At 38.6% G+C, this 1,153,433-nt stretch overlaps 7 protein-coding genes, 1 long non-coding RNA gene, 1 other non-coding gene and 3 pseudogenes across 61 annotated transcripts; 6 read left to right on the top strand and 6 right to left on the bottom strand.

Moving 5' to 3' along the window:
* Positions 1-44,177: 44,177 nt before the first annotated feature.
* On the bottom strand, positions 44,178-52,277 carry LOC139038399 (uncharacterized). Its single transcript, XR_011491363.1, has 2 exons — positions 51,915-52,277; positions 44,178-45,010 (listed from the first exon to the last, which is right to left on the bottom strand). It is a non-coding gene; the product is annotated as an uncharacterized lncRNA (long non-coding RNA).
* Positions 52,278-70,177: 17,900 nt separating this feature from the next.
* On the top strand, positions 70,178-107,341 carry ATP6V1C1 (ATPase H+ transporting V1 subunit C1). Its single transcript, XM_020900488.2, has 13 exons — positions 70,178-70,353; positions 82,148-82,314; positions 83,538-83,605; positions 89,553-89,638; positions 92,321-92,415; positions 94,085-94,176; positions 95,456-95,554; positions 97,410-97,478; positions 101,632-101,724; positions 101,818-101,911; positions 103,758-103,855; positions 104,905-105,031; positions 106,435-107,341. The coding sequence occupies exons 2-13, from the start codon at positions 82,183-82,185 to the stop codon at positions 106,528-106,530; spliced, it is 1,149 nt and encodes a 382-aa protein (XP_020756147.1). The 5' UTR covers positions 70,178-70,353; positions 82,148-82,182; the 3' UTR covers positions 106,531-107,341.
* Positions 107,342-121,410: 14,069 nt separating this feature from the next.
* On the bottom strand, positions 121,411-121,790 carry LOC110141560 (small nuclear ribonucleoprotein Sm D2 pseudogene; annotated as a pseudogene).
* A 39,982-nt stretch (positions 121,791-161,772) lies between these two features.
* BAALC (BAALC binder of MAP3K1 and KLF4) lies at positions 161,773-250,594 on the top strand. Of its 2 annotated transcripts, none has more exons than XR_011491497.1 (3): positions 161,773-162,143; positions 232,212-232,311; positions 233,961-234,049. XR_011491497.1 is itself a non-coding variant. In XM_070477311.1 (3 exons), the coding sequence occupies exons 1-3, from the start codon at positions 161,984-161,986 to the stop codon at positions 249,429-249,431; spliced, it is 453 nt and encodes a 150-aa protein (XP_070333412.1). In that variant the 5' UTR covers positions 161,781-161,983; the 3' UTR covers positions 249,432-250,594. The 2 variants fall into 2 exon arrangements, 1 of the variants encoding a protein (XP_070333412.1); XM_070477311.1 differs by lacking the exon at positions 232,212-232,311 and adding an exon at positions 249,321-250,594 and having other exon boundaries at positions 161,781-162,143; positions 233,961-234,142.
* Positions 250,595-286,844: 36,250 nt separating this feature from the next.
* Positions 286,845-287,349, bottom strand: LOC110141557 (translationally-controlled tumor protein pseudogene; annotated as a pseudogene).
* Positions 287,350-304,263: 16,914 nt separating this feature from the next.
* Positions 304,264-339,710, top strand: FZD6 (frizzled class receptor 6). Of its 2 annotated transcripts, XM_070477310.1 has the most exons (8): positions 304,264-304,479; positions 305,592-305,922; positions 328,633-328,829; positions 331,354-332,371; positions 334,733-334,881; positions 336,256-336,690; positions 337,729-337,945; positions 339,423-339,710. In XM_070477310.1, the coding sequence occupies exons 2-7, from the start codon at positions 305,746-305,748 to the stop codon at positions 337,895-337,897; spliced, it is 2,145 nt and encodes a 714-aa protein (XP_070333411.1). In that variant the 5' UTR covers positions 304,264-304,479; positions 305,592-305,745; the 3' UTR covers positions 337,898-337,945; positions 339,423-339,710. The 2 variants fall into 2 exon arrangements, with proteins under 2 accessions (XP_070333411.1, XP_070333409.1); XM_070477308.1 differs by lacking the exon at positions 339,423-339,710 and having other exon boundaries at positions 304,265-304,479; positions 337,729-339,262.
* Positions 339,711-367,813: 28,103 nt separating this feature from the next.
* Positions 367,814-382,960, top strand: CTHRC1 (collagen triple helix repeat containing 1). Its single transcript, XM_020874077.2, has 4 exons — positions 367,814-368,107; positions 373,275-373,496; positions 375,246-375,462; positions 382,247-382,960. Exons 1-4 carry the CDS (start codon positions 367,958-367,960, stop codon positions 382,387-382,389), a joined length of 732 nt encoding a protein of 243 aa, XP_020729736.2. The 5' UTR covers positions 367,814-367,957; the 3' UTR covers positions 382,390-382,960.
* Positions 382,961-401,254: 18,294 nt separating this feature from the next.
* Positions 401,255-425,889, bottom strand: SLC25A32 (solute carrier family 25 member 32). Of its 2 annotated transcripts, XM_070477307.1 has the most exons (8): positions 425,392-425,457; positions 411,473-411,615; positions 408,711-408,861; positions 406,396-406,481; positions 404,555-404,715; positions 404,090-404,203; positions 403,632-403,777; positions 401,255-402,640 (listed from the first exon to the last, which is right to left on the bottom strand). In XM_070477307.1, coding segments are annotated over exons 2-8 (798 nt in total). In that variant the 5' UTR covers positions 411,474-411,615; positions 425,392-425,457; the 3' UTR covers positions 401,255-402,501. The 2 variants fall into 2 exon arrangements, with proteins under 2 accessions (XP_070333408.1, XP_020729728.1); XM_020874069.2 differs by lacking the exon at positions 411,473-411,615 and having other exon boundaries at positions 425,392-425,889.
* Positions 425,890-425,969: 80 nt separating this feature from the next.
* DCAF13 (DDB1 and CUL4 associated factor 13) lies at positions 425,970-456,781 on the top strand. Its single transcript, XM_020874068.2, has 11 exons — positions 425,970-426,162; positions 428,724-428,923; positions 429,843-429,950; positions 433,860-433,949; positions 438,110-438,265; positions 442,326-442,403; positions 444,042-444,124; positions 447,893-448,057; positions 453,019-453,154; positions 454,441-454,604; positions 455,581-456,781. Exons 1-11 carry the CDS (start codon positions 426,093-426,095, stop codon positions 455,666-455,668), a joined length of 1,338 nt encoding a protein of 445 aa, XP_020729727.2. The 5' UTR covers positions 425,970-426,092; the 3' UTR covers positions 455,669-456,781.
* Positions 453,377-453,449, bottom strand: TRNAT-UGU (transfer RNA threonine (anticodon UGU)). The gene has a single exon. It is a non-coding gene; the product is annotated as a tRNA-Thr (tRNA).
* A 63,971-nt stretch (positions 456,782-520,752) lies between the features above and the next one.
* RIMS2 (regulating synaptic membrane exocytosis 2) lies at positions 520,753-1,107,313 on the top strand. Of its 50 annotated transcripts, none has more exons than XM_070477255.1 (34): positions 520,753-521,027; positions 620,025-620,057; positions 620,462-620,548; positions 637,948-638,158; positions 644,998-645,009; positions 690,384-690,694; positions 789,992-790,917; positions 816,276-816,484; positions 817,949-818,068; positions 820,178-820,277; positions 821,188-821,311; positions 823,556-823,602; positions 826,920-827,032; positions 832,698-832,745; positions 836,389-836,519; positions 843,494-843,665; positions 846,711-846,864; positions 861,239-861,265; positions 882,977-883,045; positions 885,380-885,536; positions 887,790-887,906; positions 898,136-898,201; positions 916,938-917,117; positions 918,022-918,131; positions 918,954-918,986; positions 941,938-941,967; positions 958,072-958,172; positions 978,361-978,533; positions 1,020,018-1,020,259; positions 1,097,099-1,097,240; positions 1,101,634-1,101,746; positions 1,102,065-1,102,166; positions 1,103,535-1,103,674; positions 1,104,442-1,107,313. In XM_070477255.1, the coding sequence occupies exons 1-34, from the start codon at positions 520,852-520,854 to the stop codon at positions 1,104,658-1,104,660; spliced, it is 4,995 nt and encodes a 1,664-aa protein (XP_070333356.1). In that variant the 5' UTR covers positions 520,753-520,851; the 3' UTR covers positions 1,104,661-1,107,313. The 50 variants fall into 50 exon arrangements, with proteins under 50 accessions (XP_070333356.1, XP_070333355.1, XP_070333368.1 ...); XM_070477254.1 differs by having other exon boundaries at positions 941,935-941,967; XM_070477267.1 differs by lacking the exon at positions 816,276-816,484 and adding an exon at positions 816,087-816,154 and having other exon boundaries at positions 941,935-941,967.
* On the bottom strand, positions 622,288-622,389 carry LOC139038535 (U2 spliceosomal RNA; annotated as a pseudogene).
* Positions 1,107,314-1,153,433: the final 46,120 nt, after the last annotated feature.

The following is a 1,153,433-nucleotide window of genomic DNA, read 5'->3' as shown; positions in this document are numbered from 1 at the left end:
CAGATACTGCAGTAGATGGAGATCAGCCTGCCAGGCGCAGGGCAATAGGGGCAAAGAGAGAATATGCAACACATACATTATAGACAATGAATGTTTTCTCTACTTACTTCATTATATTTGAATAGCCTTGAACTATCTAAGGTAGTTTCATATCAATTATTTCTTTTTATACTCAAGAATGCTGTGATGATTACTTTTAAACCTCAACTTGACTACCTCACAGGGTACCCAGATATTTGGTCAAACTTTGGGGGCTGCTGTGAGGGTATTTTTGAATGAAACGAACATTTGAATCCATAAAGTGAGTGAAGCAGACTGCCCTCCCTAATGTGGGTGGGCCTCGTTTAATCTGAGAAAGACCTGAACAGAATAAAAATGACTGACTCTCCCTCAAATAAGAGGGAACCTGACTGCCTTGGACATGAACATGAGTTTTTTTCCCTGCATTTGGACTTGAATTGAGATATTAGCTCTTCTTGAGCCTTGAACCTGCTGGCTTTTGGACTAGAAATACACCATCAGCTGTTTCTGGGTCCTCAGCTTGCTGACTATAGACCTGGACACTGATCAGCCTCCATGATTGTATGAGCCAATTCTTTGTAATAACTAAATCTCTCTCTCTCTCTTTATACTCTTATTGACTTTGTTTCTCTGGAGAATCCTGGCTAATTCAAGTGCCTTTTGATGTAAGCAGGGCAAGTATTATCTTCAGAAAAAAGCAAATACAACATTTTGGAAGCCTCAGGACACAAATTAAAATACATTAGGTTGGCCTAAAAGTTCATTTGGGTTTTTCTGTAATATGTTCTGGAAAAACTCAAACGAATTTTTTGGCCAACCCAATAGGGCTTAGCTCTCCTTCTTTTGCTATGCCTATTTAAACTGTGCTTACACTGTTTATCAAACTCTCAATAGAGGCAAAGTTTTTATACTTCCTTCTAAGACAGCATCTACTCACTCACCCAAGTAAAACCTTGAAACTCCCTTACTCTCATTTCCATGTCCAAAATTGTGGCCCAACTTTCCAAATATCTCTTTAATCTACTCTCTTCCACGTTTCTCCACAATTTATGCCCTCCCCTTTGCTTCCTTGGAGTAATTATGTATTTGTAATTCTGCCTAATTATATACTGTGTGATTGTTCATGAGATTTGTCTCCTACACTGAGTTCAGGTCCACAACCCACTGTTGTGATTCCAGCTCTTGCCACACACAGAAGTCTCAAAATATTTGCTGTTGGGTTAACTGGTCTTCCTGTCAAATCTCTTACTGTCTCTAATCATACTGCGAAGAGTGAACTTTTAATATGCAAATCTGATCTTTCCACTTTTCTGTCTAAAAGCTTCCTTTGGTTTAGCAGAAGTTAAGTTACGAACTAGAGGCCTGTGACCTTGTCTAAGGATGTTTTGTTTTAGCTCCTGCAAAGGTTTTTTTTTTTTTTACATAATTGCCAACTTAAAAAAAATCTGATAAAATCTGATAAAAATCAGACATTCCAGCTCTTCCCAAGAAGATTTGGCAACCAGGGTAAGTTTCGATGTCTTCTGCTGACTTCTAGGGCCTTCCAACGGTCTCACCCTGCCTGCAGCTCCTCCATCAGTGCCTCCTGGGCTCCAGATTCACGCAGGCTGTTTACAGGAGATGATGTGCCTTCTTTTCTCTGTGATTTTGTCCTGGGAAATCTCTAAGGCCCTTCTGACCAACGTCCACACCTCCTCATCCACCTTTGGGCTCTTATTCAGCCTACAAGACCCCACTTGGCTCACCTCCTCTGGGAAGGCTTTCTCTCTGACAGTAGTCATTCCTCCTTAAAGTACAACTCACTTCATTTTAGAATTATTTGTAACCTGTATGACCTCTTTCACCAGATTACAGTGCCAATATAATCACATCTCTCCTGAGCATTAAATAAATAGCTCACAGTCTCCTTTCCCCTATCACTGGGAACCCCAGTCACCCACATTCAAGAAATACAATGGGAAAACCTCATCAATGCCCTGGCACACCCCTGTTTTCCACGGTGACAGATTCTGTTACTCTACAGGGTGGATAGTGAAAGTTGATTTTGTGAAATAGTGTGTATTTGTCTACTACTGAGATGATAGTCTTGCAAGTTAATATTCCTCACTGGCCACACTGTCCTCTGGGACAAGGTGACTTCATTCCTTCAGTGTTGTCCTCAGATGGAAGTGTAGCTCTTTAACTTACAATCTTGTGCTTACTCTTTCTCTCAAACCCACCCTCCGCACCAGGCTGGCTGGGACATGAGGGTCTGCCCAGGGACTCCCCCTTTGCTCCTGGTAAGTGCTCTCTGAGAACTTTTTCCTCCTGTCTCAACAGCAGACCTCAATAAAGATCACCCCATTTATCAGAGAGGTTATAATAATAGCATTGAACTTCACAAAGGAGAGGGTCCTAGTCTCTATGCTTCTCCTCCCAGGAGGCTCCTTGTCTCCTATGCAGAAATATCCTCTTTTTCCACAGCAGACCAGCTCTGTACACTGTGACACTTGAACTGTGATGCAGGTGCACCAGATCCCACCAGGACCTGAGGCCTGGGGTGACCCTTCAGTGCCCGTCTCCAGTGGAGGCGAGGAGGCTGACCATTGTACCCTCTCAATGCTCAGTCATTAGCGAGTCACGGCATGGAGACTACCCGACTCCGGAGGACATAACCTAGGAAGAAGCAGCTCCCATCTGCCAAGGGCAATTCCTGAGGGCGGACTCATCCGTGAGCCTTTAAAATGAGCACACTATACATGGGGACAAGTGTCTCAGGCTTAGCAGGGGGCCTGCCAGTGCACTGGTGTCCTCTCTACACCCGTCTGGGCACAGTCGGTGTATTGCCCTATCTCCTCCCCTGTACTCTAAGCACCTTGGGGGCAGAAACCAGGCGTGCCCAAGAGTCCATGAAATAATGAATCCACTCCATTGGTAACCATCAGATAAATCAATAAATGCATACATGAAAGAGTAAATATTATACACTGTTGGTGGGAATGCAAACTAGTACAGCCACTATGGAAAACAGTGTGGAAATTCCTTAAAAAGCTGGAAATAGAACTGCCATATGACCCAGCAATCCCACTCCTGGGCATACACACCAAGGAAACCAGATCTGAAAGAGACACGTGCACCCCAATGTTCATCACAGCACTGTTTATAATAGCCAGGACATGGAAGCAACCTAGATGCCCATCAGCAGATGAACGGATAAGAAAGCTGTGGTACATATACACCATGGAATATTACTCAGCGATTAAAAAGAATTCATTTGAATCAGTTCTAATGAGATGGATGAAACTGGAGCCCATTATACAGAGTGAAATAAGCCAGAAAGATAAAGACCAATACAGTATACTAACGCATATATATGGAATTTAAAAAGATGGTAATGATAACCCTATATGCAAAACAGAAAAAGAGACTCAGATGTATAGAACAGACTTGTGGACTCTGTTGGAGAAGGCGCGGGTGGGATGTTCTGAGAGAATAGTATTGAAACAAGTATACTATCAAGGGTGAAACAGATCACCAGCCCGGGTTGGATGCATGAGACGGGTGCTCGGGGCTGGTGGACTGGGAAGACCCAGAGGGATCGGATGGGGAGGGAGGCGAGAGGGGGGATCAGGATGAGGAACACATGTAAATCCATGGCTGATTCATGTCAATGTATGGAAAAAACCACTATAATATTGTAAAGTAATTAGCCTCCAACTAATAAAAAGAAAAAATAAAAAGAAAAAAAAAAGAAAGAGTAAATATTAGCCTAATGACTCTGTAATAAATTATTGGTTGCATTTATGTATAACTTTGCATATGCAAATTATCCTGCTAAAAATATATGTTATAAATATGTAAGTGCTGCAAGCAATAATTTTTAACAAAATCTGTCATCAAAATGAATTAATAATTTAGTGGGCACAAACTAGGAGCATGACCCTGCATTAGTCAACCTTCCTAGAATGCATCTGCCTTAATAATGGAACTATTTAAAGGTTTCAGAGCTGGCATCTTAATTCATCTCTTAAATTACTTTTTAAACCTTCTAGTGTGTTAGATAAATATCCACTCATCATGCCTAAAGCCTGTTTTCATTATATAGAGTTTCCAAAATTTATTGAGTATTTTATCCTTGCTATGAAATTTTTTGATCTTGGCTGTTTTTGCATGTCTTCTAATGTTTGTAATTTCCTTGCCAGTAGTCCAGTTTCTCATGGACATTTGTTGTTTTAACTCTCCAGAATAGCAGCTCCTTGCTTCTGGGATAAGCTCCACCAAATACCCATCTGACCCTAGTGAGTGGGAGCTGACAATCATAGAACCCTGCCCCCAGACCACAGGAATTGGCCCAGGGTTGAGCACACGACTCAAGCTGAACCAATCATAGTTCTTCCCTTGGAATATTTTTTACTGTGGGGCTGGGGAAAGGGGAAGAATCTGGGAAAGAAGAGAGTTTTTCCCTCTTTGCTTGTGAAGTTGGTTGATAAACTGGGATCACAGCTATCAAAGGCCAAAGCAAACCCCATGAAGGAACCTTCCTTCAATAGGAGAAATGACATCAACCCAAGGAAATAAACAGGGTGAAAGGTGGGGAGTCCTGGGACCTTTCAAATTGTTGGTTCCAGGAACTGAAATTTCAGAGACTGTTTCCTAAGCTCCACAGCTTAGCTCATCCTTCATTTTAAGAGATATCTCAGCCAGCTGCCAAAAATCTCCCTTTTAGCTTAAGCTAGTTTAAGTTGTATTTTATCACTTCTGACTCCAGAGAGTTCTCTCCACCCTCTATACCTCCTCTTCCCACACACATTTGCTAGGATCACTTTGTAGAATTCATTGTTTTTATGTGCTGTGCATAGTCACTCAGTCATGTCCAACTCTTTGCGACCCCATGGACTGTAGCCTGTCAGGTTCCTCTATCCATGGGGATTCTCTAGGCAAAATACTGGAGTGGGTTGCCATGTCCTCCTCCAGGGGATCTTCCCAACCCAGGGATCAAACCCAGGTCTCCCGCATTGCAGACAGATTCATTGTTTTTATAGGTTAATCTCAATACTAACCTTGTAAACCTTGAGTTGTCAAGGAAGGTCACCTATACCAGACAGATGGATGGTAGAAATAAGAGTATCAACTCAAGAGCCTCAGGTTCATATCCTACCTTCATCATCAACCAGCTAAGTGACATTGGGTAAAGCATCTAAATTGTCTGTGCCTTAGCTTCTCATCTGTACAATCAACAAAACAATTGAAGGGCCATTGTGCACCTTAAATGGGATTACCTCTTTTTAAATAGGATTATATCTTGAAAGCCCTAGGACAGCCTGGAATATATTAATAACAAGAACTGAATAAATATAGCTACTATGGCCTTTTTTCTCTCTCTCGTCATTAATGTCTCCCATAGCACAATCACCCTGTGGGATTCAGTACATACTGATTCAATTCAGAACTTCATATTTCTTTCATTTTTACTTTCAGAGTGTTAAAAAAAAAATATTTATCATTGACATTTCAAAGCCTTTCTGTTGGACCACATGCTACATCTTTTTCTTTTTGCCAATGATTCAGTGCTGATTTTTGTTCTTTAGTATTTTTTTTCTCAGTTTTTTGTATGTTGCTTTTAACAATATCTCCTATTCCTATCCCCCAACAGCATTCTCCTCTGTCCATATAAAATGCTTCTTATTATACCCACACACTGAAGCATTCCTACTACAAGGAGCAATTTGCTGTATGTTTATTTTCTTTGGAATCCCCTCTCTTTTATAGAAGCAGGATTACTTATTGACCTATGATGGAGCTCTTCCCAGTTGGGTTAGGGCATGCTGCAAACTGCTGCTGTCATCACAAGGCCCTGTAATAAATGCTTTTTTTTGGCCAGGACACAAACCACAGTCAAAATGGTCTTCCTGAGTTCTGAAGGTCAAGCAATTAGGATTTTCTCAGGCTTTTAGAAGCGTGAAAGCAAGCCTTTTCCTTGGAGAGCATCTGTCAGTCATTCTTTAAGTGAGTTGGTGGCACCTGGGGTCTAGTCCTGGCTCTGCGACCTCCTGTTGGGGTAGCCAACCTCTAGGAGACTCAACTTCCTTGTGTGTAACATGAGTTTACAGCAGAATTACCTTGACTTTGTGTGACAATTGAAAGAGTTTGGCAGCTTGTGAATTGTAAGGTGCTACATAAATAGGAGATTCTATAATGCAAATGTTGGTAAGAATCCATCACAGATATAAAGCATGGGTTGGTTCTCTTTCATTTACTTTTCACAGTGCTGTCTGTGGTGAAGAGCCACACTGACGGTCTTCCTGAGGAAGATAGACAAAGTCTGGTGCTCGAATCCCCAATCCTCTTGGAAGTTCCAGGGAAAAGACACATCGAGGAATCATTTCAGCTTGTGAACAGTTTTAAGAAGAGGGTTTAAAAGAAGCGTAGAATAACCCAGGTGATACCCTCTTCAGTGGGCCTTCCCTGATCCCAACTTCACTGTCGTCCCAGCCAGGCCTGGTGGGGTCATCTGAAAACTCTCATTCCCTGCGTGGCTCAAGTGAGACAGAGTTTTCTAGTGCTCGCCTCCAGCCCCACACCTTTCCCCTCTGTTCAGTTGCTGTATAGGCTCAGATCTTCCCTGCCTGCAAAGTGGGGATAGTTAAATCCATAGCACAGGCCTCGACAGGACACTGTGAACACAGAGAGGTGACTCACACTGCCTGGAGAAGTGGAGACAACTTCACAGGGGAGCTAACTTTAGAGCTAAATCCTAGAGGCGAAGGAGGTGTGGCCCCCAGGTATAAGATTGGGAAGGAACCCCATTTCCAGCCCCCACATAGAGGGAACAGCGGTGCCTTTGACAAAGGCATGAAGGAGCTTGCTCCTTTCAGAAAGCAGCAGGTAGCTGATCATGGCTGGAGTAAGGGCTGCTTGGGAGGGCAAGGAGCAGCCTGGCAGTGGTAAGCTGATGGCTGAGGAGTGGTCCACTGGAATCCCAGGTGGGCCCACCTGCACCCCCTCCAGCCCCATAGCTTCCCCTGAAGCTGGGAAGAGGCATCACTCTTCCGTCCCGAAGAATAGCTGATTTTGTCTTATTCTCTTTCAGACAACCTCTGATAGGTGTTAAAAAAAACCTTTTGAGGGGAGTTTCCTGATCAATCTTTGAAGCATTATGGTAGCTTCATCTCCATCTCTTTTAACCTCAGCATCTAGCACGAGTCTTCCTGTAGTCTGTCTCTCCAGGGACAGAGGGCCTATTATGCAGATAGACTCTGGCGGCTTGCTGTGACAGCCCAGAGCTGCCAAGGTCAGTGTTCGGATCAGGGTTTTGGTCCTCTACTACTATGTCCTGGCTGGAAAGGAGCCAGCTATTGCTCCTGGCCTCAGTTTTCACATTGGTTAAAGGGCTTTTGTGAGAAACAGATCATGTGTGGACTTCTCTGTCTTTCTCAGTGATCTTATCTTAATGAAAGACATCACCATTCACTCAGTGACTAAGACCAGAAACCAGGGGTGGTTTTTCCTTCTTCCTTCTTGCTAATACCCATCAACAGGCCCTGTCAGTTCTGCCTCCACCTCTGCCTCCTAAGTCCCAGTAGGTATCACCTCTCATTTGACTATTAGATTTTTGCTGTTGTCTCCCAACTGCTTTTCTTGATCTTGCATGGCCTGGGCTTGCAACAGCTTGGAGCGGGGTTTGGGTTCCCAGCCAGAAACTGAGGGTGGGTCAAGGTTAACCACCAGATTCTAGCCACTAGACCAGTGGTCAGTGATAAGGGGCCTGGCCCTTCAGCTTTGCAGAGAAGAGTTCCCACCAAGACGGAAAGTAGTGAAGTGAGTAATGCATTTATTAGGAGGAAGAGAGTACAGTACTTGGGATTAGACATACGGGCAGACTCAGAAGGAGGGTCTCTGAGTCATGCCCTTGTGGCAGTTTGAATTACTTTTATCGGTTGTTTTTTCCAGATTTCCTTTGGCTAATCATTTTGGTTTGCCTGGTTCACCGTCCCTATTTGGTCTATCTCAGGATCCTCCCATGTGTGCGCAGGCATCTCTTAGGCAAGATGGGTTTTACTGAAGAGGCGTCTGGGTAGAACATCACTTGCCATAACTCCCCTTTGGCTTCCAAGGAGCCTTTCTGCACAAGTGTGGTTGGGGAGGTCTCTCAACTTCGACAACGAGAAATATGTGGTCTGGGCAGGGTCCAGCCTCCTTGCATTAATTGTCCTGCTATTCTTGTCTTGGAGTTTTGGTCAATAAAGAATGAATCTCCAATTGCTTTACCCTGGGGTGGGTGGGGGCATCTGACTCCTGCCTCATCCTTTCATTTATAACCTATACCAGATAGCTAGGGTGATTGTTTTAAAGTGTTTATCAGGGGAGTTCCCTGGCAGTCCAGTGGGTAGGACTCCATCCTTTCACTACAGGGAGCACAGATTTGATCCCTGGTTGGGGAAATAAGATCCCACAAGTTGCAGAAAAAAAAGTTAAGCAGATGTATCACACTGCAGCTGAAGACTCTCCCAGCAGTCTCCATCTCATTTTTAGTAAACTCCAAAGTCCTTATCTTGGCCTCAAGGCCCTGTGTGAGTTGGCCTTTGCCTCCCTGTGCCCCATTCTCATCATGACTTACTATCCACCCCCACTAGCCTTTGGATCATTCCTAGAACATGCCCAGTGCCAATTTCTTTCAAGCCTTGAGAACTTGGTTCTTCCCATTCCCTCTGCCTGAAGTACTTTTCCCCTGGGTTTTCATATATCTGGTTCCTTCTGGTTGAAATGTCCCTTCTTTGGGTGGTCTATCTTGTCCTCTTGTCTAGAATAGGTCCCTCCATTTTTCTCCATCACAGGACTCCTTTCCTCATAGGTTACTCACAGCTTATCATTACTGATTTACTTACTTGCTGTCTCAGATCAGGCTTCCTTGGAATAGATCCTGAGAAGAGGGTTCAAGTGCAATGATTTATTAAAGAAATGCTCCCAGGGAAACAAGTAAGGGTGTGGGGGAAGCAGAACAGGGATGAGGAAGCAGGGAAATAAAGATGGAATTCCCATAAGGTAAAGTCCCAAAAATTTCAAATAAGGAAAGTCCCAGTCTCAACTCGGTCCCATGGGAGAGCCATCCAGTACAGGTCTTGCCTCTAAGCTTACCCCAGCTTGAAGCAAATGAGCAGCCTGTTCATATTCCCACTCCAATCAGTCATTGGCTAAGGGCAACTGGGGATAGGGTCAACTCCCAACCACTTTTAACTCCTTCCAGATGCCCAAGAGAAGGCTGCTGGAGAATTTCAGGCGTGACCATCATAGCAAATTCACACAGGAACCAGGGCAGAGGCACCCAGAAATAGTGCTAAGGGATCCCAAGGAGCAAGACTGGGGTATACTGGCTACACTCACTTATTGACTGCATCCCGTGCTAGAAAGGAAACCCCGTCTTCCTGTTTACTGTTATATCTCTAATACTATTTGCATAGTACCGGCCACATAGCTGGTAATCATTGCGTTTTTTGAATGAGTGAATGAATGAAGTTTCTGGTACAGTATGTGGCATATAGAGAGTGTTCAATTAATATTATGGGACAAAATTAATATTATTAGAAGCAACATGGGTCTGTATGCTTTTTCAACTTGCTCTTAGGTTTCAATCAATAGAGAGGGATATTTAGGCATATGGCTTCAGAAACATGGGTTATGTTTCTGAAAAAAAGAGGAAACAATAAGCTCTGGGAAGAAAGAGACTGGCCCTGGAGAAAACATCTGAGCTATTAATAAATAGAATCTCAAGTGTAGTTGGAGGCAAGTAATAGTGGTGGGATGGGGGGTGGCTGGGCTTCCCTGGTGGTTCAATCGGTAAAGAATCTACCTGCAATGCAGGACACTTGGGTTTGATCCCTGGGTCAGGAAGATCCCCTGGAGGAGAGGATGGCAACCCAATCCAGTATTCTTGCATGGAGAATCCCCATGGACAGAGGAGTCTGGCAGGCTGCAGTCCACGGGGTCCCAAACGGTCAGACACGACTGAGCGACAAAGCACAACACAGGGAGATGGATAGACCAATCTCACAGTTAGAACAAGGGAAGTCTGGCTTCCAGACAACCGCCCAAGTCAGGAAGTAACACCTTCAGCGTTTTAACAGCACAGAATCTGATCTTAGTCCGGAGAAGGCAGGACCTCAGGGCCGTGGTGGAAAGGCTTGGATTCAGAACAAAGGTTTGATCCTGGCAGGGCATAGCAGCACCTGCAAAGACAATAAGGTAAAAGCATAGGCCCATAGACTATTAGGCACCTCAAAGGGGAAGGACCAGTGACACTTTATGGTTGCCCGAGCTATTGAGGGTTCTATCTGCTAGAATTCCACAGGTTGGGTGATCATTGCATCTCAGGTCCTTCCCCAGTCCTGGGCAGATCAGGACAGCTGGTCACCCTGTTGCGAGGAAGAGAAACTCTGACAGCTTGGATTGTCTGTGGAGCAGACTGAGACAGAGATCAGCTTGCAGTGGCTATACTGGGTATTGGGATCCCCACCCAAGGAAGAGAAAAGATGGAAGCAGGAGGGGCCAGAGGAAGGCGATGGCCTGAAATGCAGACTCAGTGTCATCCTCAGCCAACCCAACAGAGTGCTCTGAGACTGGAATGGTCCTTCAGAGTTGCCCTGAGTTTAGTGTTGCCATGCGTGTGTGCTTAGTCGTGTCCAAATTTTTACTACCCCATGGGCTGTAACCCAGCAGGCTCCTCTGTCCATGGGATTCTCCAGGCAAGAATACTGGAGAATTTCTTCCTACAGGGGATCTTCCCAACCGAGGGATGGAACCCACATCTCCCACAACTCCTGCATCGGCCGGAGAATTCTTTACCACTGAGTTACCTGGGAAGCCCCGATGGTTAGTGCATAATAATAATAGAGGACGGGGACTTCCCTAGTGGTCCAATGGTTAAGAATCCACCTTGGAAAGAAAAAAGAATCCACCTTGCAATGCAGGGGTTATGGGTTCAATCCCTGGTCCCAGAACCTAGATCCCAGGTGTCACGGAGCAGCTAACCCTGTGCGCTGCAAATGTGCACTGGGAGCTGGGAGCCCCAACTAGCGAGTCCATGGACCTAACAAAAGATCCCTCATGATGCAAAGAAGATCCTGTGTGGCGCCACTGAGACCAGTCAAATAAATAAATGAATGTTTTAAAAAATTAATAGAGGATGGCTAGGTAAACTGGAATTTCAGATAAACAATGAATACTTTTTAATATAAGTGTGGCTCACACGATACTTGCAACATACTTATACTGAAAAAAAAATTGTTCATTGTTTATCCGAAATTATCTGAGCTTTGTCTATTTTATCTGGCAATTCCACTTGAGTTGGGGTGAGCGGCCAGGTCTTTCTGCCCCGTGTTGACTCATCTCTGGATTCAGATGCCCCAGTGAAAAGGGTATGACCTTGGGTAATGAGGCTCTTCAGCTGGGGCAATTTTGAGGCGGCTGATAGCCGAGCGCTGTCTGCCTGCAGCCTGCTCAACAGCTGAGAAAAGAAATCCTTCAGACTTGAAAGGGAATTTGGAGAGACCATCACAGTATAGACTGCAGAAACAGTCTTTTGATAACTTATTTACTGGAAGAATATGATGTTCACAAAATTGACCGGAGGGGTAGAGAATCAGTTTCAGGAAATAGCGGTGAGAGCCAAGCAGCGGGAAAAACAGGTCGAGGACACACCACAGGAACAATCTGAGATACTTGGGTGCTGCTGCAAAACCTATTTTCACATTTCAATGGACCCTGGACCCTGCTGCTGCCATATTGAATAATGTCAGTCCTTTGAGATGACAAGTCCTGCTATGCATATCTGATTTGAGTCACATGTTCCACCTTCCAGCTTCTGTAGGGGCAGGAGTTGTCCTGCTTCCCATCCAGTATTTAACATATGAGGATTCTCCTTAAAAAAATTAAGAGTGTATCAGGGCTTGGTGCTTGGGACAACATTAGGAAATGGCAATGTCTCTAAGAGCGCCTCTTGGTTTGGATTAATCCTCTTCCATTGGCACCAAGGAATGTGATCACAAGACATAGAGAAAACCGTGTCTAATTACATAAGAACTGATTTTTTCAAATAAATGTTAGTTGCTCAGTCGTGTCCGATTCTTTGCAACCACGTAGGCTATAGCCTGCCAGGCTCCTCTCTCCATGGGATTCTCCAGACAAGAATACTGGAGTGGGTAGCTATTCCCTTCTCCAGGGTGGATCTTCCCGACCCAAGGATCAAACCTGGTTCTTCTGAATTGCAGGAGATTCTTTCCCGTCTGAGCCACCAGGAAAGCCCAATTTTCTCAAATATAAATGCAAATAGCAGGGGGGTAACTTTAAAACCTCCAGAAGCAGCAATGAATCTAATTATGTAAATACTTTACCCAAACACAAATGTGACTTTCCAGTGGAGAAACAAGGAATATAAGTTTTTAATATAAGGGACATTTTACAAATAACTGAGTTTGGAAGCGCATCATGGCAAAGGTGTATAGGAGCTTTTTCAGAACAGATCTTAATGAGTAGATGTGACTTGGTAGGGTTACTGGCCTTCACAAGTCAGTTCTGCTGATTCTGGAGTTATTTTTGTCTAACTTCATCCATGCATCCAGTCATCCCTCCATCATCCATGCATCCATCCAACATTCATTCAACAAACATTTATTGATCATCTAATATAACAAACTGTCACAGAGGAGCCTAAGGAGACATGGCAGTTATTCTGGTTGGGAACCTGGAGCAGGAAACGGGACATTGAGTAAAATCTAAGAAAATCTGAGTAAGTTACAGACTTGAGTTAATAATATTTTAATATTGGTTGATTAGTTGTAACACATGTAGCACAATAGTACAAAATGTTACTAATAGAACTGATGTATATGTAAAATCTTCTGTAATCTAAAACCATTAAAAAATAACATTTATTTTTAAAAAATTCCATTATGACTCTTGATTCATTTTTTAAAAAGTGTCTTTTCTTGCTTCATTTTGGGCATAAGAAGCAAATTTATCCCCTTCCTCTTTCCCCACAAATCAATGTAAACTTCTTTGTGTTATCACTTATTTCTTGGTGCTTATAAAAATGATATATATATATATATAATACATAGTTATATATTTGTATTGGCAAATATGCACTTTTCAAAAATTATATATTTATTTTTGCTTATTTATTTTGGCTGTGCAGGTCTTAGTCGTGGCACGTGGAATCCTTGTTGCCACATGTGGGATTGGGGATTTATAGCTGCTGCACGTGGGATTCTAGTTTCCAGACCAGGGACTAAACTCTGGTCTCCTGCATTGGGAACTCAGAGTCTTGGCCATTGGATCCCCAGGGAAGTCCCTTTATGTGTGTGGGGTTTTTTTTCCGCTGCGCTGGGGCTTTGGTGTTACTGGAAGCCTTTCTTTAGTTGTAGAGCGTGGGCTTCTTATTGTGGTGGCTTCCCTTGCTGTGGCGCATGGGCTCTAGGGAGAGTGGACTTTATTTTTTTTTTTTATAAATATATAACTATATTTATTTTGAATATTAAATAGTTTTTAAATTACAAGCAATTTATTTGAATCACACTATGCATCAATATACAGTAAAAATCTTACGAGAGTGGACTCTAGTTGTGGTGCAGAAGCTTTGTCTCCCCAAGGCATGTGGGATCTTCCCAGACCAGGGATCAAACCTGTATCCCCTGCATTGGCAGGCAGATTCTTAACTACTGGACCACCAAGGAAGTCCTGTGTTATTTTTTAGATGAAATTATATTCACCTCTCTAGATCTCACTCGGTAACAACCAACATGAAAATCTTTCCAAGTCAATGTCAATATAATTCATTCTTTTCAATAAATGAATACTGTTCCTCACATGAGATGTACTATAATTGGTATATCAATGGACATTCATTCATGTTGTTTCCAATATTTTGCATCAATAAATGATTCAGTGAACATCTAGTTTCTTTGGAATAACTTCCTTGGAAAAGGATTACTGTATCAGGCAGTTTATTTTTATTGTTTGATCTTTTATTAAAATTTACATACAGAAAAAATATACATTAAAATATTACATACATAAGTTGCATAGCTTGATGAAATTTTGCAGTCTGAATCCCCTATGTCGCCAATACCTTTATCAAGAAACAGGACATTACCAATACCCTAAAAGCTCCCTTCAATCTGAAAGGATCTATGTATTTTAAATTCTGATAGAATCACAATTCTATTGTGATTCTGAAAGCCTTTCTGAAAGCCTTCACAATTTCTGTTTGAAAAAGGCCTTTTCCCTCCAAGCCCTGCGGCTGCCACAGATGGTGTCAAATTGCACTTGTCTGACCTGGGACGCAGAATCCAAAGACCATTCATAGCAGCCTAGACGTGCCCTCTTTATCATTCAACTTTTCTTGCTTTTATGAAAGTGCATCATACTCCTTTGTGTATTTTCTTCCTAGCAATCGGAGCATAGTAAGCCCTCAAGAAACATTTGCTGATTGATTGTTAAAATGATAAAAACAGGTAACTTCTTCTTCTAAAAACACTCCTAAAGTTTTCTGGGGTTTGAAACTGGATGTTTTCTTGCATGCAGAGCCAGGCGAAAAAAAAAAAAAGGTGGCATTTGGAACCAGAAGACTTGAACTCAAGCTTTACCTGTATGATATTGGAAAATAAACACAATGTCTCTGGGTCACATATTGTTTAACATGTAATAAAGAGAAAAAAGAAGATTAACAATTATTCCTACCTACATATTATAAATTTATAGAATGTATGTAAAAAGCTGTTTGTAAACTGCCAAATGTTATTTAACTATTAATTAATATAACATCTATTAATCTCTTAATATGTGCTTTTGTGCTAAATTGCTTCCGTTGTGTCAGACTCTTCACAATCCCTTGGACTACAGTCCACTGGGCTCCTCTGTCCGTGGGATTCTCCAGGCAGGAATATACTGGAGTGACTTGCCATACCCTCCACCAGGGCATCTTCTTGACCTAGGGCTCGAACCCACATCTCTTAGGTCTCCTGAGTTGACAGGCAGATTCTTTACCACTAGTGCCACCTGGGAAGCCCTGAATATGTGCATAACTATTCATTATTAAAATATTCACAAATTTTGTTTCTAATTCCACATTCAAACAAATACTCAAATTTCAGTGGCCTTCTGATTGGATCTGACCTTCTGAGGGCTGACCTCTTATGCCTGCCCAGTCAACCCCTCACATCTGCCTTCTGCATCTACTTCCCATTGTGTGCACGCATGCTAAGTCGATTCAGTCACGTCTAGCTCTTTGTGACCCTATGGACTGTAGCCTGCCAGGCTCCTCTGTCCATGGGTGTTCTCCAGGCAAGAATATTGGAGTGGATTGCCATGCCCTCCTTCAGGGGATCTCCCTGACCTAGGGATTGAACTTGTGTCTCTTATGTCTTCTGGTGGGTTCTTTACCACTAGGGCCATCTTCCTAGTGAAAGCCCCATCTTCCCGTTACCTCCCTAGAAAGGCTATCTGTGCCCCCAGATTCATTCAGCTATTTGACCTTGGGCTGTAGTAGCTGCCTGCTCCTTCCTCCCAAGGATCATTCCCCCATATTTCAGTTATTCTCATACCAGGTCACAATTTGTGATGTGTACCTTCTGTGCATGGATACAGGATATTTACATAACATTTTTTTTTTTTTTTTTTAAAGAGAGGGTCTCGCTATGTTGCCCAGGCTGGAGTACAGTGGCTATTCACAGGCGCGATCCCACTACTGATCAGCACGGGAGTTTTGACCTGCTCCGTTTCCGACCTGGGCCGGTTCACCCCTCCTTAGGCAACCTGGTGGTCCCCCGCTCCCGGGAGGTCACCATATTGATGCCGAACTTAGTGCGGACACCCGATCGGCATAGCGCACTGCAGCCCAGAACTCCTGAGCTCAAGCGATCCTCCAGCCTCAGCCTCCCGAGTAGCTGGGATTACAGGCGCGCGCCACCGCGCCCGGCTTACGTAACATTTTAATGTTTTAATTGAGATATAACTGAGATATAAACTTACATTTTGTAAGTTTAGGTGTACATGGTGATTTGATACATTTACATATTGCAATATGATTACCACTTTTGAGTTAGCTCACACACATGCAACACCCTTCTGTCTCATCATATAATTATCATTTCTTTTTTAAGTGGAGCATACTGTTTTTATTTAATTTTGTTTTTTTAATATTAATTTTGCATTGGGGTATAACCAATTAACAATGTTGTGATAGTTTCAGATCAACAGGGAAGGGACTCAGCCATACATACGCATGTATCCATTTTCCCTCAAATTCCCCTCCCATCCAGGTTGCCCTGAAACATTGAGCAGAGTTCTATGTGCTATACAGTAGGTCCTTGTTGGTTATCCATGTTAAATCTAGCAGTGTGTACATGTCCATCACAAACTCTCTAACTATCCCTCCCCCACCATCCTTCCCCCTGGCAACCATAAGCTGGTTCTAGAAGTCTTGAGTCTGTTTCTATTTTGTAAGTACGTTCATTTGTATCATTTCTTTTTAGATTCCAGATATAAGGGATGTCATGCAGTATTTCTCCTCTGTCTGACTGACTTCACTCAGTATAGCACTCTCTGGGTCCATCCATGTTGCTGCAGACTAGCATTATTTTAGTCTTTTTCATGGCTGAGTAATATTCCACCATACATACATACATATATATATATATATATATATATATATATATATATGTACAACATCTTCTTTATCCATTCTTCCGTTGATGAACATTTAGATTGCGTCCATGTCTTGGCTATTGTAAACAGTTAATTTAGCTTATTTTATAAACTTAAATATATCTGTGCATTAATCCACTTTGTGTGCTAAGTCACTTTAGTCGTGTCTGACTCCTTATGACCCCATGGACTGTAGCCCACCAGCTTCCTCTGTCCATGGGATTCTCCAGGCAAGCATAATGGAGTGGGTTGCCATTAATCCACTTTGCCTGTATTTTATGCATATAAAATACATTTACTTTGAAAACTATATGTCACTGCTCTAAACGGAGAACAGTGTTACAGCTAACTGTAAAAATAGTACAATAAACACAAAATAATGCCACTAAATTTCAGCTGGATACTGGCGGAGACCCTGAGCCCCCAGGCTGTTTTACGTTAAAAAGAAGAGTAATAAGCATTAGAAAAGTCTTAAAGGCAACTAGGACCTAAGTGAGACTTCCTTCTTAAAGTCATCAGAGAAGAGTTAAAAGGAAATTTTGAGAAACTGCTAAGGCAGCCCACAGAATGGAGCCAAGTGATTGTAGCGCCCCTCAGTGGTGGGGGCAGCGGATAGATGGCCTTTGCTGGGACTAGAAATGGGGACAACACACCTAAATCTTAAAGGAAAGGGAATCCATAGACATCGACTTTAAATCATTCATATAGTACTCAGCCATTAAAAAGAATTCATTTGAATCAATTCTAATGAGATGGATGAAACTGGAGCCCATTATACAGAGTGAAGTAAGCCAGAAAGATAAAGACCAATACAGTATAATAACGCATATATGTGGAATTCAGAAAGATGGTAACGATAACCCTATATGCAAAACAGAAAAAGAGACACAGATGTACAGAACAGAATTTTGGGCTCTGTGGGAGAAGGCGAGGGTGGGATGTTTTGAGAGAACAGCATCGAAACATGTATATTATCTAGGGTGAAACAGATCACCAGCCCAGGCTGGATGCATGAGACAAATGCTCAGGCCTGGTGCACTGGGAAGACCCAGAGGAATTGGTTGGAGAGGGAGGTGAGAGGGGAGATCGAGATGGGGAATACATGTAAACCCATGGCTGATTCATGTCAGTGTATGACAAAAACCACTACAATATTGTAAAGTAATTAGCCTCCAACTAATAAAAATAAATGAAAAAAATCATTCATATAGTACAGCACACACACACACACACACACACACACACACACACGCAAAACTACAGCACCAAGGCCAGAGGAGAGGAGAAAAATTAAATGACCCTTTTCCTCCTTGACTGCCATGCAACTCTGAATCACTTCTTTAGAAAACAGGCATGAAAATATCCAATTAAAGTGCATTGCTAATCTGGTGGAGCATCAAGAACCAGGTGCTCATGTAACCGGTTCCCTATTCAGAATGAAAATACCACCAAGAAAAAGTCAGCAGGCATAAGTGATTATATGTCCAGCTTCCTACAGTTTCCTTCATCTTGTCACCCATTGCCTTTCGAAATCTTCCAGGGTAGGGGTTTTGCTTTCTCTATCTCTTTTGAAACTCCTTGCAGCAACCAATGACGTGTCCTGTAGGCAAGGAGTCTAGATTGATACTGAGATATGTTGGTCAAAATCTTCAAAGCTACACGGGAAGTAGGGTTTGAGTGCGGGGTGGCGGGGGGTGGGGAGGTGTTAAATGGGAGGACTCTCTTTAGGTTCTCTTTATTCGCCCAGAATCATCTTGGGAGCACTCTAATCAAGCTCCTGCATTAGAAAAGCTAATCGATATTTGATGGCTGGCACTTGAGTAAATCATATGCATTAGCCTAAATTAAAGTGGAAATCTTCAGGGCTTTTCTCACTCTCTTTGGTAAGAAAGTGACCTAGTTAAGGGACAGGTAAGCCAAGGCAGGAGAATCAAAGCCCACCTGATTACCATGTTTGGGAGGGCCTTCAAGCTTAGGATGGTTTTTCTGTGCTGAAATAATTTAAAAAATTTTTTTTCATGACACATGAAATTAGGTGAAATTCAAATTTCAGCATCCAGTGTCAGTTTTATTGGCATACAGCCACACTCATTCATTCCTCTATTGTCTTTGGATGATCTCCTGTCACGATGGCGGAGCTGAGTAAGTGTGATTGAGACGGTATGGCCCATGAAGCCTAAGTATTTGTTTATCTGGTTTTTCATAGAAAAAGTTTGCTGACACCTCATCTAGATCATTAGTTTCTACTTTGGCTGCACATTGGAATCATTTGGGAGACAAAAATTACTGAAATTACTAATGCCTTGTCTGACAGATTTTGATTAAATCTTCTAAACTGGGACATTTAAAAACTTTCTATTGCTTAAAATGTGCAGCCAAGTTCAACAACAATAGACCGAAACTGGTGCTTGTCAAACTGTGATGTGACATAAATTTCCTTGAGAGCTTGTTAAAATGCAAATTCTGATTTAGTTCTATGGGGTGGCCTGAGATTTTGCGTTTTTGATAAACTCCCAGGAAGAAAGGGGAAAAAACCCCAAACTCCCTATGTACACACTTCTATGTTTAAAATGGGTAACCAGTGAGGACCTAATGTATAGCACATGGAACACTGCTCAGTGCTATCTGGCGGCTTGGGTGGGAGGGGAGTTTTGGGGAGAATGGATACATGTATATGTAAGGCTGAGCTCCTTCACTGTTCACCTAAAACTATCACAGTATTGTTAATCAGCCATGCTATGATGTTCTGTTCTAAGTCGCTTTAGTCACGTCTTTTTGTGATCCTATGGACCGTAGCTCACCAGACTCCTCTGTCCATGGCATTCTCCCGGCCAGAATACAGGAGTGGGTTGCCGTGCCCTCCTCCAAGGGATCTTTCCAACCCAGGGATCGAACCTGCGTCTCTAAAGCTGCATTGGCAAGCATGCTCCTTACAACGAGCACCACCTGGGAAGCCCCTCATCAGTTACTCCCCCATACAAAATAAAAAAAATTAAAAACGGTGGGGGGAACCTTTTTTGTGTGTCTTTTTGTTGTTTAGTTGCTAAGTCACGCCCTACTCTTTGTGGCCCCATATGACTGAAGCCCACAAGGCTCCTCTGTCCATGGAATTCCCAGGCAAAAATAATACTGGAGCGGATTGCCGTTTCCTTCTCCAGGGGATCTTCCTGACCCAGGAATCCAACCCGCATCTCTTGCATAGGCAAGTGGATTCTTTACCACTGAACCACCTGGCAAGCCCAATGTGTCTTTTAGGTATCTTTTAATCTATCTTTTATTTTTTTAACTTTTTATTTTGTTTTGGAGTATAGCCAATTACCAATGTTGTGATAGTTTCAGGTGAGCAGTGAAGGGCCTCAGCCATACATACACATGTATCCATTCTCCCCCAAACCCTGCACCCATCCAGAATGCTGCATAACATTGAATAGAGCTCGTGTGCTATACAATAGGTTCTTGTTGGTTATCCATTTTAAATGAGCAGTGTATATATGACCATTCCAAACTCCCTGACTGTCCCTTCCCCCCAGCAACCATAAAACTTTTTCCTGGCTGCACCACACAACGTGTGGGTCTTAGTTCTCCGACCAGGGGTCAAAACCACATGCCTTCCATTTGAAGTGCAGAGCCCTAACCAATGAACAGGGAAGCCCCTAACCTACCTTCTCTTAAAGGTAGGTCAAAAAGATGCCACAGAACAAATGTAGCTTATATCACAGATTTCAGCAACCTCCGGAGACTAGAAATCCACCCCGAATGCAGAAAGGAATTCTGACCCTTTCCCAGGAAACAAATGGTTTTGAATACCTGCCTTCACATGGATCCATTAAGACTTCTCATTTTTGCTGAAGCAATGAAAGAATAATTACAGCTTTCCTCTTTCACCCTCCCATTCCTTGGAGAAAGTTTTTGAGGAGTATGTATAATGAAGTCCTCTGTTGCTTAATGGCTTTGAAAATGTGGATTAACAATCAAACCAAGTCTGTGACTGGGAAAAGGGCTTCCCTGATTGGCTAGGGTGAAACATTAGGAATTAACTGGGAGGAATAGAATGTCCTTCAGGGCATGAAGTGCTCTCAGTTAGCCTGAGTCATCTGAAAGCCCATACTAAGAAAGAAGACACTATCAGATTCCATGAAGACTTCTCTAACTTCTCCACCCTTTGCTATGAAGAGGATTAGGAATGTGGAATTTCCGAATTTCTTTCCCTTATTTTATTGTTAAATTGGTGGATTTATCTTTTTAAATACATTTGCCTGCCTAATTACCTAAGGATTACTGAGCGTTTATCATTTTAAATCTATTTAATATTGAGATCTACTTAATCTTCTGAAAAATGTTTTAAAAAGATAATGATGTTTTCTACGGAAAAAAAGTGTCAATTCCTCTTTCCTTGTCTTTGAAATGAAAAGCCATTTCAAGGAAATTATTTTGTTACAGCTCCAATATGCATAGGAGAAAAATCTTTCCTCCCTAAGTGTAGGCGATCTGCCTTTGAGACGCAGGTGACCTAACAGTGATTGAAAGGGCTCCTGGTGGGTCAGTGGTAAAGAACCTGCCTGCCAGTGAAAGGAGATGCAGGAGACATGAGTTCAGTTCCTGCTTCGGAAAGATTCCCTGGAATAGGAAATGGCAAACCGCTGCAGTATTCTTGCCTGGAAAATTCTATGGAAGAGAAGCCTGACATGTTACAGTCTGTAGGGTAGGGAAGAGTTGGACACGACTGAACGACTAAGCACATACATGCAGCAGTGATTGAAACACTGACTCAGCCCTAAATTTCACCCTGCAACTGCTAAAGCCCATGCAGAAAGGAGACCCCAGGAAGCCGTGAGACTATGGAATTTGGGAAGAAAGGTGGCTTTTAAGGGACAAGGAAGCTCATCTGGAAACATCCCTGCATTAGCCTGCATCCAATCAGGAGTTGATTCAAGTTTATACACACCCGTGCACCCTCCCCTTCTCCACCCCCAACTACTGCTCTTCTTGGAATCTCTTTAATCAGATGAAGGAAAATGATAGAGTGTTGAGAAGCAGAAGTTAAATAAATTCATATAGTTTTATTGAGATATAATTCACATACCAGAAAATTCACCTGTTTAGAGTGTACCATCCTGTGGAATTTAGTATATTTTCAGAGTTGGGCAACCATCACTACTACCTGGATAAAGATCATGTGGTACATGTATACAATGGAATGTTACTCAGCCATTAAAAAGAATGAAACAGCACCATTTGTGGGCAACATGGATGGACATAGAGTGTCATACTGAGTGAAGTAAGTCAGAGAAGGAGAAATATTGAATGGCATCCCTTATATGTGGAATCTAAAAAGAAATGACACAAATGAACTTACAAAACAGAAGAAGACTCATAGACTTAGATAACTTAAGAACACTTTTATCACTGGAAAGAAACTCTGTGTCTCTTAACACCTACCCCTCACTTCTCTCCTCTCTCTGCCCACTGCTGCTAAGTCGCTTCAGTCGCATCCGACTGTGCGACCCCATAGACGGCAGCCCACCAGGCTCCTCTGTCCCTGGGATTCTCCAGGCAAGAACACTCTAATCTACTTTCTGTCTCTATAGAATTGAGGAAGAAGGCTTTTGTAGCCAGAATCCTGGGTGCTGGTTTTAAAAGGTGGGACCCTCAGCTGCCTCTTTCACTCCTCCATTTCTCTGGGTCTGTTTCCTTAGCTGCCAGATGGGTGGCTCTCAGTCTTAGCTGCTTTACGGGAGGAAAAGTTTTCCTCTACCCCTCTAGGTTCTCTTCTCTGGTCTATTAATTAAATCGACATACAATTGATTAATAGGAGAAAAACAAATTTAACTGCATATGTAGGGGAGCCCTTGTAAGCATATGAGATCTAGGGACTTCCCTGGTGGTCTAGTGGTTAAGAAACCACCTTCCAACGCAGGGGAACCAGTTTGATTCCTGGTTGGGGAACTAAGATCCCACATGCCGAAGGTCAATTAAACCTGCCCAGTGTAACTATGGAGCCCAAGTACTATAATTATTGAGAAACCCACAGTGCTACAATGAAAGATCCTGAGAGCCTCAAAAAAAAGAAAACACCAAGATGACAGCCAAGGATATGCTGGACCATCGAGTCTCGTATGCCATCCTGAGCTAAGGAATGGGAAAGGGGCCTGTGACTTCAAGAGGAGGAGGACAGATCCACAGAATGATAAGAGCAGATGTTTGGTAATCAGATGTTTGCCTGCCATGCAGCAAGGTCGGTCATTCCAGATAAAAGTTATCTCTGGGAATAGCTCTCTCTGAGCCAGTACCCTAGTCTGAATCTTTTAGGTAGTTAATGGAGAGATAAAAAATTTTCCTGAGTCAGCAGAGTCTTGAATGCTGTCAGCTCGAAATAACCCACAAGCCACAGTGGCATATTTTGGAGTCTGTCATTCTGCTCCCCTTAACTGCACGATCAGTTGGGGAGGGAATAAAACTCATTATATTGTAATAATCTATAAGGTAAAAGAATCTGGAAAAAATATATATGTGTGTATATATATATATATGCATATATTTACATACAAATGCATCAGTTTGCCATACACCTGAAACTAATGCAACACTATAAATCAACTATACTTCAATTTTTAAAAATACTTTAAAAAATTCAGAGAAATAAGGGAGGTGGGGGGGTGTTCGGGACGGGGGGACACAAGTATACCCGTGGCTGATTCATGTTAAGGTATGGCAAAAACCACCACAATATTGTAAAGTAATTAGCCTCCAATTATAATAAATAAATTAATTTTTTAAAAAAAGAAAAAAATTCAGGGAAATAAAAAAATCAGTTGGGGACCTTTGAAAAAGTGCTGACGTTCAGTCTCACCCCCCAATCCTAGGACTCTAGTTCACTAGCTCTGGGGTGGGGCTTAAGCACTGGAGATTTTTTTAATGCCCTTAAGGGAGATTTACTCCAAGGTCTTGTTATCAAATGTGGTTCTGGGACCAGCTGGTGGCTTGTTAGCAGTGCAGACCCCAAGGTCTCTCCCAGACCCACTGAGTCAGCATCTGGGCTTTAATAAGACCCCAGGGGGGTTGTGTGCACATTGAAGTTTGGGAAGATCTGATCGCTCGTCCTCCCTCCAGCTCTAACAGCCTGTAGTTCTGTGATCCCTGTTCCTGCCTTCGTGGGCCATCAGGTGATTTTCTTAATCAGTTCTCACAAACCAGAATTTACTCCACACTGGAAAACTAGCTCCCAGTTTGCTCACTGAACGGGATATAGGAATAGGATATTGGCAAGGTTTTACAAGAAGTTTGCTCAGTGGTAACTAATTACACAGTAATTTGGAAGAACATCAAGTCATTTTAGAGTTGTTTTATCTGCTGTCCAGAAAAGAAAAAAAGTATGTATTTAGGTGTCAACCTGTTGGCAATTTATTTATTTATTTATTTTAGTGTTGTCAGTGTTTTATTATTTTTTTTTCCATTTATTTTTATTAGTTGGAGGCTAATTACTTTACAACATTGCAGTGGTTTTCATACATTGAAATGAATTAGCCATGGATTTACATGTATTCCCCATCCCGGTCCCCCCTCCCACCTCCCTCTCCACCCGATCCCTCTGGGTCTTCCCAGTGCACCAGGCCCGAGCACTTGTCTCATGCACTCAACCTGGGCTGGTGATCTGTTTCACCCTAGATAATATGCATGTTTCAATGCTGTTCTCTTGAAACATCCCACCCTCGCCTTCTCCCCAGAGTCCACAAGTCTGTTCTATACATCTGAGTCTCTTTTTCTGTTTTGCATATAGGGTTATCGTTACCATCTTTCTAAATTCCATATATATGTGTTAGTATACTGTAATGGTCTTTATCTTTCTGGCTTACTTCACTCTGTATAATGGGCTCCAGTTTCATCCATCTCATTAGAACTGACTCAAATGAATTCTTTTTAATGGCTGAGTAATATTCCATGGTGTATATGTACCACAGCTTCCTCATCCATTCGTCTGCTGATGGGCATCTAGGTTGCTTCCATGTCCTGGCTATTATAAACAGTGCTGCGATGAACATTGGGGTGCACGTGTCTCTTTCAGATCTGGTTTCCTCGGTGTGTATGCCCAGAAGTGGGATTGCTGGGTCATATGGCAGTTCTATTTCCAGCTTTTTAAGAAATCTCCACACTGTTTTCCATAGTGGCTGTACTAATTTGCATTCCCACCAACAGTGTAAGAGGGTTCCCTTTTCTCCACACCCTCTCCAGCATTTATTGCTTGTAGACTTTTGGATAGCAGCCATCCTGACTGGCGTGTAATGGTACCTCATTGTGGTTTTGATTTGCATTTCTCTGATAATGAGTGATGTTGAGCATCTTTTCGTGTGTTTTTTTGCCATCTGTATGTCTTCCTTGGAAAAATGTCTGTTTAGTTCTCTGGCCCATTTTTTGATTGGGTCATTTATTTTTCTGGAGTTGAGCTGGAGGAGTTGCTTGTATATTTTTGAGATTAATCCTTTGTCTGTTGCTTTGTTTACTATTATTTTTTCCCAATCTGAGGGCTGTCTTTTCACCTTGCTTATAGTTTCCTTTGTTGTGCAAAAGCTTTTAAGTTTCATTAGGTCCCATTTGTTTATTTTTGCTTTTGTTTCTAAAATTCTGGGATGTGGGTCATAGAGGATCCTGCTGTGATTTATGTCGGAGAGTGTTTTGCCTATGTTCTCCTCTAGGAGTTTTATAGTTTCTGGTCTTACATTTAGATCTTTAATCCATTTTGAGTTTATTTTTGTGTATGGTGTTAGAAAGTGTTCTAGTTTCATTCTTTTACAGGTGGTTGACCAGTTTTCCCAGCACCACTTGTTAAAGAGGTTGTCTTTTTTCCATTGTATATCCTTGCCTCCTTTGTCGAAGATAAGGTGACCATAGGTTCGTGGATTTATCTCTGGTTCCATTGATCTATATTTCTGTCTTTGTGCCAGTACCATACTGTCTTGATGACTCTGTGTGTGTGTCTTGATGTAGAAGTACTCTGTACTTGGCAAAGATCAGGTTATCAGGCAGGTCAGGTCATTAGTTTCCATGTGAAGCAGTGTAAGCAGAGTTTCTTGGCCACAGCTGCATGTTAGAATCACTTGGGGAGCTTTTAAAATTACCGACATCCAGTCCTGCCCCATCCAGACCTGCTAAGTCAGAACCTTGGTAGTTTTTAAAGTTACCCAAGGTGATGACAGTATTCAAACTTGAGAATCACTGATGCAGAGGTTGTTATGTTGTTTGGGATGTCCCAAACACTGCTGGTTTTGTACTTCGCTAAGGTCTAGGGCTGTGTTTCCAATGCCTAGTGGCGATCTATTTAGTAAGCACTGCTGAACCTCTTCGTGTCTCAAGCCTCACCTGCAGGACTTGAGAGATGGAGCCAGGCACCTAGATAGACACTCAGAAGGTAAGCGCCTCAGCCCCTTGCTTGAGCATGCTTAGGACAATGGTGCCCTCCGTCCTGTATCCTTCTCCAGGGTTCCGCAGGCAGGGGAAAGTGCACTGACATTTTAAACAGGACTTCCCGTCTCTGCCTGTTGATTTAAGGAGGTAGGTCATTGGTTACGCAGATCTGACTCTTCCTCTCGATCCTCACGTCCGTGACGATGGCACTAAGGATTTAATCAGCCAACAGATGTGTCCTGCGGACTTCCCTGGCCTTCACTTCAGTGGTTAAGACTCCAAGCTTCCACTGCAGGAGGCACAGGTTCCATCCCTGGTTGGTGAACTAAGATCCCACATGCTGCATGGTGCGGCCAGAAGCAAAACAAAACAAACCCAAAACAAATATGTACTGAGAAGTTCCAATAATTTGGCCACCTGCCTCGAACAGCTGACTCATTGGAAAAGACCCGGATACTGGAAAAGATTTAAGGCACAAGGAGAAGAGGGCAGCAGAGGATGAGACGGTTAGCATCGCTGACTCAACGGACTTTCATTTGAGCAAACTCCAGGAGGTGGTGGAGGACAGAGGGGCCTGTCCTGCAGCCCATGGGGTCCAAAGAGTTGGACACGATTGAGAGATTGAACAACAACCAAAGAGGGGCTGACGGAAGAGCCCTCCAGGATCTGACTGATGAAATAAGGCATCCACAATGGAATAGTTCACAAATAGTGCAAGGCAGGATATCGTTGAGGGTTCTGTTGGTGGTAAAACCAGCAAGGACTCCAGAAATTCAGAGGAAGAGAAATCGGTGCCCACTGGAATAGTATGGAAATAGTGCACAGCAGAGAGGGCTCATGGATTGGTGGGGGGAGCGTGTTCTTATGACTACTTATTACAGAGAATACTATTGTTTACATTTGCTATGAGCCAGGTATTGTGCTAAATGATTGCTATGTATTGTCTTATTTACTCAAGTGCATAAGGTGAAAATCCTAACAATCTACACTGTATAGAGGATGAGACTGAGACACAGAAAACTTAAATAACATGCCTAAGATTACCTTGAACTTGGCATATACGGCTCCCAAGTCCATGTCCTCTATCATAATATATTGAATGATAGCCACATAGCATCTATTAGTGTGTGCCAACAAGCAGGTTCCTAACATTTTACATACATTATCTCATTTAATTCTCAAGACCATGCTTTCTGGGGGACAATTCCATTATTCTCAAGTTCTGAGTAAGAGAATTTGAGCACAGAGGAGTTAAGTTACTTGCCTGAGGTCTAGGGTTGCCAGCTAAAATACAGTTAAATTAGACAAGTAATAAATAATAGGCTAGTCTATATACTGAATGGGACCTACTCATACTGAATGGAGTAGGAAATGGCAACCCAATCCAGTATTCTTGCCTGGAAAATTCCATGGACAGAGAAGCCTGGTAGGCTACGATCCTCGGGGTTGCAAAGAGTCAGACACGACTGAGCACACACATGCATGCGCTCATACTGAAAGTTATTCATTGTTTATCTGACCAATTGAAATAAGTGCACTGTTTGCATTTGTTCTTTTTTTTAAAAAATTTTTATTTCCTTACTCATTTGTTTTTGGCTGTGCCGGGTCTTCATTGCCACACATGGGCTCTCTCTAGTTGGGGTGCTTGGGTTTCTCGCTGCGGTGGCTTCTCTGGCTGTGGGGCACAGGCTCCAGGAAGCCTGGGCTTCAGTAGTTGCAGGATATGGGCTCAGTAGTTGTGGCCCCGGGGCTTTGTTGCTCCATGGCACGTGGAACCTTCCCAGACCAGGGATCAAACCTGTGCCCTCTGCATTGGCAGGCGGGATTCCTAACCACTGGACTACCAGGAAAGTCCACATTTGTTTGTTTGTGCTCAATCTGGCCATCCTACTAAGGTCACCCTGCTGGCAGGTGGTAAAGCAAGGTTTGAATCAGGTGGTATGACTCTAGGGCCCACACACTTAACCAGTGTGGCCGGAGCCGTGGGTCTCCATGAATACCAGCGTGTTTGGGGGCAAGTGAGCAGGCTCTGAGGATTCGGTCGAGCAGGAGTGGGAAGCAGCAATGGACTTTTCCACCCACCTGCTCATCCTGCTGCTGCCACTGTCCCCATCTGCTGGTGGCACAAGAATGAAAGGAGCTGGGTGATGCCATCCCTGCCCTAGTAACAGATGCTTGGTTCTGATGCCAAATACAGAAGGAAGAGGAAAAAATAAGAGCTTGCAAAAAACAAGAGACAGAGTTGGTATGAGATTCTGCAGACACTGTCACACCCACATCTTCCTTCTTAAAATAATTCTTATTTATGTGGCTGCGCTGGGTCTCAGTTGCGGCTCTTGGGATCTTCCATCTGCGTTGTGGCATGTGGGATCTAGTCCTCCAACTAAGGATCGAAACTGGGTTCCCTGAACTGGGAGCATAGACTACCTGGGAGCTCCCACACCTCTCTATACATCACGGGACCACCCACTGGAGTAAATACTTGTATGCCAAAAACAATCACAATAACTGGTGGCAAAAGCAAAGAGGCTACAGTTACATGACTGTCTCGTGGATCATGGTTGACCAGGGAATAGAACTCACCAGGGAGCCTTCCAACCACTCAGCTCCCTGGCTACATGTCCAGGAGTGTTGCTTGGGCCAGGAGGCCTGAGGACAGGTGACATCTCCAGGGTAAGTATTGAGTTCAGCCCCAGAACTGAGTGCCAGGGAGACCTGGCTCAGCATAATAAGCAACAGGGGTGCTGCAGTTGCAGAAAACAAACTTTGCGATGGTTCAAGGCGGTGAGTGCTTTTCTAATTGAACATCAAGCAAATATAGAACAAATCTGAGAGCTTAATGGGACCAGTGTGATACTCAGGAAGAGGCAATAAGCATTAGCCATAAGAAGATATAAGCAGAAGCAGATCAGCTGTTCCCTACTGTGGAGGAACTGGGATTCATAAAAGAATTCGTCATATGTAAAAACCTCTACGCACAGTTGTGTTTGATAAAGCTAGGCACTATATTGTATAGTTTACACTTAGTAGTGTTTTTAAATTATTTTATTTCCTTTTGTTGTTTTCCAGGGATCTGAGTTAAAGAGCCCCTTCAAGTTAGAATATACACAAGCAGTACTGAAATGGCTGCATTGTGGCCCCAAGATGCCGAGCCTGGCAGTTTAGATCTCGTTTCAAGAGGATTTTGAAAATTTTTTAACCAGTTGCCTTACTCCCAGTCTCCCCGTCCTCCAGTAATTTCTCCATACCCGCGGAGCTAGAGTCATTCTTCTGAAGTCTGGAGGGTTTAGATCATGATCAATTATATAAAAGAGAAAATTGCAAAAGATTTCAATGTTATTGCAATCTCTTCTCAAACTGTGATCCAAATTCTTCCTTCACGATCTGTCTTTCCCATCACAGGCTAAACCCATTTTCTCTTTGTAAATCACCTGTTTAAACTGTGCAAGCATCTCCATTTCCATCAATATTCTAGTCCTTTTTTTTTTTTAATCTCTAATATTTAAAAAACATTTATTTGAGTATACTTGATTTACAATATTGTGTTAGTTTCGGATGTACAGCAAAGTGAGTCAGTTACATGTATACATATTTCTTTAGGTCTGGCACTTATTTTCATTGAACCAAACTTGGGTCCTCTCACTGATACCCAGCAGAACTAATCTACTGACACCAGGGTCGTGGAGAAGGAAAGTATGGGGTTTACTGCAGGGGCAAGCAAGGAAAACTGGCAGCTCATGCTCAAAAGACCTGAACTCTTTTGGGAGGATTTTTGAAGACAGCGTGAGGGACGGGGTCACACGATGTATGATCAGCTCAGGAGCACAGTTCTGCGACTGGTTGACAGTTAAGTAGCAGGGTGATGTTTCAGGAATCTCAGTCATCAGTCTTCTAGTTCCAACTAGTCTGTGGTCTTGAACTCTTGATCAGCATGTGGTTAACTTCTTCCACCTGGTGGGGGTTTTAGAATTTGAAGAACAACTCAAGGATATGGCTCAGAGTATTATCTATAGCCCTTGAAGAAGAGCTAAAGGTCCTTGACTATTTTATGGCTAAACCTTTATTATTTTGTCTTGCTTGACTGTTGTTTCTGTATTATTATTATTTTTTATTTCTCTGATTAAATTTTCTTTTTGGAATTCAGGGAAGGCCTGGGAGTCTAAAGCTTTTCTACAGGCAAGAGGTTGGAGTGGGGGGAGTGGAGGAGATGGGGGGCAGTGGAGGAGATGGTGGGAGTTAAGGAGATGGGGGGAGGAGTGGGGTAGCTGTGGGGGGGGGGGTCTGTCCCCAGGAAGACCCCACAGGATCCTGCTGTGTTTCACTATCTCACCCTCTGCACGACAATAGCCAGCTAATCACCAGCCCTCCACGCCTTTACAAACGTTGTTCCTTTTTTTCTGGGCCCTTCAGTGATGTTCAGGCCAGACCTGGCTCTCACTAGCTCATGCAACCTTGTTGCAACCCTGTTTAGTGACATCATGTTGGTACCTTGAAATCTGCTGTAGCAGGAGGATTTGCACCATGGAGATTAGCAAATGCTGCACATCAGGGCTTTCTCCCCCTTCCTGGAGGGCCGACTGTCACATTAACCATCATGTCATTGTCCTCCCCTACTTTTTCCCTGGAAAATTCCCATTTATCCTCCGAGACAGTGTGTTTCTTTGTGAAGCTTTCTTTGACTCCCACAGAGGAATGGGGCGAAGAAAGCAACTCCTCTGTGCCAAGCATCTGGGCTGAGTGCTTTACATACATAATTCTCATGCCTCTATTAAAACAATTGTGTCCCATTATAATTATTTGTTTGTGATTGCCCCTCTGATAAGTGCTGAGGGCAAAGATTGCAGTCTATATTGATGTTTCAAACCCTGGGGACTTTAAAAGTATCTTTTAGAAGTGATGGATTCTTAGTGCATGTCAAGTATTTAATTTAGAACTAGGAGGAAGAACTTCGTAGCTTTGCTTTATCTGTCTCTCTTCTTCTAGAGAGGATCCACTTACATTACAAGCAAAACTAAGTATTTTACCAGGATCTCCTGTTGAGTGATTAAAAAAAAATACAACAAACCAATTTATGCAAAGCTATCATCAGTGTAATATTTGTGGCCTCTTTGCTGATGTAGGTGGTGCTGTAGGAAATGATATCAATCGCTCAGTCACGGTCTGACTCTTTGCCACCCCATGGACTGTAGTCCACCAGGTTCCTCTGACCATGAAACTTCCCAGGTAAGAATACTGGAGGGGGTAGCCATTTTCTTCTCCAGGGGATCTTCCTGACCCAGGGACTGAAACCCTCATCTCCTGCATTGGAAGTTAGATTCTCTACCTCTGAGCCACCTGAGAAGCCCCAGGAACTGATATATAAAGGTGGAAATTTTAGGTCTATGGGAGGCAGGTGGGGAAGGCATTTTTTGGGTAAAGCAGTCTTGTTAAACCTGCGAGGGCAGTGGAGGTGCTTAGCTTAGTGCTGAAACAGAGTGGGACCCTATGGTCCTTGCCCACCCCCATCTCCCAAGTCCTCTGCCTGCCTTTTGTCTGTAGAAAACTTTAGTCAAAGAATAAGTTTAATCAGAGAACTGTGAAGTGCTGAAACAAAGGAAAAGAGTCAGAGGAGACTAAATAATAATAATGTAGGCATTAAGCATAGTCAAGGACTATTAGTTCTTTCTCAAGAGCTCTAGATAAAATTCTGAGCCATATCCTGTTAGCTGTCTTACAGATACCAAGACACCAGGTGGAGAAATTAACTACTTGATAACAAGACTGTACTCTGGACATGAGCTGCATTCGGAGAACTGGCTGCAAATAAATGAGAACAAATGGACCCTGGAACTGAAGATTAACTGCACCGGAAACAGCCAAGATGATGCTGGTCAGACCATTGACGACCAGTTTGAAGATGACTGTTAGAGATGACTGTGCTGTTTCTGCAAGTAACCCTGTCCCCCCAACTCTGTCTATAAAAGCTCTCCCCCCTTGCTTGTTGGCGGGGGGACGGGGGGAGTAGGCCTTTGGTGCCCCCCCCCCCCCCCCAGTTGCTGGCATCTGAAATAAAGCAAACTTTCCTTTCCACCAACCTGGCTTTTTTATTGGCTTTTGAGTGGCAAGCAGCCGCACCGCCCCACCCCACTCTTTTGGTAACAATGCCTGGCCTGAAATACGGACTTAAATAGTAGCGTCCACCACATCCTCCATCCTCATCCTCTTCTTCTCCTTCATCATCATTAGCCTCATATTCATAGAATTCAGCAGTGATGAACAGGGCTAAACTAAGCTAAAAAAAAAATTCAACTGATGCGAAGCTGTGTTTAGAAGCTCGTAATTCTTTGTTTCTGTGGAGCCCTATACCAAGGTCACAGGTGTGGAGCCCTATATCAAGGTCACAAGATAAAAATCTCTGGAACTGACCAAGCCCCATAGCAACTGTCACCACGAGCCTCTGGATCTAAACCAACCAGTTCCCTGACCCCATTGGAGGTAAAACGCCCACCCTAGGATAGCATCCTAACCAGTCATCTAACGCCACCATGCCAGTAGGAATTTTCTCTGTCTTGAGGCTATAAAAATTGGCTGCAAGCCTGCCAAACCATTCGGCTGTCCCTTGAGCTGGCCCACTGTTCTAGAAGCATCTCCTACTGTAATAAACTTTATTCTCCTCTCGCTCAGCCTCATGTTTGGGAATTCTTTTCCAACCCATGACTGGACCACAACACTTTCCCCTCTTACTTTTCCTTAAATTTATTAAAGCATCAAAACATTATGAAGAAAGCTTTTTTCTTTTTTTCTATGACTATTGGGATGCTTTGTAAATATGACTCATCTACTCTCACCTCCCAGTAAGTGAGCCAACAGTAAAGGTTAACCTGGTTTGAATAGATGCTGTGAGATGATTGGCTGAAAGGCACTTTCATGTAATTTATTCAAGTCAACTTAACTGAAAGCGAGGATGTAGGTAAATTATGTCACACCCATCCTTAAGGAAGCCAAAGCTGCAGTAGTTTGCTTGCTGTATTCTGATCTTACCACTGCCGTAATAAGTATTTGCAGCAACAGTATAGTATTCTTTGGCTTTTGTCTGAAGGTCAGAGAGTTGCAGCAATAAAGATCAGAACAAAGATTACTGTGGGCCTTAGAAGGGGCTTCCCTGGTAGCTCACACAGTCAAGAATCAGCCTACAATGCAGGATACCTGGGTTCAGTTCCTGGGTTTGATCCCTTGGAGAAGGGCATGACAACCCACTCCAGTATTCTTGTCTGGAAAATCCCATGGACAGGTGGAGCCTGGCGGGCTATAGTCCATGGGGTCGAAAAGAGTCAGACATGACTGAATGACTAACACGGTCACATTCAGAGAGGGGTCCAGGGAGGAGATGAGGCCTGGAGCTCAGGTGGAGATGGGTTATGAAGGAGGCCCTGAAGGAAGGAAGGAACTGGTGTCAGTGTGTGAAGCAGCATCTCCTGCTGTCTGTTTTGCAAAATGGCATTTGGCAAAAAAGCACTCCAAGACCACAGAGGTTTGGAAAATGCTGCATATACCATCTTGCATGTGACTCTGAGAACTTCTGAAGTGAAGAGATCTGAATTGCTTCATTTAACCTAAGTTTCTCAAAAGTGCTTGATTGTAGAATCTGCTTTGGGGAAATAACTATTAGCATCTTTCAGAACAGTCAAGTCCCACAGAAGCTTATTTGGAAGTGTTAACTTACAGGATTATGTTTCTGAAACTAGTATTTATGCCTCTTTTGTGGCCTCAAAAGAATCATCTTACTCCTCAGTTCTTGCTACCTCATGATCACATTTTCAGCAAAACTTCTCGTTTTATTTTTCCCCTTCATTTCCAACTCCCACTTTCCACCCTAAGTACCCATTTTCATGTTTCATATGTTTCCTTAAATATGCCTTCCCTTATCTTATAAAATATACTGTTTTTTGTGTATATGCTATACATTTTATTTTTTCTTGCTAACTTGTTTTTCTAATCCATTGTTATGTTTTAAAGAGCTAAGCTTGTTGTTGTCCATTAATCACATTTGTTATTTTTATCTACTACATGAGATTCCAAAGTACACAATCCACCCATTTTATTCTACGCATGGACCCAAGTTTGGTGGCATCTTGAGTGACCTTGACATTGGGGCCCCAGAATAGAGAAGAGATTTATCTGTCATACAAATCGTTTGAAGAGTTTTCTTCTTTAAATAAAAAGCCTGGCAGTTTTGGCAAGGTGACCTGATCAAGTCCTAGTAATGATGAAGAGTGAATTTCAGAAGGAGCAGCCTTCCGATAATTTACTAGAGCAGGGACTGAAAATCACCTAGGTCAGACTGCCCAATTCTGTCATCCAGCACTGTCAGCTTCATGCAATTTTCAAGAAAATGCCTTTGACCTTAATGTGACTTCTGAAAATAGAACGTCTTCTTTAAAATGTAGAAAGGAAAAGTAAAGGTCCTTCATAGATCTATGGCAAGTGGGCTAGGGCTGAGTGTGAGCAGGCTCAGTGTGAGTGGTCTGCCCAGATGAGCAGGTCAGGGGTGCAGGGGAATTGGAACAAGGTCTCAAAGAGCCTCATGGAAAGCTCACAATGAGACCCTGACTTTCTGGTGCTTACCCACTCCTGGGATTACCTGCTTCCTGTTTAAGGCACTAAACAAAGTATTTAATATGAGCCACAGCTTCAGGTGCTTACTGCGGAAAAAGATCATGGCAACTGGGTGAGTCAAGAGGAACGCCAACTTCACAGGAAGCTAGTGTTGAACAGGAAGCATCATAGAGTTCAAGGACTTCTGAGCAATACTGGCAACACTTCCAGGTAATTAAAGTACCTGGAATCTGTTCTCAACCTCAAGGCTCACTTTCTTCACAGTGTGATTGTGAACCCCCTCCCAGTACTCTCCCAAAGTTCTGAAGAACCATGAGAGTTGCATGTCCAGGCAAAGGGGATGACAGGACACATGGTGTCAGCCGAAACTGTAAAACAGGAGTCCCCAACCTCCAGGATCTAATGCCTGATGATCTAAAGTGGAGCTGATTAATAATAATAGAAGCAAAATGCACAATAAATGTAGTGTGCTTGAAACATCCTGAAATCATCTCCACACACACCACCGCCCACCCCCCCCCAGCACCCCCACCCCACCGCCCGCCCCTGCCCCCGGTCCTTTGAAAAGTTGTCTTCCATGAAATCGGTCCCTGGTGCCAAAAGGGTTGGGAACCTCTGCTTTAAAAAACATATATAATGAAAATGTAGGAATTTCTTAAATTTCAACATTCTTTTGATTCCTGCCATAGCCAAGATTCATGAATATTATTGATAAAGAGACAATTGAATTTAGAGAATGAGTTTTGAGTATGTACAAATGGAGAGACATTATAATTGGAATTAACAACCACCAACAGTGTAAACTCTTAAAGGGAATGAGGCAGAAAATGTTTACTGAGCAACAGGAGAAAAGGAACTGAGATGAACCACACAGAGAGACTTCTGGATGAGCATGTCTGAGGGTTTTTTACCGATTTACTACAAAGGAAGGGGGAGTTGATATCAAAAAAATGTTGATGTTATTTGTAGAGTTGCTTTCTGTCCTTAATTCAGTCATTCAGCACCTAAAATACAGGAAACACGCAGCAGACATTTTTAGAATGAATAAATTTAAGTAACTTAAATCATTGGATAGAGTTAATGTTGTTTATGTACTTGTTTGTTTGTGTTCATTGGGCTTTCCTGGTGGTATTATTAAGATTTTTTTTTTTTTAACTGCAGATGTAGGTTCACAGGGAAGTTGAGAAGAAGGTGCAGAGATTTCCCATATACTACTGCCTACCCCACACATACAAAACCTTCTCCATTTCCAACATCCCCCACCAGAGGGGTACATCTCTTGCAACTGATGAACCCTTATGGACACATCATAATCACCCAAAGTCCATAGTTTATCTTAGGGTTCATTCTTGATGTGGTACAAATGTATAATGGTATGTGACCATCATTTTAGTATCATACAGAATATTTTTTCCACTCTAAACATCCTCTGTGCTTCACCTGCTCATTCCTTCCTACCCACCCAGCTCCCTCCCAAACCCCAGACAACCATTGATCTTTTTCTTTTTTCCATAATTTTGCCTTTTTCATAATGTCATATAGTTGGAATCATGCAATACATAGCCTTTGCAGGTTGGTTTCTTCCACTTGGTAGTATGCATTAAAGATTGCTCCATTTCTTTTCATGGTTCATTTCTTTAGTGCTGAATAATATTCTGTAGTCTGGCTGTACCACAGTTGATTATCCAGTTAGCTACTGAAAGACATCTTGACTGCTTCCAAGTTTTGGCAGTTATGAATAGAGCTGCTGTAAACATTCGTGTGCAGGTTTTTGTGTGGACATAACTTTTCAACTCTCTGGTAAATACCAAACAGTGCAATTGCTGGGTTGTGTGGTAAGAGTATCTTTAGTTATTTAGAAACTGCCAAACCGTCTTCTTAAGTGGCTGTACCAAGTTCATTTTATTATATACATTTATAAAGCTGTAATGCAATGAACCCCTTTAAACACTGATCATGTGAGCCACACCTAACAACTGTAGTCGAGGGACTTCCTTGGTGGTCCTGTGGTTAAGACTTTGCGTTTCCAATGCAGGAGGTGCCTGTTCCATCTCTGGTCGGAGAACTAAGATCCCACATGCTGTGCAGTGCAGCCCCCCAAAAACCATAGCAACATTTAAAAAAAAAAACACGTGTAGTCAAGACTAGTGACCACAGTGGGCAGCTAGCTTACAGGAGGGAGTCTTAACTAGGCATATTTTTGGTGAGATCTTTTCATGTTGGATTATCCTAGGGGAGAAAAAGCCATACATTGGGCCTCGTATCAATGTTTGATTATAGGATTAGATTCATATGGTGTCTCTTAAATCACAGGAACAAACACTCCTCTGTCTCAAGAGTGAGATTTCCAAGTTCGTGTCCTCGGCACAGGGCCTTTTGTTCTGTCCCAGTCTGCAAAGTCAAATGGGCTGCTCTGAGACTAGCCTCCGGGGTAACACTTCCCTCCGCCACATGTGCATCTCTGCAGCCAAACAGCCAGGCTTGCCAGAGGTTCCGGCAGAACGACGCAGCAGCCTTCTGCTCCTTTGACGCGCTGCTGATGCTTGTGGGAAGAGGGACAGATGCGAGGGCCTGGCTTCCAGCCCCAGCAACAATAGTAATGACTGATGGCGAATATTTATGTTATATATTTACTTGGGTGCTTGGAAATGAGCTTTAGAAAAATCAATAAAAGTAACATAAACTGTGGGATAAGGTTGAGATTAATCAAGTCCTTGTCTTTGGTACGGAACAATAATTATCACATAACGCTACCCATTTTAAAGGAAAAAAAATACAGCTTTTTTTTTTAAAAAAACAGCTTTTTAAAAGCATTTCTACTCAGGCAAGAGTCTAAAATGTGATCAATCTTTCTCTTACCATATATATGTATACATACAGACACACACACATACTATTATACATACACCTATATCTATATGAATACATGTATCGTACATATAATCTATATGTATATACATACACACATCTATTTCAATGTCTTTTTGGGGATATAGGGAGGTAGAGAAAATGTAAGTTATGATCTTCGACCATTTGTGAGAAAGATTTTTGCCCTGAGGCACTCAGAAAGTTCCGCTAATAAACCCCTGCTGCTAGGGTTACTTGGGGGAGCAGTCTGCATAGGGAGTCAGAACACGTGGACGTGCCTTGGCACAGTGCAACACAGAAGTTGTAAGCCGGTGGGAGTCATCCCTTTCCCCCAACTCTGTTTCTCTTATTTATTGGGCTGCGGTGCACGGGATCTCTCACTGCAGCGCATAGACTTTCCTGTTTTGGCACGTAGGCTCAGTAGTTGTGGCTCGAGGGCTTAGTTGCTCAGAGGCTTGTGGGATTTTAGTTCCCCAACCTAGGATTGAACCCACATCCCTTGCATTACCAAGTAGATTCTCAACCCCTGGACCACTAGGGAAGTCCCGAGGATTCTGTTTCTTTTGTTGCATGATGAAGGGCTTGGACTAGAGACTCCTTGAAGATGCAGCTCCACTAAGACCTGGACTCAGACTCTCGACCAGTCTCCCCGCCAGGAGTATCTGAGTGAAGAACATGTGGACCTTGGTGGTGATCTTGCACTCTCCTTCCTTTAGGATGGGCGCTCCTGCCCCCGCTCTCTGTCCGTGTGTTCTGAGTGGGGCTCTGACTAGGACTCCAGGACAGAAGTGGGCATCAGGGCCCCAGATCCCCCAGGACTCATTATGAGGTTAATCAAAATGAATCCCAGGACTTGTTCTTTCTCCGGAGGAGACTTCATGTTTCTTTTTCATATTCTTTTCCATTATAAGTTATTACAAAATACTGAATACAGTTCCTTGTACTATATAGTAGGTCCTTGCTGGTTATTTTATATATAGTAGTGTGTATACATAATAAAACTGCTTTGAATGAATTCCACTTTGGCTTCAATGTTATACAAAAACTGTACTTCTGTACAGATGCAACCTCTTTTGATGTTGTTAGCTCTATCACAAATTAGCTTTATACATTATGTGCCCATTAACATATTAGCGCCGAAGAATTGATGCTTTTGAATTGTGGTGTTGGAGAAGACTCTTGAGACTCTTGGACTGCAGGGAGATCCAACCAGTCCATTCTAAAGGAGATCAGTCCTGGGTGTTCATTGGAAGGACTGATGCAGAAGCTGAAACTCCAATACTTTGGCCACCTGATGCAAAGAGCTGACTCATTTGAAAAGACCCTGATGCTGGAAAGATTGAGGGCAGGAGGAGAAGGGGACGACAGAGGATGAGATGGTTGGATGGCATCACCAACTCAATGGACATGGGTTTGGGTGGACTCCGGGAGTTGATGATGGACAAGGAGGCCTGGCGTACTGAGGTTCATGGGGTCGCAAAGAGTCGGACACGACTGAGCGACTGAACTGAACTGAGATCTATGCTTACTGTTTTTGTTTTTGTATCTTAAATCACATAAGGGGAAAATGACTTACAAACAAAAAGTGTAATAATATTGGCTCTGTATTTACTTATGTAGTTATATTTACTGGTGTTCTTTATTTCTTAATATGACTTCAGGTTACTGTCCAGCATCCTTTCCTTTCTACTTGAAGGACTCCAGTTGGCATTTCTCACAGGCCAGGTCTACAAGTTGCACACGTCAGGACCCAGCCATGTGACTGTGGACAGTGTCATCTTATTTGGCCGTTTTCCCTTATCTGTAAGTGAGGTGTTCTGGATCAAGGTTGTTAAACTTTTTCTGTAAAAGGCCTGAAAGTACGTGTTTTAAATATTTATTTTTATTTATTTATTTGGCCGCGTCGGGTCTTAGTTGCAGGATGCCAGATCTTCAGTCTTCATTGAGGCATGCAGGATCTTTTATTGTGGCATGTGGGATCTAGTTCCCCAACCAGGGATCAAACTCCGGACCCCTTGCATTGGGGGCGTGGAGTCTTAGCCATTGGACCACCAGGGAAGTCCCCCAAAAGTAAGTATTTTCAACTCTGCAGGTCATAAAGTCTCTGTCATATTCAACTCTGACATTGTAGTGCAAAAGCAGCCATGGATGACAGATAAATGAATGGATGTGGTTGTATTCTGATAAAACTCTCTTTATGAAAACAAGAAGTAGGCTATTTTGACCTTTGTCCCGGTAGTTTGTCAAACACTATTTTATCAATAGATGGCCTTGGAGAGTCCTTCTGGCTTTAAAATATAAAAGTTCTGATGGTCTGCACTGCTGTTTACAATGCCCTTTCACTCCTTCCCACATTCTTAGAGTATTTTCTTTACCAACAGTAGAGTGATAAGACTCACTACCACCACTGGGTATCTATGGACCAAGCATTTTTTCGTATTCATTCCTTCCAACAAGACTGTTAAGTGGAAAGTATTATAATTACTATTTTAGATAAGATGAAACTAAGGTAAGGGAGGTTTCCCAACAGGTCCAAGGCCACAGTATTGGCAGTAGAAGGAAACAGGCTAAGACTTTAAAGCCGTTGCTGTGTTTCATTCATCTCCTGTCGCCTAGATTACAGGTTTTTAGTACAGTAGAGAATACAACTTTCTTTTTTTTTTTTAATTTTTTAAAATTTATTTCTGGCTGTGCTGGGTTTTTGTTGCTACAAGGGTTTTTCTCTAGCTGTGGTGAGTGGGGGCTACTCTGTAGCTGTGTTGTGAAGGCTTCTCATTGCAGTGGCTTCTCTTGTTTTGGAGCACAGGCTCTAGGCATGCAGGCTTCAGTCGCTGCAGCCCCAGGGCTCTAGAGCACAAGTTCAATAGTTGTGGTGCCTAGCCTTAGTTGCTCTGCTGCATGGGGATCTTCAAGCATCAGGGATCGAGCTTGTGTCTCCTGCATTGGCAGGGAGAGAGAAGACATCTTTTTTGATAGAAAAAAAACTAAATCCTAATTACACTAGTCTAAAGATTAAGCCACAGAAACTCCACCCTGACAACTTTGAAATTATAAATAACTAAAATCATTATTTGCTGATTTAAAATGCTATCTCTCAAGATGCAAAGCTAGCAAGGCAACATGTTGATGCCCTCAAAAAACTCAGCGTCCATCTGGTAAGGCATATGAAAGATTTAGTGAACAAATACAATTCTAAATTAATTACAGTAGAAGTACTCCTCTAAAACATTTTAGTTGATTTAAAAAGCTGTGTTAATTTCTGTGGTATAGCAAAGTGATTCAGTTTTATGTATATATATATATATATATATATATATACACACATTCTTTTAAATATTCTTTTCCATTATTGAATTGCAGGATATTGAATCTAGTTCCCTGTGCCAGGACCTTGCTGTTTATCCATTCTATATATACTAGTTTGCATCTGCTAACTTCAAATTCCCAATCCATCCCTCCCTCAATCCCCTCCCCCTTGGCAACCACAAGCTTGTTGCACATGTCTGTGAGTCTGTTTCTCTTTCACAGAGAAGTTCATTTCTGTCATATTTTAGACTCCACACATAAGTGACATCATATGGTATTTATCTTTCTCTTTTTGACTTACTTCTCTTAGTATGATAATCTCTAGGTTCATCCACATTCCTGCAAATGGCATTATTTTATTCTTTTTTATGACTGAGTAATATTCCATTGTATGCACCAACATCTTCTTTATCTGCTCATTTGTTGATGGACATGTAGGTTGTTTCCATGTCTTTGATATTGTAAATAGTACTGCTATGAACATAGGGTGCACGTTTCTTTTTTAATTATAGTTTTGTCCAGAAGTGGGATTGCTAGATCATATGGCAACTCTATTTTTCGTTTTTTGAGGAACTTCCATAGTGGCTGTTTTCCATAGTGGCTGCACCAACATACATTCCCACCAACAGTATGGAAGGGTTCTCTTTCCTCCACATATCTCTAGCATTTGTTATTTGTAGACTTTTCAATGATGCCATTCTGGCCAGTGTGTGATGATACCCCACTGCAGTTTTGTTTTGCATTTCCCTAATAATTATTGTTATTGAGTATCTTTTCATATCAGTAGAAGTGTTTTTGATCACTCTTTACTTATTTCACTTGCCAGACAGACCAACACATCCCAGTACTGCTCTGCCCATAGCACCCTGAGTGCCTCTCCAGAGCAGTACGCTGGAGTCCTGCATTAGTCCCCTACAGCCTATGCAATAAATTGTTGTTTTTTAGTCACTAAGTTGTGTCCGACTCTTTGCAACCCCATGGACTGTAGCCTGCCTGGCTCCTCTGTCCATGGGATTTCCCAGGCAAGAATACTGTAATGGATTGCCATTTCCTTCTCTAGGGGATCTTCTCCACCCAGGGATTGAATCTGCATCTCCTGCATTGGCAGGCAGATTCTTTACCACCGAGCCCATGACAGGGAAGCCCATGCCATAAATTATCACAAACATAATGACTTTAACCAACACATGTTTATTACCTTACAGCTCTGGATGTCAGAAGTCCACAATCAGTCTCACTGGGATAAGGTCAAGGTATTGGCCAGGCTGGTTCCTTCTGGAGGTTCTGGAGGGAGCATCTGTCCTCTGCCTTTTTCAGCTTCTAGAAACTGTCTGTATTCCTTAGTTCATGGCCCCTTCCACATGTCACTCTGAACTCTTACTTCTGTAGTCACATGTACAACTAACTCTGCCTCTCTCTCTCATAAGGACCTTTGTGATTATGTTGAGCCCATCCAGATAATCCAGGATAATCCCTCATCTAAAAATCCTTAACTTAATCACACCTGCAAAAATCCCTTTAGCCATATAAGTGAACACTCACAAGTTCCTGGACTAGGACATAATCATTTTGGGGGAGCCATTATTCTGCTCCACAGGCTCCATGCCCCAACTTCTCCCACAAGTGAAAAATTTTTTTGGGGGGGAGAAGATTTTTTGGCTGCCCTGGGTCTTTGTTGCTTTGTTGCTTTCTCTAGTTGTAGCAAACTGGGGCTCCTCTTTGGAGGCTTCTGCGCTCGGGTTTCTCATTTGGGGCCTTCTCTTGTTGCAGAGCACGGGCTCTAGAGCTCGGACTTAGTAGCTGTGGCGCCCTCAGGCTTAGTTTCTCTGCAGCATGTGGGATCTTGCCGGATCAGGAATCAAACCCATGTTCCCTGCATTTGCAGGTGGATTCTTATCCACGGGGCTACCAGGGCAGTCCCCACAGGTGAACTGCACACTTAGCAACAGTTGGTTGTGTCTGCTTCCAGACCAGTTTTTGTGCTTGTTCTTCAAACTGCCTAATTCAATGAAAAAATCATGAAGCCAATGAAATTTGAGAATAGAAAAAAAATAGTTATAGTGTCTGTAGAAGACACATTAAAGTGAGTCATTTAAAAAATGTGGTCAGATTAGATGTGGCCGGGAAATCTGTGAAAGTTTGAGAAAAAATACATTAAGCAACATGAATAGGGATGGTTTATGTAAGAAAGAAGCAGAACATGTCTCAAAGGAGACCTACTTGAACAGAGGACTAGGGTTCACAGCAAAAAATTGGTCAATGAATGTGTCTTTGAAGGTTTTTATTAAACATTTAAAGTACGTATATTTAAATTGTGATATTCTCACTTTAACCAACATTTTAGATTATCTGACTAATCTCTCACCAGTGTTAATAAAAAGAATTTGACTAAATGTGATTCAGAGTATCAGAGATGACATTAATCACTTAGAGCTGCAAAGATTTGGGAAGAAGTTTTAATTAAAAAATGGAACTTAACACTTTGAAAGTTATAGAGGATTTGAATAGGTGATTGGGGATGAACAGGTGAAGGCTCATGGGATAAAGCAACATACAACTGCAGGGGTAGAAATGAGTAAGAATGGTAATTTCAAGCCATGAAATAGAAACTTGTTACCCTGAGCCTGCATCTCATTCCAGTGGTTGTCAGCAACACCTGGGAGCTGGTTGGAAACTTGACAATCAGGCCTCTCCCCAGATGCACTGTGTCTGGATCTTCAATTTAACAAAATCCCCAGGTAATTTATTTGCCCAAGCTCCAATACTTTGGCCACCTGATGCAAAAACCTAACTCACGGGAAAAGACACTGATGCTGAGAAAGACTGAGGGCAGGAGGAAAAGAGGATGACAGAGGATAAGATGGTTAGATGGCTCCACCAACTCGATGGACATGAATTTGAGCAAACTCTGGGAGACAGTGACGGGAGAGAAGCCTGGCATGCTGCAGTCCACGGGGTTCAAAAAGCGGGACACAACTTAGTGACTGAATACCAGCAACCTGTGAGAAGGACTATTTTAGAGAGAGCAGGAATCTTTCTAAAGTGCACTAAAGAGTTAATACGGGCCACACAAAAGAGAATGGCAACTGAGTTTATTAAGCACCTGCTGTGAGCCAGGTCATGTACCAAGGGCTTTGCAAGCCCTGTCTCACTTAATTCTGAAATGTCCCCGTCTTCTAAAGAGTTGACCTTTATTCTCATAATGAAACAATCTTCTCGGCTCTCTGTGATCCCTTCAGTTGCAGTTGGCGTAAAGAATACATGTGTCTCAAAATCTTTCAATTATCACTTAAATAATTCAATGTATAAAATACTTTGACATAATATTTCTTTTTTCTCTTTATTCCCTGGGCTGCAAACTCTAACAAATGGGGATAATCGCAGATGCCTTGATAATTTCAACCAAGTGAGAAAAGAGAAGCAATTTAAAATCACTCTAGTAGGAAAGAGGTGAAAAGATAAATAAAATTAGCAAGAAATACATATTTAAGTGAAATTTGGGAATGATAAATCAGATCGAGACAAATCTTGGGGAGTTGGGGGTGGATTCTGGGTACCCCCACAATGCTGCAGTTTATGCCCAAGGAAGCACTGAGACCATCTTCCCTTTCCTTCCCAGACTGGAGAAGATGAGGTTCTTGTACCTTCTTGCTCCTCCCTGAGGTCAGTGCTCTGCCCACACTGAACAGGGTAGAGGGAATGTCAGCAGTAACCCAGGTGTTAGGTGCCCTGGAGAGCCACAGACGTGTGTGAGCTTCGCTCATTGGGTTGGTTTCCAGTGGATGTCCCTTTCTGGTTAAACTCCGTTCCATAAGATTAAGTTCAGTGGGTCTCCACCAAGCTGTTCTCTTCCTACAATCCAGGGGTGGCAGACAGAGCATCCGTAAAGCTGCCCCAGGGCCAAGAGGCAGGCTGAGTCCCAGTGGTCACTGCCAGTGGGCTTAACCCCAGGGCTAACCTCACTGTGATGAGGCTGGGGAGGCGCGGGGGGCCAGGAGGGGAGGGCTGTGAGGGGCAGTCCATTCCCGCAGACTTTCTCAGAGGTCCCGTTGTATTCCAGAATCAGAAATCTGAGCATGGAAGAAGTGGGTGAGCCTTGGAGAAAGGGAAATGAGGATCCTGTGTCTCTGCAAAGAGCTGGAAGCTAAAAAAAATCAGGTTGCACATACTTACCGACCATGAGTCAATGGGATCTTTCTTTGCCAGCTACCAATACAGGCTGAAATGTCTTAAATCCAAGAAAATTTCCTACAAAGCAGGGGATCCTCCCTGCCTTTACTCACTATCACCTGAATCCCTTCAGGGAATATAGTGTGTATCTAATTAGCTTATTTAAAAATACTTTGAAAGTTCTATATAAGGATTAATATATAGTATTGTTTTTACATTCTTTAAAAATTTGTGAGACATAAAATTAATATACAGAAACCTGTTGCACTTCTATTCACTGAAAGCAAACTATCAGAAAGAGAAATTAAGAAAATAATTCTATTTATAACGCATCAAGAAGAATGAAATACCTAGGAATACATTTAACCAATGAGGTAAATGACCTGTACTAGGAAAAGTAAAAGACACTGATGAAAGAAATTGAAGATGACACAAACAGATGGAAATATATACATGCTCATGGACTGAGAGAATCAATATTGTTAAGATGACTATACTATCCTAGGCAATCTATAAATTCAATGCAATTCCTATCAAAATACCAATGGCAGTTTTTATAGAACTAGAACAAATATTTCTAATATTTTTATGGGAACACAAAGCACCCCAAATCATAAAAAGCAAGCTTGAGAAAGAATAAAGCTGGAGGCATAATACGCCCTGATTTTAAATTATATTACAAAGCTACAGTCGTCAAAACAATATGATATTGTCACAAAAACAGAGGCACAGATCAATGAACAGAATAGAAAACCCAGAAATAAACCCACACTTGTATGGTCAATTAATCTGTGACAAAGGAGGCAAAATAAACAATGGGGGAAAGACAGTCTTTTCAATAAATGGTGTTGGGAAAACTGGACAGTTACATGTAAAAGATTCAAACTGGACTACTTTCTCACATCACATTAAAAGATAAGCTCAAGATGAACTAAAACTTTAAGTGTAACACTTGAAACAATAAAATTCCTAAAAGTAAACATGGGTGGTACAGTCTTTGACATTTATCTTGGCACTATATATATGTACTTGGATCTGTTTCTTCAGGCAAAGGAAACAAAAGCAAAACCAAACAAATGGGCCTACATCAAACTATAAAAGCCTTGCACAGCAGAGGAAACTATCAAAAAGATGAAAAGGCAGCCTACTGAATGGAAGAAGATATTTGCAAATGATATATCTGATAAGATATTAATATCCAAAATATACAAACATCTCGTAAAAGTCAACGTCAACAAAACAAAAACAGTTTAAAAAATGAGCAGAGGGCCTGAATAGACATTTTCCCCATGCAGACATGTAGATGGCCACAGACACATGAAAAGATGTTCAGCATCACTAATCATTGGGGAAAGACAAATCAGAATCATGAAGAGATATTACCTTACACCTGTCTGAATGGCTATCATTAAAAAGAGAACAAATAAGGACTTTTCTGGTGGTGCAGTGAATCAGAATCCACCTGCTAATGCAGGGGATGTGGTTTCCATCGCTGGTCTGGGAAGATCCCACATGCCTCGGAGCAACTAAGCCCATGCACCACAACTATTAAGCCTGTGCTCTAGAGTCCGTGAGCCACAACTATTGAACCTATGTGCCCCAGCGACTGAAGCCTGTGCACCAAGCTCCACAACAAGAGAAGCCACCACAACAAGAAGCCCCCAGCCCCACAAGGAAGAGTAGCCCCCACTTGCCGCCACTGGAGAAAGCCCATGCACAGCAAGGAAGACCCAGGGCAGCCAAGGGAAAAAAAAGACAACGAATAACAAATGCTGTCAAGGACGTAGAGAAAAGGGAGTTCTTGTACACTGTTGGTAGGAAGGTAACTTGGTGCAGTTACTATGGGAAACAGGATGGCAGTCCCCCAAAAATATAAACCAGAACTACCATACAATCCTGCAAGTTCACTTCTGGGTACTTACCTGAAGAAAACATGAACACTAATTCAAAAAGTTATATGCACTCCAATTTTTGTTGCAGCACTATTTATGATAGCCAAGATACAGAAGCAACCTAAGAGTTTATAGATATATGATATACAAATGGATAAATAGGATGTGAGATATATGTGTGTCTGTGTATGTGTGTGTGTGTATATATATATATAATACATGGTGGCTTCCCTGGAGCTCAGTCAGTAAAGAATCTGCCTGTAGTGCAGGAGTCCTGGGTTCAATCCCTGGGTCAGGAAAATCCCCTGGAGAAGGAAATGGCAACCCACTCCAGTACTCTTGCCTGGAAAATCCTAGGGGCAGAGGAGCCTTGCAAGCTATAGTCCATGGGGTCACAAGAGTTGGACAGAACTTAGCAACTAAACCACCACCATATCATACATATATGGAATGTTACTCAGTCATAAAAAATTAGTCTTGCCATTTGCAACAAAATGGACGGATCTAAAGAATATTATGCTTAGTGAAATAAATCAGACAGAGAAAGATGAATACTGCATAAGCTCACTTATATGTGGAATTTAAAAAAGCAAAACAAACAAAAAAATGCCAAAGCTAAAATAGACGCATAGATTCAGAGGACTAAAGAGTAATTGCTAGAAAGGAAGGGGTTCAGAGAGTGGGTGAAATTGGTGAAAGAGATTAAGAAGTATAAACCTCCAGCTATGTAATAAATTAAGTCACAGGGATGTAATATACAGCATAAGGAATATGGTCAATAATATTGTAATAACTTTGCATGGGAACAGATAATTACTAGATTTATCATGGTGATCAGTTCATAATATATGCAAATATCAGATAATTATATACCTGAAATTAATGCAATATTGTATATCAATTATATTTCATATTTTAAAATTTGCCTAAGTGATATCATAGTATATATATTCTGAGATTTTCTATTCAATGGTTTGATATTACGGTTGGAGATTTGTATTGAGATCTGGTATACTTTATAAATTATATATTATATTTCATCTGTTTTAACTAACTGTATGGTATTGTAACTATTATTATACCACAGCTTATTTATCCTCTTCTGAAGGGCATTTAGTTCCAACTTTTGCTATTTCAATTTTTCACTATTAAAATTCTTATACTTACATCTTTGTATTTTCTCCTTGAGCACAAGTGGGAAATTTCCTCTGAGATTTACACCTAGACAGTTTGCAGTACATCTTAACTTTTTTTTCCCTAAAGAGGGAATTCAAATATCTGCCGAGTGCATGGAACAGCTGTTTGGAAGAGGTAACTTCATGAATGGGATTTCCCAGGAGGCACGTGGTAAAGAATCTGCCTTCCAATGCAGGAGATGCAGGAGACATGGGTTCGATCCCTGGATTGGGAAGATTGCCTGCAGGAGGGCATGGCAACCCACTCCAGTATTCTTGCCTGAGAAATTTCATGGAGAGAGGAGCCTGGCAAGCCACAGCCCGTGGGGTCACAGAGAGTCGGACACATTGAATGACTAAGGGACTGCATGCATGCATTTCAATGCATGCACACAACCTCATAAATATAAAAATGCTTTGTAAGTTGCTCACATTGCACAAATATACAGCATTATCTTTCACAACTTAATACAGTGGTCTTTTCAGTGTGGGTTGCTGGAGATCTTATATTTAGAGGACTATCAGCTTTTTTCCAATGATAATATCTTTATTATCAGAGAATAAAAAAATTTTAAATTACTTCTAAAATAAAATTGAGGAAATTACCTGGTGGTTACAACTCTGTACTCTCATTGCTAGAGGCCAGGTTCAATCCCTTGTTGGGGAACTAAAATCCTTCAAACCTTAAGGTGTGGCCAAAAATAAATAAATCAAAAAGAAAACAAAATTGAAACATGAGGATCACACAATACTTTTAAGTCAACAAGTTCTCCAGATATGAACACATATTGTCGCAGGTCAAGTTCTCTGGAAATTGACACTGAGATGGAATTTGGGGTATAAGATGTTTACCAGGGCTTTAAATATAAGCAGAGAAGCAGGATTGGGCAAAAGGAGCTGAACTGTGATGTAGCACCACAGAGCCTTCAACTCGGTCAAGAGCCTGGAAGTGCATGTTGCTCAGTAGTGACCCACGACAGAGTGACAGGGCTGGGTCTTTGTTCGCCTGCCTTACTAGGTCACTAGACAAAGGTGTGAACTCAGGCGAGGTGTCTCCCTGCAGCTGTGGCAACCCTGACAACCAGAAGTTGTTTACTGACACCTCTCCCTGCCGTGGGGCGGCATGTCCAACCTTTCTCGAAGGGAGGTCCTGGGTTATGCATCGTCACGTCTACTGTAGTCCACTCCTTGTGCTATGGGATTCATTCTTCAAGGGCATTTTTTTCAATAGTGGCCTCTCTTGATAAGGCGTATTTTTGAGGGATAAATTCTGCCCCCCATCTCTGGCATTGGTCTCCAGCTACAACCGACTCACATACCTTCCCTCCTTCACTATCTATTCTCGATCTTCCTCTCCCTTGGCCACCACCTCTCCTGGCCTTGGAGTCTTACCCAGTAGCTTGACCGAGGCTCTTGTCACGAGGGGCCTGAGCCCTGCTCACCAATCCCTTCTCATGCCAGGCTCTTGTACCTGTCCATTTGCAGTCACGATTAGGCAATGGAATGCTAAGATATATTCAAGGAGATCATCTGATTTCTACACCTATTTCTCCTGCCCATTGTGTAATAATAGCCTGCTAGGCTCCTTTGTCCATGGGATTCTCCAGGCAAGAATACTGGAATGGGTTACTGTTTCCTTCTCCAGGAGATCTTCCCAACCCAGGAATCGAACCTGGGTCTCCTGTATTGCAGGCAGATTCTTTACTGACTGAGCTATGAAGGAAGCCTAATAATAGCCTTACCCTCTCCTGATGACCAGGGTCAATTATCTCTGCCAAAATGGTGACTTCTTGCCTGCTAGTACCTGGACAAAAGAAGCCCAAAGTGCCTGGGCAGCATCTGAAGTTTATGATTCAGTACACTCCTGCTGGGTCCCCTGGAACAAGCGAGTGGTCTTTGGGGTCAAGGACCTCTAACCCTGCAAAGTTTAGGGGTGTGTGGACAGGAAACACAAAATCCCCCAGAAGCAGTCATTGAGAACAATAGTAAGTGAGGTCATTTGGACTTATTTATTTTTCCTATTGGGGTCACAAAGTCATCTGAAGACTTCAGTTCAAGGTACACATATTTTTCTCTGGAGGCTACATCCTCACAGAGAAAACTTTCAGAGTTGACCCTTCAGCCCTGTCTTCAGCAGGGTGTTCCAGGACCATCAGACTGGCAGTTTCTGGGTGGTTTGATCCGTGGAATCCAGTCATGGCCCCTTTCCACACCTCCTTTCCTGTTGAGTTGATCTCCTGATCTGACACAATACTATATGGGATCTGGTGCTGCTGACTCACACACTCTGTAAGTCTCCAGACAGTGGTGCTGGGTGAGACTCTGCAGGAAGGAAAGGAGAGCTTGTACCCAAAACCTATGGGAGCAAACTGCCCACCTTTCCAAAATGGAAGGGGCCTAATGTGGCAAACTTTCTGTTCCGGGCCAGTTGGTCTCAATGAGAAACAATGTCTCATCAGGGGCTGGTATCAGTCTCTGTTGCAGGCAAATTAGACATTGGATAGTAGCAGCTAGGTCAGTCATGGTAAGTGTTGGAAGAACAGTTAGTTCTGGCTTCACACAGTTCCAATATGCACAAACCTCCTTATCATGACTTAGTTATATCACATCAGTCCCATAACAACGTGGTTCAAATTTCAGTCATTACAGTGTACTGTGTGTGTGGTGCTAAGTCAATTTAGACTTGTCCGACTCTTTGCGGCCTCATGGACTGTAGCCTGCCAGGCTCCTCTGTCCATGGGATTCTCCACACCAGAATACTCAAGCAGATTGCCATGCCCTCCTCAAGGGGATCTTCCCGACCCAGGGATCGAACCCAGGTCTCCTGCATTGCAGGCAGATTCTTTTCTGTCTGAGCCACCAGGGGAGCCCATAACAGTGTATTAATTGTATATAACTTCATAGGGTACAAAGCTCCCTGTTAGCTCTTTGGTTTACGAGTCATTATGTAAATTGATGATGTGTGTCATGATCGGTAATCAATCACATCATTTCTTTCAAAGTTGGTTGGTGACTGGTCACAGCACATCTTTGTTCAGCTCACACAACATAGCTAATGCATCTAGTTGAGTTTCCTGTTTCTTTGTAAATAAATCCATGTGACAGTTTATAAGAATGAACACTAGAAAGAGGAATTGACCAACAAAGATAAAAGTGCAGCAAAAAATCCAAAAAGTGGTAACAAACTGCAAGTGAAATTTGAATGAAATGAAGTTGTAGAGAAAGCAGTTGACTTTGGGAACTTGGACACACGGCCTTTTGGAAGACCTTAGATGGGAAGCAGAAGAACTCAGGGAGGACAGACCTAGTGACGTAACTGAGAAAGTGGTTGTAGATAAAGATGAAGATGTTACAGAAGAGGTGGACCTCCAAAAATCTCATGTTGAAGCAACTCTTGGAAAATTTACACAGTATCGAAAGCATAAAGGGTCATATGTTGGAAACTGACCCAGACTTAGTAAGGTATGCAATTCTCCATAGAGGCATAGACTGACACTCTCTCCATATGAAAAATAACATAACAAGAACATGAGAACTGTCCAAACTAGTTTTGTTAACTTTACTTAAGAATTTTCAGTGTTTCTAATATTTTAAGTTGTAGCATACAAAGCAAATATTAGTTGCCCTATTGTTTTTCATTTCCCTACAGTAAATCTGTTTTAATATTCCATCTGCAAACTAATTGAAGAACCCCAAAAAGCTAGAAAACAAGCCTAACAGCATCCATCTCATCCGAGACTGAAAAAAGTCACTTATTCATACATTTTTGGAAAAAAGCCATTCTTCTCTATTACTTAATATGAATACTTACAAAGAGAATAGACATTCATGTTTCCTTCTTTTGCAGTCTCCTAGTAAAAAAAATCTTGAATGATTTTTTCCTTTCCAGTTTTGTTGGAAAAGCAGTCATCCAGTAAGCCCTGTTACTAATATACAGTTAAACTGTACAAAATTAAACACATCCCACATGACTGTCATGAGTTCCTCTGAAAAGCTGAATCATATATACAAGAGCAATCTACCCCCTGGCCCAGAAGAATAACAGAAACATGGAGAACGAGAGGAAGTCTTGCTGCTAGAGACCCAGCAGGAAGGGAGCTTGGAGGCTAGCCACGACCTAGATTCCTATCGTGCTGAAATAATAAAATGATTTCAGTCAGCCCACAAATGTTTACTTAGCATCTTCAGTGTTGTCTCTAAGGTTGCACACGGTTCCTAGGGGAAGCTGAGGTATCCATATGGAAATAAAACATAGGAAAATCAGAACTCTCTGCTGTTTCCTTTAAAAGGCTTCTCCATTTTCAAGGTCACCCTGGCAGATGCTGTTAGTGTGGTTTTGGGGGTGCTTTCCACCAGCAGCCAGACCTTCTCTGCCATCACTTTACCTGTTGCTTCTGAGAACCAGCTTTCCCTGGTGATTCTCCCCCCTGCACAACCCTCAAGAGCAGCCCTTAATCAGTGACTGACAGACATGGGGATATAAACGTTCCCTCCCCTTTCCTCTGATGGAACAACGCAGAGATGTGACCCAGCCCCTCTTCAAATCACCTCTGCTCCGTGTCACTTCCTTACTTGGTCCTCTTTTCTTTCCTGCCCCGCTTCCTAACTCTCCAAGTGATTTTTCCTGAGAATACTCCCTAATGTGTCATTTTCCAATGGATATTCATTGTCTCAGAATCTGCTTCCAGGGACTACAAATGGAAAACCATCAATTCTGTAATAATAAAAATAATGATCATTACTTAGTATTGTTATTGTAATCACCCTTTTCTGACCACCTTCTGTGTAGACCACCTTCTGTGGGCATCAGGGAATCACAGTTAAAATCTCAGATCTATTACCAACTCTTTTGATTTCAGACATGTTATTGAGCCTCTCTTATCTTAATTTCCTCCTTTGTAAAACATGCAAAATAACCTCTCTCTCTCTCTCCAGGATATGAAGCACCTCTTTTTATATGGGTGTGGGTTGGGGGCCTGGCATTCAGAGAAGCTGGCCAGGTCAGTGCTTTGGTGTCTAGTGAGGCTGCAGCCAAACGACGCGCCCACGTGGCTATCACTGATGCCGGGAACCACAGAGTGAAAAAATTATTTCCAAACCTGGCTGATTGGTGGGACCAGAGAAATGGCATTTTTCTGTATCTCTCATGGAACTAGGGCCTTGACAGTTTTGTAAGCACCCATTGACACCTTGCAGAACACAGCTAGGTCAGCTCCCAGAGGGGATTTGGAATTGGTAAAAGGACACAGTGCATGAAGTGCAGAAGAAGGTGAAGGGGAGGGAGTGGAACAGGCACAAAATGTAGCATTTAAGCCTGACAGCAAGGAGGTAAGGGGGCCTAGACCAGCGGCTGAAGATGCCAGAGGAGGATGGGATGGGAGCCGGAAGGCCTGGGGCATAACTGAAATAGATGGAACTGGATGGGGACTCGACACAGAAACACACCCAAGGTAGAGAAGCTTCCTCCATATTTCCACTTGCTTCCTAACTGCCAGCCAACATGGTCAGAGACTTATGGATAAAAAATTCACAACACATCCTGTCTGTGTAGGAAGAGCCTTCCCTGGCCAGCTGCGATGACTAGAATTGTTATGATTAACCAAGTCATTTGATTAAGGCAAATTTCTTAACCTGAACCCACATTCCAAGGACCTTGAATTCAGGGAATGCATGAACTTGGAGGAGGGGAAAATTGAATTTTTATTTTCACTCTCGTCTAACTGAAATTTTAATTTTGAATATAGGGAACAAAACTTAGCACTACCTAAGACTTGGTCACCGATAAAAATCATAGATATTTTCATATAATATTACAGCTGCTGTGACTATTTCAAAACACTATGTATACTCATCCTACTTTGAAATTAAGAATACCTTTAGGACTTCCTTGATGGCACAGTGAATAAGCATTTGCCTGCCAATGCAAGGAACAGGGCTCAATCCTTGGTCCGAGAAGATTCCACATACTGTGGAGAAACTAAGCCCGTGCACCAAACTATTGAGCCTGTGCTGGAAAGCCTGTGAGCTGCAGCTACTGAAGCCCACTCGCCTAGAGCCTACACTCCATAATAAGAGAAACCACTGCAATGAGAAACCCAGGCAACAAAGGAAGTGTAACCTCCACTCACCACAACTAGAGAAAGCCTGAGCAAAGCAACCACCACCCAGGACAGCCAAAAATTAAAGGAAAAAAACAAATAAAAAAGAACACGAATAAACCTGCCTCTAGACCTTATTTTCTAATGTATTCATAAAGAAGAACATGTATGTTTTCTATTTCACATTTTAAAGCACAGTTTGAGAACAGTATTTCAATATGATTGGTTTCCTTTTTATTTTATGCCTTTGAAACCATTACTCTGTTCCGAAAGGGGCTTCCCAGGTGGCGTTAGTGGTAAAGAACCCTCCTGCCAATGCAGGAGAACTAAGAGATGCCAGTTCAAACCCTGGGTGGGGAGGATCCCCTGGAAGAGGAAATGGCAACCCACTCCAGCATTCTTGCCTGGAAAATCTCATGGGTAGAGAAACCTGGCGGGCTACAGTCCAGGGGTTGCAGAGTCAGACATGACTAAAGTGACTTACCACACTCTTCTGAAGAGGGGTCCGTGGAAGGAGAAAAAAAAATTAAGGTACTGCAAGTCACAGATAAAAGCTCTCATGAGTGATGGTTATCACTTCAACATTCATCAGATGAGCTGCATTCCCCAGTGAAGAAATAGTACAACAGAAAAAGTGAATATTGATGAGCAAAAGAGATGAGAAAGAGATGCAGCAGAGAACAGAGCTGGGTGTTGGCCCCACATCCGGGCTGTCTTCCGCACCCTGGAAGGAAGTTTTAAGAGAAAGCCAGAGGATCTGTTGCCACAACAAACAGACAAACGACAACCAGCTTTCTGGCTGCCAAGTCATTTTGGATTGAGGGATGGGTCAGTCAAAAGGTGGGTGTTCATTCAAAATACAGATTCTCAGGCCTTAAATTGAGCCTGGGGATCTGTACTTTTCTCTAAAAAAAGTAATTTTTATTTATTTATTTCTGTGGCTCTGCTGGGTGTTTGTTGCCGTGTGGATTTTTCTCTAGCTGCAGAGAGCATGGGCTTCTCATTGCGGTGGCTTCTCCTGTTTTGGAGCACAGGCTCTAGAGTGTTCGGCCTTCAGTAGCTGTGGTGCACAGGCTTAGTTGCCCTGTGGCATCTGGGATCTTCCTGGACTGGGGATCGAACCCATGTCTCCTGCATTAGCAGGTGGATTCTTTACCACTGAACCAGCAAGGAAGCCCAGTTTCTGTACTATTTAATAATCATCCCAGGTGATCTGGGGATAAAATGTAAGTTGGGGGTCTTGCCTACATCAAAATGTTGGGACAGAAGAAAATGCTGTAACTTTCAAAGAGTAGCTCATCTGTCCTTGTCATACTAATTTATACTCTTATATTCCTTGAGAAATGGAGATTGCAATCCCTGTGGCTTATAATCCAGCCCCTTGTTGGGGCAGGCAGTGACTGGGGGCCAGGGCTCCATTTCTAGGAATTTTAAATTTTCTCTTTCATAAATGTGTGACGCCATATTTTTCAAAGCAGTAGGTCACACTTTACTTGGACGAAATGAGCTGTTTTAAGTAGGTCTGCGTTCTAATTACTCTTCTCATCTCAGTGAAATATTTACTTATTAACAGATACTTATGTAAACTGTAACAGACACTTATGTAAATCATACTTATGTCCTAACCTTAGTGTAACTGAATGCAGTTTGGAGATTTGGGGGGAAGTGCTGAGAAGTAAATCTCTTTGAAACAGCAGGTTTCAAAGAGAGATTTCCATTGCTGATTTCCCAGAGTTGGAATGTAAGGACTGTGATAGATTCAGCTTGAAAGCCGTGTATTTAACATTTCTCTGCAGTAACTGTCTCTTAAATTGCATTTTGGTTTGAGAAGCAGCAAGAACAAATACAGCATGAAGGGGGAATTTTGTTGTTTATTTTAAAGGGGATGAAAACGAATGAAGAGCTTCTGCTCACCAGGAAAGAGCTTTCTCTCTTTAGTCTCCCACATGATTTTGTACCTCTGGTCACATCGGAAAGTTCTTTTTTTCCCTAATGCTGTCTGAGTTCTGCATTTTGGTGCCCAGAACAAGGAAGTGTGGGATATACAAGACACACACATAATAGATATATAAAGAACCAGCTTCCCTGGTGGCTCAGGGAGTGATAGAGTCAGAGCCTGAACCAGGATAGTGGCTAGAAGAACAGAAGGAAGGGGCGTGTGCCAGAGAAATTATGCAAAAGGACTTGTTAGGACTAGGAGCTAAGTGAAAATCATCAAGAAACAAAGAGGATCTCAAGGTCTTCATCTTGATAAAATTATGGTGTCATTTCCAGAAAAAGACGGTTTACAGATGTGAATTGGTGGTTCTGACTTGGAACACATTGCTTTTGATTAGAGTGAAGTATCTAGGTGAGAGTGTCCTCTAAGCAGTTGCAACATGGAGGAGTAAATGGCTTAAACTCTCGCTGAATGGAAGAAGTGGAGAATGGAGTGTTCGTTCTTTGGAAAGACCCATCTTTTGTGGGTGGAGGAGGGAAGGAGCCATTGAAGGAGAGGGCGGGCCAGTTGGATGAGGGAGAAGAAAAGCAATGTAATAAGCAAGCGTCAGGTAAGCTGAAAGAGGAGATAGACTGAAGCCAAGGAATGAGGGGTGGACAGGACTTCCCTGGCGGTCCAGTGGTTCCTCTGTGCTTCCACTGCAGCAGGTGCAGGCTCAATCCCTGGTCAGGGAGGAGCCCACATGTGGCAGAGTGTGGCAGGAGATAAAAAAAGAAGAGGACAGTGTTGGCCACCAGATATTTGTGGGGTCCACTCTCATTCTCCTTACCTTCCTGTTTCTGGATGGCTCATAAGGAGGTCATGGGGGCTTAGGAGAAAGACAGTAGCTCTGTGGAGCAAAGACTATAGGTCTGACACTTGTGTTTTTATTCATAAATAAATCTGATCACGGCTGGTGGCACCATCTTGGAATATAGCAAATCCAGCATTTTGAATTTTCACATCATTGTCAACATCATCGTGAAATGACATTTTCTGAGCATCAGTGAGGATGCTTTGGCTGCAAGTACAGAAGCACATACTCAAACCAGTGTTAACAATAAATTGGAACACAGAGGTAGACAACCAACAATGCTTGGTTGATTGGTGGCTCAACAAAGCAAGGACCCAAGTTTTTTCCATTTCTTTTCCCTGCTATACTCAGTGGAAGCTTTTTCCTCAGGGAAGTAACAAGATAACTGTAGGAGTTCCAGGTATCACAGCAGAAGTCCATTGTAACTCTTTGGAGGAAAAGAGAGACCCCCTTTTCCTGTCACTTTCTTCTCTAACAGCGAGGAAACCTCACAGAAGCTTCCAGCCAACTTCCCCTCATGCTCACTGGCCAGAATTAGGTCACTTACAAATTCACAACACGGTCATTGGTGACGGAAATGGCATTGCCTTCAGAGGCAAGAGACCCATTTCTCATCATTTCCACTGAAACCGTTGTCTATATGGTTGGGTCCCTAAACAAAACTGAATTCTGTTAGAAAGGCGAAAGGAGTTGAATGAGGGGTACGTTATCAGCCTCTGGGATTACAAAGAAATGTTTACATAGTACAGTGTTGGACTCGTGTAGGAACCTAAACATATTGGTTACATAAAAATTATATAGTAGTACAGCCTAAGTCTTAAATGAGTAACAGAGCCAGGCCATAGAGGTTCAGAAGAAGGACTGCTAATGGGTTCTAGTTCAATGATTTAGTAAATATAGTGTTGGAAGTGTTAGTCGCTCAGTCGTGCCCGACTCTTTGCGACCACATGGACTGAAGCCTGCCAGGATTTTCCAGTTAAGGATATTGGAGTTGCCATTGGAGTTAAGGAAATTGGCTTGCCATTTCCTTCTCCAGGGGATCTTCCCAACCCAGGGATCAAACTGGGGTCTCCTGCACTGCAGGCAGATTCTTTACCAACTGAGCTAGAGGTTCTATTAAATGCAGATACTCAGACCACAGCTCCCAGAATTCACATTCAATGTTTTTCATGGGTCTCAGTTATTTGAATTTTCCACAAGAATCTTAGGAATTTCCAGGACAAGCTCTATTCGTGTTAGGCAGAATGGCTCTAAGGGTGTGGTTGTGGTAAGTAAATAAAATTAAAAAAAAAAAAATTAATGAATCATCAAAGTAAACTAGCAGTTTACTTTCTGATATTGTAAGGTGGTTGCTAGGATCCACAGTTCTTATCAAAGAGTCATGTGTACAAAGGAAACTTATGCAACATTCCCCTTCTGGGCCTAAAATTGACTGATGAGGAAAAGGTGAGTATGTCTTAGCAATTAAACAGTGTTTCCAAGTTTGAAGATACCTGTTTATTTTAGAGCACAATCACATAGAATTATCAGGGTGCATATTAATAATGAATGGAAAACATTGACTCATGTTTATCTCTCCCCAACTCCAATTTTCCCACCTTAAATTTCTTTATAATTTATCATATCCCGCAAACTTACAGGTCCTGGGAGAGACTATTCTTTCCTCCTTGATTGAAAAATTTATGTTTATGGAAAGAAAATATTCGTTTGCTACAGCTTTTATTTAACTGTCTAAAGTGAAGAAATGGAGTCTAAATTTCAACCAACAGCTTCACTCATGCTTGCTTTCATGTTACCAATGCCATTTTCATTTATACCCCATTAGTATTTATACCCCTGTGTTAATTCACCCTCTTACTTCTGAGGTGTAGTCACTCCCTTTGCTTGGGGTGTACATGTGTACATGTTACATATTTTATTTTCTCAAAGAATGCACTTGTATTGACACACCATTTTGGATTGGATACTTGTAAAGCCTAGTTGGAAAATGTATATAATGATCATAATCATTACAAAATTTATATGTAGCAAGTCTAATTTCAAAATCAGGTTAGGAACTTGATATATTTTCCAGGATCATGAGGTAGTGGAGTCAGGAAAGAAAAACAAAGATTTGGTATGCCATGGTGGATTTGGTGGTATCACACAAACTAGATTTGATTTTTCTTTACTATTTTTTTTAACCAGTAAGATCACCTCATATCCCTTCCTACAGTATTAGCTGTATCTATGTGCTCTGTAAGTAAATCGATGCATTGGGGGTATTACTAATGTCAGGGATTGTTTTGATGCAATCTGGTATTTAGTGACACTTTAACTGTTTTCTTTTTTTTTTTTTGCTTTTGATACTTTGACTTTTGAAGGTGAAAATTTTACAAGTTTTAAGTGTTTGTATGAGTAGAAAATAGGTTATGATCATTCACTTGCTTCTTAAGACACAGCTTGTGTTCAGCTTCTTCTTAAAGAGGGTTTTTAAGGTGGACCATTTTAGAAGTCTTTATTGAATTTGTTACAACATTGCTTCTGTTGTTTATGTTCTGTTTTTTTTTTTTTGTCTACAATCACATATGGGATCTTAGCTCTTAGATCCCCGACCAGGGAAGGAACCCTCAACCCCTTCCCCTCAATTGGAAGGAGGAATCTTAACCACTGGACAATCAGTGAAGTCACATGTGCAGTTTACCAGGCAGGTGTTTTCTGGAGTCTCAGGGCTCTGTTCTCAACTATGAGACCAACAAGCAGGGAGCAGATATGAGGCCCTCCACCTCCCCATGCTGAGATTAATGACCACCACCCTGTGCCTGACTGGTAACTGTTTCAGTAACTTGGCTGCAGTCTTTTTGAGATTCAACCCCCTTGTTTATGTTCCAGTTCTCTTCATAAATAATAATGATCATTATAGCTAGCAGTTTGTGGAAAGTCACTGGATGCCAGGGACTTGCTTAAATGCATTATCTCATTTAATTCTCCTAATAAGCCCATTGAGGGGTATATAGAGAACACCCAGAATCATACATAATAGTGAGTGGTAGACCCAGGTCCAACTTACTCGTTACATGGAATCCCTGCCTGATATCCAGTCCCTCTAAGATTGTACTTCACAATCCTCCTTCTCTTTATCCAACTCATGCTCACCCCTCACAGTCACAAAGCTTTCATGGCCCCCAAGAGGAGCAGTTACACCAAGAACATTTTGTCAGATGCTAATTCATATTAAGAGCATTGTGCCTCCCCACCCCAACAAAGTAATATTATGATATTAATTGTATTTTTCAAAGCCATCCACAGCCTGCTTGAGGTTTTCTACTTTGGAATTCAGGTCCCATATCACACACGCCTTTGGGAGCAGTACAGCTCAGAACTGAAATCCTACTGCTGAACTTAAGACCAAGAGCCAAGATATCTAAGCAATCTAAATATCCATTGACAGGAATGGATAAAGAAGATGTGATTCTATCTATACAATGAAATATTACTCAGTCATAAAAAAGAATGAAATCATGCCACATGGAGTAACATGGATGGACTTCGAGATTATCATACTAAGTGAAGTGTGAAGTAAGCCAGACAGAGAAAGACAAATATCATATGACCTCACTTATACATGGAATAGAAAAAAATGAACTTACATACAATGCATAAATAGACCCACATACATAAGAAAAAAGCTTATGGTCGCCAAACAGAAAAGGGAGAGGGGAGATAAATTAGAATTATGGGAGTAACATATACACACTACTACACATAAAATAGATAACCAACAAGGACCTACTATTTAGGAAGGGGACAATTCTCAAATTTTGTAATAATGTGTAACAGAAAAGAATCTGAAAAAAATAGCTATACATATGTATGTATGTATAACTGAATCACTTTGCTGTACATCTGAAACTAACACAACACTGTAGATCAATTATATTTCAGTAAAAATGAATACTAAAAATTAAAAAAAAGAGCAAGGGTACTTTTGGACTCACGGGCCTCACTGGGTGTCTCCTGGACCGCCTGTCCATGTGCGCTGCTGAGACGGCTTGCTGTGCAGTAGGCCCTCCTGACCGCATGGCGGCGCTACCTGAGGGCTCTTCCTGCCTCCTCCGGACACCAGGTTCTATCCCTTGACCTACCCTTCCCTCACACCTCAGCTCCTACCCGTTCAATTCTCCCAACAGTCCGCTTTCTCTCCTGTTTACCCTTTGAATTGATTTACTCCCCTGGGCCTGCAGAGTATCTTCCATTTTCCTTCAATTAATAGACAAAGACTGACTGATTTGACCACGTTCTCTGCAGATACCAGCCTGACCTCTGACCGCAAATGTATCTTACACAATCGTTCGAATAAATCATTAGCCCATTTTAGTTCAGTTCAACATATATTTATCAAACAGGAAACTGTTCCACATATTCAAGGAGGTGAGTTGGTGGAGGGCAGAAAGTGAAAGTGAAGTCGCTCAGTCGGTTCGACTCTTTGCGACTCCATGGGCTGTAGCCTACCAGGCGTCTCTGTCCATGGGATTTTTCAGGCAAGAGTACTAGGAGTGGGTTGCCATTTCCTTGGTGGAGCGCAGAGGGGGTTGTCAAAAATGTGAGGGGTTTGGGATTTCACCCTGGTTTGCCAGCTAACAAGGTAGTCTGCCATATTTTCATGGATGCTGACATAAGACACAAATCTCTTAGGTCAGTGAAAAAGGACTTTATTACTCCCCACACAGTAAGTGGCATGAGCATGCTCATATGTATCTCAGTTCCCCTGCCTCGATTCCTACAGGATGGATGTGGACAGACAGAGCTGGATGCCCAAACACAGTGGGTTCCATCACAAAAGAGGATCCTGAACTTAGAGGACCCATATCTCTCAGACTAGACAGCACGAAAGCTTACCTAGACAAATGTACCAGGGAAGACCTCTGGAGAAGGAAATGGCAGCCCACTCCAGTATTCTTGCCTGGGAAATCCCATGGACAGAGGAGCCTGCCAGGATACACGTGGGGTTGCACGAGTTGGACACGACTGAGCGACTAAACCACCAGTAACAGTGAAAGATGATGACAGTAGTGAAAATTGAATGTGGGGTTTATGGGAATTCTCTGCTATCTTTACCACCTTTCTGTCAATCTAAAACTATTCTAAAATAAATTGTTTACTTTGCCTTTGCTTTGGTCGGTGGGGGAACTATTAATATCTCTATTTTCTGACATTGTTTATTATACAAACACTCTTGAAAAGAGAATCCAGACAAACAGCAGAAATGTGAGGAATCCATGAAGCATCATCTCTCAGCAACACCCATTGTTTCTACACCATCTTGGTTTCTGGTGAATTTTTCCCATAAATAGCCACTCTGCTGGCTGCTCTGATTAACTGACAGAGACTGGGCAACAAATCTGTTCAATTTGTCTCATATAGCATCTTATTAAGGTTACTGTGATCAGGAATCGAGCATCATGAGGAGGCCTTCCTGTAGTAATGACCTCAGTTTTACCCCCCAGGGTCTTAGAATCAACCCATTGAACAAATCCCCCGAACTACCAGGGTCTTAGTTAAGAAAAGTCATGGGGCTCTCTCCAATTTATCTCTCCCCTTGGCCCAGGGCATTAATATAAACATGGCAGGATTTATTAGTAAGCCTAGAAGCAATCCTATAGACTATGCCATGGCATAAGAGGAAGAAGTTTAAAGCGATTCTACCATCTATAATATCCCTGGCCAGTAATCTGAGTCAGGGACAAATTTTATACTGTTTTTTTTCAAATTGGATGACTTCCACTGGAGGAATAATTGGCCACAGATTGTGCATAAATAATGAGTCAGTTATCCCTTTGGGAAGCTCTTCCAGGTAATCAAAGGAAGCTTAATTGGGGGCTCTCAGTTATTTGAGGGCTATGTGATCTACTAGTGGTAGTTCCTTAAATACTTGAAGGTCTCTTATAATCACCTATAAGGTGCAAGTCACCATGTTTTGGGGAGGAAGTCAAGATAACGCTTGGTTTCCTTGCAAGCGATACAGTCCTAGGAAGGCACATGGTAGCACTGGAAAGACAGGGTGGCTTACTATGGATGGCAGCCCTCATCTCAGACCTCTACTGTTTGAAGGACACGGGTTGGCAGTATCACCAACACGGCCTCTCCACCAGCTATTAAATCTTGGCATTCTCAGGCTGCTTTGAATAGTCAGGTCTGGCCTTTGTTTATGGAGGAACTGTGTGATTGCAGTCGGACTAAGCTCTCCTGTTTGTTCATGTCACCAGGGCGGTGGCATTTTTTCCACCCCAGGGAATGACTGTAGGAATGGGGTCGGGGAAGACAGCTAGAGGTGTGGACAGGGGTTTTGTGTGGGAGGTGCAGGAGTTGGGACACCTGTTGCTATTTCCGATAGATGTTTTGGATAAGTTAAGGAAAATGGGGGTCAAACTTCAAACTGTGTTCAGAGCCATCTGGCAGGGGATGGCAGACCCAGCCAGCAGTGATTTAAACCACTATGCTTGCAAGAGTTTAGCAGAATCACGCTAAGATGTTTTCATTCCAAAAGAAGGGTCCAGGGACAATTCCAAAGGCAAAGGTCCTTAGGGTTCTTGCTCCCCCACCCTGGATGACCTGCTGAGGTCTAAGGTGTTATTTGCACAGGTGGTGGGTTGCTGTTCTCTGTTCATCATCACATATTCTGTGTGTCCCATTCCGGTAGCTGTATCTTTGCCTCTCCCCAGTCATTCCCCCCTCTCACGCAGATCTTTCATTTCTGAGTAAGGCACGAGAGAGAAGGCATTTTATAAACTTACAGTGACTTGATGATGTCCCCCCTTTGGCCCATGAGCCACTGTAGAGAGAGTTGATGAGCAGTGTATTAAACCAAATGGTCACTATCCGTATGCTATCATCGTTGTTTGACAGGCTGTGGAAATTTCTGCCTGTCCTAGACAAATATTAGTACCAGTCATTACAAGGGGCGGACCTGAGGCTAAGTGCCAGAAATGTAGGAAGAGAATACTATAGCAACCATGGCCGCATTTGGAGTCTTTGAAATGACATGGCCTGCAACCACCTCTAAGTTTTCCTCATTTACAGGCAATTATAACTCAATCTCTGGTGGCTCAGACAGTAAAGAATCTTTCTGCAATGCAGGAGACCTAGGTTAGATCCCTGGGTTGGAAAGACCCCCCTGGAGGAGAGCATGGCAACCCACTCCAGTATTCTTGCCTGGAGAATCCCACAGATAGGGGAGCCTGGTGAGTTGACAGTCCATGGGGCTGCAAAGAGTCGGGCACAACTGAGTGACTAACAGAAGATCAAGATTAAGCAGAAGATCATTTATTGCTCAGCAGACCGTACAATCTAGCCTACAACAGAAACTGTACAATTGGGTTTACTATCAATTTCCATGGACTTCTTGCAAATTCCATTAATTGACCTATGCAATGCTCATCCTTTGTTTTCCAAAAGACTCTTATCTTTGATATATCCCATCCTTGTCACCAACACTATCAAGAACTGGGAAGGGTTTCAGATTTTACCCAACAAGTTAGCCTGGCCTGTCATGGTTGCTGGTGGTGGACACCAAGCCCATGGGTCAGAGACAGAGGATTTTTTTTTAAAGTCTTATTTATTTACCTATTGACATATAGTTGATTTACAATGCTGTGTTGGTTTCAGGTATACAACAAACTGATTCACTTATATATACATATATATATATATATATATATATATATATATATCTCCTTACATATATATATGCACATATATATGTATATATTTTCAGATTCTTTCTCTTAAAGTTTATTGCAAAACATTGAGTATATTTCCCTATGTTATACAATAGTTCTTTGTCAGTTATCTATTTTATGTATTGTAACATATATATATATATTAATCTGAATCTTCTAATTTATCCCTTATCCCCTCCCCTTTCGGTAACTATGTTTGTTTTTATGTCTGTGTATCTATTTGTTTTGTATGAGAGTTCACTTGTTTTTTTTTTTTTAGGTTCCACATATAAGCAACATAACATATTTGTCTTTGTCTGACTTACTTCATTTAGTATGATAATCTCTAGGTTCATCCATGTTGCTCCAAATGGCATTATTTCATTTTTTTATGCCTGAGTAATATTCCACTGAATATATGTACCACATGATCTTTATCCATTCACCTGTCAATGGACATTAAGTTGCTTCCACGTCATGAATATTGTAAATAGTGCCGCTATGAACATTAGGGTGCTTGTATCTTTTCAAATTATGCTTTTTCTCCTGGTATATGCCCAGGAGTGGAATTATAGGAACATATATTGTTTGTCAAGAAACTGGGACTCTGAGAACATCCTGGGTCTAGTACTAGCGGTCTCCGCCTGAGCACTGCTGACATTGTGGATCAGATGATTCTTTGTTGTGGGGCTGTCCTAAACATTGTAGGATGTTTACCAGTATCTATGACTTTTGCCCTGATTTCACTAGATACCAGTAGCATCTCACTCCCCACAGGCTGTGAGAAACAAAGACATCTCCAGACATTGCTGAACATCCCCTAGTTGAGAACCACTAGTCTAGTGTATCTTATTATTATTCTCGGCTATGCTCTGCAGCTCGTGGGGGGATCTTAGTTCCCTGACCAGGGATTGAACCCAGGCCCTTGGCAGTGAGAGTACAGAGTCCTAACCATTGGACCACAAGGAAACTCCTTAGCATATCCTATTCATTAACCCTGAGCATTTAACTCTAAAAATTCCAGATGTATCAAATAATTTTCAATGCTTTACCTTCAGAGTAGGCTTAGTTGTTCAACTAAATCTTTAATGCTGATGATGAAAACAGATATTATGATGTAATGAACATATTTTACATAAATATTTTCCTACCTTTCCCCATTATTTCTACCCTTACATGGATGAAAATAGAATGAGCATTCTTAAGGCTTCTTATCTATACTGTCAAATTGCTGACCATAAAAACTGTACCAGTTTACAGAACCACTAGCAGTATAAAAGATTCTGTCTTATCATACTCTCACCAGCATTGGCTATTATGTACATATTCCTATCTTTGCTAATATAAGTTATTACTCACAATAATTTTTATATATTATTTATTTTGATAAATATTTATATGTATGTTATCTTAACTTATATCTTTGAGCACTAGTAAGGGTGTGCACTTCCCCACATGTTTTATTTCAGACAGTGGTATTTCCTCTTATCTCAATTTTTTGTGCTTTTTGCTCATTTCCCAGTTAGGGTCTTATTATTGTTCTTATTAATTTTTCTGAGCTCTTTACATAATATTAACTGGATACCATAAATTTTTACCAAAAAAAGTTCATGAAAGCATTTGAGTTCATTAAAGGTATGGGCAGATGGCAATGGATTTACATTATGGCAATTAAAGTGATCTCAAATGGGGTTCTAACAGACCTAATTTTACAAGTTCTTTATCATGTTGCTTTCTTTCTTCTCTGCTCTCTATGCCTTATGGGCTCCTTGCATGCCTTCACCTGCTCCTCCTGTTTCCCTTCCTTTCCAATCTCTATTGGAAACTAGTTTAGACATGGTTTTGTTTCTTTGTCTCCATGTACCCAAGCTCAGCTTATCTTCAACTCTGCTAGTTTATCTAAGTGTTTCCCTAAACAAGGACACTTCCTTTTCTAAGAGGAACATCAGTTCTACCTTTCAAGCTATTAGTTGTTGTTGTTCAGTCACTTAGTCATGCCCAACTTTTTGCAACCCCATAGACTGCAGCACGCCAGGCTTCCCTGTCCTTCATCATCTCCCAGAGCTGCTCAAACCCATGTTCATTGAGTTGGTGATTCCATACAACCACCTCATCCTCTGTCATCCCCTTCTCCTCCTGACTTCAGTTCAATTCAGTTCAGTCGCTCGGTCGTGTCCGACTCTTTGCGATCCCATGGACTGCAGCACACCAGGCCTCCCTGTCCATTTACTCAGACTCACGTCCATTGAGTCAGTGATGCCATCCAACTACCTCATCCTTTGTTGTCCCCTTCTCCTCCTGCCATCAATCTTTCCCAGGATCAGGGTCTTTTCAAATGAGTCAGTTCTTCACATCAGGTGGCCAAAGTATTGGAGCTTCAGCTTCAGCATCAGTCCTTCCAATGAGTATTCAGAATTGATTTTCTTTAGGATTGACTGGTTTGATCTCCCTGCAGTCCAAGGAACTCTCAAGAATCTTCTCCAGCACCACTGTTCAAAAGCATCAGTTCCTTGGTGCTCAGCCTTCTTCATGGTCCAACTCTCACATTCATAAATGACTACTGGAAAAACCATAACTTTGACTATATGGACTATTGTCGGCAAAGTAATGTCTCTGCTTTTTAATATACTGTCTAGGTTGGTCATAGCTTTTCTTCCTAGGAGCAAGTGTCTTTTAATTTCATGGCTTCAGTCACCATCTGCAGTGATTCTGGAGTCCAAAAAATTAAGTCTGTCACTGTTTCCATTGTTTCCCCATCTGTTTGCCGTGAAGTGATGGGACCAGATGCCATGATCTTAGTTTTCTGAATGTTGAGTTTTAAGTCAGCTTTTTCACTCTCCTGTGAAAAATTATTTTGATTCCTATTGTGTGACTAATTACAAATACTTTCCCCACTTAGCTTCATTGAAACATTTATCTTTTTCCCTTGAAAAAATTATGAGGAAAAAATAAATCTTCTCTATGCATTTTTTTTTCCAGTGCTTTAAGCTTAGAAGGTGCTTTAGGTAGTGGAAATGCAAGAAAAGGTGTGTCATGCCTGCTATATATACTTAGATACCTATGATGCTCCTATGCATAGTAAGGAAAACCAAGTGTCCCCAATCTTTGTAAAACACATTCCCTTCCTATCAGAAGCCAAAGAAAGCAAGCATGACCTGTTTATTTTAAACATGTTTGCTAGATTTTTAAATAAGATATGCTAGGTCTGATGATAATTGGAGCTAACATTTATTGAACAATGCTCTATACTGCCTCTCAAGTATAACATGGTGCTTAAAACACTGCAAAGTGTTCAGACGTCAGAAATAGATGCACTTGAATTTTTTTTTTCTTTTTTTTTTTTTAATTTGAGGCTAATTACTTTACATCATTACAGTAGTTTCTGTTATACATTGAAATGAATTAGCCATGGATTTACGTGTATTCCCCATCCCAGTCCCCCCTCCCACCTCCCTCTCCACCCGATCCCTCTGGGTCTTCCCAGTGCACCAGGCCCGAGCACTTGTCTCATGTACCCAACCTGAGTTGGTTATCTGTTTCACCGTAAATAATATACATGTTTCAATGCTGTTCTTTTGAAACATCCCACCCTTGCCTTCTCCCAGAGTCCACAAGTCTGTTTTATACATCTGAGTCTCTTTTTCTGTTTTACATATAGGGTTATCGTTATCATCTTTCTAAAGTCCATATATATGTGTTAGTATACTGTAATGGTCTTTATCTTTCTGGCTTACTTCGCTCTGTATAATGGGCTCCAGTTTCATCCATCTCATTAGAACTGATTCAAATGAATTCTTTTTAATGGCTGAGTAATATTCCATGGTGTATATGTACCACAGCTTCCTCATCCATTCGTCTGCTGATGGGAGATGCACTTGAATTTAAAAATTAAGAAACAGACATAAGAATTCTGCCTCAGGGCCACACACAAGCATAAAGAAACCACAAGGTTTCAAACACAGACCCTAATTTTCACTGCCTAAAGCAGCTATCACTAGTCTCACTAGTGGGTATTTAAATTTTAATTAATTAAAGTGAAATAAATTTTAAAATTCAGTTTTTCAGTCACAATAGCCACATCTCAAGTGCTCAAGAGTCACTTCAGTCTAGTGGACAATATGGAAAGCACAGATTAACACTTTCACCACCAAAGAAAGTTGATTTGGACAGACAGAGCTAACAAAACACGGCCTTTGGGCACACGTTATGATGCCAAATAAAGCCCTTGGAATTTCTGACGAGTTTCCAAAGCTGTGTCACAGAACCGGTTGTTGGAATTGCCTGAACAGCATCCAAAATTAGTGAGAAGCATTAGGTTGAAGATAGGCTGGTTGGTTGGTTATTACTTTTTATTCAGATGTATTACTAAGGCTCTAAGAAATCCTGTGGTGAATTTCTGCAGGCACACAGGCCCACCCCTATCACGTAAATATTATTGCCATCAGTTTACAGGTGAAGAAACTGAAATTCACAGGCCTGTGGTCACACAGCTACTCGGCAGCGGAGCCAGGATTGAAAACTATTCCCTTGTGCCAAACAGCTCTGTGATCTCTAGCTTTTCACCTTCCCTAATATAAAAGTATTGAATTAGAAAACAAAAACGTTTTTGATTTTTAATGCATAGAGAAGATTTGTTTTCTCCTCATAATTTCTTCAAGGTAAGAAGATAAATGTTTCAATGAAACTAAGTGGGCAAAGTATTTGAAACTAATCGCACAATAGGAATCAAAATAAAAAACTTAATTAAAAAGTTCTCTAAAAAAATTTTTTTTCTAACGTTTCTAAACTATGTTCTGAACCAGAATAATACCACCTACCTTCCCAAGCTAATGAAATATGCACGGCTCAGGAGAGCGGCTTGCTATCTTTTTTTCTCCCAAAGGATATGATTTCCCCTGTCCCTGCCTCTGTCTCCCCTGTAACCTTGTTTGGTTTTCATTTTTATCTACTGTGGTTCCAACTATCCGATGTTTATCACATGCCTCACAGACGCCCGAACTAGATTATAAACCCTCTCCTGCAAGGAGTGATTCACGCCGGTAGACAATCCTAAGAAAATGAGCACAATGACTAGCGCATAGTAAACGCTCTAAGGACATTTATGGAATTAACTCGAAGTGGACTGAAAGGAAAAGGTGAATCAGAGGCTGAAGGGAACTCTTAAGGATATTACTCAGAAAACCGGGCTGTCCGAAGAAAATCCTGAGTGGAGAAGCCTGGAGGCAAAGTCCGAGCCACAGAAACTTGAACAAAACCGGCGTAACCTTAACGATGTCAGCGATGAAACGCACAGGTGGCGGACGGGACTCGGGCGGAACTCCAGAAGCAGAAACCCCACCCACCCCGGAAGAGCTCCTCCCGCTCAGACTCCCGCTCCCCGGGGAGCCTCCCAGCCCCGCCCCTCTTCCGAGGGCTCGGCCAAGGCGGCTGCGCAGTGGCGCGCGCGTAGGCGGAGCGGCGCACGTAGGCGTGGTGGCGCGCGCCGCGGTCAGCTGACCGTCCTGGCTGGCACGTGACTTGCTCCGTAGACGCCGGGGTCGAGGAAGCCGTGAGGCCGGAGCTTAGGTCGGGGAGGGGATGGAGCGCTGAGCCGTTAACGCCTGCCAGGCTGTCCGCCTCTCTGCCTGTTACTGCCGTCACGTCCTCGTTTGACACTTCCCTGGGTCAGTGAGCGATGGCTACCCCGCCTCGGGAACCCCGGCCGGGCTGAAGCTCGCGCTGCGGTCGCCGCTTGGGAGGGATGGGGGCGGGCGCGGGGGCCGAGGTTGTGGCGTTGGAGCCGCCGGCTGGGCGGCCGTGTCTGGTTTCTCGGCGCGACTGTGTCGCCGCCGTGGGCCTGGGTTCTGTCTCTAAGGGGAAGGGAAGGAGGGAAAAAGAGAAAGGGCCCTAGGGGCAGTTCTGTGGCAGAGGCAGACATAAACACTGCGGGTCTGAGGCGTTTCTCCTTGGGTTGGGGTAAGGGTCAAGCGAATCCTCGCTCAGGGGGACGAGAGGTAACAGAGTGGCCCAGAGGAGGATCCGGGGTGGTGTGTGTGAGGTCACAGCGAGCGGTACAGCTTCCCCTGGGCGTACGTGCTTGCGAGTAAGGTGATGGCAGTTTAGAGGGTCTAGGAGACCCTCAGCGAGGACGCAGGGTCCTTGTGACAGGGGAAAGAACGGGGTTCCAGAGAACTTAAAGCGTGTTTTTTTTTTTTTTTTGTTTTAATTAGAATGGGGGAAGAGTAGGCAGGAAACCCTGAAAAGAAACTGGAGGAGTCACACAGGCAAATTGAATGACCTGAGCAACAGAAGAGCAAAGGGAAGAAAAGATTAGATTGTGTTTGCACCCCTCACTGAGTGTCATTGTAGCTACCCCATTCGCCCCCCCCCCCCCCCCCCCCAATAGTCCCGAAGTACACAGGAGATGTTGGATCATTTGGTGGTTGGGGAGACTCTTTTCTGGAGATATATTTTGGTCTTCCAAACTTATACTTTGGTACTGTCATCTACTCCCGAATACCTTTTATTGAACAATAGTCACAGGAATTACTTAAAAAAAAAAATTACTGTGTTTTTGATTGCGCTGGGTCTTCCTTGCTGTGAGCCGGCTTTCTCTAGTTGCCGCGGGCCGGGTGGGCGGAGGGGAGTCTTTAGCTGTGGTGTGCGGGTTTCTCAAGTTGTGTGCTTTTTTGTGAAGCACAGACTGTAGCGCGCTGGCTTAGTAGTCGTGGTTTAGTTGTCCTGAGGCATGTGGGATCTTCTCTGGCCAGGGATCGAACCCATGTCCCCTGCATTGTGAGGCAGATTCTTCACCACTGGGCCGCCCCGGAAGCCCCTTTCATGTTTGTTTTGTTCTTACAGGTCTTTGAGAGGAAGTAGATGAAAATGCCATTCATTGTATAGACCGGGACCTATCTAGATAGACTCTTGGACCTAGAAACAGAGCAAATGATGTGTTTTAAGTCTAGCATAATTTATACTGTCTTCTGACTGCCAATTACCTGCCCAGTACTTAACCACAGTCTCTCTAAAGAGAAGGGTGAGTTTCTCCTAGTGCATTCTTACCTTTGATTCAGCACTTTCGGTGAAACTTGAGTAGGACAGCTTCAAAGGGGTTCTGCAGCGGTGGTCCCTGCTTTAAAAACCAGTTTTTAGTTAGCTTGGGTGAAGCTGTTCAGTTTACAGTTTGGCTGGAGGAGATAATAAGCAGCAGTGTGGGCAAAAGGTGCTCAGCTTGTCAATCACGGTTCTCTGGCAACCAGCATGTCTCAAATTGTGCTGAAGAGGGAACCTCAGGTTTGTGTCTCAGAACTCCCGGATCTTTTTCTCTTTTGGTGTATCTTGCAGGGACTAGATAAAATCTAAAGAAACAGTACTCGGAATCTGACTAAAGTAAATGCTGAGAGCTAGATGGTTTGTGTAATACTGCTTTTAGAACTGGGCAGTAAATGATCGCTTTTATTTTTTGATATGTCAGTCTTTGGAGCCTTATTTACATTAGTTCTCTCTATCTAAAAAGAAACATTTGGGCTTCAAAAGTCTGATTCTCTGATTATTTACACAACTTTGGAAATAATTGCATTGGCCAAAGAACAAAGCTGGAATGCCAAAATAAACCTTTGCCAAAGGGTCTCCTTGTGGTCCCCCAGTTCCTAAGTGGTCAGTTGTCTTTTGAGCTTGAGTCTGCTTAGGGGTATCTGCAGTTTGCGCCAAGTGAGTGTGTGTACTCAGTCCTTCAGTCATGTCTGACTCTTTGTGACCCGATGGAAATACATACTTCTTAGTTGAATTTTGTTCTTATACGTGTTCTGATCTGCCAGAATAAACCTTTTTCACTCTTCGGATATGCAACTTTATACCTTTTTATTTACAATCTAATTCATGTTCAGCTCACATTTCACTGATATTTTAAAGACATAGTAGAAACCATTAACATGGTACTCTTGGAAAGATAGCTCAAGCGGTGAAACTGGGCAATCTAAATTTTCCTTTCGACATAAGTGATCCTTGGAACTAGAAAATTCAAACTCTATTCTTGATAATGAAGCAAAATTCTGTTCCGCAGGTGTAGCAGATCTGCTGTGTATTTATTGATTTCCAAGAGGAGTCCTTAGGGCAGTGGAGGAGAGGTGCTTTGGTTCCATCGTAGACCAGAAGATGCAACCTTAGCTCTGTATTTGAAAATAAAATGCTAGACAAATGTAAAAATGGTGTTGTATAGAAAGAGGTTGATGTATCTTTCAAGATACTTGATGCAAACTATCCATGGATAGGAAGTTATTTGTAAATAAAGGTGGTTAACAGGTGGATTGACTTAACCATGACTGTTGTTTTTGTTGTTGTTGTTAATGAGCTAGCCTATAGTTTAGTGTTTCTCGACGGGTGCTGTTGGCACTTTGGACAGAACTGTCTCTTGTTTGGCCATCAGCCGCTAAATGGTGGTAGTGACCCCCACGTTGGGACAACCTAAAATGATCTCAGACATTTCCAAACTCCTGGAGGTACCATTTGCTTGTGCAACACCCTATGCAAAGGCATCCTTTATCTGTTGAACATATACCTGAGTGCTTCTTACTGACAGACCCTCTACTATATGTTGGGGATATAGAGTTTAAGAGTAGTGTTTTAATAAACTTGCTTGTAAAATGTATGTAGTCACTAGCTCTGTGACCTTGGGCAAGACATTTCTTTAATTGCCCTCTCATCAGCAAATAGGGGTGGTGATACCATCTTCCTCGATGGAATCCAGTACAAAATTGCTTAACATGTTCAGTGCTGATCACATAGCGCATATTCAGTAAGTGGTTGTCATTAGCAGGAAACAGGATCTCAAGCTTACTTGAGTGACGAATTGGGGAGAGCAGACTTGTTTCAAGTCTTTGGCTTGTTGAATTTCAGGCTAGAATACATTTTCTTAGAGATATTAACACCTTCTGGTGAAAAATGTGGTGTTGTGATTCAGTCACTATTATCAGATACCAACCTGAAAGAGAAGGGAAGTAACATTTTGGGAGACAGTGAGTGTAGAGTCAGGGAGTTCCCTGGAATGGAAGGAATTGTTTGCTCCCTGGGTCAGTGTTGAGTTGCCTGTGGCAGAGAGGAAATGTCTGGGGGCTCGGAAGGTTCTGGTGATTCCTTTCAGTAATGGTACAGTGCCCTCCTTGCCTGTCTATAGATTCAACTTGCTTTAGCAGAAATTGCGAGAGATTTTTTTTTTTTTACACATTGTGTTATATGTTGTTATCTTTCTGGCTTGTTTCTGTTTTTATGATGGCGTCTATGCCTAAGTAAGGCTTGGCTTTTGCAAATGTATTTCTGGCCGTATACAAAGATGTAAAAAAGATGGCTGTTTATAAAATACATCCACGAAAGTTCTTTCACATTTCAGGATATTTATGGCATGAAGTTCAGGTAATTCTTAATGTGATTATAGGCCATCTATAAATGCTGTTTCAGTTGAAGACAAAACAACACAGAAGTTAAGAATGATTTAAAGAAGGTATGTATCCTAACAATTTTAAACTTACATATAAATCACTAAAGTCTCCCTTGGGAGGTAAAATTCCTTGTTGTTATTGGAAGCTTTTACTTAAACAAGTTTTATTGTGAGCAAGCCCCTCCAACAATCCCAGTTAAGATGTTCCCTTGTTGAAGGATGGAATTTAGCATTCAGAATTATTCATTCATTCAGAAGTTACCATTCAGGTAATTATTCTTACCTTTTATTTGCGTGGTATTAAAATTTCAGGGGAAGAACGTGGCAGCCTTTTATGATGGATAGGCTGTGGCTCTTTTGCACTGTGATCAGCTCAGTTCGAAGCTGGTGTGTCACAGTCGAAAGGCCGTGTGGTATTTCATGATATCTGAGGCATTCCTCCCTGTGCAGGCTGAAATAAGCCACTTTGGTGAAAGCGTGGTGTTTTCACGGACTGAAAAAGGATGTTTTTTGCATGTAGACCAGCACCAGTCTTGTGAAGTTTAAATTTACTGTGAAAGGTGGTTGCATTTCAGAGACTGAGGTGTTGGTTTCTTGAAAGCAGTTAAATATTGGAGCACTTACTGGGATGCTCTATTTTTTTGTTGTTGCCCCTGTCTTGGGTCAGGCTCTTACCTTCATCCACAAAAAAAAGTGCTAGTATCTGTTTGGGTTTATTATCTTCACCTCTTGTGTTATCATGATAGTTGCTATTTACTCGTCTTTTGGGGTAGGGGTACACTGCAAGGCATGTGGGATTTTAGTGCTCTTGAATCCATGATCCCTGCAGTGGAAGCACAGGCTTAACCACTGGACTGTCAGGCAAGTCCCTACTTTACTCTTTTTATTTTGCATCCTAATCACTTGTGGTCAGAAAATAATCCACTGCCTTTAAATTCTTAGAAGTGGATGATACAGTAATGAAATAAACAGGCTCCAAGCTTTGAACCCAGGATTTTCCTTCTCTCCTTTCCTTCCTTCCATTTTGAAAAAGACTTATTACTGTTAAAAAAAAAAAAAGGGCATACTTACTGCAGTCAGACAAGATAGGCGTGTTGAAGAAATTTCACTAATGTTTCTCTTGTGCCTCCAGTGCATGCTGCTTGGTTTTTTTTATCTTGTCATGTGCCTTGTTTTCTTTCTACTCTCTTGGAGGAGGGCATGGCAACCTACTCTAGTATTCGCGCCTGGAGAATCCATGGACCGAGGAGCCTGGCAGGCCACAGTCCACGGGGTCACAAAGAGTTGGACACAACTGAAGCAACTTCAACACGTATAGCCTCCCATTACCTAAAGCAATTTTTTTTTTAATTAAAAAAAAAAAAAAAAGTTGTGGCACCCTAGCTCCCCAATCAGGGATGGAACCCCTATCCCTGCCACTGGACCTCTAGGGGAAGTCCCTAGAGCAGTTTTTTTAGCCCTGGAAAAAATTTTCAAGAAGTTTTGGGAGTGAATCAGGACTCTACACTGTGGTCACAAAACCACCTATTTATATATATGGTATTAAAATCCTCTACATTCTCTCCTTCACAAATGAAATAAAATTGTGTTTCTTGAGCAAAGCAATATAATTTACCCAGATTTTGTTTTGTTCTGTACTTGATCTCATATATCATTTTGCTTTTCACTTATTTTTTAAATTCATAAGCCGCCATAGAACACATGCGAAAAGTGGGTTGATACATTTAAAGTTTCTACATTTCAAGTTTCTACATTCCATAGAACAAAAATCATTCATGCATTATAGAACTGACAGTACTGTGTGATTCTTGATAGTGATGATATGACGTGTAGCCATCTTATTAAGTAACGGTTGCCATTTCATGTAACATTTACTGTATAATTCGCTAAATAATCATGGAAATGCTTGTTTTACTACAGTGGTTCTAAAACCTGACTGATCATCTGATTTACTTGAAAGACTTAACAACAAAAAAAAGAGTCCTAGTTCTTACCCAGTGTAGATTCATGGAATATAGGAGCAAAAAAGGATCCTGGATGTGGGAAACCTCTCATTTTGCAAAGGAAGACATTTACGCAGATGATGACATGCAAAACTGGGATTAGATTCCAAGTCTTCATATTCTCAGTGCAGTGCTCTGGTGGTTACATTGCGTTTCCTGAAGCTGGCCTTTGGATTCTTTGTGGCAGCAGTTCCCAGTGAGACAAAAAGACCTTGATCTCATGCTTCAGGCACAGGTACAGTCCAGCAGAGAATGACTAGAGAGCTTTAAACTAGACAGTTGGCAGAGCTCATGGTGCTGAAGGGCTTTATGAATACCTTATGAATACCTGGGGCATCCTGAGGAATCCCAGGAAGGTCAGATCTTAACTGGTAGGGCTAAGTTAGCACCAGAGTAAAGATTTAGACCTAACCTAACAAAGTATTGGGCTGGCCAAAATTTTCTTTTGGGTTTTTCCTTAAGGTTTTACAAGGAAACCCAAAAGAATTTTTTGGCCAACCCAGTGTAACAACCAGCCTTGAATGAAACATGCTAAAAGCTTAAGTAACTTAATTGACTGTCAGAACAAAGTGCAGCATGCTTTTATTAATATTTATTTTTTTGGTCATACCAAGTGTCTTGCAGATCTTAGTTCCCTGATTAGGGACTGAACCTGGGCCCTCACCATTGAAAACAGAGTCCCAGCCACTGGACCACCTAGGAATCCCCCATTTTTTTAGGGCGGGGGGGAGAAAACTTTTTAAAAGCCTAACATTCTTTTATATATATATATTTTTAATTAGGTTTTATTGGAGTAGAGTTGCTTTACAGTTGTGTTAGCTTCTGCTGTATAGCAAAGTGAATCTGCTCTATGTTTACATACATTAAAACACAACGTTCTTAAAGAAAAGAAAATCCAGTGATCAACAATTTAATGTTGTGAATTACAGATATGCCCAGGGATTTAATAGAAAACATGAACATAATGAAGAAAGAAGTTTTAAAAGACGGAACTTCTAAGGCTGAAAAATACACTGAGAGTGAAAAATTCACTTCTTGAGACAAATAGCAGATAACTGTGAAGAAAAGGTCAACCAATGAGAAGCTGTAGCAAGAAAGTTTATAAACTGAAGTGTAGAGAGAAAAACAGTTGGAAAAAAAAAAAGGAAGCTCAGTGACCTGTGGGACAATGTCAGGTGGTTTAATATACATGCCATTTCTGTCTCAGAAAAGGGAAAGAGAAGCAGGAAAAAATTTTGAAGAAAATGAATTTTGTCCTGAATTGTTTAAAACTCTAAACAGAGGTTCAGGAATTTCTCTGAACTACAAGCAGGATAAATCCTTGTGACCCTGGGGTAAGCGAATCATATAAAAGAAAAAGTTGATAAACTGGACATCAGAATTGAAAACTTCTACTCAAGAGCACCATTAAGGAAAGGCAAGGCACAGAATATATGTTTTATACACACACATCTCTCAAAGAAATTACACCAGGATCATATGAAAAACTAGCTCAGTAAGGTCAATGGGATTAAAAAAAAAATGGGCACAATATTTGAATAGAAACTTCACAAAGAATAGATACAACTGGCTGATAAGGTGAAAAGATCCTGAGCTGTGACCATCATGGAAATGAGAGCTACAACCCACTGGAATAGCTCAAACTAAAAAGGCTTACAGCACTAAGTGTTGGTGGGCATGTGAAACAGCTGGAACTGGAACTGTGAATCTTGCTAATGAAATGCAAAATACTTCATCTACTTTGGAAAAGTTTGGTGACTTCTTATAAAGTTAAATGTAGATTAATCATTTGACTCAGAAATTCTACTTCCAGATGTTTATCTAAGAGAAGTGAATATGTATTTTCACAAAAGCTTTGAAAAGGAATGTTCTTTGTTGTTAGTGGCCCAAAACCGGTTACAATCCAAATGTCTTATCAACAGGTGAATGGAACCACAAACCATAGTACATTCATGTAACGGAACACTTAAGAAGTAAAACAGAATGAATTGCTATACAGGACATGGACAAATATCAGAGCCATGCTGAGCAAAGGAAGCCAGATACAAAAGAGAATGCAGTGTGGACTTCCATTTACACTGGAATTCTAGATTAGGCCCAATGAGCCTAGAGTGCGACAAAAAAAAACAGATTAGCATCTGCCTAAGGTCAGCAGTGGGGTTGGGATTGACCGACCCTACGTGTGAGGGAAGGGTTTGGGAAGACAAAAATGTTTTTAACCTTGGTTTTGGTGGTGGTTACTCAGGTGTATGTGTTTGTCAGAAACTCATCTCATGTGCTCTTGTGGGTACATTTTATTGTATATAAGTGATATTTCAGTGAAATTGATTTTTCTTCTAATGTAAAGGAAGTAAAGGGGACCAAGCCAGTTTATAAGCAAGGTACTTTATTACTTGTTCCATCTTCACTGTCATGTATTCATTCAGGAATGTTCACCACACAGTTTTTGAGGTTCTGCATACCAGCTTCTGCGCCAGGACTGAGAATACACTTGTGAGCAAAACCTGTCATGCTTTCCACCAAGATATTGATAAAAAGTGTCTCTCAAGGAAATATTGAAAAGGTGCTATGAGAGCATATAACACATTCATGCTTAGCATATAAGCATGTGATATATGGCACTCATGTGACACATGACATGATAATGCACTATAATATATCATAATTTATGAGGCACTTTCTGTGCCTTGGTTTCTTCTTGTATAACTGCTGTCCATCCAGTATGCTAAATGAATTAATCCATATAAACTGTTTTAACTGGTGCTGGTAGGTAGGAAGTGCGCAAGAAGTATTGGCTACTATCTTGATGGCATTTGACAATTATGGTTGTCCAGTATTGCAGGGTACTAGTGTGCTAAGGGAACACTGAAGTAGGACCAGGTTTGGGGGAAGAGATTAGGAGTTTGACTAGAAATGTGTTTTTGTTTTTTGAGATATTCAGGTGGAAATGTCTTGTAGCCGAGACTTGTTGCGTACAGCTCTGGATGCACAGAGGAGCCTAGGCTGGATCTAACACTTTGGGAGTGTTCAGCATCTAAACTGGAATCTAAAAAAGACCACCCAGAGAGCAACCGAATGCACACATATAACAGAGGGCCTTAAACCTTGATTTGAGTTGTGAGGAATGCCTTTTAAATCATTTTCTCTTTTGTTTAACATGTGATTTGCCTATGTTAATGCCTGACTTCCAAAATACAAGAGGAAACAAAGGGAAATAATTAGGCATAAAAACCAGTGAGTTGAAGCAGTCAACAGAGGTAGAAGTGTCCAGACTTTTTGGACAGGTTTGACTCTGTTTCTGTGCAGCTCAGAGAGGAAGGGGCATGTGTTTTGTAACATGGATTTCTTTTTTTTAACCATCCCTTTCCCCTGACACACACACAAATATGTTCATCTGCAGAGATTAGTTTGTTGGAACTGAGCTTAAATTGTACTTAAATTTCAAAGAGAAAATTTTTTATGTGACTTGTCTAAGTGACTGGATAACAGTGGGCATTGTTTAAAAAATAAAGAATTTGTTTAAAAACGGATTTTGCAGAAGACTTCCTGATGCTTTTCTTGTGAGCAGTTCTTACATTTATCCTTAGATACTTCAGTAGCTTGTCTTTCCCATCAGGTTCCTCTTGTATAGTTAGTTTGCTTTGACCAGAGGATAGAAGAAATGAGGCCATTGCTTTGCCTAAAGTACCTAGAGGTTCTTTCTCAATCCCTCTTTTTTATATTTCTGTATTCACACTTAAAATAACGAAAGACAAAGGCTTAGTTACTTGCAGCTTTACCAATCTTTAATGTCTGTTACTCTAGGGTTGTTTTCTGAAAGACTCTTAAGTTAAAAAAAAAAAGTTGAAAAACATTTAGATATTATTATGGCTCTTATTTTTTTCCCTCCAATCAGAATTTTTGATTGGTTCAGAGTCATTTGTATATTTCATTTTATCATAAAACAAGCATTTATAAAGTCCCTGATGTTGACAGGAATTGTATATGCTGGGCTTTCAGGGCGTTAGAAAAGAAGGTATGATTTTGGCTCTTCACGATTTCCCAGTCAGGTGGAGAGGAAAAAATGTTATGAAAAAAATGAAGCAGAATAGTGTGATAACTGCATTATAGTGGCATTGATAACATAGTAACTAAACAAGATAATTCCTACTTGGGGTACTGGGAACAGCCTTTGAAGGCCAGAGGGGACTCTAGTTCTGTTTAGAAATAACATGACATTATTTCATTCAACCCTAATGAAAACTCAGTAAGTTGGGCAGGTATTTTTTTATAAATGAGAAAATGTGGTCCTCTTCTTACTTCTTGAAATCTTTTGAAAACCTGTTGGCTGAAAAAGAGTTTCTAGAACTATTAAGTGGAATGATAGTGACATCTACTGTAATAGCTCATATTGTTACAGTCTTTGAAGAAACTGCAGTTTAGATAATTTAACAGTGTCATAAGGAGGACGTTAAAAATTGATTCTATCACCTGCCGTTTTTCGAGGAGAGGAGGTGTAAAAATGTGTCATCAAAGACTGGTTTTCTGGCCAGGCTGAGTGCTTTGTCTGGGCCTGCCATCACTATAAAAGCTCTGTTTAGTTTTTTGGCCATTTAAGAGAGTGTAGTTCTTAGTGCAGCTTTTTTTTTTTTTCCAGTAATGTTGGAAAAATCATCTTAGAGTAGGATTCTTGAGAGATTGATTTAGTACCGGCATCTATAGTTTTATCAGTCCCATCTCTCTGAGTATGTTTTTTAATCTGTAAATGGAAAGGATCATATGTATCTTAATAGAGGTGTTAGGAAGATTGAGATGATAATGTATAAGACATTTAGAGCAGTACCTAGTATATGCTAGATGCTCTTAAAATGGAAGTTAGGAAAGAAACAAGTATATAGAATGCCATCTATGATCACCTTCAATTGTGTAATGACTAGGTAGGGTTAATTACAGTGGGCTTCTAAAATTAGGAAAGTCCATTGTAATTAACTATCATGCTTTACATTTTAAAGGAAGTTTAAATTTGCAGAGTTCTTTCACATTCGTTATTTGATTTATTATCAGGACAACTTTGTAAGACAGTTAATCTTCTAAGACTCCAAATTTCAGGGAAGGTTTAAAAACAAGCTGTGGTAGTAGAGAGTTTATGTTGGTTATAATGAAAGCATATTAAAGTAGAAATAATGATACTGTTATGTTGAGTTCTTTTATATTTTGTGTTTTTGTGCTTTACCTACTTACATTCCCAAGAGATTTGGCTTTGGGCTTTGTTTTTCTGTGTGTATGTGAGAGAGACAGAGAGAGGAAGGAGGGTAAAGGGGAGAAGGAAAGAGAATGGGGAAGAGGGTTTTGTGTTTAATGGAACTCTGGAAAGTGAGAGCCACAGCCTCTTACTCAAATCCAATAGTGTTGTATGTTATGCACCCCTCCCAGGCATATTTTAAATAAAAGACTGATTTACAAGGCTGATTGGCAGTATTTTTGTATGTGTGCAAATTTGTCAGCGGTTGATGGCCATTAAGTATATGCTAGGGATTGAGATTAGTTTGACTAGGGATTAGAATTTGGCTGACCTTGCAGGATTTTGCTAAACCAGATGTGGCTAATTTATTTGGTGGCTACTGTTGAAGCACATTGATTCAGTTCTTTTTCAAAGGTCAGAGTTATGTATGGTTTTTTCACTTCCTATTTAGGTTTTTTATTTTAAAAATTGAAGATAAACCCATTAATTGGTGACTCTTCAACTTCTTTGGGGGATTGAAACTGTTGGTGGCTGACATTTTTGGTAGTCTCCCTTCTTGACTAGCTCCCATTTTAGGATGTTGGGTAATTTTTTCAAAATTGTGTGCTTCATGTGTTAGGTCTTTATCATCCCTTTTTCCTAGTATCGTAAATTTCCCATTTATATGGACTTATATCCAGGTAAGTAAATTTGACTTTGTTTAGGATTGTATGCCACTGTTGAATCAATTTTGCAACAAGCTGTGCTTATCACTCTGAAATAATTTAGAAACAAGTGGTAGTAAATGTATTTTTACTTTGTTTTGTTTTACATTTCAGAGTCTTAATTTTGGAGGAAATATCTGGTAAACAATATGACTGAGTTCTGGCTTATATCAGCTCCTGGGGAGAAAACATGTCAGCAAACATGGGAGAAATTGCATGCGGCAACTACGAAGAACAATAACCTTGCAGTTTCTTCAAAGTTCAACATTCCTGACTTAAAGGTAAGCCTGTGCTGTGCAGAGTAGCTCATTGTGAAGGAAAGGATAGCTGTCTCTGCTTTCCTTTTGGTCGAAATGAGATACCCAGGTTCTTTTAAGAGAAAACTCTATGGATTGGCATAATTTACAACTTACCTTGTTCTTTCTAATTTTCAGATTTTAGATAACATGGAAATTGAGATTTTTTTTTTGAAGAAAATTACTAAAACAAAGTAACATTTTCCCCTAAACTTTTGTGCTTTTCTTAAGTATAATTTAAATTTTAATGAGAAATCTTGTGAAAATACTTGATGTGTTACTTTCACAAATAAGATTTTTAGAAGTGAGAAATCTTAGGAATATGTATTCTTAAATATCACAGTGAATACGTTTTTCTGTTATTCATGTAATACTCATGATATTGTAACTGTTTTACCATTGCATCTCTTTATTATTCTCGGCAAATCTAGTTATTTAATGCAGTTTATCTATTTAACGTTTATTAAGCATCAGTAGCCTAGCAGCCTCTAAGTGAAGCAGACTGCCAGTTATCAGTTGACTGAACTTTTGTAATGGATGGAAAAGATCATGATGTTTATATTTTGCTGGTTAACCAAATGAGACAGTTATACACAGCACTCATTTAAGAAATACTTGAAGCCCCTTGATACACTCCTGTAGACTGTGGGCATTTCTTCTAAAGCATGCTCCTTTATACCTGCATGGTTTTGTGTACAAATTAAATTACAGGGAGTTCTCTGGTGGTCCAGTGGTTAGGACTCGGCGCTTCCACTACAGGGGCTGCAGATGACCCGGGGTCTGGGAAATAAGTTCCCGCATGCCCTGTGGCGTGGCTAGTGATAATAAAGATTCCTTTAAAACAAAAGACAGAAAAACCCAAATGGAACTAAAGACCCTCTGATGCACAGCCGTGGGTCCGTGTTTAAAAGCTGCTAAGGTAAACCACAGCTTCAAATGAACCCTCCCACTGGGCAGGACAAGTAGAGGCATGGGCCTGCTCTTGTGGAATCTTCACATCTAAATGGTTGTCCTCATAAATTAGAGGATTATCTTATACATATAAATAGCTTTGAAATGTCTTGCATTTTTTAACCACACTTGCATTTTATGAAATAAAATATGGAGAACTTCAGATCTGCAGGCCTTTCAATTCACGATGCTATACTACCTTGTTTTTTTAAAAAAGGATGAAATCTAAGTAATAAAATGTTGTATTTCCCTTCTAGGTTGGCACACTTGATGTCCTGGTTGGTTTGTCGGATGAACTGGCTAAACTGGATGCATTTGTAGAAGGGTAATGTATTTATTTATATGCGCAGGCTAGAGCAGGATAAGAGTGGCTGTTGTCAGGCTCCCTCGGATTGGATTTATTATTATGTATATACATACTCTGCTTATTGGGATAAATTTCGAGATCAGTCAACTTTAGTACCTTTTCATCCCGTTCCTGTTATCATAAACATCCTGTTCCCATTAGCAGTTATCCCCTACCCCCACTACCCACTAATCTGCATTCTGACAATATAGATTGCTTTTTGTGGACATTTCATATAAATGGAGTCGGAAAATACATGGTCTCTTGTGACTGGCTTCTTTGCCTTATAGTGTTAGTCACGCAGTTGTGTCTGACTGTCTGTAACCCCATGGACTATAGCCTGCCAGGCTCCTCTGTCCATGGGATTTCCCAGACAAGAATACTGGAGCGGGTTGCCTGTCCCTTCTCCAGGGGATCTTCCAAATCCAGGGATCAAACCTTGATCTCCTGCATTGCAGGCATATTCTTTACCATTGAGCTTCCAGGGAAGCCCTTCTTTGCCTTAGTGTAATGTTTTCAAGGTTCATCCGTGTTGTAGCATGTATCAACATTTAATTTCTTTTTATTACCAAATAATACTACATTGTGCAGGTAGACCATATTTTATTAATCCATTCATCAGTTGATGGACATTAAGGTTTCCACATTTTGGCTCATATGAATAAATGCTGCTGTGAATATTTGTGTATAAGTATTTATTTATATGTTCATATGTTTTCATTTCTTTTGGGTATGTACCTAGGAGTGGAATTGCTGGGGCATACGGTAGCTGTATTTTCAACATTTTGAGGACCTGTCTGATTGGTTTTCAGAGTTGGCTACACTGTTTTACAGTCTCACCAGCAGTGTATGAAGGTTGTGATTTCTCCACATTCTTGATGAGACACTCGTTACTATCCGTCTTTTTGATTATAGCAGTCCTAATGGATATTAAACAGTATTTCACTGTGTTTTTGATTTGCATCATGATCTCGCAAAGAGTCGGACATGACTGAGCGACTGAACTGAACTGAACTGAATGGCTAATAATGTGTTAAGCATCTTTCCATTTGTTTGTTGGCCATTCATGTTTCTTCTTTGGAGAAATGTCTGTTTGGATCCTTTGCGTGTTTTTTAATTGACTTATTGTTCTTTTGATTATTGACTTGTAAGAGTTCTTTATATAGTCTGGATACAACTCTCTTATCAGATAGGACTTGTAGATATTTTCTCCCATTCTCTGGTTTTTCTTCACTTTCTAGCTGATGGTGTCTTTTGAGGCACAAGATACTTGATTTTGCTGTCCAATTTATCTCTTTTTTTGTGACTTATGTTCTTGTCCTTGTATCTAAGAAACCATTGCCTAATCCAAGGTCACAGTTTTGTGTCCAAATTTTCTTCTAAGAGTTTTATAGTTTTAGCTGTTACATTTAGGTCTTTTTAATTCATTTTGAGTTACTTATTGTATATGGAGTGAGGTAGAAGTTCATCTTCATTCTTTTGACTGTGAATATCCAGTCGTCCTAATGCCATTTGTTGAAAAGATTATTCTCTCTCTGCAGTGAATTGTCCTGACACCCTTGCAAAAGTCGAACATAAATGTAAGGGTTATTAACATTTCTGAATTCTCTTTTGTGTTCCATATTCCTGTCCTTATGCCAGTACCACATTGCCCTCTTTACTGTAGCTTTGTAGTTAAGTTTTAAAATCAGAAAGTGTGAGTTCTCCAAGTTTATTTTGTCTTTTCAAGATTGTTTTGGTTATTCTGGTTCCTTTCATTTCCATTTGAATTTTAGGAATACTGTGTCAAATTTCTGCAAAATGTCAGCTGGAATTTCAGTGGGAATTGTGTAGAATCTGTGGATAATTTCAGGAGTGTTGCCACCCTAACATTAAGTCTAGTCAGTGAACATGAGATGTTCTTCCATTTATTGGAAGATTTATTTGGTGATGCTTTTGTGTTCAAAATTCCGTTACATTAAAAGATTTTTCTAGACTACAGGTTTAGTTACTTAGGGAATTCAGTTCCTGTGTATTTTAGCTGAAGGTGGGTATGGGATCCTTAATAACTTCCTGTATCTTGATTAATTGACATAATCAGTCTAAAATCCATTCGAGTCTAGACATACAGAGCTTTTAATACTTAGGGCTTAGGTAAATAGGTGTAGTAAAAAAAACAAGAATTTTGGCAAATCTTAAGAAGTGTATATCTGATTGAAGCTTTAAAGGAACAGGCTTGAATGGAGGGGAACTTATTCTCCAAATATGTGTGGAAGGCTCTTCCCTTCTGTGTTGTTTGACTTTTCTGAATTGATAGAACCTGAAATGCACTGGTTCTGCTAATAGAGGCTGAGGTGTTTCAGAGAGATCTTTCCACATAACAAGTGTGTGCTAAGGAAATAAATAGACCTAAAGATGTACTGGGCTTCCCAGGTAGTGCTAGTGGTAAAGAACACATCTGCCAGTGCAGGAGATGTAAGAGATGTGGGTTTGATCCCTGGGTAGGAAAGATCCCCAGGAGGAGGGTGCTGCAACCCACTCCAGTATTCTTACCTGGAGAATCACCATGGACAAAGGAACCTGGCAGGCTGTGGTTAATAGAGTCGCACAGAATTGGACACTACTGCGGTAACTTAGCATGCACACACACAAAGATGTACTCCCGAAGTGAAAGTTAAGAGCCAGTTTTACTGTTGAATTAGGCAAGAAATAATGAAAACCTCAAGTAAGAGGAAGCATTAAGCAATAAAAATGGAAAAGAGAGAATGAAAGCAAAAGTAACAAATTTGCTGTTAGGGCTAATAATTCCTTGCATACGTATAGAGCAAATGTGAAAGTAATTATTGATGATACTCTCAAAAAACTGACCCATGGTAAGAATTGTCTCTTGGTTTCTTAATATAAGTTTTTAATTAATAAAAGGGTTTGAGGAAAGTTTCTGTGTTTGCACCTTGAGGTGATTGTCCTTTCTGCTGTCCCACCTACCTCATTACAGTGTTAAGTCATGACAAGGGAAGAGACATTGGGAAGGCAGGCTTCTGGAAATATAATTATCAACACTTACTTGGAACCTTATTCATCACCTTGATAGCTTTCTAGATTTTTCTTTAAATCATTCGCAGGTGTCCTGAATATAGTATAACATTGGCGCACATTTTTTTAGGAAATTAAGTGTCACGCAGATGCAGTTCTTATGCACTGTTATGCTCTGCTGTTATCTTGCACTGTTATGCAATCTTGTCTTTATCAGTCTCCCTGAAAGATTTGAGGAATTTAAAAAATCATATAGTTCTTAGACTTTGGTAGAATTGATAGATGCTAGCTTATAGTGTTACAGTTTTTTAAGTTTGAACATTGTGGTGGATTAAATTATAGTTTGTACTTTTTCAGTGGTCTAACTGTTAGAACTGTTTTTTTTTTTCTTTTTAAAGGTGACCATATGTCATAGCCACTCTTGTAGAGATGCAGAGGGAGATTGTGAATTTCTGAGTTATGTAATGTTGATAAATTTGATATTAGGCAGTTTTACACTCTGAACTGTTTTCTGTGGTAAACCTGCACTTTTTTTTAAATTGAAGTATAGTTGATTTGCAGTGTTGTGAACATGTGCATTTTGAATGTTCATAGCACATGGTTCTGTTTGCAAGATGCTCCTCAAGTTATATGGGAATAATGGTTCGTCTTTGAAGGAATGGGTGAATTTTGGAGATACAGCCAAGTGTATGTACAGATCCCAGGTTTAAGCATGTTGAAGACCTATAGTTTACATCATTTTTTTCCTGAATCTGTTGCACTTTCTTAGGATTGAGGTCATTCAGCTTAGGTTTGTCATTCACATTTTGTCCTTCTGTTGCCTTTTCCTGGCCCTTCTTGGTTCATGTTGCAGGAGTTTCTTAATTTGTCTTCGAGTTTACACTCCCTGCCATTAAACACAAAAGTCATTAGAGAAATTGTCCCAAGTCCTGACCATGTTTGTTATGCCTCTTCCTGCTGACTGCCATCAGAGGCGATCCAGCTGCAGTCTGACCCCAGCCTGCCTTCCTAGCCCAACCTCCCTTTCTCCCCAGCATGACACTCCAGACTGTCTGGACCCCTCCTCATTCATTGCTTTTCTCTCTCTCCAGATCTTGACTCATACGATGCCCTGTGGCAAGAATATACATTCTTCATGCTTAATCAGCCTTTCAAAACCATTCCTGTCCTTCACTGCCCTGCTCTTGATCCATTATGCTTTTTTGATTACAGTTGCTGGAAGTGAAATCTTTTTCCTTTATACATCTCTATCTGTGACCTGGTCATCTCAGATGTCACTCACCACAGATTTGCTTTGAATTTAGTCATCTGTCTTTTTTGGTATTAATGTTTCTCCATTTTAAGCATTGGGAAGCTAGATGGTTTTGTCTTATGTACTTAGGCGTCTTTTAATTTCATGGCTGGTGATTGCAGCCATAAAATTAAAAGATGTTTACTCCTTGAAAGGAAAGTTATGACCAACCTAGACAGCATATTAAAAAGCAGAGACATTACTTTGTCAACAAAGGTTGGTCTAGTCAAGGCTATGGTTTTCCCAGTAGTCATGTATGGATGTGAGAGTTGGACCGTAAAGAAAGCTGAGCACCAAAGAATTGATGCTGTTGAACTGCGGTGTTGGAGAAGACTCTTTGAGAGTCCCTTGGACTGCAAGGAGATCCAGCCAGTCCATCCTATAAGAGATCAGTCCTGGGTGTTCATTGGAAGGACTGATGTTGAAGCTGAAACTCCAATACTTGGGCCACCTTAAGCGAAGAACTGACTCATTTGAAAAGACCCTGATGCTGGGAAAGATTGAAGGCAGGAGGAGAAGGGGGCGACAGAGGATGAGATGGTTGGATGGCATCACCGACTTGATGGACATGAGTTTGAGTAAACTCTGGGAATTGGTAACGGACAGGGAGGCCTGGCGTGCTGCGGTTCATGGGGTAGCAAAGAGTCAGAGACAACTGTGCAGCTGAACTGGACTGAACTCACATATGCCACCCATGGCCCATAGGTGGGCAAGGAACGGGGAAGGAACACAGAACACCAGAATCAGGATGACAGGTTTCTGTCACTGCTCTGCCAGGAACTGATTTTGTGACTTTTAGAACTAAATCACTTATTGTCTTTATACTTGGGTGTGTTTATAAAGTAAAGGGGTTGACAAGGTGATACGCAGTTGCTTCAGTAGTTTGGCACCATGGTTTATTTCCTCTTTAGCATTGAGCGGGAGGTCCCGTGGACAGAGGAGCCTGGCGGCCTGTAGTCCGTGGGGTCACAAACGAGACAGACATGATTTAGCAACTAAACAACAATAAAACGAATCTCAAATAGTAGATGCTCAGTAAGTAGGTAATGAATAAATAATGTAAGACTGCACTGTTGCTTGTATTCTGTTGCCTGTCGGATCCCTTTTGTCCTGAGGGGAAGTACGCATCTGATGAATGCAGGCTCCTGCTTCCCACTTTGTTCTTGCAGGGCGGTGAGATCTGTTGCACACTCTTTCCGCTTACCCTCGCCAACATTCCACTACTTTCTTTCCAGACTTGATAAACATATTGCAGGTGGTCTCCTTAAAACTACAGTTACTCAGTTGAGTTTTACATATAATAAACTCTTGGTTCAGTTTGTCCTTAACATTATTTTAAAAGTTAGGCCCCAATTTTTTTTTTTCCATTTGTTTTTATTAGTTGGAGGCTAATTACTTTACAATATTATAGTGTTTTTTGCCATACATTGACATGAATCAGCCCTGGATTTATATGTGTTCCCCATCCCGATCCCCAGAACCAGTTGTTTACTATTATTATACAGATGGTGTAACGGAAACAAAGAGAGTCAAATTCATGTGTTCATGGAACGTGTTCATTTTGTAGCATGGAATTTAGGTTGTTTTCCTGAAAGTGACCACTGATTTTTTTTTTCTCCTAAGGGTGGTTAAGAAAGTGGCTCAATATATGGCTGACGTATTGGAGGACAGTAAAGATAAAGTTCAGGAGAACCTGTTGGCCAATGGAGGTAAGCTAATGTTTCATGATTTGATATTGACTTCAGTAAAGTGAACGACATAAAAAAGATCTATAGATAAGGGTATTAAATGCAGTAGAAAGCCGTTAAAATAGAATTATTATTAACAATTTGATTATACTGCCAGTTACATTCTGTTCTCTGAAACACCTCTCATAAGACAGTCCTAAATAATATATAGTGTGTTTTTTTTGTTTTGAATATGAATCCTTCCAAGAGCAGTATCATAAGGATTTACCTTAGTTCTTTCCAGGATCTACCTGTCAGTTCCACTTAAAAGTGTGTTTCTGAGTTACGTGTCTCAGCATTGTTCCAGTTGAATACTTGCAGTTTCCTCTAGCTTTTTGTATTTAATTGCGTCCAACTACAGAAGCTTTAGAATAAAAATTATTAATCTTATTTCAGAGTAATGCCTCTTCCCCTCAAATTTCATATGGCATTTCTTTAGTACCCATAGAATAGTCTACTACTGACCTGTCAATAGCTAGAAACTAATATTTACATAAAGTTTGTTCTGTGTAATAATAGCTTTGTAAAGATGGTTTCAAGTGCATCATTGTCACTTGTTCTTGCATTTGTTGTTTTTTCCTAAAATATCAGTTTAGCATGTGTTTCATTTTCAGTTCAGTTCAGTTCAGTCAGTTCAGTTGCTCAGTCGTGTCCGACTCTTTGTGACCCCATGGACTGCAGCATGCCAGGCCTCCCTGTCCATCACCAACTCCCAGAGTTTACTCAGACTCATGTCCATCGAGGCAGTGATGCCATCCAACCATCTCATCCTCTGTCATCCCCTTCTCCTGCCTTCAATCTTTCCTAGCATCAGGGCGTTTTTCAGTGAGTCAGTTCTTCGCATCAGGTGGCCAAAGTATTGGAGTTTCAGCTTCAGCATCAGTCCTTCCAGTGAATATTCAGTACTGATTTCCTTTAGGATTGACTGGTTGGATCTTTAATGATATGTCATTAAAATAAGAAACAGTCTTCCTCTCTTTCTGTCCTGTAGCCTACTGTGGTAGGTCACTATGATAAATTAACATTTGTTAGCTAGAGCCCTGAGTTATCATAGGATAGTGAGCCACAGTTCAACGAATGACCACAGGGGAAAGAGAAATAGAGAAGTTTATTACTCACAGGTCCTGGAGGGAGGGGAGCAATGCAGGGAGGTCAGGGTGGTGTGCAGACAGGAAGAATAGTAGGACCTGGGGCACATACCTTTATTAGGGTCCATGGGTGGAGTGATTTGGGATTCCCAAGCCAAGTCCTGATTGGTCAATTCAAACTAAAAAGGGGAATTTTGATTAACTTTGAAGAGCCCTGTGCATGCTCAGTCGTGTCTGACACTTTGCAACCCCATGGACTACAGCCTGCTAGGCTCCTCTGTCCATGGGATTCTGCAGACAAGAATACTGGAGTGAGCTGCCATTTCATGCCCCGGGGGGTCTTATCTAAAGGGTCCACTAGAAGGAGAAGTCCTGGGCAGCAGGGGAGAATGCTTATCAAAGGTTGGTATCAGAGATCAGACCGGGAGCTGAGCTTATGTTTTCTTGTGATTGCAGGCTGTTGTCTCGGGCTGTTAGCCAGGAGGGCTGTTATCTAGTGTGATTTCTAGGCCCCTGCTGGCTGCTTGGCCACGTAAGGTGGTGCCAAGGCAGCAGCATGGAGGCTGGCTGAATCTCAGTGGCCACTGCGTTTCAGATTCAGTGCTTCTCTGATCTCGCTTCTTTCCCTTGCAAATCATAGATGTTCAGTAAGTACTTACTCAGAAACAGTTAGTAATTTCTTTTTGCTCTCTGTTAAAATAGCAACCCTGACCTGCTTACTGTTTCTGTTAATGTGTGGCTGGGGCAGAAGGACGGGAGTTAGATGTGTTAACTTAGGTGCCTTCGCTGATCTCCCGGTACTTGATGAACTAGGGCAGTCAGTCTACTTGGCAGAATGGGGAAGTCATAATCTAGGGGACATTGGATCCAAAACTCTTTTTGAAAATACCAGATATGTTGCTGACTTGCTGGTATTCTGTCAGGAGAAGTTGAGAAGAGAAGATATTTTGATATGAATTACTTTTGCTAGTTAACTATAATTGACATTTGAGTTCTCTGACCTTGATCTCATCAGACTTGAGGGATAAAGTCATCTTGACTACCAGCCTTCCAGGGAATTAGTTGTTGAGTTTCTCTTTGGCTTTGCGTTTTTTATTCTTTTCATTTGAAAGTGAAAAGGTCCATGTTTTGAATATTACTGAAAAATAGACTCCTAGAAACAGTCATCACATGGTTTTAACAGACAGGTTCATTTTCAGTTTGGGCAAGTTGCAAAGAAATAACATAAGAATTTTGTCAAATTCTTCTTATTGAGACACTTTGCAGTAGCTTCTCAAACTCTGTGTCTCTCACCTTTCCATGTATCGTGGGTATGTACATATTCCATTTATTAAGTCATCAAGTTAGAAGGAGCGTTTTAATATATATGTTAAATTTAGAGTAAGGAGAAGAGAATTCAGTCAGATTACAGGTAAAAATTTTGATTAATCCATGTTGCCTAATACAGTCCCACATTTATTTAACCTTCACAAATGATATCTTTACTGATTTCTTAATGCCAATTTTGGCATTACTGTGTAGCAAACTATAAAAAATGCTGTTGCTTCTCAGTAATTAATTTCTTCCCTTATTTCAGTTGACTTGGTTACTTATATAACAAGGTTTCAGTGGGACATGGCTAAATATCCAATCAAGCAGTCCCTGAAAAATATTTCTGAAATAATTGCCAAGGTAAGATAAAAAAATGACACAGGTAGGACACATTGATTTATAGTGATTCTATTTATTTTATAAATATTTAGCTATTAAGTACTCTAGGTTTTGACAAGGCAACTTAATTGTATGTGACTCACTGCAACTTTACTTAAAAAAGAAACTTGTCAGAAAAGAATAACACTTTCACATGCACATTATCCACGTGTGTAGTTTGTTTTTTTAAGTGGTTAAAGGTTGCATCAACGTTTGAGTAAGAAAAGTAACTTTAAAATTATAAATTTTAAGCATAACTGAGATCACATAGAATTAGAAATTGAAATTGATTAGAGATTTACAAATCATTCAGATATATGATAATGGTCACTTAAGTATGTTTACGTACAGTACAGATTCAGATTAAACTTAAGGGGTTCTCTTGATGCCTTCTGACATTCAGTGTTGATTCCCTACTCAGAAAAATTGCCCGTATTCTCGTACTGAGTGATTTTATGAACGGTTTCAGGAAGTCCACAGGTGTTGAAAGTCCATCCATGAACTCACTAAACTGAGAGAGAGTCCCTTTTATGTTGCAAAGTCCTTGAGCTTGAGAGAAAAATGTTAAAGTTTTACCTGAAACTGTAATGAGGCAATAGACAAGGACCTATTCACTGTTTGACAACATATCTATGACCTGGCTAGGATGAACAGTACAGTTTAAATCATTTGGACAAACTTCCTTAGCTTCAACTGACTTTATTTGTACATTGTGTCCTGCGCTTTAGTTCAGTTCAGTCGCTCAGTCCTATCCGACTCTTTGCGACCCCATGAATCGCAGCACACCAGGCCTCCCTGTCCATCACCAACTCCTGGAGTTTACTCAGACTCATGTCCATCGAGTCGGTGATGCTCTGTGGTTAAATGTAAATAAATAGTCTATCAAGGATTTTAACTCAGGGTCAAATAATTTAATGAAAATGAGTAGTCAGATAATATAAAGTGGTGTTCTTATTATGACTGGGCATTATTTTCTTTTAATCCTTATCAAGGATTTAGTCATCATCTTCCTGATGCTATTATAGATGAGGAAACAGGCTCAGAGAGGTGAAGTGATTTATCCCAGAGTGCCACACAGCTGATAATGGTAGAGCTAAGTTGAAATTAGTTCTTCAAATGTTAAATTTACTGCTTTGTGTTTTCTCCTTAAATTGTTAGTAGTTTTAATCATCTTTTTGAAAAATCAGCTTGTGTAACATCTATAAATAAGTTGAAGCAAAATTTTAATTTCATTGCAAAAATGTTTTGTGTAAGAATGGTGGTGTTATAAACAGCAAGACTCTGTATGATTTCGTTCCTTTGGAAATTAACTCGTTAGATTTGTGTATTAAAACCTTTTAATCAGTCGTGTCTTTAATCAATGTCCTAGATTTCATTTACATGGTTTAAGAATATAGTAACAATAATGAAAATACATGTAGACTAAACATTAGTAGAAAAGATTATATGAAAGTTCCCATAGTTATTAAAAATGAAGTGGGTTATGTTTTTAATGACCTTTGAAGATAATGCCTTTAAAATAATAGAATATTCTTACATCAGGAACTAGTGGTGGGTTTGTTTTTTAAAGTTTAGGCACAACTACTTTAATTGTATTACTAAAGGCAGATTTAGGAAGATTCTCCCTACTTCTCTTCTTTCTTCTGTAAAGGGTGTGACTCAGATTGACAATGACTTGAAATCTCGAGCATCCGCATACAACAACCTGAAAGGGAATCTTCAGAATTTGGAACGAAAGAATGCGTAAGCATGTCCACTATACGTGACTGATTTAGAATTGGAGAAGCACTGTGGCACAGGGGTCCCCAACCTCTGAAATCTAATGCCTGATGATCTGAGCTGGAGGTGATGTAATAACACTAGAAATAAAGTGCACAATGAATGCAATGGGCTTGAATCATCCTGAACCACCCAGCCCCGCCTCCCTGGCCCATGGGAAGATTGTCTTCTGTGAAACTGGTCCCCAGTGCCGAAAATGGCGGGGACCATTGCGTAGCGTACACTGGATAAACTGTTGTTGGGGTTTTAGTACATTCCAGTTTGTGTCATTTCTATAGTCAGATGGTGTTTTTTCACTTCATGGAGAAAAACTCATTAATTCAGGCTAGTCAAAACAGATGTGAGGCTGATTTATTATGCTCGTTTCATACATACTACTTCTGAACTGGGTCCTGGTTTACCCTTTATCCATCTGATTTTTCACTGTAAAAATTATCTAAAGTTAATTGTTTTAAATTAAATCATAATTTAATTACATAGCAATTATCTGCTGTTTAAAAGAATTCTATAGGAAAATCCTTTTTTATGTAATTCTCATTTGATTTATTTGTTTTCCAATCTGTTTCCATTTTTATCTCTTTATATGTTTCAGTTTTTTTATGTTAGGTCTTCTTAAAATAGAACACTCTTCTTTTGGTTGATCTCACCGTAGTATGACTACCACAAGTGTTGCTTTAAGCACTTAACTCTTCAAGGTATACATTCGTATCCCAGAGGCAGAATTGACTTGTCCTGTCAGGGGTGCGAACAGGGCAAGTCATTTTCAGTGTGAAGTCTACTGGGCGACCAGATGAAGACTTGCATTCAAAGAGCTGATTGTTGGGCTAACTAACCACAATTAATACCCAAGGAGAGGGAGGAAAATCAAAGGTTGTGCTTAGATGATACGATTTCATAATTATGGTGAGGTAGACTTTAATTGATGCCTAATGAATAACACTTTCCCAGTCAAGACATTATATATGTAATCAAGAGAAGAGCTGAGTTATAATAATGAAAACAAACAAAAAGGGAGACACTAGAGGCACATTCTGATAAAAATTTGACATTTCTTTGGGTTTAGTTATGGGAAATATTCAGCTAAATTTTGGCTTCTTGATATATCAAATAAAAATGTTAACTCAGGCTAATCCCTCTTGAGATGTATGTATAGTATATGTACCTATACTTAGCCTGCTGTATCTTTACTTGTGTTATGGAACCACGTAATTATCAGCCTAATGATCTTTCTTTTATTCCTTAGAGGGAGTTTGCTAACTCGAAGTCTAGCAGAAATTGTGAAGAAGGATGACTTTGTTCTTGACTCAGAATATCTCGTCACATTACTGGTCGTAGTTCCCAAGTATGTCTTTTCATTACAGAAGGTTTTTACTTATTAAAATACAAGAAAACTGTTACTGTCTGATAGTGTAATTTGAAGTTTTCCACAAAACCCAAGTGTAAATGGAATATCACCTTGTCATTTGTTCTGTCAGCCAACATATACTCATATGGCACATACAGTGGAATTTAGTTTGTAACCTGGTAATGGAGATGTCAGTTATAAATTGAGATTCTAAATCAAGTTCAGCTTAGTAGAGTTGACCCATTAAAAAATTAAATAATGCTAAACTATTGGATTTCTAAAAAAATACTGTTTTTAGATATTTCAAAATAGGAAGTTCTTTGTTTTTGTGAAAAATCTTAATGATTGATTAGGATGAATTAAACTCTCTAAGAAGTAAAGGATTGCATTAGATCAAAGGTTAGCATATCTTTTATATAAAAGGCCAAATAGTATTTTACCCCTTGCAAGCCATATGGTTTGTGACACAGCTACTCAACTCTGCCACGTCAGTTTTGTGGTTGTAGCTGAAAGCAGCTATCCCCAGTGTGTATGTGAAGTGATGTGGCTTAAATCTTTATTTACATAAATAGGTACAGGTTATGGGCATAGTTTGGGTCAGATAATTCTTTGAAATCTCCTCTAGATTAGGCCTTCTGTATTAATTAACATTTGGGCATAGTTAATCTTGATAAAATGAAGTCTTTGGAAGATTAGAATTCTGTATGTGTGGGTGGGTGGCGGAAAACACCGTTAATGGTTTTATTTCTAACCTGCACTGAAATCTTACCATCAGGAAATCATTGGGGGATCCAAACTGGCATGGGAGATTTGGGGACTCTTCTCAGCATTATTCATAAAGTCTTCTTTTGCTGTGCTCTCCATTTTTATCTGGTTAGGAAACTGGGAATATAGGAAAATGATGCCTCCTGGAAAGGGGTGGGAAAGCACCTCTGTTGAATTTACAGCGGCGACAGTATCATCTGATTTTTGCCTTTCCCTGCTTACTGCAGAAAAGAAAACACTGATTATTTCTGAAAAATTTCTCTGTATTTGTGTTTTTATACTATGCAGGGAAATAACCTTTGCTCAGAAAAAAGATTTGTCTTATGTGATCTTTGTTTAAAATTTGTGTTTAAGAAAAGAAGTTTTCTTAGTTTTCTGTACACTGTGCTTGAAACCTAGGGTTGGACCTAGGGTACCTTGTATAATGGCTTATTTATTATCCTGGCTACAGTACTGTCAATACAATTCTTTATTTTTTATTGCAAACATAATCATCTCTTGCCACACCCATGAAAGACAGTGGTCTCTAGAGAAGGCTGTTGCACGGTGATCGTGGCAGCTTGGTTTAGTGTCGCTTTTTTGGCTCAGTGCTTTCTGGTACCCTGTGCTTTCAGTAAGTGTGCTTTTACCCAGCGATTCTTAATGGCCAGTGAATGAAAATGTTAGTGATTTCAGCATGGCTGCTCTCTTTTCTCTCTGTCTCTCTCATTTCTTTCTCTTTCTTCCTTCTTTGCTTGCTGCTGCTTTTTTTTTTTTAGTGAGGTAATATAAATTAACCCTAAAGTTTGAAAATAATTTCAAATCTCCATTTCGCTTTGCTTCTTTTCCAAACTGAGTTCTAGGGTGTGCTTCTTGTGCAGTAGTTATTGGGTGTAAGAGGTGGTGAGCTACGTTTCCTTCTTCCCCCTCAGTGGATTCGAATTCATTCTCTGTAGGAAACTTGATTTTTCTTTTGTCAGATAGATTTGAGATATACTTATTGTAGTTGAATTTCCTATTTGTCTCATAATTTTTTTCTCTTTCTGGGTTTGGCAGGAAGTAGGACTTGGTTTTCTCTTCTAGTAACTTAATTGTACCTTTTCTGCAGGTTAAACCACAACGACTGGATTAAACAGTATGAAACACTAGCTGAAATGGTAGTTCCAAGGTCTAGCAAGTAAGTAGTAGACTTAAAGCCTGCTCTTTCTTAGAATTCCTTTGATAGTTTGGGTGTTGGATTAGGAAATATCTATCTTTTCTTTGTGGTAAATTTTATAGCTTTGGAACCATCTTTTTCACCTAATAAGTGAATTATATTAACTCTAGTTATTATAATTTTAGACTTGGAAGGGCCTTTGCACAGTCTCACCAACCCACTCATGTTGATAGATGTGGAAGTTTGAGGCCACAGAGCTGAAGTGGTTTGCCCAGAGTCACATATCTCATAAGTGGCACAGCTGTAACCAGAACCCAGGTCTCCAGTGTGGTACTTTTTCTGCTAGACAACCTTCTCAGGATCATTCAGTACTTATCTCATACCTACTGTGTTTATAATTCCCCATTTATCTTGTCAAGGAAGTATACCAAAATGGTTACTAGGGTACTGTGTTGGTCTGCAGATATTTACTATCACTTTCCAGTGAGCATAGATTCTACCTTATCTGTACTTTCCTTTGAAAAAAAATTATTAAGCATTTTTGAGCTTAGGGATTAATATTCATTGTCTAATTTGATATTTACAACAGTTCTGTGAATTAGTTTGGGCAGTTGTTATACTTTTTCTTGTAGATGAAGTAAAAATACAGAAGAGTTAAGTTGTTGCCTAAAGCGTATGGCCTTAAAAGTGTCCAATGGCAAAGTTAGGACTAAAAATTCAGGTCTTTTCACTGCAAGTTGTGCACTCATGACACTATAGCATATCATCTTTTCCTGTATTCTGCCTTTCCACATGAGATACTTGCCAAGGAAATATAAGTACAGTGTGTATGCACCCCCAGAGAATTCTTTTGTGTGTATGTCCCTTAAGAGATGTCAGCATGATGAAGGGAAAGTCTGGGACATAGTGGAGAAGTGGTGTTAGTAAGGCCAGGCCCATGAAATATTTTCTTTTCCAGTTTCATTGTGTCATATGGGAGGTAGTTTAGTATAATGGAAAGAGTCCCGGACCCAGGGATCTTGAGTTCTTTTGCTGGTTCTGCTACCAACTTGCTGTGTGACCTAAGGTAAGTCTTTTCACTTCTCCGGACCTCATTTTCTTTGTAAAATGAGCATCACACCTTCGCTGTACACACTATGAGGTCCTTTTAAGACTTGGTGAGCTATATAAAGTAGGGGTTCCCTGTTGGCTCAGTGGTAAAGAATCCGCCTGCCAATGTGGGAGACACGGGTTCAATCCCTGGTTTGGGAAGATCCCAGATGCCTTGGAGCAGCTGAGCCCGTCGCCACAACTACGAGCTCACACTTTGCAACTAGTGAAGCCTGCGTTCCTAGAGCTGGTGCCCTGCACCGAGAGAAGCCATCTGGGTGAGAAGCCGAGCACCACGAGGAGGAGTAGCCCGTGCTCGCTGCAGCTGGAGAAAGCCCTCGCGGCAGCGAGACCCAGCAGAGCCGAAAAAATAAATAGATGAATAAGTTTGGAAAGGTATATAAAGTAGAAGGTAATATGAATCTTGTTGTTTCACAGCTGTTGACTTTTTTTTTTTGAGAACAAAACCACAAACTTGTGCTCATTGTGAATTTTTTTCCCATTTTTGGGGAGTGCTTTCCGTTCACACTGGCCCTTCACATGGTAAACTGAAGATTGAGGTTGTGTCTTGATACTAGTTTTCCTCTGACGCTGTTTATCCGGACAGGTGACACATTAAACCTTGTTCTTTGGAGACCGTTACAGCCACAGAGATTGACCTGACGTGGGGGCGGGGGTGGGGAGGAGGGGCGTGAGGACGCAGTGCACGTGGCATGTCCCCCTGCGCTGTGGGGAGCCCGGCCTGGGTCCGGGGAAGTGGTGTGTAAGCCCAGGTTTACTCGGGAAGAAGGACTTTAGAAATACTACTTCAGAGATTTACATCTTTTGAAAATCACTTTAGTAGTTTAAAGGAAAAAATTTCAGATGCTGCCGGTTGAGTATAGGCAATACCTATTTTCTGAATGACCCCAAGTGTCCGCTGACCACCTGAACACCTTCAGCTCTTCCTCAGTGAAAACAGCTGTTCATCTATTTAGCAGTTCTGAAGACTGGTTTCAGATCACATCCTTGAAAAGGGGTTTGAGTAGTCATTGAGAAAGGGCAGTAACTCAGCCAGCCCTGAAGAGGACGGTTAGTTTATGTGAGGCAAACAGGTTTTAGTGGGTCAGTCTGGAATTGTATACACCGTTCAGGAAAGAGCTCTATGACCTAATGCTGGATTTTTTGCTTATCCTAGTAACTAACATTTTTGAGTAATTACTATGTGCTAGTTACTGTTCTAAGTGTCTTATTTTAAAGTGAATTTTAAGTAGCAACACTGTCACTTGTTGCTTTTTGACACAATACTTCAGTGATTTACTCTTGGAAGCAGTGAAGATGAAAGTGGACTTTTGAGGAAGAAGAATAGATTGAAAAAGACCATCTTTAAACCCAAAGAAATAATTTCCCCTAAACACATAAAATCTAGCTATTTGCAAAATGTTCTCCATAAGTCTTGAAAGATTGGACCATGTGAAATACTGCCGTCATTGGGTGGCTAAGTGCAAAGACATGTATAAATGCCGCATCAGAGTTCACACAGCCAAAAAAGTGGAGGCTAGACTGTTGTTCTGCTTCTTTTTGTTGGAAAAACTGTTCAAAAAGAGGTGCTTTTCTCTTATAGTTTCATAATTACCGCTTAGCTGTTTGTCTTTCTACTTTTGCCTGTCCAGATAGACTGGTTGGGTCAGATCATTGGTTGACTCTGGCCTTTTCTCTGTTGTGGGAAACAGCACCACAGACTGGGTGGTGCTTCGCAGAAGCTTAAGAGTTCAGGAAGCTAGAGCTCTAGATGAAGCAGAGGATGCTAGCAAGGAAGACCTAGAAAAAAACGACACTAGCCATTGGGCAGAGAAAAGTTTCATCTGTGCTTTGGAGCCGGGGCTGCAAAGATAATTTATGAAGAAAAGCAGGAAAGATGGCTTTGGCAGTGAAATGGGTCAGTCGATTGGAGCAGAGCAGATGGCAGGACTGAGCCTTGGGAGAGAGGTAAGTAGAGAGTAGAAGAGCTCGTCAGCTCCAGAAGCACTGCCACGCTCATGGGTGACTGAAAATGCCATGAGACAGCTGAAAAGCACGGACTTAGTTTCGTCTTGGCTTGGTTACAGGGTGAGAATACACTGTTAGTGCTTGTACACAAAGGAGAACTGAATGCAGAGAGTTTGGAGCGTCAGACCTGCAGCTCACAGACTGTTATCCCCACTTGGTTTCTGCATGCTGTCCCCCTTGGTCTCACCCTTAACCTCTAGAAAGGCTTTATGTCTGAAATCTTAAACTGTAACTCAGCCTTCTTTCCATCTTTTTCACTGCCACCGAATCTGCCATTGTCCACACCTGTGGTCCCCACCCCTTTGTTTGCATGGGCCTTCAAAACGGCAGAGGACTAAAGTTTCAAAGATCAGCTGAGATTTTTTATAAGATCAGTTTAAGAGATGAATATGATATTGGTGGCATATTGTTAGGATCTGAGATTGCCTGTCAAGTTGGATTTGGCTCTGTTTTGATCCCAGTTTGCACATTACTGAGTCAGTTCTGGCAAACCTGAGTATCATTAAAGGTTTTTTTTTAAATCAAGTTCTGCCCACTTGGTAGCTGGCTTGCTTTGGATCTGATGGGCACCGGGTGCAAGAACTAAGCGTAATAGTCTCGAGAGGGCGCACATTAAAAGGGGTGGGCCAGGCCTTGGGGGCAGGGCCGGGGAGAGGAGGGGAGAATTCAGATTCCAGACAAGAGGGTGTTTAGCCACGAAGCAGGGAGCGTCTGGGAACCAGCCAGCTGCTGGACAATTTGTCCTTGGCTGGCCTGCTGCTGATAGATTCAGAATCATGGTTCTTAGAGTTTGGAAGCTTTTCTTAAGTTAATGCTTATTTTTTTTGGTTAGGAAGAACTGTACGAGGGGCCCGTTAAGACACTGTAAATAAAAACATAAAGACTGAGTGTCCTCAGTGTTTGAGGCAGTAGAGACGAAAAGCACTGAGGGCTTCAGGACGGGCTGCCATGCCTTTCCATTTGTTCCTCCTCCTCCCCCTGTTTCTGAATTCTGCCCTCACTATGAATGTGAGCAATGAATGTAAAGCTTTAAATGGACTTGTCTGTCTTTCTCTAGTGTTCTCTCAGAGGACCAAGACAGTTACCTATGTAATGTCACCTTGTTTAGGAAGGCAGTTGATGACTTCAGACACAAAGCCAGGGAAAACAAGTAAGATTGTTATTTAAATTTTTTTTTAAAAATTTGTTAGATTACCTGTACTTCCTGTGGACAATTTTGATTTTCTTTTTTTTTCTACTTTAGATTCATTGTCCGGGACTTCCAGTATAATGAAGAGGAGATGAAAGCAGACAAAGAAGAAATGAACAGGCTTTCTACTGACAAGAAAAAGCAATTTGTATGTGTTTTTAATATTATCAGTGTTAACCAGAAGAAAAACTAGTACTGCTTTTCTTTCAAAGAAAAAACATTTCTGATTTTGATTTTAGTTATTTTTTCTATTAAGTAGTCAAAATGAGTTTAAGCAAGCTGAGATCTGTGAATTGTTATCTTAAAATGTATATTTTAAAATTAATCCCTCTAAGTCCATATCAAAAGTTAATTTTAAATACAGTGTTTTTTGATTAATGCCCCTATAGTGAGGGGTCATTTTAGTTAAGTAATTGTTCTCTCTTTTCAGTAGGAAATTTCATTTTCTTGAGGCAGATTTTTTTTTTTTTAATGCTGCAGTCTTTTACTGAAGGAATTTGTATTTAAACCATTGGTGACTTTAGTATGTTCTAGGCACAGTGGAGAACAGGGATAGAATTGTGAGTGAAAGATAGGGTTGATTTTCTTGCCATCCTCAAGTAAAGGATTTTTGTGAAGATTAAAGAGTATATGGAAGGGGAAACATGATGAGTGAAAATGTGTTTCTCTTGTAATGAAAGAGGAAACAAAAGCACATTCCATTTACAGTTATTTCCAAGTGCTTTATAAACCATAACATCTCAATTGGAAGAAAACTAACCCTAACGAAGTAATGTCAAATAAAACCAGCTGGTTGGGGGGAAGATCCAGAATCCTAAAAGAACAGATATTTTAACCAAAGACTTTCACTTTATTGTGTTGTTATCCTTTTTGCATAAATTGATTGCTATACCCAAATGAGCCCAGTAATATTACCCAAATAACTTGTTAGCTGAACTGACCGTGTGTGTCTTTTGAGTATGGAGAAATGGTAATAAGCTGTTTGAGGTTTGTTTCTTTAAAGAGGTGTTTTTATTTAGTACTAGGAATCACACTGAATAGTTTAATAAGTTCATAAAGAATTTATGCTGTCAATACATAATAGAATCATTAAGAAATTAGAACATAATGATCAGGTCTTGGGGATCTAAGTCAGCCCCATGATTTTACAGATGAGAAAATTAATACCTAGAAATATTAAATGACTTACTATGTAACTATTTTTCCTTGTTCCTGAGAAATTGTAATTAAATTTTATTTTGAATGTGTTAAATGCTTAACAGTATTGGATAGTAAATTAAGATATTTATACTTTGGTTTTCAAATCTATAGGACACTTCTATATTCTGTATCATTTTAAATGACTTTCACTAAAATGTATGCCTTTTTGAGAATTCCTGGCAGTCCTGGTGGTTAGTACTCTGCACTTTCACTGCAGGGACCGTGAGTTTGATCCCTGATCAGGGAACTAAGATTCTGCAGGCTGGGCAGCATGGCCCCCAAAAGAAGAGTGCACATACACACACATGCACTGCACACACACACCTTTTTCTGTGTGGTGAGCAGAGTCACTGGCTATTTGTATCTACTGAGGTTACACAGTAGTAGCTAACCTTTTCATCTAATGTAAGGTAAAGTATCTGAGATATGAGAATGATGAAACATTTTTGAAGTCAATTACAGTGTGATTAGGGCTTCCCTGGTAGCACAGCTGGTAGAGAATCCACCTGCACTGCAGGAGACCTGGGTTCGATCCCTGGGTTGGGAAGATCCCCTGGAGCAGGGATTGTTGTCGCCTGATGAATCCCCATGGACAGAGGACCCTGGCGGACTACAGTCTGTGGGGCCACAAAGAGTTGGACTTGCCTGAGCCACTGAGCACACAGACACATAATATGACTGAATTCTCCTTAAGATTCTCACTGGATAGTCACTCCTTTAAAAATACTTGATTTATCTGATTTCTAACTGCCATTTACAAGACCAAATTTGTGGTGATTCTTTTCTTTCTACAGGGACCACTGGTACGGTGGCTGAAAGTGAATTTCAGTGAGGCGTTTATTGCGTGGATTCATGTGAAAGCTCTGAGGGTTTTTGTCGAGTCTGTTTTGAGGTAAAGAAAGCTCATTGAGAAACTTGGAACTAAAGAATGCGTAGATCCCTTGGCATTGTACCTCTTTATTGAAACACAGTCCGCTAATAGGACTTTGATTTGGGGAAACCAAAGGGCTACTCATGAGGGAGAGATTGTCAGTATCAAAGACCTATCACATATTTTACATGTAGTTTGATACACAGTATACCTTATTTGAAGTCCTCGTTTCACAGTAGCCTAAAATATTTTATTACTTTGAGATACTTAAAATCTCAACCATCTTGTGATGCTATGTACATGTTGCTTATATTAGAAATAGTTCGAAATACTTATCTGCCATCATGCTATTTGTAAATTTCTTTGAATTTCCCTAGTAGATGAGTAATCTCATGCTTTTGTTTTTCATATTCTTTATTATCATGAAGGAGTCAATAGTTGACTGTCCATATTCTTGGGTTCCAAATCCATGGACTCAACCAACTGTGGATTGAAAATATTTGAACAAGAAATTCCAGAAAGTTCCAAAAAATAAAACTTCAGTTTACTGGGCACTAGCAATGATTTACATAGCATTTGCATTTTATTTACAACTAATTACATAGCATTTACATTGTATTATAAGTAACCTAGAGATGATTTAAAGTATATGGGAGGATATATGTAGATTATATACAAATCTTACACCATTTTATTTAAGAGACTTGAGCATCCTTGGATTTTGGTATTCACGGGGGTCCTGGAGCCAATTCCCTGCATATACCTAAAGACACTACTAAGTTTATACATTATCACTGTCTGCTGAGGATGGTCATAAATTACCTTAAAAATTGAAGAGTAATTAAAAGTAATTCCTAGTAGACAGTTGGCTCTCATTTTAAATATTTCTAATGGACAGTGAGGACCAGAGAAGTTGTGAGTTTCTGAACTTGTAAAGGTGGATATTAAAATGAGGCCCCCTCTCCCCATTAACAGTGATTAAAGAAGAGTATGAGAATATTTGCTTTTAAACAGAAAATCTCTGCATATGTTTGCTTGTGTTACATCTTGTGTTTCTGCTTCCTTATAAGGTATGGCTTGCCAGTGAACTTCCAAGCAATGCTCCTTCAGCCCAATAAGAAAACAATGAAGAAACTAAGAGAAGTATTATATGAATTGTATAAACATCTAGATAGCAGCGCAGCAGCTATTATTGATGTAAGTATTTATTAGCCTGGTAGAATAGGAACTGGATGAATTTCAGAAAAAATTATTGGAAGAAGATGTTATTTAATTGCTTTAAGATTCTCAATCTGTTAGTAAATAATTTACCTTGCTTACCCCATTTTGTAGTAGTTGCTTCTCAGTATTTCTCAAAGCCAGTCATTATCCTGCTGTAGATCTGATGTTTATAGCTGCAGAAATACACACACAAGCAGTCATACTAGTTGTTTACAAGAATTACAAATTGCCGAGAGGAAGAAAACAAGTCGTTTCTGTGACTATTTGGTAGAAGTAGCAGAGTCAATAGATGAGCATTTTTGAGGGAATTATCATTTCTCTAAAATGGTGTATATCTTTTTTTAAAACAAAAGTATGAACATTTATGCATACAAAAGCATACAAAAATGTGTGCTTTTTGTTGTTGCTGTTGTTTAGAATTATAGCAGGCTTTTATATTTTTTGTTTCAAATACCTTGCTGATATTTTTCCTCTAGTTTAGAATGGCAGTATTTCACATGTGCATTAGTTAGAACCCATGGGAGAAAAATCAATTTTTTTTAATGGAAGAAAATGCAGGAAATGACTCTAAATTTTCATGGAATTGTTGATAATATGTGAAATCTAACTTAAGCATAATTTCATACCAGTAAATTCTTATAACATGCATACATACTAAGTGGTATCAATAAAAATCACAGTTGGTTTATTTTTATCCATCATTTTATAAGCCTTATATCTCATAAACTCAATACCCCAAGCCTGAGACTAAATAAGTAATTTTCTAAGTGTGTGTAGAAAAGGACGGTGGAGTCACAGTTAAACCCACACAGGCTCTGAGGGCGGAGTGCTTGGATCTGGCGTTACTGCTCACTTGCTCTGTTTCCCAGGGCAGGTCAGCCTTTCTGAGATGGTTTCCTTATTTGCAAAATGAAGTTAACAATGTCAAACTCAGATTAAATTAGGAAAAATGTATAAACTTAGCCCAGTTAATTAAGAAGGTACAAGCATACCTCATTTCACTGTACTTCATTTTATTGAACTTTGCAGCTGCTGCACTTTTTACAAATTGAAGGTTTATGACAACTGTGCACTGTCAGATGATGGTTCTCATTTTTTAGCAATCAGGTATTTTTAAATTAAGATAGGTACATTGTTTATTAAGACAAAAGGCCATTGTACACTTAGTAGACTATAGTAAGTATAAACATATCATTTATATGCAATGGGAAACCAAAAAAGTCATGTGACTTGGCTTATGGTGACGCTTGGTTAACTGTGGTGGTCTGGATCAGAATCTGCTATCTCCAAGGTATGCCTGTGAATGGTAATATTTTTTTTCTTTTTCTTTTTTCATTTCTCTAAGTGCTTAATTGAATAATCATATGATTTTTCCATAGGCTCCTGTGGATATTCCAGGCTTAAACCTGAGTCAACAGGAATACTACCCCTATGTGTACTATAAGATCGATTGCAACTTGCTGGAATTCAAGTAAAACGAGCCCCGCAGACAGCCCTGTCCCCGTGTGGGTGTCGGTGTTTGCTAACAGACGCGGGCTGCCATAGGGCCGCACTTCTAACTCTCTTACCCCTTGCTTGCTTCTCACCTCCTCTCCTAGGCGCCTTCTCCAGTAGCAGTCCATTTTGCAACATTTTCTTTTTAAAAGGAAACTGTATGTCTTGTTTCTTTTTATGATCAGGTCTGTAAATGTGTACTGAAAAAAAAAATCAATTTATTTATGAACTGAATAGTTTATTTAAAAAGAAGGTCTTTCCTCATCCATATTGTGGTATGCATTAATTCCATTTGTTACTGTTGTGACAAAAGCCTTGTTTACAAGGAAATGGTGTAAACAGTTATGCCATTTTGTTCACTGTATTTAGTAGACATAATTGTTTAATAGTTACTGAATCGTGATGTAAAGAAATGTGACAATATTCAGGTATGTGCTTTCTGAATGTTTCAAATTACAATCTCTGAGCACTGTTGACACCCACAGGAGAGAATAAAATTACCTGTGCAAAGGTGGGTTGTGGTGTGCGTAACTTCCAAAGAGTACAGTTCAGTTTGAGAACTTAATAAACGGTGTCATAGCTGACTCCCTGTGCTGTTTTCAGGATTGTGCTATATATACCAAGAGGTGACCATCGTGGCTGACTCGTGTGATGATTCAGGTGTGCCAAATCTGGGTCAGCACCAATTGGAAGATTATTTTTGAACATGTGATGGGGTATTTGCACACTAGACTTTGGGGTATCTCAATTAGGAAGTAGGGCCAGTTTTGAATAAAGTTTAGTAGAACTCTGCTTTAGTCGTTTGTTTTGTCTTAAGTCCTTATTTTATGTGTGTTTTTTAAGATTGTTAATTTTGCCTTCATCTTGACATCAGTGTTATTTTTGATACAGTTTGAAAAGAGACATGGCTATCCTTACAGATATCAGGGATGAGATGTAGGTTAGTGTCCTGAGTGAGCGTTTTTTGATACAGTTTGAAAAGAGACATGGCTATCCTTACAGATATCAGGGATGAGATGTAGGTTAGTGTCCTGAGTGAGCGTTTGGAAGCAGGTTTTGTGGCTGTGCTTCCTTTATTATGCCCCACAGGCTTGTAAGTGAAAGAAGTTTTTACATTTTAAGGGCATTTCTAAACTATCATATTCCACCTAGAAAATTGGCTCCCTAAATCTGTTTGGTTTCAAAATTATATATTGTTAAGCCAGAAGTAATGGTTAACTTCAAACAAATCCAGACTTCCATAAAGTAAAACGTGAGGCCACCCCTCCAGCCCCCTCAATTTCTTCTTTGCAAGGAAGTTTTTACATAGTTTCTCAGGTTTTCTCCTATATCTCTATAACATACATATCCACACACGGTTTATTTTTAAACATAAATAGGATCATACCACACATACTCTGTCACTCACTTTTTTGCTTACCTAGTGTTCGTTGTTGTTTGGTCACTCAGTCGTGTCCGACTCTTCAGAACCTAAGATCTCTGACCACCTGGCTCTTTCTCTTCCTCCCATGCCCCCAGTCTCCAGTGGGCACTGAATGACTGAGGCAAGCACATTCCATAATCTCTTTTCAAGATAGACAATGATGTGGAAAAGGCATGGAGTATGGGTCATCAGATAATGAACTGTGTCACTCTTTGCCCAGAACACTTGGATGACGCGTCCAGGTGTTCCGTGCTAGTTTTTATAGCCTATATTATTCAGCTTGGAAGATTTTTTTCCTACTTGCTGGAGTCACCCTTAAGCACACACTGTGTTCTGGATGGAGCTTTCTGAATGAGCATATATCAAGTAGTACCTTTAAAGTAATACTGTGTCTGTAACGGATACTCAGCAGATGTGAACTTTGCTCTCACTTTAAATAGCCCCAAATGTTGGAAATTAACATACACACAAGGTTAAAAGGGCTTCCCAGGTGGCACTAGTGGTAAAGAACCTGCCTGCCAATGCAGAAGATATTGACTTGGGTTCTGTCCCTAGGCCAGGAAGATCTGGAGAAGCCCATGGACAGAGGAGCCTGGTGGGCTACGGTCCATAGGCTCACAAAGAGTTGGACACAAGTGAAGTGACTTAGCATGCACACACAAGGTTAAAAATTGTATACATAAATGTTATGGAACAGCTTATAATGAAAACCTTGCTGGCCTTTAGAAAAAATGTGGTTATTGTTTCCTGTTAACATTAGTAAAAGATGGTTTGTCCTAGAAAGTCTGTAACTATATTATGTTCTAGAGGAAATCTTGTCTCTAAATTGAAGTTTATGCATTTCAGTATTGTAAACTTTTTTATGGTCTTTATTTTGCTAGCATAGATAGCTTTATTTTAATATATGAGTGTAATTCTGGCCTTTTTAAAAAAGGGTAATACGACACATCAGAACTATTTTATTTACTGGCAGATTTACCCATAGAATATTCTTAGATCCGAGTCCAGTGACTTGTGAGAGGAAAAAGGAAACTATGGAAGTGATTAGCAATAGAGAATACCCCGTGGGATTGTTTAGCTAGATTAAAAAAATGAAACTGAGGAGAAACAGGACAACACCCTTCATATCAAGAATGGTCAAAATAACGCAAGAAGAAAAAAGTTTACAACAAAGCAAAAGGCAGGCAGCACACACAAGTGACATCTCCTAACAATTGCTTAGTATTGAACTTGATTATATCCACAGTGGTTCTTTACCTGCAGAATTTAATAAAAATGCAAATTCATTGCTAAATTCTCTAGAACTGTGGTTAACAGTCTGAGGAGTACACCTGAGGAATTACCTAGAAACAAGAGGCTCAGATGCTAGTGTCAGCCAATTGCAATCTGAGGCTGCTTTTTTTTTTTCCATTTATTTGTATTAGTTGGAGGCTAATTACAATATTGTAGTGGTTTTTGTCATACATTGACATGAATCAGCCATGGATTTACATGTATTCCCCATCCCGATCCCCTCTCCCACCTCCCTCTCTACCCAATCCCTCTGGGTCTTCCCAGTGCACCAGGCCCGAGCACTTGTCTCATGCATCCAACCTGGGCTGGTGATCTATTTCACCCTAGATAATATAACATGTTTCGATGCTGTTCTCTCGAAACATTCCCCCCTCTCCTTCTCCCACTGAGGCTGCCTTTTAAAGATTCATCTTCTGAACCCCTCCACCCAGATGGGGTTGTTGACAGAATTTGTGAGCTTCTCGAGGTCTCAGACAGTGATTCTTCTCTATTTCACATGAACCACACTTAATAGGATCATCATGGATAAGTCAGCTTTTCCTACCCTGTCGGCTAGACCGGCATTCTCCGTCTACATGGATCAGGAGAAACAGAAATCTCTGCCTTGGCCAAAACTGACCAATGTTGGTGCCCATTGCCCTTGCAAGGCCATAGAGTTTCAAGTTGAAATTTGCAAAGATCATCTAAATGATCAAAGTCCCATTTTTAATCTTTTAATGGAAAATCCACTGTGGGTGCGATTTATCATTACTTATAAAGTGTAAAAGTACAGCCATAACAGTTTCAAAGAATGGTTTCTATAAGTAAGCAAAAAAAGGATATCAAAATTGAAAAATAAATTGGATACAGCAAAGATTTTTGTTGATGTTTGACCAAAAGTGGAGTAAACTGTATGCACAACAATGCCTTAAACCTGAAAGTAGTGGTTGTTTTCTATTTTTAACTAGAGGATAAACAAACTAGAATGTCAAACCTAAAAAGCAGTTCTCATGGGTCTCACTATTTCTTAGGTATGTAGATGACCTTGTTGAATAGTTCTGTGACAAATCATTCTTATTTATTTATTTATTTATTTGGCTGGGGCAGGTCTTAGTTTTAGCATGCGGGATCCTCACTGGTAAGCCGGTTTCTTTCTATGTGCCTCGAAGTCTCAGAATTTGTAGTGTGTGGGCTTAGTTCCCCAACCAGGGATTGAACCCATGTCCACTGCATTGGAAGGCAGATTCTTAACCACTGGACCACCAGAGAAGTCCCCAAATCATTCTTAATTATCTTTTTCACCAATACAACTGGCCAGATTTTATAGTGATTGGTATACATATTTGGGCTAGTTCTCAGAATAATTACATGTCAGTTCAGGTTTTAGTGTGTTGCTAGAAACTATTTTTAAAAGTTGAGACCACACAAGTATGTTCTTTTAGCACAAGAGGGCACTCTGGTGCCGTTGAAATAAACAGTCTCTTCCCCTCCTTCACTGCCCCTCAGGTTAGTTGTGAAATACACAGTTTAGAGAAGCCCATTCTGATTTGTTATATTTTGTTACAAGTATTTATTAATGTAAAGTTCTTAGAAAAAGATGACTCATATTCATTTTGTGAGTTAATCCAGCCTTGTGTGTGTGTGTGTAGAACCCAAAGACCTTTCAGGTGAGTTTTCACCAAAAATAAAACGAAAAAAGTAGGGATGTCCGTGTGTGCCTGTATAATCACTTATTTAATAGTTACTGAGCACATACCATACACCGGGCATTGTTTTAGGCACAGGGCCTATACCTAAATGATGCCGGGCAGTGAAAAGGCACGGTGCCTGCCTTGGCGGGCCTTACAACAAAGGCATCTGGTGGCAGCCTTGCTTGAGTATAAACTTGGCAACCCCAAATAAGAAAAAGTATTTCACTGATCTGTGAAATCCAAAATCTGAAAACATAGTTAAGGATATCGGTCTAAAAACGTCAACCTTTCGTTTCTGTCAGTGGGTACAGAATAGACTAATTTTTTTCTTTTTTTCAGATCTGACCGCATGGTTGCTCTGGTTCAGCGCCGTCCAGGAGATTTCCCTATGGTGAGGGACATTCTGCGCCTCTGCTACCCAGCGTGGTAGCGTCCATCACACGTGGCCACAGGTCACTGAAAGTGTGGCTGGGTGACTGAGGGACTGCCTTTGTAATCTTGCTTGAATTTAGTCAACGTGGACAGCTACGGGTGCCAAGTGGCTAGCGCACTCTGTCAGGCTGGACACTGCAGTGATGAGCTGCTCTGCCCTGGATGTTCTAACATGCCGCCTGACCGTTGGCTCTCTTTGTCTCTTGACTGGCAGAGCCAGCCCAGCCTCTTTTCACTTTGATTGCCAGACATGATTTCCCAGGAGAGCAAGGGCTCCCTTTCTGGGTCAATGTTGATGGGCCTCAGATTGCTACACGAGACAGCTTTCTCTTTGATCACAAAAGACAGCTACGTATACTTCGTGCCTTTCTGTGCACGGGGGTAAACCAGTTGCAATATTGAAAGACCAAAAGCTGTTTCTGATGGGAAATATTGAATCAGCGGATTGAAAACACAGCTGGGCGGCTTTAACGGGAGTGTAATTTCTCCTGTCAGTCAGCGCTCACTTAGCACTCATTGTGTGCAGAGCGGCTGCCATGCCAGGGTCTGGAGAGAGACTTCGAGGGGACGAGGGGGCGTCCAGTAAATGTTCTTGAAGGACATTATTTGTCTCTGTTGACTCTGAGGGATTTAAGAGGTTCATAAAACAGTGAACAGCTCAGGTCTTCAGCAAGAAGTCTAGCAGTTTACAGGGTGGCCTTGGAAAGAGGCAAAGTTGTGTACAGAAACATCTCCCTTGTTGGGGTTGTTTTCATCAGTGATGTGTTGTCACAGATTTTGCCTCCTTGAACCCAGTGGTAGGACAACTGGCCACGGGAGGAAAGAGTGACATCCAAACCCAAACCTCCACACCTGCTTACCCCAGCCTCTCACACCCACGTCTGCTCCCTGTTCTCTGCTCCTTGCCTCTCACCCTTTGCATCCAGGCACTCCAGCGTCTGGGGGTTCCTCCTCCCCTTCTCCATCCCCGGCCCTCCCTCTTCCAGCATTTTCTCTTGACAGCCTCCTAACCAGCCTTGTCCCCAACCTTGCTCACCCTCAGCGCTCCCGAGCAGTGCTGCTAGAGGAATGTCTGCTCACAGATCTGAAGAGCTCACTTACCACAGAACAATGTCCCTTTGTGCAAAACGGATGCTTTCCTTCTTTTTAATTTAGCTTCTCTGTGTGCGTTCTGAAAGCAGAAGATTATTATTGTTTTATATTTGTTTTCAACTTGACTGGAGTCTCTCTGATGGGGAATTTAGGCCATGGGTGCTGGCGAGGAATGCGCCTCTGGTCTCTGCTGGCCCCTTGGAGCTGGACTTACCTGCCACGTGCAGATCTGTGTGCTCTCTTCTTGTGTGATCTTGGGCAGCCTGACATCCTGGGGTCTGAACCCGTTTTTTTACCTGCACAAGAGGGATAATTATAACAACACTCTAGGATTATTGGGAGAATTAAACCTCATGGTGTGTACCAACTTCCTAGTAAGACACATGGCACAGAGGAGGGGTTTAACTTGTTAGCTGCTGTTTTTATTGTTAGTATTATTCTTTTTTATGTTACCTGATGTTTGTTTCTTTTTTGTCTCTTCTATATCTCATGTGAATTGAAATCAGTTTTTCTCTAGCTACATATAGTTTGAAGGCAAATTCCCCCATTAAAAACTCACCAGGATCGTATGACTGGAAATTCTGTTCCAAGGCATAATCCCCAGAGAATTGGAAACATACATCCTTACAAAACCTGTACATGAAAGTTCATAGCAGCATTATTTAGAATAGCCAAAAAATGGATACAACACGTGCCCATCAACTTATGATGGATGAGTGAATAAATTGTGGTACAGTCACACAGTGGAATATTACTCAGCCATAAAAAGGAATGAAGTTCCAATCCTCAACATGGATGAATCTTGAAAATATTATGCCAAGTGAAGGAAGCCAGACATAAAAGGTCATGTATTTGTATGATTCCATTTATATGAAATGTCAGGAATAGGCAAAGCCAAAGATCCAGAAAGACTGACGGCTGGTAGAGACCAGGAAGAGGGGGGGATTTGGGAGTGACTGCTAATTGTACCCAATTCTTTTAGGGGTGATAAAAATAGTCTGAGATTAGATAATGGTGACAGTTGCATAGCTTAATGAATATATCAAAACCCACTGAAGTGGTGGCTCAGAGAGTAAAGGATCTGCCTGCAATGTGGGAGACCTGGGTTCAATCCCTGGGTTGGGAAGATCCCCTGGAGAAGGGAATGGCTACCCACTCCAGTATTCTGACCTGGAGAATTCCATGGGTAAAGGAGCCTGGTAGGCAGTCCATGAGGTCGCAAAGAGTCAGCACAGCACAGCACACTGAACTGAACATGTTAAAAGGGTAAATTTTATGATCTATATATTATTTCTAAATTTTAATGCCTGCCAGGTTTTAGAATTTTCAAATTACATACAAATTCCCTCAATTCTTTTCTTATATATTTATATCAATGTAGCTAAAAAATTAATTTGAATTCCCCTTTATGAAAGGTGTGGAGTTTTACACTTCAAGGTTTTACTCCTTTCGGTACTCTTGCTATTTATTCTAAGGTTTTATGGCCTTTTCTGTCAGTGTCTTTATTTTCCTTTGTTTCACTCATCCTAGCAGTTGGACTTAGCTGCAGCAGGCTGCGGACCCCTCCCCCACTACCGGGTCGTCACACATCTGTTTCAGGGAACTCTGCTATTGCCAGTTGTCATGACAACAGTCAGCACTCCTTCCCAGCAGTGTCTGAGAAAGTAAGCTATGTGAGGATTAACTGGCCTGATGGTCTCTCTCTGCTGCTTCCCTAATGTCACTGACACTCTTCTGCACTCTCTATAGGGAATATAGATACACTCTCTATAGATAATCTCTCTAGTTCATTCATCTACCAGGGGATTCCCTGAGTTGGGAAGATACCCTGGAGAAGGAAATGGCAACCCACTTCAGTATTCTTGCCTGAAAAATCCCATGGACAGAGGAGCCTGGCAGGCTACAGTCCATGGGGTCACAAAGAGTCAGGACACAACTGAGCGACTTCATGTTCTTTCATTGGACAACCCTTCCCTGAAGGTACACATTATGAGTTCCCTGAGGGCAGAATCCATTTCCTTCAGCAAATGTTGACTAGTTGTGAAAACCTGGCTGTGACAAAGCAGTGTGGAGAAAGGACCCTGCCCACCTGGAGTTGACCTGTTGGTGGTGGAGAGGCAAAAACACATCAAGTACAGCCTTTCACCTCTGACCTTGTGAGGTTATGAGAGAGTGACCTGGGCTGAGAAGGGGTGAAGACAGCTGCTTTAAATAGGGTGGTGACTTGCCCTAGAGGACGCTGGGCCTGCATAGAACTAGGGAAAGACCATCCCTGGCTGGAGGAACAGCAGATGCAAAGGTCCCTGCAGGGAGGCACTCAGAGGGTTCGAATAGCAAAGTCAGCACAGCTTCTAACCTAGAGCTTAACCAGTGGGGCGTGTCCACAGTTTTTAAGCCAGGTAGGGTCTTACAGACCAGGGCAGAGAACCTAGATTGAGTTCTCATAACAAAGAGAACCCACCGTAGGGTCTAATTGACATGTTTCAAGGACCCCCAGCAGCGCTCTCACTTATGTGCTTGTCACTGTCACGTGTTTGTCACGTTTATGGCCAGTGCTGGGTTCATCCAGTACATGGATTTATTGAGAACTTTCTACGCCAGGAAGTATGTTGGACTTTGCACCCCAAAGCTGTCCACCCCATCACTTAAGAGTGCTTTACGAACAGACTCAATGCTATGCTGCAAATGTCCATGGAGATCCCAGGCAGAGTTCAGTAATTTGTGAACTTTACTATGAATTTCTGCCCTGATTTCTTCAAACTCCTAGTCATCATGTGTTTATAAAATTACTTGGCAGTTTAGATCCTATTGGATACATAAGCAGCTAACTCCGCAGCTCTTTGACAATAGCCAACATATGACAACAGGGGTCGTCGGGGTGGAGGACACTGTAGTTTCCTTCTCATTTTCCTAACTTGTCTGTATGTCTCACTTCCACATTCATGATGGGGGCAAGATGTCTTTTTGCTTCAATCCATTATGGCCTTTTGCTGGGAAACAAGAAGCTATGATCTCTATTCTTTACCTTAATATCGAAGTCTATCAGAGAGACTTCTCTGGTGGTCCAGTGGCTAAGACCACTTTCCCAATGCAAGGGGCCTGAGGTTTGATCCCTAGTCGAACAACTAAGATCCCACATGCTGCAACTAAGAGCCAGCACAAACAAGAAAATAAATATTTTTTTTTATAATAAATAAATCTATCATATAAATGGTTGCTACTCTAACCTCTCTCTTGCCTCTGCCTCTTAAGTCATTTAAGGTATTCATCTGGCCCAGCTATTATCACATTCCTAACTCTTTCAGGAAGTACTGCAACTTCAGAGAGGTGTGACTGTTGGGACAAAGGAATTGATTGCTTGAGAATAGCTAGTGTTAGTTCTGGAATGGGGCCGTCTAATTAGGTACTTCAGTTGAAGGGAAGTGTGAGCTTTTCCCAAAGTGTTACAGATTTTAATTGGCTGTTTGCCCTTGCATCAGAATTCCTTTTCTAAAATAAATGATTTGGAAGGCTCTTATCTTCAAACTCAGACACACGGCTTTAGTTCCTCCTCCCTGGAAAAGTTAACTCTCCAGTTTAGTCTCCTCAGACTCATCAAACCCCACATTGAAATTGTGAGGCCCTAATAACATTTATCAAGACTTCTCCATTTTTCCTCTTTTTTTTTTTCTCCTCCTAATTTGATAACTTTGCATATCTTTCATGGCTTATTTTTTTTGGTCACAATCTTTTAACATTCTGGTTCTCTTTTGATTGTTTTACCTTGGTAATTCTTCTGTTTATTCTGTTTTCCCTTATTCTCCTTTCATTTCAGAACCCCTTTCCAATGAACCTGCTTTTGCTCCTGTAAGGAACAGTTTGCATGTTGAAAGGCTTGCCTGAAATTTCATGATGCTAAGGGGCCCTTTCAAATCCTCTCTGAAACTGAGGGGGATGAATGGTAAAATCATGCAGGGAGACTCTACTCTAGAATATTATAGTAGAGTATATATAGAGTATATAGTAGAGTATTTGGGGGGATTCTCCAGAGAAACAGAACCAATAGTAAACTCTGTGAGATTTATTATAATCAATGGGCTCACACAGTTATGGAGGCTGGAAAGTCACAGATCTCCAGGGCTGATGTCATAGTTTGAGTGCAAAAGCCAGACACTGCAGTAGAATGAGGAAGAACTGATATCCAAGCTCGAAGGCCATGAGGCGGGAGAACTCTCTCTGACTTGTGGGAGGTCAGCCTTTTGTTTTATTCACATCTTCAACTGATTAGATGAGACCCACTCACATTAGGGAGGGCAGTCTGCTTTACTTGGGTCCATCCATTTACATGTTAATTTCATCCAAACACACCCACACAGGAACTCTCAGAGTTGACTATTGTCTGGGTACCCAGTGATCCAGTCAAGACAATACATAAAATTAATCCCCTATAAGCAGCTCTTCCTTTCTCAGTAACCACACAATCTTGGGTTTAGGGTTATTTGTTGTTTGATGCATACAGATGTTGAACCAAAATAAGAAGCACTGGAGTGTCAGTTCAGAGTTGGAACATTATTTTTAAGTTTTATGCCATTCTGGTTTCACAAGCTCCTTATGTACCCTTTACCAGGTTGTGTACATTCTCTTTTTACTGGTCTCTGTCTCCCATTCCTCACACTAATTGTTCCACATCTTCCCATTTTCCAAGGTTCCTTCCCAGCTCCTGCCCCTTTGAACTCTGCTTAAGATCTGGCCTCTCCTTTCACAGATGGGAGAAACCGAGACTCAGGTTCATTGCTCTCCCTAAGGCCACACGGCCACTGAACAGTCAAGCTGAAGTTATAATTTGAAACTAGTGGGCTTCTTAGTCCCAAGAAGGCTCTTGGGGCCTGCTGGGTGGGAGGCATCATGCTAAGTGTTAAATGTCCTTGCTTTTTCAACACCTCTGGACTTCTCCCTGCCTTTGTCCTCCCCATTTCTGGAAAGGTATGTCCTGCTTCAACCAGTATTTCCCTGCCCCTGCCGCCTGCAACACTCGGCTTGATCTTACTGTCAGTCGCTTTGTGCTTCTAATTTTTTTTTCTTTCTTGTTTATTTTTCCCCTTTGTCTTATATAAGTGTAATTCTGTCCTCCTAACAAAAAATTCTCCCTTAACCCTATGTCCTTCTAAAGCTACTAGTGATCTTTTTTTCTTTTACTCTGCATTCTTTTATTATTATTATTATTCCAGATAAGCCCTCAGTCTGCCCATCCATGGAAAACTATTCCTGGCAAAGTCCTGGAGAACATCCTGTTTCATCAGATGTAGTGGCTGCTCTATTTGAGTCCACAGCATTTGTCCCCATTGACTGCTTCTTCCAGAAATTCTCATTTCTTCTCTTTTCTTGCACTGTTTTCCTCATTTTCTGCTCAACCCTTCCCTCAATGGTTCTCTCAATTGGTTGTGCATCAGAATCACCTGGAGAGCTTGTTAGGCCACAGGCTGTTGGCCCCAACCCAGAGCTTCTGACTCAGCAGGTCTAGGATGAGGTCTAGGGTTTGGCATCTAATGAATTCCAGGTGATGCTGATGGATTCCAAGTGCTCCAGAAACCACGCTTTGATGGTGATTTTGCTGGTTTTTCAGAATGTTCTCTCTTTGTGGGCTCTTCTTAGTGTCATTTTATTTGGGGTGGTTGGATAGCATCACCGATTCAATGGACATGAACTTTGGCAAACTCTGGGAGATGGTGAGGAACAGGGAAGCCTGGTGTGCTGCAATCCATGGGGTCGCAAAGAACTGGACACGGCTTGGCAACTGAATAACAAAATACATCTCATAGATTCTGGATCATCAATTTCTGAAATTCCGTCTCTCATTCCCACTTCTCTCCAGTCTGGCAGGTAGGTGTCCTTTAAGACGATCTCCAGTATTTCTTGGAAGAGGCACTTTTGGCATTTGGGATGTAGCAGTTCTCTGTTGAGTGGGGCTGTCCTCTTCCTTGAAGAATGCTAAGTGGCACCTAGCCACTGGAACAACCACAGCAAGCATTTTGTAACTGTGTGAACTTAGGCAATGTAATGAACCTCTTTGGGTCTCAATTTCTCAGATCTGTGAAAAGAAGTTAAGAACTCCTTCACAAGGTTATTGTGAAGATTAGCAGTGAGGAACACTGAGCTCTCTTCTCTGACACAGATGGGCACTCAGCAAATAATAGCTCTATGGGCCTGATAATCTCTACCTTGTATCACGGCAGCTGCCCATGTCCTGCTCACACAATCTTGGTGCTCCAACCCTTGCTCATACTGCTACAAAAGTAGCTTCTAAGAGGCGGGGTTTAAAACGCAGAGATCACTTTCTGCATGGGCATCATGCGTCTCCATGACACATACAGTAAACCTCAAGTCCTTAGCCTATGAGTAGCCTACATATCCCAGAATCTCTCCAAGTGAGGTTCAGTTCAGTGCAGTTCAGTTCAGTCGCTCAGTCGTGTCCGATTCTTTGCGACCCCATGAACCGCAGTATGCCAGTCCTCCCTGTCCATCACTAACTCCCAGAGTCCACCCAAACCCATGTCCATTGAGTCGGTGATGCCATCCAACCATCTCATCCTCTGTCGCCCCCTTCTCCTCCTGCCCTCAATCTTTCCCAGCATCAGGGTCTTTTCAAATGAGTCAGCTCTTCACATCAAGTGAGGTTCAGGAGGCTTCTTCTGGATTCTGAAGTACCTCATTCCTTTGTAACTTAATGAGGTAAATAGTCACCATTAATAATAAATGACCTGGCAGAAATTTGTTTTAGCCTAGATTTCCTATTGCAAAGTATCAGCGAGAAACACTTAGAATCATGAGGGTTTTGGATCTGTCAACAAAGGATCAAGAAGTCGTACAGATGGAAGAATTCAGAAGGTGAATTTTCTGAAGTCCTGTCTAGGGTAGGCACACAATTGTTGTGTAACACTATAGTTACATGTATCTATGAATCATTATAAATTGTATTAATCACATAGACTATGAGCTTAATAACAGAAATATCTGAGCTGAACACACATGACATGCATTGAAACAAGGAGACTTAGCTGCCCTTCCTCCTGCTTCTTTTCCTGATCCCAGGCGGCTCACTTTACTTGTCCTCTCTGAGAGCTATGTTAGATGTGGCTACGTCTACTGTAGTGCAAGACTCGTAACTGGGCCCTGGAAGAGCCTCAGTGTAACTGGGAGAATAAGGTACTGACATAATCTTGTTCCAGTATGCCTGGAGCCAAATCAATTTAAGTCTGTCATCTCTTTTTTCCACAAAAGAGAACACAGAAAATAATCCTTAATCCCACATATCTGTGTTGTTTTTGTAAAACGTAACGTCACTTTACAACCTCAGTGGCCATCAACAGACAAATGGATAAAGAATATTCCACTGTGTGTATACACACACACACACATACACACACACAGACAATGGAATATTATCCAGCCATAAAAAGAAAGAAATCTTACCATTTATGATAAAGTGGATAGACCTAGAGTGTATTATGCTAACTGAAGTAAGTTAGAGAAAGACAAATGCTGTCTTTCACTTACATGAGGAATCTAAAAAACAAAACAGGGATTTCCCTGGTGGTCCAGTGGTCAAGAATCTGCCTTCCAACACAGGGGACGTGGGTTGAAATAAGATCCCACGTGCCCCAGGGCAGCTGGGCCTATATGCTGCAACTACTGCGCTTGCGCACTCCACAGCCTGCTCATGACACCTGCCGCGAAGCCCGAGTGCGACAATGGAAACCCCACGAGCTGCAACCAAGATCCTGATGCTGCAACCAACACAGCCAAATAAATGCATATTTTTTAAAATAGTAAGAATGAAAAGGGACTTCCCTCGTAGTACAGTGGACGAGAATCCACCTGCCGGTGCAGGGAACACGGATTTGACCCCCGATCTGGGGAGATTCCACGTGTCACAGAGCAACTAAGCCCCTGCGCCTCAACGCCTGAGCCCACGTGCCACAACTACTGAAGCCCAGGGGTCCTGGAGCCTGTGCTCCCCAGCCAGAGGAGCCACCGCAATGAGACGTCCTCGCATTGCAAAGAAGAGCAGCCCCCGCTCACCACAACTAGAGAAAGCCCTGCACACAGCCACCAAAAATAAAACAAAATTTTTAAAAGCAGTAAAAAAAAAAGAAAGAAAGAAAAACATTAACAAAATAGAAACAGGATCATAGATACAGAAAACAAGTGGTTGCCCTCAAAGGCCTGGGAAATCTTTTTCTGGTCTGAGGGTATAAATATCTGACCCATACTCACGATTTTCCTATGCTCTGAATTTTCTCAGGGCCTAGGCTTTTAAAACTAAAAACAGACTCTTTCTTCTCCCTCCTTCCATCATGGTATTTTTTAATTTACAAAATAGTCTAGATGCCTAAGTGGGGCAAAATCCAAGAGGATGTATATGTGTATGTTGCAATGGAGGGCAGGGTTGGGTGGGGAAAGGCAGTGATGTTGGTGGAAGGGATGAAGCAGACAGAAGAGAAAAAAACAAGAAAACAGTATCATTTACTATTTTAAGCCTTGCATCCATTTTAAAACTTCAGCCTTTTTAGACATGCTTGTGATAAACTTTCATATTTCAAGGAGGACATGGGTAAAACTCACAACATTTGAAATTTTTAAGCTTTGACCCATTATGATCTATCAAAAAGATAGAGCCACTTTCAAATCCAATAGATACTCTTCATTTGCTTCAGCCATTTAAGAAATATTTTCAGAGCCTACTGTATGCCAGGCCTAGGTGCTAGGATATAGCAGTGTGCAAAGAAGAAAGAAATCCCTGCCCTCGAGGATTTTACTTTCTAGAAGGGGAAAACAGACAACCAAGAAATCAAGTAAAACAGAATGTAGGAAGATGATAAACACAATGGAGAGGAATAAAGCTGGAGATGTGGGGGAGAGGTTGCAGTTTTAAACGGGAATATCAGTGTTCCTTAGTATTTTTGTTTGTTGTTTCACAAACAAAAATGAGGGGGCAGGTTCTGACGGCGGGGAGGAGGCCCCTCCTTGTCAGGGATGAGTGGGTCTCACAGGACCACGAGGACCCAGCACAGGAACATCTTTGAGATGCAGGGGTCCTTGTTGACTGGCTTGGACTTCTTGCCCTTGCCACCGTTGGAAACCTCCGCCCACCTCTCCTTCACGTTCTCCAGCACGTCGGAGGCCTTCACAGGGTCCAGGAGCTTCTTCTTGTTGCGGCATTGATGGGCACTGGGGTGTTGTTCTTGACCAACTGTGTGAGCATGGAGAGTGGCCTCGAGCTAACCTTCTCCTCCTCCCGCTTCTGCAGCTTCTCTGGGATCATCTCATTCCTGGGTTTCTTGAGAAGGCCCATGGGTGGTGGTGGTGGTGGCCATGCTCTCAGGTCACTTCTGTCTCCTCTGCGTTTCCTTGGCCCCTTCACTGCCTATTTCAGACTTTGATTTCTAAAGGGGAGGAGGCTGGGTGGCCCCCAGGCTCCATCCTTTCCTCAGAGAAGAGCGGAGTGGGGACAATGAGGTGTCTGCCATGGGGGCCTGGCTGGTCTCCATGCACCAGAGTCCCCAGGGTGCAGAAGGGCAGTGAGAGGGGGCTCAGCTCTTTGGGAGGTGGTGACAAGGCTGGAGGCTTCTATCTGGGGAAGAAACTCGAGAATACTCTGAAAGTATCAAGAAATCTCAACTTATCCCGCTCTTGGAGAGCATCTCCTGTTACTATGGAGAGGGCTGGTTTTCTTGGGTTCTTTGCCATATGGGACCTGTTGTTATGTGTTAGTCCCTCGGTCATGTCCGACTCTTTGCGACCCCATGGACTGTAGCCCACCAGTCTCCTCTGTTCATGGGATTTTCCAGGCAAGAATATTGGAGCAGGTAGCCATTCCCTTCTCCAGGGCATCCTCCCAACCCAGGAATGGAACCTGGGTCTCCTGCATTGCAGGCTGATTCTTTACCATCTGAGCCACAAGGGAAGCCCTCTGTTGTCTTGGGTTAACCAATTGTCCTGAGTCTTCTCAGGACTCCTAGAAGGCTCCTAGGAGTTTTGAGAATTGGATGGAAAACAAAACAAAACAAAATCAGATAGTTAGGGCTCCCCTGACAGTAGGGGGCTCCAGTTATCCATTTGTCAAAAATAAAACCAATGTTTTCATTTTTGTAGAAGATTTGTTTTGATAGCATTATTGGATATAGAGTTTAAGATACATGCATAAATATCTTTTACAAAGGATATCTTAAAGGACTGTCATTGTAAGAGGTGCTTAGAAAAGGTAAGATGAGAGTTGTCACTCACAGATATGTAGCATGAGATAATTATTGAAAATTTACTGTATCATTATCAACATTTATGGAAGGCCTAATAAGTGTCTGCACTAAGTGGTTTCCATTCATTATCTCATTTAATCCTCATAACAATGCTGGGATAATCATGTGTGTGTTAGTTGCTCGGTCGCGTCCAACTCTTTGTGACCCCATGGACTGTAACCGTCCAGGCTCCTCTGTCCATGGGGTTCTCCAGGCAAGAATACTGCAGTGCGGGAGAACAAGATGGTGGAGGAGTAAGTGGACATGGAGTACATCTCTCTCCACAGATACATCAGAAGTACACCATCAGACACAGAAGTGCATGCAGAACACCAGCTGAGAGGCACAGGAGTACCTGATCAGCAGAAAAGAACATATACAACCACACAAATCTCAGTAGGATGAAGGAACTAGGGGGAAAAACAGGAGTGTTAGTGGGACTGGACCTGCGCTCCGTGGGTGGGGGAACTGAAGCGGGGGTCCGATCCCCACAGCAGGGCAATTGTCTGAGTCAGAGGAGAAACAAATTAAGGTTGAGAGTGAAACAGCTGACCTGTGGCAGCCTATAACGGAATGCGAATCAGACAGTCCTTGCTACAGTCATACACATATCCCAGAGAGGGACACAGATCCCCTGAAAAGTGGAGCGGCTGGGAGCTGGAGTTTAGGGATTGTGGAGCAATCCCAGGGCCAGGGCTGCTGTTGACTGCAGAGAGATGGATCGAGGGGCTGTGAGGGAGGAGATTGTGGTGGCAAATGCCTGTGGAGGAAAGCCAGGCAGCCTTGGAAGCAATAATGCTGAGTCACGTGTAGGGGGTGGAGCCATCATCATAGCCTCTCTCTCCCCACACGCCTGCATCCGCAGCTAAACAATAGAAAGGCTGGCCCATCCAACACCTGATGTACTGAACCGCAGAGCAGCACCCCACCCAGGGTGCCCCTTTAAGTGCCTGATGAGCCGACCTACAGAGTAGGACCCCAGCCAGGGGACCCCTCTATGTGCCTGATGCCCCAAACAACAGAAAAGGACCGCAGGCAAGGGAGCCCTCTAAGTGCCTAAAGCGGCGGAGATAGAGAAAAACTGGCCAAAGAGGCCTTCTGATCACCAGCTACAAGAGGCTCAGAAAACTCTGATAGGGCCACAACTCCTGCAGCAGAGGCAGTCTGTGTCCCTGCACAATTGGCGTCACCAGGGTCCCCGCGAGCCAAGTAGCTGCACCACCTTCACGCTCAATTCTCACTGGGGCAGGGCTGCCACAGGCAAAAAAGTCTTGTGTCTATCCACACAGGGTTGCTTCTGTCGTGTCCAACTCTTTGCAACCCTGTAGACTGTAGCCTGCCAGGCTCCTCTGTCAGGGAGGTTCTCCAGGCAAGAATACTGGAGGTTACCGGCTAATACTGGTTGCCATACCCTTCTAGAGCACTATATTCCCTGCTGCCCTAGCCGCCAACCCCCCTGAGTACCTGGTGCTGCCAGACCCCTGCGACCCAAGCAGTTGCACCACCTCCACACTTGGCCCTCACAGGGGCAAACCCAAGCCCTCCAGGGCAGCCTCTGAAGCAAACCCTAGTGGACGACCCACCTACAGAGATGGAGATAAAATCACAATTGAAACCCAGGGGCAGTGTGGCTAAGGAAGAAGACCCAAAACCTTCCCACCAGCTGTACAAGCTGCAGATTAAATCCACACGATCAACTAGGTAGACTGTGTCTATGGAATATATAAAAGGACATTGAGAGCTCCCACAAGAGAAAATGCACTAGTTCCGATAGCTGTGGATGTTGGAGGCAAGAACACACAGGAGGAGGCCCAGACTAGAATCTGAGCGGCCCCCGCAGCAGGTCCAGAGAGCAGCACAGTGTTGGAGGGCATCCTAGGGGGTGAGGTGGACTGACTCCCAGCGAGGGAAAGGACTCGGACAGCAGTGACTCAAGAAAACCTATTATTATCTTATGTTTGGGTTTATTCTGTAGATTCTTTTGCATTCTTTTTTCTTTTTTCTTTTCCCTCCCCTGTTGTAGTTGTTGATTTTATTGGCACTATGAAGTCTAATTAAGCTTTTGAGCCTTTTTTTCCCCTCAATCACATTTTTTGTTGTTATTATAAACCTCTGCCTCTCTACTGGACTTTTGCAGTACTGTGAAGTTTTCCTTTTTTTTTTTTCTTTTTTAATTTTTTAAAACATCTATTGTTATTTTTTCTACATTTATTCCTTTGTTTGCTTTTCCTAGTGTTCTTTTCCTCTTGAAGTTAATTTTTTAATGTATATAAATCTTCTTTATCTTCCTCTGTTTAACTTTACATATCCTTTCTTTCTTTTCTTTCCTGTCCTCTCAACATATTTGTTAGTTTTATTTTCATTGCTTTATTCCCCAATTGGCACCTTGCTTTAGTTTTGTTTTCCAGTTTGTGCTTTAGTTAGTTTTGTTCTTAACTGGTAGATATAATTTTTGGTTTCCTTTGTTCACTGGGTCAATCTATTGTACTTTATTTTTGTTGGACTGTTTTGATTTTGCTTATGGGTGTATATGTGTATATCCAGTCACAATTTTTATGGTTATTATAAACCTCTGCCTCTACATTGGGCTTTTGCAATTCTGTAGAGTTTTCCTTTTTGTTGTTGTTGTTTTTTTTTTCTTTTCCTTTCTTCTTCCTTTTATTCTTTTCTAGTTTTTATCATTTTAATTTTTTAAACCTATTATATTTTTTACACAATTTATTCCTTTGTTTGCCTTTCCTACTATACTTTTCTTCTTGCAGTTAATCTTTAATGTATATAAATCATTGTCATCTACCTCTATTTAACTTTGCATAAGTATTCTTTTTTTCCTTTCCTCTCAACATATTTGTTAGGTTTATTTTCATTGCTTTATTCCCCACTTGGCACCCTGCTTTAGTTTTGTTTTCCAGTTTGCGCTTTAGTTAGTTTTGTTCTTAACTGGTAAATATAATGTTTGATTTCCTTTGTTCACCGGGTCAAACTACTGTATTTTATTTTTGTTGGACTGTTTCACTTTGCTTATGGATGTATATGTGAATATTCCATTATTTTAATTATCATTTTCCTGATTTTGTAACTGCCACTTGTCTGGGGTTCCTCTTGGTTTCTCGTTTTGGGGTATTTGTTTTAATTTCACTTAATGCCATAGCAAACCACTTGTGGAATCTCCGCTCCTGACCAGAGATCAAGCCCTGAGCCTTTGAAGTGGGAGCCCTGACCCCAGGACCCTAGACTACTTCCTTCTCCGGGGGATCCTCCCGACTCAGGGATTGAACCCAGGTCTCCCGCATTGCAGATGGACGCTTGACGCTCTAAGCCACGAGGGAAGCCCGAGCTAACCCTATCAAATAGTGAGAACTCACACAAAGGAAATCACTTGAAACAAGACCTGGCATCACCCAACCACCAGTATCACCTGTGCAAGATGCCTCATCTAAACAACAAACAAAACAAAAGTACAAACCCAGTCATCAGCAGATGGGGTCACCACCTCACTCAGCCTTGCCCATCAGAGGAAAAACAAACAAACAACAAAACATCTCAGCACAAATCTCATCCTGTACTAAGCTTACACAAACAACTGTACCAAACTTAGGGGGACAGAAACCAAAAGGAAGAAAGAATTCAACCTTGAAGCCTGGGAAAAGGAGACCTCAAACACAATAAGTTTTTTAAAAAAGTAATGAAAAAGTGGAGAAATAATACACAAATGAAGGAACAAACTAGAAACACTGAAGTCCAAATAAATGAAGAGGAATTAGCCAAACTACCTGAAAAAGAATTCAGAATAATGATAGTAAAGATGATCAAAAACCTTGAAAACAGAATGGAGAAAATGCAAGAATCAATTAACAAAGACCTAGAAGAATTAAAGAATAAACATACAGAGACAAACAACACAATTACTGAAATTAAAAATATTCTAGAAGGAATCAATAGCAGAATATCTGAAGCAGAAGAATGAATCAGTGAGCTGGAAGATAAAATGGTGGAAATAACTTCTGAAGAGCAGAATAAAGTAAAAAGAATGAAAAGAACTGAGGATAGTCTTAGAGACCTCTAAGAGACAATATCAAACACACCAACATTTGAATTATAAGGGTCCCAGAAGAAGAAGAGAAAATGAAATGGTATGAAAAAAAATTTTGAAGAGATTATAGTTGAAAATTCCCCCAACGTGGAAAAGGAAATATTCAATCAAGTCCAAGAGGCACAAAGAGTCCCATACAGGATAAACCCAAGGAGAAACACACCAAGACACATAATAATCAAACTAACAAAGAGTAAACACAAAGAAAGAATATTAAAAGCAGCAAGGGAGAAGCAACAAGAAGCAAACAAGGGAAACTCCATACGCTTAACATCTTATCTTTCAGCAGAAAATCTGCAGGCCAGAAGGGAATGGCAGGATATATTTAAACTACTGAAAGAGAAAAATCTACAACCAAGATTACTGTACCCAGCATGATTCCCATTGAGGGAGAATAAAAAGCTTTTCAGACAAGCAAAAGTTAAGAGAATTCAGTACCACCAAACCAGTTTTACAACAAATGTTGAAGGGATTTATATAGTCAAGAAATAGAAGATAAAGATCTATAAAATCAACCCCAAACAATTAAGAAAATGGTAATAAGAACATATATATCAATAATTACTTTAAATGTAAATGGATTAAATGCTCCAACCAAAAGATACAGACTGGCTGAATGGATACATAAATAAGACCCATATATATGCTGTCTACAAAACCCACTTCAGACCTAAAGACACATATAGACTGAAAGTGAGAGGATGGAAAAATAAATTCCATGCAAATGGGAATGAAAATAAAGCTGGAGTAGCAATCCTCATATCAGACAAAATAGACCTTAAAATAAAGAAGATTACAAGAGATAAAGAAGGATACTACATAATGATCAAGGGATCAATCCAAGAGGAAGACATAACAATTATAAATATCTATGCACCCAACATAGGAGCACCTCAATACACAAGACAAATACTAACAGACATAAAAGGAGAAATTGACAGTAACACAATAATAGTAGGAGACTTTAACACCCCATTCACACCAATGGACAGATCATCAAAACAGAAAATTAATAAGGAAACACAAGTCTTAAATGATACATTAGATGAGATGGATCTCATTGATATTTTCAAGACATTCCATCCAAATGCAGAAGAATACACCATCTTCTCAAGTGCACATGGAACATTCTCCATGATAGATCACATCTTGGGTCACAAATCAAACCTCAGTAAATTTAAGAAAATTGAAATTGTATCAAGCATCTTCTCTGACCACAATGCTATGAGACTAGATATCAGTTACAAGTAAAAACTGTAAGAAACACAAACACATGGAGATTAAACAACACATTTCTAAATAACCAACAGGTTACTGAAGAAATCAAAAGGGAATAAAAAAACTTCTAGAAACAAATGATAATGAAAATACAACTCAAAGCCTATGGTATGCAGCAAAAGCAGTTCTAAGAGGGAAGTTTATAGCAATACAATCCTACCTCAAGAAACAAGAAAAACATCAAATAGACAACCTAACTTTATACCTAAAACAACTGGAAAAAGAAGAACGACAAAAAAAATTAATAGAAGGAAAGAAATCATTAAGATCTGAGCAGAAATAAATGAAAAAGAGATGAAAGAAACAATAGTAAAGATTAATAAAACTAAAAGCTGGTTCTTGGAGAAGATAAACAAAATTGACAAACTTTTAGCCAGACACATCAAGAAAAAAAGACAGAAAAATCAAAACAACAAAATTAGAAATTAAAAAGGAGAGATTACAACAGACAATGCAGAAATACAAAGGATTATAAGAGACTATTATGTTACAGCATACTAACACATATATATGGAATTTAGAAAGATGGTAATGATAACCCTATATGCAAAACAGAAAAAGAGACACAGATGTACAGAACAGACTTTTGGACTCTGTGGGAGAAGGCGAGGGTGGGATGTTTCGAGAGAACAGCATATATATTATCTATAGTGAAACAGATCACCAGCCCAGGTGGGATGCATGAGACAAGTGCTCGGGCCTGGTGCACTGGGAAGACCCAGAGGAATCGGGTGGAGAGGGAGGTGGGAGGGGAGATCGGGATGGGGAATACATGTAACTCCATGGCTGATTCATGTCAATGTATGACAAAACCCACTGCAATGTTGTGAAGTAATTAGCCTCCAACTAATAAAAATAAATGAAAAAAAAAAGAGAGACTATTATGAACAACTATATGGCAATGAAATGGATAACCTGGAAGAAATGGACAGATTCTTAGAAAAGTTCAATCTTCCAAGACTGAACCAGGAAGAAATAGAAATTATGAACAACCCAGTTACAACCATTGAAATTAAAGCTGTGATCAAAAATCTCCCCCAAAAACAAAAACCTAGGGCCAGGTGGCTTCACAGGAGAATTCTATCAAACATTTAGCGAAGAGCTAATGCCTATCCTTCTAAAACTCTTTCAAAAAATTGCAGAGGAAGGAATACTTCCAGACTCATTCTATGAGGCCACCATCACCCTGATACCAAAACCAGACAAAGACAACACAAAAAAAGAAAACTACAGGCCAATATCACTGATGAACATAGATACAAAAATCCTGAACAAAATTTAAGCAAACAGAATTCAGCAACACATCAAAAAGTTCATACGCCATGATCAAGTTGGGTTTATTCCAGGAATGCAAGGATTCTTCAATATACACAAATCAATCAATGTGACACACCATATTAACAAACTGAAAGATAAAAACTATATAATAATCTCAATAGATGCAGAGAAAGCCTTTGACAAAATTCAGCACCATTTATGATGATAACTCTTCAAAAAACGGGTATAGAAGGAACACACCTCAACCCAGTAAAGGCCATATATGATAAACCTATGGCAAACATTATTCTCAATGGTGAAAGCATTCCCCCTAATATCAGGAACAACACAAATGTGTCCACTTTGACCACTATTATTCAACATAGTTCTGAAAATCCTAGCTACAGTAATCAGAGAAGAAAAAGAAATAAAAGGAATCCAAATAAGAAAAGAAGAAGTAAAGCTCTCATTGTTTGCAGATGGCATGATACTGTACACAGAAAACCCTAAAGATAGTATCAGAAAATTACTAGAGCTAATCAGTGAATTTATCAAGGTTGCAGGATTCAAAATCAGTACACAGAAATCACGTGCATTTCTATATACTAAGAATGAAAAATCAGAAAAAGAAATTAAGAAATCAATCCCATTCACCACTGCAACAAAAAGAATAAAATATCTAGGACTAAACTTACCTAAGGAGACAAAAGAACTGTACACAGAAAATTATAAGACACTGATGAAAGAAATCAAAGACAATATAAACAAATGGAGAGATATTCCATGTTCCTGGGCAGGAAGAATCAATATTGTGAAAATGACTATACTACAAAACACAATCTACAGATTCAATGTGATCCCTATCAAATTACCAATAGCATTTTTCACAGAACTAGAACAAAAAATTTCATAATTCATATAGAAACACAAAAGACCTCGAATAGCCAAAGCAGTCTTCAGAAAGAAGAATGGAGCTGGAGGAATCAAGCTTCCTGACTTCAGACTATACTACAAAGCTACAGTCATCAAGACAGTATGGTACTGGCACAAAAACAGAAATATAGACCAATGGAACAAGATGGAAAGCTCAGAAATAAACCCATGCACCTATGGGTACCTTATTTTTGACAAAGGAGGCAAGAATATACAATGGGGCAAAGACAGCCTCTTCAATAAATGGTGCTGGGAAAACTGGACAGCTACATGTAAAAGAATGAAATTAGAACACTTCCTAACACCATACACAAAGATAAACTCAAAATGGATTAAAGACCTAAATGTAAGACCAGAAACTATAAAACTCTTAGAGGAAAACAGGCAGAACACTCGATGACACAAATCAAAGCAAGATCCTCTGTGACCCACCTCCTAGAGTAACAGAAATAAAAACAAGTGGGACCTGATTAAACTTAAAAGCTTTTAACTTAAAAACTTTTGCACAGCAAATATCATAAGCAAGGTGAAAAGACAACCTTCAGAATGGGAGAAAATAATAGCAAATGAAACAACTGACAAAGGATTAATTTCCAAAATATACAAGCAGCTCATATAGCTCAATACCAAAAAAACCAACAACCCAATCAAAAAGTGGGGAAAAGACCTAAACAGACATTTCTCCAAAGAAGACATACAGATGGCTAACATCCACATGAAATGATGCTCAGCATTGCTCATTATTCAGTTCAGTTCAGTTGCTCAGTCTTGTCCAACTCTTTGTGACCCCATGAATCACAGCACCCCAGGCATCCCTGTCCATCACCAGCTCCCGGAGTTTACTAAAACTCATGTCCATCGAGTCGGTGATGCCATCCAGCCATCTCATCCTCTGTTGCCCCCTTCTCCTCCTGCCCCCAATCCCTCCCAGCATCAGGGTCTTTTCCAATAGTCAACTCTTCCCATGAGGTGGCCAAAGTATTGGAATTTCAGCTTCAGTATCAGTCCTTCCAATGAACACCCAGGACTGATCTCTTATAGGATGGACTGGTTGGATCTCCTTGCTGTCCAAGGGACTCTCAAGAGTCTTCTCCAACACCACAGTTCAAAAGCATCAATTTTTTGGCGCTCAGCTTTCTTCGACAGTCCAACTCTCACATCCATACATGACCACTGGAAAAACCATAGCCTTGACCAGACAGACCTTTGTTGGCAAAGTAATGTCTCTGCTTTTTAATATGCTATGTAGGTTGGTCAGAGAAATGCAAATCAAAACTACAATGAGATATCACCTCACACCAATCAGAATGGCCATCATCAAAATGTCTACAAAAAATAGAGGATGCTGGAGAGGATGTGGAGAAAAGGGAAAGTTCTTGCACTGTTGGTGGGAATGTAAATTGACACAGCCACTACGGAAGACAGTATGGAGATTCCTTAAAACACCAAGAATAAAACCACCATTTGACCCAGCAATCCCACTCCTAGGCATATACCCTGAGGAAACCAAAATTGAAAAAGACACATGTATCCCACTGTTCACTGCAACACTATTTACAATAGCTAGAATGTGGAAGCCACCTGGATGTCCATCGACAGATGAATGGATAAAGAAGTTGTGGTACATATACACAATGGAATATTACTCAGCCATAAAAAGAAATGCCTTTGAGTCAGTCCTAATGCGGTGGATGAATCTAGAACCTATTATACAGAATGAAGTAGGTCAGAAAGAGAAAGATAAATATCATCTTCTAATGCACACATACAGAATCTAGAAAAATGATACTGAAGAATTTACCTACAGGGCAGCACTGGAGAAAGAGACATGGAGAATAGACTTATGGACGTGGGAAGAGGGGAGGAGAGGGTGAGATGTATGGAAAGAGTAACATGGAAACTTATATTACCATATGTAAAATAGATAGCCAATGGGAATTTGCTGTATGTCTCAGGAAATTCAAACAGGGGCTCTGGATCAACCCAGAGGGGTGGGGTGGGAGGGAGATGTGAGGGAGGTTCAAAAGGGAGGGGATATATGTATACCTATGGCTGATTCATGTTGAGGTTTGACAGAAAACAACAAAATTCTGTAAAGCAATTATCCTTCAATTAAAAAATAAATTAATAAAAAAGTGTCAGTCAAAAAAAAAAATAAAGAATACTGGAGTGGATAGTCATTCCCTTACCCAGGGGATCTTCCCAACCCATGGATCAAACCTGAGTCTCCTCCGTTGCAGGTAGATTCTTTACTGCCTGAGTTACCAGGGAAGGGGATAATCATAAGTGTAAGTAACCATAGAAAGAGTCACAGTCAGCAGCCCAAAGTCACACAGGGCTCCTCCCCAGGTTTGCTCTCTGAGAACCCTAGAACTTGCTGCTGGGAAATCCGTCTTTTCCTTGTGAATAGTCACAAGTATCCTGGAAACCAGTCAAGCCTTTATAGGAAGTCTCTTGTTCTGGACTTGGAGAGACAGGGAGAGAATATTCATAGTCTTGGGTAGAAAGAAAAACAGGAAATGGTCTCATTTGCTTTGAAATCTGAAACCAGATGTCAAGTGTTCAAGTCATTTCAGCAGGAGTGGAGTTTTGTCTCTGTTCACTTGGCCACTGCAGGCATATGTGGGGAGGAGGGTGGTCCATGTTTTCAGACCCAAAGCTCCTTTTCCTCTCTTATTGGTTCAGGGTTAGACCAGGAGGCAGGAAACCTGGATTTCAGCCCAGGCTGCTCTCTGGCTCCTGAAATCTTCATTGTCTTGAGTGTGGAAGTGGGCTGGGGGGAGATGGCGCCACCTCCCTCTGAGCTCAGGTTGGTGTGTAAATGTGCTGCACACACGTGCAGCATCACTGCTGTCAGGAAGATGCAGGGGGAGAGCTGAGGCCCTTGACAGAGAGTAGCCGTGCGCAGGATCCACGCAGCTTCCTTTTAAGGGGCCTGAGTTAGGGAACGGGTGTGCTTCTGAGCTTGGAAAACTCTGCAAAGGTATATTTTTGAGACTGATGCAAAATCCCAGGCAGTGACGTTCTAGTGACTCAGCACAGTGGGTGGAAGTGATTTTAAATAATGACAGTATCAACCGTCTTCCTCCTCCTGCTCCTCCTGCCACCGAACACAAACTCTCTGGTCCTGTACCCACTGAGTCAGCTACTCTCTGCGGGCCCGAAATGCGGGCAGCACCACACGTACGTCATGATGCAGCTCTCTGAGACGAGGGGGGAAAGCTCATGAGTGCAACGTCCTTCCGTCTCCTCCCCCTAGTCCCAAGCCCAGATAAACAAGTGGTGATGAAAAGGTCACCTTGTACGTTCCCCAGTTTTAAACAGACTTTTCAGAGCGAAGTGAGGTGTAATTATAGCTGTTACCATCAGAGACGAGGGCACTTAAGTTAATTAGAAAGGGAGGCCGCCCAATTTCGGTTAGAAGTTGGTAGTATTTTAGAGAGAAAGAAACTGCCGTAATTGGATGGGGCAGCTTACAGATGTCTTTCAGACAGAACAGGGGGATTGGCTCGAGAAAGAGGACACAGGTCATGGCCAGGTTTGCAGCTTGTGAGTTTCTCCATGAACAGAACAGAGATGGCCTCGTGGACCCCAAAACGGTGCCCAGTCTCAAAGTGTCCTGGTGACGCTGACCAGTGTCCTGGTCTCCACTGGAGACCCCGGGGCCTCTGGAGGCAAGGGGCCAATCAGGGATTTTTCTGGGGCTTTGGAAGGTTGGCAGAGACCCTTGAGCTAGCAAGCAGGAGGAAAAAGGAAGATGGTTTCCTAGAAGAGACTGACCTCAAGAATAAAAATGAACTGGAGATGGAAAAGATGTGAACCAAAGCGAACACTCAGCACGGAGGCCATCGCAGGAGTTGGGTGTAGGGGTGGGAGCCGTGGGTTCATCCCTCCCCTCGCTCACCCCAGACTCTGAGGCTCTGAACTGGGAGATGCATGATTATAAGAAACGAATATTCACTGGGTACTGTGAGGACAAATGCAAATAAAAGCAAGAGGTTCCATCCTCCCTGTTAAAAATAATGGAAGAGATTTCCTTCTCTTCCTTTTACTTTGACCACTGCCTTCAGAAAACCTGTCATTGTCAGGATCCCTCTTCTTTGAAAGTGTAAGAATGCCGCGGTAAGACAAAGAGAGCTCCGGAGTATTAAGAGGCTTTATTGGGCAACCACTCCCAGGCAGAGATCCCAGGAGCGAGCAAGGGGAAAGAGGAAGTCTGCAACCTGCGGGAAGGGAGGCGACACTTATAAACCCTGGCGGATGCAGAAGTGGTGGGACCTTTCCATATATGGTTAGAATCGGGCTCTAGGGTGCTGATTGGACTTTTCGGTCTCTTGTCAGTTTTTGATTGGCTGGAGTCTTGGCGCCTTCGCGTCCATCAGTCTGCCTGGCAACAGGCTGTTGATTGGTGGATGTCTGTCCCTGGGACTTATCCGGGTTTCCGGCGGGGGCTTCTCTGTCAGCATTTTCCGGCTGGCGCTTTTCCGCATGCGGTCAGCGTGACCTTTCAGAAAGATGTAAATCCTTTTGAAGACTATATTGGCATTTTGTCCCTTTTATGACCCAGAGATGTCTTCATCAGGCACCCACCTCTTTGAAATATGAATGCCAAGGGAGATGGCTCCTGTCTCCCAGCATAGGCGAGTTGCAAAACATCCTCCTGTCATAAAGTAGAAATTTGTTTTTCCTTTGGATAGAGTCACATAGATAACACAGATGGTCACCCCAATTACCAGGTAAAGTTAGGATGAGCTGTGTGAGACCGGTGGTGCTGGCAAGTCCTCTGACTTCAGGACTAGTGGGGTTTATCCTGAGAACCTGTATGTAATGGGTTGCATCTGCATGGCTCTCTAAAAGGGTGAGATTTCTTTCTGCCTATGTAATTCTTGATGGATTGTCTGTGCGGTGCATCACCTTCTGGCTCAATGCTTATTCAATAACAAAACCTATTTTGTTCTCTACTACCTTTGGGAAGAGAATTTCTGGGTTGGGAGAAGATTTTGCTTTTGGCTTCCTCGGTGGCTCAGATGGTAAAGAATCTGCCTGCAATGTGGGAGAGTCCCTGGGTGGGAAGTTCCCCTGGAGAAGGGAATGGCTACCCGCTCCAGTATTCTTGCCTGGAGAATTCCCTGAACAAAAGGAGCCTGGCAGGCTGGAGTGCATGGCGTCACCAGGAGTTAGACACCACTGGTCCGCTAACACTCTCACTTTCATACTTCCCCAAAGAGTACCTACAATATACGTGTTACGTGCCTGACCTCCTGAATTAAGTCCACATTTCCAAGTACAGTGTACACCACTTGGCTTTTTACAGCTGAAGTTCTCTCAAAGGACCCAAAATTTTCCAAGTGATGATCTTAAAGCTCAGTGAAGGATCAGATATTCATTTGTGGTGGTTTCAGAAGGCAAGAGGCTTGTCCAAGCTCATGACAACTGGAGAGAAACAAGAGATTATTAAATTCCAGGACTCTCTGCTGCCATATCACCCATCCCTAGAAGCCCACATCATTTGGGTTATCAATGTATTACACTCTTATATAATTTCTTTTATAGTCACTTGCAATATTCAAATTTCCCCCAAGTTCCTGATCATGGTCTGCTTCATCATGTTTGATGAATTCTTGAAAATAAAAAAAGCACTTTGATCCTCTTCTAGCTAGGTGTGTGAGAGAAATGAGTGCATATTTCCATGGAATGACTTGTATATTCCTGTTTGTAGCAGTTTCATTCATGAGAACCAAAACTTGGACACAACCCAAACGGCTATCCACAGGTGAGTAGAGGACAATTGTGATCTATCTGTACAAGGAGTCCTGCTCAGCCATTAGAATAAATAAATAATAAAGGTGAGTCCTTAGTAAGTCTCAAAAACATTACAGTGAGCCAGAGAAAACAGCTCCAAAATCACTATATGCTTTCCACTTAGGTGAAATTCTATAATAAACCAAACTAATCTATAATAAGAGAAAGCACCTCAGTGGTTGCCTGGGTGGAAGTAGACAGATCGACTGCAGATGAGAATGAGGGAACTCTGGGTGATGGTGGATATGTTTTATGTCTTGATTAGGATGGGGGTTGCACAGGTGTATCCATTTATCAAAATAACCTGAATACGTAAAATCAGTTCAGTACAGTCGCTCAATTGTGTCTGACTCTTTGCAACCCCAAAGACTGCAGCATGCCAGGCTTCCCTGTCCATCACCATCTCCCAGAGTTTGCCCAAACTCATGTCCATCGAGTTGGTGATGCCATCCAGCTGTCTTCTCCTCTGTCGTCCCCTTCTCTTCTTGCCTTCAATCTTTCCCAGCATCAGGGTCTTTTCAAATGAGTCAGTTCTTTACATCAGGTGGCCAAAAATATTCATTCCTTCCAATGAATATTCAGGAGTGATTTCCTTTAGGACTGACTGGTTTGGTCTCTTTGCTGTCCTAGGAACTTTCAAGAGCCTTCTCCAACACTACAGTTCAAAAGCATCAGTTCATTGGTGCTCAGGTTTCTTTATGGTCCAACTCTCACATCCATATATGACTACTGGAAAAACCATAGGTTTGACAGTATAGACCTAAAATAGGCATTGGAAAAGATCCTGATGCTAGGAAAGATTGAAGGCAGGAGCAGAAGGGGTCGACAGAGGATGAGATGGTTGGATTGCATCACCCACTTGATGGACCTGAGTTTGAGCAAGCTCCAGTAACTGGTGATGGATAGGGAAGCCTGGCGTGCTGCAGTCCATGGGATCGCAAAGAGTTGGACATGACTGAATGACTAAAGTGAACTGAATTATATATAACATACACTTCAGTCAAGTTTCTTCAGGAAAAATTCATTTTCCCCTTTATGCACAAAATTTGAAATTTAAAAAGGTGCAATTTTCTGAATCAATCAAGGTGACCTGGTCCCTATGAAGATGGGAGTATGGTCCTCCTGCAGGGCCCTCTGAATATGTCACAGGCTTACAAGGGTGTTAAGGTTATCCTAGTCCCCAGTCTCTGAGAAGTAAACAGGAGACTGGCTCACAATAACGCTCAGCAGGGAGGGAGGGGTGTGTTCCCAGATCCCTTCTCTGGGGAAAGCCTGCCCTGTAAGAATAAAGCGCAGTCCACAGCTAGCAGGGTTGTTGATGAATCATGAGGCTTTTATAGGAATGAAAGTTCTGTAATTCACACATGTCAGAGTTGATGGGAAAATTAAGGGCTCCCTTCCCCAAGGAGGGGGGATAGAGAACTCTCTTTAAATATTACATTTCTTTAGATAAAAAACTAAGTCACTTCAGCTCCTCCCCACTGATTCATTCGGGAGAAATACCTGTCAGGTTTTATGTCTGATGAAGTCAAATCCTTTCTCTGAATAAGGTAGTGTAGGGTGTAGGGAGATCACTTAATTCTTGTCAGTGTTTTTTAATGTAGAGAGAAAACCCACTTCTCGGTCACTCGAGCTAGGTGAAGGCAGGGACATCATCCTTCTCTTACCAGGTTACCAGCCTCACTCAAGGGTCAGGCAGAGGAAGATGGGCCAGAATGGTAATTCAGTGATTTAAATAGATGTCATGAAGCCGGCAAATATCTCTAGGATCCCATTCTGATATCTGGGCTTCTCTGGTGGCTCAGACAGTAAAGAATCTGCTGCAATGCAGGAGATGTGGGTTTGATCCCTGGGTCAGGAAGATCCCCTGGAGAAGGAAATAGAAACCCACTCCAGTAAGCTTACCTGGGAAATCCCATGGACAGAGGAGCCTGGTGGGCTACAGTCCATGGGGTCACAAAGAGTCGGACACCACTGAGCAACTAATGCTTTCAGAGAGATTATTAGAGGCCTTTGTGCATTCATCAAATTTCCATCTGTCTTTTTTTTTTTTTTAATTAAAAAAATTTGGGGAAGGGGGCGTTGTGCTGAGTCTGTGGCTCCTCAGGCTTTCTTCAGTTGCAGTGAGCTAGAGGGGGCTACTCTCTAGCTGCAGGGTCTCGGCTTCCCATTGAGGTGTCTTCTCTTGTGGAACACAGGCTCTAGGGTGCCTGGGCTCAATGGTTGCAGCCTGTGGCTCTAGAATTCAGGCTCAGTGGTTATGGAGAATGGGTTTAGTTGCTCCAAGGCATGTTGGGTCTTTGTTCCCTGACCAGGGATTGAACTCATGTCCCCTGCATTGGCAGCTGGCAGGCGGATTCTTAACCACTGGACCACCAAGGAAGTCCTCCATCTTGTTATGTATGGGCTTCCATAAAGGTGTGGAGGGAAGAGAATAACAGCAGAGATCTGAGTGATGCATCTGTGAGTCCAAGGAACACCAAGGACTTCTAGCTGTCCCCAGGAGAGGCAGGCAACAGTTTCGGCCTCAGAGCATCAGAACAAACCAGCCCTGTGGACAACCTGATTTCAGGCTTCTAGCTTTCAGAACCGTGAGAGAATATATCTCAGTTGTTTCAGCACCCAGTTTGTTCCGGTAGCCCTAGGAAGTGAATACAGGAGGCCGAGCAGGAGAAAGAGCTTCGTGCGTCTGAAGAAAGGGCAAAAGGTTGACCTGTCTGGAGGTGCCGAGTGAGGAGAAGGCCATCATGGTCCACTCTGGCTGGGCTGCGGGCTGCAGCGACCAGCATGCTGGTGACTGCTCCAGGGGGCCTTCGGGGGATCTTTCCAGGTTTTCATCATGGAAGGAACATTCAGATTGAGTCACAGGAGCTGGGATCAGCCTCCCCTCCTCTGCTCGGACTGTGTAACTCACATTTCCACTTTCACTGTCTGTAACACAAGAGGATGCTCATGACATGCTTCTTCAGTCCATCTCTCAGGGTGCTAGCTGGGAATGGCGGATGCTATTGGAAAGTCTGCTGTGAACCACGTACCGGGGTTTTAGATGTAACTAACTATTCCTGTCGGTTCTGAGTTTCAGCAGAGACCCACCCTCCTGCTCCCAACGCCTGCAACAAAGGGAAACGAAAATAGGGAGCTGCTTGTCTAGGCCTTATTAAGAGATTGTGAAGTCAGTGTTGAGACCGTTAATTCATCACCTGCCTGGAGACTCCCTAAGACAAGGCTGGGGCACCCAGTAAGAGACAGGTGGGGAGGTGCTGTCTAGGGTGAGAGCTGCACAGGAATGGGCGGGGGGCGTCTCCCCTCATACCTCTGACTGTCTCTACCCCCCACCCCCATCCCCACAAGAGTGCTAAGTCACTCCAGGCGTGTTCGACTCTGTGCAACACCATGGTCTGTAACCCTCCATGCTCCTCTGAACATGGGATTTCCCAGGCAAGAATACTGGACTGGGTTGCCATGCCCTCCTCCAGGGGACCCTTCCAACCCAGAGATGGAACCAGCGTCTCTTACGTCTCCTGCATTGACAGGCAGGCTCTTTACCAATTGTGCCACCTGGCAAGGCTCGAAGGAAGACAAGTGAAATTCTGAGGCTTCAGAAGGCCTGCAGAGAGCTCAACAGGTACCCTCTGGAGTTGGAGGGACAAAGGGACTGATGCTGCAGCCACACTTCAAGCCACAAAGGCAGAGCCTGGTTGGAGTGGTCCCCTAGGGTGGTGGGGCGAGGAGAGGGGTGCGTGGCAGTGAGCCGCACTCAGGGAGGCGGCACTCAGGAGCGAGTTTCCAAGGTGGCTGGAGGACCTGCAGAAGTGAGCTGGCGTGGAGTTACCTTGAAAGGGACTCAGCCCCAAAGGACCACCTGCAAGGCAAGGTGACCCCAGCAGAGAGACTTGGGGTTGGGTGGGCAGCAGAAGCCAATGCTCAGGGTTAAGTGGGCATCTTGAGGAACAGCACCAATGCCAAATATGTCCCCGCAGAGAGATCCCCTCGGGACTGCAGAAGCTCTCCCATGGGAGAGAGTGAGCACGTTTGCCTTGGGTTCTGGTCTGCTCTGAATTGTCTATCAACCGACAGAAAATACAGAGAGGTGTTATGAGAGAGGGGTGTTATGGAGTCACATATGATTAAATGTCGCACGTGTGTATATGTGTGTGTGTGTGTGTGTGTGTGTGTGTGATGGCTTCAGGAGGCAGTGACACCTGAACCAAACCTGGAAGGACTGGCAGGAGTACCTAGAGCTGTTCCAGGCAGAGAGTGGCAGGTTTGTACTTGCAACCTGACATCAAAGTAGGTGAGATGCCAGAAGCCTCCAGGGCCTCCACATTGCATTCCAGTGCTTCCCCAAACATCTGGAAGGAAAATGCTTTCAGGGGCTATTACTGATAGATGTGCAGAGAGACAACTGTGGACAAAATTCCTGAGAACAAAATTGCTCCACTTCTTGCATGGCCAGGTTTTTCGAGTCTTTAATCTGTTAGTGTGCATCCAACAGCAGAATGCTTTGCCTGCAGGGCACAAATGATGCTCTCTCTCGAACCTTTTGGAAAGTTTATGAAGTGCACTTCTCCCTGAGGTGTGGAGTAATAAATCATTCAGCAGCACTCATATCGAGCCATCCTGGGTCTAATTGGCTCCCCGATCGTAAAACCAAACTACATGGTACCCCAGACAATATAAACACACTCGATTGGGTAAATAATGGCGTGATGGATGACTGTAGACTTGTCAAGAGTTCCCGCATATTTCAGCCTTTCTCTGTTTTGCGTATGAATGACTCTCACCAAGCATTATTCTGTAGTTCATTGGAATACAGTTTAGATGGCTGGGACCAGTGCAATGTGCCATGAGAATGTTATGAATATTGGCTTAGTGGAACCCTCTGAGAGATGAAGCCATTTTTATTAGTGAGGCCATGGGCATTTGTAGAGACTCTGGAAGGACAGGCAGTGGCAGGAACGGGGAGTTGGGATTTCACCAGGGATTTGAAAGTGAAAGTAGCTCACTTGTGTCCGACTCTTTATGACCCCATGGACTATACAGTCCCTGGAATTCTCCAGGGCAGAATACTGGAGTAGACTTTCTCTTCTCTAGGTCAAATCCAGGTCTCCTGCATTGCAGGTCGATTCTTTACCAGCTGAGTCCCAAGGGAAGCCCAAGAAGGCAATAATCAGGTGTATTTTAGAAAGCCTGTTCCCAGGGCGAGGGGATTTGAAGTGGGAGTGTTCCTAGAGACAAACTAGTTGTTAGCAAGCTATTTCTGTTTTGGGGGAGAAATAATTTAGGGGCTGGCCTGGTGGCTCAGACGGTGAAGAATCTGCCCGTAATGCGTAGATCCATGTTCAATCCCTGGGTCGGGAAGATCTCCTGGAGAAGGGAATGGCTACCCACTCCACTCCAGTATTCTTGCTTGAAGAATTCCATGGACAGAGGAGACTGGTGGGCTACAGTCCATGGGGTTGCAAGGAGTTAGACATGACTGAGTGACTCACACTATGGCAGTGGAGTGGTCATGGGACTGGAAGGAGGACATGATGACCTGAGAAACATTTAGGAGGTGGACCTGGGTCTGAAGCAGCTGTGGGGGGTGAGAGCAGGGGTTAGGGGATGGGAGGATGATCCACGACTCCTGGCCTGTTCAAACAGAGTGAATAGCTCTGGCCCTGCAGTTCCCAGACAGCCTAGCCCAGAGAAAGGAATGCAGAATAAAGCTCAGTTTGCATCCTGGAGCTGTCAACTACTAAGTAATTTGGTTTGTGCTAGTAAGTTCACACCTTCGAACCTCGGTTTCCTCACCTGTGAAATGGGGTGACACCATCTCACCAGTATAAAGTGACTGGCACATAGTTGATGCTTAAGAAGAGGAAGCTACTTCAGTCCCTGAGATGGAGAGCCCATAAGGCGGAGCCACTGAAGGAGAAAGACGGTAAGTTTCATCTCAGAAGCACTGCACTGGAGCTGACTTGGGCAGCCACATGGGGGTGTTCAGTAGGAGAGTGGATGTACAGGTATGGAACTTAGGAGAGAGGTCTGGGCTGGAGAGAGAAACCAGGGGCCATCAAGCTTTTGGAATCAGACCAAGGGAAGAAAGGGACTTCCCAGGTGGCGCTAGTGGTAAAGAATCTGCCTACCAGTGCAGGAGACGTAAGAGATGCAGGTTTAATCCCTGGGTCAGGAAGATCTACCGGAGGAGGAAATGGCAACCCACTCCAGTATTCTTGCCTGGAGAATTCCATGGACAGAAGAACCTGGTGGGCTATGGTCCATGGTATCACATAGAGTTGGACACGACTGAAGCAACTTCACACACACATGCACAAGGGAAGGAAGTAAATGAGGATAACCTGAGATTGTGTGGAGAGAGGGAAATGAAGGGCCTGAGAGAGAGCCTTGGGAGTGTTGACATTCAGGAGGTGAGAAGGAGGAGAGTAGGTAATAAGGCTTGTCATGATGAGGAATAAGAAAGAGGCAAGCTGGAGTCCAAAAACCTAGGTTTGACTCTCAGCTCCATCATTTACTGGCTGTGTGATCCTGGGCAAACTCTCTAAGCCTCAGTTTTCTTATCTGTAAAATGGGAATTTAACCCATACTCCCTACCTCAGTGGACTTCGGTAAGTTAAGGTTCGTGAAATTGTTTTTTAAGCTAAAAAGCCTTATAAGTGGTTCCATGTGATCACGTTTCCCCTATAGACCGAATCATCCTAGGCCTAAAAACAAGATAACTTCAAGAGGCACTTGGCAGGAGGTGAGGCTGGCCACAATCACTTGGCAGGAATTGCAGCCCACAAAAATGTCTCCTGGGCAGTTCTGGGGTTCCCGGACAGGGGGTACCACCCAGCAGTCTCTTTTGTTCTGAGCAGGGGGTCCGCACCCCATTCTGAGAAAACAAACCCTTATACACAGGCCTCTCATGTTCTTTCCCCCTTGACCCCATCACCCTGGCTACACCTGGGGGGACTTGGAGTGGGCTGTGCTCCTGGGGCAGCTGGCTGGCCAGCAGCTCCCCAAGCCTGCCTGGAGCCAGGCACTGGAGATCCTGCCTTCTCCTGTGTGGAGGTCTGGACTCAGGAGCACCAAGGGAGCCCAACACTGCCGAGGGCTGGGAGCCTTGGCAACGCAGGGAGGGTAGCTCCTGGCACACCTCCCTGCTGATGGGGGCCAGGGTACCGAGGTGGGGCTTCTCTGCCTCCTGCTTCTCCAGCTGTTTGTTTCCTTTCTCAGTAAACCCGTGCTCAACAAGGCAACCTGAGAGTGCTGCTGTGTCTTGCAGCTTAAAGCAGCCCAATTGTCAAGGGAGAGTCTCAAGATTTCTCCAGAGGGAGTGGGAGTTTGCTCAGAGCAAAGTGCACCAGCTACTCAAGGAATGGAAACATGGTTCAGTCTATTGCTGGGGACTGTAAAACAAGAAACAGGACTGTAAACACAGCAGAAAACACTGCAGCTGGAAACAGAGCAAGGAAGTTCTCTATGTACCTGCATGGAGGGCTCCACGGACGTCCTCCCAAGTGAAAAGTGTGAGGTTTAGAATAGTGTGCATAACCTATCACTTATATAGCAAAATGCAATCCATATACTATCTTGGGAATATCACACATAATCTAATGGCATTGGTTGTCTATGAGGAGGGGAGCTAGGTGACAGGCAGCCATGGTGAGAGAAAGAATTCTCCTGTAATAACTGTAATAACTTTTCTTTTAATTAAAAAATGTATATATTTAATTGAAGGATGATTACTTTTCAGTATCATGATGGCTTTTGCCATACATCTTGAATCTTGAAATGAAATCACCTACTTAAATAATCATATCAGAAAAAAGTTTTTAAGAACATGGCCAATGATGTTGAGCCATCCTGGGTTCAAATTTGGCTCCATAATTTATTGCTATGTGACACTGAACAAATTATTCCACCGCTTTGAACTCATTTTTCTCATCTGTAAAATAATAACATGAATGTCTCCAGATAGAACTGTTGTAATACTTCGCCCTGCCTGGCACGTAGTAGCCATTCGACTTTGGTTGGCTGTTGTTGTCATTGCCAGCTGCCCCATGAGGCACTTTCCCTTTTCCTCTTAGCCTCAAGACACTTTCCACTTTCCTCCTCAACTTCCATGCTCCTTAAGCTACAAAACTTCAAAGTGGCACTTTTGTTTGCATTTTTGTTCTTCCCCCACCCCCCGTACTCTTTGGGATAAGCGCCGTTTGGGGATAGGACCTTGTAAATTAGAATCAAAGGCTTCACTAGTAGCTTAGTCAGTAAAGCATCTGCCTGCAGTGCGGGAGACCTGGGTTTGATCCCTGGGTCAGGAAGGTCCCCTGGAGAAGGAAATGGCAACACACTCCAGTATCCTTGCCTGGAAAATCCCATGGACAGAGGAGCCTGGTGGGCTGCAGTCCTCTTCTATATACGATGTATATATATTTCTGTATACGGTGTAGTTGTTTTACAGCAGGAGTTGGGGATGGGGCACAAGAGGATTGAATCCACCTATTAGCAGTGGAAGTCCTTTTATTTTCAAATGTAGATGTTCTTATTTCTGTGAGATAAAAGGGTACCACATCCATTGTGAGAGTAACTCCATCAAGCACAGGCAGTTTGGCACTCCACACCATAGGAGGGTTGAAGGAACACGCCTGGTTATCGTGTGTGCGTGTGTTACTTCTCGGCCAACTGCCAGTGTATTGCATTGTGTTCTGCTCTGGGTATCTCGTTGAGGCCTGACAAGAGGAGAAGCAGGGTCATGGCCAAACCCACAATTCTATTTGCGTCTGCATCTATCTTTTTCTCCCCTCTCATTTCCGTGAAGGAGGTATCCCTTCCATATCAAAGCCCACCCCTACCCTGTGGTTTGGATCCCATGCCTCTAATTTTCTTGGGGAACTTGTTCCCTTGGAATCCTCCTTCTACAGCAGTTCAAAGGCTCTTCAGGGTACAGTGGTGACCCTGCAGATGCAATTCCTTTTTCAACTGAGAATTCCAGTGCCTGAGGTCCAGAGCAGGTAAGAAGTGGAGGTGGGATTCAGATGAGGTTGCCTGACACTGCTCCACGTGCCCATGCATGCTCGGTCATGTCCAAGTCTTTGCAACCCCATGGACTGTAGCCCGCCAGGCTCCTCTGTCCATAGGATTCTCTAGGCAAGAATACTGGAGAGGGTAGCCAATTCCTTCTCCAGGGGATCTTCTCAACCCAGGGATCGAACCCACGTCTCCAGTGTCTACTGCATTGGTAGGTGGATTCTTTGCCACCGATCCACCTGGGACGCCCTACTTTTTCAACAGCTTTCAACCAGTTCTCCTTGTTTTAATGCTAGTTCCTAGCCCCCTTGCCTTACTCCCACTTTTAAAGTTTCCTGGTGCCACAACTTCCTAAGGCTTTGAAGATGTAAACTGTGTTGGTTTTAAGTTTCTTCCCTGCTGGCTTCAAAGTCAGCTATCTTCAGTCTGCTCAATCAGTTAAAACTTATCTAAATGGTTTCCAGCTCTCAAATTTTTGTGGTTATTTTGTTCTGTCCCCTACTCACCATCCTTAAGGGTTTATGTTAAACACAATCACTCTATCTGTGTTTTTGTGGGCTTCCAGGAGGAAAACGAGATGCTTGTGTTCTCTTGCTCATTAGCCCTCTACTCTGGATGTGAGTCCACCCCTCCGCTGATGTCACTCAGGCTGAGTCCACCAGTGACCTTCATGTTCTCAAATGAAGTGAGCTTTCACCCTAGATTACACAATCTCTCAGCAGCCTTAGGCAACACTGAGTACTCTCACATACACACTTCTACACTTAGAGTGGAAAACCAACAAGGACCTCCTGTATAGCACAGGGAACGCTGTTCAATGTTATGTAGCAGCCTGGATGGGAGGGGAGCTTGGGGCAGAATGGGTATACGTATGTGTATGGCTGAGTCCCTTTGCTGTCCACCTGAAACAGTCACAACAATGTTAATCGGTTATATTCCAATATAAAGTAAAAAGTTGAAAATGAAAAAAAGGGCTTCCCTGGTGGCTCAGTGGTAAAGAATCCCTCTGCCAATGCAGGATATACAGGAGAGGAGGGTTCAATCCCTGAGGTGGGAAGATCTCTTGAAGGAAGAAATGGCAACCCACTCCAGTATTCTCGCCTGGAAGATTCCATGAACAGAGGAGCCTTGTGGGCTACAGTCCATGAGGTCCCAAAGAGTCAGACATGACCGAGTGACTGAGCACACATATTCACACTTTCCCCAAATCTTCCTCCAAGAGGCTTCTCAGCCACTCAAGCAAATAGAGCCCACCTGAGCCTATGTCCAAGAGGTTAGCTATATTTGGACAATTTTGCTTTACCCTGTTCCCCACCACCGTTACCTACTTTTCAAACATTCTGTAATCATTCCAGGCCCTGCCTTTTCCCCCTAAAATGTCTGCCTACATTTTAAGGACCAAAAAAAAAAAAAAATGCACTGCTCTTTGTGTATGGGGGTTATTAGTAAATACACTTTAAAAAAATCCTAAATTTCTATTCTTATTTGAGGTGCTTTGATAAGTGTGAAACAACCTGCTCTCTGGCCTGTGTGCTGCATCAATACTCAGATTCTTCAGTGAGCTGCTTACTGGTAGCTGAGAACCTGAAATTCACATCAACTCATTCAGCCTTCTGAGAGAATCTATCAGGAGGTAAAATCAATAATGCAGATAATTCATACGTTCTACCAGCCCACACATAATTTCTACTAGCTCATTTCTCCCCAGCGCTGCCAGGATAACACCCTGTGCAACACAGATAATAAACAAAATCAAATTACTGCTCTCATATTCGTGGCTTGTTCCTGGATTTGCTCATATGGCTGTTTATGAGGGAGTTTTAAACTGTGGAGGGAGTATTTTTCACCTTATTTCCAGTAACTGTTCTATTTTTCTCAATTCTAAATAGGATTACTCACAGCATAGACACTGCTTGGAACTGGAAATTTTCTCCCAAGGCCTTTGTTAATCTTCATTTTTCTCCCGTGGACAATAGGAGAGCATGTGTAGTTTTCCCACAGTGGGATTGCCCTTGGAGAAGACCTTGCAGGCACTTCACCCAGGGCCGTGACATGCGCAGCTACTTAGACGTTTGTGGGTCACTAGCCCAGGAGAACAGCTCTCAAATGGGAAATCAGCATGATGATCGATGTGTGTGTGACTTCGGTGTCATAAAGGCCTGGGTTTAAATCTTGGCTTTGGTGCTATGGTTGACATTGAATAAGACTTAGCCTCCCTAGGTCTCAGTGGTTACATCGTGACATTGGGGATTTTAATGGCACCTACCTCTTAGTGTTGTTATGAGGAGTAAATGAGTTAATCCATGTTCAAAGTGCTTATTACACAGAGGTTGAGACATACAGAGAGTGAAAGTAAAAGTGTTAGTTGCTTAATCATGTCTGACTCTTTACCCACCCCATGGATTGTAGTCTATGTCCATGGAATTCTCCAGGCAAGAATACTGGAGTAGGTTGCCATTCCCTCCTCCAAGGGAGCTACCTGATCCAGGAATGGAACCTGGGTCTTTTGCATTGCAGGTGGATTCTTTGCATCTGAGACACCAGGGAGGACATCATTAGTCACAGGAGCTGCGTGGAGGATTACTGCTCCCCTGAGTATACGTGTTCTAGCCTGGAAGTCATCCATGTGCACCCAAGGGCCATCTGATCCACTGTCCATCAGAAAGATCTTCTTGTGGGGATGGATGCCCTCCAGTGGGCCTGGTCCCGTTTCCATGGTCACCTCTGGGTGCAAAAGGCAGCTGCATTTGTGCAGAAATCTGGTCTTGTCTGCGAGCTCTCTGCCTCTCTGGCCAGAGGTGGAAACATGAAGAAAGGGTGAAGGGCCTCCGTACTTATGGAGCCCACTGGGCGCTAACTTAGCTTGTCCCTACTCCGTGTCTGCTCTCAGGATGCCAGGGCTCTAAGGACACTGCAGGAGAGCAGGTCTGGGCAGCAATGTCAACAGCAGGACAGAAAGAAGACCCAGCTGTCCCAGTCAGTCAAGGAGTAACAATGATAAGAATAAAACATGTTTAAAGATTAAAATCATAGCTGCCATCTATTGAAGACTTGCTATGTGTTAGGACTTGTGTTCAGAACTCTGCATGCACCATGCCCTCCTCCTACTGCGAGGCAGGTACCATGCTTTCCCATGTCATAGATGAGACTAAGACCCAGAAATGTGCCTATGGTCCTGCAGTTAGTACGTGTTAGAGTCAGAATTGAACACAGGTTTGCTTGAGGGGAAAATGCACAAAACATTCTAAATCCTTGGTTTACCTACCCGCCAGCTGATGCAAGGGCTCAAGGAAACTCACGTGTCCAAGGATGTTCACTGCAGATGTTTGCATGCTGTCCCTAGCGTGTCCATCAGGAGGGGAATGAATGAACCAAGGCTGGAATACTCTGTGGCCATTAAAAGGTGACATGATTTGGGCTTCCCTGCTGACTCAGACAGTAAAGAACCTGCAATGCAGGAGATCCAGGTTCGATCCCTGTGTCGGTAAGGTCTCCTGGAAAAGGGAATGGCAACCCACTCCTGTGTTCTTGCCTGGAGAAGCTGCGTGGACACAGGAGCCCGGGGGGTTACAGTCCATGGGGTTGCAAAGAGTTGGATACGACTGAGTGACTAAGCAGGAGCACAATACAGGCAAAGCCGATGAAGCCCCGCCGCCCTCAGCCGGCAGTGCACGGGGAGCTTCATGCGTCTGAACAACTTCCACCTTCAAAAGGCCGGGTGGACTGCCTCGGCTTCTTTTCCATCAGCCCCAGAGCTGTCAGCTCTCTGGGGAGGCAATGCTTTCACCAGATTATTACAAATGAAAGACCTGATTCTCTGCCTGCTCTTTTTTTTCCCCTCTCTTCCCCCATTTACTATAATTAGGAAGTCATGTTTTTCATTTAGGATAAGGCAATTATTTTTCTGCTGATGAAGACTAGCAGAAAGCAAACTGACCCTCATTTCCACATTAATGTTATGGGGACCGGATTGAGAGATGACCTGACTTCCGGGGTCTCACCCCTTCTGTCTTCTGGATCTATGCCTTATCTGATGAAGGCATCAAACACAACAGCTGCCACCAAAATGGCATGGACAGTGTAAATGACTGTGATCCTTTGTTCCCCACCTGGGAAATGACGAACAGAAGTCAGTATCTGCTGCCCTGGGCTCTGCTGTTGTGTGGTCTAAGTTTGTATATAGGTCTAGTTAATGGCCTGCCCCACCCAAAGGAGCAGTGTAATATATATAGAAATCAATTTGTGTTTTTATTCGCTTGCCTGGAACTCATTTTCTTATTTGCTCTGACTGAATAGGCAGGCAAATCTTTGCAAAGGGAAACGAGTAAGAAACAGCAGCTCTCTTTAGTGATCAGAAAAGTCCAGGTCAACTGTCACATGATTAAACAAATAGCAAACAAAAATGGTCTGAAAGTGCTTTCTTTGCTTTCAGAGAAAGAACCTCAATGATCTGGTCTACTCTGTACAACGTGAACATTTCTGAGGACCTTCGAGAGCCCCAGGAAGCAAGTTGCCTTCATGGGTCACAGTCAGAGCTGAGGAAAACATTCTGTTCTACATCTTGAGCTTTGCCTTAGAAACCCAAGCCCTGTGCTCTGGGCTCCCAGCATTGTAAACTAGCAACCTTTGTTCAAAAGCCTTAGCCAAAATGTATTCCCTCTATTTCAGTTCTCTTTTCACCAGATTGTTCTTAAAGGTGTCTGCCAAGACTCAAACCACTCTTGAGATTTACATGCTGTCAAAACCTTCATGGGTTCAAGGTGAAGGCACACTTAGAGCTGATGCATGAAAATGGGACTATTTGTCTTAATAAACACCATAGAAAGCCCTATTCAAATCCATAGAACACGCTCTTTCTCCAAACTCAGGAAGAAGTTACATTCTGTCCTTCCTTTCTTCTTAAGAGAATTAAGACTCTATGTGACTTGACTAAAATGTCCAGGATCTAATCTTTCTCTTCCTGACATTTAGAGTAGCCTTTGATGAATTACTCAACCTTTCCTTATTCGAGGTGAAGAGGAAGTGCAGGGGACAATTATTAATTCAGCCACTACAATGTTAGAAGACATAGATAATGATGACTGTAAAGGCCCTTAAGAATATGTAATGCTAGGTGGATACTTAATCAAAACCTTCTCTGGGTTTTCAAAATTCTCTTTGGAATTAGTTCCATGTGAATATGCCTCTCTGAATCTATTCTCATCTCGAATTGAGTACCCCTCTTTTCAAACTCTCATGATCTACAATTTGAAGTCATTCTGACAATTAAAAAAATCACCTGCCCACTGCATTATCACCAGATTTTCCTCTCCAGGCCATTTCTAGAAGAATGTGTTTCATATTCCTTTGTGAGAGAACAAACTGGTTATTCCTTACATCTTATCAACAAATGGTACTATACAGAAAGGAAGTGAAATGAAATCAGAAGCTTGGAAATATCCATAATGGCTTTGTCCCATGTTTTTATTTGGGGTATAATAAAGTGCCACAGACATTAATCCAGGCACTGAGATAGCTTCTGAAGATATTCAAAGAACTTGCCAAATTTCTTTAGAATTAACCCAAAGGAGCAGACCTTTCTTCTCATAAGAATTTTTGGTTTAAACATTAGTGGAGGAAAAATTTATAGTGTTTTACTTCGCATTTCATATCCTGCATAAATGTTTTGTTGTACCCTATTTAATTGCTTTCATCCCCCCCCCCCCCCCCCGCAAAGTCTCTCTTTCACCTTTTGTAGCCTCTTCAACCAAGTCAAAAACCCATGTCTCCTTTTGCTATTTCAATATTTCAGTTTCCCTTGCTTGTTTCCACTCTGTCATTTTATCCCGTCATCTGCATCACCTAAAGGCCAGGTGCACTGCACCTTTCCCCCAGGGCATGAAGTCATTCTCCAATGGTGAGAGATGCGTGAACTGGCCCATGTCAAATGGTCAAATGACACTTGCTGATTTTTCACCCAGATGCAGGGAATGGACTCAGATTTTGTGCTTTGGGATACTAACCCTGAGCTCTCTTACTTTCGGACAGAATTACAATTCGTAGAATGAGGATGTGTCAGCCAGCCAAGACTGGGGGTTGGGAGGTGTGCTCCGTGGAATGCTTTAACACCCTCCAGAGGGATGGCAGGGATCAGAGTTCTGGTTTGTTCCACTCACTCTGGAGCAGTGGGGTGCTAGGAGAAGGTACCCAAGAGACTGACCTGGGGTCTGCACCCGAAAGCCAGAATTACTGCTGCTACTGATCTTCATCTGTATTACTTTTTCGCTTGGAAAAATGGAAATTTCTAAGGCAGTGAATCTATCTTTACCCATTTGCAGATGACTGATCCTGGTGGGAGGTTTGTCCTGGATCCTGACTGCCTCATGGAAGGTCTCCTTTCCTTGACTCATCATAGTGGGCCAGAGCCTGATGATTCGGGGCCAGACATGTGACCTGGAGGTAGAATGGATTTGAGTCCTCAAGCTCTCTGCTCTGGTTCCATAGAAATGAGTGTGTGTTGGGGGAAGGGGGGCAGTATCCACAAGAGATCTTAAAGCCACAGATACTTTATTTTGAGAATCCCATCATGTAACAAATGATATAACACTCAGCAAAAGTGGGTGTTTTTTTTTTTGCATTTTTAAAAGAAAATTTTATTGAGGTGTGTTCTTATCACACACACACACAGAAATAATTGTATTCTCACCTTGTTATTCCAATTGAAAGCTGTAAGTTGGAGGAGGGCATAGCACAGGAATTGACTCCTCTACCTGCTCATGACAGACTGGTCACTTGACCCTTTAGTGGAGATGGCTGTCGACTGAAAAAGAAATGCACAACCTTAAAGCTGAGAATTATGTGTTTCTTTTGGTGGGCAAAACAGAGGACTTAAGCCCAGAAGACAGCCCCTCAGATAGCTCTGAGGGACTGCTCCAAATAGGTAAGGTAGAAGCCAGGATATGTCGGGATTTTTGCAATAAAAACAAGGTAGTAGGAACATCAAAAGATTACTGTTAATTAAAGAAAACCAGGCATCTCAAGTTAATGAATTTAGTGCTCTTCTATACATGGGAAGATGTAAGAGTTTGGACTCATTGGGATCATGCCTTTGCTATGCATCTTAACTATATACGGCCAGTATCCTGCTTCCCTCCATCCTAAATGCCCTCTGGGTGCACAGTTGGTGGCTGCAGTGGATGATGACTTGATGGCTGCAACATCCTTTATTTACTTATACAGTAGGCAACATTTGTAATCCACAGCTGGATGTCAGTGACTTGCAGTGTTTGCCTTTCTGCATTAGTTGCACTTTGCATCAGTAGACTGGTTGCCTGTTCTACTTCCCTCACTTTTCTCTTGACACTCACACCCTAAGTAAAGTACTTTGTTTATTTAGTGCAGACGTCTCCAGAATGGCATTGCTCTTTCTGTGGCAAAAAGATCAGGACAAATGGAGGAAAGGTTATATAAACACACTTTGAAATTTTTTGAAAATTAAGGGTTTTGTCAGAACATGATTTGGTTAACTCATGTAAAATTATTTTTCTGTGAAAATTCAGCAAAAGTTTTTTAAAGGCATAATTGACTTCATTGCTCTGGGTGACTTTGGCTAAGGCTTTCCATGTCCCTGTTGCAATCATCCCCACTTGAAAATAATTCATTTTTGTTGTTGTTGTTTTTAAACTTGGTGGAAATAGATGACTAATTCATGCCAGTTGAGTTCCAGATTCTGAACAGAGGGTTTAACATAATTTATTACACTTTACATAGTTACATTTAATTTGTTACAGTTATTCTTGAAGTTTTGGGAGGAAATTCAATACCAACTGGAAAGACTTAATTAAAAGAACACAGAGGAGCAGAGGCACTTTAGTTGTGTCCACATCTTTGAGAATCTGTGGACTGTATGTAGCCCGCCAGGCTCCTCTGTCCATGAGATTCTCCAGGCAAGAATACTGGAATACGCTGCCATTCCCTTCTCCAGGGGATTCTCCAGGGGATATTCCCTACCTAGAAATTGAACTCAAATCTCTTAGGTCTCCTGCATTGGCAGGAGGGTGCTTTACCACTAGTGACACCTGGGAAGCTCCAGTAACATCACAAAGGGAAAGAAAAGGGAAGAAAGGAAAAGAAAAAAGGCTACCACTTACCAAAGTTCTGCTGTGTGCTAAGCAAATTCACAGATATTGGGATTTCCCTAGTGGCCAGTGACTAAGACTCCATGCTCCCAATGCAGGGGGCCTGAGTTCGATTCCTGGTCAGGAAACTAGATCCCACATGCCACAGCTAAAAATCCTGTATGCCGAGACAAAGAGTGAAGGTCTCACATGCTGCAACTAAGACCTGGCTCAGCGAAATAAATAAAGAAATATTAAACAAAACCCCCAAAATTCACAGACATTATCTCACGTGAAAACACATAATTTCAGAGATTTCCTCTGTAAGGGAGAGAGATGCCATTGTTGCTCCTTTCCCCCAAAATGCAGAGATAACCTGCATTGATCGAATGTTTTCTATGTCCCAGGCACTCTTCCAAGCCTTTACATCTACTCACACAATTCATTATCCCCATTTATAGATAAGGAAACTGAGGCATGGTTGATAGCAACTTGTCCAAGGCTATCTAGTTGTAAGTGGCAGAGTCAAGTCCCAAACTCAGAGAGTTGGGCTCTAGAATTCATATTCTTAACCACATCCCCACACTGCCTCTTGTCATCCATTCATTAAGCAAATATTTGATGAGCATTGACTCTCTGAAGCCATTATTCTTTCTTAAGGATTCTAAGCCAAATGAAATAATGCCCTTATCCTTGAGAAGCTTAAAATACACACAGATGTTCAGGAATGTGCATGCAATCAGTGACCACTTTCAACCCAAGAATTTTACAACTAGCTCCTCTTTTCTGAAAGTGTTCACAATTCCATTCAAACACTGGACAGCACCTGGCAAAAGGGACCCCCTTCTCTTGGCTTCTGTTCTAGAGGCCCTACTCTGGTCCTCTCTGTGGGTAAGGAATCCAGGGGCCATGGGCTTCATCCACCTGGAATCTGGGCCCCAGCTTCTCTCTTCAAATCTCCCTGCTGGGTACCCGGGAACTTGTAATTCCCTGCAAGTCCCTGATCCTACTTCCAGAGCTTTCATTGAAAGCAAGCCCCTTCAAGGTAGATTTCAGCCCCCAGCTAGAGATTCCTCAGCCAGAGGAGGGGCCAAGGGCATTGATTTGGAGGAGGAGAGCGTTACTGGAACATGGACTTGCAGGTTCACAGGGACACGTGTCCATGAGGACTCTTGCAGAGCAGGACTGACGTTGGGGCAGGAAGACGAGTCCTAGACAGAGTGGGCAGCTCAGCCTGCTCTGCCATGTTCAGCATAGACCTCCAAAGACCCAGAGAATTCTGCCTTAGAACCCGGCCTTTCAGGTGGTTATGAAGATAACCTGTTGAGATGAGAAGAGAATGTATTTTCCCTAAGTGTGCTAACTTTTTAATCAACCTTTAAAAAGTAGACATATGGTATGACAGTTTCCATTCGCACTCTTACCCAGGCCCCACAAGCCTGTTCACAGGTTTTGAATGGGCAGCTGCCCAGTCTCAGCACTTTTTAGGATTCATTCCACATGGGGTTTCAAAGTCGCTCTGCTTTCTCTGCCGTCACTCCCACTTCTCCCAACTGGCCACCGAAGTCCCTACAATGAGTGCTCCTTGGCCACCGTGGGGCCTCATCATGTCCTCCTCCCCCATCAGCTCCCTCCCACCCAGTGGGTTCCATGCGCCACTATCTCAGTCACTGCCCTGTCCCTCTGTCTTTGCACGTTACCTCCTCCCAGTCTTGGCTGAGCCCTCATTCATCCGGAACTTGCACCCCAGTAGCTGAACTCTGCTGAGAAATCTCCACAATCAGCAGAATGGAGTCAGAGGCCTCAATTGAGCTGAAGACTGGCCCCCAAAATGTACAGCTCAGTTTCCCAGTCTCTATGAAATTGATGGAATCCTTCTCTGTTTTTCCCAATCACTGAAACTCTTCTTTATCTCACTCTCAGTGGCTAACGTTGTTTCTCATTTCACAGAGAAAATAAAATCCATCCCTTTGGAGAACCTCAACATCCTAGTTCTAACCTGGAATTCTCCCAGCCTTCCTCGTGCATTCCTGTTACAATAGTGCAGGCAGGGGTGCCCTCCTCCCGCAGGGGCCAATCACATCCTACTTCTGTGGCTCACTCCCTTTTTATCCCCAGATTTCAGTGTTCTCACCTCCTTCTCGAACCATAAACACATGCTTTTGCTGTTATTCAGTTGCACAGTCATGTCCGACTCTTGGTGACCCCACAGACTGCAGCACGCCAGGCTTCCCTGTCCTTCACCATCTCTTGGAGTTTGCTCAAATTCATGTCCATTGAGTCAGTGATGCCATTCAACCATCTCATCCTCTCTTACCCCCTCCTCATCCTGCCCTGAATCTTTCCCAGCATCAGGGTCTTTTCCAATGAGTCAGCTATTCGCATTAGGTGGCCCAAGTACTGGAGCTTCGGCCTCAGCATCAGTTCCTCCGGTAAATATTCAGGACTGAATATTCTCTAGTTTCTTCAATTAAAACAAAAATTCTAATGTGGACTTTCCCTCCAGCTGCTACATTGCTGTCTCATTCTTCACCCCTCCTTTACTCTTGAACCTCCGTCAGTTTGGCCTCCACTGCCAACATTCCGCTGAACTTGACCTCCTTGATGTTAGATCCCATGGTCCACTTCTCAGTGCCCTTGTGATGCAATCTGCATTGTATAGGTGCACTGTTGGACAGGTCTCCCCTCTCAAAATCTTTGACGTGTCACTCTCCTCTGATGACTTCCCCTCGATTTCCCTTCCTGGCTCTTTCCCTCTATTCACCCTGCAAATGTTGAACATCCTCTGTGCTCACTCCCAGCCTTCCCTTCCCATGGTCTCTCCCTGGGATCTCACTGACTCCCGTGGTCCCCGTCCAGACCTCTCTTCTGGGCTCCAGCTTTATATTTATCTACTGCCAACTTGAAATCTTCCTACAGATGTCATCTGGGCAGCTTGAAGTCAACAAGATCACAGTTTCACTGCAACTGCTCCCTAATCTGGCTCTGATGACCCCATATTCCTATGTCTTTCCACACTCACCACTCCAGCTCAGCAATACTCTCCTCCTCTAAGAGCCTCAGGAAGCTGGGCTGGCAAAGTAACCTTCGGAGGCGCTAATTCATATGGGGTACTGAAACATCACTGGAGTCAGTCATAAACATGATGCTGGTTCATGCAGATTTTCATTCCTGTCTGTCACTGGCGTAATGTCAGCAGGCCCTATTCCCAATTGGCTCACATATTAGATACCTTATTTAGAATTTGAATATGTGACAAGAAAAATTGATTGTTATTTATTATCCTCCACAGCCTGGTAATAGAGGATTTTTCAAAGCTCAGTGTGTGGACAATATCTTCATCCTTCAAATTTTTGAGATGTCTGAAGAAATTGTTAAGTTGTGGCTGAAATATCAAATATGGAGTCAGATGCTGGAACAGAGATAAGTTGCTTTTCATAAGAAAGAGAGGAAGACTGGGGACAGAAGAGATTGAATTTGAAGGGGAGAGGGCAGGAGACAGGAACTGGGGAGGTTACTAGAAACAAGAACAGAGAAGTCCAGGATATTTGGGAAAGACATTTCTTCAGCTATCTTTCATACACTGATGCTCCCTAAGCTCATTTTTCTAGCCGAGACCTCTCTCCTGAGTTCTAGACTTGGAGCCAGGTGATAAGGACAACCAGCACTTATAACCAGCTTCCCAGGTGGCGCAGTTGGTAAATAATCTGCCCATGCAGGAGACACAAAGAGACGCAGGTTTGATCTCTGGGTTGGGAATATCCCTTGGAGGAAGAAATGGCAGCCCACTCCAGTGTTCTTGCCTGGGAAATCCTATGGACAGAGGAACCTGGCGGGCTATAGTCCATGGGGTGGCAAAGACTTGGACATGACTGAGCACGCACAAGCACACACACATCACTTAAAAAGTCACTCTTACTACATTATGGCAACAAAGCTAAGTGCCTTGCCTATGTGAACTCAAGTCTCAGAGGCATCACAAATTCCACTGCCACAGTATTCCTCATCCACCTGCCATTTCCAGACCTCTCCATGATGATACACCTCCAGGACTCCTCTTCTCAGCAACTGGCAAGCCTGTCCACCCCACTCCTTGCATCCTCCACCTTCATCGTCGCTAAGAGCTTCTTAATGCTTTCCGGGGACCCACTCCACCTCTTTGCCACGTATTCCCCACCTTCCTCCAGAGTGACAGTTCACAATCACAGATCTGATGTTGACAGTGCATGGCTTCAAGCTTTCCAATGTTTCCCATCGCTTTTAGGATGAAGTCCAAATCTCTCTCTGTGGTTGTTTCCATGCCCGGGCGGGGCTAGCCTACTCCTCCACCTCCTCTCAAACTCACCTCATTTCCTTGGCTCACAATGCTCCAGCTCTGGGGCCCTTTTAAATTGTTCTAGAACTCCCTGGCACCTTCCCAGCTCAGACACTCTTTCTGTTTGCACAGCTCTTTGGGTGGTGAGTTTTACAAAGTAGTTGGTTATTAAAGGAGCCACTTCATGTTAGAACTGATGGAAGCAGAAACTCTGTTAGAGATGTTGAGAATTCTCTGTCCCAGAGGGCTCGTTCCTCTTAAACCAAAGTCTTCAGGTTAAGGAAAAAAGGCATAGGGCATCTGAATTCCAATGGGCTAGGGAAACCACTGCATCCTAAATAACTGCAGCTCTTCCACCCCTCACAGCTGAAACCAGGTTGAAGACACTGCCGGGTATCTTAAAAGGAGAGGCAAACCCTGCAGGGGAAGGGCCAGCCTGGGTCCCTGGATTTGGCAGGCTCTGGACTTAGCATGAGGAGGAGTCCCTGATCTTGGCTCAGGGAGTCTTTGCTCACTTCTGCATTATGGATTCTGATTAGAACCTGCCAGAGGGACATCTAAGAGCTCTGCCCTAAACTAGATCTTCTTTAGCCCACATTATTCATTTCTACTATGTGCCAGGAATGCCCTGAACTTGGCCTATCTACTGGATGCTGTTAATACATACTGAATGCTATAGACAATGTAACCTAGTCTACATTCTATATGTTATATAGGATATGATGAATACTATACCTATATTCTGTATACTTTACAAGATATATTAAACAGTACACATTATAGTATATATACAATTGATAATAAAATGTAGTAGATGGGTATTATATCTACTGGCAGTGTTTTGTCATAATAGGTATTTAATAAATATATGTTGAATGAGGAAAGATACCTCAATATAATAAAGGCCATAGATGACAAACCCACAGCTAATACCATACTGAGTGGTGAAAAGTTGAAACCATTTCCTTTAAGATCAGGAATAAGACAAGGATGCCCATTCTCACCAATTTTATTTCACACAGAGGTGGAAGTCCTAGCCACAGCAATTAGGCAATAAAAAGAAATAAAAAGGATCAAAATCAGAAAGGAAGAAGTAAAACTTGCATTGTTTGCAGACGATATAATACAAAGAGAAAAAATAGTTTTTTGAACTATTAGAACTACTAAATGAATTCAGTAAAGTTGCAGGATACAAAATTATTACAGAAATCTGCTTTATTTCTACTCACTAAAAGTGAACTTTCAGAAAGAGACATTAGAGAAAAAATCCCATTTACAATTGCATCAAGAAGAATAAAATGTTTAGGAATGATTCTAATAAAAGAGATAAAAGACTTGGAGAACTGTAAGATATTGATCAAAGAAATTGAAATGTCATGAACAAATGAAAACATATACCACACTCATGTCTTTTGGAAATATTAATATTGCTCAAATGATCATACTCTGCAAGACAATCTACAGATTCAATGCAATCCCTATCAAAATACCAATGATATTTTTCACAGAGCTAGCATAGAGCTATAATTCTAAAATTTGTATGGAAATGCAAAAGACCCAAATCGCCAAAACAATCTTGAGAAAGAACAAAGGTGGAGGTATAACAAGTCCTGATTTTAAATTATACTGCAAAGCTACTATAATCAAAATAGTACAGTACTGACATAAAACATACCCATAAATAAGTGGAACAGTATAGAGAGCCCAGAAATAAACCCATGCTTATACGGTTAATTAATCTATGACAAAGAAACCAGGAAAACACAATGGGAAAATGACAGCTTCTTCAGTAGATGGTGTTGGGAAAATTGAATAGCTTAATGCATCAGCATGAAACTGGACTACTTTCTCACTCTATACAGAAAAATAAACTCAAAATGAGTTAAGGATCTGAAACTATAAAACTTCTAGAAGAAAATATAGGTAGTATGCTCTTTGACATTGGTCTTAGCAATAGTTCTTTGGATCTGTCTCCTCACACAAGGGAAACAAAAGCAAAAATAAACAAACAGGACTACATAAAATTAAATGTTTTCACACAGCAAAGGAAACTAAAATGAAAAGGTAACCTACTGAATGGGAGAAGATGTTTATAAACAATTTATCCATTAAAGGTTTAATATGCAAACTATGCAGAGAACTCATAGAAGTCAACATAAAATGGGCAGAGGATCTGAACAGACATTTTTCTAAAGAAGACATACACTAAGTGGGTTAAGTGACAAACTTTTATATATATTTTACTATAATAAATTTATTTTTTAATTCTCAAAAAAAGGAGACATACAGATGGTCAACAGGCACATGAAAAGATGCTCAACATCACTAATTATTAAGGAAATACAAATCAAAACCACAGTGAGATATAGCCTCACATTCGCCAGAATGGCTGTCATTAAAAAGACAACAAATAACAAGTGTTGATGATGCAGAGAAAAAGGGAACCCTTATGAACTGGTAGTGAGAAAGTAAATTGGTACAACCACTATGGAAAACAGTATAGAGATCTTCAAAAAAGTAAAAGTGAAGCTACCATATGATCCAGCAATTTTACTTCTGGATATTTACTGGAAGAAAACAAAAACACTAATTTGAAAAGACACATGGGGACTTCCCTGGTGGTCCAGTGGTTAAGAACCTGCCTCTCAATTCAGGAGATGGGGGTTCAGTCCCTGGTCAGAGAGCTAAGATCCCACTAAGCCCATGCACTGCAATTAGAGAGCCTGTGTGCCATAATGAAAGACACTGCATGACACAATGAAGATCCTGCATGCTACAACCAAGACCTGACGCAGCTAAATAAAGAGATAAAAGATATTTGCACCCCTATGTTCATTTCAGCATTACTTACAATAGCCAAGATGTACAAGCAATGTAAGCATCTTTCAACAGAAAAATGGACAAAGAAGATCTGGTATGTAGACAATGGAATATTACTCAATCATTAAAAAGGAAATGAAAAGTTGCCATTTGCAACAGTGTGGGTGGATCTAGAGAATATTGAGGCAAGTGAAATAAGTCAGAGGAAGACAGATTCTGTATGATCTTATTTATACGTGGAATCTAAAACCCAAACAAAACAAGCTGAAAACAGACTCATAGATACAGAGAACAAAAGAATGGTCACCAGGTGGGCAGAAGGTGAGAAGGTGGGTGAGATAGGTGAAAGGGATTAAGAGGCAAAAACCTTCAGTGATATAATAAATGAGCCACAAGGATGTAATATACAGCACAAGGAATATGGTCAATAATAATGTAATAACTTTGTATGGGGACAGATGGTTACTAGACTTATCATGGTGATCATGTCATAATGGATGCCAATGTCAAATGCTATCTAGTACACCTGAAATTAACATAATACTGTACATCAGATATATTTCGACTAAAAAAATAATATATATATATAATTTTGGAAGAATGAGAACAATCTTATTCAACACTATGACATTTTGGCAGAGCCTAGTCATTGAGGATTTATTCTTTCAACCCTTCTTTCTTAGCTGTCTCCTAAAGGCAGTTTCATTCCTTTCCCAGTGTGTTCTGGTTCCTTTGGGACAAGGGAATCCTTTGGCTTACCCAAGTCTGAGCTCGAGCAGAGCTCCCATCAAGCACATAGAGCTGAGCGGGCTCCACGGAATGAAAGGCTGACAGTTGGGGTACGAACCCTGGGAATGGGTTTGGAGAGAAGCCAGCCATGCCTTATAGCCGATCCAAAGGGACTGTTCCTGGCTCCCTGAGGTTCCTGAAGCTCTTTTGCTTTCTTGAGAACAACGTTCAAAGCCGCAGAACTTGGAAAGGGTGTTAGCGACACAGAGTCCGGTCCAACTCTCTCAGAAATTACAAGGCCCTACTCCCTACTCCCCAAACCAAGTAGGACACTTCCTTCATTCTTAACAGCAACGGTTCTTGGTTGTCACCAGCTCCACTGCTTTAGAAACAAGTGGCCAGAAAGCTTGGTGGTCCCTTCCAAGGTTCCCTGGGATGACTGAGTGGAACAAAGGTGGAAGGGAGGGAGGGAGGGAGAAGGGAAGAAGGCATGGAGGAATAAATAACGGGGAGTGGATCTGTGCGCAAGAGCCTGGGAGCCATCCACCCCTCGCCCCCCTCCCATTCCCAGGCCGTCTCTCCTGAGTCCCCCGGTCCGCAGCGCGCCCGCATGGAGGATGCGGGGGAGAGATTGAATCGGGGACGGGTAGGGGGCGCGGCGAGGGCGAGGGGCGGCGGGGGCCTGAGAGGTGGGGAAGGGGAGGGCCTCGGAGGAGGAGAGGAGGGGCGCGGGGAGTGGGCGCGGCGGAGGGGGCGGCGGGCGCCTGGCTGCGGCGCGGACGGGCTGGCTGGCGCGGGGACCCGATGCCGCCGCCGCCTCCTCGCGGGCCCGGGCTGCGCCGCCGGGGCTGAGCCGCCGCCGGAACCAAAAACCCAGCGGCCGCAGGGCGCGCCCGCAGCACGGGAGGGAGGATGGGCTGCGGCGGGAGCCGGGCGGATGCCATCGAGCCGCGTTACTACGAGAGCTGGACTCGGGAGACGGAGTCCACCTGGCTCACCTACACCGACTCGGACGCGCCGCCCAGCAACGCCGCCCCGGACAGCGGCCCCGAGGCGGGCGGCCTGCACGCGGGTGAGTGCGCCCGGCGCCGGGAGGCGGGGGCACGCGGGGCGCCAGGGCAGCCCAGTTCCCCCGGAGCGTTCGGTGCGGAACGGCGGCGGCGGTGTTGGTGGGAGGGGGGAGGCGGGAGACATACAAACAGACAGACAGACGGGACCTGCCTTGTGACAAACTGACCCGCCCAGGCCCAGGGAGGGGGTGGGCCAGCCAGAGCCCCTCAGGGAAACTGAGTTAATTCCCGAGCCTCGGGGAAACCCCGCACCTCCGGGCCCCCGCGGGTGCCCGCTCTTTGGCAGGGACGGATAGGGTGGGAGGACTGCGCGCCCGGCTAGCACGCCTAGCCCGCAGCCCACCCACGCCTCCCGCTCCTGGGATGCGCCTCCTCCGGATTTTGGCCGCTGTGCACCCTGCCGAGTCTCTCCATCCACTGGCCTCTTGCCCCTCTCTCCGTTGATGGATAGACTGACCCAGATTACCTGGGTGCAGTCTTCCTTGTGGCTCCCCCCTTTTCTCCCGTCTCGGGTTTTGAAAACCAGAGCCCTAGTTCAGGGCAGAATAAACGCCGGCCGCACCATCACCAGTTCTGCACTTAAGCTACTTTACAAGCAATTGTTTCATGGTAAAGACTTCCCTCTCCACTCCACCGTGCCTCGACGCTTAATAAGAGACAGGGCATGAGAGTGGATTAAGACTGTAAATTAAATACTCGTACCATTTCCCCTCTGGCAGAAATCTGACAGAAGGATATGCAGAGAACTTTTTGGACCAGTGACAAATAAGACTTTTTTTTTTTTTTTTTAAGCAGAGAGTAATGATTGTAGCGTATAGATGAAATTAGATTAACTGTTGCCACAGACTGACCTTTAATCATGAACGCGTTGGTGATGTTAAAAGGAAAAAACTTCCCTGCTTATTACATGGATGTTGTCAAAAGTCAGATCAATATTTGTGTAAGGATGTTTTAACTGTTTCCTGACCCTTTTGTGTTGCTGGCATTTAAAAATATTGAAATCTAAAATAGAAAATTAGGTTAATTTGAAGAGTAACATGTTATAAGAAGGAAAGAAATGTCAACTTCTCTTAAATCATCAGTAGTCCTAAATTCCTGCCTCCAAAATAAGAGCTGTCCCTTTTAATCCCGAGACTCTGTCTCCATCTTTTGGAACCAAGCTGGCTCCTTTTTCACATGAACTTTGTGATCCCCACCCCCTCCCCCCCTTTTAAAAGCGAGAATTGTCAGGGAAAACTGTGCAAGGCAAACACTACCTTTATCCCTAATTTCTCTGACTCACAGTAAAAATCGTAATGGTCATTTAGTGTTGCTGATGCTTTCAGTGCATTTTCAAATGGTGTGTTGGCTGAATGCAGTGTCTGAATGAGGATAAGACATGAGCCTTCAAAATTGACCTGGAAAATGTTAGATGTACCAGCATGTCCCAAGGAGGTGTGTACTGAGGTACTTTCTCAGGAGAGACTCAAAATTCCAGAGCTACACTCCTAGGAAGTAAGGTTAAAAATACCTAACATGGAAAAGAACAAAATACAGCTTCAGGAAATGGTTGCCTTGGTGACTGGAAGTATATGTGTGTCTGTACATGTGTACAAGTGTGGGAGATTTATTATTGGATGGCTAAATATGTCTATATTTATTTGTTTCCAATGCTTATTCATTTATTACTCTGCCATCCTGAGTCATGTTCCGTCATGCATCATGAAATCTGCAACAGGTGGGGTCTGGGACAAGCACGGTCATTCATGGTACCCTGCCATACGTGGGACAGCCCTGCCAGGCAGGTGGTCCTGAAGACCTGAGTCATTCACAGGAACTGCTCAACTCCAGTCTCAGAACAGCACCCTAAAATTGGCAAGACTTTTCGATGGGCAGGATCATTTCAATTCCCTAGAAATTTCCATCAGCCTCAGAGGAGAGGAAACATTTCTGAAGGTCAGCATGGAACCAAGCATTCCCTGGGCTTCAGTCACCCTGGGAGATTAGCCAGTGTTCTTTATTTTTTTCTCCCCTCCTACTTCCTGAATCTTACCCACCCTCTGCCCATGTGCCACCTATGAATTCAGTTCCATGCTTCTGGGGGCACCACATTGGTCCACAGTGATTGTATTGTGGTAAGAAGCCAGATGCCACATTTTGTTGTTCCCATCAACTCTTTTCTGATGGGGGGACAAAAGGAAAACCAGGATTTAGGATAATTCAGATCGTAAAAAATCACTCGGCTTCCCTGATAGCTCAAGAAACACAGGTTCGATTCCTGGATTGAGAATATCCCCTGGGGAAGGAAATGGCAACCCACTCTGGTATTCTTGCTTGGGAAACCCCATGGACAAAGGAGCCTGACGGGCTACAGTCTGTGGGGTTGCAAAGAGTCGGACACAACTGAGTGACTAAACAACAACAAAATCTTCACTGATGGCTTCACGGCTAGAATTCCGGAGCTGGAGAGGGTCTCTGTTCAAGGCAGATGGGGTTTGGTAAGTTGTCCAGTCTGCACTGCCCAGCCTCCCAGTCCTTTCACACTTCTTACTCCCAGCTCCCTCAGTCCTCAAGAGTCCTTTCTTTCTGAGCCCCTGCTCACTTTCTTTTAGTAAGTATCACTTTTTTTTCTGGCCACCCCACCCTTAGGAGCTCTGAATGCAAGGAGTGCACTCATTCATCTTTGTATCTTAGCACACTGTGGAGCCGCCCGTTGGGGTCCTCTGAATGAGTAGGCGCTTGATCTAAACCTGCCCTCCTCCCGTCCACTCTTCCTCAATTTCCTCCCCCTTCCTCTGCCTTACATCTCTTGCTGCTGCTGTTTGCTCACCTGAGTAAGTTTAACCTAGACTCCTCCAAGGGCGGTCTGGAACAGCAGGAAGGGAGGGAGTTAGGGGAGTGCAGAGGACTGAGTCGTTCATTCTGCCTGGGGAGGGGCCCGTGAGTACAGAACGCTGCAGGAGGCCTCCCTGCAACAGGAAACAGGACTGCTCCTGCAGGCCGCACACAGCCAGTGACCTGATCCTTCCCTGAGTGAGGGCACCTGTGGAAGACTGACCTCCAACTTCATGATGGGTAAGCCTCCCTCCCCGCCAGCTAGACCTGTAGACCTGTTACCACTTGGTAATATTTTCAAACAGTTTTTAGAACTGGAGTATAGTTAAATTACAATGTCATGTTAGTTTTAAGTGTATAGCAAAGTGATTATATATATATATATATATGGTTGGTCAAAAAGTTTGCTCAAGGTTTTTGTAAGATTGTAGAGAAAAACCCGAACGAACTTTTTGGCCAACCTAATATATAATACATAAATGTGTGTGTGTGTGTGTGTGTGTTTGTATATATATCCTTTTTCAGATTCTTTTCCATTTAGGTTATTACAAGACAGTCAAATAATTGTTTGGTTTTTTTTTAAGGTGTATAGCATAATGGTTTCATTTATAAACATAATAAAGTTATTACCACAAGTTTAGTGAACATCCATCATCTCACATAGATATAAAAGAAAAAAATTTTTCTTGTAATGAGAAATCAGGATTTACTCTTAAAAACTTTCATGTGTTAAGTATATTTATCCTGTACATTTTACCCTTAGTACTTACTTATCTTACAACTGGAAGTTTGTACCTTTTGACTGCTCATCCAACCCCTGGTCTCAAAACAAGAAGTTATCTTTTTTCCTAGAGTTTGTTTTTGATGTAAAATTGACCTACAACATGTTAATTCCTTTTGCACAACATAGTGGTTAGATATTTCTATACATTTAAAACTGATCACAAGTCCAGTGATAATGTCACCGTATAAAGACATTACATAGTTACTGACTAAATTCCCCATGTTGTACATTTCATACTTTGCTCATTTATTTTACAGCTGGAAGCATGTACTTCTTAATCTCCCTCATTTATTTCTCTCCTCCCTCCATCCTGCTCATCTCTGGCAACCACCTGTTTGTTCTCTGTCTGTAACTCTCTTCCTGTTTTATATTTGTTCATTTGTTTTGCTTTTTTAGATTTCACATATGAGTGAAATCAATAAAGTATTTGTCTCAGTTATCTTGCTTAGCACAATACCCTCTAAATCCATTCATGTTGTTGCAAATGGTAAGATTTCATTCTTTTTAATGGCTGAGTAATGTTCTATTGTATATATATATATATATACACACCACAGCTTCTTTATCCATTCATCTATTGACAGGCACTTAGGTTGCTTCTGTATCTTGACTAGGGCTGCATGTATCATTTCAAATTGTATTTTGTTTTCTTTGTATAAATCTCCAGAGGGAATTTGCTGCATTGTATGGTAGTTCTTTTAATTTTTTTGAGGAACGTCTACCATTTTCCATAGTGATTGTACCAGTTTACATTGTTACTAACACTGTAGCAGGCTTCCCTTTTCTCCACATCCTCACCAACATTTATTTCTTGTCTTTTTGATAATAACCATTCTGACATGTGTGAGGTAAGAGCTCATTGACGTTTTGATTTGTATTTTGCTGATTAGTAATGTTGAACATCTTTTCATATGCTTATTTGTCGTCTATATGTCTTCCTTGGAAAAACACCTATTCAGATTTTCTGCCCATTTTTTAAATTGGATTAAAAAAAAAGTTTGTTGTATGAGTTCTTTGTATATTTTGGGTTCATTTCAGTTCAGTCACTCTGTTGTGTCCGACTCTTTGCGACCCCATGAACCACAATACGCCAGGTCTCCCTGTCCATTACCACCTCCCAGAGTTTACCCAAACTCATGTCCATTGAGTCAGTGATGCCATCTAACCATCTCATCCTCTGTCATCCCCTTCTCATGCCTTCAATCTTTCCCAACATCAGGGTCTTTTCAAATGAGTCAGCTCTTCCTATCAAGTGGCCAAAGTATTGGAGTTTCAGCTTCAACATCAGTCCTTCCGATGAACACCCAGGACTGATCTCCTTTGGGATGGACTGGTTGGATCTCCTTGCAGTCCAAGGGACTCCCAAAAGTCTTCTCCAACACCACAGTTCAAGAGCATGAATTCTTCTGCGCTCAGCTTTCTTTACAGTCCAACTCTCACATCCATACATGACTACTGGAAAAACCATAGCCTTGACTAGATGGATCTTTGTTGGCAAAGTACTGTCTCTGCTTTTCAATTTGCTAAGACAGTCAAATAATTGTTGATTAAGGCCTGTACTCTTGGGAATGACAGGGAAGGGGTCTTTCCACTGGTCACTGTAGTCCTGCTCCTAACACTGGGCCTGGCCACAGTAGGACCTCAAGCAATCTCTCTTGAATGAATACATCTCCTAAAACTTCTCTGTGTCCATTTCATTCTTCCTGTAGTCCTCAGAGATGATGTTTCCTTTCCTCAAGAGTTCTACCCACTCTTCCTTTTCAGGGTCTCGTCCACCTGGTGGGTTGCATAGTAAGAAAACCTCCCCACCTCTCTACACCCCCTTTGCCAAACACAAGCCTGTCTGTTATAAGGGTGGTTTTGCAAAAATCACTTCAAGAAACAGGTGGCAACAAACGCGGGCTTTTCATCAACACCCGGGAATCTCCCCTCTCACGACCCTGGTCTGGGAGGCCACCGGTCCTGCCGCCCGGTGAGAGCCACGGTCACGCTGCAGTACGGGCTTGTTCCCACCTCTGTCTCTTGGATTAGCCTGGGAGCTCTGCTGGATTGGGGACTGCATGATGGGCATTTGTGTGACTGGCATCTACTATATATGTGTTGAATGACTGTAAAAATACCTAGATGGATGAAATAAACCAGCTCGGCAAGTGAGTTTTGTTTGTCTGTCTTATACCCTCTTTCCTGAGTCCCATCTTAAGTGATTTTGTCTGGACATAAGTACAATGAACTGTCTTCGTTGGACACTAGATAAAGCTGTTCTGACTCTAATCAGAAATGCATTTAAGGCTCCAGGCTTGGGCCCAGATGGGAAGAAAGCAGTCCTCTCAATCAGCACGGAGTCTTTTCCTGTACTCAGCCATCGGCCAGCCCCTGGAAGTCCTGCCTTCACCGTGGGATCCGTGCACCTGTGACCTCAGCCCCTTCCTGCAGATAAGACCATCATGCCCTTTCGTGAAGCTGGCAGTCTGAACCTGTTCTTCCTGACCCATCGTGCCTGGGCGGTCGTCCCAGGAGCCCTTCTGTATCAAGCCCAGGGCCTCTAGCGCCTCTCAGAAGGCTCTGGCCCTGTCGGGACTCCTACAGAGGCTCTCTGGCTGGTCTGAATACCACCTTTGCTTCTTTCTGTGGAAGAGACTGGGTGGTGTACCCCGAGCCACTCTGTGGCCCAGCCTCTTCAGGCTCAGCCACCAGCAACATTCCCTTCCCCATGTGCTCCCTGCCCACTCTGCCCCCCGTACCAACCACCGCCTTCTCTCCAGAAACGAAGCTCTTGCAGAATGTTACTGTGGGCTGGACTGTGTCCTGCCAAATTTATGTCAAAGTCTTAACCCCCAGGACTCAGAAGGTGGCATTTTTGGGTTTTTGTTTTATTTTCGTTGAAGTTTATTTATAATGTATTAGTTTCTGGTATCTAGCAAAGTGATTCAGTTATCATATCTATACACATTATTTTTCATATTCTTTTCCATCATGGTTTATTATATCAACAGGATATGGAATATATTTCTCTGTGCTATATAGTAGGTCCTTGTTGTTTATCTGTTTTCTGTTTGGTAGTGTGTTTCTGCTAATCCCAAACTCCCAATTTATTCCTCTCTACCCCTTTTCCCCTCTGATAACTGTAAGTTTGTTTTCTATGTCTGTGAGTCTGTTTTTATTTTGTAAATAGGTTCATGTTTTCATATTTTATATTCTACATATAAATGATATCATATGGTATTTGTCTTTCTCTTTCTGATTTACTTCACTTAGTATGATAATCTCTAGGTCCATGTTGCTGCAAATGGCATTATTTCATTCTTGTTAATGATTGAGTAGCATTCTCTTGTGTATATATACCCCGTTTTCTTTATCCATTCATCCATTGATGAACATTTAGGCTGCTTCCGTGTCGTGTCCATGACTACTGTAGATAATGCTGATGTGAGCACTGGAGTGCAGTATCTTTTCACGTTATAGTTTTGTCTGGATATATGCCCAGGAGTGGGCTTCCCAGTGGCACTAGTGGTAAAGAACCCGCCTGCCAGTTCAGGAGATGTAAGAGATGCGGGTCCGATTCCTGGGTCTAGAAGATCCCCTGGAGGAGGGCATGGCAACCCACTCCCAGTATTCTTGCCTGCAGAATTGTACAGGCAGAGGAACCTGGCGGGCTGCAGTCCATGGGGTCGCAAAGAGTCGGACACAACTGAAGGGACTTAGCATGCACGCCCGTGCCCAGGAGTGGGATTGCTGGATCATATGGTAATTCTGGTTTTAGTTTTTAAGGAACCTCCACACTGTTCTTCATAATGGCTATACCAATTCACATTCCCACCAACAGTGTAAGAGGGCTCCATTTTCTCCACACCCTCTGCAGCTTTTGTCATCTGTAGGCTTTTTGATCTTGGCTCCTCTGACTGGTGTGAGGTGGTACCTCATTGTGGTTTTGATTTGCATTTGTCTAGTAATTAGTGATGTTGATCGTTTTTTTCATGTGCCTGTCAGCCATCTGAATGTCTTCTTTGGAGAAATATCTTTTTATGCCCATTTTTTGATTGGGTTGTTTGATTTTTTTTATTATTGTGTTTAATGAGCTGTTTATGTATTTTGGAAATTAAATACTTGTTGGTCGCATCACTTGCAAATATCTTCTCCCAGTCCTTTCTGTTTTGGTTTTGATTTCCTTGGCTGTGCAAAAGCTTATAAGTTTGATTAGGTCCCATTTGTTTATTTTTATTTTTTTCTATTGTCTTGGAAGACTGAGCTAAGAAAACATTTATGGATTTATGTCAGAGAATGTTTTGCCTATGTTCTCCTCCAAAATGTGACCTTTTCAGGAGATAGAGTTCTTACAGAAGTAATCACGTTAAAATGAGGTCATTACAGTAGGCTGTAATCCAATGTGACTGGTGTCCTTATGAAAAGGGAAATGTGAACACATAGACAAACACTCGGAGAGAATGCCATGTGAAGATGAAGGCAGATACTGAAAGGCCAAGGAAGGCCAAAGGTGGCCAGCCAACCAGCAGAAGTCGCAGGAGAGGCCTGAAGCTGAGTCTCCGTCACGGCCGACAGAAGAAATTAACCCCGCCAACACCTTGCTCTCAGACTTTTAGCCTCCAGAATGGTGACAGTACATTTCTGTTAAGCCCTCCAGTTTGTGGTACTTTGTTACAGCCACAGAAAACTGATGAAAATGTTCTTGTGAGCCCAGATACTGAACGTTTGGAAATAGCAAGAGGACTTCTGTGTCACTACTTCACACCTCCTTCTGAGATTGCACCTCTTTCCTTGTCATTTATATTTAAATAGCATTTACTGAGCATCTACTATAAGTGAGCATTTTTCTTTGGGGATATTCGTATTCCCTGGAAAAGGAAATGGCAACCTGCTCCAGCGTTCTTGCCTGGAGAATCCCACGGACAGAGGAACCTGCTGGACTATAGTCTATAGGGTCCCAAAGAATTGGACACAACTAAGAGACTAAAAGACATTAGTATTCATAACTCTCTAAACCTCATGCATCATTGCTATCAACATCTACTAGATGAGGAGAAACTGAGGCTTAGTGAGATTAAGAGACTGAGTGGTTTAAACACAACATTGTGAATCAACTATATGTCAAGAAAATTTAAAAAACAGCAATAGAAATAATGAAAGAGATTGAGTGGGGTCACCTATCCAGGAAATAGAAGCACCCAGGTCAGAATCCAGATCTCTTTTTCTAAATCCAGGGCAGTGCTAACTACTGAGAACAAATTTAGGGCCCTCCTCCACCCCATCTGCCTTTGGCTTATTTGAAAATTGAACCACTTGGAGTGGGAGCCTCCTGCCAGCATTCTCAAGGCGAGGATGTGAGTCCTTGAAGTGATGCCCTCAGCGCTGTGGCACAGATGCCACCCCTGCCTGTGCTGAGTGCCCTGGGCAGGGCTGCCAGAGCTGCCCAGAGAATCACCTGCATCCCACTCACCTGATGGGCCCGTTACAGATGGAGCAGTCTTTGGGCAGAATAATCTTTTTTTCTGGTTTCAAATGCAATGGATATTCCTTCAGAGAATTTAAAAAGTGCAGAGAAGCACACAAAAGGAAATACACCTCCATAGCTTTTAGGTTTTGTCCTTAAGATCCTGAATCTAGGTGTATATGGTGTGTGTTACATCTTCTGTAGGGGTTATGTTTAAAGTTTGGTTGGGGGATATGTAAAAGAGCCTTCAAATTGCTTGGAAGCCCAAAGGCCAAGGGGAAAAAAACTTTTTTCTCCTTGTGTTCAAAAAAATATTTAGTTACAGATGCTGTGTTAAGTCACTTTAGTCGTGTCCAATTCTTTGGCACCCCATGGACTGTAGCCCGCTCAGGCTTCTCTGTCCATGGGATTTTCCAGGCAAGAATACTGGAGTGGGTTGCCATTTCCTCCTCCAGGGAATCTTCCCGACTCAGGGATTGAATCGGCGTGTCTTCTGCATTGACAGGCAGGTTTTTTACCACTAGTGCCACCTAGGAAGCTGCTTAGTTACAGATGGTGACAGACAAAGTCTAGGCGGAATTGGGGAAGAGCAGGCGGTGAAGACCATGGATAGGTGAAGGGATTTTTCTTCCTTTTTTTCCTAAGCAATGTAGTTGAATTCAGGTTAATTACATGCCGCAGGTTTCCCTGGTGGTTCAGTGGTTAAAGAATCTGCCTGCCAATGCAGGAGATGCAAGTTTGATCCCTGGGTCAGAAAGGTCTCCTGGAGAAGGAAATGGCAACCCAGCCCAGTATTCTTGCCTGAAGAATCCCCATGGACAGAGGAGCCTGGCGGGCTACAGTCCATAGGGTCGCAAAAGAGTTGGACATAACTTAAGAGACACAACGACACCAACAAATTACATTCTAGGCTAATGTGTAGTGTGAATCCATTGTGTGTAAGCCCTCCACATCCCTTTCACCTCCCTACAATTCGCTCAGGTTGAGGATGCTGTTTTATATTCTGCCCAGCTGTTTTCTGGGATTTGTGGTTGCTTTATGGATGTAGAAACATGATGTGTGTGTGGACCAGCTCTCTGAGTCTCAAATGCCCACAAGGTCATGCAGGTTGGCTGCCCAATGTTGGGGTTGTTCCAACCCCATATGCTTCAGCTCTGGGTCTCTGTCAGATGGGATAGGTACTGAGTGTCTGCCTACGTCTTGCCGTGTGGCTTCTGTGTAATGAAGCAAAGCCAGGAAGCAGTAGATTTTTCTTAATCTAGTCCATCTGCTTTACGAATAGTGCCCATTTATCCCAGATTCTGGATTAAGTTGTGTGTTAGTCTTCACTTTAGGTATTGTTGTGAATCTTGGTCTTTTTCTGTCTTCTTAGGCATATTAATGGCCAGTTAGGCAAGGCTGAGTTGGCAGCTCCTAACCAGATGCCCTTCAGCCTGGAAATCCAGTCCTAAAGTTCTTGCCTTTCTCTTGTCAGTCACTGCAGCAGCCTGTGAAACAGCCACACACACCACACCACCTAGCCAGATCTGTCTCTGTTTATAGCCCCCTTCTCATGTGACCATGTCCTAACCTTTCTTCTTCATCATCATCCACCTTATTATTTTGCTTGGAGATAGTATAGTTTGGTGGTTAAGGAATTAGACTTTAACAACAGACATTTCCCAACTGTGTGACCTTGAGCAAGTTTCTTAGCTTCTCTGGGTTTCAGTTGCCACATTGTAGGGTGGGAATCATTGCAGAATTAACGTACTCACAAATACAAAGGACCCGTACATTGTGTTTCAGTGCTGCCTCTCCTAGCACCCAGGATCCCTTTACTTCTTCAATCTTGCCCTGAGCTTACTCTGCCAACTTCAAACCCAGGGTCACCCCCTCCTCTGTTTCCGAGTTGCCTGGAGTTGTTGTTGAAAGTGATGAGTGTTGGTGATTGCATCCAATAGCGGTTCATGCCTGGAACCTCAGTGTTCTTAGCAGTTCTTGGCAGTTCTATTAATTCCTTATTAATATGCTGTTTTAGTCTGTATGTGACACTCCCGACATTATTTTTTCTTACCCTTGGAATGCTAAAAACATCGAAGACTTGCTGTGAATCTCTCATCTCTCCCTCCAGTCACCTGTTGTGCATCCTGCTTGCCACTTGAGCATTTAAACATCGTTAGCCATCCTGTCTCCTCAAATCTGCCTGTTTGGAGTCTCAGTGCACTGATGGGATTGCTTCTTGATGTAACAATAGGTGAGGCTATCACAGGTGGTTCTATTATTTTTTCCTACTTAACAGAAAGTCTGGAGGTCAGGAGCCACACCACCACTTAGGACTGCTATCCAAGGACCTGGGCTCTTTGAGCTTATTATTTTGCCATCCTTGGTGTGTGGATTTCATCCTCATAGTTGCAAGTTACGATGACATCTTATTTTAGATAGGAAGAAGGGGAAAATGTAGAAAGAAGCATTCCACCTAAGTTTTTTTTTTTTTGGTCCATCTGTAAAACAGTAGATTTCTCAGGACCCAGAAAATTTGCTTGTACTTCTCCTTGGCCAGAAGCATGTTATATGACTGTCACAGGTTTCTAGAGTCTAGGAAGTCAAAACTTTTAGCTGGATTCACGACACCTTAAAAGTAGTCGGTCGTTGTGCAAAGAGAAAAGAGGGGAGAACAGAGATTAGGTAGACTGCAAGCGGGTGCTTGTACATTTAATCCTAAGACTGTGTCAGAGAGGAGAGGGATTTAGAAGGAGCCAAGGGAAAGGAGGAGAGGAAGTGAGGGGGAGGTAAGTCTGCCAGAAACAGAGATAACGTAATGACTAGCATTAAGAGTTTGCTGTAATAATAACATAATAATAATAGTTTTTAGCATTCCCCTATGTCAAATGAATTCATAAAGGTGAATATTTGCTGAAAAACTTATGTGTGCCAATATTGAGCTAATCTTAGAAATAACGCAGCAATAACTCAAATTGAAATCTTTTAAAATGGTCTCTTGACATCCGACTCTGTGCTGTGTACACAGGCCATTTCTTTTTTTGCTGCTTCATTTTCTTGTAAAGTTGATGCCAGCTGGAAACTGATGTGCCCGCCGATCCTCTGTGGCACCCATTTCCAATGAGTGGGAACATTTGTGCAGGTTCACTCTGCAGGGTGACTCTAAGGCCTGGGCTGGGGGCTTCTGCTAGGGGAGCAGCAGACAGCCAGTTGGCTCATTTAAAGAATTGACAGTATTTCCTCTGAAAGATAAAAAAAAAATCACCCTGCTATTGTCTCTAGGGCTGGTGGACTTTAGGGCACGGGGGAACCGAGAGGATTTGTAGAAAATAGCAGGGCTATTTGTGAAACCGGTCGTCATAACAACAGGGCGCAGCAGCAGCGGCAGTTACAAGGGAAGTGGCGACGGGCCGGTGCCAGTCACAGGAGGGACCACTCAGGCTTAAACATCTCCATGAACAACAGCTGTGTTTGAACACAAGGCCACAATAGATTATTACGTCCAAGAATCGCTTTTCAAGGACAGTCTTCGTAGCAGCCAGGCTCAGAGTTGCTTGCTGGAAGATAAATGATGTGTGTGCCAACACTCACAGTCACAACCCCTGCCTCGTGAGCGTGGCTTCTGGTAAACTGTGCAGAGTATGTGCCAGGCCTTGTGTATTCGGTAGCTAATGCTGTTACCCCATTTTACAGATTTGGGGAAGTCAGGGAGGTGAGGCACCTTGCCCAAGGGCTGCACATCAGGTTCTCTCGGGGAACCTAAAATAAAGCCTGCAGCCCAATCCTGGGGCTTCAGGTATGGTAGGTGGGTGGGGCCAGAACTCCTGCACTTTTAATAGCGTCTTTAGGTCCACACTGAGCGGCATTCCCTCTGTTAGTGGTGGGGCCAAGATCCTGCTTTTCTAATAAGCTCCCGAGTGATGCTTGGACCTCTCATAGAGAAGGGAGGTTCTAGATCAGAGGCTGGGAAAACTTTTCTGTGAAGGGTCAGACGGTAAACATTTCAGGCTGAGTGGGCCACTAATGTCTGTTGCAGCTACTCAACTTTGCTGTTTTTAGCACGGGAGCAACCAAAGGAAAAGATACATAAATTAGTGGGCGTGGCCATGTACCAGTGCTCACTCCTGTGATTCTGAAGCTGAGTCAGGTTTAGGAGCCAGTGTCTTTCATCCCAAAGGCAGAGTAGAAGGGCGAAAAGAACAAGGTTTGCAGTTACTAGTCCTCACCCTCAAGCACACCTCTGGCAAGCTCAGCACATACAGTAAGACCTGAAACAATGTTTGTGGAATGAGCAAATAAATGGGATTAAGTGCTTTTCTCACCTGGAAGGCAGCTTGGAAAGACTAGTAAGGTGTCCCTGATAACTTTAGGTCATTAAGGTATTAGGTATTTTATTACGCAACCTCCCCAGTGGCTGAGTGGTATAGAATCTGCCTGCCAAGCAGGAACAGTGACAGACTTTATTTTCTTGGGCTCCAAAATCACTGCGGACAGCGACTGCAGCCATAAAATTAAAAGACACTTGATCCTTGGAAGAAAAGTCATGACAAACCTAGACAACATATTAAAAAGCAAAGGCATTACAAAGGTCCGTCTAGTCAAGGCTATGGTTTTTCCAGTAGTCATGTATGGATGTGAGAGTTGGACCATAAAGAAGGCTGAATGCTTTCGAACTGTGGTGTTGGAGAAGACTCTTGAGAGTCCCCTGGACTGCGAGAATATCACACCAGTCAATCCCGAAGAAAATCAACCCTGAATATTCATTGGAAGGACTGATGCTGAAGCTGAAGCTCCAGTATTGTGGCCACCTCATGTGAAGAGCCAACTCATTGGAAAAGATCCTGATGCTGAGAAAGATTGAAGGCAGGAGAAGGGGACAACAGAGGATGAGATGATTGAATGGCATCACCAACTCAATGGACATGAGTTTGAGCAAACTCCAGGAGATAGTGGAGGACAGGGAAGCCTGGCATGGTGCATCCATGGGGTTGCAGAGTCTGACAAAACTGAAGTGACGGCATGCACACACGCCCTCTTGGGTAGTGGGATTTGAGAAGAAAACCTTGTCGCGGCATCACCCAGAGTAAAGCTGGGGTTCCTGGTTCTCTTAGGAGGTGTCCCTGCCTTGGGTCTCCAGGAAGGTGGGAATCCTTCTGTCCCTTCATCACAGGTCACTGTTGATTCAGAGCCACGAGGCCGCTGCTGTGGCCTGAAAGGCTTTTTCCCAGCTGCATCCTGTGCTGCCTCTGTGGGTGCGGAGCTGCTGCTGGGAGGTGAGAGGAATAATCAGTCATTTCCTTGTGTCTCTCTGAGCTCTGCTCACCATTCCTGAACACCCAGTTCCTGCCATGGGCTGTAAGGTCAGAGTTGGGGTGTTTAAAAGGTTGCTGTGTCTCTCTGAGCTCTGCTCACCATCTGGCTGACGATGGTTCTGGGCAGCTCGCTGCTGTTATGATGTTTACTTTTCTGAATCAGGTGTTTCCTTTGCAGAGGCAGGGGCGTCTAGCTATTACATAAGGCTTCAGAAAACATCCAGTGAACTTAGAGAAAAGGCATCATTTAAATAGAAGCTGCCAAAAATGTTAACAAAGGAGTCCAGGGAGAGTTTGCCATGGCCTTTTTTCTTTTGCATATGAATTCAAAATTCAAACACTGATTATTCGTGAAATCCCAAAATCGCCCGTGGTTTGGTGGTTCAGTTGCTCAGTCATGTCTGACTCTTGTGACCCCATGGACTGTAGCCTGCCAGGCTCCTCTGTCCATGCGATTTTCCAGCCAAGAATACTGGAATGGGGTGCCATTTCCTTCTCCAGGGGATCTTCCCGGCCCAGAGATCAAACCCAGGTCTCTTGCACTGCCAGCAGTGGGAAACGTAATAAAGTCTCATATGACAAGGTGATTTAAACATGTGTGCAGACACCCATACACTGCTTATATTCTCAATTGAGCGTGGATGCTTCCCAGCAGATACCAACTGGTTGCAATTGCTCAAAACAGTTCTGGAACTCCACAATTGTAGTCTCAGGCACTTTCTCTTTTCTTTTTTAAAAATTTTGTTTACTTATTTTTATTGAAGTATCCTCAGGCATTTTTAACATAAAATTTCAACTTACATAAAAGTTTAAAACTTTAAAACTATACAAATTAATATGCATACTTCAAACTGGGAGAATAGCACAATAAACCCCTTTTACCATCATCCAGCTTCAACATTATCAACACAGCAAATCTCGTCTCCTTTCTGCATCCATCCGCCTTCACCCACTGCATTATTTTGAAGCAAGGTTGGGAAGTCATGTAACTTCATCCGTAAATACTTTAGTATGTCTGTCTAAAACATAAGGATTCTTTTTAAAAAGATACAATGTTAAATTATATGAAACTGTTATTTTTGTAGGTTGAAATGTAATATCATCAATTCTATGTTTCAACTGAACTGCAGTACCATTAGCGCACCTAAAAAATTGATGAAAATTCCTCTAATATAACCAGATTCAATCACTAGCCAAATCTCACCCATGACCTCATAATGTTTTTTCTACAGTTGGTTTGATTGGGATGCAAGCAATGTCCACACATTGTGTTTGGTTGATGTTTATCTGGTTATCTCAATTTTCTGTTGTTAAGATTGCCTGTGATAATCTAATAACCATCCACTGTTAAGTTCCTTATTAGCTTTCAGTCATTGATAATCATTGCCCACATCAGTTATTTCATTAGGAATTGCAAAATGGTGATATTCTAACATTTCTTCAACATTCATTAGATGTTTTATAAAGAATAACTTTTCCTTGTTGCCCTTTTGGTTTCCCTGAAAAGGCAGTTCTTTCCACTTCTTTCCCTTAATTATCAGTTCCCAATTTTTTTCCTGGTTTCCTCCAAAGATGGAAATATCATGAATTCATGGCTTTTTAGCATACTTTAGGAGTTTTAGTTTGTTGTACCTGTTATTATCTATGTGTGTGTATATTTCTAAACTGTTCCATCTTTGATGAAGGGGAGCTTCTCAGTTCGATTCCTTTTCACACAACTCCCATAGTCTTTGATAGTTCTTGCTTTCTGCTGTGCTATTTTTTCTAGACTTATATTGTATTTTTTCCTGTGCTAGACTTAGAATTAACCATTTCCCTGAGGAGTCCTGGTTCCTTTCATTGAAATATGATATTTAGAGACTACAGCTTGGGCCCTTGGTGTGTTCATTGCTAAATTGTAGGGCTTTCCTTATTTTTTTTATTTTGTATTCTCTTCTTTTTAGATGCTGAAAATCTTGGTCCCTAACAACATTATAAGTACTTATTTACTTTTTATATATCTAACAATATGCTACTGAAAATATTTTTAGATTTTTGTGGGGTTTTGTCCTTAGGGTATAGAATTATAGAAATATACAGTTAAAATGCTATGTTTAACAGTAATTTGAAATAATTTCCTGCTATATATGGTCAGGCTATCAACTTGCTATTAGCGATAAGTGCATTTGTTTCACTTTGTGGCCAAATTGTTGCTTTTTAAAATTTTAGTTTAATTTTGTTTTACACTTAGGTAAAAATTTTACATGGGTCCAATGACAAATCTGCAAAACAAGCTCCATTTAAGAAATCTAACTTTTATTTCTAGCCCCTCTGTACCCTTTGTCCTCCTCTAGTTTTGGTTATTGTTTGATACATTTAGGGCTTCCCTTGTGGCTCAGCTGGTAAAGAATCCGCCTGCAATGTGGGAGACCTGGGTTCGATCCCTGGGTTGGGAAGATCCCCTGGAGAAGGGAAAGGCAACCCATTCCAGTATTCTGGCCGGGAGAATTTCATGGACTGGATAGATTCCATGGGGTCGCAAAGAGTCGAACATGACTGAGAAACTTTCACTTTGATATATTTATACAGTATGTACACACACACACGCAGTCACATGTTCTCCCTTTTTAAATAAAAGGTAGCATACTATACCCTCTGTTTTGTGCCTTGGCCTTTTCACTTAACAATATACTCCAGAGGCCACTTCAAAGCAGTATATAAATGACTCACTCCTTTTTTATAACTACATAGTACTCAGTTCTGTGGCTATGTCATAGTTTGTTGGGGTTGTTTCTAGACTTTTACTATGCAACTAGTCTTGTCCATGTCACTTCTGTCACTTTTGTCACTTCTGCTAATGTATCTTTAGGTAGATTATTAAAAGTGGGATGATTCGGCCAAAGGCTGAATGCAAATAGGTATTACCGGATCCCCCTCCACAGGATTTCTACCACTTTGCTTTCCCATCAGCAGTGTCTGAAAGTGCCTGTGGTCCCATATTTTTGCCAATAGAGTATGCTGTCCAACATAGGGAGTTTTGTCACTTTAAGTAAGAAAATGGGTAGTTTTAATGTACATCTCTGTGAGTGAGGTTGCTGTCTTTTCATGTGATTATGGGCAAATTGCCTTTTTCCCAGACATATATAATCTGTTTATACCTCTAGACCTTTTTTTTTTTTTACCATATTCAGTAGTTGCAAATCTTCATCCTTGGAGGATGACTGAGATATTTTGAAGAGCAAAAAGTCCCTATAGTTATATAGTGAATTAAATTGTTGGGTTTTTGCTCTCGGGTGGAGCAGCTGGAACTGGCTGGGCATTTTCCCTCTGAGAACAGTCCCGAGGCTTCTCCATACGGTCTTTCTGCATGGGCTAGTTTGGGCTTCCTCATGGCATGGTGGCCTTGGGGCAGTCAGTCTGTTTATATAACTGTTCTAAGCTCCAGTGCATGTCCCAGCTAAAAAGGCAGAAGCTGTATTAACTCTTGTGACCTAGCTTTGGAATTCATGGGGGTGTCATGTCTCCTGCATTCTCTTGCTTACAAGTGAGTCACAAGTCTGGCCAGGTTCAAAGGGAGGGAATTATACACCACCCCTTGAAGAAGGAATGGCAAGGTTCTAAAAGAGCATGGCAGTTTTAACAACTGTGGAAGTTCTGAGATCTTACCTGACTAGTTAGCCTGCGACACTGTCTTGGAAGCTGGTAAGACAGGAGACTCCTGGGTCAGAAACAAAGGACTTGATCACTGTGGCACAGTGAGCCTCATGGGAATTACTATTTGCGTCAGTTCCCCCTTTTCCCAAGTCTCACAGGGGTGACACTCATGGGTCAGATGGATTCCTTCACAGGCAGTAGATTGCATTACAGGAGATTTATGTGAATGTGAATCTACTGAAACTCTTCTCACAAAGAGTGGTATTGTAAATGCAGAGTTGGAGCTCTATGCAGTGCATTGATCTGGCTCATCTCTTCTGCCCACATCAAAGATCAAAATCAACCTTCTCCCTTGTTATCACCACCCCCACCACTGGTGAGTTTCCCTTCTACCTGTGCTTATGTTTTCTCTGCATCATTTTCCCTTTCTGACTCCTCTTTCCTGGTTTCCCCTCACCCCCCTCCTATAGGTATGTGGCTCTTCATATCCTTTCCAAGCTGTCCTTCATTAAGTGTGCCCACTCCTGGGGAAATCATCATATTTCCAACTGCTCCAAAGATACCTGGCTGCTGTCAGCTGTGCATGCGTGCTCAGTCGCTTCAGCCATGTCTGACTCTGTGTGACCCTTTAGCCTGGAGCCTGCCAGGCTCCTCTGTCCATGGGATTCTCCAGGCAAGGACACTGGAGTGGGCTGTCATACCCTCCTCCAGTGGATCTTGCCAACTCAGGGATCGAACCCGAGTCTTCTGCGACTACAGGCAGATTCTTTACCCCTGAGCCACCGGGGAAGCCCTGCTGTCAGCTAGGTGCCTCCAGTTCAGTTTTCCCACAAACAGATTAACCTCTTCTTCCACACAGCTGCCCATCCTGTTGTGCATTCCCTGTTTTCCACAGTCATCTTCTGGTTATCTAGGTACAAGACTTCAGAATTATTTTTGTTTTACACCCACCGTTATCTCTCTTTTTGCATATCTGATGTGCAACCGAATCCCACAAACTGTCTCTGAAATGCCTCTTGGAATGAATTGATTTCTTTAGGCCCCGGACCAGGGCCCTAGTTCACGGTCTCCATCGTGCTTACCTTTGAACAGCCTCCCACTGACCTTCCTGCACGTGGGGCAATCTGGTGGCAAGGCAGGCACCTCTCTCGTCATCCCAGGCTTGTCTCTCCCCAGACCACAAGCTCAGTTAAATTGTTTTGGATTTCTCAGCTAGTGAGCAACCTTCTTTCTCCTTTCCTTCTTTCCTTCCCAGAAATCCTCTTTGGCACCCACTGTGGGTTGTGTGGGGCACCTTTTTAGATGTTGTAGAAGAGAACCAGACAGACATGGCTCTGCTCTTGGACTTATGTTCGGGTGGGGTGTGATGGCAATAGTAATGGAAATAACCAAGGTAATTTTAGATATTTGTAAGCACCGTGAAAAAAAAACCTAGGTAATGAAAGAGATGGAACTGGGGGTTGGGTGGGGGCTAACAGATTGGGTGGTCAGGAAAGGCCTCTTTGAGGAAGTGATGTGTGAGTTCAGCTGTGAGTGGAAAGCAGGGCTGGCCTCATGGATGTTCAGGACCAGCGCGCTCCTGGACAGCCCCGGCGAGTACAGAGGCCCTGAGGCTGGAATGAGCTTGATGTGATGGAGGCACAGAATGAGGCCAGAGTGATGGGAGGGAACCGAGAGGGGACGGGAGGAGAAGGTATGTGTAGGGGACGGGATGTGTAGCCCCCACCTCGTGGGTGATGGTCAGGAGTGTGGGCTTCGCTCCAGGGGCAGTGGGAAGCTAGGACTGGGATTACCTCCATGGAGGCTCTGAGCCTGTCGTTTACTTTGTTTTAAAAGCACATCTATATTTATTGATGCTGGCTGTGCTGGGCCTTTGTTGCCGTGCACGGGCCTTGTCTGGTTGCGGTGAGTGGGGGCTACTGTTCCTTGTGCCCACATTTCTCCCTGCAGTGGCTTCTCCTGTTGTGAAGCACGGGCTCTAGGCATAGAGTTGCCCCACAGCATGTGGAATCTTCCCGGGCCAGGGATGGAACCCGTGTCCCCTGCATGGGCAGGTGGATTTTCTCATCCACTGCTCCACCGGGGAAGTCCTCTCGTTTACTTCTGACCTTTCATTTCTTCAGTCATTCTGCTCACTCCTGCCAGAGTCTGTCTGGAGGTGGCTGTGATCCACCCGGGGGCGTGTTTTGTGACCTCTGTTTCTTACTGGACGGATGATGAAAACTTCAGCCTGGCCTTCCAGGCCCATGGCCCTCTGGCTTGAACCTTCTGTCCCTTCCAGCTCCACACTAGAGTCCTCACATGCCTCCTCAGCCTGCCTTTTCCTTTCTTCTCTGTGTCTTGAGTCTTGCTTGCTCAGATGGAACATTTTACCTTCACGTTTGCTTGTTCTTGTATGAATCCAACTCCGAAGCCACGCCCTCTATGAAACCGCCCTAGTTTCTTCCCAGGCGGAACCAATCACTGTTTCCTCATTTCCCTATGTTACTTTTTTTCCCTTCTGACCATTATTTCCACTGCACTCTGATCAGCCTTGGGAGAATAAAAGGGGACGGAGGCAGATAAATAAGGAGGAGGCAGAAACTACACCTTCATCATTGAGGAGAGAGTCCTACTTTCTCAGGCTGCTCTTTCAGGCCTTGGGAACACTTTCTGTGTTGCCAGGGACCTCCTTGAATCAGGGCTTGAAGTGGAGATGTTGGGGGTGAGTGGAGAGCGAGCATCTCCCTCCGTGTTCCGGAATATGGGCAGGACACTGGCAAGGGGCTCTGCCATAGCCAGCATGGTGGGGAGGGGGAGCTAGTGATTTACTGTTATCCAGAAAGACCCAACTTTCTTTTTTAAAATCTCCAGAGTGGTTAAATAAACATATTTGAATGTGTCTCTGGGTTGTTGAATTTGTACAAACCCGTTGAACACATTAACCATTAATGAGGTGCTTGGGCATCTTTAAAAGCCTGGTAATAATCCTCTTAAAAGAAAAGCCTATCTGTTTAATCTCTTTCTCTGTGTGTAATTCTGAATACACATCTGAACTGGATTTGTATTCCACAAGGCGCAAACTGACTTAGCTTGCCACAGTCACGGGACACATTAGGATGATTAAATCCAATGCACTCTGAAAATATATGTTTTAGAGGTTAATTCTAATGATTGGTTCATACAACAAATCGAGAATCTAATTCTGGATGACGTGTAATCCTTTTGCCTTGATGAGTCATTTGACTCCCTAATTATGCCTCAAAATGATGCCATGAGTATTTATTTATTTTGTTACCTAAGCTTTAATTTTCTTTGGTGCAGATTTTGCTGTTGGGATGATATAGAAGTAGATGTTATTGAAGGGCTTGAGTGGAACAGAGCTAATTGCAATTGCAGTTATAACATTTTCCATTTGGAAAATTGGAGTTCATAGAGCCTGGTTTAAAAAAAAGTAAAAGCTTGGGTTATAGTATAGAAAGAGGATTTGATAGTTCAGATGGTTTTGTATTGGATGAGATAGTGGATAGACTTTTATCTTCCAGAAAGATCTGTTCAGGTCCTAAGCCCCAGCGACCCTAACTCCTGTGAATGTGATCTTACTTGGTAATAGGGTCTTAGGAGGTGTAACCAAGTTAAGATGATTTTGCACTGGATTAAGGTGAACTCTGATCCAGTGACAAATGTCCTTATAAGAAGGAGATTTGGATGCTGACACAAAGAGGATAATACCTTGTGAAGACAGAGGCAGAGACTGGAGTGATGCATCTACCAGCCAAGGAATACCAAGGACTGCCAGCAGCTCCCAGAAGCTAGGAGAGAGGCACAGAACAGGCTCTCTCTCTCAGGGCCTCCAGAAAGAACCAGCTCTGCCAACATCTTCATTTCAGACTGCCAGCCTCTGAAACAAATGTGAGAAAACAAATTTCTGTTTCTTCTAAGCCACCCAGTTTGTGGTACTTTGTTAACAGCGGCCCTGAGAAACTAGCACAGATGAACATTGCTATGTGGCATAGTGTTCTTAGAAGTGAAATGTGCTTTGAGAAACAGATGGTGATTCTCCCTGAAACAAGAATCTGTTCTCTATGCCATTTGTTATCTGGAAATTTCATTTAGTGTATGTCTTAATTTTGAACACTATGAAATGTCATTCTGTGGCACACATCTGTGTCTTATTTTTCTGGCTGACTTTTAAAATGCGTATCTGATTTCTTTGGAAAATCATCAAGCCAAGCAGAGCCAGGTGAAGTTTAGGAAAACCAATCAGGGAAGGAAAAAAAAAAAAAAAGAATCCAAATATGTCCCCATTCATTTTTACCCAAACACTGGAAAATCTTCCAGCAACAGTGAACTCAGGATGACTTCTTCCTTTATCTTCTGCCACCTCTTTTTTCCTGAGATCACTGAGACTCTCCAGAATCCAATTTGGGTCCCCCAAATTGTTCCATGCAACCCAGACTTTAGTGCCCTCACATAGATTCTCCTAAGGACCTCCTGTTGCATGCATCAGTTCTTCCTCCCCTGGTAACTAAATCCCTTGCCTCTGCTGGTGGCCATTGCTTGGACTTTCTCCCTTGTCCTGGAAACATGAATTCTTTTTTGAAGATTTATTTATTTGTGGCAGTGCTGGGTCTTTATTGCTGCACATGGGTTTTCTGTAGTTGCGGTGCTCAGGCTTTTCATTGTGGTGGCTTCTTTTGTTGCAGAGCATGGCCTCTAGGCATGTGGAGTGGTTGTGGCACGTGGGCACAATAGTTGCCACTCCTGGGCTCTGGAGCCCAGGCTTAATAGTTGTGATGCATAGGCTTAGTTGTTCCAAGGCATGTGGGATCTTCCTGGACCAGGGTTTGAACCTGTGTCCTCTGCGTTGGCAGGCAGATTCTTTACCACTGAGCCACCAGGGGAGCCCTGGGAACTTGAATTCTAAAGGCACATTAATAAATGCTGGGCGACCATGTGACCCGTGCAGAGCAGAGAGCAGCAATGGGGAGACAGGAGACTCATAGAAAGTTCTCAATACCAGACTTTCTGTCTCCCTCATCTCTGTTTACCTCTCAGGTTAGAGTGAGGACCTGGCTGGACTCTGGAAGCCCAGGTGAGATGGGCTTCCCACTCAAGGTAGAGACTTCACAGGAAAGAACTATCAGTCCAAAGCCCAACTCTTCACAAATAAATGAATCCTGTTAGTGAATCCACTGAATACCGACACAAAAGACTTTGCCCCTAGTTTGGGTTCTGCCTCAACTTTGCTGTAGCTGCTTTATCTCGGAATTGCTAGTCCAGGTTTCTTTTAAGTGTCAATGATGAGGCTTTCCTTTAAACCCATTTTTGCTGTCCTTGCTCTCTGGACGTCCACTCTGCCCCTGCCCTGCCTTTGCATGTGCATGGACAGCTGCTGTTCCATCAGACTTTTCTGAACTGCCTTTAAAATAATTGACTGATAGTACTTGGGGGTTTGATCATTTGGCTTCTTCGTTTTTCTGCGAAAAGAGTATTTGAGTAATTGTTGTTTAGTTGCTCAGTCGTGTCCGGCTCTTTGGAGACCCTGTGAACTATAACCCACCAGGCTCCTCCATCCATGAGATTTCCCAGGCTAGAATACTGGAGTGGGTTGCTATTTCCTTCTTCAGGGGATCTTCCCTACTCAGGGATGGATGTGTTTCCTACAATGGCACGCAGGTTCTTTACCACTGAGCTACCTGGGAAGCCCATTTGACTAATTAGCTTTTGGCAAATTGGTCTTCCAGTGAATTGCTTTTGGGTGAATTCCTTTTTGACCAACTGATCCAAAGGCCACATGTCCTATCCAAGGACGCATCTTTGGCTTTAGGAAGGCTGTAGAAGGTTGTGAGAATTATAATAACCTGATTTCTACTCTGGATTGCTTATTTGCTGAGACAAATTTGTATATCTTCTAAGCTCTTGTTTCCCTATAGAAATGGGAAAAATAATGCCAACTTCACAGGTTTAAAGATTAATTGACCTGTGGATAACAAACTTAAAATTTGCTTAAGTATATACACATTAAATTAGGTAGAACCACTCCTTATAGCTCATACACAGTCATAAGACAAAGAATAATTCACAAAGGAGAAATTCACAAACAAGAAAGCCTGAAGAATAGCTGAATAATTATTAAGTAAGATAATGAATAATTATTATTAATTTGCATTCTGAATAATAGCATTAATTTCACAGGTAATTTTATAGAAGCTGATGCACAACTGTTACTTTTAGTGTTAGAAGATACGTTTGCTTATTTTCTATTTCACTTTCATCCACTTGATGCATATGATTTTGGAACACAATGGACCATCATTTGAGTCATGGTCACTATCACAGTTACTCTTCATCTTAACAGTGATTCCAGCTTTTAGCATCCAGTACTCTTACTGAAGGTGGCTTGCTCTAAGGACGGGAGCACAGCTGCTTACACTGGGATGCCCTTGTTTCCAGATCAGCCCCCTATATTTCCTTGTGTTGGGAGATGATTCAAATCTCTTACCTTTTCTCCATTTAAATGACTCTTTTTCCACGAGGCCATTTCCCCTTCACATATGTAGTGCAGAGGTCTTGTTTGTACATTCCTTTCTTTGTACTTCAAGACTGTTAAAGCACTTGGTACCAACAGAGCCTTAAAAACAGTGCAAACATGGGCACCAAAGCATGGAATTCTACTGAGTTGAAATCATCTGGATGATCACAAATATGCATATAATATTTTTTCACAATTATCATCCAAATGGAAGCACAAGAATATGACCTCAATCTCCCCAGGAGTGTGCTGACCCCTGCATTTTTAGGCACATTGGCCCAGATGAAGGAAAGTGTGTAGTAGTCCCTGGATAAAGGATAGTATTAATGATATTTATGTCAAACCCATCTACTAAGGCTGGAGATTTCCAACTGTGTATTTAAAGTTAAATCAACTGGTTTCAATAATCTCATTTCCAAAAATGTCTAAAGGAGCAGGAAAAATGTTACTCAATGTAAACCTTAACAAAGTTGAATTTGAGTCTAAGTCACTAGTAACAGTGGTGCCAGAAATGAATAGCATGAAACGAAGAATGCAAAATTAGTTATGATCCTTGCCCCAATCCTGCAATCTTCACAGGAACCAGAAAACCCTTGAGCAGTTACTTTTCAAACTTATCACATAAAGAAGGAAGAGGCTATGAAAAGAAAACCATTTTTACAATGAGCGAGAGTTATCCTAGCAGAGATACCCTAGGGCCCATGCTGGACACTCCAGGGCCCATGCCAGATAACCCAGGGTCCTATCAAACACCCTGATCCGCACTGGACAATCCCAGGTTGTGCCAGATGCCCTGGATCCACAGCCGATGTCTCCAGGATCTATGCTAGACACCCTGGGGCCACATGAGGCACTCTGGATCCATGCCAGATGTCCCCAGATACACACAGATGCTTGAACATTGCAGTCTCTCTGCTAGAAAATATTCAAAAGCAGGTACATCCTCAAAAACTCTTATAATATAAAAGTCACACCTTAAAAAAATGGCCCTCCCCATACTACTAGAACCTGGAATTATTTTTCCACCTATTCAGATAATGTGGGGATATTGGTACTTGTTTTCATTAAGCTCACTTAAATCCACTTGACCCTAACTATGGAATAGAGACACGAAAATTCCACCTTCTGGCACAATTAAATGTGTCTTTGTTGGAAAAAATGGCTTTGATCCGTAAACAATTGAGGAGGAAAATTCTGCACGCAGTACACAGCACAGCTTCAGAAGAATTTGGACCCCAGAAGCTGACGGTTCATTAAACTCTGAAGGTGGACGAGACCCTGAAGCTACCCCTCCAGCCTCCTGCTTCAAGATGGACTTGGTGCAGGAAAGGACTAATACACAAATTCTAGTTCCGTTGTCAGGGAAACCCCTCTGGCACAGCACCCCTTGAAAAAATGCCAGTGTGTTCTGGGAATAAAGGAGAAAGTTATTTGTGTGTTTGGTGAGAACAAATTGAAACAAGGTCGCCGTTTCTCATGTCAGGCACAGCCAGGAGCAGACTTCCTTCCAAGCCCTGGGCGGGGCTTCCTCCCTGGTGTTCAAGGCACCACTGCCAAGACCTTGGGTATCTGCTATGGGCGTATCAACTCGCTGGTTTTCTGGGCTCACCGTATGAACTGCAAAGGTGTGGAAGAGAGCCAGAGGAAACCCTGAAAATGTATGATGTACAAAGGATGATTCGTGGATGTTTGAACCTGGAACAGACCTGAGGATGCAGAAACCCATTTCTTTTTTTTTTAATTGAAATATAGTTGATTTACAGTGTTGTGTTAATTTCTGCTGTACAACAAAGTGATTCAGTTATATGTATATGTAGGTGTACATATATAATGTTCAGTTATACATACATGTACATATATAAACTTTGTTTTGAATATTTTTTCCATTATGATTTATCCCTGGATATTGAATATAGTTCCCTGTGCTGTACAGTAGGACCTTGTTGTTTATCTGTTCTTTACATAGTAATTTGTATCTTCTGACCCCAAACTCCCACTCCATCCCTGCCCCGCAGCTACAAGGCTGTTCTCTCTGTCTGTGAGTCTGCAAAAACTCTTCTTAGACTCACTGCAGGAAGGCGCCTGGGCTGTACCCTGTGGTTGCATAAGCTTGGGAAATGCTCGTGCTGTGAATTCCCCTTAGAGTCACAAGATACATAAGCATATAGACCATGAGAAATCCTATAGTAAATAAACCTGTTTACCTGAATGGTGGCCCCAAAGTTAGGCGCGTGCTTGCGTGCTCCGTCGTGTCAGACTCTTTGCAACCTTGTGGCTTGTAGCCTGCTGAACTTCTCTGTCCATGGGATTTTCCAGGCAAGAATACTGGAGTGGATTGCCATTTCCTCCTGCGGGGTATCTTCCTGACCCAGGGATCAAACCCAAGTCTCCTGCCTTGGCAGGCAAATTCTTTACCACTGAGCCATTGGAGAAGCCCCCAAAGCTTAGTCATTGATCCTAATTCCCCAGCATCTGTGAATATTACTTTATATGGCAGATGAGTATTACCTCATGTGATCTCATATCTCAAAAGATATGATTAAGTTAAGGATCTTGAGAGTAATAGCTTATTCTGGAATATTATGATGGGTTCTAAATGCAATCACATGTAACCTTAAAAGAGAGGAACACCTCACCACTCACAGAGGAAGAAGGCTGTGTGGAGAGAGAGGCAGTGATTGTAGCAAAGAAGCCACAAGCCAAGGAACACCAAGGAATGGCAGCAGGTACTGGAAACCAGGTGAGGTGAGGAAGGTCAGAGAGAGGCCGCCGGCCCTGCTGGAACCTTGAATTTATACTTCTGGCCTCAGAGCTGTCTCTGGTTTTAGCCATCAAAACTGGGTTACAGTGGCCTGAGGAGTCAAATACACCTTTGTTTAGGGACCTCCCTGATGATCCAATGGTTAAGAATCCTACTTGCAGTGCAAGGGATGTGGGTTCAATCCCTGGTCGGGGAACTGAGCCTGCACACCGCGACTGCTCTGGAGTCTGTGTGCCTGAACCAGAGAGTCCATGCGCCACAATGGAAGATCCTGTGTGGCGCAACTAGGACCCAATGTGGCCAAATAAATAAGTAAATATTTTTAAAAAGAAAATAATAACAAATACACCTTTGTTTAATGAAGAGTTGCCCAAATTTATATCAGAATCAGTCAGTTCAGTCACCCAGTGGTGTTCAATTCTTTGCGACCCCCATGGGCTGCAGCATGCCAGGCTCCCCTGTCCATCACCCACTCCCGGAGCTTGCTCAAACTCGTGTCCATCGAGCCGGTGATGCCATCCAACTGTCTCACCCTCTGTTGTCCCCTTCTCCTCCTGCTTGGGTATAACTGAATGCCCATTTATCATTCTGGAAACTTAATGTTCTGAAGAATTCACTCTGGGAAACAACACTTGAGATGAATTCAAGGGTGACTGAATCACAGTTGTTGTCACTGAGGAAATTCACAAGTCTGGGTCCATCCTGAGGTTACTGGAGTCCACAGACTGGCCAGAACTACAGGCCATGCCGCATAGGTGTTTCTTTGGTCCTCCCATCAGAAAGGGCATCCCCCATTTCCTGCTGCCTCTCACCCATCTTACCTGTTTGTGCTCTTTTACATATATGATCACACACACACACACACACACACACACATCTATGAGATGTAACATCAGATCCTTCTGATATTTCTGCCTATCACACAGGTCGTACATGCTCTCCCAGAACTGCCTGCCATCTTTGCTTCGTAAGTGTTCTTGCAATCTCTCCCAAAGTAGTTTTGTTGGAAGAATCCTCTTTCTAAGGCTGGACTGCACAAGGACTGTCAGAATGCCTGGGAACAGAAACTAGACCAAAAGTTTCACATGGTCTTTTATTCCCTATGAAATTCAGTGCTCAGACTGTCCTGAGGTATCAACTGCATTGCTTTCAACTCTTTGCCGAGTGGTGACCACTTCAAAGAACCGTGTGGTCCCAAGGTCCAATACGGTGTTGCTTCCTTGGAGTGGGGAATCTGCACCCACGGTGGGACCTTGGCAGATGATTTCTGCCTCACCTGCTCAGCAACTTGTCCCTTTTAACACCGTTCTGTGGATTATGAAGGCAGAGGTTTTGACTGTCTATTCAGCTCCATTCCAACCTGTATGAATTAATGCCGTTAAATCTTAGCAAAAGCAGTATCTCAGAGGAATCCCTGAGGGACAAGGGGCTCTGTAAATAGCTTAGAAAGTGTACCCTGAATAGGGAGAAGCTATCAGGGTCTCTAAGCAAGAATTTTAAAGGGGAGAGTCTTTTCTCAGTGCTCACATGAAATACTATGGAAACAGGATTCAGGGATCTTTGACAATCCTTAGGAATAAAAATGGTTATAGAAGAAAAAAAAAAACTTGTTTTCTCACCATTTTGAGTATAGTGCTTGTTTTACAATGCCAAAAAATTTCAGTATTCAGTATAATGTCCCAAACTTTCAGTGTTCAGTGATTGAGAAAAATTGACCCCACCCCCCATGAAATTGACAGAAAGATATTATGAATTCAGTAATGCTTTTAAATGAATTTCTTTTTTTTTTAGTCTACCTACATTTTGGAAGCAGTAGTTAATATGTGAGACATAGCATTAGTTCAAGCTATGGGCAATGCTTAATATATATTTGAGTTTGCAGACAATGCCATAATCCCACCTTAGGCAGTGGTTCTCAAATACGATGTGTGGACCAGTATCAGTCCTGACCAAGTTATCATTGGCTTGCAGTAAAATGAGAAACAGAGCCAGTTTGGCAAGCTTTACTTCCTTTCTTCCATTTTTTAAAATATTTGTTTATGCACCTTACTTTTGACTGCATTGGGTCAAAGCTGCGACAGGGGGATCTTTCATTGAGTCATGTGGGCTTCTCCAGTTGTAGTGCACAGGTCCAGCTGCCCTTGGGTGTGTGGGATCCTAGTTCCCTGACCAGGGATCCTACATGTGCCTGCCACCCCTGACCCCCCACCACCAGGGAAGTCCCTGGCAGGCTTTACATAGTGTCACTGAAATGTTAGCCCTATAAGGGTAAGCGCTATATCTTCTTCATATGGCTACTGCTGTCTTCCAGGCCCTATGACAGTGCCTGCCACATAGTAAATGTTCAGTGGTTATTAGATGAGTAAAAAAAATATTATTCAATTCAAAAGACAATTCTTTAATCTGTTATTTCATCATGTGATGATATACAGTAGTTTGATTTTTTAAAGTTTTATTTGGCAAAATAAAAAGTGTCAACTTGTATGAATTAGCCTGTATCAATTAGGATTAGGTTTAGTTGTGAAGAAAAAGTGGTGATTTAAACCACGATAAATGTCTGTTTCCCTCCTGGGCCAATACAGCAAGTCCCAAGACCTTAGGGACCTAGGCTTCCTCTATCTCAATGCTTTGCCTTGAGCTTACTGCCCTGCCATACTCGAGTGGCCTTTGAACTTCTGGTCCAGGCATGGCATCCACATTTCAGATGTTAAGATGGTGGAAGAAAGTGGAGAAGGACCTACCTCCTTCCTTTAAAGAAGCTTCCTGGTAGCATCGTATGTTACTTCTATGTCATTGGTCAGAATTAGTCACATGGCCACATCTAGCTGCAAGGGAAGCTGGGAATGTCTTTTAGCTGAGTGGCAACATGCCATGCTAAAAACCAGGATTCTGTTATTAATGCAAAAGCAAAGGGCTAACATTCAACAGAGGGCGAGATGGTTGGATGGCATCATCCACTCAATGGACATGAGTTTGAGCAAACTCTGGGAGATGGTGAGGGACAGGGAATCCTGGCATGCTGCAGTCCATGGAGTCGCAGTCAGATAAAACTGAGCGGCAGAACGACAGCAATATTAGATGGCGGCTAGCAGTCTGGCCATGGCTCCCCCAATTTTTTCAGATCATTTTGAAAACATGGGAGCCACTGCTGAAGGAGGCTTGCCCACATCCATCTCCATGGATGGAATTACACAGGACAGAGCCTGTCAGATGTGGCAGAACTGTTTTACCCTCTTCAATTACTCATCATACCCTCCTCCCCCTAAGCAGTTAAAGTCCAGAGACTTTCCTTGCTCTCTGCTCTGACTCAGCTCCATCTTTCTCAAGGCTAAGCAGCAGAGACAGCTCTCTGCTTCTGCAATTCCCAGTTTACTCATTTTTCTTCATTAACATAGCTTTCCAATACCATGGACTCCAACAAAAGGCAAATTGTGCTTGAATGAAAGCAAAAAATTAAAAATGTATGCAAATCAAATTGACAGGAAATGATTTCTATGTCCTCAGTTGTTTATGTTCTAATTTCAGAATTGTTTTGACATCATTTCTGAAGGATACCCTTTTGGCAGTGGTTTCTGACCTGATTCCTCTCTTTCCTAGTCATACTGGGGAAAAGAATTCATTTATCCATCTCTTAATTTATACGGATCTCAGAAGTCACCACCTCCAGGCAAGTGGACTTGAGCAACTTGGAAGTAGTGCCTCAAAACCTTTCAGTGTTTATCATTTATAGCAAGGGAGTTGAATACTGAGTTAAGATTAGCTCCTTTGAATGTCAGGAAACTGCCTTTGGGTGGCCCATGTCTGGCTTGGGCCCAGGTGTCAGCAGTGTAGCTGCAGCGAAGAGATTAAACCCCAAAAGGACTTCTGAGATGCGGCCTCAGTGGAGAAGGTCTGCCTTGAACACAGCTGAATCACATGGTGAGCATCATTTATTCACTGAACTAAACTCACTCTCTACCGGGTCCCTTCTTTATATATATCATACTCTCAATGACTATTCCTGTTTTGCAGGTGAGAATATTGAGGCTTAAAGATATAAAGGAATTTGCCTAAGATCAAATGGCTGGTAGAGCCAGGTTCAAACCAAGCCTACCTTTTTCTGAAACTATTCTCTGAGTCCCTGGAGAATTCATGGGCCAGTAAAATTGTTTTAATTGTGTAAAATTAGAAAGAGAAAAAAGTGTAAGAGTGCATGAATGGTAATATAGGGTTGCCATTTTTAAAAAAACTTTTTATTTTGTATTGGAGTATTTGTTGTTTAGTTGCTAACACATGTCTGACTGTTTTTGAGATCCCATGAAAATAGCCTGCCAGGCTCTTCTGTCCAAGGGATGTCCCAGGCAGGAATACTGGAGGGCGTTGCCATTTCCTCCTCCAGAGAATCTTCCTGACCCAGGGGTTGAACCCACATCTGGCAGGCGAACTCTTTACCACTGAGCTACCTGGGAAGCCCATATTGAAGTATGCCGATTAACAGTGTTGTGATAGTTTCAGGTGAAGAGCAAAAGGACTCAGCCATACACATACATGTATCCATTCTCCCCCAGAAGAGTTGTTAATTTTTAATTTTTCCATCAGGGCGTGAAAAAGCCCTGTCATTTGTTGTTACTACCATTTCATCAGAAAGGATATTTCACACACATACACATACAAAAAACCATTTCTAAATTAATTCAATGAATATTTATTGAGAAGCTGTGATGTGCCAGGTATTGTTCTAAGCACTAGAGAATATTAGAGTGACAAAATAAACAAAAATCTCTTCCCTCGTGCTTAAATTCTAAGTGAGGCATGATGGATTAAAAAAATAATAAGGAAAGCACATGGTATGTAGAAATGAGTGCTATGGGGAGAAAATAAGGTGAAGGAGAGGGATGTGAGTACGGGGGGGAGGGAGCCACTGCTGAGGAAGGAGACGGAACACCCCATCTCGCTCAGCAGGGACACGGACCCTCCTGGCACCCGCATACACCTGCTACATGACTGCCTTTTTCTCATTGCGCAGCGACCGGGGATCTCATTCCCGTGACCCAGCAACGTGGGGAATCTCTGCTCTGTGCCGTCCCAGCTCCAAGAAGCTGAGATGGGAAGGACTGGTGAGGATGACTCAATCTCTGCTCACGATCCAGCCTTTTCCAACTCCAGGCTTTCAATTCCTAGGCTACTGATTGGCTGGGATTTTATCTTGCCTAAGTCATGATCCAGGAAGTTTTTCATTATGCCTCAGTGTGAATCAACATGCCAATAAAGAAAGAACTGTGAATCAAAAACTTTTCCTTTCTAAGGGTGGCAGCTCACGGTCCCGTTCCTGCTGTTTTGCTGTCTAGCTTCCCTTTGCTAGGCGTGCTAAATGAATTTGAGCTAATCAATAGGTGATTTCTTTCCCCCATGTGTTTCCAGCTTCGTGTGGGAAGAAATTTTAGAAAAAAATATTATTTCACTCATTTTACAAAAGGTTCCCTTTTGGGTTTCTGTTGTTCAAAGGGATAGTCCTTAAACTCTAGAAATAAGATGTTGGGGGTATCTGGATCTCAGGATTTTGGTTTCTTTTGATAGCCACCTGTCCCATGCCAAATCCTCAACCTGTGTTTCTCTGGAACCCAAGGTTCTAGTTTTTAACTCTGAATACATCTAACTAATATTCCTACAGGAGGCTTCCCAGGTGGCTCTGGTGGTAAAGAACCTGCCTTTCAATGCAGGAGATGTAAGAGACGTGGGTTCAATCCCTGGGTTGGGAAGATCCCCTAGAGGAGGGCACGGCAACCCATTCCAGTATTCATGCCTGGAGAATCCCATGGACAGAGGAGCCTGGCAGGCTACGTCCATGGTATCACAGAGAGTCAGACACGACTGAAGTGACTTAGCCCAGAAGCACGATATTCCCACAGAGTGGGACAAGGTGATACTTGGAGTCATGGAGCCCAGTTTTAATCCTGACTCTGTCTCTTACTAGGACTCTGGGAAAGTTACCTGAACTTTCTGAGCTCCAGTTTTCTCATCTGTTGTGCTGGAACAATAAGAGCACTTACCTAGTAGGGTAGTTGTGGGTATTAAATGAGAGAACATATCGTAACTAAAATTTATTGAGGATTTATGTGCCACACAATATTCTAAGTGCTTTGTGTGTATGAACTTGTTGAATTCTCCCTGAACTTTTTGAAATAGAAGCTATTACTGTTTCCATTTTTCAAAAGAAGAAACTGAATCACAAAGAAGAGAAGTAGCTTTCTCACGGCCGTTCTGTGTTCCTGGCGTATAGAATGATGGTTTTCATTAATATACTCAATGGTGGAGAAATTAGGAACCACTGGTCTGCCATTCTCATCAGCGCTCAGCCTGGTGCTGCTGCTTAGGTAGGGTAACTTCATAATGGCAAAGGAATATGTCAACGTGTATTTCTCAGGACTTCCCTGGCTTCCCAGTGGTTAAGACTCTGTGCTTCCAATGCAGGGTTCCATCCCTGGCTGGGGAACTAAGATCCCACATGCTGCAAGGTGTGGCCAAAATATTAAAAAAAAAAAACAAAAACCCAAAGTGTATTTCCTCAAAATGTTAACTTCTCATACAAATAATAAATGGGTGTTACTATCTAACTCATTAATAAGGGTCACAGCAGGCTGATAAATCCAAGTCAAAAGAGAATATGCTGGCATTGTCACTAAAAGGGCAGCAGGAATCCTTGTGGTTATAGAACTGTTCTGTGTCTTGACTATGGTGATGGCCTCATGAACCTACATATGTGTGAAACTGGATAGGACTAAATGCAAATTCACAGATGAATGCACGTACAGCTGGGGGCATCTGAGTAAGATGGAAGGGTTGTACCCATGTCGGCACCCTGGCTGTGATCTCGTATGAGGTTCTTTGTGAAGCATTGTGTCTTACAACTGTATGTGAATCTACGCAGATAAAAAGTTTAATTTAAAAACAAAATATAATTTTAAAAATAGCTCAGAAAAATACATGCGAAACTGGTTTTGTGTTTGGTTTGGCTACGCCACTGGGACCTTGGTTCCTTGACAGGGTTTGAACCCGTGTCCTCTGCAGTGCAGAGTCCTAACCGTGAGACCACCAGGGAAGTCCCTTCCATTTCTGTCTTTGATTTGTCTTTATTTTGGCTACGCTGGGTCTTTGTTGCTGCAGGAAGGCTTTCTTTAGAGCCAGCGAGCAGGCGCTACTCTCCAGTCGCGGTGTGCGGGCTTCTCATTGCGGTGGCTTTTCCTGGTGTGGAGCACGGGCTCCAGGTGCACGGGCTTGGTTGCCCTGCAGCATGTGGAATCTTCCCTGACCGGGGATCAAACCCACGTCCTTTGCACTGGAGGCCAAATCCCAGACACTGGACCAACAGGGAAGTTCGAAACTGTTGTTGTTGTTGTTTTAATGAGTAGTGGATAGAAGAAAAGCTGAAGTAAGGTTATTAAATTAAATATAAAACTTGTTATAGCCTATGGGGCAAAAAAGAAAAGGAAAACATAGTCTTTGGGGTTATTCTCTCTAGACAGTGGAAAAGAAACTCATCACACATTGTCTATTCTCAGAATTGTAAAATGTTTGGGTCAAGACCAAATATGGGAACAAGAGTTGCACACGCTAGGATAGGGTTTCTCACCCTCAGCACTGTTGATGCTTTGGGCCTGGAAATCCTTTGTTACAGAGGCTATCCTGTGCATTATAGGATGTTTAGCAGTATCCCCAGGCTCTACACACTAGATGCCAATGGCTGCCCCCCAGATGACAACCAAAACATTTTCAGGGGGGTATCGTCATCCTGGATACGAACCTCTAGTCTAGACTTTCAAGGGCCTCGGAGCCTGAAGACCTTTAGGTGAACTCGTTAGGAAGTGTTCCTAGGATGACATTTATCATCTCTTCCCAGCTCTGGGGCAAGTGTTCCTCACAAATAAGACTACCATTTACAGGGTCACAGGAGCACAATGAGCTCTACCAGGAGTCACAGACTTCTAGCAGATCAGGAGCCTCAGACATGCCCTAGGCCTGGCCCAACCTCATTTTCCAGCTGTGAGTAGAGGTGGTTTCTCTAGAGGCAGACAGCTGGTTCCTGGCAGAGTGTGTGCAGTTAAGCTCTCTTGTTCCAGAATGGATCTGAGGCGATCACTGTGGAGTCGTCATGACCTTGTGAGCATCAGTTATGTGGCAGGTGCTATACGGGCCTCCAGGCTTGGACGATGACTAACACTGGGTTCCTGCCCTCAAGGTGCTGATGGTTTTACTGGGCAGGTGAGGCTGTGGGCAAATCATTACTATGAGGTGGATATTCAGTAGTGAGAGTTGGAAATGGTACTGAGATGGATGGGGGTGATAGAAGGGTGCCCTTAGGGTCTTGGAGCTTAGGGATGCCTCAGTTTAGTTCAGTTCAGTCGCTCAGTCATGTCTGATTCTTTGCAACCCCATGGACTGCAGCACACTGTCCATCACCAACTCCTGGAGCTTGCTCAAACTTATGTCCATCGAGTCAGGGATGCCATCCAACCATCTTCTTATCCTGTCATCCTCTTCTCCTGCTGCCTTCAGTCTTTCCCAGCACCAGGGTCTTTTCCAGTGAGTCAGCTCTTTGCATCAGGCAGCCAAAATACAGGAGCTTCAGCTTTAGCATCAGTCCTTCCAATGAATATTCAGGACTGGTTTCCTTTAGGATTGACTGGTTGAATCTCCTTGCAGTCCAAGGGACTCACAAGAGTCTTCCCCAACACTACAGTTCAAAAGTATCAATTCTTCAGCACTCAGTTCTCTTTATGGCCCGACTCTTATATCCATACATGAGTACTGGAAAAACCATGGCTTTGATTGGATGGACCTTTGTCAGTAATGTCTCTGCTTTTTAATAGGCTGTCTAGGTTGGTCATAGCTGTTTTTCCAAGGAGCAAGCATCTTTTAATTTCATGGCTGCAGTCACCATCTGCAGTGATTTTGAAGCCCAAGAAAATAAAGTCTGTCACTGTTTCTCTTGTTCCAGAATTCTCAGCTCCTGATCACGAAAGTGTGGCTGTACCCACTGCAGGATCCCTGAGTCATTGCTGTCAGCCAGAGGGAATGTGAGACCCAGGCCAGGTCCTGGGATTCCTGGCAGCCCAGGAGAGAATGATAAGAGAGATGGATGCAGAATTGGGAAGTTGTTTAAAACAAGGGGGAGAGAGGAGCAGATTTATAACTAAGAGATAAAGTCAAAGGTAGGACAGGGTGGGTTAGCTGGAGGAATGCCGTTAGAAGATGGAGAATAGAAGACAGTGAAGCCCAAGGCAGAGGAAGCGACCGCGCAGTGCTCAGAGCCTGGCAATGCCAGTGGCTCATTGTTAGTAGTCATCATGTCCTTAGGGAGCTGACTGCACACGAACCTGCATCTGGATCTTCCAGGCTGTCTGCTCCAGGGCTCACGTGCTTGGCCATGGGGAAGATACAGCTTCTGGAACTGTGGTTTGAATGCTAACCTCCAAAACATTTTGGCAGAGTGCAGGCCTGGTTGGCACAGGGGGTGTTTCCAAAGTATTTTAGATGCAGAGCATCAGCCTCGCACACAGTAGCAGTTCAAGGAAGGAGGCTTCCAGCTTCAGCAGCCTTCAAGCTCTTCCCTCCTTCCTCATGACTCGCTGCAGGGCCCAGGGAGAAGTCAAGTGGAAAATAGGGACCAGTGGGAGAGCCTCCCTGATCTGGGTGTCAGGAGGTTCCTACAACAGGTGGGCCATTTAGGGTTCAGTACAGTTCCAGTACTTTGGTCACCTGATGTGAAGAGCCGAATCATTGGGAAAGACCCTGATGCTGGGAAAGATTGAAGGCAAAAGGAGAAAGGGGGCAACAGAGGATGAGATGGTTGCTTGGCATCACTGATTCAATGGACATGAACTTAGGCAAACTCTGGGAGATGGTGAAGGACAGGGAGGCCTGATGTGCTGCAGTCCATGGGCTTGCAGTTGGACCTGACTTAGTGACTGAACAACACAGTCACCACAGAATCGCTAGAAGTGGTCAATTCTTTTACAACACAGATCTTGGGGTGACTACCTACCCAGCCCCATCACCCCTGCTCCATACTCCCCACTAAACTAAGTGTATGGTTAATGACTCAAATTGGTCCCAGGCATAGAAGTCATGGTGGTGGTGTTGGAATACCTAGGGTTGTAGAGCACTGTTAGATACTGAATTCCCATGTGGTCTGGATGGAAAAACTCCCGTGACACCAGGTATATTCATTTCCTGTTGCTGTTGTAACAAATTACCAATATGTAGCAGTTTAAACAACACAGTTTATTACCTTTCAGTCTGTAGGTTAAAAGCTGATGGGGTGGAAAGGGGGGTGTCTTACTGGACTGAAATGTCAGCAGGGCTGGGTTCCTTTCTGAGTACTCTAGGGGAGAGTTCCTTCTCCAGCTTCTAGAGGCTGCCCACACTGGTTTATGGCCTCTTCTTCCATCCTCAAAGTCAATGAAATTTCATCTCTGTGCCTTCCTGTTGCAAACACATCATCCTTTAAGTCTTATTCTTCTGTCTCCTCCTACTTTTAAGGACTCTTGTGATTTTACTGGATAATCCAGGATAATCTACTTTATAATCAGCTTAAAATAGCAACCTTAATTGGAGTTAGCAACCTTGATTCCATCTGCAACCTTAATTCCCCCTTGCCAGGTAACCTAATACATTTACAGGGGAGTAAGTGTATTATGGAATTATATGTATTAGGGAACACCCTATTACTTATGGGGATTAAGAACAGGGACTTCCCTCATGGTCCAGTGGTTAAGACTTCATCTCCCAAAGGAAAAATTAAAAAAGACTTCACCTCCCAATGCAGGGGGTATGGGTCCCATTCCAGGTTGGGTAGCTAAAATCCCACATGTCTTGTGGCTGGAAAAAAAAAAAAAAACCAAACCCCAAAACATAAAACAGGAGCAATATTGTAACAAATTTAATAAAGATTTTAAAAAATGGTTCACATAGGAAAAATCTTAAAAAAGAGCAGAGCATTATTTAAATAATATTTGGGGGTGGGGGCATTATTCTGCCTACCACACCGTGGCCCCAATCAGAATTCTGGTCGAAACCTTGAGAGCTACGGAGGAAGAGGTCTGCCGTTTACTGAGTACCTACGATGTGTCAGACAGTAAAATAGGTGCTTTATAGATTATCTCATTCAGTCTCCCAGCATTCAAGCCCTAATTTATGAGTGAGAAAATGCTGACTCACAGAGGCTTAGTCACACAGCTGGGGACTGTGGGATTCTGTCCGTATGTCCTTCCGTCCGTGCTACCTTCTGCCACCCTTTGTTCCTTCCAAACAGGCCCAGAGGATTCAAAATGAACTGTATGTAGGGATGATGGACAAAAAACACAGTAAGAAGTCACCTCTGAACTTGAAGCCAAGGAGAATCAACTTAGATGAGAGGGACAACCAGAAGTGGTGACTCATCCCAAGAGAACTGGTGACTGTTGGGCTGCTGACAATAGAAGGCCATGGGGGTAGGGGGCAGGCCTGGGAGACCCATCTGCTCAGAGAGCTGTCATTTGCTCGGTTGATTTACAGCTTGCCTGACATAGAGCTGCCTCTGGAGAGTAATCAAAGCAGGATCTGAGTCACAAGAATGTCTCAGTTTTTTATCCAGCCCTCTCTAAAGGGAGGGCACATGTGTCATGACACAGCCTAGAGCAATTTTCCTGTCCTGGGCTTCACGGCTCCAAAGCCTGGCTGGAACAGCCTCAACACCTTCTCCTTTGTGCTCCGATAATGTTTGCACCCAGGATCCTGGGTGTTCAGTGGAAGGACTGATGCTGAAGCTGAGACTCCAATACTTTGGCCACCTCATGCAAAGAGTTGACTCGTTGGAAAAGACCCTGATGCTGTGAGGGATTGGGGGCAGGAGGAGAAGGGGACAACAGAGGATGAGATGGCTGGATGGCATCACCGACTTGATGGGCATGAGTTTGAGTAAACTCTGGGAGTTTGTGATGGACAGGGAGGCCTGTCATGCTGTGATTCATGGGGTCGCAAAGAGTCAGACACGACTGAGCGACTGAACTGAACTGAACTGAATGTTTGCATCAAGCAACTTTCTGCCTGAATAGTCTTTTATAGCTGATTGACTGTCCTCCAAAACTGTGATTTTAATCCTCAGCCAGGTCCTGATGACTGCAAATCGATCCTCTGACTCAGTCTAGATTGGCCTCGTCTCCCATTCTTTTCATTGACCCTCCAAACCTTCACCCGCCTCTGCAGGCCGCCATTCCCATCCGTCTCGGGCCCCTTCCTCTCAGGGGAGCATGGCACCTCCTACTTCCAGTGAGAAATGGACCAGTGGAATTCTTCAAATTTTCTTCTCCCAGATTCTCTATTTCCCCCACCTCTTTTCAGCTTCTAGATTGTTGTTTTTCTCACTTCTGATGTTTTCCTGAATTCTAGTTTGGAGCTTTTGCATTCTCTTTCTATTGTAGTGGTTATCCCAAAGTTGTAACATATCTCCTTTATCTCCTTAATTGATCAAAGTCTGAAGTTTGTCAATACCTATCTTTGTTCCTGTGTGAGCTAAATTCCTTCCAAAAACAAAAATAAAATGGTGCTTGAGAGTGGCACATGGGGCTCTGTCCCTGGCCTCAAAACCAAGTGATGACACTGTGATCAAAGCTTCCTCAGTGAGTGATCTGGGGAGTTTACTCTTTCTTCCCCACGCAGGGCCATTGAGAAAGGATTCAGTCACCCATCACTCCCTCTGATTTCTGCTCCTCCTTTCTCTTTGATACTAAGTGTGCTAATTTTCTAGGGCTGCTGCAACAAAGTACCAGAGACAGGATCACATAAAACAACAAGAATTGGGACTTCCCCAGTGGTCCATCACTCCTGGTGGCTCAGACGATAAAGCATCTGCCTGCAATTCAGGTGCGGAGAAGGCAATGGCACCCTACTCCAGTACTCTTGCCTGGAAAATCCCATGGATGGAGGAGCCTGGTGGGCTGCAGTCCATGGGGTCGCTAAGAGTTGGACACGACTGAGCGACTTCACTTTCCCTTTTCACTTTCATGCATTGGAGAAGGAAATGGCAACCCACTCCAGTGTTCTTGCCTGGAGAATCCCAGGGACGGGGGAACCTGGTGGGCTGCCGTCTATGGGGTCGCATAGAGTCGGACACGACTGAAGCAACTTAGCAGCAGCAGCAGCAGCAATGCAGGAGACCCAGACTTGATGCCTGGGTCAGGAAGATCTGCTGGAGAAGGGAGTGGCTACCCACTCCAGTATCCTTGCCTGGAGAATCCCACGGACAGAGGAGCCTGGCGGGCTACAGTCCATAGGGTGGAAAAGAGTTGGCCACAACTGAGGGACTTTTACTTTCTCTTCTGGTGGTCCAGTGGTGGGGAAACTGTCTGCCATTGCAGGGAACACGGGTTGGATTCCTGGTCCAGGAGGATTCCACATGCCGAGGGGCACCTGAGCCCGCGTGCCACCACTACTAAAGCCCACGTGCCCTGGAGCCCCTGCTCTTCAACAAGAGAAGCCCATGCACTGCAGCTGGAAAGTGGCCCCCGTTCGCTCCAACCAGAGAGAGCCCGTGCGTAGCAGAGACCCAGTGCAGCCACAGATTAAGTAAATAAGTAATTAAAAAACCCAAACCGAAAAGCAGCAAGAATTTATTCTCTCCCAGTTCTGAAGATCTTGAAGTCCAAGATGGTGGTGTCGGCAGGGTGGTTCCTTCTATGGGCGGTGAGGGAGAATCTGTCCCATGTCTCTCTCTTAGCTTTTGGTAGTTTGCTGGCAATCTTTTGGGTTCCTTAGCTTGCAGAAGCATCACCTTGACTTGTGCCTTTATTTGGTTTCTCCCTATGTGTGTATGTCTGTTTCCAAATTTCCCCTTGTTATAAGGACACCAGTTATCGTGGATTAGGACAATGATCTCATCTTAACTAATTAAGTTAACTAGTTCCATCTGCCACAACCTCCAAACCAGATTCTGAGGTTCTGGGGATTAGGACTTCAATATATGAATTTGGGGGGACACAATTCAACTCATTATACTATTACAGCATATATACTGATAAGCATAATAGGTTTAACTATAATAAGTATACTGATCCTTTCTAATGCATTGTGAAAAAATTCTGTATCTGAAGGGTACTTTTGAATGTAGGGTTTAACCTCAGGGGTACTAATAAAGCACATTTTTTCCCCAGCTTTATTGAGATATAATTGATGTATAACATAAACCTATGTAACAGACAAGTTTAAGTTGTACAACATGATTTGATATATGTATATACTGCAAGATGATTACTGCAATAAGATTAGCTAACATGTCCATACAGTTAACTTTTCTTGTGGTGAGAACTTTCATGATCTGCTCTCTTAGCAACTCTCAATTATATAATATGATATTGTTAACTATATAGTCATGAAGATATACATTAAATCCCCAGAACTTAATCATTGTATAACTGGAAATTTGACATTTACTCTGCACCCCCACCCATGATAATTCCCAATCTACTCTCTGTTTCTATGAATTCAGTTCTCTTTTTTTTAGATTCCACATGTAAATGAGATCATATGATGTTTGTCTTTCTTTGTCTGAGTTATTTGGCATAACACCCTCAAGACTCATACATGTCACAAATTGTAGGATTTATTCCTTTTTTTTTCATTTTTATAAAAATGTGTTTTATTTTAAAACAAGTCTATAAAAGTAGAAATCACATACAAAAATACAGATTACTCTGACGTGTTAGCAAAATAGCTTATGGCTGGACTTGAGTTTGGAAGTACTGTGTGTGTGAGGGCATCCGGAAATCAGAGGCCGACCGGATCCTCCCTCTAACCTGTGTCACTAATCTGTAAACAATAATTTCAAGTAGTATGTAGCACTTTTAAACTACTACAAAATTGAAACCTAATCATTTCCTGTGTAACACTACTTTATAAAAATGTTCTTCCTTAGGTTTGAGCAGATAAGGGCACTTCATACCATTGTTTCTAACATTTGAAAGATCTGATTTTTTAAAAAAGCAATGTTAATGGAAATGATGAATTTGGGCTTTTTGTTCCATTTTGAATAAATGGGAAGGTCATCGATTTAAACAAGAAATTAGTGTTTTGTGTTTTTTTTTTAAGTAGAATTTAGTCCTTTTACTTCTATGTATCATTTAAAAAAAAATCATCGATGCTATCAAAAGGTTCAGCACCCCAGTCTTAACTTTTATGTATGTGCCGGCTGTGCTTATTGCTCTGAAACTGCATGGAACATACACCTTCTTCTGGTGTATATTCCTAATTGAAGGGAACACGCAGTTCTTAGGGAACTCCAGGTCCAGAACTTTATAAAACAGGTTGCTAGAAACAATCATTGTGGGAGGCCATTAAAATAAAATAAAGACAATTTAAAATACTTGATTCCAGAGTAAAAATAGCTTTGAGAACCTTAGCGAAAAGGAAAATGGCAGGCATCTGCGGTTCAGGATTCCATCCATCCATTTCAAGAATCAAAGAATGACTGGTTCCTACCTCTCTAAAACAAAGTAAGTCATTTTAAAAGCTAAAGAACCCATGTTAACATAATTTGATCATAACATCAGAAGTCCACAATTCAATTTCCTCAGCTAATTCAGAACACTGCAAACACAGTACATAAAGAAAATAAAAGTATTAGTCGCTCAGTCATGTCTGACTTTTTGCAACCCCATGGACTGTAGCCCACCAGGCTCCTCTGTCCATGGGATTCTCTAGGCAAAAATACTGCAGTGGGTTGCCATTTCCTCCTCCAGGATTTCTTCCTTTTTATGACTGAATAGTATTCCATAGTGTATGTATATAAATATACTACATCTTTTTATCCATTCATCTAGCAATGAACTTTTATTGTTTCCATATCTTGACTATTGTGAGTAATGCTGCAATGAATGAGGGTGCAGATATCTCTTCAAGATAGTGATTTAATTTCCTTCAGCACTATAACCATAAGTGGAATTGCTGGAATGTATGGTAGTTCTAGTTTCAGTATTTTGAGGAACCTCCATACTGTTTTCCTGAATGGCTGTACTAATCTACAGTCCCATGAACAGTGAATGTGTTACCTTTTTCTACATCCTCACCAACATTTTTTTAAATAATAGCCATTCTAACAGGTGTGAGGTGATATCTCATTGTGGTTTTGATTTGCATTTTCCTGATAATTAGCGATGGTGAGCTCCTTTTCATGTACCTGTTGGCCATTTGGGAAAATGTCTATTTAGATCTTGTGCCCATTTTTAAAATGGGTTGTGTTTTTACTATTAAGCTATGTGAAATCCTTATATATTTTAGATATTAATCCCTTTTCAGATACATGATTTGCAAATTATTTTCTCCCATTATTTTCTCCCACATGCCTTTTCATGTTGCTGATATTTTCCTTTGTTCTGCAGAAGAATTTTAGCTTGATGTAATCTCTCTTTATTTTTGCTTTTATTGCTTGTGCTTACGCTGTCAAATGCAAAACATCGTAACAAAGACTCATGTCAAGGAGCTTTTCTCCCATGTTTTCTTCTAGGAGATTCACAGTTTCAGGTCTTACATTGAAGTCTTTAATCCATTTCAAATTTCATGAGTGAAGTAAATCAGGGGTCCAGTTTCATTCTTTTGCATGTGGATATCCAGTTCTCCCTCAACGTCATTTACTGAAGAATGTTTTCCCCTAAAAAGGCATAATACTTTAGTTTATGCCAGGGCTTCTGCACCCAGCTGGCCTGCATTGCTGCCTCACACATGGTCTGGGAAAACCGAGTGTCTTCCATCAAGAACCAGGTGTGTATCCTTCCCTGCTGGGACTCTGTTCTTGAAGGTCAGCTGCATTTAATGGAGCACATCCTACCTCCAGGGAATATCTCAGGATGGCAGTTCCAAAGCCACCATATGGTGGCTTTCCCCGAGGTCCATTTTATTAGGTACACCTGCCTTAAATATGCATCTGTTTCCTTCTCCTTCCCAGATTCACCTGTGGGAAATAGTGTCTTTCTTAGAAAGGGTTGAATGATGGGGTGCGATCCCTGAACTTTGGGGGGCACTAGAACCAGAGTGGACACCCATCGCTCACCTCTGCAGGGAGGAGAGGAGATTGCAGGTGTGCTGCTCCCTGCCTGCATTGTTCAGTTAGCTAGGAAACACCTCTCTGCAGTTCTAAGAACTCTGCAGGTTGTGTGATCCATTTTATAATGGATTTTAAGAAGGAGAGGGGCTTCCCTGGTGGTCCAGTGGCTGAGTCCATGCTCCCAGTGCAGGGGGCCTGGGATCAATCCCTGGCCAGGAAACTAGATTCTCCATGAGGCGGCTAAGAGTTCAGATGCTGCAGCTAAGATGTGACGCAGCCAAATAAATTTTCTTTTTTAAAAAAAGGAGAAAGCATTGAGCAGATTAAATATGACATCAATTTTTAAATATACTTTCATTTCAGAAACAGAAATGTGGTACTTGGGATTCTCAATGTACACTATTTCTTTTTGTTTTTAATTAAAGTATCAGTTCAGTTGTTCAGTCATGTCCAGCTCTTTGTGACCCACAGACTGCAATTCTTCAGTGCTTGGCTTTCTTTATTGAAGTATAGTTGATGTATAATATATTTATATAAATTACAGGTGTACAACATAGTGATTCACAATTTTTAAGGATTATACTACATTTATAGTTATTATAAAACACTGGCCATATTCCCTGTGTTGAGCAGTATGTCCTTGTAGCTTATTTTGTACATAATAGTACCTCTTAAGCCCCTACCCTCCCCTTATATAGCCTCTCCCTCTTCCTTCTCCCAGTTTGTTCTCTGTATCTGTGAATCTGTTTCATTTTTGTTATATTTACTAGTTTGCTGTATTTTTTAGATTCTACATATAAGTTATATCATACAGTATTTGTCTCTCTGTGACTTATTTCGCTCAGCATAATGCCCTCCCAAGTCCATACATGTTGCAGGCAGAATTTTGTTCTTTTTTTGTGATTGAGTAGTATTCCTTTCCATATATATATATAATGTATAAATATATATACATATATACACACCACATCTTCTTTAACCATTCATCTATTCATAGACATTTAGGTTGCTTGGCAATTGTAAATAATGTGACTATGAACATTGGTTGCATGTATCTTTTTGAATTAATATTTTCAGGGTTTTTTTATATATACCCAGGTGTGGAATTGCTGAGTCATATGGTAGTTCTGTTTTTATTTTTTTTGAGGAACTTCCATACTGTTTTCCACAGTGGCTGCACCAGTTTACTTTCCCATGAACAGTGTACAATGGTTTCCTTTTTCTCCACATTCTTGCCAGCATTTGTTATTTGCATTCTTTTTTATGATAGGCATTCTGACAGGTGTGAGGTGATAGCTCCTTGTGATTTTGATTTGCATTTCCCTGATGATTAGAGTTGCTGGGCGTCTTTTCATATACCTGTTGGCCATCTGCATTTCCTCTTTGAAAAAATGTCTATTCAGGTCCTCTGTCCATTTTTCAGTTGTGTTGGTTGCTTCTTTGTTATTGAGTAGTGTGAGCTTTCTGTGTATTTTGGAAATTAAACCCTTCTCAGTCATTTCACCTGCAATTATTTCCTCCCTGTCCATCAGTTGTCTTTTCATTTGTTTATAGTTTCCTTTGCTGAGTAGAAGCTTATAAGTTTGATTAGATCCCATTTGTTCATTTTTGCCTTTATTTCTATTGCTCAGGGAGACTGATTGAAGAGGACATTGGTATGATTTATGCCAGAGAATGTTTTGCCTATGTTCTCTTCTAAGAGTTTTAAGTATCATACTGGTTTGATTACTATAGCTTTGTAGTATAGTCTGAAATCTGGGAGTGTGATTCCTTTAGCTTTGTTTTTTCTCAAGATTGTTTTGTCTATTCATGGTCTTCTGTGTTTCCATACAAAATTTTAAAATTATTTGTTCTAGTTCTGTGAAAAATACTGTTGGTATTTTGATAGGGATTGCACTGAATCATTAGGTTGCCTTGGGTGGTATGGCTATTTTAACAATATTAATTCTTCTAATACAAGAACATGGTATATCTTTCCATCTGCTCATGTCATGTTCAATGTGTTTCATCATTGTCTTATAGTTTTTTGAGTACAGGTCTTTTACCTCCTGAGGTAAGTGTATTTCTAGGTATTTTATTCTTTTTGACATGATAGTAAATGGGATAGTTTCCTTAGTTTCTCTTTCTGATAGTTCATTGTCAGTGTATAGAAAGGCAACCTTTTTATATTAATTTTGTATCTGGCAAGTTTACCAAATTCATTAAAGAACTATAGTAGTTTTCCAGGGGCATCTTTAGGATTTTCTGTGTATAGTATCATATCAAGATGTATACTATTTCTGAGTGTCTTCTAAATGCCTGGTGCTAAAAGTATAGTGTAGAGCAAGAGAGACACAGTTTCTGCCTTTATGGGGAATATCCTCTAACACTGGAGATAAACAGTAGCCGAGTCATTAGTAAAATAGACACAAATGTGCAAAGGGCTTTGAACTTGAAATACAAGACCCTGTGGTATGGACATTTTTGAGTTCATCACATTATCTCCTTTCCCACTTATTACATGCCTAAAGAGTGGGACCCAGCCTCACTTTCCTTTTTCTCCTTTTCTTTCTTCTCCTTGTTGCCAGGGTCCTGTGTTAGCACTCACCATAGCCCAGATGCACAGTTCCGTACCTGCACGTAACTTAAACATTTGTTCAGTGGGATCGAAGAGTAAGATGTCAAGCTTCTTTGGGGCAGGGACCAGCCTCACTGGTCTGTGATCCCCACTACAGGGGCTGTGATAGTGATAGCACCCAGTGATCACTGTCCACTGAAAGAATGTCCAGGAGTCACCCTCTACTTCCCTTTGTGGAAGGTCAGCTAGCATGTGGTAAGGCACCTCATAAGTGTCCAGCCTGCACTAGCTGCTTTATTAGATGAGGAAACTGACCCTTAGAGAAGTAACTTACTCAAGATCATTTAACAAATAGGTTAACAAATAGGCTTGGACCCCAGCTCTGTCTGACGGCAAAGCCAGTTCTCATGACACCTCATCATCAGATGTAAGAGGCCAAGGAAAATGTGGTGAATCAATGAATCTAATTCCTTTTGAAAATCCCAAGAGGCTTTTCTTCTTGTCACCAAACTCTGCTTCTGTTGCCAGCAGGAATTATTTTCTGTCTGTCTCAATGCCTCCTTTTCACCCAAGCTAATCTTCCTGCTTTCCTGGAGACTCTTGATTAAATTTTCCTAGCAAACACCGTCCTGCATTCTCTTCTTTCAGTACACATACTGGAACATCCAAGCCCCAGAAATAGAAGCTGGAGTTTATTCCCTATGGCTGTATGTAAACTTACTTGTGACTGAGAGAATAGTAGTGGGTCATCTTTAGCCAAAGTTATTTGGTATAATTCAAAGTTATGGGATTTTCCAGATTTAATCCAAAAGGTCCTCAGATTTCACTGGCCTCTCGGTACAGAGGGGCTCACAAGAAGGACAAAGAGCATATCTCACTGCTTCTCACCACCACTTACTTGTTCTCTCGGTCTCCCAGCCCTTTGCCATCTCCCAGAGTATTTCAGGGGGTCCTCAGGGTAGGATTGCTGCTGCTGCTAAGTCGCTTCAGTCGTGTCCGACCCTGTGGGACCCCACAGACTGCAGCCCACCAGGCTCCTCCATCCATGGGATTTTCCGGGCAAGAGTACTGGAGTGGGGTGCCATTGCCTTCTTCATCAGGGTAGGACTAGCCAGCTGCTATTCTGCTAAGATGGGGTCTTACTTTCGTTTGGGATTTTTTTTTTTTAACTTTCTGTTTTAGAAACTGCCCCTCACTTGCTGTCCCCACCCTCCGCACACACAGACACCCATATCCCGGGCAGGCACTGGCATATCTTCCAGGCACCTTTATTTTTGCAACTGGGCATCACTTCTAGTGGGCACTGAAGTCCCCTTTTAGTTATTGCCACAACCACTAAGACTCTAAAGCTGTGGTTCTCAACTAGGCAATTTACCCAACGTCCAGAATCTAATGCCTGATGATCTGAAATTGAGCTGATATAATAATAATAGAAATAAAGTGCACAATAAATGTAATGACTTGAATGATCCCGAGACCATCTCTACCCCATCCCCCCATGCGTGAAAAAATTGTCTCCCACGAAACCCAGATCCTGGTGCCAAAACGCCTGGGGACTACCCGTGGACAGAGAAGCCTGGCGGGCGGTAGTCCGTGGGGCTGCAAAGAGTCCGGCACAACCGGGCGACGAAGCACAGCCGAGCCCTGGGAACAAGGTCTGGAGACGTTTGGGAATGTCACCACTAGGGGGCGGGTGCTGTAGGCGTCTAGAGCGTAGAGGCCAGGGGTGTGCCAAACACCCTGCAGTGCTCGGGACAGTCCCAACAGGCAGAGATTATCCACCCCCAAACGGCACAGTACTGAGTTTGAGAAACCCTGCTCTCGCGGGATGTCCAGAATGAGCAGAGTTACGTTACATCTTTGTGTTAAGATGTAGTTTTAGAGGAGCCCCCTGTAGTGTGGTTTGTACACTATGACTTAAGATAAGTGTTTGACCAGCAGCTTTCTTAATTTTTGCTTGTGCTCTCTGGGGTCAGGTTGAGGACAGAAGACGGAGCTCCAGGATAAAGGGATGAATTCTTTTTAAAATTGCTCCTCTCCTCCCCTCAAGCCGTGAGGCTTGGCTCTTCACCTTCCTGGGTGACGCCCACTGGGCCTGGCTCCTCTCCCCTTAGGGCAAGTTATTTTGGGGAGGATGATACAAATATGCTGCTAGTTCCCCCGCCCCGGACCCCATTTGTCCTGACATGTCTGAACTCCAGTGCAGATCCTAGCGTAAGCTCAAACAAGAGAGAATCTTTTATGAGTTGGTGTCCATTGAAGTGCAAAGCTTGTGGTCTACGCTGTGCATTGGTTAGGACACTTTTGGTGGCAAGTAATAAGAAAAAACCAACATCTACCAAGGTAAAACTCTAAGCAAAAGAAAGGACTGTAGGGGATTTCCCTGGCAGTCCAATGGTTAAGACTCCAAGCTTCCAATGCATAGGGCATGGGTTTGATCCTCAGAGAGCTAAGGTCTCACATGAGGCATGGCACAGCCAAAAATATATAAGTAAAATAAACTGTTCTGCCCCCCTCCCCTCACCAAAAAATAGTAGGTAAGTACTGTATTGGTTCAGGTAACAGAAAGGCCAAGTGTAGGACTATCTGGGGGTGAGGCTGGGTCCAAGGCTCACATGATGTCAGGGACCCCATGTCTCCCTTTCCTTTTTTCTGTGTGGGCTCCATTCTCAGAAAGTGACTTCCCTTGCACTGGCACAGCCCAATGTCAAAGCTCCCAGAGTCCAGTCCAGTGGGAAGGAGAGCCTCTTCCGTTAGCTCCTGCAGAGGTGCTGAGACTTATTGACCTGGGTCCTGTGATGCCCCTGAGCCAATCACATGGTCCCTGAGAATGCAGAGTGCTGGCTGGCTTTGCCCTTGGTCACAGATTCTAACTCAGATCACCCAGTCTGAAGGTGGGAGGGTGAGGTTGCTGAGAAAAAAAAATACTGAAGTAGTGGGGGACAAGCCCACTGCAGTGGTTTAGAATCTTAGGTTCTGTCAAAGGAGCTTCAGGGCTACTAGGTAGGTCAGGGAGAGAATCTCTGATGAAGAATATATCATTTTAAAATGAGATAGGGTTGATAATTTTATGCTTAAACAAATTAGACTGCAGGGTATGGGGAGCATGGGGTCTGGGAAGGTGCAGGGAACTCTCTAGTAACCTCTGATAGAAAGGAAATATTGCCTACATGTTCCTCCTGTTATACTGTTTATAGGTTCCTCATTTGACATAATGTGCTTTGCCTCAACCTTTCAATACATGAAATATGTAAACACTGTTTGACATTTGCTTGATTATATGCCACGATGTATTCAACTGTGATGAACACTTACATTTTTCTGTATCTTAATTTATTCAAATTTATTCCTAAAATTGCTTGTGAAGTCTCACATCTTTATTTTACTAGGCAACTTTCTAAAACAATGTTTCATTAGTTTCTTTTAAAAGCCAAAATGTGGCAATTGAAGTACTTTTAATTTCCATTAGACTTTAAAGTGCAATTCTTCAACTTCATACCCAAGTGCTATTTGTAAGCATATCTTTTAAATAGAAGTTAATTTTAAAGAAAAAAATACCTTTGTACCTATCTCAGTAGAGTAGGGAGGCTTAAAAGAAAGCAACTAGTCAGTGCCTGACATGTGATGGGCTCTCTATAAATAGAAACTCCCTCCTGATTCTATTTAATACCTTTAAAAACTTTGATAAAGGAAAAAAAATTGACTATATCCACTATAGTTTGCAGAGATTGTGAAATTCTTGTTTTCCAAGAGGTTATATGACTTAAACCTAAGTTATCGTTTCATTTTAAATAAAGTATGTCATGAAATGAATTAGAATTGTGTGCAAATTTGTTCCAAAATTACTGTTCTATTTCCCATGGTTTACATTAGAAAAACATAGTGTTTTTCTTAAAATGACAGCAAAAATGAAAATGCCAAAGCTCCCTTGAGATCTTTCCTCTTCTTAGGTTAGCAGAGGTAGCTGGGCACAGTGACAGACTTCATTCCCTGGAGAGTGAGCATCCGAGCTAGGGAGAGAAACCTTTGGCACTTGGAATAAGAAGGAGTCATTTAGTGCTGAGCTGGGTGATGTTGACACCAGGTGTGGATGTTGTTGAGCAAGCACAGGTCTGTGTTGCCTCCTCACCAGGTTGGAAAGTTGAGGGAGGGAGGGAGACCCCTGCGGGGAAGAGCTCACCCCCAGCAGTATCACTGAGGTGGGCATGAGGCTGGCACTTACGGGGAACAGAAGGACATCTGCCTGTCTGGAGGATAAGATGCATAGTTAGTACCAAGCTGCGTAATGACTGAGCCCACACAGCTGAGCTCTTTAGAGCCAGCAGAGGTGTTTGGACCTGATGTAGCGTGGTGCTGGGGTCCAGCCCCAGCAGGATCTAGGGGGTACCCTCGGGATGAATGGTGTCGGTGAGAGAGAGAGAGAAGACACGTGAGACCAGCCTTGGTAGGGCCAAGTCTGCAAGGGAGAGAAAGAGAAGAGAGAGAGAGAGAGAGAGAGAGAGAGAGAGAGAGAGAGAGAGAGTGACCAGATGGGGGGGGTGCAGCAGAGTCTGGCAATGCTTTATTTTTTACCGTGGCTTTTATACCCTAAGTTAGTACATTTCTAAGGGGAAGATAGTTTAACATTACATCAGCTTATTCTTCATGAAACCAGGGTGTTTTCTGCATACTTCTTTGTTTATGAGGGTCTTGTACATTATCTTCTGGCCTTGGAGCCTATTAACATTTTATGCAAGTCAGGTGAATGTAAACCTATTTTCTGTTTCTGTGGTGACCTTAACTGAAAGGTAGCAGTCTCATAGGGCAACAGTACAGAGTAGAAGTATAACCTTGTTAACATAAAAATTAATCCTTCTGCAGAAGTTGTCAGTTGCATTTATCTAAGAAGTTTACCCCAGACTGACTCTGCGACTTTGGTGAGGCAGCCTCTGCCTAGCACTCCTGGCTGACAATTAACAACCATCTTATTGTTACCACACTAGGGCTAAGCTCTTATTTCTCTAGATCTTTAACTATATTAACAATGGTTTCTATAACACAACCTTAGCACATTAAAAGCAAAAACACAGCAAGCAAATGTTAACCCAATAGCTACTTTTAGAATAATTTTTCTTGTGTTTTCTAATAGGGCTTCCTCACCCCCCGAAGGGCTCTATGTCTGTTAGGGCCTTTATATGATCAGGTTCTTTATGTTATTTTATGATTAGGGTATTATAAGCAATCATGCATATTAGTACCAAGGGCATAAATACATTTGCCAAACAAACTAAAATACCAGCAGAGGAGTTTAAATTAAAACACTCCTTTCACCCTGGATAATCTCATAAAATACCACCACCTGGGAAACTTACTGATTAACGTTCTAAATTGATTCTTGTTTGGGAAGAGATCGAGGAAGGCCTTCTGCCTGTGTCACAGAAATTAGGGAGTAGTCTATTGAGGCAGGCATCAGAAAGACAGATATCATCTTTAAGGTGAGCACCAGGGGCAGCTTTTCAAAATCCCTGAAAACCTGATCTGCCTTGCCTGTCAGGCTTTCTCCCTCATGACCTTGTCATGGGTAGGGTCTCATGTGTTGGCTCCCAGCAGCGTGGCAATGTGATGCGAGGAAGGAAGCCACGCGTTGGGAAGATTTATCTTTCTATCATGATATGGATGTTCTGGACAGTGGAGAGAGACTACAATCAAGGAGGCCAGCTGTCACCTTTGCAATCATCTAGAGGAGAGGTGAGCTGGACCTCACTAATGGGAGCATAAAAGGAGAGCAAAGAGCTACTTGGGAAGATGTATAAAAGGAAAAAATGACAAAGTTTAGTGTCAGACTTGGTTATTGGGAAAGAAGGAAAAGGGAAAGGAAATAACTCACAAACATTTTTTAAGACCAGAGGCTAGAAAGTTCATGGGCTGACTGACATACTTGACAGAGCCAGGTAGGAGAACTGCATTGAAGGTAATATCAGCTCAGTTTGGACGTGCTGAGTCTAAGGTGACCTGAGCAACTTCCATGTGGAAAAGTTGGACTGCAATTGATTCTGCAGGACTGTGGGCATCTCCTCCTGAATCTCTCCCTCCCTTCTCCCCTAAATATCTCTTCAATCCATCCTGTTCAACCCATCCCTACCTTACTGTTTGAGTTGAGGTTTTCATCCCCTCCTGCTATTAGAGAATGTAATAGTCCTAGCCAAGTTTCCTTCCTCCAGACTCATCCTCTTTAATCCATCATCTTCCATGTCGTTGAACTTTTCCTCTGATTTCTCATATGCCCATAATTTGGTTTTCCAGATTACTAATTCAGTATGGCTCTAGGGAGACTGTAAAGTGTTGCAGTGGATTATGAATGGAACTGCCTTTGCTTGTCTCTAAAAAATCAAGTAAAGGGTTTAAATTCATTTCTAGTAACTTACAAGTGTTGAACATGATTTCCGTCAGTCTAATGTTATTCTGAGACTGGACCACAAGGATGACTTGATTTATAAGGACTGCAGTGATTTTTACATCTGACTCTCTGACTAAATGTGAGTACCTGTGGGGTAAAGACTGTAACTCTCTCTCTGTGAGACACCAGAGTCTGGTGAAATGTCTGGGCATGTGTTGAGTTCAGCAGGTACTAGTTGAGATGAACTGATGGAAGCAGAGGGTTGAGAGTCAGACTATGCGTCAAATTGGTGAAGATGGTTGTAGTCTCTGAGAGAGGAATGACAACAAAGAGCAGAGAAGAGACTTTTAGTGGCTATCTTCTCAGAAATGCATGAGCCACCATGTGCTGATTTTTTTTGAACAGCAGCTAGAGAGCCAGGGGGTCAGTAGCATGGGGCCTGAGTAAGCCAGTCCCAGGACTGTGTCTGTCTAAGGTCCTGCATGCCCCTGGGCTCTTGAAGTTTCCCACAGGGCTACCTACCTCCTTGTATATCGTTGAGGTCTGATCCAGACACTCAGGGAAACTTGGAGAAAAATCAGTTTCGATATTGTCTTACAATGAAGAAAATCCCTAGAAGGGATTTTGATTTTTCTCAGACTTCACATCCCTTGGTTCTGTTATGCCAAACTCAGCAGAACCTTTTGCCTTCAGTCCTTCCCAGCATCAGGGTCTTTTTCAATGAGCTGACTTTTTGAAGGCAAAAGGAGAAGAGGCTTGCAGAGGATGAGATGGTTTAGATGGCATCACTGATTCAGTGGACATGAACTTGGGGGCAAACTCTGGGAGATGGTGAGGGACAGGGAAGCCTGGAGTGCTGCAGTCCGTGGTGTCACAAAGAGTCAGACATCACTGAGTGACTGAACAACAGCAGAACCTGTTTCAAAATGGAATCCGTGCGTTTGGGATGGAGTTAGGTCACACAAGCAGATTATTGACTTTACAGGTAATGTTGTCCAAGCCCATCCATTGGAAGAGCCACCTCCTTCTGTAAATATCAAGAATGGTAATAGGACTTAAAGCAAAACCAACTGTTCCTACTCCTGGATTCTTGCAGGAACTTGTTGAGGGTGGGGAGCTTGAACTTGACTTCTCAGAAGAAAATATAAAGCTTAAACCTGCTTTAAAAACTATCCAGGGATAGCTCAGAGACAGGAACTGGGGGTATAAGAGCCAATTACTGCATTTCAGAGATAGAAAATCAAATCAGCCCAACTGGAGGGTGTTTTTTTTTCCTGTTTCTGATAGAAAACTCACAGTATCTGTCTTATGTGATGCTACAGAAGGGGTTTTAGATCTCACCAACTGTTTAAGCATTCATAGGGAACTGTAGTGAGTGGCCTGGGAAGCTTAATCCTATCCGTTCTGCCTGTGTCCTTTTGAAATTGTTATTGAAAGTCTTTTCATCTAGATTGTGATTACAGATGATTATTCCAACTAATTTATGATTGTATTCCTTTTCTTTCTAAATATTCAATTGTACTTGTCAGGTATGTATTTTGGCAAATGCCATCTTTCTGAAGTGGAGTTATTACCAGTCACAGCCTTCTGAGAGTGGTTTCCAATTTGGTGATCCCAGCTGGGAAGATTATCACCTCAACCGTGCATTCAAAGGGCTAAGGGACACTCCAGAAGCAGGCAGAGCCCCAAAGGCAAGGCTGTCCTGGCTGAATCCCTTGCCTCCAGGCTTAAGCCCTTCAAATGGATCCTCTATACTGTTCTCAGGCTGCCACTGCCAACAGGACGTCATCCAAACTCCTTGACAAGGTTTGACACCCATGATTTGGCCTCTGCGTCTCTTTGGCAGATTTTGTTCTTTGCCACCAGCAATATGTCTTGGACATCTTTCTTGCCCACATCCTGAATATCTCCACCAAAGGGCAAGGACTGAGTCTCTCTCTCCTCCACTGCCCTGGAGTAGAGCCCAGCACCCCAGAGGGGTGCAGTAAATGTCAGTGAACCTCTGGCCCATGCTCTTTTTTCTGTTTCTAGCTCAGCACAGAGAAAACCACTTCTCTTCAACACAGCAAAGGTCCATAGCTGGCCAAGCTCCAAATGATCTGTCCTTCTAAAGAAGGTGGGGCCCAGTGAGGGCTGGTGGATACTGTGTTTTATCTTTTATCCCTGTCACACAACAGCTCGCTAATGACATTATAGTAAAGAGACCCTCATCTGCCAGCCATGTGCTCTGTCATCTGGGGCTCCTATGTTAGCTCAAACTTCTGACCTCTTGATGGATTCCTGGGGCCCCATAATCTCTGGGTCTTAGACTCCTTGCATGCACGCGGGCCCAGTCGTGTCTGACTCTTTGCGACCACATGGACTGAAGCCTGCCAAGCTTCTCTGTCCATGGGAATTTCCTGGCAAGAATAATGGAGTGGGTTGCTATTTCCTTCTCCAAGGGATCTTTCCAACCCAGGGATTGAACCCAGGTCTCCTGTATTGCAGGCAGATTCTTTACCATCTGAGCCACCGAGGAAGTCTTAGACTCTTTAGGGGTTGCTCTGCCCTGGCTGGATCTGAAACAAAGCTGTGGACTTGGCAAAGTTGATCTTTGATAATACTCTCTTGTCCTCATCTCTTTTCTCCATTTTCTGTCACCCACTTAGTACCCCTCCCCCCATCCCATCCGTTTACTCTTGAGTAAAGATCTGGAATCAACATCTGGTTGTGCCTGGGGGTAGAAAGTTGAGAAATCAACCCTGACTGTGTGCCAGGCCCAGAGCCGGTCTCACCTGCCCTTTCTGCCTTTGATCACCAATCTTTGATGCAGATATCATAATTCTCATTCTTTACCCAAGAAAATTGAAGCTTAATGATGCTGAGCAGTGGAGCAAAGACAGAGACAGAAGATAGGGACAAGATGTCTTTGGAGTCACACAGACCTGAGGACTGAGTCTGGGTTCCACCATTGGCAGACTGTTTGAGCAAGTTACTTGGCCTCTCTGAGATAGTGTCCTATGTCCTAGCCTGTAAAATGGGAATAATCATAGCAGAGAGTTTGATACTTGGTAGCCCAAAATGGGGGGAAAAAAAGGTAAATGTTATTATTTAGTCACTTCAGAAAGGTCGCACAGCTTGTAAGTGGCGGAGCTGGGATTTGAACCCAGGCCTGTGTGGCTGCAGACGCAGTGCCACCCACTGTAGTACACGCCTCCTGGACACACAGCCGCCAGTCACACCTGTTGAATGAATGTGTATTTAAGTCATTCAGCTCACAGACATTAGGGCCTCAAGAGGTGCAGTCTTAAAATGGAGGCAGATTCAGAGATGTGGAATAAAGGAAAAAATGCAATTCAATTCCTGCTTTATCTTACAAGAAAGGTATCACAAAAGAAGGAATTTTTAATTTTTTTCATTAAAAAATTAAAGTCATTATTGACTAATAAAATCATAATATACTTAAAATATACTACATGACAGGCTTCCCTTGTGGCTTAGATGATAAAGAATCTACCTGCAATACAGGAGACCTGGGTTTGATCCCTGGGTTGGGAAGATCCCTGGAGAAGGGAATGGCTACCCACTCCAGTATTCTTGCCTTGAAAATTACATGGACAGGGGAGCCTGGCAGGCTACAGGCCCTGGGGTTGCAAAGAGTTAGATTTGATTGAGTGACTAACATACTGACTTGATATATATGTGCATTGTGAAAGAATTCCCCCCCATGTAATTAATAGATACTCATTGCCTAAGCTCTACTCTATTAGCAAATTTCAGTAATACAGTATGGTATTATCAACTATAGTCATCATGCTATACTTTAGATCCTCAGATCTTATTCATCTAATAGCTGAAAGCTTGTACCCTTTTAACAACCTCTCCCTGTTTCCCCCACCCGTAGCCCCTGGCAACCACTTTTCTACTCTCTATTTCCATGCATTTAATTTGTTGTTGTTGCTGTTAAGATTACACATATAAGTGAAGTCATGCAGTATCTGTCTTTCTTTGGCTTATTTCACTAAGCACAAGGCCCTCCAGGCTCATCCATGTTGTCACAAATGGCAGGATTTTGGAAGGAGTTTACTTTTGATGCATAACTAAACCTCTTTGAAATCCTCTGACTCAGATATATATATATATATATATATATATTTTTTTTTTTTTTTTTAACAAACCTGGCAGTGGCTCCCGTCTCCCTGAATCTCTCTCCCTCCTCTTTCTGTCCCTGACATGGCTTTTTTGCTTCCTGCTCCTTCTCCATGTAGACCCTAATAAATAAGTGAACCTTCAGTTCAGTTCAGTCTCTCAGTCACGTCTGACTCTTTGCAACCCCGTGGACTGCAGCATGCCATGCTTCCCTGTCCATCCCCAACTCCTGGAGTTTACTCAAATCATGTCCATTGAGTAGGTGATGCCATGCAACCATCTCATCTTCTGTCGTCCCCTTCTCCTCCTGCCTTCAATCTTTCCCAGCATCAGGGTCTTTTCATATGAGTCAGTTCTTCGCATCAGGTGGCCAAAGTATTGGAGTTTCAGCTTCAACATCAGTCCTTCCAATGAATATTCAGGACTGATTTCCTTTAAGATGGACTGGTTGGATCTCCTTGCAGTCCAAGGGACTCTCGAGTCTTCTCCAACACCACAGTTCAAAACCATCAATTCTTTGGTGCTCAGCTTTCTTTATAGTCCAACTCTCACATCCATACATGACCACTGGAAAAACCATAGCCTTGACTAGACGGACCTTTGTTGACAAAGTAATGTCTATGCTTTTTAATATGCTGTCTAGGTTGGTCATAACTTTCCTTCCAAGGAGTAAGCGTCTTTTAATTTCATGGCTGCAGTCACCGTCTGCAGTCAACCTAAGTCAACCTAATGTCTCCCTTTTCTTTGATTTCCTTTCCACCAGTTAATTACCTGGATTCTTCAACTCAGAAGCAAGGCATGAGGTCATTCTAGCGTACAAGAATCCTCTCTGCTTTTAAAAGATTAGGAGAGGTGGGAAGAGGTGAATTTCAATTACCAGGCTTTCTCTCCTGGAACTAACTAAAAGTTAAACCTTAGTGCTAATCATAGTATAAAAGGCACTGGGGAAGGAATTTTAAGCATCAGTGGAAAGAGGGAGCATTTTGGAGGCTGGGGGGTTCTTCTTTTGCACAAAGTTGACCCTGTAGACCTTTCAACCTAGACTCAAATGCCCAGAGGTCAGGGCCTTGGCACCTTTCCCATGCTCCGCCCCCACCCCCATCAAAGCTCCCCTTCCCTGCAGCGAGGCAGCCATCTGGAGAGAGAGGAAAGGAAAGGCCAGCGTGACTCACCTCTGGCTGTACCATCGCCAGCCCCTAGGCAGCATTGCACAGCCCTGTCACCAGCCCTTCCTGTAGCTGGGCACAGGATGACCTTACTGGGCTGAAGTTGTGGGAGAACTGCTCTTGCCAGAGGGTCGTGACATTCATGATGAGGGAAAGCCATCCCTCCTTCCTGCAGCATGAGCCCCCAAAGGTCAAGTGGACTTAGGGTTTGCACTCAGCCCCAAATCCTGGAAAGACATCTGCCCTGATTGGGAGCTCCTGGGAGTCACAGCAACCTGAAGAGGGGTGTGGGGTGAGTGGCCAGCAGCCTTTAACAGGTCTCACCTGGGGAATCATTATACTGTTTATGTGAGCTCTTTCCTGCACTGCCTGATACCGCTGCAGTCATGGGAATCACTGGCCTGTTGCGCCTTTGCACTTGCTTCTTTGGGATTTCAGCTGTTCAGTCCACCACAGGAGGAAACACTGAACTCACAGAGGTCTATGTGACAGCTTCTTTCTAAGGGATGATTCTAGCTCTGGCAACCTGCTCAACGGTTCAGGACTCTTCCAACAAACATTTCTTGAATGCCTAATACATGCCAGATCTTGTCATGAGCAAGACAGGTATGGTCCTTGGCTTTGTGGAGCAACCAGACTAGTGGAGCAGGCAGACCTGGAACAAAAAATTCCAACAGTGATGAATGGTGTGTATACATACACACATGTGTGCATATGTATCGAGCAAGAATATAACAACAATAACATAGTATGTAATATAGTTTTTTCTTGCCTACACAAAAACTGTCATTCCTACATATTTATCATCTGATTCCTTTATTCCACTTATTCTTATATACTGATGGAGTAGGAAATGGCAACCCACTCCAGTATTCTTGCCTGGAAAGGACAGAGGAGCCTGTCTGGCCACAGTCCATGTGGTTGCAGGGAATCAAACACCACTGAGCTTGCAAAGAAAGAGATTATATACTGGACTTCTACCTACATAAATCTTTATGCTTTTTAAATTACTGTATAGAATTTCACAGTGTAGGTAAAGCACAGTTAATTTAGTATTTATGCAACTGATGCATGGCTAAATTGATTCCATTTTTCACTGTTATAGGGGTGTAAAGAATGTCCTCAACAGGCCTGGGTGCCATGGTAAAGAGATTTTCTACAGTAGATAGACAGTAATAGACTCTTTCTGAGTAGTAGACTCAGGCTGAAAATGCTGAGTCAAGGGGGACTTCCCTGGAGGCCCAGTAGTTAAGAATCTAGGCTTCCACTGCAGGGGGTGGAGGGTAGGAGGGGAGTGATCACGGGTTCGATCCCTGTTCTGGAAACTAAAATCCCACATGCCTCAAGGTGCAGCCAGCAAAAGAAAGAAAAAAAGAAATTGCTGAGTCATGATGTGCACAATTCTAAACTTGCCTAAATTCTACCAGTGGTCATCCAAAATAGATAGTTCTATTTGCACTCCTACCAGCAATTTTTGAGAGAGTTCACTCACTGACACCTTTCAACATTTAATATTATCAGATTTCTTAACTTTTGCCACTCTGAAGGGTGAGTGTTATTTGAATTTTGCATGGGTCTATTTTCCAGTAATTCTTAAGTAAGCTCTTGAATTTCCAACTAAATTATAGAAGCAGGAAGGATTCGGGCAGGTCTTTTCCATCCTCCAAGGACAGCCTAGTGCTGGTAGGCACAGAGGAGGCACTCAGAGATGCTAGAGCATTGATCGATTGCTTTGGATAATTTTAAATTTCCAAGAATTAAAATTTCTATTCAGTTGACCTAAATCTCCTACTTCTGATTGACCCAGATATAATTCTTATATCTAGTGAGGTTTTATCATTAAATTTCTAATGTCCACCTAAGAGAACAATTTAGTACCAGCTAAAGCTGGCCTGACAAGAGCCTGCTAAAAAAGCTGGTTGTACTAAACTTAGAAATCTTGAGGAGTTAAAAAAAAAAAAAAAAAAAAGCAAGTTAGCCCCTTCCTTAAAGGGCTAACCATCCTCAAAGTGACTGAACCTAGGCAAAAAGAAAACAGGCAGGAAAATTGCATTGGAAGACTTCTTCCCTGAGGACAATTTCACCAACTAAGCAGATGTCCAGGGCAGGCTGAGGAGACAAACATGGAGCTGGCCACCTTTGGAGCCGCGTGAGAGGTAACCCCTGGGGTGGTTTTAAATCCCTGACTGATTAGATCTGCAGACTTTGTGGAAAAAAGCCAGGCCACAAGCAGGACACGTTGTCTGAACACAGAAGGATGTGGGGTAAGAAAAAACAATCAAAGTAAGCCTCCCCATTCAAGCTTGCTTACCAAAAAATGGGACCATGATGGGCAGGGCCTTGGCCAAGGAATGCCACAGCGCCTGGAGGGGACCCCTCCCACCTGACTCCTGGGACTTCCTCTGGGGCATCGGTTGTCATCCTGTTCTATGATAAGGACACCGCGGCTCAGGGTTCCTGGGGTTGCTCAGGTGAACTATTATCCGAAGAGGCAGTTTGAGCCTGAGTAGGACGGTGGGCTCCAGACCAGGCCACGTGGACAAGGAAGGGGGAGTCAGATACATGATGGATGTGACTTACTGTCTTGCAAACAACCTCTGCCTTGCCTTGCCCTCCATCCCTCATAGGGAATTATGTCTACACCAGTTCAACTTCTTGTCTTCCTTCTCCCACCAATGAGAAGTCAATCTTTCCCTCCATCCCTGGTATTCCCTCTGGTGTGGAAGTGGGGGGACTTAAAAGAGATGGGGAGGGGCGGTAAGAGAAGGAAGGTGTGCTGAGCTGACAGACTGCAACCCTACTGGGCTCTGAGCCTCAGGTGTAACCCAGCACCCAGCGTAGCGCCTGGCACGTAGTAGGCACTGTGTGTTGTGTGTTAGTCGCTCAGGCGTGTCCGACTCTTTGTGACCCCATGGACTGTAGCCCGCCAGGCTCCTCTGTCCATGGAATCCTCCGGGCAAGAATACTGGAGTGGGCTGCCATTTCCTCCTCCAGGGGATCTTCCTGACCCAGGGATCAAAGCCGGATCTCCCACACTGCAGGCAGATTCTTCGCTATCTGAGTCACCAGGGAAGCCCCACTAGGCACTGAATATCTTTCGAATGATTGGCTAATTGAAAGACAGATGATAAAAGTGTAAGTGATCTATGAAGGGGAAGAAGCAGATGAAGTAGAAATAAGGCTGAGTAGAAATGGTGATAGGTGAGGGGGAAAATGAAGCAGGATTAGGGTCTAATCTCATTTCTTAAAAGCTGTTTGCAGACATAGTAGGCAAAATGTCAACTAACAGCTATCCCTGGTTGGTGGGATTATGAATAATTTTCACTTTCTTATATTTTTCTTACCATCAATTTTCTATGTGAAATATCTATTTCTCATACAAGAAAAATAGAAACATTATTTTATAAAAGGAAAAGTGAGGTGATACAGTCCCCTCAAGATTGAGATATTGATATCCCAACCCCCAGTACCTCCAAATATGATTATATTTGGAGAAAAACTCTTGAAAGAGGTAATTAAGGTAAAATTAGGTCATGAATTCTATTGTTTTAAACCTCTCAGCCTGTGGTACTTTGTTGTGATGGCCCTAGCAAGCTAATGCACAAGGGAGACATTTTTAAAGATAATTATTCAATACATTTGTAACTTATGTAATACTGTGTTGTATTTCAACTATACTTCAATTAAAGAATATTTCTTCGATACAGACAAAAATAACTTTGTAACTTCACAACCACCAAAAAATAGAGAATTTTTCAAGGAAAGACAAAATAGATAGGGAATAATATCAGAGAAGTCTTTTGGGCAATTTGGGAGGAAGACTCTGGAAGAGCATATGGCATTGTTATGTTCATAGCGTAGCAGTATTGTGTACCTTAGAAACAATAAGCTCTTTGATGGGAGAGAGAGCTGAGTTTTTATTACAGAGTCGAGACAGTCCCGCGGTAATTAACTCAGAGATATGGGCGTCCCCTCCCTGGAGTATCTATTCTGTAATGATCTCTGAGCAGAGGTGGAAGCTTCAAGGAAGGGAGGTGCCACTGAGGGGATCAAAGTGAGGGCAAAGGCTAAGACAGACAGGTTCTAAGGGTATTAAGTAGGGAGAAGAAAAGGGAGATTGTGAGTTTTCCTTTTGGCTGCCTTCCAGTTTATTGCTTGTTTGTGGTCTTCTGAGTGTCTCTTTGGGGAGAGAATTCAGGGGTGATTTCTCCGGGGATAGGTGAGACTTTCCTTCCTTCTTGGGGTTCATTGCTCTCAGCAGGTGTCTTTCTTGCACGCTGCTGGGTGTCACGGTGGGGGACGAGGGGAGCCGTTTTCACCACCAGCCCCACAGGCAAGGGCAGGTTTGACTGGCTGGAGGTCCATCTCCGGGGCTCTTCTAGGCGGACTCATGACCTTCGGGGACTGTGAAGTGAGTACTGCAGGCATCCTTATGGACTCAAAGTCCATCGGTCAGTCTCTCTCCCTGACTGTTGCTGTTCAAATCCAAACGTGCTGTGTTTTCTCAAGATGATATACCATTCTAAAATGTGCTGCTCGCCATTTTTAAAATTACAGCTTCATTGAGCTATAATTCACATACCATACAATTCACCTATTTCAAGTGTACAATTAAATGGCTGTTCATATATTCTCAGAACTCTGCAACCATCCCCACAATTTTAGAATATTTTCATCACTTAAAAAGAATCCTGTATCTATTAACGGGCACTCCTCATTGCCCCTCCAACCTCCCCAGCTCCAGGCAACCACTAATCTACATTTCTGTCTATAGATTTGCCTCTTTTCTGATCTTTTCACATAAATGGAATCATACCATATGTGGCCTTCTGTAACTGGCTTCTTTCACTTAACATAATGTTTTCAAGGTTTACTAATGTTGCAACTTGTCTCAGTATTTCATTGTGTTTGCTGCTAAGTAATAGTCTACTGTAGGTATATACCATATTTTATTTATTCATCCATCAACTGGTGGATATTTAGGGTATTTCCACTTTGGGGGTGTTTCCACATTCATGTACAAGTCTTTGTGTGGACATAGGTTTTCATTTCTCTTGGGGGTATATTTAAGACTGGAATTTCTGGATCCTGTGGCAACTATGTCTAACCTTTGGAGGATCTGCCAGACTGATTTCTAAAGTGACTGGACCATTTTATGTTCCCATCAGCAGTATAAAATTGTTCTAAATTCTCCACATCTTCATCAAAAGTTGTCATTATTTGTCTTTTTTTATAGCCATTCCATTGGGTTTGAAGTGATATCTCACTGTGGTTTTGATTTGTATTTTCCTGGTAACTAGTGTCCTTGCATCTTTTCATGTGCTTATTAACTGTTAGCATATCTTTTTTGGAGAACTGTCTATTCACCTCCTTTGCCTATGTTTTAATTTGGTTATATGTCTTTTAATTGTTGAGTTGTGTAAGTTTTGGGGAGTAAGACTCCCTTACCAGATATCTAATTTCAAAAATTGTTCTTCTGTTTGGTGAATTGTCTTCTCACTTTACACATGGTATCCTTTGAAACACAAAAGCTTAAAATTTTGATGATCTGTAATTTACATTTTTTTCTTGTTGCTTTTGGGGTCATTTTTAAGAAACCATTGCCTAATCCAAGGTTGTGAAATTTTACATCAATGTTTTAAGTGTTTAATAGTTTAAGTGATTACATTTAGATCTTTGATCCACTTTGGGTTAACTTTTATATATAGTGAGAAACGGAGTCCAATTTCAGTCTTTTCTGTAGATATTCAGGTATCCCATACACTTGAAAAAACAATTCTTTCCCCATCCTTCCCCAAAATCAATTGACAGTAAATGTAAGGGTTGCTACCCATTTTTAAGGATTTTCTTGTACCAGCCACATAAAAAGTCACATGTAGGGACTTCCCTGTGATCCGGTGGTTAAGAATCTGCCTTAAAATGCAGGTAACTCCGGTTCAATCCTTGGTGGGAGAGTGAAGATCCCACAGGCTTGGGAGCAACTAAGCCCTCGAACCACAACTAGAGAGCCCATGAGTTGCAACGAAAACTCCTGCCTGCCACAACCAAGACCTGACGCAGCCAAATAAATAAGTAAACGTTTTCCAAAAGTCACATATAAGCTTCTTGCACATCATGTGTGTAATCAGAAATTACCCACCAGCATGAAGAAATGACGGACACCTTCCCATTCTAGTTCATTTTGAAAAACTGAGGAAACAAATTCTCAGTAAGTGGCTGGGTAGTTGCAGTTTATTTAACTTACAACTCAGTTCAGATAGGCTTATCATCAGCCACGTATTCAGAGCCTGAGCCCAGATAGTGTTTGATGTGCCAGAATTTTATCTGATGTGACTTTAGAAGATTCTTCCCCAACAGACTGCTAATGACTCAACATTTTGGATTTTGAGTGTTGAGGGAATGACTCGCAGGTGGTTTCAGTGACTGAGATCTGTGATTACCTTCAACAAGGGTTAAGGAGAAATGGCCCTTTATCCTGCTCCCCACACAGTTTCTGGCTTTCTTTTTTCACTTCTACGCTCTGCCCCTCTCCCAGTTCCATTTCCAAAAATAGCAAGAAACTGGCAAGAAGTCCTGGGTTGCAATTTGTCATCCAGCTTTGGACACAGCTGTTTCCCCTCTTCTGGCTTGTCTTCTGGATGGAATGAACATTTTGTGAAGGGTGTCCAAAAAGGACGTACCCCAAGGGCACACAAATGTCCCTCAATTTACTGCTACAGAATTCACTGTGGAAAGAAATGGAGGTAGACATTTTTCAGCAAACCTTTCAAAACTAGTAGGAGTGTTGATCCCTATGCCAGGAGCTTAGAAGTGCAGTCTTTAGAATTCCTTGCCTTAGAATCACTGGAGGTGGGGAAGGATGGAAAGAACTTGTTAAAATGTATATTCCTGAGCCCCCAATGAATCAGAAGTTCTGGGGAGTGGATGTAAGGACCTGTATTTTAACAGGGACTTTAGGTGGCTCTCTTGGGCTTCCCTTGTGGCTCAGCTGGTAAAGAATCTGCCTGCAATATGGGAGACCTGGGTTCGATCCCTGGGTTGGGAAGATCCCCTGGAGAAGGGAAAGGCTACCCACTCCAGTATTCCGGCTTGGAGAATTCCATGGAGTGTATAGTCCACGGGGTCGCAAAGAGCCAAGTACACAACTGCGTGACTTTCACTTTCACTTAGGTGGCTCTCACAAACACTAAAATTTGAGAACTGCCTCCTTGGGAGTTTTTCCTCAAAGGTAATGTGAATGCTTGCTGAGACCACCAGCTTTGGAAATATACAGAACCAGAGTTAAATTTCAGTTTCTTTTCCTACAAAATAAGGTTAACTCCCCCCAGGTCCCAGGTAGGAGAGTGCTGGCCTGGAGTAGGGATACAGATGAAGCTCGGGATCTAGTACAATGCAACTTTCACAGCAGTGTGCCCCCAGTCTGGGTCACTTGGCACCCCGTAGGGTTGCCAGATAAAATTCAGGACACCCAGTTAACTTGAATTTCCGAAAAACAACAATAGTTTTTCGGTGTAACTGTGGCAACAATGCCAAGGTGAGTTTCCAGGGTCCAAGGGCTGGTAGGACAAGCTCCATAGAAAGATTTGGGGCATTGTTCCTTGATTGACAGCCTGTGTCTCAGTCTCCAGCCCTTCCAGATATTCTGTGCTCTTCTCGGATTATTTAAATGAATCACTTTTCTACTTTAATTCACTGGCGTAAATTTTTGTTGCTTGCAGCTATGCTCTCTGACTGATCGAGCATCTGTAACTCCCTACTCAACAGCTTACCATCTGTTCTCTCTTACCATCGCTCCTCTGAGCTCCCCTTGAAGTCATCAGGAGCCTCCTATGGCACAGTCTCTCTGGCTTTTCTTGATTCTATACCCTTTTCTGGTGAAGGAATATGTAGAGGACAAGGGCACCCATGGAAGCTCTACTGGAAGGGAGATAGGAAAACACAGAGCCTACCTCAATATACTACTGCAGAGACCCCACCTCAATAGCTCGTGATGCCAATTGGCAAACCCAACTAGAAGCCAGTGGGCAAGGGAGCTTGTTAATATGGCACTTTTCAAGTCAGAGTTCTAGGACCTGGAGCAGGACAAGACGAGGGGAGGGTCAATGTGGTGAGGCAGAAAAAATATATCAAGTATGCAGGGTATATATGCTGTCTTAGGTTTGGTTCTCTAGAAGCAGAGCCTGAGATGGGGATTTTATGCCAGTGACTCCTGGAGATACTCCTGGGAGGAAAACCATGTGAAGAAGGGAGCAAGGGAAGCAGGATGACCAAGAGGAGGGAGCTGGGCAAAGATGTATTAGTTTCAGGATGAGTCTAGCCCCAGCTTCATCCCCTGAGTTACTTTGGAGAAAAGTTGTTTTGTAGAAATTATCCTGCTCAGAGGCAAGGGCACTGGGCTCTTATACACACCCCCCCTACACACTTCTTATTGGCCATGAGCTATACCTGACATAATCAACCAAGCCTCTTCCAGTGAAGGGACCTCCTTTGGCCAAGGACAGGCCTTAGGAGAAGCATGTAGGCATGAGCTATTAGCCACCAGCATGCACCACAGCTGGGGTTGGATAAGTCAACCTGGGTGGAGGCACCAATAGCATCTGTCAGAAGGACATTACCTCCTTGTTATCTCTGCATGATGAGGTAAAAATTCTTTTTCCCTTGTGTACTTTTATAGTTAACAGGTTTCCTGATATTGAGTCATCTTATTTTTGGAACCAAACAAGTCAAATTAAATCCATGCAGTAAAACCATCTGATCAATTGTAGGCAGAAGTAACAGTAAATGACCCCATATTCCTGACCCCCTGCAGCGACCTCTTGACCACACTGAGGAGATGGTTCTGCTCACTGGCAATGCCAGGCCCCAAGCTAGGCCCTTGTTCACTGCTTATGACCAGGGCTTTTCTTGTTTATCAGGTTCAGTATGGGCTTCCCAGATGGCTTAGTGGTAAAGAATCTGCCAGCCAGTGAAGGAGACACGGGTTCAATCCCTGGGTTGAAGATCCCCTGGAGTAGGAAGTGGCAACCCACTCCAGTATTCTTGTCTGAAAAATTCCATGGGCAGAGGAGCCTGGTGGGCTACAGCCCATGGTGTCGCAAAGAGTCAGACACAACTGAATGACTGAGCATGCACACATGCATCAGGCTCCGTGGGCCAGTCATTGAGCTCTTCACAGACCCTGCTTGTGTGACTCATAGATCAAGAATGTAATTAATATGGCTAAGAGAGCGGGGGACCTGAGGAGACAAGGCAGCTGGTGTTGGACCTTAAATAATAAGAAGTGCAAAGTGACATGCAAGCTCAATCACTTCAGTCGTGGCCGACTCTTTGCGACCTTGTGGACTGTAGCCCACCAGGCTCCTCTGTCCATGGGAATTCCCCAGGAAAAAAAATACTGGAATGGGTTGCTATGCCCTCCTCCAAGGAATCTTCCCGACCTGGGAATCAAAACTCACATCTGCCTGCATCTCCAGCATTGCAGGCAGATTCTTTACCCTTTGAGCTACCTGGGAAGCCCACGTGCTGAACATATTAGAACCTTAATATATGTTGTCTTGTTTAACCCTTACAATAGCCCAGGAAGTAGGAATTATTCTTCTCATTTAATCATTGAGGAAGTCCCTAGACTGAGGATTAGGAAAGAGCTCTAACTTTTGTTCAGCCACCAATGAAAACTGAAAACACTAGACCAAATGAATTGCGTTTCTAGGAATCCTGAGGCTCAGCAGAGATGCCCAGGGAGTCAATGGGCCGCTGCAAGGGAAGGACTGACCTTATATACTCCAGCCAGAGCAGCTCTGCCTCTATCTGTCTTGTGTGTTGTCAGGACTGGCTTCCTGGGTGTGCCACCAGTGAAGCCCCATAGGGCCTGCCAGGTTCAGAAGGGGCCTGTGCTTAGGATTTAATGCCCTGCAGGTGCCATCTTGAAATCCTTAATAGCTTTGTCTAAATTTGTGTTTTGTAAGTGAAATACCGTGGAACAGTGGAACATGTGCCAGGGGCTTGGAGCTCTGACTTGTGCTCAGTCCCCCTTCCTGTTACCTCTCTGCTTCTATGTTCACTGCCTGCTCTTGGCCAGTTGCTTTTTTTGTTCCGCAGTCCATCACACGACAAATAACTGGTCCTATGTGCATGATTAACACCCAGCTCCCAGCACTTGTAACTCACGTCATGAGTTTGACAGCACTGAAACTGGTCTATACCCTCTTCAACCAGGCAAGTTCAGTTGGACAAGTTCACCCTTGGATGTTCTAGGGATGTCAGATTGTCATTTTTTGTTGTTGTTCAGTCACTCAGTTGTGTCCAACTCTTTGAGACCCCATGGACTGCATCATGCCAGGCTCCCCTGTCCCTCACTATCTCCTGGAACTTGCTCAAGTTCATGTACGTTGAGTCAGTGATGCCATCCAACCATCTCTTCCTCTGTCGTCCCCTTCTCCTCCTGCCCTCAATCTTTTCCAGCATCGGAGTCTTTTCTCGTGAGTCGGCTTTACACATCAGGTGGCCAAAGTATTGGAGCTTCAGCTTCAGCTTCAGCATCAGTCCTTCCAATGAATATTCAGGGTTGATTTCCTTTAGGATTGACTGGTTTCATCTCCTTGCAGTCCAAGGGACTATCAAGAGTCTTCTCCAGCACCACAATTTGAAAGCATCAATGCTTCCATGCTCAGCCTTCTTTATGGTCCATCCGTACATTTCCAAATGCTTGTGTTCAGTTCTTATAGTTACCCCACAGCAGACCAGTAACAACAGTGGATCATGATGAGAAGCTCTGCTTCAGACTCTTCTGTGGGTGCCGGGATCCTGGAATTACCCGTCCAAATCACACAGACCTGCGTCCAGGGTCTTCATGGGCCTCTTCACCTAAGTCATTCTCCTGGTTTGCATTTCCCTAGGCCAAGGGGCAGCTGTTTGCAGGGGGCGGTGGGGATGGAGATTGAATATGTATGCTGGGGTATCTGTACATATGCGTTTGAAGCACTGCTGATGCAGGATGGAAGGAGAATGGGAAGAGAAGGGGGTCAGGCTGCCAGCTGGTGGAGGAAGAGGAGCACAAAAATTTGGGGTGAGCCCAGCTGAAGGAATCCAGCCATTTCTTGACACATCTGGAACTTATCCAGAGTGCCTGCCAGTCAGGAAGCTTTCGACCAGGCATCTTCCATTTTGACTTACAGTGTTTTGAATTTGGATTTCTATCCATGGTTATGGTCAAGAGCCTTCTAGCACTTTGCAGAGCGGGTGGGTGGCACATGGACATGTGCGTCCTTCAGATCCCTACCTTAACTGCACGGAGACTGCAGCATCATAAGCTCTGCCCCTCCCTCTGTTAGTGTATCAGATACACAGCTTCTGATGCCTGCCTCGTGCCAGATTTCTCAACACTCTGGGAAAGGATTTTGTTTATTTCCCTTAAGTTTGAAAGCAAACCTTGGCTAACACCCCAAAAGTAAGACAGGCAAATGACTCAAACATTTAAATACACACACATACACACAATTAGCCAGTAGGCATATAAGTAATATATCTTATGTTTATGTTTTATTTGTAAAGGATATTATGAATGATCCAAAGAAACAGCTGGATAAAGAGGTACACCGGGCAAGGTCTGAAAGAGTTCTGAGCACAGGAGCGTCTGAGCTGTGGAGTTGGGGTATGCCACTCTCCCAGCACCTGTATGCTTTCACCAACCTGGAGGCTCCCCCAAACACTGTCACATAGGGATGTTTAGGGAGGTTTGATCATGTAGGCATCGTCAATTCCTAACTCAAGTCTCCAATCCCTCTCCCCTCCCCAGAGGTTGGAAGGTGGAGCTGAAAGTTCCAAGCTCCTACTGAAGGTCAGGTCTTCCTGGCAACCAGCCCTCACCCTGAAGGGGGCCACCCGGGGGGCCACCAGGAGTTGCCTCCTTATAACAAATAATCCTCTCTCTTTCCTGTCACACATGAAATTCCAAGGGATTTGGGAGCTCTGCGTCATGAAGTGTGAGCCACCTAGGGGGCCACCAGGAGTTGCCTCCTTATAACAAATAATCCTCTCTCTTTCCTGTCACACATGATATTCCAAGGGATTTGGGAGCTCTGGGTCATGAAGTGTGAGCAAATACAAAATGTTGTCACAGAAGGTGCTGCTGTCACCCGTTCTTACTCAGGAAATGACAAGGGTTTTAGGAACTCTATGCCGGGAACTGGGGACCGAGACCAAATGTATATTTCTTTTTATATCACAATGTCCTCCCGTCACAGACCGCTCCGTCATTGCTGACTGTCCTTGCGGAAATGGAATGACTAACCTGCCTGGCTGCCCTTGGCCTCCCCGTGGCCATCACAGCCGCTGCTGTTTTCCTGGCTCCCACTTGCCACCCCCACCCCCAGTGCTCCCTGGACCACCTTTTGTCCTTTCAATTAGATACTCTTTATCCACGAATTCCTCTCTGTGGTCCTCCTCTGGCTTTTCTTTTCTCTTTCCCTTTTTTGGCCTTGCCACACAACTTGTGGGATCTTAGTTGCCTGACTGACCAGGGATTGAACCCTTGCCCTCAGCAGTGAAAGCTTGGAGTCCTAGCCACTGGACAACCAGGGAATTCCACCCTCTTGCTTTTTACTGAGGCCGTGTTTAAACTTCATTCTGTCATTTCTTGGCTTTCCCTAGGAGGAACCACATACTCAGTCCAACACCTTTAAATGGAATTATGTAAAAAACAATGTGATACCTTCAACACATTAATCCCACCTTTAGGAATTTATCCTATGAGATAATTAAGAATAAAACTTTAGCCTCACTGGCTTTCATCACTGTAACATTTGATATGAAAAGGTAAAAATAAATATCCAATTAAAGAGCATTAGTTAAATAAATAGTGACACATCCATACAGTGACAGACCAGACAAAGTGTATGAAAAATAATGACAGAATACTTAAGGGTGTGGAAAAATGTCATTGATGTATTATGAAGTAAAAATTTGAGGTTACGAAATTATTTTAAAGTCTTATTTTTGTAAAAACAGGGGCTTCTCTGGTGGTTAAGACTATGGGCTTTCAACACAGGGGTTACAAGTTCGATCCCTGGTCAAGGAAATAAGACTGCACATGGTGTGCCATGTAGTCAAAAATTATTTTTCAATTTTTTTTTTAAAAGAAGAGGAAAAAAAAACCCGACGCATGTTCTTATAGAAAATGTAGCTCTGCATGATGGGATTTCTGGGTGACATTTATTTCTTCATTTCTGCTGTCTTGGGGATTGTTTGCAGTAACTGCCATGGGCAAGACTCTAGTCCCAGGCCCTGCTTCCCTCCCTGCAGGTGTGCTGGAAGATGGCGTGACCTCCAGTGGCGTGACCTCCAACGGCGTGCCCCGATCGACAGCCCCGAGTGGAATATCCAACCCAGAGAAGATGATGAGCTGTGGGACCCAGTGCCCGAACCCTCAGAGCCTCAGCTCGGGCCCCCTGGCCCAGAAACAGAACGGCCTCCGGACCGCAGAGGTAGGTCACGGCCACAGAACAGACTGGGGACCGGAGTCAGGGGGGAGAAGCTTGCTTTTGGGCAGAGCCAAGCTGAGGCTGCGCCCACGGAAGCGGCCGTGATGGCTCACCTTGCCAAAGGAAATTCTCCACCCACCCGTGTGAAAATCTTTGCAAAGAAAACAGCACGGCCCCACCTCCCACCCCCTGCCTTGAGGGCTGCTGTGTTTGGTTGAATCAGCGGAAATGGGTCCTTGATATTTGCGCTCTGGAGGAAGTGTGTGTTTGTTTAAATACAGCTTTGTTCAAGGGTCTCCTTTGCTGTCGCATCTTGATAGTGAGGACCGTACTGGTCGCAGGAACTAGTCTCGGGCCAGGCAGTCAGCCGTCACAGGGCTTGGCAGGGAACGAGACCAGAGCCCAGCGTGTAGGAGACAAGCCTGGTGTCTTATCTCACCCTCCTGCTAGGCGGGCAGCAGGAGGGTCCCCAGGGGGGCTCCTGTTGTAGGATGTGGTGACGGCATCACCCCACACTGTTGCTATTGGAGATGGAGTGGGGCTGCAGACCTGGACCTAGCTGGCATCCTTTCTGACTCTTTGTTTTCTCTCAGAGCCATTCTTGGGAAGGACTCCGCCTGCTGCTCCTGGACTGCTCCTTAGCAGACCAGCACGGGGGTCTGCAGCCTTTCCCCTCCGCCCCCCACCCCCCACTCCCTCGTCATCCCCCATAACCCACTTCAAAGTCCCCTGCTTACCTGCTCACTCAGTACCTGTCTGTCTCATCTCCTCTGTCAAAACTCACCGCTCCTGTCCCTCTGCCCAGTGCCATCTATTGTACGTCTGAAGATCTGACTGGATTCTCTAATGATAGAATTCGGGCCCACATCAGTGAGTTGCCTCTCTAAGCTTTGGTCAGAAAACCTGTTGCAAAGTTAGCTCCAATACTCCTGGACTATGTGCTTCGAAGAAATCACTCAGTCTCCCAGAGTCTCAGGTTCCTTATCCACACAACGGAAATGATAGCAAAATGAGACAACAGATGGGCCTGCTCTTTGGGAACTGAAAAGTGCAGTGAGAAAGGCAGTAAGGATTCATTTTAACAGGGGCTGGTTAGACACCCAGCACCGTAACCCCGTGAAAGCAAACACTGATGGTGGTTCTTCAGACACATAGAGGGTCATGGGTCGGGGGTAGATTTGAGGGCAGTGGGAGATTTGAGGACCCTTCCTGGGGTCCTGTGTGGTCTGCTTTTTTCGTGCATAAGCTGACCTTCTAGAGGCCCAAGCATCATTGCCATCTCCCAAGGCGGTCTGGGTCCCACAGAACGATGCCCAGAAGCTGTCACTGCTCTAGGGCAGGCCCTCACTTTTGTTCCCCAGCCTGCTTCCCACACTGCACCCTCACCTTTTGAGCCTGTAACATTTGAGTAAGTAACATTAAATTGAAACAAGTGACTATAAGAAAAGTAGAGCAGAGAGATCTCAAAGTCCTTTTTTTGTTGAAGAAAAATGTATTAGTCTGCTATTGCCACAATAATGCTGCATGACAAAGCAAATCAATATTCAGGGGCTTAAAACAGCAATCTTTCTCCTCGCTATCAACCACAACTTGAACAGCTAGACCTGACTTCAGACCCCAAGTCTAGCTTAGTCTGTTCTGTGTGTATAACTGGGAATCAGGCTAAAAGAGCATCAGCTCGCTGAGGTATATTATGGCTGTGGGAAACCCAGGAGGGCAAGCCCATTTCATGTCACTGCTCCCATCAGACCATCTGACCTCCTACTGATAACACAGACAAACCCAACATCAGCAAGACAAGGAAGTGGAGTCTGTCTGCAGTGGATAGACAGCAAAGAATTAGCAATCTAGTACATACAGCGTACATACAGAAAAATGTACAAGTCAGTCCTAAGTTCAATGCATTTTAATAAGGGGACACACATGTAACCATCATGTGTAAGGAGACAGAGAACAGTGTCATTACTCCAGATATCCCGTGTGCCCCTCACCATAGGGACTTGGATGCACCAGTCACCATCCGCCTCCACAAGATAAGCACTCTCTGACTTCTATCATTAGATATCAGTTTTGTTTATTTTTGACTTTTATAAATGGAATCATATAGTATGTGCTCTTTTGGGTCCAGCTGTTTTTGTTCAGCATTATGCTAGTGGGAATCATCCATGGTGTTATGAGTTGCAAAAATTTCCTCATCTTCACTGCCATGTAGATTCTGTTAAATGAATACACCACAGTTTAAGGACATTTGGGCTGTTTCTAGTTTAGGGCTGTTGTGAACAACACAGCTGTTAACATTCTTTTTTTTAAATTAATTTTTATTAGAGTATGGTTGCTTAACATGAATGTTATATATATTACACATATATTTATTCTTTTTTGTATTCTTTTTTTCTTTTTGGCCACATCGTGTGGGGATTGAACCTGTGTGCCCTGCACTGGGAGCTGGGAGTTTTAACCACTGGACCCCCAGGGAAGTCCCAACTATTAACATGCTTGTGTGCTTTGGTAGACATTCCCTTCTCTGGGGTATGTACCCAGAAGTAGAATTCCTGGCTCATAGGATGTGTACATATTTGACCTTAATAGATACTGACACAGTTTTCCAAAGTGGTTATATCACCTAACATGCTAACTGGCTGCCGATGAGTTCCCGTTAGGGACCATAAGAATGTAAGGCCAGTAAGCTGTGCTTCGTCCTATCTTTCCTAGTCTTCTACATGCAGCCTGAGGTCTAAGCACTTCATCATATCATTGATCCTCAGAGTGTGGATACTGTTGTCTCCAGTGTACAGATAAGAATGGAGCCTCGGGTGCTTCAGGAAAGCTCTCCCCACTGTGTGGGAGTTAAAAGGGGACCAGGTAGAGTCCGCCCTCCCGAGGCTCCAGCCCCACTGAAAACTGTGTCGCTGGGCGTGAGGACCACACACCTGACCAACGCGACCGACCCAGCACCGGGGAGGAGCTGGCGCGCACTGATAAGCCCAACACACCGCTTTTGTTTTCAGATTCAGTGAACAATGGTGTGTACTAAGTATTTCCAAAATAAGATCAAGGAGCAGATAGCTTCAGACAATTGCTGAAGTGCATCAGCGGTCTTCCTGTCCTGAGACCTCCTGGGCCACCAGGTGTCCTGACCTCTTCAAGGGCAAAGATTTCTACCAAAGGTAGAAAAAGCTGTCTTGTCAGCTTACAAGACAGGCCCACCTCTGATTGAAGCTTCTGTTAACACAGCGCTCAGAATCTGCCTAGAATCTGCTTTTTCTAAAAAAAAAGGATTGGTCTTCCCTGGTGGTCTAGTGGTTAAGAATCTGCCTGCTAATGCAAGGGACACCAGTTCGATCCCTGGTCCTGAAAGATCCCACGTGCCAGAGAGCAACTTAAAGCTTGTGTACCTCAATGACTGAGCTGCTGTAACTGGAGAAAGCCCGCACGTAGTAACAAAGACCCAGCACAGCCAAAAAATACACACACAAAAAAGTCTTTTAAATAAAGAAAACGATTTTCTTCCTATTCCATCTAGGGCCTTTGACACACCATCTCTTCCTGGCGTGTCTCCTACTCCAGGCTAGAGCTTCCTGCATTTTCTGTGTCTGGCACAGGCAGTATCCACTGGCTTGTTCCGGTTGCCTTTGGCTCCCCAAGATCACCTAGTACTTCACAGCGTTCCCCTAGACATCATCAGGCCACCAGCTAATGGTTCTTGGGCACTTTTTTAAAGCTCCCCTTCTCCAGAAGAACCTGTTCATGAAGCATGCATCATCATGCCCATGTCTGCTCAGTGTTTCCGTTCAGATTGACAGACCATCTTTGTGGGTTAAAGGCAATCCTCACCCGGTGTGGAAAATTTCCTTGTTGAGTCGTGTAAGAACGTTTTGGATTCATTCATCTGATGCTCACCCACTGAGTGCTGTCTGGGTGCCAGGCACTGTTCTGATGCCAAGGGTCCAGGAGTAGAAGAGGCAGCTGCTGCTTTTAATGGCACTGAGCCTGGGCAGGCAGATAATACAGGGTAAATGAACAAAGCCTTACGTATTTGAAATGGTGCTGTGAAGGAAATGAAAGGTCACTGGTAGGGGATGGTAGTTCAGCTCAGTTCAGTCGCTCAGTTGTGTCCGACTCTTTGTGACCCCATGGACTGCAGCACTCCAGGCCTCCCTGTCCATCACCAACTCCCAGAGCTTACGCAAACTCATGTCCATTGAATCAGTGATGCCATCCAACCGTCTCATCCTCTCGTCCTCTTCCCCTACTCGATTTAATGTAGACGTAATCCCACAGTTCACATCACTTTCCGAAGGGTGATGGGGGCAGCTGACGCCTATGAGCAGCTCCTCGAATTCGGAGCCCCGCTCCAATCCACGCCCCATCAGACCAACCACAGCTTTCTTTCAGTTCGCTCTGGCCTCTGTCTCATGCCTGGTGTTAATAGGTGATAACTGGCAGAAAGAATGTGACAAAAGTGATGTTTCACGAGCTGGAACTGTCTCGGTGGGGCACTCTTTCTTTCTCTATTAAACCTTGATTTGCTCCAGTCACCTGGGACCTTTTTGACTGAAGAGTGGCTGATAAATCATCGACTGTCTCCTCCCCACCCCTTCCCTGAGCCCAGCAGATAGCACAAGGGGAAGCTCTGTAGCTGCTTGTTCTCTCCTGCTAATGAATTGCTCAGGAGCTCCGAGCCACCTCCAGACCTGACTCTCCAACCCGTTTCTTCAGGCTGAGGACTCCTGTTTTCCTCCTCCAGAGCTGTTTCCTCAAGTATTCAGCTAAGGTAGAGAAGTGAATATGGATGTAGCTCTGGGCACACGAAACTCTGGTCTGTGGCCGGCCTCCCAGTGGAGCCTTCACATCCTCAGAAGCTTCATCCTTTTGGGATGCTTTATTATTATTGGCAGAGTGGCCAGACCTTGCCAAACAAACTAGCCGATGCCTGCGCTGGTTCTCGGCTAAGCATCCTCTCCCTTCCTTGCTCCCAGCCCCCTCCTCTCTTCAGTTCCAATTGTCAGCAAGGCTCGGCAGGGTCCAGGAAAGGTAGGTGACGCCTCAGAGATGTGGATGTGACCAGAGGGGCAGGCGTAATCCCGAAAGGAGGATGAAACCAACCCAGAATTTCTCCTGGTGGCGGTAATATCAGATCCATGACGAGAGTTTGGAAAGGAAATATGAGTTTCTCTTAGAGAAACAAAAACATGATGTTAAAAGGAGAGAGAGAGAGAGAGAGAGAGAGAAAAGGCACATTTAGGACAAGAGAGGAAGACCCGGTAGAAGGGGCCTCCTTTGATGCATGTTCTAGTTTGAGCCTGGGAAAAGGAAGCAATGTGGCAGTTTAGGGGTGGGGTCTGTGTGTGTGTGTGTCTCTGTGTGTGTGTGGTGATTTCCACAATTGCATGTATATATTAGCTGCTACCTTATGTAGATGAAGAATTGCAAGACTCGCTGTTCACCTAAGGATCTGCAGAAAAACCAATTTGATTAGAAGACTCTCAGGGCAGAGATGGAGAAGGAAATGGCAATCCACTCCAGCATTCTTGCCTGGAGAATCCTGTGGATGGTGGAGCCTGGTGGACTGCTGTCCGCGGGGTTGCACAGACACAACTGAAGCGACTTAGCATGCATGCATGTGTTGGAGAGAGAAATGGCAGCCCACTCCAGTGTTCTTGCCTGGAGAATCCCAGGGACGGAGGAGCCTGGTGGGTTGCCATCTTTGGGGTCGCATGGAGTCAGACACGACTGAAGTGACTTAGCAGCAGGGCAGAGACCTTCTTATTCTCCTTTGTATTCTTCCATTGTCCCCTGAGCCCGCCTCAGGAGTGTGCACCTAGCATGTACTCAGTGACTGGTTTTTTAACTGATTTTTCAATTGGAGGAAAATCACTTTACAACATTGTGATGGTTTTAGTCCTAAAACAACACAATTACACATATATCGCCTCCCTCCGCTCCCCTCACCCCACCCCTCTAGATCATCAGAGTGCCTGGCTGGGTTCCCTGTGCTATATAGCAATGTCTCAAGCCTGTTATACAGAGTGAAGTAAGTCAGAAGGAGAAAAACAAATATGGTATGTTAACTCACCAATTGTTGATGAATGCGGTCGGCCTGGGACTTCATTAAGATTAGAAAGATTTCCCACGGGTCCACTCCCAACTCACCCCACCCCCCGTGCCACCATCATATGATTGATGACTATTCCCTTGGAGCCAACTGCTTTCTAAAGCAGGTTCTACTGCCCTCCTAGCATTTGATCTATCTGAGGTTTAAGTTGAAAAGCAACAACTCCTTTTGGCACCAGATACCTGATAAATAAAAACCCCTAGACTTAGTTAGCCTGAACTAGCGCAAGTGGCTGTGTTCTGTGTAGGATTTGCTTTAGGTTTGGGGAGCTCTTGAGAATTTGCCCAAGGCATGGTCTGACCCCTGCCTTTGGAGGCTAGTGTCCTGGCCCTTGGTGGAGTTGCTGAGGTCAAATGTTTCCTGAACAACCTCATGTTAATGCCACACTGGAGAAGGAAATGGCAACCCACTCCAGTATTCTTGCCTGGAGAACTCCATGGACACAGGAGCCTGGCAGGCTACAGTCCATGGGGTTGCAGAGAGTAGGACACGAATGAGAAAATAATATAACATAACATATTGAGAGTTTTGCCCGAGGCATGGTCTGACTCTTGCCTTTGGAGGCTAGTATCCTGGCTCTCGGTGGAGTCGCTGAGATCAAATGTTTCCTGAACAACCTCACATTAATGCCAGTGAAGCAGCAGCAAATAAATTCCTGGAACTGGGGGAACAGCTAGAAGTCTGTTATTGTGTGTCTCCTTTTAATGGGGCGTGATGGAAAAGAAGAAAAATGCCTTGAGCTGTAGCTGACAAGGCTCAAGCTTTCATCTTTTGGGAAGGCGGAGAGGAAGAACCAGCATTTCTGTGTCTACTGTGAACCAGACCCCCTGTATATATACATGGCATCATCTTTAACCCTCACAGTGATAAGTGGTCAGTAACATCATTCATTCCCCAGCTGGGGAAACAGGCTTGGAAAGGTAAGGCCAGCGTGGCACAGGGAGTAGTATCTGGCTGTGTTGGCATTCAAATCCAGGTCTGTCTGCCTCCAAACTCTACGATCTTCCTTCCCATTTCCTGACGCAAAATGGTGGAGAATTTAGTGTGAGTGATGGCGATTGCAGGAATCTATATGTGAGACCCAAAGCCCACATCCACCCTCCTCCCGTCTTTAGTTCAACTCACCACCCGTGTTGACATTGTGAAAGAAAGTGAAAGTGAAAGTCACTCAGTTGTGTCCAACTTTTTGCAACCCCATGGACTGTAGCCTGCCAAGGTCCTCTGTCCATGTAATTCTCCAGGCAAGAATACTGGAGTACATAGCCATTCCCTTCTCCTGGGGATCTTCCCAACCCAGGGATCAAACCCAGGGCTTTCTGCATTATAGGCAGATTCTTTAGCTGATGACGCTGACTTTGGGCAAATTGCTTTAGCCTGAGTGACTTCAGCTGCCTCCTCAGAAAAAGAGAGCACAGCTGCATTCCTGGCCGTCTTTCAGGGATGGTCAAAAGGAACAATTAATAATGAGCATGATTGAGATCCTGTAGGAAAGTTCTAGAACATTTAGGCAGGACAATGCAAACAGGTTCTCCTCCCAGGGATTTTTTTCTCTTTCTTTCTCATCTGAAGATGTATCTTTACACTTATGTCCTTCATCAGATTGTCAGGTGTCTGTTATGTGATAGGCACTAAGTTAGATGCTGGGAATACCAGACTGGGTCCCTACCCCCTTGAAGTTTTAATCTAATGAAGATGTAAAAATAAGCATGTAAACAAGCAGATAAATAGATAACCCAATCTCTGGTTAAAGGCCAAGAAGAAAGTCCAGAGTACCAGGAGAGGAAATGAGACAGCCCCATACTGTGTCTGCTTAGAAAATCCCTTCAACGCTCCCTAGGAAATGATGAGCTGTGATCACCTCTGGGGAAAGCGTGGTGTGGCCCCAGCATGGGAACAAGTGTGGCTTGTCACTGTGCCCTTCCCTACTCTGTGAATTTCTTTTACCATAATTACATATCATTTGTATAATTTATAAAAAATACTAGCTACATAGAACATTGGTGTCAGATAAATCATGATCTTGAGGACTGGTGGTCCAGTGGTTAAGTGTCCGCCTGCCAATGCAGGGGACACCGGTTAGATCCCTGGTTGGGGAACTAAGATCCCACAGGCTGCATAGCAACTAAGTCTGCGCTCTGCAACTAGGGAAGCCAGTGCAATGAGAAGCCCGTGCACCGCAGCAAAAAGCAGGCCCTGCTCACTGCAACTAGAGAAAGCTCACGCACAGCAGTGAAGACCCAGCACAGTCATCAGTAAATAAATACATTTCCAAAGAACATTTTGATCTCAGGAAGCCTTGTTTTCTTCATTGTCAACAAGGAACTGTGAAAAGGTCAGTACAGCCCTGTGTTAGGTGTATTCGTGGAGTCAAATTAAAGCAGAGAACATCACCATTTCCATTTGGGAGAAAAGTGAGAAAAGGCTGAGGAGACTTAGCTGCCCCCTTGAGTCCAGGCCTCCTTCCATGAGAATGAGCTGGCTCATTGACTTTTAAACCCCAGAAAGAAACACGTCCATCTGCCAGGAAGTTATAACAGTCAGTCTGGTTACCCTTGAGAAATGGCAGCCAGTAAGTTACTATTAATTAAACACGCAGTATCAAGAGGACTACAATCTATGATTCTAAACCTGCAGAAATTAAAACGAGGTGAGGGAAAAATAGAAAAGCTGTAAAACTGGGCAAGAAACAGGAGTGTGGCCTTTAACAAAAGCCAATGGTGATAAAACTCACAAGACAAGAATTTTAAAAGTGGAAGGATTGAATTAACAGACAGCCACAGAAGGAAAAGGTGCCAAACAGGCTTCTCTCAGCATTGAGTTGGGGACCATAAGATTTCCTTTTTTAAGCCAGTAATTGCAATAGGGACACATTTTGCTTTCCTGTCATTGAATAAAGAGAGTTGGCTGTTAAATCAAAAGCCTCAGATGGCTAAAAACCACATCAGAGGGGGAAATATCTGCGTCATACAAAATGCCATGGTCCCAGAGGCACAAGTGGTGTAACTGTTCTGTGTATCTATTTAGCTCTTCTCAGAAGAGGGCAAAACAGCTTACTTCTTGGGACTTCTAGACAAATTCTCTGGCCTTTTGGTTCTCTTTCTCATTCATCTTCTTTGTCCCTCTCATTTGGGCTTCAAATCTGAGGTTTCCAAGTTGTAACTACATTTAAGAAATGGCCAACCTCCTAGATGATTGTGCTGCTATAAAAAGGGTGGTTGCCTCTCTGAGGTCTCAGACTCCTAAGTTTCTCTTTCCTGTTTTAAGTCAATGCGCTGTTGTTCTAATTGTTTCATTTGTCATATTAAATACACTGTAATTATTTAAAAGTGGATTTGTTTGTGGCTTGGAATTGTCTGTGCCCATCATTAGAATACAGAACTCCAGTTTGTTCTTTATTCAAAGACATATCTTGTAGAGTTCTTATTACTGTTGGTATTTAGAAGTAGCCCCACCAACAGTGTTCTGGAGAATTCCATGGACTGTATAGTCATGGGGTCGCAAAGAGTCGGACACAACTGAGCGACTTTCATTTTCACCAACAGTCATGATTTCAATAACAAGAAAGATTTGAATTTGATATGTTTGACTGACATCATTTGTGAATGGAAATAATGTCAAAACTGTGTAACTGTGGCGACTAACTGCCCTGGTTTGTAGGGGCCTGAGGTGGTTCCCAGAATGTGGGATTTTGTTTGAAGATGGGATGGTCTTGGGCAAGCCAGGAGAAGTTGATCACCCTATTAATGCTTAGTCACATGCTTAATTCTCTCCCAAACCCTCCTCACAAAAACCACTAAGAAACAGGCATTATTCCCCCTTTCAGATAAGGGAGCTAAGATTCAGAGGTTCAAGCAATGTCTTGTACAGCTTGTTGTTTAGTTGCTAACCCATGTCCAACTCTTTTGTGACCCTGTGGACTGTAGCCTGCCAGTCTCTTAAGCCAACTAACAACAAAGCCTCATGCCAAATCCAGGTCTATCTGGCCCCCAAAGCTTGTCCTTTGAACATCTTCATTGTCAGGCTTTTGATTCACAGATTTAAGAAATTGCCCCATGGACTTCCCTGGTTGTCCAGAGGCTAGGACTTAGGGCTCCCAATGCAGGGGGCAGGTTCAATCCCTAGTCAGGGAACTAGATCCCACCTGCCTCAACTGCTGCTGTTAAAGATTCCATGTGCCACCACAAAGACAGAAGACTCAGCACAACCAAATAATATATTTTTTAAATTGCTCCAGTGTACTTGAGAGGCAAACCATACATATTCTGCAGTTTTTTGGGGAATGACTGTTTTGTAGCCTTTAGCTCTTAAACAGGCTGAAAAACTAACGATCATCCAACTATTAAATGTTTGCTTGGATTTTTTAAACTTATGCAGGCAGACTGAACCATGGAGCAAGAGCACTTTCTGTGTAGAATTTTTAATAACTTTGTGAAACCTTGCCAGTAACTCTAAAGAAAAGCAGTTCTACGGTTCAGAAAGTTTACGTTTCCATTCTGGAAAGCTCTCTTACTGCCTACTGGTTTGATGGGAATGCCGCCCTCCACTTGGCTCATTTCAAATAAGGCCTCTGTGTCTCTCCTCCATGCCGCAGTCCTCTAAGCTTTTATGCAATAACACCCAAAATGGAAATCAGATGGAATCAGCCTCATAATCACTACCGTTATATTTCGGAAACAGAAATCGTTGTGGGACTCTATGGGTTTTCTGCTTTTAGGGAAAAAATAAACACATAAAAGTCACTGCTAGGCCATAGTGCCAGTTCAGGCTTGGAGGAGCTAAGTGACAAGTGAAAGCGTTAGGCACTCAGTTGTGTCTGACTCTTTGCGACCCCATGGGCTGTAGCCCACCAGGCTCCTCTGTCCATGGAATTCTCCAGGCAAGAATACTGGACTGGGTAGCCATTCCCCTCTCCAGGGGATCTTCCCAACCCAGGGATCAAACCTGGGTCTCCTGCATTGCAGGCAAATTTTTACCATCTGAGCCACCAGGGAAGCCCCAAGTACAAGACTAAATTCTTAGACAGTACTGACTACTGATCATTAAAGAAAGGGTACATTCCTGAGAATGTGGTGCTTATTCATTCATTCACCCATTTATTCAACCAAAGTTAAATTGAAGGCCTTCTATGTCTCAGACTATGCTAGGTGCTGAGAACTTGATGAGGAAAACAATGATATCCTGTCTCATGAAATCAATGAATAAGGCTAAAGTTGCATATAGTCAAAATGATCAGTAAACATCCCTCAAATTACTCATGAAGTATTATCTTAGGTCAGGTTCCCTGGAAGCAGAGCTTGACATGAGGCTTCTTGTGCAAGTAAAGCATAATCTTTACTGTGAGTAAAAAGCGTAGTCTCAGGTGAAACCCTGAAGGTGGTGGGATGCAGGGTGGGGCAGAGGACCACGTTCTGCAAATACTGAGCTCAGCTGAAGAGTTTTAGTTGCAGCCTCAGCCTGATCCCTCAGGGAGCTCCAGAGTGTGAATGGCATCGCGGATTTATACCCCCTTGAGGCAAAAGGGCCAGTCTTTATATTCCCCATAATCAGGCATTAGCTTTGGGCTATCTCTAGAAATTCAGGTATAACCTGTTTGGTATTTCTGGGTGAGGTGGCTCCAGTCAGATGAGGGCAACTCTCAAAAGAAGGATGCAGCTCTAAGTGATTAGCAGCCAGAACTCAAAACAGTTGAGGGATGGAGGCACCAGCCAAGTAGAGGGCATCTGAGAGCAGCATCGCCAGCAGGCACTACACAGGATTTATGCAATGTGTTCAGTTCAGTTCAGTTGCTCAGTTGTGTCTGACTCTTTGCAACCCCATGGACTGCAGCACACCAGGCCTCCCTGTCCATCACCAACTCCTGGAGTCCACTCAAACTCATGTCCATCGAGTCGGTGATGCCATCCAACCATCTCATCCTCTGTCGTCCCCTTCACCTCCTGCCTTCAATCTTTCCCAGCATCAGGGTCTTTTCAAATGAGTCAGTTCTTCGCATCAGGTGGCCAAAGTATTGGAGTTTAAGCTTCAACATCAGGCCTTCCAGTGAACATTCAGGACTGATTTCCTTTAGGATGAACTGGTTGGATCTCCTTGCAGTCCAAGGGATTCTCAAGAGTCTTCTCCAACACCACAATTGAAAAGCATCAATTCTTCAGTGCTCAGCTTTCTCTATAGTCCAACTCTCACATCCATACATGACTACTGGAAAAACCATAACTTTGACTAGACGGACCTTTGTTGGGAAAGTAATGTCTCTGCTTTTTAATATGCTATCTAGGTTGGTCATAACTTTTCTTCCAAGGAGTAAGCATCTGTTAGAAACCTGCATTTCATCTATTTAAATACAACAGGGCAGTTATTGTCCAGTGAGGCAACAGGCCACCACTTCTTAGGATGCACTACAAATGAAATCATTGGCTTATGTTCAGGGACCGTGTTGTAAGAAAAAGAGGCTTCTATCTACACTAGGCTCACACCCAGAATGGGGAGAGGCTCATGCCGTGAGAGATGCTCTCACACATCTGAGACTTGTTTTCCAGGAAACCGGCTCTGAGATGTCATCCTGTGGGATGTTCTTTGGGAAGTCAGCGCTGCAGGAGACGGGGCTGGAAGCAGGAGTGGGGCAGAGGAAGTGGAGCCACTGTGCGGCTCTGACCACAGCCTCCACGAGCCCACCCCACGAGGAGCCCTGGAGCTAAATGGCTGGTCAGGGCTGGCCTGCTTTGGGTCAGGTAGCTAGGCGTTTGTACCCCTGCGGCACCCTCTCACTGGGCCACCTCGGGGAAGGAGGGCCTGGGGTGAGGGGACTTTCTGCAGCTGAGGCCTCCCTGAAGAGACGGCTGGAGGCTGTTTGATGGCTGCACTCTCTGCAGCTGGGCAGAGGGTCTCCCTGGTGTGGGGGTTGGGGGCACACGCGTCTCTGTCCAACACGATGACAACTTGGGAGGCCAGTCTGTTGCTCACTTGACGCACGTGATCACTGAGAGGAATAAGCACAGAATTACCCTCCCCCGGAACCCCGACTGGTTAAGGTTGTCTTCTCTTGAGGGGAAATGTGAGGATTGTGCACATATGCTTTAGGAATCTACAATTTAGTCAGTGCCTTAGTATTTAATATGAATTCTGGATTTTCATCATTAGTGTGTCTTCGCTTAGAAGTGGATAATCTACAGATTTAGAGAACACACTTGTGGTCACCAGTGCAGACAGGTAATGAGGAAGGGAGGCAATAATAGGGTTTTGGGGGAAAAATGGTTATTGTGTTATGCCCGCTGTCCGAATCCCCCAGCAGGAAACGAGAAGACCTCCATGACAATGCAACACACAAAGGAAGGGAAATTTATTGCTGACTCGAGCCAGGGCCCCTGCTGCAACCAATGCAGTGGTGCAAAGTCAGAGAGCCCCGAGCCCCAGTTTCCACGCACATTTATAGGGTGCTCGATTTCAAACATAAGCAGTGGGCAGTGGGCGCAAGCGGATTGGTTACACGTTTGCAAAGCAATTTTATTGGTACAAACTTTCGCGCGTGCGGGACTTTCCAGGGGAACTTCTCGGAGGTTTACTGGGCGCGTGCTGATTGGCTGGTCTCTGGTGGCCTGTTGAGGGTAGATTACCCTACCCTAGGGAGAAACTGAAACTTAGGCCTACTGTTAGTTCAGGGCGCCTGTCATGGTGCTAGTCTTGACAGTCTCACAATTGTAGGATTATATGAAATCATGTGTGTGAAACTTTTGAAAATGAGCTCCTTGGACTGCAAGGAGATCCAACCACTTCATCCTAAAGGAGATCAGTCCTGGGTGTTCATTGGAAGGACTGATGCTGAAGCTGAAACTCCAATACTTTGGCCACCTGATGCAAAGAGCTGACTCATTTGAAAAGATGTTGATACTGGGAAGATTGAGGGCAGGAGGAGAAGGGGACGACAGAGGATGAGATGGTTGGATGGCATCACCGACTCAATGGACATGAGTTTGAGTAAACTCTGGGAGTTGGTGATGGACAGGGAGGCCTGGCATGCTGCAGTTCATGGGGTTGCAAAGAGTTGGACACGACTGAGTGACTGAACTGAGCCGATGGAATTTAAAGAATCTTTCATTTAATTAAAAAATTGAAGAAAAAAAGAAGTGGATAATTTATCCTATTTTCTACTTATAATTCTTACCAGGTCTTTTTTTTTTCTTTTCTCATTTTGGTTAGTGACAGGCATTGTATCTTATATTCATTACCTTAGTTAGGGCTTATAATCACCTTATGAGTTAGGTACTATTATTATCTTCCATCTTACAGATGAGGAAACTCATCTAAGGGTTAGAGAGGTTAGGAAAAAACTTGCCTACAGTGAAATTTTAAAGTCAGTGCTCAAACCAAAGTCTGTCTGACTCCAAAGCTCAAACCCTTAGCTATTCCACCAAAGCCAACTGTGAAATCTCTCACATTGCCTTTTGATGGACCTTTGTTAATTGTTTCATTCATTCCTTCAACACTGCTTTACTAAGCACTTCTTAGAGATTCAACGGAACAACCTATGAAAAGGAATATACATGCATGTGTCCTTATAAGTTATTCTTCCTGCTTCTGTTTGTATGTGTGTGTGTGTGTAACAATTCAAGAGATTAATGCCAGTATGAGGACCTTTGGATATTTCCTAGTAACTCAATTCACTGCATTAAACTTTTTTTTTTCCATTTATTTTTATTAGTTGGAGGCTAATTACTTTACATCATTGCAGTGGTTTTTGTCATACATTGAAATGAATTAGCCATGGATTTACATGTATTCCCCATCCCGGTCCCCCCTCCCACCTCCCTCTCCGCCCTATCCCTCTGGGTCTTCCCGAGCACTTGTCTCATGCATCCAACCTGGGCTGGTGATCTGTTTCACCCTAGATATACATGTTTCGATGCTGTTCTCTTGAAACATCCCACCCTCGCCTTCTCCCACAGAGTCCACAAGTCTGTTCTATACATCTGAGTCTCTTTTTCTTTTTTTGCATATAGGGTTATCGTTACCATCTTTCTAAATTCCATATATATGTGTTAGTATACTGTAATGCATTAAACTTTTTAACAGGCTAAAAGGGACACTAAGCGGACGTCTGCAAAAGAAGTCACCATTAATGTCGCAGACAGCATCCGACAGGTGGAGAGAGGTCGAAGAATCACAAAGAACTGCATCAACTAGCAGAGTGTTCCACCAGCTGAAGGGCAGAGGGACTTCCCTGGTGCCCTTCACATCCTGGATATCGTCAAGGAACCCTGAAGAAGAGGTTGCCCGTGCTCCGTGGGAGCACGGCCGAGGGCTTCGGGATGCTGTCTCCGCCGGTTGAGACATTCTCAGCCTCCTGTATATCGCATAAATGCACTGGCACAGTGTTCCCATGGGGTAATAAACCACAAATATGTGTTCAGTTTGCCTCTTGTAACTCCTGCAGTGTGGTCTGATAGAAAAATGGTGAGCAAAAGCCACGGGCCAGTTTAGGGAACAGCAAAGTAGGAGGGGGTTCCGGCTGAGTCGGCTCTGTGCTCTCCTGGCCACGGTAGTATGCCCCGCTTAAGGCCACCTGATTCCTTCATTCTTCCTCTTTAAAGTACTACTATCACAAAGCTTACTTAACAGCTGGCTTTCTCCCAACTTTCTAGAATGAGGAATCAAGAAACAGGAAAACTGTTACTCTTGTTTCCTTAGCTCAGCATGAGACAGATTCAGATCCAATTTTATATGAACCAACCCCACCAGCAACTGATGTGTCCCCAGGAGGCCTCGGGGATACTGTCACACCTATTTCTCTCTCACCTGTCTTCAGCATCCCCCCAGGCCGGGGTCCACATCAGCCTCTGAACAACAATATTACAATTTTGGTCACTTCAGATGCCCTCAGGGCTCTGTAGACGTTGCATTTTTCCAGTTTTTCACTTGGCTTGTTTTTTTGAGTATTTTTTCTCCCCAGTAAGACCTTTGGCCCAATCAAAGAGTGGGCTCACAAGAGGGAGAAAATCTGGGACATGTTGGCTTCCCTTAGGCCTCTTTGCATAGCTCAGGACTGTGTCATTTGGTATCTGCAAAGAAATCCCTTTAGGAAGTTAGTACCTGGTTGGTGTGAAGTCACATGGGCTTTAGATCAACATGTACTCTGTCAGAAGTCAAGTAGCTGAGGGGGTAAATAAAAAAAATTTTTTTGATAGGAATAAAATTTTCTAGCATTTCTTTAAACATGTTAAGTGGACGTATTTTCCTCCAAAGTAATGTAGCCTGATTTTTAAAGGACTGTCAACATGTCTGAGGTTGGGAAAGGCAGGACTAAAGTTGTACTGAATGATACCAATAAACTCCGTGTTTAGCAGAAATGCGCAGTCTGATGGTGTATGTTTATCTAACATAGTCCGGAGAATTGACACAAGCTGGCTAAAAATTCAGATCCTTGGCCTCCATTCCTGCCAGCTATGTTATTCCTCAAACACAAGCAGGCAGTGTCCTTCCTTCCTTCAGTGGATTGTATATTTATTCACTAAACATTAAATGACAACCCTGTGTAAGGCAGATGCTGAGAGATTTAGAGTCTGGCCAGTCACTGCTGTGGCCTTCCCAGGTGGCGCTAGTGGTAGAGAACCCTCTTGCCAATGCAGAAGATGAAGAGACACGGGTTCAATCCCTGGGTGGGGAAGAGCTCCTGGAGAAAAAAGATGGCAACCCACTCCAGTATTCTATCCTGGAGAATCCCATGGACAGAGGAGCCTGGTAGGCTGTGGTCCATAGGGTCATAAAGAGTCAGACACAACTGAAGTGACTTAGCACACATGCATGAAGTCGCGGTTGTATATCCTGAATCTGACAGTGAACTTAATAAGTAGGAGGCTGGTTTAGACGCTGAGATATATGTGGTGTGAATTGCTCTGTGAAATATATAACCTCACTTTTATAGTCAAGCTAGGTTTCTCCCAAACTCCAGATCTGGGCTTCCTTCTGATCACTCTACAAGACTCCATCATACACAAAACTACAGTTTTCCCAAGTCTTTATCATTTTGTGATTCTTTGAGAAAGGGCTTTTAGAGAACTTCAGGTTCTGAAACTTTTAGAAATAATAATAAAGCAAAACCTGTGACTCTGGCGTCCCCTCTGGCATTACTCAGCAGGAGCCACCCACTGCCAAAGCTTGGTGTTCATCGACCCTGCAAATTCAAGGGCTCATGCGCTGTGTTTCTGTGCAAGGTGTTCCTGCACCAGTCACCCTGCCGGTCGCCAGCTAAGCCCCCTTCCTCTTTGCAACCTTGTTTTTTGCGTCACTTAACTATTGTATGTTGTTTGGAATTTATTAACTTGAGAGGATGTCTCTGGTTTATCTAGAAACAGTTTCCACTTCTGGGGGAGAGGGGAATGAAGGGTATTACATGATCTTTTCCGCTCCAGAACAATCTGGATCTCACCCAAGATCAGAAGTTAAACCTTGTTACTGGAAATGCATCTGGCAACTTTTTCAGGCATCTGTGATTCAGGAAGATTCTTACTGTCCTATTACTGTAACAGTTTCTATTGCAAAGTTTGTGTCAATAAAGTCATGGATTTCAAACACATGGACTGTTACAGAGAATCTTTACTAGAATCCTAAATTTGTGTACATAGCTGCTTAGTTATCTTGTTTCTTTTAAACAAAGGGCTTTGGGCTTCCCTGGTGGCTAAGTGGTAAAGAATCCGCCTGCCAGTGCAGGAGACCTGGGTTCAATCCCTGATCCAGGAAGATCCCACATGCCTCAGAGCAACCAAGCCTGGGAGCCCAACTCCTGAGCCCACGTGCCATGACTACGGAAGTCTGAACACTCTAGATCTCGTGCTGTGCAACAAGAGAAGCCTCTGCAATGAGAAGCCCTCGCACCGCAACTAGAGAGTGGCCCCTGCTTTCCACAGCTAGAGAAAGCCCCCACGCAGCAAGGAAGAGCCAGCCAGCCAAGTAAGTAAATTATATTTTAAAATAAATAAACAATGGGCTTTTACATAAGTGATACCCAAGGGTCCTCCCCAAATCCTCGTGAAACAGGTAAGGGGAACACTGTTCCCATTTACAGTTTAAAATGTATTTATGGTCTGTTCAGCCAGTACATGGCAGAACAAGGATTCAAGTGAGGAAGTTGCCTGAAGATCCAGTGGTTTTCCTACCCTTATCACAGGAGGGATTTCCCAGCTGGAAGGTCTAGCAGGGCTAGGAGACGGACTTGGAGGGGAAAGACTTGATGGACTTTGCAGGTCATTATTCCCAGTCAAACCTAATTCTAAACAATATACTGACTTTCTATCTTCTTTAAAAACTTGGAAGATCTTTCATCCCTGGGTCCTTATTGTCACTCACATACAGTCAGCTGGAGTTGATAAGGCTGTGTTAACTGAAGTTGGGGGTCTCCAGCTTGTGAGGGTCCCCACCACTCACTGTGGCCAACACATTTCAGCCTCCCCATTTGTTACCTGCTTGAGCTCCGAGACATTTGTGTTTGCAACCCCTGCTCCAAATTGTGTTTAAAGTGTATTGTTTTCATGTTCTTTTCAGGAGTCATCAAAATATACAAGGTCCCACCATTTTGGGAAATCAATCTTAGGAAAATTTTCTGAGTAGGCAAACTCCAAACGTGATTTAATTTTTAAAATTCTGTATTCACTTCCTTTTTCATTTACTCCATAGGAATTTCTCAAGAAGCTTCAGTGTGTTCAAAGTCGAGATACAGTGCGGAATAAAACAGACTTGGCCTTTGCCCTTGTGGAGCTGGCGTCCTAGTAGAGAAAACAGACCATAACGACATAAAGAAATGATCACAATAACTTAAGACGGTGATGCATGCTGAAAAGAAGACAGGAGTTAACAGGAGAATGGATTGGAAGGAGGCAGAAATGGAAGCAGGGACCATTTAGGAAGCCCCGCAGCAGGCCTGGAGAGAGATGCAAGGAGCAGAAGAATGGTTTTGAAGATGGGTAGAAATGAATGGATGCTGAGAACATTTCAGAAATAGAGACATTAGGATTTGCTCAGGAACTGGTTGTAGGAAATGAAGAGAAGGGGGAAATCAGTGTGATTCCTAAGTTTTTTGTTTGATCAACAGGGTTTTGGTCAAGTAGTATATAGACCAAGTGAAGAAATTTGTTTGGGTCTCCTTGAAGGGGCAGGTGGTTCTCTCAGCTGGGTTGTATTTCCCAGGCTCCCTTGCTGTGAGTTCCTAAACCATCTCAGCAGTTCTGCAAATCAACAAGACTTTTCTTCAGGGAAGAGTGAAGATTGGGGAACAGTTCAGGAAAAGTCCACCCAAAGCCTCGTTATAGGTCCTCTTGCTTTTCACTTGGATAGCAGTGCAGTACACAGAATTTTTTAAATGGTTGTTTGTGCCTTGGAACATGAATATGAACCATATAGTAGACTAAAACCAGGTTTGTTTTTGGCTTAATTTTGAATCTCTGGCAAGTTGATTTGAATGATGCTTCCCTTGTAGCTCAGACAGTAAAGCATCTCCCCTGCAATGCAGGAGACCTGGGTTTAATCCCTGGGTCGGGAAGATCCCCTGAAAAAGGAAATGGCAACCTACTTCAGTATTCTTGCCTGGAGAATTCCATGGACAGAGGAGCATAGAGGGCTATTGTCCATGGGTTCAAAAAGAGTTGGACACGACTGAGCGACTAATACACACACACATTACTTCAGATTGTTCCCTAAAACCACCCCCCCCAGGAAGAGCATAAAAGCCAGCATCAGAAGAGGTGTATACTTCATTCTCTTAGAAACATGGAACAATGAGAAGATTCTGACACAATCAGACAATGGATCACCCAGATTTTAATCCAGCAGAGAGCTAAGCACTCATTGCCAGAGTGAGCGTTGCAGTTTTAATTTCTTAGCTAGACCTTCTCCAGATAGAACTTCATGTTAAAAGGAAAAGGGGTGAATAACATTGCCTTTCTGATCCAATAGCCCTTTACATAACATTGCCAGGCAGATGGCTGAAAATTTGTTTGCTTTTTAGATTTTATTTTTTATCCAGAAAATGTCTCCTTCTGTTTTAATAGATAAATTAGTGATAGGATGGTGTGTGAAACAAGGGGCTGCAGCCAGCCAGCCAGGAAAAGGTGCAGGTGAAAGAGACATCCTAACATGGCATCTAACAGCTTTGAGTCCTGGGGCAAGTGGTGGAGCCTTGCAGAGGAAATAACATCTTTTTGAGGGTGTGTTGTGAGAATTGACATAACACATGTAGATAAAATACGGTGTGCCACGTGATAATAATTATGGCCCTGTACCAGGTATAGTGCTTGATGCGCCAAAAACACACAATTTGTAATCAGTCAGCCCCTCCCCACTTACAGATAAAAGGAATGGGGACCAGAAGGTCAAAGGCCACACAGCTACTAAATAGCCGACCTGGGACTTGAACCTGTGTCTGCCTGTCTACGAAAACCCCTGCCCAGGCCACTGTTCCTTGAGTAAGTACCTAGAATGTGTTCATTTCCTTCCTGTCGTGAGGGATGGCAAGTGACTTCACAGCCCCTTTTATAGCATCGGTGTCAGCACCTCAGCGTTGTCCATGTTAATGCCAGGATCAATGACAGCAGAAATTTCTGTGAAATTTCCGCTTTATTTCTTTTAAACTTTTTTCCTTAACAATAGCAAAGGCAGTAGCCATCTTTCAGTTGTGCCGTGATATTAAAATTCCTCTGAAGTAATACTAGTAAATTTGGGGGTCTTTCTTCAATGTATTGCAAACCTAAGTATTATATAATAGATCTACCATAGGAATCACCCTTTTTTCCAGAACAGGAAAATGAAGACCTAGAGTAGCTGGGTCCCTAAAGAGTGGCAGTGTGTCTTATAAAAAGAAATGAGAATGAATAGACTCAGTATCTAGTTTAAAAAATTTTGTCAGGTGGAAAGAACTGTGATTGCTTAGCACTGACAGTTCACAATATGGCTCCACATTAGAATCTCCTCAGAAGTTTTAAAGACTATTTGAGCCTGGTCCCTCCCCTAGAGAGTCTGACTTTGGTTTAGGGTGCAACCTGAATATCAAGGCATTTCAAAACTCCCAGGAGGACTCTAATGCACATTTAGGATCGAGGGCCAGTGCCTTGGCAGATCACAGACGGAGTTAGTGTCTTCAAAACTCTGTTAGTCACTCAGTCATGTCCAACTCTTTTGACCCCATGGATTGGGACCCACCAGGCTCCTCTGTCCATGGGATTTACCAGGCAAGAATACTGAAGTGGGTAGCCATTCCCTTCTTCAGGGGATCTTCCCGACCTAGGATTGAACCCAGGTCTCCTGCATTGCAGGTAGATTCTTTCCTGTCTGAGCCATGAGAGGGTCTTAAATCAGACCCTTGGGTTTGGATCCTGATTCCACCACTTACTAGTTTGTGACCTTGGGTAAGTCATTTACCCTGTTTGCCTGTTTATAAAATGAGGCCAAGAATATCTCAGGTATAACCAACCAGGGTTCTTGGCCTCCTTAAAAATAGAAATTGATGAAGCCAGACAAGAAATTCAGACAAGGCTTTATTGGGGCTCCTGCTTCAGCAGGGAGGAGAGAAAACAAATAACAGGTTGCTTTGCTCACTCCCTGAGTGAGGGCAAGCTGGTCCCTTAAATGAGGTGAGAGTGGGAGTGGATTATTGGGTCGGCTTGGAGGGGTAGCTTAGGTGGTCTGCCCGCCCTTTCAGTGGTGGTGGTGTGTTCAGGGTGCATGCATAGCACCCTGCTTTTGCTCTCAGCTCATCAGAAGTGGCAGTTTGGTCTTTTTGTATATTTTTGTTCATAATTTAGGAAAACTGTGCATGCACACAGTTATTCTTACCCTTAAAGTTTCTTTGTATCTTGTTGCTCAAGCAGACATTTGTCCAGAGGCAAGCATTGCGGCAAGGGATCCCAGGTCCCATGTTTCAGGTCCCAGCCTGACTCAATGATAGCAGAAGGATTTAGTAAGGATGTGTATCTAAAGCACTTAACACAGTGCCCAGCAATGAAGATGAACACAAGGTTGTTTGTTACTGTTGAACTGTTATCCAGTCCTGAAATTTCCAGGATATGGGCAAGGTTTGGCATATAAAATTCAGCTCTTAAGGGTAAATGACCCAGAGAACTGGCTCCTTACTTGAGTAATTTGTTTACGCACCACAAATGTATCTTTTTTCCAAGATAAGCACTTCTTATCCAATACAGAATGTACTGTAGGCGTCGTGAGATGGAAGACAGCAACCATTTTCATGAATCGTTTCTCACAAAACCTTCCTAAGAAGCTTGGGTATTGGGCAGGTGCATGGACCCAGGATAATGCAGAGGAAGAAAGCTTGCTTAGTTATTAATAGTTTGGGGTTCTGGAAACTTTATATTGTCCCTTTAAACATGTCTGAGATTTTGTTGGCAAGTTCTCTGGAGGGTGGCTGTCCCCAAATTGGTAACTAGGAACTAAGACATGATTTTAGATGTAAAGGAGTTCCACGTGAGGAGTGGTGCAGCCATGGATGTGAGGTTTCCACGGTTTTCTCTTCCACAGTTTTCCGTGTTATCCAGCAGCTGGCATCAAATATGCGAAGCTGTTCTCTAGAAAGGCAGAATGCCCAGTTCCAACACTTTGGACAAAACCGGCCACATATCTTGAAGGACCTATTTGGCTCTATGCATCTGTTTCAGACATCCTATCTTTCTCCCTGGCTGTCACAACTAGGAAAGACTCAAAGAAATATGTATATTCAAATACATCACTTGAATGAGCACAGAAAATCAAATCCTTTTTAAGAAAAGGGAAAAAAAATGAAAAGATCCTTCCAAAGCAGCTTTGACAACTCCTAAAGAAGAATAGAGTCAGTTCATCTACCATTTCTTGAACAAAATCAAGGCTAATGTTTAAAACATGGGAATGCCTCTGAACAAGACAGATGGAGTAGATGAGACTGGTTACCCTATACATACTATTGAAGATTTGATCACATTTTATAGCTCCAGGCCGAGGGCCTGGGAAACAGACAGACCCAGGCTCAGCTCCAGGCTGGGCTACTAGTCAGTGTAAATAGCTGGGTGGTAGCATGGCTCCTGCGACATGATGACAGTATGGCTTTATTTTTGTGTCTGAGTTAGGTTTTCACCTTATGTTTCCAGCAGCTCTTAAGACCTTTCAGCGTACTCTTAGGTAGCAGAAAGCCCTATATCACCGAACATTTACAAACAGGCAACGTCTCTCAGTTCAGAAATCAGAATGGCAAGTCCTATGAATGTATCGACTCACTAGCCTGCACTCAGAGAGATTTCTCCATGCCTTATGCTAGGTTAGGGCCTGCAGGAAGTGGCCACCCTGCCGGGGGAGGGGTTCTGAGCAGCTTACCATCCCTTCTCTGCTTACTCCCTCCATCTTCCATTCTGGAATTTTGCCAAAGAATAAGAGGAAAGGATACCCACTCCGGTATTCTTGGGCTTCCCTTGTGGCTCAGCTGGTAAAGAATCTGCCTGCAATGCAGGAGACCTGGGTTCGATCCCTGGTTCGGAAAGATCCCTTGGAGAAGGAAAGGCTACCCAGTCCAGTATTCTGGCCTAGAGAATTCCATGGACTGTGGAGTCCATGGGGTCACAAAGAATCAGACACAACTGAGCGACCTTCACTTTCACTTTCAAGAGGAAAGGAATCAGGAGTTCTTACTTGACAGTTAGAAGCTTGCTTCCAGTCGTCAGGGTCTTCGGACACTGAATTCTTATTATCTGTTTCCTTGTTGTTTTTCCCTGAGTACTTCTCTGTGTCTCCATAAACCCCCTTGCTGGGCCTCTTGAGCTGCCACTCTTGTGCTGGGGGCTGTGTGGCTGCCTTTCCCCGCTCTGCCCCTGATTCCGGGGCTCCCCTCCATACAGACGCCTTCTGTTGTAGCCCATGACCCTCCCAAGGTGTTCTCCCTGGCAGGGGTCCAAAGGGCTCCAGTCCAGCCCTCGCTCCCCAGGCAGCATCTGCCCTGTACAGGACACCTGGTCACTGCAGGTCTCTCTACCGAGGAGACACCTTAGCTGACGCCAGAGTGACCAGAGGGAGCCAGCCGCCTGGAGATCAGGGCGGAGAGGAGGCCAGGCAAAGTGAAGGACAAGCGTGAAGGCTCTAGGACTGGAGCCCAGGGAGCGAGATGAGCTGAGATAAGAGAGCCAGGCCGGGGCCAGGTCCGGAAAGCCTCATGGGCCTTGGCAGGGAACTGGGGGTTATTCTTCAAAGCCCATCTCCCCCTGGCTACTGATTGGAGAAGTAGACGGATGTGGTTACACTTTTGAGGTCGAGCCCCCAGAATTTGGTTTTAGGCCTAGATTTGTGTCAGAGAACAAGTGAGGAGATCAAAGATGATTCCTAGATCTGGGGACAAGTTGATCACCTTATTCCTAAACCAACAGTCTTCTAGACTTTTTCTCCTTTGGTGACAGAAGTGTTTACTGTCAGTGACCTTGTTTATTCTTGTCTTTAAAGGAAGATTATTTTCATTCTGCTCAATTTTTTATGTCAACTGGAATATATTCATTTTGAAGGAGATTTAGCTTTTCCTGAGAGGAAATTAGGGAGCAGGAAAGAGAATCTTTGTGATGGTTCAGTTCAGTTCAGTTCAGTTCAGTCGCTCAGTCGTGTCTGACTCTTTGCGACCCCATGAATCGCAGCACGCCAGGCCTCCCTGTCCATCGTAGCACATGAGTAACGCTCAAGACGATGTTGAAATCTAAGCTGGTGAGAGAGGGCAGAAGAGAATCAAGTTCCCCACACGGAGCTCAGCCTCTGCCCCAGCTACGCTGCTCTGTGTGACCAGCGACTCCTTTTGACGCTTCTGCTTATACAACTGGCACGTCTTTTCTCTCCCATCCTCTTGTCTTTATTTCTCCCTTCCTAATAACCATTCCCTAGTTCTGTAAATTTGTCCTCATTAATGTGCCTTGCATCCAACAATCAATGGATGACTCTTCTCCAAATGCTCAAATCAGACACTCTGGAGTCACCTCTGACTATTCCCTCTCCTTCTGTTGTCAAATTTCGCTTCAGACACTTCCTACCTGCTTCACATTTGCCTTTTCTACTCCTTAGCCCCAGGCCACCAAATCTGGATCTCTGCAAGTCTCCATACCTCTCTGCCTCCCACGTTGCCTCTAATCCAGATCCTACACTGCTAACAAAATTATCTTTCAAAAATGCAAGTCTGATCAAAGCACTTGCTGCCCTCAAGGTTTAGACTGTAGTGAAGCTAAGCTGACTAAACAGTTGTTTGAACATCTGGCTCCTTCCATCATCGTCAGTCAGTTTCTGCATTCAGATCAGAAAGTCTTTCTGCCTCTTCTCATTGGGAAGGTGGGCTATGATGATCTTATGTTTAAGATGCTTCATTTGTGGGAGTGACTCAGTGGGTCAGTGCAGAGGAAGCATCCTTCATTTGCTCTCAACTGCTGTCCCTGGCTTTAGTCCGGGTCATACCTTGTAACACAGTGAATGTCCCAAGTTCTGAGGTGAGGGGACTTGGTACAATTCCATGTCTGCCACTTTCTGTCTTTCTTTTTAAAATAGTTATTTATTTGACTGCACCAGTTCTTAGTTGCAGCATGTGGGATCCAGTTCTCTGACCAGGGAATGAACCCAGGCCCCCTGCATTGGGAGCATGGAGTCTTAGCCACTGGACCACCAGGGAAGACCCCATGTCTGCTCCTTCCAATCCATTTTACTGTGGGCAAGTCATTTAATCTGTCCAAGCCTCATTTGCCTCATCTGTAAAACAGATGCACTCAGTAAGTAAACATTAGTTCAATGTGAACCTTCCCTGCTACTGAATTTTCAGTAGCTGTCATTGCCAGACTTAAGAATGAACTTCTTGGTCTGGCTGGTTTTCAGAGCCTTCACTGTCTCTGCAGTTCTGACCAACTTGCACATATTTTATGGTCCCCATCAGGCTGCTTGCAGCCCTCTGAATGCCTAGCCTTCTGCTTTTGATCCAGATCTCCACTGGAGCCTCCCTCTCCACTGCTGTGGGAATCCTTCTTACCTTCTGAGGGTCAGTAACAGGGCTACCTCATTCCTCAATGAAATTTTTTAATCCTCTTAAACCAATGTAATCCCTCGCACCTCTGAGAGCCTCAGCTTTATCTCTGTAGCTTTTAGAACCAGTCTATTCATGTTAGAAGTGCTCCTGTGCTTGTCTGTGAAGTCATCTGGACACCTATTTCATCCAAAGGGACTCAGATTCATAGAACACACTCTGCTGAGCGTTTGCTATGTGACAGCGTAATGTGGCGGTGGTTTAGTCGCTAAGTCATGTCTGACTCTTGCAACCCCATGGACTGTGGCCTGCCAGGCTCCTCTGTCCATGGGATTCTCCAGGCAAGAATACTGGAGTGGGTTGCCATTTCTGTGTCCAGGGGATCTTCCCGACCCAGGAATCGAACCAGGGTCTCCTGCATTGCAGGCTGATTCTTTACCGACTGAGCTACAAGGGAAGCCTGGCACCATACTAGAGCATCCGTAGTTTAGATCACACATCTAACAACATTCTTCTGAGGTGTTTTTCAATATTGCAAATTACTCGGATTTTCTGTTCCATGTACTTCTTTATGTGCTTGTTCTTTGATGGTGGCTATCAGTAAGAAGTTTACAAGTTTTGTTTTGTTTTTTCCAGGCAAGGTTTTACTGGGGCCCCTGCTGCAGAAGAGGGGGAGGAATTTTACAAATTTAAGGAACAAAACAGTATTTGAAAATATCTGATGGAACAAGATAACTTTTGTTTTTTTATTTTGGCAAGAGATAATTTGTCTAAGATACTCCAGCTATTTGTTGTTGCTCTAAACTCCTGTTTTGTCCACTTAAGTGAAAATGGCCCTGAAATTGCTCTCTAAATGCCTTGAAGTAAAAGTTGTGAAGGAAGATGCTGCTACCCAGGCCACCAGGAAGCCACAAAAGGTTTGCAGGCAAGAGCATAACTCACACTCCACGATACCCACATTTTTGAGGATTCAGTGTGACCTCCCATGGCAATAGGGATAAAGAATTCAGTGGGCAGAGGGCTGAGGAAGAGCAGGTTAGGGAAGAGAGATGGAAAGAAAGAGTATGATTTGATGCTCAAGATAAATCCAGTCATGTGATAATTGTGCAAATCCACATCATAGATTTGATGTATGGATGAAATGCTGGTGCTGGACACTCCAAGTGAGTTATTGATGTTTAGAATGTGAGGGAAATCGCACATTTAGAATTGATGACTTATGGGAAGCAAAGCACTAAGAACAGTGTCTGACACATAATAGGTGCCGATTAAGCCTTCGCTGTGATCATTGTCTTCACCCTCCTCCTCACCATCCTACTAGCCTGGATTTCATTACCTGTGACAATATTTAGTCCCAAGCTAAGCCATTCCTATGGTGCTTTTCTTACTTTCCCCTCCAATTGCCAATGAGTTTCTCCTAATAGGTATTATATTTATCCCAATATTTCCCAAAATGGTTCCAAAAAGTGTTCATCAGTTCCCATGACCATGAGACAATATTGGATTCACAGTAAATACTCAATACATAATTGTTAGTTAACATTTCAAAATCTTATCTCAATATACAGGTACTGTATTTTGTGACCCAAAAGTCAGAATACATCATTATAAACATGATCTGACAATGGGCCAGAACATTTAGAACTGAGATGTCCCCAAATCATCCTGATTATATACTGTGCTTTAGATAGTTATTGGACGTGACCGAGCTTTTTCAAGTCTCCCTTGTCAGTAAAGAATCTGCCTGCAATGAAGGAGACCAGGGTTTGATTCCTGGGTTGGGAAGATCCCCTGAAGAAGGAAATGTCAATACACTCCAGTATTCTTGCCTGGAGAATTCCATGGACAGAGGAGTCTAGTGGACTACAGTTCATGGGGTCGCAAGAATTGGACACAACTTAGCAACTAAACCACCACCAAGCTTTGTCATCAAAATTGCTTCCTAATCAAATTCTGCCCTAGGAACCACATAAGGTGCCTCTAGCTGGAGGGACTTCTCTGGTGGCCCAGTGGTTAAGAATCCATTTTGTAATGAAGGGGACTTGGGTTCAAATCCCTGGTCAGGCAAGTAAGTTTCCACTTGCCTCAGAGCTACTGAGTCCTCACACCACAACTGGAGAGTCTGTGCCCTGCAAAGAGCGATCCCACATGTCTGGGTGCTGTAACTAAGACCCGATACAGCCAAACATATATATAGATATACACACACAGCTATATATATATATATATATATATATATATATATATGGCCCATTGTCAGATCATGTTTATAATGATGTATCCTGACTTTTGGGTCACAAAATACAGTAACTGTATATTGAGATTATACACACACACACACACACACACACACACACACATCCTCTTGACGAAAGTCCTTGTAGATTCCTTATTTGTGCAGTTGGATGCCTGCTTTCCTCCTACTTGTCTGCTTCCTAGTGTATCTGCTTTCAAACAGCCTCTCTACCTGCCAGTAATCCAGAGCTTTATGAGAATAGTGTCAGTCTGATCTTTTGCTTCTGGTTAAGCCCCACTGAGAAAAGAGGTGACCCCTCATCACTGGCTGAAGAATGTGTTCTTCAACCTTCTCAGAACTCTAATTGCTAGAGTTGTATCACCCTGAATCCAAGGCTATATATGAATATTAATAACTGATGTTTATTGAGCCAGTTTATTTACTAGTGCCAGGCACTATGTAAGCACACTACACTCATTATCTCACTTCTCAAAATAATTCTTGGAGGGAGAGTCTCTTATTATCTCCCTATGGCTGACACTGTGGAATGGCTACTCCAAAGTAATTTACATCCCTTTCCTTTTCCATGAGTGAAATGCTGGTTTGAGGATGAGGGTACAGCAGCTGTTTTGCAACCATGAGGCAACAAGCATGAAGACAGAGGCCTCCGTGCTAAGGATATCAAAGCGGAATGACAGAGTGAGCCTGAACCCGGACAACACTCATTAATAGCTTTACTGGCTCTTGGATGGTCCAATCCTGGACTTGTTATATCAGAAAAATAAATACCCAGTAACTCTGACAAATTTTTTTGTTCATGTAGCCAAACATATTTCTAATTATGTACTTGTTTTATAAATGCGGAAACTAAAGTGCAGTGGGTTTGGGTAACTTTTTCAAAGTCATACAACCAGTAGGTGTCAGAGACAGGATTTGTACCCAAATCTGCCCAACATCAAAGCACATGCTCTTAATCACAAAAGTAATTGCCCTACCCTCGCATCATTGGATTTCTATCAGTTTACTTCCAAACCACACATCACAGAACTTGGACGCACAGAACGAAGGTGAACCTCAGAAGAAAAGCTTCCAAAAATGAGAGCCACTGTATTGTATATTCTTTTTTGTTTTCTTTAGACTCACATTGCATATCTACATATCAAAGTTTGCAAGAAATTCTGCAACAAAGAAATCTACTTGACTTTGATTAACTCATTTGAGCCTGGAACACTTTTTTTTTTTAAGTGACATTTCTACTAATATCCTCAGAAACTTACTCCCTAGAATATCAATTCAGAAGGTCATTTGCAGAATTTTAACTATTTCCTCAGCTTTGATTTAATGTAAAACAAAGTAAGTCTAAACAATTTGTTACTTTGTGAATACTGTTGAGGGTTTTGTCTATCATGCAACTCAGGGCCCCTTAAATAATTCCCAAAGATAAATTTCCCTGAGACTCTGGTTCCAGGATAAAATATGCACCTCCTGAGGAAGTTGTCTGCTTCCTTTTTTCTAATAATGAGGATTATGTGACTTACTGTGCCTTTTCTTTTGCTTTGCCTTTCCGGAAGCTCAAAGACAAAAGGGACAATTGCTGGCTCAGTATCCTGGGTTTTATATGTTTAAGTTTTCTTTTATCTGATCTTGATTTTTCTCCTCTGTATTTGAATTTTATTGGTAATATTGTTTACATTCTTGTGAGTGGTGTCATATTCTTTGTGGACTGGGGCAGAATGTATAATAATTAAACAAAAATCAGGACTGCCCTGAAAAAATATATCATGTGGCCACCTTCTCTACATGGTCACACTACAGGTGCCTGATCAAAGAATCAAGTTAATTAATGTAAATTGATAGTATAAAATTTAAAGTGAGGACTTCCTTGGTGGTCCAGTGGTTAAGACTCCACACGCCCACTGTAGAAGGCACAAGTTTGATCCCTGGTCGGGGAACTCAGATCCTGCATGCCAAGAGGTGTAGTCAAAAAAATATAATAATGATAATTTAAAAAACAAATAAATAATAAAAAATGAAACACCACACAAAAAAACTTGAAGTTAGGTCTTATAGATATCTAATAAAAGGAAAGGGAGTAGATCTTCAAAGGGGAATATATTCTTGGAGATGAAACATAAATATCTTTACTTTTATTTGACTATATCCTAATACAAATTGAATATTTATTGGAATTAATTCTACTTCTCTAGATTCCCAAGCTAAATCAACATCCATTCCATCAACTTAGTTAACCAAATTAATTACAACCTTGCAGAAAAATAAAATTAAGAATGACAGACATGCTCTGTGATACATATCTATTTCAGGAAACTTAATTTAGTTAACCATGGTTGAATAACCATTACTTCCTTAAGAAGGCACAGAATTTGCTACACTCATCAATACAGAGGAGCAGCAGTTATTCATGAGTTATTCATGAGTTATTCATGAGTTATTCATGAGTTATTCATGAGTTATTCATGAGGTTGGTGCCATTCATTGAAGGGGCAACCTGACAAGCCCCAGATCAATAAAAAAAGTTAACTAAGGGTTTACTGTGAAATTCTGCAGGAGATACAAAGAAATATGATACAGATATTGACTCCCCAACTCTTGAGGGGAAAACTCTTAGGCTTGAGTAGCAGCAGCTGCCAGTGATAGCTCAGAATATGCTCTCTGCTGACATGCGTTTCCAACCAAACTCCTGCAGAGATGGACATTGTCGAATTTACTGAAAAAATTTCGGACATTGTCAAATTTATTGAAAATCTTTCACCTCTCTCTATGGCATCTCTTAGATCCATAAAGCTCTAAATTTTAGGCTTTAACCCAAGGCATGGTGGCTATTTGGATAAATTTCATGTATGAAGGTAACATTTGGAAATATTATTAACATTTGCTTCTTTCTTTCTATTCCTTCAGGCAGCAAGATGTCCTCTGCATGGCTCTTAGGAAAAGATTGTTATAAGATAGATGCAAAGAAGTGAAAGGAATCTGATTTTAGCCTTTAAGTTTCTATATAGACCTTTGAAATGCATGACAGAGAAAATAGCTTGAAAAGGGTTTTCAAGAATAAAAACCAAGGCACATGTTAGAGTTAGTTAAGCTATATGAAATAGAAAATGAAACTTTGTAAATATAGAAATTTATTTTTCTCTTATAAAAGCAAGTCTGGTAGTGTAGGACTGGTACTGTTATCAGATTCTCAGACTTCATCTATGTTGTAGTTCCTTCCTAGTCCTTGTTTCTTACAGTTGCAGGATTACCTCCTGGTACAAGATGGTTGCTAGAGTTCCAACCATTATATCCACATGTGAGGAAATAGGATCTAGGGAAAGGCAAAGAATATCCCTTCCCACTGAGTCAACCCACAAACCATCTCAGAAGTCCCATGCAACTCTTAGGTTTATATATCACTTGCCAGGATTTAATCACACAGCCATGCTTAGCTGCAAGGGAGCCTGGAAAAATATAATCTTTGTAGGGCACAAAACTGACCTAAATAAAATAACACTGAGAGGGAAGTAGAAAGGGAGAATGGATAAAAGCTTGCAAATAGCAATCTCTGCCACATTCCTGAAGAGCTCAAGGTGTAAAGTTGAAACCATGAATATAAATAAATATTTATATTGATCATGCAAAAATGAGTTTTTCCCACTCCAGATGAGATGAAACATCCTTTAGACTGGCTGATGAGGGGAGGAACACCTGATGGAGACCAGCAGGCCTGAAGATGCTTTGAGACTTTGATGAGAGGGATGCAGGGTGACCTTCTGGGACCAACCACCAGAAACCAGATGGAGAACCCAGAGGTCCTAGATATTTCCTGCAGGGACGAGGTACATCTCTATAGAAGCCATCAGGAAACTATGCCTCCCCTCCTCACAACACTGTGGCTCTGTGAACGCTTTCCGGGATTTAGACCTAATCCAGGGGATGGGGTGGTGGGGAAAACCATAAACTGACTGAAAAGCACCACCTGCTCTGAATGAGAAAACTCTGATCTGACTCTTTCTTTAAAATGGTGAGGATTACTTTCTGCTATCAGGCAGAACAGGGACATGAGATGAAAATTAAGCTCAGTTAGAGAAAAAGAAAGGAGTGTATGACTTGTGAAAACTCATCGGCCACACACGCGTTCCCAATTTGTCATATCTCACTCTCAGCAGTCATTCAGCTCAGAAATGTTGGACCTTGTTTCTTCATCAGTGCCTGAAAAGTAGCGACAGAGGAGTGTTTTGCTGTTTCAACTGAAGTTATTTTGAGAGAGCAGGATTTCACTGTTACATTGCTTCAATGCCATATTGTTATACTGTGCCTCCTATCTATGACTCACAAACACCCTCCCCATCCCCCATCTACAAGTGGCTCCACAGATGGCCTGAGATGTATTTCTCAAATGTGAGCTGGCATCGAAGGTGACCAGTTTGTTCTGGCTTGCCCAGGGTTCTTTTGGTTTTAGCAATAGCAGTCCTGTGTCCTGGGAATCCTTTCCACAGTCCCTGGGAAACCAGGAGGGTGGGTCGCCCTTGCGTCAGAATCACCCGGAGGACTAGTTAAGCAAGATTCCTGGGCTACCCCAGAGCTTCTAACTCAGTAGGGATGGGGGTAGAGGCCCAAGATTTTGCATTTGTAACAAGCTCCCAGGGATCTGAGGCTACACGTCTGTGGACCGTGTTGTACTAAGAGTCTGGTCAGTTTTTTCCCAACGTTACCATAATAAAACAATGATGTTGTCCCATATACTTAATCAATGATAAATTCATGTCAGATGCTTTGACAAGAGCTTAGCTTTTTCTCTTTTCTAGCAATTCCCTGGCCATGTCAGTTCTGAGCTAGAGCTCATCCTTGAGGGGCTTAGCCTAGAATCTGCCCTTCCAGTCCTTCCAGAAGTTCTGAAAGTGAAAGTCACTCAATTGTGTCTGACTGTTTGTGATCCCATGGACTATACAGTCCATGGAGTTCTCTAGGCCAGAATACTGGAGTGGGTAGCCATTCCCTTCTCCAGGAGATCTTCCCAACCCAGGGATCGAACCCGGGTCTCCCACATCACAGGCGGATTCTTTACCAGCTGAGCCACCAAGGAAGGTTGAGAATACTGGAGTAGGAAGCCTATCCCTTCTCCAGCGGATCTTCCTGAAGCAGGAATCAAACCGCTATCTCCTGTATCGCAGGCGGATTCTTTACCACCATGTATGCAAACAGCCACCACCCCACAGGACAGTCTATATGTTTCCTCTTGTTACACTGACACATGAAGTGAAGTAAAGTGAAAGTCACTCAGTTGTGTCCAACTCTTTGTGACCCCCGTGGAATTCTCCAGGCCAGAATATTGGAGTAGGTAGCCTTTCCCTTCTCCAGGGGATCTTCCCAACCCAGGGATCAAACCCAACCCAGGTCTCCCTTATTGCAGGCAGATTCTTTACCAGCTGAGCCGCAAGGGAAGCTCAATTTTTTATATTAAATCCCTGTCTGCTAAAACCAATGAAAGTGTGTCCTGTTTACCTGTAACTGAATCCCGACTGATAAGTCCTAGGACACTGGACCACAGAGTCTGAGAAATGGTAAAGGAAGTGGGAAAAGAGTCTGTGCATATCTCAGGGACCAGGAGAGAAAGAAAAGGAGAAATTTCCCATGGGTGCAAAAGCCTGTCTGGACAAAGATGCTCTTGTACACCTCAGCCATTTACAAGCAAGACACTTATAAACAACTGTAGAAAACTCTATCAATACATTCCTGAATAGTTGCTAGTCAGCAGAGAAATGACGTCATCTTCCTTTCCATCATAACAATAAGCCTGGCTCTAACTGTATACAACAGAAGCAAAGTCTGACTCTCTAACAGATGGAAATAAACAGACTTTAAACTCATGGTGATCTTCCCAGCCACCCCCCGATACAAACTGAAACACTAGACATCATGTCTAGACGGGTGTCCCACCTGAGCCTTGGGAAGATTGCCAGAATCAGAGACCCGGGTCCTGCCATACTGAGAGGTTTAAGACAAAGACAATCTAGAAGAACGGAGTCTTCAAATTCTCACACATCTTCAAAGAAATCAACTTCAAAGCCATTCCTTTTGAATTTTTGTTTAAGCCTTTAAAAATGAATTCACTATGTAAGGTAGAAAAGGAAAAGAGATGGCAGGCTAAGGTCACTAATTTGCTAAATCAAGCATGGAGGGAGGAAAGTAAACCGTGAAATCTCAATGTAGGCAGCCCTTGATATGAACTCAGACATGCCCATTAAATTCTTTAAATTGGATTATGCATGTGTAAGGAACCAGTGTTAGATATTAAAGTTAATACTTCTCGTGATTTAGCAGCACTTCTGCTAAGAAGTAAGCTGGTTAGCACACACTGATAAGCCCCAGCCACTGGCAGAGGCATGGACACTCATGGGGAAGTGCCACACATTGTTTTTTTCCATTTTATTTATTTATTTAAAAATTTTGTTTTGTTTTCCAGCTTTATTGAGATAGGGCTGACATACAACATTTGTGTCAGTTTAAGGTGTACAATGTGATAATTTGATACACCTATACATATTGCAAAATGACTGCAATAAACTTAGTGAACACCTCCATCACTTTATATAATTACCATTTTGTGTGGGTGTGGTGAGAACACTTAAGATCTATCTACTCTCATAGCAACTTTCCAGTATATAATACAATACTGTTAACCATAGGCATAATGCCATATCCATTAGATCCTGGAAGTTCTGTATATTTCATTAATCTGATTCTCATGCCTTTGTAGGCACTTTATACCACCAGTGTTGATTCATTTTAAAAATTCTTTTCTGACTTGCAAAAGAAGTAGAATTCAGCCTCTTTATGTAAATGTGATTACTATTCTGTAAGGTCCCATTCTTAGAAGACCAAAGAATACCATCATCCTCTTTCTCATCCTCTCAAAACTTGGCTTCTTATCCCAATAGTGACTTTTCACCCACAGGGCTGTATACGAGGTATAAAATCATCATATGTTGAGTTTTTTGCATTTTTACTTTTGCTTTTCTCTTCTGCTACACTTGCAGTAAACTTCCTATGATAATTTTACCCATTCTTTGGAAGGCATTTTATATACAACAGCTCATCAAGTTATGGGGGAAGAGCAAAATTTTGGGTGGGTTGATATTTAATGACTTGCTTCTACTCCTGCACATCTCTGATCCTTCCTCAACATAGGAGCAGGGCCTTTGTGAAATTTAGATCTGATCATATCTCTCCTGCTTAAAATCTGTCAGTGGTTTTCCATTGCATTCAAAATAAAAACAAATTCCTTTATGTGGCCTATAATATCAGACCTTTCTCTACAGTTTTTTAAGTTAATAATTGTAAAACTCTTAGAATTGTGCTTAAAACAACTATACTCCAAAAAAATTAAATTTTAGAAAAGATGAAGAAACAAACAAAAAAGAACTCTGCAAATATGTGGTGCCCGGGGAATCTCAGCCATCCTCCCCTTCCCTCCTCACCCCTTCCTCCTCTAACTCTCACATGACAACGCTTTCTGGGTTCTGTCCCTTGCCTCACTCTTCACCTCAGCTACCGTCTCCCTCCTTCATATGCTGCATCCACACTGGCCATTTTTCAGACACTTGAGAACGTCAAGCTCTTTCCCATTTCAGAACATTCCTCCCAGCAGCTCCCCGCCCCTTTCTTCCAGGTGGTTCCTTCTAGTCTTTTAGGCTTAACTGGCTCCTCCTCAGAAAAGCTCCTTCACTTGATCTCAGTGGGCCCCATGCTCCAGGTTCTTTTCTTTCAGCATGCAGAGTACTATTTGTAACTGATAACTTGCTTTACAACTCTTGTGTCTGTTTTTCCCACTGACCTTTAAACTTTGTTGGGAAAGGAGACATCTGCTTTGTTCACCACTTACATTTAGGGTATAATGTTTGGTACATAGAAGGAACAATATTGAAGGAGAAAGAAAAAAATAATTTAAAACAACTGTTTATTAAACCTTGGCTATGTGACTAGGCATTCTACTAAACACTTGGCATGTGTCAGCTCACCTAAACATTCAAATGTCCCCAAAGTTGAGAATTGTCTCCATTTTATATTGGTAGAAAGTGGGACCTGAAGAGTTTATATAAGCCACATAAGGGCTAAGATTCAGAGTTAGGATTTGAACCAAGGTCTTTTAGGCTCCAAATTGCTTCAAGTAACAAGGAGGGAGAGGGTGTGTAAAATTATGCAATGTGACAAACAGCCGGTTCTGCCTCTTCTACAGCACATGAAGTCTTCCTGGGTGAGCGGTTTCACTCCCCCTCTGGAATTTGTGAGTACGAGCTGTATCTGTAATCAATAAACAATCAATACTCCAGGGCCGGGGTGTGCACGAGGTGTGAGCTGTGTGACTTCAAAATACGGAGCTGACTGTGCTCTGTTAAGGGCTGTGTCTCCTGTCAAGTGACTTTATGGTCCTGGCTTTCTAATCAGTGTGAAAGGGAAAGCGGTCCATTTCTAAAATGAGAGGCATAATCCACAGAACAAGCTCACAAGGAAGAAAGCAGCTGAGTATTAAAGGGACAAGGGAAAACAATGGGAGAGAAGCTGTGGATTCCAAACCAGTCCTTGTCTGTCTTAAAGTCAGTAGTACCTTGTTATGGGCTGAATGTTAGATGGAATGTTTGTATCTTGTTAGATTGAATGTTTGTAGCATCCCCAAATTCATATGTTAAAGCCCTAATTCCCAGTGGGATGATATTTGGAGATGTGGCCTTTGGGAAGTAAATAAAATTAAATGAGATCATGAGGGTGGGGACTTCACGATGGGATTGGTGCCCTTGAAACTTATAAAAGGAAGCATGAGTGAGCTTCTCCCGCACCCCGCCCCCCACCTTCTCTGGCTCAGTACATGCACTGTGAAAAGCTCATGTGGATAACTCAGTGAGAAAGTGGCTGTCTGCAAGCCAAGAAGAGCACTCTCACCAGAAGCTGAATCAGTCAGCACCATGATCTTGGACTTCCCAACCTTCAGACTGTGAGATAGGAACTTTTGTTTAAGCTACCTAGTCTATGATATTTAGTTACGGTGGCCTGAACTAATATACATCTCAAGTTTATGAGTGATTGTTGCTGTTGTAGTTTAGTTGCTCAGTCATGTCTGACTCTGCAACCCCATGGACTGTGGCCCGCCAAGGTCCTCTGTCCATGGAATGTCCCAGGCAAGAATATTGGTGTGGGTTGCTATTTCCTTCTCCAGGGGATCTTCCCCACCCAGGGATCAAACCAGAGTCTCCCATATGAGAGTGTTTACCCACACTATAAAGACTCTGTGACTCCTATTTGGTTTCCTATTTTTTCCCATAGAGTGGATTATTCTTAAACACCAAATTGCGTTGTAACCTTTCTAAGTATTTCCTTGAGATTTTCTAAGTGAAGCTAATGTTTTTTTATGTAATTGGAATAAATTCCTTTACAATGTTGTGTTAGCTTCTGCTGTATAACAAAGGGAATCGGCTATAAGCATACCTCTATCCCCTCCCCTGAGCCTCCGTCCCATCCCACCCCTCCAGGTCATCAGAGAGCTGGCTGAGCTCCCTGTGAGCATCTTCCCACTAGCTCTCTAGTTCACACATGGTAGTACACATATGTCAATGCTACACTGTCAATTCCACCCTCCCCTTCCCGCTCTGGGTCCACATGTCCAGCCTCTAGGTCTGCGTCCCTATTCACGCCCTGCAAATAGCTTCATCTGTACCAGTTTTCTAGGTTACTTATACAAACGTTAATACACAATATTTGCTTTTCTCTTTCTGACTTCCTTCACTCTGTGTGACAGACTCTAGGTCCATTCACATAAGTAAAGCTAACGTTAAATGCAATTCATGTCTCACTGGGTTTCTGACATGTTAAGCCTGAGCTGGTCAAGCTGGGAAGGGCAGGAGGAGGGGTGAGGAATGGGAAGGAAGGAGAGGAAGAGAACTACTGTCTCTTCACCCACAAAATAATAGTTGCTTGGATCACATCATACAGCTGTTGCAGGGATCAAAGAATCTATGTGTAAGCAAGTGCTTTTATTCACAGTACACCATATAAGTGAAAGGAATCATTACTGTTTAATGAGCCAGGGAAACAGTTCACTAAATTATTAGTGGTCTGAATTACTGTTCAGTTCTCATGTGTAGGATCATGCCTAAATATTCCAAATAACTCTTTTTTTTCCAAAGGAAAATTTGATCTTTAAAAGATTGGTGTGTATTATAAATATAAACAAATAATGGAGTCATTAACTGGCATAAATTATCCTGCTACTGTGACTAAATGGCATGTCAACAAAAATCTAAAGTACATAATAAAATTTTCTCAGTACCTTGACAGAATTTGAGACAGAATTGAGATGAGGATAAAAAAGCACTTTTCTAACTGGAGAATACTAAACAGATGGTAGTTATTATCAGCTGAACTAAAGAAATTTTATTTATCTTGCTTTTTTAAAGTTCACGTTGAAAAATATCAGCCAATTTTCAATTCAGTCCCATGACAGTATTTATTGGTGCCATCTGCTGGAAGTTCCTGAAAAATTGATGAGGTTAAGATGAACCAAATGATAAACAGCACAGTACATATATTTTAAGTACTACATGTATTCCTTACAGATTAAAATTAATGTAGGCAAAATTCCTGGCCTGCATTTCTTATATTAAAATTTGCTACGCAAAACATTTGATGTTGAGTAGATGGGTATATTTAATAAACTGTAATATTCATTGCTTCTTTCATTGAACCATCATTTTGAGCTCTGGCTGTCTGCCAGGCAGATTAAAAAAAAAAACTAGGGATGCAGGGAGGTGCAAGTAACTATCTCTGTTCACAAGGGTTCAGGTACTCCATTTAGTCGAGGGGTGGGGAGTGACAGATCCACAAGCAACTCAGTGTAACACATTGGGCTAAGCAAAGACTCCATGGGGGAACTGAGGTAGGAACCTCTCCAATCCAGGAGGCCAATGGGTCTTTCCTACAAAATGAGGAAAGCTGCTATCTTTGCACAGGTGGAGGAGATAAGGAAGAATTATGGAGAAAAAAATCAAACTTGAGCAGGTGAAATCATCAGGCAAGCAGAGATAGGAATTTAAAATAAACAAACAAACAAACAAGCTTATTCCAATTCTGTAAAACATCACATGTGTCAAGTGACCTCCATAAACTTGAGTTCTATTTAAATCAGTCTAGCATTTTGTCTATGAAAGGCACCATGGATTTCAAGATAGAGGGCACTCTGCAGACTGACATTTATCATAAAACCCCAGCATAATTTGCCCCACAATGAATTCAGACATAGCACAACTCTATGAGTTTTCATTCTCATCAGCAGGCTCACCCCAATCAGTTCATTAATCCCTCAACAATGCAACCTTGCATTTTAAATGACTGAAGGTTTTGGACCTCACTTATGAAACACTAGGGGGATTTACAGGTACGAGTAACAGAAGTTGTCTTTAGATGGGTGGTAACCTGGAGAAGGGCATGGCAACTCACTTCAGTGTTCTTGCCTGGAGAATCCCATGGACAGAGGAGCCTGGCAGCCTACATGAATGAAGCGACTCAGCACACATGAATGAAAATGTCAGTGTACATCAGAACCACCTGTGGGGCTTCTGAAAACACAGATCTGCTGGGTCCTACCCTCAGGAGGTCCTAGGTGGGTCTGATAGTTTGCATTTCTAACAAGTTACCCAGTGTTGCTGATATTGCTGGTACAAGGACCATTCTCTGAGAACTACTGCTTGACATTCTGATAATGTAAATTTAACAGAAATAAAAACAAGGTATTCACCAGTTTTTCATCAGATCAGTTCAGTTCAGTCGTTCAGTCGTGTCCCACTCTTTGCAACCCCATGAACCACAGCACACCAGGCCTCCCTGTCCATCACCAACTCCCAGAGTTTACCCAAACCCATGTTCTTTGAGTTGGTGATGTCATCCAACCATCTCATCCTCTGTCGTCCCCTTCTCCTCCTGCCTTCAATCTTTCCAGCATCAGGGTCTTTTCAAATCAGTCAGCTCTTCACATCAGGTGGCCAACTACTGGAGTTTCAGCTTCAATATCAGTCCTTCCAATGAACACCCAGGACTGATCTCCTTTAGGATGGACTGGTTGGATCTTCTTGCAGTCCAAGGGACTCTCAAGAGTCTTCTCGAACACCACAATTCAAAAGCATCAATTCTTTGGCGCTAAGCTTTCTTTATAGTCCAACTCTCACATCCATACATGACCATTAGAAAAACCATAGCCTTAACTAGACGGACCTTTGTTGACAAAGTAATGGCTCTGCTTTTTAATATGCTGTCTAGATTGGTCATAACTTTCCTTTCAACTTTCCTTCTGTCCAAGAAGTAAGCGTCTTCTAATTTCGTGGCTGCAATCATCATCTGCAGTGATTTTGGAGCCCAGAAAAATAAAGTCAGCCATTGTTTCCCCATCTATTTGCCATGAAGTGGTGGGACCAGATGCCATGATCTTAGTTTTCTGAATGTTAAGCTTTAAGCCAGCTTTTTCACTCTCCTCTTTCACTTTCATCAAGAGGCTTTTTAGTTCCTCTTCACTTTCTGCCATAAGGGTGGTGTCATCTGCATATCTGAGGTTATTGATATTTCTCCTGGCAATCTTGATTCCAGCTTGTGCTTCTTCCAGCTAAGCGTTTCTCATGATGTACTCTGCAGATAAATTAAACAAGCAGGGTGACAATATACAGCCTTGACGTACTCCTTTTCCTATTTGGAACCAGTCTGTTGTTCCATGTCCAGTTCTAACTGTTGCTTCCTGACCTGCATACAGGTTTCTCAAGAGGCAGGTCAGGTGATCTGGTATTCCTATCTCTTTCAGAATTTTCCACAGTTTATTGTAATCCACACAGTCAAAGGCTTTGGCGTAGTCAATGAAGCAGAAATAGATGTTTTTCTGAACTCTCTTGCTTTTTCGATGATCCAGCAGATGTTGGCAATTTAATCTCTGGTTCCTCTGCTTTTTCTAAAACCAGCTTGAACATCTGGAAGTTCACGGTTCATGTATTGCTGAAGCCTGGCTTAGAGATTTTTAAAGCATTAATTTACTAGTATGTGAGATGAGTCAATTGTGCAGTAGTTTGAGCATTCTTTGGCATTGCCTTTCTTTGGGATTGGAATGAAAACTGACCTTTTCCAGTCCTGTGGCCACTGCTGAGTTTTCCAAATTTGCTGGCATATTGAGTGCAGCACTTTCACAACATCATCTTTCAGGATTTGAAATAGCTCAACTGGAATTCCATCACCTCTACTAGCTTTGTTTGTAGTGATGCTTCCTAAGGCCCACTTGACTTCACATTCCAGGATATCTGGCTCTAGGTGAGTGATCACACCATCGTGATTATCTGGGTCATGAAGATCTTTTTTGTACATTTCTTCTGTGTATTCTTGCCACCTCTTCTTAATACCTTCTGCTTCTGTTAGGTCCCTACCATTTCTGTCCTTTATTGAGCCCATCTTTGCATGAAATGTTCCCTTGGTATCTCTAATATTCTTGAAGAGATCTCCTATTCTGTTGTTTTCCTCTATTTCCTCTATTTCTTTGCATTGATCGCTGAGGAGGGCTTTCTTATCTCTCCTTGCTATTCTTTGGAACTCTGCATTCAAATGGGTATATCTTTCCTATTCTCCTTTGCTTTTTGCTTCCCTTCTGTTCACAGCTATTTGTAAAGCCTCCTCAGATAGCCATTTTGCTTTTTTGCATTTCTTTTTCTTGGGGGTGGTCTTGATTCCTGTCTCCTGTACAATGTCACGTACCTCCATCCATAGTTCATCAGGCACTCTGTCCATCAGAGCCAGTCCCTTAAATCTATTTCTCACTTCCACTGTATAGTCATAAGGGATTTGATTTAGGTCATACCTGAATGATCTAGTGGTTTTCCCTACTTTCTTCAATTTCAGTCTGAATTTGGCAATAAGGAGTTCATGATCCGAGCCACAGTCAGCTCCCAGTCTTATTTTTGCTGACTGTATAGAGCTTCTCCATCTTTGGCTGCAAAGAATATAATCAGTCTGATTTCAGTGTCGACCATCTAGTGATGTCCATGTGAAGAGTCTTCTCTAGGGTGTTTGCTGTGACCAGTGCATTCTCTTGGCAGAACTCTATTAGCCTTTGCCCTGCTTCATTCTGTAGGGGACTGGGATGCAAAAGTAGGAAGTCAAGAAACAGCTGGAGTAACAGGCAAATTTGGTCTTGGAGTACCAGTTTTTTATAAGCATCTAAAATAACATATAATGATTTGTTAATCATTAGCAGTGCAATGTACATTGTACAAATTGAAAAATTGAGATAATTATCAAACCCAGAAATAGCCACTGTAAACATTTGGTATCTTTCCTTCCATATTTCTATAGATTTATGTGTATGTGTACATTTGTTGTTGTTTAGTCGCTAAGTGTCCAATTCTTTGTGACTCCACAAACTATAGCCCTCCAGGCACCTCTATCCATGGGATTTCCCAAGTAAGAATACCAGAGTTGGTTGCTGTTTCCTTCTCCAGGGGATCTTCACGACCCAGGAATTGAACCCACATTCCAGCATTGCAGGCAGACTCTACCACTAAGCCACATGTGCACATAACTGAAATCATTCTATGTAAACAATTTCATACTTAATTTTTTTTCTTCTGGTATCCTGTTTTGACTATTGTCCATGTTATTTAAAAATTAGCAAATACAGGGTATATTCATAATCAGGTTATTGCTGTGAACCACCGGTGATATCATTGCTTCCCTTGGGAATGGGTCTTTGGAGCTCCTTAATCTATTATTTTGGAAATCCTGCCTTGGGCTCCCTTCTCATTTTTTTGTCCCTTAACAAGTGTTGGTGGCAAGAGCATTAGTGAACAGGCAGTCGGTGATCAAATGTCTTCCTTTTGTGGAAATGTTCTCATGAGCAAATAATAGGTGTTAGTCGCTCAGTGGTGTCCAACTCTTGGCAACCTGTGGACTGTAGCCCACCAGGCTCCTCTGTCCATGGGATTCTCCAGGCAAGAATACTGGAGTGGGTTGCCATTTCTTTCTCCAGGGGATCTTCCCAACCCAGGGACTGAACCCAGATCTCGCACATTGCAGGCAGATTCTTTACCATTTGAGCCACCCTGGGAACCCCAATAATAATAGTGACTTATAAATAATAGGGACACATTTTAGGACTTCATATCTTCTGTACCCCCAACTCATTTGATCACTAGTGAATAGTATTAACTTTGAATATATTAACTATAGTACGTGTGGGGCTAAGATTAACTGATTCATCACAGAATTAGCCTAGTTAATTGTTTTACCATTCCTAAGAAATCTGTAAATTTTGGTAAATAAGTTTATGGTAAGAGTTAAGTTCAAGGGCAGATCTATAAACTTCAGAAAAGTTCTAAATGTTTTTAAATAATGTAAGTAATGAAACTTATCATAGGAAAAAAAACTAAATCTTTCCTTCCCAGAAAAATTATTTTCATAGTTTAAGCACTCACTTTAGTTAGTAATCACTCCAGTCTTAGGCTAGATAGCAATCACTCTGTGATTGTGTGCTAAGTTCTTCAGTCTTGTCCGACGCTGTGCGACCCTATGGACTGTAGCCCACCAGGCTCCTCTGTCCATGGGATTCTCCAGGCAAGAACACTGGAGTGGGTTGCCATGCCCTCTTCCAGGGGATCTTCCCTAACCAGGAATCAAACCTGTGTCTCTTATGTCTCCTGCATTGGCAGATGGGTTCTTTAACACTAGTGCCATCTGGGAAACACGAATCATTCTGGTTTTAGTTAAATTCTAACTCGCTTCATTTCTTTCTAACGTAGCTTAACAGTTAAGAACTTAGAACCAAAATCTAGTTGGAAACATTCTTGGTGTTTCATATAGGGAATTGAATAAAAGGAAGACTCCAGAGTATTGGAAGGGTTAGAAGAGCAAAGCAGGGACAGTGAGGTACCAGAGATTAGGGTTAGCTGCAGGGATCTGCTACCACCCGCAAGGGTGGAGAGAAAGAAAGAAAGTGATGTGACCAGGCCCGTCAGTTATTCCTCACGGTCAGTGCTGAGGCTTACGATGTTTGTTGTCGTCGTTGTTTTATTGGAGTAGAGTTGACTTACAGTGTTGTGTTGGTTTCTGTTGAACAGCAAAGTGAATCAGTTATACATGTATACACACATCCTTTTTCATACTCTTTTCCATTATAGTTTATTACAGGATATTGAATATAGTTCCCTGTGCTAAACAGTAGGACTTCATTTTATACATTAATCCCAAACTTCTAATGTCTCTCTTCCCACCCCTTTCCAGTATTCTGGCCTGGAGAATTCCATGGACTGTATAGTTCATGGGGCCGCAAAGAGTTGGAGCCGACTGAATGACTTTCATTTTCACTTTCACTTCCCCCTCCTTTCCTCTCTGATAATTGTGAGTTTGTTTTCTAACTTTGTGAGTTTGTTTCTGTTTCGTAAATAAATTCATTTGTGTTATATTTCAGACTCTGCAATGTGATAGCATGTATTTGTTTTTCTCTGACTCAGTTCACTTAGTTTGATCTGTAGGTTCATCCACATTGCTTCAAATGGCATTATTTCGTTCTTTTGTGACTGAGTAGTATTCAGTCTTTTGTGACATTCTTTTTTTTTTTTTTAATTTTATCCATTTATTTTTATTTATCCATTTATTTTAGTTGGAGGCTAATTACTTTACATCATTACAGTAGTTTTTGTCATACATTGAAATGAATTAGCCATGGATTTACATGTATTCCCCATCCCGGTCCCCCCTCCCACCTCCCTCTCCACCCGATCCCTCTGGGTCTTCCCAGTGCACCAGGGCCGAGCACTTGTCTCATGTACCCAACCTGAGCTGGTTATCTGTTTCACCCTAGATAATATACATGTTTCAATGCTGTTCTCTTGAAACATCCCACCCTCGCCTTCTCCCACAGAGTCCACAAGTCTGTTCTATACATCTGAGTCTCTTTTTCTGTTTTGCATATAGGGTTATCGTTACCATCTTTCTAAAGTCCATATATATGTGTTAGTATACTGTAATGGTCTTTATCTTTCTGGCTTACTTCGCTCTGTATAATGGGCTCCAGTTTCATCCATCTCATTAGAACTGATTCAAATGAATTCTTTTTAATGGCTGAGTAATATTCCATGGTGTATATGTACCACAGCTTCCTCATCCATTCGTCTGCTGATGGGCATCTGGGTTGCTTCCATGTCCTGGCTATTATAAACAGTGCTGCGATGAACTTTGGGGTGCACGTGTCTCTTTCAGATCTGGTTTCCTTGGTGTGTATGCCCAGAAGTGGGATTGCTGGGTCATATGGCAGTTCTATTTCCAGCTTTTTAAGAAATCTCCACACTGTTTTCCATAGTGGCTGTACTAATTTGCCTTCCCACCAACAGTGTAAGAGGGTTCCCTTTTCTCCACACCCTCTCCAGCATTTATTGCTTGTAAACTTTTGTTTTTTTTTTTTTTTTTTTTTTTTTTTTTTTAATTTATTTATTTTTTTAATTTTTATTAGTTGGAGGCTAATTACTTTACATCATTACAATAGTTTTTGTTATACATTGATATGAATTAGCCATGGATTTACATGTACTCCCCATCCCAGTCCCCCCTCCCACCTCCCTCTCCACCCGATCCCTCTGGGTCTTCCCAGTGCACCAGGTCCAAGCACTTGTCTCATGCACCCAGCCAAGGCTGGTGATCTGTTTCACCCTAGATAATATACATGTTTCAATGCTGTTCTCCTGAAACATCCCACCCTCGCCTTCTCCCAGAGTCCACAAGTCTGTTCCATACATCTGAGTCTCTTTTTCTGTTTTGAATATAGGGTTATCGTTACCATCTTTCTAAAGTCCATATATATGTGTTAGTATACTGTAATGGTCTTTATCTTTCTGGCTTACTTCGCTCTGTATAATGGGCTCCAGTTTCATCCATCTCATTAGAACTGAGCTTGTAAACTTTTGGATAGCAGCCATCCTGACTGGCGTATAATGGTACCTCATTGTGGTTTTGATTTGCATTTCTCTGATAATGAGTGATGTTGAGCATCTTTTCATGTGTTTGTTAGCCATCTGTATGTCTTCCTTGGAGAAATGTCTGTTGAGTTCTTTGGCCCATTTTTTGATTGGGTCATTTATTTTTCTGGAGTTGAGCTGGAGGAGTTGCTTGTATATTTTTGAGATTAATCCTTTGTCTGTTGCTTCGTTTGCTATTATTTTCTCCCAATCTGAGGGCTGTCTTTTCACCTTGCTTATAGTTTCCTTTGTTGTGCAAAAGCTTTTAAGTTTCATTAGGTCCCATTTGTTTATTTTTGCTTTTATTTCTGAAATTCTGGGATGTGGGTCATAGAGGATCCTGCTGTGATTTATGTCGGAGAGTGTTTTGCCTATGTTCTCCTCTAGGAGTTTGATAGTTTCTGTGTGACATTCTTTATGACTGAGTAGTGTTTCATTTTATACTGGCTGCTATGACTAAGGAACTGAATTCCAAATTTAATTTAATTTTAAATTAATATAACTTGGAGAGGCACATGTGGCTAGTGGTTTCTGTATGGCACAGTGCAGGTTTAATATCCTGCAATGCAGAGCAGATCATGGAAGGGCTAGATTGGCGCTGAGAGCAAACAGGCAAATGACTGGTAGAGGGTCAAAGGTCAGAGAGACCTGGGTTCCATCTGGGTCTCTACTTATGAGTGTGTAATAAGTACACACTGGTCAAGTTAACCAGTCTCTAGAAGCCATCTATAAAAATGGCAATGGTAACAGTACCTACCCCCTAGTATTATAGAGTTATCAGCAGAACCAAACAAGACAATGCAACCATTCAACAAATGCCTGAGTCACGGAAGTGTGTTAGTGGCTCAGTTCATGCCTGACTCTGCTACCCCATGGACTGTAGCCCACCAAGCTCCTCTGTCCTTGAAATTTTCCAGGCAAGAATACTGGAGTGGGTTGCCATTTCCTTTTCCAGCCTGACTCATGAAAAGTATCAAATAAATGTTTGTTATACTTATCCCATCTAAAACAAATATTTCAAAATTTTTACTGGGAGGGAGAGGGTAAGATACAGGAAGCCTTTAGAGGGATGGTAGTCTAATTCATCTCCCAATGTTTTTTAGAACTATAATTCTATTAATATGCTTACTGAACACTTTTCCTTCTTTTCTGTTGATAATCTCTTTTTGTCCAGCAAGAGATTTTAGTCTTTTTACCCTTCTTCTGGACTTCTCTCATAGCTCAGTTGGTAAAGAATCTGTCTGCAACGCAGGAGACCCTGGTTCAATTCCTGGGTCAGGAAGATCCCCTGGAGAAGGGATAGCCTACCCACTCCAGTATTCTTGGGCTTTCCTTGTGGCTCAGCTGGTAAAGAATCTGCCTGCAATGAGGGAGACATGAGTTGGATTTGACCCCTGGGTTGGGAAGATCCCCTGGAGAAGGGAAAGTCTACCCAGTCCAGTATTCTGGCCTGGAGAATTCCATGGACTGTATAGTCCATGGGGTCTCAAAGAGCTGGACACGACTGAGTGAGTTTCACTTTCACATCCTTCTCCTACTGTGTATAGACTGTTGGGTTTTTGTTCGTTTGTTTTTTAACTTGATTGACAATGGCCATTCTATTACGGCAAACTGGCTTCATTATCATACACTAGGAAAGTTACTCAGTCACATCTGCCTCTTTGTGGTCCCATTGCCTATCCAGTCCGTGGAATTCTCCAGGCCAGAATACTGGAGTGGGTAGCCTTTCCCTTCTCCAGGAGATCCTTCTGACCCAGGGATCGAACCCAGGTCTCCCACATTGCAGGTGGATTCTCTAACAGCTGAGCTACCAGGGAAGCCCATCATATACTATAGGAGTTTGCAATTATGCCAAAATAGGTTGTTGGACTTGACACAGTGATAGAAGTTTTCTTGCTTTTTACTGTTTTGTTCCTGGAGTGATTTCTTTGACATCACTATGACATGCTGTGAGGCTTTAATCATAACATTATTATACTGCATGTTTAGCTTTTTCCTTATCATATTCTTAAAGATAGGAAAGACTTGTAAATATTTATAAATGTTTTATGGTAGTTCTAATGCAATGCCTAATTTGCTATAAAATATATTATTTTGTGCCAGAACTAGCTCTCTCTCTCACAATCTCTTCTGCTATTTTGGTGGTTTGGACAAGCAGACTAGCACCTAGATACTTTTCTTTTTTTCACGTAAGCAACACTGATATGGCCTATATATCGTCAGCTGCTTAGAGATATTCCAATCAACAATGACTGGAATTTCACAAAACATAACCATCTTTGCAAGAGTGTTGCAGGAGCATCTTATCTTGGTTCAAGTCAGAAACAGCGTTCATGAGACACATCTGGGAGTGAAATATTTCTCTCATCAGAGAAAAATATACATAAATATATATTTTTATTGTTCAACTACATTGTGAAACATGGTGCATTTCTTAGATGACTTACAAGGGAGCCTTCTGAAGAAAGGGTAAACATAAAAGGAATGTTGAGCATGGCCTTAAATGGAACCTAACAGAGCAATAACCAGACAAAGCGGCATGCGGCCAAAGTGTGCTGTGGTTAGTACTCCCTCACGACAGGTCCATGACAGGCACTTAAGTCAGTCAAAGTCGTGTATTACTCTAAATTTTTCCTGTGGATCTGATATTAACACTAGTGGAAACTCTTTACATTAAGGTTAAAAAAAAAAATCACAAGGTCTGCAATTCTGCCACCCTTTCCCTTTTGTATTAGATCTAGTCCTCACATCTGGGAGAATGGTCCTTAATGGCAGCGATCATTTGCCAAGTCTAAGATCAGTTACTGTTTTTTTTAAAGTATTCTGAGGCACTGGAACATAGAAGTCAATAATTCACTACCTTCTTTCTAACGCTGAACAATATTTAAGCCAGTGATGGGAGCTTAGCCACAGGTCATCAGTTAGTGTTGTCTTTCGGTTTTAAGCTCTTTTCACAGTGGTTATGTATATGAGGCTGTCGCTTGAAGAAAATCAGAAGAAAGCACATGAGCAAATGCAGATGGAGAGGCAAACAGTTGTTTTCCTACCTTTGGAGGACACAGAAAGGAAAATGTAAGAAAGTTTGTTAAGCATTTACCTGTAACGTCTGACAGCGCCGTTACCACTTTGGCAAACAGACTATTTCGTGGCCATCCCCTCAGTTACAGCTGCTGTGATGCCCAGTATTCAGAACAGCATGGTGTGAAGCTTCTAGCACAATGCCTGGATGAAGGAGGGCAATTTCTCCCTGACTTTAGCTCACTGGGCCACAATACTTGATTATAAATAACCGGGTGACCTGGCACATTTGTGGGGAGCTGAGACTTACAATATGAGATTTTTAATCTTGGAAAGGCTTTGAATCTCCATTTTCTTGCACTCTTACATGCATCCCAACATAACTCTATTTCTGATCAAAGGAGTGAGAGTACCTGGAAGAATAAGCTATTGGAGCTGTGAGCTATCCTGGGGACCACAGAATCCATCCCCTCCCTAATACATTGAGGCAAAGATCCCTAAGAGCTGTGGTGACTTGACTGAGATGTTGCTTGTTGGTTTTTTTTTTTGGGGGGGGGTTATGCTGGGTCTTTGTTGTTGCACAAAGGCTTTCTCTAGTCGTGGTGAGCCAGTGCTGCTCTTTATTGTGGTGCATGGGCTTCTCATTGTGGCGGCTTCTCTTGTTGCAGAGCACAGGCCCTGGATGCTCAGGCCTCAATAGTTGTGGCCGCCTGCAGCGCAGAGGCTCCTTAGTTGTGGCTCGTAGGCTCCGGAGTGCAGACTCGGTGGTTGTGGCACATGGGCTCAGCTGCCCAAGACATGTGGAATCTTCCCGGACCAGGGATTGAACCTGTGTCCCCTGCATTGGCAGGCAGATTCTTATCCACTGTACCACCAGGGAAGTCCGGGGGCAAATTTTCTTCTGATTCTTCTCATGACACCATGCTACAAATCATGAAAATATATCACATAAAGTTCACAGCTTCTATCTGGTGGAGAGCAGGTAGTGGAGGCGCTCACGAAGTGTCAGGCACCATGTTAAAGGCTGTATGTACATTCTCTCATATATTCCTCATACCAAATCTAAGATTATTATCATTCTTAGTCTGCAGGTTTATAAACTGAGGCTTTGAGAGCTTACATCACAGACTAGTATATGGCTGAGTGAGGGTTCATACCTAGTTATGTCTGAATGGAAAGGCCATTTATTCAAAGTGCTATACCATACTATATTATCTGTGTAGAACATAACTTATTCTAAAGAAAGAAGCATTACAAAGATGTGGAAAGTAATTTGAGACCCCAGGAAACAGTGAGATCCCAGGAAACATATCCAGGACAGAAATTATCCCTTAATAACCTTAATCATAGTTGATAGCTACAATTGACTGAGGGCCTATTAAACACCAGATATTTTATTTCATTTAATTTTGCAACCACCTTGTGAAGTAGAGATATTATATATCCAATTTTTTCATAGGGACTTCCCTGGTTGTCCAAGTGGTCAAGACTCTATACTCCGAGTGCACAGGGCCCAGGTTCCATCCCTGGTCAGAGAACTAGATCTTGCAAGCCACAACAAAGACCACATGTATCACGACTAAGACTAGGGCAGGCAAATCCAAAAATAAGTGAATAAGTATTTTAAAACTTGAAAGTATGAGGAACTATATACCCAATTTTCACGTGAAGAAACTAAGAATTAGAAAATTAAAATTTCCCAAGTCACACAAATGGAACACTGTATTAAATATGAGTGCTTTGAGATACCATACCTTTATTCATCTTAAAATGAGTGCCTAGCCCATGGAATGTGTTTAATAAATACTAATGCAAGAACAAGTGAATGAAAACAATGAATGAATGGGAACTAGAGTGGAACATGTACCTGGTATGTAATGCTCAAGTTGGCCTTAGTTAGACTCTCTTGAAAACAAATAAGTAATAAATACATAATATATTGTTTTGCTCCAAGAGGTAGAATGGGGACAAATCAGTGGAAATTGCAGGCTTCCTGTGGCTTCCTGTACAGGAACCTGGCTTCAAAAATGTCATTGCCTGGATGACCTTCAATTCTATGATTCCAAGATTCTGTGAAAGTCAGTGTCTCTACAGAGGCATAATAAAAGTACTCCAACAATACGAGTTGCCTGGTAAAACAGTGACATGCCTGTTTTTTGAAGGTGTTCCAGCTACATGACCACCTGCCAGAAATGCTGTAGAAGAAATGCTACAAATTGGGGACTGTAGAAGACTGTTTGCAAAAACGGCCACACTTATTCTCTTCCTTTCTTACATATCCTTTGGCAAGATGACATTGAAACACTTCCCATGGAGAGATGGCATTTCCCCACCCCGTGAATCTGGGCTGGCCTTGTGAACTGCTTCACCAAACAAAATGCAACAGAAGCAAAACCATATCAGCTCTGAGTCCAGGTCTCAAAAGGCCTTGCATAGTTTCATTCTCCTCGAAATTTTGGCGACTCATATGTGGCTCAGAGGTTAAAGCGTCTGCCTGCAATTCGGGAGACCCAGGTTCGATCCCTGGGTCGGGAAGATCCCCTGGGGAAGGAAATGGCAACCCACTCCAGTATTCTTGCCTGGAGAATCCCATGGATGGAGGAGCCTGGTGGGCTACATTAGTCCATGGAGTTGCAAAGAGTCAGACACGACTGAGTGACTTCAGTTTCACAGTTTCAGTTTCATGAATAAACCCTAGCTAGACTAGCTTGCTGAGAGAATGCCAGACTTTACGGGGAAGTACCATAGCTAGTAGCATCCACCCTCTGGAAGCAGAGCCACTTAGCTGACCTGCAGCTCTGGACAGACACATAAGTGAGCTTAACCTGTAAATTCACAGGCAATGACTCACACAGTTAATGGTTCCTGTATGATTCTCAAAAGCACCTTCTGAGATGAAGGGAAGAGATAGGGAATGCCTGACATCCCAATCAGAACAGGCCGTGCCACCATCATCTACCAGTGTCCAAAAGGCCTCCAGAGACTGTTTTCAATGTACTTAGTGGTCAGTGTTAATTGGGCATCTTACTACTCACCAGACAGTGGCTTTAATGTTTTACGTAAATTAATTTTTAAGCCTCAAAAGACCTAGTGAGAAATGTATTATTTTTTTGAATTCAAATGAACTTTATTTTTAGACAACCTACATGATGTGTTTTTTTTTTCTTTCCCCCCAAAATAATGCTTCTACTCCAAATAAATCAATGTCGAAATAAAGAGCTCGAGTTGAACTTAGTCCCGTTTGTCTCAGTCCTGGTAGATGAAAAGCAGCTGCCAGCCAGTTAGGAAGATAGGTGATAGATCCAAAGTCACAGCCAAACTTGTTAACATGTTTCCATTTCTAAACCTGCCTTAAAGAGAATCATATATGGGGTCACAACATCCTCACAAGTCCAGCAGAACAACCATTGGATTTGTGTTTCCACCAGTAAAGGACTGATGGTTCTTGAAATTAGTGAGAATGGGCTTGATTTGTTCTGTAGCCCCTGCCGTAAAAGGCTTTACTTTTCTGGCCTCAGTACTTCAAGTTTCCGTTTGACTGACCTCAGGTCATCTTTAATGTACTTCTTGTAAGCATCGTTTTGTGAAGCTTATTTCCTCAAAGTGATGGTTCATGACAATATTGACACCAGTGATTACTGTGCTTTAGGTACCTTTGCCCCCTTCAGTGGAGCCATTTCCATCAATGAGTGAGTCATCAATATTACCCTCTGTGCTACTGACCAGCTTCCCCTCCACTTCCAGACATAGTCCATCAGTGACCTCCTAGATCTCACAGACGTTGAAGAACATCTCATCATGCGTGACAAGGTCCTGGTAGGCGACCATGATGGCCACCGTGGCGCCAGCTTAGCAGAAGCCCAAGCTCAGGGTGAGCCTGGTGTAGCTGGAGCCGGTGGGGGAAGGGAGGAATGGACAGAAAAGCAGAAATGTTTTATTATTGAACTGATTTGACAGATGTAGAAAACCATGCCAGAGAACTGACAGCTACCTAAGGTACAGAGTGAGTAAATGTCCAGCCTAGGTTTTGAACTCAGGAAGCACAAAGCTACAGACCTAGCTCTTAGCCATGCATCTTGCTATCCAATGTAAAGTAGATGATTATCTGCAGGAACTAAAAATATCTTCACAAAACCTGGTATTTGCAAATATTCCCCCAGTGCCTTTCACCAGGCTCTCTTTACAGAGCCTGGGATGTCACCAAATACCTCATTCAGTTTCCATGCTTCTTCCATCTCAAAGTTGTTTTTCTTTTTCCCCCATTGCCAAGAAATTTCACTGTTAGACTTAAAGTTTAGAACCATGATCAGGAGAAATATTTAAGAAGACTTATTATTCAAAGCACAGGAGAAATTAGAAGGGAAAAAAAAGAAACCTCCTTTTCCAAAAGAGAGTCAATTTTCCACTATGAGAGTTTCCATTCTACCAAGAAATGAAAATGTGCACAAATTAGGTTTAGAAAAATACATGAGATGGTTTATGCAAACAGGTTTAACCTGGGAATCAAATACTAAATAAAATGATAAAAGCAGATCTAGTAGTCATGCTTAATGTCCAAGATATGTCAGGGTTTTCCCTCCGAGATACAGTTTCCCTGCAGTTCATGATAATTACAGAATGTCTCAAATCACCTCTTTTCTTGTTGAGTAAAATGGACTGCCAACACTTCAAACATAGTAAACCAGTCCAACAGGAAAAAAGCCAAGGAATGTATCCATTCCAACATTTTTTACAGTCTGGTAGTGTGTAGCTCTCTGAGAGAACTGGGACTGCCAAACTGGATGAAACATGTAAGACATACACACTTTTCTAGAAATTTCTTCTGCCTTATCTAGTTTCTCCATTAGAGTCAGAGGTATCACTCATTTCCCTCCCATTGTGTGTGTGTGTGTTTAGATACCTCTTGCAGGAGAGTGAGTATCCTCTATCACCTCCCACCCCCATCCCACTGCTAGGAACTTGACCCTGGCAGAGTAGTGTGAATGCCTGTGTGTCTGTATGCAGGCTGTCCTTTTATTTTACCCATTTGTCTAATTATATTATTCTGTATTCTCAACTCCTTCTTGCTTGTGGCTTCTTTAGGTCTCAATGGGAATTCCTAACTTCACCTACCCCTTTAGACTAACCAGTGGGCTCTCAAAAGCAAGACTGCAGTCTTCTGGGAAGTTTTCCTAGAACCCTTTTTTTTCTTTCCCTTTTTTCTTTGTAATAGGTTTTATATTTCAGGCTGTCTTTAGATTCACAGCAAAATAGAGGGGCAAGTACCCATAAACAGTACCCATAAACTCCCTGCTCTCACACACACATAAGCTTCCCCCACTATCAGCATCCCCCAGCAGAGTGGTACAATTGGTTGCAATTGATGAACCTACATTGACATCATTATCACTCAGAGACACACTTAACATTAGGGATCACTCTTGGTATTTTACATTTTAAGAGTGTTGACAGATGTCTGTTGATGCTTATGCACTGATACAGTAGCATATAGAATAGTTTGTGAGAGCTGGACCATAAAGAAGGCGGAGCACCAAAGAAATGATGCCTTCAAACTATGCGGCTGGAGAAGACTCCCAAGAATCCCTTGGATAACAAGGAGATCAAACCAGTCAATCTTAAGGGAAATCAACCCTGAATATTCATTGGAAGGACTGATGCTGAAGTTGAAACCCTAGTATTGTGGTCATCTGAGGCAAACAGCTGACTCATTGGAAAAGTCCTTGATGCTGGGAAAGATTGAGGGCAGAAGGAGAAGAGGGCATCAGGAGATGAGATAGCTGGATGGCATCACAGATATAATGGACATGAACTTGGGCAAACTTTGGGAGGTGGTGAGGAACAGAGAGGCCTGGCGTGCTGTAGTTCATGGGGTCACAAAGAGTCGGACACAACTTGGTGGCTGAACAACAACAACAGAATAGTTTCACAGCCCTAAAAATCCTCTGTGTGCCCCCTATTCATTCCTCCTTCTCCACTAACCCCTGGCAACTGCCAATCTTTTACTGTCTCCATAGTTCTGCCTTTTTCAGAATGTTGCAACGTTGGAATCATACCATGTATGGTAATTTGCTTTAGTCATGTCCAGCTCTTTGCAACCTTGTGGGCCATAGCCCACCAGGCTCCTCTGTCCATGGGATCCTCCAGGCAAGAATACAGAATGGGTTGCAATTGCCTTCTTCAGAGGATCTTGCCAACCCTGGGATCGAACCTGCATCTCTTATGTCTCCTTCATTGGCAGGAGGATTCTTTACCACTAGAGCCCCCTGGGGAGCCCCAAATCATATTATAGTCTATAGCTTTTTCGGATTGGCTTCTATCAGTAACATGTATTTAAGTTTCCTCCATGGTTCCTCATGGATTGATAGCTTGTTTCTTTTTAGTGTTGAATACTATTTCATCATCTGGATGTACCATTTATCCATTTACCTGCTGTCTGTCACCTTGGGCTGCTGTAACAAAACAGCATGAACTTGGTGGCTTAAACAATAGACATTTCTTTCTCACAGTTCTCAAGGCAAGAAGTGCAAGATAAAGGAACCTATTCAGTTCTCTTTCTGGCTTGCAGATGGCCTCCTTCTGGCTGTCTCCTTGTGTGTGTGTGCTAAGTCACTTCTGTCATGTATGACTCTTTGCAACCCCATGGACTGTAGACCACCAGGCTCCTCTGTCCATGGGATTCTCCAGGCAAAAATACTGCAGTGGGTTGCCATGCCCTCCTTCAGGGCATCTTCCCAACACAGGGATTGAACCCGGGTGTCTTATGTTTCCTGCCTTGGCAAGCAGGTTCTTTTACCACTAGCATCACCTGGGAAGTCACCCTACATGGCAGAAAAAAGAAAGCTCTTGTTCTCCCCTTCTCTCACAAGAAGCTCATCCCATCATGGGGGCTCTACCCTCATGCCTCATCTAAATCTAATACCCCCAAAGACCCCTCTCCTGTAACATCACTTTAGAGGGTAGGGCTTTAACATACGAATTTGGAACGTTGTTGTTATTTAGTCACTGAGTCATGTCCAATTCTTTTGTGGAGGGGAGGGGGGCAACACAAACATTAGGCCCATAACACACTGAAGGACGTTTTGGTTGATTCCAAGCTTTGGCTATTGCAAATAAAACTGCTATAAATATCTGACTGCACATTTTTGTGTGGAAATAATTCTTCAACTTATCTGGGTAAATACTAGGGAGTATGATTGCTGGACCATATGGTAGTATGGTAAAGTTACCAATCAGAGTCCCTGGATTCTTTAGTTAGGAGAAATTGGTAAGAGGTCAGACAAGGAATTCAGGGAAGGCTTGACTCACACTGCAGCGTGAGGGGACGAAGACAAGTTAACAGCTGCCCTTGCTTGCTCCCTGAGTGGGGCAAGCTGGTCCCTTAAGGGATGAGGGCGGGGGACAGATTGGGGGGTCAGCCTGGAGGAGTGGCTTTAGGTGGTCTGCCCACCCCCTTGCTGGTGCTGGGTGCAGAGATCAATCATGCACAGTCCTCTCAGAAGTGGCAGTTGGGTTTGGCCACTCTGTATCTTGCTCATGATTTGCCCCAACTACAAATTCACGAGGTATTTTTAGTCCCTTGTAGGGTCTTTGTATTCTTCTGCTCAAGAAGACCTTTAGGCTTCTCTGGTAGCTCAGGCGGTAGAGCGTTCTACCTACAGTGCGGGAGACCCGGGTTCGATCCCTGGAGAAGGGAGTGGTATTCTTGACCACCCCCACCCCCCAAAACAAGAAGACCTTTGTCTCCATCCAGTAAAGGGTCCCAGGTGCAGGCCCTATCCTGTTTCACGTAAGAGTTTGTGTAGTTTTGTAAGAAACTGCCACACTGTCTTCCAAGGTAGCTGTACCATTTCTCATAGCCACCAGCAACTGAAGAGAGTTCCTGTTGCTCCACAGCCTTGGAAGCATTTGGTATCATCAGGGTTCTGGATTTGGGCCATTTTAATAGAAGTATAGTGGATTCAAATTGTTGGTTTTTCTATTGTATTTTTGGTTTTTTTTTTCTATTGTATATACACTACATGGTAAGATTTTCCTAGTTTCCTTCAAAATGATTTTATAAAAGTAATATATGCTCTATAGAAGTCCCCTTTGCACACCAGCCTCTGCCTTAGATTCGACTGTTAGCTAGCCACAAGGGACCCAACATCAACAATTTCCTATACCTCCTAGAAATATATCTTTTCCCCTCTCTTCTGAATCTCTATTCCTTCCATCATGTCTTTTTTTATTTTTATTTTTTTTATTTTTTAATTTTTTTTCCATTTATTTTTATTAGTTGGAGGCTAATTACTTTACAACATTGCAGTGGTTTTTGTCATACATTGAAATGAATTAGCCATGGATTTACATGTATTCCCCATCCTGGTCCCCCCTCCCACCTCCCTCTCCACCCCATCCCTCTGGGTCTTCCCAGTGCACCAGGCCCGAGCACTTGTCTCATGCATCCAACCTGGGCTGGTGATCTGTTTCACCCTAGATATACATGTTTCGATGCTGTTCTCTTGAAACATCCCACCCTCGCCTTCTCCCACAGAGTCCACAAGTCTGTTCTATACATCTGAGTCTTCTCTTTTTCTTTTTTTGCATATAGGGTTATCGTTACCATCTTTCTAAATTAAACTTTATCTCTTATTTATTTTTGTGCTAGGTCTTCGTTGCTTGCGGGCTTTTTTCTAATTGCAGCAATTGAGGGCTTCTCTCTAGTTGCAGGATGTGGGCGTCTCATTGTGGCAGCTGCGCTTGTGCCGCACAGGCTCTAGGGTGCTTGGGCTCAGTAGTTGCGGTTTGGGTTTTAGAACACAGGCTCAATAGCTGTGACACACAGGTTTGGTTGCCCCATGGCAGGTAGGATCTTCCTGGATCAGGGATTTAACCTGTATCTCCTGCATTAGCAGGCAGATTCTTTACCGCTGAGCTACCAGGGAAGCCCCCTTCCACCATGTCTTGATCTCATCCAACTCAAGCCTAGACCTGTCAATGTGTTTTTGTGTTTAAATAATTTTATGTAGGAACATGTTCTGTATTTATCTTATAATTACAGTAAGCCCAGAGAATTGCTTTTATAATCTCTGATGTCTCTGGTTGTTGAACTGCCCATGTGATTCTCTTAATATCATTTTTGCAACAACGGATTTATCAGTTAAAATATAATATTTTATCCAGAATTTTTACTAAAATGGAAATATTTTATTCACAAAATTCCAGTTTAAAGCCTTCTCCTTTTAAAATAATCCATTCAATTTGAGCAAAAACATAGTTATTTAAGTAAAAAGTATGTGTTTAAATTAAAAGTGAAAGTGATCATCTGAAATTATATTTAAAAAGAGACTGAAATCAAGTCAAGTTTTTATTATGGTTTTGGTTGTTCATTAGTAGGTTTTTTGAAGGCTGAATCCACCTTGAGTGTGGATTCTACTCTTAGATAAGGCAATGTGGGAAAGAAAATCCAGCCAATGGAAGAGGGTAACAAAGACCACCCCCCCTACTCCATCACCATGGGAAGAAATTCTCATCACTAACGGAGAAGGTGAAGGGCCAGGCCAAGCAATGTGGGAGAAGAGTTTCCTTTTCCCATGAGCTCTGCCTTTGGCAGCAAGGACCTCTAGATTGGAAGAAGGGGTGGAGGGCCAAAGATGGCCAGGGCTTTCCCTGGTTCGAAGACTTCTGCAATAAGCACGGACATGTACGGCTCAGTGTTCCATTTCTTCTCAAATAAAATAATTAACGTTTTGAGTTTTGCCAAAGTTATACAAATGAAACTTAACTAGTTCTACAAGTGGTGATGGTTTAGTCCCTAAGTTGATGCACTGTAGCCTCCTCTGTCCATGGAATTTTCCAGGCACGTATACTGGGGATTGCTGTTTCCTACTCCAGGGGATCATCCTGACCCAGGGATCGAACCTGAGTCTCATGGCCTCCTGCATTGCAGGCAGATTCTTTACCACTGAGCCACCAGGGAAGCCCAGGTTTACTACTAATAAAAACATAGGTCGGTACAACCTCACCTCCCATCATTTCGCCTCACCTAGAGGAAATAAGTTCTGTCTCTTAACTGTTATTAACTGCCTGAAAATCGGGCTTCCCAGGTGACGCTAGTGGTAAAGAACCTGCCTGCCAATGCTAGAAGACATTAAGAGATGCTAGGTTCGATCCCTGGGTCACAAAGATCCCCTGAGAAGGGGACGGCAACCCACTCCAGTATTCTTGCCCGGAGAGTCCCATGAACAGAGGAGCCTGGCAGGCTACAGTCCATGGGATCACAAAGAGTTGAACATGACTGAAGCCTCAAAATCCAACTGAATTGCTCCATTCCCCTGGCCTCCACACTATTCTTTTTCTCCTTTCAAGGGGAGTGAACTCTGATTCTGAGTTTCGTGAAGTTTACAAATTTTAGGGACTCTTTTTAAGAGAAAGTTGGATTTCAAATAAAAAATTAAATGGAACTCTAAGACTTAAGCTTCATTAGCTTCACAGTAAATTTGCCACTGCCTTCCAGTGAAAACACACAAGGTCTATTGTTTGAAATTATCCTGTCTCCCAATCCACATACCATGTCTGGAACAACAAATCTCTCAATAATTTATATGTAAGTTGTTTCCAAAAGCCCACTTCCTCCATAAAGTCTTTTCTATTGAACAGCAAAAGCAGTCATATTTCTTTCATTCTATTTTCTCTAAAATTTAATTCTGTATTTTCCTTCACTTATCACCCTGTAACACATACTTATCCCACTTGGTTTGAGGCAATTTTAGAAAATGACATATAGTCATGAGCAGCCCATGGAGCACAATTAGGAATAAAGTTGGCTTTGCATATCAAATGGCATTAGTTATTATCTAAGTCATTAAGTTTGAGGCAGAAGTCCTTTCCTAGGTGCAAAAAGCTTTAGGGAAAATATTATTTCTATTATTTGACTTAATATAGCTGCTTTGCTATAAAAAGAGGTAGAATACTAAATTTTGAAGATGACCAGATGGTAGGTAGTGAAGCCACTAAAAACAAAAGCAAGTAGGGTAAAATCATAGACACAAAATGTAACTTAAAGCAGTAGCAGAGCTGAAGCTATTTTTCTTTAGCATTATGAAACTCTTTCTTTGCAAATGACAATTCCAGAGCTCCAACGAGGCACTCTTATACATCAAACTGTCAGGAAAATATGTGGCTCTCTCCTGCAGTATCATGTTACTACCGAAATTTTTATTTTCCTGTAATATGGGAGGTAGTAATTAAAAGGTGTATTATTTCTGGCCAACCATAATGGATACAACCACAGCAAAAGGTTAATTGTTTTGCTACAAACACTGCAGTAATTAGCTTTTAAAGCAGGGCTGGACAGGCAACATACTTCAGGTGAAAGTTTTTAAATAAAGGTTATGCTCAATGTTGTGATCATGTGCTGTGCTTAGTAGTTCAGTCGTGTCCAACTCTTTGCGACCCCATGGACCGTAGCCCACCAGGCTCCTCTGTCCGTGGGGATTCTCCAGGCAAGATACTGGAGTGGATTGCCATGCCCTCCTCCAAGATGTTGTACCTGTAGACTCCCCTAAATTAAGTCAATAAGCCATCAAATTCACACGTGTCACCTGTAGGGACCGGAGCCATGTGGAGCTCTTCCAAAGATTAGACCGAGAAGAGTTTAGGCAGAAACTTCAGGAGGGAAGGTCTGGTGCAGCCCAAGTTGCTCTCTTTCCCTCTGTTCTCTTCTACGCCTCTGTTCAGCCCAGACTCCTCTAGCAGGAATCCCCCTAATGCTGTTTGCTCTTCAGGCCCTAACACCTGGGGAGCAGTCACAAGCAGACCTATCCACATGTCTGCAGACCCCAGGCAAGAGTACAGAGGAGGGCACTGTACTCTATTTATTTTTTTATTGAAATACAGTTGGTGTACAATCTTGTTAGTTTCTGGTGTACAGCAAAGTGACTCAGTTATACTAATATATATATACATACTCTTTTTCATCTTCTTTTCCACTATGGTTTATTACAGGTTACTAATATAGTTCCCTGTGCTATACAGACTTTGATGCTTATCTTTTATATACAGTAGTTTGTATCTACCAATCTCAAACTCCTAGTTTGTCGCTCCCCAACCCCTTTTCCCTGCTGGTAACCATGTAAGTTTGCTTTCTATGTCTGTGAGTATGTTTCTGTTTCATTAATAAGTTCATTTGTAGCATATTTCAGATTCCACATATATGTGACATCATACAGTATTTGTCCTCTTACTGACTTACTTAGTATAACAATCGCCAGGTTCATCCATGTTGCTGCAAATGGCATTATTTCATTCTTTTTATGGCTGAGTAGTATTTCATTGTGTATATATGTTCTCTGTCTTCTTTATCCATTCATCTGTTGATGGACATTTAGATTATTTCCATGTCTTGGCAATTGTAAGCAGTGATGCTATGAACACTGAAGTGCATGTATCTTTTCAAATTATAGTTTTGTCTAACTACACACCCAGGAGTGGGATTGCTGGATCATATGGTAACTAGTTTTTTTGGAATCTGCATACTGTTTTCTGTAGTGGTTGCACCTCTATGTTTACATAGTTGAAAGTTATAAATCAAGCTAACAAACTGTTAAATAAAATATGTTCAGTCTTTCTACCTTTATCCTAAGATAAATTTTTTTATTATGTGTAAAGCTAATTTTAATGAACATGGGCAGACTCATGGGCATTTTAATGAGTATGGGCAGTGATGAAAAGATTTAATTATTATTGTGAGTGCTTGCAAAGCCTGATGATGGGCTGTAGATGTTTGGATAAGTAATATTAATAAAATAAAAACACATACAACTTACTCTATTAAATTTATTTTCTCCCCTCATTTCAGCAAAATAACTTAAGGAAGTTGTTATAACCATACTTTTCATATAGCCAGTGTTCTATTAACAATAATGCCAAGCAACATAATATTGTAGCTTTGGAATTTTTAAATTTAATTTCACCTTTTGGAGAAACTTTTTTCTGCTCAGCAGCAGTTGAAATTGCCAACAAGATTCTTAAAAAAATATTTATTTTAGAAAATGAAGAATTGCGGTTTCTGTTCTGGCATGTAAAGAGTATAGAAGCCATCATGTCATCCTAACAAGTAAAAAGCTGAACAAACTGAAAATCAACAACTCTTCTTAGATCTGTCAGGGAATTGAGATCACAAAACAAACTGCTGCTCCTAAAACTGGAGAGACAAATGGGTAGAAACAGAGAATCACAACTTACTGGAGCAGAAACCCATGGGCAGAAACCTCCAGGGGAACCAGTAAGGGGTATGAAAAACCTGAACTGTCATAGATGAATCTCTGGAGACTCAGTGCCAATGACTCTGAGAGTTAAAAACTTCATGGAGACCTAGTGTTTGCAGGATACCCACACTTCTGGGGGTTTTATCTTCTGAAGCTCTACCAGATTCTCACAGTGAATATTAGAAAAAAAAAAAAACAACCCTCACACTTCTGGCAGGGTGGAAAGAAAAGGTAAAATTTTGAAACATGCTAGAGAATTCTGTTTTTAACAAGTCCTACCCTCTAGAGAAATTATTTTACCAGACAATAACCTTTGGGGTTTTCAGTTCAGTTCAGTCACTCAGCTGTGTCCAACTCTTTGCAACCCCATGGACTGCAGCACACCAGGCTTCCCTGTTCATCACCAACATCCAGAGCTTACTCAAACTCATGTCCATTGTGTCAGTGATGCCACCCAACCATCTCATCTTCTGTCATCCCCTTCTCCTCCCACCTTCAATCTTTCCCAGCATCAGGGTCTTTTCCAATGAGTCGGTTCTTTGCATTAGGTGGCCAAAGTATTGGAGTTTCAGTTTCAGCATCAGTCCTTCCAATGAATATTCAGGACTGATCTCCTTTAGGATGGACTGGTTGGATCTCTCTGCAGTCCAAGGAACTCTCAAGAGTCTTCTCCAGCACCACAGTTCAAAAGCATCAATTCTTTGGTGCTCAGCTTTCTTTATAGTCCAACTCTCCCATACATGACTACTGGAAAAACCATAGCTTTGGCTAGATGGACATTTGTTGGTAAAGTCATGTCTCTGGTTTTTAATATGCTGTCTAGCTTTTCTTCCAAGGAGCAAGCATCTTTTAATTTCATGGCTTTATCAGAGCCTAACTGAAGTTTTTAACTGTTAAGAACAGAATTCTCTAGTATGCTTCAAAATTTTAGCTTTTCTTTCCACCCTATCAGAACTGTGAGGGTTTTTTTTTTTTTTCTTCTTCTTCTAACATTCACTGTGAGAATCTGGTAGAGCTTCAGAAGATAAAACTCCCAGAAGTGTGGTATCCTGCAAACACTGGGTCTCCATGAAGTTTTTAACTGACCTGTGAAGAGAGAAACACTCCACGGCAGCCCTCTCTAGCCATACTATCCCACCTAATGCGTGTATGAGCTGAGAAGTTCATAGATCAAGATCACAGGCACACTAAAGACTGAGACCTAATCAGAGATCTATAGGATGCTTCCCCCCACCACCACCTTAACATCACAGCACTAAAGCTTTGCTTACCCAAGTTTCTTTCACCCAGTACATCATGTCTGGCTTTTAACAAAAAGTTATATGGCATATCATAAAGAAAAAAAAAAAACCCACAATATGAAGAAACAGAGCAAGCATCAAATCAGATTCAGATATGGCAGGAATGTTGGAATTATCAGACTAGAAATTTAAAATCACTATGATTAATATTCTGAGGGCTTTAAATGAAAAAAATTGACAACAGGCAAGAACAGATGGATAATGTAAGCAGATAAATGGAAACCCTAAGAAAGAATCACAAAAAAACATGCTAGAGATAAAAAAAAAAAAAGTGTAACAGAAATGGACTCTTTAGTAGACTGGACAGAGTTGAGGAAAGAAGCTCTGAGCTTGAGGATATATCAATACAAACTTCCAAAACTGAAAAGCAAAGAGAGACAAAAGATTGAGAAAAAAATTGAATAGAATGTCCAGGGACTCTGGAACAGCTACAAAAGTATAACATATATGTTTTCAAAATACCAGAGGAGAAGAAAGAGAAAAAGGAACAGAAGAAATATTTGAACAAATAATGACTGAGAAACTACCTCCATATTAATGTCAGACACCAAACCACAGAGACAGGAAGTTCAGAGAACACCAAGCAGGACAAATGTAGAAAACAAAACATTACACCTAGGCATGGCAAATGCACATTGTAGAAAATTCAAAATAAAGAAAAAATCTTGAAGCCAGAGTGGGGGCGTGGAATCATACTTACGGAGGAGCAAAAATAAGAATTAAATTTTACTTCTCAGAATTCATGCAAGCAAGAAGAGACTAGAATGAAATATCTAGTGTTAAGAGAAAAAAGAAAACCTGCCAATCTAGAATTCTGTATCCTTCAAAATCATCCTTGTAAAGCTAAGGAAAAATAAAGACTGTTTCAGCCAAACATTGAGGGAATTTGTTGCCTTGCAAGAAATGTTAAAATAAGTTCTTCAGAAAAAAGGAAGATTATATCGGTCAGAAACCAGATCTAATAAAGGAAGGAAAAGCATTAGAGAAAGAATAAGTGAAGGCAAACTAAAACCTTTATTTTTCTTATTCTTTGTTGGTCTAAGAGAAAGTAGTTTGCTCAAAATACTAATAGCAACTACACATTCAATGATTATAGCTTATGTATAAGTGAAATGAATGACAGCAATGATATAAAGGGTGGGAGAGAGGAATTAAGAAACTTTGTTATTACAAGGCACTTGCACAACTCCTGAAATGGCACAGTGTTATTGGAAAGTGGACTTGAATGAGTTGTAAATACATATTGCAAACTCCAGGGCAACCATTAAAAAAATAGTAGGAAAAGAAGTATAATTTATATGCTAAGAAAAGAGAGAATGGAATTATACAAAACGCTCAGTTAAAACCATAGAATGGCAGGGAAAAAGTGAAAGGCAAAAATAGCAACAAGACCAAGGTCAATGAATAGAAAACAGCATCCAATGTCAGATATTAATCCCACCATATCAATAATCACTTTAAACATCAATGGTAGAAATATACTAATTAAAAGGCAGATGTTATGAGAGTGGATCAAAGCACAAGCCTCAACAGTGTGTTGTCCACAAGAAATCTAGTTGAAAAATAAAGACACATATAGGTTAAAAGTAAAGGAATGGAGAAAGATATGCCACACTAATACTAATCAAAAGAAAGCTAGGCTCCCCTGTGTCTCAGCGGTAAAGAATCCACCTACCAATGCAGGACATAGGTTTGATCCCTGGTCTGGGAAGATCCCACATGCCGCGGAGCAACTAAGCCAGTGCACCACAAGTTGAGCCTGTGCTCCAGAACCCAGGAGCCACACGAATGAGCCTGCTGAACCCACCTGCTCTAGAACCCGTGCTCTGCAACAAGACAGGCCACCACAATGAGAAGCCCATGCACCACAGCTAGAAAGCAGCCCCTGCTCACTGCAACTAGAGAAAAGCCCTCGCAGCAACGAAGACCCAGCACAGCCAAAAATAAGTAAATAACTAAATAAAAGAAAGCTAGAGTAGCTATATTCATTTCAGCAGAGCAGACTTCCAATTTATCTTAGGTATGCAAGACTGATTCAACATTTGAAAATTCATGCAATCCATCACAGAGAAGGCAACGGCACCCCACTCCAGTACTCTTGCCTGGAAAATCCCTTGGACAGAGGAGCCTGGTGGGCTGCGGTCCATGGGGTCGCTAAGAGTCGGACACGACTGAGTGACTTCACTTTCACTTTTCACTTTCATGCATTGGAGAAGGAAATGGCAACCCACTCCAGTGTTCTTGCCTGGAGAATCCCAGGGACGGGGGAGCCCCGTGGGCTGCCGTCTATGGGGTCGCACAGAGTCGGACACAACTGAAGCGACTTAGCAGCAGCAGCAATCCATCACATCAACAGGCTAAAGAAGAAAAATCATGTAATCATATCAATATATCCAGAAAAAGCACTGGGTGAAATCCACCACCCATTTAAGATAAAAGTTCTACTAAAGAACCTATAGCTAACATCATTTTAAATGCTAAAAGCTTTCCTACTACCATCAGGGAAGAATATTCCTTCTCATTATTCTTTATCAGCATTGTAGTGGAAGTCCCAGCTAATGCAATGACACACACACATACACACAAAAGTAAAAGGTATACAGATTGGATGGGAAGAAATAAAACTGTTTCTGTTTACACATGACATGACTGTCCATGTAGGAAATCTGAAAAGATCTACTAAAAACACCTGTAACTAGTAAGTGATTATAGTAAGGTTGCAGGATACAAGGTTAACATAGATCCCATTCCCTCCCTATATGCAAGCAATGAACAAGTGGATTTGAAATAAAAAATACAATCCCAATTAAAAACAAACAAAAACTCCAATACCATTTACAAAAGTATATCAAAAAATGAAATACTTGAGCATAAACCTAACAAAGTGTAAATAAGATTGCTATGAGGAAAACCACAACACTGTGATGAAAGAAATCAAAGAAGATTATCATTATCATCTTTCTAAATTCCATATATATGTGTTAGTATACTGTAATGGTCTTTATCTTTCTGGCTTACTTTGCTCTGTATAATGGGCTCCAGTTTCATCCATCTCATTAGAACTGATTCAAATGAATTCTTTTTAATGGCTGAGTAATATTCCATGGTGTATATGTACCACAGCTTCCTCATCCATGTTTCAAGAGAACAGCATTGAAACATGTATATTATCTAGAGTGAAACAGATCACCAGCCCAGGTTGGGTGCATGAGACAAGTGCTCGGGCCTGGTGCACTGGGAAGATCCAGAGGGATCGGGTGGAGAGGGAGGTGGGAGGGGGGACCGGGATGGGGAATACATATAAATCCATGGCTAATTCATTTCAATGTATGACAAAAACTACTGTAATGATGTAAAGTAATTAGCCTCCAACTAATAAAAATAAATGGAAAAAAAAAATAAATAAAAATAAAAATAAAAAAAAAAGAAAGAAATCAAAGAAGAAACAAAGATACTTGATGCTCAGGGATAGGAAGACTCCATATCAGCAAGATGTTAGCACTTTCCAACTAGTGCCTCCCAAATCTCAGTTCTGTTCAGTTCAGTCACTCACTCACGTCCGACTCTTTGCCACCCCATGGACTGTGGCACGTCAGGCCTCCCTGTCCATCACCAACTCCAGAAGTTTACTCAAACTCATGTCCATTGAGTCAGTGATACCATCCAACCATCTCATCCTCTGTCATCCCCTTCTCCTCCCGCCTTCAATCTTTCCCAGCATCAGGGTCTTTTCCAATGAGTCAGCTCTTCACATCAGGTGGTCAAAGTATTGGAGTTTCAACTTCAACATCAGTCCTTCCAATGAATATTCAGGACTGATCTCCTTTAGGATGGACTGGTTGGAACTCCTTGCAGTCCAAGGGACTCTCAAGAGTCTTCTCCAACACCACAGTTCAAAAGCATCAATTCTTCGACGCTCAGCTTTCTTTATAGTCCAACTCTCACATCCATACATGACTACTGGAAAAACCATAGCCTTGACTAGACAGACTTTTGTTGGCAAAGTAATGTCTCTGCTTTTTAGTATGTTATCTAGATTGGTCAAAACTTTTCTTCCAAGGAGCAAGTGTCTTAATTTCATGGCTGCAATCATCATCTGCAGTGATTTTGAAGCCCCCAAAAATAAAGTCTGTCACTGTTTCCACTGTTTCCCTATCTATTTGCCATGAAGTAATGGGACCAGATGCCATGATCGTAGTTCCCAAATCTATTGAGATTCAATGAAATCCCAATCAAAATCCCAACAAGTTATTTTGTGGATATCGACAAAATGATTCTAAAGTTTATATAGGGAAGAAAAAGACCCAGAATAGCCAACACAATATTGAGGAAGAACAAAGTTCGAAGCTGATACTACCAACTTGAACTCACTACAAAGCTACAGCAATCAAAGTAGTGTGGTATTGGTGAAAGAATAGACAAATACATCAATGGAACAGAACAGAGGACCCAGAAACAGACCCATATAAATAAAATCAACTTATCCTTGACAAAGTTGAAAAGACCATCTTTTCAACAAACAGTGCTGGAACAACCAGATGTGCACATGCAGAAAAAAGAAATCAATGTCACAAATCTTACAGCTTTCACAAAAATTAACTCAAAATGAATCACAGACCTAAATTTAAACACAAAACTATAAAACTCCTAGAAGATAGCATATGAAAAAATCTAGAAGTCCTTGGGTTTGGTGACAACTTTTTAGATATAACACCGAAGGCACAATCCATGAAAGAAATCATTAATAAACTGTACTTCATTAAAATCAATTAGCTTTTGCTCTAGAAATATGAGGTCTAGAGAATTAGACATTAAACCACAGACATGGAGAAAATATTTGCAAAAGATATGACTGATAAAGAACTGATATCCAAAATATACACAGGACTCTTTAAATTCAACCATAAGAAAATAAAAAACTCAATTAAAAACTAGGCCAAACACCTTAATAAACGTCTCACCAAAGAAGATATTCAAATGACAAAAAAGCACATGAAAAAATGCTCACGTCATATTTCATCAGGAAAATGTAAATTAAAACAGAGCTATCACTAAATACCTATTAGACTAGCCAAAATCCAGAACACTAACAATAGCAAATGTTGGCAAGTTGTGAAAAAGCAGGAACTCTCAAGCACTGCTGGTGTGAATGTAAAGTAGTTCAGCCACTTTGGAAGACAGTTTGGCACTTTTTAAAAAAAATATAAAACTAAATATACCCTTACCACACACACTGGTTCCTTGGTATTTACTCAAAGGAATTGAAAGCTTCCTTCCACACAAAAGCCTGTGCACAGATGTTTATAACAGCTTTATTTATTCATAAGAGCCCATACTTGGAGTCAACCAAGATGTCTTTCAGTAGGTGAATGTGTAAATAACCTGTGGTCCATCCAGACAATACAATATTATTTATCACTAAAAAGAAATGAGCTATCAAGACACAAGAAGGCATGAAGGAATATTACTCCATCAAACAGCCTGAGAGGCCAGTCTGAAAAGGCTACATACTGTTTGACTCCACCGGACTTAAAGAAGGGAATGACATTCTGCAAAAGACCAAACTTGGTGACAGTAAGATCTGGTGATTTTCAAACGTTAAGAGGGAAGGAGGGATGAACAGGGAAGCACTGTGAGATGATGTGTGGCACAGCTGGGACTAAAAACTGGGTTGACTTCCAGAGCAGTTCAACTTTCTAATACGGTTCTGCATCAATAAACCACAGGACCTGCCAGGCCTGAAATCTCATTGCCACCTGTGCCTCCAGTTAGTGACCAGACACCCTGAATTAATAAAAGGGGTTTTTGTTTGTTTTTTTTTTTGTTTGTTTGTTTGTTTGTTTGTTTTTAGGACATACCCAGGAAATTACCCACCCTCCGTCTAAGGTCACTTGGGCAATTGACTTTATAGAGCAAACTGGCCCCGTTTAAGAATTCTTGGCTCCTGAAATTCGAAATAACTGGGTTTTTCTAAAAGTAGTTTTATCTGCGAATCAATAAGAACTTCAAAAAAAAAAACCCTTCTAGGCTGAACCCCTGCGGAGGGCACAGAAGAGACGGCGAGGTGGAGGGGGCTCCGCGGCCCCGCAGCCGAACCTCGCCCCCGCGACACCGTTCGTCCCTGCCGGGTGGGGCGAGCCCGGAGCCCGAAGCCAGACCCGGACGGCGCGGCGCGGGTGGGGCCCGGGCGGAGAGCCAGGCCTGCCGCCGCCGCCGCCGCGAGCCGGGACCTGCCCGTCCGACCTGGCGGCGCTGTCTCGCGGGATTGCTCAGCTCTCGCCCGGCCGTGCGACTCCCGGCTCCCGTGGTTGCCGGAGTCCCGGACGCTCCCTGGAGCCGTCGCTGGCCGCGGGGGGACGGTGGGCTGGACTGGGACGGGGAGGAACGGGTGCCTTCGACCGCCGCCCCAGGTGAGGTTCCTCGGGCGCCAACTGGGCGAGTGGCCGCGGGCGGGCGGGCGCCGGGGCGAGCGGGGCGAGCCGGGCGGGCCTCGAGGGGTGCGGGGTGGGCGGGGGGGGGGGGGGGGGGCGCGCTCCGAGCCGCAGGTGCGCGAAAGGCTGCGGCCGGACGGTCCGCGCTGGCCCGAGGTTCCCAGGAAGCTGGGGCGCTGCGATGCTGGTCCCCACGGGGCCAGGGACGCGGAGCACGGCGCTGGGCCTGGGGCAGGTGCCCGGGGGTGGGGCGCGTTGCCCTGCGGGTGTGTGTGTGTGTGTGTGTGTGTTGGGGGGATGGGGTGCGGGGGTGCGACGATTCGTGGCTGTGTGTGTTTTGGGGGGATGGGGTGAAGGGGTGAGTTGCCCTGCCCGGCGCTGGAAGCCGGGACGTACGTGTGTGTGTGTGTGTGTGTGTGTGTGTGTGTGTTGGGGGGATGGGGTGACGGGGGTGACGATTTGTGGCTCAGTGCCCACAGCTTCCCTCCCACCGCAACTCCGTCGGCCTCCCGGGAGAGCTTTGCTCATTTTTCTTTTCAGTAAGATCACCCCCGCCCCCCACAGCCTTTTGAACACTCGTTTCGCTCCTCCGCAGTAGGAATCCTGTAAGTCTCTCTCTGGTTGGCCTTTTTAAAGACAAAAAAAGTTCGTCTCCAGAAGAGTGCCACGAAAGCTGGTCCTTTAGAGTCTTTAAAGAATTTAAGAACTCGTGAGATCTTAAGGAATTTCCCTGGAACTCAGTTTCCTTGTGCGTAATAAGACGCCCGACGGGGCCTTTTAGATTTTACAGTTCTGTTAATCCTCGTTAACCTGTTCCCAACCCCACCATTTTCTCCACCTCACTCGTCCAGTGCCCCGCTTTTACCCTGGGTTCCGTACGGCGCGAACCTCCAGTCATCCCGTCCCTAGAGATGAGATTTCCTCCGCAAGTCATAGATTCTGCGCCAGGGCAGGTGGAACAGTAATTGACGGGACAGAATTTTCCGTCGTTTTCCCGGTGTTAATTACCTAGCATGAAACTCTGCACTTTGACGTTTGCGTTTGAGTCGATAACAAATGTTGCTGATACACCCTTTCGATTGTTTTTACAGTACTTGACCCAGAACTCATTTTCAGGAAAAAGAGCTTCCTTCAAAATGGTAAAATAATCAAATGAGGAATTTGAACATTTTATCTTTGGATGGAAATCTGAGAATGAAGAGTGATTAATCCAAGCCATGTGGTAAAATTAGGAATTTGAAGAGAATGGAAACATTTATATTTTTGTGGACATGTATTTTTCTACCCCTGGTAAGAGGGCACAGTCTTTTCACCTGTGAACCAATTACTGTTCCCAGATGTATGAAAATGGCCTACAACATGACGTTTTTCCCTAATTTGATGGGTCATTATGATCAGAATATTGCTGCTGTGGAAATGGAGGTAAGTAGTTCTTCATATCTTTATGGAAGAATTGTTTGTGCTCTGTTCTGGAATAAGCTATAAATGCAACCTTTTTTTTTTTTTTTTAAAAGATAACAGTAAGGGATTTCTTCAAGTTGTAAATAAGTCCTACTTTGAATAAATGCCTTTGAAAATTAAATCTCCCTATTGACTTAAATTTGTGTACATTTGTGGCTTTGTTTAGTGGATTTGAATAAGATAGGGTTCATTCTCTATGAATTGTAGTTATGAATGATTTTGAAATATCGTGCACCTGGCAGATATTTTGCTCTCCTGAGTCAATTTGGTAGTTCCTCATGGTAAAAAATGTGAATTCTGAACTTTTATTAATTCATTGAACATATAATCTTCTATTGCCTGGACCAAAGTGCTTGGACTACATGTATTTTCATGAGTAGTTGTTATGTTCACTTGGGCCTGTTTGTCTGAAGCAAATCAGTGACTAGAAGATTTTGGGGATTTGGGGGCTGTAGATAGTGTTTTGCTAAGAAGTGACTTTTTAAAGTATAGTGCCTAAGTAGTCTTTGTAAAAAGAAAGAAAAGAAAGTGAAGTCACTCAGTCATGTCCGACTCTTTGTGACCCCATGGACTGTAGCCCACCAGGCTCCTCCCTCCATCCATGGAATTTCCTAGGCAAGAGTACTGGATGGGTTGCCATTTCCTTCTCCAGGAGATCTTCCTGACCTTAAAAGAAACCACACATCAGGGGAGGAGCAGAGTGACAGTAAAGATTGCCGCAGGTGCCTCAGTTGCCTGCCTCTGGTTTGCAGATATGCAGATGGCTTAGGGAGGTGTGGGAAGAAAGAGTTACCTGTAGAGACAGGAACCTGTCCTCTCCTACAGATCTGTTAGGATGATAAATCTTGTGAAGGAAAGAAGACAAATGTTTTTGTAGATTTTCTCCAGAAAGGCTGAGAAAGGTTAAGGCTTATTTCCCTCAGATTGTTTCTAAGAGTTGAAACCCTGGCAATTTTAATATAGACACAGCTTTAAAAACTGACTAGCCTTGATTTTGCAGTCTTCCCCCTGTTGTTTAATTGAATAGTTGTCCAGCTACCTCATTGTAGACTCTTGTCTGAAATAGGAGGGCTTTTGATTACTGAGTAGAAGTACTTTTAAAAGATATGGCAAATTATCAATGTATTACCATAATCTTTCAGCAGATTTCCAAAGCAGTGCAAAATTGTCACTTTGAGCACTGAACAGATGATGTGGTGAGATTTCCATTGGCTAATCAGAACCATTTTGATCGTTTAATCTGATTAAATCATGTAGTGTGAGTAACTTCAAGAAATAACTATAACATTCATTCGCATTTTCTCTGTGTTTTATAACATTTCTTATAGCTTTCTTAAAAAATTTTTTTATCTGGTTTCCTTTTTGTGTAATAGCTATATACATTTGAAGTTAGAATTCTGACATTGACCTTAAAATTCAGATTCTTTAGAGTTCTTTATCATAGAGAAGTACCATTATGAATATATAGAGAGAGGCCTCCCTGCTATTAGATACTGAAGTTTTAAGATGATAAGAATGAGTTTTTGTTTTATGCATGTCTTTTTAAAGCCAATTGTTTCTGACCCCTGAAAGAGTTATTTTTTTTATTTACCTAGCTTCTTTCCCAGGTAGTTTTGTGTCTGGACATACCCAAGAAATGTCCTCCTTTACTTGATTGCTGACACTACTAATTTCTTCATTATATAATCTTTTTCATGCACTAAACTTTCTCCTACCGCTTACTATTGAGTTTTATTCCATAAGTCACTTTTCAGTTGCTTTAAGGATGTAAAAGAAAGATATCAAGCAGTCATTTAATATCAGCATTAACCTAAGTCTACAAAGGAAGAAAGGGAAATGGAAAGGCAAAATAATATCAACTTAAGTCAACCTTTGTTGTTCTTATTCAGTCGCTAAGTCTTGTCCGACTCTGCAACCCCATAGACTGCAACATGCCAGACTTCCCTGTACTCTGCTATCTCCTGGAGCTTGCTCAGACTCTTGTCCATTGAGTCAGTGATGCCATCCAATCACTTCATCCTCTATCATCCCCTTCTCCTCCCGCCTTCAATATTTCCAGCATCAGAGTCTTTTCCAGTGAGTCGGCTCTTCACATCAGGCAGCCAAAGTGTTGGAGCCAAAGTGTTCAGCTCTAGCTTCACTAGAGGAGGGAATGGCAACCACTCCAGTATTCTTGCCTGGAGAATCCCCATAGACGGAGGAGCCTAGTGGGCTACATCGCCACCATAGGGTCACAAAGAGTTGGACACAACTGAAGCAACTTAGCATGCATGCAAATGACTTAAATATCATGCAGAGTTTCTTAGCCTCTGTTGTGCCATTGATGCATTCTCAGAATTTTAAATGAAATGAGTAGGATTACAAAGGAAACCAATTGTATTGAAATATACTTCTGTTTATAGCCCAGGTTAGGAAGCTTTGAACCTGTCATATAGGTGAAAAACTGAAGCCCCAAGAAGTTGTGTTGCTTGTGATTTGAGCACTATGAAGCTAGAAGTTGTGATTTGAACACTATGGTCTGATGCAGTCTTCTCTGTCACCATGGACCATAGTGTCATCTTTTAACTATTTTATGTTTTTTTTTTTTACCCTTCTCTTTCTTAGATAACAACAACAAAATACTTCCTAAGATTAGAATGTCATGTGTTAATTTCAGTCTTTGCTGCTTCTTTATAAACTTCAATAAAAATTAAGCTGGGAGATTTTTTTTAACCTCTAATCAGTTTTACCTTTCTCTTTCTCATCCATGCCTTGGATACAAAGTCTTGTCAGAAGTTTTAGATTGAAAATAAAATCTTTTGGCTTCAGTCTGTCCCCTCTGGTGGTGCCAAAGTGATTTTATTGATATGCAAATATGTGCAGTCCTCTCTGGGGTTAAAATTCTTTATTTCCCTAAAGCCGGAAAAATACAGACCTGACCAGCATGGCACCCAGCGTTCTTTGTATGTGACCCTGCCTTCCTGTCCAGCTTCCCATCTCGCTGCTTTCCACATTATATACTCTGCTTCAGCCAAACTGACCTGTTTGTAGAACTCAGATTCATATTATTCCCTCTCACTTCCATACCTTTGCATATATTGTATCCACTGCCTCAATACCTACCCTTCTTCATCAGCTCAGTCTTTTCAGGTCTCAATTAAAGTAACTCTATGTCTAGTGAAGCCTTCCTTTCACTTTCCTCCCAAGCATATTTAATCAGCTCACTGTACACTCTGATAGTACATAATATCTGCAAGTGTCCTTGTGGTTACCACGCCACAGGACGCTGACTTACATAGCTCTTTCATGAGTTTGTGAACTCATTGAGAGGAGGGATGTTTATTCTTTTCTGTTGCCTACTACAATGCCTCTGAGCCTGGTAGATGTTCAATAAAGGCTGACTAAAGGAAAAGGAGATGTTTCCTATTCTAATAAATCAGCAAAGAGAATTTTCCCTCCAAGTCTTTCCCTTCCTCTGTATCTTTTGCAGAGTCTAAGTGAAAGGCACTAATATCTTTCGTGGTTTACATATCATCCACCTTTGATCTTCCTGAGCTAGTTCTAATAAAATAACATCAGTTGTATCATCTGTGTTCATTCACATACTAGCTTGACATGTATTTGTTTTTAATTTAAAGGATTGATTTTTAACTTACCCTTTAACTAATTTAAAATTTATATTTATTTATATGATGTGTAAGAATTAATCTTTTGATTGGACCTTTGTATTATAAACTATATGTGTCAGATTTCTTTTCAAATGTTGTCTTTGAGTATTTATAGTCCAGTCAAATATTAAATTATAACTGAATATAAAGGGGCTTTTATTTTTAAAAAGTGTTTTATAACTTCTCTGAAGAACTGATGGGGTTTTACACCTCCAGCCCAATTGCTTTGCGTTCCTGCTGTCCCTGTTGAATTTCCAGGGTTCACTGTGAGTTAATGTTAGGATGCTCCCTGGTGTAATGTTAGGGCCTTCCCTGGTGGCTCCGACGGTAGACTCTGCCTGCAATGCAGGAGACCCAGGTTCAATCCCTGGGTCAGAAAGATCCCCTAGAGAAGGGAATGGCAACCCACTACAGCGTTCTTGCCTTGAGAATTCCATGGACAGAGGAGCCTGGCAAGCTACAGTTCATGGGGTGGCAAAGAGTCAGACACGACTGACCAACCAACACTGTCACTATCACTAATGTTAGGATGAGGGAGTGAAGAATTATCTGTTGACTGTGGCAACCAGTTGTGCCTTCTTAGCTATCATGAATTTCATATAAGTCAGGAGATCTATTTCCTTCCTCTTTTATGCCTTAGTTTCCATTATATGTGATGACTATCCTGTTTTATAGAATTTGTGGTCATTGCTGATCTGTGATTATATGAGATGGTTTACGGAAAAGTGGTTTGTCAAAGTTTAGTTCATAGACCAGCAGCTTGTGAGCTTGTTAAAAGTGAAAGTTCATGGACCCCATTCCAACCTACTGAACCATGTAAAGTAGAGCGCAGGAAATTGATAACAAGCTGTTCAGGTGTTTCTTGGAAGCATTAAATTTTGAGACCCACTGGTTTAGAACAGGGAATGCAAACTTTTTCTGTAAAGGGCTAAATAGTACTTTTGACTTTGCAAAGCATTTGGTCTCTGGCACAGCTATTCAACTCTTCAGTTGTAGCAAATAACAAATGACTGTGGATGTGTTTCAATACAGTGCATCATTTTTGGCCCACAGGTTATAATTTGCTGAACCCTGGTTTAAAGTACTTGAAAATCTTCTTAAGGGTTACATACATACAGCATGTAATAAATAATCATTTTTGTGCACACTTATTAATGTGTTACTATATGTGTTATATGTTATTTACTTTCCAGATAAATTTTTTAAAGTCAAATTTATCACAAACCAAAGGATCTGACCAAGATATCCTGGTCCTTTAGTTTTGTTTCAGAGATTACCTGAAATGAAGGACTTTGATTTTTTTTCCTTATTTTATTATCTGAGGCTGAAGTAATTTGTATTACAAAGAGTTAATTTACAATTCTGAGTAGTTACTTGGCTTTATAATGAAAAGGATGTTGTACAGTGTAACTCTCCAAGTGTGAAAACAAATGGTTGCTGGTTTTCCATTGTGTTGCTTTTTGTTTCATATCTAGAGCATTGTTTCTCAAATTGTGAGGTTGATGTCCCCTGAGAGACTGATTTCATCCAAAAAGAGCTGAGACTGATCTAGGGAAAATGGAAACCGGAATATTGTGTTTTTCTTTTTGAATTGCCTACATTAACGCCTAGGCAAAAGCTAAGTCAAGTATTGTGTTTGGAACAGCATGTGGTTGTTCCACTTTTGAACGGTCTAGAGGGAAATGAGCCAAAAAAACCCTTTCCTTTCACCTGTTAATATGCACTATTAAAATGTCTCTATTCAGTTAAAAATAAGGCGATGGAGAAAAACTGTATAAACAAACTTTTAAGAAAAAAGTCAGCTTCTATTTGGGCATTGGTTTTTAAACATATTCATCTGCTTTTTGATGAGTCTAGTGGACCCCACTTCTATCCCATGAGAAAGGAAATGTTTAATATGACTGACCTCTGTATTTTTCTAGGGAAGACTTTCTGAAAATAAGTGTAACTATCCTGAAAGTCATGTATTGAGTCATTTAAAGTGAAATAGATATGGAAAAGTATTCCAGATCAGTTGTGTGTATAATGGCCACTGTTGCATTTTAAATGAAGATATAAACTTACCTTCCTTCCTGACATTGTTCTGCATTAAAAGAGAGAGCACCTTTACCACTTCTGAGTCTGCACAATCAAGGTTAGCCCTGTATGGAAACAGGGGACAATATTTCTCCTAGGAGTCTCTTTGATAGGCGCAAGGATCCTAGGGCCATTCCTTGACATTGTACAGTCTAGGATATTAGTTTTTATTTCAGGAGAGCCTGCCACAAAGGGATGTGGTTCTTTTAGACCATGGGAAGACTGTTGTGTTGTGATTATCACCTTTCCTTGAGAATGCAGCATGTAGATATTAAATTTTTATTACTCTAGTTTGTATATTTGTTATGTATCCATTCATTGATGTTTGTTCAAGGTATACCTGAATGTGAATTAATAGTCTTTCAAGTTATAAATTTTCTTCCAGTAAAGTCTCTGCCCCTTTCCCTGTCTCTCTCCTCCTTATGGGACCGTTATAATGCAAATGTTATTATGCTTGATGCTGTCCCAGAGGTCTCTTAAACTGGCCTCATTTTAAAAAATCCTCTTTCCTTTTTTCAGTTCAGCTTGGGAGATTCTTACTACTCTGTATTCCAATTCACTGATCTGGTCCTCTATATTATCTAATCTACTGTTTATTCCTTGCAGTGTATTTTTTCTTTCAGTTATTGTATTCTTCTGTTCTATTTAATTCTTCTTTATAATTTTAAGCTCACTGTATTTAAATTTCTCACTGTATTTATCCATTCTTCTGAATTCATTTGCGCATCTTGTGGTCATTATCTTGAACTCTTTATCTGGTAGGTCGCGTATTTCTTCTGTATTTAGTTTTTATGAGGTTTTGTCTTGTTTCTTCATTTGGATCATATTCCTCTGTCTCTTCATTGTGCCAAATTCCTTGCGCTTATTTCTATGTATTAAGTAGGTCAGTTATGTTTCCCAGTCTTGGAGAACTAGTCTTATGTAAGAGACATCCCATGGGGCCTGGCAGAACACTCCTCTCTGGTCACCAGGGCCAAATGCTCTAAAGGTGTCCCCTGTGTGGGCCCTCCTGATGTGACAGGGCTGAATACTGTGGGTACCCTGGTAGGTGGGTCTGGCCCCTGGCCCTAGCTGCCACATCCCTCACTTGTTTGGTGGCCATCAGTGGTAGTGGACCCCCCACCACTAATAGGCTAGAGGGAAGACTCAAAAATGGCACTTGCCAGCACCATTGTCCTCGTGGTAGAATGAGCTTCCCCAGATGGGTGCCGCCAGTTTCTGTTTCCCCAGGAGGAGTCCCTTGCCTTCTGCCTCTCTGGGAGGCTCTCTAAGATCAGCACGGTGGTCTTACCTGGTCACATTACTGCCTCTGTACTGGCACTTGGAGTGTGTGAAGTTTTGTCTGTGCCCTTTGAGTGTGGAATGTCTCTTTCTTACATCTCTCCAGCTCTCCTGTGTGCAGGGCTGCTGGCCTTTAAGGCTGGGCATACTGGGTCTCATCTTCCCAGTGTGAGACCCCCAGCTTAGGGAGCTGATGTAGGGCTAGGACCCTCACTCCTCGGGGAAAACCTCTGCAGTTGTGATTATCCTTCCATTTGTGGATTGCCTACCCTGGCGAGTCGATCTTGACTGTACTGTATCACTACCTCCCCTACCTGTCTCATTGTGGTTCCTTCTTTATGTCTTTAGATGTGGAAAATCTTTTCTGCTAGTCTTCAGGTTATGTTCATCAGTAGATGCTGTGTACATAGCTGTAATTTTGGTGTGCCTGTGGGAGGAGGTGAGCTCAGAGTCTTCCTGCTCCACCATCTTGGCCATACTCTCTAAGTTATAAGTTTATTTCTTTTTAATATTTCTTTGTATTTATTTGTTTGGCTGTGTCAGATCTTAGTTGTGGCATGTGGGATCTAGTTCCCTGACCAGGGATCACACTTGGACCCCTGCATTGGGACCACCAAGTGTTAGCTACTGGACCACCAAGGGAGTTCCTCTAAGGAGGGGGGACTTAAGTAACAAATTAAGTAACAAATTTTACTTAATTTATTACTTAATTTTGCTTAAATTTGTTACTTAAATCCTCTTAAGTAACAAATTTTAAATTTAAAAATTGACCCTTCAGTGGATAGATTATTTTGCAGTGCCAAGAACTTAATGTATATTTGTCTAATTTCCAAAGGAAAGCTCATTTGGAGAAATAGTTTAAAATTTAGAGTGCTCACTGCTTTGTTGCTGTGGTTATGCTGTACTCAGTCGTGTCCAACTCTTTACAACCCCATGAACTGTAGCCCGCCAGGCTCCTCTGTCCATGGGATTCTCTAGGCAAGAATACTGGAGGAGGTAGCCATTTCCTACTCCAGGGGATTTTCCCGACCCAGGGATCAAAACCATGTCTCCTGTGGATTCTTTACCGCTGAGCTAAGAAGTACTTTAAAAGTAATCAGTTTTCTGTTGTGGAAATAATGCAAATTTCTGCTTATTATTCTTCTTCTTATATCCCAGGCCCTGCTTTGCATTTTTTAAAAAGAAGTTGACTTGCCTGAGATTGGTCACGTTCATGATAATAAGTGGCAAAGTTTGTACCACTTGATTATATCCTAGTCAATTAACATTCTCAAAGAATTTATTCAAGACTCTTGTAACCACTTTGAAAGTATTTATTCTGTGAAGTATAAACAGTTGAGGACCCCTTTGGCTCTTTAGTGAGTCTGTTTCCTAGCTACAGCAAACCACTTTTGTTTCAATAGTTTTTTAAACTTCTTCACTTTCTCTGTTTTCATTACTATCACTGGAAATTGGATTTCTTTTTGGTGACATATTAAGGTATGAAATAAAGCTCTTACCACTTTTTTAGTTACTGTGTATGTTACCAGAAGTAGAAAGCACAAATCCTGAGCTCAGAATCAGATGCTTGACAGTCACTTGGCCTTGGTCACTAGTAAAGTGGCTTCTTCCATGTACCAGGGGCTCCAGAAAAGTGACAAATGTTTATATAATCTGTAGTTTTAGTACAAAGGGAGGCAAGGTATAGATAAGACACTACCAAAGACCACTCTGCAGAGGCTTAGCTCTGTATATTTTATATATTTTTTAAAATAAAAATATTTTTTCTCTTTAGATTCCTCTCTATTAGCCTCCTGGGGCTTCCCTGGTGGCTCAGAGGTTAAAGCGTCTGCCTACAATGTAGGAGACCCAGGTACCATCCCTGGGTCAGGAAGATCCCCTGGAGAAGGAAATGGCAACCCACTCCAGTATTCTTGCCTGGAGAATCCCATGAAGGGAGGAGCCTGGTGGGCTCAGAGTTGGACACAACTGAGCTACTTCATTTTCACTTTATTAGCCTTCTAACCCAGAGTTTCTCTTCAGGATCTTACAGCAACAGCAAGCCAAGGCCCGTGCTATGGTTCTTTCCATTATCATGTCATTATAGCATGGGGAGCTAGCCAGTGTGTTTTAAGGAAAAGGTGTAATATGGCGGAAGTAGGCATTCTGAGGATATGAACAGTAGCTTTCCCTTGTCTCTTAAGTTCTACTCCGGCCACTTGAAGAGGGAATGCTTTTGGCTACACCTGATGTCATAAGTAGGTGACCAGATAGCACCCAGTTAGTTCATGAGAGGTCTTGGGCTGATTATCTCTCCAGGTGTTCCATTGACGTGTGCAGTGTCTGCCAGGAACCGTTAGTAGAATCGAGGTGAAAGGTCCCTTTTATTTATGTAGGGTTAATACAGAGGATGAGATGGCTGGATGGCATCACCGACTCGATGGACATGAGTTTAGGTAGACTCTGGGAGTTGGTGATGGACAGGGAAGCCTGGCGTGCTCTGATTCATGGGGTCGCAAAGAGTCGGACATGATTGAGTGACTGGACTGAACTGAACTGAACTGAATATCCTCATTGGAATGTATCTATGGCCTCACCAGCTTTCTCTCCTAAATAAGATGGGCTAGTGTGATGCCCTATGAAACAGTAATATGCTTAGAGTCTCTAGTCTCTGGTCAAATGAAATTAAGGCACAGAGCTGAAGAGTTGATGTTACTCTAAGGCGGTGCTCCTCACCCTCTAGTGTGCATCAGAATCATCTGTAGGGCTTATTAAAACACAAATCACTGACCCCACCTCCCAAATCAGTAGGTCTGATGTGGGATGGAGAATTTGCCTTTCTAACAGGTTTCCAGGGGCTGCTGCTGCTGCTTCAGGGAGCACTCTTTGAGAATGCTCTGAGGCAAGTTGGTGAAGACGTGTTGCTCTCCTTGCTAGGTGAAAGGAAATTCCTTTTGGAGGAAAAAGCATTGGCCAAATTCAAGCTGCATATGTGTTGCCAAGGGTGTACTGATTTGTTGCATTAAAGAGACCACATCTGGAAAACTACCTTAGATATTTGATTAAGGTTGCTCAAGACAATATATTAATAACATATCCAGTTAAAATGGACAAATGCCAAGAATTGCTACCCATGAATATGGGTGTTACTTATCTCTGAAAGCCCCATCTGCAGTATTGCTTTTGATTTCCTGCCATGCAAGAGGGAGATCTCTAATATTTTTCGTTTGGCTACTTCAACCATAAAAATGTTTATCCAGGAAGCCAGTATGGTACTTGGGCAGACTATGAGTCTTGGGCAGCTTCTAGGGCAGGGAAAGCCAGTGAACATAACTTCCAAGGACAGGAGAGAGGATGAGAGACCTCCAGTTGCCAGGGTCCAGCTCATGGGTTACGTCCTCCCCATTAACTCCTCCAACAAGATCCCACCAAGCCCTTGTCAAAAACCCACTGTTCATCTGACCCCTAAAAGACCAGTCTCTGAAGCTACCACATTGAATCTAGAATCAATACATTCGTGTCAGTATATCTTAGCCCCATCTAAAATTTTGTCCTTTCCTCCATAATCTAGTATGCTCAAACCAATGTAAATGTATAGTGTCCTATAAATAATATATAATCCTTTTTCCAGATTTAAGTTTGACTTGACCTTTCCGGAGCACGGTGGGTAGAACTCTACCTACAGATGAAGACATTGAAGAATGGTGGGAATGGGATATGAGGCTATTTATTTTCTTGTTACAAAGTATATCTTTCAGAGGAGTGCCCCAGCAGACAAGGGATGAGGGTCTGCCTTGAGGTCTGTGGGTTCAGAATCCTGCGTGGGTACTCTGAACCTTGTCATGTACCCCCACGTCACATCTTGAGGTCCCACTTATCACAGTATCCCTCCTTATCATGATAGATCTCTTATATGATAGCGAAGCAATTTTAACTGATGTAATCTGACAACCTGCAGGATCAGTCCGTACCTTTGGTTTTCAACTTCAGCCTTGAGATAGTAAAGCAGTACTGAGGCCAGTAGATGGTCTGTGTCACTGAGCCCAGTTAAGGCCTCTGTGTAAACCTTTAAGATTCTGGCGGGCAGGTGCGGAGGTCTCATCATCTTGTAGCTACCCAGGACAGGCCTCGTGTGTATGTTTTCTTGCTTACTAAAGGTGGCACCTACCAGTCTGGAGTGGCCTTTAATCCATGTGTTGCACTCCACACCTTGAACCGAGAATTCACAGGTGCCAGTTTGTCACTTTCTTCCTAAGCCGAACAGTGCCCTTAGAAGCACTCACTTCAGCCCACGGACCTTGAATACATGATGCTCTTTATAGCTTTCTCGGTTTCTCTGGTAGCAGCCACTCAGCCTTGTCTCCACTGGGCACATCATTCTAAGAGGTTCTTTGAATCCGAGTGATTATAAGATAACGTGATTAATTACTTTTCTGCTATATACCATGGGCTTCCAGATTTCCATCTTTAAACACTGACAGAATGTTCACTTGCTTTTGACCCCAGTTAGGCCGGAAAACTAGTTCTAGAATTCTTCTCATTTCACTAAGTTCATTTACAACTCATTCTTTATATCATTGCCATGCTGGCTGGTCTTGGTTGCAAACAATAGAACCCCACTTTGACTAACTGAAGCAGAAAATGGATGGATGTTGGGTGGCTTGTTGGATCATTGGAGAGGCTGGAGAACCAGAGAGAAGCAAAGAGGAACAACACACAGTTAAGATCATGCTGTAAGATCACCCTGTCACCAGCGCCAGCGGGCACTTCCTGACACTTACTTTGGCCCCATGGATATTATTGATCCCACTGCAAATGCATCAAGTAATCTGACTGTTCTTTTGTACAGGAATCTCACTGCCTGGAAGAATGGCCTAGCTTAGATTTCTTGTCTGTATTTTTGTTGTCAGGTTGCATCCATCCTTAAGTTTGTGCAGCATCCCACCTACTTTGGGACTCCCCAGAATTGTACTGCTGGGCAGATGGAAATGAAAATGTTCACTCTAGAGCTCAGTACAGACAGAGTTAGTTAACTGACTAGGAGAAGTGTTCATCGCAGTACCAACGGTTGCTTTGAAATGTATGTCCACCTCTGCCATTCACGTCTTTGTCAGCTTCTTCACAAACTTTTTGAGACACAGTGTGTCCTTAGAGGCTATCCAGGAGTTCGTCACGTTCATTTTCCTGATGAATGCTCTGAGACTCAAAGACAGAAAGTCACCTGCCAAAGGTGACACCAGTAGTTAATGGCAGAGCTGGGACCAGAACTATAGCACTGGCATTATTTCCAGCGAAGAATTAGATAAAATCCTGCCATGCTAAATGCTAGTTAAATAACATGATGATATTCTGAGTACAAGATTAAGGACACAGGAAATGTCACAGTGAGTCATGTTAGCAGTCTTTACATCTCAGTCAAGGTTTGGTTTCTGAGAATGAAACCCAGGACACTTTATGGAGGAACATAGATGATTTCCATCAAGAATTTTATTTAAAAGATGAGGGAAATATGCTCCTCCTGGTTTTTCAACCATTTGGGACAAGTTCAATAACAGGCTGACTACCCATTATTTAAAGTGCTATTATGTGTTATAAAATTACCTGTTCCAGAATTACCAGCTTCAGGAGGTACATGTATCATCCAGCATATGATAAACATAGTTTAAGGTTTTATTGTCTTTGAGTAATATGTCCTGTGAACATTGGTTTTGTTTTATGTTAGACGACTCAGTCCTCTTTTGATATCCTTCTTCGCCTCCACTCACACTGGCATTTCTGCCTGCGTCGTGCTTTGGGGAAGAGTAGTTTTCAGGCAGAGCTGGGTGGCAGCTTACCTTCAGGGTTACAGAGGACAAATCTGGAGTGGAGACCCAGGTTCCTCTCCTGGTTGCCGCTTACTACTTACTGACTCTGTAAAAGGTGCTCTTAGAGTCTCTGTTTCCCCATCTACGAGGTGGAGATAAGAATGTCCCTCTCACAGACTTGCTGTGAAAAGACCTGGTATATAAGCACAGTGCCTAGTTTATGGTAAGTGCTGAATAAATCAAAACTCTCATTTATTATCAGTAACATTAGCTTAGGGATAAGGCCCTTAAAGTCTAATTCAGACTGGTTGTGGGGATTGCAAAAACAATTTCAGTAAGAATTGGATTCCATGTTCTCACTTGTAGTCCGAGGGTTTGGATTAGGTCAGTGCTTTGCAGACGTGCTCTCTGGGGGTGCTCAGGTTACTGGAGGGAAAGGGGAACAGTGAGAGATGTCTCAGAGGGAGGGCTTCCTGTTCAGCCAGTGCAGCTGTGCTTTTATTTACCGAGTGTACTACACCTCTTTGTACCTCTTACTTAAACTATTCCTTGGCAGAATGCACACACACATACACATGTTTTAAAAACAAAGTCCCTCCCAAGTCTAAAATTCTGAACGGCTATTAGCTTGTCATGGAGCATGAAAATTAGTTGTCCACCCTGGATCAGATCTGAAGACATGCTTTGTTTGTCCTGTACATTATTTTACATGTTCACATTAAATTTTTCTTTTTATTTGGGAATTTCTCATACAAATCCAGATTCTGTTTTCTTATGAAAGCTTGAAATACCTGAGAGTTCTGTGTTCCCACTCCCTGATAACAGTCCACTAGACGTGAGTAGCAGCTGCTACCCAGCTACTCCTACACTTTTGAATTTATCTGCCTGGCCACTAAAGGTGTCTTGAGTTGTCAACATCTGGTTTATCCCTGTGGATTGCATGAACAACAACATTATTGGATTAACCAATGTTGACACTCTAGAAGGATCAGACAGAGGATGTGACTTGCCTTGTTTGCCCCATAAGAAAATTGTTTTAAAAAAAAAAAAAAGAAAATTGTTTTAATATAGCAAAAGGTACATGTGTTAGTTTCATTTTGTCCACCCAGGACAATAATAGTTCTAAAGTGCTGACCCTCAATTAATTTATAGCTGTTGGGCTTGAAGACTTAAACACAGTGTGTTTTAATTCTTTCCATCGTAAGATTCAATTTCCAGAGACTCAGAATTTGTAGGAACTAGACTTTCTTGGGACCGCAAACAAAGAGGTAAATGCTACCTGTTGCTCATGCCTCCCCTGTTCCACCGCAGTCCTAGAGGAGGATACCCACTCAGAAGCTGGGCATTCTCCCCCTTGGGACAGAGAAAATGGAAAAAGTACACTACTGTTTGCTCTCCAGCAAGCTCCTGTTAGGTGGTTTAGGCTTCAGCATCATTCAAATAAATATCAAATTCATCATCATTCAAATAAGGGAGATGCAATATATCTCCTTCATAGTTCAGTTGGTAAAGAATCCGCCTGCAGTGCAGAAGACCCCAGTTCGATCCCTGGATCAGGAAGATCCCCTGGAGAAGGGATAGGCTGCCCACTCCAGTATTCTTGGGCTTCCCTTTTGGCTCAGCTGGTAAAGAATCTGCCTGCAATGCGGGAGACCTGGGTTCGATCCCTGGGTTGGGAAGATCCCCTGGAGAAGGGAAAGGTTACCCACTCCAGTATTCTGGCCTGGAGAATTTCATGAACTATACAGTCCATGGGGTCGCAAAGGGTCGGACACGACTGAGCGACCTTCACTTCCAGTGTATCATCATGGCAGTCCTCTCTTGGCTCAGTCACTTGCCCCATCAGGGCAAGATGAACTCTGTACTGGTCCAGAGTCCTCCGCAGCTCTTGTCCTCTAATAGTTGGGCATGCCTTTAACCAGACTTGTTAATTGCAGTGTTGTAATCACATCTCATATTTACTTCCTAATTTTTTGCCTGGTCTTTCATTTACTGAGAACTATGCATTGAAATTTCTCATTGTGATCATGGAATTATCCACTTCTCCTCGTAGATTTGTTGCTTTGCATTTTATATATTTTGTGCCATTTTATTAGGTTAATGCAGTGCTCAGCAGTGTATTTTAAAGTTTATCTGTTGCAGTTAGTCTGGAATCTGAGTGTTTTGTGGCCAGAGATGTTTAATTGGTCACAGTGCAGAAAGTAGAAGTCTTCATTCCCCTTTTTATTTTTCAGAGATGTTTCAATGTTCATAGTTCACTGATGAGACCCTTTCCCTATTTTTTGTGTAGCTATAGATTTTCTATAGATTTCTTTTTTATCTTTAAACATTTTCTCACATTTCAGTGGCATTTGGAAAGAAAGAATATATAAGATCAGTGCATTCCCCCTTGATTCAGATTTTTCATCTTATTCTACATGTTCTCTTTCGATACTTTCATTCAATCATTTTAGTTACCATTTTTATAATGATGACTTACCAATCTGTAGCCTTAACCTAATCTCTTACCTGCAGAGCTCTATTTATTTAACTTCCTGTTAGTAGATATAGACACTCAAATGTCCCGTGGGCAGTTCTTACTGCCTATCAACAGGAGAATGGACAAGCAAATTTTGATAGAGCCATGCAATAGAGTGTGTGTGTTAGTCTCTCAGTCATGTCCAGTTCTTTGCAATCCTTTGAACTATAGCCTGCCAGGCTCCTCTGTCCAGGGAACTTTCCAGACAAGAATAGTGGAATGAGTTGCCATTCCCTTTTCCAGGAGAACCTTCAGACCCAGGGATCAAACTCAGCTCTCCTGCATTGCAGGCAGATTCCTTCCCATCAGGGAGCCATCAGGGAAGCCCAGCATGGTAGAGTGCTACTCAGCAGTTGTAAAGAATGAAGTGTTGATACACAGAACAACAGGGATGAATCTCAAAATGATGCTAAGTGAAAGAAACCAGACAAAAAAGGATATATACTGTATGATTCCCTTTATGTAAAATTCTAGAAAAATACCACTCTATAGTGATAGAAAACAGATCAGTGATTGCCAGGGAAGATTATGGGTGGGAGGGGGGTATTGAGGAGAGAGGGGATAGGAGGGAGGGATTACCAGTAGGCAAGACGAAACTTCTGGTCGTGATGGATAAATTGGTCCCTTGATGATGGCAATGATTTCAGAACCTATCAAAGAATGCACTTTATGCATGTTCAGTTTATCATACATCAATTATACCTGAATAAAGCTGGGAAAAAACCCTCAGAATTAAGGACTTTTAACAGGAAAACAACAACCCTTGCCCACTGTTCTCTATCTCCACCCAGTCCTCCTCCCTCGAGGCAGGTACTTTGAGCTCTTTTGGGTGTTCCCCTGCTATGTAGGCCATATTCTACCTAATATGCTTAGTTTGTTATTTATTGATTTGTCCGTTTACAACTTCAGGCAGTATCTGTTCAGTCTTTCAGTCTTTCCTCCATTATGGTAGTTGATAATTTATTCATCTTATTCTTCCACTTTTATTTCTCTCAACCTAACACAGTATGTTAGAGTGCTGCATCAAGTAGTATACTTTGATTACATTTACTTCTGTAATACCTGCACCGCCACCACCCCCGCCCCCCACCCCCATTACTGCAGCAACCGCATCTTTCCCCGTTTGCTTTGTTTCCTGTGTGCCTATGGCTAATTTTTTTCAGATGTTCCAGCAGACTTGTTAGACATAGAGCAGTAATTATCCCAGATGCTCAGAATATCATATAATCTGTCAGTTCCAGGCCCCCACTTCCAGCCCCTTGGAGATCTTCCCCTTCAACTGTCTGTCTTCTTATCAGTATGTCCTGACTGCTTGGTTTAGATTCTCAGTTGTTGTACTGTGGCTTCCTCTTGCCATTCTTAGAGTTGGTCAACTGATTCCTGAGTCCCATGTCATTTTCCTTCCTGATTTATTCACATACTCCTTCAGTTGGTTTTAGGAATACTAAATTCTCTAGTTGCTTCCTTAAAAGGTATATTTGAAAGTTAAAAATTTGCTTCCTCACAGGGCCCAAAAGGTCATTATTTTACTGTCACCTTAATGTTTGGTTGGATGTAGAATTCTAGACCGAAAGTAATGCTCCTTCAGAATTTTATAAATTATTTCTGCATTGTCTTCTAGCATCTGATATTATCAAATATTGAGAATTTAATTCCTTTGCATGTGGGCTATTTTTTCTTCCAGCTGGAAATATTTATGATCTTTTCTTCATCTTGATGGTTTGAAATTTTTTGACATGCCTTGTCATTGTTCATTCATTGCTCTGGATAGTTATCATTTATTCAATAAATATTTGTAGATAAATCACTCTACACTCACAAATGGTTCTAGGGTACAGCAGTGGGTACAGCAGTAAAAAAAACAGACGAAATCCCTTCCCTTTGTGGAATTTACCTTCTGACAGTGAAGGCAGAAATAAACTAGAGAATATATAGTTCAGTTCAGTTTTTAGTTCAGTTGCTCAGTCATGTCCAACTCTGCAATGCCATGGACTGCAGTATGCCAGGCGTCCCCGTCCATCACCAACTCTTGGAGCTTGCTCAGACTCATGTCCATTGAGTCAGTGAGGCCATCCAACCATCTCATCCTCTTCTGTCCCCTTCTCCTGCCTTCAGTCTTTCCCAGCATCGGGATCTTTTCCACTGAGTCAGCTCTTTGCATCAGGTGCCCAAAGTATTGGAGTTTCAGTTTCAGCATTAGTCCTTCCAATGAATATTCAGGACTGATTTCCTTTAGGATGGACTGGTTTTATCTCCTTGCAGTCCAAGGGACTCTCAAGAGTCTTCTCCAGCATCACAGTTCAAAAGCATCAATTCTTTGGCGCTCAGCCTTCTTTATGGTCCAACTCTCACATCCATACATGACTACTGGAAAAGACATAGCTTTGACTATATGGACCTTTGTCAACAAAATAATGTCTCTGCTTTTTAATATGCTAAGTTGGTCATAGCTTTTCTTCCAGGGAGCAAGTGTCTTTTAATTTCATGGCTGCAGTCACCATCTGCAGTGATTTTGGAGCCCAAAAATAAACTAGAGAATCTATAAAACTAGTCATATAATGAGATGTCTGATAATGATAAGGACTATAAAGAAATACAAAACATAATAATGAACCAGAGAAAGACAGTATAATTTTTATGAAGGGCGGGCAGGGTATGCCTCTGAGGTAACAGTTGAGCCAAGACACAAGCTGTGTGACTACCTGGAGGAAGACTGTTCCAGATGGGGAAAGCAAATGCAGAATCCCGAAGCAGACATATACGTAGAATGCTGAGAGGCAGAAAGCCAGTTTGGGGGCAGTGGAGTAAGAGGGAGTTAGAAAGTGAAACTGGAGACATAGCCAAGGGGTAGGGAACTTAAGGCCTTATAGGACTTAATAAGGACTTTGAGATTTTTTTCCCTTGGGATCTTTTGGACAAGGATAAATTTGCATTTTAAAGAATCAGAGAAATTGACTATAAGATTAACAAGAGTGGTAAGTAGTGAGACCTGTTGTTTAGTTGCTCAACTCTTTTGCAACCTCATGGATTAGCATGCCAGGCTCCCCTGTCCCTCAAATTTCCCAGGCAAGAATACTGGAGTGGGTAGCCATTCCCTTACTTCTCCTGGGATCTTCATGATGCAGTGATCGAACACTCCTCTCCGAGACTCCTCCTTTGGAAGTTGGTTCTTTACCACTGATCCACTGGGGAAGCCCAGTGAGACCTGTTAGGATTATTTCAGTAGTATAGGTGAAATGTATACTGGCTTAGATGCAGTAACTTAATAACAGTAAATCCATATAGTCAAAACTATGGTTTTTCCAGTAGTAATGTGAGAGTTGGACCATAAAGAAGGCTGAGCACCAAAGAATTGATGCTTTTGAACTGTGATGCTGGAGAAGACTCTTGAGAGTCCCTTGGACTGCAAGGAGATGAAACCAGTCAATCCTAAGGGAAATCAGTCCTGAATATTCATTGGAAGGACTAATGCTGAAACTGAAACTCCAATACTTTGGGCACCTGATGCAAAGAGCCGACTCAGTGGAAAAGATCCTGATGCTGGGAAATCTTGAAGGCAGGAGGAGAAGGGGACAGAAGAGGATGAGATGGTTGGATGGCATCACTGATTCAATGGACATGAGCTCTAGCAAGCTCCAGGAGATGGTGAAGGACAGGGAGGCCTGGCTTGCTGCAGTCCATGGGAGTTGCAAATAGTCGGACACGACTGAGCGATTGAACAACAGCAGCGACATGTGGTCACATTTGAGATATATTTTGGAGGGAGAGCCAATGGATTTGCTGATGGATTGGCTATAGAGTGAGGAAAGGAGAGGAGTAGAGGATGAATCTTTAGATTCTTGGCCTGAGTAACTTGGTGAATGGTGGCACCAGCTCACCGAGATGGGGAGACTAAGGCAGTGTTTGGCGGATAGGGCGCAGTGGGTTTGAGTTGTGTTTTCGATGTGTTAGGTTTGAGATGCATGTTGACAGTCAACTGGAGTCGTCCAGAAGGCAAATAGTCATTCAAGTCTAGGATTCACAGGCGAGATAGAGGCCAGAAATTGTGAATACTTCATGGAGAGTTGGTGTTTAATACCGTCATCCTGGATTTGTTTCTCCTGAGGAGTTGGGTTTACAGAGAGTAGACAGAGGTCTGAGGAGTGAGCCCTGGAGTGCTTCAATATTTCCAGTTGGGAAATGGAAGAAATCAGAAGAGGAATGGAAGAAACCAGAAGAGTGAGATCCGTAGGAATTCAGGAAAATTCGTATTCTGGAAGTCAGTTGAAAAAAGTATCTCAGGAGGAGGGCAGGATCTACTATGTCAAATGTTAAGAGTTGCGTAGAATGAGGACTCAGAATTGACCGTTGGATTTGACAATTTGAAGCTTACTGGTAACTCTGACAAGCAGTTTCACTGAAGTATGCAGACAAAACCAGATTGGAGAGTGGGCTTGAAAGGAAATGGAAGAGAAGAATTGAAGAAAGTGGGTAAAGATAACTGTTTTCAGGTTTTTTTTTTTTAATAAGGAGGAAGAAAAAAATGAAATGATACCTGAGTTGGAGTGGGAATGTGGAGTCAAGGAAAGATTTTTTTTTTTTTTTTAATGGTTAGAGATAATAGAGTAAGTTTGTATGATGGAATCACTGTAACAGAGGGGGGAAATTATTGCAAGAATAGGAGAACATTACCAGAGGAAAGTCCTTGATTAGGAAAGTGGGAAGGGATCCAGTGTACAAATGCAAGACTTGGTTATGAGTTCAAGTCATTCAACCATTGAAATAGTAGAAGAAAGAGAATATGGATAAAGTAGGTTAGGTTTGGTACCTTTTGTGAGAGGTTAAGGAAATTATCTTCTGGTTATTTCTGACTTTTCAGTGAACTAGGAACAAAGTCATCACCTGAGGAGAGAATGTAAAAGAGTTAGTTGACTGACATTTTAGCCCAGTCATGGTTTAGTAGCAGGATTGCAATGTGCTGCCAACCTTTCCAATGTGGAAACTGGCATCCTTCTGTTCTGAAAAATATTCTTAATTTCTTTATTTGATTGTCTTCCCCACTCTCATCTTCCTTGTTTATTTCTGTAAGTCCTTTAGTCAGGAGTTGGACGTGTGGACTGGTACTCCTATGGGAAGTCTCTTCTTTCAGCTTTATCTTCTAGTGCTTCTATAGAGTTTTTAATTTTAGCTATCTTATTTTAAAATTTTCCTTACCATCTGATTCTTTAATGGAAGCAATAGCTTCTTATTTAACTTACTAAGGTTTTTGTTTGTTTTGTGATTTGTTTTCTTCTATTCCCTGGATAATCTCTGTTTCCTCCACATTTTATTTTATCTGCTTGCTTATTTTTAGTTTCTGTCTCTTGTGATGTTTTCTTCAGATGCCCGATGATGCTTGGCTGCCCGTGTATGTTTGTGTGGGGCACTGACAAGCTCGGTGTGAGTGGACGGGCCTTGTTACTGGCGGGCTTCATAGGAAGGTGCGCTCGAGGGCAACTAGCTTTTTCATTGTCAGTGTGTAGAGGTCTTTTCTCCAAGGCTGTTGAGTTTTTCAAAGTTTGGGGATGGTAGGTATATATGCCTTTGGGAAACAGCAGGAGAAGAAGGGGAGGGCTTCCTGTCTCCATAGGTAGACCGTTCCTCAGTCCCTCTTCACTGTGAATTGTACTTCTGCCCTGCTCTGTGCCTGATAACCAAGTGCAGAACGTCTACTTCCATCTCTTCTGGAAACAACCTTGGTGGGATGCAGTGGCCATCTGGCTGCCTGGGTAGGGGTGTGGGGTGACATAGTGAGGAACTAATGTGTAAACGTTCCTCCAGTTGTAGCCTTTTATGCTACTCTGTGCTTCAAAGAACTGAGACTCTGAGATTCTTTAGGGCAAATGAATCAGCTCATTCTCATGTGGATCCCTCCACTCCAGCTTGGTCCCATTAAGTCACTTACCACTCCTCCAGTAGCTTCCTGTCGCTCAAAGTTTGGGGCTTGCTTTTTTGTTGTTTTGTTTCATTTTTCTTCTTTGGAGAACTCTGATATGCTAACGTAGTTTCCCTGTTCACTTACTGATGTATTTGTCCTGTTAACAAGGAGAGGGGAAAGGAGATAAACATATGTGCTCAGTCTACCAGGTTTTTCCAGAACCTGTCCACGCTCCCTCAAGGGTGATAATCACAATAACTAACATTTATTGAGTACTTAACTTTATGCCAGACTCTGTTCTAAGCACCTTACATTTATTAACTTTGTATTCATAACAATCTTGTGTGTGTGTGTTAGTCACTCAGTCGTATCTGCCTCTTTGCTATCCCACAGACTATAGCCCACCAGGTTCCTCTGTCTGTGGAATTCTCCAGGCAAGAATACTGGAGTGGGTTGCCATTCCCTTCTCCAGGGGATCTTCCCAACCCAGGAATTGAACCCAGGTCTCCTGCATTGCAGGCAGATGCTTTACCATCTGAGCCACTAGGTTGAATATTTATTGAGTACATAACTATATGCTCGACACTGTTCTCAGCACTTTACATTTGCTAACCTTGTATTCATAACAATCTTGTGAGACAAGTACTATTATTATTGCCATTTTACAGATGAAGAAAGTAAGGCACAGTGAATTCAAGTAACCTGCCAGAGTTATGAAACTAGTAAACGTGGAGCTAGCATTCAAACACAGCTGTCGACTGTAGACATCTCCTGCTTAACGTTCTCCCATAGAATCCCACTCCTTCTTTTATAATCCAAGCAATAGCGTGTCATCTGTGCTCTCTGTGATCGGGTCAGGGTACCTCTCCAGTCTCATCTCTGTCTACTCCATCCTTGACCTCAAGTCTTTGACCTTGTATTCTATTCATACTGAACTTCTTTCCCTGAATCCACCATATTCTTATGATCCTCATGCCTTTTTTCATGCTGTCCCTCCATCCCAAACATTCCTTTATTCTCCAGAATGCTCAGTATAGTGATAGGGTGTTTTAAGATATACTTGGATGCATGCCCAGTCATGTCTGACTCTTTGCAACCCCATGGACTATCACCCACCAGGCTCTTCTGTTCCTGGAATTTTCCAGTCAAGACTACTGGAGTGGGTTGCCATTTCCTCCTCCAGGGAGCATATACTTATAAATTGATTATTTGTATAATTTATTTCATATAGCAATCAACTCATACTTTTGATTTAACCCTAATATCTGCTTGAAAAATGCATAATTATATAAATTAATATTCCACTGTGTATGAAGGGTTCTTATGTCTCATCAAACACTTATCTCCTCAGATTTGATTGTATTGAGAGTGAGATTTAAAATTCTTTTGGAGTTTAAGTGAAAAAGTGTATGCTAAAAAATTCTAACCTTCTAACCTGTTTTCTAACCTTCTCTTATTGTTTTTTAACAGCTTTTTCTTCCTCTTGCAAATCTGGAATGTTCACCAAATGTTGAAACTTTCCTTTGCAAAGCTTTTGTACCAACCTGCACTGAGCAAATTCATGTGGTTCCACCCTGTCGGAAATTTTGTGAGAAAGTGTATTCTGATTGCAAGAAATTAATGGACACTTTTGATATCCGATGGCCTGAGGAACTTGAATGTGATAGGTAAATTATGTTTTCAGCTGAAAGCTACTGATGATATTTTCATGTTGGTATCAATTTTCAAGAATGTTAGTGACAAGCTTTCATTATTTGTCAACAACTATTTATTGCACACTTAATATATGTTAGGCACGTGTATATCAGCATTGTACACAGTGGTGAGCAAAACCAGACTTGGTTCTTGTTTTTAGAGAACTTACAGTGGGGTGGGAGGAATAGAGAGTAATCAAATAAGCATAAAATTAAATGCACAATTACACCTGTGTTAATACAACAAGTGAGGGTGCAAAGTTCTGTGAGAATGAATTAAGATGCCTTTGCTCTAAACTGGGGGGAAAAGGGTATTATTATCAATTCATGGGCCTTTCTGCATGTGTCTTGATTAATTACTTTTGTCTGCTAATCTCTAGACATTGAGAGCTAGTAATTTGAAATATTCTACTGACATAATGAGACTCCATGTAATAAATCTGGGAACGATGGTGACGGTTCTCTTTTTGTTTCTTTATCCATAGACTAAAGAAACTCTAGAGCCTTTGTGGAGCTCATACACTTCTGCTAGATGCATAATCACTTTCTAGAACAACTGATAATACATAGTAAAAGTGAAAGTATTCTTACTGTACATCTTAGGAAATCCCCTTCTATGGAAACTTTTCCCCAAACAAGGGATCATATGCAAGAATACTTATTGTAGCATTACTCATAATTTTTTTTAATGAGAAAAAGTCTGGGGGCTTCCCTGGTGGTCCACTAGTTAAGAATTTGCCTTGCAGTGCAGGGAACACTGGTCCGGGAAGATACTACATGGCACAGAGCAGCTAAGTCCGTGCTCCACAATTACTGAGCCCACACCCTCGAGCCCATGAGCTGCAACTGCTGAAGCCTGTGTGCCCCGAGTCTGTGTCCGCAGCCAGAGGAGCCCCCGCACCCACAAAGAGTAGCCCTCACTCACCGAAACTAGGGGAAGCCCTCGCGAGCAAGGAAGAACCATCACAGCCAAAAAAATAAGATTTCTTTAAATGAGAAAAAGTCTGAAAGCCCATTGTAATAATAAGTAAATTGTGATGTACTTACACGCTAGAATACTGCCATACAGTTATGAGTGTGGTTGTCCTACATTTGTCAATAGAGATAAATCTAAAAATTATAAGTTAAAAAAAAGTGTGATATATATAGCACCATGTCAAAAAAGTTCAAAACCTGTAAAACAATACTGTATAACATTATAGTTGGAAAAAACATATTAAGGGGGGAGAAATAAAAACTGAACTTGTAGTAATGAATACTTTGGAAGAGAGAGAGAAAAGAGAATAGGACCAGAAAGGGGTCCCAACTGTATCTGTAATAAAGTAAAATTGATATACTGCCTTTTGAAAAAACTAGTAGATACATCCATGTTTTTATACAGGCATACATTTTATTATTTTCTGTCCTTTCTAAGGCATATTTAAAATGCTTTCTCCTTTAAAACCTCCACTAATTTCTTTTTTTTTAATTTTTAAATTTTTTGGCCATGTGGTATGTGGGATCTTAGTTCCCCGACCAGGGATCAAACCCATGCCCCCTGTGTTGGAAGCGTGAATCTTAACCACTGGACCCACCAAGGAGGTCCTCCACTAATTTCTAAACCATGTAGCTCCTCCAAAATAATTCTGGGTGTGTAGAAACTCAGTGATAAAGTTCTGCACAAAACAGAAATATCACTTGTATCATTCTGGACTGCCCTGAACAAGAGGGGCAAACAGCCATACCGCAACAAAATGGTGATGTGAGTTCCGCTGGTCCTCAGCCTTCTTCTTGGTGATCTTCTTGCCCTTCTTTATAAACTTAGAAATCACTTGAACTTTGTCTTCTCCACCCAGGAAATGATCTCATTTCAGTCATTTTAATTGTCATCACCTTACTATGTGGCTGATCTACTTTGCTTATGGATGTTAGAAAATAAAAATTCATTTCCCCAAGACTTATATTTCAAAATATTTCAAACAGATAAGTCAGCATCTTTTTGTCTAGAGACTACCAATCAAGATAAATTATTTCTTAAACACTTAGCCTTGAAATCAGAATTTATTTAACAGTTATTAATTGATTGTTTTCCAAGTAAGGGAGTTTTCATGTTCACTTGTCTGATACTTAATATATATGTTAAGTGTATTGGGGCCTCATTAACAACTACAAGTTTTTAGTCAATTTCAAAACTTCCTCCCCAACTGTAAACCTGTATCTGCTTAAGTTTGTATGTCTCCCCATCAGTTATGAATGCATAAGGAAGGACTTCCCTGGCAGCCCAGTGGTTTAAGAGTCCATGCTACCAATAAAGGGGGTGCAGGTTCAATCTTAGGGAACTAAGATTCCACATGCTATGTGGCTGGGCCAAAAGATTTTAAAATGATAATAATAATAATAAAAGAATTTTAAAGTGAATGCATAAGGAATATTTTATAGTTGTGAAGTATAGCATTAAAATAGTAACTCAAAAATGTTGGCTTCTTTTATTTATTTATTTATTTTTAAATCTTTACAGATTACAGTACTGTGATGAGTCTGTTCCTGCAACTTTTAACCCACACACAGAACTTCTTGGTCCTCACAAGAAATCAGAACAAATCCGAAGAGACATTGGATTTTGGTGTCCAAGGCATCTTAAGACTTCTGGGGGACAAGGCTATAAGTTTCTGGGAATTGACCAATGTGCACCTCCATGCCCCAACATGTATTTTAAAAGTGATGAGCTAGAGTTTGCAAAAAGTTTTATTGGAATAGTTTCAATATTTTGTCTCTGTGCAACCCTTTTCACATTCCTTACTTTTTTAATTGATGTCAGAAGATTCAGATACCCAGAGCGACCTATTATATATTACTCTGTCTGTTACAGCATTGTATCTCTCATGTACTTTATCGGATTCTTGCTAGGCAATAGCACGGCGTGCAATAAGGCAGATGAGAAACTGGAACTTGGCGACACAGTTGTTCTAGGCTCTCAAAATAAGGCTTGCACCATTTTGTTCATGTTTTTGTATTTTTTCACCATGGCTGGCACTGTGTGGTGGGTGATGCTTACCATTACTTGGTTCTTAGCTGCTGGCAGAAAATGGAGTTGTGAGGCCATTGAACAAAAAGGAGTGTGGTTTCATGCTGTTGCGTGGGGAATACCAGGTTTTCTCACCATTATGCTTCTTGCCATGAACAAAGTTGAAGGAGACAACATTAGTGGGGTCTGCTTCGTGGGCCTTTACGACCTGGATGCTTCTCGCTACTTCGTCCTCTTGCCACTGTGCCTTTGCGTGTTTGTCGGGCTGTCTCTTCTCTTAGCTGGCATTATTTCCTTAAATCACGTTCGACAGGTTATACAGCATGATGGCCGGAACCAAGAGAAACTGAAGAAGTTTATGATTCGAATTGGAGTCTTCAGTGGCCTGTATCTTGTGCCATTAGTAACTCTTCTGGGGTGCTACGTCTACGAGCAAGTAAACAGGATTACCTGGGAGATAACTTGGGTCTCTGACCACTGTCGTCAGTACCATATCCCATGTCCTTATCAGGTAAAGGCTATCATTTCTATTATTTCACTATTTAATTTTAACATGGCGTTCCCTGGAAATATCTTTGAATTTGTCATGCAGCTAAAATTAGATTTCAGGTGAGAAAATCCAGTAGAGGGAAATGTTCCCTAGGCATCAGTTGAAACTGGGAGGAGTTGTTTCCTCAAGTTTTAGCTTCAGTTACAAAGATAGTAAAGTGCCTCATTTAGCTGTTCTTTTAAAAATTAAGTTAGATTGCAAAAGCAGATGAATGGTAATGAAGAATAGAGTCAGAAGAACAGGCTATTGTCATAGGGAGAAGAAAAGGAACTTTTGCTCAATTGGGAGTAGTTTTTAATTCTTTAGTTAGTTGAGAAAACCCTTATTTGGGTTTATAATAAGATGATATGTAATATATAATTTTATATTTTGCTCGTATACACTTACAGAATTTTTGCCTAAACTATCCTGTCATTTCTTATGACAAAAAGCACAATTAAAACAAAACATGATTCATGTGTTTCTGATACTTCTGATTAAAATTGTGATGTTAAGATTTAAAAGTATCTGAAAATAGAAAATCTCTTAGAACATTTTAGTTGACTTTTTAAAATAGAAGCTTTGTTTTTAATAGATTTTATAAAATTTTCTTGAATATCTATATATGGCTACTGTTGCTTGTGAGTGCTATATCATCACAGTATATCAGATCAAGCAATGTATGGACTGAATTATTTTACGTAGTAATTTATATTCTAGAAAGGTACTGCACTGTAACAGTGAAACCTGTTTTACATACTGGTGTGTGGGGATAATGGTTTTACCTGCCTTACAGCCTGTCCGGAGTCTGTTATCCACCATCTGCTTTTACTGTATTATCAGTAAGGAAGTACTCTTAAAGTGATCCTGCCGCATTTTGTCCTAGATTGCTCATATTTTTGGCAAACTTGGGGGGAAGGCAACCATTACATACTACTAAAAAGTATAAGATATATGATGTTTTAAGATTACGTCTCATGTAAAGAAAAACTGTATTAGAAGATAAAGTGAAAATTCTAATCTTATAATGGGGAAGGACTTTATGATATAAAATTCAGGAGCTATGAAAGAAAAGATTGCTAAATTTGACTAAGGGAAATTTTTTTTTCAGATTCTGCATGGCAAAAAACCCCACCATAATCAAAGTCAGGAGACCAACTGGGAAATTTTATTCACACTTAACATCATAATTAAAGGGCTAATTTCCTTGTTTATAAAGAGGTCCTATAGATCAATAAGAAAAAAATGAACAATCTGGTATATAAATGACAAAAGGATATGTCAAGAGGTCACAAAAAAGGAACATAAAACAAGCTATTCTTAACATAAGAAAAATGCAAATTAAAATTATAATAAAATCATATTTCTGCTTATGACATGACAAATGTGGTTTTATAACCACTATATTGATGAAACTGTGGCAGAATACACGTTCTAGACTTTGCTGCTCAATTAGTTCAACCTTTTGTGGAAAGAATTTTGATAATATCCATTATTTTAAATGCACGTACTCTTTGATCCTGTCCTTCTGGGACTTTATCAACAGATCTGCTCACAGATGTGAGATATTACATACATACAAAGATAGTCACTGTAACATTATTTGCAATGACAATAGGAAATAACCTGAACATCTATTAGTAGGGGTAGTTGAATAAATTATAGTTCATTCACACAATGGAGCGGCCTTTAAAAAGAATGTCCTACTTACACTGATATAGAATGGTTTCCAAGAAATACTAGTAAGTGTAAAAAGAAAGATATAATGCCGAATGTATAGCATTTTGATATTGTATAACATTTTAAAAATATTTGAAAGTTTATACTTGAAAGAAAAGTGTGATTTAATTTTTACAAAATTTCCACATTTTTTTCATTTTACTGATGCTTACTTTGTTCTCACTAACCTAGTTTTTGTAACATAAACATCAATAGTGCATAAAGACTCTAAATACTATGCTGTTAAAAATGAGTTTAAATGTATTTTTTTAATAGATTGTAGTTAAGGAAAATAGATAAATATTGAGTGGCACATATTTGGGGAATTATAAGAGGCTGCTATACTTACAGAAAAAAAAAAAAGCCAGATATCAAGCCAAGATGTAAAGACATCCTTCCTAAATGTATTTAATGTGTTTTTCCCTTTCTAGTTATATATTTTGATAAAAGTTCTTTGTTCAGAACTTCTGTGAGGAATGTATTACACTTATATCACTATTCATTATGCCATATCAAACAGTTCATAAGACCAACTGATTTATACTTTTGTTCAAGTTTTGCATTAACTGTATAGATTTCTCTTTACTTTAAATTTATCACTGAAATTCTTCTTATTTTTTGCAGGTAAATACAGAAACTCGACCAGAACTGGCCTTATTTATGATAAAATATCTGATGACATTAATTGTTGGCATCTCTGCTGTCTTCTGGGTTGGAAGCAAAAAGACATGCACAGAATGGGCTGGATTTTTTAAACGAAATCGCAAGAAAGAGTAAGCATCTATTGAATTATCTGACATTGTTTTAAAATAATAGATCAAATACCAAGGAACTATTCAAATCATCACTGTACTGGAGTTTCACTATATTAACTGTGTTTTCAAACTATAGTCTTTTTTCATCGAGAGAGATGCTTTATTTTAGTATTTGTTACAGTAGTCTTTCACATATACTATTCTATTGAAATATAAATACAAAGTTTGTAAAATGTACATTTTCTTTCCATGGCTTATAATATATCCAATATTATTACTGCTATCATTGAGTTCATTGTTTTGGATTCAGCATTGTAAATAATTTTATCCTTTTTTTATCAGTGATAAAAGATGAAATGGGTCAAATATCAATATATATTAAGCAACATAGAATATGATTCAAATGTGGTATATGATCATTACCTTTGAATTTTATTACACATAGTACTGACTTAACATGCCACTTATTTGCCCTTTTTAAGATGGTAAAAATTTCAACTTATGGAGTATTCTTTAACAACATAGTAGACTTACATTTATGAGTAAATAGTTAATTTTATTATTTACATATGTTATAGATTATGTACAATTGATGTAATATAGAGTTTTAAAACTGTTTCCAATTGGTTTGATTACTGGAATTTTTGTGGTAAAAATTTTAGAACCTTTTTACAAATTAACTTTTGAAGTCTGAAGAACTCATTTAACTGGACTTTAATTTCTTTGAACTATTACTATATCTCTATCCCTGTCGGCTCAGATGGTAAAGACTCCACCTGCAATGCGGGAGACCTGGATTGGATCCCTGGGTCAGGAAGGTCCCCGGAGGAGGGCATGGCAACCCACTCCAGTATTCTTGCCTGGAAAATTCCATAAACAGAGGAGCCTGGCAGGCTACAGTTTATGGAGTCGGACACAACTGAGTGACTAAGCACATCCCATATTTATGTGCCCACACTTACTTCAGAATAACTTGCTATAACTTGAATATTAGAAAGAAAACAGTTGTATTTAAACAAAGACCATTAATTATATTCTATACTCTCTCTCTCTGGTTTACTTTCATATTTTATATCTTTGTTTATGATACACATACAAATAATCCCCTACTTTATGCAAGTTTGAGTTTTTTTGCCCTCATCTTTAATTTCTTTCTACTATTTATGCTGACAAAAGCCCCTGACAGTGTATGCACAAAAGATTTCACTTTGTGGCAATCTACTTATATCTCATAGTATTTATAATCTTAGATTTTTATAAATAATGTAAATCATATAGAATCTAACTTGAATGAATAAGGATTTTTGGCACAAGATGTATGATATGCTTTACGGTTTCTATTATAACACTTAACCTTTATCCAGTAAACTCTCTTCTTGAATTTTCTTACAGTCCAATCAGTGAAAGTCGAAGAGTGTTACAGGAGTCATGTGAGTTTTTCTTAAAGCACAATTCTAAAGTTAAACACAAAAAGAAGCACTACAAGCCAAGTTCACATAAACTGAAGGTCATTTCCAAGTCCATGGGGACCAGCAGAGGAGTGACGGCCAATCATGGTACTTCTGCAGTAGCAATCACTAGCCACGATTACTTAGGACAAGAAGCTCTGACCGAAGTACAGACTTCACCAGAAACATCAGTGAGAGAGGTGGGAGCGGATGGAGCGAGCACCCCCAAGTTAAGAGACCGGGACTGTGAGGGGCCTGCCTCCCCAGCAGCACCCAGCTCCAGACTCTGCGGGGAACAGACGGACAGGAGAGGCCAAGGCCGGGCAGGCAACGTGAATGACCAGAGCAGTGTGTCTGAAAGTGCGCGGAGTGAAGGAAGGTGAGCTTGGACTTGCTTCTCTTAAATCGTATGACTATTTCAAATACTGCCTTACACATTTTTCATTAAAGCATAACATTTTCATTTCCAGCATAAAGCTGGAAAGAAAGCATTCTTTGAGATGACAGGTCTATACATTTTTAGTCCAAGTCAGTTTAGGGTTAAGAAGTCTGAATTCTGCCTATAAATGCTCTTTTATAGTTTAATTCTTAGTATTGGGAAGAACCTTTCATGTATATTGTTCAAATAGAAAAGTAATGTTTATTTCTATGGTAATTGTTAAGAGTTGCTTGTGAATTTAGGGAAATGTTTGATTCATGTACAATACAGGCTATTAAATTTCAATTAGCCCTACATTATAATACTGTCTAAAAGGTATTTGTCATTTTATATGAGTTTGATTATAAAATGTTTTTATTTTCTGAACATGAAAGGATATTGACATTACCTTTAATGAATTTTTCCAAATGATCATAAGTGATCTAAACACAGGTAAGTATTGAATTAGCCAAAATATTGACAGCTGACTACTTTAAGGTCTCAATGCTGTCTTACCTTATCCTCCCAAACTAGACCAAATGTACCTCCAACAGCTTTTGCATGCTAGATTATGTATTATTAGATAAGTGCCTTTATTGTCCCCTAGATTTGTAAACTCCTCAAAGGTGAAGCTGAGGTCACACTCATCTTTGTGCTCCCAGCCTCTTACACAGGGTCTAATCCATGTGGGAGAATCAACAAAAGGTTTGCTAAACTAAGGGCAGGAATCCTGTCTTATTGCCCATGAGATACCATGCCTAGCCCGTACAGGGGTGGTGCTTGATGAAGTTTCTGAAGTTAGCAAAAATTGTATTTGAAAATAAATTATTTGTACTTTGAGGTGTTAAGAGTATGCATAAAGAGTTAATTATTTTCTGGTAAAAGTGGTTACTGGTTAGGAGTAAAACTCATGGAAAGAGAAATAGCAGTTGTAAGGACATCCAGCATCATGTCTGTGCTTTGGTGTGTATGTACATCAGCTTTTGTTGTGTGACCTAGGGTGACCCCGAAGAGTGATGTCCCCGAAGCTGGCCCAGTACAGAGCAACAGTATGCAGGCGTCCAGTTCTCCAGAGCCAAGCAGCCTCAAAGGCTCAACATCACTGCTTGTTCACTCGGCTTCAGGAGTTGGAAAAGAGCAGGGCGCCGGCGATCATTCAGATACTTGAAAACCAGGTCATCGTGTTACTGAGAAGTGGATTCCTGCTACACTGGAGGTGACAGTACACTGTCTTACAAGAATCACTGTTACAGTCTTCTTTTGCACTTAAAGCTACATCGCCTTTTGTTACACTGAAAACAATAGATTCTGAGAATATGATTCATTTCACACACAGGTTAATGGCGGCAGTATATCTCCCCAAACAGAAATGTGCAGGTTAATAATATTTTTCAAGTTGTGTGGGAGGAGAGACTGTTAGAGGAATCTTCCTTTTCTATTTATGAAGATTCTCCTGTGTCAAAAGTGTTTTAAGTTGTACTATGCTGTTTCACTTTTACAGTATAAAGTCAAGATTTTTCTTTGCTGAAGTATTTAAAACTTATCTTTATAGCATTTTTATATATTTGAAAATGAATTTTTATGTTTTGAACTTTTTTTTTAGAAATCCTTAAGTCTATTCAGATATTTTTATTATATTATTCCAATAGCTGATTTTAGCACTATTTTGGTAGCTTTTACATTGAATTTCTAAGAAAATAAGTATTCTTTTGTAGTATAAAAAACAGTTGATACACTGAAATTCATTTATAATGGAAATTCAACTTTCAAAATCTATTTACCTTATCATCTTCAATGTGTGAATTTTATAAAGTCTAGTTGTTTTAGGAATTTCACAGATCTATTATGCAATTGAAATAAGGTGCTTACTGAGTGTCCAATGTTGATAATATTATGCTGCTGACTGATCCTTCTGATTTTTTTAAATGAAATGTTCTGAAGGATTAGTAGATGAATTGTTACTCTTTTATAAATTAAGCCACGTGCAAGATGAATTGTTACTGTTTTATAAATTAAGCCAAGTGCAATTGATTCCTTTTTTTTAATATATCATGACTACCCGAGATTGTGTTTGTATGACCATTTACAATTGCTTATACATTTAACTTTTGTTTTTTAACATTTAGAACACTGCAGACTTTTTGCATTTTTGCAGTATCTTTCTCAGACATAATGTAGAATTCATCTGTGCAGCTAAGTAGGATTCTGCTGAATATTCAAACATGTGCTAGCAGTATTAGTGCCAAACAAATGGGAAAAAAAATATGTAGTCCTGATAAACAGAAAATGTATTTCATATACTCTGAAATATTAAAGAATTTTCTTAATTTTGTTTTCAATGAATATCTTTCCCTGAACAAAGCTTTCTTATGCTTTTGGTTTTTTCCCTCTATTTAACATTCTGTTAAAGCATAAAAAGAAAATCATCATGTACTGTATGAAAAATGTAAATATTAACTTTTCCACATTTTTTAACTTTATATACAAAAATTTTGTGTGATCTTTTCAGTAATAAAATGTTCTCTGTATATGAGATTATAGAGTAGTCTATGGTTATGCACAGTGTTCCTGGCCCAAGAAGTGGTATAGTTTTTCAGATTGGTGGCTCTATGACTAATAAGACAGAATAGGCTCTTTTTTACCTGGACAATCAAAAGACAGTCAAGACTTGTGTTATTTTTTCTTTGTCACAGTTTCTTCTCAAAGTATGATTCTTGTTCAGTCACTGAGTCACATCCCACTCTTTGCGACCCCATGGACTGCAGCATGCCAGGCTGTCTTCCACCATCTCCTGGAGTTTGCTCAAGTTCATGTCTATTGAGTTGGTAATGTATAGTATAATTATAGAACTGTTTTTGTCATAACTTTTTAAAGCCAAGTGTAGACCTGGGATATGGGATAAAGCAAAGGGAACCCAGGACCCTATTTTCACTTCTGACAATGAGAAATAAAATAAGATCATCCTGATAACATTAGAAAAATCTAATAAGATCATGTGAAATTGCCAGGTTAAGATTTTGGGAGAAGAGAAATTCACACTGCCAAGCCCAACATTTGGAGCTTCTTTTGCATAGGAAGCATTTGACAATTCGGAAAAGCTGGCTGAGACATTGAACGGTGCTGTTATCAGTCTCAAACTCTAGAAGACGAGGACAAGGAGAAGGGAGTCAGAATTGTGGCCTCAAAGGGATGCATCCTAGGAGTAGGATGAACTATAAGGAAAGCAACTCTGCTTTGTTATCTGGGTGGACTAGAAAAGTCTCTAACCCTGGAATTAGAATAAGGTGGATAACTGTGACCATCAGGCACCAGGCAGAAGCAAATGAAAATTTTCTTTGGAGGAAGAAAATGTCATTTTACCTACTCTGTGGATACTTTTTCAAATACAATGTCCATCATATACTCAGACATACTCAGATATGCAAAAACAATGCTGAACAAGAATTGGTACGAACATCAGACAAGAGAAAAATATTGAGAGATACTCCTAAATTGCCAGGCATAGGTTCATTAAACTAGTATAATTTAAAAAGAAAAGAAAAAAAGACAAAACAGTAGTGAGATACCACTGCTCACTTATTAGAATGGTTAAAATCCAAGAAATTGACCACATCAATTCCTGCTGAGGATGCTCTCATTTGTTGCTGATGGGATGCAAAATGGTGTAGGCACTTTAAAAACATTTGGGCAGTTTCTCACACAGCTGAATGTTGTCTTACCATATGATCCAGCAGTCACACTCCTAGGAGTTTAACTGATTTATAAAGATACACTACCCTTGACATGCAGTATAAAACCCTCCACTCCTTCAGTCTCATCAGCACAGAGTGACTTCCTCCGAAAGAATACAATATGGGAACAGGGTGGGGGAAGAATTAACTGTTAGAGTGGATAAACTTGACACTCACTACCTCCACCAGGTGAAAGTCAGTTATCAGCAGTGATAAGTCACACTGAGAGCATGTACCCTTCATATGATGTGCTGAAAACGGCTCTTGACCTCTGTGATCTTCCTCTCCCAAATTTCTAACTTCCCTCTAGTCATGACTTCTCCAGTCACACAAATCTAGGCAGATGGAGTTTTTACAAAATACCCAACCAGTAGTACTCCTCAAACCTATCAAGGTCATCAAAAACAGTCTGAAAAACAGTCACGGCCAAGAAGAGCTAAGGAGACATGATGTAATATAGTATCCTAGAAAAGAAAAGCTACATTAGATAAAAACTAACAAAATCCGAATAAAGCATGGGCTTATTCAGTTATAAGCTTATTCAGTTCATGCTTATTCAGCATCGTTCAATTCAGTGGAATATTCATTAATTATATATGCAATAAGTTCCTCCCCTCTGCTGGCTCTAGGTCAATGGCATTCCTTTTCATCAGTTGTTGGACATTGTAGATGGATACTCCAATTTTCTTGTTTTTCTTCCCCTTTTGTTCATGTCTGAGTTTTTGTTCTCTAAGAAAACATTTCAAGCTTATCTTCTAAATTCCTGTTGAATTTTTATTTTGGCTATCATTTTTTAATTTCACAGAGCATTTTGTAGTAACTTCCTGTTTTCATGACCCTTTTTGAAATTATGTATGCCATTTTTGAAATTATGTATGCAATCTTCCTATGTTGGAAGATACATAATTTACTTTTTAAAGGTCATAGAAAATATATTAATGTTGAATTTTTATTTTGTAACATGACTTATTAAAGTCCTTTAGGCCCTAACAATTTTGTAGTTGATTTTTCCTGGATTTTCTAGGTAAGTGAGCTTTTCATCTCAAATAATGATAATTTCATTTCTCAACTTTTAACTAACTTGATCTTGAAGCCAGTAATTATTAATAGTGAATAGTAGCAGGTATTCTTGTTTATTTTAATGAAAATGCCTATAGATAACAATGTTGGCATTTGATATAAGGTAGGTATGTTTAACAATAAAAAAATTCTGTTCCGTTTGACAATTATTTTTTAGTTGGCAGTAGAGTTGGATTTTATCAAATGCCTTTTGCTACCAGTGTCAGTCGAGGGGGCTAATTGCTGTCACAAACAATCCTCAGCATTTTAGTAGCTCATGCATAGAAAATAGGTGACTAATAAGGACCTACTTAGAGCACGGGGAACTTTACTCTGTACTCTGTAATGGCCTATATGGGAAAAGAATCTAAAAAGTGAGTGCTGCGTCACTTCAGTCGTGTCTGACTCTTTGCGACCCTGTGGACTGTAGCCCGCCAGACTCCTCTGTCCGTGGGGAGTGGGTATATGTATAAATGATTCCCTTGGCTGCACACCTGAAACTGACACAACACTGTCAATCAACTATACTCCAATGATTTTTCTTTTAAATTTAGCATTTTAAAATCTGTTACCACGCTTTCCTGGTGGCTCAGACGGTAAAGCGTCTGCCTGCAGTGTGGGAGACCTGGGCTGGGAAGATCCCTTGGAGAAGGAGATGGCAACCCACTCCAGTATTCTTGCCTGGAAAAATCCCATGGATGGAGGAGCCTGGTGTCACAAAGAATTGGACAAGACTGAGCGACCTCATTACTTCATTACCGCTCACATGATAAATGCAAATGTTCTTGAGGTAGCCTGCCAAGTGAGTACTCAAGCACCCATCACTTCTGTCTGGTGACCCTGCTGTCTGTTAGGGCTTCAGATTCTCCTCCAGGATTCTCTGCACCCAGCCAGCAGGTGGAGGCAGAGAGAGAAAGAGCAACCGCCCGCACACAGAAAAATGTGGCTTGAGCAGGGAATTGGCTTGCTTCACTTTCAGCTACATTCCATCTGACAGAACTCAGGCACAGATCCAAACCTAACTCCAAAGGGGCCTGAGAATTGTGGTCTAAGTGTGCATCTGAGAGGGCGAAGAAACAGGCTCAATGAGCAACTCAACAGCAGTGTTTTAGTCTACAATTGTGATGTAGTCAGCACTTTTCCAAATATAAGGTATCCTTTCATGCTTTGAATAACTGATCATAAACACTTTCTATATCTACCTGTGTTCTAAATGATGTCTCAACCATGGGCATAAGGTTTGTAATCAGTAAGCTTGAATTTTTTTAAGTATTCATTTTTAATAACAAACTTTAAAACCATCTTCTTAATTCAGAAGAAAAAATTTGTCTTTTTCATGGGACCAGCATCTTTGATGCAGAAAGGGTCTGCTATTTCAGAGTCAGTGACGTAAATTTTTTTAAGTCTTTATTGAATTTGTTACAATATTGCTTCTGTTTAATGTTTTGGTTTTTTTGGCCATGAATCATGTGGGAACTTAGCTCCCCAACCCAGGGATCAAACCTGCACCCCCTGCCTTGGAAGGCAAAGTCTTAACCATTGAACCACCAGGGCAGTCCCAGTGATGTTAATTTTTATAATAATTTACATAACCTTTTTTAAACCAAGAAAGTGGACCTAAATTACATACTATATTTACATTTACAATAACAAAGTTGGCATGAGCCATGTGCAGCTAAATTCAACTGCAGTCAAGCTGTGATAAAGCAGCATTTATCACTATGAAAATCAGCCACAGATTCTCAACAGAACTTGGTGGAATGCCATCTTTCAAAAAGACAGTACCCCGTTGGGATCCATCGTGGCTATTCATGGTACTGAAAGAATCTTCCCTAGGCTTTCCTCGAAAAATTAGACCAAAAACAGCTTGTAATTGCCACCCATCATCAAAATCACAGCTTTAGTGCCTCTTTATTTCTCAGAAGTGTACCACTGGTGGGTGTTTCCCACCAGTACTGCTGGAAAGTTTAAACATTGCCAAGGCAGTTAAACAGTGGTACTCTCAGGAAATGAAAGATGTAATTTTTTAATAACCACAGGAGCCCTGCTGTTACTTTTCTGCCTGAATATTATCATCTTTAATACCTTACTGCTGATACGTCAAAGACTTAAAAATTCCAGATGTTAAAGGTTTTAACAGTGACCAGTGGGACTTACCATGTGCAGAAGAATCACATTTTCATTAACTCACAATGGCAATGAATCAGCAAAGAGAAAAGAGAAGAAAAGATTAAAGGGCTAATATAAGGAAAGATTCCTCAAAGTCCCTTGCACAGCAAGGAGATTAAACTAGTCCATCCTAAAGGAAATTAACCCTGAAAATTCATCGGAAGAACTGATGCTGAAGCTGAAACTCCAATACTTTGGCCACCTGATGTGAGGAGCTGACTTATTGGGAAAGACCTTGATGCTGGGAAAGATTAAGGGCAGGAGGAGAAGGGGGTGACAGAGGATGCGATGGTTGGATGGCATCACTGATTCAATAGACATGAGTTTGAGTAAACTCCAGGAGACAGTGAAGGACAGGGGAGTCTGGCGTGCTGCAGTCCATGGGGTTGCAGACTCAGACCCGACTTAGAAACAGAACAACAATAAACAGCTCATACAGCTCAGCATCAGGAAAACAAACAGCCCAATCAAAAAATGGTCAGAAGACTTAGACACTTCTCCAAAGAAGACATACAGAAGAGCAGCTTTGAAACATATGCACTACCATATGTAAAATAATTAGCCAGTGTGCGTTGGCTGCATGACGCAGGGATCTGGCGCTCTGTGACATCATGGGGGTGGGGAGGTGATGGGCTAGGAGGTGGGAAGGAGGTTCAAGAGGGAGGGGACATACGTATACCTGCGGCTGATTCGTGCTGATGTATGGCAGAAACCAACACAACACTGCAAAACAATTATCCTCCAATTAAAATAAAAGAAAAGATCAAAGGGCTAATCCCAAAGTTCAGAAGACACTGGGACCCAGGGCTAAACAGTAATGCAAATGGCATAGCAAGTTTGTCATGAACATAACCCGAGGAGCAGAAACCAACCGAAGCAATATGAAAAGAAAGATGATAAAAGAGAAGGAAGGCAGAGGAACTTCCCTGGCAGCCCAGTAGTTAAGACTTTACCTTCCAATGCAGGGGGTGCAGGTTTTAGCCCTGATCAGGGAACTAAGATTCCATATGACTTGGGCCAAAAAACCAAAACATAAAACAAAAACAGTACTGTGACAAATTCAATAAAGACAATAAAAACATCTTTTTAAAAAAGATACAAAAAGAAGGCAGAACTGGAGCTGGCAAACACCAGTTAGAAATGAAAATAAAAAATAATTGCTAAATGAATACATTTAGCAGCCAAATCTTAGGTTTTTATTTTCCATCCCAAGAAGAGGAAAAAAGGGAATATTAGGAAAATGTTCTAAGAATACATTTTCTAATTCTTTACCACAAAAGGAGGATGTGACAGGGGATGAAACCGAGTTATTTCCTTGGGGGCCTATTCTAGGATCGAATTAGTTTCACTGTCAGGAAATGTATGAATCTGAACATATAGAGACTTCAGACTTTATCTGGGAAAAGTCACCAACAAAATATTAGCTCCCCTGGTGGTTCCAGTCTTTCTGAACAGCCGGTCCAGTGCCCGAATGAAAACTTTCGTAAAACAGGAAGCTCCGGAGCCTGTAAACCAAGCTGACCACTGGCAAAACCCCTTGCTGGCATTTTCAGCCTCTCAGCTGCCACTTCTTTCAGTGCAGATTCCAAGTGAAAAAGAATAACATGCTGTGTTTCTAAAACTGACCTTATTGGCAGGCTGTGAGCAAATAAAAAGTACAGTAAAACAAAACAGGAGGACTGTGTTTCCTCGACTGACAGTCATCACTGCCTCTTTGTCACTGGTTCTGAGACTGCAGGTAGGGCTTTCCAGGCTGGCCTTGCAGGCGCTGAAAAGTCCAAAGGTTTTCTTTAGGAAAGCCAAGGCCAGGAGAGGTGCATACAACACATCCCAAACCGGGGAGTTACCAGTCAGGGTTCTCAGAGTCCTTAATAAAAATGGCTAAGAGGCCAGAGGAGAAGTTCAGACAAGGCTTTATCAAGACACACCCTGCAGCACCAGCAAGGGGAGAACAAGCAACAGGTGCTCCTGCTTGCTCCCTGAGTGGGGCGAGAGTGAGGGCAGACTGGCGGGCTGGCCCGAAGGAGTGGCTTAGGTGCTCTGGGTGGTGCTGTGTGCCGAGATCAGGGTGCAGTCCTCTGCTTTTGCTCCCAACAGCTCAGAAGTAGCAGCTGAGTTTTGACACTTTGTATTTTATTGTTATTATTTGCCCCAACTGTGCTTGCACCAGGCTTCCCTGGAGGCTCAGTGGTAAGGAATCTGCCTGCATTGCAGGAGACATGGGTTCAATCCCTGGGTCTGGAAGATCCCCTGGAGAAGGAAATGGCAACCCGCTCCGGTTATTCTTGCCTGGAAAATCCCACGGACAGAGGAGCCTACAGGAGCCTGGGAGTGACAGTCTATCTGGGTCCCAAGGAGCTGGACACGACTTAGCAACTGACCACCACGCACATGCACGTGGTCACTTGTAGTCCATTATAGCTTCTTCACGGGGCTTCCCAGGTGGCTCCGTGGATAAAGAACCTGCCTGCCATGTAGGAGTTGCAGGAGATATTGGTTCGATTCCTGGGTGGGGAAAATCCCCTGGAGGAGGGCACGGCAACCCACTCCAGTATTCTTGCCTGAAGAATCACAAGGACAGAGGAGCCTGGCACGCTACAGCTCATGTGGGTACAAAGAGTTGGAGATAACTGAAGTGACTGTGCACACAGGCATAGCTTCTTTGTAATCTATTGCTCAAGGGGACATTCCTTCCGGTGCAAATATTGCAGAAAAGGTCTCGGGTTTCAGCCTGTCTCAGGGGGAGGGTACCTTGGGAACTGTGGAGGCAGGGCCCGGCCTGGACACTCTGAAGAGACTGAAGAGGAAGCAAGCTCCTGTCCTCTGATTCAGCAAGTATACAGCCTAGAGGAAGAGGCTGACTCTGCACAGGCAAGAGGTAAGACATTTAAAGAATTAGCAGTTAGTTACAAGGCACCCCACTCCAGTGCTCTTGCCTGGAAACTCCCATGGACGGAGGAGCCTGGAGGGCTGCAGTCCATGGGGTCGCTAAGAGGCAGACATGACTGAGCGACTTCACTTTCACTTTTCACTTTCATGCATTGGAGAAGGACATGGCAACCCACTCCAGTGTTCTTGCCTGGAGAATCCCAGGGACAGCGGAGCTTGGAGGCTGCCATCTATGGGGTCTCACAGAGTCAGACATGACTGAAGCGACTTAGCAGCAGCAGTTACAAGGCATGAAATCTAAATACATGGACGTGGAAGTCTTCCAATATATTGCTCAGCACACAAAAACCAGTGGCAAAACTATACTTCCAGAATATCACCATGTATATAAACAACTGCCACCCCAAAGGATAGTCTATATGCTTCCTCTTGTTATACTGACATATATAAATGCATTAAGGATACCATGTATGTGAACAACCCTCACCTCGCAGAATGATGCTGCATGTTTTCTACAGTTACATAATCAGGGACTCTGGAAAATGTGATAACATGGGTTATCTCTGTGGAGGGGATCAGCATCATAGGTGATGATCAAAGCAGACTTTAACCTGATCTGTAATGTTTCAGGGCTTCCCAGATGGTGCTAGTGGTAAAATGAACCCACTGGCTAATGCAGGAGACATAAGAGACCTGGGTTCGATCTCTTGGTCAGGAAGATCCCCTGGAGAAGGCAGTGGCAATCCACCCCAGTATTAATGCCTGGAGAATCCCATGGACAGAGAAGCCTGGGGGCTACGGTCCATAGGATCGCAAGGATGTGACTGAAATGACTTAGCACGCATGTAATGTTTACATTTTTACAAGGAATACCCGTTAATAGATCACATGTTATAAGCATTAATTTTTTAATAGAAGATCTACCAAGCACGTATCTAGCTAACGGTGACACAGTGGGTCCAGCCACATCTGGCTGCAAGGGTCTTCGTGTCACTGATGTGCATGCCTGCGGGCAGGGGAGGGGCAGCCCAGGCCACCGAGACCTGGAAAGGCCACCAGCTTATCTGGTTCAGACTCCATTTGCTTCCTCCCCCCTGTGCTTCTCTGTGTCCCCAAAACCATCTTCTCTTTAGCTGGCAGTAAGTACATAGGCTTTGAGAGCATGCATGCTTCAGTCCCTTCTCCAGACCCTGCTTGCATCCCCACAAATAAAGCTTAAGCCTGCGGACTTGACCCAGCACTGGGAGACCGAGGATGTCCAAGGACCCCAGCCACCCAGGATGTGATACGGGGGGACAGGAGCAACGGAGGAGAGGCTGCCGCGGGCTGGATTCAGCTCAACGACCACAATGGCAAACCCTTTCTCTCCGCCTTCCCTCCACCCCTCACCCCTGTACACAGACTTCTCGCCTCTAGCGCCCCAGCAGAGGGTAGTTCCACATACTGTTTTTTTCTGTGTTCATGAATTTCAGGTTGAGAAGTGGGTCAATAGAGAAAGCCAGAACCTGGGATCTGAAGGTCCGGGCGAATCTGGGGCATATGTGACTTTCTGATGAAGGCAGGCCCCTGCTTTTCTCTAGCACTTTATCCCATGTGTTCACCCACCCCTTAGAGCCTGGTGTGCCGCGGTCCATGGGGTCACAGAGTCACATGTGATTTAGCAACTGGACAGCAATGCAGAGCCATGCAGTCGGCCCAGGCTCCTGAGTCAGAAAAGCGCTCTAAGCGGCCAAGCAAGGGAGAGAGGCAGGGAGGGGGCAGAGGCGGCCACCTCCCCCACATCCCCCAGGTTCTGTTGCCTCATGGAAGGGATCTAGAAATGTCCAAGAGCTCCTAGTAATAAAAGCAGATAATATTCACTGTCCTGGGTGCTAGTGATATGAGAAACAAGAGACAAGCCCCTGCTTCATATCCTAGGGGGGTATAAGACTACAATGCAAGTAACCGAATAAACAAACAAGGTAAATTCAGACAGAGATAAGCTTTACACTAGAATATTAGTCAATGGTGTTAATTGAAGCATCTTTTATAACAGAAGGCTTCCCTCATAGCTCAGTTAGTAAAGAATCCGCCTGCAATGCAGGAGGCCCCAGTTCAATTCCTGGGTCGGGAAGATCCACTGGAGAAGGGAAAGGCTATCCACTCCAGTATTCCTGGGCTTCCCTTGTGGCTCAGCTGGTAAAGAATCTGCCTGCAATGCAGGAGACCTGGGTTCAATCCCTGTGTTGGGAAGATCCCCTGGAGAAAGGAAAGGCTACCCACTCCAGTATTCTGGCCTGGAGAATTCCATGGACTGTATAGTCCATGAGGTTGCAAAGAGTCGGACACGACTGAGCGACTTTCACTTCACTTATAACAGAAACTTAGGTGTCTACAAATATGCAACTGGTTATATAATTCATTCCATTCAATGGAATATGTGAAAATATTATAAAGAACAGGGTGGAACTCTTAACTGTTCATAGGAAAAAAAGTCCAGGAAATATCACAGGTGAAGAAAACAGATTATAGGAAATATGTGTATGTATTTTCAACACCACTAAGCAACTAATTTGATTCTGACACCCTCTGTTAGGAGATGGAAACAGGTTAGGGGTTCAGTCCCAGATGACTGCCTCCCACCTTCAGTTGCTAGCAGAAATCCAGGTGGTCACCCATGCTTCCGACGCTCCAGCTGTAGATTGGAGGTTCCCCTGATCCCTTCTCGGGTTCAACTGATTTGCTGAAATGGCTCAAGAACTCCAATAAACATTCACTTACATTTACAATGTCCTCTGGAGAAGGAAACGGCAACCCACTCCAGTATTCTTGCCTGGGAAATCCCATGGACAGAGGAGCCTGGTGGGCCACAGCCCATGGGGTCGCAAAAGAGCGGGACATGAGTTAGCAACTAAACAACAGTAATATTAATATAGTAATTTATATTATCATAAAGGATTCAGATGAGCAGCCACATGAAGCAATACAATATATAGAGGGAGGTATGTGGGAAGGGTAGTGAGGCTTCCAAACTCTCTGAGCAACCACTCTTCCAGCATCTGCCTGTGTTTGCCAACCCATAAGTTCTCCAAATCCCATCCTTTTGTGATTTTATGAAGGCTTTATTATGTAGTCAGAAATGATTAAATCACTGGCCATTGGTGTTTGATTCAACCTCCAGCCACCCCTCCTCCAACGGAGGTCAGGGGATGGGACTAAAACTTCCAACCTGCTAATCTTGTGGTTGGTTCCCTTGGCAACCAGCCCCTACCCTTAGGGTACCTAAGTACCCTTAGGTACTTTCTAAAAGTCCCCTCATTAGTATAAACTCAGATGTGGTTGAAAGGAGTTTGTTATGAATATTAAGACACCTTTATTGCTCTTATCACTTGGAGAATCCTGAGGCTTTAGGGGTTCTGGGCCAGAAATGGGGACAAAGACCAAATATACGCTTCTTAGTAAAAGTCACAATATCATATGTGTATACAATTATCCTATTTAGTTTATACTCACATCTGTCATGTGTGTTTAACGACTAATAGAACTAGGGCAGCAGGTGGACACCCCTGAAGGAAAGAGGTGTCTCTGACGACTCAGCCAGGTCACAAAAGTTTCCACACTTAACAGCTCCCAGCGGCATCAGGGCTGAAGGTTCAAGTCTCCAGGGAGGTGCTGGCTGTGCAAGGCTGCTGGCGGGTAGGGCGGCCCCAGCCGAACGCCCCACCTTTGGCTCCCTGACTCCTCTCCGTTCCACACCTAGACTGAGCATCTTGAGGTCAGCACTGTACCTCCGTCCATCTCACACATGTGGCCCCCACCCTGTACCTACCCAAGCTACCCACCACAGGGCAAGTACCAGGCCAGAGCCAGGATGACGTCTCCAAGGCAGTTGGGATGGCAGACCATCCCTCACCACCCAGACACCGGCAGTTGTCGCCTTGTGGTTGCCGGGGGAAAAAAAAGTTATTTTAAAGGAGTGAGGTTTTGGTGAAGGTTAATAACGGGGAAACTTTGGCTTTCTGCTTCAGATACTGTATTGTCTGATTTCAAAATGAGCATATGCTATTTCCCACCCAGCTGCAAAACTGGTGAGAGGGCGCTTCAGTTGGTAAGAAACAATAGCCAGTTTTGCTAACGTCTACTACCTGTTTAACTACTTTGGCATTTCAGGTAAATAAAGGTATATTGTATTTTAAGATATACATGAATACAAAAATAAGCAGCTTTATGAATTTCATTATCTCCAATATTATTCTAGCACTTTCCAAATTACTACTCACCAGATATGTATATTTTTTCCGATTTTGTAAAAGACACAATATGCTTGTTTCTACATGCATAAAAAATCCCAACAGAGTGTAAATTTTCATGCATTCCATGTGTAATTTTAATGTATAAAATATACAGTTGGTTTTACTTCCTACTGTAACTTGTTTTAGAACTTGATTTAATGAGTGATCCATGTCTCTGGATAGAGATTATTAGAAATAATTGACATGTTTTAGTACTATACTGAATTCAAAGTTAAATATTTCAAGATGGCTTTGGTCAGCCAAGCCTGATGGCTGGGATGCAGACATGAGCAAATCACTAAGAAAAACAATTAAAACACTGACTTTGGATATTCAGCTTGGAGACCAGAGTTATCTGTTGAATGTATTAACCATGACTCATAACCACATGAGTTAAATATACTGAGGAATTAAATGTTTAGCTCATAGTTCGGCTTGTGCTGAGGTCTAGAATTACTGTAATGCCAACAGAAAATTGGAATTGAAATAGATACATTGGATTTGACTCCTAACTTCAAGGCCAAGAGTTTGCTAATAATGCACCCTGTTGGGCTGACCCTAGAGGGGAGCCTCCCTGTCTCCCTCTGCCTTCTGTTTCCCAGGATTCTGTCAGGCAAGAGGGGAAAAAATTCTTTGCAGCAGCCCATGGTATAACTTGGATTCTTGCTCCTCACGCGAAGTCCAAAAACCTCAGAACAAAAGGAGCCCTGGTGACAAACTATAAGGAGAGGGAAGTCTTTTACTTTCTCACCGTGTTACGGAATCCCCAGGAGACCCCCGGGCGTGTGTCTGGGCCCCCTTCACTGGCGGAGGCCGCTCACTGGCACACTCGTCTGCTGGAACACTGTCGTCTGTTCTCAGCACATTCCTGGCCTTGGGGGTCATCCCTCTGCAGTGGGAACACCCCAGAGTTCCAGCCTCTAGGGCCAAATCCTGCTCTCTGGAAAGGAGTTGATACACTCACTCGTTGTTTAGTCACTAAGTAGTCTCTGACTCTGCGACCCCATGGACTGTAGCCCACCTGGCTCCTCTGTCCATGGGATTCTCCAGGCAAGAATGCTGGAGTGGGTAGCCATCTCCTTCTCCAGGGGATCTTCCTGACCCAGGGATCGAACCTAGGTCTCCTGCATTGCTGGCAGTTTCTTTACAGCTGAGCCACCAGGGCAGCCCCATACTCACTCAGCCTAAACTATAAATGTTGATGGGGAGTAATCTCTGATAAACAGATAAACAACCCATGCAATTTTGCTCAATGATAAGAAGAAGCAAACTACTGATTTTGTAATAATAGGTGGATCTCAAAAATATGCTCAGCAAAGGCAGCCAGAGCCATGTGTACACAAAGAGCGCACTCTCTGAAGAGGGTGAGTATGAGGCCAGGCCTGCTAAGGAGTCAAGTGTTGTGCTACAGGCATTTCTAGCATCTCCCTGTAGACATCTCCCTGTAGCCTCTACTCAGGCTTTATCCAAAGCTCTGAAGAAAAGGGAAAAGTCATCTTCAACATCCTGTTTTACATAGCTGTAGGCTTCCCTGATGGCTTAGATGGTAAAGAAACAGCCTGCAATGCAGGAGACCTGGGTTCAATTCCTAGGTCAGGAAGATCCCCTAGAGAAGAGAATGGCAATCCACTCCATTATTCTTGCCTGGGAAATCCCATGGACAAAGGAGCTGGGTGGGCTACAGTCCATCAGGTTGCTGAGTTGGACATGACTTAGCAACTAAATCACAACCACAACCGCATACATACCTGCATCTTCAACCAGAAGCTGTTGGCCACCAGCTCAGCATTCATTCCTCCACCCATTTTCATTACCAACTACCCCTCTTTGCTCACAGGGCAATTCTATTCTACTTGGAGATTCTTCTTGATTTGCTGAAGTCTGTGGTTATCAACTTCCCCTTGTTAAATATTATTTTAGGGTTGAGTATGTAACCACCCCAATCTTCTGGCCAATGAGATGTAAAAGGGCTGGAAGCTACTGGGAAAGATTCTCTTCCTCCTAAAAAGGGGATATCACAAGAGAATGTCCTTTTTTTCCGCTTGACATCGTTGCATCCAGCAGGGACGCTTGGACCAGCTGTCTCCCCCTGGTGAGTAATGACATGAGAACAAAGCCAAAATCCTAAGAGTAGCAGAACAGAAAGATGGAAAAAAACCTGAACCCTTGATGATGTGGTTGAGTCACATGAAACAGCCCTTGCAAAAGAAATTTCCTTATTAAGCCACACAATTTTCTATTACTTGCTACTGAAAGCATCTCAACTGATATAAGAGTCAACTCCTTGGGGATGATACACAGCCCCCAACATAGAGTGTGTGTCACACGAAAGATGTTGAATAAATGTTTATTGAAATATTACAAGAATATATATGTCAGACCTCTGACGATCTCCACTGGAGTTATGTCATTCCACCCAATAAGACTCAATTTGAGCTTGTTTATACCACAGAATGAGTTGCAAAGAAAGAGGACATGGCGGGGTTTATGTGGAGTGAGCACATCTGGGCATCAGTGATGGTCAGGAATCAGCGGGGAAGACAGCAGTAACCAGCTGGCTGGGGGAATGTGGTTTACATCTGCAGGGACTTCAACCTTCAGTATGAAATCCTGGGAAATTCTGCTGTAAGCATGGTGGAATGATGGCTGAGCAGAATAATTAGTGATAAGCTGAAAGCTTATCCTAGTCTGAGGTCTGGTGAGAACAAACAAAATAGATGCAGAGCCTTTAGATGGGAGATAGAAAAGTTTTGGCTCTGCCCTACATTTCTGTGCTCTTTTCTATATTCTTAGAGAAGTGCCACTTCATACAGATCTGCTTTGCCTATTGCTATAGCCAAAGAAATTTTTGTTGTGGAAGAAATGGCAAGTCTAGGAAGCCTTTGTTCAAACCATGACCTAGAGCCGTAATTTCATGGGGACCTTAATCAACACTGTACCAGTCTACCCAATCATACCCAATTAAAAAAAACAACCCAGGCTTTTTAAAGAACAGTTTAAAGTTCACAGCAAAGTTGAACAGAAGGTACAGAGGTTTCCTGTATACCACCTGCCCCACACATGCATAGGTTTTCCCATCGTCACCGTCACTCGCCAGAATGGTACATTTGTTACAACTAGTGAACCTACATGGTTGGACCATTGTCACTCAAAACCCATACTTCAATTTAGGCTTCACTCTTGGTGTTGTACATTTTATGGGTTTTAACAAAGAATGTCATGTATCCACCATTTTAGTATTATACAGCATAGTTTCACTGCCCCTGCTCAATCCTCTGTGCTCGGCCTATTCACCTCTCTCTCCTCCTCTAACGCTACCATTCCTGGAAACCACAGATCTTTTTAACTGTCCCCATAATTTTGCCTTTTCTGGAATGTCATTTACTTGGAATCATCCACTGAAGAACACCATGGGTGCTTCCAAATTTTGGAAATTATGAATAAAACTGCTATAAGTATCTATGTGCAGGATTTTGTGTGGACACCAAGCTTCAACTCATTTAAATTTGTATAAATACCAAGGAGGATGATTGCTTGATCATATGCTAAGACTCTGTTTAGTTTTCTAAGAAAAAAACATATTATCTCCCAAAGTGACTGAACTATTTCACATTTCTGTCAGTAATGCATGAGAGTTCTAAGGCTCCACATCCTCATCAACACTTGGTGTTGTCAGCGTTCTGGATTTTGACCTTTCTAATAAGTATATAGTAGTCTCTTGATGTTTTAATCTGCAGTTTTCTGATGGCATATGACATGAGCATCTTTTCATACACTTATTTGTTATCTATACATCTTTGATGAGGATCTTTTGCCCATTTAAAATCTTTTCTTCAATTTAAAATTTGTTTTCTCATTGTTGGGCCAGATTTTAAACGTTACTTTGGTGACAGATTTCAAAACAAACTGATCCTAATCCATCTATTTTGCTTACTCTGCAACTCATAGGAAGGCAAAGATAGAATTTCAGTTCAATATAATACACGTTATTTAACATCTACTATGTGCCCCCACACATTGTTTTAAGTACTGTGGAAGATACAAATACATGTCAGATACAATCCTTGCCATCTTGGCAATCTTTAGGGAAACCAAAAATATGGAAACTAAAATAACTAGACAACACTGAAGGGTATAAAAGATTAATTGCCAAATGTGTGTTATCCCCTCCAAGTACTTACTATGGAACTTTTGATCTAATTAAAAATCAAATTTTCTATCTACATACATTTAAAATGTATTTTATGAAAGGTGATGATCAATTGGGAAGGTATTTTACTGAGAACTATTACTCTATAAACTTATAAATTGCATATACATATCATTTTTACTGGTATACTGAACTGCAAGGAAACAGAATAGAAGAAGGAATGGAAGCAATCATCTGATACCTCTTTCAGACAGATAAATTGGTGGAGAAATTCTATAAAGTGGAAAAAACATCACAAGGATTCATAGTTTCTTCTTGGGTTTGGAAATAAAGACCACATCATCAGTGGCGGGCGGGGTGGGGGGGGGGGAAGACTAGTGTGGAAACAATCAACCAGTGAGCCACAGTACCATGGTAATTATTATAGCAGAAGCATGATAACCATCTTTGATAGCAATTAGGAAACCAATGCCTCATAACTGAGTTTCTACCAATGGACCAGCCCTTCCGGTGCGTGGAAACAGTAATGAGCCAAAGAAAGAATACAAGCATCAGGAAAGGGCCTAAGTTTCATCTGAGGCTTTATCAAGAGACAGCAAAATCCCCGTGGAAGAAGAATTGACCAAAAAACTCTTACTTGTTGGTGACATTTCCCAGACTTACACAGGCTGTTCGGAAAATGCTCACCCCCCACCCCCCCCCCGCAGTGCTCACCCCAGGAAGAAAAGGCACATTCCATTGAGATTAGAATTGCTGCAGAGGCGGAAAGCAAATATTATAGACAAGACATTGAGTAAGCAGAGCAAGCTTCTTGGACTTTGCATGAAACACTCATAAAAACGGATCTTCTCAGGAACATTCCACTGCAACCACATTGAGATGGTGCTATTTCCCTAAAAATTGAGCTGGTTTTCTGATTAGCCTTTGTATACTAGAAAAATTACCAGTTCAAGAAAAGAGTAGGTACCATGTATTAATATCCATGAATGGAACTTGGTGATACATCCTTTGAACTTAAGGGTTTACTTCCTCTGGTGTTTTGTCCTAAGACTATGCACTTTCACTGCAAGGGGCACAAATTTGATCCCTGGCCAGGGAACTAAGATCCCATATACTATGCAGCGACAAAAAAGATAAAAACAAACAAGCAAAAAAACCTGTAATCCAGGAATCTCCCATTTCCAAAAGACATCCAGAAATGAAATGACTGATAGTAGGTTGGATAAATAAACCAAGGACTTTCCTAAGGTTGACAGGAAGAGGGAAATAGTAATAGGGGGAAATATTAATAGTAATAGTGAGGATTTTATTTTGTCTTATTTTGTGGCAGATATTCTCAGGTCTACCCAACAGTCAACTGACTATGCCTGCCACTCACCTTTCTTCCTTAGTAATAGAACCCAAACGTTGTTCCCTGTCCTCCAAGAAGCCATATTCTTTAGGGGAGGCACAGTCTCACTTTCTAGCCCCAAGGAGTTAATATCTCTTGCCAAAGAGATTTGTTTTAGATAACATGCATGTGAGACAATCCTGGCCAATGAGACTGGAAGGAAGTCTACAGGGAGGAGTCCAGAAAGCATGTTGTTACCCTTGAAAGGGAACACATAACAGGGTCCTTCCACATTTTTGCCTCTGGAAGAATGCTAATCTCTATTTGGTTACTCAACTGATACATCTTCATTGCCCAGCATGTGTCCTGAAATCCAAAGTCTATCTGTCCTTGAACTGGAAGGGACCAGCTTTTAAAATGTAGGTGAGTTTCAAAAACACAGTCTAATAAAGTAATATACTTTAGAAATAGAGTGGGAACATAAAGGAACTAGCAGACCAGAAGGAAGGGCTGGGTCTGCAGTTAGACAGTTCTGAAAGCCTCGTTCAGTGGAGAGGTTGGGGGCAGGGGAATTTCTATTTTTGGAACGTAGTCTTGGTCTTCCATATCAACTGCAATTGCCCTATGTGAACCAACCCCAAAAAGGTCTCACAGAGGTACCACCGCACCTTCTAACAGCACCTCTGCCCCTGCCTACTCACAGCCAGGACACCCTGATGTCTCTTGCAATGCAAGCATCATCCTCAGTGATCACTTCCTCTTAGCATTTCCTGGAACTTACTCTCAAGGAAGTTTACTCCACCCACTTAGTACAACAGACCGAGGTTCTTCTCCCCCTTTTGTGACAGCCCTTCTTATTTTTGCATCCGCCTGCAATGTGGGAGACCCCAGTTCGATTCCTGCATGGGAAGATCCCCTGAAGAAGGGATAAGCTACCGACTACAGTATTCTTGGGCTTCCCTGGTAGCTCAGCTGGTAAAGAATCTGCCTGCAATGGGGGAGACCTGGGTTCAATCCCTGGGTTGGGAAGATCCCCTGAAGAAGGGACAGCTACCCATTCCAGTATCCTGGCCGGGAGAATTCCATGGACAGAGGAGCCTGGCAGGCTACAGTCCATGGAGTCACAAAGAGTCAGACACAACTGAGTGACTTTTACTTTCACTTTCAAACTTACCTTGGTAGCTCAGTTGGTAAAGAACCTGCCTGAACTGCAGGAGACCCAGGTTCAACTCCTGGGTTGGGAATATCCCCTGAAGAAGGAAATGGCAACCACTCCAGTATTCTTGCCTGGAAAAATTCCATGGATGGAGGAGCCTGGCAGGCTATTGTCTATGGTATCCCAAAAGTTGGACATGACTTAGTGACTAAACTACCACTGTAGTAGCCATATTACCCTGGCCTTGAATAATCGTGAGATATGAAGCTATATGATTATAATCAGAGCAGAAATTCAGGACTTCACCTTTGCCTGCATGCATGAATACGAGCTGGGGAGGCCAGGTAACTGGGAGATCGCCCAGGAATCTAATATTCCAAACACAACTTTGACATGTCATCGGACAACTTAATAAAGAATTACCAAGAAGTAGATGCTGAGATGTGACCTGGCTCTCAGAAGTATATCTAAACAAAAGGAGTAGAAAGGACTAGGGCACTAGTACAAATTTCCTGTGATACTTAACAGAGCAATAACTTAAAAATTAACGTCCATGCCAAAGACCCCCTGGAGAAGGAAATGGCAACCCATTCCAGTATTCTTGCCTAGAGAATCCTGTGGACAGAGGAGCCTGGCGCGTTGCTGTCCATAGAGTCACACAGAGTTGGATACGACTGAAGCAACTTAGCATGCATGGATGCATTGGAGAAGGAAATGGCAATCCACTCCAGTGTTCTTGCCTAGAGAATCCTAGGGACAGAGGAGCCTGGTGGGCCGCCATCTATGGGGTTGCACAGAGTTGGACACGACTGCAGTGACCTTAGCATCAGCAGCAGCAGCCAAAGACCCCAGTTACCTAATGAAGAGATTTCATAATAAAACCCTGAGGAGGGTCAAGCTTCCAGGCATTTCTTATCACACCTGACGTGAGAGTCACACTCAGCTAGTGGCAGCATCTAATTGGTGGATTTAAGATCCAAAAGAAGGGATCAATAGATGTTTCTGTTTAATGAGTAAGTGACTTTTTTCTTTGGCCATGCCACATGGCATGCAGACTCTTACTTCCCCAACCAGGGATCAAACCCTCATCCCCTGCAGTAGAAGCACAGAGTCTTAACCACTGGACCATCAGGGAAGTCCCTAAGTGAGACTTTTTATTCTCTCTTATTATTCAGTATCAGATGACTTTCTTCCGTACAGTGTCTTGGTTTTCACTTACTGTTAGTCACTCAGTCATGTCCAACTCTTTGTGACACCATTGACTGTAGCCTGCCAGGCTCCTCTGCCCATGGAATTCTCCAGGCAAGAATACTGGAGTGGGTAGCCATTCCCTTTTCCAGGGGGTCTTCCCAACCCTGGGATGGAATCTGGGTCTTCTGCATTGCAGGCAGGTTCTTTACTGTGTGCCCCACCAGGGCTAGTACAACATCTACCCTGCTCCCCTCGCCCCTAGACCTAACCTCCCTGCTCTCTTTCTCAGAAACTGCTACAAGGCAGGTATTTCCCATCTGGCTTTAGTGCACAAGCAGCTTCAGCTATCTTTTCTAGCTTTGTGTCATCTACACATGTCAAACATGCTTTCTACAGGATCCATGAATAAATGGAGAGGGCAGTGTCCATAAAAATAGAATAATTAATCTAGCTAAGAGTTAAAAGGAAATGCAATAAGAGGATACTATTGACAATAGTGAGAATTCTGTAGTTGTGGTAATTCTGCTAATGCTGCCAAAGATTATCAATGTTCAGTTCACTTCAGTTCAGTCACTCAGTCGTGTCCGACTCTTTACGACCTCATGAATCGCAGCACGCCAGGCCTCCCTGTCCATCACCAACTCCTGGAGTTTACTCAAACTCACGTTCATCAAGTCAGTGAGTCCATTCAGCCATCTCATCCTCTGTCATCCCCTTCTCCTCCTGCCCCCAACCCCTCCCAGCATTAGGGTCTTTTCCAATGAGTCAACTCTTCACATGAGGTGGCCAAAGTATTGGAGCCTCAGCTTCAGCATCAGTCCTTCCAATGAACACCCAGGACTGATCTCCTTCAGGATGGACTGGTTGGATCTCCTTGCAGTCCAAGGGACTCTCAAGAGTCTCCTCCAACATCACAGTTCAAAAGCATTAATTCTTTGGTGCTCAGCTTTCTTTACAGTCCAACTCTCACATCCATACATGACCACTGGAAAAACCATAGCCTTGACTAGATGGACCTTTGTTGGCAAAGTAATGTCTCTGCTTTTTAATATGCTATCTAGGTTGGTCATAACTTTCCTTCCAAGGAGTAAGCATCTTTTAATTTCATGGCTGCAATCACCATCTGCAGTGATTTTGGAGCCCCCAAAAATAAAGCCTGACACTGTTTCTACTGTTTCCCCATCTATTTCCCATGAGGTGATGGGACCAGATGCCATGATCGTAGTTTTCTGAATGTTGACCTTTAAGCCAACTTTTTCACTCTCCTCTTTCACTTTCATCAAAAGGCTTTTTAGTTCCTCTTCACTTTATGCCATAAGGGTGGTGTCATCTGCATATCTGAGGTTATTGATATTTCTCCTGGCATTCTTGATTCCAGCTTGTGCTTCTTCCAGCCCAGTGTTTCTCATGATGTACTCTGCATATAAGTTAAATAAGCCGGGTGACAATATACAGCCTTGACATACTCCTTTTCCTATTTGGAACCAGTCTGTTGGTCCATGTCCAGTTCTAACTGTTGCTTCCTGACCTGCATATAGGTTTCTCAAGAGGCAGGTCAGGTGGTCTGATATTCCCATCTCTTTCAGAATTTTCCACAGTTTATTGTGATCCACACAGTCAAATGCTTTGGCATAGTCAATAAAGCAGAAATAGATGTTTTTCTGGAACTTTCTTGCTTTTTCAATGATCCAGAGGATGTTGGCAATTTGATCTCTGGTTCCTCTGCCTTTTCTGAAACCAGCTTGAGTATCTGGAAATGTTGCCAAAGGCTTATTTTCAAATCATGGTAAGAAACGTGGGAAGAAAGTTTGCCTAGACTTAATTTAAAATTCTACACAGTGGGTAGCAAGTCTTACAACCAGCAACTTCTATTAAATATGTCATAACTGACAATGAATTATTCCAACTTTTGTTTTTTCTTTGGACATTTGTGTTTTGTATCCAAATTTCTTGATCTCTTTCTCTCTCCTGTCACCAGTCAATTTCCATTTTATCACTGTTTAGCATCTTCTATTGGCAACTTTGGGGACAGGTCAAACTGTATTCAGCTTGCTTTGTTGTTTGATTAAAAACTCTGATAGTTAAGGAAAGAGATGAATATTAATGGCTTATTTCAATGTAATTACTGGCTATAGTCTGACTTTATATCAACAAAGCAATTATATCTGTAGTTGTCAGGAGACCTGGAGGAAAAAAAAAACAACCAGAAAACACATTTTAAGTGATGGAGTTTGAGATTTGTGGAGGGAGACAGGAGACCTGGATGTGTTTTGTAAACCTAAATGTTTAAGATGTAATTCCAAATATCCTGCTTACTTGGCTTTCTTTTATCATAAAACAGGCAGTTCTTTGTGCCTTGAAAGAGACACAGGCTGCAAAGAGTCATCTGAACTGCCCAGAAATGTCTTTAATCTTGACCATTTTCAAACACATGGTGAAGAATTTTCTGAGGAATTCATACAATGCAGAGTCTGTTCAGAGGATGCTGATTTCAAAACCTCTGTACACAGGGCATAATGAAGAGGGAAAGAAAACGCATAACTTCCGGTAACTTCAGAAAAAGGAAGAAAATTGGACGGGAATGAAAGACTACCCAAGTAGAAAGCACGTAGCAGGCTATGACTCAGAATAAATGAAATGTAACCCGGAATGCAATTTAACCTCATCTGGTCTAACACAACCAGTGTTGCCCTCAAGCACTGCAAAGAATGCCAGCTTCTAGTTATATACATTTGCACAAATAAAACAGATGCATGTAAAATGTACCTGCCACAATCACGGGCAAGGGACTCTTATCTTTCATCAGTGACTTTTAGGTTATATAATTTTCCATCAACTTTTATTTTTTTAGATCTATAAAAATTTCAGTCACTCATGAACTGGTAAGAGAAATGTGTATTTAATGTCTATCAGTGCAAGATGTGGGTAGATTAACCATTTAATACTGATCTGAATAGTTCGGTAATTGAGGGATTTAGGAATGCAGATGAAGCCACTGCATTGCTGGATTTTTTGCTGTGTTTGCACATGTGAACCTGAGCCAGTGGAGGGAGGAATTTAGCCCCCCTTTCAAGACGTCACTGCTGTTTGCCCTGTGTACCACTTTTTTGTGCTTCTCCTGCCCTGGTCTATATCCCAGGAGGGTGGCCTCTGAAGGATATTTCCAGGCTCCTCTCTGCTTCCCAGATAGCATTAATATCACTACTTATCAATAAATTTCTCCTCTTTCTTCCTTCCTTATCCCTTCCTTCCTTCCCTACCTTTCTCTCTTTTTCTTCCTTCCTTCCTTTCTTTTTTACTCTAGCTGCATTTAGTCCATCAGAGACTGGAGGATGGCAAGAGCGGAGAAGCCAGGTACTGATGGTCTTTCCTCTCTGGTGCTGGCTTTGTCTCTTCCTTAGCTCCAGCTTCCAATGGACAAGCCCAATATAATTCCAGCCTTGACTGGGCACCCACGTCTCTCCAGCTTAGGGGTGGTAGCAGCTTACAGCTATGGCCAGTCTGGGCTTGCTTCCTGGCCCCTGTTGACCTTCTAGACTTTGTGGTCAGTTTCCTACATTAAATTCCTTTTCTTTCAAATACTGAGAGTGGTTTCTGTTCCCTGTTTGGATCCTGAGTGGTAGAACTGTGTTGTAGGTTGTGTAATCTATTAAATCATGGTTTTCTTTAATTTTATACAAGGTCTCCTACTTTTTAAAAAAGACTTAGGTATTTGTTTATTTTGGGGTTGCGCTGGGTCTTCCTTGCTGCTTTCAGGCTTTCTCTAGTTTCGGTGCGTGGGCTTCTCACGGCGGCAGCTTCACTGGTTGGGGAGCACCGACTCTAGGCATGCTATGCAGCTGTTGCAGCCAGCGGGCTTTAGTAGTTGCCGCTCACAAGCCCTAAAGCATCGGCTCGGTAGTTGTAGCACACTGGCTTAGTTGCTCCGCGGCACGTGGGATCCTCCCAGACCAGAGATTGAACCCGTGTCCCTTGAGCTGCAAGGCAGATTCTTAACCACTGGACTACCAGGGAAGCCCCAGAATCTTCTACTTTTATAATAAAGTAATAACAGCTAATGTGGAAGAAGGAACTGGCAACCCACTCGGGTATTCTTGCCTGGGAAATCCTGTGGACAGAGAAGCCTGGTGGGGGTCGGACACGACTTTCTAACTAAACAACAACAACATTGGCAGTTCTTGACAGTAAGTGAGAGCAAAAAGTTGTAAGGAATTGGGGACTGGGGCTGAAACAAAAATCCTATTGTTTACAGATGTGATTGTCTATTTAGAAAAACCAAAATAAACTGCAGGCGAATATTTAAAGAAAGGTAATAGTTAAAGTGTATTGAGCACCTTATAAGCACCAGGTAAAAGTACCTAGTAAGTAGCTCAGCAGAGGATAGCGACAGCTTTAGCCTCCAGCCTCCCTTGACCATGCTACGCTCCCGCAGAGGTGCAAGCACCAGTTGCCCATGACCTCCTTGGTGGTCCAAGTTCTATGGACTTGGTGTTCCAGCCAGAAGTCTAAGAAGCAGCTGTGCACCCCTGAGATGGGACTGCCACTTCCTCCAAGCTCTAACTTCTAGGATCTCCCCCAGAGACTCGTCTGTTTTGGATTCCAGCCCTAGGGATGGCAGCTGCTTCCTTCAGTCTGGTTTACCTCCTGGCTTTCCAACATTCAGGTGACCAATCTCCTGTATTAAACCTCCTCTGGTTGAAATATCTAGTATGCTTTATGCTATTCTGACTAGACCTTGGCTGATAACTAAGTTCTACCTCAATTCCAGTAAATGTCCCATTGATTCTAAAAAATTGGCACTTTTAGACCATTTATTTCTATATTTATTTCGACTATACTCTTTATGAGCTCTTATTCATATCACTACTTTTCTCTTTTCCTGCTCTTTTTTTAGAAGAAAATGCCAAAAGAAAAAAAAGTCAAATAATTGCACAAATAATGTTACAAAGATAGAAATGCTGCTGAAATGAAAATTTTGACTGGCAGGGAGTGATCATGTGATACTTTGAAATGCTTATCATCAACTGATGCATCAAAGATACACCTGGCATGCAAAGGGTGATGGAGACATATGTGAATGCTTAACCATTTAAAAAAGCTGAGAATTGCCTGTATTTGTTTTCCTACAAAAGAAATACAGAACTCTGTTGGCTGACTCCAACCTCTAGTGTGATTAGAATACTTTTTTTTAAAGATTTTTTTGATGTGGACCATTTTTAAAGTCTTTTTTGACCTTGTTGCAACATTGCTTCTGTTTTATATTTTGGTTTTTTGGCAGTGAGGCATGTGGGATCCCAGCTCCCTGACCAGGGATTGAACCCTCACCCCCTGCATTGGAAGGAAAGTCCCAACCACTGGTGCACCAGGGAAGTCCCTGGAATACTTCCATTGGCCTTCCTGGCCTTGCCATCCACCAGACTGGTTGCTTTCTATAAATGTAATTGAATAGGACCCTATCGGGCTTTCCAGATGGGCCCTTCCCCCATATCCTCTGCTCTAGCTCCTCTCTGAAGTACCCAGATAATGATATCTGAGGCATATTTCCAGAGTTTTTCAAATGCTAAAAACCACCACCAAATAGAAGAAATTAACTACTTGATGATTACAAGTACATAGCCCCCAGACCTACTGGCACCTAAGAACTGATAATGTTCGTTAACCACTCTGTTACCTAAACATCAACCAATCAGAGAATTGTGCATGAGCTGACCACATACCCTGGAAAGCCCCTCCTTACCTGGCCTTTATAAAAGCTTTGCTGAAACCCTTCAGTGTGTTCAGGGGGCTTGAGGGTATGAGCTACCCTTCTCCTTGCTTGCTGCTGCTGCTGCTAAGTCACTTCAATCATGTCTGACTCCGTGTGATCCCACAGACAGCAGCCCGCCAGGCTCCTCTGTCCCTGGGATTCTCCAGGCAAGAATACTGGAGTGGGTTGCCTTGCTTAGCCCTATAATAAACCTTTCTTCTCTCCAAACTCCGCATTTCAGTATTGTCTAGCCTCACTGTGCATCAGGCACAAGAACAATAAGGAGGTGAGTGATAAAATCAAAAGCTTCCAGCTATAGCCAGTTGATACACGTGGTAGAGAGAAATCTGAGATGACCACTAAAATTTCTGTCCTATGGTATATAATCCCCTCTCCTTGAATATGAGCTAAACTGTGAATATGATGGATGTCACTCCCTTGTTACATTATGTGGCAGAAGGGATTTTGCAGGTGCAATTAAGTTCCCTAATCATTTTACTTTGACTTACTCAAAAGGGAGATTATCCTGGGCAAGCATGACTTAATTGTTTGAGCCCTTAAAAAAGACGGCACCCTTCCTGAAGTCAGAGATTCAAAGTGTGACAGAGGATCTATGGAAGAGGGCCATATGGCATAGACCTGACAGTGGCCTCTGGAAGTTGAGAATGATCCCCAGATAACAGACAACAAGCAAGCAGGAACCTCAGTCCTATAACCACAAGGAAATGAGTTCTGCCAACAACTTAAGGAAGCCTGGATGTGTATCTCTCCCCAGTCAAGCTTCCAGATAAGGACTCACTCAGCTGACACCTTGACTTCAGCTTTGTACGATGCGAACATGTGCTGGACTCCTGACCCACAAAAATGGGAGGTAATAAAATTCGTGTTAAGTCACTAAGATTCTCCAATTTGTTACATGGTAATATAACAATAATATAATCAGCGTGGAGGTATAGATTCCCTTTGTAACAGCAGCAAAATACATAACAGCCAGAATGAGGAATACATAAGACCTATATAAAGAAAAATTTTACCTATGCATAAATGAGGATTTGGAAAAACAGGGAGCTATATTATTCTCTAAATGGGAAGATTAAACATTTTAAAGATGTCACTCTTAAAGGAGTTTTTATAACAGATAAGAAATACATTACTAGCTCAATAGAAAAAAACAAATATTTGAACAGAAAATATGTATACACTTGGAAATCTTTGGGAAGGATCACTCTGGAAATAGCACCTAGGACTCTGAACTAATCCATAACCCCCAACTGGAACTAAAACCTATTAAGTTAGAATGGGTCTAAGTTTTAAACCAAGAAGACTCAAATTTCAGAGGTAGTAGTGTAAATGACTTTGTAAAACCATGGAGTTATAGGATCTGGGAGATCAGATATGTGAGCGCCCTTTGTATGTTGTAAAGCACTTATACATTATTATATATAATCTTTGAAAAATAGACAATGATATCCAGTCTACTTGTCTTACAGTGTAACTTAATTAGCTATGTGAATGTGTAGATTAAAAAAGCATAAATGCTGGGGCTTTCCTGGTGGTCCAGCGGTTAGGACTTCACCTTCCAATGCAAGGGGTGTGGGTTTGGTCCCTAGTCAAGAAGCTAAGATCCACATGCCTCATGGCCAGAAAAACCAAAACATAAAATAGAAGCAATATTGTAAGAAGTTCAATAAAGACTTTAAAAATGATCCACATAAAAAAAAATCTTTTAAAAAATGCATGGATGTTAATACAGTATTAGCTAATTGCTGAAACCCCAATCTTGACCTCACAGAGAGGGGCCATCTGAAGTTACTGGGTGATAGTAATGGCATCAAGAATGGAGCTTGAATAGAAGACAGATTCTCTGGTGTCGCCCACCTCTCCTCTCCAGCCCATGGACAGCTGCCACCACACTGGTTTGGCTGCATAAGGGCATCAGCTTCACACAGGGCTGGTTTCATGGGTAAACAACCCATGTGGTTGCATTGAGAAGGGTCCCATGCCTGGTGGATTGCTCTGCTACCACTATCTTGAAATTCTTAATAATTTTTTAACAAAGGATCCAGCATTTTTAGTTTGTACTGGGCCCCACATAGGCAGCCAGTCCTGGCTTTAGAACCCATTTGGATGTTTGCTTCTTCCGAAAAACAGGAATGGAACTTACCTGAGATTAGTCACTGGCCCAAGATGAACAATCCTAGAACTGCCCTGAACTGCTCCTCTGCTAGACTATTCCTTCTCACTGATATCCATCTATTGGGCCCACCATAACTTCCCAGAACCTGGCTGGGTCTGTAAAGAGAACCCTGCTGCTGAATCTGGCCTCAGTAGCATCACGATTCTGTTGGAAACTTCCACGCTGTTATTATTGGTATAGCAACACTTCTGTCCTGCCTGACTGCAGCCAGAGGTGAGGAAAGTTGCTCATACTTCAGCCTGACCCTAGCTGGTGGGTGACCAGGGTATCTGAGGATGTTTCTTCCAGAATGGACAAAGGAAGACAGAAGAGGTTAGAGAAAGATAATTATCAATGAGAAGTCAAGGGTGACTTCTACCACTGAATGTTGCTTAGCCTCCTGAACCTCAGTTTTCTCATCTGTGAATGGGGCAAGCAGTCGTTGTAGTTCTGTTGCCAAGTTGTGTCCAACTCTTCATGCCCTCAAGGACTGCAGCATGCCAGGCTTCTCTGTCCCTCACCATTTCCCTGAGCTTGCCCAAGTTCATGTCCATTGAATCAGTGATGCCATCCAACCACCTCATCCTCTGTCGCCTCTTCTTCTGCCTTCAGTCTTTCCCAGCATCAGGGTCTTTCAATTTCCACAGGATTGCCAAGAAGGCAGAGAGTGTGTGTGAAAGACTATTTGGTTCCTGGAGTTTTGCAAGTTTTACCACTCATTATGAAGCAGGGGTTCTTAATTTTTGAGTCATGGGTCCCTGGGATGATGTATTCAGAGGTAGTAGGATAAATGCTTTGAATCCGATGATACCTATGATTCCTTCTCATCTCTCTTATCCTCCCCCCACCAAATGTCATCTCCTAAAAAAGAACTTGTCCACGTGCCAGGGTTTGATCCAGGTGTTCCTGGACCCAAAGTCTCTACAGTGTTCAGTTAAGCCGTGCCATCTATCTCCAGGCTGTCCTCAAAGCCTCCACCTGTGTGGTTCGCTGGTCTCTGCACCCCACCCGCCCACCTCCCCCCGCTCCGCCGGCGACTGATTCACGAGGTCCGCACAGCCCCGCGAGGGTCCTGGCGGGCGGGGCGGCCGCAGGACGGGGCGGGCTCGGCTGTCGGCCCGCCCCACTTCGGGATCGGGGTGGGGGCTCCGACCTATTACTGGATGGAAACTCTGGTGTCCGGAGGGGCGGGAGGGAGAGGGGGGAGAGAGGGGAGAGAGGGAAGCGTGCGAGTGAAAGGCGCATTCATGCAACCAGCGGCGGTGGCCTCGGAGCGCGGCGGGGCCAGACTGTGATCACGTCGTCCGGGCTCCCGGGTCTCTCCTCTCCAGCTCCGTGCGTCCCGGGGCCGCCGCGCGCCATGCGCCCCCAGGGCCCCGCCGCCTCCCCGCGGCGGCTGCTTGGCCTCCTGCTGCTCCTGCTGCTGCAGCCGCGGGCGCCGTCGAGCGCCTCCGAGACGCCCAAAGGGAAGCAAAAGGCTCTGCTCCGGCAGAGGGAGGTGGTGGACCTGGTGAGTCGGGTGGAGGGGACATAGCCGCTGAGCAGGGCCAGGGAAGGGGGTGGGGGTCTTGCCAGCCCCTGGGGATCCCGCTCTGTCTGAGTCTGCGGGTAAGAAAGGACCTGGGCTCTGCGGATGGTGGAGTCCCGGAACTCGCGAGGGAGACTGGTCTGAGAGGGCCGTCGTGGACCACAGATGCGCCGTGGGTTGGGTAGGACGCCCGGAGTACAAGGAGTCGCCCAATAATTTCTGACCTCTGCGCCGCCCCCCCTCGTCCCCCGCCTCCAGAGACGGAGAGGGTTTGGGCTGCAATGAGGATAGAATAAGGAGCTTGGGAGGTTAGAGCGTAGGCCAAGGAGCTTTCTGCGAGACCCTGGATTCGCTAATCCCCTGGGTGGGCCTGGGCCAGGGACTTGCAACGTGTCCTTTGTTGGGGCTGGTGGCCACGTCCGCCAGCGGGATAGAATAACAACCCTCACCCAGTATCAGTCCAACTCTTTGTAACTTGATGACAGTGAGTCATGTTGGGTCATCTTCCTAGGGAGTATGTGCTGCAGTTTACTTTGTCACAGCTGGGCCAGGAATAGCTCAGAGGGTTTATGATCAGAAGACAAAATGAAGGGGCCCAGCACTAGCCCTCCAAGGACCCATTTCGTTGTATTTAGACAGATGGGCAGTCAGTCCTTCTAGACAAGCTGGGTCTTCAGCCTGTGCCACCAGGTAGGAGCATGAAAACTGAACTGAGGGATCAGACAGTTTCCAGGAGAGCAATGAATAGCCCAAGTTCTTTCTTTCCTTGGTGGCCCCCATGGCATGCAGTATCCTAGTTCCCTGACCAAGGATGAACTCCTGTACCCTGCATTGGAAGTGGGGAGTCTTAACCACTGGACTGCCAGGGAAGTCACCCAAGTGATTTCTGAGGGACTAATCTATGGGCAGGTCTGTTTGCTTAAAGCTCTTAAAACCCTCTAAAAGTCAGCAAACCCATTGGAGGGCAGAGTGGTATTCTGCCCTTGTAGCCAGAATGATCCTTTCAAATCTATCACATTCCTTGGCATATAATAAACTTCAGTCATTGAGCAAATATGGGTTATACCATCATTGCAGGACATAAACGGGGCACTTTTTAAATTTTAAAATAAAAACAAACTGTTTTGAATTTCTTAAGCTGCCATTGTAAACTGAGCTAATAAACCAAGCTCCCTGGCTGCTAGTTCTATGCCAGATTCAAAAGCTCAGGAAAAAGATTCCTGCCGTTCCACACTGCACTTTTTGGAGATGTACTATGTAATTTTCCTCCACAAAGCAGACTATGTGTTCAGGGCTATAGTTCTATTTTGAGTGTCTAAATTGTTTTAAACTGTACCAAATGAATGTGGTTCATGTGCAGTCTGCATTTTACGAGTCTGTAGTTATGATACACAAAATACCCTTTTTCCCTATAAAGCTAGCAATTTTTTTCCTTTCCCTCCAAGGATTTACAGAACCTGAGGTTTCCCACAACTCTAGCCCGACTTGGAAAAGTTTATTGTGCAGCCAGGCTCAGGTGCATCCTGTAGACTGGATTTGGTTTTGCTGGGGGAAAAGAATCCTCGCAGTCATTAAGGTTTCAACAGATTCTATAAAGCAGCTTCTTTGTACAGGGTTTTTCAAAGCCTTCCTTTCAAGCGTCCAGCAAGCTCTGCCCCCTGGTGGCCAGTGAAAGAAACAGGGGTTCATTCCGCAGACCTTAGTGGAAGCCCTGCATGGTACTGATCATGTGCTGGGTTAGCATTTCAAAGTGAAAGAAGACAGATTAATACCTGTGGAACCGAATTCAGTAAAATTATGCGGTCTCCCAATGCAGTTTTTTTAGATTAAAAAGGAGAATAAAAATTCTCAACCATAGCACAGTTGACATTTGGAGCCGGGAGGTTCTTTGTTGTGGGGACAGCGCTGTGCATCTGGCATGCTTAGCAACATCCCGACCTTCTTGGGCTTCCCTGAAAGCTCAGTTGGTAAAGAATCCACTTGCAATGCAGGAGACCCTGGTTCGATTCCTGGGTCAGGAAGATCCCCCGGAGAAGGGATAGGCTACCCACTCCAGTATTCTTGGGCTTCCCTTGTGGCTCAGCTGGTAAAGAATCCTCCTGCGTTGCAGGAGACCTGGGTTCAATCCCTGGGTTGGGAAGATCCCCTGGAGAAGGGAAAGGCCACCCACTCCAGTATTCTGGCCTGGAGAATTCCATGGACTGTATAGTCCATGGGGTAGAAAAGAGTTGGACACAACTGAGCGACTTTCACTACCATCTACCAAGTGCCGATAGCAATCCCTCCTTCCCAAGTAGTGACAACCAAAAATGTCTTCAGACATTGCTGGGCAGCCTCTGTTATCCCGGTATCCAGTTTTGTCCCCCATTGAGAATTTATATATAGAAAAATAAAACTTTGTGTAACATCTTGCCCTCAGGGAAATAATAGTGAAAAAAAAATTTTTAAATACCAGAAACGTTATTATTTCTCCCTTCCCACTTGAAATCTGTGTCTGAATATTGCATATATCTACTACTAAAAGTAACATATCTACTAAGTGAAAATTAAAGTATATCTACTAAATCAATCTACAAAATAAGATTAAAGTATATCTACAAAAAAATGGAAATTAAGCGTAAAATAAACCAAACTATAATGTTGTGTACTTTGGCATGTCTTCAGATACTTTTGCAATTTTGTTAAATACATTTCTTATTTCTCTGGCAGCAAATGTCTAGAAGTGTCTCTTTTCTTTCTTTTGCTTGAAGTCAGGAAAATATCAGTGGTGGAAGTCACAGAAATCATTTAGCAAAATAAAACTCAAATTGTTGATGTGAGGAGATTGATCGGCAAACATTAGATAATAAGGACCTTTTCTAGGTAGTGTCATTACTAACTTTTTAAAAACATATTTATTTATTTGGCTGTACTGGGTCTTAGTTGCCATATATGGGATCTTCCATCTTTGTTTTGGCATACGAGGTCTTTCGTTTCGGCATATGGGATCTAGTTCTCTGACCAGGAATCAAACCTGGGCCCCCTGCATTGGAAGCTCAGAGTCTTAGCTACTGGACCACCAGGGAAGTGCCTGAATTTTATAATATGACCATATCCAATCCTGGATGCTAAAATTCAAAAATAAGATTTGAAGTTATTTTAATATGTAATTTGATTTTTTTGTTGTTGTTCTCACTGGACAGTAGATTTATACAGAATGATAGTATCCGATCATTTATACAAATAGGGATTTTAAAGTAACATTTTAAATAAATTGGGTTTGGGGCTTGAAGGGTCTAATAAATGGACCAGTTCAGGGACAGGCATGGGAATTAGGCTGATGGAGATGCAGTTTTACCACCGATGCAACTGTTTTGCTGTGTGTGGCTCGTGGCTTATGTGTGTTAGCTGGCGAGTTTGCTAATGCTGTCTTCCCCAGGTCTGGTGCCCTGGGCAACTGCCTCACACAGTCTTAGGGGAATAATAAGAATAATCACGGCTGAAAAATATAGTATTTACTGCGTGCCAGGTACCGCTCTAGCACATTTTATGTATCATCTCACTTGAATCTCCTACGCGGTAAGAATCTTTATTATTTCCCCCCGCGTTTTAGATTAGGAAACAGGCGCTGAAGTGTTCAATGACTTGTCCTATCTCACATAGCTTGTAAGTGGTGGAGCCAAGATGAAAATCCAGAGACTATGACTAGAATCCTTCGCTCAACCTCTACATCATATTACTGCACCATTCCCCAAGAGAAAGAGAGAGAATCATAGCATTTAAGAGTTTGATAGGGGCTTCCCTGGTGCCTCAGTGGTAAAGAATCTGCCTGCCAAGGCAAGAGACACAGGTTTGATCCCTGATCAGAGAAGATCCCACCTGCCGCGGAGCAACTAAACCTGTGCACAACTGTTGAGTCTGTGCTCCGGAGGCTGGAAACCACAGCGACTGAACCTGTGAGCCACACGTAGCGAAGCCTGTGCGCCTAGAGCCGCTGCTCTGCACAAGAGAAACCACTGCAGTGAGACCCCTGTGCACCTTAACTAGAGAGCAGTCCCCACTCGCTGCAACTAGAGAAAAGCTTGCACAGCAATGAAGACCCAACACAACCATTAATAAATAAATCAAGCTACCAAAAAAATTTTTTGATCGATTACTGTTCCCCTCTTAAAGACTAATGGACATTTGCAATGAAGTCACTTACTCCTACTCCTTGGCAGGGTGGGCTAGGTGGATTTGGAGGCCAGAAGTGTTCCCCTAGTGACACATCCTCCACATGAAAATAAAAGGAGAAGGTCTGCTTATCCAGCTTAGAGACATTGCCAGTGTGAAATAAGTATTGAGTTAAGATTTTCTTTTATAATTATATCTCTAAGAATTTATCTTAGGGAAATAATTCAAAAAAAAAAGAATAAAGCTATGTAGATAAATATTTTCATTATGATAGAATAGAAATAACTTAGCAATCCCAAACTAGTGCAATGTTTGCATAAAACTGTAGTTCTGAAATCCAAGTCCCTTTACAATATATAGGGTTAGAAGAATAAATATTATATCAGATTATGTTCACTTTGGAATACAGCCATTTAAAAATTTTGTATACTTTTAATGAGCAGTTGGAGAAGGAAATGGTAACCTCATCCAGTATTCTTGCCTGGGAAATCCCATGGCCTGGTGGGGTACAGTCCATGGGGTCACAAAACAGTTGGCCACGACTTAGCGACTAAAACATCAATTGACAATGAGCAGTAGGAAAAAGCAGACAAATGAAAATATTTTCTCTTCTTTGTTGTTTGTGTGTGTGTGTATGTGTGTAAAGTCTGTGCAAAAAAAAAAAGAAGAATAGGAAAGAAATTCCAGTATTTTAGGAATAACTTTAAAAATCAGTTCTTTATGTATATGGGATTTCCCTGGTGGTCCTGTGGTTAAGACTCTGAGCTTCCAATGCTACAGGTGCAGGTTTGATCCCTGGTCAGGGAACTAAAACCCCATATGTACATATATATGTATATATATATATACACTATTGACTTATCTGGAACACCGGCAACTGGTTCCCGTCGAAGGGATTCTTGACTCCTAGGGCTCAAAATAAATGCAGTTCTAATCAGACTGAGCCTTTGAATCTGAGGTGGTGAGAGATGTTCCCCCTTTCTTTTTTCTGCTGCAGTACAACGGCATGTGCTTACAAGGGCCGGCGGGGGTGCCTGGGCGAGACGGGAGCCCCGGGGCCAATGGCATCCCTGGTACCCCCGGGATCCCAGGTCGAGATGGATTCAAAGGAGAGAAGGGGGAATGCCTGCGGGAAGTCTTCGAGGAGTCCTGGACGCCTAACTACAAGCAGTGTTCATGGAGTTCACTGAATTATGGCATAGATCTTGGAAAAATTGCTGTAAGTCTAGTCTGAATTATTGTAAGGTTGAAATAAAACGTAAAGGTTTTCATAGTTGAGTGATCATTTTAGGTGAGATTTTATTTTTCCTAAAAGACAAAAAATATTAAGGGATGGGTACCATGTGACTTTCAACTTAGAATTAATGAAAAAATTGATAACTTCAGAATTAATTGTATAAAGGTATTTCTGAGACAAATACGTCACTGAATTATTTCAACCCTAAGAACACTTAAAATAACTTACTCTTTTTTTTTTTCAATGGAAACTGTCTGGGTTGGACAGTAAGTAACTTTCCACTCTTGTCCTAAAGTGAATTTAAATTAATTCAAGAAATTCTGCTGTGGTTCCAGACATAAAGGTGGAAAGAAATCTCCAAGAAATTACTGCATGATTGGAATTATCTAGAGGTGGGAAGTCTAGTGGTATTTGTCCTTATTCTGGGTAGCAGACCCAGCTTAAAATTATTTGGCCTATGGGAGTAGAATGTGCTAGAGATATACTACAGTGATCATTTAAAATTATTTAGCAATCTTTAGGGAGAAAAATTACTCACAATAGCCTGTCTTGCCATGCATTTGAATTAATGATTCAATCACTTTGTTTAGTGTTTGCTTCCAAAGTAACTGGCAAGTCCCTTGGATGGCATAGAGTTGAAGCTGGTGCCATTTCAAGCCTCTTTATTCTTTTGTTGACCAACTCTACATGTGGTTTCATATCCACAATGTATTATTCCTTGATATTAACCACTACTACCACCAGGCAAATAGAAGAAATTTTATTTTCCAAAAACTCTCAGGTTCTAAGTAGCAACCTGTATATTATCCCTGCTCCTCATCTTAGCTCTTTAATGTCTGCTCTGTTATTTATAAAAATGTTTGAGATGGTCTCGATTTGATTTCTGTGTGATAGAATATCCACTTAGCTTTCATAGTTTGGTGACTATGACCAGTTATACTTTCATATATGATTTCTTAGAAAGCATTTTGTTAAAGTGTTGCCTACTTCCTTGAACACTTGACATTATAGACTGGTTGCTTTTTTATAGTTCATCAAAATTTGCTGGTGGAGTTCTCTTTAAAAACTTTCCCAATGGATTCTGAATTATTAATATGTTTCCAGTTTCCTTTTGGTGGTCAGAATGGGCTTGGGAGCCTTTTGCAAGTAAAAGATAGTAGCACCATGAGTCAGTAGACAAATTTTGCAAGGACAGTTAGAGGAAAAAGCCCTCGGTCTTATCATTGTATCATAGAGTTAAAGACTAAAAACCCCACCTGCACTTTACTCCTGATACTGTTTTCTGGTGCTTGAAATGAAACAGGTCAGAGTAATATATATGGGCAGTGCTAGACTAGAATGTAAGTTCCATGATGGCAGGGATTCTATTTTGTTTACTGCTGTTATCTGTAGCATCCAAAATATAGGAAATAATTTTGGAAGAAAAAGAAAAGTAAATATATAGATTGGTTTAGTCTAAAATTCTGAAAACTGGCTGTTTTTGTAAAACTGAGAGATACCCTCAATGGAGTGAATAATTCTAAGAAAGCCATAATTCAGTTTTCTTAAAGTTTCTAATATCAGTGTCTCTTACCATCTTGCAGAAAACTGGTTTGCCTCTGTAAAAGCTAAGCTCTTTAAATGTACTTTGGGGAAAAGAATAGTTGAATAAAATTCACAATATAGTTTGAAAGCATCTTTTTAATTAAAAATGAAAATGCTAATTAAACCCTATTTCTGTGTTTGTGATAGGAATGTACATTCACAAAGATGCGTTCGAACAGTGCCCTAAGAGTTTTATTCAGCGGCTCACTTCGGTTAAAATGCAGAAGTGCATGCTGTCAGCGTTGGTATTTCACATTCAATGGAGCTGAGTGTTCAGGACCTCTTCCTATTGAAGCCATAATTTATTTGGACCAAGGAAGCCCTGAATTGAATTCAACAATTAATATTCATCGCACTTCTTCTGGTATGTAGAATAGTGACGTTGCAGAATGCGCCTCAGATCTTTAGTGAGCAAAGATTAGTATTGAATCCACCATGACGGTAGGTCATCACAGGCTTTCTGTGTATAGTTCTCCACCTGGGTTGCACTTCAGAATTTCCTGTAGATCTTTTCAAAAAATACGTGGATGCCTGAATCCCATCTCTGATCAACTGAATCAGAATCTCATGGTTAGAACCCAGACGCTGTATTTTTTCTAAAAAGATCACAAGGTTGAAAATCACTGAGTTAGATGAAATGGCAAAATAGCCAGTAATGCCACGGAGCAGTGGTTTTCAACCTTGTCCCTACCTTGTGTTCAGCTGGGGAACTTTGAAAAATCGCTGTGCCTGAGTACCACTCTTCTATGGAGTCTGACTTAATAGGTCTGGTTGCATCCCACGTGGCGGAACTTCCCAAGTCTCTCCTGGTTATCCTAATGTCCTCCACGGTTGAGAACCACTAGCATAGACTGATTAGGAGGCTGATTTCTCTGCCTGTTCTTTAAAATAGTAGGTACAGTCTGCTGCATCTGCGAGAGAACATTTCTATGTTGTTTCTGTATTCTCTGCTTGCTTCTACTGGTATGAGAGAAGGGACATTTGATTAAACCAGTGGTTACTTAGGCTGTTAAAAAAAACAAACAAACAAAACCTGGGACTTCCCTGGTGGTCCAGTGGTTAAAATGCCATGCTTCCTCTGCAGAGGGCACAGGTTCCATCCTTGGTTAGGAAGATCCCGTATGCCTCTCCACACAACCAAAAAAAACCAAACAGATAAACAAAAAAATGTAAAACTGTTGGGGTTTTTATGTTTTTTGGTGGGGGGGGGGGAGAGTTGATTTGTTTCATTGTATTTTAAGGTTCATTGAAAGAGTTTAGAAGCTACGAAAAAGTAGAAGTGGAAAAAACTGTTAGGTTGGTGCAAATGTAATTGCAGTTTTGGACTATGAATTTTAAATCATTATTAACTAGGCTCAAACACATCTTTATTAATCAAAATAGGGACCATTATAATCAACACATTTTTGCCAATGAGAAATAAGTTTGTTTATTCCTGTAGTGTAAGAATTCATGCTTTGGGATTTGGTGAACTCTTGGAAAGCATTTTCTGCCTCTTGCTGGTTGTGGAAGTGTTTACTCTGCAAAAAATTCTAGATGCCTGAAGAAGTGGTAGTAGGTGGCAAGAGGTCAGGTAAATATGGCAGATGAGCCAAAACTTTGTAGCCCAATTCATTCAGCTTTTAAAGTGGTGGTTGTGCAATGTGCAATCAGGCATTGCCGTGGAGAATTCCACTCTGCTGACCAGTGCCAGCTGCAGGCATTGTAGTTTTCTGTGCATCTCATCAATTCTCAGGCTTGCCAGATGGCTCAAATGGTAAAGAATCTGCCTGCAGTGCAGGAGACCCGGATTCGCTCCCTGGGTTGGGAAGATTCCCTGGAGAAGGGCATGGCAACCCACTCCAGTATTCTTGCCTGGAGAATCCCATGGACAGAGGGGCCAGGTGGGCTACAGTCCATGGGGTCGCAAAGAGTCAGACACGACTGAGTGACTGACGCTTTCACTTTCATCAAGCATACTTCTCGGATGTAATAGTTTCCCTAGGATTCAGAAAGCTATAGTGGGTCAGACCAGCAGCAAACTACCAAACAGTGACCATGCCCTTTTCTGTAGTACAAGTTTGGCTTTGTGAAGTGCTTTGGAACTTTTTCTCGGTCCAACCACTGAGCTGGCCATTGCCAGTTGTCATATACAATTCACTTTTCATCCCACATCACATTCTGATTGAGAAATGCTTCGTTGTTGTTGCATAGAATAAGAGAAGATGACACTTCAAAAATGACAATTTTTAAAATTTTTGGTTAGCTCGTGAGGCACCCACTTATCAACCTTTTTCACATTTCCAATTTGCTTCAAATGCCAAATGACTGTACAGTGGTCAACATTGAGTTCTTTGGCAACTTCTTGGGAAGCTGTAAGAGGATCATCAAAGCTGGTCATTGTCAACTTCCAATGGCTGGCCACTACATTCCTCATCTTCAAGGCTCTCATCTCCTTTGCAAAACTTCTTGAACCACCTCTGCACTGTACAATCATTAGCAGTTCCTGGGCCAAATGCATTGTTGGTATTGCAAGTTGTCTCTGCTGCTTTATGACCCATTTTGAACTTGAATAAGAAAATCACTCGAACTTGATTTTTGTCTAACATCATTTCCATAATCTAAAATACGTATAAAATACACTACAAGTAATAAGTGATTACTCAACATTCAGAAAATTAAGATCATGGCATCCAGTCCCATCACCTCATAGCAAATAGATGAGGAAACAAAGGAAACAGTGAGAGGCTCTATTTTCTTGGGCTCCAAAATCACTGCAGATGGTGACTGCAGCCATGAAATTAAAAGATACTTGCTCCTTGGAAGAAAAACTATGACCAACTAAGATAGCATATTAAAAAGCAGAGACATTATTTTGCCAACAGTCAAAGCTATGGTTTTTCCAGTAGTCATGTATGGATCTGAGAGTTAGACTACAAAGAAAGCTGTGTGCTGAAGAATTGATGCTTTTGAACTGTGCTGTTGGAGAAAACTCTTGAGAGTCCCTTGGACTGCAAGGAGATCCAACCAGTCAATCCTAAAAGAAATCAGTCCTGAATATTCACTGCAAAGACTGATGCTGAAGCTGAAACTCCAGTACTTTGGCCACCTGATGCAAAGTGACTCATTGGAAAAGACCTTGATGCTGGGAAAGATTGAAGGCAGGAGGAGAAGGGGACGACAGAGGATGAGATGGTTGGATGGCATCACCAACTCAATGGACATGAATTTGAGCAAGCTCCGGGAGTTGGTGATGGATAGGAAAGCCTGGCATGCTGCAGTCCATGGGGTCACAGAGAGTCGGACACGATTGAGTGACTGAACTGAACTGAATGTCATTACCAAAAAAGCATAAAGTGAGAAATGCACATTAAAATGATGTCTAACATAACCACATTTATTTAAGAAAGTATTCCAATATCTAATGGCAAAGTTTAACAATGAAAAACCACAACTACTTTTGCATCAACCTAATATTAATGTCATCACCCAGATACACCACTATCAGTATTTGACTGCCAGCTCTTTTGCTTTCTTGAGTTGTTTTGTGTGTGTGTGTGTGTGTGTGTGTGGCAAGTGAGGTGTGGGGGTGACCTACCTTAACAGCATGTACCAGAAGAATCACAAGGTGTATGTATCACTAGCTTCATTTCCCAGATTTCTTGAAAAAATTTCTCTCTGATCTTATACTTTAGAATGGAGAGGGAAGAGAAGCCTTACTGCTAACAGAAGAAATATTTCGGCATTCTTAGGGACCTAAGCCAGATACTGATCCCCAAATTAATATAGCACATTTATTGCTAAGGAATCAAGGGCATTCCTTCCATTTTCTTCTTCAAATCCACACAGTATCCTCAAGACATAAAGAAGATATTTTAACCTCTTCTCTCTGCACATACAGAAGGCCCAGGGAAAGAAAGTAACCTGAACAGAAGAATCAGTGTCCTGGTGAACAGATACCAAGCACAGAAGCTCTCGTCTCTCAAGACAGGTTTGATCAGAATGAAAAGCCTCTTCACTAAGTTCTGTGCTGTAAAGGAAGACGTGTTTTTCGTCTGAGAAGCAGTCACTAAAATTTTAAATATTTTAGTATAAAATCTAAAATTTGATTAGGAAGTGGTAAGTAGTCGAGTGCATCTAGAGATTATCGGACTAAGTGAACTAAGTCAGAAAAAGACAAATACCGTAAGATATCTCTAATACGTGAACTCTAAAACATGGCACAAATGAATCTATCTACAAAACAGAAACAGAGTCACCAACATAGAGAGCTGACTTTTGGTTGACAAGGGGGAGGAAAGGACTGGGAGTGTGGGATTAGCAGATGTAAACTATTACATATAGGATGGATAAACAACAAGTCCTACTGTAGAGCACAGGAAACTATATTCAGTATCTTATGATAAACCATAATGGAAAAGAATATGAAAAAAAGAATGTGTGTAACTGAGTCACTTTGCGGTACTGCAGAGACTGGCACAGCATTGTAATTGAACTATACTTAAATTTTAAAGGTTAAATTATAAAGTTCAAAAGATATGTTGTAAAGCAACTATGCTCCAATAAAAGTTAATAAAAAATGAAATCCATAAAAATAAATAAAAATAAAATAGTAGTTTATGTAAGCAACTTACTATTGTATTATCTTTAAAGTTTTTATGTTAATATCTTGCTATAATGTAAGCCCTCAGGCCTAGGAACTGTCACTTATACATACACACACTTCATAAATTATTTAACATAGCATTTACCAACCACGTTATAGAAACTCATTTGGTATGATCAGTTGGGTAAAATGTCAAGTACTTTGTTATTCATGACAAATTTTGTCTTAAAATGAATTAAAGGTTGCCTCAATAGTGAATTCACTTTCCTTACACACTGATACTCTCTTGAGAGAAAGAAAAGGAATACCCTTATATTTTGCACATCAGAGGATGACATCAAGCCTTAAATATGCCCATCAGAGTTTAGAATATCATCTTACCTGGATCTAGAAGGAAAACAGGTTGAGGACCTTTAATTCAACATCTTTTAGGTGCTTAATAAGCTATTACTACTTTATTACAGCAAAAAATGTTCATTCATTCAAAAAACATTATTTTATTTGTTAAAGAGCATGAAGTGACCATTGACTCTCCTTGTGTGAGGATGATGCCAGACCCAACCTTGTCTGACCTGTGGAGGGAAGTGAACACATTTCTAGGCTATGGGTATTGCGGGCACGCACAGCTTAGTTCTTCTAACTTGGAAAGGGTCTTGAACCAGAGACAGGTACCTGGATTCAGTAGGACTTGCCTTCATTCACTGATGTCACAGCTGGTAGAAGCGGATTGTTACAGGCCTACATCCCTGGGCTCAGCTTGAGCATACTAACCTCAACCAAATAGGAAGACGATCCAGTCATGCGATCATCCCCACCCTACTTACGTATCAGGACCCGTTTTCTTAAAGAATCTGCCAACCTGTGGTTCCTTTTTCCCCTGACACAGACATCAGAGGGGTTTAACTTTTGCCTATGAAAATGAACAGTAGGGGGATTATTTTTTTAATATTGGAGAAGAGGCTTGATAAGATGGAATGCCGGTTATATATATATTAGTATGTGAAAGTCTGGAGGACCTATGAAAAGGCACGTTTATGAAGCAAAAAACAAAACATAGGAAAAACAGGATTTAGTTAGCTTGTTTTTTCACTGTGCAGGAATTTCTATGTAAACAGGATTCCAGGTTGAAGGACTAGTGTAATGATTATGCTAGGGTTTCTTTTGACATTATAGAAGTCTTTTCTTCTACTTAGTACCATCAAGTATACATAGGAAAGGGCTCTCTATTTTTTTAACTCTTAAAATGAGACATTATTTTAATTACTTAAAATTTGATCTTCTATAAGGTGTTTTCAGCTTGGTCTGCTGATAGAAAATTAAAATATGGAGGCTTCAGGTGTAACAACTTGTCCCAAATGTTTATGTAAATTACTGATTCAGCTTATAATCAGAATTGCATTTTCATCTTCCAGTGCTCTTTTCTTCAGATGGAAAGGTCTTTCTTTAAAAAAAAAGTTTACATATTGCATCAACATCTTTTTTTTTTAAGAAAATACAACTTTATTTAATTTTTTATATTTATTTATTTTCTTGGCTGAATTGAGTCTTAGTTGTGGCACACAGGATCTTCCTTTGCGTCATGTGAGATCTTTCATCGAGGTGCACAGACTCTCTAGTCACGGCATGGGCTCCAGAGTGTGCAGGCTTCAGTAGTTACGCTGCAGCAGTTTACTTACCCTGGGGCATGTGGGATCTTAGTTCCTTGATGAAGGATTGAATCCACGTCCCCTGCATTGCAAGATGGATTCTTAACCATTGGACCACCAGGGAAGTTCCCTGCATCAACATCTTGGTTTTAAAAGTGTAGTCTTGATGCAGTGGTTCAGACTTGGTACTTTCACTCTTAGTGGCTAGGGCTCAGCCTCTGTTCGGAGAACTAAGATCCCGTAAGCCACATGGTGTGACCAAAGGAAAAAAAATAAATGTAGGCTTCCTTTATTTAGTCATAAATAAATAGCTTTTTTTGTTTTAGGTCATCTCCGTAAGTAAACAAATTCTACCTTTATGGCTGAAACCTCAAAGAAAATTTCCTGTGAGCTTATACCATAGAATGGATATGTATATGTCTTTTTGTTTAATTTTTAAAAATTCACTTATTATTTTGGCTGTGCTGGACTTTTGTTGCTGTGCAGGCTTTTCTCTAGTAATGGTGCATAGGCTTCTCATTGTGGAAGCTTCCCTTGTTGTAGAGCACAGGCTCTTGGGACATGGGCCTCAGTTGCAGCACACAGGCTTACTAGCTGTGGCTTCTGAGCTTAGGTGCTCTGTGACACGTGGGATCTTCCCAGACCAGGTGTCAAACCTGTGTCTCCTGCATTGGCAGGCAGATTCTTCACCACTGAGCTCTCAGGAAAGCCCTGGATATATATACATCTTTTAAAAATACTTACATACTAGGAAAATGAGAACTTATCTTTATGAGACCCTTATTAAATACTAGCATTTTAAATTTACTGCACATTAGCTTGATTTAATCACTAGTATGCTAAAGTAATAAAATCGAGCTGAAAGTTTTTGCCTTTTTATTCTGAAGAGATTTGTAACTCTCATCTTTGTTTTGCAGTGGAAGGCCTCTGTGAAGGCATTGGTGCTGGACTAGTGGACATTGCTATCTGGGTTGGTACTTGCTCAGATTACCCGAAAGGAGATGCCTCTACAGGGTGGAATTCGGTGTCTCGCATCATTATTGAAGAGCTCCCAAAGTAAATCCTTTCATTTTCGTTCCCTACCTCTTTTTTATTATACCTTTGAATGGTTCACTTTAGTGTGACACCTTAGATAATTTTTATGTGTACTTTGCTGTTGTTCAGTGGCTAAGTCATGTCCAATTCTTTGCCACCCATGGACTGCAGCACTCCAGACTTCCCTGTCCTTTATTATCTCCCGGAGTTTGCTCAGCGTCATGTCCATTGAGTCGGTGATGCTATCTAACCATCTCATCCTCTGCCTGTACTTTTCCTTTTGCCTGTACTTCTGAGTGAAAGAACATGACTAAATGTGTTTACAGACCAAAGTGTGATTTCACACTGTTTTTAGATCCAGTATTATTTGTTTTCCTTCAATCAAAATTATAGTTTTGAGATTTTGTAGTTAATTAAAACACTTTCTTCATTTTCCCATTCCCTATACCTGTAATTTGAAATGTTATTATGGTCTTCATTTCTTTCCTGTTCTCTTAGTATAGCACTTTTTAAAATATAAAAGCTACCAGTCTTTGTACAAGTTGTAAATGTTCAGAATTGTTTTATATCTGTGAAATAAAACTTATTTCAAACAACCTTTAATGTGATTGCTACTAAAAGGAAGGTTTCTGGTATTTTATATCTGGAAAGTTGAGGATAAACCTGACTTTGTATTTATCCATCTAACAATCTTATTTTAAATTTAGTACATGTATAGTACTGTTCCATATTTTAAGAGATTCAAAGAGAAAGGAGCATTTATGTGCCAGGAAATATATTAATACTAGCATCTTAGAAATCTTTATTTAACAAAGAGTAAAGAGATGTGGACTCCAGCCTCACGTTGCTTACCATTTGGTAGGGAGGAGAAGATATACACAAAAATAGCATATATCAAAGACTACTCTGTTGATTGCAAGGAATGTTGTTGAAGGGGTGGTGTAATTCAAAGAAAGACCTATCACTTCTAGCCAAGGTGATCAGAAAGAGTTCATGATGAAAGAAATATAGGTGTAATACTGATAAAGTTAAGTAAATCGTGGGCTTGAGTTGGAAGTGTCAGTATAAAGGAATTCATAAATTACTTTATCTTAAATAAAGCTGTAAAACTAACAGAATCTCCTAACTTTGATTACTTAAAAAACCTAGGAAACAATGACCAAAGTAGTAATACTCTGATTGTGACCTCTATATGCCATTTCATACTAAAAGGATCTAAGGTTCCTTATAGGAATGGGTGATTTCAGCTCTGGAGCAGGAAATGTACGATATGAGCCTAGAACATCTTGGCAACTATGAATGACAACAGGATCCAAGAGCCAACATGAATTGGTTCCCACTGGCAGAGAGGATACAATTTAAGCATCAATGAAGACAATAACTGGAATGATTTGAAACACATCAGATATTATGTTTAAATGCATGAGTTCATAATAATATTAAAATTCATTTGTCAACTTAGTGGATTCCAGGAATTCGATTTGTTACTTTGAAATTTAGGGCAGGGAAGTGGAAAGCAAAGCATTTGTTCTGCTTTCTCAACATGAACTGTATTTCTGGCTATCCAAATTGTTGATGAAGGGAAAACATCTGTGTGTGTGTGTGTGTGTGTAGTAATATATTGTATACATAAACATAACAAATGAAGAAAGTGAAAGCATATCACTCTTTTCAACCCTGCATGATTAAAGGGCTCTGGCAATAACCATCAATGACGGATAACATTCCAAAATAAGAGAAAGACTATGTGCCCCCTAAGGAATGCACATAGCACCACCAAAGAAGTTGTTTTACAAAGAAAAAAAATCAAGCCTGGACCTGATTTAGCCTCCAGATATAACCGTTAAATTTTAGGAAATACAGGGGATAGAAGAATATGTTAATCGACATGTCAGCCAATCAGGCCTATGGAAAACTTGAAAGACAACTTGGTTTCTTCAACAAATATATTGCAACAAAAGAGAAAAAGAAAAAAATGAATTGGAAGAGATTTGAGAGATACTGACTCCTTTCAATGTTTGGACTTTATTTGGCTACTTGGGATAATAATTTTGTGGTGTAAAATAGTATTGTGATTATTTAAAAATAGTGCTTATCATTTAGAGATACTGAAATATTCAAGGTAAAGTGACATGATGTCTGGAATTTGCTTCAGAATGACCTTGAAAGGAAGAGTGGGTGACAGGAGGTCTAGATGAAATAACGCTGAAGATAAATAGAAGTTGACCAAGGTGGGTAAAAATTGTGACAAATGGAGACTGGGATTAAGGACATTTTGAGTGGAGACCAGAACATTAGTTAAGATCTCTTTGAATTGGCACAGATTGTGAAGACATTTGTGTCCCATGTGAATGCCCACCAAAGGACACCCACTGCAGAGGAGGCTCTTAACGACAAGGTGGACAAAATAACTTGCTGTGGATGTGAGTCAGCTTCTTTCCCCAGCACTCCAGTGCTAGTTCAATAGACCCATAATCAGAGAGGCTGTGGTGGCAAGGATGGAGGCGATGTATGGATTCGACAACATGGAATTTCCCATATTAAGGCTGGCCTGGCTAGTGTGAGTGCTGGGTGCCTAACGGGGCAACTAATGGGGCAACAGCAGATAATAACATGAGCCCCTAATATGGCATCATTCCCAGGGCCCAGTCACGTAAGGGCAGGCAGATTCCACTGGACTTCCATCATGGAGGGGCAGAGAGTCATTCTCATGGAAATATATATTCTGGATACAGATTGACCTTTCCTGCTAGTACTACCATCCGTGGACTCAAGAATGCCTTATCTACCATCTTACCTTCTGCACAGCATTGTTTATGATCGAGAAACTTCACACCACAACAAAGAAGTGCAGCGATGGGGCTTGCCCCATGGAATTGACTGATCTTACCACATCCCCCCACCACCTGGAAGTGACTGGCCTAAACAAAAGGAGAATGGCTTACTGAGGTCTCATTATGGTACCAGTTGGGAGACAGCATCCTGCAAGAATGGGGTTCTGTCTTACAGGTGCAGTGTATTCTTTGGATCAGAAAGGTGTTCTTGCTTCTGCAGCCAGCATACAAGCAGCAGTAGTGGGAGTGGCTTCTCTCACTGTTACATCTAATAACCCATTTGCAGGCTCTTTGCTTCCTGTCCTGACAACTTTGAGCTCTGCAGGTCTGGAGATCTTAGTATCCAATAAGCGAAAGCTTCCACCAGGGGACACAACAATGGTTCTGCTGAATTAGAAGATGAGAAAGTGTTAGTCACTCAGTTGTGTCCGACTATCTTAAGATTCCATGAACTGTAGCCCACCAGGTTCCTCTGTCCATGGAACTCTACAGGCAAGAATATTGGAGGGGTTGCCATTCCCTTCTCCAGGGGATCTTCCGGACCCAGGTATCAAACCCAGGTCTCCTGCATTGCAGACAGATTCTTTACCCTCTGAGCCACCAGGGAAGATAAGACTGTGTATTTTAAATAACAGAAAGGTGTTTATCCCATGGCTTCTGTTGATCAAGGATCTTGGTACAGGTTAGCTGAGTCCTCTGCTCAGGGCATCACCAGGCTGAAATCAAATTGTTGACTGAGGCTGCAGTCTCATCTGGGGCTCGGGGTCCTCTTCACAGCTCACGTGGTTGTTAGAATTCAGGGCCTTGCAGCTGAGGGATTAATGTCCCCGTGCTCTTGCTGCTGCCTGAGGACAGCTCCCAGCACCTGAGGTCACTCTCAGGGCCTTGCCAAGTGCTGCATTTTTAGGATTGTTGTGTTTGCATTTGTCTCCAGGTATTTTCTTATTTCCTCTTTGATGTCTTCAATGACCTCTTGGTTATCCAGTAGCATATTGCATGGCTTCCAGGTGTTTGTGTTTGGGGTTGTTTTTTTCCTTGTAGTTGATTTCCAGTCTCACAGCCTCGGGATCAGAAAAGATGCTTGCTATGATGTATGGTCAGGCCACTCAAGATGGCCGTTCTCTTGCTCTCTGTACATTCTCTGCTCAACCGATCCCTGCTTTACTTGCATGACTCTCCAATCCTCTTAATTATAGGGCTTAATTAGTAACTGCCCATGTGCTTGCTCTCTGCCTCAGCTGCTGGTTTCCTTGGTAATTAATGAGCCAATCTGACGTCATTTCCCCCTATAAATAGTATCCGCTTTCTCCCGGGAGTAGTGAGGATTGCTGCCAGCTAGCAGTCCTGTCTGCCATCTGCCACACACAGTGGTGGTCTAGAACCTTCCTTCAGATGGTAAGTTGCTCTGTCCGATAAATCACTGATGTCTCTGTTGGCATCTCAGGACAAGGAAACCCGCGGGAGCTGAGATGTTAGGACACAAGGATGGGGGAAGAGAAAGCTGTGGGGTTGATTCTGAGGAGGCCATCCAGTAGCTTGTGGGGCCCTGTGGCAGCTGTGTACTATGAGAGACATCTTTTTCTTCTATCGTGTTGATAATATCCTGTTAGCCTCCGTGTTTTTCCCGTTTGAAAGTAGCAGCCCTCTGCTCCTGGTTCATGTGACTGCCCAGGGGTGGGTGGTGAATACAGACAAGGTGCAAGGGCCTGGGTTACTTACAAAATTCAAGGACACTCCTGACCTACCACCCCTAAACAATGTCAGACACAGGCTTTAGGGATTTTAATTCAGAGACAGATCTGTGAGTTGAACATGGCCAGTTACCCGGAAAGGTTTGGTTGGAGCCTATAGCAATAGCAAAATAACAAGAGTGCCCTTGGCTTCTGGTCCCAAGTAGAGTGTGATGGAACAACAGCTATAAGCAGTCTATGATGTATTACAACAGATGGGAGACATTACAGAAAAAACTACCTGATTCTTTGAGTGACACAAAAAAACACTATTTATTTGTGTGCAACATACAGGGTTCCCATGGACACCAATAGTGACCAAGGAAGCTACTTAATTGCTGTAAAGTTCAGGAATGAAAGTGAAAGTGAAGTCGCTCAGTCATGTCTGACTCTTTGCGACCCCGTGGACTGTAGCCCACCAGGCTCCTCTGTCCATGGGATTCTCCAGGCAAGAAGTTCAGGAATGGGCCAATATAGATGACATACATGGGCATTTCCACCTGCCTTACAACTCCACTGCTGCTGGGCTATGAATAGACTACTTAAACAATAGTTGAGATGGGAAACATGGGCGCATCCCAGGAGCAATCATCTCAGTGCCAAGGCCATGTTGACCCAGAGACAAACAGTCAATAAATACCACTCAGGTTCAACTGTTGATCACTGAAGAACTGTTGGCAACTATGAGTGAGTGAGTGAGTGAAGTTGCTCAGTCGTGTCCGACTCTTTGCGACCACATGGACTGTAGCCTACCAGGCTCCTCCCTCCATGGGATTCTCCAAGCAAGAATACTGGAGTGGGCTGCCATTTCCTTCTCCAGGGGATCTTCCCGACTCAGGGATAGAACCCGGGTCCCCTGCATTGCAGGCAGACGCTTCAACCTCTAAGCCACCAGGGAAGCCCAGGACAATAACTCAGTTTTGCCTTTGCTGCAGAATATACCCCCAGAGTAACAGATTATAAATAGCCCTTGGGACTGGCAGGTAAGTCCCCAGTGATTTGGGTTTACAACCCTGTTGGAATAGGATCAGAAAGGGACTTACGCATTTCACCTGTCCTCTAACAGGTGGGACCTGTCCTGGTCCCACCTAACAAGCTAATTCCAGGCCCCTCCTAGAGGAAGGCACTATTATGCTAACTCTGTGGTCTGGTCTGTTACACTGCCTCTTCACTATTTGACACTGGTTATGGGCACTAAATGTAGGCAGGTGGTACAGTATTGCAGGCCAGGACAAAACCCTTAGGCAGGGGTGCCATTATTTCAGAATGATGTTACTGTTTGTATTTGCTTAGTAGTTAGTAGTCGTGATCTTCCTGTATTGGGCCTGTTAAACATCTTGCAACTCATCCTACTCTGAGTGAAGGGAATCTGTTTGTGAACCGGGTGACAATGATGGCCTCACCACAAAAGGAGGTGATTGGTGAGTCTACAGCAAAACGCTATTGTCGACCTCTGAAATTCCCTGAAAAATTGACTTGATAAGCACCTGACTCCAAAGCTTGCCCGAATCTTGGATGGTCTTTATGGCATTTGTGGTATTTTGTTGCAATGCACCTCTATCTACCTGTCCTCAGGGATATTGCAGAAGAGGGATGGGCTGAGATTATAAGGGTCATACAGGGTATGTACGGGTGGAATGTATGACTAGGCAATTCAGGATGGCTGTTTTCTTGCTCTCCATACATCTCCTCCTCAACCAGACCCTGCTTCACTCATATGACTATCCAATCCTCTTACTTATAGGGCTTAATAGTAATTGCCTACTTACTTGCTCCCTGTCCCAGCTGCTGGTCTCCCTGGTAATTGATGAGCCAGTCTGACATTAATTCCCCTTATAAATGGTAGTCTCCTTCTTCCCCAAGTAGCAAAGACTACTGCCACACCCTGCCTGCTGTCTGCCACACACAATGAGGTGCTGCTCCAGGACCTTGCTTTAGATGTGTAAGATCCTCTCTCTAATAAGACACTGATGATTCTGTTGCTATCTCCAGGCTCTTTCTTCAGTCCTGAGGCTGAGCAACTGCAAGACTTGCAGGCCTGCACGGTACAGCCCAATGTATGATTTAAATCTTCAATTTACGGGGACTTGTTTTGTGGTCTAGTATGTGATATATCCTGGAGAATAGAACTTTTGTTTTTAGAAAACTTGCCTGGTTAGATAGGTTGAACCCACCCACGATAATATCCCTTTGGATTATAGTTGACTGATTCAGTTCAGTTCAGTCGCTCAGTCGTGTCCATCTCTTTGCGACCCCATGAATCACAGCACGCCAGGCCTCCCTGTCCATCACCAACTCCCGGAGTTTACTCAAACTCATGTCCATCGAGTCAGTGATGCCATCCAGCCATCTCATCCTCTGTCATCCCCTTCTCCTCCTGCCCCCAATCCCTTCCAGCATCAGGGTCTTTTCCAATGAGTCAACTCTTTGCATGAGGTGGCCAAAGTATTGGAGTCTCAGCTTCAGTCTCAGTCCTTCCGATGAAGACCCAGGACTGATCTCTTTTAGGATTGACTGGTTGGATCTCCTTGCAGTCCAAGGGACTCTCAAGAGTCTTCTCCAACACCAAAGTTCAAAAGTATCAATTCTTTGGCACTCAACTTTCTTCACAGTCCAACTTTCACATCCATACATGACTACTGGAAAAACCATAGCCTTGACTAGATGGACCTTTGTTGGCAAAGTAATCTCTCTGCTTTTAAAAATGCTATCTAGGTTGGTCATAACTTTCCTTCCAAGGAGTAAGCGTCTTTTAATTTCATGGCTGCAATCACCATCTGCAGTGATTTTGGAGCCCCCAAAAATAAAGTCTGACACTGCTTCCACTGTTTCCCCATCTATTTCCCATGAAGTAATGGGACCAGGTGCCATGATCTTAGTTTTCTGAATATTGAGCTTTAAGCCAACTTTTTCACTCTCCTCTTTCATCAAGAGGCTTTTTAGTTCTTATTCACTTTCTGCCATAAGGGTGGTGTCATCTGCATATCTGAGGTTCTTGATATTTCTCCTGGCAATCTTGATTCCAGCTTGTACTTCATCCAGCCCAGCATTTCTCATGATGTACTCTGCATGTCAGTTAAATAAGCAGGGTGACAATATACAGCCTTGACGTACTCCTTTTCCTATTTGGAACCAGTCTGTTGTTCCATGTCTGGTTCTAACTGTTGCTTCCTGACCTGCATATAGGTTTCTCAAGAGGCGGGTCAGGTGGTCTGGTATTACCATTTCTTTCAGAATTTTCCACAGTTTATTGTGATACACACAGTCAAAGGCTTTGGCATAGTCAATAAAGCCTGGAACTCTCTTGCTTTTTTGATGATCCAGCAGATGTTGGCAATTTGATCTCTGGTTTCCCTGTCTTTTCTAAAACCAGCTTGAACATCTGGAAGTTCATGCTTCACGTATTGCTGACACCTGGCTTGGAGAATTTTGAGCATTACTTTATTAGTGTGTGAGATGAGTGCAATTGTGCGGTAGTTTGAGCATTGTTTGTCATTGCCTTTCTTTGGGATTGGAATGAAAACTGACCTTTTCCAGTCCTGTGGCCACTGCTGAGTTTTCCAAATTTGCTGGCATATTGAGTGCAGCACTTTCACAGCATCATCTTTCAGGATTTGAAATAGCTCAACTGGAATTCCATTATCTCCACTAGCTTTGTGCGTAGTGATGCTTTCTAAGGCCCACTTGACTTCACATTCCAGGATGTCTGGCTCTAGGTGAGTGATCACACCATCGTGATTATCTGGGTCATGAAGATCTTTTTTGTACAGTTCTTCTGTGTATTCTTGCCACCTCTTCTTAATATCTTCTGCTTCTGTTAGGTCCCTACCATTTCTGTACTTTATTGAGCCCATCTTTGCATGAATGTTCCCTTGGTATCTCTAATTTTCTGGAAGAGATCGCTAGTCTTTTCCTTTCTATTGTTTTCCTCTATTTCTTTGCATTGATCGCTGAGGAAGGCTTTCTTATCTCTCCTTGCTATTCTTTGGAACTCTGCATTCAAATGGCAATATCTTTCCTTGTCTCCTTTGCTTTTTGCTTCTCTTCTTTTCACAGCTATTTGTAAGGCCTCCTCAGACAACCATTTTGCCTTTTTGCATTTCTTTTCCATGGGGATGGTCTTGATCCCTGTCTCCTGTACAATGTCACGAACCTCCGTCCATAGTTCATCAGGCACTCTATCAGATCTAGTCCTTTAAATCTTTCTCACTTCCACTGTATAGTCATAAGGGATTTGATGTATGTATGTATGTCTCTAGAGATTATAAAATACACTCATAAATGCCAATCAGGAAATGCTGGTATGACAGTTTATAATTACCTGCTTCTTGGTTTTTGCTAGAGATTAAGGTTTAAGATTAAGAATTATAAGGGAAACATTTCAGTACTTAAGGAAAGCAGTATGTGTGTTTTCAGCAAAGAAGGTAAGAGGAATGGAAATACATTTTGTTTAAAAACAAAGTGGATTTGTTATAGAGCTGGTTGTTTCTAAATGGATACATCAATTTGTCAAAGATTTGGGGAAAGGAACACTAAGCGGTTTGTACATGGTCAGGACTGGCTTAGGTAAGATTGAACTTCATTAAAAAAAATAAATCTTAAAAGTAAAGTGGTACAAAACCTGAATTTGATTATCAAAGAGGATAAAGTTTTCTTAAGATTTTGGATTGTTTTTGGTAATAGATTGTGAGTTTCCTCGTGTTTATATGATCTGTATTTGCCAGTGAGATCTTTTATTGTCACCTTGGTTGTGAATGGGTATTCATTCTATTTAGTGACCTGTGATTCTGTTTAACCAAGTGTTTGAAAATTTCTTGATATTTTTGACAGAATTCTGAAAGACAAAATCCTAAATGAGGCTCATGTGACCTCCAGCTAACTTTGAAGTTTTACACAGGGTTCCTGGAACACCTCAAAACATATTTTTCTCTCCATCTCAGAGAGGAATATTAAACTAATTAGGCTTAAGTGGTATGTCAAATTACATGGGAAGCATTGTCAAGTAAGTGGTGATAAAATTTCTTAGACTGTTTTCTATGGGTAAATGTTATTAACGTCAAGGGAGTGTGTAATTTCCTCGGTTCTGTCTTGCTGCAGCAAGAATTTGAAGTGATGGACAGACCAGTGTTACAGCTCCATTTTACTTGGCAAACAAAGGAAAATATATCCTCATGGTGTGAGGGTGGGCCGACCCAAAATACACCAAGAGAAGAGAAGCTCCCGGGTCAATTTTGGCTCCTCCTTTTATATGTTTTTTCTCCTCCCCCTGAGCCTGCCCTATGTCAATTGGGCTAGCCAGGAGGGCTACCTGTTTTACCTGAGGTTCTCACTCTGGTCCTCGGATTTTTTTTTGGTTCCATTTTCATGGGCTTTTCCTTTCTTTGTCTTTTAGCCACCACCGTTCTGGACTCCTTTTTCCTATTCTAACTACCTAACATTCCCCCCTCAAGAGATGGGAGGCCCAATTCCTTGGGGATAGGGCCACTGAGGTTTCTCTGGCTACTTCCTGCTGAATTGGGATGGCGAGGGGCATTGGGCCTCCCCCTCTTGCTAGTCTCAAGCCTCAGAGTCCTTATAGCGGTGTCCATCTAAGGGTGAGTGATATTTTCCATGGCTGTAGTTTTATATATCCTTGTTGAACTGGCATGGTACGTTGTTGCTTGTTGACCTGGGCAGAGACAAAACAGGTTAAACAATTGATAATACATAGAGCAATCATAAGCAGCATCAATACAGTGATGACAGGGATTAGTAGGGGCATTAGCCAACTCCAAATTCCCCCTCACCAGGAGAAGGACCCCCCAAAGAGTGATTGTAGCCACCCTGAGAACTCTCCAGCTCGTTCTTTGAAATCCTGTAGGATCTGAATGTTTTTCTTGAGGACTGTGAGACTTTCTTTAACTTAGCTGGAGGTATTTACCCTGAAACAACACTTCTCATTCAAGATGGCTCAAGTCCCTCCTTGTTCAGGGATTAGGAGATCTATTTCCTGGCTATTTTGAAGTATAACCCCTGCCAAGCTGTGTTGGCTCTTTAGAGCTGTCCTGAGATATTTTATCCCCAGAAACTTAATTTTGGGGATGGTCATTAGAATGGCACTCATTTGTAGTCCTGAATAGGTATCTTAGATCTCTCAGGGGTTCACAGGTGTATTGAGTGTCCTCTTCTGTTTTCTTCCATGGCTTGAATCATGAGTAGTGAATCCAGGAGTTGTGTCCTAGAACCTTGACTGCTGTGGGGGTAGAAAGTATTACAGGGTAGGGGCCCTTCCATGTGGGCTGGAGTTGAGCATTTTGACCCATATTTCCAGACTTTAATTAGGACTTGAGTCCCCAGAGCATATAGTGGTGGCTCTTTAGACTATTTTGTGTCTGGTCAACACCCCACAAGCATATACCTTGTTGGAATTGCCCGATGACCATGGTATAAGACCAGAGGGTCTGAGCCTCTGGATTTAGGAAGAGGTCATTGACATAAACAAAGGTCTCCCATATAGAATCTCATAAGGACGAAGACCAACTTGTTCTTTAGAGGCAATATGGGTGTGGAGGAGAGCTATTGGTAAAACCTCCTTTTATCCCATGGAGGTCTCTGGGGTTATCTTTTTTTATCACTGATTTTAAGAATTGGTTGACTCTTTCTACTTTTCCTGAAGACTGAGGCCTCCAGGCACAATGGAGATAATAAGTAATGCCCAATGCTTTAGAGACCCCTTGGGTGACCTTAGAAGTAAATGATGTCCCATTGTCACTTTATAATGACCTGGGCAGACCAAATCTCAGAATGATTTCATGGAGCAGTTTTTTTTTTACCACCTCCTCAGCTTTCTCAGTCCAGGTGGGAAAGTCTTTAATCCATCCTGTGAATGTGTCTATCATGACCAATAGGTATTTATACCCTTGAGAAACTGGCATCAGGGTGAAGTCCATCTGCCAGACCTCTTCTGGGTAGGTCCCATGTCATTGGACGGGCTGGGCCAGCTGGAATTTTCGAGCTCCTTGGGGGTTAATTGGCAATTGGGACGAGAGAACACTTGCCTTATAGTCGTTTGGAGCCCTGTTTCTCTGAAGGACCTTTCTAGTAATCTTTGGAGGGCCTTCTCCCCTAAATGAGTGATGGCATATAAGGAGTTAACCAACTTCCATTGGAGGTTCCAGGCAGAAAAAGGAGTCCCTCCTTTTGGAACCACCCCATATGATCTTCTTGAAAGCCCTCACTCTTAGCTTTAAGAGTCTCACCTTCAGTATATGAAGGAGTTTCAGGCAAATGAGTCTGCAGAACTAAGGTGGCAACCCCTATTAGGTCATGGTTCTGTAACGCTGCTCTCTTAGCTGCCTGATCAGCTGCTTGGTTCCCTCGTGCCACTTCCATGCTCCCTTTTTGGTGTCCTTTACAGAGGGAGACTGAAATCTCAGCGGGCAGATGGACTGCCTCCAAGAGTCTAAGGATTTGATCACCATATTTGATTGGGGACCCTCAGGTGGTCAAGTGGCCTCTTTCCAAATAGCAGCATGTGCATGTAGCACCAGAAAGGCATACTTGGAGTCGCTGTAAATGGCTACTTTCTTTCCTTTTCCCAGCTCTAAAGCTCAAGTCAGGGCTAAAAGCTCAGCTAATTGGGCTGAAGTAACTGGTGGCAAAGGTTTAGCCTCTATGTCTCAAAATCAGAGACTATTGCATATCCAGCTCTTCTTTTTCCATCCAAGACAAAGCTGCTTCCATCAGTGTACTGGATTTCCCCAGGATTGGTCAGAGGATCTTCTGACAATCCCTTTCGGGGTTTTGTCCAGTGGTCCACGGTTTCTAGGCAAGAGTGATAGGAGAGAGAGCTCTCGGGGGTAGGCAGAAGGGTAGCTGGGTTAAGGACCTCACAAGGGGATATAGTCAGGCCTGGATTTTCCATCAGCACTACTTGATATCTGAGGATTCTTTGATCAGAGATCCATAAATAGCCTCTCCCATTCAGGAGTTGTTTCACTTGATGGCTGGTAAAAATAGTTTGCCCCCAAGAGAGAGTTTTAAAGCATCTTCTATTAGGACTGCAATAGCTGCAAGATTTCAAAGGCAGAGAGAGATCCCTTCCCAATAAGGGAGTAGGACTCTCAGGAACCACCAGAAACTGATGGGAAAATATTTGTCCATCGCAGCAACAAAGAAGTGCTCAGGTGAATCTTTGTAATTGTTTTTCCTCTAGCACCCAAAATGGTACAGGTTTGGGGGAAGAAGGCTCTGGAGCAGGAGGTCAGAACAGAGTAGGTGTCAACCAAGAAATTCTCGGACTTTCCTTGGACATCCAGTTGCATCCTTGGCTCCAGCCCTGTAATGGTTATCTGTGACAGGTGGGCTGGCTGGAGGAGGCTGCTTCAATCCTGTTGAACCATCATGAGGGAAGGCTTGGCGCTTGACCTTGAGGCTCTTGGGTCCCCAGGGCAGAGTGCCACCCAATGTCCCAACTGATGGCATTTGTAGGAAGCCGTTTTGGGAGACTTGCCATGGTTTGGACACTCTTTGGCCCAGTGTCCCACCTGTTTACAGATTAGGCATTTGCCTCGTGCCTTGTCCTTCAAGGACTCGGGGTTTGCCATAGGGCTTCCCTGGAGGGCAGCCAGCATCTGGGCATGGTTCGTCTCTTTCCTTTTCTCCCTTTCCTGGGCCTTGTCTTTCCTCTTCTGTTCTCTGTTATAAAAGGTATTGGTGGCTGTCTGAACCATTTCATCTAAAGAGGCAGCAGAGTCCTGCTGCTGTAGCTGTTGTAACTTTATCCTGATGTCTCATGCACACTGGGACAGGAACTTGTCCTTTAAAATCACTTGTCCCTTGTAAGAGTCTAAGTCCAGATTAACTTTTGGAGGGCCTCTTTTAGACTTTCCAGAAAGGCAATAGGGTTCTCCTTGCACTCCTAAGTTATTGCTGAGACCAAGCACAGTCCCACAACTGATAAGTTTCCTTCTATTTCCATGGGTGGACTTCCTGACGGGTGAGTCTTTCCAAAGCTTATCTTACCCAGTACTGTTGCAACTTGAGAGCCGGGCATCCCCGAGTCAGGATACAGATCCCCACGCAGGTTGAGGCATGACAACCTCCTGAAGATCGAATCCCTGGGCAGGTTAAGGCAAGTTGGCCTCCTGAGAATTGGGTCCCTGGGCAGGTTGAGGCATGTCAACCTCCTGGGACCCCTGGACTATTGGATCCCTGAGCAGGTTGAGGCATGGCAGCCTCCCGAGGACCAGATCCCTAAGCAAGTTGAGGCAGGTCAACCTCCTGGGACCCTCAGATTGGAGTTGGGCATCCCCAAGGTCTCCAGTGTGACCAGTGCTGGGTAGGATTAAGGGGTTGTAATCTTAACTCATTGCTGGCTTGTCCACCATGGATGGGAATAGATATCATGATGTAAAGCAATCCAAGTCTGTTCCCTGAGACTGGGAACCTGGTGAAAGAGCCATAAGACTTACCCTCTTATTGCTCTAAGGGAATGTAAGTCACTGATTTCCTCCCCTAGTCTTTCATAAGGGCAGCTTAGGGTGTCTCCAGTGGTAAACATTTCTTTGTCATAGACCCACTCTAGGAAATAACAGAAGTAATGACAAAGGAGTGGGTTATGTGGCCCTGTTAGGAGCACTAGGAGCATTTTAATAATAAGTGGGGTGGAACAATGTTGCCTACAAGGGGGCAGGGTCCTGGTGGTAGGAGTTAGTAAGTGGCTTAAGAACAAATTGATGAGGCAATAGACCAGATGTTCCACAAAAGTGGAGTGGAGATTTGATCCGGGAGTATGTTTGTAACTTTAGGAAGGGTGGTAATGGTTTGGGCCCAAACGGCCTGCAGGGCTATTCCCAAAGCTGCAAACATTATCCCCAGAAGCCCAGCTGCCCTTGGATACCACCAACAGATGACTTCTAGCAGGCATTGTGTGCCTGTCACCCACCCTAGCAGGTCCACTGAGACGGGCTGTTGTCGTACATGTTGTAGGAAACATGGAAGATGAAGGCCTGAATATCTGGAGGAATTGGATATTACATAGTATTTCTCTCCCAAGGGCCAACTATTTTCTGGTTGTCCCTCCTGAAGATTGCAGAGGCAACATTGTGGGCCTGGAGGGGGCTCAGGAAAAGATCATGAAACAGGAGGGAAGGGGGCAGGGCACAAATTTTGAAAGAATGACAGCCCAAGGGCATAACATAAACTGATTAAAATCAAATGGGTCCAAGATGACAAGTCAAATTCAACTAAACCTTGAACCTCAATCGTCAAGCTAAATGACACACCCAGAGGTGCCAGGACAGTTTCAAGTCACTGTCAGAAGACAGAGGAGTGGGTGGTTCCCCAATGGAACGATCCTCCCACTAATTAGCATATGAAATCATCCAGCCCTCAAAAACTAACCACATCCTATTCCATGGCCCTTCCCCTCTGTGATGGCCCACACTCTTGGAGTGTGTGTGTCTCTGACCTCGAATAAATCCACCTCTTACCTATTGCTGTGTCTCTCACTGAATTTTTTGCAATGAGACATCAAGAGTTTGAACTTCATTAGGTCCTGAAGCCAGGCACTGTGGGGTTTTGGCCAGGCTCAAGTCCCAGTAGAGAAGAGCTGAAGGACGGGAGGAAAAAGCAGTGGAAAAAATGTGCTGAGGAATACCCTTCATAACCTGCTGGAAAATCTGCTAAATACCTGACCTGTGCTCACAGTTTTCATTGGCCTGATCCTTGGCACAAAGAAGATTAAGGACAGAAGAATCCCCACCCTCTTGGGCAGCAATTACTAAGGCATGGCAGGTAGTAGGGCCTTTGGGACACCCTGGGTCATCCACTGCCCCTCGCCCGTTCGCAGGGGGTTCGAGGAAACAAGCAATGAGATATTGTAAAGGAATTAAGATTTTGTTAGCCGTATGTCCTTCCAGCTATAGGGGCAAGGACTTCCTACTCCAATCGGAGGTCTCCTGGAACCTGAGGCTGAGCCGTGTGAGCTTTCTGCTGACATTGTTTTTGCTGTCCTGGTTTCCAGCACGCTGGGCTTCTTGTCACTTCCCCGTGCTGGGGTTTCTTCACATTCAGCTTCCACCACAGGAGCTTTCGCTGGGTTGGGCTTCTACTGTGCTTAGTCTCTGCCTTGTGGGGGGCCGAGCTGAGGTTGTCTCAGCCAGGTTAAATCCGAGTCACAGCGCTATAGATGTTGGGGGAGTGTGTAATTTCCTTGGTTCTGTCTCACCGCAGCAAAAACTCGAAATGATGGACCGACCAGGGTTACAGCTCCAAGTTACAGCTCAGTTTTACTGGGCAAACGAAAATATATCCTCGAGGTATGAGAGTGGGCCGACCCAAAAGACGCGAAGAGAAGAGAAGCCCCACCGCACCCACCCCCACCCCCTCAATTTTGGCTCCTCTCTGTTTTTTCTCCTCCCCTTGAGCCTGCCCTATGTAAATTGGCCTAGCCAAGAGGACTGTTTGTTTCACCTGAGGTCCTCACTCCGGCCCTTGGACCTTCCTTTGTTCTCTTTTCACAGGCTTTTCCCTTTGTCTTTTAGCCACCGCCATTTTGGATTCCTTTTTCCCATTCTAACTACCTAACATTAATACACATACTAGGTCCTAGTAAATGACTGTCAGTCATTTTAGTAATTATCTTAAATTGTATGTCACAGCAGTAACCAAGTTTTCCAACTGCATTATAATCAGATGTTTATCCTTGGTTAAAGTCTTTTGTCATTTATAGACAGTTATCATTGTACTTTGCTTTTTGCAAAAAATGTTTCATCCTTAAAGAAAATTCACAAAGTACTTCTTGACAAGTACAGATTTCTGATTAATAGTCACATCATACTGCTGAACTGCGTAAGAAAGAATTCTAATGAAAACTGGATGGCTTCATATAACTGTTAACAGAAAACAAAGGTCAACGATTAGTCACATGGAACTGGGTGAACTGCGTATGGTTATAATTTTTGTCTGAAATATCACTGCTGACACACCTTTGGAATGACTTTCCTAACCTTGAGGTTTTTAAAGCTCAATCTGAGAGTCTTCATGAAAGGTTCCAGCATAGCCAATTCAGAAGTCTCTGTAGTCAATTAGCCAGACTTATTTTGTGAACAAGTAAGTTTCAATTTGGTAGAAGTGAGGGTACCTTTAGAAAAAAAAAAAAATTGTTTCAACTAACACTGAATTTTAGTTTTGTTAATTTAGGTCTGTATTTACTAAGATTCACTTTCTAGATAACGCCTTGTAAAGTTTAGTCATTAAAAAGACCCTCTGTTTCCAAAGTTTATCACAGTAATCTAACTTTGGAAGAAATCAATAATGCACCATGACCTGCAACCAGGAGATGATGCATACTGGAAAAGACAAAGGACTTGGCCACTTTTGAAGGGACCTTATCAGGCCTCTGCTGAATGAACGGCAACTCCTGTTTCTGACACTTGACTTAGATTAAGACCAGCACTACCAGACCAGTTTGAGAAGATAACATCTGAAGGAGATAGCTAACCCAAGATATCAGAGCAGGCCTGTATATTGACTACTCTGACAATTGCTCACAATTTTGCCAATGAGCCAAATGTATTTCTTGGGCTCAACCACATGCAAGTTTCAAATATCAATTCAAGTGCTGGGTTTGTGGACAATTAACTACATCCAGTACTCCCAGGTTGCCTTGATGGATTTCTCTTCTCAAAGATGGCCCCTAAACATTTTATTTTAAAATTAATTCTAGCACTGTGCAATCTTAAGTTACCACCAACTTCACTAAGTGATACCCTCTTATTTCTTAACTCATCTTATGACCCATGAAGTGTCAAAGTTTGCTCTGAACAATCTTCTTACTCCAAGTTTAGGGAAAATACTAGGAAGATGATTTGCTTCAGGAGGATTTTGGCTTAAATCTTTGCTAATGATATTGCTACCACTATTAATTTAGTTTCTGGAACTTATAAGTTGATATTTTCCTGCCTTTCAAGCTGCATCACCTACTTGTACTAAGATAATGTCTAAATGACTTGAAACTCTAGATCACGTCTGCAGTTCTCTAAAACATCATGGATATACACAACACACATGTGAGGAAAGTGGGCTTGAAAGTCTTATTTGACAACTTAGAATTGAATGTCAGTCCTTGCCAAACATCCTGCTAGTACAGTTCCCCGGAAAGGAGAGAATCGGGCGATTAGAACTTGACATGGAGGGACACGACAGACCCTAGGGCAGGCAAGCAGTGACCCTGGTTTTGAGTGACCAGTCGATCACCTAATACTTTCTAGTGAAATACTACTTCACAGTTTCCCCCCATTGATTATTAAAGTTCATGTTTTATGGCAAGACAAGTAAAATTTAAACAATTTTTTCTCTGCCCTTTGGTAGCCTCTGTCCCCACTACTGTGCATTGTGTATCTGCATTATGCATCCACCAAACTTCCTCATCAGAAATACCTGCTCAACTATAAACAGAAACATTCTCCTAGTATCAAGACAGCTCCTTAAAAGATAACATTCCTTCTTGATCTTATAAGGGGTCATGATGATGCTTAGATCTGGATTGTATAAACTATTAATAATACATCACTTAAGGAACAGCTCTGTCTCAACAAGCTTCTAAAACTGTGCCTTTACTTCACTTCTCAGAGCTTTCTGATATGCTCCTCCTGGGTTTAATCCTCAAAATTGACTCAAATAACAGTTTCCATTTCTTAGATTGACTCGTTTTCACACATTGACATATCATAGTGACTTGCTTCCTCACTTATGTCAATGTTTCAAATACTACCTCCTCAAAGAGACCTTTCCCGACCTCAACTGTCCTACGTGACATAGCAACACTATTCCCACTATTCCTTAGTTACTTGTAGCATTTAATACCTGAAGTTATATTATGCATATTTTGGTCACTCACACAAAAAAATGAGAATTCTCTAAAGGCAGGAATGTTGTGTAGCTCATTTACTGCTTCATCCTCAAGCATGTTAGCAGACACAGATGGCACAGAGCAGTAAGGGGTGCTGCAACCATTGTTCAAATGGCATGAATCCTCAGAACTCTTGCAGGGTTTGTAGAAATCTTCCATGTTCTTAATCTAGAACTGTAGTTATTTAATGCTGATTCATCCTGCAAGTCTGTATGCCCTTAGAGAACAGGAATTATGCCTTGTTAATTTAGGGGTACACAGGAGGCATTCAAATGACATTACCTCTAAAATTCCAAATGCCAATCCAACTTGTCTTTCCATACAGGGATTACTATCAGGATTTTATATAAATTATAGTTTAATTCAAAAGTAGGAAAATATATCATATTTACAATGCATTCCTCTGCATATAACAAAGTAAATACAACTAAGTACTGATCATTTCATCTTTATTTTTAAAACAAAGCCATTTTTAAAATATAAAAAATAGACCTCTTTTCCAAGAACCATTTAAATATGGCTTTGAAAACCACAATATTTTATTTACAACAAATAGATGGTAGTGCAAAAAAGCATTCATATGTAAATAAAAATTACTGGAGTAGCTAATAGATCACCTTATATAGATACTTGAGGGTATATTTGTTGACATAAGGATCGTTTTGGGGCAGAGGCCTTTATATTTATAGACAATTACAATAACTCAAAAGTAAAATCAAGACTGGCCTTTAGAGTAATCTGTATTTACACCTGACTTTGATCAATTATTTGGGATCTGAAACCACGTATCTGAAATCTGAAGTGAAAGTTGAAACTTTTCATTTTCAGTTTGTCAACAAACATACTCTCATTCATCTAGTATTTATATAAGGTTATCTATTAGCTACTGATTTACGGTCAGGAAGGCTAAATAAGGGCTGAATACTGCTGGATTTTGTTCTGATTTTATAAATTAAAAAGACAGTATCTATGCCAAAAAATAATAGTGGGATCCAGGATTACATTTTAAATTATGAAACCAGCCTCTGGGAAAAAAGTAGTGATGGAATGACAACACATGTCAGATATTTCTCAAAGTAAAAGAAGTATATAACTTCTTGAATTTTTCAAATTTCAACTGCATTCCAGCTGAATTAAAACTAAAGCACATTTATGGAGGATTTTTTTTCCCCACCAAACTTTCCCAATTCAAAAACGGTCAGGATTTGGGCAATATCTTTCCCAGTAAATCCTTAACGTTTAATTTACTCTTCAAATATCAATGACATCTTTTAAGAGGCCATTTTCTTGCTATTGCACAGAGGTTGATTTTTAAAGCCAATCCAGGCAAATGAGTTCAGAAAAAGCAGCGCATTCTTCAAATCCATCCAGCAAATGCTGCAAATCAGCTTCTACTTGGACAATGAAATGGAGAAAATTTGTGAAATTCTCCACTTGGTGTCAATTTTACTGTTGTGTTGCTGGCAGCCATTTCAGGGAGAGGTAGCCAAGTCCCATACCCATGGGGAAGGCAAAAGCAGAAAAACATGGTGAAGACTGAGCCGTTCTGTGACTTCTAATGATTATAGACCAAGTTTGATTATGAGCTATGTTGCTGTGCAGTAATCTTCTGAGTTTTATGTCTCAAATACAAAGGAGCATGTTGCTGCCTTGGGCAGATGTACTGGAATTATCTTCTCTTAGTTTATGTCCTCTTTTCTCAGGCCAAGTAAAAAATGTGAGACATTTTCATATACCACAAAGGTAATACAGCAGGCTGGAGTAACTCTAATCAAATTGGGGGCAATCCCTTTGTAAAATCCACCGATGCCTTCTTTCCTTTAGAGCGAGAGAGAAAAAAAAAAAAAAAAAAAAATATATATATATATACACACACACACACACACACATACACACACACACACTCTTAATTTCCTACAGAACTAGCCTGAAAACAAAAGTTTAGCAGACAGGGCACAGAGCCAGCATTTAAACCTCACTGGGATTTGAGTTCATGTTTTCAATGTCCTGAAATAACAGTTTATGAACCATTCGTAGGGTTTACATGCCTTTTGTGGGAATGAGGAAGAGAGGGCAGGGACACCTCAAAATGAGCTAAAAAGCGCTTTAATCATAACCATCTTCCAGATGCCTTTAAATGTATGAACATGTAGGAGTATTAACTGATCTAACACACTCATTAAACATTTCATAAATAAATGCTAGACAATACTAAATACAGCACACACAAAAATAAAACTTTATTTCCTTCATGCCTAGAGTTGGAATACGGCCTTGAAACTTTTCACTTAGGTTCTCAATACAAATTTACTGAAGTGAACTGAATTGAAATGGTGAATATTCTGTTCTGACCTTTTAGAATTAAAAAGAAACATGGGGATATCTATCTATAACAGTTTAAGGCTTCCCATACCAAAGAACAAGTGTCTATTCCACATACGGAAACAAGTTATTTGCAAAAGTCCTGATACCAGTAGAGATGTGGGGCCTTCTTAATTACATTAAATTAGTTTTTTTATGACTCCCTATGCTCAATGCCATTCAAATAGTTTACAACACCTAAAATTTAATTTGTCAAAGCACTTTCACATATCTCATTTGATTTTTATAAACAACTCTGTCAACACAGAAATTCAAATTTTACAAATGAAGTGAAGTCTCATGTAGTAAATGGGATATGTTCAGGAAGGAGCCATCAGCCATGTCTTCACCACAGACATGGTCTTTGCTATAAAACTAATGTCAGCTGGATAGTTTAAGATTTATAAGGTACCTCCTAAGAGCCATTCTAACATATATGTGCTCTTACCTCCATGTCTTTGTCATTACATCCAATACACCATTGTAAAACATGTGCTGATCTTGCAGACGAGCTCTTATAACCTGGTAGGGGTATGTTGCTGCCACAGCAAATATTTTGGATAGTGCTGCAACTGATATATATTCTACTGTGCTCTAAAATGACAATATAAGACATTTTTTTTTAGATGGAATTTCTTTAAAAATAAAGATAGGAAAACACTGAAGTGGATCCATAAGTGAAAATCAGTTTCCTCTCTTAACACAAACTCTGTTTTTAACATTTACCTGTTCTACTTTTAACATTTATGTGTCATTAGCCTATAGAGTATTTAGCTATAAATTAAATTAGTGGCAGAGTAGGTACTCATCATAGCAATACTACTACACATGATAAAATTTCCATCTATTAAATGCCCATAAAAGTAAATACAAAAGAAATTTTTTTTTTCTTGAAATTCATCTTACCAATTGTGCTTCTGGTAATCTATTGATATGTTGGTTGTATTTCAACTTCAATAATTCATATGCCATAAACTGAAGGGCACCATGCGATGTTCCAAACAGCCCAGGAACAAACCCCTAAAAAAGATAAAGAAGAAAAGGCTAAACCAAGCAAGTTACCAAAGGACCACAGCTTACAGGGAGAGGAGTAAGGAATGGGTGACCTCAATGCGTGACTTAGAGAAATGGTTATTGAAAGTTTTAGACAGTGCTTCTCTCACCCATCAGCGTCATGATAGTACTTATGGTAATGAGGACAAACGGTTTAAAGTACAATTTCAATGCAGATTTCAGTTTTCATTAAATTGTTCCTTGCCCAAATTTGGCTTTTTTTCAGGACTGACTACAGGTCATTCAGAACTCAGACAACAGAGTCAAAGGAAATTACAATTGTCAGATATTAGAAATATGTTGGTAATAATTTATTACCTTATACAATCCACGCACACCTTCATACTTATATATTTTCACAAGCGTATCAAACATTCCTTTATATTGCCGCTGTGAAGCATTAACAACACCATCGTACTGTAACATAAGGCGAGTTTTTGTTACCCATAGTGGGTTGGTGATGCAGAGGGTCATGGCTCCTGAAATCAGATTTAGATACTATTATTACTCAGCATACAGGTACTTTCTCACTTCTGACAATCTGAATTAAGAACCGTCTGTTTATATAAAGAATGGGGGGTGCTCGGGGGTTGTACTTACGACTGTAAAATGTGGTCTCTGAGGCACAGACCTAGGGTTAACAAATGGGTAGACATAGTTTTTGGTGGTTTTAAAAGGTCCTCCATGTGGTTAGTGAGAAGTAAATTTAAAAGGAGGTAAAATGTGAAACACTCCCTTTGAGAGGTATGAGGACAGCAAAGATGTCCTGGCTCCTAAACAAGGTGTGGAGAACAGATGGAGGTCCTGGGAAGCAGACGCTGATGAAGAGATACAGACGCTCAAGAAGAGGACACAGTACAAGCCAGAGGGACTGAAGACTGGGGAGAAGGACCAGGAAACCAGCATCTCAACCATCTGGGCATGTGTACACGTATACCCACCTCAGCTTTATCACAATCTTCCTCAAACCCACTCAAAGTAGCCACTAGACCTCAAAAATTAAATAACTACATAAAGACAGAAGTGATATTTACATTTTTCACAGAAAGTGACAAGTTAATAAATAAATAAATAAATAATCTGATTTAGTTTCTCATTTGCTACATTTCCTAAGTAGCCCTTTATTCAACAAATATTGAGTCCTACAGTGAGTCAGGTCTCTGACAGCAGTTAGGCAGGTATTCAAAAATGAGCAAGATAATTCTTGCCTTAAAAAATAATCAGTAAACATTGGAGGGAGGTTCAAGAGGGAGGGGACCTATGTATATCTATGGCTGATTCATGTTGAGGTTTGGCAGAAACCAACAAAATTCTGTAAAGCAATTACCCTTCAATTAAAAAATAAACCTATAAAATTTTAAAAATCCAGTAAACATTAAGAAACCAGGGTGGGGAAATTTCCTGGTGGTCCAGTGATTAGGACTCAGCGCTTTTACATCTGGTGGGGGAACTAAGTGCTCAGAGACTGTGTGGCGTGACATGACGTTTCCGCTCACCCACCAACCCCCTGCAAAAGAACCAAGATAACAAGGTATCAAAGCAGGACTTATAAGTCCTACTTTGTCTTAAGACCACCAAAAACCATGCCTACCCATTCATTAACCCTAGGTCTGTGCCTCAGGAACCACATCTTACAGTTTTAGGTACAACCCCTGAGCATCCCCATAAGTCTGAATATTATACATACATGAGGCAATTAAACAAGGCTGCGGCTGCTACTGCTGCTAAGTCACTTCAGTCGTGTCTGACTCTGGGCGACCCCATAGACGGCAGCCCACCAGGCTCCCCCGTCCCGGGGATTCTCCAGGTAAGAACACTGGAGTGGGTTGCCATTTCCTTCTCCAATAAACAAGGCTACTAAATTGTTTAATTTGAAGATTGAAATCATACTTTAGTTGAAGAACTCTATATCAAATCATCTTGAATCAGAGTCATAAGCATTCCAAATGTTATATCCTTTGTGATAAGTAAAATTCTTGAAATCTACTCAGGGTAATACATCAGTATACCTGCCTTCTAAGAAATTTCATGCGGTAACTGATTAGTATAGTTAGAGGAGCATAATTAAACTCAGATGTTCACAGGAAAAAAGGCAAATAAAGAAAAAAAGTGAAAACCAAGTTGGAAGCTGATGTTTTCCATTTCACACAGGGCCTTACCAGCTTCAGCAGCTGAGATGAGATACTCTGTTGCCTCCAACCGTTCTGCTCTGCCTTCTGTCTTATATGACTTGATGGCATTGTAACTGGAAGAATAAAACAAAAACACTGGGATAAATATTTGAATGGGGGTCACAAAGCAGGAAATGCTATTTTAAACTGTGGGTAATTTAACAATATCCCAAAAGTGGAAGTCAATGCATAATCCAACCACAAAATAAGACCTTTCTCAAATAATGGGTTTACTGGAAGACTACAACATCTCCACCCCCCAAATATGGAAGGCTGGCAATACATATGTAAAATATTTTCACCACACACTCAACTGTTAATCATAACAAAAGATAACACAGATGATATCATGAGAGATTAAGAAATTACTACTGATCAGAGGAGGCAGCACTGAGCCAGGTATGGAGAAACAGGTGCAGCTTCAATAGGGAAACAGGAGCATGTGTAGAGTGATGGGAAGTGGATGGGAAGACCTGGCTAATTGAGCCACACTTGAATGGAACACTGACACTTCTGCTTTACTTGGCGGAAAACAGCCACAAAATACTTCTGAGTTAAGGGAGTTATCAATCTCCTTTTTTCTCTAACTCCAATTTCCATCTTCTTCCAGGAAGATGACTTCAACTAAATAAATCTTTCCAAACTTGACCAATCCATTTCATCATAAAACAAGTATATTGTTCTAAGATGATTTCAACACATTAAACCTTACATGGCTTGCCCTTAGAAACTCTATCTTTAAAGAATCCACACAACTCTAAAGTTATTAACACAATAAATTTTATACATACAGTTTCACCCATCTAAGCATACCTTACAACTGAAAATAGGAAAAATATTTAAACAATATTAAGGCTGGTTTTTATTTTGTTTTCACTTACAAAACATTTTAAGGTTGGTTTGGACCCTACCATAAGATTATGAGAGATCAAGTAAACTACAGGACACAAAAGAGGAAAAGGCAAATATACCAGGAGAAACAGTGGCAGACTTTATTTTTCTGGGCTCCAAAATCACTGCAGATGGTGACTGCAGCCATGAGATAGAAAGACACTTGCTCCTTGGAAGAAAAGTTATGACCAACCTAGACAGCATATTAAAAAGCAGAGACATTACTTTGCCAACAAAGGTTCGTCTAGTCAAAGTTATGGTTTTTCCAGTAGTCATGTATGGATGTCAGAGTTGGACTATAAAGAAAGCTGAGCATTGAAGAATTGATGTTTTTGAACTCTGGTGTTGGAGAAGACTCTTGAGAGTCCCTTGGACTGCAAGGAGATCCAACCAGTCCATCCTAAAGGAAATCAGTCCTGAATGTTCATTGGAAGGACTGATGTTGAAGCTGAAACTCCAATACTTTGGCCACCTGAAGTGAAGAACTGACTTATTTGAAAAGACCCTGATGCTGGGAAAGATTGAAGGTGAGAGGAGAAGGGGACGACAGAGGATGAGATGGCTGGATGGCATCACTGACTCAATGGACATGAATTTGAGTAAACTCCAGGAGTTGGTGATAGACACGGAGGCCTGGCATGCTTCAGTCCATGGGTCACAAAGAGTTGGACACGACTGAGCGACTGAACTGATATTCCCCTAAAATTTCATGTAATAAACAAAAGCCTCCCCAATCATAGCTTCAGTTTCAAATATCAGAGGCAAGCTCAGGGCAGCACACGCTCCTCCACTGCAGGGTGATAACGCTTTGTTTCCTCACCCTTGAATACTCAGTAACTTGAAATGTGGCTGCCACAGATGCTGTCTGTGGCTTCTTCAGTGAGCATCCACTGGCAGGAATAACAAATGGTGATGCCAGTAAAGGAGTGAGAAAATGAATGAGCTATGAAGATGAAGGAGCAGGTCAAATAGGAGATAAGAAGAAACATGCCTCAGACTCTTTCAGTCATGCACTGGTTTTGACTCTCTTTTCCCAAAAGGCTGTCCTGTGATACATGTTCTTATGAGGGCTCCAAGATCTGTCCACTTCTGCCCTTTCAACTTCAGTATGAATCACACATATTCTGGGAAGCCACCTTCCTGATGCATCTCACAGAAATGGTTTCTGGAAGAATGTTCATCTCATCCTTTTACCTTCTTCCTATTAAGAACTTTTTCCCAAATGCCTCTGATAAATGATAAAAGCTTACAGAAAATGAGACTAATAAGGCATTCTATGCTTCCTAGCTCTTGGAAGTCAGAGAAACTGCTTAAATGATTCATTTTGCTTCACCAACTGATTTTTTTAAAAAATCATTAAAAACAAAAATTTCTTTTTATTTATAACTGTAAAATCTCCCAGAGCTACTCACAAAAAAAAGTAGAGTCCCCAGGATAAACCTGCACCCCACACATTTGGGGTTACTCCTTGGTAAAGTCCCCGTAGTCCATCAAGTTTCCAAATGGTGGTCAAGCAATGCAAAATTCCTTTATATTTTGGTCTCAGTTCCAATCCGTCACTCACTGCAGTAAAGGATACACAGAGTTAGGTGGAAGCAAAGTTCTAGCTCTGAACTACAAACATATGTCACACAATCAATCATATAAAGGAGGTAAATTTAAAAGAAAATCATTTTTTGTTGATAAAATTATTTTCCAGGATTTGACATTTTAAAATACATTCATATATTTATCCAAGTTTTAAGTGCTTAGTATGCTTTCAATGAAAATTTGGATAAAAATATGAGCAGTGATAAAGAAAGAAAATACAGAGAATGTAATAAATGTTTCTGGAAATTCTCTTACCACCATCCCCACCAACACACACACCAACATCAGAATAGAAAGTAGAAAATCTCATCCATTCTTTTCTCTCAAAAGTTCTAAATTAATAAAACATGATAGGGTAAAACAAAAACTAATAATATACATTCTATATTTTTAAAATAAGAATTCAAATCTGTTTTGGAAGTTTAAAAGATAGCACTTATTTTAAGTAACTTCTGTTTTATGAAAGATTCCATAAACCAAAAAGAAATTGAAAAAGAGTAATATAGACTTAATATATCTAATTTACAAAAAAAGGATTCACAAATAAGAAAATGACAAACAGTCCCTAAAAATTTTACGGGCAAATTACATAAACTGTTGATTCACAGAAAATTACACACGGTCAAATGGAATAGAATGGAGACGCCAGAAATAAACCCACCCACTTACGGCCAATTAATCTGTGACAAAGGAGGCAAGAATGTACAATGGAGAAAAGACAGTCCCTCCATGAGTGTGCTGGGAAAACTGGATAGCTACGTGCGAAAGAATGGAATTAGAACAGTCGCTAACACCATGTACAAAATAAACTGAAAATGGGTTAAAGACCTAAATATAAGAATGGACACCATAAAGCTCTAAGAGGGAAACATATGCAGATCACTCTTTGACGTAAATTGTGGCAAAATCTTTTTGGATCCATATCCTACAGCAATAAAAATAAAAACAAAAATAAACAAAGAGGACCTAATTATACTTGAAAGCTTTTGGATCCAGCAGTCCCATTCCTGGGCATGTATCTAGAGAAAACTCTCATTCAAAAAGATAAACGCACCTCAATGTTCATTGCAGCACTATTTACAATAGCCAAGACACAGAAGCAACTTAAATGTCCAATGACAGATGAGTGGATAAAGATACGATACATATATACATGCAAAGAGGCAGACATGACTGTGCAACTGAGCACACACACACACAGAGATATACATATACACAATGGAACAATACAAAAGAACAAAATGATGCGATTTGCAGCAATATGGATGGACCTATCATACTAATTGAAGTCAAACATGATATTGCTCACATGTGGAATCTAAAAAAATGATACCAACCAACTTATTTATAAAACAGAAATAGACTCACAGACTTAGAGAACAAACTTGTGGTTACCAAAGGGGAAAGGTGAGGATGAGGGGTAAACCGGACGGCTCGGATTAACATACACATACTACTGTATATAAAATAAATAGTCAACAAGGACCTAGGGGTGAAGCACAGGGAACTCTGCTCAATACTCTTTAATAACTTACATAGAAAAAGACTCTGAAAAAGAATAGATACACGTATGCATATATAACTGAATCACTTTGCTGTACACCGGAAACTAACACAATGTTGTGGATCAACTATATTCAATATAAAATAAAAAAAATTTAAAAAGAATGTCATACATACAACATGAGAAATTAAGCAAATATTTTATAAGTGGAGTATAACCTCTAAAAACTGTGAATTGCTATACTGTACACCAGTAATATATAATATTGTATTCAATAAAAAAGAAGCACTGAAAGAGTTTTCAACCTTACCAATAAAATACAAATTAGACAATGTAGCTTTTTCTCTTTTTTTGCCTTCAGAATTAAAAGAGCTTTATGATTTGTTATAGGGAAATTTTCATGGCCTTTTTGAGAGAAGTTTAACACTATCTAATAAAAATTCAAATGCAATTATTCTTTGACTTAGCAGTTTCATTTCTAAAAATATATCCTATACAAATACGGCCACAAATTTACAAAGATACACATACAATGATGTTCACTGAAGCATCTTCTGTGATGGCAAAAGTGAAAGTAATTTCAATATCCAAAAACAGGGAAATGTTTAGATAAATTATGATATATCTATACTGTGGACTACTATAAATATTCAGAAAGATTGACAGCTATAAAAGGAATAGGCTGAAACACTGCATATGGTTAATAGTAGCTATCTGCAGAGAACAAGACTGGCTATGAGTGGTTACAGAGGAAGAATGATAAAGACAATTCAACAATACAAATGACGATGTAAAGTAAACAATGATGACGTACTTTTTGTAATCAAATAAAACAATGCAGGCCTAGGGGAAACTTTTAAACTTTTATTTCTGTTATCTTTCACCCAAGAACATCTTCAGATGCTTCATATCTCCAGCTGAAGTAATTTTTAAAACCTCCTTCATGTAATAAATATTAAACTAGCATACAATTGGGCTTCCCTGATAGCTCAGTTGGTAAAGAATCTGCCTGCAATGCAGGAGACCCCGGTTAAATTCCTGGGTTGGGAAGATCTGCTGGAGAAGGGATAGGTTACCCACTCCAGTATTCCTGGGCTTCCCTTGTGGCTCAGCTGGTAAGGAATCCGCCTGCAATGCGGGAGACCTGGGTTCGATCCCTGGGTTGGGAAGATCCCCTGGAGAAGGGAAAGCTTTCCTGGTGGCTCAGACGGTAAAGCATCTGCCTGCAATGCAAGAGACCTCAGTTCAAAACCTGGGTTAGGAAGATCCCCTGGAGAAGGAAATGGCAACCCACTCTAGTATTCTTGCCTAGAGAATTCCATGGACAGAGGGGCCAGACGGGCCACAGTCCACGGGGTTGCAAAGAGTTGGACATGACTGAGTAACTTCACTTTCACTTTCAGCATACAGTCATTAAAAATGGTATTTTAAATAGCAAAACATGTATGCTGCAGAACATTTCCAAAATATAGGAAAGCAGGTACTCAGTCACTCAGTCGTGGCCAACTCTTTGCGACCCCATAGACTGTAGCCTGCCAGTCTCCTCTGTCCATGGAATTTTCCAGGCAAGAATACTGGAGTGGGTTGCCATTTCCTCCTCTAATAGGAAGGCATAAAGAAAATAAAAACCATGCCCAAAGCCGCCACTCCAAGATGACTGCCCTTATTGTAGTATATTTCCTCCCTTTCTTTTTTGTCTGTGGATATAAATGCCAGTGTCAACAAAGGTCCGTCTAGTCAAGGCTATGATTTTTCCAGTGGTCATGTATGCATGTCAGAGTTGGACTATAGAGAAAGCTGAGCACTGAAGAATTCATGCTTTTGAACTGTGGTGTTGGAGAAGACTCTTGAGAGTCCCTTGGACTGCAAGGAGATCCAACCAGTCCATCCTAAAGGAAATCAGTCCTGAATGTTCATTGGAAGGACTGATGTTGAAGCTGAAACTCCAATACTTTGGCCACCTAAAGCGAAGAACTGACTCATTTGAAAAGACCCTGATGCTGGGAAAGATTGAAGGCGAGAGGAGAAGGGGACGACAGAGAATGAGATGGCTGGATGGCAACACTGACTCAATGGACATGAGTTTGGGTAAACTCCAGGAGTTGGTGATGGACAAGGAGGCCTGGCATGCTTCAGTCCATGGGTCACAAAGAGTTGGACATGACTGAGCGACTGAACTGAACTAACTCTAGATCAGAACTTTTTGTTGATCTTCAAATCTACATAAATAATGCAACTAACAAACACTGCAACTTGAACAAATCCAAAGCTGAACTAGTTTTCTCCATCCCTTTTGAAGATGCTCTTATTCACTACTCTGTGTTAGTCAATAAACAGGGGTTCTCTGGTGGCTCAGATGGTAAAGAATCTGCCTGCAATTCAGAGACTCTGGTTTGACTCCTGGGTCAGGAAGATCCCTTGGAGAAGAGAATGGCAACCCATTCCAGTATTTTTGCCTGGAGAATCCCATGGACAGAGGAGCTTGGTAGGCTACAGTCCACAATGTCTCAAGAGTAGGACCTGGCTTAGCAACTAACACACCATCTATACAGATGCTCAAGACAGAAACCTGGACAGACACCAGAGTCCACAAACACTCCTCCTTTCACAACCTCTTACCAATTAAAACATCCTGTTGATTCTACATCACAAGTCTCTCCTGGACCCATCCATGTCTCTCAGTTCACATTGCCACTGCCCTACTTTAGGACACCATCACTTCTTCACTAGCAATAGAAATTAAATTAGCTTTCTTATTCCAGTTTTGCTGCCTTACCCCAGTAGTTGCACTGCAGGTTGAGAAATCCTTCTAGAAATGTGCATTTCAATAAGTCACTTATTATACTTAAAACTATTCTACGCCCCAAACAATAAAGAACATTATTCCTTAACACATTACATAAGACCCTCCATTACTCTTCTACCACAAGCCCCTGTCTCCTCTTCATTCTCTCTCTGTATTCAACAAAGCTGCCTTAGGGAACTTACTGCATAGTACTTGGCTCACTGAAGCCAACACTTCAAAATATTTGAGGAAAATTGCTAGAATGTTCAACAATTTTCAGTTCTTAACACAGCCTCTGACCTTAACACTTTGGCACAGGCTATTGATGGTCTGCCATGAAAATTCTCTTCTTAACTATTCCTTCACACAAGTAACTTTGATTCCTCTTTCAGGTCTCAGTTTAACAATCGTTTCTTTTGGGGATACCTTCCTACCCTTGAGACGCAGTTTCCCATGGCATACCATACATTCCCTACCATAATAAAATACTCTTCATTGCAATAATTAGTGGGGTTGTTTGTTTTGTTCAATTATCTTGGCTTCTCATTGCTCTGTGAGAGCAGAGACTATTTTTCATTGCAATATGCACACTCCTATCATAGTGCTTTGTACATTGTAGGCTCTCAAAATACATGTGCTCAATTGATACAGCCTGAATATCTTCCATTTCCTTTCCAGAACCAGAGTCTACTCTTCTCTACCATGTTCTGCCCTAGAAGTCTGATGTTGCCTCTAGCTTCTAGTTGAGTTGGGCTGGTGGTGAGCCCAGGCAGATGAAAGGGATAGAAGAGAGCAGATGCAGATATTAATATTTATTCTTGTGGAGGTTGCCTTGGGTAGGCTGCATTCCTCTACTGAAGCTCAAAGTTCCTCTCAAGGTGACCCTCTCTCAATGACTCTCCCTGTCTGGGGCCCTTCAGGTGACAACAGCCCAAACTGTTTCTAGTACCCAAATACTGCATTATTCCTTGTGGTTTTCCTATAAGATGCATTGTTGTTGTTCAGTCCCTAAGTCATTCTGACTCTTTGCAACCCCATGGTTGCAAGGTTTCCCTGTCCTTCCCTATCTCCTGGAGTTTGCTCAAATTCATGTCCATTGAGTTGGTGATACAATCCAATCATCTCACCCTCTGCCACCCTCTTCTCCTTTTGCCTTCAATCTTTCCCAGCATCAGGGTCTTTTCCAGTGAATCAGCTCTTCCCATCAGGTGGCCAAAGTATTGGAACTTCAGCATCAGTCCTTCCAATGAATATTCAGGGTTGATTCCTTTAGGATTGACTTGTTTGATCTCCTTGCAGTCCAAGGGACTCTCAAGAGTCTTCTCCAGCACCACAATCTGAAGGCATCAATTCTTTGATGCTGTCTTCTTTATGGTGCAACTTTCATATCTGTATATGTCTACTGGAAAAACCATAGGTTTGACTATACAGACCTTTGTCAGCAAAGTGATGTCTCTGCTTTTTAATACACTGTCTAGGTTTGTCATAGTTTTTCCTCCAAGCAGCAAGCATCTTTTAATTTCATGGTTGCAGCCACCATCCACAGTGATTTTGGAGCCCAAGTTTGCCATGAAGTGATGCCAAGATGCCATGATCTTAGTTTTTTGAACATTGAGTGTTAAGCCAGCCTTTTCACTTTCCTCTTTCACCTTCGTCAAGAGGCTCTGTCATTCTTTTTTGCTTTCTGCCATTAGGGTGGTGGTGTCTGCATATCTGAGGTTATTGTTATTTCTCCCTGCAATCTTGATTCCAGCTTGTGATTCATCCAGTCTGGCATTTTGCATGATGTTCTCTCCGTATAAGTTAAATAAACAGGGTGAGAACATACAGCCTTGTCCTACTAACCTGCTTACATCTTTGTAAACAGTCCTTTTGCTGCACTCAATATGCCAGCAAATGTGGAAACTCAGCAGTGGCCACAGGACTGGAAAAGGTCAGTTTTCATTCCAATCCTAAAGAAGGGCAATGCTGAAGAATTTTCAAACTACCAGGCAATTGCACTCATTTCCCATGTTAGTAAGGTTATGCCCCAAATCCTTCAAGCTAGGCTTTAACAGTATGTGTATCAAGAACTTCCAGATATACAAGTTGGATTTAGAAAAGGCAGAGGAATCAAAGATCAAACTACCAACATTGACTGGATCATAAAGAAAGCAAAGGGATTTCAGAAAAATATCAACTTCTGCTTCACTGACTATGCTAAACCCTTTGACTGTGTGGATCACAACAAACTGGAAAATTTATTGAGAGATGGGAATACGAGACCACCTTACCTGTCTCCTGAGAAACCTGTATCTGGGTCAAGAAGCAACAATTAGAACCTTACATAGAACAACTGACTGGTTCAAAACTGGGAAAACGAGTACAACAAGGCTGTATATTGTCACCCTGTTTATTTAAGTTATATGCAGAGTACCTCATGTGTAATGATGGGCTGGATGAAGCACAAGCTGGGATCAAGATTGCTGGGAGAAATATCAACAACCTCAGATATACAGAGGATGCCACTCTAACGGCAGAAAACAAAGAGAAACTAATGAGCCTCTTGATGAGGGGGAAAGAGGAGAGTGAAAGGCTGGCTTAAAACTCAACATTCAAAAAAGTAAGATTATGGTATCCGGTCCCATCACTTCAAGGCAAAGAGAAGAGGAAAACGTAGAAGCAGTGACAGATATTCTTTTCTAGGGCTGCAGAGTCACTGTGGGTGGTGATTATAGCCATGAAATTGGAAGATGCTTGCTTCTTGGAAGGAAAGCTATGACAAACCTAGACAGCATATTAAAAAGCAAAGATATCACTTTTCCAACAAAGGTCCATATAATCAAACCTATGGTTTTCCCAGCAGTCATGTATGGATGTGAGTGTTGGACCATAAAGAAGGCTGAACACTGAAGAATTGATGCATTTGAATTGTGGTGTTGGAGAAGACTCTTGAGAGTCCCTTGGACTGCAAGGAGATCAACCAGTCAATCCTAAAGGAGATCAACTTTGAATATTCACTGGAAGGACTCCAACATTTTGGCCACCTGATGTGAATAGCAGGTTCATTGGAAAAGACCCTGATGCTGGGAAAGATTGAAAGCCAAAGGAGAAGAGGGTTGCAAAGGATGAGATAGTTATAGGATTACTAATAAAGGACATGAACTTGAGCAAACTTTGGGAAACAGTGAAGGACAGAGAAGCCTGGAGTGCTGCAGTCCATGGGGTCACAAAGAGTCAGATATGACTTAGCTACTGAACAACAACAGTGCTCCAGAGCTATCCTATTTTGAATGTGTCTTCTGTTTCCTACAGGGAAATGGAATGAAAGAGAATGCCAATTTTATAATACTGATTATGTTTTTATAAAATAAATATATGGTAAAATAGGATTTTCAAAAGATCCCCTCCTTCCCACCAAAAAAAAGATTTCTAAAGCCTTTCAAAAATAAGATCTGAACAATGATATGATGGTGATGCCTCTCACAGATATCCCATCATTCGGACAAACAATCCTCTGCTTGACATGTGAATTGTTTTTCCCTCTTTGCTATTATCGAAAGGTCTCTAAAGAAATTTCTGGTCAACAATTTGCACAAATCCTTATATAGTTAGAAGGGGAATTAGAAGGGGTTAAAGGGTATAAATTTAATGTTACAAATTTCACACTGAAACTGTCCCCCAGAAAACTTATACAAATTACAGTCCACTAGTCATGTCCAGGCATACCTATTTCAGTGTACCCTTGCCACTACTTTACTGTGCATACTGCAACCTGGCAAGGAAAGACTATTTTCCCATGCCAGGCAAAGGGGGAAAGTCAGTTTCTTTCATCATTAACCCTGACAATGTTACACCATGAAGTGAGATTAAAGTGCACTAGGCTTTGTTAGAAGATCTGGGTTTTGATATTTAACGTCCCTCATTAGCCACCTGGAGTTTTCTACCTGAGCTTTAGCATCCTCTTTTATAAACTGGGGATAAATATTCCCTACCTCACAGGCTGTTGTGAGTTTTATAAAATATAAGTTTAAAGGGATGTAGCTGAGTAACTAGCTGTCAAGAAATGTTTTGCTGTGTACTTTATAATCTTTCTGGTGGTTCCCTTGGATTTCATGGCTCATTTTCCTGTATTAAATGCCTTCTAAGTAAGTTTTCCTTTCAATAAGCTCAAACACAATTTTTCTTTTGAGGTTAAAAAAAAAAAGAAATCACACAAAATCATTGATTTATATATGAACCAATGATTCCTTTGTTTTGAGAAGTATTTTAATCCTAGAAATATACAGTGTGAAGTATCTCAGTAATAGGCAACATCATTCTGTACCCTATACTTCATTAATATTATAACTTTATCTACTTTGTCATATATGTAGGACCAAATCTTTAATTTTTAAAAATATTCATTTGTTCACAGATAAATTTTGTTTAAAAAATTAAGAAAACAATGTATTGATTCTTTACCATTGCCAGGCAAAGAAGGAATATAAGTCCAAGTATGACACGAACTCTGACCCTGAGGAAGATAGATTCTCAAGGCAGAATGGGCAGACAATCTCATGACAAAGTCATAAGCACGGTGGTACACCTAGGAAGAGCTACAGGAATAAGGAAGAAACACGATCACCACTATATGCAGGAGCACCTGGAGAGAGGCAGGAGGGTGACAGGAGGGTGACAGGAGGGTGAGAGCAGACAAAGGGTAGAGTCCTGAAGACTGGTTAGAAACTTGTTCTTGGGAAAAGAAGAGAGCATTTCTCTCCAGACCAGTGGACAGCTGGTACAAATACATGGAGCATCAGAGCACCTGGTGCTGTTGGGGAGAATCCTGGGGACATGGGACAGCTGAAGTGCACAGCTCTTAGAGGGAAAGGATGGTAGGAAATTAGCTTATGAAGCAGGACAAGGGACTCTTTAAGGAATTGCATCCTTCCTCCAGTTCATATATTGAAGCCCTAACCCCCAGTGTGAGGGTACTTGGGACAGGGCCTATAAGGAGGTAATTAGGATTAAACAGGATCATAAGGGCGGGACCCTAATTCAGCAGTATTGGTGTCCTTACAAAGAGGAAGACACAGCAGGAATGCATACACACTGAGAAAAGTCCTGTGAGGACACTGTCAGAAGGCAGTTATGTGCAAGCCAAGGAGAAAGGCCCCACCTGGAAACCACCCCTGCTGGTCCCTTGATCTTGGACTTCAAGCCCCTAAAACTAGGAGAAAATAAATTTCTGTGGTTTAAGCCACCCTGCCTGTGGTATTTTGTTATGGTAGCCCTAGCAGACTAAGACAGGCTCAATTGCAAACATTCCTGAAAATCACAAAAGAACATTTGCCTATGATCAAACCTATGATCAAAGTCCCAGATTTCTCAAACTTGGGTTCAGGTGTGCCTAAGATAATCAAATATATGTTTAGAAAGGAGACCCTGGTACCCTGGGGGGAATGCATTTGAAGGTGGAAAACCTGGAAGCAAGAAAACAAGAGACGACTACACAGTTACTGAGATGAAGAGGGTCTGAATTAGGGCCTCTCTAAAGTTGAATTACAATAGCTATATATATAAAATACAGTGAATATTTTTGGCCTAAATGGCCTCATAATGGTCTCAAAAATACTTGCCACTGAAAATGTTGTAGTTACATCTAAATACTTCCTGCATAACTGTTATAATGGCCTGTGACAGTACTCAAAGATGCCAACAGACACAACTGTGTGCATGTGCACTCAGTCATGTCTGATTCTTTGAGACCCCATGGACTGTAGCCCACCAGGCTCCTCTGTCCATGGAATTTTCCAGGCAAGAAATACTGGAGTGGGTTGCCATGTCCTACTCTAGGGGATCTTTCTGACCCAAGAATCAAACCCAGGTCTCCTGCATTGCAGGGGGATTCTTTACCAACTGTGTCACAAGGGAAGCCCAACAGACATAATGGGAAGAAAGAAAAGTTTGCTGAGCAAGAGGGAGCCAAGACAGGGGACACTAATTTTAACTACCCTATTACAACCTGTTTCATTAGCTGCATGTTAGTTTTATCCCTCCTTTCCTCTGTCACACTGAAGATCTGGTCTCTCTTAATAAATAAAACCAATCCCCTCTACTGGTACTCTATCTCAGCATTTTGAAAGCTGCAGATAGGTCCAGAAACTGATTGAGCAGATCATTAAAAAAAAAAAAAAAAAAGAAGCAAACAAACAAAACAAAAACCGCCACCAACAACAGACTGGAGTAGAATATAAATGACATCACAGGCAGTAAGGATAAGTATTGCTTTATGAAACCTGTTTCAGTAGTATGTGTGTGCTTGCTGCTGTTGCTAAGTCTCTTCAGGCGTGTCCGACTCTGTGCTACCCCACAGACAGCAGCCCACTAGGCTCCTCTGTCCCTGGGATTCTCCAGGCACGAGTGTGTGCTCACATTAGATAGCTAAGATAAAAATTTATTTCCTAGAGACTCACAGACTTAGAAATTGAACTTATGGTTGCCGGGCGGAAGGGATAGTTAGGGACTTTGGAAAGGTCACGAACACACTGCTTTATTTCAAATGGATAACCAACAAGGACCTACTGTATAGCACATGGAACTCTGGTCAATGTTATGTGCCAGCCTGGATGGGAGGGGCATTCAGAGGAGAATGGATACATGTGTAAGTATGGCTGAGTCCCTTCACTGTTCATCCGAACCACCACGACACTGTCAATCAGCTATTCCCCAAAACAGAATAAAAAGTTTTGGAAAACAAAAAGAAAAAAAAAATTTCCTACTGAGGGTTGCGACCAGAAAAGCTTGAGAGAGACTGCTCTAGATTCTGTTTGCTTAGAACCCCTTAGAAATCTCACTAATTATCTTCTGGCCTCCATCTCCAATCTTGTCCTCATTTTTTAGTTTTTTCCCAACAAAATAAAAACTCAAATTATCTCATCTCCTGAGTGTCTCCTTTCAGATCCCAGTGCCTCCCTGTCAGTAAAGCTTCTGGAAGAGGGAACTACAATCTCAGCGTGGACGTTCTCACCTCCGTTGCTTCTCAATCCACCGAAGGCAGGTGTGGCCTCCACCTGCTACTGCAGTTTAAAGACCTCCACGTGCACTTCGGGATTCCTCTCTTTATCCCGTGACCACATCTGACATCGTTTACCTCCCTGGGCTGGTTTCACTCTTTCCTGATTTCTCTCTTACTTTGACAGTTACATTTTCTTGCGGTCTCCTGTTCCACCCATCCTTTAAATGCTGGTTTTTAGGCACTCTTTCCACTCAGCAGGGTTAGTCTCTCAATCACTATGTAGTTTCAATTTCTACCCTCAGGCTTTGGTTTCCACAACTCCAGTTCCGATCTCAAACTGTTTTTGAACTCTGGTGCTGAAGAATACTCTTGAAAGTCCCTTGGACAGCAAGGAGATCAAACCAGTTAATCCCAAAGGAAATCAGTCCTGAATACTCATTGGAAGAACTAATGCTGAGGCTCCAATACTTTGGCTACCTGATGTGAAGAACTGACTCATTGCAAAAGACCCTGATGCTGGCAAAGATTGAAGGCAGGAGGAGAAGGGGGAGACAGAGGATGAGATGGTCAGATGGCATCACAGACTTGATGGACATGAGTTTGAGCAAACTCTGGAAGATAGCAAAGGACACAGAAACCTGGAGTGCTGCAATCCATGGGGCTGAAAAGAGTCGGATATGACTTAGCAACTGAACAACAGTCCTGACCTCATTCCTAACATCCAGACCTGGTTTCAATTTTTACATGGCATAAAAGATGTGTCAATCTGGAAGCTTAACTTTCTGGAATCATTTCATTTCAACCTCTAGCATTTTACCCTTTAGATATTCCAAACGACCCATTTAAGGTTTCAGTCTAACAGTAAAAGCTATGGAATCAGACTTCCTGGGTTTGAATCCCTATTTCAACACTTACTCCGTAACCCCGAGTAAGTTACTAGATTACTCTGTGCCTGAGTTTTCTCACTCACAAAATGGAGAAAATAACAGAAACTCTCATAAAAGAGAGAATTAAGTGAGTTAATAAATCCCTGGGTTGGGAAGATCTCCTGGAGAAGGAAATGGCAACCCACTCCAGTATTCTTGCCTGGAAAATCCCATAGACGGAGGAGCCTAGTAGGCTACAGTCCATGGGGTCGCAAAGAGTCGGAGACGACTGAGCAACTTCACTTTCACTTTCTTCAATACATATAAAGCAAGTCTTAAAAGCATGCCTGGCACATAGCAAGCATTCAGTAAGTTATTATTTATGCTACCAGGTCCTGCAATACCATATACATACAAAAATTGACTGTATGCTATTCTTGTTAAGGGCGCTCTACAGTTAGGTTCCTTAGATTAACCTATACACTATTAGGATTTCAAGTTATTTTAGAAAATTACTATTTTTACTTCACATTCTTTGTTAAGGCTCCCACTCACCATTCTTCATGGCTTAAAATGATATCTTGAAGTAATAAGGGGCCTCAATAATCATCTCAAGTGACCTTTCCACCCACCACAAAAATGTCTTCCAGCCATTGTCATCCAATTGCTGAGCCACTAGTATTCATCACCAGTTTCACTTCTGAGCACCACCACTTTGCCAGGCCAAAACCTGCTTCCCTGTCATTTCCACCCAACCTCTGCCTTTCAGATTACCTGCAATAAGGCAGCTCCCTTTCTCACATGGCAGTTCTCTAAATACCTTAAGTCCCTCCCATCTCATAAGTTAAACTAGTTCCTCCAGTTATTTCTCACACGAAATGATTTCTACTCCTTCGACTATTGTGGACACCTCTGAATTTCAATTTGCAACTGAACTCATTGAAATACTGCACATTTGGTTTAATGGTCAAGACTAACATCCCCATCACTAGGTATTGTAATTTTATTAAAAGGGCTTAATTTTATGAAAGCATTAAATATCCTAGCATTAATGCTGATGGTCAGTCAACTATATGATATTTTGATTTCAGTTATTCATCTTCCTAAGTTTTCTTTTCTATCACCTTTTCACAGCCACACTTGTGCTATGCACAGCCACACTGGGGGTTTCTTGTTACACAGTTCAACTTCTGTTCAACTGCTTCAACTCCTAGATCTTTACTTTTGTCCTCCTATCTTGATTGCCTTAACTGTCACTTCAGTCCCACTGGTCTCCTAATATGTTCTCCATTTAATTAATGTTACCAATATTCTCAGGTACCAAGAATCCCCTTTTCTCAGGCATAGTCTGCACCACAGCACTGTCTTAAACTCACCAGGCCAAGCACACTAAAATGATCATCTCAACCATCACCTCTTTTGCTCTTACATATAATTGATAAATACCAAGTCACATAGGTCTGCACCTGCAGCCAAATCCAGAATTCTTGCCTTCATGTTCAAGTCACAGTATACCAGGAATTACTGGGGTAAGGCTTAAGTGCCAGAGGGTTTTGAGTTAGACTTAACTCAGATCTAGATTCAAATCTCAGATAACTTACGACTTGGGCAAGTTAGTCAACTCCAATTATCCTCATCTGTGTATCAGGAATAATAAATTCACAGTGTTGTCCAGAGCAGTAAATGATCTAACATAAGAAAAGTTCTTAGTTCATTGCTCTTATTTCAAGTAAACACTCAATGAATATTCCTTGTTGTTGTAATTCTTATTTGTGCATGTATGGTAAACTCCATGGAAATTACCTGTCTTTGTGGGTTCTCTTCTAGGGAGAACCCTCCATAATTTTCACTAATTTTCAATGGCTTCTTCTCTCCTCTCCAGCTGTCAAAATTTTTGTCCTTCTCTGGCAAACCTCAAGACTAATCAGACTTTTTACAGATACAGATACATATGGCCATCACCAATCTATAACTTTCTCAACAGTCTACTACTCCTGTTTTGGTATTTGGATTTATTCCATTTTGACCTTAATTTTATGTTGTCTACCGTTACTACTCTATTTGACTGAGTCTCAAGACTAAAATTCGGAGAAGGCAATGGCAACCACTCCAGTACTCTTGCCTGGAAAATCCCATGGATGGAGGAGCCTGGTGGGCTGCAGTCCATGGGGTAGCAAAGAGTCGGACACAACTGAGCAACTTCACTTTCACTTTTCACTTTCACGCATCGGAGAAAGAAATGGCAACCCACTCCAGTGTCCTTGCCTGGAGAATCCCAGGGACGGGGGAGCCCCGTGGGCTGCCTTCTCTGGGGTCGCACAGAGTCAGACATGACTGAAGCAACTTAGCAGCAGCAAGACTAAAATTACAATCTAAGTTTCCTAAGGGCAAGCACTTTATTTAGGTGCTTCTATATCCTATACAAATGTTAAAAGGCTAAGATACAAGTGAACAGAAGAGAATCTCCTAACTCTAAGATAAACCACTTCTGCAGATTTAATTCTCAAGGTAGGCCTTAACTTGTAGTAATTAAATAGAGCAGGACTGTCTAGTCCTTCCCTTCCTCCAACTCCATCATCTACCAGCCTTCTGTCTGTAGAAAAACTTTAGTCAAATAAGTTTAATTGAAAAGTGAGAAAATACAGAAGCAAAGGAAAAACAGTCCAACAGGACCAAATACTAATAGTTTATCATTAAGCAAAGTCAAGGACCTTTCATTCCTCTTCAAGGGCTATAAATAATATTCTGAGCCATATCCTTTAACCAGTTTTATAGATACTGAAACATCCATCCGGTGGCAGAAGATAACTACATGATGACCAAAACTGTAGCCATGACATTAGCTGCCACAATTCTAAGAACTAGCCTCAAAGAAATGAGAACAAATGGACCCTCGAACTGAAGACTAGCTGTACTTACAACAATCAATTTATGCTGCATGACCAATTTCAAGATGACTGTCGGGCTGCCTGTGCTGTTTTTACCTGTAACCTGCTTCCTCCACCTATAAACGTCCTTTCCCACTGATTGTCAATTGCAGGGAGGGAATTCAGCCTGGGGACAAGAGTCTGTCCCTGCCTCCAGTTTCAGCCTCCAAAATAAAGCAAAGTTTCCTTTCTACCAACTTTGCCTCTTCATTTGCTTTTGAGGCAAAAGCAGCTGGACCTCACTTTCAGTAAGGGAACTGAAATGCCAGAAAATAGTTTCCAAATAAAGTTATGAAAGACATTTTTTGAAGCTATCTTTTTCAGAATTTTATGTTGAGTTTAACTTTTAAAGTATTTCCTTAATTTCCATACAGTTAATTCACTTAGTGCACTTAACTCAATAAAGCTAAATAAAAACTTGTACTATTTGGATTCTAGCTACTTATTCCTTCACAAGGACCCGTACCATACTACACAGGACAACAACAAACTTTCAAGAAAATTCTGTACAATTGATTACTATCAAATTGTAACAATGTGATTACTCCCTACTCCAGGATTTCCCTCTCAGCCCAGAGGGCAAACACGTGTCTATTCTAAGATTTCCAAATACAGGTTTCCCGGCTATGCTAAAGTAAAGCATGAAAGCTTTAATATAGGCCAAAAGTGCATAAAGCGAAGAAGTAATTACCTTAACACGCACTTTGCTAAAGAATGCACAAAATAAATCCAGATAAAGCACATGCTCACAGAAACAGTTCAAAGCTATGACTGACTGATGCTGAGATGCTGAATGTAGTTTCTAGGAAGGGAGCTGGTGGTGCCATTCGCGCCGCTGGCGATGCACGCTGCCTCTCAAGGGCTTGGTGCAAAACAAACGCTGAATTTGCTATTCTCGATTTTCGCCTTCTTTTTGTAATGGCGAAAATCCTCTTCGATTCTTTCCGATTTGGGGGTGAGCAGAAAAAGGCTTACTAATGAAAGCCTTTCCTAAAAGCGAGGTGGTGTGAAGCGAACTTTCGAAAAGCTGGAGGTGGGGGTGGGGGTGGGGGTGGGGGTGGAGGGTACTTGTACCTCCAAGGGTGAACGATTTGCACGTGTGAGGTTTAAGCCCTGAAATGTGATCAACCCTTTCTTATTTTATAAAGCAGGCTTTTCAGTTACACATTCTATACCAATGAGGACCTTTCTCAGACTTTTATATCCATTCTTCTCATCCCTCAGTACCGGGGGAAAGTGGACGCCGGCAGCCAGAACACTTAAACCAGACTCCCTTTCCTCAAATCTGGCCCCACGGGAGTCCAGGCAAACAGTATTCTTCTTCAGCTCTCGCCTCGCCCGCAGTACGCAAGAGGCAGGTGAGGGCGAATCCCTCTCTCTGCGTCTTTAATCACTCAGTTCGGGGTGACAGCAAGAAGCCCAGGGTCTGACTGGTCTCTTACCCGCGAAGCGGATCTTCACGAGGTCAAGCGGGTGCAGCGCGAGGTTGGAAAGGACCCCGCCGCTCACGCCCGCCACCAGATTCTCGTAGCGGACGTGGCGGAATATTGTGCTGCTCCACGCCGACAAGCCGGACGCCGACTGGCCCTGGCCTGTCATGGGCTCAGGGTCCGCTGATACCGCGGGCGGGGGACGAGATGCAGTGGCCGCCACCGTGGCGACGGTCGCCGCGCTGGAGCAGAAACCGCAGGGCACGAGCCCACTTCCGGCACCCGCGCGTGGAGTCACGCTGACGCGAGGGTGAAGCCGAGAGACCTAAGCACACGAGTGACTGACGAGAGAGGCGCCTCCGCACATCAAGCGGACAAGGCAGAGAATGGGCAGCGGGGCGGGGCGCCTCCGTCAAGGCCCCGCCCCCGCCTCGCCCACCTCCCGCCTCGCCCACCTCCGCGGCCCGGCTTAGGCTGAAGGGCGTGGATCTGAGAACACAGATGAAGCACCGCCCCCAGCCAACCTTTGTCTGCACGACTACGGAGCGCCGCAGGGCCCATCTGAGGCCGGTTTCCGCTCCGCGGAAGTCACATGACAGGAAGTGGTCGGGAAGAAGCGGAAGTGGCATGTGTTGGTGGAGAAGGCGTCTTCGGCGGCGTAGCTGGGGCCTGGAGGGAAAGGGTCGTAAGATCCCTGGAGAACTGGCAGCAAGATGAAGGTGAAGATGCTGAGTCGGAACCCCGACCACTATGTCCGCGAAACCAAATTGGACTTACACCGAGGTGAGATAAGTTAGTTGGGAGTCCGCCAGCCTTGGATCCGGCCTCGGCTTCACCGAGTAAAGCTGGTCGTGGAGGGGGGACTGGAGTTCTACTCTCGTTTGCCAGTTTTCTTTCGCTAGGGCTCTTGGTTTATAAAGCGCTTCTGGTTCTGGGTAGCAGAACACTTGTCTTCAAATCCCTTTCCTCATAATTTGTGTCTAGTGGTCAGTGGCAGTTAGTTAAATGGGGAAATGATTCCGTCTACACCGCTTTCAGCTGCTCTCTGTTCTCAGGGTACTGTTGGGGGGAACGTGGACTTGAATGAGCCAAACTCGAGGATTGTGAAGGAATTAACAGTTAAGCAAACATCTTTAAACCTCTCCTTGTTACTCTAACTTTCGGCAACTTTGCTACTTAAAATTACGTACTTCGGGATGTGGGAACAGACAAAGGTGACACAAAGCCGTCAGTTTTCTCTCAAAAACTCTTGTGGAGAAGTTTAGTGGGGGAATGACTAACATGAAATTAATGGGTTTTATCTGTACTGGTCTGTTCCCCCATTAACCTGCTAACTGCTTATGAATTATAGCTAAGTGACCAAGCATGTGTGAATAGACTGTTCTAAGTGAAGCCAATAACAGGTGCAAAGGCCCTAAGGCAGTAATAAACTTAAGGCATAAGAGAAGGGCCATGTCCTCAGAGTTTGAGGTACTTGTGAACCATAGAAGGTGAGGCTGGAACAATATTTCCGTATGATTGAGTCATATATCTTATCAGTATATATTGTGAGCAATGCTAACTAAATGGTCTCTGCTCACAAGATGTTTACAGGTTAAGTATCAAAACAGCAGTGTTCTTAAAATGCAAAGTAGATTATGTCACTCGGACTTGACATCATCCCTGCTCCTTGAACTTGGTCCCATCGTCCTCTCTCCTTTCATGGGTGACTACTTTTCCCACAGCTAGTGTACATGTTCTCTTGTTAGTCTGTGTGCGTTTCAGGCATGTGATGGCATACACCTCTTCCCAGTTTCTGTCCCCTGCAGATTTCCTCCATCCTGTGCACATGTAGGCACCCTCTTATGCTTCTGTTTCATATTTTTATACTAATGTCAGAGTGTTTATTACATTGTCTCATTATTATTGTGACTATCAGTCTTTTTTTATCAGATTGAGCTTGCAGAGAGTGGCCCAGTCGTGTTTGTTTCTATGTCCCCTGTGTTTAGATAGCACCTGGCACTTAGTAGTTGCGTTATTAATGTCTGAAGGAAGGGATGGGTAACTGGTTCGTCATAGACTTTTTTTGTTTAAGTGGTCTTTGTAAATGTGGTGCGGTATTCAAATACTTATTTGAGTATTCTGACTCATAGATCTGGGGTGTGGGCATCAGGGAATCTGTATTTTTAAAACTCTGTTGGTAATACAGCTGATAACATACAAATGTATAAAAACAACATACATCAATATGTACTGTGAGTCTGTTTGCTCTGATGTTCTGAGTGTTGTGGTATATGGGAGGTGTTCCATATCTTTGTTGAATGTTTATTGTTGACTGAATTGAATTTACAGATGGGCATAATTATGGGTATTTGGAAAAATTTGTAGAAGATACAAGATTTAAACAGTTTTTTTTAAAGGATGTGTAGGGTTCAGATGGGTTTCCCAGGTAGTTTGGAGGGTAAAGAATCTGCCCGCAGTGTGGGAGATCCATGTTCAATTCCTGGGCCAGGAAGGTCCCCTGGAGAAGGGACTGGCGACCCACTCCAGCATTCTTGCCTGGAGAATTCCATGAGCAGAGAAGCCTGACAGGCTACAGTCCATGGGGTTGCAAAGAATCGGACCCAACTGAGCAATTAACACGTAAACAAAATCAAACATTGAAAGTGCTCAATAAATAGTATAATTATCATCACAACATTGTATCCTTATCAGTACAGTGATCAGCACTGGAGATTATTAGTGTTCCCTGCCCAGTAAGGGGGCTTCCCAGATGGCGATAGTGATAAAGAACCCATCTGCCAGTGCGGGAGATGCAAGATATATGGGTTCGATCCCTGATCAGGAGGATCCACTGCCTAGAGAATCCCATGGACAGAGGAGCCTGGCGGGCTATGTTCAATGGGTTGCACAGAGTCGGACACTACTTAAGCAACTTAGCATGCATACACACACCCAGTAAGGAGCTTGAGAGTTGAGCAAACGTTTATGATACACTTGTTTTTTGCTCAGCATAAGAAATGTGATGAAGAATGTAGAGGAAGCCCTGCAGGTGAAGGCTTATAACCCAGTTGAAGAGCGTAGTAGGACATTAGAAAAGGAAAACTTGTGTGTGTGTGTGTGTGTGTGTGTGTGTGTGTATAGAGAGTCTAGTTATTTTGCAAGATGTATGTGTTCTATCACTTTCTGGTAATTTTGGAGAGGTTCTGGACAAAAGGTCGTCAACGTTTTTAGTTTTAGTCCTCGGCATAGTCAGTGTCCCTCATATAGTCGTATTGAATAATATATTGAATGATTAGCCAAGGAATACCACAGGAGGTATTAAATATGAATTATTTTATTAAGAGGAATCATTCTTATTTCAGTTCCAAGAAACTATGATCCTACCTTACATCCTTTTGAGGTCCCACGAGAATATATAAGAGCTTTAAATGCCACCAAACTGGAACGGGTATTTGCAAAACCATTCCTTGCCTCCCTGGATGGTCACCGAGATGGAGTCAATTGCTTGGCAAAGAATCCAAAGAGCCTGGCTACTGTCCTTTCTGGGGCATGTGATGGAGAGGCAAGTATCACTAAACACTGACATTTTAAACTGAAAATAGTTATGTTGCAAATATTCTTCCTTTAATTGTGAGTTACTGTGGGTTTTAATTGGTTTGATTTCATTTTTCTATGTCCTGTTTTCTTTTAATTCTCAAGACTAAATTTTCTTTGAATCAGTAACTTCAGTAGTTTCTTATCTAAACCTAAGAAATTAAAAATGTAGTAGCTTTTGGTTGTTTGACAGTAAGTAAGAAGGCATGTTTACAATACAGATATTTAGCTGTGAGTTTTTTTCACAGAGTATGTTATTAACAATTCAACACTTAATTATTTCCCACTGTGCCAAGGAAAGAAAAGCTTTAAAGCACTTTTACACTAGAATCAACAGAGTATTTAAGAGATTCAGTTTTCTGCTTGTTGATGTTTGTATCCATAGACATTGCATATTTTTTTTCCAATGTGCCCAACAGACATTCTTCAGTGAAATGTAAAAAAAAAATTTATTTATTTATTTATTCTACCTTTGGCTACGCTGGGTCTTTGTTGCTGTGTGTGGGCTTTCTCTAGTTGCCACCGGTGGGGGCGGGGGCTCCCTTGGTTGCGGTGCTGAGGCTTCTTGTTGCAGTGGCGTCTCCTGTTGCCGAGCGTAGGCTGCAGGGCCTACAGGCTACTGTGGTTGCTCCATCCCATGTGGGATCCTCCCTGACTAGGACTGAATCCGTGTCCTCTACACTGGTAGGCAGAGCCCCAGCCATTGGACCACCAGGAACATTCAGCATTGCATTATTTTGATCTAGAAGATTTTGTTTTTAGCCATCTGGTAGAGTGGTTTATAGCCTTTTCAGTGTTGAACTTATTTTTCTTGGAATGTAGTACTTCTGTGCCTGAACATTTTTTATTTATACTTTACTGAAATTTTCTAGTATGTTTTATTATAGGTTAAAATTTGGAACTTGACCAGACGAAAATGTATTCGTACGATACAAGCACATGAAGGTTTTGTACGAGGAATATGTACTCGCTTTTGTGGGACATCTTTTTTTACTGTAAGTATAATACAGTTAAGTCATTAACTCTTTTCACCATGTGTAGAACTAATCTAATTGAATATTTTCTGAGTTCATTTATGTGATCCAAGGCCCTTTCTGATTTTCACAATGCAAAATAACATTAGAACTCAGATAAGTCTTGGTTTTCTTTATGTAATCCAGCCTTTCCCATACTTAAAAAAATTTTTATTTCTAATTACACATTACATGAGTGTGTGCTAAGTTCATTTCAGTCATTTCCGACTCTTTGCGACCCAGTGGACTGTAGCCGGCCAGGCTCCTCTGTCCATGGAATTCCCCAGGCAACAATAGTGGAGTGGGTTGCCATTCCCTCCTCCAGGGGACCTTCCCAACCCAGGGATTGAACTCATGTCTCTTATGTCTCCTGCATCGGCAGGTGGGCTCTTTACCACGAGTGTCACCTGGGAAGCCCAAATACATATTACTGAACTAATATTCTATAGAACAGTTAGAAGTGGGATTAAAACAAGATGAGTCATTTGTACTTCCTTTGTCAGTTAGCAATAAGTCATTGAAGGATTTTTGTGTATGATAAAATATGCTTAACATAAAATTTACCATTCTAGCCATTTTTAAGTGTATATTTCAGTGGCATTAAGTATGTTCACATCATTGTAAAGCCATCACCACTATCCATCTCCAGGACTTTTTCACCTTCCAAACTGATACATGTAACTGTTAAACACTAACTCCACATCTCTCACCCCTACCTCCTGTCCTTGAGTAATTTACCTGGTAATTACTGTTGTGCTTTATGTCCCTGTATGTCCCTATGTGTCTGATAATTTCACTTAATATAATATCCTTAAGGTTCATCGATTTTGTACCATGTATCAGAATTTCTTTCCTTTTTAAGGCTAATGCTCCGTTGTATGTATATACCACATTTTGTTTATTCACTCATCCATTAGTGGATGTTTTGGTTATTTCTACCTTTTGGCCTTTGCGAATAATGCTACTGTGATATGCAAATATTGAAAGTTATTGAAAGTTTTAATAGGAAAATGACGGAGTCTGAGTTGAGCTTTCAGAGGATTAATTTGACAGCTGTGAGTGATCAGTTTGGAGGCAGTTTTAATAGTCTGCATAAGCAATAATAGAGTCAGCTCTGGAGAGTGAAAATAATTGAAAGTAGTTGTTGGGTTTAAAAACTTTATTTTTAGAATTAGGAACTGTTTTATTGCAGTGTAACTGACATACTGCACTACATAAGTTTAAAGTGTACAGCACAATGGTTATATATATCCTGAAATGATTATCACAGTAAGCTTCCTGAACATTCATCATTTCATATAGATACAAAATTAAATAGAGAAAAAGTTTTTTTTCTTACAATAGGAACTCTTAGGATTTACTCTCAACAGTTTTCCTGTGTTACATCCAGTCATGTTAATTATATTTGTCATATTGTACATTACATCCCTAGTACTTGTTTGTCTCATAACTAGACGTCTGTACCTTTGACTGCCTTCTTCCAATACCCACTGCCCCAACCCCACGCCTATGGTAATCGCAAATACCATCTTTTTTTCTGTAAGTTTGTTTTTTTGTTTTTGAAGTATAATTGACCTACAATACTAGGTTGGTTCTTTGTGCACAACATAGTGATAATATTTCTGTGCATTTCAAAATGATCACAATAAGTCTAGTTGCAATGTCACCATACATAGATATCCATAAATTTTGACTATATACCCCACTCTGTACACATAATTTGCAGCTAGAAGTTCATACCTTTTAATCTCCCTCACTTATTTCTCTCATCTCCCCTCTCCTCTCCCTGCTGGAAACCACCTGTTTGTTCTCTATATTGATAATTCTGTTTGTATTTTGTTATGTTTATTCATTTCTTTTTTAGAGTCCACATGTAAGTGAAATCATGCAGTGTTTATCTTTTTAAGGCTGAGTAATATTCCATTATGTTTATATAACACATTTTCTTTATCCATTCTTCTGTTGTTAAGCACTTAGGTTGCTTCCCTATCTTGGCTATTATTACTAATGCTGCAGTGAGTATAGGGGTGCACATATCTTTATATCTTTTCTAATAAGTGCTTTTGTTTTCTTCCAATTAATACATAGGAGTTGAATTACTGGATCATATGGTAGTTGTAGTTTTAATTTTTTGAGGAACCTCCATATTGTTTTCCATAGTGGCTCTACCAGTTTACATCCACCAACAGTGCACAAAGGTTCCCTTATCTCCAAATCCTCACCAACATTTGTTTCTGTTGGCTTTGATAATGATAGCTTACAGTAAACAATGTTGGATTCGTGATCTCCGAAGAAGATTTAGCTTGAGGGCTAGGGACCAGGCTTGATGACTCAAGAGCTTTTGTGTAGCAGAGTTTTACTAAAGAGAAAAAGAGACAGAGAAAGCTTCTGACATGGGCACAGAAGGGGGCCAGAGAGCACCCCCGTTCACTAATCTTTTCGAGGCCTTATATACTTTTCCCAGACCTCCTCCTACAGCATACATCTTAAATTAACTAGAACTAACAATAGAAAGATGTTACTAGACCCACTCACATAATATACATTTTAATATGACAGGATTAGTCAGAAGATTCTTAAGGAGACACACATCCTGGAGCAAGATATATTGTTATATTGACTAAGACAAAGTAATGTAGAAAAAACATTTGTCCTTTTCTCCTCGAGATCCCCAGACCCCTTCCTCCTCCTTGGGGACCGTGTACTTCTTACCAACCTACCCTGGAATTGACTCTCTCTCAACAATAACCATTCTCCACTCTGACAGGTATAAGGTGATACCTCATTGTGGTTTTGACTTGCATTTCCCTGATGAGCAGTAATGTTGGGCATCTTTTCATGTACCTATTTGGCATCTGTGTGTCTTTGGAAAAAAATGTTTTTATTCAGAGCCTCTGACTATTTTTTGAGTTTTTTTGATGTTGAGTTGTATAAGTTCTTTGTATACTTCGGATATTAATCTGTTATTGGATATATTGTTTGCAGATATCTTCTTTTTTTACTTTATTGATAGTTTTTTTTTGCTGTGCAAAGCCTTTTTAGTTTGATGGAATCCCATTTGTTTTCCTCGCCCGAGGAAACATATTCAAAACAATTTAGTTATGTCGATGTTTATGTGATATCTTGAACATATCAGCCATGTCCCAAAGTCTTAAATTACCATAGTTTGTTTCCTTAACTTTCATTTGGGCTAAGGTGCCAGCAGTTCTGCCCACCATTTCTTTCACCATCTCTGTAACCGTCAGCTCCAGTGAAAAGGCAAGCAATGCCTATGCTAACATTATGAAAATAATATTATCCTTATGGACTCCTGAAAAATTCTCAGTATCCTTCAGAAATCTACATTTTACAGTTTGAAAACCTCTGCCTTAATATTGATAGTTTCTGGAGTTTTGAGTCATACAAAGAAAGACTTGTCCCATGCCAAGATAATAAAAATGCCTTGTCTCTAGTATCTTTATGGATTTTGTTGCATGTTTTACATTTAAAGTTATCTGGAATTATATTTTTATATCAGGTGTCACATTGGTTCATACTTTTTAAATGACTAACCTGATCTCACAGTACCATTTTATTGTAATTCATTTTTCTTCCTAATTTGAAATGTCATCCTTATTACAACATGCAGCTTTTACCATCTTTATGATGTAATATTATTTCTACCCTTACTCTTGTTTTGCTCTATTCATCCTATTTTATTTTAAATTTTATGTGTTTTATATGTTTATCACAAATCTTTAACAAGGTGGGACATAAATGAATCAGTACATATAGTACTGGAAGAATGTGGTATATGTTACTTTTTAAACTAAAGATGTTTATAATTTGATGTATACATTGGCAAGTTTACAGTTTATAACTGTTCTTCATTATCATTGTAAATATTTCTAGGTTGGTGATGACAAAACTGTGAAGCAGTGGAAGATGGATGGACCAAGCTGTGGAGAAGAGGAGGAGCCATTGCATACTATATTAGGAAAGGTACGAAAATAAACTGACCCAGACTTGGGCTACTAAAATTCTTCTCTTTTACCCACAATTATTTCGTAATTTCAATTTCATAAAAAGGTAAAAGAAATCAGACACTTTAGGCTGCAGTACTTCACCTGTTTTAAGCAATAGTTAATACAATCAAAGGGCCTTTGCAGTTAAAGAATTTGAACAGTTCTTTGGTGTTCGTTGCAATAATGTTCTGTTTCTATTTTTAGTTAGAGGAGGCAGAGAAACATTTCCTATAGTAAGAACATGGGAGGAAATCTATAAGATAAAAGGTCAGAAAAAAATAGTGCTTCAGCTTCTCATTTATATCATGGATCTTTCCCAAAGCTCAGCATTTACTTGAAAGTATTCTTTAGGAAATTAATTTAATAGTGTGCTTTCTATATAAATCCTATTTACTTTTCTTAACAGCATTCTGCAAATCAGTTGATAAAGTTTAGTTATAACTTAAGTTATAGCTTAATAATTTATCATTTGTTCTACCCATGTTTTTTAATCCTTATTTTTATTTATTTATTTATTTATTTATTTATTTTTATTTGTTGGAGGCTAATTACTTTACAACATTGCAGTGGTTTTTGTCATACATTGAAATGAATTAGCCATGGATTTACATGTATTCCCCATCCCGGTCCCCCCCTCCCACCTCCCTCTCCACCCCATCCCTCTGGGTCTTCCCAGTGCACCAGGCCTGAGCACTTGTCTCATGCATCCAACCTGGGCTGGTGATCTGTTTCACCCTAGATATACATGTTTCGATGCTGTTCTCTTGAAACATCCCACCCTCGCCTTCTCCCACAGAGTCCACAAGTCTGTTCTATACATCTGAGTCTCTTTTTCTTTTTTCTGCATATAGGGTTATCGTTACCGGATGTGGAGGTGGTATATTAGTATGAAATGGAAATAGTTTGCAGATGGTAAAAAATTAGTAATTCATGAAAGAAAATTTGTTTCATTCTTGTAAAATGTCTTATCGCTAGGAGTTCCAAAGATTTTTTGAAATATTTAGTGTTACCCTTTCTCTGTGGTACTGGGGGTTAATTCTTACTGTGGAAAAGTTTGTAGAGACTTGAATAGAAATAATTCTAAATCTGCAGATGCTGATAAAGAGCTCTTAAAAGCTTAAAGTATCGGCTAAATAGTTGCCTTTAATTTGCTTTGCAAACTTTTTTTTACTGTCTAGTACAAAGGTAGGCTTTAATCTGGCCCTGAATAGATGAGTCACGTATTTTAATACGTGATACCAAATTTATGAGATTTTACTGCTTTTAACAACCTTAGCATCCACGCTTGCTAATTTAGTTTCTCTTTCTAAATTTTGATGCAGTCGTGTTTAATCTGTGTTTCTTTCCTGGGAATCAGTATTTCATGTGTTAACTGTGGAATTAAGTTGTTTAGAAATTACCTTTTGTGTTTCATTAGTTGATTCCAAGATCCTTCAATACCCAGTGACAATTTAAAAATTGCTTCAGTGCTATATATTCAAACTTAATTAAATACATCCCATGTTAACTTTATTCTTTATTCCCAGAATGTGTGATAAGGAACATCACTTCTTATGGTAGAATTTTCTCCTTTAAGTAAGGGCTTTAAAGAAATTTCTTAGTGAACAGGGATTTTCTTTTTTTTTTTTTCAAGGAAAAATAAGCTTTTATTTTTTTTTATTTTTATTTTTTTTTTGTTTTTGTTATTTTTATTTTATTTATTTATTTTTTTTTTTAAATTTTTATTAGTTGGAGGCTAATTACTTTACATCATTACAGTAGTTTTTGTTATACATTGATATGAATTAGCCATGGATTTACATGTACTCCCCATCCCAGTCCCCCCTCCCACCTCCCTCTCCACTCGATCCCTCTGGGTCTTCCCAGTGCACCAGGTCCAAGCACTTGTCTCATGCACCCAACCAAGGCTGGTGATCTGTTTCACCCTAGATAATATACATGTTTCAATGCTGTTCTCCTGAAACATCCCACCCTCGCCTTCTCCCAGAGTCCACAAGTCTGTTCCATACATCTGAGTCTCTTTTTCTGTTTTGAATATAGGGTTATCGTTACCATCTTTCTAAAGTCCATATATATGTGTTAGTATACTGTAATGGTCTTTATCTTTCTGGCTTACTTCGCTCTGTATAATGGGCTCCAGTTTCATCCATCTCATTAGAACTGATTCAAATGAATTCTTTTTAATGGCTGAGTAATATTCCATGGTGTATATGTACCACAGCTTCCTCATCCATTCGTCTGCTGATGGGCATCTGGGTTGCTTCCATGTCCTGGCTATTATAAACAGTGCTGCGATGAACATTGGGGTGCATGTGTCTCTTTCAGATCTGGTTTCCTTGGTGTGTATGCCCAGAAGTGGGATTGCTGGGTCATACGGCAGTTCTATTTCCAGCTTTTTAAGAAATCTCCACACTGTTTTCCATAGTGGCTGTACTAATTTGCATTCCCACCAACAGTGTAAGAGGGTTCCCTTTTCTCCACACCCTCTCCAGCATTTATTGCTTGTAGACTTTTGGATAGCAGCCATCCTGACTGGCGTATAATGGTACCTCATTGTGGTTTTGATTTGCATTTCTCTGATAATGAGTGATGTTGAGCATCTTTTCATGTGTTTGTTAGCCATCTGTATGTCTTCCTTGGAGAAGTGTCTGTTGAGTTCTTTGGCCCATTTTTTGATTGGGTCATTTATTTTTCTGGAGTTGAGCTGGAGGAGTTGCTTGTATATTTTTGAGATTAATCCTTTGTCTGTTGCTTCGTTTGCTATTATTTTCTCCCAATCTGAGGGCTGTCTTTTCACCTTGCTTATAGTTTCCTTTGTTGTGCAAAAGCTTTTAAGTTTCATTAGGTCCCATTTGTTTATTTTTGCTTTTATTTCTGAAATTCTGGGATGTGGGTCATAGAGGATCCTGCTGTGGTTTATGTCGGAGAGTGTTTTGCCTATGTTCTCCTCTAGGAGTTTGATAGTTTCTGGTCTTACATTTAGATCTTTAATCCATTTTGAGTTTATTTTTGTGTATGGTGTTAGAAAGTGTTCTAGTTTCATTCTTTTACAGGTGGTTGACCAGTTTTCCCAGCACCACTTGTTAAAGAGGTTATCTTTTTTCCATTGTATATCCTTGCCTCCTTTGTCGAAGATAAGGTGACCATAGGTTCGTGGATTTATCTCTGGGCTTTCTATTCTGTTCCATTGATCTATATTTCTGTCTTTGTGCCAGTACCATACTGTCTTGATGACTGTGGCTTTGTAGTAGAGTCTGAAGTCAGGCAGATTGATTCCTCCAGTTCCATTCTTCTTTCTCAGGATTACTTTGGCTATTCGAGGTTTTTTGTATTTCCATACAAATTGTGAAATTATTTGTTCTAGTTCTGTGAAAAATACTGTTGGTAGTTTGATAGGGATTGCATTGAATCTATAGATTACTTTGGGTAGTATAGCCATTTTGACAATATTGATTCTTCCAATCCATGAACACGGTATATTTCTCCATCTGCTTGTGTCCTCTTTGATTTCTTTCATCAGTGTTTTATAGTTTTCTATGTATAGGTCTTTTGTTTCTTTAGGTAGATATACTCCTAAGTATTTTATTCTTTTTGTTGCAATGGTGAATGGTATTGTTTCCTTAATTTCTCTTTCTGTTTTCTCATTGTTAGTGTATAGGAATGCAAGAGATTTCTGTGTGTTAATTTTATATCCTGCAACTTGACTGTATTCGTTGATTAGCTCTAGTAATTTTCTGGTAGAGTCTTTAGGGTTTTCTATGTAGAGGATCATGTCATCTGCAAACAGCGAGAGTTTCACTTCTTCTTTTCCTATCTGGATTCCTTTTACTTCTTTTTCTGCCCTGATTGCTGTGGCCAAAACTTCCAAAACTATGTTGAATAGTAGTGGTGAGAGTGGGCACCCTTGTCTTGTTCCTGATTTCAGGGGAAATGCTTTCAATTTTTCACCATTGAGGGTGATGCTTGCTGTGGGTTTGTCATATATAGCTTTTATTATGTTGAGGTATGTTCCTTCTATTTGAACAGGGATTTTCTTAAGCAGATGAGAGTGTAGAGAAATATATTTTAAGATATTATTCTGTAGATTTGAAGTACTAATGAAAAGACTCATCTGTAATAACCTCTCTGCTTTTAAAGACAGTGTATACAGGAATTGATCATCACTGGAAAGAAGCTGTTTTTGCCACATGTGGACAGCAAGTAGACATTTGGGATGAACAAAGAACCAATCCTATATGTTCAATGACTTGGGGATATGACAGTATAAGCAGTGTTAAATTTAACCCAATTGAGGTAATGCTCCTTTTTGAAATATGTTCTGCTTATTGTTTCTTTATTATCATATAATTTCAACTCTATTCAGGAAAAATTTGAATGTGTGATCTAAGAATTTTCTGAGTTTTAGTGGTGTTCTCCCATTTGGTCATTTTTCCAGATTATGTCTGAGTTCCACTTTCTTTGGTCAGATCTCAACATCTTTGTCCACAGTTTAGTCCCAGACACCAGTGTTCAGCACTGTTACAGGCAGTGTATGCATGTGCTCATGGGGGTAAAACTCAAGCACATACCATCCTGAGGAACTTTCAGTTTTATTTGTACCTTCAGCATTCATGTTCTACAAAGTGAAAGTGAAAGTCACTCAGTTGTGTCTGACTCTTTGTGACCCCATGACTATACAGTCCACGGAATTCTCCAGGCCAGAATACTGGAGTAGGTAGCCTTTCTCTTCTCCAGGGGGATCTTCCCAACCCAAGAATCGAACCCAGGTCTCCTGCATTGAAGGCAGATTTTTTACCAGCTGAGCCACAAGGGAAGCCCCGTGTTCCACAGATTACCTTTAAAAAAAAAAGTTAATTCTTCTTTACTCTGTTGGAGGTCAGAAGAAGAAGTGTTGAGCATTGTTTTCTTTAATCATTTGTACATTACAAGCACATCAGTGCTTCCAAATAATATGCATGGTTATTTTTATACTACATGATAATTCGTTATAATTCTATTTTTTCTTTGCTCAGAAGACTAAATTGTGATTCCTAATTCCTTCCAGATCTAAGGGAAGAGCTAGAGATTAGCCTACTTATTGTTTATTTAGGTCCAAACTTGGGAATGGAGGCTGCCCTGAAGGCCAAGCTAGCTCCTGGACTCCAGGCCTTTCCCTGAGCTTTTTCTGAATGCACAACAACTGATAAACTCACTATCCAGAAGACTCAGTCAACATGCCTTTTCCTGAAGGAAGAAAAGGAAATCACTGTGTATGAGCTGGTTTTAGAAGTTATCAGGAGATTATCTTGTTAGATGGTACCAGAGAAAATTCTCATCTGCAAGGTTTGCATTTAAGAGACTCTTGATTGACAAAAGGAGAAATAAAAGGTTGAGTCAAAGTGGCAGGGTATAAAGACTGAGTGAGGGGCTTCCTTGGTGGCTCAGTGGTAAAGAATCCGCCTGCCAGTGCAGGAGACGTGGGCTCAATCCCTGATGCAGGAAGATTCCCACATGTCAGGAAGGAACTGTTGAACCTGTGCTCTAGAGGCTGGGAGCCTCAACTACTGAAGCCCATGCGCCCTAGAGCCTGTCCTCACAAGAGAAGCCACCACAATGAAAAGCCCCTGCTCACCACAACTAGAAAACCCCACACAACAAAGAAGACCCAGTGCAGCCAAAAATAAATAAAATTATAAAAATAAAAGTATTTTTTAAAAAGTGAGATGCAGTAGTATGATATGAACTTGGCTTTGAAGTCCTGCTGAGAAGTCAGTCAGAGGATACCCCCTTTCCTTCAGCCCACACCAATAAACACTTGCGGGAGAGGCTGCAGGGTTAGAGCAGGGATTGGCAAGGTATAGTCTGTGAGGCCACTGCCTGTTTCTGGTTTTTTTAAGTATTTTTCTGGAACGCAGCTGTGCCCTTTTGCTCATGTGTTGTTTGTAACTGAGTTGGCACTACAGAGTAGAGTTGACTAACACTGCAGAAACCATACGGCCTCACAGAGCCTAAACTGTGTCCCCTGTCGCCCTTTACAAAAAGAGTTTGCCGATCGCTGGGACAGAATACCTGGTTCTTCCTTCTCTTCCTCACTCCACCGTCCATTTCCCTTCCCTCGGTTCCCCTTGGTTGTCGAAGTGAGCTATGGCATGCAAGTCAGCCTTATAGACCCGGCCACAGTGACCCTGGGCAGAAGCAGGTGACTTGTGAGAAAATTTAATGTCTTGCCTTGCTGTGGACCTAGGCTGGAACTGTATTTCCTGCCAGTATGCCTTTGTGTTGACCTTTCACAAGTCATAATTTTTCTCTGTATTTGTCTATTTTTAAAATGAGATTAATTATGTCTTCCAGTGTACTTAGGTTTGTTGCAAGTGTCAAATGTGATAATATATGTGAATATTTTTAAAAGGTGCTACCCAAGTTTAAGATGGTGGTGTTATGCTGTTTAAAAAAAAACAACCCAAAAAACCAGAAGGAACAGATCCTGATTCCTACTTCCCCAATGGGTAAATGAGATCTGTTGTTTCTCTGTTTGGTGAACACCTGCGTCAGTAGAGCTGATGGCCAATCCTAAAATCATAATTGATGATTAGCGATGACCTTGCAACCATGTTTCTCAAACTAGCCTGTATAACTAGCCTCTTATTTGTTCAGCTGTGTGTGTATATGTGCTTTATTAACCTTATGACCTTGACTTGGTGGTAAAAGCAAATGGTGTGCATGTCTCTTACCCTGACCCTGTATTAAACTTAATGGGGAGGGCATGTTGCTGTGAACAAATGGAGTGTATTTGTCTCCTCTAATCATCACTAACTAATTTTCTGTTAAAATATTGAAGCTGAGAATTCTGATAAAGCCAAAAGTTTGTGCCAAGAATTGCTACATTTTACAGCGTTAAAGTCAGCTTTCCTTCTTGGTAGAATTTTTTGCTTTGCTCAAATTCAAGTCTTTTTGAGAACAGTACCTGGTCAGACCTTAGAGTGAAATAATGAGAAACTAAGAAAGGTTGAGAGGAGTCACTCATAGGGGAAAAGCTCAGAGAGGAAGCAGTTTAAAAAGAGTTTGGGAAAGAACTGAGATCCTGATGGTAGCATTGGCTTTATGAGTTTTATTTGAACTGTATACACAAATGTAGCAGGCTATACAGCAGTTTAGTAATTAACTTTTCCAGTTCCTCTTATGCTTTTGGTAGGAATAATATAAGCAGAAGCCAGGAGTTACATCAGGAACCCATGGGTGAGGAGGAACGGTGCTGCAGGGGTTGGGGTTTGGGATTCCATTGGTAGGTGGAGAGCTTATTTTCTCTTAATGCCAAGGATCATGTAACCACTTGACTGACACATTTATAAGTGAAGTCACTCAGTCGTGTCTGACTTTTTGCGACCCCATGGACTGTAGCCTGCCAGGCTCCTCCATCCATGGGATTTTCCAGGCAAGAATACTGGAATGGGTTGCTCTTTCCTTCTACAGGGGATCTTCCCAACCCAGGGATCGAACCCAGGTCTCCCGCATTGCAGGCAGATTCTTTTACCGTCTGAACCACCAGGGATGTCCGACACATTTATAACTGACTTACAGATAAATATTTGAAACATCTTGAAATGACAATTGGACAAAGGACAGGCCTAGTTTATACAGAGAGTTAATAACCATGAGGAAATGTCTAACTGTTAATAAAGCAATGATTTATACAGTCGTCCCTCCAAATCCACGGGTTCTGCGTCTGTGGTTACAGAAGGCCGAGTATTAGGGACTTGAGAATCCTTAGATTTTGTTATCCTGCACCCAGTCAACCACAGGTACCAAGGGACGACTGTATATTTAGGAAATACTGCCATAGATATAATATTTTAAAATGATACTTAATATTGCTTCCCAGTGTAGTAAAATTAATATATTTCCACATTACAGTGCTTAACTGCTATAACTCTTTGAAAAAACCATTACCTCTGAATAGCATAAGCCATAAAATTATTCATACTTTTTGATTAGAGTGATGCCACTACTAAAATCTTATCCTTAGGAAGAGAAGATCTAAATGTATTCAAATGTTTACTGAAGTGTTATTTATAATATGGAAGAACAGGAGACAGGTCTAAGTGAAGAAGGGGTAAGTAAAATATATTGTTATGAAATAGAATGCAGAATATCTACAATATCATCTCAGACATCTAAAATACATGCATGGGGATTTAACCATGGAAATCTTTGCCTTTGGTTGCCAAAATTAGGAGTGATTTGTTGTACCCTCTTACAGTGGACTTTAGTGTTACAGCTTTGTATCTTAAAGGGTAATTAAATCATTTGTTCACAAATGGACATGGTTTGCTGCCAAACCTGGCTTTTAACTGATAATTGTTACACTTATTTTTAGACATTTCTCTTGGGAAGTTGTGCTTCTGACAGGAATATAGTACTGTATGATATGAGACAAGCTACTCCTCTGAAAAAGGTGAGTTTCAATTTTTCTTCTGCTTTATACAGTTGTTAATGCATCCTTTTGTCAATCGAGTGACTGAAAATATAGAGCGAATGTTTTTTTTTGGAATTAAAAAAAATTCTTTTTAATAGAGATGTTCTTAAAACTTGAAGTGGTCATAATGGCATTCCAATTCCTTGTAGCTTTTTAGAGACCCTTAAATTTCCATGAGGTACTATATTCTAGTCTTCTGTTTTCCATAATGCCCGAATATTTCAGACATCTAGTTTGTACTTACTGAATTGAAAGTTCTTAAGTATTGCATCCTATTAGTCAGGCCCTGTGATTATCATAGAGACACACATGGTATTGTATTCCAGAAAGTTTTATAACTAATTCACATAATCACCTTTATTTGTTTAGTTACATGCCGGGGGTTGGGGGCGGGGGTAGCAGTTTGACGTTTTATTTAGACAAGCACTATCCTGTTCAAGGTGTCAGATTTCCCAGCAGTTCTGAAGCAGTCATTCCAGAACTTAGATATCAGAGTTAAAACAATCTTAAGCTGATTATAAAGAGGGAGGAAATATTATTAGTAAAGAGAGGAGTGCCTTTATAAGTAGATGAGTATACAGTTGATGGCAAGTGCTGGAATTGAGAGAGAACCAGAAAAGCTAGAGCTTGTTAATGGACTTCAAGTCTGTTGTCATAGACATCTCTGTGCCATATGTAACAGAGATGCTTTTAATATTTTTGTTGTTACCAAATCATTTTGATAACATGTAATAAATTCAGAAGTATTAGAAGTAAAATATATTGATTGACATTTGAGCTAGATAAGTAGAATAATCTTTCCAAATTTCACTCATCCATGTCACATGGTGGGAGTATCATGCATGAACTTTGGTGTTAAGACTTTAAGCAGGTAACGTAATCTTTGTTTCTTCTGTGAAATGGTGATATTAATAACTACCTTACAGCTCAGTGGTGAGAATAAAACATTACACATGTAGCAGAATGTTAACATGGAGGTGCTAGTTTTTTGTTTATTTGGTTTTTGTCTTTTTTATTGGGGTATAGTTGCTTTACAATGTCGTGATGGTTTCTGCTATACAAGTGACTCAGCTGAATGTATACATATATCCCCTCTGTCTTGGACCTCCAGCCGAACTCCTTTCATCCCACCCACCCAGGTCATCACGGAGCACCAAGCTGAGCTCCCTGCTCTATGCAGCAGGCGTTCCCACCAGCTGTTTGTCTTACACATGGTAGTGTGTATATGTATCAGTCTCTCATCTCCCAATTCATTCTACCCCCGCGCCAAAGGACTGCCTTCTCAGTTGTTAATAATAGTACTTTACTACTTTTGGGTTTAACTTTTCTTACATATGTCTCATTTTCCCTACTACACTATAAGCTTTTTGAGGTCAAGGGACCACTTATTAAACATTTTTATATTTTTTCAATATTTAGCACTCTGCCTGTGTGTTCGGGAAACAAATTATTGATTTTCTTTTCCTATTGCACTGAGCCAGATACTGTGCACATGATAGGTGTTTACTGAAGTATTTGCTTAAATCAGTGAAAAATGAAGAAAAGGAAATGACATAGGAATTTATCCATTTTAGAGGGACTTAATTTCATAGTAATGGGTTAGTGTATGTTTCTCAGGTCATCTTAGATATGAGAACAAATACAATTTGCTGGAATCCTATGGAAGCATTCATTTTTACTGCAGCAAACGAGGATTACAAGTAAGTTTCCCTTTTCTTATAACTTAATTTCTATCAGAAGTAACTCAACTATATATGTCTTATTAATGAAATATATTTTCCTAGGTAGTACATGTCTCTGTAAAGTTTTACTGGAATATAGTCACATTTATTTATTTTTCACTTTTTAAACTTTTTATTTTATGTTGAGGTGCAGCTGATTGGCAGTGTTGTGATGGTTTCAGGTGAGCAGCAAAGGGACTCAGCCATACATATACATGTATCCATTCTCCCCCAAACTCCCCTCCCATCCAGGCTGCCACATAGCATTGAGCAGAGTTCCATATGCTATACAGTAGTACATTTCTCTTTTTCTGACTCAACTTCACTCAGTATGACAATTTCTAGGTCATCCATAGACACATTTACTTACGTATGGGATATGGCTGCTTTTGTGCTATAATGCCTGAGTTGAGTAGTTGCGACAGAGCCTGTATGACCCACAAAGCCAAAAATGTTGATTATTTGGCCCTTTACAGAAAAAGTTGGCCAATCCCTGACCTTAACCATGTATCAGTAAATAATGACTGAATCATACATGTTTTAAGAACCTAAAAATGTCTGCCTGCAAAATGTGTAGGGAGGTGATTGTTACTCATGTTGTCACGTTATCAGCCACCACTATTACTCCAGTAAGACAGAAGGAAAAACTAAAGTTTCAGTCTTTACCTTAATAGTTACAGATACATTTATCTGTGACTCTTTGTAAAGGAGTAATTTAGCAGCCTTATGTTCTTGACCTGGATGGAATTTTATGATTTCTTATGTACTGCTTTAAAACTTGCTGAAGCATTCGACATTAGCTCACTTTATCTTTTCAATATCCCTATAAGGTAAATAAGACATGTATGTTATCCCCTTCTTATAGATGAGGGTATTGATGTAGGGGGTTTAATCTCCTAATGAGGAAAGAATATCTTATTCATGTTTTTTTAAATCTAAGCATTTATTGTACTGCTTGCTATGCATATGATAGATTCTTAATACGTGTTTTTTTTTTTGCAGAAGGTGGAAATTTGTCATTGGATTGAACTTTAGATCTTCTGTATTTAAATTCTTTGTTCTTTCCACTACTGTTAAGAAAGTGTAAATTAGTTTGGAAGTAGGATTTATATGATGCTTTAGTGGTTTTAAGCTAAAAGCATCAACTACGACTTTTCTGTACTAAAACGAAGTTCTCATCAACTCTAACCACTTAATTGAAGTTCTTTTAGCCTTTATTAGTGTTTGAAGTTAAATGCCTTTGTTCTAGTTAAAAGCAATAAAAAAAAGTCCTGCTGAGGAATCTTACTAACATTTCTAAAGTTTGCTCTAATTAGCTATTTGGGGAAAATAATCTTTTCTTTCAGAGTATCTTTAGAATTTCTCAGTTCTTGCCTTGGAAATAATTATATATGGAAGCTGAAACAAAGAGTCCATCACTTGTAAAACACTTGTTAGAGTACCATAATTGCTCTTGCTTGAAAGTGATTTTGCTGTGTAAAATAATCTTTTAACATTTTATTTCTTTTCTTGCCCTTTAAATAATCCTATTGTGATTTAGAAATCCAAGTTCAAGTGTAGACCCAACCAATAACTATTGTAAAAAGTTAGACAAGTCATGTGAACTAGTCTATACCATAGTTTTATCAGGTAATAGGGTTGAACTATATTATCCCTGAAGAATACTGTGACTTGAAACTTTGTTTACAAAAACATTCTGTATCCAGATGGGTTGATTTGCTTGGAATTCTAATAAGTTCTTAACTTTTTTCTCATGTAGAAATTAAAACAGAATTTACTAAAAAAATTTGCTAAAAACAAACCTGGTTGAAAACCACTGCTCTAGATAGGGAATATACAGCAGTTTTCAGCTCAGAAATTTAACCTCAGTGATCAGTATGACCTTGATTGACAATCCTGTGTTATGTTTGAAGATCATAAAAGAAAGCAATGACTCATCTCTGAGTTATTTGAAAATTGTTACCTTTAGCATCAGTGACTTTTTCTTTTTTTCTTCCATTTATTTTTATTTGTTGGAGGCTAATTACTTTACAACATTGCAGTGGTTTTTGTCATACATTGAAATGAATTAGCCATGGATTTACATGTATTCCCCATCCCGGTCCCCCCTCCCACCTCCCTCTCCACCCCATCCCTCTGGGTCTTCCCAGTGCACCAGTCCTAGCATCAGTGACTTTTTCTAATAATGGTATCAGGAAATATTCTTTATGAAGTGTTTTTTGTTTTTTTTTTAAATTTTTGTTTTGAGGTAATCTTAGGCTTGCCGAAAAGTTATAAAAAAGATACCTGTAAGACAATTTCCCCAGATGTTAATGTCTTAGGTCACTATAGTTCAATCAGCAAAACCAAGAAATTGACATTGGTACAATATTGTAAACTGTAGACTTTATTCCATCACTAGTGTTCTTTTACTGTTCTAGGATCCAATGCAGGATCCTACATTGCATTTGCATTTGGTTACCGTGTCTCCTTAGTCTGCTCACTGACTTTCTCAGTCTTCCCTTTTCTGTTATGACCTTAGTACTTCTGAGAAGGACTGACTTGTCAATTATATTGTAGACTGCCCTTAACTTGAGTTCAACTGGTGTTTTCTCATTATTTCATTGAGATTATGCATCTTTGGCAAGAAAACCACATCATCGATATCCCCTTCTTGGTGCATCAGATCAGGAGTACATGTCAGTACATCTTATTGCTAGTCATGTTAACCTTCATCAGTTAAGGTGGTGTCTACCAGCTTTCCCCATTAGAAAGTTATTATTTTTTCTTCTGTAATTAATACATATCTGTAGGGAGATACTTAGAAATTTTGTGTTTATCTTGTTTCTCCTCAAACTTTTCCCTCGCTAATATTTGCATCTGGAAGTATTTTGATGTTAGGAAATTGGTTACAGTAATTCTGTATTACTACTGTCCATCATTTATCTTGGTTCATTTTAAGCACTGTTCTTCTAGCTGTCAATGAAAAAAATTTAAACCTCGAAAATCATGAAGTCAGTGTTCTTGCCAATTGTGCACAAAGTATACTTTTCTAATTTTAATACACCCTTTGAAAAGCTGTGCTTGCTCTCATGTATCACTGATGGAGTATAAATTAGTGTGATTTCATTGGAAGTGATTTATCAACTCAAAAACTTTTAAAAATGCTCATGCCTCTGAACTTAATAATTCTAATTATAGGAATCTGTCCCATTAGATATCAAAAGTTATAATAAAACATTGGAAACTTTACTAACAGATTTAAATATAGATTTAAACAGATTATCAATTATTTTAACTAATTTATATATGAAAACATTAAAAACATGTTCAGAGATTAATAGATAAATGCTCATAACATGCTACATGAAATATCAATATAGAGCTTTATACAGTAATATCTTAATTGTATTAAAAGGCACATAATTAAATAGCATGGTTAAAAGAAACAGTTACATTGTGCTGACTTTCTCTGGGTAGTGAAACTAAATCCTAGTTTTATACTCTTCATGCTCTTGGAGTTTGTACATTTTCTACAATGAGATTTCTGTTTGTAAGGATTAAAGTGTGTAAGTATAAAATCTTAAGGAATAATAAAACTGTTGATATTTTTCCCTATCCCTTATCTGCTCTGTGAAGAATTGAGCTATTTATTTAGATGTGCTGTATTTATTAGCTAGCCATCTTAATTTCACTAGTGTCTCTTAGTACTGCGTGTGCATTTTTTCATAGAAACTTGTATCAAATAATTAAAAACTCTTTTTACAGCTTGTATACTTTTGATATGCGTGCCCTGGACACTCCTGTAATGGTGCATATGGATCATGTGTCTGCAGTGCTTGATGTGGATTACTCTCCCACTGGGAGAGAGTTTGTGTCAGCTAGTTTTGATAAATCTATTCGAATCTTTCCTGTGGACAAAAGTAGAAGCAGGTATGTTACCACCAGTAAACATTTGTTTCTGTGTGACTTTTTTTCCCTGCCTTGATCATCATGTCTGTTTCAAAAGGTTATTTGGTGGACAGAAAAGCCTGGTGGACTCTAGTCCATGGGATCGCAAAGAGTCTGACATGACTGAGTGACTAACACACACTGGTCTTATGTATGTGATGGGACTCACAGTCAGGTGTTGTGATGTGGGGTGCCACCTTCTGTATCATCTGTGAGCAAAAACATCGCCTGTGGGGCAGATTCTTTATTGAACAAGGTATTAGCTTTATATAATTTATTGATGTGAAATCTTGGTGTTTCAGTCAGTCAGTTCAGTCGCTCAGTCGTGTCTGACTTTTTGCAACCCCATGACTCGCAGCACACCAGGCCTCCCTGTCCATCACCAACTCCTGGAGTTTACTCAGACTCATGTTCATCGAGTCGGTGATGCCATCCAGCCATCTCATCCTCTGTCGTCCCCTTCTCCTGCCCCCAATCCCTCCCAGCATCAGGGTCTTTTCCAGTGAGTCAGCCCTTCACATGAGGTGGCCAAAGTATTGGAGTTTCAGCTTCAAAACCTTTTTGAGTGTTTTATACTAATTTTTTAAAGCCTTTATTTTTTTTTAGGGGAATTTTAGGTTTACAACAAAATTGAGAGGAAAGTAGAGAGTTCCCATATATTCCCAGTTGCTATGCATGCAGAGCTTGTTCCATTATAAACATTTCACATAGGGTGGTACTTTTGTTAACCTCACCAAAATGTAGGATGAACCTACACTGACCCATCGTAATCTCCCCAAATCCATTTACCTTAGAATTCACTCTTCAGATCATATATATGTTCTATGGGTTTGGATAAACGTATAATGACATATATCCATCATGATAATATCATGCAGAGTATTTTCACTGCCTCGAAATAGAGTAAACTTAAAAAATTTTAATTTGATAATGAAGAACTTAAAATTTCCCCTAATACAGTTAAAGAGAAGTTAATAATACCTTATATTTGTTGTTTTGTGCTTATTTAAATTCAACTCTCATACACTAAGGCAAAAATGGAAAAGAGAAAAATTAGGATTTAAATGGTCAGGACAAGTCTCCCTCCATCCTCATCTAGTAGATACGTGCTCTGGGATGATCAGGAGATGGGAGGTCTGAGTACTCAGCTGTTCTGTGCTGTGTGTGTGTCATTGTCCGTGTTCATTGAATGTAACTCCTGTTTCAGATGTTCTGTTTCATACAACTTGGCCCTCTACTACATACATTACTGAATGTCGTGTATATACTTGTACCACCATGTAATATTATTTTATATGTTATTGTATTGAGGTAGTTTATAGTAAACTGGCATTTAAAGGTTTTCAAGAATAATTTTTGACTGCATTTGATTTTTTGCCAACTTTAAAAATTAACTCTTGTAAGATACAGCCCCTTATATTAGTGTGCTGTGATTTACAGAGCCTTTTATGCATATTCAAGGCAAATCCAAGTAAATGAGAAGATATCTTCCCATAAGGAGTATGGTGGTGTCACTCACTCTTGAAGATACGACCACCTCCATTTTGATACAGTAAAGTAGGAACATTAAATTTAAAAAGAACATATATTCTCTCTAAATTACATATATACACATATGTGTATGCTCAGTCATGTCCAACTCTTTTGCGACCCCATAGACTGTAGCCTGCCAGGCTCCTCTGTCCATGGAATTTCCCAGGCAAGAATACTGGAGTGGGTTGCCATTTCCTTCTCCAGGGGATCTTCCCAACCCAGGAATGAAACCCACATCTCCTGCGTCTCTTGCATTACAGGTGAGCTCTTACTGCTGAGCCACCAGGGAAGCAGGTTTGGGAGAGCAACCACCCAACATACACAAGACGTGTGTGCATACACACTTAAACATACACTTGCCTGGGTGACCTCATCTTGCTTCAGTGTTGGAGAGAATGCACATGGTGAAAGATAACAGAATGATGGGAAGTCATAGAAAAGGAAAGGAGATAACTAAGCAGAGTCAGGGAAAAGAAAGAACAGAGAACCTGTACACTGTGCTAGAGGACAGCAGTGTGGAGCTGGTGAAACAGTTTCCCCAGCTTTATAAAGACTGATTAGCAGTCTTTATGGGACCCTTTCTTCACTTAAAGCTAGAGAAAGAGCATTCAGTTTGGTGTTGTAACTATAACAGGGTGGAGAAATTTCACCACTTAGTGCAGTGATGAGAATTTTGATCATTACTCTTAATGGTAACTATCCTAGCTTCTACAGTGTTGAAGGGGTCTGATCTTCCTGAGCAAGTGATGTTTGTTTTCACAGACACATCCTCCTGACTCAGGAGCCTTGCAGGTGCCTAGCCTGCATCTGCACCACCCTGAGTTTACACTGTAGGCACCTCATTTGCCTCACTCTTGTCCCAGCCTTGTGTTCACAACCAAAAGATCTTGCCCACAGAGCCTCTTCAGGGTCACACAGCTCCATACGTTTTTTGGTCGTAGCCAATCTGCTTGTCTAACTCTTTGGTGTTTTTTCGTGTGATAGTTGTATCTTTCTCTTCTCTGACTTGAGGAAGCCATATTAATTCCTAAACTTTTTCATATCAGCATGAATTGCTAGCAGATAACTGTCATCATCATCATGTATGATTAAAAGGGTATTTGAATCAAAAGTATACTGGGCGGGTGTTCTGGTGACTTTGATCTTCATTTTGTCATTTTCTGTTTTGAACTCCTGGGGTTGGTTCCTATGTGACTGTTGAAACTAACTTGATATTCTTGTCAGGAGTGGTTTGTTGGTAATTGTTCAGTTAGGCCCGAGGCAAGGCTGATAGTTTCTATTCTTCTCACCTCTCTGGAAAAAGAATCAAGAGAGTGTGGCCCTCCATCATGTCTTGACACCAGGACCTCCAGAGGTATTAAAGTAGGACAGTTCTAACATGATGCATAAGCAGACTTAAGGATCAAAGGAGGAGTACAAGAAATGGGAAATTTAGGCACCCGTGATGCCAAGAGCCCCATAGTTGAGTTCAAACTGATTATTCTAAAACCAGCATGGGCAATTAAATGCAAGTCTAGTTAAAACCTCAGATTATTCCAAAATTATACGAAGTGAGTAGTTCTAATACCCCATTTCTAGGAATTGTCTCCTGATGTTTTTTGAAGATTTTGTAATCACAATTTAATACGTGTTACTTCCTTTTGGGTTTAGTTATAAACGATATAAATGATACTCTCTCTGACCGTTACTGTCATCTACTGGAAAGCTGCTTCTGGTTTGTTTCCATGGTCTGTTCTAGTTTCCTATCATTACAAAAACATCAAATAATACAGGCAGTGCTTTGAATGATCTGTATTTTTTTTAATATTTTCTTTTCAAAGAACTTAAAGTCACTGAAATATATTTTTAAAGTAAATTTTCACCACAGCCAAAAAATAAAAATACAGAAATCTTTAAAAAAATAAATAAATTTTGAATAGGTTTTCAAAAACTACAGTTAAATCAATATTTGAAGGTAACTTCTATGGATTTCATTCAGTATTTACTTAGCAAACAAGTAAATTCAGTTGCATTCACATGGAACAATTCTTTTAGCTTGACTGTGTATGTAAAGAATTTAAGTTTTTAAATTATTTATCTCCACCAATAGTATAATTTATAATGAAATTTATGTGTCTGTTCTATGTACGAGCATAAACATATCTAGAAGTTAGAACTCTGTGTAGTTTACCATTGAGGATTCTCAGTTGGCCAAGTAACTGTCCACTGGATTGGTCTGGTCTAATATCAATACATGAACTGATGTAATATATGCAGGTTATTTTTAGTGGTTACCAAAGCCTTATTGAATTTCCTGATATTTACACTCAGTATATTGCTGTGAGGAAAGGGAGATCTTAAATAGGTAGAGGTTGTGAGAATTGAGTCTTGTAGAAGCAGAGCTTTGAGAGAAGAAAAGGCAGGCTGTCTGATCTACTTTTCCTTTTAATAGTATGTTCATTCTAACCATCTTCTCTTTTAGAATTGTGTCATGTGGTTTATTTACATGGTCATTCAAGAGCTCAAAATGTATCTGTTAGAAATAGCATAATAGACTACTTTTCTGAGCGTACTTCAGAAATGTTTTTATAGGTAACTAAATCTATCGATTTCATCATCCGATGTGAGTTTTCTTTTACTGTGCAGAACTGGCTGGGCGTGTTTCCTTTGTAGTCTGCATTTTGAATCACTTAATCCAGATAAGGAAGTTTTACTTTTCCAGGAGTCTCATGTTTTAATTTTTTCTGACCTTGTCTTTTACTTGCTTTTTAATGCTCTGCTTAACACTTCCTAATATAGTATCTTCTGTGAATTCACTTAGCATGTTTCACACCTTTCCAAATAGGTATGATATTTGACATCTCCATTTACTAAATGATCCTTACCTCAACTCATCACTTCTGTAGTCCTCTCTTTCTTTTCACATATGTAAGTCATCCGCTCACTTTAATTAAATTTTTCAAATTAAACTTTTTCAACAATTTGACCAAAACAGAAATCAGACATTAGGATCAGCATATCAGGATGTGTTCTTTGAATGCCGTTGAGTTTTTTTTTTCCAGTGAAATGAAACCCAAAAAGTGTGGTGGTTGATCTTATTGTTACTCCAGCTTCAGTGTATTTTATTTGTGTTATATGCCCATAGTTATTTTGTGATTTTTTTCTGTATATCTAGTTTTGCTTGGTTTGTTTTTCTTATTTTTCTTACTGGATTATAACTTCTCTGGGGACGGGACTTTTTAATAAGTTCAGCAGCAGTAGCATAGAATCTTAGCAATATGGTCCAATAAAAATACATTTAAATGAATTTTAATTTCTTTTTTATACTCTTTCAGGACTCAAAACAATGTTACCCTGATACTTGATAGGTAGTTGGTTAAGGAAAATCTGTACCAGATTCCTAAAGGTTTTAACTTAGTTCCTCTTTGTAGGGAAGTCTATCACACAAAGAGAATGCAGCATGTTATCTGTGTAAAATGGACTGCTGACAGCAAGTACATTATGTGTGGATCTGATGAAATGAACATTCGTCTATGGAAAGCTAATGCTTCTGAAAAGTTGGGTGTGGTAAGAGATCCTATTTTCTTTCATTATCACACAGCTTGTTTCTAGTGTTATTGAGTATCGTTATAAAGAATTTATTTCAAGGGCTTTAGTTTTGATAAAAGGAAATAAGCTAGCTACAGACAAGGTTGTATGAAGTTTACTTTTTTCATGTCAAAGGCACCTTCAGAGTTCTTTATTTTTGTTTTTGCTCTTGGCCACACTGCATGACTTGTGGGCTCTTAGTTCCCTGACCAGGGGTTGAACCTGGGCCTCTGGCAGTACAAATGCTGCGTCCTAACCACTGGACCACCAGGGAACTCCCCCAGTGGCCTTTGTTAATTCAAATGTTTGATCACATTTGAGCCTTCTTGTTTCTTTGTATTTTCCTTGAGGTAGGGAGAGAAAATGTAGGGACTAGAGGCTTAGAACTTGGAATGTGTTTTTTGTTAAAGGAATAGTAATCAGACAAATCAAAGACTGCAAATCTCTGTGAGGTATTAATATTTTAATATCAAAGACACAGTGAAACACTTTTAAGTGAAACACTTAAAAAAATACGCAGCTTCAGACTTAAAAAGATTTGATGAAAATATAACAAATATTACTGTTGACTGGCAACCTCTGGGTTGTGAGTTATGGTTGATTTCTGTTCTTAATATTTTTCTAAATGTCTCATGTTTTCTATAAGAAATATACAGGTTGTTTATATCTGAAGCAAATAGTAAGTTTAATAAGGAAAGATTAAGTGTGGTTTATTTTCTGCTTAGCCCTGGAAGGAAAATCAAGATATAAAAATAAGCAATTAAAGATAAATTTATTTTAGGTTTAATAATTATTAAAGTAGTACACTATGCCTAGGTTTATGTTCATCATTAAATATTCCTCTAAATCATATCATCCTTAACGGTTGTTAGGCAAAGCCTGGTTATTATGTCATCACTTTTGTTTCTGTGTCAATAGTTTTTACAGAAAAATTTTTTGAGTGGTTCATTAAGTGCTTTTTCTGTGTTATGTGGACCAACTCAGTGGTCCACAGAACCTAACTCCCTAGGCACTGCTTTTTTGCACTTGGTGGCATCCATCCATTAGTACATTGTAGGCACCCTGACTAAAAGGAAATACAGTGCTTGCAGAGCTCATATCAATAACATAACCTTGTAATGGGTACAGTTTAATGTAACTGTATTAGTAATTTTGGTTGCATGTCATAAATGTTGATATTGGGGAAACATTTCTTCCTAACTCTGTTGAACTTAAGCAAAATGAACACATCATTCGTGAAAACATCAAAATGTATTTTTTTCCAGCTTGCATCACGAGAAAAAGCAGCCACAGATTATAACCAGAAGTTAAAGGAGAAATTTCAATATCATCCTCATATAAAACGTATCTCTCGTCACCGACATCTACCAAAATCTATCTACAGCCAGATTCAGGAACAGCGCATCATGAAAGAAGCTCGTCGACGAAAGTATGTTTTGGAACATTTGTATCTCTCAGTACTGTTTTCTAACTCTCCCCTCACATCCCACCAAAACCAAACAAAAAATGTGCCTGTCAAAGCAATATTTTATATGCTGTTGTACATCAGAGGTGGTTTGAATACTCTTCTGGGCTTTTTCCTGATAAAAGGGGAAGCTATGATTATCTAACATGATGAGAATTTTCATTACCTATCTTTGGGAATATGTTTAAAGGGCAGACGATGTCAATGACATACATATCAAAATTAGAAAAGGCTCTACTCATACTGAAAAAACTATTGTAAATAGAGTGTAAAAAAATGATTTCTGATGTAGCTGGAATTAAGAGGTAATGGTGTATTTTCTAGCTTAAAGACTGACAAGAATATTTGTTAGATAAAAATTTATCTAATATGCTTGCTTCATCATAACATTTGGAATCTAGTATTTTGGCTCTGAAGCAAAAGTGGAAACATCACCATCATTTCCCCTGTAGAATATTCTTCTCTTTGCAATCCTTGAATTCATGTAATAATATATTATAGAAATTCTGAGAAAGAGTTTTTTTTTAATTAGACAATGCAAATTGTTATTTTGTTATGTTTGGGTAGATGTTGGGGTTGAGTCAATTTTAAACATTTTGATAACTTGCAGCAGGTTTTTAAACTTAGTAAAGACAGTGATGTAGTAAGAGAAGAAGCAAATAAGTTAACAGAAGTTGGTTTCTAAGTGAAAATCGCTTAGTCATATCTGACTCTTGCAACCCCATGGACCATATAGTCCATGGAATTCTATAGGCCAGAATACTGGAGTGGGTAGTCATTCCCTTCTCCAGAGCTACTTCTTATCTACTCTTGTGAAAACTTTTTTTTCAGTGGGTAGTTTTAGTGAAAGAAAATGCCTTGTAATTTTTCTGAGAAAGTTTTCTTTGGTTAAGGTGACTTCTTATAAACTTAAATTTTGTGTATTTTGTTTAATTTCTAGGGAACTGAATCGTATCAAACATAGCAAGCCTGGATCTGTGCAGATGGTGTCAGAGAAGAAGAAACACATAGTGGCAGTTGTGAAATAATATTTGGTATTCTTACCAATATTAATGTATAATTATTTGTTACATGTTGATTTGTGAACTCTATAAATAAAAGTACTGCCCCTCTTATAACAACAGATGTTTTAGTTATATGTGTAGAGCTTAATTGTTGCACATTTTTGCTGTCTTGAAAACTTGTCTTTAAAGATGACCTGATTGATAAGACTGTCCAACATGTTATCCTTGATCATGTTTCTTCATTGAAGAATACAGAATTTACAAACTAAGTTATTTTTTGCTGTTAGAAATTACAGATATACTTTCACTTTTATCTGTTATTTTAGACACTCTACATTTGAATTTACATCTAAGACCAAACATCTCTTTTGTTACCTTCAATGTTACTTTGGATAATTATTGCAATGATTCTTCCTTGGATTCCATATGACACATAGAAGAATTTTGTCTGAACTTTTCTCAATTGAACTTATTGTCTGTGTTTTATTTATATTGGGCTTTTTGAGACTGTATAGATGATTAGCTACATTTATATAACTTTTATAAATAATAACTTACAATATTATAAAATATACTTTTTCTCAGCATTATGACTTTGTTCCATTTCTGCTAAATAATTTCTTTTTAATCTCAGCAATCATAAATAGCTCTGTGTGACATAGATTGGGGTTTTGGTTTTTTTTAAACCCATCATCAGCTTAGTATTATAAATACAAACCTAATTTTTAGGAAGTTATGTTAAAAAGAGATTAAAAATCCAAAAGAAAAAATATCAATACATATATTTGTAGTAAAACTATTTAAAATACAACAGCAATGATAAATATCAAAATCTGGAAAGTGAGAGAAGGATTCAATCAGGGTGGGATACACAGGAGATTTTAACTCTTGATAAGGTTTCTTTCTTCATCTGTGTGTACATTCTATTATTTTTTATGCTTTCTTGGATATTTTAAATATTTCATCGTGTTTTTCTCAAAGCTGATAAGACATCAACCATCTACCTTTTACTCTTTGGAGCTACTGTAGGACTCAAAATGCTTGATTTATAAGGTGAACCAAGTTCTCTTGTACATTTTAACACTGCTGTTAGTTTGAGTGTGGTTTCAAAGAAAATATACTGATCTATAAACATGAGCTTCTGTGTCAATTTGAATCCATCAAGAAGCAGGTGCTGACGGAAGACATGTGAGAGATTTCCTGGAGGGGACTGTCTTTGACGCATAAAGAGGAGGAGCAGGAGGGGGCAGGTAGAGCCTTCCATCTGTACTGTAGGCTTGACCTCGGGCAGGAGAGCAGGAAGGCGGGAGGACCCTTCCCTGATGTAGGAAGAGCCTCAGACTACAAAGGTTGGACCAGGTTGTTGGGGTGTTCTTGAGCCCCAATTGCGTGTCAGGAGTCCCATATTGTGAGACTGGTTCAGTGCTGCTGCCCCCTCTCTGCTCTCTCAGTGGCAGGGAGCAACCCCAGGGGAGCCTGGCCTTGCAGCAAATGCAGTGGTGAATTCAGAGGGGTGGCAGCTAGGACCCCTCAGCTGGGACTCAATCAGCTGTGCTTCCTGCAACCAGTTCTCTCAAAAGAGAATTCCAGACAGAACATTTCTGTAGCTGTACCTCTTGCACCACACAGACCCACTTCTTGCAGGATTGGGGAGCAACTCCATGACTTCCATGTACATAATGATCATCAATATTCCCTGTCACTGACGGGCAATGACTGGTAGTCACCCTGTCTTCCATCATCCATTTTAAATATTTCTCATCCACAGGTATCACTTTAGCAGGTTTTGGTGACTTACCTAATCTTGTGACCCAAACCTTCATTTCTGAGGGGTCCAACCTTTGTTGATCATACCCTTATCAGGCTGGGGTTGTTACACATATCCGTTTACAGTTGCAATGGAGCGAGGGAATACCAGTAGGCACGAAATGGGTCACTTGTGTTCTGTACAAGTTCTCCCATTCCCCCCCTCCACCACCACCACCTCCTACTGATCAAAGCCAGTGACCTCTGCCAGGAGGATGACTGCTTTTCTAGCTTGTTGGCCCCTGTATGTAAGTACAAAGTACTTTGGTGACAATGGCATGTAATTCAGTAGATCTTGTGCTGTGTACCCTAATAAGAGTGTGCCCCCTTTTGGTGACCAGTCCTGACCCTGAAGAGCCCAGTTTTAGAAATGGTAACCAGAGTCCTCCAGTGAGTCACTGGAAGTGATGGTAATTGGAGCCATCACACGTATCCTCTCATCTTGTGAGTTAATGCATATATTGCATCCTGAAGGATGGTACCCTGTCCTTTCAGCATGTTGCCTCTGAGCTGGTGCTAACATTGTGTCTTTAGTAGGCCACTCCAGTGATCTGTGAGATGGCATATTTCTGGATTGCCTTTATGTGATATGATCAATGGGTACTGTGGTTGGGCCCACTCTCACTTCTTTACTGAAATAGATCCCCTTGATAAAAACTACTGGGGGGTGGGGGACTTCTCTGGTGGTCCAGTGGTTAAGAATCCATCTCTCAATGCAGAGGATATGGGTGCAATCCCTGGTCCAGGAAGGTCCTATGCGCCATAACTACCGAGCCTGTGTTCTAGAGCCCACAAGCTGCAACTACTGAGCCCGTGTGCTGCAACTCCTGAAGACTGCGCACCCCAGACAGCCTGTGCTCCACAACAAGAGAAGCCACTGCAATAAGAATCCCACACACAACTACAGAGTAGCCCTCACTCAGCAACTCGAGAAAAGCTCTTGTGCAGCAACAAAGATCCAGCACAGCCAAAAATAAACATATAAAAAAATTTAAGAAAAATTGTATTGGGGTGGGATTGATGCCTGAGAATTAGGCATTCCATTAATATCCAAATAGAGGTGCTGGCTGAGACATGTAGCTCTGGTATCTCGGAATATCAAAATAGATGTCCCTGTGAAGTTGAGTTGCTGGCCCTTCTAGAATCAAAAGGATCCAGTGTAGTAAAGTTGATGCCAAGTGGCTTGTTGTTCTAAAGGAATAGTGCCATATTGGGGGCATAGCATCTCTGTTGCTGACAGATTGGGTAGAAACACAAGAGCTAGATCAGCTTTGATAAGGGGGAGTTTATCTGTTGGGCTCATTCATAGCCTCTGTCTTTGCCACAGGCCATTCCTTCCACATGCCCGTTGTGCCCCTTCTAGGCTGGCCTCTGTCAAGTGATGGAATCATTTTATCTACTTGGTTGTTATGTGCTGCCTCTATGGTGGATGCTTTCTGGTGGGCATTAACAGGTTATACCAACATATTTATTCTTTATGCGCACATCCTCATCCATCCACATACTTGTACCCCAAGCCTTGTCTCTGATCTTCCAGCTGTTACTCTTCCACACCCTCTCCAAAGGGCCAGCCATAGACCACTGACCAGGAATCTCCCCTAAGTACACTTCTACATAAAACGACAACCAGGTGCTTGCTCCTAGATCTGCCCATTGGGAAGATTTTTCCCTCACTACTCTTTCAAGGCCCATCCCTTTATAATGCAGCCACCTTTACCAACAAAGATCCATGTAGTCAAAGCTCTGGTTTTTCCAGTAGTCATGTACAGATGTGAGAGGTGGACCATAAAGAAGCTCAAGTACTGAAGAATCGTTGTTTTCAAACTGTGGTGCTGGAGAAGACTCTTGAGAATCCCTTGGACAGCAAGGAGATCAAACCAATCAATCCTAAAGGAAATCAACTCTGAATATGTATTAGAAGGACTGATGCTGAAGCTCCAATATTTCAGCCTCCTCATGAGAAGAGCCAACTCATTGGAAAAGACCCTGAGGCTGGGAAAGATTGAAGGCAGGAGGAGAAGGGGGCAGCAGAGGATGAGATGGTGGAATGGCATGACCGACTCAATGGACATGAGTTTGAGCAAACTCTTGGGGATAGCCAAGGACTGGGAAGCCTGGCATGCTGCAGTCCATGAGATTGCAAAGAGGTGGACATGACTTAGAGACTGAATAACAAATGCTGCTACAGTACACTTGGGTTTTGTACCCATATTTTAAGTCAAGCCAATCCTTCAGCTGTTTGTACCCCACCTCCCCATATGGCTATAGATAAAATGTGAAAAATAGCATTAATGCAACAGCGATTGGTGATGTGTAGGTCTGTGCTTCCTGCTTGTACATCTTATTTTTACCTTCTGGTCCTGCTTGGGCTTGACTGCTTATGTAATGTTTTGTCTTCTGATGGACTGCTGCTGAGTTCATACAACTTTAAATATCTTGGTGGGTCTGACTGAAAATGGGCAGTTCTGGATGACTTGGTTACTTGGTGCTCATGGTCAAGCATGCTGTGTCTACCAGAGCTCAGCAATATATTAGAACAGGCTTAATGCGCTGCAGATGGCATGGCTTTGCTCTGGAATCCTAGAGTATTGTGATTCTGCCACCAAGGCTTGCCATAAACTCCACACTGCATCTTTTCCCACCTCTGATGCTTCTAGGTCTGCTGAATCTTGTGGCCTGAGCTTTCAGGGCCACTTGCACCACAGCCAGCTCTGGTACTATATGCTGTCCTAGGCCCCTCACAGTGCTGGTAGCCTTCTATGTTACCAACATAGGAGCCAGAGCATAAATATTCCTAGGTGTGGAATACATTGCCTGCACTACTCAAAGAGGTCCACCAGGCACAGTGCTTCCTTCCAATGAAATATTTTGGAAGAGATATCATGGCAGGCCCCTGATCACCAGACCTCTAAAAAGTCACTTATATGGCACATTACTGAACTTTCAAATGATTAATTTTTCACCCTCTTGACTACAGGTGTCTTACCAAAGCTTCCAGTACACTAGTCATCTCTGGCTCATCCTGTCCAGTAGCAGAATGTCATCAATGTAATGGGTATATGTATTGTTCTATGGGATGTCCTTTCAGTCCAGATCTTTTTGGACTATGAGAGAATTCAGAAGAGTTAACAGTTCATGGACAAAAGTAAACAAATGTTATTCATTCCATGTGAATATGAACTGTTGCTGGTCCTCTTTCTCACTGAAATAGGAAATGCATCTGCCTGATCAGTAAACACAGACCATGTATCTGAGGCTTAGCAATGTATCTACTCTTAGCAAAATACTATGTCTATCATACCAACTATGATTGGGGCTGCTGCTTTCGACTGCTTGCATTGACATTGCAGTTGTTCTCCAGAATCCATCTGGTTTGTGCAGAGGTCAGATTGACATACAGATACATAAAAGACACCATACCTGTTCCTCTCCTTCCCACCTCCATATTTTAGGTCCTTAACGATGGCACTAATCTCTATCTTACCCACTCCCAGTGCAATATTTTTTATTGTAAGATTTTTCCAGTAGTCAAGTACAAGAAAAAAGGCTGAACACCAAAGAATTGATGCCTTCAAACTGTGGTGCTGGAGAAGACTCTTGAACATCCTTTGGGCAGCAAGGAGATCAAACCAGTCAATCCTAAAGGAAATCAACCCTGAATATTCATTGGAAGGACCAACGCTGAAGCTCTAATATTTTGGCTACCTGATGTGAAGGGCTGACCTGTTAGAAAAGACCGTGATGCTGGGAAAGACTGAAGGCAGGAGAAGGGGATGGCTGGATGTCATCAGCAACTCAAAAGACATGGGTTTGAGTGGACTCTGGGAGATGGTGAAGGACAGGGAAGCCTGGCATGCTGCAGTCCGTGGGGTTGCAAAGAGTCAGACAGGGGTGGCCAAGATTCAGCAACTGAACAACAACAACAACAAGATTTACCTTGGTTGGGAGGATGGAGTGGAATTAAAGTTTTTACTTGTTTTCCCTTACTGTCATAGCTCTTACCTATAGGGCAAGATTCAATATGGTGCTTACTCCAGCTATATCGTTCCCATTTATGCATTTGAGAACTGAGGAAATGACAACTGGGTAAGTCCATGGACTTAAAACTTACCCAGTCTATAACTTATGCCCAGACTTATAACTTACCCAGATTTTAGATAGATCTCTATTAAGTGGCCCTCATGAGCTGCCATGTAACAGGGTCATGATGACTCTAGGTCTTCGGGAATCAAACTGGATCCCACAGTCCTTGCAATATCTCGGTATTCCCCCTTTCTCACAGTTTGCTGAGTAAATGGTCAGAGGTCTTTTGGAGGAACCATTGTTGCACATACTTGCTGTGGTTTTGCAAGGTCCTTCCTCCAAGAGACTCTGCCACCTCTCCAGTTTCTGATTCCAGATATGAAAACTAGCTCAGGTCTGGTAACAGCAAGAGCTTGCATTTCTTATTGTGACTTCTCCTGGGCCCCTACTCCACCCTACTCCTCCAGTCTTGCCCTTTGCTGGTTGTGGATGTCAAGGAATACCCTCACTGGATGCTCATCTGTTTCGCCCAAAGGACACCATGCTTTGTTTTCACAGTTCCCTGCAGATTAAGACTCTTTGCCTGTCCCTCAGCCTTGCTGGTCAGTATAGCCTCCTGGCTTCTAATGGTGAAGCACCACCCCCTGACCTCTATTATTGGTAAATATTTGAGGGCAAGGGTTTGGATACCATAGATTTTTGAAATTTTATTTTTTTATTGGAAAAGACGCTGATGCTGGGAAAGATTGAAGGCGGGAGGAGAAGGGGATGACAGAGGATGAGATGGTTGGATGGCATGACCGACTCAATGGACATGAGTTTGAGCAAGCTCTGAGAATTGGTGAAGGATAGGGAAGCCTGGTGTGTTGCAGTTAATGGGGTCGCAAAGAGTCAGACATTCTGAGCAACTGAACTGAGCCTCCTTGAATCCCTAGAGTCTGGAGTGGTGGTCCACTGTAGCAGGAGCTAGCACTTCCCCATATGGGAAGATACTGCACAAGCTTCTCCCCTGCCATGCAGCAGGTATGGAGATCTATCCATCCACACTGTGTGCTGCCAGCCCAATAACTAGAGTTAAATCCCAGCGTTTCTTTTCTGGGGATTCCAAGCCAAAGGAGCTGTGAGAATTAGCTAGTGAGCCTACTTCCAAACTCCATCTTATTGCCTATGTATTTTCTTGAATGGCTCCCAGTATCACCTGGTTCTGTTCAAGTTCTCTGAGAAACAGACACCAATCAAGGTTAAACAAGCAAGAGATCTATTGGAGGGGACTGTGTGTGAAGGCAAAGGAGCAGTAGGCAGTGAGAGCCTTCTACCTGTATGGAAGACTTGACACATGCGACAGGAGACGGAAAGAAGGTCTGGGTAGGAAGAGCCTTAGACTGCAAGGCAGCTTTAGGAAGGCTTTAGCCAAGCCAGAGGAGAGTCCTTCAGCCAAAGTTGTCTTCAGAGAAGCCCTGAGTTGGAGAGGACAGGCTAAGACCCCTGCTATACTCAGTCACTGAAACAGCTCAGGAAAGTGTACCTTGACAGAAGCCTGGTGGTGGATCCAGGGGGGTTGCAGCTGGGGTTGTTAGAAAACTGTGCTCCCCACTGCCACTTCTCTTGAAGGAAATCTGAGTGGTACATTTCCATGGCTGCCACAGCCACCTGCTTTCATTTTCGTTGTCATGATTTACTATCGACTTGTATTGCTATATAGGAGATATCAGATCATTGCTAAGTGCATATTTAATTTTTTTACTTATCCTGAAATTAAGTAAAAGTGCAATTCATTTGCAGAATGCTATTTGAATATTGGTCTTAAGTGGTATTCACTTAACAGATATTAATTTAATATTGACCTTAAGTGATATTAACTGTTATGGGATTAGAAATGACTGTAGAGAAAGGAGCCAAGCTCAACACTTAGCACTTGGCACATAGTGGGTGTGCAATAAGTGCTGTGGACATAAAATAAACCCAGGCTTGTGTTCCTGGTAGAATATTTGCTGATGATTTTAGTTATATATTTTCATGACTTAACTCTTTTTCCTTAATGCCTTTGTCCTCCATAAGCCTGGGAATGCAGAATGTCCCTATTTAAGAAGAACGCTGCCTTAAAATATATTTTGTCCTAAAATGTTAAAAAATATTGTCCACAAGCATGAATAAAAAACATATGGCTCAATTTTTTGATGGTTTTAATATAAAAAAATATATTTGATAAAACAAAAAGTTGATTAAATTCAAGCCATTGAACTATGCATTGTGGCAGTGTTAGTCACTCGGTTGTGTCTGACTCTTTTCGACCCCATAAACTGTAGCCACTTGGCTCCTCTGTCCATGGAATTCTCCAGGCAAGAATACTGGAGTGGGTAGCCATTTCCTTCTCCACAACTATGCATTATAACTGGTTAAATTCATTTTACTGAAAATATTCAAGCTATTTTTTCACCCATATCACACCTTAATTTGAATGAAATAACTGATTCAAATAATTGAAAATATATCCATGTATAAAAATGCAGTCAAATATTTAAAGTTAGCCCAAAAAGATGTTTAGAAAGTACTTTTCTGATGTCATTGTTCTGGGGAAGAGTAATCACTATAAATGAAACAGAACCCAGCCATGATTCCTACTGGAGAAGGAAATGGCAACCCACTCCAGTATTCTTACCTGGAAAATCGCACGGACAGAGGAGCCTGGCAGGTTACAGTCCATGACTTAGCGACTAAACCACCACCACCATGATTCTTAAAGGATGGGGGATGAGAGTGTCTATATCAGGTCACATAGTTAAGAAACAAAGTCCTAGTTTTCCCTTCTGTTTGATTACTTTTTAACCACCATATATTTTTTCTTAAATTTTACAAAACATAAACGACTACAGATTTTTTTTTTTTTGAAAGGGATGTGCAAGGGTATTCAATAGTGGAAACTACCAGTGCAAGGTTCTGTCCTATCCACAAGACATTTGACCACTTTTGAGTTTCCATATTTGCCATCATTCTCTCTAATTTTTACTTTCGGGGAGTGTAAAGAGGAATAATGGAGCATGAATGATCACAGAGCTTATTGTCAAGTATGATGATAGAGTTCTCAACTTAAAATCAAGGAGAGATGTTGATAAAATGAATGAACACTAGAAGCATTTTTTTAAAAAGTAGAATAAAGTTATTATAAATATTATATGTCTATTATACTTGGTACACATATTGCAAGTACCTAGGAAGGGAGAAAATTTATGAACCTTATTCCTCTGGCACCAAAACCTAAGAGTTCTGTACAAAACTTAACTTTTTTCCCTCAAAAATGTTAGAGTCTGGATTCTCAGCTCCCAGTCGGCTGGGAGCAAGACTTTTTACGTCTTGTCCTGTGGTTCTCATCTGGGGGCAGTTGTGTTGCCCTGGGGTCATTTGAGAATGTCTAGAAACATTTTTTTCCTGTTTCAACCAACTGGATAGGGGTAGAGGGTTTAATAGTAGCAGGTGCCTGGGGCAGAGGGGAGCAGTCTCGCTCAACCATTGGTCTGTGTCGCAGTGGGCCCCTCCCCCAAGCAAGGGACCATCAGGGAGCAACTGTCAACCAGCAGCCGTTAGTGGTCCTGTTCAGTCATTGGTTGGAACGGGCAGTGGGCCCCTCCCCCTCCCCTTCGTCTGTATAAAAGTAACTGAGACATTCAGACTCGAGCGAAGACAGTTTTTTGAAATACTAGTCTGTCATCTTCTCCATCTGCTAATTTTCCGATTAAAGTTGTTATTCCTTACTCCAACAACTCGTCTCCCACTTTACTGGCCTGTCGTGTGGCGAGCAGAGGGAGCTTGGGCTCGGTAACATTGTCACTGGCATCTGGCGAGTAGAAGCCTGAGAGGGAAGCTGCTAATATCCTACAATGCATAAAACAGGATCACCACGAGGAAGAATTATCTGGTCCAAAATGTCAATAGTGCCACTGTTAAGAGACTCTGCTTCAGTCATATTTAGCCAAGCTGCTACAGAAATTCCAGTGGAGATCTTTATTTTAAATATACATACACACACACACACACACACACACACACACATATATATATAATTTATCTATGGCTGTACTGGGTCTTCGTTGCTGCATAGGCTTTCCTATAGTTGTGGTGAACTGGGGGCTGCTCTCTAGCCCCCAGTGGTGGTCCTTGGGCTTCTCATTACCGCGGCTTCTCTTGTTGCGGAGCAGAGACTCTAGGTGCGCAGGCGTCAGTAGTTGTGGTTCCCTGGCTCTAGAGAATGAGCTCAGTAGTTGTGGCACAGGCTTCGTTGCTCTGAGACATGTGGGATCTTCTCGAATCAGGAACCAAACCCGTGTCTCCTGCATTGGCAGGCAGATTCTTCACCAAGGAAGCCCAGATTCTTCTTTTTTTTAAAATCAAAATTCAAAACTGCAAATGTTTAACTGTTTATAATTCATTAAGAAAAAAAAAGCTTCCAGGCAGGAAAGAGCCTAACATGAAAGCGCATCCTTCCCTTACTGCCTCCCTGGAGTAACCAGTTTCAGTCACTGAGGCCAACTTTCAAGTGATTTACAAAACTGTAGAATGGCAGCTTAACTTTTTTTTCCATTCTTGTTCACCACTTGATTTGGGTCTTTCTCTTTGTTGGTTTTTTGTCCTGCTTGTGTTTTGGCTGATCTAAAATCTGGTTGCATCTGAGTCCAGTGAACATCAGAGTATGTAGCTGCTGCTGCTGCTGCTGCTAAGTCACTTCAGTCGTGTCCGACTCTGTGCGACCCCATAGACGGCAGTCCACCAGGTTCCCCCATCCCTGGGATTCTCCAGGCAAGAACACTGGAGTGGGTTGCCATTGCCGTCTCCGACATCAGAGTATATACCACCTAAAAATGCAATACCCATAGTGTGCTGTTTGTCTGGCATCTTGTCAGGGCACTAGGTACTATTGACTTGAAGGCAAGCATCACCTGCTGAGTCACTGGCATGACCTCCTGATACAACCTGTGGTTTCCATAGTGACATCTCAGGGAATAGCTCTTAAGAGAACCTGACTGGTTAAAGACATGAGCGATTTCCTTTAATTTGAGCTTTTTACTAATCTAGAAATGGGAGCATAATTTTAACCATAATAACTTTTCCAGTCAAAATCTTTTGGAGTAAAATGCACAGAGATGTTTGAAAAGTGAGGTAATCAGGGTAGAACACTGAGGGAGAAAATAAGAATGGTGGTGATATGACAGTGCTGCTTAAGAAGATAGAGAAATGTTAATAAATACAAAGGATTTACAGTAGCCCATCAGGAAAGAAAAAATGCATCAAACGCCTTGTTATTAGTTCTTGCCAGTTAGTCACTGGCAGGACAATTTTCTCTGATAGAGCCAGAGAACGCAGATTGTTATTGAATGTAATTTTTAAAAAATAATCTCCACTCATTATCTTATTTTCAGAAAAAAGAAAGGGAAAAGAACAATTTCTCTTACTTGCCACCCACTTAACAAGTGAACAGAACAGTCTTTCTGTCTTTTCCTTCTTTCCTTCCTCTTCCCTCCTTTCTTTCTCTCTTCCACCTCCCCCATTTCCTCCTTCTCCTTCATTTTCTTCTACAGTTTTACAATTATGGAACAGATTAGGGAGATTTGTTTATAACTAGTGTGACATCTACATACTAAGGAGACTTGAGGACTGGTTATGATCAAGGGATAATCAAGAAATCAGGCATCTTAAGCTCTTAGGGAACATTCAGGGTCTCTATGATGTTTGGGTAATTAATCTAAAACTGATTGCTACCCAGTGAACAACGATGACTTACATAGGACCTTAAAGCCCCATGTTAGAAGGTACTAAATAAATATTTGATTATTTGGAGAAAAGAATTTGAAAATATTTAATTGACCAGTGTTGTTCAGTTTTTTGGTATTATAATATTCACAGTAATGCTAATGGTATACACATTTAAAAATAAACATTACATTTACTTTGATCCTGTCCCATAAAGTTACTGAACAGCTGGAGTTAAATCAGGGCCAAGAATTCATTCACTGAACAAATGAATGACCATTCTCTCAGTCAGCATTTATTCCAGCAAAGGAAGTGTGTGTTTTTAAGTTGCCTCATACTTGGGTCTCTTCACAAGCACTGAAGCTAATGTTCCCAGACGAACTCATTATTTTACTCCAACTCCCAAATTTCACCTCCTTTTTAATTCCCTATTTTTGAATGGCACATCACCCACAGAGATACCCAGACAGAAACCTAGGTGGAAGGAAGCAAACTTTGTAATTAATAATGATTGTAATAGTAACAGTAGCTGCTAATGTTTATGGAACACTCACAACACTACAAATGCTTTGCATGCTTTTAAATTAATTTACTGTCAATTCTCCTAAGAAACCCCAAAAGAAGGCCATAAGAAGGAGCGCAATCTTAAAGGACATGTACATGAAAACAAATCACTGCAGTACATTTAGATGCCTGTAGGATACTACGGCAGCTCCCAAGAGGAAGGGCCTAATTTCCTCCTGGAGATGAAGAAGCCTCCAGAGGTGAACAACGACCATCCAATGCTGCTAGTTCTGGCGTGTTGCCTGGTGAGTAGAAACACAGCAGGGCTGTTTTCAAAATAAATCTGTGATTCCTCATTCAGATATATCACTATGAAGGAAAGAAACTGTTACAGCAATGCTATGTTATCAACAACTTATTACCTAGGTCTAATATATAAGGTTTGGGCTAATATTCTCCAGGAAGATAAGAGAGTTTAGAATAGGCATTTGACTAGGCACTAAAAGATTAAGGATCAGAAAGCACAAAAACATATTGGGCAGGGGTGGGGTCTTAGGACACAGGGCAGAAAAGGCAAGTGGTAGGGAAAGATAAAGGTGGGTGTGAGCAATGGAAGGGCTGAGCCAGAACAGGGTGCTCTGTAGGTCTGGGTGGCCCAGGCAAGTTCAGCTAGTGGCAAGTGCCTGCACATGCAGCTGCGTGCTCAAAGGATGAGGGAGAAGGCTGGCTTCAGGGAAGAGGGAAGATGTCTTCCAGTCTTTATACCCAAGTTTTACTTTTAGGGCCAGCTTTAAAAATAGGCCTAAATTATTTTGTGGCTCCCCTCCTCTGCCCCACTTGAAAAAAAAAAACCTCTTTATTGTAATTAAACACAAAGACTGAAAATACAGGGATTTGCGAATACATCGATTTAAACACACTGTAGTTTTGTTGTAGATTGAGGGTAATGTTGTTACAAGAAACAGTATTTTCCCTGAAGCCGTTCAAGAAATTCGTGGGAAGGAATCTTGCAGAAACCCAAGGACAAGACCCCAGTACAGCTGAGTCAGAGGCCAGGGCTCTGGAGCTGGGAGCTGGAGAGCCGCAAGTAAACAGGACTCTTTCAGCATCTGCCCTGTCTGTTCTCTGCCAGCTGCCTTCTCATTGCTTGTAATTTCTGCTCTTTTGTAACTTCAACTCTTTAAGTCCACAAATGGCTTCCCTGGCCTGATCCAACATGGGTTTTCAATGACCCATCAATGGGCTCCTTACCTCTACGTCTCTCAACTTCAGTTCTCAAGAGAGGAAAACGCCTTAGTTGGAATCACTTACTTGGGGGCAGAGTCCTTTATGGCAGAGTCACATCAGAGACCCTGGTCAGCAGATCTTGTCCTTGACCACTCTCGTAGCATGGGTTAGAGGTGGGACAGCTTCAGAATGTGCTCTGGGGAGGTAAGTCCCTCAGATGCTTAAGACCACTCACTTACTTACTTATCGAAACGAATAGCAATCAGTATTTTGCAATCATATCAGCAATCATAATCAAAATAAACCACATCAGTATTTCGATATGGGTGAGGAGGTGAAGAAAATAGGGAGGACTTGGGAGTGCACAGTGTGGGACTAGTCACTCCTGAGTTGTTATAAGGACACAGAAAGAGGAGATTGGTGTCTGCCTCAACTGACTCTGACTGCCTCTGCTTCCTTAGCCCATCAGCTCCAGGCCTCCTGGTGCTCCCCCCAACACAGCCCAGTCTTGCCTCTGCTGCCCTTCTAACTGAGGTAGGAAGTACGAGGGAGCCTTGAAATTCAGTTAGACTCTCTCAGACCCTCAATGTCTCTCTGGGTCTCGGTTAGACCCCAGTCCTTCTTCCTCCTTGTGGTTTCACCCTGAGTCCTGGTGGAGAGCACTGCCATGGAACTCTGACTAGTTCCTATTAAATTGGCCTCCCACATGGCTGAACCCCGAAAGCTGGGCCCCAGTCACCGGCATAACGGACATTGACAGGTGTCTTCTCTGGCTCCTACGCTGAACACCACTGGGAAACCCTCCCTCCATGCTCTGGCCAACTACGAAAGAGCCCCCGAATTCTTCTCAAGCTTGCTAAACCACAGCACCTCTGAGAGCACCACAGCATTACCAGCACCTAGAGCCCCTGTGTTGTCAGGTCAGACCTTCTTCTTACTGCTCAGGTCCCAGCATGCCTTGTACCCGAGAACAAACTTTGGCAACTTCAGAATTACCTCAAAGGGAATTTTATCTTCACCTTAACAGGGATAAAATAGAAACTCTGTACAGAGGTGTTGTCCTGCTAACACATTCAGGAAACCTTGCTTTGCATGATTTCTGAAGCTTTTTATTGGCTTTAACACCTTGAACTTCCTCATGAAGAAACAATTCCCTAAGGATTCCTTAATCAAAACATCACATTAGTTTTGTGAAAAAGTTCCCTTCAACAATTAGAATTGGTAGAGAATTTAAATGGAAACATTGAGTTTGGCAGGATGGGAATACACATTCCTCAAAGCTATTGTTCTCATCATCTGTAATTTTAATTAAAAAATTCATTTGGACTTACATGTGTTATCACTGTACATAGAATCCCAAATATGAAAGTTTCAGGCTCAACTATAACAACTAACTAGAGCAAACATATTTGAGTCATTTCAATTCTATAAGGAAATGGGTCAGAAATTAATATATAAAAAGCACTCTTGTTAATTAGACTCCTTCCAGGTGAAATGTGAAGCTTTGAATAGCATTATCCATTCTGATTTATAATTAATGGGCTCAATTTCTATCGTAGAGAAGAAATTTCCTATTCATCCATCAGGGACTTTCAAATCACTATCATTCATTTTATGAAGAAAAAAGTGAAATGTTCCCTATAGGTGAAATATATATTTGAAAATAATTTTATTAATCATGTTTTACTTAAATTAGAGTATATAGGGTAGAAGAATTAATTACACAAATCTGTTTATAGTGCATAATACTAATTAGGCCTATAGTTTGTGATTATAGGCAAAATGCTTTATCCTGTCTGAGATTCAGTCATATCATATGTAAAATGGGTATATAAAATGATATACCTGTATCTTCAGAGTGCTGAGGGTTTCTAATGAGACAGAGCCACATAGAGGCAATGGCAGTCTTGACAAAGATGTGTGTTTGAAGATTTAAGAATCAAAATCAAAGGTAAACATGGGTGGTGCTTGTTATTTGAGTCAGCCACTGGCTGACCCTTAGGCAGAACTTCTTTGCTGCTCTTACAAACACTTTTGAAATCCTTGGCTGAAATTTGACACTTTCATTAAAATAACACTTTAGTAAATTACCAGAAGCAGAGTACAGTGGGCATGTGTCCTGGTTGTGGCTGCCTGGAATCTATTCTGATGAAATCCACACTGTGTGATTATTGAAAGTGATGGAGCCAGACATTTCCTCTCGCTATTCCCTTATGGGAAAAGCCAGTTGGATGCTCCTGCTCAGTGCTCTGAATCTGAGGCTAGTTCAGTTCAGTTCGGTTCAGTTGCTCAGTCCTGTCTGACTCTTTGCGACCCCATGAACTGCAGCATGCCAGGCCTCCCTGTCCATCACCAACTCCCGGAGTTTACTCAAACTCATGTCAAACTCAGTGGAGCCGGTGATGCCATCCAACCATTTCATCCTCTGTCATCCCCTTCTCCTCCTGCCCTCAATCTTTCCCAGCATCAGGGTCTTTTCCAATGAGGCAGCTCTTCACATCAGGTGGCCAAAGTGTTGAAATGTCAGCTTCAACATCAGTCCTTCCAATGAACACCCAGGACTGATCTCCTTTAGGATGGACTGGTTGGATCTCCTTGCAGTCCAAGGGACTCTCAAGAGTCTTCTTCAACACCACAGTTCAAAAGCATCAATTCTTCAGTGCTCAGCTTTCTTTATAGTCCAACTCTCATATCCATACATACTGAAAAAACCATAGCCTTGACTAGACGGACCTTTGTTGGCAAAATAATGTCTCTGCTTTTTAATATGCTGTCTAGGTTGGTCTTAACTTTCCTTCCGAGGAGTAAGTGCCTTTTAATTTCATGGCTGCAGTCACCATCTGCAGCGATTTTGGAGCCCCCCCAAAATAAAGTCAGCCACTGTTTTCACTATTTTCCCATCTATTTGCCACTAAGTGATGGGACAGGATGCCATGATCTTAGTTTTCTGAATGTTGAGCTTTAAGCCAACTTTTTCACTCTCCTCTTTCACTTTCAAGAGGCTCTTCAGTTCTTCTTCACTTTCTGCATAAGGGTAGTGTCATCTACATATCTGAGGTTATTGATATTTCTCCCGGCAATCTTGATTCCAGCTTGTGCTTCATCCAGCCAAGCATTTCTCATGAGGCTAGTGAAGCTATTATACAGGGACAGTTTTGAATTCACATGTGGAGGTGCATCTAGCAGCAGCCTAGGGCAAAAATGGCAGTCATGTCCATTGAAATATCACAAATAGACCATTCTTGCAGTGGGACTTTGGCCTGGTTCCTGCTCCCTGACTTTTTCTGGCTCCTCTAAAATTTCCACACTTGGAGTCTACTCCCATCCAATCTGTAACCTATCCTCTATCTTTCCAACAAATTCCTTTTCTGCTGAAGTTAGCAGTAGTCAGTTTCTGTTTGTTTGCAAGAACAAGCATATAGCTTTTGACTAATTAATTTAATAGGAAATTGCCTTTTGGTTGGTACATTAGGAATGATTCTAATTTATTGGTTTTCCTTTAGTAAATCTTGTCTTTTGGAGAATTAATTTTATTAAAAAAACAACAATGGCAACAACGAAACAGTTGAGTGAGAACGCTACAAGGAACGGGAAGCCCTGTATTGATTTGGGGGTATGTTGCATATGAACATATATGCATATATGCATATGGTGTTGTCAGGGAGGCCTGGCGTGCTGCGATTCATGGGGTCGCAAAGAGTCGGACACGATGAGCAACTGAACTGAACTGAACTGAACTGCATATGAACGGCCTCCTCTTCTGACTTTTTTTTTTGCTTTTTGATTGTGCTGGGTCTTCATTGTCACTCAGGCTTTTCGTTAGTTGCAGAGAGCAGAGTCTACTCTAGTTGTGGTGCGCAGGCTTCTCATTGCGGTAGATTCTCTTGTTGAAGAGCCCTGGGCTCTAGAGTGCTTGAGCTTCAGTAGTTGCTTTTCCCAGGCTCTAGAGCACATGCTCAATAGTGTGGTGCAAATACAGAGCAACTGTAGTTGCTCTGAGGCATGTGGGATCCTCCCAGACCAAGGAGTGAATCTGTGTCTCCTGCACTGGCAGGGGGATTCTTCACCACTGAGCCACCAGAGAAGTCCTCCTCTTCTGATTTCAATGGGGATTTTTTTTTTCCCTATTGGGGATGTAGTTTTCCCTTTCTCTTTACATTTGCAACTCTGCTTCCCTGGTGGCTCAGACAGTAAAGAATTCACCTGCAATGTGGGAGACCTGGGTTTGATCCCTGGGTTGGGAAGAACCCCTGGAGGAAGGGCATGCAACCCACTCCAGTATTCTTGCCTAGAGAATCCCATGGACAGAGAGGCCTGGCAGTCTACAGTCCATGGGGTCGCAAAAGAGCTGGATATGAGTTAGCGACTAGACAACAATAATATTAATATAATAATTTATATTATCATAAAGGATTCAGATGAGCAGCCACATTAATCAATACAATATATAGAGTGAGGTATGTGGGAAGGGTAGTGAGCTTTACAAACTTGATGAGCGACTAAGCACAGCAGCTCTTGCTTTTGATGCCTTTGAACTGTGGTGCTGGAGAAGACTCTTGAGAGTCCCTTGAACAGCAAGGAGATCAAACCAGTCAATCCTAAATGAAATCAACCCTGAATATTCATTGGAAGGACTGATGCTTAAGCTGAAGTTCCGATACTCTGGACACCTGATGGGAAGAGCCAACTCATTGGAAAAGACTGAAAGATTGAAGGCAGGAGCAGAAGGGGATGACAGAGGATGAGATGGTTGGATGGCATTACCGACTCAATGGACATGAGTTTAAGCAAACTCCAGGAGATGGTGAAGGACAGAGAAGCCTGGCATGCTGCAGTTCATGGGGTCTCAAAGAGTCAGACATTACTGAGCAATTGAACAACAACTTGCTTTTCTCAAGACTATTTTTTCTCATTGCTCAGTCACTGTCCTACTTTGCATTCCTGCCGCTGATCCACAGATTTACCCTGGATGGTCAAGGAAGAGAGATTCCATAGAGAGAAGGAGCATAAAGGAATTTTTGGCGGCATCTGGGAAGGGGAGAAGGGGCAGGAAGGAAAGTCTATCACATTTACCCTTACTAAACTTCATTCTCTTACATTCCCTGGGCAGTTTCTGCTTTCCACTCTTGGGGTAGGGAAATGACAAAGGGGTAAATGTAGAGGAGGAAAGAAAACCTTCTTGTTGTCATCACTCCTATTCTCAGCCCTTTATTTCCAACTAGACTGTGAAGACCTTTGTATTGTTTATTATTGACTTCTCAGCACATAAATAGAATCTAACAGATGCTTGATGGAGCTTGTTGAATAAATGTGATGGATCTCTTCAACATGATTTATATAGATTCTTATTCTAGCTGTAGCAAGCAAGTAGCAAGTGAAAGTTGCTCAGTCGTATCTAACTCTTTGTGACCCCATGGACTATACAAAGAGATGGACACAACTGAGCGACTGAACTGAACTGGACTATACAATCCATGGACTTCTCCAGGCCAGAATACTGGATTGGGTGGCCTTTCCCTTCTCCAGGGGATCTTCCCAACCCAGGGATTGAACACAGGTCTCCCGAATTGCAGGTGGATTCTTTACCCGCTGAGCCACAAGGGAAGCCCAAGAATACTGGAGTGGGTAGCCTATCGCTTCTCTAGTAGATCTTCCCAACCCAGGAATTGAACCGGGGTCTCCTGCAATGCAGGCAGATTCTTTACCAACTGAGCTATCAGGGAAGCCCTGATATTCTATTTTAGCTGTATTAAGGCTTAAAATAACTTTGTACAAGCTGGTTTGGGAACTCATTCATGATTTATAACTTGTTCTATTAGAAATTGTTTTCCAAGGATCAAATAGTAGTCTTACAAACGAACTTTTGTAAGGAAATTTCAGGTAGAATACACACTGCTCTTTCAGTGCTGATGTTGGCAGTGATGATTTAGTAAGTAAAAGAGACTTCAGCGCAAAGTTTATTTGTGTTGATAAATAAAATATTAACAGGATCTTAATATATGAATTGGCTAATAACTTTTCTCCATTTTAAAATATCTGCTCAAATTCTACCTTCATCAATATATCTGCACCAGAGAGCTAAAGTGAATTTTAGTAAAATATTTAAGAAGTGTTTTTGAAAGTGGCCAAGAAGCTTTAGGAACTTCCCCACCCACACTCCTTTTCCTACTGTCATCCTAGGCATCAATCCTTGCCTTCTCCCCTACCTGTCATACCATCATCTACATGCAACCTCTGGCTTCTTCTGTCTGCTCTGCAACTTGCTAGCATTGCTCCACTAATTGGTTTGTTAATTACCCAAATGTTAGATTTCTACCTTTGGATGTCTCTGGCTCTTCCATCTTTTTTCATTAGTGATTAACTCCTAAATACCTTCTAATTTTCTTTGAGTCTTTCCTCTCCTCTCCATCTCCACTGTCAACATCCCAATTTAGCCTACCACCAAACTTCACTCAAAGTACAGTTAGGAAGCGGTGGCTGCCTAGTAGGCCTTTTTACATAAATTTCTCCCTCTTTTAACTTGCTCTCTGCTGTTTGGCCAAAGTAATCTTTCCAAAAAGCAAATTTCACCATGACTCTCCTACATTTAAAAACCTTTCTATAGCTGACTGTTGCCATTAGAAAAAGTCTAACGTTCTCAACATGGTCTGTTCTCTTAACCAATATCACATTGCCATCCGTGCCAAACTCCTCTATCTCTGTGTTCAGACATCTGATCTTCTCTTAGTTCTTTGATCACATTGAGCTTTCTCCTGCCTCAAAATGTCCACAGACTTTTTTTCTTCTCTCCCGAGGGCTTGTCCCAAATTCTTCAGATTTTCTCAAGCACCATTTCCTCAGAGAAAACTTTCTGGACCTCACAAGTCAGGAAGGCCTCTCATTATGAAATCTCTGAGAGCCTCTCTAACTGAGTGCTCAAGGGTGATGTAGACCATGCTTATTTTATCCTGAGCTGTATTCTCAGCTCCCTGACTTCTCTACTTTGTCACATCCCTCATAACCTCCATCTTCCCTATATCCCGAGTAGATGTTATTTCTTCCATTCTTTTCCCATTAGGACTTTCTCTAAGCAAAATGTATCCAGAAGTTATCCAAAAGTTCTGAGAGTCAATGAGAGAGGTCTCCACTCAACCTATTTCAATAAGCAATTTCTCAATAAGAGAAATAATAGTACAGTAGTAAGATTGTGGTCCCTCAAGTTAGAATGCTTGGGTTCAAATTCCTAACTTTGCCAATCACAAGGATTATAACCTTGGGCAAACCACTCAACCTCTAGCTCTGACTGAGTTACTTCATCTGTAAAGCGGTAGGGATGTTGGGAGAATTAAACGAAATAACATGTCAAAAAGTGCCTAGTATGTAACACATGCTGCACATGTATTAGCTATTATCACTTCTTAAACATGGACTCTATACTACATTAGACTAACAAAGTTAACCCTTTGAAGGCAGGGCTTATATTGGTCTTTTTTTTTTTTAAGATTTATTTATTTTTGGCTAAATTGTTGAGGTACATGGGCTTAGTTGCCTTGAGGCATGTGGGATCTTCCCTGACCAGGGATTGAACCCATGTCCCCTGCATCGGCAGGTGGATTCTTAACCACTGGACCACGAGGGAAACCCTTGGTCTTGTTTACTTTGGTTTTCCAAAGTTTTCACTAGCACAGTACCAAGCACTAAGCAGTTTCACAGCATGAAATCAAGAATGACTGGATGAATGATTATAATTTGTTAGACAATCATGGGCTTCCTAGGTGGCACACTAGTAAAGAATCCGCCTGCCAATTTAGGAAATGCAGGACATGTGGTTCAATCCCTGGGTCAGAAAGATCTCCTGGAGAAGGAAATGGCAACCCACTCCAGTATCTGGGAAATTCCATGGACAGAGGAGCCTGGCAGTCTGCAGTCCATGGGGTCACAAAAGAGGGACATGACTGAATGACTAGACAACAACAACAAAGTATGTAAAATATTTATCCCAGTGCCCAGCACTCTTAGCTCACCACTTATGGGCTAGCTATTATTAGTCCCCAAGTCTGGAAGCTAGTTGATCTAACTTTCTTTCTCTTGTTTCCAATATTTGAGTCTCACTTCTGCATTTTTGGCTGTCCTTCTTTATTATGGAATTTGCCACAAGATGATTTTCTGTCTTCTCAACTTCTGATTGTTGTAAAAAAAGGTCAGTAGACTCTTGTGCCTTCAATAGTAGCCAACACTTCCCCTGTCTGGAGCTTACTCCATTCTTACGGATATTGGAAAGATAAATGGGGATGATTAGGATGTACTTTCCAAATATAAAGCACTGGACTATAAGAGTTTGTCAAAGGGAATTAATATAACCAGATATCTGGAGAAGAACTTTATGAAGACCCTGTGTATCTCTAACCTTAATATCTGAGATTGTAGATATGATAGAAATCTGTAAATAGCATGTAAAAGTAAATTTATTGAAGTCTGAGACAACTGCATTACCCAGCTTTACACAGAGTGTTCTTTCTTCAGACACTGAGATTAATGAAGAAAAAAAAAAAGGTTGCCATAGAGATAGTTAACGTAAGCCCTTTGGCTAGCAGATTAGAAGTGCATTTCGGCCTACGAGAAGAGAATGTATTTTGCCTTTAAGTGATATTTACAGATTATTTCTATCACAATTGCCACTCAAGTTATTAAAGCTCAAATGCAAAACCTATAAACATTGCACTTTAGAAGAGTTTTGTTCTTCTGCTAAAACTTATTTTAACATTTACATTCAAATCTTAAAGCTGCTATCTTTTTGCCACATAAAATGTATTTTTTAAAGTTCTTCACCCTAAGATATTATTAAACTCTTCCTTTAAATCTATTCTACCACACAGTTGGCTTCATTTTCTTTGAGGCTCATATTTTATTTTTGAATCATTTGTCAGAGGCAATATGTAGTATCACAAAGGAGGCACCACACAGGAAATTCTTATGAAACATGGAAAGCCCACTTAATGATAACTCATAGTAATCAGTTACCAGAAAGATTTGTGGATGGTAATATTCAGATCCTTATGCAACCATTTAATCTGTTCTTCAAAATTAAGAAAGTAATTACAATCCATAGCTGGGAAAATCTGCCAGTTGATGCAAGCATTTGCTGCAGGGAGACAATTTGTCAAGGTTAAGCTTATTTTGCCTGGTTGGGTAAGATAGGTTTTGTGGATAACAAAGAGGAAGCTGAATTTTTTTAAAAATTCAATGAATTTTATGTCATCATAAATCTGACCACTGTTCCTTGAAATATTGCTGCATAAATCCATTTTTCAAGTGTGATAACTTAAAAGAGATTTGTATTCCCTAGGGAAATAATAATTTCCCTCTTTTCCTGGCACTGGGTATTCAGTCACGACCTTCTTTTGCCCAGGCCAAGGTTTAGGTAATTGCTTCTTCTTTCCCCTATGCTGATGGTGACTATTTATAATCTGTGTGTGTGTGTGTGTGTGTGTGTGTGTGTGTGTGTAAGTATATATGTTTAATTGGGCATTTACAGGGAGAAAAAATAGTAGAGACAAAATGCTTTCCTAAAATACCCTGAATTCCAGATCAGGACCTCTTAAATTTCTAAATCTGGTGAGTAAATTGTTTCTCATCTCCCTAACATTCCCAGTCTCCACTGCCTTTCTCCTAAATGTAGGAAGACCAAATGAGTCAACATGCATGAAGATCTTTTATGACCTGAAAAGGAAGGCCACAAACTATTTAAGGTAGAATATCAGTTTTCTTTTTTTCTGAAATGAAGTGGAAATTTAGGCAACTTAACACCTTCCTAGATTGACAGTTGGAATAGGAGTCGTACAGTGTCCACATTCTTGGTTATTACCCATAAAATCAGTTACTCTATTTCCTCACCTAAGAAGCTTTTTAATGGTACAAGAAAAAGTTTGGCAAACAGTAAAATACAACCAGTCTAAAACCCACTCCCCTCCTCTTCTTCATTCCCAACTCTCTACTGGAGAGGTTAGAAATGCAAAATATTTTCTTTCTACTGGCCTTACAGTTGCAGCTGGCCATGTGACCCACTCTGGCCAACATGGCCTAAATAGGGATCTACTGTGAGGCTTCCAGGAAAGCTTTTCTTTCTTAAAAAGAGAGAGATTTGGTTGATGCCATTTTCTTCCTTCCCACCCTCATCCATCTTTCATGTTTTAAATGTTACTGTGGTAGACATATTATGACCATGATATGTGAGTCCAAAGTGTGAGGTCCAAAGTGTAAGGCTAAGTATGAGGGAACATAAAGATAGAAAAGGTCAAGTTATCTGATGACATCATTCAGCAGGAGATCTGACCTTCTGTCTTCTAACTTTGTGAGACAAATAAACCCCTGCTGGTTTAAGCCACTGTTAGTTTGATTTTCTGAATACATACAGCCAAGAAAACATACTAACTGATGCAAGACTTGGTTTGAGTTTCAATCTAAGCATCTCCTACCCCACACCAAAGGATAAACTAATATATTTATTTCCTGACTATTTTGGGTGATATTGTTCCATCTGTAGCAATCATTATAAGTTTTTTTAAAAAAAATTTTGGAAAGTAAACTAGACTCTAACAAATGGTGGAAGAGAGGCAATAGTTTAGTGTTATGGAAACATTATGCTATGTTATGAAAACATTATATTATGTTATGGAAACATTATGTTATGTTATGGCAAAAAGATAGGACATTGAAAGTGAATTCCCCAGGTTGATAGGTGCCCAGTATGCTACTGGAGAACAGTGGAGAAATAACTCCAGAAAGAATGAAGAGACAGAGCCAGAGCAAAAACAATACCCAGCTGTGGATGTGACTTGTGATGGAAGTAAAGTCCAAAGCTGTAAAGAGCAATATTGCATAGAAACCTGGAATGTTAGGTCCATGAATCAAGGTAAATTGAAAGTGGTCAAACAGGAGATGGCAAGAATGAACATTGACATTTTAGGAATCAGTGAACTAAAATGGGCTGGAATGGGTGAAATGGGGGGTAGCCCTCATTTCTTCTAAGAGTCCGAAATGGATGCAATCTCAAAAATGACAGAATGATCTCTGTTCGTTTCCAAGGCAAACCATTCAATATCACAGTAATCCAAGTCTATGCCCCGACCAGTAACGCTGAAGAAGCTGAAGTTGAACAGTTTTATGAAGACCTACATGACCTTCTAGAACTAACACCCAAAAAAGATGTCCTTTTCATTATAGGGGACTGGAATGCAAAAGTAGGAAGTCAAGAGATACCTGGAGTAACAGGCAAATTTGGCCTTGGAGTACAAAATGAAGCAGGGCAAAGGCTAACAGAGTTTTGCCAAGAAAACGCACTGGTCATAGCAAACACCCTCTTCCACCAACACAAGAGAAGACTCTACACATGGACATCATCAGGTGGTCAATATCAAAATCAGATTGATTATATTCTTTGTAGCTGAAGAAGGAGAAGCTCTATACAGTTAGGAAAAACAAGACCGGGAGCTGACTGGGGGGGAGCTGACTGTGGCTCAGATCATGAACTCCTTATTGCCAAATTCAGACCTACATTGAAGAAAGTAGGGAAAACCACTAGACCATTCAGGTATGACCTAAATCATATACCTTATGATTATAGTGGAAGTGACAGATAGATTCAAGAGATATCTGATAGACAGAGTGCCTGAAGAACTATGGATGGAGTTCATATGTACAGGAGGCAGTGATCAAGACCATCCTCAAGAAAAAGAAATGCAAAAAGGCAAATGGTTGTCTGAGGAGGCCTTACAAATAGTTGTGAAAAGAAGAGAAGCAAAAAGCAAAGGAGAAAAGGAAAGATATACCCATTTGAATGCAGAGTTCCAAATAATAGCAAGGAGAGATAAGAAAGCCTTACTCTGATCAATGCAAAGAAATAGAGAAAAACAACAGAATGGGAAAGACTAGAGAGCTATTCAAGAAAATTAAGAGATACCAAGGGAACATTTCATGCAAAGATGGGCTCAATAAAGGATAGAAATGGTATGGACCTAACAGAAGCAGAAGATATTAAGAGGAGGTGGCAAGAATACACAGAAGAACTATACAAAAAAGATCTTCATGACCCAGATAATCATGATGGTGTGATCACTCACCTAGAGCCAGACATCCTGGAATGCGAAGTCAATTTGCAAAGTCAAATGGGTCTTAGGAAGCATCACTACAAACAAAGCTAGTAGAGGTGATGGAATTCCAGTTGAGCTGTTTCAAATCCTAAAAGATGATGCTGTGAAAGTGCTGTACACAATAAGCCAGCAAATTTGGAAAACTCAGCAGTGGCCACAGGACTGGAAAAGGTCAGCTTTCATTCCAATCCCAAAGAAAGGCAGTGCCAAAGAATGTTCAAACTACCGCACAATTGCACTCATCTCACACGCTAGCAAAGTAATGCTCAAAATTCTCCAAGCCAGGCTTCAACAGTATGTGAACCATGAACTTCCAGATGTTCAAGCTGGATTTAGAAAAGGCAGAGCAACCAGAGACCAAATTGCCAACATTTGTTGGATTATCAAAAAAACAAAGTTCAAGAAAAACAGCTATTTCTGCTTTATTGACTATGCCAAAGCCTTTGACTGTGTGGATCACAACAAACTGGAAAATTCTTCAAGAGTTGGAAATACCAGACCACCTTACTTGCCTCCTGTGAAATCTGTATTCAGGTCAAGAATCAACAGTTAGAACTGGACATGGAACAACAGACTGGTTCCAAATTGGGAAAGGAGTACCGTCAAGGCTGTATATTGTCACCCAGCTTATTCAACTTATATGCAGAATACATCATGTGAAATGCCAGGCTGGATGAAGTACAAGCTGAAATCAAGATTGCTGGGAGAAATGTCAATAACCTCAGATACAGAGATGACACCACCATTATGGCAGAAAGTGAGAGAGGAGCTAAAGAGCCTCTTGATGAAAGTGAAAGAGGAGAGTGAAAAAGTTGGCTTGAAACTCAACATTCAAAAAATTAAGATCATGGCATCCGGTCCCATCACTTCATGGCAAATAGATGGGGAAACAGTGCAAATGATGAGATACTATTTTTTGGGCTCCAAAATCACTTCAGATGGTGACTATAGTCATGAAATTAAAAGACACTTGCTCCTTGGAAGAAAAGATATGACCAAGACAGCATATTAAAAAGCAGAGACATTACTTTACCAACAAGGTTCCATCTAGTCAAAGCTATGGTTTTTCCAGTAGCCATGTATGGATGTGAGAGTTGGACTATAACAAAAACTGAGTGCTGAAGAATTGATGTTTTTGAACTGTGGTGTTGGAGAAGACTCTTGAGAGTCTCTTGGACTGCAAGGAGTTACAACAAGTCCATCCTAAAGGAAATCTGTCCTAAATATACATTGGAAGGACTGATGCTGAAGCTGAAACTCCAATACTTTGGCTACCTGATGCAAAGAACTGACTCATTGGAAAAGACCCTGATGCTAGGAAAGACTGAAGGTGGGAAGAGAAGGGGATGACAGAGGATGAGACAGGTTGGATGGCATCACCGACTCGATGAACATGAGTCTGAGCAAGCTCTAGGAGTTGGTGATAGGGAAGCCTGGCGTGCTGCAGTCTATGGGATCACAAAGAGTTGGATACGACTGAGCGACTGAACTGACTGATGGAAACATTATCACATTATCAAGATGTGCATGTAACACAGTTCAAAAATCATCCTTAGGGTGCTAATAACTTTTAACTAGTTTGGGAAATGAGACCAGGTACAAGAGAGAGCAAATTTAAAGTTAATCCCTTTAAATCAGAGGTTCAGTTGGCTCATATTAAGGCATTCTTTTATGTAAGTTAATGAAACTGACTTAATAGAATAGAAAGAACATCTTCCTTGTTAGGATTATTAGCCTTTCTACCCCAATTGTGTATCCCTGGGAATAGAACCTGCTCTCTTGGCAGATGCAGCTGTTTTCGGTAGAGTGATGTATAACTCTTCTAAAGCACTCTTGTTGATTCTCCTTGGCTCTAATTAGCACTCCTCAGAATAGTAGATATACTTCTATAGTTTCTAAGCTGTCAGCTGCACTGCCACGGATCTATCAGCTTCATCACATAACACTATCAATTTCCCCAGGACCTCCTAGTCACTTTAGTCAGTCAACTGATGTAATTTGTTCTGAATCAAAACTCCATCAGTTATGGGGAAACAACACTAAATAATTTATACTGCTATTTAACAGATATCAGCTAAACTTTGAGCATGTTGTGCTGTGTTGTGTTAGTCACTCAGTAGTGCCTGACTCTTTGCAACCCCATGGACTGCAGCCCACCAGGCTCCTCTGTCCATGAGATTTTCTAGGCAAGGATACTGGAGTGGGTTGCCATTTCCTTCTCCAGGGGATCTTACCAACCCAGGGATCAAACCCGGGTCTCCTGCACTGCAGGCAGATTCTTTACCAACTGAGCTACAAGAGCATACACACTCATAAAAAGGATTCCCCTGAAAAGATAGCTTTTTATGATACTTTGAAAAATTATTTCAATTCACTGAACTGTACACATCATCAGAAATTATGGATATAAGAATGCTGCATTCTGTTGATTTTGGCTTCAAATTTGCATGTCAGATCATTAAGTAATAATCATCAATGGCTTTTGTTTTAAACTGAGGTTAAATCCACCTAACATCAAGACAATCAGTTTGAAGTGTACAATTCTGGCTTTAGTATATTCACAATGTTGTGTAGTCACTACCTCTATCAAGTTCCAAAAGATTTTCATCACCCCAAAAGAAAAAGGCACTTCCCTGGTGATCCAGTGGTTAAGAATCTGCCTGCCAGTGCAGGGGGCCTGGGTTTGATACTTCATCTGGGGAGATTTCACATGCTGTGGGGCAACTAAGCTCATGTACCACAACTACTGAAGCCTGTGAGCCCTAGAGCCTGTGCTCTGTAACTAGAGAGTAGCCTCTGCTCATGCCAACTCGTGAAAGCCCATGCACAGCAATGAAGACCCAGTGCAGAAATAAATAAATTTAAACAAAAATAAATTAAATTAAAAAAAACCCTATTAAAAAAAGAAAGAAAAACCATGCGCATTAATAGCCATTTACCATTACCTCTCTTCAGCCTGGGGTAAGCACCAATATCCTTTTTGTCTTTATGGATTTTCCTATTCTGGGTACTTAATATAAATGAAATCATACAATATATGACCTTCTGTGTCTGGCTTCTTTCACCTAGCAACATGTTTCTGAGGTTTATCTACATCATAGCATGCACCAGTACTTTATTTCTCTTATGGCTGAATACTATTTCATTGTATTCATGTACTACATTCTGTTTATCCATTTATTCATCAATAACTTCCCTTGTCGCTCAGCTGGTAAAGAATCTGCCTGCAATGTGGGTTCAATCCCTGGGTTGGGAAGATCCCCTGGAGAAGGGAAAGGCTACGCACTCTGGTATTCTGGCCTGGAGAATTCCATGGACTGTATAGTCTACTGAGTTGGCCATGACTGAGCGACTTCCACTTTCACTGCCACTTTCGGGCTATTGTGAATAGTACTGTCATAGACATTTATGTAAGAGCATCTATTTAGGTACCTGTATTAAATCCTTTTGACTACATACCTTGGAGTTGACCTGCTAGGGGCATATGGTAATTTTATGCTCAGCGTTTTGAGGACCTACCACATGATTTTCCATAGCAGCTGCCAATTTCAGAATTTATAGAATTTATATCTACCCAGATGTCAGCATTGGATATTTGCTTCAACTTCTTTCTCTTAGTGGTGAATCCAATTGGGAGACAAAATGTTGGTGCAACATTTTGGCAGAAACAAAGTAGTGATGTGTGTTGTGGGTCCAGGTAGGAAGGATCTTTACCTGTTCCTCATAGTACGAGGGTGCATGAGTGCCTGCTAAGTCACTTAAGTCATGTCCAACTCCTTGAGACCCTATGGACTGTAGCCCCCCATGCTCCTCTGTCCATGGGGATTCTCCAGGCAAGAATACTGGGGTGGGTTGCCATGCCTTCTCCAGGGGATCTTCCCCACCCAGGGATGGAACCCACATCTCTTGCATCTCCTGCTTTGACAGGAGGGTTCTCACCACTAGTGCCACCTGGAAGCCCACAAGGGTACTTGAATGTAAATATTTTCTCCAAAGAGAGTATGTCTTTCAACAGGTACACTGTTCATTCCCATCCACAGCTTTTCTTTTTGGTGGCTGTAGCTTGAATAAAAGCATACTTAGTGTATTGAAGAGCAATAGCTCTATCTGCCTCTCAGCTGCTGTACAGTTCCTTCCATACCAGGGGAGAGCTTGCTCTTCTATCAACTTAAAGCCCTCTTACAAATGGTTACCCCATGCCTTACACTTCGAGCAATCCGGTGGTTTCAATAACTTAAAAATAAACCCCTGAGTCACTCATTAACTGGAGGAAATTAATGACATTATATTTTTCCTCCATTTTTTTCCTCTCAAAAGGCAATGAACTTGAAGAGAAAGTGAGTCATAACCGCATTTAGTACTTCCTTTCTTACACTAAACCACAGCATCACTGTAGACAAGCAAAATATATATATCTTAGGGTTTCTCATAATAGGATCTGTGATCACCAGTTGTACACAAGTTGATTTCAGCTGTCACATGGATGAAGAACTTTTATTTGTAAGGTTATAAATTTATGCTAATGTATGTTATAAAATGATATAACTAGCTTGTCAAACTCATGGGGCTACAGATACTATTGCTTAGGATGAAGCTAAAGTGAGAAAAAATTGTTTTAAGAATTACATGAAACAACGTACAAATGGTATGAGGACATGGAAAAGTTGATAAAGGTAGGGCCCAAAGACTAAAATTTTGAGACCCTGAACTTATTGATTGTATTAAGTAACAACGTTTTAGCAGCATTTATGCAATGTCTTGATATCTTATTTAATACATCCAACTAATCATATGCTATTCTCTATCTTATATGTTGGTTCTAAATACTCACCCCTTTGCTTGACATCACAAAGTATCAACTTCATGGGGGAAAATGCTTACTATGGCAAGTTCTACATGGGATGTCTTCTTCCAATTTTCCTCTTCATTCAGGCATTGAGATTCAGCTGTTATCTACAAATGCACTCCCTTGTGATTATGCCTCATCCTTACTTTCTCTTATCAGTAGGTCAACCTTGCCTTTTTCCTAGTCTTTCTTTTCATCCAGTCCTGAGCTGCCTGTCCGTTAAAACTTCCATTTAGCAATTTATTTTCCTACCTGACACTAAATGTACATTATTTTCCCATTCATGACATCTTATCCACTCCTCTTCCTAGTTCTCTCTGCCTCCTGTAACACATGATGAAAATAATAACAACAAAAATAGTTAGATGTAATTACTGCTATTTTTCTAAAATTAAGTGTGGCTTGCCCCTGCTCTCTTCTAGGTATATTCTAACTAAATAACTGACATTGGTCCCCTGAAGTCAAGTGTCCTGCCATCAGGGGATCCTATGTAAAACTAATATCAGCTTGCTCTCTGGCCTTCCTTTTCTGAGGTCTAAGGCAGACTTCCAATCCTCCTGTTATGACAGCACAACAGAAATCTGAGGCATTTGACAATATCACTGAGTGGACTACAGGTTTTTTTGTTTTTTTTTTTTTTGAGAAATCCAATGAATTTCTTAATTGAACTAAGAGACAATGGCTCCATTTGGGACATCGTATTAAATCAGTGAAAGTGTGTCATTTCTGCAGATGCAGTCCTATCCAACTTTTTTTCTTTGTTTATCAGAAGCTAACCTTCCCTTGATCTCATCCCCAAATTTTGGAGCTGTATTCTATATGGAGACTTAATGAATTACTACACCCTCCCTTGTGGTTCCTAAGCATCTCTGCATCGTGATCCTAGTCCATGCCCGATGATGGAGTCTTCCTGTCTTAATTAGATGCCCAAATGTAAAGCAACCTTGGCTTAACAGGTTTTCGGTAATTAAAGTTGTGACTAAAAAAACATAACCCTTCCCCAGTGAATGTGTAGATTTAAGGATAAGGTTCAATTCAGTTCAGTTGCTCAATCGTGTCTGACTCTTTGCGACCTCATTCACTGCAGCATGCCAGGCTTCCCTGTCCATCACCAACTCCCGGAGCTTGCTCAAACTCGTGTCCATTGAGTTGGTGATGCCATCCAACCATCTCATCCTCTGTTGTCCCCTTCCCCTCCTGCCTTCAATCTTTCCCAGCATCAGTGTCCTTTCCAGTAAGTCAGTTCTTTGATTCAGGTGGCCAAAGTATTGGAGTTTCAGCTTCAACATCAGTCCTTCCAATGAAAACCCGGGACTGATCTCCTTTAGGATGGACTGGTTCGATCTCCTTGCAGTCCAAGGGACTCTCAAGAGTCTTCTCCAACACCACAGTTCAAAAGCATCAATTCTTTGGCGCTAAGCTTTCTTTGTAGTCCAACTCTCACATCCATACATGGCTACTGGAAAAACCATAGCTTTGATTAGACAGACTTTTGTTGACAAAGTAATGTCTCTGATTTTTAATCTGCTGTCTAAATTGGTCATAGCTTTTCTTCCAAGGAAGAAGAAATTTTAATTTCATGGCCACAGTCACCATCTGCAGTGATTTTGGAGTCCAAGAAAAGAGAATCTGTCACTATTTCCATTGTTTCCCCATCTATTTGCCATGAAGTGATGGGACTGGATGCCACGATCTTAGTTTTTTGAATGTTGAGTTTCAACTTTCAACTTTTTCACCCCCCTCTTTCACTTTCATTCAGGGGCTTTTCAATTCCTCTTCACTTTCTGCCATAAGGGTGGTGTCGTCTGCATATCTGAGGTTATTGCTATTTCTCCTGGCAATCTTGATTCCAGCTTGTGCTTCATCCAGCCAAGCATTTTTCACGATGTACTCTGCATATAAGTTAAATAAGCAGGGTGACAATATACAGCCTTGATGCACTCCTTTCCCGATTTGGAAACAGTCCGTTGTTCCATGTCCAGTTCTAACTGTTGCTTCCTGACATGCATATAGATTTCTCAGGAGGAAGGTAAGTGGTCTGGTATTTCCATCTCTTGATGAATTTTCTAGTTCGTTGTGATCCACACAGTCAAAGGCTTTGGTGTACTCAATAAAGCAGAAGGAGATGTTTTTATGGAACTGGAGAAGGGAATGGAAAACCACTTCAGTATTCTTGTCTTGAGAACCGCATGAACAGTATGAAAGAATATGGCACTCTTATCCATATGGGAGAAAGAATAATTGAAATGTAAATGGGTTTTATGTTTTATCAAGAAGGATAGGATGAAGATTCTGGAAGTTCTAGGGGTTATAACTATGAGAGGAAAAGATGGAAAAATGAAAGGTAGAAGTTACTTAGAGACACTTGGGGAAAGTTCTCACTTGGGGAAAGAAATATGGGAAACCAGAGCAGAAATAGTAGGTTATAAGGCTGCCAGGAGGGTCCACTGGGAGAAATACATTAGCTTTATATAGATACGTTATCTTTAAAAGGCTTGGAAAGATGAAGAAGCAGCTTCAATCACATCACCTGAATAGGCCTAGGGCTCTTGAGATGAGAAATTTGAGAAAGAGATTTAGGATAGACTCTAAAGAGAACTGTTAAGTCATATCCTGAAGTTGCAGAGGGAAAGCTATTTTCAGTTGTGACCAAGGGCAGGGCCTAGTGGCCAGAACAGAGCTGAATCACCAACTGACCTGGCGATGAATTTTGAATAACAGTTAAAACTGGGTTTAATGAGTTAAGAAGTATCAAACTGGTTTAAGGAGCCAGACTGTACTCGATCACTCTGGATAATTTATATACTGAAATTTCACTGCAGAACCAAGCTATGCTGAAATCTAAGTGACTGATTGCCCTGAGCTGAGATAAGGAGACCCAGATAGGAGGGGAAATTAGAGACTTAATTAATTAATTAAGGGAAAAGCCACAGTCCATATGACAGTTGGCGATGTTGAAACTTACCAGACAGGGAATTCTAGGAAAATAATTTTCAGGGGTTATTCTGATATATTTTTGTCCCAAGAATAAAAAGGATTATTTGGGAGTATGAGATCTTTCTAGTTACCTTCAAATCATGCTGTGTCTAGTCCTGAGAATGAACTGGATGGATCAAAATGCATCTTTTCCCCCCAATGCACACCAAAATCCACTGTGTAACTGCAGCATAAGTGAAAAGTTTTAAATACATTTTCCTTCAAATAAAATTTTCCCCACATCTGAGGTTAAACCAAAGAAACATACGTTCCAATTCTTTATTTTCTTTCTATCTACCATAAGTTTTCTGTCCTTCCCTGCAGGTAGAGGTTCATGTAGCCATTTAGGTTTGGTAAGCAATGGTATGTTTTGGTTGCTTATAATTCAAGTGACTTTAAAAAAAAATTATTTTTAATTGGAGGAAAATTGCTTTACAATGTTGTGTTGGTTTCTGCTATATAACAATGTGAATCAGTCATAAGTATACATATATGCCTTCCCAACCACCACTCTAGGTTGTCACAGGGCACTGGGTTGAGCTCCATGTGTTACACAGCAACTTCCCACTAGCTATCTGTCTTACATATGGTAATGTATACATTTCAGTGCTATTCTCTCAATTCATCCCACCCTCTCCCCCATCTGTGTCCACAAGTGGGTTCTCTACGGTCTTCATGTGACTTTTAAGCTGTTTTGTCAGGGGTGTGGTTAAATTCCAAATACATTTTTCTTGAGTTCATCTTCCCCCAAGACCAATTCTATTTTAAAATACAGGTTTTGTTTGTTTTTAAAACAAAGCTGTTAATTGAAGCCAGTGGTTAACATAGGCACAAAATTTTGATTTTAGGATGTAGAAAAGATTTGGAAGTTTATTATGACCAAGTGACTTGGGTGATAGAAGCAGCTAAGTGAATGAAATAAAACAGGGCATATGACACTGTGTTATCTCAGAAATGGGAGACTGGTATCCGTGTCAAGTGTCAGTAGAGGATGACGTCTGGTCCAGAGACAGCCATCAACCAGATAAAGCAAACCTGAGGACACTCTCCCGCACTGTTATTTAGTGCCCTACCCCCACGTACTGCCGTGGGATGAAAACCCAGGGGGCGGTCAGGCAAGGGAGGAAGAGATGGTTCACATTGCAGGTAATAAGACAAGAATTTCATAAACATACACTTGGCACAAGAAGTGTAGGTAGAAATTGACATGTGAGTCTAAGGGAGCAAGTGGAGTGGGTAGGGGTGATGGGTAAGGCTCTTGCTGAGAAGGGAACAGCTATATAGAAAAGCTGCCACACTTTGGTCTCAACTGTTTCTCAGCCTTGATTTCACACTACTTCTTCTGCATCTTCCCATCATGGTTTTAACAACCACCAACTTTCATTATAGAACATTACTGAAGAAAAAAAGAAGAGTCACAGTATAGCTGATACCTAAAACCTTCATCTCTAAGGCAAACTGAGAATTCATGTCCCTCTCCTGCCTCCTCCAATTTCCTTCCCGAACACAAACACACATGTGTACCTGATGTTCAAGCTCTTTAGTCCTCTGTGACTTCTTTCTTCCCCCACCATGGTGTCACTGATGCTCATTTGTAAATGCTTCCTGTCTCTGTAGAATGGCCCCATTCAGACACCGTGTATTCTCCACTACATGTGTATTGATACAATCAGTGGGTATTCATGGAGAAGAATGAATACCTTCATTCTTCTGTGATCTCCCTTGGTGTCTGCAGCTTCGAGGGGTTCTAAATTCTCTCACTAGCCCATACTAGACTTTAGCAATTCCCTAAAAAAAAAAAAAAAAAAAAATTATTTGTAGCCTTCTTACCTGCTTGTGCTGTACCTGGAGTTACTTCCTTTTGCGCTCTGCCACAAGTGAGCCAATGTTCTCAGCCTCTCTCTCCTTGGCAATTTCTGTCTTTCTTTGGATTTCAGTGTACTTTTTTTTTTTTGCCCTGTGATATTAGCTGTTTGATGGGCCGAAGAAAAGGAATCGTTATGTTTATTACCCTGTTTTCTCTTTTCTTTTTATTAAGGTGGAAATGATATTCTTTTCAGCTCTCTGTCCTAGATAGAAGTGGAATTATGTTTACTTTTAAATATAGTTTATTTGGGCTGATGGCAGGATAATATGCAGATATTCCTAAAAAGTAGATACAAATGTGAGACACACAACATGAAAATTCAGATGTCACCTGTAGATGTGGTCATCAAAACTGATAGAACAGATGATATTTTAGGGGAAGAATAAACTGGTTAAAAAAAAAAAGCTAATGGTTGGAGACAGAATGAAATAATTGAACTTACTGTAAAAAGAATGGTTGTGTATCTGTGTGTATTTGACAGGAAGTGGATGGTTGAACAAAATAACAATTATGCTTTTTTTATAGACTACTACCATTCCAGTTTTATATTTGATTTCCTGCTATCTGAACTTTTTAGTTAAGTAGAACTATTCCTAGAAAGTCATCTCTAAGTTTTTCCTCTCTTCTTTCTTAGCTAGTTTATGTTGATACATCCTGGCTTTATCAGCAAAAAAAGAACTCATTAATTCTTTTATTTTTTTATTCAAATTTCATTAATTATTTAAAGTGATGCCGCTCCAAATAGCTAAAGACTAACAAGAAAACCTAATTTCCTCCACCAGAGTCACATCTCAGCCCAAGGGCTCATGATGGCAGCAGCATGAGGTTAATTCTGGAAACACAGGCTGCTTGCCCAAGAATTGTTAGTTTCACTACTCTGCTCTTCTGGGTGAGGAACTCCCACTGTTCGAATATGCAGAATGATAGATGAGAATTAAGCTTTCTAATTGGGAATTAGGTATTTTGGGCAAAATTAAGGATGATGTAGGTAAGGTGGATTAGGTTGAAATGACACCCCCTTCCCCAACAAAGCCCTTAAAATATATACACATATACACACACACTAGATAACAAAGCCAGTATCCACCCTTAAAAACAAGGTAAATCACCAAATATCTGCAATGTCCTACTAGTTTTCCAGTAATAGTGACATAGTATGATAATTAAAGTAATTAAGGCTCTGGACTCTGAGTCTAAATACTGGCTGCATCACTCACTAGCTATATAACCTTGAAAAGTTATTTGATCTCCTCAAGTGTCAGTTTCCTCTCATATAGGAGTTAATAAGTACAACAAACATGTGTCAAATATGTTCTATGTACAGAGTATTTACTCATTTATTCAGTTATTTTTATTTTTTATTCTGAGAATGCATAGAGTTTTCTATTTAGACAACAAAGTACCTGTAAATATTTATTTTTAACGAATTGAAGGAAGGATCAGAAGAAAATATTCTGACTTAAGTGCCAAAAGGGATGAAAAAGAGAGAAAAAGATAAATGGAACACAGAGAATAGGTTTAACTTGCGTAGCTGGAGTCCTAAGAGATAAGAGAGTTTATTATTGCTAGTCCCTGCTCGAAGTACTTTCCAGATGTAACTAACTAAATCCTCATAAAAGCTGTTTAAGTTAGGTACTCTTCTGGCCACATTCATTTTACAGAAGAGGAAACCGAGGCACTGGTAAAGTTAGGTAACTTGTCCAGGGCCACTTAGCTCCTAAGTAACAGTGCTGAGATGTAAACTCAAGTAGCCTGGAGTCAGAATCTACATTCAAAACCAGTCCAAACCTGAGGACATCATATGTATTAACTCATGAAATGCTCACCCCAAAACCCTGTGAGATGAGTACTAGCATTATCCTCATTCTGTGGATGAGAAAGTTTAGGTAATTTGCCCATGATGACACAGCCAACTGGGCTTCCCCGGTGGCTCAGCAGTAAAGAATCTGCTTCAAGTGCAGGAGATGTAGGAGACACAGGTTCTATCCCTGGGTTGAGAGGATCTCTTGGAGGAGGGCACGGGAACTCACTCCAGTATTCTTGCTGGGAAAATCCCATGGACAGAGAAGCTGGGTGGGCTACAGTCCATGGGGTCGCAATGTGTCGGACATGAGTAAAGCAACTGAGCATGCACGCAAGACACAACCAGTCAATGACAGGGCCAGGATACAATCCCAGGCAAGCCTACCTCTAAAGCCCTCAGTCAAAATCATCATGCAACATCCCCTCTCGCAACAGTACCTACATCAGAGCATTCTTGTGAGAATTAAATGGTATACAATATTTAAAGCACTTAGCTCACTGCCTGGTACACAATAAGATGGTGTTCCTACTACCATTCCTATTTATTCACTATCCTCTGATGGTTGTAGCACAAGGAAGAACTGCAGTGAGGTAGGGATAGCAGGAATGTACAGAACTGTATCTGATATGATACCCTTGCACTCTTGGCCTCACTGCGTAAGAAGAGGGTCTCTGCTGGAGAATCTTTTATCCCTCTTCATTTACCTCCAAGGTCTAACCACAACAGAGCAGGTGATCTGATGCCAGAAAAACTGTAGGAAAGAGGGAAGGCACATAAATATTCTGCTGGGAGTTTTACAATTTGATAGAATTCCAATCTATCTTAATTGATGGCAAGGTAACAGAGAATACCATGTCCCCCTTCCCAAATGATGCCAAGGTATTAATAACACTAAGAGGTTTTGTATAATCTTTACTCTGTGCCAACTACTTTTCTAAGTGAATATGTTAATTTACATATTCCTTAGGACAGCCTTATGTGGTGAGTGCTATTATTCTGTCCATTTTGTAGATGAGGGAACTGAGGCCCAGTTCCCAAGACCACACAGTCAGTAAGTGATAGAGCTGAAATTTGAATCCAGTTTGGCTCTAGAATTCAAGCTCTTTTGTTCCTCTCACATCAGTACTAGATTTAACATTCTTTCCATATTGCTAACAAAGTGGAAATGAAAGGTTAAATATATAATTTAAAATACAAAGAGGGCATTTTTTGTGAAGTTTTGGAGTCCTCCCAAATTAAGGATGCTTTCCATCTTTTTCCATTAATTACATTCTAATTCTTTTACCTCGAAGGCTTTCAAACCTTCACCAAAGGTGAAACTCTTGATAAACTGTTCTGGATACCTTTGGGAGGGTTTGTTTGATTATGAGGTGCTTGGGTGTTGTCCTTTCTGGGTATTTTTTTTATTTTTGCCAAGCTGCATGGCTTTTGAGATTGTAGTTCCTTGACCAGGGACTGAACCTGGGCCACGGCAGTAAAAGCAGCGAGTGTTAACCAGTGGACTGCCAGGCAATTCCCCCACCTCCTGCCTTTCATTACTTTTCCTAGGGTAGAACTTGTTGGCACATACTAGCAACCAATAACAACCTCATTTTACCTTATTTGGAATCCTAAGAGATCAATTTCTCCTAATTTATTTATGAAGAACTATATATAATATATACTGTATACTATATATATTGTAGGGTTCACATGTTTCTCTTTCTTGGTGCAGATATACAGCTTATTCTTTTTTTGGAAGCAACACAGAAAAATTTACTGTATGTTGCTAAATAGTAGTAGACGATTGTCATGGTCTGCTGATCCCATCTGCTTCTCATGAGAAGAACAAAGGTCTGTGAGGAATTTGCCCACTCTTGTAGGAGGTTTTCCTGAGGGTTTTATGTAACCACATGTTTTGCCTGTTGACTACTCGGTGGTACTGGATTGAACAATCTAGGCTGAAATGTAACACAGAGATTAATCCATTTTTCAAACTCATTGCCACTTCAGAATATTTCTGTAGATTAGATTTTATAATATAAACTATAAATAAAAATGTATACAATTTTGTAGAATTTTAAGAGATATACATGAAGGACTTGAAAAATTAAGAGACAGTATAATGCTGGAACTTTCTCTTTGGATAGTTGTGGTTATTTACTAATGTGAACTTGTTAAGACTACATCTGATGCTAATGGTAAATTCTTTGAAGGTAAGGTAATTATTTTGTAGCCCATAGTGAGCCTAATATAATAATTTGGATGTACTAGGTACTTCATTAATATTTGTTGAACACATGATGATTAAATAAATATAAATATAGATAGATAGATAGATAGATAGTTCCTATTGCTTCTGTTTCTCTGGAGAACCCTAACTGATACACACCCTCATACTCAGGTCCAAGGTGGCATCTATATTTCAGCAACAGCCTGCAGGAAGGCCTGTAGGAAGAGCCAAGAGCAAGCTCCAGGTTTCTCTTGAGAGGTTCCCAGAAACTGCCAACAAGGACATTTCCACTTACATTTCATTAGCCAGAGCTTAGCCACACAAGCCACATGAACAATAAATGGGGCCGGAAAATGTCTTCTTTATGTATGCCTAACTAAATGTTCTAATTCCAAGTAAGCAAGGAAAATGGATATGGGGTTCAATTAACAATCTCTCCTGTTACCAAACCAAACTTGGGTCCACTTGCCTGAGCACGGTGAAACCAATCTACTGACATGGGGTTGTGAGGAAGGAAAGTACAGTGCTTAACGCAGGGTGCCAAGCCAGGAGTTCAGGACAGCTAGTGCTTGTCCTTGCCTGGAGAATTCCAGGACGGCAGAGCCTGGTGGGCTGCCGTCTATGGGGTCACATAGAGTTGGACACGACTGAAGTGACTTAGCAGTGCTCAAAAACCAAAACTCCCCAATAAGGTTCAGGAAAGCATTTTTAAAGCCCAGGTTCAGGAAAGCATTTTTAAAGCCCAGCATTTTAAAGGAGGTTTGCAGAGTGTGTGATCGGGTTGTGCACAATGCTCTGATCGGTCCTTGGTGAGGTAACAGAGTAATGTCACAGGGGTTAACATTATCAGTCCCTAGGCTCTAGGAGGTCATCAGGTAGTTAATATCTTCCATTTGGTGTGAGTTTTCAGCCTGTAAAACAACTCAGGAAATGTGCATTAGATACTATCATCCAGGTACTTCAGAAACGAACTAAATTTGTTTTTAAAAGTGAAATTTTACTTCTCTTAATTTTAAAGAGTTAAATAATACTGAATTCTTGAGTGAGAGGTTAAATTATTGTAACAAAGATGATGTTGAATACAAAGGCTCAAGTGAAACAGAAATTAATTTTTCTCTCATTTAACAGTCCAAGAGGGTGGGTAGCTCTGTTTCAAAGAGTCATCCGGGGACCCTTCTACCATGTTACTCCCAAATCCTCCCAAAGTATTTTTCTTTTCTACATGGTTGAAACTGGCTCACCACCAAGTCTGATGGAAGAGGAAGCGAGGAACACCAAGCAGCTTCCTTTTAAGGACATAAATTCGAAGGAGCCTCCCCTCTCTTTTCATATCCACGGGCCACGTTAGCTGAAAGGAGAGCTAGGAAACAGTGTTTAACTAAATATTCACATGTCCGGCAAAAATTCAGGAGGTTCTATTACATAAGAAAATGGAGAAGAATGAATATTAGCAACAGTTGTCGGCTCTGCCTCAGGTACCTGAGACCTTCCAGATGCCTGATGGCTCTCAGCTGTCCATTTCTAAGAATGAGGCTCTAGGACTGATTGGAAGACTGATCTGTGGTAGTGAACAGTATGTGGGGGGAATTAAGCTTCACTGTTGGTTCACTTGACAGTTGTTTTCTTGTATGCGTTTAACTTCTAAATGTCAATATTTGTAAGGCTTTTCTCTGAGGCTGATCAGTTTTTCTAGAAAATAGTCTTCCAGTTCTGCCTAAGGACTGATGTGTTGGTTTCCTTAGGGCTATGGTAACAAATTACCACAAAGTGGGTGGCTTAAAACTGTGGAAATCCGTTCTTTCACAGTTCTGGAAGTTGAAAGTCAGAATTCAAGGGTCAGATTTCCTGGTGATCCAGTGGTTAAGACTCCATGCTTCTACTGCAGGGGGCACAGGTTCAAACCCTGATTGGGAAAGTTCTGCATGCCCTGCTGTGCAGTCAAAAAAAAAAAAAGTCAAGGTGCTGTCAGGGCCATGCTCTGAAGGCTCTAGGGAAGACTCCTTCCTTACCTCTTCTTGCTTTCCAAATAAACTTTTTTCCTCTATAAAGTAATTTAAAGTACTAAATAGTACTGAATTAGTAGGTGAGAGGCTAAGTTCTTCTAACAGATACCCCCCAATACAAGGCTCAAGGATTAGCCATTGTGTTTGATGGCTCCTATTGAAAGGACTTTATTTTTTTGGGCTCCAAAATCACTGCAGATGGTGACTGTGGCCATGACATTAAAAGATGCTTACTCCTTGTTAGAAAAGTTATGACCAATAAGACAGTGTATTAAAGAACAGAGATATTACTTTGCCAACAAAGGTCCATCCGGTCAAGGCTATGGTTTTTCCAGTAGTCATTTATGGAAGTGAGAGTTGGACTATAAAGAAAGCTTAGTGCCGAAGAATTGATGCTTTTGAACTGTGGTGTTGGAGAAGACTCTTGAGAGTCCCTTGGGCTGCAAGGAGATCCAACCAGTCCATCCTAAAGGAGATCAGTCCTGGGTGTTTCATTGGAAGGACTGATGTTGAAGCTGAAACTCCAATACTTTGGCCACCTGATGTGAAGACCTGACTCATTTGAAAAGACCCCGATGCTGGGAAAGATTGAGGGCATGAGGAAAAGGGGACGACAGAGGATGAGATAGTTGGATGGCATCACTGACTCAATGGACATGGATTTGAGTAGACTCTGGGAGTTGGTGATGGACAGGGAGGCCTGGTGTGTTGCAGTTCATGGGGTCGCAAAGAGTTGGACATGACTGAGCTACTGAACTGAACTGAACTGAACTGAATACTATATATTGGGGCTCCAGGTTTCATAAGACAACAGCAAGGATAGACTAGCTGCTGAGGGGATTTAGTTCCATGCTGGGACCTGACAACCTTGCCTGTACCCATATAGGCCACACAGGACTGAATAAGATTGAACCTCAGCAATCTTGGCAGAAGGCTTGTGATTTTCCCAGAACATAGGAGCATGGGAGGTTTGTGAGCTGTTTCTATTTGGCCATTTCCTATTCACCCCCTATCTCCAGGAAGAGTGTCATGAACCCATTTCCTGTCACCTCCTGATTCTGGTGAGGTATGAGGCTTTCTGCCTTGCCCCAGCCCTCACCCCCTACTTAGGGCACAGCCACAGCCTGTTAAACTGCTGGTTGCAAGGTAGCATTGGCTTCTCAGCAACACGGTGTTCGGTCATTTGTGTGGCAGTCATCTGGCCTCTTATGTTTTGGTGTTGCCATGAACAAGGTCCATGGGCATCTGGCACCTTTATATACTCTTTCTCTTGCAGTGTGCATTAAGTCATAAATGGTCTGAATCTAATAAAAAGGCTTACTGTTTCTTTTCTGGCCGAATATGTTAGTCAGATCTTGCTTTGTGCTTGACAATAATAAAATAGCTAATAACACAGCTTGCTAACCTGTATATATAAATGTATGTGTGTGTATACATATATATATACACATCATAAATATGTCAGGAAAGATGGATTATCTAAGAAATCATTTTTGAACAACTGGCTCTTTAGAAAAAAATGTATATTTTATTTCATACAGTCTCCCCTTTCCCAATTCACATAGATAAAATAGTTAACCAAAGAAAAGAGAAAGAAATGAAACCATGATAATTCCAATGAGAAAATGGATAAATTCTTGAAAATACTTTTAGAAATGAGAAGGCCTTTACTATGGTACAAAGTACAGACTGCATAGCAAAAGAATGTTGATATAGTTGACAATATAAAAAATTGAAATAATAACATGAGAAAAACACCATAAATATATTTAAAAGAAAAAAGGCATTATACAGAGCGAAGTAAGCCAGAAAGATAAAGACCATTACAGTATACTAACACATATATATGGAATTTAGAAAGATGGTAACGATAACCCTACATGCAAAACAGAAAAAGAGACTCAGATGTATAGAACAGACTTGTGGACTCTGTGGGAGAAGGCGAGGGTGGGATGTTTCAAGAGAACAGCATTGAAACATGTATATTATCTAGGGTGAAACAGATCACCAGCCCAGGTTGGATGCATGAGACAAGTGCTCGGGCCTGGTGCACTGGGAAGACCCAGAGGGATGGGGTGGAGAGGGAGGTGGGAGGCGGGACCGGGATGGGGAATACATGTAAATCCATGGCTAATTCATTTCACTGTATGACAAAAACCACTGCAATGTTGTAAAGTAATTAGCCTCCAACTAATAAAAATAAATGGAAAAATACACACACACACACACACACACAAAAACAAGAAAAAGGGCAAACTGGAAAACATATTCTCAACACATAAGACAGAAAATGACCAATTTCCATCATATGCAAGAATGTTGAAAAATAAGTAAGAAAAAGACAAAAAAGGAGTCGCAAAGACATTCTGCAGTAACTCTCCACAAATGACCTATAAACACTTGTTATTCATAATTAAAGAAAAGCAGGTAGACATTATTTTTCAAATACTGGACTGGCAACGATTACAGTGCCCAGTGCTACTGAAGGTGTAGGAAATAAACACTCCTGCACAGTTGGTGGGAGCATAAGTTTGTGCAATCTTTTTTAGAAGACAGTGTGGGCAATTATTAAAAAAGGTAGCAAAGAATTCTCTGGTGGTCCAGTGGTTAGGACTCTGAGCTTTAACTGCCTGGGCCTGAGTTTGACTCCTGGTCAGGGAACTAAGATCCTGTAAGCTGTGTGGTGCAGCCAAAAAAGAGAAAGTAACATATGCTTACCATTTCACCTAGAAACTGGCTTTCTAAGATATTCTTGCATGAGTACACAAAAATGTACAAAAAGAATGTTTATAACATTGTTTAAGCTATAACATTATTATAACAAGGTTTAAATAGTAGCACTGTTTATAATAGCAAGAAAACTGGAAATAACTTTAATACCCATCAGTAGGGCATTGGTTCAATAAATTATGGAGCTTTGATATAAATGGAAAACTGCAAAATACTAAGAATGATGGAAACATACACTACTAATATGGAAATAGTTCCAAGATATACTTTTAAATAAAAATGTAAATTGGCAGAACAGTATGTAAATTATGATCTCATTTGCCGTAAGTACATATTGTATATGCATAGATATATACATGAGTGATTTTGGAAAAAAAACTGTTAATAACGGCTACTTATGTAAAGTGAAACTGGGGACAGGATGGCTGAGGATAAAAAGGAAAACTTGAATTTTCTTTTTGCCATGAGTATAGCAAAATAGCTTTTAAAAAACTTTTAAGAAACCTTGCTCCTTGGAAGAAAAGCTATGACCATCCTAGACAGCATGTTAAAAAGCAGAGACATTACTTTGCTGACAAAAGTCCATCTAGTCAGTTATGGTTTTTCCAGTAGTCATGTATGGATGTGAGAGTTGGACTATAAAGAAAGTTGAACGCTGAAGAACTGATGCTTTTGAACTGTGGTGTTGGAGAAGGCTCTTGAGACTCCCTCGGGCTGCAAAGAGATCAAACCAGTCCATCCTAAAGGAAATCAGTCTTGAATATTCACTGGAAGAACTAATGCTAAAGCGGAAACTCCAATACTTTGGCCACCTGATGTGAAGAACTGACTCATTGGAAAAGACCCTGATGCTGGGAAAGTTTGAAGGCAGGAGGAGAAGGGGACGACAGGGGATGAAATGGTTGATGGTATCACCGACTCGATGGACATGAGTTTGATCAAGCTCTGGGAGTTGGTGACAGACAGGGAAGCCTGGCATGCTGCAGTGAATGGGATTGCAAAGATTCGGACACGACTGAGTGACTGAACTGAACTGAAAAAGTTATTTAATGTAAATAGTAAAAACTTAAAAAAAAATTTTTTTTCCTATATTTTTATTAGTTGGAGGCTAATTTACAATATTGTAGTGGTTTTTGTCATACATACCACACAAATACTGAATACATTTCTAAACTGGTACAAATTCCTAAAAAATTTTTCCTGAATTATAATCTTCAAACTTCAGTTTCAACTTTTCTGTGAGCCAAAGCATTAAGAAAAAACAAAGGCCCAACTCATTTTATACACTATTGGAGAAAAAAGGAATTAAAAACATGGCTTGAATTAGCTTACAATCTTCCTAGTAAAGCATTAAAAAATAAAGGAAATATTTATTTGCACTAACTCTAAGGATAGAATGATTTCAGGGAAAGGATGAATCTGTGTTGTAAGAACCAGAGTACCTGAAAAAGGCCTCACTCTGGCAGTGGGATTTGAACTGAACTTCAAAAATGAGACGATTTAGTGAAGAGGGCAGTAACAAGGGCATTTCAGCAATACACTGGCACTTGCACAGGCATTAAAGCAAGAACGGGCTTGGCATTGTGCGGGAAGTGCTTAGATAAATGTCCCTGTCTGAAATGAGTATGTGTTTTAGGCAGTACTGGGAAATAAAATTTATGCAAGCAGGATGAATTTGGATTTTGGAGGGCTCTTATTTCTCAGAAAGAGGAACGTGGCCCTGATATCCTAGGCAATGTATATTCTTGAGATGATGAGTAGCAACATGATGAAAATAATTAGAAATATTAATCTGCTGGCCTTACCTAAGACAGATTGAAGAAGGGTGAAGTGGCAGTGGAGAAAGAAAGAAAAAAGTAAAAGTGGAGAAAATGGTTAAAGAAGGATTTAGTGATAGTATAGACATAAGGGACCCAGTGGAGAAATCAAAGGTAGTTTTCATTTCTAGTCTGTAAAAGTCTAGGCTTGTGAGCCTAGAAAATTTATTAAAATGTTCTAGATGACACTGTTAATTGATGTATTCAAACTAATGAGGACCATATTTCTCCATCCTTTTTGTACCTCCTGAGTATAATTTCTTCCCTTCAAATTCAGGAATATATAGATAAAGATTTTTTCCCCCAGACATCTCTTATGTTATTTCCCCCCTCAATTATATTTGTAAAGACCCAACCCACAATTCCTCTTGAACTCAGTGTTATTTCTTTTTACTCCTCTTAACTTTCCTCTAACTGAATGTTATATCTTCTTTTTCTGTCTCTCAGTATTATTTCAACTCTGTAAAATCTCATACTCCCAATCATTACTCCATATTTGAAGCCATTAGGGACTTATTGTTGTACCAGCCTAGCATAGCATCATGCGGAGTAGAAAGCAATCATCAGGCACCATGGGGATCTATAATTAAATGATGGGGATGGTACTAGTCTTGTTTTGCTGAGATTTTCTTCACTATTTTTGCTACCTCCCCCTCTTTGAGAAATGTCATGAGTTCAGAGTACTTATGTCATGCTTAAGAATTGTCTTATAAAATATTATAAAAATATTGTATGTCGTGTCACAATCATTTTCTTATAAAAGCTAAAACACAAAACCTGAAGTTCTTTCAGTGAAAATTCTGGAAGGAAAATCTCTAGGAGAAGCCAAGCAAATGACCCTAATTATTTCACCTCCATTTTCATCTTCCCTCGGGAAGATTTGTGCTGTCCCACTTTGAATTATGCTGGGTACCTAGCTCGAGTCCAAACGTGAACAATATTTCCTTCTTTGGTTCTCCTTAGGACAGAAGAAATAAGTGGTCATGTTGAAAACCATTAAATATTAAGATAGAACAAAAAATTGGGAAAAAAAGCAAAAAAAAACTACCTCAAATGTAAAAGATGTTTTTTATTATGAAGTAATTATAACCACGGGCTTCCCTCATAGCTCAGTTGGTAAAGAATCCACCTGCAATGCAGGAGACCCCGGTTCGATTCCTGGGTCGGGAAGATCCGCTGGAGAAGGGATAGGCTACCCACTCTAGAATTCTTGGGCTTCCCTTGTGGCTCACCTGGTAAAGAATCTGCCTCCAATGCAGGAGACCTGGGTTCAATCCTTGGGTTGGGAAGATCCCCTGAAGAAGGGAAAGGCTACCCACTCCAGTATTCTGGCCTGGAGAATTCCATGGACTGTACAGGTAATTATAACCATACAGCAAACTTAAAGGATGAGATCAATTTTGCAAGCACAGTTCCCTTCTCTTTCATCTCCCTGACTCCATATGACAAGGCAAACTCATTTACCCTCACAAGAGAGCTCTTCTCATGACATACTGACTCATTCTTGGACTAAGGTTTAGGAGACTGGTTTAAATGTCTCAGACTAATTAAGGTCTTCTCACACAGTTCAGGTTTTTAGCCTGAGGTATATACCTTATCTGCAGGGGATTCTTGGAATTCATACAACATCTAAACCTTTCTGGCTGAGGTTAACAGATCTGCCAACTTCTACAGCATTCTGTGAGGAGTGATCTAAAGGATTATCATCATCACAATATGACTTCAATCATATCACTATAACACATACACACTAACAAAACAATAGTCTTTTCATAGAAACACATAGGGATGAAGAATGAAATAAATATCAGCAATCCTGTAGCAGAAAATTAAGACCATCTATATTCAGTGTTAGAAAACAGTTTAATCATTTTTCCTCTTTTTCTAAAAAAATAAAATTAAATGAAAAAGTAAATTAAAACTAAATGAAGGTGAGTTAGAATTTTATAATGTGGTTATCACTAACCAGATATATTGATACACTTTCTTTTTTCAATATTTATGTTGACAATAAAGACTAAAAGTAAAAGGAAAAAAAATATAGCTTTTTTTTTTTTTTTTTAACTTTTGGCCACACTGAGGATCTTTTGTTGGCCAGCGGGTATCTTAGTTTTCTGCTCAGGAGTAGAATCCTCACCTGCTGCAGTGGAAGCTTGGAGTCTTAACCACTAGACCACCAGGGAAGTCCAAAAATCTCAACATTTTAAGTGAGGAAAATCACATTCTTATGCTTACATGTTTTTCTTTCAAGTGTCAATATTTTAAGTCAAAACACTGCCTATCTACTGTTGGTTTATTAGCAGAGCGTATTGATTTTTAATTAGATTCAATAAGCATTCAATGGTGTACAAGGCACTATGCTAGAGAATTTGGTGAATAATAAGAGTAAGGCATTTCACATACCTTCAGGCATTAAAAATTCAGTGGGGAAGATAGAACAACTTTGGAACTATTATCTAAAAATCAGTACTTATTTGCATACTTATTGCTTATTGAAATAGTTTTTAGAAATGAGTTTTTCCCTTTAACATGTTATTAATAATTCTTACCTCTATACTTTGCTATGTTGCTCTGGTGAATTTAATGTTATAAAGAGCTTTGATTTTATTTAGCATTATTAGGAATATATTTAATAGAAAGAAAGCATTAGGTGAGTGCTAATGATCTCAATTTATAAATAAAAGATTGCATCATCATTAAATAGCTGGATTTGCTTTCTTCTTTTGAAATGCAATGATCCAAGGAGAATTTTTCTTAATATTTCAGATCAGTCATATTTAAATAAAAAAATGTGAATAAAAAATTAAAATACCAGCCAGCTACAGATCTACAAGCAACAGTTGTACTGTGAAGCCTTTATTATTAGAGACATTAGATACCCAAATTTCAAGTCATAGCATTTCAAGATAACATAATGTGTGGTTTCCATTAATAAAATATTTTGTATAGAAATAGCAAAATATTTTTATACAATGTAGTGGGTCTGTCATCACTTCCATCTGCAAAAGATGAAGATTTGTTGATAATAAGTCCTGTTTGCAAGCACATCTTGGGTTCTAATGGCTAGGGAAGCAATAAAGAGTTCAAGGGAGCCATTATGAAGTAAATGAATAGAATATGTTTTCTCAGATGCCATGTGAGGAGAAACACTTCACAAAATCCAAAGGGAATAAGAAACTTAAATTGAGACTGTCAAGACTAAGAAAGTGCTTGTGGAGGCATAAATATAATCATCAAACACAGCTATTAGAAAATCCTATTGGCCTCAAATCTGAAAGTAGAAATGGGATTCTATGGGCTCCTGTCTTGGGGAGTGAAACAGCCTGTTATTTTACCCCAGGATCCATTACCTAAGTTGTGCCTCTCCCCTAGAACAGTTCTAAGAGCTATGATATTCTTTTTTACCCACTCCACTTCTTTCAATGACCTAGTTCCACTTTCCAAATATATAGCACTGACTCCCCACCATTCAACTATTTTATCCTTTAGTCAGTGCTCACTGTATGTGTTTAGTGCTTGAGTAGGGATATAATGTCCCTGACTTCAAGGAACTAATAATCCACTCAGGGAGCCAAGACATATACATAGTATAAAGAAAGTCAAAGCAGCATTTATAAAAACTAACATTGTCAAAGATACAGTATTTTTTTTTTGAGTTTACAAGATAATTTTTGCCGAAATCATGGCATTGCAGCCTTTCAAAAATTTTGTGAAGGAAGAACTATTACTTCCAGTTTAGAAACCGGGACACTGAATCACAGAGAAGCCAATGCCTGTGTCTAGGGCAACACTGTGAATTCATACAAGAGACAGTATTTAATTGGGCCTTAGGGATGGTGGAGTGGACATTCTTGGCTCCATACCAATCTTCATTACTTGCTTTCTCACTATTAAGAGCATTCAGACTTCAGCTTGGATAATAGCTTCTACCATAAACTCTAGTATTTAGGGGGAACCTGATCCCACCTCAAGTTTCAGGAAGATCTATGGTTGGTTTAAGCCAATCGTTGGCACATTCCATTTTTCCTGGTCACATTATTGTTCTGTTGGAGCTGAGTGTGGGGGGGTGGGTGGTGAGAAGAGACTATACACCAATCTGGTTGAATTTTAGGACTTTCATTTGTAATGCTGGGAAGAATTTCTCTCATCCACAAACAACAGGAATAAAATCTGAATATATCCCAATAATCCTTATGCCATCAACTCTTTCTGATTCTATTTCCCCCACTTTTTGTGGCGGCAGTAACAATTAAATTGACCTTCATGCCACTATTTTCTTCCTTATGCTTTCTCTAATATGATTTTTTTTTTTCTGTGAATCTGAAATGTCATTTGCCCACTTTCAAAGTTTTTTCTTATCAAGAAAAAAATGACTAGGAATGTAAGGATTTTAAAAATAAGTTGATATAAATGAGAACCATAAAATAATTTTCTTTTTCTGGTGACATAGCAAACATTGTTTCTTTCCCCAACATTTATTTCTGTCTTCCTCTTTTATATGCAGTCATGTGGTTTGAGTGGACCAAGCTTCTTGCTACAATGATGAATTCAGATTAGTCAGACCTAAGTCATCAGAGCAGTCGTGGACTGCCCCGGCCACAGGGATGAATGAGAATTGCTCTAATCAGTGCACAATTTAGAACTTCTATTGAAAGGATATGGGAGCAGACTAGCTTAGATATGAAAGTGAAAAAGTGAGACTGTTAGTCGCTCAGTCATGTCCGACTTTTTGCAACCCCATAGACTGTAGCCCTCCAGGCTCCTCTGTTCATGGAATTCTTCAGGCAAGAATACTGGAGTGGGTTGCCATCTGCTTCTTCAGGGGATCTTCCCACCCAAGGATCGAACTGGGGTTCCCGCATTACAGGCAAGTTCTTTACTACCTGAGCCACCAGGGAAGCCCTAGCTTAGATATAAAGAGGCCCTGATGAGTTTTGTCAGCGATGTCAGTGAAAGTAATCATTGTTAAAATTAAGTCAACACCACGGATAGATTCAGAATGAAACTGAGTCCTTGATAAAAAATAGCTAGACTGTTGGACCAATCAATTCTGAAATCGTAGCCACTTCTGGCTTTTCTGGTTAAATGAGCCAATAAGTTTCCTTAATTATCAGTTTGTGTTGAATTTGTTTGTATACATAACAGAAAGCATCTCTTGAGGTAAAGCATTCTTTCTCTATTGATAAACTTATAGTTGTTATGGGGAAAAGTCCTGGAACTTCCCCAGTGGCTCATTGGGTAAAGAATCCACCTGCAATGCAAGAGACCCAGAACACTTAGGTTTGATCCTTGGGTTGGGCAGATCCTTTGGAAGAGGAAACTCACTCCAGTAATTTTGCCTGGGAAATCCCATGGACAGAGGAGTCTGGTGGGCTACAGTTCAAAGGGTCGCAAAGAGTTGGATACGACTAAGTATATGTTAAGCACAGACTCTATCTTTAAACATCAATACTCCATTTTTTATTCTTAAATAAATTAATCATGGAAATTGCATAAGGTTTTGAAACTGAGTCTTAAACTTATTTGCTGTTTACATATGGGGAATAATGTATTTGTTATCATTCTCATAGACTTACTTACAAATGAGCTCATTTTCTCAAGGGTGCTATGATCTTGAGACATCTTCTGGGAGTTCCAAACCTTGGTGGTGTTTCTCAAAGGAAAACGATATTGTTGAGTCTGCCAAGATCTCCTCACCTTCAATATTGTTTTTAAATGTTCCCCTTTCTTCATTGTCACATTTAAAAAGTACTAAAAAATCTTTCAAGAAGGAGAGGATATATTCTAAAAGAAATAAACAAAGAATAGAGCCAATGGGATGTTTTTCATAACGCTGACTCCTTATACTACAGATGCCTAGCTGAGCCTCTGTTAGCACTGTGCAATAGAAATTTCTTCTGAGTTGAAAATGTTCTATATCGATGCTGTGCAAAATGGTAGCCACTAGCTATGTACAGCCCTTGAAATGTGTTTAGTGTAATTAGAGAAATGAACTTTTAAACACGTTTTATTGAAATCTAGATGATTTACAATGTGTTAGTTTCCCGTGTACAGCAAAGTCATTCAGTTATATGTGTGTGTGTGTGTGTGTGTGTGTGTGTGTATGTATGTATATATATATATATCCTGTTAAAGACCCTTTTCCATTATAGGTTATTACAAGATAAAGAGTATAGCTTCTTGTGCTATATAGTAGGTCCTTCTTGTTTATCTGTTTTATATACAGTAGTGTATATATTTTAATTCCAAATTTCTAATTTATCCCTTCCCGCCTTTCCACTTTGGTAACCATAAGTTTGTCTGTGAATCTGTTTCTGTTTTATAAATCAGTTCATTTGTATCGTTTTTTAGACTCCATATATAAGCAGACACATTTGCCTTTCTCTGTCTGACTTACCTCACTTAGTATGATAACCTCTAGGTCCACCCATGTTGTTGGAAACGGCTGAGTAACCTTCCATTGTGTATATATACCACATGGTCTTTAGCCGTTCATGTGCTGACGGACATGTAGGTTGCTTCCATGTCTTAGCCATTATAAATAGTGGTGCTTTGGACACTGGGGTGCATGTATCTTTCTGAATTATAGTTTTCTCCAGCTATGCCTAGGAGTGGGATCACTGGATCATATGAAGAATTTAATTTTTTTTGGCTGTGTTGTGCTGCATGTGGGATCTTAGTTCCCACCAGGGATCTAGCCTTCACCCCCTGCATTGGGAGCTCGGGGTGTTAACCATTGGACTGTCAGGGAAGCCCCCAAGAATTGAATTTTTTATGTTACTTAATTTTAAGTAATATAACAATAAATTAATAAACATTTAAATAGCCATCTGTGGGTAGTGTGGTTATGGCTGGTAACTGCCACATTGGACAACACAGCCCTAGATCAACCTTAGACTATTAAAGAGTTAAATAAGAAAATGGCAAAAGATTGCTGCAGCCAAACAAGTATACTTTTTTCTTTTTGGTAATTCCACATGGCTTGCGGGACCTCAGTTCCCTGACCGGGAATCAAACCCATGCCCCCTACAATGGAATCCAAGTCCTAACCACTGGACTGCCAGGGGATTCCCCAAACAAGTGTACTTTTAGAGTGTTTTCTTATCTTTGAGATGCAGTTCAACAATGATCTGATGAGATTTTATTCATTTAAATAAAATTAATTGATAAGAGTTAATAGCTTCCCAATTTTTCTTTTGACTACCATGCTTGTTTTTCTCCATTTTATTTCCTACATTTTTACAGGATGCATCTTGCTCAGTTCCCCCCGGGGATCTTCCCGACCCAGGGATCGATCCTGCATCTCCTGCATTGTAGGCAAATTTTTTATCATTGAGCCACCAGGGAAGACCTTTATAAACGGTTCTTAAAAAACAACCTCACCACATCACATCTCTGCTTTAGAATACCCTTCATGCTCAAAATGGATCAGCAGTAGAGGAGGCATTGCTAGGAGCTCATTGGAAATGCAGAATCACAGTCTCCACCTAAACTAACTGAATTAGAATCTGCATTTTAATGAAATATATAGAGGTAATTTATATGCACATTCAAGTTTGAGAAGCACTGTTTCAGGATGAAGTCCAAACTCTTTAACATATCTTAGAGGTTCTGGTCTAGCTTGGTTTCCGGCATCATCTCCAGCAACTGCCCCTTCCCAATCTCTTAAAACCCATATTCAATCTTGTACAAAATGATTTGCAGTTCTGGGTATTCATCTTTGCTCTGTTGCCTAACAAACTTTCTTTCTGGTCTTCAATACCCATTAATATTTTGTTTCCATGGTTTCTCATAATAGTTAGGTATATCTGTACTTTGCATAATTTTATAGATACCTTTCTTACAGCATGTATCAAATGGATTATAAATATTTGCATGTCTCTCATACTACACTGTGAACTTTTTGAGGTAGACATTTTATTTTTCATATAGTTATGCTATTCTCAATAGCACCTGATCCATGCTTGCTGTTTGAATGATGTTCCAGAAGTGAGTATTAGATAATTGCAATGTTTCATAGAGTGACTACATTTGAAAGGTAAAAAAAAAATCCTTGTAGAGAAATTTTATTTTACAAGAGAGAAACTCAGGCCCCAAAGTTGAATGACTTTCTCCAAGCTATTAGCATGGTGACTTTTTCTCTGTATATATTAATAGTAGCATGTGGGTGTACGTGCTAAGTCAGTTGCTTCAGTCCTGTCTGACTCTTTGTGACCCCATGGACTGTAGCCTGCTAGGCTCCTCTGTCCATGGGGTTCTCCAGGCAAGAATACTGGAGTGGGTTGCCATGTCCTCCTCTAGGGAATCTTCCTGACCCAGGGATAGAACCCATGTCTCTTATGTCTCTTGCATTGGCAGGCAGGTTTTTTGTTTTTTTTTTTTTTACCACTAGTGCCACTTGGGAAACCCATATATTAATAGTAGGCACCTCATAAAATATCCAGCCAATAAACATGATAAACTGATTTTTCTCTCTCTGGGTTTTGGATGAACTAAATTTCCCTTGACTAAGGTAAAGACTCTAAGAAACCTGGATTATTCTGTATCTCTTCTGCTAATCTTTTCCTCACCTTTCCCTTGTGGGAAATGACAGGACTCCTTTCTATCTCTCTTTCAGTTTAGTGTTATATGATGCTAATCAGAAAGATAGTGAAGCAATTAGGGATGCAGTACCATTAGTACACAGCTGATAGTAAGCTTTGCATCTCCTTTCATCAGATCTTAGATGAGGTTTCTTGAATTTCAGTGTCTGGTGGAGTAAAGGACATGGACGAAAGCAGTTGGACCACGTACCATCTAGATAAGACCAAAGCAATCCTCGTAGGCAGAGGGAGGCATTTGAAGTATACAGCAGTCAGTTCATGTTGCAAAAGATAAACCCACCCTTTGTCTTTGAGAGCCACAATATTGTAGGAAATCTTGGATTACAGGCTATTTCTACCTCATTAGATTTTGGCCAGACTTCTAGAGTCCCTTCTTACCTGCTCTCAAGTAAAAACAGTTATCTTTTTTCCCTAGGTAGGAAGATTTCTAAAACTTATCTTCTTGTACAGTATTTCAGCCTGTGTTGATGAGTTCCGTATCAATTATTTATTACGCTTGTCTTACAAATCCTAGGCAGTTTCATTCATTTTGTCATGATTCTTTGTTAAAAGAAGGGCTCCATTTTCCTGGTATTCCTTTTAGCTATTTCTGGATTCCAGCTACGGTTAAAAAAAAAAAAAAAACAAACTTGTCCGAGGGGAGAACATTAATATTAATATTAACCAGGGTGATTTACTTTTACAAAAAATTTACTCTTTTGTAATGGAGAACACAGTAACTCTACTTCAACCAAATTTATTAAATGTCTAGCATATACTATGGTAATCACAAGATGGTTATGACACAGACCTGGGGAATACTATTTGAATTTTATTTACATATTGTCCAACTGAGATATTACCCTAAATATAGCATGACCATAAAATTTGGGGTGAAAACTAGGATACTTTGAAATGAGTAGCAACAACTAATAACTACATCTGATCAACAGATTAAATAAGGACTATCCTCGGCAAACTGGAGCATTAACAAAACATTAGTTTCCGTTATAAATGCTTTTTTTGCATCTTAAATATTACAGTTACTAGGGACTGTTGCTGCTGCTGCTGCTGCTAAGTCACTTCAGTCGTGTCCGACTCTGTGCGACCCCATAGACGGCAGCCCACCAGGCTCCACTGTCCCTGGGATTCTCCAGGCAAGAACACTGGAGTGGGTTGCCATTTCCTTCTCCAGTGCGTGAAAGTGAAAAGTGAAAGTGAAGTCGCTCAGTCATGTCCGACTCTTAGCGACCCCATGGACTGCAGCCCACCAGGCTCCTCCGTCCATGGGATTTACCAGGCAAGAGTACTGGAGTGGGGTGCCGTTGCCTTCTCCGTACTAGGGACTAGTTTGGGTTAAACATAACTATGCTTATTGTACTTCAGACACTATAATAAAGTGTACTCAGACTTGGGCCTTTCCCTGGTGGTACTGCGGTAAAAAAATCCCATCTGTCAATGCAGGAGACGCAAGACGCGGGTTCGATCCTTGGGTCAGGAAGAGCCCCTGGAGTAGGAAGTGGCAACTCACTCCAGTATTCTTCCCTGGAGAATTCCATGGACAGAGGAGCCTGGCGGACTACAGTCCACAGGGTCGCAAAGAGTCAGACGCAACAGGGTGCACTTGCGCACATGCGCGCACGCGCGCGCGCGCACACACACACACACACACACACACACACACATTTTAGTCAGGGAAACAGAATATATACATACTGCTATATTAAACAATTGTGTATAGAGGCATAAATACTGCATAGAAAGTCAGGATACCTAGACTGAAAATTTGTCCTGAAATTCAGTCTCTTCCTTTGGTTGGATCCCTAAACCTCTCAGGCTGTTTCTTTACCTATAAAGTGTTATGATACTTATTCTTTGTACCTCGGTACAAGAAGGTGGTAAAAAAGATGTGAAAGCAGCTAATATAGTATCTATTCATCAAATAACAAATGTTTGATAAAGGATTATCTGATTTTGTTGATTTTTTAGTTTAATGAAGGCAACTAGAGTGGAAGATAGAGACTTCTTTAGAAAGAAAATATTTCTAAAAACTTTTCTTGTAAAGAATTTTATTTTTTACTATATTTCATGGCCAGTTTTGCCCCATTCGCACCTCCATCCATATTATTTTGAAGCAAATCTCAACTATCACATAATATCATCTATAAGTATTTCAGTATGTGTCACTAAGGATTCCTTACTTTTCTAACATCATCACATTATCATTATTGACCAAATAAAGCAACAATAATTCTCCATTATTATCAGGTACCTCGTTACTGTCCAAATTTCCAGGTCTCTTATAAACGTTTTTCATTCATTTTTTAAAAGATGAGGTCCATGAATCCTTGCACTTGGTTGATTATTTTTTTTTAAGTTTCATTTAAAGTAGAGATCCCTTCTTTACCTCTTTTTAATTTTTTTCCTTGCAATTTATTTGTTTTGGGGAATAAATTTGTTTTGGGGAATTCCTTGGTGGTCCAATGGTTGGGATTCCACGTTTCCACTGCTGGGGGCTGGGTTTGATTCCTGGTCTAGGTACTAGGATTCCGAAAGTCTCTAGGTGCGGCCAAAAAAAAACAAACAAACAAAAAAAAAAAACAAAAAAAACCACAACACCCAAACCTGGGTTTTGCCTTGTAAAATATTCTGTATTCTACAGATTGCAATCCCATGGTGCAGTTTACTCACAGAATAAATTTTATTTGATTCTAATACAAGTCTTATTTTAGTAAGTCTTGTCATTAACATGCACATTTATATATCTTATATGGTAACTCATACATTGGGTCTAGTTGCAATTTTCAAAGACTCCCATGGCGTTTCTACAGTGTGCCAGAGTGGGATAGAAGCACCATGCTTATGAGAGCAGAGACTAGAATTGAGATACTTCATTGTCAATTCTGGTTCCATCACTCACTAGTTATGTGAAATACGCCTCCCTTTGTTGATTTCTAAAATGGGGTTAATATCTTGAGTTGGTCATTGTTAGGATTAGGTAAGTGAAGAGCGTAGCATGCTATCTGACACATGGGATGGCTCTTAAATGCTATATATATTGTTTACAATGAGGAAAGTAAAATTTGGCCTTGAATTTAAAATGAAGTTGGGGAGATGAGACAGATACCAAAACCTAAATAGGTCTAAATAAATATAGTCAAAGGGATACAAAAACCTGCCGCTGCTACTGCTGCTAAGTCACTTCAGTCGTGTCCGACTCTGTGCGACCCCATAGATGGCAGCCCACCAGGCTCCACTTCCCTAGGATTCTCCAGGCAAGAACACTGGAGTGGGTTGCCATTTCCTTCTCCAATGCATAAGAGTGAAAAGTGAAAGTGAAGTCGCTCAGTTGTGTCCGACTCTTCGCGACCCCATGGACTGCAGCCTACCAGGCTCCTCCATCCATGGGATTTTCCAGGCAAGAGTACTGGAGTGGGGTGCCATTGCCTTCTCCGTACAAAAACCTAAACAGGTATAAATAAATACAGTCAAAGGGATCATGGAAACTGAGATATAAATGGAACTTGATGGAGGAATAGCTTTGAGAAGGGATTTACTCACTTTTATTGTATGTGTGCTATTCTGCATAAGGCTCTCAGCCCACATGTTCAGTCCTCAGAACTACTCTGTGAGGAGACACTGCTTACCAGGTCATGTGTGAGAAGACTGAGCCTCCAGGAGATCGGTCTTGCTCCAGGTCACCAGTTAGTAGGGGACCTTGGTATAGTTTAATATGTTCCTCTGTTTTATTTCCTATAAATTGGTTGATGTATTTAGAAGGTGTTGTAAATATAGGTTTGATTTTTTTAGTAGGGGGGCAAACAACTTCTACATATAGTTGTATAATTTTTCTATCAGGGAGCACATAATGCCTGGTTGATTATCTTTTATGACGTTAGCAGCTGTTGCTATTTAATTGATATTTAATGCTTAGATATACTTGTTCATTAAGGGTTTTATGTTTATTTCTGATCTCATAAAATTCACTTGTTTTTTCACTTCTGAAAGTGGTCAGAGTTGTAATTAAGATGAAGATGTAATTAAGAAAATATTTACATTAGTATGTCTACATGGCCCAACCTCCAATACTGTCCTATTTCACTTTAAAGATGTGCTCATTGATTGCTAGGAGGGAATAAAAATAGAAATAACTTTATAATGCTATAAATGAAAGATGATTAGAATATGATTTCCCCAGACTTTTTTTTAATATAAATGGCTCTATAGGTTTTATGACATAATAATTAAGAAATAACTTCCTATATTGCTAGATACACAAAAAGTAATTAATAAAGCTTATCTACATTAACATCCTCTAAATTTTTCATTACTTCTTGGCTTCGAATCCTAATAATTAAACTGTTCTAATCTCTAGCTTATTTTCTAGGAACAAACAATATATTCTTTCTCTGATGCCGTGCTCTTTTGTTATCCCTAATACAATACTGTTAATTTGATTTAAAATGACAGTATGGTCCTACAATCATAGCTAATCACTTTGAGTTATTTTTCCAATAATGCTGATTAACTTTTGATGAACCAGTCATATCCTTCCACCCCGTTCCTGATCAAGAAATAACATGTTGTCATCTGACAACTGGCAAAGATTAACAGTCAGCTGTGGCCACTGCACTGACTGACTCACCCACGGATTTAAACCACGACCTTGGCCTCATTATCATGCTGTTATAATCTACTGAGCAACATAGCCAGAAAAATAAATTCTGAAGACAGGAAGTAAAAAATTCTGCTATTTGTGTCTCCATGCCTAAATCACCGCACATCTGTGTCCTTTCAGTAATTCTATTAGCAGGTGTTTTGGATATGCTTGAAGAAGTGAAGGCAGGATATTCTGAAAATCAAAGCTGATCATGTCAGTTCTCTGACTAAAGAACCCTCCACTGCCTATCTAATGACTATAGGATAAGTTCAAATTCTTTAGCAGAGCACGTAAGGTTATAGCACAGTGTTGTCCCTGCCTATTTTCCCAGCTTCATCTCTCGCTGCAACTCCCTGCCTCATTCTCCAGCAACAGTGATTTTTCTCATTATTTTGTGACTGCTCATGTAACTGTGCATATATTCATCAAGAGTTTGTAATATATGAGACAGTCTCACAGGCCCTGGGGAAACTGGAGTGAAAGGCATATTCCTTGTCCTTAAGAATTCATGGCCTAGTTGAGGAGCCAGACAGGGAGATACAGGGGTCCAGCACTGGGTGACAAGTGCCATCTGTGAGTAAGGTAGTACAGAGCTAAGAGAGCCTGGGGCAAACAGGAGGAAGCACAGAAAAGGAAGGGGTGAGCACGCGGCAGAGAAGACAAGTGACTGACCGAGAGGAAGGTTACGGCAGATGGAGCAGAAAGGGTGGTCAAGTTGAGGGAATATAAAAGAAAGTCCCAAAGATGAGAAACTTGATGTAATCAATAAGGTACTAGTCAGTCGTCAAGGCTGAAGAGGGGTGTGTGTTGGTAGGCTGAGTTGAAGATCAGGCTACAGAGGCAGGCAGTAGTGGAATCCTAAAGGAACCTAAGACAAAGAGTTTAGACCTTATTTCTTTGCACCTATGTTTCCCCCTTTCGAAGCTGCTTTTTCCTTTTCTTGGGCTTCCCAGGTGACCCAGGGGTGAAGAATCCACCAGTCAATGCAGGAGACACGAGAGACATGGGTTCGATCCCTGGGTCGGGAAGATCCCCTTGCGTAGGAAATGGATAACCCAGAATCAGTATTCTTGCCTGGAGAATTCCATGGACAGAGAAGGCTGGTGTGCTACAGTTCGTATGGTCACAAAAAAGTCAGACGTGGCTGGGAATGCATGCATTTCCTTTCCTCCCACCCAACTTAAACCAATCATGACAAGATTCTCTCCCCAGAAATTAACTCAACGAGTATTTATTTGTTGGAATACCTACTACATGTGATGTACTGTTCTAGGCCCATACAGTACATTAGTAAAAATCCTACTTTGTTCATGTGCTTAAATATTCTTGTGCGGGAAGTTAAAGATTAATGATAAACATAAACAGCTGGGATATTATTCAACTTGGAGTAAAAGCTGGAGAGTGGCAAGTGATTTTTCATGGAAAAATCAGGGTAAGGAAAAGGAGACTAGAGTGACCAGGGAGCAGGTGAAGCAGGCTGGAGTATTAAACAGGATGGCTAGCTCAACAGAAATGTGCAGAATAGGGAGGAGGCCATGTGAATATCAGGGTGAATAGTATTTTGGGCAGAAGGAACAGCTAGAGGAAAGCCTACAAGAGACTAGTAGATGAGGTCAGAGAGGTTATGGGGGACTTGCAGGCCATTTAAGGGGTTTAATTCTGACTGAGTCAAGTGGGGAGCCACCACAGGATTTTGACCAGTAGAGTAATATGATTTGACTAATATTTTAGGAGGCTTTGTCTTTATGCTGTGTTGAGAAAAGCCTGAAAGCCACAAGGATGGAAGCAGGGAGATCTGTTAGGAGGAACTGAGAGCTGCAATGATTCTAAGCATTGTGAGGCAGCCAGATCTCTTAGCAGAGTACTGAGTCCTCGGTAAATTTTAGTGATTATTACAGTTTTTAGTTTAGATATGCCTCCTGTAACTTGTTTAGTAGATTACAAGTAATTAGCCCTCATTGTTGTTGTTTAGTCACTAAGTTGTGTCCGACTTAGTGAACCATAGCTCGCCAGGCTCCTCTGTCCATGGGATTTTTCAGGCAAGAATATTGGAGTGGGTTGCCATTTCCTTCTCCAGGGAATCTTCCTTACCCAGAGATCAAACTCATGTCTCCTGCATTGTCAGGCAGATTCTTAACCACTGAGCCACCAAGGAAGCCCTAATTTGCCCTTACCCTTATGTAAAAATCAAAGTCCATAGGCTTACAGACTTCACAAACTTATGCTCCTATAGGAATTGAAGAAAGAATTTGCATTTCTGAGTTAGTTTGTGGCCTGTCAAGAAGACCTTGAGAACTCAATGAGGGATGAAGATGAAGATGGAGAGTTACTCCTAAAGGTAAGTAAGAACAATACACTTTCAACTCAACTTCAAATGTGTTCATATATTTGAGGGACATGCCTAAGTAAAACATAATGCCTTACAAGATATAATGAGATGTGAAAACATTTTAGGTTAAATTCTAAACCAGAACAAACAAAACAAACAGAGACCAAAACAGAAGATATCTTTGGAAGGTGTTTTAGTTCTCAGCATACCAATCTTACTTTAAATTGGGTCTACTACTTTGAAAAGTAGCCCATCTCAAATTCTATGGGATTCTGTATGTTATATAAATACTGTGACAAATTTTTATTTTGAAAAGGTGTATGAATCAGAGTGGAACATGATTTTGATACTTCCACTGCTAAGCATTCCCTTTAGTAGGAAAAACACATGCAGTTGTTCGAAGTAAAGAAATGTAAAAAGGAAATACACTTCTGCTTTATCCAATCCTATAAGAAATCAGGTGTCCCAGTGATAGCAGCTTATGCACATGGAGTTTTATATGCTGGCATTATCTCTAGGAAGGTGAGAGGTAGAAGGAGATCTGGGAGACACAACTGCAGGCACTCAGCATACTTTATGACTGGTAGAAAACAGTGTTTGGCCCAGGATGTGACTCTACTATAAAATAAGCCAAAACTGCTCAGTTTGGACAACCTCTTTTAAGTTCACATTTTACGTACTCAAAATAACTAAGCCATTTTAACCTCTGGGTAGTCCCTTTCTGCTTGGGTTGATAGCTGGCTGGGGAATGGAGCTGGTGGTGCTTCAAATCTGCCTCAGAAATAGTTGAATAAGGTAGAGTGTTCCACCCATCCTTTTTGTTTTTAGTTCTATTCTCCTTTCTTTTAAAGGAGCTTTTAGTGTATTTTAGCGGCAGTGAGACAAAGGTCATAGATATATATATGTATTTACTGTTACCTGTCATTGCATATTAGCAGAAAGGAAAGTGTGAGTGTTATTTAAAAACTCAATACTCCAATTTTAGGTTAAAAAAAAAATCAGTCTCACTAGAAGTGTTCTTTTTGTTTTCCACTTCCCAGTTTCTCCTCCATTATCTTTTATTGTAATGCACTTGGTATAGTTCCCAGCCTTTCCTATGTTTTAGTCACTTAGGAATTTTCAAAATGTACTCTTGACTAGAGTCCTAACGCCAGAGACTGATTCATTTGATCTAGGGTTAGACCCAGGTGGTATTTTAAAAAAGTGCAGCTAGGGTTTAACATTGCCATGGTTTCAAACAGGAGTAAAAGTATCTAGGTTCTAGTTGCAGTGCTGGCATTTACTAGCTGGCTGACCTTAGTTCTCTAGTTCCCATAAAATGATGAGGTTGGAGTAGAGATATATAATAACCCTCTAACTCTATAACAAAATCACATAAATGGGGATTCATATGATCTCACCAAACTAACTTCAAAGAAATGAAAACTGAATTATTTGGGGGTGTAAGAGTTTGATTTGAAGTAGGTGAGTAATATAAATAAGTGAGTAAATAAATAAAAGCACTTAAGTAAACTTTTCCCTTACAAGGGCTGGAAGAAAAGAAACAGAAGACATTCATGCTTAGAAATCACAAGAGACTTCCAGGGCAGCTTTGTGTATCCCCAGCCCTCTTAAATTGGGAGCTAGTCAGATGCTACCCGGGGAATGGGGAGCGGGAGGAGAGAGTTTGCTACACACCAAGAAGATAAATATAATACAAGTCCCCAAGGCCTTACACCACTCATCAGACGATAATCTGGCCTGGTACTAAACAAAGCTAGCGTGGAAGGCGGGGTAGGGGTGTGTACGTATACGTAGATACACACACACGTACACGCACCCCACCTCAGTCATCCACTGCGCTTGCCAAGAGCAGGCAGAAGGGGTGATCTCTGGCAATGAGTCCCCCTGGCCGCAACTCTACCGCTTTCCACTAGCTCCCTGTCCCGCCCCACCTCACTCCACCCAGAGAGTTGTCAGGGCGGGGCTCAGCCCTACCCATAACACAGGGCAGCGGCAGCCACTGCCATTCTCCAGGAGCTGGTTTTCTGTTCACTCTCAACCACTTTCACCGTACCCGTCCCTGTGCTTGGAAAACCAGACTCTCCCGCTAACCCCATCCCCTGCTTCCCTGCCACTTCCCTCTAGATAAGGCCCGCCAAAGAGGGCCAAATAGAACGAAGCCCTTGGCCCAAGCACCGGCTGATCCTCTCTCCGACCGATCCTTAGTCCTTCGCCTTCACATTTACAGCCTCCGGTCTCCTCCTCATCCGCACACCTTTCCCAGACAAACCCTAACTCTCCCAATGTCACTTCCCAATTCTCCAGCCTCTCCCGCGCCCTCAGTCAATACCTCTCCCAGCTTTCTTCGCCATGAGGATCCCCCGGGGAACCATCCCCCCACCCCGAACACTTACAGTCTCCCTCCTTCCAGGACTCCGCCCTTGGCAGCTCAAGAGCCCCTCCAAGCGCTCACACTTTTCCCCTCCAGCCTGACACCTTGCGCGCCGCCCCGCCCCATTCCCTCTTCAAAACCCTTGCGAGCCCTCACTCCCGGATCTCACTCAGTCTCCGGACCCGACACGCCCGCCGCCGGTCCCTGCGCTCCTGGTTCTCTACCTCCAGCTGACCCACAGGGCTCTCCATCCACCTCGATTCTTAACTCTTCCCTCTCTCTCGACGCCGGCTCATGCTCCCCTCTCCACACCCCCGCCCTTGAAACTCCCGCTCTCCTCCTCCGCCCAGCTCACTCTTCCCTTCCTTCCCTCCCTCCCACCCCGTAGCCTCTCCCCGCCCGGTCCCAGTCCACTGATCGCCTTCGGGAGGGGTGGGCGCCGCTCGCCGGGCGTCCGCGGTGCCCCGGCCTCCACGGCCGGGAGGTGACGCGGCCCCCGCGGGAGGAGCCCGGGAGGCGGAGGGGCGGAGGAGGCGCGGGCGGCAGCACCGAGCGGCGGCGGCGGCAGCAGCAGCGGCGGCGGCGTAGGGAGCGGGCCCTCCGCACCCACTCCAAGGACCACAGGGGCGGTGGCAGCTTGAGGGACTCCAGGCGGGCGCGTTGATGTGGAAGGACCCGCGCACGACTCTGCTGCGCGTCGGTGGTCGCTGGGATCCGGGCGCTGGCAGCCGCGAAGCCCCGGCCTCGGGACTGTCCGCCGCTAGCCCTTGTCATCCCTACTCCGCTTTCGCTTCCCCGCTTTAGCCCGGAGGGGTCGTCTCCAAGGCTGCCCCCCAGACCCCGGCCTTCTCCTCGACGTTTCTGGAGGGGGGGGGGAGCCCAGCGGCGCCGGGAGCCCAGTGACGCGTCGGCCGGCGGGACGGCTCGGCAGCTTCTCTGGGAAATTCGTCCCGGCTTCCTCACTCCCCTCTGCGCCCCCGCCTGGGCGCCCCTTTTGGCTCGCGGGGCGCTGCCTCCCCCGCGCTCGGAGCGAGTTCCCGGGACTCCCCCCAGGGGGCTGGGTCGCCGCCACCCCTGTCTCGGCTCCCGAGCGGCGCGCGCGGGGCCCTCCTCCGCCGCGGCCGGACACCCTCGCGCCCCGGGCCGGCGCGCCGCCCTCCTGCCCGCTCCCTCCAGTCACCCCACCCTTATCGCCGTCCCCGCCACCTTACTCCACCACCCTCCCCGCGCAGCTCCGCGCCCTCCGCGGCCCGGCCCGGCCTCCCGCTCCTCTTCTCGCTCCAACGGCTCACTTGCCAGCCCTTCGCCCCCCGGGAAAAAAGAAACATTTCTCGGAGCGCACTCGTCAGCCCTGCCTTTCCCTCACCCCGCCGCGCTCGCCCTCCCTTCCCCTGCCCCCCCGCTCTTTTCCATCTTGGGGGAGGGGGGCCGTCGCCTGGGATTGAAGGCCATTGATTTGTATGTATTTGTCCCGGCGCCGGAGGCTGCCCCAGCCGCCCGCGCGGGTGCCGCCGCCGCCGCCGCCGCCGGGTGGAGTTGCCTCCCTGCTTCCCTAGGGTGGTTGGACTCCGCCAAACATGTCGGCTCCTGTCGGGCCGCGGGGCCGCCCGGCTCCCACCCCGGCGGCCTCTCAGCCGCCTCTGCAGCCCGAAATGCCCGACCTCAGCCACCTCACGGAGGAGGAGAGGAAAATCATCCTGGCCGTCATGGATCGGCAGAAGAAAGAAGAGGAGAAGGAGCAGTCGGTGCTCAAGTAAGGACCTGACTCCATCTTCCCGCCTCCCTCCCTCCCTGCCCTCCGCCGTCCCCCCCCACCTCGGTCGCTGCCCTGCGGCCGCCGGCGCGCCCTGGGATCGCCGCCCTCCCTTCCCGCCGGCGGCGCCTGGGCCACGAGGGTTGCGACCGCCGCCGGGCGCCTGGGCTAGCTTGCTAAGGCTGTCAGAGCGCAGGGTGTGTGTGTCGGGGAGGGAGAGCGCAGAGGCCGGCCGCGGCGAGCCTGTAGGCGTTGTAACTCCCCCTCGGCGTCTTTCCGGCTTGCCCCGCCGGGCCAGTTCGGTTGCGGGCCCCGGCGGGGCTCCGGGCTGAACGGGGGCTCCGCGCGTCCCTGGTCGCTTCCCGCCGCCCCCGCGCGGAGCAGTGACTGGGGCGAGGAATCCAATATGGCCGTGCACAGGTGCTCCCCGGGCCGGGACCCGGGCGGAGGCGCGCTGGCCTGGGAGGAGGGCGCCGCCGGGAGCCCCGGGGGCCCCGCCTGTGCGGGGCGCTTCTGCCCCCCACACCCCGCCCCACTGCGGGAAGAGCAGCTCTGCCCACTGTCGCCCAGGCCATGAGGGCGGCGGTGCGGCCGAGGGGGGCCTGTAATACGCGCTGTCGTGTCTCGGGTGGGTGTGCGGCCGCCGCCATCTTCCAGCCCCTCCCCCTCGGCGGGTGTGTAACACCCTGCGCTCTGCCGCTCTTCCTATTTGCAACTCGTAAATCTGCTTAATCCCGAAGAGGCTCCGAAGGGACTCCAGTTCTTCCCGTTACTGTAGTTTGGGATGCTCCCTACCTTGTGAAGTTCTGTTCCTCGTGCTCGTAGTCTAGGCAGCGGGATCTTGGCGGAGGGTGGGACAGTGAAAGCAGCACCCAGGCACCCAACACAGTTTAGTGACGGAGTAACTTCAGCACTGGGGAACTGTCCAGAGAGAGAGAGCGAGCGAGATCTGTAGGCGTTTTGAGGTTCCTTTTCTTGTCAGTCTAGCTAAGAGATGTGTTTCAGCAGGTTTGCTTTTGAATGTTGTACGGTTCTTTGACTTCTCGGTTACTACGTGAAGGAGATTGTGCAGAACATGTGTAACCATTTTTAAATGTTTTTCCAGCTTAGTTCTTTCATTTTTTGCTAGAAATGCATTATTCATTAAGATTACTTTGTACAGTTTATATACCAAATATGCGACAGTTCTTTCGTGTCGCCTATTTCTAAATTATGCTTTTCCCATATTCTCCACAGAAACACATAGTTGAAAGTGTAGAGTTCCTCTGGGAAGGAACTAACACACTGACCTCTAATCATGTAAATTCCAAAAAACAGGTTGTTGAATTCAGTATTCTTTAGCACTTAACAAAGAAACAACCCTCTCTACACATATATATTTACATATTTTAATGAAAAATGCTACTTTAAATTATATAACAAACTTATCAAATATCTTTACATGTCCAAGAAAAATACTAGTTCTCAAAAAATACTGAAGGACTAAGAGAGGAAATGTGCTTCTATCATACAAACTGAAATAAAGAATTGCTTCTTCAAAACTAATTTCTGGGTTTGAGTAGTTGTTTGGTAATGTGATTTATTAGTAGGCTTGGGAAATGAAAAAATAGTAAGAGATTTAAGTAGCTTATTTCAACAAGTAAAAAATAAAACAATTATTTTAAAGAGCTCTTTGGGCATAGTTCTGCCTTTTGCTTAACTTTACTAACAATGTCAACCTTTTGATGACTTAGAGTTTGATATTTGGATATATGAATCTGTATTTTCTTCTTTTTTTTTAGCATGGCTGTGTGCAGGGGGTCTTTTTTTTTCATTTATTTATATTAGTTGGAGGCTAATTACAATATTGTAGTGGTTTTTGCCATACATTGACATGAATCAGCCATAGATTTACATGTGTTCCCCATCCTGAACCATGCTCCCTCCCCATCCCATCTCTCTGGGTCATCTTAGTGCACCAGCCCTGAGCACTTGTCTCATGCATCAAACCTGGACTTTTCTTATAATTGTTAGAAGTATTGCCAAAATGATGCTCAAAATAAATGTGGTTTTATTTGTTTGACTCATATTTAAATGTAGGAAGTGTTTTTATTTTTTTTAACGTCATGCAGAATTATGGTATTTATTGGCTAGTTCGCTATAGTTCCAAATCTATTTATTGTTCCAATATATAGAAACAAATGAATTTTTGAGTACTAAATTAAGGATTATTTAAGGTGAACTATATGTTATATTAGGAAAATGTGAAAGCGTTTTTTCAGATAGGTACATGTGAGTATTTTACATTCCTGTGTAAACCTACATACTGTGCAAATGCATATAAAGTTTGTGCATTCATATTTGCATAGTTTAGGTTGAAAGAAGCATTCTCTAAGAACATAGTCATACAGTCTATGAAATTGCATTGATGAAAAATCTGTTCGTGTTTATGTAAAATAGCTATTTGCATCTTTACCTAAGTTAGACTTGGAAGGAGTCATACCTCAAAATGATATACATGGTTTAAGAATAATTTTTGTATTCATTTTAACAAGAAACTATTTAGAGGTTAAATTATAACATATTTGAAACTTTAATTTTTAATGGTCTTTAAAAATACTTTTGCAGAAACCAACATAATATTGTAAAGCAGTTATCCTTCAATTAAAAGTAGATAAAAACTACTTTTTGGCTTTCATAATAAAATAAGATTAGACGCGGATGATTAGGAAAAGAATAAACTTTATAATAGAATGATAAAAATGAGACAGATTGTTTTGAGGATTTTGACAATTTACTACTATTTTCAATATTGACTCAAGTTACAAATGCTATTTATAAGAAAAAAATAGTACTAATATTCTTCAATGATTGCTGTTTGCCGTTAGATTTTAGGGGCCCTTTGCTTGGTCATGACTATACTTTGTTTCTCTTTAGTGATGTCTGTTTAATTGCATGTTAACATTTATTCTGAGAGAAGGTGATAGGCAGAGAGAAATAAACTGAAATTCAAATTCATGTCTGCTGCCTTTTAACAGCTATGTTAAAAAATGAGTTCGCTGTGTGAAAAATTGAAACCATTGGATGAAAATATTTTTGCATGATCTGTGAGTTTAAATATTCCTATTAAGTATTCATACAAAGTAGAGTGTGGATACCCAAGGGCATCATATGATGATGTACTGGATTACAAGAAGAAAATTATTAAAACTTATATTTACATTTCTGTCTGTATTTGAAAAAGAAAGAAATTAAGTTTTATTGATACTTAATATATAGATTGACAATGTGAAGATGCATATAAGTAAATATACATATTTTAACAGTTAATGGCTGATATATTTTTAGTGAGAAAGGTGAGCGATCAAAACTGATTGAGACCACTACAGTAAACTCTCTTCTAAGGAGCGTGAATAATTAAAAACTATTTATATTTAATCATTAGCAGTTTCTTCAAGGCCTAGTTGAATATTCACATATTCTGGAAGTCTTTGGTCATTATCAAATGTTACAGTTTTACATATGAGTGAGATATTAGGACTTTGGAAGCATTTTTATATTCAATAGATCCTTCAATGGATCAGCAGTTACTTTTTTTAAATCCTTACATGAATGCCTTTAACAGTTTTAGTTTGGATAACTCAGTGTATCAGTAAAATCTATAATGTTCTTTTATTGATTAAAGTTTTTAAGCCTTGTCTTTCAAGACTGTAAACTTCTTGAGAGCAGGAATAAAGATGTACTCTTCTTTGGAGTCTCTGTTTTGTAGCATCCTTAACACCTGCACATGGTAGGTATCTAGTAAGCAATGTTGATTTAACTTCGAGTAATGTTCATTAACATTAAATAGTTTACCAAACTTGTTGGAAAATAAAATTTTTTGGATAAAGTGTGTAATTTATTTAAAGTTTATATTTTCCAGTGTGCTTTTGTTCTTGTTACTATTTTTTGTTTGTTTTGGGTGTGACGTGAAAAAAATGTATGAGTAAAGTAAACCCACTGAAATAAATAGAAAAGTATTTTCAGTAAATATTTATTGGGCTTTCTGCTGTCCTTGTATCATAGTCTTTTAGATGAGATGTTTTTGAAACAAGTTAGAAATTATGTGTTTCTTGTCATGTAAATTATCTTTTCATACACAGTTTAGATTTTCTGTTAATGTCAAAGGGATAATTTGCTCCCCTAATAAAACTATAAATAAAAATTTGCATGATAGATCAAGGTAATGATTTAGATTATATTTAAAACATAGGTAAGAAGTTTTATATTTTTTAATATTTCAGTTTTAAAATACTTTCCAAAGTCAGCTTATGAACTTCTTTACTTAATAGGTAATATATACATATGGTACAAAATTTCTTAGCTACCTATTTTCCCTTTCCAGAGGCAACTCCTGTTGCCAGCTTATTTTATACTCTTTCAGAAATATTCTATGCTTAAGAGTAGATATGTGTGTATATTAAATATTGTATGTCTCTATATGTATATATGTGTGTGTACACATGTGGACTTATATGTGTAAACATAAAAGGTACAAATATGTCCTGCAGTTTAGTTTTTAGGAGATCAATTCCACACCCATGAATATATAACTCCCTAATTCATTTTAATGGCTGTATGTGTGCGTGTGTGTGTATGCTAAGTTGCTTCAGTCATGTCCCACTCTTTGCAACCCTATAGACTGTAGCTCACCAGGCTTCTCTGTCCATGGGCTTCTCTAGGCAAGAATACTGAAACGGGTTGCCGTGTCCTTCTGCAGGGGATCTTCCCAACCAAGGGATCAAACCCAAGTCTCTTATATCTCTTGCATTTGTACATATATCATTTTCTATATGCGTGAATATGTCTCTGGAATAAATTCCTAGAAATGAGATTGTTTGATTAAAAGGTCATAAAGTGTAACCTTTATATTTTTATAAAGTATAAAATAAAAAAATTAAATTTTAATGTTGTCACATTTACTTTCATAAAGGAAGTATGCAGAAGTGACATATGCTAGGGAGATTTTCATATATCTTTGCTAACTCAGTATGTGGTAGTCTTTGCCAGTAGTTTTAGTGGAAAATATGCCATTCTAAAATTTAATTGTAGTTTTCTTATTATCAGTGAGGTTGAGAGCCATTTACATTTGTATAGAGCCTTTTGTATTTCTTTTTCTGTTGGTCATTTTCAGTGATTTGTGGAAGCTCTTTATTTGTCACTTGTTTTATGACCTTGTTTATGCCTTTTTTTTACAAGTCAAGATTTTTAAAAAATGTATTTAAACTTATTATTATTGCCTTTGGGTTTTGTGATATGCTTAGAATGATCTTCCTCTTTGATATTTAAAATATCATATTTTTTCTTACAGCTAAGTGAAATTTTAAGTGTGGCATGTCATCTAAATGATGTAATTTAATCATGAAGACTTAAATAAAAACCATTATTGTACACGCAGTAACCATGGTCGTTGCCAAAAACTGAAACTCCGTAGTTTCTAAGGATTCAAAATGCGTTTTAAAACATTGCCATTTTATGAGAAAATACCTAATACATTTTTCATATATAATTTATATTTTAAAGTAATTAGGACAATTAAATAATATCTTTTTGTTGACAGTGTATCTTTATAAAAATTGATTGTACAGTGTGATGAAGAGAGAGGTAGTGGAGCCAAGTGTGATAGGCCAGATGAATTTTGACTTGAAACCTTACTTTACTATTTAATAACGGTAAGGTCTTGCTTTCGTTAATAAGCTCTCTGAGGCCATGTTTCCTCATCTGTATTATCTGAGGAATAACACCTGTCCTGAAGGACTGTTGTAATCAATATAGACCAAGTGTCCTGGCACAAGTAGGTGTGCAATAAATCATTGCTATGAACTGTCTATAGATAGGAGTCTCTAAACCTTAATTCTATAGCACTCTTGGATGAAATCTGTTGCCCTGCCCTTTCTTTTGAGAGATTCTTTTTTCCTGCCTACTAGGAAGTCAAAATATGCCTGGAGGACTTTTAGGTGACTTCATTCTTTGTCAAGGGGCTTCCCTGGTAGCTCAGTTGGTAAAGAATCCACCTGCAATGCTGGAGACCCCAGTTCGATTCCTGGGTTGGGAGGATCCCTTAGAGAAGGGATAGGCAACCCACTGTGGTATTCATGGGCTTCCCTGGTGGCTCAGAAGGTAAAGAATCTGCCTGCAGGGTTCAATCCCTGGTTGAGAAGATCCCCTGGAGGAAGGCATGGCAACCCACTCCAGTATTCTTGCCTGGAGAATCCCCATGGACAGAGGAACCTGGTGGGCTACAGGCCATGGGGTCCAAAGGGTTGGAAATGACTGAGAGACTAAGTACACAGATTCTTTGCTAGAAAGCTAGGGACAGGGAGAGGGAACATGAATTGGAAGCAGTTTCCCTAGCAAAAACCAGTATTAAGGAGCCTGATAACTAAGGTTGTGGCGGTGTTCCATCACTCAGTTGTGTCTGACTATTTGATACCCAGTGGACTGCAGCACACCAGACTTCCCTGTCCTTCACCGTCTCCCGGAGCTTGCTCAAACTCATGTCCCTCGAGTTGGTGATGCCATCCAACCATCTCATCCTCTGTCGTCCCCTTCTCCTCCCGCCTTCAGTCTTTTCCAGCATCAAGGTATTTTCTGATGAGTTGACTCTTCACATCAGGTGGCCACAATATTGGAGCTTCAGCTTCAGCATTAGTCCTTCCAATGAATATTCAGGATTGATTTCCTTTAGGATTGACTGGTTTGATTGCCCTGCAGTCTAAGGGACTCTCAAGGGTCTTGTCCAGCACCACAGTTCAAAAGCATCAATTCTTCAGTGCTCAGTGTTCTTTATGGTCCAGCTCTCACATCCATACATGACTGCTGGAAAAACCATAGCTTTGACTAGATAGACCTTTGTTGGCAAAGAAATGTCTTTGCTTTTTAACGTGCTATCTAGGTTGGTCATAACTTTTCTTCTTTTTAACTATTACACAATCTTTATTATATATGTTGGATTTAACTAGAAGAAATGTTATTTTTTATATATCTTCTTACATCACTTCTAATGAACTTTTGGAAATGTGAGTGTGTTTTAGGAAAATATAGGGAGATTAACCTTGGAAAAGACATGTTACAGTTGATGAAGATTCTCTTTCTCTTCCTATGAGCTTACTGAATTATTGCAGAATTTAAAAAAGTGTTTTATTATGAAAGGGAGATAATTTTTGTTGGATTTTGTGATAGAAAATTCTAGAAATATGATTAGAGGTAGGGTTATTAGAAAGGGAAAAGTTGAGAATGGGTTTTGACCCAGGAGTGATATAATATTGTTTCACCTACTTTCTGTCTAATATTGTTACCAGAAAACTGATGGGCAACTAGATAGTATAAATTAGTCTAAGAATGAGCAACTTTTATATATATGCATCTCAAAAGCTCTAATTTATGTTTTCCATACAACATAATGCTAGCTAAATGCTTTTTTAAGGCATTTAGAATTAAGAATTTTATAGGGTTTATATATTATAAACATTTAATATTTTTGTGTAACACACACATAGGTTCTGCTAAACAGATATGCTGGATAAATGCTCCTTTACACACAGGAAGAAGATGGAATTCTCTATGCCCTTTAGTGTTTTTTCTTCCAAGAAAACCTATGTTCATCTGGGAGGGAGAAATAACAGTTTCACATATCCTGCAACTAGGCTTCTGGGATGCTAAACCTGGGAAAAAAGGATACACAATAATATAGCTAGGTAGCAATATAACCAAAATGGTGTTTATTGATATTTAGTACTTTGGTATTGTTCAGTTGACAGATGGAGATGGTGCTAACATCCATCTTGTTTTGTTGGCATATGAGGTGTCTATTTTGATAACTGTTGTAGTGGTTTGCTTCTTGGGCACATACATGAAAAATCTGTTTTATCACATGTCACTCACACATAATGCCTTTTGACCAAAAGCTGAAATAGTTAATGCTTTTATTAACACAGTTTTTTTTTTTTTTCTGTCAAAGTGAATTTTGTTGTGGAGATAGATAGGTGTTCCTCAAAGATTTATATTCCTTTTTCATAGAGTTTCTGTGCAGTAGCTGTCTAGTCCTACCTTTTCCGTCTCCCCTTGTATCTAGATGAGTTCATGTAATTAAGTTCTGGCTGATGACTCTTTGTGACACTATGGACTGTAGCCTGCCAGGCTCCTCTGTCCATGAGATTCTCCTGGCAAGAATACTGGAGTGGGTTGCCATGCCCTTCTCCAGGGCATCTTCCCGACCCAGGGATTGAACTTGCATCTTGCAACTCCTGCATTGGTAGCCAGATTCTTTACCAGTAGTGCCACCTGGGCACTGAATTTTGTTATTACAGGTTGATCTCTCTTCAACGATTGGTCTAAGCTAACAAAAGTCTTAACGCGGCCATTGATTCTTGAATGCAGAATTTATCGGGAAATGTCTTTTCCATCCTCTTGGTGACAAGTTGCTGGCTGTACCCTAACTGAGGATTTGTTGCTGAAGGTTCACTTCCTCTAGTCCAGCCTCTCTGTAATAGTACTACACTTTGACACACAGTTCATTTTAATATCCCTAGTATTCTTTAGTGCCTTCCCATTGCATTTACGATATTGTCCGAACTTCTAGGTCTATCATGGAAGTCCCTTGGATATGTTTTATCAGTGTTAAATCCTGGTAGTCTTTCATGAGCCTTATCTGTTTTAATTGTATTGAAGTGAGTTCCCTATTTTTTTTTTTTCATCTTCTGTTGTAAATTAGCATATACTGTTCTCTTTGACTAGAAAGCACTAACCACTTTTCTCTGGCTAAGTCTTACTGATTCTTAACTGAGATTCATCTTAGGTTTCCAACTTTGGAAACTGGGTTAGATGACTGTTTGTGCTCATATAACTCTTATTTTATTATACTTTTAGTACCTTAATACTTACTTCTTGGAAGGGAAGTTATGACCAACCTAGACAGCATATTAAAAAGCAGAGACATTACTTTGTCAACAAAGGTCTGTCTAGTCAAGGCTATGGTTTTTCCAGTAGTCATGTATGGATGTGAGAGTTGGACTATAAAGAAAGCTGAGTGCTGAAGAAATGATGTTTTTGAACTGTGGTGTTGGAGAAGACTCTTGAGAGTCCCTTGAGCTGCAAGGAGATCCAACCAGTCCATCCTAAAGGAGATCAGTCCTGGGTGTTCATTGGAAGGACTGATGTTGAAGCTGAAAGTCCAATACTTTGGCCACCTGATGCGAAGAGCTGACTCATTTGAAAAGACCCTGATGCTGGGAAAGATTGAGGGCAAGAGAAGAATGGGACGGCAAAGGATAAGATGGTTGGATGGCATCACCGACTCAATGGACTTGGGTTTGGGTGGACTCTGGGAGTTGATGATGGACAGGGAGGCCTGGCGTGCTGCGGTTCATGGGGTCGCAAAGAGTCGGACACGACTGAGCGACTGAACTGAACTGAACCTTAATACTCAATAGCCAACATTTGTTGAATGCTTACTGTGCTATTTTATATATTCACTACCTAATTCAACCACTACAGCCATCTTATGAGATAGTTATTACTCTCCCAGTTTTACAGATGAAAAAAATGAAGACTTAAGTTGGATGTTCAGAGTTTTCAGTATGGAGCTAGGATGTAAGCCCAAGCAGTCATATTCCACCAGAATTTGTACTTAGAATCCACCTGCAATCAGAAGACTCGGGTTCGATCCCTGGGTCGGGAAGATTTCCTGGATAAAGGAATGGCTCCCCACTCCAGTATTCTTGCCTGCGAAACCCAGTGACAGAGAAGCCTGGCGGGCTACAGTCCATGGGGTCGATCACAGAGTCGCACACAACTGAGTGACTGCGCACAGCACAGCATGATAGATTAAGCCACCTTTTGCTGGTGTTTCAGTGGATACTTTTTTTGCTATAGTGTAAAGTATGTCTTTATTTGAAATAGTAGTTAGCATTTTAGAAAATTCTACCTCCCCCTCAAAAGATTTCTCTGGGCAATAATAATGGTGGTATTGCTGGGGTAGGCAGCCTTGAGGACAAAGCATCTTTGTTAAGACCAGGTTCAATGTCTAGAATATGAGATGGTAAAGTTGATTTCTAGATGATAACAAATATAAGGAACATTAGCTTAAAGAGTATTACTCTATGGCCAGTGACCACTCTTCAAACATGTTAACAAGAACAAGGTAACATGGTAACAAATTTGAGACAAAAAATGAACCAGAAAGTGCATGTAATAGCTGTTTCATTTCATTCTATGGCTAAGATTACCTTCAATCAAAAAGACTTTACCTATGCCTCATGTTTAAGTCTTAAAAAAATTTTCCCCCTTTTTTGTAATTTTGTTTTTATGGTAAAATTCCAATATATTTTTGTTGGTATGATAGTGAGAGCCTAGAGTACCCCTAGAAATGTGTTGTTATACCATTGGTTGTCTTAGCTGAGATCTGAAAAGTAATGTGTAAACCTGAGGAAAGAGAAGTGCAAATTTGGGAATTAAGATTAGTGTTTTTTTCTTAAGCCTGTTCCATATAGGGTTTTCTTTGAATTTGAATGTATCTCTACACTGCAAGCAGGAGTTGAAGGAGGGAATGAACATTTCTTTAGTTTCCATTATGTGCTAGGATACAGGTTACAAAGCTTATGAGTAGCAGAACACAGATCTCTGCCTCGATCTTTTTAACTACAAAACCCAATCTCTTTCTATCACATTGCTGTTGAGTCTTATACGGAAAACAGTTAGCCTAGCGCTGAAGCACTTGAATTCTGGAGTCAGTCGAGCTTAAGTTTGAATCCAGCTCTGTTACTTGATAGTTGTGTAGCTTACTGTCTTTATCTGTAAAATGGGGATAATAATGCCTACTTCATAAGCTGTTATGAGGATTGAGTTTATATTTGTAAAGCCCTTGGAAGAGTTCTTAGCACATAGTAAACATCATGTAAGTGTTTGTTAAATAAATCATTTAGCTGAAATAGGGAAGCATTGATAACTATAGAGACTATCAATCTACTTTATCTTCAATAAATACTTTTATGAAAGGGGCTTCCCTGGTGGCCCAGACGGTAAAGAATCACCTGCAATACAGGAGACCTGGGTTCCATCCCTGGATCGGGAAGATCCCTTGGAGAAGGGAATGGCTACCCACTCCTGTATTCTTGCCTGGGAATCAACCTACTTTATTTTCAGTAAATACTTTTATGAACGCCCAATATTTTAATACCTGTTGAAAAGCCATTGCTACATTCTTTAATAAAGTATGACCTAGATCTTCAAAGGTTATAAATATTGTCCCTTGTATTAGTTTTCTGCTACTAACAAACTTACTGGCTTAAAACAACAGAAGTTTATTATCATACAGTTCTATAAATCAGAAGTTTGACATAGGTCTTACTGGATAGAATCAAAAGAACTGGCTGTATTTCTTTCTGGAAGCTACCCAGGGTGGGGGTGAGGGCAGGGGGCGGGGATTGGAGGGGGGGTTGTGCCGGTTCAGGGGTGAGGTGGGAGGGAATGTTTTCTTGCTCATTTGGGCTGTTGAAAGAATTCAGTTCCTTGAAAAACGACTGAGATTCCCATTTCCTTCAGCTATTAGCTGAATGCTGTTTTGACCTCCTAGAGACCTCTTCTCTAGTCTTGCTCATAGCTTCTACATCTCAGAACCAGCAATGGAGCATTGAATTCTTCTCATGATGCCATTTTCTGACCCTTCTTCTGTCACTGCCTTTCTCTCTGTCCACAGCTGGGAGAGATTTTTCTCTTTTAAGAATTCCTATGATTAGATTGGGCCCACCCAGATAGTCCAGAATAATCTTCCTATCTTAGTCACATCTCTAAAATCTCTTTTACCATGTAAGGATACATATATTCACCTTCCTGGGATTAGAAAATGAACCTCTTTGGTGGTCATTATTCTCCTTATACTTCTTTGGTAAGTGCCACTAGATATAAGTTTGGATATATGTCCTTTATAAAGGAGACATTGAGCTACTCATTTTTAAAAATGTATTTTGTATTAGAGACACACATTCTAGAATATCTCTGAAATAATATTTTATAGTTTTACTTTTCCATAGGTTTATAATACTTTATTGCCCTCAAATTACTGGCAATGTGCTCTTCACTTTTCATTTGTTTCCTCCTGAATTAAAATACTGGTTTAATGGGAAGTGGGGTTGGGGGCAAGCAGTGAGAATTGTTTTTGGCTCTGCACATAAGAAACACAAGTACTCTTCCTGAGTAGTCTTTTTAGTTAATAATTGGATTTATTTTTATAGATTGAGGAATATGTAATTTTGCCATATGACTAACATAGTGAAGAGTATTGAAACTTTTCCAAATGCAATATTTTCATTATCTGATTTTAAAAGACTCAATATAAACTGATTTTAAAAGACTCAGTATAAACTTTATATTGTAGTATGAATAAATAAAGATTTGAATTTAATCTTTTGACAACAATATAATTTTCATTGACATGTTTGAAGAGCTATTTCTTACCCCACAATAAATGTGCTTTCATATATTATTTTTATTTCTCATATTTTTTAGCCAATAAGTCTGATTTAATGAAAGCATGTAGTATTTGAAAGTGAAAGCGAAAGTCTGTCAGTCGTGTCCAACTCTTTGCAACCCCATGGATGATACAGAGTCCAGGCCAGAATACTGGAGTGGGCAGCCTTTCCTTCCTCCAGGGGATCTTCCCAACCCAGAGATTGAACCCAAGTCTCCTGAATTGCAGGTGGATTCTTTATCAGCTGAGTCACAAGGGAAGCACTTAGTATTTAGTATGATTTAAATTCTATGGCAGTGGTCAAAATACAATTAGTTGCTTTAACTTTGATACATAAAATATTAAAAATAGCTATGAAATAGCTAGAAAAAGAAAATAACCAAAGTTATCCTTCAAAACTACTAATACAAATTCATGTTGCAGCATGTAGTTTTATACGTTGGGGTAGACTAGATATCAGTGTCCAATTGGAAGACAGAAACTGCAGTAATACTTTGAATAGGAAAATTTTAATATAAAGGATTATTAACTTGTAGCAGAGAGCAGCTACCTTCTTCAGGGCTGAGGCTGAGTACTCAAGGAAGGAACAAACTTGGAAGCGGCCCCTTCCCCCATGGCTAAGGCTGAAATTCAGCCCTTGTTGGAAGGTGTGACGATGTCTCATTGAGCTGCCACCAGCTGGGACAGGCAGGAAATCATCTGTGGGGGTGTCGGTGGGGCTGCTGAGAGGTTGGCTAATGTGCTTAGCCAAAGTCACTGGGAAGCCACCTATAGGGTGTCTGTGAGACTTACTGGGATACTGCCTGCTGGGATGCTGTTGAAATTTCTGGATCAGTTCCTGCTGGGTGCTGGTGGGGGCGAGTGCCGAGAGTGAGTGCCACTGGGTAGGCATCCTGTAAGCTCCTGACTGCCAGGCATCGCGGGGAAAACAACAGAATTCCCAGATCCAATAAGAGAAGCCCCCTCTTCCTTTTGCTCCAGCTCCCTCTACTGACGAAGCTTGACATTGCGCCAACTGCGAAAGGAGAAAGGGTTGTACAGTCCGGATTCAGTATTACTAAGTAGGATGAAGAAAGATGGACTAGAAGCTAAGAGGCAATACATTTATAAATTAACAGTAGGCTGTGCTGTCCTCAAATTTCAATAGCTTAAAACAATACAAGTTTATTTTTCATGTTGTATGTTTCTGTCTGGGTTGCCTGGGGTCTTTACTCCGTGTTGTTTTCGTTCTATAACAGGCTGATGGTGGAGAAGATGTATGGAACATTGAGAACAGATGAAGAGAGAAAGCAGTCAATTGCAGATTGTTTCTTACAGTTTCCTCTCAGAAATATACATATAACTGCTGTACACATTTCATTGGTCATAGCAAGTTACATGATCATGCCTAACTCGGTAGAAGTATTTGTTGAAAAATATAACTACCACAGAATTGACAGGATTGGTATTAGAAAATTTGTCAATTCCTAAGATAATTATTTATAATTCTCTTTTTAAATTGTTTCATTTGTTTTGTAGTGTTTAGGAATTTTAGTGAAAAATAATGTCAACATTAAAATTGATGGTGTTCTTAACTTCTGGAAGAGTGACCCCAAATCTGACAATGACTTTACTCATTTGTGTAAAATAGAGAGGGTGAAACATTAATATTTAAGCAGCAGGGAATGTATTTTTTGAAGGTTAGATACAGACTTTGATTTTTAATTTTTGCATTAAAATTTTTATATTAACTTATGCTTACATGATATTATGTGAACTGTGAGATGTGTCTTTTTATGCAGAGAAAGGTTTCTTTTTTCATTTATGGTCTGTCTTGGATAGGGGATAAAACAAGACTTACGTGTCTGGATTAGAGTCCCGGCTCCACCATTTACAAGCTATGTTATCTTGACGAAGTCACTTCAACTCCTTAAACTCTGTAAACAGAGATTGAAAACACACATCCAAAATTCCTTAACTGAATTTCTTGGTGGCAGATGTGGTTTAGAATTCAGGTATTTTGAGTTTTGGGGCTTCCACTGTGGCTCAGCAGTAAAGAATCTCTGTGCAATGCAGGAGACGCAGGTTTGATTCCTGGGTCCGAAAGAGTCCCTAGAGAAGGAAATAGCAACCCACTTCAGTATTCTTGCCTGGGAAGCTCCATGGACAGAGGAACCTGGTGGGCTACAGTCCCTGGGGTTGCACAAGAGTCAGGCACGACTGAGCGACTAAATAATAACAACACCCCTTTTTTTGATTTTAGAAACATAAAGGTGCAGCCACAGAAATATATAACTCTTAGTGGATCAGGACAGCAGCCCCTAAGCAAATGCATTTATATTTCTCTAGTGAAACATGTGAATATTTATAAGTAGGTTAAATAGAGATTACATAAAGCCTCATGCTATTAATAATTCATTTAGATCAAGAATTTTGGCCCAAACTTGCAAAAAAAGTTCTGTTTTCAGAGCTTTGGGTTTTGAAATCATGGGTAAGGAATTAGGGTTTGTGGTATCTTTCTGACAGGGTTACGGTGACGCTGTAAATGAAAGTGCCCACGAGCCATGAATTTCTATAACATGTTAATTGTCATAACTACAGTGGCCACTGTTGCTCTTATTGTCACCAGCCATTCAGACTATTCCTATATTGATAGGTGCATGTAGGCTAGTTGGCAGGCATCAGTTGTAAAGGACCTTGTATGAAGGACTGGTATTCAGCTGATATGTACCAGTAACAGAGACACTAGTTATTAAAATTCTGAATCACTTTCATGCATATTGGTGACTTTTATTGAGAGAATGTTATGTTGTCCAGTGCAGTCTGTAAGCATGATGTGGATTAACGTGGTCCTTGGAAGGCCTGTCATGACTGCCTAGTACTTCAGCATTTCCTGTTGCTGGAGGTGATGGAGCAGGCTGCGGTGCAGGCCGCTTTTGTGGCAGCGTGTTTTGGGGGAGGGGACCTGCGACACAGGGGTTTCATGCACGGTGGGAAGCACTAGCCTCTATATGCTGTGTGACAGTGACACAGACAGCAGGCCCAGCTATCTTACAGCTTCAGCAAAGTGCAGTAGCAGCAACTCCTGACAGTCACTTTAATGCGAAAGACGGTGGGAGAAGCCTAGTATGGTTCCCAATATCAAATCGTGGCCCCCTTAGAGAGATTAAATCAGCACTTCTAAAATTTAACAAATGATTTGGAAACCGTTACGATAACTAGTGTATAATGTTGCTATAGCTCTTATTACAGTAGTCCCCTTTAATCCGCTGTGGATTTGTTCCACAGCCCCCAGTGGATGTCTGAAACTGTGGATAGTGCTAAACCCTATATATACTATGTTTTTTCCTGTATTATATAATTTATATATTATAAAGTTGAATTTACAAATTAGGCACAATAAGAGATTAATAATAACTAATAATAAAGTAGAACATACAACATTATACTGTAATAAAGGTTATGTGAATGTGCTTTGTCAAAATACTGTATAAATTTAATGCTTTTTCCATCTTAACTTATCATGTATATGGCCATAACTTTTGAAGTTTGAGGTGCGACGGCAGAACTAGTGCAGATTTCTTTCTCCCTCTTCACAATTTCACAGAGAATTTAATCTCACAGTAGATCTTAGCAACTTCAACATACTATTTTTTCTTTTATTAAGAGCTTTTACCTTTTCACATAAAGGAAACACTTTATGGCTTCTCTTTGGCACTTACAAATTGCCAGTATCACTACTCTTATGCTCTGGGGACGTTATTAAGTAAAATTAGGGTTATTTTGAACGGAAGCACTGTGAGAGTTGATCTGATAACCATGCAGGCTAGTAAGTGACAAATTGACAGAGTGAGCTTGGCAGAGGGATGATTCACATCCTGGATGGGACAGAGCAGGGCAGTCTGAGATTTCATCATGCAGTCCAGAACAGTGCACAATTTAAAACTTATGAATTGTTTGTTTTTGAAATAAACATTTTCCATTTAATATTTTTGGACTGCCGTTGACCGTGTATCATTGAGACTGCAGTAAGCAAAACCGCAGATAAGGAGGGACTACTATACACAGCAGAATTCTATACAGTTTATTTGGAAAAAAGAAATTTATTTTTAATGTTAATTTATATACTGACACATATTTTATATGGTTATGTCAGTTGTTAAATATTTAGAACCATCTATAGAATGAAAAAGCTGGCTTAAAGCATAGCATTCAGAAAACTAAGATCATGGCATCTGGTCCCATCACCTCATGGGAAATAGATGGGGAGACATTGGAAACAGTGTCAGACTTTATTTTTTTGGGCTCCAAAATCACTGCAGATGGTGATTGCAGCCATGAAATTAAAAGACGCTTACTCCTTGGAAGGAAAGTTATGACCAACCTAGATAGCACATTAAAAAGCAGAGACATTACTTTGCCAACAAAGGTCCATCTGGTCAAGGCTATGGTTTTTCCAGTGGTCATGTATGGATGTGAGAGTTGGACTGTGAAGAAAGCTGAGTGCCGAAAAATGGATGCTTTTGAACTATGGTGTTGGAGAAGACTCTTGAGAGTCCCTTGGACAGCAAGGAGATCTAACCAGTCCATCCTAAAGGAGATCAGTCCTGGGTGTTCACTGGAAGGACTGATGCTGAAGCTGAGGCTCCAGTACTTTGGCCACCTCATGTGAAGAGTTGACTCATTGGAAAAGACCCTGATGCTGGGAGGGATTGGGGGCAGGGGGAGAAGGGGGCGACAGAGGATGAGATGGCTGGATGGTATCACCGACTCGATGGGCATGAGTTTGAGTAGACTCTGGGAGTTGGTGATGGACAGGGAGGCCTGGTGTGCTGCGATTCATGGGGTCGCAAACAGTCGTACACGACTGAGCGACTGAACTGACTGACTGACTGATAATTTATGCCTTGTTAAGAAATTTGAATTTGTCTCACTGGCACGTTTGATTGCAGTTTAAGATGTGGAAATAAGAGCATGGTAGTGCTTGTATGTCTGTACATTCTGTTGGTTTACTGTCAGAAAATCTAGCTAGTGTGAGAATTCTCACCAATGTATTTCCACTGGTATTGCTATTGTCTTGTATTCTGGGACCTTATGGTTCTTTTTTTTTTTTTCTTGGATCTTGTGGCTCTGTCCTGGATTTGTCCTCTGTTTAGTTTCAGAGTACCATCTTAAAAATAAAATTTAAATCATTCATCCCGCAGTCTAAAGACCTCTTTAGGCTTTCTCTTGCTTTGGATAAAATCTAGACTCCTTCCTTTTGTATACAAGTTCCTTCACTGTCTCTGCTTAAGCTATCTCTCCAGCTCACTGTCCACCTTTCCCTTTCATAGATCTTTTCTTTTAGCTACAAAATTTTCACTCTTCCTGGAGCACTGAAATAGGGAAAGGGGGACCCTGTTATAACGGGGACGAGTATGAAATATATAATTTAGTGAATTAATACATATACTATGTATAATGAATATTTGAGATTGGGGACAATTCAGTGGTGCCTTCATTTAAAAAGTTATGCTAAAACCATCTTTTGAAGGGACCAGTCAGATACCACTAAGGATGTGAAACTCTCATTACTCATTTTCTTCAACTTCAATAGAAATCTTATGGAATTATTTTGGAACACATGCTTCCAATCTGCCACCAGATTTTGCAGCAGGAATTTATATAACCATGCCATAGCTCAAACTGTCTCACAATTTACCATATGTTTCAATATTTCCAATGTTTTCAAACACTCTCCTCTTTCCCACCCTTTCTAGTTCACATTTCTCAGCTCTGTCCCGGCTTTACCCTGTAATTCTCATTCATTTCTGTGATTCATGAAATATCTTTGTTTTATAGCCTTCCAGTTTAAAATCAATTCTCTATTGTTCCTCGTTTCCTGCACCCTTTTCTAGGCTATTAGCATAAGCGATGCTTTATCCTCAGAACTCTTGATTCTTGATCTATGTTCAGCAGTCTAATCTCAGTTCTTCAGAGCTTGCCACTTGTCTTTTACTGCTGTTTAAAGTAACCAGAGTCAGAAACATTATGATTTAGAGCTGAGCTGGTTCCTTTAATAATATAAGATGGAATTCTAGTAAAAGTTTCTCTTATGGATCTTGTTTTTATCTGGCTAGAATTTAGGGGAATTTATGTAGTCTAAGTCAATTCAGATAGCTTATATAAGTAGCAGGATTTTTATGACTGAAAATATTGATTTTTCTGCTTATTTTAATTCTGTGTTCCCTTAGATGGTTTCAAGGAGTTAAGGCAGTACTGTATGTAAGCAGTGTAAAGAGGAGGCGTTGGTGTTAGTCAGCTCTGGGTCATATCCTAGTTTGCCAGTTACTAGCTGTGTGACTAGCTTGTCAGTTACTAGTTGTTCAGTTGCGCAGTTGTGTCCGACTCTTCACAATTCCATGGACTGTAGCATGCCAGGTCTCCGGTCCCTCACCATCCCCCGAAGTTTGGCCAAATTCATGTCCATTGCATCAGTGATGCCATCTAGCCATCTCATCCTCTGACACCCTCTTCTCCTTCTGCTCTCAATCTTTCCCAGCATTAGGGTCTTTTCCAGTGAGTTGGGTGTTTGCATCAGGTGACCAAAATGGTGCAGCTTCAGCTTCAGCATCAGTCCTTCCAAGGAGAGTATTCAGGGTTGATTTCCCTGAAAATTGACTGGTTTGATCTTGTTGCTGTCCAGGGGACTCTCAAGAGTCTTCTCCAGCACCACAGTTTGAAGGTATCAATTCTTCAGCACTCTGCCTTCTGCATGGTTCAGCTCTCACAACCATACGTGACTGTTGGACAGACCATAGCCTTGACTGTACGGGCTTTTGTCGGCAAAGTGATGTCTTTCGCTTTTCAACACACTGTCTAGGTTTGTCATGGCTTTCCTGCCAAGAAGCAATCGTCTTCTAATTTCATGGCTGCAGTCACCATCCGCAGTGATTTTAGAGCCCGGGAAGATGAAATCTGTCACTGCTTCCACCTTTTCCTCTTCTATTTGCCATGAAGTGATGATATGGCTGGATGCCATGATCTTAGTTTTTTTAAATATTTAGTTTTAAGCTGGCTTTTCATTCTTCTCCCTCACCCTCATCAAGAGGCCCTTTAGGTGTTCTTCACTTTCTGTTGTTAGAGTGGTATTATCCACATATCTGAAGTTGTTGATGTTTCTCTTGCCAATCTTGATTCCAACCTGTAACTCATCCAGCTTGGCATTTCTCATGATGTGCTCAGCGTATAAGTTAAATAAACAGGGTGACAACAAACAACCTTGTTATATTCCTTTCTGAATCCTGAAGCGGTTAGTTGTTCCATACAGGGTTCAAACTATTGCTTCTTGACTTGCATGCAGTGTGACCTTAGGCAAGTCACTTAATCTCCTGGCTTCCCTGTTGCTTTAACTGTAAATTGAGGACAGTAATGCCTGTTTCATAGGATTGGGGTGAGATGCAGTATAATGTACCGGATACACTGAAAATTTATGATAAACATTAATAGGGAAAAATAGGCACCATGTTCTTTGGATTACTTTTTCTGCTACCAATCTTGTGCCTGCCATTCCTGTATGAAGTTATATTTGTTTATATGAAGGTCAGTCTTGAGGTTAGAAGATGAGACTGGAGTGACAGGAAGTGAGAAGAATATAGGTGAAATTCATCTGGGTATTTGTCCTTGAACATTTTCTTCACTAAAGGAATTTTTAGATTGAGTATAACAGATTGCCTTTTTGAGTCCAAAAGGTGGTTTTTAAAATTTTTAAAAATAAGTAACATGCTGAAAATGGTTAATCAGAATCCTTAGCTTTTCTCTACTTGCCATTTGTAACCCGATATTTGTACCTTAAAGTCTTTTTATAACTAACTAAAAAGTAATAGAATTTAAACAATTGCTTTTTAAATTCTGCAGTTTATCCAAATCTAAGCCCTCTATGGAATTAATTTGTGGTTTGACAAGTGTGTATTTCAAAGTTGTTAATAACTTTTTCAAATTGATCAAAATAGTGGTATTCCTAAATTTATATTAATTTTCTTTGACCATCCTAGGTGCTGAAATCATCTTTTAAATATATTCACCTAGAGCTCTGATTATGTTCTATACAAATAAAAATTTAGATACTTCCCTGGCGGTCCAGTGACTAAAACTCTGCACTTCCAGTGCAAGGGGCCTGGGTTCAGTTTCTGGTAAGAGAAACTAGATCCCACATGCTGCAACTAAGAGTTCACATGCTGCAACTAAAGATCTTACATGCTGTAACTAAGACCCGGTGAAGCCAAATAAATAAATAAATATTTAAAAACTTTAGAGACTATTTGTTTTATCTCAGTTATAATTATAAAGCATAATAACAATAAACATTTTTGAAAAAAGGCAAAATTCTGTATATTCTCACCGCCCTACACAATTGTTCATTTTTTATATATGCTTTTATCATCTTTTTCATTTCTGTGCATAATATGTTTTACATATATGCAGTTCTGGTGGATGTGCAGCTCCTTTAAAATGTTATTTTTGGTTTCACTGGGTCTTCGTTGCAGCGCGGGCCTTCTCGGGTTGCAGGGAGCCGGGGCTTTTCTCTGCTGCGGCGCGTGGGCCTCTCTTATTGCAGAGCACAGGCTCTGGGTGCGTGGGCTTGGAGACCGCAGCGTGTGGGCTCAGGGTGGTGGTGTTTTGCTCTAGGGCTTCAGCAGCTGTGGCGCAGGGGCTGAGCTGCTCTGAGGCATGTGAAAGCCTCCTAGACCAGGGGTGGGACTCACGTCCCTTGGATTGGCAGGCAGATTCCTCCCCACTGTGCCACCAGGGATGTCCTGCATGTGTAATTTTATATTCTACTTAGTACTTTCCTATAAATGTTTTTTACTTAATAGGGTATCATAAATGTTTATCCACTTGGGAATGACATCTTTGAGCATTTACTGCTGTCCTATTCTTTAACCTTTTCCATCTCTATTATGTAGAAAAAGAGTAATCAATCATATTTTCTCATATGGCAAATAATAAAAAAGAACCTTAAAAATTCCAAATGGCTAATAATAAGGTTATAATCTTAAGCAGATACGTATTTATAGGTTAAGCCAGTTATTAGTAAGTTATGAGTATGAGAAGACTAAGGGCAAGAATTTGAATGATAGATGACTCTATTCCTTTTTGAGGTTAGTTAGCATGGTACCTAGCACATAGTAGGTGTTCAGTAATAAAGTAATGAAGGGACTAAAGATGCCTTGTTTAGTTTGGGGTTTCAAGGTACTGATAGAATGTATGAAGGGATACAGTGACAGGGAATTTTAGAGTAGTATTAGAATACTCTAAAAGCTGACCCAGAAGGTAAACCAGAATTAATCATTTTGATGTAGCCAGAAATGAGGGTGTGTGGGGTGTGTGTGTGTGTGTGTGTGTGTGTGTGTGTATGGGAAAGAGAGACAAACATACATACATAGATACATACGGTGGGGGGGGGGGGGCTCATGAGAAATGGTTTACTCTTCATAGAGGAGTAAGTGTGAATGTCATGAATCTTCAGTATCCGTTCTATGTTAATGGATTTCCTGCTGAACTATACAGGTTCCACCATCAATTTTGGATTGAGCATTAACTTACTTGCCACCTATTATTTGTCTAGACAATATGTGATTAACTTTCATTTCTATCCACTTTTCTGGATGAGGCAAACATAGGGTGCATAGGAGGGTTTTGCCCGAGGACTGAAAGGGATTTTGTGCATGCATGTGTGTGTGGGTGTGATGAGTTAGGATTGAGTCATTCTGTGACTGTTGATTATTTTCCTTATCTCTGTGCTGAATAAGTTAAGTAGATCAGTTGAGGATGGACCAGTAGGTAGGAGCCAGGCAGAGATAAGACATAGCAAAGAGTTCAATTGTATTCTAAATAGAATGACAATTTAAGTGGATAGAGTTGAGTGGTATGATGTGGGGGAAGTGGTGATGGAGAGTGTTTTAGAGTTGGGGAAGAGAAGTAGCTGACTCATTGGAAAAGACTCTGTTGCTTGGAAAGGTTAAAGGCAGGAGAAGGGGACGACAGAGGATGAGATGGTTGGATGGCATCACTGACTTAATGGACATGAGTTGGAACAAACGCCTCCTGATGGTGAAGGACAGGGAAGCCTGGTGTGCTGCAGTCCATGGGGTCGCAAAGACTCAGACATGACTGAGTGAGTGAACAACAAGAGAAGTAGCGTGCTTCTCTCTCAAGCAGGAGTTCTGTTTAGAACAAATGTAAAGTTTGATGTGATCTCAACTGATTTTTTTTCAACTTTTCAGATGAATTAAAATATCAGCATTGCCTTTTCGCTGTCTTCTAAAACATATACTGAGTTTTTTTGGTTTATTATATGATAATGATAATGCATTTGAAATGAAACATGAACCTAAAGCTATGGATCATAATTTCTATTTTAATTACAGTTGTTACTTAAGTTTTTTGGGCTAAGTTGATGTTACTCAAGTGGTGAGTTGTGGTAGTATTTATAGAAAATATTTTTTAGGTATGACAATTGTAATTATAATAAAAATTGGATTCTAATAAAGAGCTATGGTTTCTAGGAAGTTATTGTGTTTGTACTTGTACTGTTGATTATTTAAATTGAAAATGTCCCACCTTTTTTTTTTCCCAGAGTGTCATTATATTAATGACATAGATATTATTGATATACTTAAGGAATAGGTCCAGAACAAGGAAAAAAGAAAATGAAGAGAGGGGATAGAGAAATGGAATGAATGAATGAGAAAGAGAAAGGGTGGACAAAAAAGGCTAAAAAAATCGGGTAATAGAAAAAGAGGCCCATGCCACTGAAAATTGTGCAACTAGGAAAATAAATCCACTGTAAATATTTCAAATGAAAGGAATTTAATATAGAGAATTAATTACCAAAGTATTGGCAGGGTTGAAGAAACGAAACATGAATGATGATTTTACCAAAAGATCAGCAACTGCAGGAAGTCAGTACCATTCCTAGGGCTAGGAGAGAAAAAAAAGAAATGACGTTCAATAGAGCTCATATGTGCTGTAGTGCTAAGATTGTTGAAGTACCACTGCTGCCCTTGGGAGCTGCTGCTGCTTTGCAGGAAGCCCAGGAACTTGTGCTTCTAATGATGTTTGGAAACCTATAAAGTCTGTTGATGATGCAGGACTCACCAGAGAGGATGCTGGAGCCTGCAGTCACCCACTACTACTCTTACCAGAGCTGCATTTCTGTTGTAGTAGCAGCATTTTCATGATAGTTATCTGGTGCTGCTACTGCTGCTGGAGCCGGAGCCCATGATCAAACTTTTGCTGAGGATCCGGGACTACTGCTGATGCCTCTGCAGGAACTAGAAACAGAAGGAAGAAAGTAAAATGGTTTATTTTCTCCTGCCGTCTGCTTTTCACCAGTGTTTCCCAGTGGTAGAACTTGATTGGAAACCAGCTATCAAGGAAATGTAGTCTGCAGTCTTCTAGCCCCTTGAAGTACAGAAGGGTATGGAAAAGCAGGAGTGCAGCTGAGAGCCAACAAAGAACTGGCACAGAGAGAAGTTGTAGGATTCTTCAGTCATAAGAGAGAAAAGAATCCTTTTTACAACTTTTCTGAGTAATGTCAAGATCCTTTTTTTCTAGTTGAAAGAGGTTATATGGATGGTAGAAAACCTTTGAAAGTAAGAGTTTTCCGTTGAGGTTTCAATTAGGGTATATTAATTTCAGGAACAAAAAAAATGGATCCTGGTTAACTTAAGAAAATTATTTTAATGAGTATTGACTAGTTTTCAGAAAAGTAGAGTGTCTAATTTCTGGAAAAGATAAAAATTGGGGTAGCTATGGATCTGTATAGAAAGTAATGGATGACCTCTTCAAGTGTTACTTGCCTTTTGTATAGACTGGCTTTTTTTGTTTATGGCTCACATTGCCAGTAGAGAAGCAGGTTGGCCTATCTTTGCTTTGCTACCCATGATTGGTCAGAGGATGACATGATACCTTGACTGACAGCTACATCAGGATTATTTGATTGTTGAAGAGTAGTTTATTAAAGGAATTTTGAGGTGTTAGAGGAGAATGAATACTCAGCAGATAAAACCACAAGATAACTATTAACTGGGGCTTGTTTGCATTAGTCATAGGTAGCCTGAGAACATAGTCACAGTTCTTGAGCACTTAATATATAATAGGCACTCTGATCTCTTTTGATAATATATTTGAGGAAGTTGTCATTATTATCCTCATTTTACAGATGAGAGAAATTGAGAGGTGCACTTCTGGTGATGGTGGATTAGGCAATTTGGACTAACTCTCCCACTGAGAACAACTAGAAAAGCTGGATCAAATATAAAAAATCATCTGTTTGAAGGTATCAGAGAGCTAACACATCAGTGAAGACGGTGGGGACAAGATCCTGGAGAAGAAGGAAGTCCAAAGAGGTGAGCGAGGCATGTGAGACTTTTTCCTCTTAGGAGAAACTTATGTTTCAGGTAAAGGTGGCTGAACATCTGAGAAGCTGAGAAGAGTTTTCAACATACTCCTAGGGTGGACTGTGGGAGCAACAGTTTGAGTCCAGGGTCCACCAAGAGGGGAGATTTCTTGCTAAATCATCCATTCTTTGGTTTGGGACCCTGAAGGGCCATACCTTAGGAGTAAGGGTGAGTCAGCAGTAGAATGATCTACCTATAAAATAAAATCTAATCTAGAATCATCCATGCCATTGATTAGATTAAAGATTTCCAGGATTACAAGTGATTCTAGCCATTTGTTATAACAAAGGTGAATCTTCTCTGAAGGAAGAAAACATCATCCTAAGCCTCAAATAATTTCTATAACTTGCATAAAATGTCTTGGCATACATACAAAAAATAACTGGTCATACAGGAGACAGGAACATATGACTGCAACTCAGAGGAACAAAGATCATAGCAACAGACTCACAGGGATTCAAATAATGGAGTTCTCAGGCAATAAATCAAGCAGACAAAAAATTAATAGTAACCTAGAACATGTGAACAAAAAGATTAATGTGCTATAACTTATGGCATATTAGAACACTGCACCCAACAGCTGTAGAGTACATACTCTTTTCAAATGCACATGGAATACCAAAATTGACTATATGCTGGATCATAAGGGTTTCCTTGGTGGCTCAGCGGGAAAAAATCCACCTGCCATGCAGGAGACCTTGGTTTGATTCCTGGGTCTGGAAGATCTGGAGAAGGGATAGGCTACCCATTCCAGTATTCATGGGCTTCTCTTGTGGCTTAGCTGGTAAAGAATCTGCCTGCAATGTGGGAGACCTGGGTTCGATCCCTGGGTTGGGAAGATCCCCTGGAGAAGGGAACAGCTACCCCCTCCAGTATTCTGGCCTGGAGAATTCCATGTACTGTATATGTATAGTCCATAGGGTTGCAAAGAGTTGGACATGACTGAGCAACTTTCACTTTACTTTCACTGGATCATAAAGCAATCCCCAACAAAAATCAGACAGTTTAAATATATAAGGTATGTTCTCTGATCACAGTGCTGGAAATCAGTAACAAAAAGATAATTAGAAAAATCCCATATATTAGAAATCAAGAAATCCACTTTCAGAAAATTCAAGGATTAAAGAAAAATCAAAATAAACATTTAAAGATATTTTACCTGAATGATAATGAAAACACAACTTGTCAAAATTTGTATGATGCAGTGAGGGTACTTTGAAGGTAATTAATAGCTTTAAGGGCATATATTATGAAATAAGAGTGTTTGAACATCTATCATCTAAGCATTTATCTCAAGAAAATAGAATCCCCAGCAAATTAAACCCAAAGAAAGCAAAATGAAGTAAATAATAATGATAAGAAAGAAATCATTGAAAGGAAAAGGAAACCTAAAATAGAGAAGATCCACAAATAAAAGGTTAATAAAACTTTTAAAGAAAGTATCATGGATATCACTGTTAAAAAAAGGAAGGAGAGAGAAGGCAGAACTAACCAATATCAGAAATGCAAAAGAGTTCATCACTATAGACACTATGGACATTAAGTAATTAAAGGATACTATGATCAATCTTATGACAGTACAGTTAAAATTAATTTGTATGGTCAAATTCTTAGATTAAAAACAATTTACTAAAAGCTTACTAAAATTACTAAAAGAAGAAACAGAAAACTTGAACTATAATTTTTAATGAAATTGAATATGTAATTGAAGGATTTTCTCACAAGGAAAACTTCAAAATAAGATGACTTACTAGACAGTTAAGAAGGAAATAATACTTAAAACTCATAGAATGGAAAAAATGAGAATAATTAAAAAATTCATTTTATGAGGTAAGCAAAACATTGATACTGAAGCCTGACATTACTATAAAGGAGTATTATAAAATATTATAGTTTAAACTTTTCTTCAGTATATAAGTTCATAAATTATATAAAAGAAATTATCAGAAATAAAAAAGATAATGGAACATAATTAGATTGTATATGTTCTGGGAATATAAGGTTGAAAATCACAGTGATTCACAGCTTTAGCAGAATGAAGAAGAAAAATACTGATAATGTCACTAGATGTAGAAAATATGTTTAATAAGATACATTATACATTTTTGCTAAAAAGTCTTAGCAAATTAGTAATTGATAGGAACATTATTAATCTGATAAAAATATTACAAAGATTCTGAAGCAGATATCCTAATTATGTTAATATGCTGCAACATTCTCTTTGAGATAGGGAATGGGAAAAGGATGCCCACTCTCACCACTTCTATTGAGTCCTAACTAGTACAATAAGGTAAGAAAAAGAAATACATTGTAGGGATGGGGAAGGAAAAAAAAAACACACAACCCTGGAGTTGTTAGTATGGAGAAAATAAAAAAAAAACAACTAAAAATATACTTTTAGAATTAATAAGGATTTTAGTAAGATTTCTGGATACAAAGTGAATAGAGAGGAATCAAATATATTTCTATATAAAAACAGCACCAGAAAATAAATCTAAAATATGATGATTTATGGGCTTCCCTGATAGCTCGGATGGTAAAGAGTCCTCCTATAATGAAGGTGACCTGGGTTTGATCCCTGGGTCGGCAAGATCCCTTGGAGAAAGAAATGATAACCCACTCCAGTATTCTTGCCTGGAGAATTCAATGTACAGAGGAGCTGGGCGGGCTACAGTCCGTGGGATTGAAGAGTTGGACACGATTGAGTGACTCACTCACACACACACACACACACACATAATGCTAGTGGTTAAGAACCTGCCTGCCAATGCAGGAGACATTAAGAGATATGGATTCGATCCCTGGATTGGGAAGATCCCCTGGAGGAGGGCACGGAAACCCACTCCAGTATTCTTGCCTGGAGAATTCTATGGACAGAAGACCTTGATGGAGCTCTCTGGGGTTCATGGGGTCGCAAAAAATTGGACACGACTGAAGCAATTTAGCATAAATTACTGTATGATATGCATTATATCAAATACTTTATCTACTGACCTATTTTTTATATTCATTAGTACAGTTGCTCAAATGGGATCTTAAGTTCTTTTATTCTGGTAAAGCACTTACTTTATTCTATTAAATAATGATATATTTAATCCAAAGATATCATGCATTTTTAAATTTTTACTTAAGACACTATAATGAGTCTCAGCTACTTAAGATATTTTCCCTGGTTTATTTATTATGTGGGCTTCCCTTGTGGCTCAGCTGGTAAAGAATCCGCCTGCCATGAGGGAGACCTGGGTTCGATCCCTGGGTTGGGAAGATCCCCTGGAGAAGGGAAAGGCTACTCATTCCAGTATTCTGGCTTGGAGAATTCCATGGACTGTATAGTCCATAGGGCTGCAAAGAGTCGGACGTGACTGAGCGACTTCACTTCACTTCATTTATGATGTAGTTTTCTATTATATTTATTATGTAGTTTGAACTCATTATTGTTTGATAGATGAATAATACTGACTTAGACTGGCAATGGTACCACTAGTGGTAAACTGTAAGCATGATTATTGTAATGTTACAATTCAGGGTCATTTCTGGTTAGTCAAACTCAATTTACTTTCATATTGGAAAGACAGCTTTTATACCTTTATATAGAAAATAATAAAGAGTTTACACAGTCTCCTTTGATAATTATGATTGTAAATAAAGAATACAAGTGAGCCTTGTGCTTTAGGAATCAGGTCATCTGGGCTCTAGTCCTACCTCTTCCATCCATTTTTTCTGTGGCCTGTTACACCTTCATTTGTAAATTTAAGAGGCTGGGTTGGATTATCTCTATGATGTTTTCTTCACTTCTAATGTGCTATAATTCTATTAGTAGAAACTTGTTTAATTTTTACCTGCTTCTTGCATTATGAAGCAAATGGATTTTACTTTAGATTTTTTTATGATGATTGAAATGTCACTTTTAAGAGTACACGTTCAATTTCTGTTAATTATTGGAACATTCTGTGTTCCATGGTTATGACTTTAAAATTGTATCTACAGAAGATACTTTAGTATCACTACTTCATGTCATTTAAATTACTTAAAAATGCTTAAAAAAACAATGATCATGCCTTGAACAGCAGGACATTTACTATAATGTTGATTTGCTTTATTGGATTTAGGTAAACAACATTGGTTTTATTTATTTACTTATTTTTAAAAAATATTATTTATTTGGCTGTGCTGGGCCTTCTGCAGTTGCTGTGAGCTGGGGCTACTTTCTAGTTGCAGTGCACAAGTATCTCTTTGCAGTGGTTTCTCTTGGTGCAGAACATGGACTCTAGGTGCACAGGCTTCAGGAGCTGTGGCCTGCGGGCTTAGTTGGCCTGCAGCATGTGGAATCTTCCTGGACATGGGATCGAACCTGTGTCCCCTGCATTGGCAGGTGGATCTTTTGCCACTGAGCCACCAGGGAAGCCCCAGCATAGGTTTTAGAAGCAGACAAAGCTGGTGTGGAATATTTCTTCTGCCAGCTATTAGTTTGGCCTTTAATAAGTTATTCACCCCGAGGAACTATAGTTTAAAGTAAAAGTATCTACCCAGGGCTGGGAGAATTAAGTGATAAACTGTATAAACTGCCAAATACAGAGTGCAGCCATAGTATTTAGTTAATAATTATTTATTTTGTCTTCTGTTCTCTCCTCAATGCCCCAGGGGCTCTCTACCTGAGGTTACCTAAAGATGAGAAATATTTAGAAATGACACACTATGCAATGTTCAATATTTAACTAAGGTTAATTTAGGTATATATATATATATATATATATATATATATATATATATGGTCAAGCACAATAATACACAGATATAACTATTGTGTGCTTCTGTGTTAATTTCCAGTTATTCTTCACTGAGTTATGGAGAAATGCTCAGCCAGGTGTGGCTGAAGGAAATTGCTTTATTACGGTGCCAGTCAGATTGTCTTCTTTCATATTTTGGCTCTTTGTTGTCCAGAAATATGATCGTCTGTTTCGTTCAAATTACACCACAGACTTATGATTCATTATGTCTAAAATGTGGCCCTAGGAGTGAAGGAAAAAGTTCTCTAGGACTTTCTGATTTTTCAATCTCTCACTCCATTAATGGGTTTTGGCTGAGGTTAGCAAAGTACTGTCTATAAGCCAAATCTGCTTCACTCATTTTGTATGGCTTATGAGTTAAGAATGCTTTTTACATTTTTCAGTGTTTAAAAAAACTCAAAAGAAGAATATCTTATGGCTCATGGAAAACCGTGTATGGAATTCAAATTCCAGTCTTTATAATTAAAGTTCCTTTGGAACACAATTATGCTAACTTTTTGTCTTGTTTATGAACGTTTTGCACTGTGATGTCAAAGTTAAGTAGTTGAGACAGTGATTAAATGAGTGCTGTGTGTCCTGCTATATTTTGATGTTTAGTTGTATTTATTTTTTACTTAACCAGTGCATACCTATCTTGTCGAAACCAGAAGAGATGAGAAATGTAGACTTCAAATGTACTCTTAAAGCCTAGGAGAGTGTGGATTATTTTGTTATCAAGTTAGATGGCAAAACATTGTGTTTACTATGTATTGAATATATGTATGCTAAAAGAATACAATATGTAATAGACATTACCTTACTAAGCATCTATCACAATCATCTTATCTAGAGAAAATTAGGAAATTTAAAAAATGAAAATGAATCTTGAATCAAAAACTTTCTGAATGACTGATTTGTTAACCAATCCATTTACCATGGTGATTTAATTAAATAACATTTGATTGCAGCAACTGAAAAAAATATACCCAGAGAAAATAAACTTGTTTAAGACTGTTAACCTTTTTGATGAGAACAGATTCTCAGAGCTGAGTGCATTAGGAGCAATATCTTATGGTCAGTTGAAAAACAAGGCAAATGATTTTGAGTCGTTTTTCTTGGCCCTTGCCAAGTTGACAGGTGTTACTGGTATTGCTGTGCTGTTTATTTGAGAAGTCAGTACTGTTTGTGTTGCAGGAAGAGGGACTGCTTCTAGAGCCCAAGAGTGGGCTTGTGTCTAACTTGGAAATGAATTGTCCAGGGAGGCACGTGCTGACAAAGCAAGGGACTTGGGAAGGTGCACCTGAGTGGAGAGCAGCAGGGAAAGGAACCCAGGAGGACTGCTCTGCCACAGGGCTCCCAGTCTTGGGTTTTATGGAAATAGGGTTAGTTTCTGGGTTGTCTTCGCATGCTAGCAAAGTAGTGCTCAAAATTTTTCAAGCTAGACTTCAGCAGTTCATGAACCAAGAACTTCCAGATTTACAGGCTGGATTTAGAAAAGGTAGAAGAAGGAGAGATCAAATTGCCAACATCTATTGGATTGTAGAAAAAGCAAGTGAATTCCAAAAAAAATCTATTTCTGCTTCATTGACTCTGCTAAAGCCTGTGATTGTGTGGATCAGAAAAACTGGAAAAATCTTAGAGATGGAAATACCACACCACTTTACCTGCCTCCTAAGAGACCTGTATACAGTCAAGAATCAACTGTTAGAAATGGGCATGGAACAACAAATGTACTGGTTCAAAATTGGGAAAGGAGTAGGATAAGGCTGTATATTGTCACCCTGCTTATTTAACTTATATTCAGAGTACATCATGAGAAATGCAGGACTGGATGAAGCACAAGATAGAATCAAGATTTGCTGAGAGAAATATCAACAACCTCAGATATCCAGATGATAGCACTAATGACAGAAAGGGAAGAGGAACTAAAGAACCTGTTGATGAGGGTGAAAGAGGAGTGTGAAAAAGCTGGCTTAAAACTCAATAACATTAAAAAAACTAAGATCATGGCATCTGGTCCCATCACTTCATGGCAAATAGATGGGGAACAGGGGAAATAGTGACAGACTTTAATTTTTCTTGGGCTCCAAAATCATTGCAGGTGGTGACTGCAGTACAAAATTGAAAGATGCTTGCTCTTTGGAAGAAAAGCTATGAGAGACCTAGACAGCCTAAAAAGCAGAGACATTACTTTGCTGACAAAGGTCTGTATAATCAAAGCTATGGGTTTTCTGGTAGTCATGCATGGATGTGAGAGTTGGACCATAAAGAAGGCTGAGCACCAAAGAATTGATGCTTTTGAACTGTGGTTCTGAAAGAGACTCTGAGAGTCCCTAAACTGCAAGGAGGTTAAACCAGTCAGTCCTAAAGGAATTGCACTCTGAATATTCATTGGAAGGAGTGATGCTGAAGCTGAAGTTCCAAAACTTTGGCCCCCTGATGTGTAGAGCCAACTCATTGGAAAAGACCCTGATGCTGGGAAAGATTGAGGGCAGGAGGAGAAGGGGATGACACAGGATGAGATGGTTGGATGGCATGAATGACTCAATGGACATGAGTTTGAGTAAACTCCAGGAGATAGTGATGGACAGGGAAGCCTGGTGTGCTGCAGTCCCTGAAGTTGCAAAGAATTGGACATGACTTAGTGACTGAACAACAACAACAACTGGGTTGTCTCTGGCTAATCATTCTGACTCCAGATCTTTCCTGGTGTCCTGTGGATCTCTCAGCCAAAGTGAATTTCAATGAAAAAGATTCTGGGAGGATTGTAGGACATATGGATTGGCGTCTCCTCTCTCCTTTTGACCTTTCATGAATTCTTCCGGTTGGTGGCAGCTTGTTAGTTCCAAATTCCTTTCTAGGACCTCCTGTTATAAGTCATGCAAGTGACTGTTGTCTTGCCTGGCCAGGATGGGCTGCTTCAGTGTTTAACGTTTGAAGTGACTGGAGAATAAACCTATATGAACAGTCAATGTGGAACAGCAAGAGACAACAACAGTTTGAAAAAAAAATGACAAAACATGAATTTAGTGTGATCTGAACTGAAATCTGCTAAGATTTGTTAAAAATGATGTTGATAAAAATATGTATAGATAGAAAAAGGCTAAGTTGGACACAATTACAAAGACTGAAAATAGAAGATGTTTAAAGCCCATGGTTATTTACTGTATTATTTGTGAGTGGGTACTTGGCAGAAAATATTTGAATCATCATGGATTATTGAATCAGAAGTGTCAACAGTCAACTTCATTCTGTCTTGTGGGTATAAACATTAGTTCTGTGCATTTTTGTCAGCAATAGAAACTGACTATCATGACTTACTCCATCACGTAGAAGTTTAATGGCCAGAAGTGCTAACGTTTTATTATGATTTTTTGAACTAGGCCTTACACTTGAACTGTGTCTGCATGCGATAACAACCTTAACCACTGTTATTGAACACTGAATGGCTTTGGAAATTTGCTTTTTCTGCAGAATTGATAGTTTCTGAGTTCAAACTATAGTTTGTGCTTGTATGTGGAACTTATACTGTGGTAAGTCATTTCAACAGACTGGTTCCAAATAGGAAAAGGAGTACGTCAAGGCTGTATATTGTCACCCTGCTTATTTAACTTATATGCAGAGTACATCATGAGAAACGCTGGACTGGAAGAAGCACAAGCTGGAATCAAGATTGCCGGGAGAAATATCAATAACCTCAGATATGCAGATGACACCACCCTTATGGCAGAGAGCGAAGAGTGAAAAAGTTGGCTTAAAGCTTAACATTCAGAAAATTAAGATCATGGCATTTGGTCCCATCACCTCATGGGAAATAGATGGGGAGACAGTGTGAAACAGTGTCAGACTTTATTTTTTGGGGCTGCAAAATCACTGCTGATGGTGACTGCAGCCATGAAATTAAAAGATGCTTACTCCTTGGAAGGAAAGTTATGACCAACCTAGATAGCATATTAAAAAGCAGAGACATTACTTTGCCAACAAAGGTCTGTCTGGTCAAGGCTATGGTTTTTCCAGTGGTCATGTATGGATGTGAGAGTTGGACTGTGAAGAAAGCTGAGTGCCGAAAAATGGATGCTTTTGAACTGTGGTGTTGGAGAAGACTCTTGAGAGTCCCTTGGACAGCAAGGAGATCCAACCAGTCCATCCTAAAGGAGATCAGTCCTGGGTGTTCATTGGAAGGACTGATGCTGAAGCTGAGGCTCCAATACTTTGGCCACCTCATGTGAAGAGTTGACTCATTGGAAAAGACCCTGATGCTGGGAGGAATTGGGGGCAGGAGGAGAAGGGGGCGGCAGAGGATGAGAAGGCTGGATGGCATCACCGACTTGATGGGTATGAGTTTGAGTAAACTCCGGGAGTTGGTGATGGACAGGGAGGCCTGGCGTACTGTGATTCATGGCATCGCAAAGAGTTGGACACGACTGAGCGACTGAACTGAACTGAACTGAAGTCATTTCAATGACAGCTAATATTTATCACAAATAATTTCAGCTGCTTTATATGCTTTCAAAGTTAAAACAAGTATGTTGTCAAAAGTTAAAGCAAGTAGCAAACTCTTCATTCCCATACAGTTTTTTGGTGGATCTGTTTTCTCTGCTCAAACTTTGGTTCCAACAGTACTTTTCTGGCTTTGATGCAAATGCAAAACATTTACATATTTAAAGCTTCTTTTTTTTTTTTTTTTCGTTATTGTTGTTCAGTCATTCAGTCGTGTCCGACTCTTTGCAACCTCATGGACTGCAGCAAGCCAGGCTTCCCTGTCCTTCACCATCTCCCGGAGCTTGGTCAAACTCATGTCCATTGAGTCAGTGATGCCATTCAACCATCTCATCCTCTCTTGTCCCCTTCTCCTCCTGACCTCAGTCTTTCCCAGCATCATCCCCTTCTCCTCCTAACCTCAGTCTTTCCCAGCATCAGGGTCTTTTCCAATGAGTAGGCTCTTCGCATCAGATGGCCAAAGTATTGGAGCTTCAACCTCAGCATCAGTCCCTCCAGTGAATATTCAGGATTGATTTCCTTTAGAATGGAGTGGTTTGCTCTTGCAGTCCAAGGGATTCTGAAGAGTTCCCCAACAACACATTGCAAAAGCATCAATTCTTCAGTGCTCAGCCTTCTTTATGTTCTAACTCTCACATCCATACAGTACTACTGGAAAACTTCATTTAACTATACAATTGAAGAGCTACTGCTCAACCTTAATCTGCAATGTAATGAAATACTAAATGGTAAATATCAAGAGAAGAAGCTAATTCAGTTTTCTGTGTCCTTTTAGTGTTGAATGTAGTCAATTAAGTCGTATTCTCATGGGTTGATATCAGTACTTGATATTACTTATCTGTGTGAAAGACATTTTTAAGATGAAATACTTAAAATTGTATTACAGATCTAACATACACACATATTACAGATCAGCATTAGCAGAAGAACATTTTCCATTGATTTGGATGATTTGGAATACTAACCCTGAATCCCAACTAAAGTGTTGTTGTTTAGTTTCGAGTTGTGTTGGAATCTTTTGTGACTTCATGGACTGTGCTCCTCTGTCCAAGGGATTTCCCAGGCAAGAATACTGGAGTGGTTTGCCATTTCCTTCTCTAGGGGATCTTCCCAACCCAGGGATTGAACCTGCATCTCCTGCGTTGGCAGGTGAATTCTTTACCACTGAGCCACCAGGGGAGCTCAAATTAAAGTGTTATTCTCCCCTAGAAGAATTCCGTATATTCTCATTAATAGACCTGTATTATTGCACTCAACTGTTTGAATTTTGTCAATAAGAATACTTGGAAATGTGTTTATTCTTTTGTTATGTTTGTCCTATGTATGATCCCCAATTTTGTCTTTTGACCCCAGAGCCTAAAATATTTACTATCTGGCCCTTTAAAGAAAAGGTTTGCTGACCTTTGATTTAGACTGATAAATATCAGTAGATACTAATCTGAAATCCGTACATTGTGTTGGTTTTCTTCTTTGAGTAATCAAGAGGAATTTTAAGTTTGAAATACCAGTTTACTGTTGCCTCTTTCCGGCTAAAAGAATTTTTTTTGAGGAAACTTTGAATGTAAATTGTTATTTACAACTACAGAATATAATTATATATGGTTGGTTTCAACATTATCACATTCTTGTTTGTGTCCTTTTTACAAAGTGTGGACTAACCAGAAACAACTGTAAACTGTGGACAGAACTAGGACAACTGTCTTCATCATCAGTTCTGAAAGTCAGAGCTCCTTTCTCCCAATGACATTTTATCCTCTCATTGTGAGAATTAGCTCTAGTAGAGATTAGGCTAGTAGGAGCAGAGTAGGTGTGGAGGAATAGTATAAGTACTTTTTCCTCCCTTGTTACACAATCTGTTACTTCACCCTTAATTACATATAAATAGTTTAGCAATGAGCTGCACTGCTAGAAAAGCTTTATCTACACCATATTCTAAGTTTTAACTGTGATATTAGAAACTCCCAAGAGCCTTGTTCATAAGTGTGTTATCATTCCATAAATAGCGTATCAGGCTCAGATATATCTCCAGCATTTCAATATTATGTTTAACACCATCATTGAGGTGATCACAGCCAAAAGAACTGCTTTGAATGCCTGCTGAGCTTTGCCAGAATTCTATATTAGCTTTTGACTAGTTTCCAGGAGCCAGTGGTGAACCTTGACCATCTGGTCTGCTTCTGCACTTTTAGTTCTTGCCAAAAGGTGAGGCAAAAATTTGGTGTATTTTGATGGATGATAGGGTTAGCAAGGGGTGATGAGTTAGGCTTTTTGGTAATTAAATGTAACAGGATGACTAGGGTTCAACTTTGACAATCTTTTTTTTTTTTCCCTTTTTTAAACTTTTTATTTTATATTAGGGTATAGCTTATTAACTGTTGTGATAGTTTATGGTGAATAGCGAAGGGACTCAGCCATATGTATAGATGTATCCATTCTCCCCTAAACTTCCCTCCCATCCAGGCTGCCACATAACATTGAGCAGATTCCATGTGCTGTACAGTGGGTCCTTGTTGATTATCCATTTTAAATATGGTAGTGTATACATGTCCACCCCCAAGTCCCTAACTATCCCTTTACCCCATTCTTCCCCCAGGCAACCATAAGTTCATTCTCTAAGTCTATGAGAGCTTTGACAGTCTTCTGCATACTCTAATCATAGAGTGGAAGAGAGAATATGAAAAGGCTTAAGAAGCAAAATTAAGGAAGGACTGAATTTTATAAAGTGGCAAACACTGTACTAGGATGTATCATTTTATTAAATTACAGCAGAAAATCTGGGAGTGAGATACTACCTGCGAATTTTATAGATTAAACTCAGAGATCAAGTAATTTAAAGCAGTAACTATTAACAGTAGATTAGAATTTAGTCCATCTGTCTTAAGTTCTTGACTCTTATGATACAGTTGAGACAAGTAGATATTATAGCAGAATACTATAGCCAGATACTATAGCCAGAAATAAAACAGCAGCTTGTTGTATCTCTGACTTCAACTTCATCACATATTTCACTGGGAAGTCCAGTTGTGTTTGATCCAAACTTTTTTCCTAGAAATGGAACTGCAAAGAATATTTTGACTCTATTTTGGTTGTTAAATTCTAGGAGGACGCTCTTTTGACTTTGCCTTAGTAGAAACACATAAGGGCACTTATGTGGGTATGGGATTGAAGAGAGATTTTACATAAAAAAATTTAGTTTATGTGTTTTTGTAGACATGCTATATGTGTACAGGAGGCTTAAACAGTCTCCAGGCATCTAAGGAAAAGCAATAAGAAAGAATTAATGAGATAGTATTAATATAGTGTGTAGAAACTGTGGAATAATCTCAAGATATGCAGTGGTCAGACTGACTGTGTAATGTCTATTTTTGAATTGTAAAGGTTAGAAAAGATAAGAGGAAATCAACCAAAGGAAAGTCTCAGATGTTAATAGGCTGTAAAACAAAAACAACTGATTAATTAATTCACTGATCTATTCATCTTTTATCTCCACCATGCAACAGCATCTTTGTCAGGTGCTGGGGAAGACAAAAATGAACAAGACATGGCCTTTGTCATAATCTTGCTCAGGGTTTTGTCTTTCTTGAAATTAGTTTATAATGCTTTAACAGATTTTTGTGTGAGTTTTGTATAAGGGAATATATTAAAATTCTTATAAAGCATTTGGTCACATAATAGTCAATTAATAACATAGTTCTAGCAAAGGAGACCAAGAAGTCAACAGTGATTATAATTGAGATATGTATTGATTTAATATCTTGGATTTGGATCCAATTACCAAATTCCAGTTACCTTCAAATTGCTTAATTTCTTTAGCCTCAGCTTTGTGATATGAGATGGGGCTGATAGTACTTAACTTAGTAGGGCAGTATTTAACATGCCTGGTTGGGTAGACAGTAGTAAAGGGCTGTCTAATCGTAATTTTAATCCCTTAGTATCGATACTTGGTAGTAGCCTGATGGTCTCCAATTTCTGCTTGATTATAGTCTTTCCCCTGGTCTCTTTCTTTAACTTTTCAACTCATGGTAACATGCAAGTCGTAGTCTTCTGTGGCATATTTTTTTCCATCAAATGGTGGGGATGAGAGATGTTTAACTGTACAGAGGTAACCCCGTGGCTGTCTGATGTTATATTTCGGTTATTTGCCAAAAAAGAAAGATAACTGTAGAAATTTATGGCCAATGAAGTCAATTTCTGTTTTACAGAGAACATGTGAAATTAGCCTTATTGTATTTCTTTAAAGCAGGAAAAATAGTTATTCTTATTTTACAGATGAAGAAACAGACTTAAATAAGCTAGGTGACAACCAGTGTCATTCTGGGAGAGCCAGGACTTGATCAAAGTTTTTTTTTGAGTTTATATATGCTTCTCCTTCATGGGAAATTTATGTATTAGCTCAGCCAGCCCATGCTATGTCCAAATCAAGTTACTCATAAAACTCAATATTCTGCAAATTATCTTATTTCCTTCATGTTGTTGACAGTTCATTACCCAGCAATTAGACATGTTCTCAATATTTCTGTGTTTGTTTCCTTCATACACCATATATGTATTTCTGAAGGAAAAAGATGTTATTGATAAACAACAGCAACCAAAAACTTGCCTAATAAACAGTGAGACTTCTAAGCAGGATTTCCTGCTCTCATTCATCACAACCTTATAGTATTTAGCAGTAGTTTAGTTTTTGTGGGTAGGTCTAGGGACCAAAAGATACTTCAATGGGAATATGAATTCAAGGTTACAAACAATTTAAGAAAAATAATTTTGGAGTATAATCCATTTGAAGGCTGGAGACTGTTTGTACAAATAGAGTTTGGATCAGTGATACAGGAAATACAAATTAAGATAGAAGCCTTACCTTTCCCCGGTGAGACTAAAATGAGATCATATATGTAAAGTACCTAACAGCACTTTCCTCTGTCATTGCTAGTAGATTCTTAAAAAATGATAACGCCTCCTTTGTACCCGTAATACCATCCTTAATGGTTACCGCCACTACTGTTAGATAACTTCCATCCTGTCTCCTGACTCGGGCAGAATAACCGTACCTTTAAATTTATTTATATAATGTGCATATGTTTTATTTTTTCTTTTTAAAAACATTTATTGGAGTAAAGTTGATTTGCAACACTGTGTTTCAGGTGTAGATAACTGATCAGGACCTCCTATATAGCCCAGAGAACAACCTTATCTTAACACCAGGCTGCTTGGCAGTGTGCTGTCAAAAGCTTTTCAAGGCTCTTCTTAACTGCCAGCATCTAATGGTCCATTTGTTTTGACCATTTCCTCATTTGTCTTTCTTGAGAAAAACGTAAGTATTCCTTCTGATTTTCTTATTCTTCCCCACCTTTAGGCAAAATAAAAATAGTCAACATAGTAGTATATTGGTGTTAGATGTGATATTTTAAAGCATCATGGTTTCTATATAACTTATCAAATATTTGTGTTCTAGGTATTGTTCTAGAACTATGGGACACTGTAATGGATGAAGTCATCACATAAACCCTTCAATAATTTCTCCCTTTGTGGACTTTACATTCTATACCAGTATTATTTCCTTAAGTAATGACAGTACCAATTTTCTGACTATACATTTTTGCTTTTTTCAACACTGAGTTATAATTCAGGCCTAACAGGCCACAATTTTTAAAAGTATATATAAATCAAGCACAACAAAATAGTTTGTATTTGCATGTATAGTGTGTTTAGGTATTGTAGAAGGAGTACTGAAAGTGGGTAATCTCTGCTCTAGTTCTCTCTTCTGACTAAATGTGCAGCTTGGGCAGGTTATATAAACTCCTCCAACCATGTGTAAAGTTGGATTGTCTCTAAGATTCCTTTCAGCTCTAAAAAATTTCTGTGATTCTAAAATTTTAATAAAGGTATATATAAAGAATAGCTTCTCTTTAGAATGTGTTATTGTTTTAATAATACTATCATCTCATTGAGGATCCAGGATTCAAATCTTATTCCTTGTAAGTTAGAACTGTAGCAACTACCCCAGCTGTACTGAATGAGAAGCACAGAGACTAGGAAAGAAGGCTACTGATAAACCAAAATCTTTATATCTTTGAAGTTTGTATGCTTCAGCATCTCTAATTACAGTTTTTCCATCCTGGTTATAGGTAAGGATTTAACCAAAGATATAATCATGGAACATTCTCTTTTATGATAAATACCCAAGAACCTCAATATTGGTTAAATAAATTTGGTAAAATTTTTGGTAGAGAAGCACAATTTTAAAATGATGCTACATTCTTTAGCTTTTAGGTTTAAAGAAATCCTTTTCTCTGTTGCTGGCCATTATTACATGTTTTCAAGAATAGGTGAGTGTGAATAGAAATTTTAAAAAAACCAATCCCGTATTACCTAGCATAGTACTAAGTACATAAGAGATAATCGATAAGTACTTCTAATATTGATTCATTGGATTGTCTATGAACGGTCTGAGATTTTACTCTATTTACAAGTTAGCCTGCTACAGTTTCACGGAAGCTGGTAGAAAATATGACACTCTGGGTCAAAGAGGAAGGACAGTTATTACTTACATCTATAGCAGTAGCTAGACTGTGATCCTTTGTGCCAGTCTCTGAACTCCTGTTCTCACAAGGTGGTATGAAGAGGGCCAGATAATATGTGAATTATAGGAGAGGAACTCTGAGCCTTGGAACCTCCAATTTTTTATTCTATGAAGTAAGCATGCATTTCCTTTGCTCTGGAAGGAGACGTTCTTTTCTTCTCAGGCTGTAACCATTTCTGCCCTTGCCTTTCGAGGCAGATCTTATCTTCCAGTTCTGTTTTCTGAACAGACGTCCTTGAGAAGCTGGTACAAGAGAATAAGTCAGTGCCTCTGCTCACGAGGCAGGCTGAAAAGAGGGACTCATGGAGAACTGCCTCTCAACATAAACTCTATACTAGAGTTATTGTTATATCAAAGGGTGAAAAGGCACATTCAGATTTCATCTCTGTCTCTATTCACTGAAATACTAGAAACTGACAAACATGTGTCTCATATAAAAATCTACAGAAAAGAGTACACTCTGAAATTAGTATTTAAGTAAGTTCTTGAATGTTGTTGAATGAACATATCAAACATTTGATTATATTTACATTTTGAATCAAGGGAGGTGGAAAGGTAGCTTATATAATAATTCAAGTGGTTTACATATAAAGTAATGAATTGCATGTCACTGGGGATTTAGAGAGTGTTCAAAAACAGAAGTTGAACATATTGTACTATCATGAAATTTAAGATGTGTTAAATTTAAAAAGTTATTCAAGGCTTTCATTCACTTTTTCAAATACCTTAATGAAACGAAACCCCAGATGCTGTTTCTGTTCTTTTGAGGTTCTGTTAACGAATATAGATATAACCCTGTGAAACATTGGCATTGGTTAGCAGCTTAACTAGTATTGCTTGCAAACAAACCAATAAACAACAACAACAAACAAAACTCTGCATACCAAAGACCAATGAAAATAAACCAGCAACCAAAATTACTGTCTGTATCTTTAAATTCTTAAATGTGTTTTGGAATTTGTTTGACAAAGTTAGGTTGGTTTTAAAATTTAGCACAGTGACTCAGTTGCAGCTGTTCCAAATAATTGGTCATGAGCTTTTTATACTACGTAGCTTAATTTAACAGAGCACAGCTTCCTGTCGTTTTTTTCTTCTCTGTGATCCAGAATCTGAAATATACACATTTTAAGGGATTATGTCAATCGTTCATCTTTAAGAATAACAATCTAGAATAGGCTTTATGAAGAGCAGTTTTTATGCACTTTTAATTTTAGATACTTTCATTTGGATAGATAAAAAAATAGGAATTCCAATATATTTTTAAAATAAGAAACCCGTGCTCATTGTGTCAATTAGAAAGTTAGGCTAAAAGAAGTAATGCTTACACTTAGAGATGACTACTTAAACATTTGTTATATGACCCAATCATTACATCTCTTTAAAAAATTTTTTTCTTTTTTTTAAATTAAGTTATTTATTTATTTTATTTCTTTCGCTGTGCAAGGTCTTAGTTGCAGCATGTGAGATCTAGTTCCCTGACCGGGGATCGAACCCTGGCCCCCTGCACTGGGAGCTTGGAGTCTTAGCCACTGGTCCACCAGGCAAGTCCCTAAGTTATTTTTTAATTGAAGGTTAATCGCTTTACAGAATTTTGTTGTTTTCTGTCAAACATCAACATGAATCAGCCATAGGTATACATATATGCCTTCCCTCTTTAACCTCCCTCCCATCTCCCTCCCCATCCCACGCCTCTAGGTTGATACAGAGCCCCTGTTTGAGTTTTCTGAGCCACACAGCAAATTCCTGTTGGCTGTCTATTTTACACATGGTAATGTCAGTTTCCATGTTACTCTCTCCATACATCTCACCCCCCCCCCCCCATGTCCGTAAGTCTGTTCTCTATGTCTGTTTCTCCTTTACTGCCCTGCAAATAAATTCATCAGTACCATCTTTCTAGATTCCATATATATTCGTTAGTATATGATATTTATCTTTGTCTTTCTGACTTACTTCCCTCATACAATAGGCTCTATGTTCATCCACCTCATTAGAACTGACTTAAATGTGTTCCTTTATGACTAATATTCCACTGTATATATGTACCACAGCTTCTTTATCCATTCATCTGTCGATGGGCATCTAAATTGCTCCTACGTTCTATTTATTGTAAATCGTGCTGCAATGAATATTGGGGTACGTGTGTCTCTTTCAATTTTGGTTTCCTCAGGGTATACGCGTAGGAGTGGGATTGCTGGGTCATACGGTGGTTTTATTCCTAGTTTTTTCAGAAATCTCCATACTGTCTTCCATAGTGGCTGTATCAATTTACATTTCTACCAATAGTGCGAGAGGGCTCCCTTTTCTCCACACTCTCTCCAGCATTTATTGTTTGTAGAGTTTTTGATGATGACCATTCTGACTGGCAATCACTACATCTTGACATCTGATTTATTACATTTGTAATATATTACTGTCATGGACATCAATAAGTATATAAACAAAGTCCTGATCCAGTAAGAACCATTTCCCTTAAAAAAAATCCCAAACAGTGTACTTCCTTACTCACATTATCAGCAACGGAAATACAAGCACAGCAACCAAACAAAAAGCTGTGCCCCTAATATATCTTGACTTAATAAATATTAGCTATTTGACAGCCATAAAAATGAATTAGCACTGACCTGACTGGGTTACTCAGGATCTTTATGTAGGCAGATCTTCGTGTCTTCCTCAGCACTGTTTTTGTGTCCTCAAAGCAGTGTTTATGTCTGTTTCACATTCTTGGTCCTAATTCTCCTGTATGGAGAAGGAACATAGCATTTGTAATACATGCATTAAAGTTAATCTCTCTGTTCAACTCTTAGCTCATGTATATTTATTTGAAATATGATTATAGGGAAAAATGAAGTTTTTAAATAAATATCAGATCCTATACCTTGGAACGAATATTTATTCTTTTAAAGTGACCATCTTGGGAGTCTATAGGTTTATTCCAACTATCCTGTCATTACTGTTCACATTTTTAAGGGATTAGACCTGGGCATCTTTTGTAAGAGTGAAACCAAGAAAGACAGAGTGCAAGAACAGAAAGAGTAAGAGAGACAGCAAGAGAGTTGCAGTGTTGTGTGACAAAGTACCGTCTTCCTATTTTCAGCCAGACTTTTAGAGGAGCTTCGTACTGGGCATTCTGACTGGGTCCTGTTTGGACTCTCAACTGAGACTTGATGGACATATTGACTAAAGACATGTATGTGTACAGAAGTTGATTATATCTGATCAAGATTTACACTTAGCATAGGAATACATAGACAGCATATTAAAAAGAAGAGATATTACTTTGCTGACAAAGGTCCGTCTTGTCAAAGCTATGGTTTTTCCAATAGTCTGCATGGATTTGAGAGTTGGACCATAAAGAAAGCTGAGCACTGAAGAATAGATGCTTTTGAACTGTGGTGTTGGAGAAGACTTTTGAGAGTCCCTTGGACTGCAAGGAGATCACACCAGTCAATCTTTTTTTTTTTTTTTAAATATTTATTTTTATTTATTTAGCTTATTTAGCTGCACAGGGTCTTAGTTGCGGCACATGAAATCTTTTAGCTGTGGCATGTGGGATCTAGTTCCCTGACCAGGGATCGAACCTGGGCCCCCTGCATTGAGAGCTCATAGTCTTAGCCACTGGACCAGCAGGGAAATCCCCACACCAGTCAATCTTAAAGAAAATCAATTCTGAATATTCATTGGAAGGACTGATGCTGAAGCTCCAATACTTTGGCCACTTTATGTGAAGAACTGATTCCTTAGAAAAGACCCTGGTGCTGGGTAAGATTGAAGGCAGGACAAGAAGGGGAATGACAGAGGATGAGTTTGGTTGGATGGCATCACTGGCTTGATGGACATGAGTTTGAGTAAGCTCTGGGAGTTGGTGATGGACAGGGAAGCCTGGTGTGCTGCAGTCCATGGGGTCGCAAAGAGTCGGACATGACTGAGCAACTGAACTGATAGGAGTACATAGCATCAGCGCACTGATTAGGGACAGACTAGTCTAGGTACATTTTCACAAAGTTGTCTTCTAGCAACTCCCTTTAGTTCCAGTGGTTTTTGTTAGGAGTAGCTCGCTAAAGTGAAAGAGGGAGAGAGAAGGAAGTCTTGATTCTGATTTTGTGGTATTATTTAGTTTTTCAGCAAATATTTTGACACTTTACAATTGCATTAGTAAGATGGCATGCTAAGTCGCTTCAGTTGTGTCCGCCTCTTTGCAACTCTATTGACTGTAGTCTGCCAGGCTTCTCTGTCCATGGGAATCTCCAGGCAAGAATACTGGAGTGGGTTGCCATGTCCTTCTCCAAGGGATCTTCCCAACCCAGGGATGGAAGATCTAGCCCTCATTCATCACTTCCCCCTTCCTAACGGGGCACTTGCTGTTTATGGATTTGCCTGTTTGGACATTTCGTATAAATAGAGTCATACAATATGTTGTTTTTGTGACTGGTTTCTTTCACTTAGTGTAACTTTTTCAAGGGTCATCCATGCTGTAACATGTATCAATACATCATTCCTTTTTTTCCCCCAAGTGGGGTAAAATACACATAGCAAAATCTACCATTTTAATAATTTTGAAGTTTACAATTCATTGGCATGTAGTACAATCATGATGTTGTATAACTGTCACAACTATCTAGTTCCAGACATTTTAATCACATAAAAAGAAAACCCTGTATCTGTTAAAGCCTCACCCCATAATCCCCTCCCCCAGCCACTAATTTGACAACCACTAACCTGCTCTTTGGATTTGCCTATTCTGGGTATTTCATATAAATTGAATCATATAAGATGAAGTCTTTTGTGTTTGATTCTTTTTGTAAAATTAGTTTTATTGAAGTATAGTTGAATTACATTGTGTCAATTTCTGCTGTACAGCCAAGTGATTATATAAGTGATATATATAATATATATATTCTTTTTCATATTCTTTTCCATTATGGCTTATCATAGGATATTGAATATAGTTCCCTGTTTGTATACAGTATAAGCTTGTTGTTTATCCATTCTATATATAATAGTTTACAACTGCTAATCCAAAACTCCCAATCCATTCCTCCTGCCTTGGCAACCACAAGTCTGTTCTCTATGTCTGTGAGTCTGTGTTTCATAGATAAGCTCATTTGTGTCATATTTTAGATTCCACATACAAGTGGTATCATATGGTATTTGTCTTTCTCTTTATGATTTACTTTAATTAGTATGACCCTCTCTAGGTCTATCCATGTTGCTGCAAATGACATTATTTCATTCTTTTTTTACGGCTGAGTAGTGTTCCATTGGAAAAGGCTTTGGTGCTGGGAAAGACTGAAGGCAAAAGAAGAGGTAGCAGAGGATGAGTTGGTTAGACAGCATCACCGACTCAGTGCACATGAATCTGAGCAAACTCCGAGAGACAGTGAAGGACAGGGAAGCCTGGTGTGCTGCAGTCCATGGGGTCACAGAGTCAGACACAACTTACAATGACAGTGTCCCATTGTGTGCACACACCACACGTGCACACACACCACATCTTCTTCATCCATTCACATATACCACACACGTGCACACACACCACATCTTCTTCATCCATTCATCTGTTGATGGACATTTAGATTGTTTTCATGTTGTGGCTAATGTAAATTGTGCTGCAGTAAACATTGGGATGCTTATGTCTTTTCAAATTATAGTTTTCTCTGGATATGTGCCCAAGATTGGGATTTCAGGGTCATATGGCAACTCTTTTTAGTTTTATGAGACTTCTTCATATTCTTTTCCACAGTGGCTGCACCAACTTACTTTCCCAACAACAACAGTGTAGGAGGGTTCCCTTGTCTCCATGTCCTCTTCAACATTTGTTATTTGTTGACTTTTTAATGATGACTTCTGTGTGTATGAGGTGGTACCTTATTGTAGTTTTGATTTGCACTTCTCTAATAATTACCAGTAAGCACCTTTTCATGTGCCTGCTGACAATCTGTATGTCTTCTCTAGAGAAATGTCTATTTAGATCTGCCCATTTTTAAATCAAGTTGTTTGTTTTTTTGTTATTGAGTTGTATGAGCTATTTGTGTATTTTGGGAATTAAGCCCTTGTTGGTGACATCATTTATAAATATTCTAGTGCATAGGTTGTCTTCTCATTTTGTTTATGGTTCCCTTTGCTGTACAAAAATATATCTGGCTTCTTTTATTTATCATAATATTTTCAAAATTCACCCATGTCATAACATTTATATTTTCTTTACGTGCCTGGAGAAGAGTCCAGTTAATGGGTATACTAAATTTTATTTTTCCATTTCATTTTTTTATTAACATTTAAAAAGTTAAAATATATTTGATTTAAAGTATTATATGTTAGTTTCAGACATATAACATGGTGATTAGTATTTTTATACTTCACAAAATTATCACCATGATAAGTCTAGTTACTATCTGTCACCATACAAAATTGTTATGATGTTATTGACTGTATTCACTATGCTGTATAATACATCTATGTGACTTATTTATTTAATAACTAGAAGTTTGTACCTCTTAATCTCCCTTACCTATTTCATCCATCTCTTCCCACTCCCCTACCTCACCCCCCCACCCCCCTGCCCTTGGCAGCTGCAAGTCTGATCTTATTTTCTGTAGGCAGCACTTTTCTATTTTTTTTTAGTTTGAACTTTTTTATTTTTCAAACATTAAAATTTTTCTATTGTTTTTCTTTCTTTTAAAAATTATTTATTCATTTATTTTTGGCTGTGGTGGATCTTCATTGCTTTGAGCAGGATTTCCCCAGTTGCACAGAGCGGGGGCTAGTCTGTTGCGGTGCATGGGCTTCTCACTGCTGTGGCTTCTCTTGTTGCAGAGCACAGGCTCTAGTGTGTGGGCTTCCATAGGCTCAGCAGTGGCAGCGCGTGCCCGAGGGTGTGGGCGTCAGTGGTTGCAGCACGCAGGCTTGGTAGTCGTGGTGCTGTCTCTAGAGCGTGGGTTCAGTAGTTATGGTACACGGGTTTAGCTGCTCCGCTGCTTGTGGGACCTTCCCAGGCCAGGGACCCAACCTGTATTCCCTGCTTTGGCAGGCAGATTCATACCCACTGCACCGCCAGGGAAGTCCTCTGTGCTCTGTACTCAGCTGTGTCCAACTCTTTGGGACCCCATGGACTGCAGCCCACCAGGGTCCTCTGTCCATGGGATTTTCCAGGCAACAGTACTGGAGTGGGTTGCCATTTCCTCCTTAAGGGGATCTTTCCAACCCAGGGACCGAACCCGTGTGTCCGTCCTGCATTGCAGGCAGGTGCTTTACCACTAGCACCACCTGGGAAACCCTAGGGAAGTACTCTATTGGTTTTCAGATTCTTCCCTCCCTGCTTTTAAAAATCCATTCAGCCATTATTGGTCTTTTGATTGGTGCATTTAGTCCATTTAAAGTAATAACTGGTGGGTATGTACTTACTAGAGGCTTCCCAGGTGGCTCTCGTGGTAAAGAACCTACTTGCCAATGGAGGAGGTGCTGGAGACACCGGTTTGATCCCAGGGTTGGGAAGATGCCCTGAAATGGCAAGCCACTCCTGTATTCTTGCTTGGAGAATCCCATGAACAGAGGAACATAGCTGGCTACTGTCATAGGGTCTCAAAGAGTTGGATGTGACTGAAGTGACTTAGCCTGCATGCATGCATGTACCTATTGTCATTTTAGTGACTAATGATGATGAGTATTTTTTCATGTACCCATTGGCCATTTAAAGTAATATTTTTCATAAAAATACTTATTCAGAGTCTTTGCTCAGTTTTAAATCAAGTTATCTTTTTATTATCAAGTTTCATTAATTAAAAAATGGTTGTATATTTTGCATACAAGTGCCTTATTAGATTTGTTATTTGCAAATGTTTTCTCCCAATCTGTGGATTGTTTATCCACTTTCTTGATGCTGTCCACTGATACAGAAAAGTCTTTAATGTTGATGTAGTTCAATTTATCTTTTTTTTTTTTTTAATCTTTGCTTTTAGTGAAATATCCATGGAATGCTGCCTAACCTAGGGTCATGAAAATTTGTCTCTCTTTTTTTTTTTCTTTCTGAGTTTTACTGTTTTAGCTCTAACATTTAGGTCTTTTTATCCATTTTGAGTTAATTTTATCATGTGAGGTAGATGTCTTCCTCTTGCATGTGGATATGCAGTTTTTCCAGCACCATTTGTACACCATGGGGATAAAGTGGAAACAGTGTCAAATTTCATTTTCTTGGGCTTCAAAATCAATGTGTGCAGTGACCTCAGCTACGATATTAAAAGACTCTTGCGCCTTGGAAGAAAAGCGATGACAAACCTAGACAGCATATTAAAAAGCAGAGGCACCACTTTGCTGAGAAAGGTCTGTCTAGTCAAAGCTATGATTTTTCCAGGAGTCATGTATGGATGTGAGAATTGGACTGTAACAAAGGCTAAGCACTGAAGAAGATGCTTTTGAACTGTGCTGGTGAAGACTCTTGAGACCCCCTTGGACAGCAAGGAGGTCAAACCAGTTAATCCTAAAGGAAATCAACCCTGAATATTCATTGGAAGGACAGATGCTGAAGCTGAAGCTCCAGTATTATGGCCACCTGATGTGAGGAGCTAACTCATTGGAAAAGATCCTGATGCTGGGAAATATTGAAGGCTGGAAGAGAAGGGGGCGACAGGATGAGATGATTGGATGGCATCATTGACTCAATGGACATGAATATGAGCAAACTCCAGGAGATTGGGAAGGATTGGGAAACCTGACATGCTTCAGTCCATGAGATCACAAAGAGTAGGACACGACTTAGAGACTGAACAACAACAATAACATAAGATAACAAGTATTACCACTCAGTTATATTCAGCTTTTATCATCTGGGTATGTGGAATAATGATGCTTTCCTTTTGTGTGTTTGTTCCTATGTGTGTATATGTATATATACTGCAGCAACAAATAATTAAAACCCAACTATTTGATGTGTATGTTTGTGTACATTTTCATTTATTTTGTGATTTCTAGACAAAATGTTTTCATAGTCAGTACTTTTGTCTTCGAATTAGAAAAATTGTTAGTTTAAGGGAAAAAAATTATTGCAAGTCTAGGAAGTGGTTGGATCCACCTCTTCAAAGAAATGTGTTTTCCCTTCTCCTGTATTCTCTTGGTTCTGCTTCCTTTTCCTTTCTTCAAAATTTTTTTTTCTATCTGTTCCACAACTGGCAGAGACTGATTTCTGGCATATATAAGGCATATTGTCCAAACTTAGCAATCTTACAATTTGTTTATAACACTGATAACAAAAGTAATAATAGTAGTAATAATAATGTCATTAGTAGTTAATATTAACATTTATTGAATTCTTTTTGTATGCCAATTACTATACTAAGTTCTTTATATATTTCACAGTATTTCGTCTTCATAATAGCTCTGTTTTGTTGCTGTTTAGTTACTAAGTTGTGTTTGAACTCTTGTGACCCCCCCATGGACTGTAGCCCACCAGGCTCCTCTGTCCATGGGGTTTCCCAGGCAAGATTACTGGAGGGGGTTGCCATTTTCTTCTCCATTTTCTTCTCTCTTCCCTTCCTTCCCTCCCTTCCCTACCCAGGGATCAAACCTGCATCTTCTTCATTGGCAGGCTGATTCTATACCACTGAGCCACCAGGGAAGTCCAATAACTCTGTGAAGAAAGTATTATTTATAAATATGAGGAAATTAAGAGACAGACCAGTGTAGTAACTTGTTTAATCATTCAGCTAGTCAAGTGATAGAGCCTTGAAATCCAGGCAGACTGTATGTGCTTACTACTATGCTATACTGTGCCCAGTATCAACTCATGGAAAAACTCATTGTCTTTGCGTTTGTAACGTGCTCATTCTCAGACCAATTACTCTGCATAAAGAAATAATGATCCCATGTTTACTCAGAACTGAGTTATCTTCCTGGCCCATTGACAGCCTTATTAGAACCACATAATGTGGGGGAGGGTGATTCCCTAAGGAAAGGGATCTGGGACGTATTAAAAAAACACGTGTCCACTAAACAAATATTTTATTAACTGTGCTGCTTAGCAACAGAGAGTTCCATATTAAACATTGAAAGTTGCAACTGCATCTGTCAAAGGCCAACAGTATTGTCAGTTTTGATTACAGACTTCTTAAATGTGTTGTGTTTTTTTTTGAGACTATTTGCTAGTGGTAGGTTATTTGCGTTGTTAAATTATGAAAATCTTAGACTAGTGAAATTTTTAAAATAAATCACTTTACAGTTTCAAAATATTTTGTATTTTGTACAGCTTTAAAATCTGTATTTTAAAATAAATTTGATTTATAATAACTATGTTTTGGATGGAGAAAAGGAAAATGAAGCAGATAAAATTTGGACAAAAGGTACTTTTCAAAATATTATTTATACTTTGAAAAATATTGAAATTCAGTCTAGATAAAATCAAGCTTGTTTAAGCAAGTGACTAGAATAAGAAAATTGAGACCAGACTTGTCTTTTGCCTTTACACAGACCTTTTCTTAGATATTTGTATTATTTTCAGCTAGTTTGTCAGTATTGTGTTTATGTGTTTCAGGTTTCTGTATCTCTTCCATGAACTTCCTCGATTGGTCATTGATTCCAGTAAGCTGTTTGTTTTTATTCTTCCTTATGAAAAAGACTTTCCTCTGGCTAGTATATGTAGACTTCATTCTTTTGTGAAGTCAGCTGTTCACTTTTATTGTAATTTATTTGGAACTATTGAAGAGATAGCACCTTTGGATGCTATTCAAGGAAAAACTGCACATTTGTCCTAAGTTTCCCCTGTTTATTAAGTATAAAGATACTTGAACCAAAGGTATTTCTAAAAACTATAATAATTCTGGTATGGAATGCTTTTATTTTTCTTACAGGAGTCAATCTTTAGACCATACATCCCTACACCAGTCTTTCCTTATATATTTTTCACTAGAACTTGTCTCATAAAAACAGGTATCACTTAGTTGTAATGTTGTTCACAGTCTTATCCTGAACCCCTTGGCCCAGTTTATTATGATTGAATTGTTCCTATTTCCAGAGATTCATTTTCTTTTTTATTTCCTTACTTTACTCCTCTGATGTGTAACTGCTTTGATAACATCGTTAATGTTTGTATTCACTGCAGTTTTATTCTCTTTTTATGTTTTTGATTACCCTGTAAAAATATATTTTTTTGGTCCTGCCTGGTTCCTGGGATTTCCTGGTGCTTGGCCTGGTATATACATTTACTTGAGCTTCAGTACTTAGCTGGTCACCAGGAAGTCCTTACTTTGGAATATAAATGAATTGTTTACCTTCGGAGACTCTTATTTTTATGCATTCTTTGTTGTTGCTGTTTAGTTGCTCAGTCGAGTCCAAATCTTTTGTGACTCCATGGACTGTGACCCACCAGGCTCTTTGTCCATGGAATTTCCTAGGCAAGGATACTAGAATGGGTTGTCATTTCCTTCTCCAAGGAGTTTTCCTGACCCAGGGATTGAACCTGTATCTCCTGCACTGGCCAGTGGAGTCTTTACCGCTGAGCCACCAGGGCAGCCTGTATGGATACTCAGTATACACAAAATGTACATTTAGTGTTTAGGATCTTCAGAGGAAACAAAGGAGATAGGAGAAATTTTTAGTCCCTGCTCCAAGGTACTTTTAATCTAGGCTTTTAGCCATTTTACAGTGAATGCTTATGATAGCAAATCACATCAGTATTGTGGCTTTTAAAGTTTTTTATAAGGAAGGTTCCCCGCAGAGACATGAGGATGCTTCCTTTTTTACTCTCAAAAGGTCCTAATTTGATAATGGACTCCTTCAGAATATATAAACAAATCACACAAATCAACAAAACAGCAAACCTCCCAGTTAAAAAATGAGTGAGATCCTCTTGAAAGTAATAGATAAAAGAGGTTATACAAGTGGCTAATAAACATTTGAAAGGTCCTTAATATTATAGTCATAATGGAAATACAGATTAAAACCACAACAAAACCTACTGCATACCGTTCAGATGGCTGAAATAATAATAAAAAATGTGACAGTACCAGGTTTTGCAAGGATATCAAATAACAGCAGTTCAAATACAAATTTTGGAAGTTTAAATGAATTCAACTGCTTTGGAAAAATATAGAAAATATGTACTAAACATGGACATATGATATCCCATGACCTAGGTATATATGGAACAGAAATGAGTGTGTAAATATACTAAAAGAAAAGGCAAGAACAATATAGCAACATCATATGTAATGTTCCTATGTTAGTTTCCTATTGCAGCTGTAACAAATTACCACCAACTTAGTGGCTTTTTAAAGCAACACAAATTTATTTTAGAGTTCTTGATGCCAGTTCAGAACAGGTCTCACTGAGCTAAAGTCAAGGTGTTGTCAGGTTTCTTCTGTTTGGAGCTTCTAGAGAAGAATCCCTTTCCATTTCCTTTCTAGCTTTTACAGGTTATCCTCATTCCTTGGTTTGTAATCCCATATTATATTGCCTTTTCTCCTTTTGCTCTTGTTGTCACATCATCTTCTTCTCTGACTGTTTTGATCTTTCTTATAAAGACCCTTCTGATTACATTTAGCCCACACAGATAGTCTAGGAATATGTTCTCTTCTCAAGATCCTTAACTTAAACAAACCAGGAAAGTTCCTTTTCCCACATAAGATTATATATTCAGAGTCTGAGAATTAGAATGTGGACATTTTAAAGGTCATTATTTGGCCTGCTGCAATCCTCAAACTGGAAACAACTTAAATGTTCATTGAGAATAGAATGGATAAATGCAGAGTAGTATATTCATATAATTGTATGTAAACCCAAACATGTGGCTAAATCTTTCACAAACATAGTGTTTATAATAGAATCCAGATATAAAATATATATATATATATATATATATATATATATATATTTTGTGGTTTCTTTATATAAAATTCAAAGGCAGGCGGAAAGAACCTATAGCTATTGAAGTCAGCAAAGTGGTTAACTTTGGAAAGTGTTAATGACAGCACAAAGAGACCTTTGGGAGTGCTGGTAATAATCTACTTCATGATTTTCATTCTGATCACATGGGTGTAATCACTTTGCCAAACTTAATTGACTTGTACACATATGATTTGTGCACTTTCATATTATATTCCAGTAAAGGAACTCTGCTATGACTACACTTTACAAGTGTTTGTTTAGGGTAATTACCAATTCTTTTTCAGTCAACTTTATGGAGTTAAATGTCACTGATGAGAGGGGAAGAGAAGTGAGTTATAGAGAGTAGGGAAATGAAATTAGTTGGAAATGATGTTTAGGAAGAGAAGATAGTTATGATACAAGTAGAAAAACCAATTTTGGTGGCATAGTAGCAGAATAGCTAGAGAAGGAATCTTGGGTTGGATTACTGAGGAAGTAGATTCTGAGATAGAGATTTCTCTGCAGGAGTTTACTGGAGAGTGCTCTTGGTAATCCTAGAGAGGGAGTGAAAGAAGCAAAACTAAGCAGAGGGAGAATTTGAAATATGATGCGGTTGTAACAAGGTCCTTAACTGAGTCCAGGGGTTGTTCTGGAGGTGAAATGGCCCTTCAGAGTTGCCCTGACTTGTGGCAAAGTTGCTGGACATTTGTATGTCCTTCATGAGGAATGCTGGGCTGGAAGAAGCACAAGCTGGAATCAAGATTGCCGGGAGAAATATCAATAACCTCAGATATGCAGATGACACCACCCTTATGGCAGAAAGTGAAGAGGAACTAAAAAGCCTCTTGATGAAAGTGAAAGAGGAGAGTGAAAAAGTTGGCTTAAAGCTCAACATTCAGAAAACTAAGATCATGGCATCTGGTCCCATCACTTTATGGGAAATAGATGGGGAGACAGTGGAAACAGTGTCAGACTATATTTTTTGGGGCTCCAAAATCACTGCTGATGGTGACTGCAGCCATGAAATTAAAAGACACTTATTCCTTGGAAGGACAGTTATGACCAACCTAGATAGCACATTAAAAAGCAGAGACATTACTTTGCCAACAAAGGTCCGTCTGGTCAAGGCTATGGTTTTTCCATGGTCATGTATGGATGTGAGAGTTGGACTGTGAAGAAAGTTGAGTGCTTAAGAATTGATGCTTTTGAACTGTGGTGTTGGAGAAGACTCTTGAGAGTCCCTTGGACTACAAGGAGATCGAACCAGTCCATCCTAAAGGAGATCAGTCCTGGGTGTTCACTGGAAGGACTAATACTGAAGCTGAAACTCCAGTACTTTGGCTGCCTCATGCGAAGAGTTGACTCATTGGAAAAGACCCTGATGCTGGGAGGAATTGGGGGCAGGAGGAGAAGGGGACGACAGAAGATGAGATGGCTGGATGGCATCACTGACTTGATGGACATGAGTTTGAATAAACTCTGGGAGTTGGTGATGAACAGGGAGGTCCGGCATGCTGTGATTCGTGGGGTCGCAAAGAGTCAGACACGACTGAGCGACTGAACTGAACTGAACTGATCTGTGTGTCATTGGGTGTGAATTGCTCTTGGGTAACTTGGGTGAGGAAGTTTCCTTCAACTGAGGGAAGTTTCTGGGAGGCATTTCATTTTAAGCTGTCAACAGACAATACTCTTGAATGTATTGGTGTATTGCATGCTGAGGAGGCATCTGAAAAGTAGTGCACCCCAGCATCTACTACAAAGAGGTACAGAATCTGCTTGATTAAAGGCCTGTTTGACAGTTCTCATGAAATATATACAATAAAAAAGCCAAATAACAATAAGAGGGAACAAGAGAAATTATGTAATGAAAATAGACCTGGAATTGACTAAATTTCAAAAGTCAAGTATAGTGAAGAAATGGGCATATGTTGATATCTTCTACTGTGATTTGGATAGTGAAGGGAAAATTTGAATCCTAAAATTGTAAAAGGAGCACCTAAGTATCTAAAGCAAATATAAAAAGACCTAAAGGGAGAAATAGACATCAGACTCTTACATCAATACAGTAAGAGTAGGGGACTTTAGTTCCCTGCTTTTAATAATAAACAGATCATCCAGACAGAAAATAAACAATGAAACTTTGGACTTGAATTACACATTAGACCAGATGAACCTAACAGACATTTATAGAACATTCTATCCAATAGCAGCAGAATACACAGTCTTTTCATGAGATAGTCTCCAGGATAGATCGTATGTTAGGCCACAAAACAAGTCTTAATAAATTTAAGAAGATTAAAATCATATCGAGCATCTTTTCCAACCACAATAGTGTGAGACTAAAATCAGTTATCAGAAGAAAACTGGAAAACTTATGAAATATGATAATTAAGCAAAATGTTATTGAACAACTGATGGGTCAAAAAAGAAACTAAAAGGAAAATTGAGAAATATCTTGAACAAAAGTAGAAATATGATGTATAAAAACTTAAAAAATGTAGCAAAAGCATCTCTAAGAGGGAAGTTCATTGTGATAAATACCTATCTCAAGAAACAAGTCTCAAACAACTTACCACTACACCTCCAGGAATTTTAGAAAAAGGAGAGCAAATATAGACCAAAGTTCATAGAAAGAAGGAAATGACAAAGATCAGAGAAGAGTTAAAATAGAGACTAAGAGACAAAAAGAAAAGATCAATAAAATTGGGCTGTTGCTTAAGATTAAAAAAGACAAATCTTTAGCTGGATTCACCAATTAAAAAAGAGAAAAGACTCAAATAAATAAAATTAGAAATGAAAGTGAATATGTTACAGCTGATACCACAGAAATACAATGGGTCATAAGAGACCGCTATTAACTGTTATATGAGACAACTTACAAGAAATGAAAAAATTTTTAGAAAGTACAACTTTCTGAGACTGAATCATGAAGACAGAAAATTTGAATAGACTTATTACTAGAAAGGAGATTGAGTCAGTGGTCAAACATCTCCCAAACAAAAATCCAGGACCAGATGGCTTCACTGATGAATTATACCAAAATTTAAAGAATTAATACTAGTCCTTCTAAAATTCTTTTAAAGATTGAGGAAACTTCCAAATTGAAAGTATACTAACGCATATATATGGAATTTAGAAAGATGGTAATGATAAGCCTATAGGCAAGACAGAAGAAGAGACACAGATGTATAGAACAGACTTTTGGACTCTGTGGGAGAAGGCGAGGGTGGGATGATCTGAGAGAACAGCATTGAAACATGTATATTATCAAGTGTGAAACAGATTGCCAGTCCAGGTTGGATACATGAGACAAGTGCTTGGGGCTGGTGCACTGGGATGACCCAGAGGAATGGGATGGGGAGGGAGTTGGGAGGGGGGGTTCAGGATGGGGAACACATGTAAATCCATGGCTGATTCGTGTCAATGTATGGCAAAAACCACTACAATATTGTTAAGTAATTAGCCTCCAACTAATAAAAATAATTGGGGGAAAAAAAAAAGAAAATACTTCAAATCTCATTTTATATGACCAGCGTTATTACCCTGGTACCAAAACCAGACAGGGACACCACAGGAAACACAGGCCATTATGAGTGATGAGCATAGATGCAAAAATCCTCAACAGTATTAGCACGCCAAATTCAACAGTATATTATAAGTGTCATACACCATGATGAAGTGGGATTTATTCATGGAATGGGAGGATGGTTCAACACATGGAAGCCAATAAATGTCATTCACCACATTAACAAAATGAAGGATAAAAATCATATCATCATCTCATTGTATGTAAGAAAAGCATTTGATGACATTTAACATCCATTTATAATGAAAACTCTCTACAAACTGTGTAGAGAGGGAACATATCTTACTATAATCAAGGTCATATTTGACAAGCCTACAGCTAACATCATACTGTTGGTGAAAAGCTTTTCCTGTATGATCAGGAATAAGACATGGATGCTGGGCTTCTCTAGTGGTCTAGTGGTTGGGAATCTTCTTGCCACTGCGGGGAACATGGGTTTGATCCCTGATCTGGGACGAGCCCACATGCCATGGAGCAGCTAGACCTACATGCTGCAACTACTTAGCTCGCACATCTAGAGCCTGTGCTCTGAAACAAGAGAAGCCAGCACAGTGAGAAACCCTTGCACCACAATGAAGAGTAGCCCCTGCTCACCACAGCTAGAGAAAGCCCATGTGCAGCAGTGAAGACCCAGTGCAGCTAAAGCAAAACAGAATAAAATAAATCTTAAAAAGAAAAGGCATGGGTGCTAACTCTCACACATTTATTTAACACAGTACTAGAAATCCTAGCCAGAGCAATTTGACAGACAAGAGGTATCCATGTCAGAAAGTAAGAAAGAAGTAAAATTGTTACTATTTGAGTATGACATGATACTCTCTATAGAAAGCCATGAAAATCCACGAAAAAACTGTTAGAATAAGTCAGTGAAATTGCTGGATACATTATCAATACACAAAAATCAGTTGTGTTTCTATACACTAATAATGAAATAGGAAAAGAAATTAAGAAAACAACCTCATTTACAATTACCTCAAAAAGAATAAAATTGGATTACATTTAACCAAACTGGTGAAATATCTGTACACTGAAAACTATAAGATACTGCTGAAAGAAGTTGAATACAAACACATATAAATAGGAGGATATTCTATGCTCACGGGCTGGAATTAATGTTAAATGTCTGTACTACCCAGAGCCATCTATAGATTCACATCAAATATCAAATGACATTTTCCTCAGAAATATAACAATTCTAATATTTTTATGGAACCATAAAAACAACCAAAGCAATACTGAGAAAGAACAAAGTTGGATGTATCACACATCCTGATTTCAAACTATATTACAAAGCTTTAGTAATCAAAAGAGTATGGTATTGGCATAAAAACAGACACATAGATCAATGAAACAGAAGAGAGAGCCCAGAATAAACCCATGCATATGTATTGTCAATTGATTTATGACAAAAGAGCCAAAAATGTGCGATGGGGAAAGGATAGTCTGTTCAGTAAATGGTGTTGGAAAAATGCACAGCCACAGGCAAAAGAATGAAATTAGTCATGTCTCTTCTACTGTTTACAGCAACTCAAAATGGCTTAAATATTTAAATGTAAAATATGAAACCATAAAACTCCAAGAAGAAAGCATAGGAGGTAAGCTCCTTGACATTGGTCTTGACAGTGATTTTTTGTTTGGATGTGAAACCAAAAGCATAATGACAAATGCAAAAATAAACAAGTTAGGACTACATTAAACTAAAAAAGCTTCTGCACAGCAAAAGAAATAGTTAACAAGATGGAAAGGCAACCTATGAAACAAGAAAATATTTGAAATGATATAATGGATAAAGTGTTAATATCCAAAATATTAAAGAACTCATACAACTCAATAACAAAAACACAAACAATCCAGTTTAATAATAGGCAGAAGAATTGAATAGACATTTTTCCCAAGAAGGCGTACAAATGGCCTACAGGTCCATGAAAAGATGTTCAACATTGCTAATCATCAGGGAAGTAACAAATGAAAACCATAATGTGATATCAACTCATTATCTGTTAAAACAGCTATCATCAAAAAGACAAGAGATAACAAACATTGACGTGAATGTGTAGGAAAGGGATCTTTTGGCACTGTTAGTGGGAATGTAACTTGGTACAGCCACTGTAGAAAATAGTATGGGAGTTCTTCAGAAACTTCAAAAACTAAAACTAGAACCATTTATGATTCAGCAATTCCACTCCTGGATAAATAGGCAAAGGACATGAAAATAGGGTATCAGTGAGATATCCGCACTCACAATTTAAAAACAGTTTTATTAGAGCATAGTTGATTTACAGTGTTGTGTTAGTTTTAGGTGTACAGTGGAGTGGTTCAGTTATACAAATATGTATGTTCATTCTTTTTTAGATTCATTTCTCATATAGGTTATCCTAGAATATTAAGTAGAGTTTCCTGTGTTTTAGAGTAAGTCATTGTGAGTTATCTGTCTTATATATAGTAGTGTGTGTATGTTCATCCAAGTCTCCTGACTTATTTCTCCCCCCCATTGCTTCCCCTTTGGTAACCATAGTTTGTTTCTGATCTATAAATCTGATTTTGTTTTGTAAATAAGTTCATTTCTTTTTTTTTTATTAAAGTTAAATTCCACATATGAGTGATATCATATGATACTTCTCTTTGTCTGTCTGACTTACTTCACTTAATATGATAATCTGTAGGTCCACCTATGTTGCTGCCAATGGCAGTATTTCATTCTTTTTTTTTTTTTATTGTTGTTGTTATTCAGTTGCTAAGTCATGTCTTACTCTTTGCAACCCCCTCAACTGAAGCATGCTAGGCTCCTCTGTCCTCCACTATCTCTTGGAGTTTGCTCAAATTCATGTCCATTGACTTAATCATGGTATCTAACCATCTCATCCTCTGCCACCTCTTTCTCCTCCTGCCTTCAATCTTTCCCAGCATCAGGGTCCTTTCCAGTGAGCTAGTTCTTCGCATCAGGTGGCCAAAGTATTGGAGTTTCAGCTTCAGCATCAGTCTGAATATTCAGGACTGATTTCCTTTAGGATGGACTGGTTGGATCTCCTTGGAGTCCAAGGGACTCTCAAGAGTCTTCTCCAACACCACAGTTCAAAAGCATCTATTCTTCAGTGCTCAGCTTTCTTTATAGTCCAACTCTCACATCCATACATGACTACTGGAAAAACCATAGCTTTGACTAGATGGACCTTTGTTGGCAAAGTAATGTCTCTGCTTTTTGATATGCTGTCTAGGTTTGTCATAACTCTTCTAAGGAGCAAGCGTCTTTTAATTTCATGACTTCAGTCACCATCTGTAGTGATTTTGGAGCCCAAGAAAATTAAAGTCTATCTCTGTTTCCATTGTTTTCCCATCTATTTGCCATGAAGTGATGGGACTGGATGCCATGATCTTATTTTTTTTTAATGTTGAGTTTCAAGCCAGTTTTTTCACTCTCCTCTTTTACTCTCACCAAGAGGCTCTTAGTTCCTCTTCACTTTCTGCCATCAGAGTAGTAGGTATCATGGGCATATCTGAGGTTGTTGATATTTCTCCTGGCAATCTTGATTCCAGCTTGTGACTCCTGCAGCCCAGCATTTAGCATGATATACTCTGAAACTCCAGTACTTTGGCCACCTCATGCGAAGAGTTGACTCATTGGAAAAGACCCCGATGCTGAGAGGGATTGGGGGCAGGAGGAGAAGGGGACGACAGAGGATGAGATGGCTGGATGGCATCACCGACTTGATGGACATGAGTAAACTCTGGGAGTTGGTGATGGACAGGGAGGCCTGGCGTGCTGTAATTCATGGGGTCGCAAAGAGTCAGACATGACTGAACGACTGAACTGAACTGAACTGAACTCTGCATATAAGTTAAATAAGCAAGGTGATAATATGCAGCCCAATTTTGAACCAATCAGTTGTTCAATGTCCCATTCCAACTGTTGCTTCTTGAGCTGCATACAGGTTTCCCAGGAGACAGGTAAGGTGATCTAGTACTCCTTCAAGTATTCCTAATCTCTTGAAGAATTTTCCAGTTTGAGCCAGCACCATGCCCCTCCCTCTCCTTCCCCTCTTCCTCCTTCCCTTCCCTTCATCATGGATGACCAGTGTAGATGACTCCAGCAATGACTGGGCTCAAGTTATGAAGAAGCCTTAGCCAGTGATCACAAGGACGGTGAAACCTCATAGCCCCCAGGGCAGGGGGAAGGTCCAGGCCATGGAGATTAACTTTTACTTCTTTTGATGAAAATTTTTCCTTTGGTAGTACTTGTATTGTTGTGCTGTTATTTATTTATTTTTTTAATACTCCAACATATCAGAGGATCCTGAACAGAGTGGATGTTCACAAGTGAGGGGAATTTTACTCTCCTGTGGGAATGCTGTCTTCAGATCTTTGATGGAGGCCAATTCATTCAAGGGCAATATTGTTCATGTTTAACTACATCACTGTGGTTAATGTAAATGGATTTGAGGAAGTAAATGCAGGCCAGGGGTGTTGTGATTAGAGGAGAGGGAGGTGACATCAGCAGCAAATTCTTTGGGTACTCCCTTAAGAATGAAATAATCTTTCTTTTTTATGGCTGAGTAACATTCCAGTGTATATATGTACCACATCTTCTTTATCCATTCCTCTGTTGATGGACATTTAGGTTGCTTCCATGTCTTGGCTATAGTAAATAGTGTTGCAATAAACATTGAGGTCTGCATTCCCAATTTCATTGCACAGTTATTCACAGTGACCAAGATATGGAAACAACCGATGTGTCCATCAGTGGATGGATGGATAAAGAAGATGGACTTGTATGCACACACACACACACACTTAGTGTAGTGGGAAATCCTGCTTTTTGTGATGACATGAATGGACCTTGAGGGCAGTTTGCTAAGTAAAACAAGTCATACAGATAAGACAGTTATTGTATGCTATCACTTATATATGAAATCTAAAAAGTTAAGCTCAAGTAGAATGGTCATTACCTGGGGGTGTACATATTGGGGAAATGTTCAAAGGCACAAACTTACAGTTAAAAGTAAATTGACAGATGAATGGGTAAAGAAATTATGGTACATATACACAATGGAATATTATTCATCCATAAAAAGGAACACATTTGAGTCAGTTCTAATGAGGTGGATGAACCTAGAGTCTATTATACAGAGTGAAATAAGTCAGAAAGACAGAGATAAATATCATATACTAACACTTATATATGGAATCTAGAAAGATGGTACTGATAAATTTATTTGCAGGGCAGTAATGGAGAAACAGACACAGAGAACAGATGAACAGAAAATGTCCATAGAGAATGGACATGGGGAGAGGGGGAGATGTGTGGAGAGAGGAACATGGAAACTTACACTGCCGCATGTGAAGTAGACAGCCAGTGGGAATTTGCTGTGTGTCTCAGAGAACTCAAGCAGGGGCCCTGTATCACCCTGGGGGGTGGGGTGGGGAGGGAGGTGGGAGGGAGGTTCAGAAGGGAGGGGACACATGTGCACCTGTGGCTGATCCATGTTGATGTCTGACGGAAAACAACACAATTCTGTGAAGCAGTTGTCTTTCAATTAAAAAATAAATAAACCATAAAATAAATTATATTTATTATATTATATATATAAATTATGTTTAAAAAAATAAATTATAAAAAAGATGAGTAAGTTCTGGAGATCTAATGCACAACATAGTGATTATGGTCAACAATGCTATATCATATGCTTCAAAGTTGCTAAAAGACTGGATCTCAATTGTTTTTACCACACATACACATAAAAGATAATTATGTGATGTGAGAAAGGTGTTAGCTGATGTTAAGTTTGTGCTCAGTTTATAAATGCAGTATATAAATGTATCAAATCAACATGTTTTATTTCTTAAACTTTCACAATGTTATATGTCAAATATATTTCAATAAAGAACCCAAACCAAACAAATACATGAATAAAAATGTTGAAGTGGTTATTTTTTGTAAGCTGTTTCCCACTACAGATTATTTTTAATATTTATTTCTTATAAACCATGTGGCAGTGCTCGTACATTCTTGGATTATAGGGTATTTGAAACTTTTCCTCCTTTAAATTTTTCTAAATTGCTCTTTTTTAAAATTGAGTTTATTTTTATGTCTTTCTTTCTTTGATAAAATCTTTCTGCTTGTAAAAGTTTTTGTAACTTCCTGTATGTGTGTGTGTTCTCAGTCGTGTCTGACACAGTGGCCCCATAGACTGCCTGCTGGTCTCCTGTGTCCTTGGTATTTTCCAGGCAAGAATACTGGAGTGTGGTGCCATTTCCTACTCCAGGGGGTCTTCCTGACCCAGGGATCAGTCCTGCATCTCTTGTGACTCCTGCATTGGTAGGTGGATTCTTTACCAATAGATCCATCTGGGAAGTCCCCTTTATACCTTTCTGTTTAAATAATGTCAGTTGATTAGGGACAGTTTCTAAATTTTAAAATTGTTAATATTATTAGCACTATATAAATTTTATTTTGTGTCTTAATTATCTAAATTTGGTATTTGTTTTTATTCTGTTAGCATGTTACTGAAATTTGACCGTGAATTAATTCCTTGCCAGCTAATTTAAGTGAAAGTGTTAGCTGTTCAGTTGTGTCTGACCTCATGGACCATAGCCCACCAGGCTACTCTATCCATGGAATTCTCCAGGCAAGAATACTGTAGTGGGTAGCCATTCCCTTTTCCAGGGGATCTTCCTCAGCCAGGGATCAAGCCTGGATCTTCTGCATTGCAGGTAGATTTTTTACTGTCTGAGGGATTTTATTTAGTTGTTCATCAGTTAATATGATACCTAATATCACTTAGGCCTTTTATAAAATTTGTTTTTGGAACATTTGCCTAATGATAAACCTGAATGGATAGATTTTGGTGAATTGTACTAGGTGGTGATTTAGTTTTTCTCATAAGTGTAAATGTCTGATTGATTCTGGTTGAGTTAAATCTGACCTCAATTTGAATTGTCTGTTAATTTGTTACATAGTTACTGATTCTTATTGTTTTCTAAAAAGATAAAAACAAATCCAGTTATTTTTCGAAGATACAACTTAAGTATTGGCAAATGGTGACAAGTTTGTAGCAACTGCATCACTAATTCATTGAATTATCTTGCAAGTAGTTTTTTTTATTAGTAAAGACTAAGAATAGATAAATAAAAATTAATTCCTTGTCATATGAATCTTAGACCTTCCCTGTTGGCTCAGTGGTAAAGAATCTGCCTGCAATGCAGAAGACCAGGGTTGGACCCCTGGTTGGGAAGATCCCCTGGAGACGGGCATGGCAACCCACTCTAGTACTCTTGCCTAGAGAATTCCATGGACAAAGGAGCCTGGGGTCTGCTGTCTATAGGGTGGTGTCTATAGGGTGGCGCAGTGTTGGCCACGATTGAAATGACTCAGCAGCAGCAGCGTATGAATTTTAATGTATTTTTCCAGTAAAACAGAATAGGTATTTTCATAGCATAGTTGTGTGCATGAAGTATTAAAGACACTAGGGAACTGGGTCTGTAAGATATTATAAAACAATGTGGCAGAAATTAAATTTGATTCTAAATTCTGGCAGTTTAAAATTATCAAGTAGATAAAGAACATATGCTTATTTACTCGGGTAAGCATTTTAATTAAAATAGGTCAAAATTATTGGTAGGAAAGAAATGCTAATTAATAGAGCATAATAAACCAAGACCATGTTTTTTTGCCTACACTGAATTTTAGCTGCGTGGAAAGTTCTGGTTCTCTGATAGCCTGAGAGAACACACATAATAGCACAGTCCCATGCTTTTCTGCTCTCATGCATGAGGCAGCCAAATGCCATCAGCCTTTTTTCATTTCTGGCATAACACATTATTTTCTGTTGGCCTTGTTTCCACTTGTGTGCCTGCTTTTGCTTTCCCTTCTGGCTCTGGCTCCATTTAGCCTCCTGCTTCAGGTTCTACTTGTTTTCCTGGCTCTGGCTGCGTTTATCTTCCACTCTTTGCTTCCTTTGTCCACCCAGTGGGTCCCACACCTCCTGCCTCTTAGCCTACTTAATGTTTTTTTTCCTTTTCTCTGCTTAAAGCTTATGTCTACCTTATGGCCCTAGTAAGGCCTCCTCTTGTGACTTACCCTCCTTTGCACTCCTTTACACATAGAATTGCAATGATTTCACCCTATAGGAGGACCCAACAACCTATCATATCTGCATGTATGATAGGTGATTATAAAGGCACCTCATGTTATTTGGCTGTTTTTGAATCTTAACCTGCATGCCTAAACCCTGGGAATATTCTGAAGGTCATGAGGAACTCAGAAGATATGGATTTGGCTTGAAGTTATAAGATATAATCAACTGTAGTTGCTATTGTTGTTTAGTTGCTAGGTCGTGTCTGACTCTTCGACCCCATGGACTGTCGCCCGCCAGGCTCCTCTGTCCATGGGATTTCCCAGGCAAGAATACTGGAGTAGGTCACCATTTCCTTCTCCAGGGGTTATTCCTGACCCAGGAATTGAATTGGCATCTCCTGCGTTGGCAGATTCTTTACCACTGAGCCACCCTGGCAGCTAGAAGAGTGTTTTTCAAACTGTGGGTCATAAAATCAATTTATTAGAAGTATAACTAGCAATTAAAACAAATAGTAGGACATCCCTGGTGGTCCAGTGGTTAAGAATCTGCCTGCCCAATGCAGGGGACATGGGTTCCATCTATGGTCTGGGAGGGTTCCGTGTGCTGTGGGGCAGCTAAGCCGGTGTGCCGTGACTACTGAACCCGCATCCTAGAGCCCATGAGCAGCAACTACTGAAGCTCGTTTGCCCTAGAATCTGTGTTCTGCGACAAGAGAAGCAACTGCCTTGAGAAACTCTCTCACTGCAACTTGAGAAAGCCCATGCCCAGCAATGAAGACCCAGTGCAGCTAAAAATAAAAATAAATAAAATAAAACAAATAGTAATTTTAAAAAAATAGACAATATAATTGTGTATTACACTTAGTAAATATTGTGTTATGGAGTTATATGCACCTATATAAGTGTATATACTGTGCTGTGCTTAGTCACTCGGTTGTGTCTGACTCTTTGTGACCCTATGGACTGTAGCCCGCCAGGCTCCTCTGTCCATGGGCATTTTCCAGGCAAGAATACTGGAGCAGGTTGCCATGCCCTCCTTCAGGGGATCTTCTTAATCTAGGGATCGAACCCAGGTCTTCTGCATTGTAGGTGGATTCTTTACCATCTGAACTACCAGGAAAGCCCAAGAATACTGGAGTGGGTAGCCTATCCATTCTCCAGGGGATCTTTCTGACCCAGGAATTGAACAGGGGTCTCCTGCATTGCAGGCAGATTCTTTACCAGCTGAGATACCAGGGAAGCCCCATAAATGTATATACTATATGTAAAATGTATTTCTTACTGTCATGTTAAAAATTTTTTGAGTGTCCTTGAGTAGAAAATTTACTTTGGTCTGGCTGCTTTCCAATTACACTTATTCAAAGAGGTCAATCCATATAGTTGTGATTGACTTTATAAGAATATATATAAAAAGACTTGAAAGAATGGATTTGAACTAAATTAGTTTTACAGTAGAAGCCCTTGAATTCTATCACAAAGTTTTGCTTGAGCCCCAGAACAACATTACCATCTCTGAGATGCCTGACTCAGCATTTAATTTGGTGACACCACCATGGAAGCTGGGATTCCAAAGTAATTCAGCAGCATTTGGGTATTTGAAGCTCTGTTACAGCTCCTTTGATCCTGAGCTACATTTGGAAGTGACTAGGTTAAGAAAAGTATGCTGAAAGATGTGCAGATATTGAAGTACTATTCATCTTCCTATTCGTAGCCTTACAAAATTAGATTCATTGAGGTAATGATTTTTTTTGTCAGAAAAATATGTGGTAGAGGATTGTGTCCTGTGTTAGGACCAGAAATTTGGCTGACTCAAGTGGCAGCAAATTTCCAGCAAATAAGAACAAATAGTGTTAGAAACAAAACCTTATCCCCATGTTCTGTCCTGGACCAGGATATTATTTGTCACCTGCCTGAATGGGGAGTGTTCTTTGACCCTTACACTACCAAATGAACGTGGTTTTCAGCCGAAACCGTTTTCAAAATATTTCAAATCAAGAGCATTTCTTCCGTAGTTTAAGGTACAGAAATCTGGAGTTTCAGCTAAATACTTGCTTAAAACCTTAAGATAGAGCTTCTTTTAAAAAAAGAAAACAGTCCTAATGCTGACCACAGGTAGTTCTGTGGCCTGCTTTTGTACAGAAATAGGATATCCAAGATGGAGCTCTTAGATGTGGAAAGATTTAATTTATCTTGTACTACATTACATATGGTAGTTATGTGTACATGTAATTATCAATATGGACTTCCCTGGTGGCTCATTGGTAAAGAATCTGCCTGCCAGTGCTGGAGATGTGGGTTCAGCCCCCTGGGTCGGGAAGGTTCCCTGGAGAAGGAAATGGCAACCCACTCCAGTATTCGTACCTGGGAAATCCCTTGGATAGAAGAGTCTAACAGGGTTGCAAAAGAGTTGGAAACAACTTAGTGACTAAGCAGCAACACAATAAATTAATATATCTAGTATTCTAGTTGAGTGATTTTTTGTGTGGGGGCCATACTTTATTTCTTTGCATACCTCATATTTTTAAAATTAGAGTATAATTGCTTTACAGTGTTGTGTTAGTTTCTGCTGAGCAACCAAGTGAATCAGCTCTATGTATACATAGATGCCCTCCCTCTTGGACCTCCCTCCCACCCTACCCCCCACCCCTTACCCTACCACTCTAGGTCATCACGGAGCACCGAGGTGAGTTTCTTGTACTTTATAGCAAGTTCCCACCAGCTATCTATTTTACACATGGGAATATATATATATCAATCCTAATCTCCTAATTTGTCCCACCTTCCCCTTACTTCCCTGTGTTCTGATGTCCATTCTCTACTTCTTCGTCACTATTTCACAAGTTTTTGATGAAAACTGACCATAATATATTGCGGCAGATTCAGAAATCAGATCCTCCCCCTTCTTCAGGGTTTGTTTTTTCCTGTTTACTGTTGCATGTGTGTTTGATGGCTTTTCTGGACTGATTCTGTGAAGTCTGATTTCTCCGTTATGGATGATCACTGACATCGCTACTTGATTAACTTGTGTGTGCTATACTCAGTGGTATCTTACTCCTTGCAACCCCATGGACTGTAGTCCACCAGGCTCCTCTGTCCATGGGATTCTCCAGGCAAGAATACTGGAGTGCATTACCATTTCCTTCTTCAGGGGATCTTCCTGACCCAGGGACCGAACCTGTGTCTCTTTCATCTCCTGCGTTGTCAGGCGGATTCTTTACCACTGTGCCACCTGGGAACCCACTTGGTTAGCTTGCTGGTCAGTTAATGAGCGGACAGAGATTTCCTTCAATGCCTGTTACAGTAAAATGCCCAGTGTTTGCTGAGGGTCTCTGTGTGGATGTTGAGGCATGCTGTTAACATTCAGCAAGCAGGTTGACAACTCTGCCTTTGCCTTCACGTCCTGCTTGCATTGTCCCAAAGATCAGCCAAAAATGAGAGCTTAGAGCCTTCTTCAGTCTTTCCTGAGCTCAGGCACAGGCCTGTGCACATCTATGGCCTTTTAGAGTCCCTGGAATTTTTTTCTCTGTTAGAACTTTTGAAGCCCCTGTGAACATGTCATTTTTTTTGAACTTTTTTGTTAGCCTATTATTTGCTCCAGTTGTCATACATTGCTTATAATTGATTTTGACAGAATCCTCCAGGGAAAAGGTTTTTTTTTTTTTTTTGTATTGGGCCAGCTCCAAGTCAGGTACAATAAAGATAGCCTTGCAAATGGGGTCTTCCATGGTATCACACGACAGGTCAAATAATGACACTTCTCTGAAAAGGAGGCTTTGAAGGCGTTCCAACCCTATTCCGCCCCTTCTTCCTTGTTGTTGTTGTTGTTGTTTTTTGTTTATTTTAGCATGTACTTAACCTGTTTAGGTTCAGTATATGTATATCCTGGCCCACTTTTTTTGGGTTATGATTAAAATGTCAGTTTAGTTTTTGAAACCTTTCCAGTGTTCTTCTGTTTTGCCTTAGTGATATTTTATCCAGAGGTCAATGTGGAACTTGGGTGGTATTTCACATTGTAGTTCTCAAAGTGTTTGCTGTGTTAATTTTGGTTAACTGTATGCACTGGCTGCACATAGATCTGCCCAGGGCTTCCTATGCTTATTTAGAAAATCCCTTCCTCTGATCCCTTCCTCTTGACAGTCTTTCCTCCACTCTGCATTTGGGAGGGAATGGTGTTCTGCCTCCTCATTAGATCAAAGATATGGAGGAGAGGGCTGTTACCTTTCTGCAGCAGCCAGAGCAGGAAGAAAGGCGTACTGTTTCCTTGTTGCAAAGCAAGGATACAAGACAGGCTCTGCTCAGAGCCTGTAGCTGGGGAAAGTAGTTTCATTATTATAGGATGAGGCTAGAAGACTGGGCTTTTCTCACAGTCCCCACAACTGGGTACCGTGGCGATGCCAGACGTGACCTCTGCCGTGGTAGTGCTTAGCAGAGAGTGGACAGAAGTAATCTGTCTTTTTTTGTTGTTGTTTTTGGTGCTACTTGCCTGGAGTTGGGCAGGTACTGTAGATGTTTGTTCTGTGGGACTGCTTTTCCCCTGGTCCTTTGACTAGAGGTATCAGACATTTCCTGGGACTTTTTGTTGTTACTGTTGTGTTTGCTGCTGTTTCTGGTTGTGAGTCTCTTTAGTGCTCATGTTAGGATATACAGGACACGAGTCTGGGGCGAGAGGCCTCAGATATCTTATTCCTAGAGAGTTTTCCTTGAATCTCACGGTCCTTATCCAGTCCATGTTCTTTTCTTTGTCTACTAGGGTCTTCTTCAGTTGCTTTTTGAATTTTATTGGGAGTTCACAAATTGTAGTTAGTAGGAAAAATACTATGGCATGTATTTATTTCATTTTGTCTGGAATTAGGCATAGTTTCTTTTTTGTTCTTTTTTTAAAATTTTATTTTATAATGGAGTATAGCTCATTAACAATGTTATGATAGTTTCAGGTAAACAGCAAGGGGACTCAGCCACACACATATACGAATCCGTTCTCTCCAACACTCCCCTCCCATCCAGGCTGCCACATATTATTGAGCAGAATTCCCTGTACGATATAGCAGGACCTTGTTGGTTATCCATTTTAGATACAGTGGTGTGTGCATGTCAGTTCCAGTCTCCTAACTGTCTGTTTCCCTTCATCCTTACCCCCATTCTTCCCTCCTAGCAACTATAAGTTTGTTCTCTAAGACTGTGAGTCTGTTTCTGTTTTGTAAACAAGTTCATTTGTATCTTCTTTTTAGATTCCGCATGTCAGGAATATTTCTCCTTCTTTGTCTGACTTAATTCACTCAGTGTGATAATCTAGGTCCATCTATGTTGCTGCAAGTGGCATTCTTTTATTCTTTTTCATGGCTGAGTAATAGTCCTTTGTATATATGTATCACATCTTCTTTATCCATTTCTCTGTTGATGGACATTTAGGCTGCTTCCATGTCCTGGCTATTGCAAACAGTGCTGCAATGAGCATTGCAATGGGTGTATCCTTTTGGACCATGTTTTTCTCTGGGTAAATGCCCAGGAGTGGGATTGCAGGGTCATATGGTAACTCTATTTTTAGTTTTTAAAGGATCTTCCATACTGTTCTCCATAGTGTTTTTTTGTTCTTTTTATCTTTTGTTTTCTGGCTATATTTGTTTTCCTTAGTGCATTTCCATTCCTTATGTAATTTGGCAATAATATTGCGTTCATTACAAAGAAGTCACAGATAATACTGGATTGTGAAATTGTTAAATGGATCTAGTTAATATGTATCCAATCTCTCTAACTTTGGAGAGCCAGTACCCATGAAAAGAGTTGCAAATTGAGTACCCAGTTACATAAAAAAAGCAGGTGCATTTAGGTTTTTCAAAGGCACTAAATTAGCATAAATTTAAAGCTTTATCTAAACTTAAAGCATAAATAGTATAATTACTTTCTACTCTGAATAAAATAACCTTACCTCATTACTGTTTTCTATTTTGATTTGACTGTCATTGTCTAACAATAAGAGAAATCAGTTGTTCATCATTGTAAAATTGAGAACTTCTTTTTATTTTTTTGATGAACTGCTGAAAGACATCAATATTTTTTATGTTGTAGTGATACATACTTTCTTGAATATTATTCAACTGTATCATCTTTATTTGAAACAGCTATTTTGAATGTTTTTAAACTTGTTTGTAGATTTGTATATTGTGTGCATACCACATTATTGTAATAACTTTTAGCCGATGTTCACATTTTTGCAGTTGCACTCTTTTATTTGCTTTTATTTATAGACTACTTTGTTATTATTATTTTCTTTCTTGTCTTCTGCTAGTGTATTCTTCAATGACTACCCTATTAAGTTTCTATACAGATCAAAGAAAAATTGGCAGGAGGGAATGACTGTAATCAGTTGGTAACAGAAAAGGGTGACAGCTTTATAATCATGCTTTATTATGAATTGATTATTCTCAGTCTGTGAATCAAAGTGCAAGTATTATACTTTAACAATTATCTTAATAAAAATATCTGAAAGAGATACCTCTTAGGGGTTAACCCATACATTTAAACCTATCCCCTTTCTGAGAATGTACTAAAGTATTAAAATATAGGGAAATTAACAATTCACTCATTCCTTTAATCTTTATTTAACACTTATTATATGCTATATTATATAGACATTGTGTTAGGTTTTAGAGTCACAAAATGAGTAGGACATGGTCCCTATTCTTTTTTTTTATTATTTTTTTATTTTGGCTGTGCTGGGTCTTTTCTGCAGCACGCAGGCTCTTCATTGCATTTCACAGGCTTCTATTCTTGTGGAGCATGGGCTTAGTTGCCCTGTGGCATGTGAGATCTTAGTTCTACCACCAAAGGTCGAACCTGTGTCCCTTGCATTGGAAGGTGGATTCTTAACCGCTGAAATGAGTTCATACCCTGTTGAGGAATATAAATATTTCAACAAGAAACTCTAGTAATGTGTATCCATATGTATATATATTGTTGTTGTTCAGTTGCTAAGTCCTGTCCCACTCTTAATGTGTATCCATATGTATATATATTGTTGTTGTTCAGTTGCTAAGTCCTGTCCCACTCTTTGCGACCCCGTGAACTGCAGCACGGCAGGCTTCCCTGTCCTTCACCATCTCCTGGAGTTTACTTAAACGCATATGCACTGAATCAGTGATGGTATCCAACCATCTCATCCTCTGTCACCCCCTTCTCCTCTTGCCTTCAATCTTGCCAGTCATCAGAGTCTTTTCCAATGAGTCGGCTCTTCATATCAGGTGGCCAAAGTATTGGAACTTCAGCTTCGTCATCAGTCCTTGCAATGAATGTTCAGAGTTGATTTCCTTTAGGATTGACTGGTTTGATCTCCTTGCTGTCCAAGGGACTTTGAAGAGTCTTCTCCAGCACAACAGTTCGAAAGCATCATTTATTTGGCACTAAGCCTTCTTTACTCGTCACCCTTATGATTATACAGTGGAAATGATGAAAAATGTATATATATATATATATTTATAAAGTAGTATTAATATATAATATATAAAATTTATGTATGTGTGTACATGTGTATGAATAGAATAATTATACAAGGCCAGCATATATATACAATATAGCTATATATTTTATTGATGTATACCTATACATCTGACACCTATAAATATTAATGTCAGACCTGTGTACACACAATGAATACTTGAAATGTCAATTGAATTAACATAGATAGTATTTACTTATTTTGCCTTTTGTTAAAAATCATTATACCCATTAGTAAAACTGTGATCTTGAAGATACCATTTAAACTGTATGATCGTTAGTTTTCAATATAAGTTGGGCTTTGTTAGAAAGAATTAAAGCATAGGAGAACATTGTAATAAACTTTAAGGTGCTATGTTAGTTAATATAAAGAATCCTGTCCTTTACCTTGTATATGAATACAAAGGCAAAAAAGCAAAGTGTCCTATTTTAAGTCCGTTTTCTCAGTTCCTGCCTTTGCAGTACTCTGATATGACTGTTAAACTAGGATTTGAGTTCTTGAATAGCATCTATTTTAGTTCTAGACAGTAAGTAGTTCTAGACAGTAAGTCATCTCTTAGGCACTAAGGATAGAGTAGTAATCAAAACAGATGAAGACTCAGAATACATCATTATCTGTCATGGTTACTACTTTATCCTTACTGCCTAGAACTATGCTTGATATAACAGGTGCTTGAAAAATGTTTGTTGATTGACAGCTTTGTTTTGTAGTTAGAAGGTTTCATTATGCTCTGAAACAAACAAAATCCCTCAGCCCTTTACATACTTATCACCTTATCCCTCAAAACATTTGTATATGTTTATAGCAGAAGGAACAGGAAAGGTAGCCAAGTTGGAAACAGAAAACATATTAATTATATACAAAGGTGTGATGAAGCATAAACTCAAGTCCTACACGTGTTGCATTAGAATCCTGTACTTCCCTTGGCCCCTTCACATTCCTCCCTCTAAGAGGACACAGTGTTTTTCTGTATACTATTTTATTTATTTCTGTGTGGATATGTAGGTATAAATGTGTATTGCTTAAAAGATAGAAAATAAAGATAAGTATAAAGACAAAAACCACTCATAAGACTCATCTTCAAAATGAGGATAATAATAGTACCTCTTTTAGATTTAAGAGAGTAAATGAATTAGTATTTGTAAATTACTTAGAACAGTGCCTGGTACATATGAATCACTATGTAGTTGTTTGTGTACTAAAATAGAATAAAATCCTACAAGTGGATGACTTCCTCTATTCAGATTATTTCCTCTATTATATTGCATACACATATACACCAGAGGCTAGATTATTCCTTCAAGAATTTTCACTGTAACACTAAGGAAAAGAAATTCTAATAATGAACTCTGTTAAATAATAAAGCAGAAAAATATTCTTCCCCTTGTTATTCTGAGAGTACATGGCGTCAATCAGTTTTCAAATACAATTGGGTTTCCCTTCTTTTTTTATTGATTTATGAATTCTTTGAATATTCTAGACATTAATGCCTTTTTAATGTTGCAAATATTTCCCCCCATTAGGTTTCCTTCCTGTTATGGTAGGTGTTCCATGATATCCTTCATTTGACAGATATCTTCAATTTTTACAATGTCAAATAAATAATTTTTTACTTTGTTGTCATATTAAGAAATCTTCATTCACTGCAAGATGTTAATGAGATGTGTTTCTTTCTTATGTTAGTTTTATAGTTTTATCTCTCTCATTTAGTACTTTATAACCAATTTGAGTTTTTTTTTTTTTTTCTTTTTGGTGTGAAGCAGGACTTGTCAAGTTACAGTCCACTGACTCAAATCTGACTGAATTCTTGTACAACCCATAGATAAAGACTGGCTTTGTATTTTTAAATGTTTGAAAAAAATCAAAGAATAATAATACTTTGAGATATGTGAAAATTATATGAAATTCAGTTTTCACTATTTCAGAAGTAAAGCTTTACTGGAACGCAGCCTTGTTCTTTGGTGTATGTATTGTCTGTGGCTGCTAAAATGGTAGCAGCCATTTTCTGCTAAAATGGCAGTATTGGGTGGTTGCAACAGGGACTGTATAACCTGCAAAACACAAAATGTTGACTCTCTGGCCCTGTAGAATAATTTGCCCACCCCTGGTGTAAAGATACACATAATTTCACTTTTTCTCTTATAGCGAGTTAGTTTCTATGATATCGTCAATGAAAACGTTACATTTTTTTCTTCTATTCATTTGTGATACTACCTATTCTGTGGATTTTGTTTGTTTTAATCAGCATGGCTTTTGTTAAGTTTTAGCCATTTAAACTACAGGAATTCTTAAAAGCAGGTTCCTTTTTATAATTAGCATCAACTGTGTCTATTAAATTGATAAATTAAATAGATTTAACTGATCAATATTTTCCTATTTGTGATCTTTTTTTCTTAGGCACTGAGAAAAGGTCTTTTTATACCCTGTGCTGAAAGTCATCAGATGATGTTTATTTAATGTGATAAATCTGCCTAGAGGTCTGAACTTAGTGACCTTCTTCTGTCCCTTCCTTTTTTTTTTTTTTTAAATAAAAATTCTTAGGTGTATAACAAGGAAGGGAGCCAACATTTATTGAGAGTCCATTGTGACACTCAATGTAATACATGTTTTTATAATATTCCAAATATATAGAAATGTTTAGAGAATAATAAACATGCAATTTTGCCCATTGTTTTACTTAGTTCTAACTACCACTCTATGAGGTTGTTTTTCTATTCAGTCACTAAGACATGTCTAACTCTTTGCAACCCCATGCGCTTTACTTAGCACGCCAGGTTCCTCTATCCTCCACTATCTCCTGGAGTTTGCTCAGATTCACGTCCATTGAGTTGGTGATGCCATCCAACTATATCATCCTCTGCCATCCCTTCTCCTTTGCCTTCAGTCTTTCCCAGCATCAGGGTCTTCTCCAGAGAGCCGGCTCTTTGCATCAGGTGGCCAAAGTATTGGAGTTTCAGTTCCACCATCAACCCTTCCAATGAATATTCAGGGTTGATTTCCTTTAGGATTGACTGGTTTGATCTCCTTGCAGTCCACGGGGCTCTCAAGAGTCTTCTCCAGCACCACAACTCAAAAGCAGAAATTCTTCGGAGCTCAGCCTTCTTTATGATCCAACTCTCACATGACTAATGGAAAACCATAGCTCTGACTATACAGACCTTTGTCAGCAAAGTCTTTTTTAGCATGATATCTAGGTTTGTCATAGCTTTCCTTCCAAGGAGCAAGTGTCTTAATTTCGTGGCTACAATCACTATCCTCAGTAATTTGAGAACCCAAGAAAATAAAATCTGTCACTGTTTCTACCTTTTCCTTATCTATTTGCTATGAAGTGATGAGACTGGATGCCATGATCTTAGTTTTTTGCGTGTCGAGTTTCAAGCCAGCTTTTTCACTCTCCTCTTTCACCCTAATCAAGAGGCTCTTCAGATCCTCTTCGCTTTCTGCCACTAGGGTGTTGTCATCTGCATTCCTGAGGTTGTTGATATTCCTCTTGGCAATCTTGATTCCAGCTTGTGCTTCATCCAGCTCAACATTTTGCAGGATGTACTCTGCATGTAAGTTAAATATATAGTGACTATATATAGCCTTGTCTTACTCCTTTCCCAATTTTGGACCAGTCCATTGCTCCGTGTCCTGTTCTGTTGCTTCTTGACCTGCATGCAGGTTTCCTAGGAGACAGGTAAGGTGGTCTGCTACTCCCATCTCTTCAGGAATTTACCACAGTTTGTTGTGATCCATGCAATCAAGGGCTTTAGTGTAGCCAGTGAAGCAGCAGTAGATGTTTTTCTGGACCTTCTTTGCTTTCTCCATGATCCAGTGAATGTTGTCAATTTGATCTCTGGTTCCTCTTCCTTTTCTAAACCCGGCTTGTACATCTGAAAGTTCTTGGTTCACATACTGCTGAGCTTGAAGCCTAGCTTGAAGGATTTTGAGTGTAATCTTGCTAGGATGTGAAATAGCACAGCTGTACAGTAGTGTGAATATTCTTAAGGTAGCTAGCTATTTTAGTTCCCATTTCTGTAAGTGGGCTTCCCTTGTGGCTCAGACAGGTAAAGAATTCACCTGCAATGTGGGAGACCTGGGTTTGATCCCTGGGTTGGGAAGATCCCTGGAGAAGGGAAAGGCTACCCACTCCAGTATTCTGGCCTAGAGAATTCGATGGACTGTATAGTCCATGGCGTTGGAAAGAGTCTCACATGACGGAGTGACTTTCACTTTCACCTTTTTCTACAAGTAGATTATAAAATGGTTAAGTAACTTTGAGGTAGTGAACATTGGAGCCACTATTCAAACTTCATTGTGCTTGACTCAAAAGCCCATACTGTTCCATATAAAAACTGAAAAATTAAATTGGGATATCATGTTATTAACCTCCAGTATGTCAAATCAATATCCTTACCATCTCATTGTCTTTGAGAACACATTGTGAATGGGATCAGACCCTTAGTGTCTTTTATTCCTTTTAAGTTTTTTTTTTTTAAAGTTTCATTGTTTTAAGTCCTCTCATATGTTGTAACAGCAGGTTCCTTTGTCAGCCATCCTGTTCAGATTAAATAAACTGTGTTATGCCAACATGATTTATTGCTCCTACTTCCTTTATGTTTTGGGTGATTTTATCATAAGAGGATATAAAGCATTTTAGACGTGTGCAGATGCCTGAGTGACTGGACCAGTTCGCCTGGCTGCTTGGCTACCTGTCTGTGGACAGTGCTTCATCTGACAGCAGAGAGGACAGGAGAACAAATTAGGATTCTCCAGTAGGACTGGGGTACTGGATCCAGCACCATTTCTCCCCTAACCACCTCACAGAGAAGTTACAGAAGGCTTCAAGGGGTCAGAGCGCAAATACATATGATTTACTTAAGTTCTTTGAGCAGTCTAAGTCACCGTGGTGAAAGCAGGAAGAGCTTGCTTAGCAGGTGCCCTTGGTGAGCAGGTGGCGCTCGTTGCACATCCCTTTTCTTGGGTCCTTTCAAACTGGACTATGTGTCTGTGTGTAAGACTGTTTAACCTTTAGACAACATATAAACACAGGGTGCACTGGGTGGTTTCTTTTTTAAATCAGGTAATATCCTAAAAATACCATATATATTTATTATTATGAGAAAATTACAAGAAAATTATTAATACATTAGAGAAATTTGGGAAATAGAAGCAGGAAGAGTAAACAGTCTTGCCACTCTAATAAGGATGTTGACATTTTGTGCTTTTCTTTAAAAAAATCTTTTGCATTAAAAACCAAAAAACTTAGAGCTAATCTTCCAGATAATATCTTAACATCTCTTTTGGACCCAAGGATATCTGACTTATCATGTTGATGCCAAGGATTTTCAAAACGTGTATGTTTGTGTCATGGACTAATTTATTGCCTTGTCTAGTCTGAATTATTCTTATAGTTTGCTGTGGAAAAATAGTTTTCATTTTTTATGAATTACCTGGTTTTCTCAGTTACAGAAATAATGACATTACTTGTGAGCAATTTTTAGAGTTTTGAGAAGTGTATTTTTCTCTATAAATCTCTAAAAATTAATGGTCGTTTTAAAAAAAGTTTGATTTTTTTAACCATATATCTTATATGGTTTCTCTGTATACGGCTGTTAAATTATATCATTAGGGGATCAATTATTTTTGGTTTCCCCGATAGCTCCACTAATTAAATTGTCCTCATATTTTGTTATGTAATATAGGTAGCTAGAGAGCCATGTTCAGTTTCATTTTTGCTACCATATAAATATGACCATAATGTACACAGAAGTCTCAACTATGCATCTATTAATCCTGGCATTTTTGAATATTTATTATGCACTTAGCTTTGTTTAAAATTCTTCGATTCCAAAGATGAATAAAACATAATTTCTGCTTTCAAGTGTCTCACATAAAATTGTTAGGACTTTATGTGCTACATGTATTCAGTAGTTTTGAATATATTGGTTTACTATTTAATTGATTTATTTTTAATACATATATATAATACAATGCAATATAGCAGAAAAGTTATAAAAATATACCATGAAAAGTTTCTTTTCCAAAACTTTTTCCTGTTTATCTGTTGTTCTCTCTTAAGAGAATATATTCATAGAAATGAAATGTAAATATTTTAAAAGCAGAGATAATTTTAAACTTTTAAATTTAGTTTTGAAAAGGAAATTCAGTTTAAAAAAGTTTAAATGAAATACTTTTGTTTATTGCGTTACTACTGTGTGCTAGACACTTTCCAAATATCTTATTTAATCCTTTATCTAGTCTTGTCACAATTTTATTAATTAAAAATGGAGGGTCAATGAAATAAAATAAGTTAATCATGATCTCATGAATACCAGGTAATATAGCTAAGAAATAGGAACTACTTTCATCTAAATTCTCCTGACCCATTCTCTTTGTTCATCAGTTATCTTACACAAATTAATGCTTTGGAATTTCAATTGCATTTACATTAAAAGATTATCATTGTTTTTCCCTCAGAAATGGTTAAGAAATAGATTTTTACCCTAAACTGATAGTGATAAACTTGAGTAACTAGTGAAAGAAATTTGGGAAAAGATGTATGAAAAAAAGATCATAGTTTTTAAATGACTCAATATTTCATTGTTTATGTTAATATAAAAAAGAAAATAAAAATCATTTTATCTTAAATTTACATTCTATTATGGATTCATTGTTATCTATACATTTAAATTAAAAAAAATTTTAAGTTTCCACTCCTTGAGCAAATACTATGTGACAGTGAAGGAACATCTTTTGGTGCTGGGGGAGAACAATTTGGCATTGAAAAGTTGTCACATATATAATCCAGACTGATTGTGTAAATGTTTGTCCACTAAACTTAGTATGGAAAGGACTTTAGCATTCATTTACGATCACTCTTTTGACTAACAGCTTGACAGATGTTCTTTTCCATTATTCATAGCAGAGTGGCTCACTCTTACAAAGGTTCTGAAACCATCATTTCTGAAACACTGATCTGTTTGCTGTAACATGCAAAAAAAAAAAAAAGGTCCATTTACAGAAGAATACAATTATTAAAATATTTGGCATTATATGGACAGGTATGTGGTTATTAATGAAAATATTCATATTTCCCCCCTGAATATGTCCAGATATTTACATAGATCTTGTGCCGGAAAGGTGCCTGGCCTGTTTTGGGAGCTGAAAGAAAGCCAGAGTGACTGAAGTGTGAATTCAGTGGGATCCGGAACAGATGTGGGCAGGTGGTGTAGCAGCCTTAAATACTGATGGGGAAGGTAGAGGAGAGGCACCCTCTAAGTTTCTGGTCTCTGTCCTGTCTTACTTCATTTTGTTTACATTTATGTTAGAGAGTAGAAGTCTTTTGTTATTAGGTTTCTTTTCTTTGATGATCCTTCTCCCTTTTTTGTAATTCTGATATTATAAATACTTGGTGGCTTAATTTTATTTCACTATCTTGTCATAAGATCCTTAGCCCCCTCTTTCTTTAGGCATTGTTTCTCTTCTAAGATTTGAGAAGTAGCTGGGCTGCTTCCTTGAACTAGATTTCCCAGAGCAGGATCTTCCAGACTTAATGCTAGAGGACATATGCTTGGCTGCTAGTGCCATGTTGGTAAGCTAGAGTTTTAGCATTGATTTTATAAGATTATACTCACCTTCTCTGTGTTCAGTGTTTGTTCTTGCCCTCGTCTCTGCTTGGTGTCCACTAGATTAATCACTCTGTTTTACCCTCTCCAGAGAAGACACTGCTAAACTGCTGAGGTTGGGGGGAGGCATGGGTTGAGTGAGGGAATCTGGATCCTGATCGTGTTCTTAAGAGACTTCATTTTAGTCCCAGTTCTAACTCTACTTCTAGAGATAACCTGGTGCAGCCAATTTCTGTGACTAATCGGGTTCCATGATGTTAATTTGCTCCTTTACTTTCTTCACTGCTGCCTTAAGTTTCAGCTTTTTGGGGCCTGCTGAAGTCGAAGGGCATGAGTTTGAGTAAACTCCAGGAGATGATGATGGACAGGGAGGCCTGGCGTGCTGCGATTCATGGGGTCGCAAACAGTCGGACACGACTGAGCGACTGAACTGAACTGAACTGAAGTCGGTTACCAGTTGTCTGCCTGCTTTGCAACTCGGTGAATTTTGCTACTATTTTATCTGTTGGGGCCTAGGGCAGGTTGCCCCAAAATATGCCTCCAGGCATATTGATTATTATAAAGTGACTTGAGAAACAACAGGTAAAAAAGAATGATATTTAAAAAAATCCTCTGAGGTTTTCTTTCTGGCTCAAAGGAGGAAAAAACCTCCATTGAGAAGGTGTCTTTCCTATAGCAGGAGAATAGAAAGCATCTTTGTCAGTGGTTAGGGAATTCAAGGCTAAGAGAGCTGTATAAACAAATTTGTTTACATCTTCATGAGCCTGCAACTCCAAACACAAGTCCTTTTGTTTTTTTAAACCTTCACAAATAATTGTTTCTTTGTTTAAGAATGACAAATAGCTTGCTTTTGTTACTTCAGAGCAACCATTTCTATGGGACTTTCATGCATATGCATTAAATAGTTTTTTCCTCCTATTAATCTGTCTTATATTTAATTATTAGAGCAGCCCAAAGAACTTGAAAGGTGTACTGGGGAAATTTCCTCCTCCCTGAAAGATCTGAAACCATTCCATTGGTAAACAAGCAAACAAACACTATTATTTTTTCTTTGGGGTAGTTTTTGGAACAGAATGAGACCAAATGCATTTGTTCATAACTTCATTCTTGGTTGATCTAGTAACTTGAGCATAATAGCTCTGGTTTATTAGTTACATTCTATCTATCTATCATCATCTGTATTCCTCTCTCCCTCCTTTTTTCGTTCTATCTCTCTATTGTGTATTTTTGTCTACTTGTTTTAGCAGTTTCTGAGATGACTGTGCTTACATTTTCAGTTATGATTGCTGATTTTTCTGTTTATTCTTTGATGTATTTGGATGGATACATATATGAGTAAGATGACTATGTCTTCTTTTGTTGTTTCTTATGCAGATTAAGTAGTTTTTTGTCCCCTCAACTGTTTGGTCAGCTGTCAGTCAGGAGATAAAAGATGTTTCAAAAGGAAAGTTTTCATATAACAAGTGAACTATATATAGGGAAAAGTGTTAAACAGGGATAAAAGAGAACAGCCTAGGATTGAAGGAGTGCTCAAGGAAAGAATAAACTTGGAAGCCAGGGTCTCTCCTCAAGTGGAATCCAGAGCTTGTTGGAGAGGGTGGAGTTGTAGTGCATTGGATAGTGGAAGAGGTTTATTAGATTGCCCTAGGCCTGAGCTGGTCCACTGTCAGTAAGGAGAATGGTGGGAGGAGAACCACAGTCTAGGGTTGGTAGGTTGAAAGCTTTCCACTGAGGTGCTGGCAGGATGAGAGGGGTGGGCAGGCTACCAAGGGCCAGCACAGTTGTAGGAAGGAAACCCTTCATTGGAGGCTCTTGGGAGTGAAACTGTATGCTGGGATATTGATGAAATTCACCAAAAATCTGCTTTACAGGGAGTACTGTTGAACTTTCTGGAAAGGGGGCTGGGGTACTGGCTGACTTCCTGGAGAGCTGCAAGGAAGTCCCTTGTGGAATGTGCTATTGAATCTTATGGAAAACTGAATAAACACCCTGAGAACTCACTGGATATCCTTTCTTGGGGGTCTCTGCTGAACTCACCACTGAGAAGCCAGTTGGGGTTCCTATGGATCTTATTGAGAAACTGCCTGTTTAATGTGCTGACTGCTAGCTTTGTTCTTAGCGTGTTTGCTGTCATCTTGAGACCCACAGTCATGCTTGCTTACACATCCACACACATTGCAGAACTTTGCTATTCTTTGAAAGCATAAACAGACAGTGTAAAGAAAAGGAAATGCATAGTAAAATAAGTGCAAATTAAAATTACAATAAAATTGGTAAAAATTAAAAAATTGTATACATTGTCTTGTTGAGGATGTGGGAATGAGCATTCTCATGTGCTGTTAGTGGAAATACAAATTAATACAGCTTTAGGAAGGGCAATTTGGAATACTGAACAAAATTTGAAGTGTTCTGCAATTCCACCTCAAAGGACTTATCTTACAGGTGAAAGTGAAAGTCACTCAGTTGTGTCGACTCTTTGCGACCCCATGGACTATACAGTCCATGGAATTCTTCAGGCCAGAATACTGGAGTGGGTAGACAAGTTCCCTTCTCCAGGGGATCTTCCCAACCCAGGGATCGAACCCAGGTCTCCCACACTGCAGGCGGATTCTTTACCAGCTGAGCCACCAGGGAAGCCCAGTCTTACAGGTATTTTGCACATATGCAATGTGATGTGTACAAAAGAATGTGTGTAATAGCAAAAGATAAGTTATAATCTGGTTAAATAAATTATGGCATATCTCTACAAAGTAATAATGAATTTATTAATATAAATGTGATATCTCTATATGCACCAATATAGAAAAAAACCCCAAGATATACAAGGAAGAGATAAAATGAAGGTACAGACTATTTGTGTAAAAACCCAATGTCTGTATATAATAACTGTCACAGTATACAGAAGAAAATGTTGCTAACAAGAACATGAAGCAGGAGGAAAGGCAACAGAAAGCACACATTTTGAAAAACCGGGAAGGTTCAAGTTCTTTCTCTTCCAGTCTTGTAATCTTCCATTAGCACTTCCTAGTGGCGGAGCCTAACATGGGGCCAGCTGACAAAGAAGTGGGTGGTGGCAGGTAGCCCAGCATCAGAATCAGAGTCAAGTGTAGAAGGGTAGGTTTGGGGCTGGTAAATATTAAGTCAGTAATTGGCACATCTTATCTGTTTCAAAACTCTGATCAGATGGTATATGTTCTCTAGTCTGTTGTTCTGCTTTTTAGATTGTAGGCCATCGTAGTTTTCTTTTCTTGAATTGACTGTTTCTAGTTTTGGTATCAGAGTAATAGTGCTGGCTTTACAATATGAGATGGAAAGTGTTCTCTTCTGTTTTGAGAGATGTATGATTTTATGAAAGATAAATATCTTTGAAAAACAAATATTTATTCCTTAAATTTTTAAGAATTCATCATTGAAGCCATATAGGCTTGGAGTTTTCTTTGTTGGAAGTTACTTTCCCCCAAATTTTCATTTTGAAGTAATTTTTGATTTTACAGAAAAGTTGCAAAAATGGGATACGGAATTCTTGTATCCCTATCACCTAACTTTCTGCACTGTTAACAATTTATATAACCATGATGTATTTATCAAAGCAAATAAAAAAGTACTGGTAACTAATAGGCTTTACTAGAATTTTACCACTTTTCCTGTTAATATTTCTATTCTGGGATCCAATCTAGGATGCAGATTTGCATTTAGTTGTCATGTCTCTTAAAGGCTCTTCCAATTTCTGACAATTTCTCAGTCAATCTTTGTTTTCATGATTTTCACTTTTCAAAGACTACTGACTAGATATTTTATAGAATGTCACTCAATTTTTTTTAATGTTTTCTTATATTAAACTGGGATTATGAATTTTGGGAAGAATTCCACAGTCGTTTTACTTTATATTGAGGGTTAATTTTGATCCCATGGTTAGAGTGATGTGTGTCAAGTTTCTCCACTATAAAGTTACTATTTTTACCCTTTGCATTTTCTTTGTTAGAAATAAGTCATTAATTCTAGTCCCCATTTGATGGGAGAGGGGTTAAGTTCTACCATTTTTGATAGAGGAATATCATTAGAGTTTGTGGACATATATTACAACCATGGTAATAAATATTTTGGGGATATTTTGAGGCTATGCAAATATTCTCTTTCTACTTTAAGTTTTGACCACTATGTTATTTGCAGCAATTATTACTACAATATTCTAATGGTGATTTTCTATTTGCCTCATACCTTTTACATTTATTATTTGAAATTCTTCTGTAAGGAAGATATGTCCCTTCTCTATTCATATCAATGTGTGTTTATGTGCATGCTTAGTTGCTCAGTTGTGTCCGACTCTGCGACCCATTGGACTGTAGCTGGCTGGGCTCCTCTGTTCATGGGATTATCCCAGCAAGAATACTGGAGTGGGTTGCCATTTCTTCCTCCAGGGAATCTTCCTGACTCAGGGATCAAACCCATATCTCTTGTGTCTCCTGCATTGCTGGGGTGATTCTTTACCCAGTAAGCTGTTGCAGAAGCCCATATTTATTTTTGAGGGGTTATGGTCTCCCCAGGTGGTACAGTTGGTAAAGAATCTGCCTGCCAGTGCAAGTGTTGCCGTAGATGCAGTTTCCATCCCTGGGTCAGGAAGATCCCCTGGAGGAGGAAATGGCAACCCACTCCAGTATTCTTGCCCGGGACGTCCCATGGGTACAGAAACCTACAGTCCATGGGGTTGCAAAGAGTTGGATGTGACTTAGCAACTAAATAACAATGATAACAATCAATATTATTATTTATTTTGTTCTCAAATTGTCACAGCTTTGGCTCTTTCCAGTTGGGAGCTCTTTCCTGTTGACCTCTATGTCTTATTAGTATGCTCCATTTTCTTTTTCTTTCATTCTGGCATTACAAGACAGTCTATGTTCACCCGTATTTTTCCTTTGTAACCCCACATTAGCCATTTCTTCAAGTAGTCTAGGTTTCTTTGGTTGGAAAATGGCATGTATGAGGTTAATGCAAAAGTAATTGAAGTTTTGCATTGTTGAACTTTGCTATTTGATATTGGAATACATTCCTAAATAAATGTGGTTATGTTGTACATCATTTTAATGCACATTTCTTGCTCTATGTTTTTTGCTAATGACTTATTACTTGCTGTGTATTTTATGTATTTTGGACTAGGGAAATGATGTTAGACAAGAAGCCAACTTGAGTGATTTTCTTATTCAAGTTCAAAATGGGTCATAAAGCAGTGTAGACAACTTGGAACATCAACAGTGCATTTGGCCCAGGAGCTGCTAATGAATGTATGGCTCAGCATTGGCTCAAGAAGTCTTGCAAAGGAGATGAGGGCCTTGAAGGTGAAGGGTGCAGTGGCCAGCCATTGGAACTTGACAACAACCAGTTGAGAGGATCATTGAAGCTGATCTTCATACAGCTACACAAGAAGTTACCCAAGAACTCAGGGTCAGCCATTCTATGGTCATTTAGCATTTGAAGCAAATTGGAAAGGTGAAAAAGTCTTGATAAGTGGGTGCCTCATGAGCTGACAGCAAATCAAGATAATTGTCGTTTTGAAGTCTTGTCTTCTCATTCTGTGCAACAACAAACCATTTCTTGATTGGATTGTGACCTGTGATGAAGAGTGGATTTTATATGACAACCAACAATGACCAGCTCAGTGATTGGACCGAGAAGAGGCTCCAGAGCACTTCCTAAAGCCAAAATTGCACCAAAAAAAGGGTCATGGTCACTGTCTGGTGGTCTGCTGCCCCTCTGATCCACTACAGCTGTCTGAATCCTGGCGAAACCGTTACATCTGAGAATTAGGCTCAGTAAGTCGATGAGATGCACTGAAGACTGCATCTGCAGCAGCACTGGTCGACAGGAAGAGCCCAGTTCTCGTCCATGACAATGCTCGACTGCATGTCACACAACCAGGCTTCAAAAGTGGAATGAATGGCTACGAAGGTTCCTATTTTGACTAATAAAGATGTGTTTGAGCCTAGTTATAATGATTTAAAATTCATGATCCGAAACCACGATCACGTTTGTACCAACGTAATACAAATGAAGAACTGATGCTAGGTGTGCTAATTGCTACTTGGGTGTCACTTATTTTTAGGCCCTTTCAATGGACATAACAAAGAAATATATGTCTGTATACTAACCCATGTAGACAACACTTATATGTATTTTTTTTCTATATGTCTGTCCCATTGGCATACATCATTTTATTCTGCTTCACTTTACTGTGTTTGCAGAGTTTTTTACAAACTGAAGGTTTGTGGCAGCTTTACCTTGAGCAAGTCTATTGATGCCAGTTTTTCCAACAGCATTTGCTCGCTTTGTGTCTCCTTGTCAGATTTTGATAATTCATGCAGTACTATAAACTCTTCACTAGCAAAAAGATTATGATTATGACTTGCTGAAAAGCTCAGATGGTGGTTAGCATTGTTTGGAAATAAAGTATTTTTAAATTAAGGTATGTACATTGTTTTTTTAGATACAATGCTATCACACACTTAGTAGACTATAGAAAATTATAAATGGATATTTATATGCACTAGAAGACCAAAAATTTTGTGACTTGCTTTATTGGGATATTTGCTTTATTGTGGTGGTCTGGAACAAATCCAAAACCTCTCTTTCTCTTTCCTTGTATCTACCTACATATTATTTATCACTTTTACCTATAATACATAAATATACATGACTTTAGAGCAGTATCTTTGACTCTAAACCCAGCAGGACTGACTCTAAACCCAGCAGGGCGGGCAGGGTCCATTCTAGCCTCCTTTCTTTGCTTATCTGTAACTTCTTTACCCTTCGGTGAAAAATCTGGTACTCATTAGCAACAATTTATTTACTTATTGTTCAACCCTGGCTTACCTGTACAATAGAATCAGAATTGCTGACCTGTGCAGTGTGAAACAAATTTGCCAGTTATACTACAGTATTTATGTATAGTTCTTTTTAGGCTTTAGTGTTACAGTTTTCTAAATTTTTCTTTCCTAATGTTAATTAGGTCAGAAACTTTCCCCACCCATCCTTGTCAGTGAGGTTATGTTATACATTTTCCATGCAGAGATTCATTTGTCATATTCTTCATTCCTTCCTGGGATTCTCCTGTTCTGGTTGACTTTTTAAAAATTTGTATACATTAAGATTTACTCTCTGTAATGTTTTCGTTGGTTTTGTGTTTTTTTCCCCTGTGAGTTTTGACAACTATATACTGTCATGTATCCAGCCACACAGTATTATACAGAACAGTTTCAACAGTTATCCTAAAAATTCCCTTGTGTGAACTCTTTGTTATTAACTCCCCCTGGATCTTAAGGGAAAAGCTTTTAATTTCTCATCATTCAGTCTGAATTTAGCTGTAAGTTTTGTTGTTGGTATCAAATTGAGGACATTTCCTCAATTTCTTGTGTGTTGAGAGTTTTATCATGGATGGTTCTTGGGTTTTGTCAGATGCCTTTTCTGTACCTCTTGATGTAGTCATATGATTTTTCTTCTTTAGCCTGATGATGCAATTGATTACATGAACTGATTTTCAAATACTGAACTAGCATACCTGGGTTAAATCCAGCCTGGTCATGCTATACAATTGTTTTTATACATTGTTGGATTCAATTTGCTAATATGTTGTTGAATATACATTCATTGGTGTTCATGAGAGATGTTCATCATAAATTTCATTTCTTTTAATGTCTTTGCCTGGTTTCCATAATAAGGTGATGCTGCTACAGAGAGTGAGTTTAGAAGTGTTCCCTGGGTTTCCTTTTCTGGGAGAGTGTAGAGGATTGGTACCATTTCCTCTTTAAATGTTTGGTAGAATTCACAGATGGAACTGTCTAGACCTTGGTGATTTCTATTCTGTATGGTTATTAGCTACTGATTCGATTTCTTTAATATATGTAGGCCTATTCAGATTATCTGTTTTTCCTTGTGAACTTTTGTAGATTATATTTTCTAAGAAAATGGTCCATTTCAGAAGGTTATTAAATTTCTGGGCATATAATTGTTCTTAATATTTTTAGATCAGTAGTGACAGACTACCTTTCATTTCTGATATTAGTAATTTGTGTCTTTTTCTTGACTAGTCTAGCTCTAGGAGTTAATAATTTTATTGGTCTTTATAAATAGGCAAATTTTGGTTTTGTTGATTGTTGTCTGTTGATTTCCTATTTTAAATTTCACTGATGATTCTTCTAATTTTTATTATTTCTTTTCTTCTTGTTTTAGACTTAATTTGCTGCCCCCCCTCTGGTTTCCTCGTTAGTTTATGGATTTAGATCTTTATTTTTTCCCTAGCATATGCATCCAGTACTAGGAATTTCCGTCTAAATTCCGTATTTAGATGCATCTTGCAAATCTTGATACATTTTCATTTTCACTTTAGTTCATAAAATTTCAAATTTCTCTTGATAATTCATTGAACTTTGCATTATTTATAAGTGTGTTAGTTTCTAGACATTTTGATTTCCCACTACAGTTCTGTTATTTATTTTTATTACTGTTAGCATGGTATGTCTTTCTTCATTCCTTACTGTGTCTATTTCAAGTGTTTTCTTATAGAAAACACATTGTTGACACTCCTTTTGTTTTTTGCTTTTGGTTAATCTACTTTGACAGCTTCTATCTTTTAATTGGTGAATTTAGATCATCCACATTTAAAATTATTATTGATATAGTTGGGTTAATAGCTATCACATTTGTAATTGTTCCAATAATTGCCTTTGTTCTTTTATTTACTTTTTTGGTCTTCCACTATTTCTCTCCAGTCTCTGGTTTGAGTTCAGCATCTTATATGATTAGATTCCATTTTTTTCCCTCACTTAACATACGGATTATATGTCTTTTTAAAAAAATAATATTTTTTAATGGTTGTTGAAGAGCTTGCTACTGATTCATAAATTAACAACTAATCCAAGCCAACTTTCAGATAACACCATACCACCTTAGGGGTAGTACAAATACTTTATAAAAGTGTATTCCTGATTTTTCCCTCTTGTACCTTAAAAATTGGTATTAGTCATTTCACTTATCCTTAAGCTATAATCATCAAAAACTGTGTTACTACTATTATTTTGAACAAACTTCTGTTAGATCAATTAAGAATAAGAAAAATAAAAGTTATTTTTTGCCCTCATTTATTCCTTCACCAATGCTCTTCCTATATTTTATATAGATGTTGGTTTCCAACTTATATCATTTTCTTCTCCCCTTTTTACATTCTTTGAAAGGCACGTAAACTAATGACAAATTACCTAATTTTTTTCTTGTCTGAGTGGGTATATTTCTCATTTAGTTTTGAAGAATAATTTCACTGCACACAGAATTCTAGGTTAATGGGTCATTTTTTCTTTCAACTCTTCAAATATTTTATTCCACTTTCTTCTTTCTTGTTTGTTTTTTAAAGAGAAGTCCAAAGTAATTCTTATGTTTATTTCTCTGTAGGTAAGATGTTTATTTTCCTTCTGGCTTCTTTCAGAATTTCCTCTTTGTCTTTGGTTTTCTGCAGTTTAAGTAGCATTTGCATAGGTATAACTTTTTTTTTTTAAACTACTGATCATGCTTAGTGTTCCTCATGCTTCCTAGGTCTATGGCTTGGAATCTGTCATTAATTTTGGAAAATTCTCAGTCTTTGTTACTTCAAGTATTTCTTCCATTCCTTTCTTTCTTCTCCTTCTGATGTTCCCATTGCTTGTATATTACACCTTTTTTTAGTTATCCCATAGTTTGCGGACATTCTATTCCATCTTTTCTTTCTTTGTCTTTCAGTTTTAGAAGTTTTTATTGGCATATTTTCAAGCTCATTTATTCTTTTTCAGCTGAGTGTAGTCTACTGATGAGTCCATCACAAGCATTCTTCATTCCTGTTACAGTGTTACTTATTTCTAGAAATTCCTTTTCATTCTTTCTTAAGCAGTACATTTCTTTGCTCACACTATTCATCTGTTCTGTTTTTAAACTTCTTATTTATTTATTTTTAATTAGAGAATAATTGCTTTACAATATTGTGTTGGCTTCTCTCACACAGCAGCATGAAGCAGGCATAAGTATACACATGTCCCTCCCTCTTAAACCTCTCTCCCACCCTCACCCCATCCTACCCCTCTAGGTTGTCATACAGTACCATGTAGAGGATATATTTGCAAATGAAGCAATTGAAGAGGGATTAATCTCTAAAATATATAAACAGCTCATGTAGCTCAATTTCAGGAACAACCCAATCAAAAGATGTGTGGAAGACCTAAATAGACATTTCTCCAAAGAAGACATACAGATGGCTGACAAATACATGAAAATATGCTCAGCATTGCTCATTATTAGAGAAATGCAAATCAAACTATAATGACCTTCCACCTCAAATCAGTCAGAATGACCATCATCAAAAAATCTGCAAACAATAAATGCTGGAGAGGGTGTGGAGAAAAGGGAACCTTCTTGCACTGTTGGTGGGAATGTGAGGGGGCTGTATGCCCCTATGGAGAGCATTATGGAGGGTCCTTAAAAAATAGAACTACCATATGACCCAGCAATCCCATTCCTGGGCATATATTTGGAGAAAGTGAACATGAAAGTGTTAGTCACTCAGTCATGTTTGACTCTTCGTGACCCCATGGACTGTAGCCTGCCAGGCTCCTCTGTCCGTGGGATTCTCCAGGCAAGAATACTGGAGTGCATTGCCATAGGAGATCTTACCAACCCAGGGACTGAACCTGGGTCTCCTGCATTGCAGGTGGTTTCTTTACCGTCTGAGCCACCAGAGAAGCCCCTTATCTTGAGAAAAACATAATTTGAAAAGACACATGCACCCCAATGTTCAATGAAGCACTATTTCCAAAAGCCAGAACACAGAAGCAACCTGCTCTTCATCAACAGATGAATGGGTGAAGAAGTTGTGATACAATGGAATATTGTTCACCCATAAAAAGGAATGAAATTGTGCAATCTGCAGAGATGTGGATGGACCTAGAACCTGTCATACAGAGTGAAGTCAGAAAGAGAAAAATATTGTATGTTGCTTGTATTGGAATCTAGGTGAATGATACAGATGAACTTACTTGCAAAGCAGAAATTGACACACAGATGTAGAGAATAAGTTTAAGGATACCAAGGAAGGAAGGGGAGGTGAGATGAACTGGTAGATTGGGATTAACATGTATATACTACCATGTATAAAATAGATAACTAATGAAAACCTACTGTATAGCACCGGGAATTCTACACAATTCTCTGTGGTGACCTTAATGGGAAGGAGATCCCTGAAAGAGGGATATATGTATATCTATAACTAATTCACTTTGCAGTACAGCAGAAACTAACAAAACTCTGTAAAGCAACTATACTCCAATGAAAATAAATAAAACTAATTAATAACAATTAATTCAAAAAGAAAGAAGACCAAAAGTAGTCACATAAACACAGGGAAGAAAGACAAAGAAGATTAAGAGGAGCAGCATGTAGTTAATTATGTTGATTGAGGTGATGGTTTCATGTATATATGTCCAAATTTATCAAATTTTCCATTGTGATTATGTGCAGTTTATTGTATGTCAATTACACCTCAATAAAGTTGTTATAAGATTACAAAAGAAAAAACCAAATTGGAAAGGAAGTAAAACTATCACTGTGTAAATGACATGATACCTCATATAGAAAATACTAAAAGATGTCACCAGAAAGCTATTAGAACTCATCATTGGATTCAGTAAAGTTACAGGATACAAAATTAATATACAGAAATCTGTCATGTTTCTAGACATGAACAAAGAACTATTAGGAAGAGAAATTAAGAAAACAATCACTTTTACAGTTGTATCAGAATGAATAAAATACCTAGGAGTAAGTTTAATCAAGAACATGAAAGACCTGTACTAAGAAAGCTATAACACTGATGACAAAAATTGAAGGTGACACAAACAAACACAAGGATGTGTCCTATTCATGGACTGAAAAAATTAAAATTGTTAAAATGACCATACTACTCAAGGCAATCTACCGATTCAATGCAATACTTAGCAAAATACCAATGACATTTTTCACAGAACTGAAACAAATAATTGTAATGTTTGTATGGAAACACAAAAAACTTCAAATAGTCAAAACAGTGTTGAAAAGAAAGAACAAAGCTGGAGATATCACACTCCCTCATTTCTTAAGAATTTTTATAGTTTTAGATATTAAGTTTAGATCTTTGATCCATTTTGAGTTAATATTTGCATGTGGTGTTAAGTAAGGATCTAACTTCATTGTCTTTCATGTGGACTACCGAATTTTCCAGCATTGTCGAAAAGCCTATCCTTTCCTCATGGAATGGTCTTGGCACACCATGGAATGATCAAAATCCAGTTGAATATATTTATAAGGTGTTTATTTCTGGGCTCTCTATTGTATTCCGCTGGTCTGTGTCTGTCTGAATGCCAGTACCACGCTGATTACTGTAGCTTTGTTGTATGTTTTGGAATCAGGAAGTATGATTCCTGTGTCTTTGTTCTTACTTTTCAAGAGTATTTTGGCTAATCAGAGTCCCTTGAGATGCCATATGAATTAAGGATGTCTTTCTGTATTTTGACAAAAACATCATTGAGATTTTGATAAGAATTGCATTGAATATATGGATTGCTTTGGGTAGTATTAGATATTGATCTGCAGTTTTCTTTTTGTGTAGGAAAGAGCATGACATGACTGAGCAACTGAGCACGCACACACATTGTCTCTGGCTTTGGTATTATGGTTTGGTGGTCTAAAACAACGTGTTAGGAAGTGTTCCTCTTTTGACTTTTCTGGAAAGTTAGAGAAGGATTGGTTATTAGTTCATCTTGAAATGTTTGGTAGAATTCATTAGTGAAGGCATCAGGTCCAGAACTTTTCTTTGTCAGGATTTTTGATTAACACTTCAATCTTTTTACTATTTAGAGTCCTATTCAGATTTTCTATTTCTTTGGTAGGTTTTATGTTTGTAGGAATTTGTTCATTTCATTTAGGTTATCCAATTTTTGGCCTACATTTGTTCATAGCAATCTCAGATTCCTTTTTTATTTTTGTAGCGTAGTAGTAGTATTCTTTCACTTATGGTTTTAGTAACTTGATTCTTCTCTCTCTTTTTTTATTCCATCTAACAAAATTTGTCAGTTTTGTTAATCTTTTCAAAGAACTAACTTTTAGTTTCATTGAATTTCTCTATTGTATTTTTTCTGTTTTATTTGTCTCTGCTGTAATTTTTAACATTTCCTTCCTTTTGGTGACTTTGGGTTATTTGGGTATTTTTTTCTAGTTTCTTAGGTTGTAAAATTGTGCTTTTGTTTTGAGGTCTGTCTTGTTTTTTTTTTTTAGTGTAATTGTTTATAGCTAGAAATTTCTTGCTTAGTACTGCTTTAGCTGCATCTCATAAATTTTGATATATTTGTTTTGTTTTGTTTTCATTTGTCTCTAAGTATTTTATAATTTTCCTTGTATTTTCTTTTACTCATTGTTTTAAAGTGTATGTTAATTAATTTCTAAGAATTTATCATTTCTCTAGGTTTCCTTTTGTTTTCAATTTCTCACTTTATCTTCTTGTGTTTTCAGGCAGTTCAGTTCAATCGCTCAGTTGTGTCCGACTCTTTGTGACCCCATGGACTGCAGCACACCAGGCTTCCCTGTCCATCACCAACTCCTGGAGCTTACTCAAACTCATGTCCATGGAGTTGGTGATGCCATCCAGCCATCTCATCCTCTGTTGTACCCTTCTCCTCCTGCCTTCAATCTTTCCCAGCGTCAGGGTCTTTTCCAGTGAGTGAGTTCTTTGCATCAGGTGGCCAAAGTATTGGAGTTTCAGCTTCAGCATCAGTCCTTCCAATGAACATTCAGGACTGATCTCCTTTAGGATGGACTGGTTGGATCTCCTTGCAGTCCAAGGGACTCTCAGGAGTCTTCTCCAACACCGCAGTTCAAAAGCATCAATTCTTCAGTGCTCAGCTTTCTTTATAGCCCAACTCTCACATCCATACATGATTACTGGAAAAATCATATCTTTGACTAGGTGGACCTTTGTTGTCAAAGTAATGTCTCTTTTTTAATATGCTGTCTAGGTTGATTATAACTTTTCTTCCAAGGAGCAATGTCTTTTAATTTCGTGGTTGCAATCACCATCTGCAGTGATTTTGGAGTCCAATAAAATAAAGTCTCTTACTGTTTCCATTGTTTCCCCATCTATTTGCCATGAAGTGATGGGACCGGACACCATGATCTTGTTTTTTTGAATGTTGAGTTTTAAGCCAGCCTTTTCATTCTCCTCTTTCACTTTCATCAAGAGGCTCTTTAGTTCTTCTTCACTTTCTGCCATAAGGATGGTGTCATCTGCATATATGAGGATATTTCTTGTGTTTTAGAAGACACTTTATATGATTTCTCTATTTTAAAGTCTACTGAGACTTAATTAGTGGCCTAACATGGTTTTTCCTGGAAAAGGCCCCATTTCCACTGGAGAAGAATGTTTGATTTTCTTGTTGGGTGTAATTGTCTATATATGTTTGTTTGGTTTAGTTGATTTATTTTGTTTTGGTGTGGGTCTCTTTGATTTCATCTTATATGGAATTTGTTGATCTTCTTGAATGTTTATATTAATGTATTTTATCAAATATGGGAAACTTTTAGCCGTTATTTCAGCAAGTATTCTTTCTCTCTTCTGGAACTCACACAACAAACGTGTGTTGATCTACTTAATGGTGTCCCGTAGTTCCCTTAGACTCTTTTCTTCAATCTGTTTTCTTTCTGTTCTCAGATTCAGTGCATTTTATTGTTACATCTTCAAGTTTGCTGATTATTTTTTTTCCCTCCTGAAATCTGCCTTTGCATTCTTCTAGTGAATTTTTCAGGTCACTTTTTGTACTTTTTTTGGGAAGGGGGATATTTGTCTGGTCTAAAAATTGATACAAGGCAGATTGACAGGAGAAAAAAAATTAATTTCTTTGCACAGAGGTCTCATAGAAATGAAACCCTTGAAGTGACCAAGTCAGGCTGTTTATCTGTTAATTTTACACAAAGAAACAGTTATTTTTGACAAGTTAACAAAAGGGCTTTACTTGTAGTAGCAGACCAATGAAGAAGTCACACAAATTTTTTATACAGCTTTCTTTAGTCTTGAATTTCCTTATTCTGTTGATGAGGATGCTTTCTGTACTTTGGGTATGGGAGAATACCTTCATACTGGAGATTTCTTTCTTACTTTTGGGGGAAAGAGAAGGATCAGAGTATTATTTTCCTGTAAGTATCATTTTTTTTCTCATTGTTTGTCAAGTAACTTTAATTCAAAATAATCTATATGCAATTGTGCATGTATTGGGGCAGCCTGCTCTCAGTCAGGAAACTGGTCATATTAATATAAATATGTGGTAAGTCTGGAAATCATATTTCCCCCTTCACTAATTTTTGTTACTTTCTGTGATTGTTTTTATTTAATTTTATTCTTTTTTGTTGTAGGCTGTGTCTTTCTGAGGATCAGGCTGTGTTATAAACTTGGGATCTTCTCAGTCTTTTCTGAATTTGCCCCTTTCACTGGGCAAGTGTAGTGACTTTCTCTTTTTTTCTCATGTATGCAGTTACTTTAAGTTTCAGTCTTTAAAGTCTGGCTCCCAAAGCAGGGAGGAATTGAAAAATGAAAGTTGTGGGGGAAATGCACTGGTCCTTTAAATATATCCTGGAAGTCACCTTCACCAAAGGAGAAGGGATTTGCAACAATGAGGGGATTAAAACAATTTACCTCATTATATGCACCTATGAGATGAGAAGTAATAACCAGTGATCAGAACATAAATCTTATATTTGGGGGACAGGGTCAATTTTACTCACCCTGGCCCTCCAAACTGAGGGCAGGTTGCTCCAGAACAGGTAAACAGCTACCTTACACGGAGCAGGGTGGTATGGAATGGGTAGCTGCTATTATGCTAAGAATTCAAATTGACTGAAATTAGCAGCAATGTGTAGTTCTAGGATTCTTCTGAAGTTAAAAACCCTCATAGACTCCAGATTTACAAAATAGTTACATCAGGGAGATTGCCTAGGCTCGGGGTGGGGGGCGGGTCTCTGTTGCTTTCTACACTCTTCTACTGTCTGTATTTTTGTCTTCCTTCCTGTTTTGTGTTTCCTTAGAGACTTACTAGTGTCTACAGCTTGCAGTTCTTTTAGTTGTAATCCCATTATTGTTCAGGAATTCTAATGACTTGCTGGTGAGGTGTTGCTCCGGGAAGCCATTCAGTAGCCCCAGTTGTTGTTTAGTCACTAAGTCGTGTCCACCTCTTCGTGATCCACACAGTCAAAGGCTTTAGCGTAGTCAGTGAAGCAGAAGTAGATGCTCAATTGTTTAGCGTCTCTTAAAATTTTTTTCCGTGAGATTCGGATTGTTAAAGAGAGTAGACAGCTCTGGGAGTATTTAAATTTGTTCCCCCCTTCCTGCTGCTGGATGCTGGAGGAAGTTTTTCTCTGATCTTCACAGCGAGCAGCTGGTAGGGCTTTGTGGAAGTGTGGTGGTATGCCTAAAGCTGGGACTCCTTGGAATTTTAAACTTTCAGTCCAGTCCAAAGAGAGTCTCTAAAAGTCTTCCCACAGACACTGGCCCCATGTGTGTCTTCTGCTCCTGGGCTGTGCTATTGGTAAACTGTGATAGACTGGATCCATTTGTCTGTGTCTCTAGTTTTCAGTTTGCTCACTCTATGACCTGAATTCTTTGATGACTAAGAAGAGGTGTTGATTTTCAGTCTGTTCTGCATTTTTACTTGTAAGGATGAGAGTGATGATTTCCAAGCCCTTTATCTGTTTTATTGGAAGCTGGAAGCCCCTCATATACTTTTTGGAATGCAGGAATGTAGGAGTTTATTGTTAATAATGTTAAGGTACTGTCCAAAACATATATAATTACTTTTCCATATTACCAGTTCTTAAACTATTATCTCAGAATGAATTTTAAGTATGGTCAGATAGATACTCTTGAGGTTTGATTTCGTCTAAAATATTGGACAAAAGAAGGGTAATTTTTACTCTTGATTGTATTTAAAGATGATAAATATTTATACTGCTATGCTTGTGATACATATTTTATTTGGGAAGCTAATGCAAATGTTTGTATATTTCACTTGTATTTTACAAAGCCCATAAACAATTTCTGAATTGGTAATTTACATTTTATGTCTGTTAATTATTTCAACTTATGTTTTAAAATTAGAAACTGATTTATAATTAATATAAATTTGTTTATGATAAAAACTTTATCACTAATTAAGAGCAAATATGATTTCTTGTAGAGAATCACCTAGGATGTCTTCAGATATCTTCTCCTCTTTCATGAATTTAATGTTTTTGTTTTTAACATACATATTATTTGGTGAAGGTTAATCTTGAATTGTTTCCCCATTTTGATAAGCTGGTTTGGTAAATTTTCTTATATAGGACCTATTTTGTTCTAAAACATTAAGAGATTTTTATGTCTTATTCTCAAAGAAATACAATGATAAGTTTTCTAGGTAGAATCCATTGTCACTATAGTTTGCTTGTATTTATTTGCTTATATATTTGGTGCTAAATATAATCCCTTGTTAGTATTCCATTATATCTCTATTTAAATACTAAATGATGTCGCCTTAGCTCTATGCTAAAACTGTTGTACAGAACAGAAGAAATTCTTTTTAGTTAATATAGAGATATATAAATACCAATTATATTCATTGATGCTCAAAAATGTATAAGGGTATACCCTTTCATTAAATCATTAGATCATTTAAAATAAAAACACACTGGAAAAAATCAATTTAATTTTAAAAGAATTTAATTTACAGTGTTAATATAGTTTCCTAATGAAAGTCCTAGATTCTAGGGATCCATTTTAGTTACCAATTCTTAGTCTTTCTTTGGGATAGTACAAACTAATCGATTGATTACTTATCATAGGTTTCCCTCTTAGGACCAGTCCCAGGCAAAGTGTGGAAACCACATTTCAGAGGCATCTCTGTCCTTGTGTTTTAGCTTTCTCTACTTTTAAATGTCCAGCTAAACAATGAAGCACTGAGTTGATTATAGGGTAAATGCATTTTTAGTCTTTTATAGTTTTATGAATAATTTACTTTAGCTTATGAATATTTTAAATTTAATACACATAATTATCTTAGTAGCTATTTTTAGGTATATTGGATGCATAACTCCCCAACTTCTTTATCTGCTCCTTTGTGAAGTAAATAAATCCATTTGGAAGGCTTTTAAAATACATTTATAAAAATTTAAATTTTACTTAAAATATTTATACCTTCAATTATATTAAGGAAGAAATTTTAAAATAAAGAGGAAATCTGTTCATCTTCAGTAGACCAAATGTAACTGTATTTAATATAATACTTTATTTTAAATGCTTCAGTTTCACTATTAATACAAGTATGCAGAAAACTTGAGGACAAATCATGGAATCATTAAGACAGCAGAAGAATTTTAATATTAGCCCTCTAATAAAACAAATGATTCAACTTTTCCTTTTTGTGTCATACTAATTCAGATGTATAATTCAAATATATGGCAAAGCATTAAGCTTTTATATGTAACAGACCCCGTTTTTCAGTTTTATATGACCCCAGATCTGTAGATAGAAATTTCTTCCTAGTACAGTGCACTCAGTTGTGCAAACTTATCTTTTTAGGGTCAAAGAAGAACACAAACCACAGACGACACAGTAAGTAAACGTATTAAGAGTTCAATAGGCTTGACTTCTGTACCTTTGCCACATTCTGCTTTCTGCACCTTGGATGGTATTAGCTCACACTAATACTGGATAGGCTGCAGCTAGTGTGTCTTCTGCTTTCTGACTCTCTGGCTTGTAAGAGAGCTGCCCGCAGCTTCTTACTTCATCCATACACTGACTAGATGTAGTTTTTTGCTGCCTGCTTGTGGACTGGTTAAGTGTTCAAACTTAATTTCCCTATATTCTGACTGCCTGGATGATAATTGAAGCTCATATTTCCATTGGCTGTAGCTTCTGTGCCTGTGTATTTTTATTAGTATGGATAAGAAAACATTTGACCTACAGTTGTTTTATTCATTTGGTTGTTCAGTCACATTATTTGCTTATTTAAACAGGTGGTTTCCCTTTAGTGGGATCACTGAACTGGTAAATAACGTTCTTCAGCCCCAGCAAAAACAACAAAATGAAAAGGAGCCCCAGACGTAAGTAAGCTGATCTGTACAGACTAAATATTATCTCTGATAGCATAACATACTGAAGAGTAGGTATTAAAATACAGCCCTCGAAATAGCATTCCTCAAAAATGAACATTGTTAGATTATGAATATGATATTTTTCACCTTTTATACTTCATATCCCATGGAAATATTAAAAGAAAACAAGGATAATTTATAGGGTAGTAAGAATAAAGTGATTATCTCCTCAGCTTTAATATAAATTACATTATCTGTATTTATCCAGTAAAATATTATCTCCAATAATGCAATATATTCCAAAACATGTTTCTTTCAAAGATAGTTCCTGAAGACATAAGATGTATTTACCGCCACCCCCATGCCCCCACCGCCGATTCAATCTTTGTTCAAGTTTATACAGGTTTGTTTTTTTTTTTTAAAGGCTAGGGGAATTTTTTTATTGTAATTCTGAGTATCTAAATATGCTCCAAAGGTGTTAGTTAGAACATATAATCTTAACTAAATTTATGTGACTACTAAATCCTGTTTTCACTGAACATTTCATTAGATTATGAAACATAATTTGGGAAATGTAGCAATTTATTCTCACATTGGTCTGAAACATTAAACTATGTCAATTCCATTTATTTCAGTTATTTCTAGGTTTAAATATATTCTTTAAAAAGTTGTAGATACTTGTATCTTTTTAACTTTGTGCAAGAAATATTATTTATGTTGTAAAGTGGAAGTTACTCGGAGAATGTGAGAAAGATTGCATAGATATAAGTTCCTCTCTCCCCATGATAATTGCCATCTTACTCAGAAATGCTGTTACCAGTCAGCCTCTGTGCTTTCTAAAAGTAGGAATTAATGTCTGTGCAGAAGATGGTTTGGTTGTAGGATTGGGCAGATTGAAAAGTGACATGAGCTCTATGAGAGAACTACCAGAAACCTTAAGATGAAACATTCAGAAAAACATTAATATTTTTGCCTTTAATCGAAACTAGAAGGTAATGTCTTTTTGTTTTGCTGTTGTTGAGGGTATTCCTTCATCCATTTTATGTTATCTTGTATGCATTTTATTTTAAATTTTGTCAGAGTTTCAGTTTCAATTGAAGTAGAAAACTGTATTGTGATATGCTCCTCCTAATAGTTGATAACGTAGTTGTTGCTATGTTTAAGCCAGTTGAAATCAAGACCTATGTTTGTCTTGTCTACATTTTATCTTTGACGTCTAGCAGAATGCCTGATCCACAGTAAGAACTCAATAAATGTGTCTTCACAACTCATTTTATATATTTTATCCTCTTACAATATAAAAATAATGTGTTCCAAGGAATAAAAATAATTTCTCTAATCAGCAAAAATTGTGTTAAAATTATACAAAATACTATTGTTTGGCTGATTTTTCTTTAAGACACTGAAATGTGGTAATATAGAAAAACCAAAACAAAATATAATTAGATGCAACTTTGTCTCAGTTTAAAATGATGTCAGTTATGTGTCTTCTTTGTATGTTTTAGAAAATAATCAAGATTAAATTAATTATTTAGTAGATTACAGTAGATATTAAATTAAATAGATATTTTGTTAGTAACCTTAAAAAGTGATTTCTAATTACTGAAACAAATGACATTTGATTGGCATAAGCAAAGATCAAGGCATATTTGAAATGAAATAGCTTTATTTCAAAATAAAAATAATACAATTAGCTTTAATTTTTGGCTGTGAATATTGTAGAAGAGACTAGTACTTTGTGATGTTTTAAAAATTAATTCTATATTAATAAATATAATTTCCATTAAAGTTTCTTGGACAACTAATTCATTCTTCTACACTTGATCTTAGCCAAAAGGCCGAGAAGCGATAATAATTCATTCTTCTTATTCTGTGACCTATACAGTTTAAAAAAATCAGAACTAATAGGTTCTCTTAATAGTTACTTTCTTCATCTTGCAGTCTTATTGTGTTAAAGATTTCTGATACATAATTTTTTAGTAGCTTTCCTTTTATCTTTCTGATCTACAGATGAGGGTTTCTTCTCAATCTTCTTTAATTCATCTTCTTTTCAATCAGAGTCTAGGATTTCTTATTTCTGAATCATCTGAAGGTTTCTCTTTTTGACTACTATTTGAATGGGATAACATCCAATCTTCTTGTTCACTTATCTATTGAATTATTTTGGAGTGTTGTATTCTAGGTATTTATTTTAATTTGTAAATGTCAGAAAGTACAACTTATGCTTTTCATATTTTGTATAAAAATTTTCACAGTAGAGTAAGTATTCTCTCAGTATTGAAAATTTCCTGAATGGTAATTTCATTTTAATGAATTTCTATAAATCCCATGTTGTGATTATTTAAAAGTTTAATGATGTAGGTTCTTTGAAGTCTGTAATTTTGAAGTTTGTTTATTTTATAAGTGTTTTTAAAAAATGTAACAGGAATGTAATTTTGGATTTTGAATGTAATGTAATATTGATTTGGGTATTTCATGTGAAAATGTAGGTGTAAGTAGAATAACGTATCCAGCTTTGACTTTCCATGAATATTGAAGTATAGAAAATGGATTGGGCTGATTTTCAGTTGTCAGTTCATTCAGCCTTTGCAGAAATTGCCTAATATACAAATTAAATAATTTTAAATTCTTTTCTTTCTTTCACTACTTTTTTGTTTTAATATCAAAATGTTATTGCCTGTAAGGCAATGTAATATACATTATATGTAGAGTGTAAAACAAGTCTTTGGATAATTAAAAAGGGTATACTTGGAAAAATATAAATGATTTTTAATGCAACTGTTATTTTAACATGGTGCTCCCAATATGAACTTAGTACCAAAAATACAAATTAATTAAATACAAATTAATTAAGCTAACCAATTGGATTGGTTTGATTTTGCACGTTCATGTTTTATTCAGGTTGTGACATGTTAAATAATAAATGTATTTTTAAAATAGCAGGAAAACCTAAAATGTGAATCAGAATGAGATGGCCACTTAATATAGTAATCGATTCTCTTTGATAATGAGGTATTTTGATAGAAAAAAAATGGTAAGGGGAAGAATTTTTTAAGCTTAGGGAACATCACAGGTGAAAGTTTTTAAGTAGAGAAGGATTTGAGAGACAAAGAAGACTAGTGTGGCTGGAATATAGTGGACAATAGGGAGTGCGAGACCAGGTGTAGAACTCAGACAGGGCAGTGTTTCTCTGGAGAGGGAGGAGTTTAGATATGAATCTCAGTATAAAGGGAACATGCTGAAAAATTTTAAACATGAGAGTGATATGATTTATGTATAAAAATCAATCTGGCTGTTCTATGGATAGCGTGCATGAGGATGGAGGTTGAGAGAGTAGCAAGGAGTCTTTTGTGAAGGACTTGGCTAGAGATTATGATGGCTTGGACCAGGTTGATTACACTGAAGATGGAGGGAAGTGGATTGGGGATATATTTGGGGGTTGAAATGATGTAATTTGTTAGTGGAGTATATTTAGAGGAAGTTAGTAAGGAAGATGAAAGAACCAAAGAGGACTGCCAGATTTCTGACTGGAAGAATTTATTGGGTGGTGATATCATTTACTATGATCAAAAAGCAGAAAGGATAAACAGGTTAGAAGTAGAAATTAAAACTGAAGTTTTAAATTTTAAAAGTCTAAGATGCTAATAAGTCAACCAACTTTGAAGGAAGGATATGGATTAGCTGGAGGTAAAACTTTCGGAGTTGTCAGTATGGTGTATAAAGCTAGGAGAGTAGATAAGCTGACCCAGGGAGAGAATGTGTGATGAAGAGCAGATAAGAATGTCCAAATCTGAGCCCAGAAAATCAGGTTACTAGGAATCCAGGGATAGAAGGACTATGGTTCCTGCTCTCAAAGGTTTGACATTCAAACATCTTGATAAGTAATTAAAAACAATATTGTGGAGACTTCCGGTTTCTTCCTTGATATACAAAGAATTTGGAAGCTGTCACTCCTATCCTTACATGAAAAGAGCTGGATAAACTGAACAAACTGAAAACCAACTCTTCTTTGATCCACCAGAAAAGTGAGGTCACGGGACAAATCAGTGCCCTGACAACTGAAAGGAGAGGTAAATAGAATTTCTAGGAGTAGAACCCACTGGGTCCAAGAACTGGTAGGAAATTGTTGAAATACGGAAAGCTGAGTGTAGACTAACTTAGGAGTTAAAAATTCCTGGAAGTCCAGCCTTTGGGGAGCCCCCACCCTAGTTTTATGAGTTTTACTTCCATGAAAGTAAAAGTGAAAGTCACTCAGTTGTGTCTGACTCTTTGCGAGTCCGTGGACTATACAGTCCATGGAATTCTCCAGGCCAGAATACTTGAGTGGGTAGCCATTTCTTCTTCAGGGGATTTTCCCAACCCAGGGATCGAACCCAGGTCTCCCGCATTGCAGGCGGATTCTTTACCAGCTGAGCCACCAGGGAAGCCCAAGAATACTGGAGTGGGTAGCCTATCCCTTCTCCAGTGGATCTTCCCTTTCCAGGAATCGAACTTGGGTCTCCTGCATTGCAGGCGGATTCTTCACCAGCTGAGCTACCAGGGAAGCCCAAGAAAGTGAAAGTTGCTCAGTTGTGTCCCACTCTTTGTGATTCCATGGACTATATAGTCCGTGGGATTTTCCAGGCCCGAATACTGGAGTGGGTAGCTGTTCCTTCTCCAGGGGATCTTCCCAACCCAGGGATCGAACCCAGCTCTCCTGCATTGCAGGCGGATTCTTTACCAGCTGACCACCAGGGGAGCCCTCCATGAACTCTACCAAATTCTCAAGCTCAGTGAAAAATTCTCTCATACTTCCAGCAGTGGATGGGATAAGTGACCATTTTTGACATATTCCTAGAGATTTTCATTCTGAAAGGAAACTACTTAACCAGAGCCCAACTAACATGAGAGTGGAGAAATACCTAATTACAGTCCTCTCTAAACTTCCTGTTTCTCCAAAAGGGGAGAAGAAAGCTGAGAAGTATTTGTGACAATCATAGCCCAGGGGCACCAGCCCATGAAAAGATTTAAGACTTACTTACGGGATTCTAGAATTCTCTTCCATGTGGCAGTTTAGCAATCCAGGCTGCTTCTGTCTTGTTGGCAAGCCAATTAGAACACATAGCTATTAAGATTGCTGTATCTGAGCGAAGAGAGAGAAATGGGAGAACTCACATTCATTCTTCATTATGTAAGACAGGAAGTGAGGTAGGTTACCTTTACTCACAGTTCCTTGCCCAAAGCTGGTCACAAGGCTCTTAACTAACTGAAAGGAAATCTAGAAGGTCCATGTCCTCATGAAGAGAGGCAACTCTCTATATAGTGAGCACTAGTAGCGTCGACTGCTTCCCAGGTGGCTAAGTGGGTAAAGAATCCACCTGCAATGCAGGAGACACGGGAGACACAGGTTTGATCCCTGGGTCAGGAAGATCCCCTGGAGGAGGGATTGGCAACCCACTCCAGTATTCCTGCCTGGAGAACCCCATGGACAGAGGAGCCTGGGGTCTATAGTCCATGTGGTTGCAAAAGAGTCAGCCACAATTGAAGTGACTGAACCCACACAGTAATATCAACTGCAGTTAGTTTTTGTTTGATTCTCATTTATTGCAATGAGGTGGAAATTTCTGGATGCCAAAAGAGAAAAACTTGCCAAAAGAATGCTACTGTAGCAAAGATAACTCCAGTCCCCACTCTTAGTACTCTTGGTTTATCTGAAACTGCTGTAATGATTTGAGATCAAGGTCTAATTTGTACAGTACTGAAAGTTAAGGTTAATAACGTGAAGAAAATTCAAATACAGAAGTATTCTCTCACAGGAAGGAAATTAATGGTATATAGTGTTTGAAGGAGTACCTATACAATTTTGTCAGTGGGAGTACATGGAGAATTTTTGCATTCTCCTAGGTGGCAGGAGCCTGGTGGGCTACAGTCCCTGGGGTTGCAAAGAGTCAGACACAACTGAGGCTGCACATACGCAGGTGGAAGTGAAAGGAGATTAAAAATGGGTTAACAGTGAAAGTGTATGAAAACCTACTGAGACACCCTTATTTGAACATTAGAGATTCCAAGGAACAATAATAAATAAGACAAACAGTTAACAAAGTAATTTTTAAAAGGAGGAACAGAGATACTAGAAAATCATTCTTCTGTTCTTGGATGGAAGCTGTCTATTTTGGTGTGTTATCTGCTTGATCCAAGAGTTGGTTAGCTCTTTCTCTCTCAAAGTCTATTTATTTCTGGGAGATTCTTAAGGCTCTTTTATTTAAGGTCTCTTGACAGAGCAGATTTCCAGCAGTTCATGCAAAATTGTTTATGTCTTTTTAGCTGTGAAACTTGAGTCTAAGGATCAACATTTTTGAGGCTTTTGCTGAAGTGCTAATTGTTAATGTGACTTATTACAGTATTTTCCATCATAACCCTGAGGTAGTTTTTCTCTCCTTTCCCTTCAGAAGATGAAATCTGTAGATTTCATGTCATAGAGTGTCCCTTAGAAGGATGTTTTGGAAATCTTGCTTATACCTGTTGTTAATAAGACTAAGTGTATAACCTGATCCCTTTGCTTAATCATGTTAACTTGCAGTAGGGCTGATTTTAGGGTCAAAAGTGAAATTTCTTAATGTGTGGGCAGCTTATTATTATGTTATAAGAGAAAGCTGATGGACCTGCCTCAAAATTGATTTTTATTATTTTGAAGGCTAATGACAATGGAAATTGAAGGGTCATTGAAAGTATTGTTAATTTTACTTAAAAACCTGGAGAGGGCAATGACAACCCACTCCAGTACTCTTGCCTGGAGAATCTCATGGACAGGGGAGCCTGGTGGGTTACAGTCCGTGGGGTCCTCAAGAGTTGGACATGACTGAGTGACTTCACTTTCACTTACTTAAAAAATTCCACTAGTATTTTTCTAATTTTTCTGAAGATTGAGGATGATATAGACAAAGATGTTTTCTTGTAAGCTATTGGTGCTTGACTGGTGAAAGCAGTTGACATGAACTTGTGACATAGTGAAAGCAGTTTCTGCACATAAATATGTTTCCAGGTCCAACATAGGTATTCTTCAACCTGAGTGGTCTAAAATTGACTACGTCTGTCATGTACCTTAGGTTAGAACCGCCTTAAATTCCTTTTGGCTCAAAAAAAAACAAAAAAGAAAAAGGGATCAGTAAATAAAGAAAAATGATGATGATATATCACTTGCTCAGACAGTACATTTAGAAAAATTGATAAAAGTACCAAAGTGCTTATTGCCAAGTAAAGTTTTTATTAAAACATAGTATATGTAGTGATAAGTGCACAGTTTGAAAATATGCAGCTCACTGAATTTCCAGACAGTGAACATATCTGGAAACCATCACTGAACGCAAGAAGCAGAACATTACCATACTTCCAGGATCTCTTTCTCATGCTCTCTTCCAGGGAGTGCTCTCTCCCACCCCCGGGAGTGACTTTTAACTTGAATTTTTTAAATACCACATAATATTTTGCCTATTTATATTTAGACTTCAAACAAATAGAATCATATGGTATATTGTGTCTATAATATTTTGTTTAATGTGTTTGTAAGATCCAATCATATGATTGCATCTAGTTGTATTTCATTCATTCTCATGACTGTATGACACTCTAGTATTTCAATATACTGCAATTTATTTATGTTTTACTTTTTCTGTGCACTGGGGTTATTTCCAACTTTTAGCTATGAGTAGTGCTGTGATATACATTCTGATGCCATTATTTCTCATATTATTTGGAAAATTTTGCAGTTATTTGGAACAGTGAAGTCCTTTAGCTATTTAAAACTGTTTTCAAACATTAAGTCTAGTTACTATGTCTGTACTATGTGCGGACATAGTCTCTAGTTTCCCTTATTTATTTGATGATACTATAGGTACTGTTTCTTTCTGTGCCCTACTGTTTGAATTTCAGTGCCTCTGTATCTGGCCAAGAAAGAGAGAAAGACATTCCAGGCAGAGGAACAGGATGGTATGATCAGATCTGTATTTTAGAAACACATTACATTTGTAATAGTCGCTTAGGCAGCTATTTAGAAATTCAGAGGAGAGACTTGGTATGTGACTGGGATGGCCAGCTGTATGACATATGTTTTTATTCTTTTATTATAAAAGGACATTAGTCCTTTCTCTCAGCTGATTAGTAAAGCAGTGACTTTCATACTTCTTTTTTTAAAAAAGCTTCCATTCATAAAAAATATATTTGCGCTATAACCCAGTATACACATACCTACATACATATATATGTAATAGAAGTAAGATTTATAAGAAATAGTGCACTCTTTCCAATGCTTCGATCTAGTTCATTAAACTGTGAGTCCTGGCTTGCTAAATTTATTTTATGTCCTTGTATTGGGTTGCACTCTGCTGTTTGAAAAGCTCTCTGTAATATGTGTGACTGCATTTAATGATTACATTCTATAACTGTATGCCATGAGCTTATAGAAAACACAACTTAAAACTCATCATCTGATGAATGTCAGTGTTACATAAATCATGAAAACCCCCCCAAAAGATGAATGGGAAAACAACAACATCAACAAAAATCTATGTGACTGGGCATAAAATTACCAGGAACAGCAGGATTACTGGGAACTAACATTGAATAATGTCTGTTTCTTAAAGAACTCAAAATGAAGAAATTACTTTTGAAAACATTGAATTCAGTGAGTTGCTTTGGTGAGGATGGAGAAAATAGACATGAAAAATTTGGATGAAGTAGCTTTTTGAGTTGAGTGGAAAATACTATTTCTAAATTGATATATCTTTTAAATATTTGTTTGTAAGAAAAGTTTTAAATTAAATATGAGTATTATCTTTGACTCTTTGTATCAGGGATCTATAAAATATGACCTGTAGGTCAAATCCTGCCCATTGCCTGTTTCTGTAAATAAACTTTTATTGGAACACAGTCATGCTCATTTATTTGTTTGCTTTTCTGTGACTATTCTCACATCTCTGTGGCAAAGTTGAGTGACTGTGACAGATCCACAAGGCCTACAATATCTACCATCTGGAAATTACATATTTACCACTATATTTATAAGCTTAAATATATGTTTATATTCTTAAGATCTTTTATACCTTTCATTATATTTGGAGTTTGGATTCTAACAATGTTGTTTTGGAGTAGGAACAAACCAAAGACCAATGAAACAAAATATGGACTCTATAAATAGACCATTGCACATGTAGAAACTAAGTATATGATAGACTGCTATTACAAATCAGTGGAAGAAAGGATAGGCTATTTAATGGTACCGGGAAAATAGACTATGTGAAAAAGATTGAAATTAAATTCTTGAATCATATTACATATAAAAATAAACTTTAGATCGATTAAAAGCCTAAATGTGAGAGGCAAAATTATAAAGATCCTAAAAGAAATTATAGAATTTTTTTTGTGACTGACTTAGGGGTAAGTAAGAATTTTTTTTATAGCTGGCCATCAAAACCACAAACCATACAGGGAGAAACTGATGTATTGGAATGCATCAAAATTAAAGAATTCTGCTTAACAAAGAATTAGCAGTTATTTGTCAAACTAGAACTTTTGCTATGCTCAATTTATAAAGAATTAGCATACAGGCTATACAAAGTTCTTCTACAAATCAGCAAAACAAACAAAAAAGGCCCCCAGGAAATCCAGTAGAGTGTTGCTAAAGGATGGCATGAGTAGGTAGTTTATAGGTGAGGCAGTCCAACTGGCTGAACTTCATTAGGAGTCAGAAAAACATGAACTAAAAAAAACGAAACATTTCGTATACCCAAGGTGTAAAATTTTGTGAGTTGAATAATATCACATATTGGCAAGGATAAGAGAAAACTGGAACCGTCATACCCTGCTTGCAGTTGTGCTGAGTTAAGCCATTTGAGAAGGAAGTTTAGAAGTATTTACTGAACTTGAGTATATCTATTATATTCTTGCATATATGTCTCAGAGAAAAACATGTATGTGTTTGTAAATATGTCATTACAGAAATATTATAACTTATTGGAAATACTGGGTTGGACAAAAAGTTTATTCATCTGTGAGATGTTATGGAAAAACCCAAATGAATTTTTTGGCTGACAAAATATTACAGACCAGCGTTCCCCATCATTTTTCAGCACTAGAGACTGGTTTTGTGGAAGACAATTTTTCCATGGACTGGGAGGTGGGGGGATGGTTTTGTGAGATTCAAGCACATTACATTTATTGTGCACTTTATTTCTATTTTGTGGCAGTCTCATGATATTCTCCCTGGAGAAGGAAATGGCACCCCACTCCAGTCTTCTTGCCTGGAAAATCCCATGGATGGAGGAGCCTGGCAGGCTACAGTCCACAGGGTCTCAAAGAGTCGGACACAGCTGAGCAACTTCACTTGACTCATGATTTTCTACCTTGACTTTTGGGTGCCAGTTCATGCTCTTATGAGAGTCAGTGTCACCTCTGATCTGGTAGGAGGTGGAGTTCAGACAGTAATGCAACCGTGGGGAGCACTGTGAATTCATGTTTGTTTCCGGAGTACAGCACAGTGATTCAGTTATGCATATTAGGTTTATTCTTTTTTAGAATAAAGTGCAAACTTTTAAAAAATAAAGGGATGAATAAAATGTAAATAGGGAAAATTATATCTCCATTCAAGTGTGAGCTTCTAGTGGTTAGCACTCTGATTTTACAGCTGAATTTGGATCTGGCTTTACTTACTAGCAGTGTGACTTTAAGTAAAAATAGCCTCTCTGAAGAATAGGAATAATAGTAGAATATTTATAATAATACCTATGTATCTGATACAAAATAAGCCACAGGCATATTGGCTATAGTCTATTTAGATTTTACTAGAAAAATTTAAAGACTGGTTCCTGAGGGAAGGGAAGTCACATTGGGGAAGGGGAAAACAATTAATTAAAATGGGAGCCAAGCATGAATCAGCGAAGCCAACCTCATGATCAACTCTATTTTGGATACCTAAGGTTTTTAAAAGAGAGAAAGAAAAAAAAGGCATGTGTTGCAATCTATTCTGGGAGGAGGCAGGAGGATGTATAAAATACATCCTCTAATGAGATGCAACCATAGTGAGTCTAAAGGATGAGTAGCTTTAGCAGAAAGAAGGGAAAGAAATAATGCAAAAAATGAGGTTGAAGAGGTGAATGTGTGGGCGAACATTAAGACTTTGTAAGACTTGATAAGAAGTTTTTTCGTTTTCTTGAAAGCAATCAGAAGCCATTAGAGTATTTTAAGCAGTGAGATGACAAGATACTTTTTCTATAGTATGCAGAAGGGGAGAAGTATGAATGTGAATAGCCAGCCAGGAGGCCAGGTGGGCATTGATGATAACAAGGCCTGTGGTATTGACCATGGATATAGAGACAAGTGGAAGGATTTAGGACACATTTAAGAAGTAAAATTGAAAGGACTTCATGATAGATCAATTATGCATTTGAAGGAGAAGGGTATTTCTAGGATAATTCTATATTTCAGGCCTGCATGATTAAATGGTGTCACAGTTTATTGAAATAGGAAATACTGGAAGGGAATTTGACTTAATAGGAAAATTACGAATTCACATTGATAGGCACTGAAATTCAAGTGGCGTTGAGACTTCCCAATACAGATGTGAAGTAGGCAATTGAATATTGAAGCTCAGAAGAGAAGTCTGAGCTGAGGATTTACATTTTTATGTAGGAGGAAAGTGAAGTCAGGCATGGGTAACACTGCCTAAGAAGACACAGAATTAAAAGAGAAGAGAGGCCTGAGTCTTGACCTTCAAAGGAAAAAGAGCATGAAAGGCTAGAGAAACAAGAAGAAAAATCAGAAAAATATATTGAAAGCCAAGTGGGCAGTGAACATAATTTCAAGTACTGTTGAGAACCTAGTAAGATGGAGACTAAAAAATTTGTCCATTAGTTTTAGGTACAGGAAGGCCATTGGTAAACTTTGTGAGGTTTAAGAAGTAGACTGGAAACCAGATTAGGTTGGTTGAAGAGTGACTGGGGTGAGGAAGCAGAGATAGAATTTGGCCTATGTGTAAATGGGAAGGGGAAAAATGATCTCTTTGGCAAGGAACATGATTGAGCTCTTGAATCTGCTTGCACACCATCGCTTCTACATATGGTAGTTTCTCATTTTATAGGACTGGAAGTATGACTACCAAAAAAAAAAACAACAAAACACCTCTCTAGAAGTCCTCTCTTACCTCCTCAAACTATTGTAGATTAGTCCTATCTGAACTTTTGACTTCTCTCTCTCTCTGCTCCCTACAACAGGAAAGATTTGATCCCATCCCACAGCCCCAGTAATGCTACAGTCTCAGGGACTGAGTTCAGTTCTTATAGTTCTTATTGTAAGAGCTGTTTCAATAGATCTAATCTAGCACTTTGGGATACATAATTCCTGATTTCTCTACTTATGTTACTGGCCTTCTCCCTGTGTGTGAAAACTGGGATTTCTATTCCCCTCGAGGCCCTATGTAGCACAGTTTGCTTCACTAGGTTTCTACTTTTTGTTCCAGTGAAACTTGACTTGGTAACTTGCCTAGTACTCCAGTGCCTCTAGAACTAAAACAAAGCATTTGCTCTAATTTTCTTCTTCTTTCTCTTTCTCCCAGAGAGGTTCAGCCAAATATTGAAAGATCATGTCAGAGATCATAAGTGTATAAACAGCTATACAGTAGACATGTATAGTCGCCTCACACATAGAAAGATGATTCTTCCAAATGGTGGGAGAAGCTCTGATGCAGAGCTCATTCATGGTCCACTTAAAATCATGTTTGTTCTTGTACATGTTTTATGAACTTAGGTCTCTTGTAGTGATACTTATTTTGTGTTACTAGAGATTCACTTAAACCTGGTGAAAGACCATCAGGGAAAAATAGTATGTTACCTAAAGTTATTGGAAAAAAAAAAGTGGCATAGCTATTTGAGTTTATTAATATTAGGCATGAAAATGGAAATACGCTTTTGTGGTTGCAGAGATAAAAGGACTTACATGGCTGTATTTTTAATTTACCTCCTGACTTTAGGTTGGGGGCTTCCCATGTTGTGCAGTGGTAAAGAATCCACCTGCCAGTGCAAGACGTGCAAGAGATGTGGGTCCAATCCCTAGGTCAGGAAGATACCCTGGAGTAGGAAATGGCAACCTGCTACTGTATTCTTGCCTGGAAAATTCCATTGACAGAGAAGCCTGGCAGGCGACAGTTGCAAAGAGTCGGACATGACTGAGCTACTGAGCACACACACTGATTATAGGTTAGCACTTTGAAACTAACTGCTTTTTAAAAGTCAAACTTATTTGAGGTTATGTTTATTACCAGTAAAATTCATTCCTTTGAGGCATACACTTCAGTGAATTCTAGAAAAGAGACACAGTAATATCTACTACCATAATCAAGACATAGGCTATTTTCCTCACCACCAAACGTTCCTTGCGCCCATTTGTAGTCAGTCCCGTGCTCTACTCCATTCCCTAGCAACCACTGGTCTGATTTCTGTCCTTATAATTTTGTCTTTTTCAGAATGTTACATAAATTAAATCATATCATATAAAATTGGACAATCTGTGATCCGCGGGCCACATCTGGCCCACTGCTTGTTTCTGTATAACCAGTGAATGGCTTTTACATGTAAAAAATGTTGAAAAACATGGTTTTTTAATAATAATATTTTGAGATTATAAAAATGACATAAAAGTCAAGATTCAGCATCCATAAATAATATTTTATTGGAGCATAGCTATATTCATTCATTTATATATTGTCTTTGGCAGGTTTCTGGTTCATGCTTTTTAAATTCTGCTGAAGGTCTAGAACCTATACCTTGTCTAGCCTGGGAGTCTTTGTTGAACCCAAGGCCGTGCTTTTCTTCAATGTTTTCATCTACAAGTTTTATACTTTTAGTCATTTTATTTAGCTCTGTAATCTATTGTTTACAGTTTTGTAATACATTTAGTTAATTTTCATATAGGTATGAGGTATGAGTTGAGGTTTATTTTTTTACACAATGGATTTCCACACATGGATTTTCAGTTGTTTTAAAGGACTATTCTTTATTGTTGAGTACCTAGGCATCTTTTTTAAAAAGTAGTGACTGTTTAAGTATTGGACTGTTCAGGACTCTGTTTTATTGTATGCATGTTTATGCTTTACCAATATTTGATTACTTCTGTAGTTTGTTTTTTTTTAAAATAATTTTATTTATTTCTGGTTGCATTGGATCTTCGTTGCTGTGCAAGGGCTTTCTCTAGTTGTGGTGCTCAGGCTTCTCACTGTTGTGGCTTCTCTTGTTGCAGAGCTCAGGTTCTGAAGTGCAGGCTCAATAGTTGTGGCACCCAGTCTTAGTTGCTCCGAGGCATGTGGAATCTTCCCGGACCAGGAATCGAACCTGTGTCCCCTGCGTTGGCAGGCAGGTTCTTTTCCACTGTGCTACCAGGGAAGTCCATACTTCTGTAGTTTTTATAGTAAGTCTTGAAATTAGGTAGTGTGAGTTTTTCAGTCTTTTTCTTTTTCAAAATATGTTGCCTAATTTGAGAGTTTTGCTTTTCCATACAAATTTTAAATTTAGCTTGTCAATTTGTTTAAAGAATTCTTGCTGAGATTGTGATTTGAGATGACATTGAATCAATTTCTAGAGAATTGATATCTTAACAGTACTGAAACTTCTCATGATGAATATAGAATATTTCTCCTATTAACTAGATCTCTTTTGATTCTTATTATTAATATTTTATAGTTCTTACCAAAGAAAGTCTGCTCATATTTTGCTAGATTGATACCTTAGTCTTTTCTTTCTTTTATTTTTGATGCCATTGCATACTACTTTTATTATTTTTTTTCCATTTATTTTTATTAGTTGGAGGCTAATTACTTTACAATATTGTAGTGGTTTTTGCCATACATTGACATGAATCAGCCATGGATTTACATGTGTTCCCCATCCCGATCCCCCCTCCCTGCATACTACTTAAAAATTTTTTTATTTCCAACTGTCTGTTGCTAGTATACAAAAATGCAATTGTTTTTTGTATATTGAGCATGTATCTTGTGACCTTGCTAGACTCATCTATTATAGGAGTTTTTTTTTTATAGTTTCTTCGGGACTTTATACATAGACGATTATGCCATCTGCTCAGTTAAAAAATATTCCTTTCAACCTCTATGGTTTAATTTTTATTGTTTTTCTTGCTTTAATGCATTAGCTAGGATTTCCAGTCCGGTGTTGATTAGGAGTAGTGAGAGACAACACCTTGCTTTGTTCTTGATTTCAGGGGGAAAGCACTCAGTATTTCAAATACAGTATGATGTTAGCTGTAGACCCTTTTGTGGATACTGTTATTGAGTTAAGGAAGTTTCTGTCTATTCCTAGTTTGCTGATTCAGGCGCTTTCTCAGCATATTTTGACATAATCATATATTCTTTCCCTTTGTTGTTGTTGTTAGTTGCTAAGTCGTGTCCGACTCTTTGCAATTCTATGGACTGTGACCCACCAGACTCCACTGTTTATGGGATATCCTAGGCAAGAATACTGGAGTGGGTTGGCATTTCCTTCAGAGAATCTTCCTGACCCAGGGATCAAACATGTAGTCTCCTGCATTGCAGGCGAATGTTTTACCACTGAGTCACTGGGGTGTGAAATCACTAGTCAAGGCAGGGGCTCAGATAGGTTTGGATTGTGTCATTGTCTTTAGGGCACTGCTGTTTTCAGATTTCTCTAACAGTGAGCTCCTGTTGCTTTTTGCTTGGGGTGAATGCAGGAGTTCTGTAAGTTTGTTTGTTTGTTTTTTTATGTTTTGCTACCCCTTCAGCTATTCTTATCCACTTATGTCACAGAGGGAGAGGGCCTCTCTCCGTGTTCTTGACCATTCCCCAGCAGCAGAATACTGGTGCTTATTTCTTGATACTTGGCTTGTGATAGGGTTGGGGTGTTCTGTTCTGTATTTTCCATCTTCCATCTTTGACAGGCTCTGTCTATGAGGGCCTCGGGGATGAGGCCTGCTCAGAGTTCTTATTCCCTTTTTCCCAAGTAAGGAAATTGGCTTGGTATCATCTCTGAATGGTTTAGGGCAGGAGTTTCTACCTCTCCCTCTATGATAAAAGCCTTTGATCTGTGGGTGAGATCTTGGCTGAAGATGATTTCCTGTCCCTCCTTCATGAGAAGAGAGCTTTTCCCCTCCCATGCATTTCCCTAGCTGCAGTGGATCTTTGCCTTCGTCCTGGGGATGACAGAGTTTACTCCCTTTTCCTGTGGCTTACAGCTTTGGCTTTTTTAGGAGAAACAGTCTGGGAATTCCTGTGTTCTAGCAGCCACTAGTCAGTCACTTCTGTTCTATTTGTACATATGCACCCCAAAGGTTCTTTTAAATGTTCTTACATCCTACTCTCATTGTTCCTCATGAATAACCAGTATGTGGAAGATTGCGTGTGATCCTGGGCCCATAGCAATTCCAAATTGTCATGTTAGCCCACACTTGACTTAAAATTTGTTAGATAAAATTTCAGTGAATTTCCTCTTAACTGTCTGGTGGCCACCTCTTTCTCCTATGCTCTGACAAAGGTGAAATAGTGTGTCCCGTTGTTCTTTGGAAGGGTTTGTCTTGAAGTTCAGATTATTTGCTTGTCTTATAACCCTCAGCTCTCTGATGCGATCAAGAGAAGTTATGCTTTTGTAGATTATTTAGCCTTTTGTCCTTTTTAGGATGAGAGTGACATTATTTGCAGCTTTGTAAATCCTAAGCATTAGTTCTGACTAGGAACTTTGATTTGTAAATCAAAATTATAGTTTTAATCATTTAAAATCATCTTTTATAAAGATAATAGTAAAAGTTTTATCGTTACTTATTTTTAACTAGAATCAGTAAAGGCCTTACTTTTATTTGTACTGCCTTATTTGGTAGACTTCTAATAGTTCACGGTGTCTTTGCAGCCAACTAATGTCCAGGCTGTTGAACAGATTTGGATAGTTAGTGAGACCACTCATCCACTGTTTTCCTCTCTGCTTTGATTCTTAATTGCATCCCAGTTGAGATTCTGTCTCGGTGATTTGTAGTTGATAGGTTTTGGTTTCCTTGTACAAGTCATATCGCTCAGTTTATTTCTGAAGCCAAACTCTTGAAAAATAACATTGTAAATATTTTGTTGTATATGATTGAAAACATATTGCAGATAGTTGGTAGAAATTTTACAGTTACCTTTCAAAGAAGTATGTTAATTGTACTGTTTATCAAATTAGCATGTATATCAGAAGGCAGAACTAGTTACACTTTTACAGTGTTGTGCGCCATTAAAGATGTTATTCTATCAACAGAAAGTTAAATTTTTATTCTTTACTCTCACCTTATGGATTTTTCAGATATAAAATTGTGTCCACAGATTGTGGTAATTATTATTATTTTTTGAGACCATCAGGAAACCAAATTTTTCTTGTCTGTGTTCTCTGCAGAAAACTTCATCAGCAGTTTGAAATGTATAAGGAGCAGGTAAAGAAGATGGGTGAAGAATCACAGCAGCAGCAAGAACAGAAGGGTGATGCTCCAACCTGTGGCATCTGCCACAAAACCAAGTTCGCTGACGGATGTGGCCATAACTGTTCATATTGCCAAACCAAGTTTTGTGCCCGTTGTGGAGGTCGAGTGTCATTACGCTCAAACAAGGTACAGGATGAAAGCTGAACTTCCTAATTCTCCCATACTTTAAGCCCATTGTGAATAAAATAGACAACGAAATTAACATTCAGGGTTAATCAATGGACAGAAACCTTCCCTAGTGTCTTCAGATAAAAAATTAAAAAAACTTTCCTCTGAATTAAAGAGGTATTTATCTCATTGTTTTTGTTCTTTAGCTTATGGTCTTTTAGACTCAGAGGATCTTAGACTTTCAAAGATGAAGAGACTTTAGAGATCAGTTGGCCTAATTTCTTATTTTACAGATGTAGACATTTCAGATCCAGAAACACTGGAGTTTATTCTTAAAGTCACACAGCTCGTTACTGTTTGAGTTGTGTCACACCTTTTTCAATTACCTCACATAATTTTGTCAACTTGGTAGATCTGCTCTTCTTTTGGCCTATCTTTCCTTTCTTTCTGAAGGAGGCTCTTTCTTGCTTTGAGATTCTGTGTTTCTTAATTTTCTAGCCTTTGAGGCTACAATACCCTTTATTTTTGTTTTAACATTAATGAAAAAAATTAGAATATAGAATTTAAAGAAGAAATGTTAAGGCTGTGTTTCACACCTGTTCTAGATTTTTGTAGTTTATTCATCCACTTTAGGGAATATGTTAATATTTCCCAAAGAATGCTATGTCAAAATGAGCAAAAGTAGTGTTTTAAATTGCTCAATAACTTCTTTATAATTTGAATTTATCTCCTTCTTAGTAGGAGATATTTATCACCCAGTTCTTAGGTAGCTTAAGAATATGAAACTGATGTCTTCACATATATTACTTGGACATAATGAGAATTTGTTACCCTTTGTGGTTTAATTTCTCCATTTTCTCATTGTTTCCCTTTTCTCATTCTTTTGTTTTACCCAGAACTAATAACTTTTCTTTATTTTTCCTTATCTTTCTCCCTGGTTATCTGATTATTTTTCTTTTCCTTGACTAGTTGTGTTGGCTAGAAACTTCAGTATAATTTTGAGTGGAAGTGATGAGAAGAGACATTCCTGTTTTGTTCTCATCTTGTGGAGAAGGCATTCACTATTAAGTATTATGTTAGCTGTCAGCTCTTCATAAATGTTGCTAAAAGTTTTTGTTTGTTTGTTTACCTTAAGAATAGATGCTGAATTTTGTCAAATACTTTTTCTCCATCTATTGAGATTGATTATGTGTTTTTGCTTGCTTTGTTAATAATGGTGAACTACCTTGATTGATTTTGAAGTGTTAAACCAACTCTATATCTGGAATAAATCCATTTGGTTATGATGAATTATATCTTTTACATGTTAATGAGTTGGATTAGATAAAATTTTGTTTACAGTTTTTGCTTTTGTGTTCATGAGGGTTAATATCTGTAGTTTTCTTTTCTTGTGATGTCTGTCTTTGAGTTTGGTATTAGAGCGATGCTGGCCAGCTAAAATGAATTGGGCAGTATTTCTTTCTCTCCAGTATTTTAGTAGAGTTTCTGTAGAGTTGGTATCATTTATCCTTTAATGTTTTATAGATTTTACCAGTGAAGCCATCTGGGCATACAGTTCTATTTGGGGGGGAAAGTTTTTAAGTACAGTTTCAATTTAATAGATATAGGGTTGTTCAGGTTATCTATTTTTTTTTCTTGAATGAGCTTTGGTAATTTGTATCTTTCAAAGAATTTGTTTAGTTCCTTGTAAGTTGTTGAATTTGTTAGTATCATAGTATTCCATTATCATTCTTTTAATATCTGTATAATTTGTAGTGATGCTACCTCTTTCATTCCCCATATTGGCAATTTGTATCTTCTCTCTTTTTCCCTCTTCAGTCTGACAGATACTTACCTGTTTTATTGATATTATCAAAGAACCAGTTTTTCATTTTATTGATTTTTTAAATTGTTGATTTCATCTTTGATCTTTATTATTTGTTTTCTGCTGCTCACTGTGGATTTAATTGCCTCTTCTTTCTTCTGGTTTCATAAGGTGGAAGCTGAGGTTATTGCTTTGAGATGTTCCTTCTTTTCTAATACAGGCCTCATGTGCTGTTAATTTCTCCTAAGTACTGCTTAAGTAGCATCTCTCAAATTCTAATATGTTGTCTTTTCATTTTCACTCAGTTGAAACATTTTTTAATTTTACTTTTCTTTTTTAACTTATGAATAATTTAGAAGTATGTTATTTATTTTTTAAATATTTGGGGTGGAAGTTTCTAGAGATCTTTCTGTTCATGATTTTTAATTTCATTCTGTTGTGGTCCCAGATATACTTCGTATGCCTTGAGTCCTTTGAAATGTACTCATACTTATTTTATGGCCCAGACTGTGCTTTATTTTGACAAATGTTCTGTGTGTTCTTGAAAAGAGTGTATACTGTTATTTTTTGACTTTTTAAATGTTCAGTAGGTCAAGTTGTTTGATAGAGTTGTTCAACTCTACTAAATCCTTGTTTATTTTCTACATTTTTTTCCTACCAATTATTAAAAGACGGGTATTGAAATATGTAACTCAGTTTTACCAACTTTGGCTCTATATGTTTTAAGTTCTGTTTTTAGTTGCATAAATAGGATTATTACATCCTATTAAATAATTGGCCCCTTTATGATTGTTAAATGACTTTCTTTATTCCTGGAAATATTCTTGGCTCTGAAATATTCTGTCTTATCTGATCTTACTGTAACCATTCCAACTTTCTATTGGGTAGTAGTAACATTGTTTATGTTTTCTCTTCTTGCCCAAGTGAGACTAAGCTTAAATCCCGGTTTTATTATTTACTAGTTCTGTGACCTTGTATAAGATGCTTAGTCTCTCTGCCTCAGCTTCTTCACCTGTAAGTAGAAGTTATAATAGTACCTATCTTACAAGGCTATTGTGAGGACAAAATGAGTTAATATTTGTGCAACACTTAGACATGTACCTGGCATACACACTGAGTGCTTTTAAAATGCTTTGCAGTAATTTCTATAGTATTGCTTCTTACCTAACAGGGATGTCTGGTAGATGTTTTCTTATTCAATTAAATGATCATATTTTATATTGGGTTAGTATGTTCCTTGTTGCATACCTAAACTGATTCCATCATTGTGAATATATATGTAAAATATATAAGGGAATTCTAATCTTTAATCTTTGAATTGACCAGTCTTTTTTTAAAACACAGACTAAGTGTAAAACTGAAGTAAATATTCAAATGATTCAATTGAAGATTCATTTGTAGTCATTTTAAAATATCCAAATTTTCCATATGTTTAAAATTAAACTACTGCTCCACAGCTGGTTATTTTTTATTTTTCACATGAGATGTTAATGTCTTAAGGACCTTCCTTGATAATATTTCATATTTATACATTACCTTTGTTTTTCAAGCAACTCAATTCTAGTTTGATTAAAATCACTTTTGACAAATATGATGAAACTTTAAGTTGTGTTACTAAAATCTGATTAGAAGAGATTGCTATTCCTTTTGTTTCAAACTTCTTTTCCTTGGAGGCTTGCCAGTTCGAAGAGAACAGGCATTTTGATTAGGGGTCATTATTCTCACTTTTCCTTTTTCCTTTAACAATTTCCTTGGGAGATTTTATTCACTTTCATAGCTTCAGAAATCATTCATGCTAATGATTTACAGATGTGATTTCACTAGCCGGATTATTCTTTTGAGCTACAGGTCTGTCTATGTAGCTGCCTGCTGAAAATCGATGCTTAGATGAATTAATAGTCACCTCATATTCACCTTGTCTATACTTGAATTCATTATTTTCCACCAAATCTGCTTCTCATGTGTTTTTTCTTTCAAGGAGTTGCCTTCTTATTCTCCTGGTTGCTCAAACCAAGCTCTGGGAGTCCTTCTCTTTCTTCCTCTTCCTCAATCAGGTCTTAAGGGGCCATACTTCTCAGTATCTCCTAAATCAGCCTGCTTCTCTTGCTACTACTATAGTTCAAACCACTATCACATACGTTTCTTACCTGAAGTCTTGCAACAGCTTCCTAACTGTTCTTTCCGCTTCTAGACTTTTCTTCTTCCAGTCTGTCTGCACATTTTAGCAAAGTAAACACTTTATAAAATATAAAGAAGGAATGTTGTGCCTTATTTATAAATTATATAGTAGATTTTGTGTTGACTTTTTATCCTTATTGAAAGATAGTTAAGATACAATTGTAGAGTAATATTTCATATGTGTATTATAGCTGTTTTCCATGTATATGTTATAGCTAAAATTGAACCTGTGTTATCTGTTAAGAGGGATTGAGTGTGTGCCAGTTTGCTTCATTCGTGTCCAACCCTTTGCGACCCCGTGGACTGTAGCCCCCCAGGCTCCTCTGTCCAGGGGATTCTCCAGGCAAGAATACTGGAGGGGGTTGCCATGCCCTCCTCCAGGGGATCTTCCTGACCCAGGGATTGAACTTGCATCTCTTATGTCTCCTGCATTGGCAGATGGGTTCTTTACTACTAGCACCACCTGGGAAGCCCTAAGAGGGATTAGCAAATTCATTAGTTAGAGTTCATTTTTTTTTTCTTTTTTTAAACAATTTCTGCAATGTGAGTTATTTTATGAAAGTATTCTGCTTCTAAGCTTTTGCCAGATATTAATATAGTTAACTGTGGAGACTTTAGTTCATACATGTCAGTTATGATTTAGTCATTCACAGCCGTGCTGTGCTGAGTCGCCTAGTCATGTCTGACTCTTTGCGACCCCACGGGCTGCAGCCTCCGCGCCCACCCGCCCCCAGGCTCCTCTGTCCCTGGGGATTCTCCAGGGAAGACTACTGGAGTGGGTTGCCATGCCCTTCTTCAGGGGTCTTCCCAACCCAGGGGTCATTCCCAGCTAACTTGTATCCAAATATGCCAGGCACGTTTGTGCTTTTTATATATTCCATGTTCTCTGCATAAAATGTTCTCCCTCACTGGTCTTGCTAATATTCTATTTATTACTTTGGAGGCCTACTTACATATCAGAAGCTTTCAATTTTTTTTTTCCAAGTTCTGTTATCTCATCAGTCATTTGTGTTTCCATAGTGTCTTATTCTTTACTTGCTTTCAGACATCTTTCTGTTCTGCAGTGATTTGTTCATTTCCTTCTCAATACATTTAGTTCCTTGATGGCAAGAACTGTCTTACTCACTTTTTATGTTTCATAAATCTAGCATAGTACCTGATACATATATGTGAGTGTTCCATAAATGATTTTTGTTAAACTAAATGCTCACCAATAGTTTTCTTTGATTGCATACAGTTGCTTTTCTTTTTTACAATAGCTTTTATGTAACCTGTAGTCTTAACATTTGTAACAAATGAATTAGTCAAGATCATAATATAGAGGATGCATCTTATCCCTTCTATACAATATCCTGTGTTTTAATCAACTAGAATATCAGGTATAGAAGAGTGTGTCAGGCACTCTATATGCAGAGCTTTTCGTATTGTCTAACTCTCAGGAAACTGTATAAAGTAAATATTGATTTCCTATTTTGCAGATAAGGAAGTAAAGGTCTAGAGAGCTTAAGAAAATTGTATCAGGTATACAACTAGAAATGTTTCAGAGAAACAATGATGCCTAAAATGACATGATTTTAATTTTTAATTTATATAACTTATTATAATATATCAGGTCATTATTATTATATTATGAAGTATTATCATTATTTATGTTTAATTAAAGATAAATGTAACAATTTTTAACTTTACCCTTTTTAAATATGTTCTCTTGACCAAATCATGTATCTTATTTATTTAATATTCATCTCTATTATGGTTTATTACAGGATATTGGATATAGTCCCATGTGCTATACAGTAGGACTTTGTTGTTTATCCATTCTATATAAATTTTCATCTGCAAATTCTAAACTCCCAATCCATCCCTCCTTCACCTCCCCTACCCCTTGGAAACCACAGATCTGTTCTCTATGTCTGTGAGTCTGTTTTTTGTATTGTAGATAAGTTCGTTGTGTCATATTTTAGATTCTACATATAAGTGATATCATATGGTATTTGTCTCTTTCTGGCTTACTTTACTTAGTATGATAATCTCTAGGTCCATGCATGTTGCTACAAATGGCATTATTGCTTCTTTTTTTATGACTGAGTAGTATTTCATTGTATATGTGTACCACATCTTTTAAAATTTTTATTTTATTATAGTATAGTTTTTTTTATAATGTGGTATTAGTTTCAAGTGTACAGCTAAGGGGTTCAGTTGTACATATATTCATTCTTTTTTATATTCTTTCCTTAGAACTCAGGTATCTTATGTATTATTTTATTTTCTACATTTATAATGTTAGGAAACTATGACCCCAAATTACCAATTGTGATCAATAATATTTTATCTTTAATGACTATTTCTACTTATTTTTTCTTTTAAGTTATAATGTTTAGAAGGCTTAAATTAATGGCACAAAAAACTTTTAAAAGTAGTCTGAATAATTCATGTAGAATTATATTTTGTCAGTTTTTGATAGTATATAATAAAATTAAACAGTGATACTGTGTTTTATTATCTTTGTACATAAAAGCGTTTTTCCTTAATGTTTTTCAGTTTTTTTTTATTTGAGTTAATTGAGTGTTCAATTAAGATTTTATTTGTGGAAAGAACGTTCTCCTTTTTCTGATGTTCGGGTATTTACTAGCTTTTGTAGAAACTGTTCTTTTTATATGTCTTAATATATTCTAGTATATAGCATGCTCTTGCTTGAAATGTATGGAAAAGTTTTTCGTGTTATGTTTATATTTTGGTCAAAATGTAGTTTAAAATTTTCTAGAATTTTAATTTCATTGTCTTAAAAAGTTTATTTAAGAATGGAATTAATTATTTATTTTTTGTTTTGTCTTTTCTGTCCTTTCTAACTTGCTTTCGTGGATATTCACACCAGGAGGACAAAGTGGTTAGAGTCTTTTTTTTGTCTAATATTATTTTTTTCTTATTGTTAATTGCTAATTTAATTTTATAGTTATATTTAATTTATTTACTCAAGTGTTTTGTTACAGTTGTAGTGCATGATAATTGCTAAACAGTAAGATACATTTTAAGCATGCTATCTGAATTTACTGAAAGACGTTTAACTTATTATATTATAGATGACAATTTGATTATTTTACTTGATTCTTAAAGAAGCTTGCATTTTTAGAATTTAGTATTTTTTAAAGGAAAGTGTTTTTATAACATTTATAACATTTCTCATTGTGATAAGAATTCCTTTAATCTTATTATGTTCCCTAAACTAATCATTGTACTGGTCACAAGTTTTAAAATAAATTTCTGAGTTAGTATAAATATTCAATTTTTGTAATAATGAGTCACAATAACATTGAACATGGGTTCTCTGAAGTATATGATCGTAGTTAAGTATTTAATAATTTTTAATTTTTCTTAAAATAGTGTTTTAGAGATTGGTAAAGTGATTACTTTTTATCCTCATGTTGAATATTATATATAACTATAATTTACAAATTCTTAGAAATATAAAATTTGATAATACATTAGATTATAATAATCTGCTGATATCTGTCTTTTAGAAGTCTGATTTGAATTTGGTTCTGCTCTGGAGCCTGGTGACTTGCTGCAAACAGAGATAAAATCTTTCTGTTCTGATTCTTTATGATGAATCAGACTAAAACTTGAAGTCTTTTCAAGTTTTCCAAATTCAAATTGGCATAAAACCCAAAGAGGTTATCCTTTAGCTGAGACCTTTTTTGTCATTTGGAGCCTCTTCATTCTCTTCAGTCTTCAGTTACTAGGTTGGAGATAATGTAGACATTGGCAAATACTGATGTGAGTTTAGAATATGAACCCTCTGAGCAAAAGAAAAGATATTGTGACTACCCAGATGGTACATAGTCTTTAACCCAGAGCAGGTCCTTTAAACAACTTGCCGGCTTTCTACCAGTCAACTTTATTATTTGACTCTCACATAGTACAATTCAGGCAATTTAAAGCCTTTTAGAGTCTCTGCTGCAACTTTTGTGTGTAAAGTTAACACAGGGTACATAATGGTTTGATTACTGTCTGTAGTTTTCACAATGAATTCTGACACCTATCCCAGTAATGAGACATATAGTAGTAGTTCAGCTATAGAAATTATTTTCATGTACTGACACAATCATTATGTGTCTATATTTTAAATATGTTATATTTTAAATATAACAGTCTATATTTTAAGCCATGTATTGACCAACAGATAAAACAATACTAATTTTATGTGGATTTGGAGCATTGTGGTTAAAATTTAACAAGTCTTTCTGTGATATTCTTTATGCACCAGTATTCAATAGAACTGTCACCAGTGATGAAAACATTTTATGTCTTCTCTGTAATACTATAGGTGCTAGTCGCATGCAGCCATTGAACACTCGATTTGTGGCCAGTGTGACTGAGGAATTGAATTTTCAATTTTATTTAATTTTAATCAAATTTGAATAGTTGTATGTGGCTTAGTGGCTAAAGAAAGCCCAAGTCTGGATAGCACGCACTGTACGACTATTACACCTCTAAGGCAATTCCCTGCATTCACAGTAGCATTTCTGATGGTGTACTGTCAGTGGAGATGTAACTGGACAGAACACAAAAGGGTAACTGTCACTCCCAACCTCATATATAGTCAAGAAGGATAATGGACAAGGGGCATCCTCCCAAAGGGTAGAACCAGGGCATATGATGATAGTAAGTGTAATAGTCAATGGAGAACCTAGATACCAGGTAGAAGAACCAAGGAAATTAAGGTGCTGTTTTTGTAGGGATTGCTGTGTGCTATGGACAATCAGTCATGGGTATATTTCTCATTCTTCCTGTTTTTGAATGAGAGTTTCTATTGCAGTTATATCATTTTGTATTGGATATGTTGAGAACAGATAACTTGGCTTTCATTGTATACAGTGATTTACAATATCAGTTGTTTATAATAATCTGCACTTGACTGTGTACAAAGATTTGTTCTGCTTCACAGATCCTGCGTTCAGAGCTAGGTTTTATAACTAAGTGAGAGTTGGGAATTCTCTCCCTTGGGTGGGGGATATGTCACATGTGAAATATATGAGTGGAAATTGTGAGTAGTTGAAAGCAGACTGTTCTAGACCCTGTTCAATCACTATCCTAACAGACATTTTAAAGAACATCTTTTAATTTCTCTTGAGACTTAAAAAAAAGAACACATTTATTCATTTGACTGCATTGGGTCTTTGGCTGCAAGAGTTCTGGCATCTCTGCGGCATGCAGGCTTCTCTAGCGGTGGCCCGCAGGGTCTGGTGTGTGCAGGTCAGGAGTTGTGGCCTGTGGGCTTAGTTGCCCTGTGACATGTGGGATCTTAGTTCCTCACCCCGGGATTGAACTCGAATCGCCTGCATTGGCAGGAGGATTCTTAACTACTGGGTCACCAAGGAAGTCCCCTAACAGACATTTTCAACTTCTTTCTCTCTTGGCAATCCTCAATAGTGGGACTTGAAAAATAACAAAATTATTTAGCTTTCCTTGCAACTGGGAATGGCTATATGACCCAGTTCTAGCAAATGAGTTGTAAGAAAATTTATGAGGGCTTCTAGGAAGTCATGAGAAAAAGGAAGGTAGAGGTGGTACTACCTCTTAATGAAAACATGTTGTCTTGAGCGTCATCAGTAACTTGTGCAGATGAGGGAATGTGAAGAATAGTTGAGTCATCAGTTAGGACATTGTTGAGCCACTGATTCAACATCATCGGACATATTTCCCGAATGTGAGAAAAATTCCCGTCCCTAGTTTGTTTCTGCCACCAATAGTCAAATTTTCTGTTACTTAAAACCAAAAGAATTTATAAGGAAGCATTACTGTAGAGTATGAACATTTAGGGTTATTCTTCAGACGTTCAGAAGCAGAATAAAGAAATATGTGTTGATCACTGCCCAGATCTACCTACTTTTGCCTGTTTGAAGAATCAGGATCACTTAACATATCTGCTCATAGGTTAGATATAAGTTACCTCAGGTTGCAAACAGTAAATTAGTATGAGCATTTTGGTCTTAGATGTTGACTATTTCATTAAATATGAAAATATTTTTTATAGAATCAAAGTGAAGGGGGTTGAATTATTAAAAAATGCAATTTAGATGTTTCTCAGACTGTAGGATGTGTGAAAATAAACTTTCATGGTGAATTACTTGCTATAAATTAGAAGATAGATCTAAGTGTTCAGAATAAATATTGACCTACTCATGTGTGGAAAGAGCACATAGTGAAATTATAGTTTTAGGAACAAAATGATGTTTATTGCACTGTTTGAAGACAATGTTATCTGTTTATATAAAGACCATTTTAATGAGGATCTTAAATAATTGTTTCTCTTTTTACAACAGTTATTAGTTTTCTTAAGATATAGGTGTCTCTTGAGACAATATTATCTGCAGATTATTAAGCTAATGATATTGTTATTGAAATGGTAATATTTCAAAACAAACGGGTGTGGGAGAGCAATGTATGACCTGTAGTATTTCTCACAGTTCAAAAGCAATTCAGTTATCTCTTGGGTTGCAACTGCAACTATGATATTCAGAGCAAGTTGCTCTTCATTTTCACTACAATCCGATACTTTTTCTGATTTAAGTACATTATTCAGGTTTCTGTACCCTGTGTGTTTATGTAGCTGCCCACTGTTATTCTCATATGGAGTTGCAGTTCAGTATATATTTAAATTTTCAAATTATAGTATGTTTGATTGTTCCATTTTATTCTGGGCAGCAGTTATGAAGCTGCATTCAAGTAAATACTGCCTTAACAGTGTTAATTTATTTGCTTTTGCATTTCTATCTAATTGCAACATAATATGTATATGACTTTAATAAAATTGTTCTAGAAATTGAATATAACAACTCTGTCAGGGCCAACTCTTATAATAAAATCACAAGTTTAAATACTACTACAACTATTCTGTCTCTTTTATTATAAGCCTGACAAAAACCAGAATTCTTACATATGTAAGTGAACTTTGAAAATCTATTTCTCTCTTATAAAAAGGGATTAAAAACTTAGTGTGAAAATCCTGTGAACTAAAATGTCTGTAAATTAAAATATCCCAAAAGAAAATTATTAAAAACATATGATAAGTGAAAATGCTGATAAAGATAATATGCTGAAGTCATAGAAGTTGACATTACTAATAACTCATCTAGAGTGAATCTGTTTGGCTCTGATCAAGTTCAGAGGATGTCGGAGAAACTACAAAGTATGTTTAAAACTGCAGCATAGATGACTTCTTGAGAGAGCAGATAGGTCATAAGTTTTGATTATGTATTTTGCTGCTTTTCTATCTTTTAGATAACTTTTGCTTTGATCATGTTAGTTATTCTCATCGTGTATACCATTCCATTCAAATCCGTAACTGAAAATGAGGCTTACTTCTTTATCCTCTGTGGGATTCCCATCAGTACTAAATGCTGCAAATGAGAGTTTTTGAACTCCTGAAATAGAAGAATGTCAGTCAGTGGCTATGTGATACGATGGGTTTGAGATTTGATAGCTAAAATTGAGAATCGGTGGTTGTATTAAGAGCCAGGTTGATAACCAAGTTTTCATGCTTAATGAGGATATTTGTGCTGAAGCCAGTAAGTATGTGAAGGATGGAGGGCACATTTGGGGCAGAGAGGGAAGCCACATGGTTTTAACTAAGGAGATCGTGAATTTGCAAAGCTTTTACAAAACCACGCAATAGATGTTTATTGATAATAACAGCTAACTTTTATTAGACAATCATTATGTGTAAAGAATACTATAGTAAACATTTTTTGTGTGTGGCCACACCTCACAGCAGGTGGAATCTTAAGGCACCCAATCAGGGATCATACCCAGTCCCCTGTAGTGGAAGTGTGAAGTCTCACCACTGCGCCACTAGGAGGGTCCCTTTAATAAACATTTTAACATGTGTGATTTTATTTAATTCTCATGACAACTTCTATCTAACAGCCAGCTGTAGGAGATGGCCTAAAAGGAGCTGAGGTGGGATACAACATAGTGAAGAACACAAACTCTAGCCTCAGAATTCCTGAGTTTAAAACCAGGCTTGGTCACTTTGCTTAACTACAGTATTTGGGCCGATTACTTTATTACTTAAGCCTCACTTTCCTCATGATTCCCTGGTAGGTCAGCTGGTAAAGAATCTGCCTGCAGTGCAGGAGACCCTGGTTCGATTCCTGGGTTGGGGAGATCCCCTGGAGAAGAGATAGGCCACCCACTCCAGTATTCTTGGGCTCCCCTGGTGGCTCAGCTGGTGAAGAATCCGCCTGCAGTGTGGGAGACCTGGGTTTGATCCCTGCATTGGGACGACCCCCTGGAGAAGGTAACAGCTATCCACTCCAGTATTCTGGCCTGGAGAATTCCGTGGACCGTATAGTCCACGGGGTCATCAAAGAGTAGGAGATGACTGAGCGAGTTTCACTTTCACTTTTACTCCTAAAATTTAACAATTAATAGTGGCTAACTCATCGAGTAATAGTGTTTGATTATTATATTTTTCCCCAAGACTGTGAGGACCCTCTTTCCCAAGTGCTAAAAAGGAAAGTAAAACCCACCATCTTGTGCCAAAAATAAATAAGATTTATTATATTTTAACAGAAAAGATGAAATAGAACAACATATGGCACTGGCTTGGTGATTGTCCTGAGATATTCATAGTCATTGTGTCCAATGGCAATCTACCAGGTCCTGGAGGTATTCTTTCGCTCCAGGCTTTGCTTGGTTTCTCTGAGGATTTGATTTTAATTCCTCTGACCAGGAGAGAATTTTGTATGGAGCTGCTTGTGAGTCCACTTCCCTGGCAAAATAAACTCATTTCTTATTTTCATGATCTTCTCCATTTTCTTTTCTTTTTTAGCAGTCTGTGCTCTCAAATACCTGAATAACACTTCCAGTTCCTTGATTCTTTCCCCTGGTCCCATCCTATCCTCCAATTCCTATGTCTCTCCGGAATTTAGTTCTTCATCACTGCTATATGAGTATTTACAAAATATTGATGCTTATTTTAAAGACGATTATTATGTACTTTGATAAATAATATAGGGATATGGTACAAAATTCAAAAGATACCAGCTATATATATAGTGAAATCTTAGTTTCTTTTCTATCCCTGGTCCTCAAGCCCCCAGTTTCCTAGTCCCTCAGTTCTTTTCCCCATAGACAATCAGTTACCACTTTTTTCTGTATGTTCTAACAGATACTATGTAGACATGTGGTTTTCACACAACTGTTCTGTACCTTAATTTTGTCTCTTACTTGTATATCTTGGATTTTTCTATATTGGTGTATATAGAATTATCACATTTATATTAACAAGCTCATTGTTACTTTGGTTGTGTCATAATTTATTTAACCAAATTATAGCTAATCTTTTGCTATTATAAACATATTTTTGTACATGTCACATTGCATATGTGCAAAAGTACCTGTAGGATAAATTCCTTCAGGTGGAATTGTAGAGCATTTCAAATTTTGTTCAATATTCCACACTGCCCTCTCTAAAGTGGTATTAATTTCTGTTTCCACTAACAGCCTGTGAGAATGCTTGTTTCCACATCCTTGACAATACAATGTATCCAGGTTTTTAATCTTCCCAATTTCATTATAATTTTAATTTATGTTTACTGTGAGTGATGTTGAGCATCTTTTCATGTTTAGAAAGCATTTGTGTTTTCTTTTTACTGTCTGTTCAAGCTTTCAAAGAAGAGCAAGGCTCTGCAACGTGTTTAGGTTCTGAAATCATCAAAAGTACTTTTATTATTATTATGTATTCATATTGAAGCAAGTTGCTTTATAAAAACACTAGATGTTTCACTCTTTTTTAAATATAAGGTTGAAGACCAAGAGGGCTAGAATAAGAGAAAAAAAGACAGTTCCTCTCTGCTTTAAAAAAATTCTATGATAATTTTCCATTTTTATTTTTCCTCATGACTATTTAAAAATAATTTGTCTAGCAAGCTCTTTGCAAAAGTATCTCTTAAATAAGTGCAACTTATGGACCATTACTGTTAGCCATTTTAACTGTTTTATGACTTCATGCATTTATTTTTAAATTGTTTCAAATATTTCTAAAAACTTAAAGTGTATACAATGTATACAAGATGGGATTTATGTTTTTAAAGATTGAAGACACATTCAGTAGTACATCTGAAAGCTATTTTCTTCTTTGATACTAAATGTCAGGAGAAATAAGGGAGGGTGAAACTCATGATGGGAAATAGGATATAGGAAAATCTCACTTAAATCAACGCATTTGATTTTAGTCTAATTAGTTCAAATAATGGGTATTTATAGCTAATAAGGCATTTACTAAGTCCCTTTAATCAAAATCCTATTCCTTTAGTAAAGAGAGACTTTAGTTCTGATTTCATGTTTTTTCTAATCATGTTGGGGCTTTCATTGTTCTTATTTTTTACTCTCTTTGCTCATTTGTATTAGTTTTTTTTTTTTGAATGAGTCCTTTTTACGTTAAATAATGTAATTGTTTATGACATGCTGCACATCTCAATTGTTCCTTTATTTGTTTATATGTTAGAATGTTTAATTGCTTTGTAGTTAACTATATCTTGTTTCTTAGAATATATATTTTATATCATACATAGAATTTTGTATGGAGCTGCTTGTGAGTCCACTTCCCTGGCAAAATAAACTCATTTCTTATTTTCATGATCTTCTCCATTTTCTTTTCTTTTTTAGCAGTCTGTGCTCTCAAATACCTGAATAGCACTTTCAGTTCCTTAATTCTTTCCCCTGGTCCCATCCTGTCCTCCAATTCCTATGTCTCTCCGGAATCTAGTTCTTCATCACTTTAAATCCAAGATTCCAAAAGCAAATTTTCTCATATTTTCTCATGGCTTTTCTTGTTGAGGGGAGGTATTCAGTTTTTTTTAAATATTGAGGACTTTGGCTTTACTCAGAATTTATTTTGGTGTAGGTTATATGGTATGGACCAACTTTATTTCTTATTGTGACTTATTTGTCATAATGATATTTATTGCATGATTCATTTTTTATTCAATAATATGCACAGCTACCTTTTTCACATATGGAATTCTCATAAACATTATGGTCCATTTCTAGTCTCTAATTTACATATTGATTTTTCTATTCTTGAGCCAGTACCAAGTACAACATAGTTTAATGACTGTACCTTTTAAAAATACGTTACTAATAGCTTGTAGCACTGGTCCAGTGGCATATTAGTGAGTGGTGGGCGTGGACCACCCTGGTTACAGACGTGAGGTGGGGGAAGTGTCTGCAGATAATATTAAAAAAATAATAAAACTAACAACAATTGGCCTGCTTATTATTAATCTCCGTATTCAGGCAATTCTAAACCATTTGATAATAAAATGCTCCTTCCCTTTGGAGCAGATTACATCACATTTCTAACTCCCTTCCACTGGAGCTGGTTTCCTCACTTTTTTTTCTTTTAAAAAATTTCTTGGCTCTTCTCTATTATCCCCCCTCCCCTTGTTTTTAAAGAAAGTAAGTGTAACTTGCAATCAAATGCACAGGATTTAAGTATAGTTTGATGAATTTCAAGAAGTATGTATATTCCCATGTAACCATTGTGCTCACGAAGATGTATATTGTTCCTATTCTCCTGGGAAGTTCACCTCCCCCTGCCCCGCCCTGCCAATAGGCAATCCCCTTCCTGATCATATCTATTACCATAGATAGCCTGGCTTGTTCTTGAACTTCATATAAATAGAATCTTATAGCATATACTCTCTTCTTTTTCTCAACTCAGAGTCTAGAGATTAATGCATGTCATTGCCTGTAGCAATAGTTTGTTTTAATTGTGTGGATTGTGTGGATATACCACAATATATCTATCCACTCTCCTGTTGAGGACATGTGAATTTTCTCTTTTTCTTGGCTATAATAAATAAAGCTGCTATAAACTTTTGTGTTATGGGTCTTTTTCTGGGCATTTATTTTTATTTCTCTTTGATAAACACCTAGAAGTAGAAATTCTGGGACAGGATGTTAGATATTTGTTTAAATTTTATTACAGTTTTCCAGAGTTAATGTGCAATTTTACACTTCTATCAGCAATATAAGAAAGTTCTAGTTTCTCTACAACCTTACCAGCATTTGCTGCTGTTGTCGTTTCATTTAAGTTGTTCTAGTGAGTATGCATTGGAGAAGGAAATGGCAACCCACTCCAGTGTTCTTGCCTGGAGAATCCCAGGGATATAGGAGCCTGGTGGACTGCCGTCTATGGGGTCGCACAGAGTTGGACACGACTGAAGCGACTTAGCAGCAGCAGCAGCAGCAGTGAGTATGCAATGGTTTGGCTGTTATTTCCATTTCCCTAATGTCTAATGATTGAGCATCATTAGTGTCTATTGGCCATTCATACTACTTCCCTTGTGAAATGTTTGCTTAACTGCCTGTTTGAAAAGGTCTTTTTGTCTTATTATAATTATTATTTGCAGACATTCTCCTTATATATGTTCTGTATATAAGTATCATATATATATATATGTATTGAGAATTTCTGCAATCTGTGGCTTGCCTTTTCATTTTGTAATGGTATATTTTTGAGAATAGAAATTTTTTAAATCGAAGTATAGCTGATTGGGGCTTCCCAGGTGGCGCTAGTGGTAAAGAATATGCCTGCCAATGCAGGAGATGCAAGAGATGCGAGTTTGATCCCTGGGTTAGGAAGATCCCCTGCGGTAGGAAATGGCAATACCATTCCGGTATTCTTGCCTGGAAAATTCCGTGGACAGAGGAGCCTGGCGGGCTCAGTCAGCTGGGCTGCACATGGTCGGGCGCGTCGAGTGACTGAGCACACACGCAGTGATTGACTGTTGTGTTAGCGTCAGGTACATAGCAAAGCGATTTCACTTTTTATACTTTTTCAGATTCTGCTCCATTCTAGGTTATTATTTTGAATATTGTTCCCTCTGCTATATAGTAGGTTTTTATTGTTTATCTCTTTTTTATATAGTAGTTTATCAATCCCAAACTCTTAATCCCTCCTCTCCCCTTTACCCCTTTTTGTAACTGTAAGTTTGTTTTCTATGTCTGCAAGTTTCTTTCTATTTTGTAATTAAGTTCATTTGCATCATTTTTTAAGATCTCAAGAAAAATAGCTGGTATATCATGATAATTTGTCTATCTCTGTCTGACTTACTTCTCTTAGTATTATTATTTCTAGGTCCATCCATGTTGCTGCAAATGACTTTTCAGAGAATAGGAAGTTTTAATGTTTATGAAGTTGAATTTACTAACCTTTTTTTCATGGTTAGTGATTTTTGCAATCTAAGGTATCTTTGCCTACCCCAGAGTTGCAAAGGTATGCCCTTGGCTATATTTACTTATTTACTTTTCCATCTACATGTTAGAATTAATTTGTTTAGTCTTAAATAAATCATACAGGCTTTTTTTTTTTTTTACTGAGACCACATTTAATTATGAAAAAATTAGGAAAGAATTGTAATTTTTATGGTATTGTCTTCATATTCAAAACTAGAATATGATTTTTTATTTATCTTATATATCTTTCAGTAGCATTACTTATATTAATTTTGATATTTCTCAATAATTTATTTTAGAATTATAAATGAAATATTTTAGTCCTTTTTAAACTTATATTTACCCAGTAATATATTGATCTTTGTATGTATGCAGTCACCTTTCTAAATTATATTTTTTATTAGAATTTTTTAGTTCTTTCAAGTTTTAACATTGTAAAACCATATGACCTGAAAATAATAATAACTTAACTCTTTTCTCATTTATTTCCCTTTTTATAACTGTATTAACCAGAACCTTCAAAACAATCTTAAATAAAAATATATTCACATTTATAATTATAATAATATATAAAACTTGTCATTTGTTGTTTTTTAAAACTGTATACTTACTTTCAAATTACCCCCCCACCCCCACTGCATGCTTTCCATTTCTAGTGGAGAGTTTTTCCAGTTTCGTTTGGAGGTTTCTTGATGTACTAATTTCCTACTTCATAGCCTTTAAGGGTTATAAACCATCCAACCCTTTCTTATCTTTTGCTACCTTTTGGCTAGCGTCAGTTCTAAGAATAACCATTGAGACATGCTGGTTATAAAATTTTTTGGCCACTTAATGAGGAAGTGGTTAAGATTGGGTTTGATGTATGAGGATAAAAAAGCAGATTTTTTTTTTTTAACCTGATGTAAAATTTATACAAAGACAAAAGGGGACATTGAAAAGAAGTCATAAATATTTTCATACTGATTTTGTTTCTATTTAGGATTTGTTTTCTGTGTCTATTGATATTGTCCCATGATTTTCTCCTTTAATCTGTTATGTGCTGAGTAGCTTCAGTGTGCTACTCTTTGCGACTCTATGCACTGTAGCCTGCCAGGCTTCTGTGTTCATGGGGTTCTCCAGGCAAGAAGACTGGAGTCGGTTGCCATTTCCTCCTCCAGGCTATCTTCCCGACCCAGGGATCAAACCCGCATCCTTTAGTCTTCTGCATTGGCAGGTGGATTCTTTACCACTAGTGCCACCTGGGAAGCCCTAACCTGTTATGTGGTAAACCAAAATTCTTGATTTTCATAAGAGCTCTGCATCCTTAGGACAAAATTCACTTGGTTATGATATATTTAAAAAAATTATATATCTGCATTTGGATTTTATTTGCTAGTAGTTTGTTAAGGATTTCTCCTATGTTTGCCTAGAATATTGGTGTATAATTTTCTGTTCTTCTATGTTCTTTTCTGGTTTGGGTTTTAAGGTTATGATACCTCATAAAATAAATGGTTTTATTTCTCCCTTATTTTTCCAAAAGAGTTTGTATTATTTCTTTCCTGAGCATAAGATAGAATTCACCAATGAGGCTGACTAAGTGTAGAGTTCTCTGCAGAAGTTATAAAATTATGTGTTCTATTTTTTAAAAATATATAGAGCTATTCAGATTATTTATTGTTGTGTTTTTGTTTCTGATGGAATTTGTCCGTCTTATCAAACTTGTTGAATTTATTGCCGCTAAGCTATTTGTTGGGCTTCAACAATGGCTCAGTGGGTAAAGAATCCACATGCAGTGTAGGAGACACAGGAGACATGGGTTCGATTCCTGTGTCAGGTAGATCCCCTGGAGAAGGAAACAGCAACTCACTCCAGTATTCTTGCTTGAAAATTCCCACAGACAGAGCAACCTGATGGGCTACAGCCCAAAGGGTCAAAAAGAGTCAGACACCACTGAGCAGCTAAGCCTAGCAAGCTGTTGGTTATACGCACTTGTCAACCATTAATGTTGATGTGATCTTTAGAGATGTCACTTTTCACGCTTGATAGTGATAGTTTGTATTTTCTCTGTCTCTGTTTCTGTTTGTTTCCACAATCAGCCAGGTAGTGATGAATCAATTTTGGCTTTACTTATTTTTTGTTTTGTTTACTATTCATTCAGTTTTCTATTTTTATCTTCATTTCCTTTCTTATACTTGCTTTGGGTTTGTTTTGTTTCCTTTTCTAGCATCTTAAAGTAGAAGCATGCCTTATTAATTTTATACTGTTCTTTTCTAACGCAGGCATTTAAAACCATAAATCTTTTACTAAAAACTGCTTTAGAACCTATGTTTTGATACGCATGCTTACATTTTGTCATCAGATAAAATATTAAATATTTTTCCTTATTAATTTTTTATTGAATCTTTAGATTATTTTTTAAAAAGTTACTTTATTTCCAAGTTTTTGAGTAATGTTTAGATACCTTATTGAGTTCTAATTTCATGCCATTGTAGTGAGAGAACAGCTCTGTGAATTTTTGACCCTTTAGGATTTACTGAGACAATATGTGTCTTTTTTGGTGAGTGTTCCATGTTTACTGGAGAACCATGTGATTTCAGAGGACCTCAATCTACGGATATCTTTTGCAGCCATTGTTGGTGGTGTATCTCTCAAGCAGTTAATTTGTTTTTCTCCCAATTTGTAAAATTGGAATTTTTTTGTAAGATTTCTATCCTGGCATCAGTTTTCTTGATAATTTCTTGGTTTGTGGGTTCCAGGTTCATGCTGCAGATTACAAACCCATGTGAGGTGCAGGCAATTTTTTTGTTAGACCGTTGTATAAGCAGAGATGTCATACTTCCTTGTGTTTTCCCTTGTCAGTAGATGAAATATTTGTAGTTTACTTTTTCACTGAAGATACAGTTTTCAGTATCTTGGATTGTACATCATCATAAATTCAGTTCTTTGGCCAATATAGGCCCAGGATTTTATTCATTTTTTTTTTATCCTTGTGTTTTCCATGCACAGGCCTTAACATTTTAAACTGCAGAATGCCAGTTTTAAGCACACCACTCTGATTTGTAAACCCACTGTCTTTTTTGGCATACTGGCTTTTCCTACTTTGTGGGCCTTCCTTTGTGTGCTCAGTTGCTTCACTTGTGTCTGACCCTCTGAGACACTATGGACCACCAGGCTCCTCTGTCCATGGGATTCTCCAGGCAAGAATACTGGGGTGGACTGCCACGCCCTCCTGCAGGGTATCTTCCTGACTCAGGGGTTGAACCTGAGTCTTTGATGTCTCCTACTTGGCAGGTGTGTTCTTTACCACTAGACCACCTGAGAAGCCCAAGCTTAGCTGTCAACTCTTTGTAACTCTCTGCAATCCCATGGACTGTAGCGTACCAGGTTCCTCCGTCCATGGAATTTTCTAGGCAAAAGTACTGGAGTGGGTTGCCATTTCCTTCTCCAGGAGAACTTCCGAACCAGGGGATCGACCCCGGGTCTCCCACCTGGCAGGCAGACACTTTACCCACTGAGCCACCATGGAAGCCCAAGCTTACCTTTCTGGTTAAAATAATTTGTGTTTTTGTTGTATATTAGTTTCAGATTTTTTTCTGAATCATTTTCATATTTTTATGTCCATTTTGCTTGTTTTAAATATGAATTTTGACTTGAGTTCCTTGTGGTGATTAGAATATTTTTAGTCTTAATATCTATTTTGTTGTAGTCAAGATGGAATTCTATAAACAGTGGATAATATAGTTTTTTTTTGTTTTTTTTACGTCGAAGACTTGTTACTCATAGAACCGCATTTAAAAGAAGAGAACGTGTTTCTAGATTCCATATATATCATGTGTAAAATAGCTGCTGAGAAGTTGCTGTGGAACACAGGGAGCCCACCCCACAGACTAGAGGGGTAGGATATGAGGAGGGGAGGGAGACTCTGAGGGAGGCGGTACATGTTTAATTATGGCTGACTCATGTTTGTATGGCAGAAAGCAGCACAACATTGTAAAGCGGGTTTCCTCCTATTAAAAAATAAATTAAAAAAATAAAAGAAGAGACAGGTGAGAACCAAATAGCTTATTCCATTTTGTCACTGGCATTAAAAGATCTGGCCAGAATAGACTTAGCTTTGAAATTATCCTTGTTGTGAGTCTAGCGATATATTCAAGAATCGCTTAAGAAAAGCGATATATTCAAGTTCCTTAGCAATGCACAGAAACACAGAAGTCTATTCTGCTATTGAAGAGAATGTGGCTTTATTTCTTTTAGCCTTCACCTTGGATTAATTTGGGCTTCTCTGGTTATGTATCCGCCTGCAATGCAGGAGACCTGGGTTCAATCCCTGGGTTGGGAAGATCCCCTGGAGAAGGTAACGGCTACCCACTCCAGTATTCTGACCTGGGGAATTCCATAGACTGTATAGTCCATGGGATTAGAAAGAGTCAGACAAGACTGAGTGACTTTCACTTTAACTTTTCACTTTTGGATTCATTTTGACTTATGATGAGCAGTATTGACTGGAATAAATTTAAGAAACCTATTTTTCTTTAGTGTTGCTCAAGGTTTGGCTCAGTTTTAGTTCTTGATTGATTTTGATTTGAGAATTGGTTTTTATATGGAAACATTTTGGTATACTTTTGGGAAAGCTTAGGTTCTTTGAAGCATAATACAATGGCCTAAAATTGAGTTTTATCACTAAAAATGACTTCTCTTCTGTGAAGGTTTTTTTTCTTTTTCTTTATGTTATACACAGGGTGATATTTAACTAGAACAGAATCCTATAAGCCTTTGTGAACAGGAGTGTATAATGTATTACCATGTTTGATTTCCTTAGATTACTCTTCCATTTTACCTCTAGGATTAGCTGAATGTAAACCAAATTCTAATGATAAGAGAGTGGACTATGGGACACTCCAGTGGTTTTAAATATCATCTGTATTCTAATATCTTGGTCTAGCCTGGCTGCTATAACAAAATATCATAGATTAGGCTGCTTATAAGCAACAGGAGCTTGTTTCTCACAGTTCTGGAGGCTGGAAAGTCCAAGTTCAAGGTGTTGGCAGATTCTGTCTGGGGAGGGCCCACTTTCTGGTGGTTAGATAGTGTTTTTTCTTTGTATACCACTTGGTGGGAGAAACTACCAATCCTTCTGGGACCTCTTTTAAGGGCACAAATCCCATCCCTGAGGGCTCTGCCCTTAAGACTTGGTCACCTTCCAAAGGCCTCATGTCTTAATGCCATCACCTTGGGGGGTGAGGATTTCAACACACAAATTCTGAGGAAACACAGATATTCAGTCCACAGCAATTAATGATTTCTGAATGTATATAGTCTAGTCCTGACCTGGACTCTTGAGTCATATATCCAACTTTATTTGACAACTCTCTCTCTGCTTCCTTCCTTTCTCCAACCCAGTCTCCATATATGTGCTAGGGTGATCTTTTTCAAGAAATGCAACCAGATTATGTCGTTCGTCTGCTTAAATCCCTTAAGGCTTTCTCACAGTTTCTTTCTGGGGCACACGGGGAAGGTAATTCATGATCTGGATTCTGGCTGTCCCTTTAATATCTTATCATACTATTTCTTCCTTCATTGCTTTTTATCCCAAACATTTCTGTCCCTGAAATCACAAAGCTTTTTCCCACCTGTAGACATTTACATATGTTGTTTCTTCTACCTGGAATGCATTTCGCCAGCTTTTTACATTAAAGGCTCACTTTATCTTTGGTATCAGTTCACTGTCATCACTTCAGAGAGGCCTTCTCTGACCTACCCTTTGGAGGGTTTTACTCCCATTCATGACCACTTTCTCTGTATCATATCACTAATCGATTCTCCAAAGTAGAGGTGTATAGTTACCTTCTTTATATGTTTGTTTAGTTGTTTATTGTTTTTCTCCCCCAGTAGACTGTAAGCCCCATAAGAAAAGAACTTCTCTGACTTATTACTTTTTCTCTAGTAAGCAGTATAGGATGTGGCACATAGCAGGAGGTATTCAATAACTTTGTGAATCTATGAATAATTAAGTGATTGAATGAAATAGATATTTTCTGATACTAAATTTTCTCTTCCCTCAACCCAAAATGAGCAGATAAAATAATAAAAAAGACGTAAAATGAGATAATTATTCTATCATTTTAAAGAAATAACAGCATCATAAAGCCAGTTGAAGTGGACAGATTTTTAAATTTCAATTACTTTGATTTAAGCTCCAGGATTATTTCACATTTTAAATCATGGATCAGGTATATCAAGTGAGCCTAGAGGAAACTACTGGCTGCATCAGGCCCAGTGATGACTCTTCTGTTAACATCAGGTTTTCAATTTTTGGTTCAGTCATTTGCTATTAAGAGAAATGAGACCATAAAAGGGAACAGTTCAATTAGATATTGTGCGTATGAGCTCTTTATTGTGTTTATCTCACTCTTCAGCATCGTTCCAAGGGATTTTTAAAATCTGTGTCTTGGGGACTGGTAGTCTCCAGCAACAAAATACAGTGCCTTCCTTTCCTTAAGTCTAATCGCAGATTAGGTCTCTAAGTTCCGTTTCAGGTATCTTAGGGTCTGTTCAGTTTTTGAGGGTTGCTCTTTTTATATTGCATGGAGACACTGGATTAAAATAGTCACCGATGAGGAAGGTTTGTTCTGGTCTGGAGCCGTCTAGCCCACCAGAGTGTAATCAACCTGGGAGCTGACCAGATTGGATCTCTAAGAATAGCTCTGCGTTCACTCTAGGCAGCCACAGAGTAACTGAACTGGGCTTTGAATGAATAGGTAGTGATTCCTCAGGGACTTGTGTCTGGGGATGTGCATTGGGTTATTTTTAGTTATTTACCATAAAAGAATTTGCTGAGTTGCTTGTGTGTGTGCCTTTTAAAAATGCCAGCACATTTTGCTTCTTGGAGTTCAGGGTATGCTTATTTAGGTGAAGATGGCACCAAGTGAGGCTAGTGTTAATCTAATAGTATAGAATTAGAATTTATTGTGATGTTGAAAAGGCAGGGAAACAGCCAGCTAAAAGTTAGATAATGTTCACTAGGAATGTACCAAAAGTAACTCATACAAGAGCCAGATAGAGCCTATGAAAACCTAAGAACTATTGATTTGATTAAATATATTTAGTCTGAGGAGAGGACAGGGTGAAGAGAAAGCTAGTGATTGCTACTGGGATTTATCTGCAATGGTGAATAAGACCTTTCATAAACAGAACTTTTTTCCTGGTTCTGTCCCTCTTTTCTAAAAAACATTTTTTTTTTAAACTGTGGTAAAATACACAAACAATATTTACCATCTTAACCATTTCAAAATGTACAGTTTAGTGGTATTAAATACACTCATAATGTTGTACAACCATGGGCATCATTCAGCTCTTTTTACCTTTTAAAACAGTAATTCTGTATGTATTGAACAATAACTCCTCTCACCCTATAACCCTTGGAAATCACAATTCTGTTTTCTGTCTCTGTGATTTTGAGCACTCTAAGTACCTCATATAAGTGGAATCATACAGTGTTTGTCTTTTTGTGATCGGTTTATTTCATTTAGCATAATGTCATCAAAGTTCAACTGTGTTACAGCATATGTCAGAATTTTCTTCCTTTTTAAGGCTGTATAATATTCCCTTATATGCACCACATTTTGCTTATCCACTCATTTGTTAATGGACCCTTGAGTTGTGTCACATTTTAGCTATTGTGAGTAAAGCTTCTATGAACCTGGGTGTACAAATATCTCCTCAGGCCTTGCTTTCCATTCTTATAGGCATAGCCCCAGAAGTGGAATCACTGATCATCTGATAATTCTGTCTTTAATTTTTGTAGGAACTGTCGTACTGTTTTTCATATGGTCCGTACCATTTTATGTTTCAACCAACAGTGCACAAATGTTCCAATTTCTCCACATCTGTATCAGCTGTTGCCATTTTCTGTTTCTAATGGGTTTGAGAGGTGTCATACAAGAGTTGTGATTTGCATTTCTCTAGTGATTAATGAGGCTGAGCATGTTCTCCTGTGCTTGTGGACATTGTGTATCTTCTTTGGAGAAATGTCTATTCAAGTTCTTTCCCTACTTTGAATTGGTTTTTTGTTGTTGTTGAGTTTCAGGAGTCCTCTGTAGATTCTGTATGTTAATCACTTATCAGATAAATGATTTGCAAATATTTTCTCCCATTCTGGGATTCCCTTTTTACTCTGTTTTTTGATGGACAAAATCTTCAATTTTAATGAAGTCCTATTTGTCTTTTTTTTTTTCTTTCATAGCTTGTTTTTTGACATCTTATCCAGAAATCATTGTCAGATCCAGTGTTGTGCAGGTTTGCTGTATGTTGTAGTCTAAGAATTTTATGATTTTAGATCTTATATTCATGTTTTTGGTTGATTTCATTTAATTTTTTTCATGTGGTATTAACTAAGGGTCCAACATCATTCTTTTGCATATGGATGTCCAGTTTCCTTAGCACTGTTTGTTGAAAAGAATTGTACTATCCTTGTGGCAGGGTCTTGGCACTCTTGTCAGAAACCATTTGAATATGTAAGAGTTTATTTCTGGGCTTTCTTTTCTATTCATTGGTCTATGTCTGTCTTTAATGCCAGTATTGCACTATTAGGCTAATGTGCTTTGTAGTAATGTTTGTAATCAGAAAGTATGAGTCCTCCAGTTTAGTTCTTTTTCAAGATTGTTCTGGCTATTCAGGGTCCCTTGAGATTCTATAAGAATTCTAAAAAGGGCTCTTGTGTTTCTGCAGAAAATGTCATCAGGATTTTGTTAGCAATCGCATTGACTCTGTAGGCCTCTTTGGGGAGTATTGGGATATTGATCTGTATTTTTCTTTTTTTTGTCCGACTTTGGCGTCATGGTGCCTGTGTGCTCAGTTGCCTTAGTCATGTCTGACTCTTTGTGAACCTATGGACTGTAGCCTGCCAAGCTCCTCTGTCCATGGGAGTCTCCAGGCAGGAATACTGGAGTGGGTTGCCATGCCTTCCTCCAAGGAACTTTCCAACCCAAGGATCGAACCTGGGTTTCCTGTGTCTTCCGCATCACAGGCGGATTCTTTACCACCGAGGCACCAGGGAAGCCCAGTGTCATGGTATTGGTGGCCTTAAAGAACGAGTCAGGATATATTCTTTCTTTCTTAAGGAAGTTTGACATCTTAATAATATTAAGTCTTCTAATCCATAGACATGGGATGTGTTCCATTTATTTATGTCTTATTTAATTTCTATCAACAATATTCTGTAGTTTTCATTGTGTAAGACGTTCACACCATTGATTAGTTCCTAATAATAAAAATATTTTTTGGATAAAATCATTATATTTGGAATTATTTTTGTAATTTTTTTCCAACCATTCATTGTTAATGCACAGGAATGGAACTGATTTTTGTGTGTTGACTTTGTATCCTGCTACTTTGCTGAAATCATTTATTAGTTCTAAGAGGTTTTTTTTTTTTTTGTGTGTGTGTGTGTGTGTGAAATCGTTAACATTTTCCACATAAAACACCACATCACCCATGAACAGAGATAGTATTACTTTTTCCTTTCCAATTATTTGCCTTTTATTTCTCTTTCTGGCTTAATTGCTCTGGATAGAACTTTCATACTATGTTGAATAGAAGTGATGAGTGTGAACATTATTGCCTTGTTCCTGATCTTAGGAGAAAAGCTCTGTCTCTCACCATTGAGTATAATGGTCACTGTGAATTTTTCACATACGACTTTTATTATGTTGAGGTAGTTTCTTTCTATTCCTTGTTCATTGTTTGTTTTTTTTTAATAATGAAAGGATCTCATCATTTTTGTCAAATGTTTTTTTCTGCATCATTTTAGATAATCATGTTTTTCCCCCTCATTCTGTTAATATGTGTATTGCACTGATTGTTTTTCACATGTTGAATCATTCTTATATTCCAGGAATAAACTATGCTTAATTATAGTGTATAATCCTTTTAAAATGCTGTGGAATTCAGTTTGCTAGTATAATATTTTGCAGAGGAGTTTTTTCATCAATGTTCATAAGAGGTATTGCTTTATAGTTTTTTTTTTTTTCTTATTATGTCTTTGGTGTCAGGGTAATGATGGCTTTAAGTTGAGTGAGAAGTTTGAAAAGAATTGGCATTAAAGTATTTGATGGAATTCAGTATTGAAGCCATCTTCTCCAAGCCTTTTATTTGTTGTGATATTTTTGATTACTGATTCAATCTCCTTACTCATTATAGGTCTATTAAGATTGTCTGTTTTTTCTTGGTTCTTCATTTTGTTAGATATATTTTTAGGGGCTTGACTATTTTATCTGTGTTGTCCAATTTGTTGGCATACAATTGTTCATATTACTCTCTCAATCATTTTTATTTCTGTAGAATCAGTAGTAATATCCCTACTTTCATTTATTATTTTAATTATTTGAGACCTCTTTTTAAAGAGATGTAGTTTTTGTCATACATTGAAATGAATTAGCCATGGATTTACATGTATTCCCCATCCCAGATCCCCCCTCCCACCTCCCTCTCCACCCGATCCCTCTGGGTCTTCCCAGTGCACCAGGCCCGAGCACTTGTCTCATGTATCCAACCTGGGATGGTGATCTGTTTCACCCTAGATAATATACATGTTTCAATGCTGTTCTCTTGAAACATCCCACCCTCGCCTTCTCCCAGAGTCCACAAGTCTGTTCTATACATCTGAGTCTCTTTTTCTGTTTTGCATGTAGGGTTATCGTTACCATCTTTCTAAATTCCATATATATGTGTTAGTATACTGTAATGGTCTTTATCTTTCTGGCTTACTTCGCTCTGTATAATGGGCTCCAGTTTCATCCATCTCATTAGAACTGATTCACATGAATTCTTTTTAATGGCTGAGTAATATTCCATGGTGTACATGTACCACAGCTTCCTCATCCATTCGTCTGCTGATGGGCATCTGGGTTAGTTTCTTCCAAATCCAGCCTAGATATTTCTTCTTTCTTTGGGAAAGATTGAGGGCCAGAGGAGAAGGGGCCGACAGAGGATGAGACAGTTGGACGGCATCACTGACCTCTGGGCGTGCGTTTGAGCGAGCTCCGGGAGACAGGGAAGGACAGGGAGGCCTGGCGTGCTGCTGTTCATGGGGTCGCAGTGAGTTGGACACGACTTAGTGAACAACAACAATAGGGTTTCTTTAAAGTCCTTCTTCAGTATCTTCTAAATGTTATTATTACTGTCCTTATCAGATTTTACTATAATTTATTTGTTTACCTATATCTCTTGCTTGTTGGTTTCCTGAGGGCAAATATTGCATTTTGTTAATTTCTTTATCATAAGCATTTAATATACTTACTAAGAGATAGGAAATCTTACACAGTTGATAGTCAAATTATTTTACAATTAGCAGGCCTTTTGACATGAATGAGTCAGAATATATAACTGACTAATCAAAATAGATAATGACTTTTATTCCATATTTTCATATACTGGCTGTGTATTCATCCTGGGTGCTTAGTCAGTGCCCACAGAGTGAATGAATGATGAATGGACAAAACCTTTTTTCCTTTTCCTCCCCTTTTATGTAGTCATTCTGTATGATTGTTGTTCTTCCTGTATTATTAAATGACATTGTTAATCTTCCCTAATACTGTTTTAAAATTAATAGAAGAAAGAAGCTAAGAGAAATAATTTTCTTACTTCTATGGAAAACATTATAATCTCTCAATTTCTTATTTTTCCTTGTATGTATTTATTTTTTTAATTATTGTGCTCTATAGTAGCTGTGAACACGACTTGGCAACTAAATACCAGTAGGATCATAGGAGCTGTGAGGGAAAGAGTTTTAATGTGTCCATCCTTATTTTGAGTCAAACATGATTAAGGTCTTCTTATACAATTAAGAAACAGAATAAATATATAATTGCCTCATCAATCCTAATGGATAGCCAACTCTGTGGGTGCTTTCACCTCACTTGAGCTTGGCTTCACTTGAGCTTGAGACTTTTCTAAGAACTGGGAGATGTCAGGAATGAAAGGTAATTTTAGGAAGCTAAGTTATTTTCTGGTTTATACATAAACTTGTTATTTTGTCTCTGCATTAAATATTACCATTAAAGTTCATTTTATATGGATTCAGTTTGATTTTTTATATATTTTTATGGTAACAGAGTCTTCCTTTCTAGAGGCAATTAGAGTTATTAATAAAGATGAACATTCATTTGTGTATTCTATATTAAAAATGGTGTTAATACCAAGTCTGTTTTTTCAAACTGCACACCATGCGTACATCTTAAAGATAAAAAAAGAATATGGTCTTGAAAAACTGTCTCTAAAGATAATTATATTTATTGAATCATTTTCCAGTGGTTTTCATTAAAAATGAAAGATGTATGTCCATTCTTAGAGTTCCTAAATATTATAGCTGTTGTAGTCAATACTGGCACAGCCATTATGCCTATATTAATACATACATATGCCAGTTGATAAGCATTGGTAGGTGAGAGCATTAGAGAAACAGTTTTTCTTTAACTGAGAATTTTTTGTTGTGCATTTAAAACATACTCCATGAATTTAAAATTCCTAAACAGTTTGCAGGTATTCCTTAATAGAAAGAGTAGACTGAATTTACTTGTATTTAAGGATACCTAAATATGCAGTATGGGCTTCCCTGATGGCTCAGAGGATGAAGTGTCTGCTTGTGATGCAGGAGACCTGGGTTCGATCCCTGGGTTGGGAAGGTCCCCCGGAGAAGGAAATGGCAACCCACTCCAGTGTTCTTGCCTGGAGATTCCAGGGACAGAGGAGCAGTATATCAACAATACTCAGAAGCTACTAGTGACCAGGTACTGTGCTCGGGATTAGACAGCTGGGTGAGACTCACTCTTTCTTCCTCGTGAGCTCAATTATCTGTGTATATCTTTATCTATGTATTTTTTTTAAATATAGAAAGCAGAGCTTCAACTAGATTAAGTAATTTGCCCAGAATCCCCCAACCAAGATAAGGGCCAGACTCAGGAGTTCCCTAATGCTTATCCTTTTATTGACTTTATCAGAATTACGTGGGGAAACTTTAAAATAAAATTATACATTTCCATGCACACTGGACTGACTGAATCAGAATATCTGAGTAATCCCCAGGATATTTATTTTTAAAATATTACTCAGATGACTCTAATGCATAATCAGGATTAGACACCACTAATTTATGAGACTCTAAATGACCTCAGATATACAGATGATACTTCACTAATGGCAGAAAATGAAGAGGAACTAAAGAGCATCTTGATGAGACTGAAAGAGGAGAGTGAAAAAGCTGGCTTGAAACTCAACTTTAAAGAAACTAAGATCATGGCAGGTAGTCCCATCACTTCATGGAAAATACAAGGGGACAAAATGGAAGCGCTAACACATTTTATTTTCTTGGGCTCCCAAATCACTGTGGTTGGTAACTGCAGCCATGAAATTAAAAGACACTTGCTCCTTGGAAGTAAAACTATGTTAAACCTGGACAGACTATTAAAAAGCAGAGAATGTCACTCTGCCAACAAAGGTCAAAGCTATGATTTTTCTAGTAGTCATGTATGGATGTGAGAGTTGGATCATAAAGAAGACTGAGTGCCGAAGAACTGATGCTTTAGAAAGGTGGTGCTGGAGAAGACTCTTGAGAATCCCTTGGATTGCAAGGAAATCAAACCAGTCACTCCTAAAGGAAATCAACCCTGAAGAATTGATGCTTTTGAACTGTGCTGTTGGGGAAGACTCTTGAGAGTCCCTTGATCCAAGAAGATCCAACCAGTCCATCCTAAAGGAGATCAGTCCTGGGTGTTCATTGGAAGGACTGATGCTAAAGCAGAAATTCCAATACTTTGGCCACCTCATGCGAAGAGTTGACTCATTGGAAAAGACTCTAATGCTGGGAAGGATTGGGGGCAGGAGGAGAAGGGGACAACAGAGGATGAGATGGTTGGTTGGCATCACTGACTCAATGAACATGGGTTTGGGTAGACTCCAGGAGTTGGTGATGGACAGGGAGGCCTGGCGTGCTGCGATTCATGGGGTTGCAAAGAGTCGGACATGACTGAGTGACTGAACTGAACTGAACTGAGAGAAGGGGTTTCAAAGGATGAAATGACTAGGTAGCATCACCAATTCAATGGACGTGAACTTGAACAAACTCCAGGAGATAGTGGAATATTAAGGAGCCTGGTGTGCTGCAGCCCAAGGATGGTCCCCGAGAGTTGGGCGTGACTCAGCAGCTGAACAACAACAAACATCCTGCCTTTTAAAACTTGAAGCACTGCCTTCCTTTCAGTGTTAATGTACTCAGAAATCAGTATGTCATGAATTCTAGGTTTTCAAAGATAGGATATATGTGAGGAATAAAATTGTGTACAGAGAGCCTGTGGATTGATTAAACCTTTAAGCAAGGATGATTTATAAATATGAACCTTTTTTTCTGGCTCAGAAGCCTCTATGCTCTTTGTACCTTAATTCAGAATGGTTGGGAAATGATTGAATTAGATACTGGTTTTTGTTGTTGTTGTTAAAAATGTCAAGTGTGCATTCTGTTGGTTTTTAGGAATATGTAGCTTTTCATTTCTTGTCATAATAATCACTACTACTCAGATTTTGGGACAGTGAAGGGAAGGAGGGGAAGAATATATATTCTTTACATGCCAAGTTGGAACTCAAAATATATTTTGTTGAAGAAGCAATTTTATAAGTGGTGATTAAATAGAATCTTAGTGGGCATTACTGCATAAATCTTACTGACTTAACCTAGATGCCTGCTGACTTCTTGGCAGTCAGCTGGTGGGGAAGAGTAAAAAGGCCTCAACTGCAAGGCCTGGCTTATAAGGGCTTGTTGTAGAGGATGATCACCTGCAGCCTACAGGACTCTGCTCAGAAAATATTGTGCACGTTACCTCAATATAAGATGACTATGATCACTATGGATTGGAGAATTGATTAGTCTGAAGTTTGGGAGTGGAGGAGGTTGAATATTACAAGCAGTAGCTGAAATTGTAGTTCAGACATTGATCTTGAAATGTGTTTAAGTCTCTAACTTAATTTTTAAAAACTTTTTACCTCATCACATGTATTTTAAAATGACATCTAACATTTTCATTGTGTGTTTAAATGGTTGCAGAGTATAGTTTCTAGCATGTTATTGATACTAATACCTACACTTTATAGAAAAGCTGTTATAGCTTCTTAAAAAATACATGTAATACTTTTCAAATAGCGCATGTTGACAACTTCCATTATTCTTAAAAATCAAACAATGAATAAATTCATTTTCAACAGTAGAAAGTAGTTCTTTCTTGTTTATCCTTGAAAATGTATTTACATTCCACTTTACTCATAGTAGTTTCTCCTCATATATTTTTCACTATAAATCTTAAAAGAAATCACCTTTTATACTTTGTTCCAATAAAACAATATATTAAATATATATTTAAAATACTTCAGTGACCATAAGGCTTAAAGTTTTGAAAAATTTTTGATAGAGTTTAATTATAATTATTAATAGAAATATAATAAACTTATAAAGTGATTTTAAATTATATATCAGGTGACCACTTATTTAGTCTATTATTAAGCTATTTTAATAATATTTATTAAATATTTTAATATTCTTGAATTTGTTGAATATTCAATAAGTGATTGACTATTTGTTATTATTTTTAACTTAGTGACATCTTGTTTAAATCAGTATACTAAAAATAATTTGGAAAATATTACTTTTAGTACCTACCAATTTTAATTTATAGTAATACAATTATATTGCCTTTCCATGTGCTTTAAATTATTTTTATAAATATCTTAGAACTGCATATTTAGCTTCACTTCAGTTCAGTCACTTAGTCGTGTCCAACTCTTTGTGACCCCATGGACTGCAGCGCGCCAGGCGCCTATGTCCTCCCACTGTCTCCCAGAGTTTGCTCAAATTCAGGTCTGGGTCACATTTATTTGTGCCACTTTAAAGATGTGAATGTTATACATTAATATTATAGTAATAATATGTCCCATTTTAATGATAGCATCTGATACACAAAGACAGCTTTTGGGAACAGTTTCTTTATGAATAGATTGTTCTCAATAAAGAGTTTAAAGTACAGGTTTTATCCATAAAGCTATTTCTTGGGGTTGCTCACTGAATCAACTGTATTCATAGAGATCCTACACTGCCAACAAAGTCCAAACAACCTGAATGTTGGTACTCACAGTTTTGAAATCTTTTCACCAGCTGATTCCTGGGCAAGTTGCTGTGTGTTATAATTTCTTCAGTTACGTTGTTTTCAGTAAAACTGAGAATGATTGTAAACATCTATAAATTAATCAGCATGTAAGTAATGTCTTCTCTTTACCACAGTTATTGTCACAATCTGCTAAACAATGCCGCCTGCAATTTTATGACATATACAAAGCATAGTGATATCTATAAAGGCTAATGAAATTGTGCTGATGGACTTACCAGCTGTCATCTTTTTAGCAATTTACTTGTAGAGCAAAATAGCACCTTTTTTTGTCATATAGGATCTTCTAGTTTTACTATTATTGCTTCTGTGAGCAGTATTAATTTGTAAAAGTCTTCCAAAGTCAGTCTTGATTTCTGCTTGTCAGTTGCTAGTACCATGAATATTCTTCTAATATAATAGCTTTCTTAAAGGTTTGAATGTTTTGCAAGTAAAAAGGATGTGTAGCAAGAGTGATGGTTTCATGCTGTTGCTTTATAGTAACGTCTCAAGAGCAGAGTCTTTCTTTGTCTTTCTAGAGTATGCATTCTTTTACATTTTGGAGTCACTTTGGTATATTAATATATCTGAGAGCATCTTTTCTGTATATTCCCACACCTCCTTTCTTAACTCTGTATGGATTTTAACAAATTGCAAGTTATTAAATGGCATTAGTTTATTGTTGGGTACTTTATCACTAAACAGGCTTTATAAGGAATGGTCTGATTTATTAGCAATTAAAATATTTTTATAAAGAACATTGCTATTTAAAAATGATAATGTAGTTGCTTCTTACCCTTAAATTATATTTTTTAGTATTATTGCAATAAGAATTAGATTCTTTCTATGGCTTTTTTTTGAAGTTCAGCCAGTACCTTCTTTAGTCATGTTGTATAACTGTACCATCCCTAGTGTTCTCTGAACATAGAAGAAAACTCTGCACATATCAACTAGTATTGGCATTAGCTGTTGATACATCTCCATTTATATCAATATCTCTTCTGCATGTATATTACTTGTATCATCCATTTATTACAGGAAGTAGCCACATATTTCTTTCTTCTCAAGCTATTTGCCAATTATCTATAATAAATACTTTACAGATTTATTGAGAAACTAGATTAAGAAAATCATGGTTTCATGAATAAAAAGATTTGCGCATCTGAAGTTTTTATTCCATCGAGATGATGCTAGTGTTGATGTGAAAATTTTCTCTTAAAATTGGTAACTCCAGATTATTGGCATGATAAAAAAATCACATTTCAGTATAGTTTATTTACAAGTTATTCACTTAACAAGATCAGTAACTATGACATAACTGCACTGAGTCTCATTTCTTTCATCTTATGTAAACAATCAGGATCTATATTTCTGGATTATTTGTCTTTTGGATCTTTTGATATTTCAGAGTCTTCTGCATACTTTTATATTGCAAATGTATACTACTTTATACCTAAGGAAGTATTGGAAAAAGCGCAGTTTTATTTGGTCAGAGGTATCTAAAACTTTTCCATTCAGTATAACCTTTGCTGAGAGTTTTTGATATATAATTTTTACCAACCTAAGGAAATGCCCTTTTATTCCTACTTTGACTATTAAGTTAAAGGAATACTAGTTTTTCTAGGAGTTAATTTAATATTCCTGGTTTTCCAAATTACTTTAAACCATAAACAGGTGTTGAATTGTTAAATGCTTTTCTTCATTGATTGAGATATGATTTTTCTTCTTTACTCTTTCTTATTGATTGCATAAATAGATTTTCTGGTATTGCACTATCCTTATATCCCTGGGGTTAAATTGTGGTTGATAGTGCTATAACGTGTTTTTGTCTTAAGATTTTGTTATTTAAGTTTTAGTTTATGTTTTGACTCTATATTTTGTGAATGAAGTTCACCTGTGGTTTTCTTGTTTTTTGTCATAATTACATTTGCTCCAGAAAATGAGCTATATGACTTTTGTTCTTTTCTAAAATTAATTTTATGAAATAATTTATGTCATAAACTGTCCTTTAAAAGTTTGGTGGAACTCGCCTGTAAAATTGTAGCAGTTGCTCTAGGTACCCTACTCAAAAGCCTTCCGCCACCCCAGATGACACCTGCAAATGGTACCTGAACAAACCAATAGCTTCCTGCATGTTTGCCTCAGGGCATTTCATAACCAAAGAAATAGGCTTAACATGAAGGAGAGGCAGAGAAGTGCCAGTGAGCTGACTGATAAATACCCCAGGCTCCTTGCCCTTAGTGGGATGATTTTAAGAGAGTTCCATCAAGACCAAACTCCATTTGCCTCCAGAAATAACCTGCTCTTTAATTGACTGTTTATTGGCTATTTTTCCATGTTGCACTTCCCCTCTCTTTTACTGTACTTCCTGGTATCATTTTTCAAATCTTTGGCTTGGGATCTGATTGTGGAGAATCCCAAACAGGAAACACCATCTTAGCTTGAGATTTTCTGTGGAAGAGGTATTAACAATTTTTTAATTGAGATATAATTCATATAACTTTCACCACTTTCAAGTGGCTTTTAGTATATCCATAGTGTTGTGCAACTATCACCATTATCTAATTCCAGAACATTTTCATCACCCTGAAAAGAAACCTTGTGTGCTTTAGCAATCATTCCTATCTCACTGTACACCTAAGCACCCAGTAATCCACCTTTTTTTTCCCCTCTAGAAATTTGCCTATTCGGGACATTGTGTATAAATGGATTTAGACAATATGTGGACCTTTGTGTCTGGCTTCTTTCACTTAGTATAATGCTTTTAAGGTGTCTTTGCTGTAGCAAGAATCAGTACTTCATTCCTCTTTCGGCTTAATAACATTCCATTGTGTGGCTATATCACATGTTGTATATTTGCTCACCAACTGAAGGACATCTAAGTTGTTTATACTTTTTGGCTATTATGAATAATGTTGTTAGGGCCATATGCTTTCAAATTACATGAACATATATTTCCAATTATCTTGGGTATAGCTTAGTAATGGAATTGCTAGGTCATGTGGTAATTCTATTTTTTAATTTTTAAAGAACCGCCAAACTGTTTTCCACAGTGACTTTATATGACACTTTATATGTGTACCGAGAATGTTCAAAGGTTAAAATATCTCTATCTATTCATCAGCATTTACTATTTTCTTTTTTTAAAAAAAACATTCTATCTGTTCTAGTGAGTGTGAAGTTCTTTTGAGTTGATTTGCTGCGACCACTGTCCACTGCAGATGTAGCTGAAATCAGATGTGAGCCAAGGAGTTTCAAAACCATCTGCAACGTGAGACTTAGGATGGACTTCATACAAAAAATCTAGTGTCCTATGTCATAAGAGACCAGGGGTTTGAATTCTGGTTGTATTACTTATTGGCCATAAGACCTTGTCTATGTGACTTAACTTTTTCCAATCTTCAGTTTCTTCATCCATTCCTAAAGTGTAGATTAAATGAGGTAATAGCCAGAATTAGAAGAGTGCCTAGAACATAGGGAGAACTCAGGAAGTTCTGTTTGTTGTTGCTATTGTTGCTGTTAGTAGCAGTGACTGGTGGTGGTAGTGGCTGTGGTGTGGTGTTAGTAGTAGTACCAGGGTATTAGCTAGAGCCTAGGGTTTGACTCAGTCCAGTCTGTGCAAAGTGTGGACTGCAGAAGCAGAAGCAACATCACCTGGGAGGCTGTTGAAAATTCAGAATCCCTGCCTCTCTGCCCCCAGACTTAGCAATTGGAATCTGCATTTTAACAAGATCCCAAGTGATTGGAATGCACATTACAGTTTGAGAAGCATTGGTCTATTACATCATTTTGCCATTCTCAGCTTAACCACTGCAGTTCCCACAATTTTGTTTTTAATTTTTATAACAGCTTTTTTGCAGAACAGTTGTACAAAAACTGCATATGTTTAACGTATACAGTTTGATGGCTTTGAACTTACGCATATAGCCATGAAATCATCATCGCAATCCAGGTGATAAACATATCCATCACCTCCAAAATGAACAGATGCATGCACATCATTCAATGTGATCTCTCACCCCCAATAAAAAACCTAGTAATATTCTGAAATCTGTTGGGTTAGATCTAAAGGAGGACATTGATTTAACAAGTCTGAATCCCCTAAGGTAAGCTATATATATTTTACTTTCATTTAAATATCTAAGCAATTTTAATACATATAAAAATAATCTTAACATACTTTGTACATTCTGACTTTTGATAAGAAAATATAAATTTCATAATAGTACTCATATTTGGAAAATTCTTAAGTGTTATTTAATTTTTTCTTAAAGACAGTTTCATGAGATTCATGGTGTTTGGATTATAGAAACTTTTTAGGCAAACAGATTTTAAAGAAAGTAAGGTATAACTATTATATACTTACCATTAATATATTAATTCACTCACTTATTGAACAAGTGAACTAAAATAGACAAACATCTCTTACCTTTCTGGGGAGTATATTCTAATTAACATAACAAATTAGATAAATATTAGAAGTTGTACGTGCCCTGGAGAAAATGAAAATCTAGATACTTAATTTTGGGTGACATTGGAATAGACAAACATCTCTTACCTTTCTGGGGAGTATATTCTAATTAACATAACAAATAAGATAAATATTAGAAGTTGTACGTGCCCTGGAGAAAATGAAAATCTAGATACTTAATTTTAGGTGACGTTGGAATATTGATTTGAATGGCCTTTGACAAATGACAGTTGAGCAGCAACTTAAAAAAACTTGAAAATGATGATGGAGCTAGCATGCAGATACTTAGGGGAAAAGCGGTTTAGACTTAGGTAATAGTGGATACAGAGGTCCTGTGGTAGGGGCATGCTTGACATATTGAATGAGTAGGAGGGAAGTTCATGTGGCTGAACAGAGCAAGTGGGTGAGAATAGTGAGCCACAAAGACACAAGAGTGTGAGAGTGAGACTGCAGAGGACCTTGTGGATCACTGTAAGGACTTCGGCATTTATTCTGAGCAAAACGGGGAGTATGAAAAGGTTCTGATGAAAAAGTGACATGACATGCTTCAAAATGTTTTGAAGGGTTTGCTTTGATGGTTTTGTTGGGATAGGTTAATGAGAGTGAGAAAAGAATAACATTTAGGAGACCAGTTTTAGGATATTTAAATAATTTAGGCCCCTGGAGAAGGAAATGGCAACCCACTCCAGTATTCTTGCCTGGAGAATTTCATGGGCAGAGGAACCTGATGGGATTGCAAAGTTCATGGGGTCTCAAAGATTCAGCCTCTACTGAGCGACTAACACCAGCAAAAATAATTTAGGCTGGCAATGGTGGTGACTTAGTGTGGTTGTGGTGAAGATGATGAGATGTCATCTCTGTAGATATATTTTAAAAGAAGGATTTAAAAGATTTTCTGGTGGAATGTATGTGAGGTATGAAAGAAAAAATTATTCCAAGGTTTTTGGCCCCAGGCAAACCAGGAGGATGGGGAATTGCCATTAACCACTCCGAATAAAACAGTGAATGCAGTAGTTTGGAGGTAAAGGTCTGGAATTCAGTTTTGACTTTTGAGATGAATCAAGATATATATGCACTGAAGTTAGATAAAAGACAGTGCTTTTAATTTTGTACTGTGATAGTACTATGATACAGTTTAGCTTTCATAGAATAGTAAATCTCCCTTGGGTGGGCTGAGTTGAACTTGCATCACTTTGAATTGTGCTTTGAAGTAGACCAGATGTCTATATGATTAGTGATGCTGTTGCCTTTTAGCAGTTAGAGGAGCAAGAAGGACAGTTTGCAAAAGGAAGTCCATATAGCAGTCCATATGGCAGTTTACTTGCAAGGATCTCAAATTATTTTATCCATTAAAATTTTAAAGAATTATTAGTGAGAATCTGAGAAACTAGTAAATGAAACTTTATGATTTGAACTCTTGGAATTAATGCCTCTTCCTTAAAAATTTCTGTTTCACTAGAATGTTCTAGTGATTTCCATATCACCATATTTTGTTAGTGTTTTGTTACTATTTCATTTAGTTTTACGCCTCCAATTCTTTTCATTTTAGATAAAGCATCATTTTGTAATCTTCATATAATTATGTTCTGGCCTCTCCCTTTTATAAGATGTTTTCTTCAGAAAATATGTTCTGTTCTCCATTTTAAATGAAACCTATGCTTTCTATTTTAAGAAAAATAAAGCTTGCTTTCCATCAATTTCAGCCATAATTTGGGGCTTCCCAAATAGCTCAGTGGGTAAGAGTCTGCCTGCAATGAAGGAAATTCAGAAGACTCAGGTTCAACCCCTGGGTGGAAAAGATCCACTGGAGGAGGGCATGGCAACCCACTCTAGTATTCTTGCCTGGAGACTCCCATGGACAGAGGAGCCTGGCAGGTGCCATGGTTACAAAGATTTGGGCACGACTGAAGTGACTGAGCTCATATGCAAGTCATAATTTTACTTTAAATTTATTGAAATGATTTTATAGTTCTATAATTTATACAGCATAACTTTTAAGTTCTGCATGTTGGAAAAGAAAACTGTCAACTAATAGATGTTTATATTTACTCTCTTGAATTTTTGAGTAAGTTAACATGCAGTGGAAAATAATGATTCTAATTAATACCATCACATTTTATAATGTAGAATAATGATACTCTTTCAACTTACTTTTAATTTTATGAAAGTTACTATATTTTTAACTGAAACTTGATTTATTTTTAGGGAAAAATTAGATTAACAGTGTAGTGATAATATAAAACTAGTAGTTCAGATTGAACAAAGTGCTATAGCACAGACTAGTGGGAAAACTTAATAATTGCAGAAATATTTACTTCCCTTAAACTTGCTGGATATGCCTACAACTTAAAGAGTTGTCTTTTCTTTAAAAACAAAAACAAACAAAAAAAAACACTTAGAGAAATTCAAACTTAAAATGCAATTCTGAATTAAGGTAAGATTTAAAAGTCAAATATTTATTATGAAGGCAGTAGCTACCTATTCTGATAATAAGCAATATGCAATTAAATTCTTCTCAATGACTAGTTTACTTTGAAACCACTTTTCTAGTTTTTTGATAAAATTTAATTTAGAACAGAGAGTTTATAAAGTGAATCACATGCTTTGATGGAAAGAAAATAAAACAACGCTACAAAATATGTAATTTTGTTTATGTATCTGGCTAATTGGTACCTTTTTACATAAACCTGACTTCTTTATTCACATCACTCCATAAAAAACAAACAAACAAACAAAACCTTGAAAGTAAGCTGTCCTGTATTTTAAAAGCTATATTTGTATGAAAATTCAATGACTAGTCCTCAGTTAACTAATATATTTATTTTAGCCTTAATTGGTTGCTAGTCTGACACCTGGTTACACACTCCTCTATCTCCTACCACTTTTTTTCTTTTCTCTCTTTTTTCATTTTGAAATATTTCAAAGATATCAAGAAGTTTAGAGAATACCAAGCAAGTTATACAAATCTTAAAATGTTCTCATGTTTTATATTTTTTTCTGAGATAGCACAATTATCTTTACTTATTATTCTATAAGTTTTTATTTGTATAGGTTATAAATACTGCTTATACCTAAACACTGCTAAACCATATAAAGCATTGTTTTACAAGGTTTTAAACTTTATATTATGGATCATACTGTATATATTTTTCTGAAATTTTTCTTTATCTATTTTGAGATTTAGATCCACATACATCTTCTAATTCATTCATTTTGATTGCTGAATATAATTCTTCTGCATGAATAGGCTAGATGTGGGTTTGATCCTTGGATTGGGAAGATCCCCTGGAGTAGGAAATGTCAACCTGCTCAAGTATTCTTGCCTAGAAAACTCCATGGACAGAGGAGCCTGGTGGGCTCCAGTCCATGGAGTCAGTCAGACATGACTGAGTGAGCACACGCACACATCCTTATAAGAGGAGATTTACACACAGAGAGAGAAGGTGATGTGAGGATGTAGCAGAGAGAGACCGGAAGGTGCTGTCCTTACAGACTGGACTGATGTAACCACAAGCCAAAGAATGCTGATAGCCATCAGAAGCTGAATGCCGGAAAACGCAAAGCATTGATTTTCCCTAGAGTCTCTTCAATGAGCAAGGCCCTGTTGATACCTTGATGTTGGTCCATTGATGCTGAATTTGAATTCAGACTTCTGGTTCTTCAGAGTCGTGCAAAAATGTATTTCTAGTTTGTGGTAATTTGTGACAGCAGCCATAGGAAGCTAATTTACTGCTCTTTTCTGATTTTGCTATTAAAATCTTTTCAGTCTTATAAATTGCATTGGGGACGTTACCTTTTTTCTCCTTTCTATAATAGTTCAAAAAAGTTTGTGATCACCTTTTCAGTGTTTGGTAAGCATCAAATGTTAAAACCATCTAGACCCCATTTCTTTTTTGGTGAGATGATTTTTTTTTAAGTTTTTGCTGTAGTTTTTTCCTTTTCTCTCTCTCCTTCTCTTTGCCTCCCTTTTGCCTCCCCCCACCCCGCTTTGCCTTTCCCCTGAACTTATGTTTTCCTTATTAACAATTTTGTGATTGTCTACATGCAGTGTCTGGTCTCTCCAATGCAGAACCAGGTCTTTAGAAGTGAGCTGGGATCTTGTTTCCATCTTGATATTTAGTGATACTGCAAATTAACATAGTAGTGGTATTTTAAGTTAATGATCTTGCAAATTCATATATACAAACCAAGGTCATGGTTGGCTTTGTTGCGGGTCTTGTTACAAGACTGTGTCCCATTTATCTGAGCCCATAGCTATGTGTAATCTGTAGGTTGAGGCAGTTTTCTATAGTAATTTCCAGCTTCTTTTATTAATGAATCCCCTGGGCATCAAGAAGTGAATCTTGACTCCAAGTTTTCATTTTACAAGGAGCACATTTAGTTCTTTTATCCCACAGAGCTCTGTTTTCAGCCATTGGTGCCTGCTTTTTTGGCTGGGGGCACAGTGGCCCTAAGGCTTCAGCTCTGCTCCTACCTTCATTTTGTTTTAATTTTACTAGTTTATTTCTACTTTTTATAAGCTAAAATTCTGGGTGCAGAAACAAAAATCTTTCTATACAAGCAATATCTATTTTAGCAGAAAAAAGTTAAAAGTTAAGATTTTTATCATGCCATGAAACAAAGTAATATATAAAAATAAGAGTTAAGGAAAGTAGAAAGAGGCTTAAAGGTTTAAGTTTAGGCAGAATGGTAGAGGTCACTATAGTTTTTAGTTCTTTATAATAATTTCCCTGAGGTTTTAAGGATAAGTTAAAATGGTATTTTTTTCAACAGTTGTGTGTTTTGTTTTGATAAAAATACAGATACCTAAAATGTTTAGTAATATTGACTGCATGGCAGTACAATAAATGACTATATTTTCCACTTAATTGTCTTTCATTTTCACTTCACTTCCTGTCTTTTAAAAGAGTACTTTCCTTTTCTGTGCGCTGCAGCCTCCCACCCTGCCAGAGTAGAGGAACCAGCCATTTTATCGGAAACTAGACGTTTCCAGTTCTTCTTTCTCTAGGTGTGGTTCTGGTTCATACTTTGCACTTTGGCGAATATTAATTTTTGACTGTAACTGACAGTATTCAGTTCACAGAGAAATAGGTATAGTATATTTGAAGTGCCTTTTGGTTTAGATTATTTTATCAGTAAGCTGGCTTCTTTTGGGAAGCTTTGGAATGATGAAGGGGGACGCCATAGGCCTAAGTCCAAGCCTGAGGGTTCTTGGGGAGAGTGTCAGGGACACAGTCAAGGAAGAGTCTGCGGCTTCTACCTGTACATGGTGAGGAAGAAGAAAGACAGTGGGAAGGCACAGATGGTCAGAGCAATGTTCTAGTCTGTTCTTTTCTAGTCTTTGACTCAGGATGATGATGCTTATTAGTTAAGTCAAAGGGCAGCTTTTACCCTTATTAATGTCAGGCGAGTGTATACTTCTTGGTTTTTGTCTCGTAACAACAAAGATTTGGAGTGACGGACATTAAAGTCTGCTGCGTGTCATAGCTCTCGGGTCTTGGACAGACTGTGGTATAGCTCTCAGGTCTCAAACAGACCGTGTTATAGCTCTTAGACAAATCAGTGTTACAGCTCTGTGTTACAGCTCTATTTTATTTAGATAATAACAGGTAAATCCATTCTTGAGGCGTGAGGGCATGCCGACCCAAAGATGGGAAGAGAAGAGTGCCCCAGCGTGTGTGTGTGTGTGTGTGTGTGTGTGTGTGTGGGGTGGGGGAGAGAGAGCGAGAGAGAGCGCGCCCTTTGGCTCCTCTTTTTATATGTTTTTTCCTTCCCCCTGGGCCTGCCCTATGTAAATTTGGCTTAGCCAGGAGTGCTGTTTTGCCTGCAGTCCTCATTCTGGTCCTCGGACCTTTCTTTGACCTTCCTTTGTTCTATTTTTCTCGGGCTTTCCCCTTTCTTGTCTTCTAGCCACTGCCATTTTGGACTCCTGTTTTCTATTCTAACTAACTAACATTAATATTTGAGGTTCTTGGAAGCGATGTCTTTCTGGATGTCCTTCCAGCATTAGCTTTCCAGAACTATCCTCAGCTCAGGGGGCACGGAGGGCACAGAAGTAGCTGCGTGTCCCTGCTGTGACACCCCGCCAGTGCTGAGGGCCGAGGGCTGTGGCCGCTCTGCCGTAGAGACTGCCGCACAGCTACCTGGGGCCGCGGCTGAACGGAGGGTTGTTCAGAGGCGAGGAGGAGTCAGCAGAGCCTTGGGAGCTGGAGTGAGATCAGTCAACAGTGGAGCGCGGTCCTGTCTGAGCAGAGCAGAACCAGACTACGAGTTAGATGAGCGGCTGATGTTAGCAGCAGAAGCTCCACGGGACACCCAGATGCTTTCTTGGAAAACAGCAGGGGAAGGGGTAGAAATGTAAAGCATAGAGAATTTATCCAAAGGAGCTATTTATCAGGCTAAAATTTAGTACTCAGTTTTGAAAGAAATCTGGGTAATCTGCTGTTGAGGAAGATCAGATAAATAATTAGAGAAATAAACAACCTATGTTTCTTTGTGAGTAATTTTTCAAAGCCATTATCAATAGCCAAACAAGACTTGGAGAGCTCCAAGTAAGAATTTCTTCTGTGCTGCTGCTGTCTCCTGACAGGCTTAATGAAAACACTGCCGAACTCTCCTGTGTCAACCGACAAATGTGATTGTATATTAGCTAGAGATGCCATGCTTGTGGTTCATGGGGAATTTGGCAAAGTCTGGCTGCTTGTCTTGGGGTATCAGAGGGAAGAAATTTTCTGATACTTGTTTTGTAATCTATAAGCCCCTTACATTGAAATTACATTGATCTCTTAATTCCTTAAGGAACATGTTTGAAAAACTTTAATCCTCTTAAAGTATGGTCTGGTACTTCCTTGCCAGTTGTACCATGATAGCGCTAGGGAAGGGGCATGTAGGTTAGTAGCCTGCAGTGCCACTGAACTCTACCTTTTGGGGAACAGAAACACCATAGATCTAATGATGGGAACAGTAGGGTAATGCTGTAATTGACTTTTCTGGATTTCCAGGCCTATTGAAGATCTCTGCGTTCTTTTTTTCCCCAAATTCAGCCTGGGCCTGGGGAGAGGAAGCATCAGGGATTTATGGTGTGATTGTATTCCTTTTGTAGCATTTCTCATAATAGTAATCTAAAGAATATTTGTGTGATCATTTGCAATTATTTGTCTTCTTTACTATACTTTAAACTCCACAGCAAAATCTATGTCTGCTGAGCTGTATTTGCCAGCTCTTAGCATAGTGTTTGGCATACACTAGGCATTTAGTGAATACTGAGTGAGTGAATAAATAATGAATGAGTTAGTGTTAATAGTTACTTGTGTATCTATAAATAAATTAAAATTTTATGGTCTGAATTAATTTTATGGTAAATTACAGCTTCATCCAAGTTTGTCTTTTAATACTAAATGTATAATCTTTTAGGAGATTATATTAGATACATTATATTCAGTGATGCACTGAAAAATGCTAACCACAGGCTTTCTGTAAGAAAATGTCCTGGTTGGTGGTATTTTCCAATTTTCATAGTCTAAAAACATCCAGTATGGCTGCTTTCAAGTAACTCAGGCTACTTCATCGAATGCAGAGTTGAGAAGAAATGTGCCCAAGCCGTTCTTAAGACTCAGTGAAAGTTGGCTCCAGAACAACACTGAAGCACATTTTTATGCCCGTTTTAGTAATGCATTGTTCTTCACATATAAAGAGTTATGCTGGTGACGCATTCAGTAGAACATGTGCTTAGGAAAGATTTTGAATTAGTCAACTGCAAATGATAAACTTAGAAAGTTTCTGTAGCTCAACATAACAGAAGTTTATTTCTCACAGTGTGAACTCCACACTGCTGTCTGTGGCTGATCATCAGAGGCTCCCTTCCAAATAGTCATTCAGATTCCCAGGCTCCTTCTTTTTTTTTAATGGATCCTTTATTCCCCAGGGTCTTGAATGAGGAGCTTGATCATTGCATATGAGAATTTTGAGTGGTCATGAAATGGCACACATCATTTCGCTTGTAATCCATTGGCCAGAACATAATAATGGCCATCTCTACAAGGGAGATTGGGAAATGTAATTTTCTAAGAAAAAAGGAAATAAATTTAATAGCTAGCTAGATCTTCCACAGTTTTCTAGTCATGTGATAGGGTTAAACCAATCAGTTTAACACTTTTTTTCTGACAAATGCACACATTGATAAGCATTGTAGATTAGTGGTAGAGCCTAGTCTGATTAGACTGGAGTTTAGTAAATTCTTTCATTCTGTGCAAAGTTAGCTGGTTTTACCAACTTTGCCTTGGTCTCATGAGCACCAGTCTCTAAGCAGTAATCCTTCATTTCTCTGAGATACTCTGTTATTTATTATCCCTATTTAGATGAAAATGAGAGTGTTCGAGGTTTACATTCCTTTAAGTTATTGTATGCAGTTAACATAGTTTTGTTTGTGACTATGAAATTTAGCTATTACATTTACCAGTTTTATGGTTTTGAAGAGATACTCCTATTTTCCTTAGTTTTTTCCCCTTTTTAATCCCAACAAGGATGTTTGTGGAGGGAACATATGGTAATAAGGGACAAATTTGGGCCACTAGTATTTCACCTCTTATATTGCTGTACTACTTTGAAAATATTGGGATATTTAGAATTGAAAGTAGTAATACCTTATAATTTTGAATCCTGTGTGTCTTTGTATTCTCAGGGCCTAGTTTTTTTCTTTTTCTTTTTTGATAAATGATGACCAGCCAAACTAATAGGCTTTAACCTTGGTGATTTATGAGCATATGTATTTCTAAGATGTTTTGAAAGCATTTATCATAAGGTACATTTGCTGGTTAACTTAACTTGCTAAAGGATTCCATTAACAAAAGTCCTGCTATTTTATCCCAAATTAGTTAATTTCTTTCCACAGACACAGAATTCAGCTGTAATAGACATCAGTTGTTTCATAGCCAATTAGTGAAAATTCACGTCACAGCACATGTATGTGTTTGTAAGACACTGTTCGTATCAGCAATTGATAAGTTGCAATGTATGTAAAGGGCTTCCAGTGAAATTGTCAGTTTCTGTATTAATTTAAGTGAGTAGATTTAGACTTTCTGATCCTTAAAGATTAATAGATTCTTAATCCGAGAGTAGGAGGAGATAGTGAGAGAGGGGTAATTCAGTGTTAGGATATGAGGATTACTAGAGGCCAGCAGTTTAGGAAGGAACACAGGATCCAGTCAGAATTCCCTGATGGCTCAGACGGTAAGGAATACACCTGCGAAGGGGGAAGCCTGGGTTTGATCCCCGGGTTGGGAAGATTCCCTGGGGAGGACATGGCGACCCACTCCAATATTCTTGCCTGGAGAGTCCGGTGGACAGAGGAGCCTGGTGGGCTATAGTCTATGGAGTTGCAAAGAGTCAGACACGACTAAGCGATTAACCACAGCACAATGTGGATAGCCAGAGAGTATGAGAAAAGTATTAAGACATAGTGTCTTTAATAGGAATCAGACAGCATCCTTCACACCTTGCAGTCATTTATTTTATATATTAATATCCACTGAGTGTTAACAGATAAGGAAAACTAAGCTCATAGTGCTTCTAGTTCTTCTTTTTTTTTCATTTTGCACTACCTGGAAATGATACTGTTCGTACAATGAGTTAATTTAAACTTATAAATGTGTACAAATAGTATCATGCACTTACCTAGTTTACTCTGAGGTCAATGGGCAGGGCTGGTCATGGCCTCCTCTCGCCTGCCTGGCCACTCTGAGGAGCGCGTGCGACTCACTGGACATGCGAGTTGGGAGTTGCTGCCACGGTGGCTCTCTTACCTTTACCAAACACCAGGGTCACCTGTAGGATTTGGCAAATGGATAAAAGGAAATAACACATTTCTGCATTCTTTCCCAATTTCTGATCCAGTAGGTCTGGGGGGTAGCCTGAAAAGGTGCACTTCTAAAGTTTCCAGGTGACACTTAGCTGCTGTTCTCCGGACACTCTTGAGACTCTCTGAAAGAGTTTAAGTAACCTGCTTACCTTGTGACAAATAATGAAGCAGCAGTAAGTTGTTTCTGCAGATGATCATGATTGGATAGTTCACAAACTCTCATTTCTGTTTCATTATCAATTACCAGGTGCAAAAGGATGTTATTCTTCAATATTCTGAGTGTGACTTAGTCCAGATAACTTCATATCATAAAATCATATAGCTGTATTATCACTGTTAACATGAATCATAATTTTTAAAAAATAAAGCAGAAAGGTTCAAATTAATTTTTAATATTATTTTCTGGCTCTATATTTAGTTGCTTTCAATTTTAAAAGAGATCTGCAGTACCTACATTTGTCACAAGATGGCATTTAAAAGCTGCAAATTTTGGTTGAAATTTGATTTTTGAGACTATTGATGAGTTCGATGTATTTATGTTTCATATGTATTGAAACCAAAAGAAATTTGAACTATGATGTATTTTTAAAAATTTGAGTGAGATTTTGATATTTTAATATCAAAAATGTTTTCTTATTTACTTATAAAAATAAGACTGTAACAAAAATTAATGTTATTGATGACTAATTCTTTTGGAGATGGATGAACCATGAGTCTTAGTGTAATAGCATAAAAATTTTATTATACTACATCCCCCAGAAAGATTTCAAATGATTTCAAGTTAGCAAACACTTAGAAGGTCTTACTGTTCTATAATGTATAAACTCTTATTATGCAAATAGGGTTTCCCAGGTGTCTCAGTGGTATTCCTTCTGCCAATGCAAGGAATGCAGGAGAACGGGTTCGATCCCTGGGTTAGGAAGATCCCCTGGAGTAGGAAATGGCAACCCACTCCAGTATTTTTGTCTGGAGAATCTCATGGATAGAAGAACCTGGTGGGCTACTGTCCATAGCGTCAGAAGAATTGGACACAACTGAGCAACTGATTCAAGCAACTGACTGAGCAAATAGATTCAAGGGATTAGATCTGATAGACAGAGTGCCTGAAGAACTATGAACGGAGGTTTCGTGACATTGTACAGGAGGCAGGGATCAAGACCATCCCCAAGGAAAAGAAATGCAAAAGGCAAAATGGTTGTCTAAGGAGGCCTTACAAATAGCTGTGAAGAGAAGAGAAGTGAAAGGCAAAGGAGAAAAGGAAAGATATACCCATTTGAATGCAGAGTTCCAAAGAATGGCAAGGAGAGATAAGAAAGCCTTCCTCAGCGATCAGTGCAAACAAATAGAGGAAAGCAATAGAATGGGAAAGACTAGAGATCTCTTCAAGAAAATTAGAGATACCAAGGGAACATTTCAGGCAAAGACGGGCACAATAAAGGACAGAAATGGTATGGGCCTAACAGAAGCAGAAGATATTAAGAAGAGGTGGCAAGAATACACAGAACTATACAAAAAGATCCTCATGACCCAGATAATCACGATGGTGATTATCACTCACCTAGAGCCAGACATCCTGGAATCTGAAGTCAAGTGGGCCTTAGAAAGCATCACTATGCACAAAGCTAGTAGAGGTGATGGAATTCCAGTTGAGCTATTTCAAATCCTAAGAGATGATGCTGTGAAAGTGCTGCACTCAATATGCCAGCAAGTTTGGAAAACTCAGCAGTGGCCACAGGACTGGAAAAGGTCAGTTTTCATTCCAATCCCCAAAAAAGGCAATGCCAAAGAATGCTCAAACTAGTGCACAATTGCACTCATCTCACACACTAGTAAAGTTATGCTCAAAATTCTCCAAGCCAGGCTTCAACAGTACATGAACTGTGAACTTCCAGATGTTCAAGCTGGTTTTAGAAAAGGCAGAGGAACCAGAGATCAAATTGCCAACAACTGCTGGATCATCAAAAAAGCAAGAGAGTTCCAGAAAAACATCTACTTCTGCTTAATGACAGTGCCAAAGCCTTTGACTGTGTGGACCACAACAAACTCCGGAAAATTCTTAAAGAGATGGGAATACCAGACCACCTGACCTCTTGAGAAATCTGTATGCAGGTCAGGAAGCTAGTTAGAACTGGACGTGGAACAACAGACTGGTTTTGAATAGGGAAAGGAATATGTCGAGGCTGTGTGTTGTCACCTTGCTTATTTAACTTATATGCAGAGTACATCATGAGAAACACTGGGCTGGATGAAGCACAAGCTGGAATCAAGATTGCCGGGAGAAATATCAATAACCTCAGATATGCAGATGACACCAATGGCAGAAAGCAAAGAAGAACTAAAGAGCCTCTTGATGAAGCTGAAAGAGGAGAGTGAAAAAGTTGGCTTAAAACTCAGCATTCAGAAAACTAAGATCATGGCATCCAGTCCCATCACTTCATGGCAAATAGATGGGGAAACAGTGGAAACAGTGTCAGACTTTATTTTCTTGGGCTCCAGAATCACTGCAGATGGTGATTGCAGCCATGAAATTAAAAGACGCTTATTCCTTGGGAGTTATGATCAACCTAGACAGCATGTTAAAAAGTAGAGACTTTAGTTTGCCAACAAAGGTCCGTCTAGTCAAGGCTATGGTTTTTCCAGTGGTAATGTATGGATGTGAGAGTTGGACTGTGAAGAAAGCTGAGCGCCGAAGAATTGATGCTTTTGAACTGTGGTGTTGGAGAAGACTCTTGAGAGTCCCTTGGACTGCAAGGAGATCCAACCAGTCCATCCTAAAGGAAATCAGTCCTGTGTGTTCATTTGAAGGACTGATGCTGAAGCTGAAACTCCAATACTTTGACCACCTGATGCAAAGAGTTGACTCATTTGAAAAGACCCTGATGCTGGGAGGGATTGAAGGCAGGAGGAGAAGGGCATGACAGAAGATGAGATGGTTGGATGGCATCACTGACTCAATGGACATGACTTTGAGTAATCTCTGGTAGTTGGTGATGGCCAGGGAGGTCTGGCATGCTGGGGTCCATGGGGTAACAAAGAATCAGACACGATTGAGCGACTGAACTGAACTGAGCAACTGAGCATGCACACATGTGCATTATGCAAATAGAAGATAGAGATGTTGCCCCCAGTGAGCTTTGAATTTAGTTGGAGAAACATGAAGAGAAATGTATATCCAATTTGAAGAGAGAACAAAATAAAAATGATCAAGTGCAGTGTTGTTTGATATAGACTGTACAATGTGAACTGAAATAATGGGCAATGAAGCAAAAATTTTAAATTGCATTTTACAAAAGCATCCTTGTATCAGTTGAAAATAGCATGTTGAATTTTTCTTTTACTGCGATTAGCTATATTATTATAATTGATTGAAACCAAGAAGAAATGTTGAACCATCTGGAGAGCCTTAAGATTCAGTATTTGACATAAATATGACATTAAAAAACACTTGATTTTTTTTCTTAATTAATTGAAAAACATTTTTCAGAAGAAGGTAAAGTTTATCTGCCCATACAGATGTTAGTTTCAAACTTCTTTGATTCCTGGAGTCTGAAAAATGCATCTATTAAAAAATCAAGAGTAGGATGATGGTTACCAGGGGATGGGAGGGAGTAAAGGGAATTTGCTGTTTAATAGATATAGACTTTGAATTTTACAAGACACACAAATTTTGGGGATATGTTTCACAACAATGTGAATATACCTAATACTACTGAACTGTGCACTTAAAAATGGTTAAATGGTGCATTTTATGTAAAGTGTCCTAGCAAAATTATGGAATTTTTAGGTTTCTATTAATCAGCAATATTCCTAGCTTTATTTTAGCCATTAAGAGCTACTCAAAAGAAATAAAAGACCCTCAATAAGCTGTAATATATTTGGTGATAAAAGATTAACCTAGTATTAGTAGGTAACGTACTGAAAGTCCAACATAAACCAGGCATTATGCCATTGTGCCAGACATTTTATATAAATTATTTCAATCCTCAAAACAATAATAGGAAAATGAATATTACTATCCCTATTTCTTATTTATCATTAAGGGAACTCAGTTTTATAAACATGAAGGTTCAGTACCTTGTTGAACTTTGAATTTAGTTGGAGAAACATGAAGAGACATATATATCCAATTTGAAGAGAAAACAAAATAAAAGTGGTTGCCAAGGTTCCTTGGAGTTGGTGTTAAATCCAATTTTTTCTAGCCTCAAAATCCATTTTCTGTGTATTTTACTATGCCCCTATTTTAAATAAAAAGCAGTTAAAGAATACAAAGGAACAACTAGTAATTTTGCATTCTAGTTTGGTATTTCTGCTGCCAGTAAATATTGTCTATTTCATTATAGTTATTTTGACAGAGTTAAAAGATATGTGATTTAATTTACAATAGTAGTTAATCTGGATTATGTTTTAACTTTAGAAAGAATGACCATACATTTATATATGTATTTTGTTAGCTTGAGTTATTGTCTCTCTTTTTACTTGCTTTTAACTTTGGAAACACTAATTTCTTTTCCCTGTATATTCACGTGCAGGTTATGTGGGTATGTAATTTGTGCCGAAAACAACAAGAAATCCTCACTAAATCGGGAGCATGGTTTTATAATAGTGGATCTAATACACCACAGCAACCTGACCCGAAGGTTCTCAGAGGACTGCGGAATGAGGAGGCGCCTCAGGAGAAGAAGGCAAAACTGCACGAGCAGGCCCAGTTCCAAGGCCCCTCAGGTGACTTATCTGTACCTGCAGTGGAGAAAAGTCGATCTCATGGGCTCACAAGACAGGATTCTATTAAAAATGGGTCAGGAGTGAAGCGCCAAATTGCCAGTGACGTAGCTTCAGACAGGTAAACATTTTGCTTAATCTTTAGGTAAATATTATTTTTAAACTTCATTCCAAACAGAAACAAAAATACACGACATGTTTAGGCAACAAATGAGTTGTCTAAATATAGTGTAAATGTCCGTATGTTTTATGGAAATGCTGAAAGTGATGTTAGGACTTGAGCTCTTACATGTTTGAACAGTCTTAGATTTGATGAGGGAGTGTCAGATTGTTCCAGAATAAAGAAGTGAAATGAAACAGGGAGCCTAGATAGGAGGTTATGATCCCAGGAAAGACAAATGGGCATAAGAGCAATGGGAATGAAGAAGAGATGGTTTTTTAAGACACTTTGGAGAGGTTGGATTGATGGGACCAACTGGAAGAGGAATTGAGAGAATGGGGAAGATTAATCACATTTCCAAAGGTTCTACCTCAGGTTGAAGCATGAAGTGGTTTTCCAACTGATGAAAGGGTTTCATAGTCTGGTTTTTCAATTGAGTAACTCTGTTATTTACTCTTTGGCTCAGTTCTATGGGCTTCTCCATGTTCAAAGTGTTAGACTTTTAAAAATAGTTTATGGGTCTTAGATTTCCTAATTTTGGAAGGAGGAGAGTGAAAAATTTTGTTGGGAAGATTATTTTTCTATACCATATTCCTCTGTTTGAACTGAAAATTTAAAAAAACATCTAGTTTACACTATGTTTGTTATCTGGAAGTGGCAGATACATTTACATTTGAACAACTATAAAGTCATACATTTGTTGAAACACAAATCTAAGTTGTGCTTACAGGATGGTGGGTTCTGAGTGTTACTGAATGCAAGTCTGTGTGCCCCACGCAGTGAGGCCAAATGGTACGAAAGCTTCGGAGTCTGGAACAGAGAAAAATATATTGCAATGCCATGAGAGGAGACAGATGGCTCACATCCTCAGAACTCCAAAACTTTCAGCAAAGCCCATTATAGGAAAGGTGAGGGAGGGGTATAGTTAGCGTCAGATCCTTTGTTCTTGAGGTCAGGTCATGGTTGGGTCAGAATATTCCCGCGAACCTCCACCAAAACAAATGATATTCTCTGTTCTGACAAGAAAAGGCAAGGTCTCGAGACTCAGCCTTTGCTCTCTGAGGTACAGGCCCTGGCTAAGAGAAGGGGACTGGTTACCCTGCCCAGGAGTGTTCACATCCAGCCCCTGGTCTGGGTCCTCCTACGGGATCCGGGCCTGGCAGATGAGGCCGGCAGTGCTCTCAGGACGGGGTCCCCAGACCCTGTGCAGCCGTCATCACTGAGGGAACCCACTGCCCAGGACTGCAGGCTTTTCATTTAAACTGGAGAGAATCATTTGTGGCAAATACCAGTCAGATTAATTCCCAGCTCACAACAATTGCCCTTCTTTGAGAATAGCCCCAACCATAGAGGTGGACCTGAAGTAATGGTGTACAGTGTTCTTGCAACTTAACCCTGACCTCTGGCCACCTCCTAAGGGTAGACAACTGATCAAGCTGTATCAGTTTTTGAAACTTAAATGCACAGACTGTTACCTTAAGTTGTTACCTTAATGACAGTTATCCACATACTCAGGTGCTGAGGCCTCCATGGACTGTGACTCATGGAGACTGACCCCGCTGTTCGGTCAAGGCCTGAGCCCAGCCACTGGGCGGGCTTGGCAGGGGCTCTGGAACTTTGCAGGGCACAGCCCTTAGCCTGTCCCAGACCACCCCAGCTCACCTACTGGTTCCCAGGCTCGAGGCCCAGGAGGACCTGGGGCAAAGGGCATAACCCACCTCTCACTGCACTTTCTGCCTGGAGGATCGCTGGGAGTCTGACTGTTGGCAGAGGGGCATCTCTAGCCACTGCTCTAAGGGTCTTGTGCTAATGGCCACATGCTAGCCAGGTAAGAGTGGCATGCTAAGGACTGTCTGCCCACACTGCCCCTATTGCAATTCGAAGGCAAAGAACAAATCTCTCCTTTAAAGTTAACATCAGATTCTGCTCAGTAGGAGTTTCTTAGTAACACAGTTTGAGTTGCGGTTTGTGATGTAGATCCCCCTCCAGCTTGAGGGCACCTGCTGCTGCTGCTTAGTCACTGCAGTCGTGCCTGACTCTGAGACCCAGTGGACTGTAGCCCACCAGGCTCCTCTATCCATGGGATTCTCCAGGCAATGATACTGGAGTGGGTTGTCATTTCCATCTCCAGAGGATCTTCCTGACCAAGAGATTGGACACCCGACCCCCACCCATTTTCACAGTGACAGCTCTTAACTGTCTTTCAGCAGAGACTGGACTTTGGCCGCTGGCCTGTGGTCTGACCCTATGTAGGATGGTGGTGCCCTCCAACCTCTGCCACCCGGTCAGTCTTCTCTGGCTGGACACCCCGCCAGGTGCCAGGAATGGAAAAGCTGATTCAAAACCCAGAATAGGGGAGTGTTAGCTGAGAACTGGAGGGTTGTGATCCTCCACGTCTGTGGGGTGGGGAAGGTGCTCAGCTGAGGCGGAAGAACCCACGCCAGGCTGGCTACCAGCTAGACCTGTCCCTTGGTGTCCATGACCCTCCAGGCTCATGGCTGTGTGGAGGCTGGCCATCTCGACTCCTCTGTTGGCTCTCAGAGCCTTGCCTGCCACTAGCAGACGTGCCCTGGAGGCGTGCCCTCAGCCCCATCACCCACGCCCCTCCTGTGTCCAGTATAGCTGAGGTGTGCTGCCGCTATTTCATGAGCACTCAATTATAACAGGTAAGGTGACCATGAGTCACTTTGCTGTTGTTCAGTTGCTCAGTCATGTCTGACTCTTTGCGACCCCGTGGACTGTAGCCCACCAGGCTCCTCTGTCCATGGATTTCCTAGGCAGGAATACTGGAATGGGTTGCCGTTTCCTTCTCCAGGGTGAGAGGCACTTTAGAAGATGCCTAAAGCCATCATCCTGGTGTGTTGCTACATCTTGGGAAAATAATGCAATGATGGCTGTGCTGATTGTTTGAAAACTAGCAAAAGTGAAACAGACAGTGTAAATCCTATCTTGAGCAAAACAGTGGTGATTTCATGGCTGGTATGCTGTGAACACGGCTCAGTGCAAAATCTCAGGAACTCAGGAATTTTAAGGTTAGAGGACCATCTTTGATTGAGGACCACCTTAAGCACACAAAAATTTAAGAGCAGGTAGTTTTATATGTAAGGCAATCCAAGGCATTGCCTGTAGGGAGGTGGGAAATGATCCAGTTAAGGAAGGAATACAATATCAGATGCATTTAAGACCTTAACCTCTTAGCAATTGTATCTCAATCTTACTGGTACTTTTGGGAGACCAAGTATCATTTCCTCAAAGTTATCCCATGCAGTGGGTAAGGAGGCTGGAGATATGTATCCATAACTTTCCTTTGCTATTGGATTAAGACTGTTTCTGGTGGGTATTAACTCTCTGGAACTCATTGCTCAAACATATTCCTGTGCCAGAGAAAACAGTCAGGCAGAATATTACAAATACAGTTAGAAAGCATCACTATGTAGGGAACAGTGAAGGAATAAGCCAGTGTGGATTGAGACAGCAGCAGTGTCTGCTACACAAGGACTTCACGAATCAGGAAAATTTGTGAAATGGCAAGAGTAAAGGTCAAACTGTATGAACCTGCATGAAAAAAAATAGATGAAAACCAAGGGAGATAGGATTTTAAATGAATAAATGGCAATAAAATGGATAATGGAAGCAGACTCCTTCAAAAACTAGATAGCTGAATGAGATAGTTTCCTTTGGACTCTAGAAAGTTAGGTTTAGGAAGAAAAAAGGAAATACTAGAACCCTGAATCACAGAATAGATTATTAAGTTTTGGAGTGCATATTGTTAGGAGTTGTGGATGTTAAAAATAAATCCAACAAATTTATGAGTAATTACTTCACCATTGTAGGGAAATTAGAAGCGTATCTCTAATCTTTGAAGAAGGTGGTAAAAACAAATATATTTCTTTCAATATTATCCCTTGATGCTTCTTTCACTAACGAAGTACTAGCCCAAATGAACAGTAGAATTCTGACACATTATAGGGAAGCAAGAGGTAGTCGTTTTTTTTTAAATTTTTTCTTTTGCCTGGTGCCTTTGACATCTATAACTAGTAAATGCATACTTTACTGACTCAATGTATCCTGTAATTATATCCTTGCTTTCTGAACCTCATAAAAATCAAACCAATAGCCCCCCTTTTTTTAATAAGAAATACTTTTAGTTAGGGAAGAAGTCAAGAGTTTAATATCAGATTTGGTAATTATACCTAGAAAATGGAATTGGTTATAATTTGTATAAATTTTTACTTGGAAAATACTTTCTCTTCAAGAATAAGTCCCCCCTTACCAGAAGCAAGAAATAGTGTTTATTTTTTTAATGCAGGTTCTATATTAATTTATTAGGCATGTATGTGTGGACCTTTTGAATTTTTTTCCCTGGAGCAAGGGATCAGCAAACTCTGTCGCTGGCATCAAATCTGTGCTGTATGTCTTGTAAATAGTTTTGTTGGAACACAGACACATCTGTTAGTTTAGTTATTGTCTGTGGCTACTTTCAGCTAAAACTCCAGAGTTGAGCAGTTAGAAGAAACCAGTTATATGGCCTTCATAGCTTATATTATCTATGTTGCTGCTGCTGCTGCTGCTAAGTCGCTTCAGTCGTGTCCGACTCTGTGCGACCCCATAGACGGCAGCCCACCAGGCTCCCCCGTCCTGGGATTCTCCAGGCAAGAACACTGGAGTGGGTTGCCATTTCCTTCTCCAATGCGTGAAAGTGAAAAGTGGAAGTGAAGTCGCTCAGTCGTGTCTGACTCTTCGTGACCCCATGGACTGCAGCCCACCAGGCTCCTCCGTCCATGGGATTTCCCAGGCAAGAGGACTGGAGTGGGTTGCCATTGCCTTCTCTGATATCTATGACCCTTTACAAAAAAAGTTTGCCTTTTCCTGTCCTAGAGAGAGAGTGGTTAGCTATTTTAGCAGCATTAAAATTTCTCCGTTCTTTGCTTATTTTCTTCTGTTTCTATTTAAGTTACTTCAGGTAAGCCTGTTTCCTGGTTCCCCTTGCCTCCCTCTCCTCTCTCGCTGTCTTGTCTTTCTCTCTCCCTGTGTCTCTCTCCTGTCTTACTGGGATGAGTCTTCTAGCAATATTTGACTTGGACAGTAATATGGATTTTCTCATAAAGAATATAGCTCCAGTTTAAAGTACAATATTATTAGTACTTTGTTCTTTAATATCGTTCAGAAACCAGCAGCCTCAAAAAGAGAAACTTTGGTTTAATTAATTTAAATCTATGGACCTAGAACTATGCTTGAAGGAAAATTATGTTATATTTTCTTGCTTTTAGGAGGCTTTAGTTTAATTTTTAACTATATACTGTAGTGGTTTTGACCTATTTTATGACTTCTTATTTTAGAACAGATCTTCAGTTCAGTTCAGTTCAGTCACTCAGTCGTGTCCGACTCTTTGCAAACCCATGAATTACAGCACACCAGGCCTCCCTGTCCATCACCAACTCCCGGAGTTTACTTCAACTCATGTCCATCGAGTCGGTGATGCCATCCAGCCTTCTCATCCTCTGTCATCCCCTTCTCCTCCTGCCCCCAATCCCTGCCCAGCATGAGGGTCTTTTCCAATGAGTCAGCTCTTCGCATGAGGTGGCCAAAGTATTGGAGTTTCAGCTTCAGCATCAGTCCTTCCAATGAAAACCCAGGACTGATCTTAGGATGGACTGGTTGGATCTCCTTGCAGTCCAAGGTACTCTCAAGAGTCTTCTCCAACACCACAATACAAAAGCATCAACTCTTTGGCACTCAGCTTTCTTCACAGTCCAACTCTCACATCCTTACATGATCACTGGAAAAACCATAGCCTTGACTAGACGGACCTTTGTTGGCAAAGTCATGTCTCTGCACAGATCTTAGCACAGTGCTTTACACATAGACCTTTAGTATTTACTGAATGGTGAATACCAAGTTGGCTCTAGAACTTAACTCTAAGTTATTAATAATGAGTATTTACTTAATTTACTTATTTACAAAAATAGCAAATGTTTGTTATCAACTTAGATACAAAATATTGTTAGAGATTTTCAAATGGTTTTCCTTCACAGTAAGTTTTGAAATGACTGCTTTTTTTGTTATGCGCAGTTTGCTTACCCTCTGCCTCACTGTGTCCCCCAGAAGTGCCTAGTGCTTTCCCAGCCTTTAATTTACATGCATATAACCAGACAACTTTATTAAAATAAAGATTTGAATTTAATAGGTTTGAGGGAGCATCTGAGAATCTGCATTTCTAACAAGCTCCCAAGAGATGCCAGTACTCCTAGTGGAGACCAGTGGCAAAGCCCAGAGGCCTTTAGAGCCCTGTTAGGGAGGGCAACACCAATGTCCTTTAATAGCTCAGTGGCAGTCGTCCTCTGTAGCTCTGTCACTAAGAGGCATGACACTTAGTGGACTTTTGTGGTTCTTAAAGGCAGCACCGTTCCATATTTGAGTATACTGTTCTGATACATTTATTGAGTGGGGCACATGTTGGCCACATTCTTGTAGCTCTAAGTATCTGACTCCTTTATTATAACATATTGAATGTTGTTCTTCAGCATATACTTATTTAAATATATTTTATTTTTTATAAATTATTTATTTTCTCTTTATTATAGGGTTAAGAATATATATGTCTTAAAAATTATGTAATTTATCAGGACAATTTCTACCTTTTCAGGGTAGTAAAGAGGATGTTACAAAGTATTTTATAAAAAGGCTTTGGGAAGGAAGAGGGTTGTGAACCGCCAGGTTAGAGGATCTAAGATGGGATGTAGAGGAAAGTGGGCAAAATAACTATTTTTAAAACTATATATTTTCTTAAAAAATTACAGGAAAACCAAAGTAAAACTGTTTTAAAACAGTTGATGTTTTTATACATTTGAAATTATTGAAAAGTTGAATGCTTCATACTTTTCATAGTTGAAAATTATTGAAATTTGAGAATAGCTAATTGTTTTTTTTTTCTTTTATTATTGTTACTTATTTGGCTGCACTGGCTGCAGCATGTGGAATCTAGTCCCTGACCAGGGATCAAACCCATGCCCCCTGCACTGGGAGCATGAAGTCTTAGTCACTGGACCACCAGGGAAGAGCCTGTTTTTTTCCTTTGTGTAAAATTTTACTATTTTTCTTTTTAGCACTTCCTAGAACATTGGGAGAAGTTAAAAAACAAGAAATAGTGTGACTAATTTGTATGGTGAAAGAGGTACAAAAACTGAAAGTTAGATGTGGGTCCTGTTCTCGCTTCTTCCCTTCGCTGTCAGCATTTGTAGATGTACGTCTTTTTTCTGTGTTCACTTTTCTCATTTCTGAAATAGGAAGGGCACTCCCCAAGATCTTAAAAAACACTCCAGCTCTAAAATTCTTTGTTATGTTATATTTTAAGGTCTTCTGCCGTGGTATAAATTTGGAAGCATTTTCTTCCATTTATTCCCCCTCTCCTGTAATTCACAGTATTGTGTTAAATTAGCTGAAGATTGTATTCCTTCATATTATAATAACTCATTATAATAATTCATTTATTTAACAAATATTTATTGAAATTCAGTACAGATATTACCTTTTACCACATGGCTCAGATAACTTCAGCATGATTCATATTTAAAATTGAATATACTGAGAATATTAGGTTAAATCTTCAATAATAAATTTTGACTCTGATCTTCTAATTGTCATATTATGTAATATTTCTTTCGTTTTTCCTACTTCCTTATTCTGTTGTGAAACAAAAATTTAAAAGTAATAGGAAAAAGTAACAGTTACCTGTTTCTAATGGACTATGAAGCATTTTAAGAAGCATAGCACAAAGAATGTATTATAGGCATTATAGATTCTTAAGTATTTATTTCTATGTTTTACTGATTAAATAATGACACAAAGTACTGACAGACTACATTATGATTGGGTCTGGGATTTTAATTAGACATGAGTGGAAAACAAAAAGTCATATGACTAAATTACATTTCAGTGCATTTTGTTAGATGGTGAAAAATGCTGCCAGGTGTAAGTGATGACAAGAAAATAACAAACTATAAATTGATTATCTTGGATCTAAAGTGTAAAGTTTTAAAGCAAGTTAGAACTTGTATAATGAATAGTTAACAGTTTGGTAATAACCATCATTTCTTGATTGGCTGTTACTCGTGACCTTCCAAGTATCTTTGTGAGCATTTGATTATTTTAGAGTAATAGTAATAATTAAAATATATGTTTAAGACTTCTGCTATATGTGTGGATGGAGTAATAAGGCATAGATTTATATTTTTGCCTGAAGCATCGGAAAAAAATAGACACATTTGAAACAATGGTTTTTAAGAAATTAGGCATCAGACGACAAAGGAGAATCCTGAGCGTAAGGAAATACCGTGAGCCCTATGATTGTCTTAGCATATTGCTTTGAGAGTTTCTAGGATGTTGCAAAGGGCTTCTTAGGTGGTGCTAGTGGTAAAGTACTCCCATGCCAGTGCAGGGGACATAAGAGATGCAGGTTTGATCCCTGGGTTGGGAAGATCCCCTGGAGGAGGGCATAGCCATCCGCTCCAGTATTCTTGCCTGGAGAGTCCCCTTGGACAGAGGAGTCTGGCGGGCTGCAGTGCATGGGGTCACAAAGAGTTGGACACGATTGAAGTGACTTAGCGTGCATGCAGGGTGTTGCAGAGGAGAGGAGTATAAGCAGAGCCCAGAGGTCTTCCTGAGTTGAGGAGACAGTTCTGAGGGTTTGGGGAGACCAGGGCCACTGGGGTTTGCTAGACAGAGTACCTGAGAGTAGTGAACTGAACAGCAAGATACCCTAGAGATCTAAGGATGGCAATCCTTGAGTTTTCAGTGGTGGGATGATTGGGACATTCGTGTGAAGAAACTACTCAAGGTCAGGTAAAGAACCATCCAGAATGATCAGGAGCACTGGCCTGCATTCACAGAGCATCGAAAACAGTGTCTGTTCTCAGCAGCCAGACAAGGAGACCTCAAGATTCCTGGAACACTGAGTAGAGTATTTTGAAAAGTCTTGCCTCAGCAGTGGGGAATAATTAATGCTAAACTGAGGATTGCTTTCAGACGGAATAACAAATCATAAAAACAAGACTTCGTTTGAATTAGTTCTGATGAGATGGGTGAAACTGGAGCCTATTATACAGAGTGAAGTAAGCCAGAAAGATAAAGAACATTATAACATACTAACACATATATATGGAATTTAGTATATGATAACCCTATATGCAAAACAGAAAAAGAGACACAGATGTACAGAACAGACTTTTGGACTCTGTGGGAGAAGGCGAGGGTGGGATGTTTCGAGAGAACAGCATCGAAACATGTACATTATCTAGGGTGAAACAGATCACCAGCCCAGGCTGGATGCATGAGACAAGTGCTCGGGGCTGGTGCACTGGGAAGACGGAGAGGGATCGGGTGGAGAGGGAGGCGGGAGCGGGGATCGGGATGGGGAATACATGTAAATCCATGGCTGATTCATGTCAGTGTATGACAAAACCCACTACAATATTGTAAAGTAATTAGCCTCCAACTAATGAAAATAAATGAAAAAGAAAAAAACAAAAAAACAAAACAAGACCTGAAAGGATAAGCCTGTTTTATGTAATTTAACTGCCTCCCAGAACAAACTTAAAGAAGATTTATAGGAATACAAAAATATCCAGCAGCCACCAAGATAAAATTTATAATATTTGGCATTCAGTCAGAGATAACCAAGCATACACAACAGCAGGAAAGTACTGTTAATAGTGAGGCAGTAACCAGATGCCAGACACCCATCAAGAAGCAACACAGATGCTGGAAGGAGCAGGCAAGAATGTTAAAATTATTACTGTAATTGTATTTCATATAATTTTAAAAGTTAAGTAAGATGTAATATGTGAAAATAATGCTAAAATTATCTAATGCTAAAATGAGATGAGAATGATAATATTAGAAATGAAAAGGGCACTTGATGGGGATAATGGAATATTAGGTATTGAAGAAGAAAAGATCAATGAATTTGAATCAAACCAATAGAAATTTTCCAAAACGGAACCCAAAATTTTAAAAAATGAAGAAAATAATTTTAAAAGTGAAAGAGTATCACAGACTGTGGGACAATATCAAGTAGCTAAATACGTATCTTTGAAGGGGGAGGAGAGATGGAGAGTGCAAAGAAAAATTTAGAGAAATGATTGCCAGACTTTTTTCAGATTTCACTAAAACTACAAATCTGTAATTTTAAGAAGCTCTCCAAATATAAGCTCAGTTGTGTCCGACTCTTTGTGACCCCATGGACTGTATAGTATATGGAATTCTCCAGGCCAGAATACTGGAGTGGGTGGCCTTTCCCTTCTCCAGGGGATCTTCCCGACCCAGGGATCGAACCCAGGTCTCCTGCACTGTAGGCAGACACTTTACCGTCTGAGCTACCAGGGAAGACTGTTTATATACATACATGTTTACAAAGAAAAAGATGACAGCAGATTTCTTGTTGAAAACAATGTAAGAGAGGTGAGAATGTAGTAAATGTCTTTAAAGTACTAAGAGACTAAGAAGAAAATAAAAAAGCCATCAAGCTGTTTTCTATACCCAGGGAAAATATCTTTAAAAACTGAAGGCAAAAATACCTTTTCAGACATACAAGTTCATCACAATCATAACTATATTGTAGGAAATAAACAGGGTTCTCTAGGCAGAAGGAAAGTTATACCAGATATATGTATCTACACAAGAAATGAACAGCAATGACAGTGAAAAATACATGGGTAAATATATAATCCTTTTTTCTTATTATTTAAAAATCTTTAGAAGATAATTGACTAATTAAAATTAATTATGTTTTATTATGGGGTTCAGGCCATATGTGAAATAAAATATATGACAACAATGGTGTAACATTTGAGATGGGAGGCATGGAAGTCAACTATTGCAAAGTCCTTTCATTAGATTCTAAGTGGTATAGTACTGTTTGAAGAAAGACTATGAAAAATTAAAGATGTGTATTATAAACCCGAAAGTAACAAAACAAAGAGTTATAACAGATCAACAAAGGAGATAATGTGGAATACAAAACATACTTAATCAAAAGAAGACAGAAGGAACGGGGGATAGGAAACACATCAGACAAATAGAAAATAAAGAGGAAATTGATAAACTTAACCATATTGATAATCATGTTATTGTTTGTCTAGCCTCAAGGCACAGGTTTTTCACATTGGTAGTAATTGAAGACCTAACAATACACACCTAACTACAGGGAGAAATCAACAAATCCACAGTTGTGATTGGAGTTATAAATACCCTTCTCTCAATAATTGATAAAACCAGTAGGTGGAAAATCATCAAAGACATAATAGACTTGAAAAACAGTATCAATCAACGTGACCTGATTGATATTTACAGAACAATCCACCAGACAACAATAGAATATTCATTCTTATTAGTGGTACACAGAATAGTAAGAAGATAGACCATATTCTGGCCTTTAAACAAGTCTCATTGTGCTGAAACAGTGAATATCCATTTAGAAAATGAAATTTGAAGCTTGCTTTTTTACCATAAAAATAACCAAAAATGGATCATAGCTATAATAATGAGAATTAGAAGTATAAAACTTATAGAAGAAAATGTAGAAGAAAGTCATTGTGACCTTGATTTGGGCTAAAACTATAAAGCTTCTAGGAAGAACCAGAGGAGGCTATGTTCATGATGTAGGCAAAGATTCTATAGATAAACACAGAAAGTGCTAACCATAAAAGGCAAAAAAAATGACAAACTAGACATCATCAAAATAAAAACTTTGTTCATCAAAAGATGCTAAGAAAATGTATAACCAAATTAAACTTTAAGAAATTTCCAGAGAAAATATTTGCAATACATGTAGCTTAAAAAGAAATATAAGGAACACTTACCTTTAAATAATATGAATAAGGAACTTCCTTGCTAGTCCAATGGCTAGGACTCTAGTCTCCCAAATGCAGGGGATCTGGGTTCAGTCCCAGGTTGGGGAACTAGATCCCACATGCTGCAGTTAAGAGTTCACATGCTACAACTAAGAGACCAGGCATGGCCTAATAAATAAATTAAAAAAAACAAAACCTAAAAGTGCAAAAAGTATTTTCTTCACAACAGAAATACACAAATGGCTGCTAACCTGATAAAACTACAAGGAGAATGTCCTATGTCTTTAGTCATTTGAAAGATGCAAAGCAAGGTGACAGTGAGACACTTTTGATGCACTCACTTGGAAAGCTACAATTTTAAAACAAAAACCAAAACCATGATATCATTTAACATCTGTGAGGATCTGGAGCAATTGGATCTCTAATACTTTGCTCGTGAGAGTATACTTCCTATACTTCATTTACTCTGCTGGTGAGAGTAAATGCTTCCTGTTTTCAACTGAATTAAACTTGAACCATTGTCAAGTTTCCTTCATTTAAGAGACCTATGAATAGAATTGCAATAGATGCCAGTTTGCCCAGGACAGTCCAGTTTGCACCTGCTCTTCTGACAGCCTGCATACGTTGGCTTTTGTCCTCGATTTTTTAATATGAAATATTTCATTGAGTTGCATTATAAACTGGCTTGAGTTTGATAGGTCTCCACCTTATACTTTTAGCTTCTGACATGATTTAATTCTGTGTGGAACACGTGTGCAATTAACAAAGTTCTTATCTGAAATACAGCCAGCAACAGTCTATCTTTTCCCCAACTTTGCAGACATAAGATAGTTAACATTCCTCTTTTAAGGACAGAATGTAAAGCGCTCGAGGACAAAATAAAGTGTGGTTGAAAGGTGGTGGTGGGAGAAGTATTTAATATCACTGACCCACTTACCCTGTGGTTATAAGCCAGTTTTGTCATGGCTCATTCTTTGGCATTTGAGATGCAGAAATCAAAGTTTGTGTAGTCTTTGGAAAATTTAAATTATAGTCTGGATGTTTTTTCCACAGTGGTATTGTCATTTATTGTAGGCTGTAAATGTGCAAATGTTTATATATTTTATTATTTGGTAATTTAAAAAACTTTTGCAATGAGTATTTCATCAGCAAGGTGCTGAAAATTGAAAATGTGTTTTAACCGACTGTGTATAACCTGCACAAAGTTTTAGTTTCACTTGCCATTCACTAGGGGGCTCATAGCCACTGAATACATCAGTGCAGAAAACAAAATATCTGGTGAAAAAGCAACATCTATTTCAAAAGTTAGTTTAGTTACTTTAAGAAGAACCAAAAATCGCAGAAGAATACATAGATAGAAGGTATATTTTACATGTCATTCTGAGAAACATTTCTTTTACATGAAATGACTGTGCTTTAAAATTAATTTTACTCATTTTGAATTTCAAGTTTCTTTGTGCTCAAAAAGTAAAGTACTAGCTTCATTAACATAAGAACGCCATTGCACTGGTAAGTGTTGACCTTTTAAAAAGAATTTTGAAAGTAGTGGTTATCAACTATAAGACACTGAAGATTTTTTCTACAAAAAGTAGGGGAGGAAATGAACAAATTAAATAGATTTCATGATGTAAGAGTCATGTATCCTCTTCGTCAATGTAATCCTAGCTCCTCACACAGCAGTTGATGAAGTGTGCTTAATGAAGCGCTTCTCTGGTGACCCAGTGGGAGAGAATCCACCTGTCTTGCCCGAGATGGGAGTTTGATCCCTGGGATGGGAAGATGCCCTGGAGAAGGAAATGGTTACCCACTCTGGTACACTTGCCTGGAAATCCCCACGAACAGAGAAGCCTGGTGAGCTATAGTCAGTGCAGTTGCAGAGAGTCATACACAATTTAGTGACTGAACAATGAATATTAATGTGCTCAGGGAACAGTGACTGACAACCTGAATGAATGGAATAACAAAATAGCTTAAGGAAAAAGAAGGCTGATCTATAAGGACATTGGGGTGTCTGACAGGACCCCAGGAAAAGAATGAGGATAAGTTTTATGGACAATTGGAGTTATGGATTCAAATTCTATAAGCTCTTATCTCAGTGTTTTTTCTCTGTTTCTCACCCAGGGACGGGGGAGCCTGGTGGGCTGCCGTCTATGGGGTCGCATAGAGTCGGACACGACTGAAGCGACTTAGCAGCAGCAGCAGCATCCTAACTATTCTTTCTTGTGTCTTTCCAAAATGGTTTTTATTATTCAGCTGTTCTGTGTGGTAGGAAAGAGGACCATCAATAGAAATTTGTTGAACAAATGAGTGAAAGGAATATTGTAGTAGCCTTCATATTGAAAACCAGTATATCATCATCATTTTACATAATGCTTAGGGATTTTTATGGTAAGTTAACTTAAAGAAAAGTGATGTAAAGAGATTGAGTAGTTAGGAAACAAAACTTTGCTATGAAAATGAAGTTACAAAGTCCAAGATAACACATAGTTGAACTGGGATTTATGCTACTTAGGGTTGAGATAGAGCATGAAGTATAAATTCTTACCATTTGAAACCTATTAAAATGCTTCACCATTTAACTATATGATAGTACATATATAAATATGAGTATTTTCGGAGGGTGTTTGTGCATTTTCTTCTGACATTCAGTATCAAAATTGATCTTGCCAGTGGCCCATAAAAATATTACCCAGTCTAAAAGGATATAAATAGCATTTTATGCACCAGGTCTCTTAAACTGGGTGCAAAATCAAGAGCAACTTCTGAACTCATTCATAGCATATACTTGTTAGTGAAATTAGATTAAATTTATTTTTAATTTATCAGCAAGTGTTAGAAGATATTTTCTCCTAAATGACCTAGTACTATTCTAGATTCATCAAATTATTCTATAGAAATAGCTTTGATAGCTATTTGAAAAATATTTATGCTAATTAAAATACAGTTTATGTGCTAATTAAAATAGAGTTTATAATTAGCCACACTTTTTATTTGAATCTTGTTTTGGACTCTTGATTTTGGAGTAAATCTTAAAACTTCTGAGCTCATAGGGAAATTTGTCTTGTGCTTCAGAGTGTGTTTTTTCTTCTGTGTATCATGTCCCAGTTCTATGCACCTACTCCATATCCTAGCCACTCAGTTTCTTTTTCTTCTACAAACACTGGTGCTATTTTTGTGTGCATTTCTATACTTATTCTCTGCAAATATAAGAATATATTCTTCATATAAATACATACTACATTACTTTACATATAAAATATATGTGTGTAGATTATATATTTATATATATATATATTTTCCCTGGTGACTCAGTGGCAAAGAATCCGCCTACCAATGCAGGAGACATGGCTTCAATCCCTAATTCAGGAAGGTCTCCTGGAGAAGGAAATTGTGACCCACTCCAGTATTCTTGCTTGGGAAATCCCATGGACAGAGTAACCTGGTTGGCTAGAGTTGGATACACTAAACAACAACAACAATATATGTTTTTTCCTTTAAAATGATAGCATATGTATAGTATTCTATTTCTCTTTTTTCATTTAATAACATATGTTTACCAATACATAAATGACTGTGCTTCATTATTATTTTTTTGGCTTTGCTACATGGCTTGCAGGGTCTTAGTTCCTCAACCAGGGACTGAACCTGGACCCTGGCATTGGAAGCATGGAGTCGTAACCACTGGACTGCCTGGGAATTCCCATTTCACCGTTTTTTTTAATGGATGTGTCAAAATTATTTAGTTCCTAATGATGGAAACTTAGATTATTGCCTAAATTTTTTACTTTACAAATACTCTTGTAATAATTAATCTTATAAATATATGGATAGGCATATATGTGTACATATAAAATCTTGTATAAGAGTAAATCTGTTAGGTAAATTCCCAAGTGGAATCACTTGGTCAAAAAATATGTGCAATTTAATTTTTTTTTGTTGGCATTGGCAAATTGTTTACTATAGAGAATGTACCAATTTATACTTCTGTTCACAATTATTAGGAATCTTATTTTCTAATGCTTTAGCTACTACAACATTATAAAACTTTTGACCTTTACCAGTCTGACTTATGAAAAATGATAGTGCATTATAAAGGAATCTAAATGTTCTGAAAGATATGCAGAAACACTCAACTTGATCAGGGATAGGTTATTCTGGATCTTTGGCTCAGAGTCTCACTAGGCTGAAGGTAAAGTGTTGACTGGGGTTGTAGTCTCATCTGATGCTCAGGACCTTTTCCAGTCTCACCAACTGTTGGCAGAATTCAGCGCTTGTAGCTAGTTACTGGGGCCCTCAACTCTTAAAGGCTACCCACTGTTTCCCTTGATGGCTCAGATGGTTAAGAATCTGCCTGCAAAGTGGGAGACTCAGGTTCCATCCGTGGGTTGGGAAGAGCCCCTGAAGGGAATGGCTGCCTACTCCAGTATTCTGGCCTGGAGAATCTCATGGACAGAGGAGCCTGGCGGGCTGTAGTCCATGGAGTTGCGAGGAGGCTGACATGACTGAGTGACTAACACGTTGACTATTCTCTGCCATTTGTCCTTCCCTGTGGCATGACAGTTTTTCTTTACACCAACAGAAAGCCTATGCTATTCTGAATCTCTCTGACTTCGCCCTCTGACCTCTGTAAACACGCTTTTAATCTATTCGATCAGGCCCACCTTCCATAATTTCCCTTTTGATTAACTTAGAATAGGCTGAGTAGGTACTTTATATACAAAGAATCACCTTCCTTTTGTCATATGATGTAGCCTGATCACTGGAGTAAAATCCCATCATATTCACAGGGTCTGTCTGCTCTCAAGGGCAGGGGACAACAAGGTATGTACACTGGGTCGTGGGAATCTCAGGGGTTATTTTAGAATTCTGCTTACCTTAGATTGCTAGTATTTTCTCCCAATTTGTTATCTTATTCCTATGTTGCTCTTTTTCCAGTGTATAAACATAAATGCATCTTATACTGAAGTAGAGTATTTTTCTTATGAGTCTCTATATTTAAACAAATGGAGATATAATTCACTTGTAAAAAATTCACCCCTTCAAAGTATAAAACTCAGTGGATTTTAATATATTTATGAATTTTTGCAACCTTTAATACTGTCTAATTCCAGAACATTTCCATTATCCTCAAAAGAAACTCTGTACCCATGAACAGTCAATCCCATTCTCCCCTGCCATCAGCTCCCTGACAACCACTGATCTACTTTAGATCTCTATGGTTTTGCCTGTTCTGGACATTTCATAAAAAAGAATGAATATGTGGCCTTTTGTGAGTGGCTTCTTTTCCTTAGCATAATGTTTTCAAGATGCATGTTGTAGCATGCATCAGTAGTTTGTTATTTTATGACTGAGTGTGAATATACCATATTTTGCTTTTCCCTTCATCAGTTGATGGACATTTGAATTATTTCCACTTTTTTGTCTATTATGAAAAATACTGTAAGGCAAGTTTTTGTGTGGACATACGTTTCAATTCTCGTATTTGTCTTTCTGATTGTAGTCATCCTAGTGAGTGTGAAGTTTTCTCTCATTGTGGTTTTGATTTGCATTTCCTGATTATGATGATCATCTTTCCTTGTGCTTATTGGCTATTTATATATTTTTAATGAAGAAGTATCTAATCCTTTGTTGTGGCCCTCTCCTCACTAAGACTAAAAATTATCAGTATGATTTTCTCTAAAACTATTATGATTTTATTTTTACACTGTGAAACAGTGACCTGTCTGAAATTTATTAAAGTATGATATGAGATGCAGATCCAACCTGACTTTTTTTTCACATGATTACTCCTTTCACTTCTATATTTATTTTAAACAATCAATTTGTCCTTTCCACTGATTTGAGATGCCATTTTATCACATATTTAATTATATCTTAGAGTGTAGATACTCTGTACTGTTCTATTGATGTCTGTTCAAAGCATATATCTAGCTTTAAAAAGCCATTTTATTCCTTAAACAATCCATACTATTAGTTTTTGAAAGAAACATGAGCTTTAGTAATACTATTAATTTCATAGTTACTTAACTGTCTTATGGAGTATTTAGACTATGGAGTGACTGAATTATGAAGTGGTAAAGTCCTGGAGAACTGAAAGGTTATGTTTTTGTCAGTAATAGTTCTTCCAGTTATATAATTTGAATGCATTAGTGGCCATACTAAAACATGAGGAGAGAAATAGTATTTATGATAGAAATGAATAATGGAAGATCCTTTCCCTGGAAATGCTGGAAATGCTATTGATAAACCACATGACAAGTAAATTTGAATGATTACAAATTATCTGTGTTTATTATTTTTGCCACCAGATGGCGCAGGTACTTCTCAAAAGCAGATCTAATTCTGTGATCACTCCACCTGAACTAGATAAATAGCTGGTTATAGACTAATCCGGGCTTCCCTGGTGGCTCCGTTGGTAAAGAACCCGTCTGTAATGTGGGAGACCTGGGTTCAATCCCTGGGTTGGGATGGAGGACATGGAGGAGGAGGGCGTGGAGGAGGAGGGCGTGGAGGAGGAGGGCGTGGAGGAGGAGGGCGTGGAGGAGGAGGGCGTGGAGGAGGAGGAGGGCGTGGAGGAGGAGGGCAAGGAGGAGGAGGGCATCGAGGAGGAGGGCATCGAGGAGGAGGGCACGGCAACCCACTCCAGTATCCTTACCTGGAGAACCCCCATGGACAGAGGAGCCTGGGGGCTACAGTCCATGCGGTCGCAAAGAGTCACATAGGACTGAGCAACTTTCACTTTGGACTTTTGATAGACTAACATGAGGATTAAGTTGGCATTTGAGATTGTGAGATATAGGACTTCTTGCATATCATTGCCTTTAATATTTGAATATGATGTTTATTTCCAAAATGTTTATCTTCTGTTCTGAGGTCTTCATCTACCAGACTTGTATTTTCAACTGCAGGTTGTGCAGTCTTACCTTTTGTTCCACAAATACTCTCACAATCAGTGAAAGTTTCCAATCTGTGTCTATTCCCTCTGAAAGTAGCAGCTTCTTTGTCATTCCCTTATCCTGCTGGTTTTACCACCAGGCATCCTCTGACCGAGTTAAGATACTTAGATATTACTTCCTCATCCTCTCCCTGTTGATTTTCATATTCAGATTTTCATATTCAGTGACTATTTATAAAGGTTTTGGCCAATTCCACCTTTGTTACTACTCTGTTTAGGTATTATCTGTGTCTTGCTTTCTTTCTGACTTCCTGCTTCCCAGTTTATTTGCTTTTTTACATATTCTACTTTGTTTTCAGAATTGTGTTTTTGAAGTATACATGTGATAAAGTCATTCATTTGCTCACTGTTGATGCCTTCCATTTTGTCCTTAGAGCTTCAATCCTTAGTTTTCTAAGGGAAGCCAGCATTTATTGAGTACCTACTCTGTTCTGTGCTGTGTGAAAAAATTTAAGGCGTTGAATTCTGATTTCCATGATGATGTTGTAAGGTGGGGGTTGAGAGATCCCCTTTTTTACTGCAATGATTTCTCAAGATTATAAAATTAGAAGTAAGATTTCAATTGAAACGTTGATTTTTTTTTTCTGACTAAAAACCCTATCATTCTACTTTCTGAGGTTCACTATCATCTGTCTTTTTTAACTTCATCTCTCACCACTTTTTCTTCTCCCCCCACAACCTACAGCTCCAGTAGGTAACTAGTTAATTTTAAAAAATCCTTCATTATTAAAATTCTGAGTATTTGCTTATGCTACTTCTCTTTACCTAAAATTCTGTTCCCATTGGGCTTACAGTAACTCAACAGATATTTACTGAATGTTTATTATGTGAGATACGGATTTCTAGGTGCTGAGGGTATAGCAGTGAACAAAATAAAATCTGTCATGGAGATTGCTTTTCAGCTGGGGAAGACAAAGGAATAAGAAATAACTAATATCAATACATTGGATAGCAATGAGCTTGAGGCCTGTTCGTTCGACTTCTTGGGCTGTGCGGAGAAGAACACTAGAGGGCGCCATTCACTTATTTGTGAGTGGCACAACCTGTAGCTGGCACCTCCCAGGCCAGGACGACAAGTGCTGGGGAGAAAATTAATACTGGGGAGGAAGGAAGGGTTGTTGTGTGGTTTTTTTTTTTTTTTGGCGGGGAGAGGGGCAGGTGGGGGGGAGAAGGTTAACAATTTTTAATTAGAAGTGAGGGAATGCCCTATATTAAGACTTGAGGGAGATAACTAAGTCAGTCCTGAGGATATCTGGGGGAAGAAGACTCAGGCAGAAAAATAGCAAGGGCCAAGATAGCTCAGTGGTAAAGAATCCGCCCGCAATGCAGGAAACCCCGGTCCGACTCCTGGGTCGGGAAGATCCCCTGGAGAAGGGAAAGGCTACCCACTCCAATATCCTGGCCTAGAGAATCCCATGCTGGGGTCACAAAGAGTTGGACAGGACTGAGCTACTTTCACTTTCAAGATGGTTAATTTAAGTAAGGGTGTGTCTTGGTGTATGTGCCTAAATGTTACTTTTTCTTCAAAGTTCAAGCCCCGTCTCTACTTACATGAGCGTGTGTGCATGTTCAGCTGCTCAGTCATGTCGAATTCTTTGCGACCCCATGGACTGTAGCCCGCCAGGCTCCCCAGGACGTGGGGTTTTCCAGGCAAGAACACTGGAGTGGGTTGCCATTGCCTCCTGCAGGGAATCTTCCCCATCCAGGGATCAAACTCGGTTTTCCTGCGTCTTCTACTTTGGCAGGTGGTTCTTTACCACTGAGCCAGCTGGGAGACCCTACTTACATGAAGCCTTCTCTTATTTTTTTTTTTTTCCAGTAAGAATTATATTTTTTCTTGTACCTTTATATATATGTTGTACATTTGGTACCTTTATATTTGTGTGTATACATAGATACATATATGTACACACATTTATACATCTATTCTTTATATTTGTGTATTTGAGCTCTTGCCACTGTCTGATCTTCAGTGTACTTAATATCAATGTTTCCTTCCCTCTTACCTAACTTTGAACAATTTGAGGGCATATTTTCTTTTATAGCTGTGTGTCCATACATGCCTAGTTTAGGTCCTAGAAATCATAGGCTTTCATTGAATATTAGTTGAATAGAAATGAAATGAAATAAATTGAATCATTAAAAAGACAAGCAAATAGTTATCTTTTCCATAACTTTTATGTGCTGCAATTATCCTATGTTTACAAAATTAAATTTACTGACGGAATCCAGTACTGTATTTTCTCCTCTGTCTCTTAGATCCTCCTGTTTTTGGTAATGTTTCTGTAAAATCATGTTAATCTGTATAAGAGAACTAACTCTTGGTTTGATACATAAAATTGATCTCCAGAATTTTATTGTTTTTTGGATACCTGAAATGGTGATGGGGAATTTTAAGTGCTTAATATATTTTACAAGAAGTTCTATGTCTGTTTGCTTTTACCTGTCACATTTTAGCTTCACTTTAGAGAATTTGATTTAATATATTTCTGTTTTCCATGTTCTTCAATATATTTTTGAGTAGGGTGACCTATGTCCCAGTTTATCAGGGCCTATCCTGACTTATACCTTTTATTCTAGCATAATTACTAAAAATTTCCATTTCACTCTCAAAAGTATCCTTGTGTGGAGGATAAATTACATGAACTCCTATATCTTGGAGGATTTCTATGTGGTAACTATTGAAAACACTGTGTAGTACTTAGACTTATGGAAAGTTCCCCATAGAACTATACTGCAGCAAATCCTACTTCAAGAGCTTAGCCTACAGTATTTATTGAGTATATACTTTATTCATAGCACTAGTTTATATGGAGAAATACAAAGATAGTAGAAGATGCACTGTGCCATAAGAATTTATTATCTAATAAGTACATTAGAATTCATGATGTAGTCATATAAACATAACTATTTGAAACTGGTAAAAACAAAATATAACTTAGAAATAAATGGAAATAGAGAATTAAGTAAACAAATCTAAATGATGGAACCAAATATGGCAGCTTAGGGTAGGTTTTGTAGATTTGTTAGAGCTTCAACAGAATTTTAATGAAGGAATTTTAAAGATGGAAGATAACAGCATGATGTAAAAATAGTGGGAAAACAATTCTGTGTAATGTATGTATTTCTAGGTATCAGTGTCTCTTCTGCCACTCTTTATTTGGTCCTCAGATGTAGTGAGTTTTGTTAATCATTTTTTTCAGTTTATGGCACTTCAGTCATCTGTGTAATGCTTTTATTGTGTGTTTCTACCTAAATATGTATCTTTGAGTAATGAAAAAATTGTGTTGTGTATGTGTGTGTTTTAAATTCCATAACTGAAACGGTGCTTTAGATCTTGCATTTTAAAAGGTTAATTCATGCAGGAATGCTGCACCATGCTCTGTGGTAGACAGAATGGTGATCTCCAAATACATTCACGTCTGATCCTTGGGAGCCTGTGAATATGTTAGTCTACGTGGCAAAAGGGACTTTGCAGATACGATTAAGGTTATGGACCTTAAAATGAGGAGGTTATTCTGGATTATCTAGGTGGGTCCAGACGAATCATGTGAGTCCCTGGAACTGGAGAACCTCTCCTAACTGGGTCAGAGAGAAATGATGGAAGTAGGGAAAGCGAGTCAAAGCAGAAGACAGATTTGACTGGCTATTGTTGGGTTTGGAGATGGAGCAGAAGGACCATGAGTTAATTCAGCCACCTCTAGAAGGTAGGAGCCACCTTCAGTTTACAGCCAGTGAGAAAAGGTGACCTTATTTCTACAACCCAAGGAACTGAAATCTGCCAACAACATTGTTGAGTGAAAAATAGATTTTTTTTCTAGAGCCTCCAAAAAGGAACTCAGCTAGAACCTTGATTTAGTCCATTGAGGCCACTAGGAGACTTCTGATCTACAGAACTGTAAGATGATAAACTAATGTTTTAAACTGCTAAATTTGTGGCGGCAAATTATGTGTTATGTTGTGTTGTGTTATGGCGGCAACAGCCATATTTGTGAAATTATGTTAGTGATGGGCAATCTAGGCTATGTGAAAACTCCTTATTACTACAAACAGTGAACCAGTGAAAGTCCTTGTAACGTGTCTCCTTGTAGACCTATGCAAGACTTTCCCTGTAGTCTGTATAACTAAATGTGGAATTAATGTGACATAGGCTATGTGTAGGGGCTTTCCAGATGGCACCTAGGGGTAAAGAACCTGCCTGCCAAGGTAGGAGATGCCAGAGACCAAGATTTGATCCCTGGGTCAGGAAGATACCCTAGAGGAGGGCATGGCAACCCCCACTCCAGTATTTTTGCCTGGAAAATCCCATGGACTAAGAGCCTAGCAGGCTACAGTCCATAGGGTCACATGGAGTTGAACATGACTGAAGCAACTTAGCACACATGCACAGTATGTATAACTTTATTTCACTGGTTCTATTTTTTTGTTATTCCCCATATCATTACTAATGTTTAATATTATTCAGACTTCGGCTTTTTGCCAGTCTGGTGGATATTAAAGGATACTTTGGTTTTCATTTGCATTTACTAGTTTCACAGAGCAAAGCATTTCTTCATTTCTTCACTTGCTAGGTAATTGGATTGAAATTACTCTGAATTTTTTTTTATTTCATTTGCCCATTTGAAAAAAAAAAATAGCCCCTTATCATTTTTGCCTACAGTCTCTTTGTAGAGGAGACATTCTTACTTTGATGTAGTAAAGTGTGTTGCTCTTTACTTTACAGTTTGAGGTCTTTTAGTCATGATTAATAAGTCAGACCTCATTCAAGAGCCTAAAAATATACTTTTACAGTTTGTACTGTTGGCTTTTAGTTCTACCTTTTTCAAACAGTCTGTAATCAACCTGGAGTTCACTTGCGGCTATGGTAAAGTATGAATTCAAGTTTATTTTTCCCATATAGTGAGTCAGTGTTACTGGCAGCAGCTATTAAGCAGTTCTTTTGCACACCGCTGGTTTTTGGTACCACTTCTGTTTATAGCATGTACCTAACTATAGTTTGGCCATTTTTTAGTTCCCTATTCTGTACTATTGGTCTAATTGTCTATTTTGTGATAGTACCACACTCTTGAAAACATTCTTTGACTTTTTTTTTTTTTAAACATAGATGATTATGTCACCTGTTAAAAAGCCGTCTTTATTTCTTACTTTTCAACTTGTAAGCTATTTATTTCCATCTTTTGTAGTGTTTGGCTCATGCCTGCACTGCAGTGTTAAATAGATATGGTCAGAGTAACATCTGTGTCTCACTTCCGGTCTTAGGGTGAATCCTTTGAGTCTTTCACAATCAAATGGTGTTAATTGTTGGTTTTTCATAGATGTCCTTTATGAAATTGAGGAGATTCTATTCTACTATTTGCTGAGAATTTTCTTTTTTATTATGAATGGCTGTGGAATTTTGTCAGTTACTTTTTTTCTGCCTCTATTGAGATGATGATATGATTTTTCTTTTTTGGTTTGTTTGTAGAATGCAATGACACTGATTGTTTTCAAATGTACCAACCTTGCATTCCTGGGGATACTGCTTTTCCTCACGATGGTGTTACTCTGTTTATTTATTGCTGAACTTACTAATATTTTATTAGAGAATTTTTTATTTATGAAGGATATTGGTATGTAGTGTTCTTTCCTAAAACATCATTGGTTTAAAATCAGGGTAATGTTGGCCTCAGAAGGTGAGTTACGATGTGCTTTTCTGTCTTCAATCTTCTGCAAAATTGTATAGAAAGAACTTGTGTAGAGTTTGTGTAGAATTCTCATTATTTCTTCTCTAAATGTTTGGTAGAATTTGTCTTTGATGCCAGGGGCTAGGGGCTTTTATGTGGCTAGATTTTTAACTTATGAAGGCAGTATCTTCAATAGCTATAGAACTATTCAGGTTTCTTATTCTTGAGCATATGGATATTTTTACCATCTAGTTTTATAAGCCAGAGCAGCTGTATTCATTATGGAAATGTGTCACTAATCATTTGAAAAATCATTCTATTTTCCTTTTATTTTTAATTTTTTTTTCTTTTTTCTATTTTCCTTTTAGAAGATAGAATTCTGTCTACAGAATAAGACATTTTGATAGGATACTTCTTTCCACTTTAACCTTTTCCATGCTCTGTACTGATTTATGTCTTAAAACTTTATTTTATTCCAATTTCAACTCACTTTTATATCTGCTGGTATCTTTGGGATAATTTCAGCCACCATTCATTCCTCTGTGTCTCCGGATGGATTTGGTGGCTTTTTACTTTTCTGTGTAGTGACATTCAATCATAATTACTTTGACTTATAAAAGTTTTGCTTTTTAGTCTACTGTCTACTAGTTTCATTCTTCTTATGCGAAGTCTAGGGAGGTTGTTATTCACTTCCTTTAGAGTATGACTTGACTATATTGGTCACTTTTGAAATAGTTACTTTTCAGTCATACTTCAAATATTATAATTGAATATCCATTCTCCTTATCAGTGACATTTAATTAACTGAGACTCTGTACTTATTACTATTTCTTGAAAGTGTCGATAAATTTATTCTTTAACAAGTTTCTTTTGAGTACCTTTTATTCATTTGTAAAATATAGTTCTGTTTGGTTTTTATAATATTAAGGAAAATGCTTTAGTAGTAAAATTAGGAGAGGAAAGCTAAGAAGACATTAAGATGGGGGTTATTTCTTGGCTATTAGTGGTAGTTTTGTTAGCCAACAGCACTTTTTTTTTATGCTCTTGCTGAGAAAATGATCCGTTAAAACCAAAATGACAATTTTTGAGACTTTTTAAAAATTACAACAATAATATGTATCTTGAATACTTAGGTCACTCATGCATTAAACATATAAAATTTAATAAATTTTAATAAAATTTAAACTATTATTAGCATAAGTGTTCATATAACATTTTTACAGATAAATTGGCAGTAGAAGTGTATGTGTAGTCTCCACAATCAACTGTGGGGGTACATTGCTTCTAGTTTGCTTTTTAAGGCAGTATTTTTAATGTCACGTACTTATTTACTTTTAGGGAATCTCACCATCTCCCCCCTTGCCCTTTGGCTCTCCTGATAGATACAAGTGGAGCAGTTCTGATGTTGGTCAAGGATGTGATAGATATGGGCTTGAACTGCAATATTGAGGTGGGCTAGTGTGAGGATTGGTAAATGTACAAGTGTTTCTTAGATCTTTTAGTAAAGTGAGTAAAGTGGTGATCAGTGAAAGTGCCTTGAGGTATTAATAGGTGCCTACTTTAATTTTTTTTCGCTGCCTGTTTTCATCTCTTACAGTTGATGTGATAAGACAAGCCTGAGATGAAACAATTGGGAAGTACCCTTTGCTAGATCAAAGGAGAAGAAAAGGGTGAGAATCAGGAGCCAGTCATTAGGTTTGTCTTATCTAGTACTGAAGCTTCAGGAGCAAGAGTAGTCTTTTCAAGGCTCATATAAAGTCTAGCATCTCACTAGAGTTAAAAAATAGGGATTTGGAGTCCTAGCTTTAAATGAAGATAAGGATACATCTTCCTATTTGATATTTAATTGTTCTAGGATACAGGCATCTAAATTCATCAGTCCATAATAATATGAATAATAGTAGTCAGTCTCATGGTGGGGCCTTTGAATATTTTTATACTCATTTACATTGAAATATATGTGCTCATATTGTTTACCTTCCTGCATTTTACTATAGATAAATGGTCCTGTTCCAGTTATTCATAGGACCCACCTATTTTTATCTACTCAAGAAGGTTGCTCCTACAGTTCCCTGAAATGTAATTGGATGGGGAATATTTAAACATTTATAAAAATAAATGATTATAGTTCACATTTTCAAGCTAAATGATATGGAAAGCTAAATACCTTGAATCATTTACTCAATGATTTACTCAAAAATTTCATTTTATATTGGGATCGTAGGTACTGCCTGTTTGTTTTAAAATTAAAACATTGCTTGCAAGAGAGTAACTTTTCTTATCTTTGTGTTGAATATAAGAGGCAGCAAATACAAGAGGCAGCTTAGATTAAAGCAGTGATTCTCAAACATTTTGATATTGAGATCTCATTACAGTCTTAAACATGGTTGAGGACCTCAGAGAGCTTGTTTATATGGATTATATTTATTGATATTTATCATATTGGAAATAAAAATGAAGAGTTAGAATATACCTTTATTAAATAATTTAAAAATAACAATAAGCCCACTGCATGTTGACTAACCATATCGAGTAGATAGAATTCTAAGTTGAGCTGTAGTGAGTTTTACCCTTCCTTTGGGTATGTATGGAACTTGTGACTTGTTTCTATCTGGTAGAGTATGACAATGATGAGATAGTCACTTCTGTGTTACATTACATTGTGTGGGACTCTGTCTTAGACTGAAGTCAGAGGTTCTTCTGCTTGCTTTAAAAAGTAAGGTACCGTGTTGTCAAAGGGTTATGAGAGGATCACGTGGCGGGGATCTGTGGGGGCGTCTCTAGGAGCTGAGAGCATCCTCTGTCTGATGTGTGCATGTGCTCAGTTGCTTGGTCGTGTCTGACTGTTGTATGGACTGTAGCCCTCCAGGCTTCTCTGTCCATGGGATTTTCCTGGCAAGAATTCTGGAGTGTGTAGCCATTTCCTTCTTCAGAGGGTCTTCCCAATCCAGGGATTGAACCCACACCTCCTGCATTGCAGGCGAATTCTTTACTGATCAGCCACCAGGGAAGTCCTCCTATCTGATAGCCAACAGGAAAATGGGGCCTCATTCTTAGAGCCACAAAGAACTTAATTCTGCCAACAATCATATGAGCCTAGAAAGGGGCCCTGAGCTTCCGAAAGAAACGTGGCCTGGCCATCACCTTGAGTACACCCTTTAAATCATGCTGGGCTTCCCTGGGGGCTCAGCTGGTAAAGAATCCGCCTGCAATGTGGGAGACCTGGGTTTGATCCCTGGGTTGGGAAGATCCCTTGGAGAAGGGAAAGGCTACCCACTCCAGTATTCCAGCCTAGAGAATTCCATGGGCTGTATAGTCCATGGGGTCACAAAGAGTCGGACACGACTGAGCGACTTTAACTTTCACTTAGATCATGCTGGAACTCCTGGCCTAATACAAAGTATGAGATAATAAGTAGGTGTTTTGTTAATAAGCCACCACCAAGATTGTTATGATGTGTTTTGTAGCAATATACAACAACTATTTCAATATTTTAAATGAAAGTATAAATAAAAGCTAATGTTTCAAGTATTGCAAAAAGAAAAGAAAAATTTAGTGAGAAAATTGGTGTTATTTTGCATTTTTTCATATCCCTTTAATGTCTGATTTAGTGGAAGACAGCTGGATACTTTTATCTCCTCGTGTATTCATTATCTTTAGATATCACATATAATGTAGCCTCTGGAAAACCCCACTATACACCCATGAGAGAATGAAAGTCCAAAAGGCAAATAATATTTTAGTATTATTATGAGTATAGTTTGGCTCTGCAGATTCTCTGAAGGAGTCTTCGGGACGCCCCCTGAGGTCACTAGAGCATTACAGTTTTGCAAATTGCTAGACTAAAGGTTAAATTTTTAGTAGTCTTCTGCCTTATCACCGAGTATTTGTGTATTGACAGGATTGTAGAAGATAACTCAAACTCTCAGTTTTCTTGTCTATTTTTTGCTTGATTTCTGATTTTGTCCTTGAGTTTGTCTATGCTCTAATCATTGTGATAAGCAAATGCAAAAGATCTTTGCTGAGTTTACTATCTAAGAGGAATGGTGGGACTAAGTTAATTTACAGTGAGTTGGGATAGAGGTTTTTCTTGAAATAATTCTGGCATCTTTTGACTGTAGCCTTTATTTGCAGAGTTGCTGCAGCCATTGAGAAATTTGGTTTAAAATTCAGGAACAGTTTTCAAAATGTACTTTTCCTTTGTAGGAAGTTAATAGAAATTTTTATCTTTAATTATGTATATTCATTTTTGTATGCATGCTATATTTAATAATGGCACTAGTGTGTATTTCTCTTAAGTGTTTTTGTTTTAATTTTGTGTGATCTCTTTTATCCTTAAAAAATAAATTAGTCTCATGCATCTCAAGATAGCTCAACACATGATAAATTGCTATTGTCCTGAGATTTGGAATACAGTTCGCTGTTAGGAGCATTAATATAGAATCGTGTGGATTTCTTCTTTAGTAATCTGTGGCTACTCTAGTTTTTTTTTTTTAAACTAATAATGCAACAACAAAAAAGTAGAGAATCAAAATTGTTATTACCTATAACCAGCTATTTCTGTTTCTGTGATATATACCTGAGAGATGCTTGTATATATTATTTGACACAGTTGGAAGTCTTGTGGTATGATTTGGAGCTCTTTGTCTGGAAAGGTCTTTCAAGGTTGGTTTGAAGGTTATTGGTGGAACAGTTCTCACTGTGCTTGCCTAATTACACAGTGCTTGAACTGGAAAATTAAACTTAAGGGTGACCTCCCCTCTCTACTGATGCAGCCCTCATCCATTTCTTTCTTTTATTATGTTTCCACCCCAGCAGTTTTGTTTGTTTGTCTGTTTCTTAGATGTTAGTTCTTAACTTGTTTTTTCTCAGTAATATTTTCGAATTCTTATTGAGTTTTCTATTTATCTAATCTTTAAAACTATTTTAGTCTTCCTTTTCTCTGTGTGAGAGTTGATTTGTGTTCATAGAGAAGTATTGAAAAATTTTAGTTACATCCATCTGGAAAAGTGTAATATTTTTTCATACAACCAAGACTGCAAGGCTGCAGAATATTTGCACTCAAGATTGTTGTGATGTAAAATAACTTTTTCACTTTAATGGTATAGATCTGAAATTCATTTGTATAAATTATTTGACATAGTTGAAAGTTTTGAGGTTGATTTATTATTTCTGTCTGGAAAGTGGTAAGACTCCCATTTCTTCTGGTTGACTTTGCTTAATAAGAATTAGAGTCATGTGAATAGGGAGACTTAGGAAAATTTTATTTTTTTCATTGTGGTATTTTCCCCTCTGCCTAAATATATTTTGATCCAGTGCACGTTAGTGTTTTGCTTTCTCAAAAAAAAAATGAAGTTTGGTGGTTATATTTATGTCTAAGGATTATGTTGGTCTTTTACTTGTATTTTCATATTATCTTTTCTTTTTTACATTCTGGGAACACTTATGAACTGTAAAAGTAGCTTATATTTTAAATGAGAGCATCCGTAGGAGTTTCTGAGTAACAATGACATGGTGGTACTGTATAAGGAGTAAGAGGTGATTGCTTATTCTAACTTTGTCACCAACCACTAGGACAAAAAAAAAAATGTATCTCCCTTTCTGTAAAGTGAGGAAGTTTAGATCTTGTTTTAAATGTAATATGATACCATTGTATACTTTAAATATGGCAGTAACATGATATTATTTATATTTTCATAGGGTCATTTTGTTATGTAAGAATTGTTTGTAGGAGACAAGTATTAATGTAGAGAGAAATTAGGCTATTGAGGTAGTCTAAGAGAGAGATGTCGGTGACTCGAGCTAGAATTATAGTAACCAGATGGATGTTGTTGGACTTGTGTTCCATTTTGAAGATAGAGTTGACACAATCTACTACTGATAGAATGAATATATGTTGTGGAGTGTAAAAGAAAAAGATTAAGGAAAACTCCTAGTGGTGTTGTTCTAAGAAGGGAAAAACTGAGCAAAAAGGCTGAGAAAAAAAAAATGCCACCAAAAGGAGGAAAATAAGGAGAATATGTCTCAGGAACAAAGAGTGAAGATGGTTTAAGAGCTATAGATGGCATGGCATCAGTGTCAATACTACAGTGAAGTTGTGTTAAGAGAAGAACAGAGAATTGTTTTGGAATATGGCAACATGGAAGTCACTGATGAGAGCCATCACAGTGGCATGTTAGTGGTGGAAACTCTATTGTTATAGATTGAGAAGAGAATGTGAAATGAGGAGGTAGACATAGCACTTGCTAACAATTTTTTCAAAATATTTTGCTGAGAAGAAGAGCATAAAGATGAGGTAGAGTCTAGAACAGAATATGACATCAAGGGGGGTCCTTTTAAGATAGGAAGTAGTATATTAATCCAATCCCCGGTGACTTACTTCACACATAAAGTAAATATTATTCATTGTCATTACAAGTATTATTCAAGGAGAGTGAAAAAACTGGTTTGAAACTCAACATTAAAAACACTAAGATCACAGGATCCAGTTCCATCATTTCATGGCAAATCGAAAAAGTGGAAGCAGTGAAAGATTTTTTTTCTCCTCCCTTGGGCTCCAAAATCACTGTGGACTATGACTGTAGCCATGAAATTGAAAGACACTTGCTCCTTGGAAGGAAAGCTATGATAAACCTAGAGAGCGTATTAAAAAGTAGAGACATCACTTTGCAACAAAAGTCTGTGTAGTGAAAGCTATGATTTTTCAAGTAGTTGTGTATGAATGTGAGAGTTGGACCATAAAGATGGTTGAGCACCTAAGAACTGATGCCTTCAAATTGTGGTGCTGGAGAAGACTCTTGAGTGTCTTGGACTGCAAGGAGGTCAAACCAGTCAATCCTAAAAGAAATCAACTTTGAATATTCATTGAATATTCAGCTGAAGCTCCAATACTTTGGCTACCTGATGCGAAGAGCCGACTCATTGGAGAAGACCCTGATGATGGGAAAGATTGGCAAAAGGAGAAGGGAGTGTAAGAGGATGAGATGGTTAGATAGCATTATCCACTCACCAACTCAATGGACATGAATTTGAGCAAACTCCAGGATATAGTCGGGACAGAGGAGACTGGCATGTTGCAGTCCATGGGGTTGCAAAGGATCAATACAACTTACCTACTGAACAACAGCAACAAAAATTACTAGAGCAAGAGGGTTCTAAAATAGAGATAATAGTAAGTAAGCTAGATATTTTAGGAAGGAGTCAGTAAGAAAAAAGGAAGCTAGGTAGAAAATTGCTAGAAAGCTCTTTGTTATATTTTAGTTTCTTTTCTACTTTCAAATTTGGTGCTTAAACAGATTCACTCATAAGTAGCTCTAGGTTCTCTGATTAGTATTGATTTCTGTCTGTTTCTAAGGACCAGGCATATCTAACTAGATTTTTTAGTCGATAGAATTGGATCAAAATACATGTAGATTTGCATTTATTTGCACAGTTTCCTGCTTTGGCTGAATGAAGACTAAAAATTTTGTTTGCTTACCTTCTCGCAAGGAAGGGATGAGGGCTTACGAAGGAAGCTTAGGGATGTCTGCTCTCAGTCCACTTTCATAAGCTAGGTCTGTGTTTCCTCTAGAGTAAGTGATTTCAGGTCAAAGAGCTGTTTCCCATAGAACTGTTCTGAAGCACAGCATTACAAGGGGCAAATCTTTCCATTCCAGATGACAGAATATATAGTACAGTCATATCATTCTTCTTAAAATGTTGTCTTTTATTGACTTAGAGACCACCACGCTCTCCTGATGTCCTCCCACCTCTGTGGCTTCTCTTTATCTTTATTCTTTATGCTTCTTCTTTATCTGATGACAGTGTGGAGCTTAGTTTCCTGGTGCACTGTCTTACGCTTTTTTTTTTTTTTTTTTTTTTACCATTTTGAACTTTCTCTGGGTGATCTCATCTGCTTGCTTGGTTGAAATCATTACTAACATGCTGATACTTCCTGAATTTATATCTTTGGCTGAGAACTCTTTTCTGAACTCTGGAGTGACATAATCCAATTGCCTACTTATTTGTCTTTCTAGCTGTCTTACATGCTCCTTAAATTCAGCAACTCATCATCTTCCCCTTTCCTTTCCCCCAGTCTGCTCCTCCTTTGGCATTCTCTGTCTTAGGAAATGTTAAGACTCTCTGCTTGATTACTTAAGAAAGACATTTGAGAGTCATTTTTGATGCCTCTCTTGACCTTCATTCACCCCCTCCCACCCCTGTGGCAAATCGTCATTGTGTCCTGTTGATTTAACATCTACTTTTTGTCTTCCTGTGCCTCCATTTTACTGCTATATTTAATTCAAGCTGACTATTATCTTGTTTTGGCTACCTTATTAGATTTCTAATTGATGTTCTTGCATCCACATGTGGTGAGATAATTTTTTGGTGTATTTATGATGTCTCCAACTCCTTTATTTCATGAAATAATGAGTAGAAGGAAATTGTATGAAAGCAATGAAGTGTGTACATTCAATATCAATATCTTATTTTCCATCATGATGGAAAAGAATAAAAAAAGAAAGAAAGGAATTGTGGATGGGAACTCTTGTAGGCCAGTGTTATTGCACAGTATTTCATTGTCCCCCTTGTTTTGCTAAAACACATTTATCGTGGCAATGATTATCATTTTTCATTTTCATATAATGACAATATGCAGTCAGCATTTCTTTCATGAAGAATCTATGGATACTTGGAATTTACTAGGTAGTAGAGTGCCTTATGGAGGCAGTTTGCAAGATTAGGTTGAGTGCTTGGAGTCCCAAGGCTATCATCATTTCTGTACTGTGGTTCCCAGACAGTGGAGCTATTACAAGTGGAGTTGGACCTTATTCATATGGATCTTGCTCCCTGAAGTTGTAGTGTTGCTTCCAGTTATTCTCTTGATGGTTATCAAGGGAATATTTACTCAGAATCAGCAGTCCTAATACTGGAGGGACTTACCAGATTGTATTTTCTGAGATCTTGGTTCTCTTTCCTCTAACAGCTAGACCTTTTGGGTGTCAGAGCAGACAGTCACTCTGGATGTTTTCATTCTGGAGTTTAAATCTAGAATTGGTACCCTGTAGCCTAATTCTTGAATCTGATAGGAAAGGTATTCCTGCTGGTGCCAGCTTGTAAGTGTGGGGACTGCTCTGGTAAGCGCTGCTTTGGACTGTTGAAGCGGCCCTGAAGTCCTTCTAGATCTGCAACTTGGTTACAGCGCAGTGGCATTAGCCCTCATAGATTTGGCCTAGACAGTGGGATCAGGGAGATGAGAATGCTGGTGGGACTTCATACATTTATGGATGCTTTCACTGTTTTTCCTTTCCTTTCTGAATTAGATGGTAGAAACTGTTGAATCTGTTCTGCTGCAGTGATCAAAACTAGGCAGATTGGATACAGAGTTTAAGCTCTGGGAAGTGCTACAGAATTTTTTTTTTTTTGTATGTCAGAAAACAACTGAAAACAACACTATCAACACATTTTAAAAAGCTGACTATGAAAACAGCTGTAGGTATTTTGAACTAAACTCCTTTCTGATTTTTATATGAAATCTTTAGACTTTTGTACTTACTTAGGTCTTCCTCTGTTTCTTTCTTAGATGTACTATATGGTCCAGCCTAAGTTGAAGCACAGGCCAGTTTACATTTATTGAACGTCTTTTCTTTCCCTTTTTTGTTAGAAATTTCATCTTCTTCCTATTTCTTTGCTTATTTTTTATCCCTTAGGTAAATGGTTTCATGGTCTTGCCTCAGGGACATATTTACAATGCAAGACTTTTATTTGCAAAGCACATAAAGACACCTTATTCTCTGGACCATCTTTCTTATAAGCCTTAGATTTTTATCAGATGCTTCAGAAAGTCAATGGAACAAGAATATTACAATAGAAGAGATAGTGCAGTTGTTATAATTATATAGATAGAGCTACAGATCTATATTTTAAGAAAATGAAAGGTTCTTTTAATGTTTCAGGGATTTTTCTTATGGATTATACATACTATATAACATAATTTCACTAATTGATTAGTAATATTTAAATGCTTTCATGTGTGTAACATTTTAATAGAAATATTTTGGTACTCTTAAACATTAAAAATAAATCCAGACACTGTTTGGAATTAGACATCTTTAGAACATAAAATTTAAATATGCTGTAAGTGTTTATGCCTTAGACACATATACTCTTAAGAAGAGCATAATTTCCTAATTTTTATTCATTCATCTAATTTTAAAGTTTGCATTAAACTTAAGATATCTCACTTATGGACACTAGAAATTTGTAAACTAAGATTCTGAAATATTAATAATTTTAATTTAAGATTTATACTTCAAATATTTTTGAAGATAATATAAAGAAGTTAGTGCTAAATTTTGTTTTCTCATTCATTTGGATTTTCATGGTACTAATTAAGCAGTTTTACTGATTACAGAATTTTAAGAACTTACTGATAAAGAAGAAAACAGATACCACTGCTAATTTGTTGTTGTTTATTCACTAAGTTGTGTCTGACTCTGTGAACTCATGGACTGTAGCCTGCCAGGCTCCTCTGTCCATAGGATTTCCCAGGCAGAATAATGGAGTGGGTTGCTATTTCCTTCTCCAGGGGATCTTCCTGACCCAGAGATGGATATAGCCAATAATGTGAAAATTAATAATCTAGTATTTGATTTACTTGAGCATTGCTAAGCAAAAGTTTAGGGGCTAGCATCATAATATATTATGGTTAAAAATTTCACTGTAATTATAGAATTCTCCACTGCACATAGTTTACATTTTGGTCTTTCTTGTGGATAGCGTACCAAAAGCTACAGAATAAGAAAAAATAATTCTGTGGTATTTTCACCCAGAAGTAGTCAATATCAACATTTCATTGTTTATTCTCCTAGTGTTCTCTCAGAGTTTGAGCATTTTAAAAGTTTTTGCCACATACTACTTAATATTTCTCAAAAGGTTCTATCAGTATACAGTCCTGATAATAAATGCAGTTTATTTACGTGGCCATTCTCTGACTTTCTAGCCAATACTTGGCCAATTTAATAGGCAAAATAAATTATGTTATTATTTTTATTTGAAAATTTGAGATTGCTTTAAAAAGGTTTAACTTTTTGGTGTTGATTGACTTTTTTCCTGTCATCTTTAATGAAATTGCCTGTGCTGCTTAAAGTTTCTTAACATCTTCTGTGGGAACTCTAGTTAACACTGTTATTTCCATTGAGGAGCTAAATTTTCTAATAGAATGGCCACAGAGAAAACAATTGCTACGAGCAATACCATTTGCGAGTGTTAACGCCTCTGCAGGACTAGATTTAAGTATGGAACTGACCTTACTTGAAGGACATTCTGAATTTATCTCATTTTTGCAGAAAAGGGTAAGCATAAGCATTTTATCCCTTCAACATCTAATGAACAGAGTTATAGAACTTTACACAAAGAGATCCTATAAATATTTGTTGCATAAATAAATGTGATGAATAAAAGATACCTAATGCTGTTGTTGGGCTCCCCTGGTGGCTCAGTGGTAAAGGATCTGCCTGCAATGGGGGGACCCTGAGCTGGTTCGATCCCCGAGCTGGGAAGGTCCCCTGAAGGAGGGCATGGCAACCCGCTCCGGTACTCTTCACCGGGAGGATTCTGTGGACAGAAGAACCTGGCGGGCTACAGTCCACAGAGTCTCCCAGGGTCGGACACGACTGAAGTGACTAAGCACCAGAAGCAGGAACGGTATTGTTAGAATCTTGGTTCCAATAATTTGATTCCTTAGATAATTCACAGTGAGGTTACACCCACATACAGCATACTTTACAGTTTATAAAATACATTTGTTTTGATATAATAATTCCCTAAGTAAGTGATGTAGTTGATTTTACATTTGAAGAAACATAGCTCAGATATATAAACTGAACATCCTGAGGTTTCATGGCTAGGTAGGGTTGGAGTCAGTACTTAAATCCAGGCCTTTTGACTACAAGTGCTGTGTTCTTCTGTCCTTATAGAAGCCTCTGATATTTATATTACTTGTGAGCCTTCAGTATATAGAAAATTTAAAACAAATATTAGCCATAAACATTCTTATAATATTTAGGATATTTATAACAAATTACAAGGTCCATCCAACGCACGATGTTTTTGGTTGCAGATATTGTTGTTCTTGTATTTATGAACCTTACAACATGATATGGCAGGCCAAAGCAAAAAACCAGCTCAGAAACGACAACCAAATTAAGCCCTGAGAGGTTTCCTGTACTACTTTGCGATGTGACTAAATCATAAAATTTATAAAATTTCATCAAATTTAGGCTTCTTATTTATTAAACATCTACTCTCCACTAGGCATTGTGGTAGACAGATAAACGTGCGTCTTAATCTCATGGAACTGAGAGTGAAAGACAGACTTTTTTCAAGTAGATATATAGTTATGCTTTTATCAAATGCTGTGAAGAAAAAGTATAGGGTACCGTGAAGGTGGATAATGGGGGACCTAATCTATGTTAAAGTCTTCTTGAGAAAGTGACATTTGAACCCTTAAGGATGAGTATGAGAAGGTGAATGATGATAGAGAGGTAGAGAAGTAGAAGAAATCTCTTCTGGAATGTTGAAGAAACTGTGAGGAAGCCGACCAGTACTGTGTGTAATATAGTGACAGATGGAAAATAAGACTCCGAGGAAGGCAGTTGCTATATTATTTACTTCGAAGAAGCCATTTTGAGGCTCATTCCAGTAGTCTTTCTATTGCTTAGACCATTTTGAAACTCTTGCTGTGAGCTTGCCTTAAGATTTAATTTTGAAACACAAAAGAAAAAATTTTTTAACAACAGACTATTTTGCAGTTTAGTCACCTTCGTATTTAATAGACTTGCTTTAAAATGGCTTTGGATTATTTCTAAGAATTTAAAAAAATATTTAATTTACTTTTGCTTACGCTAGGTCTTCATTTTTGCACATGGGCTTTCTGTAGTTGTGGTGAGCGAGCTTCTCATTGTTGGGGCTTCTTTGGCTCCAGGCCCATGGACTTCAGTGTTGGCAGCACACAGGCTCAGTAGCTGTGGCGCCAGGGCTTAGTTGCCCCATGGCATGTGGAATATTCCCAGGAGAGGGAATGAACCTGTGTACCCTGAATTGGTAGGCGGATTCTCATCCACCGTACCACCAGGGAAGTCTCCTATTTATAAAAATTGAATCTACCCACAAGGCGTTGGGTATATATGTGTATGGATGGTTATATCACAGATACTGTAAGTTCTGGAAATTAAGAACTTAAAAATGTGTATTTCCACTTATAGAAATTGACCTTTCATAGGTGTAAAAATCAACTTGTAATCAGAGACTTAACAATTTGAAGCACATCAGGTTGCTTCTGTCTGAGTTAAATGGAAGAAACCCACTTAAAATTATTTGTGAATTTAAAAAATTTGACATGTTTACTTTGAAATATACTTGATTGCATCACTGGGAAATATGTTTCTTATTCATGTATTGAGGCTGATTTATTTACAAATGGGCTTCCCTGTGGCTCAGATGGTAAAGAATCTGCCTGCAATGCAGGAAACTTGGGTTTGATCCCTGGGTTGGGAAGATCCCCTGGAGGAGGGCATGGCTACCCACACCAGTATTCTTGCTTGGAGAATCCCCATGGACAGAGGAGCCTGGTGGGCTACAGTCTTTGGGGTTGCAAAGAGTCATAGTTGACTGAATGACTAACACTTTCACTTATTTTTTATTTACAAATACAAGTGTGTATGTGTGTGTATGTGTGGGTACCCATGTGTGCATGTGTATAGAAGATAGAATAATAGGCAAGAAGCGTATTAAATGGATCCCAAAGTAAAGACCTTCATTCAAATACTCTTTACAAGCTGTGTGATCTTTAATCCCTTAATACCTTAGTTTCTTTTCATCCATAAAATAGTAGCAATGATCACTTGTTCATGTTTTCTAAATATTAAAAAATTTAGAAGTATTAATACTTAATAAGTCAAAAATAGTTTATGATTATTATGTGTGTATATTTTTCATAAACATATTAGTGTATACCTATTAAAATCTAAAATAATAAGCAAAATAGGAGCACTCTTAAAGACAGTGAAGTCTCTCAGTCGTGTCCGACTCTTTGTGACCCCATGGACAGTAGCCTACCAGGCTCCTTCATCCATGGGATTTTTCAGGCAAGAATACTGGAGTGGGTTGCCATTTCCTTCTCCAGGAGATCTTCCCGACCCAGGGATTGAACCTGGGTCTTCTGCATTGTAGGCAGATACTTTATCATCTGAGCCACCAGGGAAGTCCTTATGCCAGACCTCTCTTAGTTGAGGACAAACCCATTATTGAAGATAATTTATTAAAAAAGTAAATTAGTTGTTTAAAAATTTATATTATTACATGCTTACTTTTTATCTTTAAAAATTTTAGTATTGTTTCTTTTATGTTATTATTTTGTGACATGTTTATTCACATCAAAAAGAATTCACTAGTTTATAAAAAAGTTTTAGTGTATTTAAATAGGCACTTAAGTGCTTATTTATTGATAGTGGTATGTGTGTGGAAGGGGACAGAAGAAGCTAAGGCTAAAAGTTGAGAGAAAGGGGCTAAAAGAGATGTATTTATTAAAGAAATGTCATGATTTAGGAGCAGTTAAAGATCAATAAATATATTGATCATCCTATAAGTGAGTTGATTTTTAAAATTTGGTTTACACACTACTTTTAGAGCATCTTTTGTAGAAAGATGGATGATCCTGGATGTAGAGTAACTTAAGATTTTAGCTAAACCAGAGTTACTCATTTAGAATGGACAGTGATCTGGGGTACTATTAAGACCATTGGCACCTTCAGGAAATATCCTTCTAAAAAATACTGTGGCTGCCATTATTGGAACAAATAATAGTTGATAAAGTCTCTCTAGCTTTAGTTGTAGTTTTTTGATTTGTGGGAAAGTTCATATTTTATGTGTGCTGTTCCAGTTTAAATGATAAGGTACAATTTTTTTCTAGCATTACTTGAATAATCATGCAAATCATACTATGTATGGGCTTCCCTGGTGGCTCAGATGGTAAAGAATCTGGCTGCAATGCGAGAGACCCAGGTTTAATCCTTGGATTGGTAAGGTCCCCTGGAGAAGGGAATGGCAACCCACTCCAGTTTTTCTTGCCTGGAGAATCCCCATGGACAGAGGAGCCTGGCGGGCTATACAGTACATGGGGTTGCAAAGAATTGGAAATGACTGAATGACTAACACTTTCATACTATGTATGGCCTTTAAAAAGGGCCCAGCTGAACATTATTCACTTTCTTTTAAAAATAAGTAGATGAAGACATTTTAAAATTAAATAGGAAATTAAGACAGCTAAGTACATGTCTTTTCCAAATGTCTCTTTCAAAGTATGGCATTACAAATGCAGGCAATAAAAACCCTATTGTCTGTTACATTTTTATTGTTTCGTGATATCAAAAGGAGGATCAGCTGCTTATTTTTTGAATGTTTTGGCCCTATGCAGTAGCCTGTACACTAATGAGACCTATATACTCTGTTGCTGGAGTTATTCATTTTTCAGGGAAAGAGAAAAGGGTTGGGGAATGTATAATTTCTTCCCCTCTTACCCAGTAGTAACGTTGGGAAGATACCTTGGCCCATTTTTATTACTTCTGAGATTTTATTGCTGGCAGCCAGATGTGCTGAAACTCCTGACGACAGCATCTATTCATTGCGTGTTTTTAATAGGCTTAGAGAAATATGAGTAGAGTACATGAAAGCAGCTCAGCTTCACACTTCAGCTGGGAATGCCCAAAAAGCTTACTGCTGTTTAGAATTCTTGCTACAGTCAGGAGAAAGCCGAAAGCCGCACGGGTACTGAATCTTCTACGACTGAATTAGAAGAATAATGACTGTACAATTAACTATCAACCTCTGCTCATTTAAGCACAGTTTTTACAGAGCTCAGGAGAAATATGGAACTTGATTGGCATGTTTTTATTTGATGGTGTCTGCAAATAGATGACTTTAAAGACAGGTGGTAAGGAAAAATAAGAGAAGGGAAAAAAAAAAGGAAGGAAAATGCAATTTGAGACATTGCGCCAGGTCTGCAATTCTGTTTTATCTCATTTTCATGGGGTTTTTTCATCCCCACCAAATATTTTACAAAATGAGCTTTTTGGACAAACGCTGAACAATGTAAGGTGAGTAAAGCTAAACTATATATTCTTTTAGAATTGATATTTTCAGAATAAGAATCTTAAGTCTGTAACATTGTTCTGTATTGAAATATTAGTATTATAAGGGTGTCGTCTTTTTAATCTTAAACATAAAATTTTATGTAGTTCTTAGTTGATTTTAAAAAGGAAAATAAGCTTACTTCAAGGCACAAAAACATCTTAAATTTAACTGGCTTGACCTCTGAAATGTAATACAGGCTGTTTCATGATTTCATTTTCTAATAAATAAAATGATTAATTTAAAATGTCTGATAGGTTTTTTCCTTTGTGATCACGGCAGTGATTGCATTGCATATGCAAGGATGGGGCTATATAATCATATGTGATTTGTTGGAAAATGTGAATTAGCAGTCATGCATGCTTTTTGTAAAACATGCAGAAGACGTTTTCTAGGTCCAAGACCTATCCTCTATGCAGGGTAGATCAATAATCACTTTAAAACAAGCTATGTTATGGAACTGCTAATAATGCTTTGTATGAGATCGGCTAGTTTGGAAGGATGCTTTGTTATAAATTCCTATTGCTTTTTCAACTTGATCTTTTTCGGTGTGTGTGTATGTGTGTATGGTGAAGGTTGTTAAATCACGGACATATGTTTTAGATGGTTTCTCTGGCTTTCACTGTAACAGTTAGCTTATTAAAGAATGCTTTTGAAATGCAGTTTTATCACCCAGTTTTTCCCTCATTTAAGTTGTTTGCCTTTTAAGTATTTCTGATGTTAAATACCTTGTTAAAGACCCCATTTTAACTAAATATGTGTAGAGAAAGACTGAGAAAGAAATACTGTGAACATGATAATGTACTGAAACCTTCTGGAAACTGAGGGGGAACTAAGAGTGCATAGAATATTGAATGCATTTTTGCTGGTCTCTTCTAGGACCTCTGAACAGTGTGAGGCAGGCTATTTTAGGATTAAAAAATTACCTATTACCCAGTATTTGTTTTAATTTAGCAAGTAAAAAGGAAGCTTTTAGAATTTGTTGAAATTTAAAATGTTTACTGATGATAAATTTATCTATGACCTTTTCATGAAATATGGAATAACATCCGTTTTTTGTAAATTTCACATCTTTCCTTCTACAGTTCTGTTCAATTAACTAATTTGATTTTTTTTTTACATCTAGTTTTTGGACTAGTTAAAAATATATGAGTTATGAAATTCTGTGATATTCTAAAAGAGACTGTCTATATTTTAAGATACTTTTTTTTTTTTAGTTTAGAAATACATTGCTTGAGTTTCTGTAATGATAAAAATAATCTGTATTGCACTTTACATTTATGTAAAAGAAGCAGCATGGCTTTCTTAAAATTTCCATGAGCTGAAGCTATCAGACTTTTAGGATGGGTACTTATCCTTTATACATCTTTTCCTTGTTTGATTTCTGTTTCTTTTTTTGTAATGCCAAGAGCTTATGTGTTTATTAATGTTAGGGCTGAGTGCACATTCACTTTAGAAGTTGTGCTATTAACAGCATGGTATGGAATTTGTTTTAAAGTAAATGTTAGTAGTTTTAAAATTTGAAAAAAATCTATTTCTTTAGGGAATTTTGTGCATCCTTACTACGATTCTTTTGCTTGGCTTCAAGTTTCTATTATAATGGGCATGCTCATAATTGCAATGCTTTCATTATTAAAAACCTGGAGTTTTAGGTTGCTGCAGTTAAACATCAAATTGTGAAGTTTCTAATGCTTTTGTAAGATAAGCCTGATTTAACTTTAAAAATTTTTTATCTAAAATTATCTGAAACTACTAGTTAGTAAATGAAGAATTTATTCTATCTTAGGAGGAATAAATCCCCTGTCTTTATATCTTTAACTTGTTAGTCTTAAGAAAACATGGCATTTTTTACCTGTCAATCTATTGATTTTCATAAGTATAAACTACTTGATTTAATAAGCAAAACCAGTTATGCAAATAGTTATTATTTAAGAAATATGATAGAGGAAAATGAGTTTATATGAGCTTATAATTAGTATCTCCACATATTTTAATGTTTTGATTTCTTTGTGTTTGAATCAGATACAGTAGTTTTTTAAAATTCTTACTTTGCTTAGACATTAAATCAGAAAGTGAGATGTAGAATAAAAAATCATCCTTGAAGAAAAATTTATAGAACAAAGATGATCTGAGTATGTCATCAGATGTTGTACTCTTACAACAACTTTAAAAATATATCTAAATAATATGCCTTTCAGCTTTGTGGACTGGACATAATAATGGTCTTAAAGTTGAAGCATCATTTCTATAACTATCACTCTGGAAAGAATAGTGTTGGTTGTTATTACATGAATAATTATTGTTTAATGGTATTAATTGAAATGAAATATTCAGTTATTGTATTGTGACATTAAGTATGATCTTTAAAGTGACAGAAACATAACATCATAGGTATGGACAATCACATTATATTTTATTCTGAATTACTTTCTAGGAGAAATTACTAGAATAGTACAACATGTCAATTGTAGAAATCTATTATTGAAAGAGGACTCTTTCAAATAGTTTTCTTGAGACTTTTTCTAGGTAACTAATCTTGTTCCTAAATCTGCAGCTCAACTTTCATCAGATTTTCAGGTGCTAGGGCAGATTACCTCTATAACATATAAGCAATAAAAGGTTAAAAAATTAAAATCTTCCATAATAATTACTCCAAAAGTATTTTTCAGATTGTTTGTCAAAGAAGTAAAGATTTTCAATACACAATAATATTTGATGTATCGTAAGTCACTAAACCAGAGATATGTATAGATTGTTAAAATATTTTATTATCTAATGAATAATTGAAATTTCTTTTGTTTGAAAATAATAAAAATACTTTAGATGGACTTTTTATTGGAAACGATATAATATAGCTCTTACATTTTAAACTGAAAGTTCTTAGGTGACTCTCCTATCTTGTGCTTCTTAAGTACCATTTTTGTATGTAAAAGAGGTGGCAGAATACCATCTTCTTTTATAATTAAAATAACAAAACCAAAGGTCCAGCAAGAAAAATAAAAATCTAAGTCTGCATCTGATGTAAATCCACTTGATAGGTTTTGATGAAATGACGCTTTCATTTATATTCTTACTATCAAAATTTCTTACCCTAAACTCATTTTTTCCCCAAGTTAAATGACTTGATCAGGATACAAAGATAATTCCTTTTGTTACCAGCAACAAAATTCTGAAGTACTAAGTTCATTATGGAATCTAAATTTGTGATCTTATCTTTGAAAGCAAACAAAAATGTTGGGATGCTAGAAGGTATATTTTTAACAGTATTCAGTGCCTTGAGTAATCATTTGCTTTGAGCAGTATTTAAATAACATAATAATGATGATTATCTTTTGTAATAAAATTTGTGGAGAAAATGTACTTAATATTTTCTAAGTTTTGCTTTTTCTGATTTTTAGTAATATTTCTTGTTCTTTTCCTCCAAACCTTGTAATTATTTCTTTGTCACTTAATGTGTATCAGTGAGTTTGCTGTGCGGACTGGCCACACAGGGGCATAATAGGGCTGTAATTTATTCAGAATGGATGTTAAAGACACACACTTTCCCTCTCCTTTCCATCTGTATATAATGAGCTATGCACAGGCTTTAGTATTTAAAAGTAAAATTTAAAAAACCTAGTAGATCAAAGAAGATTCAGATTTGTTGACATTTTCAATTACAAGTAAGGTTCCCATATGATCAGATTTGGCTGGGCTGGCCTCCGTTTATGCCTGCTGTCTCCCACTGATTATTGTTACTACTGCTTTTCCTCTCAAAAGTGTTGTCATTTGACAATATATTACAGATCCACTCTAATTATAAAACTGAAATGTGAAGCTTGAATTCACCTAGTGTAAATGGGCTCTTTTCCTCTAAAACATTTAGTTCAGTTCAGTTGCTCAGTCATGTCTGACTCTTTGTGACCCCATGGACTGTAGCATGCCAGGTTTCCCTGTCCATCACCAACTCCCAAAGCTTGCTCAAACTCATGTTCATCGAGTCGGTGATGCCATCCAACCATCTCATCCTCTGTTGTCCCCTTCTCCTCCTGCCTTCAATCTTTCCCAGCATCAGGATCTTTTCCAATGAGTCAGTTCTTTGCATCAGGTGGCCAAAGTATTGGAGTTTCAACTTCAACATCAGTCCTTCCAATGAATATTCAGGACTGATTTCCTTTAGGATGGACTGGTTGGATCTCCTTGGAGTTCAAGGGACTCTCAGGAGTCTTCTCTGGAGCCCCCCAAAATGAAGTTTCTCACTGTTTCCATTATTTCTCTATTTGCCTTGAACTAATGGGACTGGATGTCATGATCTTACTTTACTGAATGTTGAGTTTTAAGCCAACTTTTTCATTCTCCTCTTTCACTTTCATCAAGAAGTTCTTGAGTTCTTCACTTTCTGCCATAAGAGTGGTGTCATCTGTGTATCTGAGGTTATTGATATTTCACCTGGCAATCTTGATTCCAGCTTGTGCTTCATCCAGCCCGGCATTTCACATGATGTACTCTGCATGTAGCCTGCCAGGCTGCCCTGTCCATGGGGATTCCCCAGGCAAGAATACTGGAGTGGATGCCATGCCCTCTTCCGGGGGATCTTCCCAACCCATGGATCGGACCTGGGTCTCTTAGGTCTCCTACATTGGCAGGTGAGTTCTTTACCACTAGCACCACTTGGGAAGCCCTCTAAAACATTAATATTATCTTAAATAAAATTTGATTTTGCAAAGTAATTATTTAACTGTTTCATCTAGTAGTACTTTTGGTTAGAAGTATTTAGTCTTTTATATAGCTTTTTACTATTGCTTTGGTTTGTAATGAAGTCATCAATTTGTGCTGAGAATTTTTGGCACAGACACCTGTTATTCATCATGGCGCATTCACGACTACTTTGACATCGAAAGAACAGCATTCTTAGTTTTCATAGTTCTGGGAGTGCAGTGTGCTCACTGTGCATTGTTTTAGTTGGTAGGATCACAGCACATCAGCTTCTCATGACTGGAAGAATGTTTCGTGAACAGTCTGTATTCTGAAAGTAAAGCACGCAAGAGGTGGGTACGAATGTTCACATGCACATACACAAACATACACACGTGTCAGTATCTAAGCTACTGTTGTTCAGTTACTGAGTCGTGTCCACCTCTTTTGTGATCGCATGGACTGTAGGCCACCAGGCTCCTTTATCCGTGGGATTTCCTGGGCAAGAATACTGGAATGGGTTGCCATTTCCTTCTCCAGGGGATCTTCCTGACCCAGGGATCAAACCCATCTCTCCTGCTTTGCAGATAGATTCTTTACTGCTGAGCCACCAGGGAAGCTCCAGAGTGTATCTACAAACCTTGTTAAATACATAATAATTATTATCATGCTAATAGTTATATTACAGAAATAGAAGCTTATCTTAACAACTCTCTGTATTTCTAATCAGAATGTCTTTTGATTTCTAGAGTTGTATCATTAATACTTTTACTGGAATGTTTACTGTGAATCATGGCCATATACCAAAATTATTAGTATAGATACTTAATCTGATACTGATATATAGGCACTAAGTACTATTTTCTTTATTCAAAGAACTTTTATTTATAACGTTACTGCTTTTATTGATGACTGACAAGTAAAAGTTAGCTATACTTTTTTATTATCACCTTTTATGTGATTGTAAGGAATCTTATAAAACTCGAAGAAGATAATTACCGGCAAACTCACTTTATTTAATTCACTGACTAGCAAAATGAATTCATTTCATATATGCTATGGACCCTTCACATCCATTTATGAATTACTGGCAAAGATTCATGTCCCCAAGAAAAGAATCCCTAAGGCTGGTCAGGAATTTAGCTTCTGCATTTGAGAAGTTTTAAGGATCTCAGAGTGCTTCCCTCATGGTTCAGTTGATAAAGAATCTGCCTGCAACGTGGGAGACCTGGGTTGAAATGTTTGTGAGCAGTTCTTTTGGGGCAAACTGACATTACAAGTTAAAATTGTGGTATCTTCAACTATGAGGGCTCTTTGTCGAGTGTTTTTCAAGTCATGAGTTTTGTCTGTCTTTTGATTTTAGCTGAGAACATTTCCTTCAAAATCTAACTCAGTATGTAAAATAGTTAAAAGTAGAGCAGCTCTGGTTTAGAAAGTGGGACATGGGACCCAAATTAGGCTCTAGGAAATACAGTTTTCAGCTGCTTACTTAAATTCAGGACTTCTCAGTTAAGTTCCTTTAAACTTTCCATTTCATTGCATGACCTTTGAAATGTCAGATATAAAGATAAAGAAAATTGGCAAGGAGAACTGCCATGTCAGCAGGTGATTTCTGCCTGACTGTTCTAATGTATTGTGGTAGCTTTATGTTGTGTAGTGTTGGACACAGGGATTGTGTTCATATCTTGCGTCTGCTACTTACTGACCATGTGATATCAGGGTAGTCACTATAGGGTGAGCCTCTTGAATTAGAGACTATATATTTATTAACCTCTGAATTCCCACACTTTTTTACACTCAATACTATCTCCCCTCAGCCTCCAGAACCAAGTATTGTTCTGATTATTTATTTATTTATTTAGTGTAGATTGCTTTGTCTATTTTAGAACTTCATGTAATTGAAACCATGTAGGTGATACACTTTTATGAAAGACTTTTCATCAGCATAATTTAAAAAATTCATTTATGTTGTGCATATATGATTAGTTTTCCCTTTCCTTATGAGTGGCTTTCTATTTTATGAATATTTTATACTCATATTAATCTTTTTGTGCACATACATTTTTATTTCTGTTGGATGACTATCTAGAAGAGAAATTCTTGGGTCTTTGGAGACCCAAGACCCAAAACTAAAAACAATTTAGTTTTATTATGCCAGATCATTTTTTAAAAATAATTAAACTCTCACCAAATACGTTTGAGAGTTTTGTTGGTTCCTCACACTTTTGGATATTTGTTGATATATGTCTTTTAATTGTTTGTCATTGTGATGAATTTATAATAGCAACTCCTTTTGGTAGTATTTGCCTGGTGACTAACAATGTCACTTTTTCATACACCCATTGGCCATTTGTATATCTTCCTTTGTGAAGTGTCTGTTCAATTTTTTTAAAATTAGGTTGTTTTTATTTTTATTAATGAGTCGCAAAAATTCTTTATCTATTCTAGATATCAGTCATTTGTCAGATATATGCTTTGTGAATATATTTCCCAGTCTGTGGTTTACCTGTTTATTTTCTTAATAATCCCTTTAGATGAGCAGAAGTTTTAATTTTGATAAAAATCTAATTTATCAATTTTTTAATTTATGGTTTTTGTTTTCTTTGTGCTAACGAGTTGCCAATCCCTAAGTTGTCAGACTGTCCTCCTATACATCTTCCAGAAGGTTTAGAGTTTTAACTTTTCAGTTTAGGTGTACAATCCATTGCACATTATTTTTTGTGTGAATGGTGGGAGGTAGGGGTCAAGATTCATAATTTTCCTGGTTGTTATTCAGTGTTTTACCACAATTTGCTAAAAATACTTAAAGATTTTATACTCTCTGTTGGATTGCTTTGTCACCTTTGTAGATATTGGATGTTCTAGGCCCTTTGCATTTGTTAATTTTTATTAAAAATTATGCTAGGATTGAGTCTGGGATTGCATTGTATTTCTGTACACTGATTAGGGAGAATTAGCATCTAAAAACATTAATTTTTCCTATTGGATGTGTCTTCATTTGTTTAGGTCTTCTAAGGATATTTTGTAGTTTTAAGGGTAGAGGTCTTGAATGACTATTTTTTTATAAGCATGTAAAATATTTGATCATACTATAAATAGAATTATTTTAAAAATTTCAGTTTCTAGTTGCTTTCAACTTCAATGTAAATAATTTATTTTCAGTATTAACCTTGCCAAATTTACTTATTAGTTGTGATAACTCTTTTAGGTTCATCAGTATTTATGCTTTTTGTTTCTTTTTCTTCTTTCATTAGGACAGATAGTACAGTGTTAAATAGAAGTTGTGATAGCCCTTTATTAACAGTTTTTAGAAAGGTATAAATTTCATAATTTTCCTTTATTTTTAATATCTATGGAGTTGATACTGATAACCTTTCTTTTATATTTGATATTGGTATTTTGTAATTCATGAACTTTCCTCTTGTTTGCTTGATTGGTTTATTTTTAAATTTTAAGCTCTGTTCATTTTCTCTCCAGTTTGTATCAATTGTTTCACTAAGTGGTGTTTTTATCTTAACTTTCTTTTCATTCAGTTGTTTGTATTTTTAACTATTTAGAAATTATTCCAGATATTTGTGTAATTAAAATTTTTCTCTCTCCTTTTCAGGTTATGTGATTATCAAGTTCATGGGATCTTTCTTTCCTAATCTTTATCTGATTAAAAGCTCATCTAGTGGATTTCTAATTTCAGAAATTTTATTTTTCATTCTAAAATTTCCATTTGGTTGTTTTGAATAGTCATCATTTCTCTGTTGAGATCTCCTATCTTTTCACTCATTATGAGCATGTTATCTTTACCTCCTTTAATACAGTTATTGTGGTAGCTTTCAAATCCTTTTCTGCTAACTGTAGCATCTAGGTTAGCTGTCAGTCTCTCTTGATGGTCTTTTCTCTTGAGTAAGAATCATGATTTTCTATTTTTAATTTATTGAATAAATTTTAATTGTATCTTGGACATGTTTAACAATATGTTCTAGATAGAGACTCTGAAATCTGTTCTAAGTGCTGATTATTTTTAAAGCAAGTTAACTTGGCAGAACTTGAGCTATAGACTTTATTTCCCCTGAGGTACGACAGCCGAAATTTTGGCTTAATTATTTTAATTTTAACTGAACTGTTTGAATTCTTCCTGTGCATACATGAGATTTGGACAGTGTTTATTATACATGGAATTTAATTTTTTCTTTTTGTAGCTTTCTTTTTGTCATTCTGTCCTCACTTTCTACATGCTCTGTTTGTTGAAATTCTTCTTTTTTCAAGCTAAAACCGAGTTTTCTAATATGGATTTAGCCTTTAGGTATTGATTAGATTTGACTAAAAGCCATAAAAATGGGAAACTCATCCAGTGTCATTCTCTCCTTCCAAATGTCAGTTGCACCCCAGTGTCTGTCTTCTTTTTGTTACTATGTAGGGCCTTCAAGTAGTTTTTGTTCACATTTTGCCCGGAACACATTATCTTTGGGATGGTTCATTTGATGGGAGCTGTTTGGCCATTATCAAAAGAGGTATCTGTTCTTTAGTATTTTTAATTGTATTTGTTAAGTGCTGTCTTGGCAGAAATCATATCTATAGCTTCTTCCGTAACCTCATCTTCATACTCTATGATTTGCTGTGCTTTTCCAAATATCATTGGCTAGTGACTGATTAGGAATCTCATATTTTAGTTAAATTATCATAAGAATTTATAGAGAATATATAACTTTTAAATTTTTTGAAATTAACTTTATTTTTTAAAAATTATTTTTATTGGAGTATAGTTGATTTATAGTGTTATGTTAGTTTCTGCTATACTGCAAAGTGAATCAATTATGCATATACATACATCCACTCTTCTTTAGGTTCTATTCCCATATAGGTCATTACAGAATATTGAGTGGAGTTCCCTGGACATTAATTTTAATAATATATTTTATTTAACTCTGTCTATCCAAAAACAAAAGGAGAAGGGGACAGCAGAGGTGAGATGGTTAGATAGCATCACAGACTCAATGGACATGAAGTTTAGTAAACTCTAGGAGATAGTGGAGGACAGAGGAGCCTGGCATGCTGCAGTCCATGGGCTCACAAAGAGTTGAGCACAACTTAGCAACTGAACAACAACAATTCACAGTATTGCCATTTCAACACATAATGCATATAAAACAATAAATGAACTATTTTAGATTATGGCTTTTTTGGTAAAAGGTCTTCAAAATCTGGTGTGTATTTCATACTTGCAGAGCAGTTTGATTTATACCAGCTATGTTTCAGAGCTTGGCAGCTATGACTGGTGGCTTAGTCTTTTTTTTACTACTGTCCAGGCATGTGTGGTCAGTCCTGTCTGAGTCCTTGTGACCCCATGGACTGCAGCCTGCCAGGCTTCCCTGTCCATGGGATTATCCCCACAAGAATATTGGAGTGGATTGCCATTTTCTCCTCCACAGGATCTTCCTGACTCAGGGATACAACCTACAGCTCCTGCAGCTCCTGCATTGGCAGGCAGATTCTTTACCACTGAGCCACCCGGGAAGCCCGCTTTACTGCTGTGAAAGAGTGTCATTTGCTCAGTTGTATCCCTCTCTTTGTGACCCCAAGGGCTCTGTCCACGGAATTCTCCAGGTGAGATTACTGGAGTGGGTAGCCAGTCCCTTCTGCAGGGGGTGTTTCTGACCCAGGGACTGAACCTGAGTCTCCCGCACTGCATGCGGATTCCTCGCGGTCTGAGGAAGCCCTTCTTTACTGCTGTACTTGATCCGTAAGAGCAGTGTCTGTGTAGGCTTTCTTGGTAGAAAACATAAGGTTGATATAACTGGTCTAACAGACCAGAAAGAGAAACTGAGAAATCGTCGGATTGGATGACACAAAAATCATCGCATTTATTCTTTATCTTTTAGTGGGATGAGCATCCATTTCAAAGATATTTTCCATGGGGAATTTTTAAAGGAAAATTGATGATGTTTGTGATGACAGTAAGTAGGCAAAAGGTGAAGTTCATCTTTGTGAGAGTAGTCACCAATTGATTCTTCAACTGATGTCAATCACAATATAAAAAATGAAAACTATGTGATGAAAATGATTTGTAATTATGGCCTATTTTTTAAATTGATAATTTTTTCAATGTAACAGTGCATTTTTTGCATTGAACATTTTTCTGAACATTACTTTGGATCTCCTGAGTTATAGCTTAACTTTGAAATAACTTGGTGAACATAAAAGTGGCATACATTACCCTTTCTCAAGAAATTGAACAGTTTTTTCTTTTATTTTTTGTTAAACTATTTGCAAAAAATGTAAATCTGACAGTGAAATGTGCTTAGAGCAATATATATTTCAAAGAAAATTACCATACTTTCCATGAAGTTCACAGAACTTGAAAATGCTCATTATATCCTTTGCCACTGGCGTTGTAACAAATATGTAGATGAGCAATTTTAATGAAAATGCTACCACAATTTGATTATACTATCCAAATATTATATGGAATTCTTCACTTGCATGAGCATATGAATCTTTTTTTCTCTCATTAGTTATTAGTTATTTTTATTCATATTGGCTTATGTAAAGAAAGTTCATTACTATATAAAACACTTAATATCAGTATTAATTTTATATTACCACAAGCTTAGTAAGTTAAAACGATACCCACTTCTTAAGTGCAGCTCTGTATGTTGGAAATCTAGGTGAGTTCTGGCTTCTCTACTTAGGATTTCACAAGGTTGACTGAAGATATTGGCTAGCCCAGGCTCTTATCTGGAAGATCATGGGAAGAATCTGCTTCCAAGTTCATTAAGTTTGTTGGCAGAGCCCAGTTCTTTGTGTTTGTGGACTTGAGATCATTATTTCCTTGCTGGCTGTCAGCTGGGAGCTACTCTCAGCTTGTAGAGGCTTTTTATGTTCCTTGGTTAGTAGTTCTGTCTATTTCTATTTTAAAATTTTTCTTATTTAATGATAATTCTTTAAAAATTGAGATATAATTGAAAAAATATTGTATTAGTTGTAGATACACTATACAATGATTGGATATATTTATGTATTGCAAAATGATTACCAAAGAAGTCTTGTTAGCATCCATCACCACAACAGTTGCAATTTTTTAAGCTGTGTGATGAGATTTACTTCCTTAGCAACTCCTAAATATAAAATGCAGTTTTGTTAACTGTAGTTTCCATACTGTGTATTACACCCTCGGGACTTACTTATTTTGTGACAGGAGCTTGGTATCTTTTGGGTCCCTTGCATTCTCCCCCTGTCCCCGCAGACTTCGACTGGCGCCGACCCATTTCCTCGCGTATCTATGAATTTGTTTTTAGATGCCACACGTGAGATACACAACATTTGTATTTCTCTATCTGAATATTTCATTTAGCATAATGCCCACAAGGTCCATCTCTGTTGTTGCCAATGGCAGAATTTCCTTCTTCAAAGGCTAAATAATACCTCGTTGTGTATATATTGCACATTTTCCTTATCTTCCATCCGTGGATGCTTAGGTTGTTTCTGTGTCTTGGCTGTTGTAAATAATGCTGCAGTGAATGTGGGGGTGCATATATATCCTTTTAAGTTGGTATTTTCATTTACTTTGCATAAGTACTTGGAAGTGGAATTGCTGATTCATATAGTAGTTCTATTTTTAGTTTTTTGAGGCTCCTTTATATTGTTTTCCACAGTGGCCGAAACAATTTACATTCCCACCAACAATGCAGAAAAAGATTCCTTCTTTTCCAAATTTATGTCACCACTTGTTATTTCCTGTCTTTTGGATACTAGGTATTCTAATAGGTGTGAGGTAATATCTCATTGTGGTTTTAATTTGCATTTCCTGATGACTGGTGATGTTGGGCACCTTTTCATGGACCTGTTGGTCATTTGTTGTCATCTTTGAAAAATACCTATTTAGATCTTCTGTCCATTTTTTTAATTGGATTTTTTTTCATTGAATAGTATAAGTTCTTTGTATACTTTGGATATTGACCTCTTTTCAGACATATGATTTGCAAGTATTTTCTTTCACTACTGTCTCATTTTCTTGATGATTTCCTTTGCTGTACAGAAGGTTTTTAGTTTTATGTAATCCTACTTGTTTACTTTTGCTTTTTCCCCCTTTGCTTTTGTTGTCAAATTCAAAAAAATCATTGTCAAAATCAATGTCAAGGAGCTTATTCCCTGTGATTTTTTTCTCGTAGTTTTATGGTTTCATGTCCTGCATTCATGTCATCAGTCCATTTGCAGTTGGTTTTTGTGTATCATATAAGAGAGTGGTCCAGTTTCATTCTTTTGCATGTGGCTGTCTAGTCTTTGTAGTACCATTAATTGAAGAGACTATCATTTTTCCATTGTATAGCAGACTCCTTTGTCATAAATTAATTGACCACATATGTGTGGGTTTATTTCTGGGCTTTCTATTCTGTTCCTTTGAATTAAATGTCTGGTTCATGCCAGTATTATACTGTTTGAACTACCATAGCTTTATAATATAGATTTAAATTGAAGTGTGATGCCTCCAACTTTATTCTTCCTCAAGTTTGCTTTGGCTGTTTGAGGTCTTTTGTGGTTCCATACCAATTTTAGGAATGTTTCTTCTTCTTCTGTGAGAAATGCCATTGGAATTTTGATATAAATTGCATTGAATCTGTAGATTGCTATAGGTAATATGGAAATTTTAGCTATACTAATGCTTCTATCCCATAAGCATCAACTATCTTTCCATTTATTTGTGTTTGTTTCAGTTTTTTTTTGTTACTCAGTTTCTTTCATCATTGTTTTATTTTTATTTATTTTTTCATCATTAAGAATATTTATTGAAATGAATAAATATTAATGTAAAACATACTTATGATTAAAAGTATTAAACAGAACTGATGGTCTCAGGATAAAAATAATTGACCCCTTGGTCACCTTCTCTGTACCCCAGTCCCATTCTTCAGAGGTCAGTCACTTTTAAACTTCTATTTAGCTGTTTCTTCTGGCCCTCACCTCCATGCTTCTAGACAATATACTTATACCATTATTTCTTTTATTTTTTAATTTTTACATTTTGTTTATTTGGCTGCATTGGGTCTCAGTTGCAGCACACAGATGCCTTGTGGCATCTGAGACCCTTCGGTGTAATGCATGGGCCCTAAATCACAGGCGATATGGTTCCATTCTTCAAAGAGAACCGTTACCGTGTGCAAGCTTAGTTTCCCAGTGGCCTGTGAGATCTTAGTTCCCCTGCCAGGGATCCAACCACATCCCCTGTATTGGAAGGCAGATTCTAAACTCTGGACTAGCAGGGAAGTCCCTTTTTCTTTCTTTCTTTCTTTTTTTTTTTTAATTGATTTATTTTAATTGGAGGCTAATTACTTACAATATTGTAGTAGTTTTTTGCCATGCACTGACATGAATCAGCCATTGGTTTACATGTGTTCATCATTGTTTTATAGTTTTCAGTGTATAGGCCTTTCATCTTCTTGTTCAGATTTTTTTCCTAGGTATTTTATTTTTTGATGCAGTTGTGAATGGAATTGTTCTCTTAATTGCTCTTCCTTATATAAATCATTTGTTGTTTGTATATGCAAGTGTTGCTAATTTTTTTATATTGATTTTCTTTGCTGCAATTTTACTGAATTTATTAATTCTAACTAATTTAGTTCTAACCAACTATTTTAGAACTAATAAATATATGTGTATAATATGTATGTATATACAGACATATGCATTTTTAGCCTGCCAGGCTCCTTTGTGGAATTCTCCAGGCAAGAATACTGGAGTGGGTTGCCATTCCCTTCTCCAGAGGATCTTCCTAACCCAGGAAATAAATCTGGTTCTCCTGCATTGCAGGCAGATTTTCTACCATATGAGCTACAGGGAGGTCCCTGTATGTGTGTATATATATATACACACACACATACACATACATATATGATATCATGTCATCTGCAAATAAAGACAGTTGTACTTCCTTCTCTCTGCTTTGTATTCCTTTCATTTCTTTTTCTTGACTAATTACTCTGACTAGGACTTATAGTACTACGTTGAACTTATAGTACTGCATTGAATAAAAGTGGCAAGGAGGAGCGCCTTGTCTTCTTCCTGATCTTTGAGTATAATATTAGCTGTCGGCTTGTCATGCATAGCCTTTATTATATTGATGTATGCTCTCTTTGAACTTTGATGAGAGTTTTTTTCATGAATAAGTGTTGTATTTTGTCAAGTGCATTTTCTGTGTCTATTAGAATGGTCAAATTTTATCCTTCACTTTGTTAATTGGTGTACCATCAGTTTTGTTGAATGATGGATCACTTTGATTGATCATGATATATGTTTTTTTAATATATTGTTGAAGTCATTTGCTAATTTTTTTTGGAGGATTTTTGCATGTTTGTTCACCAGGTATATGGCATGTTATTTAGTTTTCTTGTTGTCTTACATTTTCTATATCCTTACTAATTGTCTTTTTTTTGACACTGAGTGTTAAAACTTCCAACCATGATTACATATTTGTCTGTTTCTTATAGTCCTATGTCATTTTTTTGCTTTATGTATTTTATTTTTCTGTTATTGGATATATTAGCACTTAAAGTTGTCATTTTTTAAAGAATATATCTATTGCTGTGAAATCTTTCTCTTTAACTCAGGTAATATTTTCCTTGTATTATATTTTATCTGGTATTATTGTAGCTGCATTGACTATTTTTAATTAATTAATTTTTTTACTGAAGGATAATTGCTTTACAGAATTTTGTTGTTTTCTGTCAAACCTCAGCATGAATCAGCCATAGGTATATTCATTGACTTTTTATGGTGAGTATGTGTGTGGAATATCTTTTCCCATTGTCTTAACCTGTTGGATTCCTTATATTTAGAGTGTACGTGTATGTATGTGAGAGAGAGGCAGAGAGAGAGGCAGAGCGACAGCATATGGTTTTTCTCCAGTCTCACTTTTTTTTTATTGGAATGCTTGGTCCATTTACATTTCATATAATTGCTTATGTAGTTAGACTTAATCTACCAGCTAGTTATTTTCTTTCTATTTCTTTCATTTTTTTCCCCTCATTTTCTTTTTTAAAAATCCTTTTGTTTGATTTACTAATTAATTTTTGGTATTCCATAGTATCTCCTTTAATATGTTTTAAACTATAACTTTTTAGAAGTGTTCCTCTTGGAATTGTACTGTGCATTCTTAGAATTTATAGAATTTATAATTCTACCATGAATTAATATTAGAATCTTATGCCATATAAACCTTATAATTAAATAATTTCATTTTTACCTCTATTGTACTTTTGCTGTTGTCATTATATATCTTACCATACGTAAATATTAGAAACATACCATACATTCTAAATTTTCATCCAATTATCAACATTTTTGATTTTTAGAAAGAATTTTTTTTATAATTACTCACATATTTGCTGTTTTTGGTTATCTTCATTCTTCTCTCCATATTTGGGCCCCTTTCTGGTATCATTTCTGTTCCACCTTTTATTAGTATGCATGTTGTATGGTTGATCTTCTTTCAGCCTGGTAGTTTAAAAAGTCTTTATTCTTGCCTTCACTTGTTGGAAGGGTGCCTAATTACAGATTAGATGTAGATTTAGGTGAACTTTTTCTTTCTCTCTTAAGATACATCATTCTTAACATATGTCATTCTTAGGCTTCATATGACGTATCTTTGGACTTGTCTTTCAGTTGTCTTCTGGCTTTCAATGTTCATGGAAAGAAGTCAGCTGTGATTTCATTTTTTTTTTTTCTTATAGGTATTGTGTCCTTTTTCTCTGGTTGCTTTTAAGAGAGCTCTTTGCCTTTTGTTTTTAATAGTTTGAAGTATTTAGGTGTGTTTTACTTTACATTTTCATTGTGGTTCATGGAGTCACTTGGATGTATGAAATGACTTGTCATCAATTTTTTAAAATATTGGTCATTATCTCTTTTAATATTTCCTCTTCTCCATCTGTTCCCCCTTTTCCTCAATGACTCCAATAATATATGTGTTTGAATGTTTGATACTGCCCCACCAACCTTGCCTGCTTTTCTGTTATCTTTTTTCTCTTTCTGTGTCTTTACTTTATAGTAATCTGTTCACTCTTTGCTATTTTTATCCACTCTGTTGAACATGTGTTATGTACTCTATACTTCTCTTATTGCAGTTTCAGTTCTAGAATTGACACTTTTTTTCCTCAAGCTTCTATCAATCTGCTGAAATTCCCTCTCTGTTTACCTACTGTATCCACCTCCCCACTAAATTCTTTTTCACATATTCATTGTAGGTATTTTGAGCTTCTTGTCCATGTTTAGAACTCCTTCTGTTGACCTTTTGTTCCCTTTATTATGGATTCATTTTATTTCCTCTTTTCACATTGATCAGTACTTCACTGTATGCTGAACATTGTAAATGATTCACTGCAGAGATTCTACATTATGTTTTCATTAAAGAATTTACTTAAAAAAAAAATCTTGTCAGGCAGTTAAATCGAAGCGGATCACCAAGCTTGGTTTTTGGATTTGTTGAACAGCGCAAGCATGCTCAGTTGCTTCCGTTGTGTCTGACTCCTTGTGACCCTATGGATTATAGCCTGCCAGGCTTCTCCGTCAGTGGGATTCTCTGGGCAAGAATGCTGGAGTGGGTTGCTGTGCCCTCCTCCAGGGGATCTCCTCAACCCAGGGATTGAACCTGGGTCTCCTGCATTGTAAATGGATTTGTTACTGCTGAACCATCAGGTAAACCTTGTTTGTACTCATTCCCTTTTTGTTATGGGGTACTGCTCTTACTTCTTCCCTGGTAGCTCAGTTGGTAAAGAATCCGCCTGCAATGCAGGAGACCCCAGTTCGATTCCTGAGTTGGGAAGATCCCCTGGAGAAGGGATAGGCTACCCACTCCAGTATTCTTGGACTTCCCTTGTGGCTCATCTGGTAAAGAATCTGCCTGCAATGCAGGAGACCTGGGTTCAATCTCTGGGTTGGGAAGATCTCCTGGAGAAGGGAAAGGCTACCCACTCCTGTATTCTGACCTGGAGAATTCCATGGACTGTATAGTCCATGGGGTCACGAAGACTTGGACATGACTGAGCGACTTTCACTTCATTTCACTGCTCTTACTTCTAGAGTGTGATTTCTTACTCTTGATACCTGAATTTTCTGGTGTCTCAACTGAAAACCTTGGATTTTTGGCAAATATCTCTCTAAGCCTACTTAATCAGTGGCTTTTGAAATTTCTCTTGATCTCTTAGCCTTCAATAGGTGCTACAGAATTCCTGCTTAAAGTAAGTCCAGTTTAGGATTTGGGTAGGTCAGTCAGTTCAGCTGCTTAGTCGTGTCTGACTCTTTGTGACCCCATGGACTGCAGCATGCCAGGCCTCTGTGTCCATCACTAACTCCCGGAGCTTGCTCAAACTCATGTCCATTGAGTCGACGATGCCATCCAGCCATCTCATCCTCTGTCGTCCCCTTCTCCTCCTGCCTTCAGTCTTGCTCAGCATCAGGGTCTTTTCCAGTGAGTCAGTTCTTCGAATCAGGTGGCCAAAGTATTGGAGCTTCAGCTTAAGCATGAGTCCTTCCAATGAATATTCAGGACTGGTTTCCTTTAGGATGGACTGGTTTGATTTTTTTTTGCAGCCCAAGGGACTCTCAAGAGTCTTCTCCAACACCACAGTTCAAAAACTTCAATTCTTCGGCACCCAGATTTCTTTATGGTCCAACTCTCACATCCATACATGACCATTGGAAAAACCATAGCTTTGACTAGACAGACCTTTGTTGGTAAAATAGTGTCTCTGCTTTTTAATATGCTGTCTAGGTTGGTCATAGCTTTTCTTCCAAGGAGCAAGCATTTTTTAATTTCATGGCAGTCATCATCTGCAGTGATTTTGGTGCCTAAGAAAAGAAAGTCTGTCACTGTTTCCATTGTTTCTCCATCTACTTGCCATGAAGTGATGGGACTGGATGCCATGATCTTAGTTTTCTGAATGTTGAGTTTTAAGCACACTCTTTCACTCTCCTCTTCTGAGGTTATTGATATTTCTTCTGGCAATCTTGATTCCAGCTTGTGCTTCATTCAGCCCAACATTTCACCTGATGTACTCTGCATATAAGTTAAATAAACAGGGTGACAATATACAGCCTTGGTGTACTCCTTTCCCAATTTGGGTAGGAACCTGAGTAAAAACTGTATTTCTGGAGTTTTTGCTCCTAGCTCTTTTTGTAGTAACCTACATCACAAGTTGCCACTGCATTAGCAAGCCTGGGTTCCCTACTTTTAACACCAGATTGTTTTATATGCCTAGTAAATCTTGTACTTTCTACCTGGGCTTCCAATTCTTCATGCTGTAATTATGAAATTGTTTCCAAGCAGAAATCTAGAGTGAAGCTTATGTTAAATGGTTGTTGTTTCTTAAGAATTTCAATCTATGTCATGCCCTAAAGTGATTGTGTCATCCCTTCTCCTCAGTTTTGCAGTTTATGGCAAGAGGAAAACTTTATACTTGCTACTCGGGAATCTTTTAATTATTTTATAATAATTTAATAAGCACCTGTGAACCTTCCATGCCAAACAAGATATGGAACCTTGACAATAATTTAATTATTTCTTTATCTCATCCCATTTCCTTGACTCCTTCAGTTTGAGGCAGTTATTATACTGAACTCACATTCATCATTCCTTAGGTTTCTTTTTTATATAGGTTTCATAAATATCCATAGATAGATAAATATGTATCTGTTCTTAAACAGCACTAGTGTCCTTCTCTTTATATAAAATTCTGTTTTTTTTTTCATGTAATTTTACATTTCATCATACTTCTATGTGTTGTGGTAGTTAATTTACTTTGCCTACTGAATAATAGTCCATAGTATTACCATATCACAGTTTTTAATTCACTCTTCCACTGATGTGTATTTGGGTTGTTTCTAAATTTTTACTATTGTGAAAAATGATGCTGTGAGCATCTCTTGTTTTATGTATGTAGGAATTTCTCTTAGATATATTCTATTTTTATGTTCAACTTTAAGACATAATGCCAGTGTTTTCTAACAAGTTTTTTAGGCAGTAAAGGTTCAATGAATTCATAAGTGGAAATGAAACAATTCAAGAGTAAAACCTTAATAGAAAAAGCTGAACATTTTAAAACATAGCTGTCTCCAGGAGGTGTGCTTGTTAATTAGAGGAAAATAATCATAGAATTAATATATTTCAAATGAGTGCTCATACCAGAAGTTTTGTTCCTCCCTTTCTCTAATCCATCCTTCCTATCCCCCTCCCTTCATTCTTCCTTCCCTTTTCTTCTTTCTTTTTTCCCACCAAAGCAAGGTATAGGACTTCCCTACATCAGTGAGGTAGGACCTTTGAAATAGGCAGGCGTAGCTGGTGTAGAGCAGGCTTTAAAGAACACTAGGTCTAGCATTTTTATAAAAAAAGTTTCCAGATTGCTGAGAAAAACTGTGTTGTCAATAGTGATATTAAATTGAGCTATTGGGGGCATACTTAGGTCTTTAATGCTGTCATCTGGGAATTATTTGTTTATTCTCAGTTAATTAGTTATTGCAATTTCCCTCTCTCTATACACGTCTATTGGAAAATGAATTTCGTCTTTTTATCTTATTTTTATATGAAAAAATAAATGATAAATCTCTACAGCTTGTTTCCACATTTGAAATTGTTACTCTATTATTACCTCTGGAAAATGCTTTTTTTCCCCTAACTTTTTTCTCTCTTGTACCTGATGTTATTTTAGAATTATATTTTTTATTTGGATGTTTATTGTGAAGCACTGAAAAAGCTAGACTTGTTAGTTTTCGGTTAGTGTGCATGTCCATTATTAGCAGTAAGATGTAAACAAGTGAATCAGCGGAAGATTTTCAGTCCTCCCAGCCTGGTGGTGCACGGTCTCATCGCCTCTAGTGTAGAAATGCAGGTGAGCCTTGTTAAGCCATCTTCCTCCATCCAATCTTACAGATGGTTTGAATGTTTCTTAGCATCTGTTTAAAATTCTCAAACTGCTTTCTCCAAATTTGTTTGAATCCTATTTGTGGTTACACTTGATTATACATCTGTAGACATTTGAGGATTGGCATTAAGAAATAACTTTGTCTTATCCAATACTTACATTACTTCTGGTGCAGCTATAATTGAACTGAAAAAATAAACAAAAACAAACCTAAAAATGTGTGAGATTGGAGTATTCAAAGAAAGAGCTTAACTTCATTTTGTGTGGGTTTATAAAATCTTGCACATAAAGCAAAATCCTAGTTTTCTATTTATTTCCTTTATATTTTCAGTGATTTATTAATAGAATAATACTTTCTGACTTCCTTCACCCATGTCAAGTGAAAAAAAAAATTAATGTGCTTTTTGTTTTTGTTATACAAATAAGAAAAAAATCATAGAAAAAACAAATGAAGAAAAGATACCAAAATGTTAACAGCAAATGCTTTGGGTTTTATAATTTAAATTTTAACTTAAAAATAAACAAGGTGACAATGAATTTTATGAAAATTGAATGAGCTGAAATATGGAAACATTTAGAACATGGCCTGGCCTGGCAAATAATAAACACTACGTAAATAATAATAAAAATGATGTGTGCCTACTAATGATGTCGCTTCAGTTGTGTCCGACTCTTTGCCACTGTATGGACTGTAGCCCACCAGACTCCTCTGTCCATGGGATTCTGCAGGCAAGAGTATTGGAGTGAGTTGCCATTTCCTTCTCCAGGGATCTTTGCAACCCAGGGATTGAACATGGTCTCTTAGGTCTCCTGCATTGGCAGATGAGTTCTTTATCACTAGTGTCACCTGGAAAGCCCAATAATAATAATGGTAATTAATTGCTATTAATTACACCTTTTTCTGTATGCAGGATTTCACTCTGAAAGATTCCCTGAAGTCCAATTAGTAGGTCAAACTCTATCATCTTTTCTAAGACTCCTATTATTGCCAAATTGCTTTCCTAAAAAAGGTTAAACTAACTACATTTCCACAATGAACACATAAAATTGCTTTTCATAATTGGCATTGGTGCTTTCATATTATCTTATTTTTAACTTTATTAGTTATTAAATTCTGAAATACTAAAAAAGAAACCCAAAAACCCTCAGGTACAACCTGTATTAGTTTCCTAGGGTAGCCATAACAAAGTACTGCAGACAGTACCGAGTGGCTTAAATAACAGACATTTTTTTTTACTTATACTTCTGGAGGCTAGAAGTCCAAGATCAAGGTGTCTGTAGGTTTGGTTTCTTCTGAGGCCTCCGTGCTTGGCTTGCAGATGGGTCACTTTCCTTCTGTGACCTCGTATGATCTTTCCTCTGTGAGCATGCATCCCTAGTGTCTCTTGGTGTGTCCAGATTTCTTTGAAAAGAACTCCAGGCAGATTAGATTAGGATACTATTCCTGATTCAGATGTTTATTCTATGGTGTGCACTCATTGACTGCTAGCCTGTTGGTAGCAGAAGGAAACATAATGGTTGGTTAAGTAAAAGAGAAGTAAGTAGATAATTTAGATCTGAATATACAGACTGCAACATAAAACAAATGCAGGAAAGAGCAGGAAAGGTCATAGTCGGAAAGGAATTCATAGCCTTTGCAAGGATATTTGATAGTCATTTATGCTGCGAGTTAGAATTTGTGCTACGAGTTAGAAAAAGAGGAGTTATCTCGGTGCAAGTTGTCTGGGAACAGAGCCTGACAGGAATGCAGGTTATATACACTTTTCTGAGTGAGTGCTCTTTAGGAGAGAACTGTAAGGGGATGAGTGGAGCGGGATGGGGCAGAGCTAGCCAAGCATGTGGTTTCAGGGTGAGTCTATCCATTGGGCTGGGAGTCTTTGAGCATGAGTCATTCCTCAGTGTTGTTCCTCCAGTCTGTGTACCCTTCTCCTAGTCCCTCACTGGCTTAGTGCTGTCTCTTGGATGAGGGTACCCTCCTGGATGAGATGGCTGTCATCATTTGGGGACATTTCTTTGGTGAAGAAAGGTAGCTGTGAGCAATTAGCAGCCAACACTCAAAGCAGCTGGAAGATGGGTGTACTGGCCTGACAAAGGGCATTCGGGCAGGCCACCAGCGAGGCGTACTCTGTTGTAACCCTTGCATCATCTGGAGACAGTCACCTCTGATTTAAGTTTACTCCATTCAGCACAGGCGCACCAGGGTTCTGTGTTCACACTTTCTGTAACAATTTATAGGAGGACTCACTCTCTCTCCTACCACTGCAGTTGACTCTGTGCCCATAACTGATACTTACCAACGCCCCTCCCCACCGTCCCTGCCCCCTTTCTTCTAGTCTGAGTGACCTGCCTGGTGTGTAGGCTGACCCTCACAGGATAGTGGTGCTTGCTGTGGCGCTTGGACGGGAGACGCAACCCCGTACCTGGATGCCTGCCTGTGCCTTTTTCAACAAGTTATAGGCCCTTACAGGGGTAAAGTATCCAGTGCAGCCAATTTATTACCAAATGCCCAGCTGTTCTCTTTGAAGAATGGAATCATATTGCAGGTGTTCTGTCCTTGACAGGTCAGACATTCAGCAGGTAGAGTGGTTTTATCAATCATGGTAAAAATACAGTATGCTGTTGGGCACATATAGCTTACAAATCTTTAAAAAATATTTTTTTACTTTAGTCTTGGTTGTGCTGGGTCTTGGTTGCTGCACGGGCTTTTCTCTCATTGTGCCGAGTGGGGTACTCTCTAGTTGTGGGGCTTCTCTTGTGGGAGCACAGGCTCCAGGGTGTGTGGGCTTCAGTAGTTGCAATGAGTGGCCCCAGTAATTGAGGCTCCTGAACTCTAGAGCACAGAACCACAGCTGCTCTGTGTCATGTGGTGTCTTCCCAGATCTGGGATCAAACCCTGTCTCCTGCATTGATAGGTGATTCTTTTTACCACTGAGCCACCAGGGAAGCCCTCTTCTTGGTTACTTAATACATTTTTGTAGAAGATGTTCTCTAGTACATGTAATGTACAATACAAAGGTCCAGATACCTTTAATGCACTCTCATATTTCTATCCACACATTTCTTTATTGGAACTCCTTGTCTCATATGTTTCAGTCTTGGTTCTATTCTGGCCCCTGACCTATCAACTAAGCTATTCACCACTATCCATTGGTCCGTATGTTTTTTTCTCATCACACAAAGTGGAGAAGGTCTGCCTGTTGAGAGGATTTCCCCTTATCAGTGCCTTTCAGGGCCAACCTTGAATCTGAGGCCCAGCAGCGCTCCATTTTTAGCTTACACTCACATACTGAGCCGACCCATTCATTATCCAGCGCCAGCCTTATTCTTTCCTCTTCAGCTGATTGTAAGTGAACATGAACTTCAGAGGAAGCATTGATGTAAGAGCGTTAAGTGACTTGGTTGGTAGCCGGGGCCACCTCTCTGGGCTGTTTACTCATGCCCTCTCCACCTGCTCAATCCTAATCCCAGGTGAATTGCTTTCATTTTATTATGGGATGCTCCTGAGCCTGTCTAACCTTATGGTTTTCTAGTCTCTTAAAAAATGGGCTCTTGTGGATGTATGGTCATTTGATATCTCAAGGTCAGATATTCTATCTCCTCCAGGACCCGGCAGAATGACAGAAGCAGTCTTTTTTAACGGTTCTCTGCTTTGATAGCCTGGGCTTGTTCTAGAATCCTGTGGGTTTGTATTGCAGTTCTCCTATTGGGACTTTCCAGAGACTCCATGTAGCTTCTTTTTCTACCACAGGTATCTCTCTACCATGTGCTCTGTGGGGTGGTATAGCAGCCTGCATCCACTGCAAGTCTCTTTTTTTGCTCTCAGCCTACTCACAATAAGCAGCCTCCTTTTTTCTCAGGGGAAGAGCAGTATTCTCAAGTATAGAATATGCTACCTTCGAAACTGATAGAGTTCTAACAAATTTTAGACTTTTTTCTTAGTGTTCAGAGGTCTAAGGTGCAATCAACATTCCTTTATGTTAGAGATATTCTGGAGTGTTCCATAACCCTGAAATCCTAAAAACTTAAGCTCTTGAGGTTTCTCTCTTACTTCCTCTTCTGGAATGCATGTGAATTACCATCAAGTTGCTGTTCTGGTGTACTTAACAGGCTCTTATCAAAATAGCTGGCCAAAGTGGTTCTGTGAAACATTTATTTAGTAAGTTTCCTTCTGACTATATTATAATCAGAGAACAGGAAAATTAACATTTACTTGGGGTAAATCTGAATATATACAGTGGTTTGACCTATGTGAATGTAAATTGCTTCAAATCTTCCTTTCTGATGGTGGAAAATTACTTTCACCAAATGAATAACAACACATCACTTATTCAATACTGTGTTAATCAATTCTAGTAAAGATACCATGGTTGGCACAACAGTTGAATGTGGGGGTTACTGCTTGGTTATGTTTACAGTAGCATATCAGCATCTCCCATGGTCTGTTTGGATTGGCAAAGGCCAGACTGATGAATTAAATGGGTGTGTTATAGGAGTCACAATATGCCACCATTTAAGTCTTTGAGAATGGTCCTAGTCACTGACATTCCCCTCAGAATGCAAATTGGTTCTCATTTACCATCTTGACGGTGGCTGTGAGGTAACAGGAGCTCTCCAGTTTAAAAAAACCAATGTTATGTTTCTGCCAACTGCTGAGTATGTCATCCATTCTGATTTTTGTACATTTGGAAATCAGGTAAATAACCCATGGGTCTACTGTGAGATAGACATGGGCTGGGACTCCGTTTATTATTGACACTACTCACCCCTTCTCTAACTGGTGGTGGTGGGGTTATGATGGTGTTTTAGATCCCTGGATGTTAGCATCCACATGCACCATTCCCATCCTTCCCATTGATACTAGGGAGCCCAGTTTTCCAATAGCATCTTCTACTTTTAGCCTGGGCCTGCAGACAACAGGTCTCACCGGTGTATTTTTGTACCAACTTGGTGAGTCCTCTGAGTTCTCCTGAAGAACATAGCCAGTACATTTTTCAGTCTTCTATAGCTAAACTATTCCATCATACACACTTCACTAAGCTTTTTGATACCTCCTTCAACAATTTTCTAGGGCAGTGCTGGCATCTCTATTTCATTTAATGCGGATCATCACTTTTAAGCTTTCAGGAGCAATCTAGTTGCATATTAATAGCATCTGCTGTGGCCATTGCCAGAGTTAAAAATCCTGTCTTATCTAAATTCTCTTATCTAGCTTTATATTTTTTACCCTCTTTGACCTAGCACTTTTAGGATTCACTGCCACTCATACTCTCCCAGTTCCTATTGGTATGTGTTGGCTGTGTTTGGGGGTATAATCTCTCTTTATCCTTCACAAAGCCAGTACTTTCTCAATTGGGTTTTATTAAGGTTTGACCCTTTGTGATCAAGTGGCAGATCCTGAGGGAAACCAGCATGGTGTTGAGAGGCCTGTACCTCTCTTGAGCCTTCTGCATAGTCTTCAATCAATGGGGTCCTCTGTCTTTCAATAAGTTGAGGTGGGGAGGGTAGGTCACTTCCATAGGTCTGAAGGATTCAGGGAATCTGAGTTTCAGTGATCTCTTGTGTATCTCCTTAGGGAGTCCCATCTCAAGTCCCATGTTTCTGTTGCTCCTCACTCTGACATGGAAAAGGCTGAGATTTTTCTGAAATTCTTTCACTCTTATAATTAAATTCTGAACTAGTCTTTGGCTCTTTCATCTGGCTTTAAGGAAAGAGGACCCTTTAAATGAGGCTAGGGAGGCCCTTTGACTCACACTTTGCTTTATATTGGTGACTGGCTGCCCTGAGCTTGTCATTTTCAAATTTTCAATGCATCTGTCTGGCATTTAGTAACAGCCATCCAATTTCAGTCTTTATAGTTAGTTTTTCTCATATTCCTAAAATGACTGAGATATTACATGATTGAATGTATTCCTTTCTACCTGTAATCCAATACGGTTTACTGCAGATGAAAATCTTCACAACTTCATCACCACTGCATGTCAAGGACCGTCAGTGTTCCACTTACACCAGTAAGCGGTTACTCATTTCCAGTTAGCTAGTGAGTGAGCCAGCTCCAGATCTTTTTTAGAGTCTGTCTCCTAGATTGACCTGTGGTGTTTATTGTCCTGTGTATGTTAGTTGCTCAGTCATGTCTGACTCTTTGCAACTGCATGGATGGTAGCCTGCCAGGCTCCTCTGTCCATGGAATTCTCCAGGCCAGAATACTGCAGTGGGTTGCCAATCCCTCCTCCAGGGCATCTTTGTGACCCAGGGATCACACGTGGGTCTCCCGCGTTGCAGGCGGATTCTTTGCTGTCTGAGCCACCAGGGAAGCCCCTTTATTGTCTTAGGTCAGGTTCCTTAGGAGCAGAGCCTGGGACAGGGATTTCTGTGTCCATGATTCGCTGAAGATCTGTTCTTCAGGAGCAGCCTTTAAGGAGGTGATAGAAGCAGGCTAGGGAAGGGCAAACAGCCGAAGAGGGATGGTCAGCTGAAGTGGTTTCTAGTAAAGCCTCGTCTTGGCTGAGTGTAGCCTAGCCTGGGTATGTGTATGTATGGGAAGGTGTATGTTTGGGGGGCTTAAATCTTGAGTTAATCATATGACAGTGTTTTCTCCTTTGAGGCAAGAGTGGTAGACTCTGGCATCCCCGTCTCAGTAGGGCATTGGCTCTGGGCCATACCTGAGATGGAAATGTCAGCGCTATGTTCCAGAGAAGGTGACTCCTGTTAGTGGAGGAGGACAGTTTGCTGAAGTGGGGAATGCATGTCATATAGCAGCCAGTGCACACAGCTCTGGGGAAAGGATTCATCAGCCTGGGGAAGGGGAGCTAGGAAGGACAGTAACAGTCAGTGTCTGCCATAAGGAAAAAGAAACATTACATGCATTTCTTGGAATAAAAAGACTTAAGGACTGATGTTAGTGTTTTATCCTTTTACATAGAATTGGCTGTTTTATATGTATAAAGCATAGAGTAGCTAGTGAGAAAAAGTGTTGAAAACAAAAGTGATCTAAATATGTGTTTACATATAACTTGAGTAAAGAGAATGGATGTAGAAAAAGTTAGATATTGAATGGATTTCGTACTGCAAGGATAGCAATAGTTTAAAATTGGGAAAATTTTCAATGTCTTAACTAGTAAATTGCTAACATATTTTTCTTTTCACTCACTTTTTCAGAAATTTTTCTTATACTTCAAGATACCATTAGTGATGGAATACTCACTATTTAAGTGTAGTTATTTTATCACATCACTACATATGAAAAATCTCCAAGATGCACATTGTAATTTATTTGTAGAGGAAGAGGATAATACTTACCCATTTTAATAAAGCATTTAAATGAACTGGGTATTGGTATTTATTTTTTAAATGTGATATAAACTTGGCGTTGATAATAGGTTGACAACCAACTTCTCCTCCCCTGACACTCTGAAGTCCCTAAGTCATTGACAGCTCAGTAGTCTCCTCTGGTGCGTGTGCCGTTTGGAGTCCTGTTACAGAGGCTGCTGCCTTGGAGGAAGGATCAGCTTCCTGGGCAGCTCCTTGGTGCCTTTTTAGTTCTCCAGTGAGTGGCAGAGGCCAAATGCTCTGGATTTTGGTTGAGGGTTTAGAAACTGGAGACACCCTCATTCTGATCTTTTTATCTTTAATAGCCACATATTCTTTCTGCATGACTATGACGTACTAATTTTACCTTGCACTTGTATCTCCTGTTAACGGCTCTAAAGGGAGCAGAGCTAAGAAAAGTAGGCTTGGGGTTTAGTAGGTAAGTCATGTATTTTTAATATGAATGATTGAAATATATTGGATCTGCCCTGTTGCACATGATCTTCTTATCTGGAAGTATATTTAGAATCCTGTGTTTTTTTCTTACTCAGTGTCTACTACTGGATAAGATAGCTAATTCTTGAGTATAAAGTATATCAATTATATAAGTTTCTATATTAAATCTGTGATGTCTTTGAGTGGACCTAGGTACTGGCAACTTTTAGATAAACGTTAAAGAACATCCTAGGTATTTATTCATTTTGTCAGAGTTTTGGAAAATCAATTTTAAACTCTCATTGTACTTTATAGTTTCATATTCTAAATTGTTTACTGTCACCTGGTGTGAATTTTTACATTCAGACCTGAGGGGCACAGTGCTTAATGAATAACTCTTTTGATATCATTTAAAGTTTTCTTCTTTATGAAGCAGTATGATAGATCAAAAGGAAGATAAAAAGTGCAGTCACAGTCAAATAGTTGCATATCAATTTTCCTATTATTTTTTTGAACCCGGGAAGTTGTTAAAATGCTTATCAATTTTCTACTGGTATATTCTTGGTAAGAATTATGGGCTATTTGTTATTATATTTTTCTAGTTATTTGTAAAGTTTCCCTGTAATCTTGATAATTTAGAAATGATTGTAGTAGCCATAAAATCTGAAAAGTCTGATAATGTTATGAGAAAGAATCCTTGAAATGAGTGGAATAAAAAAAAAATCAAAGAAAAAGAATGTAAAAAAGAAAAGTTGTTTTCTACATAGATAAAACAATGAGCTTTCAAATATGTGACTAACCATTGTGTATATATTTTTTCTTTTTCATCATATTCAGAAAATAGTTTTACTTCACTCTTCTTACAGTTGCTACCTGCAGAGCAATTGCATACGTATATGTCTGTATGTGATACATATATTTACACACACACATGCACATGTCCAGCCCAAAAGCTGAAGATTAAAAAGATGACATAGCTTGATCTTTAATAAATAAAGCCAAAGAGATTATTTATAGTAATGTCAAAAATGGGATTGAATATATGTTATGATTTCATTTTCTGTTTGTATTATTGATTGTAAGGGCAAATAACACATGAAAATGTAATTATACTTTTAGAAAAATAATTAAATATTTTATTATTCAGCACTGTAAAGAGCCAATGAAAGGTCAGAGACATCTGGGTTGTATTGTAGCTCCCTATCTTTTCCTGTATAGATGCTGCAAGTGATATTCAGGCAGATGGATATTTGGAGCAATCTTCCACTGCAGTTTCTATATCCTTACTCTAAGATAGGATAGATACTAATGACTGTTTCCCCCTGAATTATTGGAGAGTGAAGAGACTACTTTGACAGTAAGACTGTGGTTGCAACTGCCAGCAAGACCAGGATCTGTTTTTGTGTTTTTTTTTCTTATGACATAGCAGCTAGTTTGCATGAGGGGAATCAGCAACAATAGAATTAAGAAACATAACTAGTGACAAACAGAATACAGTATGGATATAATATCCCTTGACTAATAGAAAACTGGACTAATTTTAGCAGGTTAGTTATCAATGCAATAAACACATAAAAAGTTCTTCTTTGTCTAAATTTACCGGGAACAAATTTGCCTGGCAATTTGAAAAGAAGGGATGAGACTGGACACAAGAAAGGAGAAAGTTGAAGACCTTTTATAGTTTTCAGGATCTATCTAAAAAAATTCATTTTTATTTTTTAAAATATTTTAATTTTATTGGAATATATTTGATTTGCAATGTTATGTTAGTTTCAGGTGTACAGCAAAGTGATTCAGTTATACATATACATTTATTCATTCCTTTTAAGATGTTTTTCTGATACAGGTTATCACAGAATATTGAGTAGAGTTTCCTGTGCTATACAGTAGGTCCTTGTTAGTTGTCTACCTTATATATAGTAGTGAAATATTCATTTTCAAATAACCAAAACACCAATTGTTCTCATGGTAAATATAGCTTATATCTAATATGAGCTGCAATAAACATCAATTAAATGTTTCCATTAACTGAGTTACCAGCTTTAAGTTGGTGGCAAACTATAGGTCACTCAGATCTCTGTAAAAAAACTTTCCAAAGAAGTATAAGCTGAGGTTTTTTTCCCCTTTAGATATTCATGTAATAGGTAGAGACATTCAGTATTGTTACACTAAACTTTGAGGTTTTTCCCCTCCAAATCAGCAGAACCTTTTCTTAGCAAATTTGGTAATAGTTCACAGACTACTTTACACTTTTATATAAAATTTTGCTTAGGGAAATTCATGATTCTGTTGCCAAACTTGAATAGAAATCAAGTAAGGAGTTATTAATAGCCAAATTCAAGTTTTCAAATATATGCTGCATTTAATGAAGACTCTGAGGACATGTCTAGTGCCTTGGTGTCTTTCACTGAGCCATTTTCTTATTTTAAAATAGAGACAACTATATACTTCTGGTTTGTTGGAATGCTTCTTCCAATCAGTAATGTATAACCATGCTCATTTCTTTTCATATTTGTGATTACTCTTAAGCAACTTCTTGCTCATATGTATTATAATAGAATCCTTTTTCAACATTTAACTCAGTATTTAATATCATGCTTATTTTAAAGGTCTTCATTTAACAGTTTTTTGAGCTATGAAGGGATATATGGTTTGGGATATTTTGGTTTTATTTTTAAATGTATATTTATATGAGTTGTATATTTTGATCTTTAGTTTCATCTCACAGTGTTTAATGATCATCAGTTTCCCACCTAGATATGAATATTTACTATTTCAATTTTTACTATAATATGATTATTATTGTACTCTATTCAATTTGTTGTTTTTAGAATTACACTTAATTGAGAAATCAAAGTAATAGTCAACAGATCATGAGCATAAAGATACTCTTGTGATCTTACTAAGTGTCCACTCTAGCTCTTTAGTTACTCTGTTCCTCTGCTATATATTCTTTTCTACTATAGAACGTACAAAATGAAAAGCTCATCTTTTCACTGTAGCTTTGGATAGCCTTGACTCAATCCTAGACAAAGAGAGCCTAGTCTACTGGGCAGCCACCCTGGCTTCTCCCTTTTTTGTTCCTGGCATATAAAAAAAGTACCTGAGGTGCAGTATCCAAAGTCCAGGATTGTAGAGCAATATGTTCTGGAGAGCTTGGTGCTCTGTCAGCATCAGTTAGTGCTGCACCAGCCCTGGACTGGCTTCTTGTTGTGCCAGAAAGATAAATACCTCTCCTGTTAAAAATCTGCTTGATGAATTTTTGAGAACTTGTAGGCAAATATAATCTTAACTGATTATTAGATTAGCTTTTAGAGATGAGCGTCAAAAAATGTTTGTTGCTTCTGAAAAAGGCATGAGACATTGTCGTAGGCTAGACCTGTGTAACCTTTTTATGTATAACCTCAGAAAACATTGTGACACAGTGAACACTATTTTATTAACATTTTAAATTCCAGTCATGTCTAGTACAATGCTTAGTGGCAGTAATTAATTAAGACATGTATAAAGGAATAAAACTTTGAGTGAAACAATATATAAATTGGTATTGCTTACAATAAATTTTATTAATATGTTATTTCTAATTTTAATTTTTAACAATAAGAATATATTTGCCTTAAAAGTTTTTTATTGAATGAAATTATTTTATACACTAAAAAACTAGTGTTAAGAAAGTGACTTTACAGGCTTGTTAATGAAATTACTAAAATACTCCTGCTTTAAGATAGACAGCTTATTTTATTGCAGTGGTATTTTATCAGAAGAATTATAGCTGAAAAATTTTAATATTTGGTGATGTATTGAGAAAAAGAAGGCCCTATTGAATGATTAAGAATCTATTACTGTCACAAAATCTACCAATTTCTACAAAAGAGTCTTATGTTGAAATATACCAATTTCAAAAAAAAGAGTCCGAAATGTCGTACTTGGGTGCAGTCTCAAAAATGACAGAATAATCTCTGTTTGTTTCCAAGGCAAACCATTCAGTATCACAGTATTCCAAGTCTATACCCCAACCACTGACGCTGAAGAAACTAAAGTTGAATGGTTCTATGAGAACCTACAGGACTTTCTAGAACTAATGCCCAAAAAAGATGTTTTTTTCACCACAGGGGACTAGAATGCAAAAGTAGGAAGTCAAGAGATACCTGGAGTAACAAGCAAATTTGGCCTTGGAGTACGGAATGAAGCAGGGCAAAGTCTAACAGAGTTTTGCCAAGGGAACACACTGGTCATAGCAAACATGCGCTTCCAACAACACAAGAGAAGACTCTACACATGGACATCACCAGATGGTCAACACCGAAATCAGACTGATTATATTCTTTGCAGCAGCCAAAGATGGTGAAACTCTATACAGTCAGCAAAAACAAGACCGGGAGCTGACTGTGACTCAGATCATGAACTCCTTATTGCCAAATTCAGACTTAAATTGAAGACAGTAGGGAAGACAACTAGGCCATTCAGGTATGACCTAAATCAAATCCCTTAACAATTATACAGTGGAAATGAGAAATAGATTCAAGGGATTAGATCTGATAGACAGAGTGCCCAATGAACTACGGCAGAGGTTCGTGACATTGTACAAGAGACAGGGATCAAGACCATCCTCAAGAAAAAAAAAATGACAAAAAGCAAAATGGCTATCTGAGGAGGCCTTACAAATAGCTGTGAAAAGAAGAGACGTGAAAAGGAAAGGAGAAAAAGGAAGATATACCCATTTGAATGCAGAGTTCCAAGAATAGCAAGGAGAGATAAGAAAGCTTTCCTCAGCGATCAATGCAAACAAATAGAGGAAAACAATAGAATGGGAAAGACTAGAGATCTCTTCAAGAAAATTAGAGATATCAAGGGAACATCTTATGCAAAGATGAGCACAATAAAAGACAAAAATGGTATGGACCTAGCAGAAGCAGAAGATATTAAGAATAGGTGGCAAGAATACACAGAAAAATACAAAAAAGATCTTCATGACCCAGATGACCACGATGGTGTGATCACTCACCTAGAGCCAGACATCCTGGAATGTGAAGTCAAGTGGACCTCAACAAAGCTAGTGTATGGAGGTGATGGAATTCCAGCTGAGCTATTTCATGTCCTCAAAGATGATGCTGTGAAAGTGCTGCACTCAATATGCCAGCAAATTTGGAAAACTCAGCAGTGGCCACAGGACTGGAAAAGGTCAGGTTTCATTCCAGTCCCAAAGAAAGGCAATGCCAAAGAATGCTCGAACCACGGCACAATTGCACTCATCCCACATGCTAGCATTGCCAGGCTTCAACAGTACGTGAACTATGAACTTCCAGATGTTCAAGCTGGATTTAGAAAAGGCAGAGAAACCAGAGATCAAATTGCCAACACCTGCTGGGTCATCAAAAAAGCAAGAGTGTTCCAGAAAAACATCTATTTCTGCTTTATTGACTATGCCAAAGCCTTTGACTGTGTGGATCACATCAAACTGTGGAAAATTCTTTAAGAGTATTTGATTTAGATTTCAGGATATCTTGAGAGGCCCTTAGACAGCAAGGAGATCCATCCAGTCCATCTTAAAGGAAATCAATCCCGAGTATTCATTGGAAGGACTGATGCTGAAGCTGAAACTCCAGTACTTTGGCCACCTAATTCGAAGAACTGACTCATTTGAAAAGACCCTAAAGCTTGGAAAGATTGAAGGCAGGAGGAGAAGGGGACAACAGAGGATGAGATGGTTGGATGGCATCACTGACTCATTGGGCATGATTTGAGAGACTCCGGGAGTTGGTGATGGACAGGGAAGCCTGGAGTGCTGCAGTCCATGGGGTTGCAAAGGGTCGGACATGAGTGAGTGACTGAACGGAATTGAGTCAGTGCAGAAAAACTAAGAAGGAAAATCTCTGAGGATTTATTAGGAGGGGCTAAACCTAGTCTTTTTTTGAAGAATCACAAAATTATATATTATGTTTAGTTATTGCATGCGTGAAGTGAAGTGAAAGTCACTCAGTTGTGTCTGACTCTTTGTGACCCCATGGACTATACATTCCAAGGAATTCTTCAGGCCAAAATGCTGGAGTGGGTAGCTGTTCACATCTCCAGGGGATCTTCCCAACCCAGGGATCAAACTCAGGTCTCCCTCACTGCAGGTGGATTCTTAACCAGCTGAGCCCGGAGGGAAGCCCTATTGCATGCGTACCTGCGTTCCAAGTTGCTTCAGTCATGTTTGACTCTTTGTGACCCCATGGACTATAGCCCATCAGACTCCTCTGTCCATGGGATTCTCCAGGCAAGAATACTGGAGTGTGTTGCCATTCCCTCCTCCAGGGGATCTTCCCAACCCAATGACCGAACTTGTGTCTCTTAGGTCTCCTGGATTGGCTTCTTTACCACTAGCACCACCTGGGAAGCCCATATTCAGTTATTATTTCTGTTAAAGTCCTTTTAATACAGATTTGTATTAGGAAAATAAGTAACATTTGTACATTATATATGTATATATTCTCATATAAACTATTAATGAACAGTTTAAAATTCTGGGAGCATACATTAGAAAAACCCAAATAGTGTAATTACTCTTTTTATATTTGTATAGTTATGTTTTGGCTTTCTTTCCAAAAAACCGAAACATCCAAGACTCTATTAATTTTAGCATAGCCAGGAGAATATTAGTTTATAAAAATACCAACCTCCTCCCCATAGTAGGAAGTTTAGAAAACCTTGAACACATGAAAGTTGCTGCTGACATTATTATTTACCAAGTACTATAGTTAATGTTAATTAACTATAATGGAGGGTTGCCATCTCCTCCTCCAGGGGATGTTCCTGACCCAGGGACTGAATTTGCATCTCCTGTGTCTCCTGCACTGGCCTGTAGGTTCCCTACCACGGAGCCAGCTGGGAAGCCTCCTGTGTATCTTTATTCAATCATAAAGGAAAATGCTCATTAAATTTTAAATATTAAAGTAAAAATGTGACTTTTCCAACTTGTTTTAGTGTTGGTATATAGAAAAGCATTGGGTTATTATGTAACATTAGGAGGATTAAATTAGCATGGAGATTCGCTGGGCTAATCTTAACTCAGAACCTAATTACCTAAAGTTATCATGGTGTATTTCTCCTAAATGGGTGGTAAAAATCCTATAACATTGCCTTTAGTATTATAGGATTATAATTTACAACAATAGAGTATACAATGTTACAGGATTGCAAAATGGAGAACTAGAAGGGATCTTCACTTTTTAGTTTGAATCATGGATCTTACAGAGAAAGGAAATACAGGCTCCTTAGAGGATATTTTTGTCACTTATACATGTGTATAAATGGATTCAATCTGAGTCATTGTTTATAATGTACAATTGAAATAGGTAATTGTAGCTTGAAGGAAATTTCAATGTTGAATAAGCTCAAATAAATACTAAAAATGATGGCTTGCGATAACATGAGACACTGAAGTGAATCTTTTTCTGTTGCTTTGGAATTAGAGACTGAACCTAATCTGTGAACAAAAAGTATTAAATACCCCATCTTTAAACAACCTTACCTATAATTGGGCCCCAATTCTTCTCTCAGAGTTTTCAATAGTAGATAAACTGGCAGCTACCTTCAGTCATCACATCCAGGGGGATCTTCACTTTCTGTAATAAGAGACTGGGGAGAAGGAAGGAGGAAGAAACCAGTGCAAATAATGAATCTGGAGCCTAAAGAGGAGTGCGGTGACCTCCTTCCCTTCCTACTTTGGGAAGGAATGTACTATCCTTTGTGCTTCCTAGGTGGCGCTAGTGGTAAAGAACCCGCATGCCAGGGCAGGAGTCGTAAGAGACAAGGATTTGATCCCTGGGTAGGGAATATACCCTGGAGGAAGGCATGGCAGTTCACCCCAGTATTCTTGGAGAATCCTATGGACTGAGGAGCCTGGCGGGCTACAGTCCATAGTGTCGCAACATAGCACACATGCATACTATCCTTCTCTACCAAAAACCAAGTGAAGGGAATCTCTGAATTACTTGTAGCAGTTAAAAGTTCTAATCAGGAGGGGGATGGTAACATTCTATTCTCTGGTTAGCTAAGTATTTAGGTAGTAGAGTTATTGATTTAACTAAGTGTCTGTTTCAACAGAGGAAAAGGTAATTGGAAAGAGTGTAAGTAGGGGATTTGCAGTCAGAAAACAGCCTGTAATTCCCTAAAAGGGAATATGTAAGAGTATTTATTCATGATTGGCAAGATTATATCACAATAATGAACAACTCTTAAAATCTCAGCGTTTAATGTAAAAATGTTTACTTTTTGGTCTTGTATAGTATGGTGTCAGTAAGTTCAGTTCAGTCACTCAGTTGTGTCCAACTCTTTATGACCCCAAGCAGCACGCCAGGCTTCCCTGTCCATCACCAACTCCTGGAGCTTGCTCAAACTAATGTCCATCGAGTCGGTGATGCCATTCAACCATGTCATCCTCTGTTGTCTCCTTCTCCTCCTACCTTCAGTCTTTCCCAGCGTGAGGGTCTTTTCAAATGAGTCAGTTCTTTGCATCAGGTGGCCAAAGTATTGGAGTTTCAGTGTCAGCATCAGTCCTTCCAATGAATATTCAGGACTGATCTCCTTTAGGATGGACTGATTGGATCTCCTTGCAATCCAAGGGACTCTCAAGAGTCTTCTCCAACACCTCAGTCCAAAAGCATTAATTCTTCAGTGCTCAGCTTTCTTTATAGTCCAACTCTCACATCCATACATGACTACTGGAAAAACCATAGCTTTGACTAGACAGACCTTTGTTAGGAAAGTTATGTCTCTGCTTTTTAATATGCTGTAGATTGGTCTTAGCTTTACTTCCAAGGAGCAAGTGTCTTAATTTCAAGGCTTCAGTCACCATCTGCAGTGATTTTGGAGCCCCCCAAAATAAAGTCAGCCACTCTTTCCACTGTTTCCCCATCTATTTGCCATGAAGTGATGGAACTAGATTCCATGATCTTTGTTTTTTTATTGTTGAGTTTTAGTGTGGTTTTAGTATAGTATGGTGTAGTGTGGTACTATGGGTAAGGGTAATTTTCCAGAGTGGTTTCTTCACATGTGGTTCAGCCATACCAGTTCTATTATCCTGTAGCTGTATTATCTAGTATCTGTGGGTAGAGGGAGAGATGCTGGAGAATTGTGCAACTTTTATTTTAAACTACCTCAGCCCAGAAATGGTACACAGTCTCTCAGTGCTCAGTGGATGGGATCAATCACTTGGCCACTCCCATTGGATAAGGGACATGAGAAGTCTTCTGTGTGGTGAGAAGGGAAGGATACTTTGGTATCACAGGACTCTGGTATCATGTACCACAATGAATTTCCCTTAGGTCAAATCAACATCATTAAAGGTGACTTTCCTTGAGCTATTCTAGATGTCATAATGGAATGAGAAAAGTAGATTCAACAGAACAGGGTTGAATGCAGTGATTGGAGAAAAATATTAACATTTTCATATTTTTACCCTGGCAAGCTGAGATAGCTCACTATATTGCACATGTGAGGAAATGGAGTGTCTTAAGAGTACAGATTCTAGAGTGAAATAAACTGGGTTCAAATTCAGGCTTTATTGAGCCTTCATTGTTTCCTTTTACTTGATCTCTCTGAGTTTCACTTTCCTTATTTGCACCAGGTTATTGTAATAGAACTTTATTCATAGAGTTGTTAGAAGTAAATGAGAGAGTATAGTAAATTCCTGTACCATTTAGTATTTAAGTATTCAAGAGATGTTAATGGCCGTCTTGGTTGTTAGATCTCTAGGGGCTAAAGGAAAGGGTATAGATTAGGTATAGAGTAAAAGATGTCAGAAAATATGTTTCACAAATTTTAAAAGATTCAACATTTCTTTTAGGTTCAAGTATAGATAGAAAATTTGTTTTTTATACTGTGTGATCTCTGCATTCCCAGTAAACAGAAACAACCAAAAATTAATGCCTTTCACATACTGTGTGCCAAGTATTGTGTCAATCACTGAATACATTTTATCTCATTTAATCTTTTTTGTATTTCTTATTCCCATCAGTAGATCAGGAAACTGCTAATACAGAGCTAGGTTTAAAACAGATATTGCCTGTTATTTTGTTAAAATGTGATCAGATTTTCATTCTTTATAAGTAGTTATGAATGTAGTATATAGTTCTAATGTGGAATAAGACATAAAAAATCTAGCATATAACATTTCGTGCATCATCATTAGTAATTAGGCCTATATGTTAAGCATTTAACTGCAAGTGCTTAGATTTTTAAATCATATCCACTAGTTTTTAGTTTTGTTACTTTTCCCAGCTATTTAGTTGACTTTAAGACTGACAACTTCCCTCATACCTTTCATGTATGAGGGGTGTTCACATACAGCATAGTGTTTAAGGCAGAAACCCCAGAGCCTGATTTGTTATCCATTAACCAAACCCAACCAGGAACACGTCTTTAGTCAAGTCTTTGCTGCAGCAGGGAAAACCACATGCCTTGTGAAACTGTGGGGTATGTTTGCCAGAAGGGGTTATGGGAAGCTTGTCACAGGATTTGCACTTGTATTAGGTGGTTTGGGAGAGGAGGTGGAATGAACAGAACATTACTTAGCACTGCTGCTGGAGAAGAAACAGAGTCGTTTTTCATTTAGGGGAGGGGAATGTTTGCTCATTTTCATTACACAGTGTGTTTGCTTTTATCTGTGTTCAGACCTGATTATGGAGTGGTATTGTTTTTGCTTTGTTCCATATAGTAACAGAAAGCTCTTATCTGATGGTAATGTTCTATTATTGCAATGTTTTCATTTGAAATTGTTTTCATTTACTGGGAGCGTACAAGAGCCTAACCAATAGCAACTAGGCCAGCTACACGCTGGTAGCTATAAGGGCAGCCTTTTCTTTCACTAGTTTTAAATTCTTCCTGTACTCTTTCCTAGCTGTGTGATTTTAGGCAAAGTTAAATTACCGTGTGCTTATTAGTTAACACATCAGAAGAATGGGGTAATGATAAGAGTGCTTTCTTCACAGGATTATTTTGAAAGTGGATACATGTAAAATTATCTGGTACAGTCAATGCTCAGTTTACGTAAGCAGCCACCACCACCACATAATGATAACATCAGTAATTTATAATATCCTCCAGGCTTCCCTGGTGGTTCAGATGGTTAAGAGTCCACCTGCAATGCAGGAGACCTGGGTTCGTTCCCTGGGTTGGGAAAATCCCTTGGAGGAGGGCATGGCAACCCACTCCAGTATTCTTGCTTGGAGAATCCCTATGGAACAGAGGAGCCTGGCTGACTACAGTCTATGAGGTTGCAAAGACTAAACACATAATACTCTCCACCACACACATTAAGTTATGGCATAACATATTCAAGCACTCATATATACACTATAAAAATATAGTCTACCAGTAGACAAAAATACTCATGTTGGATAGTTAGGATATCTTCTCTTTTGTTCAGTGATGGAGGAACCCTGCCAGATTCATTTATGAAACACATTTATTCATTGGACAATAGAATATATATTTTCCTACAAACTTTTTCCTTTTCCTGTGCTCTAAATCTTATTTCTTCAACCCCTCAAGGAATAAAATTGATAGCTTTTGTTTCTCTCTCTCTTTTTTTTTTACCTCCTGTATCGAATCTGTCAAAAACTTTCACAGTTTAACCTCCTAAATATATATTTTCATTTCCTTCTGCTACTTTATTAAGGGCCCCATAATTTCTTACCAGAATCAGTGGAATAATGCAGTTGATCTCTCTACCACTAGACGTACTCCTATCTCTTGGTTTAACCAGATTATTGCTTGAGTTAATTCACTAACAGAAAACATCTGATGACCTCTTCTTTGCCTAGTATGGTGCATGAGCCTTCTAAATCTTCACCCCGCTTTTATTTCTGGGCCCCTGTGTCACTGCTGAGTTTGGTTCCAGCTTTCTGTTTCTATGTAATTCTTTTCTGTATTTTAGTTTTTGTGCCATCTAAAATTATTAGTGCCGAGAATTATACATAAATAATTCCAATAAATAAAATGATGTAAAGGGATCTTACATACTATTCAAATCTAGAATAATGAAAAAGCACGCATACTTCTTTATTTTGGGTATCTCAAGCTGTAGATTCTGTTGTATAATATAGTGCCATCTAATGATAGCCACTTTCCGTTTTCTCTGAATGACTCATGAATTGAAAGTCTCTCAGTCATGTCTGATTCTTTGTCACCCCGTGGACTGTAGCCCACAGGGTTCCTCTGTCCACGGGATTCTCCAGGCAAGAATCCTGGAGTAGATTGCCTTGCCCTCCTTCAGAGGATCTTCCCAATTCAGGGATCGATAATTCAGGGAACTTTAAATGCTCTTTGACACCCTCTTTCCCTGTCTCTGTCATTATACTGATAATTGGATCTTTGGAATCATGCTTGCTAAGGTTTTTTAAAGCTCTAACATGTTTTGATTTTATAAATACACTTAAACTCTGTCACAACATGCAACTCAAAGAGAATAGTGTAGGATCAGGAGTGGAATGCACTTTTCAAAGAATTGCAAAGATTTTCAGGGATCATTAAGTTAAAACGTGAGGAATTTGTTACCCTATTTTTAGTTCTTTTGAAACCTAATAATAAACTCGATAATGATTAATAACCAAGAGAGAATTGTTTTATTCTCCTTTCTTCTCTTACTTTCCCAGCGACTGAACTCCTGCTAAATGTCAGGCTCTCTATTAGGTATTCTTTGCACTAATGAAGCCTCATATGAATAGTGATAGCTCTTTGGCTAACCATTGCACTTTTTCTAGGTTCTTGTTTAGCTGAGCAGTGGGGGTATAACCAGTGGTGTGCTGGTAAATATTGGACAATCAGCTTTCCAAGGGAAAAAAATAAAGAAATCCTGATTTGCAGCATTTGCTAATTTTCATGATGTAAACATTGCCAACATGGTTGATTTTAAATTGCCAGTGTGACATCACTGAACAGAGTGGGGAGGAGATGTTTGCAATGGGCTCTTGGCTCCAGTGCCCTGCTGGATAATAAATTAACATCTGCACTGCACTAGTCTGCCTCTTTCATTTGAAATCACTCTCCTCTTGGCTTATGTGCATTACATAACCTGCACCTATTTTTTTTCCCTAGACCTTCTCATCTCTGGGAGCCTCTGATTTACTTTATTTTCTACTGAAATGGCAGCCAGGTTGCTAATGACTCTAGTTACCTTAGACTTCTCTCTGGAAGCAAAACTTTCTCTGACCTCAGCATTGTATTTAGCAATATGCAACACTTATATCATAACTACAACATTTAAATAAAGGAGTTTATGCTTTTTCTCATGTAAAAACAAATCTGGAAATAGACTGCTCAAGGAAATCAAAGAGACCTGTGCATTTTTTTTCTATTCTTTTCCCTTTTCTTGCTCATTGCCCTACTACTTGCAGTGTGTGGCTCTCAAACTTATGATTAAAGAGTACTGTTGAATTATAGGAAGTAGGACCACATTCCAGTCATAACGGAGGAAGGACAAAATATTAATATGAAAGGTGCATGCCAGTTGGGTCTATCTCTTACTTAGGAATAAATAGCTTTGATAGAAGCTGTACTTAGTAAACTTCTGTCTAAATGTTACTTGCCTGAATTATGTCATATAACCACCTCTAGCCATAAAAGACCCTGACAAATAACTTTTTTATCCTAAGCACACTGTTGACCTGAATAAAATTTTGATTCTATTTGTAGGAAAGAAAAGACACAACTAACTTTGTCTGCCATATTCTCTTTTGCCTTTAGTCCTAGTTCACCTCTATGAACTCTGTAAAGCTAATTCTCTACTACTGTCTCATTGACTTACAGTTTAAGCAAAGTGTCTTTTGAACCCTACATCATGAAGTCCTATGTTCACTAGAGCTGCTTTAAAGTAACACAGTTCTAGACTTAATGTTCTAGGGTTTTGGTAGGTCAATTTTCCAATTTCAGCTTTATCAGTGATAGAAGTATCATGTCATTTGCTGTCTACTACCTCTTTTATGTATTTCTGAATTAGCTTTTAAGTTGGGTGGGAGATAGTTTCATGTGAATTACTTAAAAAAAAAAGTAGTTTGTTACATCACTTGAGACATGTGGAATGTAATTTGTTTTTATTGCATTCTAGCCTTAAATAGGATCAGTCTACTGTCATAATTATCAAATTAAATTTAATATCAAACATCCGGTCTTGTGACTTTTGATCCCAGTAAAGATTTTGATCTCATTAGATGGCTGTTTTTAGTGTAAAACTACTTTAAAGAAACAACATGACTAGAATACAAATCCCAGTGTGCTTGCTTTTCACAAAGGAAAAACCAGTTTCCATAGAAACAGAGTTCATAAGCGTCATGACAGCTGATGAGAAAGTAATAAACAGATTTTAGAGTCTGTTTTAGAGATTGTGTGCCAACCAGGAAGATTTCAGTTGCAAGTAATAGAAAACTCAACTGTGACTGGTTTAAAAAATAAAAAAGAATTTGTTGGTTTACAAGAATCAAAACTCCAGAGGTACATGTTGCTTCAAGTGAGGATTGATCCTGAATATCATAGAATGTGACTTAGGTTGTAATTTCCTTCTTTTTGTTTCTAATTTTTTTCTTCTAGTTTTGTTAAGATATAATTGACATACAGTTTAAGGTGTACAACAGTAGTGATTTCACTTACATAGATCATGAAATGATTATCACAGTAAATTTAGTGACCATTCATCATCTCATAAATGCAAAATTAAAGTATAAAAAATATTTTTCCTTGTGTGAGAACTCTTAGGATGTACTCTCTTAAGAACTTTCACATATACAGCAGTGTTAATTATCATTTTGTTCATTATATCCCTAGTACTTATTTATCTTACAACTTGACATTTATAACTTTTTTTAAGGCATGTAACTCATTTTTATTATTAAATTTTTTTTTAAGCACCTACGCAAAGCTTGAATACATCTTCAAATCTCTATGATCTTTCATCTTCTAGCAGAATCGGGTCCAGACTTGTGGGGCCTGAACCTTACCAAATTTGTATGACCCTCTTGAAGAAAAGAAATCAAAATCACAAATTCAAAATTAAGTGCAAACGTCAATATTTACTTATAAAGGGAAAATAAATCATAGAAATCACAAATTTGAAAGGCTGCTAAATATCATAGACATCATAAAATCCAAAAAAATTAGCACATTTTAAATAATTGTCTGACATTTTCTTTAATCATTGAAGTTTTAAATTTTTGACTTGCCTTCTTCCAATTCCACATCCCTCATTTCTGGTAACCGCAAATTTTATCTTTTTTTCTGAGTTTATTGTTTTGTTTTTGAAGTATAATTGGCCTACAGCATTGTGCTAGTTCTTTCTTTTTATTTTTAATTGTCACTAGGTGGATATTGACTCCATTTTGGGACGACTTCCCCAGCTCATGACCTCAAGTTGACTTCAGTAGCTCTGAGAGTTATGTGACTTCTCAATCACAAAACAGGAAATCTGTGCCACCACTGATAGTGAAATGTCCTTAAGAATCATGGCAATTGGTCCAGCTTAGATCATTGTGCTGATCATTATAATAGGAATAGTGCATGCAGGGATGGTCTTTCCTAACCATGGCTCATCCCTAGGGCATGTGAGGCCGGTTCAGTCCAAACCAGACTACAAAGTTGAGAATAGAGGAGACATTTCTTCCTTTCCAAAGAAAGAAGAGAAATAGATGACAGAGGGCCAGCGACAGTTACCATCACAGTTGTTGCCAGAGTGCATTTTCTATTCATTCAGAAGAATTTAAGTGACCTAAAAATTCACCTATTTTTAACTTGTTACCTAACACATTTTTAGAGACAAGGCATAAATAAAAGGTTATGCAACTAATTTCACTGTGTGGTATTATTTTCTACCAGTTACTTTTAACATTGCTAAAGAAACTTTGCTGTAAAAGTGGTAAAATACATGATTTATCTGGAGGGATTTATATTACAAAACATTCCTGCATTCAAAAGGAAGGCCTAACTCCATTGTCTACTCTGGTCACTCATCATTCCCATGGTTTATCTCTCTATTAATGTGGTATTTAAAAGAGGATATCATGTTTTAAATATTATAAAACCATAGAAAAGCACTTGTTAAAATTTGACAGCCTTCCTTCATAACTTAGTCTCACCAGTGGCATCCATCACACTCTGTCTCATCTTCTCGGGGCCTACCATCAGCAAACATTGTGCTTTTTTCTCTCCTGTCTGTGTTGCATCACTGATAGGGAATTTGTGGAAGAGTGTGGGGGACAGCTGATAAAAGGCTAAGAGAGATTTACTGAAGGGAAGATTACTTCAAGTAAAGAACAGAATTATTAAAAAGAAGATCTTCTTTACCTCCTTGGTAAAGTTTCCTTAAATTTTACATCATATTTTAATATTAAACTCATGTAGATATATGGGCTTGGGATGGACTTTCTGAGACTGGGAGTGGAGTGAAAAGAATGGTGCCCCAAGAAAAATTATCTTTTACTTTCAACCTCTTTTGAAGACAATCTGTTAGAGATTCCACTTGACAGTCTTTTACTCATCTTGAAGAATTAAGAAATCAAGAACATGTATCTTCCAGAGAATACATTGCATATGTAAACAGTGGTGCTGACTGAAGCATGATTTGAAGCAGTGCAATATTTAATATAGATAACTAAGGATCCCAATGTATCATGCTAGATGCAGATGTTAGGTGCTGTTTTCTCTGTTTGAGAAAGAGCATTCTGTAACTGGATGATAAATCCAGTTTCTTTAATAAATCTAATTTAGTCAGATCTGAAAGTGCAGATCATGTAGAAGTATTTTGTGTAAGTTTTTTCAGCTTTCTATCAAGATATACAACATGCTATAAGGGTATTTATTTGGTACATAAAATCACAGGAATCACATAGGAAAAATTCTGTTATCACATGCTGGTATAATGAAGTTCCCCATATTTAAATACAATATATTTTGTTTATTTGGTTTTGATTTGTCATGGCAGTTGCTCCAAACAGTACTGTATTGATTTGGTTGTCAGGAATTCTCTTCCAAGAAAAATCTTGTTCAGAAAGTGCTTTCTTTGTACCTGTAATATTCTAAAATAGTATGAGTGAGTGGTATTCTCATGCAGATTAGTGGCAGGCTAATTTACAGAACTAGCTCTGTTTCTCTATTTTCAAATATTCTCTCTCTTCTACTATCAAGAAACAGGTTTTCTTTAACTCCTTGCCTTTCCCTATTTCAGCAATGCAGTTTTCTCTACACCTCTGAAAGATCACTTAAATTCTTAGATCACTCTTAAAAGGCCAACAAAATTGGACAAAAACATCCAGTAGTTGGGAGAGTGAAGAGGTCAGTGTTCTCAAAACTCCTGCTATAAAGGCACATATTTTGCTTGTTCGCCTGAAAGTAATGTTTTGAGTACTTTGTCAGTGTGTTTTTCAAGTTAAAATACAAAAAAAGGAAAGCAAATGGTGTGAGTTTTGTCTAATCCTATTAAGTTTTTATTGTAGCTAAATTGGGCAAGTTGGGTTAATGACATTTATTTTTAATCATAGTGTAAAAAATACTTTGCTTCTGTAGCTTTCTTTACTTATTCAGTAGATATTTATTGAGCACATACTGTAGGCCAGTTATTTGGGAATAAAGTGACCAAATAACAAAAAAAAACTGGAAAATTCTTAAAGAGATGGGTATACTAGACCACCTTTCCTGCCTCCTGAGAAACCTGTATGCAGTTCAAGAAGCAACAGTTAGAACTGGACATGAAACAATGGACTGGTTCAAAATTGGGAAAGGTGTACATCAAGGATGTATTTTGTCACCCTGCTTATTTGATTTATATGCAAGTACATCATGCAAAATGCTGGGCTGGATGAAACACAAGCTGGAATCAAGATTGCCAGAATAATTATCTGTAATCTCAGATTTGCAGATAAACCACCATAATGGCAGAAAGTGAAGAGGCCTCTTGACGAAAGTGATAGAAGAGAGTAGAAAAAGCTGGCTTAAAACTCAACATTAAAAAAACTAAGATCATGACATCCAGTCCCATCACTTCATGACAAATAGATGGGGAAACAATGGAAACAGTGACAGACTTTATTTTCTTTGGCTCCAAAATCACTGCAGACAGTGACTGCCGTCATGGAATTAAAAGATGCTTGCTCCTTGGAAGAAAAGCTATGATAAATCTAGACAACATATTAAAAAGCAGAGACATCACTTTGTCGACAAAGGTCCATATAGTTAAAGATGTGGTTTGTACACATGGGAGAGTTGGACCATAAAGAAGGCTGAGTGCCAAAGAATTGATGCTTTCGACTCGTGGTGCTGGAGAAGACTCTTGAGAGTCTCTTGGACAGCAGGGGGATCAAACTAGTGAATCCTGTAGGAAATCAACCCTGAATATTCATTGGAAGGACTGTTGCTGGAGCTGAAACTGCAATACTTTGGCCACCTGTTGCAAAGAGCTGACTCATTGGAAAAAACCCTGATGCTGGGCAAGATTGAACGTAAAATGAGAAATGGGCAGCAGAGGATGAGATGGTTGGATGGCATCATTGACTCAATGGACATGGGTTTGAGCAAAGTCCAGGAGATAGTGAAAGACAGGGAAGCCTGGCATTCTGCAATACATGGGGTCGCAAAGAGTTGGACACAACTAAGTGACTGAACAACAACAACAAAGTAACCAAAATGGTGATCCAGTGCCTGTGAAACTTATGCAAGAAGAAACAAACAGTAAACATGATAAACAGAAAATATATCAAGGACAAATTTATGGTTCCTGGGGATAAGAGAGCAGGAGGGATAAATTGGAAGATTGTGATTGACATATATACGCTACTATATATAGAATAGATAGCTATTGATAATTCGGACCTACTGTATAACGCAGGGAAGCCCCACTAGATACACTATAATGACCTATAAGGGAAAAGAATCTAAAGAGTGGATATATGTATAATTGATTCACTTTGAGATATATACCTGAAACTAAACATTGTAAATCAACTTAGACTCCGATAAAAATATTTTAAAATATAATAAGAAGGTGAGATATGTTATGAAAAAGGTTAAAAAGTAAAGCAGTGTAAATGGATTGGAATTTGGAAGGTGAGGGGTGGAGATGGAGATTGAAGTATTCAGTAGGTTGACCAGGGGAAGCCTTCTTGAGACCAGGTTTCACTTTGAGAAAGTGAGATATGAAAGAAGAATTAAAAGAAGCTTTCTACTGACTAGAAGACTAGATGTCTCTGCTGATTTCTGGAGAAACAGCATTTTAGGCAGAGCAATGATCTTAAGTGAAAACGTACAGGGAAGCCAGCGCGGCTGGATCTGAGTGAGCCGGGCCAGGCAGCTGGGGAGGAGGACAAGGAGCAATGGGCGCCGGGTCCTGTGGCGTGGTAAGCAAACTGGTAAGTTGTTGAAGGGTTTTAAGCATGTTAATGATATGATCTGAGGTACATTATTGCTGCCGTGCTGAGAGAGAGCTGAAGGGTATTGTAGAAGCAGGGAGACCACTCAGGGAGTTTTCCAGTAATTCGCATGAGAAATACTGGTGAAACCAGGCTTTTACTGGGGGAGCTGGTGAGAAGTGTTTGGCTTCTGAATATATTCAGAAAGTAGATCCAACAGAATTTCCTCATGGATTGGGTGAACAGCTAAGAGGAAAGAATTCACCTTAATGGAAACAGAAAATGCCGCTCCTCCATTTATCTGAATTTTCCATATTTTAAAACACTGTATGTTTCTTTTCTCAGTAAGGAATTAAGCATTTAAGATTAAAATTAATTATACATATGATTGATTTGCAGATAAACAGCATCTCTTTTTAAATTTGATGTATACTTCTAAATATGTTTGTTTCATTTTATAGGAAGATATTTCTCTTTTTTGAATAAGTATAATTGCAGGCCCTAACCAAAAATCTTTTGTCCCTTTGGAGCAAATAGAAATATGGGGAGAGAAAAAGTATATGAAACCAATAGTTGAAATTCCATAAAAGGACAGTAACATTAAAAAAATATTAAGTTATCAGTGGAAAATAGAATGAAGTAACTGTAGAGCCTCTCTGTGATTATGGAAGGTTGTTGGTAGGTTAATTTATTTATTCTTTTTAAAAATTTCTATTTCTCCTATCTTGCTCATTGTACTTCTTTATATTGATTCCAATGAATCTTTGTTTATTGTCAGAATTGTTTTAAGGCTGCCACAGATATAGATAGAGCACTTTCAATTCAGTTCAGTATTGGAGTTTCAGCTTTAGCATCAGTCGTTCCAATGAATATTCAGGACTGATCTCCTTTAGGATGGACTGGTTGAATCTCTTTGCAGTCCAAGGGACACTCAAGAGTCTCCTCCAACACCACTGTTCAAAAGCACCAATTCTTTGGTACTCAGCTTTCTTTATAGTCCAACACTCACATCCATACATGGCTACTGGAAAAACCATAGCTTTGACTAGATGGACCTTTGTTGGTCAAGTAACGTCTCCGCTTTTTAATATGCTGTCTAGGTTGGTCATAGCTTTTCTTCCAAGGAGCAAGTGTCTATAATTTCATGGCTGCAGTCACCATCTGCAGTGATTTTGGAGCCCAAGAAAATAAAAGTCTGTCACTGTTTCCACTGTTTCTCCATCTATTTGCTGTGAAGTGATGGGACCAGATGCCATGATCTTAGTTTTCTGAATGTTGAGTTTTAAGCCAACTTATTCACTCTCCTCTTTCACTTTCATCAAGAGGCTCTTTAGTTCTTCCTCACTTTCTGCCATAAGGGTGGTGTCATCTGCATATCTGAGGTTATTGATATTTCTCCCGGCAATCTTAATTCCAGGTTGTGCTTCATCCAGCCCAACATTTCACATGATGTACTCTGCATATAAGTTAAATAAGCAGGGTGACAGTATACAACCTTGACGTACTCCTTTCCCATTTTGGAACCAGTCCGTTGTTCCATATCCAGTTCTAACTGTTGCTTCTTGACCTACATACAGATTTCTCAGGAGGCAGGTCAAGTGGTCTGGTATTCCCATCTCTTGCAGAATTTTCCACAGTTTATTGTGATCCATACAGTCAAAGGCTTTGTTGTAGTCAATAAAGCAAAAGTAGATGTTCTTCTGGAACTCTCTTGCTTTTTTGATGATCCAGCGGATGTTGGCAATTTGATCTCTGGTTCCTCTGCCTTTTCTAAATCCAGCTTGAACATCTGGAAGTTCACAGTTCACGTACTGTTGAAGCCTGGCTTGGAGAATTTTTGTCATCACTTTGCTAGCATGTGAGATGCGTGCAATTGTGCAGTAGTTTGAGCGTTCTTTGGCATTGCCTTTCTTTGGGATTGGAATGAAAAGTGACCTTTTTTAGTCCTATGGCCACTGCTGAGTTTTCCAGATTGCTGGCATATTGAGTGCATCACTTTCATAGCATCATCTTTCAGGATTTGAAATAGCTCAACTGGAATTCCATCACCTCCACTAGCTTTGTTCGTAGTGATGTTTCCTAAGGCCCTCTTGACTTCACATTCCAGGATGTCTGGATCACACCATCGTGATTATGTGGTCATGAATATCTTTTTGTATCGTTTTTCTGTGTATTCTTACCACCTCTTCTTACTATGTTCTGCTTCTATTAGGTCCATACCATTTCTCTCCTTTATTGTACCCATCTTAGCATGAAATGTTCCCTTGGTATCTCTAATTTTCTTGAAGAAAAAATTACTACTGGTTTAAATTATCTTCTAGTATAGAATGGTGCTTAGTCTTCATGTATTTTTTGACATGGTAATTTTGGGAAAGATAGTGGAGTGGGGCATGGCCCAAATAGGTAACTATTAGGTAGCATCATTTGTGCATCATTTTCTAGAGATTTACATACTAGGTCTACATTTTTCAAATATAAGTTGAAAATATTATTATGAATAAAATAAAATTAAGCTAATATCTGATTCATAGAGTCTTTTTCTTATGTTGTACTTCTGAAGTGGTCAATGGTTACTAAAAGTGTAATAGTCCCATGAAAACTGTTTAAACCCCAAATTGGACCTTCATAAATTTGAATGTATAAGTACTTACCTAGGGAAGAATTGAGAAAAAACAGTCAAAATAAAGAGTTAAAAAGGACAGGACCGTATCACTCTCAAAGGGTGGGGAAGAAGAAATTGGAGACCTGGAACATCCTTTAGAGAGCAAAGGGAAAGCAGCGTGATGTTAGAAATGATCCAAATGCCGGTCTGAGATGGACAAATGCGAGAAGCAAGGCCGACGGGAGAGGAGAAGGGCAGCATTGTGCACTGCAGTTGGGAAAATACTGCCGGGAGCTCACTAAGGGCTTAGAGGTGAATGGAAGGGAAAGGAAAGAAGAGAGTGTGCTATATCCATCAGCTGTGATGTTTCTGAAATCTGGACTTAACTGCTTGGGGGTGTCAAATACTGTGTGGAATTATTTTTCAGTTTGATATGAACTGTGGGGTCTAAGTGGTTGAATTTTATTATTGGTAAATATTCCTGTGAAAATGAATTAACTTGAATTTTTATTTCCTTTCTGTTCGATAATCTACAAATATTTATTAGGAATCTTGGGAGGTAAAAATGACTTTATCTGTCTCTGCTCCTCCCCTCCTCTGCCCCCAGTGTCTCACATAAGTAGATGAATGGTGCTATGACATGTTCCTAAACGTTCATATAAACTTGAAATACTGGAGACGAAAACACAGCACACTCCCTGTTCTACAAATGCTGACTTATTCTCAGTTTTATATGTTTATTTGGAATCACTTAAACATAATTCTCAAAAGGATAATATTAATATCTAGGTATTTGGCTTTCGGTAGAAAGAAATCCATGGTTTTATCTTTTTTTTTTCTATTTTTTTTTTTAGCTTTTTGAATGTCTCAATAGAGGCACTGCAGTGATAAAAGTGAGCAAAGCTTGATTTAAACTCAGTGTCTAACCAAATTCTTGGCTCATGGAGCACATTTTTTAAATTAAATTTTTATAGACACTGCCACTTCCTCTTTCATTACACCTTTAGGGGAGCACTGTCTTTTTGTGAAGATTAAGAAACTTCTTATTGAATGATCGAGAAGAAATGACAGAGTAGTCCTGTTAAACCATCACCATCTTTTACTATGCCTCTACATTTTATTGTGAAGCAGTGCGGTAGACTTACAATAGCAAACACAATAATCCTGTTATTTTAGAAATACTGTAACTCATACAGGAGAACGTGGTTTATAGAAATACTGTAACTCATACAGGAGAGCATGGTTTATGATTTTTGAATCTGTCTGTTTTCAGTATAGTGCCCAGAAATGCCTTGGATGTAGGATGCATTTAGTTTTCAGTACTGTGAGGCACTAATCAGCTAAGTACCATAATCCTTCTTACAGGGTACATTCTTACTTGACCTGAGCTATATACAGCCACATAGTAACGACATTAAAGAATAACCTTTTTCTTAACAGGCCTATCACTAGAGGATTTTATGACTCCATCCGCAAATGAGTTTTGTTTTATGTGTAACTTTTTAGTAATTGAATTTTGAAATATAATGATTGTAAGCAAATAGAGACTTTCAAATCATCTGATTAAGGATGGCTCCAATGATTTTGCTCGAGCTAGAAGGATTAAATGAAAGCACTCCCTGGAACAGTGTTGATGTATTTTTGTCAACATGATGCTTCATGCTCGACAGATGTGCATTGGTTGAGCAAAAGGTAAAACTATAAAAAATGTGTTGAATACTGTGAAATGTAAAAAAAGATTGATTTTTTTTCTGTTTTATGATGAATATAAATTGTTTGATTTGTTAAAATTCCTTTTTTTTGTAGGAGTCATAGGTACAGAACCTACGTATTTTATGTTTTACAGGATTGTATGCGTCTGTTAAATCCTTGATTTAGTGTGCCTTAACAGCTTCAAATTTGGAATTTGATTACAGTGTTATGTTTAAACTATATGGTTAGCAATGTGTAATTGAATTAAGGAAGTATCATTTCAATTTATTTAGCAATATCATGCTGTATTTAGCTTCTAAAGAACTGGAGATTTTTTCAGATTATTGACTCTTCAAATATAATTTCTATTCTTATACTAATATAGTGATAATTATTCAGTAATCTCTACTAAAAGCATGAGTAAGAGATTTTCATATAGGTAGTGTTAGTTGTAATAATACAGATTTGCATTTAGAGAAATTAGTAATCTTCAAGTTCTTCACTTTTCTCTCAGTGTCACTATGATTCTTAAAAATTCCATAGGTTTTCAGAATTAAAAATTTATGAATATTAAAGGTTAAGTGTTTTGTGTAATCTTTCACTGTTCTTGTAAATCTTCAAATGTTTACTGGATTACATTTTCAGTCACTTGATGATCTTATATATAGTAAGTATTGTAGGTAGTATAGTAAGACAAACCACATAGGATGCTAAAGGTATAAATATTAAAATAGAATATAATGTTAAAAACATCATGAATTAATATACAGTATATACATTGAGCTACCTTTGGGATATTCTTGAAAGTGGCTTTCATTGAGGAAAAAACTTTTTATTTGGAGTTTCGCTGTCAGTCAATATGATTTTTAGACATGGAATTTTAAAGAGACTAATTAGTAGAGTTTCTTGCTCAAACTATTATGCCTAACATTTACAATGAAGTTTCAGGTGTGAATGTATAGCTTGAATATTTATAAATAGATTGACTAGTTAGTTCAGATGACAAAAAATTATAAGCAGTAGACCAGGAAAGCTGCTGATTGAAGTAGATGTAGGATGTTTCTGTGCGTGACTTTCTATAAACTAGTCACAGTTACATTGCTTGTGTGTTCAGTCATGTCTGGCTCTTTGCCACCCCACAGACTGTAGCCCACCAGGCTCCTCCATCCATGGAATTTTCTGTAAGAATACTGGAGTGGGTTGCCATTTTCTTCTCCAAGTTCTAATGAAGACCTCTATAGTATGGTGAAAGAGAAAGTAATTGTATCAACTTGTTTCAATTAAGAGAAGTAAGATGAACAGCTATTAGGTAAATACAGAGTAATATAAGTAGATATTGATATTGTTCTATATTAAAAATAAAGATTGATGCATAGTAGTGAAAATTAAAACACTGCATAATGTCACAAATACATTTTATTCTAAAAAAGTCATAATACTGGATTGTGCCTTTTAATTTCTCAGGGTCTTTGAAGGAATAAGTGAAATACAACATCTTAGATGAATTGTTCTATTCTTCTGAATTAAAATTTATGGATTAAATACTGTTAAATGCTTTATGATTGTTTAGAGAATTGTACGTTACCACTATATTCTTTTTCCTATTAAATGTTTACCACCTGATAATAATAAATGCTAAGGCCTGCTTACAAAGGCCAGTAGTGAAGGCAGTTTAGAGGTACAGTAGTTACATTTTCATAGATTTTCTTCAGTTCCTTAAAAACATATAGTGTCTGAGAAATATAGCAATTTTAATTTAAAGAAAGTATATAGGAAGTAATTCTAATGATATAATTGGTAAAAATTGTTTTGACAGAGTATTTGAATATTTTGCAGTATCTGACAGCAGATTCATTGTTTGGTAAGAATATTCTTAAAGTATCTTGCCTTGCTTTCTAGCATGGCTTTAATATACTCTCAGGTGCTCTACCTCAAAGCATATTTTTAAAAATCCAATTTCATGTTAAGTAACTGTGACAATAGTCATCCCAATTTCAGAAATCATGACCAGTGTTCAAGTTTTACTCAAATAGTATGAAAATCAACATCCACAGTGTGATTCACATGCTTCAGGCAAATTTCATAATCTCTAGAACAAAGTAATTGTTGGCTTTAATATTGAATTCAGTTTTCCTAAGGTATGATTTTTAAAACTCACTTAAATAGCTGGCTAAGGTCTAATTAATAATATACTTTCTTTTAGAATTGAATTCTGTAATGAATACGTATGCTTATTTATCAACACAACAGAATATATATTTCCTGGATTATAAAGTTTCACTATATTCACTTTATACCCTTCTTACTTTCAGAAATTTAAGTTAACTCCTCAAGGAAATAGAGTATTCCTTTTTCCTTCCTGTCTCTGTCCCATAATAACCATAATGATGTTAAATATATTACTAGGAAATCCCTCATTTCCAAAGAGATCTTGTTCTAAATGTTTAATTCTAAAGGGATTGGCACTCAAAATACATTTTTGCCACAGAAGTCATTTTATAGGCAATAGTCTGAAGTCCAACAACAAAAGTCAAATTAACACATAATAATTAACATATAATTACTGCCTTGGGAGTAGTAGGGGAAAGAGAAGAACTAGACTGTTTTAGCATATCAATTAAAGAAGAGAGCAAGCCATGAAAAGCAGAGATAACCTAAGGGAGAATTATTCAATCAGTTCTTCATTCAGCAGACTGAGCACCTATTATGTGCCACCTTCCTTAGATCCAGGGTGCCTGTCTTCTTGAAATTTAACATTTAAGCAGTATTATAGATATTTCTGGATAGAAATGTGTAAGATTACCTAGAGAAGTGCAGTGAGGATAAAGACCATCACTAAGTTTATTTTCCTTCAGAATATCCTATTTTGTGAACATTTTCTGCAACTTTTTACTTCATTTACTTGTAGTCTTAAATTCCACATTTGAGAGATTAATTTGTATTAGTAATCTTAGGCATGAAAGTATTTTGATAATATTGTAAAACCAATATCCATTCATTCTGATTTAGTCTGCTTGTTTTTCTTTTGACTTTCAACTGAGATGAGACAAAATATAATGAGGTATTTACCAAGTATGGTAAATTCCAATTTACTCAGTTTGGAAGACTGAAATTTTTTGAAACGGAGGAGCATGTGAAAAAGGCTTAGTGGTCTGATTTTAGATGGATGCTAGAGATGAACTATCCTGGAAAATCCTTGATTTAATAAAATAACAGCGAAGAATTCAGTACATTTATATTTCATAAAACAGCTTTGAGTAAAAAAAAATGGGAAAGAATAGCACTAAATGAGAATACCCAAGACATTTCCAGCAAAGCTCTATGTTTTACATGAATACATAGTGTAACTATGTTATTCAGGTCTTAGTTCAAATGTACTTTTTTAGAAAGACCTTCTTTCTTGAAAGCTTCACTCAGTCACTTTTGTAATTTTACCTGGTTCCAATTTTCTTCCATAGGTCTTCTTACTGTATGAATTTAGCTTGATTTGTTTATGTGCTTACTGTCTTCCCCACTAGGAAGAACTTGAGGGCAGAGACATTATGTGCCTTTTCTCTGTTGTATTTCCAGCAACCAGCATCATAACTGGACCATAGTCAGCACTAAATAAATATTTATTGAGTGATTGAACAAATACTGGAGATATAAAAGTGTGTTAAAATTTAAGGTTTAGTGGACAGTACTTAAAATTAGGTAATTTAAAGTAGAATGAGTAGTGTTATGCTGGGGAAATATAGTCAGTACTGGATGCTAATTAAGTAATTATGAATGGAATTAATAGTATTTTGTGCTGGGGAAACACAAATTTCTATTCAGTACACACTTAGTTTTAAGAAAATTAAAACAAGGGAGGGGGATTCAGGATGGGGAACACATGTAAATCCATGGCTGATTCATGTCAATGTATGGCAAAAACCACTACAATATTGTAAAGTAATTAGCCTCCAAATAATAAAATAAATGAAAAAAAAAAAACAACAAAAAAAAAAAGAAAATTAAAAGTTAAGCAATCTTTAAATGAGACTTTAAAAATTCTTTTCTTATATTTAGAGACAGATATATTTATTAACTTAGGTTAGAGCAATTTGTTATTTAAACACTGAAATGTATTTGAATTCCATAAAGTCTGCATTTAATGGAGGTTAGATGGTCAGTTTGAGAAAGAGCTTATTTAATTCCTTATTCTTTAAAGTTCCCTAGAGAAATTTTCATTTATCTTAGTATATATATTTGTAGTGTAGTAAGTAGATAAGTAGCTAGATAATGAGATGTGAATATTTTAAAAATTGGCACTAGTAAGTTAATTACATCTTGATAAGACTATTATTTTTTGCAATGCTTTAAACTTTCATTTAGGCATATTAACTTGATGAAGTTGTGGTACTGATATTATAAGATCATAATCTCTAAGAAATGGAAGAGGATTTTAGAATCACTCAGCTTCTTGTAACAAAGGGTCATCTCTTAATCATTTCTTTATTCCTAATTTATATTATAGTACATGGCATTAAGTTTTTATCTAATACATACTTGTTAAAATAATATTTGAGTTAATGTGTATAATCTGTATCTCTCACTTTAAAGTACATGCTCAAAGATTAAATGTCTGTAAAGTTTTGAGTAACTGGTTAATAGTTGAAGTAGGACTAAGAAACCCAGATCCCTTAACTCCAGTGTTCTTTTCAGGTTACATTGCTCCCATACTAAAATATTTTTTCTTTATTCATATGTATAAAAATAATGACAAAAAGTAAAATGAATTATGCATAATAGACACATAAATAGGATATTATATAAGTTAATGCTGTATAATTTGAGTGCTCTGTTTTGATTGTATATTTTAAATTGTTGGAGTCTGGTGTTATGTGAATCACAAACCTAAAAGATTTGTGGTTAAGTCCTAAATGTTTTATATGTAAATATGTAAGTGTGTGTGTGTTTTTTTTTAAGTACATATACCTGCTTAACCATAAAACATTTGAGGGAACAGGGTAGCTCCTTCATGTACTGTAGTACTTTTCCCTTTATGGTTCTAGGTTAGAGTCAGCCCTAGCAATGCACATGTATGAGGTTTGAAAGGTAGATGAGATGATAGAAACCATTATTGCCAAGCAGATTTGCTGGCAGGCAGATGGCCAGATGTGAAAGTTTTAGTGGCTCCTGGATTAAGCTTCTGTTAGTTGACCACCCTAATATGCTAATCAGCTGAGATAATTGGTGGCAAATTCCCCGAGACTTTTGGAATTCATCGAAGTTTCCTAAAGGCTGTTTTGAAAACCCTGTCCTTGGCTCTCCAGGCTGAGAGCAACATTAAAGTCTCTGACCTTCATTACTTAGCAGGATCAGCAATTGTATAGTTTTGATTTCTGTATTGAAACCCTGACTCTCTGGAAAACCTGGAGTGACTTTTGTTTTTATTAACAGACTCTAACTGATTCATTGACAGACTGCATTCCTAATATGGGGGGTTGGTGATAGAAAAGAGATTTTTAGAGGAGGATGATAATTTTGTTGTGTTGGGTCATTCCACATGTATCCTTTCTCTGCTCTTTTTTTTGGATCAAAAATATTGTCTAAGAAATTCTCAACTGAGCTCTCTAATCTTTGTTGTCTTTAACTTCAACTGACCCCACCCTTTCATGTGTCCTGGCAAAATCTCTGTAACAGTTATTCTAAACCTTTTCTGACATCTTCATGATTCCCATTCCATTGCTTCTCATGTCGGGTGATTGCCATTATTTGAGTTTGTGCCAGAGAAGAGAACAGTATGAACATTTTGTTGACAAAGAGTTATTTGTGTGATTGCAAGGTCTACCAGCTTGAATGGCATTAGAGGGGCAGGTTGAAAACTTAATGAACAACTGTTTCTCTGAGGCTGTAAGGACATATTAGATACAGGTCAGCTATGAAGACAGAAGTGTCATGGAGCCAGCCTTAATTTAATGAAGATGGAATAAATGTAGCAAATCTTTCTGATTTCTTTTTGAAATGAATAAATTATCATAGTTGGTATTTATTTACATTGCTTATCTCAAGTTAGGGCAGTAAAGGGTTGGAAATATAATGATAAAATGAAAATTTAGATGAACCAGTACTAGCATGATCTAGGTAGATAATGAGTGAAAAATGACTTTTAAGAGCCAACATTTTAGTAAAAAAATGTTGACTAAACTATTGACCAAACAACTAGAGATCAATCAGTTTAGCTTCATCATGTTTTCAAGTAACTATGAAATCAAAGTATCAGGAATAGAGAGAAAGAAAGGTGAAATTTTTCTAAGCTTCTGAATAACAGGATATAGTGAGAGGAGATAGCGTAAGGGTATTGAGCCAAGCAAAAAGTTAGAATAAAGGCTATTTTGCAACAGCAGGATGAAATGTTGATTATTTGATTTGGGGGCATATGTATATTCCATAGGGGGTACGTCATTGAAGAAGTATATTAAAAGTACCTTTTAAATTTCCTATTTGAACTGAATAAAATGAGTATCAGCAAAACTTTAGTTATGGCATGACTTCAAAATTTAAAAAAAAAAAAGAAGCAAAAGAACTATTTGAATTTATCCATCCAGCCTTCCAGTGAATCAGTAAAATGTGAAATTGCTTACATTCTGCTCTTTTTATCATTTTTTTTTTTGGTTATTTAGGAAAAGAAGTCCATCAGTGTCCAGAGATCAGAATAGAAGATACGACCAAAGGGAAGAAAGAGAAGAATATTCACAGTATGCTACTTCGGACAGCGCAATGCCTAGATCTCCATCAGATTATGCTGATAGGAGGTCTCAACGTGAACCTCAGTTTTATGAAGAGTCTGATCATATAAATTATAGGGACTCCAACAGGAGAAGTCATAGACATTCCAAAGAATATATTGTAGATGATGAGGATGTGGAGAGCAGAGATGAATATGAAAGACAGAGGAGAGAGGAGGAATACCAGGCACGCTATCGAAGTGATCCGAACTTGGCCCGTTATCCAGTCAAGCCACAGCCCTATGAAGAACAAATGCGTATCCATGCTGAAGTGTCACGCGCCAGGCATGAGAGAAGGCACAGTGATGTTTCTTTGGCAAATGCTGAACTGGAAGACTCCAGGATTTCTATGCTAAGGATGGAACGACCATCAAGGCAAAGATCTATATCTGAACGTAGAGCCGCCATGGAAATTCAGCGATCTTATTCAATGGAAAGAACTCGAGAGGCTCAGGGACCAAGTTCTTATCCGCAAAGGACCACAAACCATAGTCCTCCTACCCCCCGGAGGAGTCCAATACCCATTGATAGACCAGACGTGAGACGTACTGACTCACTAAGGAAACAACACCACTTAGATCCTAGTTCTGCTGTAAGAAAAACGAAACGGGAGAAAATGGAAACAATGTTAAGGAATGATTCTCTCAGTTCTGACCAGTCAGAGTCAGTGAGACCTCCACCACCAAAGCCTCATAAATCAAAGAAAGGAGGTAAAATGCGCCAGGTTTCATTGAGCAGTTCAGAGGAGGAATTAGCTTCTACACCTGAATATACGAGTTGCGATGATGTTGAGATTGAAAGTGAGAGTGTAAGTGAAAAAGGTAAGCACTATATTCTAATCATGCATTTGCCTGTAATTGATAAGAGTTTTTCTTTTAGGCTGTATTTCTGAGTAGACGTTTAGTAGGTATTACAATCTTTGTTTTTAAGTTCTTTAATGATGCTCATTATGTGAAGAAAATTTGAAGTGAATTTTCATTTTATAAAAAGTGAATATCTTTGGTAATTAATTTTCATACAAGAAAAGTCTATTGATTTTTTAAAATTAGTTTTTGTTTCTGAAAATGTTCTTGCATCACTTGATGGCAAATTTAAAAATGCCTGTTAGCTATAGTTGTAAAAATAACATCTTTTGTGTTTCCTTTTGAAAGGAATAGTATGTTTATTACAGAAAACATCTGAAAAATTGCTCAGTATAAAGAATTAAATACAAGCTATCCTTAGTCCTTTCTGCCAAATATAGCTATTGCTAACATTTTGTTGTATTCCCTTTTCCAGTTCATATATATTTTGCATATTTACAAAATTGGTATCATACTATATAATTTTGTGTTCTGATTTTTTCAATTGATATCATATCATTAACTTTGTTCTAAGCCTTCAGATGTTCTTCAGAAATGTTTTAAATGACTGCATTAGTGTTCTATCATAAGGATGTACCACAAACTATTTATCTACTTGGGGTCATTGCAGTTGCTTCCAATTGCTAGTGTGAATGATATTATAATTGCTGTCTTTATACATTATTTTTTGCCTGTTTTCTGAGTATTTCACAAATACCTATTTGTGCTTTGAATCTTTTAAGCTTTTAATTCAGATTGCCAGCATGCTCTCCAGAAAGATTATAACAGTCTGTTCTCCTGTCAGACGTGCTTGAGTTTTCAGTCCTGATGCACCAAATTTTTGCTATTTGAATAGACCACAAAAAATACTAACTTTTTGTCATCTTACTTTGATTGTGAAGATGACTGTTTTGTGTGTTTATTGGTGTTTGCTATATTGTTCTATGAATTGTCTGTTCTTTCCTTTTATTTCTTCTGCCCGAGATCCTATTGGGTGTTAATTGGTTTTGCTCTTATTGATTCATGAGATATTTTTAAATGGTTAGAATTTTACTCATTTAGCTGTCATCTATTCCAAATTTATTTCCCATTTTGATGTTGAGCTAGTAATTTTCTTTTATGATTTGGAAATACTGAGTTTAGTATAGCTCACTCTTTGCATATTTCATGATTTTTTTCAATCCTTTATCCCTAGAGATTCCTTATTCATCGCCGAATCAGTTGAACATTTAACTGTATACTCCTCGTGTTTTTACTATTTCATTTTTTTAAACTTCGACTTTTTAATCTTTTTGAACTTTATTTTAAAGAAAGTGAAAGAAAGTGTTAGTTAGTCATGTCCGACTCTTTGTGTTTCCATGGACTTGTAGCCCTCCAGGTTACTTTGTCCATGGAATTTTCCAGGCAAGACTACAGAAGTGGGTTGCCATTCCCTTCTGCAGGTTATCTTCCTGACCCAGGAATCGAACCCAGGTCTCCTGCTTTGCAGGCAGATTCTTTACCATCCGAGCCATTTAGATGGTAAAATAATTGCTTAAATTGCTTAACATAATTACTTAAAATAGTTATTTAGAAATATAAATGAAAGATGGTTTCCAATCTGATCTAAAAACAGAAAATGTGATTTTAAAATAACTAATAAGAAATGTGGGAGGCCTACATGAAGAAACCTATTCAACTTCACTGAGCACCATAAAGGAAGATATGAGTAGAGATTCATTTTATGTTCCTTACTGGGAAGTCTAAATACTATAAAGATGCATGTTCTTTCCAAACAGTTGTTGAGGGTAGTAACATTCTAGTCATAACCCAGTTGGTTGCTTGGAGTATCCTATTTCTAAAGTTAATCTGAAAGTTGTAGAGGAGAAAAAAACAGCTGTTTATGTTTCCTTCTGTGTGTCTTAGTTTCTTGTGTAAATTAGGCTGATAAAAAATTAATAAGAGAAAAGCAAGTTTATTAATCATCATGTGCATTTTGCATACATATGCACACTCAGCTATAAGAAACTCAAAGAAGCGTTTAGAATTTAGGTTCATATAGCATCTTAACAAAGAATAATACAGTTTTTAGAGAGATGACAGAGAAAGGCAAAAGACTTCTTGAGTTTCTAGAGCTGCCAGTTGTGGGAAGGTAAATTTGGAGGTGGAATCCAGTGGAAGATAAGGGCTAGCTAGTAAACTTTGTTATGCATATTCTTCTGGAGCCATCTCTGGGCTGATACAGAATAATTAAATATTGTCCTTTCTGGTATAGAGGGCATAGGGGAACAGCTTTACAAATTTATGTCCTGCTTTTAGGCAAATGTGGGGAGGACAGGGAGCTTTCCTTTTATCTGCTTCTTCTCAATTACCTTCAGCTCAAAATAATCATTATGCCAGAATTGGCATATTAAAACAAATGAGAGGTGCAGAAAGCATTACAAACTGAAGGGGAAGATATAAGTTATCGCTTGGGGAAAGTGAATATACAGTGAAAAAAATCAAGTTAGAGCCTTATTTCATAGAAGTTGCATTTAAGTGATAAGCGATAGGAAAATTGTTTATTAAAATATGAAAGTCTATAAAGAGAAGTTGTAGATCTTAATTTTATCATAGATCATATAGAAAATTTATTTCCCAGAAAATATATTACTTCCTTAGGTATATTTAATTACCATTAGTTTGGTCACATTCCATATTCGCCTGAATGTATCACAATACCTAAGAAAAATATAGTTTTGTTATCTATAGTAATTTGGTTTCGATTCTGTTATTTACTTATATTTTTTGCTAACTCAGTGCCTGTACTTTTACCACATAAAGATGGAAAAAGCAAAACAAATGCACCAGTCCAGTTCTTGAAAGCTTTTTATATGTAATATTCTTCTAAGGGCTTATGCTTTGTTTCAGGATTTTGAAGTATACACTTATAAATATCTCACATAAATAAAAAGTTATGTAGTAGTTAAATCAAAATCCTATGTAATACTGCTTAAGCATGAGAAGAAACTATACTAATTCATATCACTATTCTCTCCTAACTTGAACTAGTAAAACACTTTTAGATAGTCTTTCTCATCTACCTAATAATTTGTTTCAGAGTATGATTTCTGCCAATATGTTCTTCCAGTGGGCAGTCATAATTTAATTCAGCTTTGGAGGAATAAATCTAAATAAAATAACTCTTTTCCATTTGATATTACCTCCAATATGAAGAGAAGTTGTAGCTGTTGAGAAACTGGAATAATATAGGAAAGATTAAATTGTGTTGTATCTTGATGTTTCATCCTTAGCTTTTTTTATTATTTTTGTAAAAAGTGCCAGTGAGGCTAGTAGCAGTCCCATACCCAAATGTGACAACCCAAAGTATCTCCAGACATTGGCAATTATTCCTTGTGGGATATTTGTGGGATACCCTCCATCCCTAGGCCTTCCTGTTATTCTCCTCCCCTCCTTACTTTCAGAATCCATTGAGAGAGTCATGACTGGTATTAAAAAAAAAGGGGGAGACCAGAATAGGACAGAGTAGAACATATCAAAGTGAATTGCACAGAGTAAAGGTAATTGATCTGTAAAATATTATTTTAGTTTGCACGTGTTCTTTAGATTCACAGTGTAAAATATATATTTTTACTGTGGATCATGGCCAAGAATGTTTTAAAGCTGCTGCTTTTATTAGGATTTTGTGACTCACTTGATCATAGTATTTCCTGCCTCTCCCATCTCCTCTACCAGACCTACCTGGGAAAAGGTCTAAGAATAGTGTTCAGTGGCTAATCAATGTATTGTAGATATAATACATCTTTCTTATTTGATATATTTTAATCTTAATATTATAATGTAACATTAAAACATCTAATAGTAAAAGATGTGTATCAGTTTTCATAATCAATATCCAGACAAAAAATATAACTACAATTGCAAGCCATAATGGAAACATGATTAGCCTAACAAAACAAAATAGTTACATACAATTTGAGGGGTCAAGCAGAGTGCTGTTGTAAGTGGAGGTGCATAGATGCACACATTTTCATTTCCTCAGCCAGTCTATGTCTTTTGATTGGTGCATCTAATCTATTTGCATTTAAGGTTATTATCAATATGTGTGATCCTATTACTGTTTTCTTAACTGTTTTGGGTTTATTTTCTGTAGGTAGAGCTTTTCCTTCTCTTCTTTTCTGCCTAGAGAAGTTCCTTTAGCATTTATTGTAAAGCCGGTTTGGTGGTGCTGATTTCTTTTAACTTTTGCTTGTCTGGAAAGCTTTTGATTTCACCATCAAATCTGAAGGAGAGTCTTCCTGGGTCGAGTATTCTTGGTTATAGGTTTTTCTCTTTCATCACTTTAAATATGTCATGCTATTCCCTTCTGGCTTATAGAGTTTCTGTTGAGAAATCAGCTGATAGCCTGATGAGAGTTCCCTTGTATGTTATTTGTCATTTTTCCCTTGTTGCTTTTAATATTTTATCTCTGTCTTTAATTTTTATCAGTTTGATTACTATGTGTCTTGGTATATTCCTCCTTGGGTTTATCCTGCCTGGGACTCTGCTTCCTGGACTTGGTTGATTATTTCCTTTCCCATTTTACTGAAGTTTTCAGCTATCTCTTCAAATGTTTTCTCAGGTCCTTTCTCTCTTCTCCCTTCTGGGACCCCTATAATGCAAACATTCATGCGTTTATTGCTGTCCCAGAGGTCTCTTAGGCTGTCTTCATTTCTTTTCATTCTTTTTTCTATATTCTGTTCTGAGGCAGTGATTTTCACCATTCTGTCTCCCAGGGAATTTATCTGTGCTTCTCCCTTGGTTATTCTCCTATGGATTCCTTCTAGTGTAGCATTCATCTCTGTTTCTTCTTTAGTTCTTGTAGATCTTTGGAAAACATTTCTTGTATCTTCTCAATCTTTGCCTCCATTGTTTTTCTGAGATCCTGAATCACGTTCACTATCATTATTCTGAATTCTTTTTCTGGAAGTTTGACTCGGTTCAGTTTAGTCACTCAGTTGTGTCTGACTCTTTGCAACACCAAGGACTATAGCACGCCAGGCTTTCCTGTCCATCACCAACTCCTGGAGCTTGCTCAAACTCACGTCCTTTGAGTTGGTCATGCCATCCAACCATCTCATCCTCTTGTTGCCTTCTCCTTCTGCTTTCAGTCTTTCCCAGCATCAGGATTTTTTCTAATGAGTCAGTTCTTCGCATCAGGTGGCCAAAGTATTGGAGTTTCAGCTTCAGCATCAGTCCTTCCAATGAATATTCAGGATTGATTTCTTTTGGGATTGATTGTTTTGGTCTCCTTGCTGTCCAAGAGACTCTCAAGAGTCTTCTCCAACACCACAGTTCAAAAGCATCACTTCTTTGTGTTCAGCTTTCTTTATGGTCCAACTCTAACATCCATACATAACTAATGGAAAAACCATAGCTTTGACTATACAGACCTTTGTCGCTAAAGTAATGTCTTGGAAGGTTGCCTATCTCCACTTCATTTAGTTGTTTTTCTGGGATTTTATCTTGTCCCTTCATTTGGGTTGTAACTTTCTGCTTTCATCCCCTTAACTTTCTGTAATGTGGCTTCATTTTAGTTGCTGTGGGATTGTGGTTCGTTTTGCTTCTTCTGTCTGCCCCCTGATGAAGGAGGCTAAGAGGCTTGTATAAGCTCCCTAATGGGAGGGACTGGTGGTGAGGAAAACTGAATTCTACTCTGGTGGGCAGGGCCTTGCTCAGTAAAGCTTTAATCCAATTACCTGCTGCTGGGTGGAGGTCTGCTCCCTCCTTGGTAGTTTTATGTCCTGAGGCAAGCCAGCCCTGGGCTCTATGGTCAGGTTAATAGTGATCTCCAAGGAGGTTTACACCAAAGGGGACCTTTCTAGACAGCTGCTGCCAGCCCTCTCATCCCTGCAGTGAGCCCCTGCTGGCCCACGCCACCACAGGCGACCCTCCAACACTAGCAGGGAGTTTTGGTGCAGTTTCCTGTGGAGTCCCTGCTCCTTTTCTCTAAGACTTGGTGCACACAAGGTTTTGTTTGTGCCCTCCAAGTCTGGAGTCTCTGTTTCCCCCAATCCTGTGGAAGTGTTGTAATCAAATCCCACTGGGCTTCAAGGTCAGATTCCCTGGAGATTCCCAGTCCCTTTGTCAGGTCCCCGTGTGGGAAGCCTGAAGTGGGTTTCCAGACCTTCACAACAGTAGGAGAACTTCTTTTGTATTATCGTTCTCCAGTTTATGTGGTCAGCCACTCGTTGGGTATGGGATTTGATTTTTTTTTTTTTTTAATTACATGTTGTCAAGCATTTGTCCAGTTGCACAGAAGATGTACAGTTTGATCTTTTTTTAAGATCAATGTGGAGAGTTTTAGTTTTCCCTGTCTTCCAGGCCCTGATCTGACTGATTTTATTTGACTGTTGTAGATCTCTTGTTTCTGTTAAATTCATGAGAGATTGGGGTAGTAAATGCAAGAAAAATGCATATGGCAGTCTTCTGAGCTATAAATTATGAAATATTTAATGTTGTTAGAATCTTTAAGGTGATACAACTGCTTCCTTTTATTTATTTTTGGGAGAGAGTGTATGTAGATATGAAGGTGGGGTAATTTACAGAACAGACCAGAATAGGAGGAAGAGAAGACAGACTGCAAACCTCCAGATAGAAACATGTATTTTAAAATAATAAAGGCAAACCCCCAAAGATACCAACTTTATATATTTATATCTGAGTTTAGATGTCAGTACCCATAGTGAAGTTTATCCCTCTGTATCATCTTAAGTTTCTTAGACTTTTTAAGTAATTAATTTACCCTATGTCTTTATAAAGAAAAGAGATTATTGAAATGATAGGCAGTATACATTAGAAATTTAAGGAAAATCTTGACTTATGGTATTTGAGACTAATTAAACATGAAGGGAATTGTTAACTATGTGAACTAAATTTTTCTTTTTAATAAATTCTAGTAATGGGGAGATTGTAAGATCTTCAATTAGCTATTTATTACTAACACTTTCACAAGTAAAATTTTTTAGATTTATTACTTTGTCTTATATTCACTCAATCTATTGGTAAAATAATTTTATGCTAAGTTATTTTTCCAATTGTATCATGAGTCTTAGAGCTTCACTATGGAATTAAAAAACTCAATCACATCAAAGATATACATATATAATTATTCTGTTATACTGTGCAGCATTATACAATTGTTTCATTGTCTTTTCTAAAAGTATACTTTTTTTATGAGCTGATAAATCTAGTTGCAAATACATATTATGAAGGTGATTTCAGATGAAATTACGTAACTTGAATATAGGCAGTTTAAGAAGCTAAACTGACTCAAAGTTAATTTGTGAAGTGAATAGCCAGAAGGTAGATTTACAACTGGGATAAAAGATAGTTTTTTGTTTCTTGATAAATTGCAACATGTAAAATGTTTAAGATAGTAATTCCTTCTAGTTGCAAAAATATTTTCTTGTTAATTATGGAGAAAACAGTATATTAAGCATTTGCCTAAAGAAAAAGGATTATTTTTAATGGAAAACTTAGTATCCAAGGAATATATCAAGTATATATATGTTAAGGGAAAATTTTCTTCAGATTTCAGTTTGTGGGGTATTTGAGAAGGTGTTTAGCTAGTTGAATGAAAAACTAAAAGAAAATTAAATTATTGACTAGTTGTTGAAATTAGTTTGGTAAATAGGAAAGGGTAACCTTTAATTTATAATGAAGTCTCTGTTAAATTGAACTAGAATATAGTAGATAGTGCCTAGATATATCTATTTAGTATAGCTTTAAAATTTTAATGATGAAATTCGTTCAATGGATAGAAAAATACAAAATTTTTTGAAAAAAACATTGCTCTTAATTGGTAAGAGGATATCAGAGCAAATACCCTAATGGTGTTACAAATGCTGTACAAACCAATTTTACTTGACTTACAAAGTGTTGAAATAGCAGAAAAGTTGCATCTATTTCAATATTTTAAGAAATATACAGGAGATTCATTCATTCATTCTTTATATCATTAAACCAAAATATATTAAATAGCAATAATTTAGAGTATTAGAGTATGAAACATGAACTATGAAAGCGTTGTTTTATCACCCTAGAATTTCAGCTTTGTGGAACAGGAGTAAGAACTTGTGCTCCAAATGACTGCATTTATGCTAACTGACTCATCTAAGAAAATTGTACATTGGATTGGCTTTTGTTTTTGTTAGTGTGTGCTTGAAGCTGTCTGTTTTCCTTTGTAGGATTTATCTATAAGAAGGGCTTCTTGAGAAATTATTTGGGATATGGGGAGTTGTGTTTTATAGCTCAAATTATTGCCATTCTTAACCCCATTCTTCCTTGTACTGACTCTCTGTCTCCTTTTGTAAAGCTTAGTGTGATTAAGATCTCTTTCAGGAGCAAATAAAGTGAGCCTGATACAATAAGCATGGAATCCTAGAGTACAAGACTGTTTTCTTTCAGCAGAGGATCTAATGAAATATAAGGAAAAGATTACATAGGAATCTAAGATGTTCCTGATACTTAACTTTTGTTCAAATCTTGAAATATATATTTATCTTAATTAATTCATTGAATAGGTTGTTGAATTAAATAGTAAAATCTATGAAAATTGTGAACTTTAATGAATGATCAAGATGATAAGAACAAGTTGTGATATTAAGATGATGTGTATGTTATGATATGTAAGATGAAAAACACCAAAAAAAGAAAACAGAAAGAGAATAAAAGGCTGCTAAAACTCTAGGTTTAGAATAAATGAATATGAATGGAATATATTTGTCTCTTCAAACCAAATGCATTTTAGATATTATTGTATTTTACAAAATAAACATATTCAGAAATATGTGTGTGCACATGTGAATGTGCACATAGTGTCGAGTCAGCAGTTCAGTCGATTTTCTTACAGATGATTGTAAAAGCCACTTTATTTCAGCATATCCTATTCTATATATGTTGAGAATTTTTTAAAGAAAAAAGTTATTTCCCATGGGACCATTTTGCTTTGCTTTTTTGTTAAGGATATCTAGGTTTTGACTTGAAATTTGTGCCTTGTATCCTATTCTTTGCGATAATGAAAGGGGCCTGACTCTCTAAAGTTTACTAAGGAAACAGGAAATAAGTGTTTCTAATTGTAAACTTTATGTCTTTTCTCAAAGAAGTAATGTTATTCAGTTCAATTCAGTTCACTTCAGTCACTCAGTTGTGTCTGACTCTTTGTGATTCCGTGTACCGCAGCACGCCAGGCCTCCCTGTCCATCACCAACTCCCGGAGTGTACTCAAATTCATGTCCATTGAGTTGGTGATGCCATCCAATCATCTCATCCTCTGTCATCCACTTCTCCTCCTGCCCTCAATCTTGCCCAGCATCAGGGTCTTTTCCAATGAGTCAGTTCTTTGCATCAGGTGACCAAGTATTGGAGTTTCAGCTTCAGCATCAGTCCTTCCAATGAACACCCAATGATCATCCAATGATCTCCTTTAGGATGGATTGGTTGGATCTTCCTGCAGTTCAAGGGACTCTCAAGAGTCTTCCCCAAACCGCAGTCCAAAAGCATCAATGCTTCGGCACTCAGCTTTCTTTATTTACAGTCCAACTCTCACATCCATATACGACTACTGGAAAAACCATAGCTCTGACTAGATGGACCTTTGTTGGCAAAGTAATGTCTCTGCTTTTTAATTATGCTGTCTAGGTTGGTCATAACTTTCCTTCCAAGGAGTAAGCGTCTTTTAATTTCATGGCTGCAATCACCATCTGCAGTGATGTTGGAGCCCCCAAAAATAAAGTCTGACACTGTTTCTGCTGTTTCCCCATCTATTTGCCATGAAGTGATGTGACCGGATGCCATGATCTTAGTTTTCTGAATGTTGAGCTTTAAGCCAACTTTTTCACTCTCTTCTTTCACTTTCATCAATAGGCTCTTGAGTTCTTCTTCACTTTCTGCCATAAGGGTGGTGTCATCTGCATATCTGAGGTTATTGATATTTCTCCTGGCAATCTTGATTCCAGCTTGTGCTTCCTCCAGCCCAGCATTTCTCATGGTGTACTCTGCATATAAGTTAAATAAACAGGGTGACAATATACAGCCTTGACATACTCCTTTTCCTATTTGGAGCCAGTCTGTTGTTCCATGTCCAGTTCTAACTGTTGCTTCCTGACCTGCATACAAGTTTCTCAAGAGGCAGGTCAGGTGGTCTGGTATGCCCATCTCTTTCAAAATTTCCCCCAGTTTATTGTGATCCACACAGTCAAAGGCTTTGGCATAGTCAGTAAAGCAGAAATAGATGTTTTTCTGGAACCCTCTTGCTTTTTTAATGATCTAGCAGATGTTGGCAATTTGATCTCTGGTCTCTACCTTTTTTAAAACCAGCTTGAACATCTGGAAGTTCATGGTTCATGTATTTCTGAAGCCTGGCTTGGAGAATTTTGAGCATAACTTTACTAGCGTGTGAGATGAGTGCAATTGTGGGGTAGTTTGAGCGTTCGTTGGCATTGCCTTTCTTTGGGATTAGAATGAAAACTGACCTTTTCCAGTCCTGTGGCCACTGCTGAATTTTCCAAATTTGCTGACATATTGAGTGCAGCACTTTCACAGCATAATCTTTCAGGATTTGAAATAGCTCAACTGGAATTCCATTACCTCCACCATCTTTTTTCATAGTGGTGCTTCCTAAGGCCCACTTGACTTCACATTCCAGGATATCTGGCTCTAGGTGAGTGATCACATCATCATGATTATCTGGGTCGTGAAGATTTCTTTTTGTAATGTGCTTCTGTCTATGACAATATATTGTTATCTTTTTATTTCTTTGATTCAGCAAATTTAAGGAACCAGTTCCAACCACTAAGCTAGGTACTTGGATCCTGTGGCATAAAAGGCTATGACTATTTTTCTTTTGTTTTTATCTGAGAAATTTTTTAAATTTCACCTTTATTTTTGCAGAATAATTTCTTTGCATATAGAATTCCTGGTTGACAAAATCTCTTCCCCTCTTTCAGTGCTTTGTATATGTCATTGCATGTTTTTCTGGTGATAAAGAGTCTTACCTTCTTTTAGGTCAGTCCTGTGTCTGCATACTTTAATTGTCAGCTAGAGATTTGAATAGAAATTTTGCTCAATATAGTCAGCATTTAAGGCTTTCACTCTCTGCTGATCAATCTGTGTATAGTATGGGGACATAGAGTTCAGCCAGTTTTCAAGTCACTTTTTTGGATGTTACTTTCTACTAGAATCTCTCCAGATCTACCCAGAACATGGGATAATTTCGTCCTCAGTGTGATATGTGTGGATTTTGTCAAGCTTTTTTCTGTGGGTGTCTTATTTCCAGGGTCTCCCTGTCTGCCATTCACCTTATATATGACTGCAGTCTTAACCTAGGAAAGCTGCTGGTTGCTTCCTATTGGGTTTACTTTTAGCAAACAGAGCCACGACTTTTTACCCCACCCCAAACAAGGTGCAAAGCTGCTGGTTTTCCCAGCCAGCCTTACACTGCTAAAACTATTGATCCTTTGTGTGTATGCGTGCTCATTTGGGTCTGACTCTGTGACCCCGTGGACTGTAGCCTGCCAGACTCCTCTGTCCATGGGATTCTCCAGGCAAAAATACGGAAGTGGGTTGCCATTTCCTCCTCCAATGGATCTTCCTGATCCAGAGGTCATAACACTTTCTTGGGTCTCCGGCTTAGACAGCAGATTCTTTACTACTGTATCACCTGGGCAAATGTACTATATCACAAGGGGCTGTGGAGGCAACCCCGGGCGAGAAGGTTATGGGCTTCTGTTATTATCTGAAACTCTACCATTTTTTTCAGTTTTTAATGAGCGTTTGATTTCCATAGCCATGCAATTGTTGTTTTTGACAATTTCATCCTTGCTTCTACTTGAATTTTTGTGAGGAGAGCTAGTTGACACTTAAAGCCACTAAGCCAGAAGTTCCCCCCTTTATCATGATTTTGTGAATCAAATTCAAGCAGGATTCAGCTGCATAATTTTCTTCTTCATAGAGTGCTATGTGGAATAAAGTCAAAAATGCTGTAATAATTTTTTGTATGGCAACAGATGGTAACTAGATTTACTGTGTTGATCATTTTGTAATGTATAAAAATATTGAATCCCTAAGTTGTACACCTAAAATTCATACAGTATTGCAAGTCAATTATACTTCAATAAAATACAAAATGAAATAAAATAGGAACTTAATGTGTTAAAAAAATAAGGGTGAATCATCTTGCATCCTTATTTTTTATTTAATCTTTACCAATTAGGGAGGGTATTTTCAGAGACTTCCAGTTGGCCTATAATGACAGTTCTTAATCCCACAGGCCAAGGAATCTTAGTTCTTCCAAATGCCAGATCTGTCCATCTGGGGACTGCTGTAGTCACCACAGTTGTTGTTCTTTGGTTGCTAAGTCATGTCCCACTCGTTGCGACCCCATGGACTGCAGCCACCAGGTTCCTCTGTCCGTGGGATTTCCCAGGCAAGAGTACTGCAATAGTTACCATTTCCTGCTTCAAGGGATCTTCCCAACACACAGATCGAACCCATGTTTCCTGCACAGGCAGCCAGTACCACTGTTAGAACTTGATAAATTAGTAACAATACCTGTGAGGAAATAAGGGCAGGAAGATAATGGAAGAGAAATTAAACTCTGAGCAGATAAACCTCCTCCAAACCCACTGGAGTTTGAAGCTGGTGTAGATCTGTAGGGATGACCTAGTTGAGGCAGGAGCCAGGAGGGCTCCGTATGGCTGCCCCCTGGGGAGGGAACATAACTCCTTGCATAAAGGACTCTGCCATGAGCACTGAGTATGCAGCACTTGGGGCAGTTTGAGCAATGAGTGCAGTTCTGAGGGGTTCATATGGATGATATACAAAAACATCCAGTAAGATTTTGTTCTGAGTATTGTCCCCTTGTTTTTGTGACAGGAATGTAACAATTTTAAGCATCCTGTACTCAAATAACCTTTGGAAACTGAGGGAAGCTTTTCTAGAAGTCTCCTATGTATACTTCATACGTTTTTTGGCCATAATTGTTATTCACGCCAGTTCCCAATTAATCATTGCCAGTAGTGTTGAAATTATCAAGATTGGCTTAAAAGTTCACAGTTCTAAGGGGACAGAAAGTGATTGTTGGATAGAGGGCCAATTTTGCCTGCCAAAACTATTTATTGTAAGGATTATAATAGTGCAAAACTGGGGGGAAAAACCCAGCTGTCCAGAAATAAAGTGTTGGAGTTGCTTGGTACCAACTTGTGAGAACCAATTGTTTGCATCTCTTCCCACATTCAATGACGTAGTATTGGTAGGTCAAAATTGGCTTAAGTGAAAGTATTTGCACCATGGAATAGACAGATGTTACAAAATAAGTCTTGTTTTCACCCTGGAAAGCAGGTTTTTAGATTTAATTACCTTATCACTGAAATCTATTTGAAATTTGGATAATTATGGAAATTTGGATAATTTGTTATGTGGTAACAAAGAAAACTATCCAGGCAATAATGTAGATTTCTGTAAACAGAAGCTGAATTGAAAGTTATGTCTGCTATGTTAAAATGACATGTGCATGTAGAACTAGAAAGAAATAAGGGTAAATTAAAAGTTTAGGGGGCAATAGTTTGTAAAAAATTTTTAATGTAGAAATTTAATAATAATAATGGATTAAAATCTGATTCAAATATTTGCAAATGTATAAAATAATAATGCTTTTTAGGTATGCTTAATACAAATTTTTCCTTTTCTGCTTATTTATTAAAAACTGAAATGAATGTATTTGTCATGTTGATATTACCAAATTGCTTTATTGGAATATATTCATTAGTAGTGAAAATGTGTCCCATCCTTAAATAAGACAACATTGATTTTGAATTGCAGGCCAGGCAAATATATTCAAACATAGGTAGCATGTTCTGACCATTGTTAATTTCTGTGTCATGACTGAGAAGGTTGACATTCACTTTGACAGATTTATTTTAATGAAGTATTAAACAAAAACTAATTGCTTAGTAAATTGTTGTTTTTGTTGTTGTTCATTCGCTGAAGTCGTGTCCAACTCTTTGCGACCCCATGAACTGCTGCATCCAAGCTTCCTGTTCTTCACTATCTCCTAGATTTGCTTAAACTCATGTCCATTGAGTCAGTGATGCCATCCAACTGTTTCATCCTGTGTTGCCCCCTTCTCCTTTTGCCCTCAATCTTTCCTAGCATCAGGGTTGTTTCCAGTGAGTTGTCTCTTTGCGTCATGTGGCCAAAATATTGGCGCTTCAGCTTCAGTGTCAATCCTTCCAATGAATATTCAGGGTTCATTTCCCTTAAGTTTGACTAGTTTTATCTCCTTGCTGTCCAAAGGACTCTTCATATGAAATACACTTCAATACGAAAAAAATGTATTTCATGCCTGTTGTGTGGCTGTTGCTGTGCTATGTGTAGGATGATACAGTATGACCTCTGCTCAAGAGATAAGCATGTAAGCAAATGAGGAATATGGTATGATATATGTGAAATAATTAAATATGAGATATTGACATAATTTAGAGAAGGAAGAGGTAATTTTAACTTGACTTATTAGGAAGGAATTTACAAAGGAGTTGCTATGTGCATTGAGTTTTGAAAGTTGAATAGAATTTTCCAGCAGAACAAAGAAGGTATTGGATGGAGACAGGTAGTCATTCTACACATCAGACTTCACCCATTATGTCAGTAAAAGCAGTTTTTATGGAGTACTTACTATTTGCTAGACATTACTTGACACTGGAGGGGGGCAAAGATGAAAAAAGCTATTTCCTTCCCTTAAGAAATTCATAAGACTTTGAAGAGCTAGTGTGATTGATGGATTTATTAGTTATCTTTTTTTTTTTTTTAATAGAGAAGCAATGTGGTATATTGGAACAGTGAGTTGAAAATACATGTACCCATTTCTTTTCCAGGCTTTGCCAGTGATCCCATTGTAATCACAGAAAGGTTATTTGATTTTTTGGTCTTTTATTTCCTCCTAAAAATAAAGAAAATAGACTCAGTGTTTTAAAAACTGCCAAATAGAGAACCAGGTTTTTGTGGTAGTGTTTCTGGAACTGCTGAAGAGGGTCAGAGGGCACTTGCGCATAGGTGAGCATCTGGGATCTCTGAGTTTGTTTTGACCTGATTATGCTCTCAGTCACTTTGTATTTGGCAGTTCTATTAGGAAAGAGACTCTACAGCATAAAGAAGTGTGAAAATGAAGACCTGATATTTCAGTTCATTGACTGATTTATTCAATTAATTTTTATGTTCTAGGCACTTCTACATGTGCCGGAGGTCAAAGAGTAGTAAGAGGCCAGATCATGTAGGGCTTTATATATCATTTCAAGAACCTTGGCTTTCATTCTTACTGAGCTGAGAAGCCAAATGACTTGATCTGGTCTACCTTTTGAGGATTACTCTTGATGCTGTATTGGAAACAGAGTTGAGAAGAGCAAAAATGAATTTAAGGAGACCAGTTAGGTGGTTAATCCAATTGCTAATGAGAGGTGATGGCTGTTCAGACCAATGTGGTAGTAGTGGAAGTGAAGAGAGGTAGTCAGATTCTGGATGTATTTTGGAAGTATAGCCACAAGAGTTTTCTGGTAGTTTAGAGGTGGGTGTGACAGTAAGAAAGGAGTAAGTTATGATTACTTCGAAGATTTTTGCCTAAGCAAGTTGAAGGAAAGAGTTGCCATTAGTTAACATAAGGAAATTACAGCAGACAGATTTGGGGGGATGGCAGGGAGGATCAGCTATCCAGTTTCATACATATTGTTTGATTTTCCTTTTAGGTACCTAATGGAGATGGTGAATAACCCAGTATATATTCTAATCTGGAGTTAGATTTGGGGTACATATATTTGGAGATCATCAATGTATGTATGATGGGCTTTCCTGGTGGCTCAGCTGGTAAAGAATCCACCTGCAATGTGGATGAAACCTGGGTTCGATCCCTGGGTCAGGTCATAATGCTTTCTTTTGGTAGCTATATTGCTGTCCTTTCCTTCTCTTTTAACACATTAAATGAGATTTACATTAATAAGATGCAAGTTAAAATTATTCTAATTTAAAATTTACCCTATCACAAACTTAGTGGCTTTCAAGCTCATATTTACCACTTTATAATTTCTGTTGTTCAGGGGTCTCAGCATGGCTTCACTAAGTATTTTTTTTAGGGTCTCAAGCTCCAATCAGGTTGCTGGCTGGGCTGTGTTCCTAGAGGCTTGATGAGGGGAGAATCTAACTTCAGATTCAATGAGATTTGTTGGCAAAATTCATTTCTTTGTGACTGGATGCCACTTGCAGTTCCCAGATGGTGCCCATGGTTGCTAAAGATTGCCTGCTCTTCCTTGCCATTTGGGCTTGTCAGGCATGACTGCTTATTTCACTGAACAGGCAAGGGGAGTCTTAGAGCAAGTTGACTCTTAAGGCAGATATTTTACTGATATCATGAGTGACATCCCACCACTTAGCCATTCCACCACCTTGATTAGGAGCAAGTCACAGATCCTCTACAAAGACATGAGGTGGGGGTTATGTGCACCACCTTAGACTCAGTTCTCCACACTCACCCAATAGTTGTCTCTGAGGTAATCCATGGAGCATGAAAACCATTGCCTTCAATAATATCCTGTGTATAACTTTTTTTTTTAACTTGGGCTATTGTTGTTTAGTTGCTCAGTCATTGTCTGACTCTTTGTGACCCCATGGGCTGGCACACCAGGCTTCCCTGTCCTTCACCATCTCCCAGAGCTTGCTCAAACTCATGTCCATTGAGTCGGTGATGCCATCCAACCATTTCATCCTCTGTCGTCCCCTTCTCCTCCTGCCTTCAATCTTGTCCACCATCAGGGTCTTTTCTAATGAGTTGGTTCTTCACATCAGGTGGCCGAAGTTTTCAAGCTTCAGCTTCAGTATCAGTCCTTCTACGAATGTGCAGGATTGATTTCCTTTAGGATTGACTGGCTTGATCTTGCAGTCCAAGTAACTCCCAAGAGTCTTCTCCAGCACCACAGTTCAAAAGCATCCATTCTTCAACATCGGCCTATATGGTCCAACTCTCAAACCCATACGTGACTACTCGAAAACATAGCTTTGACTAGACGGACCTTTGTTGGCAAAGTAATGTCTCTTACTTTTAATACGCTGTCTAGGTTTGTCAAAGCTTTTCTTCCAAGGAGCAAGCGTCTTTGAATTTTGTGGCTACAGTTACCATCTGCAGCAATTTTGGAGCCCAAGAAAGTAAAGTCCCTCCTTGTTTCCATTGTTTCCCATCTATTTGCCATGAAGTGATGGGACCAGATGCCATGATCTTCGTTTTTTGAATGTTGAGTTTTAAGCCAGCGTTTTCACTCTCCCCTTCACCTTCATCAAGAGACTCTTTAGTTCTTCACTTTTTACCATAAGGGTGATGTCATCTGCATATCTGAGGTTATTGATATTTCTCCTGGCAACCTTGATTCCAGCTTGTGCTTCATCCAGCCTGGCAAAATTTTGTGTGATATATTCTGCATAAGAGTTAAATAAGCAGGCTGAAAACATACCACCTTGTAATATATATAGCCTTGTAATAACTTGGGCTATTAGTCTCCCTTAATACTGACAATTTTGCTTGAAAGACTTGAGTCTTATCAGTTTTAATGGCTATCTTGGGAAGAATGACCCTCCAGGATGGTTTCGGCATTATAGATCAAAATATAGTTCTTATAACACTTGTCCTGTGAGAAAAGTTAGTGTTCCAGTCAAGTCTGTGGATGTATGTTAACATAATCTTTGTAAAGAAGCATGTTGTCATTACTGTAAGAAAAATTCTGCATTTAAGACATCTATTTAATTACATTTGATCCAGAGTTTTCTAAGCTTATTTGACTAAAGAACCTGTATATCACTCAAGCCTATTAACATTTACAGAAGCAGTGTTTCATGTTGGAAAATGCCAACACAGATAGCCTGACAAGCTGAGGAAGAAAGTAAAATAACAAGAAGAAAAATGAGAGGAAAAATAAAAGGGCCATAGATAAATTTCCCTTTCTATTTAGAATGAAAGTTATAGTTATTTTACTTTTATAATAATGAAGATGGTTATGATAGCATCAGCACTGGGATGACTCTATAATTTGCCAAGCATTTTCACAGTCATTATCTTATTTAAGCCTCTCAACAATCTGTAAGATGTCACAATTAATCTCTTTTTATACAAATGAGTAAATGAGGCCTAATGTATTATTTGACTTGCCCAAGTCATAAAATTAATAAGGAGTGGAGCCAATAGTTTAATGTAGGTTTTGTGGCTCCAGCTATAAAACTCTTTCTGTTACAACATGCTGTGATTTTATAAACATATTAAGTTAAAATGAAGATGTTGAAGACTACCTTTGTATAGTATGTGATTTAATTGAAAACATTTATTAACTTAAGCAAATGAAAAACTGTGACATAAAATAGTTTATAAGCTCTTGTATTCATTTAATAACTGTAGGAAAAAGATTACAAATAGGATATCTGAACTGTTTTTCCTCTGTGCATCAAACACACACACAACACAAACATGTACTGTTGGGTTAGTTTATATTTTTCAGTAGAGATATTTGAAGGAGGAAAATCTTTGCATGCAATGGTAATCTTTTGACTAGTTTTCACCAGGTTTTATATATAAATATGTTTAATTCAAACTAATAGAATGATTGAATATGAGTTCTCTTTTTAAATTTTTATTTATTTTTTTATTAACTGGTCTTAGTTGCCGCACATGGGCTTTCTCTAGTTGAGACCCCTGGGGCTGCTCTGGTTGTTGTGTGCAGGCTGCACATTGCTGAGGCTTCTCTCGTTGCGGAGGACTGACTCTGGGGCGCCAGGACTTCAGTAGCTGCGGCTCGTGGGCTCTGAAGTGCAGGCCCAGTGGTTGCGGCACCTGGGCTTTGTTGCTCTGAGGCATGTGTAATCTTCCTGGATCGAACCCATGTTCCCTGCATTGGCAGGTGAATTCTTATCCACGGTACCACCAGGAAAGCCCTAGTGCTCTTTTAATGTAACTTTCTAAAGCACTGATTCCTCTTCTACACCGTGCTGACGTGTGGTACTCCAGCTTTTCTTTAAATTCTGCAGGTGATGGAATTATCAAACTTACGAAGGCAGCAACACAATATTTTTTTTTTTTTTTAACACTCTTGACATTTTTATTCAATGCTGTACAGAGGTTTTATTCAGGGCAATTTAGGCAATAATAAATGTTTAGATTAGAAAAAATAACTAAAAGTATCTATCTGCATAGCATATGATCTTATATCTAAAAAAATCTAAGGAATCAACTAATAATCAGATCTAATGAGCGAGTTCAGAAAAGGTACAGGACACAAGATCAACTGTTAAAAACTATTTCTATACACTGTACTAAGTCCCTTCAGTCTTGTCTGACTCTGTGATCCTATGGACTGTAGCCCACCAGGCGCCTCTGTCCACGGGGATTTTCCAGGCAAGAATACTGGAGTGGGTTGCCATGCCCTCCTCCAGAGGATCTTCCTGAACCAGGGATGGAACCTGCATCTCTTGCGTCTCCTGCATTGGCAGGCAGGTTCTTTACCATTTGTGCCACCTGGGAAGCCCCTTTCTGTACCCTGCTGCTGCTGCCAAGTCGCTTCAGTCGTGTCTGACTCTGTGCGACCCCATAGACGGCAGCCAACTAGGCTCCTCTGTCCCTGGGATTCTCCAGACAAGAACACTGGAGTGGGTTGCCATTTCTTTCTCCAATGCATGAAGGTGAAAAGTGAAAGTGAAAGTGAACTCGCTCAGTCGTACCCGACTCTTGGTGACCCCATGGACTGCAGCCTACCAGGCTCCTCTGTCCATGGGATTTTCCAGGCAAGAGTACTGGAGTGGGGTGCCAAACACAATATTTTTAACTTTTAATTTTGAAATAATTATAGATATGCAGAAAGTTGCAAAGGTAGTGCATAGAGATCCCATGTGCCCTTTACCTAGTATTCCCCAAAGGTTACATTTTGTATAATGATATCATGCATAGAATATCAAAAGCAGGAAACTGACACTGGAACAATGTGTTTGTATAGGTTTGTGACATCTTATCACATACATGGATTCATGGAAGCACTGCCGTTATAAAGATCTTCCTTATGCTGCCCCTTCATAGTAGCACCTTCCTCCCTCCCCCTCCTAGCCCTGCCCTGTGCTGACCACTAGTTCATTCTCCAGTTCTGTTATTTGTATTCTATAAATGGAATCATGTGGTATGTGATTGTTTTTCACTCAGCATATTGCTCTTGAGGTGCATTTGTGTTGTATGCATCAATAGTTTTTTCCTTTTTATTACGGAGTAAAATTCCGTGGGATGATTATACAACAATTTTTAAAAAATATTAATTTATTTATTTTATTTGGAGGCTAATTACTTCACAATATTGTAGTGGTCCCGCCATACATTGACATGGCCATTTGCCTATTAAAGGACATTTTGCTTGTTTCTACTTTTTCACTATTACAAATAGAGATATTCTTTTTCGTGAAATTTCTCTTCATATAAAGCACTTTGCCTTTTGCCTTTAAGTACAATATGATCTTAGCTGTAAGTTTTTGGTTGATATCCTTTATTTATTTGAGCAAGTTCTCCTCATTTCTTGTTTTCTGTTTTTCTTACTGTGATTTTTTTTTCCTTCATCAATTAATAGGATTTTTTTTTTAAACTTATATGACAGCTTACACTGATTTTTAATATTCAACCAGCCTTGCATGCTAGAAATAAGTCCCATTTGGTCAGAGTGTATAAATATTTTTATATATTGCTGAATTACATTTGCTAATATTCTGTTAAGGATTTATGTGTCTATATTCATGAGGGGATTGGTCTGCATATTTCTTGTTTGCTTTTTTCTTTTGCTTCTTCCTTTTGCTTTTTATTTTTGTTTTCTTTTTCTTGCTATCTATAGGTTATTCGAATTTTTTTAAAAAATTGCATTTTAATTCATCTGTAGTGTTTTTCAGTATTTCTTTGCAAATAATTTTATTTAGTTGTTGCTGTAGGTACTATGGGGCTTCCTTGGTGGCTCAGCTGGTAAAGAATCTGTATATTACATATGTGTAACTTACATATGCTGGTGTTGACATTTTACTAGTCAGAGAGAAAGGTGGAAACCTTACATACTTTAATTTCTTTTACCTTTCCCTTCTTATAATGTAATTATCATACCTACTTCTTCTATGTATGTTGAAAGGCATATCAGATGATGTATACTTCTTATTTCAAACATCAACATAATTTGGAAAACTAAAGAGGAGGGTAGCCTATCGTATTTACCCATAGTTTTACTTACCGTGTTCTTTATTCCTTCTTGATATTGTCAGGTTTCTTCTTTTTGTTTTGCTTTAGTTTCCACATTTTCCAAAATGTTTTAGCCATTCTTTTAGGGTAAGTTTGCTGGTGACGCATTCTCTTCATTTTCTTTTGTCTGAGGATGTCTTTATTTCTCATTCATTTCTGAAAGATATTTTCACCGTGTTTTGTATTCAGAGTTGACAATTCTTTTATTTCAACAATTACAAAACACTGTGTCATTTCTTTCTGGCCTTCAAGCTTTCAGATGGAAAATTTATCACTGTCTTCGGAATTGTTTTTCCCTTTAGATAAGGTGGTGTTTCTTTCTTTCTGGGTTCAAAAAAAAACAAAAACAAAAACAAAAAACAGTTTGTTTTTAGTTTCTAGTTTGTTTATGATGTATCTCTGCACAAATTTCTTTGCATATTTCTTGTTTGGGGTCTTATGGAGTTTCTTGAATTAGTAGGTTTACATGTTTTGAAAATTTGGGAAATTTTCATTCCTAATTTCTTCAAATACTTTCCAACTCCATCTTTCTTCTCCCCTGGAACTATAATGGCATGAATCTTTCGGTATTTTAATTATGTGATTATAAACCCTGAAGTCCCTGAGGCTCTGTTTATTTTTTACTCTATTTTCTCTCTGTTTTTCAGATTGTGTAATTTCTGTTCTATTTTCAAGTTCATTGTTGTTCCTCTGTGCTTTCCATTCTGCTGTTGAATCCATCCGTTTGCTTTTTGCATTTCAGTCATTTTTCAAAACATTCTAAAATTTCCACTTGGTCCTCTTGGCTTCCATGTCTTGTTCTAGAGCTAGAAAGTTAAACAATAAATTTTTGTACTGCTACTAAAGGAAGGACATTTTATTATCTTAGTTCTGCCCTTTGAAGCTAAATAAAATAAGAATATTAAGTGATAAGTATTATTTTCTAAATACTAACAGTCCTGAGGATTATTTTCTATATGTTTTGCACTGATAACCTTATTTAATTCTTAAAGTAACACTAATATTTACTCATGTAAGAAATGTTTACTGATGGGTTACCATTTGTGACAATTTTGTTTTTTTTTAGCCACATATTTTCAGTTTAGCTGCAAATGGTTACATGGGTGATTTTTTTGGAAAAACTATTTCTGCAATTTCAGTAGTTTGCAGGCACAGGGAAAGAAGTGAGACTGCAAGCTGAATTCTCACATCTTCACATAAACCAGTCAAAAATTTTTATTTATGGTTTCCATGTTTATTCCAATTCAGAGATTTATCAGTGCTTTATAGTGGAATAATAATTATTTTGAAAGAGTTATAGGTTTTCTGAGATTCAGATATGCTCAGGGTTATAGATAGCTGTCAACTCTTTGATTGTCTTTTTGTGCCGTGAAAAGGATTGGGAAGCACTTCTCTAGTTTACAGGTTGAAGAATGGGTTCTTTTTCTGTACCAGTTGAACTTTGGGCATGTTAGAAAGTACAGCTTTATCATTCTTTACAAATAAACTTCTCAAAAGACTTGTCTCCTGTTGTTCTCCAACAGTGAGGTCAGAATCACCTGGTGGACTGTTAAAGGCTACAGAATTTCTTGTTAAAACACCTACAGAATTTCTGATTAAATCTAGGTGGTACCCAAGAATTTGCATTTTTAACAAGTGCCTGGGCAATGTTGATTATGTTATTTTAAGGATTTTTTGAACCAGTCATCTACACAGAATTTTTCTACTTCATCTTTCTTTGATTTTTCAGCTACTTCAGTTTGGTTTCAATTTCATCCTTCTATCTAGAGTGCTTTTGCTAACATCCTTCCTGATATTAATGTTGCCAAATCAAATTCGTAATTTTCAGTTCCTTATCTTACCTGACATGTAGAAATCATTTTATTGTTGTTTTCTCCTCCTGTTTAGGAAACTCAGTTTTTATTTGGTCTGGAGACCTCTATCTCTGCCTCCCTCTTTTTTTCTATCTCTGCATGCTCTTTCTCATTCTCTCTCTTTCCTTTATCTCAAATCAGACTCTGTTAGAATTCATTCTAGGTCCTCTTCGTATCTTATTTTACCCTCTCTTCCTAAATGATCTAGTTATTCCTAGATCAAATGATCTAATAATTCCCAATTTATGTCTCCAGCTCAGATTTTCTTTTTAAGCTTTATTATAGTTTAACTAATCGAGTTCCTGAATAACTTATAGGTGTTTGGAATAATACCTAAGATGCATATTTTATCATTTTAAAGTGTATGAGTCTTACAGATTCCATGAAATAAAGTAACTCTTTTCTCTCTCTTCACTAAAAAAAGTGCTTCTCCCTCTCATAAATGGTCTTTACTTCCTTTAATTTATTAATGTCAGAAACCTGAGAGTTATCCTTGATGCTTGTCTTACTTAACGTTCTCATTTATACCTCTGAAACATCTCTCAGTTTCCTCTTTCCTTACCATGTCTGATACCATCACCTATGTTCAAGTCATAATCACCTGTTGTGAGTTATTACAGCTGTCTTTTAACTCATGGTGTCTTCCAACCCAATCTTTCTTTAGTACTTAGATTCATCTTTTTAAAATGTAAATCAGATCATGTCACCATCTTGCTTAAAATCCTTCAGTGAATGGAATTCATGATCTTTAATATGGTGTGAAAGACCTCTCTAAGCGGATTGGTGCTGCCTCTCCAGTCTCAGGTAGTACCACATTCTCCCTCGTTCTCTTTGGTTCAGGCACGCTGGTTCCTTCAGGGTTTTGTGCAGAACCATCCTGTTCTTCCTGGAATGCTTTCCTCCGCTTTCCATCTGCCTGTATCTTTATCTGTCCTTTATAGGTCACATATTTCAGTTCTCAAACATCACTTCTTCAGAGGTTTTTGCTGACCCCCAAATCTAAATTAAATGCTATTATACTCTTTCAGTGTTTTGCACATCCTATATGACACTGATGATTTATTTATGTTTATTTCCTTTCTGCTGAATGTCTCATTGTTTTACCCCTTACCTTGAGGTTTAGCACAATACACAGCAATATGAAAGTGTTTAATAAATATTTTTAAATATATGAAAATATGAATAGAGCTTAACAAGATGTGCACATGTAGATGAAAAACTTCTTTTCCAAGGTAAGACAAATAAGGAGCACATAAGTTTGAGAAATGGATATTTATTGTGAGTTGCCAATTACACAAATTATCTGAAAAATTATTTAAGTAGAAAATTTATTTTTAGGAGAATGAAATTTCTGAAAAAAACTTGAAAAATTGCTTCAAAATAATGTCAAGTAATTCATGATATTTAAGGGAAGTTTATATTTACTAACAGAAGTTGAGTGAACCTGTTTTGTCATTTTCATATAGATTTAATCTTTTGTGTAACCAATTCTTTTTTTAACCACTCAAAAATTTTAGGAGGTTTCAGCATTAAGAAATGTCATACTATATTCCAGAAACATTTAATTACTTCATTTTTCATTATAGTGGTTATTAGCAATCCACTGTTTAATTTTTTAAATGCTTCTTAATCTTTGGGGAACAAACTTATGTCTGTAGGCCAGCATCAAAAAAATAGCATGAGTAACAGACATCGCTGAAAGTCTTTTTCTTTTTTTCAGAATATATAATTTTTTTCCTTTATATTCCTGTTTAGTAGTAGCTATCTCTTTTCTTGCAGCAGTTTTGTTCTGTAGAGTTTGTCTAGAGTACATAAGTATTCTGCATTCTATAAATTTACTCGAAATCTTAGCTTTCTCTTGGTATACATTGTGTGTGCTTACAGATAAAGTACTTAAAACTGGAGGGGATCACACCGTTTAAAATGTTGATTATGCCTTTGTCTGCCCTTTCTTTCGCCGTCTCCTTTACTTCCCTCTTTTGTCTGTCTGACTCTCACAGGAGATGTGGATCACAACTGGTTGGACCATACGTCTTGGCATAGCAGTGAGGCATCCCCAATGTCTTTGGTGAGACATGTGGGGCCTTACTATCTAATTTCTGTTATCATTTCACTTTTCCTTTTGGATTTACACCTTTGCATGTTTTCTTTTTGTATCTTTTTCTTTTTTTTTTATCCCACACCTGTAGGGGACAGTCAAAAGGGAAAAAGAAAAACTAGTGAGCAGGCAGTTTTGTCGGACTCTAACACCAGGTCTGAGAGACAAGAGAAAATGATGTGCTTTGGCGGCCACTCTTTGGAAGAGGACTTGGAATGGTCTGAGCCTCAGATTAAGGACTCTGGGGTAGACACGTGTAGTAGCACAACCCTTAATGAGGAGCATAGCCGTAGTGATGAGGTACTGAGACTGCGGAGCCTGCCTTCTAACCCGCTCATTTGGTCTTCGTTTGCTCTGTCACTCATTCAAACGGAACATAATAAAAGGACAGGGCATTTCAGGGGTCGATATAGCATTTCTTAAGGTGCAGAAAAGAAAAACAAAACCAAAACAAACCAATCAACCAAAATACTTCTTGCTTGCTTTGCTGTTTTTGCTTTTTGACGGCATACAAAAAAATAAGTAAATGAAAATAAAAATTAGGAACAATGGAATGTTTTGTTTATGGTCGCATGAAAGAACTTGGTAATGTTATTATAAATCACAAATATAAAGAATTTTTTTTGGATTGGCTTATTTGACTGCTTGCATATATTTTCCTTGGGATGAAAATTAAATTATTGACAGTTTGAATCCCAGGTAAAAGGGAGATAATTGGGTCTGTTTGCACAGAAAAGGTTGTTTTTCTTTTTTCCCTTTCACTGTCATTTTGCTCTTTTGTTTTATTGTCATAGCATTTTAATGTAGTATCAATTAGTATTAGAGCCATTGCCATCTGCTTTGGTATTTATTGTTTGCTTTTAGTATAGTGGGAATTTTGAAATCTTTTTATCATATAGATGTGATTTACTGAAAATTGTCTTTTGCCTGCTAAATTTTGCATGAAGATGTGCATGTTAACTTTTAGATAGCTGTGGAACTGTGATTACACAAATCGTTTACTTTGTTATTTGACATATAATATATAATGGAATTGTGTCGTGATTTAGAAAAGGCTTGAGAAAAACTAATATTTTCAAGGTTGTTTAACAGTGTTTAACAGTACCCTTGAATTATCAAATAAATAGATCAGAAACCTGAAAGAGTCAAGAAACCTCCAAAAAATGAGCAATATAATCTGTCCTCATATTTGAATTGGACCTGTTTCTCCCATGCACATTCATTTGGAAAGTTACCTAGCCTTGTGTATTTTTAATAATTTTTATCTAGAAACCTATCTCAAGAAAACCCTCTTCAGTTTTCATATTTTAATTTAGCTTGACCTTTTAACTTTTACTGTAATAAAGTCTTTCAAAGTCTTCCAGAAGAGCTTGAAGATGAAATTCTCATTTTTAAATGAGTTCAATTGCATAGAATTAGAGTCTCTTTTCTGCCTATCATTTTTTAATCTTCAATATGTAGATAATTAGAGTCTGCATATATTTTTAAGATTTATCAGTTTTTGTAGAACTATATAACTTCAGTATTGTGTCAGAGCATGTTAGATTTTGAAGTAACTGGTTTTTTGAACAAACTTGAGATATTAAAATAAGATTATAAGCATAATCTTATCATCTTATTAAATTTTTGACCAATGTTTTGACTGAAAGCTGGTTTGTGTAATCATAACACTTTGGAAATTGCAAGTTTAGAGAGACTGTACAATAAAGGATCATTTATCATAAAACAACATTAATTTTTGTGTTTATTGATGCAATATGTCAGCACCCTGTGACGTGGCAGCCATCTAAAGATGGAGATCGTTTAATTGGTCGCATTTTATTAAATAAGCGTTTAAAAGATGGAAGTGTACCTCGAGATTCAGGAGCAATGCTTGGCTTGAAGGTATGTGATGAAATATGTGAGATGCTCTATATTCCTTTATAGGTTTATCAGAAAAGCAAAAGATACAATAACTCTATACCAATTTAGTGTTTTTTTTCCATTTTCAAGAATTCCTAAATATTTGCACTCATTTTTCGAAACCTTTTCATTTCCAAGTATTAGTTAAGAAGTTGCCATTATTTTACAGTAATACATATTTATTTAGTTTTGGAAAATAGAACTTGAGTTATATACTTGAATTCTAAATACAGTGCTTAAGCTTATTTTACCTATAGTTGTCCTTCAGGTCTATGTATGTGTTTCTATTCTATTAAAATGATAGCTTTGTTCAATTATTAAATGTGCAAATGTGGGAGATATATATATTACAGAGGAATATAATCTGTATTAGCATAGCAAAATATGTATGTGTTTGTGTGTGTTTGTGTGTGAGAGAGAGAAAGAGAATAGTGTTTGAAGTCTAAAAACTCAGAAATACTTATGTTAGGAGATTTAATGTAAATACTGATTTGTATTTTACTGTAAAATATCAGACAGTTATTTGTTAAGTACACCAAGGTTCTGTTTATTTTTTGTGTATCTGTAAGGTGGATAAAAAACTGAAATGCAAAGAGAGTTTTAGAATTGAGTCATTGCTACAGAAGTAGTTGTATAGAATCCAGGAAGAGATATTTGAAAATTTTGATTGTAAATAAAGCTGTGCATCATTTATTGGGTCGTTGCCATGTGGCTGGCACTCGTTTGAGCATCTTATCATTTTACTGACTCTCAGATAAGAAATAAGTTTAGCAAGGTATTGTAACTTGCCCATGGACTCAAAGATGGTGATGAAGGTGAGAATTAAATCCAGATCTGCCCAGTGTAGAGTTAGAACTGCAGTATAGTATAGAGGTCGGGATGCCTTGGCTTGACTTCTATTTATAGCAGTTACTAGCTATGTGACATTAGGCAACTAAACTTCTCTTAGCCTCAGACCCTTCATCTGTACAACGGAGATAATAATACTGAGAATTATTATCTAGTAAGATTAAATAAAGCAATATACAAACATTTAGTGCTGTGCCTGGCACTCTGAGATTTCAATGATAATAATTATAGTCAGTATAATTATTATTAATGTTTATCAAGTCAAGAAAATTTTAATATATTAACAGGGATTTCAGCCCATATTATCTATACATGTAATTTTCAGAACCAAACATTTGAATAATTAGTTAATATTAACTGAACTGCCGCTGAGTGTTATTCGCTGCAGTTGGGGAATAAATACATGGAATAAGATAAATCAATAATTTTTAAATTCTGTATCTTTCAGTCAGTTGAGAAGAGGGGAAAAAATCTATTCTAATCAATGAAATTAGTTACTATTTTTGCATAATTTGCTACAAATTGATATATTGATTGATTGGCAGTTCTGATAATCAAAGCATTAATTTGTAAGAGACTAGTCTTACAGTTACGCATATGATTCCACCGCGTTAATGCTAACCTTTGTTTTTTTTCTTTTTCTGAAACATATGTGGTAATAGAAGCAGAAAAATTGGGATGCAGATGGTCCTAAAGTTTACATTAATTTGGATGAGATTAAGTAAATTTTGTAATTTTCTTAGGAAAAATCCATCATCATCATGCATGTTATTAATGTGCCCCAAAGATTACCAACTAATAAAATTTTTAGATGATATCATAATTATAGTAAAAGTAACAAAGTATGTAGTATGATACTTGTCATCTATAACTAGAAATTTATAATTAGAAATGTTAATGTAATTATATGTAATTATGTAGTATTGTGTAGTAACATATTTTTAGAAATGGCAAAAGTAAGAATTCTGTAATAAAGGCAGAAATTATAAATTGTTTCTAAGGTATGCAACATTTTCAACAAATAATTGCTTAAATTGTAAAACATTTGGAGTACGTATACTTTGATATATACCTTGACATATACTCAGTTCCTAATAATACCACTATATTATTTAAAAATTATTTTTAACATAATAAATTATAGTTTCAAAACTTGCAAATTATCTAGTTATGTTTTACTTGAATCTTCAACTGTGTTCAATTGAACAAAAATGCCTGTTAACATTTTCTTCTTTTAAACAGGTTGTAGGAGGAAAGATGACTGAATCAGGTCGGCTCTGTGCTTTTATAACCAAAGTTAAAAAAGGAAGTTTAGCTGATACTGTAGGACATCTTAGACCAGGTAGGTTTCGATTTTTGATTATTTACACTGTTAAATTTAGTAGTTATGAAAAAGTTGTCCTCATTTAGAAGTGACTTCACTGGTAACCAAAATTTCATTTAACTTAAATATTAATTTTTATTCATCGATAGAAAGTTGTAGCTATTAGTTCTTGAGTTACAGTAGATAAAAAGATTTTTATATTTACTGATCTTATTTTTTTGTTGATGGATATTCCTAGTCCGTATCTCAGATTAGCATAATTTGTTTCCCATAAGCCTTATTTCTTTTGAAGAACTTCTAGTATCATTTAGAAAGCAAATTTCATGGATAAATAGTTTTTCCTGAAATGTGTCACTCCTTATGTCTTTGATAATGGATACTATTGAAGAGATTCGTGAATGCCTTGGAGAGGATTCAGTGAATGATCAATGTTAAACTTTTTATAAAAGAGATTAGACAAGTGCTCAACTACATATATATTGAGAATCTTAGAATACAGAGTTATACATTTTTCAAAGAGGCAACTGATCTTGATAGTTTCTAGAATTGCAATTTCTATTAAGAAACAACAGACAAGAGTGATGTCACCAAGTTGGAGATGTAGGTTGCTCCCAACTTGCTTCCCCTTGCAGGAACAACTAACAGCTATTCAGGGACAGGACACTATTGAAAATAATTCTAGATATCACAGAGATGACTTTTACGTAATCTTTTCCTCTGGTCTTTCCTTGTCCTTTTGTGTGAAATTTACTAATCATCCCAGTCATCACATTTTATGCCATTGGAGCTGTTCTCAGTATGTTTCTTATTCCATAATGGTGCTTGCATTCTACAAAGTTCATTGCAGTTTGAGATTGCATTTGTTTCCAGTGCATTTTGTGAAGCTAAATTTTCTTTCTAAGATTATCATTGCTGACATACACCACAGGTGATGAAGTACTGGAATGGAATGGAAGACTATTGCAAGGAGCCACGTTTGAAGAAGTCTATAATATCATCCTGGAATCTAAACCTGAACCACAGGTGGAGCTTGTTGTTTCAAGGCCTATTGGGTGAGTTGATCTGAATACTTTACACATGTATAAATTTGACTGTGTGTGCATGCTCAGTCATTCAGTTGTGTCTGACTCTTGTGACCCTAAGAACTGGAGCCCACCAGGCTTCTCTGTCCATGGGATTTTCCAGGCAAGAATACTAGAGTTGCCATTTCCTCCTCCAGGGGATCTTCTCCACCCAAAGATCAAACTCCTGTCTCCTGTGCTGGCAGGTGAATTCTTTACTACTGCACCACTGGGAAGTCATAAAGTTGACTACTATTAAACAATTTGCAATATGCAATTCAATAATATCTGATTGCTTTATAAAACTAAATTTTTTTAGGATAGTGCTTTTTACTCCTTTACTAAAAACACGTTATCAAAAATGACATCTTTTTATCTGATCATGCTAGAATATATAGTTAATTACAAAAGAAGAAAATTTAGGTGTTTATAATTTTTCTTAGGGCTTCCCTGATAGCTCAGTTGGTAAAGAATCTGCCTGCAATGTAGGAGACCCTAGTTTGATTTCTGGGTTGGGAAGCTCCCCTGGAGAGCAGATAGGCTACTCTCTCCAGTATTCTCGGGCTTCCCTTGTTGCTCAGCTGGTAAAAAAATCTGCCTGCAATACACGAGACCTGGGTTCAATTCCTAGGTTGGGAAGATCCCAGAGAAGGGAAAGTCTACCCATTCCAGTATTCTAGCCTAGAGAATTCCATGGACTGTATGTTTTTATTTTTTTAATATTTAAGATAATTTTTATTATCTTAGTAACTCAGTAGATAGCTAAAGGATTAGCAGGAGGGGACTATAGTAACAGTTATTCTCAAAAGAAGTTTCATAATCTTTGGTTCTCTACATTGCACAAGAATCAGCTTTATTCTATGAATTTTATCTGTTTTTTCCAAAATGGAGATTTAATATAAAAAAAAGAGACAGGTTAAGGGCACACTGTTTCTAGATGGAGGCAGCCACTTAAGGAAAAATGAACATCTTTAAGTTAACAAATAAAAAGTAAGGAAACATCAATTACTCTTTAACTTTTTGAATTGGCAATAAATATAATCCTTTTTAGTAATTTTTATTAATAATCATGTTTATTATTATTTTAAGTATAATCCTTTTTAATCTAGTGAATAATTATGTTTACTTTTTAATTATGTTGTTAGAATTACTCATGAAATACTGCAGCAGTATTTCCTTTACAGAAGCTTGTATTCTAAGCCAATGTAAAAGAGAAACCTATAACTTAAAAAAGCAATAGAAAAATATATAAACTAACAGTGAATTATTAAATGCATGTCTGGTGTAAAAGTATTCCAGGGTAGAAACTGGACATTTTTCCTTCTTAAAGAATACTAATGCCTAGTTTTAAGTCATTTAGGATGAGTTTTTCATGATGAAATTGCTTCATGAAGGAAATTTTCATGAAGGAAATGACTTCAATTGGTAACTTAATTTTCAAAATGTTTCTTTTAAAAGTAATGAATCTATCACATGAAATTATATATATTTTTTATTTTGTCTTTTCATAGTTTTGCTATATGGTTAAACTATTACCTTAGGGTATTAATTAAATAAATGTTTTTCTTGGTATTAAGGAATTCTCCAATCACAATTTTGTTTACTATTTAAGTATTATTGATGCAACTTTTTGAATGAGCTTAGCCATTAATATATATCATCTTTGGCAAATCTCAAGCAAAAATGTGCCTACTTTAGGTGTAAATGCATTACAGAGTAATTATGTTAAGTCCAATAAAAACATGTTTACTTTTTTCTTAGTAGAATTATTATGTTTAAAAATTTCAGTCACAACCCAAGTATTTTAATTTTTATTGTGGTGATATTTTATTTGAATTTCAATGCAGCTGATTTGAACAATAGCAGGTACAATGTAAAGAGAAGAGTATAATTAAAATATATCTCTAAAACTTACCTTGTTTTGAGTATAGAAATTTTTTGAATGGAAAATTGTATAGTAAAACACATAGGAAATGAATTGTATATTTTCATAAATCTGCCCCAAATGCATGTAATTTTTCATTTTTTTAAGTAGTAGGAGTCAGCCCTGAGAACTTTGATTAGCGATAAAGTGCTATGACTTTTTTCTCCTTATTTATATAATGCTTCTGTCATGCACAGTTTTGTTCATTTTGCATTGTCCTGTTATAATATAGATTAATAATTGTCACAATAGTAGTTCCTACTACTTATTAAAACAATTTCTTGTTTTTTTTTCTTTTTCTGTCATTTCAGAGATATACCTAGAATACCTGATAGCACACACACACAACTGGAGTCCAGTAAGTTTCATTTATTTTAGGAGAAAATGTCATTAATAAAGTCATTCATCATCTGAGTCAAGTGAATTATTTATTAATATAAAGTAAGAAATATAGTACTGTTATCAAATATGCAGTTGTATAAAGATGGAAGATTTAGTGTTATTTCATGTTATTGTGGAAAAAAGTACAAAAGTCTATATCTTAAGATGATTTTTTTAAACTACATTGTCTTAACTACCATGTATTTTTTAGATAGCTGTATTAAGGTATATTACTATAAACTGAACATATTTAAAATGCACAGTTAGGTAAGTTTTTATATACATGTGAATCTGTCATCATATTAAAAAATAATGAATATATCATCACTACTCAAAATTTCACCCTCTCCCCAAATTTCACCTAATTTTAAAATTTACTACTTGGTAACCTAATCTGCAGTAAATGTGGGGAATCCTGAGGACAATCTAGTGAATAATTACATATATATTCTTATTTATATTTCTAGAAAATGGGTAATAGTTCTGATTTAACAAAGTAGTAATGGAACAATAGACATTTAAGTTGAAATAACATTAAATATATAAACATTTTAAATTACTTGTGTTTGAGTGATACTTCAGATATTAAGCAAATATCTTAAGCAAATATGTTAAAAGTATTAGAATTTTATATATTATATAGACATTTTAAATTACTTGTGTTTGAGTGCTACTTTCAGATATTAAGCAAATGAATTTTTTCTAATGAATTAAGTTCGTTGACTGATTAATAGGAAGGCATGTTTTGAAGGAAGAGAGGAGGGTCGCAGTTTGAAATACGTTGATCAGGATAGACCACATTGAAACAGAAGAATTGGAGCAAGGTTGGACAGAGTGGCAATCTGAGGAAAAAGCTTTTCAGGTTCAGAGGCCAGAGTTTCAGTGGTGCTCAGCCAGGAAAGCCTAAGATGCATTTAAGAAAAAGCAAAAAGACTGTTGTGGCTGCAAGAGTGAGCAAACGGAAGAATGGCAGCAGGGAGGACAGGGAGGGAATGGGCAGCCAAACTGCAGAGACTTTACGAGGCACTGCGAAGAATTTGGCTTTTACTCTAAGGGAAATCAGGAGCTACGAAGGATGTTTTTGTGGAGAAACTTACATTTTACAATCTGGGTGCTGTGTTGAAAAAAGACTAAATGAAGTGAAAGCAGAGAGACTAATGAGAAGGCTATTTCAGTACTTGAGTGGTGAGCCAATTGTAACTTAGACCGTGATGGTTGCAGTGAAGGTGGTGAGAAGTGATTGGATTCTCTGCACACATGACAATTGACAGTATACCATTAAAATAGATGGGGTTTTTTACATGTATAATTACGAGTATAAATTAAAAAAAAAAAAGAAAAACTTTACCAGAGAGGTCAAATCATTTTGGAATGGCTTAGCTCTAAATTTTAAAATTTGATTATATGATATATTTGCTTTAGTACCTTTGGCTGATTGCTAAATTATTTTATTCAAAATAATATGATCACATAAACTTATAAGTACTAGCATAATGGTATCATCATCATCACTCCTATTTTGGATGCCTGGAACTGTGCTAGATATTGTTACTTATACTAATTTTCACAACAGTCTATGATGTAGGTAAAATTTTTATTCACTTACATCACCCAGATATTGTATAAGCAGTATGGAATCCTTTATCTTATTGTAGCTATTTGAAAAACCCCTAGGCTACAATTCCAAAATTGTTTCTGTTAGGGCAGGGGTCCTTTCTCAAATAAGATGGAATCCTGTTTGCTTTAGAAGTTGAAGAGTAGCTTTCTCCAAGGCCTAATTCTTAGCCTCTATTTTTAGTTCCTCAGTAAGTTTTTCTCTTCATATAATTTTAATTGCCACATGACTCCTAAGTTACATTATCAAAATGATCTATCATTGTCCCTTCAGCCCTGGATATTTGAAGAATATTGAATGTGTTCTAAGTGTCTTCCTGTCACTTGACGCTTAGCTTATTTCTTAATATAAAGGCAGTATTCTTTCCACTTCTAAATGCTCTGAAGGTATCACCATTACTTCTGATCCTAAGGCTTACAGTTTCCCCCTTCATTTTACACTGTATTCTCCCTGTAAGTGAATACTATCCACATAGGACCCCAATTAGGGTGACACTTTACATTTTAATTTCTAATACTAATATCCATTGGACATTTGGTCCCATCTGCACATCTGTTGCCTGCTTACATTTCCCCTTGGATGTCTGCAGTGTCACAGGGTCACTGTGACAGGTCCCAGATTAACTTCTCCAACCATTCCTTTACACACAGAACTTCTCCACAGTTCTGCAGCCACGGAATATCCTCTGTGTCCTGTGCGGAGAACAAGACATAGGGGACCATATCTGGTTACAAGACTTGAACTCTTCATGTCTCCCCTTTTCCTTAATCTTGCATATCTAATTAATTTGAGTCCTCATTTTCTAATTTTGTGATATTGCCTCAATTCTTTCTTGTCAGTCCATTTTCCAGTCATTCCTATTCTTTTTATATTTTATTGAATTCCACTTATTCTTAACTATTTTTCATCTTGCTCAATTCAGACACTTTAAATGAATGGTAAAGACATCTTCCTCAAATGCAGTTTTTATTACCTTACTCATAAAGATTTAGCATGGATATTTTATTAGTGCCAAAATTTGTAGCCCAGAATTCCAGGCATTTAATTCTGTCAGTATCTCATTAGCCCCATTTTATTCACTTTGCAATTGGTTCATTCCTCTCCATACAAATAAATTCATACATATAACTTCTGGGTACTGAAGTTCTGCTTTTTCTGCTCTCCTATATCTTTTTTTCATAGCTCCTCACTTTCTTTTTACCCATCTAAATTATTATATCCTTCCAGATATGGTTAAAAACCACTGCTGAAAACTTTTCACAGTTAATATTCTAGTAATTTCATTTTTAGCATTACAAGTTTAAACCATGTTTGAGTTGCTTTATTGATTTAGGTTTTGGCTTGGGTTTTTCCTTCTTAAGTTTCTATTTTTAAAATTCTAGTATATTATTGTAAGATATGAGTTTAGAGCACACAACAGATGAAGTAACTAGGTTCTGATGTCTGTCTCTACTATAATTGGCACAGAAAATGGTTCACCCTTGGTCTTTCAAGAATCCCTAAACTGCACTTACGCTTTTAAAGAAACCCTTTAAGTATATTTAGAACATTGTGGCTAAGAAAAAGGTCTATATAATGGAATTTTGTAGGTATTAAAAATAACAAGATATATGGTAAAGATGATTAAATACTAATGAAGAATCATTGTTGTTATTCTTTGTGTATAATTGCCATTTCAGGTTCTAGCTCATTCGAATCTCAAAAAATGGATCGTCCTTCTATTTCTGTTACATCTCCCATGAGTCCTGGCATGTTGAGGGATGTTCCACAGTTCTTATCTGGACAACTTTCAGTATGTAATCACTAGATTAATTTCTCTTTTTGGGATATCAAGTAGTATTTTTACTATATGATGCCATTTTTTTTGTGAACCAAGTCCTATTTAGAATATAATTGTGTTTTTCACCGTCAACTTTGTCATTCTTAGTAATTTTAATTAATTTAAATTTGATTATAATTATCTAACAGAATGCTTTCTTTATTAGAGCTAGATTTTTCTGAAATTTGGTGGGAATTAGAATTTGTGATGCTATTAAAAACCTTTTTCAGTAAGTAATGTTATTCCAAAATTCAAGGTCATGATTTTTGCTCAGCTAAGAAAATGGGGAAATATATAATAGATTACTGACTATATCATGTGGCTTTCATATTAAGTGACCCCTAATTTGAACATTTTATAAAAAAGTTAAAAATTAAGTTATCCATCTTGTACCCATATTAGAAGAGCTTTGCAAATTTAGGCTCTCACATTTTATTAATTTCTAAAGTTCTCATTCTCTTTTAAACCATTTAAAAATGTTAAAATGTATCCACTTATATTTTAGAAACAAACAGATTAATATTGATACTAATTCTGATGAGTTACTAACCTGAAATTTTATGAGTATTAAGAACTCTTTAGATTCTCCAAATTCAGACATCGAATTTTGGATAATTGTTACTGTTATAGTTAAAAGCAAAACTGTACTTGGTCTAATTTAAAAGCAATTTCTAGCTTTGTTAAATTAGGTACAGATTTTGTCCTTTTATTTTCTGGAAGAAGGAGAAGTATTTGATTTTTCTTAAGAGTTTCCATGAATTAGATGAAGATACAGGAAGTATAAGCAGAAATAACATAGTAAAAGTCATCAGGCACATCTGTTCTGAGACTACTTTAATCACAAACATGAGAAAAACAAAATATGAAATACTATTAGGAGATTGTAAATGTCTTACTAAAATCGATTTCTTCTCTTTATTGTTTTCCTTTCTCTTTCATAAACAGAGTGAACTTTTTCATTTGAGGACAGTGGTGTTTTTTCCATTTTCCACAATAAGTAGCATCTTTCTACTTATTCTCTTACATACATTGACAGCACAGATGTTGACATTTATGGTTACAAGTATATGTGTATTTTCTTCCACCAGTTTAGAAAGTGTTAGTAAATGTTGGCTTTTAATTTTTAATCATGGCTTCCTTTCATCTATAAGTAAAGCACTGGGTGGCTGATGATGCCAGTATGTATTCAATCTGTGTGTGTGTGTGAGAGTGTGTGTGTGTGTACTTAGCTTCAGGCGGTGAATGAGGGAGTGGATGTTAGACTCCCATAATAAGTAAGTACCACTTTGTTGCTGCCTCTTTTGAAATCTCAAGGTTATATTAGAAATTGAACTAGGAACAGAGGGTTCATAGTATGAGCATTTAGACAGATTTCAAATTCAACTACTTTTCTTCATGGTTCAAAGTGAATTTGGTAGAAAGGTAAGACTATTAAATATTTGGAGAAAACACAAACTTAAATGTATATAGTACTTGTGTTTGTAAGTGAAGGTTTAAAATGTATATAATGGTAATTTAACATGTGTTCCATTTTATCATTTTTTATGACCTAGAAGAAGTGTGTTCCAGCAAGATAATGTTTATAAATATGATATATATTTCTTTTGGTAAATTGAGGCACAGATAATAAAAAATTTAAGTCACCTATATTCTTGCCACTAAAGCATAGTCATTTACATACATATAAATTTTTAAGTAGAACTATAATAAATCTGTGTATACTATTTTAAAACTTGCTTTTTTTACTCAATGTATCATAATCATTTTCCTTTATTTTTTTAATTCATCCTAAAATGATTTTAATTGCTATTTAATACTCCATTTTAACTTAATTTGCTATTATAGGATATCTTGCTTGTTTCTAATTTATAGTATTTTAAGTAATGATGCCATGGAAATCCTTGAATATAAATCTTGCATATTTTGTTAGGACAAAATTCTTTTGTCAGAATAATTTTTATCTGGATAGAAAATTACAATGTGAAAGAAAAAAAGCTTAAGATCCTTGAAATCTCTTGCCAAAACTTTCCTCCAACATATTTTTGTCAAATTAAACTACAATTATCAATTCAAGTAATATATGTTAAGATCTATCCCCTCATCAGTTATAATACTAGTAGCTGAGAGAATACAGCAATGAGCAGAGGATTTTACCTTCATGAAACTTAATTTTGCTTTCATTCTATTCATGAAGCAAAACTAAGCAAGATACCCTTCTGGGTATAGTATTTTCCTTTATATTTAACACCATTTTTGCCAACTGGAGACAATTTTTGGTTTGCTCTAATGATGCAGAGGTTGGGAAAACATTTGTCCACTTATATCATGCTTCAGGGAAACACCCAGGAAGTCATAAGGCAACATTATGTTTCCTATATCCTTCTGTTCTACCTTGGGATATTTTCGATTTTCAATGAGATTTTACCTGGGTCCATAACTCACTTATAAAATTATGACATTGTTAATGTCTGCTAGCATAATGTCTGACAAGATAATTTGTATATTATGTGAGCTGACCTCCCTAATATATTTATGTTGGTTCATGGACTGGTATTTTCTCAAATATATGATATATATATATAACATTATTTAAACTTTCATGCACAAGGCTGTTGTTGATGAATTTAAAAATATTATTCCATTTATTTCTTCATGCTTGAATTGTGCTGCTAGCTTGTTATTATTCTTGGGCATAACCATGAAAGTGCCATTAATGTGTTTGGTGAGAAAATCTGTATGAGCTTAGGTTTATGACACTTGGACTGTATGTTAGTCTTTTCAGTGTCAGCAATCCCTTATTTTGATTCTATTTTAAATTTGTGGTCTTCCATAATTTAGCAGTTTCCTTGTTTGGAGGATTGCTTCTGTAATCCTCTCAATATTTTAAAATTAATTTCAGCCTTTGACTAGTTTTTTGATAGAGTGTTAAATTAAGATATAGCCTTTAACTATTTCAAAAGTGAGAAGTAACTCAGAATTTCGTTTCTAGGAACACATTAATTCTTATTGACAATCATTATTTTACTTCAGAGTCTGTGGCTAACTAATAGCTGCAATGTTTTTCCCTAAGTTACTTTGTTTTAATATTTTTCTGACTCCATTTTTAGTGATGAGCTTGTAAATACTGTATATATCCATTTTATGCCCATTTAAAGGGACTAAGTAGCTGAAGAATAGGTATGTATTCTTTATATCTACTTAGAAATTCGATAGCCATTTTCAAACTTTCTGTAAATGAAAATTTTTTCTTTGAGCTTTTATCTTTTATATTTCTTTGTTACAACCATGTTATTTTAGAAGTATTATGTAGGAAGAATGTCCTGAAGTTGGTAGTGCCGGATGAAGTATGAAGGGACATTAAAAATCCAAAATAAATTATGGTGTACAAATTCAAATTCTTCATTTGTATGAAACTGAATTGTTACAGATATTATCAGACATTTCATGCTTAAAATAAATGAATTCATATTTATCACAAATTGCAATGAGATGCATAATACTTCACCATTTTTTGATGAAATATCCAGAATCTATAGATATAGAAAGCAGTTTAGTAGTTGCCAGAAACTTGGGCAATGGGGAAATGGTAAGCGATTACTTAGTAGATACAGAGTGTGATGACTCGTGACTCTTCTGATGTGATGAAAAAGTTTTGAAACTAGAAGGAGGTGGTGGTGACAAAGCATTGTGGATTCACTAAATGCCACTGAATTGTACACTTTAAAATGGTTAATGGCATGTTATTTTAATCTCTCCTCAATTTAAAATAATCTGACAAAACAAAATATGTTTACATAGCCAAGTTTAATGTATAAGCTTGTGGGTAAAGGTTAGGTTTATATTAGTATAGATTTTAGACAGTTGATTTCAAATATCTATGAGTTGCTCATTTGAGGTCATTTTGGAAGATGGAAAAATGTTGACCTTAAAGGATTACTTTATTTCAAAGCACTATTTCTTTGAAAGTAAATGTTTTAGTTTTGAAGTAATATTTACTTGCAGAAATCTTTCATTACCTTGATATTTTTGGTCAACAACAGGTAGGACAGTTGGGAAGGCAAGAAAAGTAAGCTATATTTCTAAATTGAGTGCATTGTTAGTCCTGTTCTTCAGCATGCCTAGCTAATCTCTACGAATTTCAAACATCCCTTACCCTTTGGCCAGAGAATTATCCACTTAGGGTTATGCAGACAGATACCAGGAACATACTCCATATCTAAATGTTCCTTTCTCCCTTTGGAAATGTCTCCTCATGAAAGGGAAGACAACTGAGATTTGAGACTGTCTTGGTTTTCGGAGATAAAGATGACTCATGTGGCTGAATGATAGTCTGCTTTAAAGATTCACTTTCCTTTGGGATTTATATTATGTCTTAAACTATCATCAGGTTTTGTCTGATGATGGCTACATTGGACAGCAGTCCTCCTAGTACTTATTATCTGTTTCCGTATAGCAGTGGAAATATCTGAAACCTTTAACTGTTCACAACAGTTAATTAAACAAGAGAGACATGCATGAAAAATGTGAGAGATGGGATAGAATCTTGGTGAAAGAACAAGAAGTAAATGCCCTGATATCCATTCCCAAACCCAGGAACTTGAATCTGGTTTTTGTTCCTCTTGTAACTGTTGGCATGTCTTAATAAAGGCACAATGTTCCAATGGTTGTGGTATCTTTGGGAAGCTGTTTCAAAATGAAAAAAAAAACAAAGAAGAGAAAAGAAATTTGATTTTATTCTATGAATTTGAAATAGAGTGTTTTAACCAGAATTGAGCTTTAGTATTTACCTTTGAAACTGTCTTACTTTTTGAGATTGTGCAAGTATGTCTAGGCCTTTTTTTAGTGTCTATGTTTCCTCATCTACATACTGGAGATAACAACAACTACTTCCTAGTGTTGTTTTAGGCAATAAACTTGCAATAAACTGTTATTGAAAGCTTGAAAGTATATAAAGAACTGTATAAACAAAAAGATTAGCTCTAAATAGTGTTATCTCAGGTGGTACACAATAAATGTCTGAAAATGATGGTTAAATACTAGTGCCTAGTATAGATTCTTAAAGTATGAAGCAACGAATTAATCCAGTGTGTTCCAGCACACTTTTATCATTCTGTGTTTATTCTCTTAAGAAATGATAAAGCTCACTTGGCTAATATTTTTTAGATTTCTGTTAGCCATATTCCTTTTGAAAGTTATATAATTACTTCTACAGATGACTTTTCACTAATAATTCTTTAATGTGTTTTTGTCTAACTTCTTCTTGGACTATATTTTTTTCTATGTAGTGTGTTTAAGGATGATATCTGAGATATCTAGACTCTTGTATTTTATATTTACACTCATTCTTTCATAATACATGAGCCCAATTATATTATTTTACATTGTCTTAATACCTGTTATGTTGATACATTTAAAAATCTGATTTAAAACTTCTCAGATTTTATATAGTTCTTAATCTGTTCTATAATTTTGAAAAAATTATTCATTATGTTGAAGTACTTAATTTAGATACATATTGTCATGGAAAAATGTATTTAAGGGATAGTTGTATGTGTTTTTTACTTTTGGTCTTTTAGTTCCAGCGTGTTGTCCTTTTTGGTTTTGTTTTATTGCTTTTTTCTTTAATTTTGCTTACCAGAGCCAAAGCCTTAGTAGAAGAACAACGCCTTTTGTTCCTAGGGTTCAGGTAAAGGCCTTGTCTGCCTGATAGAATCTAAAATTGTGTTTTAACCCTTATTTGTATGTTTTTGGAAAATGCGTAGTAGGAAAACTTAATTTGGTATGTTGCTCCAAACCATATTATTGACTTCCAAATCATTTTATGAACCAGCTTGTAAAATTCTGCATGGGGATTAAAATAAAGTAAAAATTTAAAGAGACAATCTTTGTTAGTACTTTTATATGATGGACTGAATACTAAAACTCATGTTTCAGGTTGGCATTTAATGTAGATTCCACTTATATCTGTAATATTGATATAAATAGCTGATTTTATACTGTTGATATTTTTACTACACTAAGGTTACTGTCTCTTTAAATCATTCATTATATCACTTAACATCTACATTCTCTTGCATTTTCCAAGCAATTACTCCTTGAGGAGACTGGCAAATAAATTTGTACCTTATCTAAAATATGAATTTTCTGAATATTATATATAGAGTTCAGCTTTTGAAAACTATGTGACTTTGATAGAACAAAATCACAATCGAAATAAAGTGTCTTGGGTTTATTTTGTTTGCCTTATGTAATTATAATACCATTTATTTTACTGCAATACTTGGGTACAAGTTCTTTGCCTCTTTTCATTAGGAAACCCTTATACAGAAAAGTAATGTCAATATAGTGTTTTTTAAAAAGTAGTATTATGCTTTTCTTGCTTTGCTGCATGGGTTTTTTTGGGTTTTTTTTTGGTTATTGTTGTTGGTTTTCAATAATGCTAATTTAATTTAAATTAAAAAAAACTGAAGTTCTAGTTAACACTATCTAGTGTAAAGTATTTACTTAGATTGCTCAGATTCTGCTTGGGAAACTTAAAAGTGGCACATGAAAAGTGTATTAAAGCAAGTAAAATGATATCAATATTTTTATTAATGAAAATGATGTAAAGTAAGTATATCATATTTAGAACTGTGGAAGTATATTTGTTTTATTTTGAGGAATCAGCAGATATATTCCAATGATTCATTTAAAAAGCACAATTAAGAATGTGACTAATAATCTAGCAAATAAAATAGTTTTGTTTTGATACTGTGAGCTAAATATCTATTAAAAACTTCAAAGCAAGTCCCATAATATAAAATGAAAATTAGGGCTATTGATCAAATGCCCCATTTGACAGTTTATTAAAACATAAAATTTTCATCAAAAAATCAGTACAAAGTATGCCTATTTCATATCTATATTATTTTCATATTTACATATCTGTAAAGTATAATTTAATAAACTATAAAGTATTCATGTGAAAATATGAAAGCTAGTACCTAATATCTGTTTGTGTGGAATGAATATTATTAATAAATGATATTTTTTATTAATGGAAATTTTATTTCCATTAAAAATAGCACTATTTATCAGGCATTTGAAATATATATCTTAAGATTTAGCTGTAATGATTTTAAAAGAGCAAAAATACTGCCTCTGGAGATGACAACAAAGAATTAGTCTCAATCCCTAAAAAAATACAGAAATCAGCAATTTGCTGCAATAATTAATTATGAATTTAGTCTAATATTATTTTCCTTTGTTATTTAAATGCACTATTTATTGGAAAACAATTATGTAGTCTTTCAGAAGTTTTTTCTTTTTTGAAGTGTATAATATTGATGTCATGATGCTCCGAGAAGGATTTTTAACCTCATGGAAAATAAAGCCATAGCTCTTATTGCTATAGAAAATAAAGAATATAGAAAGTAGTGTGATTTGGTCACAAACTTAGAGGAACTTCAAATCTTTCTGACATTTGTTTCATCTCATGTATGAAACACTCTTGTATTTCTTACTTTTTTCTTCCCGCTCATATCTTTTGCCTGAAAGTCTCTTTTTTCCATCTCTTCTCATCTATATCTTTGTTTTAATATTGTCGGGCAAGAAATACTTGAACTTTTTTCTTTTTTTAATAGTAATTTCTAAAAATTTTGTATTGGAGTATAGTTTTTAATGTTGCAGTTAGTTTCAGGTGCTGAACTTTTTTTTTTTTTTCAACTTAAATATCAGATGCTTTTTTTCCAGGTTGTTGCTTCCCTAGTCTAAGGCAGTGGTTCTCAAACTTTAATGGAAATGAGAATCACCTGAGGATTTGTTAAAATGCAAATTTTCTGGGCCCCTTTCTGGTTCTGTAGCTGAAAGGTGGGCCACAGGAATTTGTAACTTTTAAACAGATGAGTCAGATAATACTGTTGCAGGAGTTTTATGAACCACAGTTTGAAAACCACTTGACTAGGGTCTGTACTTAGCATGTCAGTTCAAAAAAGTTTTTGTTATAGAGCCTCAAGATAATACCTGCATTAAACATAAGGACTTAATATAAAGAGTAGTGCTATCATTTGTAAAATTTAAGCATTTCTAATAATTACTCTTATAAGAGGGTTAATTTCATTTAACCAAAAAAATGTATAAATAATTTTATATACTTTTCTGGGCCATTAGTCTTTTGACTCAAAATTCTTGCTTGGCCTCTCATCCTCTTGGGATATGAAGTGAGGGACTCAACAACACCATGTTAGAATTGGAACTGAACTACTAACATATCATATATATATTTATCTTTATATTATTTTATGTGGATGGTCTATATATATATAGCCTAGAGCTTGGCCCAGCATTGACTGCCTGCTTTGGAGCGGAGAGGAAGGGACTGACATGAGATATATATTTAAGTCTTCCAAGCTAATGGAAACATTGCGCATCCAAATTAAAAGAAAAAAATCAAACAATTGAAAATAAAATATGCATATTATGTAAACAAAACTTTTCCCCAAGCTCCAAATTTCCAATTCAATTTCATTTTGAAGATAGTGGCCAGGGATGTGCTGAATTCTGAATCAAATGTAAATCAGAATCATAGTCATCATAACTAGGTGTGGGAGTGTGAGATGTGTGTGGGAGGCGACAGTTGTTAAGTCTAATGAATTCAACAACTGGATGTGAAGATCTAATCCTTAACTATGACACAGGCAAATTATTCTAATTTTCCTATCTTGAATTATAAAATATACCCTTTTATTCTAAGGATGAATACATTTGCTTCACAAATGAAAAAGAGACTATGTATAAAAAACTTATAAGATGAATTTATTATAGTTTTAACAAATTTAAGCAGTCTGTTTACTAAATCTTCTAGTAATTCTTCGTTACTTATAATCTTCGAAAGATCTTTGCTGTGATATAACATAAAACATTTGCTGAAAATATTCCCATGAATGCCATATGAGCAACTTATCTGTTCAGTTCATTTTGAACGCTTATTCTGAACTCAGTATTGTAGGGGAACCAAAATGAACTACAGAGACTCCTGCATAAATTTAGACACAGAACAATCCTATATAAAGTCCTTATTATGGCAGTGTAATTATTATGTGCATGTTAATAAGCTATCAAATTAGATTATAAAAATTTCAAGAAATTTGTCAAACTAAAATATCTGAATTAAATTCTCCATTCATTGAAGTTATTATAGCATATCCTTTTAAGTTAACTGCAATTTACTAAGTGAAGTTTATATTCTATGCTAATATCAGGATAAGAGAATGGGGCAAAGATTGGGAATGTAAACATTCAGTTATATTAGTAAATGGTTAAGCTGATAAATAAATATTTTTGCTTTTCAGATAAAACTGTGGTTTGACAAGGTTGGTCACCAATTAATAGTTACAATTTTGGGAGCAAAGGACCTCCCTTCCAGGGAAGATGGGAGGCCAAGGAATCCTTATGTTAAAATTTACTTTCTTCCAGACAGAAGGTAAGGATATGAAACAAAAGTAAATATTCTTGAAGACAGATGAGAAATGTTAATAGCAGGGAGTGTTTTGATTTTGTGTCATTTATTTTTAAATATCATACCAGTTAGATACTTATAAAGTTTAACATAGGCATAATGATTCCTAGGAATCAAAATAGTGACAGTAAATGCTTTGATATTGTTTTAAAACCCATTTCAAATGTTCATAGTATAGATGATTTTATTCTATATCAATTTAATATTGTGTGGATTGCTTCTTAAATAAAGTATGTTTTTATTTATAATGCTCATTAAAACTGAGCACCTTTAAATCAAATACATTTTAAACATAAACTACAGAGACAAAAAGCTGGATGGTACTAAAAGATATTCATCATGTTCCTCTACAATTTCTACTTTCTCTTACTAATATATTACTTCTCTACATACTGTAAAATTAATGAACATGCTTTATATTTAATTACCCATATCATCAAGAAATCTCTACCATTGGGCCAAGAGTTAGCTTCCTAAAGTGTCATTTACTTTGTGTCTATGCTGATCAGTATGCATGTTATTAATCCACCCTGATTTAAATAGAGAAATCAGGATAGGAGAAATAACTTATCAAAAATCATCTAATCATTCTCAATTTCAAACACATACAAAGTGAAAGAAATTATTCAATAAACATTGTGAAAGAGGAAAAAAGTAGTGCACTAATTTCCCTTCCCTAGCTCTTCTGCATCACTGATTTCTAGGGTTGGTCTGGTCATCTTTCTCAGGATGTAAGTAGTGGGGTACAGATGTGATTTTAAACATACTTGTATACTTCTGCACACTCTCTTATTTGGTTTAAGTTAAAGTCATCAGTATTGAATGCCACAGTATCATCTGAAGAACAGACTTAACAAAGACAATAACAAGTAAGCAGTTAACAAAGGCCTTTCACTTTGATACATATTTTGGAAAAAAATTAGTTAAATTATTCAGAAAATATGTGAGGTTGCCACAGCCTCCTAAACTACTAGAAACTGTCTGCTGTATGATTTTATCTCATGAAGTTTACTTAGAGAAGACTGTTCTCTAACAACTTAGATTGTCTTTTGGGGAGGGATACACTTTGAACTGCAAGGGAAGATGAGGATATGCAATAACTAAAAGGGTAAATCCAACTTAAAACTTCAGTTGGATGACAGATGTCACAGCCATATTATCTACCATCTTAGGGGGAGGACAAGTCACTTGCTTCTCAGAGTGCAGCGAATTTACTAGTTTAAGCATCCTTAGATTGCCATCATAAAAACTTGCAGAAAATCGTGCATTCCCACATATGCTTTTATGCAAGCACATAACAAGTCATAGCTCAGTTGGTAAAGAATCTGCCTGCAATGCAGCAGACTGCGGTTCGATTCCTAGGTCAGGAAGGTCCACTGGAGAAGGGATAGGCTACCCACTTCAGCATTCTTGGGCTTCCCTTGTGGCTCAGCTGGTAAAGAATCTGCCCGCAATGCGGGAGACCTGGGTTTGATCCCTGGGTTGGGAAGATCCCCTGGAGAAGGGAAAGGCCACCCACTCCATATTCTGGCCTGGAAAATTCCATGGACATAGTCCGTGAGGTCGCAAGAGTCTTAAGTTTCTGTTTATTCAGAGCTCTGAAGAAAAATGCTTATTTTTGAAGATAGTAAAAGTCTCTCAGGTTATTTGTTTTTTGGTTGACTTTTTAGTTTTAGTTTATTTTTCATGCCTTTTCCAACTTTCTGAGCAGACAGAGTTCAGATGGATGAGAAAGTCCCTTTAAAGACTCCTCTGTGTTCCCCAATATAGAATTTTTATCTTTTCTCAACAGCAAAAGATTGAGAAAGTTTTGAAATTTTTTTTCTCAGATTATCTCTCAGCTGAGTTTTCTTGTCAGTTATCGGGAATTTGAAGAATATTTAGGCAAGTTTGTTGCTGACTTTATTAATAGTTGTGTCAGGATTTTATCTGTAGTAGAAAACAGAATTCTCTGGTTAACTCACATAGCTACTTTATCACCTCAACCTTTTTTATTCCGTTGACATAAGTTTTTACACATGAATAAAGGACTGTGCTTTTAGTTTGAATTATTTGTTTTTTGGAAGAAAAGCCACAGGTCGTAGGAAGCAGTATAAACCATTTTTGGATTAGATGGCAAGGTTCCATCTAAATATTTTCTTTCTGATGTTGGTGGAAGGAATTTTTATCTCTGACAGGGTGTCATAATTCATTCTTTTATGGATAGAACATAAGTAGATGCTTTATAAATATTTGTTAAAGTTTCAGAAGGAGGAAGTGACGGTCATAAATCATAGTCTTTGTCATTATTTCTCTATTATTTAGTTGTTCTAATTTACAGTGACACTTCTTTTTCATAAATTTGAATGGAGATAAGATTTCCTACATGGGTTTCCAAAGTTATTTTCCTAGAGAAACCATAGCAATTAATAAAGATACATTGCTTTTAAATGGCCACATTAAATGCATGCTTTTGATACATTAAGTCAAATATCTTGCATCTCCTGCATTGGCAGGAGGATTCTTTGCCACTCACACCCTGGGAAGCCCTTGTATTAAACAGTAAGCTCTGCTTTCACCTAGGAGAAGTCACATAGACTCCCTCATTTAGAGGCACTCTATCCCTTCTTAGTTCAGACTGCTTCCTGTTTCCTAATACTCTTAGAACTGTGCTGTGCTAAGAGAATTTGAGGAAGTTAATACAGTTCCACTTTCTGTTCATTGGCACTTCTCACTTCAAATAGCCTCTTCTGATAGCTTAACATTGCCTTCCTTGATGATTTTCTTTGTTCCTATTCAGCCATTGATCCTCTCTAATAAGCTAGAGTAGTGACCTCCAAAAAGAATGGATGTACCCAGGGAATGTAGAAACAATTCACTGGAGTTCAGAAAGAAATATGTGTATTTTTATTTTCATCTATTTTTGATTACTATTTTTATATATTTACCAATGAATGCAATATATTAGTATAACAGTATAGTAATACATACATATAATTTATAAATATATGTGTGTATAATGGAATGCATAATCAAAAACATTCATTTGATAGAAATATGCAGCAGAAAAAAATATGAAAACCTCTGAACTGGAAGTTCTGTCCGTCAGGATGGCCAACTTGCATTTCCAGCCCAGACTATAGCAGCTACCTCACAGAGAAATAATTTTACTATGTTTATAAAGACCTATAAATGTCAACAGAAAACTAGGCAATCTGATCACATGGACCACAGTCTTGTCTAACTCAATGAAACTAAGCCATGCTGTGTGGGGCCACCCAAGACAGATGGGTCATAGTGGAGAGGTCTGACAGAATGTGGTCCACTGGAGAAGGGAATGGCAAACCACTTCAGTTTTCTTGCCTTGAGAACCCCATGAACAGTATGAAAAGGCAAAATGATAGGATACTGAAAAAGGAACTCCCCAGGTTGGTAGGTGCCCAGTATGCTACTGGAGATAAGTGGAGAAATAACTCCAGAAAGAATGAAGGGTTAGAGCCAAACCAAAAACAATACCCAGTTGTGGATGTGACTGGTGGTAGAAGCATGTCTGATGCTGTAAAGAGCAATATTGCTTAGGGACATGGAATGTTAGGTCCATGAATCAAGGCAAATTGGAAGTGGTCATACAGAAGATGGCAAGAGTGAATGTCGACATTCTAGGAATCAGCGAACTAAAATGGACTGGAATGGGTGAATTTAACTCAGATGACCATTATGTCTACTACTGTGGGCAGGAATCCATTAAAAGAAATGGAGTAGCCATCATGGTCCACAGAAGAGTCCGAAATGCAGTACTTGGATGCAATCTCAAAAATGACAGAATGATCTCTGTTCGTTTCCAAGGCAAATCATTCAATATCATGGTAATCCAAGCCTATGCCCCAACCAGTAACGCTGAAGAAGCTGAAGTTGAATGGTTCTATGAAGACCTACAAGACCTTTTAGAACTAACACCCAAAAAAGATGTCCTTTTCATTATAGGGGACTGGAATGCAAAAGTAGGAAGTCAAGAAACACCTGGAGTAACTGGCAAATTTGGCCTTGGAATACAGAATGAAAGGGGCAAAGGCTAATAGAGTTATGCCAAGAGAACACACTGCTCATAGCAAACACCCTTTTCCTACAACACAAGAGAAGACTCTACATACGGACATCACCAGATGGTCAACACCAAAATCAGATTGATTATATTCTTTGATGCCAAAGATGGAGAAGCTCTATACAGTCAGCAAAAACAAGACTGGGAGCTGACTGTGGCTCAGATCATGAACTCCTTATTGCCAAATTCAGACTTAAATTGAAGAAAGTAGGGAAAACCACTAGAGCATTCAGGTATGATCTAAATCAAATCCCTTATGACTATACAATGGAAGAGAGAAATAGATTTAAGGGACTAGATCTGATAGACAGAGTGCCTGATGAACTATGGACGGAGGTTCATGACATTGTACAGGAGGCAGGGATCAAGACCATCCTCATGGAAAAGAAATGCAAAAAGGCAAAATGGTTGTCTGAGGAGGGCTTACAAATAGCTGTGAAAAGGAGAGAAGCGAAAAGCAAAGGAGAAAAGGAAAGATACTCCCATTTGAATGCAGAGTTCCAAAGAATAGCCAGGAGAGATAAGAAAGCCTTTCTCAGTGATCAATGCAAAGAAATAGAGGAAAACAACAGAATGGGAAAGACTAGCTATCTCTTCAAGAAAATTAGAGATACCAAGGGAACATTTCACGCAAAGATGTGTTTGATAAAGGACAGAAATGGTATGGACCTAACAGAAGCAGAAGATATTAAGAAGAGGTGGCAAGAATACACAGAAGAACTGTACAAAAAAGATTTTCATGACCCAGATAATCACAATGGTGTGACCACTCACCTAGAGCCAGACATCCTGGAATGTGAAGTCAAGAGGGCCTTAGGAAGCATCACTACGCACAAAGCTAGTGGAGGTGATGGAATTCCAGTTGAGCTATTTCAAATCCTGAAAGATGATGCTGTGAAAGTGCTGCACTCAATATGCCAGCAAATTTGGAAAACTTAACAGTGGCTACAGGACTGGAAAAGGTCAGTTTTCATTCCAATCCCAAAGAAAGGCAGTCCCAAAGAATGCTCAAACTACCTACCGCACAATTGCACTCATCTCACATGCTAGTAAAGTAATGCTCAAATTCTCCAAGCCAGGCTTCAGCAATACGTGAACCATGAACTTCCAGATGTTCAAGCTGGCTTTAGAAAAGGCAGAGAAACCAGAGATCAAATTGCCAACATCCACTGGATCAACGAAAAAGCAAGAGAGTTCCAGAAAAACATCTATTTCTGCTTTATTGACTATGCCAAAGCCTTTGACTGTATGGATCACAATAAACTGTGGAAAATTCTGGAAGAAATGGGAATCCCAGACCACTTGATCTGCCTCCTGAGAAACCTATATACAGGTCAGGAAGCAACAGTTAGAACTGGACATGGAACCACAGACTGGTTCCAAATAGGAAAAGGAGTAAGTCAAGGCTGTATATTGTCACCCTGCTTATTTAGCTTACATGCAGAGTACATCATGAGAAACGCCGGGCTGAAAGAAGCACAAGCTGGAGTCAAGATTGCTGGGAGAAATATCAATAACCTCAGATATGCAGATGATACGACTTTTATGGCTAAAGTGAAGAGGAACTAAAGAGCCTCTTGATGAAAGAGAAAGAGGAGATTGAAAAAGTTGGCTTAAAACTCAACATTCAGAAAACTAAGATCATGGCATCTGATCCCATCACTTCATGGGAAATAGGTGGGAAACCCTAGAAACAGTGTCAGACTTTAATTTTTTGGGCTCCAAAATCACTGCAGATGGTGATTGCAGCCATGAAATGAAAAGATGCTTACTCCTTGGAAGGAAAGTTATGACCAACCTAGATAGCATATAAAAAAGCAGAGACATTACTTTGCCAACAAAGGTCAGTCTGGTCAAGGCTATGGTTTTTCCGGTGGTAATGTATGGATCTGAGAGTTGGACTGTGAAGAAAGCTGAGTGCCAAAGAATTGATGCTTTTGAACTGTGGTGTTGGAGAAGACTCTTTCGAGTCCCTTGGACTGCAAGGAGATCCAATCAGTCCATCCTAAAAGAGATCAGCCCTGGGTGTTCATTGGAAGGACTGATGCTGAAGCTGAAACTCCAGTACTTTGGCCACCTCATGGCAAGAGTTGACTCATTGGAAAAGACCCTGATGCTGGGAGGGATTGGGGGCAGGAGGAGAAGGGGACGACAGAGGATGAGATGGCTGGATGTCATCACCAACTCAATATACATGAGTTTGAGTAAACTCCGGGAGTTGTGATGGACAGGGAGGCCTGGCGTGCTGCGATTCATGGGGGTCGCAAAGAGTCAGACACGACTGAGCGACTGAGCTGAACTGATAAATGTCAAATGAGCAAGTGTGTATATATAAGAAAATAACTTGCTCATTAACTTAACTGCATGGAAGTAAAGATTTGGGCATAACAATCAGACATATTGTACAAAGAATTTCTGTAGTTTAAGTGAATAGTATATTGGTTGCAGATACCATGCATAGAATTTGCATATGTACAAATACTCAAAGTAATAGTGTATATAGCCAATAAGTTAATTTCCATTTTAAAGGTTTCCAGTAGGGCACTGTGTAAAAAAGAAAATGAGAGTTAAAGAGTCTTTAGTCTGGTTTTATTTAGAATTTGTGAAAGACTGTTCTTAATTATCTATCATGGAAAATTTTCATATTTATTGTAATATTCTGTTATTAAATCAAAGTTACATCATGATGTGCCTTATACATTTCAATAGTAATTTTGAAGCTTACAACATTTTTAACATATGACAAATTTATGGGAAAACTTCACTTGTTTCCTGTGAAATTTTAAATTTATGCATTTTAACACAAAAGTTAAAATGAAGGTTTATATAAATTCATATATTCTTGTTTTCTTGATAGTGACAAAAACAAGAGAAGAACTAAAACAGTGAAGAAAACTTTGGAACCCAAATGGAACCAAACATTTATCTATTCTCCAGTCCACCGAAGAGAATTTCGGGAACGAATGCTGGAGATTACCCTTTGGGATCAAGCTCGAGTTCGAGAGGAAGAAAGTGAATTCTTAGGAGAGGTATCTGGAACTATTTTAAAGCTTAGACTATTCATGTTATCCCAAATACTTTTGGTTATATGACTATCAGTGATATATTTTGAATACCTGAGAAAGTAAACATAATTTAACAGAATGAATTTAGCTGCTGTTTTAAGAAAATAACTTATTGATGGTTTTATAGTATGTGTATATCCTTTTAGTTTACTAAACCAGTTGTACCACTAGTAATTCAATCGCTTATCCATGGATCATTTTTTCAGCCCTGTACTGTTATCTGTAATGTGCTATGGACTGAGGTTTCAAAGGTAGACAGGTATATTCCTCTCTTTAAAGAATTTATAATTCACTGAAATACATATAAGTGAATGAACAATTATAACATAGCATGACAGATGTTCTATGGGAAAGTGCAGTAGGAATACAAAATTGCTTTGCAAGGAAGGGGAAATAAGTGGTCCAGGGAAGGGAGTAAAGTTCCTGCAGAGGGAATACGAGATAGTAGAGTTACGGGGGTCTTGGACAACTGCATTGAAATTTGAAAGGAACCTGGTAAGAAATGAGACTTGAAAGTTAAACGGACGTCTGATTGTATCCTTTCATACGTCATATTAAGAGGCTGGATTTTATCCTGTAGATAATAGGAACAAATGACAGGTTGGAAAGAGCATGACTTGATTCATTTATACTTGAGGAAATATTTCTATCTGAAAGGTAGAGGATGAATTGGAGGGAACAGATGAGAGACAGTTCTCCCACCATTAACGTACTAAGATAACTGTTTTCAGCTTTTTTCAGCGTGGTTGATTTTCCTGAGTGAACTAAATGGTAATATCATGGGTAAAACAACAATCCATAGAAATATTGAACTGAATGTTGTTAGCTAAGGAATCAAAGAGTTGGAAAGAAGGGGAACGTAATTGCTAAAATCAGAGACTAGCTTCTGCTGCCTGATAATGCTTTCCTGACACTGCTACTTCCTGACTTTGGTACTTGAGCAAGTTACTTAATATATTTGTGCTTTAGTTTTCTCTTCAGTAGAGTGAGAAGGGCTAGAGTGAGGATTAAATGTGTGTGTGTATGTGTGTGTAACCATTTAAAACACCCTATAATTTTGTAAATGACTAGGGACAATTTAGGAAGAATGAAGAGTACCTTAGTTGTTTTACTTTTTTACTTTCCATAGCTATATAGTGATTTATCACTATATAACATTTCTCATATACTTAAACACAGACCTTGTCATATTTGCATGACTTTGAAAGATAACAAAAAGAATCATTTATTCCTATGGACTGATTTCCTTTTCAAATTTATTATATATTCATGTTATAATATGTGATGATGTGATGTGTTTGTGTGCTCAGTCGTGTCTAACTCTTTGCAACTCCATGGACTGTAGCCTGCCAGGCTCCTCTGTCCATGGAATTTTCCAGGCAAGAATTCTGGAGTGGGTGCCATTTCCTATTCCAAGGGAATCTTCCCAACCAAGGGATTGAACCCATGTCTCATGCATCTCCTGCATTGCAGAGAGATTCTTTACTGCTGAGCCACTTAAAAATGCATTCTTTTTTTTTTTTTTTTGAGGGATTCTAACATTTATTTTTCTTTTTTCCCCCATTTATTTTTATTAGTTGGAGGCTAATTACTTTACATCATTACAGTAGTTTTTGTCATACATTGAAATGAATTAGCCATGGATTTACATGTATTCCCCATCCCAGTCCCCCCTCCCACCTCCCTCTCCACCCGATCCCTCTGGGTCTTCCCAGTGCACCAGGCCCGAGCACTTGTCTCATGCACCCAACCTGGGCTGGTGATTTGTTTCACCCTAGATAATATACATGTTTCAATGCTGTTCTCTTGAAACATCCCACCCTCGCCTTCTCCCAGAGTCCACAAGTCTGTTCTATACATCTGAGTCTCTTTTTCTGTTTTGCATATAGGGTTATCGTTACCATCTTTCTAAATCACATATATATGTGTTAGTATACTGTAATGGTCTTTATCTTTCTGGCTTACTTCGCTCTGTATAATGGGCTCCAGTTTCATCCATCTCATTAGAACTGATTCAAATGAATTCTTTTTAATGGCTGAATAATATTCCATGGTGTATATGTACCACAGCTTCCTCATCCATTCGTCTGCTGATGGGCATCTGGGTTGCTTCCATGTCCTGGCTATTATAAACAGTGCTGCGATGAACATTGGGGTGCACGTGTCTCTTTCAGATCTGGTTTCCTCAGTGTGTATGCCCAGAAGTGGGATTGCTGGGTCTTTTCTTTCCTGTTTTGAATCCTTAGTATCATGATACATTAAACCGAGTTTTTAGTAACACAGTCTTTGATTTATATTGCATCTCTTTCACTTACCAGCAATGGAGCCTTAAACAAGTTTTTTAATCTTTTTCAAACTTGGTATGCTTATCTGTAAAAAGTTGACTAATAAGACCAACCTAGTAGTTTTTACCCAAGATTTAAGATAACGTATGACATGGTTCTTAACACACAGTAAGCATTTCTAATTTGTTTTTATATCCCCATTTCAGAATTTGTAAAGGTTAAGCTAATGAATGTAAGTGAAGTACTTTTTAAACCATAAAACAGTATACATATATTAGTTTTAATTACCGACATTTAGTAACAGGTTCTCTTTCAGTTCAGTTCATTGGTTCAGTCGTGTCCTACTCTTTGCGACCCCATGGACTGCAGCATGTCAGGCCTCCCTGTCTATCACCAACTCCCGGAGTTTACCCAAACTCATGTCTATTGAGTCGGTGATGCCATCCAAACACCTCATCAGTGTCATATTTAGTAGCCTGTAGTAGAGGATCTGCTACAGCCTCCAGTAGTTCAAAGATCTACAAAGTAAATGTCTTAGGTATATAAAGCTATTAAATCAATAAGAAGTTATAAATATTTATCTATTTAACTAGTGGCAAGCATATGGGCAATTCTGCTGCATAACCTTGCTTTTGACCTAACAACATTACTATTATAATAAAACCATTTAAGAGAATTTCTATATTATTGTCATATGACAATTCTTTGTCTCTTGGCTTTGTAGATTTTAATTGAATTAGAAACAGCATTATTAGATGATGAGCCACATTGGTACAAACTTCAGACTCATGATGTTTCCTCATTGCCACTTCCCCATCCTTCGCCGTATATGCCACGACGACAACTCCATGGAGAGAGCCCAACACGGAGGTTGCAAAGTAAGTTTTCAGTAAAATTTTTCATAAATTTATTGAAATATCTTGAATGATATATGTGGCACAGAATTTAAGGATACCATTATGGGTATTAACAGGTATCTGTTAGTATTTTTATAGCTATCCTTAAAGCTTTTAAATTTACACACTTACCTGAATGCATGTTGTGTTCACTTATCACAGTATGATATACTGTGCTTCACTGTGTTAAAACTTCACAATGTTTTAACTTTACCTCTTAGAATCTAAAATATAGGAATGAAATAGTTGATGTAGTAGAATTTGGTCATGTAGCTGTAGATATCTGAAATTATGATTTCTTCCTTCATTAAGCCAAATATTTTATGAATATATAGGATAAAAGTATAGCATAGTGGTTGAAATCATGTCTGTGAACATTACTCATAAACTTTAAGTTTTAATTCTCTCATTTAACAATTATATGACTTGAGGTATGTCATCTCTGTCTGTTTCACTTTCTTCATTATGTCACAGGACAGTTCTAAAAGTTAATGTCAGAAGTATAAACTGATACTATTGTTGTTATCAGTGTTGGCACTTTATGCTGAATTATGCACAGTCCAAACTATAAAATAGGTTATTCAGAGAATCTTAAAGGAGACTCAGAAATATTTTCCACATTGAAAATGGAAAATGGTGTTGTTGGTTTATTGATCTTGAAGCTCAAGTTTGTTTTTTTCTGATGAATCTTTGTGATAGGTATTTTTGTGATAGGTATTTTTGTTCTGGATAGTATTCATGGAGCCATCATGTTTCAGGTTTAGCAGCTTTTTTGTCAAATAATGGAGAACTGATTGAGATTAACTAAATTTCAGAAGTACAAATTTATAAGCATAAATTCTGTGTCATCATGACATCAATCATGGTAAAGATACTTGACCATATATCAAGTAACTCTTATATAAATGGATCACAGCCTTTCTGATGGATAGAGGGCTAAATTACATATCAGAAGGTTGTTTGTTGAATAGAGAATTAGAGCAAAGCCTTGACTTTGTGGAATAATTAGTCATAGGAAAGCATAGAGATTTGTATTAATTTCTTTTTAAAATAATCTAATTATTGGAATTTTATTTCCATTAGAAACAACCTCTTACCCTTGGAGGGGATTAATTTAACACTAATTTTATAGCACTTACTTTTTTCTGTTCCCCCCAGAGTGAACACCCACACACCTTTATCTGCAGTTGCCATCACAACATTGTTTGTTGTAACTACATTATCATGAAGTTTATGTTGACTAAATTTAGACTGTCTGCTCTTTCTGACCCTGTAAACTACTCATTACATTGTCTCTAAATCACAATGTAGGACGGTGAGTTAATTTATGAAGGTTCCTAGTATAATTCATTTTCTACTAATTCCTGTAGATTAGGTTTATAGGCTATTAATGCTAGCTACTATTGCCCTTTCTTGCAGCACTGGCCTCTTCTCTATTTACTTTAGTTGTTATTGCAATAAAGAGTAGGTTTGATGACTCGTAGTATCTGAAACTCTTAAATCTACAAATAATTTTCATTTTTTCCCTCCCTAGCTAAGAATAGTGTATGTAAGGTGTGATGAGAATAGAGGACTTTCTAGTTATCTGTATAAATCATGGATATTCTTGAAATTAATTTAATCAATTTTGCAGATATTAATATTTTCCATCCTTATAATGGCTCCTCTGTTAAGTAATCATTAATAATATTAAATAAACCTCTGGGTGAAATAATAACTCCATGTTGTACTGTATGAGTCTTGCCACTATCAATTAACTTCTAATAAAGTTAATTTTCAGTATTTGAATATATGACTGAATTTGGTGTTTTACATTAAAATTTTATTATAATTTATTCACAATGTTTAGGCATAAAGATAGGTAAATGATATGATTAAGGAAGATTAGGAGATAGCACTCAGGGGTAGTCAGAAAGTTAAAGATATTACCACTGGCTAAGTGTAGCTCATCAATGACAGGTTCAAGTTAGGGTATTAGTAAGTAAGTGTATTAATTATTTTAAGGTTTTACTGATGAAAAGAACCTCCTTTAGGTTTTTTTCTCTGAGGAAAGGTTTATATGGAATTTATTTACAAGTATGTTTAAATTGTCAAAGATCATATCATTAACTTATTTGAGGGAACATACATGTTTGAATGGGCTTCCCAGGTGGCTCAGCGGATAGAGAATCTGCCTGTGATGCAGGAGACACAGGAGATATAGGTTCGATTCTTGGGTTGGGAAGATGCTGGGGAGGAGGGCATGGCGACTTGCTCCCGTATTCTTGCCTGGAGAATCATGGACAGAGGAGTCTGGCAGGCTATAGTCCATAGGGCCACATGGACTCCGACACAGCTGAAGTGACTGAGCATGCATGCACACGTGTGTGAACAATTAGCCATCAAAAATGTATAATAAGCCCTTATTTATTCCCTACATCCACATAGTAAAAGTTTTGGTAATTCAATCTCTGAAGCTTATGAATAGTATTCTGAAGCTATGAATTTATTAAATGTACCTGGACATTTTTTGTTAATTAAAGTGAATAAATGGTAATGTTGGGATTCTGTTCTTTCTTCTGATGATTTTCTATTTTAAATTTGTAGATTCAGATTATTCAATGCAGTATTTCATTAAGAAGATATTAGTAATTTATCATTTAATAATATATTTTAAAATATCTAAAAGCTTTTCTAAAAATAATTTTTTCATGCATTTGTAGTTAGTTTAAATATTCTGAAAAAGTATTTTTGAGATGCCGTCCAGACAGCTTTGATTGTAAGCTTTAAAGTGTTTTTACAAATGATTGGTGAAAGTATTTGAAGTAGATGACCTTTTATAGCAGTATCCCTGCATGTTGCAAAATAAGAATATTGTGTTTTAGAAAATTTATAGCAATAGTTCCATGCTCATTGTTCAAAAGTCTAATGAAATTAGGCCGTGAGGAGTCAAAACTTTAATGATGAGGAATTAACATTTCTTACAATGCTTTTTCTTCAGCCTACTGTTGCCCACTCCCTTCAGAGACATTGTTGTTTTGATAACACCAAAGAATGGGGAAAAGAGCAGTACATATTTCAAAGAGTGATTAATTAAGCATCTTTAAAAATGTGTCAGCAAGACTGACGCCATGAGTTCAAATAATTAAAATGCATCAATAGAGAAATGAGGTTGGCAAAATAGCTCACATATTCACATCATTTTATTTTTGATCCATTGATGAGAAACTATTCATAACTTTCTTGAAACATAAAGAGATTGTTTTGGAAAATGTATTTTGATATTTACATTTTATTGTTATATTCTTTACTCTTATTTAAAGTTGTATAGTGTCTTAAGGCAAAAATCTTCCTTTACATACTTATTTCTTGAGATATTACACAATTTGAACCATAAAGATCCAATCAGAGTTTTCTTTAATTTGATACTTCATTCTTATTTTTCTCTCATAATAACCAGATTCTTCTCTTTGATGTCTCAAATGTTAAACCTCTTTCACTCTTTAAAAAAGAAAACACTGTATCTACTATACTTTTATTCACCTTCATGACCACAAGTCTTCATGGAAAAGTGAATGCAAACAAATCATAGAGCTCCAGCTGAAATGATACTGTTGAAAGGTATAAGATAAAAGGGACATGACTTTATAATGAAAGGTTTTCAAGATTTCAACTATTTTGGGGGCATTGGGGTGAATCTTTCTTTCAGTTCTCTATCCAGTTGCCTCCCTGCTCTCCTTTTTGGATGAGAATTACATATGTAGAGATCTTTGACATTTTTTCACAGGTTACTGAGTCTATGTTGTTTTATAATTTTTTTCCTCTCTTCCTCAGTTTTAATTATTTTTATTTGTCTTCAAGTTGACTGATATTTTGTTCTACAGTGTTCAATTTTCCAGAAAAAAATTCTGTGAATTATCTTATTAAATACATTATATTTTTCATTTTAAGTTTTGTATTTGATTTTCTTAGAAGTTACTATATCTTTCCTGTTCCCCTTGTTTTATTATGTGTGTGTGTATATATACAAACAGATGTGTATAGGTAGATGTGTGCATGCTTAGTCACTAAGTCATATCAGACTCTTTGCAGCCCCTTGGACTGTAGCCCACCAGGCTCCTCTGTCCATGGGATTTCCCAGGCAAGGATACTGGAGCAGGTTGCCCTTTCCTTCTCCAGGGGATCTTCCCCACCCAGAGATGGAACCTGCATCTCCTGCATTGGCAGGCGGATTCTTTATCACTGAGCCACCTGTGAAGCTGATGCATAGGTGTATGTAGATATATTAAAGAATTTATAGGATTATTTTATATATACACATATGTGGATATAAATATACATGTGATATATATATAATATATAATATAATTTATATCTATTTGTATAATACTATACATTCTTTAATATATCTATAGTTTTTATTTTAAAGTATACTAATTCCAACATCTTAGTCTTCTGTTGGCTTATTAATATTTTTCTTTCTTTCTCTGCCTAGGGATCACACTCTGTATTGTTTTATGTATCTACTAATGTTTTGTGTACTGGACATTGTGCTTAATATATTTTAGAGACTGAATTTTGAAGAATGTTGTGTTTTATTTTAGCAGACAGTGAAATTACTGAAGGATTGCTTAAAATCTATGGAAGATGTGTTTCATTTTTATTTTTGTTCTATTTTGATCCTTTGCATAGTTCTAAGTCTAATTTGTGGTTCCCATGTCTAAGTTTTGAACTCTAGACAGAGTTCAAGATTTTGGACAAAACCTATAATTAATAGGATTTAACCTCCAAACTCTGTATCCTATACATCAGGAAGTTGCTGAAATCTTGCAGGCCATTTAGCCTTTCAACTGTGGCTTTCTGCTGGGTTTCTTTTTGTTTTTCTCTCTGCAGTTTATAATTTTAGGCAAGAATTTTGGGGACCATAAGTGTAAGTTTTTGGTCTCCTCCTTCTCTGGCTCCCTCCATTCCAGGATTTCTGTACAATTATAGCTGCTCTCACAATTTTGAATTCTGATCTCTGGCTTCTCAGCCTTGTAACTGAGGTTTTTTGCTGAGCTGTAATTGCAGTGAACCATATGGGGAAGGCCATTAAGAGAAAACTAGTTAAATAGGTGCTTTTTTTGGCTTCCCTGTAGCTCAGCTGATAAAGAATCCTCCTGCAACGCAGAAGACCCCAGTTTGATCCCTGGGCTGGGACAATCCCCTGGAGAAGGGATAGGCTACCCACTCAAGTATTCTGGCCTGGAGAATTCCGTGGGCTATATACAATGCATGGGGTCACAAACAGTCAGACACGATGGAGTGACTTTCACTTTTTTCTTTTATTTCAAGGGTCATATTGCCAATTTCTGCCCGAGTTTGTTCTCTGGTAACTTTAAACAGTTTTGTAGTAAAATATTTTTCCAGAATTTAGAATTATTACTGACTGGAGAGTTAGTTTGATATAAGCTACCCTATTATTCTCAAAGGCAGAACTCTACATTTTTATTTTTAATTTGAGGATAATTGCTTTAAAATGTTGGGTCGGTTTCTGCCATACATGGACATGAATCAGCAATAGGAATACACATGTCCCCTCCTTCTTGAACCTCCCTCTCACCTCCCAGCCCTTGTAGGTCGTCACAGAGCCCCAGGCTAAGCTCCCTGCATTGTATGGCAACTTGCCGTTGGCTCGCTGTTTTACACACGGTGGTGTGTGTATTTCAGTGCTGCTCTCTCAGTTCGTCCCACCCTCCCCTCCTCTGCTGTGTCCGTAAGTCTAGAGCTCTACATCTTTATGCAGACTTTTTACTGGCGTATAGAATTCATATAGAAATATGTGGAAATTATAAATATACTCATGGATCAATTTTGAGTAAGAAACCACAGCATGTAACTAGCACCCACATCAAGAAATAAAACATCATTTGCATCCTTCCAGCCTCTCTCCTGCTCTCTTCCAGTAATTATTCCCACTGTCAAGATAACATATGACAGAATACTTTCACTTATTTTTAATTTCATATAAATGGAATACTCACACATATATGAATTTTGTAGAAATGAGATTATACAATATATTTATATATTGTATCACATATGTAATGTGTGACTTTTTTCCTTACCACTTGTTGTATGACTCATAAATATTGTTGCATATAATTGAAGTTGTTTATCATTTTCATTGCCATATACAATTTATTTCTATAAATATACACCAATATATCTTATTTTTAGATTGGTTATGAAAGCTATTTGTCTTAAGTGAATTCTTATCCTTTGGTCAGAGGTAATAACTATACAAAGGAATTGCTTATCTTGGCTCTAAACTGTGATTTAAACTATTTACAAATTTTGATATACTGTTGTTTATTAGCAGCCTTCTAAGAAGATTATAATGTGAAGGTATTTAGTTAAAATCACTAGTTTGGGGAATTAAATAGTTTATTTAATTTAAAAAGCCTACAGTTGATTGACAGTTTGCCTTCAGATTTTGACTGTTTCTGAGCATGCTTACTGTACATGCCTTTTGATAATCATATGTGTTTATTTTTGCTATGGATATACCTAGTAACAGAGTAGGTAGGTAATAGACTATACATATATTCAATTGCTGTAGATATTGTGTTACAGTTTCCCCAAACTATCCAAATGTATACTTCTTATAGCAGTGAATGAGGGTTTGAGTTTCCCTGTATGCTTACTTTATATTTGGTACTTTTAGTTCTTTTCATTCACTCATTCAGGTGGGTGTGTAGTATTACCTCACTGTGGCTTTAATTTACATTTCTCTAATAGACGTTTCTTAGGTTAATTGGCTATTTAGATATCCTCTTTTATGGAGAACCTAGTCAAATTTCTTGCCCATTTTTCTTTGGGATTATTTATATTACATTTATATTTCTTGATATTTTCATAAGATTTTTAGGCTACTTTTGGAGATTCTGGAAGTTCTATTTAATTCCTCATTGGATGAAAAGTTTTAATCATGAATGGATTTGAATTATATGTTTTTTCTGTGTATGTGAATAGAACTATATGATATATAATTTTATTCTACTAATTGGTAAATTGTATTGATTTTAAATGTTAAAGTTATCTTACATTCCTTTAATAAACCCAAGTATCTCATGATGCATTATCATTTTATCTGTCTCAGTATTCAGCTTGTTAATATGTGTAGAATTTTTGCATCTGTATTCCTGAGAGAGAGAAGGGAGAAGAGTTTGCTTTCTGTCTTTTTGTAACATCTTATTTGCTTCTGTTATCCATATTCCGCTGCTGGGTTCATACAAAACATTAGGAAATTTTGCTTCTTTTTTTATTTGATGTCTTTTAATTTTCCTTTTTTGTAATATCCTTGTCGAGCTTTTATTTCAGTGCTTCTCTGGCTTCATAAATTGTTCCTCATTTTCTGTTTGAAAGGATATGATTATTATTGTTATTTTTTTTCCAGTACATGTTTAGAAGTATTCACCATTTATGGTACCAGGGTTGGCAATTTCTTTGTAGGTGCTGAATTACATTTTCAGTTTCTGTACTAGATTTAAAACTATTCAAAATTTTATGTTTTCTTGTGTCAGGTTTGTTAGGTTGGATTCTTCTTGGAATTTGAATATTTCTCCAATTTTGAAAAAAAAATGCACTAAATTTGTTCATAGTAGCATCTTATTGTCTAGTTAATGTCTATTGAATGTGTAGTCCTGTCCTCTTTTCCCTTATATTGGTAATTTGTTCCTTTTCCTTTTATTGTTCTTGGTCAGATTTGCTGATGCGCTATCAATTCTACTAGTCTTTCAAACAGTCTTTTTGTTTGTTTACTTTTTAGGCTATATATTTCTTTTCTTTTCCATTAATTTTTTCCCTATTATTTGTGTCTTTTCCTTTAAGTTTCATTTGTTTCTCATCATCTCTTCAGAAGAATACATAGATAATTTTTAACATGGTGTGATAATATATTATTGTACTTTCATTTACCTGTGGATTTTTTAAGAATATATTGCTAAATTTTCAAACTTTAGGGATTTTCTAGGATTTTGTAAAACATTGAAATTGGGCATAATAACCCTCTTGAAAGAGTATTCACTTTGAATAATTTCAGTTTTTAAAATTAACTGTTTGCTTTATGGTGTAGTATGTAATCAGTTTTGGTAATTGTTCTCTAAAAGAATGTTTATCTTGTCATAGTTTGGTACGTGTTCAACATATGTTGTTTATTGGGTTTATTAACTTCATTTTTCAAATATTCTGGGTTTTTTTTCTTGATTTTTCATCTGATTATTTCATCAGTTATTGAGAGAGGTATATTAAAATCTCTACCCATGATTTGTCACTATTTGTTATATATATTTTCAGGATATGTTATTAGGTGCATACAAAACTAGAATTGTTATATTTTTTCCCAATAGACTGATAATTGTATCATTACATAATGCCTCTCTTAGGAATACTTCTTCCTTAAGACATGCTTTCTTTGATGTTACTCTTGCTGCAGCTGGTTTTTGTTTTTTGTTTTTTTTTTTGGTGCGGTAAATGTTTCTCAATCCTTTTATTTTCAGTTCTCTGTGTACTTGTATTTAAAATTTGTCTGTTGAAAACATTGTAAACTTTATTTTCTAAAATCCATCTGGAAAAGTTTATCTTTTATTGGGATAATTTATAAGTTAACATGTAATTTCTTATAAATTTTGCTTAATATTTTATACATCATTTAATTTTGATTTGTTTTTTTTTTTTCCTTCTTACTTTTTTTCAAGATCCACATTATTTTAATGACATCAACAAATAGTTAGTCACCTGTTATGCTTATGGTGCTTGACATTGTGATTGATCCAAAGATACATAATACATAAGTAGCAAGCAAAACCATTATTTACAAACTTGTCTGTGTACTTTTTTTAAAAAATTTATTTAATCTGACTCTTAGGTTCCCATTTTTATAGTCAAATAGCAGATTCCTTCTTCTTACCTACTCTCAACTCTCAACCGAGATTCTAGAAAACCCTAAAAATGGACAACATTCAGGAAAAACCCACTAATTTTTATTCCTGTGAACTTCACTGGTATGTCCCAGTGTGCATTGGTTTCTGAAACCAGGTCTACATATAGAGATTATTACTAATGCTGGTTGCTGTGGTACTTTGCATCCAACTTCTGAGATACTTCGTGTAGCTACTATCCTGGAATCCTAAAATATCACTGGACTCTGGAGAAGTCCTAGAGCCTGGATTCCTATTACTTACAAGGCTCTTTAACCATCGTCTCCTTACAGATTCTGCCAAATCTTGTCCTTTAGCAGGGTTTGCCTTCTTTTTAGCCATCTACATTCCTCTTTCTTTTCTGACTTTTAGCATAACCTCATTAGTAAGTCTGTAGTATCTCCATCTCTGATAGCTTTCCATCCTGAAAGATATATGTCCCTAATTCAAAGAAACACAAAAGTCTATAATAAAACATAATTTCTATCCCTGTATGTGGTCATGCAACACTTAATTTCTAACTCTGTATAATTTTTAAAATCATATGTAAGAAGGAGGGTTGTAAAATTAAAATTGTAAGCTTTTGTGGAGTGCTGTAGTAATTTAGAAATATGAGAGAATAGTGCAAGTTGTGATGAGCATTTTAGTTAGACCTGAAAAGAATAAGTAGAATTTTAATAAATGGAGGTGAGAGAAGTGAACTGTAAGTTTGGGAAGGTAGACACATAAGGGAATTTATTATGATGAGACTCACTGCAGAAAGCATTGTGTGCCAGGCTAAGGATTAGGATATTTTAATTTTTAAATAGAACCTGAGGGTAGAAGAATGAAAGGAATAGCATCTTAACATGATATATTACTTCTCCTGATGTGCTACAACAAGGGAAAAATGTGCTTTCCGGGGAGGGAATTATCTTCATTGTATCGTATAAACAAATGCCTATCTTGCTTATAAATGTAGACATGTATTTTGGAATTGGAGGAAGTTAAACATTGGAAATATTAGAGAAAGCAGTAAATTGTAATGAAAAAATTAGGGGGAAATGGCTTTCCTCTATTTGTCTATTTATTATGAAAATATCTGCAATAAAAATTTAAGCTTTAATTAGCATCTTGCAATATTTTTACATCTAATCTGTTTTCCTTATTTGAAAACTTTTTTTTTATAAATTGTGATTCTTAAAATAATGAACATAAATTTTAATTTTAAAAAGACAGAGGAGCTATATCCTTGACAGAAAACACTCATATTCACTCTCTGAAATCATTTAAAATATGAAGTATTTTACACTATTTGTGAAGAAAGAGCTGGAGTTTAAAAACATTAGTGTCTTTTGTTCTGTATTGATTATAGTAATGCCCTTTATACAGTTTTAAGAAATAGTATAACCCTTTGATTATTTGTCTTAAACTTTTAAAATGTTTCATTCTAAATACTGACAGTGAAATCTTACATTGAATACTTCCAAACTCTTTCCATGAGGGCACTATCACCCTGATACCCAAATCAGACAAAGGCAACACAAAACAAGAAAACTACAGGCCAGCATCACTGATGAGCGTAGATGCCAAAATCCTCAACAAAGTTTTAGCAAACAGAATTCAGCAGCACGTCAAGAAGTTCATACACCATGATCAAGTTGGGTTTATTCCAGGGATGCAAGGATTCTACAATATATGCAAATCAATCAATGTGATAAACCATATTAACAAATTGAAAGATAAAAACCATATGATGATCTCAATAGATGCAGAAAAAGCTTTTGACAAAATTCAGCACCGATTTTTGATTAAAACTCTTCAAAAAATGAGCATAGAAGGAACCTACCTCAACATAGTAAAGGCTCCTATGTGATAAGTCTACAGCAAACATTATTCTCAATGGTGAAAAACTGAAAGCATTCCCCCTAAGATTGGGAACAAGACAAGGGTGTCCACTTTAACCACTCTTATTCAACATAGTTCTGAAAGTCCTAGCTACAGCAATCAGAGAACAAAAAGAAATAAAAGGAATCCAGATCAGAAAAGAAGTAAACCTTTCACTCTTTGCAGATGATGTGATGCTGTACACAGAAAACCATAAAGATAGTATCAGAAAATTACTAGAGCTAATCAGTAAATTTAGCAAAGTTGCAGGATACAAAATCCATATGCAGAAATCACTTGCATTTGTATATACTAAAAATGAATTAAGCCTTATACTACTTGGAAATTGGACTGATTATTTCATAGTTCCTTTCTTCCCAAGGGCATATTTATTAGACCAATAGTAATAAAAAGAGAAAATCACATAAGACCATCTCTGAGTGGTATATAATTGAAATAATGATATAAATGACTTAAGAAACTATATGAGGGGTCCTCTCAACAACAGAGTACTTTACAGAAAATTCTCAAACACCTTTGAAATAAAGAAAGGCATAGTAAACCTGGTGGCTCAGACTGTAAAGAATCTGCCTGCAAAGCAGGTGACCCGGGTTCAATCCCTGGGTCTGGAAGATCCCCTGGAGAAGGGAATGGCAACCCACTCCAGTATTCTTGCCTGCAGAATTCCATGGTCAGAGCAGCCTGGTGGGCTACAGTCCACCAGGTCGCAAAGAGTTTGACAAGACTGAGCAATTTTCACTTTCACTTTAGTAACCTTATATCAGTTAAATCTGTCATTAACCCATAATGTCCAGATCATTAAAGATGCAGGAAGAATATGAAATTATACTTTCATCATAATGTTCTTGAGAAAAAAGGCATTATATATTATCAATGCACATACTGTCAGTTTTATCAAGGACACATTGTTACGTCTGGACACTGTTCCCAAGAACAAAGTTTTCTGATTCAAAGTTACCTTTGAAGAACACAGACAGCAGAGTGACATGAAAAGGGAGAACATTCCAAAAATATATTTTTATTTTTTACTAAACATTCCAAAAATATTTTTACTAAATATATATCCATTATAAATACTAGGGTTTGGATATATTAATATGATTTTGCATATGTGGGCAAATCAGTATGGTTATGAATATCATCATTCTAAATATTTAATAAACAGTATTTGATATGATATAAAGATATCTACAGAGAATTTTAAAACCAGGGAAAATGTTAATTGAATCAGCACATAAAATACTTTTTTATTATAGATATTTAGTTAGATTTACAATTATGTTCAATGTTTTAAGGAAGTATTATAAAATAATTCATATTACCATTTAAAATTTTATTTGTTGTTGTTATTCCTTCTCTTAAGTGGTGTCCAACTCTGCAGCCCCACAGACTGCAGAATTCTAGGCATACACTGTAGCAATTAAATCTTATATAAAGTAACATGTTATTTTCATTTATTAACTCATGATTTTCCAGCAATTTTTTGCTGCATGCTTTGTGATTACCTCTTTATATGACAATTTTGAAATATCAGCTATTTACGTGTGATATGTTTTTGTAAAGTTTTTAAAATATTACTTAATCTTCTGCCTTTTTCTTGTTTAGAAAACTGTTGTAATTTTATCTCTTCTTATTTTCTTTGTCGTTCTTTTTTGGATAAAAATTGCTGTTACTCTCAGAGTTGTCTTTTCCTTTGTGGTATAATAAGAATTTTAAACATCTTGAAGAATCATCAGTGTTTTTACTTTGTTTAACATAGTAACATCCTCTGGGATTATTTCTTCCGATTATATTTTAATTTCAGTATGGTCAACAATTCTTTTCCAGTGGTATGCTGGAGATAGAGCCAATTGTATATTCATCTCTTCCCTTCACATACAATGACTTTGGTAGCTTGAAACTGGCTGTGTGGGAGTTTTTACATTATGGAAATAGGCACGTGTTACAAATCAAGACTTTTTTTCCACCAGAGAGATAGTTGTCAAACCTTTACCAGCACACCACTGCCTTATTATTGTATACTAGGATTAATTTCAGAATTAAAAAAATTTGAAATGTTAAGGGACTAGAAAACATAAATGTTTAACCAAGCTGATATATGAAAGTAATAGAAGGAAACTGAGAGAAGATTATAAAAAACTAGGATGTTTTTAAAAACCAACACAAACTTTAATTCATTTGAGAAACACTATTAATCTATCTGGTTTCTAACTTACCTTACAACATTTGTGATGAATATAGTCTTTCTTTTATGAAAATGTTGTAAGGTAAGTTTGAAACCAGATAGATTAATAGTGTTTCTCAAATGAATTAGTTTGTGTTGATGTTTTTAAAATCCTTGTTTAATCTAGTTGATTCAGTTTTTTGTTAATTTATGAAAATATGCCCTTGACAAAATGTTAATACACTTAAATTATTTAACTACTATTTTCTCATTTCCACAATTTTATATTTGTGTTTTATGAAATTCCTTTATAGTGTCCAGAATAAAGGGGTTTTTTTTCCCTCAAAATACTTTATATAATTCCAGCAATGTATAGGTTACCAATGGAACAGATTAATCATGTATAGTAATGGATAATGTACTACTTCTCTATCTGTTAAGTAAAGTTTAGAATTGTCATTCACATTTAAAATTTTTAATTAAGCATTAGAAACCAATTCCATAACTAGAGAACGTATTATTTTGTCCCCCTGTGATGTATTGTCTTTCGGCTAACGACGTAAATGTGTAGATGTGTTAGGATAAATATTTTCTTTTTTCAAGATATTATGGCATTTTTTCACTACTTAGTATTTTTTTGGCATGATAGTTCATATATTCCTTTAAATTTCTGATGTATATTCAGATGATAATTTACTCTTCTTTTAAATGCAAAAACAATTTGTTAATATTGTGCTACCTTTTGAAACTTGGTAAATATTTAGAAACAGATAAATCTAATTTGTATTCTGCTAACTTAACTGTGATGATTTCTATGAATTATATTTTTTATTGAATGAGAATGTCAAAATAGCTTGTTCTTTATGAATTTTCATTTTTCTTTGTACAAAAAGAAATCAGTTTTAAGATATACTTTTTCCAAAATCAAAACTTCCAAGTTTCTCTATTATCTCTTCAATTTATTAGTTCTTCTTATGTGCCAAATTTCTGTGTGTAACAGTTATGTCTTACATTTAATATGTTATATGGCCATATAATATAAAATAGAATTGATAATCATTAGTATGCAGGGCAGGCCTATTATTAATTTTTTTATTTTATGTGCCATCTCTAATTTGTGCTTCTCTCTTACCCTCTTAATTGTTTCATGTATTCAAAGTTCCTACTAAAATTTATAATTCAAATTTTTACTAATTTAGATATGATGTGTCTTCCTTCATTATTTTATTCTGATTAGTATGGCCTTTTAAACTTTTAAATGAAAATGTTAAATGACAGTCTGTGATGTGAAGCAGAAATTAGATTTTAATATCCCTTTTGCATAAAGAGTTTTACATTTATTTTGACATTTTAATTTTTTTTCCAGATAAAGCCTTATGTTCATATAATTCAGGTAAATTTTAGCATGCACAGTGTTTAATGCATGAATTCATATGCACAGTTTAATTGGTTTGCTGTTTTGTTCTTTGTCTGGCTATTGTGCATATGTAAAATTCCTAAACAAAATGTCACTAGCTTTCTTTTTCTACCTATAGAGCTTTTCCAGTATCTCCCATGTTGACATCTTTATTATTTTGGTATTAAAAACCTTTTGTTGAAATATAGTGATTTGTGATTTTAGCGTGCCTACTCTTGTCTCATTTAGTATGGTATTCTTTCATCAATGAAGTGTGTTTTAGTGTATTATTGTGTTACCATGTGCACTGTCTCAGAACTTTTGAATATATATGGATGCAATTTGCTATATTTTTGACTTATGAAGGAATAGTGTTAAATGTTCTGAGGATGTTAAATTAAAATATAATTAAAACTGCAAATGTTTGCGGTAGTTTCCATCATTTTAGCCATTTTTCATATCTTTTAAGGAAAACTTAATAGATTTAGATTTACATTTTTTACTCCAATGTATTATGACTTTTAAATTCATACATGCACAGAGTGTATGCCAAGCTATTTAAACTGATGGTAAGTTTTTAAACTGGTTACTGAGCTTTTTCTTGGTTTTTAACAATTTTAATAAGGTTAACATTTTAAATTTAGTTTAATGAACTTGTTTAAAAAATTAACTTCTTAAGTAAGCTTAGGAAAAAAGTTATTTAAAACCACAGGAATAGTGGACTGAATTTTCAGTCCCTAAATGAAAATGAGGTAAATGAAGAAGGACTTAACTGTTTACAACAAGTAAAAGGGGCTGGACTTTCTTTCCCACCTTAAACAACAACAAAAATGGACAAGTACAAGAAACAACTGTTTGAATAACACTGGGCATCAGGCTACTGCTAAGAGAATCCTAAGAACTACTGAGAGAACTAAGATGAGTTGAACCCTATAATTGCCCTTGCCCAATTCTGTTTAAGAGAATTTCCTGCACACAGCATAGTGTGAGGAGCCCAGATGGAACCTACAGACTCCCTGAGTTAGGTGATGGAGCTGAATTCAGGGAGACAGACTCCTGGAAAGGAGAGAACTATGCAAAGAGGGAATGCAAAGATCCACAGAAGACCCCTCTCAAGTGTTCAGAAGAGTTTGATGAATGAATGGAGGAATCTACCCAATGCTGGGAAAAGAACCACCCAAAAGGATTAGAGATAACAATACCTGAGAATAGGGTCTTTTTTTTTTTTTTTTCCAGTGAGTCTGGAAACATCCAGTTCCACAGGATATTGTGTTGAGTATGCAGAAATGTCTGACCTCAGTAGTGAAGAATAGTTAGCCATAGAACACAGTATAACATTAAAAAAATTTTTAAAGCATGAACTGAAAGGACCAAAGTATTTCTATGAAAACTCCATGTAGAATAAAGCTTAAGAATATTTAAAGGACTATTAAAGCATCCAACACACAATGTAAAATTCATAATGGCTGGCATCCAATTAAAAATTACCAGACATGTAGAAAAGGAAAAAAAGAATCATTAAAAGGACATAAATGAACCAAAATTATATAAGAGCTGTAACAATTCAGTTCAGTTGCTCAGTTGTGCCCAATTCTTTGCAACCCCATGAACTGCAGCACACCAAGCTTCCCTGTCCATCACCAACTCCTGGAACTTGCTCAGACTCATATCCATCGAATCAGTGATGCCATCCAACCGCCTCATCCTCTGTCATCCCCTTTTCCTCCTGCCTTCAGTCTTTACAGCATCAAGGTCTTTTCCAGTGAGTCAGTTCTTCACATCAGGTGGCCAAAGTATTGGAGTTTCAGCTTCAGCATCAGTCCTTCCAATGACTATTCAGGACTGATTTCCTTTAGGATGGACTGATTGGATCTCTTGCAGTCCAAGGGACTCTCAAGAGTCTTCCCCAGCACCACAGTTCAAAAGCATCAGTTCTTCGGCACTCAGCTTTCTTTTTAGTCCAACTCTCACATCTGTACATGACTACTGGAAAAACCATAGCTTTGATAATACAGACCTTTGAAGCTATCTAATACACAGGTAATTTAGGTCCATAAGTCCCTACAGAAGAGAGGGGGAAGCACAAAGGTATTTGAAGAAATAATGGCTGATCAACTGCCCAATTTGATGGAAACCCATAAACCAGCATATCCAGGAATGTCACCGAACTCCAAGCATAAGAAACATAAATAATATACCAAGGCACATTAAAATTATGTTCTTTAAAACAAATAACAAATAAAAAATCATATAACATTGAGAGAAAATAAACTCAACACGTAACTGTGGAATAAAGGTAAAGAAGACTGCAGATTTTGCATAGCAAACAGTGTGAATACTCAAAGAAAAAATATCAATCTAGAATTCATGCCCATTCATATTTCCTACAAAAATGAAAGCAAAATAAAATCTTTTCAAATGCACAATTGCTGAAAAATCTAATCACCAGAAGACTTGTAACATAACAAATGTTAAAGAAAGTCCTTTAATCCTTCTACAATCAAAAAAGAAGAATAATGATACCAGACAGAGATATAGAATATGAATGTATATAAAAGAAAGAGGAATATCAGAAATGGTAACTTCATGGGTAAATATATAAGATTTTTTCTTGTTTAAATATAATTGACTATTTAAACAAATAGCAATACAGTATAGGGTTTGCAGTACATGTGAAATACATGACAACAGCAGCAGAAAGGTAAAGAAAGGAGAAATAGAAGTGTATGACTGTAGTGTTTTTATGGAATACTGAGTGTATGTATTGAAAGTGGATTGTAATAAGTTAAATATGTATACTGTAAGCCCTTGAACCACAAAAATAAAGTGTTAGTGCTAATAAACCAGGAGAAAAGAGAAAATGAAGCCAGAAAATTAACCATTTCATCCAAAAGAATACAGAAAAAGAGGGAAAATGGAGCAAAGGGACAAATAGAAAATAAATAGTAGGTTGATAATATAAGCCAATCAAGTCATTAAGTGTAAATAGTCAAAATACTCCAATAAAAAGGCAAAGATTGGATTTTTTTTTAGATCCAGCCATATGCTGCCTACAAGAAACCCATTATAAATATAAAACACAAGGAGTTTTAATGAAAGGGATAGAAAAGATATAACATGCTAATATACATTAAAAGAAATATGAATTACCTATATTATGTTAGACAAATTAGATTTTAGAGCAAATATATTACCAGGGACAATGTTTATTTTATAACAATAAAAGGGTAAATTGATCAAGAGATAATACCAAAACATTTAAACATGTTATAATAAATTTCAAGTTACTTAGAGAAAATTTATAGAGATTGTTAGACTAGATCAATTTTTAAAAAATAAAAAAGGAATTAACTATGGTTCTTGAATAGCTCAACAAAATTGACCAAGAAAAATGACACAAACTACTGAAACGCTTTGGAAATCACTACTAACTTAACAGAATTTAAAGGGAATACTCTGGAGAATCACATGGGAATACAATGAACACTTTTATGCTATGAAATTAAACAACCTAGATGAAATGGGAAAATTTCTAGATTCATAAATTACAGAAACAGATAAAAAATCTGAATAAATGTATAACATATAAAGAAGTTGAATCAGTAATGAAGATTTCCCCACAAATAAAAGCCTAGGTTTGGTGGCTTTACCAGTGATGAGCATGATGAATTCTCTGGTACATGTAAAAATAAATACCAGTACGTCTCAAATTCTTTGAGAAAAATAGAAAAGGAATTATTTTCCAATTAATTCCATTAGGTCAGTATTATCCTAATACCAAAGTCAGACAAACATGTCACAGGATATCTAGAGTCAAGATCCATGAACATAACAAGAAATCCTCAACAAAATATTAGTAAATCAAATCCAGCAATATGTTATACACTATAACTGAGAAGGATTTATCCTAGTAATGTAAAGTTGGTTTACTAACTAAAAATCAACTCACCATATTAATAGAAAAAAGGACAAAAACCGTATAATCTTATGAAAAGATGAAATAGCTATGACAAAATCCAACACCCACTCATGAAAAAAGCTATCAGTGAAGTTGGAATGGAGGAGAACTTCTTCAATTTGATATAGAGAACCTACAAAAACCTAGAGTTGACACCATTTTTTTTAAATTTTTTAATTTTTTTTTCTTCCATTTATTTTTATTTGTTGGAGGCTAATTACTTTACAACATTGCAGTGGTTTTTGTCATACATTGAAATGAATTAGCCATGGATTTACATGTATTCCCCATCCCGGTCCCCCCTCCCACCTCCCTCTCCACCCCATCCCTCTGGGTCTTCCCAGTGCACCAGGCCTGAGCACTTGTCTCATGCATCCCACCTGGGCTGGTGATCTGTTTCACTATAGATAATATACATGCTGTTCTCTTGAAACATCCCACCCTCGCCTTCTCCCACAGAGTCCACAAGTCTGTTCTATACATCTGAGTCTCTTTTTCTTTTTTTGCATATAGGGTTATTGTTACCATCTTTCTAGATTCCATATATATGTGTTAGTATACTGTAATGGTCTTTATCTTTCTGGCTTACTTCGCTCTGTATAATGGGCTCCAGTTTCATCCATCTCATTAGAACTGATTCAAATGAATTCTTTTTAATGGCTGAGTAATATTCCATGGTGTATATGTACCACAGCTTCCTCATCCATTCGTCTGCTGATGGGCATCTAGGTTGCTTCCATGACCTGGCTATTATAAACAGTGCTGCGATGAACATTGGGGTGCACGTGTCTCTTTCGGATCTGGTTTCCTCAGTGTGTATGCCTAGAAGTGGTATTGCTGGGTCATATGGTAGATCTATTTCCAGCTTTTTAAGGAATCTCCACACTGTTTTCCATAGTGGCTGTACTAATTTGCCTTCCCACCAACAGTGTGAGAGGGTTCCCTTTTCTCCACACCCTCTCCAGCATTTATTGCTTGTAGACTTTTGGATAGCAGCCATCCTGACTGGCGTGTAATGGTACCTCATTGTGGTTTTGATTTGCATTTCTCTGATAATGAGTGATGTTGAGCATCTTTTCATGTGTTTTTTTGCCATCCGTATGTCTTCCTTGGAGAAATGTCTGTTTAGTTCTTTGGCCCATTTTTTGATTGGGTCATTTATTTTTCTGGAATTGAGCTGCAGGAGTTGCTTGTATATTTTTGAGGTTAATCCTTTGTCTGTTGCTTCATTTGCTATTATTTTCTCCCAATCTGAGGGCTGTCTTTTCACCTTGCTTATAGTATCCTTTGTTGTGCAAAAGCTTTTAAGTTTCATTAGGTCCCATTTGTTTATTTTTGCTTTTGTTTCTAAAATTCTGGGATGTGGGTCATAGAGGATCCTGCTGTGATTTATGTCGCAGAGTGTTTTGCCTATGTTCTCCTCTAGGAGTTTGATAGTTTCTGGTCTTACATTTAGATCTTTAATCCATTTTGAGTTTATTTTTGTGTATGGTGTTAGAAAGTGTTCTAGTTTCATTCTTTTACAGGTGGTTGACCAGTTTTCCCAGCACCACTTGTTAAAGAGGTTGTCTTTTTTCCATTGTATATCCTTGCCTCCTTTGTCGAAGATAAGGTGACCATAGGTTCATGGATTTATCTCTGGGCTTTCTATTCTGTTCCATTGATCTATATTTATGTCTTTGTGCCAGTACCATACTGTCTTGATGACTGTGGCTTTGTAGTAGAGTCTGAAGTCAGGCAGATTGATTCCTCCAGTTCCATTCTTCTTTCTCAAGATTACTTTGGCTATTCAAGGTTTTTTGTATTTCCATACAAATTGTGAAATTATTTGTTCTAGTTCTGTGAAAAATACCGTTGGTAGTTTGATAGGGATTGCATTGAATCTATAGATTGCTTTGGGTAGAATAGCCATTTTGACAATATTGATTCTTCCAATCCATGAACACGGTATATTTCTCCATCTGTTTGTGTCCTCTTTGATTTCTTTCATCAGTGTTTTATAGTTTTCTATGAAAAGGTCTTTTGTTTCTTTAGGTAGATATACTCCTAAGTATTTTATTCTTTTTGTTGCAGTGGTGAATGGTATCGATTCCTTAATTTCTCTTTCTGTTTTCTCATTGTTAGTGTATAGGAATGCAAGAGATTTCTGTGTGTTAATTTTATATCCTGCAACTTTACTGTATTCATTGATTAGCTCTAGTAATTTTCTGGTGGAGTCTATAGGGTTTTCTATGTAGAGGATCATGTCATCTGCAAACAGCGAGAGTTTCACTTCTTCTTTTCCTATCTGGATTCCTTTTACTTCTTTTTCTGCCCTGATTGCTGTGGCCAACACCTCCAAAACTATGTTGAATAGTAGTGGTGAGAGTGGGCACCCTTGTCTTGTTCCTGATTTCAGGGGAAATGGTTTCAATTTTTCACCATTGAGGGTGATGCTTGCTGTGGGTTTGTCATATATAGCTTTTATTATGTTGAGGTATGTTCCTTCTATTCCTGCTTTCTGGAGAGTTTTAATCGTAAATGGATGTTGAATTTTGTCAAAGACTTTTTCTGCATCTATTGAGATAATCATATGTTTTTTATCTTTCAATTTGTTAATGTGGTGTATTACATTGATTGATTTGCGGATATTAAAGAATCCTTGCATTCCTGGGATAAAGCCCACTTGGTCATGGTGTATGATTTTTTTAATATGTTGTTGGATTCTGTTTGCTAGAATTTTGTTAAGGATTTTTGCATCTATGTTCATCAGTGATATTGGCCTGTAGTTCTCTTTTTTTGTGGCATCTTTGTCTGGTTTTGGAATTAGGGTGATGGTGGCCTCATAGAATGAGTTTGGAAGTTTACCTTCTTCTGCAATTTTCTGGAAGAGTTTGAGTAAGATAGGTGTTAGCTCTTGCCTGAATTTTTGGTAGAATTCAGCTGTGAAGCCATCTGGTCCTGGGCTTTTGTTTGCTGGAAGATTTCTGATTACAGTTTCGATTTCCTTGCTTGTGATGGGTTTGTTAAGATCTTCTATTTCTTCCTGATTCAGTTTTGGAAAGTTATACTTCTCTAAGAACTGTCCATTTCTTCCAAGTTGTCCATTTTATTGGCATAGAGCTGCTGGTAGTAGTCTCTTATGATCCTTTGTATTTCAGTGTTGTCTGTTGTGATCTCTCCATTTTCATTTCTAATTTTGTTAATTTGGTTCTTCTCCCTTTGTTTCTTAATGAGTCTTGCTAATGGTTTGTCAATTTTGTTTATTTTTTCAAAAAACCAGCTTTTAGCTTTGTTGATTTTTGCTATGGTCTCTTTAGTTTCTTTTGCATTTATTTCTGCCCTAATTTTTAAGATTTCTTTCCTTCTACTAACCCTGGGGTTCTTCATTTCTTCCTTCTCTAGTTGCTTTAGGTGTAGAGTTAGGTTATTTATTTGACTTTTTTCTTGTTTCTTGAGGTAGGCCTGTAATGCTATGAATCTTCCCCTTAGCACTGCTTTTACAGTGTCCCATAGGTTTTGGGTTGTTGTGTTTTCATTTTCATTCATTTCTATGCATGTTTTGATTTCTTTTTTCATTTCTTCTATGATTTGTTGGTTATTCAGAAGCGTGTTGTTTAGCCTCCATATGTTTGAATTTTTAATAATTTTTTTCCTGTAATTGAGATCTAATCTTACTGCACTGTGGTCAGAAAAGATGACTGGAATGATTTCAATTTTTTTGAATTTACCAAGACTAGATTTATGGCCCAGGATATGATCTATTCTGGAGAAGGTTCCGTGTGCACTTGAGAAAAAGGTGAAGTTGGTTGTTTTGGGGTGAAACGTCCTATAGATGTCAATAAGGTCTAGCTGGTCCATTGTGTCCTTTAAAGTTTGTGTTTCCTTGTTCATTTTCTGTTTAGTTGATCTATCCATAGTTGTGAGTGGGGTATTAAAGTCTCCTACTATTATTGTGTTGCTATTAATTTCCTCTTTCATACTCGTTAGCGTTTGCCTTACATATTGCGGTGCTCCTATGTTGGGTGCATATATATTTATAATTGTTATATCTTCTTCTTGGATTGATCCTTTGATCATTATGTAGTGTCCATCTTTGTCTCTTTTCACAGCCTTTATTTGAAAGTCTATTTTATCTGATATGAGTATTGTGACTCCTGCTTTCTTTTGGTCTCCGTTTGCGTGGAATATTTTTTTCCAGCCCTTCACTTTTAGTCTGTATGTGTCCCTTGCTTTGAGGTGGGTCTCTTGTAGACAGCATATATAGGGGTCTTGCTTTTGTATCCATTCAGCCAGCCTTTGTCTTTTGGTTGGGGCGTTCAACCCATTTACATTTAAGGTAATTATTGATAGGTATGGTCCCGTTGCCATTTATTTTGTTGTTTGGGGTTCACCTTTACACCACCTTTCTGTGTTTCCTGTCTAGAGAAGATCCTTTAGTATTTGTTGAAGAGCTGGTTTGGTGGTGCTGAATTCTCTCAGCTTTTGCTTGTCTGTAAAGCTTTTGAGTTCTCCTTCATATCTGAATGAGATCCTTGCTGGGTAGAGTAATCTAGGTTGTAGGTTATTCTCTTTCATTACTCTAAGTATGTCCTGCCATTCCCTTCTGGCCTGAAGGGTTTCTATTGATAGATCAGCTGTTATCCTTATGGGAATCCCTTTGTGTGTTATTTGTTGTTTCTCCCTTGCTGCTTTTAATATTTGTTCTTTGTGCTTGATCTTTGTTAATTTGATTAATATGTGTCTTGGGGTGTTTCGCCTTGGGTTTATCCTGTTTGGGACTCTCTGGGTTTCTTGGACTTGGGTGGCTACTTCCTTCCCCATTTTAGGGAAGTTTTCAGCTATTATCTCCTCGAGTACCTTCTCATGGCCTTTCTTTTTGTCTTCTTCTTCTGGGACTCCTATGATTCGAATGTTGGGGCATTTCACATTGTCCCAGAGGTCCCTGAGGTTGTCCTCATTTCTTCTGATTCTTTTTTCTTTTTTCCTGTCTGTTTCATTTATTTCCACCATTTTATCTTCTAACTCACTTATCCTATCTTCTGTCTCTGTTATTCTACTCATATTTCCCTCCAGAGTGTTTTTGATCTCATTTGTTTCATTATTAATTTTTAATTGACTTTTTTTTATTTCTTCTAGGTCCTTGTTAAACCTTTCTTGCATCTTCTCAATCTTTGTCTCCAGGCTATTTATTTGTAACTCCATTTTGTTTTCAAGATTTTGGATCATTTTTATTATAATTATTCTAAATTCTTTTTCAGGTAGATTCCCTAGTTCCTCCTCTTTTGTTTGACTTGGTGGGCTTTTTTCATGTTCCTTTAGCTGTTGGGTATTTCTCTGCCTTTTCATCTTGTTTAGATTGCTGTGTCTGGAGTGGGCTTTCTATATTCTTGTGGTCTGTGGTTCCTTTTTATTGTGGAGGTTTCACCCAGTGGGTGGGGTTGGATGATTGGTTTGTCAAGTTTTCCTGGTTAGGGAAGCTTGTGTCAGCGTTCTGGTGCGTGGAATTGGATTTCTTCTCTCTGGAGTGCAGTCGAGTGTCCAGTAATGAGTTTTGCGATGGGTCTTTGTGTTAGGTGTGACTTTGGACAGCCTGTATGTTGACACTCAGGTCTATGTTCCTGCGTTGCTAAAGAATTTGTGTGGTATATCTTGTACTAGAGCTTATTGGCTCTTGGGTGGTGGTTGGTTTTAGTGTAGGTATGGAGGCTTTTGGATGGTTTCTTATTCCTTAATTTTCCGTGTAGTCAGGAGTTCTCTGGTTTTCTCAGGTTTTGGGCTTAAGTCTCCTGCCTCTGGATTTCAGTTTTATTCTTCCAATAGTCTCAAGACTTCTCCAACTATACAGCACTGATAATAAAACTTCTAGGTTAATGGTGAAAAGATTCTCCACCGTGAGAGAAAACCAGAGAGGTTCACAGAGTTACATGAAGAATAGGAGAAGAAGGAAGGAGATAGAAGTGAGCAGGAGGAGAAAAAGGGGGGACTCAAGAGGAGAGAGACAGATCTACGCAGTTATCTGTTCCCAAAGTGTTCTCCGTAGCCCAGACACCCACAAAGATTCACAGAATTGGATTGGGAAGAGAAGGGGAAAGGAGGAAATAGAGGTGTTCTGAGGTAGAAAACAGAGAGTCAAAAGTGGGAGAGTAATCACCACACTCCTAAATAGAAATGGGAACTGAATATTGGTTTCTTAAATGTCCAAAATTTATATCACATACTGAAAAACAAAGATTAAAAATCTAGTGTAGAGGTTAGACTCTTTGAAATACAATATTTACAAACAAAAACACAAACACAAAAAAATTAGAAAAGTATATGAAGTTTGGTTTAAAAATAGGGTTTCTCTCTCTCTTTTTTTTTTTTTTGGCAAGGTTATAGTGAAATGAAAATGAAAATGAAGGAATAATAGAGGAGTATTAGAGGACTTTAAAAGGAAATAGAAGAGAAAAACAAGAAAAAGAAAAAAAAAATTTTTTTTCCCTAATTAAAAAAATCGTATAAATATATGAAAATGAAAGTTGAGGAGTAATGGGGGAGTAATAGGGAATTTTAAAAGAAAATAAAAGAGAAAAAATAAAAAATAAAAAAAAGGAAAGAAAAAAAATTTTTTTTTTTCCTGATTAAAAAAATCGTAAAAATATATGAAAGTGTAAGTTGAGGAGTAATGGGGGAGTAATAGGGAATTTTAAAAGAAAATAAAAGAGAAAAAAAAAATAAAAAAAAATAAAAAATAAAGAAAAAGGAAAAAAAATTTTTTTTTTTCCTAATTAAAAAAATCGTATAAATATATGAAAATGAAAGTTATGAAGTAATGGGGGAGTAATAGGGAATTTTAAAAGATAATAAAAGAGAAAAAAAAAAACTAAAAATAAAAAGGAAAGAAAAAAAAATTTTTTTTTTCTTGTAAATTAAAAAAAAACAAAACATATATATCTAAGAATTCCTCTGGAGTTGTTGCGGTCAGTGTAGGTTCAGTTCAATTTCAGATAGCTCTTCTTTCCAGCTTACACTTCTAGATATCTATAGGCTCCTTCCCGTGTAGTCGGTGTTACCTTCAGGGATTTTGATCTGTTGCACCGGTCCTTTCTGAATCGGTTCCCTTTGTTTGTTTTGGCTTCTCTTAGGTGTCTAATTTCTGCCCTGACACAGGCGGGCGGAGGTGATCTCTTATTTAGGTTCGCTAGTTCAGTTTAGTCCTGCTACGGGGAGGGCGGGGCGCTGCAGACAGATACCACTCCGTGTGGCTAGCACTCACCGGCCACACTGGGTTTGCCCCGCTCACGGGTGACACCATTTTTAATTGTAAAAGACTGAATGCTTTCCCCCTAACTAGGAACAAAGCAAGGATGTCTGTTAGCATTTCTATTCAGCAATAGATTGGAGACTCTAGTTAAAATAGTGAAGCAAGAAAATTACATAAAAGGCATTCAAAATGGAATGGAAGAAGTGAAATTATTTTTATTCACAAATGACATGATGCTGTATATAGAAAATTGTAAAGAATTCTTAGAAAGCTACTGAAGCTAATAAACAATGTCAGCAAGGTTCCTAGATAATTGGACAATATCTTAACTCAATTGTATCTTTTATACTAGCCATTAACATTTTGAAAAGGAAATTTAGTATATTTTTATTCATTTTAAAATAAATAAATTAAAATACTTGTGAATATATTTCAAAAATAAGTGCAAACTTGCATACTAAAGAAGTCACAGAAATTGTTGAAAAATTAATGGATAATTTACATAAATTGAGAGATATTTCACATTCATGGATTTAAGACTCAATATTATTAAGATGGCAGTTCTTCCTGAGTTTGAGTTTTAGATTCAGTGTAATCCATATCAAAATCTAAGCAGGATATTTTTTGCTGAAATTAGCAGGCTGATCTTAAAATTTATATAGACACGCAAAAGATCCTGAACAGTCAAAACAAAAATAAATTTGGAAATCTTATATTTCCTGATTTCAAAACATATAAAACTGCAGTAATCATAATAGTGTGGTGCTGGTCAAATGATAAACTACAAATAAATGTGATCTAATTTAGAGTTTAAAAATAAGCCCTCATAATTATGGTCAACTGATTTTCAACAGAGTGCAAAGGAAGCCCAGTGAAAAAAGTATTATCTTTATAACTAATAGTGCAGGAACAATCAAATATCCACATGTTAAAAGATTATTTTAGAACCTCTCTCACACCATCCACAAAAATAAACTTAAAAATGTATCAAAGACCTGACTGTAAGCCAAGACTATAAAACTCTTAATAAAAAACATAGGAGAGATCTATATTACCTTAGGCTAGGCAGAGGTGTCTTTAATACAATACCAAAACCAAAATCAGTAGAAGAATGAGGAAGTAAATTTGACTTAATAAAATTTTAAAACGTTTTGTTTCAAGACACCATTAAGAAGGTAAAAAGATGAGCCACTCCAAAGTATTTTGGAGAAAACACTTGCAAATCATATATCTGACAAAGGACTTAAATCTGAAATATATAAACAAAACTTAAAATTCAATAACAAGACAAATAATGCAATCAAAAAGTGTGCAAAAAAATTTGTATTGTGTTTCCATGGAAGAAGATGTACATATGACAAATAAGCACATGAAAAGATGCCCCAAGTCATTATTTGCTAGTGAAATATAATTTATAATCACATGAAATTACCAGTTCATACCCACTATAATAAATAAAATATGAAAGAAAAATAATAACAAATTTTGGCAAGGATATTGAGAGGTTGAAACCCTGATATATTTACAGCTAGAAATATGAAATGGTATAGTTCTTTGGGAAAAAATTTGATGGTTTATTAAAAAAAATAAATTTACTGTATAACCCAGCAACTCACTGACAAGCAGGTGACATGAAAATGAATATCCACTCAAAGACTTGTACATGAGTGTATAGCATTATTCATAATGGACAAAAAGTAGTATTCATACAGCAGATTACTATAAATAACAGGGGAAAAAGTACTAATACATACAACAATGTGGTTGAATTAAAAAAAAATTATGCTAAATCAAGTGCCAGGTACAAAAGATCAAGTGATTTTAAAAATGAACCTCTATCCTCAAATCACACCATTGTAATGTTTGCTCAGAGCAGATCAACGTGAACCTTAGAATTATGAAACTCCCAGGTGGCACAGTGGTAAAGAATCTGCTTGCCCATGCAGGATCCCTGGGTCAAGAAGATCCCCTGGAGAAGAAAATGGCGACCCACTCCAGTATTCTTGCCTGGAAAATTCCAGGGACAGAGGAGCCTGGTGGGCTACCGTCTATGGGGTCAAAAAGAGTCAGTCAGACACGACTGAGCATACACACACACACAAACCTTAAAAGTATAAAACTCCTAGGAAAAACCGTTGTCACCTTTTTTAGTCAGAGATATCTTAGGACCCCAAAATTGTGTTCCATTAAGTAAGAAACTAATGAATTGGATTTCCTCAAAGTAAAAAAATGATTTTGTCTTTTTTCTTTAAAGGACACTGTTAATTTAAGATAATGAAGTATTTGCTAATCGTTTAATTGAAGAATCTGAGTAGAATCATTTGAGACCACAAAGTGGCGCTAGTGAGAAGTAGAGCAGTTCACCCAGTAGGGGGTCCCAAAGTTGGGCGTAGGTCAGGTTGGAAAGAAGGCAGGCATGAAAACCAGGTTAATCAAAGAAAACTAGAACCTGGGAGGACAAATCAGAAGCAGTGTCTATGTCTAACTACGATCTTGGGGGTGACTGACGGAAGAAGCCGGTGTCTTTTGTGTGCAACTGAGCTTGACGCAGGCCTGGAGAAAGCGGTAGGAGCCAGAGGAGCTGACTTGGTTATGTCACACCTATTATAAAAATCAGAAAAAATTGAAATGAGAAGTTAAAAAACCCAAGTTATAATAACAACCTCCCAGAAATTGGAACTACACAGTTAACCAACCTGAATTAATAGAACATATTCCCAACAAATAGAGAACATAAATGCTTTTCATCTACAGATAAAGCATGTAAAATTTTGCTACTGATTTTAATTAATATATTCATAGGGTATAAATTCAAAAGTGTGTATAGTTAAAAAAGAATCTATTGCCCTTATTTTTTCAAACATCTAGTTCTCTTTTCTTGAATGAACCATTGTTACCAGTATCTATTTTTGCAGAGATGTTTTATGCATACACAAATACATATGTAGGAAATTATTTTTTCTAAGATACTCTGTGCACTCTGCTTTTTTATTTTTAATCTTTATTCTTTTAGTATTACTATTGAAATCATAACATGTGCCCTTAACAAAGTAAAACTAACATTGCTACCTTTTTTCCTAACCAAATCAAAACTTTAAAAATCAATCTGATTCACAGCCACACTCCTACCATTTAAAACATTACTGCCAGGATTTTACCTCTGCTTCTAAATTAGTAATTTTTATAATTACTGACATTTTGTTAATTCAGAGTTTATTTCTATTTATCTGAATTTTTACAACTCTCTCTTCCCTCCTTTTTTTCATCCCTTTCTTTTGGGATTAATTTCTCTATTTTGAGGTACACATGTTTTAAGAAGTTCTTTCAATGAAGAACTAGAAACAGACTTTGATTCTCTGCATATATTTTTGTTTATTCATTCCTGGTGGAAAGATTAGCTTTATATAAAATTCGAGAATGATTTAGGTTTTCTCTTAGCCCTCTGAGAATGTTAGTCTAACGACTTTTCAAAGTTTCCAACTTTGCAGAAAAATCTGTCCATTTATTTAAATTTTCTTTAATTTTCAGTAGTTGTTATGAGTTGAATTGTGTTCCCCAAATATGTTCTTGAAGTCCTAACCAGTACCTTCAGCTGTGACTTTATGTGGAAATAGAGTCTTTATGGAGGTAATCAAGTTTTCCTGAGGCCACAAGGCAAACCCTAATCAAATATAGCTGGTGACCCTATAACAAGGGGAAATTTGGGCATGGAGACAGACATGCAGAGGAAGACAGTCTGAAGACATTCAGGGAGAAAATAACTGTGTGACTGGAGTGATGGACCTACAAGTGAAAGAATGCCAAAGGTTATGGGCGACACTAGAAGCCAGAAGAAACAGGAAATATTCCTCCCTAGAAAGAGAATGAGCACATCGGAATGAACATGGCACTGCTGACACCCTGGTTTTGGACTTCCAACCTCCAGAACTGTGAGACAGTAAATTTCTGTTGTTTTTGAGCTTCACAGTGTTACTGTGTTACAGCAGCCATATGAAACTAATACCGTAGTGTGGTTTGGGCCATACATGTTTTATACATTTCATGTTAAATGTACTCCCAAATATTTCATGTGTTTGGACATTTTTGTAAATGATAGTGGTTTTGAAAACAAGTTTCTAATTTTTCATTGTTCATTTTTGTATGTTGACTATGTATCCTAGAGTTTTGCTAAATTCATTGATTAGTCAGTCTTAATAACTTTTTTATAGTTTCTTTAAGACTTTTAATTTACATGGTCGTGTTATATCTTGCTTTCTAGTTTATATGCCTTTCATTTCTTTCCCTTGTATCTTACTAGTACAATGCTGAATCAGAGGGGGTTTTAGTGGACCTCACTGGCTTGTTCTTTCTTTTAGGGGGAATGCATTCTGTATTTAATAATCAAGGGTTATGTTAGCTGCAGGTTTTTTGTAAACGCCTCTTATGAGTTTGAAGAAGTTTCCTTCTTACTAGTTTCCTGAGACATTTTGTCATAGTTGAGGTTAAAATTTTTCAAATGATTATTTAGGTCTATTAAAATAATTTAAAACTTGGCATATATAAATGAAACAGCTTCAGTAAACATTAAATAGAACTAGAGAGAAAAATCAACAAATTTACAACCATTAAAAGAAAGTGCAATATAATTCTCTCTCAACCACTTATTGGTCAAGCAAACAAAAATTTAGGGACAATACAAAATAAACCACAGAATTAACAAATTTATCTCATGGTTAAAGAATTCTGAACCTAGCATTTAATGAATTCATGTTCCTCTCTTATATACAAGAAACATTTAAAGAATTATAATATACTATTCAATAATTCATTTTTTGACAGATTTCAAAGAATTGATATGGTTTAGGCTAATCAACTATGTCAACTTTTAAAGAAAGAGATGTATTACACCCATACCCTTGATAAATTTTAAAAATAGACACATACAATAAAGAACATTTTTTTCAAGATCTATTATATCTGCATCTGTCATGGATTAATCAGTCAATAGCGTCTTAAATTTAATCAAGTACAGAAATATCTTCTAGACCCATGAAGAGAATTTAATGCATATTTACATACAAATATTTATGTAATGCAAAGAACTACTCAGGGAAATGCTTACATTAACAAGAGTGTTCAAAGCTTGAAAATTATAATGTACTCATCCAGTTTTTTAGGAAAAGATCAATTCAGTTCAGTTGCTCAGTCTTGTCCGACTATTTGCAACCTCATGAACTGCAGCACGCCAGGCTTCCCTGTCCATCAGCAACTTCTAGAGCTTGCTCAAACTCATGTTTACTCAAGTCTGTGATGCCAGCAACCATCTTGTCCTCTGTCATAGAAATCCAAGGAAAGAAAGTCTTAAAGTAAGAGAAAAAATCAATAAAACAAGAGACTTAAGTTCTAGTTAGGATTATGAAGCCCAAAATTTAATCCTTAAAATGAATCACAAAATAAACCTGTGATGAAATTTATGGCAGAATAAAAAGAAGGTTCAGTTAATATTCAAATGGTAATATGATTGATATATCAGAAAATAATTATAAAATAAAATTAGAAATATCATAGCAAACACTTTGAAAACTTAAAGTGAAGAAATTCTTTTAAAATATATGATTTACTAATTTTGAATTAATCATTCTACATCTACCACAAAATGGTATTAGTAATTTAAAATATTCCCACAAAGAAAAGGTAATTTTATAGATAAATTCTATCAAGATTTCAAAGAACAGATTTTTTTAATCTACAGATTAATCTCCCAGAGAATAAAATAGGACTAATTTTTCTATATTTAGTTGGGCTAGTGTAACATCTGCTGGATCATCGAAAAAGCAAGAGAGTTCCAGAAAAATATCTATTTCTGCTTTATTGACTATGCCAAAGCCTTTGACTGTGTGGATCACAACAAGCTGTGGAAAATTCTGAAAGATATGGGAGTACCAGACCACCTGGCCCACCTCTTGAGAAACCTGTATGCAGGTCAGGAAGTAACAGTTAGAACTGGACATGGACCAACAGACTGGTTCCAAATAGGAAAAGGAGTACTCAAGGCTGTATATTGTCACCCTGCTTATTTAACTTATATGCAGAGTACATCATGAGAAACGCTGGACTGGAAGAAGCACAAGCTGGAATCAAGATTGCCGGGAGAAATATCAATAACCTCAGACCTCATAACCACCGTTATGGCAGAAAGTGTAGAGGAACTAAAAAACCTCTTGATGAAAGTGGAAGAGGAGAATGAAAAAGTTGGCTTAAGGCTCAACATTCAGAAAACTAAGTTCATGGCATCTGGTCCCATCACTTCATGGGAAATAGATGGGGAAACAGTGGAAGCAGTGTCAGACTATTTTTTTGGACTCCAAAATCACTGCAGATGGTGATTGCAGCCATGAGATTAAAAGACGCTTACTCCTTGGAAGGAAAGTTATGACCAACCTAGAGAGCATATTAAAAAGCAGAGACATAACTTTGCCAACAAAAGTCTGTCTAGTCAAGGCTATGGTTTTTCCAGTGGTCACGTATGGATGTGAGAGTTGGACTGTGAAGAAAGCTGAGTGCCGAAGAATTGATGCTTTTGAACTGTGGTGTTGGAGAAGACTCTTGGTCTGCAAGGAGATCCAACCAGTCCATCCTAAAGGAGATCAGTCCTGCGTGTTCATTGGAAGGACTGATGCTGAAGCTGAAACTCCAGTACTTTGGCCACCTCATGTGAAGAGTTGACTCATTGGAAAAGACCCTGATGCTGGGAGGGATTGGGGACAGGAGGAGAAGGGGGCGACAGAGGATGAGATGGCTGAATGGCATCACCGATTCGATGGGCATGAGTTTGAGTAAACTCCGGGAGTTGGTGATGGACAGGGAGGCCTGGCGTGCTGCGATTCATGGGGTCGCAAAGAGTTGGACGCGACTGAGTGACTGAACTGAACTGAACTGAACTGAACTTGATTTTAAGCCAAAAGATTAGTACAAGGAAGGAAACAGGCCAGAATCAACTATAAATAAAAATTGAAAATAGTTTATGAAATATCACTGAATTTCCAAGATTTTTGTCAATCTGATAGGATGTAAATTCAGCAGATACCACTTTTAATGGAGAAATATTAGAAAAATTCTCTTTAAAATCAGAATTAGAAAGAAATGTGAAAATTCTTTTTCTTTCCAGTATTGAATTTACTAGCATAAAAAGGCAAGAAAAAGAAAAACAGGCTTTAGGACTGGAAAGAAAGATTGTCTCCATAGGAAAATACTAACTAAACCATTAAAAATAAAGTGAAATGTGAAGTTGCTCAGTCGTGTCCGACTCTTTGCGACCCCATGGATTGTAGCCTACCAGGTTCCACCATCCATGGGATTTTCCAGGCAAGAATACTGGCATTGGTTGCCATTAAAAAATAAGGGGAGAGGGATATCCCAGGTGGCTCAGTGGTAAAGAATCTGCCCACCCATGCAGATGTGTGTTGGACCCATGGGTTGGGAATATTCCCTGGAGGAGGAAATGGCAACCTACTCCAGTATTCTTGCTGGAAAAACCCCATGGACAGAGGAGCCTGGTGGTCTACAGTCCATGTGGTCACAGAGTCAGACGTGACTTAGCCACTGAGCATGTACGCATGGTTAGTGCCCTACGACTACAAGGAAAAAAGAGACTTTAACAAGTTGGCTGATTAACATTATTTTACAATAAAACTGAATTTCTGTTTATGAGCAATTAGGTTAGAAAACATCATTTTAACAGTATTTCTAAAATCAATAGAAATGATAAGATACAAAGGATAAATCCAACAAATAATGAAAATCTGAGTGACCAAAATTTAAAAATTTCAGATAGATCCTAAAGAAAACTTGAAGGAAGAGAATGCCATATTCATGGCTTATAAAACAATGCTGTAAAATGATGGTTGTTGTTTTGATTTAATGTATTTATCAAGTCAAAATCCCAATAGAATGTTTTTTGTGCAGTTTGATAACCTGACTCTGAAATTTAAATGGAAGAGCAAAGAGTGAAGGAGAAAGATCAAAGATATGAACAATTAGGTGAATTATTTGCATTTCAATATGTAACATTGTAATAACAAAGACAGTGAGTTATTGGTTTATAGATAATCAGCTTGTACAATGAAAACAAGTAGAGCACCAAACAAGTCCTAGCAGATAGAATGCATTTATTTATAACAAAGAAGTAACATTGCAGATCATTGTGGAAAGAGCATGATTAAATAAACAATGCTGAGATACATGTTATCCATATTGAAAAAGTGAATTTGCATCCATATCTCCTGTCATTCACAAACTCATTTCAAGATGGACAAGGATATAAATGCACAAAGCAACATTTTTAATCTTTCATAAGGAAATAAGAGTATCTCTGTTCTTGTATATAAGCTCAGGAAATTTCTTAAAGGAGACCCTGAAAACAGTTTTAAAAGAAAAGATTGATATATTCAGTGCCATTAAACTTAAGTACTTGAATTCATCAAAATATGAAAAGATAAGATACGCATAGAGAGAACATAACTGCAATATATTTAACCTCTATTGGACTAATATCAAAACAAATCAAGACTTCCTTCAGGAAAGTAATCAAGAGTTGAAAGGAAGGAGCATTTATAAGCCACATGTATGCCCTACCTCCTACTCCAACCCCTACCATCTCACACACACAGGAAAGCACATAAAGGCTAATAGAATGAGCTTGACCTTTTGTTGGTGTCATTCTTATCTTACATTAGAGGCCGCTCTGACCCTTGACCAAGACAAAAATCATGTAATCTTTATGCTCTATGCTGAACCAGTAGCATTAAAATAGTCATTGCTTTTTCCTTAATCATTTACAAGGTGAAATCTTATTGCCAGCTGAGCAATTCTTAACTCTGTCCTCCATAGCCTCATCTGTGTTCTTTTTCCTTTCTTATAAGTTTATTTACAATGTGTGTCCTAATTTTATAGATCCTTTTGTGATCATTCTGTTGAGATGTTTTCAGATACCTATGGTTTCCATATTAACCAGTGCTATAAGAACCTCTGGAGAAGGACATGGCAACCCATTCCAGTTTTCTTGCCTGGGAAGTCCCGTGGGAAGAGGAGCCTAGCAGGCTACAGTACATGGGGTCGCGAAAGAGTCGGACATGACTTAGCGACAAAGCAACAATAAGAGCCTCAGATTCATTTGGGTCTAAAACCTTATGACATATGGATTTGGAAGGAAAATAGTGGTGAATTAATTCAGTGGGACCACATGACCAAAAAAGATAGGCATCTTCTACCTAACCATTAAAAGGAGAAAAACAAGAACTGCAGTTCCTGTCAAAAAAAAAAAAAAGACTCTTCCCAAGAGGGCAGGGATTACAACAAACAAGCAAAATATAGAGAGAATGTATTTCTAGGGGGCGGTTTTAGATGTTGGAAGACATTCCTTGAAAGCAATTGTGTCAGTGACTGAACATTTTAATTATTGCTATTTTACACAACATGAGCTTTCAGTGTTTTATAAACATTACAGGAAAGCATTTATTTTCTGATAAGAGTTTCATCTATGTAATGAGTAATGTGTTGTGTAAGTAGACAGACAAAACAAGTCCTCTTGAAATAGAAACACTGTCTTCATTTATCATTAAATATTTTCTGATACCAAGGAAGGAAGAAGTGCTTTAGTAAAAAGATTCTCTTATGTATGGTGTACCTATTCCTCAGACACATGTAGGAGGAAAGATTACGAAATTATTATGTGTTTATTGGTATATGTAATATATGTCATAGTTAAGTGTGAGGGCAGTCTGCTTTAGCATTTAGCCAATCAAGCTCTACTTAATTCAGTTTAATGTGATTTTTGCCATAGCATGATTCACTTTTAAAGTTTTGTTAGAGATTTGTAAGGAAAGCACAAACAAGACTATTGATTTATGATAATTATCATTATTCTGTCTTAGGTTGTTTCTTAGAAAACATAACACAGTTCACAATGCATAAGTTAGTTTGTAGATGATTTATTTCTCATATCTTTTTTAAAGCAACAGAGAACTAAAGTAATAGTAAGGAAGGATGTTTAAGATGTCTTAAGTTATTATTTCTCTCCATAAATGTAAAAAATAAAGAATTTTGTATATTTAATTCATTAGTCATAAATATTATAAAAAGACACATGAATGTCTTTGAATATAACATTGTTTGTATTTTGAAATTTACCTAGATTTAAGTGCATTTGTCTAAAAGCATCTAAAACTGATTGAGCTATTTTTGACTTGGCTTTTTTTCAATAGATTTTATCAATTAGCATCAAATCACTAACATATTATTTACTGTTTAATAGTATTTCAAGCTTTAATCCTTTTAGGAACTTTATTTTACACATTTAAAAATAATACCCTCGCATAATGAAATACACGTGAAAATGAATGTTTGTGTGTTTATGATGACTTTTCTTCTTGTTTTTTATTCTCAAGTGTTCCCCTCAAAATCCTTTCATTTGCTTTTTAGGTTGGTGAGGATTTTTCTTTTCCTTAAATAATCAGCAATTTTAATTATTGCAATTTTTTCTTCATAGGATCAAAGAGAATAAGTGATAGTGAGGTCTCTGATTATGACTGTGATGATGGAATTGGTGTAGTATCAGGTAAGAATTTTATAGAAATAAGAAGGAAGTATAATAATTATTTACCAGTGAACATGTAAATATATAGATAAATATAATGAGTTACAAAGGACTACCCTGTTTATCCCCCACCACCAAAACAACCTTATGGCAGTTTAAACTGAATGGTTCCAGTTGCTGGAATGCCTGTATGGATTGTTAGATTGAATATTCTTGCTGAAAGATGTCTCATAAGTACTTACCAATATTCTATTTTTAAATTACTAAATAATGAGGATTTCATTATAAGTTTGAGAAGTTACTGTATAACTAACACTTCTTTATATTTCACTCACAGTGTGGAAAAAATCTTGTTACTATCACAAACAGCCACATGTATCAAATATTTGAATGCACTTTTAAAAAAGTTTGTTCATTGTTATTACATTAAGTATCAGGTACAGCTGCATTTTGAAATTGTGATATTGTAGTTTTAAAATACTGCCTCACTTATAGCTAGAAATTTGTCTGATGATTTAATAATTTAGCTAAATAGCTATTTTTAATACATTTTTGAAATGTTTTTACATATAATATACTCTATTATAAAATGTTTGATTCTCTTCTGCTTGAAGTTTAATTAGCTTAGCAAATTTCATAAGCATATCTGATTTTATCATGAACAAAAATTTATGTTCTGTTGTACGTAAACATGCTACAGTGGCATCCATGACTGGTAATTTTTGTTGGGCAAATTTTGATAAAGTGTGAGTCAGTTTGCTTGCTATCAGTTTACTACATTTAAAAAAATCAATACTATCCTTTTAGCCTTTATTTTTTGCACTAAGGTGAATAATATATTAATTCACCAGGACTGCAAAAATATTTTTCATGTTTTATCATTTTTCAATTAAATCTTAATAAAGTCATATTTCTCATCATAACTTGCTTGGAGATTGTTAGCATTTTCCCCTACCTGTATTCTGTTATTTTATTAATTGACTTTTCAACTTCTTCTCTTTATTAAATATCTAGCCCCATCAGATTTTTTTACCCAAAATATTCTTCTTCAGGTCATTAAAGCTCTTTGTCTTGATGTCATTTGGGGCATATCTCAGTTCTTTTATTTTCTACTTCCAGGATGACAAAATAATGATCATGTAATTTTTTTCCATTTTATTAAAGAATGTATCTTTTGAAAAAAAAATTTTCAGGAATCATTCATTATTTGGGTAATCTTTGCTATTGCAGAATATTATTTCTCAAGCCTACACAATACAAAGTGTTTATCCTGGGCTTATTATTGTTTAACCACCATAAAACATCATTATTTCTCAGTAGTATTAATTTTTTTGCTATATGATGATTCACTCAATAATCCATTGAAGAAAAATATACTGCTGTGTAATATCCTCTGTGTTGCTATTTTGAAATCAAGTGTAATTTTTGAGATAACTTCAAATACTTGGAATTAAAGTTTAAATATTTACTTCAAATGTTATTCAGAATGCTTTCTAATATTGTTTATTTCTTAAAGAAATATCTATATAGACTATAGACATTGGGCTTCCCAGGTTGCTCAGTGGGTAAAGAACCAACTTGCCAATGCAGGAGACAGGAGACTCAGGTTTGATCCCTGTTTTGGGAAGATCACCTGGAGGAAGGCATGGCAACCCACTCCAGTATTCTTGCCTGAAAGTAAAAGTTAGTCACACAGTCATGTCCGACTCTTTGCAGTCCCATGGACTATAGCCTGCCTGGCTCCTCTGTCCATGGAATTCTCCAGACAAGAATACTGGAGTGGGTTGCCATTTCCTTCTCCAGGGTATCTTCCTGAACCAGGGATCGAACCTGGGTCTCCTACATTACAGGCAGATTCTTTATCAACTGAGCCAACTTTACCATTCTTGCCTGGAAAATCCCATAGACAGAGGAGCCTGGCAGGCTACAGTACGTGGGGTTGCAAAGAGTTGGACACAACTTAAGCAACTGAACATGCATGCACTATAGAAAGTAGGAACTTTTTGTCAGGTTAATTATTCTAAATATTTATAGTTGTTGAGAACTATTTGAAGCTCTTTTGGTCAATGAAGAGATGAAAATGTCTTTAGAATAAGCTTAATTCTTTTATTGAAGATTACTAGCTGTGTAAAAAAGTGAACATAGTAGCTGTCTAAATATTTGAATATTTGTCATTCCTTCTCAGTTTAAGTGTTTATAAAATATTATTTTATGTTAGCATTGTGCTTTATTCATTATGCTTTACATTTACTATATTTAAAGCCTTTCACTAACATTTTATATTTTTCAGTAAATTACAAAATACTAAAAATCTTAGTGTGTGGGTAACTCTAATCTTAATATTTCCACCTTTAGATTATCGACACAATGGTCGAGATCTTCAAAGCTCAACATTGTCAGTGCCAGAACAAGTAATGTCATCAAGCCACTGTTCACCATCAGGGTCTCCGCACCGAGTAGATGTTATAGGGAGGACTAGGTCTTGGTCACCCAGTGTCCCGCCTCCACAGAGGTAAGACAGCATAACCTTCTAGGATGATATTATAAGCCTGTTTATCTTAAAATATTATTAGAAACTTTAAAAAATAGGTTCTTATAGAAAAGTTATTTAGGGAAAAACATATGTGCTAGTCAGTAGTCTATATAATGAGTAATATGAAATATGGGCTACTTTGTAATTTTGGATGACCCAAATATGATTTTATTATAAGCTCATAGTCATAAAGAAGATGCAAATTCCAGTCTCATATATATATTGAGCAGATCTAGTTAGACTCAATTAATTGTACTCATGAATGATATTGACATTTTAAGAAATAAGAAAGAATAAACATTTGTTGGAGCAATACAGTTAAGAACAATCATGAGAAGACTAAAAGGAAATGCATAAGCAGTGGGAAGAATTGCTTGGAAATCTGCAATTCCAGGTCTTACCTGGAATAAGAACCATGGAAATAATATTTCCGAATCAATCCAGTTAAATTATAGAAAGGCTTACTGAAGTAAGAACCAAGGAAATAATGTTTCCGAACAGGAAATATGTGCATAATTTCACATTTTATATACTTGTAATGTTTAAGGCAATTTGAACCCTTAGAACACTTATTTTAAATGAGTTATTGAGTTAGTTTTAGACATTTAGACTTAGAATTTTAGGTTGTCATCTTAATTTTATACATTGCATTAGACTGTCTAAGAGAACAAAATTTATTATATTTATAAATTTAACTTATTTAATTATGATATTAAGTACTTAAATGTTTATTTAGACAATTAATTAAAGAGAAAATATATTAAATTTATAAACATAGTTTAAAACATTTTAAGATTTAGGTAAGTTTGTAAATGGGACTAAAATTATTAAAAGTAATCTGAAAAGTAACTGTTGAAATGTGGTAGACCTATCAGAATAATAAGACTTGTAATCTGAAATTTAAAGTACAAGAGAAAATAAGATTTTAAATTTGTAGTTTTAGTAAATTAAGCCCTCCCTCATAAAAAAAAAGAATTCTTGACTTATCAAAGAATGAATATTTGAACACACCAGTAGAAAATAAGCATGGATTTTAAATTAGATTGACCTGCACTTAACAGAAAGCCTATAGTAGCAGGAGCTTGTGTAAAAGGTTTATTCCATCATGAGAAAGAATGTGCTTAGTCACTCAGTCATGTCCAACTCTTGGGACCCCATAGACTGTAGTCTGCCAGGCTCCTCTGTCCATGGGATACTCTAGGCAAGAATACTGGAGTGGGTTGCCATTCCCTCCTCCAGGGGATCTTCCCAACCCAGGAGTCGAACCCAGGTCTCCTGCATTGCAGGCAGACTCTTTACTGACTGAACTATGAGGGAAGCCCATATGATTAGTAAACAACCCAGACCAAGAATGGTAGCTTAAAAAAATAGTCATTGATTGGTTATAAAAACATCAGTTTAGATTAAAAAAATGAACAATTATTATCCCTAAAGTAAGATGGCCAGTAAGCCATCTATAAGCCACATGGTCTAAAGCAGCATGCTGAACTCGTTTTCTTCACACAAATCTATACTTCCTCCTGTGTTTCATATTTTATTATCACTACTATACACCTGGGCTGCTGCTGCTGCTGCCAAGTCGCTTCAGTCGTGTCCGACTCTGTGCGACCCCATAGACGGCAGCCCACCAGGCTCCTCCATCCATGGGATTTTCCAGGCAAGAGTACTGGAGTGAGTTGCCATTGCCTTCTCTGATACACCTGGGAGCCAACCATTAATAGTTTTCATAATCCTTGTCTTCATTCCCATTGACATTCCTTAATTTTATGTCGCACCTCTGATATGGCTTCCTGTGTGGCACCAGTGGGTACCTGCCTACCAGCGTGGGAGACAGGAGAGATAAGAGATCCGGCTTCCATCCCTGGCTCTGAAAGATCCCCTCGAGGAAGAAATGGCAACCCATTCCAGTATTTTTGCTTGGAAAAATCCCACGGACAGAGGAACCTGGAGGGCTATAGTCCATGGGGTCACAAAGAGCTGGAAAGGACTGAAGCCATTTAGCAGGCACACACCTCTGTTACAGCAGCAATCTCCTAACTTTATTGTCAATCTCCAGGTGAAATGTATACATTTAATCAGAAGTGCAATTAGTTAAAACAAAGCAAAAATCTTGAGGTTGACATTGCAGTGATCTTTTGTCTTTTCCTGCTGTTTTTATTAAAAAAATTTTATTTTTTAGTATAATATATGATTATGGTTTATTAAGATATTTAATGGATCTTGCTGTTTCAGTCGAAATGTGGAACAGGTACTTCGAGGGACACGCTCTGCTGCAGGACATTATAATACAATTAGCCGAATGGACAGACATCGTGTTGTGGATGACCATTATTCTCCAGATAGAGACAGGTAAATTTAATCAAATACTGTGAGACCATATTCAAACTGCTGCCTACAGGAAGAAAGATTACCATAAAATGTTTTCATCCTGAACTTGGGTATTTCTTATCTTAGTTTTTGAAACCATGTGCTTCGCTTACAATATCTACATTCTTATGACTGTCACATCATTTAAAAAAATTAAAGAAACAAAAAACAACCTTTTGTTTGCTAAGAAAAACAATTCATTTTGCTCTTGCAGTTTTGGTACTTTGTTAAATCAAGCCAGTTAAGTTAGTGAACTTGCACATGAAATTATAATGATAACCATAAGGAAAACAGGATGTTTTATTATTTTTATTTTATCATAACCAGTTATTATATTGAAAAATACTTTCATGAGACAGTAGATTTAAAGTCTTTTACGTTCATCTGGTAAATCAATATGACTTTTTAGTCATGTTGAAACAAGTCTGGTTTGTTTAAACAGACAGAAAAACTGATTCATGAAGAGGTTTTTCCTCATGGCTTTCAGTAAACCTTTTAAACAGCTTAAAGAATTATACTTCTTGACTGCTGTGCTTGGAAGACTTCTCTATTAAATGTGATATACTTAGGCATGTTTCAGTACGTATGTTAATTACTACTAATTTTTTTAACAAGCTAATTGATTAATCCTCTAGTATATGGTTTGATTATATATGAAATGAAAAATGCTATGGTATTTCCCAAAAACTACCAAGTGGGTTTAAGATAAGGATTAGAATAGAAAGCTTAATTTACTGTTCAGAGAATATTCTGATGAAATAACAAGGGAACTCACAAGTCTCTTTATATGCATCCTAAACTAATTTTAGTAAAAACACTGGGGGGAAGGGTGGAGATTCAATCAATTGATATGAAATATTTTTGTCAATACTTATACATTTAATTGTTTTGTCTAAATCTAGTCTAAATCTAACTGAGTTCATGCTTATAGCATTGTGTTGGAGTACACTTTTCCAAAAGAAATACAGGGAGTATCTTAGTCTTCAATAGTGTCAGTTAACTATTGGCTTTTGTGTCTGAGATCTAAGAAGAAATAGGAAGTGAATAAATTAATATCTTAGTGTCAAATGAAAGTTAGTGTAGTGTTTTATTTATTTTTAATTTATTTGACTTTTTCATAGGGGTTTGTGTCTTTAAAGTAATTATAGGTATGTTACCTACAGATATGGATACTTATCAAGTACAATAATAGTGAAAGGTAACTATATTAGAATGATTAGGAACGCATCATATTAGGGTGGATGAATGAGTTTTTCATTACCTAGTAGAATTTTTTTAAATTGATAATTTCTTGAAATTTTTCAGGTAGTGACTCATAAACTCCTTGTTCATTGAAGGCGTGTTAAGCAGATGATGAGAGAGGAAAATCTGAAATGACTTTAAATCCTCCAAGTTTATGTAAAATGAGCTAGATATGTTCTCTGAAGGCAATGTGGTCTGGTCTAAATCTTGCACGGAAGAACAGAATAAAATTGACCTCCAGAATTATAAATAAAAATAGTCACTGTCATGATAAGCACATAATATTTATTGACATTTTGAGACAAAGAGCCCTAAGATTAATGACCTAAAAAGTGCTATTCAATCCCTGGTAATAGTTAATATTTGAATTAGTCATAATTGAAATGTCATATTTTTTGTTTACTTTATAACATTATGAATCTTTTAATTTAGCAAAAAAATTCAAGTAATGCAGAGATTTTGTGGGGAAATTGATCCACGTGATTTCATTACTGTTTTAGTCTTGTACATCATCAAATCATAATTGCTTTTCATTGTGAGCTGTTTTAAATCCTTTTAGAAATAAATAAAATAGAATTTCATTTAAATAGGCCTATAAAACCATTTCTATATTAATTTTGAGTATTTTTGCAATCATTATTCATTACATGAGGAATAAAAAATAAAAAGCACAGTATTATCCATGTAAATAGTCTATCACATTATTAAACAATGGGTTCTTAATTTCTGTTTTATCCTAATATTCTAAAAGATTTTAAATAATAGAATCTATATGAAGGCATGAAGGCACTGTTATTTTTATGTACTATTTATAATAGATGGTAAGAATACTCTAATCCTCCTATAGTGAATTTTCATGAACTGTATTTTATAGTCGATAAATAATACTGTTGATTTAAAAGCCTAAAAAAGAATTTCCTTTGAGATGATAAATAAAATTTAGTTATTTTGAGTAGTGCATTAATCTTGCTTGTCAGTAAGAGTTGACACGCTGGACTAGAATATTTCATGAAATGTATTCTTTTTCATGGGATTTGGAACCAAATGGCAATTGGGCTTGAATTTAGATTTTTTAACAACTGATCGCTGTGTATCTTTGATTTGATTACCTTATCTATAAAATTAGAATATTAATACCAACTTTATAGAGTTGTTGGATAGATTAAGTGGAACAGTGCCACCAATTGAATGGTATGTACTCAAAAAAAGTACCTCTTAACATTTTAAAAGGATCTTTTAGCTTATAAATAATTTACATTTTAATGTGTTCATCAATTAAGCAGAGAAAAGAGAAGTCAGTCAATTCACTTGTTTTTTTTGAAGTGGCTTGTAGAGGATGTAGGATATGTGTTGGACCTTGAAAAATGAGCATGTTTATTTAGGCAACAACAAAAGATACAGAGGCAGAATATACATATACTTTCAGAAAGACCCAGTAAGAAGGATGAAGGACTAGGGGACATAATAGAAAATTGTGAATAAAGATAATAGCTTAAAAAAATGATAATGGCTTTTATATCAGTCATGTTCAGTGATAAATGATACAACCCCATGGACTGTGGCTTGCCAGGCTCCTCTGTCCATGAGATTCTCCAGGCTAGAATGTGGTATTTGTAGCCATTCCCTTCTCCATGGGATATTCCTGACCCAAGGATCGAACCCCAGTCTCCCACATTGTGGGTGGATTCTTTGTTCTCTGAGCCACCAGGGAAACCCCAATAAATGATACTATATGGCATTAATTTATAATACCAGGTTAGGCTTCCCAGGTGGTGCTAGTAGTAGAGAACCCGCCTGCCAATGCAGGAGACATAAGAGACACGTTCGATCCCTGCATTAGGAAGATCCCCTGAAGGAGGAAATGGCAACCCACTCCAGTATGCTTGCCTGGAGAACCCCATGGACAGGGGGGCCTGGTGGACTACAGTCCCTAGCGTCACAGAGTCAGACACGACTGAAGCAACTTAAGCATGCACACACACACTTGTTTAAACTTCAGCGGTGTAAGAAAGAGATATCCTTTTCTTACAGATAATATAAGAAGAATTATAGATAGAATTTTGATTGGATCTTTATTTCTCTGCACACCATATTCCTTTCTCTTTTGAAAAGAAAGAAGGTTTATTACAAGTAATTCAGAAACTTCTATACAGCGATATTAAATAAAAATGATTAATGTAATAGTCATCTTCTCTTCATTCCTCCTACCTTTTTGTATCATTATTTCTCTGGTAAATCCTGGTAACTACTACAACTAGGAACATCATTTTCTGGAGCAAACTATGTGACTTTAGTACTAGAAATCATTTCAAGAGCTTATTTTTTATAGGAGTTAATTTACTACTAGAATAAGTATAGAGTACTAGATGCTATTTCTATAATATATCATAGATATTTTATAGTACACATTTTTTATGTCTATTGTAGAGACTGAAATGTATTGGTTGCATTTAATTCCATAGAGTGTACTTTCAGGATAATAAGAAATAAAATAATACTAGCAGAAGATATATTACTTCATAAACTTTTTTCTTCTCTTCATTCAATTAATTCATTTATATTTGATAATATTTTATAGAATAGGGCATATTTGCCCTATTATATGAATTTCTGAAATGCTTCAAACACATGCTGTTTCTCTATTCTTTAACAGGCTGTCAGCTACCAGAAATTACCAAACCATTTCAGTTATCAGCTATGAGAGAAATACATCTCTGAAAGTTTGAAAACATAGAGAAAGTAAATGAAAAAGAAAAGTCATCCTATAAATTAATGCAACTTTTTATTTATTATATTTCAGGATTATATTTTTACTTTTTAAATCATGGTTTATTTTAGGAACTATAAAGTATCAAAACAGTAACAATGTCAAAGACAGAGTGGAAAGTTTGGTATTAATTTCAGATTGTTGGCAATTTAGCTTTCAAAATCTGCAGATTACTTTAGAGTGAGATTTTTATCTCCTCTTTTTTACAGTCCTTTTTGTGTATCTGGTAGTTCCTAAAAGGGAACATGGGTTGGTATACTGTATTGGTGTTTTTCTTTCTGGATAGTTGCAAAGCATCGGGCATGACTGAGTGACCGAACTGAACTGAACTGAACTGAAAAGGGAACATTCAGGCTAATGAAATACAGTGGAAGGATAATTCATTATAAATATAATTTTGTTTTATCTTCAAAAATTAAATTTCTTAGTAAGAATCTAAGTGTGTCAGGAAATTAGATCAGTAATCTTTTTTAGTTCTTTGAATAGTCAAATGTTTTATCAGGATTTGAGAATCTGTAAGTTGCTTTTTTAATCGTTTTTTAAAATTTAGTCACATTTTATGACAGTGGATTAATTTCCAAAATATACAAGCAGCTCATACAACTTAATACCAGAAAAACAAAAAACCCAATCAAAAAGTGGGCAAAAGACCTAAACAGACATTTCTCCAAAGATGACAAACAGATAGCTAGTAAACACATGAAAAGATGCTCAACATCACTCATTACTAGAGAAACGCAAATCAAAACTACAATGAGAGTTCACCTCACACCAGTCAGAATGGCCATCATCAAAAAAATCTACAAACAATAAAAGCTGGAGAGGGTGTGGAGCAAAGGGAACATTCTTGCACTGTTGGGGGGTAATGTAAATTGATGCAGCCACTATGGAAGACAGTATGGAGATTCCTTAAAAAACAAGGAATAAAACCAATGCAATTGCTGCATTGACCCAGCAATCCCACTCCTAGGCATATACCCTGAGGAAACCAAAACTGAGAAAGACACATGTACCCCAATATTCATTGCAGCACTGTTTACAGTAGCTAGAACATGGAAGCAACCTAGATGTCCATCGACAGATGAATGGATAAAGAAGCTGTGGTACATATATACAGTGGAATATTACTCAGCCATACAAAGGAACACATGTGAGTTAGTTCTAATGAGGTGGTTGAACCTAGAGCCTATTACACAGAGTGAAGTAAGTCAGAAAGAGAAAAACAAATATTGTATATCAATGCATATATATTGAATCTAAAAAGACCTACTGTTTAACCTATTTGCAGAGCAGCAATGGAGACTCTGAAATAAATGCAGTAAATGCAGCAAATCCCAGAGAACAGACTGATGGACACGGGGGTGGTGGGAGGAAGGAGAGGGTGGGATGTATGAAGAGCTTAACATGGAAACATACACATTACCATATGTAAAATATATAGCCAATGCAAATTTGCTGTGTGACTCAGGTAACTCAAACTGTAACAACCCAGAGGGGCGGGAGGAGGTTCAAAGGGAGGGAAATAGGTATACCTGTGGTTGATTCATATTGATGTTTGGCAGAAACCAACACAATATTGTAGAGCAATTACCCTTCAATTAAAAATAAATAAATGTAATTTTGTTTTAAAGAAGTAAAGGGGATTAGACCCCCCCCAAAGAAATTGAGCCTTGTTTTGGTTTCCTGCTTTATTCTTTTGCACTGAGTTAAAGTTCTGCTCAATTTTTTAAAAATTTCAAATAAATTGGATTAAATGCAATATTTAAAATAACTTACTTTAACTCCTCATGTACATTTAGGACAGTATTTATTGCATAGATTTTATACTGTCCATTAATTTGGGGAGAAAAGTAAGCATGCTTTAATGGAGAACTGTAAATAAAATGTTTTTAAATTGCTTTAAGTGGATGCAGTGAATGACCTCTGTATCTTAGTGAATTTTAGGGGACTTACTAAAATAGTATGGTTAATTTCTGTAATAGTCACAGATGCATTTTTGTGCTTTTACTCCAAGGGGAATCATGACCAGATTAGGTTAAGAGGTATAACATGTCTATGGAAAAGTATATAGTCACTGTTCTCCAGAGAAACAGAATTTTTAAGCTGGATAGAGAGAAACTGATAATAGATAGATAAATATATAGATAGGTGATAGATAGATAGATTTATTATGAGGAGTTGGCTCACATGATTATACAAGCTGAAAAGGTCTACCATCTGCTGTCTGCATGCTGGAGACTTGTGAAATGGTGGTATAGTTCAGCCAGAGTACAAAGACCTGAGAACCGGGTGAGCCAGTGGTGTATTAATCAGTCTCAGTCAGAGGGCCAGAGAGCTGTGAGATGTCAAGCTCATGCCTGATATCCATCCACACTGGAGTGGGCAATGTACTGATTCCACTGAATCAAATGAGAATCTCATCCCGAGATACCTTTACATACATTCCCAGAAATAATGTTTAAGGTGAGCACCCCTTGGCCAGTTAAGGTGATACATAAAATTCACCATCACAAAAAGGGAAATAAAACAAACTGCTGCGTGATGATGATGATTCCTGTATAGTCTTTTTTCTTTGACTTTACAGAGATGAAATTAATTATAAGCCTTCTCAAGGAAAATGTTAAAATTTGGGTGATTATATATATATGTTCTATGAATATGAATATTTTAACAGCTTTGAATTTTACACATTTGTGTTACCCTTAAATAATTTTCAGAGACAGTCTATTCCTTTTTAATGCAGTAAATCCCAGTATCACTACTGTTGGGTATTCTTTCTACTCTTTGTAAAGCCAGAAAAATCTCTTTTTGATACTGTTTTCCTTATTTCTTATACTGCATAGGTTTTTAATCTTTTGTTTACAGTTCTAGAGTGTTTCTGGGTTTATATGAATGACTGCTCTCTTTAAACAGTAGGTTCCACATGAAAAGATCATAATTCTGCCTTACTTTTGAGTTCAGCTCAAAGTATATTTATTGAGTGGGTTAGGCATTCTGCACAAAGATTTAGAGTAGGCATTATCCTGCTCTAGATAAGCCCGTGATCCAATTGATTATATCCAAGTAATTATATAATATAGTAACTAGTTATAAAATGTAAAAGACCATGAGGCCTAAGCATAATAGTATTAGAACAGGTTGGAGAGGAAATTACTTGCTTGAATCTATTGGAAAGAGCTTCTAAGAGAAGTTGGACTTTAAAAATTAGTAGAATTTTGAAAGGCATTGAAGTGGAGACAGAGAGGGAATGATGGATAGGACATTCTTGGCAGAGTGTTGAGCATGAGTGTTGAGCATGAACTTAGTCTGAAAGTCATGAAAGTATGGAATGTATTTAGACAATCTTAGGTAGTCTGCTGTACCTAGATAAAAAGTGATGGTATGGGAAAAGAAAAGTAATAGGAGATGAAGATTGAATATAGCTTAAAAATTAGTACATTTACCATTTTAAAGAATACACACTTGTTTTTTGAGATGGATATTAATTGAAGGATTTGGAGCAATGTACCTACATGATCAGAATCATAATTTATAAACATAGTTCTGTAGGCAGGGTGGATTGGGAGAGAGTTGGGTTCTGAAGGGAGACTTAATAGGAGATTATTTCAGTGGACATGTTAAGCCTGATTTATAGTGGCAGTTTTTAAAAAAGGAAAACAAGGGATAAATCTGAGTTATTTAGACATTAGAATGAGCAATGGTTATAAATCAATTGAATGTAAAAAATAAGGAAAATGGATAAGTTAAATTTTGAGACTTTATAGCTTGGTTTATTAAATATTTAAATCCTCAGTTGAAACTGAGACTACAAGAAAACAAATAGCTGAAGTATTATGTTAAATTCCAAAGGGGATTAAAGAATTATAATTAAAAAAAAATTTTTTTTAAGAATTATAATTAACTACTAGGAGGCCCTTTAAAATGATAGAGTTCTAGATTCTAAAGATACAGGAAGGACTGCTGTTGTAGGTAAGGATGAAGCCAAATGGATAGGATCTAGGCTTCTTACTCCCTCTGTAGACAGTGCCATTCTGATTTTATTGGATTCCTAAATATTGGTTTGACATAAGTTTTGTTTGAAAAATCAAATGGTCTTCTGCTTAAAAAGAACGTTGGAAAGTTATTGCTCCAGCTCTCTTACAATTGCAGCCCCAGATGTTCAAATTGGCCAATGTCCTACATGTCTCATGTGTTATTCTGAAATGCTTACATGACACTCAAGCAGCCATGTGGAGATCTCAGGAAGCTGCTGGAAATGTGAAACCCAAAGAAAAATCAAGGTTAAACCAAAGTGAGAATTTACACTATAAAAACAAATAGTATTATCCAGAAAGAATGTGTTTGAGTATGAAGAAAGTCAAGGAAAAATCTTGGGAAACCACTGCCTCTGAGGAATGAAAGAAAGCGAATCAGTAAGTGAAATGGATAAAGAAACAGTTAGTAGGCGGGAGACCAGGCCAATGTGTACATGTTAAGAGCCTGAGTTTTGGCTGAAGGAAGCCCTGAGTTATGCTCCTTACTTTACAGCTGTGCGCAAGCACTCACAGCCAGTTTTCTCTGTCTGCGGGAATACTAGACCCTATCTCGAAGGGTTGTCATGAGTAGTAAGTGAGATATAGACAAAACTTTAATGGAGTATGTGGCACATAGTTAAGTGTTAATAGACACTTTTAAAGAATCCACCTGCCAATGGAAGAGACTCAAGAGACAAGGGTTTGATCCCTGGGTTGGGAAGATCCCCTGGAAGAGGAAATGACAACCCACTCCAGTATTCTTGCCTGGAAAGTTCCATGGACAGAGTAGCCTGGTGGGCTACAGTCCATAGGGTAGCAGAGAGTTGGACATGACTGAGCTCACACACAAATTTGTAATAGCCGAGAGAATGGTGTTTTCAAAAACCAAGAGAGTGTCAAGAAATAGAGGTTGAAAATCAGGTATCTAAAGCCGTAGATAAATGGAGCATAATGAAGATCAAGAAGAAACTAAAAGATTTTTTAGAATTTCACAGATAAAACTCACAGAATACCTTGAAGAGAATAGTAGAGGCAGAAGTCAATTACAGTAAACTTAAAGCATGACTGAAAAGTGAGAAAGTGATGGCAAGAATTGTAGATACATCTAAAAGATGTTCTGTGATAAAAAAGACAGAGAGAGGAAGGCAAAGTTACTGAAGTTTTATTTTGAGAATTAAATGTGATTGTGGAAGGGAAGGCATGAGACAAAAATGAATGAAGCAAGGCCATATGGGAAGTAGGATTACAAGTAGAGGAATTTCTTCCTTTGTTGGGGAAGAATAGGACAAGTGAAGATACAAATGTATATGTCTTCTTTAGAGATGTTGAGAGAGATCAAGGTGGGCTTCCATTTTTTACTGAAGCATTGTGATAATCTGCCAAAATTAAGTGTTTTGACATGGAAGGTTAAAAAAGTTTTTAAACTATAATAGTGCTATGGAAATAAGAGAATAAGCTACAGAGGGGTAAAAATGAAAATGTACTACTTTGATGGCTTATGGTAAGTCATGAGGCATGAAGTGCTGCAGAATAAAAACATGTAATAAACAGTGACTGGAAAATGGAATAGCATCCAATACATTTAAAAAAAATTAATATTCAAATAAAGTTAATTTCAAATAATTAATATTCAAAATAAAGCAATATTCAAACAAAGTATTCAATTTGTTCCCTACTAAATGAGATTTTATAAACTCTTTTAGTTACTTTTAATTAGTAATGATTGTAAAAAAAATAATTGCCTTATGAAATCCCCTAAATATGATAAGTATTAGAAATTATCTCTTTTAATATTTTCTTCTCAAACTTTCTGGTTATTTTATTATTTTTCTTTTCCTACCTTTCCTCCCCAAAAATGAGGAAGCAGCTGTATTATATACATTTTATAGATGGTGCTGAAGATGTTTGTGATAATTGATAAGATTTTATTTTTAAATATTATTTGTTTAAATCTCAATTTGTTACATTTTGTTGTGTTTTGTTTTAGACTATTTAGACTATTTTAACCTTTAGCACTGCCGTATCACAATGGACATTGGGAAGAAGGAGCAAACTTTCAGTAACGATTTTCATTTGCTTTGCTTGCTTTCTGCTTATCTTTTTTGAATCTCACTTTTAAAAATTAAACTATACCGTCTTCATTTCTTTCCTGAGTCTCATTTGTATTCTTGTTTCTGCCATGCTTGCAGTCATTTTCTTACTCTACCTCGCTCCAGATACAGTCAGAGCACTGAACATCATCACAGGGATGGCAGGTATTTTTTTCTTACAATTGAGTATGTTCGTAGAATTGCATGTGCCTGTCTATTGATATTAACTCACTTCTATTCTTTTTTATATATACGTTTGTGGATACTGATGAAATATAGAAATATTATCCTTGTAAAAAAGTAGAAAATAAAGCATATATAAACAGTTTATTGTATTAGAATGTCAAAAATATAACTTCCTCCTAATGGGCTGGGATCATCTCTGTGATGATTCTAAAAATGTAATTCACGAGAAATTACTTTTGAATCATTACATGGAAAAGTAGAATAACAATATTTTAAAAAATTAATACAGTTGACAGCTCATCTTCCTCTGGAGAGTTCATGAATAGATATTCAGACAGCACTAGTTGATTGTGGTACATATCCTAACAACCCACTTCTACCTCCCTCCAAATCAGCCTTTGAAAAGTGCTTAGATTGGACAGAGGTTTATGAGGCTGAACTCAGGTTTATGATTACTTTATCAAGGGTGGCTGTGATCTACTCATTAGTTATAGTAGATGAGTCTGGATCCCTGGAGAATAATGGGTTTGTGGGTAAATCCTTGTTCATTTCTACTCTACTACCATTCTCCTTGTATTGAAGAGAAATATAAATTACCTGGCATTTAAGAGAAAGGAGGATTACCTCTCTAGTTATTCCTAGAAGGAAATCTAGCAGGGAAAGAAGGTCTCTAGAGCTTGCAGTTTCTCAAGGCTAAACATAGCTGTAGGGATTTGAGCCAGTTCAGTGACATTTTGAGGCCCTGTAGGCAGAGAAAAGAACAGCAATGATAATGTGGTTGTGGGTTCAGCTATACAGATAGGGAGTTAATGTGCTGTACTCACTCTGACTATAGTTTCAGAGTGATTTGGGTTCTTTGTGACCACTTTTACCCTATTAGTTTAGTTAATTGAGAGTTGATAATGAAAGAGCTTAGAAAACATAATTGAAACTAGTGGGTAAATGCCTAAGATTGAATTCATTTAGACAAATATGGAAGGAAACATAAGAGATAGTATCAACAATAAATTCCTGATAATTCAAGTTTTGTGATGTCTTTCTGTGCGTGTATCTGAAATTTAGCGCCATCAGTTTACTGTACAGTAGTAGTTATTGCTATGTTTTATTTTCTTTTGCTTTTCTCAGTCTCTTTTTCTATTATTTTGCTTCAATACTAAATAATTTTCATTTTTTTTCTTGTTAGTGTTTGTCATCTTTATTATTGCTGTATATTACTTTCAGACTGTTTTTTTGGTTACAATGATTATACATGTATCTTACAAAAATGTGAAAAATAGTTATATACCTATCCTTATAATTGGGTAAGACCTTTTTTAAGGTGGGTGGCATGAATGAGATATTATTGACTATAGAATTCTTGTGCTGGTATCTTTCCACTTAAATATAAATTAAAATCATGCATCACATTAGTTTTTTATGCCCTATATTTTTCTTAGTTATCAATAAGTAAATTGCTTCTTATTATTTATTCTTTCAGTGAACCAACATAGATAGAGCCAGTCCTTGAACAGCTCTAGGTTGATTATCAATTTCATATTCTTGCTCAGTTTCTCAACCTAAGCCTAATTGGCCTATTTTGAAAGAGATTTCTGAATTGTCTTTTGTGCCATAATTTAGTTTATGGTCAGAGCACACAATATCACTGATGTTTATATTAAAGGAAAACACAGTTAGGAAAATCAGTTTTAGAAAACAAGTTATCAAATAACTTACTCTAAGATTTGCTGTCACTTAAATGATTCAAAGTTGTGAGTCTAGTATATACTTACTCTGGAAAAATTGGATAGATATTTTAAGAATGTAGTTCTTTAGTTGCTTTCAATAATATTATCTTTTATTATTATTAGTTCGAGTCATACAAAAACATATCTGCGTGTTTCAAAGCACAGTAGTAAAATAAACATTTAGGAATCTACTACCTATACCAAGAACCAGAATGTATAGCTAATATTCTTTCATCTACCTCTAAGCTTCTTGCGTATTGCATTTGTATTGTATTCCACAGAAACAGTAAATACTGTATTGAATTTTCAGCTTAACATTTCCTTCATTTGTTTGTTTTTTTTTGTTTTGTTTTGTTTTTTCCATTTATTTTTATTAGTTGGAGGCTAATTACTTTACATCATTGCAGTAGTTTTTGTCATACATTGAAATGAATTAGCCATGGATTTACATGTATTCCCCATCCCGGTCCCCCCTCCCACCTCCCTCTCCACCCGATCCCTCTGGGTCTTCCCAGTGCACCAGGCCCGAGCACTTGTCTCATGCACCCAACCTGGGCTGGTGATCTGTTTCACCCTAGATAATATATATGTTTCAATGCTGTTCTCTTGAAACATCCCACCCTCGCCTTCTCCCAGAGTCCACAAGTCTGTTCTATACATCTGAGTCTCTTCTTCTGTTTTGCATATAGGGTTATCATTACCATCTTTCTAAATTCCATATATATGTGTTAGTATACTGTAATGGTCTTTATCTTTCTGGCTTACTTCGCTCTGTATAATGGGCTCCAGTTTCATCCATCTCATTAGAACTGATTCAAATGAATTCTTTTTAATGTCTGAGTAATATTCCATGGTGTATATGTACCACAGCTTCCTCATCCATTCGTCTGCTGATGTGCATCTAGGTTGCTTCCATGTCCTGGCTATTATAAACAGTGCTGCGATGAACATTGGGGTGCACGTGTCTCTTTCGGATCTGGTTTCCTCAGTGTGTATGCCCAGAAGTGGGATTGCTGGGTCATATGGCAGTTCTATTTCCAGCTTTTTAAAAAATCTCCACACTGTTTTCCATACTGGCTGTACTAATTTGCGTTCCCACCAACAGTGTAAGAGGGTTCCCTTTTCTCCACACCCTCTCCAGCATTTATTGCTTGTAGACTTTTGGATAGCAGCCATCCTGACTGGCGTATAATGGTACCTCATTGTGGTTTTGATTTGCATTTCTCTGATAATGAGTGATGTTGAGCATCTTTTCATGTGTTTGTTAGCCATCTGTATGTCTTCCTTGAAGAAATGTCTGTTTAGTTCTTTGGCCCATTTTTTGATTGGGTCATTTATTTTTCTGGAGTTGAGCTGGAGGAGTTGCTTGTATATTTTTGAGATTAATCCTTTGTCTGTTGCTTCATTTGCTATTATTTTCTCCCAATCTGAGGGCTGTCTTTTCACCTTGCTTATAGTTTCCTTTGTTGTGCAAAAGCTTTTAAGTTTCATTAGGTCCCATTTGTTTATTTTTGCTTTTATTTCTAAAATTCTGGGATGTGTGACCCACATCCCAGAATTTTAGAAATTTGTTTGTTTTTTTAAGTGACTTTGATCATTTATTTCTCTCTGCTAACTTTCTGAGTTACTTAGTTCTTCTGACTCCCACTTCAGTCCACTGTGAGATTCTGGGGATTATTGAAGATACAAAAACTCATCTAGTCAGCTATCCCTTCTCCTTTATTTATTACCATAATGTTTAATTCATCTTGTTTAAGCCCTGTACCTTTGTACATATTGCAGCTGAACAGCCATGCATTTTCCTTCCATGTTGATATCATCTGTTGACTTCTTGGATATACTATTTTATTTACTGAGGATTTTAGCATGTGGCTTTAGTTTTCCTCTTTATCATAATTCCTGCCATGTACCTGAATGATGTTGTGTGTGTGTGTGCTGTCATGTCCAACTCTTCTCGACCCCATGGACTGTAGTCCGCCAGGCTTCTCTGTCTTTGGGATTCTCCAGGCAAGAATACTGGAGTAGGTTGCCATTTCCTTCTCCTGTCAATGTTAGCATTCACCTGAATGATCTATTTAGTACCCACTCACTTCCTTAACCATCTCAAGTTGGAGGTAGTGAGCTTTACTCTCAGTTCTGCTTTAGTTACTCACTCCCGTGGCCATGCTCTGAATATTATCATCACTTGAAGCTTTTCTACCTTTAAAATTTTTTTTAAAAATTCATTTTTTTATATAACTTTTAAAGATTACTTTCCATTTATAGTTATTACAAATGCTTCATTCTTGGACAATAACTGCACATGGTTCCTTCTTATTCTTTCATTGAGTTACTTTTAACTCACTGATTCATTTATCCACTCTGTTTACCCCTTAACCTTTCCCAATTTGCCTCCACTTTACTTACATATCTGGGGGTTGAATCCATTCTTGGAAACATCCTCAGTTCAGTTCCATTGCTTCATTGTTCTTCTTTTACATTTTTGACGAAGTCCAAGTCTGGAGCAATCTCTCTTGCCAAATGGTTTTTGATCTAAATTATCCTAGTTCTCTCTAATTACCTACTGGAGAAAAAAAAATGACTGAACATTCCAAGGAAAAGTGACCTCTTTATTGAAGATTGTGAAAAGAATAAAAAGAAATTGGCACCAACTTTCTAAGCATTCAATTTCCCAGTCTGTATTTCAAGGTGGCATTTACTGTCATGGTCTGGGAATTCCCCTTCTGTGAATAAATATGTGTTAATAGTTTCAAGTGGACCATAGTTTGGCTGTATAAAATCTGGAATTTTCTGAATGGAATAAATGTATAATAGTTAACTAAACATGGCATCCTCAATATGTGAAGAATCAGAACCATTGGCCTCTCTCCTTCACATTTGTAAAATAAAATATGTATGCTGTCTCTTTGGAACAGATGAATAGAAGCTTAATGTTTGCTAAACTTCTTTTATATTACTTCAGGAAACAAATATTTAACTAATATTAGGGATCAAGACTTTTTTCCTCTGTACAAGTTGCACTGACCAGGGCAAAATCATCTTTGATCAGTGCATAGTTTAAAACACATTCAAAATTTAAACAAACATATTTGGAATGGATATCATGTTACCTTTTATTGATATCCCTCTAAGATATATCTTTTATTTCAGTTAATGTATCTTTTATATTTTAAAATCTATCCTCATATCTTACTTTTCCCCTGAGTATTTATCTTTACTTAAAGCTATACATGGGGCTTCCCAGGTGGTGCAAGTGGTAAGGAACCTGCCTGTCAATGTAGGAGATGCAGGTTCAATCCCTGGACTGGGAAGATCACCTGGAGGAGGGCATTACAATGCACTCCAGTATTCTTGCCTAGAGACTCCCATGGACAGAAGAACCTAGTGGGCTACGGTCCATGGAGTCACAAAGAGTCAGAGTCAGACATGACTGAAGTGACTTAGCATGCACACATGCAAAGCTATACATAGCATATTAAGGAATCACTAACATTGATGGTGGACATGGCAACTTTTGCATAAAGGTGTGATGGAGGAGATGACAGGTGGACTATATCTTAAAGGAAGAATTAGAAATATTTAGGTAGAGTAAGGTAGGATCTTGGTGGAATTTTAAAGAAATATATGAGCAAAGTTGGGTTTCCCAGGTGGCGCTAGTGGTAAAAAACCTGCCTGCCAGTGCAGGAGACAAAAGAGACATGGATTCGATCCCTGGGTCAGGGAAGATCCCCTGGAGGAGGGCATGGAAACCCACTCCAGTATTCTTGCCTGGAGAATCCCATGGACAGAGGAGCCTGGCGGGCTGCAGTCCATAGAGTTGCAAAGGGTCGGACACAACTGAAATGACTTAGCATGCGTGCATGCATTAGCAAAGTTACTGGTGTGATAAACACTGCATTTTAGGTGCTGTTGTAGTGTTCGTCACAAGGCAGGGAATAGCAAGGGATGAATCTGTAATGATAGAGATAGGCCCGATTATGAATAGCCTTGTATCCTCTGTTAAGGAACTTAAATCTAAGACTGTATGTGATAGAGGTACTTTGAAGAGTTTTAGTTTCAGGATGGCTGTAGTACATTTATTCACTCTAGAGACTATGGGGATGGTTGATGAGAGAAAAGTGTATGAAAAAGAAAAATACATACTGAGGTATTTGCCTTGGTCTAGGAGGAAATGGCAGCCCACTCCATGTTCTTGTCTGGAGAATCCCAGGGACAGCAGAGCCTGGTGGGCTGCCGTCTGTGGGGTCACACAGAGTCGGACACGACTGAAGCGAATTGGCAGCAGCAGCAGCAGGACAGCAGAAGCTCATCGAGGGTCTGAACTAAGTAAGGTAGTGGATGGAGAGCTAGATGATGAGAGTTAATCAACTAAATTCAATATTACCTGGTAAATAATCAGATTTGGATGTTGAGGGAAGCCAAGAGTCAAGAAACATTCCGGTTTTATTGGCTGAGTAACTGGGTGCATGTGGTACCTTAACAGAGATGGGGGAATTGTTAGGAGAGGAATCAGTTTAGGTGAGAGACAAGTTTGGCTTTGGAATTATTGAGAAGGCTGGGAGAAGCTTCTAGCAAGAAGTAAATTAAATAATTTTAAAGCTTAAAGAAGTTTGAAGTTGAAGTGAAGTCGCTCAGTCGTGTCCGACTCTTTGCGACCCCGTGGACTGTAGCCCACCAGACTCCTCTGTCCAGGGATTCTCCAGGCAAGAATACTGGAGTGGATTGCCATTTCCTTCTCCAGGGGATCTTCCCAACCCAGGGATCGAACCCAGGTCTCCTGCATTGTTGGCAGACGCTTTAACCTCTGAGCCACCAGGGAAGCCCTGAAGAAGTTTAGGCTATGTATAATCATTTAGGAATAAATTTACTACTCGTGGAAAGTAGCTACAAAAATGAAAGTGAAATCAGCCAGAGATATTATCCTTCAAATGAAGGCCAAGGAGTTTTCCTCTGCCATGGAAAAGTGACAGAGAAAGAGAAGCTTCTGAAGGACATAGTGAAGGAAGAATAGAAAAGTAAGAATAGAGCTTAAAAAAATAATTTGAAGAAGGAAGAAATAATGTCAACAGTAAAAATAAATGAAAGTAAAGGTATATGAAAAGTGCCCATTAGATTTGTCAAGGAAGAAGTCATTGATGATTCCAAATCAGGTGATTTCAGAAAGATGGTGAGAGGAGAAAAGCAGATTGCAGGGCCTGAGGCGTGATTGGGAGATAATAAATACCTCAAAGGAGTGTGGAGAAATATTGAATAGGGGCATATGATATCAGACTAGGTTTCTTTCTTTCAAAGTAAGAAATACATCCTATTATAGGCTTGGAGGAAAAAATCCTTTAGGGGGAAAAAGAATAGGTTGAAAACAGGAAAAAAGAAAGGATGACTAGAAGAAAAGTCTTAGAGCAGTGGGTGGGGCTAGCCACACAGATGGGGTTTCTAAATGTAAAAAGTTCTTATTTACCATTGAGACAGGAGGGAAATAGATGACAGAGTTGGAACTAAGTGAATTTTTAAAGGATGTTAATCGTAGGTAATTATATTTAATAACCTCACTTTTGTTGTTGCTATAATTGAGATTATATGGCTATTTTTGAGACAAATTCCTGAGGATTCCTGAAGGTTGAATATGATATTTAATTGAAAATGAGAAAGTTTATTAAATAGTCATTGTGTAAAAACTGATGAGAACTGATTAAATATAAGTAGAAAGATTGTTAATGATACCACCACAGCAGATGCTAGAAACTATGAATTTGCAAAGTGCTAACCTATATGAATGCATGCTTTGCTTAAGAAATACCCAGTTGCCTAAATGTAGAAAAATAATTATGGTATTGAACCAATTTTAGGGTTTTGATTAATATTTGGAAGATTTGGGATAAGATAGAAGGGAATCTGTTGTTATAGAAATGGTTCAGATGATCAATCATAGAGTCTAAGATGGGTAAGGAAGGAAGAAAAGTAAAGAGGTACTATATTCTGACAGAAATTGGTAGGTCCGTGGAATGAAAAGTGTCAAATGGAGGTCAAATAAAGTGGAAGTGAGATTATAAAACACCTGAAGTAATTAATGATTGTCATCAGTTTGATATTAGAGTTTAGTATTTTAGAGTTTGAATAGTTTCACTGGATTCTAAGATTCACCATATTTCCCTAGAAAGGAGTGCTGATGCAGGGGAAAAGTGAGGATTATTGACGTTTCAAAGATCCAAGAGTTATGGTTCAAGATTTTTGAACAATTTCCTGCAGATACATTGAAATCTCCTGGAATCACCATAGAATTTATCTAAAGAAAATGGCTGATAAAAATCCCCCAAATAATCGATGACTAAGGGATATTGACTGGATAGTTATTAGCAACCTGAGTTAATAATGGATCTTATAGACAAGTGGCATGCTTGATAGAAATAAGAACATGTATGTTACAGCGGAAGAACAATGGCCAGAGTGTCTCTAGAGAGCCAATTTCTCCTGAATCCATGGACTATGAAATGTGAAAGAATAAGTCGCTATGCAGATGAGAGTTACACTGGAAGGAGAGTCTGCAGGGGTGGGCTAAGTGCTATTTGAGAAAGGGATATGCGGAAACTATTTTGCAGAAAAGTTGATGACATAAGGAAGTTAGTTAACAATAGATGAGGATTCTTGAAAATACAGCTAAGAGAATAGAGAAAATTAAAATGGTACATAAGAGAATACAGGAAATGAAGAATTTAGAGAGAAGAAGCTGTCAAGGGACAACTGGGCTTTCTCTGTACTTATACTAAGAATTATACAAAGAAGATGCTTAAATAGAAGTGATATAACTGAGACAGCTTAATGTATCCTAAGTTGTTTCGGTGTCAGAATGGAGTAAGGTTCTGGGAAGGGTCTCACCTGGGGCTAGAGTGGTACTGTGGGATGCCATCACGTTTGAAGAGAGGCAGCGAGTGGTCTTATCTTAAGGAATTTGGGGTCATGACGAGGACCAAGTTAGAGAAAGCGTTCTCACAAAGCTCAAAAAAGGGCTTCCCTGGTGGCTCAGAAGGTAAAGAATCTGCCTGCAGTGCAAGAGACCCATGTTGAATCCCTAGATTGGGAAGATCCCCTGGAGAAGAGAATGGCTACCCACTCCAGTTTTCTTGGCTGGAGAATTACAGGGACAGAGGAGCTTGGTGGGCTACAGTCCATGGGGTCACAGAGAGTCAAACATGACTGAACGACTAACGCTTTCACACTTTTTCCTCACAAAACTAGTGGAGTCACAGGAGGATGAGATTCTTGTGTGAAATACAGAGTGTTTTCCCATAGATGCCCTGAGAAGTAGTACTGAGAGCCCTTAGTGAATGTGATCAAATCCAAGTAATTCACACTTCCTGAGCTACCGCCTCATCTTTTTGCCATAATTTCTTTGCATTGTTACCAGCCTTCTCTTTTCCTCTTAGAAGCCTTGTCTAAGAGGAAAGTGATCTTCTATTACATAATAGGTAATCTTCTATTTGTGTTTCTGACTATAACTATTCTTAATTTCTCTGAAATTTCCCTCTGTTACTTATGTCTTGTTTCTCTTACATTTCAGTCTTTCTTGCTTTACTAATTTTGTTTTTCCTCAAATTGTTGTTAAAGAGGCCTGTTGATATCTCCTTAATAGTATCTTCTTTCTAATCTGTCAAACCTTCAAGCTCCCTGGAGAATGGTCGATTTCTCTCTCTTACTTAGGTCATGTTTCTTGACTATGTATTTTTACATATGCTTTCCCCGCTTCTTCATCAGCTGCTGCTGCTAAGTCACTTCAGTCGTGTCCGACTCTGTGCGACCCCATAGATGGCAGCCCACCAGACTCCCCCGTCCCTGGGATTCTCCAGGCAAGAACACTGGAGTGGGTTGCCATTTCCTTCTCCAGTGCATGAAAGTGAAAAGTGAAAGGGAAGTCGCTCAGTCATGTCCAACTCTTAGCAACCCCATCTACTGCAACCTACCAAGCTCCTCTGTCCATGGGATTTTCCAGGCAAGAGGACTGGAGTGGGTTGCCGTCGCCTTCTCTGCTTCATCAGCTACTAAGCTTTAACCCTCTACAGTTTGACATCTATTTCCAGCAATTTGTTTTAAATTATTTTCTCCGTGGTTATTACTTGCTGTATCTTTTTACACTTTGTATCCTTGTTATGTCCTTGTATCTGCCATTATTAATCTTCTTAGCCTCTCTAATACAGTAACTGCTGATTCTCGTTCTACCCCTTGACTGCTCTTCTGTCTCCTGCACTTTATTCCTACTTCTCATGTTCTCAACTTCTTGACTATATGTTATCCTATATTCTGTCATCTTTATGACTTTGTCCAAAACTTCTAACACCTAGTATAAAGCCTGGCACATGACATGCATGCAATAAATACCTTTAAAAGAATTAGTGAGTCAATGAACAGTGAAGTATTAATGTAATACAGTGACTTCTCAAACTGTCAGATTTCTTTATCTGACATTATCTAGAGAAGAGTGTTGTTGCAACACTTCACAAATTTAGGTCCAAACCTAAAGTTAGGCTCCTTCTTCTCAATAATTCTTCTATTTCTGTTTAATCGATCATCATTTCATTTTAGAAGCTGGAAATGTCAGCCTCTTTCTTTAGTTTATTCATTTCTTTCACTTAATTCATATGGTGATTTGCCAAGTAGTATATGTAGGTAAAACCCTATTCTTGCTCTCAAAGAAGTTAACAGGCTTTAGAACCAAGAAAGTGCAATTCAAATACCATCTCAAAAAATAACAAATTGTGTGACTTCGATCAAGTTTCTGTGAGCGTTAGTTTGCTTATTTTCAAAATGTGAGAGATTGGCCCACTGTCAAGAAGCAAAGCAATCAACAGAATAAAACTCAGAGATGCACAGATGTTGGGACTATCAAGCAGGGAATTTAAAATAATGATTTCTGAGATTCCTTCTAGCCCTAAAATTATGTTTGTATAATTCCATATATTGTACATTATGATTTATTTTTCTCATTCATGCCTTCTTCTCTGTTTCCAACCTTTTTCTACAAGTCAGCCTCTTCCTACTCTAATTTATTCCATACGTTACTCCTGAAGACATCTTCTTATTTCATTACTTAAACATTACCTTTGTTCAGAATTTTTTGGTCACTCATTGAAAATTAAACCATGTCTTAACCTCTTAACTAGACATTTAAGATCTCTATAAACTAACTTCAAACTTTCCAGCATTTTGCCACATTCTAATTTCTATAATTTCTGACATTTCCATTTGTTTAGTTTTTCCTGTCCAACCAGATTTCTTGAGCATAAGAAAATTCTATAGACAAAGTGATCTAGACCCGTTGTTTCAAAGCAAAATCTTTTTTGTACTAATATTTTGATAGGTCATTCCATACAATGTTGAAAGGTGCTTACTCTAAAGCTAATAGAAAAATGTTCAATGCATATTAAATGAAAGGCCTAACTACTGAACTTTAAAAACTCTTTAAGATAATTAACAAAGGTAGTTTATAGTCCTGTGACAGGCTACTGGAGAACTGATTGATACAAAACCTCAGGAGGTCATTTGTGCAACACCATTGTGATGCTGAAGTTTTCTGAATAATAATACTCCCATTGTCTGATTCTAGACACACCACAGGAGTACCAGTGAGGTCAGAGGTTAGCTTAGCTGCTTGCTGGGTTAGAACAGATATCACCCCAGGCTGATTATCTGACCAGGTCTCACAGAAACCCAGGTTAAATCTTTGTGAATCTGTGAGCAGGACTCCATCAATGGATGGATTCTTCACTGTACCCTACTACTAAGTGCTACTCCAAAGTCACCTCCTACTGCCCACTGTCTGCCTGGCCCAGGACCCCACTGCACATCACATCCTTCTTCACCACAGACCTACCATTGGATTTCTTACAGTCTTCATCTATCTGCTGATATTTCTCTAGCTTTTCATGCAAGAGATATTCTCCATCTTTTCTAAGGTAGTCTTTAATATACCAGTCATACAATATTTTAAATTCCCTATCTGATAGTTCCAACATCTGTGTATCTGTTTCTTCACAGTGGGCCTTGTTTTTCTTGCTTATTGGTGTCTCCAGTATTTTTTTTTTTTTTACTGTTAAAAATCATATCATCATTCATGACTGAGGAAGAGGATTATGCTTGAAAATGTGCAAACCTCTTGTTCTGTGTGTGTGTCTGTGTATTTGGGAGGGGATGAATCAGTCCTCTAATCACTACCTCTGTGTGATTTGAACTAACCTTATGAAGTAGCAGTGAAGGGCAGCAAGCACCAGTGTATATGAGGAACTTCCACTATCTCTGTAAAACTAACAAAACAAAAGGAATGCTAGTGAATTGTTCAAAGCTGACCAATGAATCTGTTGAACATGGCACTCAGATATTCTAGAGTAAGGACTGTGTCATATCAAACAATATCAATTCATAATTTGATTCTTCAGAAATACAACTTTAGTTCAGTTCAGTTGCTCAGTTGTGTCCGACTCTTTGTGACCCCCATGGACTGCAGCACGCCAGGCCTCCCTGTCCATCACCAACTCCCGGAGCCTATTCAAACACATGTCCATTGAGTCAGTGATGCCATCAAACCATGTCATCCTCTGTTGTCCCCTTCTCCTCCTACCTTCAATCTTTCCCAACATCGGTGTCTTTTCAAATGAGTCAGCTCTTCACATCAGGTGGTCAAAGTATTGCAGTTTCAGCTTTACCATCAGTCCTTCCAATGAATATTCAGGACTGATTTCCTTTAGGATGAACTGGTTGGATATCCTTGCAGTCCAAGGGAGTCTTCTCCAACACCACAGTTCAAAAGCATCAATTCTTCAGTGCTCAGCTTTCTTTATAGTCCAACTCTCAAGACCCAGTTTCCCCCTCAGTCAGTCTATCCCTTCAGGAAGCTTCCATGAGCCTCTTATCCTTCTCCATCAGAGGGCAAACAGACTGGAAATCACAATCACAGAAAACTAACCAATCTGATCACATGGACCACAGCCTTGTCTAACTCAATGAAGCTATGAGCCATGCCGTGTAGGGCCACCCAAGACGGACAGGTCATGGTGGAGAGTTCTGACAAAATGTGGTCCACTGGAAAAGGGAATGGCAAACCACTTCAATATTCTTGCTTGAGAACCCCATGAACAGTATGAAAAGGCAAAAAGATAGGACACTGAAAGATGAACTCCCCAGGTTGGTAGGTGCCCAGTATGCTACTGGAGATCAGTGGAGAAATAACTCCAGAAAGAGTGAAGAGACGGAGCCAAAGCAAAAACAACACCCAGTTGTGGATGTGACGGGTGATGGAAGTAAAGTCCGATGCTGTAAAGAGCAATATTGCTTAGGGACATGGAATGTTAGGTCCATGAATCTAGGCAAATTGGAAGTAGTCAAACAGAAGATGGCAAGAGTGAACATCGACATTTTAGGAATCAGAGTACTAAAATGGACTGGAATGGGCGAATTTAACTCAGATGACCATTATACATCTTTAAGAAGCTTGTTATTTTATGGAATCTTTGAGGACCTGGGAAAGGAAAACATAGGGCCAATACCTTGACAGAATAACTTGAATTTCTTACAGTTGACAAAACATTTTTATACTTCACCATCCACTGAAAATAAAATTATTTAGTAAAATAATAATATTGTAGATAGAAGGTGAAATCTCTCAAGACTTTAGAAATACATATTTTAAAGATGTATTAATTCACTGTATGTTTCACTGAGTGGATAATTCACTGAGTAAATAATCTTGCTTATATGTGGTTTTGTTTCTGTTATTTTTTAAAGTAAAAATTAAGTAACAGTGAGAATTATAACTGTTAATACTTATTTAAATACTCAAAATGCCCTCAAACATTTATATTTTACATGTTCTTGCGTGTGCATGCTTACTAATATATCTTTATTGTTCAGTATTGTATTTGTCCCTAATTTTCTTAAGAAAATTATGATAATCTTTTCTTCTTGCTATTTACAATAATGACTATTTTATGATAAAACTTCTATAGATAAAGGAACATTTTATTTTGATGATAAAAATAAGTTTATGAGTAATAGTAACATGTTTTTCTACATTAAAAGTGTTTTGTTTTTTCCCCGTTAATATGTGTATTATTATCATTTTTACTTGTTAGATTGTTATTAAGTTGGCTGACTCTAGATATTACTGTTATTTTTGATAACCTCATCTACTTTTAACTAACATACAAATTTAATGTTTACTTGAACAGAAATGTTCTGGTATAAAAAATCTATCTTGTCCAAGGAAAATTAATCTATCTTCCACCAAAATAATAAAATATTCCTATTTGTACACATGGTACAAATATTCAGAAATATTCATTTATTACCTTGGTATTTTGTGTCTTCCAATTCTCTTAACTCCTACAGCAGTGCTAAAATATATAAACTGGGGTTTTAAAAGGTTAAACTTAAACCTCGCACAATATGATGAGCAAGAAAATTATAGAGTTTAATTATATAATTGCTTTAAATTACTTGATATGTTATACAGCATATAACATATTAATTACCCTATATCTCATTTTAAAATTCTATAATGTGCTTGTTTCTTCCTTCAATTATGTATTTAATGCTTAGAAAATCTCTACACATTGAAGGTATTTTATGAAAAGTATAATGCTGCTGCTGTTAATCAGCTTACTATATTACATAATACAGATTTATGGAAGTCATTTCTTGCTCCAAATCTGAGATTATACTTTTTGTCCTTCAGAGATATCTCCAAGTTTTTTTTTTAATTTAGAATCTCGACTTTATAAAGAAATTATTTCCTGATAAAGAAGAAAAATAATTCCTAAATAGCTTTACTTTGTGCAAGTCTTTGAGAAAGAAACCCTATTAGATTTACTTACCACATCTTTACAATACAAATATAAAATAAACCTGTTTGATTTAACATAGATTCTAAGGCTTGAGTTGTGTCCTAGGACAATTTTCATTGATATCTGAACAATACTTTGATGCATTGTGCAGTTTGTTTTTCATTGTTTTAGTAATCTTGGCATTTTTTTTATCGTACTTAAAGAGATAGTCTACATCAAGTTTATGTTGATCTGGAGTTGCATCATTGCAATATTTGAATATAAATGAAAGAAAATGCTCACTGGCCTATGCTTCTCTGTGACACTGCATAACTCCATGTACTTTGAGACTGGGAGAAAAAAGTGACAAAGATGGTGAAATAAGTAGATAGCTGTCTCAAATACTTGGAAATTTAAAAAATTTTTCAAGAGCAACTATATGAGTGGAAAAATGATTGAAAATGGACAACTTTGCTAGATATTTATAAAATTATTTTCCCCTTAGAAATCAAAATCTGCACATAATATTAGATGATTTTAAAGCTGGGTTGATACGATACTGGGTCCTGTTACAATACCGTCAGTCAACATGAATTAGCTCTAATTGTGGAGGATCCTGTGGAAATGCTTGCAGTTTAGAATAGCAGTCACTAAATAAGCAGAACTATATCTGTATCTATCCAGGTAAATTGCACATAGAAACTCTAAACTACTTTAAGCATATATACCAGAAAATGTAAACTAAAAATAGAGTTATGACAGATATTAAATCACTTTTATAAGATAATCAAATTATTAACCTAAGAAAAATTTAAATTTACAGGTGAGAGTTTTCTGGTGTTTTATATGGCTTGCTTTTGGGCAATCTTGTAAAATCTATGTCTACCCTTTTTCAAATAATATTTTGAAATGCAGAAAGTAAAATGAATAGGTAGGGTTACAAAGGAAACTATTTATATTGAAATACAGACCCCAAATTCAGAAACCCAGATAGGCACTAAAATACTTTATGCCTTGCAAATGGTCATTACTATTCAACATGATGGTAAAGCATCTGCCTACAGTGCAGAAGACCCAGGTTTGACCCCTGGGTCAGGAAGATCCACTGGAGAAGGAAATGGCAACCCACTCCGGTACTTGTTGCCTGGAGAATCCTGTGGACAGAGGAGCCTGGTGGGCTACAGTCTGTGGGGTCGCAAAGAGTCGGACACAACTGAGCGACTTCACGTTCACTTTCACCATAAAATGAACACTCACTGAGAATTTAGGTGAAAGTTGTCAAGTTTTATATCTCAATCCTTTAGAAAACCTACTATGAAACTGAGTATTATGTATGAGACTTAAGCATTGCTGCCTTTAGTTTTCTCAGTTTTCTTAGTTCTCATGTAGTAAGACCTATTCTTAGCCAGTTGTGGAAATAGAAGCCTATCTTGACCTTCTACTGTGTTATCAAAGTTTAAAATATGATAACTTACCCCTTGCCTTAATTGTGGTGGAGCATTTCAATACATTTCTAACTTCTACCGTGGTTCTTTTCATGTTTCACTTATTAAACATTTTTATTTTTATGGAAATCATAATTTATAATTTTAATGAATATGGTGAGAAAAATATAAGTAAAATTTAAAACATTGACTATAGCTTCAAACAACTTTTTTACCAATGAAATTTTTTTTAAAGGCGTATTTCCTAAAGAGTGACTTGTTTATTAATACTTTAAAGATAATAGTATTCTCTTAAGGACATGGAATGTAGCAACACATTTGAAATTTATCTCTAGATTTCACTCACAATAATATATTTCAATTACTAAAATATAGTGTCAAAGAAGTGAAATTGTTTATTCTAATATTTCACTTTCCACTTGGAAAAATTACCTGATGGAATCAGAATAAATCAGATTTTGTATAAACAAGTGAAATGTTAGCTTAATTTCCTGTTGGGATAGTCATAGATATTCTAGAAAGTTGTGTTACTATTAATACCTGTTATTTAATGAAATAAATTATTGTTATTTTAAGATAATAAATATGATAATGTAAAGATTGGTATCTTCAAAACTAGGTTTAAGGAATCTAAGGTATATATTTATATATATTTAGGCTTCCAAGGTGGCACTAGTGATAAAGAACCCTCCTGCCAGTGCAGAAGACATAAGTACCACGAGTTCGATCCCTGCATCAGGACGATCCCCTGGAGGAGGGGATAGCAACCCACTCCAGTATTCTTGCCTGGAGTATCCCATGGACAGAGAAGCCTGGAGGACTAAAGTCCAAAGGTCGCAAAGAGTCAGACATGACTAAAGCAGATTAGCAGGCATGCAGTATATAAATATATTGTGTTGAAGATATACAAAGATATGTAAACTAACAACATTTAACAGACATTGAGCATTTTTATTTCTAAAGAGAAGTGTTTTCTCTAAAATAGTTTTTCAGGAAGAAAAAATAGAGTTCTGATTTCTTACCCTGTCAAGTTGCCTTTTCATTTCTCTCTTTGATAAGTAGTTGGATATTGTGTATTTATTTACTCAGCTTTTTTGACATATTTGGATACACTTATAAAAATACTCAACTTATTTTAAGAAATTAATCATATTATAGTACATGAACATAAAAATAGTTTAAAAAATCTTTTGCCTTCATGTTACCATATGAATATAAAGTGTATCTTACACTTGTGATTATCTTAATCACAAAATATGTTGTAGAGTAAATCTAGTATTCAGTTCCTAAAGTCATCTAAGTCTGAATATCTAAATGAAAGTTGCTCAGTCATGTCTGACTCTTTGCGACCCTATGGACTATACAGTCCTTGGGGTTCTCCAGGGCAGAATACTGGAGTGGGTAACCTTTCCCTTCTCCAGGAGATCTTCCCAACCCAGGGATTGAACCCAGGTCTCCTGCATTGCAGGTGGATTCTTTACCAGCTAAGCCACAAGGGAAGCCCAAGAATACTGGAGTGGGTAGCCTATCCCTTCTCCAGCAGATCTTCCCGACCCAGGAATCAAATGGGTCTCCTGCATTGCAGGCAGCTTCTTTACCAATTGAGCTGTCAGGGAAGCCTAATCTAATATCTCCTGGTCCAAAATTGTAGGCCATGTAATGAATTACATTTGAAAAATTGTGTCCTTTCTTTTATTTTTCTTTAAGCTCTTGCAGTTTTCATTATCAAAAATAAGATCAAGAGAATTTGTAGGTAAAGTGGAAGGCCTTAGTACATTAGTCTTGAGGGATACTAAAGCTTTCTTTGGTATTTATAATATATAAGCATTTCCAATACTGTTGTTACAACTATGTGGGGAGGTAATAGTTTCTTTGAAGTATACTTTGGAATTCTAGAATCAAAACTAGTGTTTTGGGGGCTGTTCCGCAGATAGTGGGGTGATCTTAGAAAACATGTACAAATTGCATGTTAGATGTAAAAGCATTATGCTAGACTCCAGGGATACAAAAATTAGTGCTGATAGCTTGCTTAAGTATACTTATTTAAAGAAGGATTAAATTTTGATTGTGGATTTATTTCTAATCAAAGAAATTACATTGTTTCATACTTACTGTTTCAGTCAATTAATGCTCATTCTGAATTGCATTGGTTGGCATTGTTAAAGTGTGATGAATTAAATGATATAAAATGGTTGATTTACCAGTTTCCTGAAGAATGATTTTTCTTGTGGACCATATTTTTTTTGGATTCAGTCACTTGAACGTTCAGGTGTATCAGTATACTCCAATTGTGCTGAAAGCCTTTTTTAATTTTAGTTGGTATACTGTTTATTAGTATAACCAGCCTTAGCAGCTTGAGAATTAGTGCCTTTATGGTTTTCTTTACTCTTTTACAAATGTTGGGAAGTCATTTAGTTCTTTCCGAATAGAATACTTCACATATTTCACGTGTTCCATTTAAGGAATTCATTTTGGAAAACAGATAATTTTGTTTTGATTATAACGGAGCAACTCCTATTATCTTCACTGGGAATTGCTATTAAAGGCAGATGTTGGTTCCTTAGACATTCTTATGGAGTTTAGTGAGAATTAATGCAGCATATGTTGGGGAAGAGAACATTTTTTTCCATACTCAATAATCTTAAACAATTACCTTTTTCAAAATCAGTTTGATGCATCATAACAAAATAGCAGAAAGGCACTGAAGATCAACTGAGCTGCTTTTTGACTAACGTTTCAGGGATTGTGAAGCAGCAGATAGACAGCCATATCACAGATCCAGATCAACAGAACAGCGGCCTCTGCTAGAGCGGACCACCACCCGCTCCAGATCCACTGAACGTCCTGATACAAACCTCATGAGGTCGATGCCTTCATTAATGACTGGAAGATCTGCCCCTCCTTCACCTGCCTTATCGAGGTGAAAGATAAATCAATCAGACTAACTTCCCCTTTGCCCCACCAGCGCACCATTTTATTTTCCCAGCAGCTAAATGGTCTCTTCTGTCATCCTTGGCTGATCACTAATAACAATCGACACTAACCTTTTCAGTGTAAGCACACTATTCATATTCCGTGGATATAATAGTGTGTGGCTACCATTGTAATTTGTTTATTAACTGTCCTGACCACATTTGTTTTGTGATTTCTCATTTATCAGGAGTCCTGGGTATTCCCCACATAACACACTTCATGGCTATCATGTTCTTCTCCTACAGAATGAGAAATTGTTTGTGTCCATTAGACATCACTTTTGGATAACCATCCTAATAACAATAGTTAAAACTAGATTTTTAGTTTCTTTCTATCACTACTAATATGTATTAACCAATATCTTCTTTAGCTGAATTTTGAATTATTCAGGGTTTTATTTATAGTTTCATGAGATAATTTATAATAAAGGGGTATCTAATATAAGCCTGAGTAAAAATCTCTTAGGATCAAGGGAGGGAGGTTAGTGTTAAAGAGTTTGAAATCTGGTAGAAAGAAATGTGAAGCATTATCTTTTATTTTTTGAGCTGCAGACTTCTCTCCTTGCTTTCATATGGATAGAATTTCAGTTTACATTAATAATTCCATGGATTTTACTGTAAGACTTTGTGTGCATGTATCTGTGTATGTATGCATATTACATGACAGTATAAACATCTTCTGCTATTTAGATAATCATTCAAATATCCACATTTTGTCCTACTTTTCCTAACCTTTTAATCAGCAGCTAAACCTCCTTTAAAATTGCACCATACAACTATCATATGAACCAAATATATTAAAAATATTTAACACATTCTATTGAAAATGAATATTAATGATGTATCTTGTAGGTCTCACCCTCGTACTGGGTCTGTCCAGACAAGCCCATCAAGTACTCCAGTGGCAGGACGAAGGGGCCGACAACTCCCACAGCTTCCACCAAAGGGAACACTGGAGAGAAGTAAGTTTTATTTCTAATTGTGTCATATAGGATATACACATGGAAGCTAAGGTGAATCAAGATTTTTTTTTTACTACTTTTGTATGAGCTTTCTTCTTTTGTTATTTGAGTACCTTAGCTGCATTTTTAGTAGTTGTATTTGCAAATACCTTTATAAATATTCTATATTTTACATTTAAAATCTATAATATTTGGAGGCAAAATAACCTATCATATTGCTCTTGCACATTTTTCAAATTTTAATAAGTGCATTTTAAGAAGTAAATTTAATGATCTTAAATAAGCAGTTGGATGATATTTCTTTGCTACAACTAAGTTTATGTAATTGTTGATAGTTACATAAAGTTTATTAGTAACTAGCCAAATCAATTTTCACACACTGCAAAGGACTGTTTAGCTGATGCACAACAATGGTGATCCTTCTCAAAACTGGAGTGCCAGAAAAAGGTAATCATGAATATACAAAGAAAGATGCATGTTGTACTGATATTTTTAATACTTTCAAATTGTTCATTAAGAAAGTCCTATTTGCTTATACACAGATGAATATACTCCCCAAAGGTCTATAAAGTCTTTAATAAAGGACCTCTAAAAGCATGGCTGATAGAATATAATGATTTTTAATGTCATTTTTTACAATGGTCCCTTTATTTGGTAATGGGATGTGCACTGCCAGAACCAGTAGACCAACAAACATATTTAAGTCACCGTGTAACTTTCCTTTGGTAGATGATGCACTCTGTGCCTTTGGAAATTTCTGTTGTTTTAACCCCTCTGCTTTGGTTCCCTTTTTTTGTTTTGTTTTTATTTTGTTTTTCCTAGACAATGGAGTCAAGGAGATAGAACCTTATGAAGGTCTGTACATAAAGGAGGGTTTGTTTTGTGCTAATAGCCTTTTTTGGGGGGCTATGTGAGCAAAAATAAACCCAACTGCAATTGATGTTCCTTCACTGTATAGACTTTTATTACAGTAAAATTATTTTGTTTTATGATTCTGATAAAGTGTTCAATTTTTGTTTTACTTTGAAAATATACAAAGGAGTTAAATTTCTTTGATTCAGTCAAGTAAGAATACAAAGAATTTAGCTCCTTTTCAATCACAAGGTAAAATTTCTTTTTTTAAAAAATTTGCTTTGACATAAAATTTTATATTTTGTGGAAGACTTTAACCAAAGATGTCAATTGCAGTCTGTGTTTATGTCATTGAGGATATACACCTAGTCTAGTTATAATTATCATCATATATTTTATTTTGTGTTTATGATGATTTTTTAATTATTCAATTTGGCTTTCTAGAAAAGGAAGTTTTTTTAATTAGATAGTGATTGTGCTTCATATTTCCTGCATCAATTTTTATGTTATAGCCAGACTGTTTATAGTATAATAAAGTTAAATATGTACAGTTTTGTTATCAATGCTACATTATGGATCAAGAGGAAAAATATTGAGTCTTGCTATATGGAATGTCATACATTTACCAAGAAAATAAAAATTCCTCTGCTGATTATAGAATTCTGCAGATGATGTTGTAACTTTGAAGAACTGTCAGCTGTTTTATTTACTGGTGGATCTCCAGCACATAGAATAATGCCTGGCACATTGTAGGCTCTTAATAAATATTCGTTGAATGAATGCATGTAATATTTATTTACAAATTGAAAAGCTACTTCAAGTAGTATAGAAAGTACCATTAAAATAAACTTGTCATTCTATATATGTTTATAGTAAAACTCATATTTCTATAACCTATTGGTAACATATTTTTAAGTGTATTGCATTTGGGCAGCAGTACTTTTATTGCCTTACATAACTCAAAACAAGCTGTATTCTTGTTAGTTGCAGTTGAACAATTTATCAACTCCTATTTTGTGGTCCTTTTTATTTGCTGTGTACTATGAACTATAATTTTAAACAACTCAGCACTATTGTGATGGTTATACAGCCTGATAAAAAGATTTTAGCAGCATTACTATAGTTCTCTATTATTTACATAAATATAGGAGCATGTAGTTTTAAAAGTACTTTCCATAAGGGAAGTTCTATAATACATATGGAATTTTTTGTCTCCTCTCCCCACAAATTTTAAAGATAGAGTTTTGGCATCATCTGTTGTCGTATGAAGTCAGAAACACAGTTTATGCCATAATTTTTTCTAAATTCAATTTTGATATCTTCAGTAGCAATATTCTGTTGAGATATGAGTGCTCCATCCTTTGTAATAATAAATATACCAGAAAACTAACATTAGAGCTGATACTTGACATTTTTAATGAGCTTGTCAACAAACATTCTATTTACTGTCTGGCTTTTGCTCCATAGAATGTATTAAAACTATAGTTTTCCTTTAATGTCCCTAATTGTGTCTTTTCCATTTTTATAAATGAAAGAGAGCAAAAAAACTTCTTTTATTCTTTCCAGTATAAATTAAAATGATTTGGAGGGGGTTTGATTTTTTGTTTTCTTAAGAGTGTGGATGATTGTAGCAGTGTTTTCATAAATATTAATATGAAGACTCCAGCAAATACATGATTGTATCATTTAGTTTAGCTTTAATGGCTATATATATTCTACTTTTCTAACCAAAGTTAAAGGTATAATGCAAAATTGACTATTGATTAATGGTCTAAATTAAATTATATTTGGATTATCTCTTTAAAAGTTGTCAAACATTATAATTCAGTGGTTATTTTAGAATCAAAGTAATGGCATGTTTATCTTCTGATTCTGTTCAATAGCTGAAAAATGAGAATGTCCTAGTTTAATTCCTTTTGACTTGGAATATAGTTGTCTATATTTTAATTAAAGTAATTAAAAGCCTTATATGTGTTGGTCTTGACAGTGGTACAATATTTTCAAAATCTGAGAGTCAGAGAAAATGGAAACAATATAAAGAAAGTACAATGTACTAAATACCTGTAAGACATTATTATTTTTAATTTCCCCCAACTTTGATGTATTGAAATTTATAAAAATGAGTTTATAATGTTGGTTTTTTGTTTCTCTAGAAGAAATTTATATTATTTTTCTAAGAATATATCATTTACAGATGAAGTATTTTGCTTTTCTTACAGTTGTTATGTATTACAGATGATTATGGCCCACAATTTCTTTTACAAATCGAAGTTATCATAAAAGGCGACAGTATGATAACTTATTCACAGTATACTTACTTGTTTCCCTAACATGTCAGAAACTTGTTAAAAAATAATCTATTCAATTCCTTATAATCACTCATTGTATCATGAATAATTTGACAGTTTTTGTTTTATTTTGTTGAGGAGTAACAGATGTACATGTCTGGTCTTATCCTTTTCTTTACTTGTGCATATACAGAAGTTAACGAAGAAAGTAGACATGTGGGAGAGCAGCGGGGAGAAAAGCAGGGTGAAGAGGTCAAAGCAGGTCTGTCTGTGTTTGAAATAAATAATCGAGCATTTTAGAAGTGTGACTTTTCTATTTCATGTAAGACTTTAGGCTCCAGATTTATAATCTGGAATAGAGAACAGATCGTTCAGTCCTACTTTTTAAAAATTACTTAATTTTATTTATGAAGAGGTATTATTGAGTTATCTAGGTAACTTATCAGAATATTTAATTTACCTGTTTGAACATTCTCCTTGTTGTTTAAATCAAACTGAAATTATAGACAATGCATCTGACCAAGATTTATACTTATCCTTTACCCCAGCTTTACATTCAGTTCATGCAGTACCTACTGAAAGACTGTATTTTGCCACGTGCTTCATTGAGTGCAAATACATTGAAGTCCTAGATTCTCTTCTTAACAAGGTTGATTTTTTAGAGATAAATTACAAGTAAATATAGGGAAGAATATAAATTCCAAAATTTTAGTTTTTGAAACTTTTAGAAACCATCATAATTTATCCATAAAATTTTCTCTACAGTAAGATGAGGAACGGACTCCCCTGGTGATCTAGTCGTTAAGAATCTGCCTTGCAATGTAGGGGATGTGGGTTTGATCCTTGCTTGGGGAACTAAGATCCCACATGCCATGGGGCAACTAAGTCAAATGGAAAAAAAAAGAACAATTAACTGTAGGTTCCTCTTTATCCCAGCTCAGTATTGCTCTAATATTTGTTGACAATCCTAATTTCTCTTCAAAGAGTCCTCCTTCTAAATGGAATGAGGACACTTCATTTTGGTGTTTTTAAGCCATTATGTTTGCATATCATAATTTTTGCTTTATCAGATGTTTATGAGAGGATTTAGCTCGTCAGTATATTGTGCTCATGAACAGTTGTGTGGATTTCATGTGCCTTTTCTTCTCTCCTTTATCTTGTGTGAAAGCAGTGCCACTCTGCATATTGGCATAAGATATGTTTTCATGGATGCATTCTTGCAGTAGTGATTGTAGTCTAAGACAGAAAACCTCTTAAGCTGCAACTACTAATTTTTAGTAATGATTTTTAATGTTATAAAGACAAGAAAAATTATCAGTGTTGATCTGGTCATGGAAACAAAGGCAAGTTTAGATTCATAGATATAGAAAAGTGTAAGTATGTCTGTTCTGAACATTTCAGATACTAACTACTAGAATGTAACACATCTTCCATTTTCCTGAAGTGCTTTAGGAATAGCTTTTTTAGGGAATACTGTAAGAATGAGTTTCATTTTAATTTAGCTGTATAGTTAATGTTTTCCTGCTTGCCCATTCCTATATTTCTGAAACTAGTCCATATAAATACTGAAAGTCTTTCGATACTGTTCAAGAATTGGCTTTTGCAGTAAAGTCATTGTTTAGGATGTCATTCGTTTGGGGACGTCAGCAGTAGTTCATTTTACTTTTATTTATTTTCAACTTAATTATAAAGAAACCCATTCATTGAGTCAGTTTGTCACCTATGCATGATTCTCAAAGAAAACTTAATTAGTAAATTATATTCGTTCTTAAATTAGAATGAACCCATAACTGTAATCTTCCTAACTTATTATAAAATGACTTGTTATTCTTCGTTTTATTTTTATTATTTTTATTCTAGGCTGGGAAGGGTACACTTTACTCTTAGTTCAGTACTGCGAGGTGTCATGTTTGGTGCATGGGTTTGTTTCCCTAGTGTGTGATATCATCCTTTGTGGTGTGCTTGATTTTATTTGGGTTGTTAATTACCTTAATTATTCACTGTTGTCTGTTTTCAATGCTATAAAGACAATGAGGGAGAAACACCAAATCCACCTAACAATGGGAAAAAAGGCAAGTCTAACATGAAGTGAATAGTGTATTAATATATGTTAAATACCCTATGTTGACATTTGTGATGTGCATGAATGTGCTTTCTTTACTTAAATAGGCATAAATACAACTATAGTCCCAGTGAAGTTATCCAACATTTTCTGCTCTTTTAAAAATACATTTCTGAATATAAAATTTGTTTTTTAAGTACCCACCTTATTATTGGATCCTAGTACAATCCTATTCTATTGAATTTATGAAATTAAAAAAGTTTTACTTTATTGGTCATAGTAAGGAATGAGATTCTGAGGAAATAGTGATGGTTATATTATTATGCATTTTGAAAAACACAGCATACATAGTTTTCAATACAGAAATATTTTTTAAATTGAACTATTTAAAACTATTTTAAAGTAAAAATGAACTTAATTACAAGTTCAACAATATTAAACATTTATAATACTTGTAGATTTTTCACAGTTTTAAAATTAATATTTGTAGCTTTTCAATCTTACATGTAAAGGTTCTACTGACAATGGTTATTGGGACCTCAGTCACTCACATTAATTATTATTTTTATCATTTATATAAAAGTCCTCTTGACTGCAAAACATCACTCTTGTTATGTAGACCAATTCTACTCAAGATATAGTTGGACCTAGAAAGAGTTACTGATAAAAATTTGAAAAATGAAAACTCTGTATATTTTACTTAAGACTAACTCTCATTTTTATTTAGTTTAATCTTTTCATGTTCTACCTATAATTAAGGTCTAGGTGTCTAATATTTCTTATTGGCATTTCTTTTGGGAGAGACAAATTTAGTGTTTATTTTGATTCTCATATTAAAGTTCATAAGTAAGGTTAAGATAGGAGGTTGTTTTTTTAATTGGCTAAGGCATGTTTGTGGATCAGCAAAAATTATAAAAATTAAAGGGATGTTACTTTGTTCTTTTACTTATATAGAAAGAGAAAACAGTGAGTTTTAACTAATGACGTACTTTCAGCAGGCTTTTTTGTTTCCTGACTTCTAATTGACTGTAAATATTGTTTGTTTTTATATATTAATTTTTATTTTATGTTGGAGTATAGTTGATTCCAGCTATAGTGAATTCCAGCTGTAACTGTGTGTTGAGAAATGCTCAAGCATTGAGTTCCTCATTGATGGACTTTCACCATCCTCTCTTCTGATTTAGTATGCAAAGGGAAGAAATAATGAAACTAACTTTATTCTATCTCTTGGTGTGAAGGGCCCACATATCATTTTGGAATAGACATAGTGTACATTGCCCTTCAGTTATCGAGATATATGATCAGCCAGAGCTTCTCCATTAACCCTATATTAAAATCAAATTCTTTGGTTCATAAATTGGTTTCAGTTTTCTCAAATAATTATTTACCTAAAGGCAATCCTTTTTAATACATTGCTCTTCATACCTCCAATGAGTTAAAATTGAGACAGCTTATTCCATAGCGTCATACTACAAAGCTCAACAAAATAATTGGCGAGTTTCTAGTTTTTTTCATTATACATTCTTCCTACAAAGAATTTTATGCATTCTTTCTACAAATAATAAAACTATTATATTCCAGTCTCCTTTTGGGAGTGCTGGAGGTATACTAGTGTACACATAAAACAAGGTACCTGCCTCATTGTCCTTTTATTTATTAGGGGAAGCAAATGATGAATAAAATAATGTATCATATAATTTCAGATACTGACATTTACAAAGAAAAAATAGATCAGGATAATGGATTAGGTAGTGTTTAAGAGAGTAGAGTAAATGACTCCGGATAATCTTCTCTGAGAAGTAGCCCCACGTGTGTAATATTTGAGCAGAGGCTTGAATTACCATGTGAAAGTCTAGGAAAGGAAAGTGTACCTTGCAGAGGAAACAGCGAACACGAAGGCTCTGTAATGGGAGCAAGTTTGACTTGTTCGAGGAACAGTAGAGAGGTCAGTTGAGTACTACAGAGTGAGAAAGGTGGAGAATGATAGTAGGTGTGGTCAGAAAGGCTGGGGAGGTGACCCATATAAGACCTAATGATCGGCGTTAGGACTTCACTTTTCATCGAATGAAAGATTTTTATTAAAGTGACACAAATACATCAGTTTGATTGTTAGGTTGAAAATAACCAGAAAGAATCAAGATTAGAAACAAGGAGAGCTACTCGGAGGCATTCCTAATAACCCAGGAAAGAGGTAATGGTCGCTAACCTAGACCAGAGTAATAGGAGTCGTAGCATTCTGGATAGATGTGCAAAGATAGAACCAACAGAGTTACCTGACAGGGTAAGAGAGATGCAGTGAAAGCATCCAAGTGTTGGCCCTGAGTAACTGGAAGGATATGGAGTTTCTATTAACTGGTAGAGGGAAAAATTTGAGAAAAGTAGATTTGGTGGAAATATTGGGTGCTCAATTTTAGATATAAGATAGAGATGTTGTTAGACATGTAAGATATGATGTCACATAGGCAGTTTGAAATATGTTCTGGATTTTAGTTTAGAGATTTGGACTATAATTATAGATTTAGGAGTTATCCTTATAAAGAGAGACTTAAAACCACGAGGCCCATTGAGATCCCGAGAGAACAAGTGTAGATAGCTAAAAGAAGTCTGAGGACTAGGAACTGAACTGTTCTTATTTAGAAGTTGAAAGGATGAAGAAGCAAGAAACTGAGAAAGAGTAGGAGGAGAGGTAGCAGGGAAGCCATGGATTATAGTGTCCTAGGTGCAAATAAAGTACTTGAAGCAAAGAGAATTATCAAGAAGGTAAAATCACTAGACTTAGCAAATAGGAGACCATTGTGTTAACCTTTTTTAGAGAAGTTTTGGTGGAGCTGTAAGGCGTAAACGGCCAATTGTTGTTGTTTAGTTGCTGGGTCATGTCCGACCCTTTTGCGAACCCATGGTCTGTAGCCCTCAGGCTCCTCTGTTCACAGGATTCTCCAGGCAGGAATACTGGAATAGGTTGCCGTGCCCTCCTCCGGGGGATCTTCCCAACCCAGGGATCAAACCCGCCTCTCTATGTCTCCTGCATTGGCAGGCGGGTTCTTTACCGTTAGTACCACCTGAAAAGCTCCCCGTGTTGGCAGGTGGAATCTTCACCTCTGAGCCAAAAGGCTGATTAGAGTGGATTAAAAGATAGAAATGGAGGTTGTTTGCCTGGGAAATTCCATGGACAGAGGAGCCTGGTGGGCTACAGTCTATGGTGTTGCAAGAGTCAGACCCGATTTTGCAACTAAACCACCACCACATAGACCCTTTGGCTATAAAGGAAAAAAAAGGAAATAAAAATCTAGACTAAGGGGAAAAGTTAGGGGAGCAAGGAAGAATACATGAAAGATATGTGGGAAACTTTGTGCTCATTCTTTGACTTGTAAATCTGGATCAGCCAATTTGTTCTCTAGAGCCATCTGCCTGTATTTTGCCAAGATATGTGTCAGTGTTCTGTAGCTTTGTTCCTAGATCTAGAATCAAGACTTAGATTTTGAAGGCGCCTTATAAATCTGATAAAACAGCTTTGCTTCACTGATAAAAAAGCAGAATCTAGAGGATTAGCTTTCTTTAGTCCACGTAGGAGCAGATCTCTAGTCTTGACTCCCTGTGTTATACATGTACATACCATGCCTTTTCAGATGAATGGCATTTTCCTTGCATGTGTTTAAACCATGTGTGTGTGTGTTTTAGATGTTAGGTGGGCTGCCGTCTATGGGGTCACACAGAGTCGGACACGACTGAAGCAACTTAGCAGCAGCAGCAGCAAGTTCAACTCAGCCGATAGCTGCTATTTCCAATTTGTTGTCCTAGATAGTCACTGAGGATGCAGTGATCAATGAGATACATTTCCTGCTTTGGGGAGCTCCCAATGAAAAAAGAGTAATACAGCATAATTTAATGATCAGAACTAAGAAGACATAGTTGGTAAATTTATAACATATTACTTACAGAGAATCTCTTAAGATTGTGATACATATAGAGGAAGTAAGTTTTGAAGTGTTCTGGGCATGTTTTCAGGTCAAAATTTTTCTCCCACTGCTTGTGATAGTACTTCATATTCTGATATTCTTTAATGGCTTAATTATGTTAATAATATAAAACAATTTCTAGAACACTGAAATGTAAATTTTCCTGAGGGGACTGATCTGAGTTACTACTACATAGAAATTTCAAAGGAAACAAGTTAGAGCCTGTGAATGGAGAAAGTCAGGTCCGGGGACAGAACTGCTGGAAAATGTGGATGAGTATTTGGTACCTTGGGAGGGTGATAATGATAAACTCTGCCCTGAACTAGCCCCTTGTGAATGGGCTTCCCTCACAGCTCAGTTGGTAAAGAATCCACCTGCAATGCAGGAGACCTGGGTTTAATCCCTGGGTTGGGAAGACCCCCTGGAGAAGGGAAAGGCTATCCACTCCAGTATTCTGGCCTGGAGAATTCCATGGATTATACAGTCCATGGGGTCAAGAAGAGTCAGACATGATTGAGCGGCTTTCACTTTCACTTTCTACTCTAAATAACATTCCTTTCTATGTAAATATGCTATAAATTAACTTCTCAAATGATTTAGTTTATTTAAATTGATTACAGCAATACATGTCACATAGTAAGTACTATTATTTCTTGCTAGAATTTTGTATTTTCAGTAAGAATCTGAAAATTTTTATTTAAGGTGAAACTAAACCTGATTATGATCATCACTCTGAACCAATTATTTCATATATATTATTTAGTAGTTTTGAGGAAAATAGTAACCCTGATGCTGTTCTTGGTCATATAATTTGCATAAGCAACAGTACAAGGAGGAAAGAAACCACCTGATTGCAGTATGAATTGTTGCATAGTGTGCCACATTTGTACATGTTTCAATCCACATGTAAAGCTCAACATGCAAATATCTAGAATATGTTTCTCTAAGTTAAGACTGCTTAAACCATTTGGACTTTTCCAGTTTCATAATGTTTAGAGATCTTCACTGGAAGTCAATACATCAGGTTTTAAAAGCTCATTTCTACTCTTAAGCGTATGACCTCTGGCAAAGCTTTTGTTGTCATTTCTCTGAACCTCAGTTTCCTCTTCTGTAAAATAAACTAACCTGTAAGGATCTAAGTGTTTTGGAGATGTGGCTAAAAAATTGTTAGTCTCAAATAGTTTTTACCTAATTTATTGTTTATGATGTTATGTGTTTGTTAATTGTGTCTGTTTTGGGGAAACTTAATGGCCATAACCTACTATTGCCTATTAGTAAGCCATTCACTGTGGGATTATAAACTAAACTCTACCATACTGCCTTCACAAGTCAAGTTCCTAAAGACATACAATGAGACATAAGGAAAAATATTTTGTTCCTTTGAGTCTCAGTGTGTAGTTGCCTACATTATTTCATATATAGAGACCCATATAAATAAAAAAGAAAGGAAGACAAGGAGGAAGGATGGGAAGAAGAGGGAAAAAAATACAGGCTTCAAAGAATCAAAAATAATAAAATAACTTTGACAGTCTTCATAATGGATGCTTGCTTCTGTAAGTATTCAAGGAATCGGATAGCATTTAGGGTGACAGGGTGTGGACAGGCTTCGTTTTGCTGCCTCTCTGCATTCTCATAAATGCTTCTAGAGCAAGGGGAATACCAACACCCATGTCTTAATTTCCAAATTTGCATAATATCTAGATAGGAGTAGATTTTATAGTGGCATTGGTAGATACTTCCTAAAGATAGCATTCTATGCTAACCTAGATGAATAACACTTTGACAAAAAATAAAATGGGAGAGACTGAGGGATACTTTAAAATAGCGAGGAATTTATCATATATTTCACTCAGTTACATCTGTTCTATAGAATAACAGCTTGGTGACAGTAAACAAGATGGATTTGAAAGACTGAGGACTTGTGACTGTTTAGGGTATTTCAGTAAGCAACTATATGGTGACCTCTGTTACTTACCTTGTAAACAAATATGTTCTCATTTCTTTTCCTAATCTTTCCTTTCCTTCACGGTAGCCATTCTTCCTTATTTTTCTTTGCTTCACCTTTTGCTCATTTTATTTCTTTTAGACTACAAAAGCCTCAATGGATTAATCTAATATGGGTGAGAACCCCTCCTACCTCACACCTTTCTGCAAACTTCAGACATTTTTCAAAACATACCATTGTTGACTTCCTAAATACAAACAGCCATCTTCTGTTTGTTTTTGAAAATAGCATAATCTTAGGAAGGTGATACAGTGCTACAGAAAGATTCTTACTGAAAATACAAAATTCTAGCAAGAAATAATAGTACTTACTATTGGGCCAACTTTGTGACTCTAGGTCCTTAAGTCAAGTTAGTTCATCTGAGAAAAGCAAATCTTAGCGTATCTCTTTTATCCCCAGTATGCTATTTTGAGAATCAAATGAGGTAATATCTGTGAAATTGTTTGTGAACCTGGGCAACTATTTAGTTCTTATCCTTATTAATCAGTTCTTTGTTTCCTTACCTGTAGAAAACATCTGATAGAAGGTCCTTTCTGTGGTTTATAGGATCAGATATGATGCTGTATGTGAAAGTACATTGAAACATGAAGTATCATACAAATATAATCTTTTAACATAGGAATTTGTGATCTTTAACTTGTTGTCTTGATATAGGATTGTACTACCTGGAATATAGGTATTCTGTAGACATGTAGGTTTTTAAAATATCACTTAAAAAATATCTCATAGTTTAGTTTTCATGACTAAATTGTTTCTTCAAATTATCTAATTGCCATTAAGTGAGTCTTTAGGTTTCCCCATCTACAAATTAAATTCATAACTGAATGTTTACTTGATGCAATTATCCCCCTAGAAAAAAATGTTTTCTCTGCCTGATTGGGTTTCTAGTTTGCAGCTGAGCAAAGGGACATTCTTTCAAACTCATACTTATCAACTAAGTTGCATTATGCATCTGATTTTTCACCTCTACTCTTTGGTAGTAGATGTACAATATCATGGGTTACTACTTTGTACTTAAAATCTTAAGATCTTTATTATTTAACATTAAGAAGACTATTTTTTAAATTACCACAATAATCCTTCAATAGAAAAAACTATCTTTAAGGGGCTGCATGCGTAGCAGTTTTTTGCTGTTTTTCTTTAATGTGACTAAAACACTTTTCAAACAATTTGAACATTTTCCCGAGATTTTCCATAGTTTATTCTTAATGACATTAAGTATTTCATTTTAATTATATGACTGAATAAATTCGAAGAGGGCTAGGTATGGTTAATACTTAGCACTGTTTTTGAAGTGATGAATTAATTATTTGGTAGTCAGTTCTGTGCTTTTTATGACGAATTCTGTTTTAAATTGACATTTGAGTTTCAACATAGGATTTGATAATAGTCACATGTAGAACTTTTAGAAAATCTTCTAGATTCAGTGTCTTAATTTTGTTGTCTCTGGTGTAAGTACTCTCACACAAAATCTTGGCTAATTAGTAGTAAGAAGCCAGAGCAACTCTATGAATATAGAGCTGGCATTAACCTTAGAACTTTCAAGACCAGCTTCCTTACTGTGAAGGTAACACGTTAGAGGCAGAGGGGCTATAACACTTGTCTGAGGTTATACAGCTAGTTAATGGCAGAAGTGCTCCTAAAAGCCACCTTAGTCCAGTTACATATCTGTTACCCCCGTTATCAGTCATTGAGAGCTTTGATCTAAGTCTGCTTTCATTGTGTATTGTCTGGTGTTTATAAATGGATGGTTATGAGATTTTTGTTGTTGTTGTTGTTACTGCCATGTAATAGATTTTCTTCAACTAAAATGTTTGTCAATTCAAAAAAGTGTTTAAAAACTAACCCTGTTTTGTGTTAGGATATTTTCCTCCACACTTCAGATTATGCTTTCTACCAATATATAGAAAGGTTGAACCATTTTCAAAACAAGCTATTTCTACTTCTACACACTCAGTCTTACTTCAGAAGATAGCATATCATTCTTTTTTGGAACATCACAAACTCTATCAAATGGTTAAATTTGAAATAGCCTTTTAAATGACAAATGTATAGGATTTTAGAAAATTTGATATTAGAGCCAACTCTTTATTGCTTGTGAAATCTTATATATTGATAGATAACCAAAAATGCTGGTCATTCAAAATCAAGAAATATTGTATTGTAAATGAGTTTATTATTTTCCCCAACATAGGAAAATTAGTCTGTTGTTTTTGTGTTACCACAGATTAATTTTGACTAAGGAGAGATCATTTCTTTGTTTTTTTAACTAAAGAGGATTTAACTAGAGTCTTGAAATTTATCAGAAAATTTATTCTTTAAAGCTTTTAAGATTTCTCTTTCCACTAACAGTTGATTCAAACATGACATCTTTATCCAGATTGTTTACCATTTGGGAATGCTGTTTTGCATCTTTATCAGATTATTTATCAATTAGAAAATCAGAGGGGTCAACTAAATGCCAAAGTGCAAATTAAATACTCTCAAAGCAAGAAGTTTATTTTCTTGCTGATTTTTGTTGGACCAGAATAAAATGTCTTTATTAAATAGCATTTACATATTTCGGGTCTAGGAACTGAAAAACCCTTATGCTTAATGCAGTCAATTCTAGCAATGTAAGTAAACAAAGATAGTAGTGTATCCAAAATCATCCATATTTGATGTTGCAATATAGCATATTTTTTTTTTCATTTTTGACAGTGCTTTTTATCTTCCCGGTTATATTTTGCTTAGTTTAATATTATAAAATAGGTTAGTATTTTATTCCAGTATTCCATTATTTATGGCCAAAGGTGAATAAGTACCAGAGGATCATTTACAGCATGGTGAAACTTCCTAGGGATTAAAATGTCCTTAGATGGTAATTGTCTACTTGACTTATAGCTTTAGAAACATGTGAATAAAAAGAAAAGCAAGTGTATACTTAAGTGTTTGTGAATGCTACTATGAGATTAAGATCAAAGAATGACCAGTGAATCTTTTGAAACCTGACCTACAAGGCCCAACATGATCTGTACTCCCTCCACTTCCCTTTTCATTACCTCTTTAACCACACCTTCTGCGATTTTCCATTTTGTCTTCACTGTACTCTAGCCAGAAGACCTTTGTGCTTTCCTAGAACATTCAGACATTCTTCTACCTCAGGACATTTGCATGTGCTATTCTTCTACCTGTAATGCCCTCCCTTAATAATCATGGGAATAACTCCCTTACTTCCTTAAGTTCCTCACTCAAAACCTTCCTTCTTAATCAGAATTTCCATGACTAACTCTATTCAAATTTGCATCACACCTTTCACAGTTCCTTTATTTCTTAGCTACTTCATGTTTGTCTTCTTAGCACTTACCAGTAAGTCACAACATATTTTACTCATTTATCTTGTTTGTAATTTTTTTTCCCAGAATATAAGCTTTATGTCTTTTGTTGTTGTTGTTATATCACCAATGGAAACATGCCTGGATTATAATAGGCGCTGAATAAATTTTTTTGAATGAATGAATATTATTATACTACAAATAATTCCAAATGATTTTAGATAAGCCAGATAATGCATATTCAATGATACTAAACTAATATTCATTTTTTATTAAGATACTAATTTTTATTAAGATAATATTCCATAGCACATGTATTTTTCTGTTGTTTAACAAAAGTACTAAATATGGTAGTAAATAAATCACCATTTTATCTTATTGTATATTAAATGTAACAGATTTTCTCTTGATTTGCATGAAAATCTCTGTATTTTAGTTCCATATAAACATTTTGTTTCACCACACTAAAGTAATGTTTAGCAAAATGTTTATTTATAACATAAATTAGTATTATTCAATATTGATTTAAAAAACTGTATTTGATATATCACTGAAATCATTTTCTTGATACATTCAATAATCTTTTATTGAAAATAGAGTTTAGAATTCCCTGAAAGTAAACTTAAATGCTTTAGATTTTGAAACCTATAAAACAATTTTAAATGTCATATTTCTGTATTTAAAACATTAACTGCATACTGTTGAGAGTTTATGGAAGAATTTAGAGGAAAAATAATTTTTAAAAGTTAGATCCCTAAAGTATTTTTAAGTTTTTAGTACACAAATTATCTAACGTGTCTGGCAAACTCTGATTATATTTTTTGATTTATATTAGAAGTTACATGGGAAGACCAGCAGAAAAAGGTGAATGGTACGTTAAGTGATGACAAACCATTGCCGACAAAGAAACAGCAGTCTGAGCCAGGTTTGTCAGGATTTGGAAAGCACCTGAAAGCGTGAGGCTATAAGCATTGCATTGCATGCTTTTTAAACATGTGTGTGCTGTTGTACCTCATTTTTCTCACTTTGGTGTGAACTTTAGAGTGTGTAGAGCCTGTTTAGATTAGAATGGTGAAAACAATTCAAGATTTATTTAGAAAACTAGTTACTCGTGTTTTGGAAAAAGCAATTATTTTATTATTAAGATTAATTCTTTAGGGAAAAGGTGACTAACTTAAACACAAATAATAACATATATTTGGTTGTTTAGACCCAAATTAAATGAAAAGTGCTTACATCCCTTTAAAAGTTCTCTAGAAAGCTCAATATTTTTTTTTAAGTTTATCTTTGTAGGCCATTCCTTATATTTAATTGCAAATACTATCGAGGTGTTATATCAATTGATAATGATTTACTTGCAACTTCTGCAGCTAAAATTATTGCAACCAAAACAAGACAGAATGATAGCATAGTATGTGAACTCAATAGTCTCTTCAAGCCATTAATTCTACCAGTAAATTGAAATGAAGTGATTTTACTTTCTTCTTTCTTTCTTCTTTTTTGGGGGAGATATGATTAAGTAGGAGAGGACAAAAACTTGAACCAGAAGCAAAAGGAAGATTCAAAGTGCAGACACAAGTCAACTGAATAATTAGTACTACTTTTAATCAGTAATTGGATGAGAGTACAATGAAAATTTCATTCAAAATTTAATAATGCTAATGGTTTTTTATAATACTATCATCTTTAAAAATTGTGTTTATAGTAACAAGGTTAATGTATTTTTACGCAGAAATTCAGTTTGTGTTAAATCTCTGAAACCTGTAGTTTAAAATATGTCAATATAGGGACTTCCCTGGAGGCCCAGTGTTTAGGACTCTGCACTTTCACTCACTCCGCAGGGGGTCTGGGTGCCAACCTGTTAGGGAACTAAGATCCTGAAAGTCACAACATGTGGCTGAAAATAAAATATCAATATATACATTAAACTGATTTGTTAACAAGTATTCATTGCTGCGCTGTTGTATGCCTGACGTTATGGCGAGCGCCGAGGTCCTGGGGTAGGTAAGAGGGATGCAGCAATTGCCCTCATAGAGCTTACCTTCTGGCAATAATGCAGAAGTTAAAAATGATTATACTAAAGATTAGCTGTTGTAATTGTGGTAATGCTATTAAAGAGAATAGGGTGTTTTGAGAAGTATTGTGTTACACACGTCTGGGAGCACGGAAGAAATGTGGGCTGTGTGCTCAGTCACTCAGTTGTGTCCGACTCTTTGTGACTGCATGGACTGTAGCCCACCAAGCTCCTCTGTCCATGGGATTTTTTAGGCAAGAATACTGAAGTGAGTTGCCATTTCCTCCTTCAGGGGATCTTCCCAACCCAGGGATGGAATCCTTGTCTCCTGCATTTCTGCATTGGCAGGCAGGTACTTTACCACTGAGCCACCCGGAAAGCCCATAAGGAAAAAATGCCATTCTGCAAAAGGCTTAATCTGTGAATTATCTGTTAGTGAAACAAATTCTAAAACAAACAAACAAAAAAACCTGAAATCACATTGGGAATTTAAATACATTCATAAAGTTGTAAGAAAAATATCTTACACATTTTTTCAAATCTTCAGTTAAGAATCACTTGTTTCATCTAAGAATCACCTAAATATTGATATATGGCAGAAACCAACACAATATTGTAAATCATTATCCTGCAATTAAAAATAAATATGTAAATAATCAGTTTATTTGGAAAATAACAAGTAGCTTAATATATTTCAGATACTTTAAAAATAAGGTATAAATTGGTTTTATGTTATGATTTATATAACAAAAATTATTACTGTAAAAAATCTCCTTGTGTTGTGTGATATGATTATCCTTGGTCATAAACTATTATTTATTTCTCTTGCTTGCCATCATGTCTGATGACATGAATACCTTTGTGGCCATATATTATCTATGTAAATAAATTACATTGAATATTAAAATCATGAAAAGTTGCAGTATTTGGCCAAATGTGTTTTTAAGCCTCACAAATGAAATTTCTTAAACTTCCTTTAGATATTTTTAATTTGTGTATTCTCATATATTGCACATATTTTTATTACTTAAGCCTTCTAATTAAGTTAGGCTATGTATGCAGTAGAGAAAAATTAATGTGGTTAGAGTGCCTTAATATCATGGTTTAAAATGTTTATAGATTTTCCTACCTTGGCAATTGTGTATTTTCCTATATACTGGGAAATTCCTGGGAATTCAAACCCTAAATGTCATGAGTAAGTATGCAATATGCTAAGGCAGTAAATGCTATGTTAAATTCTATTGTTCATAAATCTTTTTGTTTCTGAAGGAAAGAATATGTTGAGAATATTTTTAACGATTGAAACTTTGGAATGATAGAATGAGTAGAAAACAGTGGGCTATCAGGTGGGCCTAATTGCATTTCAATAGCATGTTTATGAGTTGGACTTCACAGAAGACTTCTTTGGATTCATTCTTTATTTTATATTTAAATATATCTACCATATTAATTATCATTAATTATAATCAGTGTTTAATATATAATTTTTATTCACTCAAATCTAAAAGATCATCTTCCGTTAATAGTCATAAAGTTTTTTAATCAGAGGATTATTGTAGTAAACTTGTGGCATTAGAAAAAATTTGTAAGGGCTTGAACCCAAACCTGAGATGTATTGTTGGCGATGTACTGATCACATTTATTGTTATCTTTTTTGTTTGCTGTCTTACAAAATTTATACAAGAACAGCACTGGGAATTTTGCATTTTAAGGATGTATACTGACAATTAAAACACTGCTTGAAATTTTTATTTTAAATATGACTATGGAACTGGAGTACTAAATGGCATGATATAGACTAGAAAATGGGCTAACAAAACTTAGATGAACTTTTAAGTAATATGAATTAGTATCTGCTTCTTTTAAGAAAAATACATCTCTGAACTAGGTTGTTCTGAGAGAATTATCAGCAAATGGGTGATTTATTTTCAGTATTTCTAACTTAACTGATAGCACTATAGATGAAAATCCCTGGGAAAGATAATGATGCTTATCATATTAGTATCTTTGATGTGATCATAAAACACAAGAATTTTATAAATGGTTTTAAAACCCAGGTTTTATGTTTAATCTTCAGAGTAAATCATTAAATATCTTCTTCATGTAGAATGTGTCCTAGATTTTGGGTAAGCCATAAAGTTAATGAAACATTCTTACTGAGAATCAAGGACATGCGAGCATGTAAAATCTGTTGTTTATTTTCTCAATAAACAATCTGATTCTAGACTAGAATACTATGACTACAAAAATGTACTGTTTTTAAATGATGAAAGCAAAGTTAATCTGTTGAAATTTGCTATTTTCACTTTGGAGTTATCTGTTCTTCTAGTAATTAGCGTAGTATATGGGAAAAGAGCATAGTTTTACATAAAATATTTTCTCTCATATTTTACTTAAACTCAAAAGTAGTCTGGTGCAAAAGCTAACTTCAGTTAAACTAAATGAATGTTTTAGACTGATAAAATTTCTTTTTCTCCAAAGAAAAAAACTCTTGGACTTAAATAGTTCAAAATCTACAATACTTTGAGATGTAATTATAAATGATTTCTGATATATGTGATGATCAATTGATAACTATCTATAAACAAAGATTGTCCACCTTGATTTGTCTTTTTCTAAGTGGAAGGTATGCTGCAGCTAGAAAAATCTACAATTGACTTAGCTACTCCTGTATAGTTACCTTGAAACATGGCAGTGCTACTTACCTTGCTGTATCTTATCTGGAAATAAGTGCTTATGACTTTCTGGAAAAGTGAGGGCAATGAAGCACTTTCCTGGGTGACTGTATGATCATACAATTTTTTTGGAACTTGGGAATATTCAAAGTAACAAGTTATGTTTTACTACTTGCTGTAACATTTTCTGTGCATAAGCCCCTAGTTTTAGCATTGTATGATTTCATGTATTAACTTTTAATTTTTACCAAAACAGAGTTTCCATATTGTATTTTTAATAGATCTGCAACTATGGTGAAGGCAGGGATTTTTTTTTTTTACTTAGTTCAACCTTTGGAGTTATGCTTTATAAAATTTATCGTGAGGCAAACTAAATATTCAAAAGGGTGTTATGTTAGTGAATTTTATACTTAAATTTTTTCCTTGATTATTTTGATATTTGTCCTTTTGTTTTCTTTCATTCTTGCATACTCTAACCTTTCTTAAAAGTAGAAACAATTTATTTCAGACTAAATATTTTAATTTAGTCTATAATTAGACGCTAGTCTATAATTAGATGCTAGTCTAATCCATCTTATCTGGGAAAAAAGAATCAAGGTTGTATTCTTGGTTAGTATTAAGGTTGGTAATTTCTAATTCTTTCTGGATTGTTTTAGAATGAATGTACTTTATTTTGGGAAAAGAATGTGATAGAAAACAAGCTAGATATTTTATAGAATGCAAATCAACTGATGGAAATTTTAGAATTAAGTAGACACCTTCAGATGTAAATACAGCATTGTTAACAAGGATATTCTCCTGGAATAATGTGAGATTTCATGATTTATGAGTTTACTTGCTCATTTAAAGTTGGTTCCATTTTCGTTAAACATACAGATAAATTTATAAGGCCAAACCTGCACTTAAGTGACTTTCTTTTTTATGATAAAGAGCATGCTATAGTTTGGAAATCAATTATTTTAAACTCCTTCAATAAGTACTCTAAGCATATTTTTCTTCTGCATTTAAAATTGCATTACAAGTAAGACTCTAAGGATAGAATCAGAAAAAAATCTGGTACAGCTAGGAATAATAAACAAGACATTTAAAAGATAAATATTTTTGTTAACTTTAAAAATAGGTTAATATTTCAAAAGATTATGCTTCACTTATTCCAATAGGTAGGTAGAAACTTTTGTAAATATTCAATAATCTTAAGGTTGTTGCAAAATTATGGAAAGTAATAACTAGTTTAGAAAACAAATTTGAATCACTTAGATTGAGGAGTTTTTCAACAAGATTTTTGTCACAATAGGGAAATTTTAATTTGAAATCTGCAAACTTTGATAAACATTTTGATTTTTTATTTAGATCTTTCCTGATCTTTATATTGTTGAGATACCTACTAAGTAGATGCTTTGCTTAGGCTTTATTTTGAAAAATATCTCTCCCTCCCTCAAAGGAAACATTCTAAAGTTGCTATGACCTTTAAAAAACCCTCATGTGTGCATGCTTTGTCACTTGTGACTCTTTGCAACCTCATGGACTATAGCCTTGAGGCTCTGCTATTCATAGACTTTTCCAGCAAAAATACTGGAATGGGTTGCTATTTCCTCCTCCAGGAAAAAGCCCTCATACTTATTATTAACTTTTAATTACATGCAAGTTCTAATACACATTTAAAGTCTTAAGGCTGTAAGTGTATATTTTATCTATATCTATATAGATCTATCTATCTGATCACAACCAGCTATAGTGTGACAGTAATAGACCCCTAAGAGAGGATATACTTTTACTGTCTTTAATCTCTCTAACTGGTTATTGGTTAAATGAAGTGTTAGAAAGATTTCTCATTAGAATTGCTGTTAATAGCACTGAAGGTAGAATGTTTGTCACAAAGTAAGGATTAAAGGAAAAGTAGAGAAATAGGAAAAGTGAAGGGGGTACTTTTAGCTTCTTCAAGGTTCATGAAAGTTTGTAATTTATTATAATAATATATGTGAAATAAGTTTTTATAGCTATTGCCATTGAAATATGACACAGCTGTTTAAAGGATATAGAGTATAAGCTTCTCTTTTCAAAAGTGGATGTTTTAATACAAGCAGTGTATAATAAAAGCTATAACCACAAAGAAGACAGGAAAGCCAAACATTTAAAAAATATATTTGGTATAACTGAAAGCTATTCATTGAAATTTTATGATTTAAATTAATATTTGGTCTGCTAATTAAAGTTAAGTGATTTTTATGTAAGATTAAAATCTATTTATTAAGTGATCATGTTGACATAAGTAATGGAAAAATGATTTAATAGGTACTTTCAGTTCATAGTGAGGTCATTGTTAAAATCTTTCATTTCCATCCTTTTCTATAGTATAAATTTTGTATTATTTTCTCAGAATAATTAAATTGTTGTTGCTAAGTATTACCATATTCTTCACAAGAGTAAAAAGCATTGGTGAATTACTTGCATAGTTAGTTATACCATGTACCTCTTTTTAAAAGTGTCTAGTTAATACTATATAATAATATATCCAGTTCAGGTGTTACCATGAAAAAGTATTTATTTTTTTCTTATTTGGCTTTTTATTTCACATGTTTTTATTGGGTCATATAGCATCTAGTAGAGAGAAAATTGATCTGTAATCAGGAGACCTGTGTTCTATTTCTGGTTCTGGCCTTGAGCTTATTTTATGACCTTGGGTAAGTCACTCAAAGTCTGTGTGCTTCAGTTATTCTCTATAAGAAATTAATAAATGGGTCAGAAAGAATTTTGAACGTTTTGAATCCATACAACATGAGAAATATTGCCTTAATGCCATTATAAAATACTCAAAATACAGGAAAATGCTAGGTAGCAAAAGAAGCTCCACTTATTTATGTTGCTTTTATGCTTTCTGTAAAAAAAAAAAATATTTTCTTAGAGGTGGAATATACTTAAGTGGTTATTTTGTCCAATTCATACTAATATCATTTTACCAAGTGTGGAAGCTGCTTTAGTAGTGTGGTAAATATGTATGTAGGGAAGGTTTTACTATAGGAAATGATGCAAAATATGATATTAATATATCTCAGCATTAACCTATTGTATTAATATAGCTCATATTTTCCTATTTTATCTCCTTTGAGAAATGGGTGGACTGGGATGCAAAAGAAAATATGGTATATAGCATGTTAATTTATGAGTGTATTTCAGAAGATAATACTTTTCTAGTGGTCGATCCTATTGGCAGAGTCTAATTTGTATTACAATTGTGATGAGATTTACTGTCTACTTTTAAATGGGTCAAAAGTGTGCTTGCATAGTAATCAAAATGACATTACGTTTCAAAATGTGTAATTTTTTTTCAGATCTCTGAAATTCATACCAGGATTTCTCTTCTCTCTTAAAACATAAAGCTTTGGTTACCTCAGTACTTCTTTCCTAGTGGAAAATTTTCATTTTCTCACTATTCAGAAAGAGATAAATTTGTTGTAGGAATGCTTTCTCTTAAGAGTTATAATTTCAGTATATCAATATTCCAAATATATTTTAATATAACACATTTTTCTATAAATCACTCAAAAACCATGATACAAGTGTTGCAGAAATGAGTGTGGTGTTTTGATTTAAGAATTTGTATCACCTGATTTGAAGCTAAGAAAGTAATTAAAATAGGCCATTTTGATTTTGTGTTATAATGTTTATCTGTATCAGTCATACTAACTCTTTAATATCTTTAGAAAAAAATTTTCTTAGAATGCTCACTTTAACAAACATTTCCTGCTTTATCACTGTATAAAATGTCTTCTGAACTTTTCCACTATCAATGGATAAAGAAGTATTTCCTAAATACGTGCCATATCTGCTATAGGAGGTGTTGAATTTGGATGGGCAAATTTCTATGAGAACATCAGTGATCTGTGATGTCTGTAATAATTTTCTGAATAAATAAGCCTTATAAGGAAATATGATCAAAGAAAATTTATCTTAATTGAATGTTAACTTGAATAATTAATATTTAAATAAAACCTTTTATTTCAGCTAGTCTTTTATAATGAGTTTTATTATACTTGTTACTCTAGGATATTTTTATAATGATAAGTTTTTGTACTGAAGTATTGTGAATTATTGCCTAATGGTCATACTTTATTTTCATATATGTACTGACAAATTTAGGAAACTTGAAGGGCACAGAAATAAACTATTTTTATTGCTCTTTTTGAAGATTATTCTATTAAATCCTTTCCTTTCAATGATAACTAAAAATTCTAAAAGCATTTTTACAGATCTGAAATGGACTTAGTAAAGTCTTAAACAATATGGTCTTACAAGTACTGTTGTTTTTACTAATGATATCTTTCTTCAGCATCACTGTTCAGGATTGGCTGTCCATAAATAATTGTAAACATTTGAATCCTCTTTATTTCTACACTAACTTTACTTTTCTGATTCTGCTAACCCATAGTAGCTTAACCAGTTCACCATCAGTTCTTTTGTTATTTTTTTTCTTTTAATATGGTATGTATTTGATTATATCTTCCCTACAACTGTGCACAGGATTCTTTCTCAAAATGATTTCAGGCCCTTTCCTTCAGTGTCACTTTTTACCTTTTGAGTACATCCACTCACACCCATCTCCTTTGTCTATGTCTGTCCATTACACGATGTGATCGCAGAAGAAGTGGACGCCACAAGGAGAAGACATGCAGGTCTGTCTCTTCTAATGTTTTCTTTGTTATTTTTCATTTATCTAACTTGTCTTAGAAATTTTTTTTTACTATATTTTACTTATTTTATAATTTTTCATTCTTTTCCTATATTAACAAAATGTTAAATCTGCAGGCATTTTTATTTTAGGTAGTTGTATATTCAACTTTTAGCAACAACTGCTCCAATTAGATGAATAAAAACAAAATGATTAATTTTATGTCATAGAAGTAATATATACATTTTTTCCATAACTGGGTAACTAACTCCAGATTCAAATAATATGTATGTTTATGTATAGTCAGGTAGGTTAAATTTAATCATACTTCAATTTTTTTTAGGCTTAAAACTTATTTTTAACTTTTTAATACATAGTTCTAAAAGAATTTTATTTCTGTCTTGAGTTCAGCAGTGTGTTAGAACATGGAAAATATTAAAGACCTAATACATGCCCTAAACAAGCTGTCAGTATGACAGAGTTAAAATGTGTGGATAACATGCTATGTTGATGTGCTAAAATGGATGACTCAACAATATGTTCTACAAAGGTATAAAGTCAAATAAAATTTGATTCGAATAGACGGCCAAACAAAGTTTCACGAAAGAAGTCACACGAACTAAAACTTGAACATTTATTCAACACTCATCTATTGAGTCCTCGCTGTGTGGTTCTGATCTCGGTGGAAATCACAGGGCACACAGAAGAGCCCCCTTCCTTCTGGGCCTTTTCTAGTATGAGTCTAACATAAGCGCAATAGTATTACAGGTGCTATAAGAAACACATACATATAATTTATATGTATGTGTGGACTACAGTGGAATCACAAAGGATAGTGTTATCATTTCCCCCTGAGAAGTGTGGGTCTTAGTTTGAGAAAGACTTCATGGAAGCAATGATTCTTGAGTTGAATATTGAAAGCTAGAAATATGTTGGCCTTATGGGTACAGAATATATCAGGCAGAGCAAACAATGTGGCAGAATGGCTTCAGACTTACTTAGACAAAAGTAGGCAGGGGAGGGTTTCTGAAGTCTGTGTAAGTTATTGAAGTGTATAAAGCAAGAGAGGGACACAATCAGATATTTGCTTCTAGAAAGACTACCTAGAAGCTTGGTCAGAAATGGACTGGAACTATAGAAGCAGAAATACCATTTATAAGGGTATTGCATAAATCAGTTGAGAGATCAAAATCGGCTGAATTAAGGTATCAGTAGAGGCAGTTGATTCATGAGAAGTTATTTAAAGATGTAGAATCTATAAGACTTAGTTATCAATTGGACATTATTGTTGCACGGAAAAATAAGATAATAATCTTGGGTGACTGAAATGTTTGGATAGGTGGTGTTATATTTTATCTTACAGGGAATATGAATTGAACAAAAATTTAAGGTTCAAAATAAAGAGTTCAGTTTGGGGATGGGTTAGTTTGAGGTTTCTCTGGAATATTCATTTAATATCTGTGTTTGGATATATGGGTCTGGAGCAGAGCTCTGGAGAGAAGTCTGAGCTAAATTATTTCAATTATAGTATTCTTAGCATGAAAATGGTTCCTTTTTTGTTTTGTTTATCTGATTATTCTGAATATTGTTCATTGGTGTGTATTATTTCAAATTTGCTCTTCAATTCTTATTATGTTTGCTTGGCATATTTTGAGTGCTATGAGCTTACATTTGACATTTTGTTCTACTTGTATCCTAAAATGGTAAGAGAAGTAGCATTCATTGTAGGGGAAGTTTGACCTAAGTGTATATGTGTTTACACCTAAATGTACATATAAACTGTTTTTGAAATATCCCCAAATTTTCAATTGATTACCAATCATTTTATTTATATATTTTATCCATTTAATAGATATTTTCTGTTCTTGGTTATATTCTGTATTTAATGGACATAATATTATTAACAAAAATCTAAGACATAGGCACTCAAGATTGCTCAGTCACGGGGAGTTCCCTGGCAGTCCAGTAGTTAAGACTCTGCACTTTGACTGACAAGGCCATGAGTTCATTCCCTAGTGGGGGACCTAAGATCATGAAAGCCATGTGGTGTGAAAGAAACAATTTTTTTTACAAGATTGATTAGTCATGGGAAAACATAACTCTAGTTACTACAGTGAAATTTTACAGAAAATGTAAATCACTCAGTTCATAATGAGGCACATGATATCAACTCTGTTTCAGTACTGTGTTAGATAGCTCAAATGTTATGAGAGACACAGTAACTTTGAGAAATATTTTATGTAAGTTTAAGCTTAACATTTTATTAAGTAATATTGTGGTTTTTAACCAAAAAGTCTCAAATGAAATATATGTTTATGGACATATATAAAAACATCACATCATGTATGAAAACTACTACTGATAGAGTATAATACTTAAACTTAGTTCTTTGAAGCCTTTAAATATTCAACTGTAAGGTAACAGAGTTAGGAACGTTCTTGGAGCTTGACACAGAAATACCCAAACGTGGGATAAACGTGATCTTGAGCATTTCTTCCTTGTGTGGTGGTGTGGAAGAAACTGGAAAGATTATTAGATAGAAGTCAAGATATCTAGTTTTAGTCCTATTCTTGCTAGTAAGCTGTGATTACAGACACATAATTTAATGTCTTTGGGTTTTAGCTGTTTCATATTTAAAATGGGGGTTTATAATGCATTGTTTTTAAATTTAAAACTTACTACTGATTGTAAGATGTTACTGCTAAATTTTCAAAATAGTTTTCATGCACTGTTGATACTATGATATTCAATTTTGCCTAGACCAGTTGCTCACTTTAATTCTCTTTCATAAAAATATTGATATTGGGGGAAATAGTGTTCCTGTAAGAAATAGTCTGAGAAGTAGTATTAGAGCAAAGACTGTGGTACTAAACCGCCTGATCAGTTTCACCACTTATTTGATATGTGATCCTGAGAAAGTTGCTATCAGATACCTCACCTATAAAATGGAGATAATAACACTACTATGTCAAAGTGCTTTCGTAATGATGAAATTAGTTAATATATACTATGTAAAGCACCTAAAAACTGTGTTACATAGTAAGCACTATATAAGTGAAACCATTATTTTATTATTATATAACATATTAAAAAGCAATTTTTATTTTAGATCAACTGTATTGAAGCCCATGAATTTTGATGTGTAGACATTCTTTCTATGATATTATAGAATGATAGCATTAATTCTTTTGTTATATTCATTACAAATGTCTTATTACTCGTTTGTGGCTACCAGTTTAGGAGCTTGTTGTCATACGAACTTGCACGTCAGGACTGCTACACCAGAAATGATCTTTATCATTTCAGAGGCAAGAGAGTTGGATTGAAACAGCAAGAACATTGAACCCATATAGGTCTGAATTCTAACCCAAGTCTGTCACTCACTAGAGATGTGACTTTGGGCTGCTTGCTTATACTTCCTATTGAGCAAAATGAACTGCATGTGATTAAGAAGTTAATTATCTTTGATGAAAGCATAAAAGAGTTTCTTTCTGGGAGAATGCCTTTCTAAGAATAAAAGCAATGAAAAAATTTAAAAAGAGAGATCTGACTAAAATGTGTCAGGTATTAGCTTCAAAATATCAAAATCAGCATAAACAAATTAAAAGGCAGACAACAAATTGTGAAACGTATTTGCAGAAACTCAGTATTAAGAGCCTTAACATCTGAATCACTTTGAAACAAATAGTATCAATTGTAATATAAATTGTATATGCCAAAAAGCTCTAATAGAAAAATGGGCAAAAGACATATACAGAAATTTTACTAAGCAGGAAACACATTGATCAATAAATATATAAAAATACTTTATTTCTTTCATAACCACTAGGGAGAGTGTGCTAAAAGAGTGGTAGCATAGTTTAATATAAATCTTCCTAAAAAGCAGTTTTCTTCAGTATAAACCAAGAGCCTTAAAATTTTCATAGATTTTGACCTGGTAGAAATAGATTCAGAAAAAAGACATATATTCAGAAAACTTCCTTTCTGCTTATTTAAAGTTGTATGTTTAATATCTATAAAAATATTGTAATTAATATAAATGGATTGGTATGAGCAGTAAATAGGTTTCATATAAAAGAGAATAAGTTAGCATGAATATATTAAGAGATAATTTCCAAAGGAATGTAAATTAGGTTATAGTTTAACTGGAGAGGAGAATGCTACCTGACAGATAATAGTTTCTTTTATCAGTCTGCTTTAAAGGTTGAGGGCTGGGGTATGGGAAATAAGGGGAGGGATGAGGAAGGAACTGATAATGGGAAAGCCAAAGTTCAATCGACAGCAAAATGACAATAAATAGAAATATTGGAGATGGTTAGATAGCATCACCAACTCATTGGACTTGAATCTGAGCACACTCCGGGAGTTGGTGATGGACAGGGAAGCCTGGTGTGCTGCAGTCAATGGGGTCTCAAAGAGTCAGACATGACTTAACAACTGAACAGCAACAACAACTGGATTAATCAATTATGTGACACAACTGACAGGAAGAACCTAGTCACAGGTTAGAAGGTCATGCTGAATGTGAAGGAGGTTGATAGGCCAATTCAGAGTATAGGAAAGAGAACCAGAAGGAATCTCTAAAAAGATTACAGATTAAAAATTGCCATATCTCAGTCTAAGGTTGGCTCATAGGGAAATAGCCTGAAGAAGCATTGCCAAAAAAGGAAATTAGCCAAGAGGAGATGTAGCTAGAAAAGAAAAAGGAGACGTGTTTAAAGGGAGAACGTTGGGAAAAGAGAAAAGAATTAAACAAGAGCTGAGAGTGGTGTGTTGAAAGAGAGTCATTTCATGACTAAATATTTCAGATTATGTGTTTTAGAAAACAGACCAGTATCAGTAACCTTACAAATTTTCTAATTAAAAAAAAAACAAAAATGTCCTACCGCAAACTGCTGTGCTGATTGTTGTTCAGTTGCTAAGTCGTGTCCGACTCTTTGTGACACTGTGAACTGCAGCACGCCAGGCCTCCCTGCCCTTCACCATCTCCCTGAGCTTGCTCAAACTCATGCCCATTGAGTCGATGATGCCATCCAACCATCTCACCCTCTTGTCACCCCCTTCTCCTCCTGCCTTCAATCTTTCCTAGCATCAGGGTCTTTTCCAATGAGTCGGCTGTTGACATCAGGTGGCCAAAGTATTGGAGCTTCAGCTTCACCATCAGTCCTTCCAGTAAATATTCAGAGTTGATTTCCTTTAGAACTGACCAGTTCAGTCTCCTTGCTGTACATGATTAAAACACATGTAAAGCTGTTAGCACAACTGCTAGCATGTACAGAGTATTACTATCATTGTTAAGAACTTAATTGTGCCAGAACATTAGTATCAAGTTCTAGAACACACAATTTTAACTGTATATTTTTTAAAGCATTGTTATATTTCATTTTATGTGCCTTGATCAGATAAAATTTTAGTCTAAAAACTATTGGAGAAAAATTATAAGCTTCATCTAAAATTATAAGCTTAGTCTGAAATCTGATCAGTGGTTCTCTGGGCTGGCATGGGAAGGACTGATGACCCAGCAGCGCCAGGGAACTTTTTAGGGTAACAAACACTCTGCAGCTTGATGGTGGCAGGGCTGCATGACTGTATGCGTGTGCCAAATGTCATATACTTTTGTACCTACATAGTGTGAATATTAATTTTTATAAATTATGCCTCCATACATATGACTTTTAAAATTATTGAAAATATACAAAATTAAAATGAATCTTAATATATTACTCAAATACTATCAAATATATGCTAATAGAAAATTTTACTTTATCTAACAAATCTCAAGCAATTAAGAGTCAAGTTCCCTCCCAAAACAGGGCATGTTAATGGACAAGGTTGACCTATGACTTCAGAGAGAAGAGATGACTACAGTGGATGAGCTGGAAAACAGAGAAAGGACCAACACTTTGTATCTAATGTAGTAATCAGTTAACCAAGAAAGATGAAGAACAAGCAAGGCGGTTAGCAAATAGAGTCTGGATATTTTAGACATTTATTGATAACTAAGGAAGAGCCGACATGAGAAGTAACTTTAACTTGTTTTGGACAAACTGTGTTTTAGGTGCTGAAGGGGATTTTGGGTGTATTTAGAAAACACCAAAAATGTGAGCCTTAGGGTTACAGGGAAGGTAGGAACTAAAGGGAGGAATACTCATAATTGAAGTGATGGTTGAAACTGTGGATTTAGACAAAATCACTCAAGTATGGATAAAAAAGAAAATTACAATAACACTTTAGGAAATGCATATATGTCAATGATGGGCTGAAAAAGATGAGCTAACAAAGTCATCTGAGAAAGAGCGAACAAGAGGAATATCAGAAAAATGTGGAGCCAAACTGATGGAGAGAATATCAAGAATAGGGTAGTATAGTATAGTAACACCAAGTGCTGCAGTGAGCCCAGTAGAATGGGGCTGAGGAATGATCACTGGGTTTGGCAAATATGACCTTTGAGGGAACTTTTGAGACCTAAGTTTGACAATATCAGACTTACCTTAGCTACAGTATTCAATGAAGTTTTTCTTTGAGTAAAGTCATCAGGAAATAAGAGGAAAGAAGCAATAACCAAATAATGTTGCACTTGACTCAGTATTGGAGACAGTAAGAGACTCTATATTTGGGTAGTCTAACTTGACAACTCAAATATATAATGCTCACATGCACAAGCACAAATGCTCACATCATGTAAAGGTCCAGTGTTTTTATACTAGATACAGTGGGTCCCATGATGATGAATAACTAATGACTAGGAAGTTAATTCCACATATTGCAGATTTTACTCTTGGGAGACCCCGTATAAGAACTAGCTCAGACACGGGGATTGGGAGGGTTTGGACTTGGCATAGTTGCAAAACTAGGACTCAGTGATCAGTCACTGTGGTATAAGTTATTTTAATCCATAACTGAGTTTCCCAATGCTTTGTAGGTACTATTTTTATTTCTAGTATATAAACTGAAAAATTCAGGTACAAATCTATTAAATAACTTACTCTTAATCATTTGAATGTGGAATTTAAGCTGAAACATTCAGATTTGGTGCCAGAGTCCATGTCTTCAGCCTCAGGAAATGGGGGCTTTATTGGCGACAAGGTAGAGAATGAAGGGAGGTGGGGTGGGTGATGCTGTACAGAGAACAATATGAAAGAACAAAGCTAGAGGTCTAGGAAGAAAACAGGAAGAGAGTTCAGGAAGGGAAACCTAAGGTCAGTGGAGACCAACTAAAGCCAGTCTGCAGTTTTACTTAGGATCCTCTGTGCAACTATATCCCCATTGTAATTTGGAAACTTGAATGAAATTCAGTTTAATCTCTAACATAGAGTTTAATTTAGTTAAATTTAGTTAAATTTAATTCAGTTTAATCTCTACTGGTGCCTCTTCATTCTTTCTCTGAGAGTGATCTCATCTAACTTTAATTCTCTTTCTTCTCAGTACTAAACAGGAATATTTTGTAAAATGTCCCTATTCATGAAGGCATTCAAGATAAATCTCTTTGAATGTTGTGTGACATTACTCTGTATAGTCATTCTTGCACCATTGACCAATACTAATCATTATTAACATCTTTGGAGAAAGAAATACACCTTGATGTCCCAGCATGGGTACTATTTGAAATCTACATATCTAAATATTTCAATCAAGGGCATATGGATTTAGGTACTATTAATTTCCAAACTAGTATACATAAGAAAATTTACATAGGTCTCTTTTCCAGCATAGATCTTATCCCAGTTTTTATATGATGGATATTTTTATGATTTTTAAATTAACCCAGTATTTTGAAGTATATTTAAATTTCTATTTGTTTCTAAACAAACAAATGTAAAGATACATTTAAATTTCTTTATTATACTCCTTTCAAACCTTCGGTGCTATTCTTCGATGTATGTGAATGGATGTAGTTGAAGTTTATTTTAAGGATATGTTAATTAGGCTCCAGATGTCAGACACAGTGTGATCTGTGATAATTATGTCATACCAAAACACAGTAAGGTGGAGACAAGACATACTCATGTTACTGTTATGACTTTACTACCCTGTGGGTTATCTCATCTATAATGTAGATTTTAGCATAAGGAAAAGTCAGAACATTCCAAAGTGCTTAACATGTATAAGGTATACCTATTAACCTGATGAATCTGACTCATGTTTTTATCTTTTATCAGTGGTTATTATACTTTTTGTTAAAAGCAATTTTAATGATAATCATTGCCTTCCTTCTTTGAGGGACTTACATTTTAAAATTTGGTTTATCTTCTAAAATGTATCTTGTGTTTTCAAAGATAAAGGAATTGGCTAATAAGTTTAAAGTAATTAAGTTATTAGATTCCTAACATTTCCCCCTAAACATGTCAATGTACACTGTAGAAAATGTTACATTTTAGCTAGTCTGAAAGATGCTTCTAGATTAGATTGCCCTTATGATCTTTTTTTTTCTGTACAAAATTTTTGGTTTAATGAGCTTTTCAATTCTCTCTGTCTCTCTTTCCCAGCTTCCCTCCCTCCCCCTTTTTTGCTTTTCTCCTTCCCTCCTTTATTCCTTCATCTCATTCCTCTCCCTGCTACTATACACACACACACACACACACACACACACACACACGCACACATTCAGTAAAGGAAATTTTAATGAATGCAATGCCAGAGCAAAGAGCAAGAATTTCTAAAACACTTTACATTTTCTACATTGATGAAATAGGTATTACAGTATAAAAGAACAAGCACTGAAACATTATTTGGCTTCAGAATTAACCAATCAGAGAGTTATATAGCTGAAAGGAACATAAAGACTATCTGATCCAAAATTATTTATTTTACAGATGGTGAACTTTATGCCCCGAAAGGTGAAATGAAGTGCTGGCACTTATAGGGCTTGAGAAATTAAGACTTGAACCTTAGTCTTGGCTCTTACCTTTTAAACTAGTGCTGTTTTTAAGAATTTCTGCAATCCCATATAATACAAACATACTCGTTACTAAAAATCTGGGTAGTTCCAAACCTTATCAACACTGTGATGATTACTTCCACTGAACTCTCCATGGTCAAAACCCTGATCTACCATGATTCCAAGTACATCCTGATTTTACACGTTGAAACATAAAATGGTGCTAAAATCCAAGTCCTCTGAATAATAAAATCTCAGTAAGTCTGTTCACTGAATTTAGATGTTGAAAATAGACATACTGTATTTCCTGAGATCACTAGACCACATCTTATCACATATGTCCTAAAGTAGTTTGAATATCAGTTTCTTTTGACTACAGTGAAAGGAGTCTTTGAAATTTGTCTATAGCATCTCCTCTGAAGTATCATTTAATGAATATGGTAGAGAGTTAATAAAGAAACAGCATACAGATACACAGAGTAACAGGTAACCTAAATATCTAACACAGATCTTTAAAGTTGAGAACATAATTCAAGAGACTATAGCCCATAACTATGAACCTCACAGTAAAACAACAGTTACATAAGTTTCTAGGACTCTTATGTTTCATTTAATTCCCTGTGTTACTTTTAGGCACTTATGAAGTTCAGTTTTCCTTCATTTCTAGGAGTCAAGATAATTTTATAAGTAAATGCAATATAAGCAAAACCAAATCATACTTCCTTTCATTGCAAATGTGTTATTTCCTAGTGACAACAGTAGAGAAATCCTCAAAATTGATTGAGTTAGAAATAGCTATTTCTCAAAACTCATGTGTCTTTGTATAGTTAAGATTACGTTTGTTTACACTTCAAAATAAAATGCTTCCATTTGCCCCAGTACTAGTACAAAATAATTTGGTACATAATTTATAATTTTTTCACAGTATTTATTTCCAAATCTTTTCTCAGTTTAATTTGTTCCAACATTTCTTAATTCTCTGCATTGCATTTATTTTAATAAATAATTTGGCTAATAAAAGTGTGCTTTTTATGAGGCTCTAGTATAAATATTTTAATCTAAAAATATGATAAAATTCTTTATAGACAAGTGATTATGAAGAAATTGTTCTAAAGTGAACTTAAGTTTTTGTTGCACAGTTTCTTAGGTCCTACACTTGAAAATAACGTGGAAAATTTAAGAACATGCCAAATCACCTTTTGTATTAATATACACAAAAATTGGAAAGATGTGCACTTTATTACATTTGGAAGTATTTGTTATTTTATACCACTTTTAATCAGTACACCCACATACTTTTATTTAACAAGAGAGTATGTCCCTAAGGTAAATAATTAATTATTGCACATTTGCATTTTTAAAATTATTTAATATTTATTTCCAAAACACTTTATCAAACCATGACAAAATATTTTCAAACTGGATCATTTGTCTTTGTTCACATTAACATTATATTTTGTGTGTTTTTTAATAATTTTTTTTTTCTGTATATTGTATGATCATTGTGGACACTTTATAAACTATATATTAACACATATAAGCCAAAAGCACTTATACTAACTTCTGGTAACCAATGATAACTGATAACTACTCTGATGTGTAAATCTTAAATCATTTTCACTCCATCTCTTTGTCTTTTATATCAGTTATGTGCATATATATTTTTATGAGTATATGTTTTTTAAAATTACTAACTATAGTACAATATCCATAATTCAATATTTTATAATATCTTTTATATAATTTATATATGTGAATGCATGTAAACACTATTCACATAATTTTTTGTGACTGTATAATATTCTGTAGACATGCCATAAATGCATGTAATCATTCCCTTATTTTGAACATTTGGAATTTCTTTTCCCCAGTCTTTAAAATTATCAAACTATAGTGCAATGAATATGTATGTATATCTTTGTACATTGATTTATTTCTTTAAGAAAGATCCTGGGATGTGAAATTTCAGGTTCAAAAATTTAAGGAGCTTGCTTTTTCTGTCAACAGCTAGTTTATTACTATCAATCTGAAAAGTATTTTTTCTGTTACTAGATTATTGAAAAAGTACTTAAAATAATCAATAAAATCAAAGAGAATACTTTCTTTTTGAATTGCACTTCCTTTGGAAAAAATAACATGACAAAATATTACATATTCTTATTTATCTCATGAGTCATTTTAACAATTTCTATTCTTACTCCTCTGACTTTTGAAAAACATCAGTAAGTTGTTTTTATAGTCTACCTACTGAATCTAGAAAATAAATACGCAAATAGCTGTGCTTTTTCTTGTGTCATTGTTACTTCAGAGTGAGAAAATAGCTGCACGCGCTGATTATATCTTTTTTTATTGCTCTTAATTTGGTACATGTCTAAATGGTAATTGCAGCGTTTAGAGAGTCCATGAATTTGGCCTTTTTAACTTTGTTCATTCGAAATGTTATTTCTATCACTGTCATCCTTGTTGTCTGTAACCTACTTTTGTTCTGTTGTTCCTCTTCCACACTGTTGGTATTTAAATGGTCTTTGACCTCCATGGGGTTTGCCAGGTGGAGCTAGTGGTGAAGAACCTGCCTGCCCTTATTTGTTTCTGTTTGTATTTCATTTTTTTGCTTCCCTTCTTCCTTGTTGATTTCATTTATTCCTAACCAGATTTTAATGCCTCATAATAAAATACGAATTGAAAATTAAAAAAAAAAAGAACCTGCCTGCCAGTGCAGGATACATAAGAGATTCACGTTCAATCCCTGGGTCAGAAGATCCCCTGGAGGAGGACATGGCTACCCACTCCAGTATTCTTGCCTGGAGAATTCCATGGGCAGAGGAGCCTGGCAGGCTATAGTCCATAGGGTCACAAAGAGACAGACAGAACTGAAGTGACTTTACACAGCACAGCACAGACTTCCATGATGCTGTAATCATAGGTTCTCTAATTTATTTTCTGGGTTTTTCTTTCTTTGAGCTTTGCTGTTGGACTTAAAAGAGTTTTCCCTCTTAAGATCCCCAGATTTAAATATTTTATTTAAGAATACATGATGGGTGCCTGAGTCAGCAGTCCTGCAATTTTCTGACCACTACGTAGCTTAATTATGAATTGCATTATTGCCAGACTTCAAAGTGTCCTTACTTCAAAGAAGTATGATGTGTGAGGCTGCTTTGGGACACCAACAGCTGTTTGTGTGTATATGTGTGTGTGCATGCACGCACACACTTAGAAAAGCAAACTTAAAACTATTGTTTGCACTGCACTACAGAAATCACTGAAGAGGTACTGAAATGTAGAAACCTAAGCTACCACTGTCTTGCTGCTGGTTAATCTGGTCATATTCAATACATCTGTGATTACTAAATCCACCTATAGCTTTAACTTTTTAAACTTAATTGCCCTGCCAGTATTATAAATATGACTTTTTAACTTTTTGGGCAAATACAGTCTTTTTAAGTTAAAAGTAACCACAACAATTATTTATTGGTTTAAGAATAAGTACACTTCTTAGATGGATTATATTATTAAGGCATTGAAACAAGAAATATTTTCTTAGTGTACTTAATAATTTATACCAAGAATTTGAGACAATTTAAATATTACAGTGTAATGTCTTTAATAACTTTTAAGAAATAGAAACATATGCAAACTTTTGTTGAATTGGGTTTGTCCAGGAAGACTGATAATCTTATTAACCTTCTAATCTACTTTTGTTATAATTTGAAAATATATTGATATTTGATTTGATATTGAACATTATAATGACTAAGTTTTTTAGTGTACTCAAATTACAAAATCATATCAAACCACTAAGATGTCTTCTGTAAATAAGCATAGTGTCATCACATATAAGAATATGACTCAATGATTACTAGATAAATTTACCTTCTAAACTTATGAACAAGCCTTTCCCAAAATGTATTTTTGAGACTATTTCAGCAAGATATTACTTGATAATAGATGGGGAAGTGAGCTATCTGCAATCAAATGATTAGTCATTATTACAGAATATTCAGGACCTTGTATATGCAATTTTTAGGGTAGATTTGAAGGAGAGAAAAGAATTGGAGAAAAATCTGCCTCATCACTTTAACTTACTTTTCTTTGGAGAGTCCAGCCTTGGACGTTAGAGTTAAAGTTGAGAAATTACATATTCTATTCCCTACCAGATAGCAAGCAACTCTTCTACTTGCATGTGTGCTAGGTTGCTTCAGTCATGTCTGACTCTTCACAGTCCCGTGGACTGTAGCTTGCCAGGTTGCTCTGTATGTGGGATTCTCCAGGCAAGAATACTGGAGTGGGTTGCCATTCCCTCTCCAGAGGATCTTCCCAATCCAGAGATCAAACCAGTGTCTCTTATGTCTCCTGCATTGGCAAATGGATTCTTTACCACTAGCACCAGCTGAGAATTCCTCTACTTGCATAGATTCCTCCATTTGGTTTTTCATTTATGGGAAAAATAAAAATTACTGAGTTTGATTGAAAGAAATACTGGTATTGAAAATATGATTTCTGGATTATTTTCCATAGCGAAAATGAACAACAACAAAAAATTATCTTGCTGGTGAAGAATCCCTTATAGTAGTTCTCTGTATTCAGGATACTTTCTTCTTGAAGGATATTATTATCTGTGGAGTGTTTTCTTTAAGAAAATAGCTTGATAAAAAATGTAGAAAAGAAGTGGAAGACTTAAAATACTATTGGAGAGAGGCACTGTTTTTCTTACAAATTAGGTTCCTGGGAGAATTTTAAGTTAAAAGTATATTTACCCAAGTTTGTTTACTGTATATTCACTAAGATGGTTCTTGAGATTTCATTGGTTAAGACTCTAACAAAGTAAAAATAAACAAATTATGTAAATAAATAAATACCAGAGCCTAGCCAAAAAAAAAAAAAAAAAAAAAAGGAATAAAAGGAAAAAGAACCTAATGAATTTTTCCAATTTAAGGACTATACAGATGATGATTGAGTTTGGAAAGATTTGTTTGAGATCGGAATTCAGTTGATATATTTAAATGTTGTATTACTCTATTTGCATCTTTGTTTTCTTTTAGCAAAAACAGATTAATATCCTTCTTAGCTTCCCATCAGTGATGTGTTAAATGTATGTGATGTTCCATAAACCTGATTCTACAATCTTCAAACCATTACTAAGGAAAAAAGTTCTTCATTGCAAAATTACCAAAATGCTTCAATGCAGGGTTCAGCAAGCTGTGGCCATGGACCAAATTCAGCCCATTGCCTATTTTGTAAATAAAGTTTTATTGGAATACACATGTACATTTTGTGTACATAAAATATATATGTTGTCTAAATCTGCATTCATATTACAATGGCAGAGGTGCAGCAGAGACCTCATGGTCTGCAAAGTCTAAGATGTTTACTGTTGAGCTCTTTACAGAAAAAGCTTCCCAACACCTGTCAATGTATATCCCATAATTATCCAGTAATCAGGAAGAATTTAATGTAGTGTCATAGGAGGTTGATGTCCAGAAAATAGTCTCGATATTAGAAAATGCATATATGTATATGTGTATGTGTATATATGTATGTGTGTATATATATTTACATATATGTGCATAAAATGTGTTTAAACCTTGTCTATTGTTGCTATTTATATTTAAAATACTATTTTGCCATTATAATGTCAAAAAACTTCAAAGAACCTTCCCAAATACTTACTTTAGCTAGTATTTTTTTAGCACACAACTTTTTGAAGCTTTTTCATTCCCTTGACCTTGGAGAAATAAACATATTTATCTGAGAATATCTCTTGAGGTACAAACAACTCCAATATTGTATTTTAATAAATAATAGACATTTATACCTGACCATATTTAACACATATCATGGAAGCACTCACTTGATTTTGTGTATCATTCAATTTATATAAATATATTTCTATTCCCCATTTTATAATTTGGCACAGAATAACTCATATCATTATTAAAACTTAACTCAAACTGATTAGATTATTTAAATTTGCACTTTTACTTAGAGGTCATGTAATCTGAACTCTGTACATTCTTTTAGTCAAGATTTTCTTAATCCTTTTTGAAACATTTTCTTCCCTTGGTATATTAGTTTAGTTATCAATTTTTACTTAAAAATTTTGCTTGCAATTATCAAATATACGGTGAGGTTTTTTCTAGGATGAGTATTAAAATGCCTATTTTTGAATAGTCACACCTATGGTCCATATGCCTTTACTACAGTTTTAAAGTTATGATCTTAAGCAAGGAGTACATGTGTGTGTATGTTCACAATCTTACCTAGACTCAGTGTTTGTGAATTTACATGGCAACTTTTTTTTGGAGAAAACCACTTGAACCTACTAAACTATGATTATTTTTCCCAGTTTGTAGATTTGTAGCATACAAATTGAGATTTTGTTTTTCCATTATGCATATTAATGCGAAATGTTTTTTCATTTCTCACGTTTGCTTTTTCATGTTTACTAAGATTTGTTCACTGAATTTAGTTCTTATTCTAACCAAAGTTTTTAAAAACCCTCTTGATATCTATAGTTGATGTGTTTTGAGGAAGCACCTTTACAGACAGCATTAGTCTCATCTTGTAATAAACTTACCATCTCAATTTTTCTCCTCACATTCTTTTTTCCCCTGAAATGATTTCAGTAATATTTTGTGCCTTTACCGGCATGGTTTGTTTTCAAGAGTATTAGTCCAAGTGCCTCTTTCTTGATCCTAGTTCTAGAAAATCCATGTTCAAAAGATCTTGATAGCTACATTCACATGGATGCTGGAACAACCTGCTTTGATACATGGGCTGATTTTTTGATAACTTAAAATGCAATTGTACAATCGTGTTTGAAACTATTATACTTGCAACTTCTTTCCTGTAAATAATTTCAATCTTGATGCATTAATTACAGACCAAAATTCTTATAATATTACTGTTGTCATATTTATATGCTGTCGAATATATTCTCTTGGACATACATTTACCAGAAAGTATTATCTATCTAATGAAGATATGTTCTCTTCTGTTTAAAATTTTTTACACCTTATTCAGATTTAATTATTTTACATATTTAATAATCATGCTTTTATTTACCAAATTGCATACTTAAATAAATCTTAAAAATAATATGACATTTAATTTGTACTACTACCTTGAGTGAAAGTAGTATATCAGCCTAGCATTTTTTTTTGTACATCCTGTAAGTAGGGCTTGGAAATAAGAACTGAACATTAATTTTATGGATTTTTTTCTACTCGATAGGTGCTATGGATATAGAGGAGAGAAATCGCCAAATGAAAATTAACAAATACAAACAGGTAGCCGGATCAGATCCCAGACTGGAACAAGATTACCATGCAAAGGCAAGACATTTTTCTTTTTAAAAGTTGTGAAATAATCAATCATATGAAACCGTTAGATTCTCAAACTGCTGAAGGCAGATTAGTCAGAAACGAACATATAATGCAATGGCCCCATGATATTATTAAATGCTAAAATTTATAATGTGTTTGTATACCAACTTTTAGGTAGAGATTCGCCTTAATTTTTGAAAAAAAATCATTGTATAATATAGGAGGTTAAGGAAATGGAACTCTTAAATGATCTGAAGAACAAATCTTTTAGAAGTTTTCATTTTATAAAACCTACAAAGGCCCTAACACCCTTTAAAATGTATAGGAAGAACTTCTATTTTCATCTTATGGTTTTCCTACATATAGAGTTTTTTGTTTATAGTATTTTAATTCGATCTGATTTTTAATAAGGTTTTGAAACAAAATACATACTCATGAGGTGTTGTAAGGAATTCAACAAGTTTTTTAGTGAGAATCTTTTTGAACCACTTTTTGGTAATAAATTGAGGTATGAAGTCTTCCAAGATAGGAAAAAAAATATTCTTTTTATTGTTTGTGCTCTTCATTGCCTTTATATTTTCAAAACATTTTTAGGTTTATCATATTATTCATTCCCAAAGTCATGAAAAGACTTTGCTCTAATGTACCTATTTAAGATTTAACAAAAAGATGAAAATAGCAAAGCTTATTTGTAACATTTAGTTATTATGTACTCTCATAATTACAGTCATATTATATCTGTGGTCTTTTACCTGTGTACTAGAGAAAAGCTGTTTGGATTTTTCTATACTTGGGTCTATTCTATCCTTACCTTCTGAAACTTCAGTTTCTTTCAATTATATCTCATTCTTCAGTAAAAATAATATTTATTAAGTAAAGCATAACTGACTATGCTGGATATGTGTATATTGTAGGCAGCATATGTTTTTAGTTTCTCTGTTATATGACCTAGAGGAGACAGATATTCTTACATCAGCATCACGTTCCAAACCAGCAGTCTCTTTTCCAAATTACATGAATATTGACCGATGTGGTGAATACAGGATTGTTCATCACAGCGTTCTGTTGTCCTGGAAATGGCATGGGCCTAAAGTCTAGAGAAAGGTAAATTTAAGACCAACAAAAAATAGCCTTGCCTTTGCTTTGCAGGCCCTAAACTTCTAGAAATTTTCCTCTAAAATGAAAATATGAATAACTTCAAATAGATCGGTGAATTTCATAGGAAATAGATTTGTAATGATACAACATTTCAGATTCATCTCTAACCTTTTGAGCTTGATATTAGAACTGATTTCTATGCCTTTCCAGGTACTTTTAAAAATATATCTGTCTAGGGCTAAATAGGTATAATCTTTTGTGGCATCTGCTATGCCTAATCTTTCATTTATTCATTTTGTATAATCCAAAAATCAAGGCATTAAGTCCTGATAAAATAGGATATTAAAGCTTTCATAAACACGGCATAACACATTTGTTTCATTTGTTTGTTTATATCCCACTGTACTTCAGGAAGGAATGTAGGTGATTTTTAAAATACATATAATACTATTGTCAATGAAGAAATGAGTATCAAGGGAAAATGAAGTCAAGACACAACAAGGTAATACCAGAAGTAAAGCTTGTGAACAAAATGCATAGTGTGAGATCCTATATGCCTGCTACATGTGGGGCTTATATTCTGACTGTGAGCTTCCTCACAAACCTCAAAGGCAGAAAGAGAAACTGGATCACTCATATGATTTACATTGTTCATACAATAAAAATAAGTTCCTGAGAAGCAATGCCAATGATTCTTGTTATGGATACCTGACAAATTTATTACTAGAGAATGAACCAAAGGAATACTATAAGTGTGGCTCAAAATTTATTTTTAGAAAAGCAAGTTTTGATTACTTTCCAGTTCATAAATTAATTCTTGAGACCTCAAAGTTTTATAACTTTGACATCAGTTATATTAGGTTAGAGAAGATTTAAGTCTTGGCAAAGGACTAATTATGCTAAGCAACATAATTTCCTATGTATTTGCTAAGGCAGTGGTTTTCAAACTGTAGTTCCAGACCAGTAGCATCAACGTCACTTCAGAATTTTTGGAAATGCAGTTATCTGGCCCTCTCCAGAACTAGTTAAACAAAACTCTAGGAGTTCTTGTGTTTTAACAAACCTCCCAAGTGATTCTGATGTGAACTATAGTTTGAGCACAACTGCTCTAAGACAGGCTGCTTATAGAATTTACTTCTAGGTAACTGAATGAGTTGACTTCTTCTTTTAGGGTTTTATTCAGAAGACAATGATGAATGATGTCACTTAGAAATGGAGACTTCCTTTAAGAATAAGTGATCTGATCTTTACAAGCCCTCTCCTAGTTTTTAACAAATCCTACCTATTGAATGTCAAATACTTAGAAATCTGTTTTCAGTTGCTGGACTTATGCACTCAGCCTAACCAAGAAGGCAATCAAATCATTAAGATTTTAAAAGAATCCAAAACACGACTCTATTTTGTTCCACTCTGAATTTCCAGATGTGGAACTGTCTTTGCTGGATCATCTGCCTGCCTGTCATCCCTACTCTGGACTACCTCCTTCATGGATGAAAGAGACAATTGCAGAGGATTCTTTTTCAGTCAAGCGCATGTATAGACTTAGTTATTATTCATTTCCATACTAACAATTCTTTAGACTAAAATTTTCAACAGCATCGCTCTCTTTTTAACTAGGGATATTTACCCTATATTACCATTCTTTTCTTCCTTGTTTGATTAACGAATACCAACTAAATATTTGCTATTGACCTATGTGCTTCAATATGTTGGGATTCCCTGATAGCTCAGCTGGTAAAGAATCCACCTGCAATGCAGGAGATCGTAGTTCAATTCCTAGGTTGTGAAGATCCCCTGGAGAAAGGATAGGCTATCCGCTCCAGTGTTCTTTTCAATATATTAACTCATTCTTGAAAACATCATTTAATAAGGAAGGAAACTAACCTATAGATAGAAATATTAAGTATCTACACCAATTCACATTAAATCATGGAAAATATTATTTGTAGCTAATCTCGTCAATTTTGAGATAACTGAGATTAAGTTCAAAAGCCATGGGGCATGTGCTGTACCTCTGAGCTATATTCCTGAAATTCTAGTGAAACTATGAAGAATTTATGATGGGATATAATTGTTAATGAAAATTTTTAAAAAACTATATATTTCATGTTTTAAATGGCATTGCCTTCCTGAATTTCTCAAGTGTTCTGCACTGATAGTTGTAAACAAGTATTACTAATTTATAAAATATCTCCTTAGTAAATCACTTTGAAAGTACCCAAAGAACAGTGCCTTTAAAACTAGTGTCTTTCTAAGTATATTTTAAATATATTAGGAAATTTATAAGTAGACATCCTATATTTAATAAGAGCTAATTAATTAATTAATTAATTAATCAAATCCAGGTGCACACATGATTCCTATTCAATCAGTGGATGAATTCTCAGGACTTTCCCCCTCAAAACAGAATTTAACTATGTAGCCAGCCTGTGCACTGTTTTGTGCCTATTACATTCTCTTTATCCCAGCTTAAATGTGATTCACCTATTCTACTCTCAAAGAAATTTAAGGATCAACTTAAAAGCAATATTCTCTGCTCCCCATTGGTTCAGAAGAATGTGATTTCTTAGATTTAACAATGTGAGTTATACTTCAGCATAAGCCAACTACCTTTCCATGAGTAATATAATTACAATAATTAACAATAATTGATAAACAGTTTATATATATACATATATATCTGAAAATTGATATGGAGAATTTGATAATATTTATTTAAGTATATAATGTTTGCTTTTTAAATTAGCCATATTTAGTGTTTCTAAATTAACTCAGGGGATTTCTTTTAAGAGGTAGTCCGTAAGATTTCAACAGGGAAACTATAGTTTATTGATACTGTGTTTATTTGGAAATCAAAGTTTATTTTCCTGTAGAAAAAAAATGCTCTCTTTTGGTGCTTATGTTCCCATGAAATTATCACAGAAATATCTTATCCCTATTTTAGCACCTAAAATTTTGTTTTCGTGTTTATCTCTCTAAAATTAAGTAATATAGTCAATAAATTTCCCATAATTTTTCAGATATGAACCAGGAGTTCGTATTAATCCATTTAGTGTTCTAGGGTCAGGGTACAATGGAGCAAAAGAAAGGAAAACAGTTTCTATCCTTCTTTGTAGGTACCTAGTGGAGCACTTGACACCTCTTCTCCCAGGCTTCTTGTCTTTTAAGATCCTTTCACTGATTTCAGGTCTTCCCTGGTGTCTCAGTCGGTAAAGAGTCTGCCTGCAGTGTGGGAGACTTGGGTTCAATCCCTGGGTTGGAAAGTTCCCCTGCAGAAGGGAATGGCTGTCCACTCCAGTATTCTCGCCTGGAGAATTCCATGGGCAGAGGAGCCTGGTGGGCTACAGTCCATGGAGTCACAAAGAGTGGGACACAACTGAGTGACAACCCTTTCACTTTCACTGGTTTCAAAGAGGCATATTAGGAAGAAAGCAATCCCACTAAAGTAATTTACATTATAATATGAACTACATAGCACAGAGATAGTTTCTTTAAAAAGAAAAAAGAAAAGCTCTATAAATACAAGTAAACCTCACAAGATGATGTTGTAGGCAGTATCAATATAAAAAATTCAGACAGTTCAAGGCAAAATATTTTTGGCAAATAAATCGCCATTGTTAGCTAAGCTGTGCCCTTTATTAGAGCTTATTCTCTTCTCAGTACTGAAAATACTCATTCAAGGCCAGCCTTAAATGTTCTAATTTGACTTTCCACACACAAACAGTTGGGGCTCCAGAAGAGAGGAGATACGTAGGAGCTGGTAAGGAGCGGCATATATGTGCTTCTTGTATGTTTGTTGTTTGTGGGTCAGGAGCACTTCAAGACTCTAATATCAAAATGAGGTCAGAGTACATGATGAGAACCCAGCCTGGAGTTAAGCAAACTCCACCTGGGTGACTTTGGGTAGCTTAACCTCTTCTTCTCAGTTTCTTTATTAAATAGGCTTTGAGATCTACTTCTTAACTATTTTATATGTTGATGATTAGGAGGAAATAAGATAATGTATATATATATATATATATATATATATATGGTTTAGCTTTTAGTAAACTTCTTAAAAAATAGTAAAGATATTTGTTATTGTTATTTTATAATAAGAACAAATGTTTCATAGATACCAGGAGTGAATATGATAATGTCAAAAGGAATTGGCAAAGAAATAATTGAACTAATGAAAAGGATTTTAGTGTAACTCATATCATTGAATGTTCCCTTTATTCTCAAATAGATTAAAGCGTCAGAGATCCCCCCAAAAAATCAAATTTAAGGAGAAATAATTTATGAATCTTCAAAGGACATATAGATAAAAAGAGCACAGAACATATGATGAGAAATTACAGACTAAATTACTGAAATTCAGAAATGATGTTATCAAGGTTGACTTTGTATGAGCCTGGCTGTTTCTTGGAAAGTTGATTAATGGGTGAAATATGGCTACAGGTATTTTAAAAGAAATACTCTGTAACAGCAGTGACATAAATGGATCTGAAAACTGAAAACCCAAATTTATAAAAAGTAAATTTTAAAATGTAGATTAGGTAGCCTTGTACAAACCCCTAAGATGATATATGAAAATACATATATTTATTGAAGGTGAAGAAATGAATGATATAATTTTATAGCAGTGATTGAAATAAAATGATAGGGAAACTTTCTTTTTGGATAAACAGAAAATTTGAGTTTCTGGTAGCACACAACACTGTCCAACAATAGTATAATTGATCTGGGCTGGGTGCCCACTGGAAGAGCTGCTGCATCACTGATTCTTAAGCTACCTAGAGAATCTGATATTTGCATGAAACAGACACCATTGTACCAGCATTAGATGGAATCATCTGATACATAGAGCAAGAGAATTCTAATTAGGAGTGATTTTAGTAACCCAGTCTACTCTGTGAGGTCCTCACGGAATAGGTTAAGGTGTCTTACATGAAGTAATGAAGTATCCTTTCTTAGACTAAGCTGTACAACCATTTTATAAACGGAAGTAGGATTCACATTAAAAAAAAAACAACTGCTAGGCTTAGTCTAGCCAGATGTCCAGCAAAATGGTTTAATTTTTTTAAAAGTCAGAATTAAGATCACCTGCTTAAAGTTTCCATCCCAAGCTAGGCCAAGAAATCTTATCACTTACTGATGAAGATGTGATGGAGAATGCCAGTGGCTAGACCTGGATTTCTTCGCTAAAACATACCATTTCTCTAAATGTCTATGCTACTTTGTCAATTTTCTCTATTGTTGTGCTCATTTCTGCATAACCTTACAACAAGTTAGCTTCATGCTCTTTAGCAAAATTAGCACAGGGTGCTAATAATAATACCTTCCTCAAAGGATTGTTTTCAAGATTAAATCTGTATGTATAACTCTTAAGCCTTTCCCTTCTCCAGGGGATCTTCCCAACCCAGGGGTCAAACCCAGGTCTTCTGCATTATAGGTGGATTCTTAACCAGCTGAGCCACAAGGGAAGCCATAAGGAAAAAGGAAATGTTAGCTATAGTATGATGATGGTGGGATGATGATGATGATGATGATGGGGAAGAAAGAGAAAAAGAGAAATCATTTTCAACAGATACCTTGCTCTTACCATGTCTATATTTGTTGCCATTAACAATATACTAGATATAGATTAGTGTATCTTTAAAGTTATCCTAAAAAATATGGGAGTGGGAAGGAAGGAAAACTGTAAAAATTAATGATAATCTAAAAAGTATAAAAAGTAATTTGGGTTCTCTCATTCTTATCAGATTAGTTAACTTTTGATCTGCCTCAGATTATTATTCTTGTCATGTTTACTCTTTAGCCAACTGGAATGTACTTCAACTTTAAAAATAGAGAGATAAAATTACATTTACAGATAATTTGATTCTGTATATATGTCTATACATACATACACATCCTTAAAGCCCTGAGTCAAAGGAAAATTTCTGTCCTCCATATTTTAACTGATGGAAGTAACGACTATTTGTTTCTTCCTCATCTCACAGGTACCAATATACCTCACTTTATGTAACAGACCTACAGTTAAAAACTTAATAGTAGAATTTTAGAAATTTTATATTTTTATCTGTGAATAATCTTTGAATGTAAAAGTTTATAACTTTAAGTTTCTTTTTTCTTTACATTTATATTAATTTGCTAGAGCTACCATAACAAAATGTCACAGACTATGTTGCCTAAACAACAGAAATTAATTTTCTCACAGTCTGGAGACTAGAAGTCCAAGATTAAAGTACTGGCAGGTTTGATTTCTTTCAAGATATTTCTCTTTGGCTTGGGGATGGCCACCCTCTTGCTATGTCCTCATATGGCCATCCCTCTGTTGTGTCAATGTTTCAGTCATATTGGATTAAGGCCTACCAGTGTGACTTCATTTTACCTTAATCACTTCTTTAAAGGTTTTGTCTTCCGAAACAGTCACATTCTGAGATACTAGAAGTTAGCACTACAGCATATGAATTTTGAGGATATGCAGTTTAGTTATAATATATCTCTACAAAGTAGTTAATAATATTTAGTTTACTACCTTAATGCATTATGAAAGCATACTTTATTGTAACATAAATATGGATTTTTAGGTAACAAACTATAGCTATTTTGTTTCAGACTTTTTGATTTCTTAAAATTGTGTTCACTGTTCTGTTTTTCCAACTACCTTCTCACATCCTAGGATATGAAATATTCTGTTTGCAAGTTCGTTTTAAAAATTATTTTCCTTAGTTATAAGACAATATTTAAATTTTAAATGTTTTCTGAGGCAGACATTCAAACATGTGTCCTCTTTCTTTGCATTTTATTTGTGAATTGCTACCCCCTACTGTATAATCACATGTCAAGCCAGGGAAACCACATGTCAGGTCAGGAAATATAAAATAGATTTTTTAAAAAAAATTATGAAGAAGTCATTTGAGATGAGTAGAACCAACTTATGTGTTAAAGAACACTACAAGATTACAGAGGAACTGTAATTTATTTCTCCCTTTTTTAGTAAATATAGAAAGAATTTTAAATAAATTGCATCTGGCTACTTGCTGGTAAAAGGGTCAACCTGTGGACAATAGTGCTGTTTCCAAGAGCATAATTTCTTTCAGTATATTTCCAAAGAACACAAGAGGGAAACATTTTTCTTTTACCTTCAGCAAAAATAGAAATTTATGCATTCACCTTTGCTTTCATAAGACCTCCAGGGTTGCTGGCTTGCTAACAACTAGGACGCCCTACAGGGGATACAAGGGATGAAAGATACAGGTCACCAAGGGGTGAGAGATCTTGCTTTATAGAGTCAAGGAGGATAAGGGAAATAAGGAAAAAGGGAGATGTGATAAATAGGGCAAAAACATTCTTTACAACTCCAATTTCATATAATTTAAAAGGGTTAAGTACAGTCATATAAAAATTACAAGTAGAAGAATATTCAAAACAACAGAGATATGAAAACATATAACCTTATGAACCAACCATGGCATTTATCACTTCCTAAAATACATATATCCTGTCTTATATGGTGCTTTTTTCAGACCTTTTTACTAAACTATACACTTCTTGAGAATGGATATATAGTTTATTCAGATATTTATTTGTAGACTCTCCACGGACAAGTGGGACAAGAAACAAATTTCTGGAGAGAGTGTGGGTAGGTTCTTACCTAAGAGTCAAAAACAAATTTTCTAATGGATATGTGATTATTGATTTCTGTCTAGAGTTAATCATAGTAGAAAGAATACTCAAAAAAATTTGGAAGATTAGGGTTCTAATTTTGATTCTACTAGTTATGCGCTAAGACTTTGGGTAAATCGCCCAAGAGTTCTTCACAACCCAGCTTTTTCCTGTGTACAAACTGAGGGAACCTTGTTATCTGTAAATGCTACACAAATACAAGGTACTCTGGAGGCTGCATAGAAAAAAAATCATTAGGTATTAACACATGGGTTTTAGGCAACTTCCTCACTAACTAAGCAAATCATTTAATCTTATAGCCTAATCTTCAAAATTAGATTTGAACTAGACTTTTTTATATTTCATTTCCTTTGTCTACTGTTGTCTCCTTTATTGATTCAGTAATCTCTGATCAGTGTCAGGCTGTTTACTTAATGTATTCTCACAAATGATTGAAATTTTTAACTAACTTATGGTGTAATAATTATGATTTAGAGAATAAAGTTATGTGTGTAATGTTTTTATCTCATACTTCACATGAAATAAATTATAACTAAGTTTGAAGTGAGACTTAAAATGTTTACTCAATTAAGGCAGTCAGCTAGGGCAGCAGTCCTCCATATAATATCAGTTTAATTTGGCTAATTATAATTTGAACATATCTATAACTTTATTATATAAAAATTTTCTTCATGAGCACAACAATTAGTTGTGATTTTTCATCAGTTGTGAGGATTACAGATATTATTTATTAGCAAAATTAATTTATTTTTCCTAAGCATGGAATTTTGATAATTTCCATTTCATCAGTTTTGAAGATTATATAATAACACTCCAGTCTGAAAATAATGTAGCTAACCTTGGAACATAACTGATATGAGAGAAGGAATTTTTGGCTGGTGATAATTTTATGAGGTAGAAATATTATATGTAAAAGTATACAGAATTCATCCTGGCATGTGCGAATACCCATAATGGTAGCTATTCTTATTACTTATTATAACAGATGAGATGGGAGTAATAACAAAACCCTGACAGTTGAACTCCATTCTGATGGATAGAACATTACCCACCAGTTTAATATAACTTTTGTACTAGCAAAGAAAATGTCTGTGGTTTTATGATTGGCTCTTTTCAGGTCGTTTTCATGACTAGGCATATTCACCTCAAGGTTAACAGTCTTCAGGGTCCAGTCACATAAGAACAAGTTATTTCTTAAGCCCATTTTCAGTTTTTGCCCAAAAAAACCAAAATTATCTGGATTTTCAATGGAATGTGAAGATATTATTTCAATATGACATAAAATATGTTTGTGTGATTTTTTTATTCTTTAAAAGTTTAACTTGTTTAAAATTCATCCAAGTACAGTTATAAGTACATAAATTATAAGTGTTGTAGTATTTCCATGCTGGCTTTGTGTTCTGGCTTTACATGTCATTTTATATAGTTTTCAAAATTTCAGAGAAGAAGATCTTTATTTTAAAGTATATACTTACAGAAAAACAGTATGTGAATTTTTTAAGTGGTTCGATTCTGAATATGCTTGCCTTGTAGTGAAATTGTAGTTCACAAAATTTTTTTTTTAATGAAAATAGAAATTCTAATACTAACCAGTTTTATGAGCTTAGTCAATTCATTTAACTTCTTGGTCTCTAAATTTTCTCATCTATAAAATGAGGAAAGTACATTACATCTTCTCTGACGTCACTTTGAGCTTTAAAATATTGTTATTTTTCTGAATGAATCAGTGATGAGTGAATAACTAAAAGTATGTTTTTAATACCAAATGCCTTTCTTGGGCTTTTTTTTTCTTAAAGTGCGGTTGTGTGAGTCCTCTTTTTTATGTCTGAACGTATTTTGTGATCTCAAGGGAGATTTAGTAACTTTCTCTTTCCTGTTACTGAACTTCATACCTGGGGTGTTTCTGAAGCTGGTCAGCTATAAGTCTGAATTCTGGTTTTACAACATTAAAAGAAAAAATTATCAGAGAAACAAATAAATAATAATTTTTTTAAAATGGAGGACCAGTGAAGGAGGAAGGATTAACGGAAGGAAGGGAAAAAGGGAGGAAAAATGAAAAACAGAAGAGAGAAGATGAAACAAATAGAAAGAGGGTGGGCGAAAAGGCAGTGTCATGTGTGTGTGCTCCGTCACTCAGTTGTGTCTGACCCTTTGCGACCCCACGGACTATAGCCCTCCAAGCTCCTCTGTCCATGGGATTTTCCAGGCAAGAATACTGGAGTGGGTTGCCATTTTCTGCTCCAAAGGCAAAGGCAGGCAGGGGTAGTCCTTCCCATCTAAGAGTTCATAATCACATCAGGGAAACACATGTACATAGGTAGTACTCATACAAAATAGGTTATATTAAGTAATATAATAAACGTAAACCATGCGAGAGAAGAATAAGAAGAGAAATATTCATTTGGCTTAAAGAAATCTGGGAATACATTACAGAATAATATATGAGGTGGAGGACAGACATGTCCTTAAGCAAAGTTATAACGTAAAAGCATATAAGCACAAGCTATGTTTAAGTAACAGCTAGTAGTTCTTTAGAATAGAAATTAAACAAAATGGGATACATATTAGAAGGTAAGAATGGAAAAATTGCCTGGGGCCAGATTGTGGAGAACTTTAAATCTCTCAGTTAAAAATATAAAATATTCTCCTTTACAATTATGGTCTTTGAAGATTTTTGAAAAAGTCACAAATATGAACAAACTTGTGTTTTTTGCATATAACTCTGATGGTATAATTATGACAGATTTGAAAAGGATCCATTTAATTCCTTGTTAAAGATAAGGAGTCCCAGTCAGAGGCTATTGGTATAGTCCAAGCTAGACATAATTGTTATTCCTTCCCATGTTTGATTGTTGACTGCATCCAAAATGATCTTCATCCAAACCCAAGTGATCCTTTGCTATCTTCTCACAGAAAAAAAATATGGGTAGTGGGCCTCTTCCAGATTTTCAACAGAATGCAATTATATCTGCCCTATGCCTAAATTTGATGAGTCAAGGCAATTATCAAGCCCTTTTAGGTTTTTCAGTACTATTCAGGCTATTACTTAGTGTGATTCTCTTAAAATGCAAATACCTTGAATTACTTTATTACTTACTTTTTTTTCTTTTATAGTTGATTTACAGTGATATATTAGCTTCTGCTGTGTAGCAAAGTGAGTTATAGGTACACATATATACACTTTTTTAAAGATTCCATTCCCATATAGATCATTACAGAGTATTAAATAGAGTTTCTTGTATTATTCAATAGGCTATTAATTATATATTCTATATAGTTGTGTTTATATGTGTATCCCAGTTTCCCAATTTATGTCTCCCACTTCCCTCCCTGATAAGACCTAATTAATATTTGAAAGGGAACCCTGCTTCATATCTTCAATCCATTACTTTTTAAAAAATGTTTCTTCCTGCTACAGATTCCCAGGATCATTATCCTACTGCTATATTCTCATGTCTTATTTCTGTTACAATTTTTGGGATGTTACAGATTACAGTATCTATAATATCTCCATCCTGTGTCCTAATAAAATACATGAATATTCTCCAAAAAATATATAATGAGTCATGTAATATTTAAAGATATTTACAAAGGACAGATATCAAAAATTCTGATGGCTAAGAAGAGTTTCCTTATGATTATTTATTAATTCTAGCTAGATCTTACAAGCTTCTAATCTGAGGGCTTGGAGAAGCATTTAGTCAGATACATTACCATATGTAAAATAGATAGCCAGTAGGAATTTGCTGTATGATGCAGGGAGCTCAAACCTGGTGCTATGAAAACCTAGAGGAGCTGGAGGTGGGAGGGAAGTTCAAGGCGTGGGAGCAGGCATATGTATACCTTGGCTGATCGGTGTGGCAGAAACCAATTCAACATTATAAAGCAATTATCCTCCAATTTAAAAATAAGCAAATTTTAAAAAGAGACAAGGATCCATTCATAAGCCCCAAGTAGATAAATATCAAGACATCCATTTACATTAAATGATTGGTATTTCTTGATTTATTGGGATGGGGAATATTGGAAAAAGAGAAATCAAAGATAACTCACAAGATTTCTAGGTTTTAGTTGGTTATTGAGCCTATTAAATAATGGAGGGAATATAAAAGATACAAGAAAAGCTGGTTAGGGGTGAAAGGGAATAAATTTGGTTTTGGCCACATTGAGTTTGATGTACCTACAAAACAACATATGGGTAATGTCCTTTTGGCATCTGGAAATACAGGTCTGAAGCCTGGGAGAGACGTGAAAGGTAAAAGATAAAGATTTTTAATCATTACATGAGTAGATACTGGATTATATCATTCTTTGGGAATATATACAGTGAAAAGAAAAGAAGGCTAAAGATTGACGTTTTGGGAAAGTATAATTTAAAATCAAGTAAGAGAAAGTGAAGCCAGCAAAAGGTATTGAGAATGAACAGAGAGAAATGGGAGAATCCGTTATGGAAAAGCTTCAGGAAGACAGAGGACTGGACTTTGACAGCATTAGATGTAAAAGCACAACCAGAAACAAAGAAAACTAAAGAGACACTCCTGGCTGGTAATTAGGATTTGATATCTGTTTTTGAGAACAGTTCTAATAAATAATAGGTTAGAATGGGGGAAGAGTTACGGATCCTGAGAAAGAAAATGGTCAATGCATCTGTTAAAGGCAAAAGCACAAGCTCTAGAGCCATGTAAGGTTTCTAAACCTGGATTTCATCGCAGAACTAGCGTTTCCATCTCTGAAAATTGTGAGGAATCAATGAAAGTAAACACAGGATGAGGTTTCTCGAGGAAACACAGATTCCTAACCGATACAGAATTCTCACAGAGCCAAGTCTTTGGGAAAGTCGTCATGACTACTAGTGTTAACTATTCCTCTATAAATTCTCCAAGAAACTCATCAGGTTCCTTCAGGCCAAGAGTAAGTAAGTACTTAAATAAGTAAGAGCCTTCAGGCTCTTTAGTCAGTCTTGGCCTCCAAGCTAATGGCTACTCTGTCCACAGCTGTTTCTTTACCTTAAGCTATTCTTATTCCATCTTTCACCAGATGAGTAGTTTGCAGATATGATATGCTATTGTCCTTTACTTTTTGTCTCCTAACCTGTCTTTGAGAGTCCTACAAAGTGCATTTATTTCTAAGCCCCATCCCTGGTGGTATGCACCAGCCTCTCATTCAATCACCACTTGGTTGGTAACTTGAAATCAGTCATGCCTGCTAAGTCACTTCAATCGTGTCTGACTCTGTGACCCCAGGGACTGTAGCCCTCCAGGCTCCTCTGTCCATAGGATTCTCCAGGCAAGAATACTGAAGTGGGTTCCCGTGCCCTTCCCCAGGGGATCTTTCCAACTCAGGGATCAAACACGTGGTTCTGAAGTCTCCTGCATCACCAGGCAGGTTCTTAGCCACTAGCTCCACCTGGGGAAATCAGCCATAGTGGGAATATTTGTTCTTCAGAAATCAGCCAACTCTGTAAATCAGAATTTTTCCCTTTTGGATAGCTGATTGTTAAACATGTGTCAGCACACCACTTCCTATCCGTACCCATTACAGAGAATGAAAGGATTAACTGCCTGAACTCTATTTAGCTCTCATTACAGTAGTTCATACTCTGACTTGGGCTTCCCTAGTGGCTCAGATGGTAAAGAACCTGCCTGCGATGCAGAAGGCTCGGGTTTGCTCCCTGGGTCAGGAAGATCCCCTGAAGAAAGTAATAGCAACTCACTGCAGTATTCTTGCCTGGAGAATCCCATGGACAAGGGAGTCTGGTGGGCTACAGTACTTGGGGACGCAAAGAGTTGGACATGCCTGAACAACTAACACTTTGACTTTTTCACTTTATGCTCCAATTTGATACTTTATACTGGAGACAATACCTCAGGATATAGCCCAGATAAAACAACCATTCCACTCACTTCTATTCATTAAAAATTCATTGAGTTCCTAGTTAGGCATTACTGATCTAGATAATGGGAATACTAAAATAAATATGACAGTAATTATCCTCAATGAATTTGTAATCTAGCAAGAAAAAATGATAGGTAGAAGGTAGATAGATAGTAAGAAAGAGACAGAGACACGGAGAAAGAGACATGATAAAAGTATAAGAAAGGCATGAATTAAGTAGTTTAGAAACACTCAACGCAATGATCAATTCTCTTGGAAGAAATTAAGAGTTTTCTAGCTGGGATTTCATTTGCAGGATACTGTTTACAAAGCTAAATTTTAAATTATTCCTCAGTTTTCTCTGGCCCTTCCTCATTGTCTTCTCCCTCCAAAGCAGAAGATTTATCATACATACCTTCTTTAAGAGTCGTATCTAAACAAAATGATCTATTGACTGATTTTTGCACAGTGCAACATTCAAATCAGACAATGATAAGAACTTTGGCTAGAGATAAGAACTTTGGACAGAGAAAAGAACATCTGGAAATAGTTCCTTAAAAAGAGAGTACCTACAGTTGTGGTACTAACAAAAGACAGCATCTACTCTGTTTGAATTATTACATGAAATGAAAATAAGGTGATGCAAATAAGAGCATCTTCTTGCTCTTGTGATTGTTTAATTTACCACACTGCCAAGAGTTCCTTTATTCTGTTCTTGGGTCCTCTAGATCCCCCAACCAGTATCAAGAGCCCTGCCTAGAACTTCAGCTTCTCTCTTCTCTTTCAAAGATTTTGTTTGCCCCAATTTTTCCCTTCCATTTGACCTATTCATGTTTTATCTCTGAATATGATATGAATATTCCTCAAAATACTTCTTGATGGCCTAAAACATTTTTCTTCAAGCTTGGGCTTTCTTGTTTCCCACTATTTTGCCATAACCAATTCTCAGACTAGAGTTTTAGACAACAGATTATAGTTTTATGGTGAGATTCAATAAATTGAAGACAAGCAATGCTTCAGGAACTCTCATAGAAGTTTGTATGCAAAGTTCAAATGACATGAGTTGCTGAGATGCTACAGAGAAATCAAACAAGGAAATTACTAATTTAATAACTTGAATATACTGGAGAAAATGAAAATTTTATCTTAGAAATTTGATTTTTTTTTTCTCAGGAACATTATTATAAAAATTTGATAATAACTTTTCTTGCAGTAGAGCTCTGCTGATATTCTGTTACTTTCCACTGATTTAGATAAATAGGGAGAACATTAACTTTTCCAGGCCACTTAAGAACTCTAGAGTCTGGAACATCCTGGAGAATAATAATTTCCTGTAAATTTTTCTAGTTTATGATCTGCTTAATAGTACTGTACAAAACATCAAAATGTTGTCGGGAAAAGCTTCTTCACTGTAGTCCAAGACTTTAATGATCTCCAGTCAGCACAGTTTTCAACTGAGATCCTGTAATCCTATGCAGTAAACCTTCTTTGTTTTTGTTCCATTAAAGATAATGATGAGCACATCATCTATTTTTCATCTGCCAGCTGTAAACTAATACATGCTAATCATTTAAAACATTATTTATTGTATAGTGCCAAAGCAATACCAACCATTTCCTAAAGGAACTTATTCACAGTTGTAACTCATTACCTTGGTGTAATAATTTGGCTGCTTCTGTCTCACTGTTAAATTATATAAATTGTATAACTTTCATTTATCATACTTTTGGAAAAGCAAAAAGATTGAATGACTTTAAAAGTAAACTCCCGTGGTAGGTCAATTATTACTTTGATTTGAGTGTTTTGGGGAACTGTATACATAAGATATTATGTTCTAAGTGTATTCAAAATATGTCCTTCTGAAGTTTTACTTATAAATTTTTTTCTATTATTTCTTGCTTTCCAAATTTCTTACTCTGTTTATCATGTGCCTATTTGTAATAGGAACTTGAGCTATATCCCAAAGGTAAACATGCTCAGTTGCTAAAAATAGAGAAATACACTTGGTGCAAGCCTTGTGGAGGCAGCAAAGTCATCATCAAACTAGAGCTCTTAGCTAATTTGTAGTCTTTCTTTACTTGAACTAATCCATTCAGTGTCTTTTCATTTAGACCTGCTGCTTTAGGTGCTGGAAGTGAACAACTGCTGTGTGCTAAGCATGCTATTGGGTATTTTGAATATGTTATTTCTCTTACCCCTCACAAGAACTCCTAAAATTACATTGATCCTTATTTTACTGGTGAAAAAAATTAAACCTTAGATTTTAAATTAATGAAATCTTTATGAAATCTTTGACTCTTAGGTGCTAAGAGAGTTACAAAGACAAGGAGGGTATTATTCTGGCTTTTCAGAGCTTATATTCTAATAGAAGTTTTGAAAATTAAATATGAATAGACACACACCTATAACAAAAGGTAGTTTGTGACGAATTATATAAAGGCATAAAACTGTAGTATGTGGAATATTATTTTTCTTTAAATTTTGCTTATCCAAAATTTTAGCTCAGCAAACTAAATTATCTGAGAGGTCTTAGCCAAAGATATGTGCTATGTATACCATATGTGTTTAAGAAAAAAAATTCTCAAGCCTTTGGCTGGCCTGTCTATACCTATGAATTATAGCATCAGGATCAAAAGCCTTGATGACCTAAAGAGACAAAGGCTAGAATGTGCAAAGTCAGAATCCTAACTACTAAAATATAAAAGTCAGATAAGCAGTCAGGATTCATATACTAAGATTGAGAATTAGCAGTTCCCTGTGAGGAGATGCGATATAAGTGACCCAGCCAAATGGGAACGGTAAGGCCTAAGGACATAGCAAGAGTCAGTCAGAACATTTGGTTTAATATTTCATTTGCTGTATAAATATGTTTTCTGAAATGAATCTCTTATACATAGAAATAATTGTATTTTTATTGTAGTTTAGAGCAGTTTTAAAATAATAAACTTCCTGTTGGGTATTTTACCTGATATTTCTTTTGGTAGATATATTCCTGGAATTGATACTAAGCCAGGATTCAGCTGCTATGTAATCATCATCATTGTCATCATCTCTCATTTATTAAACACTTCTTAGGTGTCCAATGTTGTGCAAAGTTCATTATGTGCATTATCTCATTTCATCCTTGCAGCGAACCTGGGAATTGGGTGTGATTGTTCTCCATATTTTAACAAATAAAAAACTGGAACTCATAAATGCAATTGGCCCAGGATCACAAACCTAATAATTTACATAACCAGGATTCATACCAGTAATTCAGTGTCATTCCAGAGCATGCACTCTTAATGATTACATTTACCCTTAGTACTTCTTGAGTTAAAAGTATGGCTTATCATTTGAATTTAGATAATATAATAATCCCATGAGTAAAAACAAAGAAAAAAATTGCTTTTCTATTCAATGATAAATAAATGATCTTATTTTTTAAAGATATAAATAGCAATATGCTCCTCTTTTTTTATTATAAATTATAAGAATAAGAGATAAAAAAAAGAATAAGAAAGATAAAGTTCCACCAATACAATATAGTATCCATTGAACAATTTAATAATATTGAAAAGTTTCTTATTGTCCATTTTTAGTATATATGAAGTATCCCAAAAATATATAAAGAAAATGAAATACTTCCATTTGAGATCAAATTTACTTTTAATAAATTTCATGGAAAAAATCCATATATGTGTGTATCCAGCATTATTTATGCTAGCCAGTATACTGGTTATTTGTGTGTGGATGTGTGTATATATATTTATTTTTAATACACTGGCTTACATAGATAATGTTGGATCCATCCATTGAAATGCTATTCTGGGCAATGACGAAACCATTGTCATTTAAAGTAAATTGTTTTCATTATTTTAAAATGACTTTAGTTTGAAAAAACAATATCATGGACTGAATGCTCTCTAAATAAATGCATTGTGAATAAATAGTCTTTCTTTTAAAATCAAATATAATAGTCCTATTTACATAGATATTTCCTGGGAAAAAGACAATGATTTTTTAAGGAATTTTACTCTATTTTTTTATAATCAAGAATTCCAACAAAGTCAAAAGTTAGAGTGGATTTAGAAAGGCCATATTTCACCTAATTTATATATTTCAGATAAAGGATTTGATTATAACATTTTGTGGACCTTCAAAATAATTCTTATATTTTACCTTTAGAAATGGAACAGTTTTTAACTCAAAAATATTTAACAGAATACTGGGAGAGATGAGGAGGGTTGAGGGGGAGAAACAGATCATTTGAATTGATCTAATTAATGTTTATGCTATACACTATTGCCATTCAACTTGCTTTACCAATGTATTTTTATCTAGCTAATATTTTCAGTGAATTGTTACTCATATAGGATTATTTATTAGGTAATGATTATTCAAGTCCCAGTAAATGGTTTGCCTAAGATAATCATCATTATAATGATTTGTTAAATTTGCCCGTATCTATGGTTTAAAAAATCTCCATTATGAAATTCACCAGGTAAGAATTTTTACCATTATGTTTAAGTAGATATTAACAAAGAAAAATCCATTAGCAGATAGTCTCTTAGCCCAATAATAGCCATCAGGTAATAATAGTACAGTAATAATACTGGCTGCATTATTTTATATTATGCCATATACCAGGCATGTATTATTTTTGATTTTCAAAACAATGCTGCAAGGATCAAAACAATGCTGCAAGGAACAAAACAATGCTGCAAGGAGGATATTATTTTCCCTATTATTTTATAAACAGGATTTTAAAGGTGGAATAATTGCTCAAGTTTACCCAGCTAGAAATAGTTTTCCTTACTCCAGGTTTTCAAGACCTCAAAATCTATCCTTTTTTTACATTCCATATATCATCAACATAAAGCCTCTATGATGGTTTTCAGTTTACCAGAATATTTGAACACCCTGTACCCTGGCTGTGCCAGATAATCATCTGATTATTTCAATTTCAGGAAGTTTGAATTATCATAAATAATAATGACTTTTTCTAGCATTTCTAGGATTCATCAAAATTCCAGCAACCACTCAGAAATTAAACTTTCTCTTTTTTCTTGGCCTTTCTTTAAAAAGTTAGTGTTTTAATAATTAGATTTTGTATTACCTCTAGGTTTTCACTGAAGCATAATGGATTTAAGAGAAAATTTTTGCTACTAAAATTGGTTTTCATAAGTTACAGTGGCAACTTCATCATGCTTTAAAAAAATTTTATTCAAAAATTTTAAAAAATTTGCTTCCTAATATTAAGCCAAATATTTATTTCCCAGATTTTACCTAAATATTCTTCCCTGAGGCCATTGCTCTTGTGAAACTGTTTTAATGGCCTTCATTGGGGTGTGGTGAAAATGCTCTAATTGACTTTGCTGAAGACAAGGGTTTCATATAAATTGAATTTTTCTTTTAGGATAATTGCCATTCACTTTTGTTTTATATGCAACTGAGTGGGGTTTTGCAGTATCCTCTGTGGACAATTGAAGTGCTGAAATAGGAGAAGCGAATAATTGCTTTGTGTGGTAATACTGACAACTTCTGCGTGTTTGTCAATCTGTGTTAACAGTATCGATCAGGATGGGATCCTCATAGAGGGGCAGATAATATTTCCACTAAATCTTCGGACAGTGACGTAAGTGATATATCTGCGGTTTCCAGGACTAGTAGTGCTTCTCATTTCAGCAGCACAAGCTACATGTCTGTCCAATCAGAACGGCCAAGAGGAAACAAGAAAATCAGGTGAGTAGGGGGACTTTAAGAAGGAAATTCTAAATGTTTTAGAATATCTCTATTTTTCTTTGGATAAATGTAAAATCCTTTCCTTCTGAATGGTTAATATATATCATGAAGAGAATAAACAACTTCTGTGATTACTTTTTATTATATTTTGGTCTACATTTCATACTTTTTTGCACAGAAAAGTTTTATAGAACTTATAATAATTCTCTTACTAGATTATTTGAAATAGTATCATTAGGTATTTTTCATGTTTGTTATTGAAAAAGTAATTCTGTTGTTGTATTTTTACTGAGATTAAAGGGATGGTTAAATGAAGACTTGAATGTTTTTAACATTCTGGGGAATATGAAAAATCATATTGGAAGGTGTTTTTTCCTAGATGAACACATTTCAATGATTAAGAAAACACAACATTACTTTTTTAGTAGGATGCTCTCTTGTCCTCCTGAAACTTTTATAAATGCATGGAAGTTTCTCCAAAAAATTTATAAATGTATGTTAGTATAATTTTCATTTGTCACCTCATCCATAGACTTTATGGGCACCTAAGCTAAATTAGTTGTTTTTTGTTTTTTTTTTAAACTCCTGTTGGATCAAAACAAAACAAAAATCAGTAATGGGGAAACCACAACTTTTTTCCAGGTAACTTTGTAACATAACAGGAAAACACAACTTAAAAAAGCAATTTTGATTTAACTGTTGCTTACATAGTGCTTCTCTGTTATACACTGGAAAAAAAGTTTTCAGTGTTTAAAAGATGTAATTTTTATCTATGTTTTAGTAATTTTCATTACTTTTCTATTTAATTTTGTATGTATTTTTTTTCTTAACATTGTCTTTCTTTTTTTGTGTTTGTTTGCATGCCTTCAATTTGTGTTGCTTTCAAAAGGCCGAAGGGACTAGAAGAGGGAGGGAAAGAAGGGGATGAGCATGAAGAGATAGTTCATGCGGAGGAAGAGGTGAAGGAGGAAAGAACTAAGGAGAGAGAGAAAGGGAAAGACAGTGCAAACATGTGTAATAAGGAGGAAAAGAGAGAATCGGGAGAGGAGGAAAGAACACCAGATACACCTGAGCCAGGGAAAGAAAAAGAACAGTGGAATAAAGAGGATTTGCAAAAGCAGTTCTCGCAAGATGATGACAGGTAAAATTTGCTTATTTTTGTAGACATTTCCCATTAGCTATAGCCTTTCTCCTACTCCTATTTTGCCATTTGCATTTGGTTTATTTTCTTGCATTTTATCTATTTAGCTTCTAATACAATTAGAAGTGTTGACAACAATTAATGTGTTGACAAGTTATTATCCAACAGATTGATTTATTAACCAGTCTTCAGTTTGTATACACTAGCTTTGAGTATGATTTAATTGGGTTTTTAAATTCTTTTTGACTAGGTAAATCTAAAGTAAATTTCCCTTTCCTTTTTTTTTTTTTTTTTTAGCGTGAATTACTATATATCTTCCCAATTTGTAGAGTCAAAAATCTTTAAAATGAGGTTCTGGAGGGGCTGGAAAAGTGTAGCCTGCTCTACAAGAAATATTATACACTAGAAATGAACTTTTAAATGAGTGGCAAAATAGGTAGCAAAAAGTAAGCTTTATTCTGTCCTCGAATAAAGGAAAAAGCAAGCCCTTTGTCTTATAGTTTTCTGGTGGGTTCTAGTGCAGTTTTAATTCCTGAGGAAGATTGTGAAGAACAGTGTTCTTTGATCCTTTAAAAAGAAAGGATAGTGGGCCTCAGGGCTTGTTAGAAGGCAAACATGTTGGGTTAGAAATTCATTCGGCTAGAAAACTGCCAGAGAAGGAACTTTGAACAGGGGAAAAATGGAAAAAACATAACAGCAAGGCATAAAACCAAGTATGTTTTCATTTCATGATGCAATGCATTAGTAAGTATGAATACATTCTCACAGTGCTGTACTGAAATTCACATCAGCACAAGTACACAGTAGACCTCATCTTTCTGCCTGAGGAGATGAGATTCTCTAGCTACATTTCTCTGAGACTAAGAGTTGCAAAGCATGTACCGTTTGGAGGAATTTGGTTTTCTAGTAGCCAATTCAGAATTTGATTTTGTATTCTTATGAAGTTGGCATAATAAGCACACCCTATTACAAGCCAAATTTTGCTTTATTATATATAAATTCAATCTCAATTTATGCTTCACTCAAAATTAATGAGAAAATAATCATAATAAATGTTTACTCCCTTGGCATACAATTCAGTGGTCTAATTCTATGACACTTTACTTTTTGTCTCAGTTTGCTATATTTAACTCTCTGTGGTCTATGAAGGTTTCTAGTAACAGAACCTGAAAGTTAATTTTAAGTTAGGCATATTTTGTGACTCCAATCTAAACTAGTAATTTCAAGTCTATTTTCTTTGTTTACATTGCTTTATTAATGAAGACTATTTTTCTGACTTATTTCTGACTTATAGGGTCATTTCATCATTAATTCACAGAGAATAGTTTTCCAAAATTTCCTTGGAAAGAGACACAGAGCTTCCTTTCTTTAAAAAACAGAGCAAAATGCGGGCCTCTATTGTGTTTTCCTTTCTTTAAATTGTGTAAAGGAGAACATATACCCTTGGTGTGTGCCTGTTGCCAAAGTCTATGTCAGCATATCTGTCTTGGTGGGGAGAAGTTTGGAGGTTATAATTTTAAGTTCTTGATTTTTAATGTTAATTTCTTCTTGATAAAAGAACATTATTTTATACAGGAAAGAAAAGGATGGTATATTCCTAGCAATGAGTCTTTTAAAGCACTGTGCTCTGCTTAAATATAACTATGTAATACTTGCAGAACTGGAAATACACAGGGCCAGGCTGATGTCTTTAGGGAACATATATTCCATAAGATGGCAAAAAGTATCAACTGCAATTATTTGTGAGAAAATGTTGGTGTCACTAATTAATTTTTGCAGCGTAAGATCCTGAATTACCTTTCACATCTCAGAATAAAATGAGAAATCTTTATTCCAAGAGAAAATATGTCTGAGTACTGCTAGTGGCATTTTGTTTTGGTAGCTGATGAACATAATCATGGATTATTTAAATGACAAAAACAACTTAATATGCTTGTGCCACATTATTGGAAGTACTCTTATTCTATAGTACACCATTGATGTTTACTTGTCATCCAAGTTTTGTAAAAGAAAAATTTCTGACTTCAGAGTTTAATATCTATAGCAATGCTGGTATATTTAAAATTAGCACAGTAACTGCAATGAACCAAATCCATTATAGTTGCTATTTTCATTATAGTGATAGGATCTCATTGTTGTGACACAAAATTATATTGTTTGTGGTATAGTAACCGTAGTAAAGTAGGTCTTTTGAATGTACAAGTAGAAAGTGAATAGCAAAGAGTAAATTTTTTAAAAAATCCATTAAATATTTGAATATAATATTTTTCAAAGTAGCTTAGTAGATAATACACTCGTATTTAGCTATTTGTATTTCCACACAGGTATATTGGTCTGGTTAAATATCCATCTGTCATTAATGATTGTCTAGCAATCATTTCTAGAAAATCTGATTTACCATTTAAAATATTTTTCTCAGTCTGTGTACCTGGATATGCTTTAAATGTTATATCTATTTACACTTGCTGATTATATACCATATATATATGTGGTAGGCTATCCCAGAAAAAAGTTTCCAGAGGTAATGAAAAATCATTCAATGAACCAATGTTTATTTAGAAAATTTCTCAGGCAGTGTACTTTCAACTGGGAATAAAAGTGAAATCAAGCAGTTCTAAATTTCTAAGTCTGAAGGTCAAGCAATTTCTTAGCCTTGCGTGGATGGATGTTTAAGGATAGCTCCATATCCCAAAAATTTTCATCAAGAAACATAAATAAATTCACAAGGATATTTGATGAAAGAATTTGGCATAAGAAGTAGATCTTAAGTAAATCTGCAGTGGAAAATAGAAAAATAAATATTGAAAAGTATAGTATTGTCAAAACTAACAACACTGATAGCTTTGTGATCAAATTACTCATCCAGTCCTCCAGATTCTGTTCTGGGCATATAAGACCAAAGAACAAATAATTCAAGAAACTCGTTCATCTACAAATTTGTGTAGATAGCCAAATAAGATATCCTGAACCTCAACAGATTGCCTGCTCCTCAAATCTTCTCATATTTTTGTATTACTCAGCTTTCTTTTAATAGAAATGTTATAGTTTATAGTTGTGTAAAAACTTTATGGCTTTATTATTGTAAAACGGATTCAAGGTCTTAGGTAAAAGTGAAACATTCACACAAAGATTCATGGTAATGAAGACTACACAGAAAGCCTTGAGAATTTGTATTTATCTGATATTTAGCAAATTTTTATGCTTTACATGCTTACAGAAGAGTCAATTTAAATGATCATTTGTAAGACCAAAATATGAATTAAAAGTTTCAAAAATTAAAAAAAAAATGAGTTCTCGGGCATGTGTAAAAGTGGTGTGTATATTTTCTCTTTCTGAAGAAAATATTCTTGAGGTAGGAAAAGTTTTCAAAGGAAAAATATGGCATCAGTTCAAAATATTCATGAATAACTGTTTTTAGGAGTCTTAAGCCATCTAAATTATCTAGCAAAAAAAGTTCTTATAGTCTTTAAAAGGGCAAGCAGAATAATTGTTAATGAAATATTTACTACTGCTAATTTATAGATCAGAGTTCCAGATCAGAGTTAAAATGTGGTAACACATTTTCCTGACTAAGTGATATAAGTTGATGTTACCACATACTTACTCATATGTTACTGACCTTTAAAGGGGAAACAGTATGTCTTATGAAAATAATTATGGATTAGGAATCTAAAATACCTGTTTTCTCATTCTGATTCTGTTACGTGTCCCTAGCCACTTTGCCTGGCTTTTTTCACTTGTCAAATAAATGAATGAATTATTCACACTCCTCTCGTTGTTTAGATGAGTGTATTACACAGCAAAGGAAAAGTAAGCATCTTCTGTTATACCAATGATTTGTCTTTATCATGAATTCAAGAAATAATTGGGTCTCTCTAACCACCAGTAGGACAAACAGCTCAACATATGTTTCTCTCACCTAGCAGATGATTCCAAAATTTAGGTTACTTTTGTAATACTTCATTGATCAGGTTGAATTTTTGTTGTTTTCTGGAAGTATGTCTCAGTGCTAACTCTCCCAGAGGGCGTACTGATGGATTATGCTGTTCAGTCGATGGATTATTGATGGCTTGTGTTTCCCCCTTCTCATTGAAGCTATCTTCTAGTTAATACCACTGAAAATCTTACACACCCAAGCAACATCTATTCTGTTTTATGATTGTGCATGAAAAGGGAACTTTAAAAAAACACCCCCAAAATGCTTGATTATGACTTTTAGAATTTTGATCCTGTAAAGGCCCAGGAATTTGCATTTTAAAAACAAACACCTGCCCACCACTTGATTATGGTGTTATCCTTCCTTTCTTTTGGGTTGCTTATATATCCTCATGAATGCTGAGATTGGCATGTCAGTTTTGAAGGGGAAAAAAGCAACTAGGATTTTGACTGGGATTGTTTAATTAGAGCAATTTGGGGATTACTGCCATTTTAGAAAATGTCTTCTAATCCATGAGCACAAAGATGTTCCCTTTATGTTACTTTCTTTCATAGTTTTCAGGATACATACCTTGTACTACTTTTGTTAAATTTATTCCAAATGTTTTATTTTTGAAGTGGAATTATTATTAAATTCATTTTGTGCCTAATCATTGCTAATATATATAAATGCAATTTATTTTTATAACTTGATCTTGAAACCTACAACCATGCTATATTCATTTATTAGCTCTAAAAGTTTTTAGTTAATACCTTAGGATGTTCTATATGAGGTCATGTCATCTATGACTAAAGATAATTTTACTTCTTCCTTTCTGATCTGAATGCCTTTTGTTTCTTTGTCTTGTCAAATTGACCTGGCTGAAACCATCACTGCAATATTAAATAGAAATGCTCATGGAATGTTTTTAAAAGAAACAGCCACATACAATTACGCATTAGCTCTAAAAGCATTTCTAAGGGCGTTGTCTCCTGTGCCACTCATCCATTTTAGAATAATCTGTGTAAAACCTTATTTTAAAATTTTGAGTAGCTGTCTTTAAGAATAGATGTATCTGTTTCACTGAAAAAGAATGTAGCCCACTGTATGTTTTCTTTACCTAGTCTGTCAGGAGGTTCAAGTTCATGGCCAAAGACATGATAATTCTAATCAGTTTCTTGAACTACATTGTACTAAAATCATTACCTATAATAACTGACATTTTTACTTTTCGTATTTTTTTGAGACTCTGCTTCTTTATACCTGTTTTATTACAATTGTGTTATATAACTTTGTTCTAAAAAACTCAAATTGTATATGCTGCTAAATCATAACAGCTTTAATATTGCATCTAACCTTTCAACCTTTACAATTCAACCCCATTACATTCTCTTCTTGAAATGTTTTTTCCTCTGCACTCTTGTGGTTGTACACTCCTTTAGGTTTCTGTCCGTCTTTCTGATCACTTTTGTCTTCTTTGGGAGCATTCTCTTTGCCCCTTGATAATTTCCAGACTCCCGTGCTAGGCCGTCTTTCCTTTGCGTGTTCTATCTTGATGGGGCTTTCTATTCCATGACTTTCGGTAGCATCTATGTATTGATGGCTTCCAAATCTGTATTTCCAACCCAGGTCTCTTTCTTATTCATCTGTCAGATCTGTTCAGTCCTCTTCTGGCCATCTTCTTATCTGTCCTGGGGATGTACCAAAGTCAGCATGTATAACTGAATTCGTCATACCTCTCACAGAACAGGCGACCACATTTAGTAACTCACTGCCCATTTTGTACTCTCTCGGGATGTGGCAGCAGCATCCTCCTGCCTGCCCCAACCAGAAACCTAAGCATCACCCTGTACTAGTCCTTCCCCTGAGCACAATTCCCTCCCTCCAGTCACCGTGTCTATTGATCCTAAAACTGAATTATCTCTGAAGTATTTCATTTCTCCCTAACTCTATATCTACTTCCATGATCCACACTACTATCTCTTATGGAGGTTAGTTTAGTAGATTAGTTTAATAGGAAAATCTTATCTTTTAAAAATAATAGCCTTTAAATCTGAGCTCGTTATGCTAATAGCATAAAAAATGAGTAGTCAGATTCTTTGAAGTTGTTTATTTGTGAATTGTATACCTTTAAAGTATGAATTTTATGGTATGTGAATATACTTTATAAATGGTCAGAAGGTTTCTGAAAAAAAAAAAAGAGATCTGTGTTTCTTCTTCAGTAAATATTAAATATGAGTATAGTGGTAATAAAATGCAGGTGATACTTTGTTTAGGGTTAAGTTTGTCAAGCATGTCTTATTTTCTACTCCAATACTCCTTAAAAACTACTTTTCAATAAAATCTTCATCTCTCTCTTTTTAAAATTCTTGTATACATTTTTAATATCATCAGCATGCTGAAGATGAATGACATACAGGTTTATTCTCAAGAAAAGTTGATAATTTTCTTTTTCCTTTATTTATTTTTTTTGCAGCCTCAAATTTTTCCTTTTCACATAAATTTAGTTGTTAGCCTAAAACTCTGAATTCTGTCCTCTCTGTGTCTGTTTCTCTCTGTCTCTGTATCTATCTCTAGATAGATACATAGATAGATTCCTCAGTTAATAAGTAAATAAGCTCTTCTCATAAAAATTAGGAAAATTTCCATGTGTGGGAATCTGAGCATGCTGTGACTTCCCAGTCTCTGTTTTGGGTCACCAAAAGGGAGAAATCTGAGATTTGAACATGGATGTGGTCTGAAGAGAACGGGCACTTGAAGATGGGGAGGCACTGGTTCTGGAGTAAGAACCTGGAGATGGAGGAGGCGTTTGGCTCAGAAGCACAGGTGGACTCTGGGTTGGCTCAAACCAGAAAAAAAGACAGATAATAAAATAGACCAGTTATTAAACAGGGAGTTGGGAAGTTGGTTGTCACTGCCTGTTGGCCCTGATGTTCTCAAACGTGTAAGCGAGAGTGTAAGGGATTAGAAGTTGAATTTGAGATTTAATTTGAAGATTTGGAATAATCACTGAAGAAAATAGGAGAAAGTAGCTTACCAAAGACAAATTTAAAAGTTGATGAATAGTTCTGCAGATCTAGAGGGTTGGAGACCAGCAATTTCAAGAGACACCAGTGTGGGAGAGTAGTGTGATCTCTTCTAGCAGCACTGAGCCCATCCAAGTGTGGAGACACAATTCAGACTGTAGCATTTGTGGAGGAGTGGGAGTTTTGATGGATGGAGTTGCTGGGAAACTAGCGGTTGAAAGCAACTGAGGGTGCTTGTGTAAATGTCAGTGTTAGACAAGGGGGAGGAAAAGTCCATATGGGAACTTAGAGACTAGGAAAATGTAGAGAAAATCCAAGCATTAGAAAGGTAGGTCTTGTAGTCAAAAAGGAAGTTTAGGGTGTTGGGCAGGTAGAGCATGTTGTTGATACTTAAGATCTTGTGGTGGAGCTATTTTCACTAGTTAACAAACTCTAAGACAAAAGCATTTGAGTGAGTGTTGTTGAAACTTATGATCTTGGTGGTAGAGCTATTTTCACTAGTTAACAAACTCTAAGACATAAGCCTTTGGAGAGAGTAGGAGAGTGGGTGAAAAGAATAAAAGTGAAGGTAACGAGATATGTGAGTTTTGGAATTACAAAGCAATTTGATAAGTCTTCTTAATGAATACTTATATTTGATATGGTTATGAGAATTGGGGAATTGAAAAGAAAACTAAGCCAGCTCAAAAACTTCAGTGAATGAGTCAGTGACCACGAGGTCATCAGATGACAGAAAGAAAGAGAAAAAACAGTTGGTATATGTCAGCATGGCCAGAAGTCAAAGAAAAGAAAGTTTAACAAAGAAAGTTTAACTTTAAAGTAGAAGAGAAATATATTTTTTAAGTAGCTAGTAGATAGAAATATGACAATCTATGATGAAGGGTAAGTATTTTTCACTAGAGAAGATTTCAGTGGAAGCAGAGTGCTCAAGAAAGCACCAGGTTTCAGTTAAGATGGTGATGGAAAGGGTCGGGAACAAGTGGTAAGGCTATAGCTTTGTAACAGTACCACCTGGCTTTTGCTTTGTTGCTGGCGTCACCACATTTTCAGAGTGGTCTTCACAGCTAACTCGTAAGAGTTACATTCAATACCACCTCTCAGTGCTTTGATATGAAATTAGAGATCTGTGTTAATTAAAATTTACTCCTACATCTTAGATAAATTTTAAGAGGTACACAATTTAATTGACTTTGTAGTATATAATCATTTTTAGCAATTTCTGTTATGTGTATTTCTGTGGTAACTGGTTACTCTATCCTATTATCACATGGGAAATCTTATTCAGAGATACTTACCCATATTCATTTTTACTGATAAATTAATTTCATTCTGGTTAAAATAGCAATTTAGGGTTCTATACATTTAAAATATTCATTGGCATTCATTTACATATTAAGCTTTTATTTTCTGGCATCACCACTATTGATTGTAGGTAAATAATGTTTATACTGACTTGTCTGCTATAATGGATTCAACTCATTTTTATTTCTAACATTTGTAACTTTATTTCTAAAATATTATCCCCACAGGCTGTATGTTAGAGAGTAAAATAAATTTAGTGTGAAAGTAGAGAAATAATTAAATTGAAATGATTTCTACTATACAAAATAATAACATTAGAAAAGACTGCTGCAGTAGTTCCTGTCATATTCAATATTTATTTTTACAAGCCAAAAGGACAATTAATCCACAATTGTTATTCTAAACTAAATGCAACATTCTAACCAATGACTCCTAATAGAACCACAGATATACCTCAGGATGAACAGTTTTAACATATAGAAGTTTGATTTTTATAGAAATAACAAAAATAAGATCAAGTTTGAAGTCAAAGGATTCCCATGTTGAGTGTTACTGTTAGATGCCAGTTTATCAGTATGGGGTGGAACTGTATAGTACGACCTCATTTCAGATTCTGATTCTCCATATAGAAAGGATGAATCTAATCTTAAGGGAGCAAAATTCAAAAAAAGAAAATCCACAAACACCTGGCCTGAGACTTTAGAACCTTAATGACAAAATTTGAATCTTTAATGTTTAGTGTTATCTTGACTTCAGCTTTTCACTCTTACTCTTACCTTCTCTTTACAGGCTCTTCCTTTAATTCCTTTGTGTGTCTGCTCACATTGCTTCTGATGTCGGAAGCGCAGTTTCTTTCTTTCTTTTTCTGAGTAAAGTACCTGCTCATCCTTTAATACCCAAGTCAAGTACAGATTCACCCAAGAGACACCATCTCTCCTCTTCCTTCATGATTTATCTAATATTCTTTTACAGTAACAGCTTCTCTTGGGTGCTCATTTTCCTGCCCTGTGATATAGTTAATTATGTATCCACTTAATCTACCATTGTTGACCATTAGGTAGCCCTTTAAGGATATGTATTTATTATTTTTATCTTTATGCTGTCTTCTCAAAATCTACAATCCCCCACACATAGTAGGCACTCAGTAAAAGTTTGAGGATGAATGTATGAATAAGTGAGATTGTAATAAAGCAGTGACAGTTTTGAGGTGTGGAGAGCTGCTATCACAGTGCTTCTGGCATGTTCAGTATCCGACATGCTCATCTTTATCTTTGACAAAAGTGACCAAGAAGTCACTTTTTTCACTCAGTGGAAAGAAACTTACTTCTTTCAGAAATCAGTGGAGTTTTTTACTTCGGAGGAATTTGTTTTATGATATATGTGTATTCTAGTGTGAAAAGATTTAGTTGATGGTTTGGTTTACTGATTTGATATATGATGAATGAGAATCATTATTTTATGTATATGGTTCAGTTCAGTTGCTCAGTCATATCCAACTCTTTGCAACCCCATGGACTGCAGCATGCCAGGCTTACCAGTTCCCGGAGCTTACTCAGACTCATGCCCATTGAGTCAGTGATGCATCCAACCGTCTCATCCTCTGTAATCCCTTTCTCCTCCCACCTTCAATCTTTCCCAGCATCAGGGTCTTTTCAAATGAGTCAGTTCTTCCCATCAGGTGGTCGAAGTATTGGAGTTTCAGCTTCAGAATCAGTCCTTCCAATGAATATTCAGGATTGATTTCCTTTAGGATGGACTAGTTGGATCTCCTTGCAGTCCAAGGGACTCTCAAGAGTCTTCTCCAACACCACAGTTGAAAAGCATCAATTCTTCAGCACTCAGTTTCTTTATAGTCCAACTCTCACATCCATACATGACTACTGGAAAAACCATAACTTTGACTAGATGGACCTTTGTCAGCAAAGTAATGTCTCTGCTTTTTAACATGCTGTCTAGGTTGGTCATAGCTTTTCTTCCAAGGAGCAAGTGTCTTTTAATTTCATAACTGCATTCACCATCTGCAGTGATTTTGGAGCCCCCCAAAATAGAGTCTCTCGCTGTTTCCATTGTTTTGCCCCATCTATTTGCCATGAAGTGATGGGACTGGATGCCATGATCTTAGTTTTCTGAATGTTGAGTTTTAAGCCAGATTTTTCACCCTCCTCTTTCACTTTCATCAAGAGGCTCTTTAGTTCTTCTTTGCTTTCTGCCATAAGGGTGGTGTCATCTGCATATCTGAACTTATTGATATTTCTCCGGGCAATCTTGATTCCAGCTTGTGCTTCATCCACCCCGGGTAGCCTTTCCCTTTTCCAGGGGATCTTCCCAACCCAGGACTCAAACTCAGGTCTCTCACATTGCAGGCAGATCCTTTACCAGCTGAGCCATCAGGGAAACCCTTTTATATATACAAATCCTGTATAAAGTCTAACAAGAATGGGGGAAAACAGACATGAAAAGAAAATAAAAGCATTTATTAGATAGTATTTAAAGATTAGAAAAACTTATACCAATTTAATGTGTCCCAAAAGAATAGTGTAAAGTGAATTCTAAAATGCTATTGAAAGGTGCAAAAATGACAGAAATGACTATTATCTGGGGATTGCAAAAATAAGAAACTTGTAAATTAATCTTCTGAGGCTTTCTGTCAAAATAATTTGAATGAATGATATGTAGCACTTGATACTGAAGTTATTTAAAGGCAACTACATATTTTCAGGACACTAAGAGTTAAACAACTTCAGTTCAGTTCAGTTGCTCAGTAGTGTCCGACTCTGCAACCCATGAACCGCGGCACACCAGGCCTCCCTGTCCATCACCAACTCCCGGAGTCCACCCAAACCCATGTCTATCAAGTCGGTGATGCCATCCAACCATCTCATCCTCTGTCATCCCCGTCTCCTCCCACCTTCAATCTTTCCCAGCATCAGGGTCTTTTCAAATGAGTCAGCTCTTCACATCAGGTGGCCAAGGTATTGGAGTTTCAGCTTCAACATCAGACCTTCCATTGAACACCCAGGACTGATCTCCTTTAGGATGGACTGGTTGGATCTCCTTGCAGTCCAAGGGACTCTCAAGAGTCTTCTCCAACACCAGAGTTCAGAAGCATCAATTCTTTGGCGCTCAGCTTTCTTTGTAGTCCAACTCTCACATCTGTACATGACCACTGGAAAAACCATATCCTTGACTAGATGGACCTTTGTTGACAAAAAATGTCTGCTTTTTAACATGCTGTCTAGGTTGGTCATAACTTTCCTTCCAAGGAGTAAGCGTTTTTTAATTTCATGGCTGCAATCACCATCTGCAGTTATTTTGGAGCCCAGAAAAATAAAGTCTGCCACTGTTTCCACTGTTTCCCCATCTATTTGCCATGAAGTGATGGGACCGGATTCCATGATCTTAGTTTCCTGAATGTTGAGCTTTAAGCCAACTTTTTCAAATTAAGTTAACCAACTTAATTTTGCTGTTTCTGTTTATCATGGAGTTTGAGTGCACATTCCATGGTGCACCTGTCGTGTGCAGAGACTTAACCTTCCAGTCTGGCACACTGGGAATTCAGATGGCCCGCCTTCCAAAGTTGTGAATAAGAACTTGGTGCCATGTTACACTGACTCACAGTAAGTGTAATATCACTTAACATCATCCAGAATTTATTTTTGGTGTTATAATAAGTAATAATAAAGTCCTCCAAAAATATACATGAGAGATAATATAGAATGATGGTTAAAACTTAGCTCTTTACTCAGACAAAACTGGATTGAATCCTAGTTCTGCCAGTTCCTAACGATATAAACTTGGGCAAGAAAAAAACACTTTCTTCACCCATATACTAGGGGTAGTAATAATAATATTCTTGCAGAGTTGCCATCAAAATTCAATGGAATTATGTCCTTAAAGCTTTTGACACTGTTCCTGGCACATGACAAGAAGTTGTTATATAATAGGGGTTGAAAAAGAAAAGGATAGGAGATGAAAAGTAAGTTTATAAAATCTCACTTTTTTTAGGTTTTAGATCTGCATATTTCATAGCAACTTTTCTATAACACTTTGCCAGATGACAATTCAAAATAAGGTAGATCCTTCTTATGCTTTGTACAAGAGAAAATAATTTCTGAAATATAAAAAAGATTCTATTAAATTTCACAAAGTAATGCAGTAGAGATCCTAGAAAATTTTTATGAGATATGTTTCATAGTTTGATCTTTAGTGGTCTTGGAATTTAAATTATTTTATTCCTTAAATTGTCTTCATTTATTCAGCACCTATTTTTGAACACCTTCTACACACCAGTTGTTGTTCAGTCCCTAAGTCGTGTCTGACTCTTTGTGACCCCATAGACTGCAGCACGCCAGGCTCCCCTGTCCTTCATCATCTCCCAGAGTTTGCTCGAATTCATATCCATTGAGTCAGTGATACTATCTAACCACCTCATCCCCTGCTGCCCCCTTCTCTTTTTGCCTTCAATCTTTCCCACCATCAGGAAAAGACCATCAGGGTCTTTTCCAATGAGTCTTCACATCAAGTGGCCAAAGTATTGAAGCTCTAGCTTCAGCATCAGTCCTTTCAGTGAATATTCTGTGTTGATTTCCTTTAAGATTGACTGGAGTTTGATCTCCTTGCTGTCCAAAACAGTGAAGCGTCTTCTCCAGCACTACAATTCAAAAGCATCAATTCTTTGGCACTGAGCCTTCTTTATGGTCCCAACTCTTACATCCATACATAACTACTGAAAAAACCATAGCTTTAACTATACAGATGTTTGTCAGAAAAATGATGTCTCTGCTTTTTAATATGCTGTCTAGGTTTGCCATAGCCTTCCTTCCAAGGAGTAAGCATTTTTTAATTTTGAGACTGCAGTCACCATCTGCAGTGATTTTGGAGACCAAGAAAAGAACATCTGTCACTGCTTCTACTTTTCCCCCTTCTATTTTCCATGAAGTGAAGGGACTGGATGCCATGATCTTAATTTTTTTTCGTGTTGAGAATCACGCCAGCTTTTTCACTCTCCTTTTTCACCCTCATCAAGAGGCTCTTTAGTTCCTCTTCATTTTCTGCCCTTAGAGTGGTATCATCTGCATCTCTATCTTGGATTCTGTGCTAAAATACCGAATAACAAGATCTGATTCCTTCCCTCAAAAAGATGGAGAAATAAATAAATGATTACAAGATAGAGTAAAAGTATAAAAAGTAATTTTAATATGTAGTTTGATAATAATTCCCTATAGTAAAACATTTAGAATAAGTGAACTGAGGCAGGAAGTGACAAGTGACTCTTTTCAACAGAAAATCCACAGGTTTTTTTTTTTAACTAATTAATTAATTTTTATCTTATTTTTAATTTTTTATTTGAAGATAATTGCTTTACACTACTGTGCTGGTTTCTGCATACATCAACATGAGTCAGCTATAGGTATACATGTGTCCCCTCCATTCTGAGCCTCCCTCCCCTCTCCTCCCCACCCCATCCCACCTCTCTAGGTTGTCACGGAGCAGTGGGGTGAGCTCCCTGTATCACACGCAAATTCCCTTGGCTCTCTATTTTACATACGATAATGCATATGTTTCCATGCTACGCTCTCAGTTCATCCCACTTCTCCCTCCCGCGCTATGTCCACGAGTCTGTTCTCTATGTCTGCGTCTCCATTGCTGCCCTGCAAATAGCTTCATGAGAACCATCTTTCTCGATTCCATACACATGCATTCTTCTACAATATTTGTCTTTCTCTTTGTGACTTACTTCACTCTGTATAATAGGCTCTAAGCTCATACACCTCATTAGAACTGACTCAAATGCATTTTTTTTAAAATGCGTTCTTTTTTAAAGCTGAGTAACATTCCATTGTATGTATATACTGCAATTTCCCTATCCATCTGTCGATGGACATCTAGTTAATAAGCAGAATAATAGCATGTTATGTGGACTTGTTGTCTATAATACTATAAAGCCCGTAACAGATACAAAAGGAAGTTCTGTAATAGAGTTTAAGTGTGCAAGAGTGGAGCTAATTATAGAATGCTAAATAAGTATAAATAAATGATGTTGCCATTGTGAAAAACTGTATTTTTGTATATTTTATAAATGACTAGATTAAGGCGAAAGTAAATTAAGCTTTATTGCAATTGCTAGAAATTGAAAAGAGTTAAATTCTAGAAATTATTTTTAATAAAAGCAGCTCTTTAAAATGCAGAATTAAATAAGTATTCTTGATTGCTTTAAGGTTCATGTGGAATACAGTGAGATAGGCTGAATTTGACACTTGTAGTAATTTTTGAAATTTAGGAGATGCTATTTCATTTACCTGGTTACCCAGGTGGCGCTAGTGGTAAAGAACCTGCCTGGCAATGCAGGAGACAGAGATTCTAGTTCTATCCCTGGAAGGAATCCCCTGGAAGAGGGCATGGCATCCCACTCCAGTATTCTTGCCTGGAGAAATCCATGAATAGAGGAGCCTGGTGGGCTACAGGCCATGGAGTCTCAAAGAATCAGACATGACTAAGTGACTTAGCACACACATTTAATTTACCATGAAAGAAAATGGTTTAAATTTTTATTTTAACTCTGATCAAATGTGTGTCTAAAACAAAATGTGCATTGCATATTTATTATTATTTATATAGATAGATAAAATTTCTTTAAAAAAAAAAGACTAATCTTTCTAACAGGTTTATACCTGGTCTATCTGGTCTAACATGTACAAACAGGGATCATAATATACATTTCAGATTACTTTTTAAATGATAAAGACCTTTTCTTAATCACTCTAAGTATAATAAAGTATTGCATGAACTTGGAATTAACTCAGTTAATTCAATAACTGAGTAACATCAATAACTATGCTTTGGTAATCTGTTTTCAGCTTTGCTTTCTTTCTTTCTTTTTCTTTTCTTTTTTTGATCTAGTAACTCAGCTATTTATTTACACAAGTTTAATTCAGCTTTATCCAAAATTCATCACACTGTAATATTAATGTTTAAATTATACAAATGGTATATGTGACCATACAGTGTGTAAATTGGCATGTTTCTGTATTTCATGGATATAATCTAATACCTTCAAACAAGTTTACAGTTTTAGGGTAATGGAACTTTAACTTTTTCTAGGAATTTACACTTTTGAAAGAAAATTTATCTCTGAGAACTTCCAGAGAGTAACTATGAGCAAAATAATATTTACATTTTCTATTAACTGGTTATGTGGAATATTATCTTCTGCTTTAATCAACAAAACCCTGTACTTAAGTTTTGGGGAAATTTTATCTTCTCTTTTATGCTGAAATCTGAAATTTCTATATAGTGTTATCAAATTTCTGGCTCCATGCAGGCTGTCTACTGTCTCTACACATTTAAATATCTAAATGTTTAATTTAAGGGAATTCTTGCATTATTGAATTAATTTCCTACTGGGACATTTGTATTATGACTACAGATTGCTTAGAATCATATCAAGAGCACAATAGAAATGGATTGCAGTTCTGTACAGAATATGCTAATTACATATATATATGTAATATATATGTATATAATATATATATAATATATATATATGTGTGTAAATATAATAGCAGTTAAACCTCTTGGCAAAATACACTTTACCTATAAGTTTGAAGAGTAAGATTTTCAAGTAAGTTCTAAATGCCCTATTGTTCACTTATTCGTTAGAGTAAGACTGTCTAAATGTTAATTGTAAAAATTTATTTTTAAGTTCAAAATTATGGTATGTTATTCATTTTTATTTTCTTCTAAATTTGGTTTCTCAGTGTTCTCTCTGAAACAGAAGTTATAATACAAGTAAAGCATGTCTGTTCTGGCAGTCAGTTTCTACGTGATTGATGTCTGCATCAAGTGCTCCCAGTTTAAGCTGAGTAAGGGCAATGTAACCATTCTTGCTTGTCATATTGCTTCAGTCTTTCTCAAAATGAAACAATTGGTGACTGAAAAATTACAGTGACTTAGAGTTCGCTAAAGTGGCACTCTGGTATCTTTTGCTTAAACAGCAAAAGCCAATGCATATATGGACAGATATTTTGATTGAGACTGATATTCTGTCATGTTTAATAAAAGACTAGTTTGGGACTTATTTTTACTTAAACATAGTAAAGCACTTCTGTTTTTAGCAAATGTGAAGCGCATTGTGATAAGTAGAGTTAGTGAGGTTAATGTTGATAGTGGGGCGAGGCTGTTTGCTGCGGTTGGGGTTTCTGACCAGGAGCACACGGGGTTCCGGGGTCCACTTCCCTGAAGCCTGTGGTGATGGAAGGGTGATCTTACACCCCATGTAGGGAGCAAAGGGAAAGGAAGGAGGAGAGACCTCAGTATTCACGTGTTTAGTAACTATGACTGTTGAAAGCAAAGTTGGGATGTTTAAAGGGTTAGTATTTTTTAATAGATGGAGAGTAAAAGATTTTCAAACTTTTGAATTATTAAAAGTAAGGCATGAAATTGGCTTGAAGGTAATTGGAGAGTGGATTTGCATATTTCTGTGTCTGTCAAGAGAAAACAAGAAACAATCCAGTTATTGTCACTGAAATAAATATTAACTTCATGTTTAACTTTAGTTTTTAAAGCTATAGTAATAAAAATAAGGCATTAAGTATACCACTTTCAGATTATTTTAACCTATTTCCTCTGCAGACATTTAAATTTCCTGTGGTCTCAGACAGTAAATTTCTTATTACCCTATATAATTCCTGAATAGTGTAGTTAATGATCAAAAAATTACTCTTTTCCTTTCAGGATGCCAAGAAACATGAATCTAAAGAAAGTTTCTTGTACTGCTGAGTAAAGAAAAGAAAACATTATTTACCAAATGACACTATATTTTGATATCTTAATTTTCAATTTGTTAAAGCCTTTGCATTGTTGTCACATTATTTTTTGTATAATGTTATCTCACAAAAACATTCAATAAATTAGAGTGAATTAGAATGACATTTTTAAGCAAAGAAAATATTATATTTGAATATAAGAGAGACTAGATTTTTGCCATCTGAAAAAATACATTTAATTACCTTTTATAAAATGTTTATTTTATAATGCTAACCTTCATTCAACTGTGTAACTCTTTCATAAAAATTTTATTTATTTTTATTTATGTATTTTTGGCTGTGCTGGGTCTTCGTTGCTGCATGGAGGCTTTCTCTAGTTGTGGTGAGCAGTGGTTACTCTTGGTTGCGGTGTGTGGGCTTCTTGTCGCAGTGGCTTCTCTTGTGGAGCACGGGCTCAGTAGTTGCAGCACATGGGCTCAGTAGTTGTGGTGTGCGGGCTTGGTTGCCCCATGGCACATGGGATCTTCTCAGACCAGGGATTGAACCCATGCCCCCTGCATTGGTGGGCAATTCTTAACCACTGGACCACCAGGGAAGTGCCTGTGGTCAAGTAAAATTTCTTGATTTTACTTAATGTAGAATCATAGGAAATGAAGGGGCCTTATGATGTTTCAGTAACTCTAAAAAGTTTTTATTCTAATTATTATAAGCAATAATTTTGAAAAATCTGAGTCCAGAAAAATCATTTCTGTCCTACAGGTTAGTGAGGAATGCCACCCAGATCATTCTACTTGGGCAGCATTTCTCCTATTTAAAAAATAAAAACCTCTAGAAATAAAACTTTACTCTAGTTTTAAAATAGTGCTTTAGAATTGAAGAGTATGACAGGTATTATTTATACTAAATTTCTTATTATAGAAATGAAAGAGGACAGTAAACTGAGACATAATAGTAGCTAATTTAAAAAATAACATTTGATATGCAAACTAGATTTTTCTGTTATTTCCTAAGTACATTTCACATAGGAATAGGATATGACCAAATGTAAAACACTGGTAGATTACCAAAAAAAAAAAAATTGCATATGATGGTTAACTTTTTTTTAAACCAGTTTTAATATATAGGTCTAAGATTTCTTCATAGTAACTGAAAATTATTTTCAAAGCTCAAATATAAATGGTCAAATATTAAAAGCTTTCTGTGGTTAAAATTATTTTAACTCCAAGAAAATAAGAAAATAGTAAGGTCAAAAATTTAATAAGACACAGAATACATAAAGTAAAATAGCTAATTTTCAAATAAAGTGTTTATACATAAATACATGAAAAAAAATTCCAAAGTTGATTTTTCTCTTTGTGTGTAATTATCAACCAAATTGGGCTTCCTTGGTGGCTCAGTCAGTGAGGAATTCTCCTACAATGTAGAAGACCGCCTACTATACAGGAGACCAGGGTTTGATCCCTGGGTCAGAAAGATCCCCTGAGGAAGTAAATGACAAACCACTCCAGTATTCATGCCTGAGAAATCCCATGGAGAGAGGTGCCTAGCGGGCTACAGTCTATGGGGTGGCAAAGAGTCAGACATAACATAGTGATTAAACCACCGCCATCAGCCAAATTAGGCTTGTACAGTCATACCAACTGCGGTACCAAAAATACTATTTAATTTTTCTCAAAATTTAAAATCAACCAGAGTAAAAATATTTAATGATATACAATAATATCCATACATGAAAGAAAACAAGCATTTCAAACCAAAATGATTCTTAAGTGTATGCTAGTTTGGCAATATGAAGAACTGATTAAAAGATAAGGCAGATGTCCTTTAGTTAGATGGCTCCAAAAATGTGAGTAACTTGAGCTGGAGAAATCTAGTAATCCAGTCTGCTTGCTGATAGACTTAGGAATTTAACCATAAAATTCTATCTAATCTAACCCTGGTCTAAAATTCTATCTAAAAAGGCAAAACTACCTAAATAAGATATTTTATAAGATTACTTTTTGTTAGCCTACACCAGAGCTTCTTTGTGGTTTTTGTATGATCACTTGCATTAGAGTCACCAGAGAAACTTTAAAATGCGAGTTTCTGGTTCTCTTGCCAGAAATAGTGTATTAAAATCTCCAGCACGAGGCTGCAGATTGTATTCTTAAAAAGCTCTTTTCAGGTGGTTCTGGCAAAAACTAAAATTTAAGAACTACTCTTCTAATTCATCTGGAAATTGTGTACTTCATATGCTGTTTCCATTGAACAGTATCATTCAAGAACAAAATTTACTGCTTGGCTTGTTTGGCTTGCTTGAAGAATCTTCAAGTTTCTGGAATTATCCCCAAAAGCCTTGCCAAAAGAGAAGCAGATTGTCTAAGCTGCAGAAAAAGAAATTGAAAAGATTACAAAGATTACAGTCAGCATTCTGTGATTTGTCAGCTTGCCCCATGGAGAAGAAGGAACACTTTGACTAACTGGTCATGTCTATAAATGCTTTGTCATTGAATTTGAAAGTGACAGGAAAAGGCAGTGGAAGATGGTCAGCGGCAGACACCCAGAGGGGAGAACTGGCTGCCAAGACTGAAAGTCAAACATTCCTTACAGTTGGTTTGTACTCCCCTGGATAAAGGACCTGTTATGCACATATATAAATCAAGACAAGGAGACCAATCACCTCTGAGTGATTAAGTTGAAAACAAAGTGTCTCTACGTCTGGTCCAGTAGAAAGTCTAAATACTTTTAAATGTCAATTGACTGAGTGATGTGTATTTTAAGAAGGTGAGCTTCATCTCTTCAAAAGAGGCAGCACAAGCTCTAGGGTTATACTGCCTTTGTTTGAGCTGCGACTCCTCATCTTCCCCAAGGTTTATGACTTCTCGGTTTTCTCCTCTTTAATTGGGAGAATAATAGTACTTACATCATAGATCCTTTAAGAGGTTTAAACTAGTTGATATGTATAAAACAGTGCATAGCACATAAGTAGTTATCATTTTTATTATTCAAATTAAGAGAGAATTATGTAAATTGAGTAAAATGTCAGCAGTCAAAGCTTTCAAAGGATGTTGTGGCATTGCAAATAATGCATCTATTAACACAGGAAATCTCCTGAACAAACTTAGAGAATAAAGATATTATAATAATATATGATTATGGCCAGCTTCCACCATGACAGTAAACCAAATGTCTCCAGTTTGAAAACAAATAAGAATTTATTATCTTTTTTTAAATGTATGTTAATCCCAGTGTCAGAAAATTATAATCCTAGACCTTCCAAAATGTCACAGATTTAACCACTGGAAAATGCAAGCAAAATCTTTCATATCTGTGAGGAAAAGCATTCACAGCTCCAAAATTTTGATGAATAAGTGAATGGCTGTTGATCTTGAGGGTCTCTCCCAACTTTGTGAGAAGTGAAATTGTAATAGACACACCTTTGCTGGCCTTCTTTGTATTAAAAATTTCTTTTCCTCAGAAGCAAAGTTTAGTGTTTCTGTACTTAAAATTAGGAAGTAGACTAGTGGAATTATTTCAGTGCTGTAAAACTAGTATTTTCCTAATAAAAACCAGCTTCTAGGGAGTTCCCTGCTGGTCCAGTGGTTAGGACTTGTCACATTCACTGCTGTGGCCTAGTTCCAATCCCTGGTCAGGGAACTAAGATCCCACAAGCTGTGTGTCACAGCCAAAAAAAGAGAAAAAAAAAGCCAATTTTTGTATTCTTTTGTCCCCTGCAGATCCAGAAACTCCTTTGTCCCTAGTAGGGAGAAATTGGAATTTTTTTGGTTAGTTTTTTTATTATTTTCCTTATGTCTTCACTGTAAGTGGTAAAATAGCAGTCCACTCTTTTACTTACTGAAAAATAATAGAAGTATGGAAGCTGAGAAATTACTGTCAAAATGTAAAATAAAAGACTGACCAAACCAATAAATAAATAAATAAATAAGTTAATGAATAAATGGAAAATAATGTTTGACTACATTTTTGCAACTTCAGTGAAACATAATTTCCAAACTCACTTGTGTTTCCATTCTTTGATGGCTAGAAATTGAGCCAGTCAATCAAGTCAAGTGATGGGTATAAACTGATTTTAGAAGAACCTCTGAGGCTTTATTGGTGGGTACATGAGACCTGCAATAGAATACAGTTCTGAAGCAAATGGTCTCTAGAACCAGGTAAACCTGGGTTTAAATTAAAGCTACTCATCAACTTGTCAGCATGAACAAGTTACTTCCCAAATAATCAAGTTTCTTTATCAGCAACATGGGGATAATTTCCTACCTTAAAGTTCAATATGAATGTGAAGTGAGATAAAATATACATGAGGTGCTTAATACAATGGCTAACATGGAGTGAGCATTCAGTATATTAAATGTTAGAAGCTGTTGTTTTTGAAGTAGTATGAGAAGGATATTTTGAATGGAACTAAAAATCCAAAACACTTTGATGACATTAGTGAAAATATGGTTTTTTAAAGCAATAAATATCCTGTGATAAAGTTGCTTTCATCTTTGATTTTATATACCAACACTTCCTCCAGAGATAAGGGAACAAAGAAAAAGTACAAATTTTCAAATCTATTTTCATCACTGTGAAGCTAGTGCCTATTCAGCCCTAAATTCCAAATTATCTGAAGCATAGAATAATAAATGATATTTATAATTATTATCCCAGTCATTAAGAACAAGTTAAATTATTTCAGTGGCTTTTATAAAAGGTAGGGAAATATATGGCTAGTCCTAAGTCATGTCCAACTCTTTTGTGACCCCATGGATTGTAGCCCACCAAGCTCCTCCGTCCATGGGATTCTCCAAGCAAGACTACTGGAATGGGTTGCCATTTCCTTCTCCAGGGAATCCTCCCAACCCAGGGATAGAACCCACATCTCCTGCATCTCTTGCATTGCAGTCAGATTCTTTACCCATGAGCCACCTGGGGGGTGGCTCATAGAATATCATATATACATACATATATATAAAATTTTAGTTGTGTTATCTCTTTGTAACATTCACTTCTTTCAGATTAATTTTTTCTATAAATATGTCTGTTCTTGGCTAGTATTGACAAAATGTTGCCTCTTAAGGTTGTACTTGTTTTCATTTAAATGATAGTTACTTCAGAAGTCACCTAAGGATTTCTAAAGGTGGAATAAACTTGAGGTAAAACCATTAATTCAACACAAATCTTCTGAGTATCCTACTCAGAGCCCAGTGCTTGTAGGTTCTCCCTGAATGTTAGAAAGAATGGATAAAGTAGTGAAAGAATAATGTGTGTGGGATAGAGTATAATGTGTAAGAGTGAGGGTTGTGGAATCAGACAGTTGGATGGGAATCCTGGCTCGCTTACTTACTATCTTGCTTGTGCATAGACCTTGGACAATTTACTTAGCCTCTCAGTGCCCAGTTTTCTCATCTATAAAATTATAATAATAACAGTTTCCTCATTGGATTGTTTGAAGATCAAGTAAATGAAAATTAACAAATCATGTATAACAGAGACACATAATAAGAACTGATAATTATTTCCTAAAATACTAGAATAAAAAAGAAATATTAACTGTAACTTTAAAGGTAAAACTTATACGTGAAATGCCAATATTTAAAGTCATGTACTACTAATTTAAAGTTTCTAGGAGTAAAGACTAGCTTGATAATTCAGTTGTAGCCAACTGATACGGACTCTGCCCATATCTATCATATACAGGCCTTTCTTCTGCAGGTTGGAAAAGGGGGAGGGTCTCTGAATCCAGTCTACAGTAACTCTAACACACTGCTACATCAGGTCACATCTTTGTCCAGCTAGCCCAAGAGCCTATAAGCAACAGAAAATATACTCTCATAAATTGAAAAGGTATTTAGCTACTCTGTTTAAAACAAGTGAAACAGTGTGAAAGTCTTCTGAGTCTAATGAAATGACAACTCTTTGGTTGTACCTGGGAAAATCCCCAGCTGTGGCAGTGTTAGGAGGGGGAGTGATCTAGCACCGAATTTACTTTCTCCACACTTACCATCTGATCAGAAGGATCATGCAGCTAACACAGGTAAAAATGTGTTTATTCTGTTTTATGGAGGGTATTTAGAAGTTCCTCTGTGTTGGTGAGTTGGCTATTGGAGTATCAACAATTTCCAAGGACATTTCTAAGAGTAATTGGCTTTTCAAAAGGTTACCAAAAGGCTACATTTTAAATACTCAAGTGTAAGTCATTTTATTTTCTAATCTTTGAGGAATTAAGATATAAAAATAAGCTTCCTGACATAACAGTGTAAGTGGTATCAACTGTGCCCTATTTCATTAAAATTATTTGTTTGATAATACTAGGCTAAGTAGCATTTAAGCGGAGTGGCTAAATGTCTTATTAGAGTGTTTTCACCTGTTTTAAATAGCCCAGCTAAATGTCTTCAGTTTGTAAAAGAAAACATGTATTTGTTGTTTTTAAAGTCTTGGGCTACATGGGCTAAAATGTAATCTGATGTAGCAATTCTGAGTGTTATTCCATTCTAGATCCAAATACAATTTCTTTCTTAGGTTATGCCTTACATCCCTCCTTTAAAAAGCAACTGAGTATCAAAGCAAAACAGTCTAGACTAGATTCTTTTAATGCTTTGAATATCCGCACATTGTTGAAGATATAACCTAAATATAATGGAAGGCACAAGGATTATTTTAAGTGGGAAAAAGAAGGAAGCTTCTCTAAATTATTGCAATGCTTTTGGTATCAGCATAGAAGCAAAAATGGGTGCGGCATCCAGTAACTGTGGTCAGCGTGGGATGGGGACTATTGTGAAGTTTACAGATGGACAGAGGAGATCAGTTGCATTCCTTATTATATGAAATTCTTTCTTATTTAGTGTCTTTAGGATTTACTTGATGTAGACTTGATAGACCCTACTTGCCTAGGGTATGAGAGTGAAAGTGTTAGTCACTCAGTCGTGTCTGACTCTTTGTGACCCCATGGACTATAGCCCACCAGGCTCCTCTGTCCATGGAATTCTCCAAGCAAGAATACGAATGGGTTGCCATTTCCTTCTCCAGAGGATCTTCCCAACCTAATGATTAAACCTGGGTCTCCTGCATTACAGTCAGATTCTCTACCATCTGAGCCACCAGGGAAGCCCTATTGCCTAGGGTATATGCTGTCTTTATGCTTCACTTAGCATACTGGATTTTAGAACAAATATTGTGTCTTATTTTTCTTTACAATTCCCATAGTATTGACTCCAGTGTTTTGTACATAGTATATATACAAATTAACTTCTATTTCTAAAACATTTATTAGGAAGTTTTGTTTTCTTTAGCATGAGCAAATATTTATTCAGCACCAAAATGACTTATGAAAATTATTAGATGCAGCTTAAACATTAGTATTTAATTATCCCTACATTACTAGGAGCATTCACTCATATATGAATTTATTGAATTTACTTACTCAGTTAATTCTTTTTTTAAGAATTGTTTGTGCCAAGCATCAAGTATGGGGCTGCTAAAATAACACTGAAAAATAAACGGAGTTCCATTAGAAGAAAGCAAACAATAGTGATATAATTTATATAATGGAGATATAAAAGTCTGAGAAAACACTATAATTGGCATCCAAAAATCCATGATGTAAATATAATGTTGCCATATTATTAGGTGTATGAATGTGGACACCCTTGATTTTCCAACTTAAGCAATTTGGTGAATAGTTATACTCTTTACTGAAAGAGGGAAGACTGAAGGAGAAAAGTATTTGCAAAAAAAAAAAAAAAAAAAAGATTAAGTTCAGTTTGCATGCTTAGTCACCTCAGTCATGTACAACTCTTTGCAACCCCATGGACAGTGGCCTCCAGGCTCCTCTGTCCATAGGACTCTCCAGGCAAGAATACTGGAGTATTGTGATGCTGGAATGCCATGCCCTCCTCCAGGGGATCTTTCCAACTTAGGGATCAAACCTGCATCTCTTATGTCTCCTGCCTTGGCAGGCAGGCTCTTTATCACTAACGCCACCTGGGAAGCCCTAAGTTCAGGTTGGGACACATCAAATTTGTGATATTCTGTGCAAAAAGTAGGTGAGTAGGTAGGTAATTCAGAAGTTCAGAAAAGTAGTTTAGTTAGCTAACTTATTTAGAGATGAGTGGAACATATATGTGTATATGTATATATGTATGTGAGTGAATGAGTGACAGTCACTCAGTCGTGTCTGACTTTTTGTGACCCATGGACTGTAGCTGCCAGGCTCCTCTGTCCATGGAATGCTCCAGGCAAGAATACTGGAGTGCGTTGCCATGCCCTTCTCCAGGGGATCTTCCCAACACAGGGATCAAACATGGGTCTCCCACATTGCAGGCAGATTCTTTACCATCTGAGACACCAGGGAAGCCCATATATGTATGTATGTAATATATATATATACACACACACATATATGGATAAATCTTTGTATGTATTATTTTTCAGATAATTTCTTTTGATGGTTCTGTTTCCTCTGAACTTCAAGGAAAAGTTATCTGCTAAGAGGAAAGCAAAAGGAGGGAGATTTGAGTAGCAGAAAGGCTACTAAGATTTTGCTGTAATCTATCTATGCCATTTTAAACCAGTCATCTAGAGCAGCAGCATCTAATGAATATGTGGCTGTTGTGGAGAGTGGAGAGCAGATGTGTAGAGTAACTTGAGGCTGGTGACAGTGGATTATAGTAGAACCAATATGTCCTTCTTAATTTTGGCTTTTTTCAACAATGTTCAAGTGTTGAGAGGTAGGCACAGAAGAAGCACCTGGTAGGACTCATCAAAAGGTTCTGCCAGTGGATGCTACATGAGAAAGGATACTAAAAAAGTTTAGGGGATTTGCAAAAGAGTGATTTTAAATGATGGGCTATAGTGTCTAAGTTAAACGTAAGTAGAGATGAGGGGGTTGATAATTGGAGAAAAAAATAAAGAAATCAAAGGTCTTACATTATTAAAAAATGAGGATAACTGATTAAATGAGCTAGAAAGAAAATAGGTAGAAAAACCTCTTTGCAACTTTCTGAAAATGGTTGTGGTATTATTTTCCCTGTTTTACATAATAGGACAACTGAGGCACAAACTATTTTGACAACTCAGTTATAGCATGAGTAGTGCACTGCATCTTGAATATGAGTCTCCTAATAAACTAAATTGACTTCCCAGTAGATAGTTATTTTTCTTACTTGATATGCAGAGCATAGATATTCTTTGTTCAAGGAAAGGAATCATTACACTTAACAGAGTTGAAATACATATGTCCAAATAAGTATCAAAATCGAAAGAAAAATAGATTGTTCATTTTAGAGCATGTGTCTGCTTCATCTTTTTAATATTTACTTGTTAAATATTCATTTACTGCTTTATATTTTCACTTTCAAATTATTTTGTTTTGAGTGTCTTTATATTATAGTTGGGGCTTCCCAGGTGGCCCCAGTGCAGGAGATGTAAGAGATGCAGGTCCGATGCCTGGGTTGGGAAGATCCCCTGGAGGAGGGCATGGCCACCCATCCCAGTATTCTTGCCTGGAGAATCCCATGGACAGAGGAGACTGGCGGGCTACAGTGCATGGGGTGGCAAAGAGACAAACACGACTGAGCAGCTCAGCTCGCACAAAAAGATTCATACATATTTATTCTTTTGGAGAGTGTACTAAGACTTCTAAACCTTGTGCACATTACACTGTGTAATGTATCTAAACAGTGTGTGACACAATGCATCACAATCTGGAGGAGGCACATTTCAAGTGTTCATGAGCTATGTGTGCTGGTGCCGAGAGTACCGGGCAGTGCAGATCTAGAGGCTTCAAAAAGTAGAGTTCAACAAAATAACACGAAGGTAAGCTCTTTGTTTCTCCTAAGAGAGCGGTTTAAGAAATCTTGGTAAGGAAAAATACTTATTTGTTAAAAAATAGTTTTTTAAAAAGTAAATCAGTTCAAACTGCTACAAGGTCTGGTCTCTTTTAGTATCAACAATCCTTTTACCGTAGTCTTATTTACCATAATTTTTTTCATTAAACTTTTTATATGTGCCTATTTGTAAATATATATATACACATACATATGGCATGATTGTGTTTATTTATATAAATTTGACTTTAAATGACTAATGATAAATCTTGGGCAATTTAATAGTTTCATTGTGTATAACTCTATAGCATAATCATGCAAAAATCCTGAAGATTTATAATTTCTATTTGTGGAACATAAAAATTTTTAAATGCAAGGATTTAATCCTATAGTAGTAGTGAAGGTCACTCAGCCGTGTCCAGCTCTGCGACGCCAGGGACTGTGACCCTCCAGGCTCCTCCATCCATGGGATTCTCCAGGCAAGAGTACTGGAGTGGGTTGCTATTTCCTTCTCCAGGGGATCTTCCCAACCCAGGGATCAAACCCAGGTCTCCTGCATTGCAGGCAGATTCTTTATCATCTGAACCACCAGGGAAGCCTTTAATTCTATAGAATGGGATAAATGTTGCATTTTAAATTTACATTTTTACATTTAAAATTTAGAGTTTCCACTTAATGGCATTTAACAACATTATTGGTTTCAACATTTAAAATCAAAATCATATTATAAATATTCAGCACAACATAAAACACAAACACATCAGCTTTTTATATGCTTCTAATTGATACTATAAGAAATGTTAAGGTGAAAAAATACTTTGTATTTGCATTTGTTTGTGCGATTCATTATTCACCATCCAAATGTGATTTTGAGAGAAGTGACAGGTTATGTTCATTAAAGAAAAAGAACTTATACTAGATAAATATCCATGAAAGCAGAAACAGCCATAAATACACTGTATTTATGAGAGAAGGAGAAGTATGTTTGAGACAACATTTGAGACAACATTTACAACTTGCTTAAATTCTGTTCACATTTATTATTTCATTATGTTGAACAGATATTTATTATCTAAGTTATTTTCTAGCCTTTGGCTTCTCAAAATTCATTAGAAAATGGGAGTGTATTTGTTTCATAAAGTAGCTAGCCACAGTGGAAGTCATAATATCCTTAAATTAATTTTTGTTGTCAATTTTCAACACAAACCTGAGAAGAGAATAGTCTAATGTTTCATGTGAGCACTTTTGGCACAGATGTAGTGTAGATTCTTGGACATTATTTTAAAACTTGAGCTTTAGCAGTGAACAAAAGAAATAAAGTTCTTGCCCCATGTAGCTTCAAGTGAAAGGGTATATAATAAAAAGAAGAGAAAAAGCTCAGATCAGGTTAAGAAGTAAACTCAAGGTCATGAACTATTAAATGATAGAAATAGGATAGAAGTCTGTGTCTGACTTTGAACCTAAATGTATGTTTCACCATCAGTTTTACCAGATTTTTATCAGATTTTGTTGCCTTGAATAAATCACTAATATTGTTGAAGTACAAGTGCCTTAGAATCAAATAAAAAACTTTTCCTATGAGAGACCATGACCTAAGCTTAAGAGAATATGAGAAGCAAAACTCCCTCATTACCCCGGTATAAAGAATTAGGCCTATTTTAAGTATAATTTGCTTTTCTTTGAAGCTTGTTGAGCAGTAACTCCTAAAAATACCTTATTTTTGGCAAACAAAATGTAGAAAAACCTAAAAAATCATTTTGTTGATTAGTCCAACTAAAGGAAATTTATAAAATACTGATACTTAGAGAACCATAGATTTGTTTATGAGACTCTCACTGTATATTTTAATTTGTTCATTGGGACCAAAGATGTGATACTTAATGCCTCACATTTATGTTATATATCCTAAACATGAAAGCATACTTTAGCTCAGGAAAATTTAGCTTCTTTTTAAAAATAATACTTCATGGTTTAATCATGTTAGTCTTTGTCTTTCAAATTGATCGTAATAGAAGGAAAACTTTGAAAACCACGCACTAGACTAAAAAACACTGACAGCCTTTAAAGACTAGCATTGTGTATACCAAGAAATCCTCCAGAACAGAAATTCACAGTCTCTGTAGAACTGACCGACTTGAAATCTGAGAAGAAAAGATAAGTTTAGATTTCTAACAAACTGAAGGCTTTCCTCTAAGTGGTTCCAAGGAAGATTCAGTATATATGACCCAGGGCATTTTGTCAAAATATTACTGTCGTCATAATCATTGAAGCAGACTACAATCTTTCTGTTCTTCATGAGTTCTGAGTGACATGTAAAAAGCAAGCTTATACTTGGGTAATGATGACTGGAACATTGTCTACATGCACAAACACAAGCTAAGCAAATATACTAAGTTAAATCATGTATTTGCACACTTTTACATGAAAATTTTCTGTAGGATGAACAAAGGGATAATCTCGGACATTTCAAGACATTTGATGTATTAACACTGCATTTATTCAAGGGGAACTTACCAGTATTCATTTAATGAGGCAACAAAAATATACTTTAATGACAAATAAAGAATTACCTATTATAAAAAGTATTTTGTTTTCCACATGAAATGCCTAAATTCGATTTAAAATATACAAGTTAAGTCTTAACCTAGATTCCATGCTATACTTAGAAAATAATTTACACATTAAAGCTTCTGAGAGTTTTGCTTCATATCCCCTCTATTAGTTTGTTTCTCTAAATGTATTAAATAGGGCTATAAATCATGGTCCTTGACAAGAAGTGTGGTTATTTTATACACATACACACTGTTCTTTGTTCTGTGTGGTGGTCAGTCAGGTGTGGCCACAAGAGGGGATACAGGAGGCACTTAGGAAAACAAAGTGTATAATAAACTTTGTCCCATGAAAAAGGAGGCAGGCATACTACACCACGCAGAGCAACAGGGTAGGTCAGGAGGCGGAAGGGGCAGGAGTGAGAGAAAAGTCAAGGCCAGAACCTTTATTGGGGCAAGAAAGATAAGATAGGGCAGAATAAAGTTTAAATTTGGCTAATCTGAATAATTTCTGCAAGCTGGGCTTTGGGTTATAGGGGTGGTCTCTAGTTGCCTGGTACAGGCCGTGGGATGGTTCAGGGCAAAGAGCCTCTTGATGAAGGTGAAGAGAATGAAAAAACTGTCTTAAAACTCAACATTCAAAAAACTAAGATTATGGAATCCGGTCCCATCACTTCATGGCAAATAGATGGGGGAAACAATGGAAACAGTGACAGACTGTTTTCTTGGGCTCCTAAATCACTGCAGATGGTGACTGCAGCCATGAAATTAAAAGACGCTTGCTCATGGAAGAAAAAGTATGACAAACCTAGACAGCATATTAAAAAGCAGAGACATTACTTTGTTGACAAAGGTCTGTCTAGTCAAAGCTATGGTTTTTTCTAGTAGTCATGTCTGGATGTGAGAGTTGGACCATAAAGAAGGCTGAGTGCCAAAGAATTGATGCTTTCGAACTGTGGTGCTGGAGAAGACTCTTGAGAGTCCCTTAGACAGCAAGATCAAACCAGTCCATCCTAAAGGAAATCAACCTGAATATTCATTGGAAGGACTGCTGCTGAAGCTGAAACTCCAATACTTTGGCCACCTGATGCGAAGAGCTGACTCATTGGAAAAGACCCTGATGCTGAGAAAGATTGAAGGCAGGAAGAGAAGGGGACGACAGAAGATGAGATGGTTGGATGGCGTCACTGACTTGACGGACATGAGTTTGAGCAAGCTCTGGGAAATGATGGACAGAAAATCCTGGCATGCTGCAGTCCATGGGGTCACAAAGAGTGGGACACTACTGAGTGACTCAGCAACAATAGTCTGGCTCTGGCTGGGGCTAATTTGCATATCAAAGGCATGCCCCAGGCTGAGCCCCTTACTATCTCTAGAACTGGCTCACACCAGAAATTGATCTGACATTGCTCCCTAGCCAGAAAGGTTTTTAAATTGGCAAAACATAACATAATCAATACACATATGCACACACACACTCTTTAGACCTTAATTATTTAATACCCACTCAAACTGAACTAAGAAATATAAACAGTTTTCACCTGGAGCTTTGCTGTTTAGATATTTTTAAATATCTGTAATCATTGGCCTTTCAGTACATTCTGTTGATGAACAAGCTCCTTGTTTTTTTGATCTCTAAGCCCAGAACCCTAGGGCCTCCCTGGTGGCTTAGCGGTAAAAGAATCCACCTGTAATGCAGGAGACCTGGGTTCAATTCCTGTGTTGGGAAGATCCCTTGGAGGAGGCCATGGCAACCCACTCCAGTATTCTTGTCTGGAGAATCCCCATGGACAGAGGAGCCTGGTGGGCTGTAGTCCATGAGGTCGCAAAGAGTTGGACATGACTGAGCAACTAAGCACAATGTATATATGGCCTCTTGAAAATAATTCTAGAATGAGTTTCTTCTTCTTTTTTTTTAATCCTTTGGGACTCAGAAAATCTGGTAGATTCTTCTTGAAACATTAATCATATATAAGAATTTATAAATAGTAATTAAATTTCATCAAGATATGTAAGTTTAAAGTTCGTTCTCAGTCTCTGAAATGTTGCAATGTGATTATACAAAGTAGATTTTTTTTTAACTTGAATTTGATTTTCAATCAAGTTTACAAAAGAAAAAAATCAGAGTATCCACTATTTTTCAAAATATGGAACTAATGTCTTTTGTACTTTAAAGGAATTAATATCCTTAATTTATAGCCATTTATACATTCTGGCCTAGAGAATTCCATGGACTATATAGTCCATGGGGTTGCAAAGAGTCGGACACAACTGAGCGACTTTCACTTCACTTCATACATTTTTATACATTTTGAAACTCACAATTTGGTGATTTTATATAGGTTAGTTATAGTCCAAGAATGTTTTCATATTATAGTTTAGCTTGCAGTGCTGTTTTTAGCAGCATAATGTGAATTTTTTTGTACTGTAATCATTTCAATAGTGCAACATATTCATCATTTGTTAAATACAAAACTTGATACACTGCTTATAGAGCTGGATGATTAGCAAGAATAAATCAAGTTCTCACTTTTTTTCACAAAATTTTAACGCCTAGTGTTCCTTTGACATTAGTAAGAACGGTGGAAAATGTAAATTTATCCTTGAAGTAATAGGTCAGTGAGTGTCCCTTCTGATAATTTACCATGGAGCTGTTATTGAGAAGTACTATGTAATCATGTGGTAAAACAAAGAAGCAAAAAACTAACATGAAAATAAGTCGGAGGGAAGTCTACTTCTGCCTAAAAGATTTATATATAGAAATAATGAGGTTAGCTGAAAAGTACAGGTAAAATAATAGAGAAGTTCTTTACCAACTGAGCTATGAGGCAAGCCCAATAGAAAAATTAAAGGAGATCTTATATATATGGTGAGTTGATGGATTAGAATTATGAAATTTATTCTGAAAACTTGTGAAGAGACATGTTTTTGCTTAAAATATATATATTCCAAGGAAGATCGTTGGGAACAAAATAACTGAGCCAATAGAAAGATTCTTTACTAACTATCAGGGAAGCCCAATAGAAAAATTAAATGAGATTATATATATGGTGAATTGATCAATTAGAATTATGAAACTTATTCTGAAAACTTGTGAAGTGAGACATGCTTTTGCTTAAAATATATGTATCAAGGAAAATTGTGGGGAACAATAGGCAAAGCTGAATTAAAAAAGAAAAGAACCATGAAAATTTGAAAGAGATTAATTTAAAAAACCACTTTAATGGAGGTATTATGGTCATAAAAATTCGGAGTTTAATAGTACCTTAACAATGATCTTTAACCTCATTTGCTAAGTTAGGAAAAAGAGGACCAATGAGTAAAAGAAACATTTCTGGTGAACTATTAGCCATGTAGTTTTGGATCTAGAAATTGTGGTAAGACAGTTTTATTTAACAGATACACAGATGAATTCCTTTTATTCTCCTTTAGTAAAATTCCTCACAGCATAAAAACTTAATGTTCTAAATCAAACATTTGTGTTTTTAAATTCATGTATTTCTCCATCTTGAAGGAATTTCAATAGCTTTCTTAAGGGTCATTTGTGTCCTCCACACCTCTAAATCTGTAGCTTTTCTTAAATGTTCCTGATAATTAACTCCGTATCATTTGACCACCACAACTTTCTTGAACCTCATTCTTGTCTTCTGTGGAATTTGACTCTATATTATTTTTCTTATTTCTGAGAATGCATCTCTATTCACCTTGGTCACTCTTCTTTTTCTAATCTTTAAATATAAGTAATCCTTGGACAATCTTTTCAATCTTTTTCATTTCTCTCTCTCTCTGCCCTCTTAGCCTGCCTTCCTTCTTGCATGTCTCAGTTGTTCAGTCGTGTCTGACCCTTTGAAACTCCATGGACTGCAGCCCACCAGGTTCCTCTGTCCATGGAATTTTCCATCCAAGGATACTGGAGTGGGTTTCCATTTTCTCCTCCAAGAAGGATGGAAAGTCAACACGACTAAGCAACTTCATTTTCACTTTCAAGAATGGAAAGACCATTTCCATCCTTCTTAGGCCATCCTAATTTCATCTGTCCTCTCCTGTTCAATAATACTTGTTGGTTCTCTCTGTTTAGCCCTGACTGTTCCCTTGAGCACTTGGCCTGAGTGTACAGCCTCCTCCCACTGAACCTCAGTTCAGTTCGGTTCAGTTCAGTCACTCAGTCGTGTCTGACTCTTTGCGACCCCATGAACTGCAGCATGCCAGGCCTCCCTGTCCATCACCAGCTCCCGGAGTCCACTCAAACTCATGTCCATTGAGTCAGTGATGCCATCCAACCATCTCATCCTGTGTCGTCCCCTTCTCCTCCTGCCTTCAATCTTTCCCAGCATCAGGCTCTTTTCAAATGAGTCAGCTCTTTGCATCAGGTGGCCAAAATATTGAAGTTTTAGCTTCAATATCAGTCCTTCCAATGAACATCCAGGACTAATTTCTTTTAGGATGGACTGGTTTGATCTCCTTGCAGTCCAGGGGACTCTCAAGAGTCTTCCCCAACACCACAGTTCAAAAGCATCAATTCTTTGGTGCTCACCTTTCTTTATCCAGCTTTCACATCCAGAAATGACTACTGGAAAACCCATAGCCTTGGCTAGATGGACCTTTGTTGGCAAAGTAATGTCTCTGCTTTTTATTTATTTATTTATTTATTTGTCTCTGCTTTTTAATATGCTGTCTAGGTTAGTCATATCTTTTCTTCCAAGGAGTAAGCGTCTTTTTATTTCATGGCTGCAGTCACCATCTGCAATGATTTTGGAGCCCAAAAAAATAAAGTCTGCCACTGTTTGCATTGTTTCTCCATCTATTTGCCATGAAGTGATGGGACTGGATTCCATGATCTTTGTTTTCTGAATGTTGAGCTTTAAGTCAACTTTTTTACTCTCCTCTTTCACTTTCTTCAAGAGGCTCTTTAGTTCTTCTACTGAACCTCTCCATCAGGAAATTCCACTGGTCCAATGTTGATTGTTTCCTAAATCAGTATCACCTGGCAAACACTATACTCTCTAAGGACCTCCATTTTCTCTTCTTTAAGAGAATTGAAATTGAAAGTGTTGGTCTCTCAGTTATGTCTGAGTCTCTGCAACCCCATGTACCTCTGTCTATGGATTTTCCCAGGCAAGAATACTGGAGTGGGTTGCCATTGCTTTCTCTAGGGGATCTTCCCGACCTAGGGATCAAACCTGGGTCTCCTGCATTGCCGGCAGATTCTTTACCTGCTGAACCACCAGGAAAGTCCTTTTTAAGAGAATTACATGAGTTAATTCATAGAAAGCACTTGGACAAGCATTTGGAATACAATAAGTGCTTACCAATTTGAGCTATGATTATATCTTATTCTCAGGTCCAGATACTAAGCTATATAGATAGTTCCTTCTAGATAACTTTTACATTAGCTTTGTTTTCTATTAGTAGTAGCAATGGAGTAGCCTAGGTTCCTGTTTCCTTTCCCAGAACTATTGCTATAAACTCCTAATTGATTTTTTCACAGGCAGTCTCTCCTGAGCTTGCTATTCAAGACATATTAAGTTGTGCTGCTGTTATAAACGACTCTGAACTCTTGGTTGCGTAATCAACAGAAATGCACTTCTGCCCATCATGGTCACTCAGAGTCTCAGTCCGACAGAGGAGGGAAAGAGAAGCTGCAGTTGAACACCACCAATCAAATGCTTCTGCCCCAAAGTGATAGGACTCATTTCCACTCATTCCAAATGAGCAAGGATCCGCTCTTTAACCGGCAAGGCACTGCTTCCTATCCTGAGATCCAAGACTTAGGAACATTAAACACAGTTTCATTACTAATGGTGTAGTCAAGGAAGATATTCTGACTAAAAAGCAATCTGTTGATTAGCTAAATATTCCTCCCTAACTCTAGACATCAACTTTTTGGCATAGACAAATACGCACATTCAAGTACTTAGATAATATGCTAATACATTATAGTGTATTGATAGAATGCATTTGTATACAGTACCTGAAGTATTGTTAAAAATACCAAATGTTTAAATTCTGGACATCTCCAGGAATCAAAGATTTAGCATGAAGAACTCAGTTTTTTTATACTCTTCAGAGAGAGGTCTTTTCTTTATTATCTAACTTAATTAAGGTTTAATGACATTAGAACTGGTCATTGGACTCTTAATTCTAAATGTTCTCATGCAGCCATATTTGCATTTTACATGCTGATATATTTGCCAGTACATTAATTAAAAGAGCCTATGTAATACCATTCTTGTATCCCTGCGTTTGTGGGGATATATATGCAATAAACATTTGAATAATGGTTACTATTTTACTAGCCTTTATTGTAGATGGTCATTTGAGTAAACAAAATATTGTTTATCAAATTATAATGTAAGATCATGATCATTTTGAATTCCACATTTTAGGAAGGAAATAATATTTAATACAGAGAAAATATTTGATGAGGTGAAGAGCAGGGTTTTAGCAGGGTTTATTATCCTCCTTTCCCCCTCCCCACAAGGTATATGCCAGAATCAATAAATGGCACTCCAAAGCCAGATATCCACTCAGTGACTCACAACGGGAGCAGCCGAGTCTGAGGTACAGTGATAGGTATTCAGTTAGCTCTTGGCACATGCCTCCAAGAATACAGGAATGGGAAGGAAAGAGAATTAGGACTTTCAAGGTGGCATAATGTTTGGGATTTTGGCTCATCTCTGTGGGTCGTTTTTTCCTACTCTTATCATTATTCCTGTTGTCTTCTAACTTTTCCGTCCTCCGAGCCTTACTTAGCACCACTTCCTAGCCTAAGATGTTATAAACAGTCCCATTCAAGTGTCTTTTCTGCTGCTGCGCTGCAGTTTTCACACTCCATTCTGCGAGCTGGTAGGCCCTCTCTACTTCATTCATAACAATTCCAGTCACTCCGGTCTCTAATTCCTTGGGCAGGTTCTCTCCTGATCACCTTCCCACCTCTCAGTATGATGAAATATTTTTTCATAACTGTGTATTTTATTTACAGTGTTACTCTTCTGTTTGTACTCTCACAAACTCAAGAGTTTATCTTTGTCCTGTGTTTGCTGGTTATCTTAACAGTCAAACTACATAGCTGTATTCAATCAAACCTATTAATGAATACTTTTGGCCTATAAACATTTTGTTTAATCACTAACTACTATAATCCCTTAAATATGCTAATTAAGTCTTTAGAGACTATTTATAAGTATTTCACCATCTTTCATTATCTTTTTCCTAATGATAGGTGATACGAGATTTGCCCTTTAAAAAATCTTTCAGCATACAACTTTAAACAACTATAACTATGTCATAAAATATGTCATAAAACTGGCAATTTTCATATTTCAAGACTACTACATATATAAACTTTTTCATTATTTTCCAGTGCCAAAAATCAGAAAAATGCATAAGACCATATTCAGAATGTGAAACCCTGTTTCTTTCTGGAATTGAGCATCCTGTATCAGTGCCCAATATTAGTGTGTAGTAATCTTATGGAATTAGCTTGAAAGTCATGCTATAGCTTTAGCCAATGGAATGAACTATGCATATTGAATTGTTTTGGTCCTTCATTGCTTTTTTCATTTGTCCAATTGTTTTAATTTTCTTTTCTGGTTGCCGATAACTTTTATGTTCATTTTGGAAAAAACAAAATAGAAAAAAAAAGAACATTTTAAAAAAGCATAATACCAACCAGAGAAAATTAAAACCACTTTACACTGTTCACAGTACATCCTTTAGATTTCTTGCTATATACATTTGTAATTCTTTTCCCAAGAACATAAACATCCGAAACATATTTTATTTTTCTTTACATTCCCTTTATTCCTCTAGTGCAGGTAGCTAATGAGTCATCTATAAATCTAGGTTTCCTGAACTACCCAGTTTAGCAAGAGATGTTTATTTCTATTTATATAAATTTCTTTTATTTTCTTTTCTGTTTGTGACACTATCACTCTGGGATTTGAATTTGCTTGTGTGCCCTAGTGGTAGAGTGCATCCATGTTTGGTATATGTGCCAGCCAAAGCTAAGCTGCAGATATCTGCTTTCTCTTGCCCTTTCTCCCATATCAAGAACATATTTTATGTAAATAAATATTATTTACAACAGCATTTTCAAAGGTACATTCTATTTTATTGATGAACATGACCTTTAAACATCCTCTACCACTGGACATTTCTGGGGGTTTTGCCATGCGTGTATATGTGTTTTACTATTACAATCAATTCTGCAATAAATATTATTCTTGCTAAATCCGTGATCATTACTGTTTTCCCTTAGGCTAAATCCTGAAAGTAATATTGATAGGTTAAAGGATAGGCATGGTTTTTAAATGCTTTTGATACATTTTGTCATATTGCCTTTCAGAGATATATATCTCTGATACTCCCACCAGCAACATTGGTAATTTACCTTGTTACCAGACCCTTACAGATGTTCTCTTTTAAAGTAATAATATAATGATAGGGTCTGTGTTTTCTTAACCACTAAGTATTCCAAATGATCACCCATGTTTACAGATTCTTTACTACAAAGTATTCTATAAGTGAAGAGTGACAAGACTTTTAATATGTTGGTTGATAGCGTGTTTGCTTGCAGTATTGTTTGCTTATAGTTTAAGGTGATGGCCAAGTGAGGAAAGTAAAAGAAACCAATAGTGGTACCCTAGACTGTCACCCTCCCTTCAAAACATGGCTCTGAAGAGCAGCTACTCAAACTCATCCTGATGATCTCTGTTTTAAGGAGATGAGAAGTAGGTCCATCTTACAAAACTTTTAATAACCCTTCTTGTAGATAATGCATTATCAAAGGTGTTAGATTGAAGAGAAGTGCATTTCTTTAAAACCAAATAGTCAGTAAAACATTTATCTATAAACTTATTTATCTTGTCAGTTAGTATTTTATTATATCCTGATTGATTTTGGCTAAGTTCTTTATGCCCTAATATCCAACCATGAGAATTAAAATGCAAAAGTCACAAGGTATAATTTTTGAGAGTATATCTTTAACTTCCTTGGTATGTAGCAGGTGGTTCTTTTAGAAAAGTATGCTTGGGGTAAAAGTTCCTACAAAACAAGAGTACTAGTTATTGTGACTATGGAACATATATTATTTTGAAAGCCTTAGTCTCGACTGAACTTTGACTTTTCTAGACTATGCCATGCCTTTTCTGATGATAGCATACCATAAAATCATGTTGTATTTCTATGTTCATTTGCCCAGAACCCATGAAACAAGATATACTCTGGGAGCAAAGTGTTTCATCATTAAAGGGGACCTTATAGATATTCCAGTTCGACATGTTTAATTGATGCTTAATGGATGATGCTGGTGGTAGTGGTGGTGGAGATAATAATAAGAAGGAAGGAAGAGAATAATTTTTGGAGCTCTTATGTGTCTCCTACTATGCTTAGTGCTTTATTTAAGTTTTCTCATTTATTAACTGAGGAAGTTTAGTTCCAGAAAGGGAAACAACTCTCATAAGATTAGTCAGTAAAGCAAAAATTCATATCCAGATTTCCTGACTCCCAGTGTAGTCCACCCTGCATTTAGCCACATGACGCTGGCTATATGAAAACCATTTTAGACACTTGAATCTCAGAAATCTTAAAATTTATAAAGATTATTTTTTGATGCTTTTAAGTATTTACATTATGTATGTTGAAGGGCTTTAGCCTTATTTTATGTATTGCCTATATTCCCTAATTGCTGTCATTTCTATTTATTGAATATTTATTTTAATCTTATTATGTCTACTCTTTAAAATAAGAAGCTACAGTGAAATATTCTCTTATAAATGAGGACCCTGAGGATCAAGTAGAAGCAATAAACTTTCTGAAGGAAGTCAGTTAAGTAGCAGTAAACCTAGGATTGAAGCCCCCATCTGTTTCCAAACTTTTTCTACTTTATTCTATAGTTGCTTATTGAAAAATAGCAAAATCAAACAAACTTGAAAATGATTAATTTGTGTCACCATAGAAGTATATACACTGTCTCCTTTCTTGCTATCTCTTGGTCTGTTTATGCTTCATTTCTTCTTGAAACTAATATGAATGATAAAATAGTACACTTTACTGTCTTTTTAAAAAATTCACACTGAGTCTTTTCCCTCTTAAATACTTGGAGAAAATGAACATAGGTTAATAAAACTAACATGTTAGGTATTCCCTGGCAGTCCAGTGGTTAGGACTCCATGCCAGGCGTGCCCAAGTTTGATTCCTAATCCTTACCTTTTAGTAGATATTACTCTGGATAAAGGAAAAAAAGTGTTTAAAAATTATTGCCTTCTGACCATATTGTATAGAAAACTGCTAATGACTTTTCTTTCTTTCAAATGAATACAAGGGGAAAATTTTTCCTTCCTTTTTGGAATATAGACATATCAATAAATATGAAAATGTAAAGTGAAATAAATTATTTTTAATTCAAAACTAATGAAAACATCAATCCCTGTTAGAAAATTTAACAAGGTTTAGGAAAATCTTATTAATATAATGAGAAAATTAAACAGCCACGCAGCAGTAGATGCCGTCATTTTTGCCATTTTTTTGTAAAATTTCCCCAGTCATAGAATTTCTCTTTGATGGCTATAGTAAAGCGAATTAGAGAAAAATGGTTTGGAAACTTCTTTTTGTTTGTTTGTTTTCTGTTATATGACTGTCTTAAAGCATATTGTACTCATAAGACAGCATATTCTCTTAAATGAGCCCACTTATTTTTCACAAATCTTTTTTTTCTCCCCACTATGGCCATGCAAACCAGTGTCTTCTTTGAAAGCAGAAATGAAAACATGTCTGATTTTGGATACTTATGTTAAGGTTGGCCCTGAATAATAAAACCCATTCAAAACCAAGGTGTTTGAAAAATTTTAAATCCTAAAAGCATGCCCCATTAATGATATAACTGAATTATACTCCAGATATTTCATCTAAAATACCCTTTTCTGTCTTTTCCTTTTTGCTCTTGCCATCACTTTTAACAATCCATGGGCCTACAGTGTCTTTACATCCAAAATGCAAAGCAGACAAATGGGCATCTCAGGGAAGAACATGACCAAAAGCACCAGCATCAGCGGAGACATGTGCTCGCTGGAGAAGAATGATGGCAGCCAGTCGGACACCGCAGTGGGGGCCTTGGGCACCAGCAGCAAAAAGCGACGCTCTAGCATTGGGGCCAAAATGGTAGCTATCGTTGGTCTTTCCCGGAAGAGCCGCAGTGCTTCTCAGCTCAGCCAAACAGGTAGGCATTTTTATGTACTGTTGACTTCCTAATTGAGTTGTAATTAAAACACATAATCTTTTCTCTTACTCATTCTGCCTCAGTAATGTGTGGATGATGACAAGTACCAGAAGGAAAGGGGCATTTTAAACTAGCGGACCTTTCTGAAAATATAACCTTGACTTTGTTTTTCAGTGATGAGCGAACCTGCTTGGAAGTGAACCTTGGTTACTGTTCTTGACATGCGCTTCACTTCTTTTCTCCTCAAGGAGGAGCTCAGCTGTGGTTCCCCTGATTTCAGTTTCTGGTCCTTTGCAAAGGTGCTCTGATCTGCGAGATGTTTGCTTTTCTTTAGGTTCCTCAAGTTGGAACCCACCAAGTTAATTTCCACTCCCAGCAAGTTACCATGATGAAGATGACATCACATATTTTGTGTGAATAATATACTTCTCTTATTGCTGACAACCTAACTTCTTTTTCAGTTTGTAAGCAGCATTTACCAGTTGTATCAATTTCCTCACTGCAGTTTTTACTTTCCCGGTTAAAACTTCAAGCAGCAATATTCTCCAGCTGCAGGGGTGGAGGAATTTTCTGCTGACAGGGAAGATATTCAAAGCTTTGCTATTTGAAAATTCAGTCTCTAAATCACATCTGCAAAAATAAATTAGATACCACACTCCTAACTCAGAAAAGCCACTGTTAGCAATTAAGAATTTATTTGTGAGTCAAAGCAATGTCTTTTTTCAAATGGGTGTTGATAATTAAACATTCAGTCCCTGGTATCTGGGAAATAATAGCATATCTTCTACTTAACACACAAACAAAAGCATGTAATGTGGTGTTTCTTTTACAGCAAATAAATTATAGGCAAATGGATTAAATCTCATTTATGTCTGAATACTGTGGTTTTGGTACAGAGAAGTCAGGGCATAAATCTACAACACAAAAGAATTTAAGGGTATGTTAGTTCCTGGACCCGCCTAATCTTATTTTTACAAACTATACCAGTGATTCTGCAAATTTGAGCCTTATATAATAATATTATATTGAAATAAGACTTTGATGGCTTTCCTATATCCTGGTTGTAACTTACTATGTTTACTGTGATTATGTTAGAGGGTTTTTTTTTAATGTTTAATTTTTAATTTATGTTTAATATTAATTTAGAGTTTAATTTTTTACTTAGTGTTTTTAAATGTTATTAGAATTAGGGATTTAATGTATGGACATAGAGAACATATCTAAATGATTTTTTTAATTGCTAATATTTATACATACATATTTAATTGTGTTGTGCTAAAATGATGTTGGCTTTTTGAAGTTGAGAGGTTTTTTTCTCTAGCAGTTAGAACTTTATTGCATTTTTCTATTTAAAACTTACATTTGTAAACCTAAAACTGCTCTAAAAATAAAGTCTATTAATTTTTTTAAATGAAGAACCTAAAATAGACACTAATAAGACTACAAGTTAGAGAATATGTGGTGTTAAACTAAATAATTAATTCTGTTCATTTGGGGGTTTTGGATAAATATTGAACACTTGTGTGCCAGGAAAATCGAGAACACAAATGAGTCAGAAATCATTTATAACCTGAGTTGCTTATACTCTAGCAGAAGATATATACTTAAACAGATTACTTCAAGATCCTATGTCAGGGACTTCCCTGTGGCCCAGTGGTTAAGACTGTCTTCCCTTACAGAATGTGCAGTGTTGATCCCTGGTCAAGGCACTAAGATCCCACATGCCTTGAGGCCAGTCCGCCACACAATTTAGTGACGGGTTTGATGTGGGGAGGTGAAGGAGAGAAGATTCTAAGGTGATCCTCATGTTTCTGGCTTGCATCCATGGATGAATGGTTGTTGTGCTATTAATGGATATTAGAAGCATAAAAGGAGTAGACTGGGGAAAGAAGGGTGAGTCCTTCAGTTTAGGACACTTTGAATCTGAGATATCTATGTAATATCCAAGTAGAAATGTCTAGAACATATTTAAATACACACTTCTAAGGCTCATGTCAGAACCAGAGATATAAATCTGGGAGTTATCAATTTTAGAGGTTGCTTGAAACCATGAACATGGGTGAGATTGCCCAAAAAGAACACCACAGATAAAAGAGCAGTAGATTAAAAAAAAAAAAGAGCAGTAGATGAAGACAATACTTTGTGGAAGATTAATTTTTTAGAATTGGACAGAGGAAGAGGAGCCAGTGAAGACCAAGGAGATGTTATCATGAAGAAAGAACAAATACTATGAGAGCAGTGTCACAGTAACTAAGAATGTAGAAGATTTGAAGAAGAAAATGGTCAGTATTTCTCAATGATCAATTTCATTCTTAGTAGTTTTGGCATTAATATCCTACATATCTTTCCTTGACAGTATTTTTATTTAATGATAGAGCTCTGCTGACCATACACTGATTTGGTTTTTATCTTCAGAAACACTGTGATATTGGCAGATTTTAAAAATGTAGTTTTTCCTTGTTATAGCCTTCTTACATGTATAGCATAGCAAAAAATAATGTGTTTCTTTTTGTTATTGTCTTCATTGGTATTCAGTGACATTATAATGGTTAAAATTTTTAGCGTCTTAAAATGTGTAATTATTCCTGTTTACACACTGCATAGCTTTGACCTGTATTGACAATAGAATTCAGAGTATCTCTCACTTTAAAGCCCAAGTTTAACTGTAGAATAGCTAACAGAGATAGTTTCATAATTATTGAACTCCAAATTTTCATTGGGTTTCTAAATTCTGTATTTATGTGTATCTGTTTCAAGTAAGATTTTGTATTTTCTTTTCTTTAAAAATGCAGTAGTAAGCTCTAACAGTGTTTAAAACTGAAATCTTCAAATTTATTACCTAAACTTTGATCATATGATAGCATTATCTAAAACATGGATGGATTTGTGATGCTGGATCTTACGTTAGATCCTTTGTTTTGATTTTCCTGGCCTCTGCGTAGAAATCTGCATGTACTTAAGTTGTAGAGTTATCACTTAATGAATGATATATTATACATAATGTCTTCAGCTTCTTAAAATGATATTTATGATCATAAAAGTAAATATCATTTTACCAGTATAAATTTTCAAGACCAGATGAAGACTGCTTGCTTGACTTCTGAAGGGTAGAAAGCTCAGCAAAATAGTATCTTTCTAAAGAAATTATTCTAATTATATCAGTAATCATACATAACTAATAATTGGTGAAGGGGAAACCATTTATAAAGATATGTTGGTTAATACACATAGTAGCTAAGTCATATCTCTCTTCTATCCCCATGCTATTTTGTATCTTTGACTGCTAAATGGAAACTCGCCATTTTTAAAGCTTAAATATATCTTGTTAAACATCACAACCTTGTAGAAAGTGCATGGAGTGAATAAAGAGACTTGGATGCTATTGCTTACCCTGAGTTATATAAGATATCAAATATGGCCTCTTAAAAAAACCTACCCAACATATCTGAGTCATGGAATGTTCATCTGACATATGGAATTAACACCTGCTGTCCTAACAGGGTTTTTATAAGATCATTTTCTTAAATGTATAAGAAAATGCTTTCAGCACTTAAAAATCACTTTGCAGATGTAAGCTATCAGTAGCAAATTCAGCCTCATATGGGGAATCAGGAATTCTATTTTAGACATGTTGATTTTGAGATGCCCATTAAACATCTAAGTACAGTTATATGTTTAATTAGATATGCAACTGTAGTCTAGTAGGTCAAGCTAAACATGTAATTTGGGAGTAATCAGCAGGTAATATTTAAAGCTGTGGCACTAGATAATATTACTTAGTGTAATTCGAATCAAGAAGAAAACTATAATAAAAACAGAGCCATGTTATGTACCAACATTTAGAAGTCAGGAAGAGACTCCATTAAAGGAAACTAAAGAGAGAGTAGCCATTAAAGAAAATGAAAAAGAAGAATATGGTATCTTAGAAACCAAAGGAAGGAAGTATTTTAAGGAAGACAGTCATCTCTGTCAAGTGCTCCTGGTAATTCAGATAAGATGAAGATTGGGAGTTGACCATTGGATTTCACATGATGGAGGAATATGGCAAACCTTGACAAACCTTGCAATGGTGGACAAAGCCTGATTGAAGCAGGTTAACAAAAACGGGAGATGAGGTAGAGACTATGAGAATAATTTCAAGAATACACGTGGACTTCCCTGACCTGCCAGTGGGTTCGGGAGGATTCCACGTGTCGCCCGGCAACTGCGCCGGTGTGCAGCAACTGCGGAGCCCTTGCTCCACAATAAGAGGAACCACCTCAGTGGGAAGCCCACACACCTCGGCAAAGAGTAGACCCTGCTCTCAGCAACCAGAGGAAGCCTGCACACAGCGATGGAGACCTAGTGCAGCCAAAAATAAAATGAGTGAATAGAATCAATTAAAAATAAACAAATGTGACTGATCCTTTAAAACAATTTTTAACACCTATATTGAAGCTGAAACGCCAATACTTTGGCCACCTGATGTGGAGAGCTGACTTATTTGAAAAGACCCTGATGCTGGGAAAGATTGTGGGCAGGAGGAGAAGGGGACGACAGACGATGAGATGGTTGGATGACATCATTGACACAATGGACGTGAGTTTGAGTAAACTCTGGGAGTTGGTGATGGACAGGGAGGCCTGGAGTGCTGTGGTTCATGGGGTCACAAAGAGTCGGACACGACTCGGCGACTGAGCTGAACTGAACTGAATACTTATGGAGCACTTTCATGTGCTAGGCAGTTTTTTGGGGCACTTTACATGTAAATCATCTAAGTCCCACAGCAATGTTATGGAGAAGGAATTAATTACTATTATCCTCATTTTACAGATGAGGAAACTAATGTAGGCAAAAAGAGTAAGTTCCCCAAGTTTACTCAACTAGTGAGGGTCAAAGTTGGGATTGAAATGCAGGCAGTATATTCATTCTTCATTCTTAATTATTCTGTTATAGCCTAGACTAGCACTGTTCAATAGAACTGTTAGCATTGTTGGCAAGTTCTGCATCTGCTTTATCCAATACAATGTGTGGCTGTTGAGTACTTGGTATGTGGCTTCTGTGACTGACCACATTTTTTGCATCTTAAATTAGTATAATTTTAAGTAGGTACATGTGACTGATGACTACTGTATTGATGCAAATAAAAACAATTTCTAGAATTTTGATTTTAAAAAGAAAATAAAAAATAGGACTATAGCTTGGAAGAAATAGAGTCAAAGAAGAGTTTTGGTTTTTCAATAACAGAGGGGATGCTTCTGGGGAAGACTGAGTAGGTGAGAGAGTTTCGGATCCAGAGCTGAAGCAGAGATCAGCTGTTATCACCTGTGGCCACTCAGGCATCTCAGTTCTCTTCATCTTGTAGTAATTTCTAAGCTCACATAGTACTTTTTATTTCCTCTAATTGTAACATTTAGTAATTTTAATCATTTGTATATTTATCTCTTGGCTAGACTTTTTTTTTTCTCTTATTTTGTACATCCTTCCTAGTGTCTGCTATCATATCAGATAAACTGATCTGCAATGAAAGGCCCATATGCTTCTTGGGAGTTCCTGAAGTTCTCTGGAGAGTGGAACAAAAATGGTAGAACTTATTTTTGTCTTCTAGCCTAAAAGACAGAAAAAGAAATTAAGCATTACCATACTTAACATATGGCTTTACCCTAGTTTTCTCAGTTGGTCTGAGTGTCAGTCAGGTGTCATATGCCTTTTTGGAGGTGTTGGTTTCATTATCCCTGAGAAAGTGGGCAAGAAGCTTAAAGAGACTGCAAGAGGCTTGCAGTGAAGCTGAGGGTGATACCAATACTGCAACTACACAGAAGAGGCAGACCTGAAAATGCTACCCTTAGTCAAGCTTTTCATTAGGCGCTGGGGAAGTAAATACAGTGACACCCTAAGTATGACAAGAAGTACTAGAAAATTCTAAGTACTCAGGAAAATAAATAAAATATGGATTTTTAGCCACTATTATTAACAATGACTTTACATTTATACTTTGTATGATCTATGGTGTTTCTTTGTGAACTTTCTTTTTCAACTATGATATTCTTTAAACCAAGTATGAGAAAACAGAATTCGAAACCTGACCTTTGAATTGCTCTGTTTATTAGCTAACATAGTGCCAGCTGCTATAAAATATAAACCATGAAAATTCGATACAAAAGAAGTTTATTCACTGAGCAGATATCAGTCCAAATATCAGTTATTCCCAGTAGACGGTGGTCTGCCCTGTGGTCATTCAGAGTTTGAGGCTCTTTTCATCTCATGGCTCTGCCCTCTTGTAGGGCTTTGGAGGCCTGTGTATTCAGCCAGCACGTGGGACAGTGTTTATGAGCAACAATTGGAAATAGTGAAGTCACTTCTGCTTGTATTTCATTGGCTACAACTCAGTCACAAGATACTGGAAAGTGGGAGGTTAGGAATGTAGTCCAGGGAGTGTTCAGGAAAAAGAGGAAACAGTTTTGTAAGCAAACCAGTGTTTTTAAAAACTAAAATGAACATTACTTCAAACATTTTTATTGAGGGCATAAAGTGTTAATTTGCCAATTGAATAATGTCTTGCAAATAATTTATTTCATTGTAATGTTTTAAAATATTTGTATATTATTTTGTGTATTCAAAAAGTAAATATATTTATAATTTTTTACTGAAATGGATGTAATATTTTAAAAGATTTAAAACAACTTGTCTAGTATGTAATTCCAAAAGGCTTAAAACCCTGTTCTAGTATATAATAATTCTAAGTGAATGTTTGCTAAATTCACATCTATTAAGAGATAACTTTGTAATAATGAAGAATAATATAGATGTTAAATAGTAGTACTGTCTCCTTATGTCATTAGAAATCCCAAACTAACACTAAAGGTTAATATGTTAAGAATTCTAACAAAGAATGTGACTTTAACACTAAATTTAGGCATTATTTCTCACCATTGAAATTATAATAAGGCTTTAGCACTAGTAATTCTACAAGCCATTATTAATTAAAAGTCATGTCACTATTTGTCATTTACTAATAAGCTTAAGTGGTTCAAATGTTACAGATGAGGCAAACAAAATATTCCTTATAAGTGAAAGCTGTTATTAGCATAAGTTATGTTTAAGTACTTCTGTAGCAAACTAGGATCAACAAGTGGCTGAGAAAGAGCAATTTTATTGTTACTGAAATTAATTTAACATATCTTAAATTTAAACTGAATTTCATATCTTTTTAAAATTTGTCTTTAATTGAAGAATATTTGCTTTACAATGCTGTGTTGGTTTCTGCCGTACAACGTCGTGAATCAGCCATAAGTTATATGTCCCCCTCTGGAGCCTCCCTCCCACCCCACCCCCATCCCATCCCTCTAGGCTGTCACAGAGCACGGGGCTGAGGTCTCCGTTAGAGAGCAGCTTCCCACTAGGTCTCGTTTCACATGTGGTGATGTATATGTTTACATGCTACTATCCCAATTTGTCCCCCCTTCTCCTTCCCTCACTGTGTCCACAAGTCTGTTCTCTATGTCTGTGTCTCTATCCTTGCCCTGCAGATAGGTTCACCAGTACCATTTGTTCTACAAAATTTAATTTTTAATTTTTCTGCATGCTTGATCGCTCAGTCATATCTGACTCTGTGACTCCATGGACTGCAGCCTACAAGTCTTCCCTGTCCATGGGGATTCTCCAGGCAAGAATGCTGGAGTGGGTTGCCTTGCCCTCCTCCAGGGGATCTTCCCAACCCAGGTATCAAACCCAGGTCTCCCACATTGCAGGTGGATTCTTTACCAGCTGAGCCGCCAGGGAAGCCCAAGAATACTGGAGTGGGAAGCCTGTTCCTTCTCCAGGGGATCTTCCTGACCCAGGAATCAAATGGGTCTCCTGCATTGCAGGAGGATTCTTTACCAGCTGAACTACCAGGGAAGCCCAATGGTGGTAAAATATACATAGCATAGAATTTACCATTGACCACTTAACCATTTTTAAGTGGCATTAAATTCAGTGACATTAATACCTTCATACTGCTGTGGTACCATTATCACCATCCATCTCCAGAACTCCTCATTTTATAAAACTGAAATAATTCCCCATTTGCTTTTTCCCCTAGCTTCTGACAATCACCATTCTATTTTCTGTCTCTGTGAATTTGATGACTTTAGGTACCTAATATAAGTGGAATCATATAGTGTTTGTCCTTTTGAGACTGACTTATTTCACTTTGCATAATGTCCTCCAAGTTCATCCAAAGTGTAGCATATGTCAGAATTACCTTCCTTGTTAAGGCTGGATAATATTCCATTGTATGTGTGTATACCACATTTTGTTTATCCAGTCACTGTCAAAGGACATTTGAGTTGTTTCTCCCTTTTAGCCATTGTGTGAACATGGGTGTGCAAGTATGTATTCCAGACCCTGCTTTCAGTTCTTTTGGCCTATGCCCAGAAATGGAATTGCTGGATCATGTGCTAAATCTATTTTTAATTTTTTAAGGAACCGTCATATTGTTTTCTATAGCAACTACACCTTTTATATCACCACCATTGATACACAAGGGTTCCATTTTCTCTACATCCTCACCAACACTTGTTATTTTTTGATAATAGTCATTCTAATGGGCTGTAGTTTAGATTTCTCCCTGTAGATTAGATTTCTGTTTCCCTAATGATTAGTGACATTGAGCATCTTTTCATGAGCTTATTGGCTACTTGTATATCTTCTTTGTAGAAATGTCCATTTGCGTCCTTTGCCCATTTTCTTTTTTTTAAATCAAAGAATAATTGATAAACAACATACTAGTTTCAAGCGCACAACATGAAAATTCAGTCTTTGTATATGTTGTGAGATTATCACTACAATAAGTCTAGTTAACATCTATCACCTTGTACAGTTACAGAATTTTTTCCCTAAAATGGGAACTTTTAAGAGTTAATCTCTTCCAAAACTATGTTAAATAATAGTTGTGAGAGTGGGCACACTTTTCTTGTTCCTGATTTTAGAGGAAATGATTTCAATTTTTCAACATTAAGAATAATGTTTTCTGTGGGTTTGTTGTATATGGCTTTTATTATATTGAGGTATATTCCTTCTATGACTACTTTCTGAAGAGTTTTTTTTTTTTTATCATAAATGAGTGTTGAATTTTGTCAAAAGTTTTCTCTATCTATTGAGATGATCATATGGTTTTTATCTTTCAGTTTGTTAATATGGCGTATCACATTGATTGATTTGCACATATTGAAGAATCCTTGAATCCCTGGGATAAAGTCCACTTGATCATGATATATGATCCTTTTAATATGTTGTTAGACTCTGTTTGCTGACTCTGTTTGCTAGAATTTTGTTGAGGATTTTTGCATCTACTTTCATCAATGATAGTGATATTGGCCTGTAATTTTCTTATTTTGTGGTATCCTTGTCCGGTTTTGGAATCATGGTAATGGTGGCCTCATAGAATGAATTTGGGAGTTTCTCTTCCTCTGCAATTTACTGAAAGAGTTTGAGCAGGATATATGTTAACTCTTCTCTAAACTTTTGATAGAATTTGCATGTGAAGCCATCTGGCCCTGGAATTTTGTTTGTTGAATACTGTTTCAATTTCCATGTTTGTGATTGGTCTGTTCATGTTTTCTATTTCTTTCTGGTTCCATTTTGGAAGGTTATACTTTTGTAAGAATTTGTCCATTTCTTCCATATTGTTCATTTTATTGACATATAGTTGCTCATAGTGGTCCTTATGATCCTTTGTATTTCTCTGTTGTCTGTTGCAACTTTTTCATTTCTTATTTTATTGATTTGAAACTTCTCCCTTTTTTCTTGATGAGTATAGCTAACAGTTTGTCAATTTCATTTATCTTCTGAAAGAAGCAGCTTTTGGTTTTATTTATCTTTGCTATTGTCCCCTTCATTTCTTTTTCATTTATTTCTGCTCTGATCACTCATTATTAGAGAAATACAGATCAAAGCTACAATGATGTTATCATCTCATACCAGTGAGAATGGCCATCATCAAAAAGTCCACAAACAATAAATGCTGGAGAGGGTCTGCAGAAAAAGGAACCCTCTTGCACTGTTGGTGGGAATGCAAATTGATACAATCACTATGGAAAACAATATGGAAATTCATTAAAAAGCTAGGAATTAAACTACCATTATGGCCCACAATCCCATTACTGGGCCTATACCCTGAGGAAACCATAATTGAAAAAGACACATGTACCCTAATGTTCATTGCAGCTAGGACATAGAAGCAACCTAGATGTCCATTGACAGATGAATGGATAAAGAAGGTGTGGTACATATACACAGTGGGATAATTCTCCCCCAAAAGAAGGAATGCATTTGAGTCAGTTCTAATGAGGTGGTCTAACCTAGAACCTATTATACAAAGTGAAATAAGTCAGAAAGAGAAAGACAAATATCACATATTAATGCATATATATGGAATCTAGAAAGATGGTGTTGATGAACCTATGTATCGGGCAGCAATAGAGATGCAGACAGAGAGAACAGACTTTTGGATACAGTCCAAAAGAGAGGTGGGGTGATTTAAGAGAGTAGCATAGAAACATAACATTACCATGTGTAGCCAGGCAGTGGGTATTTGCTTTGTGACACAGGGAACCCAATCTCTAATTGGACTATTTTTTTTTAATAGCAGAAAAATATAAACCTGTTTTTAGATTATTAAGTCATCTGTGTATTCATAACATTTTCTATATAACTTATTTCAATTTGTCTGAATCCCATTGGATTGTAAATCCTTGATGGTAGGCACCCATCTCATCCATTTTTATATCTATGGTACCTAAGATAACAGTTGATATCTACTAAATACTCTACATGTTAGAATGAATGAATGAATGATTTAGTGCATCTTTGTTATAGATATTAATAAAATAACTTAAAACTATGTTTCTCCAGATGTTAAACTACTGCACTGAAATTTTTAAAGCTACAAATGATCATTCAATATATGTGAAATATTTCTTATTTCTCATCTCACATTCTAGTGTTTTGTTATTATTTATGGAAAGAACAGCAGAATTTGTGAAAGATATTAGGACACTATCCATTTACATCTACAAATGAAAATTATCTTGCATTATACCTTTCCAAGCATAAATATTACACTCTTAATCAAATTATTAAAAATAAGCTAATGAATTCTTATGGTATTTTAATAATTTCCTTAACTATAGATTTTACCATACATTTATTAAGCTACTTAATGTTCCCATTAAGTAAACATTTTTATCACTCTTTGCAAGGAAGGCATCTTAGTGGGCACTGTGAAAGATAAAACTTCACAAAGTGGAGTCCCTATTCTCTTATAACTTTTTTATTTGTTCTTAAAATCTATTGAAAAAAATGAGTTGTAAGCTTGAATAAATATAAAACAAGTTGGAACATGATAAGGACAAGCAAGAGGTACAAAGAATATTCTATAAGGGAGTGTAGCAGAATGGAGAAAAAGATTTTAGAGTTTTAGATATCGGATCCCATCTCTGCTACTTGGGCATGTCACTTACCCTCTTTAAACCTCTACTTCCTCAGCTGTATAGACAGTGGAATCTATCTTCCTACCTCATGAAGTTGTTATGAGCACTTATGAAAGCACTTAAAATGTTCTCCAACAAGTTCTCAATAAGTGGAACTGTTAATATTATTAACATTAGTTAAGCTGTTATTGTTAATATTATTATATTATCATTAGTGTAGCCATGGAAACAATGCTTTCCAATGGAAACAATTGCTTTCAACGTGGATGCCAAATAACAGTTGATCTGAGCCTTGAATTTTTAATGTTGTTTAAACTTGTGAATATGCTGAAATAAACAGGTACATTTCAGACATGGTCAATATTAGACCCAGAGCTATGAAAATGCAATTTATGTATGAGCAGAGCAAATACTAGTTGATGCAGTGGGAGATTTACGTGAGCAATATAGATTGGGGCGTGATTACAAAAAACTTACCAGGCCAAAGAGTTTAAACCATAAAGTTGGCAGTAGGGAGCTATTGCAGGGTTTGAAGCAGGGTCATGACAGTCAGGGGCTTCCCTGACAGTTCAGCTGGTAAAGAATCCACCTGCAATGAGGGAGACCTGGAATGGGTTCGACCCCTGGGTTGGGAAGATCCCGTGGAGGAGGGCATGGCAACTCCGTATGTTCTTGCCTAGAGAATCCCCATGGACAGAGATGCCTGGAAGGCTCCAGTCCATGGGATCACAGAGTCATTCACGACTGAGCAACTAATCACAGCACAGCGTGACAATCAGACCTGAAAAGATTATGTCAGTAAAGACTTGAGATAAAAAATAAGAGACAGTTTTATTAGTTTAGAGCAGAGATGATGCAGGCCTAATCAGTGGTGTATTTGTTTCTGTTGCTTCCTTAATACCACAAATGAACGTAGCTACCTAAAACAGTGGAAATTTACCATTCTCTCAGAAGGCTAGGTTAGCTGGGCTGGTGTCTTTGCTGTGTGTCTTACAAAACCAAAATCAAGGTATCACCAATATTGGGCTTTCATTTAAAGGCTCAGGAGAAGATTGTTTTTCTGAGTTCCTTCAAGTTGTTGGCAGAATTCAGCTCCTTTCCATTGTAGGACTAAGGTTTCCATTTTCTTTGGCACTTGACCCCCTTCCTTGTCGAGACAGCAATGTACACTGACTCTTTCCTTTGCCTCTAATCTCTCTGCCTACCCATTCAGCTGCATCTGCTGCCAGATGAAGTTCTCTGCTTTTAAAAGCTCATGTAATTAGGCTGAGCCTACTTCGATGATCCAGGACATCTCTGTTTTAAGCTCCTTAACCTTAGTTATATCCTCAGGGTGCCTTTTGCAATATAATGTGACGTGTTTCTAGGTTCCAGAGAAAAGTGCATGGACATCTTTAGGGGTGATTTTTCCTGTGATGATAGTGGATGGAGACAGATAAGTGGGGAGATTCAAGAAATACTGCAAATATTTTTAAATTATTATTTACATTCTATGTGCATCCTGGGAATTGATGCAAAATGGAAATAAAAGTTAATTTTCACAATTTATACTATCTGACCAAAGAACACATACCAGTTATTAAAGATGTCAGCCTTTTTCCCAATAGAAAATTAAGAAAAGTCTATCATTTTAAAAATGTAATTAGCAGTAACATAGTTTGACCATGTTAATTTTCACAACCTGAGATGTATAATTTATCATCTCATTTCACATACTAGAAAACTGAGACAAATTTGCATGGTGAACAGATATAGTCCAAAGCTGGCACTCTTATGTGGCCCCACTGCTGCTAACATAATGTTTTTATAAGTAGTTCTTTTCATATCATTAGGGGGAGGGAAAAGTTCTCTTCGAAATAAAGTTTTCTCAAGGAACTACTTTTAATTTAATATAGGTTTTATTTAATGTAATTGGACATAATTTTAAGATGTAAATAGCCAAATGATTAGATTGTACATCCTGGTAATCAGTAAAGGCCTAGTAAATAGCTAAACCATAGTGAGTCTAATTGTAAGCTGAGCAGCACATTTTAAGGAGGAGAAATCTTTCAATTTTATTAAAATTGAGTGCTTTACAGTTTTTGAACACAGAATATAAGCAGTATTAAAATGTATTTTAAAGTAAAGGCCATTTTTAATGAAATTCCCACACACCCTGAATAGATCTGTGGAGCTACAATATGCTTTTCCTTCAGTGGGTCCTGTTCCTGTTACCCACCAGGAAGACTTCTAAAGAGACAGTTGTAGGTATTTGTTAGAAATGTAATACAGCCCTAAGCTAGGCAGTGTAAAATTCTACTAGGCATAAGGATCATTTGTTTTTCCAACATTTGAAAGAAGGTAGGAGTGTTGACTCATTGTCCCCTTGAACTTTTAAAGCTCTTTGCTGTAACAGACATTATAGAATGAAAAACACTAAGACAGAATCCAGCTTTCTTCTCTGATGCTGCTTTAAGACAAATCCTTCTAACTTTTTATTGTATGACTTTCTTTAAAACTGACACTCCTATTTCACTACCTTATAGTCTCTTAACATATTGTTATTTAATAAATATGCATTAAAATTCTTCTCAATGGCAGACAGCAGAGTTTATATTAATAACTGGGATCCTCCTCACATGGTATTCATGTTCCAGTGGGGAAGACAAGACAACAAAATAATAATTAGTCAAAATTACAAAGTTTCCATGTAACATGAAAGTGTATCATGGGAGATGCTAACTTAGTCTGGCTCATCTTTACCTCCACCCTGGCCCTTGCACATAGTAGGGTTTCAACAAATGCCTATTGAATGATATGCACATATATACAGGGCCCTTCTGTCTTTGTGTATGGTTTATTCAGCAATCTCTGCATTTATAAATATGGTCCACAAATAATCTCCATATGGCAAAGAAGGCGAGGGTGGGATTATTAGAGAGAATAGCACTGAAACATGTATATGTGAAATAGATGACCAGTCCAAGTTTGATGCATGAAACAGGGCACTCAAAGCTGGTGCACTGGGACGACCCAGAGGGATGAAATGGGGAGGGAGGTGGGAGGCGGGGTTTGGGATGGGGAGACACATGTACACCCGTGACTGATGTCATGTCACGTCACGTCATGTCATGTCAATGTATGGCAAAAACCACCATGATATTGTAAAGTAATTAGTCTCCAATGAAAATAAATTAATTTTTTAAATTGAAAGCCAAATGACCAAAGCCAAATTGAAAAGTGATATGAATTCAACTGTATAAGATCCAAATTTGTGTATATTCTGAGGGAGAGAGGCAATAGATCCCAGTTTAACCTAGATATATGCTTGGACTTGAAACAGTGGATAAATGGATCCAGTATAACTCTCTTATGCATTAAAGTTTGGTACTGACATAAGAATGTAAATTCTGTATTTTTTAGTCCAAAGAGTGATTTGGTTTGGGTTTGAGTTTTTATTTTGTTCTAATATGTGAGAAACTCATTGCTTTTTACTTTAAGCTTCTTGATGGCTTACCAAATGAGATTGGGACAATAGCTAATAATGGAGTATGAGATGAGGGAGAATATATACTGATGAGGAAATTGATGGTGAGGCAGCATGAAAGTAAGAAAAAAATAGAGATATGTAGAGACATGAAAATCAGAAAACCATAGAAAATCTGCAGTGGGATGTGCTCATAACTGAGTCATTCTACTTCAGCACTTTTCGTCCAAACTTTCCTTTCCAAGGGAAGGACAGTAGCAAACGGTAGAACAGCAACCACAAGCCTCCCCTGTGTCTTCCTTCTTCTTCTGTCCATGGTCATTTATCCTGAAGTTAGAGCTATCTGTGTCAAAGGGAAGATGTGTGGCCAGAGGTTTCTGACTTGCTGTCAACCAGGCTGACTTCTTCACTTAACTGGTCAGTTGTAAATTTATCTTATAGGAAACGAAAATTTGCTAGTTTTACTTCAATATGCTGAAATAGATTCCCTTAAAAAAATACAAATAGTATTTAACAATCTGTGTTCATTTGACTTCTTTCACTTTGAAAATTTCTCCCCCCAAAATAAGGATGGTGAAATCCTTTTGCACAGGTTAAAATACCCATGTTTTAGAAACAAAATAATAGATGTACTGAACAGTGAGAGAGATGGCATACCATATAACTGAATAGCTATAACTCTGTTTAAAAGTCCATTTCTTAGTTCCAACTGAAATGGAAAGCTGAGGTTTATTTCCTTCATCAAGGAAGTATAATATTTCTTCCAAATCATACAGTACAGCGTACAATTTTAAACCTACTTAGGGCTTTCTCTTTGAATCATGTTCTGGAATTTAATCCCACTTACAATCAAATCTTTTTTGTTTTATTCTCTATTTTATAGTGACGAAGACCAAGTGCTTCACCTTCTCTATATAGTTGAATAATATTTCATGTATTTAGAAATGATTTAACCTTCTTATTCTCAGTTATACACTCTTTTAACTTCAGTAAAATTTCTTCGCTGACTTTGAGTAATGGACTATTCGTCTTTTTAATCCTTTCAAGGATATTTAGTATGCTTGAATAATACACCTGGAGGTGTATTTATTCTCCTTTTTTCTTAATGACTAGAAACTTAAGCTGGAAAAAGTTATACAGATGTTTTATAAAAATACTACTTTTTTTGGTTTTATTATGGAATATTTGTGTGACTCTAAAATCTATCATGACTATTCATTTTGAATAAGAGAATTATAAGAGTTCATTTAATTTTAATCTGCTTATCTTTTTGGTCTTTTATGGTTGCTAATCCTTTCTTTATCTGTTCTTGGTATAATTTGATTTTTGTTCTTATCAGAGTCCCCATTAAGTTTCATTCTGTTTCCAATGAGACACTTTAGTATCCTAAAGTCAGTTAAAATTCCGTTGCATTTATCTATTGCTTTAACTTTTAAATAGACTATTAAACTAGTGCTAAACTTTGACTTTTTAAAAGTATTACACATTTAAAATATTTGGTCAATATGATTAATGGTGTTTCTAATAAAATAAGAGTGTTGTCCAGGTATTATGAACAACTAAATATTACACAAAGTATAAAAATTATATGAATCACAGCTATATCCTCTAAAAGTTCTAGATCTATTAGGGAAGATGTGTTATATAACATTTCAGTAGCAGAAAATACTGTAAGATTTCAGAAAGATCACTTCTGACTGAGGTGAAATTTTGGATGACTTCTTGGAAGATTTATAATTTGAGCCAAAATTTAAAGATGAATGAAATGATATAGGAGTGCATATCAAGCCTAGAAACATTTAGTAGTATAAGTTCAGGAAAACAGAGTATGCATCAGAGAAAGATCAGTGATCTAATTTGATGCAAGCATTGGTTTTTAAACTTTTTTTCTAAGTAGTTGGAGCCCTTTAATATTTGGACGTGTCAAGCAATGTAATCTGTAAGGATCTTCAGAGACAAATATGGCATGCTCAAGGAACTAAGCTATGTTCAGGGAACCTGAAGCCTAGAGTAAAAGAGATAGAGTTGAAACGTGAGGATGGAGAGTTGAGCAGAGGACAGATCATGGAACATCTTAAAAGTCATGTTTAGGAAATTGAATTTTATCCTAAACCTATTGACAGTTTTGCTAAAGGGAGACTAGAGGTGGGGAGAAGCTGCTGGAGAACTTTACAGTGACTTTTCAGGGCAGGTAACGGCCTGGACCACCGGGGAGTAATGGGGAGGGAGGATGTGAATGGATGTGACTAGAGCTCCAATCCTTTGGTCACATGATACAAAGAGCAGACTCATTGGAAAAGACTTTGATGCTGGGAAAGATTGAGGACAGGAGGAGAATGGGGAGACAGAGGATGAGATGGTTGGATGGCATCACCAACTTGATGGACATGAGTTTAGTCAACTCCAGGAGATAGTGAAGGACAGGGAAACCTGAGGTGTTGCAGTTCACAGAGTTGCAAAGAGATGGACATGACTTTAGTGACTGAACAATAGGACCAGATGGTAGTTAGAGGTGAAGATATAAGAATAATCAAAGCGAATATCTGACAATCTGACTTGAGCAACTGGATAGACAGCTTTTTGCTATTTATTGAGATAGGCAATGAGAACCATGAGAATACTTTGACAAATATAATTCTGTACTAGTACTTACTACTTAGTACTTACTACTTGCCAGGCACTGTGCTAAGAGCTTCATGGGCTTCCCTGGTGATTCAGATGGTAAAGAATCTTCCTGCAATGCAGGAGACCAGGATTCGATCCCTAGGTTGGGATCAAATGGATCCCAACCCCCTGGAGAAGAGAATGGCAACCCACTCCAGTATTCTTGCCTGGAGAATCCCATGGACAAAGGAGTCTGGTGGGATACAGTCCATGGGGTGGCAAAGAGTCAGACATGACTGAACAACTAAGAATGCATGCATGCACATGCTAAGAGCTTCATACACACTGTCTTCAATGCATTATCTAATAATCATCTTTAATACATTACCTAATTTAATCCTCAATAAATATTAGCTTTTAAAGAAAGCCAGATCATCAGGAGTTTAAAGAGGAAACGAGTGGTAAAATCTGGAGGTACCAGCTATAAAGAAGCAAAGGGGGAAAAGTTCTAGTTCAGGGGCTGGCAAACTATAGTCTACAGGTCAAGTTTGGCCATGCTGCTTTTTTCTTGATAAATAATTTTTTTCATTCAACATAAAGTTTTTTTTTGGGAATACAACCAAGTTCACTTATTTGTGCATTATCCATGGTTACTTTGTGCTATAGCCGCTCAGCTGAGTGGTTGCCGGAGAAAATCATATGGTCCAAAAAGCCGTCTGGTCCTTTACTGGGAAAGTTGACCAAGCCCTTTTCTAGTTTTGTTACAGGTGAGGATCCAAGTATAATTTTACCCTCCAAGATGAGAAAAGTCTTTATGTTTGGACATAAAGGGAAAGCTGGAAAAGGAAATGGCAACCCACTCCAGTATTCTTGCCTGGGAAATTCCATGGACAGAGGGGCCTGGCAGGCTGCAGGGTTGCAAAGTGTCAGACACGACTGCACACACACACCCAAAACATAAAGGGAAGGGAGTAATTGAAGACAAAAGAGGAAATGACCAAGTGTAGAAGGAGACTCCCCAACATTTTTATTGGATAGTTTCAAAATCTCAAATATAAAATGACCTAAATATAACAGTCAAGCCAATTTTCTCTTTCCTGCTTAATTTTTAGTTCTTTTGAACTCTGAAAAGTGTTCTCTACTCTAGCAAAGCTGATCACTCCAGGATTATCCAGTCAAGAAACAGTGCTCCATTGTTGTGAGAAAAAAGGGGTTTCCCGCTAAAATAGCCTCAAAATATTATCATTGTCCGTACATTTACCATCCAGCCTATTTATTGTGTGCTCTACATATCGCATGCTCTGCGTATTGGGCTTCCCAGGTGGTGCTAGTGGTAAAGAATCTGCCTGCCAATGCAGGACGCATAAGAGATGCTGGTTCAATCCCTGGGTTGGGAAGATCCCATGGAGTAGGAAATGGCAACCCACCACTCCAGTATTCTTGCCTGGAAAATCCTGTGGACAGAGGGGCCTGGCAGGCTACAGTCCATAGGGTCACAAGGAGTCGGACATGACTGAAGCGACTTAGCAACTTGGGAACTTGGCGACAACTACGTAAATCAACAACTGTGCTGCTTACCACCTCTGCCTCTGGCTCACTGAACAGTGCTTTCTTTCACTTCTGATCTTCTTGTTTTCTTTTTTGGATTAATACAGCATATGCCTTTAATTTTGTAAAACAAGTATAACAAACTCAGTACTCACATGTTAAAAGAAAAATTCTTTGCAGTGTTTGTTATCATTTCTCCACTTTGTCCAGAATGCTGTTTGGAAGATCCTTGTTTCTTACCCTGTAACCTAGAATTATTCCCTCTGGATTTTGGCAGCGTTTGTGAAAAATGACATGATCATAGCAGTTAACTATGCCTTTTCCAGATATGTGCAGTTTGAGAAGTTCTGTTCTTTGTGGATAATTGTAGGTTAATGTTGACTACTCTTGTTTATCTTAATGAACATCAGATTATGAAAATGAAGTAATAGTGTGTTTTACTATGAATTTGATCATGAGTTTATATATTGTTGTGAAACAAAATTCTGTTTTATACAGAAAATAAGTACAAGCTCTTGCTTTCTTAAAATCTTTACTAGTATAGTTTCTGTGAATTTTTAAAAATTGAATCTGATTCTAGGACTCTTAAATTATGCATTATCTATTACAGATAGTGGGTAACATCAAAGGAATATTTTAGCCATTACAAAAATGTTTGACAAAAAGGAATTGACTATGTGAAATTTAAAGCAGGCCTTGTGATGGTTGATAATAGGTTCCTGAAATCTTTTTGTGGGGATGAAGGTTAAATGGCAAGTTGAAAGAGTCTGGGCTTAAAAAGGCACATAGGGCTATAAAAAAAAGTTTAGGAATAATGTTAATATATCATCCTTTTGATATCTGTTTGTTTACTGTCAAATTCATTGAAGAGAAAATGCTTTTCTTCTTAAGCCAAATGAAACAGAGCTAGGAGAAGCAGCAAGAGAGTAACAGACATTTACTGGAATACCAACCATTTTCTAACATTAACTCTTTTGATCCCCATATTTATTTTTTGAAGTGGAGATTATAATCCCTACCTCTCATTTTTTATATGAGGAAACTGAAAAAGGCAATAAAAACAATGGTGATGGAGATAGTGGGGGAAGGAGAGGAACAATGCCTTGTCCAAGTCATATTCAAAATTGTGAAGCAGGAGAATTTTCACTGATGGTCTCTACTTTCTATTTTCTTTGAATGGACTCCCTTCCTTTCTCTAGCTGATGCCCCCAACCCCCTTAATTATTTCCAGATTCTTTCACTTTTTTCTTTTTTTCAGGAAATAATTGACTACTCATTCTAATTAGGATATAAAATAATAGTTCAGAATGCTTAAAAGCCCTTTACAAGTATTTGTACATTCAGAATTGGAAAGTCTTAAACCAAAATAGTGAAGCTGTGATGGTGAGAGTTCAGGCATCAACAAGCAGAGAGAAAAGTTTGAAGAGGCAAAGAGTCGCTCTTTATCTCCAAAATCACCCCTAAGATGATTGTACAACCTCCTTTCTTTTCCATACCCAAGTTCACCTTTGAAGAGCTGCCGTTGTTGTTAATTAAGCAGGAGATATGTTATCTGCTAAAACATTATGGTTTTACCATAGCAACTTTTCAGTAACTTTTAAGTTGCAGTAACAAACACTGAGACTTCTCTATCCACATTATCAGAAATTGAATCTCTCTAAGGTACTATAAACTTACTATGTCTCTATTGAAGAACAGAGATACGACGAAAAAGAACAAGTAGAGAATAGTGTGCTGTCGTTAGTCATGTAAAGCTTTCACACCTTGGAGGAAGCCTTTCCATAAAGCTTATAAAGAAATAGCAGCATCTGAAGCATCACTGAGCAGGCCCGGTAATCTCTATAGATCCAGGTTCTGACACAGTTTCTAGAGGCGACCAGTCACTAATGTATGTTCTCTTCTTTTACTTTTCTTTCCCCTGAAAGGGAAATAGAACTGAGCCACGCTGAACATTCCTCTTTGTCGCAGGGCAGGCATAAAATCCATAGCTTGTTCCCAAACCAGCTCAGCTTCTCAGGATGACAGGTTCGTTCTCACCATCATCTTGTTCTGAGACAGGAAATGTATCAGCATCACGAGTCCTCGGCCCCACAGCTTCGTATCTGTTACTCTGACTTGCTCACAGCTGTGCTGTCTGCTAGTGCTCCCTCCCTTCTGGCTTCTTGGCTGGTTGATTCATGTCCTTACCTGTATCTCCAGCTCTGGCTTCTTTTCCTGTCTTGCATTCTAAATTCTTCCAAAGAACTAAGGTAATAGGTAGATTCCTTAAGCATTTTTCTTCTGATTATAATAACATGCCAAATCAAGTACAATTTAGAAACTTTCTCTGATCGGGCTGTAACACTAACCACCTACCACCACCACCATCATCATACTTGCCATCTATCCCATAACACCAGTCCTGGCCTGGCTTTGTAACATAATGGGAACTTAATTCTGGCTTTAATTCTGCTGCTTTAAGCTATTGGTTTATTTATTCTCTCCTCTTTGATGTAAAAGTTTCCATAGTGCAAGTAATAGTATCACCATAGCTGTGGAGAGGCAAGGTAAGGCATAATGAAGAGATCCATAAACATTATATGATAATTTTATTTTTAAACAAATTTATCAAATTATTAAGTGATAGTCATATTACATTCACCATACTTTCTCAATATTTCTGAACCATATAGAAGTTATGTATACTTTTGAACTAATAACTAAAGGGCAGAAAGCATGTGGTTTTATGTATTCCTCTTATTTTATCATTAGTAACCTTTACAAATATTTGCTTAACTACAAGCAGTACAGTTATTTAGCGTATATAAGACTGTCACAAATTCAACAAGTGAATTTATATTGATATATGAATGGCCAATATCCACATGTGCATAGAAAAATTGTATGACTTAGTCATCTATAATATGTTTATTGGTGAGATTGTTTCGTGATTATATAAGCCAAAAAATGTGACTTTCTTAAGGTCGCATAATGATATTAATAACAAAACAAAGATCAGAACTAGTTCCTTAATAATGTGATCATGTTACCTTTGTACTAGGAAAATTTCTATTTAAATCCATAACTATTGTCTACATAGTAGCTATTTTCAGAAGGAGTACATCGAAATGGCAAATTTATATAACATATGTACTAATCTTTACTTTTTTCAGAATTAAATTGACACCCTGTTTAATAACACAAGTTTATGCTCCATTTATAGCTTTTACATGTCAATCAAGATAAAGTGCTTCTGAAAATTTTTCCTAACATAAATGATTGTAAAGGTAAAATAACAATGCTTAAAGATCTCTTTGGATTAGTTACCAGGCAAAGAAGGAAGAACCACATGCTGAACACACATATAAGGTTGTAACAGACTGAGGCAAAGCAGTGTTTGGTAATTGGTAATTGTGTCTCCATAATGTGTTTGTCTCTGGGCCTCACTTTCTTGGTTCCAGACTTAAAGGAAGATATAAAAACTACAGATTAGGAACTCTAGTGATGGATGGGATCTACCACATGGAAGCAGGCAAGAAACTGAGATGGTCTAGAGTCTGGAAGATTATACTGGTTTTGTGTTGCTACTGTAACAAATTACCATGAATTTAGAGGCTTAAAACAGCACAAATTTATTCTCTAACATGTTCTTTCATTAGGGTCCAGGTACAGTGTGACTCAGCTGGTTATCATTAGAGTCTGACAAGACCAAAATCAAGGTGTTCCCAGGACTGTGTTTCTTTCTGGTGGCTCTGGGAGTGAATCCTCTTTCAGCCTCATTTCTTTCATGGTTCTTTAGTTGTTGGCAAAATTCCATTCCAAGCAGTTGTGGGACCGAAGTCCCCATTTTTTGCAAGCTGTCAGATGGGGTCATTCTCAGCTTCTAGAGGCAGTCTGCATTCCTTGCTTGGTGGGGACCTTCTTCCATTGGCAAAGCCAGCAACAGCTGGTTAAGTTCGTATCAGGTTCCTAGTCTCTCTGACCTCTCCTTCTGCCTCATCTCTCCTTCATGTCCCTCCTTTAATACAATTCTATAAATGACTCTTCTGCCTTTCTCTTCTTCTTTTAAGAGCTCGCTTAATTCCACTGGGTTCATGCGAGTGATCCAGAACAATCTCCTAGTTTTAACATTAGCACCTAGGCTAGTATTTGATTAAAACACCACAGAGTAGGAATTTTTGTGGGACATCTTTAAAATTCTGCTTACCGCAGAACCCTGGAAACAGTGAGTCATATTTTATAAAGGTGATTATCTAGTTTTATGTTAAAATCTACATTTAGTTGTTGATATTACAAGCATTTGTGGAGTCATATTTAACTGTTCCAGTCATCTCTGTACTGTGTCTCAGAGTTAAGAAAAAGCTGGACACTCAGTCATACATACTTTAAACAGGGTTGGCAGAGGCTCAGTGTGGTGGTGGGCAATAGCAGTTAGCAGGAAAATCTCAAAGACATTCTTCAGTACTAAGAGAAACTGTGCTCAAAATGTGCCTCTCCCTGTAGAAATTCTTACAGTATTGCTGGTTTGGGAAAACTGGGGTTTTATTTTATTAAGGGCACTAGTGTCTTTGCAGGGAATACCATGATAAATGGTGTGATAATTATTAGACATTTACCTGAATAGACTTTCTTGGTTGTTGAACCATAGTCCTGATATGACTAATGGCCATCCTATTTTTGCTGTTGTGTCATTAGACCTAGGGAGGCTGGGCATAACAATAAGAATAGCTCAGGTTAATCTATATAAGAAGCAAAGTAGATGTCTCCTACTAATTAAGAATCAGAATCTTCTTGGTTATCTTTTTATTTCAAAGACAACAGACCTACATTTCAATAGTTTGGTAATACCAAGTATATATGCAACCTAAATGTGATGAGATAGTTGGATTTTTATTATATAAAGGTAAGCTTCTGGCAATTACTCAGTTCATGCTCGTGTTTAATATTTATTGAAGTGGATTCTAAGAAGATGTTTTCTGGATTTGTACTGATAAATTTCTCCTATAATCTGACTAGCCTTTATTAATAATAATGTAAAGGAGAGTCAATTTTCACCTTATAAGATAAAATATAGTATTTTATTCAGAATTTTTTGTAACCAGTAATTACTTATTACACAAAGCTTTCCATTTTGTTGTTAAGTAAACTGAGCCATTGAACTAAGTGGATAGGCTAGGAAAATGTAATAAATAATATTATTTATAATAATAATAAAATAATAGCAAATTATCTTCAAATTGTAAATCTGTGATGAATATACATCTGCTAAGTATAATCATCACCTTGTCTGTCCAGGAAGACATGCATCAAAGATACTTCCTTTCCTGTGTTTTAATTTTTTTTTAAATGCTTTTCCTTTTTAAGAAACAAAATAATACAAACACCTATAACAGAAAGTAAAAGTTGCTTCCTCACTTAACCACATCCTTCCCTTTGATCTCAAAAGATAAACACTGTTAATAATTTGTTGCATAATTGAATCATCTGAAATTTCATCTATTCATACTTCAGTATACATTCTCAGGTTCTAATGCAATTTGCTTTGGGTTTTTCACTTAAAAATGCATTTTGGAATCTTCACACATCATTGTATATAGATTTCTCTTATCTCTTAGGGAGATTCTATCAATCTATCTACCTCATAGATTTAACATCATGACCTACTGAGGGACATTTAGGCTTTCTCTATACTGTGCTACAGTGAACATCCTTATACAGATCCAACCTATGTCTAACTTCAGTTCCGTTCAGTTCAGTCGCTCAGTTGTGCCCGACTCTTTGTGACCCCATGAACCGCCGCACGCCAGGCCTCCCTGTCCATCACCAACTCCCATAGTCCACCCAAACCCACGTCCATTGAGTCAGTGATGCCATCCAACCATCTCATCCTCTATCATTCCCTCAATCTTTCCCAGCATCAGGGTCTCTTCAAATGAGTCAGCTCTTCGCATCATGTGGACAGAGTATTGGAGTTTCAGCTTCCACATCAGTCCTTCCAGTGAATACCCAGGACTGATCTCCTTTAGGATGGACTGGTTGGATCTCCTTGCAGTCCAAGGGACTCTCAAGAGTCTTCTCCAACATCACAATTCTCCAACACAAGCATCAATTCTTCAGTGCTCGGCTTTCTTTATAGTCCAACTCTCACATCCATACATGACCACTGGAAAAACATTACTTTGTTGACAAAGTAATGTCTCTGCTTTTTAATATGCTGTCTAACTTATCTGTAGGGTAATTCCTGCAAGTATAACTTGCTAAAAGAATGTGCTCATTTTTCATTTTAGAAATTACTTGCTGTAAGAATTGCACTATTTGTATTCTGTCCAAGAGAATATGAGAGAGCTCAGATTTGCCCGTTCTTGGTCATACTAGTGTTTATTTTTTTATCTTTGCTACTTTAGCATAAATTTTCATTTTTATTTTATTCAGTATTCAATAAACACTGAATACATTCTTTGACTATTGGTGATATAACAAATATTTCAGTGCACTTACTGGTTTATTTACCATTTTTATTTCTTTTTTCCTATGAAATATTTGTTCATAGTTTTTTTGCCCATTTTCCTAGTTCTGTGCCATCATATTTAGTAAACCCCTTTCCTCTCCAACACTGTAAAAATATCATTATATTTTTATTCTCAGATGTTTGTATAAAGTTTTTATGAGTTTAAATCTTTGATACATCTGGAATTTCTTTTGTAGACAGTAAAAAAATTAGAAATCTACATTTTTTTTCCCAAATAACTGGACCTAGGTAATTCATTGAATAATCCAAACTTTATTTCTGTTAAATCCTTCCCCCCACTTTTTTCCTTTATATGTATCAAATTGTCCTTTTTTATTTTTCCTGGGTTATTTTCTACTCTGTTCTACCAATGTTAGTAGTTAAAATAGTACTGTAATGTTTTCAATACTATTCTAGCTTATTAATGCATTTTACTAACTTGTAGGGCAAGACTACAATTACTATTCATTTTCAATATTCTCTTGTCTAAACTCCCAGGTTTTCTGTACTTGGTAAACTGTCAAGTTAAAGTTGCATAAAAATTTAGGCTAATTTGGGGCAAACTGACATATTTATAATGTTGATTCTTCCTATTTAGACTCATAAGATATCCTTCCATTGATTCAGGGCTTCTTTTTAAGTCCTTCAGTAACATTACATAATTTTCATCATTTAACTTCTGGACATAACTTGTTAATGTTATTCATAGGTATTTTGTAGCTTATATTACTGTTGTAAATACCATGGCTTTTTTCTATTACATTTCCTAACTGGTTATTTTTGGTATTTTTCTGTTAAAATTATTGGTTTAAATAGTGCTTTAAATCTTGTATCAGGCCACCTAATGAACTCTGCTTAATTTTAATACTTTTTTCTCATATACTTAATTCTTAGTTAATACTTAATTCTACTAGTTTTTTCTTCGGGTTTCCTAAATACAACCTCAGATCTTCTGAAAATAATTGTCTCCTCCAGGTGCACTTTCAAGGTGCATCTGCTTAGGTCTATCACAGATTAATTGGAGCATTGACTTAAGATATATTCAGAAATTATTTTGCATCTGTTCCCTGCTACTCTAGAAAATAGACCAGTATGACTCTCTGCTCTTTTTAAAAGAGGGGGGAATAGAAAAAGCAGTATTTTTTCCTTCCCAACCCCGAACTTACATAACTCATGTTGTCAAAAAAGAAAGAAAAATTGTTTTCCTTTGTACTGTATCCTGTGGAACTCTTTGAAGCATAAACTTTTATCTATGATTCACTGCTTTTTAAGGTCATTACACTGTTTAATGTATTGATATGACATTGGGTCTTTTGCCAATATAAGATCTATTTCCAGCTGTTAATATTTTCAGAGACATGAAAAAGTAAATTTTAATAGTGAATTAACAAAGTGACAGGAGCAAGGGAAAAAGTAATCAGAAGCATATTTAATAAAGGTTTCTATGCCTGTGGCATTCTATCTTTATTTATTTAAATGTGTTACTGGTTAAAAATGGACAATATCAGGCTTGAAAATGGAAAATGTTTTCACCCAAAGTAGCATTTCCTGAATTGTATACCATAGAACAGTCAGTCTCTGGATGCCAAGAGATGCTAAGCAGAAAAATGGGGCTTTGTGGTCAAATAAGTTTAAAAAATGTGGGTTAAACAGTTTTAGTATTTTTTTCCCTTTGCTATGTTTATGTACTTTGTGACTTTTATAAAGAAAGGATATGTAACTTCTCTCTGACTCACTTTGACCAACCCTTTGTCTAAGAATCATATCTTGGAGTTAATTTATTGGAATACTGTGGAAAATACATGAACATCCTCAAATTTAAATTGCAACATATGTTTTTAAGAAAACATAGAGATGGAAGAAGTAGATGACAAACTTTTCTTTGACTATCGAGTTGTAGATCTCTGGTTACTTTTTTTCATTAAGTTGATTGACTAAGGATTAAAACAGCCTTCTTAGCTGTTTTATGTGTCTCTTCTCCATTCTTTCACTGAACCATGAAGAGACCACACAGAACTAACTGCATTGATAAGTGAGATGAGAGGTATAGTAGGAGGAAGAAAGATGTAATGAATGATAGAAAAAAAGAATTCTATGAAGTACAACTGCAGTGATCTAACTGAATGATTTGGTCTAATCTAAAGTGGCACCTAATCTAATGGGCTTCCCAGGTGGCACTAGTGTAAAGAACCCTCCTGTCAATGCAGGAGATGTAAGAGACACAGGTTCAATCCCTGAATTGGAAGGCTCCACTAGAGGAGGGCATGGCAACCCATTCTGTATTCTTGCCTGGAGAATCCCATAGACATTGGAGCCTGGCAGACTACTGTTCATAGGGTCACAAAGAGTTGGACACGACTGAAGCAATGCGGCATGTGTGCAAACACCACCACTTTTACAATAACTAAGTTTAATGATGTGTAAGAGAGTTAAATCTACAGTCTATATTTGATGGTCTCATTAATTATATGCATTTTTACCATTGGAGGACTTTCAGGGAAAAGCAGTAAGCAGTCTAAGTTCTCTAGGTACAGGTGTCTCCTGAAGTCTGGAGTAGAGCTAAAAACTATGAAAACAGCATTTTTTTTTTAAACTTCCTATAATGCTCAATAGAAATCTTACATTATGGGAATCTATAAGGAGAAAAATATTGTTTCTTTTATTTCTTATTTTTGTTTTTAATTTTTTTACTTTTAATTAATTTATTTTTTAATTGAAGGATAATTGCTTTACAGGATTTTGCTGCTTTCTGCCAAACCTCAACATGAATCAGCCATAGGTACACATATATCACCTCCCTCCCATTCCTCTCCCCATCCCACCCCTCTCGGTTGATAGAGAGCCCCTGTTTGCTTTCCCTGAGAGCTACAGCAAATTCCTGTTGGCTATCTACTTTGCATGATGTACGTTTCCATGTTACTTTCTTCATACATCTCACCCTCTCCTCCCCTCTTCCCATGTCCATAAATCTGTTCTCTATGTCTGGTTTCTCCATTGTTGCCCTGCAAATAGATTCTTTGGTACCATCTTCCTGGATTCCATATATATGCATTATATACGATATTTATCTTTCTGACTTCACTCTGTATAATAGACTCTAGGTTCATCCACCTCATTAGAACTGTCTCAAATGCATTCTTTTTTATGGCTGAGTAATATATTCATGGGGTCGCAAAGAGTTGGACACGACTGAGCGACTGAACTGAACTGAACTGAATATTCCATTGTGTATAGGTACCACAACTTCTTTATCCATTCATCTATTGATGGACATCTAGGTTGCTTCCATGTTCTAGCTATTGTAAATAGTGCTTCAGTGAACACTGGGGTATGTGTGTCTTTTTCAATTTTGGTTTCCTCAGAGTTTAGTTAGGATTCAAGTATCTTGCTTTTGGTATGGGCTCATCTAAGATTATGAAAACGTGGAAGGTTTCCCAAACGGAGGGATGGAAAAAAGGAAGGAAAGGGAAAAGAGAAATTTAAAAAATGTGCTGTTTATGCCATAACTTGTATTCTACTTCACTATGTAGAAAATAGTGATTTTTTTAAAAACAGGTTCTCTATGTACCATGGGCAAAAAAGAGAACAGTGCTATGACATGAAATTTAGATAGAATTTCTGATGCCCTGTGTTTTCTCAAGGTTATCATGTCTACACTCTCCTTAGATTACTCATGCTGAATTAGATTATATGCTTCTCGTGTGCAAAGATTTTATTGTCTTTAGAAACTATTATACTTAAAGCATCTGTACTCAACCTTGTTTATTATTTTTATATAATTTGAGTTACTCGTCACCCAGCTAGACTGAAATCTGCCAGAAATAAAACACCGTTTATTATAACTTTTTTACATATCTCATGATATCTAAGCTGGTGGTTGTTTTGATAGTATGACAGATATGTCTTACTTGATTAGTCATAAATGCTATTTCCGACAGTATCGAGATGAAAGTGCACACTGACTGTGGGCCTCCGCATCTATGATTTCTCTTCAATATCTAGGTTTGGAACTGTTTCCAAATGATCAAGGAAGTTTTCAGTGTTTTTGTACTTGCTACTGAATGACTTTTTATTTTATTTTGGTTAATCCTAAAAGGTTCAGTAAAAATTAAGATAAAGTGCTGTACTTCCTAGAAATTTTTAGCAAATCAAAGATAGATTTTGGAAGTAATCAAGAAAAAGTCAGTTGAGACTCATCTACCTCTTTTGAAAAGTACTATGCTTAAGAAGCTTTTTAGTTGAGAGGCATGTACATACATCACATGGTAAGCAGTCCGATTCTCACAAAAGTTTATAATAGAGAAGAAAAAAAGGAATTCATGAGCTATGGTCAAATAGTTTTTTGTTTTACTTCTGCCATTTTGTGTGTACCAAAAGTACTGGTTAGCATCTGTTCTGTGTGATAAGTTGTAAAGTATTTTTAGTTTTAACCCTGGTTTGTGTAAAGTCTAATTACCTTATATATTTCTTTTTATGCATATGAATAAATGAAAATTTATATATTTTTATGCATGTGAATAATTGAAAATATGTTTAAATTTCTTGAGTTAACATTTACATTTCACACTAGGAACTTAATTTCAACTCAGTAACCCCTGAGAATAAAGCATAAAATCTTGCTTAAGCTGGTAATTAATTATGTTTCATTGTAAACAAAAATAATTCATTAAACTTTTATGTTTTTCCTTCCTGCTAGTAATGGGTTATACATAAATTTTTTAGTATCCCTGATCTCTGTAACCTTTCAAGGCTGTCATTTTAAGGTTTTTTTAAATTTCTGATTAGAATGAAGAGTCATCCAACATGTCTAAATAATATATAGGTGTTATTTCCAGAGGGCCTACGGTCGTTCTTTCTATGTTTGCTTAGATCAGTGTTATTTGTAGCCCAAAATCCTGACCAAATGCACTAATGCAAATAGTGGATTATTTGCGTTATTATACACTATACTTACAGAGCGCCTTCAGCTATAAGATATAAATAGGCATTAAAGCTCTTTATCATTAAAACTCTAAATGTAATCAACACCTAAAAGTTAAACATAAGGACATGGTTTTCTCCCTTACTAAAGATCTCCTTAGTTGTATTTCTACTACTCTTTACTCGCAGGGATCTAATTTCTAGCACTTCCAGGGATGAGAGCAGAAGAGGAAGGAAAAGTTGGGGTATTAATAATTCTCTTTGTCTGTAGGACTGACTCCCAATGTGACTCCAGGCTCAGAACTCTAAGGGCTCTTTGTGGCCCTTCATGTTAATAGTCAAACCTCTGGCCCTCTGTGTTTAATACTTTCCATCAGCTACATCCTTTTGTTCTTTAGGTCTCACCTGTTCATAATTTGCTGAGTTGTAGTTCAGGGGGCTTCTCCACATAAGGCCAGATAGTTTTCATTGTCTATATTAGAGAATATTTGATAGTCCATCTCCTTGTCCTTTTACTTATTATAGGATCAAGTCAGGATCAAAAAAGAAAGGTCTTGTAGCCTCAAGAGGCCATAGCCCTAGCATGACTCCAGCAATCAACTAGTGTTTCCAAAGTGCAGAAAAGAATATGATTAAAAGGAAAATATATCTTGAAGGAAAATGGAGGGAAGAACTATTTTCATAAAAGGTCTGAGAAAAAGAAAGGATGAGAAAACAATAGTGACAGACTAAGAAACAGAACAAAGCCATAATTAGTCTCAAGTCTTAAGATACATTATTTTAACATGCTTTCTCTTACAAGAAGTCAAATGGTTACCTTTGGAGAAAGAATAATCCATGCAAAAGTCATTATATGACTCTTGCCTTTTCAAACTTCACAGATTTCATGAGGCCAACTCTATGCAGAATTCTGCAGGCCAACTCTGCAGAATTTTAAGTGTAGAAAATACATGTTCTTGTAAATTCCAACAGAATTCAAAATGTAGATTCATGGTACTGTGGTTTATTATTCCTCTCCACTGTGAGAATTTCTATTCATTGCTTATAATATGAGTAATATAATGATGATAATCTATAGTGTGTTTAAGAATAAATCTCAAAGAACATAGTGATGTGACAGGAAAATAGTTTCCTGCTGCTAGTGAAATATCAATGCAGAGTGAAAATAGCCTTAAAAAATAAAGCTGTAGGTGAAACTGAAACTTTTGTTCTAGAGTCTTTTGTTCTATCACTATGTTCAAATCTAGCATAGAGAATTAACTTTATTTTTATTTAGATATGTACCTACTTGAAAACTAAATCTTTTGCTTTCAACATTAAAAGCAAAACATTGTGTGCTTCTTTAAGTTTTATGTGGAGGCATGAAATCCATTTTGTTTGGCTGAAGGTTTTCCTTTCATTCTTGTATTTTTATTGAATTATTTTAAATGATTTTGTGAGGAATTAAGGAAGTGAAGTGTAATCAAATTTCAGGTGTATTTTGTACTACTTAGAAACCATGATATTCTGTGAAAGGTAAGGCCGGACAGATTCTTTAAGTCTTCACTTTGATAAAATTTATCAGGCTTTAATCCAACACGCTTCCCTTAACAGTGAATACCTTTCAATACCACACACACTTCTTTGTCAGAAATTCTTATTGGTAGGGGTTGAAATGATACAGAAGGGTTTTTTAATAACTTTTTTATTGTGAAATAATTATGTAAATTGAAAAATAATGTATACTGTCTCATATATCCTTCATCCAGCTTCCCCTGGTGGTAATATCTTCAATAAATACAGTATAATATCAAAATTAGATAATCTAAATTGGTACAATAGCATTAAACTGCAGACATTAAATGTGATAAGTGAATGTGAGGGAGAATCTAGAAAGTTTTCCATATTTGAGATGTCTGAATGCTTTAGTAGCTATTGTCGTCTACTCAGGCTGCTGTAGCAAATACCATAGGCTGGGTGGCTTAAACAAGAGAAATTTGTTTCTCATAGTTTTGGAGGCTGAGAAGTCCCAAGATCAAGGTGCCAGCTAATATGATTCTCCAGTGAGATCTCACTTCCTGGCTTGCAGACTGCTCCTTACCCACTGTGTCCTCTAATGCTTGGGGGATAGAGAGAAAGCACTTTCTGTTGTCTCTTCTTATAAGGGCATTAATTCCATCATGAGGGCTCTCTCATCTAAACCTAACTGCCTCCCAAAGGCCCCATGTCTCCATTAACATTGGAGGGTTGGTGCTTCAACATATGAATCTAAGGGAGGGACACAATTTAGTCTATAGCATAGTAGAAGCCTTTGTCAAAATAGGGAATGAAGGCAAGAAGAGAAATACCATTTATATCTTGGGAATGATGAGTTTAGAAATTCCTATGGAAAAACCTAGGAGGCAGTTGATACGCCAGTTAGGGGATTGGATTGGGTTGCATATATAGTATGAGGAATTTGCTGCTGCTGCTGCTGCTGAGTCACTAGGAGTCATCAAAAATGATCCTTTATAGGGTGGGTACTGACAGAGCCTAACACATCTGTTCAATAGAAAATGCTTACTGGTTGCTAATGAAAGTTACAGAAAGGGGACTTCAACTTGGATGCCGTTCGTCAGGGTAAGTTGTATGAAAGATACAGGACTTTGAGTTGTTTAGAGAGGATATGTGTCTGCACGTGTGTACAGTCATCTAAATATGTAGTTATCTATTTTTGTGTTTTAATCTGGAGCTATCCTGAGCTAAAAACTCTTGAAGATTTTCAGTATTCATTTCAGGTTAATTTTTTTGTATTCAACTCACAAAGAGTAAATAATAAACATATCTAGTGTCCATTATGTGCCAGGCATTATAGAAGTCCTGGATTGCAAAATGTAAATAAAATTTATATATTTCCCATGCATGAAACACTCAAAACCTATCAAGTGAGACATAATATGTGCCCAATCTGAGAGGTGTGAAATAATTAAAATCTCAGTGGATATTGTCAAGAAATATGATATCAAATGAGAATTTGCAGTGTTTGCCTGAGAAAAGGCTCACGATGTGTAAATTTTTTTAAAGGGCATGAAATTATAAAGCATGATTCAGTTTTCATCAAATTTAATTATAGATAATAATAATAATATGCCAAAATATAGTTTCCTTCATTCAGGTAGTGAACATATGAAGGTTAGTTTTTCATTAGGCTTTTCAGTATTTTCCAGGTTTTCTGCTATAAACAAATCATATTTTAAAATTGTGCATTCTTTTACAGTCTTAAAAGAGAAAGGAAAAGAACAGTTGTATAGGAAGGCTAGTGAGCATAACTAGTCTTGGGAATTAGAAATATTGGCCTTTCTTAAGTATTCCTCTTTTGGTTTGCCCATGTCTACAAATTGCTCAATCTTCCTTTAGTTACTTTCTAAATTAAATTATATTTTTGTCTTTCAAAAGGTTAACTGTGAATCAGCTTTTTGATAATTATTTTAAGAACAGTAAACAACCAGAATTTTCATAGTTATTCTATAGTATAGCTGTTTCTATGAAAATCAAAGAAAGGAAAGGAAGCTTCTAGTGAGTTTTCAGAAGTAGAAATGGGAAAAAGGAACTGGAAAAGAACATCTTCCCTCTTAAAACTTTAAAAACTTTTGGCATTAGAGAAACATTCCAGCATGTACATGCTTAGGTCTTGATGGGGGATGAATTGTTGGGCTTTTGTCATGAGGTCACTGGTCTGTCTTCCTGACCTGAAGATGGCAGTACTGTGTACTCCCAAAGGGTGCTCTCACTACCGCTGATGCCCCCTTATTGTTGAACTGGGCCTATTTCCCTAGTGGTCCAAAAGAATGAGATCGTACCATTCTTTGATTTCTAGCATAAACTCTGGAAAGTCCTGGCTAAATGTCAACATGGAAAGCAAGAAATATATGCTCCATGTGTATATATATCCACATATATAATTAATACTAAATAATAGCTGCAAAATTATAATTTGAGGTAGTATATTTTTATTATTAAATTATGAAACAAACCATTATAAAAATTTATTTTAATTGGAGAATAATTGCTTTACAATATTATGATGGTTTTTGCCATATATCAACATGATATATGTTGATACATATATACGCAGGTATACATGTGTGTCCCCCATCCTGAACTCCCCTCTCCACCCTATCCCTCTGGGTTATCCTGGAGCACTGGCTTTGGGTCCCTGCTTCATAACAAGCCAATTTTTAATATGAATCTCCCTTTGAAGACAAATAAAAGACTCATTCATCACTTTGCTTTAGAGATCATACAATGCCAGAACTGGAAGGTACCATCTAATCCAGCTACCCATTTGTTGCTTGAATCTTCTCTTAGCAGTTTCCTGGGTCATTGTACTATGCTCACCACATCCGGGTTCAGGGAATTCGCTACTTAAAGTTAAGGATACTTACTTCGTCTTTCCGAGAGATTTGGTTATGATTTGTCTTTTACTTGCTGTGGCTTCCAGCCATTTGGTCTCGTTCAACTCGTCAGACTCATGTAACTCTCATATGATGGTTTTCCATATTTTCAAATACAGTTCTGATATCCTGCCTAGGTTTCCTTTTTAGTTTTTCTCCTTTTCGCCTTTACTATTCAAGTCTCCAAATACTTTGATTCTACTCCTCCAAGTGAATTTCAGGTTTGCCTGTATTTCTCAAGTTTAGCATGAAAAGTGAGTACGTTTCTGAGTGTGCCGTGACTACACTGATGCACAGTGACAATGATGCCTTCATCTTCTCTGTAGATTTGAGAGTATGCAGGTATTTTGGCAGCCTAATAGCACACTGACTTTTGGGATATCTAGTTAACAGTCCTACCATTTCATAGATAATTTCAAACCATCAAAAATGCATCAAGAAAGGAGCAGTTGCTGTTATCAGATTTTGTGTTGTTCTAGAGAGTTGCAGTGATTTTAGAAGCCTATACCTCAGGTATCTCACTTTCTCAAATATTTGAGGAATGTTACATTTAATCTTTCTTTTTCCTGCTTGTAAGCATGTTTTAATCTCTTTTCTGGGATGGTAAAGAGTAGGAAAGGTGGTGGTATATAGAATCAAGCAGAAGACATGCAATCAATTCTTAACTATCACTTCTAAAAACCAGAGTAGACAAAGAGTTTGTTACCTGAAACATTCTGCTTTTTTTGGAGTCTCTCTTTTAGCAGGATCTAATTTTCATTATTTGATACTAAAAAAATTAATCTGTAAAGTGAAATATAGTCTGTATTCCTGTAGGACTTGTGGTGGCCTTCTCAAGACAGTGGCAATCAATCCTAACATTTCAAGTCTTACTTTTGTAAGACTTGGCTTCTGCCTTTGCAATGACTAGGCCTCTGCACAGAATATACCTGTTTGTAAATTTTCATTATTATGAATCAGCACACTCTACCTAAAATATATTTTTTGTGGTGAAATAAGTCCTTTTCTAGTTACCTATTTCATGTATATAAGTCTCATGTGTGCTGCTCAGTTGCAGAGTTGTGTCTGACTCTTTGCCACTCTATGCTGCTATTCCTTGCCAGCTTAAGACAGACTCTTCTGTCCATGGGATTTTCCAGGCAAGAATACTGGAGTGGGTTGCTATGCCCTCCTCCAGGGGATCTTTCCAACCCAGGAATCGAACCCACATCTCCTGCATTGGCAGGTGGATTCTTTACCACTGAGCCACCTGGGAATCCCATATATCTATCTCAGGACCCTGACTTTCAGATCAGTAAAGAGCTGATCTAGTAAAGTGAGGCACTATGCATACCAGAATGAGTTCTGTGCTTTTCCAAGAAAGAATTGAGTTTAAGACCACACTATAGAGAGATTTGGAAGGAAGCACATGAAAGTTAACACATGACTTAAAAGCCAAAAGAGATTATTTAGACGCTTTAGGAGTTCCAAACAAACTATTATCTAAGTACAAATTATCTTTCATTAATTAGTATTTAACCTACAATATTTGACTCTTTTTAATCAGTTTATAAGCAATCAAATGGTGCATTGCAGTCTTGTTACTTTAGAGCTGATCAGCATAGCCCTATGAGAGACTTCTATTTAAGTAAATTATCTTACATCTTAGAAATGGAAAATGTGTTCATTTCCCAAGAAAAGTAGTTATCCTAGAAAAATGTTTGTTCCCAGAAGAATTAAGCCTAATGAAAAATTTCGCTATAATATGTATGAGCCAAAAAAAGTACAGTTTTACTGTAAAAGAGAAGCTAGGATATTGAAGCAGTTAAAAGATTATTTGGAAAGTTTATTCATAGATAAGACTTCCTTCAATTGCAGGTAGTGGTGAATGGGCATTTATGAATTCTGGTGGAAAAATCAAGGATCAACAATACCTACACTGAAAGGATAGAGTCATTTGTTCTGTCCTTTATAATATCTCTTTGGCAGTACATTATTTGGTTCTAAGTGAAATACATTGTATACATACTTGTAGGTCAAATGTGATTCTGAATCAGGTTGTAATGTTATATTACAGGCTCAAGGAAAACTCACTGAGAAATTCCAATATAAAAGAACATAAAAATCCTGTTTTGATAGGAAAATTATAACATGCTTGCTTTAAATTTTAAAAGAGAAAGGCATTTCTTGCCACTTGAACAGTAGTATCTCTTTACCTTGCTGACAATAAAAAAAAAGGTGAAGATAAAAATCTTTATTCTCTCCATTTTAAATGTATTACCTAATATGAAAGTGGTTCAGCCAGTGCCACATGTGAGTATCATTGAAAATAAAACTGCTGCTCTATCCACTTCACCTCAATGAAATCTAAGAACTTTTCTTGACATGAAGCGTGGAATTTAACACTGGAAAGATCTATGTGAAAATGTTTTTCAAGATCGTAAGTTCAGCTTTTGGCTTTCTTTCTGTTATTATAGCATGGGTCGGCCAATATAAAATTATGCATTCATTCATTCCTTCAACAAATATTCCTTGAGTACCTACTGTGTGCAAGCATAGTACCAGGTACTAAGCAGGAATGAGACACTCACATGGCACCAATCATCATGTGGATTAAGACCTGGCTATAAAGGCACGTAAGCTGTTCTCATCCTGTGGACAAGTCGAAAGGAGGCAACACAAGGAAACACTGAGAAACAGGGTGGAGAAGGGTCACACGTCCACACTGAGAGAAGACTTTCTCTCTCCTCTCTCTCTCTCTCTCTTTACTGAATGCCCTTTAATCCCTATTTTCCTTCCTCCATCTGTTAGAATGGTTATTTTAATGTGTACCTTCAGTGTATGTGCTCTTATACAATGTGCTTTATTGTTTTATAGACACATATATGTGTTTGTGCATTTTAAATTTGCATTCCCTCTTTACTTTTCTCATTGAGCATTATGGTTTTCAGAGCACCTGTGTGTACATTTTTTCCTACGTTTCTAATTGCTGTGTAGTACTTCATGGTATGCATTTACCACATTTTTCCTCTCTGTTCTTCCAATGCTGGGCATCCAGATAGACTCCAGCTCCTGCCACCACAAATAACATGAGATGAATATCCTCATATATGTCTCATTATGAGCCTGGGTGAGAATTTCTTTTACATATATCTATATATACCCAGAACTAGATTTATCAAATTATTCAGTGTGTGTTTAATTAATTTGGCCAGGTTCTGCCAGCTTTTTCACCAGATCTCCTGCCCTAGTCTACTTTCCAAACAGTAGTGAATAAAAGTCTCTATATCCCAACATTCATGCCAACAATTGGCATTACTTCCTGATTTTTAATATGCTAATACAAGTACTTCTGATATTAGTGTGAGTGATGACTAGCCTTAGTGATATCAGCAATGAGTGATTTCTCATTGTTGTGTTAACTTGCTTTTCTCTCATAACTGATGAGTCTGAAAATCTCCATGCACATCAGTCTCCTTGTTTGCTCTTATGCGAACTGTTTCTGACTCATACTCTTTTTTTGGTTGGGGTTACAATCTTTACCATTTTGGTTTTCAAGAGTTTCTGACATTAATTCTATTTTTAGTATAAGATATTACAAAAATTTTCTCCCGATCTTTCATCTGGATGATTTTTTTTCATTATGAATATGATGGGGTAAAATCTGGAAGACTCTAGAACCCCTCAAATCTAGACTCTTAACCACTAGGTAGTATAGGCATAGAGCCTAAAGCCTGTGAGGGTGTTTAAATTGTCTTTTTCAATAGCTACAGTATTTTCCAGACTGCTTAGATTAAATTCCTATAACAGATAGCAATATTTTAAGAGCTTTCTTTTTTCAAATATTATCAAAATGCTCCAGTATTTCACCTTTGTATTTATTTGTTGCATATGATTCCCCTGTAATCTTCAGATACTGTGGTTCCAAAATTCACATTTTGGAGCAAGCAGGCTTTATGCAAAAATTTTCCATAGTTTACCAAAATTGTGAGCAGTTAATATTTCACAAATATTATTGTGTATTATTTATACTTGTATGATTACATACTTTTTCAAAATCTTCATGGTGTTTTGTAATCGATAATTTTTTCTCAAAAACATCTTTATGTTAAGACTGAATGTAAAAATAAATCTTAAAAAGTGTTTCTTAAGCTATTGCTATATATAAAATAGTATGATAGACATAGAGTAAGGACATGAGGGTAAGTGGAAATAAATTCAAATACATAAAACATAACAGTGTTCCTCTTAAAGTTCAGCTGGGCAAATTCACTCATTCATTAGCAAAAATCATTTATTGAATACCTATTACATAGTACAAAAAAATGTCTGACCCATCATAGGTATTCAATGAGTACTTGAATGAGTGAATGAACACAATTATTGCTTTTAACTGTGTAGCAGAGATAGATTCCAGATACTGTGAAATCTCAGAGGTACATTTGCTTCCTCTGAGAATTAGAACTTGTTCCCTGGGACATACCTGAACATATAAATAGAAAATGTCTAGGTAAAGAGAAAAGGTGGGAGGAAAACATTTTAGGCATCCCACCTTCACATGCACGGGTGAGGTAAGAGGTGGCCTGGAGTGTGCGGGGCAGCTCACACAGTCCAGTACTGCTGGAGCTGGGAGTGAGGGGCAGGAAGAAGCGAGATAACGAAGGACAGCAGGGGTGCCATGCAGGCCGAGGGAAGGGAAAGCACTGAGAAGTTTCTCAGCTGAGCATTGACATGGACTAACTTGCTGTTTAAACAAGCTCATCTGGCTTCATAAAAAATAGATTGAAAAGTACTTAGAGTGAAGAGAGAACAATGAATTGTGTACATGCATGCTCAGTCGTGTCCGACTCTTTGTGACCCCAGGGACTGTAGCCTGCCACGCTCCTCTGTCCATGGGATTCTCCAGGCAAGAATACTGGAGCTGGTAGCCAGTTCCTTCTCCAGGGGATCTTCCTGACCCAGGGGTTGAACTCACATCTCCTGTGGCTCCTGAACTGGCGGGCAGACTCTTTTACCACTGAGCAAGTCCAGAACAACAAACTAGGAGTCTTTTATGTAACAGAAGTGAGAGCATGTGATACTGCAAGCTTGGGATGAAGAAGAATCTGCTTCATATTATAGATATTTAGGTCTGAAATAGGACTTGATGATTGACTGGAGATGGATGGGGGTGTGAAGAAAAGGGAGAAGTCAAAGTTGATCCCACTTTTCTGCCTGAGGGACTGAGTGAATGAATGGTCCTGTCACCAGCTAAGAGAGGGAACACAGAATTAGCAAGTTGGACAGAGGAGAGGTGTTGGGGGATGTTCTGATGGGTTTATATCTCTAGAACTTTCAAGTAAAGATATGCAGTAGGCGGTTGAAAAAGAAAAATTCAATAATAATGCAGGTAGACTGTGATAAGCACCCAAAGAGTGAATGAGATAAAGGGACTTCAGAGTAGGAAGGCATTAGTATAGCCCAGGGGTTTCAGAGAGCTGGTGGAATAAAACTGAATCCTGAAGGGTTGGCGGGAGAGAGGCGGGAGGGCCTTCTGAGCAGCACACAGTAGTGGCTTTAACAGGCTCTGACTTTCCAAGGCTGCTGGAACCTGGAGGAAAGAGGCTTGAACTGGCTGGTGCTGGAGATGCTGAAGAGCTGGATCCTCTTGCTGAGCACCCTGACTCACAGTCCAAAGAGTGCTCAAAGAGGGAAGTGACCTGGGACCCACTTGGCAAAAGAAAGCGGGGAGAGGCATGACAGGAGAAATTACCTGGAGACGGCAACATTCAGAGTTGGACTAGAAGTTCTGTCATGATGCTGAGCGTCTAGAGGCTAAGGGAATAAGGAATCCAGTAGCTTCCATGTCTGAGATTAAGGAACAGTCAGAGGAGCACTTAGCTCTGGCACAGCATACAGGAAGCTTTGGATAAGCAGACGAATTCCACACACTACCATCAGTCCCACAGGAAAGAAAATAAGAAATGAGAAGCAGAGGTGTGCTGGGGGCTCAGTAAATAGAGTAGCAAAGTTTGATAAACTGTATGCATCTGGAAAATGAGAGTAAAATTAGAACATTCTTTTGGTTGGAAGCCCTGAACTTCAAGATTGGTAGAATAGATTTTGTCCTGTCAACTCACGGAGGGTTAGTTTGTTATTTTTCTTAATAAGATACTTGGTAATAAATCTATTCTAGGAAAATCAGCCTGGCAAAAATGTTCAGAATGGATTAAAAGAGAGGGACTGGAAGCAGGAATGCCAATGAATGGGTTGTGAAAGATCCAGACACAAGTAAGAACGGCTGGGGCCAGGGCATGGGGACACAAAGCTGAAAAGAAGAAATGCTTACTGTATCTGCTTTTAAATCTGAGTTGGTACCAGCATTAATAGTTGATTTGTCTTAGCCAGTGTGCACTGAAACAAAGTTTTAATCCTAGCATAAGAATGATTTTTGAAATGATTTCAAGAACATAATTAGATATAGTTACTTTGCCCATATATATAGATATGGATATATTCATGCTATAGATTTAGAATCATAAATATATTCTTAAATTTATGAGAATTTCAAAACAGATGGATAGATCAGTGCATCCCAACCCTAATTTAGTAATAACACTCAGGGTTTCTGTATTCTTTTAGAACTATCACAAAATTTTCAAAATAGTCTCAAAATAAACTTTAACTCACTTCAATTTGATATATGTCATTAATGATGTCTCAGAGAAAGATGGCTGTGAAAGCAAGTGAACAACTGAGGGGTATAAAGAATTCAACATCACAGGTGTAAGTGATGATATTGAATTAAGACATTGTAGAAATTCAAGATTTTACATTTCTATTATATTTAATTAACTAGGTAGAAAATGACACAGTTAGTTTTTAACGTATTCAGTGCTTAAAAAATTTGCTTGGCTTCTAGTACTGAATACCTCAGATGATGAGAGTAGGAAACATATGTTCATTTTAGATTTGCTTCCTAGTAAAAGATGTGTTCAGGGCATCCATTTACTTTGGTGGATTGAATAAGTTATAATTGCATTTGGTAGAGCTTTTTAAATATTAAAAAAATGTAATTTGTAAGTAATGATTTGGAATGCTAATGAAGAAAAATCAATTTTAAGAGCCACATCCACAGTAATAGTAGTCAGATGATTCATTCACATTCACCACAGGAGCTGGTATTAGCAGTTTTAATTTTAACCCTTTTCTTTAGCATAACAAAATAAGAATTAGCGTTTGTCTGTTGGTAATGAACAGCTCCTTTATCAGAATTTATGTAAATAAAATAATGTTCTTAGAAGCAAATCAGTGAGCTGGGCCTTGATTGTTGTGGTAGGAATTCAAATAACATTATCAATAAAGTACAGTTTCTGCCCTCAAGAAACTTAAAATTCTTATGTATATAAAAATTGTAGTGATGAGTGTGGGAGTTTTTTGGCAAGTGTGTTTTTTCTGAGACTGTGTAAATAATTTACTTTTGTGTAAACTGAGCAAAATATACACCCTTGGTGTAAAACACCAATTGTTAAAACAGCAGGAGTAATTAGAAAATAACCATTTGATTTATGGAAATTCACTATACAGTTAAACTTTTAAGATACAAAGAGACCTAGCTCATTGGGACATCAAAATTGTACAAAGTGTTTAAAAATTTTAGATCTAAATAATGTTAAGTAAAACTTAACTTTTTAGAAAACAAACGAAAGCTTTTGAAAACACTGTAAAGCTAAAGATTATAGGGCACTTAATTTATCTCAAGGGATTTTATACTACTTTGGTAGGACTGCCATAATAAAATACTACAGATGACATGACTTAAACAACAGGCTTTTATTTTCTCATAGTTCTGAAGACTGGAAGTACTTTCTTCTTGACTTGTAGAGAGCACCCTCTTGCCGCCTATTCACATGGTCCTTTCTCAGTGCACACACATCCCTGTGTCAGTGTGTCCAAATTTCTTCTTATAAGAACACCAATCATGTTGGATTTGACCACTTCATTACAGCCTCATTTTAATGTAATCACCTCTCTAAAGACCTTATCTCCAAATGCAATTACATGCTGACCTACTAGGGGCAGGATGTCAACATATGAATTTTTCGGGAACACAGTTCAGCTGTAACACCTGTGTAGTGCTATTATGTATAAGAGATATGAATCACAATACTTTTTCTTCAATTTACTAGGACCAAGGTTGGTATGAAATGTAAGGGATAGTGTCTCTAAGACTTCCATGACCCTGGAGGTACAGGAGATTGGGAAGCATCTTTTCAAATATTTAGAAATATAATTAATGTAGTGAAATAAAAAGATGCTTGCTCCTTGGAAGAAAAACTGTGACAAACCTAGACAGTGTATTAAAAAGCAGAGACATCACTTTGCTGACAAAGGTCTGTATAGTCAAAGCTATGGTTTTTCCAGTAGTCATGTACGGATGTGAGAGTTGGACTGTAAAAAAGGCTGAGTGCCAAAGAACTGATGCTTTTGAACTGTGGTCTGGAGAAGACTCTTGAGAATCCCTTGAACAAGCAAGGAGATCAAACCAGTCCATCCTAAAGGAGATCAGTACTGAATATTCATTGGAAGGGCTGATGCTGAAGCTCCAATCAACTGATGCAAAGAGCCAACTCGTTAGAAAAGACCATGATGCTGGGAAAGACTGAGGGCAGGAGAAGGGGGCAGCAGAGGGTGAGATGGATGGCATCACTGACTCAGTGAACAAGAGTTTGAGCACGCTCCCGAGTTGGTGAAGGACAGGGAAGCCTGGTATGCTGCAGTCCATGGGGTCGCAAAGAGTCAGACACAACTTAAGCAACTGAACAACAGCAATAAAATAATTGAGTGCCTCATGTCAAGTTGTACTTGCAGACAGAAATTATACAAGAACCTTCTGAAGATATTTTCAGATCTTAAAATTAACTGTCATCCTTCCTAGTCCCCTAATACAAAATTATTTATCAGGTCTAGAAACTATTAAAAAAAAATTGTGTTAGTAACACACCATATTATTATCCAGTTCTTTTGCCAGAAACAAATTAATTTTGGGAATGGAAGTTTACACAGTTTTAATAGCACAAAATGTCATTATGTAATGTATATCTGTTATTATATTCAAAACAATTATATTAGAAAAGGTGTGTGAGAGAGCTTTTAAATAGTAAATTTCTTAAACTGTTATCATGTCTTTTAAATATATTGTGACCCAAAGGCAGAAACCTCTTTAAATGATCAGATGGGTTCTAAGTTAAGAGAGCAACTTTTGACCATGCAGTATCAATTGAATTTTCAATACAAGTTGTACAAGTTTTTTTCATGCAACTAGGAGCTATACTTTTAATTACATGAAATAAATGATTGAAAGACTTCATCTGTTAGGAACTACTTCTGAAGCATTCAGTTCAGACTTGGCCTTTTTGCTTTGGTGATTTATAATAGAGAATAGTTATCACTGCTGCTCATTGAGTAAGGGAAGACGCAAAACCAATAGTTTGAATCTTTTGAATTGCCACTTCCCACATCTTTGAGGTTCTTCCATTGTCAGTACAGCAGGAGTAGTTGATGCGTAAGACCCTCTGCCTTTCACTCCACCCACGTGAAAATGCTGGATAAAACATAGCAAAATCACTTGGGGACATAAATTTATCTTGAATCCATCTGGCCACTTCAATAAAATAAAATCTGAGCAGTTTTCACATATGGACTTATATTAAAATATAAATAAATGTACCATACAGTGTTCCGTATTGTGGACCCGTCTCTGAAGGTATACAATGTTAGGGAGAAATTCTGAATTTCTGTAAATGCTTGTGACACTTTAATAATCTTTGTGATGTTCACATCATAGTCATGTGGTAATGCAAACTACATGATACACTTATATCCTGAAAGTGGAATGAATCACCTTGAGATGACTGCTTTGTCAGGCTTGGTTGAATCAAAACCCCGTCTTGTCTGACATAATGCTGTTAGGTTAATGTGTTATATTTCTGTGTGGCATTCTCCCTCTGCCTCAGAGGAGTGTGTCACAGAGGTTGGTGGTAAATTTCTTAGGTAGTATCTGTGAAATTTGAATATATTAAGAAATATATGCACAGATAGATCTTTAACATACAAGTGCCTGTCTGAAAAACAAGCCTCAACCTCCACTGGTAGAACGCTTCTAGAATACCTGATGTTTTTTAAAAAATTATTTGACCTTTGTTAGTTTTTAGGGGGAAGAAAAAAGCTGTAACAAAGCTGGTACTCAAGAGAACTGTGCCCAGAGAAAAATCTCAGGAGAGGCTTGTTTATCTGTGAGAAAACATACCAGTTCTTTCCTGGGTTTGCCTAGGTAGTTTTAAAAATCACTTATAGCACTGCCTGAAGTTTCACCAATTAGTTAAGCATTTGTTTGAAAATGAAAATATCTCTGAAAGGCAAATATATTTCACCAGTTCCTTTTAATCTTAAAACCAGCCTGAAGGTTGCAATGCTTCAGGAATAGAAGCCTTAATTGGAAGAGCAGAAATACAGAGATAATGATTTGGAATTTATGAACTTCGTTGTTATTGTCGTTCAGTCGCTAAGTTGTGTCCAACTCTTTGTAACCCCATGGACTGCAGCACGCCAGCCCTCCCTGTCCTTCAGTGTTTTCCGGAGTGTGCTCAAATTCATGTCTGTGGAGTCACAGACATATGACTATCTAACCATCCCATCCTCTGCTCCATGCTCACTGTTAATTGAGATGATTCTCACAACAACCTACAAGGACATTATTATTGTATCTCATTTACAGATGAGAAAACTGAAGCATAGAGAGTTTAAGTGATTCTCCGTGGTCATACAGCTAGGAACTGAAAGAGCTAGGGTATATACCCAAGCCTGTCTAATTCCAGAGTTCACACCATTAACCACTGTGCTTTCATGTTTCCTGAGTAAGGAGTGGATGTAGACTGCAAAGGGGGAAGGAGGGTGGAGACTCAGTGCTCCATGGAACAAAGCAGTGAAGTTTCAAATTATTAAAGCTGGAGGTGGGGGCTCTGTGACCATCTGTATTAAACAGTGTGAAGAAGTACATAAAAGTATATAGACATTATCTAACCTCTTTTTAGGAAAGAAATTAAGGGACAGAGAGATTCAATGACTTGCCTAAAGTTACACATTTCTTAAAGAGATACTTAATTGTAGTTTCAGAATAAAAATCAGACTTTGTTTTAACATGAGACTTGAAATGTCTGCCAAGCGCCTAAAAGAAGGGATGACAACTCTACCTTGCAGAGTTTTGAGAGCTTGGCCTGCATGGCCGTTAGTGCTAGACCAAACCATCTTTCCCTTGGGGATAACCACCCGCTTCATCCCACTGTGGAGCTACCGCAGAGGGACTGGCAAGTTTTATTGGAGGGGACAAGAGAGGTGAAATTAAAAAATTTGTAATGTTAAAATTCATTCTAACGAATTCCTAATAGCTATGTAGATGGGATCAAATAATATATTATTAAATTATGAAATGTTAACTATTAATATGCAATATTTCATGGCCTATATCATGGTCCTGAAGTTCTGAGCCTACTGCCACTGTTTTTTGTCATAAGACTGGGGTACTTTCTCATCAGTAAAGCAATTCACTGCATAAATGAGTCACAGGTTCTTCAGGGAGGCAGGTGCAAATTTCAAAATCCTCTCCCAATGAGTTGTTATGTTAAATAATCACCAAGCTGAGATATAGCTGTGAAGAATTCCTGGCCAGAGACACAGTGCATTTCATGAGACCTGGGGAAATGTTTGGTAGGAACTGACTAACCTTTTGATAGCTCCCTTTAAACTGAAGTATAAGAAGCAAGAAGGAAAAGGTCTATTTTAAATTGCAGAATACTTTCTGTAGTGGATATCACTATAACAAAACAAGAAAAATCACTATAGGGAAAGATACTCAGTGATTTTTGGGGTAAATAACAGAAACCAGACACCACATGGATGTCTTACTGGGTAATAAATAAAACCATTTGATATGAAGAAGTTAATAGAATCTTAGAGGGAGGTCAGGCTATATGTTTGTGTTTTATGTAATTGCAGTGGAAAGACAATGATGTATTTTTAGAAGGGTAGTGACGTGACCCAACATAATTTTTAAAATATAATCCTGGCTGCTTTATGAATAATATCTGGATGGTAAGAGTGAAAATGGCTTGCAATAGGATTAGAGAAATGGGTGGATATGAGATCTATTTTAAAGATAGAATCAATAGAATTTGGTGATGACTGGATGATAGAGACATACAGTATGGGAAAGTAAGGAATAAAACAGGATGTCCAAATTTCTGGTTTGAGCAACCATTTGGCTGATGATGTCAATTTATTTAGAGAGGGATGATAAGAAAAGAAGCAAGTATAATGAGAGAAGGTGGCCCAGGATGTGTTAAAGATGTTAAAGGTAGAAATTTGATAGAAAAGATGAAGTTAACCATGAGGGTTGATGAGGAGATGCCAGGAATATGAGAGTAAAACTCTAAGAATATAATGGAATTCAAGAGAAGATAATGCTTTCAGACCAGAAGAGTGGTAGAATGCTGCTCTTAGATTTATTTTTGATTCCTTATATTTTTGTTAGTTTATTCTTTCTGAGTCATTTGTGCCTCCACAGTTTAATGCACATGTGTGTGTGTAATAACCAAAGTAATTTATTCTCAGATTTCCCCTTTGGTTCTGTGTTCTTGTGCTGTGTGCTATGCTTTGCTGCTCAGTCATGTCTGACTCTTCGCGACCCCATGGACTGTAGCCCGCCAGGCTCCTCTGTCCGTGGGATTCTCCAGGCAAGAACACTGGAGTGGGTTGCCATGCCCTCCTCCTGGGGATCTTCCCAACCCAGGCATCGAACCCAGGTCTCCCACATTGCAGGCAGATTCTTTATCATCTGAGCCACCAGGGAAGCTGTGTTCTTATTGAATACTGTGCTTTTCCAAACTTGTATTTTAGAATGTGGTAGTAATTTTTAAAATTAATGTCTTATGATCTTGAAAGTGTAGCATTACTATAGTCAAAACAGGAGCACTTAAGCTGTCTTTGTTTTGCTTTGGTGCTCATATGTTAAAAGCTTTTGAGCTGCATACACATGTTCCAGATACATGCTAATGTATGATGTTAGTCTTTATTTTTAATTGCATAGCATTACTTGACCAGTTCCCTTAGCTTTTCTATATTTATCAGTTGAAAAATAATAAATGAGTGAAATGAGTAGCTTTAATCAATGGTTAGTAAATGATACTGTTTACTACTTTTAAATGCTTAGCACTGTACATGCATGTGGTGGCAGTCAATAGATATTTGTTTAATACTGTTTAATATTGAATGGTTGAGTGGTCAATTAGTTCTCCTAGGCTAACAATCAGTTGTCTTTGTTAAACCTTTTCAAATATATCTTTTAATAGGAACATACTCATTAACCCTTGACATATATTTTTGTGAACAATTATTCATGTGCAGAAATGTAAAAAAAGTTTTAAACCTATAGTTGAACTGCCCAGGCTTCACCAGATCCTATCACTAATGGATTTATAAGCTTTGTCTTCCTTATGCTTTAGCACACGTGAAATGGGGACTAGCAGTGCCAAGTTACTTAGATATGTTTTAGACATGAATGTATAGATTTTGGAAAACAATACTTGAGAGAAAGTCACTGTATGAAAGAAAAGTATTATGCATTAGACAAACATAATATGGAAAACTTGGGGAAAACTACACCATGGGAAAAATGTTCGGAAGCTGAGCATTTGGAACTGCATATGGAGTTTTCAGTAAACTAAAGTAATTATTCTGTTTCTTGAATTGTCCCTTAAAAATTGGAACCAATTATTTTCTTTTATACTAGATGATGTTAGTAAACTCAAGGAGTATGTAGGGGCTGGCTCCCTCTAAAATGACTGAAAGAATGAGTTCTAATAAGTGTTTAACTTGAAACTTATTAAAATTCTAAGCAGTAGTCCACAAATGGAACACAAACAATGAATGGAGGCCAGTACAAATAAGACATTTACAGGAAAAGTTTTTATAGAGATTCTTATAGTAGTTTTGACAGACCATCAGCAATTGTTTCATTGTCATTAATTTCTTAAACTGGTGCACACTCAGAACATTACAGAAAACATAATTTAGAGAATTTCTCTTATAATTATTCTGATCATTATAGTGAGAAATATATGTTGATAATAGATTCTCATAGAGCTGTTTAGTCTCCAATGTTGTTTTACATTTTTCTCAACATACTCCGCTATGGAAAAAAACTATGATCTTTCGCTCTCATGAGACCTTGTATCAAAAGGAGTACTGTAATGTATGGAGACCAAAAGGACCTTCATTTTATAGGGGGACATTACTATCCTGTCATTTATGTCAGAAGTTCATCTGCAGGGAGGTGTAAGCAAAGGAGACACAGTGTGGTAAGCCTGGGGTAGTCACAGGGTCAGAGTAATAATGAGAGAGGTTGAGAGTAAAGCTGGGATAAGACTTTGGATGCAGATGGGCCACAGGCCTAAGAGTAAGGGGGTGATTGGAGCTCTGGTTCTGCAAGGTACAGGAGCAGACTGTGTCTTACAATGTTGACAAAGGGCTGTTCATTCATGCTGTGACTTTCCATTTACTTCCCAGTACTGGAGTTCTATTGACAAGCACCATCTAAGTGGTTATAGAAACCAGAAAACGTACCCTTTGTCAGCTCATCTTAACCTATAATCTGAAATTGAGTACAAAAATGAATCGTTTTTAATAAATGAAAGTAGAAATAGTACCAAAAATGTTGTATGTGTTTAAAATTGCAGTTACCTTGAATTGTGATAAAATATGTAATAATTACATTTTTTAAGATCACTGTCCTTGAAAATGTATCATTTGGTGTTTATTCAGATACAGTACAAGATTTATTAAGACATAAAGTTTGTTTTTTTGCTTCATCCAGAGAATCCATAAAATCCTGCCTTCGTAGTGTGAAGTAGTGTGAAATAGTGTTACTTGAAATGAAATTAATAGTTTATAACAGTGAATTATGAAGCAATGCCTTTTTTCTAGATGTTAGATCAAATGACAGATAATCACACAGAAAAAGTAACGCAGAACAGAAAATAAAGGAACTCAAAAATTCTACACCACTTTTTCTATGTTCAAATGTTGATAAATGGTGGCTAGACTACAAATAAACATTTTTGGAAAGGCTTTTTGAATGATGTTGCCAATTTAAATATATATGTGTATATATGCATGCGTGCATGCTAAGTAGCTTCAGTGGTGTCCAGCTCTTTGTGACCCTACGGACCATAGCCTGCTGGGTGCCTCAGTCCATGGGATTCTCTAGGCAAGAATACTGGAGTGGGTTGCCATGCCCTCCTCCAGGTGATCTTCCCGACCCAGGGATCAAACCCACATCTCTTACTTCTCCTGCATTGGCAGTTGGGTTCTTTACAACTGGCGCCACCTGGGGAGCCCCATGTGTGTGTGTGTATATATGCATATTTAGTGTTGTTTAGGCTGTTAATCGAGACTTTTGGGTCCTCTCTGGAAGTCTTTTCTCAGTTTGGTGTCAAGTATGGGAAAGGAGGCTGAGATCTGAAACAGTACTCCATTAGGTTGAGTTACAGAAAGAGTTGCCAAGCAGAAGAATCCAAGTTATAAAGCAGTGGTCAAGGAATCACAGAATATTCCTGTAACTGGAACACATACTGATTTGCCTCTTTATAATTACTTGTATCTCAGATAATTTCTGTATGACACCACAAATTTATCTCTTCCTGAGGCCTCTGTCTTGTTAGATCTGAGCTTCTTACCTTATTTTGGGAGTATAACTAAAGCATATTAGATAGAACCATTTTGAATTGGATTTTAGGAGCAAAACATGTTTCATCTATATTGTTACTTCCTATTATGAAATTTCATATCAACAAGACAGACGAACTGTTACTTTCAAGGTGTCTGTAACACTGAGTGCCTTAAATGGGAGTCAGCTGGTGATGAGTTGCTTAGTTTGGTTCCCACGTTGGCCACTTTGCACACAGTCTGAACTGTTTACCTAATGTCCTAGAGCTCTGAATAGAACTTCCTTCAGGCAGCAATTCACTTATGCACAATCTAGGTGATGTTTGACCTGAATCTGTATACCATGAATGTTTTTCACGGGCTTTTCTTTTTCTTGCAATATACTATTTAAAATCTTGCAATTTTAATACTTTAAGAGACTCTTCATCTTCTTTACTGCCTTTGATTTTTAACAACTTTAAGTAACTTTGTTATAGATTTTATGCCTTAATATGTAATGAAAAACAAAATGCCTATTTAAAAAGTCAACCAGACAGTTAAGCCAAATTTCTGTGAAAGATGTTCCATTTTCCATTTTTATGTCAGCATGGTATCAACAGTTTAAACAGTGTATAACCGCTGATGTACAATCAATGTACAATTCGGTTAAACTGAATGGTAATCAGAAGCCTTTTCTCTTATGTATGTTGAAATAAATAAGTGAAGCTTTAGCCAATAAAGAAAAAGAAGAAACATGAATAGGAATTAGACTTAATTAAGAGAATCCCTCTATTTTCCATGCATACCTAATATTATTCTCATCACACTGTGGTTAAGAAATAAATGAGTAATGAGTAAGTGAATAGTGAATGAATAAAAAATGAATAAAGCAGTGTAAATGCACACAGTTTATAAATATTGTATGGTTATTGGCATTGGACCTGAAATGTACATAAAATTCTTAAATCTTGCTGTGTATTTGTGCAGAATGTTTATACTTACAAAATCTTGATGCTGTTGATCTCATAATGATATAAGAAGTAGCTAAATGATGTTCATCTAGAATCTCAAGGTTTATAAGAAATATTTCTTCTTTTCTCTCAAATGTTTGAGAATGTTACTATGAAGACTGTTTAAATTTATCACAGAGCCAGAGCATTGGTTGGAATAATGAAGAGAATACTGGCATAGGAAGTTTCTCAACCTTGGAAGCCATCCTTGCCATAACCACTCTCTTAAAGGACTGTATGCACACACACACATATATGTATGGACTCTGAGAACTGGGGTTTTTTAATTTAATTTTCATTTTATATTGGAATGTAGTTGATTTACAGTGTTGTATTAGTTTCAGGCGTACAGCAAAGTGATTCAGATATAGTGCCCTGTATCTATTCTTTTTCAGATTCTTGTCCCATCTAGGTTATTACATAGTACTGAGTAGAGTTCCCTGTGCTGTAGAGTAGGTCCTTGTTGGTTATCTATTTTATATATAGTAGTGTGTCTATGTTAATTCCAAACTCCTAATTTTGGGAAATTCCCTCTTCCTTTCCTCTTTGATAATACTGTTTGTTTTCTAAGTCTATGAGCCTGTTTCTGTTTTGTTAATAAGTTCATTTATACAATTTTTTAGATTTCACACATAAGTGATATTCTATGATATTGTCTTGCTCTCTTTGACTTAATTCACTCAGTATGTTGATTTCCAGGTTTATCCATGTTGCTTCAAGGGGCATTATTTCATTCTTTTATGTCTGAGTATTATTCCATTGTATGTATATACTACTGTCCATTCCTCTGTCAGTGGACATTTAAGCTGTTTCCATGTCTTAGATATTGTAAACAGTGCTGCAGTAGACATTGGGGTGCACGTTATCTTTTTGAATTATGGTCTCCTCCAAATATATGCCCAAGAGTAGGATTGCTGGTTCATATGTTAGTTTTTTAAGGAACTCTATACTATTCTCCATAGTGGCTGCACTGATTGGCATTCTCATCAATAGTGTCGTTGGGTTCCCTTTTCTCCACACCCTCTCCAGCATTTGTTGTTTGTAGACTTTTTGATGATGGCCATTCTGACTGGTTGGAGAAGGAAATGGCAACCCACTCCAGTATTCTTGCCTAGAGAATCTGTGGACAGAGGGGCCTGGTGGGCTGCTGTCCATAGGGTCACACAGAGTCGGGCACAACTGAAATAGCAGCAGCATCCTGACCCGTATGAGGTGATACCTCATTGTAGTTTTGATTTGCACTTCTCTAACACTGAGTGACGTTGAACATCTTTTCATGTGCTTTTTGGCCATCTGTATGTCTTCTTTGGAGAAATGTCTATTTAGATCTTCTGCCTAATTTTTGATTGGATTGTTTGTTTTCTTGATATTGGAGCTGCATGAGCTGTTTGTATATTTTGGAGATTAATCCCTTGTCAGTCACATTGTTTGCAAATATTTTGAGAGATGGTTTTTAATAAAACAAACCAAAATGTATCCACAAATATTCCTATTTAGTATAGGATTATTTGCTGTAATAGAGAGGAATGGTCCAAAGTGGCAAAGGTAATTGAAATCTATTGTGAAGACTGAGGTAGAGATGAATTCCTATATTATCAAGAGCAAAGGTATAGCAAGAAGAAAAAGGTTAGTTCAGTCTGCAATGTGGCTTTATACCTATCCTGAGCAATTCCTATCTCTTTTAACAACCAGCCGTTTCTGGGATGACTGAATACACCAAATAGTGATGGAGTAGCAATAAGAGTTCTATTTAGATGTCTTTTTAGCATGTGCACTTCTGGGCCTTAGTACTTGTTTTTCCCCTACTTTCCAGAATGACTTACTTCTTCTTTCCTGTCCTTTATTAGTAGTTTGCATTCTCATCATCATTGCCTACATCATTTATAGTGTAGAAAAGAGCAAGTCTGCCAACTGCACAACTATGTTCCCAGTTGAACTAATCCATGGTCTAGACACTATGTAACTACTTCACATAATAACCTCTTTATGCATTCACTTCAGTGACCAAGCTTCTATTTCAGTAGTAAGCTAATTTAACACTCTTTAAAATTTTGGTGATTTTTTTTGGAGAAACTATTATAAAAAATGATATATATAAAAATGTTCAGTTCAGTTCAGTCACTCAGTTGTGTCCGACTATTTGCGACCCCATGAATTGCAGCATGCCAGGCTTCCCTGTCCATCACCAACTCCCAGAGTTTACTCAAACCCATGCCCATCGAGTCGGTGATGCCATCCAGCCATCTCATCCTCTGTCGTCCCCTTCTCCTCCTGCCCCCAATCCCTCCTAGCATCAGGGTCTTTTCCAATGAGTCAACTCTTCGCATGAGATGGCCAAAGTATTGGAGTTTCAGCTTCAGCATCAGTCCTTCCAATGAACACCCAGGACTGATGTCCTTTAGGATGGACTGGTTGGATCTCCTTGTAGTCCAAGGGACTCTCAAGAGTCTTCTTCAACACCACAGTTCAAAAGCATCCATTTTTAAGTGCTCAGCTTTCTTCACAGTCCAACTCTCACATCCGTACATTACCACTGGAAAAACCATCGCCTTGACTAGACGGACCTTTGTAATGTCTCTGCTTTTTAATATGCTATCTAGGTTGGTCATAAGTTTCCTTCCAAGGAGTAAGCGTTTTTTAATTTCATGGCTGCAATCACCATCTGCAGTGATTTTGGAGCCCAAAAAAATAAAGTCTGACACAGTTTCCAGTGTTTCCCCACCTATTTACCATGATGATGGGACCAGATGCCATGATCTTAGTTTTCTGAATGTTGAGCTTTAAGCCAACTTTTTCACTCTCCTCTTTCACTTTCATCAAGAGGCTTTTTAGTTCCTCTTCACTTTCTGCCATAAGGGTGGTGTCATCTGCATATCTGAGGTTATTGATATTTCTCCCGGCAATCAATATAATAATAAATATATAAAATAAATGACATGTAACTTTCTGGTCCCATTAGAATTGAGTGGAAATACATATGTTGTTGTTGTTGTTGTTGTCGTTGTCTTCGTAGCTAAGTGGTGTCCAACTCTTTGCAACCCCATGCAATGTAGCACACCAGGGTCCTCTGTCCTCCACTATCTCCTGGAGTTTGCTCAAATTCATGTCCATTGAGTTGGTGATACTATACAACCATCTCATTCTCTGCTGCCCTCTTTTTTGCCTTCAGTCTTTACGAGCATTGGCATCTTTTCCTTTGAGTTGACTCTGCATCAGATGACCAAAGTATTGGTGCTCCAGTTTCAGCAACTGTTCTTTCAATGAATATTCAGGGTTTATATGGCTATGTAATAGTAATATGTTTTGATTAAAAGGGCAAATGTGGTTTTAATATTAGTATATAGTTAGAAGAAACATTATAACTTTAAATATATTTTTTCACTATTTATTTTGAACCAAATAATTTACTACATAGTTTGTATTGTACCTATCATCTCTGTTTTGCATGTTTCATCTGTGTTTAAGTATATGTAAGACACCTGTGATGTAGTATACAGGGCATTGAACCTCAATATTATTGAGCATTAACTCATCTATAAAGAAGAAATAATGATGACACTCAGGATTAATGTAAGAATTAAGTGGCATAATTGGTGTGATGTTTCATATTCATCAAATAGAATGCCATGATATTACATGCAAGCTATATCAATCTATATATCTTTTCTTTAGAAATATAATTTTCATATATAATGGTGGTATTGTTTTCAAGGCCAGAATTTGCTTTTAGAAAGTAATTAGTATATAAATTTGTGACTCACTTTTTCTCTGATTAAGAGAGTTTCTCTGAGTAAGAAAGTTATACGTAGAGTATAAATAATTTGAATACTAGATTATAATGATTCTGAAATTAGGTTTAGTTTTACATAATGAAACAATGTAGTAGCCCATCATTTGAAAACTACATCCAAAGCCATTTGAATGTCCTTTCTGGTATGGAGGAAATGATATTTCCAATCTTTCATCAGTAGTTTATTTTTTATGTAAATTTAAAATTCCTTTGGGGTTGGTAGTACATATTATCAGAATGGGATAAGGAATAATAAATCAACTTTTAAAAACATATAAACCAGAAATATTATTTATATAATATTTATTATATACAAAAACATTTAAGTGTAGGACCAAAACAGAGGAATTATACATTTTCTCAGTAAGTTCCATGTATTCCACATGTTATCATTCAAGACTAGAGGTCCCTGGCGATTATTGCTTGTCTCTCTGATACTTGTGTGCCAATGATCTTCTTTCTCCTTGATGCTTGCTTCCCTGAAATAAGGTGGTTTTCTTCTTTCTACTTCCTGTTTCTCCTTGTGCCATTTTCTATCACTTATTTATAGCTCTCTAATCCCAACTATAGGGAAAATGATCAAAAAGCTTCCCAGGACAACTTTGTTCTGACTCTTCAAGAGAGAAGTGATGCTCTTGAAGAAACAGATGCATCTGGGCTATTCCAGACTAAACTCTTCTTGGCGCATTCATTGTTCAGTCACTCAGTCCTGTCTGACTCTTTGCAACCCCATGGACTGTTACACCAGGCTTTCCTGTCCTTCACTATCTTCCAGAGTTTGCTCAAACTCATGTCCATTGAGTTGGTGATACCATCCAGCCATCTCTTCCTCTGTGGTCCCCTTCTCCTCCTACCTTCTATCTTTCCTAGCATTATGGTCTTTTCCAATGAGTCAGCTCTTTGCATCAGATGGCCTAAGTATTGGAGCTTCAGCTTCAGCATCTTGGAGCATAAAGCCAGGTTATTAACGTAGAGAAGGCAGGACCCAAGCAACTCGGGTATGACCACTGATCCAGGTCTTAGATTTCCTATCACCATGGTGTCACTGGTAGGAACCCAAGATAACCCCCTTCCTAAATGACTTTCAACTCTCATTTTGATGTCTTGGATACCAAAATAAAGCTTTTCCACCCTTGGCCAATTTATTTTCCTAGGATTTTCCTACTTAGTACCTCTTCCTTGAAACTTTTCTCTTGATCACAACTTAGTACACACATGTAAACACACAAACACACAAAAATGCACACATATTCATGACCTAATACTGCCGTTGTTACAATAACTAGTTTGTATTAGTCACTGCACTCTGATTTTATTTTTTAGAATGTGGCTCATTCTAATAATAAGTTATTTTTGTGATTCACCAAAAATTTGTGACCCACGGTCTTAAAAAATACATTAGATGACTTTCAATAGTCCTTTCAGTTTCCAAAATGCTATGACTCTCTTTATTCTTCTAATGAAAATTTCATTTATTAAAAACATTTCTATCTCTGAATAAAAGCAATATGGTGTGAGAAAATACTCATAGAGTTCCTAGTTTTATCAGTGTTCTGTTGAAACGCTGGTATTTTAGGAAGGTGAATAATGAATAGGAAATTGAACTAAGAGAGTAGCAGGAAGGACAAAAAAAGTCTGTCAGAAAAACAGAAGCAAGAAACCTGGCTAATCCTGTCTGTGTGCTGTGCTTAGTCGCTCAGTTGTGTCTGACTCTGCGACCCCATGGGCTGTAGATCGCCAGGTTCCTCTGTCCACGGGGATTCTCCAGGCAAGAATGCTGGAGTGGGTTGCCATGCCCTCCTCCAGGGGATCTTCCCAACCCAGGGATCGAACCCAGGTCTCCCACATTGCAGGCAGATTCTTTACCATCTGAGCCACCAGGGAAGCCTGATCCTAAGTGTAAGCAACAAAAGGTTGTTATTATGTGATAGCACTCTTAATTGTCCTGGAAGCTTCCTAATTTTTAGAAAGATTTGAGAGGGTTATTATATAAGTGCATTGTTTTGTACTCTCTAAATTGTGATGTGCTATAGCCAAAGTTGTTCCCATACCCCTGTGTAATCTGTCCTTTCTCTGTCTCATCTTTCTGACCTCCATTCCTTCCTGCTCACTCCACTCCAGCCACCCTCGCCTCTTTGCTATTCTGTGGACACATGAGGACATCATATCTTAGGGTGCTTGTCCTGGAGGCTCTCTCTGCCTCAAACTAACCCTCTCCCTCACATATCCAAATGGCTTACTTTCTCAGCTTCTTTATACCTCTATTCAGAATGTCACTTTGTCAATGATATCCACCCTGACAGCTATTTTTTGAATTGCAGACTGTCCTATACCCCTTATTTTTTTTGCCATTTTCACTTATCCCCCATTAAACACTATATAATTTACTGATTTTTGTGTCTTTCCCCCATACTCGATTATAAGCTCTATGAGAGCAAGGATTTCTATCTGCTTGGATCACTATATGCCCTAAGTATTTACAAGGTACCTGACATCACTAGGAGCTCAATTACTATTAATTGAATGAGTGTTTGTATTTCCCAGTATATCAAGCAAAGAACTTGTACATATGTAGTAATCAGGAAATACTTATGGTATGAAAGAACCATTTTAGATTGCATAATTTACATTTTACAATCACTTTTGAAATCCCCTGAAACACACAGACAGCAATCAAGCTGTGACATGGTTAGGTCTGGAATCATTGTTCCCTGACTTCCCAGCTGCCTAGATGGGGAACTGAGAGGTCAACGGGCTTGTCTAAGGTTACAAAAAGTAGGACAGTCTTTTGCCTTCTCCTAAAATGGAATTACAGTTGGTTTATGTTCTAGAATAGAGATCTGCGATTTGCAGAATGGGATGTTCTTTCACTTACACACTGTTGTTTCCGGTATGTCTGTGTTGCTTCCAGATTTATGTTAAGAGGATGTTACCTTTGAAAGCTTAACAGTGCTCATTGTCATTCTTAGCAACAATAGGTAGCAGATTAATTGGGGGGGGGCATTAAAAATTCCTAAAATTAAAGCAAAATTGATAAAGATCACAGTCCATTTTTAGTGTTGATTCTTTTTCAGGCTTTTGACTTTTTTAAAAACCTTTTTTACCTTCTGTTGACTTTTTATCTTTTTAATAAAGAAAGAAGGTAAAAGAGAAAGCTAATTGTAGGCTTTTATGGAACCTGTTGAAAATTGGGGAGCCTTTGTTTTATGATTTGGAGAAAATTTCGGTATGCCCTGCCTATGCTTGAGGAGCGTTAATAAATTTTAAGCGAGACCGAGGAGAGGGAAAGTTGCTACCAGAAATTTGAGATTATACCCATCTGCGATGCCTAACCTATTACATCTACTTAACGACCTTCCTCTGGCGTTCATCATGCGGGTCGGGGCCGGGGGAGAGAAGCGGAAACAGCTGGAGCTCGTGGGGGTCGTAGTTGTCCCGAACGCGAGGGGCGCGCCGAGCCGCCAGCCCTCCGAGGTGCCGCCGCCTCCCCCTCCGGCTGCTGATTGGCGGGGACCTCAGCATCAGCAGCATCTCCCGGAGAGGGGAGGGCGCCAAGACTGAGTCGCAGCCACAGCCTCCGGGAACCTCAGCTCCCTCCCGGCGAGACCTCGGACTTTCCCAGCGAGCAACCGCGTCCCGCTCGCCACCGCCTGGACCCCCTCCTTTTACCCGCCTCCCCCCGCCCCCCCAAAAAGTGGAGACCCCCGGCAGCCAAGAAAGCCACGTCTGGTCCGGACCGGCTCAGGGAGGCAGGGGCCAGTTCCCCGGGGTCCCGCGGCACCATCGCGGCCCTCGAAGCGCTGCGGTCTCCGCGCCCCAACCGCCAAGACGCCTCGTATCTTATACCGCGGGAAGAGCGGGTCTTCGTCCAAGATGGGCCGGCAGGGCTTGGGGGGCGCCGGCGCCGCGGGGCGCTCCATGCAGCGCTCGCAGAGCCGGAGCAGCCTCTCCGCCTCCTTCGAGGCGCTGGCCGGCTACTTCCCCTGCATGAACCCCCTGGAGGAAGAAGGTGAGGCTGTAGTTGGGGGTTCAGCCTGCACATCTCCCGTCTCGGGAAGTCGATGGTTGGAGGACTGGCAGGGTTGGAGAACTCCAGGTAGCAGTGTTCCTACCCTCTCCTCTAGGGTCTGTGACTGGGGCCAGAGACCCCCAGGGCGCCGGCCGGCCGAGGAGTTCTGTTGATTGGCGGTTTGGAGAGCTCCACAGGCGCTGACTTGGGAAGCGGTTTTCCTAATGGAGTTGACTTCAACAGTGCTTGAGAGTTGGATGGGGATGGGGTGGGTGGCAGGGTGGCCCTATTGGGTGCACCCCACTTGGTCTTGTTTCCGTTTCCTCCCGCCGTCTTGGTATTAGCATTTGATTTCGGGGACAGAAATAATCAAAAAGTAAAGGGGAAAGCAGTAGCAGAGCTTTGAAACAGGATCCGAATGAGGAGAGAGGGTAATACAATGGACAGGTCAAAGGTTGACAGTACAAAAGGCTGCTTTGTGCTGTGGGCACGTGGAACTTCTTGGCAGGCACAATACTATGAATCTGACCATTGGTTGTCAATCTCTGATGTTTGAGTGATGTCCTTTTAATTAAGCTAATGAGAAAAACAGATGAGGGGGACTCACTTTTAAACTTTTCACCAAGTGACTTGAAGTCCTTCATAAAGTTTTCAATAACACCACACACGTTTTCTTTGTGAAAAACTTTCCTAAATCAACAACTAATACTAGAAACATAATTTGTAAATCAAAGTAAGAATTGGCTGCTAAAAATAGTGTCCCAACATTTGCAATGCCATTATCAATTTATTGATAAGCTAGTTGTAAACTGTTCATCTTTGCACATATACCAGGGTAGATTTGTTATCATTGTCATATTACCTTTATTTTAGGATTTACTTTGCTTTTATTCTGTGACAGTCAATGACTTCTTATTTGGAAATCTGTAGTGAACCCTGATTTGAAAGAAATTACCTGCTCTGAGAAGAGGTAGAAATAATTTTTTTCCCTATTTCTCCCAGTGGAGGACAGGAGGTGGAAAATGGCTGATTAAAAATACATAAATGTTCTTCAGAATAACCTGCTAGTTATTGCTGTCTAGGTTTCTTCTAGCTTATTGTTGCAGTATCAGTTTTCATTAGATTAATACAGGTTTAATGGTAGGGTACTACTTCCCTGTATATTTAATTTTCATACTAATCTTTTACTGTTCTTGTACATTTATGTTTTACTTGTTTTCTGTTATTAAATTATTAGCATTTCAGGAGATATAAACAAGTCAAGAAATTAGAAAATCAAATTGGGTAAAGGAATGATCATAATTGTAGCTAAAACTTTCAATATTTGTTATTAGCCAGGCACTATTCTAGAAACCTGACATTCACTTACTCTTTTAGGCCCACAGCAGTCTTATGAGACAGTGCTTTTATTATCCGCACTTAACAAATGAGGAAACCTAGGCAGAGAGATTCAGAAGCTTGCCCAAGGTCACCCAAATAGTAGGTAGTAGTCAGCATATAAACCCAGACAGTCAACCACACAACCTGTTCACCCAAACCAAGCTATACGAGTTTATTATTTGCATACACTTGGCCACAATCACATACCTAGTAAGTGTTGAAACTAGCACTCAAACTCGGTCAAGATACATATTTAAATAAGACACATTGTTATAAACTCATTTCTCAATTTGAATTTTTACACCAAGTCTTCAGTCTTGACTTTGCTTCAGGTAAGCATCATCATTTTTTCTTAAGTAGTAGCTAGAATTATTGGATTTACAAAATATCATCCTAAAAGCCTTTTTGAGACAAAAAATAAACTTATGTAAATGAAATTTTTTAAACATTTTAAATACATTGACTTAACCTTGACTCTTACAGACTAATCCCAAAGAAAATTCCTACATCTACACATGGGAAACTGGAACAGATTTCTGTCCTATATGGTTTCTTGAGTTGCCAAGACAAAATGTTCCATAAAGAAGCCAACATTTTTAAAATGAAACATATAGTTCTCTGCAAGTAACCAGAGAGGAGGCACTTCCCATAAATTAGAGGTCTTTCCACTGGGTTATAGTCATTTTACTGCCAAGAGAAGAAATCCTAACTTTCTTCTTTGATTCTGCTATACTCCTACCGCCCTTAAAAGTGCTGAGATTGTTGAGGGTTTTTCAATATGCCCTGAAGAGTTATAAAAGTTAGAAATCACTGGCCTGGAGTGGTGCTTCTCTGCAGTTTTTTTCTCTTGAGACACCTCCACAGGACACATAAATTTCATGTGGGATAACATACTCTCATAAGCTTACTCAGGACCAAGTTATTATAGCCATAAGTGTGAAACCATACTAATTTATAAAGAAAACCCATCACAACAGATGAGTTTCAAAGAGAGCAGTGGTCTACCAGCCAGTGTGGTTTAACTAAAGTAATCAGTCGCTGGGTTGGAAAGATCTCCCAGAGAAGGGAATGGCTACCCACTCCTGTATTATTGCCTGGAGAATTCCATGGACAGAGAAGCCCGGCAGGCTACAGTCCTTGAGATCACAGAGAGTCAGATACGACTGAGCGACTACATTTTCACTTCTTTCAGTTGATCATTTCAGTAGTCAGTCTGATTTTAAAGCTAATCTCTCTCTCTCTTTTTTTTTTTTTTTGGTCTTTTCAGAAATAGTGCAACAGCTAACTAATCTCAAATGTACTCTGCCTTCCAATTCCATATTCTCATTTCTCTCTTGGACAGCACATCCAGGCGTTATCATTTTACTAAAGAAGTACTGAGACGTTTAGTGAGAGACTATGTTCTGTTTACTCGTTCATTCATTCAGAAATATTTACTGAGGCTCTGAGATGGTGTTAGTCACTGTGGTAGTCCCTAATTAGCTGAATATGCTTCCTACCGTCATAGAACTCACAGTATAATGGAGATAGATATTAATAGGAAATAGCTGTGTAATTAAAACTGTGACAAGGCTTAGGAAGGCAAAGTAGAGTGTAGTAAGATGATAAGAAAGCCTAACTGAGGATTTACAGAAACGGTATCCTGAGAAAGTGAGGGTTAAACATGGGTTCACGCATCAGTGATAACTCCCAGTGCCTCTTACATACCTTTGAGAGCAGTTTGCCCAGAGTCCACAGCCAGTAAGTGGAGCTGGGATCAAAACCCATAATCTGGCTCTGAAGTTTATAGTCCCAACTATGCTGTGTATTTTTTCTTCATTATTTTACTGCATTTCCTTGCAACATACTGTTTTGAAAATCAAGCACAACAATTATGGTGGTTACCATTTATTGACACCTTCTCGTTTGCCACATTCCTTTGATTTCATGATAATTCTTCAAGGAACTTATTATTATTATCAGTTTACACATGTGAAAACTTGGCCACAGATTATCAATCTCAATAGGGCTGACTTGAGTGAGGAGGAAAGGGTCATTAGTATAAGCAAAATAAGATTGTCGACTGGTTTTTGTAACTACTTTTTTTGTATACTTACCATTTTTTTTTTTTTTTGCTTCTTTGTCCCTGGATATATGCCAGATAACTATTCTCCAAATCTCTGAATAGTTTTCTTTTAGATAAAAGTAATGATAATAGCACCTACTTGTTATTTAACTATTATAAATTATGTGTATTTATCATTGAACATTCTAAGTATTAGCTTCATTATGTAAACCCCAACATTGAATCTACCACCCCAATATAGAATATTACTGTTTGTAATTTTTAAACATTATAATAATTCTGAGAAAGAAGCCATTGAAATGGTTTCCATTTCGAGTAGGAGAAGCAAGTCTCCCACCCATAGATCCACGGGCGATGGTTATGGTCATGTAATATAGGGAAATGGCATATATCCTAATATTTTTAGATCTGGTTTTTCAAGATATCTTAAAGTTACTTGTTTCTGGGCTAGTGATTTTTGTTCAGTTACGTACATATAGTATGTGACGAATTTGATTTGCTTGATTTTGTGGCCTTCTTCCATGTTTAAAATTTGATTTGGCAATCCTACAGAAGGAGAGATCCTATCAACTTAGTACTATTTAACAGAATAAATTAATTTATTAACTTTCTTTTACATGCCACTGTTTTGAAAGTTAAGTTACAGGAAAACATCTAAGAAATAAGAATAGTTTAAAAATCACCAGGAGAACTGAAGAAAGTGTCTTTGCACATGACAGTGAAGCTATGAGGAATTAATATCAAAAGAACTAAGTAGACTGTATTCAGAAGACCTGTTTAATCATCCTCCACTCTTCAAGAGGCTGTACAATCAGTAAAAGATACTATCTTATTCTAATCCTTAAGTAATCTATTTCTTTTTTAATTTTATTTTTATTATAGTTGATTTACAGTGTTGTGTTAACTTCTGCTGTAGAGCAAAGTGGTTCAGTTGTACATGCATTCTTTTTAGTATTCTTTTCTATTATGGTTTAATCACAGGATGTTAAATATAGTTCCCTGTGTACTTAATTCTCAGTACACAGTCCCATTTGATTAAAATGGAGCGTAGCACTTTACTCATGCTCCATTGGAATAAAAAATTATCCATACACTTAAATATAATCCTCCTAAATACAAACATCATGTCTAGCACTGTGGGTGCTAGCACTGTTAATAACAACAGTATATAGTTCTACCATTCTTTCCAAGCTGAATATCAGTGTAACTGACTGCTGGCCACTATATTTACACTGTTTTAAAATTATAATATGTGATCTAGACTTATTAAAATTCACTGTTCATAGTTTTTGTATATTTTCACGATGTCAGTATTGGGAACAGGACATGGATAGACAGTACTAGTCCCAATACATATCTTTTCTAAGGGGATACTATATATATAACATCTCCTAGATTGTGATTGATTCTATACAATAAATCACTCCTTATACTAGTCTGTGTCATATTCAACAATAATAGCACAGTTTTTATATTAGATTTATGTTTTGGCTTATTGTTACTGTTTTACTCACTAAGTCTGACTCTTTGTGACCCCATGGACTAAAGTGAGGCAAAAGATTTTGGAATTTAAAAAGGTAAATCAAAGAACAGTTCCACTCAAAATACTTATCAAATACTCCTTTTTAATCAAAAATTAAAAATCTTTCACTGCCAAGTGTCCAAATAGTACCCTTAAAGTAATTTAAATTTAATACAAAAGTGAAGTTAAACCCCAATTTGCTATGATCCTTTAGCAGGTTCACTAAATTCAAAGCTAGAAAATGGGGACAAGCTTCCCTATTGAGACATGTTGTGTGTAATAAAGAAACCCACTAGAAAGTCGTAGTGGCAGCTTCCCAGTGCTGCCAAGGATGATGGTTAAGTGCTCCCTGCTGGTCTTCATAGGTCCATATTATTGATTAGAGAAGATCATTCTGTATATTCTATCACATATGGTAATGATGTTTATTTGGGGAGGAGGGGATTTACCTAATGCTATATATATATATACACACACACACATGTAAAGGTGACATATATATAGTATATATATAAAATGTATATATATGTATATACTATTTGACCAGTTGAAGAAGCTAACACAAAAGTGATATTATCAGTTCTTATTTTGAAGACTCATTTAAGGTTTAGATTATGCCTAATTAGACTAAAATGAAAGGGACATTTATTTTAGCTATTCCAGTGATCATTTGTTCTTTTATTATTCCTGTAAGTCAAAGGCCAGGAAGGTAACATACTTCAGTGAAGTAGGGCATATACTATACAAAAGGGAAAAATGCAGGGACTCTGAAAAGCTGGAGAAAGCTTATCCATCCAAAAACAAATGGTGAATGCTCAGTTCTAGCTAACTGATGCCAAGTTGAATATCAGCCCAGGGTTGGCAACTTATTCTTCTCTTTTCCCGAAGAGAAGCTATAAATCTGACAGTTTACTTAAAGCCTTTGCATTTAAAAATGTTGGTGCCTAAGTGAAAAAGTTTAAACATTAACTGAGCCAACATACCTATTGACCACGTGTAGCTTAACTGTGTGCCACCAGTTGGCACCTTCTACAAAGGAAATGCTGCCTTCTCAGCTTTCCTCAGTTTTTTCTTCCTTCCCATTTTCATTGTCAAACCTTGATAAACCTTGATAGTTTAGGACTGTATTAGTCCATCTTTGAAATCATCTGAATCTCCCAACCTGCTCTCTTTCATTTCTTGATCTCCCCACTCCAATCTAACTTCATTGTCCCCAGACCAATTTTCTTAAACATCATCTTAATCTTGACACAAATAAAACCTTTAGCCTGACATTCAAAATCTTTCACAATCTGGTTCTTACATACAGTTTAGCTCCCCTGCCTACCAAATAGGGATAGTAGCCCAGTAATTCGGTAAATCTAAGCTTTTTGGCTCTTCTCCAAATTCAGTAAGTTTGAAGCAATGATGTCTGATCAGCAGAACCTTGGCCATTTGCTCATGTCCTCATTGGCAGGCAGGTTGAGAAAATGACAGGTGACAGTATTAGCTTCTACAGTGAAAGGATGGGTTGTTTCTCATACACAGGAAGAAGGTTCAAATGCTGGTGAGCCCAAAACGCTAACAAATATCCACCTAGTGATATGATTACCAGTGGGGGACAAAAACTATTAAGCTCACCCTAATTACATATTTTTAATTTTTTAAAATACTAGCTTGTTATTTGGTAATTTTCCTCTTTGTTCAATAAGATAAACTGACAGGAATGGTAAAAGAAATCTACGGAAGAAACCTAAGGTGAAGTGTATGGCTCTCTTCATTTTAACTTTTACAGCAGAGTGAGCCACCAGATATCTGTGGACATTCTTATTTTGCATATAGAACATAGGCAGTCTCTAAGAAAGACGACCTTAAACTGTCATCCACTTACCTGCAGGTTGAAGTCTAGGATCTTTGAGTGATGTATAGTCCTCTCCCTCATAAACGCATATGGCTTTTCATGTTATAGTGACCTGTAAACTGTAAGACGTGTTATCTGCCTTCAGTACATCCTGTTTAAATGGTACAGTAGCAACAGGATAGCCAAAATAAACATTTTCATTTCTAAAGGAGAGAATAGGAAACAGAAAGCAATCAATCATCCACAGGAATTTTCAAATCCCATTTGGAGGGAATGGCGGAGATTGAGAGTCGAATACATTTCTTGGTTTACAAATCTGGGACCCTGGTTTCTGTTTTTGGAAAGTGTTTCTTTGTCCTTTCTTCTTTATGGCCACAAAGGTTTGCATTAGAGAGAAGGAATAGCCCACTTCATAGCCCACTTCTCTCTAGTACAGAATAGGGAAAAAGTAGTTACCTTTTGAATTATAAGTGGACTGGTAATTATTTTTTTCTATACAGTTCCTTCAGAAATTCAGAAGGCTGTTTGATTCCAGTCAGTTTCAAGTGTAAGTGACTCTAACCAAATACCTCATTGGACAAAGATTTTAAGCCTCAAGATCCTGTTACAGTTTCCAGCCTCTCTGCCCTGCCCACTTCTTTTGTTCTCAACTTAATGGCAACCGCCTTGGTATCATATGAAAACAGTGGGTTTGCATGGGGAAAACAACCCCTAAATCCAGTTTGGCCAGCAGACTCTCCTTCCTATGGCAGGACTCCACTTACTTATATATAGTTTTCTCCCTTTAAGTTTAGGATAATGTCACATTATTCCAGTCATTTTTCAAAGAAGGATTTGTATAACATTTTACAGTTTTCAAATCACTTTCACATAGATCACAGTATCCAATCCTTATTTATCACTATTCATTAAATACCACTGCATTTCATTTATTCTGTGACACAGGCTAAATCTGATCTCAAGTTTGCATATGGTCAAATAAAAACTCAAACACATATCATCTGATTCTAAAATGACATGCTCTTCTCACCACAAAATGCTGCCTCAAAATAGCTAACTTGAGAGTTAAGAAGAGGTTGATGATATTTCATGTCCATTCTTGAGAGAGAAACAGGCACAAATATCAGTGGACTGATGTGTGACCAAGGACAGACCTGTCAGCTAAAAAAAGCAAGGGGAGCAATTTTATAAGTAAATTTCATTTGTCATAATAGCAACATCAGATAGTAGGAACAAGAAGGTACCATAGAAATGACAACTCCCAAAACAGAGTGAGAGCTATAATTTCTTAAATGTGTTGAGAATACCAAAGTGGTAAGCCTCAACTTTTATGGGATAAAAATAGAATGATCTTACTGCAAAAGAGTCATAAGCTTGGTTTTATTTCTTGCTAAAATCAGGATTAATAATTATTAACCATATTAACAAGCGGGAGCTGAGTGTTCTGATTCTCTGAGGTAATCTCTTCATTTCGTAAGAAAGCCCTCGACTGTCTTCCAAGGTCTGTTCCGGTTCGCACTGAATGAGCGTTCCTGTTGCTCCATTTCCTCAGCAGCATTTGATGTTGTCAGTGTTCTAAATTTTGGCTGTTCTAATCCTAGTGGCTCAGATGGTAAAGAATCTGCCTGCAATGCATGAGACCTGGGTTCAATCCTTGGGTCAGGAAGATCCCCTGAAGAAGGGAATGGGTACCCACTCCAACATTCATGCCTGGAAAATCCCATGTAGCTTGGCAGGCTACAGTCCAAGGGGTTGCAAAGAGTCAGACACAACTGAGCAATTAACACACACACAGTAGGTCTGTCCTGGTATCCCATTGTTGTTTTAATGTGCATTTCCCTGACGACATGATCTAGAGCACATTTTCATATGATTATTTGCCATCTGTATCCTGTCTTTGGTGAGGTGTCAGGCTGTTTAGCTGCTGTCCATGGGGTAGCAGAGTCGGACACAAATGAAGCCGACTTAGCAGCAGCAGCAGGCTGTTTGCCCCATCTTATGATCGGGTTGTATGTTTTCTCATTGTTGTGTTTTAAGAGTTCTGTCTATACTTTGGATAATAGTCCATTATTAGATATGTCTTTTGCAACTATTTCTTTCAGCCTGTGGCTTATCTTCTCATTCTCCTGGCAGAGTGTTTTGCAAGGCAAAACTTTTTAATTTTAATGAAATCCAACTTATCTTTATTTCATGGATCATGCTATTGTTGTTGTATCTAAAAAGTCATCACCATACCCAAAGTCATCTAGGCTTTCTCCCATGTTATCTTCTAGGAGATTTGTAGTTTTGCATTTTACATTTATGTTTGTGATTCATTTTAAGTTAATTTTTGTAAAGGGTTTAAGGTCTGTGTCTAGTTTTGTTTTGTTTTTTTGCATGTGGACATCCAGTTGTACTTCTAGCAGCATTGTTGAAGAGACCGTCTCTGCTCCATTGTATTCCCTTTGCTCCTTCGTCGAGTATCAGTTGACTATATTTATGTGGGTCTGTTTTGGGGTGGTATATTCTGTTCTACTGATCTATTACTGTAACACTATAGTAAGTCTTGAAGTTGGATAGTGTCAGTCCTCCAACTTTATTCTTTGAGTCTTTTGCCTCTCCATGTAAACTTTATAGTCAGTTTTTCAGGATCTCAAAATAACTTGCTAGGATTTTGACTGGGATTGCATTCAGTCTGCTGATCAAGTTGCGAAGACCTGACATTTCAACAATATTGCATCTTCCTACCCAGGAATATGAAGTATCCCTCCATTTATTTAGTTGTTCTTTGATGTTATCCATCAGAGTTTCATAGTTTTCCTTATATAGATCTTGTACATATTTTGTTAGCTGTTATACCTAAGTATTCCATTTTTTGGATGCTAATGTAAATGGTATTATGTTTTTAATTTCAAATTCCATTTGTTCATTGCTGGTATATAGGGAAGCAGTTGACTTAAATAATAAGCTTGTATTTGGCAGCCTTGCTACAGTCACTTACTAGTTCCAGGAGTTTTTATATCAATTCTTTTCAGATTTTCTACATAGACAATCATGCAATCTGTGAACAAAAACAGTTTTATTTTTTCCTTCTCAATCTATATACCTTTTATTTCCTTTTATTCTTTTACTGTATTAGCTAGAGCTTCCAGTACGATGTTGAAAGGAGTGGTAAGAAGGAAAATTCTTGCTTTGTATCTGACCTTGGTATGAAAGTTCCAAGTTTCTCACTGTTAAGTAAGAAGTTAGTTGTAAGCTTTTTGTAGATATTCCTTCAAGTTGAGGAAGCTCTCTGCTATTTCTAGTTATTGAGAGTTTTTTATGATGAATAGGTGATGGGTTTTGTTGAATGCTGTATTGACACCTGTTGATATCATGTGATTTTTATTCTAACCTGTTGATATGTTGGATTACCTTAACTGATTTTTGAAAATTGAACCAGCTTTGCATAATTGACATAAATTCCTCTTCATCATGGTGTATGTTCTTTTCACACATTGTTGGATTGGAAGCTTCTGTTGGCCCCAAAGATACATGGGCCAGTTTTGCTCACATTTCATTGGCCAAGCAAGTCACATGACCACACTGAAGTTCATAAGTGGGAGAAATGTGAATATATTTTAACAGCCCTAATGTCTACGATAACTGTGACCTCTACTTGTAGCTTACTGTACTGAAGCTATTAATATTTAACTTTCATAGTAGTTGTGACAAAGCTGATAAATGAATGAATTTGTATCAAACTCTGAAATAATTTTGAAAATCAATGGTTAATGTCTATTAATCTTCATTTATTTTAGTTGTTAATGCAAATCCTGGATTAGCCCAAAAGAAATTGTCAGATATTTGTCCCTATTTTGTTTATAGACTTTCAGAAATTTGAATTATATTTATTATAGTAAGAAGCCTGAACAGACATAAATGAAAGTGCACAAGCTTTTATACACCACATAGTAATCTACTTATGAATATCCATATATTGAGGTCTTGCTGGGCCAAGTGGGTAAATAAACCAACCTCTTTCACATCCTGATATAATATCTACCAATGTGAAGTTACATTGGTTACAGTAGCCAGCCAGAGTGCTGGAGGCAACTCTCTTACACTTGAAATTTTGAGAAATTAGAGAAGTTATTAATAAAAGACAGCTAAAGTGCAATTTGAAACCATTACTGATTTTTAAAGATAAAAATCTTTTATTAAAGAGTAAGTAGCTACTCTGAACCTCAGCTTGCTCATTGCTATAGGAAGGGAGCACATAAAATACAAAGACTCACTGTATCCGTATAATAGCTTTTGAAATTCTATAAATCAGTAATTTTAGAAATTCTCATGTTTTAATGCATTTTTAAAATCTTTAGATGAAATGCAAATGGATTCTCTAAATTATACTTGCAAAATATTTGAATAAAATATGTAAATAGGGTTATTAACTCAAAGTACATAAATCATGGTCAAAACCAAAAATTAAAGTCATTTTTCAGAATCTACCAATCTATCTTCAACCTCTTTCCATAAATCATTTTCCATATTAACATCAAGAAAATCCTGACTCTCAAATATGTCTGCCAAAAGAGGTGAGATTTTCCAGGTAAGAGCAAGCAGGAATGGATTCTGTGGACATGGGATTTGGAAAGAAGTCACTCTGAGATTGTTAGGCATTTGACTGTGAGCATCCTTTTGGTGCTTGGGAGAGTTTTAAAATCTGCAGCAGAAAGGACTTTTTGATTGTTGTTGTCAAGTCACCAGGAAAGGGTTTCCTGGTTTTCAGCTATCATTAGGGGAAACTGACACTCTGGTTGTTTATTTAATCAAGTGGCTTTCTTTGTATTCAGAGGGTACCAAGCAATTGAGTCATCAGACTACACGAAGCAGAATAACAGGGATACCTCCTGTGTTGCTCTCTGCTTGTGATGTTTTGTATTTCAAGAATTTGATTTTTGCCTGCAGGCACCTTCTCCAAATATACTTTGTCTTAAAACACCCAACACTAGAGTGAATGGTTTAAGAGCTCTGCAGCAACATAATCTGGACCCTAGTTTTACAGTTTGCTACCTGAGTATTTTTAAACTTCTTTTAACCCCCACACACATATCATATACACATATATGATAGTTCTGCAGTGTATATATGTATATATACATACGGATGCATGCTCAGTCGTGTCCAGCCCTTTGCAACCCAATGGACTGTAACTCCAGGCCCCTCTGTCCCTGGAATTCTCCAGGCAAGAATACTGGAGTGGGTAGCCATTCTCTTCTCCAGAGGATAATGTTATTAATACCAAGGCTTCCCTGGTGGCTCAGAGGGCAAAGAATCTGCCTGCAATGCAGGAGGCCAGGGTTCAATCCCAAGGTCAGGAAGATCCCCAAGAGAAGGAAGTGGCTACCCACCGCAGTATCTTGCCTGGAGAATTCCAGGGACAAGAGGGGTCAGGCAGGCTACGCTCCACAGGGTTGCAAAGAGATGGACATGACAGAATACACATTCATATAGATTTATATGTATGTTTTAAAATATATACATTTTCTTATTATGGCTGTTGAGTTCTTACAAATAATCTCCATTGGTCTACTCCTGTGGTCACAACAGGTTATTTTTATACATATCCCATTAAAAAAAATAAAGAATTACATTTTGTTGCTTAACAACTACTACAAAGTTAGCAGCTTAAAACAACACCCATTTGTTAGTTTACTGTTCTATAGGACACGTCTGGCCTGGCTGGGTTCCTGCCTAGGACGTCACATGGCTGGTATCAGGGTGTTAACTGGGCTGACTATTGGCAGAGAACAGACTTTTGCAGGTGTTGGCCTTGAGGTCTCCATTTTCCTTTCAGCTAGGCATTGCTGAAGGCTACTCTCAGGTCCTTCCCACCTGGGCCCCTCTGTCTTCAAGACACAAAGGTACACTGAATCCTTCTTGTGTTTCAGATCTCCCTGACTGACTCTACTGGAACCAGCCAGAGAAAGCACTCTGCTTTCAAAATGTTCATGTGGATATGTTAGGCCCACTGAGATAAGCTCCTTATCTTTAGATCAACTGGTTAGTAACCTTACTTACATTTGCAAAATCCCTTTGCCATGTAAGGTAGCATAATCATGGGAGTCATCATAGAATTCTGCCTAATATACTTTATATAGGCATTCTCTGTTATATAGATTTTTAGATTGAATACCATGATAAAGCCTTTGGAACATTAAATGTGATTCATCATAATATATTGTATTTAGGTTAAATTACTTTTGTCATGAATGTGATGTAAAGGATTTGCAGTATTGAAAAATACACTTACTTTTTAAAGAAGTCTATGAATGTATCAGATAAAAGTACATTTAGAAGACATAGTTTCACAAGCTATTATAAATGTGTAGCTTATGCCTGAAGTTCTTTGATTCCGTCAAATGTCAATGGGTAGCTCCTCTCTTCAGTGTATACTGTTCATCATGGTCATGGTCATACATGCATGATAGAAACTCAGACTATAGAGCTACAAGACCAGAGATCATCTGTCAGCCTCCCCCTCCTCTTTTTTTCATAAATGAGGAAACTGAGACTCAGAAGGGGGATAACGACTCAGAGAAAACCAGAGAGCCGGCTAGTCGGTGGTAGAGATTGGCCTGGAATACATGTTCTCTGATTTCCTGTCTAGAAGCCCACATATATACTTATGAAAAGTTAAAGTGTTGCTTGCTTAATTGTGTCCCAACTCTTTGTGATCCCATGGACTGTAACCTGCCAAGCTCCTCTGTCCATGGAATTCTCCAGGTAAGAACACTGGAGTGGGTAGCCACTCCCTTCTCCAGGGGATCTTCCCAACCCAGGGATCGAACCTGGGTTTTCTGCATTGCAGGCAGATTCTTTACCCTCTGAGCCACCAGCAAAGCCTCAGCATTCATGACAGTATCATTAATTGAAGATTTTCTATATAGCAGGCACTATCCTAAGGATTTTAAATATATTTTTCTTAACTTTCACAAATTCTGTGAGGTAGGCATTATTATTATCATTGCCATTTACAGTTTGAGAAAGCTGAGTCACAGAGAAGGTAGCGTGCATCATGTCAGCCAGCTGGTACATGATAGCGCAGGGATTCTAAGTACGGGATTCAAAGAGAAGCAGTTGTCTACCGGGGCCCGACCTCTTCACTGGGCTCTGCTCCTTCCATCCCAGCAGTTGCTTCTAGTAGAGCCTTCCACATATGCTTGCAGCCCAGTATCCTTTCCTTGAACAGCTGTACAGGCTACTCACAGTTATATTCTGACAACAAATCAGGGAATAGCAGAGAACTGGGAGTCAGGAAACTGTGTATAAACTCTGGTTCCATTATTTTCTGTATGGCTTCAGGGAATTGTGTCACAACTGGGACCCTTGGATACTGTATCAGGAAAATGGAGATTGTGAGAATTCTAAAGAGGGCACGTTAAAAACAATCTGTAACCAAGAGGATTACATGCTTATTCTACTGTTATTTATTGTCAAAGGGAGGATAGTTCTCTTTACCCTGTAATAGCAGGTTTTCAAGTCACTTTTGCTGTGATGAGTCAGACATTGAATGAAAAATAGTAGATTTTTGACACCGCAAAGGCTGTGTTCTGAGGCCTTTAGGAAGTCATGTTTTCTGTGCATACCCTCATTCTGAATTTTCAGATGTCACTGAAGTTGTATGTCTTAGTTAGTGGTGATGTTTCATTCAGGCATTCTTCACCAGAAGCGAACAGTGCAGCTTCCACAGAGGGGCCGGGACTCCCTCACAGCAGCCCAGCACCTTTCAGGATTTCAGTTCATACCTGTACAAAATTTTACTACTTTTTTGATTGATTTGTGTTGATTTCTGCTGTATAGCAAAATGAATCAGTTATGCATACTACACACATATCCACTCTTTTTTAGGTTCTCTTCTCTGTAATAGGCCAGTGCAGAGTATTGAGCAGTCTCCTGTGCTATATACAGTAGGTCCTTATTAATCACCTATTTTATATGTAACGGTGTATATGTCAATCGCAGTCTCCCAACTTACCCCTCCCCCTCTTCCTCCTTGGTGATAACTCTATTTCTGTTTGTAAATAAGTTTGTTTGTACCATTTTTTTAGATGCTACATATAAGCGATATGATATTTGTCTTTGACTTATCTTCATTCAGTTTAATGTGGCCATTCTGAGAATCACTCTCAAATAAAATCATAAATATTGAGTGTATGACTGTCAAGATCTACTCTTCATGCCCATCCTTTTTGTTGTTGTTAACATTTCATTATTTTATGAATATGCATATTTTTTGCTATACTGTTTGAAAGTAAGTTGCAAACAGTGTAAGACTTGAGGTCTAAATACCTCAGCATGTATCTCCTAATGATAAGAAAATTTTATATAATACATGCCATTATCTACCTAGGAAAATTAACAATTTTCTTATCCTATCTAATATCCAATTCATATTCAGATTTCCCCTACTTGTCCTAAAATTCCTTTTACTGTTTTGCTTTTAGGGTTTCTTTCTTTTTTTTTTTTTTTTTAAAGAAACCAAAGTATACTCATAACATTTAATGGTTACATCTGTGATATTTTTAAATCTGGGACAATTTTCCCACCTTGTTAGTTTTCGTGATATTAATTTTAAGTGATTCTTGAACAAAATCCCACGTTCTGAGTTTATCTGGTTTTGTGTGTGTGTATCATGTATCTTGTTAGTCTATCCTATTTCTGAAAACTTAGAAGATCGTTACAAAGACCTGATTAGAAACAGGTGGTATATTTTTGTCCCGATAACTTGATAGGTGCTACAGTGATTGCCACACTGTTAGTGCTTCTAAGTTTGCTCCCATGATTAAGATGGCCATAGCCAGGTTTCCCAGTGTTAAAGTACGTATTCTTTAGTGATTAGAACTAATTTGTGGGATGATTTTTTGGCTTATATCAATATTCTTTTATTTAATGGCATTAGCATCCATTGATATGTCTTATTTGAATTATTCCATTGGAGGTTGCAAATGAGTAATTTTAACATTTTATCATTTTATACACGTATTAACTAATCATTTCTCTGGAAGGATATACTTTCCCTCATCCATGGACGGTGATGTATCTCCTCTTAATAGTTCATATCAGTACAACATGTTTTACTATCAGTTATCTAAAATATCAGCCTCAGTTGTAGATCACTCTACATATCTACTGATCTATGGAACTGAGTTGTAGATCAATCATTACACATTTTATATGTACTTATTAAAGCATTTTGATGTACATTAAAGTTGGAAGTGGAGAACAGATGAAATTTAAAGCAGTGTTTCAAAACAGCATATATTTCAAGAAGTTTGATGGAAAGGATTTCCACAAGTCATTGGCAATATCACCAAATATTTATTGATCTAAAAGGAAGTTATTAATACCAGACAATAAAAGAGCTTACCATCTCCCAAAATATTGATGATATGTATGGTCAATGTGGATAAACAGGTAGGCCTGACAGGGAGTAAATTAATATAAGTATTTTGAGGCATCCCACCGTTGCTGCAGCTTTAGTTGTCTCTCAGCTCCACGTTCTAGCCTGTGAGGTCTCTGATCACTGGGGCTGTTTCTTGGATCATAACCTGCCCACTTTTTAGGCCCATCGCAACCCCCCCCCCACCCCCGTCTGCGAGCAGGAGCTCCTCCCCCTGTCCTCTGCAGGTGGCCGTTTGCACCTCTGTCACATCTGCGGTCTCGACTCCGTTTCTTTCCTATTTGGGCCTAGTGGGCTTCCACAAGCAAACCTCCTAGTCAGACTGTTAAAGATCCTTAAGAACATGACTTGGTGGTGATTGTACTTTAGTTGCTAGGTCGTGTCTGGCTCTTTTGTGACGCCTTGAACTGTAGCCCACCAGGCTCCTCTGTCCATGGGATTCTCCAGGGAAGAGTACTGGAGTGGGCTGCCATTTCCTCCCCCAGGGGATCTTCCCAAACCAGGGATCGAACCTGAGTCTCTGTGATTCTTTGCCAACTGAGCCACCTGAGAAGCCCTGAGAACATGACTATCCATGACCAAAAGCTTAAAAGCTCTTTTTCACTTGGGAGTGCTGGGTTTTGCATTCCCTATGAGAGTCTCTCTGAAAACTGCCAATAGATGTGAAAAGTGTTTTCAGGCAGGGCTGTCTCCTTAGTGTAGCTTTCTTTATACTTTCTAATATTGATCACCCTACAAAAACAGGTTTTTGTATGAAAGTTGAAGGTAGAATTGAGGATTACTCACCACCTATTCTTTGGAAATAATGTGAAGGCCTACTTCTTTGACTATGACAAAAAGAAAAAAGAAAAAGACAGGCATAAATTAAATCTTGATTTAAATATTACAATGAAAACAAAGCTTATTTTATTTTACATAGCTTGAAACTTTTTGTTCCTTTTGTTACCTATTGGAACACTGTTTTAAATGGAAATAAAACAATGGTATTTTGTGTTTCTTGACAATTTTTTAGAAACTTTTCGTCCCACCCAACAAGACGAGATTGAAATACCTTTTCTGTCTCCTTCATAAAAGCACTTCAGATTTACGCAGTTTTTTTTTTTCATCTGAGAATCTCAGTGCATTGGCTGATACGTTTGTTACCTAATGGTGATGACAAAACTGTCACCTCTTTTGTCTTCTGTCTTTGCAGAAACTGGAGGTAAAAAGCTACGGAGCACTGTCCAGAGAAGTACAGAAACAGGCCTGGCCGTGGAAATGAGGAACTGGATGACTCGACAAGCAAGCCGAGAATCTACCGACGGCAGCATGAACAGCTACAGCTCAGAAGGAAAGTGAGTGACGCTGGCAGAGCGGTGGTCTCCTCCACGCCTCCCAGGAGTCTTCCTTCTCTCCCCCTCTCTGTGTTTCCATAAACGCCAACTCGCATGCTCTGTGGCACTGATTTAACTTTCACTGGCTGATTTGCTGTGAAGAAAACTTTTGGCTTACCTGCCACTGAGAAATGTGACACTCCTGGCTTTTATATCAGTGGAAATAGGTTTGGGGATAAAGTGTTTCACTTTAAAGGCAAGATGCTAAAACATAACTGTCACAAAGGGAAGTTTGCCCTACCCTGAAATAATACATAAAAACACAGGAGCACTTTAAGAACCTATGCCCATGCCACATGTATGATGCTAATTTTGAAAATCTTTGCTCTAACAGTTATTATAAAATATAGAAAACTGATACATGCTTAGTTCCATGCAGTAACAAACAGTTTGGATAAATGTAACAACCAAAAAGAAATGCCACAAAGCTTGCTGAGCCTTTCCTTTATGTAATTATCATGTAGCTTTCCCTTGACTCCACTATGCCTGAGATATTTTTAAGGCATTCCTAAAGATTGTACAGCCCTGTCACCCATGAATTAACAGTAATTAGCAACTGCAGAGCTGTAGATGGATGTGTGAAGGACATTAATAGAGGAAAGGGGGGGTTACTGACCTCATCTGTCATCACTATGGAAGCGGCAGATGCTTAGGCAGCATAGTGCGTAGTCAGTTCACAAATGTGAGGCCATGGGAGCGGCTGGCAGAGTGTTGATGATATTGCCTTAGGAATCATTTGCATAGCACAGTTATATAAATACAAGAGATGTATATGGTTTTCATACATCTATAAATAAGGTTATGTGTGATATTTATGGAAGCATTAAAAATGTTCAGATTAATTATATATTTGGGAATTAAGCTCAGGGGAAGAAACAGATTTGACATTAATAAAGGAAGTCTTAAAAGAGATGGAGAATCAAGTAAAAAAGAAATGTACATGAGCACTCATCACTGCAAAGTGCTGTGTTAGATACTGTTAGGGATTTTAAATGTTTGAACTATGACCCCTGCACTCCAGATGCTTATGGTCATACTGGAGAAATGGGGTTAATACACATAAGTTCACTTAACAGGTATTTCCATACCTTCTAATGTTCTAAGTGCTTCAATATGAGTTGGGGATGTAAGTCACACAAGGGAGCAAAACTCAGTTGCTGGTATAACATAGGCTTTAGAATCATATAGGCTTAAATGCTAATCTGTTTTTGGTACTATACAAATTTGGGCAAGTTATGGAATTTTTTAAGATTCACTTATTTATTAGATCTTTTATCATTCATTTCTTTTAGTCATTAATTGAGTTTAATAAGTACATACAGTATTGCAGGCATGGTTCTAGTGCTGGAGATGTAGCAGTAAACACAGAAGAAAAAAAACCCTACACTCAGCAAACTTACTGTCTAACAGATAAGATAGACAATAAACTAGAAAATGTATTTAAGTGCATATATAAGAAAACCTAGTAAAATATATAATAGACTGGGTGGTATACGTGCTAAGGAGAAAAGGTAGGAGGAGAGCCGGTGGAGGTTAAGGGTAGGGCTTTATGAAGGACAGGGAAAGGGGTACATCTGAGTAAAACTCGGAAGGAAATTAGTGAGCATGTAGGACATGTGAAGGACATTTCAGGCTGAAGCAGCGCTGAGGCCAGAGCTTGCCTGGCATCGACAATGGGAAGGGCATCCCTGGGGAGTGAGGCAGAAGTGATAAAAAACTAGGAATTAAGATATGGTGGGCAGGGGTGGACGGCTGGTGTTGTCTTTACATATCATTGCAAGGACTTTGCTTTACTCAGATTGGGGTGAGAAACCAACGCAGGATAGTGAGCAGAGACCTGACATTGTCTGGCTTCAGCTTTAACAGATCAGCCTGGTTGCTGTGGGAGTGGAGAGTAAAGGTGGCAACGGGGGGATCGTTCAGGATGCTGTTGCAGCAACGCAGAAGGAGAACATGATGGCTGGGACCTGAATGGTAGCATTAGTGAGGTCAGATTCTGGATGTATTTGACGGGGAACCAGGAAGATTCAATGGCGCATTTGCTGTGAGTGTGCGGGAAAGAGTGCGCATTGGCTTGGTGTGCCGCGTTCAGGCGTGTCCGACTCTTTGCAGCCCTATGGACTGTGGCGTGCCAGGCCTCTCTGTCCACGGGATTCTCCAGGCAGCAATACTGCAGTGAGTTGCCGTGCTCTTCTCAGAGGACCTTCCAACCCAAGGATCGAACCTGTGTCTCTAGACTCCTCCGCTGCAGGCAGATTCTTTACCCACTGAGCTTTCTGGGAAGTCTGTTAGGGCTACTGTTAAAGATAAAAAATAAGAATATAGCACAGATAACATGAAGAAAAATGTCTGAATTTATTTTTAAATTCAGAATTCTCCTGGTTGTTCTCCACTGAGAGGCCTCAGAGGTGAAAAGGAAATCAGGTTACCACCAAAGGAAATGTGTCTGGTCTGTTCTTGATGTCTTCTCTCCACCTGAGTGAATGTATTACTGCAGTTTAGGCCTGGTGAATCAAGAAGATGGCATTCAGTAGTGAGACTTTTATTATCACAGAATACTGACTGAGAAGTTTTCCAGCCACCCCCCTCAGGATTCTGAGGAATGATTGTGTAATATTTTAATATCCAGTGTTCATCAAAGTGTGTTTTAGATATGATACTGTTTCTCAAAGGAAGTGGGGATATGTTGTATATTAACCAATGCAGAATAAAAATGTACTGTGCCTTGAAAATAAATAAATAAATAAAAAACAAAAAGAAACAATACCACTTAAACAAAAGAAATTTATTTTTTCATAGTTTTGGAGGATGAAAGTCTAAGATCAAGCTGTCAGCAAGGTTAGCTTCTCCCAAGACCTCTCTTCTTGGCCCCCAAATGGCCACCTTTTCACAAGGTCCTCACATGGTCTCTCCCCTCTGCATATGTACCCCTGGCATTTCTTTTAAGGACACCATCATATTAGCTTAGGGCCCCACCGTTAAGACTTCATTAACCTTAACTATCCCTTTCAAGTTTCTACCTCCAAATACAGTCATACTCGGAATTACAGCTTTAGCAGTCCATCCAAAGGAAAGACAACTGCAAGGCTGAGCAACTGAAAGAATGAAGTTGCCATTTAAGATAGGAATCCTCTGAGAAGAACAGAGTTTGGTTTTCTGTTTGTTTGTGGGTTGAGAGTCAGTGTGGGACTAGTTGAGTTTTGATTGCCTGTTAGACATTCAAGCAGGTAAATAGAGCAATTAGAATACAGGTCTGGGACCCAAGGGAGAAGCCCAAGCTGGAGATGTCAGCCTTGGTAATGTCACTGTGGACGATGTTTAAAACCTTGAGATGGGATGAGATTGCCAAGGGAATTGGGACATGCAGGGAAGACGTCAAAGGATCAAGTGACTATATTTAGTGGTAGAACTAATAAAGGAAACAGTGAAGTAGTTACAAAGGAAAACCAAAAGACTAGAGGGTTCAGGAAGCAGTGTTTCTGAACAGTTACTTGAAACACTGCTTCAAGTTAGAGGGAGGGATCATTTGGATCAAACGAGACTAATACGTTCAATTAGATGAATACGGAGTATTAGCAGTCAAGATTTACCACTCTGGTTATTAGGTAATCTTGATCAGAGAAATTTTGGTGGAGTAGAGAAAAACAAAGCTTGGAAGACAGCAGGGAAAAACTGACTAGAGTTTCACTAGAGAGTGAGAGGAAAGAAGCTGAAGATAGGGACTTCCCTAGCAGCCCAGTGGTGAAGACATCGAGCTTCCAAAGCAGGGAGTGCAGTTTGCTCCCTTGTCAGGAACTAAGATCCCGCCTGCCTGTGCAGTGTGGCAGAAAAAAACAAAGAAAGTGAAGTTGCACATAGAAACAGCTTTCAAGAAATTCCAGGCAGAGAAATGAGATTGTAGCTGAAGAGGAATGGGTGTTAGGGATTTTTTATTTCTTTAAGGTGGAAGAAATAGCAGTGTGTCTGGGTATTGATGGCAATAATCTGAAGGCTTTCTTCATTGATAAAATGGATTAAATAACAGACTGTCTCATAAAGCAGCTAAGAGATTCAGTATGCTCATGTCAGTCACGGAATAAGTGCTCAGCATGTAGGAGTGCTATATGTAGAACTCACAGTTCATGCCCTCCAGACAAGGAAGAGAGAGGCACACAGACAGAAGCGTGCATGCAGTACCAGATGAGGGCTGCTGGAGGAGAAGGAAGGAGGGCCGTGGAGGTGCAGGGGGCGCTTGGGATCCAATTAATATAAGTGACAAAATAGTGACACCAACTTCTCCTGCCACAGGTAGGGGGCTAGATGGAAACAAGAGTTGAGGGTAACACAAAATAATCCTGTGTTGTTTTGCTTTTAGTCTGATCTTCCCTGGTGTCCGCTTGGCCTCGGATAGCCAATTCAGTGATTTTCTGGATGGCCTTGGCCCTGCCCAGCTAGTGGGGCGCCAAACTCTGGCCACACCCGCAATGGGTAAGAACTTCTGTCATGTGATTCACTGTTTTCCTTTTAGCTTATTGAAAATCACATTCCCCAATTTCATAAGATCTTTAAGAGTATTTTCTGAAATGATTGTCTTAAATTTTAAACAATATAAGCTTCAGTTTTTTCCATTTTAATTTATATGCTTTTTAAGGTAAGATATCAGTGATATATTTTTAAATATATTTGAATTTAGGAAAATACATGGGAACTGATCCAACATGGTTAAACCAAGATCTTTGACACAAGCATTTTTCTGTCTGCTTTTGTATGTTAAGGCCTGTTTGTTCCTTCCTCACTCACTATTAGGTGACATTCAGGTAGGAATGATGGACAAAAAGGGACAGCTGGAGGTGGAAATAATCCGGGCCCGTGGCCTTGTTGTAAAACCAGGTTCCAAGACACTGCCAGGTAAGAACAAATGAGATTTCTTCTGTTACTGTTCAGAATCTACACTTTTCAATTCAGAGACATTGTTTTTGAAGAGATGCTGAAAACTTTGTCTTTAGACAGTCAAGGGTGCTGATAAATGAGTCAGTTATCTGTAGTAGTTAGCATCTCTCCTGAGCGAGCACCCAGTGAGGGTGATCTGGTGGGGAGAAGTCATTAGCTAATAAGCACATATGTGGTAGAAACCCCACAAAATAAAAACTATCACACGTATGTACATGTTGCACAAAATGAATTACCTAAGAAGTTCTTGTTAGCTGGTATTTTGTGTTATTCTTCAGTTTATCTGAGCTTCAGAATTCTCCTTAGAAATCCTTAGAGTTCTGGAATTAGAATAAATATAGATAGATATAGGTCCCCATAATAGCATAAACCCATAGATGAAGGACATTCTAGTTAGAAGACTCTTACTTCCTGGAGTGTATAGAGAAGCACCATTATAAGTTTTTATTGCAATGTCACATTTTGTACCAAAATATTATAATCTAAGGTGCTTAGAGCCATAGGGAATGCCAAAGATTCCAGATGCCTGGTGCAGAGATGTAGACAACTTCAGACCTGATGTACAGAACAATTCTGAAACTTGGTTTCTCACCTCAGCACCTCCACTGAATGAATTGTAATTTTGACTCTCTAACCTAGAAAGTTCACATTGTTACCCAATGTTACCTATTGTACAACCTTGCAGTGGTGATTAAGACAGTCAGTTGTGTTCAAAAAGGTCTCAGAGTTTAGTCAACTGATTGCTAGAAAGAATACCGCAATTTGTACATGCATGAAAATGCTTTTATAAAGACTCTGTCAGAAAAATACCAATCCATGGTATTTATAATTAGTTGTCTCTTTCCAGCTGATTTGAACATATTACATCAAACCTCACCCTTGTCTTGTACCGACACCATCAATAAATAAGCCAAGTGATAAATGCTCCATGGGAATGGGTAAAACTGTATGATTTTGAGCACGTTTAACTAGATTTATGAATTGGCACATGAAAAACCTGAGTGAGACCTCTTTCTTGGATATTGTTAGGGACCAGAAGGATTTCTTTTTTAAAAGCAGTATATAAAACGAGTTGATGGCAAAATAGTATCAACTCAGAGGCTGTGTGAACTGCCTAAAACTACCTGAATGACTGATATTAATCTATTGTTATCTAATAATTTATATCTATTGTTTATCTAATAATTTTGACATAATGTGGACAGGCCAGTGATTTTTGACTGTTGGCTCTTTCAGCCCAAGACTAAGCTGTGGCAGGTGTCATCCATAAGTTGAGTGTTCTGTAACCATAGCTCATCTCTTAACTCTCCTGTTTTCTTTTCCAAGCACCATATGTAAAGGTGTATCTATTAGATAATGGAGTCTGCATAGCCAAAAAGAAAACAAAAGTGGCAAGAAAAACGCTGGAACCCCTTTACCAGCAACTATTATCTTTTGAAGAAAGTCCCCAAGGAAAGGTTTTACAGGTATTTACTGAATTATATATTCCTTACCTAAGAAGGTGTCTTTATGAAGTCAAACTTTGTATCACATTCTCTTCCATTCCTCACCAGCTGAAATTCTTGGGAAACTTCCAAGCAGTGGCCAGTGCTATAGAGCTGTACACACCAGGGAACTGTTGAATATCCTGTAATAAACCATAATGGGAAAAAATATGAAAAAAAAGCCATACACACTGTTTCCTTTAAAGTGAGCTATAGATTTGTAAACCTCCATCACACATCAGCTCTCATCTTCCTTGATGGCTTATGATCCTAACACTCCTGTAGAGTTTTCTGACTATACCTTTGAATTCCAGTAAAGATAACTATCCCAGTAATTAAAAACAACTACATAACTTGATGTTTGATGTCAGCACATTTTATGAAAGTTGCTCAGTCGTGTCTGACTCTTTGCAACCCCATGGACTGACTATATAGTCTATGGAATTCTCCAGGCCAGAATACTAGAGTGGGTAGCCTTCCCCTTCTCCAGGGGATCTTCCCAATGCAGGGATCAAATCCAGGTCCCCTGCATTGCATGCAGATTCTTTACCAGCTGAGCAACAAGGAAGCCCAAGAATACTGGAGTGGGTAGCCTGTCACTTCTCCAGAGGATCTTTCTGACTCAGGAATCAAACCGGGGTCTCCTGCATGCATTGGCCAACTGAGCTATCATTAATTGATTGTATTTTGGTTTACAAGCCTTTACGTACATGATTATACTGACATTGCTCTTTTAATTTTGCCAACAGATCATTGTCTGGGGAGACTATGGCCGCATGGATCACAAATCCTTTATGGGAGTGGCCCAGATACTTTTAGATGAACTGGAGCTATCCAACATGGTGATTGGCTGGTTCAAACTCTTCCCCCCTTCCTCCCTAGTAGATCCAACCTTGGCTCCTCTGACAAGAAGAGCTTCCCAATCATCTCTGGAAAGTTCAACTGGACCTTCTTACTCTCGTTCATAGCAGCTGTAAAACTGTTGTCATAGCAACCAGCGTTACAAAAAAAAAAATCACAGGTCGCAAACCCTGGTAACACTGCATGCTTAATGTTGTGTCTTCTGAGCCTGTTCCTGGGGATACAAAGCGATCCTGTGTTCAGAGGAAGTGGCACACATTGTGCCCTAAGGGAGGCCCTCAGGTGAAGGAGCGGCGCTGTGAAGAGCTCTCAGGTTTGGAGTGCAGTAACACTCGAGTTTTGGTCCAATCTGAAGCCATGGATTAATATCAAAGAATCAGTCAGTTTCATGCAACAAAAGCCCTTTTCAATGGCACCTTTATATTTTTATTGTTCCTTTTTCTTCATTTCTCTGACCCCAAAGTCCTGTGATGCCACAGAAATGGAGCTATCCAGCCATTAAGCCATGTTATAAGTGAAGGACTGAAGTCCTGGGAAGCATCAGGTGAAAAGCGAGAGACCAAAGACGAGGTCTAGGACAGAATGTCAGCCCTCCCCTGGACGGGACAGGAGCAGCCGGTCCAAAGTGATAACGTGGGCAGTGGCAGACCTCGGAGCTCCAGCAGGCATGTCATTCACTAATGCCAAGATGTGTTGGACTCTGAAAAACAAAATTCTGTGGCTCCACTGTACTCAATGAGATTAAACTTTTTTTTGCATGGACAGATTAGCTGAATATTTAAATTATTTTCTTGGGGCTGCAACTTGCAAAAAAAAAAAAATCAGCCATTTTCGACAATTTATATTATTTTTAAAAAATAAATTTCACTAGTGCATGGTTTTAAAAAAGGGAGAGAATGCAGCAGGGTGATACAAAGACACACCATGTTTATTCTTTAATCACAGTCTGTGTTTTGGCAGACATTACAGAAGAAAATACTTTCTAGAAAATACTTAAAATTCTCTTTATGTGACAAATAAGTATAATGTATTCAATTTATTTCCATGGTAAATATACAAATCTTACAAAGTTCAACATGTGCAAATTATCACATCTTTCTTCCTTTCTCTCACTTTTCCTCTTCTCCCTCTTTTAATCTTTTAATTTTCTTTCTCCCTACTAGAGTGAACATTATGCTAAAAAAAAAAAAAAAAAAATCACAAGTCTTTGACTCTCTTATACCCCATGTTCAATTCAGAGCTGTAGATGCTTCTGAATTTCTCAAGGGGGGAAAAAACTATTTAAGAACTTTCTTTATTTCAAGCATGTTGAAAAGGATTTTGCAACATGACTTGGGAGTACATTAAAGTAAGTCAGCATGTGTTTGATAAAGAAGATATTTGAACTTTTGCAATTTATTGTACAGTGCATGGTAATTTTATTTTCACCTTCCAAGTTCAGTTTACAGGAAAATCCTAAAATCATGTGGCCATTGTAATGTCTAATAAATTTGTTTTTAGCACCAGCATTATTCATACAGGGGTTAAAGTATTATTTCTAGAAGGTTTTAAGTTTTGTTTTTAATTAATTAAAAGCAATTTCTTTAGCCAGTTTCCATTTACTATGTGAATAGAAGCACTGCTAAAAATTTGGAGCCCTGAAATACAGGGCAGTTTATTAATTCATTTTTCTGTAGTAAAACTCAATTTTTCACAAATTATATTTCTAAAGAAACATAGCAAACATAAATTTGCAACAGATAATTTTAAAGCTCCAATTTTTAGGTAACTCAAAGAAAGTCAATCTGCCTATTAACAATTCTTTGATGCCATCACCGAAAGTCTACACACAAATGCCCTAAAGTCAAACCCCTGCCTTTAGTTTTACAGACAGTTATTACCATTGGGTGGTGCTGCAAGGTCAAATTTCTCTTAAGTTCCCCTATTTAGAGGAAGAGTCACTGAGGAATGTAATGAGCCACCCATAGTTTCTGTTTCTTCTGTACACCTTGATAACATGTTCTTATGGTTTGATTTTAACTTCTGCAACAACTTTTGAAATCTACATACATACCATTTGTTTAAGTTAATGCCATGCACAAAAACTGCTCTTTTGTGTTCCTTTTAAATTCAGTGCTGACCATTAAAAACTATCATGCTTGATATGGTGCAAAAGTTAAAAATGAGTATCACTAAAAATGCCTTCTCTTTATGTGGTGCAATATGCAATACACCAAGGCTGTGTCTTGACATTCTGAGACCTGCGATGGACCCAGGTAAAGTTGCGAAATAAACGAATAAAACTATTGAAATAATTTAGACACTTGTGTACCAGCAACAATTGATTTAATAGACCTATAGCGTCTATACTGTCCCTTAGAATAAACGTTTAACATTTTCCTGATACTAAAATGCAGTCACATAATCTTTTGTGCATATTCCTATATAAATTATTTCTAATTTTAATAAGAAGGACATGACTGTATGGAATATTTGTACATACCTGTCATTATGCAGTATTTATTTTAAAGTTGGTGTTTTGTTGTTTTTTTTTTTTAATTTTCACATGTCTGCACCTCAACTTGTGACCTAGTCATGTAAATAGCACTATGCCAGTGACCATTGCTGCCCTGTACATAGTATGTTTTAAAAGTGAAGGGAATTCCAGTTGGAAAAAAATAAAAAGGGCAGATTAGTCCTGTGATGAACACCAACTAATGGAAAACTCAAATTCATTCTGGTGATGGTATTTAACACTTTAAATAAAACATTTTCTTTACAGACGTTGTATGCATGGCCTTCTGACTTCTCTTCTCCCCACACATTCCCAAACCTGCTGCAGCTCATTTCCTGAACCCACACATCACTTAGAGACACTGAAATCATCTTCTTCTGCCTCTCCGTAACAGAAGCAGACCGCTGGTCTTAGCAGATAGCCCTCAGCAGAGCGCTTCTTTTAAACGCCAGAGGATTTCAGCTCACATCATTACATTTGCTGCTTTTCAAAAGGTCATTCCACATTGAGGTGCTTTCTGATGAAGTCACTTGGCAACTCCCAAATTTAAATGAATGAGATTTCTGAGTCAGTGTGGCCTCCACTGACAGCAGAGTCAGAATCATGTACCAGCCATTCCCTGGGTGCAGATGACAAGGGTGACAGTTGGCTCTGTGCTGTGTTTCCACTGATGTGTCAGTCCAGCTTTGGGGGAGACCAGGGTGGGGTGCATTTTCAGTTGGGGAATTACTTGTGAGCTGACACCTGGTGGTTTAGTCGCTCAGGCATGTCCGACTCTTGCGACCCCATGGACTGTTGCCCACCAGCCTCCTCTGTCCATGGGAATTCCCAGGCGAGAATACTGGAGTGGGTTGCCATTTCCTTCTCCAGGGGATCTTCCAGACCCCGGAATCAACCCAGGTCTCCTGCATCGCAGGTGAATTCTTTACTGACTGAGCTATGACTGACATATAACAACCAGTCCAGAGACTGGCTTCTGTCGCATGTGAATGGGAGAGAGGGTCTCTCCATACCTTCTAGGGCAATTCTTCAAATTGCAAAATGATTTTGATTAATTAGAATGGGCTTCTATGGGGGGCTCAGTTGGTAAAGAATCTGCCTGCAACGCGGGAGACCTGGGTTCAGTCTCCAAGTTGGGAAGATCCCTTGGAGAAGGAAATGGAAACCCACTCCAGTATTCTTTCCTGGAGAATCCCATGGATGTAGGAGCCTGGCGGGCTACAGTCCATGGGATCTCAAAGAGTCAGCTATGACTGAGCGGCTCACACTTTCACTTGATAAACTAGAAATCCAAACTTAGTCCTCTCTCCATTCCCTGAACCAGCCATTTCTTCCATTTCCAAGGACCCGCAGCCCCCCATACCTAGCCCATATTATCTTTTCATTAATATATACTCTCTGCTCTAGTGAGCTATTTCTTTGCTATTCATATACTCCTATTCTAAAACTCTCCCTGCCTTTTTATATGCCCTCTCCTGAAAAGCCCTTCTACCTTCTCAAGAGTGATCTATGTTAGTCCCTTCTTGCAATTCCCAGCTGAAGACTGAGTTCTATAGCAGTTCCAAACTGAACCCTAAACACATGGATGCCCTTGGCTCCAACACCTTCATTTTCCCAGGAACTCTAGACACCAAGGGTTCAAAAGCAATAATAAAGGACTTAATGATCACCATCACAAGGGCTTTGGGAGAACTGACCAAGAAATCACCAAGCTGTCTGCCTGTGCCGACTTAAGTTTGACATAAAAACACATTCTCTGAATGTTTGTCTCCACTCACACAGTCCATGATGCCTCCTCAACAGCCTCTAACATCCATGCACGGATGAACAGAAGTTCACACATCCACCTTTGGTTTGTGAAATGTGTATTGAGAAGCAGTGTGTAAGAGGGAACAAAAATAATTTGTGACACTCAAATTCTTTGTATGATGTGATTTAAGTCACTGAGTCTCTCTGGCAATCAGTTATTTACCTGGGAAAGAGGGCGTGGCAACCCACTCCTGTATTTATGGGTTTTCCTGATGCCTCAGATGGTGAAGAATCTGCCTGCCATGTGGGAGACCTGGGTTCGGTCCCTGGTCGGACATGACTGAGTGACTTTCACAAGGAGTTTGAGTTAGACATTCTTCCATCATTAAATCTACACTTTGACTATCTTATAAGCTCCTTCAAGAAAGAGACCATGCCTGTTTTCTCCCCTGGTTTATATACTCAATGCTGAAAACAATGCTGTACACAAAGATGCTTCATAAATATCTGCCAAGTTAATGACTATTTAGTCCTGCTATTTTGAGACATGATTTTAGGCATTATAGTAAACAGAAAAAGCATGGCCCTGTCCTCATGAAACTTTCATTCTGATAAAGAAGATACACATTGGGTGAAAAATTACAAATAAGATAACTTTCCCAGGACAAAACTGCTATGCGAATATACAGCAGTGTTTTAATCAGTTGAGAGAGTCAAGGAAGGCTAGTATCTATAAAAATGGACAGGAGTTAAACACAAGGTAATGGTGGCAATGGAGGATGGGAGTTTAGATGAAGAATATTCCAGGCAGAAAACAGCAGCTAAGAAATTTGAGAGGAGGACCTGCAGCTCTACCATTTTCATTACTCCACACAGTGTGTCTAAAGCAAAGGTGAGTTCATAAGACATGCATATGAGTGAACAAATGAATAAATGAGTGAATGCAGATTCCTAGAGCCTAAACTATTTCTGAACCACTGAGAGTTTTGTTGAGAAGAATGTTTTAACTTAAATTTGATGTGAGAACTATTTGTAAATGACATCATAAATAAGGTCTAATCCTCTATTTGTGTGGCATGCATGCTTAGTCATGTCCAATTCTGCAATCCCATGGACTGTTCCTGCCAGGTTCCTCTGTCCATGGAATTTTCCAGGCAAGAATACTGGAGTGGGTTGCCATTTCCTACCCAGGGATCCTCTATTTAATTGTAATTAAAATAGTTCTCAGAATGCATGGTCCTAGTCCCATTCAGTTGTTAAACCTTTGAATATAGGAACCATATCCTATAGTTCTGTACCCAGCATAGGACCTAGCTCAGCACTAAGCAATTACAGGGCTCAAACACTCAGCCTTAGCAGTGAATATCCCTTTCAAATATTCTTGGAAAGATTGCTGTTATCAATATGGATAATTCCCGAGTCCTTAAATTTCTGTTAATAGTTTGCATATGGTTGAATCAGAAAGACTAAACCTGCCGTGTTCTTAATGCCTGAGCACCAGCTTCCTGTCATTGTGCCTTTGGAGTAGGGTGTCATTTTGTTCAGGATGCCTCCTTTTCTGATCCATCCATAGTGTTCCCAAGAGATCTGCCATTTTCTAACTAATCCCATTCTTCTGGTTTCAACTGACGGTGGTATAGGGGTTGCAGACTCCTAAAATGGGTCAGTCTATAGCCTGGCCTGTGAAGATTTGTTATTTTTGTCTTGTTTTGCCTTGACACCAAAGAGGCAGCTCATCTCCCATCACAGAAATTTCATGGAAAAAAAGACCAAGAGCTATCAGTGGCTATGCTTTCTGTTATATGATGGAAATTGCATTGATGGAATTGCAAAAAGAAAGTCAGCAAAACCAAGTGGAGGCATGAATTGAAGAGAGTGTTCCTGGTTCCATTATGACTGACAACTGGCTACATCTTTGCTCTTCCAAGAAAGCCTCCCATTCTAGCTGTTGACTAGTTGGGTGCCTGCTATTTGAAGTCACTAGTCCTAATCAATACATTTGGCCAAGGACAAGGCTGATGGAATCATAGAATCTTGAAGGAGTCTTCTAGAACAATCTCATAGCATTAAGAAAAACCCTAAGAGGTGGCCATCCAACCTCTGCTTGGCAAGTGTCTGGAGAGAGAAACTCAGCAAAGCAACACATTCCTTAGTCTCTGACAGTTAGACTCTCCCTCCTGGACACCTAGCCTAAATCTCCCTTTTGGAATTTTACACTTCCTGGGCTCACTGTTAGCAAGTTCAAGCTCCTACTGCTCATCACACGACAGGCCAATAAATAGACAAGTTGTTGGGGCAAGGAATAGTGACTTTATTCAAAAACCAGTAGACTGAGAAGGTGGTGGACTTGTTTTCCGAAGAACCATCTTCCTGAATTAGAACTCAGGTTTCTCTTATATTAAAAGGGGAGAGAGTATAAAGTCAAACACTTCCTAGTTCCCATCAACCTTCAAAGGGGATGTGTTGATTTCTTCCTGCCTGCAGTCATCCACAGGTGGGAGGATGTTTCCTGAGAGCTAAACAAAGGTCCTTTAGCTTAACGTTCATTATCCGAGAGGCAAGGTTCCTAGAGATGGGCCATTATGTATAATTTAAACTTATAAGCAATGTCCTTTTAGCAATTAACTTGTAATAAAATATAAAATTTCTCTCCTATCACAACTCCTCACTATCAGTGTCCACTCCACCATCTTGTGGGAAAAGGACAAATAACCGCTCTGGCTACTTCCAGAGGTAAAGAATATTCCTTTTTTTTTTAAATACAGCTATCTAAACCTCATGAAACCCCTTAGTACTTTGATGTCTAATTTGTAATTGAACTTAGGGGTTTTGATTCCAGTTCCCAATACATATACTGAATTCCCATGCTATTTATATTTGAGCAAAGTTAAATTGGTTGACTCTTCTCCAGCGACAATGGTATCACTCCAGTTGCAGAGGCAGACCTGTTAGAGGCAGACTCATAAACAGAGATTAGTATAGTGCCCAAAGTTTTAGCATAACTGGCAACTGCTAGGTCTTTTAAATCATCTATAGATTCTCTCACCTGGGCAGACACTTGGAATGGCCAACCATTCAACATTTCAAAGAGGCTTAATTTGAGCCTGCTTCTGGGAACCACCCAGAAGGCACTGATCTACAGCAGGGCAGCTGGCAAGGCCTTCAGTTCAGCTCAGTCATGCAGTTGTGTCCTACTCTGCGACCCCGTGGATTGCAGCACGCCAGGCTTCCCCGTCCATCACCAGCTCCCAGAGCTTATTCAAACTCATGTCCATCTTACATCAAGTTAGTATTCATTTTCTCAGTTTTTCCTGTTGATTGTGGTCTCCAGGATGAATATAATTCCAATATAATTAATCCAAATCAGGGGAGAATTGCCTTAAAGAGGGCTTCAACTAATTACAAGATATTGATTTTTGAAACTAATAACTTTAAACTGCCACACACAAAATAGTCCACAAAATGTTCTCCTTTTTCTGACAGTTTTACAATCCATTGTTGTCATTATCCAGTCCTTTACTATGAAACTTAAATGGCCAATTGAGACCAACAGTTCTTCGACTGTTCTTCCAGCACTGATTAAGCATGGGGTGACAGGTATAGTATTTATTTAGCCTTCTGAACTTTCTGGGCAGACTTGGTGCCCCTGCCAGCTCCACCCACCTTCTTGTCCATGGCTTAAATGACACCCACAGCCACCATCTGCCTCATGTCACCACCAGCAAAGTGGTCTAAGAAGAAGACGGTAGTCAGAGAAGTTCTCAGCGCACATGGGCTTGCCAGGAACCGTATCAGTGATGGCAGCATCACCAGATTTCAAGAATTTGGTGCCATCTTCCAGCTTTTTCCCAGGATGGTGATCAATCTTCTACTTCAGCCCAGCAAACTTCGAGCTGATTTCCCACTGTCAAGTTTACCTGGGACTCTGGGTGTGGGGAATTAGGCACCTCAAGTTCAATGAAGAGGCCCTGGGCCTCTTCATTCATCAAGTGTTCCTCTCTCTCTCTGAGGTGAGAGGCTCTGTCTTTTACTGTCTTTCTTAAGTTTCAGCCTAGGGCAAATTGTTTGCCAAAGTTCTTCCTCCTTATAGTAAGCACAGTGTTCCTTCCCCAGTCATGGCTTACCTCTCTTCAGGTTACCCTCCTTCAGGGAATTCCAATGCCACTACCCAAAACAGGTGTTTTGTTTGCATCATATTTCTTCCATTGTTGTTCCCTATTGAACACTTTAAAGGCAACATCTCCCAATTGAGAATGGTTCATTCCAAATGCATCATCTAATGTTCGCAACATTCTTCTGATATTTGAGGCATTTTGCCCCAAATTAAAAAAAAAAATGTCAAATTTACCATTATAATATTTTCAGGGGCTTCAGGATCTACATTAGTATGACTGTCTATAGGCCTGATAGATCCTTTACAAAAATTCGGAGAAGTCTTCATTTGTTTGTCTAAATTTCTTGACTTCTGTTTAAACTCTTTTGCTTTCCTTCCCCTGCATTGCCAAGATGTACTAATAAGTAGTACTCCAGGAGGGTACTACTGATGGTGCAGACGGTAAAGAATCTGCCTGCAATGCAGGACACCCAGGTTTGATCCCTGCACCAGGAAAATCCCCTGGAGAAGGCAGTGGCAACCTACTCCAGTACTCTCGCCTGGAGAATCCCATGGATAGAGGGTCTGGGCAGGCTACAGTCCATGGGATCACAAAGAGTCAGACACGACTGAGCAATTAACACTTTCACTTTTCAAGGGCCTTCTTTCCTCACTGGGGTCCCATTTTGTTTCAGATGTGAGTACTGCCCAGTGGGCTTCAGGTGTAAAAGATCCTCTCTCTAAAGGAGGGTTGTTATCTTTCCAGTTAAAGAAGCCTGAGAAAGCTAGCTGGCTGGTCATTTGCAATTAGGCCCCTTTGAGTCAACAGCAGTGAAAGTTGCCCTGCTCTGGAAGTGGCTCCTGACTCAAATTGAGTGCCCTGTCTGGTCTTAGACGGTATCGCCATACCAGAATAAGTCCCTGCACCCCAGAAACTAACCCAGGATTTTCTAACTGGTCCCCTGAAGCAGGGGAAGTCCTGAGCTCCAGTGTCAGTATTTGGGCCTAGAAAAGAATGGAAAATGGTAGAAGGGATATATATGTTGGCCTAATGGCCAGAGCGGCTGGGCCAGGTAACTCAGCCAGAGTTGAAGTCTGAAGAAGCATATCTTCACTGTCTTTCCCTCCCTTTTCTAATTTTCCCTTAAGTACTTATATTCCCACAAGTGCTTGTACAAGAAAGATTTTATCATTCTTCCCTACTTCTTCACAAAATAGCTATAGAGTCATCAAAAGTCACTGTAAAGCCATAAAGAGTAACTGATCATATCTAACCATTAGCAGGATGCTTTTTTCATCCCAACCAAGATTACAGTACAATTGAAAAGAAATTTGGTTACTGTTGTGATATACAAAATCCAAGAGAATTACTAAATTATGAATGATACCATTTATCAGGATACACCAGAATTTTAGGAGTTATAATTCCTAGAATGTGTACATTAATAATGTTTACCCATATGATACAATCTAAGAAGTTTTATCACCACTTACTTGACAATGCTTCCCACTCAATTTAACATACTAAAAAAGACTAAGTAGTTTAATGTTCCCCTGTCTCAGAGAGAAAAGAAATAATTTGAGGTGTTCCAGGGACCCTTTGGAAAACCTCAAAGTTAGCTAGAGGTCAAATAAACTTTATTTATAATTTGATTTGGGGAAAGTTTGTCAAAATATCAAAAGTTTTAACTGGTGATAATAAAAGATCTCAATGGCAAATGCAGATAAGTTAAACAAAGAAACTCACAATTACCAAAAGTTCAGTATTTTAAGACTTTGTCCTCTTAGAGAACCAGATTCAGGAGGAGCTTCAATCAAAATGGTGGAGAAGGAGGTGGAACCTCCCTCCCTCCTACAAATACATCAAAAATAATCTACAAATAGAACAATTCTCACAGAGCACCTACAGAACACTAGCAGAAGGCCTCAAATACCTGAAAGGACAAGAAAGATCCCACAGAACTGGGTAGGAAAAAAGGGGGAAAAAAAGAGGAAGTGAGATAGGACCTGTGCCCCTGGGAGGGAACTGAAAAAGCAGAAATGTCCCTGCTCCCTCGGAAGCCCCTTCACTGGCAGGGAGATCAGTCAGGACAGAAAAGGGGCTTCAGAGGCTCTGAAGAGAGTGCAGTGATTGGTTTGTGGCAGGCAGAACAGAGTGTAGACAGCTGGTCATGCCACTGCCCTTGGCGTCCCAGCCTGAGACACACATTTGCTGGGGTGAGCGGAGGCTGGAACTGGGGGTTTACAGGACAGACCTGTGGGGAGGACTGGGGTTGGTGGCACAGAGACAGCCTGAAGGAGCTGAAGCATGGTACGGCCACAACCGGGAGTGTTCGTGGAAGCAGCCCAGGCCCACCGTAAAAGCAAAGCACCATTGTTGAGTGGTGAGTGAAGGGAGGGGCAGGAGCGCCCCGGGCAACCCCTTTCTCTACCTGCCAGCCTCCATGGCCTCCAGGAGGATGCACCCCAGCCACGGCCTGCGCCAGTTCCCCTGCCCCAGCCACCACCTGGGTGGGCCCCGATGCTGGCAGGCCGTCCATGCACAGAGATGGGGCTGGAATCACCCCTGAGCCCCAAGGCCAGGTGACTTAGGAAGTGGGGCTGAAATCTCTCTCCACAACTGCATGAGCCAATATTTTACACTTTTGCCATTGGCTTTGTAAATTCAGTGTCTGCAGGACATCTGAATGGACAACAGGTGCTGCCACAGCTGGGATGGAGCTGACCTTAGCAGCCGTGGGCAACATCGGGGTGGGGCCAGGGTTGGGTTTAAACCGCCCCCATAGCTCCCACAGAAGGTCAAAGTGCATGACTACTGTGGTCCTGAAACTAGACTTCAGTGCATCTGTGCCGGTGGCCTCATGAAAACAACACCTGAGGGACACCAGGGCCAATTGCTGGCACTCCTAAGGCTGAGGTGGGGCTGAGGGCAGTGCAACTTTTGAGCGCATGAAGTGATGAAAGGTGATGCAGCGGAGCACACCCACTGTGAGCGGCGTGGCAGAGGCCCACTCAGGGCTTCCTTCTCTGCGGGAGCATGCCAAACCTGCCTACTACAGCTCAGAAACGCATCTTAGGAGACTACTGCAAGCAACTGTATGTCAATAAAGTGGACAATCTCGAGGAAAAGGACAAATTCTTAGAAAGTTACAATCTCCCAAGGCTGAACCAGGAAGAAATAGAAAATAGGAACAGATCAAGCACAAATACTGAAATTGAAGCCATGGTTTTAAAACTCCCAACAAACAAAAGTCCGGGACCAGAAGACTTCACAGGCGAATTCTAGCAAACATTTAGAGAAGAGTTAATGCCTAAACTTCTCAAACTATTTCATAAATTTGCAGAGGAAGGAATATTCCCAAACTCATTCTATGAAGCCACCATCGCTCTGATACCAAAACCAGAAAAATAAGCTCCACAAAAAAAGAAAATTACAGGCCAATATCACTGATAAATCCTCAACACAATATAGCAAATCAAATCCCACATTCCATTAAAAGGATCATACACCACGATCAAGTGGAATTTACCCCAAGGATGCAAGGATTTTTCAGTATCTACAAATCAATCAGTATAGTACACCACATTGACAAATTGAAGAATAAAACCAAATGGTCCATCTCAATAAATGCAGTAAAAGCTTTTGACAAAATTCAAAACCCATTTATGATAAAAACTCTCCAGAAAGCAAGCAGAGAGGTAACATACCTCAAAGGATGGCAAACCCACAGCAAACATCATATTCAACAGTGAAAAACTAAAAGCATTTCCTCTACAATCAGGAATAAGGACTTTCCAGGTGGTTCAGTGGTTAAGACTCCATGCTTCCAGTGCAAGGGGCATGGGTTTGATCTTTGGTCAGGAAGTTCCACAAGCCATGTGGGGAGGCCAAAAAATAAATAAACTCAGAAAAAGAACAAAAGTGCCCACTCTTGCCATTTTTATTCAACATAGTCCTGGCCACAGCAACCAGAAAAGAAAAATAAAAGAAATCCAATTGGAAAAGAAATAAAACTGTCACTGTAGATGACATGATGCTATACTCAGACAATCCTAATGAAGGTACCAGAAAGCTACTAGAGCTCATCAAAGCATTTGGTAAAGTTGCAGGATGCAAAATTAAAATACAGAAATTAGTTGCATTTCTATATGCTAATAATGAAAGAAAGAGAAATTAAGGAAACAATCTCACTATTGAATTAAAAATAATAAAATACCTAGGAATAAACCTATCTAAATAGGCAAAAGATCCATACTCCAAAAACTAAAAGATGCTGATGAAAAAATTGAAGAACATACAAATAAATGGAAAGAAAGATACATCAAGTTCTTAGACTGGAAGAATTAATATTGTCAAAATGACTATACTACCCAAGGCAATCTACAGATTCAATGCAATCCCTGTCAAATTACCAATAGCATTTTTCACAGAAATATAACAAAAATAACTTACATTTTTTTAATTTATTTTTTTAAAACCTTAAAATTTGTATGGAAACACAAAAGACCCCTAATAGCAAAAGCAATCTTGAGGAAGAAAAATGAAGCAGGAGGAATCAGTTTCCCTAATTTCGGACTACACTAAAAGCTTCAGCCATCAAAACTGTATGGTGCTGTCACAAAGACAGAAATTTAGATCAGTGGAACAGGGTAGAAAGTCCTAAAATAAACCCACAACTATAATCAATTAATCTTGACAAAAGAGGCAAGGATATATAATGGAGAAAAGACAGTGTCTTCAATAAGTCACGCTGGGAAAACTTAACAGCTACACAAAAAAGAATTAAATTAGAACATTGTCTAATACCATAAACAAAAATAAACTCAAAATGGATTAAAGACCTAAATCTAAGACTGGATACTATAAAACTCTTAAGAGGAAAACAAAAAAACTCTCTTTGACATAAATCGGAGCAATCTCTCTTTGGACCTAGCTCCTAGAGTAAAATAAATAAACACAAGAATAAACAAACAAGACCTAATTAAACTTTTTGCACAAAAGAAACTATAAAAGAGGAAAAGATAACTCATAGTGGGAGAGAATGTTTTCAAAAGATGCAAACAACAAGGAATTAATATCCAAAATATACAAACAGCTCATGCAACTCAGTGCCAAAAAAAAAAAAACCCAAAACCCAAAAAGCCCAATTAAAAAAAAAAAATGGGCAGAAAATCTAAACAGACATTTCTCCAAAGACACAAACAGATGGTCAAAAGCACATTAAAACAGGATCAATATTGTTAAGTAATAGAGAAATGCAAACCCAAACTATAATGAGGCATCATCTCACACCAGTCACAATGGCCATCATTAAAAAGTCTACAAACAACAAATGCTGGAGAGGGTGTGGAGAGAAGGGAACCCTCCTACACTGTTGGTGGGAATGTAAATTGGTGCAGCCACTAAAGAGAACAGTATGAAGTTTCCTTTAAAAACTAAAAACAGAGCTACCATATGAGCCAGCAATCCTACTCCTGAGCACATATCCAGAAAAAAAAAATCATAATTCAAAATGAATACATGCACTCCAATATTCACTGCAGCATTATTTACAATAGCCATGACACAGAAGCAGCCTAAATGTCCATCGACAGAGGAATGTGTAAAGAAGATATGGTAGACACATACAATTAAATACCACTCAGACATAAAAAATGAAATAACGCCATTTCAGCAACATGTACCTAGAGATTATCATACTGAATCCAACAGAGGAAGACAAATATCACATGACATCACTTATATGTGGAATCTTAAAAATGATACAAATGAACTTATTTATAAAACAGAAACAGACTCAGACTTTAAATACAAACTTTGGTTACCAAAGGGGAAAGGTGGGAGAAGGGATAGATTAGGAGGTTGGGATTAACATATTCACACTACTATATATAAAATAGATAATCAACAAGGACCTCTACTCAATACTCTGTAATAACCTAAATGGGCCAAGAATCTGAAAGAGAAGAGATACATGTAAAACTGAATCACTTTCCTGTACATCTGAAACACAACATTATAAATCAACTCCCTTCCAATATAAAATAAAAAAAACTTTTAAGCTAACTGCAATTACTGCCAAGGCAGAGAAAACTAAGCAACCAACCAAACAAACAAAAAACCCCAACCCTACAAAGAGTAGAGTCCAAATTGCTGCAATGAAGAACAAAAAAAATCACCTATTCATAGATGAATAGATCAGAAGTTGTAAAAGAGGTATAATTTATACTTCTCTTCCTTCTTTTCCAAATCCACATATTTGACTCTTGAAAAAAATGCCACTATAGGTTTTAATTGATGCTGATCATTTATTCAAAGCCCTTAAGATTGTCTCCTAGAAGGTACCAAAATTTGAGCATTTGGGAAGTATGATATAAATTAATAGTAAATATATAAACATGAGTTGGTTGCCCCACGTGTTTTGCTACAAAATGAGTTTATAAATTGCATTAGGCTCTTACCCATATTTTTCTTTTATGCATATGTGTACTTGACAGGGGTTTCCCAGGTGGCTCAGCAGTGAAGAATCCACCTGCAATGCAGGAGACCGAGGCTCGATCTCTAAGGCGAGAAGATTCCCTGGAGGAGGAAATGGCAACCCACTCCAGTGTTCTTGCCAGGAGAATCCCCGTGGACAGAGGAGCCTTGCAGGCCACAGTCCATGGGGTCACAACAGTGTTGGACATGACTGAATGACTGAGCTCATGTACTTGACAGAGTCAATGAAACATGTCTTTTCCTAGCAGCAGGGGAGTTCAGAATGAGTTTATGGAGTCCTCTTCGGGCATGCTCATCTGTTAATGAGCATCTTTGTCTAAAGATGTTGGCTGCAGAGAGAATTAATGAGGAAGAAAGATAAGCAGAGGGTAGCTCTATAACCTTTCATTTTACAGATGACAAAGAGAAGGACTTCTGTTGAAATACAGGTTTTCTGCTATATTAGTGTGCTAGAATCATTGATATTATGATTACACTTTATTAGTTGTGTATTGGAAAGTTCTCATAGTATTTTTGTATGAATGTGAAAGTAAACAGGTCTGGACTTCATGAAAAGGGCTAATGTTGACTATTTTCATTTTATACATATTTACATTGAAAAAAATGTATTTATGTTTCCTCTAGATGTGAAGAGAAAACCTAAAATGAGGAGTTCAGAAACACAATCTCGTGGGTCAACACCAGTGCACAAAATGCACCACAGGAAACTAGGATTCTGATGATGCTTTAATCAAAATGCTGGGGAGGAGGTCAAAGGGGAAATACTAAATGCATTTTCATAATGAAGAACATAGAGAGATTATGTCAATATTTTAGATAATATCCCATTAGCTAGGGAAAATCTTTTCCCCATTTCTACCAGAAAAAAAATTGAAGTTCAAGCAAAGTTTGCATTGTAAAAAGTGAGATATAAGATTGATATACATTAATAGTATTTTTTAAATTTACACAACTAACTTTATACCAAATAGAAGATATTGTATACCATATAAGCATTATATATCATATAAATATTGTATATCATATAAATATTTATTCATGTCTTAAATTTATATTTTATTGTTTGCCATTAATAGGTTGTTATTTTCATAAAACATAAACATTTTAATAGCTATTTTGTTATATAAGGGGGCAAAGTCATCTTAAAAGAGGTTCATTTATGATTTGACATTGAATGTCAAAGGAAATGCAAGGCATGATACTCTAATGCTGAGATGTTTATTAATCTATTTTTGAAAATGAACTAGTTTTGTGTTTACATTCTATAAACTAAAATAAATATATATAAAGTAACCAATAAAAACAAAAACAAAAAAACAGGACATCATAGTTTTCATTTCAAACTTTAACTCTGAATCAAGTACAGCAATGAAAACCTATCAGTTACTAAAGAAGAGAGATTAAAAAGGAAATGGCAACCCACTCCAGGATTATTGCTGGAAAATCCCATGGACGGAGGGGCCTAGGCTATAGTCAGTCCATGGGGTCGCAAAAAGTCGGACACAACTGAGCGACTTCATTTTCACTTTCTGACAGATGGGACAAATCAAAGTCACCTTTCTGAATGACTAAACCCTTTTTAGAAATATCTATGGAAAACACACTTCTATTTCTACTTGTAGTTTTGGTGATTTTAGGAACCAAGTGGAACTTTTCTTTTCTTCCTGGGAATGTCCCACTCTTGGACAAAAACAGCCAGGTTTATTTTTTTCTGTTCCCCTCCTCCATTTGACATTAGTAAAAGTTTTAATCACAAATCAGTTTAATCACAACTGATTGGCTGCAAGTGGAGAAACAATAAAGGACAAAGAGATAATCCTAAATAAAACATCAAGTTTGGTCTTGGGTTTTACACATACCAACAGCCCGGGAGACCATAAGCAACATAAGTAAATAGCAAGCTTAGCAGCACATGGTGCGCAGGGTCCCAAGATAACCCTGCTAAACCTCTCGTGGAGATCCTCGGACCCACGGGTTCACAGCTGTAAATCATAAATCAGATCACCTATCCAAAAAGTGCCCCAGAGGACTTTAGTGATAGATGAAACATTCCCCATTTTTAAAGACAAGAAATTTAAGACACGCAAAACACAAACCTCATATGTAAAATGCTAGCATCCAAAGAGATAAATGAACCGGTTCACAAATCGGGTAGAAATTAAACAACTATTTCCTCTCTCCAACAGGACACCCCACCCAAATGTAAAACAAACTGGCTTATTCTAGTGAAAAACAAACAAACATAAAGTTCCCAGATGTACACACTGGGGTGACTTACCCTACTATATGGAGTTCGTCAGCAACCAAATGATTCATTGCTCCAAGTGTCAAGCACTGGGGTAGTCACTGCTACTTTGGGGAATTTTGAAGCAAAGATCCTCACGACAAGTGGTCCCAGCAGCTGCTAGGGCCGTACCTGAAAATTTTCCAATCCCAGCTGGCCATCCAGCCTCTGCTTGACAAGTGACTGGAGAGAGCAACTCGGCAATGCAGCCCATCCCATAGTCTCTAACAGTTAGACTCCCCTTCCTAACACCTAGCCTAAATCTCTCTTCTGGAGTTTTAAACTTGCTGGGCTTCAGTGTTACCAAGTCCAAGCTCATACTGCCTGCCACACAACAGACTGAACTGTTGGGGCAAAGAAAAGTGACTTGATTCAGAAAGCCAGCAGATCAGCAAGATGGTGAACCTATGTCCCCAACAACCATCTTGCCTGAGTTAGAACTTAGGCTTCTTTTATTGAGGCTGGTGGTAAAGAACCCACCTCCCAAGACAGACATAAAGAGACTCGGGTTTGATCCCTGGGTCTAAAAGATCCGCTGGAGGAGGGCACAGCAGCCCACTTTGGTATTCTCGCCTGGAGAATCCCATGGACAGAGAAGCCTGGTGGGCTAGAGTCCATAGAGGCGCAAAGAGTTGGAAACGACCAAAGCAACTTAGCACACGCACATACTAAAAGGGGAGGGTGTAAAGTCAAGCACTTCCTAGTTCCCATCAGCCTCTGGAGGGAATGTGTTAATTTCTTCCTCCCTGCAGTTATTCACAGGTGGAACTGGTCAGGATGTTTCTCGTGAGCTAAATAAAGCTTTTTAGCTTAAAGCTTATTACCTGAGAGGCAGGGTTCCCAGAGATGGGCCATTATGTGTAAGCTTATCAACATCCCTTTAGTGATTAACTTGTGATAGAATACAAAGTTTCTTTCCTATTGTATTAGCATTATCTTCCAGAACTATAGGCTTCCCTGATGGTTCAACAGTAAAGAATTTGTATGGAAGGCAGGAGCCCCAGGAGATGAGGGTTCGATTTCTGGGTCGTGAAGATCCCCCGGAGGAGGGCATGCAACCTCCTCCAGTATTCTGGCCTGGAGAATCCCACAGACATAGGAGCCTGGCGGGCTACAGTCCATGGGGTCACAAAGAGTTGGACACAACTGAAGTGACTCAGCATGCATGCATGCTAGAACTATATAACCAAGGGCTGACCTCTATTCCACAAGATAGAATATTTAACGTTAACTATTGTAATTTTCCTCAGCTCTTAGAAGGCAGCATAACAAGTTGGCTAAAAGTACACGTTCTAGATAAGAATTTTGTTGTTCTTAAGTTACTGAGTCATGTCCGACTTTTTGCAACCCCATGGACTGTAACCCACCAGGCTCTTCTGTCCATAGGATTTCTCAGGCAAGAATACTGTGGTGGGTTGCCATGTCCTTCTCCAGGGATCTTTCCAGACCATATCTCCTGCATTGCAGGTGGATTCTTTACCACTCAGCCACTAGGGAAGCCGCTCTTGATAAGAATGCTTGGATTCAAATATATGCTCCTTCACTTCCAGCTATATAACCTTGAGTGAGCTGCTAGCCTCTCAAGTCTGCTTTATCAGCTAATAAATGGGGAAACAGGGATAATGGTACCCAACTCCCAAAGTATTTGAGAGGATTAAATGAGATAACAGATATTAATTCTACACAGCAAGCACTCAGTAAGTATTAACCATTCTGTGGCGATGGTAATTATAATGATCACTGCCACTATTTACTCCTCTCTCCCAGGCACCTCCAATCCTTCCAACAATTTCTCATTGACTAGAAATCAATGCTTGTCCTTTGAAATGGACTCTAGAATTAAACAGAGGATCCCAAATGGATACTGGCCCAACAATTGTATGGATACTATACTATGGCCTCTACTTGTATAAACACAGCTTATGCAGCCACCTCACATAGCTCTTTCAGACTGGGCTCGAGGTCAGCCAACTCTCCCAGGCCCTCCTTCAGTGAACAGCTTCCTCATTCTGTCCTTGGAGAATTTTGGTTTTGGCCAACCACAGAAGCCACATTCTTTATTTATTTATCACTGTGCTGAGTCTTCCTTGCTGTGCCCGAGCTTTCTCTAGTTGCAGCAAGTGGAGGTGATGGGACCAGATGCTATAATCTTTCTTCCCTAACCAGAGATTGAACCTTGTCACCTGCATTGGCATGCAGATTCTTAACCACTGGACCACCAAGGAAGTCCCTAAAAGTTCATTCCCGATGAGTTATTTTTTTTAATTGGGTTTGTTGAATATTCCAGCCTAACTTTAGCATAAACTCTGAATTATTAAGAATATCAAATGTATCTGCTTTCATTGTCTGCTCTGGGTTACCTGAAAATTTGATAAAGGTGTTTCCTCTGTTTTCTTCCATTATTAAATGTTGACTAAAATAAGGTTAAGATCAAAGCTTTGACCCTCTACTGATAATATTGCTGGACATTAATATTTATTGACATGTAATACATTATAGTTTATGAAAGTGAACGTGTTAGTCACTCAGTCATGTCCAATTCTTTGTGACCCCATGGACTGTAGCTGCCAGGCTCCTCTGTCCTTGTGATCTCCTGGCAAAAACGCTCAAAAATTGAGTTGCCATTCCCTTCTCCAGGGGATCTTCCTGACCCAGGGATTGAACATGGGTCTCTCACATTACAGGCAGACTACTGTTTGAGCCACAAGATGCCTTTAATATATGAAATCTAACAATCCTTGCGAAGTAAATCATGTTGTTATCTTTATTTTGCAGATAAGAAAACTGCAGCTCAAAGAGCTTAAATAATATGAACAAAGTTTCCCATCAGATAAGGAGTATGCTGTGCTGTGCTTAGTCGCTCAGTTGGATCCAACTCTTTGGGACCCCATGGGCTGTAGCCCGCCAGGCTCTGTCCATGGAATTTTCCAGGCAAGAATACTGGAGTGGAATATCCCTTCTCCAGGGATCTTCCTGACCCAGGGATCGAGCCAGGGTCTCCTGCACTGCAGGTGGATTCTTTCAGATGAGCTACCAGGGAAGCCCTACTAAGTGGTATATCCAGATGCAAACCTCTGGGGTCCCCTGACAGCAGAGTTGTTCAATCAATTATGAGACCACTTCACCTTACCATCATCTACCATGCATCTTCCCTCTTTATCCTCAGGCAATCCACAGAGTCATTCTCAAATGACTTGCTGAAATACAGATTTACTACTTTTGTTTTATGTGCCTCCTACTGCAAGGTGCTAACAAAGCACAGGAGTGAGAGGAGAGATGGGGAAGGAGGAAGGAATTGCTGGTTATAGTACCTCTGAGTTATTATTTGAGTCTAATGAGGACATGGATATGGGCTTGGCATGAACTCAGTTCAGTTCATTTCAGTCCCTCAGTCATGTCTGACTCTTTGCGACCCCATGAATCACAGCACTCCAGGCTTCCCTGTCCATCACAAACTCCCAGAGTTTACTCAAACTCATGCCCATCAAGTCGGTGATGCCATCCAGCCATCTCATCCTCTGGCGTCCCCTTCTCCTCCTGCTCCCAACCCCTCCCAGCATCAGGGTCTTCTCCAATGAGTCAACTCTTCATATCAGGTGGCCAAAGTATTGGAGTTTCAGCTTCAGCATCAGTCCTTCCAATGAACACCCAGGACTGATCTCCTTCAGGATGGACTGGTTCGATCTCCTTGCTGTTTAAGGGACTCTCAAGCGTCTTCTCCAACACCATAGTTCAAAAGCATCAATTTTTCAGCGCGCAGCTTTCTTCACAGTCCAACTCTCACATCCATACATGACCACTGGAAAAACCATAGCCTTGACTAGACAGACCTTTGTTGGCAAAGTAATGTCTCTGCTTTTTAATACGCTGTCTAGCTTGGTCATAACTTTCCTTCCAAGGAGTAAGTGTCTTTTAATTTCATGGCTGCAGTCACCATCTGCAGTGATTTTGGAGCCCAAAAAAATAAAGTCTGACACTGTTTCCACTGTCTCCCCATCTATTTCCCATGAGATGATGGGACCAGATGCCATGATCTTAGTTTTCTGAATATTGAGCTTTAAGCCAACTTTTTCACTCTCCTCTTTCACTTTCATCAAGAGGCTTTTTAGTTACTCTTCACTTTCTGCCATAAGGGTGGTGTCATCTGCATGTCTGATGATGAACTAGGTACTCACTAATGGTAGTTCTTTTCTTTATCATGGGCATCGGACCCCATTCTTTAGCTATTTTTGTTTTTCTGTTTTGTCCTGCCATTTCCTGTTAAAGACTCTTCTCCCAGTCTCAGACAAAAGAAACAAGAGAGAATTAGAAAATGCTTTCATATTTTTCCACCATTACCTCTGAGCAGTGGGTCTTTGAAATCTCCTAGTCCCCAAAGCCCTAAAAGAGCCTTTTTTTTTTCCATTTATTTTTATTAGTCGGAGGCTAATTACTTTACAATATTGTAGTGGTTTTTGCCATACATTGACATGAATCAGCCATGGATTTACATGTGTTCCCCATCTCATCTCTCTGGGTCTTCCCAGTGCACCAGCCCCGAGCACTTGTCTCATGCATCCAACCTGAGCTGGTGGTCTGTTTCACCCTTGATAGTATACTTGTTTCAATGTTATTCTCTCAGAACATCCCACCCTCGCCTTCTCCCACAGAGTCTCAAAGTCTGTTCTGTACATCTGTGTCTCTTTTTCTGTTTTGTGTATTGGGTTATCATTACCGTCTTTTTAAATTCCATATATATGCATTAGTATACTGTATTGGTCTTTATCTTTCTGGCTTACTTCACTCTGTATAATGGGCTCCAGTTTCATCCATCTCATTAGAACTGATTCAAATGAATTCTTTTTAATGGCTGAGTAATATTCCATGGTGTATATGTACCACAGCTTCCTTATCCATTCATCTGCTGATGGACATCTAAGTTGCTTCCAAGTCCTGGCAATTATAAACAGTGCTGCGATGAACATTGGGGTGCACGTGTCTCTTTCAGATCTAGTTTCCTTAGTGTGTATGCCCAGAAGTGGTATTGCTGGGTCATATGGCAGTTCTATTTCCAGTTTTTTAAGAAATCTCCACACTGTTCTCCATAGTGGCTGTACTAGTTTGCATTCCCACCAACAGTGTAAGAGGGTTCCCTTTTCTCCACACCCTCTCCAGCATTTATTGCTTGTAGACTTTTGGATAGCAGCCATCCTGACTGGCGTGTAATGGTATCTCGTCGTGGTTTTGATTTGCATTTCTCTGATAATGAGTGATGTTGAGCATCTTTTCATGTGTTTGTTAGCCATCTGTATGTCTCCTTTGGAGAAATGTCTGTTTAGTTCTTTGGCCCATTTTTTTGATTGGGTCATTTATTTTTCTGGAATTGAGCTGCAGGAGTTGCTAGTATATTTTTGAAATTAATCCTTTGTCTGTTGCTTCATTTGCTATTATTTTCTCCCATTCTGAGGGCTGTTAAAAGAGCCATTTTTATTACCGTCAGCATTTTTTCTGGTTCACCATATTCCAGCCTCTGCCACCCTTCCCATAGATACTCGCCCAGATGCCCCTTGCCTCACTGATGGATGCCTGCCTCTTCCTTTTCTCATCAGAGCTCATCAATGGAACCTCTCTGTAGTTAGACTTTTCACCTACATGTTTGGTTTATATATTTCTGTTTTGTCTGTCTTTCCCTTCTTTCTTGTTGGAATATTAGGACGATTTGTTTTTCCTTGGTTTTTGCATGCTTCTTTAGCCATTACCACACCTGCCAGGGAATCATCCTTATATCCTCTGAATTTTTCAACACATCAATTAAAAGCTCTAGGGCACTGTCTGATCATGACCAGTATCTTCCTTCTTCATTGTGATAACTATGAAATTAAGTAGTGACTTACTCCCAAGAGTGTAAATGACTAGCTTCTACTTAACAGACTAGTTTTGGGGTTTTTGTTTGTTTCTGTGTTTTAGAATTGCATTCTATTGGCTGGTTCCCAGTTCTGCCACTTACTTAGTGTTCTTCCTTGACAATATCATTTATATTCTGAGTCTCAGTACCACCACTGCAAAATAGAAAGAGTAAAACTATCCAATGCTTTGGGTTGTCATAGGATTAAATGAGAGTATGTATGTAGAACACACAGCACTATATAGTACAAAATAAGGACTTGCAAATTTCAACTATTTTCAGTTCAGTTCAGTCGCTCAGTCATGTACAACTCTTTGCAACCCCATAGATGGCAGCATGCCAGGCTTCCCTGTCCGTCACCAACTTAACTATTTTGAGTGTAAGCAATTAATTAAAATCTCTTGAAAATTGTTTCATTCTTAGCTGGTCTGTTTCATTGATGTTACAAGTGCTCCTAAGGAAACAAACAGGTCCGTCTGTAAATTCAGGGCACTAACTGCTGGATATGGAGGTGGTTCTGCTGAGCTAACAGCAGACTTTGTTTAATTCCCCTCCTGGAAATGAAGGTTCTCCCAATGGATTCAGCAGCCCACTGTCAGGCCTGCACGCAAGAATGATGACAGTGAGAAATCTCAAGCAGGAATGTAGCTCAGGGCCTTCTCAGATGGGAGCAGCTGGGCCGGCAGAGTTGGGCAGTCATCCAAAAGCTAGGACTTTAAAAATACCCTGGGAGAGTTCACTCCATATGGGCTGGCTCTATGTGTCCTGGAGCATCGGCAATGGGAGGGGAAGTCCCAGATCCTGGAAGATAACTCTAGATGGGAGCAGGGCGACCTCAGGATCCCCATGGGCAGATCCTCACTTTCCTGCTCATGCAGCTTCTCTGGATGCTTCCTAACCAAGAAGTGGGTCAGGCTCTTTTCTGGGTCTCACCTCCAGCGTCTGGGCTCCCTTCTGTCATAAGTCTGGCTGATGGGCTGCCAGGGACTAAAGACTTCTTGGGTGCCCACTCAAGAACATCAGGATCCCTGAAGACTCCAGTTGGGCCCTGATGATAACAGCCAGGAAGCTTATGTAAGTTGCTTGTGACATAGTAAACAAAACTAACCAAACAGAAATCAAAGCATCCCCCCCAAGTCCCCAGTGATGTGGGGACATGGGGAACAGAGGAAGGACTGGTTGATCCTGAATGTTCTGAGTTCTGAGAGGTGCTGAGAACTCAACGTTGACCATGCAGTAAATCTTTAGGTACAAACTTGGTGCCTCAAGACTGTTAGAGAAATAATTCCAAACTCACAGAACTGAAGATCTAGTTCCTCAGGAGGAGTAAAGGGCAGAGTCAGGTGGGGAAACACAGGCACCCTCCACTTGGTACCACTTCACCTTCAGGAAAAACCTACATTAGTACTCTTTTCATTTTTAGTGAAAGCAAAAATAGTGTTCAGCGTTTGTTTGCAGTGCCCTTTATACAGCCAGTGGGCTTCCCTGATAGCTCAGTTTGATAAAGAATCTGCCTGCAGTGCAGGAGACCCTAGTTCGATTCCTGGGTCGGGAAGATCCACTGGAGAAGGGATAGGCTCCCCACTCCAGTATTCTTGGGCTTCCCTTGTGGCTCAGCTGGTAAAGAATCCCCCTGTAATGCAGGAGACCTGGGTTCGATCCCTGGGTTGGGAAGATCCTGTGCAGAAGGGAAAGGCTACCCACTCCAGTACTCTGGCCTGGAGAATTCCATGGTACAGTCTATGGGGTTGAAAAGAGTCAGACACGACTGAGCGACTTTCACTTTCACTTCCAGAGTCAGTACGCACACCAAGCAGCAAGAACGACCCTGCCAAGCTCCTTCCCCAGGAAGGGACTCACTCACCATCTCAGCATCAAGCTGCCACAGCTTTGAACTGTATCTGTGAGCACCTTGCCTTACCTCCACTTATTCTGTGCATCCCTTAGCAAGACAGGTCTTAAGGTGATCGCTTTAACAGCTTATAAGATTTCATAGGAATGTTCTACTTTGTGATGGTGGCAGAAACTTCTATTTTGAAAGCTTTCCTGGAAGTCCTGCCCAAGACTTCCAGTCTTGGCAGGGGTAAGTATTCAATACTTACCCATTAAGTGCTATGTTAGCTGTAGGATTGTTGCACATGTGCTTTATCATATTGAGGATGCTTCCTTTTATCCTTAATTTGCTGAGGGCTTTTGTCCTGAATGGATGTTAAATTTTGTCAGATGCCTTTTTCCTTCAACTGAGATAGGTCTGTGCTTTTTTTCTCCTACGTTCTGTTAATATAATGAGTTACACTGGTAGAAACAGAATAGAACTTAAGAGTCTAAGAAGCATTGAGACATCAGCAAGCAGTGGTCCTGGTAGGAGACTGAAGATTGTAAAAACTTCTTGGTTCTTGGTTTCCCAGTGGTAAAACTTTCACCTGTTTCCCACTGGTTCTTGTCTCCACTACACAACTGGGTCTTCTTAACAGTGACAACTCTAGAGAATATACTACAAGACAGTGTATTCTCTTGATTTTACTTTTAAAAAATATACATTAAATTCTTCAGGCACCTGCAATGCCATGGTAAATCAGATACCATTCCAGGCTGCAAAGCAATACTCTGATACGCCCCAAACGTCTTCTTCTATGTCTGTATGTCAGTTGCTAGATAAGATACGTACTAGACAGGTGCATTCAGAGGAAGAACTAGTTAATTTTCTCTAGGAAGATTGCGTAAAAGAGATGAGCTTTTCTCTTTACTGTTCACTTTTCTGTTTCAGTTTACTCATCTGTAAACAGAGGCATAGAAAGCTCACTTCTGGGTCTTGGGGGTTTAAATGACAACAGAAATGACCACATCCAACATAGCTTAGTATATAATAAGTGCTCAACCAAAGTTATTTCCTATATTAATTAGAGATTGTGTTCAGTCATAGGTATCAGAGTCCCCAGTAAAAGGAGCCTTAAAATACAGGCCTATTTTTTCTTCAAGGTTACTTCCTGGTTACAAAATGGTAGCTACTGCTCCTGCCATGACAACTACATTGTCGGAATTCTGTGTTTTGTTTTATACAACTTTAAGATATCATTCCATTGTCTTCTGGCCTCCGTTATCTGTGATGAGAAGTCAGCCATTATTTGTACTCTTCTTTGTGATTTTTAAACACATTTTTAAAAATATGACTGCTTTGAAGATTTTCTTTTCATTTTTGGTTTTCAGTGGTTTGATTACATTCTACCTAGATGTGCTTTTTTTATATTTAAATTACTATTAAGTCATTGGTAAAGTCTTTGGGTCACATCAGACTTGTCTCATTCTATGGTAGGCAGGTCCGTTTCAGTTTTGAGTTTAGTCTTAGAGCATGACTCTCCTCCTTAAGTCATGATTTTTCTGGAATAACAACTGAATGTGCGAATTACTCAAGGAGAAGTCTCCACTCTGGCTGATCTACAATTCAACATCTCCCAGAATCATCTCTCAGCTAATCTCCTCAAAATATTTGTTCTCTAAAGTCTAGCCTTTTTGTATACAGTAGTGTCCTCAGCCAAGGAACTGAGGCGACTTAACATGCTGACTTCTAAGGTCACCTCTCTGTACAGCTTCCTTTTCTCAGGTATCCTGTCCAAAACTTCCAGCTGCTTCAGCAGCCCAGAATGCTGCTCCTTGACACCTCAGCTCAGCAGGATGATGACTGTGCTTGGTCTGTACCTCCTGTGCTGAGCCAGGAAAGTGTCCCCAGATAGAAAGCCAGAATGCCCAGGAATTTCTTCCTCTCAGCTCACAGTTCTACACTGAGTGTTGTTTCATACCTGAAAAGTGTTGCTTCATATATATTGCTCAGTTTTATAGTTGTTTTTAGAAGGAAGGTAAGTCCAGCATTACTTTTACAACTAGAAGCAGAAATCTGCAGCTAAAATGTTATTTATTTATTTTAATGGTAGTACTACTAATAATAGCACAATAACATCAACTCTTTTGGAACTCCCTGGTGGCACAGTGGATAAGAAGTTGCCTGCCAATGCAGGGGACACAGGTTCAATCCCTGGTCCAGGAAGAGTACCTAAGCTGTGGAGCAAATAAACCTGTGCAACTGAGAAGCCTATGTACCGCAAGGAAGAGTAGCCTCCACTCTTTGCAACTAGAGAAAGTCTGTGCAAAGCAACCAAGATCCAGCACAGCCAAAAATAAAAAAATAAAAATAAAATTTAAAAGATCAACTCTTTTGTGTTTTATAAGGATAAGTATGTAAACTAATTTGAAATTTATAGCACATAAAGAATTATACTAGCTGATTGAAACTTTTTCTAATTCCTCCTTATACCTCGAGAATCAACTACAATCCTGTATTTCTGTTTGTCATCTTTATGTACGTCTTTATACTTTTTCTACTCATTACCATATCCTCAAACAGAAGAATGGATAAGTGACTGGAATACTTAAATGTTGCAATAGAGAAATGCTTTGGAGAGAATATATAAGTTGTATCAGAGAGAAAGATTCTAGAGATAGGAAGATGAACTAGAAGATTGTTGAAATGGTTCATGCGATGTTGGTGAGGCAGGGGTTAGGGCAAGAGGAATAGATAAGCAGACTCAAGGGCCAATAGTAAGAAAGGGACAAAATATTTAACTCAGAGCTTGACTTTTAAGTATAGGTATTATTTAAATATTTAGAAGCATAGTTTCCAAATTAAATGCCCTGATAAGCATTTAGTGAGTGTCTACTATGTGCCAGGCACTGTGCCAAGCTCTGTGGTTATGCTATTGAGCAATAAAATGCCTGTCATTTCTGCTTATATTGATCCTTTTGCTCTGCCCAAAGTCCATTGAAAAGGGACAGATCTAAGCAGCTCTTTTGCAGCCTGATATTCAGCAGGAATGCTGTGGTATGGCCATGCCGGGTGTTTTCAGTCAGCGTGCATTCTAATCGGTTGGTATCTTTTCTAATATGTTGATTCTCATTTTGATTGGTTTAGGTCTGCACAGTATCAGTTATCAAGTAAGTATCTGACTCTCACCAAAAACGACCAATAATGCGGGACCCAAAAGATAAGTTGATCTTGTCATACTCTTTCTCTCAAAAGAAAAACACTGAAAGAATTAACCCTACAACCCAAAATTGTGAAGCACAAAAAAACATGATTAAACAGAGGAAGTTGATAGGAGGATTTTTAAAAAGCAAACAGATGAGACTGCGATTGCATCACAGTCATGGTGTGGTATGGCACCTCTGCCAGGACACTCTGACCAAACTTAAACTCAGAACCATCAGTCAGCTACAGACTGCGTGAGGCTTCATCCTGTTTTAGATCTCTTCTTCTGAGACATCCAAAGGATCTCCTACTCACTTCACCTGACTGCTCACAGTAATTCCCTCCCCCCAATTTAAGCTGCTTTGAATGAGCCTCTACTTAACCCAAGAGACAAGCTAAAACTGTGACATAATGTACAATTCAGAATATCTGTTAAGCTGTGACATCAATCTTTTCGTCAAAAATGTTCATATGAATACTTTCATTAAGCACACACGTACACACAAACTGTGTCAGGGCAGCAATAGGCCTAATATATCAAGAACAGATAAACAATCTAAAACCCAGAGACATCTTTTACCCCACTAGTAATGAACTTTACTCAGTTCTCTTGACTTGAGATCTTAACACACAGTATAGAGCACTGGTTTTCAAACTTGAGTGTCCATCTAACAGGAAGACTTTGTTAAAATACAGATGTCTAGACCCCATTGCCAGAGTTCCTGAGTTGGTAGGTCTGAGAAGGGGCTCAAGAATCTGCATTTCCAACAAGGATCCATGCACTGCTGGTGCTACTGGTCTGGGGACTACACTTTAAAGAGCTGCTGATGTGGAGAGTTTCAGAGCAAGTTCATGTTCATGGTTGTCTGCATTTGTGTTTCTTTAGAGAGTCATGAGCTCTGTGGTCACTCATTACTTTACAGTGTATGTCACCCGGGGTTAGATGGGTATGGTGAAAAGCTGATATCCAAGAGCAAGGAGAATGTTATAAAGGAGTCATTTCAATAATAAGATTTTTTTTTCCCCTGTAAACCAGTGACAGCAGGGAGATTTGAGGGTTTCCAGTTACTGCTCCAATACCGACTGTGCTATAAATAAACAGCCTTAAGTATACAGTTGGGATCTGACAGTATTTCTTTAATAAACCACACTGGGGAAAGCTAATGATGGTGAGCCACAGATGTTTCTAATATTTAGGTGGTCATTACCACCAGCAATACTTCTCTAATTCACATCAAATGAAATTTCATAGCCCGGTGATGGCCCATTTTTGTATTAGATGCAGACCCAAAAAGACAACAGTAATAACACTGATTATTGCTTAGACTTGATACAGCTCTCCATTTTGTCAAACTGTGAAATTCCCACATGCATTCACTTCACTTAGTCACACAACTTTTCTGCGAATTGAGGTCATGTCCTGGAGCTTCTTCACTCAAATAGTGTTTATGGAAAAACAGTAAAAGTTAGGAACTGTGCTCTGTGAGGAAGTCAAAGGTGTTCAGGATATGGTGAGTTCAAAGAGGAAAGGTTACCATAGGAGAGATGAGAATCCTGCAGAATTTACTGGGACAGTAAGAAGTTGAGCAAAGCAAGTACCTGAGGGCTCAGAAGAGAGGAGAGTCACTGTTGGTTGGAGTGATCAGGCATCTCGGCAGGATTTTGAAGGTGGATTTGGGTTTCAAGGACTTCCCTGATGACCCAGATGGTTCAGTCCCTGGGTTGGGAAGATCCTCTGGAGAAGGAAAGGGCAACCCATTCCAGTACTCTCACTTGGAAAATCCCGTGGACGGAGGAGCGTGGTAGGCTACAGCCCATGGGATAACAAAGAGTCAGACACGACTGAGCGACTTCACTCACTTGGGTTTCAACAGGCATGTGGAAAGAAAAGCAAGAACAAGGAATTAATTCTAAGTGTACCAGAGGCAAACTAGCTCAGAGTATATTTCATTTATAGTGAGTTAAGTGGTTTATTGCTAATGTAAGATCCATACAAAGGAGTAGTCAGAGAGAAGATTAGAGGTAAGAAAAAAGGGGGTCTAAATGCTAGACCAAGGACTGAGAGTTGATTCAGTAGACAGTGGTGGCACATTGAAGTTTTTGAACAAAGGAATAATACAATCTGGATATTTACTTTTACCATATTCATGAATAGCCAATGATAAAGGGAAAAGAGTTGATTATAAAGTAAAGAGAATGGAAACAGTGAGATGACTCAAGAGGTGTACTAGTCTAGGACTGATCCAGTAATGTACTGTCTAGGGTGGACCCTGCAGTGTACTAGCCAAGGTTAAGACCCTGGAAGGACCAGTGGGAACAACACAGCAGGGTGTAAATAAAAGCTGGACAACATGTGGTAACTGACGGCATAAGTTTGACTTTTGAGAAGTGTATTGGTGCCATTAGCCAAAATAGAAAATTCAGGGAAGAAGGATGTTTCAGAGTTGGGGAAGAAAATGATGAATATAAATAGAGATATTTTAGGCTTATACTTCTCTAAGTAAAGCAGATAGAAATCTTGAAGGCAGTTGGAGAAGTGGGCACTGAGCTTCCAAAAAAAGTCAGACTGAGTTGTTGTATTAGTCAGGATAGGCCAGGTTATGTTGCTATAAGAAGCAGCACTAAAAATCCCAGTGACTTGAAACAGCAGTGCTTATTCATAACTCACCCTCCATGGCCTCTGCAATTCAGCAGGGAGGCTCCGTTTACCCTAATTACTCAGGGATGTAGTTTCACGGTGGCTTCATTTTAGGGTGTTCTCAGTGATCAGAGACTGGGCAAGGGAAACACGGGCAATCAGAGCCAGTTCATAACACCGCTGCCTGGAAGTGACACACGCCTTTCTTCCCTTCACATTTCATCGGCAAAAGTGAGTCACATGATCATCCTTGGGCTCAGGAGAATGCAGAAAAACCACCATACACGAAGAAATGCCATCTGTGAACTGCTGTTCTGACTCCCATATGTATTTTCCACGACTGAGACCTGGGATGAAGACAGCGTAGTAGATACCACCTACGATGTAAAGAGGACAGAGAGTGGGAAACAAAGGCGTAAGGACAGCAGGTAAAGGAGCACTCGGGAAGAACAGATACATAGCAGGCAAGATAAAAACAGAGAGAAGAGTGGGGGCTCAGCTTACTTGGGCTTCATTCATGAGAAGCATCACAAGAAGGGTGCGGATACATGCTCAGTCACTTGTGTCCAACTCTTTGCGACTCTGGACTGTAGCCCACCAGGCTCCTCTGTCCATGGGGATTCTCCAGGCAAGAATACTGGAGTGGGTTGCCATGTCCTCCTCCAGGGGATCTTCCCGACCAGGGGATCAAACCTGAGTCTGCCTGCATCTCCTGCATTGCAGGCAGACTCTTTACCCACTGAGCCACCTGGGAAACCCTCTCAAGAAATGTCCTCACTGACAAATCTGAAGATTAGTCAAATAAGCAGAGGCCAACGAAAGGCTGCTGAGTCTGACCATGAAGGAGACATAGGTGACCTTCAAGAGATCTGCTTTACAGAGGCAGTGGGGCCAGATATGAAGCCAGACTGAGGAGGGAGTTATCAAAAGTGGAGATAAAGCATTGGGCTGTGGGAAAAAAAAAAGGAAGGGAAATAAGATGTTCGCTTGAGGTAGCAGCAAAATCAAAGCTGATTTGCTAAATGAAGTCTGACAGGTTTTCATTTGTTCATTCAGCAAATGTTTATTGAACGTTTACTCTTGCCAAACACTGTTTTAGGAGCTGGGGAGAGAGTGAGCAAGATAAGTTTTCTGTTCCCACGAAGCTTATCTTCTAGTGGAGGCAGGCGTCTGATAAACAAGTAAGCAGAAGAATGAATGAGTGAAAGAGATAACTTCCAATTATATTTAGTTCTGATAAAATGAAATAAATTATATCTAGTTCTTCCTTTCCTTCAAAAAGGAAGTCACAGGGTGGATGGGGAGACTGGGCTGAAGGGTATGTGCTAGACTAGAGAGGAAAGGACTCTCAGAAGGGGGTGACATATAAGCTGAATTCTCCAGGCAAGAATTCTGGAGTGGGTTGCCATGCCCTTCTCCAGGGAATCTTCCTAACCCAGGGATCAAACTCGAGTCACCCACACTGCAGGTACATTCTTTACCATCTGAGCCTCCAGGGAAGCCCCAAAGGACAAACAGCAGCAGTCAAGGAAAGATTTGGAGCCAGAGTGCTCCGTGGCAAGCAGGATCTCTGAAAGAGGGGCGTCCCTGGTGGCCCAGTGGTTAATGATCCATCTTGCAGGAGACATGGGTTCGATCCCTGGTCAGGGAACTAAGATCCACATGCCTCAGAGCAACTAAGCCCATGTGCCACAACTGGAGAGTCCATGTAACACAACAAAAGGTCCCATAGGATGCAAGGAAGGTCCTGTGTGCCACAGCTAAGACCAGACTCAGCCAAATAAACAAACAAACGACTGTTTTTAAAAAAAGTCTCTGAAGCTGAGATCAATTTCTCATTAAAAAAAATAGGTATTAGAAGAAACATTTTAAATAGCTGGCTATGTGTGCATGTGTGTGTGTGTGTTTGCATGGAAGTGTCTCTAGCAAATGAAGGTCAAATATTTGTATAAAATCAATCTTTCTTGCATGTGACCATGAGCAGAGGGCAGATTTTCCTGGGCCTGCTCTGGGTTTTTGTGTTTTTTTTTTTTAAGAGAAGCTTAAACGATACTGCTGAACAGTATGACCAGTCCCAGTGGTCTTAGGAGAGCAGCCATCATGGCCATGATGATCTGAATTAAGGCAAGGAGGATGTCCAATTTTCCACCTCCCTGCTCCAACAGGCTGGGCGCAGGATCCTCACTAGCAGAGAAGGATGTCGCTTGGTCTGCATGGGCCTGTATTCTCCAGGCCTGACCACAGCCACACTCCTCCTGTCCCAGAGCCCTGCTGACCCAGGAAATGTCCCGGGCAAACTCAGGGGGCTCTGACCTAGGGCATGAGGTCCATTCTGTTGTCTTCAGCATCTTTTTCTTGCTCCCCTCAGAGCTGACGTGCACGGTCAGCATCTTCAGGGCCAGCCGTGCTGCTCCTGTGTTTGGGCAGAAAGCCTGCTGCTGCTCGGTGACTGACAGTAGAACTGGCTCTGAGAGGAGAGGGCAGACTCAGGCTTGTGCCGAGACGGCCGAGGGTGTCTTGTATCTTCTGCTTGGTGAGCATGGTGTGTACTCACAGCGCTAATGCCCTGTGACAGATGGAGTCCTGCGTGCGCCTCATGCTTGGCTGGTCACTCCTGCAGAGAGGAGAGTCAGTGGGGAAGCTGCTCCCAGAGAATTTATTTCCACAGGTCTGAAAAGCTACGGGGCTCTGGGAGCATTTGATGATTGAGGGAGATCAACATCATGTTCGCAGCTTTTCAGCTCCCTCCCAGACAACCTGAACTAATATGTGAGAACAGTGAAAATTGGTTTCAAGGGAGACAATTCAGTTCAGTTCAGTCGCTCAGTCGTGTCTGACTCTTTGTGACCCCATGGACTACAGCACACCAGGCCTCCCTGTCCATCACCAACTCCCGGAGCTTGCTCAATCTCATGTCCATCAAGTCAGTGATGCATCCAACCATCTCATCCTCTGTCGTCCCCTTCTCCTCCCACCTTCAATCTTCCCAGCATCAGGGTCCTTGCCAGTGAGTCAGTTCTTCGCATCAGGTGGTCAAAGTATTGGAGTTTCAGCTTCAGCATCAGTCCTTCCAATGAATATTCAGGACTGATTTCCTTTAGGATGGACTGGTTGGATCTCCTTGCAGTCAAGGGACTCTCAAGAGTCTTCTCCAACACCACAGTTCAAAAGCATCAATTCTTCGGCACTCAGCTTTCTTTATGGTCCAACTCTCACATCCACACATGACTACAGGAATACTCAGGGTCAGATGACCTTGGCAGCCCCTCCTTCCTCTTTTCCATCTTCCTGGATCCATAAGGCCAGCAAAGCATTGCCTCTAGGAAGCATCTTTTGACCTTTATTCACTATGAAGTTCTCTCTTGTCTCAGATTTGATGCTACCTACTATTTCAATTCCATTCAACCTAAAGTTACTTACCTACTACTTTGTTCCAGGCAAATGAAAATGACAGTGACACTATCCTACCCTCTTGAGGACTTGGAGGGGTTATAGGAATTCATTAGATCTCATAGTGCATTAATATATACTGCTTTAGAGTGCTTATTCAACTCAGCTGCATGTGTATATATTTGTATTACATAGAAATAGATATTGATATACAATTGGTTTTTTCCATAAGACTAAGCATTTTGAGCAGAGGGGCTGTTATCTTGTAAGATCAGTCACAATGTTCAAGATATAAAGCAAATGTATAATAATTCCTTTAGAAATTGAAAGGAAATGAATTTGAAGCAGTAGAGTCCTATAGTCTGAGTATCTTTTGAAAGAAAAACAGCAAGTTATTCATGTTTGTTACAACTAAACATCCATGGCTGGTTTCACCTGTACTTTTTCTACTTGAAAATAACCCCACCACTTATGCAGCGAGGACAGAACAGATTCTTGCTGCTGACCTCAGGATATACTGTAGGCTGATCATTCCCAGGCTTATCTTTTCAAGGCAGCCAAATAGGCCAGTAAAGGAGCAATGAGGGATATTCATAAAGAGAAAAAAATTAAGCTGGATCCTTACACCATCCACAAAAATAAATTCCAGATAGATAAAGATCAAGGTGTAAAAAGAAAACCTAGATAATTAGAGTATCTCTTTGTAATCCTGAGATAAGAAAAGCCTTTCTAAACAAGAAGAACCAAAACCCAAAAAACTCTGGAGGCATAAAGAAAAAGATTGACAGATTTGAGCTTATAAAATTAAAAACCTCTGTAGTAAAAAAATAAAAAGGTCTTTAAAAAAAAAGTCACCAAGTTGGAGAATATTATCCAAATAGATGGAAATCAGTAAGAGAGGTGAATCTTTAAAAAGATAACCTAACATGGGTTTGGGTGGACTCCAGGAGTTGGTGATGGACAGGGAGGCCTGGCGTGCTGTGGTTCATGAGGTCGCAAAGAGTCAGACATGACTGAGCGACTGAACTGAACTGAACAGAACCTTAAAAAAAAAAAAGATTTAAAAATGACATAGAAACTTCCCTGATGATCCAGGGGCTAAGACTCCGTGTTCCCAATGCAGGGAGCCTGGGTTCAATCCCTGAGCAGGGAACTACTAATAGATTCTGTAAGCCACAACTAAAAAATCCCCCACACCGCAGGAAGATTGAACAGTGAAAAGGAAAAAAAAGAGGAATGAGGTTTTTTTTCTTTTCTTTTCCTGAGAACAAAAAAGATAAAGAGAATAAGAAGCAGGCCTGAATATTTTTCTTTCTTTTTTTTTTTTTTTACTTTTAACTGCTCCTAACTTGTATGTAACTAAGTTTGCTTTTCTGCCCCCTGACACTGCAGGAGTTATACTTCGCACCTCTTTTCCTTTGACTCTATGCTAAACACATCCCCTATCTGGTGTTTACCCTTACAACGCCCTTCCTCTCATAGTTCGTAGTTACACATCAGAAAGAAGACCAGAGAGCCACCAAACTGTCAGACCCAATTACTGGGTTACCGACGCCAGCCTATTACTGTCTTTGAGACAATCCTAGAAGAAGAAATCAAAATTCTAACACCTTTGTTCCTCGTCATAGACTCCTGACTACAAGCCCTTATCTTATGTAAGCCCCTAGACTCCTCATGCAGGTGGTGGGCACAGTTCTTGAGGCAGGAGTCTACTATGTTCCCCTCTCCACTGGTTGAGAATTAAAGCCACCTTTGTACTTCCTCCAAACTCTGTCTCCGTACTTTTCATTCAGCTTCAGTGGGCAGAGAAAGCCAAGATTTTGGCCAACAACAAACCAAGTGCCATAACCGAGACCCAGCGCAGCCAAATAAATAAAATTTTTAAAAGTAAAATAAAAAATAAAGATGGCATAAACAGAGAATTTATAGAAGTTTACAAATGGCCAGTAAGGTTTATCTTTTTGTCTTTCAAGGTAAGCCTGTGTTTTATTGCTGTTAGTCTGTCTGTGTCTCCATTGTAGCAAAATTCATTTTGTAATGATTTCACAAAATATAGCATCATTCTCTGATTAAAATATTTCAGAAAGAATTTTATATTTTTGAGATATTTTACCTCTTCACAGTCATCTAGAAACCAGGTTTCCTCTTTATGACCTAGAAAAAGAGAGGGAAATTTCACCAGGGTTTCAGCTTTGAGAAGCCACAAATGGAACATAAAAGTCCTGGACCATCATCACCATAACAGAACCTCCTATTCATTGCCAACAGTGAAGCCTCTTTGATTGTCACAGGAACACAGTCTTCTCAACAGAGATGAGCTGGATGTGTGTTCCTTTGGGCTCGGAGTAAACAAAGAGTTTATTTCAGCACCAGTGATGGTTCAGACCTGTCTCATTCAAAGGCAAGCTGACTTCAAATTGCACATTGTACCCCCAGGCACTGGAGGCCTTAGCACACTCCCTTTCTCATCATCTGACCCCATTTCAGGGACAGCCAATTCTACAGCCATGTGCTGCCTTGGTCACTTGGGCACACAGATCCAAGGAAGAACCTAGAGAAATATATCTATATATCTGTGAAAAGGACTGTCAGGAGAGTTGAGAAGAGAGATTCTGAGAACTGGAGACCAACTTTGAGAGAAACAGGAACAATGGCAGCTCAGATAGTGAGCCGGAAAGGTAAACGGGCATCTTATCCTAAGTGTGATTGAAAACAGAGCTAAGAAGTGGATTAAGAAGTGTTGGGTTAAGAAGTCATGTGCCTGAGGTTGCTATTTAGTTTCCTGTCAAGGCTCAAGTGCTGGCAAAGTCAGGAGCGGTGAGGGGTGGGGGGTGGGGGAAGAAAATGCCCTCCCATCCTTCCAGACTTTCTCTCCCCTCCCTTAAGTGAAAATCGTGACATCCATAAATTATTGCTGGCATGTTTGGAATTCTTAATGAAAGTTCTGTCTTCTTATTTACCTTAAAACGTGCCAAAGGCTAAAACAGGTATCCCACTCGTGTTCCCTACATCATGAGTGTAAATATATGGGGCAAATTATTGTTTCTCTTATTTTGCTGCTGCTGCCCTACTATGAATAAACTCATCCTTTTTTCCTTCTCCTTCTGTATCCTTTTCAGCATAACATTAATAACCGCTCCATTGTATTCATTCATAAACATATACATATGCTATATGTTATTAAAATATGTACATGTAATATAAGTGATTATATACTTTAGGGACTGTTTTATAATAAATATAAGGTGTATACATTATGTATGGTTTAGAGAGTATTGTAGTGGGCGAGATACAGAACTCGGAATTCAGCACAATACAGAAGCAAGAAAATCCTAGGGACACTGGTCTAAAACAGGGGTCTGCAACCTCTAGGATCTAATGCCTGATGATCTAAGGTGGAGCCAATGTAATACTAATAGAAATAAAGTTCACAATAGATGTAATGCACTTGAATCACCCTGAAACTATCCCTGCCCCATCTCCCCCGATCCGTGGAAAAACTGTCTTCCATGGAACCAGTCCCTGGAGCCAAAAAGGTTGGGGGCCACTGCTCTAGAACATCAGTGCTCAGAGGGATGAGTTCCAAGTGGGAAGGCAGATCAAAGGCCACCACAGGTACTTATAGGTTTTTAAAAGAGTTACACCCATTGAAGAAGAGGAAATTAGAAAAACAAAACCCTTCATGGCACTCAGAGAAAGACAACAGGGACAACTGTCTCTCAGACCAAGATAAGTAATCCCCTCTCTCAACCCAAGTATTGTCACTTAAGGTGATTCTTGTCTGTAGTCCCTCCATTTGGCATAAGTGAACATTAGTCGCACTCTCAACCCAGGCCTTAATTGTCATTGATAGAGTTGTAGCAAATACATATTTTTACAAATGAAAAAAAAAAATCACAAAACAGAAAATGAAGCAATATTTTATGAATAAATCAGTATTAAAAATAAAGAGCAAAATGACAAAGACTTCAGGTATTTGGATTATCAAGTGTAGAATACAATATGTTTAAAGAAACAAAGTAGGAGTTAAAAATACTAATAAAGAGAGCAGAAATCAGTGATAAGATTCAGATAAAATTTGAAAAATATCCAAATAGAACTTATAGAAGTAAAGACTATTATAAATGAAATATAAAATACTAATCAATGGGCTAAACAGCAGTATGGACATAGCTGAAGAGAGAATTGGTGAGCTGGAAGATAGGTCTAAGTAAATTATACAGTAGGTGTCAAAAGAGACAGAAACTATGAAATAATGGTTGAGAGCATTTAAGATAGAGTAAAATGCCAATGTACTTCTAATGAGAGTTATAGGAGAAGAGGACAAAAAGAACTGATGAGAAGCAGAATTTGAAAGCAAATGAGAATGCTTTACTAATGTAAAATGTTAATAATGGGGAAACTGGGTATGGGGTATATGCACTACTTTCTATCTTTACACTATCTATGTGCTTCTATAAATCTAAAACTGTTTTAAAATAAAAAATTTATTAGCACGTTTTTGTTGTTCAGTTGCTTAGCTATGTTCGACTCTTTGTGACCTCACGAACTGCAGCACAACAGGCTTCCCTGTCCATTACTATCTTCCAGAGCTTGCTCAAACTCATGTATATTGAGGTGATGATGCCATCCAACCATTTCATCATCTGTCGTCCCCTTCTCCTCCTGCCTTCAATCTTTCCCAACATCAGGCTCTTTTCCAAAGATTTGGCTCTTCACATCAGGTAACCAAAGTATTGGAGCTTCAGCTTCAGCATCAGTCCTTCCAATGAATATTCAGGGCTGATCTCCTTTAGGATGGACTGGTTGGATCTCTTTGCTGTCCAAGGGACTCTCAAGAGTCTTCTCAAGCACCACAGTCCAAAAGCATCAGTTCTTCAGTGTTCAGTGTTGCTTATGGTTTATCTCTCACATCCATATATGACTACTGGAAAAACCATAGCTTTGAGCAGATGGACCTTTGCTGGCAAAGTGATGTCTCTGTTCTTTAATATGCTGTCTAGGTTTGTCATAGCTTTTCTTCCAAGGAGCAAGCATCTTTTAATCTCATGGCTGCAGTCACCATCTGCAGTGATTTTGGAGACCAAGAAAACAAAGTCTGTCACTGCTTCCATTTCTTCTCCATCTATTGCCATGAAGTGATAGGACCGGATGCCATGATCTTAGTTTTTTGCTTAGATTAGCACATTTCCTCCCCCATAAAAAAAGAGAGAGAGAGACAAAGTCATTTTCCAAATACTGTGAAAGACACAAATCCTCAGATTCAGTAATTCCTATGACTTCCAAGCAGAATAGCTAAAAAGAAGGTAGACAAAAGAAGGTACTTAGACAACATCATAGCAAAACTGCAGAAAACAGAGGCAATGATGTCTTTAGGGTAGCCACAGTGAGAAAGGAAAGGTAATCACAAACAAGTTATAATTAGAGTGACAGCTGACTTAGCAGCAACAATGGAAGTTAGAAAATAGTAAGAAAGTATCTTCAAAACACTAAGATAAGACAGCTGTCAAGCTAGATAGATATACTTCGCAGAACTACTTCTCAAGAACAAGGGCAATATAAAGACATTTTTAGATAAACACTGAGGAAGTTGACCTCCAAACTCTTACTAATTGCAATTCTAAAGGCTATACTATAAGAGAGAGAGAAAGAAAGAATCCTTGATAGGCCTGAGATACAAGAAAAAAGGGTAAGTAAAATTTTTTTAAAATTCCAAATTTGGAAAAATCTAACCTTGATGTTTTGAAAAATAATATCTAAATTGTGAGGGAAAAAAAACAAGCTAATGCCCCCTCTGAAAACTTTAAGGGAATCCTTCTGTGTTCTTCTCAGCTTCTGGTAGTTTACTGACAATCTTTGGCATTCCCTAGCTCATGAATTGGATTCCCATGTGGCATAGTGGTAAAGAACCTGCTTGCCACTGCAGGAAACTCAGGTTCAATCCCTGGATCAGGAAGATCCACTGGAGGAGGAAATGGCAACCCACTCCAGTATTCTTACCCTGAAAATCCCATGGACAGAGGAGTCTGGCAGGTTACAGTCCATGGGGTCAGAGTCGCTCACGAGTGAGTGACTGAGTACACTCATAGATCACTCCCTCTAATCCTCCATATTTCCACCATTTTCCTTCTCTGTGTGTCTCTGTGTTCAACTTTCCCCTTTTATAAGGACACCAGTCAAATTTGATTAGGACCCATCCTAATAACCCCATTTTAACTTGATTACCAAATAAGGTCACATTCTGGAGTTGTTCAGTTCAGTTCAATCACTCAGTCACGTTCGACTCTTTGCGACCCCATGAATCATAGCACATCAGGCTTCCCTGTCCATCACCAACTCCCAGAATTTACTCAAACCCACGTCCATTGAGACAGTGATGCCATCCAGCCATCTCATCCTCTGGCGTCCCCTTCTCCTCCTGCCCCCAATCCCTCCCAGCATCAGGGTCTTTTCCAATGAGTCAACTCTTCGCATGAGATGGCCAAAGTATTGGGAGTTTCAGCTTCAGCATCAGTCCTTCCAATGAACACCCAGGACTGATCTCCTTTAGGATGGACTGGTTGGATCTCCTTGCAGTCCAAGGGACTCTCAAGAGTCTTCTCCAACACCATAGTTCAAAAGCATCAATTTTTCGGCACTCAGCTTTCTTCACAGTCCAACTCTCACATCCATACATGACCACTGGAAAAACCATAGCCTTGACTAGATGGACCTTTGTTGGCAAAGTAATGTCTCTGCTTTTTAATATGCTGTCTAGGTTGGTCATAACTTTCCTTCCCAGGAGTAAGCGTCTTTTAATTTCTGGAGTTGTAGAGGATAGGACTTCAAGATATTTAGTTGTGGGGGCAGGGGCAGTAGGAACAAATCAAACCATAAAATAATCCCAGTTCTAACTGGTAGTTTTAAACTCCAGACCTCACCCTTGATTCTAATTGCTACTGTATCTTTCCTTTCCACCTCCCATCCTTTCAAACCTCCCAGGCCAGTGGTGCCAAGCATGGTTCCATGTTCCTACACTGCTTATTATGGGCTAAAGTGTGTCCTCACTAAATTCATATGTTGAATCCTAACCCTCAATACTCCTGAAGATGACTGCATTTAGAGACAACCTTTAGAGAGGTGATTACGTTAAAATGAAGTCAATAGTGAGGTAGAAATTGCTAGGCAGTCAGTGTAGGACTCTGAGACCTTGGCCTTGTTTTCAATTAGCCTAAAACTATGCCCTTTGCCCCAAATTCCTGGAGTGTGCCCTTGGTCTGATAAATTATTAGCACTCGGATCCAGGGAAGGGGTAGTAATTAACTTCTGTTCCATATGCCTGAGGGAAAAACAACTGGTGACCATTAATCTTAAACCCATACTTCTGGTCCACTGAAACATGGCCAGGGGGCATAAAAAGGCGTGGTGACTTAATCTGAGGAGTAAAAGAAGCCAAAAAGATGTTAAACATCTTGACCTTTAAACTGACTGGTTAAATATGACATACTTTAAGGACAGGAGCCAACCAAAATTGTACAGATTAATAGTGGTAAAGTCATAAAGCTACTGTAATTCCCACCGTTGGGGGGACTGCTTATCCCCTCTCAGTGTCTATGCTGAGAAGTTTGTACTTTCCTTTTCTTTAATAAATCCTATTCATTTGCTACTGTGATGTTTGTGTGTTCTTGAAGTTCATTCTTCAGCTCCGAGAACAAGAACTTGGATTCCCATTTCAACAGGATGGGCTATGATCCAATGTGACTGATGTCTTTATGAAATGAGGACACCTGGACACAAAGAGGTACACACACAGAGGAAAGACCTTGTGAGGACACGGTGAGAGGTGGCCATCTGCGAGCCAAGGACAGAGGCCTCAGAAGAAACCAACCTGTTGCTACACCTTGATCCCCAAATTCTGGTCTTCTGAACTGAAAAATAAATTTCTGTTGTTAAACACACAGAGCTGTGGTGTATTGTCATGCAGCCTGAACTGACTGATCCACTGCTCAAAGCCCCTTCTGTCTGTATATGGCAATGCACCTGAGCACTGTCCTCAGGCCTCACCCCCTCTTGCCTGCTATGGGCTGTTTCTTGACTTATAGCACTAAAAATCATGTGAAGTCCATGTAGCTGTCTCCTCGGTTTAGGTAGCAGGCATGGGCAAACCATGAAGTTTGTTATGTTCCCAACACTGCCTAGCATAGCCACAGGACCTGTGGCTGTGATGTGGGGCAACAGGAACAGAAGGGAAGATGAATTCCAGCAGCTGGTCTGAGACTATGGGAGCCAAGAGTGCAAAAGGGGATCACACGAACATCAAGCAGCTTGCAGAAGGAAAAGCTTGATTGAAGAGTTCCGTTGAGACTTGAAACTACTGTTTATTTTTGTAGGTCCAGTGGTGGAGAAAGGAGGAAGCCAGCTCTCCTAGCCTCTTCTACCTCCACATGGTCATCAGGCTCTGGACCTTTCCCTCCTGGGATTTCCCCTGGAAGCAGCTGCCTTTACTTTGTAGATATCCAGATGCTCCCTTTCCCCATGGGGCTCTCCTTCCTCTTGTGGTTCTCCACTTGTTTCCTGGTCTCTCCTGCATATCAAGAGTTAACGCAGCAAAGAGCCTTCAGTATTGAACAACTCCCCATTCTGGGCTCTGTGGACACAGCTGTGGTTGACGTTGACATCTTGTGCCCTGGAGACCAAAGATAAGCAAACAAGAAAACTATCAGGGAATTGTGTGCTGAGAAATAAGATGGGAAAATGAGACTGCAATTGATCAGGGATGGCTTTAGATCAGATGGCCTTGAGTGCAACTCTTTGGATTCAGGAGCAATTGACAATTTATGATTGACAACACTTTTACTTAGGCTCTGAAAGCTTAAGATACACCACAGAGTTTTGCCCTCTTGTCTCTAAGTTACAAAAAAATAAATAAGTTTGCTTATCTATACCAGACAGAAGGTATAACCAGATATGGTTAAAAAATGAATAAAAAGTTCTCCCAGGTTCCATTTCCTTTGTCTATTTAAAGACAATTTTTAGCCATCTGGAAATTTTCTTATCAGACCTTTGATGAGGACAGTCAGTTCAGTCAGTCCAGTCGCTCAGTTGTGTCTGACTCTTTTTGACCCCATGAATCGCAGCACGCCAGGCCTCCCTGTCCATCACCAACTCCCGGAGTTTACTATAACTCATGTCCATCAAGTCGGTGATGCCATCCAGCCATCTCATCCTCTGGCATCCCCTTCTCCTCCTGCCCCCAATCCCTCCCAGCATCAGGGTCTTTTCCAATGAGTCAACTCTTTGCATGAGGTGGCCAAAGTATTGGAGTTTCAGCTTCAGCATCAGTCCTTCCAGTGAACACCCAGGACTGATCTCCTTTAGGATGGACTGGTTGGATCTCCTTGCAGTCCAAGGAACTCTCAAGAGTCTTCTCCAACACCATAGTTCAAAAACATCAATTTTCAGTGCTCAGCTTTCTTCACAGTCCAATTCTCACATCCATACATGACCACTGGAGAAACCATAGCCTTGACTAGATGGACCTTTGTTGGCAAAGTAATGTCTCTGCTTTTTAATATGCTGTCTAGGTTGGTCATGACTTCCCTGGTGGCTCAGATGGTAAAAGCGTCTACCTACAATGCAGGAGTACCTGGGTTCTATCCCTGGATCGGGAAGATCCTCTGGAGAAGGAAATGGCAACCCACTCCAGTATTCTTGCCTGGAAAATCCCATGGACAGAGGAGCCTGGTGGGCTGCAGTCCATGCGGTCGCAAAGAGTCAGACACGACTGAGTGACTTCACCTTCACCTACCTAGGTTGGTCATAACTTTCCTTCCAAGGAGTAAGCGTCTTTTAATTTCATTGCTGCAGTCACCATCTGCAGTGATTTTAGAGACCAAAAAAATAAAGTCTGCCACTGTTTCCACTGTTTCCCCATCTATTTGCCATGAAGTGATGGGACCGGATGCCATGATCTTAGTTTTCTGAATGTTGAGCTTTAAGCCAACTTTTTCACTCTCCTCTTTCACTTTCATCAAGATCTTCTTGATCTTCTTCACTTTCTGCCATAAGGACGGTATTATCTGCATATCTGAGATTATTGATATTTCTCCCGGCAATCTTGATTCCAGTTTGTGCTTCATCCAGCCCAGCATTTCTCATGATGTACTCTGCATATAAGTTAAATAAACAGGGTGACAATATACAGCCTTGACGTACTCCTATTCTTATTTGGAACCAGTCTGTTGTTCCATGTCCAGTTCTGTTACTTTCTAACCTGCATACAGGTTTCTCAAGAGACAGGTCAGGTGGTCTGGTATTCCCATTTCGGGAAGAATTTTCCAAGTTTGTTGTGATCCACACAGTAAAAGACTCTGGCATAGTCAATAAAGCAGAAATAGATGTTTTTCTGGAACTCTCTTCTTTTTCGATGATACAGCAGATGTGGGCAATTTGATCTCTGATTCCTCTGCCTTTTCTAAAACCAGCTTGAACATCTGGAAGTTCACAGTTCACGTATTGTTGAAGCATGGCTTGGAGAATTTTGAGCATTACTTTACTGGCATGTGAGATGAGTGCAATTGTGAGGTAGTTTGAACATTCTTTGGCATTGCCTTTCTTTGGGATTGGAATGAAAACTGACCTTTTCCAGTTCTGTGGCCACTGCTGAGTCTTCCAAATTTGCTGGCATATTGAGTGCAGCACTTTCACAGCATCATCTTTCAGGATTTGAAATAGCTCAACTGGAATTCCATCACCTCCACTAGCTTTGTTGGTAGTGATGTTTTCTAAGGCCCTCTTGACTTCACATTCCAGGATGTCTGGCTCTAGGTGAGTGATCACACCATTGTGATCATCTGGGTAATGACGATCTTTTTTGTACAGTTCTTCTGTGTATTCTGGTCACCTCTTCTTAATATCTTCTGCTTCTGTTAGATCCATACCATTTCTGTCCTTTATTGAGCCCATCTTTGCATGAACTGTTCCCTTGGTATCTCTAATTTTCTTGAAGAGATCTCTAGTCTTGCCCATTCTATTGTTTTCCTCTATTTCTTTGCACTGATCATTGAAGAAGCCTTTCTCATCTCTCCTTGCTATTCTTTAGAACTCTGCATTAAAATGAGTATATCTTTCCTTTTCTCCTTTGTTTTTCACTTCTCTTCTTTTTCACAGCTATTTGTAAGACCTCCTCAGACAGTCATTTTGCATTTTTGCATTTCTTTTTCTTGGGGATGATCTTGATCCCTGTCTCCTGGACAATGTCACGAACCTCCGTCCATAGTTCATCAGGCACTCTCGTCTATCAGAGCTAGTCCTTTAAGTCTATTTCCCACTTCCACTGTATAATCATAAGGGATTTGATACCTAAGAACATAAACCAGGAGATACATATTTAACCTATGCTGGTACCTTCTTTAATTCCCAGACATGCAAGGACATTTAAAAGTGACTTGGGTTGGGGGGCACTTCTATGGTGGTCAGTAGCTAAGACTCTGAGCTCCCAATGCAGGGGGCCTGGGTCTGATTAATTAATTAACTAGTTAATTCATTTTTTAAAGTGACTTGGGATCCCCAAGCCAGGTACTGTCCCTTAGGCCCCAGCACTAAGTCTGGGGAACCCTTTCAGATGGGTACACCTTTGCCCAGGGCAAGGGAACAGAGCAACCCAAGCCTTGGAAGTGCACCCCGTGGGGCTCTGAGGCAGCACTTTGAGGGAAGAGCTGGGGGGCTGGATGGGGAGCCGAGGTGGTGCCAGGAGCAGCTGGAGCCTCAAGGCCTTCCCCCAACCCCTGGCCCAAAATGGCAGGAAAGAGGGCTTGGCTCCTACCATTGATGTGTTGACATTCATTCCACGGCCAACACACTGACCTTTAGCTCAGGAAGTGGCTTCTTGGTCAGTTGCCGCTTTGGGGGGCCCTGCCAGGATTTGGAAATGAAGCAGCCGTTCTTGTAACATCCAGCCATAAATCTAAATTCCCCCCCCTTTTTTTAATTGAAACAAAATAGTGAGATAACTTGACATTTTGCATGATTACAGACATTGAATGTACAGATTACAGACATTGAATACCCATATCATAAGCTGCTTCATTTAAGCACAACACACATACCCAGGCTCAGCTTCATGCGATTTGAATTTCGAGAGTGCTTCTTCTCTGGCCAAAATTTTTAACATCTTAAGGTGATTAATGAATTTCAGCCTGAGGATGATCAGCCACCTGATCTCCATTTCTGGCCTCACTTGGCCAAGCAAAGGTGTCCCTCTAGCCCTTGGGGAGCCCCTCTCCGAGATCTCAGTGTGGTGTGCCCACACTATGTAGTGGGTACACATGGTGTGGTGTGCAACGCTCAGTTCTTGTGCCCACAGGTAATAATCCCCAAACACACTATCTGTGTTTGGGATGATGTGAGTAAGGAGATCTATGAGATTATGTTATGAATCTATGGCTAATAATGGCTACTAATAATAGCTACTACTCACTGAGTACTTCCCACATGCTGGCCACTGTTGGAAGCATGCTTTGTCTGTCTTAATTGTCCTAATTCTCATTCCTCATTTTACCAGCAAGGTAACTGAAGCCCAGAGAGGTTAAGTAACTTGCCTAAGCTCACACAGCTCTAAGTGGGGAACCAGGATACAAACCCAGGCATCGGCGTGCACCCCATGACTTCCATCCTTCAGATATCAGCCTTGAGATCTCTCCACCATCATTGACCAGGAGAGATGAGAATGACATGGTGCTAGGGAGTGATGCTGACCTAGGGATGGCTCCTCATGGGGGTGGTTGTCTCTGGGCCTGTCCCAGAGCTGGGGAGAGAGAGAGGGAGGTGTCTGGAGGCAGGAGGGATGAATATAATGGATGAATATTGTACAAAATGGCTGATCCAATTGAGAAAAAAAAAGTCATTGCCCCATGACCCCAAGTAAGATGCAGTGTTTTTAAAAGTTCACTTTCAAGAAAATTGCTGCGGACCTTAAAAAAATGAATCTAATAGAAGAAGGATGGGGGAAAAACACAATGGGAGTCCAGTGGTTTGAGTATGAATATTCAGGGTTAAAACATCTTTTCCCCTTGAAACACAACCTCATACTCTCCTTGGTGGAAGGTCCTGTTATATTACGGTAGTCTCAACTCTCACTCCAAAGGCTGGCTGGGCTTGTCAGGTAGGACCATCTGTGCCAATGAGTTTTCTTCCAAAGACCTGATTATTATTTTCCAGGAGATACACCTTCAAGAGGAATGCCTTCACTTCTGCTTGCTCTCTCCCTGCCTGCCTAAACACATGCCTGCCTGATACTCTAGAGACAGAACAGTGGGAGGTGGGTTATTGGGTTGTCGGATAAACCATTTCCTTTTCATACACAGCTGTAGAATCCAGGAAGTACAGAGATTCAGCCAGAAATGTTTGCAGGCTTTGCCTGAGGGCAAAACTTGCAGACCAAAGTAAAAGGCTTTGTCAAAACCACTGGGTCTAGTCTTTCCAACCTGGTGTTTGTTTTTTTTCTACTCAGAAGTGGTTTGAATGAATTCACCTTGCTTTTGGTGGGTCTTCTTTAGGATATTTGTTTGGACTGACTGCATTCATACACATGCTTCTCAGTAGTTTCAACTCTCTGTGATCTAATTTAGATCAAACTGATAAATATGTACAAGACAGGTGCTGTGATGATAAGGAAAGGGGACAGGGTGTGCTTCAAAGAGAATCATGAGAATCTCTGACTTCGGAGGCTTCCATTCAAATGAAGGAAGTCATTATCTAATGTTTAAATAGATCCATTTAAATAAATGCATAAACGTATAAAGTACAACACTGTCATTCCTGTTGTTGGAGCTGGACAGTTAAATAAGACTGAATTCGAGATATCATTATTGGGCTGTCCCGATAGCTCAGTTGGTAAAGAATCCGCCTGCAACGCAGGAGACCTGGGTTTGCTCCCTGGGTTGGGAAGATTCCCTGGAGAAGGGAAAGGCTACCCTCCAGTATTATGACCTGGAGAATTCCATGGACTGTAAGGTCCATCCGGTCACAAAGAGTCAGAATGTAAGGTCCATCCGGTCACAAAGAGTCAGACATGACTGAGAGACTTCCACTTTCACTTTTCAGAGATATTATTATTAATAATAATAATGTATTATTTCTGTCATGTAATTGATGGTGGTTTAGTCACTAGGTTGTGTATGACTCTTACAACCCCATGGACTGTAGTTCAGGAGACTCCTCTGTCCATGGGATTTCCCAGGCAAGAATACTAGAGTAGGTTGCCATTTCCTTCTCCAGGAAATCTTCCTTACCCAGGGACTGAACCCAGGTCTCCTGCATTGCAGGCAGATGATTTACTGACTAAGCCAACAGGAAAGCCCACAGTAATGGTGAACACCACCAGTTATTGAGCATCTACTATGTGCCTGGTGACATCATCCTATGGGAGGACACATAGTAGATGCTCAATAAATGGTCCTGCAAACAAAACCTGTATCTCATTCCTGGACTGGTGGCTCCTTGGGTTTTCCAATGCCCTGTCCTGGCAGCAAGAGTCAGTCCATGAACTCTCAGCAGAAACCACTGAGCCCCAGGAATAAAACTGCTGTTTCTGGCTAAATGGGGCAAAGCTCTATTTTCCCCCATCGCTTCCTCCTTTAAATCACAGGGAACGACAGTGAGACTTACCTGACCCATGGAACAAAATTCATCTGTGTGCAGAAAGAGGTTCAGAGAGAAACCATCTTGCTTGCCTGCCCCCCCTCCCCTTACTGACAGGGGGCCCAGATCATGGTGGGAAGATTTATAAAGTGTAATGCTGGAGCTTCAGAGCTAGTGTGGCTGCCAATGACCCCTGACACTCTCAGCCTC

This window comes from Odocoileus virginianus, chromosome 15 (genome assembly GCF_023699985.2).
Source record: "Odocoileus virginianus isolate 20LAN1187 ecotype Illinois chromosome 15, Ovbor_1.2, whole genome shotgun sequence".
NCBI classification, from domain to species: domain Eukaryota; kingdom Metazoa; phylum Chordata; class Mammalia; order Artiodactyla; family Cervidae; genus Odocoileus; species Odocoileus virginianus.
The sequence above is the reverse complement of the archived record's forward strand: the minus strand, read 5'-3'. Positions and strand labels throughout refer to the sequence as shown.

Excerpts from the sequence above, each read along its gene's own strand:
- FZD6 (XM_070477310.1), top strand. The coding sequence starts at position 305,746 with ATGGAAACATTTATATTTTTGTGGACATGTATTTTTCTACCCCTGGTA. Across the intron at positions 305,923-328,632 it reads TTGCTGCTGTGGAAATGGAG|CTTTTTCTTCCTCTTGCAAA; the intron begins GTAAGTAGTTCT and ends GTTTTTTAACAG. Across the intron at positions 332,372-334,732 it reads ATATCCCATGTCCTTATCAG|GTAAATACAGAAACTCGACC; the intron begins GTAAAGGCTATC and ends TATTTTTTGCAG.
- SLC25A32 (XM_020874069.2), bottom strand. The coding sequence starts at position 425,548 with ATGACAGGCCAGGGCCAGTCGGCGTCCGGCTTGTCGGCGTGGAGCAGC. Across the intron at positions 404,716-406,395 it reads CATCTCAGCTGCTGAAGCTG|GAGCCATGACCCTCTGCATC; the intron begins GTAAGGCCCTGT and ends ATCTGATTTCAG. Across the intron at positions 403,778-404,089 it reads GATTACCAGAAGCACAATTG|AGCACAGTAGAATATATATC; the intron begins GTAAGATGAATT and ends TTGTCATTTTAG.
- CTHRC1 (XM_020874077.2), top strand. The coding sequence starts at position 367,958 with ATGCGCCCCCAGGGCCCCGCCGCCTCCCCGCGGCGGCTGCTTGGCCTC. Across the intron at positions 368,108-373,274 it reads AGAGGGAGGTGGTGGACCTG|TACAACGGCATGTGCTTACA; the intron begins GTGAGTCGGGTG and ends TTTCTGCTGCAG. Across the intron at positions 373,497-375,245 it reads TAGATCTTGGAAAAATTGCT|GAATGTACATTCACAAAGAT; the intron begins GTAAGTCTAGTC and ends TGTTTGTGATAG.
- DCAF13 (XM_020874068.2), top strand. The coding sequence starts at position 426,093 with ATGAAGGTGAAGATGCTGAGTCGGAACCCCGACCACTATGTCCGCGAA. Across the intron at positions 442,404-444,041 it reads AAGCTACTCCTCTGAAAAAG|GTCATCTTAGATATGAGAAC; the intron begins GTGAGTTTCAAT and ends TATGTTTCTCAG. Across the intron at positions 453,155-454,440 it reads CTTCTGAAAAGTTGGGTGTG|CTTGCATCACGAGAAAAAGC; the intron begins GTAAGAGATCCT and ends ATTTTTTTCCAG.
- ATP6V1C1 (XM_020900488.2), top strand. The coding sequence starts at position 82,183 with ATGACTGAGTTCTGGCTTATATCAGCTCCTGGGGAGAAAACATGTCAG. Across the intron at positions 89,639-92,320 it reads GAACCTGTTGGCCAATGGAG|TTGACTTGGTTACTTATATA; the intron begins GTAAGCTAATGT and ends CCCTTATTTCAG. Across the intron at positions 97,479-101,631 it reads GTAGTTCCAAGGTCTAGCAA|TGTTCTCTCAGAGGACCAAG; the intron begins GTAAGTAGTAGA and ends GTCTTTCTCTAG.
- BAALC (XM_070477311.1), top strand. The coding sequence starts at position 161,984 with ATGGGCTGCGGCGGGAGCCGGGCGGATGCCATCGAGCCGCGTTACTAC. Across the intron at positions 162,144-233,960 it reads GGCGGGCGGCCTGCACGCGG|GTGTGCTGGAAGATGGCGTG; the intron begins GTGAGTGCGCCC and ends CCCTCCCTGCAG. Across the intron at positions 234,143-249,320 it reads ACGGCCTCCGGACCGCAGAG|GCTAAAAGGGACACTAAGCG; the intron begins GTAGGTCACGGC and ends ACTTTTTAACAG.
- RIMS2 (XM_070477254.1), top strand. The coding sequence starts at position 520,852 with ATGTCGGCTCCTGTCGGGCCGCGGGGCCGCCCGGCTCCCACCCCGGCG. Across the intron at positions 958,173-978,360 it reads AACAAGATTACCATGCAAAG|TATCGATCAGGATGGGATCC; the intron begins GCAAGACATTTT and ends CTGTGTTAACAG. Across the intron at positions 1,103,675-1,104,441 it reads CCCAAGGAAAGGTTTTACAG|ATCATTGTCTGGGGAGACTA; the intron begins GTATTTACTGAA and ends TTTTGCCAACAG.